At 42.7% G+C, this 1,009,344-nt stretch overlaps 2 protein-coding genes and 3 non-coding genes across 9 annotated transcripts; 2 read left to right on the plus strand and 3 right to left on the minus strand.

The window, feature by feature from the left end:
• Positions 1 to 7,168: 7,168 nt before the first annotated feature.
• On the plus strand, positions 7,169 to 958,652 carry LOC126299499 (dedicator of cytokinesis protein 3). 4 transcript variants are annotated; one of them, XM_049991443.1, is made up of 38 exons: positions 7,169 to 7,292; positions 189,392 to 189,475; positions 283,415 to 283,455; positions 407,936 to 407,991; positions 541,394 to 541,490; positions 585,852 to 586,000; positions 783,506 to 783,590; positions 814,642 to 814,677; positions 814,869 to 815,014; positions 815,123 to 815,204; positions 815,333 to 815,651; positions 818,894 to 819,141; positions 820,770 to 820,932; positions 827,715 to 827,984; positions 834,336 to 834,526; positions 838,779 to 838,879; positions 852,568 to 852,811; positions 861,854 to 862,043; positions 863,888 to 864,033; positions 864,377 to 864,481; positions 865,430 to 865,705; positions 868,381 to 868,540; positions 874,322 to 874,470; positions 874,617 to 874,702; positions 886,499 to 886,516; positions 888,485 to 888,647; positions 894,010 to 894,252; positions 904,726 to 904,920; positions 913,092 to 913,233; positions 913,523 to 913,692; positions 918,106 to 918,321; positions 930,659 to 930,790; positions 935,764 to 935,948; positions 937,226 to 937,385; positions 938,523 to 938,695; positions 943,519 to 943,718; positions 945,138 to 945,217; positions 952,250 to 958,652. In XM_049991443.1, exons 1-38 carry the CDS (start codon positions 7,256 to 7,258, stop codon positions 952,688 to 952,690), a joined length of 5,979 nt encoding a protein of 1,992 aa, XP_049847400.1. In that variant the 5' UTR covers positions 7,169 to 7,255; the 3' UTR covers positions 952,691 to 958,652. The 4 variants fall into 4 exon arrangements, with proteins under 4 accessions (XP_049847400.1, XP_049847402.1, XP_049847401.1 ...); XM_049991445.1 differs by having other exon boundaries at positions 7,181 to 7,292; positions 937,226 to 937,349; XM_049991444.1 differs by lacking the exon at positions 886,499 to 886,516 and having other exon boundaries at positions 7,181 to 7,292.
• On the minus strand, positions 439,130 to 439,201 carry Trnat-agu (transfer RNA threonine (anticodon AGU)). Its single transcript has one exon. It is a non-coding gene; the product is annotated as a tRNA-Thr (tRNA).
• On the plus strand, positions 439,628 to 439,699 carry Trnat-agu (transfer RNA threonine (anticodon AGU)). The gene has a single exon. It is a non-coding gene; the product is annotated as a tRNA-Thr (tRNA).
• On the minus strand, positions 629,939 to 696,690 carry LOC126299500 (innexin inx3). 2 transcript variants are annotated; one of them, XM_049991448.1, is made up of 7 exons: positions 696,451 to 696,690; positions 634,196 to 634,381; positions 632,592 to 632,806; positions 631,522 to 631,740; positions 631,260 to 631,425; positions 630,814 to 631,043; positions 629,939 to 630,627 (listed from the first exon to the last, which is right to left on the minus strand). In XM_049991448.1, the coding sequence occupies exons 2-7, from the start codon at positions 634,356 to 634,358 to the stop codon at positions 630,436 to 630,438; spliced, it is 1,185 nt and encodes a 394-aa protein (XP_049847405.1). In that variant the 5' UTR covers positions 634,359 to 634,381; positions 696,451 to 696,690; the 3' UTR covers positions 629,939 to 630,435. The 2 variants fall into 2 exon arrangements, with proteins under 2 accessions (XP_049847405.1, XP_049847404.1); XM_049991447.1 differs by lacking the exon at positions 696,451 to 696,690 and adding an exon at positions 640,326 to 640,574.
• On the minus strand, positions 752,865 to 752,937 carry Trnaa-cgc (transfer RNA alanine (anticodon CGC)). The gene has a single exon. It is a non-coding gene; the product is annotated as a tRNA-Ala (tRNA).
• Positions 958,653 to 1,009,344: the final 50,692 nt, after the last annotated feature.

A 1,009,344-nucleotide genomic window follows, 5' to 3' on the forward strand; every position in this document is an offset into this window, starting at 1 on the left:
CAAATCAGGATGGCCGGATGCAGGATTGAACCGTCATCCTCTCAAATGCGTCCACAGAGCCCATGCTGATTTTTAGAGTGAAATCACTTAGCTCCAAAGAAACTCATTAAATCTAAGAATAAATTGGGTCTATAATCTCACAGACTATTGTTGTCACAAGCTTTTGATGGCCCACATAAGGCTTTACTCATATGCCACTTATGATGAGGTAGGTGAAAATATCTGTATTTGTTACTGAATTCATTGAGTTTCAATACACTAATTAGGTATGAATGGTCTACATATTCGTGGCAAAAACTGAGACAGTTAGTGTTACCTTGACTTGTGCAGAAAATTGTCTGTCCAACACATCTAACTTGACAAGAAATCTGTGGTTAGTCCTCACATACACACTTTTTAGCACTGCAGCTAATCATTATAGACAGCGTTATAAGTTAAGTTGTAGGCCAACATAATCACTGATTGATGTTATTAGTCATCTTTTTCATAGCAGATAAGATACTTGATGTTATATCACAATTCTGTACCTGCCATAAATTTAGAACATTATTCCAAAACACATACTGGAAGTGATCTTTGGCACAATGTCAAGTCACATGTGTAGTCAAATGTTAAGCTATATGAGTGTACTAAAATGAGCTATTGTTAATTTTCTGGTAAGCTGCTGTCTCTGCTCTCTTAGCATCAGATGCAAGTAGTTCATAGTTAAGAGGATCTTCTTAAATGAAGTGGTACTCCACAATTCTCTGTGCAGCAGGTGGTACAAGCTCAGGATGTGCTAGACATAAAGAACAGCTCCTAAAATTCACTGAATGACCTGTAGGTATTCTGCATTGATTGTCTTGAAAACAAATATAACAGTTTATCTATGAAGTGCCTCTCATGTTCACTCACTGTAATCCGTGCCTTCTTTTTGGGGCATATTTAATATATGACAAGGTATCCACTAGGTTTATCTGAATTCCAGAATACTGCATGAATGGCTGGTCAGTGCAAATAGATAAAGCAAAATGTAGTGTAAACTACAACCCATGAAGTGTGTACACTAGTGTTATGTGAGGAAATCATACCCACTGGAGATGGAAGTAATAGTGGAATATGCCTGATGTCTAATTATTTACACATTAGGATACCAGAGGAAATACAAATTGCTATATAGCAAATACTTAAAATGAAACTAAACATATTTCTAATGAAGTGTTGTTTCTATTCTGTAAAAGAATGTCTGAATATGTAGAACAAATGTTACTTAAAATTTTAATTGTAAGGATAGATACCTAATTTTAATTTACCTACAATTTTGCTGGTGCTATGTATTACTGCATATTTATTTTAATCCAGTCCTTAAGCAGATGCAACTAAACTTAGATTATAAGAATATCTACCAATTTACTTTCACTTCTATTTACTGCTACTAAATATAACTGTATCATAATTTTGATCTATCCTGTATCAAATGTGTAGTTTGTGCTGTTCGATAAAATTGGACCAAGAAAAAGGTCAATTAATCTATCAAAATGCATAATGTGGTTGCTCTACAATGATAATTTTCTTCCTTCTACACAGTACTTTTATATACACAAAAAAGGTGTAAGTTACTGTAGGGGGCATATGTATAAATATTTTGGTGTAATGGCCATGGAGTTGGAATTTAACCCTTTCTGTGTTGAAATGTGACAGTGGAGTTACAGTTTGTTAAAGACAACTTCATATCCACAATTAGATTCAAAGGACGAACCCTCTTATTTATCAGTAAGGAAACAGAAGTAGATATATGAATACCGAGAGGTCAGATGGCAAGCCAGTAATAAGCAGAGAAGATAATGTTGAAAGGTGGAAGGAATAGATGAAGGGTCTGTGTTAGGGCAACAAAATCAAAATATTATAGAAAATGAATGATAGAGCACTGGATAGACCTAAGTCAAAACAAGGAACTTGGAGTGGATGACATTCCCTTACGATTATTGAAATCTGTAGGAGTGTTAGCCATGACAAAACTATTCCACCTGGTGTGCAAGATATGATGTAAGGGAAATACTTGCAGACTTACAGAAGAATTTAATGACTTCACTGCCAAAGTAGACAGGTGCTGACAGGTGTAAATACTGCCAAACTTTAAGTTTAAAAATTTATTATTACAAAATATTACACAAATTATTTAACAGAAGACTGGAGAAACTGGTAGAAGCTGACCTTAGGAAAGATGAGTTTGGGTTTCAAAGAAATATACGAATATCAGAGACCATACAGCCCCTATGTCTTATCTTAGAACATAAGTTGAAGAAAGGCAAACCTACACTAATAGCATTTGTAGACTTAACAAAACCTATTGACAATGTTGACTGGAATACCCTCCTTGAAATTCTGAAGGTAGCAGGGATAAAATAAAGAAAGCAAGAGGTTATTAATAACTTGTACAGAAACCAGACTGCAGTTACAAGAATAAAAGGAAGCCATAGCAAAGAAGAAAGTGAGACAAGGTCTTAGCCTATCCGAGATGCCATTCAATCGGTACACTGAGCAAGCCGTGAAGGGAACCACGAAAAATCTGGAAGAGGAATTAAAGTTCAGGGAGAAGAAATAAAAACATTCAGGTTTTCCAATGACATTGTAATTCTGTTGTAGATAGCAACGCACTTGGAAAAGCAGCTGAACAGAGTGGCTAGTGTATCAGAAAGAGATTATAAAGTGAACATCAACAAAAGAAAAAGAAGAGTAATGGAATGTAGCTGAACTAAATTGAGTGATGCTGAGGGAATTAGATTACAAAACGAGTCACTTACAGTACCATAGTAGATGACATTAGATATTTTGGCAGTAAAATAAATGATGATGGGTGGAGTAGAGCGCATATAAAATGTGGAATTGCAGTGGAAAAAAAACAGTTTTTGAAGAAGAGAAATTTGTTAATATCGAATATCAGCATATGACAAATGAGGAGGTACTGAATTGAAGTGGAGAGACAAATTTACGGCTCAACTTGATTAAAAGAAGGAACTGGTTGATTTGCCACACCCTGTGGCATTAGGGAATAGTCAGGTTGGGAATGGAGGGAAATGTGTGGGTTAAAAGTTGTAGAGGGAGTCTAAGGCATGAATAAGTAAAGAGGTTGAAATGGATGTAGGTTGCAGTAGCTATTTGTTGATGAAGAGGTTTGCACAGGATAGACTAGCATATAAAACTGCCTCAAACCAGTCTTCAGACTGAAGACACTATAACAGAACATAAAACATAATATGATTCAGCTGTTGATTGTGAATGAAGTATATCATGTAGCAAATGGACAGTGACATACACAGGGTGAACCAAACTACATCAACAAAATTCGGGCCATTACTGAGGAATATTTCCAGGGTATATAAGGGACTTGTGGCCTCTGGTGCTTAATGCAGAGCAGTAATGAAATTATGGTTTGTTCAGTTTGTTACCCTAGTTATCTTTATTTTGAGAAAATATGTTTACAACAGTGAAAAAGTCTTTAATATGCTACAACCAGAACATACAACACAAAATGCACAGTAATATAATGACCCTCAGATGCAAAAGTTTCGTGTAGTAGTAGTATTATGAATACAAGTGTGAGGTTGAAAAGTTGTCAACAGCAAATTCAGTGAATGAATGGAACAAATACTACTTTAGGTGACAATCATCAGCAGAAATATTTTGTGTGAAATGCATGGCACAGTCCTGCATTGTAAATCTGTATTTATTGTGACTAGTTTTGGTTGAAATGATGTGGCTCATTCTCTGCAATAGAGTTTGTCTTTTGCCAGTGAATGGGCCACATCATTTTATTGTGAATCTTTATTATTCTGTTGCACACAATAGGTGACATTAAGAAGGATGTTAATCTCATGCTGCATAAAGTATGAGATGTGAAAACTTTATTGTTTTTCTTTCTTCCTGGATGATGGTCAAAGACGAAAATGGTCAGAATAAATACGAATTTACAATGCAGTAGGCATGTTAAGTCGCACATAGGCACAATTAAAAGACACTTACACCTTGCTTTCAGCCACAGTCTTCATCAGCAAAAGAGAAACACAAACCATTTCATACATACAAGCATGCACACCTCACGCACACATGGCCGCAACTCTGGAAGCTCAGGCCAGAATCTGAGCTGCCGAAATTGACATGAGGTGTGCTTGCTTGTGTATATGAATTGCATGTGTTTCTCTTTTGCTGATGGAGGCTGTGGGCAAAAGCTTTGCGTAAGTGTCTTTTAATTGTGTCAGTCTGCAACTTAACGTGCCTTCTTTACAGTAAGTAGCAATGACCCATATCAGTAACTTCTATTTAACTTTATGGAGAAGGAACATGTTATCGTCAGTGTCCTATCAGTTACAGATGAACTTGAAAATTTATTGCAAGTGAAAATATTTTTATTCAAGGTGCTTTCTTATCTACTATTTCAGCCACATCATAGATATAAATACACAGGCCTGGGTGTGTGAACACCAATTCATCAACAGCTGTGTTGCAATAAACACACAGGACTCAACGTTTATTGCCTCCAAGAGACATTATGCTAATTCTATATAACACCACCTCTAGACTAGATGTCAAGGCAAGCAAGGAATAGAGTCCACAAATTTTTATACACAGCTGAAGTCACTCACTGGTGATTAAAACCCACAGAGCTGTTAAATTGTGGGATTATTGATTGCTATGTTTCAGTCCCTACACCAAATAAACCCAGACAATGTCTATGGGATGAAAATTGGGTGATTTATCAGAAAAGTTTAGTTGTGATAGGCTGTCTGAGTACTTGTCAAACCAGGAGTATGAACATGACAGTTGTCACCTTGGGAGACTAACCAAGAAGACGTAGAAGAAAGGGCAAAATCTGGTCACCAAGAACGTATAAAGATACATCCTTTTTTTGAGTTCTTGGTACCCTGAATGTGTGGACCCAAGTCAGTACCAAAGACAGCGCCCAAAAATTGCTGCCCAAACTACACCTCCCACACACTGTGGGTTAAAAAGCTATAACTGTGATACACTGGACACTCTTGGATTACACTTATCTTAACTTTGTGCAAAAAGATTGCTGAAATAAAAAAGTATGTGACAAAAACATGTGTTTACTTTTAAATAACGTAATGTGTTTCTTTTGACCTTGTTCCCAAGAAGATATTTGTTGCTTTTGTAATGACTTCAATACCAAAACAATGTGACTTCTTTGAACATACACAGTGCATGCACTGAAAGTCTTCCAACTATGGTGTGTTATGTTTCATGATCATTCACACAACTACAAAGGAAACTGTAATAACACATTTATGATATGGCATAAAATCTGAAAACACTTTTCATTCTGTATTATCACAATAGGTACTAATCTCAATCATACTACCCTGTGTGTCCAACCAACAGTGTGTTTCCTCTGAGAGAGAGAGAGAAAGATCATACAGACTAATAATATTCTTGTTCCCATGTCTCTGATCACCTTTTGAAGGCACAATGCTACTGCTAGGATCTCAATAAATTAATATTATTTTTTAAAAAAAATCTGGGATTATATAAACATAGTACCGCGAACAGCGTGAAGTGTGGCAAAAGGTTTCCTTCATGTAGTGACAACTGTAAATCAACAGACTCATTTCTACATTTCATTAAGTCTATGTAGAGTCTACTGAATGCAATTGGAGATAAAGCAGTAATACACTTTACAGAATTAATCTCTGAAAATGAGTTAGATCCTTCACTAAATCTCTGTACGAAAGCTGATTAAGTTGAAGAAAGTATCTTCAGTATCACACAAAAGGTATGCTATATTCAGTAGCCAGGTGCAGCAGTCTTTGTAGTTCCAATTAACATAAAGAAAACAAATAAAGAACAACTTACATTCATGTTCTTTAACTTAATAATCTTTTGTAGCTCTGCATCTGTTTATGCACTTTTAAAAGTTTATATAAACTGTAGCTCTGCATCTGTGTACGTACTTTTAAAGTTTACATAAAACAGATGGATAAAGTTCCCTCTTATGATAATCATTCCACTGTATTCAGACACAATATGAGAGAAATTACTGGTACCAACACACTATAAATGCCATAAAGATTTCAGTTTTCACACAATGAACAAAGTGTAGAAGTGCTTACTCTTCCAAATTTCCTCACTGGCATTTTATGAAATTTTTTACTCTGCTTAAAGTAACTGGGTTCTTTTTTAAACCACGTTAATTATGAATCAACATTACTATTTCTAATGTTCTTAAATGACCAGATCCCTTTGAAATACACAATTTCAATTACTCTGATAAGGAAGAAATTCCTACCAACAACTAATATTCAATTGAATTTATCCTGCAAAAGCTGAATTTTAACGTATTCACCCATTTGTTGAAAGAGTTGCTAGCTGTTAACATGAGACTACTACATAATATTACATATTCGTTTTTATAATATCACATACATGTAACTGTGCTATCCAGATGCACACGAAGGGTATTATTTATGATGTTGACTGCCAAGAATTTTGCAGTACTCTATTGCATATTTTATATCAACCATTTATCTTTTGTTAGGTTTCCGGTCTAGCCAAGATCTCTAGCCTCTGAAAAATCTAAATACAATAAAATTATTTGCGTATGTAGCCTAATACCTTGAGAGTCGTGTAAATACGTGAATTTAGTGTCTCAGCCGTGATTATTTTAAAAATCCGTTTAACTGTAGTTAGGTTTATGTAGATTGACTTTCTAGGCGTCTTGCGAAATAAAAACTGCCAAAAATTATCATAAGTATTTTAGAAAGTAGCGTCGAAAGTCGATCTTGAATCAGTAGTCTTCTTTCAAACCAAATGCGCTGCTACATACATAAAAATAACAGAGTGAACTAATGCAACTTTTCAAAAACATTCTGCAGCGGGTACTATTAGTTTTTTGTTGCAAAGCGTTTATGTTTATCGTCGAGAAATGAATACAACGTGAAATCAGAGATATACAGGAACATATCCAAAGATACACCTCCTAGGCATTTTTACATTACTTGGGATTTCATTTATTCAAATAAACCACTCTAATTCCTCAAACAATTCATTCACACAAACTCCTTGCTAATTAAATTACTATTAATCGATACCTGTACCTACGACCGATCGGTATTTCTGTCGACTTTCAGTTATCGATAACATTACAGACCTCGACTGCAATTATTACCCGACGACAGTGCACCGATGTAGCTAGTTGTGTCGTGCAAGCTATGGGGTGGGAGTGAAGTGATGTTTTGCTGAGTGGAAGCGTACGCGTACGATGTGGACGACAACAGTTAATAAAAAATACGGCGTTGGTAAGTCACGGCGCTTTAAAGGAGCTTCAGTTCTAACCGACACGTCTTTCTAAAGTTGAACCCTAGGAATAATTACGTTTTCAGTGTACTGTCACCGAAGCATTGGAGCATCGAAGTGGCGGCATCTGTCACTACATTCAAGTCCCGTTGTTTGTTTTACATAGCTCTGTGTATCATTTGCTCAGAACATATTTATTTGTACTGTTTTGGCTTTGTAACTGTTACGCTTATTAGCTGCCACATTCTTCTATTGCACATGTAATTTATTTTTTAAAAGTTGACGTTTTTGTTGAGCGGTAAAGCATGATAAGTCGTGGCTAAAATTTGTTACAAACAAATCTGAATAATAGTGATTCTCTAAATTTACAAATGTAACTCGTAAAAACAAAATATTTACGTTCAGCCTATTTGGTAATTCTGCCGTTATGTTACGGAATGCTAACAACAGGCGCTTTTATATGTAATGTATACGGAAAGGATGCAATGACATCCCCGTGCAATTAATGTTTCCGCGCTGTCACTTTTTTGTATTTGTATAGAATATACCTTTTATCTCTCCCAGTGCTTTATGTCAGTATGGTTCAATCTTTAGTTATATACTGGACACTTGCCTAAATGACTAGAAAAGAAATGCAAAGTAACCGAACGTGCACGAAATATGACTTGAAATTTATATTGAAGTTGTTTTCCAACACTAATTAACTTATTCCGTTGGCATCAGTAACGCGAGCTGGCTGTAATGTTTGAAAAGCTGTTAATAGTCTGCTACTCAGGATGAAACATATATCGTCATTATGTTACAGGCAGTACTGAAGCACATGCACTTGTGTAGTGAGGGGTCGTATAAGCTATGGTTTAATGTTGATTACTGTATCTTTCCCCAAATTATTTGGACAGTGTGGTGTGAGCAAATTATACTTCGCTAAAGATGGACTAACAGCTGACGAGCCTGCAGACGTGTGATACGAGCGTTAACAGCAATTAACTGCAAAAATGTGAGAAGCAGGTCATGCAAGAACCTCTTTTTCGAAAAAAAATACTGATAAAAAGTGCCTTTGTTATCCGAAGAACTGTAATTTATGAAAGTTAATATTACCATCCCGAGCACTCGTGTACTTTTTATATCTGTAACAGTTATTTTACTGAAAATTGAGAAGTATGAGGTTTGTATTTTGTAGATGCGTGCCACTACCAACCAGTGCGTATGAGTTTACGCTTGTCGAGATGCCTTAGAATAAAATCAATACAGCATTTGCTTTTTCTTTGTGTAGCTTTATTTCACGAAAAATTCATTGTCACACGTATAATTTTATTGAACCTTATACATGTTACAGGGAGTTCAAATATAGCAGCTAGATATTCTACAATGTTTCTAAATATTATATTAGAAATTTTAGAACAAATGGCTGCGTATAGTTTGGATCTTTTCATTCACCACATTTTTTGGACATCGCTTTGGGGACCCCGGCCTTCGGTGCAATATGTTGACGCGTTAATTGCTGCGCCGGCAGCGATGGGGAAAATACATGGGAGCTAGGGAGTCTGAGACTGCGCATCGGCCCGTGATCGGTGCTTCGGAACCCAGCCAGCTGAACGCCGTTCGCAGAACCTGGGACTGCAACGTGTTTCCGTACCCAACGCTGATGATCAAAGGCGGGCAGATTCGAGATTTGCAACCATATCGACCGATCGGCGAATGTACACCCATCCATTGCAGACTTCTGCGCAATGTTTGTAGGATCAATTATATCTTTGAAACGCATGATACACAATACAGAATATTTGTAAATAATAAATTACTTAGATTGTGGGAGTAATATCCCGTCAACCTTGATCGTTGGTACGAGAACTGCTTGAAAGTGTAAGTATTTTTTCGCACTTAACGTGTGAACGGGTGGTCCAGAACTGCTGCCGAACGTCACTGGTCATGTACTTTTGCATTTCCTTACAGTTTTGTAATTGCCGCATGAAGCTAAACTGCGATCCGGCTACATCTGTAAACGTTCAGATTCAGCAGTCACACGACACTAAACAGAATTTGTTGTGCGGTAAGGCAATTTTAAACGAGTCGTTGCTAGCAAGGCACGCTAGTTTAAAGTGTGGGAGGCAGCAGACGATGTGATTCTTTGAGAGAGCCTACGTGGAAGTGGCAAATGTGTTCCAAGAAGATAAACTTCTGGAATGTTATTCATGATTATGCCAGATAAAGTACATCCACAGATTGATCAAGTTACCGGATATAACTGTAATTAAAAAAGGCAGCCACATGGTGTGAATGATCACCTTCATTAAATGTACCATGTGCGGCCTGCTGCTATTATTTGTGATGTGATGAAACTGAACACCATTACTGGGAACTTAGTTCATCATAAAGGGCAGTGATAAGAGACGTTGCCTCAGAACGCGATAATACGCGGAAGATAACAAGAAGATAGACTAGATCGTCCACCGATATCTAAATCCCCCCACAGACTCTGCACGAATTGTCTTTGGTAATGCAACCGGTTGACATGACAATCATCTGCTCGACTGACAAATATAATCTGTCCCTGTTTTTGCGCATTGTTCTGTGATAAAATATTAAAGCAGCCCTACAGAGGTTTTATTTGCTCATCAACCCTTGGACTGTGTAGAGGCAAAGTACTATATCGAAACTTGAGGACTTTGCACATATTCTGAATCAAGTACCCTGAATATACAAGAGGTTGCACGTAACAGTGACACATTTAATTACTTATAAACGATTTTGGGTATCAAAACAAGATTTTCTTCAGCAGACTGAATGCAAGGTGCCGAGTATGTTGCTGCGTTGCTAACTGACGTCAGATTTATATCTACCAAGATATCAAAGCATCTATTATTTCTCGCAAATATAACGGTGTAGACCTACTCAACAGAATTTGATACCTCCTGCACCGTCATCAGAGTAAAGATCGACATAAGCAAACCACAGTTTCAGGCGGAAAAGAATGGAAGAAAAACGGTTGTGGCAGAATTTAGGAACCACTGTGGCATTTATCCGGTAGGAATAAGGCCCAAATTCAGCCCTGCCTTCTACATTTAGATTTCTGTTGTTTTTTCCCCTAAATCCATTATGCTACGCCTATCCTTGTCGCAAGGCAATTTTTTTAAAAACTTTAAAGCTTGAATTAAACTGCATGAAATACAGAATACAAAAAACTACTTACCAACCAAGTTTTTAAATGGTTCAAATGGCTCTGAGCACTGTGGGGCTTAACATCTGTGGTCATCAGTCCCCTAGAACTTAGAACTACTTAAACCTAACTAACCTAAGGACATCACACACATCCATGCCCGAGGTAGGATTCGAACCTACGACCGTAGTGGTCACGCGGTTCCAGACTGAAGCGCTTAGAACCGCACTGCCACACCGGCCGGCTGTCGGGAATGTTTCTTTGAAAAGACCGCAACCGAATTTCTACCACAAGCTTTTTTTTATTATATTTTTAATCCAAGGTTAAGTTCTGTCTCTAAGGACCGTAAACGCTAATCTTCCTTCTCCTTTGGTTACGGTGTTCTACCGAGGGAGTTTGGGCAGTGGTGACACATTGCACTCGTATTATTCTATATACATTGAAGTTTTATGGGAGTGATGATTTAGCCAATTAATGGATAATATCATATCTAACAAAAAGAATACAGAAAGTTGTACTTAGTAATTCAACAAATGTTGGCTGGGGACATTATTCTGACTGGTGAGAAATCACATATAGGGTGCCCCATGGCTCAGTCTCAGGTCAACTATTGTTCCTCATGCATATAAACGATCTGTAGTCCAACATACAACCAACAAGAATGGTACTTTTTGTAAGTTACACTAGTATTGTAATCAATTGAAGCATGTGTACAGAACAGAAGAACGGTTAGACAGTATTCTTAAAAGTATCATTGACTGGTTTTCTGCGAATGGTCTCACCCTCAATTGTAAAAAGGTACAACGCATTTAGTTCTGCACATCTAGGTGAGGAAATAAGAAATAGGGTGGAAACTTCAAAATTACTACGTGATCGTACTGATGAGAATATAAACTGGAAAAAGCAACTTAGTTCAGCCACGGTTGCACTTGGAACCAACCGTTGCAAATCTTGGGGAGAGACAAATCAGTATATTGACATATTCTGCGAATTTTCATTCAGTAATGTCATAAGCAATAATGTTCTGGAGTAAGCCATCTTTAAGAAAGAAAGTCTTCTTTGCTCAAAAGCGTTTTGTAAGAATAACACTGGTGCACACCCACGATACATCTGATTAAAGAGTTGGGCATATTGACTACTGCTTCACAGTATATTTATTACCTCATAAAGTTTGTTGTAAATAATACACTGCAGTTCCAAAAGGACAATGGTGTACATAATTATGATACCAGGAGGAAAAATAGCATTCGTTACTCCACATTAAGGTTGTATTTAGCACGAAAAGGGATGCACAGTGTCGCAGCTAAAATTTTTGATAACTTACTTTATGGTGTAAAATATCTGACAGACAGCGAAGTAAAATTTGAAAACAAACTGATAAAGGTTCTCGTTAACAACTCAGCCTGTTTGTAGAAGAATTTCTGTTGCTGTAACTCACATCTGCATATTAAATAATAAAAAGCCTATAAATGTACCCATATTTACAAATCAGTTTGCGGCGAGAACGTAAAATGATGTGTTCTATGTTTCATCAACACCCTGAAGGTCCACAGATTACAGAATGGCTCCAGATGTGCTTCGGAAACTACTACTGGTCTTCCAGGGAACGATCAAAGGGTAGACAGTTTGAGACATTACTCCCATGGAGAAAAGTCCGCATGGTGCCTGTTGTAATCAATCCCGATGCAATTTCTGTGTTTCATCAACACTCTGAAGGTCCACAGGTTACAGAACGCCTCCAGATGTGCATCGGAAACTACTACTGGTCTTCCAGAAATCGATCAAACCGTAGACAGTTTGAGACATTACTCCAATGGAGAAAAGTCCGCATGCGGCCTCTTGTATTCAATCCCGATGCACTTTCTGTGTTTCATCAACACTCTGAAAGTTCACAGATTACGGAATACCTCCAGATGTGCTTCCCAAACTACTACTGGTCTTCCAGGGAACGATCAAAGCGTAGACAGTCTGAGACATTACTCCCATGGAGAAAAGTCCGCATGGTGCCTGTTGTATTCAATCCCGATGCCATTTCTGTGTTTCATCAACAATCTGAAGGTCCACAGCTTACAGAATGCCTCCAGATGTGCTTCGGTAACTTCAACTGGTCTTCCAGGGAATGATCAAAGCGTAGACAGTTTGAGACATTACTCCAATGGAGAAAAGTCCGCATGGTGCCTGTTGCATTCGATCCCGATGCAATTTCTGTGTTTCATCAACACTCTGAAGGTCCACAGGTTACAGAATGATCATTACGATTTATCGTGCAAATTATCTATGGGACATGAACTTATGTATCTATTCGGGAGCATAGAGCTTCAAATTCTCGTCTGCTCATTTGGAATTAGGTTTGTCGTTATTTCCCTAAATAGTGTAAGGTGTAGGCCGGGGTGGTTCCTCTGAAAAGGTAGTGTCGATTTCCTTTGTCAATCCAAATTCGTACTCAGTCTCTAATGACCTCGTCGTCAGCGGGACGTCAAACCCTGACTATCCTTTCGGTGTACTATTGATGTAATTTAGGTGATCCGTGAAAAATGTACGTCACATTGATAGGAGCGGCGCCTTTTAGCGCACTCCGCCGTGCTACGTCACTCTATAAAAAGCAACTTTTATTCAGCTGCCATTGTAATGCTTCCATGGCTACTAAAATCCGAGAGTGATGTTGAGTGAATGCGAACAAGTATTAGCAGGGAGGGTATCAGCGGGAAAGAATTCACTGCTTCTGCCATGGAAAGCTAGCGTCCTCTCGGCGTCTGTCTAGCTAACGGCGCATGTCGGGACTGTTTGAGAGGAAGCGTTGGTAGATCCGTGCCCACTTCCTTGTTACAGAGACGGCCGCAGCTGTCATCGCCCGCGGTCTACGAACTGCACAGCGCCTTCTTCTGTGCACGCTACTGCGCTCGCTTTCGTTTTGTGTGGATGTTAACGCCAACACATCTGCGTGCTGACAACCAAATGACGAAGGAAGGCTGTGCTGCAGACATTCCACACGCGATCTCTCAAAAGATAACTTGTTCCTTTTCGAGAAGAGGCTAGTAGTATGTGTTTCTTTCACGGTTTTCGTAAGAAAACTGTAATTGAAGAACGTTTTCTGTAACAGAGATGATTCTGTATGTTGGACGTACTAGGAAATATCACAGAACAGACCGTGGATTCTTGGTGAAAACACTCCATCCTCCTTAATTTTTGTTCCTCTGCTGTTCTCCTGTGTTTCATATCCGTTAACCAGTAATGTTCCACTGTTTTAACCTTGGTGCATTTATTTTTCTTCCTGCTTCCATGACTGCCGTTACCGTGCCCAGTTCTTCCTTCGGCCTTACAAGCCTCTTGTTTATTCCACTCCTCTCGCGTAGTTATACATCTAAATCACACGGACCAATCATATTAATGTGACCGCCGCCTATGTTCGACATCAACGTGCAGTAACCACTCACAGACGGCAGCGCTAGCAGTGGAGGGTATACAGAGGGGTACAAAAAATGTATCCACTGTTTAAAAGTCCATAATTTGCAAACAAATTGACGGAGGTGTCTCATTTTGGTGAACGTGTAGCTTAAAGTCCAACTTAAAGACATCACTGAAGGTGTTCGGATGGGTCACCATTAACATCCACACACAAACGATGCCGCCGAACTCCAGCACCAACTACTGACTGCAACGTGTTCAGTTGGATATTTGCACATGAATGTACGATGGATTCTCGAAGTTCACCCAATGTGCGTGGCTTTTGTCGATAAACGTCCTTTAGTGTTCCCCACAGGTAAAAGTCCAGAGGAGAACGTGGTGGATACTCCACAGCACCTCTACGGCCTACCCATCTTCCTCGTAGATTTTCGTCGATATAGGCCCTAACACGATTTTGGTAGTGGGCTGGGGCACCATCTTGTTGAAAGTAAACTCTTCCGTCTCCATACAAGTCTCGGATGGCAGGTAAAATGGATGTCTGAAGCTTCTGAAGGTACACCTCACCGGTAACTGTGCCGTCAAAGTAGAATGGCACAATCAAGCCCCGGTAAGACAACCCACACCACACATTTACTCCTGGCAAATACACGGCTTTGTCTACATGGACGTTCGGATTTTCGGCGGCCCAGTAGATGCAATTGTGGCGATTTACTGTACCATTGAGTTTGAACTGTGCCACATCAGACCACAAAATCGTCTCTGCACTATTCATCGTTGCGCACCATGTTAGTAAACCACTCGCAGTACTCAATTCTACGATCTGGGTCGTCCTCGTTCATTGCATGTAGCAATCGTGGGATGTAGCACTTCCACTTTGATGTCTTCAAAATTTGCCGAACACTTGAGTGACTCACTCCAGTTTCATGGGCACACTGTCTCACAGACTTCTGTGGTGAGCGAGTGAGTTGTTGGACTTGTTACTGTTACAGGTCGTCCAGATCGCTGTTTGTGAACATCTTTAACACAGCCTTCGGTTTCAAATATGTCTCAATGCGACGAATCGTTAAACGTGCCGGCGGCTCTGTTTGATACTCATTTCGCCATTGCCGTGGAACCTCATTAATGTTTTCGTACTTAAAATACCACTTCAAAACTGACTTCCTTTCATCGAATGTAAGCCTTGCGCCAGCCATGTTTACTCGAGTAACTAGGTGCAACTATGAACAACACACCGACTATCTGGCGACTGTCATCTGACAAAACAAAACAACGCAATATAACGCCTGTGTGGCGATTGCCGGAACTACAAACTATTACACTACCAAAGATGAGACGACTCCGTCAGTTAGTTTGCCAGTTATGGACATTTAAACAGTGGATACATTTTTTTGGACCCCTCTGTATAAAGCGTGTCGGGGGAACGCGGAATGTGGAAACGAAGCGATTTATCTGACGCCCAAAGGGACACGATTACTGGCTTTCTGGACAAGGCTGGAAGCATGTCTGAAACAGCTAAGTTCGTAAACTGTGGTCAAAGTATACCGTGCACGGGAAAACGTCGCTGTCCAAACCTGGCACCGAAGTAACTGTGGTGCACCACGGGCCGTAGACAACGGGGATGAATGTCGGTTGCGGTAATGTGTACGGGTGAACAGATATGAAACTTTTGAACGAGTGATTGCTCAAATGAAACTAGGGGCTACCAACAGTGTCCCTCAGCGAACGTTGCTGTGTATGGGTCTCCGCAGGAGGCACCTAGTTTATACAACCATACTGTCTGCCGTTCACCGGAAACGAAGGCTGGAATTTGCACGTCAGCATCGCGACTGGACGTCCACTGAGTGGCGACAGATCGTCTTTTCAGGTGAATCGCGTTTTATTCTCCATCGGACAGACGGCCGTTTGGTTGTACGGCGTGGAACGTCTGGAAGAAAACACCCTGTGTTATGACCTGTTCTGGGAAATGTTTCGTGGCATTCTCTGAGTGATCTCGTCATTCTGGAAGGCACAATGGATGAACGCAAGTATGCATCTATCCATGGGGACCATACTCATACCAACATGCAGGCACGATGGTATCTACTAACAGGACAATGCAAAGTGACACACAGTTCGCAGTGTACGCACGTGGTTCCAAGAGCACTGGGATGAGTTGACCGAATTCTCTTGAACACCAAGCTCCCCGGATTAAAACCCAACCGAGAATCTGTGGAACCACCTCTATCGGGCTGTTCGCGCCACTGATCCTCAAGCCAAATATCTAGCGCAGCAGGCCACGACACTTCATTCGGCATATATCCCTGTCGATACCTGCCATAACCCAAGTGACTTCTTGCACGTCCCGCAGGGCACGCGCTGCAAAAAGGCTGATATTCAGGCTTTTGACAGGTTGTCGTATTAATGTGTCTAGACAGTGTATGTCTAACCTGAGTACACTACTGGCCATTAAAATTGCTATACCACGAAGATGACGTGCAACAGACCCGAAATTTAACCGACTGGTAGAAGATGCTGTGATATGCAAATGATTAGCTTTTCAGATTATTCACACAAGTTTGGCGCCGGTGGCGACACCTACAACGTGCTCACATGAGGAAAGTTTCCAACCGATTTCTCATATACAAACAGAAGTTGACCGGCGTTGCCTGGTGAAACGTTATTATGATGCCTCGTGTAAGGAGGAGAAATGCGTACCATCACGTTTCCGACTTTGATAAAGGTCGGATTGTAGCCTATCGCGATTGCGGTTTATCGTATCGCGACATTGCTGCTCGCGTTGGTCGAGCTCCAATGACTGTTAGCAGAATATGGAATCGGTGGGTTCAGGAGGGTAATACGGAACGCCGTGCTGCATCCCAACGGCCTCGTATCACTAGCAGTCGAGATGACAGGCATCTAATCCGCACGGCTGTAACGGATCGTGCAGCCACGTCTCGATCCCTGAGTCAGCAGATGGGGACGTTTGCAAGACAACAACCATCTGCACGAACAGTTCGACGACGTTTGCAGCAGCACGGACTATGAGCTCGGAGACCATTGCTGCGGTTACCCTTGACGCTGCATCACAGACAGGAGCGTCTGCGATGGTGTACTCAACAACGAACCTGGATGCACGAATGGCAAAACGTCATTTTTTAGGTGAATCCAGGTTCTGTTTACAGCATCAAGATGGTCGCATCCCTGTTTGTCGACATCGCGGTGAACGCACATTGGAAGTGTGTATTCGTCATCGCCATACTGGCGTATCACCCGGCGTGATGGTATGGGGTGCCATTGGTGACACCTCTTGTTCGCATTGACGGCACTTTGAACAGTTGACGTTACATTTCAGATGTGTTACGACCCGTGGCTCTACCCTTCATTCGATCCCTGCGAAACCCTACATTTCAGCAGGATAATGCACGACCGCATGTTGCAGGTCCTGTACGGGCCTTTCTGGATACAGAAAATGTTCGACTGCTGCCCTGGCCAGCACATTCTCCAGATCTCTCACCAACTGAAAACGTCTGCTCAATGGTGGCCGAGCAACTGGCTCATCACAATACGCCAGTCACTACTCTCGATGAACTGTGGTATCGTGTTGAAGCTGCATGGGCAGCTGTACCTGTACACGCCATCCAAGCTCTGTTTGACTCAATACTCAGGCGTATCAGGGCCGTTATTACGGCCAGAAGTGGTTGTTCTGGGTACTGATTTCTCAGGATCTATGCACCCAAACTGAGTGAAAATGTAATCACATGTCAGTTCTAGTATAATGTGTTAGTCCAATGAATACCCGTTTATCATCTGCATTTCTCCTTGGTGTGGCAATTTTAATGGCCAATAGTGTAATTATAAAACGCGTTCGTACGCACGCGGACGATCGTTTTCCGCCATGTTCACTAGCTGGTGACAGATTTTTATTATCATTGAGGAGTGTGAAACGTTTGTTTTCTGTAATCGCTTTCGTTAGTAAAGGAATTCAGTTTGATTGCAGTCAGATCGTGGATGCCGCCGTGTGAACCTTGAGCACATCCATTCGAAAAGAACCACAGCCGCCTGTGAGGTGACGTGGGCAACAACGTGTTGATGATACGGACCGCCGTCCGCAGACATCGTTTATACCATAGGATAGACGGCCCACAGTGCAATTCCATGGTGGGCAAAAACTGTTGAGCGACCAAATCATTCATGTCGCCGCGTAATTTGCCGCTTCTAATCGTACAGACTCAGAAGATTCCTGAAAAAGATCCGAACAGAGATATCGAAATGTCGAATTAGTAGAACAGGAAAACGACGCTACCTAATTATCCTAGCGATTTTATGACAACCGTCACGAAAGCCGACAGATTTATACAGATGAGTATATATATTCTTTGCCTATCCAGATTTTATGTGTTGTATCAGCTTAACAACGCCCAGAGTCTTCCTGAGTTGAATGAAATTACTGGCAGTGGAGGGCTTGGCTGTACATGTAGGATGTTTACCTTGAGGCAACGTCCGGCGCCGGTAGCTGAGTGGTCAGCGCGACAGAATGTCAATCCTAAGGGCCCGAGTACGATTTCAGGCTGGGCCGGAGATTTTCTCCGCTCAGGGAATGGGTGTTGTGTTATCCTATAATCATCATCGTTTCATCCCCATCGACGTGAAAGTCGCAGAAGTGGCGTCAGACTTGTACCCGGCGAACGGTCTACCTGATGGATGGCCCTAGTCACACGACATTCACATTTTTTACCTTGAGGCAACCAGATATTTCGAAAACGACGCATCGTACGAAAAAGATGTTCCAGGTGTAAAGTAAATGACATGTGTGCTGCAACTGGCCACATCCTAACTAACTATCGCGCGTGAGCGGGGTCAACTTCGTATTTCCTAAATGGAACTCTCTATATTTATTACATGTTCGGATTCTACGCAAAAAAACGCGTATGATTTACTGAGACCATTGTTTCACACTCGTGGTAGATGGTGCCGTAAACAACAAATATCAAGTGTGCCTGTTTTTGCAATGAAGAACCGATGCATTGGATTTTACATTTAATTTACGATGTAAATGTAAACCTTTGTGTTCTAACGGTTGATACTGATGTTCAGACGTTACTTGAGTATTGAAAATGTGACTGTACAGTACAAATAATATGGCTAGTCACTGACATTTCTGGTAAATAAGTTACTTGCGTGCTTACGTAGTTTTCTGTTCCCTACGGGGTTAATTATGGTCCGTCCCCAGAACACTGGAATGCTTGATTTCGGCGGCCGCTCTCGAACGCCGCCATGTGGGTTAGTGATTGCGGTGTGTGTTTCCATCCAACCGCCGTTAACTCTCGCTGGCCGCTAAGTGGCTGCCAACGGAATACAGTCACCACATTTGCAATAAGGTAAAATGTCCATGTATACTCACGGAAATCAAGCACCGCAATAGTGAGAGGCAAGGCGACTCATCAAAATGACGCACCGCAGTGGTGGGAGGCAAGTGGGGAATGACGCACCCCAGTGGTTATAGGCAAGGAGACTCATCGATATCAACCATCCCGATCGAACTAGTACATCAACGTCGTTGTTCCTGGATGTCACTAAACGTAGTTCCTAACCAGGCACTGAAGCGGCTAACCAATTGCACTATTAAACCAAATTTGCAACACTAAAGTAAATTCCGAACATAAATATCAACCGTTATTTAACAAAAGTTTATACTTATATCATCATATATGAAATGTAGAATCAAATGCGTCGTTCCTTAATTGCAAAACCAGGTATACTTAATATTTGTCGATTACTGCCCCACCTACCACGAATGGAGAACAGTGGTTTGAGTAAATCGTACGTATTTTTTATTTTCAGACATTTATCCAAAGATGAAAATACGTATTTGCAGATACTGAATAAAGCATTTCAACTGTTTTTATAGGAGATTTACTCGCAATAATAAAACACCAGCAAAGGACCCTATATAGGTGAATGATTAAGAATAAAATGACTGAATGAACTAAATTTTATGTTAAATTAATTATTCAAAAAAAGTTAATTTCGAATTAATGGTTCACACTTCTAAAATTCTAATTATACAGTTTTTAACCGGTTGGTTGTCGTCGTTTGGTTTGGCGGATAGTAACTGCGGCAACACTACCCGTAGTACAGCGTGCAAGTTACTTGAAGTGTGGACTAATTAAGTCTTCCTGGCGTCGTTTTAACGTCCATAACATAGCTCAACAACCTGTACCAAAGCCGTAATAATTCAGCGGTTGTCATCCCAGGCTATTGCGCAACAATTTCCAGGCAAGGCATCACCTGCTGCGTCCGAGTGTTGCTCTGTCTTCTCGTCCCTGCTCGCTCTACAAGAAGAGGGCCAAAAACCCAAGCCACCTCTTACGCTCCCCACAATAGCTTCCGTACAGTATAAAAACACTCTATCTTTCACATAACAGGTATGTAAAATTACTTACACGAACAGTTTCATTTCATTAATCCATGACAAAATATTATTTAGTAAATTATATAGTCTTTGCGTATCATATCTTAATGACAGATTTTAAAGGCAAAAATTTTCCATCAATTAGATGATTGATTGAATAACAGTGTTATACCGCTCATTGCCCGTGTTGTTCGTCGTGAACAGCAAAAGGCGTAAAGACAGCACAGTCTAATACAGACTGTGAAGATAGTGTGATAGAGCAGCAGAAACTGGTGATGGTCTTTTAGTCTACATGATAAAAGAAACAAATTTTGCGTGTGTATCGCAGTTTTACGACCATCAGTGGTAGCAACCACCATTTCCAAGGAATTTTTTTATCACTGCCAGCAATAGATGACCACGAATACTCAGCACCAATGTCGTTCATCGCAGCTCGTGTCTGAAAATTGATTAGCAGCGAAGCATGAATTGCTGCAGGACGTCAACATCGGCCTTTCCTAACTCTTCTTCAGGACGAATGCTCAGCGAAAAACATGCACGAAATAAACACTTGAAGCAACTTTTTACGCATATTAGGAGGACTGAGTTTAAACTGCCCTTAAAATGACAATTTCGCTTCCGACGACCTGAAGCTGTGACGGCTTGGTGTTAGGAACGGCCAGGAGAAATCACGCAGTTCGATTGAGAGTGGTAGTCCCAGATTTTGAGGCCCCTGGAAAATACTTGGAGCGATCGGGAACAATGATCCAAATATTAGGAACAGCAGCAATGGTGTCTGGACGAATTACGGCTACTCCAGTATCTTCGCTAGTTAACTCCACAGCAACTTGTAGTTGATGTATTATCGAGACTTGTTGTGCGTTACATGGTATTAAGACGAAGGAAATTCATTTAGCAGTTATGATATTAGGTAAACCAACTACTCTCTCCGTCGCAGCAGGCCTCAGGAGACCCAATGGTACTGACCGACCGTCGTGTCATCCTCAGGCGATAGGCGTCACTGGATGCTGATATGGAGAAGCTTGTCGTCTGGCCGTTGTTAATTTTCGTGTCCGAAGCCGCTACTTCTCAGTCAAGTAGCTCATCAATTGGCCTCACAATGCACCCCACTTGCCAATAGCGCTCCGCAGACCCGAGCGGTCACCCATCCAAGCGCTAACGAAGCCTGATAGCGCTTATGTTCGGTGATCTGAAGGGAACCGATATTACCACTACGCCAAGACCGTTGGCGTTAGGTAAACGAAAGAGGCGTAATTAGAGAAAGCAATGTTCTCGTAAATTCATTTTTTTTTCAAACTCTGTGGCTGTCTTGATATAACGTTTAAATGCTCAGCAGTCTGTGAAACTTACCAGAGTGGCCAAAATACAGCAGCTGTAATCTCAATTCATCTTCTCTGACCGAGCGAGGTGGCGCAGTGGCTAGCACACTCGACCCGCATTCGGGAGGACGACGGTTCAATCCCGCGTCTGGCCATCCTGATTTAGGTTTTCCGTGATTTCCCTAAATCGCTCCAGGCAAATGCCGGGATGGTTCCTTTGAATGGGCACGGCCGACTTCCTTCCCCGTCCTTCCCTAATCCGATGAGACCGATGACATCGCTGTTTGGTCTCTTCCCCCAAACAACCCAACCAACCCTCTTCTCTGAGCTTAACACCATCGAAGAAAGAACTACAGAGCCGAAAGCGTTACTAATGATAAGTGCACGACACTTGGAACTAGCAGGAGATAAACATTAATACCTAGATTGATTGGTTGCTGAACATTTAAACTTCATACGATGTTCAGAGTTTAACGTCGCATCTTTATAGAGTATGTCAGAGAAGTGCAAATTCATGTAATTAGGATTAGGAAGGGAATCACGCGTGGCCTTGTTGACGGCATGATCTGGATTTTCGTGAAGTGGTGTAAGATTCTGAATTAGGAATTCCGGACGAGGATTTCAGCCCGGCTTCTCCCAGTCACAACTATGATGTGTGAACATCCTCGCTCGTTGCTAGCGATACTGATTCTTACATACTTTTTTGCTGAGCCTGGTGATCATAGACTGTCATTTCATCACGACCACTATTTCAAAAGTTACACACTATCTTGTACAAGGGACAACCGCAGCCATAAGTAGACATTTTGAATAATAAGCGCGTGACTGGTCTTGTAAATAATTTATTAAACGACTGGTTTCGTAGGTAAGAGGCCACACCACCAAGTTAGATATGGCGAATCAGGACCGACCATTTATTCAAAGACGAGGAATGTTCGGATCTGTCATGTTGTAACTTTAATGTCATGATTCACCGTATCTCACCTGATGATGTGGCTTCTAGGCTACGAAACCAATCGTTAAATAAATTATTTACAAGAGCAGGCTAGCAATTATTACTCAAGATATTTCAGAGGTGTCTCAAGAGGTCAAAACAGAAACAGCTACCGTATAAACATAACAGAAAGGCAGCAGATGATGAGGGCGTGCGTTGAAACAGCAAAATGTTTATAAAAGGGAGTAAAACTAAAATATTGACTTTCACGAGAAAAGATTTATATATATACGTACACCTCAAAATCACCCTACGCACTATGGAGGCGAGCTAGTTGGACTGCAGACCCTCTATGACGTCATTTCTATGTGAAATCAGTAATAGATTATGTAATTGTAGGATGCGTGGACTCTGTCTCACTAATGGTAATCATGTACCCATTCGCACTGGAAGTTTGTGAGCTCCAAACACTTGGCTGTGCAGGTATTTCGCTCAGTCTGGTTTGGACTGCGGACTTTGTAGGTCGCGTGATAATCAGAGTAAAACGTAACGTCGCAGAACTACTCGCTTTTTTCTCTCTGTTTTCATTTGGTGTTAGACGAATGCGAATAAGTTGACAGAACTTCGTGCTGCGGTTGCTGCGATGCCGAATATCTGGCTTTCTTTCTGGTACCATGACTCGTATCTGCTACTTTATATTACACTATTCCAGGCCTTTGTCGATAACATTTACAAAATACTTCAGCACTGAAATAAGTTGTTACTCTCTAACTATGTCGAACTTACGAGCCTTTTACACGACACGTGCGGCTGAACAACAGTTGGGTAATACACTTGGCGTGTAAACTGACAAATACGCACAGAATTGCTTCTAAGACCGTGTCTTAAGCGGTTATACGCCGGATGGTCCGTTTCCTTAGCTGAGTGGTCAGCGTAGATAGCTGCATGTGGAGGATCCATGTTAAAGTCTCGGTACTGCCAAGAATTTTTCCTTGGTTGGAGGACTGTTACGGGTGGCACTCAGCCTCGTGGAGCCAGTAGAGAAGCTACCGAGCAGTAGCGGCTCCATGGTCTGGAAAGTCTTGCCAAACGGCCGGGAGAGGGGTGTGCTGAGCACATTCCCGTCCAGGCCGAATGCGTATGACGCCGCAAGGCATGGGATGACACGGCAGCCGGTAGACATTCCTTGAGCTTTCACGGCCTGACGAGGAGCTCGTTTTATACGCCAGATATAGTTTCCAACTAAGGCCTAATCTATGGTTAGAACTTCCGTTTCTCATGAAATATGGGCTTTTAGATGACCGAACGAAGCGACGCAACAATATAACGCCATATTCACCTAGAGAATCGTGATGTACATCTTGTTGCTAGCTTTCACATTCGCTGTCCATTAGTCACTACATAGTGTGCCTCCGAGGCTGAGCAGTTACAGTCTGTGACTACCGCTCTAAGGACCTGCATTGGATCTCACGTGTCACCGAAGAATTTTCTCTCGTAAAGGGGCACTGAAATACTTGCCTTTATAGTTGTGCGTGTTAAAGCGCCGCTTCCGAGACCGGGAGGTGCGCGCGACTCGGATCGAATCCCCCGGTGTGTTAACGACGAGGTCGGTGTGCCGGCCAGACTGGATGTGGTTCTTCGGCGGCTTTACTCGTCCACTAGGTGAATACCAGACAGGTACTCAAGTCCCACCTCAGTTACGCGATTCGCAAATATTTAGAAAACTTTCTCTCACTTTCACGTGATTAACGCTGTTCGTAGACTGTTAGGTTACACATATTCCATCCTGGGAGATGGGGGTAATGAGACGGTGATAGGAGATGCATCGGGTAACCCCTTTAACTAACCATGCCACATCCGTTAACAACCATGCCAACCTTGTGGCGTACAAGACAGAGAAGAAAGGACCACTGAAATGTGCGCAGGGCCGACGGAAAGCATAGGTTTGTTCCAAATTACAAAATAAATAAATATATTTTTAAACGGAATTCTATGTACCCATTCGGTAGAACAAGCCCAAATCCGTCTAGTTCAGAATCTGTCTTATCGATGTGTATTAACAGGGATAGTAAAACACGAAGAATACACAGTACTCTAGCAGCGACTGAGCAGTATCGGTCGTATATTTTTATTGCAGATCTACAGTACTGGCCATTAAAATTGCTACACCAAGAAGAAATCCAGATGATAAACGGGTATTCATTGGACAAATATATTATACTAGAACTGACATGTGACTACATTTTCACGCAATTTGGGTGCATAAATCCTGAGAAATCAGTACCCAGAACAACCACCTCTGCCTGTAATGACGGCCCTGATACGCCTGCGCATTGAGTCAAACAGATCTTGGATGGCGTGTACAGGTACAGCTGCCCATGCAGCTTCAACACGATACCACAGTTCATCAACAGTAGTGACTGGCGTATTGTGACGAGCCAGTTGCTCGGCCGCCATTCACCAGACGTTTTCAGTTGGTGAGAGATCTGGAGAATGTGCTGGCCAGGGCAACAATGGAACATTTTCTGTATCCAGAAGTGACCGTACAGGACCTGCAACACGCGGTCGTGTATTATCCTGCTGAAATGTAGGGTTTCGCAGGGATCGAATGAAGGGTAGAGCCACGGGTCGTAACACATCTGAAATGTAACGTCCACTGTTCAAAGTGCCGTCAATGCGAACAAGAGGTGTAACCAATGGCACTCCATACCATCACGCCGGGTGATACGCCAGTATGGCGATGACGATTATACGCTTCCAATGTGCGTTCACCGCGATGTTGCCAAACACGGATGCGACCATCATGATGCTGTAAACAGAACCTGGATTCATCCTAAAAAATGACGTTTTGCCATTCGTGCACCCAGGTTCGTCGTTGAGTACGCCATCGCAGACGCTCGTGTCTGTGATGCAGCGTCAAGAGTAACCGCAGCCATGGTCTCCGAGCTGATAGTCCATGCTGCTACAAACGTCGTCGAACTGTTCGTGCAGATGGTTGTTGCCTTGCAAACGTCCCCATCTGTTGACTCGGGGATCGAGACGCGATAAGATGCCTGTCATCTCGACTGGTAGTGATACGACGCCGTTGAGAACCAGCACGGCGTTCCATATTACCCTCCTGAACCCACCGATTCCATATTCTGCTAACAGTCATTGGATCTCGACCAACGTGAGCACCAATGTCGCGATACGATAAAGCGCAATCGCGATAGGCTATAATCGGACCTTTATCCAAGTCGGAAACTTGATTTCTCCTCCTTACACGAAGCATTATAATAACGTTTCACCAGGCAACGCCGATCGACTGCTGTTTGTGAATGAGAAATCGGTTGGTAACTTTCCTCATGTCAGCACGTTGTAGGTGTCGCCACCGGCGCCAACCTTGTGTGAATGCTCTGAGAAGCTAATCATTTGCATATCACGGCATCTTCTTCCTGTCGGTTAAATTTCACGTCTGTAGCACGTCATCTTCGTGGTCTAGCAATTTTAATGGCCAGTAGTGTAGATTTCAGCTACAAGTGCAGCTGTCATTAAGAGGTGTATTCCAAACAGCCGGAAAACCAGCAGTTGTTCATAAGCGCTTGAAGAATGTCTACGAAGACCTGGCAGTGAACAAAACCATGGTGGCTCGTTGGGCGAAGCGTCTGTTATCATCGCAACAAGATCGCTTAAACGTGTCCGATCTCCTGTGTGCCGGCCTACCGCACAAAATTGTAACTCCTGCTGTGTTGGAACGTGCGGACACTCTCATTTGAGGTGATCGACGGATCAGAGTCAGACATCTCGCTGCACAACTGGGCGTCTCATTCCTTGCCGCCTAATAGAAGACCATAAAGAGCAACGAAGGACCACCTGTGCGTAATTGCTTGTGTGTTACGAGGCCGATTGAGACAATTTTTTATCGAACATTGTTACTGGCGATGAAACATAGGTTCATGACTTCTAACCAGAAACAAAACGGCAATCCATGGAGTGGCACCACACAACCTCTCCTAGGAAAAGGAAGTTAAAAGCCGTATCTTCAGCCGGTAAAGTCATGACGACGTTCTTTTGGGCCTCTGAAGGGTATTCAGTTTGATGTCCTCCTTCATGGTGAAACGATTTACTCGGAAGTGTATTGTGCTCCCCTCAGGAAACTGAAGAAACGACTTCAGCGTGTTCGTCGCCACAAAAATGCAAACGAACTTCTCCTTCTCTTTGATAATGCAAGGTTTCACGCAAGCCTGTGCAGCCGAGAGGAGCTCACAAAACTTCATTGGACTGCTCTTCCTCATCCACCCTACTGCTCGGAATCGCATATTCCGTCTTTCATCTCTTTAGCCCAATGAAAGATATACTCCGCGGGAAGCAGTACATGGGTGATTGGAAGTTTATTGATGCAGCAAGACGTTCGCTCCGACGTCGGCCAATGGAGTGGTACCGTGTGGGCATGGTGCGACTCCTAGTGTCGTAAGGCCGTCACATTAAACGGAGATTATGTTAAAAAATAGGGTTTTCTAGGCAAAAGAATGGGGAATAATGTGCCGCGTTGGAATCTTGAATAAAACCAACCTGTTTTCAGAAAAAAAGTGTTTTGCATTACTTACTGAACAACCCTTATAGAAACGTGAGGTAACTTTTAACTAGACATCGCGAAATCAAGTGTCCTTGGTGCTGGTTGCAAGTTGCTGGTTAGTGCGGCTAGCTCGCTTGCTCGTTTGGCTTTTGCCACAACTGCGAAAACACGCCGAAAATTATATTTTTAACAAGGCGGAGCACCACTGCACTGGCATCTTTCTGTAAAATCGTTTCTTAACAATGAGCTGCCGCAACGCTGGATCGGTCTAAGGGTGTACGGTTCCCTCCTTATATCATTCGCGTCTAGGTTAACTTGTCTCACGGTATGTGATTTTATTGTGGATTTTTGTGAAAGATTCGGTCTGTATGCGTACCCTTATAAAAACTTTCGGTGAACTGCAACGCCCTGGGGCAAGTAACATGATGTCCACACTCTCTCACAAAAGTTTGGGACGAGTTTGACTATCTTCTGGATGCGTGTCGCGTGTCCGGTGGGGGGCACGTTGAATGTTTTGAAAGATAAATCAGTTCTTTGATGCCAAACGTAACTGTGAAAAGTACCTCAAGTTTATATGTAAATTCATGTAAAAGATATACCCTTGTAAAATTAAATGTTTCTTTTGAAAATAAAAACTGTGTAGTTCTGCGCGCAAGTTAAAATCTGCCGCAAGTTTTTAATTTCTTTCTGTATCCATGTAGAAGATAAAGTCTTCTGAAGTCGGGTGACTCTTTGTGATTCACCGTATCACGTAACAAGTGTCCCTCCTAAGAGCCGTAAGGCACATTTCCTCTGGCGCTTTGGCAGATATTTCATGCAACTCTCATTGCAAACAAAATTATTTTTAAGGCGGAATTTTATGTGCCCATTCGATAGAGGGGCCCCAAGTTAGCCTAGGTCGAGAATTTTTTTATCAATGTGTATTATCACTGGCAGTAGAACAGGAAGAATAACCAATAATGCAGCAGGAACATCACCGTCAAGGCCTACTCTGACTGCTACCATCATGGACCAACAGCGCTGCTTAGTCGCTGCTGAAGTACTGTTTACTCTTCGTGTTTTACTGTTACTGTTAATACATATCGATAAAATATTCCGAAGTAGACTGATTTGGGATTTCTCTATCGAATGGGCAATTTTTTCTCAAGAATTCGAACAGATGTGCTCTTACATATAATTTCACAAAGATTTTACTCGCATTAAAAATCGGAAAACGCAGAATTATATCATCAATTTGTAATTTGCTGTGGTACAAAGTGATTAACTCTCCGTACCAATGTCATTATGTTTGTGTTGACGGTTTTGAAGCATTTGTGAAGTACGTGTTTTTATAAACATGAGAAGGCTACCTCTTTTGTTGTTTATACACGATTACTTATTGAAAACCAGTTGAAGAATTTAAAAAAATCAGAAATTCTGTGAAGGCACACTGATGAATCATTCGGCCGCAGAAGGTGGGCATGTTGTACGATACCGGTCCAGCTAAAACAAAAATAAAAAATAAAAAAAAAACAGCCTTATTTATGTGTGTACAACATGTCATTCATCAAAGTCGTTATTTTACATCTCCCAGGTGTTGTTGTAAATCTTTTGGGTAGTATACTGGCACCCTTCGACTTAAGTACTTCGCAGTACTTGTAAACAACTTTTTGAAAATACTTAAGGGGGCCGACTTGCCCTCCATGAGAGAAATCCCAGAAAACACTACCGCTCCTTAGCATGCTAAACAAAACCATAAATATCTACTTACAAGATTCATAATTAAAAAAAATAAAATTGCTACATTCCTTTCGACACAAATATCAATCACATTACTCCGAAATTACAGATCTTACATCCAGTTTGTCGTATGTGATAACAAAATTGTCGAAAAATCTATGGCTAGACCGTACGCGTTTCACATTCATCACCAGAAGAACATTGCGTTGAGGGGCAAATATATTACGAAAAGGAGAGCCTTAGAATGCTGCCTCTTCTCGCATTCGGGCTATCACGTGTTTCTTCTTTTTTCCTTTGACTACTGCGCTGTTCTAAACGTGTAGTGCAACGAAAGTTAATCGTTGCCACGACGGTGAACCAGTTAAAGCGTACCGGCTGCTGTAAGGTTATTATTGACCGATGTCCTTAATTGTAGGGTGTGGCCCCAAGGCTGATGATTTTATATTCTGGTGGTCAGGAGAGGAAACTGCTAAAGTTGTGAACTGACAAGTAATCTAGGTTTTTTTTGTAATTTTCTGAATTTCCGCTCGGTAATTTGGTGCACGCGCAAATTTCGGCACCCTAGCGGCTACTTATTTCGCAAATGCGCTACAGACTGGTACATACGCCATAAATACTGACAAATTGTATCCGTTACCTCACGCGACGTCAGGAGCGCCCTCACATGACCGCGGATCTTTCATATTCATTTTTTAAAGCGTTGAATCGCGTTTACCGTATGTGTTTCCTGTGAGTCTGCGCTGTTTAAGTGATTGGCATGTGTTGTTCGCTAAGTAATCTTCGTAAAGTCTCCAGTCAAATTTTTAAGTGGAAGGTTTATGGTATTATCTCGTTGTTTGCACTGGAGGAAACTCAGGACTCTGGTTGCCAGCGAAAATGAAAAGTTTGAGGATTATTAAAAGAATACCCTAATCCCTTAGATGCTTTACATCGAAGAAGCATTCGAGAATGAGCATTTTGTATATTAGAGCCGACTTGACACGTTTAATGACAGTGAAATGTACAGGTTATTTAATAGATTGTTCAGGATACTGATTTGAATGTAACTGAGAATTTAGAGTTTATTTGGTACGTCGAATATGTGGCACACAGCAAAGATCCATTTCGGCACCGGGTAGTGCATGCGAACGCAGGGCAAGATATCGTTAGGCAAACTTCTCTTGTAGTTTACGGCTATGTGCCACAGCATAATTTATTTGGGAGGCTTGAAAAACAGACGGCCTAAAACGCATATTTGTTGTTGTTGTTGTTGTTGTTGTTGTTGTTGTGGTCTTCAGTCCTGAGACTGGTTTGATGCAGCTCTCCATGCTACTCTATCCTGTGCAAGATTCTTCATCTCCCAGTACCTACTGCAGCCTACATCCTTCTGAATCTGCTTAGTGTATTCATCACTTGGTCTCCCTCTACGATTTTTACCTTCCACGCTGCCCTCCAATACTAAATTGGTGATCCCTTGATGCCTCAGAACATGTCTTACCAACCAATCCCTCCTTCTAGTCAAGTTGTGCCACAAACTTCTCTTCTCCCCAATCGTATTCAATACCTCCTCATTAGTTACATGATTCACCCATCTAATCTTCAGAATTCTTCTGTAGCACCACATTTCGAAAGCTTCTATTCTCTTCTTGTCCAAACTAGTTATCGTCCATGTTTCACTTCCATACATGGCTACACTCCATACAAATACTTTCAGAAACGACTTCTTGACACTTAAATCTATACTCGATGTTAACAGATTTCTCTTCTTCAGAAACACTTTCCTTGCCATTGCCAGTCTACATTTTATATCCTCTATACTCCGACCATCATCTGTTATTTTGCTCCCCAAATAGCAAAACTCCTTTACCACTCTAAGTGTTTCATTTCCTAATCTAATTCCCTCAGCATCATCCGACTTAATTCGATTACATTCCATTATCCTCGTTTTGCTTTTGATGATGTTCATCTTATATCATCCTTTCAAGACACTGTCCATTCCATTCAACTGCTCTTCCAAGTCCTTTGCTGTCTCTGACAGAATTACAATGTCATCGGCGAACCTCAAAGTTTTTATTTCTTCTCCATGGATTTTAATACCTATTCCGAATTTTTCTTTTGTTTCCTTCACTGCTTGCTGAAAATACAGATTGAATAATATCGGGGATAGGCTACAACCCTGTCTCAATCCCTTCCCAAGCACTGCTTCCCTTTCATGTCCCTCGACTCTTATAACTGCCATCTGGTTTCTGTACAAATTGTAAATAGCCTTTCTCTCCCTGTATTTTACCCCTGTCACCTTCAGAATTTGAAAGAGAGTATTTCAGTCGACATTGTCAAAAGCTTTCTCTAAGTCTACAAATGCTAGAAACGTAGGTTTGCCTTTCCTTAATCTAGCTTCTAAGATAAGTCGTAGGGTACTGAGCTGACTTACAAAACCCACAGAACCATATTTTCAGACTGTACTCGTTTAGTTTTTATACTCAACACGATGAACGGAGAGTAACTGACCAGCTAATAAAGGGACATTTCTGTACACTATCTAATGGCAACTTCACTACCATTTATAACAGTAGCACAGTTTAAATGCCCAATTGATGGACCGAGTCACGAAACTCGTAGCAGAACGCGAATTTCTCGCGTGCTGCTGCGACACATTTAACTCAGCCGAATGCGTCATAGAAGCTGCGGAAAGCTCTCAAGTGTCGCGTTGTACACATGGTGCGTATGTGTGGCTGTGTTGCCTTGTTGCCGGACGCGGTTCCCCGCATGCACCGGCAGTCCCGTACGCTCCAACTCACGGTCGTCGTTATCAAAGTAGCTGCCACGGTCAGTTGCACGCTACAAGTGCACACAGTACGGAAACAATATATGCTTCTGTCAGACAGACAGGCAGATCGAACGATACGATGCACTGGACTTACAACCTGAAATAAGAGTATTTAAATCCCGGTCGTATTCTCCCCATTTCAGTGTTCTGTAGTTTCCCTGCACCATCCGGATGATAGCTAGAGTGGAGTGCATGAACACCTACACAGCGTATCCGGTCCTCGTGTCCGTGAGTGAGCTCGCTCTTTGATGACCTCGCTGTCAAGCGAACCCGGATATATAGCTGTTCCAACCTTTTGTTGTTGCAGAAAATTTTTAAGAACTGTTAAAAAAGCACTCTCAGTTAATACAACTACTTTATTGAATAAATGTCACCAGTTTTATTTATTCAGTACTTACTTTATATACGTCACTTGAAAATGATCACGAATGAGGTCATCATCTTCGCTACAGTATTACATTCAACTGCCGTCTAGATCTGTATCTGTAGTACAAGTGGTGCAGTCTGTCACATATTTTTCAATGTGCGGTGTGATGTAAAGTTCTCGCCTAATATCTATTTTCTCTACATCATGTAACATGTTATATACACTTACTAGGTCACGGTATGACTTCTCCTCGACCCCGCTTTCATATTGAAAGTTTTCTCTTGATTAAAGTACTACCTGTAATAAAAAAACGAATCTAGAAAGCAGAAGCGTTAAAAATAACGTACAACATGCGAGGATTCGCAACGGTGACGATACTGATAGGGGCGGCTGTTTGCAACCATTATGCTACGCCTATCCATGTCGCAAGGCAATTTTTTTAAAAACTTTTTTTATACTAAAACTGTAAAAAGAAAGCTTGAATTAAACTGCATGAAATACAGAATACAAAAAAACTACCTACCAACCAAGTTTTTAAATGGTCCAAATGGCTCTGAGCACTATGGGACTAAACTTCTCAGGTCAGCAGTCCCCTAGAACTTAGAATTACTTAAACCTAACTAACCTAAGGACATCACACACATGTATGCCCGAGGCAGGATTCGAACCTGCGTCCGTAGCGGTCGCGTGGTTCCAGACTGTAGCGCCTAGAACCGCTCGGCCACTTCGGCCGGCTGGATTTCACAAGTTGTAGTACGTAACTGAGATACACGCTAATATCTATGCTGCTGAACTTCCCAGATTGAAATCATGATCATAGATATATCAGTAGATGGCAACAAGTAAATAAATAGGTAGCAGGGCCCCTCCCACCGGAGGTTCGAGGCCTCCCTCGGGCGTGGGTGTCTGTGTTGTTCTTAGCATAAGTTAGTTTAAGTAATGCGTAAGTCTAGGGACCGATGACCTATGCAGTTTGGTCCCTTAGGAATTCACACACATTTGAACATTTGAATAGGAAGCAGTAATCTGCCACTGTTTTGTGGGCTGTCAGCTTTGTTTACCGTAATACAAAGGGTCACTGGAGTTCATTTCTCAGCCACCGTGTGGCGTCAACGATTACCGATGCACACATACGTTCTTCCTGTTATTCTTTCCAGTCGAAGAGAGAGAGAGAAATAAATGGCACATCTTTCAAATATTATTGCCAGAGGAGATGACATTTAAAAGCCATGCACGGAAGGTACCTCACTAATTTTGTGCGTTCCGAGGATCGATGGACTGATAGCTTCAGCCAGCCGGTGAACAGCGAAACTGTTGGGACATTGTTTGAAAGAGACACACACAAAGCGCCAAATTGATGTCATTACTGCGTGTGCTGTAAATTAAGCGCAACGAAAACCATGCTTTTGTTTAATAATTTCGGAGACCGGTCCCATTAGGACGTAATGTCTGTCGTAGTGTGTGCTCTTGGCAATTAGTTTTTTGGAACTTGCTTTACTATCAACAAATTACGTAGTTTAAGAACGAAAGGTGCACTGTCTTTCGATGTCAGAAATCGGAACTGATTTAATGAAGGCAGTCGTTTCATTAAGCAGACGATAGAACTATAGTGAAGAAACGAATGTCATATTTTGAAAAGGGCAGATGAAACTTCTCAACGAACACAAGATTGGTCGCTGAAGCAGTGAAAACTGAGGCTGTACTGCGACTGAGAGTACAGCCACACTGTTGATGAAATTTTCGCAGAATGCAACGTGAGTCACAGCTGTGCGTCCACGATGACCTCGGTTATCGTTTGTCGATTCAGCTGTCAGGACATTTGGTTTGCAAGCAGTGTCGTAGCTATAACGTTCCTAATGGTGCTGTTTACATCAAATTACAAATGAAGTCGAGAAGTGAATGCATCGTTGTGGGTAAGAGAGGAAGAAGCAGCGTAAAGCACTCGCCGCTCTTGTTCAAAGAAGCTTCAAGGTACAAACTTGTGTTGATCGAATAAATATGACTACCGTTGCGGATGTCAACGAGTCAAAATGTGTGCTTTTTTTTTTTTAAAGTCTGGGGATACTGTGACTAGAATTCGGTAAAGCGAAGTGCAGCTTAGGAAGCTGAGACCTTCGAAGCGTTCGAGGCTCCAGAATCTTATCTCAGAGTAAGTACCGGTGCTTCACGATATCTCCCGTCCTCGTGTGGCGACACATACAGATGGCCCACCATGTTGTATGAATATTAACTGTTCAGAAAAAGCCGGTCGGAGTGGACGAGCGGTTCTAGGCGCTACTGTCTGGAACCGCGCGACCGCTACGGTCGCAGGTTCGAATCCTGCCTCGAGCATGGATGTGTGTGATGTCCTAAGGTTAGTTATATTTAAGTAGTTCTAAGTTATAGGGGACTGATGACCTCAGAAGTTAGGTCCCATAGTGCCGAGTGCCATTTTTTTGTTCTGAAAAAGAATGTACCTAGAAGATAGTGTACCTCGGAACACATGATGATTTTTGGTCGGTACTTCAGTCTAGTGAGTGACTTTATATTCATATCAAGGAATGCGCATGAGAGCGCCATTAGCAGTTCCTGCCATTTTCTGCATTTTTGTAGTTGCTGGTCATGGGTTGTGTTTTATGCAGCATGCACATTTATGCACATTTAAGTGCTGTATAATATATTAAAGCTATTTGGAATACATTGTTAATTCTTCAGTTACAGAGTTTTATAGCAATTAAAATTCTATGTATTCTTAAAACTAGTTATAAGACTTGTGACGGTATATTATGCCTTGAAACAGAAGAAGGTTTTCTACCATGGAATACGGAAAATTTGCAAATTAACTTACGAGGAAACATCACCAATTCGATCTTGTATTTTAAGGAGAAAACGGAAGACTTCCATGATATGAGCCTCAGCAGTCGATCCCATGGGAAAAGTTGGGCCATAATTCTGGTGGTACACAGTTATGATCTTCTGAAAGTACAGCTTTTAAACTTCGCGCGCACCGGATATTCGCCACTGAATCCGCCCCACTAGAGCCGCTAAATGGTTGGGGGCGAAGTAGTGCTGTGGCAGCCAGCGCCCTCCTACGCGGGGATGTTGAAGCCGAGGAAAGAGGAAGGGAGGTGTAGACGTTTCTCCCCAACGTGTTTTCAAATCTTATTCCAGAACAGTCATGTCATTCTATGCGAAAAATAGTAAAAATATGAGTACGTAATGTGTCTCACGCACATATACATTGACAATTATTTTAACGGTATTCCATTACTGATATTCTACATTTACATATACGCCTCGAAATTGAAATTAATAAACCTAAGTAACTGAAGAATAATTATGACCTTAATGATTTTCGATTTAAGTTTGAAGAATAGCGCATCTCCTGCAAATCTACTTCAGTTTCGGCTGGTCCCGGCGGAGGTTCGAGTCCTCCCTCGGGCATGGGTGTGTGTGTTTGTCCTTAGGTTAAGTAATGTGTAAGCTTAGGGACTGATGACCTTAGCAGTTAAGTCCCATAAGATTTCACACACATTTGAACATTTTCTACTTCAGTTTAACAGTGCGAGCTTTAAAATCCAAAGAAAATAACGCAAAACAGTGATGTTACTAATTAGATAGCACTACGCTGCTTCTTTAATGAGACATCAGTTCTTTTCATTTATTTACACTGCATTTGTGAATCGCTTTGGCAAGGAAAGCGTTTCTGAAGAAGAGAAATTTGTTAACTGCGAGTTTAGACGTGTCAGAAAGAGTTTTCTTAAAGTATTTGTATGGAGTGTACCCACGTATGGAAGTGAAGCATGGACGATAACTAGTTTAGACAAAAAAGAATAGAAACTTTGGAAATGTGTTGTTACAGAAGAATGCTGGAGATTAGATGGGTAGATCGTGTAATGAGGAGGTACTGAATAGAATTGGAGAGAAGAGGAATTTGTGCCACAACTTGACTAGAAGAAGGGTTCGGTTGGTAGGACACGTTCTGAGGCATCAAGGGATCACTAGTTTACTATCTGAGGGAAGCGTGGAGGGTAAAAATCGTGGAGGGAGACAAAGAGATGTTTACAGTAAGCAGATGCAGAAGGATGTAGGTTGCAGTAGTTATGTATTGTGTACTGTGTGTATTGAAACGGGGACCTAGAAACGACGGAGATGCTTCGTCCCACCGTAGTCCTCAGTGGTTCACAACCCCACAACAGGCTACAGCAAATGTTCGACTGCTGCCCTGGCCAGCATATTCTCCAGATCGCTCACCAATTGAAAACGTCTGGTCAATGGTGGCCGAGCAGCTGGCTTGCCACAATACGCCAGTACTACTCTTGATGAACTGTGGTATCGCGTTGAAGCTGCATGGGCAGCAGTACCTGTACACGCCATCCAAGCTCTGTTTTATTCAATGCCCAGGCGTATCATGGCCGTTATTACGGCCAGAGATGGTTGTTCTGGGTATTGATTTCTCAGGATCTATGCACCCAAATTGCGTGAAAATGTAATCACATGTCAGTTGTAGTATAATATATTTGTCCAATGAATATCCGTTTATCATCTGCATTTCTTCTTGGTGTAGCAATTTTAATTTCCAGTAGTGTCGTTTTAGTTCACTGAATTGTTATTGTCCCAGTGCTAAAGTTGGTGAGAGCTTAAAAGGAGTCTGGATTCGACCACAGACGTCTTAACTAATGAAAATGCAGGACTTTTTTCCCCTCTCATCGGTGCAGGGTCGGCGTGGTTATTACCGGATTTGACACGGTTCATTTAAGGATTGGTGAGATTCCCTTTGTGTCACCCACCCCTTTACCCCTGGCTACGGTAGTTATTCGTACCCCAACTGTATGCGTGTACTGTCATTCATCTGAAAGTGAGCGAAAGTTTTTTAATTGTTTGCGAATCGAATAACTGAAGCGGCATTGTGACAACAGCCTGATATTCATGTAGTCGGGTGTGGGAAAATGCCTAAAACTCACATCCGGATGGCCGGCACATCGACCCTCGTCGTTAATCAGCCGGGCGGGTTCGATCCGGGGCCTGCGCGCTCCCCGTCCCGGAAGCGGTGGTTTAACGCGCCCGGCTATCCAGTCGGGTTGTGAAAATTAAAGATCAATGCCTTTCTTGGACATGATTCACGTGAATGTTCCGAAACTGCAACCACATATGAAAATGACGCTAAACTATACAGTAAATTGTTTGATAACCCGCGATTAAAGATCTGTGAGATAGATTACGACATAAGTATAGCAGAAGAAAGAATATGGGATATTTTACACGAAGAATAAACTGTGAGACAGCTGGATGTTACGTTTATTGAATGCTGACCAAAACCAAACGCGAAGACGAATGTATATGCCGATTTAAAATAATCCATTTGATTATGAATGCCGTTTCGTTGTTATAGATGAGGATGTTGTTGTTGTGGTCTTCAGTCCTGAGACTGGTTTGATGCAGCTCTCCATACTACTTTATCCTGCGCAAGCTTCTTCATCTCCCAGTACCTACTGCAACCTACATCCTTCTGAATCTGCTTAGTGTATTCATCTCTTGGTCTCCCTCTACGATTTTTATCCTCCACGCAACCCTCCAATACTAAATTGGTGATCCCTTGATGCCTCAGAACACGTCCTACCAACCGATCCCTTCTTCTGGTCAAGTTGCGCCACAAACTTCTCTTCTCCCCAATCCTATTCAATACTTCCTCATTAGTTATATGATCTACCCATCTAATCTTCAGCATTTTTCTGTAGCACCACATTTCGAAAGCTTCTATTCTCTTCTTGTCCAAACTATTTATCGTCCATCATAGATGAGGATAGGAAGACTATTTTCGTCATTGAGTGTTCATGTTATATTCCCATCGAACGCTTTTTCAAATTTGAAAGAAGTCAAATCGTTACAGGAAAATATTGGTTATGCGAAGCTCCTCTGACGTAGGTGAGCAGCTCGTGGATTCGGATTACAGTTCTATTTCCGCAAAGATGAGATAAATGGGGAAGTTTCCACATCGTCGGAAATGTAGGATACTATGTGGTTGGCAGCGCCACGATGGTTTGCATCAATAATAAGTTTGTTATGTTTCCTATTTACGTTACTGGTAACGTACTCTATTCGTTAGGGGATTTTATACAGGGTTCTCTCGTTATTCGCTCTCCGTAATACATATATTAGGCCTACAAGGTAAGGATTTCCCTAGGCTATAATAAATCCGTCTCTGACAATGAGAAGCAGTAATTTCTTGAAAATTGGTCGTTTTTCTTGTAGAAGAGCTATCTGCAAAATCTATAAGTTTTAGTCAGTAAGCCATACAGTTCTACGTAAAAGGAAAATATTGTACTCGAGACTATTTTAAATTTGCATAGCTGTAATACGGATCGGTTTTCGTCACAAAAGTACAAAAATTTATTAGTTCATTCGGTGTCACGTCCTTTGTCTGCTTGAGAGCTGACTTTTTTGTGTCAGGTGAGTGCTACGCGAATAAGTTGCGATGCTATTTGTGCAACAGTTTGCTGCATGCTCTAATTGAAGCGCGACACGTGTGAGAATTAGCGCTGGATGTGACCGCCCTCTGTTTGCTTGAAACACCTTTCTTGCGAGGACAAACAGACAGAACACTTTCTCTAGCCATGACTATGCTTCTGTAGCAGGTACGTTGCGTTTCGGCGGCACTATCAGGTGCGTTTTTCGTGCTTTTCAGTAACATTTCACTGGCGCACGACTTCAGACAAGGAAAGGCGCATAGTGGTGGTTCAACTCCACTAAGATGTGCGTGACAACTACTTCATTACAGAGCGATTACAGCTTACTGGATGATATCTAACTAGCATTTCTTTGACGGAAGCTCCAACTTTTTGGATGTAATCTACTTAAACTCCTCGACCGAATTGTATTTCAGTTTATTCATGTGAACAAAACACGCACAACCCGAGGACACTCAAAATCCACTTAAACGTCACAAGTCTCGCAGCGCCCTCTCAAACGGGTCTGTAATAATGAGATGACTGTAGTAATGCGCTGTCCAAATTCTGTGAACGATACTGGAAGTAGGTACACGTATATTTTGTCCTCACCGAAAGCTTAGGGACCAGTACTTTAACTGGTCCACTGACCTTTCAGCAGATGATTTAGAAACTTTCTGGCGTTAAATTGCCAATCTGGTGTGGTCTGCCGGCCGGCCGTACATGACCTTGGAAGGGTTTGGGTTTGGCGAATGCCTACAGAACTTTACCTACCTTCATGCGTAGTGCCAACACCGGCTGGTGTGACCGAGCGGTTCTAGGCGCTACAGTCTGGAACCGCGCGACCGCTACGGTCGCAGGTTCGAATCCTGCCTCGGGAATGGATGTGTTTGATGTCCTTAGGTTAGTTAGGTTTAAGTAATTCTAAGTTATAGGCGACTGATGACCTCAGCTGTTAAGTCTCATAGTGCTCAGAGCCATTTGCACCATTTAGTGTGGTCTCGCCTAGCTGCAAAATGAATTCCAGTTGCCGTTCTCCACCGTAGCATTAAAAATGTTCCTCTGTTTGTAGACACACGACTTATGTCAATAGTTCTTTCGGCGATGAAAACCAAACATACATTCGCCATGTAGAAACGGTACGCAACACGTTTTGCTTTTGGTTCAAATGGCTCTGAGCACTATGGGACTTAACTTCTGAGGTCATCAGTCCCCTAGAACTTAGAACTACTTAAACCTAACTAACCTAAGGACATCACACACATCCATGCCCGAGGCAGGATTCGGACTTGCGACCGTAGCAGTCGGGCGGTTCCGGACTGAAGCGCCTAGAACCGCGCGGCCACAACGGCCGATTTTCCTTTAGGCTGTCATGCGAGTTCTCAAATGAAACCGCTTTTTGAATTTACCACATACATAAAGCATCGCTCAATAATTGGTTCCGGGAAACCTGCATCGTCTTCTCGATGGTGGTGACAGTCTCACAAAACGCTAGAATCTTTATGGGATTGATATTCTGCTGTACGTGTATCAGTTGCAGCTTCTGCATCACTTCCATAGAATCTACGGCACTATTGATATTTTACTGCAAGTCCTGACCAACTTTCCACACTTTCCTGCCGGATTCGTGGAAAAGTGTCACGCACGTTGTCGACAATATCGTCACGTACTCATGGCCTCCCATCTCATCTTGACCTTTGTCAACGGTGCATTCTCTTACGTTTCGTTGCTCATTCGAATCGACGTCGCTAGGAAACACGACATATGAATTGTTACCGTAATTTCTTTCTGACTGTAAAATCATGTCTATTCGGGCGCATTCAAGCCAAGGCATCAAGATTTCTCGCAAAATGGTGTATACAAACAAATGCCAATGTCGAAACTTCGAACTGCCCTATTTGAAATGACGAGAAGGATTTGCGTCAAATTTTTATGCTAATATAACCTTGTTAAATCGTCCATTGGCAGGTAATCACTCTGAATAGCAAAATGTGTCCATTTCTTGCGTGTTACGGAAACAAACGAAATGCTTATTGAGTGCTATTCCCCCCATCCCTTTAATGAAGATGAATTAAATTCATTGGGCTATATGATCCAGTATGTCGTCTTTATTTTGTTCTGTTGTGCTATGAAATTAGGTTCTAATATGACGGGGTGCAAATTTACGTGCCCATAGTACAGAAAAAAACGTAAGTTGTTGTGTGAGACGTTCTCTAATTATTCGCCGTTATGTAGTCTACTTTGATCGACGTTTCTCGTGCAAATGTACGCCGTTTTAGGCCCGTGGCAGACGGAGCGGCGCTCTCGCTAACAGACAGAATTGCAAAGCAGTTTGCGTGTCACTTCCTGTGCAAATGAATGGTGAACGCCACGAGGCACTAACTTCTCGATACGCGTAGCGCGGCACTGCCTGGAGACTTTGCATGCAGGCAGCGAGGAGGTCAGGTCGCTTTCATTGCCTGCTTTGAAGGCCGCTTTCAAGTGAAAAGTGCTCTGTATTCTGTGTTCTAATTTTTTTTAAAGACGTAGAATTATTGATGTATAATTTGCGAAGGAAAAAAGAATTCTTCTTTCCATTTTCAGAATTTCAAAATCCCAAATTATAAATTAGGGAATTTAACAGTAAACCCGCATTTGTAACCAGTGGTGTCGTCAAATAAACGTAATTATTTGTTCTCGTATCGTATGTAGGATGTCTGGTAATTGCATTCTTTCATCTCTACCCACGCGGTATTAATCGCCTTTCAGAAAACTGCGTCTTTTCTAAAGAAACTGTATTCGGAACTTCCAGAAAGTATAACAACGCTAGATTCGATGACGGTTTCCTAACTGCAGAAGGCGGCAGTATCTAAGCTTGAAGCAATTAATAAGAACCAATTACCATTTAAACTAGAGCGAAATAATGAGCCAGAACCTATCCTTCCTTTTAGCCTTTACTTTCTTTAGTGAAAGTGAACTGGTCAGATTCGTAATCTCCTCTTGGATATCATGGCCGTCAGCATCGGCTGCGCTGCTTTAGCTTCCTCTTGTGATGAAATACGCGTGATTCAGCAAGTAATGTCAACTGTGATGAGTGACAATGAATCCGCGGAAGGGATTAATTTCATTTGGTGAGAAGTTGTGTTACGTACTTTCTTATACTCTCAGTGTTATTGTAAAAATAATTTTATTTGAAGGTAATATACTTTTGGCAGAATTACGAAAATTATTCACTGACCTTATAATCAGTTTTCGCCGCTGTTCCTCCTGTCTTTTGTAAAGCTATTGGACGCTGCTTTAACAATGTATATGCACTAGAATAGATGCAGTCATCTACCTAGGTATTATTAGTACAGTTTCTTCTGAATTAATGGATTCCACAATGTTAATATGCAGTGAGAACGAGAACTCCAGTGGAAAACTTTCAGTGGTGGTAGTATGGGCCAAAAAAAGAAAAAAATATATACAGTAAACATGGGCTTTAAAATGCATACTTCGAGAACTACGAGCACTTTTTCAGTAGCAGAGATGTGTTTCACAGTTGCGAATATAGCTCTTCAGGTACGCATTTTATAGCTCATGTTTACCTGTCATTTTTGTCTTGTTTTGGTCCATACTACACCACCTCTGAAAGTTTGTAGATGGAGTTCTGGTTCACCGTGTATGTGTTTGTTTAGGTACGAGACACACAGCGTGCGGCAGAAATAGCCTACGCAGTTGGGAGAATAGCTAAAAGCTAAAAATCAAATGAAACAAGAAGATAAAATGATAAAACTTCCCTTTGTCGCAATTCGATTCCACATTCCTCTAGGCCACTTCGATGGTATTTGCAGCATAACGCTGCGACTAATAAGCTAATATCGTCTTAAACCCCAATAAATCACGTTGCCGAGACAGTGCAGCACCTTTGCTCCAATTAAACGATCTCTGGAGCGACAAGTCTTGAGTGATATTCCATTGATCAGACAGCCGTCTAGTTGGTGTCATCATCGTGTAGTAATGCTTAGCGGTTACACACAGCTGCCTGGCACCGTCTCTTCAATACATATCAAGATGTCTTGATTGCTCTAGTAGTTGTTTCCTGCTGCATATGAAATGTAAAACATCCAACAAACATAAACACCGCCATCTACCTCAGAATCAGGAGTCGGCTATATGAACCTTCGCTTGCGTGCGTCTCTGGAACGACGCCCAACCACAGAAAGGTCTCGTGTGTCCCTACGTTTACGGAGAGCCCGACTCTGGTTTACTACACTAAATCTGAATTTAAAAAAGACAACTCATACTCGCTTGTTTCCATTATACGTAACTGTAGGCTAGATACCTTCTCTGAAACCCTCGTTGTAGATGGGATGTTAAACCCCTAATCTTTATTGTTTTCTTACTCCTCCTCCTGGTGAAATATACACTGTCTGTTCGGAAATATCCGGATACCCCTATCTAATGCCGAATTTACCATTAGATGTTGCGAGAGGCGAAGCCGATAGTATAAAAGGAAGCGGGGAGTACTGTGTTTTCAGTAGTGAAGCAGTAACAGATGGGTGGGTCGATCAGGAGAGCTCATTGACGTCGAAATTAGGGACTAGTCATTTAATCTCACCTGAGTAAGAAATCCATTAAGGACATTTTAATCCTTCTAAAGCTGCCCAAGTGGCACTGAAGTTTCTCGGCCACTACGCAAAGTTTGTTTGCTGTTCTGGTACTAAGGTCCTCAGCGTTTGTGGAAAAGAGGCATTTAAATACGTCGTAATATTTTCACTTTAAATCGATTTATTTATCACTTGCTATTTTTACGTGCCCCTAGAAACTATTTCAGACCAAGTTTCACAGCTATTATCATCGTTACAATCCACATTATATTAATAAAATGGTTTCCTTCTTTTATAAACAGTTTAATGGCCACTGAAATGGTTACTGTGATACACTGCTAAAAGAATTAGGGGAAGACGTTTGCCGGCCGGAGTGGCCGTGCGGTTCTAGGCGCTACAGTCTGGAGCCGAGCGACTGCTACGGTCACAGGATCGAATCCTACCTCGGGCATGGATGTGTGTGATGTCCTTAGGTTAGTTAGGTTTAATTAGTTCTAAGTTCTAGGAGACTGATGACCTCAGAAATTAAGTCCCATAGTGCTCAGAGCCATTTTTTTTTTTTTTGAAGACGTTTATGAACGTCCGGTATGTTAATTCTGTTTAGATGCAAGCGGTATTTATTATCTTATTGCATAGCTTGGTATCTTTGCTTTCGATGTATGCAACAACTAAAGTCATTCGCCATGTATCGGCTGTGTTACCCATTACAGTACCTGATGATCACTCAGAAGGAAGTGAGTACTGGTGTTCCAGTGTTCTCTAGTGAGTTACACAGACGGCATTTGTCGTTTGTGGTCGTTGTATTCAACCACGCACATGCAATGCGACATATTAATGCAGTGCAGGTTACAAGGGCAGCCTGTTTGATCCAAGAATGATGGACTATCCGTCGTGTTGGTCCAGATGCCAACGTCTCTCCATCTGTCATCCATAAGTTGTGGACACGCTGCAGGGGACAGCGCAGTTCAGTAGGCGAGCTGGACAAGGTGGCCAACGTATTACAGCCCCACGTGAAGACCGATATCTGGCCATTTCTGCGTTGCGGCGTCGTTCGGCTACCGCCAGAGCACTGAAAGACGATCTCAGAAGGGCCACTGGATCCATTGTGTCTGATCAGACTGTAAGGAATGGTAACGAGAATGGACCTTACGACCCAGACGTCCTGTTCGAGTACCCCGCTTGTCACGACTACATCTCGCAGCTCGCTTTCAGTTCTGCCGTTTCCACCTAAACTAGCAACTTTATCACTGACGAAACGTCTCAGTCACAGACGAGTCCAGATTTGCTCTGTCGCAAGGCGACGGCCGTGGTCATGTGTGGAGGCGCTGTGGTGAGCGATACATGCCAAATGTTGTCCAGGAAATCAATAGATTCGGCCAAGGTTCTGTGATGGTGTGGAGAGGCATCAGTGTTGACAGACATACGGATCTTGTCGGTATCTATGATCGCCTTACCGCCAGGCAGTACATCGAACAGATCCTGGTGGACCATGTGTTGTCCTTTGTATTTGGTGGTGCCGCTGAACTCTTTCTCATGCGCGATAAAGCCAGGGCCCATGTGGCGGGCGTCACCAGGGATTTCTTGCGAAGCCTAGACATGAAGGAATGGAATGGCCACTGTACTGGGTTCCGACCTAAACCCCATGAAACATGTGTGGAACATACTTGACAGACGTATTCGTGGTCGTCCTGTTCCACCACAGAGTCCCCAAGAATTCTCAAGGGATCTCATTGAAGAATGGGAACGGATACCATGGGGTGACCTACGTAGCAATACATATGTGTCAAGCGGGAAAAAACGTTTACGGTGCCCACTCGAGTTATTGAAACTCTCAAAGTCCAATGAAAAGCACCGAAGACGAGGGGATGAATAATTGTTTCCACTTTATTTTCGATACCTATCTTACATTTCAGTTCTTGTTATGTACACTACTGGCAATTAAAATTGCTACACCACGAAGATGACGTGCTACAGACGCGAAATTTAACCGACAGGAAGAAGATGCTGTGATACGCAGACGATTAGCTTTTCAGAGCATTCACACAAGGTTGGTGCCGGTGGCGACGCCTACAACGTGCTGACACGAGGAAAGTTTCCAACCGATTTATCATACACAAACAGCAGTTGACCGGAGTTGCTTGGTGAAACGTTGTTGTGATGCGTCGTGTAAGGAGGAGAAATGCGTACCATCACGTTTCCGACTTTGATAAAGGTCGGATTGTAGCCTATCTCGGTTGCGGTTTATCGTATCGCGACATTGCTGCTCGCATTGGTCGAGATCCAATGACTGTTAGCAGAATATGGAATTGGTGGATTCAGGAGGGTAATATGAAACGCCGTGCTGGATCCCAACGGCCTCGTAGCAGTAGCAGTCGAGATGACAGGCATCTTATCCGCATGGCTGTAACGGATCGTGCAGCAACGTCTCGATCCCTGAGTAAACAGATGGGGACGTTTGCAAGACAACAACCATCTTCACGAACAGTTCAACGACGTTTGCAGCAGCATGGACTATCAGTTCGGAGACCATGGCTGCGGTTACCCTTGACGCTGCATCGCAGACAGGAGCGCCGGCGATGGTGTACTCAAAGACGAACCTGAGTGCACGAATGACAAAACGATGGTCGCACATTGGAAGCGTGTATTCGTCTTCGCCGTTCTGGGGTATCGCCCGGCGTGATGGCATGGGGTTCCACTGGTTACACGTCTCGGTCACCTTTGGTTCGCATTGACGGCACTTTGAACAGTGGACGTTACATTTCAGATGTGTTGCGATCCGTGGCTTTACCCTTCATTCGATCCCTGTGAAACCCTACATTTTAGCAGGATAATGCACGACCGCATGTTGCAGGTCCTGTACGGGCCTTTCTGAACTGAAAACGTCTGGTCAATGGTGGCCGAGCAACTGGCTCGTCACAATACGCCAGTCACTACTCTTGATGAACTGTGGTATCGTGTTGAAGCTGCATGGGCAGCAGTACCTGTACACGCCATCGATCTCTGACTTAATGCCCAGTCGTATCAAGGCCGTTATTACGGCCAGAGGTAGTTGTTCTGGGTACTGATTTCTCAGGATCTATGCCCCCAAATTGCGTGAAAATGTAATCACATGTTAGTTCTAGTGTAATATGTTTGTCCAATGAATACCCGTTTATCATCTGCATTTCTGCTTGGTGTAGCAATTTTAATGGCCAGTAGTTTACGTGGACGAGGATGTAATGATGTTTTGTTGTGTGCTCAATTGATGAAAGATGAAGGTATAATTTGGTGAATTTCCCAGTTCTCAGTTGCTGCTAAATGGAATATGGCAGACGCCCAGTCATGTTCCCCCAATTCGTTTTAGCAATATATATATATATATATATATATATATATATATATATATATATATATATAGGTGGCCCATATGCCTGGAACCACGCTTCTAAAACAAAATTAGTTGGACAAACGGAAATTTAAAGTCGTGTAGAGTAATGTGGGAGAGATGCAAAATACGTGATACTATATTACAAATAGGGCAGCATTTTGGAAGCTGCTATCGTAGAAAAAACTCGTAATTTTCAAATGGAAGGGAGGGTATGTGATATCAAGCAGACAGAGACTTAGCCGAGAGAAAGAATGGTGTCTTTCATTTGAAAGTACCTTTATTCATTCCCGAGATGTGATCGTTGTTTCTTCCTTACAGGTGGCGTGAAAGCTGATGGCATTAGCAATTGCTGAACGCAGTGAGGTCGTCCTGATATCAGGAGAGGATTCTTGCGTGCTATCGCAGAGGATTTTGACCAACGCCACCTAGACAGATCACCCATTACCGACAGTGCAGTGGTGAACCTTCTCGCGAAATTCCGTGAAACCGGTTTTGTCGCCGACAAATCGAATGCTGGATGGTCGGAAAATGCTAGGGATGAAGCAACATCAACCGCTGTTTTAGCATCGTTCAGTAAGAGACTAGAGCACACTAATAGCTGCATCTGTCAAGAAACTGGGGTCTGCCGTACATCAATAATGAAGATTTTGCCCACACACAAATAGCACCCTTAGAAAATGCAAGTATTACATCGTCTGACAGTGCACGATCCAGATCGTCGACATCAGTTCATGCAATGAGTGACATGCGATGTGGAGGAAAACCGTCATTTCCACTGTGACGTCCTATTTACAGAGAGATAAACAAACAGAATCACTGATAGTGCTCATATGTCAACCCTTACCGGATGGATCCATCGAAGGTAGCTAACGCATCGAAATTGATGGTTTGATGTCGAATATTGGTGTCTCATATTGTTGGGTCCTTCGTCATTCAGGGTACAGCAGTCGGTTAGCCGCAGTTGTTAGAAGAAAATGTACTGCCATCACTGCCACTTGAAGACGTGGCATTTCCAACTTTCAGCACGTCGGCGCCTAACCTCATTACCGGCTAGCTGTCAGGGCGTACAGAGATATTCAGTTCGCCCAGGATTGGATAAGTCGTAGACGTGCGGTGGAGTGGTTGCCAGGCTCCCCGGAGTTAAGTCCATTAGACTGCTATATGCGGGGGCATGTGAAGACGTTTGTATGCGGTGAAGAACAGAAACAATGCATATATCAGGGAGCGTATTGTTGGTGCTTGTGCCCGCATTCCGGTACATGTGATGGTTAAAGTCCATGAAGAATGAGTGAATCGAATAATAACAGCTTTACAACGTGCTGGGCATACATCGAGCAGGTTCCGTAGCCCTTACGTTTTATCACCATGTATGGCCTTGTTCTGTGCAAAATGTAACATGAGAATGAATAAAGCTATGATCAAACGAAAGACCATTGTTTTTCTCCTGTGATTCCGTTTGATGTGTCAGATGACCCCCTTTCCATTTGAAAATACGAGTTTCATCCAAGATGGCGGCTCTCAAATTGCCTGCTATGTTGGCAATGTTGCATCTCATACTGCTTGACGTTAAATTTCTGTTTATCCAGCTGGTCTTCATTTAGAAGGGTGGCTCCAGATCTGTGGATCACACTGTAAGTTGTACTGGAGATGAAAATTTCTGCTTGTACCAAAATTTTCATTACAGGTCTATGGTCATGTAATTGCAGACCGTAAGGAATAGTGACTGAAAACTTGAAATGGAGTATGAAAATACGGATCTCTGAGTAATTCAACATTATTTGTCTCCCCAGTGTGGAGTGCCTGTGGTGAATCTGACAGAAAATTTCTCTGTTGTTGGAGAAGGAATCGCCTATATTTTGAAAGAGGAGGCAGGAGGGAAGATCAGGGCTTGTCGTTGCGTCAGCCGCGAGGGCATTACAGATGGAATACGGGGAAGGAAATCAACTGTCTCCTTTGCAAAAGAACCATCGTAGCATTTGCCTTGAGCCATTTAGGGAAAGAACAGGAAACTGAAATCTGGATGGTCGGAGAGGATTTGAACAGCTGGCCTACCGAGTACGGATGCAGTGTCTTACGACCGAGTCACCTCGCCCGCTGAAAAGGAGGACGCAGTATTGTGCATTTTCTTGGTTATCCTCAAAGCCTTCTTCAACCAAATATACTAGTACAAATCACAAGTAACTGCAGCAAACATGAAACGATATGGTTTACAGAGTGGTCAGAAACAGTCTGATAAGCTTGTAAGGCTGTTGCAGGGTAGGTTTTACTGAGCAATATTTTTAAGAAAAAAATGGACACGTTACGCCGTTTACGAGTTGATTATCATTTAAGTTAGCCAATCAATTAGCGCGTGCAAATTCAAGCGGACCGCCAAATACAATTAGTGTCAATTGGTCTCACAGGGTAGACGATAGCGCACGAGACGGCTCAGCCTTTGGTTCGGGTTCGATTCATAACTGACGACCCATGTCCAATTTTTGTGTCGCTCTCTCGTTCGGTATTGGGAAACCAAACGAAGAACACGTTTGATGACACCGTCTCTGGCAGGCTGCTTGAGTTTATTATTTCTGAGGACAACCTACCATGAAACACCATTTCAAGGTTTTCAGACCGTTTCTGACCAACCTGTATAGATTTTTAATATTCGTGCAGGAGGAGGTGGTGATTTGTGTTTTAACGTCCCGTCGACAACTAGTTCATTAGAGACTGAGCACAAGCCCGGATTAGGGAAAGATGGGGAAGGAAATCGGCCGTGCCCTTTGAAAGGAATCATTACGGCATTTGCGTGCAGCTATTTCAAGGAAATCACGGAAAACCTAAATCTAATCGGTCGGACGCGGATTTGAACCGTCGTCCTCCCGAATGCGAGTCCAGTGTGCTAACCACTGCGCCATCTCGCTCATTTTCAATATTCGTGTCAGTATCACTTTTAGTTGATGAATCTTATTGCCTGTGTTCTCGGTTTTTATTTGGAATCTCTATTGTTGCCAGTCACATAATATTACCACTAATATCAGTACACACATATTTCTATTATTCACTCCTGGCATCCGTTCCTTTTATATTAAAACGACTTGGGCATATTGCATCTCTACGACTCACTACCACCCTACATCTCTGTTTGGAAGTAACTGAAGCCATATTGGTCTGAGAAGACATTACTTTAATTACAACGCGCTTTCATCCGTATAATCGTTTCCTACGAAAAGCTTTTACTACTTCCTGAAGAATTTCAAAATTTGCTACTTACTTCCCATCTGTGTATTCTTCATAACATGTACGGGTAAGGCGGCGTAACAGTAGCCTTAACGCTAGGATGGGGTGTTGCTTCATGAGGGAAGCATTTAATGTAATTGAAATGTGAATCATATCCGTCAGTATCCGACTCTGCGGTCGATATGACGCAGCAATAGCACGTGGCGTTTGACAAGTTCTCTTCTTCCTCACAAGTGCTAGTTTGTGTAGCGTTGTGGCTGCCGCTACAGTAGTCAGTTTACGTAAGCGAGGAATGTCGTATGAGTCATCTTCCTTGTGATCGTGTAAATTTTGTTGTGTCTGTCATATCTATGTTTTCTGAAGCGGAGATCAGCGACTAGCCAGCTAATTGCCAAAACGAACTAGGAAAACTGCCTAAAAGTCTCACTCGGACGAACTGGTGTGTCAGTCTGAGGCTTTCTAACCCGGTTCGCACGTTCGGCGCTGCTTAATTCCCCTCCGCATCTCGTAAGCTGATGCGTTGTGGGTTACGCTATAGGAGCAGCTTGTTCGGCTTAACCAGTATCGCTCGTATTGGGAATTAATTACGCTAATTTATATTTGCCATGTCTTCGTCTGTGTAGCCCTTCGCTCCGATGGATTGCGAAAACTAACACTAAATGAAATGATAACTTTTAACGGTACATGATTGCTCAAAGATGCCTTGTAGAAAGAAATTTTTTTTGTATTTGCCAAGTAGCAGACAGTAGAGAACTTTTTCCAGTGTTGGTTACAGCGATATGCTCGTTTTAACTTTTGTGCATTTTCGTATCGTTTCGTTTTCTCGTTGCATTTGTATTCTGTCTCTTCGAATGCAGTTCCTCTAGTGACAGGGTGAAACCTAATATTCTTATGTCATTAGATGGCGTAATTTTTGGAGATTTCTATTACATTGTTTTGCGAAATATGCCTCAGATGGAAAACAAAATTCATTCCTGTATGCGTCTACATATACTGAGGTGCCAAAAGTCGTGGCATACCTCTCCTAATATCGTGTCGGAGCGTCTTTTGCCCGCCATAGTGCAGCAACTCGACGTGGCATGGACTCAACAAGTTGTTGGAATTCTCCCGCATAAATATTGAGCCGCCCATAATAGCGTAAGTGTTGCCGGTGCTAGATTTTGTACACGAACCGACTTCTGTATTATTTCCCGTAAATATTCAGTGGGTACCAAACCTGTCATCGAATTGTCCAGAATTTTCTTCAAACCAGTCGCGAACAATTGTGGCCCGCTGACAAGGCGCTACTGAGCTTCTCTCGTGCAGAGTCTTCCACTGGAGTTTATCTATCATCTCCGTAACGCTTTCGCGATTACTAAATGATCCTGTAACGAAGCGCGCTGCTCTCCGTTGGATCTTCTCTATCTCTTCTATCAACCCTATCTGGTACGGATCCCACACTGCTGAGCATTATTCAAGCAGTGGGTGAACAAGCGCACTGTAACCTACTTCCTTTGTTTTCGGATTGCATTTCCTTAGGATTCTTCCAATGAATCTCACTCTGGCATCTGCTTTACCGACGATCAACTTTATATGATCATTCCATTTTAAATCACTCCTAATGCGTACTCCCAGATAATTTATGGAATTAACTGCTTCCAGTTGCTGACCTGCTATTTGTAGCTAAATGATAAGGGTTATATCTTTCTATGTATTCGCAGCACATTACACTTGTCTACATTGAGATTCAATTGCCATTCCCTGCACCATGCGTCAATTCGCTGCAGATCCTCCTGCATTTCAGTACAATTTTGAATTGTTACAACCTCTCGATGCACCACAGCATCATCTGCAAAATGCCTCAGTGAACTTCCGATGTCATCCACCAGGTCATTTATGTATATTGTGAATGGCAACGGTCCTATGACACTCCCCTGCGGCACACCTGAAATCACTCTTACTTCGGAAGACTTCTCTCTATTGAGAATGACATGATGCGTTCTCTTATCTGCGAACTCCTCAATCCAATCACACAATTGGTCTGATAGTCCGTGTGCTCTTACTTTGTTCATTAAACGACTGTGGGGAACTGTATCGAACGCCTTGCGAAAGTCAAGAAACACGGCATCTACCTGTGAACCCGTGTCTATGGCCCTCTTAGTCTCGTGGACGAATAGCGCGAGCTGGCTTTCACACTACCGTCTTTTTTCGAAACCCATGCTGATTCCTACAGAGAAGATGTCTAGTCTCCAGAAAAGTCATTATACTCGAACATAATACGTGTTCCAAAATTCTACAACTGATCGACGTTAGAGATATGGGTCTATAGTTCTGCGCATCTGTTCGACGTCCCTTCTTGAAAACAGGGATGCCCTGTGCCCTTTTCCAATCCTTTGGAACGCTACGCTCTTCTAGAGACCTACGGTACACCGCTGCACGAAGGGGGGCAAGTTCCTTCGAGTATCATCATCGTCATCATTTAAGACTGATTATGCCTGTCAGCGTTCAGTCTGGAGCATAGCCCCCTTATAAAATTCCTCCACGATCCCCTATTCGGTGCTAACATTGGTGCCTCTTCTGATGGTAAACCTATTACTTCAAAATCATTCTTAACCGAATCCAAGTACCTTCTCCTTGGTCTGCCCCGACTCCTCCTGCCCTCTAATGCTGAACCCATGAGTCTCTTGGGTAATCTTTTTTCTCCCATGGGTGTAACATGACCCCACCATCTAAGCCTGTTCGTCCTGACTGCTACAAAACGTATGAGTGGCCAAGTAAGTGGCCCCGACAGTCGGGGTACCAGTTACTTTGGAATAAGGCAGGGCATCTCGGACATATTCTGAGTCGTGGTCACCTTTTGTGCTCATACGGCAAAGACTACCAAATCCACCGGTTAGTCCCTCAACCGTTAGGGGTAATACCCAGTGGGACTCAGGGCAAGTAAGGCTAGCAACCTGCTTCCCTGGTACTTTAAATATGATGCTGGCAACAATCAGGGGGGCAAGTTCCTTCGCGTACTCTGTGTAAAATCGAACTGGTATCCCATCAGGTCCAGCGGCCTTTCCTCCGCGAGGACAACAAAATGTGTAAGCAGTAGCGCGTACTTCTCAAGCGTTATTGAGAAAACCGCAAGGTAATTTCGGTCGTCAAATATATATACCTGGCGTGGCCATTTTTACCATGAAGCACCGGCAGCCGAGTGGACGCTGGCACGGTAGCTCAGCGTGCTTGGTCAGAGGGTTAGCTACCCTGTGTAATAGAAAACTGAGAGAACGGATCAACAAACAACCTGAACGGCTGTCATCGGACGTCCGCCACGAACAAATTCATCGACCAATATAGAGCAAAATGAGATAAAAAAAAGCGTGTTCGGTCGGAGGGTTAGCTACCCTCTGTAACAAAAAACTGAGTGAATGGATCAACGTAGAACCTAAGCGAGTGTCATCGGACGTCTGCCCCGAACAAATTCAATGAAAAATATGGATCGACAATGAGATTTTTATGCCGGCACGGTAGCTCAGCGTGTTCGGTCAGAGGGGTAGCTGCCCTCCGTAATAAAAAAAAATACTGAGTTAATGGATCAACGACGAACTGAAACGGATGTCTTGCTGTCGATGGATAATTAACTACTGAAGATAATAAAACATACTGGTTTCACTTATAGCATGAGTAAAATGTCATACTAGTATGGTTTAATGAGCGTTCACGCAGTACAGGGTGGGACAATGAAAAGTGGCCCTGACGAGTGGATGAGATTGGACATAAATGTATACATATAAACAAACCCAGTGATGTGCACACCACGTGTACGTCCGCCATGTGATCCGCATCGGTTGAGAGCGTAGTGGGGGCTGTATCAGTATTAGTGGAGCAGTGCAAACGGAACGAAGGTACTCATAGTGGAGCAGTGGGTGTTCGTTGTGGGAAGTTAGGTGACAACGAAGTCGTGGAAACGGCGTGGTTAGTTGTCTGAAGAGGAGTTTGATGGTGTCAAAGTGCCAGCAAAGAGAGCCATGCAACACTTAGTCCGAAAATGGTGTCAGACGGGATCTGTTTTGAACACGTGAAAAAAACATTCCGAAGCGTATCAGCGTACCAAAAAATGTGGTTGCAGTTAACCAGAAAATGTTACACAACCTCCACGCCTGACCGAGTTGTTAGCAGACGTCAGTCTGGTTGCTGCCCACCCAGGTCACTTGATCTGTCAGTGTGCGATTACTTTTTGTGGGGAGCCCTCAATTCTAGGATGTATAGCAACAACTCGTAATAGTGAAATTAGAAAGAAGGTCAGCGTTGGGCGTAATATTGATGGTGTATTGATAGCAAAATCGATTTTCAATCACATAGTGATAATCTTCAGTGCTGTGGTGTACAAATTAAACTCTTAGGCACTGGTATCAAGTTATCAGTTACCAAAGCTAAGAAACGATCACAATACCTATTGTAACTATTGTGATCGTTTCTTAGCTTTGGTTACTGATAATAACTCGATACCAGTGCCTAAGAGTTTAATTTGTACACCACAGCACTGAAGATTATCACTATGTGATTGAAAATCGATTTTGCTATCAATAAACCATCAATATTGCGGCCAACGCTGACCTTCCCTCTAATTTCACGTATGTGGTCGTTGTGCACACAGCACTCCATGGAGTCGCCAATCAGCTCTTATAGTCTTCAGGATCTGTAGCAGAACATTTCGGATGAGATTGCCGCAATTCCTGCAGTCCAGCTTCGATCCCCCTTGAGCAACTTGGCGACTTGGGCCCAAAAGTGCCAATAGATGAATGGGAGTTACTTTCAACGTCTGCTACAGTTAGGTTAGTACTGTATTTTCTTTCCTCTGCTGTGTTTCTTTGTACCTGGAACTCTGTTCTCCGGGCCACTTTTTTTCCCCCACCCAGTACAACAGTAAACTAATACGATCCGGAATCCTGACTATGTAAAGTGAGAAACAAGTATTTCATTGTAATCCTTTTGCAGTATTAGCGATAACTCGAAATGCCGACGTAGCAAAACGTGTAAAGTAATTCGTTTCATGTTGTGCCAACTATCAACGTATTTTATTTTCCGAAGCTTATAAAAAATTAATGACTATAGTTCTTGATTCCCTGAGAAAGAAATAGAATCTGCTTGAAACTAGTAATTGCTGCATACATAAGATTTGGAAAACACTGTTCAGGAAATAAGTACAAAATCCTTGTCAAAATAAACTGCTCGCTCATACAAAAGAACTGTGACTTCTTTGATGGAAGGTCTCTTTGAACAGCACTTAACTCTGTAGCACACAGTAACTTCTGTATAGCAATGAACTTACCCTTATTCATTAGGAATGCTGCGCAAATAGCGTGCGGTGAAAGTGCCACTTTCTGGACTGCTTGAATTTGGCGATTGTTCTTTGTTGTCTGTTGACTATTTTCTCCAGTCTAAGCAACCGCGAAACATGACTCATCGCATAAATGTTGACGACTTCATGCGTTACCTATCCCTTGAGAATCGTCTTACTGAATAGTACTCAATTATATTGATGTTACTTTGAGACCTTGGACGAGGCTGTTGTCCGAAAAGAATACTTACGAAATTCGCAAGGACCTGTAGGAAACACCATTTAGCATAAGGACTGACAGCAAGGTGAGAACGAGCCATATCCGTTGACAGTTTCTCCGTGACAAGCGTGTAAAGACCAGCGCAATGTCCTTCAATGAATGCGCTTCATTGATTCGTGACAGCGAAGGGTGGAAAGCACGAAAACTTCGTCATATCAGTGTTTAACGTGTGCATCCAAGATCTGAAGTACTTCGTTAGTAGACATGTATCTATAAATCGCCTCTGCTCTCACTGGGTTGCAAAATTCTTTGTACTTAGTTAGTTGACATGTTTCAGTAAATCGCCTCTGCTCTCACTGGTTTGCAAAATTCTCTGGTTTGGCTTCGGTCAGTTGCTGCATAATAGATGAACGATGTTCAGATTGTGTTAGATACAGGCAAATGGTGAGTCCGATAGTTGTGACATCTACCAAAGAAATTAATACCATCTCACTGTACCAGATGATCCACAAAATGAAAAATGTGATTATTCTACTCCGATAAGTTTTCATTTATGTTCCATGAAGTAGACATTCACTTAGAATTTAACTTTCTGTACGTTCGTAGACACATAGTAAATTACAGTTACACTGGTTTTCATGACACGTTCGTATTTGAATCATTGTGATGAGGGTGATCTATCAGTCATTTACAGTAGTAGCTACATTATATCCCTTTGAAACCTACGCATAGTCCGACGTTACTTCGCTGTAAACGTACTCGATAGTACCGTTATAATAGAGTGGAAATTACAGAAATTAGTAGCCTAGTTTGACTGTAGTTCCATTCTCGGCATCCATTAATACGTAATTCCTAAATAGACAGAGTACTTCCGTTGGAAAATATTTTAATAAATGTACATTCTTATTCAGGTTCTGTGTTCTAGGTAAAAGGCTGCTGACGTCTCTAAAAACCTGTACAATTTAAAAGGCTGACACTTTCTACTAAACAAACCTGTTTCGTTGAAGAAAAGGGGAAACGGGTAGCGAAGAAGACATACACGCTCCTCGTGCAGATTATATCTCTGTTTTCAGTAAAGATATGCAGTAAGATATGTAAGATTGCGAATACAAATGGATATGCCTACAAATAGATTAGGGGAGGTGATTAGGAAATTATTACATCTATACGGGTGCTCTTCAAATAACTGAACTACGTGGCGGAGGGTACTTTCATTGTTCTGTATACGTTCAATCCGTTCAATTCACGAAACCCACTGGCGCGGTATGTAGCGATCTGCAGAATATTCCTGGATTCCTTACTGAAAACAGATTGTTGAAATCTAATAACACTGAGCAATATAGTAGACGTTCACCTTCGAACCACTGCCAATGTGGACTTTTTATTTCCATGAGCTACCATTCTGTTTGTACGGTCGATGTCCTCTGTCGAAAGCAATGTGGAATCCATAAACTCTAGCGGCATTCCAGTTTGCGTCGTACAAGCGTTTTATGGATAATATCTTTCGTGGAAGGAGCGCAGTTTCACAAACTCTTACGACGAACCGCCGTCTACCTTCTGGTTTATCCACCACTGAAGGAAGCTTGCATAATTATTTCGTTACATGTTCCCGTGTATTTTTGCTACCGTGTATTTGTGCAACTTATTGATTCTTGTGTAATAAAAGTCTTAGATATTTTTGCGTTGAGTGAGACGCACATTTTTAATTTTTCTGTGTTAAGCTCTAGTTGCCTGGGTCTGCCTTACGTAAGTTATGCGTTACAAGATTTTTCTGGCCAATTGGTAGGGTTACTCTTCTTCACAGGTAACTGTGTGAACTGCGACGTTGACCTTAATGTTGCCTGCTAGACGTCTAATATACACTTCTCTGAAGTGCACCAGACGGCCGTTGTGGCCGAGCGGTTCTAGGCGCTTCAGTCTGGAGCCGCGCGACCGCTACGGTCGCAGGTTTGAATCATGCCTCGCGCATGGATGTGTGTGATATCCTTAGGTTAGTTAGGTTTAAGTAGTGCTAAGTTCTAGGGGACTGATGACCACAGATGTTAAGTCCCATAGTGCTCAGAGCCATTTGTACCATTTCAGCCTGAGGTGCACCCAGTTGTATCCCTGTTGAGAGTAGCGCGCTGGATTCTGTCTGTCAATAAATGCTCCGCTCAGTCACAAATTTAGCTAGGTGTCTTATCAATGTATTTTCTGCAATAATCAGAAGTGTGGAAACACAAAACGCATTGGGTTATCCCTGTTCATTGTTTCTGGGTAATGATGTTTGGAGTGTACGAAATGGATTTCGACTAGTCGACCTGTACGAGATCTATGCTGATTCCCGTGTATCATTGTGCTACAAATGTTCTACAGTTAATCCTCATGTAGATTCAGAAAATATCGTTCTTGCGAAACACAACTAGCTGTTTATACTCATGAAGTAATGAGAGCTATCGACAGGCGATGTTAAATTGATTCCATATTTTTAGATTTCCAGAAGGTTTTAGATACCGTTCCTCACAAGCGTCTTGTAACCATACTGTGTGACTATGGAATATCGCCTCAGTTGTGCGACTGGATGCGTGATTTCCTGTCAGAAAGGTCACAGTTCGTAGTAGTAGACGGAAAATCATCGAGTAAAACAGAAGTAATATCCGGCGTTCCCCAAGGAAGTGTTATAGGCCCTCTATCGTTCCTGATCTAAATTAACGACACAGGAAACAATCTTAGTAGCCGTCTTAGATTGTTTGCAGATAATGCTGCCATTTACCTTCTTGTAAAGTCATCAGATGACCAAAACTAATTACAAAATGATTTAGATAAGATATCTGTATGGTGCGAAAAATGACAGTTGACCCTGAATAAAGAAAGTGTGAAGTTATGCACATGAGTACTAAAAGAAGTCAGTTAAATTTAAATTACGCGATATGTCACAGAAGTCTGTAAACTCAACTAAATGCTTAGGGATTAAAATTAACCTAAATTGGAACGATCACATAGATTATGTTGTGGGTAGAGCAAAACAAGGATTGCGATTCATTGGCAGAACACTTAGGAGGTGCAACAGGTCTTATAAAAAGACTGCTTACACCACGTTTGTCCGCCCTGTTCTGGAGCATTGTTGTGCGGTGTGGTATCCGCATCAGGTGGGACTGACGGATGACATCGAAAAGCTACAAAAAAGGACAGTTTGTTTTGTACTATTTCGAAATAGGGGAGATAGTGCCACAGACATGTTCTAGATGTAGATGTAGGCATGATACGTGAATTGGAGTGACAGTCATTAAAACAAAGGCGTTTTTCATTGTGACGGGATCTTCTCATGAAATTTCTATCTCCAGTTTTCTCCTCCGATTGCGAAATCATTCTGTTGGCACCCACCTACATAGGAAGAAATGATCATTACGATAAAATAAGAGAAATCAGTGCTCGCACAGAAAAAATTAAGTGCTCGTTTTTCCTGCGCGTCGTTCGAGAGTGGAACGGTAGAGAGACAGCTTGAAGGTGGTTCATTGAACTCTCTACCAAGCACTTTTTTGTGAATAGTAGAGTAATCACGTAGATGTAGATGTGGCACCGGGTGGCATTGCTGCGTGTGCATTCTGCCGGTCTTCTTGTACATAGGTGTAACGTGTTCTCACTCTATTACTGGAGACGTTTTCTGCTCAAGGGCTCTGTCGTTAATTATGCTTTGCGAGGAAGTAATTCAGCTGCCGAATATGTATACAGCCTGACAGCGATTGTGCCAACACCGGGGGCCATTGTGGATTGTGGGAAATTCAGTTTTTTTTTTTGCGCCTAGATTCTTAATATTCGTCTTTGTCATGGAGCGGCAATAGAGTATGGACATAATTCCTTGATCTTTCATTGTGAAAAACCATTTGAAAAGGCCATTCTGGTTTGTTTATTTTGTAGTGTAATATCGGGTTGGTATCCTCGTATTCATTAAGTGTGTGAGCACCAATGTTTGTCCCACTGATAGCCGTCAGGTATGATTAAATTTCTTAGAATATTCTAAGAGGTATTTCGATAGGAATTTGACACTAATCACGATAATCGTAGATGGGGAAGAGAGTGAGGGTGAGGGAGGGTGACATCTAACTTCGCAATTCTTGTTCCGGGGAGTCTACCGGAGCACTTCCTCCCGCTGCTTTATCTTCACCTATGCATGTCCTGTATCTTCTTTTACCGATACTCCTGGTTCACAGTACTCCGTAAATCATATAATGTGAAAGTGTCACAGCTCTTGACTTGACTCTAACCTGTATTGCCTGCAAAGCTTTACTGTTGGTGCGTTGCTTAAGAGGATAAATAAACACCCACTCTGTCGAATCCCTTAAAATCTCAGTAATCATCATCATCGTAATCGATAACAGACAATTTTGAACAGGTCTGGTTCTAGATTTCACCTCGATCAGTCTAGACGTGTGTGTAATATTACGCGTCTGCTTAGTAAATGGGTGTCTTAGTGGTCAGCTATAAGAAGGAATCATTAAAAATTAACGTCCCGCCGACGACGACCCGTTACGGGCCAGGACAACAGTGCAGGATTAGTTACCGCGGTATCGAGGTACACAGAATACAACAATATTCAGTAACAATGAAATGAAAGAATATGGCACACTGTAAGCTATTCTTCTCACACTGTAAGCTATTCCTCTCCCTAGCGTAAACGGAGCATGACGGAAGAAGGAAGGAAGGTTAGCAGTTAACATCGTGTCCTCTTAGAGCTCAATAGAGTCAGAGAAATATATCAGTTGGGCTAGGATGATGGAGGAAATGGTCCATGGTATAGTTACAGCATCCATCTTATTATAACTTGGAGTTACATAATCCCCGCTTACTCCCAAGTTGAAGTCCATTATCTCAGACACCAAAGGAAATATGGAAGTACAAACTATATAAGTGGTTTATAAGGCATTACCCCTACTGATTTAAGTGTGGCTATTAAGATTTGCATTAAAGGAAGTCATAGCTGTCCTTCAAGTTTTGATTTCGACCTGTCGGAACGTGGCATTTCGATTGTCTTATGCTTTGCAGACATTTCTCCAACAAATATTTTCTGTACTAATGAACTGTTGTGACGTAATATTCGCAGTAGCACGTCACGATATACCTTTATAACCTACTGACCTTACTTCGACTACAGAGTGGCAAACAATACCCGGCTGGTGGTGGCAAGAATTACAATGAAAGTGAAAGTCTCGTTCAAAGGATCAGAAATATGAGCGAATCTGTGTGTAACCAAGGACTCATGAACGTAGGGCCTCTACATACGAAGGTCACTCCAAAAGGAATGCACACAAAATTTTTTTTAAATCCATCTTTTATTCTACATGTTTGAAAGTTTTACAGCGTGTAGATACACCCTTTAGGAACAATATTTTCATTTCTCCACATAATTTCCATCCCTCTCAACTGCCTTACGCCATCTTGGAACCAGCGCCTGTATACCCGCACGGTAAAATTCTGGACCAGCCTGTTGGAGCCACTGATTGGCAGCGTGCACACGGAATTCATCATCTTCAAACCTTGTTCCACGAAAGGGGTCTTTCCGTTTCCCAAAGAGATGATAGTCACATGGATCCAGGTCAGGAGTGGAAGGCGGGTGTTTCAGTGTTGTTCATCCGAGTTTTGTGATCGCTTCCATGGTTTTTTGACTGATATGTAGCCGTGCATTGTCGTGCAACAGCAAAACATCCTGCTTTTGCCGGTGTGGTCGAATACGACTCAGTCGAGCTTGAAGTTTCTTCAGTGTCGTCATATATGCATCTGAATTTATGGTGGTTCCATTTGGCATGATGTCCACAACACAACCAAGAGTCCTTCGGAATCGGAAAATACCGTAGCCATAACTTTTCCATCAGAAGGTGTGGTTTTGAATCTTTTTTTTCCTTGGGTGAATTTGCATGATGCCACTCCATTGATTGCCTCTTTGTCTTTGGTGAAAAATGATGGAGCCATGTTTCATCACCTGTCACAATTCTTCCAAGAAGTTCATCTCCACCATTCTCGTACTGTTCCCAAAGTTCGCTGCATACAGTTTTTCTTGTGTCTTTGTGAGCCACTGTCAACATCCTGGGAACCCACCTGGCACAAACCTATTTTAACGCCAACACTTTCAGTATTCTGCAAACACTTCCTTCCCCTATCCCAACGTAGTGTGACAATTCGTTCACTGTGATGCGTCTGTCAGCAGTCACCAATTCGTTAACTCTCTGCACATTGTCTGGAGTGTGTGCAGTACGAGGCCTGCCGCTGCGAGGACAATCCGCAATATTGCCGTGCCCGCTTTCATCACGTAACCTGCTTGCCCACGGACTAACTGTACTGCGATCGACAGCAGTACCTTCATACACCTTTTTCAACCTCTTGTGGATGTTTCCCACTGTCTCGTTTTCACAGCACAGGAACTTTATGACAGCACGTTGCTTCTGACGAACGTCAGGTGTAGCAGCCATCTTGAAGACATGCTGCGACGGCGCCACTCACGGGAACAGGTTGAAGTAAGTTTGAAAACAAGTGGGAAGGATGTATCTACACATTGTAAAACTTTCACACATGCAGAATGAAAACTGTATTTTTACAAAAATTGCGTGCATTTCTTTTGGGGCGACCCTCGTGCATAGTCTGATCGTTAATATTTCAATAGCACATATATATCAGAAACGTATAATTCCCCGTTATTTTATTAGTGTGCATGCTTTTAATTTTGGCGTCTGAACTGATCATCTTACACGTCACAAGGCGTCGTTGAAAAGGATGATACTGAACTGACACGACGTAAACTACATAGTACATTGACTAAGCTAAGTAAAGCTGTCCTCAGCCTGAAGTTTGATTTGAACGCCACATTGATTTTTAAGGCATGGTCCTATTGGAGTTGATATGCCCTTGGCTTCCTCCCACCTTTGATGATACTTACCCGTCTAGTTACAGAAGGACGTGCAGTTTATATTTAATTTGAAACAACGCTGCAAGACGGCATTTTTCACGGGAGCTAATCATTGCCGAGGCGAAAGAAAAAATAAGTGGTTGAAAAAATCTTAGAACGGACTGAGGATTGAACTCTGAACCTTTGTATTTCTGATCCGACACTTAGCTGTTTCGCCACCTAGCCAAGAAGATAAGATACCCGACAAAAATGTAGGGAATCTGGACGTTACTTGTTTACACTTGTATAAACAGCCGGGGGAAAAAGATTTAACTTCCTTACAGAAACGTCCAATAATTGTTAGATTATGGATTTGTTTGAATAAATTGCTAAATAAAACAGAATTTTCCAGTACGATAGCTGCTACTCCAGGCGCAGAATGCTGTGTGGGAACGCCTGCGAGCGCAGCACCTGTGTGGCCGGCCCTTGAGACTATACCGTACCAGCATGACATTCCGCGCTGTGGGTTCTCTCTCGATTACACAAGCAGCTGACGTCAAGGCGCGCTACATACTGTTCTTCTCAACGTAAGCAGTTACTTGAAATACAGTTCACCATAGTACGCGGTTCTGGGTACGCCGTTCTGCCATTCATGCAAGTGTTGATTGCCTCAAACCCTATTAACGTTTGCAGATAATTTTCTGCAAGCATCTGGCATACTGCCTCAATCATCTCGACATTTGCACGAAGCCATTTAGCGCAATAAAGCGAGTGTAAAAGATTTCTCGCGGTAGTAACTGACGCTGCGCCAGGCGTTGCTGAAACTTCTTAAGAGTTCGACCGAACCCATAACGATGTGGTCGCCGCTTGAAGATTGCGACTGCTCCGGCGAAATATTGCTAACAAGGAGGGATTACCAACTTCCCCTCGCTGACTCGATTCGTATTGACAGGGTGTGTAGAGCCGACTAGGACTTCAAAAGATACACACAGGAAGACGCAACTTTTATTCGTTTTCGAGAAAGTCAAGTTTGAACATTTTAGACGTGCTGATATACTTCGTATGGTAGCTAGTATTCAAGGATTCTGCAGCCCAGCGAGTAAGCTCTTAGCCGGCCAGAGTGGCCGTGCGGTTCTGGGCGCTACAGTCTGGAACCGAGCGACCGTCGGTCGCAGGTTTGAATCCTGCCTCGGGCATGGATGTGTGTGATGTCGTTAGGTTAGTTAGGTTTAATTAGTTCTAAGTTCTAGGGGACTGATGACCTCAGAAATTAAGTCCCATAGTGCTCAGAGCCATTTGAACCATTTTTACTAGGGTTTTCCTCTGCTTTCTTTTTGCCGAAGCCCACCGCAGACACAGAATGCCAAACTGCGCTGTTGCACTGGTTTCATGCAAAACAGTGATACTGTATATAGATCAAAATATTTCTCCGCTTTAATATAGTTATCGCCTGTGATAGCCTGATTGAACTTCTATCCATGCAAGTCCTAATTTGACACTTTGCTTGATGTGTAAGCCACGACTAGGACTTCAACGTATGTAAATACACTCCTGGAAATTGAAATAAGAACACCGTGAATTCATTGTCCCAGGAAGGGGAAACTTTATTGACACATTCCTGGGGTCAGATACATCACATGATCACACTGACAGAACCACAGGCACATAGACACAGGCAACAGAGCATGCACAATGTCGGCACTAGTACAGTGTATATCCACCTTTCGCAGCAATGCAGGCTGCTATTCTCCCATGGAGACGATCGTAGAGATGCTGGATGTAGTCCTGTGGAACGGCTTGCCATGCCATTACCACCTGGCGCCTCAGTTGGACCAGCGTTCGTGCTGGACGTTCAGACCGCGTGAGACGACGCTTCATCCAGTCCCAAACATGCTCAATGGGGGACAGATCCGGAGATCTTTCTGGCCAGGGTAGTTGACTTACACCTTGTAGAGCACGTTGGGTGGCACGGGATACATGCGGACGTGCATTGACCTGTTGTAATAGCAAGTTCCCTTGCCGGTATAGGAATGGTAGAACGATGGGTTCGATGACGGTTTGGATGTACCGTGCGCTATTTAGTATCCCCTCGACGATCACCAGAGGTGTACGGCCAGTGTAGGAGATCGCTCCCCACACCATGATGCCGGGTGTTGGCCCTGTGTGCTCGGTCGTATGCAGTCCTGATTGTGGCGCTCACCTGCACGGCGCCAAACACGCATACGACCATAATTGGTACCAAGGCAGAAGCGACTCTCATCGCTGAAGACGACACGTCTCCATTCGTCCCTCCATTCACGCCTGTCGCGACACCACTGGAGGCGGGCTGCACGATGTTGGGGCGTGAGCGGAAGACGGCCTAACGGTGTGCGGGACCGTAGCCCAGCTTCATGGAGACGGTTGCGACTGGTCTTCGCCGATACCCCAGGAGCAACAGTGTCCCTAATTTGCTAGGAAGTGGCGGTGCGGTCCCCTACGGCACTGCGTAGGATCCTACGGTCTTGACGTGCATCCGTGCGTCGCTGCGGTCCGGTCCCAGGTCGACGGGCACGTGCACTTTCCGCCGACCACTGGCGACAACATCGATGTACTGTGGAGACCTCACGCCCCACGTGTTGAGCAATTCGGCGGTACGTCCACCCGGCCTCCCGCATGCCCACTATACGCCCTCGCTCAAAGTCCGTCAACTGCACATACGGTTCACGTCCACGCTGTCGCGGCATGCTACCAGTGTTAAAGACTGCGATGGAGCTCCGTATGCCACGGCAAACTGGCTGACACTGACAGCGGCGGTGCACAAATGCTGCGCAGCTAGCGCCATTCGACGGCCAACACCGCGGTTCCTGGTGTGTCCGCTGTGCCGTGCGTGTGATCATTGCTTGTACAGCCCTCTCGCAGTGTCCGGAACAAGTATGGTGGGTCTGACACACCGGTGTCAATGTGTTCTTTTTTCCATTTCCAGGAGTGTAGGAGGACGCGACTCTCAACCGTTTTCGAGAAAAGCGAGTTTTAAAACCGCTGGACGACTGCTCTGGCGTAGTGATAATAGATTATACAGGATGTTCCAGGAAGGATGGTCAGTATTCAAGGGTATGACAGGAACGATCATTCATAGCTTAAGAGCTATGAGCATTTTTTCAGTAGAAGAGATGATTTTCACAATAGAGAAGATGAACACGTGGTCATATTTTTTAAGGTATACACTGTAGAGCCCATGTTAACTGAGCATTTTTTTCTTATTTGGGTCCATACTACCAACTCTCAAAATACGGAAAGCACCGCGCGGTTAGAGGTTAGCAGCGTGCGGCCCCTCCTGCCGGAGGTTCGAGTCCTCCCTCGGGCAGGGGTGTGAGTGTTGTCCTTAGCGTTAAGTTAGTATAAGTTGTTTGTAAGTCTAGGGACCGATGACCTCAGAAATTTGGTTCCTTAGGAATTCACACACATTTGAACATTTTTTATGCAAAGCAGAAAGCTTGCAGTAGAAGAGATTTGTTTCACAATATCGACGATGAAGAAGTGCTCATAGATCTTAAGGTATGCATTTTAGAGCCCATGTTTATAGAGGTTTTAAATTCGAATGGTCGTTCCTGTCACATTACTAAACATTGACAATTCCTTCTGGGACACCCCGTATACAAGCCGGCCCGGTTGGCCGAGCGGTTCTAGGCGCTACAGTCTGTAACCGCGCGACCGCTACGGTCGCAGGTTCGAATCCTGCCTCGGGAATGGATGTGTGTGATGTCCTTAGGTTAGTTAGGTTTAAGTAGTTCTAAGTTCTAGGGGACTGATGACCCGAAGTTAAGTCCCATAGTGCTCCGAGCCATTAGAATCCTATATACATAAACCTGCCCCGAAAATCAGTCTATTTGTTAGTGAAAACCATAGCATAATTTCTACTGTAGTTCCTGTGATTAACCTCCACACGCAGACAGGAAGACAGGGGGAGAAACTTTAATTTATGAAAGTTTTGCGAATTGGCATGAAATATTTATAAATCGTATGTACAAAGTTTTCTCGTGAATCAGCGTGTCTTATAGTGAAAACACTATCAAAATTCCTAAAATAGTTACTGAGATTAGCCTTCACATTCAGATAGAAAAATGCGGCGGGAGACTTTAATTTATAGTATGTGTAGATATTAAAATGATTATTACATCTAACTTTCCCATCTTCAAATTGAGTCAGTAATGCATTTTCATCTTTTCATTGCGAAATGAATCACCCATTAACCCTTTGAGCCTCAGTGGTCTCTGGTGCAACCCAGCATTTATTAATTTTTTTTTGATGTACCACTGCCTTCGTCTTGAAACCACCAATGCTACGAAAGCACTGATGGTTAAATTTCGGACAGGCAGTCAGTGGAAATTACAGTTCTTCTACTGCTATTCCGGTCTTATATCTTCTAGCCATCCTCATAGGATAGCCTGAAGATAAGTGGCCGAAATTTCAGTCGAAGAATTGCAATTTTGAACGGCTGTATGCCGGAAACTTAATGGACTGAAAGACGTTCTCGTGATTATAAGCTCGAACCCGACAAAATAACTTTGCTTTGTTTATACTACATCAGTTTAGAGTGTGTGCGACACAGATAGGATTTACGTAAAGAGTAGCAGATGTAAATCGTGTCGTTGGGAGGAGACTTCAGTTCCTGTGCTCGATAAGACTTTCATCGCAATAATTTTCACGGTAAGAGGAGTAGCAGTGGCTGGTGACCAGACTGCGTGGCTGCGTGTTAGGTTAAACCCTGAACTTCTCCGACATGGCAGACTGAGTGACAGCACGTGACGCTATTAATTATTATCTGTCCTCAAGATATTGTCGAAAATACATGTTTAAGTCTGTGGTAGGCACAAAACACAGCCCGAAATCGTACTTATGCTTTGTCCGAAATTTATTTTGAACAATTAGTTCATGAACCCACTTGAGTTGTAAAACATACTCGACTTCTTAGCAAGAAATAACTCCGAGCAAATAGGGAGCTTTATTAAGGATACAGAGATTAGTGACCACGAGGTCGTTGTAGCCGAGACTGAATATCGTGACATCCAAACCCACCAAAAAGAGTGGGTTTAATTAAAAGAAAACTATCGACAACAATGGAGAGATTTATACCAAACAAATTAATAAGAGACGTGACTGATTCCCGCCCTTCTACGGTACAATAAACAGGTCAGAACACTGTTGCAGAAAGAACGGAAAAACATGCCAAATTTTAAAGAACTCAAAATCCCCAAGATTTGCGAAGTTTTACTGAAGCTCGAAACTTAGCGCAGATTTCAATGCTAGATGGTTTTAATTGTTTCCCCAACAAAACTCTGTCTCGAAATCTGATAGAAAATCCAGAGATTCTGTTCGTATAAGAAGTACACCAGTGGCAAGACATCAATATCTTCACTGCACGACAGCAGAGGTAATGTTACTAATGTCAGTGCTACAAAAGTGGAATTACTGAATACGCTTTTCCAAAATTCCTTCACCAAGGACGACGAATAAATATTCCACAATTCGAATCAAGAACTGCTGTTAACATGAGTAACTTAGAGGTAGACAGCCTCGGTGTAGCAAAACAGCTTAAATTACATAATAAAGGCAAGTCCTTCTTCGCAGATTGTATACTAATTAGAGTCCTTCCAGAGTATGCTAATATCATAGCTCTCTACTTAACAATCAAATACATTTGCTCGACGAAAGATCAGTACCTAAAGATTGGAAATTTGCGCAGGCCACACCAGTACTCAAAAAAAGAAGCAGGAGTAATCTGATGAATTACAGACCCATATCACTGACGTCGATTTGCAGTAGTGTTTTTGAACATATTCTGTGTTCGAAAATTGTGAAATGCCTCCAGGAAAACGATCTATTCACACACACTCAGCGCGGATTCAGAAAATACTGTTCGTGTGAAACACAACTAATTCTCTATTCCCACGCAACAGTGAGTAATGTCGCCAAGGGATGTCGATTGGTTCCATGTTTCTAGATTCCCGAAAGGCTTTTGATACCATTCCTCACAAACGGCTTCTTATCAAATTGTGTGCCTTCGGAGTATCGTCTCAGTTGTGCGACTGGATTCGTGATTTCCTGTCAGACGGGACATAGTAGTAAGTGTCGGAGTGATATACGACGTTCTCCAAGGAAGTCTTATAGGTCTTCTGTCGTTCCTAATCTATATTAACCGATTTTGGAGACAGTCTGAGCAGCCCACTTAGATTGTTTGCAGATGATGCTGTTATTTGCGGTCTATTTAAGTCATCAGAAGATCAAAACCATTTGCAAACTGATTCAGAAAAGATATCTGTGTGGTTCAAAAAGTGGCAATTGACCCGGAGAAATGGAACTATGAGTGTTAAATGGAATCCGTTAAATTTCGGTTATACGATAAATCACACAAAACTAAAGGCAGTAAATTCAACTAAATACCTAGGAATAACAGTTACGAATAACTTAAAATAAAACGATCTCACAGATAATTTGCGGGGAAGGCAAACCAAAGACTGCGTCGTATTGGCAGAACACTTAGAAGCTGAAGCAGGCCTACTAAAGAGACTGCCTACACTGCGCTTGCCCGTCCTCTGCTAGAGCACTGCTGTAAATAGGATTGACGGATGACGAAGGAAAGTTCAATGAAGGGCGGCTCGTTTTGTATTATCGCAAAATAGGTGTGAGGGTGTTACGGGTATGGTACGCGATTTGGGGTGGTAGCCATTTAAAAACAGGCGTTTTTCGTTGCGGTGGGATCTTTTCAAAGAATTTCAGTCTCCAGCGTCCTCCGCCGAAAGCGAAAATATCTTGTTGACACCCACCCTAGTAGGAAGAAATGATCATGGTAATAAAACAAGAGATATCAGGACTCATACGGAAATATTTCAGCGTTCGTTTTTCCCAGGCGCTGGTCGAGATTGGAACGGTAGAGACATAGACTGAAAGTGGTTTGATGAACCCTCTCCCAGGCACTGAAGTGTGAATTGCAGAATAATCAAGTAGATGTAGATCATCAGTACGTCGGAGTGGGCGGTCCCCTTTGTCTACTTTCGAAGGAAGAAATATTAAATGCTTCAACGTCTCGTCGACAATGAATCCATTTGAGACGAAGCGAAATCTGGGCTTGAACAGATGAGTGACGCAGTGCGGTGGTAAACTTGATGCACTCGCATTAGGGAGGATGGCTTATCTAATTCTCGTCTGGCTGTAATCATATTTGCCAGGAATATGTTCTTCCGTATCAAAATTGTGTTGTTCCACTCCTAAGATATTACAGATGCGTAACGTTTTAATCTCTCTTCACTTACTATAAACGTCTACATACAGAATCGGCAAGCCACCGTACGGTGCGTGGCGGAGGGTACCCTGTACCAAAAGTAGTCGTTTCCTTTCCTATTCCACTCGCAGATAGCGCGAGGGAAAAACGACTGTCTATATGACTCCGAATGAGCCCTAATTTCTCGTATCGTATCTTCGTGGTCTCTGCGCGAAATGTATGTTAGCGGCAGTAGGATCGTTCTGCAGACAGCTTACGTGCCGTTTCTCTAAATTTTCTCAGTAGTGCTCTTCGAAATGAATGTCTTCTTCCCTCCAGAGATTCCCACTTGAGCTCCCGAGGCATATCCGTAACACTTGTATGCTGATCGAACACATCTAGCATGTCGCATCTGAATTGCTTCGATGTCTTCTTCCAGTCCGATCTGGTGGCGAACCCAAACACTCGAGCATTACTCAAGAATAGGTCGCACTATCGTCTCCGAGTAAACCGAAGTCGACCATTCGTCTTCCCTACCACAATCCTCACATGCTCATTCCATTTCGTATCGCTTACCTACGCCCAGATACTAAAACCACGTGACTCTGTCAAGCAGAACACTACTAATGCTGTATGTGAAAATTACGGGTTTGTTTTTCCTACTCATCCGCATTAACTTAAATTTTTCTACATCAAGAGTCAGCTGCCATTCACCACACCGACTAGAAATTTTGTCTAGGTTATCTTGTACCAACCTACAGTGACTCATCTTCGACGCCTTCCTGTACCCCACAACATCATCAGCGAACAACTGCAGATTGCTGCCCACCCTGTATGCCAGATCATTTATGTATATAGAAAATAGCAACGATCCTACCACACTTCCATGGGGTCTCCTGATGATACCCTTGTCTCCGATGAACACTCGCCGTCGAGGACAATATACTGGATTCTATTACTTAAGATGACCTTGAGCCACTCTCATGTCTGATTCGTGGACATTAGCTTTTCGGACTCTAGAAATTTGAGTGCAAAATATGCTCTACAATTCTGCAGCAAACCGTTGGTAAGGATATTGGTCTGTAATTTTGCAGGTCCGTTCCTTTGCCCTTCTTATATACAGGAGCCACCTGCGCTCTCAGTTATTGTTTTATTATACACATTTTTGTTTTAAATTCCGTCTGCTGAACAACACTGACCAACGTAAGAAGTCGTAGTTATTCCACGCTTATATTATTTTTAACCTACTTTCTGTTTTCATTTCGTCACATATTGTCTCGAGATTAGAAAGCTGAAAACCTGGCAGTTGGCAGAATTAGCTGGAGGAAACCTGTTGCCCAATTTGCTACCTGGCATTGGAGGAGCTAAGTTTAAGTACCTAAGACTATCCGGTCGTTGTGGCAGAGCGGTTCTAGGCGCTTCAGTCCGGAACCGCGCTGCTGCTGCGGTCGCAGGTTCGAATCCTGCCTCGGGCATGGGTGTGTGTGCTGTCCTTAGGTTAGGTTTAAGTAGTTCTAAGTCTAGGGGACTGATGACCTCAGATGTTAAGTCCCATAGTGCTCAGAGCCATTTTTTTAACATATACCAGTAATGGACCGCTTGGAAAAAAGTTAATTTTTTCTCTCTAAGAGACAGTTTTGCAATGTGAGGCTGAGAAATGATCTGGTCGCGTCGGCGGTTTACTGAGTGAAAGCAGTCGAAGCCGAGTGTGTGACGGACGATTACTTGCGCGGCTGCAGCGCGGAGGGGGCCGTCCGCTCGGAGGATATGGCGGCCGCTGAGAGCTCTTCAGCAATTTACGACGTCATTGCGCTTCCGCCCACGGGCGCGAAGCCCTCGCCCGCATACTGACAGCTGGCCGCGGCACCTACCGTGCCCAAAGCCGTATCGCCGCCCTCACCAACTAACTACGCTCTGCTGCCACTTTCACTGAAACTTTGTGGTAATACATAAGTTTCGTCTACGCTCCGTCCACGTAATATGAATTTGTATTTCGTCAGTGCTCCATTTTAAGGGCTCAGTTGGAGCTGTCATCTATCCTTCTACTGTAGGTCAATTGGACTGACAAGGGGAGGCCACAACGTTTGGAACGCGGATTTACTGCAAACTTCGTGCACTCGTAGTACTCCATGAGGACAACAAAATGTGTAAGCAGTAGCGTGTACTTCTCAAGCGTTATTGTGAAAATCGCAAGATAATTTCTATCATCAAATATCGTCAAATATATACATCTGTGCGTGGCCGTTTTTACCAGGAAGCGCCGGCAGCTGAGTGGTTTGTGTTCAAAGCCCGTAATCGCTGGGTCTCTGGATCGAGTCCCGATCGTCAATGTGTGTTTTTTTTTATATTTCTAACACAGTCATTTTCTTTACTATTTATATTACGGTTAATGTAATGGGAAAAATAAGGGTAATCGGATGAACTTTTATTAAATTTACAATGTTGTTTGGCAGTCTACAAATTTTTATTATCACAAATAATATAATAATCATAGCTACCGACTAGTAAACGACCAAACGCGTAAAGTGAAAATTTATGCTTGTCCGTGATTTGAGAAATCCCTTATACCTGGAAGGAGCCTGAAACGACTTCTTACCTCTACGTTCTGACCGACACAGACGGCTTTCGAAACATGTACAATTAATCTTAGCTTTCGACATAACGATTACAAGTTGCGGGGTGGTATTTTTCGTAAAAACATAAAAAACAAAGTTAAACGGCACACGCAAGGTCTTTTGAGGTTTTCCGTGGATAAACAAACCTCGTTAACATTTTCAAAAACCTCTCTTTCAGCCGATAGTTTGGAGGCAAACCATGCATAACGCAGCATTTCCTTAAATATCGGCGCTGATCATTAGTCGTGCAGTATCGAGTGTATTTTAATAGCGTCTTCACGAGAAGCAATTTCTCGTTCCCTTTCGATTAAATACGAACAGTTTTGAAGACACGGATAAGCATACATTTTCAGTATCACTTCATGCGTTTGGTCGTTTACTAGTCGGTAGTTACGAATATTACCTTATTTGTGATAATAAAAATTTGTAGATTGCCAAAGAAAATTGTAAGTGTAATAAAAGTTCATCCGATTACACTTATTTTTCCCATTACATCAGTTGTAATTAAATAGTAAAGAAAATGACTGTGGTAGAAATAAAAAAAAAACTTACTAGCGGGACTCGATCCAGCGACCTAGCGATTAGGGGGCATGAACTCTAATCACTCGGCTGCCGGCGCTTCATAGTAAAAATATCCGCGCACAGGTGTATATATTTGACGACCGAAATTACCTTGCGATTTTCTCAGTAACACTTGAGAAGTACGCGCTATTGCATACACATTTAGTTTTTCTAATGGAGTACTACGAGTGTACGAAGTTTGCAGTAAATCCGCGTTCCAAACGTCGTGGCCTCCCCTTGTGACTGTCTATGTGTATCTAATATGCAGCTCCCATCGCAGCCACTGCAATATTTTTATTTTCAGTGCAGTTAAAACTGCTCTCCTTACTCCTATCTGTATGTTGTGCAGTTTAACGTTTTGACTAAAGCCACACGGAAAAATGGCTCGTCAGACTAGCACTAGACTAGTTGCACTAGACAAGTTCAGCAGCTTCTAGGTCACAGCTTTTGGGAAAAGAAAAAGTCCTGAGGACGCAGATCAAGTGGATAAGGGCGGTGGCACAGGAATCCCTTTTGGCGTCACCTGCTGTCCAGGAACTATTATCTGCACTGGAGACGAGTACGAGGTGTATTAGAAAAATAATAAAGCTGCTTTTTATCCACCAAAGTTTTAATTTTTTTTAAACAAAAATATTGTCGCCTTCAAAGTAACTCCCTTCGGCAGCTATACGCTGTTCCCAGTCTCGGTAGCAGCGCTAAAGGGCTTCAACCGGTAGGGCATTTAACTCATGTTCTCCAGAGTACAAAATGACGTCCTTTGAAGATATTTTTAGATTTTGGGAAAAGAAAAAGTCCTGAGGACGCAGATCAAGTGGATAAGGGCGGTGGCACAGGAATCCCTTTTGGCGTCAAAAATTCCGTGATGGAAGTCGCCGCGTGACATGGGCGTAGTTATGATGCAGCATCCAATTGTCTAGAATGTCCGGTCTCACTCGATTCGCCCTTTTCCTAAGCTTTTCAAGGGCATCTTTACAAAACACTTGCTTGACAGTTGGTGCTGGAGGAACCAGTTCTTTACACAGAATACCCGTACTGTCAAGCAAATTATTCGAGCATTTTCGGCCGAGGAGATGTCTCAGTGTGCCACTTCTCACTCTGCCTCTAGTACTCAAAAATCCAGGCTTCATCGCCTGTGTTCACACGACTGAACCATTCGTGGTCATTGGCAGTCCTCTCACGAAGATCAACACCCACGTTTCTTCGATAGTCCTTCTGCTCAGTTGTGAGGTTTTTCGGCACCATTCTGCCACCAACCTTCCGCATGTGAAAATCGTTGGTCAAAATTTGATGTACGGTGAAAGTGTTTCTGATCTGCACTACTGGCCAATAAAATTGCTACAGCAAGAATAAATGCAGATGATAAACGGGTACTCATTGCACAAACATATTCTACTAGAACTGACATGTGATTACATTTTCACGCAATTTGGGCGCATAGATCCTGAGAAATCAGTACACAGAACAACCACCTCTGGCCGTCATAACAGCCTTGATACACCTGGGCATTGAGTCGAACAGAGCTTGGATGGCGTGTACAGGTACAGCTGCCTATGCAGCTTCAACACGATACCACAGTTCATCAAGAGTAGTGACTGGCGTATTGTGACGAGCCAGTTGCTTGGCCACCATTGACCAGGCGTTTTCAGTTGGTGAGAGATCTGGAGAATGTGCTGGCCAGGGCAGCAGTCTAACATTTTATGTATCCAGAAAGGCCCGTATAGGACCTGCAACATGCAGCCGTGCATTATCCTGCTGAAATGTAGGGTTTCGCAAGGATCGAATGAAGGGTAGAGCCATGGGTCGTAACACATCTGAAATGTAACGTCCATTGTTCAAAGTGCCGTCAATGCGAACAAGAGGTGACCGAGACATGTAACCAATGGCACCTCACACCATCACTCTGGGTGATACGCCAGTATGGCGATGACGAATCCACGCTTCCAATGTGCGTTCACCTCGATGTCGCCAAACACTGATGCGACCATCATGATGCTGCAAACAGAACCTGGATTCATCCTAAAAAAAGACGTTTTGCAATTCGTGCACCCAGGTTCGTCGTTAAATACACCACCGCAGACGCTCATGTCTGTGGTGCAGCGTCAAGGGTAACCGCAGCCATGGTCTCCGCGTTGATAGTCCATGCTGCTGCAAACGTCGTCGAACTGATCGTGCAGATGGTTGTTGTCTTGCAAACGTCCCCATCGTCTTCCTGTCGGTTAAATTTCGCATCTGCAGCACATGTTCGTGGTGTAGCAATTTTAATGGCCAGTAGAGTAACAAGAGCCCGTACACTGCCGACGTTTTCGTCCGTTTTGGAAGTTCAAGGACTCCCTGAGCAAGGTTCATGATGATGATGATGATGATTATGATGATGATGATGATGATGATGATGATGATGATGGTGGTTGGTTTGTGGGGTGCTCTCGGCCTTCCAAAAATAATTTGTGCTAGCGAGAAATTTGTCCTCTTGATAAGGAATATTTCCCTACAGGCCTGTTTCCACTTTTTAAAGTAAACACTCGCAGATTTCCCCAGTTAACACAAAACTTTTGTGCACAACGTTGCTCTAAATTCCGCTGTATAATTTTCGTAACACACAAGAAAAACAGAACTTCACTGACGGCACTATCAAAAATAACCGTACAGCAAACTGAAACTTGGAATGAGCATCTGGAAGGTATGAACACACCGGTCTACAAATTAGAACAGCACAGTGTCGCCAGATCGATCGCAGTGTTGTCTCATTACCTTCCTCACACATCATATAATTACGTTTACGCCTCGTTTCAGCACCCAAGCTTAATATATATATATATATATATATATATATATATATATATATATATATATATATATATATATATATATCCGATTGCTGCTCTCTTCCATGAAGTTTAGACAAAGGGAGACTGAAATTGTCACAGAAGGGATCAAGGAGAAACTGGAATATATCTATGTTTCTATTTATTTGTTGCAGTAAGTGTGGACTGTTATACCGTATATGGAAATCGTACCGTGATGTTTTTGCCATTGACAAGGGTCCATCGCGCTGTATTTACGACCTTCTCCATCTTTTGTCTGTTGTGATCAGGTAATCACAGAAGACCAAAAAGGATAGGATCGAGAGTCGTGCTTTCGCCCGGTTTCAATATGCACGACCTAGCGTGCCGCAGTAATGCATAGAAACTGAGCCTCAATAGTGGCGGCTCAGGATGACATACTTGGGAAAAAAAGCTGGTGATCCGTTTTCTGGTTTCTAGCCGAACCGTCGTTTCAGTTTTGGCTCACAGTGTTTTTTGACTGACCCAGCCGTCGTGTTAGAGTACTCACTACCCGGGCACCAGCCAGACTGCGAGAAGTTGTTGATTGCCGCCCCTGTTTGTGGTGGTGTTGGGTTCCCGGCGCCCGCTACTCAAAAATGGAATCGTCAGCACAGAGATCCGCTAACATTCCATCAATCAGTCACGAAAAGAAAACCTCAGAACTGCCACCGGAAAATAAGTTTTCAGCAAACACTTAGGCAACGAAAGTATCGTATTATCTTTCTGCTTCTGTGTTCTGGTTATCAGATACGGCCTCTCTTTAGGAATCGTTAACTCAGAGATCCACAAATATTCCATGAGACAGTAACGTCTAGGAAACGTCAGAAATCTCATTGGAAAATAACAGTTTTCAGCAAACACCTACGCGGCAACAGTATTGTGTTATATTTCTGCTTTAGTATACTTGTTACCAGATGTGGCTTCTCTTTACGCACGAATATTTCCGTTTTCATTATCTGTGGTTCTGTAAATTATCATACTACATAATTATCAACATAATTATCACATTATATGAATGTTGTCAGTATTTGGACGAAAAGTAATCATCTGACGATGGATAACTTTTCGCTAGATATTCTCAAATGAAATCTTTCACTTAATCATGATTTAATGGTATTCGTGTAGATGGTAAACACACTGGATTTCCCCTCTTCTGAAGCTAATATCAGTAGAACATAGTTGTATTACACTATGTGATCAAAAATATCCGGACACCCCGAGAAATATACGTTTTTCATATTAGGTGCAGTGTGCTGCCATCTACTGCCAGGTACTCCATATAAGCGACCTCTGTAGTCATTAGACATCGTGAGAGAGCAGAGTGGGGCGCTACACGGACGGATTTCGAACGTAGTCAGGTGGTTGGCTGTCACTTGTGTCATACGTCTGTACGCCAGATTTCCACACTCCTAAACATCCACTGTTTCCGATGTGATAGTGAAGTGGAAATGTGAAGGGACACGTACAGTACAAAAGCCGTCAGGCCGACCTCGTCTGTAGACTGGCAGTGACCGCCGACAGTTGAGGAGCGCCGTAATGTGTAATAGTCAGACATATATCCAGACCATCACACAGGAATTCCAAACTGCATCTGGATCCACTGCAAGTTTTGTCATTTTGGCGGGAGATGAGAAAACTTGTATTTCATGGTCGAGCGGCTGCTCATAAGCCATACATCACGCCGGTAAATGCCAAACGACGCCTCGCTTGGTGTAAGGAGTCTAAACTTTGGACGATTTAACAGTGCAATAACGTTGTGTGGAGTGACGAATCACTGTTCACAATGTGGCGATCCGATGGCAGGGTGTGTATATGGCGAATGCCGGGTGAACGTCACCTGCCAGCGTATGTAGTGTCAATAGTAAAATTAGGAGGCGGGAGTGTTATGGTGTGGTCGTGTTTTCATGGAGGGGGCTTGCAACCCATGGAGTTTTCCGTGGAACTATCACAGCACAAGCCTACATTGATGTTTTAAGCACCTTTTTGCTTCCCACTGTTGAAGAGCAATTAGTGGATGGCGATTGTATCTTACAACACGATCGAGCACCTGTTCATGATGCACGGCCTGTGGCGGAGTGGTCACACGACAATAACATCCCTGTAATGGACTGGCGTGCATAGTGTCCTGACCTGAATCCTATAAAACACCATTGGGATGTTTTGGAACGCAGACTTAGTGCCAGGCCTCACCGACCGACATCGACACCTCTCCTCAGTGCAGCACTCTGTGAAAAATGGGCTGCCGTTCCCCAAGACACCTTCCAGCGCCTGACTGAACGTATGTCTGCGAGAGTGGAAACTGTCATCAAGGCTAAGGGTGGGCCAACATCACATCGAATTCCAGCATAACTGATGGACAGCGCCACGAACTTGTAAGTCATTTTCAGCGATACTTTTGATCACATAGTGTATTTAGTAGGTTTAAATCTCATGAAGTACTCAGTCAACTCAGAAACACAGCTATTACTGTGGTTCACTAATAGTAAAAAATAATCGATTAAATTAATAAGAGTAGAAAAAGAATGTATGTTCGCCAACATTTATTGAAAAGCTAAATACAAAGCCAGCTGTCAGAAATTAATAAAGAAAAAACTTTTTCGAATTAACCTTTCATAGATATTTATTGTTCAATAATTCCATCTGCATAGCATATAATTCACGTTGCTGACGAGTATAAAGGAAATGAAGTGAAATAGCTACGTCCTCCTAAAATTTTCAAAAGTTATTTTATGTAGTTGGAAGGACCCACCTTACGTAAGAAAAATCGCAGAAGATTTTAGCGACTGAGTCATCAGAAATACGTAAGTTCGTAAAGCTTATTGATGGAGTTCGTATTCATTCAATGTAAGTGCCACAAGTACATCGCACTTCGTAAATTATGGTATAAGGCGTTGTGGAGAGCTGAAAGCTAGTTTAAAAATACATAAAAATAAAAATTGCTAGACTCTAATATGCGATAACGGAATCCAGATACGTCCAGTGCCCGAAATACATCAGTTCTGCCGCATTTTTAAGATATTTAAGATATTAAGACGTCGAACGCTGACTGCCTAATATCATTAGTTAACAACTATGTCGGAGCGACAGGGTGAGTAAAAGCGTAGTAAATGAGTGTGGCAATGTTTCCGAATGACCTAAGGTGGCATGCACTAAGGAGTTTGGAGTCAAGGCAAGGTTAGTCAAACGTTGCAATGACTCAGCTTTTCCTCTTCGTTGGCCTGAAGGCTGAGGGGAAAAACTGCAGGTAACGCGAAATAGCTGCTATTCCCCACTCCCCTCCTCCCTGCCTCCTCTCTCCTGTTCTTAGGATCGGTTTGCAGCCACCTTCCCATCGTTTAATTTCGAATTTTCAGAAACAAGTTCTACTGTAAGTAAGCCACTGCACTGTACTTCGTTTTTCCAATATCCATTTCTATTAGTTCTCGCTTTATTAGCTTCGGCCGACGGTTGTACGACCGTGTTTCTAGCGTTGCTTCAGCACAATTCCATATTGCTAATAAACCTCCCGTTTGTGGTGGTGGTGGATTAGAATTGAGAAACCGGATAGAGGATGGAATTTATATGTACCTATCAGAGTGTTGCCTGGAGGCGTTTGAAATTATGTGGTGTCTTTTTTTTTTGCGTAGGGCATCTGATGCGCGAGGAGACTTTCTTTCTCCTTATTGAATCTATTGATCTATAGTTGCGCAATAATACCAGCAACTTCGTAGGGAAAAGGCGAAAAACAACCAAATCAGTTACAGTAGTAAAAGGTTTATTAAAACCCCCTGATCTAGGTTTCGACGTCTTTAAAAACACCGTCTTCAGAAAGATCAGTGATTGACACCTAAAATGGTTAACATTGTGTACATGTTAAAACGTAATCAATAACTTCTCAGAAAAGAACGGATGTGGTACTTTTCTTGTTACAGTGATAAACTGTGTGTCACTGAATTTTATTACGTTTTCGATGTGTCAGAGCGTGCTCAGCCACAGCCGATATTTCTTTGTACAGTCTTCAATCAAATTTGCGCTCGGTTATTCTCGTTTTACTTGACCATCCTGTCATCCCGGTATAAACTGAGCAATTTTGCAACTGGGGTCATCAAAGCTGTTCCAAGCGTCATCATCGTCAGCCGGACGGTCCGTTATCTGAAGATGGCGTATTACTAGAGACTGAAACCGGTCATATTTTCAATAAGTGACTAAGTGACTATACGATGGAGACTATTTGTTACTAATTCTGATATTACTATTCCTTGTGGCTTGTACACTAAGGAAGGGTTACTTTCAGTACATCTTACTTCCCTGCCGGCCGCCGTACTTTGTGGCTAAGCGGTTCTAGGCGCTTCAGTCTGGAACCACGCCGCTGCTACGGTGGCAGGTTCGAATCCTGCCTCGGGCATGGATGTGTGTGATGTCCTTTGGTTAGTTAGGTTTAAGTAGTTCTAAGTCTAGGGGACTGATGGCCTCAGATGTTAAGTCCCACAGTGCTTGGAGCCATTTGAATACCTGCCGGACGGGTCCATGACGGTGTCTAACAATGTAAGGCTTCAAGATTTTGACTATGAAGATATTTATCAAGCGGACAGCTTCCGTAGCACGGACAGTCTCGGGGGGACGGGGAAAGGGGGGGGGGGGGGTGAAGAGAACCTTGTCTTGTCATATGGACAATATCGGTATTTTAATGTGGCGGCGTAGGAGTAACATAGAAAATGTATCTAGGATGATCGGCTCGACATTCAACTTCCTCAGTACACGTCCAGTGTCTTTCTCAATTGATTTAAGAAAGCAAGCTCGTAAAGTCAATATTATTTCACGTACGAGAGGCGTTCAATAAGTAATGAGACGCCTTTTTTCTCGGCTAGTTTCGGTTGAAAAAAATACGGAATTAGTTGTGGAACGTCATGGAATATTCCCGCATCAGCCCTTATAGTTTCATTAAGTTCCGATAGGTGACGGCTCTATAGGTAGCATTCAAACTTCAAGGTGTGTTCCAAGCAAAGAGCTGTCATTGAATTTCTTTTGGCGGAAGACCAAAGCATCGCAAATGTTAATAGGCACTTGCAGAATGTCTACGGACATCTGGTAGTGAACAAAAGCACGGTGAGTCGTTGGGCGAGGCGTCTGTCATCATTGCATCAAAGTCCCACAAACCTGTGCGGTCTCCCACGTGCTAGCCGGCCGCGCACAGCTGACTTCTGCATTGCCAGAAATTAAAGTCGTTTGATTTCCATAAAAAATCCCAAGACACTGAACTTCATAGCGGGTTATAAAACTTTCATATGTTTGATTATTTGAAATATGGCAGGCAGTATCAAAGACCAGTTCATTATTGTTAACATCGCTGGTACCCAAACACCATAAGTGGAGATGACGATCATATAACATTTTCGGTATTGTTGCACTAAGACACGTTGTATACTACGCTTTAACTATACTCAACAGCCAAAGAAACAGATACACCTGCCTAATTTCTTGTAGGCCCCCGCGAGCAAGCAGAAGTGCCGCAACACGACATGGCATGGACTCGACTAATGTCTGAAGTAGTGCTGGAGGGAATTGACACCATGAATCCTGCAGGGCTGTCCACAAATTCGTAAGAGTACGAGTGGTGGAGATCTCTTCTGAAGAGCACATTGCAAGGAATCCCAGATATGCTCAATAATGTTCATGTATGGAGAGTTTGGTGGCCAGCGCAAGTGTTTAAGCTCAGAAGAGTGTTTGTTCCTGGAGCCACTCCTGGACGTGTGAGGTGTCGCATTGTCCTGCTGGAATTGCCAAAGTCCGTCGGAATGCACAAAGGACATGAACGGATACAGGTGACCAGACAGGATGCTTACGTACGTGTCACCTGTCAGAGTCGTATCTAGATGTATCAGGGGTCTCATATCACTCCAACTACACACGCCCCACATCATCACAGAGTCTCCACACGCTTGAACAGTCCCCTGCTGACATGCACGGTCCATCCGATCGATACAATATGAAACTAGACTCGCCCGACCAGGCTACATATTTCCAGTTATCAACAGTCTAATGTCGGTGTTGACGGGCCCAGGCGAGGCGTAAAGCTTTGTGTCGTGCAGTCATCGAGGGTACAAGAGTGGGCCTTCGGCTCCGAAAGCCCATATCCATGATGTTTCGTTAAATGGTTCGCACGCTGACATTTTTTGATGGCCCAGCATTGAAATCTGCAGCAATTTGCAGAAGCGTTGCACTTCTGCACGTTGAACGATTCCTTCCAGTCGTCTTTGGTCCCTTTCTTGCAGGTTCTTTTTCCGGTCGCAGCGACGCAGATTTGATGTTTTACTGGTTTCTTGATATTCACGGTACACGCGTGAAATGGTTGTAGTGGAAAATCCCCACTTCATCGCTACCTCGGAGATGCTGGGTCACGCCGCTCGTCCGCCGACTGTAACACCACGTTCAAACTCACATAGATATTGATAACCTGCGATTGTAGCAGCAGTACCTGATTTAACAACTGCGCCTGGCACTTGTCTTATATACTCGTTGCCGACCGCAGCGCCATATTGTTCCTGTTTACATATCTCTGTATTTGAATGCGCATACCTATACCAGTTCCTGTGGCGCTTCATTGTAATATTGCCATTCTAACGTATTATCCCCACGAAAAAATAGTTAACTGCTTTATAAAAGTTTCAGTTAATTACATATATCTAGTATCGCAGGAAATGCTTAAAATTAAGTACTTAAGGTAATTTTCGTTTGACTGTCATACAATTTCATTCATGTATATACAGTTTATATATTTTCAGAACTCATCCACCTTGCTGGCGTAAAAGCAAAATATAGATAGAATTCATTCACGAATATGCTTCATTTACAATATACCGCATACGGTCAGAAAAAATACGGTAAAAGTCATTGTGATCAAGACATTACCGAACATCTCCAAGTCCTGTCTTATTTCAAGGGAAGCAATTTTTTAAGGAATGAAGTAAAAGAGCTGAGGTATAGCTCGCGTGGTACATGTCTGTGAATAGAGCAGGAAAGGAGAAACTTAGCCCATCAACAGGGTTAACGAGTAGGGGAGAAAGCTTGAAAATCATGATCATACTAAATTACAATCTTGCTTCCAAAACATTCAACTTACTACTCGAAGATAGTACTGTAAAGTTAAGTCCTTAATAAGATACAAGAATCAAGCTTTGTACCAAATTAGATGCTGTTGAGTTAGACATCTCCTACTATTGAACTGTTTTGTAAGTTCTACTGGGTGGTTATAATTAAAGTTCAGTTACTCACGGAGCTCCATTGGGGACTGTAATTATCGTATGGCCGCGAAATTTGGTAGATGCGCTAATGCTTTAATGAGGAACCGATTTCCGCTGAAGAAACTAATAAATTCCAACTTTGGCCGCCAGATGCAAATCTGGCGCAACACGGCTTCTCGTCGACGTCATACTGAACAAATTATGGAACGCGACGGTAAATAATAAAATCAACATTATCCTCTTCTCACTTGTTTGACCTTCTCTACCCACGTCCTGTTCCTATTCCATTACATGCGGAAACATTTCTATACTTCTTTCTTTCATTCATAGCGCAAGATTTGCTCCTGGTTTCCAAAATTGGAACTATTTTTTTTCCAGCGTAAATCTGTTCCGCATTAACGCACTAGAATCTCTACCAGGTTTCGGTGCCATGCGTTAATTACAAGCCATATTGGACGTCTGTGAGTAGCTGCACCTTAATTACACCCACCTGGTGCATATACACTATGCGAACACCCCCAAGCTCGCCTGAGGTCACTGCTACGAATAATGGCGTAACACAGTAAGACAATCTGTAATCAGCTTCTCAGCGACATTTCCATTAGCATACAATAGCTCGTCGCAGAATATTCTTCCTGATATTGAATAACACACACCCGTCAACATTTAGCATAATAAATGAAGCCAGCCACGAATTTATTCGAAGCGAAACGAAATTTTGAGCAGCATAGCCGAACATTCTGCATTTTGTTTCACAATTTCTATTCGTGTTTTGGCGTTCTACATCTGTGTCTGATTCTCGGACAACAAGAAAGAACGGGTAAATCAGACGTTTTAGCTTTCTTCCTATGGAACCGAGCGACGTGGCGAAGTGGTTAGCACAGTGGACTGGTATTAGTGAGGACGACGGTTCAAACCTGCGTCCGGCCATCCTGATTTAGGTTTTCCGTGATCTCCCGTAATCGCTTCAGGCAAATTCCGGGATGGTTCCTTTGAAAGGGCACGGCAGATTTCTTTCCCCATTCCTCCGTCTCTTATGACCTCGTCTCGATCCCTGAGTCAACAACAGATGAGGACGTTTGTAAGACAACAACCATGTGCACGAACAGTTCGACGACGTTTGCAGCAGCATGGACTATTAGCTCGGATACCATGGCTGCGGTTACCCTTGACACTGCATCACAGACAGGAGCGTCTGCGGTAGTGTATTTAACGACGAACCTGGGTGTACGAATAGCAAAACGTCATTTTTTCGGATGAATCCAGGTTCTGTTTACAGCATCATGATGGTCGCATCCGTGTTTGGCGACATCGCGGTGAACGCACATTGGAAGCGTGTATTCGTCATCGCCATACTGGCGTATCACCCGGCGTGATGGTTACACGTCTCGGTCACCTCTTGTTGGCACTGACGGCACTTTGAACAGTGGACGTTACATTTCAGATGTGTTACGACCCGTGGCGCTACCCTTCATTCGATCCCTGTGAAAACCCTACATTTCAGCAGGATAATGCACGACCGCATGTTGCAGGCCCTGTACGGGCCTTTCTGGACACAGAAAATGTTCGACTGCTGCCGTGGCCAGCACATTCTCCAGATCTCTCACCAATTTTAATGGCCAGTAGTGTAGCAGTCCAGTTGCTCCATCAATGGTGGCTGAAGTCTCGAATGTGTTAATCTGCAGACGTTTGAGGGTTGACGTATTTGAAGCACGTCAGTTTTTCGAATCGTGACTTGTTTTGTAGTCATTTGAGAGTCAAAAACCTGCTATATATAGTTGATAAATGAAAAAACTTCTTTGAAGATGTTACCTATGCTTTTAAGTACGTCTGTATAGAGTTTGCTTTAGGAACGGATCCTATCATTTTCGGAAGTCTTGCGAAAGCAGCTGTAACTGGTTTGGCTTCAGTGAATGATATTTGAGGCGGTGGAACGCCAGGAGTGAGCTAGGGGCGGCCGCCGCAGGAGTTCGTGAAACAAACTGTAGCGGTGCTCGCCCCGGCCCGCCCCGCCAAAAGCGTCGGTGCAAGGGAGGGGCCAGGGGGAGATAAACGCAGGGGGCCGCCACATGTAACGGCAGGCAGCGCTACACCGTCTGCCTACGTCACAGCTCAGACTTCAGGTTTCAGAGAATATTCAACAGTTGCATTCGTTGAGCAGTCATGATGTCATTCGTTTTGAGTGCTTAAGTGAATGATATAATTGCCGGCCGGAGTGGTCGTGCGGTTCTAGGCGCTACAGTCTGGAGCCGAGCAACCGCTACGGTCGCAGGTTCGAATCCTGCCTCGGGTATGGATGTGTGTGATGTCCTTAGGTTAGTTAGGTTTAATTAGTTCTAAGTTCTAGGAGACTGATGACCTCAGAGGTTAAGTCGCATAGTGCTCAGAACCATTTGAACCATTTTAATGATATAATTGTTTATCGGACAACTTGAAAAGGAAGAAGACGCGTGATCTTGAGAATACTATTTCAGTGGAACAACCACTGACGTCAATTCATCCGCTCTTACTAATTTGTGTATACTTTCCAAGCTTTCAATAAATATTTTTAGTGTGAATGGTTGCATCGTTAACGTTAGCGGCAAATTATTCCTACCACCTCCATTGTCGATTATTGCACATCCGCCACAACCTACTTGTTGAATCTGTAGGTTTCTTTCGACTATAGGATGTCACGATCGCTTCGGATTAAAATTTTACGGACGGTAGAGTATTCAGTAATAATACACTACTGACCATTAAAATTGCTACACCACGAAGATGACGTGCTACAGACGGGAAATTTAACCGAAAGGAAGAAGATGCTGCGATATGCAAATGATTAGCTTTTCAGGGAATTCACACAAGGTTGGCGCCCGTGGCGACACCTACAACGTGCTCACATGAGGCAAGTTTCCAACCGATTTCCCATACACAAACAGCAGTTGGCCGGCGTTACCTAGTGAAACGTTGTTGTGATGTCTCTCGTAAGGAGGAGTAATGCGTACCATCACGTTTCCCACTTTGATAAAGGTCGTATTGTAGCCTGTCGCGATTGCGGTTTATCGTATCCCGACATTGCTGCTCGCGTTGGTCGAGATCCAATGACTGTTAGCAGAATATGGAATATGTGGGTTCAGGAGGGTAATACGGAACGCCGTGCTGGATCCCAACGGCCTCGTATCACTGGCAGTCGAGATGACAGGTACCTTATCCGCATGGCTGTAACGGATCGTCCAGCCACGTCTCGATCCCTGAGTCACCAGATTGGGGACGTTTGTAAGACAACAACCATGTGCACGAACAGTTCGACGACGTTTGCAGCAGCATGGACTATCAGCTCGGAGACCATGGCTGCGGTTACTTTTGACGCTGCATCACAGACAGGAGCGCCTGCGATGGTGTACTCAACTAGGAACCTGGGTACACGAACGGCAAAACGTCATTTTTTTCGGATGAATCCGGGTTCTATTTACAGCATCATGATGGTCGCATCCGTGTATGGCGACATCGCGGTGAACGCACTTTGGAAGCGTGTATTCGTCATCGCCATACTGGCGTATCACCCAGAGTAATGGTATGGGGTGCCATTGGTTACTCATCTCGGTCACCTCTTGCTGGCACTGACGGCACTTTGAACAGTGGACGTTACATTTCAGATGTGTTGCGACCCGTGGCGCTACCCTTCATTCGATCCCTGCGAAACCCTACATTTCAGCAGGATAATGCACGACCGCATGTTGCAGGTCGTGTACGGGCCTTTCTGGATACAGAAAATGTTCGACTGCTGCCCTGGCCAGCACATTCTCCAGTTCTCTCACCAATTGAAAACGTTTGGTCAATGGTGGCCGAGCAAATGGCTGTCACAATACGCCAGTCACTACTCTTGATTAACTGTGGTATCGTGTTGAAGCTGCATGGGCCGCTCTACCTGTACATGCCATCCAAGCTCTGTTTGACTCAATGCCCAGGCGTATCAAGGCCTCTATCACGGCCAGAGGTGGTTGTTCTGGGTACTGATTTCTCAGGATCTATGCACCCAAACTGCGTGAAAATGTAATCACATGTCAGTTCTAGTATACATATTTGTCCAATGAATACCCGTTTATCATGTACATTTCTTCTTGGTGTGGCAATTTTAATGGCCAGTAGTGTAAACGAGTATTTCAGGTGGTACGAGGTCTAGGATGAGAAATGCGTTTCATGTAGGTGTTAGTAAATTGCTTATGCTATCTGATAAGGATTATCAGGACACTCTTTGTAACGTAGAATTGACTACTTGGTGTCACGAGATGCGGACCTGTCTGTATAAAAGGATTTGGGGAGAACTGTGTTGTCAAGAGAGGGTTCAGCAGAGCTCAGCGATTTCGAATGTGGATGGCACCTGAGCAACAGTCCCATCAGGGACATTTCAGCACTTCTAAAGCTTGCCAAGTCGGCTGTTGGTCATGTGATTGTGAAGTGCAAACCGAAAGAACAAGCACAGTTCATCCGAGACGAGGCAGGTCTCATGTAGTGATTGACATAGACCGCCGAGGACTGCGGAGGGCGGTTCTAAAAAATCTCCATGAAATCCCACTCCCGAGTTCCCGGGTTCGATTCCCGGCGGGGTCAGGGATTTTCTCTGCCTCGTGATGACTGAGTGTTGTGTGATGTCCTTAGGTTAGTTAGGTTTAAGTAGTTCTAAGTTCTAGGGGACTGACTGATGACCACAGCTGGTAAGTCCCATAGTGCTCAGAGCCATTTGAACCATTTTTCTCCATGAAATAATCGGAAAATATCTGTGTTTATGTGTGATTTATTTATTGTTCATCACTGATCGAGTGTTTATTTTTATTATTTCTTTTTTCTTTATTTTATTCTTTAAGAAAGTTGGCGGAGGTTCTGCACTAGATCCGTTCAGATTTGGAAGAGTTTACCGAATTTGGGCATTTGGTCTGCTACGAGCAGGTAGAAGGTGCCGAGTTTGTGCATGCCGCTCAGGAAGCGCTTTGGTAAGAGTTTCCGAATTCGAGTGTTTCGTTTACCTACCAGCTGTTAGAAGTTGTCGTATTACACGCTCATGTCGCCGCGTGTGTTAACGCGACCGCTTCTGTGACTGGTCTGTTATGCCTCCCATGGATCGAATCCGCCCAGCGAATTGACGAAGTAAAGTCGATGTTCCGGCCAGCTTGGATATGGTTTCTATCCAGTAGATGAATATCGAGCCGGTTCCCATGTTCCACCTTATACGCTGTGAAAACCTTTACAACGTTTTCCCACAGTTACAAGCGGACTTTACTCTGCACGCAGACAAATTGAGTACACTGCTTCTGTCCTAGAGGAGCGAATAGAAAACTGATGACTTCAGCTATTTGATCCCTTTAAACGCTTACTGAGCAGCAGCATAAGTAGACGTATTCTTGGGAGCTTTTAACATCGTAGCTTTACTGCGATACTCAGATATGTCAGTTGTAACTAACGAACAAAAAGAATGCAAAGACAGGAATTCTCAACGTCTAACTGAATCTAGATACTCATGATTATGAGAACTTGCTCTGTGTGCTAAGTGATTTGAAGTAATCGTTCGGAGCTGTGAAATGTGGAGTGGTAGGCTAGACACTGCTGGGCTCAATGTCACGGACGGATAGTAGAGGTAGTGTGCAATCACCTTAACACGGTATCGCCTTATTATTTCCAATGCTGATGTTTCTGGAGAAGGTCAGCAAGAATTTCCAGTTATGAACACGTAAGGAACGCCGAAGTAAAAAAGATAATAGAAGTGGAAGAAGGAATATGTGATGTGAGGAATCGAAGAAAATTACAGTGGTTCGGGCATGTAAGAATAATGTAGAAAACGAGGATACCAAAGCTGATACTGGTATGGGAAACTGAGGGAGAAGAAGACGAAGAAGAAGAGGACGAGGATGACCAACGTTTACTTGGCTCCAGAATGCAAGAGATGACAATGAGAAGTTTTGCTGCAGAAGAGGAGGATACACAAGACTGAAATACCTGGAGGAACATCTTGAAGAGGTAGTGGTTGAGTACATGTGTAATACTCATCGTAATATGTTCCGAGTGTATTGGTATGTTGGAGAGAAAACTTTGTATTGAGTCTGAATAAATAAAATAACAATGTGTTTCGTGGACTCAACCCAATATTTCGATCCGAATCGAATTCGCACGACGGATTATAGAACATCTATATGATAATCCGACCTGATTATTTGCGACACCTGTTTAAGGGAATACCTACTTAGTTTCCCGCCATCACCTCAGGAACCCAACACACAAATAGCTAAAACACAAAATCACACACAAGAACGTTTAATGGATTTACTCATAAATGGCGTCTTGGCGTTCTCTATTGGATTAGGGTGACGCTAAGGCGTTATGAATGGCATCTTGTCACAGAACAAGTGTCAGTTCCAGAGTGATAAAGAAATCATGAGGTGCGGTCCGTGCTTGGAAAACGCAATAGAGGCGGTAGGAAAACGTCGTACAGATGCCGTGATTTGTGTAGGATCGCTGTTTATCATTGGAAGAACACGACTCTTGAAGTGCACTACAGAGTGGTTCGTATGTAGAGATCATTTAACAGATTATTGAAAAACAAAATAAAACACTAAATGAGAAGACAGGTATTGATTCAGATGCGCTGAAAGTAATCATCAGCCGAAAGGCTGATTGTGAACTCAGCTGTGTTATTTGTCACATGCTTCATTATCTAGCGTCAGCAACGGCTATCTATGGAGGACCTGAAGTTTTCTTGGAATCTGAAACAGGGTGTAACTTACAATTTTTCACATACATCATGATTTGATGTAACTGAAATAAACTTCGTGGAAAAAAATAAAAGTAAATCATGTACAGAGTCATGAACTACTAGGTTGGTTGTCACAAGCTTGTCCCATACCCCTTGAATTCACCGTGCCTGCCAGCCTTAGATAAAATAGACTTTATATTCTGTATGATATTAATAGTGATTCCGTTAGTCTCAGAGGGCTGGTGTAAGTCTTTCAGCTGAATTGAATGCCACTTAAACGACTTTGGCGTCCCTGAACCATCCCAGTAATCCTGTCTGGAAATGGGACCTACATTTTAACCGGGACTCCGAATCACATGTCGTTCTTCACATAACTGAGAGTCAAGGCCAAGTTACATTCCGAGGTCCGACTGACATTCGATCCATCAATCTGTCTGTTTTCAGGTACGCGCTTTACCGCTAGATTGTCAGGCTCACCTATGTTCTGTTTTCGATTGGGGGTTTATTCAGTCGTGGAGGACTTAAATGTACGCCGTCTGTTACTGATACTATTCATTTATTTCCCTGTACTTCTCATTAAAGCTCTGTACATTTCATTTCGGTTGAAAGTCAACTGCGTTAATATTTGTGAACATTGCAAGACCGCCGCCCGGTGTGGCCGAGCGGCTCTAGGCGCTTCCGTCTGGAGACGCGTGACCGCTACGTTCGCAGGTTAGAATCCTGCCTCGGACATGGATGTGTGTGATGTCCTTAGGTTAATTAGGTTTAAATAGTTCTAAGTTCTAGGGGACTAGTGACCACAGCAGTTGAGTCCCATAGTGCTCAGAGCCATCTGACCATTTTGAACCATTGCTAGACCCAAAAAGAACGATCCGATTGAATTCAATCTGCACTATGTGAAGGAATGTATAATAGCAGTAAGTGATTAAGATTGCAGAGAGGCGGCCTACACGTAGGCCCGTTTAGTGAAGGCCATTAAATGGAAATACTCATACAATATGTTTCATCTATGTCGATAGACGCAGTATCAGTAGATGAGAAGAATCAAATGGGGTAGAATAGTTGGTTCTGGAGAAAGTATTTGCCATGCTCGACTCGATCGGCATATGCTACTGCGACCGTGGTGTTCATATGGAATCAGTGGACAGAATGTGGTCGAGGTCTGGACCGTGTGGTGCGATCATACCTTGTCGGCGTGGCCATAACAGACCTATAACTTCGTTCACTGTGTTAGTTCGGCACTGGTGCGCTGCACTGCAATGGATCTGTCTGCGTCGACGGTTCGACGCCGTTTGTTGAGAGTTGGACTGGTGGCACGCGTATCCCTGCGCTGGCTTTCAGCGTCAGACTGCAATGGGCGAGTGAAAGCCATCGCTGGCATGTAAACTGGCAAAATGTAGCGTTCTCTAACGATTCCCGCTTCCACCTGCCACAGTTATGGCAGGCTGAAACGTTGAGCGACATTACAAGAAAACTCCAAGTGTGATGGTTTGCAGCACCTTTGGAAAGAGCATACAACCAAAACTCCTGCATCCTGAATTTTGACTAGTACGTCAGCTCTAGGATTCAACAGCTCTAGGATCTGACCCTCCTTGAGGCATCTCCTCATGTCATATTTTTGCGGGATAACGACCAGACACGTGTCCCTAGGAATGTGTAAGCATTCTTCGAAGAATGACGGGTAATTACAGTTTCTGTGCCATGTTACCCGTCGATCATATTATGGATATGGCATGTAGGCAAACAGTTCCCTACATTTTTCCAGCAACCGGTGTTAATACTTAGTGGACTCTAATTAAGAAAACATGGACGCTAATAAAGACGAGATGGCCGGCCGGAGTGGCCGAGCGGTTCTAGGCGCTACAGTCTGGAACCACGCGACCACTACGGTCGCAGGTTCGAATCCTGCCTCGGGCATGGATGTGTGTGACGTCCTTAGGTTAGTTAGGTTTAAGTAGTTCTAAGTTCTAGGGGATTGATGACCTCAAAAGTTAAGTCCCATAGTGCTCAGAGCCATTTGAACCAAAGACGAGATGGAAGAAAGGAAGTAAAGAAGGAAGGGAAGAAGGACGAAAGATCGGTAAATTAAGTAGCGAGGTATTCTGGCCAATCACGTGCCACGATGTTTTGAGACTCTGATTTCAGCTCTCGGATATTGGCAAGATAGCTGTTTTCAAAGCTAGAGTTCATATACCGTTCTATAATCTATTAATATGCATGTTTTCAGGAACTTAATTTGTGATACGAAGCTCATTTCAGTCGTTGACCTTACATCTTTTACAAACATTAGTATATTGGGCGAATGATCCAAAGCTTGCACCACAAATTTTGCGGAAATGGAAGTGCTATTGATGTGCGATTTTCACAGAATAGATATGTAGTCAGGGGCTCGTATTGTTAAGCAATCAACAGAATGCAGTAATACTTAGGAAGCGTATCTCTTGTGCAAACATACTCTTTTTTTAAATGGAACACTCCTTATTGACATTAACAGACGAATAGTAGGGTAAATTGCGATGCCAGTAGCATCTGTTGCAGGATTCTAGTGTGAGTCGTTTATGAGATATCGTATTTTGAAAAGTTTCCGCACCGACATTTGTTTGTGCATTGAACCTTTGTAGTTGCTAGGTACGATGCTGTTATGTTTTCGTGCAGTGTGCTTGTGTGTTCCTTGAGTGCACTGCGACTTGCTGGTCACTTAGTGTATGACAGTCCAAGAAGTAGGTCTTGTGTGGACAATGGGATTTACCAATGCATAAAAAGACGAACTACTCATGGTGTATGGAGAGTGTAGAAAGAATACAGTTCGTTCTTGTTCGCTGCATGCGTCAAGATATCCCAATAGACGTTACCCATTTCGCCAGCTATTTATCAACCTCTTCAATCAGTTTAGGTGAAAGAAGCAGTGCAGCGCCTAGACAACGTAAAAGAAGGAAAGAAGTGACAACAGAACAGATGGAAGTTAATGTTCTTGCTTCTGTTGCGGTTGACTGGCACGTTAGCTCCTGCGCAATCGCACGAGGAAGAGGGATGAATAAGGAAAATTTCCTACACATTCTCCATCGACATAGGTTCCATCTCAGTCTTTGGAAGCGGTAATATCCGTCAAGTATCTGGGTGTTACTATTCGAAATGATCCCAAATGGAATGATCAGATTACACAAGTAACGGGTAAGGCAAAGTCTAGATTGCGATTTATTGGTAGAATTCTTAAGCGATGCAGTCCTTCAACAATGGAAATAGCGTACAATACGTTAGATCGTCCAGTCTTAGAGTACTGTTCGTCTGCGTGGGACCCTTACCAGTTGGTTCAAATGACTCTGAGCACTATGCGACTTAACTTCTGAGGTCATCAGTCGCCTAGAACCTAGAATTAATTAAACCTAACTTACCTAAGGACATCACACACATCCATGTCCGAGGCAGGATTCGAACCTGCGACCGTAGCGGTAGCGCGGCTCCAGACTGTAGCGCCTAGAACCGCACGGCCACTTCGGCCGGCCCTTACCAGTTGGGTCTGATTCAAGAGATTGAGAAGGTCCAAAGAAGAGCGGCAAGATTCGTGACTGGTACATTTAGCCATCGCGAGAGCGTTACAAATCTCGTAGAACGTTTGCAGATAGACGGCGCGCTAAACGGCTCACTAAATTCCGAAATCCGATCTTCACCGAGGATGTAGAGCATATATTATTATCACCAACTTTCAAATCGCGCAATGATCACCATTCAAAGATAGGGGAAATTTGAGTTCGTACTGAGGCGTTCAGACAGTCGTTTTTCCCTCGCGCGGAACAGAGGGGTGGGGGGGGAGAGGGGGGAGGGGGAGGGAATATGACTTTGGCAGGAATTGTGCCCTCCGCTACACACCGCTTGGTGGCTAGCGGGGTATATTTGCAGATGTAGATCCTTATCACATCTCTCTCCATCAAGAGTTGCATGAAAACGATTATGAGAATGGTGTGAACTTCTGTCCATGGGCATGAAGACAGGACACTCCAGATGTATCTTGTTTAGTGATAAAGCCACATTTACCAATCATGGCCAGGTAACCCCCGAAACATGCACCAACGGTCTGTTTACAATCCCCATTGCCTTCGTCAGGCGGAATGTCAGCGTCCATGGGGCGTTAACGTGTGGTGTGGGATAGTGAACCATCAGCTCACAGGCCCGTGTTTCATAGACAAACCACTGAACTCGCACAAGTATTGCAGCCTCCTAACAGACTATCTTCTACAGATGCTAGATGACGTTCCTCTGCAAACTAGGGATACCTGTGGTACCAACATGATGGCTATCGAGCCCGTAGTGAGCGAAGTACTATAGCATGTCTTCACGAAGTGTTTCCAAATCGTTGGATTGGGCACAGAGGACCTGTACCTTGGTCGATCCGTTCCCCGAGTTTTACGCCTATAGGCTTTACTCTGTGGGGAAAACAGAAAGACGCTGTCTACAAGGATATACCAACTACACCCAACGATATGCAAAAACATATTATTGCAGCCTGTTCGGACATCTCCGCTGAAATCATAGCACGCTTGCAGCAGTCGTTCCATAGCAAACTGGAAGCGTGTATTGTCTCTGCCGGTGGTCATTTTAAAGATGACCTGTGATGGTAATTTGTCTCGTTACTGATCAGATTCCACTACTGAATGCACTTGTTGTTTATCGTGTAGTATCACAGATACTGGGGAAGTGTCGGTGTGGAAGCTTTTCAAAATACGATATCTCGCAAACGATTCGCACCAGAATGCTGCAACAAACACTACTGACATTCTAATTTACCTTGCTTTTAGTTTGTTAATGTCAATAGTCATGGTTTGCACAAAAATACAATCTTTTGTTTGGATAACAGCACGAGCCTTTGCCTACCAATCCAGTCTGTGAAAACTGCACATCAACAGCATTTTCTATTTCCACAATATTTGCGGTGCAAGTTTTAGAGAATTTACCCTGATACTCGTTCTCCTCGAGAACTTACGGACGTAATTACTCTTGATCACTATCTCTTATTATGACTTCTGACGTGAAAAGTTTGTTGAAGTACTTTTATATGCTTTAAGTCATTATAAATTTTAATATTGTATAACGGTTTCTTTCTGGTATAGTTTGAATTCATATTTAGTCATTAGCCTTTTCTAGCTCTTACTTGACTTCTGATGGTGTTAAGCGCTCTGTTTATTAGATTATTTAAGGGGAAGAGACTGGTTTACTCTGGGACCGCGATGATATGGTTCAAATGGCTCTGAGCACTATGAGACTTAACTACTGAGGTCATCAGTCATCTAGAACTTAGAACTAATTAAACCTAACTAACCTAAGGACATCACACACATCCATTCCCGAGGTAGGATTCGAACCTGCGACCGTAGCGGCCGCTCGGCTTCAGACTGTAGCGCCTAGAATCGCACGGCCACTACGGCCGGCCCGCGAAGATATCCGTTGAACGTGATTAAGTTAAATCTCATACTGGAATTTATTGGTTCCAATACGATGAATTATAAATTTCATTTTCAGTACTACATTAATTATTTTCAAAGGAAGAATTGGAGCCGGCCGAAGTGGCCTTGCGGTTCTGGGCGCTGCAGTCTGGAACCGCGAGACCGCTACGGTCGCAAGTTCGAATCCTGCCTCGGGCATGGATGTGTGTGATGTCCTTAGGTTAGTTAGGTTTAACTAATTCTAAGTTCTAGGGGACTAATGACCTCAGAAGTTGAATCCCATAGTGCTCAGAACCATTTGAACCGACTGAAGAATTGGAAGGATTAAAGTGCCGTGACTGATATTTTTAGGATAGTTGTTTGCTGGTCATTTACTTACTCCTCAACCTAGACGTGCAGGCTTTGTAATGCTGGCTTACTTCCCTGCTAGGCTGGGTGACATTACTTCGCCTGGAGACACACTCACCCACTTTCTGTAAATTATGTGATATGATTTGTTTGCATCTTCTGCTAAGGCTGTTCGGCGTGGGTTTGAGTTGGGCGGAAGAAAGGTGGGCGACTACGTCAAATACACTCTAAAAAGACAAAAAGAAAACTAAAAAACAAAAACGACGCACCACGAAGGAATCATCCGAATTATACGGCAATCGGTAGATGTGATGTACATGGTCAGACAAACAAATCACAGCAGGACTCCTATGATTGTCATCCGCGGCATCCTTGAAGAACAGCGGTACGTCGAAGATATTCTACGCCCCGTTTTGTTGCCCTTCATGGAAGTCGATCCTGGGCTTTCATTTCAACAAGATAATGTTCGCCTGCACACGGCGAGAGTTTCTACTGATTGTCTTCGTGCCTGCCAAACCATTCCTTGGCTAGCAAGGTCTCTCCCCATCTAAGAACGTTTGGAGCATCATGTGTAGGGCCCACCAAACGGATCGGGATTTTGACGATCTAATGGGCCAGTAGGCAGAATGTGGCATGATATCCCTCAGGAGAACATCGAACAAGTCTATCTATCAGTTCCAAGGCAAATAACTGCTTGCATATGGGTTGGAGGTGCACCAATCCGTTGCTGCCGTGCCCAATTTATGAAGCTCTTTCTCTAGATAAGTCAGTCAGTTTGTCTGATCTTATAATCATTTGTTGGCTGTACATGTACATCGCATTTACCGATTTCCGTCCCATTCGGATAATTTCTTCGTGGTACGACGCTTTTTTTTCCTAGAGTGTACGACGGTCGTTTGAAAAGTCCGTGCAAAATCTGAGAGATGGCACCACCGGCGCGAATCAAGGAAGTCGAGTGATTGTCAAAAAAATGGACGAAAAAGAATTTCGTGTGGTGATTAAACATTCCTTTATCAAAGGCAAAACGCCTCAGGAGACTAAACAGAAGCTTTATAAACATTACAGTGACTCTGCACCTTCGATTAGAACAGTTTATAAGTGGTTTCAAAATTTTCGGAGTGGCCATATGGGCACAAGTGATGCTGAACGTTCTGGACGCCCTGTGGAGGTTACGACTCCAGAAATCATTGATAAAATCCATGATATGATGATGGATGACAGAAGATTTAAGATGCGTGAGATTGCTAGTGTTGTGGGCATCTCGAATGAACAGGTACATAATATTTTGCATAAATATTTGGACATGAGAAAGCTATCCGCAAGATGGGTTCCGCGATTGTTCACGCTTGACCAAAAACAGAATCGTGTGAAGTGTTCCAAGGATGGTTTGCAGTTGTTCAAGAAGAATGCGCATGACTTTAAGCATCGTTTCGTCACTGTCGATGAAACATGGGTACATTACTATATTCCTGATACCAAACAACAATCTTAACTTTGGGTTACCAAGGGAGAATCTGCACAAAAAAGACGAAGACCATTCCTTCGGCTGGAAAGGTTGTGGCGACAGTCTTTTGGGCTTCGCAAGGAATAATCCTCATCGACTATCTGGAAAAGGGTAAAACTATTACAGGTGAATATTATTCATCGTTATTGGACCCTTTGAAAACCTAGGTGCAAGAAAAACGCCGGCGATTGGACCGCAAAAAAGTCATTTTGCATCACGACAAGGCGCCAGCACACACCTCAACAGTTGTGGTAGCAAAATTAATGGAAATAGGATTGCAACTCGTTTCACATCCCCCCTATTCTCCAGACTTGGCTCCCTCGGACTACTATTTGTTCCCCAATTGGAAGAAATGGCTGGCTGTACAAAGATTTTATTCAAACGAGGAGGTGATTGCAGCAATTAATAGCTATTTGGCAGACTTGGACAATTCCTATTATTCAGAAGGGACCAACAAATTAAAACAGCGCTGGACGAAGTGTGTAAGTCTAAAAGGAGACCATGTCGAAAAATAAGAAAGGCTTACCCCAAAGACGTAAGTAGTTTTTATTTTTGCACTGACTTTTCAAACGTCCCTTGTATATTCCAACGAAAGTTTAAAAGTGAATTAATATTTCTTTAATATAGCTCGTTTAGCTTCACTGCCATAAAATTAAGCCGCATCGTACCAGTTTATGCTAACTTGTAGTGCAAAGTGGATTATGTCGCTAGAAAGCTGTTCGTCGATTTAAGTAATGTGTAGTTACCGTGCACGAAATCGGCTCTCACAGTCCATTCTTTGTACAACATTACTCCCATTGCCTTCCTCTTTTCCAGAATCATATGAAACAGTACATAATCCTCAAGGCTGGCCCGCATCTCGTAGTCGTGCGGTAGCGTTCTCGCTTCCCACGCCCGGGCTCCCGGGTTCGATCCCCGGCGGGATCAGGGATTTTCTCTGCCTCGTGATGGCTGGGTGTTGTGTGATGTCCTTAGGTTAGTTAGGTTTAAGTAGTTGTAAGTTCTAGGGGACTGATGACCATAGATGTTAAGTCCCATAGTGCTCAGAGCCATTTGAACCATTTGAACCTCAAGGCTGAGGTGCAATTTGTCTCACAATACGTGTTTGTGTAAGTTACGTGTTGTGTGCATAGCCTCTCAGCTTCTCAGAGCAGAATCTGTTGCCTGCCGTCGCACTGCATTACGTAACACAGCGTTCTTTTGTGCAAATATTCGCTGTGTTATTTTTAAGGAAATGCATTCAACAGATTTTCGTCAATATCTATAGGCTTCTTATAAGAATTTCATTTTTTTTTTCAATTACCGTTCGCATCTGAAAAACTCCGACTACAACCTACCGAGTCTGTAGCTGTAGAAACAACTGTTTAATTAAAAATGACTGATGTATACTGAATCAGACAAAGTGTCTGCACAACCGTACGAAGGTGGAAGAATATAACGCTAATCTTATATAAATAAAGTAGATGGGGGGGGGGGGGGGCAGTGAATAAGTCAGTAATATAGGAAGCCCTTTTGTGATAACTGAAGAAAGAAAAAGGGGCCCACTGTGACAAACCGCAGTTTATCCTTTTTGTTAGAACGCCATTACCAGGATCGAGACTGGCGGCCAGTAGTTACGGCACTCAACTTGCGTTCTGAGAAACGAACTTAGACATCGAGATTCTAGTTTTTAGCCGTTCATGTAAATCTCCTAAGTCGAATGCCGAAACTGTTGGTGTGAAAAGGACACGGTCGATTTCCTTCTCCATCCTTGCCCAATCTGAGCTTGTGTTCCATTTCTTATAACCTCTTTGTGGATGAGACTTTATCTTTCTTCTTTCATTTATCCACCAGCAGCTTCAAAGTCTGGAAGATTCAGATTGTTAATTGCATAATGCTATAACGTAAATAGAAATGTCAAATTGTGGGTTGTTTCAAGGTAAGAAATTATTATATGTGTTAAGAATTTGGTAAAAGTTAAGTCAGCCTGCCGTCGAAGAGCGGCAATGAGAAGTGGATGTGACTTTTAATCATTTGTAAGTGGTGAAAGATCCTCTGCCTCTAACTATTCTAGTTAATGTCGTTAAAGCGAGATGACGACGCTGTTGAAAGAAGATCGTACTGCCGAGACTTTCCTCCGCCTTTCTATCTAGCATTCAGTTACTGCGCTAGAAGCAACGCGAAGATACAAGGACCATGTTTGGATCGCAAATGGCGTGTCTTAGTGAGAAGAGGCAGCATCACTGTTTAAGAAAATGAGAGTTCATCTCATAGCACCCTGAACTGAATTTCCCATGTTGTTTGAGAGCAGTTTCAACCGAAACTGTCTACACTTTAATTACAAAGAGCGCAGTTCTTCTTGCACACATTTACATTGTACAGACCAAGTATTTCATGTTTGTGAACTTGCGCCAGCATCAGTGTACGGCGGCGAGCACTTAGTATCTGCTGATACTTCAATTTACAATCGGCTATACATTGCGGCTTCGTTGGAGATACAGTTTTTTAAGGTAGGTAACAGTGCACTGTTTGCGTATTTTAGTCCTGATGGTGCTTCATATAACGTTTGACTTGAGAGCTCTTCAAGAGCATGATAAGTTTGTCTCATGAGAACTCTACATATACAATGCAGCTTCGCTAGATAGGTAAGCAAGCTGTTGTGAAAATGTAAGTCCACCTTTCTGATTATTCGCTGCCGCACATTTAGTGACCCAATGACACTCTTGTGATTATGAAATACTGTATAAGGCGCAGTCAGCTGAAAACGAGACACGTGGAAGTTAGTCAACTTTATTATTTCAAAAGTAATCGCCGTAACTGCTAATTCATTTATTCCAGTTTGCGACAAGACGGTCAGTGGCATCACGGAGAACGTTTGCCGTTGCCTGTGGAACCGTGATTGTACCCAGGCGTGCATCGCGTCATCCGAAGAAAATCGACGGCCACGAATGTCTTTCTTCAGGGCTCCAACAATATGGAAATAGCATGGGGAGAGTCGGTGCTGTATGAAGGGTGTATAAGGACTTTACAGCGTATCTTCTGCAGCGTAGTCTAAACAGCCTTGGCAAAAGTGAGCGGACATTATCCTGAAACAGAATGATGCCGTCCGTCACCATTCCTGGTTGTCTGGATTCGACGGGGAGCTGTTAGTTTTTTCAAAGTGTCCATGTACCACTGTGGCGCCGAGTTCCGGAAAGTGACTGAGTTGCGGGCCCTTGCAGTCGAAAAATAAGTTCATCATGAGTTTCCCAGAGTTGCTGTGACTGTAGTTTCAACTACACTGCAGAAGTTCCGCTAAAAAGCCCTTACATGATGTCCATACAGTCCCGATCTTTTCGCCATGCGATTTCCATATTTTTGGAGCCCTGAAGAATGGACGTTCGTGGCCGTCGATTTGCTTCGGACGAAGAGGTACCCGTTTGGATACTATTATTATGTTTCCGTAGGCAACCGCAAACATTTTTTCATGAAGGCACTTACCGTCTTGTCCATCAGTAGGACAAGCAGTTGTGGTCATTATTTCTGTAATAATAAACAGTTTGCTTACATTTTTTAACTGTCTCGTTTTCATTTGAGTGCCACTGTATTGTAGGTCTTCAGGCTTTCCCCGCGGGGCGTTGTCATTTGGAAAATCGGTTTTTGTGCCGGTAACCCGCGTCTTACTTACACGCGGCGAGACGTTGACATTTTGGGAAACGGATTTTCTGTCGGTAACCCGCGTCGTAAAAAAAATGGTTCAAATGGCTCTAAGCGCTATGGGACTTAATATCTGAGGTCATCAGTCCCCTAGAACTTAGAACTACTTAAACCTAATTAACCTAAGGACATGATACACATCCATGCTCGAAGCAGGATTCGAACCTGCGACCGTAGCAGCAGCGCGGTTCCGGACTGAAGCGCCTAGAACCGCTCGGCCACAGCGGCTGGCCCCGCGTCGTTCTTGCACGATAATTCGACTGCGTATTTCGCAGTTTGAGAGAGCACCTGACGAAGATTGCGAGTTATGCGATCGAAATATAGTGCAAGTACGATACGGATATCTGGCAGAAAACACTTTTTTCTAATATACTCCTTATATAATGTAGTACAATATTCATTGAGCTTGGGAGACAATATAGCACTTCAGCTTAGCTCTATTGGAAAGGGTCTTTTTAAGTGCAGAATTATTGCATTCCTTAGACCTATGGATGACGTTTCACGTATTTAAATGCATGGAGTGGGTAGTTGTGTTGAGAGCTCGAGCAATGGGATTTTGGGTGAATCGTGAAACCTAATGTTAGCACCAGACGAGCTCCCTTTGAAAACAATATGGCTCAAATGGCTCTGAGCACTATGGAAATTAACATCTGAGGTCATCAGTCCTCTAGAACTTAGAACTACTTAAACCTAACTAACCTAAGGACATCACACACATCCATGCCCGAGGCAGGATTCGAACCTGCGACCGTAGCGGTCGCGCGGTTCCTAACTGAAGCGCCTAGAACCGCTCGGCCACAAAGACCGGCTTGAAAACAATAACAGATCAGCTGGGTATAACGTCGTATGATGCATTACCGTCAAAACTTCCTTATTTTCTCAGTTCGTAAGGCACTGCGGTCAAGTTTGTAGTGTAGGCAAAATCTTGTGTTCAAGAACTGTATACCATGGTATCCCGTATTTTCGCTGTTCAAGTTTTGAGAAAGACTGTTTTTTCACGTCGTGGATTCGAACTGACTGTCTGCTCCTGTAGCGACACCACGTAATTGCTTTTTACCGTTTCTTGACCTGGAGATGGTTCCCACAGATATACATACTTGAATAAAAAGCATTGTTCCTGAAGAATGCAGCCTCGCATGCACTCAGCGGCCAACGCGGCACTATGTTTAAGATTTTTTTTTGAAATTTTTGCATCCTTGAGCCCCCGTTCACCAGATGTACGTCTAGCGATTGGCGGGTGACGCGACAGATCAGACTTTATTAATAATTATAGTACAGAGTTACATCACCAGTTACAGTTACATTCTCAGCAAGTACACCGGGTACTCGGGTTCGATTCCCAGCGGGGTCAGGGATTTTCTCTGCCTCGTGATGGCTGGGTGTTGTGTGATGTCCTTAGGTTAGTTAGGTTTAAGTAGTTCTAAGTTCTAGGGGACTGATGACCATAGATGTTAAGTCCCATAGTGCTCAGAGCCCTTTTTTGAGCAAGTTCACCAAGTCCTTTCATCCATACATGTATTTTTTCATCATTACTAACATGAGCGGGTATACAATGTAAAAGGCATGATTAGTTCTATATTGGGTCTTAGCATCTATTCCACAATACTTCATAGAATGTTTGTCATTACGTACTCAGTTATCATGCAAAAATTTTTGTCAGATCCCTTATGAAGCCTAGCATCAATAGGCGAAACACGTTTGGTTAGAAATGAAGTAAACATTCAGTTGCAAAAGACGGAAAGTTTCCTTATCTACAGGGCAAACTTAATTCAGTCAGTCACTGAGGAAGAATGGCCACAAATATGAATAGTATAATCTTATGAAGTTCACCGTGAATCGTCGCCAAAAACACAAAACTTGCACCTGTAATATGATGACAAAAATTTTTCGCCAAAATGTTTGCATAATGGAAGAACAGAGGATGTTATTGTGTGCCTGGCAATCACCTTAAAATTTCTTGTTACCAGAAAAGAAATAAACAACCAGCTTTTTATTCACATAAATAGCCCCGTTACTGGTATGGAAACGACAGGTTTATCATCAGACGGCTGTTCACGTTAAGATGCACATTTATTGTTGTTTACATTAGGTTTAGCTTTTTGTTCTCGCTTGTTGTGAAAATTTCTTGGGATAGCGCTTCTTATAGTCTTCACTACTGCATCAACACAAGCAGTCAGCATTGCAAAAAATGTTCAGATGTGTGTGAAATCTTATGGGATTTAACTGCTAAGGTCATCAATCCCTAAGCTTACACACTACTTAACCTTAATTATCCTAAGGACTAACATACACACCCATGCCCGAGGGAGGACTCGAACCTCCACCGGGACCACCCGGACAGTCGATGACTGCAGCGCCTGAGACCGCTCGGCTAATTCCGCGCGGCTCAGCGTTGCAACATAATGACGAGGGATTTTTCACGGCGAAAACTAGTGTAAACATCAATAAACTGTCTCTTAACGCCAACATAAGATTTGTAATGTAGGACATCCGCAACTGAAAGCCATGATAAATTAATGTAAAGGGATCCGCTTCAGTTGTACAGATGATTATCCAAAGCCCAACCGGTTTCTGGATGTTAAAGTCCCATCTTTTGGTGTATAAAACTGCAACATACAAAGAAAAGTAGGAGAGTAATATAGTGCTACATTATTTCAATAGTCTGCTCTTCTGTTTCTTACAGATATGTTGCATTATATTTCTTCCCTCCTCTCCTTTGTTAAAAAAAAAAAAAAAAAAAAGTCTCTGAGCACTATGGGACTTAACTGCTGAGGTCATCAGTCCCCTAGAACTTAGAACTACTTAAACCTAACTAACCTAAAGACGTCAGGCACATTCATGCCCGAGGCAGGATTCGAACCTGCGACCTTAGCGGTCGCGCGGTTCTAGGCTGTAGCGCCTAGAACCGCTCGGCCACCCAGCCGGCCCTTTGTTACAGTATTAGGTATGTGAAGATGAGATTTTAACATCCTGAAGCCGGTCGTGATTTGAACAACCATTGGTACAACTGAAGAAGATCTCTTTAAATTAATTAACGTGAAGAGCCGTCTGATGTAGAACCTGTCTGTTTGAAACCTCTAACGGCGCTATTTATGCGAATAAATAGCATTATAAAAAGTAGCCGGTAGCTGTTTTCTTCTCTGCAAGAATCAACTTATAGGTAAATTTCTTCTCATTACTGAAATGTATGATGAACTTTTTCACGGTGAGTCACGAAATATTAATCACTGATACTGCTAAAAGAGCAATCGGTCTGTGGCAACTGACGTTTCGTATTTTTTTATCGTTTTTAATTTAACGAAAGTTTAAATGAATCGTTCGTTAAGTAAGTGTTATTTTAAGCTCTTGTCAAGCGAAAACTTTCAGTTACGTGAGCTCAAATGCACTCGATCTGGAACGTTTAAACGACGCTCATTACTTACTGCCCACTACCAGGCCGTGCATATAAATGACAATCAAACAATTACACTTAATTTTCTATAACTCATTCAACTGACAACCGCTGTAATGAATATGTCACGCCTTTCGGGTGGGGCGGGAAGGTTCGAGAGGGTTAATATCTGGTCGACAGCGAGGTCATTATAGTTAGAGGACTAGTTTAGTCTGAACCCTGGAAAAATAATTTGTAACGGCACTGAAAGGACGTCACTGACATTCCTCTTCAGCGACATACGAAAATCATATTCAACCAAAACCAGAATTAACATCCTTATCCCGATAATGAATTCAGCAAGTACTGCTGTACGTACCAATATTCATAGTTTCCCATAATTTCAGTAATGTTCTTGGCCCTTGTCCAGTTGATACATACAAATGTGTGTGTGTGTTTGCGCGCGCTTGTGTTTACACCTTGAAATCGACTGAAATGTATCACTGTCGCCAAGCGCCTCGTGACCTGTAATAACGACTACGTCAGAATGCAGTTTTCGCGTATGTGAACTGATTGTTTCGTGGGAGCCATCATTGGTATGGTCCAGTGAAGTTTCTTTTAATTATTCTGTGGGCATTCATTGTAGATTCATTTCCCTCGTTATCTAAAGCCTACTGATTTCAAACAGAAAAGTCTAACGGTGGTGATTGTTTACTACGCAAGTATTCTGAAGCAATTCAATCGGATATGAACATTATAGGAACAGTCTTTAGCAAAAATAGGTCAGGCATCATGTTAAGCCCTTAAGGGCAGATGGAGGGCGAAATTGCGAAAAAATTCGTATTCATTTCCCTCTGTGACATGTCGCGGTGGAAATATCTTCAGGCACAAGCCAGTGGAAAGCCATACACTCACAAACATGGTTTGCCAGTTGATGTTTTAGATGTTACAAAACCAACTTTCAGGTACCTAGCAAATTCTGAACTGCTGAAAAAATGTATACATGGGGAAACAGAATATAAATGAGAGCTACAGTCATCTCATATGGATGCGTTGTCCTAAAACAGTATTTGTGCCCTCAATTGTTGTTCAGAAAGCTGCATGGTATTTATGCCTGTCTAGAGTTCAGTAGTGGAAATTTAGATAGGATTAAGTGCCTGTAGAGACTAGGCTTCCATGCAGGTACATTCACACTGAAGATACTCAGAAGCATCGACGCAGCGCGACTGGACAAAGCTGAAGAAGCAGAAGACAGAATGCGAAAGTTGGAAAGGTAAAGGAGGCAGAGGAAAAGATAACTCCAGCAAGACAAGGGAGAGAATAAAGAGTATGCCTACGGACAGCATTTGTCACTAGAGGCACAGCAATTCCGTTAAAAACTGAAATAAAAACTTTAAAAGCGAATTGCCCTAAACTGAATTTTTTGAGCTGTAATGTACTTTTTCTCACGAACTATAAAAGATAACGTCCTGAAATTTGGCACAGTACTTAAGAACTACTTACTGAATAATCCTGTACAGCACTTTACCGTTATCTTTTCTCCGAGAAAAATTCTTCTTTACAAATTTAAGAAAAATAGAGCAGTCGCAGGTAACACAAAACTGAAAAATTAATTTCCAAGTAACTATGACCTTAAACAAAAATCAGTTCCACACGTTTTATCAGCCTCTTATGCAGATGTTAACTGTGAAATTCCAGTTTTATTGCTTGATTAGTTTACGACAAAAGGCACATTACAGAACTAATGGTAATTAAAAATTCAAATCCTTATAAAATGAATGTCGATGCCCATTTTCAAACAAAAACTGCACAGAATACCGTGCAATATGTTGTACATAATAGTCTGAAGTTTTGCTATTTTAGCTGTAATACGTATGGAGATATATGCATGTTTAAGTACAAGAATGCATTTTGCCCTAAGTCTGTCCTTAAACACTTCAGTGGCAACTGAGATCGAGGTGATAACGCTTAAGACAAAATATATGTATAACCAGTAATATGCGCTGGAACAGGAAACGCATCGCGGTGGAGCTGCTTGGAAGGCAGCGTGTGGAGGCGCGGGCGGCAGCCGCGACAATGTGACGTGGCTCATCCTAGTTTCCGGTACACGCTGCCGCTACACGGTTCCCCGCAAGTGGCGCGCCCACGCCGCAGCTTCCGCAGCCACCGCGCTGGCGCCGAGCACAGCCCTCCTCTCCGCACGCTTTCCGCTCACTCCTCTCTGCTTCCGAAAACTAACTCGTATATACTCGCTCTCTACCTCGTGCAATTAATTTCCTTGGTCTTTAAAAGGACAGCTTCATTACGGAGATAACGTCGTTACATAAACGACTGTACAAAACGTCGTACGTACAGTCTACTTACTGTAACTCTGTTGTTGTTGTTGTTGTTGTGGTCTTCAGTCCTGAGACTGGTTTGATGCAGATCTCCATGCTACTCTATCCTGTGCAAGCTTCTTCATCTCCCAGTACCTACTGCAGCCTACATCCTTCTGAATCTGCTTAGCGTATTCATCTCTTGGTCTCTCTCTACGATTTTTACCCTCCACGCTGCCATCCAATACTAAATTGGTGATCCCTTGATGCCTCAGAATATGTCCTAACAACCGATCCCTTCTTCTAGTCAAGTTGTGCCACAAACTCCTCTTCTCCCCAATCCTATTCAACAGCTCCTCATTAGCTATGTGATCTACCCATCTAATCTTCAGCAATCTTCTGTAGCACCACATTTCGAAAGCTTCTATTCTCTTCTTGTCTAAACTATTTATCGTCCACGTTTCACTTCCATATATGGCTACACTCCACACAAATACTTTCAGAAACGACTTCCTGACACTTAAATCTATACTCGATGTTAACAAATTTCTCTTCTTCAGAACGCTTTCCTTGCCACTGCCAGTCTACATTTTATATCCTCTCTACTTCGACCATCATCAGTTATTTTGCTCCCCCAATAGCAAAACTCCTTTACTACTTTAAGTGTCTCATTTCCTAATCTAATACCCTCAGCATCACCCGACTTAATTCGACTACATTCCATTATCCTCGTTTTGCTTTTGTTGATGTTCATCTTATATCCTCCTTTCGTGACACTGTCCATTCCGTTCAACTGCTCTTCCAAGTCCTTTGCTGTCTCTGACAGAATTACAATGTCATCGGCGAACCTCAAAATTTTTATTTCTTCTCCGTGGATTTTAATACCTAATCCGAATTTTTCTTTTGTTTCCTTCACTGCTTGCTCAATATACAGATTGAATAACATCGGGGAGAGGCTACAACCCTGTCTCAATCCCTTCCCAAGCACTGCTTCCCTTTCATGTCCGTCAACTCTTATAACTGCCATTTGGTTTCTATACAAATTGTAAATACCCTTTCGCTCCCTATATTTTACCCCTGCCACCTTCAGAATTTGAAAGAGAGTATTCCAGTCGACATTGTCAAACGCTTTCTCTAAGTCTACAAATGCTAGAAACGTAGATTTGCCTTTCCTTAGTCTAGCTTCTAAGATAAGTATAACTCTATAAATTATGAAATTTCCCTTCACCAAAGAAGACGAATTAAATATTTAAAATTCGAACCTAGAACAGCTGTCAACATAAGTAACTTGGAAGGAGAGATCTTTGGTGTAGTGAAGCAGCTTAAATCGCTTAATAACGGCTAGTACCTCTGCCCAGATTGTGTACCAGTCAGGTTCCTTTCAGAGTATGCTGATACATTAGCTCCATACTTAGCAACCATACACAGCCGCGCGCTCATGGAAAGATACGTATCCAAGAACTGGAAAATGGCACATATCACACCAGCACCCAAAGAAGGCAGGTGTTGACAGATGTGAAAATTACCGAACTATCAGTTTAATAAGTCATAGCTGCAAAATAGTGTCACGAATTCTTTACAGACGAATGGAAGAACTAGTAGAAGCCGACCTCGGGGAAGATCAGTTTGGATTACGTAGAAATATTGGAACACGTGAGGCAATACTGACCGTACGACTTATCTTAGAAGAAAGATTAAGGAAAGGGAAATCTACGTTTCTAGCATTTGTAGACTTAGAGAAAGCTGTTGACAATGTTGACTGGAATACTCTCTTTCAAATTCTAAAGGTGGCAGGGATAAAATACAGGGAGCGAAAGGCTATTTACAATTTGTACAGACACCAGATGGCAGTTATAAGAGTCGAGGAACATGAAAGGGAAGCAGTGCTTGGGAAGCGAGTGAGACAGGGTTGTAGCCTATCCACGATGTTATTCAATCTGTATATTCAGCAAGCAGTGAAGGAAACAAAAGAAAAATTCGGAATAGGTATTAAAATCCATGGAGAAGCAATAAAAACTTTGAGGTTCGCGATGACATTGTAATTCTGTCAGAGACAGAAAAGGATTTGGAAGAGCAGTTGAACGGAATGGACAGGTCTTGAAAGGAGTATATAAGATGAACATCAACAAAAGCAAAACGAGGATAATGTAATGTAGTCGAATTAAATGGGATGATGCTGAGGGAATTAGATTAGGAAATGAGACACTCAAAGTAGTAAAGGAGTTTTGCTATTTGGGGAGCAAAATAACTGATGATGGTCGAAGTAGAGAAGATATAAAATGTTGACTGGCAATGGCAAGGAAAGCGTTCCTGAAGAAGAGAAATTCGTTACCATACAGTATAGATTTAAGCGCCCGCATCTCGTGGTCGTGCGGTAGCGTTCCCGCTTCCCACGCCCTGGTTCCCGGGTTCGATTCCCGGCGGGGTCAGGGATTTTCTCTGCCTCGTGATGGCTGGGTGTTGTGTGATGTCCTTAGGTTAGTTGGGTTTAAGTAGTTCTAAGTTCTAGGTGACTGATGACCTAAGATGTTAAGTCCCATAGTGCTCAGAGCCATTTGAATCATAGATTTAAGTGTCAGGAAGTCCTTTCTGAAAGTATTTGGAGTGTAGCCATGTATGGAAGTGAAATGTGGACGATAAATAGTTTGGACAAGAAGAGAATATAAGCTTTCGAAATGTGGTGCTACAGAAGAATGCTGAAGATTAGATGGGTAGACCACATAACTAAAGAGGAGGGATTGAATAGAATTGGGGAGAAGAGGAGTTTGTGGCAGAACTTCACAAGAAGAAGGGACCGGTTGGTAGGACATGTTCTGAGGCATCAAGGGGTCACAAATTTAGCATTGGAGGGCAGAGTGGAGGGTAAAACTCGTAGAGGGAGACCAAGAGATGAATACACTAAGCAGATTCAGAAGGATGCAGGTTGCAGTAAGTACTGGAGATGAAGAATCTTGCACAGGGTAGGGTAGCATGGAGAGCTGCATCAAACCAATCTCAGGACTGAAGACCACAACAACAACAACAACAACAACCCAAGAAAGGAAATAGGAATAATCTAATGATTTACAGACGTATATCACCAATGTCGATATGCAGTAGGATTTTGGAACGTGTACTGTGTTCGAACATTATGAATTACTTCGAAGGTAACGGTCCATTGACGCACAGCTCGGATTCAGAAAATATCGTTCTTGTGAAATACAACTCGCTCATTATTCGCATGAAGAAATTTGACTTTATCTCAAATTGGTCCCATATTTCTAGATTTCCAGAAGGCTTCTCTCACCGTTCCTCAAACAAGAGACTTCTAATCAAAGTGCCTGCCTATGGAGTATCGCTTCAGTTGGGCGACTGGATCCGTGATTTCCTCTCAGAAAGTCACAGTACGTAGTAATCGAAGGAAAATCATCGAGTGAAATAGAAGTGACACCTGTCGTTCCCAAAGGAAGTATTATAGGCCCTTTGCTGTTCCTAATCTATATAAATGATTTAGGGAGCAATGCGAACAGAAATCTTAGCTTGTTTGCAAATGATGCTGTCATTTACCATCTTGTAAATTCATCAGATGATCAAAACCAATTGCAAAATGTTTCAGGTAAGATATCTGTATGGTGCGCAAAGTGGCAGTTGATCCTAAAAAAATGAAAAGTGTAAAGTCATCCACATGAGTACTCAAAGAAATCCGCTAAATTACACGATAGAACTCACGATTTTAAAGGCTGTAAGTTCAACTAAATATTTAGGGATTACAATTACCAATAACTTAAAATGGAGCGATCACGTAGGTAATGTTGTGGGGAAAGCAAACCCAAGACTGCATTTATTGACAGATCACTTAGAAAATGCAAAAAAAAGTGTGTGAAATCTTATGGGACTTAACTGCTAAGGTTATCAGTCCCTAAGCTTGCACACTATTTAACCTAAGTTATCCTAAGGACAAACACACACGCCCATGCACGAGGGAGGACTCGAACCTCCGCCGGGACCAGCCACACAGTCCATGACTGCAAAAAATGCAACAGCTCTACTAAAAATAATGTTCCACCACGCTTGTACGCCTTCTTCTGGAGTACTGCTGTCCAGAGTGGGATCCGCATCAGATGAGATTGACGGAGGACGTCGAAAAAGTTTAAAGAAGGACAGATCGTTTTGTGTTAACGCGAAATAGAGGAGAGAGCCCCACTGACATGATTCGTGAATTGGAGTGGCAATCGGCTGGATCATCTCGTGAGATTTCAATCCCCAGCTTTCTCCTCTGATTGGGAAAATATTCTGTTGGCGTCCAACTGCGTAGGGAGAAATGATCATCATAATAAAATGAGAGAAATCAAGTTCACACAGAAAGATTTAAGTGCTCTTTTCTCTCGCGCGCCGTTCGAGAGTGGAACGGTAGAAGAACCTCTGCTAGGCACTTAGTTGTTAATTGTATAGTAATAATGTAAATGTAGATCATTTTATCTGATTTCGTGATGATAATTTGCTCTTACGAATGTAATATATTATGGAAATAAGAGAACACGTCACTACGTAGAGTATATCAGCTCCGTAGTGCTGTATCCTATCATTTGCATACAAAGACTACAACTAAATAAGAAACATCAAGCGCATAGAATTATTGGCAGTGGGAATACGTCAGAATATGACGTGTATGTGTGCAGCGAGTTTAAAAAGGAGTATCCATATACTGAGAGGTGGTAGTATGGACAAAACCAAGAACTATTATCACTTGTTCATCTTTCGATAGTGTGAAACATATGTTCTACTGCAAGCTATTTGCTATTACGAACGCAGTAAACGAATGAAGACACGTTCCTCTGTTATTGTCCATGGACACAGCATGCAGTAAACATCCGTTAGTGTTGTTGCTATAAACTGTATTCACAGTTTATATTTATATTTATATTCTAAGGTACGTAGTACCTTAGAAGCTTAGCTTAGCCGAAGTGGCCGAGAGGTGCTAGGCGCTACAGTCTGGAACCGCGCGACCGCTACGTTCGCAGGTTCGAATCCTGCCTCGGGCATGGGTGTGTGTGATGTCCTTAGGTTAGTTAGGTTTAAGTAGTTCTAAGTTCTAGGGGACTGATGACCAAAGAAGTTAAGTCCCATAGCGCTCAGAGCCAAGCAACCTTAGCTGTTTCACAGTTACAAAATAATGGGTTCTCATTTATTTACTGCATGCTGTAGGTCGTTCGTTACAGCAAAGAGCTTGCAATAGAACATAGGTGTTTTACAGTAGCGAGGATGAACAGGTACTCATAGCTCATGTTTACTGGACTTTTTTTCTTGTTTTGGTTCATACTACCACCTCTCAAAATATGAAATACTTTTTTCAACGTTCTGTAATAAAAAAAAAAGGGCGGAACCGGTACAAAGGCGCGCTTGCGCACATGCGCAAAGCTGCGCGAGGCGTAAAAGGCTGCGTATTATTATGTTGACGGCGAGAAGAAGAGCCATCCTTAATGAATGGGAACCTGAGACACCAGCCACTACTCTCTGTCGTGAATTTTTCACTGGCACCGAGCTGCAAAGCTCCGTGTTCTGAATAAGATGGTATAAGTTCGGTATAGTTTTGTGAATATAAGTATAACTGGAGCAGATACTTTATGTATTCATTTATGTTGTCGTAAACATTAGCGTTTGCTGAGCAAAATGAAATTCGACGATGATTAAGTTTCAGGTGGTGGACCAGTAAACAGTCTGTCGACTCTAAAAGACATTCTTGTACTCTCCTTTAGATTTTCGTTTGGCTGTGTCTACTAATGCACCATTTTTCTGTTCCGTGATTAATGCTTCCGTTAGGTGGCCTCGCAAAGGCAGTTTTAATTCATTCCTTTCCTTTATAACGCCTTAAGAACACAGACACTAAGCACTAAGACTTAAGTCAAGTCTTACACAATTTTACTGACAGACCATTTTCTTATTGATGATTATGATGATTAAAATTCTTCTGCGTCATACCTAAATTATAAACTGTAAAACCAACGTTTCGACCGTATTACGACGGCCTTCCTCAGGGTAGGACTGGTTTTGGTGGAGGACAGATGTCTCTAATTATTGCCGACGATCGGAGTCAATACGTCATATTAGTGAAACTTTATTGGCCTTAGAATTTAATAGGCTAATCATGACGAAAGGGAGAGGGTAGAAAAGGAGCTACTCGTCGTCTAAATGGCTTGTCAGTGATTGGTGGCGGTCTGCAAATCAGCACTTGGTTTTTGGTGGGCATGTTTTCCTTTCTGTTCTACGCGGAAACGCACTGACAGTCCGTTTATAGCTGTTTGTTTAGGCCAGTGGTTCTCAAACTTTTATAGCTTCGGGCGCATTTAAAAGGCCGAAAATAATTGTAGGCGCAATATATAAACATTTCCGAGGAATATTTTACAGCAGTCAATACAGGAACTAAATACTGTGATAAATAACAGTTAAGTCATTTTGTTTTGAATTTCGTGTCCAGACTACAGAAAAAACAACTTATGTTAATAAAAACATACATTATCACAATATGAACAAATAAACTTTTGTATAAAAAAAATGAAAGAATCATGAAGCACGATTGCCGTTATGCCTCCTACCCTGCCAAGACGAAAAGCGAGAGAAACTATTAAGTGAAACGCATTGAAATGAAATAATGCAATAAAACTAACGATTAATTCAAATTATAGAGAAAAGTAATAATGCAATACAAATGAAACTTACCTTAGGTCTTTTTAGTGTTCATGAGAAACATGAGCCTGATGTGCCCTTGCGATTTCTTCAGTGTTTGGAGATATACCCGAAAGACAAACTCTCATTCCCTCATCAATACATTGAAGAGTTCCTCTCTTTTTACATTTAACTGTGGTGATGGCAGAAAATCCTAAGCTACATAAATATGATGTCGAAAACTGAAGTAAAATGTTCAAAGCCTTTCTAGATATCGACACAGTCTTCTTTTATAGAAATCCAAAAGGCTTCAAGAGACAATTCCTTATGCTTAATCATCAGTCCACGATAAGAAGATACAGTGCCAGTTCTTCTATTAATGTTAAAGCCGAAATCACCTGAAGTTTCCATGAATGGGTTTCGATTCCAGTCGTACTGTTCAGTGTTGAGGGATGTAAAATATGAACTCAGTTTCTATTCTAAACTTATTCAAAGATCTACTACTATTGGAAGTATTTCATTTGTGCACGTGCTCCTTACCAACGGGAACATTTCCAAGTTACCTTGAACAGCTTTTCTTTTCCATGTTTCCTGTGAAACGCTTTAATGTTGTCGGTGGATGGGGGGATATTTTCTTCTTTCCCTTGCATGCTAGTGTTCGAAATGCTAAACTGCTGAAATATATGGGCCAAATATTGCAATCTGGCATCCAAAATTCACTCCGAAGGAGGTAGCAAAAATGTAAATGTTTCATTTCTTCGAAAAACACGAGAAATTTTTGTTTCATGCACACGGGAAAGCACTTTCCCCCTCGACAACCTCCTGTCTTCTGTGTGTAAAAGCAACCGTCTGTGTCCTGACTCCATAAGGATATAAAGTTTTCCAATCAACTGGTTTTGAGCCGGTCGCGGTGGTCTCGCGGTTCTAGGCGCGCAGTCCGGAACCGTGCGCCTGCTACGGTCGCAGGTTCGAATCCTGCCTCGGGCATGGATGTGTGTGATGTCCTTAGGTTAGTTAGGTTTAAGTAGGGGACTAATGACCACAGCAGTTGAGTCCCATAGTGCTCAGAGCCATTTTTGAACTGGTTTTGACAGGTCTTGTTTTCATAACATTTGCCATCTGAACAACTTGCTCTAAGACTTCTCTCAATTTTTCTCCCAATGTTTCTGCTATTAAGGCCTCCCTCTGAAGAAAGCAGTGAGTTACGATAACGTCTTCATTTTGCTTTTTCACAAGAGAAATATGGCCCTTGACACAGCCTACCACTGAAGGGGCATCATCTGCACACCACTTTCATATTAACTGCCACTTCAAAAAGTCCTCACCTTTAGTAGACACAATTTTTTGCAAAAAACAAAGTGCTTTACTATTTGATCTTGATTAATGAAACTGACAAATACTAAGAGTGGCGATAGGTTAGTAACCTCAGTTGATTCATCAACTTGCAATGCAAAGTTCGAGTGCTTGAGTTTATAGCTGAAACATTTTTCTCATCAATAAACATTTTCATAATACTCTTGTGAACTGTATCATTCGACAAAGGAATCTTGCCTATTTTCATAGTTGCTTCATTTCCTAGTGTCGTCATGACTGTTCTTTTGCAAACAGGCAAAATAAGTTACTCACCTATAGTAAGAGCTTGCACACTCTTTGCTATTAGTTCAGAGACTTGGTAGAAAGTGATCAGTGCTTCATCAGAAACAGAAATTACACTTTTAGAAGAATTTTCTGTGCTTGTTTGCTGTTCAGACAATCTCCTGAAATAGCTTACAGGTTTATCTTGCAAATATTAATGCATTGTTTTAAAATGTTTCCTCAGTTTAGCAGAGATTCATTTGCCATTTTATACCCACATACTAAGCATAGTGGGAAAGGATAATATTCACTCCCAGTCCATGTTTAGCTCAACTATCTTTCATTGTACTTACGAGTAGGACGCTGTTTTGCTTATTTACTTGTACTTCTACATCTACGTGTACGTGATTACTCTGCTATTCACAATAAAGTGCCTGGCAGAGGGTTCAATGAACCACCTTCAAGCTGTCTCTCTACCGGTCCACTCTCGAACGGAGCGCGGGAAAAACGAGCACTTAAATTTTTCTGTGCGGGCCCTGATTTCTCTCATTTTATCGTGATGATCATTTCTCCCTATGTAGGTAGGTGCCAACAGAATATTTTCGCAATCGGAGGAGAAAACTGGTGACTGAAATTTCATGAGAAGATCCCGTTGCAACGAAAAACGCCTTTGTTTTAATGATTGCCACTCCAATTCACGTATCATGTCTGTGACACTATCTCCCCTATTTCGCGATAATACAAAGCGCGCTGCCCTTCTTTTTTACTTTTTCGATGTCATCCATCAGTCCCACCTGATGCGGATCCCACACTACACAGCATTACTCCAGAATAGGGCAGACAAGCGTGGTATAAGCAGTCTCTTTAGTAGACCTGTTGCACCTTCTAAGTGTTCTGCCAATGAATCGCAGTCTTTGATTTGCTCTACCCACAAGATTATCTATGTGATCGTTCCAGTTTAGGTTATTTGTAATTGTAATCCCTAAGTATTTAGTTGAATTTACAGTCTTCAGATTTGTGTGACTTATCGCGCAATCGAAATTTAGCTGTTTTCTTTTAGTACTCATGTGAATAACTTCACACTTTTCCTTATTCAGGGTCAATTGTCACTTTTCGCACCATACATATATCTTATCTAAATCACTTTTGCAATTCGTTTTGATCATCTGATCATTTTACAAGACGGTGAATGACAGCATCATCTGCAAACAATCTAAGACGGCTACACAGATTGTCTCCTATGTCGTTAATATAGATCAGGAACAGTATAGGGCCTATAACACTTCCTTGGGGAACGCCGGATATTACTTTGTTTTACTCGATGACTTGCCGTATATTACTACGAACTGCGACCTTTCTGACAGGAAATCATGAATCCAGTGGCACAACTGGGGCGATACTCCGTAGGCACGCAGTTTGGTTAGAAGACGCTTTTGAGGAAAGGTGTCGAAAGCCTTCTGGAAATCTAAAAATATGGAATCAATTTGACTTCGCCTGTCGATAGCACTTATTACTTCATGAGTATGAAGAGCTAGTTGTGTTTCACAAGGACAATATTTTCTGAAACGGTGCTGACTATTTGTCAATAAATCGTTTTCTTCGCGTTTGTTCACTTCCAGAATCGGATTCTTCAACGGCATGCTTGTTCTTGAGACATTTGTCCTTTATTCGATTGTATTTTGCGTGTAAGATTCACTTCTGGCGCTCTGGTAATAAGCAGTACTCTGTACGCAACGTACGCTAACAACACCTCACGGACACATCTGAAAGCTCTGCGATAACGCCAGGCACACAACATTGGAAACGCGTTTTCCATCTGGGCCTGGATGCTTGTGCCTCCATGGGTTAACAGTGCCGCCAACGATAATTTTCAAGTTCCGTTAACCTTGCTGGAAACTTCTGTCGTGAACCCGCAGGATCACTAAACTGCAGTGGAAATGACGCTCAGGAGTAGCAGGGCTTCATGAACAATGACGATCATGTTCACATGTGCTACTCATCTGTATGGAAGAACATGACATGAAATTCCTTTAGTCACGGATAGCTCGAGGTCAACGTATAAGCAGCTCTCATACATATTTTCCTTTCCCAGTTTTTCTTTTCAATAACATTTTATTGACTGCAAAAAGTTATGCATTTTCAATAAAATATTATTAAAAAGTGGCTGGTTGCGGATGTTATTTATAATTTTTTGATCCACTGTCACGGCACCTAAACAGCTCATAAAGGCCAATAATAATATGCAATTCGCTTTCTACGTGCTGTTGCAGCGCCACTCGGAGTTACGTGGAATAGGTCCACAATCATTGGGAACAACACGAAACCTTCCGAATTCTATGGACAAGTTGTGATCACATGCATAGCGCACAAGGCTCGATTTCAGCATGGCTACCACCATAAAAGAAAGACGTCCATAGGTAAATCAACTGCGGTACCATCAGATAATATCCGTAAGAGTTTCCGTCGGAAAAATCCGTCAGTCGTCAAATATTTTTTCACTGTTTTCTCTTGATTCTGGACTCTTGGATCTGACAAGAAATCCATCAACGCTTGACAACAATGATTAACTCAATGTTTATTTACAAACAAGTGTCGTACCGTTTTGTTACGAAAAGAAGGCACGGAACGAGGCGTGCGAAATAATTTGCACGGTGCCTACAGGGCGAAGGACGGTGAGAGGGGGGGGGGGGGGGGTGGTTAAGAAAATTTCACGACCAGTGCTAGTCATCCACGGATGCCTGTGCGCCTGGTACCGACCAGCGACTAAAGCACTCCGTCGTCAGGCCACAAGGGCCCCATCGGGACCATCCGACCGCCGTGTTATCCTCAGAAGAGGATGCGGATAGGATGGGCGTGTGGTCAGCACACCGCTCTCCCGGTCGTTACGATGGTTTTCTTTGACAGGAGCCGCTACTGTTCGGTCGAGTAGCTCCTCAATTGGCATCACAAGGCTGAGTGCACCCCGAAAAATGGCAACAACGCAACGCGGCCCGGATGGTCACCCATCCAAGTGCCGGCCACGCCCGACAGCGCTTAACTACGGTGATCTGACGGGAACCGGTGTATCCACAGCGGCAAAGCCGTTGCCGACCAGCGACTAAGATATATTCTACACACAAAAGTAAATCGGGGTAGTTAAAAGCGCATTATTTCTATCAAAAATTGTGAAATTAAGATAAGGCTGTCATAGTGCAGTTGTAGTGCAAGGAGTTGAAGAAAATGGCCATTGAGTTATTTATTAATTATGAATGACAATGAAGCATTATGTTGTAAGAAACTTTCAGTCAATGGTTGCAGAGTTCCTGTGTTGGCCACACCAAACTTTACCATGGATAAAGTGTTACATTTATAAATACAGTGACATTCATTATTAAATGAATTAATCGCTCCCACCACTGAATATTGTTATGAGTGTAGCAATGTGACAATTATCTGACCATTCCCTTTCTCCAGACAGCAGCATTCCGCCATCCGAATAATTATTTTTCTCGCCCCTCTGCGAATCACACTTCCCTAGAATTCCTTACACTTCCCGGGGTGTACGGATTGACCTCGATGGTCCAGCAATGGCTTTATCATCACTCATTATTTTGAAATACCTTTACCCAGTTCCCAAACAGTCGCTACTGTTAGATAGCTGAGATTAGCAGCAATGGAAGAGAGCAGACAGTCGGCTTGAAACGTTCTGAATACTGTCTACACTAAAGGAGAATAAGCCACCACCGGCCGGAGTGGCCGAACGGTTCTAGGCGCTCCAGTCTGGAACCGCACGACCGCTATGGTCGCAGGTTCGAATCCTGCCTCGGGCATGGATGTGTGTGATGTCCTTAGGTTAGTTAGGTTTAAGTAGTTCTAAGTTCTAGGGGACTGATGACCTCAGAATTTAAGTCCCATAGTGCTCAGAGCCATTTGGACCATCTGAATAAGACACCTTATTTCCTTAAGCAAACTGAACTATTAGACAAAACTTAAGGACTCGTTCCATTTTATACCTGCCATGAAATGGATAACGTTGAGTGTCTATATGTTCTTTTAAATTTGGCCATATGTTTGCCAAAAATATTACAGGGCTCACCCGTAAATGTCCTAGGGCGCACCAGTGCGCCCTGGCGCACACTTTTGAGAACAAGTGGTTTATGCTGTCGCATCCGTGTCCGGTGAGGGTTCTGCTCCACGACCACTCGCAGCCTGTGCATAAGAAAAAGAAAATCAGTATAGTGTGGTACACATGAACCTCCGAGGTACGCACATGTTGGCATATTTCGTCATGAAGTACTGGTTCTTTCTAATAGACGAAGGGCGATGCGTGAGCGTGAGCGTAAGATATAATGTTCCGCTCCAACAGCAAGTAAACTTCACAGTTTTACATCCCGCTCGGTCCAAACGAATCGTCAGAGAGAGTGCCTGATACCCTTACTCCATGAGACGTTGCAAAAAAATTTCGGCTAATTCGTTAACATTATTGATTTAAACTTCCTGTTAGAGTAATGAAAGAAAGAAGCCTTTTGTGAACGCTATGCAAAAACCAATTACGTTTGCAATTCGACCTTAACTTAACCCTTACTAGCTCAATAGTTTCGTAGTAAAAAGGACAGACAAACAAAACGATTTAATGGTTAATTTTATCTCTAAGTGCGAACATTTTAGGTTAAGCTGTACCGTAACTGTTATTGATATCGAATAAGACAACAAGTACACTGTTACCAGTCAGTATTTATTTACACCCCCGACGTTTAAACCTCCATCATCATTTGGATTATCATGTGTTAGAATAAAATGTGTTTATTTTGTGTTACGATTTTGGGGTAACTTGTGGCACTGTCTCCAGTGGTCACAGGTTCCTTTCTCTGTTGTAACACATCACATGTAAAGTGTCATATTTTGTTATACAACCGTACCACAAGTTACCCCAAAATCGTTAACACAATACACACATATGCCATTATAACACATGTGTTATCCGCTCCGGACAAAACGAATGTGTTATAATGGCGTGTGTTATAATGGCATTAGTATACAGATACTCGTATATTGGTAGAATCATGGAGAAGTGCTTGCCTAACAAACATAGCCACGCGTCAACGCGCATAGTGACTATCGACACCGTCTCATTCGGTACTGAATGGGGGAGTACATCTATAAGTCGAGAGCTTTTTTTTGACGTTTCCATCTCTAAAATGTGATATTATTCGTTAGGCAAAAGTTGCAGAGTTTGAACGTTAGGAAGATCTGTAGCAAGTGACCTCCAGTTCAGTTTCTTACCAATATGCACATGTAAGAATTTAGAATAATTTAACTCCACGCCGACATCGTTAGAGATGGTTCGGATTAGACAACGATGGTGGTAAAGAAGCGTTCATGGCCTTTTTGAAGGAACCATCGTGACATGCGCGTCACGAGTCATACAGAAAGCACGGGAAACTTCTTTCAGCCTGTTATGAAAGCAATTTGAACCTGTCAATTCCCCACGACACAACATTGTTAAGCACTGTATCATCCTGTTCGGTGTCTATCTCCAAATTGCGTAAAATTTGTTTTGTGTTGTGTCTCTAAGCCGATTGTGGGGAAACAGTCCGGTATTTCATAGAAGACTGTGGGAAACCATCTAAAACAGTACACTTTTAGACTGGCCAGTATCCCAGATCAATAGTCGTTAATCCGGTGCGCAAATCAGATTTGGTTCTGGATCACTTTCTGTCCCAAAAAGAGGTCTATTGGCTTCAGGTTGGGACTATTGACAGGCCAGTCCATTTCAGGAACGATCCAAAAGAAATAATGACATAAGCCTCGTTACTTTCAACGATTCGCTGATTCCCACAAGATTTCGAGCATGTTTGTGCATCTGCAGTGAAGGGATCATCGGGCCGTCTCGTCCTACTCTCCTACTCTCTCTCTCTCTCTCTCTCTCTCTCTATATATATATATATATATATATATATAATCAGGGCAAGATTTTGTGCTCACCCTGTACATCAATGAGGGAAATTTCGGACGTGTCTGAAAGGACACCACACACACATATATATATATATATATATATATATATATATATATATATAAGGAGCGTAATGTCTGGAGAGCGGGATGGCCAGGGTGTTGGACCATTCCTTCCAATCCACCGATCCGGACATTACTCCCCTCTCCAGACATTACGCCCCTTGATTTTTTTTTTTCTGGGGCTATATCAAGGAGAGAGTCTTCATCACACCAGTTGCTGACGTCGACGAACTGAAGACTAGGATACAAGCTGCTGACAGAACACATGTTACGAAACACCTGACAGGAACTGGAATACCACCTCGACATTCTCCGAGCTACCAAGGAAGCACACGTTAAGGTTTACTAATGTAAATGATCTTAAAAATCTAGTTAACGCTAACCTATGTAACGGCATCAAATGTAAATTATTATATCAAACGATTATTCTGTAATAAATTGTTATAATTAGGGCAAGACTTCGTGCTCACCTTGTGTTTCAGTGCCCACTAGTAGCTAATGTCATTATTTCCTTTGGATCATAATAGTAAAAGGCTGCAGGATCAAAGTTGGTTTCTGTTCTTTCGGACACCATATATTTATACATTTCAGGAATGTTATTGTCCATAAACAATCGCCTCGCCGATGTTTCTTTATTACACGCTAAACTGTCACGCTGAAGCAGTTATCGTCTCCGAATCGTTACTTGCTGTACGCAGTACATAATGTTGTACAGTGTATTCATAGCCTTACGCATTTAGCATTTTCTTAAGCGCAGTAAAGAGACCACACCCTAACCACGAATAACGTCTCCATTCCGTTACACCACCTCCTCCGTACTTCACTGGTGGCACTAAACATGATGGGAGGTAAAGTTCTCTGGGCATTCGTTAAACCCAGACCCTTCCATCGGATTGGAGTGGCAACTGACCCTTAATATAGACAAATGTAATGTATTGCGAATACATAGAAACAAGGATCCCCTTATTGTATGATTATATGATAACGGAACAAACACTGGTAGCAGTTACTTCTGTAAAATATCTGGGAGTATACGTACGGAACGATTTGAAGTGGAATGATCATATAAAATTAATTGTTGGTAAGGCGGGTGCAAGGTTGAGATTCATTGGGAGAGTCCTTAGGAAATGTAGTCAATCAACAAAGGAGGTGGCTTACAAAACACTCGTTCGACCTATACTTGAGAGTTGGTCATCAGTGTGGGATCCGTACCAGGTCGGGTTGACAGAGGAGATAGAGAAGATCCAAAGAAGAGCGGCGCGTTTCGTCACAGGGTTATTTGGTACCCGTGATAGCGTTACGGAGATGTTTAGCAAACTCAAGTGGCAGACTCTGCAAGAGAGGCACTCTGCATCGCGGTGTAGCTTGCTGTCCAGGTTTCGAGAGGGTGCGTTTCTGGATGAGGTATCGAATATATTGCTTCCCCCTACTTATACCTCCCGAGGAGATCACGAATGTAAAATTAGAGAGATTCGAAGGCGCACGGAGGCGTTCCGGCAGTCGTTCTTCCCGCGAACCATACGCGACTGGAACAGGAAAGGGAGGTAATGACATGGCACGTAACGTGCCCTCCGCCACACACTGTTGGGTGGCTTGCGGAGTATAAATGTAGATGTAGATTACCACAGGATACAACGTGATTCATCACTCAAAATCAATCGTTTCCGGACTTCCACTGTCGAGCAGCGTCGTTCCTTGCGCCAACTGAAGCGCGGCTTAGAGCTGACATAAGGAATGCCTAGCTTACGAGGAGCTGCTCGAATTGTATCCCATCTTTTCAACTCCCTACTCACAGTCATTGTGTGAGGTGAAGTACTGGCAGTACTTCGCAGCTGACGTGTGATTCCTCCCCATGGTTTGATGTTATTTTCACAGCCACTCTTCGTAGTGCTCGACGGTCCCTGTTCGTCAGTATACGAGATGTGCCTTTTCTTGATTTAACTGTGGTTGTTCCTTCTCGTTTCCACCTCACAGTCACATCGTCAACAGTCGATTTGGGTGAGTTTACATGGGTTGAAATATCGCTGATGGATTTGTTACACAGGTGACATCCAATGACTAGTCAACGTTCGAAGTCGCTCAGCTCTCCTGAGCGACCCATTCTGCTGTTACTGATTTTCTACTGACACACGCTACTGCCCGCCTCCTTTTATACTGGTAGGTACGCCTCTCGCGACATCTAGTGGTCAGTTCGACATTACATACGAAGGACGTTCAATGGGTAATGCAACACATTTTTCCTGAAAACAGGCATGCTTTATTTAGTATTCCCATACACCATATTATTCCTCACTCTTTTCGCTACAAAACCTTATTTTGAATATAATGTGCGTTCAAAGGGACGGCCTTACGCCACCTTACTGGGAAGGCCTGTATGCCCGCATGGTACTACTCTACTGGTCGACATCAGAGCCAACGTCTTACTGCATCGGTAACCTCATCTTCCACGTACCGCTTCCCGCGGAGTACACCGTTCGTTGCGCCAAACAGATGGAATTCGGAAGGTGCGAGATCCGGGCTGTATTGTGGATGACGAAGACCAGTCCAGTGGAGTTTTGTGAGCTCCTCTCGGATGCGCAGACTTGTTTTAGTTGTCAAGGAGAAGAATTTGGTTTTCATTTTTGTGGCGACGAATGCGCTGAAATCGTTTCTTCATTTTCCTGAAGGTAGCACAATACACCTCCGAGTTGATAGTTGCATCGTGAGGGAGGACATCAAACGGAATAACTCCTTCAGAGTCTCAGAATACCGTCGCCATGCTTTTACTGGCTGATGTTGCGAGTTTGAACTTTTCTTCGGAGGTGACGTGGTGTGGTGCCACTCCATGAATTGCCGTTTTATTTCCGGTTAGTAGTGATGAACCTATGTTTCATTATCTGTTACGATCTTCGACAAAAAATTGTCACGATCAGAGTATAAAGCACAAAAAAATTGTCACGATCAGCCTCGTAAAACTCAAGCAGTTCTACATCTACATCTACATTCATACTCCGCAAGCCACCCAAAGGTGTGTGGCGGAGGGCACTTTACGTGCCATTGTCATTACCTCCCTTTTCTGTTCCAGTCGCGTATGGTTCGCGGGAAGAACGACTGTCTGAAAGCCTCCGTGCGCGCTCGAATCTCTCTAATTTTTCATTCATGATCTCCACGGGAGGTATAAGTAGGGCCAAGCATTATATTCGATACCTCATCCAGAAACGCACCCTCTCGAAACCTGGCGAGCAAGCTACACCGCCATGCAGAGCGACTCTCTTGCAGAGTCTGCCACTTGAGTTTGCTAAACATCTCCGTAACGCTATCACGGTTACCAAATAACCCTGTGACGAAACGCGCCGCTCTTCTTTGGATCTTCTCTATCTCCTCCGTCAACCCGATCTGGTACGGATCCCACACTGATGAGCAATACTCAAGTATAGGTCGAACGAGTGTTTTGTAAGCCACCTCCTTTGTTGATGGACTACATTTTCTAAGGACTCTCCCAATGGATCTCAACCTGGTACCCGCCTTACCAACAATTAATTTTATATGATCATTCCACTTCAAATCGTTCCGTACGCATACCCCCAGATATTTAACAGAAGTAACTGCTACCAGTGTTTGTTCCGCTATCATATAATCATACAATAATAGATCCTTCTTTCTATGTATTCGCAATACATTACATTTGTCTACGTTAAGGGTCAGTTGCCATTCCCTACACCAAGTGCCTATCCGCTGCAGATCTTCCTGCATTTCGCTACAATTTTCTAATGCTGCAACTTCTCTGTATACTACAGCATCATCCGCGAAAAGTCGCATGGAACTTCCGACAGTATCTACTATGTCATCTATATATACTGTGAAAAGCAGTGGTCCCATAACACTCCCATGTGGCACGCCAGAGGTTACTTTAACGTCTGTAGACGTCTCTCAATTGATAACAACATGCAGTGTTCAGTTTGCTAAAAACTCTTCAATCCAGCCACACAGCTGGTCTGATATTCCGTAGGCTCTTACTTTGTTTATCAGGCGACAGTGCGGAACTGTATCGAACGCCTTCCGGAAGTCTAGGAAAATAGCATCTACCTGGGAGCCTGTATCTAATAATTTCTGGGTCTCATGAACAAATAAAGCGAGTTGGGTCTCACACGATCGCTGTTTTCGGAATACATGTTGACTCCTACAGAGTAGATTCTGGGTTTCCAAAAACGACATGATACTCGAGCAAAAAACATGTTCTAAAATTCTACAACAGATCGACGTCAGAGATATAGGTCTATAGTTTTGCGCATCTGCTCGACGACCCTTCTTGAAGACTGGGACTACCTGTGCTCTTTTCCAATCATTTGGTACCTTCTGTTCCTCTATAGACTTGCGGTAGACGGCTGTTAGAAGGGGGGCAAGTTCTTTCGCGTACTCTGTGTAGAATCGAATTGGTATTCCGTCAGGTCCAGTGGACTTTCCTCTGTTGAGTGTTTTCAGTAGCTTTTCTATTCCTTGGACACTTATTTCGATGTCAGCCATTTTTTCGTTTGTGCGAGGATTTAGAGAAGGAACTGCAGTGCGGTCTTCCTCTGTGAACCAGCTTTTTGAAAAAAGGTGTTTAGTATTTCAGCTTTACGCGTGTCATCCTCTGTTTCAAAGCCATCATCATCCCGGAGTGTCTGGATATGCTGTTTCGAGCCACTTACTGATTTAACGTAAGACCGGAACTTCCTAGGATTTTCTGTCAATTCGGTACATAGAATTTTACTTTCGAATTCACTGAAGCTTCACGCATAGCCCTCCTTACGCTAACTTTGACATCGTTTAGGTTCTGTTTGTCTGAGAGGTTTTGGCTGCATTTAAACTTGGAGTGAAGCTCTCTTTGCTTCCGCAGTAGTTTCCTAACTTTGTTGTTGAACCACGGTGGGTTTTTCCCGTCCCTCACAGTTTTACTTGGCACGTACCTGTGTAAAACGCATTTTACAGTTGCCTTAAACTTTTTCCATAAACACTCAACATTGTCAGTGTCGGAACAGAAATTTTCGTTTTGATCTGTTAGGTAGACTGAAATCTGCCATCTATTACTCTTGCTAGACAGATAAACCTTCCTCCCTTTTTTTATATTCCTATTAACTTCCATATTCAGGGATGCTGCAACGGCCTTATGATCACTGATTCCCTGTTCTGCACTTACAGAGTGGAAAAGTTCGGGTCTGTTTGTTATCAGTAGGTCCAAGATGTTATCTCCTCGAGTCGGTTCTTTGTTTAATTGCTCGAGGTAATTTTCGGTTAGGCAGTTAGGTACAGCCGGCCGGGGTAGCCGAGCGCTTCTAGGTGCTACAGTCTGGAACCGCGCGAACCCATGTCATTCCAAGCATGTGTGTCAATTTTTTCCTCTCTATCTGCATTCTTCCGTGGTTTATTAAGTTTTCAGATTTATACTGACTTTTTGATCATCCGGTACATGTATAAGAACAGATTTAGTGACTGATTTTTTTTAGTATCCTTAAAATGTAACACACAGTCGATAGCTTTCTGGAGATATAATTTGTGTGAGTCTCACACTTAAGATTTTCTTCAAGCCATATGCCAAGAAACATGACAGAGTCCACACACATAAGCTCTTGGTTATTTAGAATCACATCGGGCATTTCCTGCTTTTGGGATGAGAGTCTGAAGTTGATGTACGTTGTTTTCTGTCGTGGAACTATAGTAGCTGAAGGAGGAATACTCAGCGATGTCCCACAACAAATTCCGGATTTTTCAACCGAATCATTACTGATTACGGAAAGATATAGGTGTTCGCTCTTTCCGCGCGCTATACGAGATTGGAATAACAGAGAATTGTGAAGGTGGTTCGATGAACTCCCTGCGAGGCACATATGCATGTAGATGTAGATTGAATGCCTCTCGTATGGTGTCCGCATGCTTTCGATCAGACAGTGTATGTTGTAAATGGAGAAGTTACACTACTTCCACATCCGGGCAATACTGGTGACATGATCGCTCTCGGCTGTCGTGTTGCGCGACAGATCCGTGGAGCGCTTCCTGGAGAAGTGTGTCGGTTTTTGCGCACGCCGTAACGCTGTGCTGCGACGTCCGCGCAATGTGAGAGCTGCGCCAAGGCCGGCGCACGAGGGCTTCCGCTCCTTCGCTCTCCGCTAGTCACTCATCCAAAGCTCATCTGCGCCCAGGTTGCGTGGCTGTAGTGTGTAGCCCCGAACAAGAGTTGACGAGGAAGCTGATGCGAGTAGACGAATCGATAGAACTCGAATGACGTAGATCGGTACTGACTGCTTTCTGCCAACGTTAGGTGGTAGGCAACACGGTGTCAAGTGCGTTGACGATCACTGAAATGACTAACTGTAGTGATCGTATTTGTTGACACTTTAGACCCTAAAGTTGGCAGTGAACAGAAATTATTCAATAGCGGTCAACGTATTTCGATTTCTCACCTACTCCCATCAGACACTTCGCGAAGGATCGTAGTAGAGTGCGCATATAGTACCGTTTACGTTCGTGTGTTGTGAAAGAACGGGCGCAAGGAGTTATAGTATAGCCTGTGTTCGCGATATTCAGATGATCTGGAAGAACTGTATTTAGAATGTCAGACTCTGGAAGGAAGATTGCATCACTCAGCGGATTTTGAGGTAAAAAAGAATTTTGTTTTCCTGTTCTGCTTGGTAGAATTGTACAGTTTACACACGAGTGACGTTCTAGTGTCGCTTAAGTGAGAACTTGCGGCGGCGCGGTTCTTTCCGTCCCATTACGACGAACCTGCACCAATATGTGAACATTGTCTCAGCAGATCATCAGTAGGAAAGCCGAGCGAAACCTACTGTACTTCGACGTGAACCAGGCTGCAATTAAAGTCACTACGTTTCGGAACAAAGTTTTCACAGGAAATGAGAGATTGGAAATTTTGTCCTTAATTAATGTATTCTGAAACTTAGGTGAACAAGTATCACTGCCAAGCCTGTGCTAGTCTTAACACAGTCACTCACAATCCCTTTCACTCACGTTAGCAAGTTTATGGTGTTGTATTTCCCGAAAACGTAATAGCTACAAAAATACTGATTGTTTTTGATTGAGAATGCTCGCCAAACATTAAGTCTGTCGGTACCTAATGCAGTTACAGTTTGTAGCCACCGACCTGCTCAATATGCCACGCGGAATATATGTCATTTCTCGTCACAAAATTCACTTAAAAATTCCGAAATTTCTACACAACCATCGGAATAACTATGCCGTAACTTTACAACACTAGATGCATGAAACACTGCTAGATCTGGCAACTTATCATTTCCATAGGGACTACTACTACACACGTCCGAACTGTTTTATGGTTAGGCTCCGACTCTTCTCTAGAATACTCTAAGTCTTCTCTACCAGCAGAGAAAGGCGCGTGAAGAATATTGCTTTACCATTGGTCAGTTTACTCAACAGCCAATAGCGAAACAACATTCTCCCGCGTCAATCCGCGCTTTTCATCAATAACTAATCGCAAAATAGTAAACCTAACGACTGCACTTTTTACCGACGTAATTATCTAATATGTTGTTGTTTTGCTTATGCATAAAGTTATTTACTATTGTTATTTATACTGAATTAACTTTCCCTTTACCATAAACTTACTTTACAAATCTATTCTACAAAAATCCCCTTTGTCCACATCCACACTTCTTCGAAATGTTCCGACACTAAATCCCACTACATAACTCGTTAAACAGTTATCTTCATATTAACGTTAAACCACACTCACGCATCATTTATACTGCTAAAACACATTTATAACATTTTACATACACAAAAAGAAATAATAACACTTTGTGAAAATACTAGAACAGTTTATGAAAAACACTCTATTACTTTAGTGCACTCTAGTGGGCACAATCGAAACTTAAATCACAGTCCCCCTATCCAATACTGTCCTCTATCGGCTGATACATAAACTACGTGCGTGTCAAGTCCCGCCTCACCATGTCACTCTCCAGCTCTTGAGACATTATCTCCCACTTAACCGCCTCCAAGGCAGGATCGGTATACGGCGCTACGCCTGAAACTGTTCGTTTTTTCGAAAATGAAGGTGGTTGAAAGGCAAACAAGTCCAGTGGAGTCACGATGACATCATTGCCAGTCACCGTTTTTCTACCTGAAACTTACGATAGTGAAACTTAAATGCACTTTTATATCGAGGCTTTAGCACATATTCTCAAGAATTCCGTTAGTCTATCGAACGTTTTGAACATAAAGCAATGACAAGTCACTTTAATAAAATTTATTATCATGATGTATTTGTTCCAAATACTCCCTTCCGAATGATTTGACGAGCACGGAACACTGCTTCTGTTATTTCATTGTAGATTTACATCTGCATTCGCAATCATCGTGATACGCAGGTTGTTACTTAACTAATTCCTTCTTGCCTTGTGACAGGGAAGTGACGTTACCCAAGAGCTCTCTTGAACTGCAAATTCCAGCGTTGCCATTGTCTTCGGCACTTACATGTGAGGACATTAGAGTCGCAGAATATTTATAAACTGTACGTGGGACAGTTTATTGGATGCATATCACTTTTGTCTGCAGTATTTCTATCGGTCATTTGTAACTGAACTAGGACTGAATACGTCGTGCGCGTTGTGAGTTTTTCTCTCAGATCCCGAAAAGATATGAAACAGTGTGGGTTTATACATCAAATGCAGGCGTAAACGATAACAGTTTACATCGTACCATAATGGTGTTGGGGAAATCGAAGTCAAAAGTTTTATATAAGGCAGCGTAGTCTAGAAGCCGGGAAACAGCCTCAAATTGACCAACATAAACCACCTGATTTACGGCGAATGAACGCTGCGCGAGATTTTGAATATCCTCTCGCCCACTTCCGCCACTGCCTTACTCGCTCAACCGTTTGAAGCTCACTTCTTTTTCTCTCTAAAATCGTCTTTGAATATGAAACACACCTTCTTCTTGCACTTAAAAGTTGTAAAATCGACATTTGTCTAGATTTTACCTCAATGTTGTGGATTTTAACTGTGTAGAATTAACAGTTGAATCGTTTTGTTTCTCTGGCTTTACTACGAGACTACTGTGCTTTTTAGGTTCAAGTTGAGATCGAATTGTAAACGAAATTAGTTTTTTGCATAACATTTACAAAACATTTTTTTCAGTGCCCTCGTGGGAAAGTTATGCCAGAAAATTTTAAAAAATCTGACTGACTTGGTAGCGTAAGAGGACTCTCGGGTAGTGCGCATGCGCTGTAGCTTAGAGGGCTTTTGTAGGCTATCAGGTTTGATTGTTAAGAGTCCTGTATCATATTCTTCGTCTCGACTTCCTCTGCACGACTAAACAGTTATAGTTAACAGACTATCTGTTAATCCAGGATAACCAGTCATGTTGGTCATTTTATCGGCAAAAGGAAATGAGCTAACGTATGTAGCTGGTAAGACAGCCCTGGAAAAATTCAAGTTGGCTTGCTTTTGTTCTTGGCTGTAGAAAAAGAGTAGTCGACAGTGGTGATGACTGAACTAGAGCATGACGAACGATCAAAGCGTTCAGTCAACCATGGGAAAGTTCCACCTAGGCGGTGAGACGCGATGACACGCTAGCGTATTTGCCTCTCTCTCTCTCTCTCTCTCTCTCTCTCTCTCTCTCTCTCTCTCACACACACACACACACACACACACACACACACACACACACACACAGTTCACGGATTAGATAAGAGGATCGACAGAGTGGACGATTTGAATGAATGACCGTTACTCATAGTAACAGCAGTTGTCGGACTAGACGATTTTAAAGTGCGAGGTCTGCTGTGCTTCAGAGGCTTTAACTTCTATCCCTTTCTAGTATCTGTATTCCAACAACTCAGTGAGCGACTGAACACATCAGTTTGTCATCGATTAATAGAAATGGATGGTCTCAAAAGGTTTTACTTGCTGACACACCACACACGTGATATATAACAACGTGCGCGCTTTCATATCTAAAACTATAAGTTGATTTATTTCCTAACCAGTATGAATATTGAGAAAATTTTAGACATGTATAGAATCTTCGCATTGTGAACTCGCAAAAAGAAAGCAGATGTGAAATTCGCTTGTAGAGTTCTCGGATGGACGGTACGATGTGAAGCTTTGACGTTTATATTTAATGTGGACTCTAGAAGTGTCAAACCGCCAGACCGCTGTATTACGCACACCGTTCCTATTCCAAAGGTTAAATGTCATCTACACATTAATGCGTGGGATTTGCCCTTCGTTTTTAAATTTTTGTGTGCGCGTTTGTGGTGTTTAGCCGAAACTTGATTTCCCGTTTTATTTCATTATTCAAACTGCAACGGGTCAAGGCATCTTGACTGTTTTGTTTTTGTAAGAGATGTCTCCTGAAAAGCAAAGCCGTAAAGAAAACGAGGAGAAAAGATTAGGGGTTAAGATCCTGTCGATGGCGAGCTCGTTAGAGACAGAGCAGAATCTCGCATTAGGGAAGGAGAGGTCAAGAAATCGGCCGTATCTTTTTCAGTGAACCATCTCGGCATTTACCTTCCGCGATTTAGCTAAACCATACCTCCCTATTGTGAGTTCAATGGCTTACCACTGCACCACCTTACTCGATGGAGCAGCTAAATATGAAATACCAAAGTTTATTACATTGAGCTTATTTAAATTTTCCATTGGTGTCAAATGTTTTGCATAGTGTGAATTTCACAAGTAGCGTGCGACCCGTAACTATTGAAGGGTCTTAAATAGTACAGATGTGAAGCGGCACAGCGGCTACACTCAAACTGTGTGATCATCCAGATTCTCATCTTATACTTCCAGTAAAAATTCTTGTATTAGACCACGATGGCTGTCTTCGTCAGAACATGAAGAAAATGTGCGCGATTAATTATACTAGGGTTACTAAGTTTATTTTCTGCACAGATACTCTATAGTTAACAGTATAGTGTGTAATTATTTTCTTCTTTATTGTTATTTCATCCCCCTCGCCCAATATGGGCGGGGGGAGTTGTTGGTAGTACAGTCAATCTGTTTTTCAGCCAAATTACGAGTAAAACTACGACGTAAAAACACTAAGATAAAGGTGAGATATTTATAACTCAATTAAAAAATTAAACAGATGAAATTAATGGAAAGTTTTATATACAGAGCGTAACAAAAATGTACGGCACAAATTGCATTACACATTCCTCACACGTAGACAAAGAAATTATGTTATATGAACACGGGTTTGGGAAAGCTTTGTTTCCATGTTACAACTCATTTTCTCCAACACATTAATCATACAACTCTTTCTCACAGGATATGTTCAATATGCCCTCCGTGAGCATTGATATATGCATCAACCCACCGTCGTAGTGAATCTTGGATGCGCTGATGTATCCCTGGAGTATTGCGTATGGTTTTGCAGCCTTCCGTAATGCGGGCATGGAGATGTGAACGTCTTGTACTGGGTTGGTTGAAATGGCTCTGAGCACTATGGGACTTAACATCTGAGGTCTAAAGTCGCCTAGGACTTAGAACTACTTAAACCTAACTAACCTAAGTACATCACACACATCCATGCTCGAGGCAGGATTCGAACCTGCGACCGTAGCGGTCGCGCGGTTCCAGACTGAAGTGCCTAGAACCGCTCGGCCACTCTTGTACTGGGATTCCATAGACTAGAGCTTTCAAATGCCCCCACAAATAAAAGTCCAGTGCGCTTATGTTCGGATAGCTTGGAGGCCACGCAATTGGTCCATCTCTACCTACGGGCATTAACGGGCATTAACACTAACGCGAGGAGGTGCTCCATTGTGATGAAGTACAAGTTTAGTCGTACAGCTAACAGATCATGTAGAAAATTCTCTACGAAATTATGATAACTTTCTCCGTTGAGCCTGGGTGGAAGAAAGTGAGGCCCTACCAAACAGTCACCAACAATGCCGGCACAAACATTGACAGAAAATCGTTGTTGATGGCTTGCTTCAACAGTTACGTTGGGATTGACGTCTGCCATAAATGCCGATTGTGGAAGTTTGCGATCTGATCTCGTTGAAACTTGCTGGAGAAAATAAGTTGTAACGTGGAAACAAAACGTTTCCAGACCCATGTTCATATAATATAATTTCTTCGTCTACGTGTGAGGAATGTGTACTGCAGTTTGTGCCGTACGTTTTTGCTACACCCTATATAAGGAACCTGACATTCTTAGATTTTAATTTAAAACAGGATTAGTAAAAAGGTAAAATGAAAAACAATGAGAGCATATTTAAAACAAGATGGAAAAGACTGACGTTAAAAAGAAGTACTTCACTGTCACTAAAACTATAATGACCTGCACTGGGAAAGCTACGTGTTGTAGCCGAGCGGTCTATGGCGCGTTGCCTCGGTTCGCGCAGCTTCCCCCCGTCGGAGGTTCGAGTCCTCCTTCGGGCATGGGTGTGTGTGCTGTCCTTAGTGTAATTTAGTTTAAGTTAGACTGAGTAGTGTATAATCTTAGGGACCGATGACCTCGGCAGTTTGGTCCCATAGGAACTTACCACCAATTTAACCTCCCTGGGAAAGGTCGTCTGTTGTTGAAGGGGAAAAAGGTTGGATGTTGAGGATGGTGGGGATATAAGGATGGAGGATTGATGCTCAATAGCGATGGAGTAGGAGTGAAATTTGGAAATGGAAATGTGTGTGAATTCCTAAGGGACCAAACTGCTGAGGTCATCGGTCCCTAGACTTACACACTACTTAAACTAACTTATGCAAAGAACAACACACACACCCATGCCCGAGGGAGGACTGAAACCTCCGGCAGGAGAGTCCGTGCAATCCGTGACATGGCGCCTCAAACCGTACGGCCACTCCGCGCGGCAGTGAAATTTGGGAAACAAGAAGGGAGCAGTAGTTGGGGGTGTTGGTAAGGTCATAAGAAGAAGGGGAAAAAGGGAGTATGGAAATAAGTTGAAAGGGGAAATGGGTAGGGAATATGGTGAGAGAAGGAAAAGGGAGCCCCCGATGTGGTGAATCTGGTGGGGTGGATTTATAGTTGGTGGAATGGATAAATGTCGGGAAGGAGTTCATGGTCTGGGAGAGAGAGACGGTTGAAATTTCACTGGGAGAAGATGTGGAGAGTATCCAGGTGTATGGTTGGTAGGACGTGTCGCTAGAGGCGCGACAGCGTACTAGGATCGGAAGTCTGAGGGTAAACCATATGATAATTGGAGTTTCCATATGGTGTATGTTGCACGAAGGTGTTCATTGTGATTAAGGATAAGTGTGAATTTGACGAGATGGTAAATGTTCCATGTGAAGGAAGATAAATGGATGCAGAAGCGAATTATTCGTGTAAATTACCTATATCTAATCAGTACATATTATAAATTAATGTTCCCCTCCGCAGTTTCTGTCTCTATGTTCGAGCTAATCTCAGGAACTGTTGTAGGGATTTTTTTTGCGGTTTTCAATAATAGACTGATTCGCAAGGAAGGTTTGTGTATGTCACTACATATTATAAACAACTAGTACCTCCACAGATGTTTACTGTTTATCCGTGCGAAGCTGGGGAGAGTCGATAGATATTAATAAATTAGGAATAACCTTCCGTTTTAATTTCATGGATCCGAATTCTGTGATCAACTAAATGACCTACTCCTTTATCTTCGATTTCTCAGGCGCTAATATATCTGCGATGAACGATTGATAAATCCAGTAAATTTCTATGAAATGTAGTGGAATATTTTCAAACGCCATCGTTGTTGGTAAGTGTGGTTCCTATAGTGATTATAACGATGTTAGTACCTGATACCTCCTACAGTTAACTGTTGACGAATAAGTTCAGATGGCTCAAATGGCTCTAAGCACTATTGGGACTTAACATCTGAAGTCATCAGTCCCCTTGACTTAGAACTACTTAAACCTAACTAACCTAAGGACATCACACACATCCATTCCCGAGACAGGATTCGAACCTGCGACCGTAGCTGCAGCGCGGTTCCAGACTGAAGCGCCTAGAACGGCTCGGCCACAGCGGCCGGCTGACGAACAAGTGAAGTGGTCATTGTAGTAGCTGCTCTGAAAAATGGAAAATGAATCTAGTTTCGTGTTGTTATTAAACATTTGCATTAGAAGAGTTGAACGTAGTTTGATGAAATATATGTAGACTCTTCACGAGCAGTGAAGACAATTTATTGTTTGATTAACGAGTTTAAAAATCTCCACAGAAGAACTGAATATGAAAAGCCCATCGTTTGCGCTGTTGAAGTCATCACAGTCGAGATCATCGGAAAAATCCGTGATATCGCAATCCTCGACGGCGGAGTACAAGAAGTGAGACTTTAGACATCTCCATCAATCAAGTACGTAATAACTTCCGCGAAAAACACTAAACGAAAAATCTTCGTCCACGGTGGGTACTACTTGCTGGCTGTTGGTCGAAAAAGAATCCGCAAGAATGTTTCAAAGCTATATTTAGAACCGCAAATACTATTCGCGTATATGCCGCCGGGCCATGTTGTGCAAATCCTATAATATCTCATCGATCCAACTTGGCTAAGTTCAAATGGCTCTGAGCACTATGGGACTTAACATCTATGGTCATCAGTCCCCTAGAACTTAGAACTATTTAAACCTTACTAACCTAAGGACAGCACACAACACCCAGTCATCACGAGGCAGAGAAAATCCCTGACCCCGCCGGGAATCGATCCCGGGAACCCGGGCGCGGGAAGCGAGAACGCTACCGCACGACCACATCGATCCAACTGATCGACATCTTCAGGTAGTGATAGTTGCTGTTGTTACTACTGAAAGACGAGACTGATCATGATCGCGCTGTGGCGTCGAAATTTTTCAGGCCGGGAGCAGGCAGTACGTGTGCGGGAAAACACGCAGTTAGAGGAAAGCGGCACTCATAGTTTCCCATGCTGGCAGCCGGGGGAAGGCCTTCCCCGCGTGCGCTGTGGGCTATTACTGTGCTGCCGTATGTTCCTGTAGGTGAAAGCTGAATTACCTCTCAGCAACGCGCTTCGTCGGTTCATGAATGGGAGGTTCTTTTTTCTCCTGTTTTAATGTAATGAAAACTAGTGCTGAATTCCAGGGAGCGCTTAACTGAAAACTTGCATTCCTGTTGATGAGATTGACCCCCGTACGGATATGTATGGCCTCCTTAAAAACATAGTCCCATAAAGATGCCAGTGAGGATAAAACTTCAGTCTTCTCGTAAAAAATGCAATGCCCCTTGTCGGCAAAACTCCGCTACCGCTGATTGATCGGGTTACCCCAGGCGTGTACGACGATGGCGTTCGACACAACGTTCTTGCACGGTTCGGCATGTCTGCCCAATATAAGATTTCCCGCACTGGCGTGGTCTCTTATATACGCCACGTTTCCTGAGCCCAAGATCGTCCTTGACTGAGCACAATAAATTCCTCAGTTTTGCTCGTGGGCGAAAAACACACTTGATGTCATGCTTCTTGAGGATTTTTTCTATTCTTGAAGACATGCCGCCAGCCGGCCGGTGTGGCCGTGCGGTTCTATGCGCTTCAGTCTGGAACCGCGTCACCGCTACGGTCGCAGGTTCGAATTCTGTCTTGGGCATGGATGTGTGTGATGTCCTTAGGTTAGTTAGGTTTAAGTAGTTCTTAGTTCTAGGGGACTGATGACCTCAGAAGTTAAGTCCCATAGTGCTCAGAGCCATTTGAACCATTTTGAACTTGCCGCCAAAACAAGGATAGAACGTCGTTGCAATGAGTGCTTCCACATCTTCATTTACAAAATTGGTTCTAAGCACTATGGGACTTAACAGCTGAGGTCATCAGTCCCCTAAACTTAGAACTACTTAAACCTAACTAACCTAAGGACATCACACACATCCATGCCCGAGGCAGGATTCTAACCTACGGCCGTAGCAACCGCGTGGTTCCGGACTGAAGCGCCTAGAACCGCTCGGCCACCACGGCCGGCTCTTCATTTACATTCTTACTTTGAACTTGCTTAGAACAGAATGCATGACGTATCTATCAGAATAGTCGCTCTGTTGGAACACCTTTCTTGTAGCTCACCAGGCAGACTCTCTATATATGGGACCATCTGTGCTGCATGTACCAAGGAGCCCATAGACACTACCGCGTTGTGCATGCTTGTGGTCTGCAAATATAATTCTGTGTGAGTCGGTCTGCGGCGTACCGTCGACTTTTCTTCTAAATATGACATCCAGGAATGGTAAGATGGCATCTTTTTCCACTTCCATGTGAACTGTATATTCGGATGTAGCGAGTTCAGATGCTGGAGAAACACAGGTAACGTCTCTCTTCCGTGGGGCCACACCACGAGTGTATCGTCTACATACTGCCAGAAGCAGGAGACTTGCCGACTGTAGTGCTTTTTCCTCAAAGTCTTCCATAAGATACCGGGTGGTTGTAATTAAACTTACCCTATTTAACACGCTATAACACGGAAACTAATTACTGTACGAATACCAAATTTGGAAGCATTAATGTCAAGGACATGGGGGAAGAGAAATAATGCAGAATCAGTTCAATTGAAACACTTGTAGTGTGCTGCTACGGAACATCATACCATTACACACCGGTACCATTACTGCTGCAAAAGCGCTCAACACGGCGCCTACCAGCCTTCAGAAGGGTCTGAAAGCGCAAATTTGAATTCTGCCCAGCAGAAAGTAGCATGGCCGTAGATATGCTTTCTACCTCTCTTCATATGCTGCACTTCAGATCAGCACATGTGTGAATGTTCCCCTGGCAAACCCTGTCCTTCAGGTAGCCCCACAACCAGAAATCATGTAAGCGATTCGCCTCGTTGGGCAATGAATCTACTACCTCTTTCAGGGCCGATGCACAGTTACGCCCGGTCTCGTGCGGGAGTCTCAAAGCAGCGAGCATGGAGGGACATGGACGGGGATTGTGGATAGATGGCGCTAGGTGGGAGTGTGGGTCGGCCAAGATAGTCCGTGCAACTACAACAAACGATACGTCTGTGTGGCGCAGTGATTAACGCAACTGCCTAGTAAGCGGGTTCGAACCTCGCTCCGGCACACATTTCCACTCGTCGCTGCTGATTCTGTATAAAGGCGCGATGCAGCTGACATCAGTAGTCCCTTCCCTTTCCTTTCCTTTTTCTACACACCACCGTCAATTTACGTAATAACGTTTTGTCAGTTAGTAAGGCGATGACTACGGTTTTGTGCTGTTACCAGAGATAATGTTATGTTATATTATGTTATGTTAACCGGGGACCTAGAAACAACGGAGAGGCTCCGTCCCCGCTGCAGCCGCAGTGGTCCGCAACCCCACGACGACTACCGCAGTCCACTTCACCCCTCCGCCACCCAGGGTTACTGTGCGGTTCGGCCCCCGGTGGAACTCCTCAGGGAACGTCCCCCACACAAGACGAGTGTAACCCCTATGTTTGCGTGGTAGAGTAATGGTGGTGTACGTGGAGAACTTGTTCGCGCAGCAATCGCCGTCATAATGTAGTTGAGGAGGATTAAGGAGAACCAGCTCACATTTGCCGAGGCACATGGAAAATCGCCTAAAAACCATCCACAGACTGGTCTCACACCATACGAGTGTAACCCCTATGTTTACGTGGTAGAGTAATGGTGGTGTACGCGTATGTGGTGAACTTGTTCGCCCAGCAATCGCCGACATAATGTAGTTGAGGCGGAATAAGGGGAACCAGCTCGCATTTGCCGAAGCAGATGGAAAACCGCCTAAAATCCATCCACAGACTGGCCGGCTCACCAGACCTCGACACAAGTCCGCCGGGTGGATTCGTGCCGGGGACCAGGCGCTCCTTCCCTCCCGGAAAGCGTTAGACCGCACGGCCAACCGGGCGGTCTACCAGAGATTACTTGAAAAACGTCAGAGCTACGACTATGACCTATTAAGCTTTATTTTTTGGACCATTTGAAGAATTAATTAAATGAAGAGTGACATACTATAAAACGCAAAGTAGATGCTCTTTCAACTGGATAGTGCAACTTGCCAGCATTGACAGTTGGACGAATTATTTGTATTTGCCTCTGCTACCGAGCAGTACTTTTCAGCCCCCTAACGTGTTGCCACCAGGGCAATAATCATTGATGATGTTCACCTCTGAGTGGTGAAACCGGTTATGAAATCAAAAACCAGGACTATGATAGCGGGACTGAAAATAAGCGAATTAAAATATGATAAAATGAGGCTTTGGGTTCGACGGGGCAAGTGTACTCCCCATCATCAGTTATATAACAACATGTCTCCTCTTTATTCTTGAAGTTTTCACGGCTGAATATTCTGTGAGATTTCGGGATTGCAGTTGGATGGATCATGTTGACTTCTTGGCACAAGATTTCGGCTGGCAACGGTTCAACCATCTTCAAGTGAGTGTCCGCCACTGTACAAATATTCAAATGTGTGTGAGTTCCTAAGGGACCAAACTGATGAGGCCATCGGTCCCTACCCTTACACACTAACTTAAAGTAACTTAAGCTAACTTATGCTAAGAACGAAACACGCACCCGTGCCCGAGGGAGGACTCGAACCTCTGGTGGGAGTGGCCGCGCAAACTGTGACATGGCGCCTTAAACCGCACGGCCACTCCGCGTGTCCGCCACTGGAGACTACTACTCACTGCGTCGACTTTATAGCAATAAATTGGAGCCTCCTCTATCGAAATCCACGCCCTCTGCAAGTACTGTTCCAACTGCGGCGCGCAGGTGCACGCTAAAAGGTGAAACTACATGCCCGCCATCTGTCGGAATGCGCGCTCGCTACGCTAAAATCAAAAGTCCAAATGTTTTCTCTCAGAATAAATTAAAGAGGTCACCAGGTCCCAAGCCTAGTTGATAGCCGGCATCACGATTTATAAGGTCTTCTACTAGAGGTATTTCCAGAGTTTCTTTAATTGCTGCATCCCAAAAGGATCTCGCCGGGGCCAAGATTTTTGTGGCAGAATAATCCATAGAGTGTGCCTTGGTAAAACAATGCTCAGGTATGGACGACTTACTGTGCGTATCATCTGACCTAGGTAAGCTTTACCACACTGGTAAGGAATTTTGTAAATTCTGGACTTCCGCAGTCCCAGATCGTCCTTTACCGCGCCGAGAAGAGCACTAATCTTCGCTTTTGGCCGGAAGATTACTTTTTAATTTCTTTAGGATTCTACCTACTTTAGACGAAAGGTTGCCGACGTATGAAAGGAACACCCAGGAGTTGAAGAGCTCCTTTCTTGATGTTGTGGGTTGTCACGTTTCTTCCTCCTTAGTGATGTGCTAATCTGATGTGGAGAGTAACCATTATCGTTGAACATCGACTGCAGATATTCTAGGCTGTCTCCGTTAGAAACAACATGTGCCCGGTGCACCAACGTTCTAAAGGCGCTAGTAGAGTGTGAAGGATGATGACAGCTCGACGCTTGCAGACAGAGGTCCGTATGTGTGGCCTTACGACAGACGAAATGCCCTAATGAACCATCCACTTTCCTACTCACCAAGACGTTCAGAAACGGTAAGCACCCTTCCTTTTCTATTTCCATTGTAAATTGGATGCTTTTGTGGACTGAATTCAGATGTTGCAAGAAACGTGGCAATTCTTCTTCACCTTGGGGTCACACTACAAAAGTGTTAACAACATATCGCCAAAAGGCTTGTTGTTTAAGTTGTGCCGGATCAAGTGCCGTTTCCTCAGAGTCTTCCATAAAGAAAGTTTGCTGTCAGAAGGGAGAGAGGACTCCCCATGGCTACACCATTTGCTCAAAATATTCACTGTTAAAGAAAAGCTAGGTTTAGGAAAGGATATGATGAAAAAGTGCTGTTATATCGGGCGTGAACTTATTGTTGATGAGTGATAGAGAGCCCATAAGAGGAACCTTAGTGAAAAGTGAAATGACATCGAAGCTCACTAATAAGTCTGTTTCATCGACTTGAAGTGACTTGAGTCTATTGATAAAGTCGCAGAGCTGCAAACACGATGCGCGCAATGTCCCACAGAAGGTCTCAGTAGACAGCCAAGATGTATAGCCGTATCATACGTGTGGGCGTCGGTATTACTGACGATCGGCCGCAAGAGAACGTCTTTTTTTATGAATCTTCGAAAGACCATATAACCTGGGTGGCATAGAACTACGATGTCTTAGTGTTTTGGCCACTTCTTGCGGAGAAGAAGAATTCAGCCGGCCGCGGTGGTCTCGCGGTTCTAGGCGCGCAGTCCGGAACCGTGCGACTGCTACGGTCGCAGGTTCGAATCCTGCCTCGGGCATGGATGTGTGTGATGTCCTTAGGTTAGTTAGGTTTAAGTAGTTCTAAGTTCTAGGGGACTGATAACCACAGCAGTTGAGTCCCATAGTGCTCAGAGCCTTTTTTGAAGAAGAAGAATTCAGCAGCGCTGACGGTTTCGTTTCCACTTTCCCTGTGGGGTCATTGTCAATCTTTCGATACATTGGTTCACTTAACAAGCTATAAATATTCTGTTCGTAAACATCACGTGGCAACCGCACGGTGGCGTTTCCCATATCCGCTGGTAAGATCACCGTGTGAGGATCTTCTAATAGCTTTCGTGCTGCGGACCTTTCATGGCACAAATGTTGCTCTTCTCAGCTTTAGTGTATCATAACAGTATACTGGCTCCGATAGTAGGGCACGCATCCAGTGTGTGGGCCCACAAGTTAGCTCTGGTGCGACCTACCACTGCTGTCAGGCGAATACAGAGGAATGTTTTGTCGACATGTATTGGGGCATTCAACACTAGTCCCTCAGATGCACTATTGATAATCACGGGTCTGTGCCCACTAGACTTGATAGTAAGGCAGGACGCAGCCTTCTATTGGCTGCATAAACAAAACATTGACAAAGCGCAAAATATTATGGGCACTCCTCTGATAAGTGTTAAAGCTATTAAAGAAAGAATGCACGACATTTGGCAGGGAGAATGGGATAGGTCTAATACGGGCCGTAGAGTCCATAGGTTTCTACCTACGGCAAGGAAAAGACTAAAGAACAAGGTAATTAAGCCTTCTCAGGGCCTAGGTTATTTCCTTACAGGTCATGGTCCTACCTACCTCGAATAGGAAAAAGGCCAACACCAGAGTGTGACTGTGGTGCCCACGAGGGATCGCCTGAACGTACAGTGTTCGACTGTCCAATATACGAACAGGCTGTCTCAATTGAGAGGCAGCTTCTACAAACTAGGAATGTTGAGGAAATATTGAGGAATGGCGAATTCTTCGACAATTGATAAACAAAATCTCAAAGGAGGCTCAGGGAGCCTACCTTGGGAGAGGTTAAATAGCTACTGCTCAAATGTAAATATATTGTTTGTTTAAGTCTCTGACTTGTAGTAGGTTGTAATTGTAGTTAGTTCAATATGGTGGTGGAGGAATATAAGAATGGTATAAATGGAGTGGTTTTTCTGGTAGTAGCGGCCCGCCTCCCCATGGCTAAGGACCGACAACTCTCTGGGAGGATTCCAGAGAGGCTAAGGGGCCGTTTATTGATACATACTATTATTTTGTTTATTTGCTTGGAAGTGTGGTCATATTAATAAACCACTTTTGTAAAACTAATAGCAGAGTTTAGTGTCAATACACATACTTAAAAGTGTTAGAAAGTGGGTTCTGTATGTACCAATTAATTCTGAAAAAAAAAAATTCTTCTGAGCTTTCGTGAGTACGCGACATGTTTCACATCTTATTTCTTCTGCAGAATCACTAGGAAGAGGTCTAACAGCTTCCTCAACAGCACTAGTAAAATCAGTTAGAGGCAGGGTTCTCGGCGTAGGGGCAAAGTTCCTTTCCCAAGCAGAAGATCTAATAAATCGTGACGACGGTTTTCAGCTGGACAAGGCTCTGGACTTGGTGATCTCTTTAATTTCTTCTGAGGGAAAACATTTTGTTCATAATGACACGTTTGGCTACATTTGACGTTTCATTTTAGCAGCGGGCGAACATGTAGTTTCATCTTTACGCATGCGTCTGCGCGCGACAGCGGGAACAGTATTTGCAGAGGGCGCGGATGTCGGAAGAGCAGGCCCCTGTGACGGCCGCCAACGCGCATGCGTCTCCACGGCAGTGTTTTGCTATAAGGCCGGCATTGTGAACTAGCAGTCTCCAGTGGCGGACACTCATCTGAAGACGGCTGAACGGTTGCCAGCCGAAGTATTGTGGCAAGAAGTCAACAAGATCCGGCTGCAATCCCGAAACCCCGTAAAATATGCCTCCTCTTGTTTGAGCACAATCTCCCAGTCCACAAGTTTGAACAAGCTTTCAAGGTTACTTTCGGCGTGCCTTGTGTTTTAACAGACCCTCGAGGGAGTTTCCAGTAGGGAAGCTACTGACCGAATGAGGTGGCACTGTGATGGAGCATACTGGCCTCTCATTCAGGAGGAGCGGGAAGCAAATCTCCGTCCCGTGGTTTCGCTAAACTGATTGAGTCAAACGCCAGGCTCGTTCCTACAGATAGAACACGGCCAATTTTCTTCCCCGTCCTTGCCCAATATTAAAATTTGTTCCATCTCCAATGACCTCGTCATTGACAGGACGCTGTTTTATGAGGATCTAGTCTTTATAGTTATTGGGTTGCACAAATCAGGTTTATATGGAATGTGCGTAGACAAAATTACAAAACATGCAGGAGGAATATGGCTGAGTATCATAATGAATGGGTAAGTCCGGAGCGGTCCTGATCTAGTACAGAAGTCATCTGGCTGCTGCAGCTACTGCTGCTGCTAATGATGACGAAACATTATCTCGAAATTTGGTAGAAAATCCGAAGAAATTCTGGTGGTATGTAAAGTACACAAGCGGCAAGACGCAGTCAATACCTTCGCTGCGCAGTGCCGATGGTACTGTTACCGACGACTGTGCCGCTAAAGCGGAGTTATTGAACGCAGTTTTCCGAAATTCCTTCACCAAGGAAGACGAATGGAATATTCCAGAATTTGAAACACGAATTGCGCAGGTCGCACCAGTGTTTAAGAAGGGTAGTACGAGTAATCCATCTAACTACAGACCTATATCATTGACGTCGGTTTGCAGTAGGGTTTTGGAGCATATACTGTATTCAAACATTGTGAATCACCTCGAAGGAAACGATCTATTGATACGTAATCAGCATGGTTTCAGAAAACATCGCTCTTGTGCAAAGCAGCTAGCTCTTTATTCGCATGAAGTAATGGCCACTATCGACAGGGGATCTCAAGTTGATTCCGTATTTCTAGATTTCCGGAAAGCTTTTGACACCGTTCCTCACAAGCGACTTCTAATCAATATGCGGACCTATGGGGTATCGTCTCAGTTGTGCGACTGGATTCGTGATATCCTGTCGGGAAGGTCGCAGTTCGTAGTAATAGACGGCAAATCATCGAGTAAAACTGAAGTGATATCAGGTGTTCCCCGGGGAAGCGTCCTGGGACCTCTGCTATTCCTGATCTATATAAATGACCTGGGTGACAATCTGAGCAGTTCTCTTAGGTTGTTCGCAGATGATGATGTAATTTACCGTCTAGTAAGGTCATCCGAAGACCAGTATCAGTTGCAAAGCGATTTAGAAAAGATTGCTGTATGGTGTGGCAGGTGGCAGTTGACGCTAAATAACGAAAAGTGTGAGGTGATCCACATGAGTTCCAAAAGAAATCCGTTGGAATTCGATTACTCGATAAATAGTAAAATTCTCAAGGCTGTCAATTCAACTAAGTACCTGGGTGTTAAAATTACAAACAACTTCAGTTGGAAGGACCACATAGATAATATTGTCGGGAAGGCGAGCCAAAGGTTGCGTTTCATTGGCAGGACACTTAGAAGATGCAACAAGTCCACTAAAGAGAAAGCTTACACTACACTCGTTCGTCCTCTGTTGGAATATTGCTGCGCGGTGTGGGATCCTTACCAGGTGGGATTGACGGAGGACATCGAAAGGGTGCAAAAAAGGGCAGCTCGTTTTGTATTATCACGTAATAGGGGAGAGAGTGTGGCAGATATGATACGCGAATTGGGATGGAAGTCATTATAGTAAAGAAGTTTTTCGTCGCGGCGAGATCTTTTTACGAAATTTCAGTCATCAATTTTGTCTTCCGAAATCGAAAATATTTTGTTGAGCCCAACCTACATAGGTAGGAATGATCATCAAAATAAAATAAGAGAAATCAGAGCTCGAAAAGAAAGGTTTAGGTGTTCGTTTTTCCCGCGCGCTGTTAGTGAGTGGAATGGTAGAGAGATAGTATGATTGTGGTTCGATGAACCCTCTGCCAAGCACTTAAATGTGAATTGCAGAGTAGTCATGTAGATGTAGATGTGATACCTAAAAACACACAAGTCGCCAAAATGTCAAGACTTGCATCTGCTACTGTTTTTTACAGTAGAGAAGTGTTCGGAGTATTAACAAAGATGGCATAACACTTGTCTTACTAGCAGCATATGGCACGGCGTGCAATGTCGATGTGCTGACAGAAACGAGAGTGGTGATAATCGACTGAGATACTTGAGGAGGAGGAAGAGGAAATCAGAACATTTTGAAGCATACAGATAAAACTGTATCCTTGCAAGCCAGAAGTGACTTTGAAGAACTTGCTCAGACCTGCGGAGTAAGGAAGAATGGTGGCAGAACAAGATGAAACATGCCAGTACAGGAAATTCCCCAGTTTTTTGGACTCTCAGATTCCATATTGTCATCAGCGTGATGTTTTATTATGGAGACTAAAAATGAGTGTGAAAATAAAATCACGTTTCCAGTTCTGAATTGTAGGCAGGATGTGATTTCTCAGTGTAAGAAAAAGTGTTGCTACTGTAAATGAACGTTATCTGTGTAAACAAAGATAGCTGCCGTAGTAGGTGGAGGCAAATGGCAGCTGTGGTGCTGTGAGTTTAGCAAGTGTCTTTCAAATGTTGACGATGAGGGAAGGAGAGTGAGAGCCAATATCCGATCTGACGCTCTCACTTTCCCTCAAATTACATGGCATCTCAAAAGAGAGATTATACAGAATAATTGAGCTGATCCCGCGCGGGTAACAGTGTTTAATACAGCACAATCATACTTGGGACAAGCCACGTTCAAATCTCTGACCAGTTACTTTGGTTTTAAAGTTTTGCACGGTTTCCCTACATCAAATAAGATGAAAGTTAGAATGGTCCCTACAACAGGGCCACGCCCCATTGTCTCCGATTTGCACACTACACTAGCTCAACTTCTCGAATTGTCTCAAAAGTCGACTGCACATTACGTTAAGATTTTCTTTCTTGTACAGCATTTGTACTGCACATGATATGCTCGTGCATAAACGTAATATCTTACATACAATACTACATTTTCGGGAGGACACGCAATTAGAATGAGAATGGCGTACGGAGCTATGAGCAGTAAGACGTCTTTCTCCAACCACACTCCTGCCCTGACATTACGTAAACAGGTATTTCGTTTACTACGTGACAATGCGGAACTGTATTGGTAGTTTTGCAGGAGTCAAGAGACAAGGTGTCAGGTTACTCGGGACACACTGTCTGCAGTCTTTTTAAACGCACGAACGAAGAGAGCAAGATGAATGTCACGCTATTACTGTTTGCGTAATCTGTGTTAATGACTGCAGTTGAATCGATGATAATGGCCTTTGTCCCTGAACATCTGTCCCTCGCACGTTGGGTTAAGGCGCTCAGTCCGGAACTGCGTGACTGCTACGGTCGCAGGTTCGAATCCTGCCTCGGGCATGGATGTGTGTGATGTCCTTAGGTTTGTTAGGTTTAAGTAGTTCTAAGTTCTGGAAGACTGATGACCACAGATGTTAAGTCCCATAGTGCTCAGAGCCATGTTTTGAACCTCGCACGTTGTTAAGAACGGCAACGATCCCTGTCTCCTCCAAGAGAAGCAGAATCTAACAGGTACGCTTCCATCTACTGAGAGACTGTAGTATGCCAGTCATGTGTTTCCTGCCAAGAAAGAAAGGAGAAACTGTAGTGCTATCACCTTCATTGCCCCTCACCTCGGTAGACAATTTAGTATTTCGACCTCCTCTTTTCCATCTTCCGTTTCGCTGTCAGTATAAGCAGTAAACGGCCGGATGGATGATTTTCATCTGTAAATTTTTTCGTCCATAAATTAATTTTTCCACTTTACGTACAAGAATAACCACACAGGTGTTTTTCTGTCTCTCTGTAGATAAAATTTTGCTTTCAAAGATCTTGAACCCGTATCACAGAGCTATCATATCGTCCATTTTAGTTACGACCAACTTTTGTTTGTAAGAAAAGCTTCAGCTTTGCTTGAATCTGCGGTATAGCTGAGTCTGCCTTCGTAACAACGCCTTGACTTTGATATAGCGTCTCGTTGTCCGGCGTTCCGTCCTTTACTGCTTGCATGGAGCCCTTCGTATCTAAGGCGACGTCTTTAGTACACTTGAGGCAATCCTTCACACAGTCAAGCTTCAGAGCATTGACACAGTTCCTCCGGCCTCGTGTACGTGTAATAAAGTGACCGCACTCTGTGAAGTCTGCCGGGCGCTGGCGGTAGCCTTACTCAGCGGGGAAACCGCTGTGCGGGCACGCAGTGCACGCTTATTGATTCGAAGTGAGCAAACGTCGCTGCTTAGCCGCTCCTAATATCCGCCGCTTGCAGGCAATGCCATACTTAAGTCAGTGGGCGTAGATGTATGTCGTGTGCTACGCTGCAGTTGATCTGGAAACAGTGAAGCCAATTTATACTATCACGTTACAGGGACCCCAAAGCTCGATTGATGATAATGACGGGAGAAACCGAACTAGTTACACCGATACCGGTGTTTGTTCTGAACAACCGGTATTTTTCGGTATTTCTTTAGCCTCGGGTATAACAGGTGTTTATCCTTTTTACTAATAACCAGGTAAAACACAGAAATATCAATTGTCCATAGAAGTAGTGCTAAAATTTTTCGTATTTGAATAAACATTTTTTTAAGGACGGACAGAATTTATTAGTAAAAATTTGCATTGCGTTGAAATATTGGGTTATTATAGAAAATTGTGAAAGCGATCGGTGCTATTTTAATTGCAGTACCGACAGAAACGAGTAACAAACATGCAGCATAAGTATTGGTACAGTATTGTTGAGACAGTAATGTAACTTTTACCTTGTGGCATGGCCTATTAGTTGGTATGCGTGTACACGCAGTGTGCAAGACTTGCTACGTGTGGTCTGTATGGTAGTTTCTCACTGTCATCGGCGCGAGTCGTTTGCATTACAGAATGGCGCTGTTTCTAATCTGGAAATACATTACGAAGTGCTGTATGAATGAAGTACAATGCTCCATTTGCCTTAAAAGATTAAAAACGGGAGGAGCCAAAACAAACTTGCAACGTAATATAAGGAGAAAACTTACAACTTAACATCTCATTCATAGTTTACAATAAAAATAGAAAGCAGCTGATTTTCTACCTTTGTCTACATAACATGCCTTAGCCTGCCTGAATCCCTTGAAAAATTAACACGAAAGATAAAGTCATTCAACCTTAGTTTTCACCATTTAGCAGTGACTATTCGTAATGCCAAAGCAGTAGTATGATCTCCTATTAAAACATGATTTTTGGCTGAATTTCAAAAAATGAGATTCAATCGGAAAAAAGTGGCGATGTTTTGTAGTTGTCAACCACTTATCAAAAATGGTTCAAATGGCTCTGAGCACTTTGGAACTTATCATCTGAGGTCATCGGTCCCCGAGAACTTAGAACTACTTAAACCTAACTAACCTAAGGACATCACACACATCCATGCCCGAGGCAGGATTCGAACCTGCGACCGTAGCAGTCGCGCGGTTCCGGAGTGAAGCGCCTAGAACCGCTCGGTCACAACGGCCGGCCAACCACTTATCACTTTTGGAGAAAAGCAGCGAATGGTGGACGGGCTAAAATTTCTTTTCTTTTTGCCTATTTACTTTAAAATTTTGCATCTATAGAGGTTGAAAGCGAGGGAGTCAAAATTTTTCAATCTTTGTTCGATTTCTACATTTATTATAGGACGTAATAGCAATACAAACCCGAAAATCCGTTATTTAAAAAACCGATTATGTTGAGCGGTTTTAACTGTCTGGTTTACTGGCGTTGAAAAAAACGACATAACCAAAAATCGGTTGTTTTAGCGATGACCGCCATTCCTAACTGATGACGGAGACGCCAGCATTGTTTCATGCACCAAGTCATCAGAAACGTAAGTGCATATATAGTTCTTGTCCTGTTGATATTCAGCTTAGAACTTGTATAAAATGCTCTCGGTAACATGACGCTTCACTGTGGCACAATACTTGCATATTTCGACAATATTCGTCAGGGAGACCACAAAACTGTCACAGAGCCAACGGAAAGCCAAAAATGTAAGTCATCTGGTGGTACCAAAGATCAATCGTCACCAGCGAGCGTACGTCCCAACGTAGCGTCATTGTTCTCATCACAGGGCAAGATACGGTGACTACTCATGTTGTTATTCGGTATCAACCGTCTGTTTTCATACATTTCTGAACGCATTGCCTGTAACTCTGTCAAAGTTGTTAAAATAAATTTTCATTTCCACGACTTCCTTAGCTACTGGGTTCCAATGGTTTGAAGTGTGAACTAGTTTCGCGTTTTCTCAAACAAGATCTTGACCTTACTCGCAAGGCTGTGTTCGGCCGCCGGCCGCTGTGGCCGATCCGTTCTAGGCGCTTCAATCCGGAACCGCGCTGCTGCTACGGTCGCAGGTTCGAATCCTGCCTCGTGCATGGATGTGTGTGATGTCTTTAGGTTAGTTAGGTTTAAGTAGTTCTAAGTCTAGGGAACTGATGACCTCAGATGTTAAGTCTCGTAGTGCTTAGAGCCATTTGAACCATTTTTGTGTTCGGCCACAGCTGATTTTTCTAGTTTTCTTACTTTATGTGCCGCTGGAATTCGCTGTAACTGTGGAACTTCGAAAAAAATGTCCCTCTTAGCTACTAACAGGTCCTCGTGGAGTATTACAATTACACCGACGGAAATTGAAAGTGCTACACCATGAAGCATCCGTCCTGCACAGGGTGGTTAGAAACAGTCTGATATAAGCTTGTATGGGTGTTGCAGGGTAGGTTGCGCTAAGAAGTAATTGTTAAGAAAAAAATTTGATACGATGTGCCGTTTCCGAGTTAATTGGCATTGAAGATAGTCAATCAGGCCGTTGCGCGCTCAAATTCAAGCGGCCCGCCCAAATTAAAGCGGCCCACCGAGACGGTATCGCCGAACGTGTGCTTTGTTCAGTTCCGTAAAACCGAAAAAGGGAGAGATACAAAAACTGTACATGCGACGGAAGTAAGGATCGAACCCGAAACAGCAGCCCCATGCGCTATCATCTACACTATGAGAACACTAATTATATATTGCTGGCCGCTTGAACTTGCGCAAACAACGGCCTGATTGGCGAACTGCTATGCTAATTAACTCGGAAACGAGGCAACGTATCTAATTTTTTTGTTGACAGTTATTTATCAGCACCACCTACCCTACACCACCCTTACAGGCTTTTCAGACGCTTTCTGACGACGCTGTAAGTTATCGACCGTTAAGGAGATATGTGGTACAGAAAGGGTATTACATGATTAAATTTTCAATTCTTTACGAGCTGTTATCCATCATGAACATCAATATGAAGTGCGGCCCTCACGCCGGCCTTGGTGGCCGAGCGGTTCTAGGCGCTACAGTCTCGAACCGCGCGACCGCTACGGTCGCAAGTTCGAATCCTGCCTCGGGCATGGATGTGTGTAATGTTCTTAATTAGTTAGGTTTAAGTAGTTCTAAGTTCTAGGGGACTGATAACCTCAGAAGTTAAGTCCCATAGTGCTCAGAGCCATTTGAACCATTTTTGCAGCCCCCACGGGCTTGAATACTCTTTTGTATTGGTTGTAAAATGGAAGCAAACAGTCTCAGAATGTTACCTTAAGGAATTTCTTACCATTATCTGAAACACATCCTGTTTCAGTTCCTGAAGATTCTTAACTGCAGGCTATTATGAACTTGTTTGTGCTCTGTGGGTGAAAAATTAGGGAACATGGCATTAAAGATGCGTATGTTCCTCAAAGCGTTTCTGATGTGAACGCCAGTGTTGCATCTTGCTTTATCCTACTGGAACATGCCGTTTGGAACCCTGATCATGAAGGCGATGACAACAGGGTTTACCATTCTTGCCACTTGCTGGCGAGAATTGGATCTGTCTTCAACAGTTACCAAGTCAGTCCTGCTATCATACAACCTCTTCATACATCATTCCAGAAGTTGTAGATGTACGGGTATCCAGAATGGCTGCTTCCTATCACCTTCAACCAGGCCGTCTACAGATACGTTGGCGTTGGTCTGACCGCCACAGACAGAAGCTAGTCTCACCGCTGAACGCCACGGAATGCCACCTTATGTCGCATTTGACTCTAGCTAAATTACCTTGCAAGTCTCTGTAGGCTGTGGTATGATGAAACGAAATGTAATGATGGTACTGCATTGATGGCCGGGAGACCCCACTTGGGATAGTTAGACCGCCGAGTTGCAAGTTTTTCAGGTGACGCCACATTGGGTGACTTGCGTGTCGATGATGATGATGATGATTACTGCACAACACACAGTCCTCGAGCAGAGAAAATCTCCGACCTGGCTATGAAACGAACCCGGGCCAGCGTGGCAGTCAGATGCGCTGACCACTCAACTAAGGAGGCGGGCTATGATATGGTTTCAGCGCTAGACGAAACATAGCAACTCGAGATCGTAACCCAGGTACCAGCAAGCTGTTCTCGACAATTCATGATGACAAATGTTTCAAATGGCTCTGAGCACTATGGGACTTAACATCTGAGGTCATCAGTCCCCTATAACTTATAACTACTTAAACTTAACTAACCTAGGGACATCATACACATCCATGCTCGAGGCAGGATTCGAACTGCGATCGTAGCGGTCGCACGGTTCCAGACTGTAGCGCCTAGAACCGCTCGGCCACTCCGGCCGGCTCATGATGACATGCTGCCTGAAACGTCTGCGCGGATTTCAGCTGTCGTTATACGACTATTGGTCCGTCAGAGCCAGTCCAACAATCCTACGTTCTGCATCTGCATCTACATCTACGTGCATACTCCGCAGCTCATCGTATGGTGCATGGCGGAGGGTACCCTGTACCACTATTAGTCATTTCCTTTCCTGTTCCACTCGCTAACAGAGCTTATGGTTGTGTTGTCCTGGAATGATCCGTACCTACTCTTCTTGCCACATTGATGCGCTGAGTCCATCTCATCAGCGCTCGCTCTGCAGTCGTTGCAGTACAGCCAACTTTCTATGCGATCTGTCGGTTTGATCCATTTCCCTTATACCTATGAATTGACGTTTGAAAGATGGCGATAAACTGCAGGTACACGTCTTCTGCACATGCTGTGTTGCAGTCTCCACTCGAAAAGTTCCAGTAACATTATCCAAACCAGGTAGCCATCGCGTACTCACATCATTCTACATCTGCATGAAAGGCTCTCTTTCTGTACTGAAAATAAGCTCGCATAAGGATGACTTTTAATAACCATAGATGTGCTGGAGTATACGTTTGGTAGCATTTGGTTAAGGCGCTCATAGTGCAACCCCTATGACCACTAAACCGCTGCCTAGATATCGGCAGGACTGGTCTAGATTTGGGTCCAAGGTGTGCATTTCTCTCTCAGTGGCGTTCGATATATGCCTAATAGGACCCGAGAGGTGACACAATCATAGTGTTCATACTGGTACCGTGTACGACTGGGTGATGCATTGCATTGCTGGAGGTTCATATCGGTTGAAGAGTGCTGTAACGAACAAACATACGCAGATCAGACAGTAGGTTCCAGCATCGTTAGACAGGGGGGTAGTCCTCTTCAAACGCATGAAAAAGGTGATATTAGTGATTGTTTTCAAGTAAATAAAAAGTAATACTAAATCTGATGTAGTTTTATTCCTGCACTTCTCGCTCAGTGGCGTTCAATATATGCCCAGTAGAACCCGAAAAGTGACACAATCAGTGTTCATTAAATCATACTGGTAGCGTGTGCGACTGGGTGATGCATTGCATTCCTGGAGGTTCATATCGTTTGAAGTGTGTTGTAACAAACAAACGTATGCAGATGATTAGACAGTAGGTTCCTGCATTGTTAGACAGTGATAGACGATGATATCTGCATTGAGGGGGTAGCCCTCTTCGAACGCATGAAAAAAGATGATTTTAATGATTTTTTTTCAAGTAAATAAAAAGTAATACTAAATCTGATGATGTAGTTTGATTCCTTACACTTTTATCTTTAAGAAATCACCTTTGTGTCCAGATCGGATGCTGCCTCTAACCGCTGCACTAGGTGGAAGGAGCCTTAGACCTGCGACAAAATAATGTTGTGTAAGTCCTTTTCAGTATCTCTTCTTTCAGCGTACATAGGATAATTGACAAATATTAAGTTTTAACAAAATGATGACGTGTTGAAACAAATGTTATTTGCTTCGCCCACAAAATGAAGACAAAAGCGTGCACCGAAAATAGACATTCGAAAACATCGCAAAACGGCTACGTACGCGGATAGAGAATTAAATTTAGAATACCGGCGTAAACTTACGAGCAAAATCGTATGTGCTGTTCTCAAGTTATGTTCCCCTCCAATTTGAAAAATATGGTTTCGAGAAAAACGTTATGGTTAAGTTAAACATACCTCTAGTTAGGATTCCTGGACCATGCAGCAGTCCTTTCTGATCCAAAAGCAGGTCTTCCTCCGTCTTCTTCGTGGCCATGGTGGTCCCGCGTGCTTCTTTGGCAGCTTCTGTGATCCGCTCGATACGCTTTTCGTGCGCTTTTGTGCAGAATTTGTAACAGACTGGTCCGATCTCAAGTCCGAGCACTTCATAATTTCCGTAATGCCTGTTAGGTCCTCATTGGAATTACATGCTGCCACACAGACCGCGATGGCGACTATTTTTTTCGTGCTGTGAATGGTTTGCGGGGACACTTCTTCACACATCGCCTAGTAACAAACTAATTTTTTGGAGAACTTGCGATGAACACAGCGATAACATAGACATCACAAAGCGCATTTTAACAGAAAAAAGGTTTTTTGAAATTTTCAGAGCGGACGATCTCCTTAAGGCCCGTATGTCATCTCTTCCGAACGTCCCGCTCAAGAGAATACTTTCAGAGGCTATCTGAAAGTTTGTCCTGTTGTCAAGCAACATGCGTCGCCTCACGTAGTTTTCGACGGGAAATTTCCTTATGTATCCTTTAGAGAGGAGGTGGTTGTGAATTGTATGGCTGCTCACGAGGTTTCTTCGCTGTCCAGCACTGAACTGCAGATCATTTGCTGCAGTGTAGCCCGTACATACACTGTTACATTCCGTGATAGTGGTCTGCGATGCATTTTATCAACACGTTATTGCCTACAGCAACCGAAGTCCGGCGGTTGCAGTCTCCACCGAATCTATGTACTTACTGCAAACTCATCACAGGGTGGTACGTGAAAAGTCTAGTATCTGCACGACATCAAGATGGAGTTCCATTCTATTGTATGTTACCAATCAGATGCGCCGCCTGCCTCCGTAGACAAGGTCGCTAACACGAGGCCAATCCAGGCAACTTAAAAAGTCACCTTGACTGACCTGAGACAGTTGCAACACTTCTGCTGATGCCGAAAACGAGTTAAAGAGTTACTTATTTATTTATTTATTTATTGTTCCGTGGGACCAAATTAAGGAGAAGTCTCCATGGTCATGGAACGAGTCAATACATGAAATTATAACACGATATTAGAAACAGATAAAATGAAATATAAAAAAACATATTCAGGTGACAAGTCGTAAGTTTAAATAAAGAAAATCAACAATGTAACACTCTACTTTTTGTTGTGGTTCCTCCAGCGGCGTGCTACGGTAACGTGGTGCGAGAATTTCAGTGTGTATCGGGACTGCAGACATGAACTTACTAACAAACAAACAATTACGTAGCCACTTTTTCGAGGTGATAATTAAAACTTTATGGCTGCCCTTCGTAATTACCTCGCCGTCGATAAACGTTAAACCGTAATCTTGCGTCCTTCCAACCGTCATTCCGTTCTACCTTCCCATTAGAAAGGAACTTCCGCTAATAAGCACGATATTAAACCGTTATTACACGATGCCTAACGTCTAGACGGCCTGCTGTCTAGCTTCAGAACGGGTGAAGCTGCGATTTTAGCAGACGGTTTATTGGCCGGGGAGATTCAAATGGTTCAAATGGCTCTGAGCACTATGGGAATTAACAGCTATGGTCATCAGTCCCCTATAACTTAGAACTACTTAAACCTAACTAACCTAAGGACATAACACAACACCCAGCCATCACGAGGCAGAGAAAATCCCTGACCCCGCTGGGAACTGAACCCGGGAACCCGGGCGTGGGAAGCGAGAACGCTACCGCACGACCACGAGATGCGGGCGGCCGGGGAGAAATGGAACCGTTCATTCTGCCGTGGATCCACATTAGAAGAGAAGAGTGCGCGCATGAGCAGAACGCAGGATTTCGAGCGAGCATTCTGCTTCTTATTGTTTTCACTTGTGATAAACAGTCGAGAAATACGTGATCTCTTGAGGACTGTTTTGGCTATTGTGCGCATGAGCAGAACGCAGGATTTCGAGCGAGCATTCTGCTTCTTATTGTTTTCACTTGTGATAAACAGTCGAGAAATACGTGATCTCTTGAGGACTGCTTTGGCTATTGTACTCATGAGCAGAACGCAGGATTTCGAGCGAGCATTCTGCTTCTTGTTGTTTTCACTTGTGATAAACAGTTGAGAAATACGTGATCTCTTGAGGACTATTTTGGATATTGTGCGATATATTGTACACATATTTCAGTGAGTAATTTTCTTATAAATACAGTAATAAAACAAATAAAAGTTCTGTTTTTTATACTACCGTTGAGAAAAGCTGTATAATCTAATGATAGCTTCTTACTGTAGATAAGGAATGAAACAAAGAAAGTATAAGCGTGCTTATTGAGGCATACAACAAGAAAAGGTATCTATGTGGTCCTCAGATACGCACGTCGACAAGTGTTTAAATTTGAGTTAATCTCATTTATGTAAATGTGCATATAATTTTAATTTTTGTGTGTATGTGTGTGTATTTGCTTGCATCTTAAGTATTGCAATGAGACGCCAAAGAAACTGGTCTAGGCGTGCGTATTCAAATACAGACATATGTAAATAGGCACAATACGGCGCTGCGGTCGGCAACCCCTATATAAGACAAATGTCTGGCGCAGTTGTTAGATCGGTTACTGATACTACAATGGCCGGCCGCGGTGGTCTAGCGGTTCTAGGCGCGCAGTCCGGAACCGCGCGACTGCTACGGTCGCAGGTTCGAATCCTGCCTCGGGCATGGATGTGTGTGATGTCCTTAGGTTAGTTAGGTTTAGGTAGTTCTAAGTTCTAGGGGACTAATGACCACAGCAGTTGAGTCCCATAGTGCTCAGAGCCATTTTTTTGATACTACAATGGCAGGTTATCAAGATGTGAGTGAGCTTGAACATGGTGTTATAGTCGGCGCACGAGCGATGGGTCACAACATCTGCGAGGTAGCGATGAAGTGGGGATTTTTCCGTACGACAAAATCACGAGTGTACCGTGAATATCAGGAATCCCAGGAATCCGGTAAAATATCAAATCTCCGACATCGCTGCGACCGGAAAAAGGTCCTGCAAGAACGGGACGAACGACGACTGAAAAGAAACGTTCAACGTAACAGAAATGCAACATTAGACATTGGACTCGCATTCGGGAGGACGACGGTTCAATTCCGCGTCCAGGCATCCTGATTTAGGTTTTCCGTGATTTCCCTAAATCGCTCCAGGTAAATGCCGGGATGGTTCCTTTCAAAGGGCACGGCCGACTTCCTTCCCCATCATTCCCTAATCCGATGAGACCGATGACCTCGCTGTCTGTCTCCTTCCCCAAACAATCCACCCCAACCCAGAAGTGCAACACTTCTGCAAACTGCTGCAGATTTTAATGCTGGGCCATCAACAGGTGTCAGCTGCTAACCATTTAACGAAACATCATCGATATGGGCTTTCGGAGCCGAAGGCCCACTCTTGTACCCTTGATGACTGCATGACACAAAGCTTTACCCCTCGTCTGAGCCCGTCAACTCCGCCATTGAACTGTCGATGACTGGAAACACTTTGTCTGGTCGGACTAGTCTCATTTCAAATTGTATAGAGCGTATGGATGTGTACGGGTATGGAGACAAACTCATGAATCCATGGATCCTGCATATCAGCGGGGGACTGTTCAATCTGGTGGAGACTCTGTAATGGTGTGGAGCGTGTGCAGTTTTCGACAATCCGCTGTTCAAGCTGGTGGAGGCCGTGTAATTGTGCGGGGATACGGGGTGCAGTTGGAGTGATATGGGACTCTAAATACTTCTATAGACGACTCTAACATGTGACACGTACATAAGCGTCATGTCTGGTTACCTGCATCTATTCATGTCCGTAGTGCATTCCGAAGGACTTGCGCAATTCCATCAGGACAATGCGACACCTCACACGTCCAGAATTGCTACAGAGTGGCTTCAGGAACACTCTTCTGAGTTCAAGCACTTCCGCTGGTCACCAAATTTCCCAGGCATTATTGAGCATATCTTGGATGCCTTGCAACGTGCTGTTTAGAAGAGAGCTCCACCCCTCCCCTCCGTACTCTTACGGATTTATAGACAGCCCTGAAGGGTTCATGGTGGCAGTACTCTTCCAGTACTACTTCAGTCATTAGTGGAGTCCATGCCACGTTGTGTTGGGGCACTTCTGCGTGCTCGGGAGGACCCTGCACGATGTTAGGTAGGTGTGCCAATTTCTTTGGATCTTCAGTGTATTTCGGCATGCCACGAAGGATAGTGTTGAGAGAATAACGGCAAGATTTAGAGCAGTTGTGCCGACCGCGACCAGTGAGGGAGGACTGTAAAAGCCGTTTTGCATGTTTTCGATCGCACTGTTGGTTCAAATGGCTCTGAGCACTGTGGGACTTAACATCTGTGGTCATCAGTCCCCTAGAACTTAGAACTACTTAAACCTAACTAACCTAAGGACATCACACACATCCATGCCCGAGGCAGGATTCGAACCTGCGACCGTGGCAGTCACGCGGTTCCGGACTGAGCGCCTTAACCGCGAGACCACCGAGGCCGGCGCACTGTTGTGAAATAGCTTCCCTCATTATTGTGTCACTTAGGCGAATCTTGCCATGTACTACTATCGACAGGAGTTTGTTAAAACGAGGCACATCTGTTCTGGCAAAGTTCATAAATTCCTGTGGATCTTCAAAAAATGGTTCAAATGGCTCTGAGCACTATGGGACTTAACATCTGAGGTCATCAGTCCCCTAGAACTTAGAACTACTTAAACCTAACTAACCTAAGGACAGCACACAACACCCAGCCATCACGAGGCATAGAACCCGGGCGTGAGAAGCGAGAACGCTACCGCACGACCACGAGATGCGGACCCTGTGGATCTTCGAGCGTCGACTTCGCCACTAACAGGGAAATATACGTCCCAGCCTTCGTCCCTTTCTCGCACCCAGCGTCAAACCCAGTTCCTACTTCTGACATTACATCGTCGTTCTACCCTTCCAAAGACTAAGGTGGACACTTTCATGGCAAATGCTACATACACTGTTGTGCCATCCATCTCCAAATTGCTGTGAAACGTAAACATAGATAATCATTCGTCGTAGCAACACGACTTAAATCGAACACTTTCGCCCATAATTCCGTGTAATCATAACGTAATTTTATTCTAGCTGCACAAAATAGCAACAACTGCTTAGTAAATACGAACCCAGACCTTTTAGGCGTTTCAGTATGAGTAAATAGCAACTTGACTAAAATATCAACTTTCACACCCAACGACGGAAACAATCCTGTAATACCGAGTGTGTACGCTTGGAGCGCTAGTGCAGATTTACACTTTACAGACGTATCGTGTAATAGGTGTAATGAAAATGTGCGTAGTTCCAGACGTGTGAGCTTGGGGCACTGGTGCAGACGTGTATACGAGAGGTGTGTCTTGTAATATAGATTTTACAGTCTCTCACAGCCAAATCGTCATCAGCATTAGTAGCTACAGCAGTACCACCACCACTACCGCAGCCACCATTAGTAAAACCATTGTCCTTTACCTGAAAGGTAAACTGGATACTCGGCATGAGGAAAAGAAGAGCAGTGTCTGATTAACATTGACATTTAGTAACTGCCTAAGGAAATGAAGTCTTACTTTGTGTTGTTGAGGTGGTCTTTAGTCCGAAGCCGGGTTTGATGTAGCTCTCCATGCTAGTCTATCCTGTGCAAGCCTCTTAATCTCTGGGTAACTGCCGCAGCCTACATCCACTTGAACTTGCTTACTGTAATCAAGCCTTTCTTTCCCTCAACAATCTTTACCCCCACACTGCCATCCATTAGCAAACTGGCAATTCCTTGACGTCTCAGGATGTGTTCTATCAACCGATCCTTTCTTTTAGTCAGGTTGTGCCATAAATTTCTTTTTTTCCCAGTTTGATTCACTACCTCATCATCTGTTATCTGCTCATCTATTTTTCAGCATTCTTCTGTAGCACCACATTTCAAAAGATTCTATTCACTTTTTGTCTGAGCTGCTTATCGCCCAAGTTTCACTTCCATACAAGGCTACACTCCACACAAATATCTTCAGAAAATACTTCCTATCACTTAAATTTATATTAGATGTTTGCAAATTTCTCTTTTTCAGAAGTGCTTTCCTTGCTGTTGCACGTCAGCATTATACTCACAAAAAAAAAAAAAAAAAAAAAAATGCATACCCCCAGTTCCCAGAACTCCTGAAGATAGACGTTGACTGTGGATATTGTATCACAGACACAGTCCCTTTGACTGTACAGAGATATCACTAAACCTGTCCAAAGATGTAAACAACTATGCATGAGCACCGCCAATTAGACGGAGGGGGTCCGACAGCCGATCAGATCCATTCATTCCACCAGGAAGGAGGTAAAGGCTTTTGTAGTCTGTAGTTCAACCATGCCAAGACGGTCAATACCGCAGTTCGATCGCGTCCGCATTGTTACTTTGAGCCGGGAAAGGCTCTCAACAATAGAACTGTCCAGGCGTCTCGGGATGATCCAAAGCAGATGATCAGACATGGAGTAGATTCAGAGAGACAGGAACTGTCGATGACATGCCTCGCTCAGGCCGCCCTAGGGCTTCTACTGCTGTGGATGACGGCTACCTACGGACTATGGCTCGGAGGAACCTTGACAGAAACGCCACCATGTTGAATAAGCCACAGGACGTCGTTTTACGACTCAAACTGTGCGAAATAGGGTGCATGAAGCGCAACTTCACACCCGACGTCCATGGCGAGGTCCATCTTTGCAACCACGACACCATGCACTGCAGCACACATGGGCTAACAACATGCCGAATTTAACGCTCATGATTTGCACCACGTTCTATTCACCGATGAGTGTCGCATATGCCTTCAACCAGACAACCATAGTAGATATGTTTGGCGGCAACCCGGTCAGGCTGAATGCTTTAAACACATTGTCCAGCGAGTGCAGCAAGGTAGAGGTTCAAATCAAATGGTTCAAATGGCTCTGAGCACTATGGGACTTAACATCTATGGTCATCAGTCCCCTAGAACTTAGAACTACTTAAACCTCACTAACCTAAGGACATCACACAACACGCAGTCATCACGAGACAGAGAAAATCCCTGACCCCGCCGGGAATCGAACCCGGGAACCCGGGCGTGGGAAGCGAGAACGCTACCGCACGGCCACGAGGTGCGGACGGTAGAGGTTCCGTGCTGTTTTAGGGTGGCATTATGTGGGGCCGACGTACGCCGCTGGTGGTCATGGAAGGCGCCGTAACGGCTTTACGATACGTGAATGCCATCCTCCGACCTATACAGGATGTTACAAAAAGGTACGACCAAACTTTCAGGGAACATTCCTCACACACAAAGAAAGAAAATATGTTATGTGGACATGTGTCCGGAAACGCTTACTTTCCATCTTAAAGCTCATTTTATTACTTCTCTTCAAATCACATTAATCATGGAATGGAAACACACAGCAACAGAACGTACCGGCGTGACTTCAAACACTTTGTGGCAGGAAATGTCCTCCGTTAGCGAGGATACATGCATCCATCCTCCGTCGCAAGGAATCCCAGATGGGTTGATGCAGCCCTGGAGAATTGCGTATTGTACCACAGCCGTACACAATACCAGCACGAAGAGTCTCTACATTTAGTACCGGGACTGCGTAGACAAGAGCTTTCAAATGCCCCCATAAATGAAAGTCGAGAGGGCTGAGGTCAGGGGAGCGTGGAGGCCATGGAATTGGTCCGCGTCTACCAATCCATCGGTCACCGAATCTGTTGTTGAGAAGCGTACGAACACTTCGACCGTATGAAATCGTGATAACGTGCTCCATTGAGAGTAGGTGGAAGAACATGGGGCCCAATCAAGACACCACCAACAATGCCTGCCCAAACGTTCACAGAAAATCTGTGTTGATGACGTGATTACACAATTGCGTGCGGATTCTCGTCAGCCCCCACATGTTGATTGTGAAAATTTACAATTTGATCACGTTGGAATGAAGCCTCATCCGTAAAGAGAACATTTGCACTGAAATGAGGATTGACACATTGTTGGATGAACCATTCGCAGAAGTGTACCCGCGGAGGCCAATCAGCTGCTGATAGTGCCTGCACACGCTGTACATGATACGGAAACAACTGGTTCTCCCGTAGCAATCTCCATACAGTGACGTGGTCAACGTTACCTTGTACATCAGCAACTTTTCTGACGCTGACATTAGGGATATCGTCAACTGCACGAAGAATTGCCTCGTCCATTGTAGGTGTCCTCGTCGTTCTAGGTCTTCCCCAGTCACGAGTCATAGACTGGAATGTTCCGTGCTCCCTAAGACGTCGATCAATTGCTTCGAACGTCTACCTGTCGGGACACCTTCGTTCTGGAAATCTGTCTCGATACAAACGTACCGCGCCACGGCTATTGCCCCGTGCTAATCCATACAGCAAATGGGCATCTGCCAACTCCGCATTTGTAAACATTGCACTGACTGCAAAACCACGTTCGTGATGAACACTAACCTGTTGATGCTATGTACTGATGTGCTTGATGCTAGTACTGTAGAGCAATGAGTCGCATGTCAACACAAGCACCGAAGTCAACATTACCTTCTTTCAATTGGGCCAACTGGCGGTGAATGGAGGAAGTACAGTACATACCGACGAAACTAAAATGAGCTCGAACATGGAAATTAAGCGTTTCCGGACACATGTCCACTTAACATATTTTCTTTATTTGTGTGTGAGGAATGTTTCCTGAAAGTTTGGCCGTACCCTGTAGTGCAGCCATATCGGCAGCATATTGGCGAGGCATTCGTCTTCATGGACGACAATTCGCTCCCCCATCGTGCACATCTTGTGAATGACTTCCTTCATGATAACGACATCTCTCGACTACAGTGGCCAGCATTTTCTCCAGACATGAACCCTATCGAACATGCCTGGGATAGACTAAAAAGGGCTGTTTATGGACGGCGTGACCCACCAACCACTCTGAGGGATCTACGCCGAATCGCTGTTGTGGAGTGTGACAATCTGGACTAACAGTACCTTGATGAACTTGTGGGGTAGTATGCTGCGACGAATGCAGGGATGCATCAATGCAAGAGGACGTGCTACTGGGTGTTAGAGGTACCGGTGTGTACAGTAGTCTGTTCCACCACATCTGAAGGTCTCGCTGTATGGTGATACAACATTCAACTCGTGGTTTTCATGAGCAATAAAAAGGGTGGAAATGATGTTTATGTTTCTCTCTATTCCAATTTTCTGTACAGGTTCCGGAAGTCTCGGAACCGAAGTGATGCAAAACTCTTTTGGATGTGTGTATGTCCTCCGTACTTCAGCCATCATCAGTTATTTTACTACCCAAATAGCAAAATTCGTCTTCTACTTTTTGTGTCCCATTTCTTAATCTAATTTCCTCAGCAGCTGCTGATTTACTTCAACTACATTCCATTTTTTTTACTTTTATTGATGTTAATCTTATAATCCCTTTTCGGGACGCTATCCGCTCTATTCAAATGTTCTTCCAAATTCTTTGCCGTCTCTGACAGAATTACAGTGTCCTCGGCTTATTGTTCTATAATGATTTCTCTTAGCATAATAAACTTCTTTTGTCCTCTCGCACCATCCATACGTTCGCATCACATTCGTCCCTTTTCCATTATGTGCACCACACAGAGTTAAGTAAAGGAGCTTCAAATGAATCCTCATGGTTGCAAACCGAAACGGCATTTGCAAAAGAGAGGTCACAATAGTCTCGTAGCGCTGAACCACTGCCATAGGTTTTTTTTTTTGTCATCTGGAACAGTTGGTAATCACAGTTGCCTTGCATTTGGAACTGTCCGCGCTTCGCGTGGAAGCCGGAACACAATCTCTATGAGCCAGCTGCCTGCCACCCCCACATGTTTTCTCCCCGAAGCCGCCCGAGGGGAGGATAAAGGATTTCCGGGCCACTGCACAAAAGCGTGCGCTGCATATCTCTCCCCCGAATAACTTGCGGACTTTGATATATGGTACTGCCTCTGTCGCTGTTGTGGCTGGATACTCCTCCATTATTGCTATTGCGTGCATGTTCTGTGACCGGGAAGTACAATGGAACAATGGAATGCAGCAGTAACTGCCAGAACAGAGTGTGTGTGTGCGTGCGTGTTTTCTGTGGCTTTGTCGAACCGGTAGTATGCTGCGATTCCTCTTAATTATAATTGAGTGGGGAAGGAGATAATTGATGCACAAACACGAAATTTAGTAACTCGCCAGAAAAATTACGGAGCGTGGTGATTCCAACTGAGGAACTGCGAAGGGCAGCGCTAAGTGGAAAACAGGCGGCCGATTCAAAAAATCACGTAATAAATCTTTTTGAGCTAGGTTTTTCGGGTAGAAAGCACGTTTGGACAATTTTTTCTATTTCAGGAAAAACTTGAAAGCCCCGATGATGAAGCTTCCGCTCCGAAATACGTGTAGGAAATAAAAAGCAAAATACAGGTTCCTGTCAGACTATAGTCATGATACTGTGTATCTCGGTATGTATTAACAAAAATATTAAAACAAGAAGAATAACCCGTACTTCAGCAAAGACTGAACAGCGCTGCTACGTGGCGGTAGCTTTGGCGGCAAGTGGGGCGCTACTGGAGTTCAGGTTGCTTTTCGTGTTTTATTGTTCCTGTTAATACTACCGATAAAACGAATATCGTGATAGACTAATCTCAGACCGCTAAATCGAATGGGCACGTGAAATTCACCTTTAAAAATCAGTTTGTTTGCAACGGAAAACAAACCGACGCATTCCTTCGGTAACTGACATCCCGTGAAAGACGTGACGAGCAGTGTTTGTTTGGGTGATTTCAGCTATATATTCTAAGCCGGCCGCGGTGGTCTCACGGTTAAGGCGCTCAGTCCGGAACCGCGTGACTGCTACGGTCGCAGGTTCGAATCCTGCCTCGGGCATGGATGTGCGTGATGTCCTTAGGTTAGTTAGGTTTAAGTAGTTCTAAGTTCTACGGGACTGATGACCACAGATGTTAAGTCCCATAGTGCTCAGAGCCATTTGAAACATATATTGTAAAATCGAAACTGTGCCTGACGACTCGTAGCAGTGAATATATATATATATATATATATATATATATATATATATATATATATATATATATATATATATATATATAGTTCTGATCAGATATGTCGAGGGTCCCGGGTTCGATTCCCGGCGGGGTCAGGGATTTTCCCCTGCCTCGAGATGACTCGGTGTTTGTGATGTCTTCATCGTTTCATCATCATTCATGAAAGTGGCGAGATTGGACTGAGCAAAGGTTGGGAATTTGTACAGGCGCTGATAAGAGCCCAATTGAGCAGCCCACAATCCGAAACATCATCAGATATGTCGAGAATAGAGAGACGTATTCCTTCGCCTTCAACCACTGAGTACCGCCAACTGAAAAGGAACCACTGTAGTTGCTTATGTGCCAAGTGTGTACTAGGACCTGAAGCAACGTAGTATCCTGTGAAAGTTTAGTGGTTACCGTTGGCGACTACGGCCAGCCTGTGCAATTTTCGTGTTTGTGTTTGACTCCCCTTCGCAAGCAAACTTTCGAATTGTAACTGTAAGCATCTTTCGCAGATTCTGTTACCGAAATCGTAGCACTAACTAAAAGAATCGCTAACGATACACGTACATCTTTACGGAATATTTTCGATTTCCTCTATTAATCCCGCTTGGTATGGTCCCAGGATAACGAGCAATAACCAAGAATCGGTCAAACGAGGGTTTTTAAACAGTTTCCTCTGTGCATTAATTATATTTTGATTAATTACACTTCAATGAATATCTAGCATTTGCCTTCCCTGCAAATGTTTTATGGGTCATTCCACCTTAAATCGCTTCGCACGCCTGCATTTAGAAATTTTACCTTAACCGCAGTTTCTAACGATTGATCGCAAGGGAGTAATCAGAAGTAGTCTTTTCACTCATTAACGTGCAATACGCTACATTAAATTTTGAGAATCAGCTGCCAGCCCCTCCAAAAAGCGTAGATTCGCCGCTAGTGATCTAGTTTTTCTGTATATTTTCCTGATGTTGTGAATTCCGTACGTACGACACCACTATTCACGAACAGCCTCATTTAGCTTTCAGTGTTACGCAGCAAGTTATTAATGCACATTAATAAGTACTCGAATTAAAAAACAAAAGGAAGATTAGTCACTAAATTCCAGTCGACGACGAGATCATTAAAGACGAAGCAGAGGCTCGGATTGCTCTTTTGGCATATGTTATCCTGCGAACAACGAATGAAGGGCAACAGACACTTTCCATATTCTAGTATTTCCGGAGGCGTTTGAGACATGGTGCCCCCACTCCAGATTCTTAACGAAGGTTCCAGTATACGGAATAGGATGTCAGATACACTCGTGGAAATTGAAATAATAACACCGTGAATTCATTGTCCCAGGAAGGGGAAACTTTATTGACACATTCCCGGGGTCAGATACATCACATGATCACACTGACAGAACCACAGGCACATAGACACAGGCAACAGAGCATGCACAATGTCGGCACTAGTACAATGTATATCCACCTTTCGCAGCAATGCAGGCTGCTATTCTCCCATGGAGACGATCGTAGAGATGCTGGGTGTAGTCCTGTGGAACGGCTTGCCATGCCATTTCCACCTGGCGCCTCAGTTGGACCAGCGTTCGTGCTGCACGTGCAGACCGCGTGAGACGACGCTTCATCCAGTCCCAAACATGCTCAATGGGGGACAGATCCGGAGATCTTGCTGGCCAGGGTAGTTGACTTACACCTTCTAGAGCACGTTGGGTGGCACGGGATACATGCGGACGTGCATTGTCCTGTTGGAACAGCAAGTTCCCTTGCCGGTCTAGGAATGGTAGAACGATGGGTTCGATGACGGTTTGGATGTACCGTGCACTATTCAGTGTCCCCTCGCTGATCACCAGAGGTGTACGGCCAGTGTAGGAGATCGCTCCCCACACAATGATGCCGGGTGTTGGCCCTGTGTGCCTCGGTCGTATGCAGTCCTGATTTTGGCGCTCACCTGCACGGCGCCAAACACGCATACGACCATCATTGGCACCAAGGCAGAAGCGACTCTCATCGCTGAAGACGACACGTCTCCATTCGTCCCTCCATTCACGCCTGTCGCGACACCACTGGAGGCGGGCTGCACGATGTTGGGGCGTGAGCGGAAGGCGGCCTAACGGTGTGCGGGACCATAGCCCAGCTTCATGGAGACGATTGCGAATGGTCCTCGCCGATACCCCAGGAGCAACAGTGTCCGTAATTTGCTGGGAAGTGGCGGTGCGGTCCCCTACGGCACTGCGTAGGACCCTACGGTCTTGGCGTGCATCCGTGCGTCGCTGCGGTCCGGTCCCAGGTCGACGGGCACGTGCACCTTCCGCCGACCACTGGCGACAATATCGATGTACTGTGGAGACCTCACGCCCCACGTGTTGAGCAATTAGGCGGTACGTCCACCCGGCCTCCCGCATGCCCACTATACGCCCTCGCTCAAAGTCCGTCAACTGCACATACGGTTCAAGTCCACGCTGTCGCGGCATGCTACCAGTGCTAAAGACTGCGATGGAACTCCGTATGCCACGGCAGACTGGCTGACACTGACGGCGGCGGTGCACAAATGCTGCGCAGCTAGCGCCATTCGACGGCCAACACCGCGGTTCCTGGTGTGTCCGCTGTGCCGTGCGTGTGATCATTGCTTGTACAGCCCTCTCGCAGTGTCCGGAGCAATTATGGTGGGACTGACACACCGGTGTCAATGTGTTCTTTTTTCCATTCCCAGGAGTGTATGTGAGTGGCTCGAAGACTTCTTAAGTGATAGACCCCAGTACAATGTCCTCAACGGCTGGTGTTTATCAAAGACAAGGGTGTCGTTAGGAGTGCCTCAGGAAAGCGTGATAGGACTGTTCTTGCCCTGTATGTACATAAATAATCTGACGGTTAGGATGATCAGCAGCCTGCGACTGTTTCCTGATGACGCTGTAGTATCTGGAAAAGTATCGTCGTTCAGTGTCTGTAGGAGGATACAAGATGACTTAGAGTCTCTATTTCGTGTGATGAATGGCAACTTGCTCTAAATGCAGAAAAAAGTAAGTTAATACAAATGAATAGGGAAAACAGTCCTCTAATGTTTGCAGGTGGTATTACAGGTGTGCTGATTGATACAGTCGCGTCGATTAAATATCTAGGCTTAATGTTGCAAAACGATATGAAATGTGAAGAGCACATAAGGTCGGCGGTAGGGGAAGCGAAGGGTCGATTTTGGTATTTGGGAGAATTCTAGAAAAGTATAGGTCATCTATAAAAGAGACCGCGTGTTGAACGCTAGTGTCACGCATTCTTGAACACTGCTCAAGTGTTTGGAACCCTCAATAGTCGGATTGAAGAAAAACATACAAGCAATTCAGAGGGGTGCTGCTATATTTGTTACCGGAAGGTTAACACGTGATTATTTGGAAATGCTTCGTGAACTCAATTGGGTATTGCTTGAGGGAAGGTGACATACTTTTCGCGAACGAATATTGTGAAACTTTATGGAACCAGTAATCGCAGCTGATTGCAGAACGATTTTACTGCAACAAAAGTACATTTCGCGTAGGGGCCGTGAAGACAGGCTAAGCGAAATTAAGGCTCGTACGTAGACATATAAGCAGTTATTTTTCCTCGTTGAATGTGTGAGTGGGGCGGGAAAGGAAAAGACTAGTAATCGTACAGGATACCCTTCGCCATGTCCACGGTGACTTGCGGAGTATGTACACTACTGGCCATTAAAATTGCTGCTCGAAGAAGAAATGCAGATGATAAACGGGTATTCATTGGACAAATATATTATACTAGAACTAACATGTGATTACATTTTCACTGAATTTGGGTGCATAGATCCTGAGAAATCAGTACCCAGAACAACCACCTATGGCCGTAATAACGGCCTTGATACGTCTGGACATTGAGTCAAACAGAGCTTGGATGGCGTGTACAGGTAGAGCGGCCCATGCAGCTTCAACACGATACCACAGTTCATCAAGAGTAGTGACTGGCGTATTGTGACGAGCCAGTTGCTTGGCCACCATTGACCAGACGTTTTCAATTGGTGAGAGATCTGGAGAATGTGCTGGCCAGGGCAACAATGGAACATTTTCTGTACCCAGAAAGGCCCGTACAGGACCTGCAACATGCGGTCGTCCATTATCCTGCTGAAATGTAGGGTTTCGCAGGGATCGAATGAAGAGTACAGCCACGGGTCGTAACACATCTGAAATGTAACGTCCACTGTTCAAAGTGCCGTCAGTGCGAACAAGAGGTGATCGAGACGTGTAACCAATGGCATCCGATACCATAACGCCGGTTGATACGCCAGTGTGGCAATGACGAATACACGCTTTCAATGTGCGTTCACCGCAATGTCACCAAACACGGATGCGACCATCCTGATGCTGTAAACAGAACCTGGATTCATCCGAAAAAATTACGTTTTGCCATTCCTGCACCCAGGTTCGTCGTCGAGTACACCATCGCAGGCGCTCCTGTCTGCTATGCAGCGTCAAGGGTAACCGCAGCCATGGTCTCCGAGCTGATAGTCCATGCTGCTGCAAACGTTGTCGAACTGTTCGTGCAGATGGTTGTTGTCTTTCAAACGTCCCCAACTGTTGACTCAGAGATCGAGACGTGGCTGCGCGAGGCGTTACATTCGTGCGGATAAGATGCCTGTCATCTCGACTGCTAGTGATACGAGGCCGTTGGTATCCAGCAGGGCGTTCCGTATTACCCTCCTGAACCTACCGACTCCATATTCTGCTAACAGTCATTGGATCTCGGCCAACGCGAGCAGCAATGTCGCGATACGATAAACTGCAATCGCGATAGGCTACAATCCGACCTTTATCAAAGTCGGAAACGTGATGGTACGCATTTCTCCTCCTCACAACAACGTTTCACCAGTCAACGCCTGTCAACTGCTGTTTGTGTATGAGAAATCGGTTGGAAACTTTCCTCATGTGAGCACGTTGTATGTGTCGCCACTGGCTGCAACCTTGTGTGAATGCTCTGAAAAGCTAATCATTTGCATATCACAGCATCTTCTTCCTGTCGGTTAAACTTCGCGTCTGTAGCACGTCATCTTCGTGGTGTAGCAATTTTAATGTAGTGTATGTTCATACAGACATAGACTGGTGACAGATAGGTAAGAATATCGACCTTGTCTTCAAATGAACAATGCTCGTATTTATATTAAGCAATTATCGGAAAAAATGGGTGGACAAACAGGGAACTTCACCTCTATCCTCCCGACTATGAATCCAATGTCCGCGTGCAGAAAGGGGACGTTGTCGTCTGTTGACAACAGTAAAAGCTTATATGCGAGCTAAGGTGAAGTAAGTCACTTGATACCTTAAAACTAGACAGTAACGACCGATGAGTAGTCCAGCGGCCTACACGTATACGGTTGTCTTCTCACCTCACATCCTGTCGTGGGACTCAGAGAATAGCGTAGGGTGCAGGAATGCTGCGATTAGACGCGTCAAGCATGGAATAAGATCTCTCGGGCTGTTGAGTGGGGCTACACTTTGGAACACAGCTATGACGGCTACGAATACGTTGAACACTGCATGAGACGAAGCATCCTGCTTGCCAGTAAGGCACCATTGACGTAAATGTTGGAGTTTTGTCCTCTGTGATGTGATGACGTCGGATGTAATGAAGTTTCTGATGCAAGTCCCCGAGATATCCAAGGCAGGTAAATGTGAGACTTGTTGGACTATCAGTTATAACCCTCTCTTGTTTAATGGGATACATAATGCCCCACTGAAGTAATACGAAGTTTTGAGCGTTGAGACGTCTATATATCGCATCTTTCTAGCACGTAGCGAGATGATTTGGGAACGTGGAGAAAGATACTACGGACCATGGGGCAGACATAAAGAAGGCTGTGAGCGATCAAATAGTGCTGTTTGTGTTTATAGTATGTCTGTTTTACGAAAATCAGATCAAACACCATCTTCTCCATTCCAAGAACGCCTGAAATAACTAATTGTATTTTCTTATACACCACAGGCATTTTTTTGAAACATTACTAAACACCTCAGTAATTCTGCTGGTTTGTACATAATTTGTACGTAATGCAACGTATATGCCGTAGAAAAACTTTACGGAATGTAGAAAACATTGGTCTCTGCTAGGTCAAACCTATCTTCAAATGTTATCTTGAAAATTTGTAAACGATTTTTTTTTCACTGCCAGGAGATTAAATGTGTTTCGCTACTGATTAGTTAAACTTTTTCACTTAACTGACACCCTGATAAAATCGTTCTAAAATTAGAAATTTGTGCCCCACTTCACCGATTTTCAAAACCGGTCATATTAAAATTCAATTGGTAGTGTAAGTGTATTATTTATCACAAAGGGAGACAGATTTTGAGCTTTTATTTTCTGATATGTGCAAAAAAAAAAAAAAAAAATTAACCGTGGAAGGGTTAACAGCACGTGCATCCAAGTTGCTGAAAATAGACACGTCGAAAAAAGTTTTGCAGCACCTCGGTTCCGATAGTTCCGGAATCTGTACAGAAAATTGGAATAGAGATCAACATAAACATCATTTCCGCCCTTTTCATTGCTCTTGAAAACCACAGGTTGCATTTTGTACCGCCATATAGCGAGACCTTCAGAGGTGGTGGTCCAGACTGCTGTACACACCGGTACCTCTAACACCCAGTATCACGTCCTCTTGCATTGATGCATGCCTGCATTCGTCGTAGCATACTATCCACAAGTTCATCAAGGCACTGTTAGTCCAGATTGTCACACTCCTCAACGGCGATTTGGCGTAGATCCCTCAGAGTGGTTGGTGGGTCACGCCGTCCATAAACAGACCTTTTCAGTCTATCCGAGGCATGTTTGATAGGGTACATGTCTGGAGAAAATGCTGGCCACTGTAGTCGAGCGATGTCGTTATCCTGAAGGAAGTCATTCACAAGATGTGCACGATGGGGGCGCGGATTGTCGTCATGAAGACGAATGCCTCGCCAATATGCTGCCGCTATGGTTGCACTATCGGTCGGAGGATGGCGTACGTCGGCCCCACATAATGCCACCCCAAAACAGCAGGGAACATCCACATTGCTGCACTCGCTGGACAGTGTGTCTAAGGCGTTCAGCCCGACCGGGTTGCCTCCAAACAGGTCTACGACGATTGTCTGGTTGAAGGCATATGCGATACTCACCGTTGAAGAGAACGTGATGCCAATCCTGAGCGTTCCATTTGGCATGTTGTTGGGCCCATCTGTACTGCACTGCATGGTGTCTTGGTTGCAGGGATGGACCTCGCCACGGACGTCGGGAGTAAAGTAGCGTATCATGCAGCCGATTGCGCACACTTTCAGTCGTAAAACGACGTCCTGTGGCTGCACGAAAAGCATTATTCAACATGGTGGCATTTCTGTCAGGGTTCCTCCGAGCCATAATCCGTAGGTAGCGGTCAACCACTGCAGTAGTAGCCCTTGGGCGGCCTGAGTGAGGCATTTCATCGACAGTTCCTGTATCTCTGTATCTTCTCCGTTTACGAACAACTTCGCTTTGGTTCACTCCGAGACGCCTGGAGACTTCCCTTGTTGAGAGCCCTTCCTTGCACAAAGTAACAATGCGGACGCGATCGAACCGCGGTATAGACATGGTTGAACTACAGACAACACGAGCCGTGTACCTCCTTCCTGGTGGAATGACTGGAACTGATCGACTGTCTGAGCCCCTGCGTCTAATAGACTTTGCTCATGCATGGTCGTTTATCTTTGGGCGGGTTCAATGACATTTCTGAAGAGTCAAAGTGACTGTGTATGTGATACAATATCCACAGTCAACGTCTGTCTTCAGGAGTTCTTGGAACTGCGGGGATGCAAAACTATTTTTGATATGTGTAATAATATGCAGGATTGAGGCTGTATTAGATGACTATAAGTTTGACTTTGGGAAGGTAAATGTAAGTTGCATGATAATGGAGGTAAAAGTTGAAAAATCACGACATCTTCATAGCGTTTATTGACTTATGACGAGCAATAGACTACATAAAATGGTGCAAGATGTTTGAAACGCGCAGAGAAATACGCTCTGGTTTAAATGGCTCTCAGCGCTATGGGACTTAACATCTATGGTCATCAGTCCCGTAGAACTTAGAACTACTTAAACCTAACTAACCTAAGGCCATCACACAACACCCAGTCATCACGAGGCAGAGAAAATCCCTGACCCCGCCGGGAATCGAACCTGGGAACCCGGGCGCGGGAGGAGAAATAGGTGTAAGCTACAAAGAAAGAAGAATAGTGTAGAATGTGTACAAAACCAAGAGAGCGCATAAGAATCGAAGGCCAAGAGAGAAGTGCTGTGATTAAAAATGGCGTAAGTCAAGGATGCAGTCTCTCTCCCCTACTGTTCAACCTATACATCGAAGAAGCAATGGCGAAAATAAAATTAAAGCACAGAAGCGGGATTAAAATTAAGTAAGAAGAGATATCAAATAAAAGATTGGCTAATGAATTTCTATCCTTTTATATTATGAGGAATTGCAGGTGCTGTAGAATTAAATGATCAATCTACAGGGCACAGAGTACAACTGGGAATAAATCAGAGAAAGACGAAAGTACTGAGGAGTAGAAGATTTGATAAAAAAGTGATAAAATTATCAAAATTGGGGAATGTGTAGTAGAAGGAGTGAAAGAATTGTGCTACTGTGGAAGTTAACGCATAACATATGAAGTAACGTGGGTATAAGAAGCAGAATGGCACAGGCAAAGAACATTCCGCGCTAAATGACGTCTAGTAGTACCAAACATAGAACATTATTAGAAAAAGAAATATCAGAGAATGGACGTCTCGAGGACAGCATTGTATACAAGTGAATCGTAGACTGTGGGAAAAAGAGGAAAAGAAAAAAATCGAAGCGTTAGAGATGTGGTTTTACAGAAACTTAAGTATACTGATAAGAAAAATGTTGAGGAGTTCGACGAAACAAACCGGGAAGTAGGAAGTGGAGAACATTGAGTAGCAACAGGCAGATTGATACGACGTGTGTGAAGACATCAGAGTACTATACATTCATGGTACTAGAGATAGAAGATCAAAATGTCAGGGGAAGAGGTTGGAATAAATCTATAAAATAATTGAGGACATTGGGTGTATGTGCTAGTCCAAGACAATGAGGCTGGCGCAAGTGTTGAAGAGCCAAGGCCCAAATAATATTATTAATATTAATAATAATAATAATAATAATAATAATAATAATAATAGCTGCCAAGGAGCAAGAGGATGTAAAGAGCAACTGATAATAGATGAAGAGGTGACATATCAAACTAAAACTAAACAAAGGTCGCTACACTACGCATACATTGATTACCAAAAAGCTTTTGATAATGTACCCCACTCGTGGTTACTACAAATATTGGAAATATACAAAGTAGATCCTAAATTGATACAGTTTCTAAACATAGTAATGAAAAATTGGAAAACATCACTTAATATCCAAACAAATTGAAATAATATCACATCACAGCCAATACAGATTAAGCGTGGAATATACCAAGGCGACTCATTAAGTCCTTTCTGGTTCTGCCCTGCTCTGAACCCACTATTCAACATGCTAAATAATACAAATTATGGATATAATATAACTGGAACATACCAACACAAAATCACACGTTTGCTATACATGGATGATCTAAAACTACTGGCAGCAACAAATCAACAAATCAACCAATTACGAAAGATACCAGAAGTATTCAGCAATGATATAAATATGGCTTTTGGAACAGACAAATGTAAGAAAAATAGCATAGTCAAGAGAAAACATACTAAACAAGAAGATTACATATTGGATAAGCACAGCGACTGCATAGAAGCGATGGAAAAAAACAGATGCCTATAAATATCTAGGATACAGACAAAAAATAGGAATAGATAATACAAATATTTAAGAAGAACTAAAAGAAAAATATAGACAAAGACTAACAAAAATACTGAAAACAGATTTGACAGCAAGAAAGAAGACAAAAGCTATAAATACTCATTTGGAGTAGTGAAATGGAGTAACACAGACCTAGAAGCACTCAATACACTTACACGATCACAATACCACAAATATAGAATACGTGACATACATTCAGCAACAGAAATATTCACATTAAGCAGAAAGGAAGGAGGAAGAGGATTTATCGACATAAAAAAACCTACATATGGACAGGTAGACAATTCTAGAAAATTCTTTATAGAACGAGCAGAATCTAGCAAAATACACAAAGCAATCACTCATATAAATACTTCGGCTACACCATTGCAATTTCATAACCACTTCTACAATCCTTTAGATCACATAACATCAACAGATACGAAGAAAGTAAATTGGAAAAAGAAAACACTACATGGCAAGCACCCGTATCATCTAACACAGCCAGACATCGATCAAGACGCATCCAACACATGGCTAAGAAAAGGCAATGTATACCGTGAGACGGAAGGATTCATGATTGCAATACAGGATCAAACAATAAACACCAGATATTACAGCAAGCATATTATTAAAGATCCCAATACCACAACAGATAAATGCAGACTTTGCAAACAACAAATAGAAACAGTAGATCACATCACAAGCGGATGTACAATACTAGCAAATACAGAATACCCCAGAAGACATGACAATGTAGCAAAAATAATACATCAACAACTATTAAAACTATTAAAACAACACGTTCCCACATACAAGTATGCACCATAAAATGTACTGGAGAATGATGAATACAAATTATACTGGAACAGAACCATTATAACATATAAAACAACATCACATAACAAACCTGACATCATACTCACCAATAAAAAGAAGAAATTAACACAACTAATCGAAATATCGATACCCAATACAACAAATATGCAGAAGAAAACAGGAGAAAAAATTGAAAAATACATCCAATAGGCTGAGGAAGTCAAGGACATGTGGCATCAGGATAAAGTTGACATTATACCAATTATATTATCAACTACAGGAGTCATACCACACAATATCCACCAGTACATCACCGCGATACAGCTACATCCAAACATACATGTACAACTACAGAAATCAGTAATTATTGATACATGTTCGATTACCCTAAAGTTCCTAAATGCAATGTAACATATACCGTACAACTACAGAAATCTGTAATTATTGATACATGTTCAATTACCCTTAAGTTCCTAAATGTAATGTAACATATACCGTACAGTTTAAAGGAAGTCACGCTTGATCAAGGTCCGCGTCACTTTCCATTTTTAACCAAACATAACGTCTGAGACAGGAAAGAGAAATAATAGTAATAATAATTCACCGCCTGACAAAAAAGTGGAGCAACCACAACGGAAGGAAGAAACGAAATGATGCTTTACTGATTGAGAGTGTATATGATGTTATTGCAACGATTACAAAACCTAATCAAATTTAGAAAGAACTAGGCAGTACGAGACAACTTATCAGTATTGTACCCAGCCGGCCGGGGTGGCCGAGCGGCTCTAGGCGCTACAGTCTGAAACCGCGCGACCGCTGCGGTCGCAGGTTCGAATCCTGCTTCAGGCATGGATGTGTGTGATGTCCTTAGGTTAGTTAGGTTTAAATAGTTCGAAGTTCTAGGGGACTGATGACCTTAGAAGTTAAGTCCCATAGTGCTCAGAGCCATTTGAACCATTTTGAACATTGTACCCCCTCTGGCCTGATGCATGCGCTGAGTCAGTTGGAAAGGGTGTCATAAAGCCGTTGTATCCTCTCCTTAGGCAAGCTGGCCCAGAAATGTTGTAACTGGTTCTTGATATCCTGGATACTGGCACTGTAACGCAGTTGACATCCGAACTGGTGGCACACATGGTCGATTGTGGACAAATCTGGCTATCTTGCTGGCCACGAGAGTACCCCAACATCAAGGACACAGTTCATAGACAGGCAGGCCGGAGTGGCCGTGCGGTTCTAGGCGCTATAGTCTGGAGCCGAGCGACCGCTACGGTCGCAGGTTCGAATCCTGCCTCGGGCATGGATGTGTGTGATGTCCGTAGGTTAGTTTGGTTTAATTAGTTCTAAGTTCTAGGCGACTGATGACCTCAAAAGTTAAGTCGCATAGTGCTCAGAGCCATTTGAACCATTTGAGCCAGTTCATAGAGACCCTTGCCACCTGTGGACGAGTATTGTCCTGTTTTACCATGGCACAACAATACCACCATCGCATGAGAGGGACGCGTGAGGTCGCAGGATGTCCGTGATGTACCCTTTTACCGTCAGAGTTCCCTTAATCACGAGCCGTGATCTGAAATCATATCCAGTGGGTCCCCACAGCATCACGCGTGAAGTAACATCTGTGCCTCTCCAGAACACTGGAAGAATGGGACCTTTCTCCAGGTCGCCACCCTACTCGCCGATTATGATCATCCGGAGTAGTGCAGAACCGCAGTTCGTCGCTGAACACAAAGCCACGTCATTCATCAGCAACTCGTGATTCCCGGTCACGGCACGGTTTCAAATGCAGCCGTTTGCGTTTCTGCTGGAAAGGGAGCCTACGCATGGGAGTTAATTCCTTAGAACAGTGGTCGTCAAACATCTTTGCTCAAGGGCCAATACTGCCTTCGTGAGGACGCACCGCGGTCGCATCTGTACCGATCTTATTGTTAACAATTGGTAACCTGCATAAATTAGTATGTTACGAGCCGCCAATAGACTAGCTGTAGTAAGACTGCAATATATTGGCCCCCAAGTACTGATAGTTAAAAGTCGGCAACACTCGAAACGCGTGGTGTTAACTGTTCTCTGTCTCAGATTGCTGCAGATGATTGATTGATTAATAACGGTAATTGTCTTATAATTAACACGTTGACGCCGGCCCTGATAAGTGTCTTTCTCGCTGTCGGACGGCGCGCGTATCCACACTTTACTCCATCTGGCGGCACTGCTTTTCGTGTTTGTCGTCGTGGGGCGGCGGTCGTACTCAAACGCCCGGGGCAACTATTTTAATGCACTGACCTTTACCAAAATAACCACAAATTGTGCGATATCTCATTTGTTCTGAAAGCCTTCTCGTTGAAAGGTCACATGAAATAATTGTATTGACAGCCGTTCGTTGCGCCTGGCTGTTAGGTAAATAAATTATACGCTATTGTTGTTCTGGCAGCATAATTGGCAGACAATTGAGGCTAAGCGACCTGCCGCTCAATCTGCGTTGCCGGTTGCGGAGAATCGTGTTAGCGGCGGCACAATTATAGACTACAAATGGACTTACACCACTTTCAGTATAATGAGTCTGCACTTCATTGCGCGAGTGTTAGTGTTTAAAACCATTAGTATGAAGAGGTGCCAGAGATAATGAACGGACAGTTTGACAGAACGTGAAAACCAAGGGTTTTTGCTGTCTTTGCAGTTTCTTGTTGAATTATATTCATACTGAACCATGAAGTTAGTTTCTTTTACCTCCACCAGGCTCCTCTTCAAACATCTATTCGCTGTTACAACTTCGTGCTGGAAGCTGTAAAAAGAAAACTCATGACGTTTGTTCATCCTGACGATCAGTTGCGTCAAATAATAAAATCTCTCTCTCTCTCTCTCTCTCTCTCTCTCTCTCTCTCTCTCTCTCTCTCTCTCTCACACACACACACACACACACACACACACACACAGAAGAATATGAGTATACATTTCCGTGAGAGTATCTTTTGCTCCCTAGCTCTCATCTTTAGACCACTATATCAAAATTATACCATATCTGAAGAAATGTGTCATAAGTGTACATTTTTTTCCACGAATACTGGCAAATTTCGTTGAGTAGTGAGCTAATAATATTGCATTAACGCAGTGTATTTACGAATGTAAAGTCTACTTTATCATCCTGTCGACACTGAGATTATTAGAGACTTAGAGACCAATGGAATTCAGCAAGGCTGCGATAGGAAATCTGTGTTTTTGTCAGGGGAACCATTCTGACATGTGCAAGTTTAAGGAAGCCACGGTTTATCTATCTTTATCAGTGCGGGAGAGGGATAAGCTTTTTTATCTCGAATATGAGTCCAATGTCAAACAACACATCATTGTGGTATACAGAAAATAAAACCGAAAATAGCAACTACACGCGCTGGTGTCTCGTATTGGGAGAAATTGCTATTCAGTGAAAACATAAGTGGAGTATGTTATTTATAAGTTCCGTGCATCATATTTGCGATTTCTTGTTGTGATAAGGAACTAGCCAGTTGTATAATTATACATGGTCATTTGTAAGTATCTCCATGGTTTCAGAAGACTGCTGCGTAAAAATTGTGAGACATACAGAAAATACCTTGTAATTGTGACGTCAAGTCGTGCGGGAAGAATGGGACCATACTACAAATCGAGAGGAGTACTGCACAGTTGCTGTATTAGTCACTAAATAAGAAGCCACCAGCTGATAAACCAGTGATTTTATTTGATACGTTTCGGGTAGGACCCATCATCAAACCAGAAATACGTAGAAAATAGCAGAAAATGTAACTATTCAAAAAAGATGCAAGAGTATGAAGCTACCAAAATTAAACATCTGAATCACACATCTTGAACATCTTTGTGATAAGATATAGAGGATGACAGCTATTGAATTATATGAAATAAAATCGTCATAACTTCTGAACGGTTTGCGTTAAGACGTTTAAACTGCGCGATTGACCGCGGGGCATGATGGGAATTAGTATGGTTTGGTTTAGCGATGAAGCCCCCTTTCATTTGGATGGGTTCATGGATAAGCAAAGTTGGTGCGTCTGGGTGACTGAGAATCCGCATTCCGCGATCGAGGAGTCTCTTCACCCTCAACGAGTGACTCTGTGGTGTGCAGTGTCCAGGAACGGAATAATCGGTGCGATATTCATTGATGGCACGGTGACTGCCGAACGGTACGTGAAGGGTTTGGAAAATGATTTCTTTCCCTTATCCAAAGTGACCGTGATTTCGTCAAGATGTTGTTCGTGCAAGACAGAGCTCGACTCCATCGAAGCAGGAGAGTGTCTGATGTCCTGGAGGAGCACTTTGGGGACCGCAGTCGGATCTGGGGTACCCAGAGGCCACTGGCATTGGCCTCGATTGGCCGCCATATTCTCCGAATCTGAACACGTGCGACTCCTTTTTGTGGGCTATATGAAAGACGAGGAGTACAGCAATAACCCCAAAAACCATTGCTGAGCTGTAAACAGCCATTCAGGTGGTTATCGGCAGCATCGATGTTCAACACTTCAGCGGGTTATACAGAATTTCGCTATTCGTCTTCGCCACATTATCGCCAATCATAGCAGGCACGGCCGGAATAGTCGTGCGGTTCTAGGGGATACAGTCTGGGACCGAGCGACCGCTACGGTTGCAGGTTCGAATCCTGCCTCGGGCATGGATGTGTGTGATGTACTTAGGTTAGTTAGGTTTCATTAGTTCTAAGTTCTAGGCGACTGATGACCTCAGAAGTTAAGTCGCATAGTACTCAGAGCCATAGCAGGCATATCGAACATGTCATAACCTAAATCTGAACATCTGTAGTGACGTTTACATGTTGAATAATGTGTGCACGCTATAGCTTGTAACTAATTTTCTTTTTTTCATGTAGGACAATAACTGGTGCCTTGTATGAAGACAGTAGGGTCTATGTGACAAACAAAACAGTCATGACAGACTAACTGACTAGTTACAACACAATAAGCATGAAGATAATTTAAGCCACCAGAGGATGGAGATGAATGCAAAAGTAGCCTCACGTAACGAGAAAAGCACATTTTTTTTCTTTCTCGTAAGAAATATAGTATACTAAGTTAAACATTTACAGAAGTCTACAAAGTGTGAATAATAAAATGAACGAAGAATAGAAATTCACAGTTACAGAAAAGATATCATCGCTGAAAAAGACGTACATATAAACTGACAGATAAACAGAATAAACATTCCAGAACAGTTACATAAATTCAAACTCTAAAAACAAAGTCTCAAAAATAAAACAAGTGAATAACAACAGTTTTAAAAGGAACAATAAAATAGAAATAATTAAAGCACTCGTAAGACATGGCAAGGACTTAAACCTTCGCACGATTAGGTGAGGGAAACCGTGCAAATGAAATTCGTGAAAAGCTGAAACACATAATTTAATAATAAAAGACCGCAGGAACGCAATGGGGAATAGAAGACCTAATATAATTTCCAAAACCGTTAGGCTAAGTGGTAACAACACCATATTTGGTACATGGGTATTAATTATAATATTAGATGTCAAGGATGCTGGGGAGACGACCGTTCAAGATGAGGGGCTCTACCCGAAACGCGTCAAATAAAATGATTGGTTTACAAGCTGGTTGCATCTTATATAATAACCAATACAGCAGTTGTGCAGTACTTCTACTGCTGCAGAAAATAGACGGGTAGTGGATAGAGCACCTCTCCACGTCTTTTATTCGCTTTTCGAGTGCTCAATATGGGCAACGCCGGTGACGTCGCAAGCGTCAATTCGTGTTTGCGATTAACTGAAGTCGCTGACACGAATTGCCTCGTAAGGCGTTACAGCAGCCAGCTGTGTAAATCTGTTCACTGTGTTGCGTAACTGTAGGCGCGAACTAATTCAGTGTGACAATACGGAGCGGATGATTTACCTACATGTTTTGAAATGCCTGCCCCGTAATGCACCGCGCCACGGCTCGTATTTTGCATTTCAATATGGAGATATGCTCTTTCCATTGATTCCACAGAGGTACTTACAAATAACCAAGTAGTATTTTTCCGTATTTCTCTCTCTCTCTCTCTCTCTCTCTCTCTCTCTCTCTCTCTCTCTCTCACACACACACACACACACACACACACACACACACACACACACACACAAACACTCCCGCACGCGCGTTAGGGATGGGAAAAACGAACTGGTTTAAAACCTACACCGTTATTTTAGTTCCGAATAAGCGGTATTTTTCGGTATTTGTTTGATCTCGATTATAACAGGTATTTTCATTTTTAGTGATAACTGGCTACAAAAACTATATGTCAGTGTGCCATAAGAGTGGTACTAAAATGTTTGGTTTTCAAATAAAACTTTTTCTAGGATATCAAATCAAACACCTTTCAGCCGTCTAATTTCCGAACTGTTATTTTATTTCGCTACTAATTTACTACGCCATCTTCAGGTTCCCCGAACGACGTGTAGGAAGATTCCAGCCTCGGTTCTGCTCGAAATAGGGGCCATGATGCAAATGCTGGACTCTGTAGATTTCTGCTTGATACAGCAATCACTTCAACCATCATCTGCAGAATTTTGATGATGGTCGAAGTGATGGCAGTATCAAGCAGAAATCTCCAGACACCTGTATGTGTTTGCTGGCCCCTATTTTGGCCGGAACCGAGGCTGGGATCTTCCTACACGTCGGTCGGGGATCCTGTAGATGGCGTAGTAAATCACCGAAACTAGTAGCCAAACAAAATAACAGTTCGGAAATTAGATGGGTGAAAAATATTTGATTTTATATTCTGTACTGAACAGCCGAGTTCCCCATCCTTCTCTGAAATAATGGACATACAGAGTTTTATAGGGAGCTCTGTGGATTCTGAAAGATTATACGCTACTGGCTACCAAGAAGAAATGCAGATGATTAACGGGTGTTCATTAGACAAATATATTATACCAGAACTGACATGTGATTACATTTTCACACAATTTGGGTGCATAGATCCTGAGAAATCAGTACCCAGAACAACCACCTCTGGCCGTAATAACGGCCTTGATACGACTGGGCATTGAGTCATACAGAGCTTGGATGGCGTGTGTACAGGTACAGTTGCCCATGCAGCTTCAACACGATACCACCGTTCATCAAGAGTAGTGACTGGCGTAATGTAAAGAGCCAGTTGCTCGGCCACCATTGATCAGACGTTTTCAGTTGGTGAGAGATCTGGAGAATGTGCTGGCCAGGGCAACAATGAAACATTTTCTGTATCCAGAAGTGCCCGTACAGGACCTGCAACACGCGGTCGTGTATTATCCTGCTGAAATGTAGGGTTTCGCAGGGATCGAATGAAGAGTACAGCCACGGGTCGTAACACATCTGAAATGTAACGTCCACTGTTCAAAGTGCCGTCAGTGCGAACAAGAGGTGACCGAGACGTGTAACCAATGGCACCCCATACCGTCACCCCGGGTGATACGCTAGTACGGCAATGACGAATACACCCTTCCAACGTGCGTTCACCGCGATGTCGCCAAACACGGATGCGACCATCATGATGCTATAAACAGAACCTGGATTCATCCGAAAAAATGTCGTTTTGCCATTCGTGCACCCAGGTTCGTCGTTGAGTACACCATCGCAGGCGCTCCTGTCTGTGATGCAGCGTCAAGGGTAACCGCAGCCATGGTCTCCGAGCTGATAGTCCATGCTGCTACAAACGTCGACGAACTGTCCGTGCATATGGTTGTTGTCTTGCAAACGTCCCCATCTGTTGACGCAGGCATCGAGACGTGGCTGCAAGATCCGTTACAGACATGCGGATAAGATGCCTGTCATCTCGACTGCTATTGATACGAGGCCGTTGGGATCTAGCACGGCGTTCCGTATTACCCTCATGAACCTACCGATTCCATATTCTGCTAACAGTCATTGGATCTCGACCAACGCGAGCGGCAATGTCGCGATACGATAAACCGCAATCGCGATAGGCTACCATCCGACCTTTATCAAAGTCGGAAACGTGATGGTACGCATTTCTCCTTCTTACAGGAGGCATCACAAGAACGTTTCACCAGGCAACACCGGTCAACTGCTGTTTGTGTATGAGAAATCAGTTGGAATCAAAATGGTTCAAATGGCTCTGAGCAGACTTAACATCTGAGGTCATCAGTCCCCTAGATTTAGAAAATTTTCACGTCAGTTCACAGTTGGGAATGGATAGTGAGTCTACAGTGGAACATTCAGTACACGTTAAATTAAATTACACCCAGCGCAAGTGCTGTCAACGTTACCCGTTTCATTATTACCAAACGGGTTTCAGAAAATATATACAATACTTTCCTTGCAACTGCAGTGTCTCTGGAGCATAAGTGTTGGTGGAACACTTAAACCTTGCGTCCGAAGACTGATAACCAACAACGTAGATGAAGATGTGGAACACGGCCATATGCCTCCAGTCTATAATTAACAGCTAAGAGGCGTATGCTTGAAGAGAAGACATTGATTCCCTGATCTGAAACCGTACGCAAGAACCTGTGCTGCGTTTGATGCCCAAATGTAAGTGGTGAAAAATTTTCCGACTACTAATATTCGAAGCAGCTCTCTCCTGGTTCAACCCTACTCACTGTCATGCTTTAGTGACCCCGGATACGAAGGCTGTGCGGAATATGGCACAAGGGGATAAGAGCACAATACACAATGGTTCAGGTTTACTGTTAACTACAGATTGCAAGAGAACCCAGCTGTCAGGATTAATACCACAGGCACTAGCACTGTTGACATCCTAAAAGGGAGACGCCGTGCCTTGTAACAGATTCATTTTAGCCAGGAGATCTTTGAGACTATCTGGCTGTCTCTGCTCCTTAGCTTTAGATATTTGCCTTGAAGTAACTGTTCTTAAGCACCACCCAGAGGGCACTTGTGACGTATGCATTGTCGCGGACGCGAGCAGTCATCGCCCCGCCCCCCGCCACTGACCTCCACACTCCCTGAAACTGCCCCTGGATTCGACGAGTGTCGGGCAATTTGGACTGCCCTGAACCGCATCCGAACGGAAGATTTGCAGACACTCTCCACAAGTGAGGCAATTTTCATCACCATCGTGTAACTGTTGTGCGGAACGAACAGACCGTTTCTAATATTATATGAACATAATCCCGCAAGGGCTTACAAGATTTGCTGACAACGACGAGTGGTGCGATAAAAAGGCCGAAATACTAAATGTCTTCTTCCAAAGCTGTTTCACAGAGGAAGACTGCACTGTAGTTCCTTCTCTAGATTGTTGCACAGATAACAAAATGGTAGATATCGAAATAGACGACAGAGGGATTGAGAAACAATTAAAATCGCTCAAAAGAGGAAAGGCCGCTGGACCTGATGGGATACCAGTTCGATTTTACACAGAGTACGCGAGGGAACTTGGCCCCCTTCTTGCAGCGGTGTACCGTAGGTCTCTAGAAGAGCGAAGCGTTCCAAAGGATTGGAAAAGGGCACAGGTCATACCCGTTTTCAAGAAGGGACGTCGAACAAATGTGCAGAACTATAGACCTATATCTCTAACGTCGATCAGTTGTAGAATTTTGGAACACGTATTATGTTAGAGTATAATGACTTTTCTGGAGACTAGAAATCTACTCTGTAGGAATCAGCATGGGTTTCGAAAAAGACGGTCGTGTGAAACCCAGCTCTCGCTATTCGTCTACGAGACTCAGAGGGCCATAGACACGGGTTCACAGATAGATGCCGTGTTTCTTGACTTCCGCAAGGCGTTTGACACAGTTCCCCACAGTCGTTTAATGAACAAAGTAAGAGCATACGGATTATCAGACCAATTGTGTGATTGGATTGAGGAGTTCCTAGATAACAGAACGCAGCATGTCATTCTCAATGGAGAGAAGTCTTCCGAAGTAAGAGTGATTTCAGGTGTGCCGCAGGGGAGTGTCATAGGACAGTTGCTATTCACAATATACATAAATGACCTGGTGGATGACATCGGAAGTTCACTGAGGCTTTTTGCAGATGACGCTGTGGTGTATCGAGAGGTTGCAACAATGAAAAATTGTACTGAAATGCAGGAGGATGTGCAGCGAATTGACGCATGGTGCAGGGAATGGCAGTTGAATCTCAATGTAGACAAGTGTAATGTGCTGCGAATACATAGAAAGATAGATCCCTTATCATTTAGCTACAAAATAACAGGTCAGCCACTGGAAGCAGTTAATTTCATAAATTATCTGGGAGTACGCATTAGGAGTGATTTAAAACGGAATGATCATATAAAGTTGATCGTTGGTAAAGCAGATACCAGACTGAGATTCATTGGAAGAATCCTAAGGAAATGCAATCCGAAAACAAAGAAAGTAGGTTACAGTACGCTTGTTCGCCCACTGCTTGAATACTGCTCAACAGTGTGGGATCCGTACCAGATAGGGTTGATAGACGAGATAGAGAAGATCCAACGGAGAGCAGCGCGGTTCGTTACAGGATCATTTAGTAATCGCGAAAGCGTTACGGAGATGATAGATAAACTCCAGTGGAAGACTCTGCAGGAGAGAAGCTCAGTAGCTCGGTACGGGCTTTTGTTAAAGTTTCGAGAACATACCTTCACCGAAGAGTCAAGCAGTATATTGGTCCCTCCTACGTATATCTCGCGAAGAGTCCATGAGGATAAAATCAGAGAGATTAGAGCCCACACAGAAGCATACCGACAATCCTTCTTTCCACGAACAATACGAGACTGGAATAGAATGGAGAACCGATAGAGGTACTCAGGGTACCCTCCGCCACACACCGTCAGGTGGCTTGCGGAATATGGATGTAGATGTAGATGTAGAAAATACGCAAAAGACCCTTATATCCGTATATAGCTGTTGTCATTTGTGTTGTTTTATGCTGAGGAGCTGTGTTTAAATTTTGACATATAGTAGCTTTGTAATTTTTCTATATGTATTGCAATACATTAAATAAATAAAGACACGCCATGCTGTCTTTGGCTCTTCACATGGAGTGCTGTGCCCTTCCATGTGCTGCAACGATGTAATACCGCACCTATTTGGGGGCGACACTTCTATTTTCACCTCGGCAGTCCGGTATTTAAGTTCGGGAAATGGAAAATTAAGCATAGAACAACTTAATCGCATCCTGCTTCCTTTATGCAATGTTCGCTTTCTACTATCTAAAGTAGTTATTTGTCAAATCTATTTTGCGTCCATGCAACAATGGCCTGAAAGTAGTCTAGAGCGTCAGTCATGGACTGTGCAGCTGGTCCCGGTGGAGGTCCGAGCCCTCCCTCGGACATGGGTGTGTATGTTTTTCCCTAGGATAATTTAGGTTAAGTAGTGAGTAAGCTTAGGGACTGATGACCTTAGCAGTTAGGTCCCATAAGATTTCACACAGTAGTCTAGAAGAGTTGCCTTTAACCTTCAAATGGTTCTGAGCACTATGGGACTCAACATCTGAGGTCATCAGTCCCCAAGAAGTTAGAACTACTTAAACCTAACTAACCTAAGGACATCACACGCACCCGTTTCGAACCTGCGACAGTAGCGGTCGGTCGGTTCCAGACTGAAGCGCCTAGAACCGCTCGGCCACTGCGGCCGGCGTCTTTAATCTTCAGTTCATTTGTTGCTCAGCACTGTCTATAGTTAAGTTACTGATAGTAAGGCATGCCTCTCCAGACATAAGGTAAAGTTCTATCTGGGAAACCTGAAGTATATTCAGTCTTTGAACGTTCCCAATTTGAAAATCTGATGTTGTCGAATGTTCAACTCTACCAAGCGTAATCATTATTGGCCGGTTAGTTAAAAAGTATATTTGTACGCCCCAAAACTGGAAAGACTTAATGCTCCGCTTGTCACAAAAACTTATACGAAATATGAGATATGCTAATCTGCTAGTCACCATGTCTAATTATAAAAATGTCACTCGAAACTGTCAGTTGCGTCAACTTCTATAATGGCTAGCGCGCACGCTTGATTTTTTGACCGTGACAAAATTGCTTCCGGCAATGTCACTTCACGTCATCAAAATGGAATGCACTCACGAAGGATGGCTGTCATGAATTTCTTTTCTTTTCTTTTTTTTTTTAATCCAAGCGTCATTTGTTAATATGGATTTTGAAGAGACGGACATTATTTGCGAATGACTGGCCAATAAGAGGAAAGTTTTACACAATGGTTCATAAACTTCAACCACCTTCAAAGAATTTTTTTCACTATTTTCGGATGAGTGTTGTACGTTTCAAGTAATTATGAGTATTTCGCATTTTTATCTGTTTACCATACAAAAATTGGAACATGAAACTCTCTGTCCCAGCTAAACACAAGTTGTCCGGGAACTCAAAAATATTATCCGACTGATTTCTTCCCATCCGTTGATTTTCGTATGTGTCCAAACCATCCTTCAAATTTTTGTTTCCATGTTCTTCTACACTGAAGAGCCAAAGAAGTTGGTAAACATGCCTAAATGTGCAGCAATTTGCGGAAGGGTTACACTTCTGTCACCTTGAACGATTTTTTTCAGTCATTGTTGGTTCCGTTCTTGCAGGATCTTTTCTCGGACGCAGCGATGTCGGAGATTTGATGTTTTACCGGATTCTTGATATTCACGGTACAGACGTGAAATAGTCGTACGTAAAAATCCCACTTCATCGCTTCCTCGGAGATGCTGTGTCCCATCGCTCATTTGACGACTATAACACTACGTTCAACCTCACTCAAATCTTGAGAACCTGCTGTTGTAGCAGCAGTAACCGATCTAACAACTGCGCCAGAAACTTGTTTTATATAGGCGTTGCCGACCGCAGCGACGTATTTGAATACCCATGCCCGTACCAGTTCCTTTGGCGCTTCAGTGTATAAGAAAAGCGTTATCGCTATCGTCTTCGTGCACAGTCACGTTCTGCAAAGACGTTAGTGCCAAGTTTGTGTGTCATTGTGTCGGGGAGCGGAGAATGGATGGAATGTGACAATTTTGTCACGCTTGCACGCACGGCTATCAAATCTTGGCAGCGCAGTGACAATTTTGCACGGGCTTGTACGCGAGTTGACAGACAAGTATCTCCCGGCTGTCACGTCATAGGATGCGCGCATCTACGCATATATTCACAGACTGGACGAGAGTGACGAAACAGTCACGGTGAGAAAAATCCCCCCTGCGGGCGAGCCCTAAAAGATCCGCATTGCTCTTTCTACAATACGACCTTTACCAGCAAACATCCATACGGTGCGCATAGTTATAATTTCTATAATAACTTTATACAGACGAGCGCGGACTTAATACGGAGATTGTTCGGTACAGAATGGACGACTGCTCCACAACGAAACAAATATCGGCCGTAGGAGCGGGTGTCTGGTGGAACAAACAGTTTTCTCGCAGTGTGTCCTCTACTGGAGGCTAGGAAAGGCCCCTCGCGTCATATAACAATCTAAATAGCTCTTCCAACTGGCTATCGAAGTTAGTGCCAACACTTTAATTCTTCGTTTTCTTGGCCGCCTCCCGTGTATCGCGGGTCGGCATTTTGTTATAGGTTTGGGTAAGTTAGTTTTACAGGGCGGCCGGATGCCCTTCTGTGGCCAGGACAGGAAGTAATGTATCAGTTGTCTAATTATTTCATAGTAAGCGTTCGAATGAAGGTGACTATGATGATTATTTGTTCATCTCGCACACACACGTCACCCTGTTTAAATAGTTATCCCACATGTAATATCAGAGCTACGTTAACTGCACAGATATTGTGTGTCATTAATATTCTATCGTCGTGTTCAGTGGATAATAATGAAAGAGGTTTGTTCTCATGCGCTGCGGAAGAGTTTGTTGAACAAAATACTGGAAAGGTTTTGCTAGTAATCTTGTTCTAAGGTTTCACCCATCCTGATTTCATTTTCCATTGTTTCCTGAAATCAATTACGACGAGATATTTTCTGCAACGTGATCACTACCAATCCTTTTCCCCATTCTCATCGTCTAATGGACTAGTAGTCCGTCTCTGACGACTTCAGTCTCTAAGCAATTTTATACCCTATAGCCTTCTTTCCTTTGAAATTTAGCTCGTTTTATTTTCGATGTTGACTTGTGCATGACGGGTTTTGGAGTCATCCACATGTTTTCGTCAAGCCGTTGAAAACGGTCTGATGTGTTTGATGGTTATATGTTGAAACCAAAAGCCTCTTAGCGCTCGCTTACTAAATGACTGTAGAATGTTATAGTCTTTTTAATGTTGAAACAGGCCAACCGAGAGTCTCTGTGTGGCAGTGGCACTGAAACTTTCAGTCTAGCCCTCCTTTGTTTAGAATTAGTTTTTACGCGGTTTTCTCAACTCCGGCAGGTCACTGGTTTGAACAATAACAATCATATTTTAGCACTTATTTTCCTCAGGATGCGTTTCGGGCTTTCAGCAGCCTTCAGCGGGCTTAATGTTGTCACGTAGTTGACTCCTTTATTTCGACTATACTTTGAATACTGCAGCTGATTTTAATGCTGTAATCTACAATTTCTTCTTACATTTCCAAGCAAATGCTATACATACCAGGTTACCATTTGAATACTATAAAGTATCTGCCATTTGGTCTGCTTATGTGCACATTTCCGTCGGCAACATCGGCTGCAATCAAATAACATTTTAGGTTGTAAGCAGAAACAGTGTAAGAAAATCACAATACCCGAGCACTAGTATTTGTTCGATGTGTGCAACAGGTGCTTAGTGGCGGAAGAAGGACGTATTGAAGGTAGTACGACAGATAGCTGCCGCATTCATAGTGCAGTTCCTGGTACAACACGATGATTATGCAAATACATTTAATCCATTTGGAAAATGATGAAATTTCGAACTCTTCATACAAAAACAAAGCGCCAGAAATAATTGGTCCCTAGGTTTCTTATGGCTTTAATGATGTCACTGTCAATCGCCTGAGTTCCTGCATGAATTTTGGACAGTTATTAGTTGCAACGCGTAAGTTTATTAAAAATCAGAAACATGTTTGAGTATCTCACCGACCTACTTTGAAAGACTCTAGGTCACAACCTGTGTTCAGTAACATACTCTGAAGAGCCAAAACATTTTAACAAATGTCCACCGCGACAATGAAACTTGTCTGGTGGTGTTGTGGCACAAAACTCTAGCATCTTAAAATCCAATTTTACGGAGTGGCCCTAATTTGTTCATCTTTTGTTGCAGTTATATACAACTGGCGTGGTGATACGAGGTACGGCTTGCCACTGGAAATCGGCGAAACAGTACAGATACTAGAAGAATGTGGCGGTAAGTAATGAATTACTATGTCCACAATATTTCTGTTTACTACTGATCCTTATTTACCGGAGATGTTGCACCAGGTCGAAATAGTACTACAAAGCAGTGTATTAACTGCATCAGCAACGGCCTCACACACCCGCTCGCCGTTTCGATTTGTATTGTATTTTGCCCTCGCCATTTTTGTCTTACACATATAAAATCGACCAAATGGAAAGAGAGGAATAGATAGTCATAGCTATTAGTTCTGCAATATTATATCATGAGCTAAATTTATTTTAAGTAACTATGTTCCATTACCAATGGTTATGTCCAACATTGAGAATGTACGTCGACGATTTGGTGCTAGTTTCCACTGCAGAATTTTGACATATGCAATGTAATCCATATAATCGTTAGATGAAGAGCATAATTGCTTGAAAATACGGATCATTTATGCTTTAAAGTCAGTACTGTCATTAGACTGTTTTTTTTATTTGCAGTGTTACATTTACACGATCATTATTTCGGCTTTAAAGTGCCATTATCAAGTGTGTTAATGTTATACAGTGCCTAAGATGGCATACTGTCGTATTTAAAACACACTATTAGACACATCGTCTAAGGGTCAATATTTCTGGTAAAAGCCAGTTTATGTGGGCACCTCCTACCAAGTATTGCGACAAGTGTCCAGTACCAGACACACTCGTGAATCCCCTGAAAATACTCCACCATCGCCACACCTTTCCCTTGAAATTTACGTTGGAACACTTCATCTTTCGTGCCTGACAATATGTCAGCGCACCACAAACAGACAATTATCGTTTTGTTTTATATGATTCAATGTAAGCTGCATAATTATGTCTTACATTTCCGCCGGCCGCTGTGGCCGAGCCGCTCTAGGTGCTTCACTCTGGAACCGCGCGACCGCTACGGTTGCAGGTTGGAATCCTGCCTCGGGCATGGATGTGTATGATATCCTTAGGTTAGTTAGGTTTAAGTAGTTCCAAGTTCTAGAGGACTGATGACCACAGATGTTAAGTCCCATAGTGCTTAGAGCCATTTCTTACATTCTGCATTGAATAAACTTCAAAGTAGTTGAATTTTTTGGTTAATATGTTTCTGAAAACAATGATTCATCTCTGTGCAAGTTCCAAATCGTCTAATTGTCTGAGTATTTTTTGTCCTACTATGTGGAGAAAAAAGTTGTTGGAAGATTTGTAGAAACATCTTGCAAAGTAACGCCAGTGTGGTAATGGACACTATAGTGAAAAACAGATTTTCAAAAAGAAATATATATTCACGGGCATAATCAGTAAATCACTTAAGCATATCGGTTTTTAGGGCGTAAGTCATCGCGAGAACGTAAAATGTTGTCACTGCATATTCGACAGGTGCACTTGAACTGCCTCTGAGCACTATGGTACTTAACTGCTGAGGTCATCAGTCCCCTAGAACTTAGAACTACTTAAACCTAACTAACCTAAGGACATCACACATATCCATTCCCGAGGCAGGATTCGAACCTGCGACCGTAGCGGTCGCGCGGTTCCAGACTGAAGAGCCTATAACCGTTCGGTTACCACGGCAGGCTGTGCACTTGAACTCTGAAGATTACTGTTGAAACCGGTAATAGTGGGAAATTTGTTGGTAATTGTGTCGGTGAAGAAACGTTTTGAGGAATGTTTCCATTTTCTTTCCTTTTAAGAAAATGGTTTCTCGAGCATTTATTTTTGTATACACAAAATGAAGAGGCGACATTGTAGGAAGAACCGTAGGACCATATCAGGAAAATTAAATATGTGAAATTTTCGAGTCGCACGTACTCGATTATGTATACCAAGCAGTTTATCAACGTTCTTTTCTTTTAAAACGTGGGAATAGACAAAAATAAGAATTTGCAGTGTTTCATGTAGATGATACCAGATATCCTGTGATGACGAATTCATGGGCGCGTATCTAGCACAGGAACTGTAGTTAACAGGCGAGGCCGCAGCAGACCGTGTTGCGGAAACACTGTCTCTCGCCATCCTGCCGCACGCTGACAACGTTAGGTTCGGCGCCTCGCCTGCTGACAACGTTAGCTCCTGTGTCTTGTCCGCAAAGGGGCAGCATTAACTCAGTTTTGGTACGGATGGGGAAAGGAAAAGCTTCATAAGGCGTCGTGGTATTCGATGGGAGTGTTGCGTGAAAACCACAATACATTTTGACGTAGTTCAGAGTGTACAGTTCCTGCGTTATTTAGTAAATACAGCGGGAATCTCGTCTGTGTAAGAACGTATAAAAGAATATTTGTGATATGTTTATTTGGATGGCAATCAGCCATAATAGCTGTTATATATGAATTTTCTTTTTTTTTTTGTCTGAATCGTACTACAGTTTCACTTAATGAGATCGTATTGAAATCTCGCACTGGTTGCTGTGAAAACAGATTTATCACATATCAGCTAGAATGACCGTTGGGCATGGTAGATCTAAAAACAGTCTTCTAAATGTAGAGCAACACCACACATTTTAGACTGCCATGATCTTTCACTTCTCCTTCCTCTTAAGTAGCACGAGACACACTTTCCTGAGAATTTTTTCCTTCTCTGTTGAGGGTATGTGCATCTGGCAATGAGTCCATGTTTTTGCCTAGTCTTCATACGGGTGGTTCTCGCTGATGGTCGCCTGCGAACAGAGTACTCAGGTAGCTATGCACTCTTTTAGAGTTGCTGTGCAACGTTGGTTCTGAAGTCGATGTAGCAGGTTTTCTTTCCGTCCAGCGATCTTCTGATACAGAATGAATGAGTTGAAACTGCACATATCAAGAAGAATCTGGTCTTCCAGGTCTACGTCACCCCATTCCCCTCTGATATTGAAGGGCATTTTGAATTACTGCTTGCGGTTCTTCAGAATCTGAATCACTGAATGACAAATTACTTACTTCCTTTCCGGAGTAGCCGAGCGGTGTAAGGCGTTGCAGTCATGGACTGTGCGGCCGGTCCCGGCGGAGGTTCGTGTCCTCCCTCGGGCATGGATGTGTGTGTTTGTTCTTAGGCTAATTTAGGTTAATTAGGGTGTAAGCTTAGGGACTGATGCCCGTAGCAGCTAAGTCCCATAAGATTTCACACACATTTGAACACACACACTTCAAAACAATATGGTTCAAATGGCTCTGAGGACTATGGGACTTAACATCTATGGTCATCAGTCCCCTTGAACTTAGAACTACTTAAACCTAACTAACCTAAGGCCATCACACAACACCCAGTCATCCCGAGGCAGAGAAAATCCCTGACCCCGCCGGGAATCGAACCCGGGCGTTGGAAGCGAGAACGCTACCGCACGACCACGAGCTGCTGACAAAACACACACTTACATTCCACTGTTGGAAACACCGTCAACGAGTTTGTGTGAACCCTCCTCATTATGAGCACGAACTACTCTCTTTGCCATGTTAGTTGATTAGTAAGCTCAGATACCGCATAACGCGCATGGCCTGTGCTTCGCTTTGGTATACATTTAAGGGCCATCTGTTGGCTAGAAATTGAACTCTGCGCACTGCTGCAGTGAAGAGCCCATTTCGAGGCGAGCTCGTCGTATGATTTAAAAGCCATAGCAACTTCAAGCGACTACAGCTCGGCGTTTGATGCTCGGGTCAAGACTGTTTCACACCAGACGCGTTTCGCTTTTATTTACAAAGCGTCATCAGTTGCCATAGACGTTCATTACTTCTCGTACATTTATATGAAGTCTACCGATTTTCCCTCATTGCTAGCAGAGGGTGTAGCGGAAAATCCAGCTCATGGTCTATGCCGGCACGCTAGCTGAGCGTGTTTGGACAGAGGGTTAGCTGCGCTCTGCAATAATAATAATAATAATAATAATAATAATAAAACCTGAATGAGTGGATCAACTAAGAACTTCAACGGGCGTCAGGGGACGTCCGCCACGAACACATGCAACAAACTATGACGGAAAAAAAGAAGAAAAAAAGTGGTTAGCGTTGTTGCCCCTAGATCACGGGGTCCCGGGTTCGATTCCCGGCCGGATTGGGGATTTTCTCTGCCCGGAGACTGGGAATTTGTGTTGTACACATCATTTTCATCATTCGTGAAAGTGGCTAGATTGGGCTGCGTAAAATATGGAGTGTGAAAAACTTTGTACGGGCGCCTATGACCGCGCAGTTGAGCATCCCACAAACCAAACATCATCTTCACATCTGCACTTTCACTCTTCATGGCTCTTTTGGCTTTTAGCAAACACTCTTTTATTTTCCTACATTTGCGTTCTTTGGACCTCACTTTTGTAAAAATTCATACTATTTATCTTCATAGAAATTGTATTGTGGGTTCTTCTGTTTTGCATTCAGCACTATCGATTCAGCTAAATTACGGTAAACCTAAATCAGGATAGTTAGACGAAGATTTTTTACCCTGTTCCTCCCTAGTGCGAGTCCAGTGTCGTGATCACAGCGCTAGCTCACTGGTGTCTCTGTAGCGTGTTCTGCGCAATAGGGTGTGACCAGTGTGATGTATTAGTCCGACGTCCTTTTCAGTTCTGTAAGCAACGCTGTGCAGCGTGATTATACTCCCTGCATGAAACTATACAACGAACATACTGTCTACCGTAAAACTTCTGATGAACAATATGACTTTGTTCCTACTGCTAATGACGCCATGACATACCCCGTCACACAGTGGGCCAACCGCTTTAAAACCTTGGCATAATAGATAAATGGATATAAAATCCTCCAAAACTGTTCTTTTTAGTTTCTTTGGAGCACTAATTAGGAATCAGATGTCGGAATTGAAATTCAAAATGACGGATCAAAACTTATAAATTTAACGAATTCGAATAAAACTTCCGGTACAAAACCTTGCCATATTGATATGTCGAGCCGGTCGTTGTGACCGAGCGGTTCTAGGCGCTTCAGTCCGGAACCGCTGCTGCGGTCGCAGGTTCGAATCCTGCCTCGGGCATGGATGTGCGTGATGTCCTTAGGTTAGTTAGGTTTACTTAGTTCTAAGTCTATGCGACTACTGACCTCAGATTTTAAGTCCCATAGTGCTTAGAGCCATTTGACCCATTTTTTTAAAATGTCTAATCGATATTTTACATTTTTCAATCGAAATCACCGTGATACTCGTCGCTTGCGTCATTATTGCTTTTGCAAGAATCGGTTTGGGGTTGTCCACTGGGAGATGGTTCGAAAAGCAGATCTTTTACCTTAGGTGATATCTGTTCATCATCTTCAATTGTCACTTTCTGGAATCTAGAAATAAATAGGTCCGAAGATGCCAAAGCCGACGGAATATGTCATGCATCGTTTTCGCACGGGAATATTTGCGTGTAAAATCTCCGTGCATCAAGTCCATGTGGACTGATGTCGACATCGGGCATTATTGCAGAATATAAGAAGTCCGAGGCACCCGAGTTTGGAGAAATATACTTTTTTCAGAGTTCTCGATAGCTATATTTTAGTTCTAGATTTCTGTGTTTTAATTCTAGAGCTCTCTGTACACAATTTGAATACATCTGCAGGATTTCGCGAAAGAAGGGAACAATATTACTCGGGGAAATTTTGATTTCGTAAAGAAACTATTTGCCAATTGGCGAAAAAGATTTAAGACCACAAATCCGAATAGCTCCCCTAGAATTCTACAGAAAACTCAAATGACATTTTTTATGCAGATAATAGTCTGTGAGATAAATGCAATAGTGAGGGAGCATTTATACCGTGTGACACTGTCGCACGGTAGAAAAATGGCTGTCTACAAAAAATGTGCAAGTATTTGCACGCAAATATATTTGAACTCGTTCACTATACTATCGAGGTAGTAGGAGAGTCATTTACAAAATTGGAGCCACGTAGAGGAAATTTTGTAGCTAACGATTTCGGATAATATCTGTTGTAGTTTAGTTTTAAGTCGTTATACGTCATTACACAAGTTCAAAATGTGATAAACGTACCTTTTGGAGTGGTCACTATCGTATAGTATCCAGACAGCTACGCAGATTCGCTGTCATATATTAAACAGGCCACACAAACTACATTTGAAAAATGTGTCGTTCTCCGATTCGCTGTTTACCGTCAATTGTCCCAGCCCGTATAGTGTCGACTTGAGACTGGAATGGTAACAGAACGTTGGTTGGGTGTCATCGGCTCGTGGTCTTGCGGTAGCGATCTCGCTTCCCGCGCACGGGGTCGGGGATATTCTCTACCTCGAGATGACTGGGTGTTGTGTGTCTATCATCATCATTTTATCCTTATTCACTCGCAAGTCACGTAGTGGCGTTAAAGAGCTTGTGGAGCGGCGGCCGAACCGCCCCGCGAGGGTTCTCTCGGCCACCAATGCTACACGCTCATTATTATTGATTGGGTTTGCACCCGTGCAATATACATACGTTTTCGCGGATCTAAAGTCGGAACATGCCCCTTTCTTTCTATTTTGTCCAGGCTTTGAGCGAGTTGGCCCACTGTGCGCCAGTCCGAGTAAGTTTCGAGATTGGATCATTGAAAAATAGAGAAAAGTTAACATGGTCGGTTTTGATGCGTCAGGTGTTATACATAGTGTAACCACACTTGAGTGCAACACACAGAACGTTGGTACAACCGTACGAACATCTACACCTCCATCTACATGGTTACTCTGCAATTCACACTTAAGTGCCTGGCAGAGGGTTCATCGAACCATTTTCATACTACTCTACCATTCCACTCGCGAATAGCGAGTGGGAAAAAGGAAGACCTAAATCTTTCCGTTCGAGCTCTGATTTCTCTTATTTTATGATGATGATCATTTCTCCCTACGTAGGCGGGTATCAACAAAATATTTACGCATTCGCCGGCCGATGTGGCTGAGTGGTTCTAGGCGCTTCAGTCTGGACCGGCGCGACCGCTATGGTCGCAGGTTCGAATCCTGCCTCGGACATGGATGTGTGTGATGTCCTTAGGTTAGTTAGGTTTAAGTAGGTATTTTGTCGAATTGACAGCCCTTAGATTTGTACGATTTATCGTATATCCAAAATTTATCGGATTTCTTTTAGTACTCATGTGGATGACCTCGCACTTTCCTTTGTTTAGTGCCAGTTGCCACTTTTCGTTCCATTCAGAAATTCTCTCTAGATCATTTTGTAATTGGAATTGATCGTCTGATGATTTTACTAGACGGTAAATTACAGCGTCATTTGCAAACAATCTAATAGAGCTGCTCAGATTATCGCCTAGATCATTTATGTAAATCAGGAACAGCAGAGGGCCTATGACACTACCTAGCGGAACGCCAGATATCCCTTCTGTTCTACTCGATGATCTACCGTCTATCACTACGTGTGACCTCTCTGAGAGGAAATCACGAATCCAGTCACACAACTGAGACAATACTCCATATGCACGCAATATGATTAATAGTCGAGTGTGAGGAATGGTATCAAAAGCCTTTTTGAAATCTAGGAATATGGAATCGATCTGACATGCCTTGCCGGACGCGGTGGTCTAGCGGTTCTAGGCGCGCAGTCCGGAACCGCGCGACTGCTATGGTCGCAGGTTCGAATCCTGCCTCGGGTATGGATGTGTGTGATGTCCTTAGGTTAGTTAGGTTGAAGTAGTTCTAAGTTCTAGGGGACTGATGACCACAGTAGTTAAGTCCCATAGTGCTCAGAGCCATTTGAACCATTTTTTTTCTTTGAGATGCCTTGTCGACAGCACTCATTACTTCATGGGAATAAGTAGCTAGCTGTGTTGCACAAGAACGATATTTTCCGAATCCGTGTTGGTTATGTATCAATATGTCATTTTCTTAAAGGGATTCATAATGTTCGAGTACAGTATATGTTCGAAAATCCTAATGCGAATTGAGGTCAGTGATATGGGTCAGTAATTCAATGTGTTACTCCTATTTCCTTTCTTGAATACTGGTGTGACCTGTGCTACTTTCCAGTCTTTAGGAACAGACCTTTCGTCAAGTGAGCTGTTGTATATGACTGGTAAGAAAGGCGCTATTGTGTCTGCATACTCTGAAAGGAACCTGATTGGTATACCATCTGGACCGGAAGACTTGCCTTTCTTAAGTGGTTTGAGTTGTTTCGCAACACCTAAGATATCTACTTTTATGTCACTCATTCTAACAACTGTTCTGGTTTCGAATTCTGGAATATTTACTTCGTCATCTTTCGTGAAGGAATTACGGAAAACTGTACTTAGTAACTCTGCTTTAGTGGCACCATCATCGGTAACACTTCCATCGCTGTCGCGCAGTGACGGTATTGACTGTTTTTTGCCACTGGTGTACTTTACAGACGACCAGAATCTCTTTGGGTTTTATTCCATATTTTGAGGCAATATTTCATTGTGGAAACTATTGAAAGCATCTCGCATTGACGTCCACACTAAATTTCGAGCTTCCTTGAAACTTAGCCAGTCTTGCGGATTTTGCGTTCTTCTGAATTTGGCATGCTTTTTTCGTTGCTTCTGCAACAATGTTCTGACGTGTTTTGTGAAGCTGTCAGGAAAGTCCTTCTCTGCGATGTCGTTCAACTCTCGATCGCATTGGCTTGAATGTCGATGATGTCGTCAAAGCGTTGACCCTTCTCGACAATTTTTGCACTTCGTCATTTTCTGTTAGATTCGTAATGATAGCATAGTCTCGTCACTCGTGATGATTTTTCCCACAAAAGAATCGCCCATCTTTTGTGTTTCAATAAAGTCCTGGCAGACATCCAGGCGGGGAGTCACGGTGTGCGGGACAAACTATGCACACAATCTTCTCTTCTTCACAATTTCGTGGAGAATGTCTTGAACACTTGATTTAGAAATGTTGCTCCATTGCGATTTATAACGCAACGACACTATTACCGCACGTCCACCACTTACCATTCCTGCTCACAACTGACTGGTAATGCCCATCTGTTTCTTACAAGTTTTAGTTCAAGCTGTCAACGTAGTTACTGCGCTGACGACGCTTATACGCCAGGAATAACATCAATCTCAAAACTTTCAGAGCGGATGGCGTACTACTAACACAAAATTTGCCTCTTGTTCAGACCTTTCAAGTAGCGGGATCTGGCAACGGTAGTCCGCATTTCTCGCTGCGCTGACAACACTACGCTTTCACTCGATAAAGTTCATTTTCTCTTTCGCGTGATGTGTAGTCTTGGTCCGGTTGACGAAATATATCTATCCGTGTCATTTCCATGAGCCTACGACAAACTGAGGCTTTTCAACATTACATGAAATGGTTAGTGGCTTGAAGAAATTAATGTGATGCCGATTTCAATTACTATGAATCTCTCTTATATCTTAAATCGTAGAAAAAAATTACATTATTATAAGCTACTATGGTAGTGAACAAGACTGCAGCAATTTTTTTCGTTTTATATCAAATTCTGCTCCCCCCCCTCCCCCCTCTTGCTCGTATTTTTATTTCGTGTCGTGTTTCCCAATATTAATGTCGCACTTCATACAGCGTACAGCAGCAGTAAGCTATATTTAGAGACAAGCGTAGCAAGAAAGACTTTGGTTGTGACGAAAGTGAAAAGCCGTTTAGTGAAGCGCTGTGAATTGGGAAGCAGAGAGGCTGAAACAGGGAGCCAGTAGGGCTGTGGGAAACGGCACAGGTACTTGCTGCCTGCGCCACCACTACAGCTGTAGCTTTCTAGAAGACGTACAGTGACTTTTTGGAGGGAAATTTGAAGACGGTCAGTTTCGTGAACTTGGTAGGCGGTTTGCACGTGTTGAACCAAGTTGTACGTCTTAAAAGACTGAAAACAGAACTAGAAACAGTGAATTAGGAATTAGCGTCTGATACTCTCTGAAATAAGACAGTTTTTCTGCATCAGTGAGTTTAGTGCTACATCAAATTTAATAGTTTCCAAATTTTACCACGTGTTTTAAGAACGATCATGATATCAGACTCGTGTGTGTGTTGGTTCAAATGGCTCTGAGCACTATGGGACTCAACTTCTAAGGTCATCAGTCTCCGTGAACTTGGAGCTACTTAAACCTAACTAACCTAAGGACATCATACACATCCATTCCCGGGGCAGGATTCGAACCTGCCACCGTAACGGTCGCGCGGTTCCAGACTGTAGCGCCTTTGAACCGTTCGGCCAACCCGGGCGGCCTCATGTGTGGGAACGAAAGATTTTTTGTACTGGGTGTAGATTATTCTGTGGGAACAAAAGTATCCTGAGGAAAATATAGACTATTATAAGTTGCTCATTATTTTCCAGTGCATGATTTCTTATATTAAATTTGATCCAATATGGTAATTACATTTTAACATTAATGTTTCTGTTCTATAAAGCGCACTTTATCAAATTAGTTCTAACACCTTTCCAATCTTGACGAAACCTCAGATGAAGCCGTTCGGAGTGGCCGTGCGGTTCTAGGCGCTACAGTCTGGAACCGAGCGACCGCTACGGTCGCAGGTTCGAATCCTGCCTCGGGCATGGATGTGTGTGATGTCCTTAGGTTAGTTAGGTTTAATTAGTTCTAGGCGACTGATGGCCTCAGAAGTTAAGTCTTATAGTGCTCAGAGCCATTTGAACCGTTTTGAACCTCAGATGAAGACGGTGTCATTAATTTCTGCGTCATATGATTTGTATATTTTGATAAATTTGCTTCCGCTTGATATGGCAAGCGAACTTTGTAATGGTTTGTTCTACTGACACCTGTCTCCGTACGAAAAGTTTATTGTAACAGTGCTTATGAATTTTTGTATACACATCAATCCGTCTTCGAAACTTCCATCTTAGATTCAGCTTAGCACTGAGTTTCTACCGCCGCAGCGGTAAGAAATTGTGAAATTCCTCGTGAATGTCTATCTAATAGTGAAACGGTATCAAAAAATCTGCAGTGGTTCCCGAGAAGTGCCTTTAGATATAAACAGAAAAAAATTGTAATATGCATAGAAGAAGCAGAAATGTATAGATTCTTGTAATAATAATTCCACGTGGCTCAATGTCCTGCTGCAAGTTATTCAACGGGACGTCACTTAAGGCAATTTGCGTATCCTTAAAGTACCACCGTTATCCATTCAGAGGAAGCGGATGTACAGTTTAACGTGGAATCCGAAATACATACCATTTCTGACAGATCTTCACATCATTGAGAGGCGAATGCTAGGTTAAAAGTCGTAATGGAAAGTCCGTAGTCCGACCGTGATTCGACCCCACGACCTTTAGCTTTGCGGGAACGCAATTTTCGCAACACCAGCAAGCCCGACGTAGATTCCGCTCAAGTTTCGCTGCTCTCTGGAGTTGCAGTGTATGGTGCCGAACGAAAAAAACACTTGAGACATTCGCTTTGAAACTGCAGTGGGTCCTAGTAAGCCTAGATTTACTCCCGGAGGAAGTCGAGTGGATACAACAACACACACAAAATATAATCACTTTATTAAAACTTGCAAACTGAAATACTTAACTTGGACCCAGACTAGGTCCAGAGGAATGACTATACACACTGAAGCGCCAAAGAAACTGGTATAGGCATGCGCATTCAAATACAGAGAAATGTAAGCAGGCAGAATACGGCGCTGCGGTCGGCAACGTGTCTGGCGCAGTTGTTAGATCGGTTACTGCTACTGCAATGGCACGTTATCCATATTTAAGTGAGTTTGAACGTGGTGTTATGCGACACAGCATCTCCGAGGTAGCGATGAAGTGGGGATTTTCCCGTGCGACAACTTCGCTAGTGTACCGTGAATATAAGGAATTCGGTGAAACATGGAATCTCCGACATCGCTGCGGCCGAAAAAGATCCTGCAAGGATAGGACAGACGACGACTGAAGAGAATCGTTCAACGTGACAAAAGTGCAATCCTTCCGCAAATTGTTGAAGATTTCAATACTGGGTCAGCGTGCGAACCATTCAAGGAAACATCAACGATATGGAATGAGATTTTCACTCTGCAGCGGAGTGTGCGCTGATATGAAACTTCCTGGCAGATTAAAACTGTTTTAATCTGCCAGGAAGTTTCATATCAGCGCACACTCCGCTGCAGAGTGAAAATCTCATTCTGGAAACATCCCCCATGCTGTGGCTAAGCCATTTCTCCTCAATATCCTTTCTTTCAGGAGTGCTAGTTCTGCAAGGTTCGCAGGAGAGCTTCTGTAAAGTTTGGAAGGTAGGAGACGGATACTGGCAGAAGTAAAGCTGTGAGTACCGGACGTGAGTCGTGCTTCGGTAGCTCAGATGGTAGAGCACTTGCCCGCGAAAGGTAAAGGTCCCGCGTTCGAGTCTCGGTCGGGCACACAGTTTTAATCTGCCAGGAAGTTTCATCAACGATATGGGTTTTCGAAGCCGAAGGCCCACTCATGAACACTTGGTAACTGCAGGACACAAAGTTGTACGCCTCGCCTCGGCCCGTCAACACAGACATTAGACAGTTGATGATTGGAAACATGTTGCCTGGTCGGACGTGTCTCGTTCTATATTCTTTACATTGTTTCTGCTTTACTATTATCTGTTTATACTGTTCTGTTGCAAAATAAACGCAACCTTGCAAAATTTCCGTTTGATGCTTTTGGACACCAGTGTACTTTTACCGCCACATGCTGCCCCCTTTGTAGCTTACCAGCACGTAGCTCTCATGACTGCCAAACGCCAATTAAATATGAAACAGATGTTATACATATCGCTTACTCATTGTTCCTCAGCGGTAATAAATCATATAAACAAACTTCCCTCTTGAATCAATGTGTCTATTGGTGAAAGCCATATCAGAATCCCTACAGTACTTCTCGAGATCAGTCAAGTCATACAAACACAGACTGCGTCGGGGACTTTGATTTATAATACGTATAGATAGAAGATTTCGTGTTCGGTACACATGTCGAAACAGTTCTACAAGAACAATGTTGACATGCCAGGATAATTTTTAGGAGGATCGTATCTCGAATGCGACTCCTATTCTTCCACTTAATTTATTAGAACTGTTGTCTGTGCTACCCTGTAATGATCTGAAACGCATATACATATTCCGCGTAATAGATGACCAGGAGTACTTTACACCATCGGACAAGACCATCGTTACTGAACAATCTGAACCGGAGAGCGCTACTTGGTCTATCGTATAGAAAGTTTGTATTCAACGTGTTGGACCCTAACATGCTATCTTGGACCGCACACGACTTTACCAGAAATTCAAATGGCTCTGAGCACTGTGGGACTTAATATCTGAGGTCATCAGTCCCCTAGAACCTAGAAATACTTCAGCCTGACTAACCTAAGGACATCACGCACATCCATGCCCAAGGCAGGATTCGAACCTTCGACCGCAGAGATCGTGCGGTTCCAGACTGAAACGCCTAGAACCGCTCGACCACAGCGGCCGGTGCGACGTTACCTTTTGCTTCTAGTGGACACTCACCATCCATGATACCATCTTGTAAAGAGGAAGATTGCAGGAATTCGATTTAGTGCCAGAATTCGGCGAAAGTGTAACGCTTTGCAAAGGAGGTTGTACACTGAGGTGACAAAAGCCATGAGATAGTGATACGCACATATACAGATGATGATAGTATCGTGTACACAAGGTATAAAAGGGCAGTACATTGGGGGAGCTGTCACTTGTACTCAGGCGATTCATGTGAAAAGGATTCCGACGTTATTATGGTCGCAAGACGGGAATTAACACGCATTAAACGCGGAATGGTAGCTGGAGCTAAACACATGGGGCATACCATTCCGAAAATCGTTATGGAATTCAGTATTCCGATATCCACAGCGTCAAGACTGTGCCGAAAATACGACATTTCAGGCATTACCTCTCAGCACGAAAGACGCATTGGCCGACGGCCTTTACCTGACGACCGAGAGCAGCGGCGTTTGCGTACAGTTTTCATTGCTAACAGTCAAGCAACACTGCGTGAAATATCCGCAGAAATCAATGTGGGAGATACGACAAACGTATCCGTTAGGCAAAATATGACATTAATGGGCTATTGCAGGAGACAACCTACGCGAGTGCCTTTGCTAACATCGCCTACAGTGCCTCCTCTGGGCTGGCGACGATGATGGCCACTAGAAGAATGGAAAGCCGCGACCATGTCGGATGAGTCCCGATTGCATTTGGTAAAAGCTGAATGTAGAGTTAGAGTTTGCCGCGGAACCCAAGAAGCCGTGGACCCAAGTTATCGACAAGCCACTGTGCAAGCTGGTGGTGGCTCCATAATGGTGAGGGCTATGTTTATAAGGGATGGACCGGATCCTCTGATCCAACTGAAACGACCATTGACTGTAAATGGCTATGTTCGGTAACCTGGAGACCATTTGTTTCTTTTCATAGATCATGTTCCCAAACAATGAGGGAGTTTTTGTGGATGGCAATGCGCCATGTCACAGGGCCACAATTGTTGGCGATTGGTTTGAAGAGCCGGCCGGGGTGGCTGAACGGTTCTAGGCGCTACAGTCTGGAACCGCGCGACCGCTACGGTCGCAGGTTCGAACCCTGCCTCGGGCATGGATATGTGTGATGTCCTTGGGTTAGTTAGGTTTAAGTAGTTATAAGTTCTACGGGACTGATGACCTTAGAAGTTGAGTCCCATAGTGCTCAGAGCCATTTGAACCATTTTTTTTTTGTTTGAAGAATATTTTGGACAATTCGAGATAAGGATCTAGCCACCCATATCGATCGACGTGAATCCCGTAGAACATTTAGGGGACATAATCGGGAGGTCAATTCGTGCAAAAAATCCTGCACTATCAGCACTGACGCAATTATGAACGGCTATAGAGGCAGTATTGCTCAGTACTTTTGCAGGGGACTTCCGACTTGTTGAGTCCATGCTACGGGGAGCTGTTGCACTGCACTGGGCAAAAGAATGTGCGACACGATATTAGGAGCCATCCCATGACTTGTCACCTCAGTGAATATGTGGCGCCTGCTGGATTGGCCGTGCGGTTTTGGGCGCTACAGTCTGGAGACGAGCGACCGCTACGGTCGCAGGTTCGAATCCTTCCTCGGGCATGGATGTGTGTGATGTCCTTAGGTTAGTTAGGGTTAATTAGTTCTAAGTTCTAGGCGACTGATAACCTCAGAAGTTAAGTCGCATAGTGCTCAGAGCCATTTGAACTATTTGATTATGTCGCTCATGAGACTTACAACCTCACAAGGGACATCCATCAATGACCCAGGCAGGATTCGAACCTGCGACCGTAGCAGTCGCGCTGTTCCGGACTGAAGCGCCTAGAACCGCTCGGCCACCGCGGCTGGCTTAGTGACAGCAGCTTGCTTATATAGTTTCTTAAGTGGAGACTGACATCATAATCATTCAGTAGAAGCAGATGTAAACTTTTCTCTCAGAGTTCTTCCAGCTTCGAAAGTTGTGTGTGTCCAACACTACAGGGTGTTACAAAAAGGTACGGCCAAACTTTCAGGAAACATTCCTCACACACAAATAAAGACAAGATGTTATGTGGACATGTGTCCGGAAACGCTTAATTTCCATGTTAGAGCTCATTTTAGTTTCGTCAGTATGTACTGTACTTCCTCGATTCACCGCCAGTAGGCCCAATTGAAAGAAGGTAATGTTGACTTCGGTGCTTGTGTTGACATGCGACTCATTGCTCTACAGTACTAGCATCAAGCACATCAGTACGTAGCATCAACAGGTTAGTGTTCATCACGAACGTGGTTTTGCAGTCAGTGCAATGTTTACAAATGTGGAGTTGGCAGATGCCCATTTGCGGTACGTTTGTATCGAGACAGATTTTCAGAACGAAGGTGTCCCGACAGGTAGCCGTTCGAAGCAATTGATCGACGTCTTAGAGAGCACGGAACATTCCAGCCTATGACTCGCGACTGGGGAAGACCTAGAACGACGAAGACACCTGCAATAGACGAGGCAATTCTTCGTGCAGTTGACGATAACCCTAATGTCAGCGTCAGTGAAGTTGCTGCTGTACAAGGTAACGTTGACCTCGTCACTGTCTGAAGAGTGCTACGGGGGAACCAGTTGTTTCCGTACCAAGTACAGCGTGTGCAATCACTATCAGCAGCTGATTGGCCTCCACGGGTACACTTCTGCGAATGGTTCATCCAACAATGTGTCAATCCTCATTTCAGTGCAAATGTTCTCTTTACAGATGAGGCTTCATTCCAACGTGATCAAATTGTAAATTTTCACAATCAACATGTGTGGACTGACGAGAATCCGCAAGCAATTGTGCAATCACGTCAACAACACAGATTTTCTGTGAACGTTTTGGCAGGCATTGTTGATGTCTTGATTGGGCCCCATGTTCTTCCACCTACGCTCAATGGAGCACGTTATCATGATTTCACATGGGATACTCTACCTGTGCTGCTAGAACATGTGCCTTTACAAATATGACACAACATGTGGTTCATGCACGATGGAGCTCCTGAACATTTCAGTCGAAGTGTTCGTACGCTTCTCAACAACAGTTTCGGAGACCGATTCCATGGCCTCCACGCTCTCCTGACCTCAACCCTCTTGACTTTCATTTGTGGGTTCATTTGAAAGCTCTTGTCTACGCAGCCCCGGTACCAAATGTAGAGACCTCGTGCTCGTATTGTGGACGGCTGTGGTACAATACGCCACTCTCCAGGGCTGCATCAGCGCATCAGGGATTCCATGCGACGGAGGGTGGATGCATGTATCCTCGCTAACGGAGGACATTTTGAACATTTCCCGTAACAAAGTGTTTTAAGTCACGCTGGTGCGTTGTGTTGCTGTGTGTTTCCATTCCATGATTAATGTGATTTGAAGAGAAGTAAGAAAATGCGCTCTAACACGGAAAGTAAGAATTTCCGGACACATGTCCACATAACATATTTTCTTTCTTTGAGTGTGAGGAATGTTTCCTGAAAGTTTGGTCATACCTTTTTTGTAACACCCTGTATACCTGCCCTATCGAGGTTTTTGGTGTCACCAGATGAACGAATTCGTTGTTCTTAAGTACGACGCTCAAACCTTTTTTTCTAAGGCTACTCGCCCCCCCCCCCCCCCCCCTCGTCCCTCCTTTTTCATAGTTACACAAGAAACTGATGGAGGGTTTGGACCGAGAATTTAAGACCCTCTCTTTTAGAAGCCCCAAATGTTCGTGTGGTGGCATAAAAATCTGGTGGCCTCATCCGAGAAACAACAGAACGATTTGCAAAAAATGGTCAAATGTGTGTGAAATCTTATGGGACTTTACTGCTAAGGTCATCAGTCCCTAAGCTTACACATCACTTATCCTAAGGACAAACGCACACACCCATGCCCGAAGGAGGACTCGAACCTCCGCCGTGACCAGCCGCACAGTCCATGACTGCAGCGCCTAAGACCGCTCGGCTAATCCCGCGCGGCGAACGATTCGGATGAAGCCATCGAGCAACATCAGTTTGCGACTCTCCTGCACCCATTCTTCCTATTGCCCTCCACAGCAGAGAGAAGAGAGAGTATAGGCGTCTTCTCTGTGCCGCACTGCACTGTCTTCGACTGTGTACACAGCGATTGTGCATGTGGGACTACCCTGTAAACCTTCCCCGCTTAATAGGACACCTGACGTCATTGCTGGCGTAGTTGTTCGTTGATCGGAATGCCATCTTCCGTGCAGAACGCCACCATAACGACATATGCTGGCATTTCGTATGATTGCATCGTGATGCCATACGCTCATTTCCATACAACACTGTCACTTCAAATCTGTATATGTCAATAGTTACAAGCGGCGAGTCTAAACACTTCGCGAGACTGCGGTCGTATTCGGTAGGTTGCTATTTTGCGAATGTACGCCGGCTGACACTGCTCGGATTACCGCGGAAGCGGCTTAGGGGTGGTTGCGCCTGCGCTGTTAAGCGGCGTTGGTGTCGCAGCCCATAGGCCGTGAGCTTAAAGCCGTCTGATTCCTGGCGGCGGAACGCTGTGCGCCACGGTGAGGTCATTGATAGAAACTAAACTCCGCTCGAACAGGCCATGAAGGCCCAACGGTACGGACCAGCCACCGTGTCATCCGCAGCCCCCAGGAGTTACTGGATGCGGATATGGAAGAGCATGTGGTCAGCACACCACTCTACAGCGGAGAGGACAGGAGCCGCTACTTTCCAATCAGGTAGCTCCTCAATTTGCCTCACAATGGCTGAGTGCACCCCGCTTTCCAACAGCGCTCGGCAGACCGGATGGTCACGCATCCAAGTGGTAGCCCAGCCCGAGAGTGCTTAACTTCGGTGATCTGACGGGAACCGGTGACATCACTGCGGCAAGACCTTTGGTGAGGCCATTGATGATACTGCAAACAGTGCTACAATGGCGCCACGGTCAAGGTTTCCCAGCAGCTGCAAGAGAGCGCTCCGCTACCTGAGCTCTGTTCACGGCGACTACCACCCCTATGAAATTTGAGGCAAAAACGTGGCCTCATTTCCTCATGCAAGTACCCCCAGATGAGAAGATAAAATATAATAAAAAGGCGTGTTGTGTTCCATTGAACAGAAAAAAGGTGAAAGTGCCTCGCAGTGTAAGAAGAATAGTCTTGCTCTGCATTTATACTTCGATTAAAATCACTTTATGATCGATGTTTCAGTGAGTCAAGCGATAAGTGCCGAGCGTCAGCCAGTCTCAGCTGTTTTTCGGGTCCCGCCTACTAGCTGATGCGGCCTGCAGGGGTTGGAACGGGCCAGGCATGTTGAGCTCCAAGGGCAGGAGGGGAAAGAAAGGAACACCAAGTACGCGTAATTTTTGTATATTCTGTTGCGCGACTATAAAAATATTTTATGTAATAAAACTATACGTACTGCTGAAATTAGTACGGTACTTTATTAAAAGGTTCTGCACAATAATAATGAAAATAACATTGTTAGATTCACTATCATTATCAAGTGATCACAAATAAATTATTTGGTTGAAAACATCTCATTGTCTCACATCGTAGCTTTCTTTTGGTGTTTAGTATTTTGAGATTAAGCAATTAATTCGGAGAACGTGTAGTGAAAAAATGGTTCAAATGGCTCTAAGCACTATGGGACTTACCATCTGAGGTCATCAATCCCATTGACTTAGAACTACTTAAACATAACTAACCTAAGGACATCACACACATCCATGCCCGAGGCAGGATTCGAACCTGCGACCGTAGCAGCAGCGCGGTTCCGGACTGAAGCGGCTAGAACGCCCGGTCACAGCGGCCGGCTGTGTAGTGAAAAATGTTGTCGCTTCATACGTTATGTTCAGTGAACTTTAGGTCACATGTTAATGTATACGAGATGGCGTCATCGTACCGAAATTGTTTTTAAGACAATATTGAAAGAAAAATTAGACGATAGTCTATTGTTTGGCCCCATGAAACATGGGTAAATGGAAGCCATTCAGAGAGCACAGGCTGGACAGATGATTCAGTAACTGGCACCATGCCACAATCCATTCGAAAAGATAGTAAATTGATTTTCTCTGTGCAGGAACACCAGCTGGGCACATGAAAACTGTATGTTGTGGTTTAGATCGAAGGAAACCGCTGATTACTACGATTAAATGAAGAGAGACATTTCAGCACTGATATAAAGGCTCGCTTGTGGAAAGCTTGAGCAAACCTTTAGTAATAGTTATGGACAACGCCTCATATCGTTCGACTATCCTTATAAGGCGCCTATAGTAGCATCCAGAAAACATTATCGACTGGTTACAAAGAGGAAACCTTCCAATACTAGACGACTTTAGAACGGGTGAATTATCATGGCTCAGAATAAACTACCTTTACCTTCATACATTGTAGATGAAATGACAAAAAATATGGCCATAAGCTCCGAAAACTACCACCATATCATTACCACTTTAATTCCACTGAACTCGTATGGGCTCAACAAATGAAGGGTTATGTAGTAAAGAACAACATAAAGGTATACTGGCAGAAGTGGCAAGATCGACAAATGATGCTATCTACATCTACATCGATACTCTGCAAATCACACTTTAAGTACCTGGCAGAGGGTTCATCGAACCACTTTCACAATTATTCCAATCTCGTATAGCGCGCGGGAAGAACGAACACGTATATCTTTCCGTACGAGCATTAATTTCCCTTATTTTATCGTGATGATCGTTTCTCCCTATATAGGTTAGTGTCAACAAAATGTTTTCGCATTCGGAAGAGAAAGTTGGTGATTGGAATTTCGTGAGAACTTCCATCGCAATGAAAAACGCCATTCTTTTAATGATGTCCAACCCAAATCCTGTATCATTTCAGTGACACTCTCTCCCATATTTCGCGATAATACAAAACGTGCTGCCCTTCTTTGAACTTTTTCGATGTACTTCGTCAGTCCCACCTGGTAAGGATCCCACACTACTCAGCAGTATTCTAAAAGAGGATGGACAAATGTAGTGTGGACAGTCTCCCTAGTTGATTTGTTACATTTTATAAGTGTCCTGCCAATAAAACGCAGTCTTTGATTAGCTTTCCTCACAACATTTTATATATGTTTCTGCCAATTTTAAGTTGTTCGTAATTGTAATTAATAGGTATTTAGTTGAATTTACGGCCTTTAGATTTGACTGATTCATCGTATCACCGAAGTTTAACGAATTCCTTTTAGCACTCCTGTGAATGACTTCACACTTTTCGTTATTTAGGGTCAACTTCCAGTTTTCGCACCATTCAGATATTGAACCTTATGATGACTTCATTACTCGATAAACGACAGCGTCTTCTGCAAAAAACCTAAGACGGCTGCTCAGATTATCTCCCAAATGGTTTATATAGATAAGGAACAGCAAAGGGTCTATAACACTGGCTTGGGGAACGCCAGAAATCACTTCTGTTTTACTTGACGACTTTCCGTCAATTACTACGAACTCTGACAGGAAGTCAAAAAGCCAGTCACATAACTGAGACGATGTTCCATAAACACGCAATTTCACTACTATCCGCATGTGTGGTACAGTGTTTTAAGCCTTCCGGAAATCGAGAAATACGGAATCGATCTGAAGTCCCTTGTCAATAGCACTCAACACTTCATGCGAATAAAGAGCTAGTTGTGTTTCACAAGAACTATGTTTTCTAAACCCATGTTGACTGTGTGTCAATAGACCGTTTCTTTCGAGGTAATTCATAATGTTCGAATACAATATATATATATATATATATATATATATATATATATATATATATATATATATATATATCCCCCATGAACCATGGACCTTGCCGTTGGTGGGGAGGCTTGCGTGCCTCAGCGATACAGATGGCCGTACCGTAGGTGCAACCACAACGACGGAGGGGTATCTGTTGAGAGGCCAGACAAACGTGTGGTTCCTGAAGAGGGGCAGCAGCCTTTTCAGTAGTTGCGGGGGCAACAGTCTGGATGATTGACTGATCTGGCCTTGCAACATTAACCAAAACGGCGTTGCTGTGCTGGTACTGCGAACGGCTGAAAGCAAGGGGAAACTACAGCCGTAATTTTTCCCGAGGACATGCAGCTTTACTGTATGATTAAATGATGATGGCATCCTCTTGGGTAAAATATTCCGGAGGTAAAATAGTCCCCCATTCGGATCTCCGGGCGGGGACTACTCAGGAGGATGTCGTTATCAGGAGAAAGAAAACTGGCGTTCTACGGATCGGAGCGTGGAATGTCAGATCCCTTAATCGGGCAGGTAGGTTAGAAAATTTAAAAAGGGAAATGGATAGGTTAAAGTTAGATATAGTGGGAATCAGTGAAGTTCGGTGGCAGGAGGAACAAGACTTCTGGTCAGGTGATTACAGGGTTATAAACACAAAATCAAATAGGGGTAATGCAGGAGTAGGTTTAATAATGAATAGGAAAATAGGAATGCGGGTAAGCTACTACAAACAGCATAGTGAACGCATTATTGTGGCCAAGATAGATACGAAGCCCACACCTACTACAGTAGTACAAGTTTATATGCCAACTAGCTCTGCAGATGACGAAGAAATTGAAGAAATGTACGATGAAATAAAAGAAATTATTCAGATAGTGGAGGGAGACGAAAATTTAATAGTAATGGGTGACTGGAATTCGAGTGTAGGAAAAGGGAGAGAAGGAAACATAGTAGGTGAATATGGATTGGGGCTAAGAAATGAAAGAGGAAGCCGCCTAGTAGAATTTTGTACAGAGCACAACTTAGTCATAGGTAACACTTGGTTTAAGAATCATGAAAGAAGGTTGTATACTTGGAAGAACCCTGGAGATACTAAAAGGTATCAGATAGATTATATAATGGTAAGACAGAGATTTAGGAACCAGGTTTTAAGTTGTAAGACATTTCCAGGGGCAGATGTGGACTCTGACCACAATCTATTGGTTATGACCTGTGGATTAAAACTGAAGAAACTGCAAAAATGTGGGAAATTAAGGAGATGGGACCTGGATAAACTGAAAGAACCAGAGGTTGTACAGAGTTTCAGGGAGAGCATAAGGGAACAATTGACAGGAATAGGGGAAAGAAATACAGTAGAAGAAGAATGGGTAGCTCTGAGGGATGAAGTAGTGAAGGCAGCAGAGGATAAAGTAGGTAAAAAGACGAGGGCTGCTAGAAATCCTTGGGTAACAGAAGAAATATTGAATTTAATTGATGAAAGGAGAAAATATAAAAATGCAGTAAATGAAGCAGGCAAAAAGGAATACAAACGTCTCAAAAATGAGATCGACAGGAAGTGCAAAATGGCTAAACAGGGATGGCTAGAGGACAAATGTAAGGATGTAGAAGCTTATCTCACTAGGGGTAAGATAGATACTGCATACAGGAAAATTAGAGAGACCTTTGGAGAGAAGAGAACCACGTGTATGAATATCAAGAGCTCAGATGGCAACCCAGTTCTAAGCAAAGAAGGGAAGGCAGAAAGGTGGAAGGAGTATATAGAAGGTTTATACAAGGGTGATGTACTTGAGGACAATATTATGGAAATGGAAGAGGATGTAGATGAAGACGAAATTGGTGATACGATACTGCGTGAAGAGTTTGACAGAGCACTGAAAGACCTGAGTCGAAACAAGGCCCCCGGAGTAGACAACATTCCATTAGCACTACTGACGGCCTTGGGAGAGCCAGTCATGACAAAACTCTACCAGCTGGTGAGCAAGATGTATGAGACAGGCGAAATACCCTCAGACTTCAAGAAGAATATAATAATTCCAATCCCAAAGAAAGCAGGTGCTGACAGATGTGAAAATTACCGAACTATCAGTTTAACAAGTCACAGCTGCAAAATACTAACGCGAATTCTTTACAGACGAATGGAAAAACTGGTAGATGCAGACCTCGGGGAGGATCAGTTTGGATTCCGTCGAAATGTTGGAACACGTGAGGCAATACTGACCTTACGACTTATCTTAGAAGAAAGATTAAGAAAAGGCAAACCTACGTTTCTAGCATTTGTAGACTTAGAGAAAGCTTTTGACAATGTTGACTGGAATACTCTTTTTCAAATTCTAAAGGTGGCAGGGGTAAAATACAGGGAGCGAAAGGCTATTTACAATTTGTACAGAAACCAGATGGCAGTCATAAGAGTCGAGGGGCATGAAAGGGAAGCAGTGGTTGGAAAAGGAGTGAGACAGGGTTGTAGCCTCTCCCCGATGTTATTCAATCTGTATATTGAGCAAGCAGTAAAGGAAACAAAAGAAAAATTTGGAGTAGGTATTAAAATTCATGGAGACGAAGTAAAAACTTTGAGGTTCGCCGATGACATTGTAATTCTGTCAGAGACGGCAAAGGACTTGGAAGAGCAGTTGAACGGTATGGACAGTGTCTTGAAAGGAGGATATAAGATGAACATCAACAAAAGCAAAACGAGGATAATGGAATGTAGTCCAATTAAATCGGGTGATGCTGAGGGAATTAGATTAGGAAATGACACACTTAAAGTAGTAAAGGAGTTTTGCTATTTAGGAAGTAAAATAACTGATGATGGTCGAAGTAGAGAGGATATAAAATGTAGACTGGCAATGGCAAGGAAAGCGTTTCTCAAGAAGAGAAATTTGTTAACATCGAATATAGATTTAAGTGTCAGGAAGTCATTTCTGAAAATATTTGTTTGGAGTGTAGCCATGTATGGAAGTGAAACATGGACGATAACTAGTTTGGACAAGAAGAGAATAGAAGCTTTCGAAATGTGGTGCTACAGAAGAATACTGAAGATAAGGTGGATAGATCACGTAACTAATGATGAGGTATTGAATAGGATTGGGGAGAAGAGAAGTTTGTGGCACAACTTGACTAGAAGAAGGGATCGGTTGGTAGGACATGTTTTGAGGCATCAAGGGATCACAAATTTAGCATTGGAGGGCAGTGTGGAGGGTAAAAATCGTAGAGGGAGACCGAGAGATGAGTACACTAAGCAGATTCAGAAGGATGTAGGTTGCAGTAGGTACTGGGAGATGAAGAAGCTTGCACAGGATAGAGTAGCATGGAGAGCTGCATCAAACCAGTCTCAGGACTGAAGACCACAACAACAACAACAAATATATATATATATATATATATATATATATATATATATATATATATATATATATATATATATATATATATATATATATATATTCCAAATTATATGGGCTTGCAATTAAGTGGATTACTCGTGCTACCTTTCTTGAATATTGGTGTGACCTGTGCAACTTTCCAGTCTTTGGGTACGGATCTTTCGTCGAGCGAACATTTGTATATGATTGTTAAGTATGGAGCTAATGCATCAGCATACTCTGAAAGGATCCTAATTGGTACACAGTCTGGACCAGAAGACTTCCTTTTATTGTGGTTTAAGTTGCTATTAACCAGACTTCGTCGTGAGATTGGCATAATGTTGTAATACACACAAAGGAATTGATAAAGAAAGCATGGAAGAGTGAATGTCTAATATAAAATAACGTTGTACGACTTATTTCATTAAATTCTGAGAGCAAGTCTACGGTCCACACAGACGATAGTGAAAGTTGCTCAGAATTAAGTGGCTTGCCTCCGCTAGTGGTATAGCGTGTTATTAAAACTTAATTTTATTCACCCTTTTCCCTTTTCTTTGCTTATGTAGATCATTTGTTAGTTTAACGCTAGTCTTATCGCTGCTATTCACTTGTACCGTGTAACTGCGGCGTAAGCAGAGTCGTCGCTACAGCAGCAGCGACCCCCAACGCTATCCTCCCCACTACCTAGAAAGACATTGTCGAAGTTGATGACTTGGTTCTTTTCTGATGCGCGCGCAACTATCGATCGCATGAGCACGTGGCATGTTGTGTACGAGCCTGTAACTCAGCTACACTCCACTGCCTTATGTCAATCCTAAAGCCGGCCGAAGTGGCCGAGCGGTTCTACGCATTTCAGTCTGGAACCGCACGACCGCTACGGTCGCATGTTCGAATCCTGCCTCGGGCATGGATGTGTGTGATGTCCTTAGGTTGGTTAGGTGTAAGTAGTTATAAATTCTAGGGGACCGATGACCTCAGATGTTAAGTCCAATAGTGCTCAGAGCCATTTGAACCATTTTTTTCAATCATGAAGTACATAATTTTAAACGAAGAATAGTAGAGTGTAGACCGTACATCATCTTTACTAGCTGATATTTATTAAATCTGATTTCACCACAACCGATAGGGTATTTGAATATACAGTCTCACTGGGTTAGTGCTACCTGTGCGAAGCCGGTGCTGGTCGTCAGCATATTAAACTATCGACCTACCCTGCCCTAGCCTCGGACGTGTACACGAGTAGAGGCGCTCAGATTGAACACAGGTGTAAATGGAATCAATCGCATGCACTTGTTGCAGCAACAGGCTGCACCAAGACGTGTGCACCTACTTTCGTGTGGGACAAGCATAGCCGTACGGCGACTAGCCGCAAGACACACAAATAGAAACGCACCGCAAGTATCTACGGCCGAACGACTTGTCTGGTGTAGCAGTAATGAGTTATATGCAAAAAACTTCCTCGTAAAACAGTCTGTTAGTGAAAACGGTATCAACATCCTTACAGTAGTTTCTCACAGTAGCCTTCACATAGTGACAGAAAAATGCGACGAGGGACTTCAGTTTATAGTACGTGCCTTGTTTCAGTTGTAGAGTTGGGTTGTTTGGGGGAAGAGACCAAATTGCGAGGTCATCGGTCTCATCGGGTTACGGTAGGACGGGAAAGGAAGGCGGCCGTGCCCTGTCAAAGGAACCATTCCGGCATTTGCCTGGAGCGATTTAGAGAAATTACAGAAAACCTAAATCAGGATGGCCGGATGCGGGACTGAACCGTTGTCCTCCCGAATGCGAGTCCAGTGTGCTAACCACTGCGCCACCTCGCTCTGTGTGTTTCAGTTGTATTTACGTCTACTTTAACTCTGCCACATATTCTTCGGCACACCACTGTTCACTGCATAGCGTGTGTCGTACAAAAAATGCGTTTCCCCACACCAAATCAATTCAGTTTTCAATTTTCTCTGCCGTTGGGGTCTCTACGAAGTGCGACAGACAACCTGCCGGCCAGAGTGGCCGAGCGGTTCTAGGCGCTACAGTCTGGAGCCGCGCGACCGCTACGGTCGCAAGTTCGCATCCTGCCTCGGGTATGGCAGTGTGTGATGTCTTTAGGTTAGTTATGTTTAAGCAGTTCTAAGTTCTAGGGGACTGATGACCTCAGCAGTTGAGTCCCGTAGTGCTCAGAGGCATTTGAACAGACAACGTGCCCGCTGAGATCTAGCGGTGTCCGCCTCAGGCTTTAGTGCGCAACCAGCGACATCTGCCTAAACTTGATGTTAACTACAGCTGTCTGAGGTGTTGGCCAAACATTCCCGTTTTTTACAAGGACAACTCCCCATCGCACCCCCCTCATATTTAGTGGTAAGAGGGCCCAGTGGACAGCCCGTCAAAAACTGAACACAAATTAAGCATGAAAACAGGAATAAGGTGCACTGAACTGTGGAAAAGAAGCAAAATAGGAACAGTGAACTGTCCAAGCTCAACAAGTACGACATCAAGCACATATGAAAACCCAAGGCGTCGTGGTTAGGCGGTGACAGGTTTGGACTACATAGCGGACGAGCTTGCGTTCAAAGCTCCATCGTGCCATTTTTTTCACAAAATTACGAACTGTCCGTGCAGTCATTGACATGTCTGTTCGTTATACTCAAATTTATGTCTGTGTCGCGGTTTGCAACACTGAGGTGCAAGGAAGAGACCTACACTATGTGATTAAAAGTATGTGGACACGTGGCTGCAAATGACTTACAACTTCGTGGAGCTCTTCATCGGCAATGCCTGAATTCAATATGGTGTTGGCCCACCCTTAGCCTTGATGACAGCTTCCACTCTCGCAGGCATACGTTCAGTCAGGTGCTGGAAGGTTTCTTGGGGAGTTGCAGCCCATTATTCACGGAGGGCCGCACTGAGGAGAGGTATCGATGCCGGTCGGTGAGGTCTGGCACGAAATCGGCGTTCCTCAACAGCCCAAAGGTGTTCTATAGGATTCAGGTCAGGACTCTGCGCAGGCCATTCCATTACATGGATGTTATTGTCTTGTAACCATTCCGCCACAGAGCGTTTATTATGAAAAGGTGCTCGATTGTGTTGAAAGATGCAATCGCCATCTCCTAATTGCTCTTCAACAATAGGAAGCAAGAAGGTGCTTAAAACATCACAGCCTGTGCTGTGAGAGTGCCACGCAAAACAACATGGGGTGCAAGCCCCCTCCATGAAAAACACGATCACACCATAACACCATCGCCTCCGAATTTTACTGTTGGCACTACACACGTTGGCAGATGACGTTCACTGGGCATTCGCCACACCCACACCCTGCCATCAGATCGCCACATTGTGTACCGTGATTCGCCACGCCACACAACGTCTTTCCACTGTTCAATCGTTTAATGTTTAGGTTCCTTACACCAACCGAGGCGTCTTTTGGCGTTTAGCGGCGTGATGTGTGGCTTAAGAGCAGCCGCTCGACCATGAAATCCAAGTTTTCTCACCTCCCGCCTAACTGTCATAATACTTGCAGTGGATCCTACTGCTGTTTGGAATTCCTGTGTGATGGTCTGGATCGATGTCTGCCTATTACACATTACGGCGCTCTTCAAATGTCGGCGATCGCTGTCAGTCAACTGACGAGGTCGGTCTGTACGCTTTTGTGCTGTACGTGTCCGTTCACGTTCCCACTTCACTATTACATCGGAAGCAGTGGACCAAGGGTTGTTTAGGAGTGTAGAAATCTAACGTACAGACGTATTACACACTTACGGTTTTTATTTGGCCAGTTTCACGTAACGTAATAAGTTGTTCCTTTTACATCGAATCTTTATTACGCCTTGAAAATGGCTCTGAGCACTATCGAAATTAACATCTGCGGTCATCAGTCCTCTAGAACTTAGAACTACTTAAACCTAACTAACCTAAGGACATCACACACATCCATGTCCGAGGCAGGATTCGAACCTGCGACCATAGCAGCAGCGCTGTTCCGGACTGAAGTGCCTAGAATCGCTCGGCCACAGCGGCCGGCGAGACTCAGCGAAGAGGTTTGGAATTTAGTTAACGCAAAGACTGGTGATCAGAAACTTTATGTCAGCAGTTGTCCTCCCATAGCCGGCCAAAAACTGGCGGTGAAAGTTTCATCCACCATCAGAATTCGAACCGGCTTACCTCCGAGGTGAGCGCCACCGCCACCGCCACCGCGTGCATTAGCTACCTCGGCTACGGAGGTGGGGTCGAGGTGCAATAGAAATCGATTAATTACGTACGACACTGAAGTACCATGAAGCTGGTATAGGCATGCGTATTCAAATACAGAGATACGTAAACAGGCAGAATACGGTGCTGCGGTGGGCAACGCCTATATTAAACAACAAGTGCGTGGCACAGTTGTTAGATCGGTTACTGCTGTTACAATGGCAGATTATCAAGATTTAAGTGAGTTCGAACGTGGTGTTATAGTTGGCGCACGGGCGGCGGGACATAGCATATCCGAGGTAGCGATGAACTGGGGATTTTCCCTCACGACCATTTCACGATTGTTCCGTGAATATCAGAAATCCGGTAAAGCACCAAATCTCCGACACCGCTGCGGCCGGATGGAAAAAGATCCTGCAAGAACGGGACCAACAACGACTGAAGAGAATCGTTCAACGTTACGGAACTGCAACCCTTCCGCAGATTGCTGCAGATTTCAATTCAGCGTGCGAGCCATTCAACGAAACATCGTCGATATAGGCTTGCGGAGCCGAAGGCCCACTCGTGTACCCTTGATGACTGCACGACACAAGGCTTTACGCTATGCCTGCTGCAGTCATGGACTGTGCGGCTGATTCCAGCGGAGGTTCGAATCCTCCCTCGGGCATGGGTGTGTGTGTTTGTCCTTAGGATAATTTAGGTTAAGTAGTGTGTAAGCTTAGGGACTGATGACCTTAGCAGTTAAGTCCCATAAGATTTCACACACATTTGAACATTTTGAACGCTTCGCATGGGACCGTCAACACCGACATTGGACTGTTGATGACTGGAAACGTGTTGCCTGGTCGGACGAGTCTCGTTTGAGATTGTATCGAGCGGATGGACGTTTTCGGGTATGGAGACAATCTCATGAAACCATGGACCTTGAATGTCAGCGGGGCACTGTTCAAGCTGGTGAAGACTCTGTAATGGGGGTCGGCGTGTGCAGTCGGAGTGATATGGGACTCCTGACACATCTACATAAGATTCTGACAGGTGCCACGTACATAAGCATCCTGTCAGAGATCACCTACATCCATTCATGTCCGTTTTTCATTTTGACCGACTCGAGTAATTCGAGCAGGACAATGCTACACTCCATACGTCCAGAATTGCTACAGAGTGGCTCCAAGAACACTCTTCTGAGATTAAACACTTCCGCTAGCCACTAAATGCCCCAGAGATGAACGTTATTGAGGATCTCTGGGATAGCTTGCAAAAAAATGGTTCAAAATGGCTCTGAACACTATGGGACTTAACATCTGTGGTCATCAGTCCCCTAGAACTTACAACTACTTAAACCTAACTAACCTAAGGACATCACACACATCCATGCCCTAGGCAGGATTCGAACCTGCGACCGTAGCGGTCACGCGGTTCTAGACTGAAGCGCCTAGAACAGCACGGCCACACCAGCCGGCTGGATATCTTGCAACGTGCTGTTCAGAAGAGATCTCCACCCCTTCGTACCCGTGCGGATTTATGGACAGCTCTGCAGGACTTACGGTGTTAGTTCCCCCCTGCGCTATTTCAGACATTAGTCGTGTCCATGCCACGTCGTGTAGCGGAACTTCTGCGTGATCGCGGTGGCCTACGCGATATTAGGCAGGTGTACCAGTTTCTTTGGTTCTTCGGTGTATATCAGCCACAGATTTTATATAATTCGTAAAATCAAGTATCGTAAACAACACAGACGTTTCTTTACAAAGTGGCACCATATGATCAGACATGCTACTACTTATAAATATCAGGAATGAAGAAAGAAAATATTAACTGGTGTTTTAATGTCAAGGGCGTTTATATCTGAATCGGGAACAAAATATTTTTATTTTACATGTTTGGTATCTAAAGGGATGCACTGCCTACTAGCATTCAAGTTACCACTGTTTGTCATAGAGACACGGACGCAAATATGACAATGTATTTTTCGAGTTTTCAGGATCGTAAATAGCACTTTTGGGTAATACATGTGGCCTGTTTTCACGAAAGAGATGAAAGTACAATGAGGTAATGGATTTCGGAAATCGTGTTCCAAAGGATTCTCAGTTCTGCAGGATGCACACGGAAAGGTTAGAAAGCACACGGTATGTTTCTAGATCATTTAAATTTTCTGATACCATATGCAGAAACTAAATCACAATAGGTTGTACAATTCGCACCTGACATGGAAGAATGAATTATTATGGTTATATAGGCGTCTTCGAATGAAGCATTGCAAAAAAATGGTTCAAATGGCTCTGAGCACTATGGGACTCAACTGCTGTGGTCATTAGTCCCCTAGAACTTAGAACTACTTAAACCTAACGACATCACACACACCCATGCCCGAGGCAGGATTCGAACCTGCGACCGTAGCAGTCGCACGGTTCCGGACTGCGCGCCTAGAACCGCGAGACCACCGCGGCCGGCGAAGCATTGCAATCTTATGCTGATCTATCAGTCCATTGTTGCAGATATGGTTATAGTCAATGACATCAGGTTAATAAATAGAAATAAGCAAATAATCCTTAATCACATCTACATATACATTTATACTCGGTAAGCCACCCAACAGTGTGTGGAGGAGGGCACTTTACGTGCCACTGTCATTATCTCCCTTTCCTGTTCCAGTCTCGTATGGTTCGCGGGAAGAACGACTGCCGGAAAGCCTCCGTGCGCGCTCGAATCTCTCTGATTTTACATCCGTGATCTCCTCCGGAGGTATAAGTAGGGGGAAGCAATATATTCGATGCCTCATCCAAAATCGCACCCTCTTGAAACCTGGACAGCAAGCTCCACCGCGGTGCAGAGCGACTCTCTTGCAGAGTCTGCCACTTGAGTTTGCTAAACATCTCCGTAACGCTATCACCCTAACCAAATATCCCTGTGACGAAACGCGCCGCTCTTCTTTGGATCTTCTCTGTCTCCTCTGTCAACCCGACCTGGTACGGATCCCACACTGATGAGCAATACTCAAGTATAGGTCGAACGAGTGTTTTGTAAGCCACCTCCTTTGTTAATGGACTACATTTTCTAAGGACTCTCCCAATGAATCTCAACCTGTCACCCACCTTATCAACAATTAATTTTATACGATCATTCCACTTCAAATCATTCCGTATGCATACTCCCAGATATTTTACAGAAGTAACTGCTACCAGTGTTTGTTCCGCTATCATATAATCATACAATAAAGGATCCTTCTTTCTATGTATTCGCAATACATTACATTTGTCTATGTTAAGGGTCAGTTGCCACTCCCTGCACCAAGTGCCTATCCGCTACAGATCTTCCTGCATTTCACTGCAATTTTCTAATGCTGCAACTTCTCTGTATACTACAGCATCATCCGCGAAAAGCCGCATGGAACTTCCGACACTATCTACCAGGTCGTTTATATGCCTATGCATAACACTCCCCGCTGGCCGGTGTGGCCGTGCGGTTCTAGGCGCTACAGTCTGGAACCGAGCGACCGCTACCGTCGCAGGTTCGAATCCTGCCTCGGGCATGGATGTGTGTGATGTACTTAGTTTAGTTAGGTTTAATTAGTTCTAAGTTCTAGGCGACTGATGACCTCAGAAGTTAAGTCGCATAGTGCTCAGAGCCATTTGAACCATTTTTTAACCCTTCCCCTGTGTTACTACGGAACGATCGAAATTTTTGGTCTGGTTGTAAATACTAGGACGATGCAGAAGACAGACACGCTGCAGTACAGACCAGAGTTCTCCGTCCATGCAGTGTAGAGATCACTGTGCAACGCAGCGCTCGCATAGGCAGCGGGCTCCTTCCGTTTCCAATGAAAATCTGCGTCTACATACATAGTCCGCAAGCCACCGTGCAGTACCTCGTTGTTCCACTGGTAGTCATTCCCTTTCCTGTTCCACTTACTAATGGAATGAGGGGAAAACGACTGTCTATGCGTCTCCATACGTGCCGTGATTTCACTCATCTTGTTGTCACGGTCCTTGCGCGGAGAGTACGTTGGCGACGATAGAACTGTTCTGTAGTCAGCCGCAATCGCCGGTTCTATTAAAAGTATCAACAATGTTTCGCGACAAGAACTTCGCTTCCCTCCAGGTAATCCGATTTGTGTTCTTCACGCGTCTCCGTCATGCTCACGTGTTGATCGAAACAAATGTAGCAGCACGCCTCTGAACTGCTTCGATGTGTTGCTGGTGGGGATTCTAAACACTCGAGTAATGCTCAAGAATGGCTCGCACTAGTGTTCTATACTAGGTCTCCTTTATAGATGAGGTACACTTTTTCTAGAATTCTCCCACTAAACCGAAGTCGACCATTCGCCTGCCCTTCTACTAGACTCACGTGGTCGTTCCACTTCACATTGTTTTGCAACTGTACGCATAGATATTTAATCAACCCGACTGTATCAAGCAGTACACCTCTAATACTGTATTCGAACTTTTCCTACTCACCCGCATTAACTTATATTTTTCTACACTTAGAACAAGGTGACATTTATTACATCAGATAGAGATTGTGTGTAAGTCATCCTGTATCCTCCTACATTCACTGAACGACGGCACTTTCTCGTACACTGCAGCGTCATCAATAAACTATCGTAGATTGCTGCTCACCATAGCCGTCAGTTAATTTATGTGTATAGAGAGCAAGAGCTGCCTTAACACACTTCTTTGGGACACTCCTGACGATACCCTTGTCTCATATGAACACTCACCATAGAGGACGATGTACTAGCTTCGGCTACTTCAGAAGTCTTCGAGCCACTCACGTATGTGGGAGTCTACTCTGTACGCTCGGACCTTCGTTAACAGTCTGTAGTGGGGCGCTGTGTCGAACGCCTTCCGATCCGGAAATCTAGGAATGTGTTCGTTGCCTTTCATCCATAGTTTACAGGAAATCGTGGGATCGAGTCTTAAAAATGGTTCAAATGGCTCTGAACACTATGGGACGTAACATCTGAGGTCATCACTCCCCTAGACTTAGGACTACTCAAATCTAACTAACCTAAAGACATCACACACGTCCATGCCCGACGCAGGATTCGAACCTGCGGCCGTAGCAGCAGCACTGTTCTACATTTTCATCCATACTCCGCAAGCCACCTGACGGTGTGTGCCGGAGGGTACCATGAGAACCTCTATCGGTTCTCCATTCTATTCCAGTCTCGTATTGTTCGTGGATAGAAGGATTGTCGGTATGCTTCTGTGTGGGCTCTAATCTCTCTGATTTTATCCTCATGGTCTCTTCGCGAGAAATACGTAGGAGGGAGCAATATACTGCTTGACTCTACGGTGAGGGTATGTTCTCGAAACTTTAACAAAAGCCCGTACCGAGCTACTGAGGGTCTCTCCTACCGAGTCTTCCACTCGAGTTTATCTATTATCTCCGTAACGCTTTCGCGATTACTAAATGATCCTGTAACGAAGCGCGCTGCTCTCCGTTGGATCTTCTCTATCTCTTCTATCAACCCTATCTCGTACGGATCCCACACTGCTGAGCAGTATTAAAGCAGTGGGCGAAAAAGCGCACTGTAACCTACTTCCTTTGTTTTCGGATTGCATTTCCTTAGGATTCTTCCAATGAATCTGTCTGGCATCTGGTTTACCGACTATCAACTTTATATGATCATTCCATTTTAAATCACTCCTAATGCGTACTCCCAGATAATTTATGGAATTAACTGCTTCCAGTTGCTGACCTGCTATTTTGTAGCTAAATGAGAATGGATCTATCTTTCTGTGTATTCGCAGCACATTACACTTGTCTACATTGAGATTCAATTGCCATTCCCTGCACCATGCGTCAATTCGCTGCACATCCTCCTGCATTTCAGTACAATTTTCCATTGTTACAACCTCTCGATACACCACAGCGTCTTCTGCAAAAAGCCTCAGTGAACTTCCGATGTCATCCACCAGGTCATTTATGTATATTGTGAATAGCAACGGTCCTATGACACTCCCCTGCGGCACACCTGAAATCGCTCTTACTTCGGAAGACTTCTCTCCATTGAGAATGACATGCTGCGTTCTGTTATCTAGGAACTCTTCAATCCAATCACACAATTGGTCTGATAATCCGTATGCTCTTACTTTGTTCATTAAACGACTGTGGGGAACTGTGTCAAACGCCTTGCGGAAGTCAAGAAACACGGCATCTATCTGTGAACCCGTGTCTATGGCCCTCTGAGTCTCGTGGACGAATAGCGCGAGCTGGGTTTCACACGACCGTCTTTTTCGAAACCCATGCTGATTCCTACAGAGTAGATTTCTAGTCTCCAGAAAAGTCATTATACTCGACCATAATACGTGTTCCAAAATTCTACAACTGATCGACGTTAGAGATATAGGTCTATAGTTCTGCACATTTGTTCGACGTCTCTTCTTGAAAACGGGTATGACCTGTGCCCTTTTCCAATCCTTTGGAACGCTTCGCTCTTCTAGAGACCTACGGTACACCGCTGCAAGAAGAGGGCCAAGTTCCCTCGCGTACTCTGTGTAAAATCGAACTGGTATCCCATCAGGTCCAGCGGCCTTTCCTCTTTTGAGCGATTTTAATGGTTTCTCAATCCCTCTGTCGTCTATTTCGATACCTACCATTTTGTCATCTGTGCGACAATCTAGAGAAGGAACTACAGTGCAGTCTTCCTCTGTGAAACAGCTTTGGGAAAAGACATTTAGTATTTCGGCCTTTAGTCTGTCATCCTCTGTTTCAGTACCATTTTGGTCACAGAATGTCTGGACATTTTGTTTTGATCCATCTACCGCTTTGACATAAGACCAAAATTTCTTAGGATTTTCTGCCAAGTCAGTACATAGAACTTTACTTTCGAATTCATTGAACGTCTCTCGCATAGCCCTCCTCACATTACATTTCGCTTCGCGTAATTTTTGTTTGTCTGCAAGGCTTTGGCTATGTTTATGTTTGCTGTGAAGTTCCCTTTGCTTCCGCAGCAGTTTTCTAACTCTGTTGTTGTACCACGGTGGCTCTTTTCCATCTCTTACGATCTTGCTTGACACATACTCATCTAACGCATATTGTACGATTGTTTTGAACTTTGTCCACTGATCCTCAACACTATCTGTACTTGAAACTAATCTTTTGTGTTGAGCCGTCAGGTACTCTGTAATCTGCTTTTTGTCACTTTTGCTAAACAGAAAAATCTTCCTACCTTTTCTAATATTTCTATTTATGGCTGAAATCATCGATGCCGTAACCGCTTTATGATCGCTGATTCCCTGTTCTGCGTTAACTGCTTCAAATAGTTCGGGTCTGTTTGTCACCAGAAGGTCTAATATGTTATCGCCACGAGTCGGTTCTCTGTTTAACTGCTCAAAGTAGTTTTCAGATAAAGCACTTTAAAAAATTTCAGTGGATTCTTTGTCCCTGCCACCCGTTATGAACGTTTGAGTCTCCCAGTCTATATCCGGCAAATTAAAATCTCCACCCAGAACTATAACATGGTGGTGAAATCTACTCGAAATATTTTCCAAATTATCCTTCAGGTGCTCAGCCACAACAGCTGCTGAACCAGGGGCCTATAGAGACATCCAATTACCATGTCTGAGCCTGCTTTAACCGTGACCTTCACCCAAATCATTTCACATTACGGATCTCCGTCAATTTCCTTCGATACTATTGCACTTCCTATCGCTATAAACACGCCTCCCCCTTCACTGTCCAGCCTGTCTCTGCGGTATACATTCCAATCTGAGTTTCGAATTTCATTACTGCTTACGTCTGGTTTCAGCCAACTTTCTGTCCCTAGTACTATATGGGCGTTGTGACCGTTTATTAATGAGAGCAGTCCTGAGACCTTTCTATAGACGCTCCTGCAGTTTACTATTAGCACATTAATATTGTTATTCCCTGTTGCATTTTGCCTACTCCAACCTTGCCGCGTCTCAGGGGGCGTCTTGTCGGGCCTAGGGAGGGAATTCTCTAACCTAAGAAACCCCCATGTGCACTCCACACGTACTCCGCTACCCTTGTAGCCGCTTCCGCCGTGTAGTGCACGCCTGACCTATTCAGGGGGACCCAACATTTCTCCAGCCGATAGCGGAGGTCGAGAAATTTGCACCACAAATCTCCGCAGAATCGTCTGAGCCTCTGGTTTAAGCCTTCCACTCGGCTCCAAACCAGAGGACCGCAATCGGTTCTGGGAACGATACTACAAATAGTTAGCTCTGATTCCACACCGCGAGCGAGGCTTTCCGCCTTCACCAATTCCGCCAACCGCCTGTACGAACTGAGGATGACCTCTGAACCCAGACGGCAAGAGTCATTGGTGCCGACATGAGCAACAATTTGCAGTCGGGTGTACCCAGTGCTCTCTATCGCAGCCGGTAGGGCCTCCTCCACATCTAGGATGAGACTCGTCGCTGAAGACAATTCTACTTCAGCCAATGAGATTCCCGGTCTGGAGACGTTCCAGACAGCGGTGGGATACCAACCAGACTGTCGCCCGGCAACCAGGAATATTTGTCTGGGGTGCCATTTCTTTTCACGGCTGGACCCCTATGGTTGTCATCCGCGGCACTCTTACAGCACAGGGGGACGTCGACGATATTCTACGCCCCGTTTTGTTGCCCTCCATGGCAAGCCATGCTGGACTTACATTTCAACGAGATGACGCCTGCCCGCACTCGACGAGTGTTACTACTTCTTGTCTTCGTGCTTGTCAAACACTGCCTTGGCCAGCAAGGTCGCCGGACCTTTCCCCAATTGAGAACGTCTGGAGCATTATAGGCAATGGCCTCCAACCAGCTCGGGGTTTTGACGATCTAACGCGCCAGTTGGACAGAATTTGGCACGATATCTCTAGGAGGGCATCCAGCAAGTCTGTCAATCAGTATCAAGCCGAATAACTGCCTGCATAAGGGCAAGAGGTGGATCAACGCGCGTTATTGACTTGCTCAGTTTGTGAAGCTCTTTCTCGTGAATAAATCATCCAGCTTTTTTCTGAAACTGTAGGAGGGTCACTCCAAAAGAAATGCACACTATTTTTGTAAAAATACAGTTTTCATTCTGCATGTGTGAAAGTTTTACAGTGTGTAGATACATACTTCCCACTTGTTTTCAAACTTACTTCAACCTGTTCCCGTTAGTGGCGCCGTCACAGCATGTCTTCAAGATGGCTGCTACACTTGACGTTCGCCAAAAGCAACGTGCTGTCATAGAATTCCTGTTATGTGAAAACGAGACAGTGGGAAACATCCACAAGAGGTTGAAAGAGGTGTATGGAGATGCTGCTGCCGATCGCAGTACAGTTAGTTGGTGGGCAAGCAGGTTACGTGATGAAAACGGGCACGGCAATATCGAGGGTTGTCCTCGCAGCGCCTGGCCTCGTACTGCGCACACTCCAGACAATGTGCAGAGTGTTAACGAATTGGTGACTGCTGACAAACGCATCTCAGTGAACGAATTGTCACGCTACGTTGGGATAGGGGAACGAAGTGTTTGCAGAATACTGAAAGCGTTGGCGTTAAAAAAGGTTTGTGCCAGGTGGGTTCTCAGGATGTTGACAGTGGCTCACAAAGAAACAAGAAAAACGGTATGCAGCGAACTTTTGGAACAGTACGAGAATGGTGGAGATTAATTTCTTGGAAGAAATGTGACAGGTGACGAAACATGGCTCCATCATTATTCACCAGAGGCGAAGAGGCAATCAGTGGAGTGGTATCATGCAAATTCACCCATGACAAAAAAATTCAAAACCACATCTTCTGCTGGAAAAGTTATGGCTACGGTGTTTTTCGATTCCGAAGGACTCTTGCTTGTGGACATCATGTCAAGTGGAACCACCATAAATTCTGATGCATATGTGACGACACTGAAGAAACTTCAAGCTCGAATGAGTAGTGTTCGACCACACCGGCAAAAGCAGGATGTTTTGCTGTTGCACGACAACGCACGGCCACATGTCAGTCAAAAAACCATGGAAGCGATCACAAAACTCGGGTGGACAACACTGAAACACCCGCCTTACAGTCCTAACCTGGCTCCATGTGACTATCATCTCTTTGAGAAACTGAAAGACTCTCTTCGTGGAACAAGGTTTGAAGATGATGACTCCCTTGTGCACGCTACTAAACTGTGCCTCCAACAGGTTGGTCAAGAATTTTACCGTGCGGATATACAGGCGCTGGTTCAAAGATGTGTAAGGCAGTTGAGAGGGATGGAAATTATGTGGAGAAATGGAAATATTGTTCCTAAAGGATGTATCTACACACTAAAACTTTCAAACATGTAGAATAAAAGATGGATTTAACAAAAATAGTGTGCATTTCTTTTGGAGTGACCCTCGTATTCATTTGTTTATCTGTACATGTATATCACATATACCGATTCTGTCACATTCGAGTAAGTCCTTCGTGTTGCGTCGTTTTTGTCGTACAGTGTATTACATGTACTATGCTCCAAGTTCCATCTAAAAAGAAATGCTCCATCTTCGACAAACGGTCGTGAACTGGTAACCGTTTTCGTTACAACGCATCAACATCGGAGCGGCAGGCAGTTCTTTATGAAATACAAGCAGCTTACAAATGCGTGCCTCAAACGCATTGCTCATTCAAGACAACAGAAAACCAGAAATGTTAATTTTCGATCGTGCATTTCGTAGCTCAAAATACCTCATTTAGGATTCCTTAGCATATGTATAAGATTTACTGTAAAAGTTTGGAACACTGTTTAATAGTGTTAATTATACACATTATACAGGGTGTTTCAAAAATGACCGGTATATTTGAAACGGCAATACAAACTAAACGAGCAGCGATAGAAATACACCGTTTGTTGCAATATGCTTGGGACAACAGTACATTTTCAGGCAGACAAACTTTCGAAATTACAGTAGTTACAATTGTCAACAACAGATGCCGCTGCGGTCTGGAAAACTCTATAGTACGATATTTTCCACATATCCACCATGCGTAGCAATAATATGGCGTAGTCTCTGAATGAAATTACCCGAAACCTTTGACAACGCGTCTGGCGGAATGGCTTCACATGCAGATGAGATGTACTGCTTCAGCTGTTCAATTGTTTCTGGATTCTGGCGGTACACCTGGTCTTTCAAGTGTCCCCACAGAAAGAAGTCAGAGGGGTTCATGTCTGGCGAATAGGGAGGCCAATTCACGCCGCCTCCTGTATGTTTCGGATAGCCCAAAGCAATCACACGATCATCGAAATATTCATTCAGGAAATTAAAGACGTCGGCCGTGCGATGTGGCCGGGCACCATCTTGCATAAACCACGAGGTGTTCGCAGTGTCGTCTAAGGCGGTTTGTACCGCCACAAATTCACGAAGAATGTCCGGATAGCGTGATGCAGTAATTGTTTCGGATCTGAAAAATGGGCCAATGATTCCTTTGGAAGAAATGGCGGCCCAGACCAGTACTTTTTGAGGATGCAGGGACGATGGGACTGCAACATGGGGCTTTTCGGTTCCCCATATGCGCCAGTTCTGCTTATTGACGAAGCCATCCAGGTAAAAATAAGCTTCGTCAGTAAACCAAATGCTGCCCACATGCATATCGCCGTCATCAATCCTGTGCACTATATCGTTAGCGAATGTCTCTTGTGCAGCAATGGAAGCGGCGCTGAGGGGTTGCCGCGTTTGAATTTTGTATGGATAGAGGTGTAAACTCTGGCGCATGAGACGATACGTGGACGTTGGCGTCATTTGGACCGCAGCTGCAACACGGCGAACGGAAACCCGAGGCCGCTGTTGGATCACCTGCTGCACTAGCTGCGCGTTTCCCTCTGTGCTTGCCGTACGCGGTCGCCCTACCTTTCCAGCACGTTCATCTGTCACGTTCCCAGTCCGTTGAAATTTTTCAAACAGATCCTTCATTGTATCGCTTTTCGGTCCTTTGGTTACATTAAACCTCCGTTGAAAACTTCGTCTTGTTGCAACAACACTGTGTTCTCGGCGGTGGAATTCCAACACCAGAAAAATCCTCTGTTCTAAGGAATAAACCATGTTGTCCACAGCACACTTGCACGTTGTGAACAGCACACGCTTACAGCAGAAAGACGACGTACAGAATGGCGCACCCACAGACTGCGTTGTCTTCTATATCTTTCACATCACTTGCAGCGCCATCTGTTGTTGAAAATTGTAACTACCGTAATTTCGAAAGTTTGTCCGCCTGAAAATGTACTGTTGTCCCAAGCATATTGCAACAAACGGTGTATTTCTATCGCTGCTCGTTTAGTTTTTATTGCCGTTTCAAATATACCGGTCATTATTGAAACACCCTGTACATTGTAACTTGTCCCTCACAATTAGAAGCTCGTTATCGGATTAATTATATCTATGATTGAGCGTAGTGGCCACCTGGAGTATCTCACGTTACGCTCACGGAAGAACCCAGAAAATTGCCGTGTAGATTCTGAGATGCCACAGTCGGGCTTAGCACTTGGATGGTTGGCTGGCTGAGAGTCAGGGTATACCGAGCGCTGTTGGCAAGCGGGATGCACTCAGCCCTTGTGAGGCCAATTGAGAGGCTACTTGATTAAGAAGTGGTGGCGCCGGTCGCGAAAGCTGACGAGCGGTGTGCTGTCCGCTTGCCCCTCTGTATCCGCATCAAGTGACGCCTGTTGGCTGAGGATGACACGGCGGTCTTGTCGGTACCGTTGGACTTCCGAGACCTGACCGGAAGGAGTTTAGTTTTAGTTTAGCTTTCTGAATTGTGATTCGTATGTGTAACTGTATGTGAATAAGTATTGTCGCAGTGCAGTGTTGATTCACGTTTTGGTTGGATAAGAAGTGAAAGGATAGTATATAGGGTGGTCCACTGATAGTGACTGGGCCAAATATCTCAGGAAATTAGCATCAAACGAAAAAAACTACAAAGAATGAAACTCGTCTAGCTTGAATGGGGAAACCAGACGGCGCTATGGTTGACCCGCTAGATGGCGCTGCCATAGGTCAAACGGATATCAACTGCGTTTTTTAAAAATAGGAACGCCCATTTTTATTACGTATTCGTATAGTACGTAAAGAAAAATGAATGTTTTAGTTGGACCACTTTTTCCGCTTTGTGATAGATGGCGCTGTAATAGTCACAAAGGTATAAGTACGTGGTATCATGTAACATTCCGCCAGTGCGGCGGTATTTGCTTCGTGATACGTACCTGTGTTAAAATGGACCGTTTACCAATTGCGGAAAAGGTCTATATCGTGTTGATGTATGGCTATTGTGATCAAAATGGCCAACGGGCGTGTACTATGTATGCTGCTCGATATCCTGGACGACATCATTCAAGTGTCCGGACCGTTCGCCGGATTGTTACGTTATTTAAGAAAACAGGACGTGTTCATCATCACGTGAAACGTCAGCCACGACCTGCAACAAATGATGATGCCCAAGTAGGTGTTTTAGATGCTGTCGCGGCTACTCCGCACACCAGTAGCAGACAAATTGGGCGAGAATCGGGAATCTCAAAAACGTCGGTGTTGAGAATGCTACATCAACATCGATTGCATCCGTACCATATTTTTATGCACCAGGAATTGCATGGCGACGACTTTTAACGTCGTGTACAGTTCTGCCACTGGGCACAAGAGAAATTTCGAGACGATGACAGATTTTTTGCACGCGTTCTATTTAGCGACGAAGCGTCATTCACCAACAGCGGTAACGTAAACCGGCATAATATGCACTATTGGGCAACAGAAAATCCACGATGGCTGCGACAAGTGGAACATCAGCGACCTTGGCGGGTTAATGTATGGTGCGGCATTATGGGAGGAAGGATCATTGGCTCCCCTTTTATCGATGGCAATCTAAATTGTGCAATGTATGCTGATTTCCTACGCAATGTTATACCGATGTTACTACAAGATGTTTCACTGCATGACAGAATGGCGATGTACTTCCAACATGGTGGATGTCCGGCACATAGCTCGCGTGCGGTTGAAGCGGTATTGAATAGCATATTTCATGACAGGTGGATTAGTTGTCGAAGCTACATACCATGGCTCGCACGTTCACCGGATCTGACGTCCCCGGATTTCTTTCTGTGGGGAAAGTTGAAGGATATTTGCTATTGTGATCCACCGACAACGCCTGACAACATGCATTGTCAATGCATGTGCGAACATTACGGAAGGCGAACTACTCGCTGTTGAGAGGACTGTCGTTACACGTATTGCCAAATGCATTGAGATTGACGGACATCATTTTAAGCATTTATTGCGTTAATGTGGTATTTACAGGTAATCACGCTGTAACAGCATGCTTTCTCAGAAATGATAATTTCAGAAAGGTACATGTATCACATTGGAACAATCGAAATAAAATGTTCAGACGTACCTATGTTCTGTATTTTAATTTAAAAAACCTACCTGTTACCCATTGTTCGTCTAAATTTGTGAGCCATATGTTTGTGACTATTACAACGCCATCTTTCACAAAGCGAAAAAAGTGGTCCAACTAAAACATTCATGTTTCTTTACGTACTACACGAATATGCAATAAAAATGGAGGTTCCTAAAAAAAAAACGCAGTTGATATCCGTTTGACGTATTGCAGCGCTATCTAGCGGGCCAACCATAGCGCCATCTGGTTTCCCCCTTCAAGCTACACAAGTTTCGTTCGTTCTAGTTATTTCGTTTGACGCTTATTTCGTGAGATATTTGGCCCGGTCACGATCAATGGACCACCCTGTAGACTGAAACATAGACCACCACATATACTGCTCTCAGTAAAAATAACCGAGGCGTTTCCTGCATTAGTATTCTCGATCGATGAATGGCTCGGGGTAGTCTTGTTGCGTACCGATTAAACTACATATAAGATCACTTACGTCTGCCGGGAGGAATTAGCCGAGCGGTCTGGGCGCTGCAGTCGTGGACTGTGCGGCTGGTTCCGGCGGAGGTTGTACTCCTCCCTCGGGCGTGTGTGTGTGTCCTTGTGTCAATTTAGGTTAAGTAGTGTGAAAGCTTAGGGACTGATGACCTTAGCGGTTAAGTCCCATAATATTTCACACACATTTTAACATTTTGAACTTACGTCTGACAAGGTGAGTTACAATGATATAGCTACCAATGTCAGAACTTCTCGTAACTGGTTATGAAAGTGATTCTGCACTCTGTCTTTTCATTATCGTGCTAATTATGTGTAGTATACAAAGCAGTCAGACACTGGAAAAAATTTTGAACACATGAAAACTTTTCCTATTGTCCGTGAATGAAAATTATTTTATACGTTCGCGTTATGAAGATAGGGGTAACTGAAGCAACAAATGTAGTCTTATGAGAAAGGAAACTAGAGCCCAGAAAAACTTGGATAACATATGAAACCTAATTCCAGGAAGGAATAAGCTCACGAAGGGAAGTCGTGTAGATGACTACAAAATAGTTAAAAATCATATCGCAACTAAATGCAGAGAATTAAAGAGAAATGGACCAAAAATGGTTGAAGAGAGAGAAGATCAGAAAAAATGAAAACAGGATCAAGTTCATAGGAAAATCAGAGCCCTGCAGTACAAACTTAGAACGAAATCTGTTTAAAAAATGAGGAGGGAATATTACTGACAGACAATGATAACATATGTGCCCCTTGGAAAGAAGACGTAGAAGAACTGTCCGATGATAATGACTTCAAAATGTTCAAATGTGTGTGAACTCCTAAGGGACCAAACTGCAGAGGTCATCGGTCCCTGGACTGACACACTACTTAAACTAACTTATGCTAAGAACAACACACACACACACACACACACACACACACACACACACACACACACACACAAACCCATGCCCGAGGGAGGACTCGAACCTCAAGTGGGAAGGGCCGCACAATCCTTGACATGGCGCCTTAAACCGCGCGGTCACTCCACGCGGCACCTGAAATAGGAAAGGCAGTTCACTGTACTAATTATAGAACTGGGAGCTACTCTTTAGAAACGCTGTAGAAAAATGGTCAGAATGACGTCAGATTGCAACAGAATATTATCGAAGAAAGGGGAAAACGTATGGGAGAAGAAAAAAAAAATAGCGTGAAAATTGATCAGTAGATGGCGCTGTATGTGTCAGAATACGTAAATGGAAACACCTGTCCATACGCACGACCCATTGAAGTTGGTATAATCGCTCCGGCTACACGGCTTTTCCTCCTTTCGGGTCTGCGACGTTCGCCATGACTATATCAATGCAGGATCGCGCTCTGCTCGTAAAGCTGTATTACAAGAATGATGACTGTGCACACGTCGCTCTGCAGAAATTCCGGACACTAAAGGGTTTGAAAAAAGGCGTGGGTCTGGAGAAAATGATTCGGAAATTTGAAAAGAAGGGTTCTTTTGGTGTGCAACTTGGTAGAGATAAGAAACTAATTGATTCGACGTCAATGGAAGAAGTGGTCACAGCAATGCAGGAGGAGACGAGTGGTGGTGTGCAAACGTGTAACGCACGGAGAATCGCCGAACACTGGACATGCCCGTGAGTACGGCGCGTAAAATCCTACGAAACATCTTTCTTTGCTATCGACTCAAAATTACCCATGTGAGTCGATTCCTGTTGACCTGCCGGCAAGAGAGACCTTTCCTTTACAATTTTGTGCTCGCATAGACGTGGACAATGATTAGCAGTGGAAGATTTTGTGGACAGACAAAGCCCACTTCCATCTGACAGGATATGTCAATACACAGAATTATCGAATATGGCCAACGGAAAATCCACACGCAAATCAACCAGAACCACTTCGTCCTGAAAAGGTCACTGTGTGGTGCGGATTTACGGCATATTTTTTCGAAGAGACCGGTGCTTCCGGTCCTGTTACCTGTACCCTCACTGGTAAGCGCTGTGAGTGTCTTTTGCGCAACCACGTCATTCCATCTCTCCAACACCGTGTATGTGTGGATGGAATCATTTTTATGCAAGATGGCGCACATCCACACATTGCAAATCCAGTTAAGCAGCTGCTGAAGTGCCATTTCGGAAATACTAGAATTATCAGCCGCCATTTTCCTACAGCCTGACCGTCCCGATCACCTGATCTTAATCCGTGTGACTTCTGGCTGTGGGGCTACCTGAAAGATGTGGTGTTCAGTGTTCCGCTTACAAACTTAGCTGCATTGGAGGCACGCATTTCGCAACATATTCTGAACGCGACCCCGGAAACACTTCGCTTAGTTGCGGAACATGCTATTTCTCGATTTTAACTTGTTGCAAAAAAACGGTGGACAGCATATTGAACATGTTTAGCGCCAGGCGCACGGAAATTAATAATCCGATTTGATTTTGATTGATGCTTTTTATGCGGTTTTCGGCCTCAGGACAAATAAAAACCGATATGAGTGATGCTTTTTATGCGGTTTTTTGCCCCAGGAAATTAATAACCGTTTTTCCCTATCCGATGTGATATGACCTTGCCGTGGTGGATGGGCTTACGTAACTAACAGTATCACACCTAAGATTCATTTGTCATTTGTAGTCGACCACTATTCAATTATGATGCTTACACCACCATCTATTGCTACATTGTGTAACCATTTATTTTTCTTGTGCCGTACGTTTTCCCCCTTCTCCGATATTATTACGTTGCAATTTGTCGTCATTCAGACGAGTGGTGTTATTTCTATAGCGCTTTGAAAGTTTAATTATAATAACCCTATAGAACTTGACTAGAAGGATTGAAGAATGATTAATCAACTGTAGCAGAACCAAAGCTCAAAAACAAACATTAATTGTAGAAGAACTGCGAGGATCAGAAAAGGAATTAGACAAAGATATTTATTTAACACTTTCATCGAGGAAGCTATTCAAATCGTGAAAGAGAAGAGAAAGGGAATAAAAACCAGAGATGACAGATTGTATTATATCATATTTGCTGATGACATCGTGACAGCTGCAGACATCGAAAGAAGAAATTAATAGAATGCTGCACGTCCTATCAGACACTCCTGAAATATGGAAATTAAAAGTGAACAACAGGAAAAAGGAAGTAACGATAGTACCGAAAAACGTGGAGGAAATTAAAGCCAGTATAAAAATTGATGGTGTCAGAATTGATCAGGTGAATCAATTTTGTTACCTCGCTAGTAAATCACGTAGGACGACAGGTCCTTAATGGAAGTGAAGGACTGCACTGGCAAAACAGACATTTACGACTAATAAAAACATTTTAAAAAGAAAAATTAATATAAATGACAAGAAATCATTTGCAAAATTATGTGTATGGAGTACACAGCTCTACGGAAAGGAAAGAAGAACTCAGGGTAACTTTGAAAGCAATAACCGGCAGCGGTGGTCTAGCGGTTCTAGGCGCTCAGTCCGGAACCGCGCGACTGCTACGGTCGCAGGTTCGAATCCTGCCTCGGCCATGGATGTGTGTGATGTCTTCAGGTTAGTTAGGTTTAAGTAGTTCTAGGGGACTGATGACAACAGATGTTAAGTCCCATAGTGCTCAGAGCCATTTGAACCATTTTTGGAAAGCAATAAACCTGACTCTGCTGAAATTTGAATTTGGAAGAATATGATAAGAACGAGCTGGACGGAAAGGGAAATCTATCTGGTAGTCTTAACGGAAGTCAATGAAGAGAGAATATTATTAAAGGAAATAAAAAAAAGAGCAAAATGAGATTTATTGGACGTGTTATCAGACACAAGATTTTCATCACTAACATTTTTGAAGGGAAAGTGCTGGGAAAGCAAGTAAGAGCATGTCCTAAGAAAAACGTATTTCGAAGACATTGGGAAGAGGATAAGCTGTGATAGTTACATTGGACTAAAACGAACAGCCAATGGCAAAAGAAAGTTGTTGCGTCGACAAGGCGTTAGCCTTTAGAGTATGTATGTACACTGCCAGGTAGTATGATGGATATCGTAGACAAGCTTGTCTCAGAAGCTGACTCGTGGCCGTATTACACGACTACAGATACGCAATGGTGTCGATTAGCTACAGAGTCTTGTACATTGGATTAGTTTCACTTCTGTTTGACTACAGTCTTTAAAGCTGCGTCCGTTCCCTTTGCTATAGTACAACTGGATTTGTTACTCCGAAAATGGCCTTTTTTCTCTACCTGGCGAAGGACTGGTAGGTAGTCCTTATTTTACATGTAAGGGAGGCGAGCAGAAGCCTTTGTTCGTAGCTTCTTCATCCCACGCGTTCGCCACTTCCTCTGAGATAGCATCTGGCTGTTGACGGCCGACAGGGCCAGTCTCCCACTGCTGTGTGCTACCTCACTCTGTGCTGTAAGGTAGCCAGCCCTGCCTGCTTCTGCATTGTGAATCATTCTTGATCCAATCTGCACCTCTCGATCTGTGGCAGTCTTTCTGGAAGCCTAACATACTATTGAATCGCAAAGCGAAAAAAGTGGTCCAACTAAAACATTCATATTTCTTTACGTACTACACGAATATGTAATAAAAATGGAGGTTCCTATTTTTAAAAAAACGCAGTTGATATCCGTTTGACCTATGGCAGCGCCATCTAGGGGGCCAACCGTAGCGCCATCTGGTTTACCCCTTCAAGCAAGACATATTTCGTTCTTTGTAGTTTTTTCGTTTGACGCTTATTTCGTGAGATATTTGGCCCGGTCACGATCAATGGACCACCCAGTATTCCGATGGTAGGTAATGAAAACTCCATTTTGTTAAATTTTACAGGGGAAGCAAAGACAGTTTCTTAAAAACCGTACAGGGTGAACATTAATGAAACCGACAATCTACAGTAACGGATTCCTGGCTGGAGATGGAAGAAAAAAGGTCATATGAACACGTGTACGGACATGCATCGTTGCCACTGTAGATGGCGCTGAAGAATCATAGTTCCTCTGACCACGTGTTCCTTGTGTGTTGCAGGCTGTATGATTGACGCAGCGTATTGTAAGCAACAGAATGGTCTGGTATTCGTGTCGGGAACAAGCTGAGATGGTCTTTGTGTGCGGCCGAGCAAATGGAAACAGTCGAGAGGCAGCACGGTTATACAAAAACAAGTACCTCACAGACACCGACCACATCACACATTTCAAGCCCATTTTGGGCTTTGGTGTGATCATGGGTCCTTTCAGACAAACAAGAACGTGCAGGAAGGCGGCGGACTGTGCGTACACCAGATTGGGAGGACCGGGTTCTACCGGATATTGAGACGAACCCTAGTACAAACTCCAGGCAAATGGCCCGCCAGCACGGTGTAAGCCAAAGTACGATTATGTGCATCCTGTATGACAACAGCCACTGTCCCTGTCACCTGCAATACCATGGTGACCACTTTGAACATTTGTCATGACGTGTATGCGATGCAGTTCTGTACTAAATAAATAAATGTCGTGTGACTAGGGACTCCCGTCGGGTAGACCGTTCGCCGGGTGCAAGTCTTTCGATTTGACGCCACTTCGGCGAGTTGCTTATCGATGGGGATGAAATGGTGATGATTAGGACAACACAACACCCAGTCCCTGAGAGGAGAAAATCCCCGACTCAGCCGGGAATCGAACCGGGGCCCTTAGGATTGACATTCTGTCGCGCTGAGCACGCAGCTACCGGTGGTGGACAGTTCTGTTCTGTGTTCTGTGACTTTTTGTTGTCGTTGCATGCACACCGTCCATTTCCGGGCACATTTTCATTGGACCTTTTTTCTTCCATTTCCAGTCATGAATCCGTCCCTGCAGTTTGTCAGTCTCATTAATGTTCACCCTATATCGTAGAAGCCTAGGTATTGACAGATTTGAGAAATACATGCACTTTCAAATCTGTCTTTGGTTATGGAATTACTGGATAAAAATGGCTCTGAGCATTATGGGACTCAACATCTGAGGTCATCAGTCCCCTAGAACTACTTAAACCTAACTAACCTAAGGACATCACACACATCCATGGCCGAGGCAGGATTCGAACCTGCGACCGTAGCAGCAGCGTGGTTCCGGACTGAAGCGTCTAGATCCACTCGGCCACAGCGGCCAGCTGGAATTACTGAATACTGGAATTAGATTTATGACATTTTCATTGCCTACCACGGATATTCGACTCTATGCAGCATCGCTCTCTCATGTTTATGCAATTGATACACAAGTGGAGAACAACCAGTCATTTACCAATCCAGGATGTTTGCAGTTTAAGAACTCTTTTCAGCAGTGAGTAAAGCACTAGATTCAAATTCTGGAGCAGTGTCCAAACTCCCGTTCAACAGCTCATTGGGTGTAACATTTGTTGAAATGAATGAAGGGAAGATTCCTGTAGAAAAGGCACGGTTGATTTCATTCCCCAGCATTTGCATTCGAACATTGTGCCTCGTGTCTAAAGACGTCCTCGATGAGACATTAAAGCTTTGCTTCCTTGTTTCCTATTATTTGCAACGGAAAATATGCGTTGGTCAACTCGTGGTATACATCCGTTAAGGCAGATGCCATCCATTACCCTTCGTATACGGTTACGTACTTTTGCTACAATTTACAAGTTGATGAAGACCAGAATTCTGGCAATTAAGAAGCATTTAGTTAACTTCATGTGTACATTAATTCTCTGAGAAGTCGGCTGACCATGGATAACAAGACTGCAACGCTGCGCCAATTATATAGCCTGCAACACACAAAGAACACAAGGCACGTGATCACAGGAACTGTCATTCTTCAGCACCATCTTCCGTGACAACAATTCACTTCCGGACACCTGTTCATAGGACCTTTTTTCTTCCATTTCCAGTCAGGAATCCGTCCCTGTAGATTGTCGGTTTTATTAATGTTCTCCCTGTATAGTTTTTGCGTCGTCTATAAAATTTAACAAATGGAGTTACGAGGTACGCTCGTACTTTCAGCTGCTGTGACAGTCAGTAGAGCTCTACTTCGTCGTAAGCATAAAGTCTCTCTCTCTTTCTCTCTCTCCATAAAATGAGAGGAAGGTCATTAGGTCATTAGAGATGGAATATTTCCTGGGTATCGGAATGATTAGAGAAGGACCCAACAGGGTGGCCGAGAGCGCGTATGTACTGCTTCCTGGACTCGGGAGAATGGATGTGGTTTTTAGGCGGTTATCCACATCCCGCTAGGTGAATACCAGGCTGGTCTCCACGTTCCGTCTCAGTTCCACGGCTTGCAGGCATCTGAACACATTCGCAGTATTCCATGGCTTACACTAGATGCAGACAGTTGGGGTACACTAATTCCTTCTCAGGGGGTATGGGGTGGCGACGGGAAGGGCATTAATATTCCACATCCAATTAATCAGCAGATCCCGCAAGTCGGGATAAATGCTTGGAATGAGAGAGAATGATTAGAGAAGGGATCGGATGTGGCTTTATCAAATGAACTATACCTGTATTCGCTTAAAATTACTTGGAGATAACACAGAGAATGTAAATCAGTGTTTCTTAATGGCAATTTGAACGTTTCTTCCTCAGAATGTATGGAGTTTAGCCATGTATGGAAGTGAAACATGGACGATAAATAGTTTGGACAAGAAGAGAATAGAAGCTTTCGAAATGTGGTGCTACAGAAGAATGCTGAAGATTAGATGGGTGGATCACATAACTAATGAGGAAGTATTGAATAGAATTGGGGAGAAGAGAAGTTTGTGGCACAACTTGGCCAGAAGAAGGGATCGGTTGGTAGGACATGTTCTGAGGCATCAAGGGATCACCAATTTTGCATTGGAGGGCAGCGTGGAGGGTAAAAATCGTAGAGGGAGACCAAGAGATGAATACACTAAGCAGATTCAGAAGTATGTAGGTTGTAGTAGGTACTGGGAGATGAAGAAGCTTGCACAGGATAGAGTAGCATGGAGAGCTGCATCAAACCAGTCTCAGGACTGAAGACCACAACAACAACAACAACTCCTCAGAATGCGACTCTATTCCGTTAACCACTGCTGCATCTGGTCAGCGCTGTCATTAAGAGGACTCACTCTATAAAATCATTGCATGAATATTCTTAATGACTTCTTGTGCCGTTGACTTAGTTTCGTCACACAGAGTTATTTTCTATAGTATTTCAGTTAGTCTAATGTTCGTGTAACTTAAGAGCAATTGCGATCTTTGTATCCCACAACATAGGAAGACCAACAGATGCTGAGAACAAATAAACTGACAATACGTTCACTGTAATAAATACAGTAAATACTCGTTGTATATTTCTGGTGGTTACACGATGATAACTCACATTTCATTAGACTGAAAGAAATAAAAGGGTAATCCATTGTTCTTTCACTTCTGCCAATGGGAACTGTCTCACTAACGTCATTTTCCGTCCTTATTCCTCTGGTTTATTTTATTTGTTTAAATACACCAGATGTGTTTAAAATATATGTGTCAAATTTTCCCGTGGAAAGCAAAGATGGTAGGGTGGCGTCACTTATCGCAGTTCATGGGTTCGACACCGTCATGCATTGCGAGGTACTTTTCGATGTATTCTTCGGATTCCTATTCGTTCAATGTGACTCATCGTGTCAGTGGTAGGTGAACAGAGGTTTCTCATGTTCGTTACATGGAGTGTTTACGTGTTGTGTAGAATCATTCGAAATTGCTTAATTACTTTGCAAAATTCACTACAGAGATATACATGAACATAAACGGAAAAAAACTGGAAAAACTTAGTCTGCAAAAATGTACAATTAATATTTGTTGGTACTGTCCTTATTGGCGTTTGTTCTATGGCCAGGCATCAACAATTAGATTTTAACGGAAATAACCATTGACCGCCCCGTGTGACACCTTGGGATATAAAGATAATATCGACGAAAAATCACGTATTGCACTTAGAAAATCCTGTAATATCGCAGCTGTAATGGTAAAAAGGCGTCGGTCGCAAAATATGAAAGGATAGAGTGTATGAAAAGATACGTCTTGTTCAAACAGACATAAAAAATCATTTTGTGACATTATTTGTTTATTAAAACGTATTTTTAAACTGTGCTCCTTAATAACTTGCCACAAGGATCAAGCGTCATGCCTGAAAATTTAACAATCATTTAACAAAATTTAGCTGTTGATTTCATACGAACACGCTGTATACTTGCAAGATACGCAGCTGATTTATGCTTATTCTTCCAATCTAAATATATACAGTATCGTACGAAGAGGTCAAATATGGCGCTATAATCATTAGTTGCATGGAAAGCAGTCCTGTGGCAGTCTGTATTCACATCATTGTGCTGCGAACTATCTAGCAATATGGCTGCAGATAAGGGATAATGCTGTAACAGGACAATCGTGTACATGCTAGAAGCATGTATTAGTAGCAACATTTTCGTATTTCGTAATGTTGCTATACTATTGCTACTCAAATTCATTTTTAGTACATACAGGATGCTACGTACTGGAGTCATTCCTCATACTATCTCTGTTTGTCAAAGGAGTTAACTAAGTGTGTGGCAGATTTCAAAAATTCGTTGGCATCGCTTCGTATGTGTCTGTTGGATGGCGATACATCAGTCGCATTACCCTTTAATCGTTCTGTTAACTTCCTATAACTTCATTAAATTGGAAGCAGAATTGTGACTGGTGTAGTGAATAAATAACAGGCTGAGGGGTCAAGTGGTGCAAGTGACATTTCACAATAAAATGATCTAAGTGCACATCTGGTAAGCTAAAGTGGTGACTCTCTTCCGAGTAAAAGATGTACAGCTGAATTCCTCCATAGTGCTGCATTCTGCGATGATAAAGTATCTCGTTGATGTGGTGCCATTGTCTGTTCTGCATCTTTGTCATCGTGGATTTTACTTAATGCGGCGGCCGTGAAATAATTCGCGACTTGTCATACAGACAGCTCCACATGTCACCTCCTCGCTACCTACGCTCGCCTGTGTCGGGAGTGGCGCCACACCGCGCCGCGTCATCTGTCAAAACAGCGCGAGTCTTGCTGCGCATGTCTACCATCTCTCGAAGACTGTCCTGTCTCTTGTCTCTAATTCTGATCTCCTATTTGCTGGCATATTGTCAGATAGTTCATGCCACATTGTTGTGAATGTAAACTGTCCCTTGGTCCTTTCCATACAATTAACAGTAACGTTATTCCGAATGAGATTTTCACTCTGCAACGGAGTGTGCGCTGATATGAAAATTCCTGGCAGATTAAAACTGTGTGCCGGACCGAGACTCGAACAGTTTGGAAGGTAGGAGACGAGATACTGGCAGAAGTAAAGCTGTGAGTACCGGGCGTGAGTCGTGCTTCGGTGGCTCAGGTGGTAGAGCACTTGCCCGCGAAAGGCAAAGGTCCCGAGTTCGAGTCTCGGTCCGACACACAGTTTTAATCTGCCAGGAAGTTACAGTAACGTTATTACCATGTCATGGATGTGCTGAACAATGATTACCAGTGGCTCCGATTGCAGCAGGTCGGGGCTTCACAGCATTCCGAATTCTCAGTCAGATATTTCGTACATTTATGTCACTTTCATAATTTGCGTGTTGTCATGTACATTATGTGCGATATAAAGTTCATTTCAGTCAGGTGTGACCTCGATGTTATTATTTTCGTAAACTTTGTTATGTTAGTGTCAGGTAAAGAAATTCTTGCAGAAAGATACGTTAGCATGATTTCGGTACCAAAGAAGCCGGAGACAACCTATAAGGAACGAAATATCATCGTCCTTGAATAGAAATGAAATTTTGCGACCTGGCTGGTGAAGTCTTATGCATTCATGACTGCTGTAGGTAAAAAAAATAAATGTATGGAAGGTCTTTGATGGTAAACATCATCTGCTATACTGAAGTAGGTCGATGGATATGGCACCACAGGGTTCTAGTGCTACTACCGTTGTCAAAAAAAAGCAATGATGCCTTAAAAAAGCAAACATTCCATAGCTTTGTCAAATTTTACATTTGTTATGAAATGAACACAAAAAATTTTCCCACTTTATGAAGAAGTACTGGATGACACATTAACTGTGTAGCAAAATGAGCATTGGAGCGGGCACTTTTAACTGTAATACTAAACATATATTTTCATCAATAAGCGACGCCGATGTGCGTTTAAGTGCAAGTGTCAGAAATGGTAATGTGGAACCTTGTAATTTATCGTACGCTTCGGAGGCACAAAATCCGACTCCAACTAAATAGAGTGAAGGCTGATTCTCGACTGACGAGTAGTTCAGAATGTTCAAATCTGTGTGAATTCCTAAGGGACCAAACTGCTGAGGTCATCGGTCCCTAGACTTACACACGACTTAAAGTAACTTATGCTAAGAACAACACACACACCCATGCCCGAGGGAGGACTCGATCCTCCGACGGGAGGGGCCGCGCAGTCTGTGACACGACGCCTTAAACCACGCGGCCACTCCACGCGGCAACGAGTAGTACTGGAAGTAATTACGTATGTAACAGAGCCTGCACATCGTAACAACAAATTTACCGACTTGGCTCGATCATTGTGTAGCAACATGACCATAAGGCGCCTCTTAATACGTAGGAAATCAACCGAAGACAATTGCAATGTTCGTATGTTTCAACGATTTGCAAAAAGTGTATTGAAGTGACATACTATTAAATGGTATCAAAATACACTTGGAGAGGATGCCGTCATCATTAAACCGTACAGTAAGCAGCATGTCCTTGAAAAAAATAACGGCCATAGTTACTCCACGCTGCCTTTGGCAGTACCAGAAGAGCAAGGCCACTTTGGCAAGTCTTACTAGACTAGATCACTCAGTCATCCAGGCCGTTGCCCCTGTCACTACTGCAAAGACTGCTCTCCCTCTTCAGCAAAGACGGGCTTGTCTGGCCTCTCCACAGACACCCCTCCGTTGTGATTGCATCTACGGCATGGCCATCTGCACCGTTGAGGCGTACAAGCTACTCTACCTCGGAAAGGTCCATGGCTTGTGGGGAGTAGTTATTGTAATCAAACGTAAGTTACTAGTTCTTAATTTCAAATAAATAAATTAGACTCGTATTTGAGAACAGTATTGAAACAGAACGCTCGTGCAGCCTTTGTAATGTGGACCAATGAAGGCTGAAGTAGTGTGAAATTCTATGGATATGTTGTTATTTTTTTTCTCTCGATATGAAGAGTTTGAATTTCATGTCGTTTGTTTCGCTACTTAAAACACTGTCTTAGGTCAGGCCGCTCACTTACCACCTGTTTTTTTCCTGCCTAGACAACATAGAATCAACTTCACCGTATATACAATAATATAAAACATAACATTATGTAATGACAACTGTACTGAAAGAAATTACCAGCTTCCGAGGAAACCGCTTACGCACTGCTTTACATTAGATTTCCTGTAACGCTGCTGTTATTATTATTATTATTATTATTATTATTAAGCTTCACAAACTATGAAAGCTCTTACCTGCTCATTGCACAATGCTTTTAAAGGTTGTTCTGTCCTCGTATTTACGATTTTCTCTGATGTTGGGCAAGAAACGTTCCAATTAACAGGCGTAGCTGTCTGGTAACTCGTTGCTGATCTGACTCATACAAATCTTGATGCTGTTGTTGAAGATACTGTCAGCGTTTTGGCAACGTCGATAATGCTAATTTTACGCTGTTTACCACATACAAGAAGGTACCGGACTGGACACACAATTTCATTGTCAGGAAGTTTCACAGAACCAATTGTTTCCCTGGTTGCTTTGCTTGCAGTCGCACTGGTCGTGTTGTTAGCCTTGAGTTTTCCTATGGCGGCAGACGTCCACTCGGCAGCCGACAGTTGGTTGCTGGCACCAAGTCTTCTTCTTAGAAGACATACACGCTGATGTATTGCAATGTGACAATTTTTGTGCCTTAATTTCAGTGATCGATAAAAAAATCTTTAGTTTCGTGCCATAATAGTCAGTTTAAATTCGAGAGATAAGTACGAAATGACGAATTCTATTGCTGTGTCCGCCGCCAGATACAGTACACAGCTATATATACAGACGGCACCACACCACAGGGCTAGGCTCCAGCGTGACGCTACATGGTTACGGTTGGTCACCACAGAGGGAGCACGTAACAGGGACCATTTTATGCTTCCGCCCTAAGCAACATCCATCCGCCATAGTTACGCTCTGATGCAACAGAGGGCACTGTATCCTGCTTCCACCTGACGTCAGATCAATATTTTGCAAATGAGCATTCTTGCGCAGACCAGTATACGCGAAGTGTCGCAGTGTCCATGGTTCAAATGGCTCTGAACACTATGGGACTTAACATCTGAGGTCATCAGTCCCCTAGAACTTAGAACTTAAAACTAACTAACCTAAGGACATCACAAACATCCATGCCCAAGGTTGGATTCGAACCTGCGACCGTAGCAGCCGCGCGGTTCCGGACTGCAGCGCCTAAAACCGCTCGGCCACCGCGGCCGGCGCAGTGTGCATATATTGTATTGTTTGGTATGTTAACCGGGGACCTAGAAACGACGGAGAGGCTCCGTCCCCGCCGCAGCTGCAGTGGTCCACAACCCCACGACGACTACCACAGTCCACTTCACCCCTCCGGCGCCCCACACCGAACCACTCTTCCAGGGTCATTGTGCGGTTCGGCCCCCGGTGGACCCTCCCAGGGAACGTCTCACACCAGACGAGTGGAGCCCCTATGTTTGCGTGGTAGAGTAATGGTGGTGTACGCGCACGTAGAGATCTTGTTTGCGCAGCAATCGCCGACATAGTGTAGCTGAGACGGAATAAGGGGAACCAGCCCGCATTCGCCGAGGCAGATGGAAAACCGCCTAAAAACCATCCACAGACTGGCCGGCTCGCGGGATCTCGACACAAGTCCGCCGGGCGGACTCGTGCCGGGGACCAGGCGCTCCTTCCCAATCAGGAAAGTGGTACATTAGACCGCACGGCTAACCGGGCGGGCTAGTGTGCATGTAGTCGTATTTACAGAGCCATAACTTGCATAATATCGCCGACGGAAGAAGAGAACCCACCCCTCCTCCCCTTGTAACGGCTCTCTTCCTCACCACCCCATTCCACCGCACATCCTAAGTCTTGGTTGGGAACCACATTCCTCATCTCTCTCCGTAATCCTTCCACCAAACATTCACCCACAAGAACGCCTTTATCCACAGAACCGCAAATGCTACAGATCCCATTATACCCCTCCCCCTGGCAGTCTATATAAACTCATCACATCATTAATCTGTGTATATATCTTTATCAGTCACCAAATCAACTTTTTTTTTCTTTTTAGTTATGCAGCTGATCATCTGTATTTTATTTTGTGAAAACATTCAATTTTCTAATGTCACGTAAATGTTTTCTACGTTTTAAAGAACCGCGCGACTGCTACGGTCGCAGGTTCGAGTCCTGCCTCGGGCATAGATGTGTGTGATGTCCTTAAGTTAGTTAGAACTACTTAAACCTAAGTTCTAGGGGACTGATGACCTTAGATGTTAAGTCCCATAGTACTCAGAGCCACTTGAACCATACGCTTTAAATTTTTAATGTCGTTTGGTTGAAGAGCCGCGAATTTTAACAGCTGAGAGCCCATCCCCCGCCCATATGGCGCGTGGGGGATGGAAAAAACAGAAGACAATAGTGCGTGAGTGGAATTAGTATTATTTTAGTTAGTCATAGAACGAAGAATTAGATTTAGACTGGTGTTCAGAACTTTAAAATCAATCCCACGCCTGCACATCATCATCATACTAAAGCCGAGTACTGTATTTATGTACAGGTTGCTAATAATTGAATCACTGATTGGAAAAAGGAAAAAGTCCATAAGCTGACATATACAGTTAATGTTGGAGCTGTCCACTCATTGATGAGTGGAAACTGGTAGAAAAAAACAGCAATAATACGGAAAGTATAGCTTTTTAAAGTTTATAATTAGTGGAATAGAGAAGAATGTCCGGACATTCTTCTGTTTCCGGTCACTAGTGTATGCAGCATCACCAGATGTGAGGCAAAGAATGTTACTACAATGCTACTAAGTGGCATTTAAACACATTGTTTCATTTTTACTGTCCCACATTATTGTCAGTGTGTTTACGTAAGTTGCTGTTTGTGGACTCGTAGCATAATGAGTGAAAATGACTCTGAAATTGATAAAGTGCATGGAAGAAGAAAGGGTGTAAGAATTGTAGATGACTATGTCAAAGAAAGACGCTAGAGAGCTGGATCATTAGGACAGGAATACATAACCTCTAAAGGATTAGTCGTGCCAGCAAAATGGTCTGGTCCACCATACAAGTAAGTTTTATATAAATGTTTTCATGTGATATGTGTCTTCACTTTATTGCTAAATATTTAAGTGAAGTATGTTGTATCTTACTCCAACATTCTGTTTTACTTTATTTATTCCAAAATATGTTTTGAACATTTTAAAGATGAGGATCAAATGGAAATAATTAGGAGATTGTACGATGGTTAAACTAAGAGGGAGGAAGATCTGTATTTGATGGGACTGATAGAGCATTCACCTGTACAAAGGAGAAGGGGCAGAGAAGAAAATCCGACATTTCTGAAGAAAGGTACATGTAGATTCTTTGTTATGAAGCAGACCGAAATGATACAGGCATGTCGCAAAACATTTTGCAGTTTGCATGCTGTGAGTGATAAAGCAGTTGTACGCTTAACATCGCTCCTTGGTAATGGCTAGTCTCCAGATGACCGTAGAGGAAAGCATATGGACAGGAGAAATACAGTTGGAGCTGATGTCGTTGTTAAGACTGATGCTCACATTCGATATTTCCAAACCCACCAGTCACACTACAGTGGCAAAAGTATTGTATATGTGGATTCGAACTTAAATGTGAAAAAGATGCACGACTTGTTTTGTGATAAAAACCCAGAATTGACAGTGAAGTATGAATATTATCTCGACTACTTCAATGAAAATTTTCATTACAGATTCGGTCGCCCACAAGTAGATGTATGTTCTGTCTGTGAGGAGCTTCTTGCCAAAATTCAATCTCCGTTCCTGAATGAAGTTGCAAAACGAGTGGCTGTCACAGAATTGATGGTTCACAAGCGACGACCATCTAAGGTTTATAAAAAAAAAAAGTGATAAAACTGTCTGTTGAAAGGAATGATGTAGTCGACCTGGTGTCTGATTATATGCAAAATGTTCCCCTTCCTTGACTACGTGTACAGGAAATGGTCTACTTACAAAAACTGTGGCTTTTTGTATTTGGAATCCATAACCTGAAAGACAATACTACTGCAACACTGAAGGACAAGGCAATCATTGCTCAGTGATTTCATAAGTGGATTACCTGAGTCAGTGAAAGAACTACATGTGTTCAGTGATTCTTGTGGTGGGCAAAATAAAAACAACACTGTTGCACTGTATCTGATGTATCTGGCAGTGACAGGGAAATTTCAAAAAATTCAGCATTATTTACTGTTAGAGGCCACTCCTTCCTCCCATGTGATAGGGGTTTTGATGTAATCAAGAGAATCATACGACAACACGATAGAATCTACTCCGTCAGACAGTAGGTTAAAATGATAGTTAATTCAAGAAAAACACTGAATTTGTTTCTAGTCAAAGATTATTGAACATAAAGATATTATTGACTTTAAGGAATGTTGGCCGCACCACTTTAAAAAAAAAATCTTCATTTTCCATAAACTGTCAAGCTGAGGAAAGATTTTCGCTTGCTAAATTTCGGCACATGACCTACAAGCATCAGAATCCAGGGTATGTCGTTTGTTCGGAATGGATAGTTGACTGCTTCGCAATACGTACAGGCTTTTTAAAGAAAGACAAATACCTGATTATCCCAGAACTAAGGCATACAACAATAAGATTCCTATAAATACGAAGAAGCTGCAAGATATTAATAAAATAATGAAGTACATTCCATTAGAGTATCAAGAGTTTTTAACAACATTCTTCAGTGGCCCACAGGAAATAATGATTTTCAGTCTGATGCAGAAGATTAGGACTTCCAAAAAGACAACATAGTACAGTCTGATGCAGAAGATTAAAAAGTGTTAAAGAATATTGTTAATTAAAATTTTTTTGTATTGTATTGCAGTACATTCTTGCCCTTAAGATATTTTATTAAATAAATATCAATGTTTTCAAATGATTAGTAATATAAATAAAAATAAATAGCAGTTTAAACCTATGTTACTGTGACATTCTTTGCAAACTCCCCAAGAGAGTAGCATTTATTAGAAAAGGGACGAATGTCCACCAACTTCCAAAGACGATAGCTTCAAAAATATTTATGGAATGCGCTGGAACGACTCATCACTGTTTACAAATAACCTAGTTCTACAAGTATGTAATGGATCACAGAACTGTAGGAACAATTTTGTAAGTATTAACAAGTTTTTTTTTTCAGTTTTCTCTAAACAGAGGTGATTGGACTTTCTTCCTTTTTCCAAATATTGATTCAATTCAAGTGCAGCTACTCACAGAGGTCCACCGTGGGCTGTAAAGGGAGCGAAATTTTGTAGAGATTCTGTTGCGTTAACGCGGAATCGATATACGCTGGGAAAATATTAGTTCCACTTTTGGCAACTAGGTGCAAATCTGACGCTGTGAATGCAAGAAAGACGTATAGAAATGTTTCCGTATGTAATGGATTAGGAACGGGACGTGAACTGAAAAGGTCAAACTAGTGAGAAAGGCATAATGTTGATTTTATTATTAACCTACGTTTACATAGTTTGTTCACTATGAGCATCGGGGACGACGAGATGCTGTACAGCGCAAGCGATTTGCAGCTGGTGGCCGAAACTGGAACTAATTTTGCTCCCACGTAAATCGATTCCGCGTTAACGCATTCGCATATCTTCCACGTTCCGCTGCCGTACAATAATTACAGCCCACACTAGATCTCCCTGAGTAGGTGAACTTTAATAATAGCTACTCGATATATACAGTGTGTTAGCGGTACAAGTGCAGATACTTCTATTGGTGACCGAGGACAGTGTCGCGATCAAATTTCATCAGTATTTGCTTTATTTGCAGACTAATAAGTATAAATATTACGAGTAGTATACTGCAGTTTTAGGTCGGTTAGTACCCCAGTTACGCGTGGCACAAGCAAGTCATTAATGTCCGTTTTCCCCTGGGGAGGAGATCGGATATTGAAGTGAGGGCACATGGACGGAAAATGGAAAGTCTATGTGACAGGGGCAGTTATGAGCGTGCAGACATCATCAGATAGTAAATTTTGTGATGTGTTTACGCTAAGATTGTTAGACACTGAAACAAAAAAAGTAACACACTGTTGTGGGTACATATTAAGGTACCAATTATCGCAATCTCTGCACCCGTACCACTAACACCGTGTTGTTACTCACTACGGTGCCAACAATATTTTTGTTGCACTTTTATTTGCTCTATGACAAGAGAGTTGCTTCATGCAAGCACAGCACCTCAATACAGGACCTGTTTTCTGTGGTAGGGGAGGTCGCTTCTTGCTTTCTTTGTATTAGGTGTTGGACATATTTTGTGAATACATCATCTATAATTTCAAATTAATTGAGCTACAGTTAGCTCTTGGTAGGACACACACACACACACACACACACACACACACACACACACACACACACACAGAGAGAGAGAGAGAGAGAGAGAGAGAGAGAGAGAGAGAGAGAGAGAGAGATTTACCCGAAAAGCATGACGGCTCTACGCGCAAAAATTGGACAGTTTTTGCGTAATAAGAGAAATGAGCAATCTTTTCCGTTTATTGACACGTTTCAACTCTAAAATAGTATTAAATCTGCTCAGGTTGGATCAGAGACGCCCCATTGTTGTTTAAGAGAGAGTAGCACAGGCGGCAGTGCCGGGGAGACGCACGCACGGACGACCTTGCGCGACTCCACGAGTGCAGTACGTCAGCAGCATACCACAGCCCGGCAGCTCGTTCAGCGCGCATGTCGCCGGCTCCGCAATTGAAGCCACAGATTGGAGGACTACAGGCCGGGCTCGAATCACAATAAGGCAATTTCAGACAGAGCTCAATATGTAGGTCACCTTTGCCAGTGTGGATAAGGGGTGCAGTAGGGACACGCAAATCACTGAAGTAGTATACGATTGAAAGAATTCCACTCTGCCACTAAGGCTCACGAACGATTATGATGACAATAATAATAATAATAATAATAATAATAATAATGGTTGTTATTATTAATATTAATATTTTATGTGTGAGCCGCTATGGAGCATGGTTATTTCAAGTGGTTCTCCCTTCTTTTCTTCCACATTTCTCTTGTCATTTCTCAATGTTTCTCTCTTCTTTCCGCTGTACAAGTGATTCCAGTCTTCTTTTGGTTTTTCGAGGAAACTTTTGGAGTATTGTAATTTGTTTTTGAGTGGCAGTGGTTCCTCAATATCTTGTAAAGTAATTTGCAGTTCGTTCATGCCCGTTTCAACTTCGTTGCATCATGTGTTACCTATTTTAATCTATCAAAGTAGGTCAGTCTTTTTGTCAGTCTGTTAGGGTTCATCTTTTGGATGTGGCCGTATTCGTCTTTTCTTAATCACTGTAATTTTTTCAATATGTGTATGAAGTTCACTATTATGACGCCTTCTGCATTGTATTTGCTATTTAACTGGTACCAAAATTTTCCGTAGGATTTTTCTGTCTGTAATTTCCAGTGCTTCCATCGCCGCCTTGTTGTTCAGAGTGAAGCATTCTGCTGCGTAAAGTACTTTTATTGTTATTATTTTACTATTGATTCGAAAAAAAGAAACTTAGACTGATTTAGAGATAAATAGCCCTTGCATCGATACGTTATATGATTGATTGATTATTTTGTGGCATGTTGACTCGCGCTTCCTAACTGGAAAGTTTTTTCTGTCTCACGACACTGGCGCAAAGTCTGGTGTTCCGCAGCTTTACTGTAAATTCTCTATTTCCATTGCCAACCAAATACTAACTCTAAAAATTTATTCCACCAACAGAATTCGAACCGGATTACATGAGCGCCACCGCACAGGCAGTCCCGGCTACAATGTCGCAACATATTGAAAGCTAGAACACAGTTAACTTCGTCTGAAAGTTTTAACTACTGTTAAAACACCAGTTTCTTTGCAGAATTCCTGTAAAAAGGATATTGCTGTTTCCATTCACGAAGTGGATCCCATTTCTTAAATTCTCGAACAGGTTTCGTAACTATACCACGTGGTCGACCGTTAAAGGTGTGCCAGGACGGTAGCTCAGCGTGTTCGGTCAGAGAGCCCGTTGGCCTCTGTAATAAAAAACTGAGTGGAAGGATCAGCTACCGAACTTGAACAGGATGTCTTGCGACGTCCGCAACGACCAGACATAACGATAAAAAAAAAGTAGGAGCGCATTGGGTAAAATATTATGTCAGCCCCCCCCCCCCCCCCACACACACACACCCCCAAGAGCATACTGGCCGCTTTAGAGCGCTGCAGGTAGTGTAGGAATGGTACCAGACCAGAGGTCATTTCACCCTTAAAATGTACCACCCAGTCGAGTGATGCCACCGAACAATCTCAGCATCTTAGCCTCCATACCCCCAAATCGTCGCCGTGCCTCCTTTGTAACTGGCCAACACTCGGTGCCGTAGAGAGCAGCAGGACGGATACCAGATCTTCGACTTCAGACGATCCTTAATCCGACGATCGCAGGTGACGCCTGGTAACGATTGTCTCTGCATCCCGGCTGCCTGCGTCCTTGCGTTCACCTCGTCTGTAAGCTGGCCATCTCTAGAGGTTGTAGAACCGAGATACTTAAATTGTTCTATTCTTGATAGATCTTCTCCGTCAACGTTGATGGTCCCAACTTCTCGCGGATCTGATTTCATGTACTTGCTTTTTTTTTTTTGTTGAGCCGAAGGCCATGTCGCTCAAGTCAGTCGTACCACTCTTGTGTTTGGCGCTAGAGATCAGACTTGTTCTCTGCAGCCAACATGACATCACCAGGATAGAGAACTGTCCATGTCAGTGTCATGTGCAGGTCTGATGTGACAGTGTCCCTCACAAGAATAAACAACAGTGGTGATAAGACCGAACCTTTACGGACTGCTACTGTGATGCGACAGACGTTTGACGCTCCTGCAGCTGCTTGCCCATAGCTCCTCGGTTCTACGCACAGAATGGGTACCCAGTTAACAGGATACTACTGAATGCCATGGTCTCGAAGTGCTAACCAGATTAAGTCATGTGGTGCCCGATCGAAAGCCTTTTCGAAGTCTAGAAAGGCAAGGTGCAGTGGCTTGTTCTTTTCGCGTTATTTTTCAACCAGCAGCCGCGCACCATTAACTGCGGCAGTTATGCCACAATTTTTCACAAATCCAGATTGGTTCCTTGTAATTTGGGTCATCTCTCAAATCCTTTCAGCAAGAATACATTCAAAGATCTTAATCGCGTGGCTCAGTAATATGATCGTATGACAATTGGAGCACTCAACAGGACTTCCTATCTTTTGGAAGACTGGTACAGTGATGATTCGCTGCTAGTCTGTTGGTTTTATACCTTGTCTGCTGATCTGTTTGAAAAGATCTGTTAGTCTACCTGTTGCATTACACTGCTGAGAACACAATAACTCTGCTGGGAGATCATTGGGGCGACTGGCTTTAGCCCTCTTCGTCTTCTGCAGAACAACCTCGACTTCGGCAATGTTAATTTTCTTGACTGGTCCATCAACAGCTGACATGATTGGTATTGGTGCATGGGGAAATCCCTCGGTAGAAATTCTCTCAAAGTAGCTCCGCCAGCGTTCCCACGCTTTTTCTGGTCCACCACCACCTCGCTTGTTTCGTCATTGACGCCGGAAAAGTGTTGTATGTATTCCGTTTTCGAATGTTTTGATTTGATGGCTCTGAGCACTATGGGACTCAACTGCTGTGGTCATCAGTCCCCTAGAACTCAGACATACTTAAACCTAACTAACCTAAGGACATCACACACATCCATGCCCGAGGCAGGATTCGAACCTGCGACCGTAGCAGTCGCGCGGTTCCGGACTGAGCGCCTAGAACCGCTAGACCACCGCGGCCGGCTGTTTTGATTTGAGTAGTCGGTAATTGTCACGTTCTACTTAATGTATGTCTAGTTTCGTATAGAGATCTGAATACTTGTCTGATTTTGTTACTGCAATGACATCCTTTGCCTCTCTATGGACTTGCTTGTAAGCATTCCAACGGAATAGTGTTTTCGTCTCTAAGAAACGCATGGTTCAGTTTTTTTCTTCTTTCGTACGGCTTCCTGTACATCGTCATTCCAAAGCCTTTTGTCTTTACTGATCCTTCGTCGTCCTGTTTTCGTTGGTCCGAGAATAGAGAATACAGCTTCATGAACAGAGATCTTCAATTTACTCCAGCTCTCTTCGACAGTGGTAACTGATGGCTATGTAATTTCTGTCATTATGTCAGGCTCCTTCTCCTTGAAGCACCTCCATTTGATTCCTGATGGTCCTTTTCTGGCAGAGTGACCAGATCTTGGTGGGTTTCAAATGGTTCAAATGGTTCTCAGCACTATGGGACTTAACTTCTGAGGTCATCAGTCACCTAGAACTTAGAACTACTTAAACCTAACTAACCTAAGGACATCACACACATCCATGCCCGAGGCAGGATTCGAACCTGCGACCGTAACGGTTGCGCGGTTCCAGACTGAAGCGCCTAGAACCGCTCGGCCACACCAGCCAGCCTTGGTGGGTTTATTATAAGCTTGCAGATGACTGCAAAGTACTGCATTGCGACGGTTTCATATAAAACAACTTTCGTGTGTAACACATCTTTAAGTTTGCGACGTCTTACTAGGACATAGTCAATCTGGGTTGCGTTTGATACACTATAGTACGCGATTAGCTGAGTTTCACGTTTTTGAATCAAGTGTTCGTGATGACCAGATCATGAGTTGCTGCATAATCGAGGATTCACTAGCTGTCAGCGTTGTTCTTTCCATATCCATGTCCACCATGTGTGTCACGATCTTCTTTTCCTTGTCCGACATGTACATTCAGGTCACCAGTGACGATGAGGTAGTCTTCTGCTGGGACTTTCGCAGTCTTTTCATCAATCAGTGCCTAGAAGGCATCTTTGGTTTCTGCACTCAAGCGGGTTTGTGGGACATAAGCACTGAAGGAGTGGACTTTTCGTCTGTCTGCATTGGGTAGTCACATATTATTCAAAGCTTGTTGCCTGCGATTTACGTTCTGTTTTATCTAACTGTCCTGAGTATCTTATTGACACCCGTCTCACTATGTTACTGAGCGGGCGCTGAAGACCTTGCTGTCGTGCGCCCACAAAAACCCTCTACTACTACTGTCTGCAGTGTAGACAATTTTCATAAGGCGATCGTCGTATCGCTGCACCTCAGAGACAGAACCATCAAATTTCGCTGATATGGCAATTCCGACGCCATTAGTTCTTCTTCTGGTTCCGTTGTATATTAATTTGTAGCCACAACCAGTGTCATATGACTGTTTCCCCACTCCACCTTGGCCGGCTGGGTGTGGCCGTGCTGTTCTAGGCGCTTCAGTCTGGAACCGCGTGACCGCTACGGTCGCAGGTTCGAATCCTGCCTCGGGCATGGATGTGTGATGTCCTTAGGTTAGTTAGGTTTAATTAGTTCTAAGTTCTAGGCGACTGATGACCTCAGAGGTTAAGTCGCATAGTGCTCAGAGCCATTTGACCCGTTTGACTCCACCTTGTTTCTTGGAGTGCACAGATGTCGGTGCGCCTCTTTTCAAGTGCCTTAGGTAGTTTGCTGCACCGTACAGTCATATTCCCGATGTTCAGTGATACGAGACGCAATGTGTAGGTTTGCTTGTTTAGCCGTAGCCGCCCTTGCGTTGGTAACCCTTGCATACTTTCCACGCTGACTGGGCCCTGCCAACCCGTGTCGCTCTCGAGCGACTCCCTAACCGTGGTACCGAATCCTTGGGGCAGCGTTTCTGAGAAGTAGAGTTTGGAAAAATGGAAAAACGCCCTAGCCCTCGAAACTAATAGCAACGGGGTCCGAAAATAAAAGGAGGAGGCCGAGGATTACCAGATAGGAAAGATAAAAAGAGAGAAACCTGGCATAAATAAGTGGAAGCAATACCAGACTCATCTCAGGACACCGCGGTCGCCAGCCACATACTCAGTAGGTGTGGGTCCCTGGAGATATCAATACGGTTTTTTGATTTTGTAAGATACACTGTAAAGTCGTATTAACGTGATTACCTGTCAAGAGCCCGAATAACCACAGTCTGCTACACGGACCGCAGCTAGACTTGCAGGAAGGTCAGTAAAGTTCTGGAAGGTACCGACAGTGATGCAGAGCCATCAGACTCGAGTTGCGCTAGGTTTCGTGGTTGAGAAACCATCGTGTGAAAAGCCCGATCGAAGTGGTCCCACAGATTCTCGATTAGATTTAAATATGGGGAGTTTGTTGGCCAGGGGAGTATGGTGATGCTCTTCGAATAGCACACATACACAGCGATATGTGTGACATGTTCCGTTCTCCTACTGCTAGATGACATCGTGGCGAGGAAAAACAGAGTTCATGTGGGGCTAGACATGGTCACCAAGGATAGACGCATACTTGTGTTGATCCATTGTGCCTTCCAGAATGACGAAATCACCCACGGAATGCCACGAAAATATTCCCCAGTCATAAATCGCCCTTCTCCGTCCTTGACCCTTCCGACGATTGTTGCGGGGTGTTTGCGTTCAGATGTTTTCACGCAGATGGAGCAAAAAATATGATTCATCTGAAATAGCCACTTGTCGTTACTCATTGGACGTCCAGTTGAAATACTGGCGTGCTAACTGTGGCCTTCGTCGCCGATGAACTGCAGTCAAAAATGGCTCTGAGCACTATGAGACTTAACATCTGAGGTCATCGGTCCCCTAGAACTTAGAACTATTTAAACCTAACTAACCTAAGGACATCACACACATCCATGCCCGAGGCAGGATTCGAACCTGCGACCGTAGCGGTCGCGCAGTTCCAGACTGAAGCGCCTACAACCGCTCGGCCACCGTCGCCGGCAACTGCAGTCAACATGGGTTCATCAACCAGGCACCTGCTGCGGAGGCCCATGCACAGCAACGTTCGCTGAATGTTTGTTGATTAGACACTACTGGTAGCCGCTTGATTCATGTGGGCGGTCTGTTGCTCAACCGTTGCACGTATATACGCTCGTACACATCTCTGCAGCCGCCGTTCACCCCCGTCATCAAGGGCCCGTGGTGCACCACAGTTGCCTCAGCTCCGATTTTGGATAGCGCCATTTTTCCATGCACGGTGTTCTTCAACAACGGCAGCACGCGGACAGTTTACAAACTAAGCCGTTTCAGAAATGCTTCCACCTTTGGCCCAAAAGCCAATGATATTGACCATTTGGACGTTAGATAAATGGCTCTGTTTCCGCATTACGACAACGACTGCACTGTTTTCCGCATCCCCCAGACACGCTTTATGTACCCTCCACAGCTAGTTCTGTTACCTGCCGTCTGTGAGTGGTTATTGCACGTTGTCGTCGTCATGGACAACGGTCACATTAATGTGACTGGATCGTATATTACGTAACAGTAAGTATAGCAGCAGTATAATTGCCTACAAATTTTACTGAACAAACTGTAACTAACTCCAGATACCTCACCAAATGCAGAGCTTACTTCTTTTGTTTTTTCTGCCTTGCCGTAGCTTCACAACGACCTCCACATTGCTACGAACGATTACTAAGAACTGTGCCATCTGAAGATGGGTTGCTAGGCGACTTGAAACCAGTAATGGGGAAAAAATTCTGCAATCACGAAAGGCTTCTGGTTGCTGTCGACCCTGGAGGCCTTTATCATCACAATCCCAAAGTTCCACAGCCATAATGGATGAAAGTTTTAGTTTCATAGAACCTGTTATGGCGGCAACGTTTTCACCAAGTATAGTTTGTGAACAACTGCTGAGTGTCCTCAACTCCATCATAATCTGGTTGTGGGAAGTAATGCAGTTCAAGTCACCTTGCTGACAAAGGAAAAATCAAGCGATAACATAACTGGCAAGGATTACTGGTGTAAAGACAGTAAGTCTATAGAGGAACTGCGTACAAAACTCTCTTGCAACCTATCGTATCATACCGCTTAGTATCACATAGAACTAGCGGAGGATATTAAAAGTATATAAAGAAGGGCAGCACGAACGTCACAGGTTTGCTTGAACAATGGGAGAGCGTCACGGAGATGTTAAAAAAAAGGAAAAAAAGAATGCTGAACAGGCTGACGCTCGAAATAGACACAGACTACTCCGTGAAAGACTATTTACAAAGATGCAAGAATCAGCTTTACGTGAGGAATGAGGAATATGCTACAACCCTTTACGTACAGTTCCTGTTGGGACCGCGAAGACAATATCACGCTAATTACAGCATCCACAGGGCTACTGAAGCAACCATTCTTTTGACGTTCCATACGCGAATTCAACTGGGAAAGAACCTTATACGTAATACAGTAGGAAATTACCTCTGTCATGCACTTTACAGTGATTTTAGAACATAGATGTTGATGTAGATGTACACTATGTGCAGAATCCGGACACCTGGCTGAAAATGGTTAGCACGTTCAATGCCGCAGAACTGTGGAGCCTGAGATTGCGTACCTTGCAGTCCTCTTAAATGTGGTTGCAATTGGGCACGCTGTTATATGTGGGTCCCTTCATGTCCGTTGCACAATTTAGCGGTTTTCTGCAGTACTTGCCCGTTGTCAACCACCTCCTCTCTTTCGCGCAGCTGTGCCAGTGGTTCGGAACGCCTCTTATGCACTCGAAACAATGCTGTGAACAATACCAATCTCCTGGGTTACGCTCGCCACACTTCGTCCTTCTTCCAGTTTCCCGATAATTATGCCCCGTGTGAAGTCATCCAGATGTTGTCTCCGGGACATGTTACAGTGAAAAATATCGCCACAGTGCTCCGTAAATGCTCGCTGATTGACACACACTGTCTTTTCCCGTTCCTTCAACTGCATCATGTTTCTGGGCCAACCACATGTGGCGCTATAGTGACGCTAACTCACACTATGTGACTTTCAGCTTTACGTGCACAACAGAGACCTCTGGCAACACGGCCGCGTCGCACTTTCACTCATTTCTACCGAGCTGTTAATTTTTTATGTTACTTTAACTGAATACTTTACACGTATCTTCCAAAAGGGCCATAAAACCACCCTAAGGCGAAGAGCAGGGTAAAGCCACTACCTTTTGCGCCACCCCGATATCTTTCTATTCTAACGATTTATTTGAGTAGTATTGAACATGGAGACCCATATCGGAAATGCGAATTACAAATGAGAATTCAACGAGCATCAAATAAAATTATCAGTAACAGGAACATCACTTCGATTATATGTGGGCGACAAAGGACTTGTTGATATTAATAACTAAGCTAAAAACCAATTGAAAATGGCCGCATGTACAGTACACCAGTGGCAAGACACGATCAATACCTTTGCTGGACGATAGCAAAGGTATTATTAGCGATGACAACACTACAAAAGCAGAATCATTAAACATAGTTTTCCGAATTTCCTTCACCAAAGAAGACGCACTAAATGTTAAAAATTTCGAATCGAGAAGAACCCAACATGAGTAACTTAGAAGCAGACGTCCTCGGTGTAGCGAAGCAGCATAAAGCACTTAATAAAGAGAAGTCTTGCAGTCCAGATTGCATACCAGTAAGGTTTCTTTCAGTGTCTGCTGATTCAATAGCCTCATACTCAGTAATCATATACAACCGCTCGTTCGACGAAAGATCTGTACCAAAAGACTGTAAAGTTGCACAGGTCACACCAATACTGAAGAAAGGAAATAGGAGTAATCCGCTAAATTACAGATCCATATCACTAACGCCGATTTGCCGTAGGATCTATATTCAGACATTATGAATTACCTCGAAGGTAACCATCTACTGACACACAGTCAGCACGGATTCAGAAAATATCGTTCTCGAGAAACACAACTTGCTTTTTTATTCGCACGAGGTAGTTAGTGCTATCGACAGGAGATCTCAAATTGTTTCCACATTTCTGGCTTTCCAGAAGCCTTTTGACACTCTTCCTCACAAGAAAATTGTAATCAAATTGTGTGCCTACGTAGTATCGCTTCAGCTGTGCGACTGGATCCGTGATTTTCTTTCAGAAAGGCCACAGTACTTAGTAATCGTCGGAAAAACATCGTTTAAAACGAAAGTGATATCCCCAAGGAAGTGTTATAGGCTCTCTGCGGTTCGTAACCTGTATAAACGAGTTAGGAGAGAATCTAAGAAGCACTCTTAGATTGTGTGCAGATGATGCTCATATTTACATTCTACGTAGAGAAGTCATCAGAAGATCAAAACCAACTGAAAAATGACTTAGACTTGATACCTGAACTTTGCGAAAAGTGGCAATCCTCTGTAAATAATGGAAATTGCGAGGTCACCCCATGAGTACAAAAAGAAATCCGTGAAATTTCGGTTACACGATAAAACACAATTTTGATGGCTGTCAGGTCAACTAAATACCTAGGAATCACAGTTACGAACAACTTAAATTGGAACGATCACATAGATAATGTTGTGGAGAAGGCAATCTAAAGACTACGTTTTATTGGCAGAACGCTTAGAAGATACAACAGGTCTTCTAAAGAAATTGCCTGTACTACGCTTGTTCGTCATCTGCTCGATTATTGCTGTGCTGTATGGGATCCTTACGAGATAGGATTGACGGAGGACATAGAAAAATTCGAAGGAGGAAAGCTCGTTTTGTACTATCGCGAAACAGGGGAGAGAGTATCACAGATATGATAAGGGAGTTGGAATGACAGTAAAATAAAGGCGTTTTTCGTTGTGGAGAGATCTTTTCATAAAATTTCAGTCGCCACTGAATATGAAAATATTTTGATGTCGCCAGCCTATATAGAGAGAAATGATCATGATAATAAAGTAAGAGAAATCAGAGCTTGTATAGAACGATGTATGTGTCATTTCCCTTGCGCTGTTAGAGAGTGGAAGGGAAGAGAAATAGTCTGAAGGTGATGCGAGGAACCCTCTGCCAGTCACTTAAGTATGAATTGCAAGGTAGTCTTGTAGATTTAGATGTGGATCAAGTCTCAGAATTTTTCTTCCGGAGCTACAATTCAGCCCAGTTTCACCATGGAGTGTGACAGATAGCAAATTCAATGCTTCTTTTTGCTAAATATAAATTTTAATGGTTCAAATGGCTCCGAGCACTATGGGACTTAACTGCTCATTCCCCTAGAACTACTTAAACGTGACTAACCTAAGGACATCACACACGTCCATGCCCGAGGCAGGATTCGAACCTGAGACAGTAGCGGTCGCGCGGTTCCACACTGTAGCGCCTAGAACCGCTCGGCCACTCCGGCCGGCTAGTTGAGAGTAAATTAGCAAGTGACATTATAATAGAGGCAGAGGCTTCTGCTCAAAATCTGCTTGGAATACTGCTTCTTCCCTGATCAAGCAACAGAAAAATAGAGTTCATGGTACCTGTTAACCAGTCGGTAATTAATATTCATTGTAGCCAAGCCTACAGAGGGTTTTAATTTTCTTGCACAGCGCTGTCACACTGTATTTGCGCAGCGAAAATGGCAAGGTTTGCACCGGTCGAAATGTAGGAGGTTGCCGAAAACGTCTCCCGGCTGGTTTCCCATGAGTTAACTGAACATTTTTTACTCAGGGAGAAACTCAGATTACGCAAATACTTCTCTTGCCTAAACGTATTTCAGCACGTCTCTGCATCAGGACTCATTCCTGACGGCTCAGATATGTTGCAACATGGCTAGACAAGAAATATAACGAGGATATGTGTTTCATAAAAGCAGGCCGAACCTAGTCTTATGATTGACACTCTCAGTAACGGGATGTGCTTCACAGACTTCAGCGTAACGATGTCAAGCAGGAGAAAGTCGATACGGTTGACACGGTCTGCTGGTTGACTCTTTGCAGGTCTAGAAAGTGCAGTTTTAATGCTGGCTGTATAAGATAAAGTATGGACAATGAGAAACTACTTTAAATAAAATGCCAGACCTTCTTCTATTACAACCGGTTATTTTCACCGTCTATGCGCTATACGTTAGTATGACAGTCCAATGTATGGTTTATTATTCAACTAGGACCTTTTACTGATACCCTAGCTGATGTCCACTGATAAAGACCCGTATTTCAAATGTCAGCCTCAAGGCACACCAAAAATTATTTGGGTTTATAATGCAACCAAACTAAAAGACTAAAATTTAGAATAGCGGTGCATCGGCATCTTACACATTTTTCTTTTTGCGACTGAAACGCGTTGCACGACTTTAGAAGCAAAACTAATTCTGCATCGTCATGTTACAGGTTTCACGATAAACCACTTTATTTCTCTTTGAGACGGTGACTTTAGAAACAATACCAAATCGGCATCGAACATTTTAGATTGCATTTGATGGACTCAATGACTTTAGTCCCAGATTGATAAACCATTCGTCCCTAGCAGCCGAGGTGAGACAAGGAAAACCCAAAATAAGGATGACTGAGCTGGGCAAGAAGCCAGCGACCATTCGCATAGACGCCTACACTGTTTCGTTGAAATCAGTTACACAGCGTTCAAAAGGCTTATTCTGTGAACATGATCTTTCTCGTAATGGTATGAATGCGATACTCTAACTGCGCAACACAAGTGACCCTCATTTGGTAATAATTGGTACGTCTCGTTATTTACTTGTGTGGAAGAATTTACTTATCTAAAAGATCACGAATGATCTCCCTCCTCTTCCTTTGATATCTGTAGAGGAGCGGTTCCCAGAACCTTTAATAATTCATAGAACCGAAGCTACTACTAGCATCTCAAATTAAGATTGCAAACCCACTGCGATTTTGGATCAGTGTTACTTTTTCAATGCCAATAAAAATGAAACATAATTACGGAGCTGTTGTTGCAACTTACTGATCTATAATAGTTTCTTTCCTAAAAATCACTGCTTGAATTTTGCGAACAAGTTAAGGATACCAGTGTTACTGAACTGCTAATCATGCAGATAGTTCTATAAAAAATTCTCTGCACTGTAAGTTTGTACAGCATTTAGTCATAGTTTGTATTATTGACAATTGTTGGCGATGCAGTGCAGCCATTCATAACATGTGCAGCGTCTCATTAAGTTACCTGCTGCAAGCGGAGCTATTAGCTCTCACAGAGTTGCATTTTAGGAAAACCTCCTTTTCCAGGTATTATAACTAAATCGATAGTGTATCGCTTTGGATGTCTCTGGTATCACTACGAATGTGTTCTTGTGGTTATTGCCGTGGTCTTCTGTTCGCAGACTGGTTTGATTCAGCTCTCAATATTAGGTTATCCTGTGTAAGCCTCTTCATCTCTGAATAACTACTACAACGTACATCAGTTTGAACCTGAAACTATGAGCACTACCATCTACTGAAATTCTGAGTTTCAGTGTCGTGTGGCTCACAGTATGAAGCAAATCATGCTTTTGGACGTGCGCCGGACAACTCAATTGCTTAACCGCGCCGGGTTGTAGCTGCGATGGGATATTGTACAATGTGCTGCGCGGTGTTGTCTCTACATTTATGCTTGAATATGGAATGGAAGGAAAGTCAATGTCGGCACATTGTATGCTGTCAAATTTCACCTTCGGCGTCCCCGAGCTCACGTTCATTTGCTGTACAGACCAACATAGAAGAAAGGAAATAGAAGTAATCCGCTGAATTATAGACCACATCATTGACATAGATTTGCAGATGGATTTTGGAACATATACTGTGTTCGAACATTACGAATTTCTTCGAACAAAACGGTGTATTGACCCATAACCAGCACTGATTCAGAAAATATCGCTCTTGTGGAACACAATTACCTCTTTATTCACACGAAGTAGTGAGTGCTTTCGATAGGGCATCTCAAGTTGATTCCATATTTCTAGATTTCCAGAAGGCTTTTGACACGATCCCTTTCATTCAAGCTGCTAGGCTGTGGAGTATCTTCTCGGTTCTACGACAGAATTTGTAACTTCCTGTCAGAAAGGTCACAGCTCCTAGTAACCATCGGGAAGTTTTCATATAAAACGAAAATGGAGTTCCCCAAAAAAGTATTATAGGCTTTCTGATTTCTTAATCAATTTAAACTATTTAAAAGACAATCTGAGCAATCCTCTTCGATTGTTTGCAGATGATGCTGTCGTTTACCGCCTTCTGAAATCATCAGAGGATCAAAACGAATTGCATAATGGTTTGTGTAGGATATCTGCGTTGTGCTAAAAGTGCAATTGACTCTAAACAATAAAAAGTGTACGGCCATTCACTAAAAAATTTCCGTTAAATTTTGGTTAAACGATGAATCACACGATTTGAGAAATAATCGATGCAACTTATTAAGTAGGGATTAGAATTTCGAATAACAAACTAGAACAATCCCATGAAAAGCATTATGGGGAAGGTCAACCAAAGACTGCGTTTTATTGGCAGAACATTTAGAAGATGAATCAAGTCTTCTATAGACACTGCCTCCTCTTCTGGAGTATTTCTACGATGTATGGGATCCTTACCAGAGAGCGTTGACGAAGTACATCTAAAAATTTGAAAGATGTTCAGCTCGTTTTGTATTATCGCGAAATAGGGGGAGGATACCACAGATATGATACACGAATGGGTGTGACAATTATAAAAACAAAGGCGTTTTCGGTTGCGGCGAGATCTCTTCACGAAATTTCAATCACCAACTGCCTCTTCTGAATGTGAAAATATTGTTGACTTCCACCTACATAGAGAGAAACGACCGTCGCAATAAAATAAGAGAAAAACAGATCTCGCACGGAAAGATTTAGGACTTCATTTTTTCCACGTGATACTCGAGAATGGAATGGTCGAGAAATTGTCTAAAAGTGAACGTAAGGAGCCTTTGACAAACATTTAAGTGTGAATCGCAGAGGAGCCACACAAATGTAGATATTTCGTACAGATCAGCTCGTCTTCCGGCACACAAACAGAATAATAGACTGGTCCCAGAAACCGCAGAATTCAAAAAAGAAGCTCTTTTCCGAGTGTCGCACTTCAAAAGACATTCATATACCTAGGTGAATCCTAGTCAGGACGCCGTCGTGCAGTAACCACGTAGCTGGGGGTGCTACGCAGTACAGACTCATGAAGTATGTAAGGCTTAGAGAGGGGAGGGGAATTATCCACTTATACAAATCGTGTATACTGCCCGTACTAGAACATGAGGCTTCAGTCTGAATGACTCACCTCAACCAAACAACAAGACTGAAACACGAATGCTTAGAGTTGGCCGGCCGAGTGGCCGAGCTGTTCTAGGCGCTACAGTCTGGAACCGCGCGCCGTTACGGTCCCAGGTTCGAACCCTGCCTTGGGCATGGGTATGTGTGATGTCCTTAGGTTAGTTAGGTTTAAATAATTCTAAGTTCTAGGGGACTGATGACCTTAGAAATTAAGTCCCATAGTGCTCAGAGCCATTTTTTTTCCTTAGCGTTGCTCTCTGGGTAACTCCCACTACAAAAATGGAAAATGGTACACCACCACTACTAGGAGAGCGCCTCATCCGCACGACGGTGAAAATAGGAGCTAACCGACTCAAGTGTGACGACCTGGCTACCGAACTATTCTGCGAACTAATAGTGAGATTTTCTTTTCTCAGATACAAGTGCTCCTGCCATCCACCTATCGTCTGACATCCCTCCAAATGCTAGATCCCAACAGCTATGAGAGTGCAACACAATTCAAGATCTTCTTCTTTGAGAAGAAGAAGAAGAAGAAGAAGAAGAAGCATCAGCGAGCACATTATCACAAAGACTGTCAACTGACAGACAAAAGGAAGGTTTCCTTCTGAGTTAAGAAACGTATCTAACAAGGGAACCTCCCCATCGCACCCCCCTGAGATTTAGTTATAAGTTGGCACAGTGGATAGGCCTTGAAAAACTGAACACAGGTCAATCGAGAAAACAGGAAGAAGTTGCTTGGAACTATGAGAAAAATAAGCAAAATATACAAACTGAGTAGTCCATGTGCAAGATAGGCAACATTTAGGATAGTGCAAGGTTAGGAGCGCCGTGGTCCCGTGGTTAGCGTGAGCAGCTGCGGGTCGAGAGGTCCTTGGTTCAAGTCTTCTTTCGAGTGAAAACTTTATTTTTTTATTTTCAGAAAATTATCAAAGTTCAGGCACTCACACACAATCAACTTCGCTCTCCATAATTCCAGGACATGTTCAGATTTGCTTGGACATATACAGGATTTGCCGGTCTACACACGGAAAAATTTGAAAACGTTAAAAACATATGTTTTGACAGAGCACAGGGAAAACTGCGCGACTGTGAAACTGTTCATTCATTTGTTGCAGTTTATGTGACAAACTCTTATGTTTTCATAACTTTTTTGGGAGTGATTATCCCATCGACAAGAAAACCTAAATCGGGCAAGGTAGAATAATCTTTTTACCCATTCGACAAGTGTATAAGTTAAGTGGGTCAACAACATATTCCTGTCATGTGACGCACATGCCGTCACCAGTGTCGTATAGAATACATCAGACGCGTTTTCTTGTGGAGGAATCGGTTTACCTATGACCTTTCGATCAAATGTTTTCGGTTCCCATTGGAGAGTCACCTCCTTTCGTCTACTAATCGCACGGTTTTGCGGTACAGTCGCAAAACACAGACACTAAACTTATTACAGTGAACAGAGACGTCAATGAACGAACGGACAGATCATAACTTCGCGAAAATAAACTTTTCACCCCAGGGAAGACTTGAACCAAGGACCTCTTGTTTCGCAGCTGCTCACGCTAACCACGGGACCACAGCGCTGCTGAGCTTACACTGTCCTAGATGTTGCCTGTCTTGCGCATAGACTACTCAGTTTGTATATTTTGTTTATTTTTTCATAGTTCCACACAACTTCTTCCTGTTTTCTCGATTGATCTGTGTTCAGTTTTTCAAGGCCTATGCATAGTGCCAACTTCTAACTAAATCTGAGGGGGGGGGGGGGGAGGGGTGCGATGGGGAGGTTCCCTTGTAAGTTGTGATACTCTTCCTGGGGCGTCCTTTTACAGAAATAAGAAAGATCACCTACAATAGGAAAAGACGTTCAGTCTCATAAAAGAAGTAAAGATCCTACAGAAACGTTGGAGTATGTTAAGGTTCCAAAGATTCGTACGCCTTTAACCACAAGGAGAAATGAAACATTTAAAAAAGAATCGACACTACTTCATGCCTTGCCACCGCTGGACACGAGTACAGGTGGAATGTCTGGTGATCGGGAACTTCGCGATATGACCTCTACACATGCCGGTCAAGTACTTGTGGTGGATATTTCTTCCCTCGCCAAAATTTGAATAGACTCCCTCTGGTTCGAGTAACGTCTCGCATTAATGTCCTTGGATACGGAGGCGAGCGAGGGAGGGCGCCGAGATTGATTACTGGAAGCGATGAAGCGGCACTGTTGTCAGCAACAGCTGTCACGTGACTTGCTGCCTCGCATTACGCCACGGGCGCGGAAGACGTTGTGTTTGGCTAAAGACGAGACGATGACTTCAGCGGCTCACTAGCTGTGACATGGCGTACAGGCTGACCGAAGATGTCCTCATACGGCGAGGAAAATCGAGTCACAGTTTACGAAGACAGAAAATGATGTACTGTGTGATGTAGAAAATATATAATATGAGACATTCATTGTTTGTATCGGGATGTGTGAAAACAGGATAGAGGGATTTGTACGAACAGATAAACATGATGTAATCATTTCTAGTCTGATAATGAACTTCCGTAGTTCACTAGAGAAGGAAGCGAGACTGTACACGGTAAACGCTTCATTTTCCATTTCTGGATCCCATTAGCTTATCACTCCTCCCTTTCGAACGCCATACATTCTATACACTTTTCTCTCTCCACGTATAAAACGTATTAGTAAAAGGAAAGCTAGGTCTCCAAATATTGAAGGAATGCATTGTTTAGATAACTGCTTATTGCTCATATCTCTGTATTCTGAATTCTGATAAGACTGAAGTCAACTAACGAAGATAACAAGCAATGAAGGTAATGTCAGGACGCCTGCAAAAACCTATGTACTGTTCCACGTAAGAGATGGAGGGGTATGTTCTTATTACAGTTTCTGCCAAACGCCTTTAGGCGAACAGATTTTTTTAATAGATTAAGATGAAACCGATTTCGGCTGTTTCCTGGTAATCTGGTATATACCGCGTCAGCCCACACCCTATACACTACACAAACACGAAAAAATCTTGCAGTATGAAACCGCGATAAAGGCGAAAAAAAAGTCTCTATCTAATGGGTGAAGTTTAAAGAAGTTAACTAATTAGCGTGAAGTATTGCCAAGTTCGCGAAATTATTATTATTTCGCTTAGAGCATGCATTTCCGAAGAGATTTTTCATCGCTTTATTGCAATTATGCGCCTGACATCAACTGTTCATGTCCACACAGAAACTAATCGGACCAGTGAAAAATGTCATACAATTTCCGCAGAAATGATTCTTTGATTACTCTCCAGAACATTTATAGTCGTAGTCAAACTAATATCACCTATGAGACGATTGGAAGAATCAGTAAAGTTAACCTTATTTCTCCTAAGCTCGAGACAGGCTGGAAACCGTAATATGCATTCAGTATCAGTTGTCGAAAAGACACTAAGTTGCTGATAAGACAAACGGAAAGCCATTTAAAGCTTTCAATAATGTTGTATAAGTTATTTAATTAGACTAAGGAAAATGGTATTTTAGTTTAGAACAGGGGTGTCCAACCTGCGGCCCGTGGGCCGCATGCGGCCCAAAGAAATTATCAATAAGACCAAACAAGTGAGCATCCGTCACACGATAGAGAAAAAAATCCTTAAAATGCTGTTTCTGTAAAGCTATGATAAACTGCGTACTTTCAGTCTGAAACTCCCGCCACACGATGCTGTTCTCTCGTTGGTGCATCCCCCCATTTTTTTCTTTTGCTCAGTGGTTAGTTTTAGTGATAAGTGTGTTGTTATGTGCGGCCCAAAAATACTAGTCTTCTCCAATATGGCCCAGGTAAGAGGCAAGGCTGTACACTCCTGGTTCAGAAGCTAAAACGAGCTTTAAGATCAATAGCCTAACAGAATAATGAGAGACCCGCTGGTTTACTCAAGAATTAAATTTATCTGTGTTGGATTGATTGTTTAAAAGTAACGAGGATAAAGGAATTAGAAGGCAAAGAAAATACACACAGATCAACTGATCGTCATCCAGCGTCATACTTAAAATCGGTTAGTCTCTTCAGATGTATTATTTATTTGTTGCTTGTTTAGCGTGCCTAGATTATGGGCTTAAGGCCTTCTCTTACATATGACTAGGAATAACAACATACCGAAGATATTACAAAAAACATTCACAAAATGGTTCTGTGCACTATGGGACTTAACATCTATGGTCATCAGTCCCCCAGAACTTAGAACTACTTAAACCTAACTAACCTAAGGACAACACACAGCCATCACGAGGCATAGAAAATCCCTGACCCCGCCGGGAATCGAACCCGGGAAGCCGGGCGCGGGAAGCGAGGACGCCTCCGCATGACCACGAGATGCGGGCAACATTCACACGCATAATAATAATAGACACTATTATTGATAATAACTGACAATAAAAATAATAATGATTATGATTATAATAATAGTAATAGTAAAAGGCATTATGAATTATATATATTAGTTTAGCACATTTGAATACGTGTTTAGTACAAGCGGCTATCACATGAAAACCGAAAACCAACCACAACGGGTCCGTGGAATGGTTCCATTCAAAAGTAATCACAACGTGCGTTAAGACATTTATCCCATTGGGAGACAAGATGAGCAGTTCCTGTTTCGTAGAACACGGTCGGCCGCTGACGTATCCACAACCGCTCACACTCTTGCACCTCTTCGTCCATCTGAAACTGACGCCCATGCAAGTCTTTCTTCGGGCCGCGAAAGATGTGAAAATAACGCGGTGAAATATCCGGGACGCACGGAGGATGTTGCAGTCTTTCCCTGCCAAATCGCCGAATCGTAGCCTTTGTCCGATTGGCAGTGTGGCGGTGGGCGTTTTCACTCAGCAGATACTTCCGCTGCTCGTCGAGTTCCTCAAGCATGGAACCACAATCAATGCGCAGCGCTGTGAAGACACTTTGTAGAAACTGCAAAGCGCCGTGAAGTCAAAACGCCCAGAAATGCTGTCGGGCGGAATCATCCTGTTGCACGATAACGCCCAACCCCTCACTGTCAATTGGACGAAGACAACGGTTCAGCGATTTGGTTGGGAAACACTGCAACATCCTCCGTGGATCCCGGATCTTTCACCATGTAATTTTAACGTCTTCAGCGACCTGAAGAAAGACATACGTGGGCGTCGGTTTCAAGGGGACGAGAAACTGCAAGAGTGGGTGCAGTTGTGGATCCGTCACCGACCGACCGCGTTCTACGAAACAGGAACTGATCGCCTCTTCTCCCAGTGGGATTAATGTCTTAGCGCGTGTGGTGATTACTTTTGAATGGAACTACTCCATGGTCCCCATGTGCCGAGGGGTCGGTTTTTACTTGACTACTCCGGAAAGGATAAAGAAAGAGGAGAAGATTGAAATGACAGTGACAGCGGCTGTGATTGAAATGACAGTGACAGCAGCTGTTAGGAAAGAACAGAATTTAAACAGAGAATTCTGCGTACACCAGGGAGGGAAAGCTCTGGCGAAGGGGGGATTGGCGAGAGTGAGCTGCAGACTGGGAGAGGTGGCTATTGGGAAACACTGCAACATCCTCCGTGGATCCCGGATCTTTCACCATGTAATTTTAACGTCTTCAGCGACCTGAAGAAAGACATACGTGGGCGTCGGTTTCAAGGGGACGAGAAACTGCAAGAGTGGGTGCAGTTGTGGATCCGTCACCGACCGACCGCGTTCTACGAAACAGGAACTGATCGCCTCTTCTCCCAGTGGGATTAATGTCTTAGCGCGTGTGGTGATTACTTTTGAATGGAACTACTCCATGGTCCCCATGTGCCGAGGGGTCGGTTTTTACTTGACTACTCCGGAAAGGATAAAGAAAGAGGAGAAGATTGAAATGACAGTGACAGCGGCTGTGATTGAAATGACAGTGACAGCAGCTGTTAGGAAAGAACAGAATTTAAACAGAGAATTCTGCGTACACCAGGGAGGGAAAGCTCTGGCGAAGGGGGGATTGGCGAGAGTGAGCTGCAGACTGGGAGAGGTGGCTATTGGGAAACACTGCAACATCCTCTGTGGATCCCGGATCTTTCACCATGTAATTTTAACGTCTTCAGCGACCTGAAGAAAGACATACGTGGGCGTCGGTTTCAAGGGGACGAGAAACTGCAAGAGTGGGTGCAGTTGTGGATCCGTCACCGACCGACCGCGTTCTACGAAACAGGAACTGATCGCCTCTTCTCCCAGTGGGATTAATGTCTTAGCGCGTGTGGTGATTACTTTTGAATGGAACTACTCCATGGTCCCCATGTGCCGAGGGGTCGGTTTTTACTTGACTACTCCTTGTATTATAGAACCGGAAAGGATAAAGAAAGAGAAGAAGATTGAAATGACAGTGACAGCGGCTGTGATTGAAATGGCAGTGACAGCAGCTGTTAGGAAAGAACAGGATTTAAATAAAGAATTCTGCGTACACCAGGGAGGGAAAGCTCTGGCGAAGGGGGGATTGGCGAGAGTGAGCTGCAGACTGGGAGAGGTGGCTATTGTGGTAGACTGTGAACCATTAACTGTCTTTTAAAATTTGGAAAGAATTTAATATCTGATTATTTGACGAAGATTATTCCCAAGTCGGGTTCCTGATGCAGAAAGTGATTTGGGGAACATGGTAATGTTATGCTGTGGTACAGAGGGATTTTAGTTTTTTGAGAACGAGTATTTCTTCAGTTAGTAGTGTAAGAGTAGAAGTTAAATATGAGGGAGTGCAATGATTGAGAAGACGATTGAGCAGACATAGTTTATCGGTACTCAGCCACGAGAGCCTTGGACAATAGCATTAGCATACAGAGAGTTTCGTTCTGCCACATGTCATTTGCTGACCATGGACATAATCTTTAACCGAAACAAACGTACATAAGTGGAAAGTACTCTTAGGTTCGTAAGCTAAGCGATCGTCGAGAAAAAAAATTGCAATTGTGCAGACTAAATTCTTACAGGACATTACGAAAACACGCTACACCAGTACGAGACCATTGGTTCTGCCTGCAACAGTGTGCAGTGTATGCCCTTAGGGTTGACATTCTGTCGCGCTGACCAATCCGCTACCGAGGGTAGACATCTTTAGGCATGATATGCTGCAACACTATGTGCACCATTTACGATGTATGTAAGCGAATTCTGCACCACCCCACAAGGAACGTGTGAAATCTCTTCATATACATCATGACGCCCGGAAAATGGCTTTCATTGATGAATCCCGCCAATATTATTGAACGGTTGACAGTTTCCCATACGACACACAAGGGTGGTCATGTCTAACAGATGATAATGTTCGATCACAAACTGTTATCCCGATGCTCGTGTACCTGCAACAGTAATATACAGCGCATCTTTAATGGCCTTCTCACTGCCGGCTTAAATTCTTTTGTACGTACTCTTACATCGAACGCTCTACGCTGAAGAAATGCAGGATTAATAGCGCTACTATGGCGAATTGTTGAAATATAGAGAGCGATTTTCCAGAAATGGTAACCGATTACATAAACTATGCTATACGGCCTGAGCCGTTCTGTACTATCGATTGCCATGCGGGGTCTAGCAAGCCTCCCCGACAGCCAATGGCCAATTTCACCAGCCATAGCCAACGGCCAATTTCCCTTTGTAATAATTTTCTTTAGCGCTGCCACACTTTTACCAGGAAAACCCTTTCTGTTCACGTTATCGCCTTCCGCATGTATTTCTTTCCGTGGAGCTCGAAGATCCACAACATAAGTGTATGTCAGAACTACACACATGACTTCCTTAATACCTGATGTGCCCGTGAAGGAACCCCAAATTAAATTAGCACCTCAGGCAACCTATAATATTGCTCGCGTACCACACGCCGCTAAGAATGAACTTTTTTAGTGTTCTCACTTAAATACACAACTATAGAAATATGCTATTGTTTATTTTGGAAGGCAGAACATCGATAACTGGCAGAACTGGTGTCAGTAAATATAAATATAAACTGAATTTTAATTTCGGGTAATGATACTTTTTTTTCAGTGAACTGTATATCACAGCATGAGATATTCACCACTCAGTGCGTGAGATATCCAGAGATGAGACAATAAAGAATTCAGCGGTTCATAGGTGTTAGCGAATTTTAAGTATAGGCACTGACGATAATGATCGAAGCGGCTCGCCATCTATGTAATAACGGGTTCCACTCTCGTGTAAATGACTCTACAATGGAGGCAATAACATAGAAAATTTGTGAGAGAATAAATGCCGCTGTAGTACTCTTTCCACATCTGTTGTTCACTTGTTTTTACGTTTGAATTTGCATTGTGGTTCACCCTACTAATTAATCTACGTGAAGTGCAGTACTGTCAAGTAATGAAAATCATTTCGGCAAAATCATTCGTTGTATTTTACAGTGTGGTGCTGACTTTCACAGGAAACTCACTACACTTAGCAATTATTAGCTGGATCCCATTCATATATATATATATATGGCAGGTAATAAACGATATTTGTTTGCAAAGCACTCTGCACTCCACAGTAATCATACTGATTGCTTCATTGCCAGCCTGATACATCAACTATTCCATTACTCCAATAATGCGGGCTAAAATAGAATGCGTGTTGTAGAAAATATCTATCGCCCCTTCTTCCCTCCCACCCCTCTCTCTCTCTCTCTCTCTCTCTCTCTCACACACACACACACACACACACACACACACACACACACAAGCGTGCGCCGTGGATCCGAGAACTACCGAATCAGAATTTTTTTTCTCAAGAGGAGTTCCATTTACACAGCCAGTCAAGAACGAACCTGATACCTTCAGGAAATTAGGTTAACGTCAAACTGTCGCATAGGGAGATTGTAAAAAAAAAATGATGTAGCGGATTTTTAAAATTTATGGATATGCACCACAGATTGGGTAGCAGATAATCTTATTGGCGCTAACTGGCTCTAAAACTCGTAGGTAAAGAAATATTTTATAGGATAATCGATGTGCTTAAAGAATACTTTCTGATTATCTATTAAAGAGAATGCGCTGTCACACTTCCACATTATGTATAAAGTATTTACACTACTGGGCATTAAAATTGCTACACCAAAAAGAAATGCAGATGATAAACGGGTATTCATTGGACAAATATATCATACTAGAACTGACATGTAATTACATTTTCACGCAATTTGGGTACATAGATCCTGAGAAATCAGTACCCTGAACAACCACCTCTGGCTTTGATACGCCTGGGCATTGAGTCAAACTCAACTTGGATGGCGTGTACAGGTACAGCTGCCCATGGAGCTTCAAGACGATACCACAGTACATCAAGAGTAGCGACTGGCGTATTGTGACGAGCTAGTAGCTCGGCCACCATTGACTAGACGTTTTCAATTGGTGAGAGATCTGGAGAATGTGCTGGCCAGGGCAGCAGTCGAACATTTTTTTTGTATCCAGAAAGGCCCGTACATGAACTGCAACAGGCGGTCGTGCATTATCCTGCTGAAATGTAGGGTTTTTCAGGGATCGAATGAAGGATAGAGCCACGGGTCATAACACATCTGGAATGTAACGTCCACTGTTCAAAGTGCCGTCAATACGAACAAGAGGTGACCGAGACGTGTAACCAATGGCACCCCATACCATCACGCCGGGTGATACGTCAGTATGGCGATGACGAATACACGCTTCCAATGTGCGTTCGCCGCGATGTCGCCAAACAGAGACGCAACCATCATGATGCTGTAAACAGAACCTGGATTCATTCGAAAAAATGACGTTTTGCCATTCGTGCACCCACGTTCGTCATTGAGTACACCATCCTGTCTGTGATGCAGCGTCAAGGGTAACCGCAGCCATGGTTTCCGAACTGATAGTCCAAGCTGCTGCAAACGTCGTCGAATTGTTCGTGCAGATGGTTGTTGTCGTGCAGACGTCCCCATCTGTTGACTCAGGAATCTAGACGTCGCTGCACGATCCGTTACAGCCATGCGGATAAGATGCCTGTCATCTCGACTGCTAGTGATACGAGGCCGATGGGATCCAGCACGGCGTTGCGTATTACCCTCCTGAACCCACCGATTCCATGTTCTGCTAACAGTCATTGGATCTCGACTAACGCGAGCAGCAATGTCGCGTTGCGATAAACCGCAAATGCGGTAGGCCACAATCTGACCTTTATCAAAGTCGGAAACGTGATGGTACGCATTTCTCCCTTTACACGAGGCATCACAACAACGTTTCACCAGGCAACGCCGGTCAACTGCTGTTTGTGTATGAGAAATCGGTTGGAAACTTACCTCATCTCAGCACGTTGTAGGTGTCACCACCGGCGCCAACCTTGTGTGAATGCTCTGAAAAGCTTATCATTTGTATATCACGGCATCTTCTTCCTGTCGGTTAAATTTCGCGTCTGTAGCACGTCATCTTCGTGGTTTAGCAATTTTAATGGCCAGTAACGTAGAAAAGAGCGAAAGAAGAGCAACTAGTTTCGTACAGATTCATTCTGTAAGCGCTAAACGTTACAGAGATGCTCAACCAACTCCAGTGGCATACGCTGCCAGAGAGGCGTTGTACACCCCGTTGTGGTCTACTGTTAAGAAAAAAAAAGGTTCAAATGTGTGTGAAATCTTATGGGACTTAACTGCTAAGGTCATCAGTCTCTATGCGTACACACTACTTAACCCAAATTATCCTACGGACAAACACACACACCCATGCCCGAGGGAGGACCAGCCGCACAGTCCATGACTGCAGCGCCTAGACCGCTCGGCTAATCCCACGCGACTACTGTTAAGATTCCGAGAGCGTACGTTACTAGAAAAGTCACCAGTATATTGTTTCCTCCTATGTATATCTCGTGAACGAGTCATGAATGTAAAATTAAAAAGATTCGAGATGACGCGGACTCACTGAGGCTTACCAACAATCGTTTTTCCTGTTGTGCATGATCAGTAAGCTACCACGTGATGTGTGCTAGATTACCAGAATTATTAACACCTCTCGTGTTTCTATTTTTCTATTCAGTTGGCGTATGTTACGTATAAAGAGTCTCGTCTGTATAAGCCGATTTTTTCTAACTTTACCGTCGAATTCGTTTCACGATTTGTAAGTTGGAGGAAGTGGTGTTTGTTGACACGTTTCGGCTCAAATGGCTCTGAGCACTATGGGACTCAACTGCTGTGGTCATTAGTCCCCTAGTACTTAGAACTACTTAAACCTAACTAACCTAAGGACATCACAGACATCCATCCCGAGGCAGGATTCGAACCTGCGACCGTAGCAGTCGCACGGTTCCGGACTGCGCGCCTAGAACCGCGAGACCACCGCGGCCGGCGACACGTTTCGGAACGTGGGCTCTAGTAGGAGGAGGTGGAGGAGGAGGTTAGTGTTTAACGTCTCGTCGACAACGAAGTTATTAGAGACGGAGCACACGCTCGGATTAGGGAAGGATGAAGAAGAAAATCGACCGTGTCCTTTCGAAGGAATCTTCCTGGCATTTGCCTTAAGCTGTTTAGGGAATTCGCGGAAAACCTAAATCAGGGCAAAATGGGCATCTCTTCTTGGAAAGCTCTCTCTCTCTCTCTCTCTCTCTCTCTCTCTCTCTCTCTCTCTCTCTCGTTAATCCAACATACTAAGTGTTCTAGACGGATTAGAAAATCTGAAGAACTGATCGAAAGAGCACATTAAGTGTACTCGCAATCTCGTATATGGACAACCATCAGCTGTAGATTCGAATGACAACAATGAAAATTTGTACCGAACCCGGATTTCCCTCTTATCGCGGGCGGTAGCCTTACCATTTGGTTATCCGTGCCCGACTCAACGCTAGACCCAAACTTCCATATGTACCGCTCTGGCACAAATTTTCATTTCGTCATTCCATTCTAGTGGTTGTTCATATTCGCAGTTGCGAGTACACTTAAGGTGTTACCTAACGGCTGTAGTCGCCGCAGTGCCTGTTGCTTTGAACGTGCATACACATCCAAAGGAACTTTGCATTGTCATTAGGGTAACAAGGTACTGTATGATCTGAATTACACTTGTAAGTGTACTTTCATCTCACCATACGCGATGTGTGAACATTTAAGCATCGGACTGGCGCTGGTATATTGATTTGAGGCATTGTGGCTAGAACTGGTGACTGCCGCCAGCACGAACACGAGGCAGTCGGTGTGTGTCGGGACCCGAGTAAGCACCCAGGCACCGCCGTATCGCAATGTAAATCGGGGTATGTGGAAAGTGGTAATATTTCGACTAATGGTTTATGGCGATATGGTTTGAAAACTGAGAAGAACCGGAAGAAACTATTTTTATAGAATTGATCTGTATTCGCTAACTGATTGAAAGTTCTGTTTGTTCCCGGTGTTTATGGACTCGCGAACATGACTTACTATCAAGCTGTTTGTGATTGTCTCATTCAGAGACTTCAATAATATTTCTAAGTTGAACAATGCTTCTGGAATATAATCGTGTTTGCCGACAGCACTAAGTCAGTACTTACAAACTTCAGTGCTGTACTAGGTCGGAAAAATATCCTGTACCCGGACAATAATGAGCAATCAATAGTTTGTTCTGGATGCAAACGCACGATTAACAGTTCTTAAACGTAAACTGCTGTTATTTATTTTCACTGAAGGATTTTCAGAATATACTCGAGTGTATTTTCGAGGTTGTGGTCTATTATTCGGTACTCGATTTGCTGCCTACGTAATTGACGCTTTCAGGTACGATCTGTTGCAGTGTGTTATTTTCCTGACTGGCTCCATCGCACATTCACTCACTAACATCTGCCAGTAACGAAAAAGCCTTCCCTCTGTGCAAGTCAAAACCTTGCAGGGAGACGAGCCCCAGTCCCGATAGGAGATATTGCCTCTGTTTACTCAGAAACATACATGAAATTATATTTTCCATTGCTGAAAGTACAGGCACAATAGCAAACGTGGCTCTCCGTCTAGAAATCTACTACCACGCCACTGTTTGCCATTCGGACACATATTTGGACGAACTACCTGGTCAAGCGCATCGGAAGCGCATTGACGGCAGGATTCAGGCCATACGCCGACGGAACGAGAGGTGTACACAGCAGTTTTCCAGACGCTCTTTTCCTTGCAGCCCAGGGCAACTGCCAGAAGCCTGCCTACCACCGCCAATGCTGCTTCTAGTTGTTCGCGTGCTGTGACTAAATGGCCCTGCATCCGCACACAGTCCCTACACATTTTTCATTATTAGAGATAAGTAATTAAACGCCCAAAAGAGATAAGAAAGGTCTAAAGCATATATATTGTAGTTCGAGACTCCATAAAGGATACTAATTATGTGGGAGTTTACCATTTTAATTTATGAACCTGGTTTAATTTACTTCAGCAGATTACAGGGAACTTATGGTTCACTATTCAATTTGACATGTAACTTTTCCGTGAAAGGGTAGCTTTCACAATCTTTCTTTATGCTTACCTTTAGTAGAAAAAAGCTCGGGTGAAGTTTGTAATCTTACCCTCCCACTCACCACTATTAAATTTTTCTTGGTGCCTTCATTAGTTTCAAAAGGTTCGAGAGGCGTAAGATATACAAAAGAAAAACTTTTTACATATCTTCATTTTCTCTTGTTGTTGGCTTCACTTTTTGTGTCTAGCGGTACATTCTTGCGGCTGAAATTTTGATTTAACGTTGTAGGTTCCTGACGACTAAATAACTGATGAAGATTTGCCTGTATTATTCGTGAATTTTATTCTTTGTCACATTTTTCAATACCACACCGTTTTTACAATTTCCACTTAATATTACAAATTACATTGTTAGTGCCGATCATAAAAATAAGTCTGTCTGCATCAGAGACATGCCCACTACTACCACTGCATTCTGCAATACTCACAATATTCCAAAGAGACTACAAAGCAAAAGACTTTACAAATTTTCTTGACAAAAGAAGAATTATCACCAAGATACATTATTTTATAAATTAATCCAGAAATAAATTTAATAATCAGCGCTAGATTGTGCAATTAATAATATGAATGAGTATACCAGAAGTTTCGTAATTTCAGGTATTTCTAAAAGAAAAATGTTTTATCTGTATCGATTGCAACAACTTGGCCGCGCGGGATTAGCCGAGCGGTCTAGGCGCTGCAGTCATGGATTGTGCGGTTGGTCCTGGCGGAGGTTCGAGTCCTCCTTCGGGCATGGGTGTCCGTGTTTGTCCTTTAGGTTAAGTAGTTTGTAAGTTTAGGGACTGATGACCTTAGCAGTTGAGTCCCATAAGACTTCACACACATTTGAGCATTTTTTTGCAACAACTTAATTTCTTTTTATACATTTTAGTCTTAAACACTATACATTGTATACAAAATCAAATGAAATTCCTTCAGTGAAACAGCCGAGAATGTTCACCTATACAAGAATCTTTAGTATACATAGTATCGGTTTTTTCTATTTAAAAAAAAGTTGTGTTAGCAGAGGGTGTCCCATTACAAGTTGCATGACAGTTTAATTGCGGTCGATTGTTTACGTAAATAAAATTTTCGTGGGAGTGGAAAACGGTCTAATTCTTGCTGCAATAAATGTCAGCGGCAAAGTTTGAAGGAGTGTCGGGTTATTTATAACGAGAGTGATAGTTCGACAGAATTCGTGGCAGAATGAGTGAAGACTCATTATAACTGGTTAGTATGCAAAAATAATGAAATTATTCCTTGGAGACAAGTTTATATTTCAGTGTCATTAAGCATAAAATTAATCTTGCATGGTAAAATACACTCCTGGAAATTGAAATAAGAACACCGTGAATTCATTGTCCCAGGAAGGGGAAACTTTATTGACACATTCCTGGGGTCAGATACATCACATGATCACACTGACAGAACCACAGGCACATAGACACAGGCAACAGAGCATGCACAATGTCGGCACTAGTACAGTGTATATCCACCTTTCGCAGCAATGCAGGCTGCTATTCTCCCATGGAGACGATAGTAGAGATGCTGGATGTAGTCCTGTGGAACGGCTTGCCATGCCATTTCCACCTGGCGCCTCAGTTGGACCAGCGTTCGTGCTGGACGTGCAGACCGCGTGAGACGACGCTTCAAGTCCGTCAACTGCACATACGGTTCACGTCCACGCTGTCGCGGCATGCTACCAGTGTTAAAGACTGCGATGGAGCTCCGTATGCCACGGCAAACTGGCTGACACTGACGGCGGTGGTGCACAAATGCTGCGCAGCTAGCGCCATTCGACGGCCAACACCGCGGTTCCTGGTGTGTCCGCTGTGCCGTGCGTGTGATCATTGCTTGTACAGCCCTCTCGCAGTGTCTGGAGCAAGTATGGTGGGTCTGACACACAGGTGTCAATGTGTTCTTTTTTCCATTTCCAGGAGTGTATATACAGCACTCATCGGCTGTAATTGTACTTTCTTTTTTATTTCTGTTTGGCGTAATTGTGACTATCTTCTATTGTCAAGGGCACTAAATTCCGTTCACCATTCTTGTACATCAGCTTATACAGAGAAAATAGCATAAAAGTTCGTGTCACTCTGAACTCCTTAAAATCAGGCACATGCTGATACTTGAAAATGGTTTAGGTAAGCAGTACAATTAAAAAGCAGTCTGGCTGTTGCACTGACTAGAGCAGTTCCTATTACAAATCCAGGTTTCGAACTTTCAAGACTGCACCTCTTCCGACAGTAAATATAAGACAGTAATATGCGGAGAATTCATTACCTGCTCGGTTAACTGACTTAAAGAGTCCCGATTCGAAGGTATGGGGTCACCATCACTTAATGTCGTCGGCTGAGTCTGCATAAACCGAAAGGAGGACTGCCTCCAAGGATGATGAGTTTAAATGAGCCGAACAGCCCTAGAAGCAAAACGTTTAGTGCAAATGTGTGTCTCATCTCTTGCAGAAAGTTATCGGCAGAATTAAAAACATATGTTGATGCTATATAAACATTCCGGTGATTTTAGTGTCCCCTTCGCATTTTTCAAACCTGGATTGTGAAACCATCTCGTCGAAAACACGAGGCACAGAGGTTGCTGTTAATGCCGCTGTTTACCGATAAGTAAAGATTCAGTTCCAATAAAAATTAGGTGATACGAAAAGTGAGATCAAAATGCCCGTGTCGATTCCAAACTGCCCCAAGTGCGAAATTTCTGCCGTGAGTGAAGAAGTAGATGATTTTTTAGACTATGGTGTGGCGCGCAATAAAGCCTGCCAAACAGACACGTACTGCCTCCATAAAATGCATTGAATCATCATCACTGTTGCAGCAACATTTTTTTGGGACAATTGGGTAACGTTTGGTTGAGGTTGCCGTCAGCATTAACGATAAGTGATGATTTTCTCCATGATATTTCAAAATGCGTGGACGTAGATGATGGAAATGTAGAAAAATAACTAGATCTATGTTGCCTCCATATAATATGAAGCCGGGTGTGGTGACCGAGCGGTTCTAAGCGCTTCAGTCCGGAACCGCGCGACTGCTACGGTCGCAGGTTCGAATCCTGCCTCGGGCATGGACGTGTGTGATTTCCTTAGGTTAGTTATGTTTAAGTAGTTCTAAGTTCTAGGGGACTGATGACCTCAGATGTTAAGTCCCATAGTGCTCAGAGCCATTTGAACCATTTATAATATGGAAATGTCATGCTTGAGAAATGTAATTTACGCCTTATGCTTTTAATTTTTTGAAAACACCCTTTTTTTCGGCGCTCTAGCATAATCTGAAGTGGGAGAAGAGAAACTATGTAGCTACCGCATACGCCCTCTAACGCACTGAACAATTATCTGGCGCTTACACCTGTTAGTTTAGTAAATAAGGCTCAAAGCCTGCAATTACATTCGGTGACAGCAGATTCCACAAAATTTTTATCATCCACTAGAGACCGTAGCAATCATTCTTCCTGATTGGATTAAAGCGAACTGATGCTCCAGCGTTCAATAAGTATGTGCTGAAAACATTTACCACGTAAGACAAAACTTGAAACAGACCGTACGTGGCTTTTTTATGTGGTGGATCTTATACAGTTGCAAAATGTGCACTAAAATTTGGTAGAATATTTTTCGAGCATTCAGCTGCCCTCTGCGCTTACGTTCCTCACTCGCGCGTTAAGTCATCCAGATGATTGATCTTACTGAAACTCAAGAAAATTATTGTACGTTTAAAGATATCAGTGAGAATGGAACTTCGAACAGTAATAGCATAGAAGGTTTTCGAAGGTGATCCTAGTAAACATCTACGATGAGGACGCTGTGTTTGATTTTGATTTGTATTTGTTGTAATGGTATTGTTACCTTATTTTCACACTTCGTTATTTTTACAACTCTGATACTGTATATTTTTTCTGCCAACACAATGCAGTGTGTCTTAAATTTGAATAAATGTTTTGCTTGTATATAGCTTTCATTTGCAATTCGTTTTCTTCCACAGGTTGGTACAGAGGATTCTCGCAGAAAAACAGATCGATAAAGGTAAGGAAATAAATTACAAATTTCCGCTGATCAAGTAGTTTTGTTCCATCATTTTTTCTCCCGTGCAGCATGCTTTATGAAACAGCTAAACCGTGTTGTACATGTTTACTATAACTGGCATGCCTTTTACTGTTTAGATAGTTAGCTTATTGCTGTTTTAACTAGTTATAGCACACATTGTCTTAACCTGAACTCTCAATGAAAATATTTTAGCGGGAAACGTTTTTTCCCTAAAGTTTGCAATTTCACCAAGCTTAACATGCTATTTCATGAGAACAGGGAATAAAAGTATGGGTCCAATTATTAAAAGTTGTAATTCCTGTCGACGTTACAAATCTTTCTCGTTAATGCCAGGCTATTGGAGAGCTTTTTAAAAGTTAGCCTTCGTCACCTCCCATGTTGCATGTTCTGTGCACTAAATTCTTCTCTTTTGACTTTATAATCTTCACAATCCGCGATAAATCCTGTTTCGATTGACGCTTTAAATCTCTACAGAATTTTTCAATTAGCAATGCTTTTTGCAGCAAATAACTGTCATTTTACTCCTTCATGGACACGATAGCGATTCGCGGATTCAATTTGAAGATGTAAATCAACACGTCAGAGATACACCTCATAGATATACGGTAACTGTCTGATATAGCGAAAATTCTTACACAGTATGTGCGCGAAGTAATCGGACCCTACCCAATAAGAGTGTTACAGATATCGACATAGTGACTGCGTGGAACGCAGCGACAATGTCTGTTGTTGGGCGAGAAACGAGGGCAGTTTATTGTGCAGAGCGTAAACACTTCATGCGTTTTAAGATAATTCGATACCGCTAGTATAAAAATCAGGTTGGAAGGTTCGTCTGCTCTAAAGTCAACAAGTGAACTATTTCCGATATCGTTGTCAGACAGATATGTGACGGTAAGCTGTAGAAACATGCATGATCGTGGGAAAGATAGACGCCACCTACAGGAAAATTAAATAAACTTTTGGAGAAAAGAGAAGCCGCGGCTGTATCAATGTATAGAACTCAGACGGCAAGCCAGTTCAAAGCAAAGAACGGAAGGCTGAAAAGTGGAATGAATATATGGAAGTGGAAGGGCAATACAAAGGGAATAAATATTATCTCGAGCACACGACGTTCCCTTCGAGTTATTGAGCTCCTTGGCAGAATATACCCTTTGATATGCAAGACATGAGACAGCGGAAATAATCTTAGACTAAAAGAAGAGAGTAATAATTCCAGTTCCAAGGAAGGCAGTTTCTGACAGGTGTGAATATTACAAAACTAATAATAAAATCATGGTTGCAAAATACTGAGACGAGTTATTTAAGAAAGGATGGAAGGACTAGTAAAAGTCGACCTCTGGAAAAATCACTTTTGGTTCCGCAGAAGTGTAGGAAAATGCGAGGCAATGCAGACAGTACAAGTTAGCTTAGAAGATGGAATCAGAAATGGTAAATTTGAATGTATAATACTTGTAGATTTTTTCATCGTCAGGCGATGCTGCCAAAATTAGATTAGGGAATGGGACACTAAAAGTAGTAGACGAGGTTTGCTATTTCGGTAGCAAAGTAAGTGACAATTACCGAAGTAAATATGATATAAAATGCAGATTTACAATACCAGGGAATGTGTTAGGATGTTTTTTCTGGAAGTATTTGTTTGGAAATAGCCTTGTACAAAAGTGAAACGTGAAAGATAAGCAATTCAGGCAAGAAGAAAATATAAGCTTTTGAAATCAGGTGCCACAGAAGAAATCTGAGGTTTATATGGGTAGATCGGATGGCTACTGAAGAGGTGATGAATCGTAATGGGAAGAAAACTGAATGCCATAACTTGACTAAAATAGGGATCGGTAGTTTGGCCACGTCCTGAGGCATCAAGGAATTGTCAGTTTGGCAATGGAAGGAAGTGTGCGCGGTAAAAATTGAAGAGGGAGACCAAAGCTGGAATACAGTAAGCCACTCTTCGCTGGATATTGTCAATCCCTTCTATTAATCCTACTTGGTAAGGGCCTCAGACTGATGTGCGATTCTCTAGAGTAGGACAAACTAATGTTTTACAAGCCATTTGTTTCGGAGATGAATTACATTTTCTTAAGATATTTCCAATGGATCTCAGTCTGGCATCTGCTTGATCTACACTTTATGTGGTCATCCACTTTAGGTCGCTCCAGGTAGTTACTCCTAGGTACAGAGTGACCCAGAAAGAAAGCCCTTTTCAACTGTTTTCAAAAACTTGATTAACACAGATCGTCATGATTTACAAATGCAGACGGTTAGTGAGTCTTTGAAGTTTCATGTGGTATGTAGCACTCACTTCTTAAAAATCACATTACTGAGATGAGCACCGCCTTTATCGGAGTACTCATGCAGACGAGCCATGAAGCTGTTTCGAAAAGTGTTCTCCAGTATAGCAACAGGAATGCTTTTCTACTCATGTGAGCGTCCAGCGTGTAGAGGTTTGCGGGACGATTTTCGAACACTCGGCACTTAAGATATCCACAGAGCAAGAAATCGGCAGGCGTCAGATGGGATGAATGTGCCAGTCAAGCAACATTACCAAAATGGAAAATGAGACCCGCAGAAAAAAACTTTCACGCAGTTTGTCCATTGACAGATTGGCGATATGTCCAGTTCCACAGTTCTGTTGATAACACGTTAATGGATCGGGATACTGTTGTAGCACAGGAACGACAAAATTCCGAACCATGTACACATATAGCTCGGAATTCACAGGATATGTTGCATCATTGTCGTCCAGAAGCAAATATGGACCGCTGATCCTAGCTGTAGCGAGTCCACACCACAGCGTTAATTTCGGGCTGTGCAGCTCCTGTTCATGGACTTGCTGCGGGTTGTCGGTGCCTCAAGAAGGGCAGTTTTACACCTTAACTGTCCATGACAATAAGAAGAGGTGTGCTTCGTCAGTCATCATCGAGCCGTCAACAATTCCTAGATTAGCCGCCCAAATTTCCAGAAGCGTGTGCAAAATCGTACACGTGCGACCTTAAGCGTGCACTACCTGTATCTTACATCGCCCTGCATGCAAATCTAGATGTAACATGAGCCGTAGACAGAGGTATGCAAGTTCTCCTTCCAGGCTGCCTGCCCCTGTCTCCGCCGCAACCATTACAGCAGCTCATCCTTCCGCAACTGACACACAAGAGTACACGTGTACTGTAGCACAGTGGTTAAAGCAGGACGACTTGGATTTCCGCAAGCCTGGCAAGCTTCACGGGACCCGGTCAGCCTGCTGCAGCTGACAACATATTGCCTTGTTAATGCAACTTGATTATCCAGCTATACGTTTGGGTAGCTAGTTTCACTACAGCTCACTTATCATACTGCTGCCGCAGCAAAATAAACAAACCGAACTTAAAGGAGATTGATTAGAAATTAGAAATTTGGGTTCGTATACCACTAACGAAACATAATCCAAGACGAGCAGGGGAGACGTTTTCGCGTGTTTATGAGGCAGTTTCAAAGAAATCGGTAGGTGTCTCGCAGTTCAAATTGTATAAAAAGGTAGTAAATGCTCACTGAGGAACCTCGAGTGTTCCACTCCTACAAATCCTTAATCCGTCCCATCCTCTGTCCCAGTCCCGCCTGGATATCCGCCCTCCAGATTCTCGAGCACCATGCGCTCCGCCTCGCCTTCCGTATCCGCCTCCCGTCTCCCACGCGGATCCTGTATCACCTGATTGCTTTCCCCCATCTACACTTTTCCTCTATACCTTCCCCCGACGTGATCCCCTCAACCCCTGGTTGCTCCTCTCCTCTCCAACCCCAGCCCGCTTCCGCGTCTTCACGGTTGTGTCCCCCCTACCCTCTACCTCTGCACCTTTCATCTCTTTTCCCGAGGTGGCTTCCATCAACTCCCCCTCCCGCATGATGCCCTCTCTCCCTCCATTTATCCCTCCTATCAATTATGATCCTCACCTTGCCCTCCCTCCCTCAGTCCTTTTCCCAGGCTCGCTCCCTCCCCCCTCCCCACCCTTCCATCCTGTTTTCCTCCACCTACCCACTCTTTCACTCCATTCTAACCCCCTGAGTCCTTTTTCTTTCCCCTCCACTGTCTTCCCCACTCCTTTTCTCGCGTTCGCCCTGCCCCCCCCCCCAATTTTCTGTGCCCTCCCCCTCCATCACTTCCGTCGTTAATCCCCCCCCCCCCCAATCTGTCCGGGTTCTCCCCCCCCCCCCATTTCCTCATATACATTCGCACTCTATAGTGCATTGTTTTCCGTGAGTATTCAGTGTTGTGTGTCCCCTTTTTACAGTGCTGCAAACAGAAACCAGACAGTCGCTGTATTTTTTAATTGTGCCTGTCTATTTTGTAAGTGTTTTTAATCAGCATCAGCATTGACCTCTTTGTTTTTTATGCTTTCTTCACAACTTATTACGCTGCTGCCAGAACACCCCCCCCCCCCCCCCGCCCCCTCTGGGGGGGAATCGAAATACAGAGAAAAAAAACTCGACTGTATCATGACGTGTTATTAAATTTGGCGAGCAATTACCTCACTCCATAAATATTTTGAACGAGAACAAAGATTTATTGGCCAACAAGTGTGTGGAAATCTTCGGCAAGGACTTGAGACCATTTAGCAATTCATAGGCTTTCTAAATTTAGGGCGAACATTGATTGAAATAGGGAAATAATACGGCTCAGTGGATGTTAAAAAAAGACATTCTGGTGGCATGTAACGTATTGCGAAGAAAGCTTGGTACGGAAGAAAAGCTTCTTCTTTCGGACATATACTTTTTAGATTAACGTAATATGAAAAACGAACATTGTTTCCTACATTGCATTTGGTGAATTTAGAATGAACTGTTTTGCCCACTTACAATGAATTCAGCGAAACTGTAATATACCTCTTGGAAAAATTATTTAAAATCGGTGTAACTGGAGTCATAATTGGCTGAAAGACACTAAGGTTACAGAAACTACCCTTCAAAACCTTACTTTAGTTGGCATAGACTAAACAGAAGTCTTCATGTTCTTAGGTGTGCAAAGGATCTCGACTTTTAGAGATGGTTCTGCTTACTGCAGAAAACTTGTAAGAGGTGATCTCATGATGATCTGAATTGAGAACAGCCAGACCTAGTCGAAAGAGGGTGAAGTTGCAGAGAAAATCGTTCATATTGAATTAACAAATAAGCCCAAAATACGCAGAAATGGAAAAAAGGACAAAATAAATCCGCCATTTCCTGGCCTACAATGACTCAAAATGTATATATATTTCACTGGTGTTCCTCTTATGATACTCGGTTAAAAAAAAAACGCTTTTCATCAACTTCCGAACTTTACTTATAACACTACAATGACGACAGAGTACAGAGTAAAGTGCCACGTAGTGTAGCACTGTGGGAAGAAGGGCAGCCAAGTGAGACTCCTGCAGCTTGCATGAGTTGAGCACAGCCGGGCTTGGATAGGAGTAGAGCAGCCTGCCCGTACTACAGATGACATGCGGCAGCACACACAGCCTGGCTAACAGGCAATCATAGGCATGTTAAAAAGAGGAATTTGTACACCTCTGGCCGTATAAATCTGTAGCCCATTTTTAGTGCCTGCGATCGTCGACGACTAGTTTGAATTGATGCCCGTACACGGTCGATGTTTTCCCGTATACTCATGGTTCGGGGTCGTCCAGGAGATTTGCTGCCATACATTCAACCCATCCCTGGATCGCTTAGCTATCCAGCGCCGTATGGTACGGCCATCCGGGACGTGTCTGCGATGGTTTAATCTGTACAAGGCGCGTTAAAGATCTACCACACTGACACGGTCTTGCACACTTCACGTCTCCATTTTACACTACTGGCCATTAAAATTTCTACACCATGAATAAATGCAGATGATAAAAGGGTATTCCTTGGGCTGACATGTGACTACACTTTCACGCAGTTTAGGCGCATAGATTCTGAGAAATAAGTATCCAGAACAACCACCTCTGGCCGTAATAACAGCCTTGATACTCCTGGACATTGAGTCAAACTGAGCTTGGATGGCGTGTACAGGTACAGTTTGCCCATGCAGCTTCAACGCGATACCACCGTTCATCAAGAGTAGTGACTGGCGTATTGTGACGAGCCAGTTGCTCGGCCACCATTGACCAGACGTTTTCAATTGGTAAGAGATCCAGAAAGGCCCGTACAGGACCTGCAACATGCGGTCGTCCATTATCCTGCTGAAATGTAGGGTTTCGCAGGGATCGAATGAAGGGTAGAGCCACGGATCGTAACACATCTGAAATGTAACGTCCACTGTTCAAAGTGCCGTCAATGCGAACAACAGGTGACCGAGACGTCTAACCAGTGGCACCCCATACCATCACGCCGGGTGATACCCCAGTATGGCGATGACGAATACACGCTTCCGATGCGAGTTCACCGCGATTTCGCCAAACACGGATTCGACCATCATGATGCTGTAAACAGAACCTGGATTCATCCGAAAAAAATGACGTTTTGCCATTCGTGCACCCAGGTTCGTCGTTGAGTACACCATCGCAGGCGCACCTGTCTGTGTTGCAGCGTTAAGGGTACCCGCAGCCATGGTCTCCATGCTGATAGTCCATGCTGCTGCAAACGTCGTCGAACTGTTCGTGCAGATGGTTGTTGTCTTGCAAACCTTCCCATCTGTTGATTCATGGATCGAGACGTGGCTGCACGATCCGTTACAGCCATGCGGATAAGATGCCTGTCAGCTCGACCGCTAGTGATACGAGGCCGTTGTGATCCAGCACGGCGTTCCGTATTACCCTCCTGAAGCCACCGATTGCATATTCTGCTAACAGTCATTGTATCTCGACATACACGAGCAGCAATGTTGCGATACGATGATTGGCAATCGCGATAGGCTACAATCACACCTTTATCAAATTCGGAATCGTGATGGTACGCACTTGTCGTCCTTACACGAGGCATCACAACAACGTTTCACCAGGCAACGCCGGTCAACTGCTGTTTGTGTATGAGAAGTCGGTTGGAAACTTTCCTCGTGTCAGCACGTTGTAGGTGTCGCCACCGGCGCCAACCTTGTGTGAATGCTCTGAAAGCTAATCATTTGCATATCACAGCATCTTCTTCCTGTAGCACGTCATCTTCGTGGTGTAGCAATTTTAATAGCCAGTAGTGTAACTGAATTTCCCACTTCCTTGGAACGCTGTTAGTGTGTCACCTGCGCGCACACTCACAGGCCTCATAGCCAACTGAAAAGCGACGTTATTTCTGACTCGCCCAGTATTTTTCGGTGATTTTTTGCCAACAGCGTAATCGAACAGTAGTGGATCTTTTCGCCCATTTATGCGCAGGTTACATTTATTTCCGTTCAGTGTCAACCATCAGTCCCAGCACCCATTTTTGGTTCTCTGTAGGTCTACCTGAAGCTCTCTGTGGACTTTTGGTGATGCTGCCTTCTTATAGACAACCGCTTCATCCGTGATCAGCTTCATACAGCTTCCGACGTTTTGCGTTAGATCATTTACATACCGAGTGTAAGTGCTTATATTTTTGTGTGTGGTATCTCAATATGTACACACATCAGTGTGTTGGCTATTTTTTCTCTACGTTGCACAGCCTTCCCACAAACACGTCACGAACTTTACGACTTGATGTTTTCTGCACGATTGTACTGTATCACTAAGTGGAATACGCCTGCCAGTATAGACTAACCGTTTCGCGTGTCCGCATGCATACTTCAACTCCCGACCTGTTGCTTATTGAAAAATGCGCATTCATGGCTTCCTCTTGCCGCATGCACTTGGAAGTGCTAACCAACGAAAGACATACAACTTGTAATGGCTATAATTAGTAGTCTGCAAATGACGTAAATACTGGTGTAATGTTGTTCAGTACACAGCCCTCAGTCACGAATTGAAATATCTGCTCTTAACACTAGTTAAGCCCTGTGTATTGTAAACAGCGACTGTCCTATTACACTTTCTGAAATTACCTTTACATATGTCGATTTTGTTTGGTTAAGAGCGACATGTTGAGTCCAATCTGGTATAACGCTCACAAGGGAAATTTCTCATCGCAACCCCCTCAGATTTAGTGGTAAGATGACCCAGTGAATAGTCCGTCAAAAAATGAACACAGATCAAGCATGAAACAGGGGGAAGACGTACTTAACGGTGAGAAAAGAAGCAAAATGCAACAGTGAACGGCCCAAGATTAATATCTGCAGCATAGAGCCAATCTGGATGGCCACGGCGTCGTGGCTGTGTGGTCACAGAGACAGCGAAGGCGGAGATTTGTGTTCGAATCTGCCTCGTGACCCACTTTTTCCCACAGGATTATGAACTGTCCGTCCGGTCATTGACGGGTCTGTTTGTTGTTTTTAATTTTGTGTCTGTTTCGTGCTGTAACGTCCGTTTGCAACAGCGAGCTGTAAGGGACGTCCAGACGTACGTACTTCCTATTTGTTCTAAACAAGTACCACATGTTATGACTCTTGCGTTCTGTTGTGGAAGTTTTGTATCTTCATTTGTTGTGGCATAGTTCACACCCGGTTTTTGTTTTGTTTTTGTTGTTATTTTCATTTCTGTGAGAGGGCAATGCGGCATCTCGCCTGCTCTCGCTAGTCATCATATTTACTTAAGACAGTAATATATTCCTACCAAATGAGTCATATTCTGTAACCAATGTGTAGTATAACAATTGCCAAGACTACTTAAGGAGAACAGACACGTCAATGACCAGAAGGGAAGTTCATAATTTTGTGAAAGAAAAGTGGGGCATAAGGGAGGTTTGAACATAGTTCTCCCGCTTTGCAGTCCAACATCGTGACTATACAACCATGACGCCATTGTTCTTGCAATTCATTGACGTTGCACATCTTGAGCTTGGATCGTTCACTGATTCTATTTTGCTCTTTCCACAATTCAGTTCACCTTCTTTCTGTTTTCATGTTTGATCTGTGTTCAGTTTTTGACGGACTATCCACTGGCTGATTTCACCAATAAATCAAAAGGGGGGGGGGCGGATGCGATGGGGAGTTTCCCTTGTCCGCAAGCTCCAATTTTGTTCACTACACGACAGTGTGGAACTGTATCAGATGGTTCTATGACGTCCAGGAACACTTTAGCAGCATGGGCGCCGATGTCTGCGACGCTCTTGATCTCATGGACGAACAGAGAGAACTGAGCTTAGCAAGATCTCTGTTTGCGGAAACTATGTTGATTTTTAAATGTTCAAATGTGTGTGAAATCTTATGGGACTTAACTGCTAAGGTCATCAGTCCCTAAGCATACACACTACTTAACCTAAATGATCTTAAGGACAAACACACACACCCATGCCCGAGGGAGGACCTGAACTTCCGCCAGTACCAGCCGCACAGTCCATGACTGCAGCGCCTCAGACCGCTCGGCTAGTCCTGCGCGGCATTGATTTTTAAACAGGAGATTTTCGTCCTGCAAAAACTTCATAATACGTGAGCATAAAGACTGTTCCATAATTCTATAACATTTGATGTCAGCTATGCAGGCCTTAAATTATGTACATCTGTCCTACGACCCTTCTTGAAAATGACCTGATTTTTCCAGTCGTTAGATACCCGTCGTTACACCAACGTCCTCAGCGACCAGCGATAGAGTACTGCTAGAAGGGTACCAAGTTCTAACGCATAATCTCCGTAGAATTTCACAGGTAATCGCCCAGTCCGGATGCTTTACGGCTATTGAGCGATTTTAGTTGCTTTTTTATACCGAGATCACGTACTCAATATCTACCATTTCGTCGTTCGGGTGATAAATGAAAGAGGAACCATATTACGATCTTCTGGGTGAAAGAGTTTCGGGAGATCGAATTCAGCATTAGAGCTGTCTCTTTGTCATGTAACATTTCGGCGCCTGTACGGTGCCTGTGCGACTGAACATAAGATTTGATCCGATTGCTGACTTTAGGAAGACCAAAACATCTTGGGGTTTTTTAGTCAGGTTGGTTGGCAAAATTTTATTGTAAAATTCATTGACCGCTTCTCTCATTGCCCTAGTTTTTCCCTGTTCAGCATTTCTCTCTCTCTCTCTCTCTCTCTCTCTCTCTCTTTTGCTTTCATCTACATCTACATCTACATCTACATGACTACTCTGCAATTCACATTTAAGTGCTTGGCAGAGGGTTCATCGAACCACAATCATACTATCTCTCTACTATTCCACTCCCGAACAGCGAGCGGGAAAAACGAACACCTAAACCTTTCTGTTCGAGCTCTGATTTCTCTTATTTTATTTTGATGATCATTCCTACCTATGTAGGTTGGGCTCAACAAAATATTTTCGCATTCGGAAGAGAAAGTTGGTGACTGAAATTTCGTAAAAAGGTCTCGCCGCGACGAAAAACGTCTATGCTGTAATGACTTCCATCCCAACTCGTGTATCATATCTGCACACTCTCTCCCCTATAACGCGATAATACAAAACGAGCTGCCCTTCTTTGCACCCTCTCGATGTCCTCCGTCAATCCCACCTGGTAAGGATCCCACACCGCGCAGCAATATTCTAACAGAGGACGAACGAGTGTAGTGTAAGCTGTCTCTTTAGTGGACTTGTAGAAACTTCTTAAGACAGCTATTAAACCGCTGTGTTTTTTTTTCCTTTCACTTAAAACCTTCCCCGGTGTCTAAGGCACATTGAACAGTGCTTTTGAATTTTTTCTATCTGTGCTGCACATCGTAGTCCTGGGAGCAGAATATTTAATGTTGCCTTCTCAGATGCTCTGCAGTTTGTACCATGACCACTCTTGCCAATCAAATATATTTTCCTGCCTTTCAAATGGTTCAAATGGCTCCAAGCACTATGGGACTTAACATCTGAGGTCATCAGTCCCTTAGACTTAGAACTAATTAAACCTAACTAATCTAAGGGCATCACACACATCCATGCCCGAGGCAGGATTCGAACCTGCGGCCGTAGCAGCCGCGTGGTTCCGCACTGAAGCGCCTGGAACCGCTCGACCACAGTGGTCGGCTTTGCTACCTTTCTTAACATTCCTTGATACACCTGTAATGATTGATGTTATGAAAGCCTTGTAATCACTAGTACCCTCTACTCTGATTCGAAATGTTCGGGTCTGTTTCCTGCTAGAAGCTCTAAAACGTTGCCCTCACGAGTTTGATCTCGCTCTATCAGGTCGAAGTAATTTCAGAAAAGACAATCAGAACAATCTCACAAGAATCCCTGCCTCTGGCACCAAATTTTATCACATGACTTTCCCATTCTGTAGCTAGCAAATTAGTATCCCTCTGTTACAATAACATGATCATGAAAGTGCAAGTTCTCTCTGAAGTGCTCTGTCACTACAGCTCCCTACGCAGGTAGTCTATAAATGCATGCAGTTGACATGTTTGACTACCTTTGATGCTTAAGTTCGGCCAGATCATTTCACATTCATAATCTGTAATAACTTCCCTAGACATTATCCAGTTCCTTAAGGCAATAAATAATTCGTCCCTATTGGTGTCTAACGTATCCTCGCGAAATATATTTCAATCTGAATTGAGGATTCGGCTGCTATTCACTTCTGAATTCAATTAACTCTCTGCTCGTAACAGTAACTGGTCAATATTACATTTATAAAGCGAAACCATACCATAGATGCGCCTGATGGTTTATTAATGTCACATTAGCATTTTCTGTTTCCTACCTAAGAGGATAAATGTCTCCTGAGAGTAATGTGGCTGATCTATATTCAATTCTGGCTGGCAGTTCATTACTGTTCTCAAGGATAAATTCCTCTAACCTATTAAAAAACTGTGTACGTCAGACATGTTCTGCTACCTGAAGTGTATACCATTCGGAAGGAAAAACATCATATAAACATAATTTCAACTTTCTACAATTTTTTAGTTATGTCAAGTTGAAACTGGCGGTGACTTAATTGCGCGCATCATTGCGGTGGTGGTATTGTGCGGCTACGAAGGTCACCACTAGGTTCATATTTATGCTGTGTGTTAAAGGTCAAAGTCTACAGGCAGAGCGTGCTAACACCGGAGGTATTGTTTGCTGGCTCTGTGAATGCTTATGAGTGTCTCAAATGAGAATTTAGACACCAGTTGGCGTGTGTAACCAAACAAGCTATACTTCAAAATGCATTGTAGCTAGCTTTGGCGTTGTTGAACTAAAACTGCTAGTGGAAACAGACGATAAACACAATCTAATAATCTGTTAGTATATTATCACTGAACCATTCCCGTTCCGAGCAACGTAAAATTTCTCTGAAATTGGGAACAGAATACATTTTTAGGGGTGATCCACTCAGAATGATTGGCAGTGTCAACTCTCATGTCCGTTTTATTCTCACAAAGACCATCTTGAATATACCACCTGACCATGTGTCTATTTTGTTGATATTCTGACGAAATTTTGCGCAAAATCAGAATTGTTGGGACATCTAATTTTTATTAGTGATCAGTGAGAGTTCTTTTTCTTTCTATACTGGCAACTTTGGCTTAAACCAGCATATTTTTCGTTCATACCTACGCATATTTTCTGGTCAGAGGCTGAATATCTTTAGTGAGTGGGGCCACTAAACTGATGAGACAAAATCATATGACCACTCCCCACCGCGAGATTCAGTGCCCTTCGGTGACGTTGCGGGCACTTGCAACGGCAAGGAATGTACAAAGGCAGAGCCTCTCAAACAGGAAGTGTTAACTGAAAGAAGTCATTTAAGTCAGTGCATTTCCTCAGCTGCTACAGTGTCGCCGCTACATTGATTCCACATTCGTATATGCTCTGCCTTTGTACATTCCTTACCGTTGCAAGTGCCCGCAACGTCACCAGCAGGCACTGAATCTCGCGGTGGGGAGTGCTCATATGATTTTGTCTCATCAGTTTAGTGACCCCACTCACTAGAGAGATTCAGCCTCTGACCAGAAAATATGCGTAAGTATGAACGAAAAATATACTGGTTTGAGCCAAAGGAATGCCGGACATTTGCCACGCCGGATATTTGCCACACTTGCCCCTTCCTAACGTAAGGGACGCCCTTCCTCGTACTACTTCTGTCAGCTTTCAAACCGCCGTCTCCACATCTTACTCGATACAACCAGTACGCAAGGGACCTTCTTCTTCGACATCTTGGCGAAATACAGAGCTTCTTTTCCCAAATCGAAATCTTTATAACTTTTCGGAAACGAAAGCAATTCCGACGATTACATCAGTATGTAATTAGTTTTGTCAAGTATAAATATAGATCCCTCTGTCTGTACAGTTGCTTCCTTTCACGCTTACTGATTGCGATAGAAACAGTCCATCGCCATGGGAGCAACAAGAAAGAAACAATGTAAAGAGAATGCGAAAGTACGCTAATGATTTCGATTACTGCATTTGTGCCTAAGTAATTACTGCAACTGCATGCCCAAAATACAATAAGGAAAGAAGAAATAGGTGTGTGAATGTTCTAAAAAGAAGAACGACATACTTCATATTAATTTACCCTCTAAAATCCGATATCTCTTGCGGCGAAACATTAGTTAATAAAGTGTAGCGGGACAATGTTCAAAACATGACTGAAAGAACGTTCATAAAGAGAGATAAGAACGTCTATGATTGACATGTCATCTAAATTCGACGTATAGTTTTAAAATGTTAGAAATACGGAAATGAAGTAATACAGAATGCTAAAATTGTAACGTACGTTGTTATTCTACATTGTCTAGCTCTGGTAGTCACAGGGTCACAGAGAAAGCATCCGAGGTTTTGGAGGGAGAAGCCGTAATTGTAATTATCTGCACAACAACAGAAACAAGAAGCACAACTTAAGGACACATAATGTTATGTGTGCTCCAGCTCACAAGCGACATTGAAGCAGGTAGTTCCTGTGACTTAGTATGGGCAAATGTTATACTCGACAACCGGAATAAATTAATAACTGGCTCCTTTTACCGACCCCCGGTCTCAGATGAAACAGTTGCTGAACATTTCAAAGAAAACTCGAGTCTCATCGCAAATAGGTACCCTACTCATACAATTATAGTTGGCAGTGAGTTGAATCTACCTTCCGCGTGTTGACGAAAATACATTTTCAGACCCTATTGTAGATACAAAACAACTTCCGTAATTGTTCTAAATGCTTTTTTTCATTATTTTGAACAATTAGTTCACGAGGCCATTGAAATTGTAATGGTTACGAAAACACACTTGACCTCTTAGCCACAAACAACCCTGAGCATCACGACGGATACAGGGATTAGTGACCACACAGTCGAAGCGAGGCTCAATTTCGTAACAGAGAAATTCACCAAAACTAAACGCGAAATATATCTGTTTATAAAAGTAACTGAAAATTCGGTTGACTTCTTTCTAAGAGACTATCTCCAGTCCTTTCAAACTATGTAAGTGAAGACCATGTGTGGCTTCAGTTCCACGAATAGTATCAACAGCACTCGAGAGATTCATACCAAATAAATTAATAACAGACGGAACTGATTCCCCATGGTACACAAAACACGACAGAAGGCTGCTGCACGAGCACCGAAAAAGGCAAGTATAATTTAGACGAGCACGGAAGCTCGAAGATTGGCGAAGTTTTACTGAGGCTCGAAATTTGATGCGGATTTCAATGCGTGATGCATTTAATAGTTTCCACAAGGAAACTCTCTCTAGAAATGTTGCGGAAAATCCATAGAGATACTGGTCCTATGTTAAGTAAACCAGGGGAAAGGCTCAGTAAGCACCTTTCCTACGGGTCGGGCGGCGGGCGAGGAGGGGGGGGGGGGGGGGGAGGAGGAGGAGGAAGAGACAAGGGACCCAACCCTTCGGAGCAGGTAAAATCTTGGCAAATGTCCGGCGTGGCAAATGTCCGAACATCGAGCCAAACTGGCCAGTATAGAAAGAAAAAAAATTCTCACTGATCACTAATAAAAATTAGATGTCCCAACAATTCTGATTTTGCGCAAAATTTCGTCAGAATATCAACAAAATAGAGACAGGGTCAGGTGGAAGATTCAAGATGGTCTTTGTAAGAATAAAACGGACATAAGAGTTCACACTGCCAATCATTCTGAGTGGATCATCCCTAAAAATGTATTCTGTTCCCTTTCAAGTTTCCTTTACCACCTTTCCACATTCCTACCGTGCGCTTCGTCTCTACCTCCTCGTCGACGTGACAAACTGTAATATTACTTTCTTCCTTCCAACTTCAGCACACGAACAACAAGCAAAACATACGGTGTAGCGACTGATACAGAGCTCTGAGTACTGGAGCAAGCCTAACAAAACTGCCGTGCGAGAAGTGCCTCAGAGGCGAGGCGCTAACAACTTTTTCGCCTCAACAGACATCCAACCAATCGGCACGCCGCACACATCGTGTCCCAGCTTTCGTTTAGACAGCTTTTTGAATCATCCTGTGAGACGTCTTAAGGAAGGAATAGCTGAGAGACCAGTTTGCGGTAGAATCCGAAGAAATTCCAGTTTCAAAGTCAGGAGATGGTGCAGGTGGCATCGATACTACGAAATGACGGTATTTTAAGTTGTTGATATTTCTGAAGGACGTTGTGAAACATAGAACGTCATCAAAATATTTGTACCAAGTATTGGTCACAGAAACTAAAGAACCTTTGGAATCCATTTCCGTGGCACTACCGTTTGAAGACTGCCAAATATAAGACGCAGGTACACAAACGTCTGAGTCCAGCGTGTTGTCTTCAGGGTCGCAAAGCATAGATGACGTTTCTGAGGAGTTTGAACAGGCATGCTCATCTCTTTCTCCTATGAAGTCGTCTGACCAAAAGTGGAAAGAGGAAGAACCGCCAAAAAGAAAAATGTTTCAAATGGTTCAAATGGCTCTGAGCACTATGGGACTCAACTGCTGTGGCCATCAGTCCCCTAGAACTTAGAACTACTTAAACCTAACGAACCTAAGGACATCACACACATCCATGCCCGAGGCAGGATTCGAACCTGCGACCGTAGCTGTCACACGGTTCCGGACTGCGCGCCTAGAACCGCGAGACCACCGTGGCCGGCGAAAAATGGTTGAAATGGCTCTAAGCACTATGGGACGTAACATCTGAGGTCATCAATCCACTAGACTGAGAATAACTTAAACCTAACTAACCTAAGGACATCACACACATCCATACCCGAGGCAGGATTCGAACCTGCAACCGTAGCAGCAGCGCGGTTCTGGACTGAAGCACCTAGAACCGTTCAGGCACAGCGGCTGGCGCCAAAAAGAAGAGTACAGTGAAAGTATGTTAGAGATAGAACGACAAAAACTACAGTGTTTGTTGGAAAAATCAAATAAGTAATGACATGAAGATCACGAAGATGACGACGAAAGGCAAAAGAAGGAAATTTTAACATTGCAACAAGAAAAATGAAGGTTTTTAGTAAAAAATCGCCACTGGTGACGCTTTCTGCCGGCCGCGATGGTCTCGCGGTTAAGGCGCTCAGTCCGGAGCCGCGCGACTGCTACGGTCGCAGGTTCGAATCCTGCCTCGGGCATGGATGTGTGTGATGTCCTTAGGTTAGTTAGGTTTAAGTAGTTCTAAGTTATAGGGGACTGATGACCACAGATATTAAGTCCCATAGTGCTCAGTGCCATTTGAACCTTTTTTGACGCTTTCTTGGAAGAAAAAAGATTAATCCCTTAATGTGATCCCTTAATGCCTCAGAATATGCCCTATCAACCTATCTCTTCTCCTAGTCAAGTTGTGCCACAAATTTCTCTCCTCTCCAATTCTATTCAATACCTCCTCATTAGTTATGTGATCTACGCATCTAATCTTCAGCATTCTTCTGTAGCCCCACATTTCGAAAGCTTCTATTCTCTTCTTGCCTAAACTATTTATCGTCCACGTTTCACATCCATACATGGCAACACTACATACAAATACTTTCAGAAACGACTTCCTGACACTTAAATCTATACATCTACATCTACATTCATACTCCGCAAGCCACGCAACGGTGTGTGGCGGAGGGCACTTTACGTGCCACTGTCATTACCTCCCTTTTCTGTTCCAGTCGCGTATGGTTCGCGGGAAGAACGACTGTCTGAAAGCCTCCGTGCGCGCTCGAATCTCTCTAATTTTACATTCGTGATCTCCACGGGAGGTATAAGTAAGGGGAAGCAGTATATTCGATACCTCATCAAGAAACGCACCGCTCAGTCCGGAACCGCGCGACTGCTACGGTCGCAGGTTCGAATCCTGCCTCGGGCATGGATGTGTGTGATGTCCTTAGGTTAGTTAGGTTTAATTAGTTCTAAGTTCTAGGCGACTGATGACCACAGATGTTAAGTCGCATAGTGCTCAGAGCCATTTGAACCATCTGAACCAGAAACGCACCCTCTCGAAACCTGGCGAGCAAGCTACACCGCGATGCAGAGCTCCTCTCTTGCAGAGTCTGCCACATGAGTTTGCTAAACATCTCCGTAACGCTATCACGGTTACCAAATAACCCTGTGACGAAACGCGCCGCTCTTCTTTGGATCTTCTCTATCTCCTCCGTCAACCCGATCTGGTACGAATCCCACACTGATGAGCAATACTCAAGTATAGGTTGAACGAGTGTTTTGTAAGCCACCTCCTTTGTTGATGGACTACATTTTCAAAGGACTCTCCCAATGAATCTCAACCTGGTGCCCGCCTTACCAACAATTAATTTTATATGATCATTCCACATCAAACCGTTCCGCAAGCATACTCCCAGATATTTTACAGAAGTAACTGCTACCAGTGTTTGTTCCGCTATCATATAATCATACAATAAAGGATCCTTCTTTCTATGTATTCTCAATACATTACATTTGTCTACGTTAAGGGTCAGTTGCCATTCCCTACACCAAATGCCTATCCGCTGCAGATCTTCCTGCATTTCGCTACAATTTTCTAATGCTGCAACTTCTCTGTATACTACAGCATCATCCGCGGTTAGCCGCATGGAACTTCCGACACTATCTACTAGGTCATTTATATATATTGTGAAAAGCAATGGTCCCATAACACTCCACTGTGGCACGCCAGGGGTTACTTTAACGTTTGTAGACGTCTCTCCATTGAGAACAACATGCTGTGTTCTGTTTATTAACAACTCTTCAATCCAGCCACACAGCTGGTCTGATATTCCGTAGGCTCTTTCTTTGTTTATCAGGCGACAGTGCGGAACTGTATCGAACGCCTTCCGGAAGTCTAGGAAAATAGCATCTACCTGGGAGCCTGTATCTAATAATTTCTGGGTCTCATGAACAAATAAAGCGAGTTGGGTCTTACACGATCGCTGTTTCCGGAATCTATGTTGGTATTCTGGGTTTCCAAAAGCGACATGATACGCGAGCAAAAAACATGTTCTAATATTCTAGAACAGATCGACGTCAGAGATATAGGTCTATAGTTTTGCGCATCTGCTCGACGACCCCTTTTGAAGACCTGGACTACCTGTGCTCTTTTCCAGTCATTTGGAATCTTCCTTTCCTCTAGAGACTTGCAGTACACGGCTGTTAGAAGGGGGGCAAGTTTTTTCGCGTACTCTGTGTAGAATCGAATTGGTATTCCGTCAGGTCCAGTGGACTTACCTCTGTTGAGTGTTTTCAGTTGCTTTTCTATTCTTTGGACACTTATTTCGATGTCAGCCATTTTTTCATTTGTGCGAGGATTTAGAGAAGGAACTGCGTGCGGTCTTCCTCTGTGAAACAGCTTTGGAAAAAGGTGTTTAGTATTTCAGCTTTACGCGTGTCATCCTCTGTTTCAAAGCCATCATCATCCCGGAGTGTCTGGATATGCTGTTTCCAGCCACTTACTGATTTAACGTAAGACCAGAACTTCCTAGGATTTTCTGTCAAGTCGGTACATAGAATTTTACTTTCGAATTCACTGAACGCTTCACGCATAGCCCTCCTTACGCTAACTTTGACATCGTTTAGGTTCTGTTTGTCTGAGAGGTTTTGGTTGCGTTTAAACTTGGAGTGAAGCTCTCTTTGCTTCCGCAGTAGTTTCCTAACTTCGTTGTTGAACCACGGTGGGTTTTTCCCGTCCCTCACAGTTTTACTCGGCACGTACCTGTCTAAAACGCATTTTACAATTGCCTTAAACTTTTTCCATAAACACTCAACATTGTCAGTGTCGGAACAGAAATTTTCGTTTTGATCTGTTAGGTAGTCTGAAATCTGCCTTCTATTTCTCTTGCTGAACATATAAGCCTTCCTCCCTTTTTTTATATTCCTATTAACTTCCATATTCAGGGATGCTGCAACGGCCTTATGATCACTGATTCCCTGTTCTGCACTTACAGCGTCGAAAAGTTCGGGTCTGTTTATTATGAGTAGGTCCAAGATGTTATCTCCACGAGTCGGTTCTCTGTTTAATTGCTCGAGGTAATTTTCGGATAGTGTACTCAGTATAATGTCACTCGATGCTCTGTCCCTACCCCCCGTCCTAAACATCTGAGTATCCCAGTCTGTATCTGGTAAATTGAAATCTCCACCTAAGACTATAATATGCTGAGAAAATTTATGCGAAATGTATTCCAAATTTTCTCGCAGCTGTTCTGCCACTAATGCTGCTGAGTCGGTAGGTCGGTAAAAGGAGCTAATTATTAACCTAGCTCGGTTATTGAGTGTAACCTCCACCCATAATATTTCGCAGGAACTATCCACTTCTACTTCACTACAGGATAATCTACTACTAACAGCGACAAACACGCCGCTACCGGTTGCATTCAGTCTATCCTTTCTAAACACCGTCTGTGCCTTTGTAAAAATATCGGCTGAATTTATCTCTGGCTTCAGCCAGCTTTCTGTACCTATAACGATTTCAGCTTCGGTGCTTTCTATCAGCGCTTGAAGTTCAGGTACTTTACCAATGCAGCTTCGACAGTTTACAATTACAATACCGATTGCTGCTTGGTCCCCGCATGTCCTGACTTTGCCCCGCACCCTTTGAAGCTGTTGCCCTTTCTGTACTTGCCAGAGACCATCCAACCTAAAAAACCGCCGAGTCCACGCCACACACCCCTGCTACCCGTGTAGCCGCTTGCTGCGTGTAGTGGACTCCTGACCTATCCAGCGGAACCCGAAACCCCACCACCCTATGGCGCAAGTCGGGGAATCTGCAGCCCACACGGTCGCAGAACCGTCTCAGCCTCTGATTCAGACCCTCCACTCGGCTCTGTACCAAAGATCCGCAATCAGTCCTGTCGACGATGCTGCAGATGGTGAGCTCTACTTTCCTCCTGCTAGCGAGACTGGCAGTCTTCACCAAATCAGATAGCCGCCGGAAGCCAGAGAGGATTTCCTCCGATCCATAGCGACACACATCATTGGTGCCGACATGAGCGACCACCTGCAGATGGGTGCACCCTGTACCCTTCATGGCAACCGGAAGGACCCTTTCCACATCTGGAATGACTCCCCCCGGTATCCACACGGAGTGCACATTGGTTTTCTTCCCCTCTCTTGCTGCCATATCCCTAAGGGGCCCCATTACGCGCCTGACATTGGAGCTCCCAACTACTACTCGATGTTAACAAATTTCTCGTCTTCAGAAATGCTTTTCTTGTCATTGCCAGTCTACATTTTAGATCCCCTCTACTTCGAACATCATCAGTTACACTCCTGGAAATGGAAAAAAGAACACATTGACACCGGTGTGTCAGACCCACCATACTTGCTCCGGACACTGCGAGAGGGCTGTACAAGCAATGATCACACGCACGGCACAGCGGACACACCAGGAACCTCGGTGTTGGCCGTCGAATGGCGCTAGCTGCGCAGCATTTGTGCACCGCCGCCGTCAGTGTCAGCCAGTTTGCCGTGGCATACGGAGCTCCATCGCAGTCTTTAACACTGGTAGCATGCCGCGACAGCGTGGACGTGAACCGTATGTGCAGTTGACGGACTTTGAGCGGGGGCGTATAGTGGGCATGCGGGAGGCCGGGTGGACGTACCGCCGAATTGCACAACACGTGGGGCGTGAGGTCTCCACAGTACATCGATGTTGTCGCCAGTGGTCGGCGGAAGGTGCACGTGCCCGTCGACCTGGGACCGGACCGCAGCGACGCACGGATGCACGCCAAGACCGTAGGATCCTACGCAGTGCCGTAGGGGACCGCACCGCCACTTCCCAGCAAATTAGGGACACTGTTGCTCCTGGGGTATCGGCGAGGACCATTCGCAACCGTCTCCATGAAGCTGGGCTACGGTCCCGCACACCGTTAGGCCGTCTTCCGCTCACGCCCGAACATCGTGCAGCCCGCCTCCAGTGGTGTCGCGACAGGCGTGAATGGAGGGACGAATGGAGACGTGTCGTCTTCAGCGATGAGAGTCGCTTCTGCCTTGGTGCCAATGATGGTCGTATGCGTGCTTGGCGCCGTGCAGGTGAGCGCCACAATCAGGACTGCATACGACCGAGGCACACAGGGCCAACACCCGGCATCATGGCGTGGGGAGCGATCTCCTACACTGGCCGTACACCTCTGGTGATCGTCGAGGGGACACTGAATAGTGCACGGTACATCCAAACCGTCATTGAACCCATCGTTCTACCATTCCTAGACCGGCAAGGGAACTTGCTGTTCCAACAGGACAATGCACGTCCGCATGTATCCCGTGCCACCCAACGTGCTCTAGAAGGTGTAAGTCAACTACCCTGGCCAGCAAGATCTCCGGATCTGTCCCCCATTGAGCATGTTTGGGACTGGATGAAGCGTCGTCTCACGCGGTCTGCACGTCCAGCACGAACGCTGGTCCAACTGAGGCGCCAGGTGGAAATGGCATGGCAAGCCGTTCCACAGGACTACATCCGGCATCTCTATGATCGTCTCCATGGGAGAATAGCAGCCTGCATTGCTGCGAAAGGTGGATATACACTGTACTAGTGCCGACATTGTGCATGCTCTGTTGCCTGTGTCTATGTGCCTGTGGTTCTGTCAGTGTGATCATGTGATGTATCTGACCCCAGGAATGTGTCAATAAAGTTTCCCCTTCCTGGGACAATGAATTCACGGAGTTCTTATTTCAATTTCCAGGAGTGTATTTTGCTCCCCAAGTAGCAAATCTCATTTACTTCTTGAAGCGTCTCATTTCCTAATCTAATTCCCGAAGCATCACCCGATTTAATTCGACTACATTCCATTATCCTCGTTTTGCTTTTGTTGATGTTCATCTTATATCCTCCTTTCAAGACACTGTACATTCCGTTCAGCTGCTCTTTTATGTCCTTTGCTGTCTCTGACAGAATTACAATATCATCGGCAAGACCACAGTTTTTATTTCTTCTCCATGGATTTTTATTCCTACTCTGAATTTTTCTTTTGTTTCCTTTACTGCTTGCTCAATATACAGATCGAATAACATCGTTGATAGGCTACAATCCTGTCTCACTCCCTTCCCAACCACTGCTTCCCTTCCATGCTCCTCGATTCTTATAACTGCCATCTGGTTTCTGTACAAATTGTAAATAGCCTTTCGCTCCCTGTGTTTTACCCCTGCCACCTTCAGAATTTGAAAGAGTATTCCAGTCAACATTGTCAAAAGCTTTCTCTAAGTCTACAAATGATAGGAACATAGGTTTGCCTTTACTTAATCTATCTTTTAAGATACGTCGTAGAGTCAGTATTGCCTCACGTGTTCCAACATTTCTACGGAATCCAAACTGGTCTTCCCCGAGGTCGGCTTCTACCAGTTTTTTCATTCGTCTGTATAGAATTCGTGTTAGTATTTTGCAGCCGTAGCTTATTAAATTGATAGTTCGGTAATTTTCACATCTGTCAACAGCTGGTTTCTTTGGGATTTGAATTATTATATTCTTCTTGAAGTGTGAGGGTATTTCGCCTGTCTCATACATCTTGCTCACCAGATGGTAGAGTTTTGTCAGGACTGGCTCCCCCAAGGCTATCAGTAATTCTAATGGAATGTTATCTACTCCCGGGGCCTTGATTCGACTTAGATCTTTCAGTGTTCTCTCAAACTCTTCACGCAGTGTCATATCTGTCATTTCATCTTGATCTGCATTCTCTTCCATTCCTATAATATTGTCCTCAAGAACATTGCCCTTGTATAAACCCTCTATATACTCCTTCCACCTTTCTCCTTTCCCTTCTTAGCTTAGAACTGGGTTTCCATTGAAGCTCTTGATATTAATGCAAGTGGTTCTCTTTTCATCAAAGGTCTCTTCAATTTTCCTGTAGGCAGTATCTATCTTATGCTAGTGATATGCGCCTCTACATCCTTACATTTATCCTCTAGCCATCCCTGCTTAGACATTTTGCACTTCCTGTCGAACTCATTTTTCAGACATCTTTATTCCTATTTGCCTGCTTTATTTACTGCATTTTTGTATTTTTTCCTTTCATCAATTAAATTCAATATCTCTTCTGTTACCCAAGAATTTCTATTAACCCTCGTCTTTTTACCTACTTGATCCTCTGCTGCCTTCACTATTTCATCTCTAAAAGCTACCCATTCTTCTTCTACTGTATTTCTTTCCCCCATTCTTGTCAATCATTCCCTAATGCTCTCTCTGAAACACTCTATAACCGCTAGTTCTTTCAGTTTATCCATGTCCCATGTCCTCAAATTCCCACGTTTTTTTTAGTTTCTTCAGTTTTAATCTACAATTCATAACTAATGGATTGTGGTCAGAGTCCACATCTGCCCCAGGAAATGTCTTACAATTTAAAACCTGGTTCATGAATCTCTGTCTTACCATTATATAATCTATCTGAGACCTTCCAGTATCTCCAGGTTCTTTCCATGTATACAACCTTATTTCATGATTCTTGAACCAAGTGTTAGCTACGATTAAGTTATGCTCTGTGCAAAATTCTGCCGGGCGCGTTCTCTTTCATTCCTTACCCCCATTCCATATTCACCTACTAATTTTCCTTCTCTTCCTTTTCCTACTATCGAATTCCAGTCACCAATGACTATTAAGTTTTCATCTTCCTTCAGTATCTGAATAGTTTTTTTATCTCATCATACATTTCATCAGTATCTTCGTCATTTGTGGAGCTAGTTGGCATATAAACTTGCGCTAGTGTGGTAGGCGTGGGATTCGTGTCTATCTTGGTTACAATAATGCGTTCACTATGCTGTTCGTAGTAGCTTACACGCACTTCTATTTTCTTATTCATTATTAAACCTACTCCTGCATTACCCCTATTTTATTTTGTACTTATAACCCTGCATTCACCTGACCAGAAGTCTTGTTCCTCGTGCCACCGAACGTCACTAATTCCCACTATATCTAACTTTAACTTATCCATTTCCCTTTTTAAATCTTCTAACCTACCTGCCCGATTAAGGGATCTGACATCCCAGGCTCCGATCCGTAGAATGCCAGTTTTGTTTCTCCTGATAACAACGTCCTCCTGAGTAGTCCCCGCCCTGAGATCCGAATGGGTGGCTATTTTACTTCCGGAATATTTTACCCAAGAGAACGCCATCATCATTTAACCATACAGTAAAGCTGCATGCCCTCGTGAAAAATTACGGCTGTAGTTTCCCCTTGCTTTCAGCCGTTCGCAGTACCAGCACAGCAAGACCGTTTTGGTTAGTGTTACAAGGCCAGATCAGTCAATCATCCAGACTGTTGCCCCTGCAGCTAATGAAAAGGCTGCTGCCCCTCTTCAAGAACCACACGTTTGTCTGGCCTCTCAACAGTTACTCCTCCGTTGTGGTTGCACATACGGTACGGCTATCTGTATGGCTGAGGCAAGCAGGCCTCCCCACCAACGGCAAGGTTCATGGTTCATGGGGGCGACACACTGCTTATTCTAACTTAAACTAACTTACACTAAGGACAACACACCCAACCATGCCCGAGAGAGGACTCGAACCTCCGACGGCGGATGCCGCGCGAACAGTAGCAAGGCGCCTCAAACCACACGGCTACTCCGCGTGGCTTTTAACAAGGAACAGCTGGTACTGAAGCAAACTAAGGTTCCTGTACCCTAAACCTTCTAAAAGTATGTTTTATTAGATGAAGAACTGACGACAAGTCAGTTCAATAGCTTATGAAAAAGTACATCTTCACTCTAAAACTGAATGTGTAATTTCTTCTCTTACGTTTTTGAAAAGACGCACTAATGTTCACTTCACTAGCAATTGACAACCCTTAAAAATTACATTACATCTGTAGTTACTCGTATATTACATTACATTACATTACATTACATCTGTAGTTACTCGTATATCGTCGCAGACTAGAAAATTCTGCATGTTAACCGTGCGACAAAATACCCTCCTCTTAGCGTGCTATCATTTCCCAAAATCTCGCTTCGGTATCTGGTTCAAATGGCTCTGAGCACTATGCGACTTAACTTCTGAGGTCATCAGTCGCCTAGAACTTACAACTAATTAAACCTAACTAACCTAAGGACATCACACACATTCATGCCCGAGGCAGGATTCGAACCTGCGACCGTTGCGGTCGTCCGGCTACAGACTGTAGCGCCTGGAACCGCACGGCCACTGGGGTCAGATATTGATCCCCTCCGAAGTTTAACGAAACATTCAAAATGTTAGTTGCATTTCATATGCTGAAATATGTTATCTAATACTCACCAAACACAAATTGATAGCGTCTCCTATTTTTCAAAGCAACGTTTTCGAATTTTGTGCAGCATATTACTTGTGTGTGAAAAATCACAATAACTATGACCATTAAGGAAGTGGTAGGCACTTCGCCATGAAACTGGAAGATAAAGTTATAACCAACGTAAAAATCAATTTTTTTAGATGACCAGTTTCTGTAAAATCGTGTGAGAGAGACTGCAGAGCTAACGGAGGGCGCGCGGCGTTCTACTCGTAATGGCACTGCAGCACCTTGGTTAGAAGGCTATCCAGCATTCTACGTGTGCACTGGTCAGCGCGGCGAGCCGGCATCGAAGTACCCGCTTTCTTTCTGTTCTCACGCCAAATTGTGACTCTGCGTGTAAGAATTTGAAAGGTGCAATCTCATAACGTAGTTTCAGTATTGAATAGCTCCATGGCGTTGCGCGCACGCTCATCGGATATGCACGCGCGAGCAAATAAACGAGAGGAAACAATTACCGCGGCCGGGCGCAGGTTTGGATGTGGGTGTCCTTGCCGCTTGCCGGCGTGCACTCGCAAGCCTTTCGGAGGCCAGCCAGTTGCCGGCTTCCCCAGGAAGCAGAGCAAGTACTTGCCTTCGCCTCTGCGCTCTCACCTCCGGCGCGGGAGCGTTGCACGCGCTGCCACAGTCTTGCGTGTTTACATCTTACTCTAGCCACACGCTGTTCACTGCCAGACTACAAACTAACCGGCAACACGATATCTATAATTCGTTTACTGACGAATTTCATGCGAACAGCGCCTCCTGTTTACTAATACTTTGCTGCAAATTAGGTTCGCTTGCCGGCCGCGGTGGTCTCGCAGTTCTAGGCGCTCATTCCGGAACCGCGCGACTGCTACGGTCTCAGGTTCGAATCCTGCCTCGGGCATGGATGTGTGTGATGTCCTTAGGTTAGTTAGGTTTAATTAGTTCTAAGTTCTAGGCGACTGATGACCACAGATGTTAAGTCGCATAGTGCTCAGAGCCATTTGAACCATTGTTTTAGGTTCGCTTGCTGCTACACAAAATGGATAGTAGGTTTCTCACCCTATGTTGCTATACTTTTTCAGATGTGGTGTACCGAGCTCTACCTCTGATCTGAACTTAACGCAAATTGACTGCATAATCATTACGTTACTCGTGGCAGGGCTCTGTCGGATCACGCAAAGCTTTCACGTTTCACTCTAACGTGTATCCAAGTAGCTCTTTTTTTTTTCTCCGTGGATTCTTTTTCTTTCTTCAGTACGCTTTGACCCTGATCTGGTGGTGACTTCATTCTTTGGCAGTGCTTCCGACATGCCTCTATGACTTCATGTGCCGATGGGTTTGGCCGAGCGGTTCTAGGCGCTTCAATCTGGAACCTCGCGACCGCTACGGTCGCAGGTTCGAATCCTGCTTCGGGCATGGATGTGCGTGCTGTCGCCGGCCAGTGTGGCCGAGCGGTTCTAGGCGCTTCAGTCTGGAACCGCGCGACCGCTATGGTCGCAGGTTCGAATCCTGCCTCGGGCATGAATGTGTGTGATGTCCTTTGGTTAGTTAGGTTTAAGTAGTTCTAAGTTCTAGGGGACTGATGTTAAGTCCCATTGTGCTCAGAGCCATTTGAACCATTTTTTTTTTTACATAGTGTTGAAAATGTCTAATGAACATACACAAACCTTTCCTAATTCCTTTCCGACCTGCAGGATCAAGGGTAATGTTTTGAGTTGTTCTATGTATATCGCAGTTTTGTGATTGCGGTTCGTCGTTAGGAGTTGTGGACATGTCCATACAATTTCAGTCTTCTTTTTCTGATGTCTGCCGCGAGATCTGATACTTCTTCGGTTGTTTTTCGGGATTGTAGTTTGTATACTAGGTGAGAGTGAGAAGTTCGGTGAACGGTCTCAGAAAATAAAGAAAACGACAGTTAAAAACGAAATCACTATTAGCTACAACACAACTCTGATATCGGTTTTAAAGTTGTTAGAAACTGTCAGCGAACGCTTCTTGTGGAATCGCTTGGAGTGCCCTAGTCACGTGTTGTTTGGGGCGCCGGGTTCGATTCGCGGCCGGGCCGGGGATTTTCTTTGCCCGTGAACTGGGTGTTTGTGTTGTCCTCATTATTTCATCGTTATCATTCGTGACAGTGGCTAGATTGGATTGTGAAAAAATTGGAATGTGTAAAAATTGGGACTTTCTACAGTCGCTGATGACCGCGCAGTTGAGCGCCCCACAAGCCAACGAGATCTGTATGGTGCGAAAAGTAGCAATTATCTCTGAATAACAAAAAGTGTGCGGTCATCCACATCGGTACGAAAAGAAATCCGTGAAATTTCAGTTACACGAGAAAGCACATAAATTTAAAGGCTGCCAATTCAACTAAATACCTATGGATAACAGTTAAGAACAACGTAAATTGGAATAATCATAAAGATAATGTTGTGGGGAATTCAAAGTAAAGACTGTGTTTTATTGGCAGAACACTCAGAAGATGCAACATGTCTACTAAATAGGCTTGCTACACTACGCTTGTTCGTCCTCTGCTTAGAGTATTGCAGCCGGCGCGGTGGCCGAGCTGTTCTAGGCGCTTCGTTCCGGAACCACGTGGCTGCTATGGTATCAGGTTCGAATCCTGCCTCGGGCATGAAAGTGTGTGATGTCCTTAGGATAGTTAGGTTTAAGTAGTTCCAAGTCTAGGGGACTGATGTCCTTAGATGTTAAGTCCCATAGTGATTAGAACCATTTGAACCATTTTTAGCGTATTGCAGTGCGGTATGGGATCGTTACCACATACGGTTGACAGAGGACATTGAAAAATCCAAAGAAGGGCAGTTCGTTTTGTATTATCGTGAAATAGGGGAGAGAGTGTCACGGACATGATAAGCGAGTTGCGATGGCAGTCATCAAAACAAAGGCGTTTTTCGTTGCAGGGAGATCTTTTCACGAAATTCCAATCACCAACTTCTTCCTCTGAACGTGAAAATATTTTACTTAAATCAGACCTCGTACAGAAATATCTAAATGTTCATTTTTCGCACACACTGTACGAGAGTGGAACGGTAGAGAAATAGTCTGTAGAAAGTTCGAAGAATCCTTTGCCCGGCACTTAAGTGTGAACTGCAGAGTGCTGATGTAGACGTAGATGTACCATTTTTTTCTTCTCAGTAGTCACTATTAGCTGCAACACACTTCTGACATCGGTTGTAAAGCTGTTGCCAACTGTCAGCAAACGCTTTTGCTCGAGGCACAATGGTCGCGCGTAACATCTGCGAAGCGTATGCCTTTCAGGGAGAATTTAAGGCGGGGAAACAAAAGGAAGTCTTCCGATGGCAAATATGGAGAATAAGGAAGGATTTGAAGAACAGTCACCTTGCGTTGAGTGAGAAAGGTGGGCACGCAGACGTTGAAATTTGTGTTTATCTTCTAATGACTTTACTAGACGTTAAATGACAGAATCATCTGTAAATAATCTAATAGAGCTGCTCAGATTATCTCCTGTGTCGATTACATAGATTAGGAACAGTAGAAGGCCTATAACACTTCCTTGGGGAACGATAGGTATCGATTCTGTTTTACTGCATGATTTTACTTCGATTAGTACGCACTGTGATCCTTCTCAGAGAAAATCACGGATCTAGTTGCACAACTGAAATGATACTCCATTGGCCCGCAGTTTGATTAGAAGAAACGGTGTTAAAAGGCTCCTAAAAATCTAGAAATATGGGATCAATTTAAAGATCTCCTATCGATAATACTCATTTCTTCGTGTGAGTAAAGAGCTAGTTGTATTCCATGAGAACGATAGTTTCTGAATTTTGCCTAAATTTGCGTTGCTAACTATGTGTCAATAGGCCGGTACCTTCGAGGTAATTCATAACGTTCGCACACATTATATGTTCCAAAACCCTACTGCAAATCGTCGTCGGTGATATGGGTCTGTAATTCAGCAGATTACTCATATTTCCTTCCTTGGGGCCGGCCATGGTGGCCGAGCGGTTCTAGGCGCTTCAGGTCGGAACCGCTACCGATACGGTCGCAGGTTCGAACCCTACCTGGGGCATGGATGTGTGTGATGTCCTTAGGTTAGTTAGGTTTAAGTAGTTCTAAGTTCTAGGGGACTGGTGACCTCAGATGTCAAGTCCCATAGTGCTCAGAGCCAATTGAACCTTCCTTGAGTATTAGTGTGATCTGTACAGCTTTCCAGTCTTATGGTAGGGACCTTTCGCCGAATGAGCGTTTGTATATGATTACTAAGTATAGGGTTATTGTGTCAGAATACTCTGAAAGGAACCTAATTGTTATGCTTTCTGTACGGGAATACTTGCCATTGTTAAGTGCTTTAAGCTGCCTGCGCTATACCGTGGATATCTGCTTCTAAGTTACTCGTGCGGGCAGTTATCATTGATTCGAATTCTGGAATATTTACTTCGTCTTCTGCAGTGAAGGAATTTTGGAAAATTTGTTTGTAGCTCTTGTTTCTTTATATTCTGAGACAATTCACAGAATTTTTCAGATGCACATTGTGTACCTTCTGTAATTTTGGGGTGAGAACCTTTCTTTGAATTTAACGTTTTATATTAGGATACCTTTAAGATATCTTACTGCATAATTCATTATGTAAATTTGACAAAATCAACTGAATGTGAACTCTATTATCATACTGATAAAGACATATGTATCAATTGATTTTGTGTTCGTCAGTTCTGTTTCAAAAGGGCACGGTTATTGGTTTTCGGGCCAAGGATGGAAGAGTTTCCGAAACGGCTAGGTTTTTAAACTGTTCGCGTGCCGTCTTGGTTAAAGTATACCGTACGCTACAAAGTGGCGCCATCCAAAACCAGTGCTAAGGCAACCATGGTGCACCACGGACTGTAGATGACGGGGATGAAAGACGGCTGCGAAGATATGTATGGCGAATAGACGTGCAACTGTTGAGTTACTAACTGCCCAGATGAACCAAAGGGCTACCAACAGTGTCTCCTCAAGGACCATTCAGCGCACGTTGGTGCGTATGGACCGCCGCAGCAGGCGCTTGGCTCATGTATCCATACTGACAGCTGTTCATCGGCGACAAAGGTTGGAATTTGCACGCCAATACCGCAGCTGGTGGCCTTTTCAGATGAATCATGTTTTATGCTCAATGGGACCGAAAACAAACATCCTTCAACAATCGTCGAAAGACCGGAGGAGGGAGCTTCAAGATCTGAGGAATGTTTTCATGGCATTCCCTGGGTGATTCCGTCGTTCTGCAAGCTACAGTGGATCAACACAAGTATGCATCTATCCTTGGGGACCATGGCCACACCTATATGCAGTTTGTTTTTCCATGGCACGATGACATCTACCAGCACGGCAGTACAACGTGTCACACAGCTCGCAGTGTACGGGCGTGGTTCTAAGTATACCAGGATAGTTTACCATACTCCCGTGGCCATCAAACTTCCCGGGGTTTAATACAATCGATAATCTGTGGGACGAGTTAGTCCGGCTGTTCGCGCTACGGATCCTCAACCGAGAAATCTGGCGCAACTGGCCACAGCACTGGAGACATAATGGGTCCACATCCCTGTTGGTATAGTACAGAACCTCACTGACTCTCGTCCTGCACGATTCGCAGCGGTCTGCTGTGCAAACACTGGTTATTCAGGCTTTTGACAGGTGGTCTCATTAATGTGGCTGGACAGTGTAGTTTTCTTCGTATACACCCATGCTCATAAATTAAGGATAATGCTGATGCATGGTGAAACAACGCTCTGGTGGGCGGTTTGCGGGTTTAAATCACCTCGAGGTATGACCATGCAGTGCATTTGACCTGCGGTCGTCGCACGGTGACGCTGGCAGCAGTCCACATACGCAGAAGTGTGTTGGTGCATGTCAGAGTACGGTGCAGCTTGTAAGTGTGCAGACGTTTACAGACGTGCTACTGGTGGCTATGTGTTGAAAATGGCTCAAAGAACACATATTGATGACGTTTTGAGGGGTATAATACTAGGGCGACTGAAGACTGGTCGAACACAGCAGGTCGTAGCACGGGCCCTCCATGTGCCACAAAGTGTGACCTCAAGATTATGGCAACGATTCCAGCAGACAGGAAACGTGTCCAGGCGCTACAGTACGGGACGTCCACAGTGTACAACACCACAAGAAGACCGACACCTCACCATTAGTGCCTGTAGACGGTCACGGAGTACTGCAGGTAGCCTTGCTCGGGATCATACCGCAGCCACGGAACAGTTGTCTCCAGAAACACAGTCTACAGACGACTGAAAAGACATGGTTTATTCGCCCAGAGACCTGCAAGTTGCATTCCACTGACTTCTGGTAACAGGAGAGCCCGTAAAGCCTGGTGTCAAGAACACAGTACATGATAATTGGAACAGTAGTCCAAGGTTATGTTCATGAGCGACTTCAGATATAGTCTCAACAGTTATTCTCGCCGGGTTTTGATCTGGTGTGGACCAGGAACCAGATATCAACACCTTAATATCCTTGAAAGGGACCTGTATGGAGGTCGTGGTTTGATGGTGTGGGGCGGGATTATGATTGGTGCACGGACACCCCTGCATGTCTTTGACAGAGGAACTGTAACAGGTCAGGTGTATCGGGACGTCATTTTGCACCAGTACTTTCGCCTCTTCAGGGGTGCAGTGGGTCCCACCTTCCTCCTGATGGATGATAACGTACGGTCCCACCGAGCAGCCATCGTGGAGGAGTATCTTGAAACAGAAGATATAAGGCGAATCGAGTGTCCAGCCTGTTCTCCAGACCTAAACTCCATCGAGCACGTCTGGTATGCTCTCGATCGACGGATGCTCTCGGTCGAGGTATCGCTGCACGTCTTCAAATCCCTAGGATATTTCAGGAGCACCGACAGGCACTAGTGCAAGAATGGGAGGCTATACCCCAGCAACTGCTCGACTACCTGATCCAGAGTATGCCAACCCGTTGTGCGGCCGGTGTACGTGTGCATGGTGAACATATTCCATACTGATGTCATGGTACATGCGCAGGACAAAGTGGCCTTTTGTAGTACACGTGTTTCGGGACGGTTTTCTCAACTTATCACCAATACCGTGGACGTACAGATCTGTGTCGTGTGTATCCCTATGTGTCTATGCTATTAGCGCCAGTGTTGTGCAGTGCCACGTTGTGTGGCACCACATTCAACAGTTATCTTTAATTTATGTGCATGAGTGTATTTCAGTGTAATTTCCACGTAACATTCCGGTAACAGAGCAACAGTCTTGACTACCAAACAAATGAAGCTAAACAACCTTACCATTGATATAGATGGTATTTTGCATCCCTAAATATGAGTCGCTGTTTATATATAGTTGTCCACACAGTCTAAAAATCGCGAATTACAGAGTAAAAAACCGGCCGCGGTGGTCTCGCGGTTCTAGGCGCTCAGTCCGGAACCGCACGACTGCTACGGTCGCAGGTTCGAATCCTGCCTCGGGCATGGATGTGTGTGATGTCCTTAGGTTAGTTAGGTTTAATTAGTTCTAAGTTCTAGGCGACTGATGACCACAGATGTTAATTCGCACAGTGCTCAGAGCCATTTGAACCATTTTTGAAAAGAGTAGAAAAAGAGGAAAAGAAGAGATTAATTTTTATGCATCTTGTTCGACAGTGATAACATGTGAGACCAAGGTAATAGCTTTAAGTCGAATGTTTTTAGAAAAGATAACATTTCGGTTTTTTTCGATCTTTTGTCTAAGTTGTAATATTATTTTTGTCAGTTCAGTATGTGAATTGTTTCTGAAATGCGCTTATGACACAGTTGTCGCAGTGTAGTGAGAATACTTGACTGGAGCACGTTCATAATGCCAAGGAAAGTAATTTACTCGTGCATTTAAGTACGGCAAAGACCTTCATACTCTAATGCGACCCGATTATCATAATCTGAATTCCTTGTCACCTTTCTTTGAGAGAACCAGTGATAGACTTTGGGAAACTAGTGAACTCAAAACGCTGAAAATTATATAGAACTGTTTCCCACTACTTATTATTCTGCTTCTTTTTCTTATTTCTAATTTTTCTCTCTACTTTTTATATAGCTTCTTTCCACGAGCCCGACGGTTTGGAACACCGCCTATTCAGTTTCTCTCTTAACTCTAAAGTTACCAGGTCTGCCGCAGTGAGCCTGTGAGCTGGCTTCTTACTTGGTCTGTTAGAGCCACGTACACTAATCACTTGTCCCTTATCCTCTTTCAGTTTTTTTTCTTTTCTTGGTCAATGTCAGTGTGGTTTTATTCAGCACCGAAATAGGATTCTATCCATCATTCTGGAAGCAGGTTGTAAAACCACTGAAAATAATAGCTTCGCTCCCCAGCTTTTCAGAAGAATGTTGTTAATGTGACTTCTCTGACACGGCTCTTCACTAAGGATAAAGTGATTAATGCAGCCGAGTGTAATAGCAGAAAATCTATAAGTAGAGTAAGAAATTTTTTAAACTGTAATGACAAGTCAAGCAGTAAAGATTACTGTTATGTTCTATCACAGCGGTGGATGTTTTGGAAAACACAATGTTCTCTGTGTTTTCTTCCGAGTTCTAATTTCACGAAAATGAAAGAGTTTGTTAATCATTTACATTCGTGTTATCTGCTTCATCATTTAACCAATCCCTGACATCCAAGGTGAGGATATTCAGCGGTCTCGGACCTACGACTGATCAATAACACCAACACACTCAAAACAAAGTGCTTGCGTTTGAAAAAAAATAACAATAAAAAACGAACGGAGTTCCCAGCCCTCTTAATTTTTATTTACCTTGATTTTCCTAAAATGCTTGAGGCAAATGTAGTAACGGTTCCTTAAACAGGTAGCAGACCGTTTTTTCCCCTCCTATAAATAAGCTAGCGTACTTCATCTCTGATGATACTGTTTTTCTCTTTTTTCGCTTCGTGTTCACGTCTATACAGTGAGAGCGCTTCTCTCTTCCATTCACTATTTCTGTCGGTTCGGAACGGAAATACATCTTCTCACAGTATGGTGCAAGTGTAAGATAACTGTATCAGTGATAAGTAATCTCTCGCCTGCGATAATTTCTCTCTGACGTTGTTCACGCTAGCAGGACGGGCAGTGTGATGCGTGTGTACAGACGTACTTGACAAGGCTGCTCACCATATATGCTGATTCATGAGATTGTTCTCCGCCCGAAAAAAATTTCAAACGAAAATTTTCACAAACTTACTACTTATAACGCAGAACAAAAAGTTGTCGTTACAAAGAAGTTTCTAATTTGCTACAGGTGAACTCATCCGAACTGTAAGATGTGAACTAGATGGCAAAAGTTAGTAGAACTTTATTTGCATATATATACCCCGCGAATCATTGTGAAGTGAGTGGCAGGGTTAATTTTTATTTTACCATATAGTACGGTTTATTTTCATCGACTCGACCGGATAGCCGAGAGCGTTAACATGCCACCGTGATTTGTTGAGGTGAGCTGTTCCGCATCTTCTCCGCCACGCGTACTACGACGTGGAGTGGTGTTCACCAGGTCAGCCTGGATCTGGTTTTTAGACGGTTTTCCACATCGAATTAGGTGAATGCCAGGCAGGTACACGGCACACAAAAATTTGAAAACGTTCTCTCATAACAGCATGAAATTTACTGTAGACACAGACATATGGGGTACACAGGTTCCGTCCGGTTTGGGGTTGGAGGAATGGTGACGTCAGGACGTGGCCCAATGCGGGCGCCGCAACGAACTTGGGACGTCACACTAACTGCCTTGCCTGACATACGTCGCCAGCATTCGGGTGTGTCTGGAGCCAGGCAGGAAATCAGTACGTGAATCAAAAGGTAACCTTATTGGTTACAGTGTTCTTGAATTTTTCATATGTCATCGAGTGCGTGAATGTACACCATTGGCCATTAAAATTGCTACACCACGAAGATGACGTGCTACAGACGCGAAATTTAACCGATAGGAAGAAGACGCTGTGATATGCAAATGATTAGCTTTTCAGAGCATTCACACAAGGTTGGCGCCGGTGGCGACACCTACAACGTGCTGACATGAGTAAAGTTTCCAACCGATTTCTCATACACAAACAGCAGTTGACCGGCATTGCCTAGTGAAACGTTGTTGTGATGCCTCTTGTAAGGAGGGGAAATGCGTACCATCACGTTTCCGACTTTGGTAAAGGTCAGATTGTAGCCTATCGCCTTTGCGGTTTATCGTAACACGACACTGCTGCTCGCGTTGGTCGAGATCCAATGACTGTTAGCAGAATATAGAAACGGTGGGTTCAGGAGGGTAATATGGAACGCCGTGCTGGATCCCAACGGCCTCGTATTACTAGCAGTCGAGATGACAGGCATCTTGACCGCATGGCTGTAACGGATCGTGCTGCCACGTCTCGATCCATGAATCAGCAGATGGGAAGGTTTGCAAGACAACAACCATCTGCACGAACAGTTCGATGACGTTTGCAGCAGCATGGACTATCAGCTCGGAGACCATGGCTGCGGTTACCCTTGACGCTGCTTCGCAGGCAGAACTTCATTTTTTTCGGATGAATCCAGGTTCTGTTTACAGCATCATGATGCTCGCATCCGTGTTTGGCGACATCGCGGTGAACGCACAATGGAAGCGTGTATTCGTCATCGCCATACTGGCGTATCACACGGCGTGATGGTATGGGGTGGCATTGGTTTCGCGTCTCGGATCACCTCTTGTTCGTATTGACGGCACTTTGAACAGTGGACGTTACATTTCAGATGTGTTACGACCCGTGGCTCTACCCTTCATTCGATACCTGCAGGTCCTGTACAAGCCTTTCTGGATACAGAAAATGTTCGACTGCTGCCCTGGCCAGCACATTCTCCAAATCTCTTACCAATTGAAAACGTCTGGTCAATCGTGACCGAGCAACTGGTTCGTCACAATACGCCAGTCACTACTCTTGATGAACTGTGGTATCGTGTTGAGGCTGCTTGGGCAGCTATACCTGTACACGCCATCCAAACTCTGTTTGGCTCAATGCCCAGGCGTATTAAGGCCGTTATTACGGCCAGAGGTGGTTGTTTTGGGTACTGATTTCTCAGGATCTCTGCACCCAAATTGTATGAAAATATAATCACATGTCAGTTCTAGTATAATATATTTGCAATGAATACCCGTTTATCATCTGCATTTCTTCTTGGTGCAGCAATTTTAATGGCCAGCAGTGTCTTTGAACTCGCAGCTACAAAGTATTCAACTGGTGTCAAAACAGTAACTCGCTCCCCTGCTTGAGACTGTCGCTGCACTCCGTAAGACCTCCAGTGTCACGTGCTGTGACACGCGACATCGAGCTCGCTTCTGGAAGGGAATCCGGCCACCCACCAAACATAACTAACAACATAGCAGTACCGTCCCCAGAGAGAGAAACCGGAAAAAGAAAGAAGCGTTATTTCTGTTCCATTCGCGGGCGAGTGTGGAAATCGTGATTGTATACCCCTGTGCGAGCTGTCATTTGTGGTCTTTTACCTACACGATATACCAGTATATTGGATAGACACGTAGGAACTGGAAATGTCAGTCTTTCCCGCCCTGAAAGAAGGCCCTTGGATTTTTCTAATCACTATCTCGTGACGTGTAGGCCGTCTTGCTTCGAGTTTCTGTTGGTTAAGTCTTTACACTACTGTTACTCTCTCTCGCCAATCCAATAAGCTTGCGTGCAACCCCGTTATTTATATACGTTCGACATTTCCTGTTAGTCTGACGTGATATGGGTGCCATTACACTTGAACAGTATTCAAGTATGGGTCCCATAAGTGTTTTGTATGCAGTTTCCCACTATCCAATGAATCCTAGCCTGCCCCTTCTTTACCAATAAACACCCCTAAATGGTCATCCCACTACACCTCTCTACACAATGTTCTCCCAATTTCTTGTATTATGACATTACTAACTGTAGCCGGCCGCTGTGGCCGAGCGGTTCTAGACGCTTCAGTCTGGAACTGCGCGACCGCTACGGTCGCAGGTTCGAATCCTGACTCTGACGTGGATGTGTGTGATGTCCTTACGTTAGTTAGGTTTAAGTACTTCTCGTGAAGTGCACAACTTTGTATTTCTTTACATTAAGAGCAAGTGGTCAGTTTTGGAGTAGACCGATATTTTGCCGAGATCTAACTGGACATTAGTGCAATTCTTACCGTATACAATATCACTGCAACGTCTACAAAATGCCTGAGCTTTTATCTGGTACTATTTGCCAACCATTAACTTATGTTTGGGCCCGCGTCTATGTCTGTGCTCCGTATGGGACCACGGGCTACATTACGTTCCTGTGAATCCTAATCTTCGTAGATCTCGATAGCAAATAAATGGTTCAAATGGCTCTGAGCACTATGGGACTTAACATCTGATGTCATCAGTCCCCTAGAACTTAGAACTACTTAAACCTAACTAACCTAAGGACATCACACACATCCATACCCGAGGCAGGATTCGAACCTGCGACCGTACCGGTTTCGCGTTTCTAGACTGAAGCGCCTAGAACCGCTCCGCCATTTCGGCCGGCTCTCGATAGAAGCCGGGACGTGATCAGCTTTCCAAACAAAAACATTGACCTGTTTCCTGCTTGAATTGTTGCTATTATTTCCTGGTCGAACCTATTTTTCACTGAGTACTACGCAAACATATTTGAGCTCTGACTCAAAAGATAGAATGAAAACTCCTGAAATTTGAGAATACTGTTCTGAGACAGATTTCTGGATCAGTGAACGATCGAGACGGCTGGAGAAAGAGAAAAAAAAAACCGCGAAGTGTAGGAGGTGTCAAACTGTGGCAATTATTAAAGAAAGGAGATTCAAGTTGTATGTGCATGTAATGCGTGAGAAGCTCAGATCACCAAGCAGGTGATGGAAGAAGACATCAGACCCAGGGGAAAACCACGGCTGAGATGGATTGACGGGATCGGAGAGGATAGAGTACGGTGGTACTAGTTGGAGAAGACGACACTGGCCGAAGAAGATGGAGGAGGTTGATTGAGGAGGCCAAAGACCGACTGCGGTTTGTATGGCCAAGCTAATAATTAAGTCATTACTGTATAACATTAGCAGCAAGGGTCATATTACAGTCTCTTCGGGCACGCAAATTATTACTTCAGTGTCTAATGGTGACTCTCCATCCAGGACATGGGTTGCGTCCTGCCTATTAGGATCGCTCCAGTCGAAAATATGATTAGGTATGGCAGAGAAATGTATTTACTTTAGAAGATAACGATGTGACACTGAATCAAAAACTTTTGGAAAGTTTAGAAACGCTGATTCAGCATGTTATTCTCTGCCTACAACACTGGCAATATCATATGTAAATTGCAAGTTGAGTTTAAAGTTATCAATGTTTTCCGATCCCATGCTGATTTCCATGGAAAAGACTGTTGTGTCGGTGGAAGGTCGTACGAAGTGATGTCTTTGCTTATGATCAAATTATTATACATATTCCCAGTAAGGGCCAATGCGTGAGAAACGAAATGGTTAACTTATGGTATATTACAGCGTCGTCTGTAGAGGCTGCTGCAACCTGAATTACAAGACCTCAAGCATTAAGATGAGTTCATTGATTACCGGAGCGTTTGTAATGAATATCGGTAGTTTTAGATGATGCTTGGATAAAACTGTGCAAGGCGTAGCCGGCCGGAGTGGCCGAGCGGTTCTAGGCGCTACAGTCTGGAACTGCGCGATCGCTACGGTCGCAGGTTCGAATCCTGCCTCGGGCATGGATGTGTGTGATGTCCTTAGGTTAGTTAGGTTTAAGTAGTTCTAAGTTCTAGGGGACTGATGACCTCAGAAGTTAAGTCCCATAGTGCTCAGAGCCATTTGCAAGGCGTAATAAAAATTCGATGTAAAAGGAAGAACTTATTACGTTACGTGAAACTGGTCAAATAAAAACCGCAAGTGTGTAATAAAAATCATACATACGAAGCCAGTAGCTTGTAAGTTGATATGCACCTTCCAAACAATGTGTTGGAGGTCCAGTAGGTAGCAGTATTGAGCAGGTACACAAATGCGGAACAGTGTAACACAGACTATCGTAGTAGGAGCTAGAAGAATGGCAGATTAGAAATGAAGCTATCTGCGCTTATTTCATAATGCAGATTACGTACAAAACGTTCAAATACCCTGTAAATGCAAGAGCTGACCTAACATAAAGCACAACAGCCGCTCCGCAGACATGGGTCGTAGAATAGGCTCTGTAACCAAGTATTTTAACACACTTGAGGCAACCGATGATTTCAGATTCCACGCCCAATACATTCGTGACTCGCATTAGGAAGCAGATCACAGACGGAACGCCATCACCAGTACCATAGATCGGTTGTCAAAGTTGATAAACGGCACCTACATCGATATTTCATGATGTCACACAAATATGAAGGCTGTAAATTCAACTAAATACTTTGGAATTACAATGACAAATAACCTAAATTGGAACGATCACATACACTACTGGCCATTAAAATTGATACACCAAGAGGAAATGCAGATGATAAACGGGTATTCATTGGACAAATATATTCTACTAGAACTGACATGTGATTACATTTTCACGCAATTTGGGTGCATAGATCCTGAGAAATCAGTACCCAAAACAACCACCTCTGGCCGTAATAATGGCTTTGATATGCCTTGGCATTGAGTCAAACAGAGCTTGGATGGCGTGTATAGGTACAGCTGCCCATGCAGCTTCAACACGATACCACAGTTCATCAAGAGTAGTGACTGGCGTATTGTGACGAGCCAGTTGCTCGGTCACCGTTGACCAAATGTTTTCAATTGCTGAGAGATCTGGAAAATGTGCTGGTCAGGGCAGCAGTCGAACATTTTCTGTATCCAGAAAGGCCTGTACAGGACCTGCAATATGCGGTCGTGCATTATCCTGCTGAAATGTAGGGTTTCGCAGGGATCGAATGAAGGGTAGAGCCACGGGTCGTAACACATCTGAAATGTAACGTCCACTGTCCAAAGTGCCGTCAATGCGAACAAGAGGTGACCGAGACGTGTAACCAATGGCACCCCATACCATCACGCCGGGTGATACGCCAGCATGACGATGATGAATACACGCTTCCAATGTGCATTCATCGCGATGTCGCCAAACACGGATGTGACCATCACGATGCAGTAAACAGAACCTGGATTCATCCGAAAAAATGACGTTTTGCCATTCGTGCACCCAGATTCGTCTTTTTTCTTTATAGGATGGGGCCCCTCCACGCCCACACCAACGTGGTGACCAAACCAAAAGTTCTACTGTCACCTCCGTAAACATGTTAGTTTTTTGAATCAGGCGTCACAGGATGCGGGCTGTGATGATGTCCATGCGTCTGGGTAAGATTACTCATTAACATGGTCCATCAGGAGATAGAAGTGGTCGAAAACGTGCCAAGGCAAGAGCTAAGGGAAAAAAACTCTGCGACAGTACGACGGGTAGTAAGGACAGTAGCGGCTTGCTATCTGCGACAGTGCATGCAAGGTGTGGTTGTGTTAGTTCGAGGTATTGTGCATCGTTACCTTTGTCGTTGTTGAAGCTTGTTGCGGCGCTTGCTGCAGTTGCTGCGTCCCTGCAACAGTTCAAGGTCGTTGTAGATTAGTGGGCGATCGGTCATAGATCGGCTCACAGACGGTGTAGGGGGTGTGTGTGGCTGGTTTGCATGCTGTGTACAGTACGGTTTCCCTGCGGTTGCCTGATTTTCGGCTGGTTGCACATCTGGGTTCCCAGTAATAACTGTGTTGCAGGGGCTAGCCAGTACTGTCGTGTTAGCGTTCTATGGACCATAGATGTTTAGTTCCTAGCCAGTAATGTCTTTGGTCTGTTATGCTTCCATCTATGGTTGTGGTCGTAGTTACCCAGAGAAAGAATAAACGGGTTAAGCGAGTGTCTCGTGTTATTGTACAGTCGTGTGGAGAGTTTTTGGAATACCTGCAAGATGGTATCTAGCCGTTATTCCCGGTGAAGGTCCGCGATGCGTGTGTAGCGCGGAGCGTTGCTTATGATTTTGAGTACTTTGTTCTGTATGAGCTGCAGACGGCGCAGGCGAGTTGGCGCAGGGTATCCCCAGACAGGGGCTGCGTACGTCATCAGGGGTCTAATAAGTGTCATGTACATGGACCTAGACACCCTCCTGTTCAGTGTGCTACGCCTGTTAAGCATAGAGTACCTTGGCCGTCTTCCAAGCTGCGGGGAAGTGTTGGTGCTTGAGTATGGCATTCGTGATGTGTCTTAAGTATTCTACAGCTTTGTCCGTGAACTCTTGGATGACATGGTTTTGAATGCCATCGTGACCAGGGGCCTTCCTAGCGGTGGTATGCATGATGGCCCATTTGATCTCTGCTGCACTAGCTTGTCGGCTGTTGTTGCGCGCTGGTTGGGCCAAGATGCGTGTGACCTCCTGGTCCGTAGCAAGTGTGAACGCTGGGTCTGAGGGATCCAGGTTCGGTGTGAATGACGCTGCGAAGGTGAGGACCATCAGTTCCGCTTTTTCTTCCGCAGAATATGCTGGTCCGTCGGGCCCTTGTAGCCTGGGGGTGTACAGTTTCTCCCTAGTGAAGTGTCGGGCTAGCTGCCACACACCAGGTCGCGTGGTGTCCAGCCCTTCGAGTTTCTGGTCCCACTGTTGTGTTTTGAATGTTTGTATTTTTTTCCCGGATTATACCCTGGAGCCTGTTAATGTGTTATATGAAGTGCTGGCGCCTGGTATGCTGCCAATGTCTCCTGAGGCGGTTCCTCATTGAGATTAGGCCCAGGATTTCCTGGGGCAGGGCTGCACTGTGTTGTTGTGGCGTGCGGATTGGTATGGTGTCGGCTATTGCGTCCTGGACGGCGCCGGTGAGGGTTTCAACTGCCTCGTCAATTTAGGCTGTCTCGTTAATCGCGTGGGTGGGTGGGATGCGACTGTCAAGCGTTTCCTTGAACTGGGTCCAATTCGTGCGCCTGTAGTCGAACATCCTGCGTTGTTCCATGTGCTGCAGTGTTTCTTCAATGCACAGTACAATGGGTTGGTGATTTGAGGGCAGATCGTTTTCAACAGCAACGTTGAGTGTCGTTGTTATGCCCTTGATGAGGGCCATGTCTAACACGTCTGGCCTGTGTCCCCTCCGGTAGGGAATGTGCGTCGGTTCGGTCGGCGCTCCCAGATTCGTCGTTGAGTACACCATCGCAGGCGCTCCTGTCTGTGATGCAGCGTCAAGGGTAACCGCAGCCATGGTCTCCGATCTGATAGTCCATGCCGCTGCAAACGTCGTCGAACTGTTCGTGCAGATGGTTGTTGTCTTGCAAACGTCCACATCTGTTGACTCAGGGATCGAGACGTGACTGCACGATCCGTTACAGCGATGCGGATAAGATGCCTGTCATCTCGACTGCTAGTGATACGAGGCCGTTGGGATCCAGCACGGCTTTCCGTATTACCCTCCTGAACCCACCGATTCCATATTCTGCTTACAGTCATTGGATCTCGAGCAACGCGAGCAGCAATGTCACGATACGATAAACCGCAACCGAGATAGGCTACAATCCGACCTTTATCAAAGTCGGAAGAGTGATGGTACGCATTTCTCCTCCTTACACGAGGCATCACAACAACGTTTCACCAGGCAGCAGCGGTCAACTGCTGTTTGTGTATGAGAAATCGGTTGGAACTTACCTCATGTCATCACGTTGTAGGTGTCGCCACCGGCGGCAACTTTGTGTGAATGCTCTGAAAAGCTGATCATTTGCATATCACAGCATCTCCTTCCTGTCGGTTAAATTTCCCGTCTCCAGCACGTCATCTTCGTGGTGTAGCAATTTTAATGGCGAGTAGTGTAGTAAACCCCTGCCACCGAGTACCTGCTGAGACCCTGCTGGAAGAACGACTATCGTTCCACTCACAGGGCGAACAGGAGAGGTGAGACGGCAAGTCTGCGCATTGGTCCTCCCTCTCGAGTAACGCGGACGCGTTACCACCCATCACTCACCCTGCTGTGAGGACGAATCCTCTGCGCCGCTGCAGCTGAGCTCGTGGGCGAAACGAGCGACACCTGAGGTGTTCCATACGAGCCAGATTCTCCGCCACCGCTACATCCCGAGGAGGCAGCCTGAAGGCGGCTGTCCATAGGCAAAAGCGCATTCATCTCTTTGCGAATCTGCGGCCAGCTATTCCTGAGTCTGCGCAAAGCATACACACATCCTTACCATGGTAGCACGACTGACTGAAGAAACAAACTGTAAAAGGATAGACAGAAACCTAGATATGCAACATAATACCCACCTGACGTGTCAACAATGGAGGCTGGCGCTTTAATGAACTGTGTAGCTGGCTGTTCAGAAGAAAATGACAGTTGTGCTAAAGACTGCCTCACTCTAGACCCTACAGTTACAAAAAGGCGAGAGTGCACCTCCTGAACAGAAAAAAAACACGCTCTAAAGTTAAGAGAAAATATACTAGTAACAAAACACAGAAAAAGCTAAATACTTAATTTGCAGCTCTACAGGTGTGTAACAAGCGACAGTTGCAGCCTGACTGACTAGCTTAGTAAGCTGAAACGAACGGTTGCTGGCTCTTCGAAAGAAATAAATGGATAACTACTGCGCTACAAACTGCTTTAATTTACACTTATATGTAGTTACAAAATGTGAGATTTAGCCTCTTAAATAGATGGGTTGTTTGGCGGAAGTGACCACACTGCGAGGTCATCGGTCTCATCGGATTAGGGAAGTATGGGGAAGGAAGTCGGCTGTGCCCTTTCAAAGGAACCATACGGGCATTTGCCTGGAGTGATTTCGGAAAATCACGGAAAACCTAAATCAGGATGGCCGGAGGTGGGATTGAACCGTCGTCCTCCCGTGTCCCTCCAGTGTCCTCTTAAATAGAAAAATATGCACAAAATTCAAGAAATATATTACTGAGAAATCACAGAAAGACCTAAAAACGTAACACGCTGTTCTCCAGGTGTGTAACGGGTGACAACTGGAACCCTGCTGTTAAATGTATCGCTATTAAGAGAGAAATTAGATTAGTCAGCTCTTTTAGTGCGGTCAGAACGTGTACATTAGAGATCAAAGGCATACGGCACTCTGTATTACGTCAGACAGATTCGAGCTTCTGCGGAGGGAGGAGGGGAGGGCACTAACTTCGTTACTCGCGGCGATAAATCAATCAGAGCGTGAGAAATTCGTAGCTGGCGCTTTAAATAGGTTACCAACTCGATTTACCAGCACTTAATTGCGAATCAAAAATTGATGATGCCGAAGTCTGGCGATGTAATGCGAATGATGGGCGGTTGCGTTTCACCGCATCCACAGGTGTATGTCTTGAACAGCTGCAGTTGTACATTAAATATTATATATTTAATAAATTATTGTAAATTTAGTTCAAGATATTAGCACAACAAATTTTATTCTCTATCTACTTTATTTCTTGCTTATATTACTCGTTGATGTCCCAAATACTCGGTCAAGTTGACGCCAACGTGAATTTTACCATAAAAAATTCATTTTTCAGTTAAATATTTGAATCCCTTTATTCTTTGCATCCACCTCTTCACTCTTTGCGATATTTTGCAATGAAAAGAATCATTAGCATCAGTTTTTGTTTCATCTTCGGAATATTTTTGTAGCGATCTGCAGCATTTATTGTTTTTTCGATTCTCTAGTTTGAGAAAAATATGACGTCATCAGGGAGAGGTCACTTAGCTGTTGCATGATCATCATATTTGACACGTAAATATGGATATTAACAATATTTCTGTTGCCTTCCGTAATTTTATAGAAACGTCTAACATTCTAAAGTGCCGATCTGTTTGGAGCAGTGATGGTGGCAAGATCACGTCTGAGCCCAAAAACAAGAAAACGGTTTCCAGCAAAAATAAATAAATAAATAAAATCTTCAAGCTTGCTGAAATTCCTAGCAACAGCGTAAGTGTTGTTAGGCATTCAATAGAAAGGGAGATAAGCGCTTAACATCCTGTTGCGACTAGGTCGTCAAAGATGAAGCAAACACTGTGACATGGCATGAATGGGGAAAGAAATAGGCCATGCCCGTTTCGAGGGAAACATTCCAGTGTTCGTCGTAACCGGTGTAGGGAAACCATTGACTCTTATCCATCCAAAGAGTCAAATTAATTGAACAATATTTAACACAACAATTCCGTAGGATGTGTTTTGTTGAGAAAATAATTCATGTTTATAGAAGAACGATCTGTGAACACCAACTGCATGTACCGCAGATTTGAGACTGCTGATAACTAAGCCATACAATATGATATCTCAAAGAAGCAATACCGTAGTGCTGAGGTTCTTAATTTAGTTAAACATGAGTTACCAACGTCACGTGTGGCGCTGTCAGGGGCAAGGACGCCAGAATAAGGTCTAAATGTTCACCGTGGCCAGATACAGGTCTTGGACAGTCGAAACAGCAGTTCTTCGCTTGCCTTCACCAACCAATATTACGCTGTCCAGACTCTTTAATGTGACTCCCAGTCAAAAAATTGAATAACCACGTTTTAAAGCGCTCTGAGGCGTGCAGGAAGAGAGTCAGAATGATTCTGGAAGGTACCGACAGGGATGTGGAGCGTAGTGCAGTTGTCAGCGCTTTCTCGATTGGGTTTAAATCCAGAGAGTTTGGTAGCCAGTGGCGTATGATAAACTCGTCGTGGTGCTCGTCGAAACACGAATGTGCGCTGCGCGCTGTGTGACACGTTGCATTGTCCTGCTGGTAGATATTGTCGTGTCAAGGAAAAACAAACCGCATGTAGGGGGGGACATGATCCCCATGGATAAAGGCATACCTGTATTCATGCATTGCCCCTTCCAGAATGACGAGATCACCCAGGGAATGCCACGAAATCGTTCCCGGGCCTTAACACGCCATCATGGTTGCCCGCTCAGTAAAGGAGGACAGACAGCGATCTATGGCAGATGTGGCGAAGAGTACAATGGTGCTGCACGTGCAAGTGTTTCGGAGCACACCGTCCTGCGCACATTATTGAACATGGGGCTCCACGGCAGGTGACCCCTGTGTGCTCCCATGTTCACCCAACGACATTAAAATGGGCACAGAGTCACCGAGATTGAACTGTAGACCAATGGAAATGAGGTCCAGCCGAACAGCTGCTCGAAATGTGCATTGCACCACAGACTCTTGTCGATGATGGTTGGTTGGTTTAAAATAGGGGAGGGAGGGGGCTAACTGCTAGGTCATCGGTCCCTCTTTCTGATTAAAGTAATTCCACAAGGGTGGGAGTAAAATAATCGAGACATACAAAACATAGCTGGAAGAAAGGAGAAAACCACAAGAATGACAAATACTAAAATGGACAAAATCGGACAATAAAACCACAGCGAGACGCAAGAAACATGTAGAAGAGATCAAAACAAGAGAACAGATTACCATGGCTGGCTGACGATGATAATAAAAAGGAGAAGCCAGCCACTCTGCAACACATTAAAACCTCCACTCTAAAAGCACTAGGGTGGAGAACACAGAGGGACAAAGGACATGAGCTAAAACTTAAATCAAATGATAAAACCCACCCTCACGAATAAAACGTAAAACTGAAAGCTGCTGTTGAGGCATTGTCACCTAACACCGAAGTTAGGGTGCTGGGAAAGTTAAAAGTCCTCCGCAGAGTGGCTAAAAGTGGGCAGTCCAGCAAGAGGTGGACGACCGTCATTTGTGAGCCACAGCGACACCGAGGTGGGTCCTTGCAATGGAGGAGGTAACCATGCATTAGCCACATATGGCCAACGTGGAGCCAGCAGAGGACAAATGGTTCAAATGGCTCTGAGCACTATGGGACTCAACTGCTGTGGTCATTAGTCCCCTAGAACTTAGAACTACTTAAACCTAACTAACCTAAGGACATCACACACATCCATGCCCGAGGCAGGATTCGAACCTGCGACCGTAGCAGTCGCACGGTTCCGGACTGCGCGCCTAGAAGGCAGAGGACAACTGATTCCTTGCGAGAGGACCGCATGGAAGACTTCCACACATTTGCAGTCTCCTTAATGACACGCAGTTTGTTGTGCGTACTGTTACGCCATACTGTCTCCCAAAGCCGAAAAACTGTGCGGCGTAAGACGGAACGCAGGCCAGTTTCGGAGATGCCCATCTCCAGAAACGGTTTCCGCGTAGCCTGTTTGGCCAGCCTGTCGGCAAGTTCGTTGCCTGGGATTCCGACACGCCCTGGGTTGCCTGGCATAGATGGACTCCTGAATGGACGCTACCAACGGATGGTGAGGATGGCACTGGTCGATAGCTTGTAGGCTGCTCAAGGAGTCAGTACACAGGAGAAATGACTCGCCGGGGCACGGGCGGATGTGCTGAAGAGCACGAGGTATGGCCGCCAGTTCTGCAGTGAAAACACTGCAGCAATCTGACAAGAAGTGCTGTTCAGTATGTCCTCAATGAACATACCCTGCAGCAATCTGACAAGGAGTGCTGCTCAATATGTCCTCAATGAACACATGCAAAACCTACGTGGCCATCAGCCATCAGTGTAAACCACTTCATGGTACCGGTACAAGTCGTGAATCGAGTGGAAGTGATACTGGAGAGCCTCAGGGTTAACTGAGTCCTTAGGGCCTTGCGAAAGGTCCAGAAAAATATGCGGCCTAGGTGTACACCATGGAGGTGTACGTGAATGGGCCTTGAGGGTAGGTGGTAACGGGAAGGACTTCAGTTCAGACAGAAGGGACCGTGTGCGAACAACAATCGTAAGCCCTGGTCTAGGCTGCCGATGCGGAAGATGAACCGCCGGATGCGCAGGAAAACTACGTGTGCAACGTAAATGGAGAGTAGTTGTGCACGTCTAACCCTCAATGGAGGGACTCCAGCCGCCACCAGGACACTGGTCACCAGACTCTATTCTAAAACCTCCTGTCGCTAGGCGAACGCCACAGTGGTGCATTGGGTCGAGTAAACGCAATGCTGAGGGCGCCGCCAAACCGTAAACCGGACTCCCATAGTCAAGGTGGGATTGAACAAGGGCTCTGTATAGCTGCAACAGCGTAGAGCGATCCCCACCCCACTAGGTGTTGCTCAGACAGCGGAGGGCATTAAGGTGCTGCCAGTACGTCCGCTTAAGCTGAGGAAGGTGAGGTATCCAAGTCAATCGGGCGTCGAAAACGAGTCCTAAGAATCGATATATCTCCACTACAGTGGGTGGATCGCCATTAAGGTAAATTTCTCGACCTGGATGAACCATGCGACGCCGACAGAAGTGCATGACAGACGACCTCGCGGCTGAAAACTGGAAGCCGTGGGCTAGAGCTCATGACTTTTCCTTGTGAATGGCTCCATGTAGGCGCCGTTTAGCATCACCAGTACTGGAGGAGCAGTAAAAAATGCAGTAGTCATTCTCAGGTGAGACCGACGACCCTACAGCTGCTGCTAGACCATTAATAGCCACTAAAAATAGAGAGACACTCAATATGGAGCCCTGCGGAACGCCATTCTCCTAAAAACGCGGGGAACTATGGAAGGCACCGACTTCGACACGGAAAGTACGGAACGATAGGAAGTTTTGGATAAAAATCTGGAGCGGGCTTCAGAAACCCCACTCATACAATGTGGCAAGGAAAAGATGTCGCCAGCTCATGTCGTATGCGGTACGTAAGTCAAAAAAGACGGCAACCAAATGCTGGCGTCTGGAAAAGGCTGTTCGGATGGCAGACTCGAGGGACACAAGATATCAGTGGTTGAGCGACACTGGCGAAAGCCGCCCTGACATGGAGCCAGTAGGCCACGTGACTCCAGGACCCAACACACCTGCCGACACGCCATACATACCAGCAGCTTACAAAGAAAGTTAGCGAGGCTGATGGGCTGATAGCTATCCACATCAAGCGGGTTTTTATCAGGTCTGAGCACCGGAATGATGGTGCTCTCCCGCCATTGCGATGGAAAGACGCCATCGCACTAGATCAGGTTGAACATAACGAGGAGATGTCGCTTGTAGTCAGATGAGAGATCTGACTGTGGATCTGATCCGGCCCAGGAACTGTGTCGGGGCAATGTGCAAGGGCGCTAAGGAGCTCCCACTCTGCAAATGGGGCGTTGTAGGGTTCACTGTGGCGTGTAGTGAACGAGAGGACTTTCTTTTCCATCCGCCGTTTTAGGGCGCGAAAGGCTCGAACATTGTGCTCAGCAAAGTGCTCGGCAATCGCGTTTGCGTAGGTAGATAACACGCCATTGATGTTAATGCCAGGGTCACCTGTTGGAGTCTGGTACCCACAAAAACGTCTGATCTACGTCCAGACTTGGGAAGGTGACATATGAGACCCAGTGGTCCACATGTACCTCTCCCAACGTGTTTTCAGCCACAGAAACGATCTTTGTACTGACCTACTCAACGACAACATCGATGACACCATGTGGGGGAGATTCAGCGGTGACAGCGGAGGTGAAGGCTTAGAAGTCTGCCTAGTTTAAAGCCCATCTGGGTAGGCGTCCGTGGTCATGACGCCAGGGGAGTGACAGGAATATGGGGAAGTGGTCACTACCACACATGTCGTCATGTTCCCTCCAGTTTATAGATGGGAGAAGGCCAGAACTGCAAACCGAGAGATCAATGGCCGAATATGTGCCATGTGCCATGTGCACCTGTATTTAAGAGGCAGAAGCCAAGTTGTGACAATAAATTTTCGACCTCCCTACCTCTGCCAGTAAGCAGAGGTAGGGAGGGCGAAAATTTACTGTCACAACTCGGCTTCTGCCAGTAAGCAGAGGTAGGGAGGTCGAAAATTTACTGTCACAACTCGGCTTCTGCCTCCTAAATACAGGTGCCCCCACACATTTCAGTGTGGCACATGGCACATATTCGGCCATTGATCTCTCGGTTTGCAGTCCTGGCCTTCTCCCATCTATCCACTGGAGAGAACATGACGACTTGTGTGGTAGTGACCACTTCCCCATATTCCTGTCACTCTCCTGGCGTCATGACCACGGACGCCTACCTATAGCACCACCCCACAAGGGGTTATGGGCGTTAAAATCTCCTATAAGTAGGAAAGGTTTAGGGAGTTGATCAATCAGTGCAGCCAATACATTCAGGGGTACTGCACCATCTGGAGGAAGATATAAATTGCAGGCAGTTATTTCCTGCATCGTCCTTATCCTGACAGCCTCAGCTTCATGAGGGATTTGAACGGGCACAGGTTCACCACATACCGAGTTCAGGACATGGACGCAAACTACACTTGACACACTGTTATAGTCGCTATGGTTCCTGTAATATCCCTTATAGCCATGGAGGGCAATGCAGAAAGCAGGTGAAAAGCGTAACAGTTACCGTAGCTCAGTCAGGTGGTGGGGAAAACCGCTGTAATTCCACTGGAGGATTACGTGATCATGAGACTGGGAAGGCATGAAACAATGAATGAGGCAGTCTATGCCTCAGGGACACCTACTGCCACCAGATGAGTACCTGTGCAATCAACATCCATTGTGTCTCAGGGCCCAGCGAGGTCTCGGTTCTCAGTGGACTCCAGAATCTCCATCTCATCCTCAGACACAGAGCTTCCAGGTGGTGGTGGTGGTGTGGGTGCCAGTACAGTGCCTTGGTTCTTGGGGGTCTTTCTCTTTTTAGGTTTCTCTCGCTGCTCCTTAGGTTTGTCCAGCTGGGAGGGCTTCACTGATTCAGTGTCAAGGACTGAGGACGACCGTGAAGCCCTACGAGCAGCTACCTGTGGTTGCTTCAGCCACTGGTGGGTGTCAGCTTTGCTACTGGTAGGAACCTGGGAAGGGAGTGACCCATGGGATCCCTTCCCGGCGAGAGAAGCCGAAGAAGACTTACACTTCTCCGGCTGAGAAGTGGGGACTGACGTCTCCGATGGTTGGCGGCGGGGGGGGGGGGGGGGGGGGTGCTCCTGAAGTAGGTTGTGTAGGAACAACAGGGAGGGAAGTGGCCCCACCATCAAGGGAACAGGTGGAGTCTGACGGCTCTGAGAGCCAGCTGTACGCGACTGAACGTAAGATGGTAGAACCATTATCATAGCGGCGGCGTAGGTTGACGTCATATGCACAGGATGTAGCCTCTCATATTTTCTCTTAGCCTCAGTGTAGGTCAGTCGGTTCTGGGTCTTGTATTCCATTATTTTTCTTTCTTTCTGGAGAATTCTGCAGTCTGGCGAGCAAGGCGGATTTGGGGTCGTATTTCTTAGCACTGAAGTTAGACCTTGACCGCTTAAAGACTGCTGGTGTGTGACCACCAGTAATAGATGACGTACTACCTACCCTTGATGGCGTGTCATCCGCCCTGATGCTACCCACTTCGACCAGGGGCCCTCCCCACGGGCGTCTCCCAGCCACAGCAAAGGCCACCTGGCAGGATGGTTATTGCTGGGAGTCCCGGTGCCCCAGGGTGACGGGCATCCACTCCTTGGCATACATGGAAAGTTGACAGCGCAGTCATCAGCAGAGCGGGCAGGATGGTTATTGCTGGGAGTCCCGGTGCCCCAGGGTGACGGGCATCCACTCCTTGGCATACATGGAAAGTTAACAGCGCAGGAATCAGCAGAGCGATCCGTGTGTAGTCAGGGGGCTGCAACCAGCAGGGTACATGGCGGCCCCACCACAACGGACTAGTTGCCATGCTGGATATAAGGCGCAAATGAGCTAGAAGTCCATTATCGTCGACAGCGCAGAAAGCGATTTTGCACAGAGGCTGGAGGAAAACGCAACCAGGAGGGTGACCTCGCCCAATAGCTGGAGAATGAGCGGAAGTGCAGATCCACGTCGACGAAAGATGCGAGGTGTCTCAGCGCATCGTGGACACTATGCACCATGTAAGACCCCCTTCCCCAGTTGTCTCGCTCTTCGGGAAAATCTTGAAAAATGGAGGTCAGACCCTGCAGGGAACCAACATATAAAGGCCGAAACGTGTGAGGCTCCTTTTAGTCGCCTCGTACGAGAGACAGGAATACTTCGGGCCTATTCTAAATCCCGAACCCGAAGGAGGGGAAGGCGGGAGGGGGGCAGTATTGTGTTATAGGGGGGACTCAGCTGTTATTCCGTGGAACATGTAGTAGTAATCGAAGGCATGACAGCTGTGGAATATTTTACTCGATGGCGATAGCATCTTACAGTGTGCTAACTGTCTGTCACACAAAGCAAGAATCGAGCTATCGTTTCAGTAGCACGACAGTGAATTGACGTTGATGTCTTACCCAGCACATTCGCCTTATCTGAACCCAATGAAAAACATTTGGGACACAATCGAACGACAGCTCCGCACCCCCTAACCATCCGCCCCTAATCACCCAGGAATGGTTGTCGAATTAGAATCTCTCCTGCATTCCCACCTTGTTATCATGGTATGGTCGTAGTGGATGTCGTTCACCGTTGCCTTCCTTCGACCTGCCGGTTAGTATCAAATGTGCAAAATTTATCGTGTAGAGAGCTGCGACTACTGTTTGTGGAATGTACAGTGTAGTTTCGTCTATGTGTTGTTGTGAAGTAAAGCATCGAAGAAGGTGCAGAGTGGAATGTTCTCGTCGGTCTGGTGGATCACAGTCAGTAATTTCTTTTCCCGACACTTCGTAATACGCTGTGAAAAGGTTTCTGTACCTGACACGGGACATTTTCACCATCAAGAACGGATTTTCGTTCCCACATCTAGTCCTTTTGTTTGGCAAACTAAGGAAACGAAAGATTCAGAGATGCTATCGCAGTGGTTAAGCGCGTGCTTTAGCACCAGCTAACGGCGTTCGCCATTGAGGTAGACGAACACCGTACGTGCGAAGACATTTTCATTAGGTTGTGGGTTATGGCCTTTGTAAGTCAGTCAGCCCGACTCGCATATAGGAGATGTTTGCAGGACACAAAAATTATGAGAACTCACGAAAGGTACTTTTACTTTAATTCGAAATAGTACTCTTTATTTTGGTTCACAACAGAATACTTTCATACAACTGCATTTCCTTACGAATTACGACAGGTATCAGAAATAGTTTTACGTTCTAATTTTCCAGGTGATTACCGTAATGCCGTCTCACAACAGTCATATTGAGCTGCGCTAAGTAATGCACAGGTTAACTACTTTATATTATTACAAGATTGACACAGCTTACATTCAAGAGGAGCGGCATTCTAATCTGTATTTACCAGTCCTGATTTAGGTTTTCCGTTGTTTCCCTGAATAGGTTGAAGTGAATGCTAGATGGTTCTTTTGAAAAGGACACGGCAAGTTAACATCCCCATCCTTGTCCTGTGCGAGCTTACACGCTGTCTCTAACGACTTCGTCGTAGATGAGACATTAAGCCATAAGTTTCCTTCCTTTCCTTTTTCGTAGTTCCTTCAGAATGGCCACAGCCAGTTCTTACGTTACCTTTGTCCAATCAGGGCTCACAGTTGTCTCTAACAGTAACTACGGCACGTTAAACTCTGACTTCCGTTCTCTTTTAGAATTTAATATACCGCCAACGAAAACCAGAAAAAGTGCTCTCTCCTGACGATGGACCAATCTTGTTGCGCAGTGGTCTTGGCGTGGGATAATACACTGAAAAGACGCAGAAACTGGTACATCTGCGAAATATCAAAATGGTTCAAATGGCTCTGAGCACTATGGGACTTGACTTATGAGGTTCAAAATGACTCAAATGGCTCTGAGCACTATGGGACCAACTGCTGTGGTCATTAGTCCCCTAGAACTTAGAACTACTTAAACCTAACTAACCTAAGCACGTCACACACATCCATGCCCGAGGCAGGATTCGAACCTGCGACTGTAGCGGTGGCGCGGTCCCATACTGTAGCGCCTAGAACCGCTCGGTCACACCGGCCGGTACAGCAAATGGCTTGGGCCTGCTACACACGTATACATATAAAATTAATCAAGCAGATTTATACCAGAGCTTAAGTCGCTGGCTGGAATAGTGGAAATTAGTACAGAACAACAAACAACAACCAGCCGAATCAGTAGGTCACTCAGTAGAGCAATTATTCACATGCAATCGCCCATCGATTTCTCGCACTAAAACATATCCGTACATGAGAGCATAGTTATGTCATAGAAACGCGACCCATTAGTATACCGAAATCGCAGCTGACCAGATCTGTAGTTTACACAGAACATCAATTATTCTAATATCACAGCTCACAGACGACCACACTAACATGTATTAATATATCAGAATTTAGACCCCGAACTGCAATACGTTGCATCAATACACAAATAGCAGCCGATCCAAATCTGCAGTTCCAGGACAGAAAATGTCACGGCCCGTAGACTAGTCACACTAAATTGTGTTATAAGTATCACCGTCGCATGCAAAAGGCGACAGCGTAAATACCAAAACAGTACGAGCGAAAATTTATGCAATTTCCCAGGCGTAAGCGCCTGCAAAATTAGAGAGGAGAACATGAACTGAACAAACACACAGACGGAATCAGGAAACGTTGGGCCACAGCCATGCGAAACCAGTACTTCGCTAGACACGTTGATCTCACGGTTAGAAGAACCTCAGTATCGGGCAGAGCAACCGATCTTCCTTCTGCCAACGGCCCGCTGTATTAATAGCAGAGCTCCACCAGGCACAAACGTTCTAGGAGATTTCAGAGCGCGGCCTCCGCATACACCAACTCCGCGGGAACCAAAGAGTGCGCGTGAGCTGTCCTTACGGACTGGCGCCAAGAAAACCACGAGCACGGCACAAAATGATCGTATGATACGACGTGCGGCTTACATGCTGGTGACATTTAAGTTTTGCCAACACTTCGCATGAATGACACAGAAATCAACCAACCTTATACTGAGGTATTTGAGCTGTGCCATAAGTTGCTGAGTGCGTGGAACGGATAAGGAGTGACGGAAATACTGTTAACTTATTGACTGGAAGGGCTTTCTAGGAAGTGGTGCTGTTGCAGAGCAGGGAAACCGGACTAACTGTGCAAAAGCCACCTTATGAAAATTCATACGGGTAACTTTTTGTGCAGATAAATAGGAACAAATTTGGAAGATTTGCAGCTGAACGCCCTTTGATGGAAAGGTTGTAAACTTTGTATTACGGCTTTTGACGAAAACACTGCTGACGAATGATTTTGCTAGACACTGTCAGGTTGGTCATGGCGTACCCTGTTCTGCTGTACATCTACAGTTTCCACTTCATGTACTCTTTCAGCAACCTCTTCGACACCCCTTAGGTGGGGTTGCCTGCCCACAGGCGCTATAGCAGTGTCAAGGCACCACTCAGCTGAATGGGTCTCCGACAGGTATATTTTTAACGTGCTCAACACAGGTGCGAGGGTGGCTCCGAACTAGTAGGTCTTAGAAGGACGCTTTGTCGTTTTATTCTCACACATGTCAATGTTGAACCCCTCCGTGATCAATCCACAGGACGGCGCCGTACAAGAGCACTTAAAAAGCATAAACACCATTGATGCTTTATATCACGTTCAAATTTCGTCGAATGGTTTTGAACGGTCCGTAGTGGTTCCACCCTATATACTACAGCAAAATTTGTGCTCATGCTACACTACAAAGGGGTCACATCACGTTCAGTACGGTTGCAGCCCCGCGATGTCCTCAGTGTGTCAGCAGTATCGAACGTTGTCTGTAAAGTCGTCCTTTTGCTCATCACACTGCAAACTGTTGTTCTCGACCGGACCAAGGGAAAGGGTGGTTTCATTGACGCCATTTGTGCCACCTTGTCCTCGGTCATCCGTAAGAAAACCGCGTGATTTCAACGCTGTATGTCGCGGCTCTAACCTCCATCGCAGAGGCGTTAAAAGAAGAGATGAATTGTGGGTAAGAGGGGTTGTGACAACGTTCCTATCGTGTTATGAATCCACTATGGCGTTGGGCAGAATTACTGTGTAATTTGGTTACAATGTGACTCTACACCTCGCATAAACTTCTGTAGGTCTGACGTTTTTTTCTTTGTTTTTTGGTTCGCACGCTGACACGTGTTGATGGCCCAGCATTGAAATCCGCAGCAATTTGCATAAGGGTTGCATTTCTGTCACGTTGAACGATTCTCTTCGCTCGTCGTTGGTCCCGTTCTCGCAGGATCTTTCCCCGGTCGCAGTGATGTCGGAGATTTGAAGTTTTGCCGGGTTCCTCATATTCACGGTACACTCTTGAAATGGTCGTACTGGAAAATCCCCACTTCATCGCTGTGTCCCATCGCTCGTGCGCCGATTATAACATCACGTTCAAACTCACTTAAATCTTGATAACCTACCATTGTAGCAGCAGTAACTGATCTAACAACTGCGCCAGACACGTATTGTCTTATGTAGGCGTTGCCGACCGTAACCCCATATTCTGCCTGTTCAGGTATGTATGTATTTGAATACGTATACCTATACCAGTCTTTTTTTTGCGCTTCAGTGTATATGTAACTTACTTTTTGAAGTCTCCTCCTATTTACCTATCCCTTCTTTTACCCAAGTTGTGTCATTAAACTCTTTTTCTCTCCAGTTCGTTTTTGCGCCTCTTCATTAGTTATTCGATCCACGCAACTCATTTTTAGCATTTCTCTGTAGCACATTTCAAAAACTTCTATTCTCTTCTTGAATGTCGGCGTACTTAAATTTATATTACATATTTGTCTTTTCCAATAAAGCCTTTTTTTTTGCTATTGGCAACTACATATTACAATCGTCTTTACTTCGGCGAATGTAGTTATTTTGTTGCTCAGTTAGCAGAGCTCCTCTGTTACTTTTACTCTCCCATTACCTGATCAAATTCCCTCGGCATCACGATGTTTAATTCTCTTACACTCAATTACTGTTGTTTTAGATTCATTGATGTTCATCTGATGTCATCTTTTCAAGATACTAACCATTCAGTTCAACTGATCTTCTAAGTTCTTTGCTGTATCTGAGAAAATTACAATGTCGTCGGAAAAACTTGACGTTCATATTTCTTGTCTCTAATCGTTTATTCCTTTGAAAATTCTTGGGTTTTCTTTACTGCTTGGCCAGTGTACAGGTTGAATAATACTGGGGATAGGCTGCAACCCTGTCTCAATTTCCTCTCACCTACCGCCTCCCTTTCATGTTGGCTGGTTGGTTGTTTGTTTTGGGGAAGGAGACCAGACAGCGAGGTCATCGGTCTCATCGGATTAGGGAAGGACGGGGAAGGACGTCGACCGTGCCCTTTGAAAGGAACCAGCCCGGCATTTGCCTGGAGTGATTTAGGGAAATCACGGAAAACCTAAATCTGGATGGCCGGACGCGGGATTGAACCGTCGTCCCTTTTATGTCCTTTAAGTAGTAATGAGGTAGAAATAGTGTTTCACTTTCTTTTTGTATTCAGAGCCTTTATTGTCCTGATAATTAACTGTTTCGTCGAAATCTAGTATAATGTGTTTTCATTGTCTTTGTATTTTCAGACGTCTGTTGGTGGCAAGTTGCTATTGAAAATCTGTAAAAACCGTTTTTTTTTATTTTAATTGCGGTTTGTTTCCCAGTAGGATTCCATTTTTCTCGCTCGTAGTTTCTCTTAAATTTTCTGTTCCTCGTGCTTTACAAAGTGTTCTAATTCTGCACCACCTGTTGCGTTGTTTGCCTGAACGAAATGTTTGCGTCCAGCGTTTTATGTGTAGTTGCTTCCCGCAGCCAAGAGGTTCTGCTTGTATCTTGACAAATAAACTGTTCCTTTCCAGTAATCTCTCTTGCATAGCAGTGCTTTTGTTTGTACGTTGATGACTCAGAGTGCAGTTCAGCATTAACATCTAGACTACAGAGTATACGGCAGACTCATTTCTCACCCAGAGTAACGCATTCGTGGATGTACTTTCATTGTATCTCTGAACAAGATGCTAGCTCTCATGAAATCCCATCTGATGGTACTCGAATTTTCTGCTGGAAGTCTGTATCCAAGGTTTATCCTCTGCGATCTTTAACGTACTGGTAGAGTGGAGCTGCAAATAGTTCAGATATTACTAGGTGATAGTTATAACAAACGTAAATGAGTTACAAAGTACGGCGTGCATATACTTTATTCATCATGTAAGCGTCACTACAGATATTCGGATTTAGGTTATGACAAGCTCGATATGCCTGCCATCATTGACGATGATGTGGCGCAGACAAATAACGGGGTCAGGGATTTTCTCTGCCTCGTGATGGCTGGGTGTTGTGTGTTGTCCTTAGGTTAGTTAGGTTTAAGTAGTTCTAAGTTCTAGGGGACTGCTGACCATAGATGTTAAGTCCCATAGTGCTCACAGCCATTTGAACTATTTGAACAAATAACGAAATTCTGAATGACCTGCTGAAGTGTCGGAACATCGATGCTGTCGATGACCTCCTGAATGGCTGTTTTCAGCTCAGCAGTGATTTTGGGGCTATTGCTGCACACCTTGTCTTTAATGTAGCCCCACAAAAAAGAGTCGCACATGTTGAGATCAGGAAAATAAGGCGGCCAGTCGAAGCCTATGCCAGATACGGTCCACAAAGTGCTCCTTCAGGACATCAAACACTCCTGCTTCGATGGGGTCTAGGTCCGTCTTGCATGAACCACATCTTGTCGAAACCAAGGTCACTTTCGATAATGAGGATGAAATCATCTTCCAAAACCTTCGCGTACCGTTCCGTACGTCCGTTAGTCACCGTGCCATCAAGGAATTTCACACCGAATATTCAATGACTGGGTATTGCACGCCACACAGTCGCCAGTTGAGGGTGAAGAGACTTCTCAGTCGCGAAATGCGGATTCTCAGTTCCCAAAATGAGCCAATTTTCCTTATTGACGAACCCATCCAAATGCTAGTGGGCTTCGTGGCTAAACCAAACCATATGGTGCGTACTAATTCCCATCATACACCTCGGCGCCGTCCGGAGTGACCATGCGGTTCTAGGCGCTACAGTCTGGAACCGAACGACCGCTACGTCGCAGGTTCGAATCCTGCCTCGGGCATGGTTGTGTTTGATGTCCTTAGGTTAGTTAGGTTTAATTAGTTCTAAGTTCTAGGGGACTGATGACCTCAGATGTTAAGTCCCATAGTGCTCAGAGCCATTTGAATAATTTTGAGCTGATATCTAAATGACAGTATCTGTTAAAGATCGTATACGTGCATGGAGAGAAAAATAAAGCAGTGGGCGAAGTGTGGAAGTCAGAAGTTATGACGGTTTTATTTCATATAGTTCAGTAATTGTCACCCTGTAAGTCGATGTAGGGTTCGGTTCGGCAGTATTACAAGGCGTGTCTACACAAAGATATTCGAATGAGCTGATATCGCCGGCCGCGGTGGTCTCGCGGTTCTAGGCGCGCAGTCCGGAGCCGTGCGACTGCTACGGTCGGAGGTTCGAATCCTGCCTCGGGCATGTATGTATGTAATGTCCTTCGGTTAGTTAGGTTCAATTAGTTCTAAGTTCTAGGGGACTGATGACCACAGCTGTTAAGTCCCATAGTGCTCAGAGCCATTTGAACAATTTTGAGCTGATATCTAAATGACAGTATCAGTTAAAGATCGTATACGTGCATGGAGAGAAAAATAAAGCAGTGGACGAAGTGTCGCAGTCACCAAACTGAGATTTAGTGTTTGTTTGTTGTTGTTGTTGTTGTGGTGGTGGTGGTAGTTTCTGTGGGACCGAACTGATGAGGTCATCGCTCCCTAGGCTTACACACTACTTAATCTAACTTAAGCGAACTTACGCTAATGACGACACACACACACACACACACACACACACACACACACACACACACACACACGCCCGAGGGCGGACTCGAACCCCCGACTTGGGGTGCCGCGCGAACCGCAGCAATGCGCCTAAGACCGCGCGCCTGGCCCAAGCTGTTAGTGTTCGTGAAGACTCATGTTTCAATGCAATGACTTTTGTTTATTTTTGTGTACTTATTTGCTGGTGCAGAAATTTCACTAGCTGCCTAAGTTCAAAATGGTTCAAATGGCTCTGAGCACTATGGGACTCAACTGCTGTGGTCATTAGTCCCCTAGAACTTAGAACTATTTAAACGTAACTAACCTATGGACATCACACACATCCATGCCCGAGGCAGGATTCGAACCTGCGACCGTAGCAGTCGCACGGTTCCGGACTGCGCGCCTAGAACCGCGAGACCACCGCGCCCGGCCGCTGCCTAAGTACTCCAGCAGATTGTTTCACAATCGTCATACATTATGTTTTATCCATACATTAGAGGCTGAGATAATATAAAGACACAATTCACAATTGCTATGATCTGCTTTGAGTACCCCTGCTCCACCCTTTAGAATCTATATTGTTCCAAGGGACTCTGGCGACTTTAGTAGTAGTGTGACGGGCAGCAGAATGTGTGCGGTCTAGTAGCCACTGATTAACATGTTCTATGTTCAGTTGTCGATCACCTCCTCCGATTATTCTCGGATGACTTGTGCAGCCAAATTTAAAGCTGCTGGAGTAAATAAGCAACAGTACTGAAAGACAGATCGGCAAAGTGAAATCGAAAGGCTTTCACCATGCTGCGAATGTCCTTGTTGACAGCCTTTTGTCTTCGGTGACCACACGCACCTGACACGAGCGAGAAATGCAGTCACGTAGTGTGTTTTATCTCGCTGTGTGCGTCAGCTGGCGCCCACGGTCACATATCTTTGTGATGCCATTCATAAGCCACAAGCATTACGAACGCGCTTTCATACGTGCTAGTCACGGGAGATGTGTCTCTCCTCTGTCACATAGTTCTGCAGGTACTCAACAGCCCAGCAGTGTATTATTCATGAAAGAAATACGAAAAAAGGCCTTTTTTCTACAAAAGAATTTTTAAACATGGTGATGATGATGTTACTATACACTATGTATCTTGGCTGGACTCTACGTGGAGCTGTTGCTGAACATCTGATATATTGTAGTGTACGCAATTTTTATTATTAAACATAGCCGTCATTAACGTAGTCATTACGCTCTACTTACAAAGATATATATCTCAGTCGATATCAGCCAGCTAAAGCTAAAACAGCGTCACATAACTTGCAGAAACATTCAACATATATAGTGACGCTCATTCGACTGCTCAGAAACTCAGTACACCAAATAGTAAGCGCTGTCACAACCGATAGCAAATTTCATGAAGTTAGTGATAGGCTCACACTTCTCTACGACGAACACTTTGCAATGCATAAAATCTTTGTGAGAAAAAGAGCAGCTCTTTGGGTGACAACTGACTTACGTCAAATGATGCACAACATGGATGCCGCTCAATGACGTTTCAAGGAAAATACGTAACCGGAACACTACGAATAATACAGAAAGCTACGAAACAGGGGAAAGCAACAAATTCGCGCTGCGAAAATTAGGCGCTCTCGTCCCTTTGTATTGCAGCGATATAACACCTCCGATTTTGTGGAAGCACCTCCGTAGCTTGGCTGGCAGAAGGACAAAGTCGGAAACTGTTTTTCAGTTCTCAGCTGAGGAACAGAATGAATTGCTCTCAGCATCAGTCAACCTCATGCTGAGAACACCCGCCTCAACAAATTCCTAGACTACATAACTAACCACAACACTTTCCTCTTAAAACACGTTACACAAAGATGACATGAAAAGCAATAACTAGAATTTCTTCTGGAGCCTTAGGCGACAACGATATCACCAGAAAAACGATAAAGAATGCTGTAGGTAGTTAAGTACCGATCTTAACATATACATTTAGTTTGGCTCTTGTGAACGGGACATATACCACGTTACGAAAAGGAAGCCTAGGCGAAATAAACGGAAACCCGGATTCACCTTGTGATTACCGTCTAATCAGCATCTTACCAAGGCCAGGAATATATTGTTCACGACCTAGTTCCTGAATACATACGCAAATGGAAGTTGTCATCAGTCCGGCTTTCGTAAACACCAGAAGTGACAATGCAGAGACACTGCATTAGTTAAGGTAATTTATGACCTGAAATGTATCATGGATAATCGTGAGGCCACACTATGGACACTATCAGACTTCAGCAAAACGTTTAATACTACGTAGATGTGAGTGGCGTCTGTCGGACATGTCCGACAGTACACACACCACTGGCCATTAAAATTCATACACCACGAACATGATGTGCTACAGACGTGAAATTTAACCGACAGGAAGAAGATGCTGCGATATGCAAATTCTAGGCGCTCAGTCCGGAACCGTGCGACTGCTACGGTCGCAGGTTCGAATCCTGCCTCGGGCATGGATGTGTGTGATGTCCTTAGGTTAGTTAGGTTTAATTAGTTCTAAGTTCTATGCGACTGATGACCACAGATGTTAAGTCGCATAGAGCTCAGAGCCATTTGAACCATTTGATACGCAAATAATTAGCTTTTCAGAGCATTCACACAAGGTTGGCGCCGGTGGCGACACCTACAACGTGATGACATGAGGAAAGTTTCAAACCGATTTCTCATACACAAACAGCAACTGACCGGCATTGCCTGGTGAAACGTCATACACAAACAGCAGTTGACCGGCGTTGTCTGGTGAAACGTTGTTGTGATGTATCGTGTAAGGAGGAGAAATGCGTACCATCACGTTACCGACTTTGATAAAGGTCGAATTGTAGCCTATCGCGATTTCTGTTCATCGTATTGCGACATTGCTGCTCGCGTTGGTCGACATCCAATGACTGTTAGCAGAATGTGGAATCGGTGGGTTCAGGAGGGTAATACGGAACGCCGTGCTGGATTGCAACGGACTCGTATCACTAGCAGTCGAGATGACAGGCACCTTATCCGTATGGCTGTAACGAATCGTGCAGCCATGTCTCGATCCCTGAATCAACACATGCGGACGTTTACAAGACAACAACCATCTGCACGAACAGTTCGACGACGTTTGCAGCAGCATGGACTATCAGCTCGGAGACCATGGCTGCCGTTACACTTGACGCTGCATCACAGACAGGAGCGCCTGCAATGGTGTACTCAACGACGAACCTGGGTGCACGAATAGCAAAACGTCGTTTTTTTCGGATGAATCCAGGTTCTGTTTACAGCATCATGATGGTCTGATCCGTGTTTGGCGTCATCGCGGTGAACGTACATTGGAAATGTGTATTCGTCATCGCCATAGTGGACGTTACATTTCAGATGTGCTACGACGCGTGGCTGTACCCTTCATTCGATTCCTGCGAAAACCTACATTTCAGCAGGATAATGCACGACTGCATGTTGCAGGTGATGTACGGGCCTTTTTGGATACAGAAAATGTACGACTGCTGCCCTGGCCAGCACATTCTCCAGATCTCTCACCAATTGAAAACGTCTGGTCAATGGTGGCCGAGCAACTGGCTCGTCACAATACGCCAGTCACTACTCTAGATGAACTGTGGTATCGCGTTGAAGCTGCATGGGCAGTTGTACCTGTACACGCCATCCAAGCTGTTTTTGACTCAATGCCTAACCGTATCAAGGCCTTTATTACGGCCAGAGGTGGTTGTTCTGGATACTGATTTCTCAGGATCTATGCACTCAATTTGCGTGAAAATATAACCACATGTAAGTTCTAGTATAATATATTTGTCCAATGAATAACCGTTTATCATCTGCATTTCTTCTTGGTGTAGCAATTTTAATGGCCAGTAGCGTATATAGGCGTGATTCCCTTGATGGCTTCAGTGAGGATACACAACAGAGTCCAAGCCTCTTGCGCGAATACAGTGTTGGCTGCGAGCTAGTAGGTTAATGATCAGTGGACGCTACTAGCTTGTGACAAGTTCAGGAGTTGGGTCGCCTGGGAAGCGTGTCTAGATGGCCGCGACGTCTGCATTTGGCAGAGGCGCGGCTCGGGTCTGTTGTGTCGCCCGCGGACGCACGTGGAATAGGAAGTGTTTAAACGGCTGATACTAGCACATGTATTTGTTTGAATAGATCGCCATGGAACATAGTTTCAGAAAGACTACGATCCAATTTACATTTGACAACAACTACGCCAGACCTAAGGCTTTCGAAATAGAGCGTTTTTTTCTGGTAAAAAATTCTTTTACCTGCTACAGACTTAATTTGTAGGCAGCACAATGTACATCAAGACGGCCGATGAAACTGCATGTGGAAGAACTATCGCCGCTGCTCATGGATACTCTGATGGTCATATCAGCGATGTCGCAGTAGCTCCTTCAGGCTTGGGAGTGAGGGTCATTGGGATCTTTGAACTGCCGTTTGAGGTACAAGAATCGACGGTTATTGAATCACTGCGACCATATGGGACGGTACTCAGTCATACACCTGATCGCTGGGCAAGTTTTAGCATCTATCCCGTGCTAAAAGGCGTCCGACAGGTGCGGATCGTCCTTAACAAACATATTCCTTCATATTTATATATATTGTGATTTACAATGGTCGGCTGCGGACATGGTCTGGCTGTGGTGGAGAAGGACTTATCCGCTCGGAGTGCATACAACGCCGTGTCATGCAACTGCACGTGGAGAAGGGAGAAGTTCCCACGCAACTGCCGACGACGTACGTGTGGGTGGCCCGCCGGGCGGTGCTGCCGAGTTCGAAGCGTGACACGGACGTGTGGATGCAAGAGCGGAGCGAGTTAGGAGAGCAGGGGGGTGACAAGGAGGGTGTCCCTACACCCGCCTCACGGCAGATGAGGGAAGAACCTTCCGCACCCGCTCAAGTAGCACGCAGCGTGGAACTGGAAGAAGAGACTGTCTGGTTAGCAACGGACCAATGAACATTGTGAGGCGTCGCCTACGGCGGTAGAGGATAAGACGCGCGAACAACGGCCGCCGAGGCGTCGCAAAATGCTCCGCCATAGTTCGGGTGACACGTCCTCCCCTAGCCTAGAGGACACGAAAGTTCTTCGAGCCGAAGAGACATCTGCCATGGAACACGTGCCTGTAGAGGACGTTGAAAGGATTCCTGCAGATTGTGACCGGATGTCCTGCCTTTCAGACCGCCTCTCTTCATTGAGTCCGACTGACCCGTTACTGCTGACCGAGGAGTCACCGACAGTGGGCCAGCAGCCACATCGAAATGCAACAGATGGTGTTTCTTTGATTGGTGACCAATGTGACTGGGCAGAACAAGGCAAAGAGATACCGTAATTGGCACCCCCCTTGATGACAGCTCACTTACTCGATGCACACCATAGAACGGAAACAACGGAGGTTCAAATGGCTCTGAGCTCTACGGGACTTAACTTCTGAGGTCATCAGTCCCCTAGAACTTAGAACTACTTAAACCTAACTAACCTAAGGACATCACACATATCCATGCCCGAGGCAGGATTCGAACCTGCGACGGTAGCGATCACGCGGTTCCAAACTGTAGCGCCTAGAACCGCTCGACCATTCCGGCTGGCGAAAACAACGGAGGGACGCCCGTTGGCTGGCAACCCTCTGAGCACGAATAGTTGACTAAAGCCTTTGGAGTTTACAGTGACATGACACGAGCACGACGACAACAACTAACCAAGCATATAAGGTGGGAAAAGTGAACATTAACACAGTACGATCACTTGTAAAGTTGCAACTTTTCCGGGACATGATTTACGCCATGCACGCGGATATTCTGCTGGTGCAGGAAACCTGCAGTGCTGGCTTTCCATACGTTTGTGGTTACAACACTTACCTAGCGCCGACTCCACACGAAGAACGTGGCACTGCGATATTAGTGCGGGAAAGGATTCCAGTGTGTGACTTCGATTATCTCCCTTCGGCCGGGGGTGTGACGATGACTGTGAACCGTACTCGTATTATGTTGATAATGTTCCGTGGCAGATATGATCACATCTTGGTAGGAGGGAATTTTAATGTGCTCTCACACTAAAGGATCCTACCCTGAATTTTAACTCCTGTTATGCATTGCAATCGGTCTGCTATACATGAGACTAATGGACACGTGGGAAAAGATCCATGGGCAGCGTGAGGGCTACCGTATTTTACTAGCCACTCGGCTAACAGACTGGCTCAGATTTCCGTTTCTGACGGATTGCGAGATCACGTGGTGGCTGCTGAACGTTGGCCCATAGCTGTTACGGATCACCTTTCATATTTATGCACATTAACCCTCCCACAGTAGCGGAGCTGTAGTTCGTGGAAACTTAATTTACCCTTATTGGTGGATTCTGAATGTCGCCAGCGGATCGAAGAAGCGTGGTAGACATGCGCTCGCCGTCTTCCGATGCACCGTACGATTCTTTCATAGTGGCTGCAATATGCAGAATCAGTGATATGAAGAGCTCTCGTAACTTATGGCAAGGAAAAAGCGAAATGGCTCCGAGATACATTTGAATATTACTACATGGTGCTTCGTGACCTATCCTTCCGGGCTCCATCGCCAGAGCATCAAGCGGAAGTCCATCGCATTCAGGCGTGTATGTTATCGATCACGAGACGTCGATTGGAGGTACTTTGATTCCGTGTTCGGTGCTTGGACAAAGCCGACGTATTTCCATGCATCATGTGTCGAGGAGACAAACACGTAATCACCAATCATTGATCATAATGCTCTATGATGGGGATGGTCGACCCTCCTTGTCGCAACAGGACATTGCTGCTAGGTTTATGGAACATTACTACCTTCTGCCTTCGGAACGCCGACGGACGATCGGATAGGAGAATAATTTTGCGACAGACGCAAACGGAGGTGGATGGTATGGATGCAGCGGCGTTATTGGAACCCGTAACTAAAGATGACATACGGATGGCATTCACGAAGGGTTCGGTGAATAAATCCCCTGGGCCAGACGGGTTCACACTCGAACTTTATCGCGAATTTGCAGATCTAATGATGTCCCAATGGGTGTTGATTTATTATGATTTATTGCGCCCTGTCACGGACGTCCCGTCGCAATTCATGGCGGGAATGCTTATACCAATACGGAAATCGGCAGGGAGTATCAGCGCCCATCAATTTCGTCCGCTCACGTTGCTCAATACTGACTACAAGATCTTGGCGCGAATGTTGGCGGCAAGGCTCAAGCCTGTAATATCCTAGACATTACTACCAGACCTGGCTTGTCTAGGGATTCGAGTCAACATCCATTCTACCTAGGTGAGTGCCGTGACATCATTGCACTGAAGGAAGCATGTCGGATGCGAGCGGCGTTCATATCAGTGGATTTTGATCGTGCCTTTGACAGGATCAACCATGATTTTCTTGACTCGACCATGCGACGCATGGCGATACCTCAGCATTTCATTACCGTCCTCATGCACCTCCTTCGTTGGCCTCCTTCTACGGTGAGAGTCAATGGCAGGGAGTTATGGGCGATTCCTGCTTACAGCTCAGTTAGGCAAGGATGTCCCTTGTCGATGGTGCTGTTCGCAATAGCGCTTGAACCACTGATGCTGACTCTTCAACTCCGTGCGAGTTCCTTCACGTGTCGCGCATATGCCGACGACTTGATGATATTCGTCCGATCGGAGAACGAAGTACGTAAAGTGGTTGCTTCCTACTACATACGGTGTGGCGGTGTGTAGCAGGGCAAACATGAATAAAACCAAGATTATGCACATCGGCCGGCCGCTGGGCGCTGTGCACGGTCCATTTACGACGGCGGACATCATGCGATGCTTAGGAGTTTCGTTCACCCGATCGCTACGGCAATCAACGGCTGCGAGCTACCGGCGACTGCTCCAGCACGTCCAACTGCACACACGGAACAATTCACTCCGAATCCACGACCTGCTCCAAAGGATGGAATATGATAACGTTTATCGTGCCTCTGGGGACTGTGCTGATGAATGCATTCTGTTGCTTTTTTTTTCAGATACCGAGACATTTCTAGACTACGGTTCGGTCTTGCATTGTCATCAACTAGGCTGAAGTTGTCACCGACTTCATGTCTGTGGGGCCTTACAGTCGTTTGTAGGACCTCTTGTAGGTATCGGGGACTGCTCAAATTACCGTATATGGGAATTAGAGAGGTCCGCCGTCCATCATTATTGCCGCCCAAGACATTACACTTCCACCTGCAAATGGGCTTACTGAATGTATCGGCGTTCTTGTTGTCGCCTAGCGCTCCTCCAACCCCTAACACGTCTAGTGTTCGGTAGCAAACCAATCCTAGTTTCGTCAGCAAACATGACATTACTCCATTTTGCAATGGTTCAATGTTGATGTGCAAGAGCCAAGATACTTCGATTGCGTCGGTTTCGTTTGTTCAGTGCAAAAATGCTCATTGTTCTTCTGAAATCAAGACCACTCTGATGCAATCTTCTACGCACTTTTTAGTCTGACATACGAATTCCTGTTGTCTGGGAGAAGTCTTTTCCAATGTTTCTGGCAGCTGATTTTGGGCGCCTGCGAGCCGACTGTTGGTGGAAACGATCTGGCGTTGTCATGGGAGAGCGACCACTGCGAGGTCTATCATTTACATTTACCGTCTCTCTATACTTTCTTCACACCTTAGACGCACCACTATGAGTGACATGTAACCGATCACCAACATTATGCAGTGTATGATCTGCTGAAAGTAGATTCACTCTCCTGGCTCTATCAAAGTTTTGTATGCCTCTATGTAGTATGTTACTGCAGTGCTGAACACCAGCTGGATGAAGCTGTTGCTGATACTGTACTGCTCGCGGTGTGCCGTAGCATCTGTATGTTTACATGACTGGGAAACAGCCAAAAATCATGCCTGTAGTAAACACCGTCCAGTGTATGGGCTAAAAAATGGTTAAAATGGCTCTGAGCACTATGGGACTTAACATCTTCGGTCATCAGTCCCCTAGAACTTAGAACTACTTAAACCCAACTAACCTAAGGATATCACACACATCCATGCCCGAGGCAGGATTCGAACCTGCGACCGTAGCAGTCGCGCAGTTCCGGACTGAGCGCCTAGAACCGCTAGACCACCGCGGCCGGCGTATGGGCTATAACTGGATGATGCATGAAGCGCGTAGGTCAACGAGACCTCTAGTATCGTAGACTACATTTTACGATAGTATTCCAAACTTTTGTTGAGCAGTGTATTTCGAAGCCCGATTGCGGCTGGCGTCGAATTGATATTGTCAGCTTTCACATACTGCTCAGAATAATGCATTAGCTAGAATTTTCAGATAGTACCCTGAGGTGTTTTGAAAGCTACTTGGAAAACTGACTGAATGAAAAGTTGTTCTGGAAGCGTGTTCTCTCAGTAATGACACAGGCGTGAGTCCTGAACCCACTATTATTTTACTTATACGTCAAAGATATCTCGTCGATTCTGTCCTCCCGCAAATATCATTTCTATGCCGACGATCTCCATGTTTACCTGAGTACCAAACCTGAAGATATCAATTCTGCGATTATCCTCTTGAACGATGAACAGCTTAAATGTAAGTTGGCCGTAAAACCATGGACGTCATCTAAACGCGAAAAAGTCCCGAGCAATTTTATCATCCTATCGGAAATCAATAATTCCTAAATTCCACGAACCATTGCCTCCTGTTCCTCTCTACGGTATTGAGATACGTTGTCAAAAATCAGTGAAAAACTTGGGTGTAACTTTGAACGAACATCTCAGCTGGGCAGAAAATGTTGTCGCCATATGCAGAAAGACCATAGCTTTCCATTATGCGCTTAGAAAGTTCCGGGACACAATTCCACAGTATGTGAAACGTAAATTTGTGCAATCACTTGTGGTACCGGATCTCCACTATTGCGATGTAACCCACGACACGAGTAATGAGAACAGTAGACGCCTAGAACTAACTATAACGCTTCTGTGTGTCACATTTGCAACATCCGGCTGTATGATCAAGTCAGTGCTTTATACGCCCAGTTATATTGGTTGCGGCCAGACAAGTTCATTGGCTTCTCACACCCGTACATTGCATCAGACATTGCGTTCCTGCCACTTGACTTTAGTCGAAACAAATGGTTTAACTAATTTATGAGGGACAGTCAAATGGAAACCAAACAACCGCCACAACGGGACCATTGAATGGTTCCATACAAAAGTAATAACCACACGCCCTAAGCCATTTATCCCACTGGGAGAAGAGACGATCAATTCCTGTTTCGTAGAACGCGGTCGGCCGCTGTCGGAGCCACAACGCCCATGGAATTCTTTCTTCCGGTCGCCACTGATGTGAAAATCACATGGTGAAAGATCTTGGTTATACGGAGGATGCTGCAGTGTTTCCCAAACAAATCACTGAAGTGTAGCCTTTGTCCGATTGGCAGTGTGGGGCTGGGCGTTACCGTATGACAGGAGGATTCCGTTTGACAGCATACCGACAAACCAACAGTGCAAACATCCCGCATCTCCCCCGCCAAATAAATCCAGAACTGTTGACACAAGTTCCGGTAATATCATGATGACCTCCTTCTTCGACTGTAGGGGTCTCTGCTCGTCGATATTCTCGAGCGTGGAACAACAATCAATGTGCAGCGGTATGAAGACAGTTTGCAGAAACTGCGACGCGCCGTAAAGTCAAAAAAACCCAGGTATGCTGTCGGACGGAGTCATCCTGGCTTGCCCTTTTCTCACATGATATACTGCGAACTGTGGATAAAGGCCAACAGGCAGATTACATATTTCTAGATTGTGCTCCACTGCAAACAGTTAATGAAAGTACTAGCTTATGGAGTACGTTCTCAGATACGTGAGTGGCTCGAAGACTTCTGAAGTTATGGAACCCATTACGTTGTCCTCGACGGCGAGTGTTCATCAGAGACAAGGATATCGACAGGAGTACCCTAGAGAAGTGTGATGGGACCGCTTTTGTTTTCTATATTCACAAATGATCTGACGACTGGCTGGGCAGCAATCTTCGGTTGTTTGCTGATGATGCTGTGATGTACGGGCAGGTGTCGAAGTCGAGGGACTGTAGCAGGATACAAGGTCACTTAGACAACATTTCTAGCCGACGTGATGAATGACAGATGGTTCTAAATGTAGAAAAATGTAAGTTAATGTAGATGAGTAGGAAAAACAAACCCGTGATGTTTGAATACAGCATTAGTAGTGTCGTGCTTGACACAGGGCGTAACGCTGCAAAGCAATATGAAATGGAACGAGCATTTGAGGATTGTAGGAGGGAAGGCGAATGGTTTATTGGGAGAATTTTAGGAAAGTATGGCTCGTCTGTAAAGGAGACCGCATGTAGGACGCAAGTGCGACCTATTCTTCAGTACTGCTCGAGTGTCTTATTAAAGGAAGAAATCGAAGTAATTCAGAAGTGGGCTGCTAGATTTGTTACTGGTAGATTCGAACAACACACACGTATCACAGAGATGCTTTGGGAACTCAAATGGGAATCCCTGAATGGAAAATTTAGAGAACCGTCATTGGAAGCTGACTGAAGAACAAATCTGGTACCTAAAAAATACATTGTGCGTAAGGACCATGACGATAGGATACGAGATACTAGGGCTCATACGGAGGCATATAGACTGTTGTTTTCCCCTCGTTTTATTTGCGAGTGGAACAGGAAACGAAATGACTAATAGTTGTACAGGTACCATCCGCCTCGCACCATACGGTGGCTTGTAAGGTATGTATGTATATGTAGATGTAGATCCGGTTGCACGATAACGCCCGCCCCCGTAGTGCCAATCGGACAAAGGTTGCCCTTCAGCGATTTGCTTGCAAAACACTGCAACATTCTCCGTACAGCCCGGATCTTTCCTCGTTTGATATGTTCATCTTTGTCAACCTAAAGAAGGAAGTACGTGGACGTCGGTTTGAGCTGGACGAGGAAGTGGGAGCGTGGATGAGGTTGTGGCTCCGTCAGCGGTCGACCGCGTTTTACGACACAGAAGTTGATCACCTCGTCTCCCAGTGGGATAAATGTCTTAACGCGTGCGGTGATTACATTTGAATGGAACCATTCCAAGCTCCCGTTGTGGGGGGGGGGGGGGGGGGGGGGGAGGGGGGGGGGTGCTCGGTTTTGAATAGACTGCCCCTTATAGCACCCTAGCTGCGCCCATCCAAAAAACAAAAACGTATGCAAACTCCTTTTCTGTTGCTGTTATCCGCCTCTGGAACAAGCCACCCTGCACCGTGTGCATTAATAAATGCCCTGTCGCTTTTAAGAAGAAGCTGAAACACTTCCTCCTGTCACTCTCATAAGGATTCCCCAAAAATTAACACGTATGGCCAGTTTCTCCTGTGTCAGACAGTAAAGTAAGTGCTCCTATCCTCTCCAATTTACTTTTCTAACCCCTTTCATTTCTCATTCACGTCCCTTTCTTTTCCCCTATCTTCAATATATTGCGTTTTACCATGCCCCTCTTCCTCCTCTCTCTCTCTTCCTCTCTGTCTCTCGCTATCTACCTATCTATCTATCTATCTATCTATCTATCTATCTATCTATCTATCTATCTATCTATCTATCTATCCATCCATCCATCTAGCTATCTGCTTTCCACCCCTACTGTCATGTGCATTACTGCTAGCCCTCGTAGTTTGGAATTACTTCCCTTTAACTTATCTCTATCATTGTACTTATGACCGAATGTAAACGATTTTTTTCTTTTGTACACTATAGTAATTACTGGATGTTTTATAATGCAGTATACTAGATATAACGTCCTTATCCTAATGCTATAGGGTGATTCCGTGATGATTCCACTAACTTTCAGGACCGATGAAGAAGGATAAACATAGCAATTTGAGGTCAGGGACCCTGGTTCAGAAACGATCGAGTTGAAAGTTATGAGCGAAAATCGTGCTGATACATCCGACAGTGACGCTCTTCTACTACAAACTCTTTGTTTTTTATATTATGATAGGTAGTAGTATGGACTAAGACAAGAAAAAAAAGGTCCACTAACCACAGGCTCTAAAGTGCATACCTTAAGAGTTATGAACACTTGCTCATCTTTGCTACTATGTGACACATCTACTGATGAATTGCTCATAACTCTTTGGCTATGCATTTTAGAATCCAGGTCCAAAAACTTTATTTTCTGTTTTTGGAGCATACAATTTCTTCCTAAAATATGGAAAGCAAAGAGCTTGCAGTAGAAGAGGGCCACTGTCAGAGGTATCAGAACGATTTTCACTTATAACTTTCGTCTCAGACGATTCCGGATCGGAGCCCCATACCTCAAATTGATAAATTTACCATTTTTGATCATCCCTGAAAATTTTTACCATCATCACGGAATCACCCTGCATAACGTATATTACACCCCAGGACAGAAAAGTTGCTTGTATTTCAGAACGAACTGCTTGCCGCTTCGATGTTGTTGGCGCCACAATGAAAATGATTAACAGTTCATGACCGTTTGTAGAAGATGGAGCATTCCTCATTACATAGAATTTGGGGACGTGGTGCATGTAATACACTCTAAGATAAAAACGACGCACCATGAAGAAATTAGTCGAACGGGACGGAAATTGGTAGATGTAATGTTCATGTACTGACAAAAAAATGATTAAAATTTCAGAAAAATTGGATGATTTATTCAAGAAAATGAGCTTCACAAACTAAGCAAGTCAGTAACGCGTTGGTCCACATCTGGCTCTTATGAAAGCAATTATTCGACTTGGCATTAGCATTGATTGCTAGATTTGTTGGATGCGCCCCTCAGGAATATCGTGCGAATTCTGTCCAATTAGACCATAAAAATCATGAGATCATTGGAGTATCCTGCCCATAATGCTCCAAACGTTCTCAATTGCGGAGAGATTCGGCGACCTTAGTGGCCAAGGCACCCTTTGGTAGGGATGAAGACAAGCAGTAGAAACTCTCGCTGTATGCGAGTGAACATTGTGTTGCTGAAATGTAAGCCCAGGATGGCTGTCCAAGAAGGGCAACAAAACGCGCGTAGAGCATCGTCGACGAACCACTGTGCTGTAAGAGTGTCGCAAATGACAACCAAAGGTTTCAAAATGGTTCAAATTGCTCTGAGCACTATGGGACTTAACATCTGAGGTCATCAGTGCCCTAGAACTTAGAACTACTTAAACCTAACTAACCTAATGACATCCCACACATCCATGCCCGAAGCAGGATTCGAACCTGCGACCGTAGCAGTCGCGCGGTTCCGGACTGAAGCACCTAGAACCGCTCTGCCACATCGGCCGGCCAACCAAAGGGGCTGCCCGGATCTCGTGGTCGTGCGGTTGCGTTCTCGCTTCCCACGCCCGGGTTCCCGGGTTCGATTCCCGGCGGGGTCAGGGATTTTCTCTGCCTCGTGATGGCTGGGTGTTGTGTGATGTCCTTAGGTTAGTTAGGTTTAAGTAGTTCTAAGTTGTAGGGGACTGATGACCATAGATGTTAAGTCCCATAGTGCTCAGAGCCATTAGAACCAAAGGGGCCCTCCTATGAAATAAAATGGCAACCCAGACCATCTTTCCCGGTCGTCGGGCCCTATGACAGGCGACAGTCAGGTTAGTACCCCACCGCTGCCAGGTCGTGTCCAGACACGTCTCCGGCCTGGAAACTGATTGAATCGAGAGTAACTGTCTTCAGCAATGGTCCCGCTTCGAACTGAACCCCGACGACCAGAAAAGACATGTCTGGAGACTTCCGAGACGGCGTTGGTTACCAAACTGACTGTCGCCCGCCATTTGGCTCAAGAATCAGAGGTGGTGATGTGGGGTGTCATTTCATTTCATAGCAGGACCCATTTGGTTGTCATCTGCAGCACCCTTACAGCACAGCAGCACGTCGACGATATTCTAAGCCCCATTTTGTTGCCTTTCATGGTGAGCCATCCTATTTTGCATTTCAGGAAGATAATTCCCACCCGCACACGGTAATCGTTTGTGCTGCTTGTCTCTGTGCTTGCCAAACCCTACGTTGGCCAACAAAGTCACCGGATCTCTTCTCAATTGAGAACATTTGGAGCATTATGAGTAGGGCCCTGCAACCAGCTCGGGATTCTGACGATCTAACACGCCAATTGGACAGAATCTGACGCGATATCCCTCAAAAGGACATCCAACAAATAGAGCAATCATTGCCAGTGCCAAGTCGAATAACTGCTTGCGTAAGGGCCAGAGGTGGACCAATGCATTATTGATTTGCTCAATTTGCGAAGCTCTTCCACATGAATAACTCATCCGACTTTTCTGAAATTTTGGTCATTTGTTTGGCTGTACAGGTACATCGAAGGAAAGAGATTGGCATATTTAGCCTATGCAGACAACATCAGTTTACTCTCTAGGTCGGAAGAGGAGTTGGAGCAAATGACCAAAGCACTAAAGGAGGCTGCCAGTAAATTTGGGCTAAACATAAACGAAGCAAAGACAGAATACCTCGTTATGACGCGTTGTCATTGTCAGACTGCTGGTCAGCTACAATCACTGCAGGTTTGGGATCAGTCCTACAAGAGAGTGCATGAATTCAAATACCTAGGGGCACTTTTCACTGAGAACTCGTCATGTGAAGCTGAGATCAATGCCAGAATACAAGCAGGAAACCGATCTTACCACAGCCTAGCACAACTGCTTCGGTCCAGATATCTCTCCAGACAGTTCAAGATTCGACTGTGGAAAACCCTGATCCAGCCTGTTGTTCTATATGGCTGTGAGACATGGAGTACCCGTAAGCAGGACTTCCATAAGCTCCTTGTTCTTGAGAGAAAAGTGCTTCGGAAGATGTTCGGTCCTGTTCTGGATGCAGATACAGGGGAATGCAGGATCAGATACAATCAAGAGCTTGAGGAACTATACCAGCAGCCCAACATAGAGGGAACTGTCAAAGCCAAACGAATGCAGTGGGTGCCTGTATGGAGGATCACAGATGGCCTCGGAAGCTCCTGGATTTCACACCTACAGGAAAAAGACCGCCAGGAAGACCTATGAAGCGTTGGAGGGATGGACTCCATGAAGACTTAAACCAAGTGTCAATAGATGTGGACGGATGGCGGATAGCAGCAATGGACAGAATACAGTGGAGTAGAAAACTTGTAGATGCGTGCAGTCCACTCGGCCTGGCCTGATCACGTAGTAGTAGTAGTAGTAGTAGTACAGGTTCATCACATCTACCGATTTCCGTCCCAGTCGGATAATTCCTTTGCGGTTTGTCTTTTTTTATTTATTTTTTATTAGATTGTATTTAATATCAGTGAACAAGGAAGGAAAGAAGAAATATTAGGGATGAACATGCTGTCGACGACAAAGTCATTACAGACTGTAATAAGTTCGCGCTTGGGAAGGCTGGAGAAGGAAATCAATTGCGTGTTTTACTAAGGAACCATCTCGGGAATTTGACTTAAGGGGGGTAGGATTTCAAACGGGCCGACTTGGAGCAGGAGAGGCACCACAAGACACTTTATTTTCTACTGTCTATACTTTTTCAAATAAATTCATAAAACTTTGTCAGCATGACGAGGAAGGGTTCAGGATTCACACTCACAGCAGCGGAAGTGCAAAAACACGACAAAATAATTTTTTTAGATATGAAATTTCATCATATTTTCACTTACTGTTGGCTGCATTTGTTGCTATAGGTACATTTTTCTTGACATGTAAGAGAGCTTCTTTGATGAATTTTGCACAGCATACAAACCATACTTACAGGTGTATAAACTCTAGAATTCTCCAAATCTATTAAAAACTGTGGTAAAAATTGAGATAATTAACTACAAAATTAGATTTTTTTCTAAACATAAAGTTTAAAACGTAACAGCTCATTCATTTTTTCATAAATTGAACAGATTCTAGAGTTTCAGACACCTGTAGGTATGGTTTGTATGCTGTGCAAGATTCACCCAACAGTCTATCTTACTTATGAAGAAAAGTGTACCTATAGCAACAAATGCAGCCAATAGTAAGTGAAAAATTGATGAAATTTCACATGTAAAAAAAAATTATTTTTTATGTTTTTGAACTTCCGCTGCTACGCGTGTGAATCCTGAATCCTTCCTGGTCAAACTGACAAAGTTTTATGAATTTACTTGTAAAAGTATAGACAGTGAAAATTACAATGTTCTATGGTGCCTCTCCTGCTCCAAGTCGGACCGTTTGATGTCCGACCCCCCCTTAAACGATTTAGAATGCATAATAGTATAACAAACTACGGCCGTAATTTTTCCCGAGGGCATGCAGCTTTACTGTAGGGAATTAGATTAGGAAATGAGACACTTAAAGTAGTAAAGGAGTTTTGCTATTTGGGGAGCAAAATAACTGATGATGGTCGAAGTAGAGAAGATATAAAATGTAGACTGGCAATGGCAAGGAAAGCGTTTCTGAAGAAGAGAAATTTGTTAACATCGAGTATAGATTTAAGTGTCAGGAAGCCATTTCTGAAAGTATTTGTATGGAGTGTAGCCATGTATAGAAGTGAAACATGGACAATAAATAGTTTGGACAAGAAGAGAATAGAAGCTTTCGAAATGTGGTGCTACAGAAGAATGCTGAAGATCAGATGGGTAGATCACATAACTAATGAGGAAGTACTGAATAGAATTGGGGAGAAGAGAAGTTTGTGGCACAACTTGACCAGAAGAAGGGATCGGTTGGTAGGACATGTTCTGAGGCATCAGGGGATCACATAATTAGCATTGGAGGGCAGGGTGGAGGGTAAAAATCGTAGAGGGAGACCAAGAGATGAATACACTAAGCAGATTCAGAAGGATGTAGGTTGCAGTAAGTACTGGGAGATGAAGAAGCTTGCACAGGATAGGGTAGTATGGAGAGCTGCATCAAACCAGTCTCAGGACTGAAGACCACAACAACAACAACAACAACAATGGTATAACATAACAGTTTGAAGACGACGCAATCTGCTTGTGTTGGTGTACATTCTGATGTTGTATTTAGTTTTCTTTCGAACACAGTCACTAAATGGCTTCCAAATGTGCAAACACTGAATTAATCCAGTTAGAGAAAAACTACATTTGTTTCATTTGCATTGATTCGTGTTACAGCAGAATGAAGAGTTGCGCCAACGTGTAACGGAACTGTGGTATGACATTGGCACCTGCTCGAGCATGTGCGCAGGATGAAAGCGTTTGATACGGAGAGTGACTCTCCCTTCGACACGCGTGGCAGGCTGCCGCCTTGTGCGACGGCGAGGGTTGTGTGTTATGTGGCAAAGTGCACCGCGCTGCCGTAAGGCCGCCATATCGATCCAAGATGGCGACCGTTTACCATTGAGCAGCTTTATGGCGCCATGCGTGGCGCGTATTTTAATGTGAGGACAAGCGTAGGTCTCGTCTTAGGAGCTTCCACAAATCGACGCTACTCGAGGATATTGTGGTTCTCATGTGACAGAACACTACAGTTCATGTCGTCACCACTTTTAAAGGAATATTCTCGAACTGTTTAGTCGAAGACATAATTCAGGTTGTGTATAAAGCATTTTTCTTTAAATGTGTATTTTTACATTTGACATTCGGGAGTCACCACATGACCAATCATCACGTGTACATTCTATCACTCCGAATGAACGAGGAACAGTCGTACATATTTAGTTATAATCTCGAAAAAATAAAGTTATGTAACAATGTTTTGTTTCAAACAATCCTGTTGGAAGAACATCCGCAACTGAGCATAATAGCAGAGGTTGAAAATACCGCTTCAGTTGTAAATTACTTTATTTTCACACGACCGGTTTCGGACTGTTATAAGCCCATCCTCAGGTGTACTGGAAATAGCAAAAGACGGGAGATAATTTTCACACTCCACAAACATAAAAAACAAAAAAACAATTTTTTCTAAAAAATACGGCTTATATAATAATTTTATATCGCACCTTCCACTCAGTCTTACCACAGTTCTGAACCGACCTGTTCAATACGCTCCTTTATGACGCATAATGCACTTTAAACTTATATCGTGTATTTCTTACGTGATTTTTCGTTTTTTCTTCATTTTAAATGTAAACCACTAAATTCAAATTGTGAACAGCCGGGCTAGTGGCCCCGTGTTCATCTTTCCGTTAATAGGTGGAAGCACTTTTGCCGCTGTGGTTTACCAACTTGTCTCCTCGTTCGCATCCGCTACTCGCTGTTCTGCGCTCATAGGCAGCACACCGCGCCTGGTACACGCGGCGCTCGGACACTACACCACAGCATAAGTGTCGTGATATCATTTGTATATATGCCCTATCCAAGCAGTCGTCCGTAGTCCTGTTTGGTGCCACTTGCGCACTGACATAGGTTTCACAGCACCTAGTCCGACCGGCGGTTTCGAAATATTTTTTAAAGTTTTTAAAACTTTTAAGAAAAAATTTGCTTTTGTTTTTTATGTGTGTTGCGGCGTGTGAAAATTATCTCTCGTCTTTTGCTATTTCCAGCACGACACCTGAGGATGGGCTTATAACAGTCCTAAACCGGTCGTGTGAAAATAAAGTAATTTACAACTGAAGCGGTATTTTCAATTTCTGCAATGTTTTATTTGTTTGCAGATACATGTTTGCGGGCCCGGTACCTGAAATCTCCGCGTCTCTGTACCGTAGCACGCCGCTAGAGCAACCAAAATACACTGACGGAAAAAAATCGCAACACCAAAAAAAATTAACGTAGGGTAATAAAATTTCGGGAATACATTTATGTAGGTAACATATGTAATTGACTAACATTTCAAGATCAAAGGTTTATGTAAGCGCGAGATAAGCCCATTGCAAATGTGAAATTCTGGTCCATTAATAACTGGTGCAACTGCCAGAATGTTGAATGCAAGCATACAAACGTGCATACATTGTGCTGTACAGGTCCCAGATGTCAGTTTGGCTGGTTCAAATGGCTATGAGCACTATGCGACTTAACTTCTGAGATCACCAGTCGCCTAGAACTTAGTGTCAGTTTGTAGGGTGGAGTTCCATCACTGTTTGACTTGGTTAGGCAACATTTCGACACTCTGTAGAGCATGTTTGGTTATAACGGCGGTATGTGGGCGAGCGTTATCCAATTGATCTTATAATTAAATGTTTCTCTGAGACATTTAAGTCTCTTTTTATTATCTGCGATAATGATCGAAGCAGACGAAATAAACTAAAATTCGTGCTGCGGCCGGGACTCGAACCCGGGTTCGAGTCCCAGCCGCAGCACAAATTTTAATTCATCTCGTCTGCTTCGATCGTTATCCTATTGGAAAACTCCCCCTGGAATGTCGTTCATGATTGGCAGCACAATACGTCAAATCACCAGACTGCAGTCAAGAGTTGGTTCAAACGGCTCTGAGCACTATGGCACTTAACATCTAAGGTCATCAGTCCCCTAAAACTTAGAACTACTTAAACCTAACTAATCTAAGCATATCACACACACCCAGTCATCACGAGGGAGAGAAAATTCCTGACCCCGCTGGGAATCGAACCCGGGAACCCGGGCACGGGAAGCGAGAACGCTACCGCAAACCACGAGCTGCGGACGCAGTCAAGAGTGTGTGGGATAACCATAAGAGCGGTCGGTCCTGTTGCGATACGAAATCGCACCCAGACCATATCTCCAGGAACAGGTCTAGTGTGCCTAGAAAGGTTGGGTGCAGGTCCGCAACATGCCTCCATCTAACCGACAAACAACTATCAATGGTGCCGAAGCAGGACCAGCTTTCATTAGAAAACACAACAGACTTCCACCCTGCCCTCCAGTGAGCTCTCATTTGACACCACTGCAGGCGCAAATGACAGTGGTTTGGGATCAGTTGAATGAGCGGTATAGGAGGTGTGGCTCGGAGCTGTCGTCGTAGTAACCGATTTGTAACAGTTTGTTGTGTTACTGTGCTGCCAGATAATGTTCCAATTGCTGCTGCAGGTGCAGCACGATGCGCCAGGGGCATAGCCGAACATGATGATCTCCCCCCTCCGTAGTGCCACATGGCTGTCTGGAGCTCGGACCCCTTGCGACCGTAGATTCTCGTGACCACCGCTGCCAGCATTCATGTTCAGTGGCTACATTCTTGCCAAGTCTTTCTGTAGTGTCGTAGAAGGAACATCCAACTTCTCGTAACCCTGTTACACGAAATCAATCAAAACAATTAAAGGCGTTCTTGACTAACGTCATCTTACCACGTCCGATCTCAAAATCAAATGGTTCAAATGGCTCTGAGCACTATGGGACTTAACATCTGAGATCATCGGTCCCCTAGAACTTAGAACTACACTACTGGCCAATAAAATTGCTACACCAAGAAGAAATGGACATGATAAATGAGTCTTCATTGGACAAATATATTATACTAGAACTGACATGTGATTACATTTTCACGCATAGATCCTGAGGAATAAGTATCCAGAACAACCACCTCTGGCCGTAATAACGGCCTTCATACGCCTGGCCATTGAGTCAAACAGAGCTTGGCTGGCGTGTAAAGGTACAGCTGCCCATGTAGCTTCAACACGATACCATTCATCAAGAGTAGTGACTCGCGTATTGTGACGAGCCAGTTGCTCGGCCACCATTGACCAGACGTTTTCAATTGGTGAGAGATCTGGAGAATGTGCTGGCCAGGGCAGCAGTCGAACATTTTCTGTATCTGCACGATCAATTCGACGACGTTTGCAGCAGCATTGCCTATCAGCTCGTAGACCATGTCTGCGGTTACTCTTGATGCTGCACAACAGCCAGGAACGCCTGCGATGGTGTAATCAACAACGAACCTGGATACACGAATGGCCGTAATAACGGCCTTCATACGCCTGGCCATTGAGTCAAACAGAGCTTGGCTGGCGTGTAAAGGTACAGCTGCCCATGTAGCTTCAACACGATACCATTCATCAAGAGTAGTGACTCGCGTATTGTGACGAGCCAGTTGCTCGGCCACCATTGACCAGACGTTTTCAATTGGTGAGAGATCTGGAGAATGTGCTGGCCAGGGCAGCAGTCGAACATTTTCTGTATCTGCACGATCAATTCGACGACGTTTGCAGCAGCATTGCCTATCAGCTCGTAGACCATGTCTGCGGTTACTCTTGATGCTGCACAACAGCCAGGAACGCCTGCGATGGTGTAATCAACAACGAACCTGGATACACGAATGGCCGTAATAACGGCCTTCATACGCCTGGCCATTGAGTCAAACAGAGCTTGGCTGGCGTGTAAAGGTACAGCTGCCCATGTAGCTTCAACACGATACCATTCATCAAGAGTAGTGACTCGCGTATTGTGACGAGCCAGTTGCTCGGCCACCATTGACCAGACGTTTTCAATTGGTGAGAGATCTGGAGAATGTGCTGGCCAGGGCAGCAGTCGAACATTTTCTGTATCTGCACGATCAATTCGACGACGTTTGCAGCAGCATTGCCTATCAGCTCGTAGACCATGTCTGCGGTTACTCTTGATGCTGCACAACAGCCAGGAACGCCTGCGATGGTGTAATCAACAACGAACCTGGATACACGAATGGCCGTAATAACGGCCTTCATACGCCTGGCCATTGAGTCAAACAGAGCTTGGCTGGCGTGTAAAGGTACAGCTGCCCATGTAGCTTCAACACGATACCATTCATCAAGAGTAGTGACTCGCGTATTGTGACGAGCCAGTTGCTCGGCCACCATTGACCAGACGTTTTCAATTGGTGAGAGATCTGGAGAATGTGCTGGCCAGGGCAGCAGTCGAACATTTTCTGTATCTGCACGATCAATTCGACGACGTTTGCAGCAGCATTGCCTATCAGCTCGTAGACCATGTCTGCGGTTACTCTTGATGCTGCACAACAGCCAGGAACGTCTGCGATGGTGTAATCAACAACGAACCTGGATACACGAATGGCAAAACGTCATTTTTTCGAATTAATCTAGGTTCTGTTGATGGTCGCATCCGTGTTTGGCGACATCGCGGTGAACGCGCATTGAAAGCGTGGGTTCAAATGGCTCTGAGCACTATGGGACTTATCATCTGAGGTCATCAGTCCCCTAGAACTTAGAACTAATTAAACTTAACTAACGTAAGGACATCACACACATCCATGCCCGAGGCAGGATTCGAACCTGCGACCGTAGCGGTCGCGCGGTTCCAGACTGAAGTGCCTAGAACCGCTCGGCCACACCGGCCGGCTGGAAGCGTTTATTCGTCATCGCCATACTGGCGTATCACCAAGCGTGATGGTATGGGGTGCCATTCGTTACAAGTCTCTGTCACCTTTTGTTCTCATTGACGGCACTTTGAACAGTGGACGTTACGATTCAGATGTGTTACGACCCGTGGCTCTACACTTCATTTGATCCCTGCGAAACCCTGCAGTTCAGCTGAATAATGCACGACCGCATTTTGCAGGTCCTGTACGGGCCTTTCTGGATACAGAAGACGTTCGACTGCTGCCCTGGCCAGCACATTCTCCAGATTTCACACAGACTGAAAACGTCTGGTCAATGGTGGCCGGGTAACTGGTTCGTCACAATACGCCAGTCACTAGTCTTGATGAACTGTGGTATCGTATTGAAGCTGCATGGGCAGCTATACCTGTACACGCCATCCAAGCTCTGTTTGACTCAATGCCCAGGCGTATCAAGGCCGTTATTACGGCTAGAGGTGGTTGTTCTGGGTACTGACTTCTCAGGATCTATTCACCCAAATTGCGTGAAAGTGTAATCACATGTCAGTTCTAGTATAATATATTTGTCCAATGAATACCCGTTTATCATCTGCATTTCTTCTTGGTGTAGCAATTTTAATGGCCAGTAGTGTACTTTACATTTTATTAGCTACACTCTGTTGGACGAAGATGCGGAAACATGTAGACCTTAGTTTGTGTAAAGGAACCCCAAGGCTTTCGTATGTAGTGATTTAACTAAACTGCGATAAATGTAAATCAGAAAATCTGAACTGGGTTTGAATACAGGTCCTCACTACATAGTCTTAACCACTGCGTTCCTCGTAGTAGTACTGCTGTCTTCGATGTTGTAACATATCGATGCTGTGCTCCTTACTTATTGATGGCTACTGGAACTTTTGAAGCCGAACGCGTCTTATCTCTGAGGGAGCGTAGTCTTGCCGTATATAACAACAATGCCCCAGAGCTATAGGTCAGCGCCGTCTTGGTTTGTGAACAGTGACTCCAGATTTGGGTCTTTTTTACGCAATTATCGTAAAAAAATTTGTACGGGAATTTTGGGGAAAGGGGAGCCTTGGGGAAATTTTTGGGGAAGTCAGTTTCGGTACCGGGGAAATCGGGAAGGTATTTTATGTGCCTAGCATTACTACTAAAGCCGTTTCTGATATTTTAATTCAAACAACACTTACTTAGTTTTCTAGATATTCATTTGATATCATTCTCTCTTTAAACCAATCGATACACCTTTCCTTTTGTGAACATCACTGTGACGTGTACATGCCAGTTACGACCGTTTGGGATCTCAATCGACATTCATTGTCGTATCGAGTTCTGAGGAGGCAACATATTGCAGTTCCTCGTTTTAGTTTAAGTTTGTATTTCACGGGTTTTGTATTTGCTGTTGCCAGTATTGGGTAAACTGTGTGAGGACTTTGGTGTAAAAAGTATTACGTCGGTTTATAGGAGAAAAATGCTTGAGCAATTCAGCTCTTTCGCGGAAAGGCAGGCGGGATTAATTATGTGATTTATGGCTGAAACGGTGTCGTGTTTGCGGATCAATAATTGTCGTGGAGATGCACATTGTTAGTAGAACATAAATGAAAAGCCTTCCATGATCAGTGATTACGGTTTAGGTAGTGTGCAAACGCAACACAGCAATGGTTACTTCAGTGTCAATTTAGAACGAGAATAACCGTTAACTCGAGCCTGGATGGGCGTAGGCATTGTTAGGGAAGTGTATTACTTGCTACACAGACAATAAAGCATAGTATTTTGACCCTTAATGTTATATTTCAAAGTGACGTTTTGCATTCTTTGACCTAATAATATTTGATAAGTATAAGAAACACGTATTCGTATTAGGCTATACTCGTAACGAAGCGTGTTCTCTACGTGAAGTCACCATAGTTTAGTCCGACAGTCCGATAGCCGCAAAATTGATACCAAAATAAACTGAAGAGTCATTTAACATTAACGAGGCGGAGTTTTATGTCCTCAAAAAATGGTTCAAATGGCTCTGAGCACTATGGGACTTAACATCTGAAGTCATCAGTCCCCTAGAACTTAGAACTACTTAAACCTAACTAACTTAAGGACATCACACACATCCATGCCCGAGGCAGGATTCGAACCTGCGACCGTAGCAGTCTCGCGGTTCCAGACTGAAGCGCCTAGAACCGCTCGGCCACACCGGCTGGCTTATGTCCTCAGCTGATAAGTGAACAGCATTAGAAACCAGTTTTTGTATATTAGCATTAACGTGGTGTACGTTGTCAGGCATTATGTGATCGAAACATCCAAAGAGAGAGTTGTCGATGAAGAGGTAAACACAGCGACGTTAACTAGCAAAAGAAACATAAGGATAGTTTCGGAGCCGAAAGAGGGCAGCACGCGAGGCTGCAATGGACAGGTTTGAACAGCTCACTGACATTTTAACGAGGTCCAGACCCACGATGCTACCAGTAAAACAGGCAAATATCGACCATTTCGGATACCATAGAGATATGGAAGCACCAAAAGACGTCTACAGAACTTGAATGGCCAGGCCGACCATACGTTTTGATTTGCAGAGACATCGAGCGTTAAGATTGTCGTACTGATAGATCAGCTGACTTTTATACTTATCCTCACCAAGTAAGTCCACTCATTATCCTTATGTGTCGCTATCAGCATGAGAAGCGAGATGTGGGGCGTTATTTCAGCGATTAACAGTCCGTAAGCTACACTTCGTTCTGACAAATACGAGGCACTGCCTCGCGTGGGGAGTAGAGTGACCCCTCTGTAGAAATACGGCACTGGATATTGGGACACGAGTGGCAATAGCATCACATAGCTATTGACACTCGAGTGGCCAATAGCGCTACGTGTTATTTCCACTCGAGTGGTAATGACGCTGTGTTGTTATTACCACTCGACTGTTACTAACACCATACTGTTATTTCCACTCCGTTGCACTTAAACAGGAACATTTGCCTTCCGGACTCGATCAGGCGTTTCAAGTCGAGCATTAAATTTCTGAAAACTGATGACAATTCTGTGTATTCAAAAACAGTTTCCAAGTCCAAGCACAGCGTAAGACCTCGACCAAGGGCCGAAGGCTTAAGACCTAACCAGTAGTATCTGGGACTCGGTTGTGAAAGTCAGATTGTGATTGCATACGACGAGCACATACTTAAGCCCTTGGTTATAAAACCGTGTCTTGAGCGTAGTCTTTGAAATTTCTAATGCATTTTTAAGCCTTATCCTGAGAATAGAAAGTTAAGTGATGAATCACTTCAATTACTGAACAGCACGGCTTAGCTGCGCGCTCACCGGAAACCTGTCGCCAGTCATGTCAGGACACGTAGATAGCAGTTTCGTTGCTAAAAAACGGAAAGTTTCTCCGCTAAGCGATGTAGAGCAAGTTGTTGAGAAGGCATCAAGAATCACGACCCAGATAGATTCGTTAGGGTTGTCAGTGATTCTGCGACAAGCTTGGTTAAACAAATGTGCCGTAAAACGAGTAACTGTGCAAGTGGTGCTGTTAGTAGGGTTGCCAGATGTCCAGTTTTAGCCGCACATGCCCAGCTTTCGTGTCCAGACAAATATATACAAGTGCGGCCTGTCCGGGTTTTTAGGCTTTTGAGCAATGAAGTAGAGAACGCAGAACTAAGACCTGTTCAAAACTAATGACGTAAGCACAAGTAATAAGTGTGAGGAGCATGAGTAGAGAAAATTCCATAAGGAGATACAGGATGGTTCAAAATTCCTATGGGATTATAGAGTGGGCTTAGAAGATGTTTCAATAAGAACCCATGTCCGTGAATGTATCGTTTGGATATAAAATAAGTTTTAAGATAGGATCACTTTCAAACCTGCACCACACGATACGCACACAGTCTGAGAAAAGAGCGCCATCGTCAGTCCCAGTTGTAATTATGACGTCACATAACACCTTCGTCCGACTACAACAACGGTTGTGAGACATTGGCAATAGCTGCACTTTCGACTTCGAAAAGGACGTCGTTTATGTACACAGGGCGAACATTAATAAATCCGACACACTGCAGGGATGGATTCATGACCGTAAATGGGGAAAAAAGGCCCTATGAACAAATGTCCGGAAATCCATGGTTGCTACGGTAGATGGCGCTGACGAATGAAAAGTTCCTCTGACCACTTGCCGTATGTTCCTTTGTGTATTGCAGGCTGTATGATTGACCTACCGTACTCTAAGCAGCAGAATGGTCTTCATGTCGGGAACGAGCCGAGATGGTCATTGTGTACGGCCAAGCAGATGGAAACGGCCAAGAGGCAGGACGGCTATACCAAAACAAGTAGCCTCACAGACACCAACCACATCACACAACATTTGAAGCCCATTTTGGGCGTCTATGTAATCATGGGACCTTTCAGATAGACGAACGTGCAGGGAGCCGGCGGACTGTGCGTACACCAGATTTGGAGAAATGGTTCAAATGGCTCTGAGCACTATGGGACTCAACATCTGAGGTCATCAGTCACCTAGAACTTAGAACTACTTAAACCTAACTAACCTAACGACATCACACACATCCATGCCCGAGGCAGGATTCGAACCTGCAACCGTAGCGGTCGTACGGTTCCAGATTGAAGCGCCTAGAACCGCTCGGCCACAACTGCCGGCCCAGATTTGGAGAACCGGGTTCCACAAGATATTGAGACGAACCCTAGCACAAGCTCCAGGCAAATGGTCCGCCAACATCGTGTAAACCAGAGTACGACTATGTGTATCCTGCATGACAACCGCCACTATCCAAGGCACTAGCAACGAGTGAAAGGATTACCTGCAGGCGAGTTTCCTCTACGGGAAGAATTTTATCAGTAGTTTTTGCACCAGACTATCACAGTTATGAGATGTCTGTCATAAGTTTTCTTTATCGACGAAGAAACCTTTACTAGAACTGGCATCATCATTCTGGATAATGGTCATTGGTGGACTACAGACAATCCTCGGGGACTTATTGAGGCGTCTCATCAGCATCAGTGTGTGGGCAGGGACTTTTGACGACCACATGCTTGGACTACGTTTTATTCCACAACGCCTCGACGGAGGACCGTACCTAGACTTCCTGCGAAATACTCTGCCTGGCTGTTTGAGAATGTGCCTTTAGCAATACGACAGGGTTTGTGGTTTCTGCATGAGGGAGCACAACCCCACTTCCGCATGACAGTTCGTCGACACCTCAACATCTTCCCCGGACGTTGGATAGGACACTGAGACCCAGTAGGATGACCTACTATACTACTGGCCATTACAATTCCTACACCACAAAGATGACATGCTACAGACGCGAAATTTAAGCGACAGGAAGAAGATGCTGTGATATGCAAATGATTAGCTTTTCAGAGCATTCACACAAGGTGGCGACACCTACAACGTGCTGACATGAGGAAAGTTTCCAACCGATTTCTCATACACAAACAGCAGTTGACCGGTGTTGCCTGGTGAAACATTGTTGTGATGCCTCGTGTAAGGAGGAGAAATGCGTACCACTTTGGTAAAGGTCGGATTGTAGCCTGTTGCGATTGCGGTTTATCGTATCGCGACGCTGCTACTCGCGTTGGTCGAGATCCAATGACTGTTAGCAGAATATGGAATCGGTGGGTTCAGGAGGGTAATACGGAACGCCGTGCTGGATCCCAACGGCCTCGTATCACTAGCAGTCGAGATGACAGGCATCTTATCCGTATGGCTGTAAAGGATCGTGCAGCCAGGTCTCGATCCCTGAATCAATACATGCGGACGTTTGCAAGACAACAACCATCTGCACTAACAGTTCGACGACGTTTGTAGCAGCACGGACTATCCGCTCGTAGACCGTGGCTGCGGTTACCCTTGACGCTGCATCACGGACAGGAGCGCCTGCAATGGTGTACTCAACGACGAACCTGGGTACACGAATGGCAAAATACCATTTTTTGGGATGAATCCAGGTTCTGTTTACAGCATCATGATGGTCGCATCCGTGTTTGGCGACATCGCGGTGAACACACATTGGAAGCGTGTATTCGTCATCGCCATAGTGGCGTATGACTCGGAGTGATGGTATGGGGTGCCATTGGTTACACGTCTTGGTCACCTCTTGTTCGCATTGACGGCACTTTGAACAGTGGACGTTACGTTTCAGATGTGTTACGACCCGTGGCTCTACTCTTCATTCGATCCCTGCGAAACTCTACATTTCAGCAGGATAATGCACGACCGCATGTTGCAGGTGATGTACGGGCCTTTCTGGATACAGAAAATGTTCGACTTCTGCCCTGGACAGCACATTCTCCAGATTTCTCATCAATTCAAAACGTCTGGTCAATGGTGGCCGAGCAACTGTCTCGTAACAGTACGCCAGTCACTACTGTTGTTGAACTGTGGTATCGTGTTGAAGTTGCATGGGCAGCTGTACCTGTACACGCCATCCAAGCTCTGTTTGACTCAATGCCCAGGCGTATGGCCAGAGGTGGTTGTTCTGGATACTGATTTCTCAGGGTCTATGCACCCAAAGTGCGGGAAAATGCAATCACATGTCAGTTCTAGTATGATATATTTGTCCAATGAATACCCGTTTATCATTTCTTCTTGGTGCAGCAATTTTAGTGGCCAGTAGTGTAGATCATCGGACATAAACCCACTGGATTTATACCTCTGGGGGCATCCGAAAAGCGTTGTGTATGCTCAACTAGTTCCTGACGTGCAGACTCATCAACGGCGTGTTCACGATGCCTGTGTGGCTATTCGGAGTGAGGGCGGAACGTACGAAGGAGGGCGGCAACCCATGAAGTGACGTGTGAAAGCGTGCACTGCATCTCGTGGAGGCCAGTTTGAACATCTGTTGTGACGTGGATGCGATGCAGCTCTGTACTGTGTTCCGGAACGATTTTTTGTTGCACACACACCGTCCATTTGCGGATACATGTTCAAAGGACCTTTTTTCCTCCATTTCCAGTCAGGAATCCGACCCTGCTGTTTATCAGTTTTATTAATGTCCATCCTGTACGTCTGATTTGTGTCAAGGGACGCTGCATTTCAGCGTGCGATAAGTTGGAAATTTCAGTCGGTCAAAGACCGTGTCCAAATGGCTGAAGCATTTGTGGCAACTGCTAATGAGAACTTATAAATCTATCCCCGGTCCGGCACAAATTTTCAACTTTCGCTATTGCATTATCACAATGTCTTGTGTAGTTGGGAATCACAAATTCTCGCCCGTCCCTTCTCTTTCCTTCCCCATTCTCTATAACATATAAAGGAACGTCCTTTGTCACGTAGAACAGATCCCGGGAACAATTACTCAAATCATTGCCCATGCCATGTGCTTCTACAGCACGCAAGCCAGGGCTCATTGTCTCCGCTGTGTGCGTACCGTGAAGCGGCAGATTTGAAAGTGATCCGATCTTCAGGCGTATTTTATATCCAAACGGTACATTGCGTGACATGGGTTCCTTATCAAAACTTCAGCTACTAAGTACCCTCCGCAACCTCTAGAAGCCTGTGATAGAAATTTTAAGTCACGCTGTATATAGATACACCAACCAATGTTATTCTTGTCTTTGTCTTGTGTTTTTCTTCAAACGAGCCAAACACACAATGTCACACCCATGCTACAAGCAGAGCGGGCGAGGCAGAGTAGGATGTGACGATCAGCCGATGCCAATCCGACACGACCCTCCCTGCCCACGTCCTGTTTATTTTGATTATTTTAGGAAGATGACTGAGTTCTTAGTTGCTAGCATAACTGCCAAATTTTAAGGATGTTTACTGACCCTTTTTAGTGTAAGCACATGTAAGGTTGATCTTGGAAAAAACTGACTGTAATTGATTGAAATTATTCAACTGATTCAACTGCCACCATAAATGTCAGTATCCTGAACGTGGGGAAGTAGACGGAAAGTACAGGCTGGATGATTACAATTATGTGCTGTACGTGTTTGCTGTGCTTGATGGGCATGATATAAGCAGACTTGTTTCATTTGCTTTCTTGAATGCGGAAACCGAAGAGAATGTTGATCTATGTTTGGAACTGTTCAAGTTGAGTAGCGAAAGCATTGTTTCGAAAACAAAAGTAATATTTTTAGACAAGGGTTTTGAGTTTGTCCAATCCGCTAATGATACTTTTTTAAATGCGAGCGTATTCGTGTGAAAACTTCACGTAGAGCGTAACTTTCATGAGTTTCTTCGTGCACTGCAGCTTGAAACAACTTATTTGACCAATTTGGCTGCTGCGCGATTACCTATAGAATCTTTACAGGAGCGATATTTGAAAATACTTGGTTTGGCTTACTGACTGACACACTGATGCCGTTCAAATTTAAGGAACGGTTTAAATCAAATATGTATGACTTTCGTGAAATGTGGGCATATGTTTGAGAAAGAAATTGCAAACCTTTATGACAAATGATACGAATCGTATTGAAGCTCATAACAAACACATTAAAGATGTAATAAACACTCATTCAAGTATGCTGAATGCGTGAAGGGCCCATTCGTTTGTTTTTAAAAAATCTTCTCGTTTGCTACTGATTATCGTGAATATTTGACGAAGTTTAAGATGCCTTTGATTGTTAATATCGACTCGCTTCTAAACGAGGCGTAGAAGCAGCTTTCTAACTAAGGCGCAGAAAAAGTTTTGCACCAATATCGAGTTCATTTGGCAAATGAATCAAAATTTAAGGTAAACCTTGAGGGGAAGGTTGCAAAAGTGCTCTTGACAGGCGTCGAATGTACTGTGACCGGTGAACCACATTGTGCCTGCCCTTGCGATTTTTTATGTGAGCTTAGTCTGGTCGTATAAGCACACATTCATAGTTACCGTTAGTAAATTAGGATACGATGACTGAGCTGTTTAATAGGCAAAGCTGTGTTATGACAGACAAAAATTAATCCTCTGGACAATAATGATGGGGCCGTCAAGATTATCCTGATGCCTAAGCCTAAGTCATCATTGACAAGTGCAGGAAGGTACTCCAAAATGCTAAAATTGTGTAAAGACGCGTGTGATTGGGCAAGCAAATTAAGTGACCCGATGAAAAATTTGCAATAATAAAGCTCGCTTAGTGAATGGCAGGAGTTAGGTCACATTAAGAAAGCGCGTCTGGAAAGATTGTGCTATGAACAGACAGTTGTTACTTCCTTGGGTGGCTTGGATAGCGTATTTCAATTAGCAGCGTTAAAATGGGCGAAATGTAGTTAAAATGAAGTCAGTTCGAAAAATCCGGTTAAACCTGTAGACGTTGCCTCTGAAAATGGTTCCCAGCTGCATCAGTCTTTGGGGGAACTTTCTGTTGTACACGTATGTCTCCCTAACACTACTTTTTTCTGAAACGTTGGAAACCCATGGGGCGGGAAAAAGCGATGACGGCTTCAAAGAGGTCTTTTTTCCGGAAAACAATATTTATCTCATCTCACACTTTCCGATGAGAAAGAAAACAATGTAAGAAATGGTAATTACCTTTCTCCCTCTATTATAGCAAAGGCAGTATAATTGATCAGATTCAGTTCTGGGCGGGCTTATCCTCAAGACCCAGGCACAGGATACCAGGTAGGTTTGTTTCCTGAAGTCAGGCCGCCATTGTGAAGATTATATAATTCGAAAATACGTATGCTGTTGTGAAGATGCTAGGCAATCGAATAGACATTTAATGTGGACACATATTGAATGAGTATAAAAGTATGGATCAATAAACAAAGTGCATGGAACTGTTTTCTCAAACTGTGACTGCTGCGTCGGACGTGCAGTTTCTTTGAATGCCATGCCACACAGTCTTTGTGACGAAGGTCTGGTTGTATTAGCCTGTCTTGTTGACTTGATGAGAGAAGTGAATCCTAGTTCTAAAGTGTATGCAATCGGTAAAAAAAATTGCGTACTTGACTGTCCATTGCTTCAGACATTTGAATATCTTCCTAAATTTTCCACGCGTTCGTAGTAATTCTGGTACTTTGCGTCCATTAAATTCAGCAGATATTCGGACACTGGGTATCGTAAGATGATTCACTGTTAGTTGTGTAAATTCTGGTTTCATTCTGAATGTTTCGAACTCTCATTGTTCCATCCAGCTTGTTCAGAAGAAGCAACTGTCTACTTCTTGGATAGTTTCGCACACAGATAAGAAGATGGTGACCCCCCAGTTTCCAATTTTCCAACAGTGTGGAAAGTTCCAAAAAATGCTTGCATCGATACGTGTTTAATGCAATTCCATGCTGTGAATCTATAATTCAATGGCAGTCTAGACCGCCATTTCAAAGCTCATAGCAACTTACCTGTTAGGGCTTTACTGCATGTGCTGTTATTAGCTAGTCAAGGATAGCTGACTGAGGCTAAACAATTCTGGCTGTGCTAAATGAAGAAGGTTCCTGTTAATGGTGTGATGGATTCATGGGGAAAGCTGCATGCGAATTTTTTCTCCCGTTTTGAGGTAACTTTCGTGACAAGAGTGTGTAGTATGAGCACTGGTCCTGAGAGTCAGGACGTTGACCATGAATCACATATCGTTCAATACACTCGTAAGTGACAGGTTTAATGGGAATTTGAACGCAGCAATGAAAAAAAAAGGTTGGAAACTTATTCAGAGGTATGCGCCAGTTTCTCTGCAAACTACATTAAAATGAAGACAGTCACAAAACTAACTCGTTCTTGTGATTGCGTTAGAGCATACATGCATCGAGAACTTGGGGAATATACCCCTTCTCTTAGCTTCCCAATTGGTGACTTACTGCGTTTAGCGATTATTTTCCCGATTGTGTTATCTTGTTCGGGAAAGCATTTACAGTTTTTGGAAATGTTCGCTACTGTTCTGGGTGTTCGGGAAAGCATTTACGTTAGTTGGAACTGTTTACTACTGTCAAGGGTACTTTGTTGGCTTGTTTTTCGTCCTAGGTATTACAGTATTTTAGCAAATAAACTGTTTAAGAGCGCTTGGGAGTAGCGCGCATCTCTTGCTTTGTATTTGGGCATTGGCGTATTATGTACTATGCCTAATTTCCATCTGTATGTATACTTATGGTACTTTTCTTCATAAACTTTCGTTTAAAAATATTTTAAGCTAGTCTAAAGCATCATTTAAGAATATTGTACTATCTTTCTGCTTTGCATGTGCCATTTAAATTTTTATGCCCGCATCTCGTGGTCGTGCAGTAGCGTTCTTGCTTCCCACGCCCGGGTTCCCGGGTTCGATTCCCGGCGGGGTCAGCGATTTTCTCTGCCTCGTGATGGCTGGGTGTTGTGTGATGTCCTTAGGTTAGTTAGGTCTAAGTAGTTCTAAGTTCTAAGGGAATGATGACCATCGATGTTAAGTCCCATAGTGCTCAGAGCCATTTGAACCATTAAATTTTTATGGCTTCATTTGAAGGTACTGTGTTTCACAGAAGCATTTAGTATGCCTTCTTTTTTTATCAGCGTTACGCGCTTTTGTTTACACTTGTTTTAAATCTGCGCATTTTTTTAAAAAATGCCATTTGTTATCACTCTGCTGTTGTTGTTTGTCGCTGTGTCCCACTTGGCTTGTGTGGGCTAGTTTAGGGTCTGTTGATTTTAATCAGAGAGTTGAGTTGCCGAACCTCCTCCTCCCATCCGTCTGTACAGGTTTGATGACATGTGCGTCTGAAACCATCCATCATTTCTGTACTTACGGATGTGGTGGGGCCTATAACTACCGACTCAGTATTTATGCAGTACGGATCTATTTATTTAAACCATTGTTTTCGTCATTGCTGCTACCTATGCATCTACATAGAAGTTATTATGTATAGTTGTCATGGAATATTGGTTACGACGGTATTCCAAAGCGATGCTGTTTCAGGACAGATGTGCTACTATATTGAACTGCCACTTATAAAGTTTTCATGGATGCTGAATTGAGCTAGTCTAAAATTTTGAGATCTAGATGGAATGATAATCAAAACGATGATTTCTGAGTTGATTTGTTTTATAGTTTTTGTCAGGGTTATTGAGTTTTGGGCTCTAGATCGGAGACGCCCAGCAGGCAAATTCTGGGGGTTCAACTGGTTGCACAAGCTCCTACTTATGCTTACTTGGTCAGAATCGAATAAAACTGCTGTAAACGTTAAATTAGTGTAAATTATTGTCACAAGCATAGCATGGGCAAAATGGTTTTTTGAGAAAGTAAATCATACAGATAAAAGCTCTTCGTGTGTGGACGTTTATATGTTACGATTATTTCATTATTAATCATTATGTTTTACGCACGTATAGACGCAACCGCTAACCGTTGTATATTCATACACATGACGATCTTGATTCATCAATTATTGTAGTCCTGTCGTAAGTTCAGTTTTTGAGCTTAAAACGTTATTTGCTTTGATGAAGCTGTTTTTCATTTCCAAACATTTACCATTTTATTCGGTACACCCCGTTCCTGCTCGTCTTAACGAAGTTTAACTAGCTACAAATGCTTCTAAAACAACTGTAATATCGACTTTACAACACGTTTTATTTTTTTTAAATGTATTGAAATGAAAAGGACTAATTATGCTGTGTACGTCCATAAATGTTGGAATCCTTTTTTTACAGTTGGATATGGTTCACTCTTTCAAATATTTAGCAGAAGACTGATTGAACACCAGAATCGTAAACGAAAATTGGGGATGGCGTCCTGGCTGGAAATAGAGGTTTGATAATCGTCAATATCCCTCAGAATTATGATGCTTCCCACAGAGTCATTGCGTTAACAATAAGAAGAAATTTCATTTAATTACAGATGACCGTTCTTTTTAAGCGAGTGGCTAGTGGCTCTATCTTAAAAAAGCGTTGCATCGGCATGTAAGGCGATGTACACTTTGTCTCCAGAACTGACCTGCAACCGCTTCTATCTGTTGCTTGTTGCCTGCATAATACAGGTAATCTAGAACGTGATTATTCTACTCGTGCTGAAGTAAATATTTTACTCAGTATTGCTGTAAGAGTGAGTAAGAGCGGATTTGTCGATACGAGGGTGACTGCTTCGATACAAAATAATGGGTGCTATTAAGTTTCGATGGACTTTGGGCTTTCGATCAAATGATTAATCTTCGGCCCAGGATAGGGTAACGCACCGCCCTATCATCCGTGAGAAACGACGACATCCTTACCGAAAAGAATCGTGTAGTTACTAATGATTGTTGACGTGTTTAGAGCTAACTTGTTGCGTATTTGTCCAAGAAAGGTCATACCCAAGTGCACGCATATGATAACGTACCAAATCGAAAATTATTTGGTGGTATTGTGGAGTCAAAAGGTGGCAAAGCTAATACTTTTGCGCAGAAATAAATTTTTGCTCCTCTTCATGAATTGTGGTATAATCGGTGCGATTTTAACGTCACTCGAAGTATCTATATCGGTTTTTTGTCCAACAACGTTTGAATAGTTTCCATACGTGTTGTGAAAAAAGATATGAGAGCGGAGGCACAACGTCGAAAGCTCCTGCTAGGCGATTGTATGCGTGTCCTAGCACATTTCTGCATATTTTACGAATTGTTAATCATTTGAACTTTAGCGCATTCTGTAAGAAAAATCACAGAATGTGCTTTGCATATTTGCTGTGAAAGTTGCATCTGTGTACATAAATAGTCAATAACCTTACGCGTGTAAGCGTGTAGCTCATAGACAGTTTACAGAAGACTTTGTAATAGGATAAATCGTATGACACGTCTTTTTCTTTTCCTTTTTTTGAGTACATTGTAAAAATCAGTATCGTAAAATGGGGTTACCTGAAACAGCGGGGAAACTTGAAACGGTTTGTAGTTACCTTGTTTTTAATGTTGGCATCATAGTATGCATAAAATGACTGATGGTTTTGTTTGCGATTCTGAAGAACCATACAACGAGCGGGAGTTTTAGCAAGAAATTCAAGTAAGTGAATGAAGTTATTATCCTGTAGATATCGTGTATGTTGTTGGTTTATTCCAGTATATTATTTCTCTTATGCTTGTCAACCGCAAATAATAAGGTGAAAAGACTTCCGTCGAGTAGACTATCACTAGAATTTTGCAGTAATAGTAAATCTCTTGACTCAGATCATTGTCAGCAGGCAGAAGGTGTGAAACTCGTGAATTCATGATCAGTATAAGGAAACAATCGCATAATGTTTTAAATGCCTTCCTATCCTGGTTCTGATTGATGGATGTCGGAGAAAGTCTCTAAATCGGGCCCGCTGCTCTTTACAGACTTGCTGTTAAAACTCTGCAAGATACAATACAAAACACCACATTTTCATTATTTTACAGTTATCGTTTTTTAAACGATTTTTTCCAAAATCACCACATCATATGTAGTCTGTGTAATACAGATTGTTTTTGAATATACAAAGCAGTTTAAGTTATCCATTATTATTTTCCGAATTGTGAAATATAGTGTAAATGCCTCTATTGCCGAGGGTGCCCACATTGTGTCAATTTCCACGTGCCGCTATTGCCACTCGAGTGTCAATATTCACTTCCTAGAAAGACGCTTTTGTCCTGCAATCATGCATAGTATGGAATGTGAGATTTCGATATTGGCGTTATGGTCTGGTTAACGTAACGATTAACGGCATCTAGACGCCTGCGTAGTGGCTATAGTGAAATTTTCGGGCTTAGAATTCACTCCAAATGACTATGTAACAATTATGGCGGAGATTTAGAAAGATATTGTGATTACAATTTCTGGGCTGATTGAAGCTCAATACCGGACCATCATTTCCTAAATTAACATTGGGCTTTCGCATACAACACAAGATAATTTCTGTTGAGTCTGAAAATGTAGAATAGAAGTGCAGTAATTTCAATCGTTGATTCGGACGTGTTAGCGTGCTTGGATGGATCATTTTAGAAAAGCGTTTGCCTTGGAAGATAAAGGATCATCTTCCGAGTCCCTGCCCAGTACACGCTTTTAATCCGACAGAAAATTTCGTTTCTCCATACACTCTGCTTTGGAGTGAAAGAGTCATTCTGTAAATACTCTAACTCTTATTTGTGATGCAAAATCGCAGAACATTTCGGGAATCAGCGGTGTCCAATCACTTCAAGGGACACTGCATTACAATGTATGGTTTTCAAAGTAGGAGCTCATTCAGAATATGAACCGGCTAGGTATTATTCCATATTTTGGGAAAGCAGGCTCCAATGAAGAGCAGGAATATACAGCGAGACTGATTTCCTCATTGCAACTCTTCGTGAGGAGCGGGTTGCCAGTCTCCATAAGAAGTTTAGCCAACTGATGAAATGTAATGCTAGAATATATGAAGCTGTAATAAAGGTAGAGGTTATGCAACTCTGCAGTAGACATCGTTACTTGATGTTCGACCATGAGCAACCTTCGAGCACAATTTTAGACAGGTATTCTACCACGTTTGGTCATAGATTATATCTACAAATAGCTTAAAATCACCAACATTGAGAACGAGTAACGTGCATTTCGAGCATTTACTACTGAAAATAAGCAAGTGTTCAACGCTTCAAAGCTTTAGTAGGGACTGGCTAAAAAGATGTACGTGCTACGTAAAGCTATTCCCAACCACGACACAACTTAGCATTTTTCGTATTAAAAACGAAATGCCAAAAGTGAAAGAATTGATAACTAATAGAAATAAAAACAGCGCTGAGTAGCATCGCGTAATGCTAATTTTTAATTTTCATGTGTCAGGAATGCCTAAATGTTAAGCGGGAGGAAGTAGGAAAGAACAGGCAAGAGTTGGAGAAGCAAAATGAGGCCATATCGGAAAATTTGGGAAATTTATTAGGAGATACGTCCGCTAAATTAAATAAACCGAGCGCTGAAATGTCAGAAACCTGCATGTAAAAGGTCAAGAGGTATCAAGAAAATCAGGCGTAGCAAACAGAATTAATACACGAAGATTTGAGGAGGTAAAGAGCGATAAAGAGGGGAAGGAGAATGATTCGAGAATGGAGTGGAACTGCTGACGTAAATGATGATGAAGCAAACAGCAGTTCAGAAGAAGAGAATGTGGAAGAATTTTTTAATTTCTCTTGACCCTAGGAACAGAGGTGTATGTAGATAATATAAGGAGGAGATGATGCAGAATGCCTCATCGATATGTTACAGAAACTCATTCTCTCAAACTTATATGTGGTACATAAGAAACGGTAAAGTTAGATAGGGGTGTTTGAAAGCATTAACATATACCGATATACTGGGCTTGAAAAATTAAAGGAGAAATGCACAATTTTAGAGACTAATGAACCCCCCCCCCCCCCCCTCCCCAGTTACTCGCATTAATGCAAAGTAAGACGTATTCAAAAGGTACAGAGAGACTCTCACACCCGATAAGGCAAGAATATTTGTAAAGCAGATCAAAATTACTGGATTAAATGTATGCCTGTAATGCAAGCAAATGTTTTTATACAAACCCATACATGACTCACCAGGTTAGCAGAGAGCGCTAATGCGGTGCTTCCTGGACTCGTGTAGGCGCGCCGGCTCTGGATCGAATCCGCCCAGCCGATTAACGACTCAGGCTAATGTGCTGGCCAGCCTGGCTGTGGGTTTTAGGCGGTTTTCCACATCCCACTAGGTGAATACTGGGCTGGTCCCCATGTCGCCCCTCAGTTACACGACTCCATAGTAACAAGGCTGACCCCACATTAAAGTGCGACAAAAGCCCAAAGAAAATGATGATGATGATGATGATGATGATGATGATGATGATGATAATAAAAAACACAGCCATGTTTCAGTACCTTTATACCGTTGTCAGTGGGTACTCTTTAGTAATTCCATAAAATGTAAACATGTTTCAATTAATAAGTGTTCTAATGAAATTTATCCTGAGAACAGTTTTTATCTCTTGTTGTAGTTTATTTTTATCCAAATTGTTGAATTGTGTAGGACCCTCTGTACACTTTTGTTACTGTATAATATACAGTAACTTGTCATGTGCAATTAAATAATGTTACTGTGCCTTTGGTTGGCGAGTTAGAAATCGCTTTATCTATAAACGTATATTTTTTATGTGCGAACATCGAAATTTCACTTCAAAGAATCAGTATTGTCTAACAAAAAATAGCGCAAGTTATCGATATGAGATAGCCGTCTAGAGCATAGAATCAATGTCAGTTTTAAGGTCAATTTTCCTTCTACAGAGGTCGTGTGCGTAGCTTTGTCCAAACTATATGACCCTTACGTGAGAGGCTCCAACAACAAAACAGGAAAAGTACCTGTGGCAAAAAAGTGGAGGATGCTCTTCAGAAGCATTTTGCTTCTAATGTTGAGACAGCAACCAGCCACAAATTTCTTTCAGGTTCCTTTATTCAAAAGGTACCCTTACCGGTTCCGAATCATTACAATTGATCGTGAGACGGCTTTCATGCTTTCATTAGAACATGTGGTGCGTTTTTTATTGATTAGTTGTCCTAAAAAATAAATAATTATAAGCACGCCACACAAATGGTTGCGTTACAGATTTGCATTGGAATATGACCTACGTGAAATGTCGGTCTGAAGTATTTGTTTTCATAGTTTTCGTTCAACAAATGATGTTCGTAGTTTTCGCCACATTCTTATCGTTGCACACATAAATTTGTATAATTGAGCACATTTGATTTGTCACTGAATACATTTCCACCACATCCTTATCGTCGCATGTAAATTTGTATCACTGAGCAGTTTAGATTTGTCACAGAATAGATTTCTACCATACATCGCATGTTTCGATAGATACAAAGTGTTTCCAAACATATGAGTGTCAAAGATGAAATGATATATATGATATATCGTAACATTAGAAAGATGCCCCATGTTTTGAAAAGGATCATATATTCAGTTATGCAACTGAAACGCCTTTAGGACAGATGATCAATAAAAAACAAACCACATGTTCTAATAAAAGCATGAAAGCCGTCTGCCAATGAATTGTAGTGATTCGAAACCGGTAACGGTACCTTTTGAATAACTGAACTTAAAATAAATTTGTGGTTGGTTGCTGTCTCAATACCATCAAAATTTGTCTTCAAACAACAGCCACAGTTCAAATGGTTCGGACCACTATGGGAATTAACATCTGAGGTCATCAGACATCACACTCATTCATGCCCGAGGCAGGATTCGAAACTGCGACAGTAGCGGTCGCGCGGTTCCAGCCTGACGCTCCTAGAACCGCTCGGCCACAAGCGCCAGTTAACAGCCACGGTCTCCAACCATGTCATCATATGACAAAATTGCATTTATGCTTCGTCCTTCCTTATTTTGCTGCACCGAAAGCATACGAATATTTTCCACATGTTACCGAAAATATGCGACGTAGAGGTTGATAATTCATTATCGATGGAGCTATTGTAGCACTTACAAGTTGTGCTGGAGTGGTACATGTGAACTGAGTATCAGGCAGTAGTGTCCGCAAGAACAGTCAAGAGTACTATCAATTTTATAATGTGTGGGGTATTAGGGATCCGACCTAGATAAGAATTTGCTTAAGCCGTAGTCTGGCGCATTGTGCTGGCGACGATCAATGAATACGACTTAATTATGAAGTAATTGTGATAGTGGCGAAAAACTGACCAAGCGCGCGTTCGCGAGTATAAGGGCAAATTAAAATCTCTGTTAAACTGGTATACATTTATACACGCTGAGGTGACAAAAGTGTCCGCAGCTCGTGGTCGTGCGGTAGCGTTCTCGCTTCCCACGCCCGGGTTCCCGGGTTCGATTCCCTGCGGGGTCGGGGATTTTCTCTGCCTCGTGATGACTGGGTGTTGTGTGATGTCCTTAGGCTAGTTAGGTTTAATTAATTCTAAGTTCTAGGGGACTGATGACCATAGGTGTTAAGTCCCATAGTGCTCAGAGCCATTTGAACCATTTGGTGACAAAAGTCAAGAGGTACTTCATAAAACCATGTCGCAACTCGTTTTGCCTGGGGAAGCGCAGAAACTCGACGTGGCATGGACTCAACAAGTCATTGTAAGTCTCCTGCAGAAATATTGAGCCACGCTACCTCTATAGTCGCCCATAATTGTGAAAGTGTTGCCGGTGCAGGATTTTGTGCACGAACTGACCTGTCGATTACGTCCCACAAATGTTCGATGAGATTCATGTCGGGCGATCTGTGTGGGCAAAACCATTCTCTGGAAATGTCCAGAATGTTATGGAAACCAATGATGAACAATTGTGCCCCGCTGATATGGTTCATCATTGTTTGGGAACATGAAGTCCGTAAAGGCTGCAAACGGTTTCTAAGTAGCCGAACATCCAAAGGACCGAGACCATTCCACTTTAACACAGCCTACACCATTATGGAACCACCACCAGCTTGCACAGTGCCTTGTAGACAGTCTGGGAGCATGGACTCGTGGAGTCTGTGCAACACTCGAAACCTACCATCAGCTCTACCAACGGAATTCGGGACTCATCTGTCCAGGCCACGATTTTTCATTCGTCTAGGGTCCGACCGATATGGTCACGAGCGAAAGAGAGGCGCTGCAGGCGATGTCACGCTGTTAGCAAAGGCACTCGCGTCGGTGTCATAGCCCATTAACGCCGAATTTCGACACACTGCCCTAACGGATACGTTCGTGCTACGTCCTACATTGATTTCTGCGATTATTTCACACAGTGTTTCGTGTGTTACCACAGACACGTCTACGCAAACGCCGCTGCTCTCGATCGTTAAGTGAAGGCTGTCGGCCACTGCGTTGTCTTTGGTGAGAGGTAATGCCTGGAATTTGATATTCTGGGCACACTCTTAACTCTGTGGATCGTGGAATATTGAATTCCCTAACGATTACCGAAATGGAATGCCCGATGCGTAGTTCAAAGTCTGTTACTTCCCGTCGTGCGACCACAATAACATCGGAAACCTTTTCACATGAGAACAAATGACAGTTCCGCCAATGCACTGCCGTTTTACACGTGTGTACGCTGTACTACCGCCATCTGTGTATGTGTACATAGCTATCCCATTACTTTTGTCACCGCAGTGTACACTCTTAAGACAAATACCAACCTGATTGTCGCCTGCCATACAGTCAGACAGCCACGAGTGATGGTCTGGCACGCCATTTCTTTTCATAGCTGTACCTCTTCCGCTGCCATCCTCTGCACTCTTAAAGCACAGCGGTACGTCGACGGTATTCTACGCCCCGTATCGCTGCTGTTCATGGCTAGCCACCCACGCCTAACATTTCAGCAAGATAATGCCGCCCGCACAGGGTGAGAGTTTCTACTGCTTGTCTTCGTGTTTGCCAAACCGTACCTTGGCCAGATGTCCGCCCCGATAGCTGAGTGGTCAGCGTGAGGAATTGTCGTCCTACGGGCCCGGGTTAGATTCCCGGCTGGGTGTTGTGTTGTCTTCATCATCATTTCATCCACATCCGGCCCAATGTGGCGTCGAATGTAATAAGACCTGCTCCAAGGCGGTCGGACCAGCTCACGTAGGGGGCCTCCCGGCTAATGACGCCAAACGCTCATTCCCATTTACCTTGGCCAGAAAGGTCGCCGAATCTCTCCCCAATTAAGAACGTTTCAAGCATTATAGGCATAGCTCACCATCCAGCTCGGGAGTTTGGCGATCTTCCTCACCAATTGGACAGAATTTGGGACAATATCCGTCTTTCAAATTCTGAAGGTGGCAGGGGTAAAATACAGGGAGCGAAAGGCTATTTACAATTTGTACAGAAACCAGATGGCAGTTATAAGAATCGAGGAGCATGGAAGGGAAGCAGTGGTTGGGAAGGGAGTGAGACAGGGTTGTAGCCTATCCCCGATGTTATTCAATCTGTATATTGATCAAGCAGTAAAGGAAACAAAAGAAAAATTCGGAGTAGGAATTAAAATCCACGGAGAAGAAATGAAAACTTTGAGTTTCGCAGATGACATTGTAATTCTGTCAGAGAGAGCAAATGACCTGGAAGAGCAGCTGAACGGAATGGACAGTTTCTTGAAAGGAGAATATAAGATGAACACCAAGGAAAGCAGAACGAGCATAATGGAATGTAGTCGAATCAAGTCGGGTGATGCTGCGGGAATTAGATAGGGAAATGAGACGCTTAAAGTAGTAAATGAGTTTTGCTATTTAGGGAGCAAAATAACTGATGATGGTCGACGAAGAGAGGATATAAAATGTAGACTGGCAATGGCAAGGAAAGCATTTCTGAAGAAGAGAAATTTGTTAGCATCGAGTATAGATTTAAGTGTCAGGAAGTCGTTCCTGAAATTATTTGTGTGGAGTGTAGTCATGTATGGAAGTGAAATGTGGACGATAAACATTTTGGACAAGAAGAGAACAGAAACTTTCGAAATGTGATGCCACAGAAGAATGCCGAAGATTAGAGGGGTTGATCACATAACTAATGAGGAGGTATTGAATAGAACTGGGAAGAAGATAAATTTGTGGCACAACTTGACTAGAAGAAGGGATCGCTTGGTAGGACATATTCAGAGGCATCAAGGGATCACCAATTTAGTATTGGAGAGCAGCTTAGAGGGTAAAAATCTTAGAGAGATACCAAGAGATGAATAAACTTAACAGATTCAGAAGGATGTAGGTTGTAGTAGGTGCTGGGAGATGAAGAAGCTTGCACAGGATAGAGTAGCATGGAGAGCTGCATCAAACCAGTCTTCGGACTGAAGACCACAACAACAACATCTCTCAGGAGGACATCCAACAACTCTATCAAGCAATACAAAACCGAAAAACTACTTGCATAAGGGTAGGAGGTGGATCAACGCGTTATTGACTTTCTGTATGTGTCAGACACTTTCCCTTGAATAAATCCTCCAGTTTTTCTGAAAATATAATAATTTGTTTGTCTGTACGTGGTGCGCCGTTTTTTTTCGTGATTTAGAATTAGGTGACAAGTGACAAAGGTCATGGGACAACGATGTAGTGATATACACATGTACAGATGGCAAAGTATCGCGTACACGAGGTACAGAAGAGCAGTGCGCTGGTGGAGCTGCCATTACTGAGGTGATTCACGTGAAAAGGTTTTCGATGTGTTTATGTCCGCACGACGGGAATTAACAGCCCTTGAACGCGAAATGGTAGTTGGAGCCAGACGCAACGAACATTCCATATCGGAAATCGTTAGGGAATGCAATCGACGCCCTTCACTCAATGACAGAGGAGAGCAGCGGCGTTTTCGTAGAGTTTTCAGTGCTATGAGGCAAGCAGCGCTGCATGAAATAACTACAGAAGTCAATGTGGGTCGCATGACGAACGTATCCGTTAGGACAGTGCGGCAAAATTCGGCGTTACAGCGCGAAATCGCCTGCAACGCTTCCCATTGGCTTTTGAGCGTATCGGCTAGACCCTAGACTACTGGAAAACCGTGGCCTGGTCAGATGAGTCCCGATTTCAGTTCGTAAGAGCTGATGGTAGAGATCTAGTTTGGCGCAGATCCCATGAAACCGTGGACTCAAGTTGTCAACAAGGCACTGGGCAAAATTAATACCACCGACATACTGTCGATATAAACCTCTCCATATGACAGCAGCGACACATGGCGAGGGACCACAGTTAGACACGTGCACGGTGCACGTAGTATCAATGAGCTTCCTGTCCGTGTGTAGAACGGGTAAGGCGCGCAATCTATCTTTGTTTGACTGAGGGCAGCTTGGCCGGCTGCTGAGGCCGAGCGGTTCTAGGCGCTTCAGTCTGGAACCGCGCTGCTGCTACGGTCGCAGGTTCGAATCTTGCCTCGGGCTTGGATGTGTGTGGTGTCCTTAGGTTACATAGGTCTGAGTAGTTCTCATTCTAGGGGACTGATGACCTCAGATGTTAAGTCCCATAGTGCTTAGAGCCATTTGAACCATTTTGAGGGCAGCTTGTGATGGCCCGGAGGCTCTGCAAAAAAAAAAAGGCTTTGAGCACTATGGGACTTAACATCTATGGTCATCAGTCTCCTAGAACTTAGAACTACTTAAACCTAACTAACCTAAGGACATCACACAACACCCAGTCATCACGGGGCAGAGAAAATCTGTGACCCCGCAGGGAATCGAACCCGGGAATCCGGGGAGGCTCTGCACGAGCGTTTCTCAAGCTGAACGACTTCTGGGGTGTTCTGGGAGTGCTGTGTTGAGTGTCTTCAACACATGGCGAAACAAAGCTGAAACCACGTCCAGACGTAGTGGAGTTGGGTGACCACCCCTCATTACAGATGTCGGACGTCGTAGGCTGAGTGGACAGGTAAAACAGGACAGGCGGCAAACTGTGGCGGAACTAATATCAGACTATAATGGTGGTCAGAGTATATGTGTGTGTGAACACACAGTGCACCGAAACTCCTAACGATGGGCCTACGCAGCCGACGACCCATACATGTGCCAATGTTAACATCGCGATATCAGCAACTACGATTGAAATGGGCGTGTGACCATCGGCACGGGGGTGGGGGTTGGCGCAGTGGCAGAGTCTGGTGGATTCCGATACCTTCTTCATGATGCCGATGGGAGGGCGCAAATCCATCGCCTTCCGTGGGAGCAGCTCCTTGACACCTGTGCTGCGGGACGGAGTAAGCTGGTAGCCGCTCCATTTTGCTGTGGGGACTATTGACGTGGGCATCTACGGGTTCATTGCAGCTCGTGCAAGGTACCGTTGCGGCCAAAGAGTATCGTGCACTGGTTGCAGTCCACCTGCACCCCTTCATGATGATCATGTTTCCCGGCGGCAGTGACATTTTTCAACGAGACAATGTGACGTGTCACAAGGTCAGGAGTGTGATGGAGTAGTTTGAGGAACACAGTGGTAGAGGCACTATTAGCAAATTCTTTCTTCGTTTTAGATCTTTTCAAGGTAAAATGAGACTCTTGTAAACATAATTTTATGAATGTGCAACCCTTCGGCAAATTGTTGTAGGTTTTTATGCTGGGCCATCAACAAGTGTCAGTGTGCGAACCATTCAACGAAACGTCATCGATATAGGCTTTCGCAGCCTAAGACCCACTTTTGTACCAAAGCTTTACCCCTCACCTGGGCCCATCAGCACCGTCATTGGACTCATTGGACTGTTGATGACTGGAGACATGTTGCCTGGTCGGACGAGTCTAGTTTCAGATTGTATCGAGCGGATGGACTTGTACGGATATGGAGACAACCTCATGAATCCTTGGACCCTGCATGTCAGCAGTGGCTATTCAAGTTGGTGGAGGCTCTGTAATGGTGTGGGGCATGTGCAGTTGGAGTGGTATAGGATCACTGATACGTCTAGATACGACTCTGACAGGTGACACGTAGGTAAGCATCCTATCTGATCACCTACATCCATTCTTGTCCATTGTGCATTCCGGCGAATTTGGGCAATTCCAGCAGGACAACACGACACTCCACACGTCCGCAATTGCCACAGAGTGGCTCCAGGAACACTCTTCTGCGTTTAAACACATCCACTGGCCGCTAAACTCCCCAGACATGAACATTATTGAGCATATCTGGGATGACTTGCAACGTGCTGTTGAGAAGAGATCTCCACCGTCTCGTACTCTTACGGATTTATGGACAGCACTGCTGGATTCATAGTGTCAGTTCCCTCCAGCACTACTTCAGACATTAGTCGAATCCACACCACGTCGTGTTGCGGCACTTATGTGTGCTCACTGGGGGCCTACACGATATTACACAGGTGTACCAGCTTCTTTGGCTCTTCAGTGTATATCTTGTGTTTCTACTTGTATTAAACTGATAAATGATCTGTCGACGAATAAATTACTAACTAACAGTATAATTAACTGTGTTTCCGAGCGCTAAGGGTAAAAATCTTTGTTTACAAGGTAAAATAAGATTTTAACAAATTAAATTTCGAAAACTGAGCCGTTAGAAGTGAGGAGGAGAGCTATGTGTTCGACTCTAGAAAATCTGTCGAACGGTGTACTGTATTAGCCTTAAGTTGTGGACAACTTAATAACAGTAACTGTTAAACAGAACCAAATATTTGTGTTCAGTTTAGTGTATTTCTGGAGTACATTTCCTGAACACCAGTTTGCAGCGTCTCGCGGTGCGCCCTATCTTTCCTCAGAGGACTTTATTGCTTGACGGTTGCATATTACTGTCACGTGAAGACCATCTCTAGCAAAAGACTCCGTACCTAGCGCATGCTTTGCGTCATGCAGCACACGATGAAAAAAATATTGTTCTGTTGGCACGTCTTTCGCGCTAGATTGCAGCGATAAATTGCTATACGATACTACAACATAAAATTAATTTCATCAGTATGAATGTGTTCGAAGGAAATCGTAGAATCTGCTCTGACTGAGAGGAATCCAATCTCGCTTTACCTCTGTGATCGTGAAATGTGATTCGTATAAAACAAAAATCTATTTTTTTTTATAGATCACCGTATAAAATGTAGCAGAAGCTAAGTGCAGCTATTCTTGTTTTCAATCAGTTACTCTGTGCATTGCTAAACTACACTGCCAGAAAAAATGTAACATCCTCAAGGACAGCTGAGGTGATAGGTATTTCATCATTTTATTACTGTATGATAAACTCAGACCAAATAAAACACAGTAAAGTGTGCCAAAACAGTCGCATCAATTCGCACTGTAACCACTTCTGGCGGCAACGCAGGCCTGTATTCTCGCATGCAGACGATCACAAAGGTGGCGAATGACATCCTGCGATAGATTGTCCCGAGCGTCTTGCACCTTTTGTTGCAATTTGGCAATGCATCTTGCAGGCCCCGGAGGACTAGTAAGTTCCCGCATCATCATGTCCCGTACGTGTTCAACTGGCGAGAGATCTGGTGATCTTGCTGGCCAGGGAGTTGCTGTACACTACGAAGAGCACGTTGTGTCGCAACAACCGTATGTGGACATGCATTGTCCTGCTGAAAAAACGCTGGACGAAGTGGCTGAGCAGTTCTAGACGCTACAGTCTGGAAACGTGAGACCGCTACGGTCGCAGGTTCGAATCCTGCCTCGGGCATTGATGTGTGTGCTGTCCTTAGATTAGTTAGGTTTAAGTAGTTCTAACTTCTAGGGGACTGATGACCACAGCAGTTAAGTCCCATAGTGCTCAGAGCCATTTGAACCTTTTTGTTGTTGAAAAAACACATCACCTTTCAGTCGGGGAAATGGGAATAGCACGGAGATAACAGCCTGTGCATTGTAGTAGATACGGGTTACTTTACTTTTCAGAGACGCCAAATGTAACCGCGAGTTGTAACTGATGGTCCCCCACACCATGAGGCCTGGGATGGAACCTCTGTGTCGTGGGCAAATGTATTCTGAAATAGACCTCCCACCAAGTCTAAGCCATACACGTGACGTCAATCACTTCCATACAGACAGAACCTACTCTCATCAGAGCGCCGATCCACTCTGCAGTCAACTCTTTCACCACGTCAGGAATTGCCATGCTTGACAGTGTCATGGTGTCAGTAGTAGCCCGATCGGAGACACACGTGATCGTAATCCTGCTACAAGCAGATGGTTCTCAATGGTGCCTCAAACACAGCAGGTGCCACATGTACCCGGATTTCGTTCCTGGAGGATGTTGGGTCGGCCACCGCTGCCAATGCGATACTTCGATCTTGATGTGCGTCTGTACTACTCGGACGTCCAGAATTGGTCCACATGCGTGGGGTTATTCCACAGACCGCTGTTGAAAGGAGCCCACAGTGCAACTCCGTTCAAATGACTGAAGCTGTTCAACAGGTATAAGTGCTCATCGGCGTGGCACGCCTGTATCCTAGAATGAATGTTCCGAGCACTGTTCGTCTCTAAATTCGGCCTGCTGAGTCAAAACAGAGGGTGCACAGACAGTCCCCCTGAGCAACATCTGATCGCTGATAACCGTGACAGATGAATCACTAACATTACAGCCCTTCAGAGTGCACTGAACACAGTGAGGGTGATACTTTTTTTTTTGCAGCAGTGTAATCAGTTTTTCCAACTTTAAACAGTCTTCTACGTCGTAAGATCTCATTTTTGTCAGCGTTTACGATTTAAGACGCCTCCTCGGGAATATGATCGGATTTCTGTGTCTCCTTTTTGGGGCATAAATTTGAAACTGCTTTCCGAATAGCAACTCCTTGCGTACTCCAACGAACTCTCATACATTTTTGGTAGAGAAATGAGGAAAACAGTTTATATGGATTTCGGCGTAGAATTACTGCAAAATACACACATCAAAAAAAGCTTAGCTTCACCCCCGTACCCAGAACTCCTGAAGATAGACGTTGACTGTGGATATTGTATCACAGACACAGTCCCTTTGACTGTTCAGAGATGTCACTAGACCCGCCCAGAGATGTGAACAACCATGCATGAGCAGCACCTATTAGACGGAGGGGGTCCGACAGCCGATCAGTTCGTCATTCCACCAGCAAGGAGGTACACGGCTCGTGTTGTCTGTAGTTCAACACCGCGGTTCGATTGCGCCCGCATTGTTACTTTGTACCAGGAAGGGCTCCCAACAATGGAAGTTTCCAGGCGTCTCGGAGTGAACCAAGCGACGTTGTTAGGACTTGAAGGAGATATAGAGAGACAGGAACTGTCAATGTCATACCTCGCTCCGCCCGCCCAAGGGCTACCTACGGATTATGCCTCGGAGGAACCCTGACAGCGACACCGCCATGTTGAATAATGCTTTTCTTGCAGCCACGGGACGTCGTATTACGATTCAAACTGTGCGCAATAGGCTGCATGATGCGCAACTTAATTTCCGACGTCCATGACGAGGTCCGTCTTTGCAACCACGACGCCATGCAGCGCGGTACAGATGGACCCAACAACATGCCGGTCAGGATTGGCACCACGTTCTCTTCACCGATGAGTGTCGCATATACCTTCAACCAGACAATCGTCGGAGACGTGTTTGGAGGCAACTCGGTCAGGCTGAACACCCTAGGCACACTGTCCAGTGAGTGCAGCGAGGTGAAGGTTCCCTGCTGTTTTGGGGTGGCGTTGTGTGGGGCCGACGTACGCCGCTGGTGGTCATGGAAGGCGGTTTAACGGCTGTACGATACGTGAATGCCATCCTCCGACCGACAGTGTAACCATATTGGCAGCATATTGGCGAGGCATTCGACTTCATGGACGACGATTCGCGCCCCCATCGTGCACATCTTGTGAACGACTTCCTTCAGGATAACGAAATCGCTCCACTAGAGTGGCCAGCATGTTCTTCAGACACGAACCCTATCGAACATACCTGGGATACATTGAAAAGGGATGTTTATGGACCACTCTGAGGGATCCACGCCGAATCGCCCTTGAGGGGTGGTACAATCTGCACCAACAGTGCCTTGATGAACGTGTGGATAGTATGCCACGACGAATACTGGCATGCATCAATGCCAGAGGACTTGCTGCGTGGTATTAGAGGTACCGGCGTGTACAGCAATGTGGACCACCACCTCTGAAGGTCTCGCTGTATGGTGATACAACATGCAATGTGTGGTTTTCAAGGGCAATAAAAAGGGCGGAAATGATGTTTATGTTGATCTCTATTCCAATTTTCTGTATAGGTTCCGGAACTCTCGGAACGGAGGTGTTGCAAAACTTTCTTTGATTTGTGCATATATAGGAAAAAATACCGTACCATTAAAAAGTCGTGACAGAACGTATTGTAAAGATAATCCTTGCGTTAATAATAACAGAATAACAGTGAAACCTGTATTTAACTTATACTGTTCTTTATTTAATGCGTCTGTGACAACGTTATAAATATGAATACTGTAGCAGTTGCGGCGACATGAGTTGTTATCAGTAGCTGAGAGCTGAAGGCCCATAGTATGAACAACCAGCTTTTTTTAAAAAAATGCACACACTACTGTCTTTTTTAAGTATGAGTGTTAACGTGACATTACAGATACGAATGATATCGTACCCAAACTTTTGATTTTAAGATCTTAAACTGCTGAATGTGTGATGCAAGTACTTTTTTCTTTAACAAAAGAAGGAATAGTTACTCATAAAGATAACAATAAGAGTTTTCCAATTTATGTTTGCTGACTTGTTGCTTTACAGACTAATAATGCATTGTTGGATTAGCTCTCCTGCGGCGTCTATATGTGGGATTATTCAGTCGGGATTTCTTTACCGTACGTCTCGCAGGGTGTTAGCTGAGATAACGACCCGAGTGCGTTGGGATACGTCTTTATTCGCTAGCAGGGGCGCCGAAACCACCCAATCAATGAGTATTCGCTAACTATGAAACTTATTCTTTATAATTCCAAGTTAAAAAATGCGTAACGTTTATCTGTGCTTTAATAATAAATCCATAAAGTTTACAAATACAGAAAACTGAAACAGGATAAACAAATGTACTTCAAGTATCAAAGAAAGGAAATGTTAGATTTATTTTTGAGAGTCTAATCGGCTTAGTAGCCTTCGATGATATGATTTAATGATGGAATGTGTCATTCTTCCCCTTTTCGCGCCATATTTAGGAAGTTATTGCAAGTGATTGCGATAATGTGTAAAAATTTACTGTAGACTTACCTTCAATGTTATATAAATTTTGATATTTTCACAATATCACTGTCGTGCTCTTGGGTATGAATGTCAGAGTGAGCAAACGTGGAAAAATTAACTAGATAGTGAGTTTTAACAACTTAAAATTGTCAGTGTGTGATTCTTTTTACCTAATTTTCGCATACATTTTTATAAAACTCTGGTCGTAAAACATTTCCCCTCGTCCGGCTTCCCAACTGGTGCCGAGTCTGCTAAGCGCTCTTGACACAATCGGTATCACACTCTGCATCACTGTCTGTGCTACAAGATCCATCTCGTTCCTTCAGAAATAGATAACAAATGTAGTACATGTTCTTGGATTTCAGCACACATAACATTTCTGACTAATTCTCTAAATTCATCTAGTGTCTGTGGTTTACTGAAGTTCCATTCGTTAATAATAAGGTACCAAGGTGCTGTCTGTAACAAATGACGGCACAGTTTCTACCATCACTCATCCTTTGCCTCTGAACTTCGACTATTGTTGGTAGATGTCATGTACACAGAAAGTTGTCTCAGTGTGAGCACATCCGAAGTAAGATTACTAATACATCATTGGATGTTGGATAGATTTTACACAACTGGCCATTAAAATTGCTACACCAAGAAGAAATGCAGATGATAAACGGGTATTCATAGGACAAATATATTATACTAGAACTAACATGTGATTACATTTTCACGCAATTTGGGTGCATATATCCTGAAAAATCAGTACTCAGAACAACCACCTCTGGCCGTAATAACGGCCTTTATATCAAGAGTAGTGACTGGCGTATTGTGACGAGCCAGTTGCTCGGCCACCACTGAAAAGACGTTTTCAGTTGGTGAGAGATGTCGAGAATGTGCTTGCCAGGGCAGCAGTCGAACATTTTCTGTACCCAGAAAGGCCCGTATAGGACCTGCAACATGCGGTCGTGCATTATCCTGCTGAAATGTAGGGTTTCGCAGGGATCGAATGAAGGGTAGAGCCACGGATCGTAACGTAACGTCCACTGTTCAAAGTGCCATCAATGCGAACAAGAGGTGACCGAGACGTGTAACCAATGGCACCCCAAACCACCACGCCGGGTGATTCGCCAGGATGGCGATGACGAATACACGCTTCTAATGTGCGTTCAGCGTGATGTCGCCAAACACGGATGCGACCATCATGATGCTGTAAACAGAACCTGGATCCATCCGAAGAAATGACGTTTTGCAATTTGTGCACCCAGGTTCGTCGTTGAGTACACCATCGCAGCCGCTCTTGTCTGTGAAGCAGCGTCAAGGGTAACCGCAGCCATGGTCTCCGAACTGATAGTCCATGCTGCTGCAAACGTCGTCGAACTGGTCGTGCAGATGGTTGTTGTCTTGCAAACGTCCCCTTCTGTTGACTCAGGGCTCGAGAGGTGGCTGCACTATCCGTTACAGCCATGCGTATAAGATCACTGTCATTTCGACTGCTAGTGATACGAGGGCGTTGGGATCCAGCACGGCGTTCCGTATTACCCTCCTGAACCCACCGATTCCATATTCTGCTAACAGTCATTGGATCTCGGCCAACGTGAGCAGAAATGTCGCGATACGATAAACCGCAATCGCGATACGCTACAATCCGACGTTTATCAAAGTCGGAAACGTGGTGGTACGCATTTCTCCTCCTTACTCGAGGCATCAGAACAACGTTTCACCAGGCAACGCCGGTCAACTGCTGTTTGTGTATGAGAAGTCGGTTGGAAACTTTCCTCATGTCAACACGTTGTAGGTGTCGCCACCGGCGCCAACCGTGTGTGAATGCTCTGAATAGCTAATCATTTGCGTATCATAGCACCTTCTCCCTGTCGGTTAAATTTCGCGTCTGTAGCACGTCATGTTCATGTTGTAGCAAATTTAATGGCCAATAGTGTGGTTAATAAAGAGTCAAGATCTCTGCGCATTATACACTCCAAGACAAAAAAATGTACCGACGCACCACGAATGAATTATCCCAATGGGACGGAAATCGGCAGATGTGATGTACATCAACAGAGAAACGAATGATTACAATTTCAGATAAAGTGAATGATTTATTCAAGAGAAAGAACTTCACAAATTGAGCAAGACAATAACGCCTTGGTCAGCTTCTGACCATTATGCAAACAGTTATTTAGTTTGGCATGGACTGATAGAGTTGATGAATGTCCTGAGGGATATCGTACCAAGTTCTGTTCGATTGGAGCGCTAAATCGTCAAAATTCCGAGGTGGTTGGCGGGTCCTGCCTATAATGCTCCAAATGTTCTCAATTGGGGAGAGATCCGGCGATCTTGCTGACGAAGGTAGGGTTTGGCTAGCACGAAGACAAGCAAAAGAAACTCTTGCCGTGTGCGAGTGGGCATTGTTTTGCTGAAATGTAAGCCCAGGTTGGCTTACCGTGAAGGGCAACAAAATGGGGCTTAGAATATCGTCGACGTAACACTGTTCTGTATGGTTGGTACGGATGACAACCAAAGAGGTCCTCCTATGAAAATGAATGGAACCCCAGACCTTCACTCCTGGTTGTCGCGCCGTATGGTGGGCGACTGTCAGGCTGGTATCTTACAGCTATCAGTGGTGTCTCCAGACATGTCTTCGGCCTAGAACCTAACTTACTGGAGTAGACTTGTCTTCAGTGATGAGTCCCCATTCGAAATGCGCCCCAGTGACCAGAGACGACGTGTCTGGAGGCGCCCCGGACAGCGGTGGGATGTCAACGTGACTGTTGCCCGCTATACGGCGCGACATTGAGGAATGGCGGTCCGGGAAGCCATTTTACTTCATAGCAGGACCCCTTTGGTTTTCATCCGCGGCACCTTTACAGCACAGCGGTATGTCAACGATATTCTTCGCCCCGTTTTGTTTCCCCTTCATAGCAAGCCATCCTGGGCTTACATTTCAGAATAATGAAAATGAAGTCAGGCCTTAATGCACACCCGAAAAAACGCGCATGGCGAAGGACTACAGTATCACAATAGCGTTGACCGGTGAGTGTACCGTGATCAAAGATTTGGAGGTCACTACGTCGATTTCACATCATCCCTCGCCGCCCTGTAACATCTGGACGACGAAAACTATCATGTTCGGCAATACTGGACGTACCCTCATATGGCGAGAAGTGAGAACATTTAACGCATCCAGAAACATTGTTGAACACGATCGTTTTATTGGTAATTTCATTCAGTTACTTTCTGTATGATACTTTTTGGAAATATGTGGTTAGAACTTATTGTACCAAACTGCTGAGGTCATCGGTCCCAAAACTTACACGCTACTTATGGGGTGGGGTGGAGGGGGTGGGGGGGGGGGGAGGGAAGAGCCACGCGGAACGTCACAAGGCGCCTCAGACCGGCCGGCCACCCCGCGCGGCTATATGATACTTAGCAGTCTTTCTGTTAATGTCCAAGTTTCATCGAGTTACTTCTATGATACTTGGCAGTGACGCGGCATGCAGACCAGTGTGTATTTCAATGCATGACTAAAGTTTTCTTCTCTTGGGGCGTTGATTGCCACACATTTACCAGTTGAAAACTCAACAGGAAGACGTTCTTGACAATCTTTGACATTACTGAGACCTCGCTCCACCCCCTCCCGAATGGTTCATCCCTTCTCTAAGGACATCGTGGAGCTGCAACCGCACTGAACGTGATGTGATCCCTATGAAATGTAGTGGGACCACAATTTTTGCCCAGTTATACGTGGTGAAACCACTGGGGACCGTTTAGAACAATTTGACCAGACTTGAACATGATCTGAAGTAGCAGATTTGTATGCGTTTTCAGTTCGTGTCGCGCCGTGATCACGGTGGGAGGGTGAGGGGATGGCAACCTCGACAAGGCGGCAAAGGGTCCCCCCTCCCCCCCCCCCCCCCTCCGGTTTGCCATCAACACCCTCCGTGCCATGTGCACTATTCTGCTGAGCATATTATAACTGTACCTTATACTCATTTAGCTGAATGGCACACTGTTGCCGCTGTAGCGCCTGAGTGGTGGCGTGCGGAATCTACGAGTTGCCAGAGAGATTGCCTGCTTTCAGGCGCCAGAGCAGCAGCGGAGCTCCACCTACTTGAATGGGTGTCAAAGTCCGTGTACAGGTACAGCTGTAAAGTGCTCAACGAAGGTGCACGGGTGGCGCCGATGGCGTTGCTGAACTGGGAATCATAGAGGGACCATTTTCTGTTATATTTATGAATGTGTTCAGTGTAGCACCTTCCGATGAACATGCCATAGGAGGACACAAAACACGAGGGCTGAAAAAACATAAACCCCCTTCACTGTTTCGGGTCCTGTTCAAATTTCTACGAAATTTCCCTGTATACCAGGGCAAAAACTGCAGCCACGCTATACTCCAAAGTTGTCAGATAATGTTCATTGGGGCTGTAGCCCCACAATGTCGTCAGAGCAGGGTTTAATCGTCCCGCGGGTGTCAGCAGTTTCGAACGTTGTGAAGAACGTCATCCCGTAGCTTATCGCACTGTGAGCTGTCATTTTCGACCACGAATTGTGTGGGAACCAACCCCACCTCTACGTGAAGGAGTGGTTTCATTGACGCCTTTTATCCCACCTCCTGAGTCCTTCTCACGTTGATTGTGAGTGGCGGAGTGTCTGAAATGTTTTCCTCAGCCTGTCATAACAGAATGGTGTGATTCCAGGACTGACCTCCATCGAAGAGGCGTGAAAACAAAGGGTGAACTGTGCGTAAGAAGGAGTATAACTATCTTCTCATCGTTAGACACGTTCACGGTGGGACTGGACAGAACTGTATCGAAACTAGATACCAATGTGACATCGTTAACCCATCTTACACCTCATGTGAACTTCTGACCTCTGATTAGTTTTTTGCGTCGCAAGGCATCATTACAGAGGACAGTTGTATGTATCTTTGAGCCATATTTCAAACTTCTGCGTCGCTATGGGAGATAATTACAGGATTCCAGAGAAGGTGCCCTTTAATTCTGTCGCGCAGTGCAAATTCAGCGCTAACTGCTGCTCTACTTTAACTGTTTCTCAATCATAAATTGCAAGCGCTGAGTTCAGTGCTGGCCGGCCGCTGTGGCCGAGCGGCTCTAGGCGCTTCAGTCCAGAACCGCGCTGCTGCTACGGTCGCAGTTTCGAATCCTATGTCTGGCATGAATTTTTGTGATGTCCTTAGGTTTAAGTAGTTCTAAGTCTTGGGGACTGATGACCTCAGATGTAAAGTCCCATAGTGCTCAGAGCCATTTGAACCATTTTTTAAGTGCTGATACAAGGTGACAGGTATTGAACTATATGGAAAAAGCGTAAATTAGTTACAAACAATGGCGTGCACCTACTTTATTCAACACGTAAGCGTCATTACAGACATTCAGATTTATGTTATGACATGTTCGATATGCGTGCCGTCATTAGCGATGATCTGGCACAGACGAATAGCAAAATTTTGCATGACCAGCTGAAGTGTCGGAACATCGATGCTGCCGATGACCTCCTGAATTGCTGTTTTGTGCTCTGCAATGGTTTTGGGGTTATTGCTGTACATCTTGTCGTTAATACAGTCCCACAAAAATAAGTCGCTTATGTTCACATCCGGAGTATACAGCGACTAATCGAGGCCAATAACAGTAGCCTGTGCGTAACCCAGAGCCAGAATGCGGTCCCCAAAGTGCTCCTATAGGACATCAAACACTCCCTTGCTTCAATGGGGTCGAGCTTCGTCTTGCATGAACCACATCTTGTTGAAATCAGGGTCACTTTGGATAATGGGGATGAAATCATCCTCCAAAATCTTCACGTACTGTTCGGTAGTCACCGTGCCATGAAGCAATATCGCACCAATTATTCCGCGACTGGACATTGCAGACCCCGAATTCACCCGTTGAGGATGAAAAAACTTCTCGATCGCGAAATGTGGATTCTCAGTACTCCAAATGCGCTAATTTTGCTAATTGACGAACCCGTCCAAATGAAAGTGGGCTTCGTCGCTCAACCATACTACGCATACTAATTCCCATCAACCCCACGCGGCCAACCGTGCAGTTTGAACGTCCTAACGCAAACCGTTCAGAAATTATGACGATTTTATTTCATGTAGTTCAAAATCTGTCACACTGAAGTTGGCCTTGCAGCCTTTGTCATTTGACGGTAGTTGCTATACCCAAAAATTGACTAAAGCTGCGGCACAGGGGCGTGGAAACCAAAATGTCTGCACTGCTTTGCAGAGACATTTACTGCAGCTTGACACGTGGCGCGGACGGGACTGCAGGATGCACTACAACGGCACCACCTCAACCGAAGGCAATAGGCCGGGATGACAGCTCTACTGATACACTCGCCTTGTCCTCTTTTTTGCGACGTAGTTCCCCATATGCACTCTCTACATGGTTAATCTGCATTTTTTTCTGATAATGACAAAAGCACTAGTAAAAAGTGTAGCCGCCTTTCTTATGGAAACATGCTGTAACCATTTCTCTACCAGTGGTACGTATGTGTCCCACGATAGAATATCAGCATTTCATGAAATGACTCCGCTAAAACTGCGAGACATAGAGAAGAATGATACGTCAGTGGACGGAGAACCTATCCGAGTTTCGATTGGTAACACGAACCGTGGCGTAGTTGCAATAACGCAGGCGTATCAGAACATGGAGACAAATCAGTCGTTCTGTATTGTCGCATCGAATTAGTCAGCGCCTGCAGATAGCCAACGCAATCAATAGATTTGCATAGTGAGCTGCTGTCACGTCTTCCTGAACAATTCGTGTCAATGAAAGGCACGTACGTATTGACATCTGCCGCATCACAAGCTACGCCGACATTGAGCACCTGTAACGTGAATTACAAACTTCAAGAGGTGCTGTAATCTCTGTATATTGTGTAGTTTTTGTGCAGTCATCTTCTGAATCCTCGGGGGTACTTTTGACAAACTCTGTATGTCCCACCCCTTCCCAAGTTGGAAAACAAAACGGTGGGAAATCCTTTTTTATACTGCGACATTAATTAAAATAACAATACTTTGTCTTCCACCTGTAAGAAATTGTTTTTGAAAGAGTTAAAATAAGCTCACCGGATAAACAATTAGCCACTTCAGTGGGCACGCGCAGATGAAACGTTAAGCCCTTACAGATGGCGCAGCGATCGAGTCGTGAGCATAAGGTTGGCATTGTCACAGCTTCACCCTCCATTGCCCGTGATGAACCGGAGCCGAGCTCGCGGCCGCAGACTTTATGTACCTGGCGCGCCAACGTCCGAGGGCTTCTCCGCGGTCATTTCCGGTGTGGTTCTCCTCTTGTATCCCATCAAAGCCTGCTTACAGGGTTTCAAGAATCAGTATTATGTGAGAAATCTAGGAGTATACTACAACCCCCAACTTACCGCTCTCGTAGTGACGGCAAAGACAAATTGCACCACGTACAGATGTAGTTTAGCAGTCATTCTTCCCGCACTCCACTGCATTGTATAACAGGAAGTACCCTCTGCATTCGCTTGACAGTTGTTTATAGACTGGAGATGTAGTTGCAGAAGTGGTTGACACGTCATATTATCATGACCAGCCACGAACTCGTCATGTTGGTCAATTCGGCCACCCAATACAACACCAGAAGTATAATCCGCCTTTAAGCATAAAGTGCTGAAACAAAGTGCGGTAGTGCTCCCTTTGCTTAGGTATCTTGCAGTTTCTATCCAGCAAATTTCACTCATGCAGTCCTTTTGTTACTGTTTCTGCGTTTGGTATTGTTAAACTAATATCTCATGTTGTGTTATTTAATTCGTGTGAATTTGGAAATTGAGGTTTCGCGTGATACGTGCACTTGCACAACTTCGATATTGTCGTCACGTAATTCTGCACAGGGCGTGATCTGTCTTATAGTGGATGGAACAAGAAGCTTATCGCTATGTGCAACAGGCCTCAACCATCGTGGAATGTTTGGGTAGTCAAACAAACTCGTTTTATTCCTCCTACGATGATGGGACACTTTAAAGAAACAGAAGCGGCAAATAGAGCATATTTGTTGATTCACACCAGGTTGGGAATACCTCACACTCTTATCTTTCTGCTATCTTCTGCATTTGAAGTTTCGAGACTGGAATTAAAGCTGATCAGTTCTTGTGTGAATCATTCACATGCACGCTAAACTAGTTCTTGCAGGCATGGTAGAGCTTTTGAGCTTCTTCGATTCATTGTTTTACTGCACTGCTGCTATGAGAAACACCACAGATGTCATAGAAACTGTAGGCATGGTGTTCCCAGGCGCAGGAACTCGCTATCATTAGACTTTGCTACCAAAGAAGGTACCAAAGAAAGTAGATTTTTGTAGCATTATAATTATTTAGAAGTAAAATTTAATTGCTGTGCAAAGTGAAGGAATTTTCTGAAATTCGAAAATTCGCCATTCTGTCTTTATAAAATTAGGTGACTTGTTAATTGCACGTCGTTAAGCGACGATAAATAAATTCATGGCCGTTGTATTATCCCAAATTTTCTGGGTGGAGATACAGGGTTTGTGAAGTCTGGAGTATGTGCTTGCTAAATTCCCCATTGCTGGAATGTGGTGAGAAAGGCCAGCTGCAAGCTTTAGGTGATGGGTGGTTGAGGAGCGAATTTTCGGAAAATTTCCCCAATTCTCCCCCCCCCCCCTCCCCCAAGGGCGGTAGAGTCGCGTGGGAAGGACGCCGTCGGTAACGGTGCTCCCAGGCCGGGGTATCGCAAAGCGCCTTTTCAGTGCTGTGCGAAACACGAGTGGTCCTTGGGGCATAGCCAGCAATGCTCACGGACTTTCTTAGAAGCAAGAAGCATATGCAGATAATGACCCACCGCCATTTTATTGTACACAGCGTGGGAAACGAGTTCTCACGATGGCAAAACTCGTGAATCCTCCCCTCCAACCGGTGGCGTTTAGGAGCGAATTGGAATATACACTCCTGGAAATGGAAAAAAGAACACATTGACACCGGTGTGTCAGACCCACCATACTTGCTCCGGACACTGCGAGAGGGCTGTACAAGCAATGATCACACGCACGGCACAGCGGACACACCAGGAACCGCGGTGTTGGCCGTCGAATGGCGCTAGCTGCGCAGCATTTGTGCACCGCCACCGTCAGTGTCAGCCAGTTTGCCGTGGCATACGGAGCTCCACCGCAGTCTTTAACACTGGTAGCATGCCGCGACAGCGTGGACGTGAACCGTATGTGCAGTTGACGGACTTTGAGCGAGGGCGTATAGTGGGCATGCGGGAGGCCGGGTGGACGTACCGCCGAATTGCTCAACACGTGGGGCGTGAGGTCTCCACAGTACATCGATGTTGTCGCCAGTGGTCGGCGGAAGGTGCACGTGCCCGTCGACCTGGGACCGGACCGCAGCGACGCACGGATGCACGCCAAGACCGTAGAATCCTACGCAGTGCCGTAGGGGACCGCACCGCCACTTCCCAGCAAATTAGGGACACTGTTGCTCCTGGGGTATCGGCGAGGACCATTCGCAACCGTCTCCATGAAGCTGGGCTACGGTCCCGCACACCGTTAGGCCGTCTTCCGCTCACGCCCCAACATCGTGCAGCCCGCCTCCAGTGGTGTCGCGACAGGCGTGAATGGAGGGACGAATGGAGACGTGTCGTCTTCAGCGATGAGAGTCGCTTCTGCCTTGGTGCCAATGATGGTCGTACGCGTGTTTGGCGCCGTGCAGGTGAGCGCCACAATCAGGACTGCATACGACCGAGGCACACAGGGCCAACACCCGGCATCATGGTGTGGGGAGCGATCTCCTACACTGGCCGTACACCTCTGGTGATCGTCGAGGGGACACTGAATAGTGCACGGTACATCCAAACCGTCATCGAACCCATCGTTCTACCATTCCTAGACCGGCAAGGGAACTTGCTGTTCCAACAGGACAATGCACGTCCGCATGTATCCCGTGCCACCCAACGTGCTCTAGAAGGTGTAAGTCAACTACCCTGGCCAGCAAGATCTCCGGATCTGTCCCCCATTGAGCATGTTTGGGACTGGATGAAGCGTCGTCTCACGCGGTCTGCACGTCCAGCACGAACGCTGGTCCAACTGAGGCGCCAGGTGGAAATGGCATGGCAAGCCGTTCCACAGGACTACATCCAGCATCTCTACGATCGTCTCCATGGGAGAATAGCAGCCTGCATTGCTGCGAAAGGTGGATATACACTGTACTAGTGCCGACATTGTGCATGCTCTGTTGCCTGTGTCTATGTGCCTGTGGTTCTGTCAGTGTGATCATGTGATGTATCTGACCACAGGAATGTGTCAATAAAGTTTCCCCTTCCTGGGACAATGAATTCACGGTGTTCGTATTTCAATTTCCAGGAGTGTAGATACGACACAATTGGTGTTCACCGTTTGGGACGGCGGGGGCGACGTTACGTCACGGAGATATCGACAGTTGTCCAGACCAGCCTGCCGCTTTTTTCGAGTACCATTTGCGCTGCTTTTCCTCCGTACAGCTCACAATTTCCGAGTTTATTCCGCAATATGAGTTTGCTTTTTACAGTAAATTTTTTGTACTGATCTTCTCCAGTATTATCGCATTTGCGAGGTGCACAGACTCTGAAAATTCATTTGCAGTTTCAATGGCAGCCTTCAGCGTAGCTTCAGGTGCCTTCAGCATTTATACAGTGCTTTCAAAATAGACAAAAATTTTGTCTCGCTGCTGGTTAATGTAATTCTTTTTGTAATTTCGTGGTCATTAATTTTTATCTTTAACATAGTGAACCGTAACTGTAATTTACCTTGATCTGAGAACTAATTTTTAAGGCACAATAAATTTATGGTTAATTTTAACGAATATTATCATTTCTTTGCCCTACAAATAGCTGATAAGGTGACCCTTTTCCTTTTAATAATTATCAGTCAGTTCTATATGACAGTTGTGCACTCTCTGTGTCGGCGTTCCGGTGTAAAACAGGTCTCATTACTAGGAACATTTTTGATTAAACGTGGAGGTTAATTGTTTCATTTCGTTTTTACAATTTTTTTAGTTTTATTTTTGGTAATTGAATCTGACCTGCGTCTACATTGAGCATCGTTAATGGTTGTATTACCAACGTCATTCTGTGTTATGGTCAAATCGATTAGCTCGTAGAGTTAATCGTGTGTTGAGTTCGGAAGTGTGAAAGGCAACTTGCACTCACTACTGTTGACCCCTTCGACTCACGAGCACCACAGCGAAAGATACGCGTCAAGCACCACATTATAAAATGTTAATATTTGCCTGGAATTTTAAGAGCAACAGAATCTTCCTCTGGCAAAAATTTCGTATATCAGTTTTGGTTTTGTAGTTTTGTTGCTTGATGGTATCGTGATCCTATGTGTTTTGAACTTGTTGTTTTGTAATGCAGCGTCTTTCAACATGGATTTTAGCAAAATGAGGGGAGAAGTGATGTTCATGTAGGCCTAGGTAAATAAAATGAATTTCCATGTATGAGTGTGTCCAGATGAAGTTGGTAGTCACTAAGGCGCGCGCGCGCGCGCGCTTGTGTGTGTGTGTGTGTGTGTGTGTGTGTGTGTGTGTGTGTGTGTGTGTGTGTGCGCGCGCGCACCTATTTGAAAGAGGATTCAGGTAAGTTTAAAAGAGTGAAGACGTTCCTTGCGTTTCGAAGCACGTGGACGTAATCGATGTATTACTTTCGACACATCTGTGCCTTCTACGCTACAGGTCTTTCCCTATGTAATTGCCGTATTTTTTCGCAAGGTGCTATTTCATGGGAGGAGTTTCCGCTACGATCGTGCATGTAGCTATTTACTGAAGCGAAAATCAGAGAATTTACGGCTAGTCAATAAGATACCTGAATTTAATGTTTTACAACCCCCTAGAAGTAAACTTAGTTAACTTGATTGTATTATTTCATTGTGTGTTTTAATAATATATGTTTTGTTTCAGGGCATCTTTCCCTCCAGTTACATACACCTGAAGCCCTGCAAAGTAGAAAATGACGGGTGAGTTAGAAACTGCTTCATATTCTATTGGTTCCCACCTAGATATTATATGCGCTGGTGGTGCAACTACCATCTCATATGTAGATCTTAGTACGTTCCATTAATATGTGGCGTATGGCAAAATATCGAGCTACACATACAGGAAATCCATTTGCTGTTTTCTTATGTCTAATCCATCAGCACAACCAACTGGTAGTATGAAAATCATCGCATTATAGATGAGGTCGTATTTTTTCTGTTAACTGCCGAAATAGTGATTTGCCATGTAGTTCAGTTTCATTGTAGTTACCTATATTCTAATGCAGCTTAAAGAGAGACATTCGTCTCCGGCATTACATTTCTCGCAATAAAGAGGAATAGTTCTCATTATCAGTTCTAATTTCCTCTATCTTCAGCCTCATCCCTTACTTTTGCTATTACGATTCTTTTGCCTTCGTCGGTTACCTTCAGTAAATTGTGGTTTGGCATCTACATCTACACTCTACAAGGAACGCCGGCCGCGGTGGTCTCGCGGTTAAGGCGCTCAGTCCGGAACCGCGTGACTGCTACGGTCACAGGTTCGAATCCTGCCTCGGGCATGGATGTGTGTGATGTCCTTAGGTTAGTTAGGTTTAAGTAGTTCTAAGTTCTAGGGGACTGGTGACCACAGATGTTAAGTCCCATAGTGCTCAGAGCCATTTAAACCATCTACAAGGAACCTTATGGTGTGTGCTGAAGGGTACCTGTCGTACCCGTACCATTATCCACCTTCTCTGTTGCATTCGCTTCGATACATTGAAAACTGGACAGGTGTATTTTTTTCTGATAGCTTTATAAAATGGCTACCGGCATGTGATGTTAACCGTGATGAACTATGATTTGGACTACAAAGTCCGTTGTTGGCCATTAACCTATTATTGCGTGGCATTACTTTTTAGGGAAAAAAGTTAGTGAAAAAAAATCTGTGGGTAGAGTCTGCCACACAGAATAGAAAGTAAGAGGTTGAACATAGTAATTTTAATTTAATTTTGGGCAATTAAATATTTTGAAATAACCATACGGCAGCAAACTGAAAATATTGCTTAATTATTAATCGTTTGGTTACAGCGACATTGAAACATAATCTGTACTGTCATCTAGCATCGTGATAACTACTTTAAAAATCTAATTAGATGTGATGTCATTGCGGAGACATGGCTTAGCCACAGCCTAGGGGATATTTCCAGAATGAGATTTTCACTCTGCAGTGGAGTGTGGACTAATTTGAAACTTCCTGACAGATTAAAACTGTGTGCCGGACCGAGACTCGAACTCGGGACGTTTGCCTTCGATAAGGCACAGAAGATCCCAGTCAGTGATCGCTTACCATTTAAAAATTTTGCTTTTTAAATGTATAAATAGCTGAATCAATAGAATGGTTCTTTTGAAATTCAAACTGCGATTGGTTAAATACCCTAATACTACACAGGCGGGTGGCAACTCTGGAGTACATTAGCTTCCCAAAAATTATAGAAAATTCTGAAGGAATGATAGTGGGCGCTGGTTATGACATCTATGGAGTCACTCTTTCTATAGAGAGGCCTAACAGTGACGTATTTCAGTCTTTGTGGAAGAACACCCTGAGCTGTGAGGCATTACATAAAGCACTAAGAACATTATATATTATACGACCACAAATTTTTACTGTCTTATTGAAGATATTATCCACCGCCTCTGAACTTTTACTTTTTAGAATCATAATGATCTTCCTCGTTTCAGATGGGGATTTGCGATTAATTTATAATTCACTAAATGTCCTCTGTCTTGCCTCTTCAGTATGTTGTTTTGATTTCTCTTCTTAACTATTTGCATCGATGTTCAGACCGACTTTTTAAAAAATAATTATTAAAAATATCTACTACTGTCTTTTACAACACTACCATTCCATATAACAGAAGTAATGTCACGTTCTATGGATCCTTTCCCTGTCGCTCTTTTAACAATATTTCATATTGCTGTTACTTTGTTAATTGATTTGTCAGTTCCAGATAAGCTGTGCATACTTCTGGGATTTTTTACAACCTTTATTATTATTTCACAGTACTGTTTATAGTAAGAAAGTATTTCTGGATGTTTACTTGTTGTAGCTGTTTTTTAGAAGTTCTTTTTTCATTGCTGAAGAGAAACTGATACCTGTAGTGATCGAAGGTTTCTGTATTATATTTCATTACCTTTTTAGAAAAACTGGTTTCAAAAATGTATACAAACAAATTACAAATATGTTAAAATTAGTCAATAAGATCACAAAAACGAACATACTAGTATATTCCAGCCCACGAATTCACAATACTTAGATTCTTTTGTACGTGACCAGATGTGTTTTCAACGAGGCTTTATAAACTGGCTATAGCATCGTTGATGAGAGGATACTTATGTGTTGATACTCATATATGGGACAAGAGTTTCCGTATCATCAAACATAACTTTATGCCTGTTTGTAAGCCTACTCTCAGCATCCGCCGATGTGTCCAGATGGCGATACTAAACGTTGCAGTGATATACTGCAGAACGTTCTGATACTGGCAAGTGTAACAATTGCTGCAGTCAAAAGGAAGGTCATAAATCCCTAGAACTCATCAACAAAGGCCACCCTTTACTTTTTGAGTTCATTTTTTATCTTCCTGAGTGGCTATAAATTAGTCAGTTGCCTTATCAAACTCAGAAACCTGATATCTTACGAAATGTAGCCCCACAGCAAAGACGGACAGTTTTAGGTGCCTCAAGTTATGCTCGTTGAATACCTACAGGGAGTGGTCATAAAGTTTTGACTCTCCCCGCGAAAAAATAAAGTTACATGCTTAATTTTTTTTGTGTGTATGTGTATGTGTATGTGTGTGTGTGTGTGTGTGTGTGTGTGTGTGTGTGTGTGTGTGTACGGATAGGTGTATGCAGGTGCTGGTACACATTGAGATCACTGCGCCATGATACGTAATATCGTGGCGCATCGTTAGAGAAGGAAAAAAAAAATGCAGCCCATCTCCAGCTTATCAATATCAAAACCATAGAACTACCCCTCCTCCCTGTTCTAGTTTCTTAGAAAGCGGTAGCTTAACGTATCGTTCACAATGGCTGTCCTTTCGAAACGCATTCTTCGTATGTCTAAATGCGGACTCGAGGTGGTCCTCGTCGAAAACCGTTGTAACTCTATCAAAATATATGAAACCACTGTTTCGTTGTCGGGATTGTGTGAAACTCTACACAGTGATACTAAAGTCAGAATACGACGCCTTTCGGTATGACGTGCTGGCAGAAATCCATCTGATTTGTGTTCATGTAGAATATTTGAAATGTCAGGTTCCTTTCTGTCCCTATCTCATCCGTTAACTTTGATAAGTCTTGTGCCGGTCGAGGCGCAGTAAGAACACAGGTCAACAATTTAGAACAGTTTTGGCTCAAATGGCTCTGAGCACTATGGGACTTAACATCTTAGGTCATCAGTCCCCTAGAACTTAGAACTACTTAAACCTAACTAACCTAAGGACATCACACACATCCATGCCAGGCAGGATTCGAATCTGCGACCGTAGCAGTCCCGCGCTTCCGGACTGCAGCGCCTAGAACCGCACGGCCACCGCGGTCGGCTAGAACAGTTTTATTAAGAAATACATAAAACAAAAAACTCCTCCTTGGAGAAAAAGTTACTCATAACAACTGTTTGTGAAGATTCGTAATATACTCTGAATTTACGCAAGTCTGAAATTTAGCTGGGGGCCTCAATGAAGAATGAGTGAAGCCTCAGATTCATTTGATAGCGAAACAATAAGTTCGATAGCTGATACCAGAAGTCCTTGCAGTCCCTGATACGGAGGCCATGTCTCAATGATGATTATGACAGACACTGACGACGTCGCAGGTTGCGAACTTTCCAACGAGACAGTGAGTTACGAGCTGCGGGTGGATTCAGTACCTGGCCCGTAGACTAGATGGAAGTCCAGTCGAAGTGGCTCTGCACAAGCGTATATACCCAGGCAGCACGGCAAAACTAGATGAACTATATGTGATCGTGTGGTGGAAGCAAACAGGTCCAAGAGGGTAGGGACCTCTAGCGACGTTCACACTGCCGCCTGCTGGCCTCGTCGGCGTGCTTGATCGTTGCTCTGTCGTCTGCTGATGTAGCCCCTTGCCGGTTAGACTGCTTGCATACCACACATGTGAGAGAGGTTGCAGCTTTGTCACACAGCACTCCTGTGCAGTACATCTCAAAGTCCCAGGAAGCATGTACACACCTGTGGATCTGGTGACCCAGGAGGACTGTGGTCGATGTCCATCGAGTCGATGCCTGGACCGACGATGGGCTGACCTCATATGAGGCTGGAGGATGTGGCCACTGTTTTTGCTGCACTTGTTTGGCGTTGTCCATGGTCCTGGGATGGAGGAAGTCCAACACTGCAACAAAATACTATGAAATCCCAATGCTCGAGGGTGACGAAGTTTTCCACGGCACAACAGATTAATCTGGGAGGTGGCATGTAGACCTGGTGTGCAGTGTCAGTTCTCCCAAGTATCAGCAGAACTGAGAGTCGGTGGCATCTAAGATATCCGGTGGCCATGTCCCTAGGCTGGGATTCTGGCTGCATCGCAATACTAGTGTGAGCAAAACTGGGGCAGTTGGCAAGACTGCTAGCAGTCAAAGAGCGAGCTGTGCAGAGTGAGCCTGCAAAGAGACGTAACGAAGCAACAGACATACTGGAAAATATGACTGAAAATGGTGCGAGGAAATTGCACCTGCAGGGCAGATGTGATGGTGGAAGCATTTCGGAAGGAAAACTGTGGTGGGGAGTGCAGGAGCGTGGGAGAACTACACTTGTTGTACCTAGATAAGTATGGAAGCAGGTGAAAAGTAAAAGACGAGCTCAGAGGCATTTAAAAAGTAAAATCGTTGGGCCTAAAGGGCAGAAAAACGTGTCGCGGCAGCGGTGGTTGTAGAAGCACTTGCGATGTAAAATCATTATGACTGGAGGGCAGAAGCAACTGCGGAAGCACTTGAAATTGAAGAGTATTGTGTCTGTAGGGTACGGCTGGCTGTATAAGCACCAGAAAAATAGGAAAACGGGTGCAGTGATCATGGCTGGAAAGGACATTCACAAAACATGTGTGGGTATTAGACATAGAAGACCGCATCAGACGTTGCAGGCATGGATAAGGCACGGGCTGGGCCAGGAGGGAGGGAATAGGTGTGAGTAGGGAGGTGTATTGGTCAGAATTATATGTGAGGACAGATGTGGACGAAGGTTTAGGTGCTGCACGAGGAGGAGGAAACTGTGGCGATGCAGTGCAGGAGGACCTTCGGTGATGGCAGCTCGGGTCGTGCAGTGTCGCAGTGACACAGTCCAACAGTACTCGTGCCATGCCAGAAGCGGCAAGCTGTGGTAAACGTGTTTGGAGGTGGGTGGTCCTGGAGGTACAACTGGGATTACTTTTTAGAGTTCTGTCAGTCTATACACTCAGTGTCAGAATGAGGTGCAAAACAGTACTGTCACAGCAGCGCTGGACAGCCAGTCATGGAGGGTGGGGGGTCATACCCACACCAAACAAACGCATGGAAGCGAAGCAGCAGCGATCACAGTATCCGCCTCGACAGCACGTCTGTCGAAAATTACCGTTGCCGAATGGTGCGCCAAGTTCCGTTCTGGCTGTGATTGGACACAAGACGGTGGTCGATCCGGGGGGCCAGCTCCATCCATTACGGACAACAACAAGCAGGCAGTTGAAGATTCGGGAAGGGCGCTAGCAAAGGATCGCATGAGCTTCGGTAACGTGCAACATACACTCCTGGAAATTGAAATAAGAACACCGTGAATTCATTGTCCAAGGAAGGGGAAACTTTATTGACACATTCCTGGGGTCAGATACATCACATGATCACACTGACAGAACCACAGGCACATAGACACAGGCAACAGAGCATGCACAATGTCGGCACTAGTACAGTGTATATCCACCTTTCGCAGCAATGCAGGCTGCTATTCTCCCATGGAGACGATCGTAGAGATCCTGGATGTAGTCCTGTGGAACGACTTGCCATGCCATTTCCACCTGGCGCCTCAGTTGGACCAGCGTTCGTGCTGGACGTGCAGACCGTGTGAGACGATGCTTCATCCAGTCTCAAACATGCTCAATGGGGGACAGATCCGGAGATCTTGCTGGCCAGGGTAGTTGACTTACACCTTCTAGAGCACGTTGGGTGGCACGGGATACATGCGGACGTGCATTGTCCTGTTGGAACAGCAAGTTCCCTTGCCGGTCTAGGAATGGTAGAACGATGGGTTCGATGACGGTTTGGATGTACCGTGCACTATTCAGTGTCCCCTCGACGATCACCAGAGGTGTACGGCCAGTGTAGGAGATCGCTCCCCACACCATGATGCCGGGTGTTGGCCCTGTGTGCCTCGGTCGTATGCAGTCCTGATTGTGGCGCTCACCTGCACGGCGCCAAACACGCATACGACCATCATTGGCATCAAGGCAGAAGCGACTCTCATCGCTGAAGACGACACGTCTCCATTCGTCCCTCCATTCACGCCTGTCGCGACACCACTGGAGGCGGGCTGCACGATGTTGGGGCGTGAGCGGAAGACGGCCTAACGGTATGCGGGACCGTAGCCCAGCTTCATGGAGACGGTTGCGAATGGTCCTCGCCGATACCCCAGGAGCAACAGTGTCTCTAATTTGCTGGGAAGTGGCGGTGCGGTCCCCTACGGCACTGCGTAGGATCCTACGGTCTTGGCGTGCATCCGTGCTTCGCTGCGGTCCGGTCCCAGGTCGACGGGCACGTGCACCTTCCGCCGACCACTGGCGACAACATCGATGTACTGTGGAGACCTCACGCCCCACGTGTTGAGCAATTCGGCGGTACGTCCACCCGGCCTCCCGCATGCCCACTATACGCCCTCGCTCAAAGTCCGTCAACTGCACATACGGTTCACGTCCACGCTGTCGCGGCATGCTACCAGTGTTAAAGACTGCGATGGAGCTCCGTACGCCACGGCAAACTGGCTGACACTGTCGGCGGCGGTGCACAAATGCTGCGCAGCTAGCGCCATTCGACGGCCAACACCGCGGTTCCTGGTGTGTCCGTTGTGCCGTGCGTGTGATCATTGCTTGTACAGCCCTCTCGCAGTGTCCGGAGCAAGTATGGTGGGTCTGACACACTGGTGTCAATGTGTTCTTTTTTCCATTTCCAGGAGTGTATTATCCGATAGAAGTTAGGCTACCATAACGCCTGCGACCAGAGGATACCCCGGACGTTGAAAGCCGAACAATAAGCAAACAGATTGTCTGTTTTCCTCAACCAGCTAATGCGCGTCAATGTCGAAAGTAACATGTTCCTTCAGCGCATTGTTCTAGGCGACGAGAGCTGGGAATTGGAGTCGAAAGCGTTCATCATATCCTCGTTCCAAGAAGTTCAAACCGTCGAGGTGGCGCAGTGGTTAGCACACTGGACTCGCATTCGGGAGGACGACGGTTCAATCCCGTCTCCGGCCATCCTCATTTAGGTTTTCCGTGATTTCCCTAAATCGCTTCAGGCAAATGTCGGGATGGTTCCTTTGAAAGGGCACGACCGATTTCCTTCCCCATCCTTCCCTCACCCGAGCTTGCGCTCCGTCTCTAATGACCTCGTTGTCGACGGGACGTTAAACGCTAATATGCTCCTCCTCCTCCAAGAAGTTCAAGAGCCAGCCATTTGCTCATCTGCTGCAAAGGTGGCGCACACCCTGCTCTTTGATTACCGGGGCCAATTGCTTGTTGATTTCAAGCAACCTCGTATCTTCATCACGGGGAACGGTAGAGCACAGTCGGTCGGAGTTTCCGAGCGGTTCTAGGCGCTGCAGTCTGGAACCGCGCAACCGTTACGGCTGCAGGTTCGAATCCTGCCTCGGGCATGGATGTGTGTGATCTCCTTAAGTTAGTTAGGTTTAAGTAGTTCTAAGTTCTAGAAGACTGATGACCTTAGAAGTTAAGTCCCATAGTGCTCAGAGCCATTTTTGATAGAGCACAATGCTAGAGAAATTACGGTGTACAATTAAGGCGAAATTTCCGGGAAAACGACGACGAGAGGCTGCTGCTTCATGATAACGCTCGTCCCCACATCGCGAATGTCGTAACGCAGAAGTTACGTGAACTCAAGTGGGAGACATCCGAGAACCCACCCTATAGTCCTAATGTCTTCCCATGCGATTATCGTGCATCGATCCCTTAAAAAAAGGCTTTGAAGGGTCGACGATTCCTGTCTGAAGAGGATGTGCATCATGCAGTTACGGACTACCTCGCGCAGCAGTACACGGTGTTTTAGCAAACGAGTATCTTAAAACTAGTGCGTCAGCGGGATGATTGCCTCTATATTCACGGTGATTTTGCCTGATTGTCATACAGGTTATGCACTATACGACCTCCGAACGGAAACTTTTTGATCGCCTCTTGTAGAATTAAATCACGTTAGATACAACTGTTGTCCCTTGCATCGACGTGCTGGGTTGCTGTCGTAACAGATCATATCATGTAGCAACTACGTAACCGGGATTTCAGTTTTATCCTTAGGGGCCGCTCAGTACTAAGAAGGTAGAAAGGAAGGACGATTAGCGTTTAACCTCCAGTCGACATCGATGATGATGATGTTTGGTTTGTGGGGCGCTCAACTGCGCGGTTATCAGCGCCCGAACAAATTCCCAAATTTTGCTCAGTCCAGTCTTGCCACTTTCATGAATTATGATGAAATTATGAGGATAACACAAACACCCAATCATCTCGAGGCAGGTGAAAATCCCTGACCTCGCCGGGAATCGAACCCGGGACCCCGTGCTCGGGAAGTGAGAACGCGACCGCGAGACCACGAGCAGCGGATGGTCGACAACGACGTCGTTAGAGTAGGAGCACGTGCTCGGTTGTTTCGAGGATGGGGTAAGAAATCTGCCGTGTCCTTTCAAACGTCCGTCTTTGCATTTACCTGGAGCGATTTAGGGAAAGCACGATAAACCTAAATTTGGATGTGAAAGCGGACCTACACCGTCGTCCTCCCGAATGCGAGTCCGACGTGCTAACCACTGTGGCACCTCGCTCGATTGATGCTAACAAGGGACATCTCTGGGCTCGAACAGGAATTTGTATTTGAACATTTGTACACAGACCCATCTCAAATTCCTAACCAGGCCTGTGACGGCGTGTGACTGTGTTGCTCTTGGTTTGTACAGAACAGCGCTTGCAGTCGTGGAGTAATGAGGTTGGGTAGAGGGGGGGATGCGATGTTAACGCGCCAGTCAATCAGTTATCTCAGTAACAAGTTGACGTGCTTAGTGTACATGCACACAACAAAAATGAACGATAGCATTAATGTTTGGAACGTTTTAAATATTGTAGCATCCAAGTTACGAAGTTGTTTCTAACAGGCGATGGTGTGGAACAGGATGATGACGCTTTCGCAATGTTTTGGTGAATCTGATTGTCCATAACATGAATATCCATTTGACTGTTCAAATGAAGTTACATTAGACAGGATAATTGATGAAGAAAACGACTTTATAGACGATAACGTGATTAATGGTGTTAAACATTGCAGTGCTAGTGGCAGTGGCGGAAACAGTCCTCAAAGAGAAGCTAACAGTTTTGTTCATTGCGAACCTTCAGCAGAAAGGAAATCCAATTCTTTCAGTATTTTAACAAAATTTTCGGAAGAACGCCTTCACCGTATTAATGATTATTATTATACACCGCCACGTAAAGTTCCGACCTACGTCTCGTTATTGAAGAGACATCCATTTATAAAAGGCACATGGAACATCATAGTAATATTTGATTATCTGAAGAAAAAAAGACGTAATGAACATCAATTCTTAGGAAACAAGGCAATCAAAGAACTAGAGATAAAACACATTCTATCCCATTTTAACATAGCAAGCATCTTCATCATTATCCTTATCATCATCATCATCATCATCATCACCACCACCACAAGACGTTGTGCTCATTGGTAAGCGTCATGACCGAATGAACCAAGCTTGTCCATCTCAGACTGTTACCAGGTTCTCTTAGAACCCGCTGAAGAGGTAGACCCAAGATCTTCTTGATATGATCAGTCCGTCTGTTCGCAGCTCTTCCTCTTGGTCTCTTGCCCTCGATCTTCCCTTCCATGGTTATTTTCTCCAGATGTTCTCCATCTCTTCTCACAATATGGCCAAAGAAATGTAGAATTTTTTGGTTGACACGAGAAGAAAGGCGCTTGGAGATACTGAGTTGCTCAACAGTAGACACATTCGTTCTTTTTTCAGTCCATTTTATGTGCAGCATCCTGCACCAGCACCAAAACTCAAATGCACTGATGCACTGTTTGTCTTTGGCTTTAAGTATCCATGTCTCGCAACCCTAAAAGAAGACACAAAACACGAATTTTTTAACAGGCCGTACCTTTGCGGTGTTCGTTATTGCTCTGTTCTGCCAGATATTGGTGAGCTTCTTCATAACCACTCGCCCTAGCGTGATCCGTCTTCTTATCTCATCTTCACAGCTTCCCCTGTCACAGATGGGTCACCCAAGATAGATGAAATAATCCACAACTTCCAGTTCTTTTGCTCGGCCTTTGAGTTGCACCTGTACTCCCCGAACAGTTGTCCTGAGTTTGTACTTGTCAATACTGAGGTCCAAACCATATCATAGACAAAGCTCGTCTTCACTGCCGGTTAAAAGCACGGTGTCATCAGCAAATCGGAGGTTGTTGGTACTTCAATCATCAATTGCGATGCCTTTAGTCCAGCCATCAAGAGCATTCCTAACGACATGTTTTTCATAGATGTTGTACACTTGGGCGGATAGAACACAACCCTGTCTGACAAGTTTTGATACATTAAAGAAATCAAATGTCCCAGTTTTGTCTCCACAACGGCGAGGTGATTATTATATAGACTTCTGATCAGTGCTGTCAAGTGTGATGGGACATCAAACTCTGTAGGCACCTGCCACAACTTTTCCCAGACAACACAGCCAAAGGCTTTCCTGTAGTCAAGGAAGCAGATGAAGGCAGGAACACAGAACGCTCGCTATTTCTGGATTATTCGCCGTATATTGAGAATTTCTTCACGAGTTCATTTTGCTTCAATAAAATCTGCTTGTTCCTTGAATATGTGAGGCTGAATGTCTGGCTTCAGACGCTGGTTCAGGATGTAGAAGAAAGTTTTGCTTGCATGGGATGTGAGAGCAGTTGTTCGATAGTTGGTGCAGTTCACTGGCTGTTTCTTGTATAGTGGGATGAAAAGAGATTTCGACCAGTCTCCCGGCCATTCCCCAGTTTCCCATATTCTTGTATACCTTGGATGCAGCATACCTTCCTGCCCCATTTCTTTGAACATCTCATCAGAAATAGTTTCGAGACCAGAGGATTTGTAGTTCTTCAGACTTATTGAGTTTTCTATTTTGCTGCGTGAGATTGTAGGTTTCAATGTAAGCTTAACAACTGCTTGAATTTCTCTACTGTTGTTACTCCAAGAATACAACTTTTCGCAGTATTGTTTCCACCTCTCAACGGCTTCTTACTTGTCTTCAATAGGGTTGCCATTCTCATCACCTACCACTCACGCATGAGGATTAAATCCACCAGTGATGCTTTTGAATTTCTTGAGGAGATCACGCACTTGACTGTGATTATGATTTTGTTCTATCTCATCACAGATACCCTTAACGATGTGTGATCTGTCCTTTCTGTAATTCTTTTGTTTTTCTCCGCACAGTTTCTTATATCTGTCTTAGTCCTGGTAGGTGTGGATACCAGTTTTCTTCAGGTAGCTTCTGTCTTCAATTAGTTGTAGTGTGGACTTTGATATTCAAAGATGTTTCGCACTTTCTGGTCGTTCTGATATCGAAAGTGATGAAGGAACAACCTCCTTCAGTTGCTCCCATGTGATGCTGGTGCACCTTTATCTAGACTGATGTTGTGGAGTTTTGGTCTTACAACCTCACCAAATTCGCGAAGAGCTTTCTTGCTTGTGAGTTTTAGTTGTCTTTCTCCGCTCATCTTGGTGGATTTGAGCTTAACGAGCATTTTCATGGACAGCAGATTATGATGACTTTCACGATCAGCTGCAGGAAATGTCGTACAGTCTAATAATGGAAGTCTTCCAACGTCTTCTCACTAGGATGAAGTCAATCTGGTTTCTAAATTCATCTCCAGATGATATGCAAGTGTACAGTCGTCTTGGGTGGTGCTGGGACTTGGCGTTACAGATAGTCAAATCGTTACTCACACAGAAACCAAGTAAGTATCTGCATCGGTCATTTCTCTCAGCTATACCATAAGGTTGAAATGGTTCAAATGGCTCTGAGCACTATGGGACTTAACATCTATGGTCATCAGTCTCGTAGAACTTAGAACTACTTAAACCTAACTAACCTAAGGACATCACACAACACCCAGCCATCACGAGGCAGAGAAAATCCCTGACCCCGCCGGCAATCGAACCCGGGATGTACCATAAGGTCCAACCACAGATTGTAATTGAGTATCTTGGGTAGTATATCTAATTTTAGCACTGAAGTCTCCTTCAATTATTGCCTGTTCTTTCATAGGGACCTTGTTCCAGGTGTTTACAGAACTCCTATCTTCTCACGGGCATAGATCTGGATGATGTTGAATTTACGCGGAGCAGTATTCAATTTAATGGAGATGACCGTCTCATTAATAGGTTCATAGCTGAGGACGCAGTTGTTCAAATTTCTAGGAACAACTATTGCGGCACTATTTCTGCTTTGGTCTCTACTCCCTGAAAAATAAACAGTGTCCCTTCCTTGCGTCATGAAATGGTCACTACTTCTAAGAGTGGGCCTAGTAAGCCCAAGAATATCCAAGCCATTCGCTGTCATTTCTCTTTCTTCCTGCTGTAGCCCACACACATTCCATGTTGTAGTCTTTCTTATAATGCGCTGGCATAATTTGCACATTGGTGTTAGTCTAATGATTTCTTTCAATCCTGTCCCTCCGGAGATCCGATTGGGGGCTTTAAGCAACGGATAATTTAGAACTGAGCAAAGCCATGGCGTTCTCATGGGAGAATTTGTTGTGATTCCCAGTTGCCTTCCACTGACCTCCAAATCCTGTCCGCCGACCGATTCAGTTTCCCGCTGGGGTTCGTTACCAAACTTTCTGTTGAGATGGTTGGCTTAATAGGAGAATCACGTGTAAGTAGGATGTTTGGGAACTGAGGTGACAGAAGCTAAGAGAATTCTCTTGCTGAGTTCTTGTAATCGCGTATCACCCGCAGTTTTACTTGCCAGAATCTCACGTATTCGCAGAGACTCCCCCAGGTCATTTCATGGGATATAACAGTGAAGGAAGGAAAATGTGTCGATTGTTGGCACCAGAAATTTTGAGCAATGTAAAAAACAAGAGACACTGGGCACCCAAAATTTAAATGTTCTGCAAATTTCATAGTGCGTCACAAGGAAGCATCACTGCTTTCATGGCAGCCAGAGATATACAGGAAGATCAAGATATTCCCCAGTCTGGAACCCGTTTTGTCGAAGAAGTAAACCAGTAAACTGCCAGTTTTGAGCTACAGCAAAACTGGATTGGGAACACTGATCAAAGTGGATTTAATTGTGAACTAACTTCTGATGCGACTCTTTGTCCGATGCGCCTCTTTGTATAAATAAAACAAAATAAAATAGAGGGGGGGGGGGAATCATCAGTTGCCTATGAGTGGACACGTGACAAAAAAACTGTGTTTTTCTTCAGGGAAAAACTTTCGGCCCGAAAATTAAAAAGAATCTTCCATCAAACACATTTGGAAGTTAGCAAAAGTGTGATGGTGTCAAAAGACCATCTAAAATCCTTTTTCGTGAATGCTGTTAGTGACAATTTCGCAGTAACCAGAAGTGTACACTACTTTGTGATTCTTGGAATGCTCACAATGACACAACAATAGTAAATTATTCATTTGAGGGTTAAGATATTGTATGCATGATCATTCCGCCGTTAACAACAAAATGCGTACAGCCTTTGGTTGCATTTTTCTTCCGGCAATATAAAATATAATCAGGAAGGATAACGGACTCTGTTTCGAACTCTCTGCAGTCACTTCGATACTAAATTAGGAAATAGTATATTCATAATGAAACGGCATTCTGTTGTTCATAACCAGCTGTCTGCTCCAGTGTATCAGCCTGTGCTTCAGTATTCCAGTCAAGCGGCTCGGTCAAATTTTCCCGCACATGTTGCTGAACTCTAGAAAGTGGTTCAAGTGGCATTTGATTTTGCAGCTCAAAACTGTGACCCTGAGCACTGGCCAGGTATTGCTTTTGCCAAATGTGCCTATTGTGATGCTGCATATTATTTTATGCATTCTGTTGAGGGACCTCACGTACATTTTTGAAGTCCGATAGGGGGGAAACTGAGAGTAACATAATCGAATGCTTTCACCATCCTAATCAGAGTGGTACGCTAAGCTTTTAAATACAAATGGAACACCGACTTCTATTGTAAGAGGACCCGGAGGAATATATAGAGTTGTTTACCTTCCAGCGTGAACGATCTCGCTGTTAGTTCCCTTTCATCACAAGGAACGATATAATCACTCGTAGAATATCTAATTTCTTTGGCTTTTCATGACGTCATCAGACGTAATTGAGCCGACTGTTGCAAACAAAATGCCGTCACAGCATTAGTCCACTCAGTGATCACACTGAATTTCGTGTTCTAGAAATCGGAGATGACAATGTATACTGTAATTGGATTCTGATTCGACGACACATTTGATAATATTAGCAAAAAACTGTCACTGTTTGGCTTGAGATACGCACTAGAAGCTTAGAAGTGGTATCATACTCGGTATAAATAAGGCAACGAATGGGTATATGTCGCATTTATGATTATATTTGGAATTTTGCTTGAATTTTGCTCTGTATCTAAGTGAAATGTCAAAGAAGCTCTTGAAATGATGTTGTACACTCTGAGACGTCATTCTGCGGTCCAATAGACTTTTCAAGGGGTTCGCTGTAAATGAAGAAAGCTGGCACTACCATTTTAGCGACGTACCGGTATCGGTGGAGTGTGTTTGCAGTCCTAGTGCCTTAACTTTGCTGTGTTTGTGGTGGCGATGTAGTTACAGTAGTTGCAGCATCCGATAGTGGTCATGGGGAGAGGGGCGCGGCAGCAACACTAAGCGGAAGCCAGGGGAGAAGAAAAAGGTGAGATCTTGTTGTGGTGTTGTGGGAACGAAAAATTCATGCTGAGTTGTTTGCTGCTATTTCAGTAAAATTTCATCGTCAACTAATAAATGATAAAGCAACTCTAGTGTGATAATTGTGACAAGCTGTCCTGTCAGATAAAAAGTCGCAGTAAGTGGTAACAGGCAAATTTGTTTGATGCGTGTACACTGTACCATGCATCAAAAGAGGATTATCGCTCCTAATATATCTGTTGTAGAATTTTGTCATCGAAATTGACTAGGCACGACGTAGATTTAGAATTGTTCTACTGTTTTGCTAAAAGTTGAATGCAATTTGTTTTAAGTATTTATGAAAACCATCAGCATCCATGAAGTTCCTTTATGCAGTGCCTTCTGTCGCAAACGTGGAACGTTCCTTGTCTCCAGTACGTGCGAAAAGTGCCTTGCGGAATATTTAACTCCATCCGGTTGTATGAGAACCTTACCACGGTGGATGGTCGTCATATCTGACAGCAGCCGTTTGCAGAGTTGCGTCATCTAACTTCCTCTTCATAAAGAGATCAAGAAATCACTACAATTCGTAGTACAGTTGAACTCCATTTCTACGTTCCTCATGAATCTCGATTTCCGGTCCATTTCGATGTTGGTTTTTATGTGCAGTTACTGAGCAGCTCCTTGATGCATTTTAAAACATAACAGGATGCTCAGACATACACTGAGGATACCTCGGAATATCGTGTCGGACCTCCTTTTACACAGCGTAAGGCAGCAGTTCGACGTGGCATGTACTCAAAAAGTCGAACGAAGTCCCCTGTAGAAATACTGATCTATGCTGCCTCTGTTGTTGTTGTTGTTGTTGTTGTTGTTGTGGTCTTCAGTCCTGAGACTGGTTTGATGCAGCTCTCCATGCTACTCTATCCTGTGCAAGCTTCTTCATCTCCCAGTACTCACTGCAACCTACATCCTTCTGAATCTGCGTAGTGTATTCATCTCTTGGTCTCCCTCTACGATTTTTACCCTCCACGCTGCCCTCCAATGCTACATTTGTGATCCCTTGATGCCTCGAAACATGTCCTACCAACCGGTCCCTTTTTCTTGTCAAGTTGTGCCACAAACTCCTCTTCTCCCCAATTCTGTTCAGTACCTCCTCATTAGTTATGTGATCTACCCATCTAATCTTCAGCATTCTTCTGTAGCACCACATCTCAAAAGCTTCTATTCTCTTCTCGTCCAGACTATTTATCGTCCATGTTTCACTTCCATACATGGCTACACTCCATACAAATACTTTCAGAAACGACTTCCTGAAACTTAAATCTATACTCGATGTTAACAAATTTCTCTTCTTCAGAAATGCTTTCCTTGCCACTACCAGTCTACATTTTATATTCTCTCTATTTCGACCATCATCAGTTATTATGCTCCCTAAATAGCAAAACACGTTGGAAAGCCACGAATGCCAGAGTAATCCTATGTCTACATGTTGGTGCTTATATACCCGCATAGAAGTCGCACTACGTTGTATGTACGCTGCAGCAACGCCTTCAGACGGGAACTTTTTTTGATCCCCGTTTATAAGGTAATACCTATAACACAGAGATAGAACTTGACAGTATCTGATTACAAGATTAGTAGTGAACATCTGGAGCATGTCAAATCATACGCCCGCATCTCGTGGTCGTGCGGTAGCGTTGTCACTTCCCACGCTCGGGTTCCCGGTTTCGATTCCCGGCGGGGTCAGGGATTTTCTCGGCCTCGTGATGGCTGGGTGTTGTGTGGTGTCCTTAGGTTAGTTAGGTTTAAGTAGTTCTAAGTTCTAGGGGACTGATGACCATAGATGTTAAGTCCCATAGTGCTCAGAGCCATTTGAACCATCAAATCGTACAGACTGATTTTGCTAAATGGGAAAAAATGCAGGAAACGATGCCTGATAGAATAAGTAGCGATAGAGACCATATCTGCACACTGCTGGAAATCAGTTCCAGGGGAGCTACATCCACTTGAAGGTGGAGATAAAAGATCGTTGACAGTGCAGGTTTCATTTATTGAAAGCGCATATGATATCACATCAGGCAAGTAGGTATGTTCTATCTGTACTGGTGTTTTAGTGGTTTAGTGTCAGCGACCGATCAGCACCCGTTCAGGCTCATTTTGTGGGCGGTGATTATTGGCGACCACCTCGTGAGACCAGTGATCTTTCCATAACGCCACGTAGCCGAGTAATATCTCCACTTCCTATGTGTGGCTCTGCTTCCCATTCTGGAAGATGTGCCTTTGGTGATACGAAGGGTAATGTGGCTACTACGTTATGGTGCTCCAGCTTACTTCCGCATTTCCGTGCAGAGATATCTCGACAATGTCTACGGCGACGACACACTGAGGCTGTACCGGTGCTTGTGGTTCGCGGCGGTAACGCTGATTAAAATGTTCTCGGTTCTCCGACCGCGTCAAGTGGTTAAAATACGACGAGTTTTCGACCAAGCAGTCCTTGGCCACTGTCGAGTGGAATAACTGCTGACGGGCTGCTGAAGACCTGGGGTCCGTAAGACAGCTAGCGAGTGTGCGTACTGTAGGAGAACGCAGGAAGTGATATGAGAGGTTTTATCGCCTTCCCTGTCTCGAAAAATCCGCGTTAGCTGAGAAAACGGTCACCGTACAAAATTTAACGAAACCCCAGTCGTTGCTCGTACTAACGGCTTCGGGGACTGTGTAATTAAAGAAGTCATCAAACTAAAAATCGCCGATAACACCGTTAATACACACGGTGGCCTGCAGATCAGCTCGGTGTGAGATCCAATGATCGCGAGGTTGAAGCGGGCGCATCGAAGGCGGAGTCAACGTGTGCCCATATATGGCAATGCTGCAAGCACCAATGACGTCACAGCCGGCAGCTAGAGTATATCAAGACACACCAGGAGCCCGTCAGCAGTCCGTCCACTCGATACGAGTTAAGGTGTGCTTGATCGAAAGCTCCTCGGTAACGATTTGACGCGGCTGTAAGTCTGAGAACATTTTATCTACTTTCTTTCCGATTTACCTGCAGGTATTTTATTTTGAACACTGGAAAGCCCTTTCGACGTGTATTTTTTTCGGAGCAGGAGATACATTTGCTGTGTGGCAATCATCATTCTCCTATTGCAATTTACACAAATTGCGGGTATTTGTGCTGCTAATTCTAGGACCATCGTTTTATTTTGTGTGGGAATTGTGTATTTATCTGAAAACTTTGTTGGAGATCGCATATCGCTCACCCCAGGCTTTTCCAGATGAAGTTACGTTTCAGCTTCCATATTGTGTTCACAATAATACACTACTTGCCATTCAAATTGCTACACCAAAAAGAAATGCAGTTGATTAACGGGTATTCATTGGACAAATATATTATACTAGAACTGACATGTGATTACATTTTCACGCAATTTTGGTGCATAGATCCTGAGAACACAGTACCCAGAACAACCACCTCTGGCCGTAATAACGGCCTTGATACGCCTGGGCATTGAGTCAAACAGAGCTTGGATGGCGTTCATCAGGAGTAGTGACTGGCGTATTGTGACGAGCCAGTTGCTCGGCCACCATTTACCAGACGTTTTCAATTGGTGAGAGATCTGGAGAATATGCTGGCCATGGCAGCAGTCGAACATTTTCTGTATCCAGAAAGGCCTGTACAGGACCTGCAACATGCGGTCGTGCATTATCCTGCTGAAATGTAGGGTTTCGCAGGGATCGAATGAAGGGTAGAGCCACGGGTCGTAACTCTTGTGAAATGTAACGCCCACTGTTCAAAGTGAAGTCAATGCGAACAAGAGGTGACCGAGACGTGTAACCAATGGCACCCTATGCCATCACGCCGGGTGATACGCCAGTATGGCGATGACGAATACACGCTTCCAATGTGTGTTCTCCGCGATGTTGCCAAACACGGATGCGACCATCATGATGCTGTAAACAGAACCTGGATTTATCCGAAAAAAATGACGTTTTGCCATTCGCGCACCCAGGTTCGTCGGTGAGTACACCATCGCAGGCGCTCCTGTCTGTGATGCAGTGTCAATGGTTACCTCAGCCATGGTCTCCGAGCTGATAGTCCATGCCGCTGCAAACGTCGCCGAACTGTTCGTGCAGATGGTTGTTTTGCAAACGTCCCAATCTGTTGACTCAGGGATCGGGACGTGGCTGCACGATCCGTTACAGCTATGCGGATAAGATGCCTGTCATATCGACTACTAGTGATACGAGGCCGTTGGTATCCAGCACAGCGTTCCGTATTATCCTCCTGAACCCACCGATTCCATATTCTGCTAACAGTCATTGGATTTCGACCAACACGAGCAGCAATATCGCGACACGGTAAACCGCAATCGCTATAGGCTACAATCCGACCTTTATCAAAGTCGGAAACGTGATGGTACGCATTTCACCAGGCAACGCCGGTCAACTGCTGTTTGTGGATGAGAAATCGGTTTGAAAAATTCCTCATGTCATCACGTTTAGGTGTCGCCACCGGCGCCAACCTTTTGTGAATGCTCTGAAAAGCTAATCATTTGCATATCACAGCAACTTCTTCCTGTCTGTAGCAAGTCATCTTCGTGGTGTAGCAATTTTAATGGCCAGTAGTGTACAGTTGCTGTGTGGTATGCATCATTCTCCCATTGCAGTTTCCACAAATTGCGGGTATTTGTGCTGCTAAGTCTAGAATCATCGGTTTGTGTGTGTGTATGTATTTATGTGAAAACTTTGTTGGAGATCGCATATCGCTCGCCCCAGGCTTTTCCAGATGAAGTTACGTTTCAGCTTCCGTATTCTGTTCACAATAATAGATCGCAGGTAAAAAAATACTGTCACTTTCATCGTTCGAGGGACTCAATAAATTGTTGGAAATGAATATGAAACTCTTATTCTTGTTGTACCTCGTGCCATGTATCCGTAACACGAAAAAATGAGTATTTCCGAAGGCCCCTTCCAAATTTCGTTAGTTGAATGACATCTGGCGGCGTCGCTAGGTACTTCGTTGTTCCTGCAGCGCTGGCCGCGGCTGCAGTGCTGTGTAGCTGCGTCTGCCGCGGCGCGCATTGCAGCGCAACCTAAACTTGCGCAGGCGCGGGCAGGTGGCTGCTGACGCAACTTTGTGTTGCTCGCAGGGAGGACATCAGATAATTTAGCATTCCGTGCGATGCTTCTTCTCAGTACTGGCCGCCATGTTTTTAGTCAGCAAAATTTGGATCTACATAATCAGTAGACCTAGCAGAAAAAGTTTTAAGCTACCAAAGTGGTGTCTTGGATATTAATTTCATAAACTTATTGTCAAGCAGAAACTTAGAGGAGGTACTAAAGGAAGTAGTGCTGTGAAGGCTGGGTCGTGAGTCGTGCTTTGATAATTCAGCTAGTAGAGTACTTGCCCAGGAAAGGCAGTTTCGGTTTCCGGTGCGGCACACAGCTTTAATCTGCCAGAAAGTTTCACACCAGAAACGTCATTATATATTCGAATGGTTGGGAGACTCAGATCGCGATGTACCTGATGTACGTGAAGAGGGTTCCAGGCTTGACCCTTGTACAGCCGTTGTTTCCTATTTATTGCAAATCAAAACGAACATTAATACATGATAATTACTACGAAAACAAAAATAAGATATTAAATCTGTCTGTGGAAAAATGGTACTGAGCACAATGGGACTTGACTGCTGTGGTCATCAGTCCCTTAGAACTTAGAACTACTAAAACCTAACTAACCTAAAGACATCACGCACATCCATGCCCGAGGCAGGATTCGAACCTGCTACCGTAGCGGTCGCGCGGTTCCAGACTGTAGCGCCTAGAACCACTCGGCCACACTGGCCGGCTCTGTCTCTGAACTTAATATTCTCTTCCAAATGTTGTGGATTACGCATATCCGCTACACAGTAGGCTGTCGTTGTGTGTGATATCTGTTGTATATAAATAGCTATACTGAAACGTGTTATGAACATAAAACAAATTTTCCTGACAGTGTCGTCTACTTGTGAATGTTAGGGGTATAAGTGCAGATATTTCTAGTGATGACTGGCGACAGTGCACCGAACAACATACATTATTATTTACTTCATTTGCAGAGTAATAATTACAGCTATTCTGAGTAGTATGTTTTTAGGATGGTTGTTAACCGAGGACCTAGAAACGATAGAGAGGCACCGTCCCCGCCGCAGCCGCAATGGTCCACAACCCCACGACGACTACCGCAGTCCACTTCACCCCTCCGCCGCCCCACACCGAACCCAGGGTTATTTTGCGGTTCGGCCTCCGGTGGACCCCCAGGGAACGACCCACACTAGACGAGTGTGGCCCCTATGTTTGCGTGGTGGAGTAATGGTGGTGTACGCGTACGTGGAGAACTTGTTTGCGCGGCAATCGGCGACATAGTGTAGCTGAGGCGGAATAAGGGGAACCAGCCCGCATTCGCCGAGGCAGATGGAAAACCGCCTAAAAACCGTCCACAGACTGGCCGGCTCACCGGACCTCGACACAAATCCGCCGGGCGGATTCGTGCCGGGGTCCAGGCTCTCCTTCCCACTCCGGATTTAGGATGGTTAGTTGTCTCTCCTATCCTGCATAGGTAGAAATAGTTTACGATTACTCTCACTGGTGGTAACGAAGAAACCGGCCGAACGAAACAGACGATTTCAGAGGTGGTTGACAGCGGAGATCACGAGGTCAGTTAATAACCGACACAAGTCTAAAGCGTAACTGAGTCGTCTAAACATAGACTATAGCACAATCCAGGGGAAAGTCCAAATCACAAAACTTTAATCAGGCAGCGGCAAAATACGGTGCTGTCGAAGACTTCAGTGACTGGCGACAGACTGGGCACAATCGCCGGGATGTGGTTTATCGGTGAACATTCGTCAGCGGCGGCGCCACCTCACGTGTTGCACCGCGCGGGCGCGAGCTGTGGCTGTCTCCTGGAGCTCCTGTATCTGTGTCGCGTACTCTCTGTCGATACTAGGGCTAGGAGGGCAATCCGAATCACCCTCGTCTACTAATGTTAGTCCCTCAAAGAACGAGTGGTATAAGCAAGCCACTAATGTTTATTTTCCCCTGGGCAGCAATTCAGCTATTAAAGTGTGGTCACGTGGATGCAAGACATACGTACAGAAGTAACAACTAACAAACTGAGGTGGGTACACATTACGGTACCACTTATCACAATATCTGTACCTGTTTTCCTGACAGTCTGTATATGTCACCAAAATTGCTTTAACACGCAGTGTTCAAGTGGTCGTCCGCTATAATGGCGAATCATGTCGTTTCTGACTTTAATTACTTAAAATTACCAATTTAATCTTTTTCCGCATGCTAGACAACACCGAGGCAACGGCGTTGCCGCAGTGGCTACACCGGTTCCCGTGAGATCACCGAAGTTAACCGCTGTCGGGCGTAGGGCGTGGGTGACCATCCAGGCCGCCATGCACTGTTACCATTTTTCGGGATGCACTCAACCTCGTGATGCCAATTGAGGAGCTACTCGACCGAATAGTAGCGGCTTCCGTCAAGAATACTATCATAACGACCGGGAGAGCGGTGTGCTGACCCCACGCCCCTCCTATCTGCATCCTCCACTGAGGATTTCACAGCGGTCGGATGGTCCCGGTAGGCACTCGTGGCCTGAAGACGGAGTGCTTTTTATTTACGGAGACCACACACCTTTGTTTAGGGTAAATAAAATACAGCGGAAGGTTGTTCGAATTTATTAACTGCCATGGTGTTGTAACGTCTCTGTTTTATTGGGAAGCTTTCTGGCCACAGTTCTTTGCCGGCTCAAAAAGGAACTAAACCTTTCAACTAATTTCCGATTTACGTTATACGACGATATACGCCGACGGTTCAGAACATTACGATCACTGCCCAAAGATGAGACCGAATGCTGCTTAGTGTTGTTTCTGGCACGTGGCGCGGCGAGGAAAATGTATAAGCGGAGAAGAGACAAATGGGGAATCATTCTAGAGACGAGAGGGGCCAAAAATGTGTAAGTCCACTGTCATAAACAACTTTGGCAAAGAGCAGATTGTTATGGCACGGAGCCCGGGAATGATCATCTCTGAAACTGTGAAGCCAGTCAGCTGTTCACGTGTTACTGTCTTGAGCATGTGTGGAAACTTGTTGAAGTTTGGTGAAATCGCAAGTAGGCAACAAGATGTTCGATGTCCACATCTCGTCGGAGACTTGTCAACTCTGTGAAACAGAATAGTCGGTGATCTGTGGCATATCAGACGACACAGTTCAATACTGGTGCAGACTCACGTGTTTCTGAACACACTGTGCTGCACGCATTGCTGAACACGGGTCTCCACAGCAGACGACCCGTATGTTTTCCTATGTTGATCCAACGACATAATCAATTACGATTGCATGGGTGTCGCCTGATTGAAAGAATCATGTTTTATGTTACCCAAGCTCGATAGTCGTGTCCAGATACGCCGTCATCCATGTTAACAGTTGGTCAAAATATTCACTACTCTATGGCACCTGAGGTTCCATGTCACCTGTGATGGTAATCGACAGCACCATGACAGCTGTAGGCTACGTGAAGAGTATTGTCGACTGCGTCATGCTCGATATCTTTCCTGAGTGTGGCGCCATGTTCCAGATGTATAACTGTCTGTGTCACTCGACAAGAGTCATGCTACAGTGGTTTGAGGTGCAAGGCAATCAGCAATCAGCTCATGTTGATGGTTCGTTGGTTGATTTGGGTGAGGGGACCATACAGTGAGGCCACCAGTCTCATAATCTAGGATGGCAGAAATCAAGGGGGGGGGGGGGGACAACACAAACAGCACAGTCCAGTCAAGGGGAAGGGATCATGTGTGTCCAGCTTGTGGTTCCTGTGGTAGCGTTCTCGCTTCCCGCGCCCGGGTTCCCTGGTTCGATTCCCGGCGGGGTCAGAGATTTTGTCTGCCTCGTGATGACTGGGTGTTGTGTGGTGCCCTTAGGTTAGTTAGGTTTAAGTAGTTCAGAGCCATTTGAACTCTTTGGATCATGTGCAAATAGAAAGGAAACAGGGACGTCAGGGTAGCCAGAAGATCTTTCTGGGGCTCATCATTCATTTGCTGAGTACAGACTTGGCGACCCTGGGGTACCTAAGCTGGGGACTGGTAAGCGTCGCCAGTCCCCCGTCACCATATGCTCTCGGCATGCCTCAGCGACCAGTGTGCAATGTGACGGTAGAATGTTGTATGTCACAGGGAACAAGGATCTTGGCTTGACCGTCAGGATCGCGAGGATTGCAAAAACCTCTATAAAAAAAATCCTCAATCTTAAGGTGTGCTGAGCGCCAGTGAGATGCATTGCTGTTGAAGTGGAAAGTCGGTAGCGGGCAACTCCTGGGGATCTCTCACACCTTAGCTGTATAAGACTTACCTAAGCATGTGGAGCTCTGTCTAGGTGGAGTTTTATTTTCCTAGGTGCTCGTGGGTCTAGCATGGATCCTTCCAAATAATCTCTTCCTCCTCCCAGCTGATAGGGTGGATTGCTTGTAGGCACTAATACCGAAACACCACAAACAAGAGGGCACATGTAGCCAGTCTTCCATATCTGGGAATTACGCAGACTCAATCAGTATCGAGTAGCAGAACACATGCTGGTGGCCAGAATGTGTTTCTTATAATTAAACATAAAAAGGGAACTTTGAGAAAGTTTCACCTTTTTACACGCAAAAAGGGTTAGTGGGACTCGCTGGAAACTTAAAATCTGTCAAGCGCTTGCAAAATGGAACCCTGTTGCTAGAAACATACAGTTTCCATCAAGTGAAGAATATCCAGTAAGCTCAGTTCCTTGGGGAATATGCAACAGAAAGTGAACCGCACAACACCTTGAACTATGGCAAAGGTGTTGTGACTTGCAGTAATCTGGTTGACATTCCCCTAGAAGAACTGAAAGCTGAGTGGTCCTAAGAAGGCATCGTTGACGTACAGAACATAATAAATTGGGTGGATGGCGATCTTGTGAAATCCAGCTTATTTATACTGGCTTTCAGCAGCACAAAACTTCCAGAGCATGTTAGGGCTGGTTTAGTTCGCTTCAGTGTGCGGCCTTTTTTTCCTAACCCAATACGCCGTTTCACATGCCGGCGCTTTGGGCACACCACCTCAGGTTGTAAGCGAGCAGCCTCTTGTAGCAAATGTGGTGAGGCTGCCCATGAAGGTGTTTGTTGTTCATCTCCTCCAAAGTGTGTAAACTGCTCTGGTGATCAGTCGGGACTGCAGTGTCTTCCTTGAAAAAAGAAAGATACAAGAGATCAAAACAACTAAGTGTCTATCATATGTTGAGGCGTGATTACTGCTGCTAAAACGGCAGGGTATCAAGATTTAAGTGAGTCTGAACGTGATGTTATGGTCGGCGCAAGAGCGATGAGACACAGCATCTTCGAGATAGCGGTGAAGTGGGTATTTTCCCGTACGAATATTTCACGAGTGTATCGTGAATATAAGGAATCCGTTAAAGCATAAAATCTCCGGCGTCGCTGCAGCCGGGAAAAGATCCTTCAAGAACGGCACCAACGACGACTGAAGAGAATCGTTCAATGTGACAGAATTGGAACACTTCCGCAAATTGCTGCAGATTTCAGTGCAGCGTCATCAACAAGTGTCAGCGTGCGAACTATTCAACGAAACATCATCGATATGGGCTTCCGCATCCGAAGGCCCGCTCAGGCACACTTGATGACTGCATGACACAAAGCTTTATGCCTCACCTGGGCCCGTCAACACCGGCATTGGACTGTTGATGACTGGAAACATGTTGCCTTGTCGGACGATTCTCGTTTCAAATAGTATCGAGCTGACGTATGTGTACGGGTATGGAGACAACCTCATGGATCCATGGACCCTGCATGTCAGCAGGGTTCAAGCTGGCAGAGGCGCTGTAATGGTGGGGATCGTGTGCAGTTGGAGTGATATGTGACCCCTGATACGTCGAGATACGACGCTGACAGGTCACACGTACGTAAGCATCCCGTCTGATGACCTGCATCCGTTCATATCAATTTTGCATTCCGACGAACTTGGGCAATTCCAGCAGGGCAATGCGGCATCACACACGTCCAGAATTGCTACAGAGGGGCTCCAGGAACACTCTTTTGAGTTTAAACACTTCTGCTGGCCACCAAACTCCCCATACATGAACGTTATTCAGAATATCTGGGATCACTTGCAACGTGCTGTTCAGAAGAGATCTCCACCCCTCGCACTCTTACGGATTTATGGACAGCCTTGCAGGATTCATAGTGTCAGTTCCCTCTAGCACTACTTCAGACATTAGTCGGGTCCACGCCACGTCGAGTTACGGCAATTCTGCGTGCTCGCAGGGGCCCTACACGATATGAGGCCGGTGTTCCAGTTTCTTTGGCTCTTCGGTGTATTTTCGTCGACGAGAGCGTCTCTACAGAAAACTAGCACCAACTACGGCGACGACGCTGAAGTATGACAATGGCAGACCGCAGGCACGACACAGAATCTATCAACTCAACTTAAATGAACGGTTTCATTCAATAACCGGGTATCTGCTTTTTGCGTTAACGGCACATTCCGCTATCATAATACACTGGTATCAAACCGATAATTGAAACTCATCCCCTGGAAACCAACGTACGAAAACTGAAGTTCAACCATTTGGTCACGGACACCAACCGTTAACACTTTGCTCTATTATCCCCGAGCCGCAACTCACTACTTCCGCGGTGAACAGGAAGGTCTCACTTGCGCCAAGTGACAGGCCGACAGAGAGAGCTCCTCGCCCCGGCCGTGCACCGCTTATTCGCCACAGAGGGCGATCCCTCGATAGCCTAGAAGCTGCACTACTGGCCATTGAAATTGCTTCACCACGAAGATGACGTACTACAGACGCGAAATTTAACCGTCAGGAAGAATATGCTGTGATATGAAAATGATTAGCTTTTCAGAGCATTCACACAAGGTTGGCGCTAGTGGCGACAAAAAAAAAAAAAAAAAAAAAAAAAAAAGAGAGAGAGAGAGAGAGAGAGAGAGAGAGAGAGAGAGAGAGAGAGGTTCTGAGCACTATGGGACTTAACTTCTGAGGTCATCAGTCCCCTAGAACTTAGAACTACCTAAACCTAACTAACCTAACGACATCACACAAATCCATGACCGAGGCAGGATTCGAACCTTCGACCGTAGCGGTCGCGCGGCTACAGACTGTAGCGCCTAGAACCGCTCGGCCACTTCGGCCGGCCCGGTGGCGACACCTACAACGTGCTGACATAAGGAAAGATTCCAACCGATTTCTCATACACAAACAGCAGTTGACCGGCGTTGCCTGACAAAACGTTGTTGTGATGCCTCGTGTAAGGAGGAGAAATGCGTACCATCACATGTCCCACTTTGATAAAGGTCGGATTGTGGCCTATCGCGATTGCGGTTTATCGTATCGCGACATTGCTGCTCGAGTTGGTCGAGATCCAATGGCTGGGAGGAGAATATGAAATCAGTGGGTTCAGGAGAGTAATACGGAACGCCGTACTGGATCCCAACGGCCTCGTATCACTAGCAGTCGAGATGACAGGCATCTTATCCACATGGCTGTAACGGATCGTGCAGCCACGTCTCGATCCCTGGGTCAACAGATGGTGACGTTTGCAAGACAACAAGCATCTGCACGAACAGTTCAAAAATGGTTCAAATGGCTCTGAGCACTATGGGACTTAACATCTGTGGTCATCAGTCCCCTAGAACTTAGAACTACTTAAACCTAACTAACCTAACGACAACACACACATCTATGCCCGAGGCAGGATTCGAATCTGCGACCGTAGCAGTCACACGGTTCCGGACTGAGCGCCTAGAACCGCTAGACCACCGCGGCCGGCGCCACGAACAGATCGACGATGTTTGCAGCAGCATGGACTATCAGCTCGGAGACCATGGCTGCGGTTACCCTTGACGCTGCATCAAAGACAAGGGCTCCTGGGTTGGTGCACTCAACGACGAACCTGGGCGCACGAATGGCAAAACGTCATTTTTTTCGGATGAATCCAGGTTCTGATGCATCATGATGGTCGCATCGGTGTGTGGCGACATCGCGGTGAACGCACATTGGAAGTGTGTATTCGTCATCGCCATACTGGCTTATGACCTGGCGTGATGGTTGGGGTGCCATTGGTTACACGTCTCGGTCACCTCTTGTTCGCATTGTCGGCGCTTTGAACAGTGGACGTTACATTTCAGATGTGTTACGACCCGTGGCTCTACGCTTCATTCGATCCCTGCTAAAACCTACATTTCAGCAGGATAATGCACGACCGCGTGTTGCAGGTCCTGCACGATCCTTTCTGGATACAGAAAATGTTCGGCTGCTGCCCTGACCAGCACATTCTTCAGATCTCTCACTAATTGACAACGTCTGGTCAATGGTGGCCGAGCAACTGGCTCGTCACAGTACACCAGTCACTACTCTTGATGAACTGTGGTATCGTGTTGAAGCTGCATGGGCAGCTGTACCTGTACGCGCCATCCAAGCTCTGTTTGACTCAATGCCCAGGCGTATCAAGGCCGTTATTACGGCCAGAGGTGGTTGTTCTGGGTACTGATTTCTCAGGATCTATGCACCCAAATTGCGTGAAAATGTAATCACATGTGAGTTCTAGTATAATATATTTGTCCAATGAATACCCGTTTATCATCTGCATTTCTTCCAAGTGTAGCAATCTTAATGGCCAGTAATGTAGTTGCCTATCAGCTTCACCAAGTGCCGTAGCTGTCACGCGCAAATTCAGATCCCCAGAACGATGGACACCCGTCACAACGGTAAGTTAACCTTCCCATCCGTCTTACGTCTGTTTGTGGTTTCCTAGTTCTAACTCTTGAAGCCTTGCAGTCTAGAAACTTTCAGCATGTAATGTTGTGTTAGACTGTACGGACACTTTTCCGCTGTTATACTACTCAACTACTGAACAAAAGATAACTACTGTGGGCTCTTGTCGGCTTGACACTCCAGTAAAGGTGTAGTGGCTCTTACACTTGTCACCGTGTAAAGGGTATACCGGGAGTGCCTCATTCCGGAGAAAATCAGCGCGGCCTTAGTCGACCACTGTGGGCAACAATATGTCGACAATATGAGGCGCAGTAGACTAACGTGGATCATAAAAGCAGGTATGTGCCACAGCGCATCAGATTTGTCGTCATTTTAATGCTGAGCAACAGACATCAACAATCGCTGAACGGACGTACTATAAAAACACGCTACCTGGTTAAGGAGTAAAGATGCCCGTTACTGTCAGAAAATTCTCTGTAGACTTTCATCTTTTCTGATGTTTTGTCCTGGTGTTAATTCGTGATGACACGTTTGTAAACGAATACAAAAATGTCCAGACTTTCATCTTTTCTGATGTTTTGTCCTGGTGTTAATTCGTGATGACACGTTTGTAAACGAATACAAAAATGTCCAGAGTTTCTTCCTTATTACTTCAGCAATTCCGGAATTTATTCTCTGCTTTCTCTTGCTGATCTGTTATCTGCCGTGGAGTGTCTTGAAGAAGTGGAACAATGTATCTGCGCCCCTTACTAAAAAGTTTGTTTGACCTGTGCAGAAATATCTGTTTTTCTCGTACTCTGATTGGCATGTTAAATTCGGCACAACCGAGGCCATTGTTTCAATGCCAGCGAAAATTATGATGAGGCTGGCGACCCTCTCAATGAATGCAGACTCTACCACTAGAATCGAATGGGTGCTGTAAGCAGAAGACAGACTTCTCGGTCGTTAGTAGGAGTCATTACAGCTAATAAATCATCTGCCCTCGAGATCTGTGTTGAGTATCTGTGTTGAGTGCAGTCCTTCTTTGCTGACACCTGCAGTGACTTCGTTTGTAACTGTAATGTTGCTGTCATATGGAATGAACTCAGACATGTTTCTTTAGCAATCGATTAACAGCCCCAGACATGTCGACACCACGTTTTACGTCGACGATTTTTCTTGGCGTATGACTTATTTCTTCTTTCAACTCAATAATGTCTCCTCCTTCTTCGCTCTGGTTCTTTATCACATCTATTTCTATGAATCATAAACTGAGTTGTTTCACAAATGCCATAGATCTATGCATTCTTTCCTCTTCTCACATACATTTCGGCCAGAAGTGGACCACAAGCAACAAACTTCTATCCTACAGAAAAAAATCTTCTCAGTTTTCAAGCCATATCAGTTCCTATAAAATTCTCGCTCTTTCGATGGTCATCTCTGCCATGGTCGTCAGGAGTAAAACTAGTGACTGACTGCTGGGGGTGGTTTTTACTTCTTTATTGTTATTTCACCCCACACGCCCCATATAGGGGGAGGGGGGCTGTCATAGGTATAATACTGCACTCTTCAGCGAATAGTGCTCATAAAAAGATAACAAATGTGATAGAAAAATAAAAATGTGAGGACTGTTTGTATTTTAAGGTAAAAAGATTAATGACCGACAGCTAAAAGGGCGAAGAATATTTACAGTTAAAAATCACAGTTATGATGAGGTGAAGTTCGTCTGTGATGCAAAAACAAGGAAAAAAAACTGGAGCACTGCACATGCACTTAAAATCTGAAGGACCTGCACTAGTTGAAAAAGCATTCTGGGAGGAGAGGATATGTTGCATAGAGGTTCTGTCGGGGGTAAGTGGCGAAACTACGGAGATGATAGGTACGAAGTGAAGCGGGTAGTGAGAATACAGAATTGGGAAGGACGGAGGTTGAGGAGTAGTAATGGTGTGTGGGGAAGGTAGTTGCACAAGAAGAAAAGTTCCGGGGATGGCACAGTTTTCCATTTATATAGCCACGATTGGTGCCAAAGACCGCAATAGTAGTTATATAAGCGGAAAACAGCGCCAGCTCCGGCAGTCAGTGGTTTTACCCTTGACGAGGACACATTTCTGTCATACACTCTCCCAGAAAAATTGGATGATTTACTCAAAAGAAAGAGATCAAATATGATCGAAGCAGACTAAATCAATTAAGAGTTGTGCCGCGGCCGGGACTCGAACCCGGGTCTTCTTGCTTACTAGGCAGATATGCTACCACTACACCACCGAGGCACTATGGCAGACATAGCTGCACGAACTACCTAGGTCGAGTTCCCTCCCCAACACAAACTTTAATTCATTTTCCCTTAATACCGTCACTATTGCCAGGGCTCGCCGGTATTGGCGAGCTACACAGCATTGGACGTAGCGGGACGTCTGCTGTACCATATGGTGATCTTCTCAGATCTTATAATTAAATGTGTCCTTTGAGACTCCCGTCTCGTTATTATCTCACGATAATGATCAAATATGATCGAAGCAGACTAAATCAATTAAGATTTGTGCCGCGGCCGGGACTCGAACCCGGGTCTTCTTGCTTACTAGGCAGATATGCTACCTGCCCTGGCAATAGTGACGGTATTAAGGGAAAATGAATTAAAGTTTGTGTTGGGGAGGGAACTCGACCTAGGTAGTTCGTGCAGCTATGTCTCCCATAGTGCCTCGGTGGTGTAGTGGTAGCATATCTGCCTAGTAAGCGAGAAGACCCGGGTTCGAGTCCCGGCCGCGGCACAAATCTTAATTGATTTAGTCTGCTTCGATCATATTTGATCATTATCGTGAGATAATAACGAGACGGGAGTCTCAAAGGACACATTTAATTACAAAAGAAAGAGCTTCACAAATAGAGCAAGTCAGTAACGGGTTGCACCACCTCTGGCAATTGTGCAAGCAGTTATTCGCCTTGATATTGAGTGACAGAGTTTCTGGATGTCCTCCTGAGGGATATCGTGCCAGAATGTGTCCGACTAGCGCGTTAGATCGTCAAACCTCCGAGCTAGTTGTAGGGCGCTGCGCGTAATCCTCCAAACGTTTTCAATTGAGATGGTATCAGGCGACCTTGCTGGCCAAGATAGGGTTTGGCAAGCACGAAGGCTAGCAGTAGAAACTCTAGCTGTGTACGGTCGGGCATTATCTTGCTGGAATCTAAGCTCAGACTGGCTTGAGGTGATGGGCAACAAAATGGAACATAGAATATCTTTGACTGTTCTGTAGGGCTGCCACGGATGACAACCAAAGGGGTCCTGTTATGAAAATAAATGGCACCCCAGACAATCACTCCTGGTTGTCAGGCCATATGGAGGGTGACAATCAGGTTGGTATCCCACAACTGTACGGCCATCTCCCGAAATGCCTGTGCTAATCATCAAGGCTCAATTTAAAGCTGGACTCATCGCTGAAGACAATTCTACTCCAGTGAACGAGATTCCGGACCTAGGGCGTGTCTGGAGACGCCCCAGGTAGCGGTGGGATACCGACCTGAGTGTCGTTCGCCATAAGGCCAGACCACCCAATAATAATGGTCTGGCATGGCATTTCTCTTCGTAGCAACTTCACAGAACAACGGCACCTCGACGATATTCTATGCCCCGTTATGCTGCCCATCATGGCAAACCATCTTGGGTTTACATTTCGGCACTGTAATGCCCAACCGCACACGGCGAGAGTCTCTACTGCTTGTCCTTATGTTTTCCAAACCCTACCTTGACCAACAAGGTGCGCGGATCTCTCCTCACTTGAGAAAATGTGGAGCATTATGGGCAGGACCCTCAACCAACTCGGGATTCTGGCCACATCACGCGCAAATTGGATAGAATTTGGCACGATATCTCTCAAGAGGACATCCAACAATTTTATCAATCAATGCCAAGTCGAATGACTCTTTGCATGAGGGCCAGAGATGGACCAACGCGTTATTGACTTGCTCAATTTGTGAAGCACTTTGTGGTGAATGAATGATTCAGTTTTTCTGAAAAGTAATCTTTTTTGTGTATGTATGTCACATCTATCGATTTACGTCCCATTCGGGTAACTCCTTCGCGGTGTTTTTTATGTCCAGTGTATCATAACGCACAAGCGTAACAAAACTACCGCACTTCTTTAAGAAGAAGTCTGCACTGATCAACTTAAGTAGGAGTGTTTTCGAGTAGATCTATGAATTTTCCGTTGATTATCGTGGTTTTTTTATGCAAAATGTCATGTGAAGAACTATTTAGACTTACGTTTACTCTCTTTCCCACTCTCTCTCCCTCTCTCCCTCTTCCCCCCCCCCCCCTCTCTCTCTCTCTCTCTCTCTCTCTCTCTCTCTCTCTCTCTATCTATCTATCTATCTATCATCTCTCCCCCCTTTTTTTAAAGACTCAAGTTCGCAAATAACATCATTTATAACCTACATATTTATACCTAGTACCTCAAAACATCTGCCTTTACGTGTTTTATTGCAAATTGTAAACAAATATTGGGATACGACATTACGGCGTTGGCATTTACATTACTAACTGAGTTCATGTAAAGGGTGAAGCTCGTGTAACGATGTTTGTATTAACAGTTTGATGCCAGGTTATCGTTGTGCACTTTGCTCCAAGAATAAGACGAAGTGGATTGGCTTGGGTTAGAAGGATACGATAAAACTTAGATTCTGGCAGTTTTCCTGATACAAGTCGGGCTGTGTCTCCTGATAATTTGCTTATTCGTACAAATTTCAGCAGATTTCTTAGGCTGACCCGAAGTAATTGAGACAGAGAAACGGAGCCAGACATTGACAAGTATTGAATGTTGATTACCTAAAAGCTTGAGGCAACTCTCTCTTCATCTGCTGAGACACTGAAATAATTCTTCCAGACTAATACTAACTTCATTGAGAGGATCAGCGTTAGTTATTCAGAGATTGCACTTCCAATTATTTGATCGTTGACACCAGAGCATGTTGCATGGATCCTTGCTGTGACTCTTTTATATTTGTTTCTGAGACTGACTTCTATTGGTACTCGGCACACAGAATACCAATATTTCTCGTTAGCAGCAAGTGTAAGGCATCAGGAGTTAGCCAAAGGTGATGTATATTATGCACGCTAGAATCTCCGTTGTTTTTTAGACTTTCGTGGTAGCTCGCAGAACAGTGAAACTCAGGAAAAATCCGAATCCGCTACTAATATAAGTTTGAATTGTCTTTCGAAAAGAATAAAAAAATGTGGGCAGAAAATCTTAATTTTTTAATTTCAACCAACAAAGCGACGCCACTTGGAGTTTTATTATCTCATACAAAGAACGAGATGAGAAATGCAAAGGCTTTTCCTGTTCACCATGTGTTCAACTGAAAGTATGAGTAGCTATAAGCTGTATATGTGATTTGTATTCCCCAGCATCGTCTCTAATGGAGGCGGATAAAAGACTCACTTTCTTGGGTGATATTCTGATCCTAGAATGTGAATTTTATATAACTTAACAATATTTGTCTCAAAATAATTTATCAAAGAACCGCATTCACAACCGCTGTAGGAAAAAATGATGTTACGCACAAGTGTTGTCTTACACACAGTACCCCAGGTTTTGACTGTTGTCAGTTTCCCAGCACGCGACCATTAAGCTTCTCCGGTTGTCCTTGGACAAAAACTCGAATTTTAAGACTTTATCATACAAACTTTTGTTATGAATGCAAATAACCAGTAGCTGAACAATGCTAAGCTATTGTTCATTTACGTACACGGGCATCTTCAAGACGTCTCGGTTAGCCCTCAGTGCTAAAGCGAGCAGCCGCCAACCAAAGGCTGGTTATTCAAGGCACGCCGTGGGTGTAGACGTGGAGTTTAATATGTATGTCATGTCCTGTGCCATAGGGGCGCGTCATTGTAAGTGCGTCGCGTTGTCTAAAGACAGAATAGACCGTCGACTCTGCAACGAACAAGAGGTAAATTATTAAAAAAAACACAGTAAAAATAAGTTCTTCCACGAGGATTTATAGAAAAATTCGTTAACGTAAAACAATATTTATATAGTGATAAGTAGTAGTGTCTGTGAAAGCGTACACAAATTCAAAAAAATAATTTAGACTTCCGTTCGAAGCAGCGACGCAGTAAATAGTGTATGCGTGCAATAATATCTACACTCTTTGAAAAGTTTTACGAAACAGCTGCTAAAAATTCCCGTGTGTAGGCTTCCTGAGTGTTAGTCCTGATGTATCTTACCTTTTTCTGTAGTACTCAAATGGCTTCAAACCACGCTTTTGAGAGCTTTCTTTAAGATCACAATTTTCGCTTGCCTGTGTATACTCTTTTGCGTGAATTTTTTATGAGCAACATCTAAGACAACATATGTACTTGACGTGCGTTCCTATTCGCATTTTTCATTATCTCGTTGTCGCTTACATTTGTGTGTGCATTAATTGTATGTGACCAGTAATTCATCATTACTGAGACTTCAGATACGCGTTAAATATTTGAAAAGAAAATTACGGAACAGTCTTGGCAGCTTTTATTTATTATGCTGATTTTCTTTTGCGAATCGAAAGTATTGAGTGTACCACAAAATAAAGTTAACTCGACTTTATAATCAAGGTGCTTCATTTCCTGCTACAAGAGATGCATCGTTCTCTGTTTCAGTTATGATTTCCCTGTTTATTTCCTCGATTCAGCCAATATATTTGTATCCACTCTTCATGCAAATCTTGGATGTAACTTGTCCCTTAATTTTGTGAATACTGTTGCTTTTCCATTCGTATGTAAAATAAGGTGAAGCTTTTGTCGCTTAGTCTTCTCATTCTGTTAACATCTAAACTATGTGCGTCGTTCTTTATTTCTATTCGCTTTTTTACTGTTACAGGTTCTGCTGCTTTTGTTTTTCGCCAAACATAGCTTTTTCAGTTTGTAAATGTTTTCTTTGTCTAGTCCAAGAATATTGAGGCGGCCTCTAGAGATAGCGAGAGAATAATCGCCGTCGTAATTGTTATCTGTCCATCGAAGAATACTCTTCAATATCCTATAGTTCCTTGTTTACTTGTTGCGCCACACCCACATCGTTTTATCACCTTACTTAATGCATTGCGCCGCCGACTCTTCTTGCTTGTATAGCTGATTTTTCAATTTCTTATACAAATTTGATTCCTTATGGAATGAGTTTGCTCAGCGACTGCGTTTATTAAAATTGAGATATGCACAGCAATCAGTCGCTAATAATCAGTTTATCGCAGATTTTGCTAGATTTCAGTCACTGTGTCGCTATCGACAGTGCGATAAGATGCAAATCAAATCATCATTATCGCTTGCCTACACAAATAGCACCCACTAGACTATACATGTCAATTTTTCAGTTCACACTCTGTGAACTGAATTGCTGACATGGGTAGTCTAGTAGTGGCTGTTTGTACAGGCAAGTCATAATGATGATTTGTCTTGCATCTTGCCTCACTGATGGCAGGCACACAGTTGTTGAACTCTAACTAGATCTGCAATAAGCAGATTATTAGTGACAGATTGCTGTACATTCCTTAATTTTAATTTCTTAGACTTTAAATATTTGTTCTGTCGTTCGCTGCTACTTATTTTTGCAGTTTTATCAGTATGTCATCTCAGATTTCATATGTCTGTCGTTAGAATTATCCACTCGATTGTTGGTTTCTTTTTGCAGTTTTCCTCTTTGTTTAGCGATTCTGTCAGTTTTCGACATCCTCTCATATATTAAGTAATCTAAAATAAATGTGCCACAATGGCGTAATTAGTTTGGCTGGTATATAATGTTACAGACTTTTTGCCTCCGTCACAAAGACTTTTACGCTCGTATGACACGAATATAACACTAACATTAATTTGCAACGTACACTTCTGGGCACTCTACAATTGCCCGTTAAAGGCGCGGCTAATTTATCAATTATATAGTTGAAGTCGGTTCCTTGATCCATATTTGAAGAGCAACTTTGTTTTTCAAGGAGTTTCCTCGAAAGTTCTAGCAAGAGGTATGCAAAATGGTGGGCGTTAAGATACAGGAATTGAAATCGATACCGAATAATCTTAAAAACAAGTTTTATGGTGACTGTTTTTATCATGTCAACGGAATGCGAGCGGACATTAACATGCGACAGCCATAACCGCCTTTAGTGGCAGTAAAGCTCGACAGCGAGTGTCATATTTCTGAGAATCAGTTGGCAACAGCCTGTCACGCCACTAGCGCATTACCTACCATAGATGGGCAGCAGTTTTTTTGCAGTGTGCTCTTTTCTTTTGAGATTTTCTGATTTCTCACTGTTCTTCATGTCGGAGAAGTGGCCATTTCCGGCCACCGGAAACCGTGAATTAGCGCAGAGTTGAGAAGAGGATCCGTATTTGGGCTGATCAGGTTTAAAAAATTCGGGTCAGTCATTGTCACGATGTTCTCCCGGAATCGCTTTGGGATAATACCAAGTTAGTATTTTGAGAAAAGTGATGATCAATCCTTTCCTGTATTTGCCGAACTGTGTTACTCCGCTGTTTGTGACACCTTCCATGTCTACAGGGCGTTAAACACTCTCTCATCCTGCTTCTCATCGCGAGAAACAGAGACAGGTCGATTCACGCCCACAAGCTAACAAAGCAACTCAACTATGCAGACGTGAATTTTTGTCGTTATCGTTAAAACGCGCTGTGTCGATACAGTTTGTTTTTAAAGGCTGTTCCTGAATCTCACTTGTGGATCGGCAGATAACCGCTCATCGTTCGTCATGCAGTTCTTCGTGCTGAATTATGTTCGACTTTCTGGCGTAAAATATGTAAGCATCTTCTCTCGGTGGTGAACAGTTTCTCTTAGCGTAACGAATCATTTACGTCAAAGCACCAGTTTTAGAAACGGGGAAGTAAACAATGAAATATTTTCCCCAGATGCCGTTTAAATAGCAGTGTGATGTAGAAACCGTGTTTTGCTCGCCCATCATGAAGTAAGTCGTGTATTTATTGAATTTAGGCGAAACTAATCACATGCAGCATAAGTAACATAATTATTTTCTCTACTTGCAAGCTCGTAGAAAGATAATTAATCTTCATATCGTCTTAACTGGGTTTTTGTTGACAGCTGCTGCACATTACTCCTCTTGAAATTCACAAAACCAAATATTGCTCTACGCTTCTCCTCGACTGAAAGGAAGTGTACGAACATATTTTTTAATAACGCGGATTGTGTTGTAACATAACTTAAGATGTACATATAGGGAAATGTATTACGGTACAAACAATCGGTTGTTAACAATACGCAACAGGAGTTTGTTGGTGATCGAGTTGTATGCGTCTTAGCAATAATGAATACATCACGGCTGCACCACTGTCGACGTACACCGTACGTTGTTAAAGGGAGTGCAACCGTCTAAACTATCGCATCAAGGTTCAGTACGGAGACAATACTTACGTGAAGGAGACTACATGAATTGTTGGACAAAATGTGGTGGCTTCTGTACGACATAGAAAGGGGATAAGGGGATGGTATTTGTTATTCACCGGCAGTTGCTATTGTTCATCACTGCCTTACCAAGTGGTTTGTTGCGCCGTGACCCATCTAGTCGTGTCGGCACTGTAGTTCAACGTGTTCGGTGAGAGGGTTAGCTGCCCTCTGTAATAAAGAAAACTGAGTGAATGGATCAACGCTGAACTTGAGCGGGCTTCGTGGGACGTCGGCCCCGAACAAATGCAACAAACAGTAATAAATAATAAAAAGAAGCAATTGCTGAAATTCGCTATATTGGACGGCGACCCCTCTCCCCATCATTTGTCTGCGACTTCGGCTCTAGCAGCGGCAAACGGAAAATCTAAGTATTGAAGATACAGTCTTACCACGGTGTGTAAAAGGCCCTGTACCTGCACTGCCTCGGAGGTAAAGAATCCCATGCGTTCACCTGTTCTTGGTTCTTGCCCATCCTGCCCTTGTGTGTCATGGCGGCGACTAGATCTAGGTACAAGTCATCTGACACGCCGAACTATTCCATTTCTCGCTCCTAAGTAGCGACAATCTCCAATTCAATTGCTCATGTGTATGTAGTAACACAATGTGGTTAGATAAAATTTAAGTCACATTTCTCCACTCTACAGTCAACTGTTACACTTTTCGGCTTGAACCCTTTCACAACCATTAGAACGTAGGTGTACCATGACAGTTTAGCAAACAACTGCTGTGAATTTACTGCATGCTCTTGGTATGTATCAATGTCCCACTGGTGAACGAAGATATCTAATGGTTTGCAAACTTTTTATGATTATGGCCTGCACCTGCAGGCTGTGCTCTCTTCAAATTTCATCTTTAATGCTACAGGAATTGAACAAAAATATGGAAACATCAAAAACACAACACATTACCATGTCTAATACGGTGTAGGAAACCCGTTGGCATTCAAAGCAGTTTCCAGTCGTCTCGGACTGGACAATGCAGACCCTTTCTCGTTTTCATGGGAATCTTATAACATTCTTCCTGCAACACAATGACAAGTTCAGGTAACTATGGTTGGGGTGGATAGCGATTACGCACTCTTCTCTCCAAATTAGACCACAAAGACCCTATAACATTGAGATCTGATTACTATGGTGGCCAGGGGAGGTACGAGAATTAATCGTCGTGCTCACAAAACCAGTCCTGGACGATGCAAGCTATGTGAACAGGAGCCCTGTCCTCTTCGGACAAAGCATCAGCACAGGTGAACAATCCTTGTACCATGGGTGGACATGATCAGCCAAAATGGTCACATAATTCTTGGCAGTAATGCGTCCCTGCAGAGAAACCGAGGGACCCAATGAACACCACGATTCGCCTGTCCAAATCATCACCGAAACCCCGCCATGTTTCACTCCTGGAACCTAAACTCGCCTAGAAGTTGGAAACAAGAGACAAGACTCATACGACCAAATGAATTTCTTCCATTGGTCCATAGTCCAGGTTTTATGCCTTCGACACCGTGTTTTCCTGTTTCGGCATTTTCATCAGTGATGAGTGGATTTTTAATTCCTGCTCGCCCTGCAACTCCCTGATTATGGAGCTCCTTTCGTGTTTTTTTGGTGCTGACAGAGTTCACGAGTCCAACATTCAGTTCTGCAGTGACTTTTGCAGCTCTTGTCCTCTTATTTTTAGTCACATTTCTCTTAAGCGGTCGTCGGCCGCGGTGGCCGAGCGGTTCTAGGCGCTTCAGTCCGGAACCGCGCGACTGCTACAGTCGCAGGTTCGAATCCTGCCTCGGGCATGGATGTGCGTGATGTCCTTAGGTTAGTTAGGTTTAAGTAGTTCTCAGTTCTAGGGGACTGATGACCTCAGATGTTAAGTCCCATAGTGCTCAGAGCAATCTGAACCATTTTGAACTCTTCAGCTATCGTCTGTGTCGATCATTCAGTACACACTTTCGCGGTTTTATGTCTTGGCAGATGATGATTTTTCGCTTTCCATGTATGCGGTATAAATCTTAGATACGGTGTCTCTTGAAACACCAAACTTTTCGGCCACCTTAGTTACGAAGCAGCCATAGTAAGGGCATACATAGTTTCCCCATGTTCGAATTCATTTAGCTCCGACATAACGCAATCACAACAATGTTCTTACCACGACCGACACTTGCAACGTAAGGAAGACTTCGTACTGGTACCGTTCATAGTCAAATACGACAGAGCAACCTGCATCTGCATTATGGTCAAGTATGCATTTCTCGCTTATTTTTGTCCACCTCCCCTGTGCTCCGCTACGAATAGCACTGACGGAAAAAAAATAGTAGCCACAAAAAGCAGTTGTGCGACATAAATGAAAGCTGGTAGGTGTGTTTCGCGCCAGTCACGTAGGAATGGCTCTAACAGTACCACTATGAAGATACGAGGGTCACTCCAAAAGAAATGCACACTCTTTTTTTTTAATCCATCTTTTATTCTACATATTTGAAAGTTTTACAGTGTGTAGATACATCCTTTAGGAACAATATTTTCATTTCTTCAAATAGTTTCCATCCTTCTCAACTGCCTTACGCCATTTTGGAACCAGCTCCTGTACACCCGCACGGTAAAATTCTGGACCAACCTGTTGAAGCCACTGTTTGGCAACTTGCACAAGGGAGTCATCATCTTCAAACCTTGTTCCACGAAGAGGGTCTTTCAGTTCCCCAAAGAGATGATAGTCACATGGAGCCAGGTCAGGACTGTAAGACGGGTGTTTCTGTTTTGTCCATCCGAGTTTTGTGATCGCTTCCATGGTGTTTTGACTGACATGTGGCCGTGAATTGTCGGACAACAGCAAAACATCCTGCTTTTGCCGATGTGGTCGAACACGACTCAGTCGAGCTTGAAGTTTCTTCAGTGTCGTCACATGCGCATCAGAATTTATGGTGGTTCCACTTGGCATGGTGTCCACAAGCAATAGTCCTTCGGAATCGAAAAACACCGTAGCCATAACATTTCCAGTAGAAGGTACTGTTCCAAAAGTTCGCTGCATATCGTTTTTCTTGTTTCTTTGTGAGCCACTGCCAACATCCTGGGAACCCACGTGGCACAAACCTTTTTTAACGCTAACACTTTCAGTATTCTGCAAACACTTCCTTCCCTATCCCAACGTAGAGTGACAATTCGTTCACTGTGATGTGTCTGTCAGCAATTACCAATTCGTTAACTCTCTGCACATTGTCTGGAGTGTGTGCGGTACGAGGACTGCCGCTGCGAGGACAATCCTCAATATTGCCGTGCCCGCTTTCATCACGTAACCTGCTTGCCCACCGACTAACTGTACTGCGATCGACAGCAGCATCTCCATACACCTTTTTCAACCTCTTGTGGATGTTTCCCACTGTCTCGTTTTCACAGCACAGGAGTTTTATGACAGCACGTTGCTTCTGACGAACGTCAAGTGTAGCAGCCATCTTGAAGACATGCTGTGACGGCGCCACTCACAGGGACAGGTTGAAGTAAGTTTGAAAACAAGCGGGAAGGATGTATCTACTCACTGTAAAACTTTCACACATGCAGAATGAAACCTGTATTTAAAAAAAAATAGTGTGCATTTCTTTTGGAGTGACCCTGGTACAAATCAGGTTTGCTTTAACGCTGAAACGGCCGGGAGCGAAAGTTACATTTGAGAATGGATGTGTTAAGCTGATGTTAGTTAACAAAGCATTTAAGGCCGGCCGGAGTGGCCGTGCGGTTCTAGGCGCTACAGTCTGGAACCGAGCGACCGCTACGGTCGCAGGTTCGAATCCTGCCTCGGGCATGGATGTGTGTGATGTCCCTAGGTTAGTTACGTTTAATTAGTTCTAAGTTCTAGGCGAATGATGACCTCAGAAGTTCAGTCGCATAGTGCTCAGAGCCATTTGAACCAAAGCATTTAAGGCGACAAAGACGCCATTATCAACACCTCACTGAGTTTGAATGGGGTCGTATAATAGGGTTACGAAAGCCTTGCAGGAATGTAGCCACTGTACATGACTGCTGGCAGCGGTAGTCACGAGAAAGAACAATCGCAAAAAGAACGAGCTTCGGACACCCACGGGGCACTATCATTTTCGATGTGTGGCTCTGGCGCATCGTACTACATCTGCAGCAGCAATCTGAGTAGCAGTTGGCACCACAGTGGCACAACGAGCTGTTACATATCGGTTATGTCAAGGACAGCTCCCAGCCAGACGACCTGCACCATGCATTCTATTGACCCCAAGCCATGGGCATCTGCAACTTCAGTGGTGACAAGCGAGAGTTCGTTGGGCATCTGTTGTGCTTCCCGATGAAAGCTGGTTCTGACGGTCAGTAATGGCCGTGTGTTATTCAGGAGGAAGGCAGTTGAGGGGCTGCAACAAATATAACTGTTTGCTAGACTCAGTGGATCTGCAGCTCTAATTATGGTCTGGGGTGGAATTTCGTATGACAGCAGGAGAACTCTCGTAGTTATCCCACGCATCCTGACTGCAAATTTGTACGACAGTTTGGTGAATCGAGTTCTTGTGCTGCCATACATGAAGGGCATTCCAGGGGGTATTTTCCAACAGGAAAATGATTGCCCACGTTGTGCTGTTGTAACCCAGCATGCTCTACAGAGTACCGACATGTTGCCTTCATCTGCTCGATCTCCAGACCTGTCTCCAGTCGAGCACATACGGGACATTATCAGATGACAACTCCAGCGTCATCCACGGCCGGCATTAGCCGTCTCTGAATTGACTAAGTGCAACAGCCATGCAGCTCCATGCCACAAATTGATATCCGGCCCCTGTACAACATAACACACGTACATTAGCATGCTTGTATTCAACATCATGTCGGTTTCAGCGATTATTGATGTACCAGCATTTCACATTTGCAATAGCTCATCTCGCGTTTGCATAAACCTGTGATCTTGCAATGGTAATCACTTACATGTGTTAACTAGACAAATGTATTCCCTAAATTTCATAACTCTACATTGATAATTTTTTGTTGTTGTGATTTTTTCAGTCATTGTAGTTCAGGCCTAGAGACAGGCGTCCCAGTGAACAAATCTGCAAAGCAGAGTGCTATCGCTTTCCGAGGCAATTCGCGAAAATAAACTGCACGCATGTACTGACGTATGCTGCGTCACGAACGGTGCCTGTATACGCACTTGTAATGTGAGTTACAAACGTAGAGAGAGATGCTCTATCCACTGGTGTGTGTTTGTTTTCAGTACGCCTTACGGTTTTCGTACTATTGCTTTGTCAAACCCAATATATAATGATGAACAGCCCTATGTGTCCCATACCTTCCCTCGTTGTAAAACTAGATGGTGGGAAATATTTTTTTCATATTTTTATTTGTGACTATGAGATTAATTAAAATAAGAATACATTAATATCTTGCACACGGAAAAAACTGGTAGTGAAAGGACTAAAGAATGTTAGACATTATATTCTAAACAATTTTGATTAAGCTTACGCGCCGGTCACAGGTTCGAATCCTGCCTCGGGCATGGATGTGTGTGATGTCCTTAGGTTAGTTAGGTTTAAGTAGTTCTAAGTTCTAAGGGACTGATGACATCAAAAGTTATGTCCCATAGTCCTCAGAGCCTTTAGCTTACGCTCCTCTGTCTCAGGTAAGTGCCGAATAGTAAATATTATTTAATTTCCATATTAAGATTTCTAATTTGGTGCTAAAGTAAAAGAAAAAATCATAGTAAGTACTGTCTTTGCTCTTTTTAGGTGCACTGGTACTACATACAGCGTCAGTAAAATGTTCTGGCACTGATGGAATATAAGCAGTTAGGACATTATCAAGTTTTCTGGTTTGTTAATGAGAATGTGGTAACATCGTGCACTGTATTTAGGATTTTTCATGGTTTTTTTGTCCCAATTCCACTGACAGATAATCAGCAAATCAACGTTTTAGAACTGACGAAGCTAGCTGTCACTTTTGGTTTCCATCTTGTTGATGCAATATCACGCAGAATATGTGTTTTCTGGAGGATCTGTTCAAAAGAGCTATTGATACATTAAAAAATTTATCAAATTTTTGCTCTTTCAGGCATGGAACTGCAGATTGGTATCTTTTACACGAAACTGATTATTTTAAATGTTACTTCTCTTCTTCTTCTTCTTCTTCTTTCTGGCCTCTATGACGTATCTTCATCGTCTTGGCACGTTAATTTTCAGATTTGTGCAGTGTTAGTGGTAGAGGGTGGCCGAATGGCCTTCCTGCCGCCAACCTTACAGTTACCCTCCCCCGCCCCCTCCCCCAACCCTCGGGTTGGGCATAGCATGGTTTGGATAGGAGTTAAGCATCCTCTCCGTTGTGCTTATAACGTGTTGCACCTTGCCTGTCTGGCTAACAGGTAAGAACGGGCAGGTTGAATGCGAAATATGTACACCTCTCAGCCCGGTATTACGTACAGGCTGGCTGGCACACCGTGGCTCGTCGTTTACCCGCCGGGTGGATACGATCCGCTTCCGACGCGCCTCCCCAAATACCGGAAGCGGCGCGCTAACGCTTAGGGCTACCCGGGCGGGTCGTTATTTCAGATGTTATCATTTCGAGACCTGTAAATGCATTGCGCAACAGAATTAAAGGGTCAGTTTTTCGAAATCTCGTAATTTTCTCCGATTGCGACACAGAAATTTGGAATTTGGCCAAGAGGTGCCTACAACCTCCCTCTATAACGGTGCAAAAGCGTGGCGCCCTGCGATGACATACTAGGGCTCGTCGACGCTTCAAACAACAAGCAGAAAAAGCTAGTTCTCAGAAGTTCATGTGACAAGTAAGGTTGGTTAATGACGCCACACTGGCACCATATTTTATTTACACGTCAAGTTCCGTAGGACCAAATTGACGAGCAAATTTCCAAGGTCATGGAACTTGTGAGTACATGAAATTACAAAGTAAAAGTAATAACAGATAAAAATTATTCTTAATGAACCCGAAAAAAGTCAGTCCGTAAGATTAAGTAAACGCAATCAACAATACAATAAGAATCAGCTTAATTTTTCAGAGAACTCCTCGACAAAATAGGAGTCATCCAGTTTCGATTTGAAAGCACGTGGATTACTGCTAAAAATTTTTAATTCGAGTGGTAGCTTATTGAAAATGGATGCAGCAGTATACTGCACATCTTTTTGCACACGAGTTAAGGAAGTCCGATCCAAATGCTGATTTGATTTCTGCCGAGTATTAACCGAGTGAAAGTTGCTTATTTTTGGGACTAAGCTAATATTGTTAACAAGAAATGACAGTAATTGGTATATATATTGAGAGGCCAATGTCAAAATACCTAGACTCGTGAACAGGGGTCAACAAAAGGTTCGTGAACTTACACCACTTATTGCCCGAACCCCCCGTTTCTCAGCCAAAAATATCTTTTTAGAATGGGAAGAGTTACCCCAAAATATAATAGCATGCGACATAAGCGAATGAAAATAGCAAAGTAGACAATTATCGTGTCGAACAACCACTTACTTCAGATACCGTTCGAATAGTAAAAATGGTAGTATTAAGACTTTGAACAAGATCCTGAGCGTGAGCTTTCCACGACAGCTTACTATCTATCTGAACACCTAGAAATTTGAACTGCTCAGTTTCACTAATCATATGCCCCTTTTGTGAAATTAAAACTCCGGGTTTTGTTGAATTGTGTGTTAGAAACTGTAAAAATTGAGTTTTACTGTGCTTTAGCGTTAGTTCATTTTCTACAAGCCATGAATTTAGGTCATGTACTGAACTATATGAAACCGAGCCAATGTTGCAAACAACATTCTTTACTACCAAGCTAGTGTCATCAGCAAATATAAATATTTTAGAGTTACCCGTAATACTAGAGGGCATATCATTTATATAAATAAGGAACAGGAGTGGCCCCAACACTGATCCCTGGGGCACCCCCCACTTGACAGTATCCCACTCAGACCGTTATCAACATTGTGAATAATGACCTTTTGCTGCATGTTGCTAAAGTAAGAAGTGAACCACTTGTGCGTTACTCCCCGTATTCCGTAATGGTCCAACTTCTGGAGCAATATTTTGTGGTCAACACAACCAAATGCCTTAGTTAAATCAAAAAATATGCCAAGCTTTCGAAACCTTTTGTTTAGCCCATTTAACCACAATACCGCCCAACGCCATCATGAACGTCTCATACGATGGAGAGGTCGTCAACCCTCTCTCACCCATACGTCACCCCTTCCTTTGACGCCTTTGCGATGGAGATCAGAACTGCGATGCCCAGCGTTGAAGTCACGAAGTTTTCTTATGTGTGGCCGAAGACTATATTTCGGACACGCTACCACTCAGAATCGACTCGAAAACATTTCATGGAGTGGGATCAAGGGCGTCAATGAAACCACTCCTTTACTCTTAGATACATTGTACAAGTACTTTGTGATGACACACGGTCGTCTAGCATGTGGTTACAGACGGGCAGGGCAAGACTGTCGTATATGTAACCATAATCCCTAATGTCCATAAAGATAGGACAGATTAATGCCATGAGAAGTATCAGGCTATTGCATGAGGCTAGACGAACGACAGAAAAGTTACAGTTAGATTATTGTGCCTCCAAGAACCGTATACGAAGGCAAGAAAGATCCCCTGGATGCCAATAACTACCGAGATAGTCACACAAGGGCAACGTCCTACGGCAGTAATAATAGTATTTAACAAGGTCATAACAGTGACAAAAATATCACAATAATCTGTGTGAAAATGTTCAAATGTGTGAGGTCATCGGTCCCTAGACATACACACTACTTTAACTTATGCTAAGAGCAACACACACACCCATGCCCAAGGGAGGGCTCGAACCTCCGGCGAGAGGGGCCACGCAATCCGTGACATGGCGACTGTAACCACGCGGCCACTCACGCGACGTGGAAATGTTAAGCGGAAGGGAGAGTTACATCCTAGATTCCATGTATTTTCAATTTAGTGATGAGATCGACGAATATCTGCTAAGAGTAAAGGATATTAGTGACATAAGACGAACTAAGCCTCTTGTGTACTCTATTGTATTGTGGCATAGCCTCCTGAGTGATGGCCGTGGAAGACAACTAGAAAAGCCATTATGGAATTCGAACTACGGGTATTGAATGCACCTGACAATCTGCCAACCTACGAAGCAACGTCAAATAGTGACGTCAATTTAGCAAAGACAGCAGAGGTAGGCCGCGTGAAAGGCTGGACGGTTGAGAGTGGAATGACATCGAGTGACCACAATGTCATATACTATCACTGGAAGGGAAATCTAAAACGCCACAGAAAATGTGTGCATACGGCCCAAATACAACTTCAAAGACGCTAAGTGGGTAGAACTAAGAAGGGTGTTTCAGTGTCCGGGAAATCCATCGCTGGCTGATAATGTAGATGTTAAAGCGCAAGAACTGAGTTAGGTTGTTTTGGGAAGCAGACCAGACAGCGAGGTCATCTGTTTCTCAAGAACTGACAGTGGCTATATATAGAGCAATGGAGGCAGTGGTACCTGTCAGCAGAGGTCATTCTAAAGTAGTATCTTGCATCTGGACCTATGTGCTGCAGAAATTGAGATGCGAAACAATAAGAGCCAAGAAGTTATACCAGAGGTGCTTGGCCCAAGAGGAAAGAGTCTGAAGGTTGCATAGATAAAGGTATGTTAAACAACGTTTTAAGGAGGTGTTGCCAGACGGAGTGGCCGTGCGGTTCAAAGCGCTGGTTCTAAGTCTGGAGCCGAGCGACCACTACGGTCGCAGGTTCGAATCTTGCCTCAGGCATGGATGTGTGTGGTGTCCTTAGGTTAGTTAGGTTTAATTAGTTCTAGGCGACTGATGACCTCAGAAGTTAAGTCGCATAGTGCTCAGAGCCATTTGGACCAAGGAGGTGTTATGAGAAACAAAAACAGACCAATTGAAGCAATTCGTGGAGGCCGATTTAGAAACCGATCGCTGGGGTGTACCGTGTAAAACAGTCTACGAGAAAATACGATCACCAACAGTCTCGTCCACGCTCAAAAGGAATGATGGGACGGTAACAGAAAGTTGGGAACGGTCAGCTGTCCTGCTTATGGAAACACTGCTTCCTGACGATGGGGAAGAAGGCGAGACAGAAGAGCAGTGTAGGTTACGAAAAATGTTGTGGAAGACTCCTTCGCACAAGAAGAAATTAGGCAGATTATTTAAGACTGAAAAAGAAAAAAAACCTCCAGGACCGGACGGGATCCCTAGAGAAGTAATACAAGCTATATGCCACCAATTAGATAGTTACTTGCGCGAACTGTACAATGAGTGTCTCTTGCAAGGAAGGGTCCCTGCATCGTGGAAGAACACTGAAGTGGTAATAATTAGTAAACAGCGAGATAAGGCTCCAATGATTCCCAAATCCTGTAACCAATTTGTCTTTTGAACGTTCTCGGCGAAAGATAACAAGATAACAGACTGCTACATGGGTTAAACCCTCACTAGTACGGGTTTAGAAGAGGCAATTCAACTGAGGACGCAGTTAATAAGGCTATTTCGCTAGTGACAGTTACTCATTCTACGTACGCTCTAGCGATGATGATTAATATTGCTGGCGCTTTCGATAACCTATGTAATGTTGGATGTCTTTCTTTGGTCAACTTAAGGGTTTGGAGTGTCCAGAAGCGCCGTACAACTGCCTGAGAGATTACTGCCACAGGCGACAATCTTCTTTAACATGCCCAAGAAAAAAAAAATTATTACTATCCCAGGAAATGTGATTTGTATGGTCTATTTTTGCTTTTCAGATAATAGGCTGTAATCATAAAGAATAAATAAACCCCTTTACGTGGGATATTGATTCCCACTAGGGCTGCACTCTATCAGAACTATAGTCTGGTAGTTTTGGTATAGAACATAAATTACGTAGTACGTAGTACAATTACTGGTTGTTCTGGTAACAATGGAGGGGATGAAACATAAATGAATATGTGAGAGAGAAACTGGGAGCACATAATTACAGCCACATTGGTCAGCGTTACTCCATTGTGTATTTTACATCCGTACAAAATACAAACTGCATTTTATGAGTAATAAAAATTAGCTGCTCGTGTAACTTCTAGGCTTGGACACTGATTCAGCCAGAACATTATGACCACCAACCTGCTATACATAAACCCTTTCAAGCGATAGCAGTGTCACCTGTTAAGGAATGACTGCTAGTCAGACACACGCTCCGTGCACGTAGTATCAATGAAGGTGCTGTTCATGTCTAGAATGGGGAATTCGCGCAATCTATGTGCGTTTGTACGAGGACAGATTAATATGGCCTGTAGGCTCGGTACGAGCATCTCGGGAACTGCACGACTAGTCGGATGTACGAGGCGTGTTGTGGTGAGCGTCGTCAACACGTGGCGAAAGCAAGGTGAAACGACGTCCAGACGTCGTAGGGTTGGGCGGCCACCCCTCATTGCAGATATCGGACGTCGTCGACTGAGGAGACTGGTAAAGCGGGACAGGTGGCGAACTGTGACGGAACTGGTTCAAAAAAATGGCTCTGAGCACTATGGGACTTAACTTCGGTGGTCATCAGTCCCCTAGAACTTAGAACTGCTTAAGCCTAACTAACCTAAGGACATCACACACATCCATGCCCGAGGCAGGATTCGAACCTGCGACCGTAGCGGTCGCGCTGTTCCAGACTGTGGCGCCTAGAACCGCTCGGCCACCCCGGCTCGCTGTACGGAACTGAGATCAGACTTTAATGCTGGGCAGAGTACAAGTGTCCTGAACACACAGTGTACCCAACACTAACGATGGGCCTCCGCAGGCTACGACCCATGCAAATGTCAATATTTATGCCACAATATCGGCAACTGCGACTGAAACGGGCACGTGACTGTCGGCATTGGACATTAGCGCAGCGCAGAGCGTTGCATGGTCTGAGGAATACCGATGTCAGCTTCATCATGCCGCTGGGACGCGCGAATCTGTCGTTTTCCAGGGGAACAGCTCCTTGACACCTGTAGTGCGGGACGGAGACAAACTGGCGGCTCTAGAGAACACTCACGTTGGCACCCATGGGTCCAGTGGAGCTCGTGCAAGGCATCCTGACGGGCAAGGAGTATCGTACACTGGTTGCAGACCACGTACACGACTTCATGACGATCATGTTTTCCAACAGCAATGGCATTTTTGTACAAAATAAAGCGCCATGTCACAAGGCCAGGGCCTAGCGGTTCTAGGCGCTTCAGTCCGGAACCACGCTGCTGCTACTGTCACAGGTTCGAATCCTGCCTCCGGCATGGATGTGTGTGTTGTCCTTAGGTTAGTTAGGTTTGAGTAGTGTCTAAGTCCAGGGGACTGATGACCTCAGATGTTAAGTCCCATAGTGCTTAGAGCCATTTGAACCACAAGGCCAGGAGTGTGATGGAGAGATTCGTGGAGCATAGTGGCGAGTTCTAGTTGACGTGCTGCCCCCCCCCCCCCCCCCCCCCCCCCCGCTCGCCAGATCTGAAACCGATCGATAACATCTGGGATGTGATTGAATGTGGCGTACCAGAGCTCAGCGCCCCCTCCCCGGAATCCACGGAAATTAGGTGACTTGTGTGTAGAGCTGTGGAAACAACTCCCTCCAACGACCTACCAAGGACTCACTGCTTCCAGCAAATACGCGTCTCCGCTGTGATTCCTGTCAAAGGCTATTATGAAGGTGGTCATAATGTTCTGGCTGATCAGTGTATGTAACCAAAGTAATTGATTTCGATGCAGGTACAGTCTACATTCACAAACACGGAGATAGCTACAGAATTATTGTTATTATTTTGTACTCCATGGAACGTTCTTCATCATGGTCAAAAGCAACAGGTTCCTGTTATTGTTGCTAAGTGCGAAAGTTGTTTAGAAATGACAGAAACATCTTTTATGCAAGCTCGACGAAGTATTAAAACGATGTTTGATATTTTTTGCGTTTCTTTAAGTTTACTTTTTTGAGGAAATTCAGTTTTTTACTTCTACAATGGTAAATATTTAATGTTTTTTTGTTTTTACTACAAAGTTCCCCTATTTCAGGTTACCAATCAACAATTTTTGAGTGAAACCTGAATTAAACATTGACAATTTCAATTTTGCTACAAGCACTGTTTATTTTTTAAGTAATATACAGGAGGGTTATAATGTAGAACGAAAGTGTTCCACGGGTACGCGGCCCTTTATATATAATCACTCAATTTCTAGACGGTTCGCCACTTCTGGTTTCTGGGGAAATCTAGTAAGACACTGATTGCTTACGCAAACAAATCAATATGTATGGGACACACCTAACGAACAGGTAACGCTGTCGCAATCTTAACCGACCAAGGCTACTAGGAAAACCACCGTAGTCCGCCTGCTTAGCTGAACGGTGAGCGCATCTGACTGCCATGCAGCGGCCCGGAATCGATTCTCGGGCGAGTCGGAGATTTTGTCCTCTCAGGGACTGGGTGTTGTGTTGTCCTCATCGTCATTTCATCATCATCGACTCTCAAGTCACCGAATGTGGCGTCAGCTGGAAAGACTTTCAATTTGACGGCCAATTTTCCCCCACGTGGGAACTCCCAGGCATGAGTGCCATACAATCATTTCATTTCACTGTCCGCCTCGATTCGCAGTCCGCTGTTAGCAGCGGTGGGGCAAGGTCGTCGCGCCTGTGTCCCCCTGTTAGTGCACGGCGCGCGCGAGTGTTGACTGTTTACCTTCCGCTACGGCGAGTGTCACGCGTCCGTGTCTCGGTAGTGCCATGGCGCACTTGTATCGCAAGTCCACAATTAAGATCACATTTCAAGCGGACTACGCAAGACCTCGAGCACGTGACATTGAACGTTTCATCCGAGAAGAACTTCATATTCCACCTCAAGACATCACTGGGATCCACTTTTCTACAACACAAAGTGTCGTCTACATAAAAATGATCAATGAAAAGGCGTGCACTGACGTTGTGTGCCGACACGCTCATGGACTTAAATTTAAGCATTCTTATGGTCACATAGGAACTGTCACGATCGACCACGCTGGATTAGGCCTTCGCACTCTGAGGGCCTCCGAGCTGCCATTCAAAGTCCCGCCAGATGTTGTGATGACAGCTTTCAAACCGTACGGCAACGTGCTAAGCCACTTGGCTGAAAAATGGCAAACTTTTGAGACGTACCCCGTCTTAAATGGAGTGAGACAAATTAAGATTGAAATGACGAAGCATGTGCCATCCTATCTAGTAATTGGCGGCTGCAGAGCCATTGTCATGTACGACGGACAACCGCGTACTTGCGCCGGCTGTGGCCAGGAAGGACATGTCCGATCGGCCTGCATTCAACGCCGACTGACTCAGACACCGGTTGGTGAAGTTCCATCCCCGGCGGCGCCTACTTCACTCCCCATCACGGCAGACTTGCCTCAAGACGGTGATCAATTGTGCCACCAAGACGAGCCTAAAGAGAAGATGGAAGTAGAAACTAAAATTGTCCCGACCTCAGCCTTCCTACCAATGGAGACCGCATCAGATGATTGTCGCCCGCACTCTGACACAGAAAAACATGTCCGGAAAAAACGGTCCCCTCGAAAACGCAAGAAACGGCGCCATACGCCATCCGATGATTGCCTGTTTCGGATGTGTGACCCTGACGAAAATCCGGTGTCGGACGACACTCAGGACTCTACCACCACAACTCACCCTTCCCATCACGATGCTACGGCGGATACAATTTCTGAGCCTCGGTCTGACAACATCACTTCTGCTACTGAACATACGCGCAAGCGCTCTACTGACAGCACTAATCAACAGTTACCAATTGATGCATGTGATTCTTGGGCGGATTATGTCGAGGATGAGCCACAGCACCAGGAGGATGCCGAAGGCGAGAGATGCTCCCTCGGCTGTACCCAGCACCAGCCAACAACTACGGCTGTATCGTCAGCCCCTGTGGGGCAGCCCCTGCCGCCCACACCTGGCCTCCTACACAACCCAGTTGCCGACCTGGCTGACCAAACATACCGTCTAGCGACGATTAACATCAACAACATGCGTGCCCGACATAAACTAGCGATGCTACAGGATCACTCAACGCATCAGGCATCGACATTGCGGCTCCTTCAAGAGGTGTATGTCGCCGACTTCAAGGGACCCTATGGCTACCAGACTTGAGTCTCACATGCGTCTTCCAATGGCAGTGGTGTGGCGATCCTCCTCCGCGAAGGTATATCCACAGAAGACGTCGAGTATCTCCCTGACGCCAGAGGCATGGCTCTTATTATCCAAGGAGTCAAACTTATTAACATCTATGCACCGTCAGGATCTGGTCGGCGTCGCGAACGATCCATCTTTTTCGCTCATACAATCACGTCCCTCTTTATGGGCCGTCAGTACGCCTTGATAATGGGAGGGGGCTTCAACTGTAGCCAAACACCTAAGGATCAGTTGCCACATCATTCTCCTTGCGCAGAACTTACGACAATTATAAATAATCTTCAATTGGTGGACTCGTGGGAACATGTTTGTGGCGATCGGCCCGGATTCACTCACTACACCAGCCATTCCTCCAGCCGCATCGACCGGATTTACATCTCGCGCTCCATAGCTGTGGGGACAAGAGCTGCCGAAGTTTGGCCCACAGCTTTTTCTGACCACGAGGCCTACATCTGCGCTATTACCCTCGGCCGCCAGAAGGTATGGCACAGCCGTGGTCCTTGGAAGTTGAACGTCGCCTACCTAGCTTCTCAGCAATGCCGCCGCCTTATAGAGAACACGTGGGACTCTTGTGAGCCGCCGGCGTGGCACCTACCGGTCTACACTGTCGTGGTGGTTACTCTGCGCCAAACTGGCCCTCCGGAAGACCTTGATAGGCTACGGGCGAGATGTTGCAGCATGGAAGAGACATACCATGGACTTTTACTACAGCATCTTAAGGGAATGTACAACACTGCCGTACTCACCTGCACGGCAGGTGACGGTGAACCGTGCCAAGGCACAGATCATCAGATTAACACGTTGCCACCTTGAGGGTGCGATCGTCAGAGTGAATGTGATTGAAAGCAAACACCCCAATACAAAGTGGCGCGCTGTGTGGCAGGCAGTGAATGCCACCACCCTTGATACTGACGTGCAATCTGCATGGTACGTAACTGTTAATGGGAAACAGTTGTGCCAGTCCCGCCTACATCATATCCACCTCGCTGATTCATCCTTGTGTGCCACATGCCAAGTGATTGATACGGATGAACATCGTTTCGAGTGCGGGTCGGCAAAGGACGTTTGCTATTTGGTGCGTCAGATATTGGCTTTTCTCACATGCACGACTCCCGACAGGATAACTATCCGATCACTTCTTTTCCCCGATAAGATTTATTTCCCAAGAGCAAAAACGAACTCTGTGACGTGGATCAGCGGCCACGCTGTTCACTACCTCTTCGGTAATGGCGAAAAGACAGTACCCGATTTTTGGTATTACCTCAACGAACGACATTGTGCGATCGCCAAGAACCCTAAATATAGGCAATATTTTTCTAATTATCTTTGGAGCGCATTCCATAATGCGCCTCGCAGCTGGATTATCGAGGACATGAGAAGATAACCATAGCACCTCTTCCCAGTTCCTTTTTTTATGAGATTGAACAAAAAACGGATACAACACAGCAACGAGAATACAGTCATCGAAAAATTCGCAGCGGGCTATAGTATGGAGCATACCTGTACTTTTTCGTAACGGGACGACTTCCTAGTATTCTGTTTATGTAGCCGAAGAGGAACGGCCTTCCTTTTATCCATTTGTATAAAAATAAAATAAAATAAAAAAGCAGAAAAACAAACCTTCCAAAATCCTTTTTCCTGTTTTCATTTTTGTTAAAAAATGTGGCTAGGATAGCTGGCTATTAATAGCCTACTGCTGACACCTCCAGGCGTTTCAAGCTTTCTCTAAGGATATTGGGGGAGGGGGGAGCTGCATCCCGATTTAACGTCATCGCATCACTTTGGAGTGCAGCATGACGGTAATTTTCGCTGTCTTGTACAGGCTAGGGCGCCCGGGACAGTTTAAATTCATTGAACGACATTTAAACGTGATCGGAAGCAGGAAATGGTGCTTATGCATTTTCAGTACTCCTGTTTCGCCCCCTCCTGAGGCGTAATCTGGCAGGTATGCGATATGGGTACATGCGTGAACAGAACGGAACGGATAAGGGCCCCTCTAAGTCGTACTTTCCATCCCCCCCCCCCCCCCCATCCAATTCGTCATCACCCTCTGTGGCGTCCGCTCATCATAGCTGAGAATTTTAAAAATGTGCCTTTATAGAGACAACCTGCGAAGTCGTCCTAGACGCCTCCAGGCAGGCAACCCCTTGACAGTCTTTCGGTTGCAGATGCCTTTAAATGTGTTGCGCAGTGTATATTAAAAATTTCTAAATGACTGAAGCGAAGTGTACTCCACTTACAGAGAAAATATCAGACGAGTCTCTGTTGAAATAATAAAGAAGCTATGGTGTTATCCATCCTTATGCTTTTAGTTATCGCTCTTACACAAATCATTACTCACAGTAATATGTTTTGTGGAAGCTACAATTGAATTTTTAAACCTTCACATGCACGATCTAATGATTAATGTGTCCTGGTATTATATACACAGGAAAGGAGAGATCCTTCTTCTTAGATCCTCCATTTTCAAAAGTTCCTTTACAAAGGAAGATTCGGGAGTGCTGCCTCAGTTTAGTTTTCGCACCACAGCAGAGACACACGATAGAGATGTTAGTGTCATTGGTGTTGAGAAACAGCTGAAATCGTTACAACTGTCAGATTCTGTAACAAACTTGTGGTTGACATTTGCCCTCTTTTAACCATAATATACTGTAGATCCCTCGAACAAAACCCATGTCCATTGGTTGGAAGAAAACATTGTTTGTGCTCATCTGCAAGAAGGGTAGCAAAAGTGAGCCACAAAACTGCCCGCCAGTATCCTTGATATCTATTTCTTGTAGAATCTTAGAAAATTTTCTAAGCTCACATGTAATGCGGTGTCTAAAACAGAATTACATGATGACAACTGACATGGATTGCGAAAACATCGATCGCGTGAAAGCCAAGTCGCGATTTCACAATGACATCCTGAAAGCCATCCACCAAGGCAGTCAGGTAGATGAAGTATTTCTTGCCTCCCGTAAAGCATTTGATTCAGTACCACACATACGTGTATTATCGAAAATAGAATCGTTTAAGGTCGTAGCATATCAATCGAAATTTGTAATTGAACTGAGAATTTCTCGGGAGGGAGGACATAGCATGTTGTCTTGGATTCAAAGTGATCAACAGATGTCGAATTAACTTCAAGTGTCACCCAGGGAAGTGTGTTGAGAATCTTGATATTCATGTTGTATACTTACGCGGTTGCGGACATTATTAATGCGAGCCGCCCGGACAGTAATGCACCACATTTTTTTCTCAGCCAACAACAATAGTATGAATGCGAAACTTTGTGTATTATTTGAAGTTTCCCGAGTGCGCGCACAAATTTTGCGTTTCGTCCCACAGATAGCGTAGCTGTAGCAATGTCTCAAAATGTCGTTTGTAAACGAGGTATGATACAAGCGGCGTCTCGTAATTGAAGCTGTCACTACGGAGAAAGAAACTGTTGGGAACATTCACAAACGTAAGTGTGCAATTTGTGGAGCATATGCTCACAACAGAAGTAAGGTTAGACGATGCAGAGAGAGGGTGAGGGCATTACGAGAAGGCGGTTAGGAAGAGCTCCAAGATTTGCAGCGTTCGTGGAGGCCATCCACGACTGTCACACCTGAAAAGATGCAGCTTGCTGATGTGCTATTCGTGGTAAAAACAGGCAGCGCCATTAATTCTTAAGCATGTGTGAAAAGATTAACCAAACTCAAGAAACTCTTCCAGCCACTTCGGCGCCATAACAACCCAGTTGACTGATTCAACATTACTCGACCTCACACAAAGTTGAGGATTTCAGAACAAATCACTAACCAGGACTGGACAGTGTTACCACATCCACCTTACAGCCCTGATTCGCCCTCTCAGACTTCCACTTGTATTGGCGATTAAAGAATTACATTCGTGGTAGTCTTTTTGAGATGACGAAGAGGTGATTCGCACAGTGAAGAAATGGCCTCGAGACCAGAACAAGGAGCTTTACCGAGAGGGCGTCCGCGCCCTTGTTTCTCGCTGGAGGAAGGCCATATAACGGGTACGATATTACGTGGGAAGCAGGGGGTGTAGAAGAAACACCATTTTTCTTGGGTGTACGTTTCATTGTGTTCAATAACCATCGAAGAAAATGTGGTGCATTACTTTCTGGGCGACCCTGGTAGTAATTCAACGCTTTTTGCTGAAGTTGCGGTTATCTGTAATGAACTAGTGTTTCGAAAAAATTGCACGAATCGTCACATCTTGACAAAATTTCAAAGACAGGCAAGTTTCTTTCAAACTTCAAAAGTGTAAAATTGTGCTATTCGCAAAACGCAAAAATGTAGTATCCCTTGACTAAAATGTCAAAGAGTCACAATTGTAATCAGTCAATACACGTAAATACGCTATGTGATCAAAACTATACGGATACCTGACTGAAAATGACTTAAAAGTTCCTGGCGCCCTCCATAGGTAGGCAGTACTGGAATTCAGCATGGTGTTGGCCCACCCTTAGCCTTGATGACAGCTTCCACTCTCGCAGGCAAACGTTCGATCATGTGCTGGAAGGTTTCTTGGGGAATGGTCGCCCATTCTTCACTGAGTGCTGCACTGAGGAGAGGTATCGATGTCGGTCGGTGAGGCATGGCACGAAGTCGGCGTTCCAAAACATCCCAAAGAGCACTTGCCCGCGAAAGGCAAAGGTCCCGAGTTCGAGTCTCGGTCCGGCACACAGTTTTAATCTGCCAGGAAGTTTCATCCCGAAGGTGTTCTATACGATTCAGGTCACTACTCTGTGCAGGTTTGTCCATTACATGGATGTTATTGTCGTGTAACTATTCCGCCACAGGCTGTGCCTTATGAACAGCTGCTTGATAGTGTTGAAAGATGCTCTTCAACAGTGGGAAGCAGGAAGGTTCTTAAAACATCGATTTAGGCCTGTGCTGTGATAGTGCCACGTAAAACAACAAGGGGTGCAAGCACCCGCCATGAGAAACACTTCCACATCGTAACATCACCGCCTCCGAATTTTCTGTTGGCACTACACACGCTGGCAGATGACGTTCACTTTGCATTCGCCATACCCACACCCTGCCATCGGATCACCACATTGTGTACCGTGATTCGTCAGTCCACACAACGTTTTTCCACAGTTCAGTTGTCCAATATTTACGCTCCTTACACCAAGTGAGGCGTCGTTTGGCATTTACCGGCATGATGTGTGGCTTATGAGCAGCCGCTCTACCATAAAATCCAAGTTTTCTCACTTCTCGCCTAACTGTCATAGTACTTGCAGTGTACCAGGTGCACTTTGGAATTCCAATGTGATGGTCTGGACAGATATTTGCCTATTACACGTTACGACCCTCTTCAATTGGTTGACTGTACGTTTTTATGCTGCATGTGTCCCTTCACGTTTCCTCCTCACTGTCACATCGGAAACAGTAGACCTAGGGATGTTAAGGAGTGTGGAAATCTCGCATACAGACGAATGACACAAGTGAAACCCAATCACGTGACCACGTTAGAAGTCCATGAGTTACGCGGAGTGCCCCATTCTGCTCTATCATAATGTCTAATGACTACCGAGGTCGCTGATATGGAGTACCTGGCAGTAGACGGCAGCAAAATGCACCTAATATGAAAAACTTATGTTTTTGGGGGTGTCTGGATACTTTTGATCACATATTGTACGTAGTTTTAACAATATATAGGTGTCTGAAGTGGAAGCATTACATAGGCTCAGTCGTAATTAAAGCAAGTGGTAAACTTCGACTCATTGGTAAAATACTAGGGAAACGCAATCAGCCTACAAAGGAGATTGTTTAATTAAACATTCGTGTGATCCATCTTAGAATATTTCTAAAGTGTATGGGCACCGCGGCAAATAGAACTAACAGGGGAGACTGAACGTACACAAAGAGGATAAGCGCTTTGAGTACGTTAAGTCTTGCAGCTCTTAAATACTGACGAAAAGACATTTTAACATTAAAGGTGGGGTTTATTTACTTTCGGACTAGTTTCAGGCTTTGCCCACTTTCACAAGCCACCTATTACAGAGAACACAGTTTGTTAAGAATAGATGTGTAGTGTGAGGGTAATAAGGTAGCCATGATAAAATAGTCTATATGGTAACTACTTACGTAGTTGTATTTAGGATACAATACTGTAAGGTGCAACTACATCTGTGTCATCTTTTAATGCAAATATGAGGTGTCTTTAAGTTTAATGACATAAATAGAACTGTCAGTACCAACCATATCCTAAATGCAAATAGGTAAGTCGTTGCATAGAACCATTTTATCACTGGCACCTTTGTTATCCACATTCAACACATCCATTCATAACGAATTTTGTTCTCTGTAATAGGTGGCTTGTGAAAATGGCCAAAGCGCGAAACTAATAGACCAGTAAATAAAAAACAGATTTTGGATTCAAATGTCTGTTGTTCAGTATGCAAAGAAGAGCAGCTTGAATGGTGACAGATTTGTTGGAGCTATAAACCATGGAGCCGGCCGCGGTGGTCTCGCGGTTCTAGGCGCGCAGTCCGGAACCGTGCGACTGCTACGGTCGCAGGTTCGAATCCTGCCTCGGGCATGGATGTGTGTGATGTCCTTAGGTTAGTTAGGTTTAAGTAGTTCTAAGTTCTAGGGGACTTATGGTCACAGCAGTTCAGTCCCATAGTGCTCAGAGCCATTTGAACCATAAACCATGGAGATGCTTTATAAATCTGATCTGGCAGACGCTTAAACGCAGACGCAAACTACCCAGGGGAAGCCTGCTTACAAATTTTCAAGGACCAGCTTGAAGCGAGGAATCTAAGAATATACTACAACCCCCTGCGTGTCGCTTCCGTAGGGATGACCGAGACTTGGACTGGTTCCAGCTCGCACAGTGGCGCTGAAGCAATCATCCTTCCCGCGTTCCACACGTGAATGGAACGGGATGAAGCCCAGTAACGGGTACAATGGGACGTACACTCTGCGACGCACTTCAGGGGTTTGCAGAGTATGAATAGAGATGTAGGCGTCGATTTCTACGAATCTGCCGTTCTACCCACTTTCAGCTTTCTCTCGCTGTATAAACCTGCGCACGTTTTATTAATCATTGTTCTTTTCTCGGAAGATAGCGGATATAATACAGGGTGTTTCAAAAATGACCGGTATATTTGAAACGGCAATAAAAACTAAACGAGCGGCGATAGAAATACACCGTTTGTTGCAATATGCTTGGGACAACAGTACATTTTCAGGCGGAGAAACTTTCGAAATTACGGTAGTTACAATTTTCAACAACAGATGGCGCTGCAAGTGATGTGAAAGGTATAGAAGACAATGCAGTCTGTGGGTGCGCCATTCTGTACGTCGTCTTTCTGCTGTAAGCGTGTGCTGTTCACAACGTGCAAGTGTGCTGTGGACAACATGGTTTATTCCTTAGAACAGAGGATTTTTCTGGTGTTGGAATTCCACCGCCTAGAACACAGTGTTGTTGCAACAAGACGAAGTTTTCAACGAAGGTTTAATGTAACCAAAGGACCGAAAAGCGATACAATAAAGGACTGGGAACGTGACGGATGAACGTGCTGGAAAGGTAGGGCGACCGCGTACGGCAACCACAGTGGGCAACGCGCATCTAGTGTAGCAGGTGATCCAACAGCGGCCTCGGGTTTCCGTTCGCGGTGTTGCAGCTGCGGTCCAAATGACGCCAACGTCCACGTATCGTCTCATGCGCCAGAGTTTACACCTCTATGCATACGAAATTCAAACGCGGCAACCCCTCAGCGCCGCTACCATTGCTGCACGAGAGACATTCGCTAACGATATAGTGCACAGGATTGATGACGGCGATATGCATGTGGGCAGCATTTGGTTTACTGACGAAGCTTATTTTTACCTGAACGGCTTCGTCAATAAGCAGAACTGGCGCATATGGGGAACCGAAAAGCCCCATGTTGCAGTCCCATCGTCCCTGCATCCTCAAAAAGTACTGGTCTGGGCCGCCATTGCTTCCAAAGGAATCATTGGCCCATTTTCCAGATCCGAAATGATTACTGCATCACGCTATCTGGACATTCTTCGTGAATTTGTGGCGGTACAAACTGCCTTAGACGACACTGCGAACACCTCGTGGTTTATGCAAGATGGTGCCCGGCCACATCGCACGGCCGACGTCTTTAATTTCCTGAATGAATATTTCGATGATCGTGTGATTGCTTTGGGCTATCCGAAACGGCGTGGATTGGCCTCCCTATTCGCCAGACATGAACCCCTGTGACTTCTTTCTGTGGGGACACTTGAAAGACCAGGTGTACCGCCAGAATCCAGAAACAATTGAACAGCTGAAGCAGTACATCTCATCTGCATGTGAAGCCATTCCGCCAGACACGTTGTCAAAGGTTTCGGGTAATTTCATTCAGATACTACGCCATATTATTGCTACGCATGGTGGATATGTGGAAAATATCGTACTATAGAGTTTCCCAGACCGCAGCGCCATCTGTTGTTGACAATTGTAACTACTGTAATTTCGAAAGTTTGTCTGCCTGAAAATGTACTGTTGTCCCAAGCATATTGCAACAAACGGTGTATTTCTATCGCTGCTCGTTTAGTTTGTATTGCCGTTTCAAATATACCGGTCATTTTTGAAACACCCTATAGAATACAGTCACTACTAAAAATAAACCTTGACTGACCTCTGGTTTTAGTTTAGTGTAAAATCTTAATTCCGTTGTAACCATTAATGCAATATCGCTAACCACAGTTGTATAATTCTCTCCTCAGAAACGTGAACCTCGCAGTCGAGGTTTATTGCCACTGTAGACTGCTTATGGCGGCGGTGCAAGATATATATCTTATGGGACTTAGAGGAACCGATATAAATCGGGTAATTGTATGTACCTAATATCATCCGGAACTCTGCTCGCCCAGTCATATCGAAGTGTCGTGGTAATCGAACAGGGCAGCAATGGAGCAGGCAGCAATTCGCTGGTACGTGGACGCGAAAAGCTCTCTTCACCATGTACTTTATACATTCAGTTGGGTATACCTTTGGCGATACCTAGGCCACAGCATTATTTGAATATTTTTCAGAATGCAAACTAATTCTGAACATTATCAGATCTGTGATTTTTCTTTCTGTAGAAAATTGACTCTGATAGTCTCCAGCATTCCCCAGGGCTCATAAAGTATTTATCTGTGTAAGAAATTGAGTGCCCCCAATTCACGCGAACCGAACGAAGTGGCGCAGTTGCTGAGGCACTGGACTCGCTTTTGCTAGGCTTCCCGTGGTTTCTCTAAACCATTTGGGGCAAACGGCAGTATGGTTCATTTGACAAGGACGCAAGAAGAAAGGAAGAAGGAAGGGAGGACGATTACGGTTTAACGTTCCGTTGACATGGATGTCATTAGAGACGGAGAAAATGGCACAGCTGATTTCCTTCCCCAATATAAGCTTGTGCTTCCTTCCTTTCTTTGGTTCAAGTGCCGGCCGGAGTGGCCGTGCGGTTCTAGGCGCTACAGTCTGGAACCGAGCGACGGCTACTGTCGCAGGTTCGAATCCTGCCTCGGGCATGGATGTGTGTGATGTCCTTAGGTTAGTTAGGTTTAATTAGTTCTAAGTTCTAGTCGACGGATGACCTCCGAAGTTAAGTCGCATAGTGCTCAGAGCCATTTGAACCAACCATCAGTTTATGCCACGAGGAAACATGCCATTCCAATATAAAATAAATACAGCACATAGTGCCATGTCCACAACCTTGATCCATCAGCTGCTTTGATCTGCAGCATAACTGGATTCGACTCACCCCTCGAAACGATGATGCACAGAATGCTCTTTCTTCTACCCAGTGCGACATTATGAATCAAAAGTGCAAGTTTACTAATGACTCCATCATCATGGCAACACAACTTATGGTCTCCTTCGAAGCTGCGCTACTGTTCATGAAAACTACAACATCTAGAAGAAATGGTACGAATCACTCCAAAATTGGAGCGTATGTGGAACAGTGAAAGCATAATGAGTGATTTAAGATTTCTTCAGATGGCGTGCATGTACGTCCAGTAGCGCCGTCTCTTCTGTGTCCAGATACGTCGTTGTTACGGCACGCTCTGTCTGTGCAGAGCCGCCAAACTAAGTGGAAACGTGCAGTCAGATCTCGGCATGCCTTGCCAACGTCAAATGGCACAATATCGGCGTGTGAGGGAGTTCAAACGGAGCAGAGTGATTGGTCTCCGGGAAAGGGGTTTGTCGTACAGTGACATTGTGGCTCGTACGGGGCACGCTGCTGCGACAGCAGTGTTTGTGTGTCGCACAACCTAGTCCTACCTGTAGTCGAATAAGCTTTGTTAGCTGCGCAGTTTCACTGGATCACCACCTGCAAGTGCTGTAGTAGGACTTATCATTAAAATGTTCGGCCAGAATTTCTTTTTAAAGTTCAAAAATTGGAAGTTCACTACTCTCTAATCACGTCTTTAAGATTATACCGGTGGACAGGATTTGTGATTGATGGAAAGAATGGCAGCTAACTCTAAATATAGATAAATGTAAATTAATGCACATGAATAGGAAAAATAATCCCGTAATGTTTCAATACTCCATTAGTAGTGTAGCGCCTGACAAAGTCAAGTCGATTAAATATTTGGGCGTAACTTTGTAGAGCGATATGAAGTGGGACAAGCATGTAATGGCAGTTGTGGGGAAGGCGGATAGTCGTCTTCGGTTCATTGGTAGAGTTTTGGGAAGATGCGGTTCATCTGTAAAGGAGACCGCTTATAAAACACTAATACGACCTATTCTTGAATACTGCTCGAGCGTTTGGGATCCTTATCAGGTAGGATTGAGGGAGGACATAAAAGCAATTCAGAGGCGGGCTGCTAGATTTGTTACTGGTAGGTTTGATCATCACGAGAGTGTTACGGAAATGCTTCAGGAACTCGGGTGGGAGTCTCTGGAGGAAAACAGGCTTTCTTTTCGTGAATCGCTACTGAGTAAATTTAGAGAACCAGCATTTGAGGCTGACTGCTGTACAATTTTACTGCCGCCAACTTATATTTCGCGGAAAGACCACAAAAATAAGGTAAGAAAGATTAGGGCTCGTACAGAGGTATATAGGCAGTCATTTTTCCCTCGTTCTGTTTGGGAGTGGAACAGGGAGAGAAGATGCTAGTTGTGGTACAAGGTTCCCTCCTCCACGCACTGTATGGTGGATTGCGGAGTATGTATGTAGATGTAGATGACTACGTCTCTTCTCTTACAGTTTGGCTCAAATGGCTCTGAGCACTGTGGGACGTAACATCTGAGGTCATCAGTCCCCTAGAACTTAGAACTACTTAAACGTAACTAACCTAAGGACATCACACACATCCATGCCGCAGGCAGGATTCGAACCTGCGACGGTAGCAGTCGCGCGGTTCCGGCCTGAAGCGCCTTGAACCGCTCGGCTTCCACGGCCGGTTCTTACAGTTACTAATACTGTTTACACACAGGTGGTTAGTATGCATAATAGTTCTTACTTCGCCAAATTGTAAAGGAGCACACAGTACCGATGGAGTGACCAAACGTCGCTTCACACGCAGTTAAGTGAAAAAGACACAAATGAATTAATGACATTAGCTGCCAGTGGGCATTGATTATATCCTTGGGACAGTTGAAAATTTGTGCCGGACCGGGATTCGAACCCGGTCTTCTGCTGAATAGGCAAATGTGCACATCACCCTCTAACCCTTACGAGAATCAAAGAAATGTCTGGAGCAATGAGGATAATGGGCATGGGGCACTACATAGGTGTGTGTAGATGAGTTGAAAATTTGAGTCTGACGGGAGGCGTGCTAGGTGGCCCGTGCAGCTGCGATGACCACCGTGTCCGAGTGGCGCAGTGGTCAGCGCATCTGTCTAGTAAGCAGGAGACCTGGGTTCTAATCCTGGTCCGGCACAAGCTTTCAAGTTTCCTCATTTTAGTCAATGCCACTGGCAGCTAAGTCACTAATTCATTTGTGACTTGATTCATAGAGGCTGCAGGATCAAAATAGTGTCTGCTTTTTCGGACATGTCCGAAAGAATAGACACGCGTATATAAGTAGAAAAAGTCGCAGAACAGTTATTAGTCACAGACATTGTTCAATGACCCAACACCAAGATTTAGTGTCCATTGTATATTATTATAAAACAAATTCTCTCAGCTTGGTTTGTACGAACGGAGATGCAACTCTAGAGGCTGGGCTACAGAACAGACTAGTTGTACCAACTGAAGATTGCGAGCGAAAATGAACAGAGTGAAGCCGGAATGAACGAGAGCGCAGGTTGGAGCAGGGCTTACTACAAACTAAAAGCAGACTTACTAGAAATGGCACGAGTTTCAGCCTTATAAACACTCGTCCCAGGATGTTACAGAACTTTAATTTATAATAGTTTACAAATTCTAATGGCCAAGAAGTTCCTCTTTTTATTGGATGTTGATTTAGTCATTATATTTTACTTGTATGTTATTTCTCACAAGCAGTATCTATTAAAGAATGCAGTAGTAATTTATGCCTACACAATGGGACTCCTGGGTTTATGACCAAGGAATCCATCTTATATGCAAAAATTTAATTATTGAAAATTTGGTGATTTTTAATTAAGGTACATTGCTCATTGGTACGAGTGTCAATAGATTCAGAAAAATTAAGCAGTCAAAACTATATCAACACATCACGGGAATTTACAGTAGTTTAGTTACAACTGACACTGACTGTTTGGACCAGGTGAAATCTCTTTTAAACTAATTAGGTTTGGTTTAATGTGAATATTTACTAAAAAGAGGAAAATTAGCTCTTTAATTTGGAAGTGGTCTTTCCTCCTGAATTTACCTATTAGCTCATGAGATTTTTCCTATGGACAGATGAACGAAATTTTATAATTGTAGTAACTTTTGATGACCATTATTACTGATGAAACTAATTAGCCCATTGCAGCCAGCATAACTGACTGAATAATCTGAATAATGAAGTTTTGTGGAGGGGAATTTTTTCTACCATTTTGGTAATTTGCGTACTGCTTAATATAGGAAATCTAACATCGAACTTTTGAAAAGAAAATTAGCGAAATTTCGCGTCAACCTGCTTTGTGACGGTTGTTGTCATTAAGCCTCTCTGTATTAGCTGTAACTTCTCGACTTTTCTCATCAGGGTCGTTTCCCAAGATGAATGTGGGCGGAAATAGTATGTGGTCCGACTCCTCCTGGGGAGTACTCTCTCGAAATTTCTATGGTAAATCTCTCCATCATGCACAAAGTATCTCTTGTAGCGTCTGCCTCTGAAGTCAGTTGGGCAACTCTGTAACGCTCGCGTGCCGACTAAACGATCCCGTGACGAAACGCGCCGCTCTTCGTTGGATATCTCTCTCTCTCTCTCTCTCTCTCTCTCTCTCTCTCTCTCTCACACGCACACACACACACATACATACACACACACACACACACACACACACACACACACACACACACACACACACACACACTTCTATCGGACTGGCCTGGTAAGGATCCCAGACTGATGAACATTACTCAAGAATCGGTCAAACAAGCGCCTTTTGTGCAACTTCTTCCGTGCATTAGTTACATTTCTTTAAAATTCTCCCTTTGAATCTCAGACTTGCATCTGCTTTTCGTACAAATTTGATATGGTCGTTGCACTTAAAGCCGCTCTGGATAGTTACTCCTAGATATTTTACGGTAGATACTGTTTCTAGCAATTTGTCATTAATAGTGTAGTTGTACAGTAGTGGATTTCTTTTCCAGTGTTAGCGCAATATGTTGTATTTGTTTATGTTCAAGGTCAGGTGCCATTATCAATCCTCTGTAGGTCATTCTACAATCGATACTGCTTTCTAGGGTCGTTACTTTATTATAGACCACTGCATCATCTGCTAACAGTATTAAAAAATTTCTGACGCTTTCTGCTACATCATTTATGTACAATGTAGAAAGTAACAGTCCTATACACTTTCTGGGGCACTTCCGATATTACCTTTACATCTGTAGATTTTGTTGCCGCAAGGGCGACGTGTTGAGTTCTGTCTGTAAGGAAGTCATGAGCCCAGTCGCAAATCTGGTCCGATAATTAGTAAGATACTTACGAATTTATTTTACCACACGGCAGTGCAGGACGGTGTTGTCTACAACGCCATGGACCTTATGGAGAAACATAGCCATCTGAGTTTCGCAAGCTCTCTGTCTGCGGAATCCATGTTGATTTTTATAGAGGATATTTTCTATCTTCAGAAAAGTCATAGTTCTTGAGCATAAAACATATTCCATAATTCTTCAATATAGTGACGTCAACGATGTAGGCCTATAATTATGTGCGTCAATCCTACGTCCCACCATGAAAACGGGAATGACCTGCATTTTTTCCAGTTGCTACATACCTTTCGTTGCTCCAGCGATCTACGATAATCTACTGCTAGAAGAGCAGCAAGCTCTTTCGCATAATCTTTGTAGAATTTCATTGGTCCTGATTCCTTTCCACTTTAAAGCGATTGTACTTGATTTTCTATCCCGCGATCGGTTACTCCAAAATCTGCCATTCTTGACGTTCGTACGATGATTAAAAGGAGGGATCATATTACAAAAAATGGTTCAAATGGCTCTGAGCCCTATGGGACTTAAAATCTGAGGTCATCAGTCGCCTAGAACTTAGAACTACTTAAACCTAACTAACCTAATGACATCACACACATCCATGCCCAAGGCAGGATTCGAACCTGCGACCGTAGCGGTCTCGTGGTTCCAGACTGAACCTCCTAGAACCGCTCTGCCACGCCGGCCGGCTCGTGTTACAATCTTCCGCGGTGTAACAATTCCGGAAGACAGAATTCAGTATCCCAGTCTTCTCTTTGTTATGTTCCGTTTAGGTGCCTGTGCGGTCACTGGGTGACTGAGAAGATGGTTTCGAACTGCTTACTGATTTTACGTAAGACCAAAACATCTTAGGGTTTTTACTATCGGTTGACAAAAGTTTACTTTCAGAGCCGTTGAATGCTTCTTTCACTGCTCTCCTTACGCTTAATTTTCGCTTCGTTCAGCTTTTTTTCTGCTAAGTCAGAAAACTCGAGCGTTACGTAAGTTATTTCGAAAATGTCTTTTAAAAACTTAAAGAGCCTTCTACTAAGCTAGGTTGCAAGCAGTTGCCTTGTTAACCATAATTAGTATCATTTGTTTTTATTTTTTTCTCTGATGCCATGTTACCGTTTGAGTTAAAACATCTTGGTCACTGAAATATTCAGTACGTATATAACTGAAAATAAACTGAAAAACTGAAATATGGTTCGCGATGTTATGCACAAGTATGTAGTAAACCACGGTGAAATACTATACATTACTTCTAGGATCAGCAGCGCATAATTAAAGGAATGTCTATGAAAGAGGCCTTCGATTTCCACTGGAAGACCTGGAGCTTATCGCTCATATTTATCAGATCTCCTGGAAACCTACGGAAAATAAAATTTGCACCTTTCTGTACAATCGTTCTGCAAGTGGAGTGTCATTACTGAGAGAACACGCTTCCAGAACAACTTTTCATTCAGTCAGTTTTCCAAGTAGCTTTCAAAACACCTCAGGGTACTATCTGAAAATTCTAGCTACTGCATTATTCTGAGCAGTATGTGAAAGCTGACAATATCAATTCGACGCCATCCGCAATCGGGCTTCGAAATACACTGCTCAACAAAAGTTTGGAATACTATCGTAAAATGTAGTCTACGATACTAGAGGTCTCGTTGACCTACGCGCTTCATGCATCATCCAGTTATAGCCCATACGCCGGCCGCGGTGGCCGAGCGGCTCTAGGCGCTTCAGTCCGGAACCGCGCGACTGCTACGGTCGCAGTTCGAATCCTGCCTCGGGCATGGATGTGTGTGATGTCCTTAGGTTAGTTACGTTTAAGTAGTTCTACGTTCTAGGGGACTGATGACCACAGAAGTTAAGTCCCATAGTGCTCAGAGCCATTTGAACCATTTTTGACCTCAGATATTAAGTCCCCTAGTGCTCAGAGCCAATTGCAAGTACAAATCGTATTTCTACTGGTGTTCACTGAGTAAATTCTAATCAAAAATTATCGGAGAACATATGTATAGGGATGAAAAAGCCACAATTCAGACAAGTGTACCGTTTGACTTTTTAATTCTTTAGTAATTCAGGCTTTTTTTCTCGGCTTTTTTCATCTTACTTGTCGAGGAAAAGTGCACGATACTCCCCATTTATTTTTTTTCGTTACAAGATAAACAATGAGAAGAACCATACAGCTATAATTGTAAATAGTCCAATACCTTATTGTACACATTATAAATATTTTTGGGCACGTACATTTATAGATATCTTTTATGTGTATCTTCGCGAAAAGTACGGTCACATTTAATTCAGTCTCCCATAGTTTATAGCTCGAATAAAATTGTTTAATGATTGACAGATGTTTGTGGTAGGGTTATAGCTCGAATAAAATAGCTTAGTGATTGCCAGACGTCCGTGGCAGTGGACAGTGTTGCCGACCCATGCCATTCGCTCGACCGATCGATGTAAATCACTCGGTGTTTGGCTCTCCCTCCTCCACCACGTGATCCGCATGTACGCACAGCGAGGTAGTGAAGCCTGAGAAAGACCATCGGTCGGCCGACGCCCGACCCCTACGTCTCTATTCGCCGAAACGTCGATCACAAAATTATTTTAATGGAAGTGTAACTGGTGAAAATTAAGGAGCGGCCTCCTTATTAACATTAACCAAGTCAAGAGCCGTTTCTACTGGCTATAAACTGCTCAAAACAAATATTTTTATAACGGCACGATATGTCCTCTCAAATGAAACACTCACAACACTACTATTTTAAAAAGTTGTATAAAGGAAACTGCTCCGCAGATGAACGTTACATGTCAATTACGTTGTGTTCAAACACAACAAAAACAAAATTTCGAAGCTATCAGCGCCATCTGTCTGACACCTAAGAATTTTCCGCTCTGTGTTTGTACTATGCCGAGGTGAATGCTATCCTGAACGTTCAGGAACGGTTGCGGCTTGATAGAGCAGACAATAAATTCCTAAATCCGATTCCCTAAATGACCTATCGCCTGTTTGAGAACGTCCTGAAAACATCTGCACACATCTTTTTCTACTTTATATCAAGGCATATTGTATGCAGAGAAATAGGATAGCTAAGTTCCCTAACATTCATTTCTAAATTGTTGAGAAGAAAAGTCGTGTGTAGACGAGTGAATAAGTTGTAAGAGGTGGAAAACAAGATGTTGCCTTTTGTGTAAGGTGTCATTCGTACTTGGTGGACGTCTTACTAATCACTTCAGTGGAAATAAATTTTATTGGGGCAGCTACGGGTAGGGCACCGCCAAAATGACACGTAGCCATCTCTGCCATAAGGAAGACCTACGTGGTTCCGGTGCTAATGACGTCACTGTTTTAGTATCAAATTAAAACTTCCGAGCTATGACCCTCAAGACAGTAATATTCACTGGAATGTTTTTGTTACCGCGGATAGTTTGCCTTTACAGATGTTGAAAATGTCCACCTCCTACATGAATACAGGGCTCACATCGAACGTTGCGAACACAACTCCATTTCCAGGATTATTGCCACAGTTTGGTTCAGAAAGGATTCCAGGCCAGGCACTAGAGACGAATACACCAATGATTTTAAATGACCCCACAAGTAGCTATCGATAGTGTTTAAATCAGCCGATTGTGGAGCCCAAGCAATTGGAACTAATGAAACAGAAGGCAGACAACTTTGCTGACTTGGACACGTAATAAGAATAGGGCAAGAAGAATACCCAAAAATATACTTAAATGTAGAACGACAAACAGAAGACGCAGAGAAGGACGGCGGCTTAAATGGATTCAAGGAATAGAAAGAATTATGACAAATAGAAGTCTGGCCGTTGAAGATACAAAAATCAAATCGCTCTGAGCACTATGGGACTTAACGTCTGAGGTTATCAGTCCCCTAGAACTTAGAATTACTTAAACCTAACTAGCCTAAGGACATCACACACATCCATGCCCGAGGCAGGATTCGAACCTGCGACCGTAGCGGTCGCGCGGTTCCAGACTGTAGCGCCTAGAACCGCTCGGCCACCGCGGCCGTCTTGAAGATAAACAAAATAGATTATTACGAAGGCTGAGATGCGAAATGTAGCAGGAGCCATAGGACCACAGCCATTTATATGTATTGTTGTGTAAAACGTAAGGACGAAAGGAACATCCTCCTGATGTGTTACTGTCAAGTAATATAGCTCAATGAAACTTGAACCCTGCATAGAAAGAACCACTACAACGCTGTCCGGTGCAGAGCAGCGCAGTAGGTAACTGAAATGAAATGTCGTGTGACGAGGGCCTCCCGTCGGGTAGACCGTTCGCCTGGTGCAAGTCTTTCAATTTTGACGCCACTTCGGCGACTTGCGCGTCGATGGGGATGAAATGATGATGATTAGGACAACACAACACCCAGTCCCTGAGCGGAGAATATCTCCGACCCAGCCGGGAATCGAACCCGGGCCCTTTGGATTGAAATACACAATAAGACGAACAGAACTTTATTCATTTAACCTGATCATATTAGGACTTTCAGGCCCTCTCGTGCATCGAACCAAGGTTTCACACATAGAGTACAGTTAGTTATCTAAGAAATAACAGTAATTTTAATATGATGATGAAGTCCCATACTGCTTGACAGAGCGTAGGGGGACCATGCGGGAGACCCGCACCGCCGTACTAGGCAAGGTCCTCGTGGAGGTGGTTTGCCTTTGCCTTCCTCCGACCATAACGGGGATGAATGATGATGATGAAGACGACACAACAACACCCATTCATGACGAGGCCGGGAATCGGAGCCGGGACTCCGTGCTCAGGAAGCGAGAACGTCACCGCGAGACCACGAGTTGCCGACTGTTTTAATATGACAAGTAGTAGTAAAAGGATTATAGTGTCTGTAGGGACATTGTTAATAAATCGTACTAAGAGCTAATAAAGTTAATACTGGGTGTGCTTCTACTAATGCTCCTCCCAGCAAGAAAATGATAATAATAATAATGATGATATTGGCAGATATAAAAGAATTTATAGATTTATAAAATAAATGATTTATGATACAGCGAGTTCTAGAGAAGGGAAACTTAAGGAGAGTGCACCTACTAAGAACTCTGGAAAATAAGGAAATCGTGGTTGGAATGAAAGATGGAAGGGGATAACGAGTAACACGTTTATTCAAAGACAATAATTACACTGAAGTCCCAGCGATTTATGGTGGTCCCCTGCACTTTATAAAAGGCAGGACATGGATGTTAATATGGTGTGGGATTACCACAGACAGCAGTGCATGATCTGCAACGTGCTCCCATGCTGGGCACAACGTTGGTAAGTCGTTCTCGTGGTGGGGCGTTCCATTCCTCTCTCAGCTCGGTTGACAACTGGTGGATGGCCGTTGGTGCATACGCACGTGCTGCTACACGCCTCACCCAAAGCATCCCACACGCCCTCGATGGGGTTTGAGTTGGGGGAACTGGCAGTCGAATCCATTCGCTGTGCGATGCGGTCGCGCATTGTCACCCATAAAAATGAAGGCATGGCCGAGACATTTGGAAGTCAGTACGCCCATGCAACATTATGTCTCCCCACACAGTAACAATTGAGCTATCGAAACGACCATAATATATTTTCAGAATTTGGTGCTCCACAGCTTTTAAATATTTGAAGGTCGTCACGATTTACCGCCAAGAGCTGGAGATAAAATTTATCTACTGAAGAGCCAGCCGGCCGCTGTGGCCGAGCGGTCCTAGGCACTTCAGACCGGAGCCGCGCTGCTGCTGCGGTCGCAAGTTCGAGTTCTGCCTCGGGCATGTTTGTGTGTGATCTCCTTAGGTTAGATAGGTTTAAGTACTTCTAAGTCTAGGGGAATGATGACTTCAGCTGTTAAGTCCCATAGTGCTCAGAGCCATTGGAACCATTTTGAAGAGTCAGTTTCGGCCCATAGACCATCATCAGGTTCATAAAACCATTTACAACCTCATACTAGGTGATATAAAATCAATAGCGGCACATAATAAAATCCCTGAATCCGTCACTGTTGTAGTATAATAATGTAAATTACATCGACAGTCATAAAATGTGTCAGACAGTGCACCCACACACGCTATGTCAATAGTCAGCATTAATGCTACGCACGAAGGCATTCTACATACTGCAATTTTGGGCAATATGTAGAGTTATGCAAACTTAAGGAGGGGAACGCGAAAGGAAAGGAATAGGTATCAGCTGCATCATGACTTTGTGCAGCATCGGTCGCGGCAAGAGAAAATGTGTGCCAGACCGGGATTCGAACCCGGTAACTCCTGCTTACTAGGCAGTTGCGTTAACTACTGCGCACCCGCACACAGTGGTTATCGCAAGTGCGCGGAAATCTCGGCACGCCTCGCGGCCGACCCACATTCCCACCTACCGCCACCTATCCGTAGTCCCTGTGCAGGTCCTCCGCGTTCTCTAATTACATGAGAAAACTCCTCATCGCACCCACTCAGATTTAGTGGTAAGAGAGCCCAGTGGACAGTCCGTCAGATGGTTCAAATGGCTCTGAGCACTATGGGACTCTCAGGTCATCAGTCCCCTAGAACTTAGAACCACTTAAACCTAACTAACCTAAAGGACATCACACACATCCATGCCCGAGGCAGGATTCGAACCTGCGACCGTTTCGGGGAGCGGGGTTCCAGACTGTAGCGCCTAGAACCGCTCGGCCACTCCAGCCGGCGAGAGTCCGTCAAAAACTGAACACAGATCAAGCATGTCAACAGGAGCCGGTCGATGTGGCCTGGCGGTTCTAGGCGCTTCAGTCCGTAACCGAGCTATTGCTACGGTCGCAGGTTCGAATCCTGCCTCGGGCATGGATGTGTGTGATGTCCTTAGGTTAGTTAGGTTTAAGTAGTTCTAAGTCTAGGAGACTGATGACCTCAGAAGTCCTATAGTGCTTAGAGCCATGTGAACCATATTTTGTAAACAGGAAGAAGGTGGACTGGACTGTGAAAAAGAAAAAGCAAATTAGTATCGCTGTTCTCTTTCCAGAATGAGATTTTCACTGTTCAGCGGAGTGTGCGCTGATATGAAACCTGCTGGCAGATTAAAACTGTGTGCTGGACCGAGACTCGAGCTCGGGACCTTTGCCTTTCGCGGGCAAGTGCTCTACCAACTGAGCTACCAAAGCACGACTCACGCCCCGTCCTCACAACTGCACTTTTGCCAGTACCTCGTCTCCTACCTTCCAAACTTTACAGAAGCTCTCCTGCGAACCTTGCAGAACTAGCACTCCTGAAAGAAAGGATATTGTGGAGACATCGCTTAGCCCTCAGCCTGGGGGATGTTTCTGGAAACAAAGGTCCCGAGTTCGAGTCTCGCTCCGGGACACAGTTTTAATCTGCCAGGAAGTTTCGCTGTTCACTTTATTCTAAATTTGTGTCCGTGTCTGAGTCGTGGTGTAACGTCCGTTTGCAACAGCGAGGTATACGGTATTGACCTATAACGACAGTTGATTCTGTAGAACTACTCTATTAGCAACCGAAAGGAAGTGGCTTTCGAATGGGAACCACAAACGCTTGATGACAAGACGACAAGTCAACCGAATCCTCCACCGGAAAACACGTCTGGTGTGTCATACACGGCATTAGTGACAGTACGTGTGTCATATGATAGGTATCTCTTACCATCGCACCTAATTTGTACGACTGGTAAGTGAGTGAGATATGCCTCCTTGACCGATATAGATGTTCGTATGAATTTGACTGTGATAATTCTCAAGGAAATAATGAAAACATAATAGTTTGTCGCATAAGCTGCAACAAATGATCCCAACAGTTTCACAAACACACAGTTTTACCTGTGCTATGACAAAACATTTGTTTTTAAAGTTGCGTCCCGGTTTGGACGTTCCGACTTTTGAATTCCTTTCTTGTAACAAGGTACACACCCGTTTATTTATTGTTTTCATTTCTGGGAGACGTCAATGTGGTATCTCGCCTGTCTCACTTTTCATCACACCTACTTGCAACGGAAACGTATTCTTACCACATGACTCATATTCCATAAACAGTTTATAGTATGACAACTGCCAAGACAACAGAAAGAGAACAGACATTTCAGTTACCGGACGCCAGTTCATCATGCTGTGAAAAAATAAATAAATAAATGACATGAAGGAGATCTGAACACGGCTCGCCCGCTTAGGAGGCCAACACCACGATCACTTACCAACCACTCTGATATTGTTACCCGATCATATTTATTGCACTTCTTGTTGTTGGACAGTTCAGTGTTTCTATTTCGCTTTTGTTTTTTGACAATCCAGTCTACCTTTTTTCGGTTTCCATGCTTGTTCTGTGTTCAGTTTTTGACGGGCTATCCAGTGGGCCATCTTGCCACTAAATCTGAAGGGGGTGCGATGTGGTTCAAATGACTCTAAGTACTATGGAACTTAACATCTGAGGTCATCAGTCACCTAGACTTAGAACTAGTTAAACCTAACTAAACTAAGGACATCACACACATCCAGGCCCGAGGCAATATTCGAACCTGCGACCGTAGCAGCAGTTCGGTTCCAGATTGAAGCGCCTAGAACCACTCGGCCACAGCGACCGGCGTGCGATGTGGGGTTTCCCTTGTTAGATGTCCCCGCAGCAGATCCGACGCAATTCTGCAGTCGCACTGAATATTGTGGATCCATTGTCCATCCCTCCTGCGGGAATCTCAAAGTAGCGAGCGGTAGGTGAGATGTGGGTCGGCCGGGGGTGTGCCGAGATAGTCAGCGAATTTGCGATAAATGCTGTATCCGGGTGGCGGAGTGGTTAACGCAACTGCCTAATAAGCAGGAGATCTTGGCGTCGAATACCGGTCCCGCACACATTTTCACTCGTCGCTGTTGATGCTCCACAAAGTCCTAACGCGGCTGATATAAACAATCCCTTCCATTTCCTTTCCTTTCTTCCCCTTCTGCTTCAATTTGCGTAATATGTTTTATAGTTGCGGATTCCGCGTGGTGTCTGTTCTTTCGGAAATTTCCGATAGAACAGACACAACGCATTCATACAGTAACTTTAGTACTAGTTGTTGATGTGGCACGGTTGGCACAGAAAAATGTATTGGAAGATCAGAGGCTCATCCCTACAGCTACCCGAATTACGCATGCAGTCGTTAAAATAATATTGCAAATAGTGCAATGGACAGTCGATCGTCGATTCGATACGTGTGGGGGCATCTTCTTCTTTCGTAAGCCAGCGTTGTGCACGCTACGTTATCCGTGCCACTACATGAGTATAACGCGCGTGTGGGCAATACCCCACTGCAGTCCGCCTGCCTGCTAACAAAGGAGATGCTGTTTCGGTCTCGGTTCAAAAGGATTTGAAGGGACAGAAACAAACAACCGACATCAATTTTTGCAGTTTTAATAAAAATGATCACTGTCTCCTTCAACATCTTCCATAGTAACTTTTTGGTTAAAGATGATCAGAGCACACCAGAAATTGTGTCGTATGGTACATCTCTTTGTGGATTGAAATTCCCCACGTAAGAAACTCGATGTCGACTGAATGTTACGTTATAAGGTCCGTTCCTTCCTTCTAGGTAACCTCCGTCGATCTGAATTGTAAGAAGAATACAAGCGAAATAAAGCCCGTGCCCTAAGATTTCTGTTTAAAAATTTTTTACACTGGGCTATGGTACCATGCTACCACCTTCCAGCCGTCCAGCACTTCTCAAATGGGTGATACAGAAAATGGGCACACACGGAAATAACAAGCGAGCCACATAAATTTGAATAAATATCAAATAACAAACGTAAGCAAGAGAAATAAAAATTCAGTAGTATCCAATTACAGCCTGAGTGATAAATCTGTACTTTTTCTTCTTTCACTGAAATGCAGAAAGATTTTCACTGAAGTTTGTGCCGCGCGGGATTAGCCGAGCGGTCTCAGACGCTGCAGTCATGGACTGTGCGACTGGTCCCGGCGGAGGTTCGAGTCCTCCCTCGGGCATGGGTGTGTGTGTTTGTCCTTACGATAATTTAGGTTAAGTAGTGTGTAAGCTTAAGGACTGATGACCTTAGTCCGCAGCTCGTGGTCGTGCGGTAGCGTTCTCGCTTCCCACGCCCGGATTCCCAGGTTCGATTCCCGGCGGGGTCAGGGATTTTCTCTGCCTCGTGATGACTGGGTGTTGTGTCCTGTCCTTAGGTTAGTTAGGTTTAAGTAATTCTAAGTTCTAGGGGACTGATGACCATAGATGTTAAGTCCCACAGTGCTCAGAGCCGTTTGAACCATTTTTTTATGACCTTAGCAGTTAAGACCCATAAGATTTCACACACATTTGAACATTTGAACTGAAATTTGTAGTATTATTTATGGAAAGGACACTATAACTGGGCTCATTTTCATTATTGGCATTGATAAGGAAATAGGCGGCTGTGGTCTCATCTAGGAAATAATCCAGTCATTTCAATGAAGTGAATATGGCCACTAATTGACAGTATACGGTACATAGGTTTGAACTGCGATGCTCCACATTACGACCTGAAAACTTTATTGCGCGCTTGACAAAAACATTAAGGCGCCATCTGTTCATATGTAAGTATGCGGCTGTGTAGATGGTAATTTTTTAACAGGTAGGTTATGCCTCATACTGACCTCATTCCTAACACATTTCCGGCACAATGTTGCGCAATATGTGTGGCACAGCGTCTGTACGAGTCACCTTGGTTGTAGAAAGATTGCAGCCTATCGTGTAACACAAATGGTGCAATTGGCTCAGACCTCGTGACGCTGCACAGAGCGAATCACGGCCTATTGAGCCAACGACTGCTCAGCTGTTGGTTAGGCGTGCATCTGCCATTGGAAGCAAACAGCGCCGCACATGCTCAACAATATATTCTCTATTGCTACTCTGTCCTGCAATTTTTGAAATCAATGTTACAACAATTAATTAGATTTTGTATATCAATATGTTATTTCAATCGGGTGAAATTTCAGTGATACTGTATTTTGCTACTGATTCATTTCGAACTTTGGTTTCGCTGCTGAACGAAGCAATATTGAAGGTACCAAAAAAAGAAGAAGAAAAAGGGGGAGTGACTATGAGGAACGATCAACTCATTTCAGTAATCGTTCGTAGCTACGATCTTATAAAGATTGAAATACGACACTGGTAGAGAGAGCTTCAGAAATTATTAAAAGATATTGCTGAAGTAGAAACTGAAAGAAACTGAAAAGTTCTCACTAAGGAAAGAGTCCCTGCGTGTCTCCTGAAATGAACTGTTCGCTATTCTAAGAAAGATTTTAGAAATATACAAGAAGATGTAAACGGTTCTTCGAGGACTACTTTACAACGGTTATTGTTTCTAGAAAATCCTATACTTCTTAATTGTAAATATGTCGATAAATTCAAACAGTCGATATACAACTTTTTACACGACATACCGCAGTGGTGTACAGTAAGTCGAGATGAACAATTTGATACAGGAACTTGTCGCCTATCAAACCAGGAAATAAGCTCAAATTGGGCTACGACATGCGAATAAGCTACAGTGCATGCGGACCGTGTGAGAAATTTAATATCCTCACATCCTCTTAAGCCATCGCTTTATCCATCTTAAGCGTTCCATGATCATTTCTTTTCATCACTAAAATCTTCCTTGAATATTAAGCACACTATTTACTTACAATTACAAAGCGTATAATTGACGTTCTTGTAAAATTTACTTCAAAATTTTGAGTATTTTAACAGCATAAAGTTAACAATTAAATCGTTTTGTTTCACTGACCATCTTATCACAAGACTACTGTGTTCGTAAATGTTCATTTTAGCACGAACTGAAAATTCGTTTTTCCATGTGGTTTACAAAAGTCGTTTTTGTCTTATTATCCTCACTGGAAAGTTTACACTGCTGATGTTAGCGAAGAAAAGAAATTAGCTTCAAATGGTTAATACCGGGTAATCCGGCGGCCTAATAGGGCGGGAGGATATCAGAATCTCACTCGATGCACATGTGCTGCAGCTTATACCTGTATGTACTGAAGGTTTTGTAGGCCAATTTGAGGTTGTTTCCCAACTTCATAGACCACAAGTGTCGTATCTCAGACTTTTCATTTCGACTTCCCCTGCGCCATTTTTGTTCGTTGCAAACAGTTGTTTACATCCTGTATAGCTGTACGATACGTGAAAGAAAAACTGTAGCGTGGGTAATTGCTTGGAACGTCTGGAAGAAAATGGTTCTAAATATAAAGATGGTCTAATTATTTGCAGCTTTTACAAGCTAATATTGCCAATTGAAATTTGTAAGATCGTGAAGTGGTGCTTGTACTACTCGACTTTGATCCTCAAAGAAACACTTGTAGGGATGAGAGAATAGTGGACAGGAAAACTGTGTTGGTATATGTGAGAGAGAAGTGAGTCCTAACCAGTTGCGAATCAAATCCCAACGAAATTTAGAACTTTTTGTTGAAAGAATTCTGGTAATTAGAAAACTAACAGTGTGCTTTAAGAAGTCAAGACAATTAAGTAATTAATTAAATACTAACAAGGAGATTAACTTGTATGGTATTTCTGTGGCTTTATGAATTCTCTACATATTACCAATCTCTTGCGCGTTTGCTGCTCCGCCCTATAAGAAAACGAAACGTGCGAACTCTCGGCCTAAAATATCTTTACCTAGGACCTCTTCCAATTTCACCCTATAATTTTCTAGTAATAGGTGATGGGCATTCCTCTTAATTGCTGGAAAGACACAGGTGAAAGTTGCTAAGGAGGTGTTGTCGTGTTCGATAAAATATCTATAATTCCAGTTTCTAGTCCTAGTTTTGAATATTAGTATATAGATTGGAAATAGTTTAACAATTTGCGCCAACTCGAGCGACGGCACTGCATGGCTGAAGAAACTAAGATTAATATTAAATGTCCCGTCGACGACAAGGTCATTAGGATCAGAGCTCAAAATCACACTGTGGGAGGATATGAGCCGAGTTCTTTTAAACTAACCATCCCATCATTTACGTGGAGTGGTTCAGGGTAAAAGCGGAAAAACTAAACCTGGATGCCAGGTTGGGGATTTGAACCCCCGTCCTCCCGAATGTGAGTCCAGTACCTTACCCCCTGTTACTGCACGGCAATAGTCTGGGCTCATCAGACACGGAGCGAGGTGCGGCTGCGGTAAAAGCACTGAATTTGTATGCGGGAGGTACAAACCTTCAAATTGAAGGAAGGACATCATGTATTAGTTCAAACTGGTTCAAATGGCTCTGAGCACTATGGCACTTAACATCGGAGATCATCAGTCCCGTAGAACTTAGAACTACTTAAACCTAACTAACCTAAGGACATCGCACACATCCATGCCCGAGGCAGGATTCGAACTGCGACCGTAGCAGTCGCGCGGTTCCGGACTGAAGCGCCTAGAGCCGCTCGGCCACCGCGGCCGATTCCACTTGCAGAACGATTGCACAGAAAGGTGCAAATTTTATTTTCCGTAGGTTTCCAGGAGATCTGATAAATATGAGTGATAAGTTCCAGGTCTTCCAGTCGAAATCGGTGTGTGTGATGTCCTTAGGTTAGTTAGGTTTAAGTAGTTGTAAGCTCTAGGGGACTGATGACCTCAGATGTTAAGTGGCTGGCTCTGAGCGCTTTGGGACTTAACATCTATGGTCATCAGTCCCCTAGAACTTAGAACTACTTAAACCTAACTAACCTAAGGACAACACACAACACCCAGCCATCACGAGGCAGAGAAAATCCCTGACCCCCCCCCCCCCCCCCCCCCCCGGGAATCGAACCCGGGCGCGGGAAGCGAGAACGCTACCTCACGACCACGAGATGCGGGCGATGTTAAGTCCCATAGTGCTCAGAGCCATTTTTACCTCTCTTTACATCCACTTTTTGTAGTAAAACCACGAGTTTCACGTCATTAACAGTGAATTTTAGCAGTGTGGTATGTCGCTGAGAAATCTAAACGGCGAAAAGGACTCGCAGTTGGCACAATTACACGGTCCAGTCACATTAACGTCACTCACAGACGGCAGCTTGCAGCACTAGCTGTGGAGGCTATATAAAGCGTGTCGGGGGACGCGGAAAACAATGGAGTCCTCGTACAGCGGAAACGGGGCAATTTATCTGACCTCCAAAAGGGCATGATCATTGGATTTTCGGGCAAAAATGGAAACATTTCAAAAGCGGCTGAGTTTTTAAACTGTTCGCTTGCCGCCGTGGTTAAAGCATACCGAACACGGCAAAATGGTGCTATCCAAAACCGGCGCCAAGGCAACTATGGTCATAGATGACAGAGGTGAACGACGGCTGCAGAGATGTGTAGGGCGAATAGAGGTGGAACTGTTGAGTAATTAACCGCCCAGATGTACTAAGGGGCTACCAACAGTGTCTCCTCAGCGACCGTTCAGTGAACGTTCATGCGTATGGGGCTGCGCGGCAGGCGTCTGGTTCACGCAGCCCTGTTGACTACTGTTCATCGGCGACGAAGGCTGGAATTTGCATGCCAGTACCGCAACTGGACGTCTGCCTTTCAGATGAATCACGTTTTATGCTACAACTAACTGAAGTCAAACACCCTGCAGCAGCCGTCGGTAGAGTTCAGGCCGGAGGAGGAGCGTTATGGTCCAGCGAATGTTTACGTGGCATTCTCTGGGTGATCTCGTCAGTCTAGATGGACAATGCAACGTGACTCACAGCTCGCTGTGTACTTGAGTGCTTCGATAGCAGTTGGATGAGTTTACCGCACTGCCCTGGTCACCAAACTTCCCGGATTGAAACCCAATCGAGAATTTACGGGACCACCTCGATAGGTCTTTTTGCACCACGGATCCTCAGCCGAGAAATCTAGCGGAGCTGACCACGGCACTGCAGTCTCCGTGGCTCGTAATCCTTGTCGGTACCTCCCAGAACCTCACTGGCGCTCTTCCTGCACGTCTCGCAGCGATCAATGCTGCAAAAGGTGATTATTAAGGCTTTTGACAGGTGGTCTTATTAATGTGAGTGGACAGTGTGTGTGTTTCTCACCCTGATTGTAATTCGCTGTCTCACAGATCTAAATAATAATTCACTGATGATATCGAAGCCACATGTTCGATGGACCACTTGAAGACCCTCTTCAGTGCCAATCATTCTTTAGAGGCAGGCGACATTTTTTAATGCGCTTTTTGATATATGAGTATAATCGTCGCCCGTTCGATATTAACCCTGGCGGTGATATTTGTAATGCACTACTGAAGGGCAAACTATGAAGGGCGCTTCCATCATGAATTTTAAAAAAAAGAAACCGAAATCGCAGACCTTATCTTTATTAAGTTGTACGATAAGTTGTTTACAGACGCAGCAGTGAGAAAGATTGTTCTGGAAATGTCTCTTTACTTCTCTTCAGAAAATTATAATGCCCCACTCTTTGCCTCTGGGCAGTTTTGAACGATTCTAATATTCCGCATGTGTGGCTGAGTGGTTCTAGGCGCTACACTCTGGAACCGCGCGAGCGCTACGGTCGCAGGTTCGAATCCTGCCTCGGGCATGGCTGTGTGTTATGTCGTTAGGCTAGTTAGGTTTAAGTAGTTCTCAGTTCTAGGGGACTGATGACCTCAGCAGTTAAGTACCATAGTGCTCAGAGCCATTTGAACCATTCCGCATGTGATTTTCCGCATGTGGCTTTCATTCGTCCGCATTTTGTTGGTTAGTTTTCATGTATAACCGTACAGTATGGACGACTGGGACGAACTGTTTTCTTGAAGTACAACGCTATTTTCGCTTGTCCGGCTTAAATATGAATGTCTACTGTAGAAAGTTTATGGACTCATTTTCCGTTTCAGAGTCTACTTCTACCGAAGAGTTCCTGAGAAACCGGAAATCTTACATTTCCATGGGACGGAGAGAGCAGTCCTTACTGCATCAGATACTGCGGAGAAGTGGAGGCTAAATACCTATTGAAGCCGACTTTCGTGAGGTGCGGCCGATATCCACTGTGGTTTACCGACCTTGGGCTCAGAGATAGGCGGCAGCAGTGCCTACTCGAATAAGCGTGTCCACTGAGATGTAGCAGCCTGTTTAAAACTGTTGTGTCCTGAATCCTTACCGCAAATGTTCAGCTGGATATTTCACTCTTTATCTTCTGTGGTATCTATACTCTCAGTCGATTTGTGCAACACATTATTCAAATAACCATCAGTTATTATTATCGTACGCATCAATTGCAGAAACAGATTCCGTACACATTTAAACAAAAAAGTACTCATGTGTAACTATTTACCATACATAAACGTTAAATTGCTTAGGCTACTCACGATCGTCGGGAGACCCAATCCAGTGGGCGCCTTGTTGGATGCTTCATGTAGACTTTTAATGCCGCCAGGGAAACGTTTGTTAGGGCACTCATTTGCTATGGGGTTCATTATCTGAATATGCTCGCACTCACATGTTCTGTCAGTGGAAAAGCAACTCTTGTGCATGTTGTATTTGCAAATATCTTCTCCAGTGTGGTATCCGTTAAATTGTACCCACACCTCCGTAGGATGATAAAAGCTTGGAACTTTAACATTGAGTTTTCAATAAATTTGTGGTTCTGGTTTTTCGTGGCTTGCCAATCACGTTTCCACCCAGCGTCCCCGTTGAACTCTTTGGAAAACATTTGGACTCCTTCTTCGTATGCTTGTGTTCTGAGTTTGAGGCGTTCCTGGGCAGTAGGATCAATCTTCGTGCAGAGAAATTGCTTCATTTTTAGAAACTTGGTGGCATGGTTTGTAATGAGCCGCCTTTCGACGAAGATGAGCTGGACTGACGTTCGATAGTACTGGCAGCCATCACGTTCAGAGTGATTTTTATTAACTTTTAAAAAGCCCCCAAACGTTGTAGATGACGCTGATACAAGTAATGCGATATAAGACACACGGCGTCGCAAATGTCGGGAACTACCCCAAAAGTGGATGATAAAGCTTGAACTTGTGACGTCACCAGACGACGTACCTCACCGCACGTGCAGCGGTTGGGCTTGTCGGTCCTTCTCTCGTTGGTAGGGGGCAGTACTACACATCGCTCCGCTAGGCTACTCTGTTTTCGTAAATGTAAACCGATTTATCGTAGTCTCGTATTACCACTACTGCGAGCGCTACCATATCACATCGAATAATACAAGAATGAATACAGAGTACCCTACCGGAACAATGTGTAGTACTGCTCCCACTATCGGCGAGGGTAGGATCGACAAGAGCAACAGCTGCACCTGCGGTGAGGTGCTTCTTCTGGTGACGTCACTGTTCAACATTTGACATCCACTTTTGGAGTAGTTCCCGACATTTTAGACCTCATATGTCTTACATAAAATTACTTGTCCCAGCGTCACCTACGTCGCTTCCGGGGTTTTTCAGTGTTAATAATAATCACCCTGTAGGTGTGGATCTGGCTATGCCGCTAATTGTACTCACAGCTGATTTCAAATAAACGCAACTTTCTTCACACGGACGCTGCGGGGCCAAACTAGTGCGCAATATTCTTCTGCAGAGTATACCAACGCAAGGGATGCTCCACGGGGAACTAATGCATTTGCGCCCTATGTACTACGAGTGTTGGAACTTTAGTAGTGGCAACTATTTATTCACAGCTCGTACAAAATAGATACGTGTATCGAAGTTTTACTGACTTTCAAAGTAACCACGAGCATTGTGTCTAACCCGTTGCCAACGATGTGGAAGTCGTAGGATACTCTTAGCTGTGCCAGTTGTGTTGACAGTTCCAGCGGCGCGGTCCATTGCCCGACGAAATTGTAGCAGTTCTGAAGCGAATGCCGTGAAGTGTTTCCTTCAGTTTATAAATCGAGTTGAACTCACAAGGGCTTAAGTCAGGGGAGTGCAGTAGGTGGTATAGCACTTAACACCCCAATCAGTCAAACAAGTCAGTAAGAGCTTGCACTGTGCGTACTTGAGCATTGTCCTGCAAAATGATAGTCAGATCCTGCAGAAAGCGTCATCACTTCTGTCTCTATGCTGTTCATTTTTGGAACACAACCTACGACCAGCTTAGAGACAGAAGTGATGACACTTTCTGCAGGACCTGACCATCATTTTGCAGGATAATGCTCGAGCACGTACAGTGCAAGCTGTTACTGATTTGTTTGACTGATGGGGCTGCTAAGTGCTATACCACCTACTGCCCTCCCCTGACTTAAGCCCTTCTGAGTTCAATTCGATTTCTAAACAGAAGGAAAGAGTTCACGGCATTCTCTTCAGAACTGCTACAAATTCGTCGGGCGATAGACCGCGCCGCTCTAACTGTAAACACAACTGGCACTGCTATGAGTATCCTACCACTTCCACGTCTCTGGCAACGAGCTATACACAATGCTGGCGACTTACCTTGAATGTCAGTCAAACTTCGAAACACGTATCTAATTTGTACGAGATGTAAATAAATAGTTGCCACTATTAAGGTTCCAACCCTCGTACTTGCCAATTTCCACACCAGATTCACTCGTGTTTGTACCTTCTTAGCTCCGTTGGAATGGTATTTATGATATTTCAGCGTTTTGTCTAATGTGAATATCTTATTGTTGTATTTGACTATGCAAAAAGGGCAGGACCGACCTGTGGACTTCTGTTTGCTGCTGCAAAAAGGTTAGAGAGATAGAAAAGACTTATTTCTGTTTTAGAAACAATATGTCTAAATTACCAAGTCTTCAAACATTCATAAAGTTTAGTGATACAGTTTGTTAAATTTTCCTCAAACTCAGAAAGAACTTCACTCTGACATGAAATTGCAAGGACATCTGCATATTGGAATTTTGTCAGGTCAAGTTCGGTAGTTTTTCCGTGTAGAGACTGAGATTAAAAATAGAACCTTGAGGCTAGCCATCTCTGTTCTTCTTTACACCTTAGTTAACTTTAAACCGCCGATTGTTCTATATGCTGCTTAACGGGTTACCTAGAGTTTTGTAAGGTACTGTTTTCAGTAATTTCAATGTTAGACCACACCATGTCATAAGCTGCTGATATGTCAACGAAAACTACCAAGTCTGGAGTTACTTCTAGTAGTCAGTTTCTGTGTGACTAGTAAACGGGAGCACTTGCTCACAACAACTTGTACGATGTCTAAATCCAGCTTGTTCTGATGGTACCACAGAACTAATTTAATAATGTATTCAATTTAAGAGAGGTGGCCGAGCCGTTCTAGGCTCTACAGTCTGGAACCGCGCGACCGCTACGCTCGCAGGTTCGAACCCTGCATCGGGCATGGATGTGTTTGATGTCCTTAGGTTAGTTAGGTTTAAGTAGTTCTAAGTTCTAGGGGACTGATGACCTCAGAAGTTAAGTCCCATACTGCTCAGAGCCATTTGAACCAATTTTTTTCGGTTTAAGATTATTATTTCTAGGAGTTTTTAAGCACGCTTGAATAGAGACATTGGGCAAGTATTCCTTCTTCCCTGGCTTTTTCATAGCAATAATTTTAGCTCTCTTAAATTTTGGTGGTAATGTTCCTGTGTGAATAATTTCGTTAGCATCTTGTTTATTGCGTGCACCACAGCTGAATAACGTGAATGTTAATAAAATCCAGCTCAGCTGAATTTTAGTACGTTTACGACAACACAACCGGTTTCGTTTGAAATGAACCTCTTCAGGTGGCAGCGAAAATTCACCAACAGTTTTCGTAACTAATTCTCATAAAGGGGCAGAAACGTGCCCATGTCATAAGTCAATCGTATAATCGCCATACATAACGCTAAAAGGCACATTACGGAACAATACGGGCATACTGGAACACATCGCCAACTGCCTGTTACAAACACAGCTATCAGTTCCTGCAAGGAACACAACATGCTGTGCAGTACTGGGTTGTCCTGGCAGGGCAGCTCAATGAAAGAAGTCTTCGTGTCAGCTGAAGATGTGCTTTTAGAACAAAACCGACTGTGGCGCAATAAATGTATCTGAACTACCGAGTGATCAAAAAGTCAGTATAAGTTTGAAAACTGAATAAATCACGGAATAATGTAGATAGAGTGGTACAAATTGACACACGTGCTTGAAATGACATGGGGTTTTATTAGAACCACAAAAATACGAAAGTTCAAAAAATGTCCGACAGATGGCGCTTCAGCAGAACAGCAATAATTTTCGTCGGATGTTGTCTTTCAGCATCCCTGGAGATGTCGGTCGATCACGATACACTTGCGACTTCAGGTAACCTCAAAGCCAATAATCGCACGGACTGAGGTCTTGAGACCTGGGAGGCCAAGCATGACGAAAGTAGCGGCTGAGCACACGATCATCACCAAACGGCGCTCGCAAGAGATCTTTCACGCGTCTAGCAATATGGGGTGGAGCGCCATCCTGCCTAAACATCGTATGTTCCAGGAGGTGGAGGTGTTTATCAGCCAGGCTAGGGATGATGCGATTCTGTAACATATCGGCGTACCTCTTACCCGTCACGGTAGCGGTCTCTGACGTTTTGCTGTCCAGCGCCATCTGTCGGACATTTTGTGAACTTTATTTTTTTCTAAAAAAACCCCGTGTCATTCCTAGTATGTGTGTCAATTTTTACCACTCTATTTACATTATTCCGTGGTTTATTCAGTTTTCAAATTTATACTGACTTTTTGATCACCCGGTACATCTGTACTGGCTTTTATTAACTTTTAAATGCAGCATAAATTTCAACTTCTACTAACCATACTCGTGAGCCCCTCGAGCAGTTTTCCGTAATATAGTAAATAAAGAGAACACGACACAACAGTAATATTTTGGAAATGTATTCGATAGGACTGTATGACGGATTGTGGTACATATACATAGTAAATAAGAGTCTATAACAGGTTCAGGTTAACATTACTCAAAGCTTTGATATGTCTTCAATTTGAGAAGCCTAATCCTGTATGGCTACTTACTTATTGCTGCTTTTACGGTGCGGAACGATTACACGGTTAACGATCTAAACCTTTCTTTATTCCTTTGGTTCAGCTACTACCTCATTAAATTATCATCTTTTTCTAATAAACCTCGCCCATTTACACCGATATGACATACGGCGAACGGATTTGCCCTCTTTGCAGCCGTACCGAAAGGGGTGGCACAATAGCTAAGGCCTTGACCTCGTATTCGGCTGCGGGGTATCTATACAGGGTGATTCAATTATGATGTTACAAACTTTCTGGGACGTTAGGAAAGGGTCAATGTATCAGTTTGAAGTTAGAGGACCTGGTCTGGAAACGACCGAGTCGAGAGCTGTAAGCGGAAATCATTCCAATACCTCTGACATTGAACGCGCTTCTACTGCAACTCTTTGCTTTCCATATTTTTGGAGGAGATAGGATGGACCAAAGTAAGAAAAAATTGTATGGTAAACATTGGCTCTGAAATGCATACCTTAAGAGCTACGTCACTTGTTGTGTAGAAGAGATGTTTTTCACAATAGCAAAGATGATTAGTGATAATAGCTCTTAGGGTACGCACTTCAGAGCCCATGTTTACTGGAAATTTTTTTCTTCTTTGGTCCATAATACCTCCTCTCAAACTATGGAAAGCAAACAGCCTGCACTAGAAGAGTTCAACCGTCCGAGGTATCAAAACAATTTTCGCTAACAACTTTTGACTCAGTCGTTTCCAGACCAGGATCCCTTACCTCACACTGATGCATTTACCCTTCTACACTATCGCTGAAAGTTTGTAACATTATCGCAGAATAAAAATGTGCCAGTTACGTGAGGCCGAGAGCTACGGAAACACCAGTGGTGAGAGACGTGGAACTCAAAGAACGAAAGGTGGTATTGAGCGGCATTAAAACCTCAAATTCCCGCAAGGCCATAGTTTACTAGGACACATGTGGACCGATCGACGATTTTCATCATCGTTCGACTCTGTTTTAACCACGTCTCTCTTCTTCTACACCCACATACAATCAACATACGTGATTCTTCTGTATTTCATGTGATTCTTAGTTAGAAGCTATTCTAAACCACATCTTGTTTTCATGTCCCAAATTTTATAGTGAAAGATCGGAATTTTTAAAGAGGCTGATGGGTATAGGATACCATCTCTTTCAATTGGCTTCAAAAAAAAATGGTTCAAATGGCTCTGAGCACTATGCGACTTAACATCTGTGGTCATCAGTCCCCTAGAACTTAGAACTACTTAAACCTAACTAACCTAAGGACATCACACACATCCATGCCCGAGGCAGGATTCGAACCTGCGACCGTAGCAGTCGCGCGGCTTCGGACTGAGCGCCTAGAACCGCGAGACCACCGCGGCCGGCAATCGGCTTCTTCTAATTTGTTTATTAAAGGCATCCGCCTTCGTAAAGTGATTGTTCATTTCCCTAAGAGTATAGGGAAACATCTGCATGTTTCAGTAGTATTAATATCTTCATTTTTATGTGCCGCTTATGATTAAATTAAATTAAATAAAATAGTGTGAACTGATAACAGAACAATGTCCAATTTACTTGTGACACTATTTGTTAAAATTGGTTGTGAAAAAATTAACCATTTGAACTTTTAAATCCGTAACCGTGTGTTACGTAATTTCTCTGTTTGATTGCGTAAACAATATAAACATGTGTTTTAGTTGGCTGAATAGAGCTAAATCTGTAAAAGTCAAATTAAAAATGCCAGTTAGACACGGATAGTGGCGATGCAGTCGTTCGCCGTGACCCGCACCCCCAATATGGCCACGGCATTATCAACAGCACAGTTCCTTCATACGTGTCCCGTTCACTGGCGGTACTGAGTTTTCCTTGCAGGATCGTAATGGCCTTATCGTTCTGCTGTTCACTTTCGCCCAGACAGTCTTTGAGATATTAAAAAATCAACACTCACAAACAAATCACATGAAGAAAACGAATCGTAACAGACGTTAGCGGCCGTAATTGTCGTTGATACGATAACGGCGAACAAAACAGAAGGCGCCAACAAGCTCTTTAGTTGGTTGTTGACACTGCAGCTCGTTTGTAAACATCTAGCTGTGTATAACTTTGCATTTTTATGACAGGGGCAAAAGAAGAAAGACGAAGGAGGACAAAGTTTGTGGGAGAAGAATAACAAGTAGTATTAGAAGTAGAGGAACAAGAAGCTACGGTTAGGAGGAGCACTAAAACTGGAAAGGGGCAGACACGAATGAAAGGAAGTAATGAGGACATTCAGAATCGACTGTGTTACGCAACAGTTCCATACAACCTACCTGTGGCATTACGAAGACGCTTGTTTCTTATTTACGACTACTAAGCAGAGCCACTGTCTTTCTGCAAAGTGTGCCAACGTAACGGAACTGTCATGAGTGTCTTTTACATTTTTGTCGTGTTTGTTGCAGCTTTACTTCGATCAGAAATGAAACAATGAAAAAATTGCGGTGTTATTGCAAGCAATGTTTTCAATGTTTTAACAGTAACGCACAAAGAAGAATTATTAAAATATATACCTTTTATTTCATTGTGAAGTCATTTTGATCTCAATAAACGAATAAACAATTTGATCAATGATGATGATTAAACAAAAAAATGGGCAGTTGTCAGAAGCGAGGAGGGACGAAGGCGACAGGGCATGTGGAGGAAAGAATAGTGTACATATTCATCTGTAAAAGGAGCTGAAGCAGTATACTTGTGGCAATACTATACAATTTCTGAACATCAGACTTTATTTAATGCCTTCCAGTGAAAACCACATAATGCATTCCATTAGATTTTATAAGATGCTTCTGTTTATTACTTGTCATGTTTTTTAATACTGCTTTTACGCTACTGGATTTCGGTAGACGCCGAGTTTATCTTCATCGAGCCAGCCTGTTTTAGGTTTTCCGTGGTTTCCCTGAATCGCTTCAAGCTAATGCCGAAATGACTTCTTCAACAGGCCACGGACGCTTCCGTCTCCAGCGGAGCAGGTTCTCAGTCCCTAATGACATCGGCCTCGACATGCCGATTTTCCATTCAGTTTTCTGGGTTCCAACTTCACGTGGAATATGGTTCTAGTTCCTCTTTAAATACTACGTATCCTGACAGCAGTTTCCCCCTATGAAGAAACATTAAACTGTTCTGATAAAAATTCACGTTTCACGAGCCATCGGATTTTCGATGGGTAGATGAAACTTTCTTCTGTTCATCGTCTTAACACACTTTGAGTTACGTTTCTGCAGGTTTTTCGGCCACATTTAACTGAAGAGAGGAGTACAATAGGCAGAATTCCTCTTCATGTACCGCAAGTGTTTCGTTTGTAATGGCTTCTGTTTTCACTATGTTGTACTTATTCCTCATTGTACACTGGAGAATAAACTTTCCGTCAAAATATCTCTACTTCGGATATTCAGTAGCACTACCTTTCCTCTGTTTAGTTAGAATTTTTAAATTAGAATTTTTAAATTTACCGAGGACGTAATCTTGCCAAATACAACGCAAGGATTTTAGTATATTGGTACCACTGAAAGTGTCGAATGTATGGATAGCCTATACACCATACTCATTTCAGACATGTGGAGGAAAGAATAGTGTACTTATTCATCTGTAAAAGGAGCTAAAGCAGTATACTTGTGGCAATACTGTACAATTTCTGAACATCAGACTTTATTTAATGCCTTGCAGTGAAAACCACATAATGCATTCCATTAGATTTTATAAGATGCTTCTGTTTATTACTAGTCATTTTTTTAATACTGCTTTTCTTTTGAAATTTGCAGAGATATATCAGTTTACAGCATACCTACCATTCTCGTAGGATCCATGTCACGAAAGTACAAAATTATCTGGCATCATCAACACCACCACCACCACCATCACCACCACCACCAACAACAACAACATCAAAATCGTTATTATCTTGTTCCTTCTGCAGCGTCCACGTGCTTCTTATCTGAAAAGGGGTGAACGGCACGTAGTACACAGTATCGATCCGTAGTTACGTAAGAGTTTAATTCCTATCCGCTGTTACCATCCCTCCTATTGTAACGAAGTTGCCGTGGTGGGATGCTTTGCCCCAGAAAAAAAAACCTATGGAGCATTTGTTTTAAAGATATATTTACATAGAAATAAAATGAAGAACGTTCCTGCGTAGCATTCATTGCACGACTCGCACTCCCGACTGTTACGGTGCATTATCTGTCACTTAGTTGGGGAAAAAGCACTTCTTCTCGCAAGGACCCATCTTGAATATTAAATATTTCCTCTTAAATATTTTTCTTTTAATACGTAAAATAATTTATCATGCATTGTATTTTAAACGTCACTTTGTAATATCTGTTGTAGTGGACCCATGTAATCGTTATTGTTATGTCTCTTAAATTACAGAAAATTGAAATATGACTACATCATGATAAAATGTTTAGTTTCGCAGTTAATATAATACAGTGTAACAATTTTCCCTGGTTCAATTCGAAATATAACATTAGAAATTCCGTGTTGTGCTTTAAAACATTTGTTAGAGTTATTAGAACAGAGTTTTCGTAAATTAAATGAGTCCTTCACCACAGTTTCCTTCAATGCTGACAGATCATCATTAAACCTTTGGTAGCAAGCTGATTGCGACTCTGCACTTACACTGTTTACTTTACGTTGAGTTGCTCGATCATGCAAGTTCTTCCGTCATGCGACTGCTACGGTCGCAGGTTCGAATCCTGCCTCGGGCATGGATGTGTGTGATGTCCTTAGGTTAGTTAGGTTTAAGTAGTCCTAAGTTCTAGGGGACTGATGACCACAGCAGTTGAGTCCCATAGTGCTCAGAGCCATTTGAACCATTTCTTCCGTCATGTCTTATCTTTACGCAGTTCGTCAAAACTACAATAATAGAGGAACCTTTCTTTTCTGCAAATGGAGGATTAAGAAGAACTTAGAGTGTCGCTGTATTCGGATTATTATTGTACATTCATGTTCAGAAAAAATAGAACACCTTGAACAACTAGAGATAGGACGTTCATATTCGTAGGACATATACATTAGAATGGTCTGCAGAAATGATTAACATTTGAACCATGTCGGTCCGCGGGTTCAACATCGATATCGCGGCGCAACACCACCTACTGGTAAAACGCGCCTGCGGCTCTAGTTGTCGCTATAAACCGAATGCACTAGATCAGTGTGACTTGAGCAGACGTACAGGATGCCTCGCAGAAATATCAGCGAACAGTACCGTTAAACCAGTGAGTTTGAAAGAGGACGCATTATTGGCATGAGAGAATGTGAAGCATGCATTCGGGAAATTGCTGCTCATGTGGAGCAAAGAGTTCCGGCAGTGCAATGGGTGTGTCCATAATGTTTCACGGAAGGCCGTAAAACACGATGACGAGTGTTAGGTCGAACCACCCAGGCCACCCCCGAGAAGGTCGACACCTCATCCGAATCACATCGCAGGACAGATCTGCGTCCTCCGCGGCTCTGGCGTAAAATTGAAACAGTTTAACACATCGTACGCTATCAGGGGTGACAGCCCATCGCATGGGTTACGTGCGCGTTGTCCATCTCTCCGTCTACTTTTGACGAATGTGTAGAAACATACGACAATGGTGTATGGACGACGTCAGTGGGGACGGGAAGAGCGCCATATAGTGTTTTCAGACGAATCCAGCTTCCGTTTGTTTGGGCATGATAGCCGCCCTTTTGGTTGGCCGCAGACGGGGGCAAGCAGCCTCACAGTGACTGCACTCGCACAGGACATAAAGTACCAACTCAAGGCCGTATGGTATGGGGTGCTATGGAGTACAATCACAAATCACAGTTGGTTCCAGTGCACTGTGACCCGTAGCCATAACCTTTCTGCACAACACCCCAGACGCCATTTTTCAGCAAGACAATGCACGACCACATGTTCCTGCACGAACACGTGCCTTCTTGGTGTCATTGGATGTCAGCCTTTTGCCTTGGTCCGCCTGATCATCAGACTTGTCGCCAATCGAAAATGTGTAGGGTATGGTGAAACGATCGGTGCAGTGCTGTGACCCAGTGCCAACCATCGCAGATGAACTTTGGATCCAGGTGATTGCAGCATGGATGGCTACACTACAGGACGCCATTCACACCGTATACGCGTCGATGCCATTACGCATGGAACAAGTTGCCTACTAGGCAACATGGCACATGTCGAACCGAGATGACTGAAATGCTAATCATTTCTGCAGGACAAACTAATGTACATGTCCTGAGAATATGAACGTTCTATCTCTAGCCGTTTCCATCTGAGCTCTTGATGTTCATACAAGTGGTTCTCTTATCTCCAAAGGTCTCTTTAATTTTCCTGTAGGCAGTATCTATCTTACCCCTAGTGAGATAAGCCTCTACATCCTTACATTTGTCCTCTAGCCATCCCTGCTTAGCCATTTTGCACTTCCTATCGATTTCATTTTTGAGACATCTGTATTCCTTTTTGCCTGCTTCATTTACTGCATTTTTATATTTTCTCCTTTCATCAATTAAATTCAATATTTCTTCTGTTACCCAAGGATTTCTACTAGCCCTCGTCTTTTTACCTACTTGATCCTCTGCTGCCTTCACTACTTCATCCCTCAAAGCTACCCATTCTTCTTCCACCGTATTTCTTTCCCCCATTCCTGTCAATTGCTCCCTTATGGTCTCCCTGAAACTCTGTACAACCTCTGGTTCTTTTAGTTTATCCAGGTCCCATCTCCTTAAATTCCCACCTTTTTGCAGTTTCTTTAGTTTTAATCTACAGGTCATAACCAATAGATTGTGGTCAGAGTCCACATCTGCCCCTGGAAATGTCTTACAATTTAAAACCCGGTTCCTAAATCTCTGTCTTACCATTATATAATATATCTGATACCTGTCAGTATCTCCAGGCTTCTTCCATGTATACAGCCTTCTTTTATGGTTCTTGAACCAAGTGTTAGCTATGAATAAGTTGTGCTCTGTGCAAAATTCTACCAGGCGGCTTCCTCTTTCATTTCTTTGCCCCAGTCCATATTCACCTACTACGTTTTCTTCTCTCCCTTTTACTACTACCGAATTCCAGTCACCCATGGCTATTAAATTTTCGTCACCCTTCACTATCTGAATAATTTCTTTTATTTGATCATACATTTCTTCAATTTCTTCGTCATCTGCAGAGCTAGTTGGCATATAAACTTGTACTACTGTAGTAGGTGTGGGCTTCGTATCTATATTGGCCACAATAATGCGTTCACTATGCTGTTTTTATTAGCTTACCCGCATTCCTATTTTCCTATTCATTGACAGATGTGAAAATTACCGAACTATCAGTTTAATAAGTCACAGCTGCGAAATACTAACGCGAATTCTTTACAGACGAATGGAAAAACTAGTAGAAGCCGACCTCTGGGAAGATCAGTTTGGATTCCGTAGAAATGTTGGAACACGTGAGGCAATACTGACCCTACGACTTATCTTAGAAGCTAGATTAAGGAAGGGCAAACCTACGTTTCTAGTATTTGTAGACTTAGAGAAAGCTTTTGACAATGTTGGCAGAATACTCTCTTTCAAATTCTGAAGGTAGCAGGGGTAAAATACAGGGAGCGAAAGTCTATTTACAATTTGTACAGAAACCAGATGGCAGTCATGAGAGTCGAGGGACATGAAAGGGAAGCAGTGGTTGGGAAGGGAGTGAGACAGGGTTGTAGTCTCTCCCCGATGTTATTCAATTTGTATATTGAGCAAGCAGTGAAGGAAACAAAAGAAAAATTCGGAGTAGGTATTAAAATCCATGGAGAAGAAATAAAAATGTTGTGGTTCGCCGATGACATCGTAATTCTGTCACAGACAGCAAAGGACTTGGAAGAGCAGTTGAACGGAATGCATAGTTTCTTGAAAGGAGGATATGAGATGAACATCAACAAAAGCTGAACGAGGATAATGGAATGTAGTCGAATAAAGTCGGGTGATGCTGAGGGTATCTGATTAGGAAATGAGACAGTTAAAGTAGTAAAGGAGTTTTGCTATTTGGGGAGCAAAATAACCGATGATGGCCGAAGTAGAGAGGATATAAAATGTAGACTGGCAATGGCAAGGAAAGCGTTTCTGAAGAAGAGAAATTTGTTAACATCGAGTATAGATTTAAGTGTCAGGAAGTCATTTCTGAAAGTATTTGTATGGAGTGTAGCCATGTATGGAAGTGAAACATGGACGATAACTAGTTTGGACAAGAAGAGAATAGAAGCTTTCGAAATCTTGTGCTACAGAAGAATGCTGAAGATTAGATGGGTAGATCACATAACTAATGAGGAAGTATTGAATAGGATTGGGGAGAAGAGAAGTTTGTGGCACAACTTGACCAGAAGAAGGGATCGGTTGGTAGGACATGTTCTGAGGCATCAAGGGATCACCAATTTAGTATTGGAGGGCAGCGTGGAGGGTAAAAATCGTAGAGAGAGACCAAGAGATGACTACACTAAGCAGATTCAGAAGGATGTAGGTTGCAGAAGGTACTGGGAGATGAAGAAGCTTGCGCAAGATACAGTAGCATGGAGAGCTGCATCAAACCAGTCTCAGGACTGAAGACCACAACAACAACATCTCTAGCCGTTCAAGATGTTTTTTTTTCTGGACGTGAGTGTATTTAAACAACAGCTATAGTGAATTGACATAAAACTTGTTTCTTTTCCCTGACTATATTGTTTACTAAACTACTCAAATTCGTTGAAGTCTTTTGCCTACAGTAACAACAATTTTTGTGGAGGGAATGAGAACTACACAAATTTAACACGTAAATAAAATGTGCGTATGCATCACTCATTTTCGGCATCTGTAAGCGCAATAAATTTGAGTAGGACGATATGATACGTATCTACTGTCTGTTCCCAAGGAAAGGAACGTGTGAGAGAGATGCAGGCTGACAACATTAAAGCCAAATGTCGGTAACACCAAGCTCAAGCACACCTTGATAGGGACAATGATCACAACTTCCGCTGTCTATGGGATTGGAGAGACCGATGACACTTTTATATTTATATAACCACAGATCTTTTACACTTCTACTATTAATTAGTTAGGGATACTACATTTTTTACCCCCGGATTAGAGTAATCTCGCTAAATGAACTGTTTTTTTTTTCGAATTCCAAATCTTCAAATACATAGGGTGCATCAAAAAGAACTTAACATCTTTTAAAATTCATACAAACGTATTCATACAGTTCCCCACAGTCGTTTAATGAACAAAGTAAGAGCATATGGACTATCAGACCAATTGTGTGATTGGATTGAAGAGTTCCTAGATAACAGAACGCAGCATGTCATTCTCAATGGAGAGAAGTCTTCCGAAGTATAAGTGATTTCAGGTGTGCCGCAGGGGGAGTGTCGTAGGACCGTTGCTATTCACAATATACATAAATGACCTTGTGGATGACATCGGAAGTTCACTGAGGCTTTTTGCGGATGATGCTGTGGTATATCGAGAGGTTGAAACAATGGAAAATTGTACTGAAATGCAGGAGGATCTGCAGCGAATTAACGCATGGTGCAGGGAATGGCAATTGAATCTCATTGTAGGCAAGTGTAATGTGCTGCGAATACATAGAAAGATAGATCCCTTATCATTTAGCTACAAAATAGCAGGTCGGCAACTGGAAGCTGTTAATTCAATAAATTATCTGGGAGTACGCATTAGGAGTGATTTAAAATGGAATGATCATATAAAGTTGATCGTCGGTAAAGCTGATGCCAGACAGATTCATTGGAAGAACCCTAAGGAAATGCAGTCCGAAAACAAAGGCAGTAGGATACAGTACGCTTGTTCGCCCATTGCTTGAATGCTGCTCACCAGTGTGGGATCCGTACCAGATAGGCTTGATAGAAGAGATAGAGAACATCCAACGGAGAGCAGCGCGCTTCGTTATAGGATCATTTAGTAATCGCGAAAGCGTTACGGAGGTGATAAACTCCAGTGAAAGACTCTGCAGGAAAGACGCTCAGTAGCTCGTTACGGGCTTTTGCTGAAGTTTCGAGAACATAACTTCACCGAGGAGTCAGGCAGTATATTGCTCCCTTCTACGTATATCTCGCAAAGAGACGATGAGGATAAAATCAGAGAGATTAGAGCCCACACATAGGCATACCGCCAATCCTTCTTTCCACGAACAATAGGAGACTGGAATAGAAGGGGGAACCGATAGAGGCACTCAAGGTACCCTCCGCCACACACCGTCAGGTGGCTTGCGGAGTATGGATGTAGATGTAGATGTAGATGTAGATACTGGCGTAGTCTTGGTGTCATATTGAAGGAAAATAGATCAAGTTTTGACTTTTGATAAGACGTTCGGGATTTCCTAAATGTCCACTTTCCACTTAAGTGAATGGGCCGAAGTGAGCCAATCGCTTGGCACTCACACTCAATGGACCTGACACCTCTTGACATTTTATATTGGGTAATCATCAAGTTTATCTCGTTTGTTCCACCCTTACCAGTTTCTGTATCAGAGCTAGAATCTACCTTTCAGTTGAATAAGTCACGCCTGACATGTTTCGGTGAGTTCGGGAACAACATCAAATGAGATCTGTGCCACGTATCCAATAGAAGTCACTTTTAACCCGTTTCGGAATATGGTAAAAAATCCGATGCATTTCGCTATAAAATGACACCAAAACCATGTCTGTAGGTTAAATGAATAAATCAACATGAGTTTTCAAAGTTGGAATGTCCTTTTTGACACATCCAATATAATTAGTGATTCTGTGTGCAAGTGTGTATTAAGATATGCATTTTATAGATTTAACTTAGATTCTGTCTCTTCACAGCCAGATGAATGGAAGCAGTCTTGTAGCTAATTAAAAAAGGAACTCTTTGAGACGCTGCGGGAAAACTTCATTCGCCGTGTTATGCCTGTCTCTACATCTATACTTCGCAAGCCACCTGAAGGTGTGTGGCGGAGGGTACTTCGTGGACCTCTGTCACTTCCCCTTTCTCCTGTTCCAACTGCGAATGGTTCGAGGGAAGAGCTATTTCTGGTAAGCCTATGTGTGGGCTCCAATCTCTCTCATTTTATCTTCATGGTCTTTTCGTGAGATGTAGGTAGCACGAAGTTTGACTCATCTAGGAACGTAAGCTATCGAAACTTTAACAATACATCACTCTGTGATGCAAAACGCCTGTCATGCAATGTCTACCACTGGAGTTGGCTGATGAACTCCTTGACTCGAACCCTACCAGCAGCTCTTACCAACTGAAATCGGGACTCATTTTACCAGGCCACAGTTTCCTAGTCGTGTAGGGCCCAGCCGGCATGGTGACGAGCCTAGGGGCCTTATCCTGTATCGTTCATACCTATCGGTGCGGTAAGTTGGCCTTGGTAGTGACGTCATATTCGGTTCTCCATTCGTAGTTGCTATTCTGTAAGCTTCTGAGACCTGTTACCGAACGGTGCGTCTGCCGATTTTCCAACTGTACTGGAAGGTGGTGAAGTTTCGGAATAGCCACCCATTCGGTTCGGTGTGATTTGTTTACAGCTATAATTTGTTACTTTAGAATTATTGAATGGTTTTAGTTTCAGATTTAGTGATTATGTTTTACTGAAGAATCACTAGGAAGCACCCGAGTGGAATGTGAGTTCATAAAAGGCTTTTTTCATTTGTTAGAACTATGGTTTGTATTGTCACTGTGAATGATTATAGCATCAAAAAAACATTTTTGGTCTATATTCCCACAAAATATCTGTTATTTTTATGTAATTAAGAGTTTAAAAATCATTAAGTGTAAAGACATCGCCTCTGCTTACGTATATTACATGTGTGTATGCTGAAATTACTAGCGAAAAATACTACAATGTTGCTAATCCTATCTAACAAATCCTTTATGTACTGGGTGTTTCACAATTCCTGTTACAGGTTTCTGGGGGCTGTACAGGGGACTTAGTAGATAAATTTTTGGCAAGGAACCCATTTCCAGAAATGTACCGTTTGGACGTAAAATACGTTTGACGATAGGATCACTTTCAAATCTCGTGATCTGCGTGCTCTACAGGAGTCGCTCCACAACGCGACATTACTGTTCGTTGCAAGTGTGTATGTGACTCGTGCTTTCACAGACACAGTCCAGAAACCCTGGTGCGCGTCCGTGGGGCATCTCAGTCAGCTGTCCTAGATGCGAACGCTCCGGTTTCCAGCAGCCGTTGTTGTAATCGAGCGAAAATGGTACGTGATCGACTGAGGTGATACGGAAGAAGTTCTCGATATATGCATTGTGCAGTACTAACATTACGTACAATACCGTATAGCGAGAGATTTGAACCTGATCCAATTTTGAAACTAATTTTACATCCAAACAGCACATTTCCATGAATGGATTCCTTATCAAAACCTTATTTTCTAAGTCCTCTCTGCGAGCTCTAGAATCCTGTACTAGGAATCTCTGTTGGTCCATCATGGACAGGGGACATCGACTAGTTAATGTCAATGTAATTCGCCAGCAGCAGTGTAACTTCAGATGTTATTTTCTTTTCTTTTGAAAGCTGCCAGTTTCTGCATTTCATTATGTCATCTTCAGGCCCCACATGCATCTCTCCAAATAAATAAAAATCTCATATAGAGCTATAAATCTCTGGATGTCGTGAATTCAATCGTTACACTAGTGCTTCATTCGAAGACTTGTTAGCTGCTCTCTGAATAAAGCACTAGCGTAACGATTGAATTCACGACATGCAGAGATTTATGACTCCACATGACATTTTCGTTTATTTGGAGAGATGCATACGGGGCCTGAAGATGGCATAGTGAAATGCTGAACTGGTAGCCTTCAAAATAAAACGAAATAACACCTTAAGTTACACGGCTGTTGGTGAATTTTATTTGCGTTGACAGTGTACTAGGAATTGTGGAACATCCTGTATAATGAGAACACCAGAAGTCCTATTACTTTTCCTTGAGGCACCTCCGATATTATTTTCGTTTTAGTGGAGTATTCGTTGTTCGGTATAACGTATTGGGTTCTATTAGTCGAATATTCATCGAATCATTGACATGTTTGCAAAGACACTCCATATGGTCGTATGTTGGTTAGCAGTCGACGTTGTGGCACAAATACGAACTCCTTTCGGAAATCTATGAAGACAGAATCTACCTCTTCACCTGCCTCTGTTGTTTGTAAGATGACTTGCATAAATAGAGGAAACTGTTTCATATGAGTGGCTTTTCCTGAATCCATGCTGATTTTTCAAGAGAAGCTTGTTTTGTTTCACGAACGCCTTAATGTTTGAACATCGAAATTTGTACTAGAATCCTGCAACTGATACACAAACACAGCGGTTCACTTCACAAATACTGTTAATGTGTAACGCGGAGCAGTGTCGGAAGCGGTCGCCGCGACGTACAACGGAAATGGGAGATGATCTGTCGACAGTTGACTTTAGGTTCAAATGGTTCAAATGGCTCTGAGCAGTATGGGACTTAACTTCTGAGGTCTTCAGTCCCCTATAACTTAGAACTACTTAAACCTAACTAACCTAAGAACATCACACACATCCATGCCCGGGACAGGATTCGAATCTGCGACCATAGCGGTCGCCCGGTTCCAGACTGTAGCGCGTAGAACCGCTCGGCCTCCTCGGCCGGCTGCCCTTAGGTGCCCAATAACTCAGCTGTGGCAGACGATGGCTTTTGTAGCCCTGAATTTAAACTCATTTCCTAGCCTAACCACAAGTTCGTGATGTGCAATGTTTCCAAGAAAACAGCGATTGACAATCTGCGGCAGAACTAAAATCACGAGTGGTTTGATCACAGCGTTCTAGGCTAACGTCTAAGAGCAAACTCAAGACAGAAAAATTTTATAATATGAATGCTTACATAGCCATATGCCACAGCAAAATTTCAGTTTTAGCTGTAAAACCAAACTGAAATGTGTTGCTGTTATTGGTTATCTAAGACTATCTTCTCACTGGCTACACGGGATGCTGCTTTATCAACCGATGAGCAATCCTAGTTAGCAATTGGTTACAGATTGTAGGCGACACAAGCAGGTTCCAGATGACGAAAGAATTTTAGGAAGAAAAATAAGAGTAAACAAAAAAGTCAATACGATGATGAAAATGACGCGGCAAACTATTAGAGATAAAAAATTACATTTCAACCAGTTAATTAAATAAAAATGACAATCAAAGCCTTTTGATTAGAGTTAGAAACATAAAAAATTTCGCTGCACTTATTAGCGTTTGATCCTTCGTCTTTCTACACGTCAAGGTTATAAGTTAACCAATGGGATATGCCATTACACCGCTACAAGCTGTTGTATTTATAACTGTGGTGTCCCAGCCGTTGGATCGGCAGTCTTCTAAAATTCGGATTCACGGAATGTACGAAGCTTATCTAATGTAATACGATTTCTGTGATTATAATAACTGTATAAATGACGCTGAATCGCGACTTGTGCGGATGGATCCATTAGTGTATAGTTAGTGCTGTGTGTAGTACGTGTGTATTTAGTTAGCACCTGTGTGTGTGTATGTGTGTGTGTGTGTGTGTGTGTGTGTGTGTGTGTGTGTGTGTGTGTATTTTTGATGTGTTTATCAAAGGGCCAGACCCAGGATTCGGGCTCCAAACCCATCGAGAAAGGAAGCCGGACAACGCCGGCCTCGGTGGCCGAACGGTTTTAGGCGCTTCAGTCCGGAACCGCGCGACTGCTACGGTCGCAGGTTCGAATCCTGCCTCGGGAATGGATGTGTGTGATGTCCTTAGGTTAGTTAGGTTTAAGTAGTTCTAAGTTCTAGGGGACTGATGACCACAGCAGTTAAGTCCCATAGTGCTCAGAGCCATTTGAACTATTTTCTTTTTTTTGTGTTCCTATGGAACATCACTCAAATATTGTTTGTAAGTGAGACCGCTCTGCATCAGACGTGTTTTCTGGAGGACCGAACACGGTACGGACCAACCACATCATAGACCAGTGCGATGAGCTACATGTCAGACGAACGTATCGCACAATGAAGTAGCAGTAGCAGCACCATCCAACGTCATAAACAGTCAACGATTCAACTACGGACTAGCTGCTTGCGAAAAACCGTTCCTTCTCCCTCTGATATTCACAATGTAATGTGGAAAAATCGTGGTATTCTCTGTTTCAGATCTTTACAGCAAAACGAACTACTGACCATCAAGCTGAAATCTAATTACTTGATACGTACTTTCTAAATTACACGACTCCTCAATTTATCACACAGACCTTTTGTGCGACCCTTGTGAAGTATATCTCGCGGCGTCGATTTGCTAGTGAGAAGCTGCCGTACGTTCACATGTTGACAGCTCGTCTCGAGTGACGACGTTTCTTAAAAGGACTGCATTTAGTCCTGCGCACTGCAGCAGAGCGCGGCTGATCGATTCCCCCTTTATCCTGCAGCCGCAACTCGGGACCAACTCCGCTCCCGCTCGTCTCCTGTCCGAAACACGCCGCAGGAAGTGCACCCGCCGAGCTCTTCTCGTCATTAACGCCCGGGCTTCCACGCTGCGCGCTCGGTCTCTCCTCTGCCATTCTACATCTACATCCACATCCACACTCCACAAGCCACCTGACGGTATGTGGCGGATGGTACTTTGGGTACCTTTATCGGTTCTCCCTACTATTCCAGTCTCCTATAATTCGTGGAAAAAAAAGATTGTCGGTATGCCTCTGTGTGGGCTCTAATCTCTCTGATTTTATCCTCATCGTCTCTCCGCGAGATATACGCAGGAGGGAGCAATATACTGCTTGACTCCTCGGTGATGGTATGTTCTCGAAACATCAACAAAGCTACTGAGCGTCTCTCCTGCAGAGTCTTCCACTGGAGTTTATCTACCATCTCCGTAACGCTTTCGCGATTACTAAATAATCCTGTAACGAAGCGCGCTGCTCTCCGTTGGATCTTCTGTATCTCTTCTATCAAACCTATCTGGTACGGATCCCACACTGGTGAGCAATATTCAAGAAGTGGGCGAACAAGTGTACTGTAACCTCCTTCCTTTGTTTTCGGATTGCATTTCCTTATGATTCTTCCAATGAATCCCAGTTTGGCATCTGCTTTACCGACGATCAACTTTATATGATCATTCCATTTTAAATCACTTGTGGAAAATCTCCGTCCTCCTTCCTTCTGAAATGTGAAAACATTCAGTAATTCGAGTATTGATTATCGAATTTCACAGCGATGCAATTTTAGACCGGAATGCGGGTCATCACTGTAAGCAAAAATGCTGAAATCGTTCTGTGATTCATAAATGCAGAAGTTTTGTGTGTTCCTGGGAGTTCTTAAAATGTTCGTAAGTCGATTGCACATGTGGGGACGAACAGAGTCACACTAAGTTAATGTCGCTCTTTCAGCCAGCAGGCGTGGCAGGGAAGAACACATTGTTAAACACATTTGTTCCTGTATGCGCGAGGCGGTTCATCTCCAGACGTAGGTTTTTACTCAAATCGTTATCTCCTCGGTGCAGTCTGCAAGTCCTAGGAGTTTGTGCATAGAATGTGTCGTCGCCAGCTGCAGACTTCCATTTTTGTATCAAGTAAAAGACTTTTTTATTATTATTATTCCTGTGCAGGAAGGACTGTAAACTGTCTGAGTCGGACGTATAACTTCGTCGAAGCAGCACCACGTTTTAAGCTTGAAGAAGCCAGTAATTCTGATGGTAATAGAAAAAATTACACTGACGGAAAAAAATCGCAACACCAAAAAATAATTAATGTAGAGGAATGAAATTTCGGGAATACTCGTACATTTATCTAGGTACCATATTTAAGTGATTGACATTGCAATATCACAGGCTAATGTAAGCGCGAGATAAACCATTGCAAATGTGAAAGATAGTACATTAGTAACCGCTATAACCGCCAAAATGTTGAATGCAAGAATGCAAACGTGCATGCATTGTGTTGTACTGGTGTCTGGTGTCAGGTTGTGCGATAGAGTTACATGCCTGTTGCACTTGGTCGGTCAATACGGGGACAGTTAACGCTGTTGTGGATGACACTAGAGTTGGTTCAAATGGCTCTGAGCGCTATGGGACTTAACTTCTGGAATCATCAGTCCCCTAGAACTTAGAACTACTTAAACCTAACTAACCTAAGGACATCACACACGCCCATGTCCGAGGCAGGATTCGAACATGCGACCGTAGCGCTCGCGCAGTTCCAGACTGTAGCGCCTAGAACCGCTCGGTCACCCAGGTCGGCACACTGCAGTTGTCCGTGATGTCCCATATGTGCTCGACTGGAGACGTATCTGATGATCGAGCAGGCCAAGGGACATATCGACACCCTGTAGAGCATGTTAAGTTACAAGGGCGGTATTTGCGCGACTGTTATCGTGTTGGAAAACACCCTCTGGAATGCTGTTCACGAATGGCAGCACAACAGGTCGAATCACCAGACTGATGTGCAGTTTCGCAGTCAGGGTGCGCAGGATAACCCTGGGAGCGCACCTGCTGTCCTACGAAATCGCACTTCATACCATAACTCTAGGCGTAGTTCCAGTGTGTCAAGCACGCAGACAGGCTGGTTTCAGCCCCTCAAGTGCCCTCCTCGTAACAAACACACGGCCATCAATGGCGCCGAAGCAGAACTAGCTTTAATCAGAAAACATCACCGGCCTCCATGCTGCTGGGGTAAGTGGAATGCTCGCTACAGCCAGCTGCTTCAGATGCAGTACGATGCACCAGAGCCATACGTATAAGACGATGGTCTTCCCTCTCAGTAGTGCCACGTTATCGTCCGGAGTCCAGCCTACTTGCGAACGTACATTCTCGTGACTACCGGTGCCAGCAATCATGTACGGTGGCTACATTCCTGCCAAGTGTCTCTGCAGTATCGCAGAAGGAACATCCATCTTCTCGTAGCCCTATTACACGACCCTGTTCAAACTCAGTGAGGTGTTCATAACGGCGTCTTTGTCGCCTTAAAGGCATTCTTGGCTAACATCAACTCACTACATCCATTCTCAAAGAACACGAAGTAAATATTCCAGAATTCGAAACCAGAGCAGCTGTTAGCATGAGTGACATAAAAGTAGATATCTTAGGTGTTGCTAAACAACTCAAATCACTTAAGAAAGGCAAGTCTTCCGGTCCAGATGGTATACCAAATGGTTCAAATGTCTCTGAGCACTATGGGACTCAACTGCTGTGGTCATTAGTCCCCTAGAACTTAGAACTACTTAAAGCTAACTAACCGAAGGACATCACACACATACATGCCCGAGGCAGGATTCGAACCTGCGACCGTAGCAGTCGCACGGTTCCGGACTGCGCGCCTAGAACCACGAGACCACCGCGGCCGGCGGTATACCAATCAGGTTCCTTTCAGAGTATGCAGGCACAATAGCGCCCTTGTTAGCAATCATATACAACCGCTCACTTGACGAATGTTCCTAAAGACTGGAAAGTAGCACAGGTCACACCAATATTCAGGAAAGGAAATAGGAGTAACCCATTGAATTACAGACCCATATTAATTACCTCAATTTGCAGTAGGAGTTTGGAGCATACCCTGTACTCCAACATTATGAATCACATTGAAGGAAATGACTTATTGATACATAACCAACACGGATTCAGAACGTATCGTTCTTGTGCAACACAGCTAACTCTTTATTCCCATGAAGTAATGAGTGTTGTCGACAAGGGATCTCAAATCGATTCCATATTCCTAGATCTCCAGAAGGCTTTTGATACCGTTCCTCACAAGCGACTATTAATCAAATTGCGTGCATATGGAGTATCGTCTCAGTTGTGTGACTGGGTTCGTGATTTCCTCTGAGAGAAATCACAGTTCGTTGTGATAGACGGTAAATCATCGAGTAGAACATAAGTGATATCTGGCGTTCCGCAGGGTAGTGTCATAGGCCGTCTGCTGTTCCTGATTTACATAAATGATCTAGTTGATAATCTGAGCAGACCCCGTAGATTGTTTGTAAATGACGCTGTAATTTACCGTCTAGTAAAATCATCAGACGATCAATTCCAATTACAAAATAATCTAGAGAGAATTTCTGTATGGTGCGAAAAGTGGCAACTGGCACTAAACAAAGAAAAGTGCGAGGTCATCCACATGGGTACTAAAAGAAATCCCATAAATGTTGGGTATACGATAAATCGCACAAATCTAAGGGCTGTTAATTCGACTAAATACCTAGGACTTACAATTACGAGCAACTTATTGTGGGGAAGCCGAAACAAACACTGCGCTTCGTTGGCAGAACACTTAGAAGATGCGACAGACCCACTAAAGAGACAGCCTACATCACACTTGTCCGTCCCCTGCTGGAATATTGCTGCGCGGTGTGAGATCCTTACCAGGTAGGATTGACGGAGGACATCGAAAAAGTGCAAAGAAGGGCAGCTCGTTTCGTGTTATCACGCAATATGGGTGAAAGTGTCACTGATATGATACTCGAGTTGGGGTGGCAGTCACTGAAACAAAGGCGGTTTTCTTTGCGGCGAGATCTATTTACGAAATTTCAATCACCGATCTTCTCTTCCGAATGCGAAAATATTTTGTTGACACCCACCTACGTAGGGAGAAATGATCATCGTAATAAAATAAGAGACATCAGAGCTCGAACGGAAAGATTTAGGTGTTCCTTTTTCCCACGCGCCATTCGAGAGTGGAATAGTAGAGAAGTAGTATGAAAATGGCTCGATGAACCCTCTGCCAGGCACTTAAGTGTGAATTGCAGAGTAACCATGTAGATGTAGATGTAGACGTGTATTTAAAGCAAACATGATTTGCATGGCATAGTGGCGCCACTAGCGCCAGTCTCATTCATTTGGTGCGAAATACGAATAGATATCTTCTTTTAGATGTAGAAACACGCCAGTCAACTTTCGTTTACATCGCACAGCTGCTTCTTGGAGTTGCGATTTTTTTTCCAACATTGTATTTAGAAAGGCCACACGGGAAATATGCGGTTGAACGACTAGTCAACCGAAATGATATTAAATATATTCTTATGGGCGCTACCGTTAGATTAGAAGAGGTTGTTTGTTTATTCCTTGTGGCCGTAGAGCCTTAGAGAGTAGAACGGCAGAGCACAGGTGGTCCCGGGTTCAGTTTCGCGTAGGTGTTAGGATTTTCCCTCCAAACAGCCCCGCCAGGAAGGCGCCAGGTCCACTTAGCCTGCTATCAACTGAGCACCGTGGTCTCTGCCGGGGGTAATATACGGCCCAGTGATGGGCTCCTAAAGCCACGGCTCTCTGCCTGCAGTCACGTCTGCAGCCCAAGAGCTTGCGCCTGAAGTGTTCCCTCCCTCCGGTTCCTCTGAAGCAGTTAAAGTTTTCAGAGTGAGTATTCCAATTAATTAAATTAAATGATAGGTATGTAATTCATGTAGAAACTAAATTCCGAAATCCAATCTTTACCGAGGATGTAGAGCATATATTAATCGCGCAATGATCACCATTCAAAGATAAGCGAAATTAGAGCTCGTACTGAGGCGTTCAGACAGTCGTTTGTGCCTCGCGCGATCCGCGAGTGGAACAGAGGGGGGAGGGGGGCGGGGGGAATATGACTTTGGCGCGAATTGTGCCCTCCGCCACACAGCGCTTTGTGGCTAGCGGAGTATATATGTAGATGTAGATATAGGCAACAATGCCGCGAGACGACATTTTGTTTGATGGTGATAAATGATTCTGTTATCGCACGGGGTTCATGCTTCGGAAAGAAAATGCCGCCGTTCAGTACAGAAAGGTGAAGGTGTTATTATGTTTTTCTACCACCACCTTTTAAAATAGAACTGTGCGGCTAGTGTCTGACTAGCGTTGAAGACCAACAACGTCACTGATTTGAGACCAGTGATCGAATGATTATCTGTATAGCTTGCACGGAAAATTGTTGGAAGATACTTTAATGACCGGTGATATATCTCAGGGCCGCTCTGTGTTTTATTCAAAGGCAAATTAATGACAGAACACGGTACATGTTCGGCCATTCCGTCTCTCGACAATTCGTTGCCGACTTCGCTTTTCCAGCCATTGATTATTCTAAAAAATAGTGAATAAATACATATACAGGGTGTTCCATCTGAAGTTTCGAATGACATTATCTCTAAAATTATACGTCGGGTAAAAATAGTGGGTAAGACAAGTTCGTAAGCTCAAAGGGGGACATCAAATGATACTATACGTGACCCCTAGCCCCCGCCCCCTTGTGTGGGTCGGGGGCAACTTTTAAATCTTAAATGGAAACCCGCGTTTTTTATTGCAGATTCGGATTCTCCATAAAAAAGTAATCAGGCGTGCAGTATACTGAGCCATAGTTCGGAGTTTGGCCACGGTAGCGCCACAGTCGGGTGAGTAATGCGATTGTGAAGAGCTCCATGACGAGATTTTAATACCATTCCGCGTCCCTCCATCAAAAACTGTGGCGGGAAGGATAAGTTTTGTACAAAAATAGCTTAATTTGGCGTAATGAAATAATTGGTGCACATTTTGTATCGATTTGATGCGTCCTTCTCGGATCATTCTAAAGATATCGAAGTTCTTCCCCAATTTTAATTTTTCTCGATTTCAGCGCCACCTGTAAATGATTTAAAAAAATGTTTCAGATAGAACTTGATTACTTTTTTATGGAGAATCCGAATCTGCAATAAAAAATGGTGATTTCCATTTAAGATTTAAAAGTGGACCCCCGCCCTACCCAAGGGGGCGGGAGCTGGGGGTCACGTGCAGCATCACTTGATGTCCTCCTTTCAGCTTACGAACTTGTCTTGCCCACTATTTTTACCCGATGTATAATTTTCGAGATAATCTCATCCGAAACTTCAGATGAACCATCCTGTACATGTCAAAGTTCGAGGAAAGCAAATTATTCTTTAAATGACAAGAATATAAATCACGTACTGAAGTTTAATCTTCATTAAGGCCAGCGGAAAATTACATACACGAGAGACATTTACATAATACACACTAAGGCAACAGAAAACAACGCACCACGAAGGAGTTGTGCCAATAGGTCACAAATTGATATTTGTACAGGTATCGACAGAAAATGCAGAAGTGTACGCTTTGGCGACCGATTGATTAATGTGTGACGCTGCAGCGCAATTTCACCGCGCAGCTGGAAAGCACAGTAAGCAGGGGATATGTCGATACCAGGGCATAACGTCTTCGCGAGTTTAATTATATGTACTCAGTTGGACAGTAAACTATGCTTCGCAGGCAGGCGCGTGAACAATACACGCAAATGTCAGAATTTGAGGGAGGACGGGTCGTTCGACATCTGAATAGGAGCGTTGCCACTATTCGACGATGCTGGCAGGAATCGTGAACGACGCGTCAAGAAAGAAGAGGTCGACCTAGAGAGAGACAGAACATGAGAATTGAGTAATCGCCAGAGAGGCATTCAGAGCCCCGGATTCATCACTGCCATCGATCCGGCATGCAACTGGTGCTTCAGTGACAAAGAGGACCATTAATAGGTGGTTCGCAGAAAGGGGCTGAGCTGAAGGCGCCACTGCCGCCGACTACTATTGACTTCTGCACACCAACAAACACGTTTGTAGTGGTACCGCGCACATTCGGCCTGGAATCTCATTGGCTGGAGCAGAATTGTCTTCAGTGATGAGTCCCGCTTCGAATTGTGCCACGATGACTAGCAAAAACGTGTCTGGCGACGCTCCGGACAGAGATGGGATACCAACCTTACTGTCGCCCGCCATCCGGCCGATAAACGGGAGTGATGGTCTGGGGTGCCATTTCTTTCCATAGCAGGACCCCTTTGGTTGTCATCCGCGGCAGTCTTAAAGCGCAGCGGTACGTCGACGATATTCTACGCCCCGTTTTGTTGCCCTTCTGGCCAGCCATTCTGGGCTTACATTTCAGCAAGATAACGCTCGCCCGCACACGGTTAGAGTTTCTACTGCTTGTCTTAGTACTTTTCAAACCCTGCCTTGGTCTGCAAGGTAGCCGAATCTCTCCAGTTGAGAACATTTGGAGCGTTACGATTGCTAAAGGGCCGCAGGTGGACCACCGCGTTATTGACTTGCTCGATTTGTGAAGATCTTTCACTTGAATAAATCATCAATTTTTCCTGAAATTGTAATCATTTGATTGTCTGTACATGTACGTCACATCTGCTTATTTCCCTTCCATTCGGGTAGTTACTTCGTGGTGCGTAGTTTTTCTTTGTCTTAAAGGTATGTCCACTCTGCAGTGCAGATGGAAGACCAGACGGAAGTGAGACACCGGTCAAAAAACAGTCGAAGTTTTTAAGTCCTTTTTTTCAACGAGTGCTTATAATACAGATCACCGGTATCTTTCACAGAAAATATGCGGTTTTACAATATCGATTTGAATGAAATTTAAGTTTTGCAGTGAACACAAGTTACTCAATTAAGGACAGGATTGTACATATACGCACAAGAGCTACGCTGTACTCATAACATCAATAAGAAAAAACCATATATTTTCTGAAGAAACATGTCATGCCACAGATTTTATCTTTTTATTTTTTGCTGTTATACAGGCTGACCTACCACCTAGAAACTACAGAATACCCTCCTTTTCATTGTTTATCAGAAGTCTGTATTTAAATTAGCAACTTTTTTAGATTAATGACATTTCTCAGCTAATTCCCTAATTACTGTGATAACCCTATTTACTTATTAGATGTAACTACCTCGCATTCGGGAGGACGACGGTTCAATCCCGTCTCCGGCCATCCTGATTTAGGTTTTCCGTGATTTCCCTAGAGCGCTTCAGGCAAATGCCGGGATGGTTCCTTTAAAAGGGCACGGCCGATTTCCTTCCCCATCCTTCCTTCACCCGAGCTTGCGCTCCGTCTCTAATGACCTCGTTGTCGATGGGACGTTAAACACTAATCTCCTCCTCCTCCTCTTTTTAGATGTAACTACGTATTACCGTAACGGTTTACTAAGGTATCTATCCATTCATTTTGCTTACATCCAAGGTCACACATAACTATGTGTCTTAACAATAATAAAAATAAAAATAATAATAATAATAACTATTATTATTATTATTATTATTATTATTATTATTATTATTCCCTCCTGCAAACCAAGTTTAAAAATTCAGAACTCCAATGTAATTCCAAATACCGCAGCATTATGGAGTTTGCAGTCAGCGTGTGAAACTGTGTGTGGTACTGCCTCTGAAGACCGTAACAGCAGTCCGACAGTATCAATAACAGAAACAAAATGTTTGAAATTTAAGCTATTTCATGCACATGAATTTCAATCGAAATCGACTTTCAAAGTAAGGGCTCATGCCAGATCAGGGGAATATTTTTAGGTATGGCTACTTAAAAGTTGCGTCTCGATAATAACGCGAATATGAAGATCTTGTTCTTAGCTATACTGCCAGCACAGGGCAGGAAGTAATGAGGCAGTTCTCTTCTCAGAGACTGAACTGTATTGTGGAGTTAAACGCAGTGTTAGACTTGTAAATGCTTTCTGCCACGCACTACAATGACGATCGAGTACAAGTCGTCAAATATGCTAATTACATGCTAGATCTAGTGGACTTGGCGTGGCTGATCCTTTCATTTTTATACACGGGGTGCTCAGAAACAATCTGGAAAGTTTATAAGGGTGTTGCAGGGTAGGATGTGCTGACAAATAGTTGTTATGGCAATTTTCGATACGTTGCGCCGTTTCTGATTTAATTTGCGTTGAAGTTAGCCAATGAAGCCTTTGTGCGAGCAAATTCAAGCGGTCCGCCAGATACAATTAGCACACATTGTTCTCATGGCGTAGATGATAACACACGGAACTGGTCAACCGCTGGATCTGGCTCGACCCTAATTACAGTCCTATATCCAATTTTTGTATCGCTCTCTTGTCCGGTTTTAGGTTTAAAAAATGGCTCTGAGCACTATGGGACTTGACATCTTAGGTCATGAGTCCCCTAGAACTTAGAACTACATAAACCTAACTAACCTAAGGACATCACACACATCCACGCCGGAGGCAGGATTCGAACCTGCGACCGTAGCAGTCCCGCGGTTCCATACTGCAGCGCCTAGACCCGCACGGACACCGCGGCCGGCCCGGTTTTAGGAATGCACGACATACTTTAACCACGGCGTCACGCGAACAGTTTACAATCTTAGGCATTTCAGAAATGCTTCTACTCTTCGCTTAAAAGCCAGTTATTATTTTGGAAGTTAGATAAATGGCTCGGTTTCCGCATTATCAGAACAACTGAAATGTTTTCCGGGTCCTCCAGAGGCGCTTTATATACCCTCCAGTGCTAGTGCTGGCACGTGCCGCATGTAAGTGGTTATTGAATGTTGACGTCGAACATAGGCGGAGGTCACATTACTGCAATGATTTTCAGACGGTGGGGCGCACCTCGTCTCCCAACCCATCGGCGTGGAGACGTATAAAAGGGGGCGCTGACGGGGAGAGCGATACCGACGCGTTATCATGTTAAAAAAAAGTAGCTATTTAATCAAGACAAATGTGTTAGTGCTTACGACAAACTGTCTACTGGGTACCCAGCATTTCCTGTATACCCTGAGATTCATTTTCATAGTAGATCATCACCCAGAATGTAAGCGCAATAACTGACCGTAGCCAATCCGACAGCTGGAATCGGTACCGTACAAGTACCGTAGACGAGTGAAAATTTGACCGATCGTCGCACCCGGCCTGATTCGGAACACTTCGTGCCAACTGTCTTCTGAACAGGATTTCTCACAGCTGCATCAGTATAGTAATTGTGGGCAGTAGTGGCTTTGTTTCTAAGCAGCGCTGGCGCTCGAGTCTTAGTTGGACTGAATTGTTCGGTCAGTATCGATCAAACAAGCTGTTTAGTCGAGTATACTTTTGATGTTGAAATGAACTGTTTACTTGTAAATCTATTCCTGTTTTTCTTTTTTTTTTACTTCGTTATGAGTTTGAGGAAGAAACGCAAATGAATACAGTGATGATTACATTAAATACTGTTTTGTTGCTGTACAGAACAATGGTGGCTACCAACCGCAATGTGTTATTTGTTATGAAGTATTGAACAATGATGTCAAGAGACCTTATCGACTCGAACGGCATTTATAGACTAAACATAGCGCATTGAAAGGTAAGCCGATGGAGCGTTTTGCTGCAAATTGTGCGAATTTGCAGCTTATGAAGTTGGATAGTACTGGATCTATTGCTCAGTCTTCTGAAAAAGCTATCCTAGCTTCCTAGGAGTTATCGCAACTCATCGCAAAGGCTAAGAAAAAAAACTTTCACAAATACCGCTTTCTGACAACACTGTGAAACGTCGAAAAATGATATGGCCGAAGACATAACAAATCACCTAGTGCAGGGCCTGAAAGAATCAAAATTTTTCGCAATACAGGTAGGCGAGGGTACAGACGTTGCAAATTGTTCTCAACTGTTAGTTTTCGTACGATACATACCAATTAAACAGTTAAAAACGGCGTACTATTTCCGACAGAGCTACCGACTACTTCAAAAGCGGTAAATATAATGACAGCAATATCTGTCTTCTTATGCAAATATGAACTGTCGTGCAAAAGCTGATCGGCGTATGCAGAGACAATGCTTCGATCTCGCTCAGGCATCGCGCAGACGGTCAGAGAAAAGTATCTCAATGTTATTTCAATTCACTGTGTTATAAACTATCAAGCCTTTGCAGCTAAGACGTTTCCAAACGAAATCAACGACGTCTTAAAATTATGCATCAAAATTGTGAATCATGTTAAAAATTGTGCGTTAAGTATTCGTCTTTTTACGGTCCTTTGTGAAGATTTGGGAACAAGACATAAAAAATTGCTATTTCATACGGAAGTACGCTGGCTCTGAAAAGGAAATGTATTAGCTAGATTACATGAACTTAGAGATGAAGTGATTCAGTTTCAGGAAATTCAAAACGAAACTTAATTGTATGTGCAACTCCGAAAGCCAAATGTTCAAGTTCTGTTGGCTTTATCTGTCAGATATTTTCGATTCATTGAACTCATTCAACTTTAAATTGCAAGGTGCAGATTCGAACATTTAATTTATCACCGTGACGCCATCACAGCGTATACTGATAACTTGCAACTTTGGAAACGTAACATTGCAGCCTGCAATTATACGTGCTTTCCAAATTCTTTGGTTTCCTGCAAGAAGCACTCTTTATGGAGGACTTTAAGCAAACTGACACTGCGGATAAAATATGAAATCATTTGCAGCATGTAACCAACGAATTCAGACACTACTTCCCTAAGTCGTCTGATAATAGCATTTACAAACTGGCAACAGATCATTTCCACGTTGATGTAGATGTGCAGTCGGAAACACTGCAAGAACAAGCTTTGGAAATTACACTACTGGTCATTAAAATTGCTACACCAAGAAGAAATGCAGATGATAAACGGGTATTCATTGGACAAATATATTATACTAGAACTGACATGTGGTTGCATTTTCACGCAATTTAGATGCACCGATCCTGAGATGTCAGTACACAGAACAACCACCTCTGGCCGTAATAACGGCCTTGATACGCCTGGGCATTGAGTCAAACAGAGCTTGGATGGCGTGTACAGGAACAGATGCCCATGCAGCTTCAATACGATACCACACTTCATCAAGAGTAGTGACAGGCGTATTGTGACGAGCCAGTTGCTCGGCCACCATTGGCCAGATGTTTTCAATCTGTGAGAGATCTGGAGAATGTGCTGGCCAGTGCAGCAGTCGTACATTTTCTGTATCCAGAAAGGCCCGTACAGGACCTGCAACATCCGGTCGTGCATTATCCTGCTGAAATGTAGGGTTTCGCAGGGATAGAATGAAGGGCAGAGCCATGTGTCGTAACACATCTGGAATGTAACGTCCACTGTTCAGAGTGCCGTCAATGCGAACAAGAAGTGATCGAGACTTGTAACCAATGGCACCCCCTACCATCACGCCGGCTGATACGCCAGTATGGCGATGACGAATACATGCTTCCAATGTGCGTTCACCGCGATATCGCCGAACACGGATGTGACCATCATGATGCTGTAAACAGAACCTGGATTCATCCGAAAAAATGACGTTTTGCCATTCGTGCACCCAGGTTCGTCGTTGAGAACACCATCGCAGGCGCTCCTGGCTGTGATGCAGCTTCAAGGGTAACCGCAGCCATGGTCTCTCAGCTGATAGTCCATGCTGCTACAAACGTCGTCGAACTGTTCGTGCAGATGGTTGTTGTCTTGCAAACATCCCCATATGTTGACTCAGGGATCGAGACTTGGCTGCACGATCCGTTACAGCCATGCGGATAAGATGCCTGTCATCTCGACTGCTAGCGGTATGAGGCCGTTGGGATCCAGGATGGCGTTCCGTATTACCCTCCTGAACCCACCGATTCCATATTCTGCTAACAGTCATTGGATCTCGACCAACGCGAGCAGCAATATCGCGATTCGATAAACCGCAATCGCGATAGGCTACAATCCTACCTTTATCGAAGTCGGAAACGTGATGGTACGCATTTCTCCTCCTTACACGAGGCATCACAACAACGTTTCACCGGGCAACACCGGTCAACTGCTGTTTGTGTATGAGTAATCGGTTGGTAAGTTTCCTCATGTCAGCCCGTTGTAGATGTTGTCACCGGCGCCAGCCTTGTGTGAATGCTCTGAAAAGCTAATCATTTGCATATCACAGCATCTTCTTTCTGTCGGTTAAATTTCGCGTCTGTAGCACGTCATCTTCGTGGTGTAGCAATTTTAATGGCCAGTAGTGTAAAAACGATTCTGCAACCAGATATGACTTTGAGAAGATGGCTCAGTCATTATTTTGGGTAAATTATCGTGAAGTTTATCTTAGCATAGCCAAGCAAGCACTGCAACTGTACCTACCATTCACAGGCACTTATTTTTCGTAATCGCGTTTTCAGCTAATGCAGCTATGAAAACGAAATACAGACGCAAACCCAATATTGCAAGTGATTTATGTTGTGCATTTTCTTCTAGTCAATCAAGAATTTAAAAAATTGGCAAAAATATGCAAGCTCATCTACCACATTGATTTATTTGCTTTTTATTAGCAAATGTGTGTGCAAATGGTACATGCCTACAATAAATTTGTTATATTAAAAAGTTTATATACTTATTATTCTGCTCCTGTTACTCGTAGCGGGGCGAATAGTTGCGACAGGTCGTAGTTCGGTCGTCCGATATTGCCACCATTCGAAGCACTTTGTGTGAGCTGTCTTCTATTTCAGACTGTCTGCATCCTCACCAGTCTGTTAGCAATTGGCATTTTTCTTCTGTTCATTGCGATGTATTCCAGCAGACTTAATTATTTTCACAATATTTGCAACAGATAAGTGCCGCACTTTAAACTGGCCATCACTATAATGAGTAGAGACCGAATTTCCATGCAAATGCGTGTATTGACTATTTTAGGGAATAAATGCATATGTCGAAGAATTTTTCTGAATATCTTGTACTTAGAAATTTATAATGGATGCAAATAGTTTGCCTGTCTTCAATGGAGATGTTGCAATACCGTGAATAGCCATAATAGATACTCTCTTTTCTCATGTGAATTATGATAAAATTGAAAATTATGTAAAATTTATGGTAATTTGGTTGAACTAATCATTACTTTAGAACTGAAAAATTTTGCCAAATTTTAGAGGGCTTTGTTGCATAGGATTGTGTGTAAAATACAACATACTAAGCCTAACTATTTTCTTTACACGTCTATGTTAAAATGTTAGTCGACAAAACAAAAATGTTTCCTTGTCACCTATAAAGGAAAGTAGCCGAAGGAAATACAGTACGCACATATTTAGTTGCCCTTCCCGTGGCATGTCAGAACAAGTCGGAACATTCCGTACAGATAAACCTGTTTATTTCCATTGGCGACATCGTCAAACTCTTACTCTTGTGGCACCAAAGATGCGAGGGAAGTGGTGCTGTCTCGTTGTGTATCGTCTGGCGTTGACATAAATAACAACAAAATAAGCGATCAATCACTAGTGGTAATAATTGTGTATCTATAAAATTATCTAACACTACCTAAAATGCCTAATACATTTTTGTAATGTCGTTTTTATCTACTAATTGGTTAGTGCTACACCACCTTTAAAGCAGTTACATTTTCTTTGATGCATGTGAGTAACGCATTTGAAGATGAGCGTCTGTCTGTATAATTTGCAGTCTCGAATCCATGTTTCTTCTGTGTCAAATTCATACTGTTGAAGCGAACTCGTCGGTTGTCAGCTGTGAGCCTGAAACTCGTAAACATGCCTCCTCACGCGTCAATCTTCACCGCAGCGATAAGGTACTTTCTCGCTCCCTCCACCTGCACGCTCTTGACATAAAACACTAAATTCAAATGTTCGTCCTTTAACGAATACTCTACAGCTCTTAATCCAATGAACGTGTGAACGTCAGTATAACTTTTTGTAGAACTGAGTGTACTCATCACAGTTACCAGTATTGTAAGAAGAGACATTGTCCCAAAATGACTGAGGAAACAATTTTTAAGAAGGGACATTGTTGTTGTGGTTGTCCTACGCGCAGTTTTAGTTAACGGCTTACGTCAAAGGCGTGCGTGTTGCAGAGGGAGTGTTGTTTAGCCACCATGTTCCATGAGATGGGGAATGTTGACTTGGCTCCTCACTGGTGCCGCCAACCCACAGGTGCGTGCACTTCCTATGGGACAGAACTGGTGCCCGTCGGCCAACGTTTTGGATAAAATCATGTGCTTAAGTGAAGTAAATATAAATGTAAAAGTGAAACTGAATTTTGATTCTGCGTATTTTTATTGTTTTTTGCTCCATTGTACATATTTTCGTCTGGTGGCAGTTCATGAATGCACACATATTTAAGACACGTTAGAAATGGAAATTGGGGCTCTAATAATGAGTCTTCAGGAATCCATGTTACTTCCGTGGTGTATTTACACCGTAGTGGATGATCGGTACAAGGCGCACTTACCACATTTATGCTGGCAGCGCCGAGAGAGAAATTAATACATATTCATTTCCCCTTTCACGACCCCATCTCCTCACCAAGTCCTTACTACTTTCCCTTTTAACCGCCCTCCCCCCGTCCCCGTCACCTCAAGACAATGAGCTAATCGGTCGCATTTTCAGGTGCTTGCTGTAGGTAATACAGTATTGTTAATGTGAAGGGGGTACAAAGTTTCCATTTTTGGCTGTAGAAAGGCGCGATAAACAGAAGTTTGTCCATGCATTAGTGTGTCTGGCTCGTGTAAAACCTTAACTTTGTCTTGTGAAGATCTTTGCAAATGCAACGACTCTTTCAACGTCTTTTTAAAAAAAAATTCAAAGTACCAGTGATTTTCTATGCCAATGAAGGTGTGGTTTTTTATTTAATTCATAGAAATATTTTCAGAGTTTAAAGTGTTCTGCGCTTGCTTCATGCCACGAAAAATGTTAAATGCCGTCAACCTGCAGCCGTTTTACAAGTGTTTTAATTTTAAATAAAACGAAGTATCGGATTTTGAAGAGTAAATTAACGACATTTAACGAATTTCAACCTGACTTCTCGTAATTTTGCATTTCCCTTGTCACTTTTATTCTTCCTCTTACGATAAAATACAATGGGCTGGCGGTTTGTTTTGCTCACAGGCGAATTTCGACTACGGTAATAACAAACTTCAGTCTGCCTCCGTAAGTGAGTGGTGAGAGTAGATGGCTGCTCCGCGGAGGATCAAGGTTCTATTCCTGGTACTGTCAAGGATTTTACGTTAATGGAAGGACTGGTACGGGGTGCACTCAGCATCGTGATGCCAACTGAGGAGGTACCTGATTTAGAAGTAGTGGCTCTAAGGTCTGGAAAGTTGGCAAAACGGCCAGGAGAGCGATGTGATGAGCATATGCCCCTTCATACCGCATCCGCGTGTAAAATGTAAATGTCGTGTGGCTAGGGCCTCCCGTCGGATAGGCCGTTCGCCTTGTGCAAGTCTTTCGAGCTGACGCCTCTTCGGCGACTTGCGTGTCAAATGGCTCTGAGCACTATGCGACTTAACTTCTGAGGTCATCAGTCGCCTAGAACTTAGACCTAATTAAACCTAACTAACCTGAGGACATCACATACATCCATGCCCGAGGCAGGATTCGAACCTACGACCGTAGCGGTCCTTCGGTTCCAGACTGCAGCTCCTAGAACCGCACAGCCACTTGCGTGTCGATGTGGATGAAATGACGGTGATAAGGACAACACAACACAGTTCCTGAGCGGAGTCAATCTCCGAACCAGCCGGGAATCGAACCCGGGCCGTTGGGCATGACTTCCGTCGCGCTGACCACTCAGCTACCAGGGGATACCGCATCCGCGTGACGCAGCATGGCAGAGGGCTAACAAGGGGACCATACCAACTTCTCATCATCGATTTCACTCATATTTACAGGGTGATTAGGGCACGACTAGGAATTCAACATATGTAAACAGGAAGACGCCACTCTCAACTGTTTTCTTACACATGCTTGTACAGGGTGTCCATAAAGTCTGGGTACATGGGAAATTCTTTGGTCGTCCTGTACGTATTTTGCCTGTTTCTTTAAATTTGGTAATTTATTTCCTGACGCAGTAAAACAAATAGGTTGACGACGAGGGTGTCGAAGGTTATTCTTCCCCAATAATGCGATAAGGCCATGCTTCTCGTTCAATTAAGAGTGCCAACTCCACTCGTTCTTCTTTAAACAGGGCCATCACTCAATATGGAAAAAACAAAATTTATTAGAATTATTAGAATGTATTTCATTATTATTTATTTATTAATATTTATTGATATTTTAAATATTTATAGAGCATAGAATATTTATTAGGACAAAATAATAGAAGGAAACAAGCGACGACAGAAGAGGGGGCTATTAATGGTCTTGCTGTTGCAGTTGTTGCGCACGTTAGACCCGCGTAATCGCACGAGGAAGTGGTATGAGTCAAGAAAGTGTCCTATGCATTCTCCATCGACATGGGTTCCATCCCTATCACATCTCTCTCCAGCAAGAGCTGCATGCAAACGATTATGAGGATCGTATTAACTCATGTACATGGGCATTAAGACAGGATACTCCAGATGCGTCATGTATGTTGTTTAGTGATGAAGTCACATTTACCAATCATGCCCAGGTAAACCACCGAAACATGCACAATTGGTCTGTGGAAAATCCCCGTTTGTTTTGTCAGGTGGAACGTCAGCGTCGATGCAAACGTTTGGTGTGGGGTAGTGAATCATCAGTCCATAAGCCCGTTTTCCATATAAGTATTGCAGCCTTGTAACAGACCATCTTCCACGGATGCTATAAGACGTTCCTCTGTAGAGTAGGAGGAACTTGTGACACCAACGTGATGGCTGTCCTGCCGATAGTCCACGAAGTACTACAGTACGTCTTCACGAATAGCTTCCAAATCGTTGGATTGGACCTGTACCTTGGTAGGCTCGAACCCCGGATTTGATGCCTGTAGACATTTGTCTGTGGGTAAAGCTGACAGGCGCTGTCTACAAGGACATAGCAGCTACACCCTATGATATGCAACGACGTTTTACTGCAGCCTGTTCGGACATCTCCGCTGAAATTATAGCACGTGTAAAGCAGTCGTTCCATAGCAGACTGGAAGCGTGTATTGCTGCTGCCGGTGGTCATGTTGAACATTACCTGTGACGGTCATTTGTCTCGTTTCTCGTCAGAATACGCATAACTAGTGTACGCATTTGTGTTGTTCTTTAGTGTGTGCTACCACAAATATTGTACAATTGTCGGTGTGGGAGCTTTTCAAATACCATATCTCACAAACGACTCGCACTAGAATCCTGCGCCGGCCATGGTGGTCTCGCGGTTCTAGGCGCGCAGTCCGGAACCGTCCGACTGCTACGGTCGCAGGTTCGAATCCTGCCTCGGGCATGGATGTGTGTGACGTCAGATAAATCGCACCGTTTCAGCATTACGACAACGACTTAACTGTTTTTGCGTTCCTCGGACATGCTTTATATACTCTCCACTGCTAGTGTTGCCATCTACCGCCTGTGAGTGGTGACTGCACGTTGATGTCGAACATAGTGGTAATGTCCGCCTGCTTAGCTGGGTGGTAGCTTGCTCGCCTCCCATGCAAGCGGGCACAGGTTCGATTCCCGGTCGGGTTGGAGATTTTCTCCTCTCTGGTCCAGGGTGTTGTGTTGTCTTCATCATCATTCCATCCACATCACCGGCACGCAAGTCGCCCAATGTGGCGTCGACTGAAATAAGACTTGCACTTGGCGGCCGAACTTCCCCGAATGGAGACTACCGGCCAACGATATAATATAATGTCGAAATGGCTCTGAGCACTATGGGACGTAACATCTGTGGTCATCAGTCCCATAGAACTTAGAACTAATTAAACCTAGCTAACCTAAGGACATCACACACATCCATGCCCGAGGCAGGATTCGAACCTGCGACCGTAGCAGTCGCGCGGTTCCGGACTGAGCGCCTGAACCGCTAGACCACCGCGGCCGGCTATAATGTCGAGTGACGAGGGCCTCCCGTCGGGTAGACCACTTGCCTGGTGCAAGTCTTTCGATTTGACGCCACTTCGGCGACTTGCGCGTCGATGGGGATGAAATGATGATGATTAGGACAAGACAACACCCTGGACCAGTGAGTAGAAAATCTCCAACCCGACCGGGAATCGAACCTGTGCCCGCTTACATGGGAGACGAGCACGCTACCACCCAGCTAAGCAGGCGAACACTACCACTATGTTCGACATCAACGTGCAGAAAATCTCCGACCCAGCTGGGAATCGAAGCCGGGCCCTTAGGATTGACAGTCCGTCGCGCTGACCACTCAGCTACCGGGGGCGGACCCAGCCAACGATCCCATATGCTCATTCCCATTTTTATAGCGGTAGTCACATATATAAACAGTTCAGTCACATTAATGTGACCACCACCTGTGTTCCACGTCAACGTGCAGTAACCACTCACAGAAGGTAGGTGGCAGCACTAGCAGTGGGGTACGTAAAGCATGTCCAAAGGATCGTGCGGTAGCGTTCTTGCTTCCCACGCCCGGGTTCCCAGGTTCGATTCCCGGCGGGGTCAGGGATTTTCTCTGCCTCGTGATGACTGCGTGTTGTGTGATGTCCTTAGGTTAGTTAGGTTTAAGTAGTCCTAAGTTCTAAGGGACTGATGACCATAGATGTCCCATAGCGCTCAGAGCCATTTTTTCGTGTCCGAAGGGTGCGGAAACGGTGCAGACGTTGTCTTAATGCGCAGACGGAGCGATTTATCTGACATCCAAAACCGTTGGCTATCGGGCCACGAGTGGATGCATTTCCGAAACGGCTAGGTTTTAAACGGTCCGCGTGCCGCCGTGGTTAAATTATATACTGTGCATGGCTAAATGGCGCTATCCAAAACCGTCGCCGTGCCAGCTGTCGTGCATCACGGGCCATAGACGACAGCGATGAACGACAACTGTGGAGAACAGACGTGCAACTGTTTGAGCAACTGACCGGTCAACCAAGGGGCTACCAATAGCGTCTCCTCAACAACCGTTCACTCAGCGTTGCTGCGTGTGGGTCATCTCAGCGTGCGCCTGGTTCATGCAGCCATGCAGCCATATACGCTGAGTCATGACAGGTGGCCGTTTCAGATGAATCATGTTCTATGCTCCATGGGACAGACGGCCGTTGGCGTGCGCGTCGTGAAGCGTCCCCGAGCAAACAAGAAGGGGGCATTATGGGCTGGGGAATGTTTTCGTGGCATTCCCTGGTTCATCATGACATTCTGTAAGGCACAGTGGATCAATACTATATGCATCTATCTTTTGCGTGGTTGGAATTGTACCAGAATGAGTTAACTCTACCCCCTGACCACCAACTCCCCGGATTTAAACCCAATTGAGAATCTGTGGGATTACCTCGATCGGGCTATTCGATCCATAGATCCTCAACCGAGAAATGTAGCGCTGCTGACTACGGCACTGTAGTCGATATGGCTCCACATTCCTGTCGGTATTTTTCAGAATAACAATGACTCGCTTCCTCCACGTCTGCGCTCCAAAATGTGATTACTCTGGATTCTAACAGGTTGTCACATTAATGTAACTGGTCAGAGAGGAGAGCATTCTTGGTGCGATGCTTCAGAGGTGTAAGTTCTTCGAATTAATGCCGACTCATGGAGGTGCAGTATATGAGATGATAAATACCAGCAGGTGCTGAGGAAAATGAAACGATTTTCTCGTAATTGGCCGGAGCCGTCTTGAAATCGCCCATCGGTGATATCGAATGACGTTTCTTCTCGTCTTTCTAAATCATACGGAGCTATGAACTGCTATTCCTTCATCATTTTTAACACTGCCTCAGCGTCCGATGATAAGGCGTGCACTGTTGCTGAAAACTGAAAGCATGAAAGAAATTGCACACTTCCCTTTCTGTGAGACATGTGAATGAAGCACAGTTACTTGCTGACATGCGTTTGTGTGTCACGTACTCCCCAATGGTTTTCTTTCTCATGCTGAGATTTCACGTTCCGTGGACAACAAAGCACCAACGAAGACCCAAAGCACTCAGTCGAGGTACTGTTAAAGGAATCGATTCAGGAAAACAACTGAAATCTTGGTCGGTATCGACCAACCGATATTACGAGGAGTTTTATTATAATCGCTTCCTAGTTTCCTTGTATAACATTTCGCGTGTTTTCCGTGATTTCCTTGCTCAGTGGCTTAATACACGTAAGTATGGAGGAATTATTAAAAATGCCATTCTGTTCGAAACTGCTTCCATGCGAAACGCTGGAATTTCGTTAATATAGTATTATTTCCCATATCTGATTACGCTACGAAATTTAAGTTTTGGGCCGTAACTAGGAGACTTTGTCATCATGTGTATACAGTAGAGATAACCTTGTCGGAGAAAAAATTAGTCACCCCCTTGCGCACGTACACAAGAATTGTTAAGCTTTTACAGATGGCGCAGCGATCAAGTCACTTGCTCAACGGCGCGCGCACTGCCTCTAGGTGAGCATAAGGCATTAACGATCAGTGAGACATTATTATTTCAAGCCGACATTGTAAGTAAACATGGGCAAATGTAGGGACGCGCCATACTTGCAAAAAGTGGCATTCGCATTTGGTTGTGCCAGGGCCTTACGGTGTGTGAAGTTGCTGGATTTCTTGGTGTTTCGCGGAGGACTGTTCACGTGTCTGCAACAGTGATGTAACACACTTGGCCACGAAACACGACGTCAGAATTGTGATCGGGAAAAGATCCGGACAGGAAGAAACCGGAAACGCTTTCCACAGATTGTGAGTAAAATTTGCTTCCAAACCAGACAGGAAATGCTGCAGCCAGTGACTGAAGGCCTATCCCAACCTGTTAGCGAGAGAACATTGCGACGAGAATTCTATGCAATGAACGTTTGGAGTTGGTCACCTCGCAAGAGACCATTGCTCACACGGGCCCATAAAGATGACAACAGGAAAGTCAATCGCGCTGGAAGAATATATAACTGGATTTCTGAACACTCCCCCGCCCTATCACATCTCGAATCTCGATTGGTCAGCAAAATCACCTGATTTGAAGCCCATACAAAATCTGTGGACATGTTGGAAAAGCAGGTAAAACGTCGACATCAGCATCCCCGCAGTTTGGTGGAACTGCGCTATCAAATCCTCAGTGAGTGTCTTAATCTGGATGTGACGTACCTGCACAACTTTCTAACCGAATCCACGTGATTATCAAGTTCAGGCGTGGAATTACACGAAATTAAATGATGCTTGTAATGATTTCTCTATGAGTGACTAATTTTTTGTCCTGTGATTTGGCAAGAAAGCTCCCCTAAACTGCGTAGTTCTTCGTTTGACCGTACCATTCTAGAAATGTGTCTGAGCTGTCAGTTTTTCTGATCCGCACGGCTGTAACGGATCGTGCAGCTACGTCTCGGTCCCTGAGTCAACAAATGGGGATGTTTGCAAAACAACAACCATCTGCAAGAACAGTTCGAACACGTTTGCAGCAGCGTGGACTATCAGCTCGGAGACCATGGCTGCGGTTATCCTTGAAGCTGCATCACAGGCAGGAACGCCTGCGATGGTGTACTCAACGACGAACCTGGGTGCACGAATGGCAAAACGTCATTTTTTCGGATGAATCCAGGTTTTGTTTACAGAATCATGATGGTCGCATCCGTGTTTGGCGACATCGCGGTGAACACACATTGGAACCGTGTATTCGTCATCTCCATACTGGCGTATCACCCGGCGTGATGGTATGGGGTGCCATTGGTTACATGACTCGGTCACCTCTTGTTCGCGTTGACGGCACTTTGAACAGTGGACGTTACATTTCAGATATGTTACGACCCGTGGATCTATCCTTTATTCGATCCCTGCTAAACCCTACATTTTAACAGGTTAATGCCCGACCGCATGTTGCAGGTCCTTTGCGTGCCTTTCTGGATACAGATGATGTTCGACTGCTGCTCTGGCCATCACATTCTCCAGATCTCTCACCAATTGAAAACGTCTGGTCAATGGTGACCGAGCAACTGGCTCGTCACAATACGCCTGTCACTACTCTTGATGAAGTGTGGTATCGTATTAAAGTTGCATGGGCATCTGTACCTGTACACGCCATCCAAGCTCTGGTTGACTCAATGCCCAGGCGTATCAAGGCCGTTATTACGGCCAGAGGTGGTTGTTCTGGGTACTGATTTCTCAGGATCTATGCACCCAAACTGGGTGAAAATGTAATAATATGTCAGTTCTAGTATAATATATCTGTCCAATGAATACCAGTTTATCATCTGCATTTCTTCTTGGTGTAGCAATTTTAATGGCCAGTAGTGTATTTCACTCCTTTTTGAGCCACCGACAGCTTTGGTAATGAGTAAAGGGGGTCATCTTTTATTTCTAGTATTGTAGCCATGGATATCACTATTCTTCTCAAACTGTGGTGGCTTGGTGTTCTACTAGGACGATAAGCCACCGAGTTTACGTATGTAATTTTACTTCAGCCTTATCTAAGGATGTTTACCACCTGTACAGGTTGGACTTACGGTAGAAGTCACTTGCCAAAAACTGTGACGAACATTCATACGAGTATATTAGTGTGTGCACTTGCCTGCTGTAGTGTTGAGTAAGGCGGCCGCCTCTGTTTTACCCCTCTGGGGGCGCGGCACGTAGTTCATAATGCAGGCTGGGCAGCGCGCAACTTTGTGCGGCTAACTTTCTGCAGCTGGTGGCACAAGCTCCGCCCCCGCCTTCTTCCACTCCGACGCGCTGCCACAAAATACTGGCCAACTTGCCTCTCCGCTAATCATAAGCCCAGTGCGCTCTATACGACCGACTGCCGCCCACGAAGAGTTGTTAACATTTGTAGAGGGCGTTCGAAGTTTTAAATAACGAAATTCAGTTAGAAAAGTTACAGCTGAGGTAAGGCCCTCCGAAGACCGTGGTTTCTGTATTATCAACTCAAACTTTTCAATGCAGTCTGTCGATGAGTCTAAATATTCTAAAATAGTTTAAAATTTTGGGGTTTAATCTATTAGCAGTACTGTGAGAAACTGGAAACTGGCGTGTCACTCACCTAGACAGGCCTAACCGGATATTTATTAGTTATTTGTTTTTTGAAATTTGTGGTCAGTTCCTATGGGGCCAAACTGCTGAGGCCATCGGTCCCTAGGCTTACACAATACTTAATCTAACTTAAAGTAACGTAAGCTAAGGACAACACGCACACCCTTGCTCGAGGGAGGACTCGAACCTCCGACGGGGGGAGCCGCGCGATTCGTGGCAAGGCGCCCCAGACCGCGGGGCTACCTCGCGCGGCATTTACTTATTGACATTACAGAGTTACCCACCACCATGGTGGGTCGTTTTCTGCTAAAAACTAGTAACAAGCTGCAGAAATTAGAAATCTTAATATGGAAATTAAATAATATTTTCTATTCGGCACTTACCTGAGACAGAGGAGCGTAAGCTAATGGCTCTGAGGACTATGGGACTTAACATCTGAGGTCATCAGTCCCCTAGAACTCAGAACTACTTAAACCTAACTAACCTAAGGACATCACACACATTAGTGCCAGAGACAGGATTCGAACCTGCGACCGAAGCAGTCAATAGCGCCTAGAATCGCACGGCCACTCCGGCCGGCTGTTTTTCTTGTCTTTTACATAATTACATTGTTAATTAAAATATGTGATACATACAGTACATTTTAGAAAAGAAAAACAAATTTTGCTGTATTCTTATGAAAAAAATAATAGACGAAAGGAAAAGTTTAAATACCTGGCTATTTCAGGTAAAAGGGCTTCGGTAAACAGTTTGAGCTTGTCTCACCTGAATTAGCATATTCTACGGTTACTATAATATATTCTATTTGTTATTACAATTACTTTCTTCACCTGCCCGCGCCATAAGTGGAGAGGAGCCTCGGAGGGGTGACCTCGAGCCTCTGCTCCCCGATGGGCACTTCTTATTAATGTTGTGAGTTCGTGTTTCTCTACTGAAGTCTTGTTATACTGCATATGTGTTTTTATTCATAGTATTATAAACATGTTTTACAGTTTGCATCTTATACAGTTTACATATTACACAATTACATGTTTGAAAACAATGATCCGGCAACTAAAGAACTTGTTTCACTTTGTACTAACAAGGAAATTGGTTGTTTAATTTTATATTACTTAGGCCTGTTTATTAATAAATTCATGTGTGTATTACTTGCAATCCTGTTGCAGTAGCGTGATCTGCTAGTGTGCAGTGTATGTATCTGTACCTGATCACGCCGGTGTGTTCCTGTCATCATCTGTGTCTCCATGTTAATCTGTTTCCAAACCAAATATTGCCTTTGAATCTCTGTTGTCCCATTTACCGTGTTGTGGCCTAGGGTGTGTGTGTCTAGTCGTGGTCACGTACATAGTCGTTGCTTCTTATAAGTCTAGCTAGGCTCCATTTGCATTGACATCTTGAAGCTTGCCTTATGTTCAAATGGCTGTAAGCACTATGGGACTTAACATCTGAAGTCATCAGTCCCCTAGAACTTACAACTACTTATACCTAACTAACCTAAGGACATCACACACATCCATGCCAGAGGCAGGATTCGAAACTGCGACCGTAGCGATCGCGCGGTTCCGGACTGCAGCGCCTGGAACCGCTTGCCCTATGTCTTCGATTTCTGTCATCGGTCGTACGCCCACGCGCGGTGTGTGTGTGTGTGTGTGTGTGTGTGTGTGTGTGTGTGTGTGTGTGTGTGTGTGTGTGTGCGCGCGCGACATTGTAGTGTTATGTGGTTGGAGACCCACGTTCCTCGTATGTTCACCTGGATAGCAGCGCTCGTTGGCGCAGCGCTTACGGCATTCAGAGCGGCGCGCCGATCCCAGGGTCGAATCCGCCGCCGGCCGGTGTGGCCAAGCGGTTCTAGGCGCTTCAGCCTGGAAACGCCCTACCGCTACGGTCGCAGATTCGGATCCTGCCTCGGGCATGGATGTGTGTGATGTCCTTAGGTTAGTTAGGTTTAAGTAGTTCTAAGTTCTAGAGGACTGATGACCTCAGATGTTAAGTCCCATAGTGCTCAGAGCCATTTGAACCATTTCGAATCCGCCCAGCGGACTAATGACGAAGGCCAGTGTGTCGGCCAGCCTGGATGTGGTTTTTAGGCGTTTTACCCGCATCCGGCTAGGTAAACACCGGGCTAGTATCAATACCGGCTTAGTTATATGGTTCGCGAACATTTAGAAACATTCAGACACTTTCACAAGACACAGACAGTTGGCGTACACAAATTCTGTCCCGAGTAAGAAATGGGTGGTGACAGGAAGGGCATCCGACCACCCTCTACATTGCCAAATCCAATTATTAACATACCGACCCCATGAAGATACGGGATAAACGCGGGGATAAAAAGTGAACGGCTCTCTAATAAAAATGACAAGAAGTATTTTTTGGGGATTCGCAAGAAGCAATTGGCAAGACCTTGTGACCGAGCGAGCTGGTGCCGTAATGAAGACCTTGGACTCATATTTTAAAGGAATGGGAATCAGATCTTTCAGTCATCCTGGTATCCGTTTCCCGTCGCTTCCCAACATCACTTTAGGCAAAAGTCGGAGTATTTTATTTAAAACGCCACAGGATATTGCTGCCCTCTTCCTTCTCAAAATCCGTTTGGCGCTCAGCCTCAACTGAACAGGACGTCGACGAGATATTTAACTCTATCCTTCCTTCAAGTGTTCGAGCGCGACTGGTAGTCTGGTTTCAGTGCCGGTGTACACTTACGGACAACTGCAGGTAAAACTATGCCTCAGTAGCGGTAGCGCTGTCTGCTGTAATCAGCTGCGTGACAAACCACCGAAGGAACAGAAGCTAGTCGGTTACAGTGTGTTTTAGTGATACTATGAGAGTGACCCAGACTATAAGTTCACGGCTGTGATCTCGTTTTGAAAGAACAAGCGTTGTTGAAAAAGCCTTAGGAAATGGAATCCACGGCAAACTTCTGAAATTTTTTCACATAATTAAGGCTATTTGGAATTTATGACAGAATGCAACCAGCTGCAGTGAGTGTTCCAAATAAAGACAGAATGCTCACTAACAGCCCTCCTCTCAGTTACCGTTCTTTCGCATATTCAGTTGGCATCATCGGAGAAGGAAGCATAGGAATTATCCTCTTGTCAACAGCGCAGTAACTAGAAATGAGGTACTAGCTCAGTTTGAATCTGTTGGAAGTAGCCACCATCTTATCCAAGGTTCACCTCTGATTCACTTTTAAGTGACTTACGGAAACCAGCTACAGCTGAAGCAGAATGTGTGGACGACGATATCAAACCCGATTGTCCCTAGTGTGAGTCTAGTACCTTATCCACTGTGCTATCTCGCTTGGTAGAGATTTGTCGGCTGATTTCCCTGGCAACTTTTTTTGTAGTTAGCCTAAAAAGATCCGATGAACTCTAAGAATTCCACTCTTTTGCTTTTAATCCCGTTGTTTTTAGTTAAAAATTTACTACCAGTGCTTGATGGGAGTGTTACTTATCGTACAGTAGTCTAGAAATCGGCCTCAACATGTCGAAATACTTTTTCGTGTAGCTGTTGGCTGAAGTTGCTTCATTTAATTAACTGCGATGTCGAGTGACTCACTTCAACCCTCGTACGGATATGTCTGGAGGGGACTTCTACAGAGATCGAATTCGATGGGGGAAAGATGGCAGTGATTAAAATTCTTCCTCCGGGCGGTGGGTCTGCTCGAATAGTTCATTAATCTGAGCGCTGACGACAAAAGCAATAGTCACTCAACGACGTACAGCGAGGCGTACGGTTCAATCTAAGCTCGCGTATGTATCCCATTGTGTGTGTATGTGATAGAGAGAGAGAGAGAGAGAGAGAGAGAGAGAGAGAGAGAGAGAGAGAGAGAGAGAGAGAGAGAATAAAAGTTTGTACATTTAACTTCGACAAATGGAAACTGAACTTCAACTGCAATTTTGTTGTTTCCCGAACTAATCAGACTGAACTGTTTCTGTAATCCTTTCTGACTCACGCAGTTATTTCAGTGATACTAACACTGAAAAGCCGGATGGGTACAAGACACTTATTTCCAATTTTTGAGAGCCATCATTACAGACAAGAAGGATAGACAGCAGTCGACTCTCGTCATAATCAGCATTTCAAAATTTTGCAAATTCTCATTGAACTACATTGAAATGGCTTAGTTCTGTATACGCTTTTGTTCCAATACTTTTACTTTTGGCTAAGCGTCTCGAAGATGATATTGTTGACACAGAGTGCATAAACATGTAATCCTTATGATACACGAATCTTTTTTGTTTTGTAGGAAAGTTCTTGAACCGAACGTGGCTATGCACGACTTTACTGCCAGTCTAATCTTGCAGATCTTCATACTTTATTTTTTAATGTCCATTTTGTCGGTATCTGCAGTAACTTTTACTAGAATTATTACTTCTTTTCCTGTTTTTCTGAAATTTTATTTTGGAGTGACGTCAATGACGTCTTTAATTTCTTTCATTTCCTGCGGTTGCCTTCTGCGAAATTTAAAAATAACTGTTGTGAAGATAAGTTACGCTGGAAGACTTGTAAGAGTTACGCGCATCCATTACGGATGTTCTAGAACTCGTGACTATCTACTGAGTAACAAATACAAAAAAACTGGAGCTAATCACTTTATTGAAATATTCATTTATTCCGTTAACTAGTTTTCGAACTTTTTCACAATCGTCTTCAGCTGAGGCACATGGAAGTTATACATTTGCTTATTTCCATAGCGTTATACTGTGTACTAGCTAGCGACAATATAGGCCCCAGTACACAGCAATACGCTATGGAAATACACATATACGTAACTTCCAGGTGCCCCATCTGAAGATAAGCCAAAAAAAGGTTCTAAAACTAGTTAATGGTATAAACGACTGGTTGCAGTTTTCTGTGTTTGTACTTGTAAGTATCATAAGTTCTCTACAAAAGATTATTACCTATGCGAGCGATTCTGTAATGGTATTCAAAACTGAAAGCCCGTTGCAAAGCTGAATTCACGAAGGAGATAGAGCGAAGTACAAGGCAGAATCCGTGATCAAACTGCCAAGTAAATTAGAAATCAAAGTGAAGAATAACATACTTTGTATTTAATGAGAATCTACAGATAAAATAAGCAGAAAAGTAATGTACCTTTGCAAATCCCTGTCATGTGGCATGAGGATCGGTCGAGAAGCATGTCGGTGCTGATCGAGCTGAATTGCCCCGTGAAATTCACCGCAAATACGATTAGGAAAGAAAGGATTGCTTTTGGTATCGAGGACGTCATCTGTCTAGCGATGACTTAAAATGTATATTACAGAGCACGCACATACGTATCTAAAACCTTGTATGTAAAGGCACATTTTCAAAAAATAACCGACGAAATGTTATGTCACTTTGTAATGCTGTAAGTAATTTTTATGCTTTTGACCCTGTCACATTCCGCATTAATTGTCGTAAGGACTTCATAAGACCTGGCGTGTTCCACACTGCAAGTGACCACTGAAAACGAGTGCTAGCTACATTGATTACCGTAAACTCTGTCACCAGTTAACATAATGCTATATCAGATTTCTTTCTTTTTTTGTAGGCTCTTCGAGTCAGTGATACCACTGGAGGATCCGGTCGTCAGAGAAGTAACGTTGGTTCTACGAGAATGGGGAAATATTTGGAAGCAACTGTTTGTGGTAAGATACTGCTAAAATGCGCGAGTAATTTAGTTTGATAATCATAGTTATAAAAAATTAGTTTACAGGAATTACCCATTCCTAAAATGCTCTGCAGCTATATTTCTTTGCCCTAAAGCGAATACTGTAAGTTTTGTCTACGTTGTTACATTTTAGAGTAGAATGACTGGGGTGACGTATAATTTTTTTGCTGAAAGGTCAAGTTTGAATTTTTGTTCGAGCTTCCATTGTGTTTAGAATAGATAAAAAAAATCAAATGCAGTACATTGGCCTAAGTACAAGAGCACGGAATAAAACCTATTTAACAAGATACTACAGGAGAAGAAAAATAAGTTACTGAAGAAGCATAACGAGCTTAATTAATGCTATGTGATGAAGGGCGAATCTTTTCTCGGAAATCATCATACTGACAAATTCTTTGTTCGAACATTTTCTGTGTAGGCGGTGAAACATTTTTGACGTTGTGCGTAGTTATGTTTTAAAAATGGCTCGTAGACGATGCAGAGATTTCAAAGAGTGTGTTAAATATATGCTGAACTCCCTTTTCAGTATTAATGATAATAACAATAATAATAATAATAATAATAATTATTATTATTATTTTTATTATCATTATTATTTGCGAATTCTCCCAATAAACAGAAGACGTTAAGCAAACACCTCAGTAAACTTTTCCTTAAGTTTTTCTTGTTGACCAGTAGGTTTTCATTCTTTCCGAGAAGGTTTGATTGGCTTGTTTACGTTCTTCCGACCACTTCGAACTGTACTGCTTTTGTTTTGGTTGATCTGATACTACTTCCCATTTATGTACTATGTGTCTGAAGCTGTCTTTGTCTCAAATGTCTGTTGATCTTATATTAGCGTTTCTGAGGTCATTTCGAATTTCATTCAGCCAAGGTATTGAGTTTTTAAGCGATATCACATCGTCTATTATCCTTTTTGTCAACCGCTTTTCTGATAATCTGTTGAGATGACAAAAGACTTTTTCATTCGCCTTTTCTTAATGCCAGTTTAGAGGTTTGAATTTTTTTCTGTTGTTTGATTTATTGTAACCTGTAACCGTCTTAGGTATGTCTTGCTCTTAAAATTTTCCTAATTATCGGTCTCCCTCTTTTTAATTTTTTTTCCTTCAAGTTCATGTTTTCTGTTAAGTGTCAATGTTTCGCTTCCGTAAAGGGCTGTTGGTTTCATGACTGTGCTGTAGTGCCATATTTTTGTCCATCGTGACATGGAGTTTTTGTTGTAGCGATTTTGGACTAACCCTAATACTTTTTCAAATTTTTAGAGGCGACTTTGCTGTTAGATTTTTTCCAGGCCTGTCGAATTCTCAGAGGTATTTAATGTACTAGATGCAGCTGATTTCACCGTATGTTGTTTACAGGCTCGTCTTTCTATATTTGAACTTAAGAAGTCAGTCTTCTCCCATGAGAATTGTAACCCTACGTTTTGTACACATTCTTTAAGTATCTCGAGCAGTTTTACGGCAGTCTCTTCACCTGCTGTCGATATCGCCAGTTCGTCTGCAAACACGAGGTATGGTATGTAGAGGCTGTTCGTGGAAAAGCCAAGTAGGAATAGCTTCCAAAATCCACGTTTCTTGAGTTCTTTCGTCCATAACCTTTTAGAGGACTACGTTGAACAGAGTAGGTAGGAGTCCATCTCCTTGTCTCGCACCTGTCTGAACGCCAAAGTGTTTTGAAATTTTCCGCATAAATCTCACTTCTAGAGAGAGAGAGAGAGAGAGAGAGAGAGAGAGAGAGAGAGACTAAAACACACACACACACACACACACACACACACACAACCACTCCACTTCATTCTACTCAATATTTCCCCAAATCAGTTGCTCTTCCCCAAGCTCACTTCAGAAGATTGTTACTTATCATCCGTCGTGATTGAAAAAATTGTAACCCTACGTTTTGTACACATTCTTTAAGTATCTCGAGCAGTTTTACGGCAGTCTCTTCACCTGCTGTCGATATCGCCACATGACCGGTTTCGGTTCCTCTAAAACCATCTTCAGATCTGAAACGATGATGATAATAATTTACTATTCCACAAATGCAAACCTTTTTCATCCTATCCGATTAACATCAAATGTACCAGAACATAACCGTAATTTCGGTTACAGGAGTAACCCGTCCACCCACAGCATCCTTCACATGCTACGTCACATAAAATTGTTTGGCAGAATGCACGTCATTTACATTAATTATAAAACTATTACCGACAGGTGGCGTCTGGTACATTTGTTACATTACATATGCACATACTGTATTAAGTACATTTTGTCACTTAAAACATTTAATTAAAATCTATAGATGTCAAGGTTAAAATCTGTTCTTGTCAGAATTAAAATACACAATAAAATTATCATTTGTGTATGATCTAAAACAAAGGGCGGTTTCTATATCCATGGCGCTGGTATAGACTTGTTTTCTCCATGGTCTGCTTCCGTGGTTTTCGTTATTTCGGTGTTGTGCCGCGAGCCGTTCAATCGTCTGAGCCGGCCGGAGTGGCCGTGCGGTTCTAGGCGCTACAGCCTGGAACCGGGTGACCGCTACGGTCGCAGTTTCGAATCCTGCCTCGGGCATGGATGTGTGTGATGTCCTTAGGTTAGTTAGGTTTCATTAGTTCTAGACGACTGATGACCTCAGAAGTTAAGTCGCATAGTGCTCAGAGCCATTTGCACCAGTCGTCTGATGTCCATCGCCGTGGGCAAGAGGCCCATGCAGGAGGGCGCCGTCACCTACATTAGGCGCTGTACGCATCCTCCAGCCGTCTCTTCATGCACCGTCTCTCATCCCTCGGCCCGGACTTCTACAAGCAACAGTGATCATCTCAGCCCGTCATAAACACTAAAATAGGCGTTATGATTGAACTCGCTTTGCTCGTTGAGGATTAAATCCGGATCTTTCTTTTTGTGGGTGTGTATTTCAACTTCTTCCAAAATGTTAAGAAACTGTCCCTTATGAGCTCTTTGTAGGATGTCTAAATTTTGTTCAATGTTCGTGACAGTGCTTTAAGGCAGCCACATGCGCCCCAAACGCTGTTTTGTGTTGAGAGCAGGTGTGCTCCCAGAATCTGGTTTCAAAGTTCCTACCAGTCTGGCATATACAGGGTGAGTCACCTAACATTACCGCTGTATATATTTCGTAAACCACATCAAATACTGACGAATCGATTCCACAGACCGAACGTGAGGAGAGGGGTAGTGTAATTGGTTAATACAAACCATAAAATAATGCACGGAAGTATGTTTTTTAACACAAACCTACGTTTTTTTAAATGGAACCCCGTTAGTTTTGTTAGCACATCTGAACATATGAACAAATACGTAATCAGTGCCGTTTTTTACATGTTAATTACATCCGGAGATATTGTAACCTAAAGTTGACGCTTGAGTACCACTCCTCCACTGTTTGATCGTGTGTATCGGAGAGCACCGAATTACGTAGGGATCCAAAGGGAACGGTGATGGACCTTAGGTACAGAAGAGACTGGAACAGCACATTACGTCCACATGCTAACACCTTTTTATAGGTCTTTTTCACTGACGCACATGTACATTACCATGAGGGGTGAGGTACACGTACACACGTGGTTTCCGTTTTCATTTACGGAGCGGAATAGAGTGTGTCCCGACATGTCAGGCCAATAGATGTTCAATGTGGTGGCCATCATTTGCTGCACACAATTGCAATCTCTGGCGTAATGAATGTCGTACACGCCGCAGTACATCTGGCGTAATGTCGCCGCAGGCTGCCACAATACGTTGTTTCATATCCTCTGGGGTTGTAGGCACATCACGGTACACATTCTCCTTTAAGGTGCCCCACAGAAAGAAGTCCAGAGGTGTAAGATCGGGAGAACGGGCTGGTCAATTTATGCGTCCTCCACGTCCTATGAAACGCCCGTCGAACATCCTGTCAAGGGTCAGCCTAGTGTTAATTGCGGAATGTGCAGGTGCACCATAATGCTGATACCACATACGTCGACGCGTTTCCAGTGTGACATTTTCGAGCAACGTTGGCAGATCATTCTGTAGAAACGCGATGTATGTTGCAGCTGTTTGGACCCCTGCAATGAAGTGAGGACCAATGAGGTGGTCGCCAATGATTCCGCACCATACATTTACAGTCCACGGTCGCTGTCGCTCTACCTGTCTGAGCCAGCGAGGATTGTCCACGGACCAGTAATGCACGTTCCGTAGATTCACTGCCCCGTGGTTTGTGAAAACCGCTTAATCGGTAAACAGGTAGAACTGCAACGCATTCTCTGTTAATGCCCATTGACAGAATTTCACTCAATGATTAAAGTCATCACCATGTAATTGCTGATGTAGCGACACATGAAACGGGTGAAAGCGGTGACGATGCAGTATGCGCATGACACTACTTTGACTCAGTCAACCGACTCTCGCAATGTCCCGTGCACTCATGTGTTGGTTCATGGCAACAGCAACTAACACACCAACTGCACCCGCTTCTCCTGTGACGGCCCTGTTACGGACCCGTTTGCGTGCTACGACCATACCTGTTGCATACAGTTGGCGGTAGATGTTTTGCAGTGTGCGGCAAATTGGATGCTGTCTGTCCGGGTACCGTTCTGCATACACCCTACAGGCTTCAGCTGCATTTCGTCGACACTCGCCATAGATGAGTATTATCTCCGCCTTTTCAGAGTTCGAATACACCATGGTCACAGCTCCTACAACACTGCACTATCACAGACGTCTGGTAACACGGTGTACTACAGTTGGTCTGCGTGCGGAGACGAATGCAGAATAACAATAGCAGCAAGCGCTACATGCGGACACTGCGAAAGCTAGACCAAACCACAACAGTGCACTACAGCCACACTCGTAAACACGGTCGTTATCGTAAACATGTCCCTGCAGATGCTGCTCGCCGACCGTGGCCCGTGTTTGTTACAACATGCAACTGAACGTCGAAGGTTTCAAGCATCTACTTTAGGTTACAATATCTCCGGATGGAATTAACATTTTACAATGCAACAAACGTCACTGATTACGTATTTGTTTATATGTTCATATGTGCTAACAAAATTAACGCGATTCCATTTAAAAAAACGTAGGTTTGTGTTAAAAAACATACTTCCGTGCATTATTTTATGGTTTGTATTAACCAATTACAGTAGCCCCTCTCCTCACGTTCGGTCTGTGGAATCGGTTCGTCAGTATTTGATGTGGTTTACGAAATATATCCAGCGGTAACGTTAGGTGACTCACCCTGTATATTGTTAACTGCAATCATCACACCTGAATCCTGAAATGTATCCCTACTATTACATATTTTGTGCCGGAGCTTCAATTTTAGCGTGTTATTTGTTCGGAACCCTATTTTAAAGTCGGATTTACGAAGACATCTTTCAGTCTTATCTGTAATTCTTCCACTGTCCACTTCGTAAATCCGACGCTAAAATAGGGTTCCGAACAAATAACACGCCAAAATTGAAGCTCCGGCACAAAATACGTAATAGTAGGAATAAATTTCAGGATTCGGGTGTATATAAGATCAAATATGATGTTTGCTATAAACACTATATCGGGCAGACTGGTAGGAACTTTGAAACCAGATTCTGGTAGCACGCCTGCATTCAACACAGCACAGCGTTTGGGGCGGACGGTCACGAACATGAACAAAATTTAGACCTCCTACAAAGAGCTCATAAGCGACGGTTTCTTAACATTTTGGGAGAAGTTGAAACATACATCCACAAGAAGAAAGATCCCGATTTAATCCTCAACGAGCTAAGCCTATTTTAGTGTTTATGACGACTTACTGAGATGATCACTGTTGCATGTGGAAGTCCGGGCCAAGGGATGAGAGACGGTGCATGATGAGAAGGCTGTAGGATGCGTGCAGCGCCTAGCGTCGTTGACGGGGCCCTCCTGCACGGCCCTCTTGCCCACGGCGATGGACATCAAACGTCCGGACGGCTCGCGGCACAACGCCGAAATAGCGGGGACCACGGAAGCAGACCATGGAGGAAAACAAGTCTACACCAGCGCCATGGATATACAAATCGTCATTTGTTTTAGGTCATACACAAATGATAATTTTATTGTGTATTTTAATTTTGACAAGTACAGAGTTTAACCTTTACATCTATAGATTTTAATTAAGTGTTTTTAGTGATAAAAGTAAGTTACAAAAATCTACTTAACACAGTATGTGCATATGTAATGTAACAAATGTACCAGATGCCACCTGTCCGTAATAGTTTTATAATTATCATAAATGACGTTCATTCTGCCAACCAATTTTATGTGACGTAGCATCTGAGGGTTACTGTGGATGGACGGGTTACTCCTGTAACCGAAATTACAGGTATGTTCTGGTACATTTTATGTTGATCGGATAGGAAGAAAAAGGTTTGCATTTGTGAAGTAGTGAATTAGTATCTTTATCGTTTCAGATCTGAAGATGTTTTTTGAGGAACCGAAACCGGTCATGTGAATAAACATTTTTGCAATAAAGACGGATTATAAGTAACATTGTATAACCAGTGATTGCGGTATCCCATGAGACATTATGTCTGTTTTTGCAAACACTTCAAAAGTGGCAGACCTGTACCAATGTGTACTTTCGTGACGCAGGATCTTGTGTTCTTGTCCATGGATATATCCCTACGTCTAGTTTCATTATTGTGAACTTTGTTATTTAATGCTGCAAATCCCTTAATATATACACAGCCCGAAAAACAAGTGAAGCACCCAGAATGCACGGTCGGATGTCAACGAAACTTTGTGTACGTACACACCACTGAACTGAACTGAACAATTTGAGGTAGGGATTGGTTGGTCGGTTGGTTTGGGGGAGGAGACCAAACAGCGAGGTCATAGGTCCCATCGGATTAGGGAAGGATGGGGATGGAAGTCGGCCGCTCCCCTTCAAAGGAACCATCCCGGGATTTGCCTTGAGTGATTTCGGGAAATCACGGAAAACCTAAATTAGGGTGACCAGACGCGGGTTTGAACCGTCGTCCTCCCGAATGCGAGTCCAGTGTGCTAACCACTGCGCCACCTCGCTCGCTCACGTACACACCATCGGCGGATATGTAAGTGATGATAGAAGCGTAATTCTCTGTGACATCCACAACGGCCACTAGAGTAAATTATTCTTGTTCGTGTTTAGAATTGTTTCCGTGCCTGATACGGCCTATAATGGACTTAAACGGCGACAGATACTGAGAGATCCTCGTGGAGGACATGGAGATGCCGCGTATTCGTATAAGATAGTGTTAACTGCACCTGGCAGAGTTTGAAAGGGGCGCCGTTGTGGGTCTTCGCGGTTCGAGACTATCCCGGTTGACCATCGCTGGTAAGTATGGTGGTGACAGAGTGACAGGGACGATGCTTTCAGTGTTTTGGAGATGCACAACATGTTACTCCTAGCATCTTGGTGTGGGGAGCCAGCTGGTATGCCTTCTGGTGACGACTTGTAGTGATAGAGGGAGCTCTGATTGCACAATTGACGTCACAGCGAGCTCATTTGTTATCTCTCATGCGACAGTATCGTGTTGCCATTTTTCAACAGGATAATGCTCGTCCACTCATGGCATGTGTTTCTATGGACCGTCTGTGTGATATTGAGCTACTCCCGCGACCAGTAAAATCCTCAGCTATATCCTCAGTAGAATATGTGTGAGAACAGCTTCGATGTGTACTCTGTCCCAGGGCCAGTATCGAAGATGCCAAGGACCAACTACAAAAGTTGTGGACCAGCTTGCCTCAGGATAGCATGAAACGGCTTTATGATATCCTTCCGAAACGAATCAGTGCATGTATCCAGCCTCATACCGATAATTGGGCTCATTCTGCGAAGTTCTGTGTAAATGTGACTCGATTTTGTAATCACTGAAACAACATCACACACACCCTCAACCCGCAAAGTTTCGTTCATCTCGTTTCCTCCTGCTTTTGAGGGTGATTCACTTTTTTTCAGGCAGTGACATACAGGCTGTTTCAAAATGGCACCGAAAAACTTTGAGGGGATGTAGAAGTTGTCTTGAGGAACAAAAAGAGGTTAGGAACCCGGTAACGGCAACGTCACCAACGACGAGCGTCGAATTTATAGGACGAGGCCTCCTCTCCGGCAGCAGACGTGACGTTGTGCACGAACAAAACTGAAAGAACGTACTGATTGCACAAAAACGAGCTGTAAGAATAATATGTGGTGTACACCAACGGCCGTCATGTAGATTCCTCTTCAAGAAGCTAGGCATTATAACTACGCCGTCACAATATATCTATTCGCCAGTGAAATTTGTCATAAGTGATCCATCACAGTTTGAGAAGAGCAACGATATCCATATCGACAGCACTAGAGGGAAAAATGACCTTTATTATCCACTGTTGAAGCTGTCAGTTGCTCAGAGTTCAGTATGCACCAACAAAAGTTTTTCATCAGTTTCCCTATAACATAAAATGTCTGACAGGTAGTGAAGCGCCGGCCGCTGGTGGCCGAGCGGTTCTGGCGCTACAGTCTGGAACCGCGCGACCGCTACGGTCGCAGGTTCGAATCCTGCCTCGGGCATGGGTGTGTGTCTTGTCCTTAGGTTAGTTAGGTTTAAGTAGTTCTAAGTTCTAGGGGACTTATGACCTCAGCAGTTGAGTCCCATAGTGCTCAGAGCCATTTGAACCAACCAGGTAGTGAAGCAGTTTCTAAATCTAATTTAAAATCGTTTCTCCTGAATAGCTCCATCTATTCAACTGACGAATTTCTGCTAAAAAACTGGTAGCCAGGAAAAAAAGTGTAACTGCGTGAGTAGAAGTAAAAAAATAATGCGTTCATTGATGTTAACACTAATCACGTATACATAACCTGTAAACTGAATCGTTCCACATCATTTCGATGAAAAAATCGTTCAAATGACCTATCGATCATGTATCTAAATAACTATCTTCGTACAGGTCGAGACCTGAGGTTTTTGATATTCGGTTATGGCGACTGATCGCCACGATCGCCAGTGGAGCAAGTGGAGCTAGCTGCTGAATGAACAGGTCGTGTGCGCTATGAATGCAATGCTCTGTGGCCATAGTGGCCGACGATGTTGGACACGGTCTTCTATCCGCAGTGTATTGTCTCGCGGAACCCTCTATACAGTGTTTAACGTTGTGCGGTATAGTATACAGGATGTAGCAGGCAGAGAACAACAGCGTCGAAATTGCGAGGGCGAACGTCAGCCTACGCAGGCAGCAGCCATCACGGTCTACTCCGCTTGAGTGTATGGTAGTCGGCCGCATTAGAGAATAACTTTAAACATTCCGAGACGTCGGCGCCTTTATTGAATTTAAAGAACGGGAACCAAGAATGCAAAGAAAAAGGGAGGAACCATACTTGTAGACACTGTGGCGGGCAGCCAAAAGCAGGATCCAAGGAATGTACATTACCATTTATTCCGTCGGTACAGGGAACTACACACATCAAAAAAAGTTTTGCATCACCTCGGTTCCGCGAGTTCCGGAACATGTACAGAAAATTGGTATAGAGATCAACATAAACATCATTTCCGCCCTTTTTATTGCTCTTGAAAACCACACATTGCGTGTTGTACCACAATACAGCAAGATCTTCAGAGGTGGTGGTCCAGACTGCTGTACACACCGGTACCTCTAATACCCAATAGAACGCCCTCTTGCATTGATGCATGCCTGTATTCGTCGTGGCATACTATCCACAAGTTCACCAAGGCACTGTTGGTCCAGATTGTCCCACTCCTCAACGGCGATTCGGCGTAGATCCCTCAGAGTGGTTGGTGGGTCACGTCGTCCATAAACAGCCCTTAACAATCTATCACAGGCATGTTCGATAGGGTTCATGTCTGGGGAACGTGCTGGCCACTCTAGTCGAGCGATGTCGTTATCCTGAAGGAAGTCATTCACAAGATGTGCACGATGAGGGCGCGAATTGTCGTCCATCAAGACGAATGCCTCACCAATATGCTGCCGATATGGTTGCACTATCGGTCGGACGATGGCATTCACGTATCGTACAGCCGTTACAGTGCCTTCCATGACCACCAGCGGCGTACATCGGCTCCCCATAATGCCTCCCCAAAACAGCAAGGAACCTCCACCTTGCTGCACTCGCTGGACAGTGAGTTTAAGGCGTTCAGCCTGACCAGGTTGCCTCCAAACACGTCTCCGACGATTGTCTGGTTGAAGGCATATGCAACACTCATCGGTGAAGAGAACGTGATGCCAATTTTGAGCGGTTCATTCGGCATGTTGTTGGGCCCATCTGTACCGCGCTGCACGGTGTCGTGGTTGCAAAGATGCACCTCGCCATGGACGTCGGAGTGAAGTTGCGTATCATGCAGCCTATTGCGCACAGTTTGAGTCGTAACGCGATGTCCTGTGGCTGCACTAAAAGCATTGTTCAACATGGTGGCGTTGCTGTCAGGGTCCCTCCGAGCCATAATCCGTAGATAGCGGTCATCCACTGCAGTAGTAGCCCTTGTACAGCCTGAGCGACGCATGTCATCGACAGTTCCTGTCTCTCTGTATCTTCTCCGTGTCCGAACAACATCGCTTTGGTTCACTCCGAGACGCCTGGACACTTCCCTAGTTGAGAGCCCTTCCTGGCCCAAAGTAACTATGGGGACGCTTCGAACCACGGTATTGACCGTCTAGGCATGGTTGAACTACAGACAACAAGAGCCGTGTACCTCCTTCCTGGTGGAATGAGTGGAACTGATCGGCTGTCGAACCCCCTCCCTCTAATAGGCGCTGGCCTCTGTGGCCGTGCGGTTCTAGGCGATACAGTCTGGAACCGAGCGACCGCTACGGTCGCAGGTTCGAATCCTGCCTCGGGAATGGATGTGTGTGATGTCCTTAGGTTAGTTAGGTTTAAGTAGTTCTAAGTTCTAGGCGACTGATCACCTGAGAAGTTAAGTCGCATAGTGCTGGGAGCCATTTGAACCTCTAATAGTCGCTGCTCATGCATGGTTGTTTACAGCTTTGGACGGGTTTAGTGACATCTCTGAACAGTCAAATGGACTGTGTCTGTGATACAATATCCACAGTCAACGTCTGTCTTCAGAAGTTCTGGGAACTGGGGTGATGCAAAACTTTTTTTTGATGTGTGTATATACATTGCACAAAGTAAATGACATATGAAACAAACGTTAAAAACTAAATCTTCCATTGCGCTCGAGATATTTTGTTCACCTCTTTAAATTAGTTCCTCCGATTGCTGGTACTCCCCGCAAAAATATTTTCAGCACTTACGAATTAAATACAAATATAATAGGTGCTCAAAGTGCCTGCCTCTAGCGTCTGAGCACGTCATACATTTGTGTATCATTCAGTGCCGCACTCGCTCAAAAATACCGGGCAGGGTGCGAACAACCTCACACGCTGCATGTAGCCTTGCCACTAGGTCTTCTGCTGACTGCACGGGGGTTGCGTACATCACATTCTTCAGATGGCACCACAGGAAAAGTCCAGCGGGTTGACATCAAGTGACCGAGGCGGCCACGTTACAGGGCCACCTCGATCAATCCAGCGATTCCAAAAATTCTGGTCCTATGTAAAACGCTGAGCAGGTCTAAGGTTTCCATCCAGTCACTCGTTGACCAATCTGAGGTGGCAGTAGAAGAAAGCAAAACGAAAGACGAAGTTTTAAATTCCGCATTCAGGAAATCGTTCACGCAGCAAAAATGGTTCAAATGGCTCTAAGCACTATGGGACTTAACATCTGAGGTCATCAGTCCCGCCGGCCGAGGTGGCCGAGCGGTTGTACGCGCTACAGTCGGGAACCGCGCGACCGCTACGGTCGCAGGTTCGAATCTTGCCTCGGGCATGTGATGTCCTTAGGTTAGTTAGGTTTAAGTAGTTCTAAGTTCTAGGGGACTGGTGACCTCAGAAGTTCAGTCCCATAGTGCTCAGAGCCATTTGAACCATTTCATGAGTCCTATAGACTTAGAACTACTTAATCCTAACTAACCTAAGGACGTCACACAGACCTATGCGCGAGGCAGGATTCGAACCTGCGACCGTAGCAGCTGCGCGTTTCCGGACTGAAGGCGCCTAGAACCGCTCGACCACAGCGGCTGGCGTTCACGCAGTAGAATCGTAGAAACATACCGTCATTTGATCATCTTACAGACTCCTGGACGGCGCAGAGAAGCAACGGAAAGAGCTGAAAACAAATAAGTCCTCACGTCCGGATAGAATCCCAGTTCGGTTTTACAAAGAGTACTTTTCGGCATTGTACCCTTACTTGCCTCGCATTTATCGCGCATCTCACGTCCAGCGCAATGCCCCAAGCGACGAAACAAAAGCACAAGTGACTCCTGTATCTATGAAGGGTGAAAGAACGGACCCGGAAAATTACAGGCCAATATCCTTAACATCAGTTTGCTGCAAAATCGTAGAACATATTCTTAGTTCGAATACAATGAAATTCCTAAAGACTGAAAACTTTGTGTACACGTATCAGCACAGTTTTAGAAAGCATCGCTCTTGCGAAACTCAGACTGCTCTTTTCTCGCATGATATACTGCGAACTATGGATGAAGGACAACAGGCCGCTTCCATATTTCTAGATTTCCGGAAAGCATTTGACACGATGCCGAATTGCGGACTGTTAACATACAGCATACAGAATAGGTCCCAGATATGTGAGTGGCCAGAACATTCCCTTAGTAATAGCACCCAGCTTGTTCTCCACGACAGTGAGTGTTCCTCAGAGACGAGGGTATCGTCAGGAGTGCCCGAGGGGATGTGTGATAGTTTCACTATTATTTTCTACATACATAAGTGATCTGGCAGATACTTTAGGCAGCAATCTGCAGTTGTTTGCTGATGATGTTGTGGTGTTCGAGAAGGTGTGGAAGTTGAGTGACTGTTCGAGGATACAAGATGAAATGGCTCTGAGCACTATGGGACTTAATATCTGAGGTCATCAGTCCCCTAGAACTTATAAATACTTAAACCTAACTAACCCTTAGAACACCACACACATCCATGCCCGAGGCAGGATTCGAACCTGCGACCGTAGCGGTTGCGTGGTTCCAGACTGAAGTGCCTTGAACTGCTCGGCCACACGGGCCGGCATACAAGATGACTTAGACAAAATTTCTGAATTGTGTGATAGATGGCAGCTATCGCTAAATGTAGAAAAATGTAAATTAATGCGGGCGAATAGGAGAATTGAAGCCGTAATGTTCCGATACAGCATTGGTAGTGTCCTGCTTGACACAGTCACGTAGTTTAAATATCTCAGTGTAACGTTCCATAGCGATTTGAAATGGAACGAGAATGTGAGGATTGTGGTAGGGAAGGCGAATGGCAGACTTCGGTTTATTGGGAAAATTTTAGGAAAGTGTAGTTCGTCTATTAATGACACTGCTTATAGGACGCTAGTGCGACCTATTCTTGAGTAGTGCTCGATTATTTGGGACTCGCTGCAAGTCTGTTTGAAGGAAGACATCGAAGCAATTCAGAGGCGGGCTGCTAGATTTGTTACCGGCAGATTCGAACAATTGGGACGCATATGGAGACATATAGATAATCGTTTTTCCCTCGCTGGAACAGGAAAGGAAATGACTGGTAGTGGCACGGGGTACCCTTCGTTTCGCACCGTACGGCGGTTTCCGGCTATGTCTGCAGATGTGGATGTGGAACTGGGTTCTGGCAGCTCGACTCAAGTGTCTGGAGGACTCATCGTGCTGTAACCACAGACGTCGACGGTCTGTAAGGGACACCTCCTCCAGTAATTCCAGCAGAACTTCCCGGATGAACGTCGTAGAGCTGTCGCCTGTGAGTCGAGGGGGAAGCATAGGGGGGTCTAATCAAGTAATCGTGGACCTTGCCGGCCCACACACTGAAGGTGAACTGTTCCTGATGACCTCAGTCGTGGGTAGCGTGAGGGTCCGCCCCCACCCACACATGACAGTTGTAGGCGTTGATCGCACCCACACGGGACTTACGCCTCGAGCGTGGACAGCACATACGCAGCGTAATACGGCCACTTGCCGTCACGCTGCCCGAGCAACTGCCCAAACTCCACACGGCGAGGGGAATTGTGGGCCAACCGCGCGCGTCTTCTGAAGAGGGAAGGGAGGCCTTCACTCCTCATGAAGGACCCGCCAACGCTTCTGCTTGCAGATGGCTCTGCGTTCAACCTCTCTAGTACGTCTCCCGCAAATCGTGGCGTGCGAGCGCTTCGCGCGTGACCTCTATCGTGTCGACGGCCCGCGAAACCATCCGTTTCACCCAGACGCCGATAGATGGCTGCAAACGCGGTGTGATGCAGCTGACGTCTATCGGAATATCGTTGCCCATAGCTGCGTAACGCTGCATGCCCATTGCCTCTCGCTTCACCATACGCTAAATGCATGTTGCTTTGTTCGGCCCACGTCTCCACAATGCGACATCCGACAAACTGTGACTGTGCGCTGTATTTCTACTGCGTCTACATCTACATTTATACTCCGCAAGCCACCCAACGGTGTGTGGCGGAGGGTACTTTACGTGCCAGTCATTACCTCCATTTTCTGTTCCAGTCGCGTATGGTTCGCGGGAAGAACGACTGTCTGAAAGCCTCTCTAATTTTACATTCGTGATCTCCTCGGGAGGTATAAGTAGGGGGAAGCAATGTATTCGATATCTCATCCAGAAACGCACCCTCTCGAAACCTGGCGAGCAAGCTACACCGCGCTGCAGAGCGCCTCTGTTGCAGAGTCTGCCACTTGAGTTTGCTAAACATCTCCGTAACGCTATCACGGTTACCAAATAACCCTGTGACGAAACGCGCCGCTCCTCTTTGGATCTTCTCATCTCCTCCGTCAACCCGATCTGGTTCGGATCCCACACTGATGAGCAATACTCAAGTATAGGTCGAACGACTGTTTTGTAAGCCACCTCCTTTGTTGATGGACTACATTTTCTAAGGACTCTCCCAATGAATCTCAACCTTGTACCCGCCTTACCAACAATTAATTTTATATGATCATTCCACTTCAAATCGTTCCGCACGCATACTCCCAGATATTTAACAGAAGTAACTGCTACCAGTTTTTTTCCGCTATCATATAATCATACAATAAAGGATCCTTCTTTCTATGTATTCGCAATACATTACATTTGTCTATGTTAAGGGTCAGTTGCCGCTCCCTGCACCAAGTGCCTATCCGCTGCAGATCTTCCTGCATTTCGCTACAATTTTCTAATGCTACAACTTCTCTGTATACTACAGCATCATGCGTGTTTGTCGTTCCCCTCTGCCGCTATCGCTGTTATCTCAAAATGGTTCAAATGGCTCTGAACACTATGGGACTTAACATCTGAGATCATCAATCCCCTAGAACTTAGAACTACTTAAACCTAACTAACCTAAGGACATCACACACATCCATGCCCGAGGCAGGATTCGAACCTGCGACCGCAGCGGTCGCTCGGTTCCAGACTGCGCCTAGAACCGCTCGGTCACACAGGCCGGCCGCTGTTAGCTGTCTCTACAGTGTTGGTATGAGAGGCGTGGTCACGTTCAATCGCCATCTGACATCGAGATTGATGTCAGGTACATTGCGTGATTTTCTACCCGCAATCTGTTTGCGTACAAAGTGACTCCTATTACCGTAGGATAGGTCTAGCGGCAGACGCTGGCACCTACAAGTTCGATGCTCGGTAGCATCGTTGGATGGCGTCTCGAGATCCGGGTTGCTATCCTCATTTTGTTCCTCAAGACACCTTCTACATCCCCTCGAAGTCTATCGGTATAATTTCGAAACACCCTGTGTATGTAGCTGACGAGCAAGGAGGAGCCCCATTCTGGTCTCGGTGAGGGCCCCTTGCTTGGGTGACAACGAAAACCTCAACGGTGGTGAAAGTGAAGAAAACGGGTCTCGGTATAGCGGAACTAGTAAACGTGGCATCTCATTTAACAAAATCTGCTTTGCGTTTGGCTGTGGCTGGCGTCTGTTCACCAGAGATGGCGCCGGAAGTTAAAATTGTGGAACTAAACCCTCCTGTCTTAATCACTTAGATTTTACACACTCTACCTCGTAATTCGTAGTACAACAATGGAGCGTTTCAGTAATCACAAAATTACACCGAGAGAAAACAAATCCCCCGCACCAGTGCCGCAACTAGTCAACGAGATTCTGGAGGGGCTAGGCTGGAATGTTATATCCCAAATCAGAGTATATTTTCGTCCTCTGACAAACTCAAGGCTAAAACCATTTTTTATGGTTTTTTATTTTTATTTATTTGTTTATTGCACAGTCACTCACTCCTAAAGCCAGGAAAGCTCTGCAAAATGGAAGAAACACTTAAAGAACGCCGGCCGGAGTGATCGAGCGGTTCTAGGCGCTACAGTCTGGAACCGCGCGACCGCTACGGTCGCAGGTTCGAATCCTGCATCGGGCATGGATGTGTGTGATGTCCTTAGGTTAGTTAGGTTTAAGTAGTCCTAAGTCCTAGGGGACTGATGACCATAGATGTTTAGTCCCATAGTGCTCAGAGCCATTTGAACCATTTTTGTGGAATGAAGATAGTGAACAATCAGTTAAATCACGGCACAAGGCATTCAAAACACGGAGTAGTAGCAAATCAGAAAATGCATGTGACATGTTCTTGGTAGCTAGAAAAGGAACTTCAAAATTAATTAGACAAACAAGAAGACAATTAAATCCGTGGAATGGAAAATGACTTTTAAAAAAATCACCGAAATTTTTATAAAACCCTGTAAAATTCAGAGAATTTTGTAGATATTTTTTAAAAAACTCCTAAACTGCCCTGAGTCCACGGAAGTACCTCCAACAGAACCCCCCCTCCTCCCCCAATTGCAAATCCAGAAGTACCAAATGAAGAGAAAATTGCTAGACAAATTGAAACATTAAAAGATAATAAATCATTTGGTATAGACGAAATCGTTGCAGAACTCCTGAAAGAAGTTACTTCAATCACGCAAAACATGTAGCAAACTGAGAAAATTCCGGATGGTTGCGAAACTGTACGGATACATTGACTTCATGAAATGGCAAACAGGATGGATATTAAACACTGTAGAGGGATTTTTCTTCTTCCTGTTCAATATAAAGTTATGTCTCAGTGTCTCTCGAATCGAACACAAAAACATCTAGAATGCAAAACTGTCGTGTATCAAGCAGGTGTCAGATCAAATAGATCTCGCCCAGAACATGTTTTAGCTCTGAAACTAATTCTCAGGCATCAAAAAATGTACAGTAAGAAAGTATTTTTAGCTTCTTAGATTTTAAAACGGCTAATGACTCAGTGGACCGTAAGTCTCTCAACCAAATTCTGAATGAACAAGGTCTGGACCCCAAAAACACTTTATGTGTTTTTGTCCCCTTGGTAATTTGAAGTTGCAGTGGTGAAGGCATCTACCCAACACTTTACAATTTGAAGTCAGGGCCCCCGCGCTCTCTACAGTTTGAGGTCCCTTACTTCTGTGATCCCCAGGACAGGCTCAAACCACTTGTCGTTTGTTTCCCCGACTTGTATCCCAAAAAAATGGCTCTGAGCACTATGAGACTTAACATCTGTGGTCATCAGTCCCCTAGAACTTAGAACTACTTAAACCTAACTAACGTAAGGACATCACACACACCCATGCCCAAGGCAGGATTCGAACCTGCGACCGTAGCGGTCACGCGGTTCCAGACTGAAGCGCCTAGAACCACACGGCCATACCGGCCGGCACTTGTATCCCATTCAGTTTGCAGTCTACTCTGCATTGTAATCAGTCTGTGTTTCATGAAACTGTGAAATCCCATGGGTGCTGGAAGAACAAGTATCTTTCAGTCAGTGAAGAAAAAGCTTGTTATTGAAGCTGTGGAGACTAGAATTTCCAAGAAAGATGTTTATTTTTGCAGTTTTGCTTGAACGTCATCAGGTCGCTCACTGAGCATTCCTATGCAATACTGTTAATGGTGACGAGTTATGATGCTTTTATCGTTAACTTCCTAAGAATAAATTAAAGGTTGAGCCCTACCAAAAGACGTAAACTCGAGCAAAGAGTAGTGTGAACACATCATTTTCCATCTGATAGCTCCAAAAATGTGTTTTGCACTACGAATTCTTCTTCAAGGGTGTGTCCATCACAGCTGGAATTTGCTGCCAACAACTGAGACACCTTTCGGCCGCAGTGTAAGAAAATTGACCGAAAAAACTACATCACGTGTGCTACTTCATGATAACGCACTCTGTTGATTTGAGAAACAAAATTATCCAGGAGATTGATAGGGAAGTAATCTCTCAGGTACTTGTATTGATAGGGAAGTCATCTCTCAGGCACTTGTCCCTCTAATCGTATACTCCTAAACTTTAACCTTTCCCACTCTTGACGATCAACCGTCAAGGCAATTCATTTCTAGACGAAAATGCTCTTCAAACTACACTGGTTTAATGACATAATTAGAACCAGTAGGTTTCTACTGGCGTAGAATTTGTAAACTACTTTAGCATTGTCAGATAGTTTTAGATATTGTGAAAGAATATACTGTTGCTGATTAATTTCTTTTTACTGTTGTGTTCAATAAACTAATTGAAAATATTCACTGTACTAATGCAAATTATATTCAACTTACTACAGAAACATCATGAAGGCAGTATAGCTTACTAAAACATTAAGTGTCTGGAAGACGACTGTGCTTATTTTAACACGGATTAGTAGGATATTACCGAACCCGCCAGGTTAGCCGAGAGCGCTACTGTGCTGCTTCCTGGACTCGGGTAGGCGCGCCGGCCCCGGATCGACTCCGCCCGCCGGATTAACGACGGGGGCCGGTGTGCCAACCAGCCTGGATGTGGTTTTTAGGCGGTTTTCCACATCCCTCTTGGTGAATACCGGGCTGGTCCCCACGTCCCGCCTCAGTTAAACGACTCACAGGCATTTGAAACACATCCGCACTTTTCCATGATTTACTCTAGACACAGCCAGATGGGGTACGGGGTGGCGGCAGGAAGGTCATCTGGGCACCCCTTCAACTTAACATGCCCAATCCGATTTAACCACGCCAACCCCGCGCACAATGCATGACAAAGGCGCAAGCGATAGATAGATAGCGATAGAATAGTAGGATATTACCTACCTTTGCCTCCCAAAAGGACTGTATTTATTTCATGTCCTGTATCATACTCAAGTATTATGAAAATGTGGCAGTTTATAGATAAAATTATGTATTCACAACAAAAACAAAAGTGGTATTACGAATTTTGCAGTACCATAACGTTTTCGCCCTGGCACTAAGAAGTACAGAAAACAGCAAGACGAATTTTGCTCGAGCGTTGTCTTACGATTCCCTTATTGAGTTTCTATCTGCCTTCTTGTAGCTCTGCTACAACAGAATTAAAAACCTGGCTTTCAGCGAGCCTAGAAAGGCGAACGAATGCAGGTTGCTCCTGGCAGGCAAGCATATTGCCTGGGAGCTAGCGAAGAGGTGCAGCGTGGGTCTCTTACTTATTGGCCCAGTAGCCGCTATGACATAAATCGTAACATAAGAGACGAGAGTAGTTGCATTTGCCGTGTGGAACGACTTTCGTGGACTCAAAGGCATTAACTGATGTCCTTACATCACATCTCAAGATAAAATCACTCACATCATTCAACTGAAATGACACGATTGAATTTAGCAGGATAGTTCTATGCCATCAAGGAAGTAACTCGTCGGTCACAGAGTGGCCAAACATATTCTGCGTTGTTGCCAAGTTTCAGTTATACTGCCAGGAAGGATGCCAGCTGATGTGTTCTGTGAGTGACATCGAAAGTGACTATAGCTTTGTGTCAAAGTTGTGGGCACCAAGGGCCGGAATATCCTCATTATATGTCAATGAGTCTTATTCACATTTGTGTAACTAGGTTTAGGTTGCACATTAATGGGAGGCTGCTGCTACTCCATACTATTTCGTTTAACAAATGAGCTGTTACACTGTTGGGTGACGTCCTCCGCATTTCGTATATGTTACAAACATGGTGTCTGTGACCCTTTTTTTTGCACCTGTTAGATTGAATCCTCCATTTCCTGTGGTGAGTATTAGATTATCAAATTTAACTCTAAAAATATATACTTGAGTAACAAAATGGCCTAAAGTTGGCGTAATTCCTTTTCTCGTCTCTTGTGGCTTCGGCATTGGCAGCACTTGCACTACACAGTTAATCTTTGACGTTATGCAGGTACTGACAAAGGCTACTTTTCGTATTTGGTCAAGTTTTGTAATGTATGTTTCTGTATGCACGCGCACATACTCGCAAGAATATTCTTGTTGTTAACAGCGAGCGTGTGCTTTATGCTTTATGTTGCTTCCGTATTCAGTATCGAATCATTTCATTTTAGAGAGGGCTATTAGCTAGCCGTGATGCTGCATATATGTATGCCATCAATGTTACATCAGTGTGATAAACAACGGTTCAATGTCGATGGCAAATAGAGCCACCGATATCGGAGGACCCTGTCTCTCAGAGCTGTTTATTTCAATTTTTCTAGTCAGCTGTCCATCGATCATTACCCTTAAACACTTTTTCTGAAAAGTTCACGTAGAAGGTTCGTAAAATGTACTGGAAATCGCATTGCCTGCATGTTGCTTATGAGAGATTGGTGGCGTACTCTGTCGAATGCTGACTCAATATCAAGTGAAACTAAAGCACACTTGATTTTGCAGAGCTTCTCTGAACTAGCGATTACATCCCTGTACTCCATAAACTGGTCTGGTACTGAACAATTATCGCGTTCATTAGCATTGTAAGTCTGTGCGAAATGATGCATGCCATGGTTTTACAGTCTCTGTTCAGTAACTTAATTGGTCTAAAATCATCAGTCTGCTGCCTGGTTGTTTAGGGATTAATACAGCGATTCTTTCACGAGTTGCAATAATTCGTTAAACATACACAGTAACCCAAACTTCATTTGCTGTTGAAATGCATAGTAAAATTCCGCACTGAGGTCGTCGGGTTCTGGAGATTTATTTTTCGGACTTCGTGATAGAACATAAGGCAGTTCCTCTTCATCGATCACCTTCATGAGAGTTTCGACTTGATCTGTGCATAATTTTCCTTGAAGGTTATGTAATAGTTCTTGCTGTATTCCTTCGTCGATGTATGATATACACATATCTGAAACTGTCTTTGTTAAGCCCATCATGTTACGCTAAAATTTAACATAGCGTTCAATTAAAAAAAAAACCGAAGGTGGCCTCATATCTCTGTGTTAAATATCACAAACTTGAAATGTGATGTATTCAAGTAGCCCCTTTCCCTGCAATTCAGTGTCCATGTACATCTACATCTACATCTACATGACTACTCTGCAATTCACATTTAAATGCTTGTCAGAGGGTTCATCGAACCACAATCATACCATCTCCCTACCATTCCACTCCCGAACAGCGCGCGGGAATAACGAACACCTAAACCTTTCTGTTCGAGCTCTGATTTCTCTTACTTTATTTTGATGATCATTCCTACCTATGTAGGTTGGGCTCAACAAAATATTTTCGCATTCGGAAGAGAAAGTTGGTGACTGAAATTTGGTAAATAGATCTCGCCGCGACGAAAAACGTCTTTGCTTTAATGACTTCCATCCCAACTCGCGTATCATATCTGCCACACTCTCTCCCCTATTACGTGATAATACAAAACGAGCTGCCCTTTTTTGCACCCTTCCAATGTCCTCCGTCAATCCCACCTGGTAAGGATCCCACACTGTGCAGCAATATTCTAACAGAGGATGAACGAGTGTAGTGTAAGCTGTCTCTTTAGTGGACTTGTTGCATCTTCTAAGTGTCCTGCCAATGAAACGCAACCTTTGGCTCGCCTTCCCCACAATATTATCGATGTGGTCTTTCCAACTGAAGTTGTTCGTAATTTTAACACCCAGGTACTTAGTTGAATTGACAGGCTTGAAAATTGTACTATTTATCGAGTAATCGAATTCCAACGGATTTCTTTTAGAACTCGTGTGGATCACCTCACACTTTTCGTTATTTAGCGTCAACTGCCACCTGCCACACCATACAGCAATCTTTTCTAAATCGCTTTGCAACTGATACTAGTCTTCGGATGACCTTACTAGACGCTAAATTACAGCATCATCTGCGAACAACCTAAGAGAACTGCTCAGATTGTCACCCATCTCATTTATATAGATCAGGAACAGCAGAAGTCCCAGGACGCTTCCCTGGGGAACACCTGATATCGCTTCAGTTTTACTCGATGATTTGCCGTCTATTACTACGAACTGCGACCTTCCCGACAGGAAATCACGAATCCAGTCGCACAACTGGGACGATATCCCATAGGCCCGCAGCTTGATTAGAAGTCGCTTGTGAGGAACGGTGTCAAAAGCTTTCCGGAAATCTAGAAATTAGGGAATCAACTTGAGATCCCCTGTCGATAGCGGCCATTACTTAGTGCTAATGAAGAGCTAGCTGCGTTGCACAAGAACAATGTTTTCTGAAACCATGCTGATTACGTATCAATAGGTCGTTCCCTTCGAGGTGATTCATAATGTTTGAATACAGTATATGCTCCAAAAAACTACTGCAAACAGACGTCAATGACATAGGTCTGTAGTTCGATGGATTACTCCTACTACTCTTCTTGAACACTGGTGCGACCTGCGCAATAATCCAATCTGTAGGTACAGATCTATCGGTGAGCGAGCGGTTGTATATGATTGCTAATAGGGAGGGTATAACAGCAGGAGCACTCTCGTGGCCATCGGGCGCACCCTGACAGCAATTTTGTACGTTAGCCTGGTGGTTCGATCTGCTGTGCTGCCGTTCATGGACAGCATACCGGGGGGTGTTTTCCAACTTTGTAACTCTCTCCCACATACCGCTGTTGTAACCCAACATGGTCTACAGAGTGTCGACATGTTGCCTTGGCCTGCTCGATTAACCATATCTGTCTCCATTCGAGCGCATATGGAGCATCATCGGACGACAATTCCAGCGTCGTCCACAAACTACATTAACCGTGCTTAAATTAAGAAACCAAGTGCAACAGGCATCCTACAAACTGACATCCGGACCTGTACTACACAATACATGCACGTTTTCATGCTTGCCTTCAACGCTCTAGTGGTTACACGGGTTATTAATGTACCAGTATTTCACATTTGCAATGGATTATCTTGCGCTTTTATTAACCTGTGATGTTGTAGTGCTAATCACTTAAACATGTCGCCTATAGAAAGGTATTCCCAAAATTTCATTACTCTACGTTAATTATATTTCGGTGTTGCGATTTTTTCACGTAGGTTTGGTTCCTTTCAAAAAGTGGGACTGTTTCGCTCTTTAAAATGTTTGCCCCAGGTCGCTTATTGCTACTTCCTGATGAAGCGTATTCATTGATTGTCCGTGTATGGTTAAGGGTGACATCGAGCCGTCTGCTGCTTGATAGTTTTTCTACATCTTTTGTCATAATCACTTTTTTCGTTGCAGAGGCTGTACCTAAATCCCCTCCATTTCGTGGGTTGGTGATGGTACTGCATACAATTACTGTATTTGTTCCAGCTAAATATCACGAACTTTTTAAAGTAACGTAATGTCTATATGTGCAGGATATAAGAGATCTTGTAGAGTGCGTAGTTGCAGATAAGATCTGATATTATATATATTCACTGTAGCAGTTTTATAGGCTTGAGGCTGGTACATGTTGTAAGGTACATGTTGGGAATTAATGATCCTTACTCGCGAGTTAGTCCAGCGCAAGCTCACGGTCCAAAATCAGTTCTTCCGGGATAATCTTACTAGTGTTCTGAATAATACCGCTGTTTTCTCCCATATTGGTAGCAAGGTTGAAACTCATACATATGCAGTGATAGAAAAAAACTGAACAAAACTCACAAAAGAAAGACTGCAAATTTAAAAGCTAAGATACACCCAACATAGCCACAAATGAAGTCAATTATAATAGTGCTGCGCAGGAGGAGGAGGAGATTAGTGTTTAACGTCCCGTCGACAACGAGGTCATTAGAGACGGAGCGCAAGCTCGTGTGAGGGAAGGATGGGGAAGGAAATCTACTTAAACCTAACTAACCTAAGGACATCACACACATCCGTGTCCGAGGAGGGATTCGAACCTGCGACCGTAGCGGTCGCGCGGTTCCAAACTGCAGCGCCTAGAACCGCTCGACCACCCCGGCCGGCCCTCCGACCTCAACTGCGCCCTCCAAACAGTACGGGTTGAACGCTTCATTGGGATGTTGGCGCACTCAACGCTTTGCATCATTTAGAAGAGTCAAACTCGGGACTCGTCGGATCACACTACATCCCTTCTGTAAGCCATTTGTGCGTCGCTGTGAGCTATGGCCTTTGTTGAGGTACCTGACTACAGATGTCCATTGCATACGGTACAAATTAGTCAACGTTTGCAGACCATCATAAACAGAAATACCACAGACCAAGCGCTATAGAAAAAGGTATGAACATCATAAGAATCATAAAGACAAACGCCTCCTCCCTTTCCAAGAAAACCTTCATGTACACAAAGCATTAAAATAAAATAAAAAGTTGCTCTGTGATCAAATAAGTATTGGAAACCAGATAATATACACAATAATGGTGGTTGTTAGTCGAGTAGCGGTCATGTACCAAATAGTTTTATCTTGTGACTTCGTTTTTACATATCTGATGGAAAAGAATGACCATGAAAGCAGTTATTATTTATTTTTTGTGACAATTATTTTACATCGGCTGGTGTGCCTCATGTATCGTCATATCCAAATGGTTTATAAATGTTAAGGCACATTCAGGTATGTGGTACTGTACTAATAGTAATGTATATAGTGTAACTCATGTAAGCCCTCCCTCAAACCTGTCTTGTTATATCTTCACAGATACGATTAGGGCACCTTTAGTGTGTTGAAACCGGTCATCTAGTAAACAGAATTTTAGTGATCTTGTCTTTCGAATTATTTCTACAGAAGAGTGCTCGCTCCACTAAGCACTATGTGTTCACTGCAAAACTTGGAGGAAAGGTGACGTTCTTTTCGGGGTACCCTATTGAGAAAATTTACAGATCCGGTATTTGATGCAGACTGCAGAAAGATTCTACTGCTCCAACGTACATTTCGTATAAGGGCCACGAAGATAAGAGAAATTAGGGCTCGTCCGGAGGCATATACTCGTAGACAGTTGCTTTTCCCGCGCTCTATATGCGTGTGGAATAGGAAAGGAAATGACCAGTACTGGTACAGGGTACTCTCCACCACGCATTGTACGGTGGCTTGCGGTGTATGTATGTACATGTATATGTAGAAAAAATCCATACGCTATCGATGAGATCGTGGTCTGCCTGACAGGCATTTATGAGCCATTATCCCCATTTTGACATCTGTATAGCAGTGTAACGTTGTCTACGGTCAAGCATGCCCATTTCGTGCCAGGAAGTCAGTTTATTTCAGATGCTACATCCACATCTGTGGTCTCGAGGTCAACCTTTGTGATCACAGCGGAGAGGGTGGGCGGATGGCGAGGAGGTTGGTATTATTTGGCCTAAGGGATGGGGGTGAGAGTTGCTGAATAGGGTTTGGGACCAAAGGTAATGCGAGGTATTTTGTAGAGATCAGTATTGGAGTTGGGATTCAAAAAAATGGTTCAAATGGCTCTGAGCACTATGAGACTTAAAATCTAAGGTCATCAGTCCCCTAGAACTTAGAACTACTTAAACCTAGCTAACCTAAGGAAATCACACACATCCACTGCCCAAGGCAGGATTCGAACCTGTGACCGTAGCGGTCGCGCGGTTCCAGACTGAAGCGCGTAGAACCGCTCGACCACAGCGGGCGGCAGTTGGGATTCAGGGACTTTATTAGGTCTGAGTCTTTCCCGGGGACGATCTAGACGTTTGGGAGGTACTTTTTAAGTTCGAATGAGAGGGATTTGGGTCTGATGAGTTTTGAGCCTGGGTTAGGGAGAACGAAGGTGTGAATGACATTGGAAGATATTGCAGGGGGAGGAGTTATGTCCATGTACACAATGTTGTCCGGTTGGGGTTAAGATTTTTTTAGGGCGCGACTGGGAGCAGTGTCGGTGTTTTGGAATTTTGAGTGTTTCTTAGTGATTGGAGGGAAATATGGTTGTGAGATGGGATGTTGGGATATAGATTTATTGTGGGTTAGTTGTGGGTTGTGCGGATGCAGACTGGCAACATGTATTCAGCGCCTGCGTGGAGAAGAGAAATGAACCAGTGTGTGAAGTACTTGGATCAACGCCAAATGACAGGGTTTGTTGTGAGGCGTCTAATCACCGATGTAAGTGGAGATGCTGTTGCTCTCGTTACCCCTTTCTGGTACTTCTTCCACAAGTGTTAATAGCACGTCACTGCAAAGAGAAGTCTGCAGCTTGCTATTCCACCGTTCTTAGCCTCGCTCTGTGAGACTCAGTTTGAAGAAAACGTCTAGCACCTTATTACCGATGGATTGCCCGAAAATCATGGAAAGCACACGCAGGGGATATATTTTTATATTCGCAGTGGCGGAGTTCCCGTAATTGTGAATCTCTGTTTACCAGTAAACCTTCAATTCTTAAAAATCGAACTCCCATGTATAAAACAGCTTTAGACATCCGTCTGCTTTACAAACGAGTTAATGTATTAAATATTTGACGTTAACCGAGTAAGGGAGAAGAAGTTTAGAAAAGCTTTTAATTATGCTTAAAGATTGTTGGAAGGCACCAAGTGCTTTCATTATGAAACATTGGATGAATTTCGTCTGGGTAATTTGCGCTCCATTTTAAGCAAAAGCAAGTTTTTCACGCATCTCATTGTTTGTGACGTCATATCTCCTGAACTACAAGACCCGCCAGAGTAGCCGAGAGCGCTAACGCGCTGCTTCCTGGACTCGGGTAGGCGCGCCGGCTCCGGATCGAATCCGCCCGGCGGATTAACTACGAGGGCCGGTGTGCCGGCCAGCCTGGATGTGGTTTTTAGGCTGTTTTCCACATCCCGCTAGGTGAATACCGGGCTGGTCCCCACGTTCCGCCTCATCCACAGACATATACACACGTCTGTGCTAATTCACGATTTACATTAGACGCAGACTGTTGGGGTGCACTGATTCCGTCCTGGGGGGTACAGGGTGGCGGCAGGAGGGGCATCCGGCTATCCCTAATACGAACATTGCCAAATCCGTTGTAACCACGCCGAGCCTGCTATCGCTGCGGGACTTTGGCTTCAGCGAAAGAAATTTCCTGAACTACATGTTGTACAATGCTTTAATTTCGCAGGTACATTCAATGATGTACGTAGAAACATCCCCAGCGTCATCTTTCTGGGACTGTGTTGTTAAGGAGGTCATACATATCCGTACGGCGGACAATCTTACCAATAGGAATGCAGATTTTCAATTAAGCTCCGCCTGGAATCCAGCTCTGGCTTCCATTAAATCAGAACAAGGAAAACAAGAACTTCCGATTGACGACTCGACGCAACGCACTGCCGAGATTGAATTCAGCTTTTAACTACAGGAACGTCCGGCAGCACTGTCATTGCCCACAGCGCATACGCGAAGCGTCTTTCTGCGGCTCCCAGTACGGGCAGTGCGAGCGCAACCTTCCTCCAACTGCTAGTGTCTTCCCGCGCACGCGGATCGCCTGCTCCCGGCATGATAAATTCCGACGCCGCCGCGTAATCGACAAGTGTATGTGTGTATTCCTCCGTCAGTCACCTATCTGAAAAGGCCAAGACAAATACCATCTATCAGGACATTCCTACCCTGAGGTTCCCCAACTCTTATATCAGTCAGGACTAGCAGCAGAAGCACCATAAATGCTAATACTGAACCCACACGTGCCTGAGGTCGGCACGTCATGTTAGCGACAGCGATTATCGTCAGTCACGCCTTGCAGCAGTGACAGCAACAAATACCTCCACGTGCAGATGTAGAGCAGTTGCATTGATGAAATATTGTGGTATTTACACAGTACGATCCGGTGGCAAACTCGAAAAGTGTATTTGCAACAGATCCCATCGGGAAAGCCTGAAAAGTTATACGTAGATACTGTGTGCAAAGGTGCTGCGGCGAGAGTCAGTAGTAGAGAAGTAATAAATTAAAACGTCATGCCCGATGTTGAAGTTTTACTGCGCGCCTTTTGAAGCAGAAGCTAATTTTTCAAGCATCTAAACGTCTGTGCCGTCATAGTTCCTGAACGATGGTATAATTTTGCAGGTACATTCAGTGGTATATGCAGATCTGGAAACTGTGTTGTGAGCAGAGTGAGTATTAAAGCAGTAATAAATTAAAACGCCATGTCTGATGCTGAAGTTTTACTGCGTGAACAGCGAAAATTTAGTAAATAGTAAACTTTTCTTCCCTTCGACGTTTTGTGAGGCGTGTCAGCAAGAGAAAGTTTCGCAAAGGTTTGAAATTGTGTGTAAAGTTTATTGGAAGTCGATAAGCGCTCTCATTCCCAAATATTGGATTGCGCGCCGTCCGTTGCTCTGCCTCAAGACAAACACACTGTTTCTAACTGTAATACTTGTCGCAATGTGTTAAACTTCTAACATAAGATTTACCTGTTAATAAGTAGATTCTGACAGCGTTTAAAATTCTTGAATTCGGTCAATAATCACTCGAAATACTGAAAATCGAATTTATGTTGACTCTGGAAGGCGTTAGATCCACTATGTGATCGAAAGTATCCGGACACCTGACTGGAAATGACTTACAAGTTCAAAGCGCCCTTCATCGGTAATGCTGGAATTTGATATGGTGTCGGTTCACCCTTAGCTTTGATGAAAGCTTCCACTCTCGCAGCCATACGTTCAATCAGGTACTGGAAGGTTTCTAGGGGAATGGCAGCCCATACTTCACGGAGTGCTGCACTGAGGAGAGGTATCGATGACGGTCGGTGAGGCCTGGCACGAAGTCGGCGTTCCAAAACATCCGAAAGGTGTTCTATAGGATTCAGATCAGGACTCTGTGCAGGCCAGTCCATTATAGGGATGTTATTGGCGTGTAACCACTCCGTCACAGGCCGTGCATTATGAACAGGTGCTCGATCGTGTTGAAAGATGCAATCGCCATCTCCGAATTGCTCCTCAACAGTGGGAAGCAAGAAGGTGCTTAAAACATCAGTGTAGGCCTGTGCTGTGATAGTGCAACGCAAAACATCAAGAGATGCAAGCCCACTCCATGAAAAACACAACCACACCATAACACCACCGCCTGCCTTGTTGGCACACACGCTGGCAGATGACGTTCACTTTGCATTCGCCATACCCACACCCTGCCACCGGATCGCCACATTGTGTACCGTAATTCATCACTCCACACAACGTTTTTCTACTGTTCAGTCGCCCAATGTCTATGCTTATTACACCAAACGAGGCGTCGTTTGGCATTTACCGGCGTGGTGTGTGGCTTATGAGCAGCCGCTCGACCGTGAAATACAACTTTTCTCACCTCCCGCCTAACTGTCATAGTACTTCCAGTGGATCCTGATGCAGTTTGGAATTCCTGTATGATGGACTAGATAAATGTCTGCTTATTACACATTACCACCCTCTTCGACAGTCAGTCAACAGACGAGGTCAGCCTGTACGCTTTTGTTCTCTACGTGTCCCTTCACGTTTCTACTTCACTATCGCATTGGTAACAAGGAACCTTCGGATGTTTAGGGGTGTGGAAATCTCGCGTACAGACGTGTGACACCCAGTCACCTGACCACGTCTGAAGTCCGCGAGTTCCGTAGAGCGCCCCAGTCTGCTCTCTCACGGTGTCAAATGACTACTGAGGTCGCTGATATGGATTACCTGGCAGTAGATAGCAGCACAATGCACCTAATATGAAAAACGTATGATTTGGGGGTGTACGGATATTTTTGATCACATAGTGTACCATCCGAACGGTGTTGGCACGCGGGGTGCAGTCAGCCCTTGTGAGGCAAACTGAGGAGCTACTTGATTGAGATGTAGCGGCTCCGGTTTCGTAAAGCTGACATACGGCGGGAGAACGGTGTGCTGACCACATGTCCCTCTATATCCGCATCCAGTGACGTCTTGATGGCCTGTTCAGGCGGCGTTTAGTTCTGGAAGCCGTTAGATAGGCAACCTGCAACTGGTACTGGTTCTGGGTTTCGGAATAGTTGCTTAATAATATAGACAAGTGTTTGGCAAATACGTTATGGGGGAAGAGGCAGGGGGGGGGGGGGGGGAGACATCGAGGGGCAACGAGAATTGTGTCGAGGCAGGATGCTTACTTGGATAACGCGACTGCTAGCGAAAAGTAGTAAGTCGACTTTCTAGTTCAGTTCCCGGCACAAATTTTCTCATGTCACTTTGGACAAATGTCAATCTGCAGCTATACAGATTTAGGTTTAAGGGACCTTGGTAAATCTCAGGCAAATGCTGCTGTGGTCTATGGACAATTGTTTGAACCCTGCGTCCTGCAACTTTGTAGCACTCGATCTCTAATTATTTCACTGTAGATTCAACGTCATTTGCAGAATTTTGGGTACTGGTGGTGGTTTTATAATTTTTAGATACTATACGTTAGAACGTTAGATATTTTGAAATTTCTGTTCATGCTCGGCTATTAACAAATACAGGATGTAATGCTCTGGCTAGACGCGAGGCAGAAAGTCATATTCCCAGTCCGTCCTAAAAGTTTTGAGACTGGGTAATGAAAAATAGAGAAAAGTTAAGATAGTGGTTCTAAAGAGTCAGGTGTTTTACATATTTTCCCTCCACCTGAGCACAACGGACAGAACGTTCCTATAACCATGTGAATCTGTCAGAAGAGTCCTTCAGGATGTTGTTCAAGTCCCACATCACATCGGCTTGAATGTCAGTTATGTCGTTAAAGCGTTGACTCTTCCATGGCGTCGTTTTGTTCGGGAGCCAATGTGTGCGGGACAAACTTTGCTCACACTTTTCTCTTCTTCAAAGCGGTCTGGAAAATTCCTTGAACACTTAATGTAGAGAAGTCCATCCATTGCGATTTGTGTTGCAACAACGTAGACATATTACGGCCTCACGTCCACTACTTAATACAACGTACTCACAACTGTCTGCTACAATGCACATCTGTTGTTTCCAGTTGTTAATTGGGACTGACACCATAGTTACTGCGCTGGCGTCACTTACAACTCTAGAATAAAATCATTCTCTGAACTTATTGGCTGGCCGCTGTGGCCGAGCGGTTCTTGGCCCTTTAGTCCGGAACCGCGCGACTGCTACGGTCGCATTTTCGAATCCTGCCTCGAGCATGGATTTGTGTGATGTCCTTAGGTTAGTTAGGTTTAAGTAGTTCTAAGTTCTAGGGGAATGATGACCACAGATGTTAAGTCCCATAGTGCTCAGAGCCATTTGAACCATTTTTGTACTTCTTGGGAGGACCTTGTAGTTCGCCGATGCAAAGATAAATAGTAAAAATTATCCGGTTTTCGATTCCAAATCGTTCTGAGGACAAAATATAAATACCACTATTCAGTGTGACATACAATGTAGTATTTACACTGGGTTTTTGGCGTGTCTGACAGGGCAGAGAAAGATGCAAGGTAATGTACAACACGTGAAATATGGCGTAGGGGATTAGAAACATGTAAAGCGCACAGTGTGCGTCTGTGCCCTATATATTAGTTGTTGTTGTTGTTGTTGTTGTGGTGGTCTTCAGTCCTGAGACTGGTTTGATGCAGCTCTCATTGCTACTCTATATATTAGTAAGATAATTATTTCGTAAGGAGTTAGATGCTGTCATTTAGGACGAAATAATGCTGACTACTGATATTTATCGAATTGACCTAAAAATCAGCTTTTGTGTAAAATCTCTGATACGATTCTTATTATTGGGTGATGACTACTCTTGCTGCAACAAGCTTTTAAACTCTTTTTTATCGCCACACTCATCCACCTTCAACCTATAAGCAGTTATTTAGTAACGGCTTAGAACCAATGTGTGGGGCAGAACATTATCTGGAGGAATTATGTATGATATTCTTTCAGGTTCAGAAGAGACTTCTTCTCTGTTACCCTGGTCGTATCTTTGTGAATCGTATTCCGAATACTGCATATTCACTGTTTCGGACACCCTGCCGCAAAATACCTTCAAGGTACTGTCAAATGTTCAAATGCGTGTGAAATCTTATGGGACTTAACTGCTAAGGTCATCAGTCCCTAAGCTTACTCACTACTTAACCTAAATTATCCTAAGGAAAAACATACACACCCATGTCCGAGGGAGGACTGGAACCTCCGCCGGGACTAGCCGCACAGAAAGGTACTGTCAGCGACAAAAGTCATAAAACGATGCGACACTTCTTAGTAGACCATTTCTAGTGTTCTTACAAGAGCCAACTCGACATCGGGCTAAAGACCTTCCGACGAGCATTGTAAGAGTTTGGGAATTGTTTGTGTGGTCTGAACCTCGCCCTAATGTACTGAGGGTAGGAATTTAATTTTCTAATTTCTGTTACGTAATTTACACTGGTGAGCCAAAACATTGTGAGCACTGACCACCGCGAAATTGTATGCCACCTGTTTGCGCTACTGGCACCTGACATGATAAGAAAAGTTTAAGGGGAAGTCAAATGAAAATGAGACTGATGGAAAAAAGTGGGTAAACTGTGTAGTATTTAAAAAGTAATCGCCATAACTGTTAATACATTTATCGCACTGTTAGACAAGGCGGTCAATGCCTTCATAGAAACATGTTTGCGGTTGCCTATGGATCCATTATTGCACTCAGGACTGAACCTCTTCGTCCGAGGCAAATCGACGCCCACGAATGTCTTCTTTCATGGTTTCAAAGTACGGAAATCGCATGGGGAGAGAGAGAGGGACTCTATGGTGGATGTGTAAGGGCTTTGCAGCGCCCACTCACATGTTGCCAAGGTTGTTAGACTACGCTGCAGAAGTTTCGCTGGGAAGCCCATACACATCCTCCATACAACCCAGACCTCTCCCTCCCCCTCTGATTTCCGAATTTTTGGAGCCGTGAAGAAAGACATTCGTCGCCGTCAATTTGTTTTTGATGAAGAGGAGGACGCTTGGATACAGTCGTGGTACCGTAGGCACCCGGAAACATTTTTCCATGAAGGCAGTGACCATCTTTCTTCATAGTGGGATTGAAACGTCCCCTTTGAAAAATTTATACAAGACTGTGCTTAAACTGACACACAATATTTTTTAGCGCAACGCAATCTGACTTTCAAAAATCCCTACAAAAGAATGGCCCTGACTAACATTAACCTATATCTTTCACAAATCACTTACCTCACAAAAATCTTCGTTACTCGAACTATTGCAATACAGCGAGCGCCACTACTGCCAGCTAAATAAAAGATTCAAACTACGGAAGGCACTAACTACTGATAGGTATAGTTAGCAAATGAAAGATTTTAATAGAGAACAAACAGTGTATTTACCTTAATAGTCAAAATATATATGGTAGTTCATGACATCCAGTCTTACAAATTACAAAACTCCGCCATCTCTCTCCCCACGTACACCACTGCTGGCGGCTCACCTCCAACTGCGCAACGCTACGCGCTGTTAGCATCCAGCTGCCGCTGCCCAACACTACAATGGCAGACAACAATGCAAACCAGCCACAGACTGCACACGGCACAGCCAGTGATTTTCATACAGAGCGCTACGTGGCGGCGGCGTTACCAATAAAAAAACCTAAACAGCCTACTTACAGGATAAATGTATTAATGGTTAAGCAGATTACTTTTGAAGTAATGAAGAGTTTGCTAATTTTTTTCCATTTGGCTCCCGCTCAGGGTTTAATTTCGGACGGAACGCGCCGGAACGGCGTTCAGGCATCTCACAGGTTTCAGGATGTCCTTTTTTTTTTAACTCACTGAAGCAACCTAGCACCGGAGATTTATAGCAGTACACTACTCACACCGTCTTCAGGCCACGAGTGGCCTACCGGGACCATCCGCCCGCCGTGTCATCCTCAGTGGAGGATGCGGATAGGTGGGGCGTGGGGTCAGCACACCCCTCTCCCGGTCGTTATGATGGTATTCTTGACCGAAGCCGCTACCATTCGGTCGAGTAGCTCCTCAATTGGAATCACGAGGCTGAGTGCACCCCGAAAAATAGCAACAGCTCATGGCGGCCTGGATGATCACCCATCCAAGTGCCGACCACGCCCGACAGCGCTTAACATCGGTGATCTCACGGGAACCGGTGTATCCACTGCGGCAAGGCCGTTGCCCAAATAGTACACTACACGTGTATTAAATCGCAACGTAACTACAAATGTTGAGCTTCGTTCCTTAGTTCTGATCGGAACACGTCGGCTATACTCGTTAACGACTGCGAGCAACCTCAGAGATCTACTGTGTACCCAAGATAAGTTGAGCTTCTTTCGTATTACAGGGATATTACTGTTCAAATGTGTTGCTAATTTGTAATAATGAATATGAATTTAAATCAATCCAGTTACAATATGGCTCAATCAGTAGAAGACAAATGACATTTAAAGCATTTACTAAACATCTAACTCCATGTCTCATTATGCCACATCGTGATTTGTGCTTCCTGACTGTACCATAAGTTGGAGAACATTTTCATCGAGCAGCTACAGTGCTACTGTCTGAACGTTGTTGCTGGCAACAGCTGAAAACACGACGTCAGAGTCACAAGGAATACCAGTTTCTGCCGATATGTATCGAGCAGAATTACTGAGCAAAGTGGCATTACTACGGGAACAGATGGGAGCACCTGCTGTTTGTAATAAAGCGTGTGGTTTTATTGTTTTTATTATAATAAATTACGTTTTAAAAACCTGATTTTCAGTCAGTAATTTGTAAAAAATAATTTCCCATTATAAGTTTTATCACAAGTTTTCAAAAGTCGCAACTTGTGATTTTTATGGCTGCGATAGGGGGGTGGGGGGCTGAAGCTGGTTGTATTGTTGAAGAGGTACGTTTCGGCAGTTAAAATTTTAGAAATAATGCAGTGCCCTCCTCCCCTCCTTATCTGTAAGCGGAGGAGAGTCTAACGGGGAAGCATTCCAGCAACGATGCCGGCAGCAAACGGGAACATCCAGTGACGTAAGAGACTGACAAATGACATATTACAGTGGCATGGCCGGCCGCGGTGGTCTCGCGGTTCTAGGCGCGCAGTCCGGAACCATGCGACTGCTACAGTCGCAGGTTCGAATCCTGCCTCGGGCATGGATGTGTGTGATGTCCTTAGGTTAGTTAGGTTCTGAGGTATGTTTTATACTTGTGAGATGCCACGGCAGGATAGATAGATCTTTGTAACAAAAAGACAAGAGTTTTTTCATTAATATGTTGTTAATCGCAAGTAAAAGAGTTATTACAGGTGTCCATGTTATGATATGGAATGTACTGTCCCTTCACTATACCCTTTTCATTCTAGATTACAATTCTTCACAACCATGACTCCCACCTTACGATTTCTGACTTCGTGGAGAAAATGCGTAGGCCTACTACTGTTACGTAAATCTACATCTGTTGTAGTAAGGGCCGAGCGGTTCTAGGCGCTTGGGTCTGGAAGAAATTACGTTTTAAAAACCTGATTTTCAGTCAGTATTTTGCAAAAAAATAATTTCCCAATATAAGTTTTATCACAAGTTTTCAAAAGTCGCAACTTGCGATTTTTATGGCTGCGGAAAGGGGGGGGGGGGAGGGCTGAAGCTGGTTGTATTGTTGAAGAGGTGTGTTTCGGCAGTTAAAATTTTAGAAATAATGCAGTGCCCTCCTCTCGTTATCTGTAAGCGGAGGAGAGTCTAACGGGGAAGCATTCCAGCAACGATGCTAGCAGCAAACGGGAACATCCACTGACGTAAGAGACTGACAAATGACATACTGCAATGGCATTACACCTGGGAGCGAGCACCTCGGAAACGGCGAAACTGTCATGAACAGCTGGCCGCTGTGGCCGAGCGATTGTAGGCGCTTCAGTGTGGAACCGCGCTGCTGCTACTGTCGCAGGTGCGAATCCTGCCTCGGGCATGGATGTGTGTGATGTCCTTAGGTTAGTTAGATTTCAGTAGTTCTAAGTTCTAGGGGACTGATTACCTCAGCTGTTAAGCCCCATAGTGCTCAGAGCCATTTGAACCATTTGATCATTCCTTGCATAGCCATGAATATTGACTATTCCTCCTGGGACACTCTGATAGATGTGGGAAGTGGGGGGGAGGGGGGATGGGAGAGGGGGGAGGTAGGGGGGAGAGTGGAGGGAGGGAGAGAGAGGGGGGAAGGGAGAGGGGGAGAGAGGGAGAAAGAGAGAGAGGGGGGAGGAAGGGAGAGGGGGGAGAGAGGGAGAGAGGGAGAGAAAGAGAGAGAGAGAGAGAGAGAGAGAGAGAGATTTATTAAGTGAGAATTTATTTGTTAAGAGCGCTTGTAGGTTTGATTGTCACAACCATAGACTTGGACAAAAACGTTAACATGCCAACAACAAGTAAATCGCAGCTGTGTACAAAAGTTACCACGCTGGCAAGAGTAGCATCGCCAATGAATAGCAAAATACTGGGCCATCCATTCACGTCGTTACACGTGAGTGCAGTGGATTGTAACTCTGCCATCGGCAATCATGGCTGGTTGCTGGAATCTCCTCAAAAATCTTGCGAACTATTTCCCTACAGCATTTCTCTCATTCTTAACTCCAACATAACGAATATGCCGTTACAGCTTCGCTGCTTTCATCCCCATTAGTTAATTCATTTTGTTTCGTGAATTTAATTCAGTTAGCTTACTCTAAAGCGAAATATCTAAACTAAGTAGGCGAATGTTCGAACTTACATACTGCTCTTCATTTGCACGTCTCCTTACAAAATTGTTCCATCAAGTTCCTGCTGGTAGTATGAATATAGCTAAATATCTGAAAAATTACAAATAACGGTTCGAATCATATTATAAATCGTATGCTACAGAAATCAACCGATTTATGGTATCCAATAAGCATAATTAAATTCACCACTCTCCCTTTCTAGCCTTCAAACCACTCTCCTCGAATTCATTCTACTACATTTTGGAGGGCATGGTGCTCGCACGACATTGCTTTCCGGACTGCATTGTTTGAGTGGGTAGTCGTTGGTTATGTGAAGGCGCTCAGTGGTGCTGTTGTCAGCGTCGTTGCTGATTATTCACCTGAGCCTCTGTTAACGCGCACGGAGCATTGTCTCTCAAGCAAAACTGCTGCGATAGTGACACCTACATGACAGAGTGCGTACGCAGCAATGAGTCATTACCGAGAATCAAAACAAAGAGAGCGTTCAGTTCCAAGGACTCAACGGTTGGACGAATCTCAAGTTCGCCAGCAGGAGTGAGAGATATTAAATTGTGGCAGTTTTTTTTATGTAAAAAGTGACTGTCGAGCAGACAGTCTGCCACCGTGCTCTAAATGAATCGCATTGTAAATAGGTGGCTTCACTCAAAATGTATATCATCCTTGGTCTTTACGTGGTCTCTCCAGCCGGCCGGAGTGCCGTGCGTTTCTAGGTGCTACAGTCTGGAACCGAGCGATCGCTACGGTCGCAGGTTCGAATCTTGCCTCGGGCATGGATGCGTGTGATGTCCTTAGGTTAGTTAGGTTTAAGTAGTTCTAAGTCTAGGGGACTGATGACCTCAGAAGTTAAGTCGCATAGTGCTCAGAGCCATTTGGACCATTTGGTCTCTCGATTCATTAGGTTAAACTTGCAGAGCAATGAAATATGAAAGCGTTTACTTATGGTTGCGATGAGCTGCTTTTTTATTCAGTCTGGCTACGATAAAGTTTAATAAGGCGAGGCGAGTGGCTTATCTGGGGTAAACTTGTAACGAAAGAAGCACCTATTACTGGTAGTGGTCATTGCACGGCACATCCTTACATCCTTGGGAAACCGACAGTTTTCGAAGATCGATCTTGACGAAGGACGCACATAATTAAGCGAATGAAATTATGCCAAAAACATGGAAACTACATATTATCCTCTATTAGAACGAATAATGTCCTCTCTCAAAATACTAATGAAAACAGCAAATTTTGAAATGAACAAGAGATGAAAATTAGGCCAAAGACGCTGGCGATAACTGCCTGAACATACACTGATGAGCCAAAACATTATCACCGCCTGCTAAATAGCGTGTTGGTCCACGTTTGTCACACAGTACAGCAGCGATTCTTTGTGGCATGGATTAGCAAAGTCTTTGGTAGGTTTCCGGACGTATGTGAAACCAAACGTCTACACACAGGTAATGCAGTTCCCGTAAACTATGGGACGGTCGTCTGAGGGTGCTGAGTTGATGAACGATAGTGTCGCAGATGCGCTGTATTGGATTCACAGTTGCTATTGTGCCTTCGATTACATACACAGTTCCCATGGAAACCCAGGTGAATGTCTCCAACAGCATAAAACTGCCGCTACAGGGGCTGCATGTTCAGAGCAGCCGTTCTCCTGGATGCCGGTGTATCCAAACACTGGTGTAACAATAAATGTGAGTATCCGTTGAGGCAAGATGTTCTCGTTGATCCACGGCCCGGTTTCGATGACTTGTAGTTTCACTGTCCTTAAACCAATGGCTCAAATGGCTCTAAGAACTATGGGACTTAACGTCTGAGGTCATCAGTCCCCTAGACTTAGAACTACTTAAACCTAACTAACCTAAGGACATCACACACATCCATGCCCGAGGCAGGATTCGAACCTGCGACCGTAGCAGCAGCGCGGTTCCACACCGAAGCGCCTACAACCGCTCAGCCACAGCGGCCAGCTGTTCACGACAGTTTCGCCGTTTCCGAGGTGCTCGCTCCCAGGTGTAATGCCGTTGCAATATGTCATTTGTCAGTCTCTTACGTCAGTGGATGTTCCCGTTTGCTGCTGGCATCGTTGCTGGAATGCTTCCCCGTTAGACCCTCCTCCGCTTACAGATAACGAGAGGAGGACACTGCATTATTTCTAAAATTTTAACTGCCGAAACGCACCTCTTCAACAATACAATCAGCTTCAGCCCTCCCCCCCCCCCCCCCCCCCCCTTTCGCAGCCATAAAAATCACAAGTTGCGACTTTTGAAAACTTGTGATAAAACTTATATTGGGAAATTATTTTTTTGCAAAATACTGACTGAAAATCAGGTTTTTAAAACGTAATTTCTTCCAGACCCAAGCGCCTAGAACCGCTCGGCCCTTACTACAACAGATGTAGATTTACGTAACAGTAGTAGGCCTACGCATTTTCTCCACGAAGTCAGAAATCGTAAGGTGGGAGTCATGGTTGTGAAGAATTGTAATCTAGAATGAAAAGGGTATAGTGAAGGGACAGTACATTCCATATCATAACATGGACACCTGTAATAACTCTTTTACTTGCGATTAACAACATATTAATGAAAAAACTCTTGTCTTTTTGTTACAAAGATCTATCTATCCTGCCGTGGCATCTCACAAGTATAAAACATACCTCAGAAATATCTTTTTCGGCGAACCTAGTAACTCTTTGTGGAAAAGGAAACATTATATTCTCTGTAACAAAAAGGTAAGATGGCTGGCATTCGCACAGTGTCGAAGAGCGCAGGGCAGAGGACTGCTGGGAGAAACATTGAGATTATAATACAGAGCGAGAGCAGAGGATCCAGAGTAAGAGAAAGAGTCAAGGAAAAGAAGATAAAGGTCAGCTAATGTGGAATATAACTGTAGCAGCATATGTAAGGCTAGTGTGAGGATTTACATCTACAGAGATACTCCGCAAACCACCGTACTGGCGGACGGTACCCTGTACCACTGCTTGTCACTTCTCTTCCTGTTCTACTCACAAACAGAGAGAGGGAAAATATAAATCGCTTCAGGCAAATGCTGGGATGGTTCCTTTGAAAGGACATGGCCGATTTCCTTCCCATCCTTCCCTAATCCAGAAAAAAAGGGAAATCATGGCGTACAAGAGACTGGATCAACTGACCTACACTGAAGCTGAGAGGAAATTTGAACACCTACATCCTTTATGTATGACATCGTCTTACGCCGCCGCTGCAACAATTCTACCCCCAGCAGCTCCGCCAACCCCAGTCACCTCTCAGAGCCGGAACGCTACACCTGCCCCCTTGATTGCCCTTTTTTTCTGGATAATTTTGCACAGGCGAGCAAGGCGAATGGTGCTCTCCGCAGTTGACACAGATGGGAGGCGGGGCACATGGAGTATTGGGATGTGATGGGCGTCCGCAATCTCGATGTGTGATGCCGGAAGTACAGCGGGAAGACATATGGCCGAACTTCCAGCATTTAAAACACTGCATTGCGGGAGGGATATAGGGCTTTACATCACAGTGGTAGACCATCACCTTGACCTTCTCAGGTAATGTATCACCCTTGAAGGCCACGATGAGGGCATCGGTGGTAACCTGATTATCCCTCGAACCCCGATGGACACTCCAAACAAAATGTACATCTCGCCACTCTATATTGGCGCGCAGCTCATCGTCAGACCGCACAATTTGCTCGTGCACCATCTGCTTTGGGAGCAACACCGCCCCCAACCATCGGGGATATCAGCCTCCACTGCTGTGCCGGAGAAGCGTAAGTGTACTTCGGCTCCTCTCGCTAGGAAGGGGTCGCTTGGGTCACTCCCTTCCCAGGTTTCTGCTAGTGGGAAAGTTGACACACGCCAGTGGCTGAAGAGCCCAAAAGCAGCTGGTCGTAGGGCTTCACGCCCACCCTCAGTCCCGGAGACTGAATCAGTGAAGTCCTCCCAGCCAGGGAAACCCAAGGAGCAGCGATAGAAATCCAAAATGAAGACCCCCCAGGACCAAGTGAATTGCAGTGGCACGCACACCACCGCTACCTACAAGCTCTGCGTCTGCAGATGAGGTGGAAATTCTGGCGTCCGCTGAGGACCTAGATTTCGCCGGATCCTCAGACACAATGGATATAGACTGCTCAGGCAATAAGTCGTTGGCAGAAGGTGACCCTGAGGCGTAAGCCTGGCTGAGCTACGGCAACTGTTAAGCTTCACACCTGCTTTCTGCATTGCGTTCCAGGAAACCTGACTCCCGGCAATGCGGACCCCTGCCCTCCGCGGGTACAAGGGATATTACAGGAACCGTAGCGACTATAATCGAGTGTCAGGTGGAGTTTGCGTTTATGTTCTAAACTCAGTATGTAGTGAAACTGTGCCCCTTCAAAGCCCTTTAGAATCTGTGGCTGTCAGAATAAGGATAACGCAGGAAATAACTGTCTGCAGTATTCCAGAATGAGATTTTCACTCTACAGCGGAGTGTGCGCTGATATGAAACTTCCTGGCAGATTAAAACTGTGTGCCCGACCGAGTTCGAGTCTCGGTCGGGCACACAGTTTTAATCTGCCAGGAAGTTTCATGTCTGCAGTATGTATCTTCCTCCTGTTGGTGAAGTACCCCTGAATGTATTAGCTGCTCTGATTGATCAACTCCCTAACCTTTCCTACTTTAGGGTGGATATTAACGCCCATAACCCTTTGTGGTGTGGCACCGTACTTACTGGCCGAGGTAGATATGTCGAAACTTTACTGTCTCAGTTCTACCTCAGCCTCTTAAATACTGGGGCCGCCTCACATTTTAGTGTGGCTCTTGGTAGTTACTCGGCCACTGATTTATCAAATTGCAGCCCAGGACTTCTGCCATCCATCCACTGGAGAGCACATTACGACCTGTGTGGTAGTGACCGCTTCCCCATCTTCCTGTCACTTCCCTGGCGTCAGGCACACGGACGCCTGCCCAGATGGGCTTTAAACAAGGTGGGCTGGGAAACTTTCACCTTTGCTGTCACCGTTGAATCTCCCCCACACGGGAACATCGATGTGATGGTTGAGCAGGTGACTACAACAATCCTTTCTGTGGCAGAAAACGCGATCCCTCGCTCTTTAGAGTGGAAAGGCAGTCCCTCGGTGGTCGCGGGAAGTCGCTGAAGCAATTAAGCAGCGTCGGCGAGCTCTACAACGGCATAAGTGGTACCCTTCACTGGAGCACCTCATAGCCTTTAAACGGCTCCATACCCGCGTTTGCCAACTTATCAAACGACGGAAGCAGGAGTGTTGGGAGAGATACGTCTCGACGATTGGGTGTCATACGTCACTAAATCACTAAAGACCAAGAACTCTCATGGATATGCAGAATACTGAAGTATTGTTCTGTGTATGTTAGCCCAGTACTTAGCCATATCTGTAACTTTTCCTTTAGGAGTGGTCGGTTTCCTGACGGATTAAAGTACTCGGTAGTGAAGCCACTTTATAAAAAGGGAGACATTGATAATGTTGACAATTTTAGACCTATTTCTATGCCATCGGTGTTTGCTGAAGTTATCGAAAAGGTTGTATATACAAGGTTACTGGAGCATTTAAATTCACATAATTTGCTGTCAAATGTTCAGTTTGGTTTTAGAAATGTTTTAACAACTGAAAATGCTATATTCTCTTTTCTCTGTGAGGTTTTGGACGGATTAAATAAAAGGTTGCGAACGCTAGGTGTTTTCTTTGATTTAACGAAGGCTTTTCACTGTGTTGACCACAAAATATTACTGCAGAAGTTGGACCATTATGAAGTAAGGGAAGTAGCTTACAATTGGTTCGCCTCTTACTTTAAGAACAGAAAGCAGAAGGTAATTCTCCGCAATATTGAGAGTGGTAGTGATGTTCAGTCCCAATGGGGCACTGGTAAGTGGGGCGTTCCCCAAGGGTCGGTGCAGGGGCCACTGCTGTTTCTTATTTATATAAATGGTATGCCTTCTAGTATTGCAGGTGATTCAAAAATATTTCTGTTTGCTGATGAAACCAGCTTGGTAGTGAAGTATCTTGTGTGTAATATTGAAACAGTATCAAATAATGTAGTTCATGAAATAAGTTCGTGGCTTGTGGAAAATAATTTGATGCTAAGTCACAGTAAGACTCAGTTTTTACAGTTTCTAACTCACAATTCAACAAGAACCGATATTTTGATCAGACAGAATGGGCATATTAGAAGCGAGACGGAACAGTTCAAGTTCCTAGGTGTTCGGATAGATAGTAAGCTGTTGTGGAAAGGCCATGTCCAGGATCTTGTTCAGAAACTAAATGCTGATTTATTTACCATTAGAACAGTATCTGAAATAAGTGACACTTCAACACGAAAAGTAGTCTACTTCGCATATTTTCATACGTTTATGTCGTATGGTATTATGTTTTGGGGTAATTCTTCTGATTCAAAAAGGGTATTTTTGGCTCAAAAACGGGCTGTTCGAGCTATATGTGGTGTAAGTTCGAGAACCTCTTGTCGACCCCTATTCCATAGTCTGGGAATTCTGACATTGCCCTCACAGTATATATTTTCTTTAATGTCGTTTGTTGTTAGCAATATTAGTCTATTCCCAAGAGTTACCAGCTTTCACTCAGTTAATACTAGGCAGAAATCAAAACTTTTAAGTCTAAACTGAAGAGTTTCCTCATGGCTCACTCCTTCTATTCTGTCGAGGAACTCCTGGAAGAGCTACAAAATTAAGCAAATTCCAGTGTTACATTGTTGATTTTCTTTATTTAAACTTACGACTTGTCACCTGAATATGTTTTTTTATATTTCATTTTATCTGTTTCTAATATCGTGTTATAATTTCATTTATTGACTCGTTCCATGACCATGGAGACTTCTTAATTTGGTCCCACGGAACAATAAATAAATCAAATGATCATCATCATCATCATCATCATTTAAAACTGATTATGCCTTTCAGCGTTCAGTCTGGAGCATAGCCCCCTTACAAAATTCCTCCATGATCCCCTATTCACTGCTAACATCGGTGCCTCTTCTGATATTAAACCTATTACTTCAAAATCATTCTTAACCGAATCCAGGTACCTTCTCCTTGGTCTGCCCCGACTCCTCCTACCCTCTAATGCTGAACCCATGAGTCTCTTGGGTAACCTTGCTTCTCCCATGCGTGTAACATGGAGAGGTACAAGGCCTTCTGAAGTCTTGATATATAATAGGAATCAGCCTACAAGGCTAGCAAATAAAAAAAAAGTCAAAAAGTCACCTTCCCAAGTCTGGCCAAGGATCAAACGTGTTTTCGGTAACCAGACCCCCAACAGATGTTCCCGGTGTTAACATAAATGGCGTGTTGTATACCGACGCAATCGCGATTGCCGAGCACATTGCTGAGCACTATGCTCAAGCCTCTGCCCTACCCTACCCCTACCTCCTTCATAGGTGCTAGCTACCACCCTCCCTGCATTCCTTCTCTTCTCATATTCCTCCCTATCTCCACTACACAACCTTCCACATGTTTAACTTTGTTCTTAAGCTTAGCAGTTTGTCATCATCTCACACCACATGTTTTCTGCTTATAATCTTGTCAGTTTCGTAACTAATGATTCATCCTCATATGTATATATAAAGTACCTTACATACACCTTAGAACTGCAGTTGAGAATTAAGCTTGTAAGATTAGTGGATGATTATTATTTGTGCCAGATGCGGGAGGTGTACCGTTTTTCAACTGTACGGAAAGTGATGTGCGAACTGCTGGACTGGCGAAGGCAGTTATTAACTGGCACTCTTACCCAGGACCAGATGCGCGAGCTCAAGCTTCGTATTACCACAAAAATAGACTGGGGAAACAGGTAAGATATTTAAAAATGCATCTTTACTGTAGCACACATACTTATTTTACAGATTTACAAATACTACTGAATTTTACTGAGAAGTGGCAGTTTAATAGAGATGAGTTGGGTTCTCACATAAGCAGATACTAACATCAGAGTTAAAAAAAAAAAGCTCATGACGACCATACTCTTTTTCTTTGTTTTTGTTTGAAAAATGTGACTAAATCAGTAGATATGGGAGTAATCAGGTCCTTCTACAACACAGGAAATTGTCAATATCTTTAGATGTATTACAACATGCAGGAAAAATCATTTTTGTAATAGTTCCATAGAAAAATTTTATGCATGTGATGTATAACAGCAGCTATCACTGGTAAAAACTGATGAAAGCATCAGTGAATTAGACCTGTTATTATCATCAAGTGCCTACTGTTAAATTATGAGCAAATAATTCAGGTGCAAATTGTGCTCATACATTTTCAAATAATACCAATGCAGTATGATGAAATTGTAAACAACTGAATTCATGGCAAATATAGCTTCAGAACAATTAAAAAAAATTAACTTCATGTGCAGGTACTAAATATATCATATTGTAATTATTGTCTAAATTTAATTTTAACCAATAAATTTAATGTTAAGTATGTGGAATTTCTCATTTTGGAAAAAGACACACAAAATCTTGCTGAAGTTTCTTTACATAGTTGAATTAGCAGCTGTCTCCATCTTGCAGTCAGGGCTGTGTATAAACTTATTTTTTAGTACGAGAAAACATATAAATGTTGAGTAGTCTTTAGATAATTATGAAAAAATACTGTGTTATTCTGCAGCATCTGCAACAATATTGGGAGAGTATTGTTAATATTTAGTATATGCTACTAAATTTGTGTTAATTGCAACAATCCCAAAAACATTGGTAATAGTACCTATCTAATACAGAAGTTAACTGCTTGAACACTACCAAGTTTGTAAACTTTCTCATTATGCCCTGTACATCAACTTAAAGAGTGTTTTATTCTGAAACCCAGTTACCATAATGTTCATGTAAATACGTGGCTCATTTCACATTTACAACTACTCAAATAAGACCCAGTGTTTTAACCAAGGGTATTGATTTTTTGCTTAATAGGGAGTTTACAAAAGTATTTGCTTCAAATGTTAAATGCACTGATATGCCAAAATATTATGGCACTGCTCACTGCAAGACAGAATGCTGCCTGGTGCTGTTGCAGGCTCATGACATAGTAAGAAAAGTATATAAAGAGAGCAAATATGAAAGGGAAATCATTCTGGTGAGGATACAGGCCACAAATGAAGAAACCCACTGATTTTAGCAACTTTAACAGGGGCCAGGTTCTTATTGTACAGTGCCTGGGAAGAAGCGTCTTTGAAACTATGAAGTTGACCTGGTGTTCATATGCTACTGACATGAGCATCTATGGAAAGTAGTTGAAGGATACTGAAAATACAAGTAGGTGACCAGATGTTGGCCTCTCACATTGCATCACAAACTGTCGAGATCAGAGAGTTACACACTCCATAAAATATGATAGGCAAGTGTTCTGTGGCAAATCTGATATTATAGTCCAGTGGTGGTGTAGGCATAGGTGTTCTGGAGCACACTTTTCAACACACATTGTTGAACACAGGAAGTAATATATATACAGGGTGTTTCAAAAATAATTTTTCACAATTTTCTAGTAAAAATTGGCTCTAAAATAGAAGAATGTGTTTGCCAGTATTGAAGATGTAGAAGTGCTCATAGCCCTTAAGATATGCATTTTAGAGTCTATGTTTACTGGAGATTTTTTTCTTGCTTTGGTTCATACTACCTCCTCCTAAAATATGGAAATCAAAGAGCTTGCAGTAGAAAAGATATATTTCTCAGTATTGAACATGAAAAATAGCTCATAGCTTGTAAGTCATGCATTTAGAGCCCATGTTTACTACAATTTTTTGTCTTTATTTTGGTGTAAAGAAACAGTCACCAAAGTTTATAGAAGTATTTTTCAAACATCCTGTATATAAAGGAGCTTTACAAGGGAACCTGAAGAAATTATAGAAAGGGAAGGGGAAGCAGATTAATATGAGATAGCTGATATGATACCATGAGAAGAATTTGGCAGAGCATTGAAAGATCTAAGCTGAAACAAGGCCCCTGTAGTAGACAACATTCCCTCAGAATAACTGAGTTCCTTGGAAGAGTCAGCCTTGATAAAACTATTCCACCTGTTGTGCAAAATATATGAGACAGCTGAAATTGCTTCAGACTCCTTGAATAAGTTAATAATTCCTATTATAAAGAAAACAACTACTGATAGGTGTGAATATTACTGAACTATCAGTTTAATACATCATAGTAGTAAAATACTGACACCGATTATTTTCTGAGTAATTGAACAACTGGCAGAATCCAAATTTGGGAAATATCAGTTTGGGTTCCAGATAAATTTAGGAACACATATGGCAATACTGGTCATATGAATTATCTTAGAAGATAGCTTAAAGAAAAACATACCTATGTTTATAGCATTTGCAGATTTAGAGAAAGCTTTTGATAAAGTTAACTGTGTTTTTTTTTTTTTAACTTGGCTGTGCTTCAACAGCTGTGCATGCAAGAGCTTCAATACATTACAAATAACAGCCAACCAGCTCCAAAAAACAGGTTTATTACACCTAGACCATGATTTCAGTGGTTTTAAAACCATCTTCTTCAGGAGATGTATGACATAAAATCACTTTATCACTCCTACATTGACTATAAATGATGTGAATATATGTCCTGCATCTTCTGAAGAAAGCACTTTTAAAACCATTGAAACCATGGTCAAGGTTTAATAAACCTGTATTTTGTAACTGGTTGGTTGTTATTTCTAATGCATTGAATGTTGACTGGAATACACTCTTTTAAATTCTGAAGGTAGCTGGGATAAACAAATAATTGACAAAAATGGGGCATAAGGTTATACAACACTTGTACAGTAACCAGACTGCAGTTGTAAAAGTTGAAGGAGTCGAAGCGAAGCAGTACTTGAGAAGACGGTGAGACAGGATTGTAGCCTATCTGTGATGTTATTCAATCTATTCATTGATCGAGCAGTAAAGAAAAGAAAGAAAACATTTGGAAAAGGAATTGAAGTTAAGGCTGAAAAAATAAAAACTTTGTTTGCCAATGACTTTGTAATTCTGTCAGATTTGGCAAAGAAGTTTGAAGAGCAGCTGAAGAGAATGGACCGTATCTTGACAAGATAAGCATCAATAAACATAAAACAATGGTAGTGTTATGTAGTTGAATTAAATCAGGCAGTGCTGTAGGGCTTAGATTAAGAAATGAGACACTAAAAGTGGTAGATGTGTTTTGCTATTTAGGTTATTTAGGCAGCAAAATAACTTATGATGGGCAAATTAGAGGTAAAATGAAATGCAGACTGGATGTAGCAAGGAAAACGTTCCTGACAGAGAGCAATTCGTTAACATCTGATGTAAAATTAAGTGTTAGGAAGTCTTTTCTGAAGGTATTTGTCTGGTGCGCAGCCTTGTACAGAATGAAACATTGACAACAAGCATTTTAGACAAGAAGAGTATAGATGCTTTTGCAATGTGGTGCTATAGATGAATGCTGAAGACTAGATGAATATGTCATGTAACTAATGAGGCAGCACTCAGTTGAATTGGGGAGAAAAGAAATTTTTGCCACAACTTTACTAAAAGGAGAGGTCAGTTGATGCGACACATTCTAAGGCATGAAGCAATTGTAAATATTGTATTGGAGGAAAGTGGAGAGCAAAAGGGGGGGGGGGGGGGAGGTGAGAATTGTAGGGGGAGTCCAAGTGGTGAATACAGTAATCAGGTTGAAATTGATGTGGGTTGCAGTAACTATTCAGAGATGAGGACCCCTGTACAGGATAGGGTAGTATGATGAGTAGCATAAAATTTGTCTTCAGACAGAAGACCACATGAAACAACAATTTATAGAGGCCTTTACATTAGAAAATGATATCTCATCACACAACCACTGCAAACCACTGACAATAGTTGTCATCTCCGTAGCACAATATTTATAGCAGTGTGCTCATTCTTGGTTTAAAATGCACATATATCATATTTCATAACAAATTGGGAAACTTTTATGCTTTTCTTCTTTTTCCAGTTAAGTGATATTTTACATTATATGTGCAATCTGTTGGTTAACTAGTGTGCATGATAGTCTTGTCATTTTGGGCTATATAAATGCCTTCTCACTGTACTACTGTTTTTCTGTAAGTCAGTTTTTCACCAATCATAGCTTGCAGCTTTTTAACCATTGCACTATACATTTACATTAAGGTGATGTATTCTTTTTTCTCTTGTAAGTACAACTACACTATAATAAGACATTAACACCTTAAGTCAGTAAACCATAGTTCAAATCGCAGCTTAGAAATGTAGATTGAGGTTCCTTGTTTCACATGAAATTAATGCTTGGATGATTCAAGACACAAGGCTACAGGCAGTTTCTTCCTGAGCAGAGTACGGTCATACCTGAACAAATACCCCATTGCTTCATGAGCTCAGTGGTAGAATGTAAAACAGTTCATGTGCTTTGTAAGGCTATTAGAGTTAATCATACACTCCTGGAAATTGAAATAAGAACACCGTGAATTCATTGTCCCAGGAAGGGGAAACTTTATTGACACATTCCTGGGGTCAGATACATCACATGATCACACTGACAGAACCACAGTCACATAGACACAGGCATGCACAATGTCGGCACTAGTACAGTGTATATCCACATTTCGGAGCAATGTAGACTGCTATTCTCCCATGGAGACGATCATAGAGATGCTGGATGTAGTCCTGTGGAACGGCTTGCAATGCCATTTCCACCTGGCACCTCAGTTGGACCAGCGTTCGTGCTGGACGTGCAGACCGCGTGAGACGATGCTTCATCCAGTCCCAAACATGCTCAATGGGGGACAGATCTGGAGATCGTGCTGGCCAGGGTAGTTGACTTACACCTTCTAGAGCACGTTGGGTGGCACAGGATACACGCGGACGTGCATTGTCCTGTTGGAACAGCAAGTTCCCTTGCCGGTCTAGGAATGGTAGAACGGTGGGTTCGATGACGGTTTGGATGTACCGTGCACTATTCAGTGTCCCCTCGACGATCACCAGAGGTGTACGGCCAGTGTAGGAGATCGCTCCCCACACCATGATGCCGGGTGTTGGCCCTGTGTGCCTTGGTCATATGCAGTCCTGATTGTGGCGCTCACCTGCACGGCGCCAAACATGCATACGACCATCATTGGCACCATAGCAGAAGCGACTCTCATCGCTGAAGACGACACGTCTCCATTCGTCCCTCCATTCATGCCTGTCGCGACACCACTGGAGGCGGGCTGCACAATGTTGGGGCATGAGCGGAAGACGGCCTAACGGTGTGCGGGACCGTAGCCCAGCTTCATGGAGACGGTTGTGAATGGTCCTCGCCGATACCCCAGGAGCAACAGTGTCCCTAATTTGCTGGGAAGTGGCGGTGCGGTCCCCTACAGCACTGCGTAGGATCCTACGGTCTTGGCGTGCATCCGTGCGTCGGTGCGGTCCGGTCCCAGGTCGACGGGCACGTGCACCTTCCGCCAACCACTGGCGACAACATCGATGTACTGTGGAGACCTCACGCCCCACGTGTTGAGCAATTCGGCGGTACGTCCACCCGGCCTCCCGCATGCCCACTATACGCCCTCGCTCAAAGTCCGTCAACTGCACATACGGTTCACGTCCACGCTGTCGCGGCATGCTACCAGTGTTAAAGACTGCGATGGAGCTCCGTATGCCTCGGCAAACTGGCTGACACTGACGTCGGCGGTGCACAAATGCTGCGCAGCTAGCGCCATTCGACGGCCAACACCGCGGTTCCTGGTGTGTCCGCTGTGCCGTGCGTGTGATCATTGCTTGTACAGCCCTCTCGCAGTGTCCGGAGCAAGTATGGTGGGTCTGACACACTGGTGTCAATGTGTTCTTTTTTCCATTTCTAGGAGTGTATAAACAAATGATAGAGAGAAAATATATTATCAAAATATTAATCTTTAATAATCCTAGTATATATTCAACTTTGAAATAATCTGCAGTGGCACTTACTTGGTGCACTCTCTGGACTAGTAACAACAAAAGCATTTGTATTAATTCAAAATGAGGAATGTATGTAAACTGACTCGATGCATTACTTGATACCCATCTCAATCTTTGCTATTTGGAAATATCATGCCAGTCTTAAGTGACAATGTAACCAAAGACTGTTCTCCAGTTATTATATTTACCAGTGCATCAGCAGACTATTTAAGCTGGCAACACATAATTACAATGATTGAAACATGTGGCAGTAATGTGAAAGTATCCCTGTATATACTTCACCAGCAGGTGTCCTGAGTCATAGCTAAAATAATTTTTCCGTGCAGCATGAACTGCTGCAGGATGTCAAATCTCATACTTCCAAATCTATGGCCAAACAAACACTCTAAATGGAATTGCATAATATAGACATTTTGGAGTAGAGTTATACATAAGGTGTGTTTGCTCACTTCTGCTCATGAAGTAGCCGATTTACAGTTGGTCTTCGAGGATTGTAACTATGTTACCAGTACAGATGAATCATGTCTATAATTGGATGTGAGTGATGCCTGGGATCATGCTCATGACAGACCTCAGGAGACCCTTTGAGATTATTATATTCAAGAGGATGTGCAAGCTGGATAAGTTTCTGTAATATTCTGTGTATGTTTTAACTGTGCAGAAATGGTTCACTTGTTTGCAGTAGCAGGTACTAGCCAAAGCAGGTTGCTGGGCAGCATTCATTCACTCACTCACATGTCATGTTCCATAGATTCCATAACAAAGGAGAACCTTCAGGGATGTGGAATGAGTCAAGTCATATATTAACAGGCAGATGCAGAAACTGCACACTTCTGCAAACAATACATAATGACTAATGTTAATCTAATGATACTAATAATTATAGGAAATACTTCTAGATTACTTAGTGTACATGTATGTATATTAAGAGAACCTTTGAAAAAGGCCGCTGCTCCTTTTCTTATGCATCTCAGCTGCTGTTTCTGTTTAATACTTCAAAACAAAGCATTTATGTAATTTACACAGACTGCTATCAGTTGTCTATGCCCTAGAATAGTGAGGGCTTGTTTAAGGCAAGCTCCAGAGTAATGTGGAATTTACATTTGTGAGTCAAAATATTCTGATAACTTGTAACAGGAATGGTCGCTGATGCATTCTTTTACTTTAGATTTGAATATCTGTGGATTATCAAATTACTACTTGATGTCAACTGATAATGTGTTATAGTTACCAGAATATAAAACTCCATTCTGAACCCTAATTATGAATGTATTGTGTATGTGGAAATTATAATTTACTTCTAGCACTGTGGTATTCACTTTTGTTATTAACCACAAATACCATTAATGAGTATGTACATTTACACCTAACTGTGAGGTTTCCTAGCTCACTCAAGAGGCTTCTGCAGGATGTTCTGTTATGTACTTGACAAAATATTTCTACTGCAGACTTCTGCAGAATAAATACTTTTTTGGCCTTAGCTGGATTGCCCCAGATGATAATACTATATGGTAGCACTGTGTGGAAGTATGAAAAATATGCCAGCAATCACATCTACAGGGCAGGCAGGAAGAACTGAACTTTTTAGTCAATGTGTCTATGCGCTGGTGCCATCTCATTCCATTATCCACCTGGATGGCAAGGAACTTCACACATAGAGCTTAATCCAGCATTTTCCCATTGATTTGTTTCTCTGGTGTCTGTCATTTTTCTTTGTTTGGAATTGTATAGTATGAGATTTTTTTAGACAGAGGCCTGCTTCTGTAGACCAGTTGTAAAACAGCTTTGTTATTTTCCTGGATGTGCCTGGTACGGATGTGTTGCAAGCCATACCAGTAAACATGTCACCACCAAACATAAAAGTTTTTGAAGAGTCTTCCATTGTCCAAGGTAAATTATTTGGGTAAACTGAAACAGAAGCAGGCAATGTACTAAATCTTGTGGGACATCATACTTAATGTTTTTTTCATTCTGGTTCAATGGTTCAAATGGCTCAAATGGCTCTGAGCACTATGGGACTTAACAGCTGTGGTCATCAGTCCCCTAGAACTTAGAACTACTTAAACCTAACTAACCTAAGGACATCACACACATCCATTGCCCGAGGCAGGATTCGAACCTGCGACCGTAGCAGTCACGCGGTTCCGGACTGCGCGCCTAGAACCGCGAGACCACCGCGGCCGGCTTTTCATTCTGAATGTAGTCTTATTCCTGCCATATAATTTCTTAGTTTTCCATTGTTAAAACTCCATCCATGCAAGAGGAATGCCATCAGTGCCATACCATTTTAGTTTCCCTAGCAGCATTTTATGCTTTACAAAATCTAAAGTCTAGGCAAGCTCACATAAATAGCCAAGAGAATAATTTTTCTTGTCTAGTTTTCCAGAATTGAATTTGTGAGATCATATATTGCTTTATCAGTACAGAAGCCACTACAGAAACCAAACTGAACTGTGATTAAAAGTTTATTTTCAAACTGTGGTTACTATACTGTTTTATGCAACATTATCAAAAATTTGTGAAAAAAAGTGTGAGGAGGGAGATGGATATATAATTAAATGTCATTTCCTTATCTCCACTTTTATATATAAGAGTTACTACCACATATATCAGTCTTTCAGGAAATACACGTTGACTCATCAACTGGTTATAAATATAACTCTTGTTGGTCAGGGACTAATACTTCAGCATACGATTTCAGTACTTTGTTTGAAATATTATAGTAAAAAGTTTTACTGCTTCTAAGTGACTTAATGAGCATTGTGATGTCTCTAACAGCTGATTTGATGCAACTGATGTCTAGTCCTGGAGCGTGCAGTGCATGTGATGTCTCTAACAGCTGATTTGATGAAACTAATGTCTAGTGCTGGAGCGTTCTGTGCATGTTGTCAGGAAGCTGAATATCATTTTGTTTACAAAGCTTTTGTCATCCCCACCCACCCACTTTTAAAAAGTCCCATAATATTAGCAATCTTTTCCATTAAATTAATTTGTCTCATGTGACTGTTTCACACAAGGAACAGTTCATTCTCATTTTTCTTTATTATTCACACTGTGGGATAGTATCTTTATTTCTTGTTTGTGAATTTACTCTCCCAATCTATGTACCACTTCCTCTTGTAGATCACTTGTGACCTGGCTTTCCTACTTGGGACTATTAATGATCTAATGTGCCGCAGTATTTCCTACTTCTGTAACTTAACACTGATGAGCAAAAATATTAAGACCACTGGCTTAACAGTGTGTTGGTCCCTCTTTTGAAAGCTACAAAGCAGTAATTATATGTGGTATGGATTCAACAAGTTCTTCATATATTTCTGGAGGTATGTGAAACTAAACATCTATGCCCAGATCACGTAGTCCTGGAACTTGATGGTTTGAAGACCTGGAGCTGATGCCTGATAGTATCCCAGAGGTAATCCATTGAGTTCAGATCAGACAATTTCAATAAGAGTTCACTAGTATCCAGCACAAACCACTGTAGCATGATTCTGGCCTTGTGACATGGACATTATCCTTCTGGAAAATGCCATAGCTGTTAGGGAAGACATCAAGAATTAATGGATGCAGATGGTCTACAATAATGTTCATATAGTCCACAGCTGTCATGGTGCCTTTTATTTCTTCCATAGGTCCCATGGAAGCCCAGCTAAATGTATCTTATAGCATATACTGTCCCACTTGCCTGCACCCATTGCTTGTTACATGTTTTGAGGAGCAGTTCACCTGGATGATGGTGTATTTGAACATGATCACCAACCTGGTGTAACAAGAAACATGAGTCATTTGACCAGGTGACATATTTAATTGATTTTGGGCCAACATGGGAACACAAAGGGGTCATCTGCTGCAGAGCCCCACATTCAACAATGTGCACTCAATCTTGTGCTCCGAAACATTTGTGTCAGCACCAGTATTGTACTCTGTTGTCAGATCTACCATAAATTGCCATCTATCTTGCATTTAGAGTAGGCAAGCCTCCAACTGCCACATACTGTGATGAGGCATCAATGTCCAAAATCTTTTCGGCTACACATGGTAACACTCCCCTTCAACAACTTTCCATAGATACTCATAAGAGTAGCATCTGAACAGCCAACTGTCTTCACTGTTTCTGATGTGCTCATTTCCAGATAACAAGCCATAACAATCTGGCCTTTGTCAAAGTCACTTAGGTCAGTGGATTTCCGCATTTGTGGCCCATATCATCACTAAATGATTTCCTGTTCATCTCTGCAATGCTTATGTACTTTCCTTACCACATCAGAGCCACTAGGCAGTGCCAGTGGGCACTGGTTATAATGCTTGGGCTCATCAGTGTGTGAAAGAAAATTCCATATAGTTGCAGTTACTGATAGTAAAATCCTTACAGTGGAAGTACCATGGGACATGTATGTACAAATAGACTAGGAAAAGACTGGTCCAAATCATGAATGCTTCTGATTATGAACTGTATTTCCAGAAATAGTGTATAAAGGTAAATAATAGTTAAGATGTAACAAAAAGAGAATGACAGATAAACATTTACTGGAAGATCATTGGATGATACAATGTTCAGAGTTGTATAGAGTTTATATTTTTATGAATGCAGAACCTCTCAGCAAAATAATAACCAGTGCTGCCTACTGAATGCCACACCTTCCTTCTCCAGCAGTGTCATAGAACATTAGCATAGTCGAATCCAGGATTTTGTTCTTGGGTGTGGGGGGCGGAGAGGGGGGGGGGGCGGGGGGAGGTAGCCACATCATCAAACTGTCTCCAAATTCTCTAGGGTAAATTCTTGATCTACTAACTACAATAGTGAGAATTTTGGAGACTGTTCAGTCTGGAAGCATTGTTGCAAAGAATCCCCCCCCCCCCCCTCTCTCTCTCTCTCTCTCTCTCTCTCTCTCTCTCTCTCTCTCTCTCTCTCTCTCTCTCCCTCCCTCCCTCCCTCCCTCTCTCTCACCCTCCCTCTCACCCTCTTATTTTTTAGATTAGGGAGAAAAGAGTTAGTCCTAGGGGGAGGGGGTGCTGCTGTGCCATAGCCTCCAAACACCCCCACCTGACTTGACTCTGATATGTAGGATCTTATGGTTAGCACACCACTCTCCCAGACATTAACACCAGTTTTACAAGGCTGGAGCCAACCCTTCTGAACTATTATCGAGTCCTAAGACCAACACTGCTCTTACTTAGCCATTTCATGTAGTTAAGTGACAGGAATCTTCTTTTGGAGGTAACACTATTCCCATAAGTGTTTGTATGAATGCTTAAAATAATTTATTTTGAGAGCATAAGTAATGTCCTTACTATGGTAGGCTGTTAACTATGTTACAGCCATGCAAAAAAACCATTATTTTACTGGATAAATGATGGCATGAGTGATAGAGCTATTTATCTCACTGTGCTTGAAGATTTGGGAAAGTATAGGTTTCCTTTCTATGTGCCCTATCGTTTGATGCTAAAACAACAGAGATGTGCAATATCTTATGGAGTTATCATTAATGGGGTGGACCAAGAATGCAATATTCCATGTCTACCTGTCCCATTCTTGTCAAACTTTACATGTAAGTATATAAATAAATTACATTTTCCTGTCCTTAAACCATAATACCATTAAATTTTCATTATCCTTAGAAAAGTGATCCCCAAATGATTAAATCACTACCACTTCCATAACAACAACAACAACAACAATTACTACTACTACTACTACTACAAGAGCGAAACTTGGGCAGCACTGTACTGGTATGCATCATCATCTTTAGACAACTTTACCAGTGAGACTGAATGCACAGGTCAGCAGTGACATGCTATACTTGCTGAGTGACGTAATGTCATGCCAGATAGGTCAGCCCACAATATCTACCAAATGGTACAGAAAATCAGCCTGAAAATATAACCTTGAAACTGTTTAGCCAGGACAGATGACTATATAGAAAAATCCACATTAAGTTGATAAGGCAATAAAGAATAGTTGAAGGTTAGTGACAAAGGAAGAGCCACTGAACCACAGCAAGGAAGGTGAATTATTCTTTGGAAGATGGTATTTCTAGGGAGAATCTGAATCTGCATAGTTAGTCTGAATAAGTAGTGATTAGGCTCAATTGCAGATTAGAGTAGAAGCACTTGAAATATTAATATTTGTTCAGTGGAGTGCTATCCTGAATTATGAATGTGTCACTATACAGCATAATATGCAAAGAAAGGATTTTATGTAAGTCCTTTTTCTCTACCTCCAACAAATTATAAAGCCCTTCTCATATAAATTTTTTACAGCTCTATCTCCTGTTTAGCTGAATTTGCCAAGCAACTGCAGAGATGTTTCCATATCAATGTCCCTTCAGGTTGCCACTTCCTGCACATACACTGTGTGATCAAAAGTATTCGGACACCTGGCTGAAAATGACTTACAAGTTTGTGGTGCTCTCCATCAATAATGCTGGAATTCAGTATGGTGTTGGCCCTGCCTTAGCCTTCAAGACAGCTTCTTCTACTCTCACAGGCAAACGTTCACTCAGCTGCTGAAAGGTTTCTAGGAGAATGGCAGTGCTGCACTGAGGAGAGTTATTGATGTCGGTCAGTGAGGCCTGGCATGAAGTCAGCATTCCAAAACATCCCAAAGATGTTCTATAGGATTAAGGTCAGGACTCTGTGCAAACCAGTCCATTACAAGGATGTTATTGTCATGCAACCACTCCACCACAGGCTGTGCTCCATCGTGTTGAAAGATGCTATTGCCATCCCCAAATTGTTCTTCAACAATGGGAAGCAATGGGGTGCTTAAAACATCAATGTAGGCTTGTGCTGTGATAGTGCCATGCAAAACAATGAGGGGTGCAAGCCCTCTCCATGAAAAACACAACCACACCATAACACCACCGCCTCCGAATTTTACTGTTGGCACTATACACGCTGGCAGATGATGATCACTGGGCATTCACCATACCCACACCCTGCCATTGCACCACCACATTGTGTACTGTGATTCATCACTCCACGCAACATTTTTCCACTATTCAATCATCCAATGCTTATGCTCCTTACACCAAGAGAGGCGTCATTTGGCATTTACTGGCGTGATGTGTGGCATATGAGCTGCCGCTCAACAATGAAATCCAAGTTTTGTCATCTCCCGCCTAACTGTCATAGTACTTGCCGTGGATAATGATGCAGTTTCGAATTCCTGTGTGATGGTTTGGATAGATGTCTGCCTATTACACATTGCAACCCTCTTCAACTGTCAGTGGTCTCTGTCAGTCAACAGACAAGGTCGGCCTGTACGCTTCTGTGCTGTAAATGGCCTTTTGCATATTCCACTTCACTATCACATCAGAAATAGTGAACCTAGGAATGTTTAGGAGTGTGTAAATCTTGCATACAGACGAATGACACAGGTGACACCCAAATAACCTGACCAAGTTCCAAGTCCATGAGTTCCGTGGAGTGCCTCATTCTGCTCTCTCATGATGTCTAATGACTACGGAGGTTGCTGATATGGAGTACCTGGCACTAGATGACAGCACAATGCACCTAATATGAAAAACGTATGTTTTTGGGGCTGTCCAGATACTTTTGATCACATAGTGTATATGTGCTACCAAACCCCACTAACAAGTAGTAGTGTGTGAATGGTGCTTCAGGTCCAATTCTGCCTCCACGCAACAAAGCTTGAAGTACAAGTGGATTACTCAAGATGAGGAAATTCAGGGTAACAAATAATAAATAAAAATTATGGTGACCATCCCTTTCAGGTGACTAGCTTTATTTGTAGCTACTTATTCATTTTATGTTCCACACTGAATATTGATAATTTTGTGGATTTTTTCAACATGCACTTGCTACATCAGGTACATCTGCAGTATGTTTACCACAGCTCATTCTTCCCATTACATGGCAGTTTTCTGTTGCATACCACTAAGGTCCAACAATGACTACTGATGGGAGGGTTTGTGCCATGTGTGCAAGCGTCTTAATCACCTGAGAGCCTTACGTTTCTTTTAATATTCCACCAACAATGTAGGCACATTCATGTTGTTGTAAATGGCAGTCAGTTTACTTACAAAAGACTATAAACAGCTACGGGTAAGACAAGAGTTAGGTGATGCAGCAGTGAAATGTTGTGGTTGTAGCTGGAAACACACTGCTTTGACTGATTAATTTGGTGACCAAAAGTAGAGTGAATGGTACAAAAGATTAATGAAACCTATATCTCTTTTTATCCATCCAGTTTGATAATGCTGTCCAGAGTAGATTATGTGTATATTTGTCATCATAAGCTATCCAACATGTTTTTTCCATGTTTGATGGTGTTCACTGGTATACAGCCATGTTACTCTTGCACATTTTCTAATGCCATCTATCCATCTTTTGTAAGGCTATCTCCTCAGTCTTTTATGATCTCTAGAACTTCCATTTTCTGAGCTAGATGTCCTGCCTACCTCCATCTGAATTTCATTGTGGAGTAGAAATGTGTATACATATGCAGAGGGAGGGGGGAGACAGAGGGTGGGTTGGGAAGGTGAATTACAGCCATGTTAGTTAAAACCAGACATGTCTGAAACTTACTAAATTTAATGAATGAATAATTTTTGTTGAATGAGATTTCTGAGGCAGTTTACAGATTGAAATGATCAGAATAATAAGATCCAGGCAATTCTTACAAGTTATCTTTAGACAAGATGTGAGACCATTTTCATAATACCAGTTCTTAATTTTCACAGTGTACACTTTATTTTAAAAAAACTTGGCCAGTGTCACTTTTTAATTGACTGTGAAAATGCGTAACTGAAGCTGAGAGTTTGTACTTACTCTCCATGGCAAGTTGCCTTGTCATTAAAGAGTACAGTGTTGTGTTGTAATACATAATACAAACAGATGAAGTGTAAATTACTGTGTTAAAAATGTGTTTTTGCTGACCAGTGGTGAGTGAAGTATACTAATCCTCAGTAGCTAGTTTCACTTACAGTGGTTTAGCTCAATATATTCTTACCATAATGATAAGACTGTAAGATGGTGAATTATATATCATACTTTTGTAATTATTCAGTTAAAAAGAAACTGATAATTGCTTGAGATTCAAAACTATTCAGAGATAAATGAAATTTCCACATAATGCTACTCACTATGTTCTCCGCAAAATACGTGGCAGAAAATGATTTGAAAATGTAACAAAAAATTGTGGATGTATATGTAGAATGTAACCAGTGTTCTACATCTGATCACAAAAAAACACAACAAATCAGAGTTTTTCAAATCTCATTCAACACAGAACCTAAGAAGCCATTAAATCGTCGCTATGTAGTATGTGGGTCCCACGATACGATGGTGGGTGATCAAATTCATTGTTCTGTAGCTGTGCCAGTTTTATCAGCGCAGGGCCTGCAGAGGCATCTTTTGCATATCAAATGTGTTGACAGTATCATTTACACAAAATACTGGACATCTTGATGGTGGACAATACATTTTGTTGTGATGTCAACAAAACTGAGAAATCCAGTGATCCCTCATGAAAGTGGAACATTGTACTTAATTTCTTCCCTCTCATCAGCTAGGCCTCAGTTTCTATATGTGTGTTGGTAACTGACTGTGGATGCAGAAAGTATTGTCTGCAATACTAAATGTAAAAAACATGGCAAAATTTGCTAGAGGATGCTAAAATTACAACTGGAACTAGCTATTTTACACAACTATGTGAAAAAATTGATGCATTTTGACTTGAAATGACCATGGTCTTTTATTTGAAGTTAAAAATTAAAAATATTCCAGTGAGTGGAATAAGTTCTTGAGATGTTGCAAGAAAATAAATCGGCATTCTTATAAAATAAAACCAATGAGGTGTTGCAGTAGTTAAGGAACGGCACTCATATTAAAGAGGAATGAAGATCAAATTCCCAACTAGTCATCCTGATTCAAGTTTTCTGTGCATCACTTGAAGTAAATGCCAAGATGGTTCTTGTTAAAGTTAACTGTGGATTCCTTCTGCAATTACTGACATGAAACTAATGCTCAGTCACTGATGACAACAGTGAAGATGGTTAAATTTGATCTTCCTTAGGAAAGGCGTTCAACAGTGAAGATTAGATGCTTCTGTATACTGTGACTAGATTATGTTGATACAAACTAAGCAATTTCAGACACCAATGTATTAAGCAGATACATCACTAGATTTTTCAGCAGTACCTGGGATACACAATTGATAAAGGAATTGGTTGAGGGGAGGTAGGAGTTTGGTCTCAACACTTGTTTGATTAATACTATTTTTGGGACATAGAGATGTGAAGTATATGACAAGATTATTCCTGCACAAGCTGCTTGAACTGCCAGCTATAAAGTAGCGTGTATCCCATGTATGTGCCTTTATGGGTGAATATAACTTGATACACTCTAGGTGACCCATTGCATTAATTAATAATAAGGTATTCATGATGGAAGTAACCCATTATGCAAGCCAAAAAAATCTTCATTAGGTTCTCTGAACATTGTTGTCTCTAAATTCTGAAGTTACTTATTGATTTGCACAATCTGTAAAAAGTACCTTAGGGATCCATATTCACTGTTATTTAAAACAACTGGTTTGTGGTAATGACAGGATATTCAGAAGATTTTGCCCCATGAAGAACTGCCAGGCAATGGTAAGCAATGACACACTTGCTTTTATACACTAATGAACAACAAGTCTGTTTGAGTAATTTACCAGTATGAATGTCCTAATTTATGTACAACACTGAGGATCCTCAAATACTTCTACCTTGTTACTATATTATCATTTGTAGCTAACTAGACTGTGTCCAAACAAGTAACAGCATATAGCAAGTATCAACCTGCCTTTACCACCATTTCTTGCCTTCACAGATAACATTTTGATTTAATTAAGATGCAGAAAGTAGGATAAATTTTAATTTAAAACTCACCAGGATTTTAAAGCTAAGAAAGGTGTTCTTTACCAGAAAGTAAGGAAACTTAAAACTTAAGGGAAAAAAAGAATTTATTTTGGAAGAAAAACTAGAGAGCCCATTCACTTCTTCTTATCCATTCCTCCGCCTCTTTGATATGTGTCTATTGTTATAAAACAATAGTTGTAAAGCTAAAGGCAGAGAAAAAAATAGAAAATATGGTTACAGATGAGGACACCTGAAGGGGATCATGCTGTGGGCATTTGCTAGTGATGGTGACTGACTACATTGGTAAAAACACATGCTATATATCTGACAAGTTACATCACCTACAGCAGGTGTGCTCAACCCATATGTCATGAACAACTGCTCGATCACCATGGGTTTATGAGTCGATCTTCCAAATCCTTTATCTGAAACCTGTTTAAATAAGTTGCTTTTGAAAAATACCAGTTTGTTGACAATGAGTGTTTTGGGAAAGATTTGTAGGTGATAAATCCAACAACACTGTCTTCACCTCTTTCATCTCCATCTGCATTGCACCATCTTTAACACTCACACCAAGCATGAGTCTTTCCTCTTAGATGGTTATTTACTACTAACTAACTGTTACATTTGGTGCATTGTGAGCAGGGGTTGCAGTGAGTGGGGATAGTATTCAGGGTTTGCTGTGGGATGAGGTGTGATTCTATAAAGTGTTTCATGCAAAAACTTGTTCTTTGGATAGCACACTTATAGGAAGTGAATTTGAAACACTTCCCTCACATACAGTCAGAACTGGTGGATCAACAAAAACAGTTGCATCAAGAAGCTGCAAAGAAGTATGTAGCAAACCTGACAGCATTGAAGACAAGAGTCTGAATACTGATTTTTAAATTTCTCGACAATGGAACCTGTTCTAGCTTTCATATCTCAACCTTTACAAAAAGTGTATGTGTAAGATATTTCAATTAAAATGAGTACTCTTTTCTCTTGTAGTGAGACTGATCCTAAAGAGAAAGTTAGTTTCAAAACGACATGTCCTTAATGTCAGAATACAGTGAAGATAACTTTTGCAAATTAGTGAGTGTAAAAACCTACCCTAACACTTTAAAAGTGGCATTGTATGTTTTAGCATTTTTTGGATCTATGTGAAAGACCGTTTTCAATTATGAACCTAGTGAAATCTAAAAATAAACTGACTGGTCCTCATCTTTCACACTGTGTAAGGCTGGCTCTGAAAAACTGTTCACCAGATTATAAGAAACTTGCTAATGACATACAGAGGCAAGTATATCATGAAACTATTTTCAACATTTATGGTGGTATAACTTTTTTCACATGTGTAATGTCTTGAAAACTGAGTGGTAGGGCTATAACTTTTGATGGAGAAATGTTATCTTTTATGTATTTTGTGTAATTAAAATGGTTATTTTGGGTATGGTGTTTTTTTCCTCAATGGTTTTATGAGTTAATAGATCTCTAAATGGACTAAACAGCATGTAGTAGATATCAGACATAAAAAAGTTGAGCACCCCTGATGTAGAGTAATCACGATAGTGAGAACATACTGTATTAGGTATATGATTTACTGGATATATGTCAGTGTACAGTTAATATGCTAAAACTTCTTGAAGTTCTTCAGACCACTTGCCTAACTGCAGCTCTATAACTGTAAGTAAATCCATAATTGAAAAATCACTGCTATGAAGTACATGAGAAAGTGTACTTTCAATTGTGCCAAGTGTCAGGACATTTCCTCATTAAATTTATTTATGGAGTATGAGAAGAATCACCACTTAAAATCCTCTGTTCCCACTGTAATTCCTAATTGTGTCTTTGCTGTCCATAGAGGAATGATACATAGGGAATTATAGTGTATTCCTAGATTCCTCATTAAATACTGGTTCTTAACATTTTGTATGTAGGCTACTACAGGATAGATGGTGTCTATCTTCAAGCCAGTCCAGGGTTTTCAGCATCTCTGAGACATTCTGCCACTGGTCAAACAAATCCATAACTGTTCATATTCCTCACTTTGGTATAAGTGCAATCTCCCCTATTACACCTATTTGATGTGGGTCCCACATAGCTGAGCAATGTTCTAGACAAAAATTAGCGAATTTTTGTAGATGTGACTTGACTAATAGCATACTCAATAAACCTCCCCTTAAATTAACATGGTGTTACGCTGTTGAGAGTTGCCATATCTATGATGAGTAAAGGCACCTGAGCCCTGCAATATGGGTAACACCAGGAAAGTTGGGAGGAGGTGGGGAGGGAGGGGGAGGGGAGGAGGGTGAGTACTGTACTGCTATTGTAACATATTTGCTGTACTCATTTCATAAAATGAATATTCAAATTTTGTTGAGCCATCAACACTGTTTTTTATTATTATTAAATCATCATCAGCTTGTAAATATATCTGAATAAAATGGAAATCACTGTGTGATATAGTAAAGAATAACATGTATCTATTGTTAGAAATAATTCAAGATTTCTCTCAGATTAGCCCAGTCAGTAGGCCACATGAACAGCAATAAAGGAAAAACTAATTTGCAGACCACGGATCACTAACCTTCCTGTTGTTCTGGGACTTGTGATTGATGACCATCTGCTGCCTGCATCTAATGCAACATCTCTTGAAGTGCAAAAACCATGTCTTTAATCACATATTACACTTTCTTGAATGTCCATTTGAAAATAAGTCTTCTCTTTTGTGAAATTCTTTTCCCTACTGCTTGGCAAACATATCTGAAACCTTACTTACTTTGAGGTTACTGGCACATAATCAGTTTGGTAACAAACAAATTATTACTTCTATTGAATGTAAATGGAGGTGTAGTTACAAGTACTGTTCTAGCTGTTAATAGTCATAAAGCATTAGTCATTTTTATGTTGTATCTGTGACTGCATGATACACTTAGCAGAACTTTTTTAAACAAAAGCAATTACAAAATCAAGAGATGTTTAATGATGGTCACAGCATATTGCCAGTGTTGAAATCAGCTTATGTATCTTGATCGCAGTGCTAACTATCTTTCCATGTGTGGGGCACTGTCTTGCAATGTGGTAAACGTAACCTTTGAGATTGCTTCATTATGGAAAAAAATTGGCTTCTCTGACATGGGATCAGTAATGCATAATTTTACAGGTGGAGTTCTGATCTATAGAATCTGGTTGGTACTTGTCACTAATACAGCCTCAATTTGCAATATCATCCACAGCTGTAGCCTATCTCATCTCCTCTCCCTCCTCCAACTTCTCTGTTAGCTGCCAGATTCTTATGGATTTTCCCCTTTTACCATCTTATATTATGCCCTCTTCTCCCTTTCCCTCCTCTAAAAATCTCTAAAATTTTCATCACTATTATGGTATTTCCCCAACGACTGTGTCAACTGATCTTGTCTGTATTCGATATACCCTTTCAGTTTAGTTGGATATTGAGCCCATAATCTCAAACATAATTTCATGATAGGTTTTCAAAGCATTTTATATCAATCTTTTTCACAGACAAACCACAGTTTTAAAATATCTTCTTGGTTAACCAAAACTTCCTATCTGGTACACTAACAAATAAAACTTCATGACTGTTCCATATTATATCTACCACAAATTGTCACTTTAGACAATGCATACTCTTAATCTTTATTTATTCACCACTGATCATTTGATATGAAACAGGCTTCATCAAATGTAGATAACTGTAGTGTAAAACTTGCTGACATGTAAAAACTGCTTGCCAGACTGAGACATGAACTTGGGACCTTTTTACATTTTGTGGGCTAGTGCTCTACCAACTGAGCTACCTGAACATGACACATGACCCATCTTCACAACTTTACTTCCGTCAGTGCCTCATCTGCTACTTTTCAAAGTTCACAGAAGTACTCCTGAAAAACAGTAGTGTGGTCAAATTAAAAAGAGTAGAGCTACAATCTTAAATACTATAATTAATATTGTTCATATCAAATGAAAGAGTACAGCCATATCTCATATATTAAAATCAATATTGTCCATATCATAGAACTCTCTTATATAAAACATCAGTTTTCTGTTAGCCAGTTATATAATTTTATTTTTAAATTTTTAAATGACATGGACTGACCAGAGAGGAATTTTAGTCAAATTTTTGAGGAAATTCACGTCATGGGAGTTCCTAATTTTGTTAGTCTTTGCACTGGAATGTGATGTTTGCCTTATTTCTAGTCTCATATTTGTGAATTACTTCTCTGGCAACATATTCTTTATTATTGTTCTGGATAAAAGAGTGCAAAGATTCAGAGACACACAACTGTCAGGATTCTATATGCTGTAAAAATAAAGTGACAGTGCTCCCAAGAACCAGCCTTGCACATTATACAGACAGTTCCTTTTGTCTTTGAAAAGGTTATTGATATCAGAGGAATGTCACAGTATGCGTAAACCATAACAAACATGACTGAAAGATCCTGAAATATTTCATATGGAGATAACTGATACTGACCATATCTATGTATTCCAAAAGATCTGACACAATTATTTTCGTAGATAATACTAACATAAGCCTTTGTTTTTTTTCCGGATTTATTTGCTATTGAACAATTTAATGCAGAGCCAAGAAATATGGTCTTATCAAGAATTGGAATAATGATGCAAAGTAAGTAAAGTTGTATCATCAGCGTAACATATTACATACTGTGATACACAATGGAGCAATCCATAGATATCCACAATGAAAAATAAGGGGTGAAGGACGGAGTTTTGTGGGTGGAACACCATCATCAACTTTCAAGCTGTCTTCTATTGTCCAGCTAGGAGGAAATTAGTGCTAACATAGATTTGTGAACACCATAATATTATAATTTTGTTAGTAATATGTTAAAAGGTCACATAATACAAGTAACATACTTTTGATAGTTGTTATAATTTGATCAACAGTCTCCTGAACAGTTGTATTAGTATATTTACATGGCCAAAATTCCTATTTGTTGTTGCAAAGGAGGTCACACTTTTCAAAATAATTAATTGATGAAAGTAAATGAGTGATTCAAATATTTTTGAGAGTATTGGCACAACAGAGAGTGTTCAGTAGTTATGGGGGATATCTTTATCATCTTTTTGAATGTTAGAATTATTTTGAAGGTTTCAAGTGAATCTAGAAAAAATCCTTTCTATAACCATTTATTGTAAATAAAACTTAGTCGCAATTTGCAATCTGAACTGTTCTTTTAATTACAATGCAATTAGACATCCAGTAGCAGCCCATACTTTTGGTATTAGAGAATTTAGAAACTTTTTCTTATCTCATTAGATGTCTAGTATGAATGATTCCAGTTGTGATTCAGGATAATGTGCCTAAGAGTACTATCATTTTTCTGTTTGTTTACTTTTAGTGAAATGCGCAGATCAACAGTTTTCTGTATTTATACACAACTGCAGTCTATGAAATTCTTTCCCACATCCTACCTCAATATTTGTGTATTTTTCTTGAGAATAAACTTTGTCATTGGCTATTCATGCAAAAATTTTGATTTTACAATAAATCTCCATTAAATATCAAAATTTGTTGAATGATTCTGTTCTCATTGTTGTTCCCACTATCTTCAATCTAAAGACTGGTGTAATACAGCTCTCTATGTTAGTCTATCCAGTTCAAGCCTCTGCGTAATTACCACAACCTAATACACTTGGGTGGGTTGGCTGCCAAGTGATGTACACTCCTGGAAATTGAAATAAGAACACCGTGAATTCATTGTCCCAGGAAGGGGAAACTTTATTGACACATTCCTGGGGTCAGATACATCACATGATCACGCTGACAGAACCACAGGCACATAGACACAGGCAACAAAGCATGCACAATGTCGGCACTAGTACAGTGTATATCCACCTTTTGCAGCAATGCAGGCTGCTATTCTCCCATGGAGACGATTGTAGAGATCCTGGATGTAGTCCTGTGGAACGGCTTGCCATGCCATTTCCACCTGGTGCCTCAGTTGGACCAGCGTTCGTGCTGGACGTGCAGACCGCGTGAGACGACGATTCATCCAGTCCCAAACATGCTCAATGGGGGACAGATCCGGAGATCTTGCTGGCCAGGGTAGTTGAATTACGCCTTCTAGAGCACGTTGGGTGGCATGGGATACATGCGGACGTGCATTGTCCTGTTGGAACTGCAAGTTCCCTTGCCGGTCTAGGAATGGTAGAACGATGGGTTCGATGACGGTTTGGATGTACCGTGCACTATTCAGTGTCCCCTCGACGATCACCAGAGGTGTACGGCCAGTGTAGGAGATCGCTCCCCACACCATGATGCCAGGTGTTGGCCCTGTGTGCCTCGGTCGTATGCAGTCCTGATTGTGGCGCTCACCTGCACGGCGCCAAACACGCATACGACCATCATTGGCACCAAGGCAGAAGCGACTCTCATCAATGAAGACTTCACGTCTCCATTCGTCCCTCCATTCACGCCTGTCGCGACACCACTGGAGGCGGGCTGCACGATGTTGGGGCGTGAGCGGAAGACGGCCTAACGGCGTGCGGGACCGTAGCCCAGCATCATGGAGACGGTTGCGAATGGTCCTCGCCGATACCCCAGTAGAAACAGTGTCCCTAATTTGCTGGGAAGTGGCGGTGCGGTCCCCTACGGCAGTGCATAGGATCCTACGGTCTTGGCGTGCATCCGTGCGTCGGTGCGGTCCGGTCCCAGGTCGACGGGCACGTGCACCTTCCGCCGACCACTGGCGACAACATCGATGTACTGTGGAGACCTCACGGCCCACGTGTTGAGCAATTCGGCGGTACGTCCACCCGGCCTCCCGCATGCCCACTATACGCCCTCGCTCAAAGTCCGTCAACTGCACATACGGTTCACGTCCACGCTGTCGCGGCATGCTACCAGTGTTAAAGACTGCGATGGAGCTCCGTATGCCTCGGCAAACTGGCTGACACTGACGCGGCGGTGCACAAATGCTGCGCAGCTAGCGCCATTCGACGGCCAACACCGCGGTTCCTGGTGTGTCCGCCGTGCCGTGCGTGTGATCATTGCTTGTACAGCCCTCTCGCAGTGTCCGGAGCAAGTGTGGTGGGTCTGACACACCGGTGTCAATGTGTTCTTTTTTCCATTTCCAGGAGTGTATGTCCAAAATTAAATTTTCTTTGGAGATTAAATTTAAAATTTGCAATTCAATTATATTTCTTGAGTAAATTAGGGTATGGCAGTAACTTGTAAATGTAAACTCTCTTTCACAATGTATAAATGAATTGTTGAAAAGTGTTAACTAGCTAAAAATTAAAACTTTCAAAATCATTAACTTAAAAAAAGTATTCAGGAAGGGGAATAAGCTGAAATAGAAGTTGACAAACTACCCGAAAAAAAAGAGCTGTTATTTTACTGTCAAGAGATGGTAAGAAAGAGGAAAACTGAAAAACACAAAATGAAAATTCAAACACAGTCATTATTTTGATGTCATGGTTTCATCAAATTTTTCCTCACTGTTTGAAATGTTGCCATGGTTACATTGTAAACCTAGAAAGAAATGATGCTGGCAAGGAGGTGTGAGGTTCAGTAGGTCCACCATATTATTTTTCTTTGCTTCTGTGATGATTTTTCTATCAGGGACAGGTGTTCATAAAAAGTAGATGCTCCATGTACTTTATTGTAATAAATATGAAACATTTTCAGCCAGGTGCTTTCATTCCCAGCAATGTTTTTATTTCCTCTTCATGACAGACACTTGAAGATCTTTGTCGGAACATTGCATTTCATGAGCTACCAAACTTATTTGTTATCAGGTGGTAGTAGCAGTCTTGCTTGCCATGAACATTTGGATGCAGACTGCCTGACTGCCAAGGCACTCAACAATCTTGTTCAATGTGAGCAACTAGTGAACTAGGAACCACACCACTTGTCAGATACAAACATCTGCCTGTGTAGTAACAACAAGTGGTGTCAGCTTATTTTTTAGTTTTTGTAACTTACACCACTTAGCAGCCATACTGCCCATTTGAACCTACTTATTGCATTCATGCATATGTTTCCATTTACAATTTTGAATCCCCACACTTCCCTCAATTATCAAATTTACTATTTGTTGCTACCTCAGAATGTGTCCTATCAGCTGATCACTTCTTTTAGTCAACTATTGTTATAAATTTCTTTCTTTCCCAATTCAATTCAATTTCTCCTTATCTATTATTTAATCTACCATCTAATCTTTATCATTCTTCCAAAGTCCTGCATTCCATAAGCTTCTCTTCACTTCTTGTCTTAAATGGTTCTCGTCCATATGCCATTACCATACAAGGCTACATTCCAGACAAGTATTTGATGTTAACAGATTCCTTGTTTTCAGAAATGCTTTTCTTGCTACTACCAGTCTGCATTTTATATCCTTCATACTTTGGCCATGGTCAGTATTTTTGCTGCCCTAGTAGCAAAACTCATCTACTATTTTTAGTGTCTCTTTTCCTTCCTTAATTCCCTCAATACTGCCCAATTTAACTAGACTGCATTCCATTACTGTTGTTTTACTTTTGTTGGTATTCATCTTATAATATATTTTCAAGACACTGCCAATTCAGTTTAGCTGCTTTTCCAAGTCCTCTGCTGCCTTTGACAGAAATACAGCATCCATGACAAATCTGAAAATTGTTATTTATTCTCCCTTAACTGTGATTTCCTTTTCAAATTCCTCCTTAGTTTCCTTCACAGCTTGCTCAGTGTACATACTGAATAACATGTGGGACAGGCTACAACACTGCCTTCTCAATTACAGCTACCCTTTCATACATTTGATTCTTATAACAGCAATCTGGTTTCTGAAGAAGTTGTAAATAACCTTTCCCCTCCATATTTTATCCCTAGTACCTTCAAAATTTCAAAGTGTATTCCAGTTAACATTGTCTAAGGTTTCTCTAAATCTGCAAATGCTATAAACATAGGTTTGCCTTTCTTCAGTTTAATTTTTACTACAAATCCTAGCATCAGCTCAGTCTTGTATGTTCCTTCATTTCTCCAGGCACCAATCTAACCTTCCACATGGTCAGCTTCTATGTTTTTCCATTCATCTCTAAATATATTATGTCAGAGTATTGCAACCATGGCATTGATGGTTCAGTAGAGTCCACATCTGTCAGCACCTGTTCTTTGGAACTAGTGTCATTATATTCTTTCTGGCATTTGAGGGTAATATTTCATCATATTTCTCATAGAAGGCACTATTGTGCTTCAGAATTAAATGCCTCTCCAGAGTCAAAACACACAGAAGCTGCATTACTACCCTATTCTCTGTAAGGTGTGAAGAGCCTTTTCACCATCCGCACTTATTAACATAAAACAAACATTCATTTTAGATGCTCATTATATTCAAAGTTCTGATTTGTTGTAGGACCTAACAGCAGACATTTTGGTGCAGGGAGGAGGAAGCAGGAGCTCTGTAGACAGTTTCACTGTCATTTTTTCAGATGGGTGAGGCTCATGCTTTCCTCCAGTTAAATTAGATGAACTCTGTCCCCTAGGTCCTTATGGAGGAGAACCCCATGGATGTGGACCATGTCAGATGTTTCTTTTTACATTATTTTATATTAAAATACAGTAGTAGTAGTAGTAGTAGTAGTAATAATAATAATAATAATAATAATAATAATAATACCTTCTGACCTGTTACAGTCTCATTGGGAGGTTCTCCTGCCATATTTTCATTGGTTGACCAGGTGATCTTGCACTGTTTCAGTGGTAGTGTAGTATGGATTCTGGGAAGCTTTTGGGGCTCATTTGTTGTAGATTTTTCCTCTGGCTGTTCTGGTAGCAATATAATGTGTGGTGGATTCGATTTTATGTTCCTTCAATACATCTTCATTCCTTTTGTGATCCCATTTTGTGTAACCAGCCATTCATCTCGAGAATTTCATTGAACAGGCTGTCAGTCTTTTTACAATTTTTGCCTTTACTGTCCAGGCTTCACTGCCAAGGTACGGCATATGTTTTGCTAAGGTCTTATAAAGATATATTCTGATTGGTTCTGGACTAGGGAGGGTTTCATCATCTGATTAATGACTGCCATTGTATTTGTAAACCTGGTGTCTCTTTCAGCTGGGTCTGTTTCTTCCAGAAAGGATCATTTATAGCAAACATGTTAAAGTGTTCAGTCTTTCTAGAATTTTATTTTTAAGACAGCTTTTACTTTGTACAGCATATTTTCTGTAGAATGCCATAGTTTTTATTTGTGGGTGGTGGTGTTGTTGCTGTTTTTCTTGGATATAATCTGTAAATTATGAACAGAATGTTGAAGGTCATCCTCTGAAGATGCTGAAAGAGCTAAATCATCTGCACAAAATAAGGCATCTAGTTTCTCTTTTCTGTTGATGTGAATGAAGCTGTGTGGCATTGGTCTTCACTCTTGGATGACTTTATTCACATAAATAATAAACAAGAGTGGTGGAGGCTGCATACCTGTCATAGCCCTGCATGTATTCTATCAAACACTGATAATTTGTCCTTTTTCTTGACAATATTAAATATGTTCAGTAAATTTTGTATATATTATCAATAGCTGCTGGGAAACATGATCAGCTACCAGAATCTAATGTGTTTCTGCTGACTTTATCAAAAGATTTTCTGAAGTTGATGAAGTAATTGTGTGTTTTTAGATTGAATTTTCTATGTTTTTCAGTTAGCACATTCAGTGGAAAATATCCATCTCAGCACAATCTTCCTTAGCCATATTTCTCCCTATCCATCAGGTGTTCAAGGTATCTGTTCATTTTATTTTTGATGATGTTAGCAAGAATTTGATGTGCCACATTGAATAAGCTTACTCCAGTTTTTTAGGTCTCCTTTTTTTGGATATAGAAATGAAATTGATTTAGTGTAGATTTCAGGTATATCTGACTATATCATATTTAAAAAGTTTAGGAATATGTCTGTAAATGACCTGGTTGTTTATTTGAACAGCTCTAGATTTTTGAATTTTCTTCTGGGCATTATTTTTTTCAAATTTTATTTACCACTTCTTGAAGTTCACACTTAGTGATGATATCAGATATCTTTTGAACAGTTCCCTGGAAGCTGGCTTGTGAAGAGCTCTGGTGTTTGTGACCATGCATCCTAAAAACACTGCAGCCACTTAGGTAAAGGGGATGGGTTCACTTCCACATTCTCTTTTAGCTCACTTTAACATTGAATGTCTGCGATTGTGGTCTGTAAATATCATGTTTTAAATGGGCCACAAATTATTTCCAACTCCATGCATGTTTTCTACATATGTCTTAACAGTTGCTCTTTGCCTGTAATATTCTATTTTATCTTCCTGTTTCCTTGTTGCCAGGTACTTCATAAATGCTTCTATTCCATTGATGAATTTCTAAACAGAGTAGTTATGTGGTATGCTTTTCCCAGCTGAAATTATTAACTAGTAGTAATTCCTAGAATTTAACACTGTCAACATCTTTTACCTGTGCTGCTTCATTCTCTGTGCATATGCCAGGTGGAAAACTTATACATTTTCTGAACTAAATGTAGTGAGTTTTTTCTAAGTTTAATGATGGAGAGTTGACTATAATCCAATTAGTAATGTCCATGTGCATATCATTAGCAGCCTTTTCTAAAACTAGACTTGACTTGCTAGTTATTGCAATATTTATATCATCTGGAGACAAAACAAAACTCTGCACCTGGCAGTGCAGCTGATGAGAGTTCATTAATGTACACAAGAAAAAGCAACTACCCTAAGATGCTCCCTTGTGGGATGCCACATGCAATTACTTTTTAATCTGATGACAACTGATAGCTTAATTCACTAGTCTTTAATACTGACACCTTCTGTGTCCTATTTGTGATATATAACTTAAACCATTTTGCAGAAATGCCAATGACACCATAATACTCTACTCTACTTAAAAAGATAATGTGTTTCATGCAGTCAAATGATTTTGATGGAAAATTCCTGCAGCTTGTACTTTGTGATAAACTAAGGCAATTCTCTCTAAGGGCAGTTTCCCACTGAGGGATCTAGTAAGTTGTGGTCTAATTAAACAGCACATTCCACATACTTATTTACAAGAACCCCGTAAGTTCAGCCCCTTTTCCCCTTGTTTGGCATATGAAATTTGCTTTTCCCAGTAATGGAATTATGTTGCATTTAATATGAAAACTTGGTCTTTTGCCTGTGAATTTCTGTGGATCTAAGATGAAATGGCCAAAGACCTTAAAACGTGCAACAAATTCTGTTGACTATAATTTTATTTTATTTGTTCACTGGAAAGGAAAATATTCCATTCTAAAGGGGAAGAAGAAAAAAATGTACTCCGTAATTGCCAAAACCGACACTTTGCATTTAAATTTTTTGGATCAGTCAGAGTATCATCTCTGTCCGACATAGGTGCACATTCACATACGTGACAGCTGCTAGATTCACGGAGAGAGGGATGTCAGACAGAACAGAATACTTAATAATAATGTGTCTAATCACAGCTATGGCCGTAGTTGGGTAAAGCATGGATCTGCAAAATTCTCCAAAGGTATAACAAACTTCATACATCATTCCTTTCTGGGAAATGATTGTTACACAGTAATGAAAACTCATTTGGTGTGAAAGAATAATGACTTGGATATAAACAGTGAGTATGAAAACATTTGTAAAAGACAGTACGAGTTCATACAGTACCATAGCAGAATTTATAGTATCTGCAAATTAGGAAAATAATTGCTCATCAACAGTAACTTGTGAACAGTGTGCTTTGTGACAAAGCAGGTCTTCAAATACCAGTACATATTCTGACAGATTTGCTCATGTGGGTAAATAAGACCTATGATGTTAGGGACATTGTGAGTATTGAAAGTGAGTAATATTTTGTGCAAAGATAATGCAATGAGCAACTAGTCCAGAAATCGGCAGCAACTATGGTCAGACAAAACATATTGCTAGCAACAAAACTTTTCTGGAGTTCATTTTCTTATGTATCCATAATGCATTGACTGTCTTGTTTTATCTTAAGAACACTGTCGCCTCTGAAAGTGTTCTATGCTTCCCGTATGTGTGTTATTATGACGCCCTGAAGACTCCAACAAAGGTAATTTTCAGTGGCTGCTTAGTTGGTGCATACATGGCAACAGTCTCAAAACAATTAGGGTAGAGTTACCATTTATAATTCAATGATAGCACAAAGACTGTGAGCGAAAACTATCTGCCGAACAACAGTGCAAGACGTTCTAAAGATACTTATAAGGACTGGAGAAGATTGTTACTTCTAATAAGATATTTGCCACGAAAGTGACTGTTGAGTTTCAGATGCATACATTGTTGATGAAAATAGTGCAATGGAAATGGTACCCACAAATAATTTATGGTAGAGCAGCAGCAGCAGCTGCTGCTGCATTTCTTCTGAATGAGGTGAATGCAAGGCAGAAGCTTCAGTAGTGCATTATCTGGAGGGTCTGTTTTCCTACCATACAATTTTTATAAGTACAGAGAAATGAAATGTAAATTCTATAAACCAGTAAAGTTAAGTCATCATGTTCATTTGATGATGCAAGCATTTTTCCACAATAGGGTATCAACCTTCTGAGGTGGTAATGCCCCCATTCACATGACTAAATGTAGAAGATTGGTACAAGGAGTGAGGATGAAAGAACATATTTTCCCCTGACCTATGTTATTACCTTATTTTAATTTTATTGAGGCATTGTGATCTGCTGCAGAAAATAACTAAATTCAAGCTAACTAACCTCAACATATCTCATGGAATCCGAATAGTAGTGCAAAAAAACTACTGACCACCATTTAGAGTTTATACAACTTTAGTTTTGAAAGGTTTCATGTTGTTTTGGCTGCTAAGGTGGCTCTAGATCATACCACAATGTGTCCATATTTTGTTCATAAGAACCACCTCACTGACAGAACTACATACACTGTGCAGCAAACATTCATTTATGAAAATGGCTGGTTATTATATATAGACTTCTTCATTGTTCATCCCAATAAATGAGAAGTTACAGAACATTTGAAATCAATAATTAGATATATTAATTTGTTGTTGCAATACCAGCTTGAATATTTCAATATTTCTATAATGGAGAAACCACTATTACAGGATGTCATCACTGGCCTCACCCAAAGAACAATAATACATTATCACGAATCTGTAAAGGTTTAATAACTTGCAACTGAAAAATTATGTGTACCATTGTTTTTTTATGAGAACAAATATATTACAAAAAGTAAATATCCAACTTTGCTGGAATCTATGTATTAGCATATCTTCATTCCAATAAATTATCAGATGATCGAAGTACAGGAACTTAGGATTAACTAAAAGCAAAACATGAGAAGTACCTAAATACCATAGTTTGAAGAGCTTGGCAACAATGGTCAGTTTCTCATGTGATTCTCACAGTTATTGCTCTCTAGGAATATCAGTATGGTAAGAGCACAGTGCATCAACTTGACATGGCATGGGCTCAGCAACTCACTGGAAGTCCCCTATTGTGCTACGCTACCTGTATAGCCATCTATAATTGCAGAAGTGTTGCTGGTGCAGAATTTGGGACACAGACTGACCTCTTGATTGTGTCCCATAAATGTTAGATGGGATTCAGGGCAATCTGGATGGCCAAATCATTCATGCGAAATATCCAGAATGTTCTTAAAACCAGTCATAAACAATTGTGGTTTGGTGACATGACACACTGTCATCCATAAAAATTTCACCATTGTTTGGAAACATGAAATCCATGAATGACTGCAAATGGTCTCCAAGCAGCTGAACATAACTAAGTCAAAGAGCAGTTCAGTTGAACCAGAGGACACTGTCCATTCCATGAAAATGGATTATGGAGCCACCACCAGCTTGCACAGTGAAACTCGGGTCCACAGCTGCATGGGGGTTTGCAACACATTTAAACTTCCTATTTTAGGCTGTTTACTACTTAAGGATACCCCCTTTTCCTTCAACTTTGAGGCCTCATTTTCCTTTTGGTTTAAATTTATTCATTTTTACGAACCCTCGGCTCTTACCAGCTGAAATTGGAACTCATCTGACCAGGCCACAGATTTCCAGTCATCTAGGATCCAACGAATATGGTCATGAGCATTTCAGGCAGTCTTGTGCTGTTAGGATAGGCACTAATCAGTTGTTTTCTGCCATAGACCATTAAGACCAAATTTTTCAGTACTGTGATAACACATACATTCGTCAAATATCCAACACTGATTTCAATTTCTGTTATTTCATGCAGTGCTGCTTGTTTGTTAGCACTGACAATTCTATGCAACTGCTACTGCTCTTGGTGGTTAAGTGAAGGCCATTGGCCACTGCTTAGTCTGTGTTGAGAGGTAATGCCTGAGATGTGGTATTCTCGGCACTCTGAACACTGTAAATGTCTAATTCCCTAACAGATTCTGAAATGGAATGTCCCATGTATGTATCTCCAACTACCATTCCATGTTCAGAGTTTGTTGATTTCCATCATGCAGACATACATCATGTCAGAAGCCTTTTCCCATTAATCACTTGAGAAGAAATGCCAGCTCTGGAAATGCACTGCCCTTTTCTACCTTTTGTGTGTGATATAGATATATCTCTGTTCCACGACTTGTCACCTCAGTGTATTTGTCATGTATTCACAATTTTTAACAGAGTAGATCACCAAACATATTCAGTTATTCTTCACATTTAGCCATCTTCTGAGAAAAATACTTAAAAGAATGCAAAAAATTTTGCCCCACTTGCATCTAGCTGTAGACAAAATTATAAAGCATTGTTTACTGAATAACAGTCTCATTACATATTGCCATTATAATCCAATCTTAATATGAACAACAGTACACAATGAAACTAGTATCTCATGATGAATTGCTGAAAGTAACAGAAATTTTAGTGTTTCAGATATTTATTCTAATTATAGTGAAGGTTTGCATGCCTGTAGGGATATTACTCAAAATTTAAACCACATGTTTATTCTATAATGCAGCTGGCATTCACTCCAGAGGCAAAACATTTCTCTGGGTCGAGTTTGGTCAGTGAATGCAGCAGCTCTACATGTTACGTAAGACTTATGTATACAAAGAGTGCAGTAGTAGAATGTTTAACTCTCTGAGCAGACCTCTATACGAGATTCATATAGCAGCCTAAGGAACAGACAACCTGGACTATTGACCAATAGGAATGTGCAATGCAGTTCACTGACACACTGATCCCTACTGCAGGACATGTTTACATTTGTAGAACACCACATAATACATAAAACCCATACTGCCTTCTTGCAACAGTGAAGTACACTGGCCGATCTGTTATGGTTTAGGCAGTCATACATAGTGGATTATCCTTTTTCTGAACAGATTTGTGAAAACATTCAAGAGTCTTAGATATTTATATTGATCTCCCTGCCACCTCCACTGTCCTCATGATAACTGCCGACTTGTTAATAGCATTAATAGTATGTGTAACGTACACCTTGCTCTTCTTCCTCGTGTCCTAAACAGACTAGTGTAGTTAAGATATATTAATGGCATTACATCTTTGATTTGGATGAATAGATAAAGCACATTGTCAGTCCTTTAAAAAAAAAAAAATGTGAAGAGTTAAGCTAGCTTCACCTTGTGTTGCTCCACTGTACAAGTTTGTTATCTTGCTGTGACAAGACCCTTCACAGCCATATATATAGGGGTTGTACAAAAGCATGGAAACACTGTCATAAACACATGCTTAAACATAAATGAATATGCTATCCAAGCCTGCCAGTTATCCTGTTGTATTTGACCATTAATGGCACCTGTGCAATGCCCTAAATATGTTGCAAGTATCAGTTGTGATGAGAATAGGGTTCTGTGTAGTTTCGAGTGCATTTTGTTGGAGCTAAGTGAAGTCTAAAGTGGGCAAATTGTTGTTTCTTGTATGGTGGGTGCTCCTGTAACCAAGGTAGCCAAAGTGTTTAGTGTTTCAAGAAGCACTGTATAGAGATTTATACCACATACAGTGTAAGTGGAAAATCATAATCTGCTAAAGCACAATTTAGACAGAAATTTATGTTGAGTGATCATGATGGACAGTCACTGCAGAGGACTTTGATGAAAAATATTGAGATGACAGCTGCAAAAGTCAGTGTAGAAATGAATATTACACTCATGATCCCTGTTAACACCAAAAGGGAATCACATTGGGATTCCAAAACTGCTATCAGTGATGCAAATTCCCATTCCAGGAAAATAGTGCCAAATCCGTCAAACCTAGACTATGGAGCAATGCAAGAGTGTCATTTGGTCAGGTGAGTCTTGTTGCACACTGTTTCCAAATTCTGGATGAGGTGTGCACCAAGAATGAAAACACTGAGGGGGTTCATTGGTGATTTATGAAGTAATTTCATGGTATGATATTCATCCCCATTGTTACTCAAAGGTTGCATTGCTGCCAAGGATTGTGAGACCATTTGGCTGATCAGGTACAGTATGTGTTCCAAAATGATGATGCTGTGTTCCAATCCAACAGAGCTGCTACTCACACAGCTTTCATTATCCAGAATTGGTCTTGCAAGCACAAGGTTGAATTTTTGCACCTACTCAGGCCACCAGATCTTACTATTATTGAGCTTTGTGGTCTACTTTGGAGCAAAGAGGGTGCGATTGCTATCCACCTCCATCATCATTACCTGAACTTTTCACTGTTTTGCAGGAAGAATGGTATAAGATTCACTTTAAAAACCACACAGGTCCTATATTTATCCATTCTGAGATGACTAAGCTGTTTTGAATGCGAACTGTTTTTCTTAGAACATATTAAACATGATAATGTAATGTGTTATGTTTGTGGTGTTTCCATATTTCTGTCCACCACCTGTACATCAGAACTATTTTCTTTGCAGTTGCTTTCTGAACTTCTTAAATGGAATGCAATTGATTTAGAACCTATTACTTATCAGTTATGGCAAATTTAACTGCAGTGTAGACATAGTTTTACTTTTGAAGTGAGTTTACATGATCTATTCATTATTATTGAGAGGGTGGGTAAGATCACAACAGTAGCATTCAGAGGCTTTTTGATATAGGCAAGAAGCAATTCATAACAGAGTTGAAGTCAGAAACCAGAATCTATTTGTGAAAGACAGAATGTCTAACACTGTTATACTTCAATTTGTGACCACCTTGTACAGGACATCAGTCCTCATCTTTTGAAATAAATATCGATCAGTGTGTGCACAATCAATAAAAACAGAAAAAATTTATCTCACAGCAGTAATAAAATTGCAGTTTTGAAAATGAGACTAAAGACAGTACTTCTCACAAAACCAATCCACATACATTATTGTTTATGAAGATTTGTAAAAATGAATAAATTTAAACCAAAAGGAAAATGAGGCCACGAAAATGAAGGAAAAGGTGGTATCCTTAATTACTAAATAGCCTAAAATAGGAAGTGGAAAAGAAGAAGAAGAAGAAGAAGAAGAAGAAGAAGAAGAAGAAGAAGAAGCAGAAGCAGAAGCAGCTGAATGAATGAATGAATGAATAGGTGTATTGATGAAGCTGCACCCCATTAGGCAAATGCGATCTTCTAATATAGGAGTATCTGCATTTAAAAATCTATTTGACTAGCTGGCAACAGTTGATCTGAGCTGCTTAGTGCTGTTGCTATATAAAAAAATTGACAATTTTATACTAACAAGGCCCTGAAACCTTAGGTAGTGCTGTTATTGATGACCTAATGCTTTTCTCACGAGTAGTAAACTATCCCTAGAAATTAGAACAACTCTTGCATGCTTACCAGAAAGAAAGAGCAAGCCCACGAAGTTTCTGTCGATATGCCTGCAGCAGGATTTTAGTACTGATTTTTAAATTAAATACAATGCTGTGTATAAAAATGACATCACTATTATTTGTAAGAAATTCATTACACATAATACATAGTGATGAAAAGAAACAAATATTCCAGTAAAACAATATTACATGCCCAATGTCGTCATTTATAGAAGCTGCTGGGAAGTGTGTTGTGATCCTATATAGTGGCACAAAAGACATGCTGTAAACGACAAATGACATATAAAATAGTTGTCGAGTTTTAAATCCAGCTACATTAGCTAGAGGATGCGCATCACGAGCAAGTTATCAATACACTAAATCCAATGATGTTTAGAGAACACAATAGGTGAATGGTCAGGCCAGGATAAAAGCAGTGTTTATGCTGAATTTCATAACTTTAATATGCAGAATTTCATAATACCTTTAAAAATGTATTCGTGGAAGGACACCGCTGAACTCAAAGGTCTCTTGGTGCAGCCGAGATCTCCCAAGGCACCCAGTGGTGAGCTTTATCTTATATGGCATTGTACAATGCACTCAGAGATAAACAAATATGTAATCCAGGAAAATTAACCAGGACATAATTCTTGTCCAAATTTAAAGGATACTTATTTAGAACAATTTGGTTTTAATTTCCGTACAGCTATCTGCAGTCCATTGCATCCAGAAGAATTATCATCATACATGCAGACCACTGAGCAGCTGATGACTGTGAGAAAGGACAATGACTGGCACAATTTTACAGTATCCCAACATTTCCAAATGCTTTATATGATGCCCTATGTATTTCCACTACCCTGCAGATATTGAATATGTTGTTCCATGTTGACATTACATTTTGTGACCTACCTCTGTTGTTAACAACTTGCCTGGTTTAGTTCAGCCATGATCTTCCCATCCCTTTGATAAAAGCAAAACATTTGTTGATAATTACATTACTTGGTCATATGGTACATTGTTATCCCTGGGATATGGGAACTGCATGAAAAATTTAAGTACAGCAAACAGTGATCTACAATGCCCAACACTCTTCCTACAGTCCTTTAAATACAAGATGTATCTAAAAAGGCCAATGAATCACATAAAAAATAATTACTAAAAGAGGAAAATGCCTGCAGAGTGATCTCCATTGGGCACAATGTAGTTTCTGCAATGTTCAAAAAGTTAGTGTAATGGTTTCTTTGGTAATCTCTTCATTCATAATTTTATGCCAATATCTGTGCACCATGACTACCTTTTATGTTCTGGATCCAACTGGTAGTACCAAATTTCATCCCCTTTGTTAAGGATGTGTCAAAAATTGGGTTTCTGTCATATGTCAATAAATCAATCTGCAATTTGTGCATTTTGAATTGGACAATTATCCATTTCATTCTTTACAAATGATGGCATTAATGCTGTCTTCATAAATTCTCAATTTATTAGATATCAATCTCAGAGAGTCAGATTGTCTGTCACTGCTACACTTATGACCAACTCAGAAGTAGCACTAAAAAAAAAGAAAAAAAAAAAAAATCATTTTTATCAGTTGGAAATATATTATTTTTAAGTCTTTATTATGGACTGCTTCATTGCACTTTGACAAGAGTCATACCAGTCACTATGTTTCTATGGCCAAAGCATTCTAATCTGCTCCCATTGAGTGGTTTTTGAGGCTATGTAACACTTCAATATCTCATCATGAGTATAGCTATATATACACACACATTCTTAAAAATGTGTTGCCACCAAGTTATGGTTCAATTCACTGAACTTTATACAGAACTAACATGCACATTCAGACAGTTCTATCACTATGTAGTTCTAATGCCCTGTATGTCAGTTCCTGCACTGATTTCATTCATCAAAGCCATCACAAAAACTACAAAAAATATTAAAAGCATAGATGATTTCCGCAAAATATTTTTCGGTGTTTTGAAATCCCATTTGCACACTACGCCTGATCAAAAGCTTATGGATAACTGATTTTCTAAATATAGTATTTCAGAACATTCATCACATAGTAATAACAGTACATCTAGAGAAATATTTTGCTAGATATAGGATAAGGGTTTATTGAGACAAAACTCAATAAAATGTAACAGCCAACAACAGATAGAGTGACAGTGGTTAATGCCACTGAATTGAGTTGCATACACTTTTGATTATTGTATTGACAGGCATTATTTAGGATCTCAGCCAGTTTGCTTGTGACATGACTGCCTACTGTCAAGTATAATTTTGATAAGACTACAACTTGATATAATTCTGACCTTATGCATATGAATGACCTTCTGCACATCGATGAATAGCAGTGAAATATACGTCATTGGCAAGTACATACATAATACAAATTGCAGACTTCATTTCACTCCACAAATACGAGAAAACTGTCAAGAACACAACAACAATACTGCCATCTGATCTATATGGAACACGGGTCAAGAATGTGGACTGTGTGCTACATTATACACATTCAATATTTCTAATTAATGGAAAAAAGGGGTTTTAAGGCTGGCTAATGATTTTCACATTAGCACTGTACAGAAATTATAAAAACTTCATTTTGGTGCAACGCGTATAGTAAAGATTATACAGTAAAGAATTACCCACAAACATTCAACACAGATGTCAGTGATAGTGAACTTTTTGCAACACTGTAGTATCTGCAGCATAATTTTGTAACTAAGACTAGATCATCATTTACATACAAAACATACAATAGTACAGAAAAGACATTTAGTAGTTACCTAACATTTGTTCTAGGTACCGCCAGTTTGACAAAGTACAATCACCATGTTGCACCGCATAGAATATTGACAAAAAGACTCGCGAGATACTGAACTACACTTTAATCACTGCTCACTCTTCCTAAATACTTGTACGCAGAATTTATGGTTTAACAAGTCCTTCCAGGGCTGGAAAGGAAGCCAATGTGTACTCTGTATGTCTGCCAGGGAGCTCCATCTGAGATGTGGAGGTGACCTCGAATGTTGCGATGAAACGTGCAGGGTGCAGTCTTCTGCATGTCATGTCTCACATCAGCACCAACAATGCCTGTTGCATGGGTTCTGAGGCAATCCTCAGTTCATATAGGCAACTGGTGGAGGTGGTGAATGCTACTTACATCATGCAAGGGGTGCAAGCTGACCAACTTGGAGCCTTGTTCCCAGAGTCAATTGGGTCCTTTGGATTGGAGCCGAGGGTCTGGACCAAACACTTCATTGACTGACAGTTTTCATTGCAGATTTCTGGACCTGTGTTATTGGATGAGGTTTTGTAGAACTCTCCTTGATAGGACAGGGGTGCACTACACAAAGGAAGCAACTACTCGAGTAGCAGAGTACTTATGGAGTGCATGTGTGTTTTTTGTGGCTAGGCTGTAATCTGAGGTACTCTGATCAAAAATCACCAGTCAATACACAGAAAGGGAAGTCAGACCGTGTTCAGAGTTAACTTACTTGAACTGTCAAAATTTCATCAGTAAATTGTCAAAATATTCATAATAAATTTCCTGAATTTACTGTGCTCCAGGAAAGTTTTCCCACTCAAATTATTGTTGGTAACAAGAGCTGGTAGAAACCCAAAGTAAAAAGCTCAAATATTTAGCAAGTCATGGAACAGATTAGGTGACATAGGAGGGGGAGTGTTCATTGCTGTTAACAAAAATGTTGTGTCTATTGGAATCAAAGTTGAATGAGTCAGTGAAGTTATCTGGTTGCATATAACAGGTAGAGGTGAAACCAAGTTAATTTTTTATGTTTTTATCAGCCACTCGATTCCACTGTGGCAGTTCTAGAGTCATTCAAAGGCAGTCTATGGTCAATAGCACATAAATACCAAGATTATTCATTAGCAGCTGGCAACAAATTCAGCCTATCGAGTATCAATTGGGACATCTATGCATTCATTCTGGGCACTGGAGTACAGTCAGACTATAATGTGAAGTACTTCTGAACACGTTTTCTAAAAACTGTTTTGAGCAGGTAGTTCAGCATCACACGTACAATGGAAATATCTTAGACTTCTTAGCTACTGACAGGCTTGACCCTATCGAGAGCGTCAATAAAGACAGAGGAATTAGTAAGCATGATGTTATGGTTACGGGCGTTAATAAATCAGTCAAGAAGGCTAGGAGAGTGTAGGAGCAGTTTTTAGCATCTCAGTTCCAGTAAGATGGACAAAGGTTAAACAGGTGGTAAATTGTGCTCTGGGGTGGTGTGCTGAATTAGTGGTTTAAGGACAGGAAAGAACCCCCATGGTTTAACAACAAAATCAGAAAATGCTGAGAAAGCAAAGGCTGTTGCACTCCCAGTTCAAAAGAGAACACGCAAAAGATGACAGGCAGAGGTTAGTAGAGAGTCGTGGGTCTGTGAAAAGATGCATGCATGAAGCATACAACTGCCATCATCATACCTTAGCAAAAGATCTGGCCAAAAGCCCGACAAAATTCTGGCTCTATGTAAAACCTCATAGCACGTCTAAAGCTTCCATCCAATCTCACTATTAGTTGCTGTGGCAGTTGAAGACAGCAATACGAAAGTCGAAGTTTTAAATTTCACATTTGAGAAATTGTTCCCACATGAGAATGATGCAAACATATCACCCCGATCATCGAACAGACTCCTGTACAAACAACATAGTAATAAGTGTGCCTAGAGTAGAGAAACAACTGAAATCTTGTAAGCTGCCACGTCGACATAGTATCCCAATTCCATTCTGCAAAGAGTTCTCTGCAGCACTGGCCCCTTACTTGGCTAACATTTATCATGAATTTCTTACACAGCACAAACTCCCAAATCAACTGGAGAAAGTGCATATGGCTCCTGTAATAAGAAGGATAAAAGAACAGACCCACAAATTGCGGTCCAATATCCCTATCATTAGTTTGCTGCAGAATCCTTGAACATATTCTCAGTTTGACGATGATAATCTTGAGGCTGAGAAGCTTATATCCACAAATCAGCACACTTCAAGAAAGCATCACTTGTGCAAACCTCAGCTTGCCCTTTTCTCACATGATACACTGTGACTTATTAATGAAGGGCAACAGGTAGATTCCATATTTTTTTTATTTTTGAAAAGCATTTGACAGGGTGCCCTACTGCAAACTGTTAATGCTGCTACAAGCGTATGGAATAAATTGTCAGATATGTGTGTGGCTCATGGGAGATGAGGGTATCATCAGGAGGGCCCCAGGGAAGTATGATAAGACTTATTGATTCGATGGACAGCCGTCTGCAGCTGTTTGCGGATGAAGATATAGTGTACAATATGGTGTTGAAGTTGAGTAACTCAACACTTAGGCAGAAAGTATTCACTGCTCAAAAGAAAGTGGTTAGAATAATGTGTGGGGCTCATAGTTGCACCTCTTGTATGCATCTGTTTAGAAGGTTAGCAATTCTTACAACAGCCTCACAGTACATTTACTCAGTAATGAAATTTGTTCTCAACAACATGGACGAATTTAAAAACAATAGTGACATTCATGATAATATTATCAGGAGAAGAAAGACTTACACTGTCCTCTGCTTAACCAGTCTTTGGCACAGAAACAGGTAAAATATGCTGCTGTAAAACATTTCGATAAATTAGCAGATGAAATAAAATGTCTGACAGACAGCAGTAATAGTTTCAAAAAGAAAATGAAATCCTAACTCCTTGACAACTCCTCCTATACAATAGATGAATTCTTGAATAGGAATAAATAAATTTAAGAGAATGGGGTACATAATAAAAATTTTAGGCTTTTAAAAAACTTAATTCATGTGTGCATTTCTTAGGTACCTAACACGTTTCACATCATAACAGCCACCATATTATTTTATATATACATAAAAGATAAAGGGTGAGCAGCAATCTATGGTTGTTTGCTGATGATGCGGCAGTGTACAGGAAGGTATTGAAGTTTAGTGACTGTAGGAGGATACAAGACGACTTCTCATTTGTGTGATGAATGGCAGCTAGCTCAAAAACGTAGAAAAATATAAGTTAATGCAGATAGGTAAGAACAACAAATATGTGATGTTCAAATTCAGAATTAGTGGTGTCCTACTTAACACAATCATTTCTCTCAAATATCTGGGCATACTGCCACAAAGTGATATGAAACTGAACAAGCATGTGAGGATTGTAGTGGGGGAGGAGGATTGTAGTAGGGAAGGTAAATGGTCAGCTTCAGTTGAATGGGAGAATTTTGGGAAAGTATGGTTCATCTGTGAAGGGGACCAGATACAGGAAACTATTGTGCTCTCCTTCATTTTGCTCGAGTGTTTGGGATCCCTTCAGGTCAGATTAAGGAAACCAACAAAGCAATTCAGAGGCAGGTTGCTAGAATTGTTGCCAGTAGGTTCAAACAACATGCAATTGTTACAGAGATGCTTCGGGAACCCAAATGGAAGGAAGGTGGTATTCTTTTCAAGGAACACTAGTCAGAAAAATTAGAGAACTGGCATTTGAAGCTGACTGCAAAATTATTCTACTGCCACTAACACATTTCACGTAAGGACCATAAAGGTAACATATGAGAAATTAGGGCTCATACAGAGGCATATAAACATTTGTTTTCCCCTGTCTCTATTTTCAAGTGGAACAGGAAAGGATATGACCAGTAGTGGTACAGGGTACCCTCCATCACACACCGTATGTTGGCTTGCAGAATGTGTATGTAAAGAAGATGTGCCATTCCTTGAAGCCTGCTAGATGAACCTTAAAGTCACATTTAGGCATTAATTCTTGAAATAGCATATGAGTTTCAAGCTAAAGGAACTTACTTGAAGGGTAGCATATACTACTAGAGCAATATTTTACACATGTAAGAAATTTAAATATAGCTAGCCACTATGTTGGTCACAGGACTGGGATCTCATCAGGTGTTATTCTGTACATTGGCTTGACAGTCAAGCAGTTGATCAAGAAGACCTGTGATATCAGTACATATGGTTGTGCATGCTTAACACATTGAACTCGGCATCTCTGTAGTTGTGCAGACATAGCTTTTCATTTGCCACAAAGTAAGGGTGTACTCTGAAGACCTTGATCTGCATAAAAATCAATGGCATCTTATGTAAGACCTACAGGCAGCAAAGTATTTGTGGTAGGAGTTTTCATCAACTACCTTAGTTTTGAATTGTGGACAAACTACCCAGAGTACAGAAAATCCCTTGCCAATTCAGTGGTGCAAACCAGCTACTTGCAGTTTGGCACAGAAGCCACTGCATTACATGTGTGCTGCTTACTCAATTTCCGTAGCACAGTGTTTATGAAGGATGTAGAAAGCCACTATTGGAGACAGTAAGCATGAAATCTTGACTGCTAAGTCACAGTACACATTGGTACAAAGTATTGACAGAGTAGAAGTGTGTCAAAAATCACTAAGTGATTCATCTCACTTTTAAATGGGGTGCAGTTCACGTAGGTGGTGGAGATATTCTCATGTGGGAGTGGTAGAGGTTTAGATGGGATAAAAATGGCACCCTTGGTATGTCTGTCATCTGTTTACATTTGCAACACTTGCATGTTACTTGTACCTTCAATATGCACATTCACCTTCTGATCACACTCTCAGACCTTTCTAACACAATGTGGAACACTTTATGAACATCGCAGTGCCTGTGCACCATAACCTGTACTGTCATGATACAATAACAACTTTCAAAATTGTTTACAAGAACATAAAAATGAGCAACTTCATTTTCAGTGGCAGTAATTCATCATTACTTCACAGACTGTGCCATTAAGATGGCCACTCCAGCAGCAGTGAATAATAACTCAACCATGCACCATGTAGTTGACATCAGAGACAAATATAGTCATCTCTTTGAGAATTTTGTCAGTGTTCTACAGTCTTTGAATTTCCAACCAAAATAAAATAATATTCAACACAACGTCAATCTATAGAATGAGTAGTCAGACTTCTGATATACCGAAGATCAGTTTCTACACATGACATAGTGGATAGTTTAGTAACTGAAGGTCAGAAATATTCATTACATTTGCAAATACCCACATTCATAATGTGGTGCTCAATTGAAAATTATGGATATAAAATATGCTACAGTAGTGTGAAAAGTTCACATGTAAATTAAGCCTGCTCCATGGCATACTTTTATGTTGTTACACCCCCCCCCCCCACCCACACACACACACACACACACACACACACACACACACACACACACACACACACACACACACACACACACCATTTGAGTAAGGGTTAAATTACAAAATATTAAGAATTATTGAATAAAAATTTTATTACGTCCCAAGATTCATTCATTTCTGCTATTAATTAAATCAAATTTATTACTGAACACAGTGACAGATCCACCTGTCTATTACACTAGAAGATACAGTCTTATTTGTTTCATCAGAGTCAGCCTATCAAACAAAAGGCTATTTCTCACTGAAACTTATATGAAGCAAGCACATCTTAAATTTTAATCACAGAACCACCACACAATGTCAACACATTGTAACCTCAAAGAACCTTTTGCAAAGGCTCATTATTCCTTCTGGAAGAATGTTACAGTCCTATTTATAATGTAGGAATCTAATCTAGTTCATAGTGGGATGCTAAGATTCCTCACTTTGATGAGGCACAGTAGTTTTATGAATGAACTTATAGAACATAGTACCTCATGGCTAAGAGAAAGGTAAAGCACTGCTCAGAAATATATATTCTCAGAAGTCACAGTTCTCATAAACAGTGATTATGTAACAGTTTAAAAAAGCACTAAGCTTCAGTTTCTTTAGGAAACTTCTCTTTCGGTGGATACATGGGATACAGTTCCAACGTTGATGGTGCTGTGGGCATGTTGTTGTGTATATAGTCATTAAGTTTCTGGCTTAATTCATCTAATACTTCTGCGAAGACAATAGTGTTCATGTTCTGTCCAAGTAAGTACAGAAGCAGAAAGTCTCCTATCTGTAAAAGAAAACATACGAAACTCTTTATCTGGACAATTTGTTCAAAAGATGTACTTAATTTGTGCATTCTACAAACACATTAATGGTCTGTTAAATTTCAATCAATGGTTATTTTCTAAAATCTAATAATGCAGCTTACTCATCATACAGTAAAATTCCAGTTTCAATAGTGAAATGCACTTACTTGCATTTTTTCCACAATAGCAGTAACACCATTTGGTGACCCAAATCTGAAACGTCGTTTAAGAATAGTTTCCCTCACTGATGGGAGAACTACAATAACTAGGCTGTACAGGAGAGCAAGCCCTGACAAAACTGCCAGAATAATAAGCCAAAACCATAGGAATATGTATATCTTTTCATTGATTATATTCAGAGCCAGCACACACAGAGCATCATGTTTCTGAATAGTTCCTGCAATGAAAATGAGTTTGTTTAGAAAAAAAAAACAGTGCAATTTTGTTACAATTCCATTTACAAATAATTTCTATATAGAATCATTTACAGTTGTTCTCAAAAAGTTTGTGCTGTCACACAAAAAAGGCTTTATAAATTATCTGTTATTTATAAATCCTATTTCATCAGTTGCATTACTATCTTCAAGAAAACAAACTAGTTTGTGTACATTACCTGAGGCACCATATTTGTGGAAAGTGCACTTCGTTACTCTTGGGAAAACTACCACCATAGGATCAGTTCGATTTTCTTGATTGCGGCCTGAGAAACTCAGTACTTCTGTCCCATATGTCATGAAAGCCCCTCCCAGGAAGACATCAATGAATACGATGTTGCCAATCTAGATGAGGGAAAAGTATTAGAAGTCTCATTATATCACCAAGAGGTAAACAGCTTAAATTTCTCTGAAGCAGTTACTTCCTTGCCTTTTACTTACCACATTAACAAAATTAAGAGCTTCACAAAAGAAATAGCCCGAAGCATAAAAATTATGCAGGTGAAGTGTGTCAATAATATACTGCACAAGGCGTGACTGCCTGGCACGTCGGTCTTCATTTGTGGTAGCAAGAGCACCACGCATACCATCACTTATCAGACGTACTTTTCCTTCTTCCCAGTTTTTCCAAATCCAGTGTGGCACATAGAACAGAACTCCCTAGAACAAGTAAAAGTGTTTTCCATACCAACAAGAATTGTAAATCTAATGTTTGCTGGTACAGAATACAAGAAAATTGTTAACACAAACCTGTAATGTTGACATATGTTTATGTATACATTGAATTCATAGACTGTCATCCACAATACTTACAGTACTATAAGGTTTCTCAGTGAAAGGCAACAAAAAATTTTCCTGATTATTTGTATGATGAATCTGTTGGCTCAGTACAGCATTATGAGACTATCTAGAAATGGGGGATTTAGATTCCTGGAGCAGGGATCAGCAACTTTTTTGAACAGCCAATGGTGAATGGAAACTATAATCCTCAGGTCACAACAACTTCTCTCTGAGTACCATTTTGTTGTTTCAGTATAGTCACTATGCAAATCCTGGCACCAAAACATAACTATAGTTCATTCATCCTAGCTAGTATCTTTTGCTCACGCTGCAAATTTAATATCCCTCTAATTTGGAGTTCTTTAAATAAATGGTACAGATTTAAGGGGAACCTCTAAAGCACTTCTGGGAATGTTCATTACTATCATTATTATCTCTAGACAGACGGACACTATTCCTATTTAATTTTATGAATAATATTTTCACTAAAGATTTTCCTTCAGTTCATTACTCCATTTAGGATTTATGTATGAGCACAGAGTAGTAAGACTACCTGAAAGTTTTGTTCACGCAAGTGTGTGAACATATGATTTACCAACCTGAACTTAAATCGTGTATCTAAACACAAGTTACATTCAGAAGTGACTTTTTCTGGATTCTAATAACAAATGAAGACAAGAGTCCAGCAGGTTCTCACACATTAAATCTGTTTAATCTTATTGTGAACTTACCTGAAAGAACAGCATAAATGGCACCCACTGGTAATAAGAATGATAATGAGTTTCATTATCTTCATCAACATAATTGCCTAATCCTGGGTGAGCAACATGGGTTCCAACAGGTTTTCCTTGTTGATGAGGCAATGTGAACGTTGATGTTATCCAGCAATATGTATTGATAACATGGCAAGCAACAGCACCATCATTTATACAGTTTATAGGCTCACCTACAAAAACGATAGATTTTTAGAGTGAGACACACACTTTCTGAACATGTACACAAAGTTTTATTAGCATGTCATCTGTCAATCAGTTTTTACAATCTTAACCACAGATGAAATACTGCAAGTCTCCTTATCAAGTTGTGACTACAAGCTGCACATAAAATTATTTGATTGGTTGTTCACCACCACCACCACCACCACCACCACCACCACCACCACCGCGTCTTACTGGTACTTTTAGAAATTTTAAATGTAATCTTAACTTTACAAGTCTTAATTATTTTATTTTAATTTTTAAGACAATTTATCATTCACACTAACAATTATGCCATGAATCGCAGGAGAGCATCTGTGAAGTTTGGAAGGTAGGAGACGTGGTACTGGCGGAATTAAAGCTGTGAGGACAGGGCGTGAGTCGTGCTTAGATAGCTCATTCGGTAGAGAACTTGCCCGCGAAAGGCAAAGGTCACGAGTGAGTGGTCTGGCACACAGTTTTAATCTGCCAGGAAGTTTCATATCAGCCCACACTCAGCTGTAGAGTGGAAATTTCATTCTAATCCATGTAATATAGACCAACTCTGAAAGAACTCTTGGTATGTTTGTAATTAATGTTAAATATTAAAATGACACAGCCACATAAATTAATCCAAAAGCATTACTGCTTGTTAGAAATGTTTGTGTACGGTCTCTATTTTCCTTCACAGTAAAGTGGAAGTGGGTGTAAGAGAACGTATCTGCTTGCTGTGAATTACGAAGTAGGAAGAAAGATAGAGGATTTAACATCTTGATGTGGAGGCCATTAGAGACCAAAAAATAACTCAAATGAAGGAATACAGGTGAAAATTAGCCATAGCCTTTTTCAAGGTGACCACCTAGGTATTTAGCTAAAGCACTTCACCTAAACAACAGGAAACTTGTTAGTACAGCAGGTCAAGTATTTGAACTGGCAACTACTTATTGAAAATGACAGTTTACACTACAAAGACTGAAAACAAACCTCTATGTGCCTTATTTTCCCCTTAAGAGTAGACACCAAAAGTGTATTGTATCATAATAAAAACACAAGGAAATTCCTTCAATGATCGATATACAAATTTCAAGCAACATCTGCTATCAGACACTTATGTCAGGAACACTGCCACAAGATATTTTCTCTCTTTGATCTCCTTAATAGTTTTTAGTGGCTAAGATTATGTTATACCTGACACAGAACTATAATAAAGTGCAGGAGTGAAGGATATTTACTGAAAGAAGATACATAAATAGCTGCTCGAGTTAACAAGGCACATAAAAGAATGGGTTGTCAAGTTATATTCAGAATACAACCTCATCCTAACAGAGAGAAATGAAAAGATGTTTAACAATTATGGCTAGAGAATAGACATACATTACCTATAAGACTGTTAGCTGTGCACAGGATGCAGCAGAGGAACAAAATTGCTGATGTGACTCTGTAGTGACAGCGAAATACAACATTATCGATGACTGCCCTGTCAAGCAGATACCGAACCTTTACAAAACCAGCAACAGCAGATGCCAGACCAAGGACAGTCATCTTGTTTTACGTGTGTCCTCTATCTGAAACAAACATTTTCTTTCTGTCAGTTTAAGGCTACACAAATTTTGTTGACTAACTAGGTAGACAGTTATGCAAGGTAAACACAGATATGCAAAAGATCTCTATTTTACTTCTGCATAATTTCGTGGACAAAATTTATATTAGCAGCTGTATTTAAGAAACAGTGATGGGCTCAATGTGTGTCATCATCCATCACAAAATTACTTTTTAAAATTTGTTTTTATTTGCATTAGCTATCATGTGACACATGGAAACGGTCATTTACAGCCCCACAATCTGAATATCCAGTTTCAAAACACAACAAATGCTGAGGTTTATTTTCAGGACAGCTGTGCCTGAAGTTTTTTGATACAGCTGACTGATAACCTGACATTTTCATATCTGAGAAGCATGCATATTAAAGATATTGGAATTACACCTTCAGAGCAACAAATTTTACACTTCTATTCTAAAACTAACCACTATAAATTATATGCAGCAGATGTACTGCTTGCTAAAGTGCCATTACTTTTTATTGTTCAATTTCAATGACAGCAAGACATCATCACATAAGCAAATATTACTGTACCCTTTATCAGCTCAAGGAGGCATTCTGTAAATGAGATTGATGTCGAAACAATATGTATTTGGTATAAATCTGTTTCTGTGAAACAGCATCTGACAGTAGTGCCTCTTGTAGGATCTTTCCATTGCCATCTTCCTTGACTTAAGAAAACTTCTCATGATGTGCCTCAGAAGGTGATTCTTTAAAATACCCATGCATACTCAGCACACATTTTGTTTGTTTGAAAGTGGAATTTCCACATCTATATTTGACTTTCATACATCATTCAAAAATGGCAGTTCTGGAAAATCCACCTTTTAATTCAACGCAACAATAGTTTACAGAGTATCATATTTAAAGTAAGTTTTAAAAAATTACGCCTGCTCTATTTGCCTTCCTATTATAATTTTAAGTCCTAAGCAATGAATTCCTTTATTTTTTTCCGTGTTTAATTCTCAGCTTTGTGGATCAGTAAGTATTCTCAAAATGATGCAGAAAGTTTGAGAGTTTCATGTTTTGTTGTTGACATTAGTTGAGGAGTAAAAACTCAGACCTGGCAAAGACAGGGTAGGAAATCTGTCATGCCTTTACAGAAACTATTCTGGCCATGACCAGAAGTGATTTGGGGGAAACCAGGATTGCTGCAAGTGTATTTGTATCTTATTGCCTCTCTGAGTTTAGTATCTAAACCAAAATGTTTATGTAGACATGAGGTAGAAATAAGAGGTAACAACAGCTGCTTAATGTAAATAAGGAAGCACCAGCTATTTTCAGTGGCTTTCTTGCTAATTTTACTTTCAAATTTAAGAATGAGCACTAGTAGTTTATAGCAGTTTGCTGAAAATTATTAAGGCAGTTTCAAACAGCTGCTCCACTTTGTTGATTTATACGTTGACTCATTTTCATTCCTGTATGTTGTCCTTCGAGAAAGGTTCAATGGAACAAAATGACGAGTGAATCACTTTAATAGTCACTAATGAACAGTACTAGCTGTCAAGTTCAACAGACTCTTGCATATATATGATTTTAGGTACCTATCTTGAAATATCCCAAAACATTGTCAGACCACTACAGTAGCAATAATTTCTTTTGTTTTCACCCATCAGATTGTTTTTAATTCTTGCTCATGTTCCCAAAAAAGGTATCCCTTAGATATAATATTTACATTTGGGGAGATTGGTGTTCATATCCTTGTCTGATTCTCTGTTTCTCAAAACTGCTGAATGATTCACCATAGATGACTGAAAAAATTCTTTTGAGATTCATGGCCAATGAAACTTCTTCTCCAACCCTGATGATTGTTGACATGACAAACAGACTCCTTCCTTTAGATAACTATTCCATTAGTTTCTACATTTACACCCCAGCTACAAACGTTTCCTATTGTCTGAAAAGCTGAGGATTCTATTTCAATGTGCAACTCAGTTGTTAAACAGTATTTGACAGTAAGATTCAATCCTATTTGCACATGTCACAGACAAATGTAAAACTGTGTGTAGATGCAACATTAATTTGAGTACTTCATTTGTAATTTACGCTGCCATTTTTTGTAATCTCTGATATAAGCAGGACATGGCTTTTTCCGATGTGTTGGAAATGTGATGTTTGAGTGTTTTGTCCGAGAAGGGAGTGCAGGGTTTGTTGAGAACATGTTGCCTGCAATAGCATTTGGAAAGCCATGACAGGTACAGTGACAGATTTTATGCTGGAAGCCGATTCCGGCTGCGGGACGCAAATAGAATTTGTTGTACTTCTGAGGAAATTGGCACGTTTTTTAAATTCTTGTCGCAGAGGGTACGAACTTATCAGTAACATACCACGTTGGCCAGCAAATTTATATGAATGTTTCATACTGTTAAGTAAGTTTTCCAAGGTATTTATTGTTAAAACAATCACCTAGCCATTCATGCTTTGCTGTTATACAATACCGAAAATTTTTTAAAGCTGTTGTGCTACAAGTGATCGTACTTTATGGCTTGGATAAAGTCATTAATCGCAGCAATGTACGATTTTCCGCAGCGTGAGAATTTTTTCCCTCGGTATTACGGAGCGCTAAACGAGTAAGCTGTCGTGAAAGCTAACGTCTAATTCTTGGAGGCGGCATGTCGAAGCCCGTAACAAACCGCATTTGGTATGGCCGAGACAAAGTGAGGGTGGCAGCTTGGCAACAGAGCCGACTCAGTGGCGGTGGCAGCGGCGGCGGCAGCCAGCAAGTAACGGACGGGCTCGGGCTCGCTGGAATGCGCTGGGGCCGGGCGCCGGATGGCGGCTTTATTCCACCCGCGAACAACAGCTCCCTACCTGCAGACCAAATGTTCCCGCAGTAGCTGCTCAATCTTTTATCTTTCTCACTGTCACAGACCTTTCAGTAGGGGGTGATTAGATACCGGATTTTGCCGTGTGACGAGAGTTAAACGATCTAAATTGGTGGATTGCTGGGAAATTCCAGTATGCAGCTACCAAAGAGAGTAGACTTTTCATTCGTCTGTGGTAAAATAATGTAGCTTTTACCATGCAAGGTATGGATGAAACGTTTTGACAGTAAATTGTGATGCACTTTTCTTCCTCAGAAGTTGTTGCACCCGCGAACGGAAATGTCTCAACAATATTCTGATTCTGTGCAGCAGCATCTCATTTCCTCACAATGTCTCACGAAACACGTTCGTCGACATCTTTGACTACTCCACTCGAAAGAGACTTTTCTATGCTCCTCACGTTTAAATAAAAAACGAGATCATAGTGGTCATTTTGCCCAGACAGTGAACTGCAGCTACACAAGCAACGCTACGAATAGTGAATAAACCCACAGGAAAAAGTTCTAAATACAGTTTTCTTCGTGTCAAGAGACAACGCCATGTGACAACAGCAGACAGCACCATCATGCGCTGAAGAGTTGTTTAAATGCATTTGACGTAAAAAAAACTTGCCACAAACGCAGCAAGGAGTGGGAGTAATACAGGGAGGGGGAAGCCACGGGAAACTTAATTTAGCTCAGGTCGGTGGTTCCCCCACCTCTGTCACTATTCCTACCTTTGAAACATTTGCAAAGATTTGCTTGTTCCACCACAACTGTAATGTCTCCTCTCAATGGAAACAGTATATTCTGAAGACAGTCCCTTGTGTATGTTCTTGGTTTCAAATTGATCAGATGAAGTATAAAGCTTTCCAGAAGTGTAATTTGTCGATTAACTTATCACTGCCTTTTAGTAGTTAAAGCTTTTCGTCTCGGCTGTGCGAGAGAAAGGATTACAAATTTTCCTGCGTTTCCTGAAAAAAGAGCCAGTGCACTTTTTCATTGCCTTTCTGGAATTCCATAGTGAAGCCTGTTTGATAGATATTGGTCTGTGCCACATGAATACGCCTCAGAATACGACATTGCTTGCTGTAAGAATTTCTTGTCCACGTCCAGATTTTACGGATACGACTGCGTGAGAAAAATCACTGGTAGTACCGGTATCACGAAATATTTTTCGCGAATGCTTGGGAGCGGAAGCGCAGGAGGGAGAGGGCCCATCTCCATCACTTGACTCCAATTTGCTAGCAGCCAGCGCCAGCTCTGACTGGAATTTTAATCTTCCCAAGCTGACCTGTATCACTGGCCGCCGTCTATCGCACGTGCGCTGCATGACTATTAATCGAAACAAAATTTCAACGCAGCTCACAGCAAAAGAACGTCAAACTTACTTTCAAAATGTGTAACAATCTTTCTTAGTTCTGTGAATCACGATGATATTCAGAATATACTGTGGAAGTATCGTGGAGCGTAATTCAACAAGGGCTACAATGTGCTCAGAAGGAGTGCAGTAAATATTTTGAAATGGAAAATGAAGTTCATTAACACTTTGGTAGCCATACTCAAAGGTCAGTTCCTCACGTCCCTTACAACGGTATCTACTTCTTCACTACGAAAATGGTTTATTATAGTCAAACTGATGCTTCACAACTAGTGAACAGTCTTCGTAGGATTTACGAGAGCCTGTACACATTGCTATCTAGATAAAACCCGCAACAAAACGAAGGCAATTTTGTCGTATACCTAACGGAAGCGGTTAACATTCCCTTTCAAGTAAATTCCTTTAGGTAGCTACATAAAAACGTTACATCGACCTTAAATTGGTGGTGGCTTCATTGTAATGTATGTGTGTTTGAAAGAAAGAAACAGAGAACGTAAGTACCACCAAACTTCAATTTCTTTACAACAAGCTTTGAGTAGGAACCCAATAACTAAAAAACTAAGTAAGGTACTGTACTAAATTTTGGCAATACTGTGCATTTCTTAATTGTACCTACGATGATAGAAAATTTACTGGGTAGCTCCTACACACTAATCAGATTTAGAGGTAGTGTGTGTGTGTGTGTGTGTAACTACAATCTCCTATACACGCATTCGAGTGTAAACTTTTTCTAATATTAAAAATATGAGAAACGACTGAACCATTTTTCTAAAATCTCACAAACGTCAGTCTTTTATGTCACTGAGTTCTGCCGTTTAAATTTGTGATAACACTTCGAATGTTTAGATTTATGCTGTAGCTCGTATTGCTATTTGATGAAGCCCTGTAATTAGGTTAGCGTACACATCTTTCATATTTAATACTTCTAGCGAAAATATTTTCTACTGAAGTCCATCCTTCGTTTCGTATTCTCTAATAATAAGTTAGTGTTAGGCGGCATTCAGTTATAAATATTTTCAGCACATAGAAACTAATTCAAATGCTTATAAAATAAACACTGATAGATTACACAAATTCTTGGTAAATGTACAAAATCTTCAAGTAGTATTTGGTTTTCTGTACGTTTAGTATCTGAAGAGAGTAATTCGACTACATCGCATAAGGATTTTAAAACTACTTGTCACTGCTTGCTTACTTATACACAATCAAAGAAAATCAAGAGAAAGAAATGTTCATCGGCACAATATTCCTTAAATTAGGTGTCTTTGAGCTTTGTACAAGTTAAGAAAAAAAGGGTGCATATGGATTCGCAAACGCGTTGTTTAAGCGTCGACCTTTTATTTTTTTTGTTACAGCTCTCACCAATTTCGCAATATTAAATATACAACTATTCACGGAAGCTTAACTTCTTTCGGAGCACTCCACATATGACGTAAAATAAAAGCAAGACTAGCCTAAAACGAGTGTGACACTTTTAGGACAACCTGTCCGCGCACGGCTGCAAGCAACAACCTGTTGCAGGCGAACGCAGACACCTGCAGGAGGCAAGATAGGCTGCACTTTGTGAGCAGAGTGGCTTCTCGTTTCTCCCCCTTGCACAGATGTTCCCGCCTGACCTGCGCTTTGTTTAATAACTCAGAACAGAAGAAAGCAAGCGAAGCAGCTGAAAGTCTGCCTTTGTATCTCGCACACCAGTACACAGTAGAAGAAAGGGCCAGAACAAACCTGGAATCCCGGATGAAATCCAATCACGGACACACGGCACTACACCGAGAGCAAGCGTTCACATAGAAGCGTTCTAGCGAGAGGCCGAGACAGTTGTGTAAGTTGACTCCAGATGCGGCTGTGGCGTGGCGTTGGCGTGTAGGTCGCGCGGAGTGGGGAGGGGAGGCTGCAGGCAGGCATCTCAAGCCAGCAGGGCCGCTGTCCTTGCTGCTAACTACCAACAGCTGCTCATCTTCGGGCTGCGCGCTTCAGACGTCGCACCCACACATCACTTTATGACGGATGGATAGTGTTTAAATCCAGAAACGGGTTCATGTCTTTATGATGCAACTGATAAAATTTCCGACGAGTGCCTTTCCGCGTAAAAATGAAAAGGAGAGGCAAGAGGAAGAGGGCAAAAAGTCTGCGAAGGAAAGTTAATGTCAAATGGTATTTACAAATGATATTTTAAAATTGATATTGAAAATTGCCTAGTATGCACGTGAAGAAATACAAATTCAAACGCTGGCGTAGCTGATGCGTTATTGAAAATTCAATAGCCCATCCATTTGGAATAAGAATTGCTCACACAGGAGTATAACACGAAAGTTGTCCCCCGTAAAATATTACGTCACCCACTTTCCTAGCAGTGATTGCTATCGCACGCTTTTGAACATGCTTTTCATCGGTTTTGCAGTGATTAAATATAGATCATAACCCTATCGTGTCGCCCTTCAGCTGGGGCGGTTCGAACAAAACCACCTACATTATATCAAAGTGGTGTTAAATCCTACCTTTTGATTAATTTCACGTTACGCGGTCAACGAATGTGTCATCAAGACCATCGGAACTTGAGTAGCTGTTCACTTGCAAATATGTTAATCCACTTGTTTCTATAAAGTACATAAGCCTCGGAGCTGGGAGAGCGCCTGTATCAGTGTTTTACGGGACCGCTAATATATTTAAAAACTATGAACTCACACATTGGTTTTCGGATTCACACATCCTGGCCAACTAAACTGTGAGAGACTTCAAGACGCACATACGCGTCAGACAAATGACTCGTACAGTAGTAAGGTGTACATGAAACTAGTCCTGTAGCTCAGCAAATTCTCTTTCCGCGTTTGAAGTAACACAAGAAGAGCATCCTCTGCATCCAAGATACGCGGAAAGTCAAACCACTATTTAGACACCAGGGACTGATCTCGTGTTAAAGCAGCTATTCTCATTTAATGGTACACTGTGTCAGTATGGGCGGTACTGTTATCCGTAGAACAAACTCTTGTGATTGCTTTGCAAGTGTAAAATAACAGGTTCCTACTCTGCTCATAAACACTATTATTCATTTAAATATGCAACGCATTAAAACCGTCGCCGCATTCTTGTCGTGTGCGCCGTGAAACATGAAATCAAAGTCGCTGCTACAGCCATTTACACATGCACTCCGCAAGCCACCTTACGGTGTTTGGCAGAGGGTAAATAGTGTACCAATAACTACGGTGAACTAATTATAGAAAGGTTGCTAGTTGCTCCGCTTGTTCAGCATAGAAAGTGATTGATACCCCGTTACTTTCTGTGGGTTTTTTTTTTCCGTCGAGCTAGATGAACTGTTTTTGAATTCCGCTCTCAGTTAATTCCAATTAAATGTTAATGGCTTCTCCAGGACACTATATCCAGTTCCTGCGTGAGTTTGTGCCGTATGTTTTTACACGGAAGCACATCAGGCCAATAGACACGTTCGTACAGAGACGCATAGGGAAACAGGGCGGAATATTAGTCGTGGATCGCGCCCATGCGCTTTGCACACCCTCCATGCTTGTGTGTTATCGCCAAGATGTTTTAACCACCTGTTCCGGTGAATGTCAGCCTGATTCACCTATTTTATTTCATTAACACAGTACCATAACCGTCGACATAACTTTTCTTTAAAAGGCTGAAACGACTCACGGGAAGTGATTATAAAAGTAGAGAAAACTTAGATAATTAGAAGGAAAATAAAATCAAGCAAGTGCACTAAAATTAATGGGTCGACAGAGGTGAAATCAGCGAAGACGCAATGTCATGAAATCTGTTCACTTGTGGTGATCCTTTTACGTAATGAATATGTTGTGTAAATTGAAAATTTGATACAAACCGAAATCCGGTTCGAGTACCACCATAAATTTTCAGTTTCCACTACATACTCATAGAAGAAGGGGGGGGGGGGGGGGGGGAGAGAGATCGCGCCAGGGAGAAACGTTACGCATGCGAAGGCTACTAGACAGCAGGTTAAGATGCGATCGTTCATTTTCTTGTTGGAATGTGAAGAAGCATTAGGGGCTTAAGGAAAGCTGGCACATTGCAGGAATGTTACACTGATCAGCCAAAACTATTATGACCACTGCGTACCTCGACGTTGGATGATGCCTGGAGGCGTTGCGGGAATGTGACATAGTAACGAAAGCATGAAAGCGGAGCAGACATGGACGAGGTATCATCCTAACGAAGATGTCGGCTGTAAATGGGGAAATCCATTGAGATAAGCGACTTTGACAAAGGATAGATTATTATTACAGAGCCTGTGAACGATTACCTCGAAAACGGCGAAACTGGTCGAATGTTCACGTGATACTGTCGTGAGCATCTACGGCAACAGGTAGAAGGGCAGTGAAACTACCACTAGGCACTAAACGGTTGGATGTCCACTCGTCTTCACAGAACGTGGGGTTCGGAGGCTTTTCTGCTCTGTAAAGTAGGATAGATGGTTATCTGTGGTATCTGCCGAATCATTGCAATGCTGGTGCACGCGCAAGTGTTCGGGAGCACACCGTTCATCGTACATTGCTGAACATGGAGCCCTGCAACAGACCACCTCTACTTGGTCACATGTTGAGCCAACGATATAGTTACGATTGCAGTGGGCACGAGACCATCTGGATTCGACAGTCCATCAACGGGAGCGTGTCGGCTCTTCGGGTGAATCACATTTTTGCTACACTAGGTCGATGGTCATTTCCACAAAAGCAGTCATCGGAGTGAACGGCGATCCGAAACGTGCAGTACACCACGGACACAGGTTGTGGGAGGAGTGTTATGCTATGGGAGACATTCTCCTGCGCCTGCAGGGGACCTGTGGTAGTAATCGAAGACACGCTGACAACTGCGATCTATCTGCATACCTCCATGCTTGATATTTTCCCCGACAGCAATGTCTTTCATCAGTATAATTTTCCGTGTTTGAGAAGCATTATAATGAACTTTCGGCGACCAAATTGGCCTGATGTAAGTCCTATGGAACCCATCTGCGTCGCTATCGGGCGTCATCACTGCGTACGCGAATTAAGTGACCTGTGCATAGACATATAATGCCACGCACCTCCACAAACCTACCAACAAACTGTCTAATCCTTGATAAGCAGACTGATTTATTCCGTTCCAAAGACGGACAAACAAGCTATTAAACAAGTGGTTAAAATGTTTTGGCTCATCAGTGTAGTTGCAGTTGAGAACTTTATTCGTAATAGCCTAGACTTAGGATGATAACGAGGCGTAGAACCGTACAACAGCGTCATTCGGTCAATATGGCGTTCCAAAATGTATGTTTCTGCTCCGAAAATTATAGCCTATAACGTAGGTCATCTAAAGAGACCACACGATGTTCGTGACATTAATACCCTGCATTTGTGTAGATGATATCTTTCTCAGAATGAATTTTTCAATCTGCAGCGGACTGTGAACGGATACGAAACTTCCTGGCAGATTAAAACTGTGTGCCGGACAGGGAGTCGAATCCGGTACCTTTGCCTTTAGCGGGAAAGTGCTCTGCCGAGTGAGTTACTCAAGAACGACTCACGACTCGTCCTCACAGCTTTATTTCCGGAAGTACCTTCCAAACTCCACAGTATTTCTCCTTTGATAGTTTGAGGACTGTCACTCCTGGAATGAAAGATAGCTCAGTCGGTAGACTTATTGCCCGCGAAAGGCACAGGTCCCGAGTTAGAGTCCTGGTCCGGCACACAGTTCAATCTGCCACGAAGTCTGATGGAACTCTTGTTCCATCTTCCGATTTCATATCATTACATATTAAGACAGTACACTACATACTTGTGCATAATGGTTTTTTTCTGTGGTTTGCGTTAATTGTACACTGTGATACGTTTCTGGGCTTGTCTTTAAGAGAGGTTTTCGATTACTGAATGAAAAATATGGTGCGCTATTTAAAAACGACTGATGCCGTTCATATACTCATAAGGAACAAAGTTACAAACACAGCAATCGTGTTGGTTAATGCCGCCCTGGCAGGTAAACAACATCATTTGCTTGAAATATTTTATTTCGCTTCTGGATACGAAATTATTTGTGATGGTCAAGAAAATTGGGACTTGTATATGTAGATGGTGATAGCTGGTGCAACACTATCATTTGCCGGTCGCTGTGACCGAGCGGTTCTAGGCGCTTCCGTCCGGAACCGCACTACTGTTACGGTCGCAGGTTCGAATCCTGCCTCGGGCATGGATGTGTGTGATGTCCTTAGGTTAGTTAGGTTTAAGTAAATCCAAGTGTAAGGGGCTGATGACCTCAGTTGTTAAGCCCCATAGTGCTTAGAGCTATTTGAACAATTCTGAGGCATTATCAAATGGTTCAAATGGCTCTGAGCACCATGCAACTTCTGAGGTCATCAGTCGCCTAGAACTTAGAACTAATTAAACCTAACCAACCTAAGGACATCATACACATCCATGCCCGAGGCAGGATTCGAACCTGCGACCGTAGCGGTCACGCGGTTCCAGACTGAAGCGCCTAGAACCGCACGGCCACTCCGGCCGGCCTGAAACACTATCATTCGATTCATTCGTGAAGAACGTGCATCGGCAAGCTTCCGTATCTGGTCGAATTTCCCTGAAATTTTCCTTCGTGGTCATTTCACGAGCTATACAACGTACTTTAATAATGGCAACAAAACCAGCTACTGCATTTCAATCTACGGCGTTTATTCTTTAACATATGCTACCAGTTTCAACACCGAATGGTGATATCTTCAGGCTCCAAGCGTAACCAGCCATCCCCAACAGTTTTCATGTGCAATGAACAGAATAGTACGCATTGGGCCGAAATTAACTAGATTGCGTACCTTCCGTGAAATGTTACGCTTGGGGCCTAAAGATTACACCGCTTGGTGTCGAAACTGGTAGCATGTATTAAAAAGAAACGCTGATTTTGTTATTACTCAAATACTTCGTGTCCGGTTGCAGTTCCACTTTCCTTGATGGCTTGCCATATAGCTATACAGCGTGTCTCAAACGTGTAGGGTTTCTATTCTCGAGAGAAAATGATGAATTTTTTCATTGACATAATTGAGCTCATCGCCACTATTCGAAGTGACGACCGGCAGTTTCAGTGCTTGATAATACATTGACAGAACTGAACTCTGTATTCAAAATCTTTTAGCTCTACTGCTTGCACATGTTTCTTCGAAAGCTGTACTTAGTGCTCCACCTGCATTCTCCACATTGTGTTCGCCGTAATGTCCATTTCACGAGCAAGTTTGTAGGTACTTATTGATCCTATACCGTCTCAAATTCCACTGTGGGAACAATTATTCCCTGTCGAGAACGTTGGCCAGCTCTGTGGACTGTATGGACCAGTTTCTCGTAACGCTGTGTCCACAGCGATACACTTCTTCCAATTAGGATGACACCTGTTACGAAATTTCTGTTTGCACAATCGTTCAACTCTCCGGGGACTACGTCCTGTTGTACCACCAATTAGCGCCTGCCTGCAAGTTCCTGTAATGAATAATGCCCCCATATCGGCAACCAGTCGTAAACTGCAAACAACGCGAAAGCTCACCGTGGACAGACGGTAGTGTATTGTTTTTAACAGATCGCCAGCAGTCCGTTGAATTACAGGCCTATATCAATAATGTCGATTAGCAGTATGGTTTTGGAACATTTACTATATTCGAACATTATGAAATACCTGGAAGAAAATTTATTGACACAGTCAGCACGGTTTCAGAAGATATTGTTCTTCTGAAACAACTAGCTGCTTATACTCGTGAAGTAATAAGTGCTATCGACAGGGGATGTAAGATTGATTCCATATTTTTAGATTTCCAGAAGGCTTTCGACACCGTTCCTCACAAGCATCTTCTAACCAAACTGCGCGCCTACGGAGTATCGCCTAAGTTGTGCGACTGGATTCGTGATTGCGCCGGCCGTCGTGACAGAGCGGTTCTAGGCGCTACAGTCAGGACCCGCGCGACCGCTACGGTCGCAGGTTCGAATCCTGCCTCGGGCATGGGTGTGTGTGATGTCCTTAGATTAGTTAGGTTTAAGTAGTTCTAAGTTCCAGGGGACTGATGAACGCAGAAGTTAAGCCCTATAGTGCTTAGAGCCATTTGAACCATTTTTTTAATTCGTCATTTCCTGTCAAAGGTCACAGTTCGTAGTAACAGACGGAAGGTCATCGAGTAAAAGAAGTAATATCGGCGTTCCCAAAGGAAGTGTTAGAGGCTCTATTGTTACTGATCTATATTAAGGACATAGGAGACAATCTGAGTAGCCATCTTAGATTGTTTGTTGATGATGCTGTCATTTACCGTCTTGTAAAGTCATTAGATGATCAAAACTACTTGCAAAATGATTTAGATAAGATATCTGTATGGTGCTAAAAGTAGTAATTGACCCTGAATATGGAAAGGTTCGAAGTTACTCACACGAGTACTAAAAGAAATAAGCTAAATTTCGATTACGCGATTAGTCACACAAATCTTAAGGCTGTAAATTCAACTAAATACTTAGGAATTACAATTACAAATAACCTAAATTGGAACGATCACATAGATAATACTGTGGGTAGAGCAAACCAAATTCTGCGATTAATTGGCAGAACACTTCGAAGATGCAACAGGTCTACTGAAGAGACTGCTTACACCACGCTTGTCCGCCCTATTCTAGAGTAATGCTGTGCGGTGTGGGATATGCATCAGGTGGGACTGACGGATGAAATCTAAGTATAAAGAAGGGCAGCTCGTTTTGTATTATCGCGACATAGGGCAGATAGTGTCACAGACATGATACGTGAATTGGAGTGGCAATCATTAAAACAAAGGCTTTTTTCGTTGCGACGGGATCTTCTCATGAAATTTCAATCACCAATTTTCTCCTCCGATTGCGAAAATATTCTGTTGGCCCCCACCCACATACGGAGAAATGATTACGATAAAATAAGAGATCAGGGCTCGCATAGAAAAAATTAAGTGCTAGTTTTTCCCGCCCGCGTGCCTTTTGAGAGTGGAACAGTAGAGAGAGAGCTTGAAGGTGGTTCATCAAACCCTCTGCCAGGAATTTTATTGTGAATAGCAGAGTAATCATGTAGATGTAGATGTGCATTGCTCATTCAACACCTCATGCCGCCTTAAATATTAATTTCCATCCATTGGTTCCTGATCTCAAAATATTCAGTCTAGTGTCCGCTACCATCAGTTTTGACCGTAAATGCTTAGAAGTCCTGTGGTTGGAAGGAAGTAATTTGTTGCTTGATGTTTAGAGAATGCGCTCACAGAATTTCGACAGTAAGCCTCATCGAGCTGTACAGGACCGCTCTTGCAGCCGCAGTCACTGAAGTTGGATCAGGATCTAAGAGGAGGTGGAGGAGGAGAGGGTAAAAGCTTCACTTTTGTTTAAGTATTCTGTCTCTCCTCTATTAATCTTAAACGGTAAGCATCTCAGAATAATGAACAATAATCAAGAATGAATTTCCTAAGTTTCTTCCAATGAATCCCGATAATATGTCGGTCTTTCCAGCTTACAGTTTTATGTAGTAGTTCTATTTTAAATGGTCTCGGACGTATACTCTTCGCTATCTGAAGCTCGTTACTGTTTCCAGTTACTGATCACCGATCGTACGATAAAGATTTTCACCCCTCATGTTTGTGAAATATATTACAGTTCTTTCCCACGCTGGCGGCCAGTTATCTTTCCCTTCATCAAGCATTAATATTCGTGCACTGTGGCTCCCAGATTTGCAAAACATTATCCGCGAACAGCCACATGAAGCTCCCATTAAACCACACCTAACACTGGGGCTGTATATACTGCGGACATGGAAGCTACTATCGATGTAATTTTTTGGATAATTGTGTGTTAGGTAAGGACACGCATTTGTGACCAATACTCAGATTGAGAAGTTGATGGAAGTGAAGGTTTTTTACAGCAGTTAAATTTTTGAATGGCACAATGCCTATTGAAAGTAAAATGCTGAAAGTAGCGTAGATGAGAATGTCAGTGGTGTTTGTTGCAGGAAGCTAGTGCGAGTAGTTTACGAGTTATAGTATTGTGAGCATTGCAGACACCGACAACAGCCTACTTGTTAGATGCTAGGCCACGATGTTATACTTGTTTGCATTGTGTTGTGTGTACACTGCAACTGCATTCCGTCGGCCCTGTCACATTGTGTGATTGTGGGCGTAGTAGAACGTATTTGGAAGATGGTATTTTCCAATGCGAAAAAGTCTGACAAGCTCATGGTTAATAGTGAATGTAGGAAGTATACCGTTCGTTCGTGTATCGTGTACGGCGAAAGATAACCCAATGGACGTCAACCTCCTCAGTCTCTTCAAACAATTACAGATGATATGGAACGGCGTAGTACTGCTGCCTGCGCTGCAGTTTACGCTAAAATTCTAGAACATTTGCAGCAATCGTTGCATGGCAGACTGCAAGCTTTTGTTGTCACTGGTGGTCGTCATTTTGAGCACGGGCTTTGAGGGTTCACTGGTTCTTTGCGTGTCAGATCCCGCAGAGGTATTGCATCCACCTATGTCTTGTTTGTCCTAGGCAATGTCCCATTTAACAACACAACACCTCCGGAGACTTGTTAACATCTGTGTAGGGCTACACATACGCATCCATGTGAAATTGAATTCGCCGGTCGGAGTGGCCGAGCGGTTCTAGGCGCTTCAGTCTGGTCGCAGGTTCGAATACTGCCTCGGGCATGGATGTGTTTGATGTCCTTAGGTCAGTTAGGTTTAAATAGTTATAAGTTCTAGGGGACTGGTGACCTCAGATGTTGAGTCACATAGTGCTTAGAGCCATTTGAACCATTTGGATTTGAAACTGACACTCGTTTCTGCGACAACATGGAACAGACAACTGTCGGTGTTTACAATGTTGAAACTGCGATATCTTGAACTATTTGCACTAGACTCCTGCAACAAACAACTGACGTTCTAATATCGTCTACTTTGATTGTTGTGCTGTCGATACGCATTGTCCCACTTAAATATTTTTACCGTTTTTACAGATTTGAAACTCTTAACACATTAAGTGTATGGTGCATCGACGGGCCCTTGCCTACCATTCCAATCTGTGAAATCCGCCTATCAATGGCTCCTTCCATTATTGAAATATTTGCAGAGCAAGTTTTAGGTGATTCGCCCTGTGAACAGTAACGGTCCTCTTAACACACTCTCGACATACGCCCGAAGCTACTTTCACAGCTGACGATTTCTCCGTGTTACTAACGGTGTGTTAGCCGTATTGGCTAGTCAGTCTTCAATACAATCACATGTCTGGACTGTATTATACAAGCTCTTATTTTCGTCACTGGCCAACCCTGTGGAATCGCATCGAACGCCTACCGTTAGTCAAAGAGGGCCGCATGTGGATGCCGCTTTTTGCTGCCTTCTGGACCTTATGAGATAGCAGACTGGGTTGACTTTTACAAAATCACTGTTTGAATCTCCTAAAGGGGATGCATGTCCCGAAAAAATAAAAATAAAAGTGAAGCACCCAGAAGACATGATCTGATAAAAATCTAACTTCGTACACGTACACACCATCGGCGAATATGTAAATGATTTAGAGTTGAAATTGCCTGTTGACAGGTAGAACGGCGACCGGAATGCGTTAGTGTTGTTTAGTATTGATACCCGGCGTGGTAGGGGATATAAGGAGTGTGTGTTGCTGAGTAATCATTGTTAAGGACACGGAGATGACTCATATCTATGTGAGACAGCATTATCAGTACCTTACTGACTGAAAGGGGGGCCTCATTGTGTGTCTCTGGCTGGCCGGAGGTATCCACATTTGTGAGGCATTCGGATGTGATGATGGTCCGCTATCGGACTCCATGGAAACCTGAGGGCAGGCATCATCATCGCCAAGTTTTCGGTTGACCACTTACGACCAAAATGAAGCCTTACCGTATTGTGCACCAAGCATATCTTAAGCCCTTCGTATCTACGCTACCCACCCGAAAAAAGAGTACATACCACAATACTAGTCTGACCAGCAGCAGTCGCATTAGGGAATACCTTCCCATGCATAACGTGCCGTTCACACCACAACGCAAAGCTGGATTTGGATTGGTGCCGTGAATGAGGAATATGGACTTCTGATGAATGGCGTCGCATTGTGTTAGCAATGAATCGCGGTTAGTATCCTGGATGACCTACGTCGCCGAGTATGGCAGCGACATGGGAAGAGGTCCTTTTCTGCAATGTTTTGGACAGGCACAGGGGTGTTACTTCTGGCGTCGTGGTATGGGGGGGCATCGGGTTTTCCTTCAGGCCACGGCTGGTAGTAACTGAGGCAACACACAGCACAACAATATGTCCAGTATGCCGTGATCCATCCTGAGCTCTCAAGCCTTACGTACCATGCGACATTATCGTGGTGGCATTTTTCAAGGGGACAATGCTAGTACACACATCGAAAGTGTGGCTATGAACTGTCTGCGTGATGGTGAACTACTACTGTGACCAGAAAGATCCCTAGTTGTGTCCTTGATATAATATGGGAACAGCTCGGGGCGTCCACTCCGTACCAGTACCCACGACATCAAGGACCATTTACAACAGTTTTGGGCAAACATGCTTCAGGAGAGGATAAAACGGCTTTATGACACCATTCCCAATCGAATCAGTGCACGAATCCAGGACAGAGTGGGCGCAAAGATACTGATGAAGGGGCTCATACAAATTTGATTCCATTTGTAATCACTACAGGAACATGACATACCGCCTCAATCCGTGAATTTTCATTTCGTTTCCTCCTCGGTGCTTCATTTGTCACGTCGTGTATTTTCGGTCTCTAATGGATCATAATACGCAAGCATAAAACCTGTTTCATCCTTCTATAGTATACAGAGATCTTGCGAAACTCTGCTCACTCTGTTCCTCCACGAGATCGATAGCGCTGTAGATAACGTGAAACCGTCCCGCACTACCGTTTAGTGAAAAAATTAGAGCTTACCGAGCATAGGATTCAAGACTTCCTTACATATAGAATTCAACACGTCGCTCTTAACGGAAAATCACTGACAGGTTTACTACTGAAATTTCGAGAGATCACTTTTTGTGAAGAATCTGACAACATATTTCCTCCCAAACACATCTCGCGAAATGAATCTCCAGAGTACCCCAAGGAAGTGTGATAGGACAGTTACTGTTCATGTACATAAACGATCTAACAGACAGCATCGGAAGGTTCCTGACAATGTTCACAGTTTTCTGTAAGAAAATAGCAACGCCAGAAGACAGTATCGATATGAAGAATCACCTGCAGAGGACTGACGAATGCTGCAGGCACTGGCAGTTGATCCTTAACGTAAATTAATGTCACATATTGCGCATACATAGAAAAAGAAATCTATTTTAAAAATACACTATCGATGACAAATTGCCGGAAACAGTATCTACTGTAAAATATTTAGGCGTAAGTATCAAGAGAAACCTGAAGTGGAATGACCACATAAAACAAATAGTAGGAAAAGCATATGCCAGACATATTCATAGGAAGAAACATTAGAAAATTTTGCTCATCTACGAAGAAAAGTGACTCAAGGCGCTTGTACGATCGATTCTTGAGTATTGTTTATTACATGGTGCAAGAATGAATTTTGTGTGTGTGTGTGTGTGTGTGTGTGTGTGTGTGTGTGTGTGTGTGTGTGTGTGTTTCAATGAACACCACTGGCAGACGCTACAAGAGAGGCGTTGTGCATCAGTGACAGGTTTACTACTGAAATTTCTAGAGAGCACTTTCTGTGAGGAGTCATAACACATTACTTCCTCCCATATACGTCTCGCAAAATGACTACGACGCGATAATTCGAGAAATTTGGGCTAATACGGAAGCTTACCGACAATCATTCTTCCCGCGCCATTTGGAATGGGAAAAGTAGGGAGGGAGGGAGGGAGGGGGGGGGTGAATTAGTCAGTAGTACCTGAAGCGCCCTCCGCCACACACCGTTAGGTAGCTTTGAGTATAATATAGACTGACGACAGAGATGCGAGCCTACTATTACGCGCATCCTTTAGACAACCGTGCTGGACGACGGGAATGTCCTGCGCTTTGTCCATCCGCTTGAAACAATACTTTGCTCCATTGACCAACGATAAACTGCTGTTGCAAGGACGTCAAGCTTTTCTATAGATCAGTGTGTGCACGGATAAGATAAATAGTATCTGTATGAACACCCCATCCGTAAGCCCTTCGACCGCGACCGCAACCGCATCCGTAAGTCTTGGACCCACATCCGGATACTGATTTTTTTTAAGCATTTTAACCACTTTTACGCCGCATCTCTTATGTAAGCTTCCGTCTGGCCTGAAGTTTCGTCTGCTAGAGTCTACATTCAACTTTGTAGCTCCGATTTGAATTTACGGCTGGGCATATTTAAATCTCTTACTTAGTTCCTTAATGCTAACAAGGGTACATCCCCATCGCACCCCCTCAGATTTAGTTATAAGATGGCACAGTGGATAGGCCTTGAAAAACTAAACAGATCAATCGAGAAAACAGGAAGTTGTGTGTAACTATGAAAAAATAAGCAAAATATACAAACTGATTAGTCCATGTGCAAGACAGGCAACATCAAGGATGTGAGCATAGGAGCGCCGTGGTCCCGTGGTTAGCGTGAGCAGCTGCGGAACGAGAGGTCCTTGGTTCAATTCTTCCCTCGAGTGAAAAGTTTATTTTCTTTATTTTCGTAAAGTTATGATCTGTCCGTTCGTTCATTTATGCGTGTGTTCACTGCAATAAGTTTAGTGTGTTTTGCGACCGCACCGCAAAACCGTGCGATTAGTATACGAAAGAACGTGCCTCTCCAATGGGAACCGAAAACATTTGATCGCAAGGTCATAGGTCAACCGATTCCTCCACAGGAAAACACGTCTGATATATTCTATACGAAACTGGTGTCGGCATGTGTCACATGACAGGAATATGTTGTCGATCCACCTAACTTGTACACTTGGCGAATGGGTAAAAAGATTCTTCTACCTTGCGGGATTTAGGTTTTGTTGTGTATGTGAGAAAGTGCTTTTAATCTGCCAGGAAGTTTGATATCAGCGCACACTCCGCTGCAGAGCGAAAATCTCATTCAACTTGCCGCATGTTCCTTTTAGTTAAAGGAAAGTCACGTAGAGTCTTCGTGCTACACTTTCCGCTGTAGCAAACAATGCTTCATGCAATCGCGTTCATTGAGTCTAAACAACAATTTTCATGTGATAATAATACTGTCCTTTATTATTGTGGATACTCTCATCTGCGCAGAGCTCAATCTATATAAAATCATATAGGTATCCCATCATGTCACAACGCTCTTCCTCTTTCGAGGAATTTTGAGTGGTCGTCTCTTATGTCTTCTCAATATCTACCACTCAAGTGCTAGCGCTAAAACTGACTGCTGCAGCCATAGTACTATCTTCAGCAGTACAACAGTTTCGGAGGACAGAATAAAGTATTTCTGAGTCAACTGGAAAAAATGACTTCCATTTACTAACTTTACTCAAGTCCACAACTTCTTAGGATTTTTTGTCATACCGTTAGATGGAAATTTACTTTCTATTTCACTGAATGCCTCTCGCATTTCTCCCTTTGGATTCATTTAGTATTAGTTCCGAATTGGTTAAGAAAACTGACATCTTTTAAATCTCTGGTGATGGTTGCTTTGTTTTCGCAGAAACTTTAATTCTGCCTTTGAACCACGGTGGTCTTCTCGCTCATATCCTTGCTTGACGCATGTTAGTCTATAGGGTATTGTACGAAGTCTAATTTTGTCCGGTCATACTTAATGTTTTTTGCAATTTGTTTCATGTCACGCTTTGTTTCCCTTAATATTCCTTTCAACACGTGCATTAATTTATGCTATAGAAGTCTCAGATTCGGAAACGTCCGCTAAAATAACTAAATCGGAAAGGTCGACCCGTTAGTTGCCAGGTGATTTAAAATTTTACGTTCTAAAGTCGATTCTGCAACTAAATACTTAAAGTAGTTTTCGGATAATACGTTAAGTACTAATATGAAACGATTTGGTTCCTTATATCTCTTCGAAGCAAACGGATCTGACAGTCTATAGCTGATAAATCTCCCCATAATACCTGCACTATCAATGTTTTCCCACTGGTGGTCTAGTACAACAGCACTTGAGGCAAACGGTCTGCAAAAATCTGATTATTATGATTGACTAACCTTTGATGCTTTTATTCACACAAATCATTTCGTATTCAGAATCCGTAACATTCTCCTGTGTGATCCGTTAAAGAGTAATGCAGTTCTCACCCGACTGCCAAGTTTGGAAGCCTGCATCCACTAATCATTTGAGAATCTGATTTAAGTACTCAGCTCGATTCCAAACCAGAAGACTGTATGTTTCAAGGAATGGAACTAAGAAGGTATACTAAACAATAGTCCCCTGACTTCGGAACGTACTTTGTTACAGTACAGCCAATAACAGTAACAAGCAGCGGAAGAGAGAGAGCTAACTAAGCAAATATCAGTACGTTTACTTTTAAATGCACTTGCAAAAATACATCATTGATGAAGCACGTAATCGTCCTAAAATAGACTACTATGACTTCAGGCCTAGCGGTGGACCACAATCTGCTCAAACGGACAGAAGGGACGCTTCAAAAATACGACTATCAACACCGAAAGGTTTGCAAAAACAGAATGTCTTATGGGATAACAGCAATCAGTGATTTTATAATTTTACTTAAAATCCTGTAACTGAAATATATCTGATATGAAGATGGTTCTGAATGAACCGAAACCGGTCATATGAATAAAAAAATTTGCAGTCAAGATGGATTTTAAGTAACACCGAAAGGATAACGTGTAACTAAAAATCAGAAAAGTAGGAAAGCAGAGTAACATTATGTTGACTTGTTAATTTAAGTGTTTCCATTTAATCAGATGAGGGCATGGTTTTTTGCCAATTAGGCTGAAGACAGACTGAGGTACTTAAGAGCACGGTTTCTCAAAATGTGTTCCGCGAAACGTTGGTACTCTTCGGGAAGTGAATAAGTGCTCCGCTAAAATCGGGTAACATCGCGTTTTTGTTTTTCGACCCTTTGACGATTTTTTAAATTTTAATATGGTTTCTGTGCTATTAGTTATGATTTATAATTGAAGTAATTACTGAATAAAAGAAGTTTCTCCTTTTTTAACTTTCGTTAACCTTGAGAATAGATGAGGTTCCATCGAAGTACCATTCCATCAGAGAAAAAGTTTGATACATAGTCTGTCTAAAGAACTGATTAAGTTACTCCGCGGCCAGGCAGCTCTTCTCATCGAGATTTTCTCGATAATTTGCAATCCAGTGAACAAGTCGCGGTCTGAATAGACCTCCTTGGCTCATTGGGCCATTGCAGACTACAACTACCATCCCCTGAAATGCAGTTTTTTGTATCGGTCAGGAATGGGTGAATTACATTACGAACGTGATCTAACAAGTCGCTGATGCATTCCTGGACGTATTCAGGTCGCCTCTCGCAGAGTGACCATTGACGCTCTGCAGTTAAGGGAAAGCACAAATTTAAGTCCCTACCAACGACAGAGAATCTCTCCTAAATACCACCGAATTGCTGAATAGTGCAGAAAGAGATCGTTACGAGAATTGTTGGACAGTATCAACCACCCATGATGTTCTCCATGGTATGGTTTACATAGGGTGCTCAATTACCAAGAAATAAAAATTGTGCAATAAATTGACAAGAGTATTAAAAACATAAGCGAAACGAACTTATTTGAAAACGCAGTTAAAAAGTGAATGTTAAGCATACACTCTATACAGAGAAGTATTATTTAGATGATTCAAAATAGGGGTTTGATAAAAAATGTAACAAGCAAATCTAGTGAAATGTGCAACAAAACACTTTCGAACTGTTTCCTTTTCTCTTTTCCGGACACCTTACTCCCAAAGCTCTGCAATGTACAGTACAAACACCTTATGCCCCTTCTGAGCTCAACATCTCACTCATTGTGGACTGATTCTGAATCAGTTTTTCAGGCAACAAAATGAGAAGTAGCGATAAAAAAAATGCAAACCAAACATCGTCGATATGGTCCTGATGTCATCTGATAGCTTGTGTAGTGTTACATTATGAAATAGCGAGTGTATAGTGTGTACAGTGATTGATAATTTTGGCGTATGTCTATTATCAGAAATATGTTCTTAAGTTTCATAGTTTTCGCGTAAATTTCCTCAGAATGCCTCTGTCTACCGATCGCTGTGTTATCCTTGAGAGTTGAAAAGTTTTATTAAAGCCCTTACAAACAGCCAGTAAATGATCAAACATTTAATAACATATGAAGGTCTGTAATTAGGTCGATCTTAAATCCGCAGTGATCGCCAGGGAGAATTCATTCTAGTCTCTGTTTAGCCATTAGTTTTATCATTTTTCGCATGCATGATTAAAACATCGTTGACTTGTTTCAAGTGACACCGGCAAACGACGTATCACTTATATAAAGGATGTCCGGAACTTCACGGGCAAGCTACGTTCTGTGAAGAGGCATCGATTTTAAAACAATACTCTTGTCAAAATGACGTCCGAGGTTCCGTCTGCAAGAACCTCTGATAATGTACGTGATGTGCCAACACCGCAGGATGGCCAGCGTATTTACATTTATCCTACGACCCACAAACACTTTCTTGTAACTTACTGTTGTGTCCGAGTGGTGAAGTTGTACGTGGTGTCTGAAGAGTTCGATGAATGGTCCCAGAAAATAAAGGAAGCAAGAGTCACAGATATAATACCTTTGCTGGCGTTAAAAGTAATCGTTTTCTACAACACTTCCGACATCGGTTGTAAAGCTGTCAGAAACTTTCAGTAAACACTTCTTGTGGAATCGCTCGAAGCACCGTGGTCATAATTTACTGAATGTCCGGGCCAAGCGACAGTCAGTGGCATGATATCACCATCTTCGCCGCCTCCCTCGAGTAGATATTCATGATGGATGAAGTCCTTGCTATCGAAATAGGTGATTAACACAATCTTAATGTTGGATTTTGTCAGCTGACATTTTTGGGAGGCGGGAAGACGAACACCGCGTCATTAACAGTCGCTTGGTCTCCGAACCGCACTGGAAGTACAGGGTTCCATCTCCTGTCGTGATGCGGGTATTCAAGAACACGTGACCACGATGCTTTGAGCGATTCCACAAGAAGCGTTTACTGAGTTTCCAAAAGCTTTATACCCTATGTCAGATGTGTGTTGTATATAATAATGATTACTTTGGAGTTCGAAAAAGGAGTTTTGCTTTTATGAGATAGTTTTTTTCTTTATTTGCTGTTAGCATTCACCAAACTTTTCAGACGCACATATTGTATTTTCAGTTATGCAAAGATTTCGAGTTCGAATCCCATCAGTACCTATAGGTTTCTACACTGCTATATGTGAACTTATTTTGTACTTTAATCACAGCTTTCAGTCCGCCATTCTTTATTCAGGAGGAGTGAAAGTGTAGTATAGTACTGTTTTCAATACAATTAGAACCACCACAGGAAGCATAGCTCATTACAGTTAAAAGCTCACAGTATTTATATGAGACCACAAGCTGTCTCCAAAATGGTCTCCGTTGGCGTTAGTACGTATCTCTGAACACAGTCATGTGAGTATGAACATTCTGAGACGTGTCAACGCCAGACGTAGTTATGGCTGCTTGGAGTATTGCTGTCAGCTTAAACACGGTGTCTGTTTCCCTCATTATACCAACGACTTAAAGTGCACCCACCGAAAGAAATACACGCGATTCGTATCTAAAAATCGCAGTGGTCACTAAATTGATTATTGCAAAGAATCTAGCAAACCTTCAACTCCTCCAGGACCATGATGCTCAGCCGAATCATCCATTTGGATGTATTTTCTTGTAGAGGACGCAATCCAACAAAGCAGGAAAAGACGTATCTGAGGAAAACATTGAACTGAATGAAATTAAATGTCTGGGGAAGATAATACGCATGTCTTATTGAACCGTAACCCAAACATTATTGAATCATCAGGTCTGAAATCCCTATTTCAGGTATTACTGGTTTCTATTGTTGTGGGTCGTTCGTATTAACAATACCTACCCTGTTAAATTTAGTTTCATCAGCCAAAATAATGTTCGTTGGGAAATCTCGTTGACTATTACACAGCTTGGCCAATGGCCTTGCCGCAGTAGTATCACCGGTCCCCGAGGTTAAGCGCTGTCAGACTTTGCTAGCATTTGGATAGGTGAGCGCTGTTGGCAAGCGCGGTGCACTCTGCCCTTCTGAGGCTAATTGAGGAGCCACTTGATGGAGAAGTAGCGGCTCCGGTCACGAAAACTGACAACGGCCTGGAGAGCGGTTAGCTGACCACTTGACCCTCCGCATCCGCATCCAGTGACGCTTATCTGTGAGGATAACACGGCGGTCGGTCGGTACCGTTAGGGCCTTCCGAGGGCTGTTTAGGCAGAGTTATTACACAGCTTCAGTGGGTAACTGCCGAATGCCATCCGTCATGGCCCTCACCCTCAAAAGCCTCTTGCTTTAGTACATGAGATTCCTGTTTGTAGCACTGATGGACCAGGATCTTCATGTACAGTATATTTGCTTGCAATGGTTCGTACATGTAGATTAAGCCGTGCGTTAACGCGCCCAGCAGCAGCCAGCTGGCAGGTTTTTCGAAACCTATATAGTCGTGAAAAGTTTTTTGTTCTGGGTGACGTCCCGAGAAACGCTGTGCACTGTACTGTGAACAAGTATTTGCCAACATGCGCTATTCTTCAATCCTCGTGTCTCCATACTACTCTCTGAATCCACAGACAATGTTCGCAAGATGCGAAGAACGTAACAAATGTCATAACATCACAGTTGGGTATATGTTAGGTAGGTTGTAGGTTCTAGCTGTTTCTGTGGGAAAGACAGACTACCATACTACTGTTTTATTGGCAATTTGTCGCAATGGCTGCCGCAACTTACATTTTTATTTCATCGGTCTTCCGAATTATTTGATGCGCCTCGCCACGAATTCCTCTCCTATGCTTTCCTCTGAGAGCACCACTTGCAATCAACATCTTCAGTTATTCTTTTGATACATTGTAATACTGCTCTTCCTAAGGTTTTTACTCCCTACAGCTCTCTAGTACCACTGACGTTACTTCCTAATGTCTTAACACATATCCTATAATTCTGTCCCTTGTTAATATTCTCTTTAAGTTCCTTTCCTCGACTATTCTATGCAGAACCATCTCATTTCTAATCTGACCATCTTATTTCTATCATCATTCTACAGTAACCCATCTCAAACGCTTTGATTCTCTTCTGTTTCAGTTTTCCGTGATTCAATTCCATGCAGTGCTTTGATCCAGACGCACATTCTCAGACGTTTCTTCCTCAAATCACAGCCGATGTTTGATGTTGGTTGACCTTTCGATCAGGAATGTCTTTGTATTAGTCTTTTTGATGTCGTCCTTGCTTCATCTGTCTTACGTTATTTTGCTTAAAAGGTAGCAGAATTCCTTCACTTTGTCTACTTCGCGGTCCCCAATTTCGAGTAGAAAGTTCACTCCATTCAGAATGTCATGTAATTCTACCTCTCTTTGACTGAGGACAGTGATGTGATCATTGAATCTTCTTTCACCCTGAATTGTAATCCCAGCCCTAAAACTTATTTCCGTCATTCTTCGCGTTCTTTAAGTGCCCCGTCCTCAGAACATTTGCGATCAGCAGCACGATGTTCTGTTTGTCCCTGGATTTTTCAACATTGATTCTGTGCTCAATACAAACCACTGACTTACGTACTTTAACCAGAATAACTTACGTCCTAGACTACTGCTGCCATCAAGCTTTCCTAGAAGTATCTGTTGCAACAGGTGGTATTTGATGTGCATTATTCGAGTTTTCTTCTTTTGATGTATTGAGAATTTCTAAATATTTTGCATACGCCACCGTATGTGGGATAGCAGCGAGCATTCAAAGACAGACAACGATCTTATCACACCCAGTGGCAAGGTTCACACTTTGGCTCCTTACATTCGTGGTCACCCCCTATTCCTGTCCCCTCTTGATTAAATCCTGGTGGTTCCCCTGAGGGCGGAGGGGGAGGGGCTTGACCCTGCGTATAAGTTGACCAAGTCTCTCTCTTAGCACCGGATGTAATAAGATCGTTACCGGTCTTTGAATGCCCTTTGTTATCCTAATCGTATTGCGCACCAAACACATCTTAACCCCTTCACATCTGCGCCTTCCAACCGAAAATGCAATAGTCTGTTATCCCACACTAATAGTAGAAAACTAACAACATTCGCAATAGGGAATCATCATACCATGCATAGGACCCTGTTAACACCGCAACGCAAACGTCTACGTTTCGAGTGGTGCCATGACTGGGAAGCATGGGCTGTTCATGAATGGTGTCGCATTCTATTCATCGATCAATCACTGTTATGCACTACTCCGAATGATCGACGGACAGCGGTGTTACTCCTGGGGCCACGGTGTGGAGACCCATCGAATTTGACTTAGGTCACAGCTGGTAATAACTGAGGGAACTCTGTTGGCGCAACACTACGTCTTCAATATGCTGTGTCCTCATGGGTTACATCTCATGCGACCGCATTGCGGTGGCATTTTTCAGCAGCACAATGTTCGTCCACACACGGTACCTGTCTTTATGAACTGTGTGTGATGCTGAAGTACTCTCATGGCCAATAAAATCCCCAGATGTGTCCCCAATAGAAACATTTGTGTGAACAGCACAAATTTCCACTCTGTCCCTGTGCCAGTATCCAGCATATCTCAGACCAATTACAACAGTTGTGGGGAGACTTGCCTCAGGAGAGGCTACAGCGGCGTTATGGGACCCTTCCTAACCAAATCAGTGCACAAATCCAGGCCAGAGAGGGGAGGGGGAGGGGGGTGCAACATCGTACTGATAAATGGACTCTTACTACCAAATTCTTTATAAATTTGACTATTTTGTGATCAATGGATCAATGCAGTTGCGACACATACCGTCTTAACTCTAAGTTTCATTTCGTTTCTTCCATCCGTTCAGGGTGCTTCACTTTTTTGCGCTATAGTTGATGCATATTAATTTGGAATTGACTACACAGCGAATCTGTGCGGTAGCGGAAAAGACGAAATAAAAGGCTATTCTGATCCAAGTTACCACACCGAATGGGGCACATTGTCATTCAAAAATTTATTTCTGATTGTGGAACCCGTTCCAAATCAAATACTGTATAAATGTCTCAGTCGCGAGGCTGGCTGTGCTTAAATTATATCCGACCTCATATGCAGTACATACATGAAATATCCTAGGTTTTACTTAATTGTATTCAAAATAAAATACTATTCTTTAAAGTAAACTACATTGTAAACATTACGATACCAATCGGGTTCGAAAGTATTATTTAAGTGTGAATATAATTTTTAATGCGTGATGGTACTGGATCTTTAATATTCGCTGCACACCTCTCTCCATTCTACACTTCTGTCACATTGCGTTAAAACTTCAGACAAAAACCGCAAACTTTACTTTACGACGTTGTGACGAAGACTACATTAGTTTAAATCTCAATGGCGCATCGCGTGGTGAAAAAATTCGGCGCAAATTTACGAACACATCGAATACAGCTACAATACATGTCTTCGGTTCATGAAGGCTAACATGAAATCATACCACATTAAGTATTTTTTCTACGGCAGCTGCGAAATCATGACGTACGGTGTACTATCCGTACACATTTTAGATGACCATTATGTGGCTGACACTGGTATATATTTGTCAGATACACTTATTCTTGCCCCAGTCTAAGGTCATTCTGCTTGCTTCCGTAATGATATCACGAAGCATTTTCCAACTCGCTCTCTCGTTTCGTTTGAATACACGCTTCACTGTCGTCTGTACGCGACTGATATACGCCTAACGTTCTACTGCTGGATTTCGTCTAAGTTTTCGGTGCTATTCACCTCTATACAGTTGTTACGTCGCATCATGCCACTAAACAAGTGAACACCTCCCACCAGAACGCGAGGGAAAGCTGCGAAGTAGCGTCTCCTTTCCTACACGTTCTGTCTGCGCAAGAGAATTTTCATATTCAGAATAGTTTTCCAGTTTCTCTGTTATCTACATTTACACCTCTCCCAGTCCGCTTTGCTGACGTTCCATTTGTATAAGAGGTATAAGTATTTTGCACATGTGACATTTGCTAACGGCGAAGGCAAGGACGACGACGACGACGACGACGACGACGACGACGACGACGACGACGACCAATGTTTAGGCCTGTGGGCCTGTCCAGTTCATAAAGTCAACTTCGTCCTTTGTCTCCCTAAACATCTTTTGGCTATCGGTTGGTATTAAACAACATTTTTGTATTCGCTCGTGTCCACTCCAAGAGCATGATTGGTCCATTTTTGTCGATAATCTTTTTTCTTCGGACGAGACCCATTCCCCATTCTCCTATAACTGATTCCTCCAGGAACGTCATTTCTGTGGCTCGAATTCGCCCCTGTTGATGGCCTTCGGGATCCATTATTTGCTACCATACATGAGTTTAGACTGCTTTTGTATTTTACAGTGTATCTGGGCCTCAGTGCGATATGTTTCCGAAATGGTGTTTCGAGTGTGTTGCACATCCGTGAGAATCTAGCTAAATCTCTCTCGACATCTCAAACACATTCTTTTATGATACTGCAGGCTAGGTAATCAAAATTTGATGACTGTTCAAGACAAGTGCCATCTAATCATGGTTTTTATCTTATTTCCTTTCCCTCAAAGGCTGCAACTCTGGATTTACATTCGTAGATTTCTTAATTGCGTGTTTTGGCTCTGTTGTGCAGTATATACACTCCTGGAAATTGAAATAAGAACACCGTGAATTCATTGTCCCAGGAAGGGGAAACTTTATTGACACATTCCTGGGGTCAGATACATCACATGATCACACTGACAGAACCACAGGCACATAGACACAGGCAACAGAGCATGCACAATGTCGGCACTAGTACAGTGTATATCCACCTTTCGCAGCAATGCAGGCTGCTATTCTCCCATGGAGACGATCGTAGAGATGCTGGATGTAGTCCTGTGGAACGGCTTGCCATGCCATGCCATTTCCACCTGGCGCCTTAGTTGGACCAGCGTTCGTGCTGGACGTGCAGACCGCGTGAGACGACGCTTCATCCAGTCCCAAACATGCTCAATGGGGGACAGATCTGGAGATCTTGCTGGCCAGGGTAGTTGACTTACACCTTCTAGAGCACGTTGGGTGGTACGGGATACATGCGGACGTGCATTGTCCTGTTGGAACAGCAAGTTCACTTGCCGGTCTAGGAATGGTAGAACGATGGGTTCGATGACGGTTTGGATGTACCGTGCACTATTCAGTGTCCCCTCGACGATCACCAGAGGTGTACGGCCAGTGTAGGAGATCGCTCCCCACACCATGATGCCGGGTGTTGGCCCTGTGTGCCTCGGTCGTATGCAGTCCTGATTGTGGCGCTCACCTGCACGGCGCCAAACACGCATACGACCATCATTGGCACCAAGGCAGAAGCGAATCTCATTGCTGAAGACGACACGTCTCCATTCGTCCCTCCATTCACGCCTGTCGCGACACCACTGGAGGCGGGCTGCACGATGTTGGGGCGTGAGCGGAAGACGGCCTAACGGTGTGCGGGACTGTAGCCCAGCTTCATGGAGACGGTTGCGAATGGTCCTCGCCGATACCCCAGGAGCAACAGTGTCCCTAATTTGCTGGGAAGTGGCGGTGCGGTCCCCTACGGCACTGCGTAGGATCCTACGGTGCGTCGCTGCGGTCCGGTCCCAGGTCGACGGGCACGTGCTCCTTCCGCCGACCACTGGCGGTAACATCGATGTACTGTGGAGACCTCACGCCCCACGTGTTGAGCAATTCGGCGGTACGTCCACCCGGCCTCCCGCATGCCCACTATACGCCCTCGCTCAAAGTCCGTCAACTGCACATACGGTTCACGTCCACGCTGTCGCGGCATGCTACCAGTGTTAAAGACTGCGATGGAGCTCCGTATGTCACGGCAAACTGGCTGACACTGACGGCGGCGGTGCACAAATGGTGCGCAGCTAGCGCCATTCGACGGCCAACACCGCGGTTCCTGGTGTGTCCGCTGTGCCGTGCGTGTGATCATTGCTTGTACAGCCCTCTCGCAGTGTCCGGAGCAAGTATGGTGGGTCTGACACACCAGTGTCAATGTGTTCTTTTTCCATTTCCAGGAGTGTAGACTGAATTCTGTACATTATCATATGAGAAGGTAATAATAGAGTGGTCATTGGCAAAGAGTAAGATGTTGGATCTGAATACCGAGCCTAAAATCTTTGGTCTCACATATACGAGAGAACTTCACAAAGTATGTTTATGTTATGAGAGGAAAGTAAGAGTTATTGAATGACGAACGACACTTCAAAGTGACAGACGTATTACACTATTTTTCAGCATAGTCACCAAGTCTCTGTAAAAAATGTGTCTAAGGTCCTACACTCCTACCAATCTTACAGCCCCTCTGTCATAGAAACCCGCTCCTTGGCCAGGGAGCCATTCGAGAACCGCTGTGTGCACATTCTCATCCGTCGAACACACTGTCATTGCTGCGTGTCATTTCCTTGACTGCGTGAACATTGTCCTCTATGTCTATGTCTACGACCTTCCTTCGCGATCAACATCACCCACGTTGCGCGGTCCTTCTCAAATTACTGGCACCATTTCACTACGGCTGGACTCAACATTGCATTTGGTCCATATACCGCCAGAATTTCACGGTGCAATTTAGACATTTTACCCACAAGAGTGGTCCTGTTCTGCGTACTTCAACTCTGGAGTTCGTTTCCAGCTGCCGCTCCATTTCACTCCCACACTGTGATATACCTGTTATCCATAGCACAGCAGAATGTGTGTGTGTGTGTGTGTGTGTGTGTGTGTGTGTGTGTGTGTGTGTGTGTGTTAAACGCGCCTATTGCTTGGAGATGAGTCGGCTGGAGACCGATGTATACAATCGCGACGCAACGGCTGCACTAATGGCGACCTCAGGAAAGCAAATGGTTGCAGTGAAAGCGTTTGGAAGCACTCTTTACTGAGCAGTCAAAAATTCCTATTACGTTTTGGAGCAGAACGGCAGTCAAGTTTTGGAATCTGCAGTTAGCTCGTTGGCGTCTCGCTTTAGCCCTCGCTGACTAGCCTCTGCTAGATTCTGTAAGCGATGTCTCGCTTTCGATGGTGGATAACAACCCTTGTCGGGAATCGGCCGTGAGTATCCCTGGACTTTTTAACTTCTAGAGCAAAATTTTCAGATCTCTCTTTAAAGTAGGCGTGCAAAACGCTTCGTAGGCCATATCTATTTTTTAAGGGGGAGGGGGTGCGTTTGCGTCTTCGATTCAAACAGGCAGCGACTGCCGACTTCTATATTAGAACACGTTTTACTGTGGTAAGCTGGCTTCTGCGCCCAGACAACGGGTTCCGTCTTTCGAATCTAGGCCACATGTGAAATCAAGATGGATGTGGCTGGGTTCCAGTACTACAGGAGACTTGCATACACAACAGTCTGTCGCTGGATTCAGCCACATAGATTAAATGAAGGGCTTATTTCAATAGTGGTACTAGTCCATTAGCTCCACTTTTCTGACTATAATGCTGCTGAAATTAATGATCCAAGCAAACAGTAAGAAAGGTTCATCTCTAGCAAGAAGCCATATGCTTTAATATTTATGGTATATCAACTGCAGATTTTCAGCGCTCATTTAACTTTAGGACTGTTTCTCTAAATGAACAAGAATGGACTTATCACTATTGAAATAAGCCCTTCAAATATATACGCGTGACATTAAAAAGTTATGCGAAATGCGGGAAGCTACAAAATCAGTTGCAGATAGACCAAATGAAGGCATTAATTTTCTTGGAAGAATCCTGGAAGAACAGTGGAACTGCAAAGTAGACTGTACAAGACACTTTCGCGATCTGTCCGTACCGTTTGGAACTTTTGCCAGGTCAGATTAAGGAAATATCTTGTGAATTCTGTAATGTGCTAATACATAAGTAACCAGCCAAAGAGGGTGTTTAAAGAAGCATTACCTGAAACAGACTGTAAAGCTACTCTGATGCCTCCGACGCATATCTCGCAATGGAACGGCATTTAGTCAGTCATTTTCCTTTGCTCCAAACAAAGGAAAACAAGGTGTTATGATGCTCTCTCCTCCATGCATTATACAATGGATTCCAAAGTATGTATAGGGTGAGTTTATCTTGAGGCAATGAAATCTCGAAAACTACGCATCGGATTAAGAAACGACAAAATATGTATCCAATATTTTGAGAAGTTGTATCCAGCGATACGAGTGTTGCTCCCCTCCCGCTACCCCATCCCCAGAGAGTGACGCAAAGTGCAACTTTGAAATCTTAAATAGTAACATTTCATTTTTATTGTAGAATCTGGTTCTACCATAAAATATGACTTTTGCATGTAACACTTCTGTCGTTGTGCTGTAGATGGTGCTGTATTCGACAAATAACACTAGTGAGTTCCAAAACGGCAATGGTTTACATTTATAGAGAAAGTGGCAAGAATTTCGATAATGCTGTAAACCCTTATGCTCATTGTTTTTTAAACAGGGTGTGATCGGGCGCTTCTTTTGGTCGGGTTATTCGACAGATCTCCACACAGGGAACTGTACAACCACGGAAAGGAAACCGTCGAAAAACAGTTGCAGGAGTGACTGACTAAACTGCGATAAATATAATCTGTTTCGTATTTCTCTGCATCAGGAATTCCATGTCAATGATTTCCAGAACAGTAGCATTTTGCCACTGGTCGCCTCAGCAGATACCGAGAGACCACAATTAGTTTGCTAGAATATTTTTCTCTGATGAGTCGATCTTCACGAACCATGGTACGATTAATCGACACAGCATGCAGTATTGGAATGTGGAAGACCCACTTTGTTACGCCAATTTGAACTTTAGCGTTCGTGGGATGTGGATGTTTGGTGTGGACTAACTGGTGACTAACTGATTGGTCCATTATTTATCGATAGAACCTCAAATGGTAAGAATTATTTAACATTCTTTGAGGACGATTTTCCACTATTGCTTGCAGACATTTCGTTGGACTTGCGACACTGTCTTTTGCAACATTACGGTTGTCCAGCACATTATTCTGTAGCAGCACCTGAAGTATCAGATCGCACATACAATCGCCGATGGATCGGAAAAGGCAGTGATGAACCAAGCCGCCAAAACACGTGCGAAAGTTGAATTCATTTATTAAACGATGCCAAATACCGTACGTCTGCTTTTCTCGTACATATCTCACAATCAACTACAGTGAATTTTAAGAGCCAAAAGCCCGCATCTCGTGGTCGTGCGGTAGCGTTCTCGCTTCCCACGCCCGGGTTCGATTCCCGGCGGGGTCAGGGATTTTCTCTGCCTCGTGATGGCTGGGTGTTGTGTGATGTCCTTAGGTTAGTTAGGTTTAAGTTCTAGGGGACTGATGACCATAGATGTTAAGTCCCATAGTGCTCAGAGCCATTTGAACCATTTAAGAGCCAAAATCTGTGGGTTCAAACTCTAAGTCGTATGTTTACCTAGTAGCATAACTGCCTTAATTCCTGGGCTGCAAGATCGCCAGATCTTATTTAGCCTGACTTCTGTGTGTGGTTACTTTAAGAGAAGTTTAAAATGAAGTGCCAACAACGCGCGGTAACATGATTCAACGTACCACCAATGCATGTCAGTAGATTCCATCGGAAACAACTGTCGAACAATTCCATGTGCAGATAAATAAGTGCATCCAAGAGGACGGCGACTTTTTGAGCATTTGCTGTTAAATAATTCGTACAACCGAGCACCCCGTTCGTTGGGTAGGACACACCTGAAACGAAAACCCCGTTGGTTTTTCTCAGAATTACTGAATACGTTTCCTTTTTTGACCCAGTGCATTTTTTTCGAGGTAGTATAGTTCTGAAGCTCGAATGTGTTATTCGTCGACTATCTATCGCGCAACGACAAATGTTTAACAGTTGGAAAAAAGGAAGTAAACTTTATTATTTCAAAAGTAATCGCCACAAGTTAATACATTTATCCTACTGTGAAAAAAGACGGGCAGTGCTCTGTGGAAAAATGTTTGCTGTTGTCTAACGAACCATGATTGTATCCAGGTGTGCATCTCTTCGTCCGAAGCAAGCCGACGGCCACGAAAGTCTTTCTTCGAGGCTTCAGAAGTACGGAAATCTCATGGTGAGGGATCGAGCCCACATGTTGCCAAGGTAGTTTCAAATACGCTGCAGACGTTTCGCTGGGAAACCCATGCTACATATCCTCCATACATTCCCGATCTCTCCATTTTTTGGAGCCCTGAACAAAGACATTCGTGTCAATTTGCTTCGGACGAAGAGGTGCACACCTGCGTACAATCATGACACTGTGGGTAACCGCCAACATTTTTCCATGAAGGCACCGGCAGTCTTGTCGTACAGTGCAATACATGTATTAACAGTTATGGTGATCTTGCCACGGTTCGAGCGGCTGTCCCCGTCGGAGGTTAGAGTCCTCTCTCGGGCATGGGTGTGAGTGTTGTCCTTAGATTAAATAGTGTGTAAGCCTGGGGACCCATGACCTTAGTAGCTTTGTCTCATTGGAACGCACTACAAAAAAAAATTATGGTGATTCCTTTTGAAGTACAGTTTTTACTTTTTGTCCATCCATTTGAATGTTTCTTATAATTTTTTCCATTCGACATACTGCGTTAGTTTTTTTTTAATGCTGACTGAAACTAATTAAAAACTCAACTTACACTCAACATCCCACACTCAATTTGAATTAAGGTTGTGTATCATTCATAGTCAAAAAGCCTACAAAGCAGAATATTTTTTAAACATTTTTCAGGCTTATGACATTGACATTTGCACGTTTTTGTGCATGGTGCTTCGCTTTGATGGCCTCTTGTATGCTACGAGGCACAATCTTTGTCATAGTTGTCCCACTTCCCATCATTACTTACTCTGCACCGCGGTCTTCCTTTTACCAGAAGATAACGTCGTTTCATGCGTCGCCAACTTTGAGTCGACTGTGCTGGAGGCGAATGGAACGTTACGGAATAACAGGAAGGTGGCAAAATAATGAAAGCAAGGTTATTTGTTTCTTCCGTTTCATTTCTCCTTTTTGAACTCTTACACGGGCTCACAAACACATACCACCGCGTGACGTCCAAAGTACTCCAATACACCCATTTATAAGACCTCTAGCGATTGGCGTTATGAAACAGAAACAACGCTCTCGTAACGACATGAAGTTCTCTGACGGCTTTCCCAAAAATTCTGGATCTACGAGGTCAATTAGAGCCCTTCCTCGTCAGCCAGACAATTTTTGGAGGTCGGCTAATTTTAAAACACGACCAGCAAACTATGGAATGGGCGAGAATCCTCTCCATGTTAAACAGAAACCACACCAGAATAAGAGAGAAGCCAAAATAGATTTAAAGTAGAACCCGGATCTTTACAAGCGTCGTCTGTTGGTAGCTTATACTGTTGCTCACAGTTCTATTAGTTTATGATTTTATTTATAGCTTTCATTTTTCCAGGAACTTTATGTAAGTGTGATTAATTCACTCCGAGTTATAAGCCGCCTTTGGTTGCAGTTATCACATACACTACGTTATTTTGCGGTATTTCACGTTATTATGGTGTGTTAGCGAATGTTTTATTAATAGGCCGATCCTGTTTTAACGCTTGCTTATCCACAGCATAAGCCAGAGCTCAACTTCCGAAGATGGCAGATTGATCTGTGGAATCCAGTTAAGTCAAAATTTGCAGCTGACGACTGGAATTTTACTTTGGAAAAATTCTGTTTGTGTCCGCTGCAAAACGTTCTGATGTATGAAGGAACAGCGGTAAAAAAACTGACTAATTGGGAGAAATTTATTTCAAATCTCTATCTGGACCTTCAGATCCAGTTTTCTCGTAGTTTTACTGAACGACCTGAGGCGAATGTCGAAACGGATCCTTTCATTAGGCCACGCACGGCTTGCTTCCCTGTCCAAGTGAGAAACAGCTCCATTTTAAGTGATCATGCTACCGAGGGAACGTTAAGCCTTACCCTTCTTTCCATGTCTTTGCGTCTGAACGGAAACAAACGGACCAGTTTTGGTTTAAGTCGCACTCATTGGGACCAGCTGCATAGTAAGAGCTCAGGTCTCATTACTGTCAGCTCAGAACGATATTGTTTTCTTCAGAGGGCTATAATACCATACGGACAGATTTCACCCCTCATTTAAGTTATGAGGAGGTTCCTACAATATACCAATGAGTCACTTCTACTTGCTGTAACCTGTTACCTGATAACAAGCACAAGTGAGAAATCAGTGCATAGTCTGTAGCTTTTTTTTTCTTAGAGCGACCTTAGTTTCCGCAATTTTTTAGGCACATTGATTTACTTTGTTTGCTGATTCGATAGTTTAACTTCAAACTAAGCATTCAAGGTCGCTGGAACACTAAGGCCTCAGAGAGAATCTGGAGATTTCAACTTCACTATTCACACGTGATTTGACTTTTCTGGTGGATGGAACGGAGTCATGGCATATCTATGAACTATCTTCAGTAGCTTTTTATTTTAATTATGTTTCTGTCGTTCAACGCTTCGTCAAATTGAGACAGGGTAAAAGAAACGTCCAGCTAAATGTCAAAAATTATCTTACAGTACATAACGTGGACTAGCAGTTCTCGTACTTAATAGATTGCATTTCGAGAGTACATTTTCCTGATGGTAAATCATTAGAGACAGACAAGGTAGTTCCATCTCTGATTCCAACGATGGAAGAAGGTGCTGCTCCCCTTTCCCTAAAGAAAAACAGGTTCGTTGAATTTACCGCTCAGGGACTCTATAGGTTATTATAATTGTGCAGAATTCAAGTGACTGATACTAGTCCATCCATATCTAGCGCGTAAGTCACCAGCACGTACAGCTAGGAGTAACTGGCTCTGACTAAATGCTAGAATCCGTATGTTGCCAAAGCTCGTCCATTCTCAGCCCAGCCGGCTCCTGGAACTTTTTCTTTACAGCTTGAAAGAGTCTTTTTAAGGCATTGTGTTTCTGGCTGCGGAACGGTTGTGCCCGTTTCTCTCCGTCCCAGGTTGCAAAAGGATTTCGTCCGCACTATAATGTAGGTCGTTATTCGACATTTTAGTACGTTGTCTTCTAGGAAGTAATTTCACAGTGCGTTATATCTCAACGCGAACGCAGAGAGAATGGTGTGGCTTATTGCAAAATGTACGATTCGGAAATGACTGCCAAGAACCTTCTGGCTGCTCAAATTTTATTCTCTCTCTTATGAGATACGATTGTCAAGATTTTATGCCTCTGTGGTTATGAGACATTACAAGGCACACTTATCACAAAAGCCTTACGTTTGTTCTTGGGTCTTTCGTTTTCGCTCGCGTTTATTACAATTGTTGGTATCTTGACGTCGGGTGACGTCCTGCATTTCTTCTGAGAAAACAGCGCTGTTCAAAGCTCATTCAGTCGGACTGTTTCTTACGTTGTTAGACGACGTTCGCTGGAAGCTTATCATAGTGGGCTAATAAACTCTGTCGTAACTATATTACAGAACTTACTAGTCTGCTGCGACTGCATACTAAGCCACTGACGCACTGTCACGAACAGTAAGGTGAGTCACAAGCGTCCGATTTCACCGTCTGTAGCAGAAGGGGTGAGTTTCATTAGACAGCCCGATGAGTCATAAGCAACTTCACTCATGGCACTGATAACTGCTTCTGCGAACTCGATCCTCTGCTGACAGGGTTGCCAGATCTAAAAACACAAAAGCCAGATTCGGCGTCGTATGTAGTCAGACATTTTGTCCTAAAAGTCGGACTACCAATTTTAAACAGAAATAGTCAGCTGAATACTTTCTGTCGTTAGTTAATAATTACAGTCTTTTTTTGTTGCGAAATCAACCTGCATTGTTTGTCGTAATGCGGAAACGGGGCGATTTGTCTTACATCCAAAAGGGCATGATCATTGGCTTTCGGGCCAAGAGTGGAAGCACTTCTGAAACGGCTAAGTTTGTCAGCTGTTCGCTTGCCATGCATGACAAAATGCTGATATCCAAAACCAACGCTGAGGCAACTGGTGCAGCACATTACACAAAATATTGCATGACACTAATGTTTTTTTCCTCCCTTAATTGAAGGTATGGAAGTAGTCCACAACAATGTTCAATTAGTCTCGAGCTGTCATGGCGCCTTCGACTTCTTTCACAGATCTGAACTACGTCTGTGACGCGGTGCGTATTTCGAACAACGCCTGGATGACAGCATCTTTGGACACGACCATAGACATGGTGGAACAAGAGACTTTATTCATCCGACCAGGCGACACGTTTCCACTTACCTACAGTCCAGTTTAGATGATCACGTGTCCAGTGCTATCGAATTGACAATGTCATTCGGTCAAGATGGGGTCGTCCGCCCCCAGTAGCTGAGTTGTCAGCGGGACAATGTCAGTCCTGAGGACCCGGGTTCGATTCCCGGCTGGGTAGGAGATTTTCTCCGCTCAGGGACTGGGTGTTGTGTCGTCCTAATCATCTTCATTTCATCCCCATCGACGCGCCAGTCGCCGAAATGGTGTCAAATCTTAAGACTTGCACCCGGCGAACAGTCTACCCCGACGGGAGGCCCTAGTCACACGACATTTAACACTGGGACATACAGGGTCTGCTGCCGATTCGCATGAACGTACGCTGAACGGTGTGCTCCAAAACACTTTGGTCTGTACAATCACTGAACTCTGTAGTGATGTCTGCCACAAATTGCCGCGTATTCGACTTTAGATATCGGCAGGCAGGCCTCCAACCTGCACGTTCTGTGATGAGGCGTGGAGGTCCTACACCTTGTCGCCGACACGTAGTTTCACCGACCTTCGACCGCTTTCCATAGTTTCCCACGACTGCAGCTCGCCAACAGTCGACCGGCTTCGCCTTTTCCGAGGTAGTCGTTCCCAGGCGCCGGGTCATAACTATCTGCCCATTGTCAAAGCAGCTTATGACAATATATTTCCCCCGCTTGCGGCCTTTATCGTTGCTAGAATGACTTCCCGCTCGTTCTCCGCTCCTCTTATTTACTCTCCTTGCCGCTTCACGTCCCCCGTTCTCTACCAGACGGCTCTGTCTCGTGGTGGGCAGTGGCCATGTTTTTGCCATCAGTGTGTTTCAGAGACGTAAACATGATCTGCCACACAATCATGCCTCATGCTTTTTATCCCAGGATCCGAAGCCATCCTAACTGGTGTAACCTATTCAGTGGCATATTTTATCAATTGCTCTGAAACAAATATAGCCGTCTTAAATTTGATAGTACTCTAAGATTGGTTTCTGCCTTCACCTTGGGTAAACATTTGACTGTAGTAATTGTCACGTTCTTGATTATTAACAAAGTTTCCAAAACAAATCATAGTACGTGATGCTGCTACTTATCTGTCGTCGATATGCTCGAATAGTATGTTCAAAAACGGCTTCTAACACGCACACACAAGTAAGACTTAACCTGCTGCGATTTTATGCCTCCATTAATGTCACGCCTCTCTAATCACTGGAATACTCGGGTTTGAATGTAGCTCTGAGCATATTGCCTGGGCGTCAAACTACTACTGACGAATGCTGGAATATTTCCTCTAACAATTTCATAGCTAATTCTTTCCTGAAGTTTGACCTATGAACACTAAGTAAGCAGCATTCTATGACCTGCATTTTCATGTTTAATATAGTTTAGCAGTGGCTTTACATGCTTCTGTGATTCAAAATAACTTATATCAGCAATTATGAAACGAGTAACTACTCTGTTACGCGTGCACCTGCAGAGTGAACGCCGACTACATTCTAATCAGACAGTTCCTATCGTAAGAACTGTCACGCCTGCAGTTATTCCAAACCTCGTAGGTAGACACCCCCTGACTAATCCACATTTAACTAAAATCTACGTACTGCATTTCAATGGAGAAAGACGTACAGTTTTCCCTTCTTTAGAGTGTCAAAGACTATTTTCTAGACCCCATGATAGTTAATTTCGGTTGGTACAGGTGGCAGTCATCGTAGACAACCACCAGTTACATGGCTTTAGCACTGTGACTAATTAGCAAATAAGATTTAACAACTTTCATTTCTATGAAGAAGTACCGGATATTAGGTTCAAGTCGTCTTCAGAGATGGTAGCTAGATGTTAGGCTCCGCGTAAAAGCAAGTTAGCTGTATTCAAAATTAAAGAGCACAGCGAAGAAGCGAAAAAAAATTAGTGAAACGAAAGAAGGGTAATGCAGCGACACAGGTCTGGCTAGTAGGGTTTGAATGGCATTTACACACGTAATACTGAAAGGGTAAACAGCTTTCTGACCAACAAAAATGACATATTGCTTCCGGCGACGTTTTCCACTTACACTTGTATGAACCTCATCTGCAAAATAAATGAACACCTCCGAATATCTGAAGTACGCAGTTCGTTTGCAGCTGGGGTGCAGAGGTGAGCGTTATTCTAGACAGTTTAGTCCAGAGCGTATTCTTCGTCCGTACTTCCGGAAGTCCAACAAGTAAATAAAAATACATTTGGTAATAGAGACAAGTATCGGTGCACCTAAGAATTTTAATTAAAGAGCCCTATTGTCGAAGTAGTTCCTAAAATTTAATTATGTGTGGGCTAAAAACGAAGGTGTTTAATTTTTTCGGTCACGAAACGCATTCTTTAAAAGGTCCCTGTTATCACTATTTCCTAAGACTGAGATATTGATTACTTATGTTACTAGTAATTACTTTTTCTTCCAAATTCTAAAACGCGTGACAATGTGGTGGTGGTTACACCTTATGAATCGAAGGTATGATCATCTTTCTCGCAGTTCACCCACTACACGAACACTTTTTGCTTTATACCATGCATCTATGACAGTAAAACAGCCAAGTCCATCACATATGCTTAAAATTCTCAGGAAAACGCCGTCTCCGAGTTGTAGGTGGTTCCCGCAGTATATGAAAAAGTGCTTCATTACACACTTTGTAGTAATGAACGAACTATTTGACAGCACAACACCACAGTAACTGTGCAGTTTCTTTTCTACTTTCCAGTAGTTTTTCATTCTTTCTCTTTATTCTGTCCATATTGCGTATGTATATTATGTTTTCTCCTTGAAAATTTTCAAACATTTTACTTTTGCTCTGAACGTTTATCTTTCTTCCATTTCTTCCTCCGTTATTTTTATTTCTCTCAGGTCTGCTTGAACGTTTTTGATCCATGTCATGGATGTTTTTGGGTTTGCAAAAACAAAAAATTCTTGTTATCCTCTTTCAACTAGTCGTTTTCTGTGTCCATAAAATACAACTCTTCTCTTCCTCATTGTGTCTGACATTTGATCTATTTTTTCCACAAATGTCTATTAGCTCAATTTCGGTTTCCCATTCTCATTTTGGTCTCGATACTTTCCTGATTATTTTTATTTCCTTCTTTTCTGTTTTACCTAATTGTTTAGCTGTATTTAACGAAAAATAAAATTCTGGTTTAATGACGGTGTTGTGGCCCCGGGAAGTTTTGCAACAATACAATTATTATTATTATTATTATTATTATTATTATTATTATTGGCAGTGGTCAGACATAAAGCACTGTCAGTATGAGTTACATTTTCTGTAAGTTCAGACGTAAGGAGTTCAGAAAGCAAGTGATTTACGAACACTAGGCCGAAGTGTAGCTCTGGCATTTTAATTTTTGGATTATTTTAAATCGTGGTGCAGGATATGGGTGAAAGGAGTGTCGCTAGGATGGTGGTGCTGCAGATGAAACATGTTATGTAACAAGTGTCTACCCTCAATTCCAATTCTTAGCTTTCTTTTCTGACGAAGAGTTGCAGGTAGTATTCGCGATGCGCTGAGAATTGCTTCATCATTTTGTAGGAGAAGGTTGCTAGGAATATGCAGAACCAATTGTCCTGTTGATTCATTAGTTCGTGGTTTAATAAAAAAATAAATATTTATTTTTCGTCATTTAAAAAATGACTATTCGAAGAAAGTCTTTTCATTCTGAAGTTTAGGTGAAGAGGGGGGTGGGGGAGGCTGCGGGTAATTAGCTAATATCTGATTGCACTCAGGGGTAATAGTCTCGGAAAGGTTGGGAACCACCGGTCTAAGAGGTAATTTTGTCTGCTTCAGTGGCGAGAGCTAAGCGTCTTGCTGCGTGGCTAACGGCGTCCGAAGTACTGGAAAGGTCGCGAGGCGCTGAAGAGTGTTTGTCTTGGCATTAGAGGGCTTCCTGGAACCGTGATTTGCTTCTCGTGGTCCTCTTACTATACAGCATGGCCAGATACATAGAATCACGGCGAGTTAGTTCGCGCAGGATGAAGAAAACGCCCAGAAACCTTGGTCAGCACAACTACACAATTACAATTAACAAGACAAAATGTTACTTTTGCAAACAGTCTCATGTGATGTGTCCCTGAAACTACCGTGACAATTCGGGAGTCATGAGGTGATAAGCAGGGTTGCTGAAAAGAGTTGCCTACGGGGTGCTATAGCAAATTAACGGGTGCGCATGGTTTAACTTTTTATCCTTGTATCTATCGCCAGTGAGAGACGATGGCAGGTGTATCAGAAGCTCCTCTTCATTCGATGCCAACGTCTTCTTCCCCCTCAGCGAGCATACTACACCACCGATGTCAACGGTGCCCCATTTTATTTATGCCAACAATCGGGACGCATTTCCTCGCGTAGTTTTCAATATTCTCGTACCCTGATATCGGCGTCTGCCGAAGAGTACCACGACGTACGCGTTCAGGCTACTTGTTTCGTGCTTCGAGAATCAAATAGTGGCTTTCCTGTGCCCGTGCTAGTTCGTGTGTCCGGTAACTTGCCGTGAGCAGAGATACATCTGTGGGGCAGTAGCATCTATACCACATACCCATGAGATGGATATGAATGGTAGCTCGCTCACAAATTATTGTTGAGCACTGGCGATAGCTTTTCTGCATCGTGCCCCCCATATCAGCTGTTACTATTCGCTGTGGTTGAAGCGACTCGTAAAAGGCGCGAAGAGTTCCCACTGATTTAAAAAAAACCTCGAGCCATTCCCGTTTTGAAGGAGAGTCGTCAAACAGACGTAGAGGCTTAGCTTATACCGCTGGCGTCAGCCTGTTGTGGAATCTTTGAACACTTATTCTGACATATCCTGGGACCAAGGCACTCCTCGGTTTGACTGAACATGGATTCCTTAAATAACGCTCGTGTGAAACCCAGCTCGTTCCTTTAGTCCACGGTACCTTAGAAGGTAGTAGATACCAGCGCCCACGATTATATCGTGTTCCTCGACATCCAGGCGTTCGATACTGTTCTACACTGTATAATTAATAAAATACGCGCGTACGGAATATCAGACCAGGTTTACGATTGGATTTAAGATTTCCTAGCAAACAGAGCGAAATCTTCAGACGTAAGACTAATTTCCGAGCCTACCCCAATGGATTGTTACAGGGCTTCAATTTTCACTGTATATATAAGCAATCTCACGGATAAGGTCGGAAGATCCACGAGTCTTTCCGCGAGTGATGCTGTCGTACAGGGAAGCCACACAGCTACAAAATTGTAGCGAAATGCAGGAAGACCTGCAGATGTACGACATTGGAATGGCAGTTTATCCTAAACGTAACGAACCGCACATAAATATGTAGAAATACTCATTGTACGATTGCATGACTGAAGAACAGTCACTGAAAACAGTCACATCTATTAATATCTGAATGGTACGACCATAAGACAGATTCATTGGAAGAACCTCCGGAATATGTAGTACACCCATAAAACAGGTATCTTGCAAAACCCTCGTTCGACCAATACTGCAATATTGCTCGTCACTGTCGGATACGTTCCAGATGAGACAGAGGAAATGGAGAAAAGCCAAAGAAGCGCAGCACGTTTCGTTACAGCTTCAGTTACTAAGCGCGTAAAGCATCACAGAGATACCTATCCAATTCCAGTGGCAGACGCTTCGAGAGTAGCGTCTTGCGTCACGATGTGATTCACTGTTAAAATTCAGAGAGCGTGTGTTCCTAGGAGAGTCAACCAATATATTGGTTCCTCCTACGTATATCCCGCGAAAGATCATGAAGGTTGAGAAAGATTCGGACTCACGCGGAGGCTTACAATGATATTTCTTCCGGCGAACTATTTGCGATTGGAACGGGAAACAGAAAAAGCGACAGTGGTACACTAAGTACATCTACATCTATCTACATCCATACTCCGCAAGCCACCTGACTGTGTGGCGGAGGGTACCCTGAGTACCTCTATAGGTTCTCCCTTCTATTCCAGTCTCGTATTGTACGTGGAAAGAAGGATTGTCGGTATGCTTCTGTGTGGGCTCTAATCTCTCTGATTTTATCCTCATGGTCTCTTCGCGAGATATACGTAGGAGGGAGCAATATACTGCTTGACTCTTCGGTGAAGGTATGTTCTCGAAACTTTAACAAAACCCCGTACCGAGCTACTGAGCGTCTCTCCTGCAGAGTCTTCCACTGGAGTTTATCTATCATCTCCGTAACGCTTTCGCAATCACTAAATGATCCTGTAAAGAAGCGCGCTGCTCTCCGTTGGATCTTCTCTATCTCTTCTATCAACCCTACCTGGTGCGGATCCCACACTGCTGAGCAGTATTCAAGCATTGGGCGAACAAGCGTACTGTAACCTACTTCCTTTGTTGTCGGATTGCATTTCCTTAGGATTCTTCCAATGAATCTCAGTCTGGCATCTGCTTTACCGACGATCAACTTTATATGATCATTCCATTTTAAATCACTCCTAATGAGTACTCCCAGATAATTTATGGAATTAACTGCTTCCAGTTGCTGACCTGCTATTTTGTAGCTAAATGTACCCTCTGCCACACACCATAAACGGGCTTGCGGGGTATAGATGTAGATGTTAGAAGCACAATGCCTCAGGCAGCGGTCACTTTCCCAGCAACGAGGTGATACGTAGTAGCTCAGTGCCTGCACGACTCGAGATGGTGTGTCCCGTGCATGAGACACGAGATGGCCGCAGTCAGGTGCTTTGATATCGTGAAACTTGCTCACTTTGTGTTCGGTTGCCACCCCAATGGCCGGTACAAGGTCTGACCACATTTGTTTCACCCTTGCATCATAAATCCTAAACAAATAAAACCAGCTCAAATTATATCAATTTTAAACAGGTGACTCCTATTGATATTCCTTAGAGTTCCAAAGAGGGGACAAAAATATGTCATTAAACAATTTTAAAAAGTTTGCGCACAATTTTTTTCGAATAGAAATTGTCTCGAAACTCTAAGACTAGCAGCAAATGACTATCGATACTAGTAAAGTGATTTACCAACAGCTACCCCGAGAATTCAATTTAAGAGAGATTCAGCTCTTCTACCCGTTCACGAGGTATTGTCATTTTTTTACAAGCGAGCTTAAATGTGCTATGATTGTACCGGTGTTCTTGTTTTTCCGTTATATATCAGTACTTTCTGAGCTAGTGATTGGTAGACTGCACTGAAACATTCACTAAGCTTTGGTGAAACTTAGGAAATTTCATTTAGAGTTTTTCAGATAACAGCATCACAGAATATGAAACTAATAACTTACGTTTCATCTGTCAGTAGTTTTACACACTCAGTATCTAAAAATAAACACGTTATTGTTACGTTCACTAACCTTAAGTAAACTATCAAGGCAAAGTCCAAACAGTAAACTGTACTTTATGGTAAACGCTGAGTGGTAGCTTGTTGTGCCCCTCCCTCTCTCCCTCTTTCCGTCTGTCTGTCTGATTTTCCTTCTATGGATGGATACTTTGCCAAATATACTTTTAGCTATTGTTGCAGAGGCCGTGTTAAGAATTACTAGAAACTATTTTGCAATCGAGTCAGTAATGGCTTCCGTTGGTGGTAACGGCAGAAAAGCATAGATGGGCTGTTTAGAAGCCTTATAAACAGTTATTCTGTATAACCTGGAGAATTTAAGGTTCCCCAGATCGGAGAAGAAACGTCAGCTCTAATCAGGTATTCCGGATTGCCATGCGTGAGGCTCTGTGTGGAATTTCCTGCCACTTGATCTCCCAGATCAGCACGGGACATTAACCGCTCAGTCATCCGGAAGCGGGCAAGAATGCCGCTCCGTGTTTCCTCGGAGAAGGGGTCGGCACGGCGGCCAGTTGGCGTGCGTCGTGTAGAGAGAGAGAGAGAGAGAGAGAGAGAGAGAGAGAGAGAGAGAGAGAGAGAGACCAAATCCTTTATTATCAACAACTGCGAGAAACTAGGTCGCAAAGTCAGCCATCTGTCGCACAGCTCGTACAGGTTTGACCTGGTGGCTTTGGATTATGAGTGGAAATATGTGTAGGCTCTAAGTAGTTTCTGCATGCCGTAACGCTTCAAACCTCTGCTGAAGTTCTTTGGATCCAATTCCTTGGATTTTGCTGAATAATATCAGAAACTGTAGTGATATTTCCAGGAGTAATTAAAGTTTGCTTGGGACGAACATTCCCAGCTAGATCACCAGCCACGCTGCCTGTCCCTTAGAATTTGGCGAAGAGCTTGCGAATGGTTTTCGTATCGGGTCGTTTTGCAACATTAAATCGTGTTTGAAAACTGCTCCTTGTTGCCGAAGAACTGTGTTCTAACTTTTGGTATTCCAGTAACAGAAAAACACGTTTGTCCGCCTCAGTAGCTGCGCAATCAGCACGGCCGATTTAATCAGCACGGCCGATTGCCAAGCGAAGGGGCCCAGGGTTCGATTCCTGGCCTGGTCGGAGATTATTGTCCGCTCAGGGATTGGTTGTTGTATCGTCCTGAAGTTCGTATTGTCTTAACTGACATTTTACTGTTTGGCTGGCCGAATGGCTACCTCCCGAAAACTATAAATTAAAAAGTTTGAGTAGAACACATGATTTCATCCCCTTTCTTCGGCACGATCACGTTACAACGGTAGAACTCTCAGAACAGCAAAATATGGTAAGTGCAAGGCCCGTATTAAAACATGGAAACAGAACGGCAGTGAAGCTCCAAGTAGCGTGGCAGTGAAGCTCCAAGTAGCGTGGCAGTGAACTTTGAATACGAGAAATATGGCCCAGAAATATTGTTGCTGCTTTTCGAAATACCAGTACTAGGTGATAATATTTTTCATTTATACGTTATGGTTGGGTCTGGTTGTCTTAAAACCCAATACTGCAATTTCGACCGTGTGGCTGTTATCAAGGGTCCTGATTGTGTATTGCACTCTGAATTGCAACGCAAGATATTGCTTGTATTGTACTTAATTTTTGCTCTCATCCGTCATATTTGATGGGGTAAACGATTCTATATTTGTTATTGCTTTATATGAAATCGAAACTGATTTCGTCACATGGTATTCTTTGGACTCATGCCTATTTGTTACTGCTTACGAATCCGTGTGTGAACTGTTCGATGTAAATGCACTGTATAGAGGCCACCGAAATTTTCACTGACTTCTCCTAAAATGTACTTTACCACTTGTTAGTAACGTGTGAAAATACTTGGTAGCTACTGCCGCATTTTTAGTAATTGCAAAGAAAAATGCTCTAGTCATCAAGGCTAGCCTGGTCATCTACATCCATACTCTGCAAGATACTGTGAAATGCATGGCAGGCAGTGGCAAGAAGCAACACCATTACGTGCTCATTCCATGGCAAGATACAATAAAGCTCAACAGCCCCGGATCAACACTATTTCCCAAAAACTTTATAGTGGCGCCTCTCTCTCTCTCTCTCTCTCTCTCTCTCTCTCTCTCTCCTCCCTCTCCCTCTTCCCCTTTCCAACTCGAGCGTTTGAGATAGGCTGTCAGAGATTTAAAAACTGATACATAAAACATATGTGCGAGGAAATGTAAGATGTTATTTGCCAAAGTGCAGTGCCACGCCTCTTCAGGCATTCTTCTATCGCACGTCATTACACTTCGCTCTGTGGAATACAAACGTGTATATTTTGTAATGGAAGCATCCAACATATACTTCTGAAAGTGGAAATAAAAATGGCCTGTGGTGCCTCTCCTACTCCCAGTCGGCCGGTTTGGGAACCTACACCCTTAAAAAAAAGTTCGCAGCTAGTACTTGATGTGATTAGATGTGACCAGAAGAATAAGAACACTTCAGAAGATATGCAGTCTTTATTATCTATTACCTAATAACTTTCTCTTTTGTACGGCATAAAATTAAGTATAGATAACATAAGCAGTACAGACAAGAGACAAGCAAGACCAAAGTTAGTGAAACATTTTGCTACGTGAAAAATCAAAATGTTTAATAATGAAAAAGCTGTTAATACGAATAGTACTCAAGACTGGTATGGTTTCTCGATTTTATTATGTCTATTTTGTCGATGTCCGCTAGATAAAACGAAATTGGTCGTTCCAATATTGCAGCAATTGTAACAGGCCAAATAAGTGAGACTCTTGGGGTAAATGGTCATTTCATCTACCACATTTACATAAATAACATTCACGAAGTACCAATATCAAATGCCTATTACTTCTATTACAAGCAAAATGTTTTATATTAGGAAATAGTTTCACATTTCTTCCACACGCTCCAATTTCTCAAGCATTTGATCGAAACGTAGTAGTACGAAATTTTTATGTAAGTCTGGAACCGTCATATTCTTCCATTTAACCTGAGTTTATCCTCCGGTTAGGAGTTATAATATGTTCGCGTAGTTCCGAAAATAGAATCAAACGGCTGCTAACCGGGGACAGTACAACTGGCCCTTAGTAGTCTAGCGATCTGGCAAAAATTTTCTGTTAAAATTTCATTTTCTTGGATACACCGAGAAGATATGTAACCTTTCTTACCTGTTATTCCTATTAGTCGTTTATTTCCACTCTGGTAATCTGAATCTATGGATTTCGCTAATAGCTACAACAACGCTTATCATTCGCAAACTCGACCAACCACAAACACGGAACGATTGGCATTTACCAGTTCGGGTTTATTCCGCTCAGCTCTTACAGCTCTCCACCTTTTGTCTGCGGGAAAGTTCTATTTTTTGATACGACGGGGATTCCCCTGGGAGACATCACGTACACTATCCACGCATTAAAAAAGTCTGTTTCCTTCAGAAATCAAATTAGAATGTGTTGAAAAATCTACTGGGATGAGTTTCAAAATCATGTGAGTAATCTGTAGACCAATGTGCGCTGGATACTCAAAAACCTGCTAACAAGGAGATCGCCATTAAATGCAAGAAAGCACAGAAAACGGATGCAAACAAAAGTAACAAAATACGAACAATAGAATAACGATGCATTTAAATCAAGCAGTTCACACACAGATTCGTAAGCAGTAACAGATACACTTAGGTCCGCAGAATACCATGGAACGAAAGCACCATCTATTTTATACGAAACAAAAATTTGGAATCATTTATCACACCAAATTTACGGATGCGAGAACGCAATCGGAATACGAGTAACACAACGCAATTCGAAGAGTGCAATGCACACGAGAAGTCTTAATTACTGGCGCACTATGATGAATCCAACTTCTGTTAACTATGAAACAAAAACAAACATGGAAGACAACAAATTAGCCAATAAGATAGCTAGGTAATGGACTGAAACTTGCAGTGCTCCAAGTGACGTGGCAGCAAACCAAGGGCGTGTTACCAGATGTCACTATATTAGCTTCACCCCTGTTGTAGAACTGATGGCTCTGAGCTGCGACACAGTATTTATAAGCACCGCGTATTGCGATTACAGCGCCATCTGTTAGCAGATTTTCGAACTATTTGGTAACTTTTGTATAAGATGCTTACAGCGACCGCTCACAATATACCGTTTATTGCACTCGTCTATCAATCTTCAACGTTCAAGATATTTAATTTTGAAATCAGGGGCGCCTTGTATGTACTCCTACACTAAAGACAAAAGTGAGCTTGGTTAAAGAAACATTCGGTCTGTAGTGTGTATTCCAATATCACAGACTAGGCGTGGCGCACAGCCCTTGAAAAACCAAAACGGGGAATTTCATGAGAATTTAAAACAGATGTACCACGTGCTGATTGATTGGCAGCTCTGGTTTTATTAAGAAACATAGATCCTCTCATCATGCGTCACAGCATTTCATATCAATAGACCTTTCAATCTGCATCTCGAGAGGAACGTGGCGCGAGCGTCTCCAGAGGAGGCATTAAAATCTGTAGAACCAACAAGCATCTGCCGATAAGGAGCTTAGCTAACTGTCGTGTAATTAAGTATTAAAAATTGCGCCTGGCTCACACATTTCCCTAATAGAACAGTTTCATGTTTGATTCTAAGTTACGATCATTCCTCCCGCATCAGTAATGTGCTACTCTGTATTGCAGTCTATTTGACATGTTTGTTTAGTTTTTAACTGCCTAAACAATCACAAAAATTAACATTAAATACATGTTTGCTTTTGTGGGCTCAAGTCCACAGAGACAGTTTAAACGAATAATGTCTATTTTTAACCGCAGATGCAAAATTTACAATATTCTACGTGTTAAACCTAACATTATAGAATCTGACCTCGCCCCTGCCCCCTCCAAAAAAGAAATCCGTGCAATATAATAATTTTCTCCGATCGTCGTGACCAATAAAACGTGACATCGCACCGTGTTTTTCGCAACCAATAGTTCTTGCTACTCTCACGCTGCACGTTAGAGAACTTCTTACTCTCCAACTCTAGAAAAATGTTAAACTTCGTGGAAACTTCTGACACGTTTATCAGAATGTATGTCAGTTCTAATGGACATAACGATCGGAGAATTGGAATCATACGCTGTGGCGCAGACAGAAGTATTTCTAATCTAGACTAACATCTGAAATCTGCTGTCACAAATTCTTAAAACAACGACTCCTCTCTGGGCAATAATGGCAAGCATTACAAGTAAAATTACAGTTTTATCTCGTTCAAAAGGGTTTGGACGATGGCTTATTGCCTGTGGGAGTTCTCCCTTGCGGATTTTCCCAGAACTCGCAATGAGTCCCTTCAGCGTGCCAGTGAAGGAGACTGAACTCTAGTTCCGGAGACGCCCTTCTCGCCACTGCGGTGCAACTGCCGCGTCCGGCAGTTACCTTAATTCTTAACGTTGCGTGAGGCAGAAGCTACTTGCTGCTCTATGTCGACGCGATACTGCATTTTTATAAAAAGAAAACTGCTATAGTAAGAGGGGAAGACTTGTGCATTGATGAAGACGAAGTAAGAGGTAGTCAACTGAGAAATCAGAACCTTCGAGAACACCTCGATTCCAGGTGTTAATGAGAAATTACGTCGGATGTTCGAATAATATGCCCAAGAAGATGGCTCTGAGCACTGTGGGACTTAACATATGTGGTCATTAGCCCCCTAGAACTTAGAACTACTTAAGCCTAACTAACCCAAGGACGTCACACACATCCATGCCCGAGGCAGGATTCGAAGCTGCGACCGTCGCGGTCATGCGGTTCCAGACTGAAGCGCCTAGAACCGCACAGCCACACCGGCCGGCGCGCCCCAGAAAAGAGACTACACTTTTCGGTTCTCGGATCTAGTCGGCAGTTCTAGAGACAAAAACAACAACAGTTGTTGCTTATTCTCCGTTCCCGGGTTTGTAATCTTTTGTTCCCAGCCGTCTCTTACTATGGTAATTCGAACAACGCTAATCGAAGAAAAAAATTAGTTTTACCAGAGAAATGCCGTGTTATCCGATAAATTTAAATTCAGAAAAAGGGTTAATTTTGATTCATTTCTATGAAAATTCACCTAGAGGCACAGCAGAACGCAAAATCTCACATTATGGACGGACACACACAAAGACAGGCAAACACTGAAGGGTAGGAATCTTTTTAACTGCCGGCAATTCAAACTTACGGCTAATAATGCTACCCCGTAGCGAAATGGTACCAAGTGATGGAAAGGAACATCAGGTTCACACCTAGCGGCCTCATTTAGCATATTGAAGATGTAGATGTTATTCCGGCAGACATTGAGGGAACAGGGCGCAACGAACTGCACATAATGGCACACTTTGGGGACAAACTATGCCGAGTGTCTATCCGAGGTAGTCATTAGATCAGTCCAGCGAGTGGCAGAAAAGGTTGAGAATACCAGCCTTGCTCAGTGTTTTAACGGGGCTCACGGTATGCAGCATTGTCTCCATAACAGATCGTGGACCCTCGTTCTCAGTCGAATGGAAGCCTTGAACCAGAGACTTCGCGAGTTCTGTGACAAGCTAGGCTACGACTTCTTAGACTTGCGCCATAGGGTTGAGAACTTTAGTGTACCTCTAAATGTGTCAGGTGTGCACTATAATGAGGCTGTTGTGGATTTTTATGTCATCCAGTATTAGGAAGGCTGGGGGAGCTGTGAATACCGTGCAGTCAACACACAGACACTTCACTATCAGAAGGGAGAGACACGTTACAGGGAGTAAAGTCTAGAGACATCCCCTCACAAACAGCTACAGCCTCCAAAGTCACATTGAGTGGCACACATTTGCTGTAGACAAACTCCAGAACCTATGTCCAGACATCCCCTGATACCCTTTCCTAGTCAGCACGATTGTAATATAGCCCAAACAGCCGTGGTGGATAGGGGGTCGGCATTGCACAGAACCAAATTTCCTTGAGTGTGATACATAAAGCAGGGACACGAATAAGAGGTCATAGCTCATACAGGTGGCGGAAAAAAACCGCTACATTTACACTGGAGGATCACACTATCAGTATCCTGTGGGGATGTGAAAGGACCAAAGAGGCAGGTCATGCTTGAGAGCCACCTGTTGCGAGGCTATGGTGTCAATACAAATTGTTTCTGGATCAAGGTGTGTGGGCACCAGGGCCACACCAGAAACGCCATATTAGATGCAGAGGTGGGACATGGGGGTCCTTGTGTCACAGAGGCCACGAGAATCCCCTTTTTCTTCGAGGACTACTCTTTGTTCTCGTCCTTACATGATTTCAATGTCTTCAAGGTCTTGTTTGCCCAGGTTTCGGGGACCAGGAGGGAGATAAAGTCCTAAGACCCACGACCTGCGGCTCATTCAACCACTGGCTGGCATATGGTTGCAGATCAGCAGATTCCTAGGAAGTGAGCGTCTGAAGAGATGACTTCCTGGTAATAGATGACAGAGGATGGCTTTTATTCTCTGTCTGGGGGTTGGAGACAGATGTCCCCAATGGGTAGGGAGCCAATTCTCCCAAAGGGGCTGTGGCGTAAGCACTAGGAAGGGGGAGGGGGTAACCGCCAGAGGAGTGCATGTAGTCGAGTGACTCCCAAGACCCGACATAGGAACGAGATGGTGATGATACAGTTACTAGGGAGGATAATTTCGTTATAGCTGTAATATTCGTTATCATACATATGCGATGCAAACTAACATTTTGTCTTGGCCTCTTGATATGTCAGTCACGAGTCTTATTTACTTGGATTTTCTTTTCCCTTTGGAAGATAGTCTGGTGAACAGTGGAAATGATGCTCCCTACAGTTGACACAGACAAGGGGAGGGGGTCGGGAATATTCGTGATGCAACTGTCATCTACGATACCTACAGGCAGTGCTGGTTTTACAACGTGAAGACGTGCCTTGCATTTGTAGCACTACATGTGAGAGGGAACATAAAGTTTCACATCACATTGATACACAATCACCTTGACCTTTTCAGGCAACGCGCCTGAGTCGCCTTCAGAACCCAAGATTAAGGCCCCAGTGTCCAACCTACTGTTCTTCGGTCCCCACTGGGACACTATCGAAAAAATGCACACCCCATCACTCCGAACTGGCATGTAAATTGTCATCAGTCCATAAAAGCAGATGGTGGAAGATGATACCCTGTATCATATGGAGCCTCCTATGGGGGGGGGGGGGGGTGATAGCTACAGGAATATCGCCCCTCTTGTTACAGGCGCGCGGCACCCATGACAGTGGGAGATGCCGTTTTAATCAGAACTTAACCTTTTTTATTCTGGGAAATTACTGCCACTTCCCAAACTTTTTCTCGAGGTATTCAACACAGGATAATGGCTGTGTAGCAAAAAAGGAATCCCATTGGTCCTAGAACGAACTAAATATTTGGTGGATCATTTCTCCCCTTTTATCTTAGCCCTATGTTCCTCCAAAGGCGTAACCAGTTACGGGAACATTTTGGGGTCATATCTCTGCACAATGTGATACGTTTATTTCAGAAGAGACTGCGGGGGCCTTGCGGGAGAAAGTTTAATTCGCTTCAGTAGAGAGTTATCTGCCATAAAACCAACCACTCCGAACCAGGGCTCTCCCCACAGGCACCACCAGCCACAGCAACGGTTACCTGGCCAGTAAACCGTTGCCCACAGTACCCGTTCTCCCGCCCCATACAGGGGAGCTTCCAGCTTAGGCACCAGCATTATAATACCAGCCTGGTGAGGGGGCTACCACGTTGCAAGTACTTGCCCGTCACTCACAACGGAATGGCTACCGTGAGCTGGATTTTCAGGTGTGTTACCTTTGCCAGAAAGGGAGGATGAAACGATAAAGCACAAAAGCTTGAATAATGTCGCTTTTTGGCAAAATTCCGTGCACGATCCGCACTTACATAAAATGTGAAAGAGAAATAGCAGGTCAAACCAAACAGTGAGGACCATGTAGTTAAGGAAAGTTGTAGAATGCTGAAAGGGAAGAAAGCGAGTGTGCAGAATCTTAAACCAAATCCAAGCATTGTCGGCACCAAAAAGACCATCCAGTCGAAAGGCAGAGGGGAAAGAATAGAAGGCTGCACTTGAAGCACAGATAATGGGTGGGGGCTCGCGAATGGAACTGGAATAAAGCCGTAACTGATACAGTGGGACGTACCCTCTGCCATGCACTTCACAGTGGTTTGGAGAGTAAATGTAGATCCTGAAACCAAGAAATGTTCGAGCACAGTCGGCGAGGTGGTTGAAGACTGGTGCCCGTAGCAGCCACGCTGTACCCCTCGAAGTTTTCCGTTTTCGGTTGTCCAGTTGATTCGCGAAAACGGTTCTCGCTTCCTTCAAGTTCATGATTCAGTCGATCAACACCTCGCAGTCTGACCGCAGCAATACAATACAGTGTCAATAGAGCAGACTTGTTTTACTTAGCTCAAGAGGTGGTTAGAGTTTAACGTCACGTTGACGCCGATCACATTAAAGACAGAGCTTACACAACAGGGAATGATATCTGCCATAGCTACAGATCTGCGGAGATACGCTATCCATATATACACCCACAGTAATATGTTTTGATCGAAAATTACATTAACGTTTAATTTTACTGTGGGATTTTTACATACATATCAGTGTACAAGATTGCCGAAAACGACACCGTCCATCTATTTCAAGACTCAAATTCAGTGAAAAAATACTTCCATTCTTAGGTTCTCGATCGAACTGCATTATCTGCACCTTTTTACTGTGTTGATAAGACCGTATATTTCATATAATCTGTCAAGCATATTCCTGAAAACATGTGTAATGATTAGTTACGTGAAATATACAAGCTGTGAACGTTCATTTACTTTACTTCAGCGCTGTGTAGTGTTTCGGCGTAAATCCAAGTTCTGAGTGCAATAATAAAATTAACTGCATTGACAAAAATTCATGTAGCCTTAACCAATGTGACTACACTTGAATGCAAGAAATCAAACGGGAATACACTATTTGGCACAAACAACCTGAGATTTCCAGTTTGCTAAAATATGCGTAGGATTTTGTGAAAAATAGAGCGGCTAGCTAGTTTAATACCAAGAGACGTCAAACATTTTTAAATCTGAGAATTTCAAGATTATTGCAAAAATAATTGTGATTAGTACTATCAGTAAAGATGTTTTGCGTTTCAAATGTGTGTGTGGACATGATTCTGCTGAAACACTAAAGTGCTGAGGAATTACGTGACAGAGGCAACGAACAATTCAGCCAAGGAGAGATTTTAAATAGTATGGTATTTTATATGGGAGTGTCAGCACATAGTAACAGTTATCGTAAAACTTCGGAACCGCATGTTGTACACTACAATTCAATGGTGAGACTGGTAATAGTTTTATGAGCGTCGGCGTTCCGTTGCCCCACATTTTCGTATAACAGGTCGTCCCAAAACAGATTTTTAATGAGTCAGTACATACAAAAGAGATTTTCGTAGCACACAGGGTTAAATAAGGTAATAAGTTATGGCAGTTTTGCTTTCCTGAGATGTAATGGAATATGATTGTGTGTTCGAGCTGCTTCTATTAGCCAGTCACAGTACAGGAAACGTGACGTCACGCACTTTGTTTCTGCAGTATGTTTCTGTCTGTAGAACAGAACAATGACACTTTGCGCCGATAGCATTTTTATTGTATCTTGAAGTAGTTGTGCCAAACTGATGAGTAGCATAGTCACAGGTCCACGTTATGTTTAGTCTGGTTTTGAATTGAAGATGTCATCGAATATTATCTCTTGGGAAGTTCGGCTGCAGTTACTTCCGTTCTGCTACATGCTGTAGAAGTGAAAGCATCAATACTTATTTAGGGTACTGCTTTCTTACTATATACACCATTTAAACGATTATGCATAACGAAGCATGAACAAAACTATTCCATCACTAAAGGGAGATGACGGAGTGACGCTTGCGTCACTTCTCGTATCCTGTGCTGTGATTGGCTGACGAAAGCGACGAGGGTACACCGTATTGAACTAATTTTCTAAGTCACTGTGGTATGAAGTCCTAATTGTCTTCGAGGAAACTTAAAAAATATATGGAAGTGAAGTTTCCTGATATGTACTGTGACCTCTTAAGGTTCTTAAACACGAAGATTTTCTCAGTGTACATTTATCAGTAATTGAGAAATAACGCACAAACTTGAAATTTCTTTGAAGTGTTCGAAATAAACGCGATACACGACGGTAGCAATTTTGTTTCGAGTCGTCAGTCTTGTCTCGTTTGCTTCGGCTCGCGACGAATTCCGCTCCTGCGCCAACCTTTCCATTACAGTGTAGCATTTGCAACCTAAGTCCTCTTTTCTGGGTGTATTCCAATGCCTGTCTTCCTCTAGAGTTTTTCTGCCTCTAGTACCATGAACGTTATTCCCTGATGCCTTGAGAGATGCTCTATCATCCTATCCCTTCTTGTCTGTGTTTTCCGTATAATCCTTTCCTCGCTGATTCCACGGATAACTTCCTCATTCCTTACCTTATCAGTCCACCTAGTTTACAACGTTCTGATGTAGCACCACACCTTAAATTATTCCATTCTCTTCTGTTCGGATTTTCCCAAATCCTATGTTTCAGTACCATACAATACTGCTCCAAACGTACGTCCTCAAATTTCTTTCTCACATTAACGCCTATGATCGATACTAGTACACTTTTTTCGGCCAGGAATGTCCTTTTTGCCAGTGCTACTCTGCATTTTAGGTCCTTGCTTTGTCCATCATGGATTATTTTGTTGCCTAGGTAGCAGAATTCCTTAATTTAGTCTATTTCCTGGTCCCCAATTCGGATATTACGCTTCTCATTGCTCTCATTTCTGCTACTTCTCATTACTTTCGTCTGTCTTCGTTTTTCTTTCAATCCATGTTCTGTATGCAAAGTGTCCATTTCATTCAGTAGATCCTGTAATTCTTTACTTTCAGTGAGTATAGCACTGTCATCAGCCAACTTATCGTTAGTATCCGTTCACCCTGAATTTTAATCCCACTCTTGAACCTATCTTTATTTCCGTGATTGCTTCTTTGATGTGTAGATTGAACAATAGGGGGGCCAGAGACGACATTCCTGTCCAACCCACTTTTAATCCGAGTACTTCGTTCTTTCTCTTCCATTCTTCTTGTTTCCTCTTGATAGCCATTATATTACAGTGAAGCACCTACCGGTCGAAGACAAACTACTGTATATGAACTACTTGCAAAAGAACAAAACCGTAATGCTTTATTCCAACGAATTTGGCGATACGTCACAAACTGCTTGATATAATAGTCTTGCGAAGGTGGCATTTCGATGTATATCAACGAGAAACTCCAACTCGTGGAGGGAGGTGAATTTTTTCATATTACCACGTTTTATGCGCTGCATTACAGCATTGTTGTATCTAGCGCACCTACCGTGAGGAGCTGCTCCGCTGCGGGACGGATAAAGCAACACTTCTGCAGCCAGAGGTAATTCATTTGTCTGATTTGCAACAAAATCAGACCGTTTTGTGGTACATGGGTTTCACTTTTTGTATGCACCAAACGTCACGCATTACTGGCCACTAATGCTGCTTCGTAAACAAAAAGAAGCAAAACGTGCATGACAAATACAAAGGGTCTTTTACTTAGTTATATTGACGGACATCACCAGGCAAATAATACAGAAACGGCTAAGGAATTCCAAAAAACAAAATTGAATATATCAGGATTTTACTGAAAACATCACTAGTGCTTGTAGACGGTGTTGCACTCTTCAAAAATGCATAAACAAATCCTTTCGACTGTATTTTCTGCGCTACACACATTTGATCAAATAACTATGAAGAAGTATTTGGCATTGTCTGGTTGCATGAAGATATTTCCTTATGGTCGATCAGATTCCTGCGCTGCTATTTGTGCGCACACCCGTTTCGAGATCCTTAAATGTCACTTTATGGTTAACTGTGAAATGCTTTAACTCTTCATTCAAGCATTTGTACGACAGAGCAGTCGGAAATTACTGTCGTTCCTGGGATGGTGTACCCTTTGATGATGAGCAGCACCTTCTTTGTACATCTGGGAACAACTTTGGAAAAACAAATGAAACTGTATGGTTCCAGATACCTCAGACGTCTTTGATGTCTATGTAGACTGAAGCGACGAATGAAAATTCGTACCTGGGGCGGGATTCGAACCCAGGCCTCCTGCTCACTAGGCAGATACGCTAACTACTAAACCACCCTGGCACACTGGCTATGCACAACTGCCTTGACTACCCTAGAACGCCTCCCTTCGCAACCCCAATTACCAGTCACACCTTAGGCAATTTGGTATTCCCCTAAACAGCATTGCAGAGGACCACTAACTATATTGAAATAGCACCTTAGCATCGAATGAAACGGAGGTTCCTGCCCGAAACCCATCCGTCCCTCCAGTCTGCATGTATACATCATAGACGTTTGATATTTGGAAAAGACTCTGGAACCATACCGTTTTATTTGATTAAAGCACGCATGCCCTGGGGTTTCAAGCAGGATCCCCTGTTTCGTTCGATGCTGAGGTGCTAGTCCAATACAGATTGAGAGCCTCTGCAATGCTGCTCGAGTTTAGGGGGAATACCAAATGGGCTGAGGCGTGAATGGGAATTTGGATTGAAAAGCGAGGTGTGCTGGGGTAGCCCGTGCAAAGCCCCTGTGCCAGGGTGGAGTAGTGGTCAGTGCAACTGCCTAGTGAGCAGGAAACAGGTTCGGATCCCAGCCTTTGTACAAGTTTTTAATTCGTTGCTTCAGTCTTCATAAATACGTATTTGAAGAAACAACTGTGGGTTTCTCTTTGGAGTCCTCCAAAAACCCACCCTCTTTTTTTGCCTCTACCGATTTTTTTCTTCCGTACATAATCTCGTCGATCTCCCACGCTGACTATCGCCACCAAATTTCCTACTTTTCTTAAAACATTTCAATGCACACTTCTCTGCGGAAGACTCTGCGATCCATAGCTGTCTTCCCGGATAACTGCAGTTGAACAGTTATAAAAGTTTCCTGATCTTTTCACCTTATACCAAGAAGTTTTCGAATGCTGCAGCTAACTATGATCAGTATTTTTGCACCTTCCATGCATTCCATATGTAGCTTTCGTACAAGTACTAAGGCTCACATCCCCACCCCACTTCGGACACTTCTACGAATGGCTATAAAACAGTGAGACATAACTAAATTGCCTTTGTGTTCCATTAGGACAAGGTCCTTATATGGCTGAAAACAATGGAGTGAAATCTAAATGTCCGCTCAGAATAGAGCGCTTTCTTAGGCCGTTTCGGTATTTCTCTCTGGCTGCTTACAATAATTCTAAGGAGATTAGAGAGAAACTCAGACCAGAAAATTAAAAGGTAGTGTCTGCGAAAATATATTCGCTATACGTAAAATTCTTAAAGAACCCCGTCTCCTTTCGATGTCGTCCGATCAAAAGAAACTGCTCAGCACATACGAAAGGTATTAATGGAACTTCCATTACTACCTATTTATTACTGGCAGTACTGTTACAGATTGAGACACCATACTTCCCTCGATCATGGGTTACGCTACAAGTCTGTCACCACAACTAGTTTTTCCCATTTCACATTCATTAGCTTCACTGACTCACAAAATTGTTTTCTTCTAACCTAGACATCGGGCTACGCTATATGTCAGTCTGTTACCACAGCCTTGTTTTCACATTCGTTGGTTTCGCAAACTCTCAACCAAACTGTTGCCTTCCCACGTAATCTAGTAATCGCTAGCGTACAGGTCATAATGGAAACGCCAAAACATTGTAATAGCAGGAACTTAAAGGCTGTCTACACAACGCGTGTAATTCACCTTTCGGCGGAACAATCATTCAGTACTGTATAAAACTTACGCTCACTGTCTCAAAACAAAAATTCCCGAAATTTAGGCAGATCCCGTAATAACTACAACATAAACGTCAGACTGCGTATATAAATCGACAACGTAAACGTCAAGACATAGTAAAAGTAGAACAAAAAGGGCCGTCCATAAAACGCGAGTAATTTCTACGTGTGTCACTAACACAACATTCCACATTTCAGAATAAGTCATTAGCAACATTTCACAATGCAAATTGCTAGATATCAATAACAGAAACGCCAATATGCCGTAATAGTAAAAACTGAAGAAAGTGTCTAATAGGACAACCTCAAAGTCGGACTTGCTAAATATTATATAAATTTGTAATGATAACTGTTATACGCCCGCATAAATATGCATGACAGTTTACTCGAGAACGCTTTTAACAATTAGGGTACAGTACTTTGATAAGTGAAATGCCGTAAGTTGCAGCCATGTAATAATAGTAGTAAATAAATTAGACCAGGAATGAGACAGGGCGATGGTATATTACCACTATTGTTCAACAGAGTATGAGAGAAAATTGTCGGAGTGGGAAAAACAACTGAAGATAACGGGACCTCAAATAAGTCAGGCTAGGCAGCAAAACCAAAGGACTGATTATATCGCAGTACTTACACATAACACGAACTGAAGTAAAACAAGTAGAGATCTTTAAGAAAAAAAAGGCTAAATGTAATTACATATATTCTCGAGGAAACAATATATGCCCAAGCAGAGAGATGCCCCAAAAAAGATAGGAAAAAGGTAGTGAGATCAAAGGTGTTCATAAATTCACGTATCTTGGGAAGACATAGGTAAATGGAATATAGAAAGCTCATGAACAGAGAAATAAAAGGAATAGAGTATTCTAGAAGAGTGGAAACATCTACAGTTAACCATGACTGTTACGTAATGTGAAACATACTATAATCCTGTCCTCAAACCGGAAATCTTATAAGCATCAAAAATGTTGGCCATTGACTGGAAAAGTGCACAAGAAAATATCAAGAAACTAGATAGAAGAATAATAAAAATCCTAGGGCCCAGTAAGACACGAAGGCTACAGACTGCGGAGTAGACAAGAGACCGGACAGACATCTAACATAGTACACGACATGAATAGTAGACTGAAATTTTACGGGCTTATCAAGAGAATACCGGACACCCGTCAGACCAGACAGATCTTTAACTACACAGAAAGCATTAAGAACTTTAAGCAGATCACCGAGAGAAGACCTGAAATATGCTGGTTCAAAAGACCCATATAGACGACAAAAAAGAAAAAACACACACACACACACACATTCAATTACAAAGTACTTAAGTGGAAAGGGAGCCAAGAGGTCAAGTAATTCAAGACAGGAACAATCGTTATTACCCGTTCGGCGCGTCACTTTTTGGCTCGAATGCGCAGTGGCCTGGGGACAGATAACAGCTTTGCCGCACGAGAGAGCGAGAGCAAATGACGACGTGAAGCGGTGGTGCTGCGCTGCAGTCGACAGCGTCCACGCGTTGCACTGCGCTCGGTAAACGTCGCTGTGACACGGTGTCGCCCTGCCTAACGACTCCATGCCTCCATTATTTACAGATGAATTGCTAAAGGCGACATGTCACTGTTCCTCGATTTATACGCAACTGTACGAGCATTATACTTGAGCTTCCTATGGGCAGCTTAGTCATTTTTTTGCATCGTTTCACGGCATCAGAACTCAAATACGGAAATACCGAAAAACAGCCACAAATCGGTATGCAGGATAGTCAGAAACAGTCTGAAAAGCTCGTAACGGTGTTGCGGGGTAGGTTCTGTTAAGAAATAACTGTATGAAAAAAATTCGACACCTTGCGTTGTTTCCGAGTTAATTGGCATTGAATTTAGCCATTGCTCTCGAAAATTCAAGCGGCCCTCCAGAGACGGTGTTGCCAAAGGTGTTCTTCCTTTGGTTTCCTAAAAGTGGTCAAGAGAGCGATGCAAAAATTGGACATGGGACGAAAGTAAAAATCGAACCCGAACCAAAGGCTGAGCAGCCTCGTGTGCTATCATTCTACGGTATGAGAACAACAGACACTAATTCTATCTCGTGGGCCGCTTGAATTTGCGCGCGCAACGACCTGATAGGCTAACGTCATGTTAGTTAACTCGGAAACGGCACAACGTACCAGTTTTTTTCTTAACAGTTATTTCACAACACAACCTACCCTGCAATACCCTTACAAGGTTTTCAGACTGTTTTTGTCCTCTCTGTATAGGGTGTTCGTGGCCGATTCCCTTCTCGGTGAGACCCCAGTTTGTGTATCACATACGACTTAAATAATGTTTAGTTTAAAATAAGTGCCTCTATACAGATTTCTCTAAAGTTTTCGTAGAACCTAACACTTGACAACATGCAGCAGTTGACGACAAATTATAACACGTGATCATAGTTTTCTGGTGGTACATGGAAACGGGCGCTTGATGCTGAAAGGCAACAGAGAAATCACTTGGGTTGTCCACCACTTAACAAAATCAATATTGCTATCAGTGTTCTTCAGTCGACACGATCTCTGGTAGCATAACAAAGTTCTGTGACTTCGTGACGTTTCCGTTACATAATTTGACCAACTAAAGTACCTAACGGCGTACTAAAAGCGTACTAACAATTTCGACGGAGGAAGTCGTCGATAATTCGAAATTGACAAATCTGACTCGCAATAACTCCGTAATTTACTTACTGAGCTATTAGACGAGGAAAGATTTTTTAAAAAAAATAGGATGCTTTGACAATCATATACGTGCAGCGTGAATTTGCAATAAAACTTGAAGGCATATTGTACTGACTTAAACGGATGAATAAATAAAGGCCTAATGCTAGCTGATCACCGTACTTCTGTCATATACAACGGGTTAAAGTAGGGTGTACGAGATCCTAGTTAGAGCCCTGCTCCTCCCAAATAATACGTCAATGTCTTAACCACTGTGTCACCTCGCTCGGTGTAAATTTGTATGAGGTGTAAAAAGGCAGATTACCTTGTGCTACGTTACTTATGTTACTTATGTGAAATTGAAATAACTCAAAAGTAATTTTACACCTCAGACCGGATTTTACGTGCACAAAAATTTAGCATATGCTTCAGTACCACAACATGAGGTTCACTGAACCCTTCTGATGATAAGGGAGACACTTTACAGCATATTTCTCAATGCTACGTCACTTAATAAACTACGTTTTCGCCTCACAACGGATATTATATGCTTATTTTACGTATACATGTAGGGTAACTTCGAACCTCTGCTTCTCAGAAACGGATTAAGATATCATAAAATTTTCAAGTTGGTCCGAGATCAGGAATCGTGAAAATTTCAGTCGTTTGCTGTATGTAGCCGTCTTGGAATTCGCGGCTCGGTTTTGAGACCCAAAAACCATGTTTTTTAGGTTTTTGTCAAAAAAATATGAATATTCTTGAAAATGGGAAGATGACAGTACTAGATACAGGCCTACAGAATATACCGTTAGAATTCAAGCAATATTATGCGATTAACTGTTATTTAGATTTAGTCTCACTCCGGATTTTACGTGCGTATTTTAAGTGTACAAGTAAGGTAACTTTGAACCTTTGTATCTTGGAAACGGATAAACATATCAAGAAATTTTTCAAGTTTGTTCGAAATGAGGCTCTTAGAAACATATCGTGAAAATTCCAGCCGTTTGTTGTGTAAGCAGTCTTGGTACCCAAAGCACGTTTTTTCTAGTTTTCTCAGGAACCGCCCATTTACTAAATAGTGCCTACGCAAATCTCTTAAGGCTTACAGTAGCTTACATATAATATAGAAAGAAGAAAACTATTTGCTCCATTTGCCTAAGCTGGAGGAAACGTGTAATGTTCAAATTTGTGCACTGTAGGATAGTTACAGTTAGAGAAACCTTCTGTTTGGTTTTCAAATGGTCCCTAGCCAAAGGGCTTTGCAAAACACCTTTCTATCACCAATAGAATCCGAGGTATGGGCTGTCGCGTACGTACAGATGTTTGATCATCGAAAGAGAAATGTACCGTTTTGCCATCCCTCTTGTGAGATTCAAACGTCTATTTTATCTTATGTGCGGAAGAAAAAGCTGGAAACATAAATTCCAAAATTAATATTATTTATCATATTATGTGATATTAGGAACGGACCGAAGAAATTTTTAGCGAGCGCTGAATGAATGTTCTGTGATGTGAGGCTACGGAAAGTATTGTGACAAACAATCTCTGCTCACAATATCTTATATTTCCACCAATTAGACGTTAGATATGCCGTGCTAGACTCTTATTTGATAAGATCGATGTTTCAAATTCCCGTCAGATACTCCGAGGTAGGTGCATCCTGATCTCTTCACATCATGCAACATGAATGCCGGATTGTTCCCTTCAGACAGACAATGCTGACTGCTTGTACAAATGAGATACTTTACGATCTATTCTGGCCTAGATTTGCTCGTAACGCTTACTTGTATTATCCCATCTGTGTGTTTCTTTATTGCGTTCCCACACAATGGCGCCAGAGTTTGTTTCAGCGTCGCGACCTCACTTAAAGGTTCTGCATGTAGGATTTCAGCTATCTCCTCATATATTTCATGCATAGCGGAAGTTTTTGATAGTGTTGTGGTTAGTTACTCTTTAAAAGCAGCCACCAGTCACTGCATCTTAGACGCTTACTGGCAGTTTGCACAAACTAATACAAATAAATCACGAGTTTGCGTTAAATATGTTTACAATAGCATAAGTTCATTCAGTCATGCTATTGAAGTTCCATTAAACGTGTACAAAAGGCTCGCGTTTATGCAGAGTGGTCAGAAACAGTCTGAAAGGCTTGTAAGGTTGTTGCAGGATAGGTTGTGCTAAGACATAATGGTTACGAAAAAAATTCAATACGTTGGGCCGTTTTCGAGTTAATTAGCATTGAAGTTAACTAATTAGGGCGTTGCGCGCCCAAATTCAAGCGGCGCGCCATGGACGTTGTCGCCGAACGTGCCCGTTTGATTCCCTGAAACCGTACAAGAAAGCACTACAAGAATTGGACATGTAACTGTAGTAAGGATCGAACCCGAGCCAAAGGCTGAGCAGTCTCTTGCGTTATCATGTGCGCAATGAGAATAAGTGACAGGAACTGTATCTGGTGGGCCGCTTGAATTTGCGCTTGCAATGGCCTGATTGGCTCACTTCAGTGCTAATTAACTCGGAAACAGTTCAACGTATTGATTTTTTAAAATAGTTGTTTCTCTGCACAACCCACTCTGTGAACACGTTACAAGCTTTTCAGACTGTATCTGACCACCCTGTATAGTGCAAAAATTAAGTAAAGGGACAAACTTCCTGAGGTGGTTCATGACAGGAGCTGGAACTAAAAAGTTCATATCAACGTATGTCCAGAAATGGACGGTGAGTCGGCAGTGAAGCAATTAGTACTGGTACATTACATGGTATTAATTAATCATATACCTACTCAGTCGTCATCTGTGGAATACGGAAAACTTTCGCGGAATGGTGGAATCCTCCATCAGCTTCGGTTTACCATCAACGTTTGAGCAGGGATTATTTTCGACTTCTTACTAGGACCATTAGCCTTTTTTTTAAAAAATGGCTCTGAGCACTACGCGACTTAACTTCTGAGGTCATCAGTCGCCTAGAACTTAGAACTAATGAAACCTAACTAACCTAAGGACTTCACACACATCCGTGCCCGAGGCAGGATTCGAACCTGCGACCGCAGCGGTCGCTCGGCTCCAGACTGTAGCGCCTAGAACAGCACGGCTACTCCGGCCGGCTTAGCCTTTTCACAACGCCTTAATGGTCACACGTATGTTGAACTGGAGCAGAACACAGCGCTTCTTTTGCTGAAGAATCTGCCTTTAGCAACACGACGGGTAATATGACTGATGTATGACGGAGAGCTAGCGCACTTCCGCATCATCGTTCGCCAACACCTCAACAGAATCTTCTCCAGGGGATGGATGGGCCGAGGAGGCCCTTCTGCCTAAGCACCTCAACCACTGAGCTAAACCTCCTTGACTTTTTATTTGTGGAGGCATCTTAAACGTGTTGTGTACGACGAACCAGTTACTGCTGTGCACATCCTTGAATTCCGTGTCCGTGTAGCCTGTGATGTTATTTGGTTACTGTCTGGAACACCAGAAAGAGTGAAGCAATTCATAATGTGGCGTGTGAACGCTTGCATTGCATCCCATGATGGCGACTTTGAACACGTTTTGTAACACTGAAGAAATTAATACTATGTTATGTGTAATGTAATGTACCAGTGCTAATTGCCTTAATGAAGGCTCGCTGTCCATTTTTGGGAATCGAAACTGCGCACTGCTAGGAAAGGAGCAATGTTCTGTAATTGGTACACATTATTAAAGCTTACAACGAAACGAATAGTAGGCACTAAATGATAAGCGGCGCGGTTTGGGCGCCTTGCCACGGTTCGCCCCCACCCCCTCTGCCCCTTCCCCTTCGGGCGTGGCTGTATGTGTGTGTCGTCCTTAGCGTAAGTTAGTTTAACCAACTGCGACATAATCGCGTATACAAACAGTGATCCAATACTATATAATGCTTTTTTATTTCAGTCTCTGATCACAATATGAATTCTTTAGACGATGACCGGTTTCAGTCTGTAATGACCATCCTCACACCTTTTTTACACCGTGTCCTAAAGTGATACTGCCATAATGGCATCGTCAAAACATATAAATATAATCAGCATAGCATCGTCACCATGTTTTAAATCTATGTGACGATGCTGACTATATTTATATGTTTTGACGATGCCATTATGGCCGTATCACTTTAGGACATGGTGTAAAAAAGATCTGAGGATGGTCATTGCAGACTGAAACCGGTCATCATCTAAAGAATTCATACTGTGATCAGAACTGAAATAAAAAAGCCTTTTAAGTTAGTTTAAGTTAGATTAAGTAGTGTGTACGCCTAGGGATCAATGACCTCAGCAGTTTGGTCCCATACGAACTTATTACAAATTTCCAATTTTTTTCCAAATGGTAATATAAGGCACATAATCTAACATAGGCTTTGCTTTAAAAGTCTCTTCTTTCATTTGACCATTCTCAGTCGGGCGTTGCAGAGCTGACTAAAGTCCAAACGATGTGAATAAAGAAGCTGTGTTATACGTCGTACAATACTCACGCCAAAGAAACACATGGATTGAAACTTCCTGGCAGATTAAAACTGTATGCCAGACCGAGACTCGAACTCGGGACCTTTGCCGCACTCAGGTTACCGCTGAACAAATTCAGCTCAGTAAGCATTTATCATTGAACATCGCGAACTTGAAAGCATCATCAAGTACGCTGTGCGAACGCTTTCCGTAATATGGCGCGTCATTGTATGTTAGATTAGGGATAACATATTGAAATAAAGTATAGATACTCTTACAATGCTATAAATATAAAAAAGTTTCAAGTTGAAACCTCACATGGCCTAGAATTCGGTTCAAATGGCTCTGAGCACTATGGGACTTAACTGCTGAGGTCATCAGTCCACTAGAACTTAGAACTACTTAAACCTAACTAACCTAAGGACATCACACACATCCATGCCCGAGGCAGGATTCGAACCTGCGACCGTAGGGGTCGCTCGGTTCCAGACTGTAGCGCCTAGAACCGATCGGCCACTACAGCCGGCGCCGAGAATTTGATTTGATTTCTAAAAATCAGAACTTTAGGCGTCCTGACAGAACCCGATGGGGACAAGACGACTAGTCTCCAAAAATTGGAACTGTCCTGGCCAAATCGGGACGTCTGGGCACTTTACATGATACGAACTTTCTTTGTCCTTTTTTTTTTTTTTTTGTAAAGAGTAACCGCCGGGAGTTTGACCCCTTACTTAATATTCACCCTCGTATAAGAATTTAGTACGACTCATTGTCATACACGGCACACCGCTAAAGTTATGTGCGTTTATGAAAAATTCATGGCTACGTGAAACACTGGCCGGGCAGCGCGCGGCAGACAGAAAAGAAGACTAGGAGTGCGCCGTGAGCTGTACCTGTCGCCCGTGCAGTCTCGCCGGCCAGAGTGCAGCACTGCGCTGCAGCATGCAGGCTGCGCGCCACGTTGCGGACCGGTTTGCACAGATCATAAGCCAGATCCAAGGACGCGCTCAATGGCCACTTTTCTTTTTCTCCGCCTTGCAGCTTAGCGCTGTGTCGGCGGCAAGATCGTCGGAGACAAATTGATTCTGGCAGACAATACCGGATAAAAAAAAGCGGCACGCTGCGAAGAAAGCTTAAGGAGAGCCTGAAATTATCACCACATTCCACAGTGGGTGATGAAATTAAATGATGGTGTGGCGTTATTGGCCGTGAGACCCCGTTCGGGGCTGTTCGGCCTCTCGTGCAAGTTTTTTCTATTCGACGCCTCTTCGGCGACTTCACGCAAATTACAACGAGACGGCACGACCGTGGGGTCGGGGATCTGTCCGCAATTTTGTGTGGTGAAAGAGAACCCCTAACACTTCACGTGGTTAAAATATTAGGACGCACTACTCGGGAAAATCCCGAGAAAAATCGATCCAAAGTATCTTAGGTGCCTTATGAGTATAAAATATGTATCCCTTGCCGAACCGCATTCTGGCCTACATGGTTAGCGCTCGCACCTTTACGCCAGAGGTCTCAGGTTCGGTTCCTCCTCCGGCACTTTTTTTTTTCTTCTATTGCATGCAAATATGCAGCGCATTGTTGCAGGAGAATCATGAAATTAATTCCCGGGAAGATTTTATAAAAATTCATTCTATGATTCACCATCAATATTCTGAAACATGATTCAATATGCCTGGTTTGCCTCAAAATTATCAGAAACTCGAAACGTTTTCGTAAATGTTACTGGGGAATGTTTTGGTACATATTTATTGCAAACGCCCTGTGATTGTAAAAAAATACGCTTTTATATGTTGCGCAAGTAGTCGCAAAAATATTTGCTTCGTTTGTGGTTACGATAATTACCACTGCGCTTTTTGTTTATAATTATTATGTGTATAAAAATTGAATGTTTCCGAATCGACTTTGTTATTCTGATTAAAAAGGCAATGTTTCTCCTCATATACTTTACAATGAAAATGGAAAAGCCACCGACATGAACTGTGTTGTTGGACAAAAAGAAAATAATTTTTATTCAATACTGTAACTAATTTGTTAAAGATAATGTAGGTTTGGGAAACTTTCTGAATAATTGTTGAAATAACCAAAGAAAATTAAACAGAAGAAAAACGAAAGTGCAGGAGCAGGAATCGAACCCGAGACCTCTGGCGTAATAGTCCGAGAGATAAACACTTAAAGCACTTAAAACATTAACTTATGTTTTTTTAGTATAGAGGGCAGCTAACCTTCTGACCGAACACGCTGAGTTACCGTGCCAGCGAACACCTAGGCCAGCCGGCGGTCCAGCAGCAGAATAACATTTTACATTTATAAGGCACCTAAGAAACTTTGGATCGATTTTTTCCCTGGATTTTCCGGGTAGTGCGTCCTAATATTTTAACCAGGTGAGGTGTTAGGGGTCCTCTTTCACCACACAAAATTTCCGACAAATCCCCGACCCCACGGCCGTGCCGTCTCCTTGTTAGTGATGATGACGACATGAAATAATTAGGGCAACACGAGCACCCAGTCTCTGACCGAAGAAACTCTTCGTCTCCACCTGGAATCGTACTGAGGACCTCGCGAGCTGGAGACTGCGACGCTAACAACTTTCTTCCATGTAACTATCTCTTTCTTCGCCATTTGTCGTCAGGAGTTCTGTGCGGTTGTGGCATCGCACCTCTCAGATTCCATCGGTGAAAACTTCACTCAGTTTTTTCATTACAGACGGTAGCCAGTCCCCTGACCGAACACGCTGAGCTGCCGTGCAGGCTTTCCACTACATCACGAGCTGATGAAATAATGGGTGGTAATTGTAAGCGATGAAAACTTTTACTAATACCATGGTAATACTTGACAAACCAGTATTTTGCGGATCTGCCAAGTGCTGTGAGGGGGACCACCTGTACGTCCGAGACGTAGATCTGTAGTACAGTAGAGTCTCGAAAGTTCGAAGTGAACGGGACCGCAACCAACTCAAACTATCCAAAACTCAGACTATCGAAATTTAAATTGGAAAAAGAAGTCTGGCATACTTTCCTGTAGAATTTTCCTCCATGACTTAGAAATTGCGTCTGACTTTATTTCGCTCCAAGATTCGCTAATCCAGTACACGACGTCCTTCAAAGTCACTTTCTTCAAAGCTCCTACAATGCTATGTTGTCTTCGGAATGCAGGAGTGACTGTAGCAATCACCGTCGATACTTTTTTTACTAGACATTCCAGAACGCCCTGATCCATGGGGTGAATGAGACAGGTAATGTTTGGTGGGAAAAACAAGGCGCGGATACCGTCGCACTGCAGTTCTCCTGCACTTGGATGTGAGGACGCATTATCCATGCGCAAAATTGCTTTACATGGCAGGCCCCTTTCTTTTAAAAACTTCTTGCAGTCTGATACAAATGAGTTGAAACACCACTTCTTGAAGATTTCCTGATTCATCCAGACATTATTCTGATGTGTATAGACAACCGGAAGAGCTGAGATGGATACATTCTTGAATGCTCTTGGCTTGGCAGACTTCCCAATCACAACTAGTTTTAGTTTATGGTTTCCAGTTGCATTTGACGCTGCCATAAGTGTGAGCCGCCCTTTGCTTTTTTTGTGCCCAGGAGCACTTTTTTCTTCACAAGAAGCAAGTGTTCTCGCTGGTAACATTTTAAAATTTAGCCCAGTTTCGTCACAGTTATATATTTATTCATTAGATAAATTATCATCAGTTATGATTTTTTTAAACTCTACGATAAATTTTGAAATGGCCTGAGCGTCACCAGAGAGTTTTTCTCCACATACGTCTAGTTGACGCTCTCCATACCTCTTCTTCCTCTTGTCGAGCAAGCCCTCACTAGCGGCGAAATTGTTATCTCCTTCCTGCTGCTGGTTTCTGAAAAATAAAGCTTTCTCTTGCAAGAATGGACCAAAAATCGGAGCACCCTGCTGTCTCTGTTGGGTAAACCACATGAACAATGCCTCACTTGTGTTTTCGAAGTCTGACTTCTTTATACCTCTTCGACTGAGAGATTCGTGTGAGCATTTCTGTGAAGAAAACTGTTCCAAATTAAGTCAATTTCTTCGCCAGTCACGAACAGTAACTTCACCGACAACATATTCGAGAGTAAGTTTTTTTATTGTTTCTCCTTTGTCAAGTCGTCTTAGTGCTTCTAATTTTAGATGCAAAGGCACAAATTTCCTCTTTTTTGTTAGAGCATTCATCTTTTTAAGGTGTACAACGGAACACACAGTCAACAAACAAAACGACATAGAACACTGTACAGCACAGGTACTGGGAACTACAGCAGCGTATGAACTCCCCAGTTTTGATCGGTAGCAGCCGGCAGCAGTCGGGGTATTTCGTGCCATACTGACAACAGATGTTCGTGCAACAGGGCAGCGAGCTAATCGCCGGTCTCGATTGCATTTCTGTCTGCTTTGTCACTGAGCTGTGCTCTCCCTATCTATCTTTTGCAATGATGGTTCAAATGGTTCAAATGCCTCTGAGCACTATGGGACTCAACTGCTGTGGTCATTAGTCCCCTAGAACTTAGAACTACTTAAACTTAACTAACCTAAGGACATCACACACATCCATGCCCGAGGCAGGATTCGAACCTGCGACCGTAGCAGTCGCACGGTTCCGGACTGCGCGCCTAGAACCGCGAGACCACCGCGGCCGGCTTTGCAATGATGTTTTCATTATTTATTATGTCAGTAAAAAAAATAAAGTAGATCGTTGCAACCTTTTTTTTTAATTAAAAAGAGACTCGGATTATTGGAAACACGAACTATCGAGACTCTACTGTATTCGCTACCAGGCTTCACAATCCAGGTGCCTAGCGTTGCAGACAATTATTAGAGAGTGAATATATAGTGTTGAGAGAACCTCACAAAAAGAGTGATCGTAGGACAATGAAATTTTGTGAAAATATTTGTAAGGGCATGCGGAAGAGAAACAGCGAATAAACCGTTGAAAGAGAAACCATTTTAATTTCCACATGAGAGGGCAACACTTGTTATTTGCGTACTAGGTTTACTTTCCAGGTTACAAACGTTGCTGAGTGTGAGGCTCATCTGCATTCTCGACAGCATGGAACCACACTGCGGATATCATTTCACAATTGTTCGCAACACGTTTTGAACGGTGGACCGTGGACGTTTCAGCTATCGTGACACAGCTCGTGCACTGCTTGACGGTCGCACATTGCATACAGCATTCTCAGCCATGGCAACAGTAACCACTTCAGTAATCTGTGGCGCAATTATCCGTCCGCCTCTCCCAGGAGCAATTCACAAATCGGCAGTTAATTCGAACTGGCGAATCATGTTATTCAACTCCACTGCGGAAGGAGAACTTCCCCGAATTCCTTAATTGCATCGATACTCGCGAGAGCAGCGGCGCTATTGCTGTTTTGATAAAACAGCTTTACGAGTAAAGCTCTGCTCACTTTGTCTAGACCAATGTTGACTGTCTGCAACTTTAATGCCCTCTGATACTTGTGTTTCTGTCCTACGTCCCCGTACCATTTCCGGCTCCTAAAGGCAAGTCATAGCACTAACGCTACTAACAACGCAAATCCTGCAGTGCAGAGTGTGAACAGCATTCCTGTAATGTTGGGTACCCTACGCTAAATACACTCCTGGAAATTGAAATAAGAACACCGTGAATTCATTGTCCCAGGAAGGGGAAACTTTATTGACACATTCCTGGGGTCAGATACATCACATGATCACACTGACAGAACTACAGGCACATAGACACAGGCAACAGAGCATGCACAATGTCGGCACTAGTACAGTGTATATCCACCTTTCGCAGCAATGCAGGCTGCTATTCTCCCATGGAGACGATCGTAGAGATGCTGGATGTAGTCCTGTGGAACGGCTTGCCATGCCATTTCCACCTGGCGCCTCAGTTGGACCAGCGTTCGTGCTGGACGTGCAGACCGCGTGAGACGACGCTTCATCCAGTCCCAAACATCCTCAATGGGGGACAGATCCGGAGATCTTGCTGGCCAGGGTAGTTGACTTACACCTTGTAGAGCACGTTGGGTGGCACGGGATACATGCGGACGTGCATTGTCCTGTTGGAACAGCAAGTTCCCTTGCCGGTCTAGGAATGGTAGAACGATGGGTTCGATGACGGTTTGGATGTACCGTGCACTATTCAGTGTCCCCTCGACGATCACCAGAGGTGTACGGCCAGTGTAGGAGATCGCTCCCCACACCATGATGCCGGGTGTTGGCCCTGTGTGCCTCGGTCGTATGCAGTCCTGATTGTGGCGCTCACCTGCACGGCGCCAAACACGCATACGACCATCATTGGCGCCAAGGCAGAAGCGACTCTCATCGCTGAAGACGACACGTCTCCATTCGTCCCTCCATTCACGCCTGTCGCGACACCACTGGAGGCGGGCTGCACGATGTTGGGGCGTGAGCGGAAGACGGCCTAACGGTGTGCGGGACCGTAGCCCAGCTTCATGGAGACGGTTGCGAATGGTCCTCGCCGATACCCCAGGAGCAACAGTGTCCTTAATTTGCTGGGAAGTGGCGGTGCGGTCCCCTACGGCACTGCATAGGATCCTACGGTCTTGGCGTGCATCCGTGCGTCGCTGCGGTCCTGTCCCAGGTCGACGGGCACGTGCACCTTCCGCCGACCACTGGCGACAACATCGATGTACTGTGGAGACCTCATGCCCCACGTGTTGAGCAATTCGGCGGTACGTCCACCCGGCCTCCGGCATGCCCACTATACGCCCTCGCTCAAAGTCCGTCAAATGCACATACGGTTCACGTCCACGCTGTCGCGGCATGCTACCAGTGTTAAAGACTGCGATGGAGCTCCGTATGCCACGGCAAACTGGCTGACACTGACGGCGGCAGTGCACAAATGCTGCGCAGCTAGCGCCATTCGACGGCCAACACCGAGGTTCCTGGTGTGTCCGCTGTGCCGTGCGTGTGATCATTGCTTGTACAGCCCTCTCGCAGTGTCCGGAGCAAGTATGGTGGGTCTGACACACCGGTGTCAATGTGTTCTTTTTTCCATTTCCAGGAGTGTTGTTTTCCGTCTGCACTGGCTCATTTAGTGGAAGTTTAATTATAATTGAACTTCCGCTACTTGAGCCAATGCACCCTGTACATCATATATCCCCATTTGGTGTTATATTTCACAGATAAGCAAGGAACGTTTTCCGTTCACTATGAAGGATACTTGAGCATGCTGCGAAACATGGCCTTCTTGGATCATAGGACCGGTGGCACTCGTATGCTGTAAAAACCGCCACACTGTGAGCCCCACAGTTTCGCCAGTATTGGCTGCTATTGTTGCCTGACCTGGTTGTCACTGATAGCTGATGGCGCCCGAGTGAATAGTGCCTACAGTTTCTTACAGCGTGATATTCTACAACAGACTCTAAGACCATCCTGAATCGTTGAAACTTGTAGCTACACGCATAAGGAGTATAAAATACAGCTAATGAATTGTGAATTAGGCTACTGGTGTTTCTGAAACTTGTAGCTACACGCATAAGGAGTATAAAATACAGCTAATGAATTGTGAATTAGGCTACTGGTGTTTCTGCACCACCGTGAAGCTCCGTACTGAAAGACTGTGTGGTTCAAGTCCTGACATGCAAATACATGACTTATCTTTGGACTGTTACCGTTTATCAGTAAGAGCATTTCATGAAGATCCTTTCAGACATGTGGAACCGTTGTAGGTAACACACACCAATCTCCCCATATATTAAATAATTGTGATGGTATATACAAATTCTCCGCAAGTTGTTATTACTATTATTATCATAATTAAGTAATTAATTCCTGTTGCTCAATGGCGGGATGCAAGTCTTTCAATTCGACGCCACTTCGGTGACTTATGTGTCCCTAATCTATCCGTTATCCAACTGGGATAGAGAACGCACAAGAAGAGCGGTTCTAGGCCCTTTAGTCCGGAACCGCTGGACTGCTACGGTCGCAGGTTCGAATGCTGCCTCGGGCATGGATGTGTATGATGTCCTTAGGTTAGTTAGGTTTAAGTAGTTCTAAGTTCTAGGGGACTAATGACCTCAGATGTTAAGTCCAATAGTGCTCAGACCCATTTGGACCATTTTTGAACCCACAATTTACCGTGGAATCCAAACTACGTATCGTTCTTGGTGACTCCTCACATCGTTGAGAGGTAAAAAGTAAAGTCGTGTGGCATTGTTGTTAGCTGAAAAGGTTTTTCTATTCTTCGTGCACAATGACATCTGCCCTTCAATCATTATGAGAGTTGTGTGGTTAAGTGCATCTGATAAGTGTAGGTGACCGTGAGATATGTAGGCATTGTTTTATGATGCTGAGAGAAGGGAAAAGGTGCATAGTTTACTTTCCTTGAATGGCACCAAAGGGGCCGCCAAGCTTAACATTCCCATCTGAAGGACGGGTCACCGTCATCATGTCACCTGCCTCACTTCATGAGACACGGGGGGGAGGTTTGGAATTTAATCTAGGACACTGGTGCAAGGACTGGTAAACAATGATTTACGGCGCCGTTCAGACGTGAAGGCTAGATTAAAGGCGGGCTGAAAATTCCCGTGGTCCATCTGGGATTCGATCCCGTGACTTCGTAGGTATCTAGGCACGCACTTTGTTGCTAGACCGCCTGGTCCGGCATCATCGTCATGATTATAACAAAAAACTATACGTATTCTGCCAAGCACCAACGGAGAAATCAGTTAATGTACTCGCGTTGTTATTTTGCGAAATTTGTTGTACAGTTTGACTTTTCCCCTTGAAACAAAATTACGTCATACGAATTCTCGCCATCGGAAAAAGAAACAGTGAGAAGATGCGAGGCAAGCCGGCTGGGAGAGACGGCAGTTTCATTGCAAGGCCAGTCGGTGGCTGGCTCGCCCAGGTTGCGGCGCGAGACGCCAGACTCGGCTGCCGAACCGGACAAGCTGAGTCACGCCATGTGGGTCATTACTCCCTGCGCGCTGTCCACGTGCTGACTCCCATGTTAAGAGATAGCAGAATTTTATTAATTTCGAACTCGGCTTGTCATGCTTCTTACAACGAGCCAACGCCTTATAATCTCAAATGGTTCAAATGGCTCTAAGCACTATGGGACTTAACATCTAGGTCATCAGTCCCCTACACTTAGAACTACTTAAACCTAACTAACCTAAGGACATCACACACATCCATGCCCGAGGCAGGATTCGAACCGGCGACCGTAGCAGCCTGTAATCTGACAAATAATGAACAGTTTCACCGCCGAATCTTTATTCTGATAGTTACAGAGAGTGCACTTCGGTTACTTGCATCTCTCCTCCCCCCATGCTCTCACTATATTGCCCAAAATGTACCGTAGTGTGTCCCGCCTTCGTGTGCCTGACTTGTTCTGACATTCACGGGAACGTTATTGTCTTCCGGTTTTCGCGGGAGGGGGCGACGAGAGAGCACTAAATGTGAATGACTGGAATTACCGCCAGCTCATTAAGGGCTGTGAGTGGTCTTAGTCATACCGTGATAGCGAGCGCGTCAAGCGAGAGTTTCTTGGAAGTGGCATACGCTGTTTATTTCCGTTCTGACGCGTTGTTCCGGCTCAGCGTGGGACAGATGTTGAGGAGCTAAACTGATTTCGGTGAGAAATTACCAAAAGTTTATTTACACGTGTGTGGAGATCCTTCCAGAACTCAGCATAGCGGTGGCAGTACAGAGTCCAGCCTATCATCGTGTGGCCTTTCCGTGATTCACGCATAACATTCTACATGAATGTCGGAATTTTGTTTACTTTTGTGTGATCGTGCAGGGCGACGTGGTGATAATGACACTTGACTGCTATTCAGAATGAGAAGTTTTCAAATTCCGGCGTCGATGTAGAGGACTCTTTAAATTCTAACCTCCCTTCCTTTCTCTCTTCCTTCATGTGCAGTGTCGTCCGCATCGTATTCCTATTCTCTGTCCTTATCAAAAAGGCAAATGTTTCTAACCTACTGTCTACACTTACAGCTAAAAGTTGCACCCATGCTAGCGTCTGGGTTAACAGACTTTTTTTTTTTAATCAACCTTCTGGCGGGTTTGATACGACCGCCACGAGTCTTTCCCACGTGCTAATCTCCTCACCTGAGAGTAACACTTACATCTAACGTACTCAGTTTTTTGTTGTAGATACTGTATTCCAAGCTGTGTCTACACTCATACTTGCCAAGGAAGTTATTCTGTGATGTCTTACGTCCTATCATACTGTCCCTTCTTCTAGTTAGTAAGGAAGAAGATTGGAGTTTAACGTCCCGTCGACAATGACGGCACTAGATACGAAGTTCAAGCTCAGATTAGGGAAGAGTGATGAAGGAAATAGGCCGTGCATCTTCAAGGGAACCATCCCGGCATTTGTGTTAAGAGATTTAGGGAAATCACGGAAAACCTAAATCTGGATTATTGGGTCGGGATCTGAACCATCATCCTCCCGAATACTAACCACTGTGCCACCTTTCTCGATCTATTCTAGTTAGAGTTTCGTAAATTTATTTCCCAAATTAAGATATACGTTTGATACTAGTAGACTACTCTTGGTGAGCAATTCTCTCTTTACCTGTGCTAATCTGTTTCCTATATCCTAACAGCATGGCCTAGCGGTTCTAGGCGCTTCAGTCTGGTCCGACGACCGCTACGGTCGCAGGTTCGAATCCTGCCTCGGGCATGGATGTGTGTGATGTCCTTAGGTTAGTTAGCTTTAAGTAGTTCTAAGTTCTAGGGGACTGATGACCTCAGATGTTTAGTCCCATATTGCTCAGAGCCATTTGAACCATTTGAACCTAATTGCTTTGCCCGCCAAATGTTACTTTGCTTCGAAGCTAACAGAACTCCTTTACTTCGTCTACGATGTTGCCCTCATTTTTATTTTAAGTAAGTAGCTAGTCTCGTGTTTACTGTTCTTCAGCACTTTCGTTTTGTTTAGTTTGCTCTTAATCGATATTCTGTGCTCATAGACTGTTCATTTTGTTCAACAGCTCATTAGCCACTTTCACAGAGGATAGTAATGTCGTTAGCTAATTTTATCACTGATATCCTTTCACGCTGAGTTGTAATCCCACTTCTGAACTTTTTTTTAATTCTCTTTCTTGGTTCTTTGATATTCCCTTTCTTACTGTTTCCTGTTGGTTCTTGCACATATTGTGTATTATCCTTTTTTGTCTGCAGCACATACCTATTTTTCTGACGATTTCAAACAACTGTATCTCTGGTGCCTTTAGCTTTCGAAAAGTCAGTCTGACCAGAATCTAACACAGCTTCACTTTTTTTTCCATTCTTATGCACATTATTCTGGTCGGCAACTTAGATGCGAAGTGTCACGCTAATAGTACGGTATTTCACGCATTTGTCTGCCCTTACTATATTTGGAATTGTGTGAATTATATTTTTTCGAAAGACCACTGGTGTCTGACTATTATCATAGAGTCTACACACTAATTTAAATATTCATTTTGTTCCCAGTTCCCCCCAATGAGTTAGGAAATTCCGAAGAAATATTAGCTATTCCTTCTGTTTTACTTGATCGCAAGTCTTTCATAACTGTATCAAGCTCTGACGCAATATTGGATCCTCCGTGTCCTCCAAATCGATGCTATCAGGTAGTTCCTCCCCCTCGTAGAGGCCTTCATCGTCTTTTGTATATGCTCAATCTGTCTTTCTGAAAACAATTTCTTTTTCGTTCCTTTTTTAAAATGTCTCCTTCAGCCCTTTCGCTCTAGACTCGTATTCATTTCATTTCTAAGTTTTCTAAATGACATATTCCTGTATTCCTTTCTTTTTCTGCAGATCTTTATGTTCCCGCGGTTCACAGATTACGTGAAGTACTTCTTCAGCACCCACAATTTCTTCACAGTTACATTTCTTCTACCTACATTTTCCTGTCTGCCTTATGTTGTTACCATTTTTAGAGATGTCCATTCATCCTGAACTGAACTGCCTTCTGTGGTATTCACTATCACAGTATACACACTATAAGACAATTTCGAACTCACATTATCATTCCTCAATAATTCCTCTTCCCTGAGCAATGATTTTTCCTGACGATAACCTTAAACGTCAACGTATTCTTCATTATCATTAAATTATGATCTAAGTCTGTAGTTACTCGTGATAACATATTACAATCCAATATTTGATTTCATAATCTGTAACTCACTATGATGTATCTTTTTGTGTCTCCTGACCGTTTCGAAGTATACATCCTCATTCTTGTGATTTTTGAGCAGTGTATTTGCTACTACTATCTGGAAGTTATTGCAGAACTCAAGGAATCTTTCTCTTTTGTTATCCTTTTGTGGAGCCTATGTCAAGATGCAACTCTCCCCTCTATTCAAAAAAAAAAAAAAAGTGTCAAATGGCTCTGAGCACTATGGGACTTAACTTCTGAGGTCATCAGTCCCCTAGAGCTTAGAACTACTTAAACCTAACTAACCTAAGGACATCACACACATCCATGCCCGAGGCAGGATTCGAACCTGCGGCCGTAGCGGTCTCCTCTCTATTCCTTTCCGTTTAGGAAACCATACTTTCTTTCGCACATCTGGTGATTTTAATTATTTCTGGTTTCTTTTATCCATTTGTAGAATAGCAGTACGTTGCCATGCGCAGTTCTGCCAAATAATTACGGCATTAAAGTTAAGTCAGTGAATGATTCATTTAAGTTTTTCAGATCTGAAAATACAGGGTAGTGAGGAGGAAAGGTACAGGCTTTGAGGGGTGATAGTATTAGTGATTCTGAACAAAAGACTTTGTATGGACAAATGCCCTATTTCGTATGGTTTCGAGATAGAACACATTTAATGTACATTCTTTTTTTTGTGCTATTCGAACATTATGATTGTTTACAATGTACCACAGTAGTGCAGACGAACAACTTGATACAGGCCACTTGTGGCCTATCATGTCGAAATACTACCTCAAACGGCCCAACAGAAAATACATAAGCTACAGCGCATGCGAGTCGCCCGAGATTTTCAATATTCTCGCGCTCCCGTCACAAAAATTCTCGGTCCTATAGAAAAAATGAACATGACATTTTTGTAGGTATTTCACTGTAGTTTAATTTTGCACTGCTAAACGTTTTCGCCGAAGGGTGCGGATTTCGAGTTGTTCAAGAAAATGGTATTAAAAGTGTTTCAGAATAGGGTATACGTCCGTATGAAGTCTTTTGTTCAGAATCACTAATACTATCACCCCTGAAAGCAAGTACCTTTCCTCGTGGCTCACCCTGTATACTATAATAATGGCACCAGTGACGTTTATTAAAGAAATATCTGAAGAGTTCCCCGTGTTTCTTCCACCACTTGCGTCAAACTATTGAGATTCGGAACTGTAGCTGCAGAAAACTAGATTGGCAGTTTGCGCTGGAGCGAAATGGCTGGTGTTTATTACAAACCGAATAGAAATCCCGAGAGATTAAAAAAGGAGTGCTTAACCCTGGAACTACTAGCACTACGTAGTCAGTGCGCGTTTCGCAACGCTAGCCTGACTGCGCCTGCAGTTAAGTTGCGACAGTGGCCAGAATCGTGCTCCATACACTTCTCGCGACACATTATACTCGCTGGCGCCGCGCCCGATACCAGTCGCGATAAATCTTAACGGCGGCCGACGTGTCTAGAGGCCAGCAGACAACCGCTACGCAAGTCTCACTGTCTCCCGAGGCACTGCCTCTGTACACCCGGCGTAATAACGCAACAGGCGCACAAATTACACGATGATCCGCGTGTGGGCTACGGAAGAGTAGATTCGAGGGCTGGATCCTTGACCTGGGCTTGAGGAAGCTCCTAATACCGCAGTGACCTATCTGCCCGTGCTTGTAATTAACAATTCGTGTACGTGAAGTTCACTGCTTCTACTGTTTCAGTGGACGTTAAGTTAAGAGTGACTGTTTTTGTAAGTACACTACTGGCCATTAAAATTGCTACACCACGAAGATGACGTGCTACAGTCGCCCAATTTAACCAACAGGAAGAAGATACTGTGATATGCAAATGATTAGCTTTTCAGAGCATTCACACAAGGTTGGCGACGGTGGCGACACCTACAACGTGCTGACATGAGGAAAGTTTCCAACCGATTTCTCATACACAAAAAGCAGTTGACCGGCGTTTGCCTGGTGAAACGTTGTTGTGATGCCTCGTGTAAGGAGGAGAAATACGTACCATCAAGTTTCCGACTTTGATAAAGGTCCGATTGTGCCCTATCGCGATTGCGGTTTGTCGTATCGCAAGATTGCTGCTCGCGTTGGTCGAGATCCAATGACTGTTAGCAGAATATGGAATCGGTGGGTTCAGGAGGGTAATACGAAACTCCGTGCCGGATCCCACCGGCCTCGTATCATTAGCATTCGAGATGACAGGCATCTTATCCGCATGGCTGTACGGATCGTGCAGCCACGTCTCGATCCCTGAGTCAACAGATGGGGACGTTTGCAAGAAAACAACCATCTGCACGAACAGTGCGACGACGTTTGCAGCAGCATGGCCTATCAGCTTGGAGACCACTTCTGCGGTTACCCTTGACGCTGCATCACAGACAGGTGCGCCTGCGATCGTGTACTCAACGACGAACCTGGGTGCACGAATGGCAAAACGTCATTTCTTCGGATAAATCCAAGTTCTGTTTACAGCATCATGATGGTCGTATCCGTGTTTGGCGACACCTCGGTGAATGCACATTGGAAGCGTGTATTCGTCATCGCCATACTGGCGTATCACCCGGGGTCATGGTATAGGGTGCCACTGGTTACACGTCTCGGTCACCTCTTGTTCGCACTTACGGCACTTTGAACAGTGGACGCTACATTTCAGATGTGTTACGACCCGTGGCTGTATCCTTTATTCGATCCCTGTGAAAACCCTACATTTCAGCAGGATAATGCACGACCGCATGTTGCAGGTCCTGTACGGACCTTTCTGGATACAGAAAATGTTCGACTGCTGCCCTGACCAGCACATTCTCCAGATCTCTCACCAATTGAAAACGTCTGGTCATGGTGGCCGATGAACTGGCTCGTCACAATACGCCAGTCACTGCTCTTGATGAACTGTGGTATCGTGTTGAAGCTGCATGGGCAGCTATACCTGTACACGCCATCCAAGGTCTGTTCGACCCAATGCCCAGGCGTATCAAGGCCGTTATTACGGCCAGAGGTGGTTGTTCTGGGGACTGATTTCTCAGGATCTATGCACCCAAGTTGCGCAAAAATGTAATCAGATGTCAGTTCTAGTATAATACATTTGTCCAATGAATACCCGTCTGTCATCTGCATTTCTTCTTGGTGTAGCAATTTCAATGGCCAGTAGTGTAGATTCAAGGGCTGAATCCTTGAACTGCGTTTGAGGAAGCTCCTAATACCCTAGTCATGTGTCTGCCCGTGCTTGTAATTAACAATTCGTGTACGCAAAGTTCACTGCTATCATTGTTTCAGTGGGCGTTAAGTTAGTGTGGCGGCTTTTGTAAGTAGACACAGTCTTTAAACTGACTGCGAATGTTAATGGGTGCTATGCGGGAACCTTACAATATTCCTCCGGATCCCGAAGTTGCAGACTTTCACAGTAATTGTCATAAGCACTGTATATATTCTCTAAAGTTATTTTGTACTTTTTGCTGGTAAACTAATCAGGGAGTAACATCCAAGGAGTAAAATTAACACATCAGCGACATGTACGCTAATTGCAAGAAAGACATGAGACTATTACGCGGGAAAAGTAAAAATCTTTCCGCCGGTAGTGGAGGTATTTTCGTGTGAGGAACGCTTACATGGGATCGTCTGTCTCTGATGAACGGTACAGGAACCTACTGACCGATTACGTGCATCCGCTGTGCGCCCACGACAGATCACAAGCGACCTGTGCCTTCGTCGTAGAACTGCACTATCCTATCGCCTTCGAACAGTGTCAGAATAGTTTGAGAAACGCTCTAAGGACATGAGAGTGCTATTTTTTATTCTTGTGACAAATGTGGGCTTTGGTACTTAAAACGTTGACGTTTTTGCACTCTTCGGTTGCAGTCTGTAACGCAAGCGTTGTGTTTTGTTTTATAGACTTCATTTGTCAGTGTGGTATGTTTATTTTACGGAACATATGAAGCTAATTAACGGGGAATTAAGATTAACAGAAATTTCGGCTTGAGTTGCCATTTATTGACAGATAATCCAAAGAGATTCAGGTCTTACGTGAAGTATGTTAGCGGCAGGAAACAATCATTGCCTTCTCTGCGCGGTAGCAATGGAGATACTATTGAAGACAGTGCTGCCAAAGCAGAGTTACTAAACATAGCCTTCCGAAATGCCTTCACAAGAGAATACGAAGTAAATATTCCAGAAGTCGAATCGAGAACAGCTGCCAACATGAGTAACATAGAAGTAAATATCCACGGAGTAGTGAAACAACTTAAGTCACTTAATAAAAGCAAGTCTTCTGGTCCAAACTGTATACCAATTAGGTTCTTTCCGGAGTATGCTGATGCATTAGCTCCATACTTAACTTTCATATACAACCGTTCGCTCGACGAAAGATCCGTACCCAAAGACTTGAAAGTTGCACAGGTCACACCAATATTCAGGAAAGGTAGTAGGAGTAACTCACTAAATTACAGGTCCATATCGTTAACGTCCATATATAGCAGGAGTTTAGAAGATATATTGTGTTCGAACATTATTAATTACCTCGAAGAAAACGGTCTATTGACACACAGTCAACGTGGGTATAGATAACATCGTTCCTGTGAAACATAACTAGCTCTTTATTCACATGAAGTGTTGAGTGCTACTGACTAGGGATTTCAGATCGATTCCTTATTTCTGGATTTCCGGAAGGCTTTTGACACTGTACCACACAAGCGGCTCGCAGTGAAATTGCGTGCTTATGGAATATCGTCTCAGTTTGTGACTGGATTTGTGATTTCCTGTCACAGTTCGTAGTTATTGACGTAAAGTCATCGAGTAAGACAGAAGTGATTTCTAGCGTTCCCCAAGGTAGTGTTATAGGCGCTTTGCTGTTCCTGATCTATATAAACGATTTGGTTGTTTTCAGATGACGCTGTCGTTTATCGACTAATAACCTCATCAGAAGATCAAAACAAACTGCGAAACGATTAGGAAAAAATATCTGAGTTGTGCTAAAAGTGGCAGTTTACCCTAAATAACGAACAGTGTGAGGTCATCCACATGAGTGCTAAAAGGAACTTGTTAAACTTCGGTTACACGATAAATCAGTCTAATCTGAAAGATGTAAATTCAACTAAATACCTAGTTATTACTATTACCAACAACTTAAATTGGAAGGAACACATAGAAAATGTTGTGGGGAAGGCTAATCAAAGATTGCGTTTTATTGGTAGGACACTTAGAAAATGTAACAGACCTACTAAGGAGACTGCCTACACTACGCTTGTCCGTCCTCTTTTAGAATACTGCTGCGCGGTGTGGGATCCTTACCAGATAGGACTGACGGAGTACATCGAAAAAGTTCAAAGAAAGGCAGCACGTTCTGTATTATGCGAAATATGGGAGAGAGTGTCACAGACGTGATACAGGATTTGAGCTGGAAATCGTTAAAAGAAGGGCGTTTTTTGTTGCGTCGGAATCTTCTCGCAAAATTCCAATCACCAACTTTCTCCTGCGAATGCGAAAATATTTTGTTGACACCGACCTACATAGGGAGGAACGATCACCACGATAAAAATAAGGGAAATCAGAGCTCGTACGGAAGGATATGGATGTTCATTCTTTCCGCGCCCTTTACGAGATTGGAATAATAGAGAATTGTGAAGGTGGTTCGACGAACCCTCTGCCAGGCACTGATTTGCAGAGTATCCATGTAGACGTAGATGTAGATTACTGGCAGAGAATGAAGATGATCAATAAAGGAAAATACATTTATTAGGTAAGATTTCTTAACAGTACCATTTAACGATTTTGATTGGCAATAGAACAAGGAAAACGTTTTAACTGTTTAGGTTACCAAATTAGCAATGCATAAAAAATAAAACGAGGGAACAAACAAGGTTGAATTTTATGAGACAATAATAGTTCTAATTCTTTTTTTACGGAAGTGAAGCGTGGGTTGTAAGTAAACATCAAGAAAGTCCCATACAAGCAACAGAGATAAGATTTATAAGAGCAGTAAAGGGAGTTTCGGAAACTGTCGACAAGAGTCGACAGTTTTCGAAATTCAGGAATTAGGAAAGCACTTAAATATTTAATATCATCAAGGAAAATATGAGAAAATGGAATGAACATCTCGAAAGAATGAGCGGAGAAAGATTACCTCTCCAGATGAGAGAAACTGACTGTGAAATTGGTTAGAGGAGTGATCAGACTGTTAAGTCCTTGTAGAGTTACGCAATATTGCACGTTAACGGGGAACATATGAAGTTAACTCAGTACGGAAGTGCACAGCTGCTGCTATCACAGCCTCATGGCACGTGCGCGTAACACCGAATCGACAACGTCCATTTCCTGTCCTTCCATGCTAAACTGACAATCTCGTGGTTATTCTGGTCCCTTCCATGCTAAACTGACAATCTCGTGGTTATTCTGGTCCACGCATAGGTAGCAGTATCAAGTCCATGTGTTCATGAGTGTATTTTCGTTCCATTCAGTTATCGCTTGACAGGAGTATTGACAAAGACAAATCTCGGAGAGAAATGAGAATCCAAGGAGGTAGAGTTTAACGCCCATTAGAGATGGACATCTACAACTACATTTATACATACATAACTACTCCCCAAGCTACAGTACAGCGCGAGGCGAAGTTACTTCTCACCGAAGTTTGCGTCCCAAGCGACGAAAAAATGACTTACGTATATGCCTGTAAGCGCCCTAATCTCTCTTATTTTACTCTCATGATCCCTCCGCAAGAGGCAAGATGGTAGCAGCAGTCTTGTTCGAATACAGGTTCTTCAACGCCGTCCTTCTTCAAAAGGTCCCCATTTAAGCTCGACGAGCATCTCTGTTAGACGTTTCCTATGGGATATACCGGCTTAACTGCGTACCTAACAGCGCGTCTGTGAATTCGTTCTACACTACCTGGTCAAAAGTATCCGGACAACTATTAGTGGACGTTAATATAAAGTGTGTCCACCGGTCGCCTTTGTGACGGCTTGATCTCTGCTGCGGACCCTTTCAGTGAAGTGTCTCAACGTCTGTAGAGGAATGGTAGCCCGTTCAACTTCAAGAGCTGAAGCCAGAGAAGATAGTGGCGCTGGACGCTGGGGTCTGGACTCCGACTCACCCCAAGGCGTTCCTATGGGGTCAGTTTGGGACTCTGGATAGGCTAATCCATTTCACGAGTCTAACTGTCCACCAAATAATGTCTCACAGATGCTGCTTTATGGTTGGGTCCACTGTGATCCTGATGTAGTCAACTGTAGTCTCCAAAATATTACTCTGTTGCATGCAGTACACAATGCTGTAAAGTGTATCGGTATCCTTCCGTATTTAGCGTATTCTTAAGCGCAGTGGACAACACCCTAGCCGCGAAAAACACACCCATACCGTGGCACAACCTCCTCTGTCCGTGCTTCACTCTTGGCATTAAATGTGATAACAGGTAACATCCTCTAGGCATTCACCAAACCCAAATTATTCCATCGCATTGCCACAAGGTATAGCGTGGTTCATCACTCCAAATCAATAGTTTACAATCAGCGACTGTCTAATGGTGTTGATCATTACGGCACATCAGGCGTAGCTTTACATTGAATACAGAAATATGTGAGTTATGAGCAGCTCCTCGACCTTCTTAGCGCATTCATTTTAATTGCCCACTCACTGCCATTGTGTAGCTGGAGTGCTGATAATAATTTGAAACTAACAAGTGGTTTTTTCCGTTGATTTCACGCGATTTTTTGCAGTTATCCTCCTCAATGCTTGACGATTCCTATTCGTCAGTACATGAATGTACCTGGTCTTGACTTAGTTGTGGTTGTTCCTCCGCGTTTCCACTTCACAATCACATCACCATCAGGCGAGTTGGACTGCTTTAGAAGGTCTGAAATACCCCCTATGGCCGGCCGCTGTGACCGAGCGGTTCTAGGCGCTTCAGTCCGGAACCGCGCTGCTGCTACGGTCACAGGTTCGAATCCTGCGCCGGGCATGGATGTGTGTGATGTCCTTAGGTTAGTTAGGTTTAAGTAATTCTAAGTCTAGGGGACTGACGACCTCAGATGTTAAGTCCCATTGTGCTTAGAGGCATTTGAACTACACTCCTGGAAATTGAAATAAGAACACCGTGAATTCATTGTCCCAGGAAGGGGAAACTTTATTGACACATTCCTGGGGTCAGATACATCACATGATCACACTGACAGAACCACAGGCACATAGACACAGGCAACAGAGCATGCACAATGTCGGCACTAGTACAGTGTATATCCACCTTTCGCAGCAATGCAGGCTGCTATTCTCCCATGGAGACGATCGTAGAGATGCTGGATGTAGTCCTGTGGAACGGCTTGCCATGCCATTTCCACCTGGCGCCTCAGTTGGACCAGCGTTCGTGCTGGACGTGCAGACCGCGTGAGACGACGCTTCATCCAGTCCCAAACATCCTCAATGGGGGACAGATCCGGAGATCTTGCTGGCCAGGGTAGTTGACTTACACCTTGTAGAGCACGTTGGGTGGCACGGGATACATGCGGACGTGCATTGTCCTGTTGGAACAGCAAGTTCCCTTGCCGGTCTAGGAATGGTAGAACGATGGGTTCGATGACGGTTTGGATGTACCGTGCACTATTCAGTGTCCCCTCGACGATCACCAGAGGTGTACGGCCAGTGTAGGAGATCGCTCCCCACACCATGATGCCGGGTGTTGGCCCTGTGTGCCTCGGTCGTATGCAGTCCTGATTGTGGCGCTCACCTGCACGGCGCCAAACACGCATACGACCATCATTGGCACCAAGGCAGAAGCGACTCTCATCGCTGAAGACGACACGTCTCCATTCGTCCCTCCATTCACGCCTGTCGCGACACCACTGGAGGCGGGCTGCACGATGATGGGGCGTGAGCGGAAGACGGCCTAACGGTGTGCGGGACCGTAGCCCAGCTTCATGGAGACGGTTGCGAATGGTCCTCGCCGATACCCCAGGAGCAACAGTGTCCCTAATTTACTGGGAAGTGGCGGTGCGGTCCCCTACGGCACTGCGTAGGATCCTACGGTCTTGGCGTGCATCCGTGCGTCGCTTCGGTCCGGTCCCAGGTCGACGGGCACGTGCACCTCCCGCCGACCACTGGCGACAACATCGATGTACTGTGGAGACCTCACGCCCCACGTGTTGAGCAATTCGGCGGTACGTCCACCCGGCCTCCCGCATGCCCACTATACGCCCTCGCTCAAAGTCCGTCAACTGAACATACGGTTCACGTCCACGCTGTCGCGGCATGCTACCAGTGTTAAAGACTGCGATGGAGCTCCGTATGCCACGGCAAACTGGCTGACACTGACGGCGGCGGTGCACAAATGCTGCGCAGCTAGCGCCATTCGACGGCCAACACCGCGGTTCCTGTTGTGTCCGCTGTGCCATGCGTGTGACCATTGCTTGTACAGCCCTCTCGCAGTGTCCGGAGCAAGTATGGTGGGTCTGACACACCGGTGTCAATGTGTTCTTTTTTCCATTTCCAGGAGTGTATTTTTTTTTTATCCCTGATGGATTTGTTACTGTGGTCAAATACAATGACAAGTCCACGTTCGAAGTCATAGAGGTCCTCTGCCCTGTCCGCTCTACTGTTGCTGTTTCTCTATTGACAACACAATACTTCCTGCCACATACCGTGGTCAATTCCGCATTCTACTGGGATGTCCGCGTAGTTTTGATTAGGTAGTGTATGTCTACTGTCTTGCCTACGCTGGATGCAGACTGAGATTCATTGGAAGAATCCTAAGGAAATGTAATCCGACAACAAAGGAAGTAGGTTACAGTACGTTTGTTCGCCCAATGCTTGAATACTGCTCAGCAGTGTGGGATCCGCACCAGGTAGGGTTGATAGAAGAGATAGAGAAGATCCAACGGAGAGCAGCGCGCTTCGTTACAGGATCATTTAGTAATTGCGAAAGCGTTACGGAGATGATAGATAAACTTCAGTGGAAGACTCTGCAGGAGAGACGCTCAGTAGCTCGGTATGGGCTTTTGTTAAAGTTTCGAGAACATACTTTCACTGAAGAGTCAAGCAGTATATTGCTCCCTCCTACGTATATCTCGCGAAGAGACCATGAGGATAAAATCAGAGAGATTAGAGCCCACACAGAAGCATACCGACAATCCTTCTTTCCACGTACAATACGAGACTGGAATAGAAGGGAGAACCGACAGAGGTACTCAGGGTATCCTCCGCCACACACCGTCAGGTGGCTTGCGAAGTATGGATGTAGATGTAGATGTAGATCATTCCTCTAGAATTGCGTGCACATGTGTCTTCTATGCGATTTCACTTACTGATGCGCTGGACTTCTTCAAAACACTTCCAACAAATCGGTGTCCTCCATTCACCTTCCCTAGTACTGATGTCTCATGCTTGTCTCATTTCATGTCGCTTCTTAATATTAGGGGCAGGGGAGGTTGGATAATTGTAGGCAGCACGTAATAGTACGCTCAATATTTGATGCTCACGGTAAACATGACGACTTCCGACTATCGCTGGCCTATTCTGATTCCCATAAGCAACTATCAAGAGCAAGAAAACAGGCGCAATTTGAGCTGTGGAATGCGCGAGCGTGACCCAAATAAAATTGGCCAGTTTCTTAGTTTCAGCCTACAGAAGGTAAGTAAGATTACTTTCATCTTAATACGTTATTAAAACCTGTATTTCACCCTATCATTACACGGATTTTTTTTCTTAACATAATAGCTTATCGTACGAGGGCGCGCTGAAAACGAATGCCTCCAAATTGTTTGTATGTGAACGCTCTTAAAGCTTTGTAAATGAAACAAATGTCATTAATATTCTGCAGCCTTATTCTTCATGTCTTCATATTTATTTCTGAACATAGTTCCCTGTCGACGAACACATTTCTCCCTACGAGAGACCTGTTTGTTGATATCGTCACAGTATAATTTTTGACTACTGGTGGAGCCACAACTTCCCCTCTGCATGCACCGCTTCATCACTATCAAAGCGAAGTCCTCGAAGGTGTTGTTTAACTTTAGGAAACAGCTGAAAATCTGGCGTGCTGAAGTGGAGGGTGTTCCATATGTGAACGAACTCTTGGAATTCGAAACTCGATTACAGAATGCCCGTTCTCACTCACCGACATAGATACGTTAGACACCACCATGTTATACACTCCAATTCGGAGCCTTCTAGCGGCAGAGAGTTGCAAATACGTAAACATGAAGAATAAAAATGTAGAATGTTAATAACTTTTGATTTATTTAAAAAAGCTTTATGAGTTTTCTCATGAAAGGTTGTGAAGCATTACCTTTCAGTACACCCATGTATGTTGTGGTAGACTAGGGCAGTTGTGCTCAACCGGTGTGCATTTCAGTGAAAAAGACGCTGAAATGAAGGATAAAGTAACGATTGAAAAGAAACAACAGACTCTTTTGAGGTACAATAGTGGGAAAGCTGTACGTAGTTGCTTTATTGAGCAGCCAGAAAAGAAGGAAAAAGAACATCAGAAGTAAGGAGGAAACACCAAAGTCATCGGAGGTATCGGATGCTTCCAGCATACCAGCATTTGGTATGAGGGCGATGACGATGATTGTGTTAACCAGATTACTGGTGCACTGAAATATCTGCTTCCACGCAGTAAAGAATCTAATAAATTATTTTGCATTTGTGGAGATGTAGTAAATACAAAGAATTGTGTAACACTTGTGTGTGTGCTATTCTTGGACCAGAGAAGACACCCCAAAACTATGTTTATGATGACTGCTTATGCAAGAAGTAGACATTCAAAAACCTATGAAAGGAGAAAATGAAAGTGATTACACACCCTACATTACTGATTAACTGCGTTTCATCCTTGTAATTTCCTAACGGAAACTGACAGATAATTTAAGTGGGGTAGGGAATCGTGTGCAGTTGCATCTTTAGATTAGCAACTGACTTTACTCTGCTGTTTTTTACAATTAAATTGGTTTAGTATGATAAAAGAAGGGAAACTACAAGTATCTGACGTACAGTGGCTTTTAGCATACTTACTATGATAGTGTTAAAATAATAACTTTGGGGAAGTGCGGGCTAATTCCCTACTTTCTCATACTCCAAAGTATTTACATTATGTGACGTGCTCCAGATGTTCGTCACCACTTTTATTATCTGATAATATCGTTTTCTTTGTGTTATCTTATTGTCGAATTCTTGTTTGTGGTATTTCGTGGTCTTAATGTGTTGTCAAACAGTCGTTTTCAGTGCTGAAACTTTAGTAAGGATCTTAACATGCAAGGTGTGTGTTTGACACACTCGTGAGATGCACACACGGGAAGGCATGTGGAGTGGAGGATATCTGCCCCGACGTCCGCTGTGAGGCGTTCATTCAATTAGCAGGGGTCGCCGCCATAACCCGGCCGAATTCGCAGCCTCGTGCGGCAGGAGTATAGTCTGCCTTCGTCTGAAACCTGAACCGCTTGCGACAAACGCACACTCCCTTTACTTTGTGAAATATTAAAGCATAATTATATAATTCCAGCAGCCTATTCCGGCCGTAGCTTTCGCACAGTTGATTTTTTGTGTGCCCCTCGATAATACTATGTTTTTTTATATATTTTTCTTGTTATTTTACATTTTTTCTTACGTTCGTTTGGACTATAACGTGCAGTTACTATGGGAAGATTATCTACGTTGCCAGTTTAATAAATATAAGAAATATAAATAAACACACGCGTATTTAGTGTTGTTGTTAACTATAAACTTTGCACTCGATACGTTGTAATATTTTAAGTTCATGTGCCGATAAAACTGGAACTGCGCAATTCCAGTGGGTTATTGCACTCCAGAGCGTACCTTCCAGTTAATGGGTTCCAAAGCACTCCTCTACAAAGATGTTTTTTCGTATCCCGGTAAATCCGTGCTGGAAGATGGCTTCTCATCCAGGTTTCTAACTACGAACCCCTATGTAGCCACTCATGGAACATTATGTGGACTCTTATCTCTGTGAGACTAGAATCTTACAGGCTGCCATGTCTTATCTTCGGTTGAGGTTGTTGCTCGCCGTTATTCATCTGCATTCCGAGGCATTTTTTAACTAGCTGAAAGAAGGCATAACAAATTTCTTTTGCGAAATTACGATGTGCACGCATTTGTTTAAACTGCCTGAGCACTTGAGAGGCATCAGTGTTTCTTGACTTCCGCAAGGCGTTCGATACAGTTCCCCACAGTCATTTAATGAACAAAGTAAGAGCACATGGACTATCAGACCAATTGTGTGATTGGATTGAAGAGTTCGTAGATAACAGAACGCAGCATGTCATTCTCAATAGAGAGAAGGCTTCCGAAGTAAGAGTGATTTCAAGTGTGCCGCAGGGGAGTGTAGTAGGACCGTTGCTATTCACAATATACATAAATGACCTTGTGGATGACATTGGAAATTCACTGAGGCTTTTTGCGGACGATGCTGTGGTATATCGAGAGGTTGTAACAATGGAAAATTGTACTGAAATGCAGGAGGATCTGCAGCGAATTGACGCATGGTCCAGGGAATGACAATTGAATCTCAATGTAGACAATGGCTCTGAGCACTATGGGACTTAACTGCCGTCCCCTAGAACTTAGAACTAATTAAACCTAACTAACCTAAGGACATCACACACATCCATGCCCGAGGCAGGATTCGAATCTGCGACCGTAGCAGTCATGCGGTTCCGGACTGAAGCGCCTAGAACCGCACGGCCATCAATGTAGACAAGTGTAATGTGCTGCGAATACATAGAAAGAAAGATCCCTTATCATTTAGCTACAATATAGCAGGTCAGCAACAGGAAGCAGTTAATTCCATAAATTATCTGGCAGTACGCACTACGAGTGATTTAAAATGGAATAATCACATAAAGTTGATCGTCGGTAAACCAGATGCCAAACTGAGATTCATTGGAAGGATCCTAAGGAAATGCAATCCGAAAACAAAGGAAGTAGGATACAGTACGCTTGTTCGCCCATTGCTTGAATACTGCTCACCAGTGTGGGATCCGTACCAGATAGGGTTGATAGAAGAGATAGAGAAGATCCAAAGGAGAGCAGCGCGCTTCGTTACAGGATCATTTAGTAATCGCGAAAGCGTTACGGAGATGATAGATAAACTCCAGTGGAAGACTCTGCAGGAGAGACGCTCAGTAGCTCGGTACGGGCTTTTGTTGAAGTTTCGAGAACATACCTTCCTACGTATATCTCACGAAGAGACCATGAGGATAAAATTAGAGAGACTAGAGCGCACACTGAGGCATACCGACAATCCTTCTTTCCACGAACAATACGAGACTGGAATAGAAGGGAGAACTGATAGAGGTACTGGAGGTACCCTCCGCCACACACCGTCAGGTGGCTTGCGGAGTATGGATGTAGATGTAGAAACCACATCCCCCTTAATATTTTTCTATATTCTTATATTCCTGCAGAATCTCTGTTTCTAAGCATTTCTCTAGTCTGCAAGATGATATATTGGGCATCAACAAACTATACGTTAAAGTGTGTTGTCGGCAGCAACTCGTCTGACAGAGTTTTTTATCACATCCTCACTGTATCTTAAAAGATCCGTAGAGTTCTCTTAATTGGAGTCCATGTATTCTTAAGCTGCTACGTTTGATGATTCTTCTTGCGGGGGATCAAAGAAGATAATGTTTATATTCAAAAAATTTCATCCCAACGACTGAAATATAAGATGAGCATGCGTCTGATACATTTTCTTTTTTTATGGGTGCAAATCAGAGGCTTTTGTCTCATATGTTGAAGAACGCTTATTTCATCCATGCCACTGTATCTGAATATGAAGAAATGTTTTTCCGCTATGTGATGACACAGATAAAATGCTCGATCAAACACCTTGTGCAAGTTTGTATTAAAATTCATTGCGTACGCGATGGGACTTTTATGCCAGGTGATACCTAATATTATTTCCATACCTATCTACAGCTACTACTGCAGCAGCTGTCCGTATAAAATTTTAATGTCCGCCAAAAACTAGCTACATATAGGACTAAATCAATAACGTTTCGAGTTCTCAAAACACAACCACTAGAACGCGACACTGAAAGCGGTATTGTACGACAATTACCGCAAGAAGAAAGTAACTGAGAACTGGTGAAACTGTCTGATGAATTGAAATTTTGTATTGGATCAGGATGCGGTCTTGGACCTTTACTTTTGAGAAATTCGTTCCTGAAACAACCATGAGGCTGTAGCTAAGCCATTTGACGCCGTGCTTTCACGTCATCTGTATTGATTCACCAAGGTACTGAATTTGGAAAAGTATGAGAGAGTTATTGGCAGATTCAAGATTCAAACATGTCACTGAGGCACCCTCATTGTCTCAGTTCGTAAGTGTTTTGCCTAGTTAGGTCAGTGGTCCTTATTCGGCCTGTGATACGACGTATAGTTTAAAACTATCAGGAAGTTTCATTCCAGGCTGCACCATGCGGCACTGCGAAACAGCTTTAATTCTAGACGTAGAATCTCTCTCTCTCTCTTTCTCTCTGATTTAATCACACGTACTCCTACACACAGCATACTGCCGAAGAACAGTGTGTTTGGAAGTTAAACAAAAATAAAAAATGTCAGTAGAAAATTTATTAACCTGTGGTTAGCATTAAAAGAACTGGTTGAGACTGTATAGTGTTTAAGACACTGGATTCTTATGGTGACCAAGGCGCCGACGGACCACTAAATTACAGCCTTCCTATCTTGTTCGAATCCAATGCGTACTCTTTGAAGAACCTGTAAATCCATAAAGTAAAGCTGTTCTCAAGCTACAGTTGCTTTCAACATCACAGTGCTTAAACAGGCATAATATCCCTTTGCTTTCATCTGACCTATGTACTAACATTCCTAGAAGCTTTACATGAATATGTAGTTTAAGATATAAACTGAACCAGGGTACAACTTGGCACTTTAAAATTACGCAAAGCTTTGCTAAAAGTAAAAGAAACAATAAGTTAGAGAGAGACAAGAAAATCTGTGGACTATCCGGAGATCGACCTGAATGTTTGGATTTATGGTCCGTCATTTATGCACTAAGCCATTACAGATTTTGTCGAAAAAAGTCTCCTTTAGGCTACTTAACACGTTGCTATCAAGCCGACGTTGTCTCTATCTATTATTCGTCTAATGTTTATTGTTTCTTAATGTTTTATTTATTTATTAGCTATTTTCTTTTAGGCCGTTATCTAGATACAAGAGCAGACCTAATGTTGCGTATGAACTTGGCATTAGCATAGCACATAATATTTTAACATAATTCCAAATGTAGTGAAATAACTAAGCATTTTGATGTTTAAGGGGAAAAAATTACGTAAAATATTTAGAGACGAAGAAAAATTAATAATTTTTGAAAAACAAAAAAGTTCACGTACTCCATTTGGCCATCTGGCGTGCAGATATGTTCATTCAGAATCCAGATGGTACGTGATACTGGTCTGCTGCACTGTGCTGCATTGCTGGATCACAAATTTTGTAATTTACAATTCTGGGCTACACTGCTATATCGAGTAACACTACACAACACCGCACTATTCTATACTACTGTACTTGGTAGCAGAACCAAGTTAGAATCCTAATTTGTCTGGATACTTACCCCCAGTGCGCTGAGGTATAACACGGGATTCACAGGGGCCGTGCTGCTGTGCCACCCAAGCTTTAGAGATTGGGAGATGGCTGTCAGGGTCTCAGGAAATCCTTCCTGGTCCTCCCCGAGACGGATCTGTTCATTTGCTTCCAGAAGGTTGTCGTAGGTGGATGATCTGCGGTGGTGCGTCTCGTTATCATGATGTATGGCCTTTTCAAGGTTGCCTCGGCCATGTAAGCTTGCAGTTCATTCGCCGATATTTTAGCTGTGACTGTGTTCAGCGTATGCCACAGTTCCTCATCCCTTACTATGTTATAGACTGTTGTATTACCAAAGACGTTCATGTCCTGGTCTGTAACATCTTGTCTAATGGCGCATTCCCAGACGATGTGGTCCAAGGTGCCCATTGCTCCACATTCACAAATGTCTGTGGTGCGTTGTCGTATTTTCAGGAGCTGGGACTGAACTGTGTCCTGACAGGTAGTGTATAACTCCCTTGGTCTGAAGGAAGTATGACGTTCTTGATCTTTCTTTTAGGTTTTGAATGAACTGGTGAGTTCTCCTCCCTATTTATGTCCTGTCCCAGATTCCATGCCACTCTCTATCAAAGCATGCCTTTATTTCCGTATGCTATGGGGCTGCTCTGTCCAGTATCTCCTTTATCTTATCCTATTTGCCCTTTTTGAGCCAATATCGTGCACCTCTTCACTCTTTCGGCTAGGTCCAAAGGTAGCAAGCCTAGTATTACCAACAGCCTTTATGTTACCCATAATGAACACTACTATAGCAAAATAGCCATTAACACACGTCCACTAGCACGAAAATCAATACAAAATGTTCAACGCCCACGCCGAAGCGCTTGTGACTAACAGAAGATATTGGCTGGTACGTCCAATGATGCACTGCCTCTTGCTTCTTGCGTCGTCCCACATCCTCCTTGTTAGCTTCATACGGCTCCAAAAGAAGAATGAGGCGCACCTATCCTCTTTTGACTATATATTTTCTTACCACTTGTATACCAATACGTAAGTGTTTCTCAGCGGCAGACTGTGTTACCACGTACAATCATTTTCGTGTCCCTTCACTACCAGAATAATTTCTTTATCTCCTCGTACTTTTCATCAATTTCTTCATCATCTACAGGGCTAGTTGGCATATAAACTTGTACTACTGCAGTAGGCGTGGGCTTCGTGTCTGTCTTGGCCACAATAATGCGTTCACTATGCTGTTTGTAGTAGCTTACCCGCACTCCTATTTTTTTTATTCATTATTAAACCTACTCCTGCATTACCTCTATTTGATTTTGTATTTATAACCCTGTAGTCACCTGACCAAAAGTCTTGTTCCTCCTGCCACCGACCTTCACTAATTCCCACTATATCTAACTTTAATCTATCCATTTCCCTTTTTAAAATTTCTAACCTACCTGCACGATTAAGGGATCTGACATTCCACGCTCCGATCGGTAGAACGCCAGTTTTCTTTCTCCTGATAACGACGTCCTTTTGAGTAGCCCCGTCCGGAGATCCGAATGGAATATTTTACCCAAGAGGACGCCATCATCATTTAACCATAAAGTAAAGCTGCATGCTCTCGGGAAAAATTACGGCTGTAGTTTCTCCTTGCATTCAGCCGTTCGCAGTACCAGCACAGCAAGGCCGTTTTGGTTTGTGGGCATACTATCTGCTTCAATGTCGATTGTGAACTTGAACACACATTACATTATTTTTCCTTAAGTTGTATTTATTGTTTCTGTTATAGCGCAGATAATTACAATTATGGCTTTTCCCTCCAGAATCTAGGATGCTTTCTCTGTGACCCTGTAAATACCAGAGCTAAACAATGTAGAACAACAACGTACTTTACAATTGTAGCATTCTGTATTACTTCATTTCCTTATTTACAACATTTTAAAATTGTACGTCGACTTTAGGTGACGTGTCAATTATAGATGTTCTTATCTCTATTTAGTGAACGTGTTTTCAGTTATGTTTTGCACTTTGTCCCGCTACACTTTATTAACTAATGTTTTTAGAGAGTAAATTAATATGGAGTATGTCGTTCTTCTTTTCAAACATTTACATGCCCATTTATTCTTTCTTTATTGTCTTTTGGGTATGTAGTTGTAGTAATTAAAGTAGGCACAAATGCAGTGATCAAAAAGAAAGGCCGGCCGGTGTGGCCGTGCGGTTCTGGGCGCTTCAGTCTGGAACCGCGTGACCGCTACGGTCGCAGGTTCGAATCCTGCCTCGGGCATGGATGTGTGTGATGTCCTTAGGTTAGTTAGGTTTAAGTAGTTCTAAGTTCTAGGGGACTGATGACCACAGATGTTAAGTCCCATAGTGCTCAGAGCCATCTGAACCATAAAAAAGAAATGATTATCGTACATTCGAATTCTTGTTACATCGTTCCTTTCTTGTTGCTCCCATGGCGATAGACTGTTTCTATTGCAATCAGTGAACGTGAAAGGAAGCTACCGTACAGACAGGGGGATCTATATTTACACTTGGCAGAACTAATCACATATTGACACAATCATCGGTATTGCTTTCGTTTCCCAAAAGTTATAAATATTTCGATTTCGGAATAGAAGCTCTGTATTTGGCCAAGAGGTCGAAGAAGAAGGTCCCTTACGTACTGGTTGTATCGAGTAAGATGTGGAGACGGCGGTTTGAAAGCGGACAGCAGTAGTACGAGGAAGGGCGTCCCTTACCTGAGGGATCGCTACCTGTCGAAGGGGCAAGAGTGGCAAATGTCCGACGTGGCAAATGTCAGGCATTCGTTTTTGGTGGTCCCTTTATTTCGCTTAAGAAAAACGCTAAATTCTGAAGGACCTGAACACATCTTACAGCGTTGTGTACTGCGTACTGTAGGGGAACAGTTCAGAGACGATGGTTGTTTGTACCAGTATGAGAACGCACCCAGTAATAAAGCAGCATCTGTGAGGCAATGGTTTGTGGGTGGTGACATTCCTGAAATGGATTGGTGTGCCCAAAGTCCCGACCTGAAACCGTGCAACACTTTTGGGATGTTGGTGACGGGGTTTGGTTTGTGGGGCGCTCAACTGCGGGGTCATCAGCGACCATAAAAAGTTCTAATTTTTACACAGCCCAATTTTTTTACAAAGTCCAGTACAATCACTGTTACGAATGATGACGATGATGAAATAATAGCCGGCCAGAGTGGCCGAGCGTTTCTAGGCGCTACAGTCTGGAACCGCGCGACCGCTAGGGCCGCAGGTTCGAATCCTGCCTCGGGCATAGATGTGTGTGATGTCCTTAGGTTAGTTAGGTTTAAGTAGTTCTAAGTTCTAGGGGACTGATGACCTCAGATGTTAAGTCCCATAGTGATCAGAGCCATTTGAACCATTTTTAAAATAATGAGGACAACACAAACACTCAGTCCCCGGGCAAAGAAAATCCCCAACCCGGCCGGTAATCGAATCCGGGACCCCGTGATCCAGAGGCAGCACTTTTGGGATGAATTATAACGTCGACTTCACTGCAAATCCCAACATCCAAGATTACTACCTTGTCCAGTCTTGAGAAAGGATGGGTTGCCATTCCCCCACAGTCATTCAGACACCTCATTGAAAGTGTCGCTAGCAGAGTTCAAGCCGTCATAAAGGCGAAGGTTGGACACATCTGATATGACTGCCCACTAACCGATGTCCGGATACTTTTGATCAGATAGTGTGCCTTTCATGTTCAACTATACAGAGAATGAAGAATGCAGGAAATTTTAAAATTTCCAAATATGTACCTACAGTGCTGCAATAAAACAATGACTCTTGTTTCTCCTATTTTACTGATAAATTTGTGTACGTCCAATACAAAATTGAGATACAGACTCAATTTGTTTTGTTATACTAGGCTTTAATGTACTGTACTGGTCTGTTCTGATCTTGCTGTGATCCTGTACATATCACTGTTCCTCATGTGGAGATTGCTGATCATCTGATGTTTAAAATTTTCGCCGATACTATTCCAACAACACATTTGTTATTCATTTGGCTGTAATCACACTCCGTCAGTAAGTACAGTGGCGCTGTATAAGACGGAGGCACTGCTGGCAACTGTAACGGAGCGAAATAGTTCTGCAGAATGCGATATGTACTGTCCAATGCCTGGCATCCATTTTGTTTCGTATAATAGTGAATGGTCTCAACAGATGTGTTCGTTTGCGTGTGCCAGTACGAGTAAAGTAGTAACTTCAGCCAAACTTCGAAAATAACATACCGATTAATTGATTTCTCTGTGGTCTCAACGCAGGGTTTGTCACGTCTTACCGATTGCTGCAGACGCTGTTACGTCAGCGTTGGCGGTAATACTTCCGGGGTGGTCGAACGCCAGACAACAGCCTGCCAATGCGACAAAGACGCCATTATAAGCTCCGGAGCACGCCGTCTCTCGTTCCCTGGAACCCGCCTTCCGTTAGGTGCACACACGGTGCGAGAATGTACGGAACCCGTTGTCTCGTGTGCCAGAAAGCACCGTTGATACGCTTCGCTCTCAGTAACATAAGTGACGGAAAACAGTTCCACGTGAGCGCGAATCACGGAAGCATATCAACTTAGGCCTCAGATAATGACGGTGATACAAGAAGCGTAGTCATCTGTGACACATGAATTACCTTTCCAGAGCAGGCTAAAATAAACTTCGTACAACACTCAAACATTGGTACTAGACTTTAAAATTAGGTGAATAAAGTTTCAGTCATTATATGCCAGCGATGGCAGGTAACATCTTCACCGCTATTAGGATGCTTAAATAGCCCTCAAAGATTTCCGTAACGACGAAAGTACAATTACTTATGCAAAATTCGGGAGGACGACGGTTCAATCCCGCATCCAGCCATCCTGAGTTAGGTTTTCCGTGATTTCCCTAAATCGCTTCAGGCAAATGCCGGGATGGTTCCTTTCAAAGGGCACGGCCTACTTTCTTCCCCGTCCTTCCCTAATCCTATGAGACCGATGACCTCGCTGTCTGGTCTCCTTCCGCAAAACAACCAACCAACCAACTTATGCAAACATTTACTCGTATTAAAAACTGACGCCATTGCGCCCAAACACTAAAACAAGTTATATTTACTGAAGCAGCTGACGCGATAGGATTGAAATCTTTTTTTTTTATTTCACCCCCGTAAGGTTTAGGGTACGGTTTCCTCCTATAGTTTGTCCTAGATGGTAGTGGTGCTGGTAGAAGTAGTAGTAGCAGTATTATGAACCACAGTTACGTAATATTTATATAGCTTTCTTGAGTTCGACTTGACCATGTATCTAATCGATATTGGCAATCATCATCGACTGCTTTGTATTAAAGTAACAGAAAGCACAAGTATAAACACATACATTAAATAATTACTGTACTTTCATTTCGCTTTGCGTGATTACTTTTATACATATTACGGAAAAAAAGGACGCACCAAGAAGGAATTTCAGAAAGGGGATGGGAATAGGCAGATGTGATCTACATGTACAGGCAAACAAACGATTACAACTTCGGACAAACTGGATGATTTGAGAAAAAGAGCTTCAGAAATTGAGCAATTCAATAACGCGGTAGTCCACCTTTGGTCCTTATGCAAGCAGTTGTTCGGCTTGGCATTGATTGCTGGAGCTGTTGGATGCCCTCCTGAGAGATATGAGATATCGTGCCAAATTCTGTCCCACTGCACATTAGATGTGTTAGATGGGTTAGAGAGCACAGCCCATAACGCTTCGGCGACCTTGCTGGCCAAGGTATGGTTTGGCAAGCACGAAGGCAAGCAATAGAAGCTCTTGTCGAGTGCGAGCGGGCATTATCTTGCTGAAATGTGAGCCCAGGATGACGCGCCCTAAAGGGCAAGAAAAGGGGGCGTAGAATATCGTCGACGAACCTCTGTGGTGTGAGAGTGCAGAGAATGATAAACAAAAGGATCATCCTATGTAAAGGAATGGCACCCCAGACTATCACTCCAGTCAAGTTGATATCCCACCGCCATTCGGGGCGTCTCCAGACACGTCTTAGCGGGTAATTGGGGCTCAGTCCGAAGCGGGACTCATCACTGAAGACAATTCTACTCGAGTCCAAGAAATTCCAGGCCGAAGACATATCTGGAGACGCCTCGAACAGCGGTGGGGAACCAACCTGACTGTCGCTCCCCAAAGATGGGTGGTCAAGGGTGACGGTCTAGGGTGCCATTTCTTTTCATAGCATGATCCCTTTGATTGTCATCCGTGGTCCCCTTACAGCACGGCGGTTCGTCTACGATATTATACGCCCCCTTTTCTTATGCTTGTTGGCGAGTCATCCGGAGCTCACATTCCAGCAAGATAATGCCCGCCTGCACACGGCGAGAGTTTCTACTGCATGTCTTCGTGCTTGCCAAACCCTACGTTGGGCAGCAAGGTCGCCGGTTCTCTCCCTAATTGAGAACGTTTGGAACACTATGGGCAATGCCCTCCAACCAGCTTGGGATTTTGCCGATCTAACGCGCCAATTGGGCAGAATTTGGCACGACATTCCTCAAGAGGGCATCCAACAACTCTGGCAATCAATGCTAAGAGGAATAACTATTTGCATATGGGCCAGAAGTGGAGCAACGCGTTATTGACTTGCTCGATTTGAGAAGCTCTTTCTCTTGAATAAGCCAGTCAAATTTTATGAAATTATGGTTCAAATGGCTCTGAGCACTATGGTATTTAACTGCTGTGGTCATTAGTCACCTAGAATTTAGAACTACTTAAACCGAACTAACCTAAGGACATCACACACATCCATGCCCGAGGCAGGATTCGAACCTGCGACCGTAGCGGTCGCGGGGTTCCAGACTGTAGCGCCTAGAACCGGTCGGCCACTCCGGCCGGCATGAAATTATGGTCATTTGTTTGTCTGTACATGTACAACACATCTACCGATTTTCGTCCAATTTGGAAATTCGTTCGTTGTGCGTCGGGTTTTTTTTTGTCTTATAATGTATATTAAATCGTGTAGTGATACCCGTCCGGATAGTCGAGAGCATTAATATTCTGCTTCCAGGACCCGGGGAGGTCAGCCTGAGCAGGGCCGAATACGTCTCGTGGGTTTACGACGAGGGCTGCTGAGCCAGACAGCCTTATTGCCGCCTTAAAATCATCCCCTGACCCAGACGGAAACCCCTTCTATGCTTTAACGTTGGAGATGCACATTGGTGTAACATTCGTTCACCTGGCACCCGCGAACAAACTGGCCTCGGTTTGTGCCAAAGACCCTAAAACTTGATTTCGTCAGTGAAAAGTACCTTTCTCCACTGATTTACTGCCCAAAATTCATTTTGTCTTGCCCAGCGAAGCCTAGTCTGCCTATTAATAGCCGTCAGTAACGGTTTCTTAGCTGCCACACGTTCGTTAAGGTTCACTGCCTGAAGACGTCTTTTCACAGTACTTACGCTCATCAGCTTTTGCCTATCATGGTTCAGTTCTGCTGCTAAGACTGGCGATGTTTTGAAGCGATCACGCTTACTTAGGACTACTACATATTTGTTGTCCTTTTTTGATGTGACTTTTAGCCTAGTCTTTCGAGGTCGATCTGTATTGTGGCCAGTATCCTCATACCTCTGCAAGGTATAATGGACACATCCCAAGGAAATACGTTCCTGACGTGCTGTTTGTCGCATAGTAAGATCGGCTGCACGTAACGACAGAATTGCAGTACGTTTTTCTGTTGAATGTTCCTTTTTTCTTCCCATTATCGATGTTTACACTGAGAACTCGCTGAAGTTCACTCTTTCACATCTCGTACGTAACTACATGCCCCTTTCTTACTTACCTCTAGCCGCGCGGTCTAAGGCGTCTTGGACGGTCCGCGTGGCTCCCTCCGTCGGAAGTTCGAGTCCTCCCTCAGGCATGGGTGTGTGTGTTGTCCTTAGTGTAAAGATTATGTAGTGTGTAAGCTTAGGGACCGATGACCTCAGCAGTTTCGTCCCATAAGATCTTACCAAAACATTTCCATTTTTTTTTCTTACCTGTAGCCATGTTTACAAATTTTTTATCTTACTTTCAGGGCATTGGAAAGCTTTTGAGCGATAGTGTAGATTTTCCGTCACATTCAGATTGTATTAAATCTTCCGGTCTAACGTCGTGTGTAAAGAAATGAAAGAAAGAAAGCATGAAGATTAATATCTGAGTAAAAATAGTTGGGTAAGAATAGGCAACGAAATCAGCACTGGCCATGTCGAAGGAACCATTCCATCATTCAGCTATAGTATTGCAAAGAACCTAAGCAAAATCTGAATCAAAATGGTCATACGAGGAGTTAATAACCGAGTTATGGTTCGAAGTTCTAAGCACTATGGGCATCTAAGGTCATCAGTCCCCTAGACTTAGAACTACTTAAACCTAACTAATCTAAGGACATCACACACATGCATGCCCGAGGCAGGATTTGAACCTGCGACCGTATCAGCAGCGCGGTTCCAGACTGAAGCACCTAGAACTACTCGAGAGGCAGTGAGGTACTGGCAGGTAACCGACGGGGACTGTAGCCGTGCTGACTCCAGTGCTGCCGTGGCCAGCAGCGCTACGTCTCTCGGGTGAGGTTCCATGACGCGAACAACTCGATCGAAGTGGTCCCACAGATGCTCGATTGGTTTAAATTTGCAAGCTGGCGGGTAGCCAGGAGAATACGATAAATTAATCCTGGTGCTCTTCGAACCACACACGTACACTGCACGCTGTGTGACACGTTGCTTTGTCCTGCTCGTAAATGCCGTCACGCCGAGGAAAAACGAACTGCATGCAGAAGTCAACATGGTCCCCAAGGGTAGATGCAGACTTGTGTTGATCCATTGTGCCTTCTATAATGACGAGATTACCCAGGGAATGCCACGAAAAGATTCTCCAGACCATAACGCTCCCTCCTCCAGCCTGGTCCCTTCAGAAGATTGTTCCAGGACCGTACACGCCAATGTCTACCTGTCCGATGGAGCATGAAACGCGATTCATCGGAGTAGGTCACTTCCCGGCGGTCTACGCAGTGAACACCTAGTTGCAGCAGTAGCGTGCAAATTCCAGCCTTCGTCGCCGATGAACAGCATTCAGCGTGCGTGCACTGAAACTGGCACCTTCTGCGGAGGTCCATGCGCAGCAACGTTCGCTGAACGGTCATTGAGGAGACGCTTTTGGTAGGCGCTTGGTTTATCTGAGCGTCCAGTTGCTCAACAGTTGAACGTCTATTCGCCTGTTCACATCTCCGCAGCCATCATTCACACCGTGCCCACTGTGCACCACAGTTGCCTAAGGGCCGGTTTCTGATAGTGCCATTTGCCATACACGGTATACTTTAACCACGGCGTCGCACGAAAAGTTTACAAACTTAGCCGTGTCAGAAATGCTTCCACCCTTGGCCCGAAAACCAATGAAATGCTCTTTCGGAAGTCAGATAAATCGCTCCGTCTCCGCGACCACGATTGCAGCACTGTTTTCCGCGTGTCCCCCCCCCCCCCCCCCCCCCCCCCAAAGCGCTTTATGCCCTGCACTGCTAGGGCTGCCACCTGCCGCCTGTGAGTGATTATTGCACGTTAGTGTCAAACATAGGCGGTGGTCACATTAACGTGACTGGACCGTGTAGAACTTTGTTTCGTTGTTTTTCTTTCGTCGTTGTCTGGTGTATGGATAGTGAACTCCAGCACCGTCATGGATTCTGTGTTAAGATTTGGCAGTTCAGCATAACTGCGAAACCTTTCTTTGAGCCCTCAGCATCTTAACTACGTAGTGTGAGACATACTTGGAATACATGTGAAATACAACGCCTTTTATTTAATCGCTTTGGATATTTCACCTTAAGTAATTACCGAGCGAAGTGGTGCAGCGGTTAGCACACTGGATTCGTATTCGGGAGGACGATGGTTCAATCCCGCGTCCGGCCGTCTTGACTTAGTTATTCCGTTATTTCCCTAATTCGCTTCAGGCAAATGCCGGGATTGCTCCTTTGACAGGGCACGGCCGACTTCCTTCCCCATCCTTCCCTTATCCGATGAGATTGATGAGCTTGCTGTCTGGTCTCTTCCACCAAATCAGCCCCTCAACCTTAAATAATTCTGATTTGGATTTTACTTTAGTTGTTTTGTTAGGTCTGCATTCTGCATAAATTGTCACTTGCATACCATACATATTTATAGTTCATTAGTTGCTGTTCTTATGCCTGTTTATTTTCTCTGTCTCGCGTTTTTCTTTTTTTTTGTGTTGGCAGTTCTCGCTTTTTGCTGCAATATTTCTCGTATTTACGTTCAATGGTGTTTTCTTCTTCACCCGGTCAGTAAACTTGGGAAAACTTGGTGTCATATTTGACATCTTCTGTCCATTTTCTTTCCAGCTACTCGTTAATTTTCTGCCGAATGCAGTCCAGTAGGATTTTATCGCGTTCTGGTGCCGTGAATAGACCTCGGGTGCAAAATCCGAATGTAAGGGGATCTACAGCTGCAAGTCATTCGCTACGTAACATATCGCAGAAATACCGCGCCGCAAATTACTGCAGAAACAGAGGAGAACCTGTTTTGAAACATGTGCGTTTATTTGCGTCAGATCCGTAAAGCTGAGCAATACCGAAGCAGATGACGAAGTTTTCCTAAATCGTAACGCACAAATGACGGAATGCCTCCTTTAGCAAGACCACTCCTAGTTCATCACCTTCTTCGTGTTCAAGTGATCAACTTCCCTGTGAAAGCACTCTGCTAAAAATACAGCGAATCCAAAGTAGCTTAGGAAATATTCTGCTAAGACGACAATTAATTTCGAGTTAATTGTCACGCTGTCGAATTTATCCTGGAACTCAATTCACCGAAGCAATTGTCATGATCGGGATTACGAGGATGTGCTGAAAAGTGATGCCTCCGAATTTTTATGCGAAAAGTCTTAAAGCTTTTAAATAAAACAAACGTCGTTAACATTATACATTTTTGTTCTTCGTATGTACATACTTGCAGTGTTGAGTTTGTGGCTCCGTCAACAAAGTGAAACATTCTAATGTGACGGTATCAACAAACTGGCCTCTCGTTGCCAGAAATATGTTCGTCGCCAAGGTGACTATACTGAGAAATAAATGTGCAGACATGAAGAATAAAGATGTAGGATCTATTCAAAAAGTTTTAAAGATTTTTCACATTTAAAAATCGGAGGCATTACTTTTCAGCACGCTCTTGTACGTGCCGTATATTGTACACTGAAGCGCCAAAGAAACTGGTGTAGGCACTCGTATTCAAATACAGAGATATGTAAATAGACAGAACACGCCGCTGCGGTCGGCAACGCTTACATGAGACAACAAGTGTGTGACGCAGTTGTTAGATCAGTTACTACTTCTATAATGGCAGGTTGCCAAGATTTCAGTGAGTTTCAACGTGGTGCACGAGCGATGGGACACATCTCCAAGGTAGCGATAAATTGGGAATTTTCCCGTACGGACATTTCACTGTGAATATCAAGAATCTGGTAAAACATCAAATCTCCGACATGGCTGCGACCTGAAAAAGACCCTACAAGAACCAGACCAACGACGACTGAAGAGAATCGTTCAACGTAACAGAAGTGCAACCCTCCCGCAAACTGCTGCAGATTTCAATGCTGGGCAATCAACAAGTGTCAGTGTGCGAACTAATCAACGAAACATCGTCGATATAGGCTTTGCGAGCCGAAGGCCCACTCGTGTACCGTGGATGACTGTACGACACAAGTCTTTACGCCTCGCCTTGGCCCGTCAACACCGACTTGGACTGTTGATGCCTGGAAACATACTTCTTAGTCAGATAAGTGTCGTTTCAAATTGTATCGAGCTGATGAACGTGTAGGGGTATGGAGACAACCTCATGAATCCACAGATGCTGCATGTCAGCAGGGGACTGTTCAAGCTGATGGAGGCTCTGTAATGGTATGTGTGGCGTATGCAGTTGGAGTTATATGGGACTGTTGACGCGTCTAGATACGACTCTCACAGGTGACACGTACGTAAGCGCCATGTCTGATAACCTGCATCCCTTCATGTCTATTGTGCATTCGGACGGGCTTGGGCAATTCCACAATTCCAGCAGGACAATGCGACACCCCACACGTCCAGAACTGCTACAGAGTGGCTCCAGGAAAACTCTTCTGAGTTTAAATGCTTCCGATGGCCACCAAGCTCCCCAGACATGAACGTTATTGAGCATATCTGGGATGCCTTGCAACGTGCTGTTCAAGAAGAGATCTCCAGCCCTTCGTACTCTTACAGATTTATGTGCAGCCCTGAAGGATTCATGGTGTCAGTTCCCTCCAGCACTACTTCAGACATTAGTCGAGTCCATGGCACGTCGTGTTGCGGCACTTCTGCGACCTCGCGGGGGCCGTACACGACATTAGGCAGGTGTACCAGTTTCTTTGGCTCTTCAGTGTATATATTCATTTAAAGTCGCTCGAGTAATCAGTTAACTGAAGATGAGATTTATAGTTCGACCATCAGTCTTCACCAGGAATTGAGCAGCGATGTAATAATATATGTGACAAAGCCTCTGGTGTATCAGGAATGAAGAGCTATACGAGAGATCGACGCCAGAACATTATGCTCTGTTAATAGACAACATACCTGCATAATAGGAATCACATTGTTGTATCTATTGTATTCCAGATACTAACAATGTTTTTAAGTACGAAAATGTAAGAATAATATCTTCAGCGCAAGGATCGGTTACAGCAGACTGCTCAGATGAAGATGACTTATCATCTTTTCCCTATAAATACGGATCTGGTTTTGGAGCCTGTGACGAAGCGAAATCGAGTCAGTTTTTCGACAGCTTTTTCTGTTAGTTTTATTGTATCGTTTGGGGGCCGCTTCCTAAGCTGGACAAGGTTAAGAATGTTACACCCGTCACGGTCTGTTTGAAAGAAACAGCTCTGCATCAGCCTCAGCGATTTAGGAAAGCAAAGGGAAATGTAAATCGGAATGGCAGGAAATGGATTTGAGGTGAAATAATGTAATCGTTCATCTTCTCCTTCGACCGGACCAATAGTCTGAAGTGATCTAAAGACGTAATATGTGCGAATAGGAGACATGAAGATCTGCCACTCGTTTGCTGTCCACTACTAATCGCAGTATTAAAGGATAAATGTAAGTGTACAGCACTGTACATCCAATCATCAGATCTACATTGCAACATTTTTGTTTTTTGTCGTATTTACGTACACTTCCAGAATATTAATGCTGCTGCTGATAGCAAGACTTGCCGACAGCTGACCTCCTTTCTCCCGCTCAAAGCCATTAACGAACGAGCCCTAGATATCCGTGCGACCTACGAAGCGGCGGTATCGCAGCGGATACAGCCGCGAAACGGCTCATTCTGATTCATTCCGCCTGTTGCGCGGCGCATTGGCACCGGATGCGCCGCCGCGGTCTGCACGTCGCCGCTGACGCTACGAGTTCCTCCGGGGAAATCTGCAATTCCAGCATGCCCAGTTCCACAAATTTGCGATCTTTTTTGAGTCAGCAATCTTCTGACTAGTTTGACGCGGTCTGCCACGAATTCCTCTTCTGTGCCAACCTTTTCTTCTCAGAGTAGCACTCGCAGTCTACGCCCTGAATTATTTGCTGGATGTATTCCAATCTCTGTCTTCCCATACAGTTTTTACCCTCTACAGCTCCCTCTAGTACCATGGAAACTATTTCGTGACGTCATAGCAGGTGTCCTGTCGTCCTGTCCCTTCTTAGAACTGTTTTCCATATATTCTTTTCCTGGCCGATTCTGAGGAGAACAAAATGGGTCTCAGCACTATGGGTCTTAACTTCTAAAGTCATCAGTCCCCTAGAACTTAGAACTACTTAAACCTAACTAACCTAAGGACATCACACACATCCATGCCCGAGGCAGGATTCGAACCTGCGACAGTAGCGGTCGCGCGGTTCCAGATTGTAGCGCATAGAACCGCTCGGCCACCACTGCCGGCTCTGCGGAGAACCTCTTGATTGCTTACCTTATTAGTCCACTTAATTTTCAACATTCTTCTTTAGCACCATATCTCAGATGCTTCGATTCTCTTCTGCTCTAGTTTTCCTACAGCCCATGTTTTGATACGTATTCCTAAACTGGATATGGAAAGGAGCTAGAATGCTGTAACATGAAAGACTTGTGAGACTTGAGTTTCTCCTGGCGTATACAACTTCCAAATAAGTTCCGGGACTTCAGCCAGGTAACACTTTCAGCGACCGCCGATATTTTGGCGGGAGAACACCCCGCCATTTTCAAGTGTAATGTCAGTTATGATGACACGAACGTACTGACAACGCAACTTGCTGTCCCCGAACGGAGAAAATTTCTGGCCTGGTCGGGAATTGAACCGAGGTAGTATCTTGTTGTTGTCGTTGTCGTTATTTTCGTTGTTGTTAATATCTTCCGTCCGAAGACCGATTTGATGCAACTTTCCTCGCTGGTCTATTCAGTACAAGCCTCTTCTTGTCTGCACAACTACTGCAGTCTACTTCTATCTGAGCCTACCTTCTGTAATCAAGCCTTGGTCTCCCTCTACAGTATTTACACCCTGCCCACTACACACACTTTCACCCATAATCAAATTGACAGTTCCCTGATGCCTCAGGATGTCTGCTATCTACCGATCCCTTGTTTTTTTTTTTTTTTTTTTTTTTTTTTTACACATAAATTTATATTCGATGTTAGTAAAGTTCTGTTTCTCAGAAACGCGTTTGTTGCTGTTGCGATTCTTTATTTTGTATCCTCTCTATTTCAATCATTGTCAGTTGTTTTGCTGCCCACATGACAAAACTTCTATTACTTTTAATATGTCATTTGATAATCTAATTCCCACAGCATGGTGCGATTTAATTCGACTACATTCTGTTATCTTTGTTTTCCTACTGTTGCTGTTCACCTAATAACCTCTTTTCAAGACATTAACCAACCGCTCCAACTGCTCTTCCGAATCACTTGCCATCCCTTCCAGAATTACAGTGTCACTGACAAAAGTTGAAACTTTCATTTCTTCTCCCTGGCCTTCAGTTCCCTTTTCAAATTTCTCCTTGATTTCATTCAGAACTTGCTCAATGTACATATTAAATAACAGCGGGGATAGGCTACGACCTTGTCTCACTCCCTTCTCAACTGCTGGTTCTCTTTCATGTCCTTCGTCTCTTACAACTGCAGTCTGTCTTGTATAAATTTAAAAGTTTGAAGCACACTAACTAAAGTTGTTTTACGCTAGAAAAGAGCAATGTGGAATGTTCGCGAATCATTGAACTAGCAACGTCCTTCAACAACTCTCATACGGGTGACCGGTGTTGTCTCTGTTGTTTGCAGGGTCTTTAATTGAGATTAATTGTTCTCATTTGTCAGTGCCAGTCACGGTGGTTCGGTCGAGGGCTTTGTATGATGAGCCTAAGAAGGAACTTGGAAGAATGAACCATCTCCTAAAGTATTATAATACTTTGAGCCCGCAATACGGAAATGATTTTCAGAATAATGTCTTACAGAGACTGTATTATTTTAGCAACTGGAATAAGTAGGATGTTTTCGGATTAGTGAACTTCCCCATTTTTGTCTTATTGAACATAATCGATATACACCTGACAATGTGCTGCAGTACTTATTAGGTTTGGATTTTGTATCGTAAAAGACTATTTGAGCATCATCTATCCGACAGCTGTATTCTTACGCTATGATAATGTAATAAATACAGTCTTTCAGAATACGCCCAAACAGAAAAAGTGTCGTTACAGTTTGAGGTACTATAGAACAACGAGGTCATTGGGGAGGGCAGAAGCTCCGATTGGGCAACGATGGAGGCAGGAAATAGGCTAACCTTTTCACAGGAAACGTCTGTCATTAACGTTATGTGACTTAGCGAAATTGCAGAAAACCTAAATATGCTTGGCTAGATCGAGATATTCACACACCTCCCAGATAGATAATGCTGAATTATGTAATTTAGACCCTGCCATTGAAGCTTGCCTTTCCTCACTGAGGATCGAAATTACCCTCAATGGACTGAGAATTATTTTTAACCACTATTGTTGCCTTAAATTTCATACACCAAACAAATCATATGCAGAATCAATTACGCTGTATAATTGGGATCCAGTATCCATGGAAAAGAAATGAGATTTATAACGAACTGTTGAACGGAACGACGAGCTTATTATTCTTCGACACATACAGTTGAATCCCAAAGTGCAGAAAATTGCAGTTGTACAAGAAGCTCTAAAATTTCGTTGAATTGATCGCTGTCTAAATGACAATGTTTGTGTAACTGCTTTCATGCTCATACACGTGGAGCAGGATGTCGATAGGAGCGCCACGTTGTGTCGAACACACTTGCTACCGTGGATTTACGTATTACAGCCAATACAGTGTAACGGCCAGCCGAACATAGCTTCCGCAATTTATGATGAAACTTGCTGTGCTGATGCAATATATGCAACAAGAGCCGTAAATGGAAAATGTGTTTACGACTGGTTGAAACGCTTTTAGGACGGAAAGGAAACGTGTTTCCTTACGTTACGTTCAGATCGATCATCAACAAGGACGACAACAGCCCGCACCGAGAAAATACGACAGAAAATAGCATAAAATCATTGAGATTAACTTCGGAGAAATTGGGTGTTGTCAAGGACAGTGTTAAATCCATGTTTCACAAACATTTGGATGAGGGGAAGATATGATTCCAGTTTTAACGGCAAAAATTGAACTGATAAACTATAGGAAACATGGATGGGGGTTTCTAGAGATGTTGATATGTGCGATCGTAATCCATTTATTCTGCAATGCTGCATCGCAGAAATGAGACCTGTGTTACCAGTTCGATTCAGAGCCCAAGCGACCGTCAGTGATATACTCTTACCGATTTACCATCTTCCAAGAAGAGTCACCTCCAAAATCCCCAAAGTAAGATACCGTAGATCACCTTTTTCGAGGTCAGTGGCATTACGGAAGGGGAATTCGTTACTGGATTTCAAACGTTCAGCCGCAAATATTTTGCGGGGTAGGCTACTTTGAAGTTGTACACGGGGGAAAACGGGCTCTACTGCACGACAACGTCTGCACGTTGGGATGCAAGTTCTTGCTTAATCGCCGCGTACTGTTCTCGAATATCAACCGCGCTCCCCGGCTCGAGCACCTGCAGACCTGTCTTTTTCTCTGGAATTCTGAGAGGTGCACAATTTTCAGACATCCAAAGACTTGTGGCGACACTGCTTCTAACTATTCCTAAAGAAGCGCCGACTGACAGTTTCCGAGTTTAGAATCTGCTCTAGGATCCTTCAGTACTGATATGTAATTCTGCGCTTCTGTTCTTTTACCAGTCTTGTAAACTGAAGTTTCCTGCGCTCTTTTCCATTGCGCATACACTATTAGGGTTTCATTATAACTTTTCCTATGCATATTTTTAGCATGGTGCAGCAGAGTCAGCAACTGTAAAGTGTAATTATATTAAATTTCAGCCTCCAGTTGCACACGCAAAGAAACTTCACCTAGGTTTCGGCTATAATAATGTAGCCTTCTTCAGAAATGTCACAATATAAAATTAAATTAACACGTGCCAGATATTGGCTTTGTCAAACTTAAAATATTAGAACTACAGTACAGTCATAAGACTGCGTCACTTCTACTAATGTTTTGCCGTTCAAATCAGAACAGGTTAAATTTTTCATTTTATTAGCTAAGTCCACCGAGTTTTTAACAGTGTAATTTTCCCTAAACACAAAATTCTGTTTTATTTTATGATGTAAGGACCTGGCTAATTTATGACACGCACTGTTGATACTATCCATAACAGGACGGATGGGGCGATGAATCTTGTGAACCTTAAATTGACTCCTCAAAACAGGTGGATTAGGGTTCATATTTAAAAGCCGTTTTTTTAAAGAAATTCACCGATTAGTTTTTAATGTTATGGAGTCTTGATCTAATCTCTTTTTGCAATGCGGGTGTGCGGCTTATCTCAATCGGCACGATGCCAATGTCTTCGAAAAATTTTTCAGTTTTCTCCACGTATTCAGTTTTACTAGCAATAATTAAAGAATTGCCCTTGTCAGCTTTTGATATTAGGGTGTCACTATTTTTCACTTTATGATTATGCTTTTTAAAGTTTGGCGTATATTTGAAACTGTTTCTATAGTAGAACATTATTTTACGATCATTTTACAAGCGTCGTAAGCTATTATAGTATGAACATTTTTTTTTTTGGACTTCTAGTACATTCATGTTCGAACGAAAAAAATGTTCGACCGAGTGTTTGAGACTAGCCGTGAATTCGAGAGCAGCGGCATTCGAATTTCAGGTGGCCCTCCAGAAATAGGTTTTCCATAGTTTCTCTAACTAGCTTCAGGAGAATGCCAGAATGGTTAATTCGAGAAGGGTATGACTGATTCGCCTCCCCATTACTGCTCCACTGAGTTTTTGCAACGTTTCGAACCACCACTGTGTCAACTCTGACCTACAATTTTTGTGCATACTGAGTCTTCACTACGTTACACACAGTGACGAATTGAATATTTTGGTCTGCAAGTATCATCGACTGTTGTTTCAATCTCTTTCAATTCCTTGGCAATATACATTTCTATAAAAATGGAATAATATATATACAGGTTGAAGAGAAAGTGCCAGAATTGGCGGTCGGCATACGAGTCCTCATCCCAATTCAAGACAAAACTGTATCTAGCAAAAACCTAGCCCTAGCCTCCGCGCTGTCGCCAAACACGGATGCGACCATCATGATGCTGTAAACAGAACCTGGATTCATCCGTAAAAATGACGTTTTGCGATTCATGCACCCAGGTTCGTCGTCGAGAACACCATTGCAGGCGCTAAAAATGGTTCAAATGGCTCTGAGCACTATGGGACTTAACTTCTGAGGTCATCAGTCCCCTAGAACTTAGAACTTCTTAAACCTAACTAACCTAAGGATATCAAACATATCCATGCCCGCGGCAGGATTCGAACCTGCGACCCTAGCGGTCGCGCGTTTCCGGACTGTAGCGCCTAGAACCGCTCGGCCACGCCGGCCGGCCATCGCAGCCATGGTCTCCGAGCTGATAGTCCATGCTGCTGCAAACATCATCGAACTGTTCGTGCAGATGGTTGTTGTCTTGCAAACGTCCCCATCTGTTGACTCAGGGATCGAGACGGGGCTGCACGATCCGTTACAGCCATGCGGATAAGATGCCTGTCATCTCGACTGCTAGTGATACGAAGCCGTTTGGATCCAGCACGGCGTTTCGTATTACCCTCCTGAACCCATCGATTCCATATTCTGCTAACAGTCATTGGATCTCGACCAACGCGAGCAGCAATGTCGCGATAGGCTACAATCCGACGTTTATCAAAGTCGGAAACGTGATGGTACGCATTTTTCCTCCTTACACGAGGCATTACAACAACGTTTCACCAGGCAACGCCGGTCAACTGTTGTTTGTGTATGAGAAATCGGTTGGAAACATTCCTCATGTCAGCAAGTTGTACGTGTCGGCAGCGCACCTTGCGTGAATGCTCTGAAAAGTTAATCATTTGCATATCACAGCATCTTCTTCCTGTCGGTTTTATTGGGCGTCTGTTGCACGTCATCTTCGTGGTGTAGCAATTGTAATGGCTAGCAGTGTACATTTATTTAAACATTAAGACATAATATGAGCTTCTTAGAGACGTAAACGACCACTTTGTTTCGTCAGTAGCAGAAATAAAGCCAACAGAAAATAATATTCGGTACAGTAATATCATCTGTATCCTATGAGCTACAAAAACCACAATAGGTAGGCTATATTAGATTGCACATTAGGCTACGCACAATAATTACACTCTGTAGCTTGCATGTGCAGGCTTATCTTCACAGAGTCGGTACTCACACGTACGAATAGGGTTTGCTTTTTTAAAATAATTCTTCATTAATATCAATGTCGATTACATATCAGTAACCTGCTACCTAAGTAATTACTGGGACCTACGAATTTACAATAATGTTAACATGCAGCTAATGTATGACGGTGTTAACACAGTTCATTCTAAATGGGCAAGCTACTACTTTTACTTTAGCAAAGATGGTCAAAGCGATCACCTTGTATTTGCAAACACTTCGCCACTCGCTGAATCCTACTGCACTTTTATTCCAAAGTGTGACGGTGGGCCATCATGCTGAAACCATAGCTGTCGTCGAACACCATGTGGAACGCTTTTTAATGCATCAGAAAAAGTATTGCAATGACAAGTACGATACAGGGGTGCTTTCAACTTGTCCGGCAATAGGTAAGGGCCCGAAAGTACTCCTCCCACAGGCTTCTGCTAAAGCATGCCTGAAAGCCACGTTCACAGGTGACATATGGGTTGTGTTCCGACCAGTAATGGCTATTGTAGAAGTTGAAAATGCCTTCACGAGTGAAGCTAGATTCAGCTGACCATAGCACGTTATTTATAAAATTTTCATTATCTTCCACTTGGTGCAAAAGCCATTCACAAAACTGTACTCGTCGAATGCGGTCTTCTGGTCGCTCATGTTGAGTTAACGTGTAATCATACGGATGGAGATCTTCATCTTGCAGCATTTCAACAACCAGTCTTTGATATATCTAGAACAGTCGTTCAGCATCATGGGTTCCTCTCTGAGGTGGCTGGTGAACGGTTTCAAGAATGGCGTTCTCTGTTTATAGAGTACGTCTAGTCCTGGGCGAGGCTCTGTCCGTTACTTGCGGACGAAATTACCGGTTTCCCGAAGGTGCTGTTTCAGGAGACGAAAATCAGTCTTGTCGGGGTGCCGTCTTTCAGGGTACCGTGCAGAAAATTCACGAGCAGCAGCACCTTGGGGGGATCGGATGCACCGAGCACCAAAAGGATATAGACGTATTCATCGTTTGTGTACTCCATCGAGAAGCCGCCCTAAATGAACGTGACGGGACCAAATACGATTGTGCACTACGCGGTTAGTAGACAAATGCATGTAGTTTAATAGATCTCACTATCATGTAATAGGATATTGTCATGTGACAAAATGATGGCCTGCTTACGAATGACGAGAACTGTGGAACGGACGTAAAAAAAAAAAAAAAAAAAAGTAGTCTGGTGAGGATTCGAACCATCGCTCCATGGCAGGTGTGGGTCCCAGCAGTCTACTCAGTTAACGACGACGGCTGGTGTGGTAGCGGAGGAGTTGGGGGGAGGGGGGGGGGGGGGGTGATACACGTTCCTCCGTACCTTCCGTTGCGCTGCACGATGTGATACTGTTGCCAGCTCTTCGTTTTCATTCATGTGTTTCCAAAATGCACCCGATCTGATTTTGCCAGATAAACTTTTGTCTTGAAACTGTATGAGGAATCTCGTGCCGACCTCCAAGTGAGGTTTTTTTTTCTGCACTCTGTCCGAAAGCATAGACATTAGTTGCTAGTGGGCATTGAAATTAATCGATGGGTTAAGTTGAAAATTTGTGCTAGACCGGGAATCGAACCCGTATTTCTCCGTTTCTCGCGAAGCTTCTCTTTAGCCCCCTCTGCCATCTGGACACAGTCCCTGCTCGACCCAAATTTACAACTATCCACACACTACTGACACAGTGCCGCTTCCCATTTCCCTCACTACTCGCATCGATCGCTGATTCATGTAGGAGTTTGGGCTTGTTTGTGCATCTGTACTGAAAGGATCGTTGGCCGTCTTATGGCGTCTGTTCTTTCGGACCTTTCCGAAAGAGCATACATTATCGTTGATCCTGGAGCAAGAGAAAGAGAGAGAGAAATATACTATTACTACAAGTTATTCGCTATCCTAGCCAAGGTCGCTAGCTTCTTTGGTAGCGTTCGATTCGGAAATAAGTCGGTGGTGGTGGTGGTTAGTGTTTTAACGTCCCGTCGACAACGAGGTCATTAGAGACGGAGCGCAAGCTCGGGTTAGGGAAGGATTAGGAAGGAAATCGGCCGTGCCCTTTCAAAGGAACCATCCCGGCATTTGCCTGAAACGATTTAGGGAAATCACGGAAAACTTAAATCAGGATGGCTGGAGACGGGATTGAACCGTCGTCCTCCCGAATGCGAGTCGAGTGCGCTAACCACTGCGCCACCTCGCTCGGTGAAATAAGTCGGTTCGAGGCCTGGTGGTGGTGAAGTTTTCACTGTCAGTATTTGGTCGGCAAAGGGAGGTGAGATGGTGGCATAAAGTTCCTGATCAGCAATCTTTGTTCCTATATTCTGTATTAAATTCCAAACCTCTTCGCAGTGTCTCATGAAGTGAGGGCAGGTTACACTGTTCGTTTATGGTGATCCGTTCGTCGGGTGGAAACATTAAGCTCCGCCACCCTCATAGTGCTATCTGAGAGGACTGCTAGGTTTCACCCTCTTCCTGCTCTCATCATCATCATTATGTAACACTGTATTATACAGGTAGGTCTATCCATTACACTCACCTACATTCTACAATTAAATATACGGCACAACTCTCACATATCCACAAGGGAAGTGGCCAACGTACGCGGAGGAGGAACACTCTATCCGACAGGCAGCTGAACCCATCCCGTAGGATATCCCAGCCAACAATGCTGGACGACCATTTTTTTTAGTGTGACTTCAGTCAGTAGTATGTTGGTGACCAGATGCCTGATGCAGCAGCAATGTCCAGTGCTAACCGGTGCTATAGTTGTGAAATGGACTGCAGACCATCAATGTAGCGAAGAGGCAGTGAGTGTGTGATGTAGCTCTTGAAAACGGGCATTTTGTGTGTACGTTACAGTGGACATTGTAACTACAGTAGTTAGTTGGGTACAAATGTAAAAAAGTCTGCCGGCCGTAGTGGCCGTGCGGTTCTAGGCGCTCAGTCCGGAACCGCGTGACTGCTACGGTCGCAGGTTCGAATCCTGCCTCGGGCATGGATGTGTGTGATGTCCTTAGGTTAGTTAGGTTTAAGTAGTTCTAAGTTCTAGGGGACTGATGACCTCAGAAGTTAAGACCCATAGTGCTCAGAGCCATTTTTAAAAAAGTCTAGTTACTGTGGTTTACTATCTATCCTTACCCCAATAGAAACAGGAGATAGGAACACATTGTTTCAAAGGGTTTTTCCTGTGGTACGATAACAGTTCGTCACCGACATTCAAATCATTATCGATCTCGCCCTCCGTACTCGTCCTATGGGGTGCAGGGAAAATTTAGAAAAAAACTGCATGGACAGGAGTTAATAGTTTTCTTTTTCTCCTCTTCCTTACGCTCTTTGTGACATCAAGTCCTGTTAATGGTGACACAAGTTTTCTAATCTTATGTAGTGGACAGATCATGCTGCTACATGTTTATCAAACATTTTAGTCTGGCGAAATGTACATAGCTTTGCGTAAATTTGTGAGTGCTACAGTGTGGCCGAAACTTAGGATTAACCAAACATTCAGCCGGACTAAAGAAAATGATCTGACACATGGTTCCTAGTCTCTCAAGTCCACGGGTTCCAACAGGACTGCTGCTCACTTCCCCATATCTGGCAAACGTCCTGCGCTTAATGCGTGCCACTAAGCTGCCCGTGTCAAAAGATAGGCTGCTGTAACCTTATCTGCCAGTGACACACCTGAACTCATAAACCGCACCGTAAAGTCTCTAGGTGAAGCGTCGCTGAGAACAGCCCATAAACGTCGGTACTTCGCGTTTCTATTTTAAGCTGGCATTGCTAAATGAGATGTCCCTTCTTGCCGTCGTAAATGTGTCCTTACGTATTTAATAAGCCAAGTGATCATTCCCGCTGGGGATAAAGTGATTTTTTTCCCTAATATACTTGTTCATGCTCAAATCCTAACGTGACTTGTGATGGCAAAGCCTGTTTCCTGCTAAACAGTTTTCTACATTTGATGCTGAGCTGTTCTCAGCTTTGATCCGAAAGACTTACACGTAAAACGGGACGGACTCATAATAAAAGATTATCATAGTCGCAAGTAGATAGCCACACCTGCCTTCCTTTCTTCACCTGTAACGAGTAAGTCACCGCAAGTTTCGATTGCGCTCATAACGCCAAGTTTTGCAGACCATTTGTAGAAAATATGGTTTGAGGAATCGTAATAAAATAAAATGCTGCGTTCCTACATAAGAGAGCAAGTACGAATGAAACAGTACAGTTTCTTATTAGTTGAGAACTCTTGGGAACTCATAGCGTGTTCAGCGTTCCTATTTTATGAAATGTCGACCTTATCACTACTACAATACAGCATATTTATATATAAATTAATAAACTGCTATCTACCTACGAAGCCGTCCAGTTCAGTATCAAGCTTTCGACGTACAATACATTCTGAATTCCCATCTTAGGCAACTATCGTCACTTTATTTCCAACTGAAATGGACCTATTAACATTGTGAGACAATCTTCAGCACGATAAACTGCTGTGTTATGGTTATAGTTACAACAATTTCGTGTGCATCAATGGCATTAACTTCATTTAGAGTTCCAACATCTACAATCACTGATACACATTATGAAAACGACAGTTAAGCTTGTTTTGTGCAGCGATTGTCGTGTCAGTCAGACTTTTTGTTAATATCAAATTAGTGAATAGAGGAAAAGATATCTTACTCTAAAGTAAAGCAGAAACCGATTGTGTCTGTTTCCCGTTACTTTTTCTGACATTAGATATCCACTGATATTACTGATCCGAACAGGAAAGTGATACTGTTTCCAAGTGACATTTCTTTGTCAACATTTGTCATGAAATGTAAAAAAAAAAATAAAAAAAATAAAAAAACTCATTGCATATAACATGACATTCGCTAACGAGAAAAATTGATATCGCCGTTTCGTAACCTCGTTCATCGCCAGTGCGTGAAAAAATCTTTTTCGCATGATGTTTGACTGCCAAATAATATAGGTCGATGAAACTTGGGCCAGACATAGAAAGAACCGCTAACGCGTAGCACAGAAGGTAACTGAAATAAATACGCAATGAGACGGGCAGTATTGACACTTTTATTCAGAGAACATAATTACACTGAAGTCACCGCAGTTTATAATGGTCCCCTGGGCATTACGAAAGGCGGCACATGGTTCCTAATGTCCGCCTCAATAACTGAATGGTCAGCGTGACGGACTGCCCTCCTCAGAGGGCCGATTTCGGCTGGGTTGGGGATTTTCTCCGCACAGGGACTGGGTGTTGTGTTGTCTTCATCATCGTTTCATCCCCAGCCGGCGCGCAGGTCGCCCAATGTGGCGTCGACTGTCATAAGACCTGCACCAAGGCGGCTGGGCCTGCCCCGTTAGGGGCCTTCCGGCCAAAGACGCCAAACGCTCATTTCCTTTTTTCCGTGGTTCCTAATACTGTGTGTGATCACCACAGACGGCAGCGCATGCTTTGCAACGTGCTCCTATGCTGGCCACCAGGGGAAGAAGGAATTCTTGTGGTAGAACGTTCCATTCCTCCAATAGCATGGTTGACAGTTGCTATATGGTCGTTGGTGTATGTGGACGTGCTGCAATACATTTTTCTAATGCACCCCACACTTAGTCTATGGGATTTAAGTCGGGGGAACGGTCAGGCCAGTCTATTCGCCCAATATCGTAGAGCTCCTCGACATGCGCAGTTCGATGCAGCTGCGCATTGTGATCCATAAAAACGAAGGCAGGGCCGAATGCACTCGTGAGAAGATGCACATGGTGAAGGAGTACAGTGTCATAAAAACGTTGGCCGGTGAGTGTAACGTGTTCAAAGATTTGGAGGCCAGTGCGTCTTTTGCAACTGTATGTCTCTGCACACCATAACACCTGGACCACCAAAACGACCATGTTAGATATTTCTGGGCGTATTCTCCTCTGGCGAGAGATGGGAACACTTAACGCACACCGGAACACTCTCTAACATTATCGTTTTGGTGGTCCAGTTGTTATGATGTGGGGAGGCATAACTTTGCATGGGTGTGCTGACGTCCAAACCTTTGAACTAGGTACGCTCACCAGTCAACATTATTGTGACACTGTACTACGTTCCCAAGTGCCTCTTTTCAGGGGTACATTCGACTCTGATTTCATTTTTATGGATAGGAGTGCCCGCTAGCCTTGAACAACGCAGGCGGAGGAGCTCTTGGAATCAGAGCGTATTCGGCGAATAGATTGGCCTGCAGTTCACCTAACTTAAATCCCATCGAACATGTGTGGGATACGTTGGGAAGACGTACTGCAGTACATCCAGATGCACCATCGATCATCCAGCAGCACTCAACCGCGCTGGTGGAGGAATGGAACGCCCTACCGCAAGAACTCTTTGCCAGCCTTGTGATCAGCATGGGAGCACGTTGCAGAGCTTGCGTTGCCAGCCGCAGTGATCACACACCCTATTAAGATCATGCCCCGCCATTTGTAATGTCCACAGGACAATCATAAATCGTAGTGACTTGAGTATAATTATTGTCTTTGAATAAGAGCGTCATTTATACTCATCTCATTGCGTATTTCTTTCGATTACTTTCTGTGCTGAACTGTACTGTACTATATTGCTGCAGTTATTTTTATGTCTGGTCCAAGTTTCATCGAGTTATGTTACTCGGCAGTGATACACCATGCAAAAGTTATTTTTATCCCTAAGTTTTGCACACCACTATACTTCGCAGACGACTGAAAGTTCTTGACATAGCGATTGTTACAGTATAAAGGATTATTTTGAAGTCATGATCACAACAATGTGATAATTACAAGGTGTGTTCCATAAGTAATGCTACCAAATTCATAAAAAAATAATTTATTGGATATATTCGTACAAATACTCAAAAATTTTCCAAATAGCACCCTCTTCCGTCGATACACTTCTGGAGGCAGTGTTTCTATGTCTGGATGGCATCCTGGAATGCCTTTTTCGGAATGTCCTTTACAGCTGATGTAACATGAGCCTGGATGCTTTCAGTCGTGTCCCGATGTTTTTTTTTTTCATGACTCCTTTTAACGGAGGACACAACAAACAAGTCAGCGGGAGCCAGGTCAGGACTGTAGGGAGGCTGGGGAACCAATGGGGTCTTGGTCATGGCCAGGAAGTTGTTGAAAATAAAGGTGCAGTGACTCGGCGCGTTGTCCTGGTGAACTTTCCACGTGTCCTTGATGTCGCTTTGCCAGCGCGAGACCCTCCTTTTCAGTCTTTTGAGCACTTCCAAGTAGAAATCTGAGTTCACTGTAGTCCCGGTAGGTACGAATTCGTGGTGGACAATGCCTCTGACGTAAAAGAAGACAATGAGCATGGTTTTGATCCTCGACTTGCTCATGCGTGCCTTCTTGGGACGGGGCGACGATGGGGTGTGCCACTCTGAACTCTGCCTTTTTGTCTCAGGGTCTTACTCAAAACTCCAAGACTCATCACCAGTAATAACCGAGTGTAAAAAATGAGGATCATTTACGCACATTTCCAACATTCCTCGGCACCGAAGCACTCGCATGTGCTTGTGTTCGTCGGTCAAATCTTCGGCCACAATGCGGAAAAGGTTGTTTTTTACATGTTTGGAGTTTGTGCTATCAATTGATGGCTTAGCCGTTTGTCAGAGTTCAAACAATCGCGCACACGCGTCACATTTTCGTTGACTCGTGCGGTTGATGGCCGTCCACTTCGAGGTTCGTCGGTGATCTCCTCTCGCCCTCCATGAACGACTTGTGCCATCGGAAAACTTGTCATTTGGACAAGCAATCGGTCCCAAAGGCATTCTGAAGTAATGGAAACGTTTCGATGGCGGACTTCCTAAGTTTAACGCAAAATTTGATAGCGTACCGTTGCTCTACAGAATGACCCATTGTGCCGCGTTACATAAACTCAAAACGGGGTTGACGGAAACTCACGTCGTGACTCTCCGGTAGTTCGCAGCCGAATGAGACAAAGAGCGTTTTGAAGCTAACATCCCCCTCCACTTAGCCCAGCCGGTTACAGCAAGCTGTGGTGTACCATTGCGTCAGAAGAAAATTGGTCGCATTACTTACGGAACACACTCTGTATGCGTTACTGGGTTGTAAGGATTTTGCCGTGGCTTTCATTCTAGCGACATTAGGGATGCGAGCGGGTCGCGGAATGATGGAAGCTTCGCTATTGAATTATGTTTTACGCGTGAACATCGACCACTCAGATTTACCCCAAATTTCTGAGATGAATTTTGGCTATAATTATAGAAACATATCGAACACTAACATGCAATAGTAGAGTATTCCTATGGGTAATATAGATGGCAAGTTAAATGCAGGCGGAGATACGTATAGGCCGTGGTGTTTTTGGCGTGTTTATTGCTTCGAAAATATCGGCACGTATTTGCAAATAGGCAAGCATTTGCAGAGGAGTATTTACATAGATGAAAAACAAACTCAACATTTATTTGTGCTTTTTCATGTGTTTATCTAGGTACTGGCTTCACTTTTGTTATCTCATTTAGTATAACTACTTTACTATACTTTCTTCACCGATGTTGCTTCATACCTGAATGTACTATGTAACGAATAATCAGGGGAGGAACACACTACGTATTGTTTAGAGGCGAAAAGAAATTTAATGTTTCCGGCTTCGATGGGTCGTAATGCGTGTGGAAGAAATAACTATCTTAACTGGATGCCGGCAATATGGAGGAATCTATCAAACATGGTGGTGGCGTTATCGTGCTTGTGTTGCAAGTCGCCAAATGCCGCCAGAAAGTTATCAGTCTCGTCGGATTAGGGAAGGATGTCGGCCGTGCCCTGTCAAAGGAATCATGCCGGCATTTGCCTGTAGCGATTTAGGGAAATCACGGAAAACCTAAATCAGGATGGCCGGACGCGGGATTGAACCGTCACCCTCCCGAATCCGAGTCCAGTGAGCTAACCACTGCGCCACCTCGCTCGGTAACCTCAAAGGAATCAAGTAAATGTAGCCTATAAACCTGTAAGCCGGTTCGTTACTCGAAATTTGGACCAGAATCGTGCAACACACGAAGACTTTCTTGTTAGAAGTAAGTTTTCGATTCTGGGGTACCTTTTGTCATTTCTTTATGTTTGGTTCGTTTATTTTAAATAATGTGGCAAATTCTTACTTCTTTTTTGGTGATAAGTGTGAATGAAACATTTCTATAATCATCCATGCCTATTTCCGCTGGTATCCTATCTTCGCATAATTCGGAGAGCTTGAGTACAGGTAATATTCATTCGATAGGAAAATACGTGGTGTAAGCGTGTTGCCGCACATTTGGCGTTGTTTGAAATGGCAGAGAGCCACACCTTGCCGTCCCTGCCAGTTGAGGTAGCTTAACCGCAGTGGGCGATGGAAGGACGGGTGTCGCGTTCCACTGTAGGAGTAGCTTCGGAACTGTCACGTTGGCACCCAGAACCCGCCATCATCCGCACTAACCGTACGCCTCCTTCTTATTTTCAGTTGTATACGTGATAAACAACTTCTGTGTGTTGATTGCTACTGTTGACATAATTGAGTTGAATTTTATCTTAAATTAATTTCTATCCATTATACCTTTCGAACTACGTGTCAGAATTCAGGCATACGTTCGATTATGTCGTTTTAATTAGTGGCTTCAGCGCCCTGTAAGGTGGTTTTCAAAGCAATACTCGGACGGAGATTCCTTTCACATTACTGTAATTTGAATGCATCCCGTAAGAGAGATAAATAAAAGCTATTAGAAAGATCACATAAACCGTAAAAGAAGCAACATGTCTACTAAAGAGACTGGCTACACTATGCTTGCCCGTCTTCTTGTGGAGTAATGCTGCGCGGTGTGGAATCCGTACCAAGTATAATTGACAGAGGACATCAAAGAGATTCACAGATGGGGAGCACGCTTTGTCTTATCGTGAAATAGAGTAGAGAATGTAACGCATGTGATAAACGAGTTTGGGTTCCAATCATTAAAACAAAGGCGTATTTTCTCGCGGCGAGTTCTTTTCACGAAATTTAAATAGTCAACTTTATCCTCCGAATGGCAAAATATTTTGTTGACTCGCATCTACACAAGGAGAAACGACCATCGTGATAAAATATGAGAAATCAGAGTTCTCACAAAAAGATTTAGGTAGTAATTTTTCCTTTTTTTCCTTTGTGATGACCGATGTGGCCGAGCGCTTGTAGGCGCCTCAGTCTGGAACCATGCGACCGCTACGGTCGCAGGTTCGAATCCGGCCTCGGGCATGGATGTGTGTGTTGCTGTCCTTAGATTAGTTAGGTTTAAGTAGTTTTAAGTTGTAGGGGACTAATGACCTCAGATGTTAAGTCCCATAGTGCTCAGAGCCATTTTTTTCCTTCGTGCTGTTCGAAAGTCGAACGGTTAAGAAACAGTCTGGAAGAGGTTCTATGAATCCTGTGCCAAACACTTAAGTGTGAATTGCAGGACCAATCATGTAGGTGCAGATGTTGATGTAAGTGTTTCCAATACCTAGCTATTCATTCGTAAGAGTACCTGCGTCATGACTTATTATCACGGGCGTCGTAGCATACTGCAGAACTGAGTTAGTGTCCCTATTCTGCCCTTTAGCGCAATGAGTCAAGAATCGATCTGGGTGGTGTGGACGACTGTGAGGAGAGCTCGAACGGTGTGGTGTTGCGTAAGCATTTCCAGTGACATCCATAACATCACAACGAAGTCAGAGAAGCCCAGTGTTGGATCATTGCCCCCTCCTCGCTCCCACCAGACAGATCAGCATCAGCAAGGGCACGGGCTCACATTCCATGAGACTTTGTGGAGAGGTTTAAGATTTATCGCGGGCCATTAGCGAAACGTAAGATGATCAATAGCTGTACGCTACCATCTCTCACACCCCCACTAGCTAAATATTGACGAAGAAGCGTGTTCACATCTGTGAGTGTAGTATTTGACGTAAACTGTTTGATGATATGTCGGCGTGTAAACAGTTGTCATATGTGTGCCGCGTGTGTTCCGTTACTTGTTTTGATGTCAGCCCTTGGCTGTAGAGGCGTCGCGTCTCTAGACTTTTTTGCAGGTTCTTTATTCGCGGCCCCCTACCTGAACTGTGGCAAACTTTTAAGGCTTTACTCCCCCTTCTGTGGAATCGGTTGCTCGGCTACAGAAGCCTAGCTGCAGAAGCCGCAGCACGTGTACTAGACGAGAGATTATTACTGCCTGATGAATGACATCTTGCCGAAGAAATCACCACAAGCTGCTACTTCAGAAAACATTTTACTTATGGACAATGTTCGGTCTCAAAAACATACTCTGGTGTTGGTCGCTAAATTCTTTTTATCGTGACTCCTCATAAGGCGTTCCGCTTTACATCATCATCAGATCTTATGGATACGCAGTATCTATCCGAGATTAAACATCTTACTCAACATCAGAGGGCAGTCTTTTGCTTTATGATGCGCCGCACGGCCAGAGCCAGAATGGCTATGATGTTGAGAAAGATGTTCAACTTTGACTACAGACTATGTATTCACAAGATCTGACGATACTGTAAAGCGAAACGCCATATAAAGAGGAACAATAAAAAGAATTTAGTGACTACGACAAGATTATTGAGCCAGACATCGTCGCAGAACCAGCGAAAGACGTCAAATCCAAAATAATGAAGTATGTACCACACCCGAAAATCTCATAGCAGTATAGAAAATCTAAGCACTGTATAAGTCCAAAGCGCTTTCGAATCTTCATTGTTAGATACGGTACACTTACTGAGGAATAAATTTAAAAAAAGTTAATTAACTGTGCACTTGGGCGTATTAAGGAGAGATGGTTCTGAATGAAAGTAAGCCACATATTTCCTGGATGGCCGACTTTACTCCTTCACTTACAATTCTAGCGCTGACTACCTTAGTTGCTTATCACCTACGATTCCTAGCGCTTCTGTCCTCTGTTCCGAAGAAATTCATTGCATATTAGTGTGTGTGTGTGTTCTTGTGTCAGATAAGTAATATTCGCGATTGGAATTAAACTCGTACTGCAAGAATCTGTCAGTCGGTAAGAACACAAGCGGGGGGCTCTTCGGACGAATCTTTTGTGATTTCGTGGCCGTTTCACTCCCACATCTACATACACACCTATTCTCCGCAAACCACCTTGCAGCGTGTGGCGGAGGTACTTTATGTACCACTGTCACTCCCCCCCCCCCCTCCCCCCCCTTCCACCCTTTTTTTCCGGTTTCGGTCGCGAATGGTTCGCACGAAGAACGATTGTTGGTAAGTCTCTGTGGGCTAGGTTCTCTAAATTTTTATCTTCGTGGCCTTTTCATGAGAGGTAAGTAGGAGGAAGTCATATATTTGGCGAATCATCTAGAACATACGCTCTCGGAACTTTAACAGTAAGCCACACTATAATGCAGAACGCCTCTCTTGCACCGTATGCCACTGGAATCGGGTGGTCATTTCCGGGACACTATCGTGGAACCTGCAACAAAGCACGCAACTCTTCTTCGGATCTTCTCTGTCTCCTCTACCAATACTATCTAGTACGAATCCGACAATGACGAATAATACTCAAGTATTGGCTGAATGAGGGTTTTGTAAGCTACTCCCTTTGTTGACGAACTACATTTCCCGAGGGTACTTCCAGTGAATCTCAGTCTGGCAGCTGCCTTTGCTGCAATTAGTTTTATGTGGTCGTTCCACTTAAAATCACTCAGTACGCATACTCCTATATATTTTATGGAAGTTACTGCTTCCACTGATTGTTCTGCAATCGGGTAATCGTACAATAATGGGTCTTTCTGTCTATGTACACGCAATACATAACATTTCTTTATGAGGGTCAGTTACCTCTCCCTGCACCAAGTGTGGATCCTCTGCTTGTCATAACTGCTAACCGAGTTCATACTTCTCTGCTTCATTTCCCGGTAAGTGCTTCAAACCCCACACTGAATCTTCCTGATAGATGAAAATAGTGTGCCAGATCTGTGTTCGAAAGAGAACTTTGGCTTTTGTTAGCAAGGACCTACCAGATGAGCCATAGGCAGACGCCTCACGGAGCAGACGTGTCTTCACTGTCAGTACTGTATATGGCTTAGTCTGTCAATAACATTGCGAGCCGTCCGCTGTGACCGAGCGGTTCTAGGTGCTTCAGTCGGGAACCGCGCTGCTGCTACGGTCGCAGGTTCGAATCCTGCCTCGGGAATGCATGTGTGTGATGAACTTAGGTTTGTTAGGTTTAAGTAGTTCTAAGTCTAGGGGACTGATGACCTCAGATGTAATGCCACATAGTGCTCAGAGCCATTTGAAACCAGTTGAATAACATTGCACCTGAGTGTACGCTCAAGTTAGAGTGTAAGTGTAAGCGTGTAGAGTGTAAGCGAGCAATATACTGCTTGACTCCTCTGTGAAGGTATGTTCTCGAAACTTCAACAAAAGCCCGTACAGAGCTACTGAGCGTCTCTCTTGCAGAGTCTTCCACTGGAGTTTATCATCTCCGTAACGCTTTCGCGATTACTAAATGATCCTGTAACGAAGCGCGCTGCTCTCCGTTGGATCTTCTCTATCTCTTCTATCAACCCTATCTGGTACGGATCCCACATCGGTGAGCAGTATTTAAGCAGTGGGCGAACAAGTGTACTGTAACTTACTTCCTTTGTTTTCGGAGTGCATTTCCTTAGGATTCTTCCAATGAATCTCCGTCTGTCATCTGCTTTACCGACGATTAATTTTATATGGTCATTCCATTTTAAACCACTCCTAATGTCTACTCCCAGATAATTTATGGAATTAACTGCTTCCAGTTGCTGGCCTACTATATTGTAGCTAAATGATAAAGGATGTTTCTTTCTATGCATTCGCAGCACATTACACTTGTCTACATTGAGATTCAATTGCCATTCCCTGCACCATGCGTCAATTCGTTGCAGGTCCTCCTGCATTTCAGTACAATTTTCGATTTTACGACCTCTCGATATACTACAGCATCATCCGCAAAAAGCCTCAGTGAACTTCCGATGTTATCCACAAGGTCATTTATATATATTGTGAATGGCTACGGTCCTAAGACACTCCCCTGCGGCACATCTGAAATCACTTTTACTTCGGAAGATTTCTCTCCATTGAGAATGGCATGCTGCGGTCTGTTATCGCCTGTGGGGAACTGCATCAAACGCCTTGCGGAAGTGAAGAAACACGGCATTTACCTGGAACCCGTGGTATGGCCCTCTGAGTCTATTTATGCTTGTGACGAAAATGCGGACACGTAGTAACGACGACACTCCACAGTCGCTTCTTGTGTTCGCGGGAGCGGCTGCTACACGGCTGCCGTACAAAGCACCGGGAAATCCCAGCAGTCCCCGTGACGTGCAGCCTTTCAGAGAACCACCTTTCTCCACGACAAAAGGATCTCGCAAACTTTTTCTCTCAGAGGATAAGAAACAGAAATATCAGACAGTAAGTACTAAAAAAGCCATAGTGGTAACACAGGTTACCGTCGGATCACCGAAGTTAAGCGCTGCCAATCTTGGCTAGTACCTGGATGGGTCACCGTCTGGGTCTGCAGATCGCTGTTGGTAAGCGCGGTGCACTCATACATTGTGAGGCCAATTGAGGACCTACTTGATTCAGAAGTAGCGGCCGGGAGAGCAGTCTGCTGTCAAACATACCCCTCCATATTCGCCTCCAGTGACGTCTAACGGCTGCCGATGACACTGTGGTCGGTCGGTACCGTTGGACCTTCCGAGGCCTGTGCGGCTGAAGTTTTAGGTACTAAAAACAAGAAATCAGGAGTGTTCGTCACAAATCGATTTAATGCTGCATGTCTGCCTTGTGATCGTGGGTAATGCCCGAAACGCGGAGCAGCTGTACCTTCACGTATGTCCATGCTTATCTAACAGCATTTTACAGTTCACAGTACTGAATTTGAGGCAAGCTGCTATTGCAAAGCAAACGTCGACTTGCCAGCACTGGATCTTGAACTTTGGACTGAGTAGCAGCTGGTCAGTTGCTCACTTACAGACGTGAAAGCAGCTTCTGGCATACCACAGTGGAGTGTTATAAGATCATTAGTGTTCACAGCATGTATAAAAGACTTAGGGGATAACGTCCGAATCTTCAAGAGGCTGTTTACGGAGCCGACTGGAGTGGCCGAGCGGTTCCAGGCGCTGCAGTCTGGCACGGCGCGATCGCTACGGTCGCAGGTTCGAATCCTGCCTCGGGCATGGATGTGTGTGATGTCCTTAGATTAGTTAGGTTTACGTAGCTATAAGTTCTAGGGGACTGATGACCTCAGAAGTTAAGTCCCATAGTGCTCAGCGCCATTTGAACCTGTTTACGGATGATGCTGTTGTGTATAGATAAGTCACTACCCTGGAACATTACAATGAAATGCAGAACACCTGCAGAGGATCGACGATTGGTGAAGAGGTTTGCAGTTCAACATAAACAAAAGTTGCTTTTTACTTGAAAATTGCCGAAAAAGCTAGTTAGTTTTTGATTACGCAGTTGTTGGAAAGTCACTGGTAGTAATAACATTCATTAAATATCTGGAAGTATACGTACTGAGCGGCCTAAAGTGGAACCGCCACATGAAGCTAGTGGTGGAAACACCAGATGCCGGATTGAGAGTCTTTCTAAGAATCATCGGGATGTAAAGTCCACTCAAGAAGAGGTACCTCACAAAAACCTCGTTTAACCGATACCTGAGAGTTGCTCCACCTGCTAAGTAAGACTGATGAATAGAGTAGATCCAAAGAAGAGCAGTGCATTTCGTCAAGGATTTGTTCAGTAAGCATGAAAGCTTCATGGAGGTGCTCATCCACCTCCTGTTGCAGACGCTACAAGAGAAGCATTGTGTATCACCGTGGGGTTTATTGGAAAATCCCACATGTAGAATATTCAACCAGCGAATTGTTTCATTATATATGTATCTCGCAAAAAAGACCATGAAGATAATCTACGTCTACATCTACATGGATACTCTGCAAATCACATTTAAGTGCCTGGCGGAGGGTTCATCGAACCACCTTCACAATTCTCTATTATTCCAATTTCGTATAGCGCGCGGAAAGAATGAACACCTATATCTTTCCGTACGAGCTCTGATTTCCCTTATTTTATCGTGGTGGTCGTTCCCTACTATGTAGGTCGTTGTCAACAAAATATTTTCGCATTCGGAGGAGAAAGTTGGTGATTGGAATTTCGTGAGAAGATTCCGTCGCAACGAAAAACGCCTTTCTTTTAATAATGTCCAGCCCAAATCCTGTATCATTTCTGTGACACTCTCTCCCATATTTTTTGATGTACTCCGTCAATTCTATTTAGGATCCCACATGGCGCAGCAGTGTTCTAAAAGAGCACGGACAAGCGTAGTGTAGGCAGTCTCCTTAGTAGGCCTGTTACATTTTCTAAGTGTCCTACCAATAAAACGCAGTCTTTGGTTAGCCTTCGACACAACGTTTTCTATGTGTTCCTTCCAACTTAAGTTGGGAAGATTCGAGCTTACTCTGAGGATTAACAACATTAGTTGTTGCCTCGCACCATCCGGGACTGGGACAGGCAAGGGAGAAGTGCTGCGTCAAATTCACTGGGCCACACACCTTAAGATAGATTGCGGAGCAAGGACGAAGATGTATATGTTAATGAAGAAATCATACACAGAAGTGTGAGTGCATGTTTGTGCTACAGAGAGGCGTAATATGGGAACCAGGCTGGTCTTTAGCTATCTTGTGTCAGTATCATCTGTTGTTGCTGCGACATTTGCACCAAATTGTATAAATCTTCTACATGCAGCTGCGTCTAAAACGGCCACTGGCTATCTGGCGCATGTGCATCAGAATTTCTGTCAGCAGCGAACTGCTCAGCCGTTTTCTTTCCACGGTTTTCGAACAATAGAGACGGACAGGATTTTATTTCAGTCAAACAATAGGGAGTTACAAGTTTTTATTCCAGCTAGGGAGAACGCGTGACGCCAGACAACAGGTTACGTAACGTCTAGTAGGTATTTCTATTATTATTGTAAGTGTTAACTTACGTGTTGTAGTGATTAGGAAATGACTGCGGTGATACCAACTAGGAGTTCATCGTTAGTTTATCGCTGATGTTCTGGGTCGCGATGCGGTGTCCTTATCTTGACAAACCCAAATAACTATTTGTCCAGAAGCCAAATAAAAAAAAATGTATCAAGCAAATGTTGTTTAGCTACCAAGGGGTCATTATTAAGTATGACTGATTTTCTTTTAACTTTGTTCGTTACGATTATATGAACTGTGGTATATCTTTCTTAAACTCCGCTCCATACTCTTTATTCGGTAATCCACCCCATCTCTTCAAGGCCTGTTCAGAAACAAATTACAGTATACTATTCACATAAACATGACGTTATTAAAAGCGTGACACAAAACTGACTTATACTCTCCAGTATTACCATACAGTGCTTGTAACCCGGGTAAAATAATTCGTCCACTTGCTGGAGTCGACATGAAACAAATGAAAACAAGAGGAAAATGCATAGCGATCATTCAGTCAGCCGTCTGCAGCCAAGACGGTTGACCGAATTACCCGAGTGGGAGCTATTTAAAAAAGACGTACTACTGTTCACATCTGCATAACTAACAAAGTTGCACAATGGCAGTCATGCTGATAAATGTCATCCTGGTAACTAAAAAACATTTGCTTGAAACATTTTTTTATTTTGCTTCTGGACAATAAGTTATTTGGGTTGATCAAGACATTTCCTATATCCTTGTGAAACGATATTTACGGATGAATAAAGCTGCTGCTAATACTACTACCACTACTATTAAATTGGACAGCATGTATAAAAGTTGTACAGGCGTGGATTAGGATTAACCAACATTGAGTGAGCAAGCTTTTATCGTTACGAATGCAGTTGTTATTAAATTGTTGACGATGTACAGCAGCCTGCCACAAATTTGTTTTAGGTTATTTTACTTAAAATGTACCGTTCAAAGTTTCGAATTTTTCACAATTCATTAGCAGACGATTTTCATGCTTTCGTCGAAACAAGTTATACATTTATTTCCTGTGAGTTCCTCTAGGATAAACAATAATTCGCAATTATAAACGTGCGATACATATTTGTGTTGGAATGCAAGCATCAGTGATTCTGTGTACGAGGAATCCGATAGTTTGATGTTAATGTTGTGGAGGTATGTAACATTAGATATATACGCACAGATAATGAAATTCGCGTAAATAACGGGGCGCTGATTTCCGTACGCGGTGATGGCGCCCGATAGCGACCAAAATGGGTTCCACAGGATTTACATCAGGCGAATTTGGTTGCCGAAAGTTCACCATAATGCTCCTCAAACCACTGTAACACGGTTCTGACTTCGAGACACGGACGATTATACTGATGAAAGATGACATTGCTGTCGAAGAAAATATCAAGCATGATGATATGCAGGTGGTTCGCAGCTGTCAGCGTGTTTTCGATTACTACCACAGGTCTCCTGCAAGCGCAGGAGAATGTCTCCCATAGCATAACACTCCTCCCACAAGCCTGCGTCCGTGGCGCACTGCACTTTTCGGACCGCCGTTCACTTCGATGACTGCTTTTGTGGAGATAACCATCGACGTAGTGTAGCAAAAATGTGATTCCCCCGAAGAGCCGACACGCTCCCGTTGATCCACGGTCGAATCCCGATGGACTCGTGTCCACTGCAATCGTAATTGACCATGTTGTTGGGTCAACATGTGATCACGTAGAGGTGGTCTGCTGCGGGGCTCCATGTTCAACAATGAACGGTGAACGGCGTGCTCCGAAACATTTGTACGTACGTCAGCATTGTGCGTTTTCGACAGGGATGCCACAGATCACCATCTATCCTACTTTACAGAGCAGACAAGCCTTCGAACCCCACGTTCTGTTAAGAGTCTTGGACGTCCAACCATGTATGGCATATTGGTAGTTTCACTGCCCTTCTACCTCTTTCCGTAGATGTTCACGACAGTAGCACGTGGACATTCGACCAGCCTCGCCGTTTCTGAGTACTCGTTCACAGGCTCTGCGTAATAATATTCCGCCCTTTGTCAAAGTCGCTTATCTCAATGGATTTCCCCATTTGCAGCCCATACTTTCGCTAGAGCGATCCCCCGTCCGTGTCTGCTGTGCTTGCATACTTTTGTTACCGTGCCGGGTGCACGCAACGCCAACAGGCGGCAACGAATGTCGCGGTGAGCAGTGGTCATAATGTTTTGGCTTATCTGTGTATACAGTTGTTTCATCTACAAACACGGCTACTGCAAGAGCAGCAAAACCAAACGATGAATAATAATTTGCTTACATTAATGCTTAGAATATCACATCAACATAATTCACTAGTCCTCTTGTAGTGTTGCAGTTCTTCTTGTTATGTCGGCGCTTGCTAGATATAAAATCGAGGTGTAGACTCAACATTACCAGTATTTCACTTAGCACTACGATTGTGAACACAGGTTCCCAGACTCTGGCAATACGTGTGTGTAAATGAGAGGAATGCTGTTTTTTCAGTCGTCTCCACCTACTCATGGAAAGTTAGAGTTTCTGTCATTTTTCCTTAGTAGAGGGCGTTTCGCATTCCTTCTTCCCTGCTCAACTCTCTGCGGCTTGCTGGTCCTACCTGTGGACTCAAGAAGCGAGTTAGATTTGTTGGTGGTAGCAGGTACGACCAGTCTGTGGCTAGGCGTTTTCAACTGGCTCAGATTAAAAAAAAAAATGGCTCTGAGCACTATGGGACTAACATCTGAGGTCGCTAGTCCCCTAGAACTTAGAACTACTTAAACCTAACTAACCTAAGGACATCACACACATTAATGCCCGAGGCAGGATTCGAACCTGCGACCGTAGCGGTCGCGCGGTTTGGCTCAGATAATTTCTGCATCTGGTCACTCAGTAAGTTCATCCCTATGGGCTCCCTCAAGCTGCAAGCGAGCAACTGAAAATCGTCCTGAGTTAAATAGCCTATAGTTCGTATTTTTCCAGAATTCCGAGCTATTTTTCAACTGCTTTCTTGTTACTTCGTTTTCCAAATATTAAGAAACTTTTAGACTGATGTACGTAGCAATATATACTGAAGTGACAAAAGTCATGGGACAACTCGTCATATCGTGGCGGACCTTCTTCTGCTCGGCGTAGTGCAGCGACTCGACGTGGCACGGACTCAACAAGTCGTTGGATGTTCCCGCAGAAACAATGAGCCACGCGGCGTCTATAGCCGTCCATAGTTGCGAAAGTGTAGCCAGTACAGGAATTTCTTCGCAAACTGACCTCTCGATTACGTCTCCTAAATATTCGATTGGATTGTTGTCGGGAGTTTTGAGTGCTCAAGTTCAAATGGCTCTGAGCACTATGGGACTCAACTGCTGTGGTCATTAGTCCCCTAGAACTTAGAACTACTTAAACCTAACTAACCTAAGGACATCACACACATCCATGCCCGAGGCAGGATTCGAACCTGCGACTGTAGCAGTCGCACGGTTCCGGACTGCGCGCCTAGAACCGCGAGACCACCGCGGCCGGCGAGTGCTCAAGTCATTCGCTCGAATTGTCTAGAGTGTTCTTCAGATCAGTCGCGAACAGTTGTGGCCCGGTGACGTGTTTGGGAACGTGAAGTCCATATGGAAATGACGTGTGGCTAGGGCCTCCCGTCGGATAGACCGTTCGCCTGGTGCAAGTCTTTCGAGTTGACGCCACTTCGGCGACTTGCGCGTCGATGGGGATGAAATGATGATGATAAGGACAACACAACACCCAGTCCCTTAGTGGAGAAAATCTCCGACCCAGCCAGAAATCGAACCCGGGCCGTTAGGTATGATATTCCGTCACTCTGACCACTCAGCTACCAGGGGCGGACATCAAGTCCATGAATAGTTGCAAATGGTCTACAAGTAGCCGAACATAACCATTTCCAGTCAATTATCGGTTCAGCTGGATCAGAGGACCCAGTCCATTCCATGTAAACACAGCCCACATCATTCTGGAGCCTCCACCAGCTTGCACAGTGCCTTGTTGACAACCCGGACCCACGGCTTTGTGGAGTCTGCGCCACAATCGAACCTTACCGTCAGCTCTTACGAACTGAAATCGGCGCTCATGTGACCAGGCCACGGTTTTCCAGTAGTCTAGGGTCCAACCGATATGGTCACGGGCCAAGGAGAGGCGCTGCAGGAGATTTCGTGCTGTTAGCGAAGGCACTCGTGTCTGTCGTCTGCTGCTATAGCCCATTAACATCAAATTCGCCACACCGTTCTAACGGATACGTTCGTCGTACGACCTACAGTAATTTATGCGGTTATTTCGGGCGGTGTGGCTTGTTCTTAGCACTGACAACTCTACGCAAACGCCGCTGCTCTCGGCTATGAATGGAAAACAATCAGGCACTGCGTTGTCTGTGGTAGGAGGTAATGCCTGAAATTTGCTATTCTCGGCACACTCTTGACAAAGTGGATCTCGGAATATTGCAAAATGGCTCTGAGCACTATGGGACTTAACATCCATGGTCATCAGTCCCCTAGAACTACTTAAACCTAACTAACCTAAGGACATCACACAATAGCCAGTCATGACGAGGCAGGGAAAATCCCTGACACCGCCGGGAATCGAACCCGCGAACCTGGGCGTGGGAAGCAAGAACGCTACCGCACGACCACGAGCTGCGGTCTCGGAATATTGCATTCCATAACGATTTCGGAAATGGAGTGTCCCATACGTGTAGATTTGTGTGCAGGGAAATACAGATTTTTGTTTAGAATCTTCACCAAAATGCTCTGAAGTATGCCTGGTTCTCGGAAAACATGCGTCGATTTCCGCGGACTGCGCTGAAATTATGTACGTATGGTATCAACATTCTGTCGCTACATGTCTACTGATTCTTGCTTTGTCACCATCATTACTAGTTCTTTAAAATTTTCATGCTAATATTGGATGCTCTTCATATCTGGCGGGCCTCGACCCAGGTACTTCATTACTGTGTCTGAACTGTAATAGGCGGCGATGTTTCATGAAACCACAACTCACAATCCGGTTTCCCCTGCATGGACGACATTGTGACAATAGCGCTTCTAAATTACGACACCTATAACGAAAGAGAGAGAAGAAATCAAAATCTGTCAAGTACATGTAGAAGTATAGGCACAAAAACTTCACGAATTAAGCTACCATTTGCAGCAAACCGCATAGCTGTATCTACGGTAGTTCCTCAGAAATAAATGTTGGTAGCCAGGGAAAGACTTTAGGCTCGCCCTGTGCTTGCAGAGTGGGCTGCAGTTTCGAGACAGTCAGCGTGTGGCGCGCGGCTGAGCCGTAGCGGGGAATGGCCGTGAGCGGCTGGCGCGGTTCCCGCGGAGCGCGTGGGCCACTTCCTCGCAGCCGCTCCTCTGCAGGCCCCCCGTGCAACGAGCCACTTAAAGCCGCCCACCCCACTCACAGCCGCAAGTGCCAGATCCGCTATCGTTTACCTGTCTGCCCTCAGTGCCATTAATTCCCATCTTCTGCGAATCTGTGGATAACTGAACAAAAACAGCACTCGAATTTTACACGAAAACAGAGCTCACGTGAATAGAATGGTGACCTGTAAACTGCGCTAGTGAAAACTTTGAGGACAGGTTCACTAATCCCCCTGTCCGGACTCCGAAACTCGCCCGCCGTGTAGAAAAGCAGAGGAGTCTTACCTGGGGTAGTAGTCCATAATATCGTGTTATGACCAGGCGAAACTACTTTCGTCCGGTCACACCTGTGGGTTCTTTCAATGCTCTGGGGATGGTTCATTTTTAACTACAACATGTGAAATATTCCACTACTGGCCATTAAAATTGTTGCACCGCGAAGATGACGTGCTACAGACCTGAAATTCAGCCGACAGGAAGAAGATGCTGTGATATGCAAATGATTAGCTTTTCAGAGCATTCACACAAGGTGCTGACTTGAGGAAAGTTTCCAACCGATTTCTCATACACAAACAGCAGTTGACCGGCGTTGCCTGGCGAAACGTTCTTGTGATGCCCAGTGTAAGGAGGAGAAATGCGCAACCATCTCGTTTACGACCTTTCCTCTCAAGATTGCGGTTTATCGTATAGCGACATTGTTGCTCGCCTTGGTCGAGATCCAGTGACTGTTAGCGGAATATGGAATCGGTGGGTTCAGTAGGGTAATACGGAACGCCGTGCTGGATCCCAACGCCGTCGTATCACTAGCAGTCGAGATGACAGGCACCTTATCCGCATGGCTGTAACGGATCGTGCAGCCACGTCTCGATCCTTGAGTCAACAGATGGGGACGTTTACAAGACAACAACCATCTGCATGAACAGTTCGACGACGTTTGCAGCAGCATGGACTATCAGCTTGGAGACCATGGCTGCGGTTACCCTTGACGCTGCATCACAGACAGGAGCGCCTGCGATGGTGTACTCAACGACGAACCTGGGTGCACGAATAACAAAACGTAATTTTTTCGGATGAATCCAGGTTCTGTTTACAGCATCATGATGGTCGCATCCGTGTTTGGCGACATCGCGGTGAACGCATATTGGAGGCGTGTTTTCGTCATCGCCATACTGGCGTATCATCCGGCGTGATGGTATGGTTCAAATGGCTCTGAGCACTATGCGACTTAACTTCTGAGGTCATCAGTCGCCTAGAACTTAGAACTAATTAAACCTAACTAACCTCAGGACATCACAAACATCCATGCCCGAGGCAGGATTCGAACCTGCAACCGTAGCGGTCGCTCGGCTCCAGACTGCAGCGCCTAGAACCGCTCGGCCACGTGTGATACCCAGCTCGTCCACGAGACATAGAAAGCAGTAGGTACCGGCGCCTAGTTATTCCATGTTCCTTGACTGCCAGAAGGCGTTCGATACATTTCTGCACTGTCGCCTACTGAATAAAACACTATCGCACAGAATATCAAACATACTTTGTGCTTTTATTTAAGAATAACGAGCAAACAGAACACAACATGTCATTCTTAACGGAAAAAAATCTTCAGGCGTAAAAATAATTTCGGGTGTGCTCCAGGGGAATGTTACAGGACCATTACTTTTCTAAATATATCTAAACGTTCCAGTGGATAACATCGGGAGCTCAGTGAGGCAGTTGACCCTCAAAATAAACAAATGTAACTTATTACGCATAAACAGGCAAAAATACTCATTGTCATATGATCACATGATGACAGAACAATCAGGGAAAGCATGACATTAATTACAGATCTCGTAATATGCGTACGGAGCGATTTTAAGTGGCACGACTACATGAAACTAATCTCAGGTAAGGCAGATGCCAGACTAAGACTCAGTGTAAGAATCCCCAAGAAGAATCCACCCAAGAAGAAGGTAGTTTACAAACTTATCATTCTATATATTCTTTAATATTGCTCGTCAGCCTGGGATCTGCACATGATAAGATTGGTAGTGGAAACGGGGATGATCCAGAAAAGAACAGCGCGTTCCGTCACAGATTCATTTAGTAAGCGCGAAATCATCATGGAGATTCTCATACAACTCCACTGGCAGACGCTGCAAGAGAGGCGTTGTACATCACGGTTTAGTTTACTGGTAAAATTACGAGATCGTATGTTCCTTGAAGAATCAATCGTTGTAGTGCTTACCCCTACGTTTATCTCACGAAAAGACCATGAAGGTAAAATTAGAGAGATTCGAGGTCAAATAGAGGCTTATCAACTATCTTTCTTCCCGCGCACCATTCACGACTGGAACAGGGGAGAGTGAGGGGAGGAGAGAAAGTGGTACGAAAGTACCCTCCGCCACACACCGTACGGTGGATTGTGTAGTATAGATGTAGATGATCTCTCACGCCCTATTATTGTGACAGCTTTATCAAAAATGTTCTCATTTTCCCCCATAAATACAAGATGTTATTGAAAATAATTTTGTCGCATTGAATGTTAAGCTCTAACTAAAACGGAACGAAACAAGTAAACCTGCTTACAGGTCTTATCTCGCGCTTCTTTTCGTTTTAATTATAACATATAGCGCTAATTTTGATACTGTTCACTGTCTACCGGAATGATTAATTATTCTCTTCCCAGAATTTCAGTCGTTCACAGAAACCTTTCTTCTTTAAAAGGGTGATCTGCTGTCAACAAACTCATTAATTTGGTTTAATTAGCTTTTAAATGAAATATCGCGTTCAGAGTGAATGCTCGGCAGTAATTAATGTAATATAGAGTACATCATTAGACTAATATTACCCAATACCTCAATAATAAAGCGCCTTGATGAAGGACAAACGGGATCTCAGCAGTTTGACTTTATTCTGCAAGAAGTAAAGCCTGTCCCGTTCTCGTAAATACTTTGGCGATGGTGGCTAAGAAATTTCGGATTCAGCGGAGCCATTTTTGTCAACTGGGTGCAAAAATAAAGCAACCTATATCCTATGTCTTATGCTCGGTAGATTTATCATAAAAGATGTTACCCTTGGTAAATCACTGATATTCTGCAAGGCCTATGATCTCAGCAGCTAAATAAGAACAGGAAAGGCGCTAGAGATGCAGCTTGAAGTGCTGCGGGTAATTGATCCTATAAATTCCCGAACGCAGTATCTAACACATTTTTTCTTATGAATTACATAAAAATAATTTTCTGCAAACGTCAACAAATGACGAAAATTTGACTCAATATATTACAATTGCAGTTTCATTATTATCATTACATCGACCAACAAAGACAATGTTTTTCGTAATAAATAAATTTTTGTTAGTCTCATACATTTTGCTCTAAAGCGCAACCTTCTCAGTTAACCCGCTTGTAAGACAATATGTCACCATATATGCTCATCTAATCGAGAGGAAAGAGTGAAGTTACTTCTTCTTACCTGCTCTCCACTGCATCGTCGAACGATAATTTAACAATGTTAGCTAATTTTATAGTGTAGAATATTTAAAAAAAGTAATAAAACGAACGACACGGAAAAACTGGAGGATAAATGTTGACTGTTCCTTTATGCAATTCATTGTGTTTTCGAAAATGTTAATCTTTTACAGAATACCTAAACCGCCTTATCCTTTATGTTTGTTTCGCATTATCAATGTACATTGTTTGTTGTAAAGCAATTTCCGCTACTCGCATTATCCAATGACTTTAAGCTTCTTTAAAGTTTCTGTAATACCTAGGATATTACAATTTTGTTTTGACATTCTTTAATGAAAACTGTTTATTGCATGTACTTTAATTCTTTGTTAATTGCGAGTTTGATGTATTTATGATTTAATTAGGCTTCGGTCCCACATACGTTCACGGAGATTATATGTTTCAAGATATGTGCAAGACATTAAAAAACCTACCCATAAATTCGAAAATTCAGAGGCTGGTTTTCTCGTTTCCTCCCAGGCAGGAACACTGCGTCTCAGTAGACACTGATATCGACTGGATCCAGGAATACGAAGTCTTATTTCAACAATGCTGACATCGTATAGTTCCAGAAGAACTGAGCGTTTGTCTCAGCAATCCATAAGATAGAACAGCCAAAGATGAAACTCTAACCAAATCAAACTATTACACACTGAAGCGCCAAATAAACTGGTATATGTATGCGTATTCAAATACAGAGATATGTAAACAGGCAGAGTACGGCGCTGCGAGTAACACCTATATAAGACAACAAATTTCTGGCGAAATTGTTAGGTCGATTACTGCTGCTACAATGGCAGTTATCAAGATTTAAGTGATCCATAAAATTTCGGGCGTACAGCTGCATAAATTCAGTTCCTTCTTCAAACATGTCGGCTGAATACCGTCCAGCCATCTTCAGAGTTAGCCGAGGTGACTAACGCTCCAGCACTTTCTCTGGCCTTTTAACTCGAGGACCGAGCCACTGCGTATACGGCCCAAGATACACAAGGCGCCAGAGACGTTGATAGGCGGCGAAGAGGTGTAACATACGCATGGAAATTAAATCTATGGCTGCGCAGTCGATCCACACCATGATATCGATTCCATCCAAGCTGAAGCCGCTCTCTGTATTAATTAAATTCGTCGCCAACGGACACGGCATCTTAATAAAAATCTTAAAGAACTTAGTAACCCCGCTCCTCGAGTTAAAAGGATGGAGCAAGTGGAGTTAAAAGGACGGAGCAAGTGCTGCAACGTTAGTCACCTTGGCTTACTCTGAAAACGGCTGGATGGTATTCAGCTGAAATATTAGAAGAATAAACTGAATTTATGCGGCTGCACGCCCGAAATTTTATGAAACAGTCTTGAAGATGCACATAAAGATTTAAGTGAGTTTGAACGTGGTGTTGTAGTCGGCGCATGAGCGATGGAACACAGCATGTCCGAGCTAGTGATGAAGTAAGGATTTTCCCTTACGACCGTTTCACGAGAGTACCGTAAATATCAGGAATCCTGTAAAACATCAGATCTCCGACATTTCTGCGGCCGGAAAAAGATCTTGCAAGAACGAGACCAACGACGACTGAAGAGACTCGTCCAGTGTGACAAAAGTGCAACCCTTCCTGAAATTGCTGCCGAAAACATGTCGCCTGGTCGGATGAGCCTCGTTTCAAATTGTATCGAGCGGATAAACGTGTACGGGTATGGAGACAACCTCATGAATCCATGAACCCTGCATGTCAGCAGGGGACTGTTCAAGCTGGTGGAGGCTCTGTAACGGTGTGGGGCATGTGCAGTTGGAGTGATATGGGATCCCTGATACTACTAGATACGATTCTGACAGGTGACACGTACGTAAGCATCCTGTCTGATAACCTGTGTCCATTCATGTCCAGAGTGCATTCCGACTGATTTGGGCAATCCCAGCAATCCCACACGTCCCGAGTTGCTACAGAGTGGCTCCAGGAACACTCTTCTGAGTTTAAACGCTTCTGCTAGCCACCAAACTCCCCAGATATGAACATTATTGACCATATCTGGGATACCTCGCAGCGTGCTGTTCAGAAGAGATCTCCCCCCCCCCTCCCCCTTCGTATTCTTACGGATTCATGGACAATCCTACAGGATTCATGGTGTCAATTCCCTCCAGCACTACTTCAGACTTTAGCCGAGTCCATGCCATATCATGTTGCGTCACTTCTGTGTGCTGACGGGGACCCTACACGATATTAGGCAGATGCACCAGTGTCTTGGGTTCTTCAGTGTATTTGCGTTGCTTGTAAGTCAGATCACACTCAAAGCATCGTATAGTTTTTTTCCTTATAGTACGAGGGTGGTGGCGCATTGGATACGACATTGTACTCGTGTTCTGAAGTAGGGATAAAATCCCTGATCAGTCATCCTGATTTAGTTTTTCCACGGGATTAACTGCCTCAGGTTCCTTGAAAAAAAAAATGCTTCCGATTTCCTAGCTTGTGCTTCGTCCCTAATAACCTCGACGCCGACGATACGTTAAAATAACATTTATTTTTCCGTTTCTAATGTCCTTATCGGGAGAATCACATCACTGACCTACTTATAGATTTTGCGCAACTGGTTTAGTTTCGAGTAACGGAACTGTTAGTAGGTGAGAGGAAAAAGGTTTCTAGACAACATAGTATAAGAGACATTAAAATGGAAACGAGACAGGTTGGAATAAGTAAGGTGGGTTGGGTTGGGTTGAGTTGGGGGAAGAGATCAAACAGCGAGGTCATCGGTCTCATCGGATTAGGGAAGGCTGGGAAAGGAAGTCGGCCGTGCCCTGTCAAAGGAGCCATCCTGGCATTTTCCTGAAGCTATTTAGGGAAATCACGAAAAACCTAAATCAGGATGGCTGGACGCGGGATTGAACCGTCGTCCTCCCGAATGCGAGTCCAGTGTGCTAACCACTGCGCCACCTCGCTCGGTGAAAAAGTAAGTAAACTGGTTACTGTTTAAAATATAATCACTACAACTGTTACTACATTTATCGCACTGTCAGATAGTATCTTCATGGAAACTTGTTTGCAGGTTCCTACAGAACCATTGTTGTATCCAGGCGTGCACCTCTTCGTCCGAAGCAAATCGACGGCCACGAATGTCTTTCGTCAGGGCTCCAAAAATTTGGAAATCGGATGGATAGAGATCGAGCTTGTTCGGAGGATTGTAAGGGCTTCCCAGCGAAACTTCTGCCCGCCCACATGTTGCCAGGGTTTCATCCAATACGCTGCGGAACTTTCGCTGATAAACCCTTAACATCCCCCATACAGTACAAATCTCTCTCCATGAGATTTCTATTTTTTGGAATTATGAAGAAACACTTTTGTGGCCGTCGACTTGCTTCGGACGAAGAAGAAGTGCACGTCAGGGTACAATCATGGTTAAGTATGTAATCACAAACATGTTTCCGAGAAGGTATTGTCTCACAAGGGATAAATATGTTAACTGTTAAGGTTATTACTTTTGAAATAATTTGCGGTTTACTGATTTTTTCCCTATATGTCTCGTTTTCATCTGATTGCATCTTATACACTACTGGCCATTAAAAATGCTACACCAACAAGAAATGCAGATGATAAACGAGCATTCATTGGACAAATATATTGTACTAGAACTGACATGTAATTACATTTTCACGCAATTTGGGTGCATAGATCGTGATAAATCAGTACCCAGAACAACCACCTCTGGCCGTAATAACGGCCTTGATACGCCTGGACATTGAGTCAAACAGACCTTGGATGGCGTGTACAGGTACAGCTGCCCATGCAGCTTCAATACGATACAACAATTCATCTAGAGCAGTGACTGGCGTATTGTGACGAGCCAGTTGCTCGGCCACCATTCACCAGACGTTTTCAATTGGTGAGAGGTCTGGAGAATGTGCTGGCCAGGGCAGCAGTCGAACATTTTCTGTATCCAGAAAGGCCCGTACAGGACCTGCAAGATGCGGTCGTGCATCATCCTGCTGAAATGTAGGGTTTCGCAGGGATCGAATCAAGGGTAGAGCGACGGGTCGTAACACATCTGAAATGTAGTGTCCACTGTTCAAAGTGCCGTCAATGCGAACAAGAGGTGACCGAGACATGTAACCAGTGGCACCCCATACCATCACACCGGTGATACGACAGTATGGCGATGACGAATACACGCTTCCAATGTGCGTTCACTACGTTGTCGCCAAACACGGATGCGACCATCATGATGCTGTAAACAGAACCTGGATTCATCCGAAAAAATGACGTTTTTCCATTCGTGCACCCAGGTTCGTCGTTGAGTACACCATCGCAGGCGCTCCTGTCAGTGATGCAGCGTCAAGGGTAACCGCAGCCATTGTCTCCAAGCTGATAGTCCATGCTGCTGTAAACGTCGTCGAACTGTTTGAACTGTTTGCAGATGGTTGTTGTCTTGCAAACTTCCCCATCTGTTGACTCAGGGATCGAGACGTGGCTGCACGATCCGTTACAGCCATGCGGATAAGGTGCCTGTCATCTCGACTGCTAGTGATACGACGCCGTTGGGATCCAGCAAGGCGTTCCGTATTACCCTCCTGAACCCACCGATTCCATATTCTGCTAACAGTCATTGGATCTCGACCAATACGATCAGCAATGTCGCGATACGATAAACCGCAATTGCGATAGGTTACAATCCGACCTTTAACAAGATCGTAAACGAGATGGTTGCGCATTTCCCCTCCTTGCACGAGGCATCACAAGAACGTTCCACCAGGCAACGCCGGTCAACTGCTGTTTGTGTATTCGAAATCGGTTGGAAACTTTCCTCGTGTCAGCTCGTTGTAGGTGTGGCCAACGTCGCCAACCTTGTGTGAATGCTCTGAAAAGCTCATCATTTGCATATCACAGCATCTTTTTCCCATCGGTTAAATTGGGCGTCTGTAGCACGTCATCTTCGTGGTGTAGAATTTTTAATGGCCAGTAGTGTACTTTTACAACAGAACTTGATCGACAGGTTCAAGACTCTGTAATTGGTCAGAAATAAAACGGATGAACATACCCAAAGGGTTGAGGCATTAAACTAATGACTCTGAATATTTTGTGAAAAGTTGCAGAATAGAATGTCGTTTATAAGTCAATATCGCTGAGAAAAGTACAATATTCTACATACTCAGCTTTAGTATTTCTGTATTCCGACAGAGTACGGACCCTACCAATTAACGAACTCCCTTGGACCTGTCATCGGGTTCCAGTAGTTGTGCTGGTCCTAGGGAGCACTTCAGTGATGGTGCTTCCTCTCGACTCGATAACTATAACCGTAGAGTCCCATCTGCCAATCACGCCAACCAGCTTAAAGCGTAAGTTTTTACTGCATGGTGAGCGCTGGCTGTATATCCGTTCTATGATTAGCCAAGTATTATATTATTTCCAAAACAATCTTCATTTAGGTACGTGATATTGAATCACGTCAAACCTGAGCGGCGCTGGATGTGTTTCTCAGGTATTGAATGTCAGGCTGTACTTTTTTCATTTTTTAAGAATTAGGAATGTTCAATAGCTTTGTGAGTGATCTTATTCTATACGATTTTAATCGAGATGTATTCGCCCTTCTATGAGACTATGGGAGGACTATTATGTGCTACACTACGAGAAGGAAGTATTACGAAATACGAGGTAACAGGCGATAACCGGTCATTAGGATCTAGATATTCCTTTGGTTTCCTTGCTTGCTGTTTCTTGGTAAGACCATGGTTCCCTCCCTACATTCCATTGCAAACAGACACCCGTATCTAATTATCTCGTTGTTGTCGAACGTGATTCTGATACATTAAACGTATTCGCAATTGCGAATCATCAGCTGTAGAATGGAATGACGTCAGTGAAAATTTGTGTCTTGTCGGGACTCAAACCCGGATTTGCCACTTATCGCTAGCGGTTGCCTTACCATTTGGCTATCCGTCACAACTGACGGCTAGACCCTAAATTTATATGTCGTCAAGAGACATTTTACTTGAACGTCGTTTGCCCGGTGTCAGTGGATGTCCAAAGGAATAGGCACTGCGGCGACTACAGCCGTCATGAAATACATTAAATGTTTTCGCAATTGCGAATATGGACAACCACAAGCTGCGAATACCTTTAATGTATTTCATAACGGCTGTAGTCGTCGCAGCACAAGTTACGTTGGACATGCATGCATGTCCAAAGGAACTTTGCATCATAAACCAGAATAATGCAGTATCGTAGTTATTCTAATTAGATAAGGAAGGAGGAAGGACGGTTTGAGTATAGCGGTCTTGGAATGTATTGACTAAACTTTATGGCTTTGCCCTCTGCAGCTTACCTCATATGTCGAGGAACATCTGCTGTTTGTAATAGGTTAAACTGACAACGATGCCGGAATCACACCGAGAGTTCGTGTAACTCATTCGTTCAGCATCACTTTCTAAAATGTGGTCAACAACAAAGTGGATATCATTGAAACCGAGTGATAATTTTTAAGTTTCCTGCAACGCAATTTGCACACTACAGGTGTAAACTTTGTTGTTTCAGGATCATATCTAGCATCCTTTTTGGGGTGCTATGCTGCACGAAAACGTCGACATTGGTTATCACGCAGCTGGTACAAAGTTTGATAATTTTCAACAGCATCCATTACCCTAGGAAAGTTCGAACCTCCAGATTTAAAACTTTGCTTCACCAAACTGACGTAATATATTCCAACAAGACAATTCACAACCATATATTTTAGCATTTTTTTTATGTATATCATGAGAAAATGTTTATTTCTAGACTTGTCTTTCGCCCGACCGTGTCACCATTTCCGTTTATAACTTTCTTGTAACAGTTTTTGATTTAGTTATAAATAGAAACAAACAGCTACAGGAAGAGAAACTGATACCTGCTTACATCTCACCTGTGGGTATCCAGATTGTGTTTCTTTGGCAATCGCTGCTGAATAATCTTTCATCGGCTCTGTATTTGTTGCAGGAAACTTGGCTTGGACTTGGTGCCTCGTATGGGAGTGCATATGGTGGATCCTGATACCGTCAGCATAGTGGAGCTGTACAATGTCGTGAGTTTTACAGTTGTCACTTGTTATAATTTACCACATATCTAAATGTAATCACAGTTTACAAGTGCTATACAAAATCATATGATCACCCTAATATAACATGTGCGAGGGACATGCAATAAGTAGTGCAACAGATTTTTTCTCGGTCTGTTTCAATTGAAAAATGCGGATTTTTTTTTTGTGAGATGTCATGGAATATTCCCGCTTCAGCTCCTATAGTTTCATGAAGTTCCGAAAGGTGGCGGCGCTTTACGTAGCCTTCCAAACGGCGTCTGTAAGTGGTGCATTCCAAGCAGAGAGCCGTCATTGAGATTCTTTGACGGAAAACCAGAGCATCGCAGATCTTCATAGGTGCTTGCAGAATGCCTACGTTGACCTGGCTGTGAACAAACACAGGGTGAGTCGGACAGGCGTCTGTCATTGTCGCAACCTGTCCTATTTCCGGCATGGCGGCCACCCGCACACAATTTTACCTCCTGCAATGTAGGAACGTGCGGACGCTCTCATTTGAGGTGATCGCCGGATGACAATCAAGCACCTCGCTGCGCAAGTGGACGTCTCTGTTGGCAGTGCTGACACACTCATCCACCAGTTGGGATACTCAAAGTAGAGGTCTGCGCGGATGCGGATATCCGCGGTATTTTTTACTTGGTGGATAAAATCGCGACCGGCGCGGATATCCGCGGGTCATCTGCGGATAATGAGCAAGGCATATGCCCAGTAAGTATGTTGCAATGTTAGTTGAAAACTTCAAGTCTGTTGACATTCTTGGAATCTTGCAGGACCCGGGTAGAGCGGATGTCCGTTGTCCTCAGCTCCTGGCTACGACCGCCGTAGCTGTGCCCAAGAGACCTGCGCCTAATCCGTTTCCGCGACCGTGTCTTTTGTGTGGCCTGTGAAGTGCTTTCTGGGTGGCAAAACCTGCCCACTGTCTACCATCAGATGGCTAGAGCGTCTGCCATGTAAGCAGGAGATCCAGGGTTCGAGTCCCGGTCGGGGCACACATTTTCATCTGTCCCCATTGGCGTATGTCAACGCCTGTAAACAACTAAGAGTGTTCATTTCATTGTAATTTCATTCTAACGAGCTGCATGGTCACCCATGGTATCTGTTCTTTCGGACATGTCCAAATGAACAGATACCATCTTAGTATATATAAAAAGTAGTTAAGTTGTCGCAGAAGTGGCACCTTGACAATAACTATGTCATTACATACGATTCTAAGTACTACTGTCTATTACTATTAATTACCCATTCAAAACTGAAATATATGTGGATGCGGATAGGTAACTTGCCGATGCGGATTAATTGCCGCGGATTCGGATGCGGTGCTGATGCGGACTGCACTTTTCTTATCCGCGCAGACCTCTAACTCAAAGGTATGTGCCCTCCGGATTTCTCGCCGTCTAACGGAAGACAAGAACGAGCAACGAAGGACCGTCTGTGCGGAACTGCTTGCGTGTTACGAGACTGATCGTGACAATTTTTTGTCGAACATCGTCACAGGCGATGAAACATGGATTCATCATTCGAACCGGAAGCCAAACTGCAGTACATGAGCTGGCGCCACACCACCTCTCCTCCGAAGAAAAAGTGCAGAGCCACACCCTCAGCCGGTCTTCTGGGACTGTGAAGGTGTTGTTGTGTTTGATGTCCTCCTTCACGGCGCAACAATCAACTCTGAGATGTATTGTGCTACCCTCAGGAAATTGAAGAAACGACTTCAGCGTGCTCATAGCCACAAAAATGCAAACGAACTTCTCTGTCTACATGACAACGCATGGTCTCATACAAGTCTACGCACCCGAGAGGACCTCACAAAACTTCGTTGGGCTGTTCTTCCTCATCCACCCTACAGTCCGGATCTCGCACCTTCCGACCTCAGTTTGTTTAGCCCAATGAAGGATGCACTCCACGGGAATCAGTACGTGGGTGATGGGGAGGTTATTAATGCGACAAGACGTCGGCTACGATGTCGACCAGTGGAGAGGTACCATGCGAGCATACAGGCCCTCGCAGTAAGGTGGCATAAGGCCGTCGCATTCAACGGAGATTATGTTGAAAAATATGGTTTTGTAGTCAAAAGAGAGGAAAATAACATGGGGTACTCGCATCCTCAATGATACAAACCAGCTTTCAGATGCAAAATGTATTGGACTGCTGATGGAAGACGTCTTGTAATTGCCAGAGCTCGGTTTCTGACGTACCCATAACGCAATGAGGTATTTAGTTTCCACTCATACAACATACAACATAACATATTGAAGCATCTTAAACGCCAATGTTTGCTGTGTACTTCTATCGTTACCAACGTGGGAAAAATTGTTGGTGTTTACATACTTGGTGCAGTCGTGATAACAGTCACCAGTCTGTGAGAGCACTCCTCAGTTTCCCACCTCTTTCTCCATATTTAGAATGTTTAGCTCAGTTTATTGCTCTTCAGTCGTTACTACTTCCAGATTTTATTCTTTATAGTAGTTATTAAATTCAATTTTGTTTATCAGTTCCGGTAACATGGAAAAATGGTCGTCGATTAATTGTCAAATATTTTGAGAAAATCAATTTTTACGTTAACACTCGGAATGTTTTAGCTGTGATATTCAAAAGTCACAGGGAGGGAGCGTACAAAACGTCAGATTACACGGAAAGTATGCAGTACTGGGTTACGAGAGTGTCATATGCAAATGAATTTGGCTATGTCTAATGTATATCTTTATTAAAAGTGGAAGTGTCAAGTACTTCGTATCAGCCAAGAGCAAAACTGACTCCTAGCAAAGTGCTTGAAATGGCACAATGGAAAAGAAATAACAAGATTTGACGAGTTAGGTACTTCTTGCACCGTGCCAGTTATAAAGTAGTATTAAGGCTATTCCATTATTGGAACAAGCAGTTTTTCAGACTCTTAATGGGCGTGAGAACTTGTTAAAAGTTATAATATTTTATATCTGTTTACACTACAATAACAGCGTGACGTACTGGCTATGGAATTGCAGCACTACAAATACAGTGGTTCAGTGTTCACGCGCTGCTTGTTCTATGAAATTTATCTGTCACCCGGGTATAACATCCACGCCAGCAGTTCGGATGGCAAGCTTCGAATATATGACTGCTTATCTTAAATAAGAAGTAAGCGCAGTCATGCATGACAACCGAATCAAATTTCAGCAAGGTGAATATCCAGAAAGAAAGATTCACTTTGCAGTGAGTGTGCACTGGAAAGAGAGTTTCCGTCGGAATGAAATGGCGTGCGGGACGAAACGAAGCAATGTAAGTCTCGCTCAACTAAGCAGAATTGCTCGCTGGACAAGCAGAGCTACAGCTGCTGCATAACGGTTGGCAATGCATCGAACACTTTTTTTTTTTCAGTGGTCGAAGAACTGGTCACACAGCTTAGAGCATGCATAACGTCGGAGGGGAATTCAGATGAACTACGACGCCCTTAGATCAGTTGTGAATCAAAGCCAGGAACATAGTCGTGCATCCTATAGTGAGTTGATTCCTTCGATTGGTCTGATATCCTCCCCTGTCTCCGCCATTAAGCTATTCCGATTCTACTTTGATTACTAAGCCCAAGATCTGAATACATCGATTTTCCTGAAACCAAGTTAATGTCCATTAAGAATTGCTTCAACCTCACTTTATTCTTATGATCCAATCTTTCTCAAAAGCCGAAACCAGAGAAGGTAGTGATGTTGAACACTGGGGTCTGGAGTGGTGTCGACGTTCTGACTCATCACAAAGGTACTCCATTGGTTTTAAGTCTGGATAAGGGGGGGGGGGGGGGCGTTGGCGGACTGAGGCAGACCGTTTCAGGAATGATACTGTCTATAAATCATTGCTCACAAATGCTGATTTAAGACAGGGTGAGTTCTCAGGTTGGTACAAACAATCATTGTCTCCGAATTGCTCTTCTGTTGTACGCAGTATACGATGCTGTAAAATGTATTTATATTCGCCCTCATTTACTGCTTCCTTGCTTACTTAAGCGCAATGAAGGACCACACCCTAACCACGTACCAGATCCCCATACCGTAACATCACCTCCTCCGTGCTTCAGTGTCGGCTCTACACATGACGGCAATTAGCGTTTTCCAGGCATTCGCCAAAACAAAACCCTGCCGTCAGATTGCAACAGGATAAAGAATAATTCATCATTCTAAGTCACTCGTTTCCAGTCATCCACTGTCCAGGGCGTCGCTCTTTACACCACGCCAAGCGTCGCTTATACTGAAAGTGGAACGATGCAGAAAAGATCAGCATGGCCCGGGTGGACGGTCATCGACGGATGTAGAAATAACTTCTGGCATGCCAAAGGAAATTGTGTAGGGCTCATTGCTGTCCATGTTGTATATTAATGACCTTGTAGACAATATTAACAGTACGCCAGGTTAGCCGAGCGCGCTAATGCGCTGCTTCCTGGACTCGGGTAGGCGCGCCAGCCCCGGATCAAATCTGCCCGCCGGATTAACGACGTGGGCCGGTGTGACGGCCGGCCTAGATGTGGTTTTTAGGCGGTTTTCCACATCCCGCTAGGCGAATACCTGGCTGGTCCCCCCCCCCCCCCCCCCCCATATCGCCTCAGTTACACGACATGTAGACATTTGTAACACTTCCACACTATTTCATGGTTTACACTAGACGCAGACAGCTGGGCTACATTGATTCCGTCCTGGAGGGTATGGGGTGGCGGCAGGAAGGGCATCCGGCCACCCCTTTACATTAACCTTGCCAAATCCGTTGTAACCACGCCGACCCTGCAGGACGCAGGCGCAAGTGAAAGAAAAGAAGAAAGAAAGACAATATTAACAGTAACTTCAGACTTTTTGCATGGAGTACCATGTGCAAAGATGCACAAATGTAAGAGTAAGTTTTCAAACTGTTGCAGAGATTGGCATCTTGCATTAATATTCAGAAATGTAAAACTGTGGACGTATTATCCTACGATTGCGACATCATTGACTCAAATTGGACTCATTCAAATTATACAAATACCTACGTGTGGTGGTGGTTTGTGCAAAATTTTATCACTGTGTTACAATTTGGTGTCCTATAGCCTTTTGACTTACAAGGGTAGTAATCGTAACTAAATTGAATATATTAATTTTGCGTATATAAATTGAACTGATTAGACATATTTAAATTTTAAAAGTAATTGTTAATGTTAAGAGAAATGAAATAAATGAGAAAAGGTTAGTAGTAGCAGGAATCTGACCCAGATGTACGAATTACCAGTCAGTGAACTTGACCACACACTTACATGGCCACTTTAGCAGGTGCTCTTCTGAAACCCTTCATACTGTACGTGTGCATGATATGTTACATGTTACACCCAATTTCAAAGAAAAATACTGACCGGGTGCTGTGACCAACATAGCACTCGTAATGCCAGATGGGATGAAATCTCATTAGACCACGCGCAGTTAAAGACAGACAACTGCATCTTTTCTGTGAGTTGATCGTAGCACAGCCATCGATATTGGTTTCTAATTATCTCTGAGAGAGTGCTACAAAACATGTTTTCGTCCATTTTATTTTGTGTATCAGCACACATTCGAAGAGAAATGACGTAACTTTAGTGCGATTTCCGGCTCGCATTCTAAGATAAATGGCCAAATTTTAGTGCGACATTTATTGTGTGCTGTAGCACATTAGCACAAGATGACCACCATTGGCTGGGTGTAACAATTTGTTGGGGGAGGGGGCGGGAGGGAGGTATGAAGTAGAATGATCACACAGATTCACTCAATCGTTGATATACCAGATGGCAGACTTCGGTTCATTGGTAGGAAACTTTTGTAAGGACATGTGGAAGAGAAATAACGGATAAACCATTGAAAGAAACATACTTTAATTTGCATTTAAGAGGGTAACATTTGTCAATTGCGTGCGATGTTTACGTTCCAGGTTACAAACGTTGCGCAATGTGACGACCATCTGCATCCACAATAGTCTGTAACAGCACAAGAGATTTCTCTACTGCTGCCCTAAACATCTCGGGTGGGATGTTGATAACCTTCCTCGCTATGTTCATCTTCTATATCTAACGTGTGTTAGTGTCCCGTTAATAATCCCCGACCTTCAGGTGACCATGCAGCCAGAAATCTCACACCCGAGTTCATATCTGGTGATCTTGGTGGTCACGCAGTTTGAAACGATCGGTCAATGATTCGGTTTTCTCCAAATGTGTTACGGAGTAACCGAGTGACCTCACTAACTATGTGAGGTGGAGCTCCTTCGTGCATAAAAGCAGTTGAATCCAAAGCAGCTCTCTCGTGCAGAGCAGGGGTTACGTGCTGGCCCAGCACATCACAGTAACGTGTGCCGTTCATGCTGCACGTCCTCGGTCCTTGGCGTCTGAGTTCTCCAAAGAAATATGGACCAATCGCGAACTCTGCCGTGAAGCCACACCACACAGTGGCCCGTTCACTATGCAGGGAAACTTCATTAACGTCTCTTGGCGGTGTAGATCCCCAGTGAGCGTAAAGCGTGCTTCATCACTTCGCAAAATGTTTCAAGGCTACATGTCGTCAACTTCAACCCTTGTAAGAACCGTAAGAGCGAAGTCTTCTCGAATTTCGGCGTCACGTGGCAAAAGTCGGTGAGTAATCTGAAGTTTGTACAGGTATCATTTCACAATTATTGTTCACAGCAATTTCCGAACTCTGGATCACGGGATGTTCAGCTGACTGCACTGCTTGAAGATTGCACATTGCACTCAGCCATGACAACAGCAACTTCTTCAACAATTTATGACGCAGTTCGCGTCGACTTCTCGCTGGAGCAATTCCCAACTCGCCAGTTAATTCGAACATTCGAATCATGTTTTTCAACGCCGTTGAGGAAGAGGAGCTCTCCATATTCCTGTAAAGCGTCGACAAACGCGAAGAGCAGCAGCATTATCTCGATAATATAGCTTTACGAGTAAAGCACTGCTCATCCTGTCCAGTCACATGTTGACTGTCTGCAACCGTAATGCACACTGAGGCTTTTGTTTCAACCCTACGTTGCCGTTCCAGTAGCGGCGCTTAACGGCAAATCATGACACTAACACTACTAATCACACAAATCCTGTAGCGCACAGTCTAAAGATCATTCCTATAAAGACATCACATGATCAAAACGACTTGCAAAATGATTTAGATAAGATATCTGTTTGGTGCGAAAAGTGGCAATTGACCCTGAATAAGGAAAAGTGTGAAGTTATTCAGATGAGTACTAAAAGAAATCAGCTAAATTTCGATTACGCGATAAGTCACACAAATCTGAGGGCTGTAAATTCAACTAAATACTTAGGGATTACAATTAACCTAAATTGGAACCATCACATAGATAATATTGTGGGCAGAGCAAACCAAAGACTGCGATCGTTGGCAGAACACTTAGAAGGTACAACAAGTCTATCAAAGAGACTGCTTACACTACACTTGTCCTCCCTATTCTGGAGTATTGCTGTGGGGTGTGGGGTCCGCATCAGGTGGGACAGACGGATGACATCAAAAAAATACAAAGAAGGGCAGCTCGTTTTGTATTATCGCGAAATAGGGGAGATAGTGTCACAGACATGATTGGAGTGGCGATCATTAAAACAAAGGCGTTTTTCGTTGCGACGGGATCTTCTCATGAAATTTCAATCACCAGTTTTCTCCTCCGATTGAGAAAACATTCTGTTGGCGCCCATCTACATAGGGAGAAGTGATCTTCACGATAAAATAAGAGAAATCAGGGCTCGCACAGAAAAATTTAAGTGCTCGTTTTTCCCGCGTGCCGTTCGAGAGTGGATCGGTAGAGAGACAGCATGAAGGTGGTTCATCGAACCCTCTGCCAGGCACTTTATTGTGAATAGCAGAGTAATCACGAAGATGTAGAAGTAGAAGTTGGGTACCGGTACGTTAAATAATTTTCCGTCGACACTGACTTAGGTAGCGTAAGTTGCATGATGCAGGATCTCTGCGTGGACACAGTTATAGTTGCTGGTTACAATCTTTAAAAAGTCCGTGCTGATTCTGTAAGTTGTATTTTCAGGGTTTGCGTATTACTCCGCCAATATCTTCATCAGTAGTATGCTGATAGTTTTTTTTTTTTTAATTTGTGGTGGGGTGTTGGCACCTTAAGACAAAAACAAAAAAGGCGTACTACGAAGGACTTATGGAAATGGGTCAAAAATTGATGTTCATATAGATATTGACGGTAAATGCGAATTGTAAACTTTGGTGGCCGAAGGATGAATGTGTGACGCTGCAGCACAATTTCACTGCACAGCTGGCAAGGATAGTAAACAGGACACATGTCGATACCCGGGCATAAAGTCTCTGCGAATTTAATTCCGTGTACTCAGTTGGACAGTAACTATGCCTCGCAGACGGCGCGTCAACAATATACGCAGATGTCAGCATTTCAGAGAGGACGTGTACTTAGGCTAAAAGAAGCCGAGTGGAGTAATCGGCGAATCGCTCGACATTTGAATAGGAGCTGTGCCACTATTTGACGATGTTGACAGGAATGGATGAACCACGGCCGAACACAGCGTCAAGAAGGAAGCGGTCGACCTAGAGAGACGACAGAGCGTCTGGGCTGGTACCAGAGGCTTAGTGCGAAAGCCGACGCCCGTTTACTCCTCCGTACGTTGTCCGAAGGGTTACGTTTCTCTATTAATGGGGATTGTATAGGGTGACACCTATTGAGCTATATGAAATTAAATCACCATAACTTCTGAACGGTTTACGTTAGGACGTTCAAACTGCACGGTTAGCCGCGGTGCGTGATGGAAATTAGTAGGCGGATGGTACGATTTGTTTTAGCGACAAAGCCAACAGAAATTTGGGTGGTTTCATCATTAAGCAAAATTGGCGCCTTTGGGGGACTGAGAATCGCATTTCGCGATCGAGAAGTCTCTTCACCCTCACCGGTGACTGTGTGGTGTGCAATGTCCAGTCACGGAATAATCGGTGGGATATTTCTTGATGGCACGGTGACTGCCGAACGGTACGTGAAGGTTTTGGAAGGTGATTTCGTCGCCATTATCCAAAGTGACCCTGATTTCGACGAGATGTGGTTCATGCAAGACGGAGCAGGAGAATGTTTAATGTCCTGGAGGACCACTTTGGGGACCGCATTCTGGTTCTGGGGTAGCCAGAGGCTCCTTTTTGTGGGGATATATTAAAGACAAGGTGTACAGCAGTAACCCCAAAACCACTGCTAAGCTGAAAACAGCCATTCAGGAGGTAATCGACAGCATCGATGTTCTGAGACTTCAACGGATCATGCAGAATTTCGCTATTCGTCTGCGCCATATCGAACATGTCATAACGTAAATCCGAATATTTGTAGTGATTAAAGTGTTTGCACGCCGTAGGCTGTAACCAATTTACGTTTTTTCATATAGTTCAATGATTGCCATCCTCTATCACACTGTGTAGAATTAGCAACTACCTAAGCTGGAACCATCACATAGCCAATGTTGTGTGGAAGGCGAACCAAAGGCAGCATTTTAATGAAAGAACACTTCGCAGATGCAACAAATGTACTGAAAAGACTGCCTACACTATGCTTGTCCTTCCTCTCCTGTAGTATTGCTAAGCCGTACGGGATTCTTGCCGGATAGAACTGACGAAGGGCATCGAAAAATTTCAAAGAAGGGCAACTTGTTTTGTGTTATTACGAAATGGATGAGAGAGTACCACTGATAGGATAAGCGAGTTTGGGTGGAAATCATTAAAACAAAGGCAATTTTTGTTGCGGCTAGATCTTTTCTCGAAATCTCAATCATCAACTTCTTTCTCTAGCAGACTGCTAACCGAAGAGTCAGGGTTCGATTCCAGCTCGGGGCTGGGTGTTGCGTTGTCCTTATCGTCGTAGCGTCGTAAATGACGCGAAAATCGCCTGTATGACGTCACATGACAAATCTAAGCATATATAACTTTGTAACAGAGTGCGGCTTGGCTTTAATGAATGGTCTGAATTGACGAGACACACAGTCGTATCTTCTACTGTTGAGATGGCTGTATGGGCATGTCCCGAAAGTCACACCAACATAAGAGGATATGATCATCATGATACAACAAGGGAAAACAAAGATTGCACGGCAAGAATTAGGTGTTCATTCTTCCCATGGTCTATACGAGAATGGAACAGTAGAGGAATATGTAGTCTGAAAGTGGTTATATCCAGCTGCTGCACTAAAGTGTGAATTGCAGAGTAACTATGTCTGTCTCTTTAAGTGTGCTTATTGTTTCCATCGGAATACAGATCTCTTTTCAACCTTGCCCCTATCTCTTAGGCTAGTATCTTGCACTGGACTATCTGTCTGAAGACATTGCTGTGATCGAATGCCAAAATGCGACAATATTCTGAACAGCATTTGGGGTTAGGTGTTGGGGTGGGGGGATGCATTTCATGCAACTGCAACAGTGAATAGCTTCTCCCTCAGAAGATAATTGAACGGTAGTGTGGCGGCAGCAGATAACAAGGAAAACAACTCACGCCCGACAGACAGATGTTTCATATTCTCCTCCATATACAATGAAGAGCCAAAGAAACTGGTACACCTGCCTAATATCGTGTCGGGCCCCCGCGAGCACGCAGAAGAGCCGCAACACGACGTGGCATGGACTCGACTGATGTCTGAAGTAGTGCTGGAGCGAACTGACGCCATGAATCCTTCAGGGATGTCCATAAATTTGTAAGAGTACGAGGGGTTGGAGATCTCTTCTAAACAGCACGTTGCAAGGCATCCCAGATATGCTTAATAATGTACATGTCTGGGGAGTCTGGCGGCCAGCGGAGGTGTTTAAACTCAGAAGAGTGTTCCTGGAGCCACTCTGTAGCAATTCGGGACGTGTGGGGTGTCGCATTGTCCTGTTGGAATTGCCCAAGTCCGTCCGAATGCACAATGGACATGAACGGATGCAGGAGATCAGACAGGATGCTTACGTACGTGTCACCTGTCAGAGTCGTATCTAGACGTATTATGGGTCCCATATCATTCCAACTGCACACGCCCCACATCAGTATAAAGCCTTCATCAGCTTGAACAGTCCCCTGCTGACATGCAGGGTTCATGGATTCAAGAGGTTATCTCCATATCCGTATACGTCCATCCGCTTGATACAATTTGAAACGAGACTCGTCCGATCAGGCAACATGTTTCCAGTCGTCAACAGTCCAATGTCGGTGATGACGGGCCCAGGTGAGGCGTACAGCTTTGTGTCGTGCAGTCATCAACTATACATAAGTGGGCTTTCCTCTCCGAAAGCCGATTTCGATGATGTTCAATGGTTCGCACGCTGACACTTGTTGATGGCCCAGCACTGAAATATGCAGCAATATGCCTAAGGGTTGCACTTCTGTCACGTTGAATGATTCTCTTCAGTCGTCGTTGGTGCCGTTCTTGAAGGATCTTTTTCCGGCCGCAGCAATGTCGGAGATTTGATGTTTTACCGGGGAAAATCCCCACTTTATCGCTTCCTCGGAGATTCTGTGGCCCATCGGTCGTGCGCGGACTGTAACACCACGTTCAAACTCACTTAAATATTGATAACCTGCCATGGCAGCAGCAATAACATGCCGACCGCAGCGCCGATTCTGCCTGTTTACATATCTCTTTATTTGAATATGCATACCTATACCAGTTTCTTTTGCTCTTCAGTATATAACGTATGCAATGAAAACAAAACAGAGTACAGACATTATGATAAGTTTGCGATGCCATTGTTACAAACTAAATTTGATCTAACAAACCTTGAATGCCTTCATACGACATAAGTACGAGTGGCGATCAATATTGACTTACACTTTACTTTTCGTATCATTCGTTTCGAGCCATTTGATTCATCATTACAGTTGCAAGTATGTAGTGCTTTATTCTAACCGTAGGTGACAGGGCAATCACTAGAAGTGTATTCCATGCATAGTACAACCCATTTTTCCAACAGCTCTCACTGCGTGAGCGCACAACATGGATTATGATCATCAAGGTTGCAGGCGATTGGTGGCAGTGTGTGGAGAGTGTGCACCGTTATGAAAAGAGCTTTTGCAACAAGACAACGCTCTTCCGCATACGAGTCGGGAAACCACTGCTGTCATCGCTGAAATGGAGTTCCAGGTACTGCCACACTATATGCTCCTGAACTGACCCTGTTAACTTCTGTAGTCCCTTCTGGAACTACTTTTCTGGTGTCTGTCGCACCACTGTAAGACAGATGCTCGCAGTTCCTGGAGGTCTGCGAAATGTCTGTGCAGACCCGGACAGGCGGTAATCAGAAGAGGGGTGCGGCAGTACCTGGAGCCCCGTTTCAGCGATGGCAGCTAGAGTTCTCCAATTCGTATCGGGACAAGCGTTGTCATATTTGCAAGAAATCTTTCCGTGACAATTCATACTCCCTCCTTCCATAGAAACTATGCTGTCCAGCGTTGACCTTGATTATCATAGTCCATGTTGGGCTGTCACGTTATCACAGCAGTTGGAAAAATGAGCTCTATTGTGTAGGGATTACACTTAAGGTGATTGCCATTCAACCTACGGTTAGACGAAAGTACTACATACTTGCAGCTGTAATGGTGAGTCAATGTCAGTCCATGTTGGGCTGTCACGTTATCACAGCAGTTGGAAAAATGAGCTCTATTGTGTAGGGATTACACTTAAGGTGATTGCCATTCAACCTACGGTTAGACGAAAGTACTACATACTTGCAGCTGTAATGGTGAGTCAAATGGCGCACCATGAATGATGGAAAAAAAAGCGTAAATCAATATGGAACGCCGCTATTAGATCTATATTTTTTTCGAAACTGTGGTCTAAAATACAGTAACGTAGAGTCGTGTAGCATTGTTGGATGGGAGACTTCGAGGCGTACGTTAGCCGCCTAATTGGAAAGGTATTGTTTCTTCACGCACAGTGGTACCTTTCCTTTGCGAAGTGTGCGTTTTGTGCTTTGTTTATCAATACTCTGAAGCACACTTGCAGACTTCTAGTTCGCGTTGTTGTTGTTGATGACTATGACATTGAGTAGGGGGAAGGTGAAACGCGGTGCCAGTAGGTAGCATGCTCCTCTTTAATCAACGTAGCAACTGAGATTAAAGTTCCCATCTGACGGGCGAACCACCACCAACAGTGTCATAGACCCTCACACCATTTGACACTGTGGTGAGGTTGAAATTTAGTTCAGGGCATTGGCGCCAAGTCTTGGATCAGCGCTACCTCCTGCCCCCGCCTTACCGAGCAAGTCCTGGCAACTAAAATTTCTTCTGTCGCCGGGGTTCGAACCGGTTACCACCAAGCCGAACGCCAGCGTGCTTCAGCGACCTCGGCTACAGTTGCTGCTAGCTGTATCCCTATTGTTCATAGTATTTAAAATGATAACTGTATATTGTAATCGTCCTTTCATCTTGTTATCTAGCTATTAATGTTTATGTAAAGTAAATGTAGAAATGTAGAATGAAGTCATGGATTTACTCCGCCATGCCCTCTTGACAAGGTTCACAAATATGTTTTGCCGTCGATTTAATTTCATCTTTGATATGTTGAAGCTGTTAACTTGCAATTTAGATGACTGTGAAGATTAAATGACAAAGTTTTGCCTTTCAGTTGTGGACGAGTGTGCAATAAAATCAAGAGAGGCTGAAGTTTGGTTCTGGCATATAATTTTAGCGTAAGTGTATGGTGGTTAGAATTTCATTGATGAACTTTTTATCTCGTCTGTGAAGGATGCAGTATTAAAGCGTATGTTTGAAATCCAAAGAATCTGCGTAACGAGCGACATAGCCAAAGGTGAATAAAAGTGTGCGGTTACGTTGGATTCTGCGTTTGACCGAGTGTGGGGCCTCGTTGTTAGGACATTGAGTTCGCAATTGGAGGAAGCCACATTCATTTCCAGATTCGGTCATACGAGTTAGGTGTACTCAAAGCAGCGGTTCATTGTCCTACCCTCATGTGACTGCTAACACTACGTCATTTTGTTGATAGTTTTCGTGGAATATAAGTGCCATTTTTCTTCAGAATATAGGAATATAAATTTGTAGTAAAGGCCGATCCAAAGAATGTCGCAGTGCTTCTGCACCGATGTTTTCGAAGAGTACAGCACTATGAAGGAAGATTGCAAAATTTATATGACTTAAAGGAGACTCAGATCAGAATATGACATGCTAAATTTATGAGACTTACAGGAGACTTAGAGAATAGAATATGACAGGTACACTAGTATGACCATTGAGCGATAGTAGTATGCTTAACAGCCTCGTACCAATGATTTTGTTACTTATATCTCTCAACGGCTGCAGAGGATAGTTGAATGCTGTACATCGTCGTACGCTAATGGTAAAAGTGGCATTTTAGTAATGATTACTATATTACCAATTGGCAAGATCTGAGCAGTGGTAAATGATCGGCTTTGGTGAAACTACAACCAACAAAAGGCGTTTGTAGAAGACGTGGATTGAAAACAAGCAGATGAGTAATAAATCTGAATTTAGGCCATTAAAGGTGTAAGCATCATAAACTGACGGTCATTTCATCTGCTTGGAAATAGCTGAAAGTTGAGATTCATTCAAAAGTGTTGATAAAACGCTGAGCACTGATTCTGTGTGCTGTTGTCTTCCGCAGCTCTCTACCACTGTAGTTTATACTACAGTGATGGGAAAATACATTTGATCTACTTGAGAGGTGAACAGCTTCACGGAGCTTCTGGCGTATCCACCAGACCATTTATATCTAGCGTGGGCAGTAACGACCCTATAACAAACCCCTTAGGAAAACCCCAAAAATCGATAGTGCGGAACAGTGTCGAATACCTTCTGGAAAAAAGGGACACGGCGTCAACCTGTGCGCAGTTGTCTTCGGCCCTCTTACAAACGAACAGAGCGAACTACGTTTTACAATGTATCTGTTTGTGAAAGCCATGTTCTTTCCTATAAGGGGTAATTTTCGTTCTCTAAAAACATCATAATGAGCGAGCATAAAAGCGTTATATAATAGATTGGCGTCAGCGATATAGACCTATAATTATGTTCATCTGTGCGACGATCTGACTTTAAAACAGTAATGACCTGCGCTTTTATTTAAATCTCTTGGAGCCCTACGATAAATTGTTGCTTGAACACATTTTGGTTCTGTAACATTGTTTTATTGCTGGAACTCTTAATAATTTTTTGTGTTATTATACGTCGACAGCTGACTAAATTTCTTTTATTTTCCATGTTTTTCTTTCCCGCTGCAATTTTAGCTAACAGTGATATGCCATATATTGCTATTCCCATATACACTACTCGCCATTAAAATTGCTACACCAAGAAGAAATGCTGATGATAAACGGGTATTCATTGGGCAAATATATTATACTAGAATTGACATGTGATTACATTTTTACGCAATTTAGGTGCATAGATCCTGAGAAATCAGTACCCAGCACAACCACCTCTGGCCGTAGTAACGGCCTTGATACGCCTGGGCATTGAGTCAAACAGAGCTTTGATGGTATATACAGGTACAGCTGCCCATCTGCCCATGCAGCTTCAACACGGTACCACAGTTCATCAAGAATACTGACTGGCGCATTGTGACGAGCCAGTTGCTCGGCCACCATTGACCACACGTTGTTATTTGGTGAGAGATCCGGAGAATGTGCTGGCCAGGGCAGCAGTCGAACATTTTCAGTATCCAGAAAGGCTCGTACGGGACCTGCAACAGGCGGTCGTGCGTCATCCTGCTGAAATGTAGGATTTCGCAGGGACCGAATGAACGGTAGAGCCACGGGTCGTAACACAACTGAAATGTAACGTCCACTGTTCAAAGTGCCGTCAATGCAAACAAGAGGTGACCGGGACGTGTAAGCAATGGCACCCCATACCATCACGCCGGGTGATACGCCAGTATGGCGATGACGAATACACGCCTCCAATGTGCGTTCACCGCGATGTCGCCAAACACGGATGCGACCATCATGATGCTGTAAACAGAACCTACGTTCATCCGAAAAAATGACGTTTTGCCATTCGTGCACCTAGGTTCGTCGTAGAGTACACCATCGCAGGCACTCCTTTCTGTGATGCAAGGTCAAGGGTAACCGTAGCCATGGTCTCCGAGCTGATAGTGCATGCTGCTGCATACGTCGTCGAACTGTTCGAGCAGATGGTTGTTGTCTTGCAAACGTCCCCATCTGTTGACTGAGGGATCGAGACGTGGCTGCACGATCCGTTACAGAGATGTGAGCAAGATGCCTGTCATCTCGACTGCTAGTGATACGAGGCCGTTGGGATCCAGCACGGCGTTCCGTATTACCCTCCTGAGCCCACCGATTCCATATTCTGCTAACAGTCATTGGATCTCGACCAAGGAGAGCAGCGATGTCGCGATACTATAAACCCCAATGGCGATAGGCTACAAACAGACCTTTATCAAAGTCGGGAACGTGATGGTACGCACTTCTCCTCCTTACCCGAGGCATGACAACAACGTTCGCCAGGCAACGCCGGTCAACTGCTGTTTGTGTATGAGAAATCGGTTGGAAACTTTCCTCATGTCAGCACGTTGTAAATGTCGCCACCGGCTCCAACCTTGTGTGAATGCTCTGAAAAGCTAATCATTTGCATATCACAGCATCTTCTACCTGTCGGTTAAATTTCGCGCCTGTAACACGTCATCTTCGTGGTGTAGCAATTTTAATGGCCAGTAGTGTATACTGAGGTAACAAAAGTCATGAGATACCTCCTAATATCGTCTCGGACCTCCTTTTGCTCGACACAGTGAAGCAACTTGACGTAGCATGGAGTCATAAGTCGCTGGAAGTCTCCTGCAAAAATATTGAGCCATGCTGTCTCTATAAGCGTCCATAATTGCGAAAACGTTGCCGAGACAGGGTTTTGTGCAGGAACTGACCACTTGAAATATTCGGTGAGATTCATGTCGGGCGATCTGGGTGGCCAAACCATTTGATGGAATTGTCCAGAATCGTCTTCAAACCAGTCGCGAACGACTGTGGCCCCGCCATAGTTGTTTGACAACATGAATAGCTACAAAAATGTGTGAGAAATCTTATGGGACTTAACTGCTAAGGTAATCAGCCCTAAGCTTACACATTACTTAACTTAAATTATCCTAAGGACAAACACACACGCCCATGCCCGAGGGAGGACTCGAACCTTTGCCGGGACCAGCCACACAGCCCATGATTGAAGCGCCCTACACCGCTCGGCTAATCCCGCGCGGCTAAATAGCTGCGAATGGTCTCTTAAGTAGCCGAACATAACCATTTCCACCAGAGGAACCAGTCCATTCCACTTAAACAAAGACCCACTGACCACACCATTAGGGAATCATTGTCAGTCTGTGGAGTGCCTTGTTGACAGCTTGGTTCCACGGCTTCATGGCGTCTGCGCCAGAACTCGAATCCTACCATCAGCTTTTACCAATTGAAATCGGGGCTCATCTGACCAGGCCACGGTTTTCCAGTCCTCTAGGGTACAACCGATATGATTACGGGCCTAGAAGAGGCTCTGCAGGCGATGTCGTGCTCTCGCGACGGTCGTCTGTTGCCACAGCCCATTAACGCCAAATTTTGCCGCGCAGTCCTAACGGATACGCTCCTCGTACGTCCCACATTGCTTTCTCCGGTTATTTCACGCAGTGTTTCTTGTCAGTTAGCACTGACAGCTCTAAGTAAACATCTCTGCTCTCGGTCGTTACGAGAAGGCCGTCGGCCACTGCGTTGTGGTGAGAGGTGTTGTTGTTGTGGTCTTCAGTCCTGAGACTGGTTTGATGCAGCTCTCCATGCTACTCTATTCTGTGAAAGCCTCTTCATCTCCCAGTACCTACTGCAGCCTACATCCTTCTGAATATGCTTAGTGTATTCATCTCTCGGTCTCCCTCTACGATTTTTACCCTCCACACTGCCCTCCAGTACTAAATTGGTGATCCCTTGATGCCTCAGAACGTGTCCTACCAACCGATCCCTTCTTCTAGTCAAGTTGTGCCACAAACTCCTCTTCTCCCCAATTCTATTCAATACCTCCTCATTAGTTTTGTGATCTACCCATCTAATCTTCAGCATTCTTCTGTAGCACCACATTTCGAAAGCTTCTATTCTCTTCTTGTCTAAACTATTTACCGTCCATGTTTCACTTCCATACATGGCTACACTCCATACAAATACTTTCAGGAAAGACTTCCTGACACTTAAATCAGTACTGGATGTTAACAAATTTCTCTTCTTCAGAAACGCTTTCCTTGCCATTGCCAGTCTACATTTTATATCCTCACTACTTCGACCATCATCAGTTATTTTGCTCCCCAAATAGCAAAATTCATTTACTCCGTTAAGTGTCTCATTTCCTAATCTAATTCGCGCAGCATCACCCGACTTAATTCGACTACATTCCATTATCCTCGTTTTGCTTTTGTTGATGTTCATCTTATACCCTCCTTTCAAGACACTGTCCATTCCGTTCAACTGCTCTTCCAAGTCCTTTGCTGTCTCTGATAGAATTACAATGTCACCGGCGGCGAACCTCAAAGTTTTTATTTCTTCTCCATGGATTTTAATACCTACTCCGAACTTTTCTTTCGTTTCCTTTACTGCTTGCTCAATATACAGATTGAATAGCAACGGGGAGAGACTACAACCCTGTCTCACTCCCTTCCCAACCACTGCTTCCCTTTCATGTCCCTCGACTCTTATAACTGCCATCTGCTTTCTGTACAAATTGTAAATAGCCTTTCGCTCCCTGTATTTTACCCGTGCCACCTTTAGAATTTGAAAGAGAGTATTCCAGTCAACATTGTCAAAAGCTTTCTCTAAGTCTACAAATGCTAGAAACGTAGGTTTGCCTTTCCTTAATCTTTCTTCTAAGATAAGTCGTAGGGTCAGTATTGCTTCACGTGTTACAACATTTCTACGGAATCCAAACTGATATTCCCCGAGGTCGGCTTCTACAATTTTTTCCATTTGTCTGTAAAGAATTCGCGTTAGTATTTTGCAGCTGTGACTTATTAAACTGATAGATCGGCAATTTTCACACCTCTCATCAGCTGCTTTCTTTGGGATTGTAATTATTATATTCTTCTTGAAGTCTGAGGGAATTTCGCCTGTCTCATACATTTTGCTCACCAGATGGTAGAGTTTTGTCAGGACTGGCTCCCCCAAGACTGTCAGTAGTTCTAATGGAATGTTGTGTACTCCCGCGGCCTTGTTTCGATTTAGGTCTTTCAGTGCTCTGTCAAACTCTTCACGCAGTATCATATCCCCCATTTCATTTTCATCTACCTTCTCTTCCATTTCCATAATATTGACCTCAAGAACATTGCCCCTGTATAGACCCTCTATATACTTCTTCCACCCTTCTGCTTTCCCTTCTTTGCTTAGAACTGGGCTTCCATCTGAGCTCTTGATATTCATGCAAGTGGTTCTCTTTTCTCCAAAGGTCTCTTTAATTTTCCTGTAGGCAGTATCTATCTTACCCCTCATGAGATAAGCCTCTACATCCTTACATTTGTCCTCTAGCCATCCCTGCTTAGCCATTTTGCACTTCCTGTCGAACTCATTTTTGAGACGTTTGTATTCCTTTTTGCCTGCTTCACTTGGTGGATTTTTGTATTTTCTCCTTTCATCAATTTAATTCAGTATCTCTTCTGTTACCCAAGGATTTCTACTAGCCCTCGTCTTTTTACCTACTTGATCCCCTGCTGCCTTCACTATTTCATTCCTCAAAGCTACCCATTCTTCTTCTACTCTATTTCTTTCCCCCATTCCTGTCAATTGTTCCCTTATTCTCTCCCTGAAACTCTGTACAACCTCTGGTTCTTTCAGTTTATCCAGGTCCCATCTCCTTAAATTCCCACCTTTTTGCAGTTTGTTCAGTTTTAATCTACAGTTCATAGCCAATAGATTGTGGTCAGAGTCCACATCTGCCCCTGGAAAAGTATTACAATTTAAAAGTTGGTTCCTGAATCTCTGTCTTACCATTATATAATCTATCTGAAACCTTTTGTGAGAGGTAATGCCTGAAATTTGGTATTCTCGGCACAGTCTTGACACTGAACGACTCGGGATATTGAATTCCCAAAAGAATACGAAATGGAGTGTCCCATGTGTCTATCTCCAACTACAATTTAGCATTCAAAGTATGTCTCTTACCCGTCGTGCGATCATAATCATGTTGGAAGCCTTTTCACAAGAATCACCTGAGTACAAATGACAGCGTTGCCAATAGACTTGTGTACGCGATAGTACCGCCATCTGTATACGTGCATACCGCTATCTCATGGCTTCTGTCATTTCAGTGAGCACCCCAAAATTTCATAAACGGTTCAGTATACGTAAACAAGGGTTTTGCAACTGTCACTAGTTTATTGAGACACCAGCATATCAAAGCAAAGATGATTGTCTTTAATGGGACGAATTACCTATTTGTCGGTATTCAATACCATGAGAAAAGTGAAGTATAGTGATATAAACCACGTCACAATACACAGTGAACATTTTCGAGAAATGTCGGTAACTGCGCACAGTTTCAGGCTGAAGTCTACTGCAACAGTGCAGGTTCATCTCCAATGCTGCTGAAACATAGCATCACGAGCTGAAACGGTGATCTATTAGCTGATTTCAGCAACGCTTTTAGACCATTTTCTGGCTCTTTTTTTCTCAGGAAGATACGTAGTGAACAAAAAAATGAAATGAGCGAATGGTATCGTTGGCCTGGAGGCCCCTATTCGGGCCGCCAAGTGTAGGTCTTATTTCATTCGACGCCACATTGGGCGACTTGCGCGCCGTTGATGAGGATGACGAAGATAACACAACACTCAGTTCACAACACCTAGACCGAGACTCGAACTCGGGGCCTTTGCCTTTCACGGGCAAGTGCTTCACCATCTGAGCTACCCAAGCACGACTCACGACCCGTGCTCACAGCTTCAATCCTGCCATTACCTCGTCCACTACCTTCCAAACTTCACGGAAGTTCTTCTGCGAACCTTGCAGAACTAGCACTCCTGGAAGAAAGGATATTGCAGAGAAATGGCTTAGCCACAGCCTGGGGGATGTTTCCAGGATGAGATTTTCACTCTGCAGCAGAGTGTACGCTGATGCGAGGTTGTTTATTACACTTGTATTTTATCTGTTATTGCGTACAACATATCATACATACTGGGATGTATTTCATTAACTTCTCTTAATTCATAATTTTCATTAATTATTTTGTTATATATACCAGCCTATGACTTTTTCCCATCAAATCCGTTGCATTTTACGTTAATTTTACGCTACCGTTGACAAACTGCCCTCTATGGCGTCAGGTATGTGGGGTTCCTAATATTTTGTCGCTAGTTGCACAGCTTCTGACGGCACTATTGTAATTTCACTCTTCGCTAAGTCTTCATTGCCAACGGCCTTGGCGCAGTGGTAACATCGGTACCTGTCAGAATATCGAAGTTAAACGCTGTTGCGCTGGGCTAGCACTTGGATGGGTTGCCATCCGGTCTGCTGAGCGCTGTTGGCAAGCGGGGTGCACTCAGCCCGAGTGGGGCGAACTGAGGAGTTACTTAATTGAGAAGTAGCGGCTCCGGTCTCGGAAACTGACATACGGCCGGGAGAGGGGCGTGCTGACCACACGCCCCTCCATATCCGCATCCAGTGATGCTTATGGGCTAAGGATGACACGGCGGACCTTCATGACCTGTTCGGGAGGAGGTTTTTTTAGTTTTTCATAAGTATTTATTGTTATTCCCTTATTTCTGCTCCAGTTAAGGCCTGAAGATGAGCTGCAGCGCAGATTGAAACCGATGGGCAGTAATAAATAGTTGTGATCCAGACGGCGTTTGTTTATTCATTTTTTATTAGATACACTCCTGGAAATGGAAAAAAGAACACATTGAGACCGGTGTGTCAGACCCACCATACTTGCTCCGGACACTGCGAGAGGGCTGTACAAGCAATGATCACACGCACGGCTCAGCGGACACACCAGGAACCGCGGTGTTGGCCGTCCAATGGCGCTAGCTGCGCAGCATTTGTGCACCGCCGCCGTCAGTGTCAGCCAGTTTGCCGTGGCATACGGAGCTCCATCGCAGTCTTTAACACTGGTAGTATGCCGCGACAGCGTGGACGTGAATCGTTTGTGCAGTTGACGGACTTCGAGCGAGGGCGTATAGTGGGCATGCGGGAGGCCGGGTGGACGTACCGCCGAATTGCTCAACACGTGGGGCGTGAGGTCTCCACAGTACATCGATGTTGTCGCCAGTGGTCGGCGGAAGGTGCATGTGCCCGTCGACTTGGGACCGGACCGCAGCGACGCACGGATGCACGCCAAGACCGTAGGATCCTACGCAGTGCCGCAGGGGACCGCACCGCCACTTCCCAGCAAATTAGGGACACTGTTGCTCCTGGGGTATCGGCGAGGACCATTCGCAACCGTCTCCATGAAGCTGGGCTACGGTCCCGCACACCGTTAGGCCGTCTTCCGCACACGCCTCAACATCGTGCAGCCCGCCTCCAGTGGTGTCGCGACAGGCGTGAATGGAGGGACGAATGGAGACGTGTCGTCTTCAGCGATGAGAGTCGCTTTTGCCTTGGTGCCAATGATGGTCGTATGCGTGTTTGGCGGCGTGCGGGTGAGCGCCACAATCAGGACTGCATACGACCGAGGCACACAGGGCCAACACCCGGCATCATGGTGTGGGGAGCGATCTCCTACACTGGCCGTACACCTCTGGTGATCGTCGAGGGGACACTGAATAGTGCACGGTACATCCAAACCGTCATCGAACCCATCGTTCTACCATTCCTAGACCGGCAAGGGAACTTGCTGTTCCAACAGGACAATGCACGTCCGCATGTATCCCGTGCCACCCAACGTGCTCTAGAAGGTGTAAGTCAACTACCCTGGCCAGCAAGATCTCCGGATCTGTCCCCCATTGAGTATGTTTGGGACTGGATGAAGCGTCGTCTCACGCGGTCTGCACGTCCAGCACGAACGCTGGTCCAACTGAGGCGCCAGGTGGAAATGGCATGGCAAGCCGTTCCACAGGACTACATCCAGCATCTCTACGATCGTCTCCATGGGAGAATAGCAGCCTGCATTGCTGCGAAAGGTGGATATACACTGTACTAGTGCCGACATTGTGCATGCTCTGTTGCCTGTGTGTATGTGCCTGTGGTTCTGTCAGTGTGATCATGTGATGTATCTGACCCCAGGAATGTGTCAATAAAGTTTCCCCTTCCTGGGACAATGAATTCACGGTGTTCTTATTTCAATTTCCAGGAGTGTATAAAACGCCCGTAAGAAGTATTAGGTTGGTGCATAGGTTCATGGCGTTTTTGTTTTGTATATTGGTATTCCGGATGCTATGGGTTTATTTATTGATTGTCATTTTTTTATTTATAGTTCAAACTGTTACTATTTGTGTTTGCATATTATCGTTTTGAGATAGTGTGTGGAGCTATTGACGCTAGGAAACGGAGCGCCAAGTGAAGAAATCGGAACTCCTCCGACATACGGTATTATTCAGTTTGACTTCAATAGAGGGGTTACAGCAGGGGAGGCAGCCACAACCATTTGCACCGTTTGTGGGGTTAATGCCATTGGACAGAGCACGGCAAGAAGATGGTTGTCCCCTTTTAAAGAAGATAGTTTTGACATTAGTGAGGGTTTGGTGAATATCGCTTAAACGCATTAATCCGCAATGATCAATATCAGTGCACACGAGAACTGGCAATTATGATGAACTGTGATTCGCCATCGTGCGACATTTGCATGCAAAGGTTCAAAACTCGGGTGTATGAGTACCACATCCTCAGAGCCAGAATCACAAAAATCAGCGGGTAGTCATATGTGCATATCTGCTTACTCGTCATCGACTGGCTCGTGAACAACTACGACCATTCCTGTCCTGTATCGATACTGACGACAAGAAATGGTGTCTTTATGCTAGCGTAAAGTAAAGAGAGAAATCGTTGAGCCCAAACATATGAGCAACTCCGGACGTGGCTCTTACGAGTTCTTCGTCTAAAAGCCAAGTTATTTCTACAGTCGCGGAATTGAAAAGTTACCCCAGCCGTGGCAGGATGTATTGTAAATAGTAAAGGATGACTTAAGTCTCTGTAATGTGTATCTGTAATGTTTATTAATCTCAAGGAAAAACACTTCGAACTTACGTACCGACCCAGTACATTCCTCCAGTTTAAGAAACCGTAATTTATTTCAATATTTCATTATGTAAAAATTTGATGAGTATTTAACCATACTGTTGTCCTTTTACATGATTGTCAAGGTAAAACAAATACACAAGAAACAAAATAAACGTACACTGATGATGACTATATTCATTGAAAAAAAAGTAAAAAAATAGTTTTATCATTTAGTACAGAACTTTCAAATAACGCACGCAGTGTACCTGAATTAGAGGCCTCGCCATTTATTTTTCGACTGGTGACGTATATATACAACAGTCCTTCAGGACCTAGTGATGAGATTTAGTCAACATCAAAAGTGTGACGAGGTGGTTCCTCGTGAAGTATTCGATTGACAAAAATATTTGTGTGCTGACAGTATAACTTCTAGATGTACGTAAAAGTAAACCTGCCTGTATGACAACAGACAAGCATGTTTCATGACTTGTTTTGAAAGCGTATTAACATTAAATACTAAAGAACAGTGAAATTCCAGTAAGAATATGAGCAAGAAGGTAGACAACAGATAAGGGCCATTGTTTGTCACTATTAATAGATGAAAACGGCGAGTTTAGAAAGAATAATACGGTAAAATTTTGATGAAGGAAAGGAAGGAAGTTTAGGATTTAAAGTCGCATCGATGACGGGGTCATAATAGACGGAGCTAGTTCGGAGAGGAGACGGATAACAAAGAAAATCCGTTCAGAGGAATCATCTCAGCATTCGACTTAAGCGATTTAGGGGAACCTCAGAAAACAGAGATCTGGATCGCCGGACGGACATTTGAACCGCTGACCTCCCGAATGCGAGTTCAGTGACTTATAATTCAGGCTTTATTAGAAATTAATTGGAATACGTCCAGTAATATTTAAAAATTCGCTAATTTACGGAACACCCGAGTCTGTAATCAAGATCGCCGAAAGCTTTTGCAGAAATATCGGTATTTTCATTACCGGTACTATGTGGATGTTTATGGCGACTTAGGAGATGAGGCTCGTTTGCTATTCAGTAACGATTGGCGTTTCCTGCAAAGTAATCGTAAAAGCTCAAGCCCATGTTGGGCAAACTCATTGAACACATGTGCGCAATAAACGGCTGTTGACGTTTCTTTCAAGGTCAGCGATTGTGGCACTCTCATTGAGATATTGATGCCCAGCGAATAAAGTCATGGGGCAGGATTGGGAAGCTTTACCATTCTTTGTTTCCCACTATCAGAGGCACGTTTCTCTTACACATGACGCAAATGAAAGGCGTTGCAATGCAACAGAAAACATTGCTCTGTTTCTGGGCGCTAGCAAGCCAGTGTGGAAATCCTTGCCAGGACCCTGACTGACTTCTGCTTCCTATCTTTGTCCTTTTTCACGTGAAACTATATAGGATGCCCCTCCTAAGAGCCATCAGGCGCGTTCTCTCTGGTGTTTTGGCAGATGTTTGCAGCTTCTTTTTGCAGTGTGTAGCTCGTGTGAGGCTAAACAAATAATGCTCCTCACGTCTTTCATGCGACGCCCATTGTTGATGGAAAGCATCGGTTTGTTTCGCTTTCCAAGCAAAATGATTTCCTGCCACTGTGGCCGAGAGGTTCTAGGCGCTTCAGTCCGGAACCGCGCGACCGCTGGGTCGAATCCTGCCTCGGGCATGGATGTGTGTGATGTTCTTAGGTTAGTTAGGTTTAAGTAGTTCTAAGTTCTAGGGGACTGATGACCTCAGATGTTTAGTCCCATAGTGTTCAAAGCCATTTGGACAATTTTTTGTTTTTGAGCAAAATGATTTTTAAAGAGGAATTTTATGTGCCCATTCGATAGAGTGGCCCCAAACTAGTCCTGTGCGATATTTGTTTTATTGATATGGCAGTAGAACACGAAGAATAACCAGAACCGTACTCCAGCAGTGACGGCTCCGCCCTGGCCTCTAATACTGTGCAACACTGGTGCTCAGTCAATATTGGAGTACAGGTTTTTTCATGTTTTACTGTATTTGTTAATATACGCCAGCCGCAGTGGCCAAGCGGTTCTAGACACTTCAGTCTGGAACCGCGTGACCGCTACAGTCGCAGGTTCGAATCCTGCCTCGGGCGGGGACGTGTGTGATGTACTTAGGTTAGTTAGGTTTAAGTAGTTCTAAGTTCTAGGGGACTGATGACCTCAGATGCTAAGTACCATAGTGCTCAGAGCCATTAGAACCATTTGTTAATATACTTTGCTAAATAGATCATCGCACTAGATTAATTTTGGACCGCTTGATTAACTGGGCACGTAAAATTCCGCTTTAAAAACAATTTTACTTGTAACAGGAAACAAATTGTGACTTTTCGTCAACATTGGATTTTACATTAAAGAAATGATGAGCAGTATTTGTTTCTGCTGACTCCAGCTTCGTATTGCAAAAACGAAATTAGAAATATCCGCCTGACGACTCTTAGGTGTGACACCCAGTACATGTTTATTGTTGAATAATGGTGGAGCATTGCTGCATCTTTGGCTGGCACAGACCCAGGTTGAACAGAGTAAATGAACTGAATTCGGACCTTTCATTAAATATACTTTATAGTCAACTGTACTGTGGTGTTATTGGCCCTTTGTGGGTAACTTTGGCCTGTAGGAGGAGAAAAAAACAAATTTTATCTCTTACACTTCCCTCCATTACTCCTTTCCTCCTCCCTTCAATAATATCATCTTCAAATTTGGTTCCTTTGTATAACCATTCTGTAAATTCCGTTCATCTTTCAGCCTTCCCTTCATTGCTTAGTGCTGGCTTTCCATTTGAGCTCTTTACATTACATTACATTACATTACATTACATAGATATTCATACAGCTGCTTTACTTTTCTCAAAAGTTTTTTTAAATGTACTATCTGTGGAATCAATCTTTCCCATAGTAATGTATTCCACAGCCTTGCATTTATTCTCAAGCTGTTCCTGTTTTACCTTTTTGCACTTTCTGTCAGTATTACTCTTAAAATATATGTATTTCTTTGGCTCTTTTACTTTTATATTTTCTGTTTTCATGAATTAAATTCAATATCTTGTGTGCTCTCCAGTGTTTTGTACTGAGCCTTGTTCTTTTAGTTGTTATTCTGCTATCTTTACTATACCATCTCTCATACATACCCATTTGTCTTCTGCTATCATCCTTTCCCCTGTTTCAGTCAATAGTTACCTACTTCTCCCTTTGAAACTCTCACCAGCCTCTAGTTCTTTCAACTTAAATAGATCCCATCGCCTTAATTTCCTAACTTTCTGCAATTTCTTCAGTTTTAATATGCAGTTTATTACCAATTAACTGTGGACGGTATTCAAATCTGTCCTCGAAAATGTTTTTCAATTTGAAAATCTAGTTTTGAAATCTCTGTCTTGCCATTATAAAACTCCATGCAGGTGGCTTGTTTTTTCATTCCTTTCTATCAGTTCATGTTCTCCTGCTATTTTTCATTCTCTTCCATTTTCCTTTTGTCGAATTCCAGCCTCTCATCACAGTTAAGAGTTCATCTCCTGTAACATTATGAATAACTTATTTCATCTCATCATACATTCTTACAATCTCTTCATCACCTGCGGAGTTAATCGGCATATGTACTCTTAACTACTGTGGTGAGACTTCTATCAATTTTGACTATGACAATTCATTTGCTATACTGTTCATTGTAGCTTGCCCTCATTCCTGTTCTCTTATTCATTATTAGAGCTACTCCTGCATTACCTGTATTTTATTTTGAATTTACAATGCTGTACTCACTTTACCAGTGTTCCTGTTCATCCCACCACTACAAATCACAAATTCCCACTGTAGCTGCTTTCAACCTAGCCAATTTTGTCTTTAAAATTCTGCAGCCCACCTAACCAATTAAGGTATATAACACTGCATGCTCCAACCCATAGAACACTAGTTTTGTTTTTCCCGATGATGGCATCCACATGGTTAGTCCCCACCCAGAGATCTACCTCTGTAATATTTTACCCAAGATGATGCTATATTCATCAAACCATACAGTAAAGCTTCATGCCCCATGGGAAATACACTCCTGGAAATGGAAAAAAGAACACTTTGACACCGGTGTGTCAGACCCACCATACTTGCTCCGGACACTGCGAGAGGGCTGTACAAGCAATGATCACACGCACGGCACAGCGGACACACCAGGAACCGCGGTGTTGGCCGTCAAATGGCGCTAGCTGCGCAGCATTTGTGCACCGCCGCCGTCAGTGTCAGCGTTTGCCGTGGCATACGGAGCTCCATCGCAGTCTTTAACACTGGTAGCATGCCGCGACAGCGTGGACGTGAACCGTATGTGCAGTTGACGGACTTTGAGCGAGGGCGTATAGTGGGCATGCGGGAGGCCGGGTGGACGTACTGCCGAATTGCTCAACACGTGGGGCGTGAGGTCTCCACAGTACATCGATGTTGTCACCAGTGGTCGGCAGAAGGTGCACGTGCCCGTCGACCTGGGACCGGACTGCAGCAACGCACAGATGCACGCCAAGACCGTAGGATCCTACGCAGTGCCGTAGGGGACGCACCGCCACTTCCCAGCAAATTAGGGACACTGTTGCTCCTGGGGTATCGGCGAGGACCATTCGCAACCGTCTCCATGAAGCTGAGCTACGGTCCCGCACACCGTTGGGCCATCTTCCACTCACGCCCCAACATCATCCAGCCCGCCTCCAGTGGCGATGCGACAGGCGTGAATGGAGGGACGAATGGAGACGTGTCGTCTTCAGTGATGAGAGTCGCTTCTGCCTTGGCGCGAATGATGGTCGTATGCGTGTTTGGCGCCGTGCAGGTGAGCGCCATAATCAGCACTGCATACGACCTAGGCACACAGGGCCAACACCCGGCATCATGGTGTGGGGAGCGATCTCCTACACTGGCCGTACACCTCTGGTGATCGTCGAGGGGACACTGAATAGTGCACGGTACATCCAAACCGTCATCGAACCCATCGTTCTACCATTCCTAGACCGGCAAGGGAACTTGCTGTTCCAACAGGACAATGTACGTCCGCATGTATCCCGTGCCACCCAACGTGCTCTAAAAGGTGTAAGTCAACTACCCTGGCCAGCAAGATCTCCGGATCTGTCCCCCATTGAGCATGTTTGGGACTGGATGAAGCGTTGTCTCACACGGTCTGCACGTCCAGCACGAACGCTGGTCCAATTGAGGCGCCAGGTGGAAATGGCATGGCAAGCCGTTCCACAGGACTACATCCAGCATCTCTACGATCGTCTCCATGGGAGAATAGCAGCCTGCATTGCTGCGAAAGGTGCCGACATTGTGCATGCTCTGTTGCCTGTGTCTATGTGCCTGTGGTTCTGTCAGTGTGATCATGTGATGTATCTGACCCCAGGAATGTGTCAATAAAGTTTCCCCTTCCTGGGACAAAGAATTCACGGTGTTCTTATTTCAATTTCCAGGAGTGTATAATGCCTATAGTATCCTTTTGCTTAGAGCTGTTTCCAGTGCCAACAAAGCATAAAGTTACAGAAGTTCAGACCAGTCTATCATCCAAACTGTTGCCCACATGACTGCTTAAATTTCTGCTGCCTCTCTTCAGGACCATTATGTTAGTCAGGAGTCTCCACAGATACAACTCCAATGCGGCTGCACCTACAGTATGGCTACCTGCATTGTACAGGCACCATAGCGAGCTCCATGTGTCACGAGGTGACATTTATAATTATAATAATTAGATGATTTTGAAATCAGGTCTTGTATTATACAAGGAGTTGACCACCTTATTTTCCAGATGATATTGCGGTCTCATAGACACAGCCACAAAAGAAATCAATTACCTGCTAGCCCATTTGATTAAGGTGAGCATTCTGATCTCCTTTGCAAAAATAGGATTTATTACTAACATAAATACAGTGCCTAGACAGCTAGATGCAGAGCAGGCAAAAATTAGATGAGGAGAAAATTTTAAGTAGCTAGGGGATTGGATAGTACTGGACTTGACTGAGCATCCATAGCTATGGTCAATAAAATGGAAGTGGCTTAACAGCTGGCTACATGTATTTCAGGTGTTTACAGTAAATAATCTCTGTCATTTAACATCAAGCTGAGGCACTATTATGTAGTAATTTGATCAGATCATAGACCCGATAGAGCAGATGGTGAGTACAGAAGGCAGCTTAATAACAAACTCTACTTGCTTGTGAAAAAGCTGACAGACACTTTGTGGAAAAAGAGGACTGCTTCTGTGGAAACATAACACACATGTGCTGGAATATAATAACAAAGCTGAGTTTGACCTATTTTCTGGACAAGAGAACTAAGGGTCACTGGTTCGCTGCAGATGAATGAGATCTTCAGGAAGTGGGGATCACAAATGAAGACATCAAAAATAAGATGTGAAACACACCACGGTTTTCAGTAACAGCCAATGTTGAAAATTGGGAAGATATGAATTGCAGAAAGGAATGAGACACTAAAACAATGAATACAAGAATACTGGGTGCAAGCTAAAGCTCAAAAAACAATTAGGTTGAAGCAACTATGTCTACAGGTACCCAAAATGAAATAATAATAATATGCCACCACAAGGAGCTTTACAAAACAATTTGCTTTTCTCTGTCTTTAAAGACACAAGGAAATATGTTACAGACCCAACTGAGATATGCTCGTCCATGGTGAACAAACATTTTTGTGTAGTCTTTCCTCCCATGCTATCACCTTTTTTCACGCAGAGCAGACATGATGTACATAAAAGAAGTGACTCTTAAAAAGCATATTGAGAATAATCTACATCTTTATCTATACATGTTTCCCGTTACACATGCATTAAATGTTTCCTGTTGCTACTAACCTACCCAAGATGTTCTGTTATACACTTGCTGAAATTTAAATGTTTTGGATGCCTGTAACTAATATTTTTTCTAATACAATTGTTTTTCCTTTTTTTTTTTAGCATGTCTTGAGCTCTGAGAACTCCCAAGGAGCATCAGTGAGTAACAAGTAATCCATAGAAATATGCTTCTTCAATAATGTTGAAACTGTTAAAATTTGTGACAGTAGTAAAATGAGAAAGCTTTATATTTAGGCTGCAAGGTGCATTAAGTGTGTGTGTGTGTGTGTGTGTGTGGTGTGTGTGTGTGTGCATCATACAGCATTCACATTTCTATTTTTTTTATATAGGCAAGGGGTACAATGAAGAGAAGAGAGACACAGAAGGTCCTTACACACCATCTGTATTTCTGCATGAGAGATTTTGGCCACCATATAGGAGAAGATACAGAAGTTTACTTTTCATTGTATGATACAAAGAAAGCTAAATATATCAGGTAATGTAAGACCTTCCATATAACATTTTTGTGTTGTAAATTAAGTAAAACTGGAATATTGTAATTATGCAAGACAGCAATCAAAAGAAGACACATTTATTTTTTCAGTGAAAGATTCCTGGTGAAAATTTCGAAGGAGGGCTTTTCAAATTATGTGGAGAAGCTTCACAGTAACTGCACCATATTTACGGTAAGCAACCAAAAAATAATCTATATGCTGTCAATTTTATATCATCGTAAAATGTCAACTGTCACATCTTAGCAAAGTTGTTTTTTTAATTCTACCTGTTATATTAATTTAAATTAAAATACTTTCAGGATCTTGGAAATGCTGATCTCAATCGAGATTTGTACCTTGTGGCACATGTTATGAGAGTGGGTCGTATGATTTATTCAGAATCATCAAAGAAAGTTTCCACTCATGCGATACCACCTCACCAGCTTTTTCGACGACCTCATGGCTGTGCTGTATTACCTATTACTGAAATTCTACAGAGCAAGGAACCTGCCAATGATGAACGAGAATTTACATTTAAAGTATTTCAGGGTGATGAGAAGGACTTCCATCAACTGCATGAATTAATTATTAAAAAACAATCAGGCAAATATAATATACTTCCTGGGCAGCCAAACTATGGTTAGTGATCATTTTACATTTAATTACTGAGCTAGTTAAAGGTGCCTGCATCACTTCCATAATAGCTATTGTTATGTCTCTGTCTGTTATTCTGTAGGCCTATAAAAATCTGTGAGTGTATATGTTTGGTTTTGTAGTATTTATGGAATTCAACACATTTCAGATAGCTGTGATTACTTTGGTTACAAATCACCAAGAATTTAGTGACATTTTCATATATTTACACTTCTGAATAAAAAGCACATGTTCAGTGAAACCCTTGTTGAAAGTATGTTTCAATACAGGAAAAATGGGCTATAAATTTCAGATATATGGTACTTCAGTTAGTTTAATAGATTTAAATTTAATGAAAGAAATGTGAAAGGTGCTTAATGTTTTGGATTGGCTCTTTTGCATGTATAAGTTAGTACCCCAGTGTTTTCATATTCTTCTGTTATTTTCATTTAGGAATAAAATTTTTGGCTTAGACATCTGCATTGATACACTTGAAATAGTTGCATGGACTCATTAATGATCTCATGTCACCTTGTAACATGAGCACAAATTTGTACTACTGATTTAGTAATTCTTGCAACCTCTGCAATATTTTCAATTTTTACTAACATTTCTTAGCACTCACTTTTGACATTCATTGAAAGATCAGTGCTACTTAATAAAGCTTGATTTACCTGCTACACTATTATTAGACTTGCCAGCCAGTTCTACTCAAATTTTCATAAAACTGAGTTGGAAACTGATAACAGACTATTTTGGCCTGAGATTATAAGACACATTATACACTAATTGTTAATATGGATGCACAAGAAACTCTAATGGGCCAGATTTCTTCATGTGACTATGTCATCCTTTTTTTTTTTAGCAGTGACACAGAGAAAAATAATTAATATACCAGATATCTTACTAGCATATTTGCTATCAATTCCATCCTTCTGATATTTGTAATAGTATCTAATGAAATATAAGGTCAGTTTGGAAAGGAAATTCTGGTGCTCTCTCTCCCTCTGCCTCCCCCATTCTCTCTCTCTCTCTCTCTCTCTCTCTCTCTCTCTCTCTCTCTCTCTCTCTCACTCTCTTCCTTCCATTCACCATGCATGGCAAAATGGTTCTATCCAAAACCAATGCCAAGGAAACTGTGGTGCACCACAGGCCATAGATGACAGGGGTGAACTACAGCTGAAGAGGTGTATATAGGTGAATAGATGTACAACTGACTTCCCAGATGAACCAATGGGATACTAACAGTGTCTCCTTGATGACTGTTCAGTTAACATTGCTGTGTGTGGGCTTCCACAGCAGGTGCCTGATTCAGACAACCGTGCTGACTGCTGTTCATTGGCAATGAAGTCTGTAATCTGCACACCTGTACCACAACTGGACATCCACCAAGTGGCAGCAGGTGCTGTTTTCAGATGAATCCTGTTTTATGCTCCATCAGACAGATGGCCATCGGCATGTATGATGTGAAATGTCTGAAAGCAAAGGGTCCAGGTTGGAGGAGGGAATGTTATGGTTTGGGGGATGTTTTTGTGGCCTTCCCTGGGTGATCTTGTCATTCTGTAAGGCACAATGGATCAACACAATTATGCATCTATCCTTGATGACCATGTCCAGCCCTACATGCAGTTTGTTTCTCCTCAACATTATGGCATACACCTGCTGGGCAATGCAACATTCCACACAACTCACAGTGTGCAAGTGTGTTTCAGAGAGCACCAGGATGAGTTTACCATATTTCCCTGGCCACCAAACTCTGTGGTTTTAAATCCAATTGAGAATCTGTGGCACTATCTCAATCAGGCAGTTTGTGCCATGAATCCTCAACCGAGAAACTTCTTGCAGCTGGCCATGGTACTGGAGTTGGCATGGCTCCACATCACAGTCAGTATCTTCCAGAACCTTATTGACTCTTTTCCATCTCGCAGTAATCCACACTGCTAAAGTTTGTTCTTCACGCTTTTGATAGGTGGTCACATTAATGTGACTGGACAGTGTTCATGCATTCTTAAAACTAATACATAACAAAATGAGCTTTTACTACAGTGTTTTTGGAAATAGAGAAATTCTTATTCAATCTTTTATATTATGATAGTTAATAACTGGCAGTATTAACATTATTACACTTGACTGGATCTGCGCCTTTGATTTCCTATCTTGCATCAGGGACTCCTCTCTTTGGTATCTATGGAAATGGTTCATGTAATGTAAATTCTAGCTCATACATTCCAGAAAGTTTCTATGTAATTGCCTTAATTGTTGAGGTACTTATCATGATGAAGGACAAACTTTTATAGTGCCCATATTAGTGACAATGTCATGTTACTCATACATCTCAAGTCTATATTAATGCTTACCCATATTGCTTTTTAATTCTTGGCATCCTGAAACAAATATTCACTCTTCTATTAGCCTCTAATTTGTCTCTTATGTTTTACTTCTAAAATTTACATATTTGTCAGTGAATGACTGCTGCTGTTATATTTGAGGCACACAAAAAACAAATTACTACCTGTATGTAATATTTGGTGACCATTCTTCAACTGTTCAGTTTTATAAAACCACTGCTTGTTCATTGATAAGGATGCTCCAAACTAAAACATAAGTTTTTACTGGTGACCATTTTTTACCTTTTTGTAAATACCTACCTCTACTTGTACATAACTAAGTATGTTACTAACCAAAATAACAATTATTTGGTTTGCATACCCAGAAAGCTGCACCACAATAATGTCAGGGTTCATTAGTTGACCATTTCTATAGGTTTCCATATAAGGATTTTTGGGTGACCTGTGGTGTAAAACAAATGCATTTCATCTTGTATTGTCCTTTGGTGATACTCTGATAGTCTCAAAAGAAGCCAATTTCTCTCTGTTATAGAGTATGTATTTTTGGTGGACTCCAACTTACAAGAAAAATTAGCAACACATTTGATTGAAAAAATTACACTTTTCTAATAAAAGTAAAGAGTTCTGCTATCTTGCTGTCTTTGTATCAAGAGTGTACTGAACTCTATGATCTCCTTGGTTTTCAGTATGGAGAACACAGTTTTATGTTATGTATTCACTGTGAAATAATTCTTGATATATTTCTGGACATTTCCTTTACCTGTAAATAACATTATGTCACAGTTTAACTATAAGCTCATCTGTGCCCTTTTTTTACCCTTAACTGTATTCACATGTCTACCTTTTATATGGTAATTTAATGGTTATATTTCCATAGATAATTTCATGTTGTTTTTGCAGGTATTGGAATTTCATTACGTATGTTGCATGGTGAATTAACACAGGTACGGGAAGAAAACCCTCTTCTGTTCAAAAATATATGTATAACCAAAAAATTAGGTTTCTCTGATGTCATAATGCCTGGTGATGTACGTAATGATCTCTATCTCACTCTCGACAGAGGTGAATTTGAACGCGGTGGGAAATCTACCGGAAAGAATATTGAAGTAACTATTCTTCTCCTTGACAGTGATGGCAAAATTCTTGAGGTAAGTTTGTGTTATAAATTCTGTATACAACAAAATTGTGTAGCTCATGGTTTCATAATGAATTTGTCATTTTATGAAAGGCAGTGTTATAACTATAGTTATATCAATGACAAGTTATTTCTGAAATGAAACAAAACTTCCTTATAGTATTTATTTGGTTGTTTTGTACTGTAACTGTTGTCCTTTACTGTAAGCACAAAGTTCTGATGTTTCTCAAACAGTCAAACATGTTCCGTATGCATTTGGTCAAACTACTTTTAGCAACTGTAGAGCATTTTCTTTGATTTCCTCTCCTGTTTAGAAATGATGCCTCAGTTTGTCATGGCATGAGTCTGCATATCATAGACACATACACATTTTGTTTTTTCATGCTTTCAGTCTTTCCTTTCTCTAGTTGTCTAATAAATATGGCGTATTTGATTAGTCAAATAAGAACAACAATCTTGTGGAGTAAAGTTCTAGAAAAATGTTAAATGTACATGTATAGTCATGATCTGGAATTGAAAAGAGTACTACTATATCATATGGCAAAGCTTTTGCAAAGATGGATAGTGAAAGCTTCTCCTCGTTTTGGTTGAAATTCTTTTGTTTAATTATATAGATTTTACTAGTAAAATTTTCAATTTACTCTGTCATCACACTGAATCTATATGTTTAATTATATAGATTCAGTGTGATGACAGAGTAAATTGAAAATTTGCTAGTAAAATTTTCAATTTACTCTGTCATCACACAATCTATATAATTAAACAAAAGATTTTCAACCAAAACGAGGAGAAGCTTTCACTATCCATCTTTGCAACAGCTTTGGCATATGATATAGTAGTACTCTTTTCAATTTCAGATCATGACTATACATGTACATTTAACATTTTTTCTAGAACTTTACTCCACAAGATTGTTGTTCTCATTTGACTAATCTACAGAACATTTACACATTTCAATAAAATGTTCTCTTTGTGGTTCCAGTGTAATTCATGGTGTAGCAGGTTCCCAGAAATATGAATGATATTACATGTCAAAATATCTTATGAATGTTCATGATTTCTCATAGCTTCTACAGTATTACAGGAGACAGCACATGATACTGCTGCTCTACAATACATCACTCTTAACATGAAAGATATATAGCTCATGATAATGCTCTGTATCAAATTTCATGCATTTTTTCCTGTGATTTTAAATCCAAATTTAAATAATGACACTAAGTTCTGTTTATACAATTATCCAAATAGCTATACAGTAACACCTTAACACCTTTCATGTCAATTGTTCACTTATTTTGGTCAGTACCGTTGGGGGACTTCATGGCCTGTTTGGGTGAGTTAAGCTTTTTTTTAGTTCACCCATTTTCCTACACAAATATTAACATCAGAATTTGGTAAAAGCATGGAACATGACAGTATTGACATTGCTGAAACTTGGAAACAGAAAATTGAACACAGAATGAAATATTATTACAAATGAACACCACGAAATAATGGCAACAATAGATTAATAAGCATTGGTAGACAGGCTCACAATTTTTGTGCTTTACTGTTTTGGCAAATGTGTTAGTTCACCATAAAATATGTAGGGCAAACAGTCTGAAGAATAGGGTTTTATTCTCTTCTGATTTTTGTTTGCAGAATTGTCTGTGGGGTGCTTCAGGAATGGATGGAAGTAGTGAATATCACTCAATGATTATTTATCATCACAACTCACCTGCCTGGTCAGAAACAGTCAGACTGGCTGTACCAATTGAAAAATTTTATGGTTCACATGTACGGTTGGAATATCGACATTGTTCAAGTGAGTGCAGCAAGACATTATGTTCCATCATCAGGAAACTTAAACTTTCAGTATTTAAACATAAATTTCACACAAATGCCTTATATAAACAGTTTACTTTACTTCATTTCATTTCCACAGCTAAAAATATAATACTTAACAAGCAAGGCTGTTTATTTTTGATGAAGTGACTGTAAAAGCTATAGTAAAATTTTGTAACAGAATTATTTATGTCAGTAAAAGTAATGAATTATGCTAAAGACTTAAAATATTTATATTATTTATGCAATGTGAAAAGGGTAGGCTGCTACCCACTGCTGCTTAGCTGAGTGGTTACGTGCTTGCCTCACATGCAGTGGGCCTGGGTTTGATTCGTGGCCGGGTTGGAGATTTTCTCCACTTGTGGACTAAGTGTTGTGTTGTCCTCATCATCATTTCGTCCTCATCACTGGCATGCAAGTCACCCAACGTGGCGCTGACTGAAATAAGACTTGCACTTGGTGGCCGTACTTCCCTGGATGGGGCCTCCTAGCCAACATTGCCACACCCTCATTTCCTTTTTTTGCTACTCACCACACAGAGGAGGTGCTAAATGACAAACTGACACACTGAAAAAGACTGCTAAATATTATAAGCCATCAGACTAGCCTAAGCCCTTCATTAGATTTAGGAAAAAAACACACACACACATATTAACATGCACATAACTCACGCATACATGGCCACTGTCCTCTAATGAATGTCCATGATTTCTCATAGCTTCTACAATGTTACAGGAGACAGTACATGATACTACTGCTCTACAACACATCACTCTTAACATGAAAGATATGTAGCTCATGATAATGCACTGTATCAAACTTCATGCATTTTTCTCTGATTTTAAATCCAATATCTAGCAATCTTTTATCAGTTGGCCTTTCTGCCACACAATGCCTCTTCTGCTTGGTGAGTAGTCATATATCCTCTTCACACTGTTGTTATTCCACCTCATATTTTCCATTGTTTTATTAGTTTTACAATAGTCACACAATTCTTGTTACTATAATTAATTAAACATTCCCTCAAAGATCTCATTTTAGAGACAATGTTATCTGAACTCTTTACCTGTTGCATAAATTGTGTCATTATTAAGTCACTTTCCCTTGTAAACCTCACAGTAACTAATTTTGCGTCATGTATTGTGGCAATGGGTACTTCTTTAGCAGTGAAATTTCCTTTCTTATTTCTTATAAATATAAATAATTTTTATATAATGGAAAATTGAGTTGGGTGGGATGAGTTCTAGGATCTATGAAATCATTGTGCTATTACCCATTGAATTTTGTATGAAATTTTTCAGAGACCCTAATTTATTCTCATGCCAATCCAAACAAAGTTTATCATAGAAAAGATAGAGCATGATCTGGAGCATTTGTATATCCATTAAATGAATTAGAGAACATTTTGAGAATTTCCTATACTTCTAGAATGGGACAATGTTATTATTAGTATTTTATCAGTTCCTTTGACAGTGAATAAGTGATAAAGCACACAATATATATACATATTTTGTGTGAATAAACAAAAATATAGTTTAATTTATTCATGTTTTGTAAGAGGCACTTTGATATTTAGAATGAATGAAGTTCTTGCAGACAGTCAGGATGTGTCAAGTGTGGTCTGTCATGAAAGGACTCATGTTGCACATTTGTGTACTTACAAAATATTTGCTTTTGATAGAAGTTATCTTCAAAGTAGGTGCAATTTGAGTCCTCATATTTCTGCACTCAGTCCGTCTGCTGTGCAAACCATTTTTTCATGTTGTTTTCTGTAAACAGTCATGGCATTTTTGTCTTCTGGTGCACAGCAAGGAACATCTCTAATACACTGCCCTCCCACTATCACTTACAAGGAAATGTCGCCAACTTGTCCTCATATTTAAGGGAGAAAAAAGAACATTTGCAAGATATCAGTCCCAGAAATTAATCTCACATGAAAATGTTGGGCTTAGTTCAGACAGTATGCAGTAATGACCTTTTGGAAGTACAGATTTTAAACTTTTTTGTGCACTGCCTATTTGTCATACACTGCTCTCCACTGCAGCTACCTATTGCCTAAGTACAAAGTACTGTACAGCAGAGTGACAACCATAGCACTCCTACTCATGGGGTGTTGAAGGTGAGGGAAGAGAAGTGGGGAAGTTGACATATCTGCCCAATGTACACCAACAGAAAAAAAATCCATAACATCCAAACATAATTAATGTAGAGTAATGAAATTTTGGGAATATATTTGGTGAGATAACATATTTAAGTAATTGTCACTGCAAGATCACAGGTTAATGTAAGGGGGAGATAAACCATAAGGGTGAGATAAACCATTACAAATGTGAAATGTTGGTATGTTATTAACCAGTGTAATTGCCAGAATGTTGAATGAAGCATACAAAGATGCATGGATTGCATTCTGCAGATGCCAAATGTCAGTTTGGGGGACTGAGTTCCATGCCTGTAGCATTGTTAATGCTGTTTGTGGATGATGCCTGAGTTGTTATCTGATGATGTCCCATATGTGCTTGATTGGTGGTTGATCTGGTGATCAAGATGCCCCAGGCAACATGTCGGCACTCTGTAGAGCATGTTGGGTTACAACAAAGATAAACACCTCCAGGAATGCTGTTCATGAATGGCAGCAGAACATGTCAAATCAATATATTGACACACAGTTTTACAGTAAGTGTGCCTGGGATAACCACGAGAGTGCTCCTGCTGTCATATGAAATTGTACCCCAGAACACAACTACAGAATTAGGTCCGGTGTGTCTAGCACACAGACAGGTTGGTTGCAGGTTCTTCTAACCAGCGCATGACCATTACTGGTACCAAGGCAGAACCTGTTTTCATCAGAAAATACCACAGACCTCCACCCTGCCCTCTAGTGAGCTTTTGCTTGACACCACTGAAGTCGTAAATGGTGGTGGTTTGGGGTTAGTGGAATGCATGCTACAGGGCATCTGTCTTTGAGCTGTCCTTGAAGTAACCAATTTGTAACAGTTAATTGTGTCTCTGTGGTGGCAACTGCTGCTCAAACTGCTGCTGCAGGTGGAGTACGATGCACCAGAGCCTCATGCCAAACATGATGGTCTTCCCTGTCAGTAGTGCCACATGGCTGTCCTGAGCCCAGTCTCGTTGCAACTGTACATTCTCATGACCATCGCTGGCAGCAATAATGTACAGCTGCTACACTACTAGAGCCACTCTTAAGTGATTGGTACAAAATTTTAATAGACTCCAGTTTTCAGATGTAGAAATGTGTCTACCAGCTTTTGTTTGTCGCACAACTCCTTCTTGGCGTTTCAATTAATATTTTGAAATATTGTTTGCGAACACATGTTATTCTATGTGAAAAGTAGTAAGTAATATGTGTACATAATATGTCAACCTCACACTCATATATATTCTGCATTGACACCTATACTCTGCAGTGTGTGTGGCAGAGGATACTTTGTGTGCCAGTGTCACTTCACCCTTTTCCTGTTCCAGTCACCAATGGTTCATGGTAAGCCTCCATGTGTACTCCATCTTTCTTAGTTTTATCATCATGGTCGTTTCATGAGATATACATAGTAGGAAGTAACACATTGGTTGTTTCTTCTAGAAAGTGATTTAAAATGGAATGATCATATAAAGTTGATCGTCGGTAAAGCAGATGCCAGACTGAGATTCATTGGAAGAATCTTAAGGAAATGCAATCCGACAACAAAGGAAGTAGGTTACAGTACGCTTGTTCGCCCAATGCTTGAATACTGCTCAGCAGTGTGGGATCCGCACCAGGTAGGTTTGATAGAAGAGATAGAGAAGATCCAACGGAGAGCAGTGCGCTTCGTTACAGGATCATTTAGTAATTGCGAAAGCATTACGGAGATGATAGATAAACTCCAGTGGAAGACTCTGCAGGAGAGATGCTCAGTAGCTTGGTACGGGCTTTTGTTAAAGTTTCGAGAACATACCTTCACCGAAGAGTCAAGCAGTATATTGCTCCCTCCTACGTATATCTCGCGAAGAGACCATGAGGATAAAATCAGAGAGATTAGAGCCCACACAGAAGCATACCGACAATCCTTCTATCCATGTACAATACGAGACTGGAATAGAAGGGAGAACCGATAGAGGTACTCAGGGTACCCTCCGCCACACACCGTCAGGTGGCTTACGGAGTATGGATGTAGATGTAGATGTAGATGTAGATGTAGATGTAGATGTAGATGTAGAAACGCACGGTGTTGAAAGTAAACCACAAGCTGATGCAGAATGCCTCTCATGCAGCATCTGCTAGTGAAGTTGGTTGAGCATCTTCATGACCCTTCCACACTTACTGAATGAACCTATAATGTAACATGCTGCGCTTCTTTGGATCTTTTCTATTTTCTCTATCAATCCTAACTGGTACAGGTCCTAGACAGATGAGCAATATTCAGGTATTAGTTGAATGAGGTTTTGTAAGTTACCTCCGTTGTTGATGGAGTACATTTCCTGATGATGCTTCCAATGACTCTCTGTCTGACATATGCCTTGCCAGAAATTAATTTTATGTGGTCATTCCTCTTCACATCACTCCAAGCAGATGCTCCTATATATTTTATGGAAATTGATAGTTCTGCAGTCATGTAATTATGCAGTAATGGATCTTTCTCTCTGTGTATACACAGCATGTTACATTTGTTTATTTTGAGGGTCAATTGGCACTCTGTGCACCAAGTGTTGGCTCCCTGCAGGTCTTCCTGAATTTTGCTGCATTTTTCTAGTGTTGTGACTTCTCTGTGTGCAACAACATCATCCACAAAGGGTCTCACAGAACTTCTGATGTTATGTACTAGGTCAATTATATATACTGTGAAAAATAATAGTCCTGTAACACTCCCCTGGGGTACTCCCCAAAGTTACTTTTGCATATGAAGACTTCTCTCCTTTGTGGATTACAGTCCAATAACACAGTTTGTTTGATATCCCTTCCAGGGGGTCAATGATCATGACAGCTACCTGGGCTCCAGCATCTACTTCTCTGTGGGTCTTGTGGATGAACAGTGTGAACTGGGTTTCACGTGATAATTATGTTGATTCTTATAGATGAGATGTTTGCTCTCCAGAAATGTTCAATATTATTTTAATATTTTCTCATAATGATATCCTGTAGCTATATATATATATATATTCATCAAAAGCAGAACTAATAAACCTACATAACTGAAGAATTATTATGAAATAAAGTTAACGATTTTTGATTTAGAATTTAATCATGCCAATCTCATTGTAGAATAGCACATATCCTGCAAATGTACTTCACTTTAATGGCCACCTTTAAAATCCAAAGAAAACAATGCACAACAGTGATGATAATGATAAAATAGCACTACACTACTTCTTTAATGTCACAGTTATCCATTTCATTCATTTACAGTGGCACCAGCTACATGTTTGTATCCACATACTTTGACACAATGAACAAACCCTGTTACCATTGTCAAAACAGTATTTCATAAATTTGTTACCCTCTTGTTTATACAGAACTTCACACTCAGGGATTAGGCATCTGCAGTGGGGTGGAGCAAGTTATAAACCACTGGAGCAAGTGAAAGTTTAAGAGCTGTACTTTCAGAAGGTCATAACTGTGTACTGCCAGAATTATGGTCCAAATTTTTTCATGCAGTCAATTTCTGTAGCTGATATCTTGCAAGATTTCTCTCTTCTCCTTGGAATATGAGGTCAAGTTGGAGACATTTCCTTGTTAGAAGGGTGATTTTGACAAAACTTACCACAGTAATGGCGCAATTAAAAGACAAAGTTCAGTTATACACTAATATACCACAACAGATTATTCCATTGTAATATAAGCAGTCTCATTTATTTTGTTTTGTGGCAATATATATTGTGGTAGAGAAGCAGCTGTGATGTGTTTTTCTGATATACTACACATTCAAACTTAATTACCTTACAGATAGGTGATATATATTATCTGTTGAAAGCTTATATTACCTGTCAAAAGTACCTGTCATATCCATCTACAGATTAATCTATGGATGCTTAATAGAGGAAGTTACTACATTCAAAAAGCTGTATTTCTTATAAATACACTATTTATTTGCATTCTTAACAATCACAAGTCACTGTACTGATTAGTATTGAAGTATCATAATCATTATGTACCATATAAAGCAAACTTGTTTGCTATGAACATTGTTTTCTACAATGCTTACAGGAACTTACAAACCCAGAATCCAATATTCCTGTTGGTTGTGATTAATAAAATTCTAATACAGTTTTGAATTTCTATTTGACCTTCACAGATTACTTTTTTTAAAACTTATATGAAAGTAGTGGGAAACCTAATATAGAGGACCCACACATGTGCTTCACACCCCATGTTTCAGTTTATATAACTGAGTCAGGTGGCACAGTGGTTAGTGCACAGGATTCGCATTTGGGAGGATGATAGTTCAAACCTGTGTCTGGCCATCCAGATTGGGGTTTTCTGTGATTTTCCTTAATTGGTCCAGGCAAATGGCAGGATGGTTCCTTTGAAAGGGCACAGCTGATTTCCTTCCCAATTCTTCACATGGTCCGAGCTCATACTCCATCTCTAATGACCTCAATGTAACGGGACATTATACACAATCTTTCTTTTTCATTTTTTCAATGTATATCTGCCTTTGTAACAATTATGAATTTATAAAATAATCAGCATTTGCATAGAAATGACTGATATTGTTTACTTTAGCTTTTAATACCAATGTGATTATATTTATTTGCTCCAAATTTTTGCAGCTCGTGACAAAATGGATAACAAAAGACTGTTTGGATTCTCATTTGCACATCTAATGGAACAAGGTGGAGCAACACTGAGTGATGGTCAGCATGAGTTATACATTTATAAATGTGAGGAACGGACACGACTGGAACCCTCCATGTACCTGAATCTTCCATCTGGTGTACGAGATGATGCAGGCCCATCTGTGTCATCACCATTCTCTCGCAGTAGCAAGGAGGCAGTTTATGTCCACACACTGCTCTGTTCAACAAAACTAACCCAGAATGGTTTGTTGTATTCTCATATAACACTGGCATTTAAGAATAGAGTGTAACTCAGTCAGGAATGTAGTAATCCAGATTTACAGGATATTTTCCATGATATTTATTAGTCTTACAGTATGTATGAAATGTGACAGTGTTGCTAAACTGGCTATTGTGTAATGTGCAAATAACAGAAAGTCAATAAAATCAAATGTTTAGAGCCACAATCACTAAAACTTGAAAGCACAGGAGCAAATATGTGTGTAGGGATGTTGTTGTTGTGATCTTCAGTCTGAACACTGGTTTAATGTAGCCCTCCACACTAGTCAATCCTGTGCAGTCCACTTCATCACTGAATAACTACTGCAACAAACATCCATTTCCTTGATGCCTCAGACTGTGTCCTATCAACCAGTCCCTTCTTTTAGTCAATTTATGCCATAAATTTCTTTTTCCCAGTGTGATTTAGTACATCTTCATTAGTTATTAGGTCTACCCATCTGATTTTCAGCTTTCTTCTGTAGCACAGCAGTTAAAAAACTGTACTTATGTTCTTGTCTGACCTGTTTATTGTTCACAATTCACTTCTGTACAAGACTGCACTCAAGGTAAATGTCTCAAAAGACTTCCTAGCACTTAAATTTATTTTATATGCTAACAAGTTTCTCATTTTAAGAAACATATTTCTTGATATTGCCAGTTTGCATTTTATATCTTCTCTACTTCAACTAGCATCAATTGTTTTGCTGCCTAGATAACCACTACTTTTAGCGTCTCATTTCCTAATCTAATTCCATCAATGTCACCTAATTTAATTCTACTTTATTCCATAATCCATGATTTATTTTTGTTGATGTTCATCATATCATCTTTTTTCAATATGCTATCCAATTCTGTTCAGATACTCATCCAATTCTTTTGCAGTCTCTGACAGAATTACAATGTCATACATATTGTTTAGAGTGCAGTGGTGCATGGGTGTCATTGATTAGTAGTGGGACTGCTTCCTCCTGTTAATACCATGCATTAGTTGGGCAGGTGCCACATTTCATTGTCATCACATATTCATAAATAATGAATGTGCTTTTAAGGTATCAGTAACATTCCACAAGTAGTTTAGTCTTTATTTATTTCTTTGCTAATGTAAGAAGCCTACCTTTACTGTACACACAGTTAGAAGCAGCATACAAATATTTACAAAAAAAACATTCAGAAATATTGTCAATAAAATTTACAAATCAGATGACATTAGTCTAGACCTGGGCCACATTTAGGGCACAATCTTTTGTAAGCATAATGTCCTGTATTGGAAAGGTAAGTGGACAAAGAGGCCACTATCACTGGGTGTACAACAGTTTGTTCTTATCCATACTCATACTTGTTATCCTCTGAGGTGAAACTCTGTAGTATATTGGAGGTCTTTGCTCTACTGACACCAGTTCTTGAGCAGTTAAGGGACATCCAAACACCCCACTCATCGCTGTGACTGGCCGGAAGATGTTCTCATGGCTCTGTCCAGTCTTGTGGCATGGATTTCTATTGAAAGAGTCTGGTGCCTTGCCCGAAGGGAATTTTTTTGATTTTAGCCTAGGTGGAGATAACTCATGACCAAATCATGAGTGAGCTTCTGCGTTTTCAGCCTTCAGTTGTTCATGATTGTTGGCAAATTCTCACTGAGTATTTGGCAGTGTGATACCAGCAACACAGCAAGGGTTAGGTTTTAAGCATCCTACAATCAGCCTACAAGCTTTGTTCAGTGCAGGGTCTACAGGTTTGGCATTAGATGATTTATACCAAACAGGGGAGGTATACTCCACTACAGAATAGCACAGAGCAGTGGTTCTAAGAACTTGTGGCTTAGCTCCCCAATATGTTCCTCTTAACTTTCTAAAGATATTATTTCAAGTGCTAGTTTTCTGTTTGAAATTGGCAGCAGTGTTGTCTGAAGCTGATTACTTCTAGGTACTTTGGAGTGAAACCATCTTTCAAGGGGATGCTGTTCCAAGACACATTCTATTGTCTTGATGCCTCCCTGTTGCTAAGATGGAAAGCAAAGAGTATAGTTTTTGAGGGGTTGGGCTTTAGGTGGTTAGCCTTACAGTATGTGCCTAGTTCTTTCAAAGCACCATCAAGAGATAGTTCTATCTCTTTTGAATCTTTCTCCATTGGAGGTGAGGGCCATGTCAATGGCACAGTTAAAACTTCTTGTATTGTAAGGAACTGGATAGTCAATTGTATAAATATTAAATGGCAATGAAGCTAGCACACTTTCTTGAAGTAAAGCAGTTTTCTTGGATTTTCCACTTCCTTTGTTGCCCCTGAAAATCAGAGAGAAACCTATGATTCTGTAACAGTGTTGATATCAGCATGGTATCTTTTGGATCCTTGGTGAGAGCAAATACTTTTTATAAGGGAGTGTCATGATTAACAATATTGTATGCCATGCTAAGATCAATGAAGGTTATTCCTGTGATATGTTTGTTTTCAAAACTATTTTCAATATGCTAAGTTAGGCTGAAGACCTGTGCAATAATGCTCTCACTTAGTGTGAAACCTGTTTGCTGTTGGTCAGCAGCATGAATGAGTCAGCGGAGTAGCATTCTTTTGAATATCTTGTATAACTGACACAGGAGAGGTATTGGTTCATAGTGTTTGGGATTCCTTCTGTGTTTTCCAGGATATAGACTGGCCATTATGTGTGCTTTCCACCATAATTTTGGAATATTGGACCTAAACAGCAGTTATTAAAAAGTTGTAGCTGCCATTCCTTAGTGAACACACAGACGTTCTTTATTTATTCTGCTCTGATATTATACAAACCAGGAGCTTCCCATGATTTGTACTAATTTATTGAATTTTCCAGTTCAGTGATATTATTAAAATCTTGTATGTTTCTTCATTCCTCTCCAGAGGTAGCTTCCACACAGGTCTCTTAGGTTTATGTCGATGTTTTGTTTTACCATTAACGACCAGTTGGTTGGTAATCTGATTAGCTGTAACATCTGAATGTGTGTTGGATGTAGTTGGATCTCTGTTGAAGTTCTTTAAGAGTCTACAGGCTTTCTGGCCACTGACTGACATGTCTAGTTTTCCAATTAGTTTTCCACAGCTTTCTCTCTAAATATGGTATTGCAGTGGCTGTGTTATTCCAAATTATGATGCAATGTTCCTTTGGACATGCATGCATGCATGTATGTCCAAAGGAACTTGACATCGTAATTCAGAACAACAAGACACTGCAACATTGTACTTAACGTAATTGATGTGACATCCACAGGGAATAGATTTTACAGGAACTCCTCTTAACAACTTTGATGAATGGTCAGTTGCTTTAGGAACTGGCTTCATGCTCTATATTATAGTGTCCAAAGAAGCAGAAGATTTTGGAGAATCTGTTTTCTTAAAGTTATCCCTGTGGTAAAATGATACATAATGTACTCATATAGCAAAGTGAAGCTGGCACAGGATTGATGTGTTGAGAATGAGGAATAGGGCTGCGTATTGTCTCAGTGCATTGCTGTGTTATGCTATTACTAACAAAAATCAAATCAGGATGATACCCTCTTCACCAATGGCTACAGTTAAAGAAAGGTGACAATTTACTTCTGTGAATAAGAGATAGCTCACTACCATCTGCCCATTGTTTTAGTAATTCAGCATTGTCATCAATGAGCTCAATCCCCATTCACCAGTGTGACAATTGAAAACTCCTACGCAAAGTTTACTTTCTGATTTTTGAAGTCATTCAGTCCACTGAAGGAGGAAACTGGAATTTGGTGGCTTATAAACTGAAGCCTTTTTGAGGTGTGTTGTATTATAAACAAAGAAAACTTTTAGGACAGGGTAGCAGAAAGCCTCATTAACTTCATAAGCATTTATTGTGTAGCCCTCATGTGATTGGTATGATACAGAAACATTTACCACATAAAACCATACTATTTTGAGGAAGAAGGTGTGGGAATAACTGTGATAATGTACAGAATGGGTGTGTGATTCGTGAAGGTGTGGACAGTCTACACGTCTTGTTGATTATTCTTGACCTTGAGAGAATTGTTTCTTTCTTGGCTTATTTCTTCATATGAACCACACAATGATCTGATTTAACTTTGTATGATGTGTTTCTCTGGTGATACCTAAAAGCTGAAGTATACTGAAGTCACCTAGAAGCAATAAATGGTTAGAGGAAACAATAAAACAGGAATTCGTTAGCATTTTATTAGCTGTGACTTACATACCTGTTGACAGATTATGTGAAGGAACTCAACAGTGTGTTACTAATGATGACTACCTAACAAGTGATGTTACCTTTAACAGCAACTGACAAATGTTGCATCATCGACAATATTTTCTAAACATTGCATTACTTCCTTTAATAGGTTTTTCATTATCATTACAAAAATGATAAAAAAACTGCATATACAGATCATCCAAGTCAAAATATGTTTAACTGATGCAATAATTTCATATCTTCTTCATCTCTTAATTTGACTAAAAAAAAAAAAACAAGAAATTAGTACTATGATTCAGTAACTGCAATGTCACAATACGTAGAACATTGAAATTTGAATATTACTAGTCACAATGAGACACACTGGTTCTGAAATTCTGTGCAAAAATAAAAAAATCAGTATATCTGCAGCCTTATATGACCCTAAGAAAAATTATACATCTTTTAATTACTGTCATTGCTCATGATGAGTCTTAACACATGTAAAATAAATAGACTGAAAGCTAAAAAAATTAAATTTTACAAGATATTCATGGTCACAATAATAGCTGTTATAAAATCCAATGGAATATATTTGATGTATCAAAAATGAATATTTCATCAATATATATTATTTGACTGTGAATTCCAAGTGTGAGAGCTAATAAATTCTCTCTGTCTCTTCCATCTTTGTTATTTTTGAAACAGTATCTTCACAGAATGTCACTTTCTATTTGACAATAAGTCAAACTTACTTGAGAAGTGAAACTTCCTGGCAGATTAAAACTTTGTGCCGGACCGAGACTCAAACTCAAGACCTTTGCCTTTCACGGGCAAGTCCTCTGTAAAGCAGGCAACAGCTTCTGTAAAGTTTGAAAGGTAGGAGATGAGATACTGGCAGAAGTAAAACTGTGAGGACAGGGCATGTTTCGTGCTTGGAGAGCTCAGATGGTAGAGCACTTGCCCGCGAAAGGCAAAGGTCCCGAGTTTGAGTCTTGGTCCAGCACACAGTTTTAATCTGTCAGGAAGTTTCATATTAGCACACACTCTGTTGCAGAGTGAAAATCTCATTCTGAATTACTTGAGGAGTGATTTTTAACTACAAACAAAGTATGTTTCTACATAAAAAATCTTATATATTAGAACAGAACTTAACTAAATTGAGGAAATATATATGAAATGCTGATTGCTAAATGCTAAAATGAGGAAATATTTATGAAATGCTTAAATACAGTGATAAACTGACATCAATAGATCCATTCATGCATATGGAATTCTAATATGGGGAACAAGTAAAGATGGTGATTTGCACATCAGCTATGGATCGCTTGGCAATCCTATAGTGCTGTTTGCTAGGAGATTTTCCTAGCATTAAGTATAATTCAATTCCTTCCTTTACTTCCACACTCCTCCATAATAACATAAACACAACCTACTTCATGATGTAGATATACCCATACACTTCATAAGAAGTTGGAGTAAGGAAAAAGTAAACTGGCTTCATTGAGACCTAGCATATTGTTACCAACACTAAATAAATGATAATGAGACTGGGTTTTACCTTGATGCATTTCAGGAATGATGAGAATAAGTTTCAATAATGTACAGTAACATCAATAAATATTTTCATTAACATTTCATTTGTTCTGTATTTCTTGGAAAATCAATGTAGAAGTTAGTGCTTTTCCCCACACACTTTGAAAAGGCATTAAAACAACTACTAGCACTACCCCATGTGCACATGCTAGCACATGATACTAACTAAAAAGAGAAAGGAAAGATTAGTGGTTTCAACTCTCATGTGCTAGAACAGTAACTGAGGTGAGAGGGATGTACAAAACATAATTGGCATAGCTGTCACTATAACCTCTTGCATCTGTATGCACATCAGCTGTCCTACTACACATGTTATATACTCACATCTCTTATATTGAAAGGTCATATACTTGTTGACTTGGATCTTTGATATTTCTTTAGCATCATTGGCAAGAAATCCTTAGCCTGAAAATCTAAGATAATTTAGACTACATTGTTAACTTGATAATTAATTTCACTTCCTGGAAAGTAATACACCTTTATCTGCATTTTTATGATTTTTCCACACTGAATTTTCAATAAAGGGTGTGAAAGTAGTGATAAATTTTCAGTGCATAAATTTATATTTTCAGCGGATCTTTTATCACTCCTCCAGTGGAAGGAACACCCAGAAAATATCCAGGAAGCACTATCTCGAGTTATACTACTTGATGGAGAGGAACTAGTGAAATTCTTACAGGATGTCCTTGATGCTTTATTTGCCATGTTTTCTACAGAAGAAGGGAACTCTACATCTTACTCGGGTCTTGTCTTCCAGTCTCTGGTAAGAGAGTTGAAAATCAATATTTTTTTCACTTTACACATTTTTTCTAGTGATCTCGTAGTTCTGTTTGTTCCAATATCTGACAATAGCTTTGGAAAATGATGGTGATTGTTTTAAGCAATAATCAGCAGTTCTTTTGTGGTGAACTCACATGCTCAGCCCTACAAACTTTCCTTTCTTTAAATATAAGTTGTTGATTGTTAACTGTGATATGGCATATGATCTGTAAAGGTTTCTTGAATGATGTACCAAGCTCGTAATTTATTATGGAATATGCATTATGCTCAAATGAGGGAAACAGTTTCTGAAACTGGTACAGGAATTTCTTTAGACAACAAAAGAAAAGAGAATCATGAGATATAATTCGTAACCATATTTGAATCTGAAATAAATAAATAAACATAATGCTCAACACAGTAAGAGGAGTTGCTTTCAAATAAATGGTTGTGGTCAGTAAAAAAACTTCAACTGGTGATTAGATCTCTATTTAATCTACATAAAACACAATAGTCCAGCATTAAAGAAAGCAATCAGTATTTACATAACTGTTTTTAGCGTATGGCTTTAACTGGATGTAAGTTTGTTCTTATTTATCTCTCAAAGTAATGATAATAACTGTTCTAAATTATGCAAATTGTTAGCCATTCAAGCACTTTGACTAATTTCAAATAGGTCTGAAGCTGTACATATGACTTCAATTGAAATAATTTTTGCTATTTTTATATCATCATCTTAAAATTAAAAGTTGTACTTGTTACAGATCACTTATAAAGAAAAATGAGTTTGCCCACAATTTCTTACTACCTTAATAACAGGTCTGGAAAACTAATTCAAATACATAGTGCATGTACTACATCTCACTGCTCTTACATGTCACCAAGTGAGTTGGTAGAATAGTAAAAGATGGGACTTGTGTTCAGAAAGACAACAGTTAAAATCTCTATCTGGTCATCCACATATAGGTTTCAAATTGTTGCCTTAAATATCTTATGGCAAATCCCAGAACAGTCCCTTTGAATAGGACTTTGCTGATTTATTTGTCTAATTAAAGCTTGCACTTCATGTCTAATGCCACTCTCATTGATGAAATGGCCAACCCTAATATTACTTCTTTTTTGTGCCTGTTTGGACACTCAGAGATAAGATAGTTCAGTGTACCTTCTTCAGCATTAAACGAGAGTGATGTAGTGAACACTGAAATATGATTTTGTGAATTACAGCAGAACAGGGTTCAGCTCAGTAGCCTTTTTCTAATAAGTTCCTAACTAAAAGCAATGAAAACACTGTCATGTGAGATATTAGGACTTACAATTTCTTTAAATGTTATAGCACCATTACATTTGAAGAAATTGTAAATCAGTGCATCTCACATTCATAATCTGAAACTGTTCCACTGCTTTGAGCTAGGAATTTATTGAAAAGCAGCTACCAGGCTGAAGCCTGTGCTGCTGAATTTCACAACTGATCCTCTTGTAAGAGAGCCATCACAGTAAACAACAAGAAGTGAAGATGATTCAGTGGTTGAGGAAACACACTCATATGCAAAAGGGAAGGGGTTGGAATCCCCACACAACCATCCAGAATTAGGTTTTTGTTGGTTTCCTTGAACTGATAAAACAAATGCCAGGGTTGTTGTTGTGAATAAGATGTACCCTTTATCTTTTCCAAATATTGTCCTATCTGAACTGATGTTGCAGCTCTAGTAATCATTAATGGGACAGTAAATCCTAATCTACCTTTCTTCTCTGCAGATTCCCCTCTGCTAATCCTGTTGGACCATTAACCTGAATAAAAAGGTGCAGTGTGGAACGATTCCAGTGTTGTTACTGGAAAGAAAAATTTTCTCATAGTAAATGAAGTTGAACATTCATGACTGATTTAAAGTGATATTCTAACTTTGACTGCTGCCTTGACCCGCTAGTGCTTTCCCATCTCATGCATCAGCTCAGGCACATGATGAAACTTTGAGTCTGTCTGTGGAGGGTGCTTAAGTAGCTCCATTGCTGAGCCACAATTTTAACCTATACTAATTGTATACTCTATACAATTAGTATTTTATGTCTTGGTCTTTACCGTGTGCAAAAGATGGTGCATAATAAAGTTACATTGGAAGAACACTTTTATTAGTAACACACAAATGAACAATTCATGGTTCTGGCATAAAATAGAAAATTAGAGCTACTTCTCGTAGAATGATAGAGTTCACACAATAGTCCAAATTGGTGACTTAGGTTGGTGTTTGGTTGATGTCTGGTTGACATCCTACATGGTGATGTGTCCTGGTCCTAGTTGGTGTCCAGTTCAGTCAGGTACAGTCAAATTGATGTGTTAGTCAGTCCGGCCATGCTGGGTCGAAAGCCAGTCAGACATCAGGTCAGTGCCAAAGACCACTTATGAAGATCGCCTACTGATGGATGATCTGTAAGGAGCAGTCAGTGTTGAAGCTTGGGGTGAGAGCAAGGGCTGCCTTGTGATTGTGTAGAGTATTAAATATTCCAACGAAAGGATTTCCATGAGCATCATCTGAGATACAGATTCATGTCACATGGTGCACGGACAAAATGTTCTGCATTTTGCAGTGCCACGACTAGTTGCATGCACTGCTGGTGGGCAATGCTGGTGCCCCTCATGGAGCTTGATGGAGTCTTGGTTTATTGTAGTCTACAGGGAGGATGATTAGGACAGGATCTACTTTCAGGTTGTGTATGGTAGTCCTTTCTTCTGCTGAAAGGTTAGTGTTCTTAGGAAGAGACCTGGGGAAGGATGAGGAGGCCAAGTTGGAGGTAAGGAATTCCTGGAAGGTAACCAGGGGTGATTAGGCAGGAGGGTAGGGGAGGGGGAGGCCCACAGTTGGTTGGTGGTATGAAATGGGAGAGGAAAGTTCCAATGTTGGGATTAGGTTGATTTTTGTTGGATGGATTGGTGGCAAAGAAGTGTTTCCACTGTAGGGAATAGGAGAAGGAGAGTGAATGTTTGACTAGTTCAACATATTTAAACTTGGGTGAAGAGCTAAAGGTGAGGCCTTTGACTATGGCAGAAACTTCTGTGGCACTGAGGTTTTTTGTGGAAATGTTAACAGCAGTGTTACTGGCATCAGTCCCAGGTAACCCACTGTTCCTTCATCCTTCAGCCAACTGTTTCTCTTTCCCCTGTCCTGTCACCCCCTCCCAGTATACATACCCATGTCATCTTGAGTGTGTACCCTCAAATCGTGCCTTACATGCTTAGCCCATATAGCTGCCACCCCTTCCTCCTGCAACACTAACTGGCAAACCAACTGCCTCTTTCTGAGCTGCTAGCCCTCCCTCCCCCATTCCCCTCCCTGCCTACCACTTCTGCCTCCCTCTCCCTCTACCCAGCCCACTCAAAGATTCCCTCACCACAACCAGTCCCTCTGTCAAAATGCTGCATTGGCACCGTTAGTCTAGCTGGCATCATGTAGGGGCATATATGTTTATTTGGAGGTGTGGGAGTGGGGGTGTTTTCTGTGTGTAATTTATTCTAGCTCATCAATGGATAAATCCGAAAGTCAACAAATTTTCTTTATTTTGTGTGTTCCTATTGACAACTCAGCATTCCTGCATCTAAGTCGGTGGTCTGCTTTAAATACAAAAATATTATTCCTATTAAGAGTTTCAAATTAGATAAGGCTAGCTTACATAAAACATCAGCTCAATAGTGATATGGACAGATGGTCCAGTGCGTAACATCTACTGTTGATATATTTATACCTGGATGATATATCATTGCAATGGTACTTGAAGAAATAGTGACAAACATGGCCTAAAATACTAGAAATTTCATATCCAATCAAGAGAAAAGGTGCTAACTAATATGTGTATGCAAGATGTGTGCAATTTTCCAGTGAACCCATCAGGTAAAACAAGATACTTAATAAGGATAGTGTAATAGCAACTGTAGAGTGAATATTATTTAATCAAAATTATTCATTTTTTATTTATTTAATTATCTAAATTTTCTTGAATCCAGTTTATGACTGTTTCAGCGTGATGCAGCACTATACACTTGTCACATCCACAATATTTAAAGATACACATTGAACAGTACCCACGATTATTATTTGTTAGCAATTTACATATTGTGTTTTGTGCTTTATGTGTGTGTGTGTGTGTATGAGGGAGAGAGAGCAACAGTCATATTGCACCTACAAGTTTGTTGTACTACGCCTATTACAAAGTCTAATAACTCCAAGGTGATGAAGTTTTTAATCTCTTTATTGTAATTTTTTTAGGTGAGCATATTCAGTTTGCTAGAAGACAGCAAATTTGAACACTTCAAGCCAGTTATGGATGCATACATCAAGGGTCATTTTGCTGCAGCCCTTGTATACAAGTGAGTAACAAAAGTTTGTAGCTTAATTTCAAGCAGACTATTTTTTTCTTACAGGTTTGAAACCAAAATAAAGTAGTGATCAGTCTGAAAATTCTTATGATAATTAGAGTGTTGTAAATGAAGTACCACTTAACATAAATGGAACACAGTATGCACAACTCTGTATGAGAAGGATGTTATTTCAAAAATGTGAGAAAAACAATAAGTAAAACAAAATGTTCTTTTGATATGAATTATTCAGTACAGTTTAACAAAGCAATATCATACAGCACAAGTGTTTTTTGGTGAGAAAGTCTTACTTCATTTAAGAAAAAATATCTTGGGACGAATCAGATATTGGTTCTTGAGTCTTTGCAGTATTCTCCAACTAAAATACTTGAAAATTTATCAGCTTTAATAGGAAGGAAAAAGCTTAAAAGTCATTGACAAGTAGGCAGTGAGTGGCAGTCAGGAATATTGAAGTCCATCATCAGATGTAGACATAAAACCCACACATTCACATATGTGTAACTCACACACACATGGCCACTGTCATCTGTGACTGCTAAGGCCCAACTGTGACTGAGATGAACTGTGATCTGTAATTGGGTGGATAGTGGGGGTACAGAATAGGTGTGCTGTGGCGAGAAGAGAGTTGTCAGGGTATGGGTAGGGGAAGTTTCTGCACTGCATGCCTGTGGGAGCATGGAGGGACATGATAGGGACAGGATAGTACACTGCTAGGTGCAGAATTGAGTGGCCGTGCTGCAGGGGAGGGGGGGGGGGGGGGGGGGGTCAGGGACATCAGAGTGAAGAGGAGAGAAGTGGAGGAGAGGAAAGGACTATGCAGGAACACTGCTAGGATACAAGACTCTTTTAAGGTCACAGTGGCAGCAGGGAAAAAGATAGACTGGTGGAGAACTGGGACCAATGAAGACTGATGCCAGGATGGTTTTGGGAATGAAAGGTATGTTGCAGTGAGAGTTCCCACCTGTGCAATTTAGAACAACTGCTGTTGGTGGGAAGAATCAAGATGGTGCAGGCTGTGAAAAAGTCACTGAAGTCAAGCACATCGTGTTAGGTGGCAGCATGCTCAGCAACGTGGTGGTACGGCTGTCTCTTGGCCACATTTTGATGGTGGCCATTCATGTGGACATGCAGCTTGTTAGTTGTCACAACCACATAGAATGTCACACAATGGTTGCAGTTAAGTTTGTAGATTACATGGCCCTTGCTTGGGGGGGGGGGGGGGGGGGTAGGAGATATCTGTGACAGGACTGGAGTAGGTGGTAGTGGGAGGATGTGTGGGATAGATCTTGCATTTAGATCTAGTACCATGATAGGAGCCATGGGGTGAGGGGTGGAATTGACATGGACAAGGATATTGCATAGGTTAAGTGATGGTCAGGATACCAATGAGGGAGAGGATGGGACGCTATTTTTCATTTCAGGGCATGCCGAGAGGTAGTCAAAATCCTGGAAGAGAACGTGCTCCCTTCCCAGTTGCTACTGAGTCATGAGGTGCTGTGGCTAGGCAGTGGATATGTGATTTTTGGTTGCTGACTTGTGAGACAAGAAACGAGATCTGTTTCTGGACAAGGTGGGGATGGTAATTTTGGTCTGTGACCCTTGGCATTTTTGGTGGGGTATTGCTCATCATTACAGATGTGACCACCACAAGATGCTGGGCTCTATTGAAGGATTGTATTGGTGAGGAGTGGGTGACAGCTGACAAAGTGAATGTATTGTTGGTAGTTGTTAGGTTTAATGTTGTTGGAGGTACTGATGTAGCTGCCCTTGAAGTGAAGATTGACATCAAAGAAAGTGGCTTCTCAGAGTGAGGAGGACCAAGTAAGTGACTGGAGGAGAAAGTGTTGAGGTTCTGGAAGAATGTGGATAGTGTCCTTACGCATGGTCCACACCATGAGACTGTCATCAGTAAATCTGAACCAGGTGACGGGTTTGGGATTCTGGGTGATTAGAAAGGATTCCTCTTTATGGCCTATGAATTGGCTGGTATAGGCTGGTGCCATGTGATGCCCAGTGCTGGGTCATAGGTTTGTTTGTAGCTGATACCTGCAGTCTCTTTCTGGGTCACCATGATGAACTATATCCTTCTCCAATTTATCATCATGCAGGCATCACCTACAAACAAGTATGTGGTTCAGCAGTGGACACCTACATGACACCATCCTTTGTCAGTCTATTCATGGACCATCTAGAGGACTTTCATATAACCAACCAGAATCCCAAATTCCTCACCTTTCTCAGAATGGCTGATGACGTCTTCATGATCTAGATGTACCACCAATCACTTCATATGGTCCTCTTCAGCCCAACAAGCCACCTTCGTTGATGTCAAACTCTACCTCAAAGATGGCTGCATCAGTACCTCTGACCACATAAAACATAACAATCACCAACAACACCTCCACTTTGACAGGTGCACGCATTCCGCATGAAGTAGTCCATTTTATACAGCCTAGCTGCTTGCTGTTATCACATATGTAGTCATTAGCAGTCCTCTCTAACTATTCCAAGGGTTTCTCTACAGGCTTCACAAACCAAAATCATGTTTTGCTGCTGAGTGGTAAAGACTGTATTGAATGATATGCCACTTTGCCTTTTTTTGTGACATTCAGGCCAGGAATGACTCTCCTGTTGACATGTATTTTAAGTGAGATGAGGCCATGAGACAATTGTTAATTTGCATCAAGACTGTCATAGGTGAAAATGCACACATTTCAGCTCACGATGATTTGTTGTACAAACTGATGCCATGCATAAGTAAAAGTGCAATAGGTGATAAACCTCCACTGATAAGTGCATGGAATTCAGATGTGGAAATTGATGATGCTTTTCTGTAATCATTATTCATCAGTTTTGTTCAGTAATGTGATCTATATTTTCTTTCAGTATTTGTCTGATGATGGAGTTATGTCCAGATGTCTCACCACCATGAACATCTGTTTGTCCGTTCAGAAAGGTTCTGGTCACTGCCTGTCTTCATAACATATTGGGCACTGATTGTAAGGAAATATGATCACAGGGACTAATACTTTCTGCTTGGAATAACTGCATTTCACAGTTGCCAGGACTCATAATCACCAGATTTATAGCCACATACTATAACACTTAGCATATAAAAGACACCATGTTGCAAAGCCTCTGACTTACTAAACGCAGATAAGTGGCTCAGTATCAACACTGTGTGTCCAGTTTTTCCTGGTTACTATAAAACCATATGTAGCTATTGATTTGAACACGGAGACAAACACAAATGTTGTCCCAGCACACTATTTTCCCTGCTGAAACAGGGTGTATTGTGTGGTTTCACTCCCTGTGATTCTAGTAAGGCCAACCAGTATCCTTAAAGAATAGTAGGAGGCCCTTTACTAGATATTCATTAGACACAGTATCTTCAGGACTTGGTAACCCAAATAGTATGTGTCTTTTGATCTCAAACACCTTGCACTGGAAGATTAGGTGTGATATGGCTTCATCACCCTCAACATATAGCGTATACTTAGGGGCATCTTTCTCTATACCTGCTATTTCCATGAGAAGCAATATACTAGCACATGCGTCAGAAACCAGGAGAGAAATGGGTGAAGCCAAAAGCTGGAAGCGCCACCTGTGGAAGAGAACATAATACCTAGCACTATTTGAGCTATATGCAGCTCAATGGTAGCAGACAAGATACAGAATAGGACAAGCCTGAAGCCACTTACACAACAATAAGGTGGAAAGTGAAAACCATTGCCACAACAATGTCAACAGGCCAAGAATAAACTGAGACACAATCCAAAACGCGACCAGAGAGAACAAAATTCCAAGCGAGGGTGTTTTCAAATAGTCAGTAGTACAGCAATGGTAGTAACCAGCGGTATCAGATACAAGTATAGGACTGACTGACTGGTTGCAGGGTGACCACATTTATAGCAGTAGCGAGGAACGCTATTGGCTGGGATATTCACATGGTGAGACAGGTGGTATGCTTGCTATGCAAGGACAGTTCTGTGGGAATACTACGTCCTCTGTTAGCTATTTAGGTGTATTTCCTCTGGTAACATTCAATTTCTGCAGAGCCCAGTACCCTATCCCTTACCCCCCCCCCCCCTCCCCCCTCCCCCTCTCCCCCTGAAGTGAGAGAGAGAGACAGAGAGAGAGAGAGAGAGAGAGAGAGAGAGAGAGAAAGAGAGTGTAGAGATCATGCGCTCATTGTGCACTACACACACACACACACACACACACACACACACACACACACACACACACACCAATGCAGGCATGTAGGCATGTTTGGGTGGAAACACCCTGGATGGTGCCGAAAGGGCGGGGGGGGGGGGGGGGGCAGGGAATGGAATGGAGACACAGGCAAATACACAGTTTCTTCAACTGCTGGCTGTGAGAATGGAGTGTGTCCAGTGCCATCCATTGAGATATCACTTATGATGGGCACTCCAGTGGTTCAACCAATCCATGTGAATACAGAAGGTATCACTGGTTCAATAGTGGGGTGTCACAGGTAGCCTCCAGGGCAGCCTACTATGGCACTGCATTCTCAATAGAAGGTGATGGAGGAGGTGGCGGTGGATGCAATGCCTGTGCTTGAAGCTGGTTGTGGTGTTGGTGCTAGAGCCTCTTCTGTGTTTGGACTGATGCAACATGCTGCCCTCTGGGTCTCCACTACTGTTGCTGGTGTCCAAGTGTCAGTACTCCCATAGGGGTGTTCCCACACAGCCACACCAGATGTGTAATGTTGGGAGGGATGAGAGCATGGCTCTGAAAGGGACTGCATCAGAAGATGAAGCAGGGTATGTGGTTGCCACCAATGGAGTACCTTAGCAGAGCTATTATTGTTAACAAGTATAGTTTGATAAGAGATCAATAACAGACTGAGGGCTGATGTAGTGGCAGAGGATTTGACAGCTATTTTCATTTGCTATTTAAAAGTCCAAACAGGATATTCTGCTTCTCCATTTGAGTAAGCATGGAGTGGAGGGCTGCAAATATGTTTTAGGCCATTGGCCTCGCAGAAATTTTTGAAGTCAGATGCCATGAACTGCAGCTCATTATCAGAGACCGATATATGAGGCAACCTGTCAGTGGCCAAAACGTGGGCAAAGGCAGTAACGTTGGCAGTGGTCATGATGGATGCCTGTGTACAACACAGGAATACTCCAAGTAAGCATCTGCAATGAGTGAGCACATCGATCCAAAAAATGAGCCTGAAAAATTGAGATGAATGTGGTCACAGGGTAGGTTGGTGTGTGTGTGGGGAGGGGGGGGGGGAGGGGGGAAGGGGGGGGGGGGAAGAATCAATCATCCATTTCCTTCCTTGTGAATGGTTCTACAACAGTTTTCTTGGAAATAAGTCTTCAATCCTGTTTTTTTGCACCAGTTTTGCACAATGTTCAGCAGTACTAGCAAATTTGCCAAGTATTACTATGACTAAGTTGTCTGCACATCCTTGGTGAAAGCAGCCTCTTGTATTTAGTTCTTCAGTAAGTTCATCCACCACTACGTTTGACAAAAGTGGGGACAAAACCCTTCCTTGGGGACACCATCTGATGTTGTTGATAATGAATTTTTTCATTCATCGTGGTGGCTTTCTTTTGCTCACTATGGTCTTAATCCACCTACATATGATGGTCTCAATGCCAAGCTTTTCTTGAGCCCCAACCATGAATCTGAAGGTTGTATTCCTAAAAGCCCCCTTGATATCCAGAAAGATGCAGAGAGCAGTTTCCTGAAAAGTGTAGTGTTTTTTCCACTTTTCCAATAAGCTGATGAACTGCTGTTTTGCATGATTTGCATGGTTGACATGCATGTTAGTTTATATGTTGAAGAACCTCAGTTAGCCTCCTTTCTCTAATGTGCACAATTTTTCGAATGTCTTCAGAAGAAAGGGGGACAGACTGGTTGGTTTCATATCCTTATCCTTGGTATGATCAGTTCTCACTAGCCTCAGAATAAAAACAACCCTCAGTCCTCCAAGCATTAGGAATGATTCCTGCTGCTAGGCTAACCCTAAGTAACTTTCATAGGGGCCTAATTAAACTCTGTCGTGCTTGTTGCAGTAGAGATGGAAATAATCCATATGGCCTGGTGACCTAAACAGTTGAAACATTTCAACCACCCACTGTTTTTTCTTAAATCAACACATTCTCTGGCAGATTCCCAGCTCTCCATTTTATTACTTGTAAGCCAGTGCCTCAGACAGACTGAATCTTGGTCTATGTTATCTGCCAGAATGCACTGAGGGATGTGAGTCTTCAGGAGTACATCTGACGTCCTATTCACTGTCCTTGTATACCTACCATCTGCCTTCCTTAAAGTACTTCCTGGATTAGTTGGTATTTTGGTGAGGATTTTGTGAAGTATGTACCTTCTGTGTCCTCACAGAACACCGTCCAGGATCATAGCTTTGATTACTTAACCACAGACTGTATTTGACAAAGGCCTCCTGATCTTTTGCTCACTGTCCTTTCATTCTTACAAGGTGAACAGTCCTCCTACCTGCTTCCTTTGCAATTCCATGTTATTGTTATATCAAGGTACGTCCCAGTTTGTGCACTTCTTAGTGATTGGGGCAGTTTTCTAAATATGAGGTATTAATGGCAGACTTCATTGTGTCCAACATTTCCTTGAAATCTACTTGATTCCTTATCAAAGATCTGACTTCAGATAAGCATGAGTTTATGTCTTTCCTATATGAGTCCCAATCTATTTTCCAAGGGTTTATGCAGGCCATGGTCTGTTTAATGCCCACTTCAGCCTCCAACTTAATATACATGTTGTCAGATAAGGATGGTTCAATGCGGCATGCTACTTTTTGACATAGCTCCCTATTATAATGGACTCAAAAGTTATGTCACTGTCTTCTTCTCTTCTTATATTACTGAAGGTAGCTTCGCTGCCCCTGTTCAGGATTTCCAGGTTGTTTTTCGTAAATATTCAAGAAGGTACTCACCTCTCTTGTTGGTGTTGCTGCTACCCCACACCTGTTTGTGGGCATTGTCATCACAACCAATCAGCAGTTGTTCATTCTGCTGTCAGCAGCTATATGCTAGTCTCCTCACTTTCTGGGAAGGAGTATTATCTTCAAAGGAACGTAAGTTGAAGCCAAAACAATTTCCCTCATGCTTCCTTCCTCATGCTGTTTCATCCCAATGGCCACAAACTCCCTGGAACAAAAGTTTGCCCTCAGCTTGCATGAAACTCCATTTTTGACATAAATGCAAGTTCTGGAGTTATTTAGATTTCAAGCATAAATTGCTTACCTCCAGTTCCTCTGAGACCTGAAATGCGCCCTTTTACATGGAGTTATCCTGTGATCATGTTATTAGCTTTCAGACGTCATGAATAAGGGTAAATGCATCAATTTGAGGTAAAGAACTGAGTCAAAAGTTACAAGTGAAAATCGCCTTAAGAGCTATGATCACTTCTTTAGTTGATGAAATGTATTTCACAACAGCAAAGATGAACAGGGCCCCTTAGCTCTAACTGATACATTTAGCCTTCACCATCATCCCTGAAAGTTTTTAACATCATTACGGAATCACCCTATATACATAGGTTTCCTGGGGCAGGACCACATCGATCTCCAGCCTTTCCAGAAGGTGACTCAGGGCAGCAGTAGCCCCTTTACCATGTTGCAGGTTTATCAGCAACACTTGTAGTCTCCACCTTACCACCACAATCACTTTCAATATATTTTATTACCTTGACAGTAACCAGTGAGACCTCTAAGTAAAATCTCAGAACCTGTTTTCACATTGCCCTCAGACTAACTTCCACCATGAAAGTTTGGGCATCCAATATAACCTTTCACTTGATTATCATCCAATTCTCTGTCGAGACCATTGGTTCAGTGTGCTTATTTTCTCAACAGTCTTTGGTGGGGTATCTTTAAGAAGTTTTGGTACCAAAATTGACACTTTTGCAGTCCTGTTGAGCCCAACCACTGTCCCCATCTTCTCAGAGACAAAGAAGAGCACTTTTTTCTGGACAGAGCTTCCTGAATTCGGTGCCTGAAATAGCATCCTGACCAGTCTTCTCAAAGAGAGGCATCTGAACAAGCTTCACTTGTTGTGAGGTCCTGTTGAGTGGTGGATAGCCAAGCAAAAATCACCTTAAGGGCTATGATCAATTCTTCAGTTGATGAAATGTATTTCACAACAGCAAAGATGAACAGGGCCCCTTAGCTCTAACTGATACATTTAGCCTTCTCCATCATCCCTGAAAGTTTTTAACATCATTACGGAATCACCCAGTGTGGATAGGTTTCCTGGGGCATGACCACATCGATCCTGAAAACAGAGACTGCAGTACTATAGGTCTATTTCTCTTCTTCCTTCAGCTTTTTCGTTATGCTATTATCCTGAGAAATGGGAGTCTTAAACTCCTCCATTGTTCTCTTGTTCACTGTCTTAGAGGTGGAATGGGTACTTTTACTCCCTTGAATCTGAGACAGTGTTTCTTGGTTGTCTTAGATTGAAAACCTTTTAGTCCTCTCACTTTTTGTTTAGAAAGCCATTCCTTACCTTTCTTTTATTTTTGTTCTTTGAGAAATTTCCTCATCTGAGCCTTAGACAAGGATTTAATTGTTACTTTGTCCAACTTCTCAATGACAATTTCCACTTCTTGGACTGGTGTATTGCCTGACCCAGTTGCTGAAACAACTTCCATCAGTTCCAACCTGGGTACTTGGACTTTTGAAGTCTCATCATCTTGCCAAGTGTTTTAGTTTTTTCTTGTTCCATGTTGTCCATTTTGGTCTCACAAGAATTGCAGTTGTATTCAGTCAACACCATGGAACCCCAACTGGTGCAAGGCTAATTAACTGGGGAAGTCACCTGGTGTTCTTGAGGCTCCATTCATGACACATCTAACCATGTGCCATGCATCCATCGACACGGATCACATCACACCTTGGGTGAGGTATCTGGGAACCTGGGGAAGGATTGTGGGATTGAATATGGGCAAGCTGGGGCATTGTGGAACACTCATTGTCTGGTTCTCCACTGAGACTTATCCAGCATGGGAGACCATGCCAGTAGCTGTGCTACCACTGGCACAGTCCTCAGCTTGTTGCAAACCCATGAGCCTTTCCACCTGTACAGACAGAGCTCCTACAAGGTGATGTCCCCGTGAGAGTGTATGTAAGTAGCTTGTATTTCTCCAGTGACATGTCTCATATCTATGAGTAACAACACATTGCAGGATTACTATTGCCAATAAAAATAAAATTAACATGCTGTCACAATAGAAAGTGTTGTAAAATTCTGTATTTGCAAACGGTATTTATAATTACATGAGTATGTGGTACATAAATAAAATTATGATTTAAAAAAAGCAGTGCAGAAGTCTCTACATGTAAGAGCATATGGGAAAAATATTAAATGCAGCACATGTATAACTTATAATGCCCTATGTAACTGAATGAATCATGACAGTATGCAACCTCCTGTATCCCCTCTCCCAGCAAGCATGCATACACATGTAGAAACACACACACACACACACACACACACACACACACACACACACACACACACACACACACCACATACATATGGCTATTACATGTTGTACAGCATGACACACTCCGTATTACACAGAAAAAATGGATAGACTCTAATGAGTTGATAGTTCAGAATTTCAGTTCATGCCAGATCATTGTAAATTGTAGAACACACTAAGAGAATAATGCAGACAATCCAGAGTCAGACCAGTATGTCTGCAATATGTAAAACAGCAAGGTAGAGACTTAAGTACAACATGATCTGAAGTGTCTTGCAATGGCCCAGTGGCCAGGTTTTGTCTCTGGCTTGTCATTAGTGGCCAGGCCCACCTCTTACTGACTTCTGGAGGAGTTGTTTATAGTAGACATTCCAGGGAATTGATCTTGCTGTCAAATGCTAGAGATGTAACATCCCTCCACTCTTTAATTGGCATGTAGGGTTGGAAGAATTCCTCTTGGTATTGTGATTGCTGTACTGTTATGGGGGAGTTGATTGTAAGGAACCAGCTAAAGGTTCATTGTACAGCTTAATATCTGGTGTTTCTGTGTCCTCTGCTTGTGGTGGCAGTGTGGTGCTGATGCTGGAGCCAACTGGAGTTGGTGTTCCATTCTTAGGAACCATGCTGGAAGCCAGTGGTGCTGGAGGTGGAAAAGTGATCCTATTCCATGGAAGACTAGCTCTGACAGCACTTAATGTGGTGATGTGGGTCTGCCAGGTTTCTGAAATTGTATTGAGCTGGCTCCAGGGGTGGTGGTGGTTGTCTCAAAGTGGCAGCCACTAAGAATGGGCACATGTAGTTGGTGTGTTGTAACAGTGTGGCACCACCGGTATCCACTGTGAACATTTGTCATCCCCAGGTGGTCTGATGATGCCTGATATCCATCCTGGGGCCATTCTGAAGATACAATCCCAAACCTATGTGCCCAGCAATTAGTGTGGGCAATGGCTGGACAGGTGTGAGCATGTTGTAGGCCTCAGGAGGTCTCAGAGGGTCTAGTGGCTAATCTGTCAGAGTGCACTGCTGTATTGGTGTGATCCTGTAGGAAGTCAGGAACTGTGACAGGACCTTGGCCTTTAGTGCAGCTGACAGCATCTCCTGCACCTGTACCTTAAGGTGTGGGCAAACTGCTCAGCTTCACCACTGGAAGCTATGTGGAATGGTACCATTGTCAGGTTCATTATGCTATTCCAAGAGCTGAAATCCTGAAACATGCTAGATGAAAATTGAGGACCATTGTTCCAAATGATTGTCTCTGGCAACTCTTCACTGATGAATATTTTCTGGAAGGCCCTTACTGTCTCTCTTACTGTGGTCGTTGCACATTCAAACTACATAAGGAAATTTGAAGAAAGCAGCATATTTGTGCCATCAGCTGTACAGCTGTTTATTTATTCTCCATCAGATTTTGATTATTGTGATCATTGTCACAGAAGAAAAATAGTGTACATCAATGGATCAAACATACATTTTGGTCAAATATGACCCAACCAAATGTAGAACATATATCATTGTCATAATAGTCTGTCTTAACACAGTGCCTTAGCACAATTACAGTAGTGCACACTTGGTGACAACTCCACACTTAATAAGTGACATATTACAACTGTCAAAGGTTATAATGTGTCAATTATTAAGTGTGGAGTTATCACTAAGTGTGCATTACTGTAATTGTGCCAAGACACAACATTTTTATATGGACTGTGTTAAGACAGACTGTTATGACAATTGCATATGTTCTGCAATGGAGTGAGTTATATTTGACATAAATGTATGTTTGATCCATTGATGTTCACTGTTTTTCTCCTGTCAAGATGATTATAATAATCAAAACTGATAGAGAAGAAACATAAAATTGTATACATCTGATGGAACAAAAATGTTTTATTCAAATTATATAATAGCTCTAAATGTCACCTACAAAAAGGTCTATACACATAAGGAAACTTGGAAAATGAGTCTTTGACAATGAGCTACATCTGTTTAAGGAAGGAACCAGTCAAGTCTACATGGACGCACTCCCATGGATGCTGTGGCATGGGCCAGGCACAGAACTGTTGCTGGGGTGCTAACTGGGTTGACATGCAGGTCTCGCAGGCTCCTCTCAATGTCCTGTGTGAAGCTGGGCCTATAGGTGTACCACTTTGCACACACCTTCCCTAATGGTCACCGTGCAGGAAGTTTATGACACTCTGACACAGTGGCTGTGGGATGACAACCCAGCAGTTGTCATTATCTGATGTCAGCACCAGTATTCTCTGTACTATCTGGATCCTACTTTTTAAGGAGAAAAATGTGTGGAGTTCAGGAAGAGAATGGGGTGTGAGGCATTATGATCAACCTAGGCATACATACTTCATAGCTTGTTTGGGGATAGTGTCCTCAACTGTATCCTTCATAACTACAGACTGAGTTACAAGAAATTCTTGTAGATGATTTTGTGAGCAGTCATCTATTTGGAAGCACAGTGTTTCCTGAGAGTCAAATGTGAGATCTGTACCCTTTGGTAATGTGTTAGCATGTTGTACTGTTGACTGGCACAGAATTCAACAATTATAATCACTGAGGAAGAGGGCATTGTAGGCATTGCGCTGTTTTCTCTGGAAAGTGATTCTTAGGAACAAACAAGGAAATTAATGGCTTATAATCTCTTTAGGGGTGAAAACTTATGCCATAAAGAAATGTATGGAATTTTTGGATCCTAAATATGATAGCCAGTGTTTCTGTTTTGATCTGTGAGTAATTGATCTGGGCTGAAGTGAACATTTAGATGTATATGGTATGGCTTATTCATGCTCAGCATCACTTGTTTTTCAGAAAGAATAGCCACAATTCCATACTGAGACATGACAGTAACCAGGATAAGGAGTTTTCATGGATCATAGATTGCCAGACAGGGAGCGGACTTTAGATAATGTTTTAATCTATAAAAAGCCTCTGCACACTGCTGTGATCACTCATACTTTGAGCTTTTCTTGTGCAGATTATTAAGGGATCTAGCAAGCTGGGCAGCATTTGGGATAAATTTTTCATAATAACAAATTTTACTGAGAAATGACTGAAGGTCTTCGAAGTCTGTCCACACTTGAATTTTTTCTGCGGTTTCCACAGGTTGCTAATTCAGTTGAAATTCCTTGTGACTTATTATGTGGCCTTAGTACTCCACTTGCTCTTGAAAGATTTCACACTTTTGTAGGCTGCACTTTAGTCTATTTTGTTGTACAGTCTAGAACAGTAGATGTAGATCTGGAAGATGTTACTCTCTTATTGCACCAGTTACTAATATGTCTTGTTGCATCATGTGCTCTAACTCGGATTTGTTCATCTCACAGTGCTGCTGCCACTGATCTAGCTCTGAAGTAGTGGTTGTAGCAGAAGTAACTGAATTTGTGCTCAATAACTATTTGCATGCCCTAAGCCGGGTGAAAATACACTATTTGATCAAAAGTACCCGGACACCCCCAAAAACATCTATTTTTCATATTAAGTGCATTGTGCTGCCACGTACTGCCAGGTACTCCATATCATCAACCTCAGTTGTCATTAGACATCATGAGAGAGCAGAATGGCCAGCTGGGGTGGTCTAGCGGTTCAGGCGCTCAGTCCGGAACCGCGCGACTGCTACGGTCCCAGGTTTGAATCCTGCCTCGGGCATGGATGTATGTGATGTACTTAGGTTAGTTAGGTTTAAATAGTTCTAAGTTCTAGGGGACTAATGACCACAGATGTTAAGTCCCATAGTGCTCAGAGCCATTTGAACCATTTGAAGAGCAGAATGGGGCACTCCATGGAACTCACGGACTTCGAACATGGTCAGGTGATTGGGTGTCACTTGTGTCATATGTCTGTATGTGAGATTTCCACTCTCCTAAACATCCCCGGTGTTGGAATTTTGTTTCTCTTGTCTCTATCAGCTCATTATAATTGCAGGTAATATTAAATCTTCTGGAAGATAAAATGTCAAGTGCTTATCTCCCTTCCACATGGTCACAAAAGTGAGAGGGACTCAAAAACATGAAACACATCTCCAATTAATGCTCAAATTTCTAAATGTAGTATTATACAACACATGTTAAAGTAAGTGCTTATTTGTGGCTAAGTACATTATAAGTGCATTTTAATTATTTCTGTTATGATCATTGTAGATACCAAGAATACTAATGATGTGAATTATATTTCAGGGGCTTACTGAGCAGTGTGGAACATTGTGCAAGTTGGGTTGTATCAGCTGAAAAGCAAGAACCATTACAAAAGTGCTTCCACTCTCTTGAATATATTTTCAAGTTCATCATTCAGTCACGGCTATTATGTGCTCGGGCTACTGGGGGACAGTACGAAGACAGCTTTAAAAGGGATCTTTATAATGTCTTTACAGCTTTAAACAAGACATTGGCCACTTCATATGATGCAATTCTACCAACACAGGTACAAATTCATTGACATTTTCTTGAAAAAAGGCTTGTCCTATTCCCTGCAGAATAATTAATTTTGTATGTAATAAAATGATAATAATTTTATTTGTGTATAAACCTACAGAATAAAAGAAAATTCAGCTCAGCTATTTGTTAAATTCTCAGAGAGAGACAGAGAGGATTATTAGTACTTACTTACAGGAGCCACAACTCTGAGTACAGCACATATAAATACATATAAAAATTTAGAAAGATCTAATGATGAGTATGGTTAGTATGAAAGGCACTTAAATTCCAGGTCTGTGGTTTTCACAACTGTTGCAACAGGACACTTACAAATAACAAGCCAATCATTTCAAATGATTGCAAACTAAAAATAATTTTGAGATAGTTTGATTATGATGCATTATTGATAAGTCTCCATCATGACATCTAAAGCTCCAAGACGATGCACTTTTCATCCCATAAGATGGTAAGTGTGCCTGTTTTTGCTGATGGATGTGTTCAGAAATCCTGCGATTTGAGTGATGAGGGATTATAGCATTACTTGTACACAGTCTTCATGTTTGGTTGCTAGTAAGGTCCCTTGGTTTCAATTATTGCAAGGAAGCCATCATCTTGTTGTTCATCAAGCTGCAGAAGACTACACAGGTCAATACATTGCTGTTTCAATTCAGCAGACACTTTTTGAATTTGGAGCACATCATGGACAGTGCTGAAACAGAAATAATGTTTACAGTTTTTGCAATTGAGATCTAATGTCACTTAGCAATTTTTCATCACCCTCATATAAAAGGGAAGGGAGCAGTGTCCTGTGCTCTTAGTGAACTGCTGACCTCTTGTATCATCCCAACCATTCCCTCTTTTCTCTCCTAAAGATGGTACCTGTATAGCCCTGTGCTGTGAGTTGAGTACTAGCCAACCTCTCTGTCTATTTATGAATGGGCTAACATTAATTTATAAAGGAAAGGCCTTCTTATATTTTGAATGTCCTGTGTTAATAGTTAATAAATTCATTCCTTTTCTCTAGAATAATCTAATTATTATTTTTGGAACATCTTTTGTATTTACTTTCAATCAGGTTACTTTACATTTTGAGTTGATGAGATGTAATAATCATTTATAATCAGTAGATGTAAAAAGAATTTACTTTCTCCTTAGTAGTGGATGACCCAAAAAATGGAAAAAAAAGGTTAAGGTTTATTTTATTGTTGATGACATGTTCACTGGAGACAGAGCACAATTTCAAATAGGTGAAGGATGGGAAAGGAATTCAACAATCTCCATTTCAAAAACACAATAGTGGAATTTGCCTGATACACTTTTGGGGGACCATGAGAAACATAAATTTGGATGGAAGGCTGGGGGATTTGACCCCTGCTCCTTATACGAGTCAATAGTGGCTAAAGTAGGAGACCAACTTCCATCTTTGTGGATTCTACAGGTTGGTGCTCATGTCTCTACAGTAAGGCTGCTCTGGTAAAACATCCTCTTGTGCACATTACACATATTCTGCAACATGAGCCACTGTCTCCTTTGTGCGATGATTGTGTGTTTCTTTTAGGAGACCCTATAGCTCTCCACATGATAGTACAAATGTAACTGTTGAATGCTAATCTTCCTTCCATCAAGTTGAGTTGTCTGCCTCTCAGATTATTAAAGATATGATGGAGCCTCTGATTTAGGCCATCTACCTAGGTTCAAATCAGAGGCTCATGATTACTGGTGCAGTGAAATTTGTTAGCAATGCTTCCATCCCACAATAAATGCTTTCTAGTTAAACATTGACAGAAATTTAGATGATGCCTCTGAATGCAGGCAATAAACATTGTTAGTACTAGTGAAAGTAGTAACATGCAGCCAAAATGTTTCCTATGTTTTAGCAGAAGAGGTGATTCAGGATGGCTCAGAATTATTATCAGTAACTGATGATACGTAAGGACAGTCAATTGGCTAGTACCCTCATTAACTTTCAGCCCCAAGACCTGTTATCAGGATATGGTTTGCAATTTACCATTCAGTCCTGGTCAAAGTGAAGTGCATTTGTTGGTGCAGCAGCTTGAAAGCTCTTGAAAATGCCCAAGGAATCTGAAATGCTGCAACTAACAATCCATGTAAAAGTGTTCTGATTACCACTCAGTTCCAACAGGCCCTCAAAAATATTGTTTGGAGTCTCAGTTTGGGTCTGACTTTCAACTTCATTATATGTAGTGAAAAACACTTTATCCAAAAGTATGTTGTTGTGTTCCAGAGTGTAGCTGCCAACTCTTCCAACTTACTTTTTTACCTGACTGTCACTGGTGAAACAAGATGTCCTTTACAACAATGACATCTTCAAATGTAATATATTTATCCCCTATCCATCAACCACAGTATACTTTATAAGTGAGAGCTATTACGTAAGTAACATAATTAATCCACCTGTGCTATTTTTCCTGCATATCAAAATAGAAATGCCACTATGTGATGGCTGAGTATCTTCCCCATCCCTGTTTAATCCAAAATTCTGCTCCATCTGTCACCACCATATCTCACTTTCCAGCATTACCCTATCACCTCCATTCTCTACATATCTTCCTCTCTCTCTACTGCCACAATTTTCTCTCTTCAAATAGTTATCTCAGTGATGAAATCATGAGTATTACATACAAAAGAGTAGCAAGTTTCTGTAGCGGTTTTGTGGTATTTATTAATCAGCAAGGAGAGGTGTTGTATGCTGCATACACATACTCTTCCAACACAATAATACAACTGTTGTACACAATGATTGTATGATGATCTAGGTGAGGCCAAACACAATGTAAATTTTGCAGAAAATGATTAAGGAAGATGACACATTACACAGCAAAGTGTGCACAGCAAAAATACAAAGAGAGGAAATAAATACCCAAATAATGGACTGAGAGAGAAGAGAACAAATTCGCTTGTGCTTCCTGCCCAGATCTGTCACACACAATTTATATTTTATCAAAAGTAGTGCTACTGAATAAAGTAGTTAAATAACACACCAACTTTTCTGTAATTAGTGTACAGCTTTCTGTATGGATATGACTAACAACATTCTGTCCCCTTATAGGAAAGGCCACTGGTCTTCTATAAGTTGGTTATTATAGTAGACTGTGGCTGCATGAGATGGTATGGTGGTGAGGACACCAGAATTAAATTTAGGAGGATTTCTATTTGATTCACCACACAGATTTTCCATAGTCTTCCAAAATCAATCAACACAAACGTTAGTATGGTTCGTTTGGAAATGACTGCCAATTTCCTTATCTATTCATGTGCTGTTTAAGCTTCTGCTCTGTGTCTAATGACGTCATCGATGGGGCATTGAACACTATTCTTCCTTCCTCCCCTTCTCCTATAAATCCAAAATTATACTGCTGATGAGAAGTTCTGTGGTTTTCAACTGAGTGACAGCATACAAAAGTCTGTGCTTGTTAAGTAAACAAAACACTTTTTTAGCCTTGTTTCACAGACTGTATTATTACTGTATGACCTAGTTCTTGGGTTATAAGCCCATTTTCTAGTACACAACTGACCCCAAAGATGAGAGCCAAGCAAAGATAAACAAATAAGCTTTCTAACTATCGATTCTTGACTTAAACTGTAAAACATATCTATGTGGACAGTTTTGGCAAAATTATATATGGATTTACAAAATTCATTAGGACAGCATTTGCAGTAACTATGACTAAAAACGTTCGTTGGAGTAGAGCTGTGCACAGGAATGGAATTTTGCTATGTATGTGAATGAAGGCACATTGGTTATTCTCATACATTGAGGTTGCAATATTGTCTAAAATGGGCGAATAATTTAATTCGGTTTGTTCATTCTGTAATAAATGTGTGGATACAAACATCTGTTTCTTAATTTCTAAAATTTGTAAGTAAATTAGCTTTGCGCACTTTCCTTCCATGAATAGGACTTATATCTTTTATGTATTTGTGGTTTCCATTTATGCAATATTTTACAATGGATAAAACTGGCTCCTTTAATCTTCAACTTCTATGGTGTTCTCAGACCCTAGTGCAGATTGACAGCCCAGTCTGTCCAGTAGAGCAACACTGACATCTTGTCCGATGATTTTATAAACCTCATTTCTTATGTTGTCTAGTTTTTTATCTTTTGAATTGAGGAGACATTTATTTGCTGTCTATGGGACATAGAAGAACACATAGAAACCCTTTGCTTTTAAAATGTTGCTTATCCTATTTGAAGTTTTTGCCTATAAAAGGTAAACTTGGACAGACTGTGAGGTCAACCTCTATTTGGCTCTGAGAATACCATAGAAGTTGGGAATTAAAGAAACCAGATTCATTCTTTGCCAAACATTGCATAAATGAAAACAACAAAAATTTAATAGATATAGAAGTCCTACACATAGAAGGAAAGGGCACAAAGCTCAATCACTTAGAAATTTTGGAAATTAAGAAACAGATGTGTGTATCCCCTCATTTATTATTGAGTGAACAGACTGAAACAGTTATTTGTCCCTTTTAGGCAATATTGCAACCCTAGGGAGAAGAAGTACCTGAGTACCTTCATTTACATTAACAAAATTCCATTCCTGTGCATAGTTCTACTCCATTGTATGTTCAGTCATAGTTCTTGTAAATGCTGTCCTAATTGATTTTGTAAATATTTTCAGTCAAAGTTATTGTAGATGCTGTCCTAATGAATTTTGTAATTTTGTCAAAATTGTCAACAGGGATATCTTTTACAGTTCAAGTCAAGAATCAGTAGTTTAAAAAGTTGACATGTTTATGTTTGCGTGGTTCTCATCTTTGGGATCAGTTATGTTCTAGTGAATAGGCTTATAACCTGAAACCTAGTCCATACAATAATAATAATGTTTGTGACACAAGGCTATAAAAGTGTTTAGTTTAGTTAATACAATATACAATATTTCACAAAGAACCTGCAATGACTCAATTTAAAAATTCTGTGATGTTTTGAAATGTTCACACTCATCACTTTCTGTTGAAGGCAATGAGAATCAAACCTATCATAATATTGTACGAATTCATTGTTGCCACATTGATGGTGACCTAAGAGCTTTTCATTGGTGTAAACTGGATTATTCAGTAGCTGAAGTTTCTTACTTCAATATTTAAATCCTTAACAGCAATGCCATCTTCTCTTCTTGCTTTCTACTTCTAATATTTTTTCTTCCTGCTTCTTTTATACACTGATCAGCCAGAACATTATGATCACCGACCTATTATCGATATAAACATGTATAGGCGCTAGCAGCATCTCCTGGCAAGCAATGACTGCTAATCAGACACACGCATGTTGCGTGTAATGTCAGCAGGTGTGCTGCCTGTGTGTAGAATGGGGCAGGCATGTGGTCTATTTTAATTTGACCGAGGGCAGAGTGTGTTGAGGTGGAGGCTTAGAATGAGCATTTTAGAAACTGAATAACTTGTTGGGTGTTCGAAGAGTGTTGTGGTGAGTGTCTTCAAAACATGTCAAAACTAAGGTGAAACCAGATCCAGATGTCAGGGGATTGGGCGGTCACCCCCCATTACAGATGTTGGACGTTGTAGGCTGGACAGACTGGTAAAACAAGACAGGCGGCGAACTGTGATGGAACTAACATCAGACTTTAATGCTGGACAGAGTACAACTGTGTCTGAACACACAGTCCACCAAACACTCCTAATGGTGGGGCTCCGTAGCCCACGACCCATGCTTGTGCCAAAGTAACACCATGACATTGGCAACTACAACTCAAATGGGCATACGAATATTAGCTCTGGACATTGGTACAGTGGCAGAGTGTTGGATGGTCTGAGGAATCCTGATATCTTCTTCATCATGTTGATAGGGAGCATGAATCCATTGTCTTCCAGGGGAACAGTTCCTTGACATGTGTACCGTGGGATGGAGACAAGCTGGTGGTGGTTCCAAAATGCTCTGGAAAACATTCACATGGGTATCCACAGGACCAGCAGAGCTTGTGCAAGGCATTATGATGGCTAGTCAGTATTGTTCACTGGTTCCAGACCATGTATGTCCGTTCATGACGATCATATTTTCTGATGGCAGTTGTATTTTTCAACAAGTTCATGCACCATGTGACAAGATCAGGAGTATGATGCAGTGGTTCAAGGATCACAGTGATGAGTTCCAATTGGTGTGTTAGCCCACCAGCTTGCCAGATCTGAACCCGATCGAACAACTCTGGTATGTGATTGAACATGGCAGCTGAGCTCTGGAATTTATAAACTTTAGGTGATGTATGTGCAGATTTGGTGTCAACTGCCTCCAGTGAGCTACCAAGGCCTCACTGCTTTCATACCATAACATGTCGTTGGTATTGTCCTGTTAAAGGAGGACATACTGGCTATTTAGTAGGTGGTCATAATGATCTGGCTGATCAGTGTACTTTTTATTTTCACAGTTTCCTTTCTTTCATTTTCACAAATGCATACTTTGTTATTCTCTCCCTCTCCCTCTCCCTCTCCCTCTCCCTCTCCCTCTCCCTCTCCCTCTCCCTCTCCCTCTCCCTCTCCCTCTCCCTCTCCCTCTCCCTCTCCCTCTCCCTCTCCCTCTCCCTCTCCCTCTCCCTCTCCCTCTCCCTCTCCCTCTCCCTCTCCCTCTCCCTCTCCCTCTCCCTCTCCCTCTCCCTCTCCCTCTCCCTCTCCCTCTCCCTCTCCCTCTCCCTCTCCCTCTCCCTCTCCCTCTCCCTCTCCCTCTCCCTCTCCCTCTCCCTCTCCCTCTCCCTCTCCCTCTCCCTCTCCCTCTCCCTCTCCCTCTCCCTCTCCCTCTCCCTCTCCCTCTCCCTCTCCCCCTCCCCCTCCCCCTCCCCCTCCCCCTCTCCCTCCCCCTCCCCCTCCCCCTCCCCTCCCCCTCCCTCTCCCTCTCCCTCTCCCTCTCCCTCTCCCTCTCCCTCTCCCTCTCCCTCTCCCTCTCCCTCTCCCTCTCCCTCTCCCTCTCCCTCTCCCTCTCCCTCTCCCTCTCCCTCTCCCTGTCATGTTACTGAGGTAGTCAGACTCCCCACACTTTTTATACCCACTTCCTATCACTCCCTTATGTTTTAGTTACATCCTTCTGTCTTTCTCCACATCCTTCCTTGCTTTTTAGGTTTTTCATCCAACACTGAACTTTATCTTCCCCTTCATGCTTACAGATGTCCCATCCATTTCTCCCTTCCCACTTGGATTCTCTGTCTTCGTACTTCATTGTAACCTGTGCTGTCTTCACTTGGTGCTATCTGTACAACAACCTTATCCACAAAATATTACCCATATAGGCACAAATCCCTGTATGAGTACTATGCACAGGTGTACTAAGTCAAAAAATTTCATTATTGTTGAATGAGTGACTGGTGTGCATTTTCTCTCTGTTCCATTTCTTTACTGTCTACTGTCAACTCCAAGTGGATGAGCTAAATTACTCTGGGTACCTGTACTGTATGGTAGTACAGGGGAGTCAGTCAATTTAGTTTTATGTTTTTAAGAACTTCAAGCTTATGTGAATGGTACCCAGTGATATATTTTTAAACAGGTCTTAAGGAGAAGAAGTAGATTATCAAACAAACAATGTATGGTGATATTTAAAAAGATGTAACACCATTCATCTTTTCATAATGAATATTTTTACACAAATCACAACCATTGTACTGGTTAATGTCCCCCTAGTGACTAGACATTTGCTTGATATATTTTTGTTTGACTTCTGGAAAAAAGTTGTTTTGGTTGCTCAAGACAAATAAGACATCATATATACAATGTGCCTTCCTAACAGTCATCAGGCACATTTTCTCTGCTGTTTCATTACATATTTATAATACTGTTTTTGCAATTTGTAGCTGGAGGCAGCCCAAGCAAGTACTGCTTCTCACGTCTTTCACGCACTGATCATTGTTGATGAAAAACATCAGTTTGTTTCCTGTTACAAACAACATGATTTTGAAAGCGGAATTTTATGCACCCATTTGAAAGAGTAGTCCCAAATTAGTCGTATGCGATGCTCATTATATATATATATTTAATAACAGGGACAGTAAAACATGAAGTATAACCAGTACTCCATCAGTAGCAGCACTGACTTGACCAGTGCTGACTGCTACCACCGTGCCGCAGCACTACTTTGTGTCTGTTGGAGTACTGAGTATTGTTTGTGTTTTACTGTCATTGTTAATAAATATTGATAAAACACAGGACACACTAGACTAATTTTGGATCACTCTATCAAAAAGCATTTAAAATTCAGGTTCACAAATAATTTTGCTTGTAATGGGAAACAAACTAACACTTTTCATTGATACTGGGTGTCACATGAAAAACATGGTGGCTAATATTACTTTGCACTGACTCCAGCTACACATCACAAAAATGAAAACTGCCTGGTAAATGTGGACCCTAAATGTGTTCCTTAAGAGCTGTGAGCACTTGTTCATCTTTGATGCTGCAAAACATGCCTTTTCTGCTGTAAGCTCTTTGCATTCCATATTTTGAAAGAAGGTAGTATGGACCAAAACAAGACCAAAATGCCCCTTAAATGTGGGCTCTAAAATGCTTGCCTTATAAGCTATGAACATTTGTTCAGTAGAAAAGAGGTGTTTCACAGGAGCAAAAATTAACAAGGGCTCACAGCTCTTAAGGTATGCACTTTAAAGCCTATGTTTACTGAAAATTTCTTTCTTGTTTTGGTACATACTACCAACTCTCAAAATATGGAAAGCAAAGAGCTTTCAGTAGAAGAGATGTGTATCACAGTAGCAAGGTTGAGGTGCTCATAGCTCTTTAGATGTGTGTTATAGAGCCCATGTATACTGGACATTTTCTTCTTCTTTTGGTCCATACTACCATCTCTGAAAATTTAACAGTGTGTGTGTGTGTGTAAAATTGCAAGCAATGATGTTAAAGTGGTTACTTACATACAGCAGATTACAAGTATGAAGAATACATACCTATTAATATTTTTAAATGTGGAAAATTGTTAAATTTGTATAAAACTGTGTTTTATTATGAGAAAGGTAGTGTTTTTATTATTTGTTGAGCAATACTTAATTATTATGAACCATAAATAATTTATTTCCAGGTGGCTCTTTTGCATAGCATCAGTGCAGTATTTGAGCAGCTAATACAAGTATTACCAGCATTAGAGGTAACAAAGCTAGCCACTATGATGTTAGAGAGCTTACCATCAAGGGATCTCTCACCTCAACTCACCCAGGCAAAGCTTACTGCCATTCGCAACATGGTTACCAGTAAACTCTTTGCTGATGATGGTAAGTAAATATTTTAGGCTTTACAATACACTGGCTTTTTAGTTTTGACAAATAATGTTTAGAAATGACAATTTTATCAAGCCAGACATTTATAACCAAAAGATTAAAGTTTGAACTGTTCAGAGAAAGTTGTCAAGCTAGTACTTAAAAAAAGGATGTTTTCCATTTCTGACAACATTAAAGAGTTAAAAAAAACTCTCATGTATTTTGCACTAAGTATATTTAGTTCTTCATTTAGTTATGTGTTTTTCCACATGATATCATCCAAGAAATACATTCAGCAACTCTCATTAGTAACAATATTACAAAAATATAGTTTTATAAATCAGTTATTTGCATAATACTTGATGTATCATACATCTGTTGTGCCTCACACAATTATTATTATGATATTCAGCTTCTACCCCTTCTTAATGATAAAGTTCATAACTTCAAATGTGTGCTATGTGTCTTCAGTGAGGGGTTACACTTACCCATTAAAATTCTTTGGAATAAAAAATTATTGACTGTTAAAAAAAGTTGTTTCTGAAAGTATTCCCATAACATCACTTCAAGAATTTGATGCATTATTATGCTGTATGAATCACTAATACATGGGCTGTATCTGTCATTTTAATTTCATTCTTTGCTGAATGTAGTTACTTCATCTTGACATAAGGGGAAGAAGAAAGGGAAAACAAGGTGATGAAAGTTATGAAATATGGCAAGGCCAGGTTGGAACCATTTTGGACCCAATCTAAAGACAAATGTGTAAGGATCAGTTAGAAATGATGATAAAGTAATGAACTGGAGGAAATATGGAAGGAAAATTAAGGTTCAATGTCTCATTGACAACATTGTTCTTAGAGACAAAGATCAAGTTTGTATTGGTAATGAATGAGGAAGAAAAGTGGCAATGTCTTTATAACAGAATTATGCTTACAGCTACTTTAATCAGTGTAGCGAAGTCCTGAAAATCCGAAATGTAAATTGATAGGTGGAGATTTTAACTACCATGCTCCTAAATACGCGTCCAGTGTCGTACTACAATGCCACCTTGTTCACTGAACAGGAAATTTGTGGGCTTAATTCTCAAGAAATTACTGTTTGGGTGGAACTTGGTTGGGAATAATGTATAACATTAACACGCAAGAGCCAAGCAAATGTTAAAAAGTAAGTTCCCAACTGTGCATTTTTGACACTTTTGTAAAACTGAATATCCTTCTGTGGGTAATGGAATACGTTGCCAGACTTTTGCTATTGTGCCACAGACTGTATTCTGCTGTAGGATACTGTGTACTGTGGGTAAAATTTATAATCTACCTGTATAGCTGCAGTGAGAACTTATGATGAGCTGTGCAAGTCAGTTGTATTTTACATCATTGACAGATATTTAACTATTTTGGTACACATTTCTCATGTCAACCAAAGAATGGCACATAAAGTATTAGCTTTATATGACCTGAAGATACACCTCCAGGGTATGAAACTAGTTATCACACAGTGAAAACACAATAAACAGCTATTGCAGATTTGAACTTCCACTCAGTTTAATATAGACTATTTTACCCTCTCTGATTTTAAATTGTTTGATTGTTTTTCACATTATGTACAAGTTCTTCAGCTGTGGTGCCCAACCTTAAGGTTATTTGTAGTATGTCATATATAGGAGTACAATAGGTATCAGTGTTTGGTGCCTATTAATATTATTTATTTTGAGGACACTGTGGTATGTTGCACCAAAAGATCCTATAAATATTTCATCAGGGTTGACTTACATTTTTCTCAAGTGAACTTTTGTGCATACTTTAAGAATAATACTGTTAATTGTTGATAATGGAAACTATGCCTATGTACTGCTGCAGAATCCAGAAACTTACTTCTGGCAATCAGCTGTAAACATCTCCGACATCACCTAGCTCATAGAGATGAACTGCGTCTCTGTACAGACATTCTTTCTGAAATACTTAGCTTCCTTTACAAGCAAAAACAAGCTCAGGAACAAGGAAAGGTAAGTCTTCTTCAAAATATGTATTGAAAATGATAAAAATTATGTTTGTTTTCTAGTTTAATGATTTTCTGTTTGAGATTTTTACTGGTTTTCTGCACTTATATGGGACTATACAGAATGGTTGTAGTTATCACATGCTTTTTAATAGGGAGCATTTAATATGAGAGATATAACTATATATTCACAACATTAAGTACAAGAATTTCTTTGAAGTGTTTTCTGCCATCTACTTCACAAATAATGTATGAAAGGTATTCATGTAGCATTTTCAGATGCCATTTAAGTAGTGATAATTCAGTGATTTCATTAATTGACATGTAACTGCTATGAATTTTAATTACAGGTTAATAATTGCTTGCACCATGATGTTGAAATTTTGTGCTTGAATACATTGGAAATGCTAATACAGACTGTTCTCATCATTATAGATCGTTCTGCATCAGTTTTGGTGAGTGACCATTGAATCATTAATTTGATATGCTTTGTTAGTTTAAGTTCTTACTTAAATTATAGGAACTTCTTAAAACTCTGCATCATTATTAAAACACACAGTACTATATCAGAGAGAAACAATACTTTGTGAAAGGTTTCAATCTTCATTCTAAATTACTTATACATTGTCCGCTTTCATTTCAAGTTCCTCCTTTGGCTGAGAATAAGTTATGTGAAAGGAAAGAACACATATATTTTACAAGTGAGGATTACTATTAAAAAAGTTGCCCTCAACCTGAAGGTTGATTTGAGTACTACAGTGTTTCACTAGACATAATCCAATTGGGGGTATTATTCCTATTTCACAGAATTTTGACAAGAGTAAATTAACATTATACTGAAAATATTATGTGATCCACATTATGGTTGCAATACAAAATTTTAATTCACTTCCATTGTATATTCCACTGTCTCCATGCAATATTTTTTGCTCAAGTCGTTCTGCCCAAAAGCAGCAATCTAAACAGGTATAAGATATTTACAAGTTTTCTGAATTGACTTGTGAATAGACTCCTGTTGTGGCAAGCAAGAGGTACAGTAGTCAAGCAGCAGGACTGTAGCATAATCCCCCCCTCCCCCAATTTGTCATTCGCTTCTGTAACTTTTTACCCATGTCTGATAGTGCCATGCTAAAGTTTCATTTGGAATCATACAAGGAAGATTTTATTCATCTTCTAAAGACTTCAGTTGTTTTTTGCTTTAATTACAAGAAACATGCATTAGATAAATTATAGACGGGCCTCTAAATATAAAATTGGATTTTTTATCTGAAACTGTATGATTGATTATATTGCCCCCACTTAATGCATTGTCAACATAGAGATTCAAAGTTGTAGTCAGTGTGTAAGGCTGTAAGATTCCTGTGACATATACTATTTTATAACTGTTTCTTTTATGCCTACAGGGTTCTCTTGTGTCTTGCCTTGTTGGATTGCTGCAGCTGTTGGACGAATTTCATTACAAGAGATTATGGGAGCATCTTAGTGACAGAAAGTCTCAGAAGGACTTCCTGCTTAGAGTATTTTTAGTATTTCGATTATTAGTGCGACAGGAAGTTTTCCCTCCTGACTGGCTTGTCATGCGCATGGTAGCCAACAATGTTATGCTAAATGCTCTTCGTGAACTAGCACAGCCACTGACATTTAATTTCCTTGACAGCTGTTGCCACTTTGATAGTGAGGTATGTTTCCATTTGATTACCATAATTATTATGTATGTCCTATCAGTGTAATTTCGTTCTGTAATCTGGTGAATCAATTATGAGGTATGGGTGTATTTCAGAATTCAGCTAAATTTATTATAAGCAATAATGAAAAATTATGATGTTATGTGTAATAACTACAAGCTCTGAGATTACACTTTCTTCAGTACAATATTTCATTAACAACTGTAACAATGGGTGGTAGTCTGACTATGCAAATAGTAAGAAATCGTTTTTTCTTATAAAAATAACAAACAGTAAGCTCTTGTACCATGTTGTGTTGACCATTTCTTTTTGTGCTGTATGTTTTATAATTCTATTATCTTAATCTTCTTGTATACTGCCTCTTTCTCCTTTCTCTCAGTCTGTTTTCATTTTCTCTTCCTTTAGTTCATACAGATGTGTCAATTACATATTGAGATCCTTCCATAACTGCCAAAGAACAAGTTATTCAACATTTGCAAAAAGACAGAGACAAACCATGCAATCCCTGTAATCTATTCATTGCTCTTAGCTTACACTTATGTCTATACTACCCTTTCTTTTGTGATTGTACAAGGCATGTTCAGCATATACACACATAATTTTTCAATGAATGTCCTGATAGTAAGACAGTGAATAAAAAAACCTCACTTGCTCATTCTAAAACTATTTTTTGGCTTTTGTGAAAGGAAAACTGTGATACAAAATGTCATACACTTAAGGTATAATCTGATGTCAAAGTGACACCATTCACTTAGCATACAAAACTGGAGATAATATTAGTAATCTATTTGTGGTATATTCATTGCTAATCACCTATAGTTAGAAATTAAAAACTCTTGGCAAATAATCTGACAAACACCATGACAAATGTGTGAGAAGATGACGAGTTGACACACTGGTAGGTGTTGAAACTGAAGCTTTATACTATCCCAGTGAATTCTCATCATTTCCTTTGACATAGCAAGAGAATTAAAGAACGTTGTTGCATTATTGTGTTGAAACATCAGTGGCAGACTGGACATATGGACTATCTGTGAAAGATGAGCACTATACAATTTCTTTAAGAGCTCAGATGCAGTACGCAAATATTTTGCAATGTATTATGGAATCTTCCAGAGTTAAGAGGGGTAACATAATTTGTCTAGTAGTCGATAGGAGTTACACGCATGAACTATTTTTCCTTGGACCAAGAAAAATGTCTATGTGGAAAGTTATGTTGAGTATTCTGTAGGAAAGCAAATGGATACTACTTATTTTAAAAGGTGTAACACCTTTAAGTTCTTAAAAGTTATATGAAACCAGAAATGAGATGAAAGCTAGAAGGATTTGAACAGAGAGTTACTTGCCGGAATGATCATCCACAACTGCCAGTATTTAGATCAGTGTATGCACGCCTTCCTTTACTTGTCTTTTTGTTGGGACTTGAGTGCTAATAATCACTGATTTATTGAAGTTGTTCAATGAGTTCACAAAGGAACGCAATTTCCAACCAATTAAGGAGCTTAGCAGGTAATAAACTTGTCACTGAGACAGCAACCAAATGAAATTTCATTTAAGACCATCATCGTACAATCCAAGAGGAATGATCTGACATACTACAACGTCCCATACATATCACAAAATGACTATGATGAGAAAATCAGATAAATTAGAGCTGATGCAGAGGCTTAGTTAGAGTCATTCTTCCCACGCACCACTTTTGAATGGAATGGGGATGAGGGTAAACAATACTGGTATCAAAAGTGCCAACCTCCTCACATGATAAGATATTTGTGGAGTACAAATGCAGCTGTAGATGTTGATCATAGGTGGAAAGAATTGGAAAATAGAATTGGTGAAGTCATAATTATCAAATAGATGTCAGTACACAGTTTCTTTGTTATAATGTTGAACTGAAAAACAGTAGGGTATCTACTTTCCTTAGTTTCCCAACATTGCTGCATATATGTTTCATATCTTGCATTCTGCATTAGCAGACAACAAAAAGCAAGTGCACATGCGTGTGCGAGCGCACACACACACACACACACACACACACACACACATCTTTTTTTAGATAAACTTGTACCTACATAAAAACATGAATATTTGATAAATACATACACAGAACAACTTCTTATTGCATACAGAATATTAAATAATGTACAGGTAATGCTGAAATAAATCAATTAATTACTTATGATGATATTGTTACTTTTCTGCAACTGACCTATTATTAATCAGAATCCCATAAAACTAACTATTTCACATATAAAATGATCACATTCATGAAGCTTCTTCATCTGAGTGTAGCTTACTGATTGCAAAGTGAACAAAAATCTTCAATAGTGAAGTGAGAGAAAGCGTGTCATAACAACTGTTAATGAGTTAAAATAGATTTTTTATTTCAGTCATAACTGCTAAATGAGAAAGTGGTTTTGACTAGTTTTGACCATTCTCAAATCTGTATTGGTTGTTTGCCATTTCCCATACAACAATTGTCATCATGAGTGACTTCCTAAAAATTTGCATATTATAAACAACCTATATAGTTCTCAATACAGCCTCGGACAGCAGAAAGTTTTCATGATCACCTTTATGATTTTGCATCTGTGACTGAAATAAATAATAAGTGTTAATTTTGTACATGTCTATTCCAGTCTGTTAAAAATTGTATGCTTTTTTTTCAGCTGTGGAGCAGTTATTTCAACCTAGCTGTTGCCTTTTTAACACAACCATCTCTACAACTTGAAAAGTTTAGTGAAGTGAAAAGAGAAAAGATAATAGAAAAGTGTGGAGACATGAGAGTTCTAATGGGATTTCAGATTCTTTCAATGTGGTCAAGCTTAGGTAAGAGATGGAAGATAGTAAATGTTATGTTATTAATTATTTGTACATTGAGAAATAGTTACCAAATTTTTTGTATCTTAGAGTGTTGTATTTCATCCCAAGATTACTGTTACTTTTGTAAACACATTTATCATTGTCATAGATGTTTGTATCACCAACAGAATCAAGAGTTGTATTGTATGGTTTCATTCTACACAGTTAAGCAAGCAAAACATAACTTCATACATCATTGTCTTAGTATTCATAAAGAAATCCACCTTGAAAACAGTAACTGGTGGAGGTCTTTTCAACTGCTAGAAATGAATTATGATCTCCTAGAACAAATAATTTTCTCAAAAGAAATTAAGGAAGAGACAACTTGGAAAAGTGGAGAAAGTGGGAGAAGTAGTAGACAAAATGAAAAGTCACTCATGACCAGGAATTGAGAGAGGCATACATAAACAGGATGTGTAATTTATAAAGTAAATAAGTATTCATATATTGAGGTAGTTATTTGTAAGAGCTTCTCTGTTAATTATTAGTTCATTTAGTAAATTTAAATTTTACTACTGTTTCTGTAACTGAATAGAGCATTGAAAGGAAATCATATTTGGGACATACAGAAAATTCTGGTGTAGCTTTGCAATTACTGTGAAAAAGACTTTGTGTGAAAAGCATAACGAGAAATGAGCCATATGAAGACGAAAAATGATATTGTGAAATCTTCATAACGTGTACTTTAATAAAAATTCAAAACAAACAAGAACTGATGCTTATTTTTGAGCACCTGACTGTGAAGGTCTGCTAATCATGGAAAAAGGCATATGGGACTAAATAAAGCAACATGTATTCTGTGAGAATGTGAGCAATAGTCAGCAGAAAATAATAAACAAGGTAATTAATTAAAGGAGCAAAGGTAGACATTTTATTCCAATGTGGTTTCGTACTCATAAAAAATGCAGATTCAGTTTAGAGACTGTCATGATGAGTACCTAAACCTATTGTGAGGATTCCATTGAGTCTTGTAGATGAAATGAGTGGTGCATAGAACATAGAAAGAGTAAGATCTGGTCCGAGCTGCCGGAGATGACATTCATGTGTGTGTGAGGTTCGCTTGCTTGTGTGGATGAATGCATGTGTGTGTTTCCTTTTCTGAAGAACGTTTTGGCCAAAAGCTAATGGGTAGGTGTCTTTTCATTGTGCTTGTCTGCAACTCAACACGTCATCTTTATGGTGAGTAGCAATCTATCTTTTCCTTATATTGTTGTCATAGGGAGAGTACTTTCAAAAGATGTACATGAAAGGATTTTGGAAGATCATAATTAAAATAAGTCTCACAACTTTTAGCAACCCTTATAATCATGCCAGTGTTCTCAAACAATTTATAGTTCATGCTGGTTTCAGAATATCATGTGTAAACAACAATAAAATAACAGTTACTACTGCTGTTAAAGCACACTGAAGGGTTAGAAGCAGGCCAACAACTACCACTGAGTTGCACTGCATACTTGATCCATGAGTAGTATTCATAAACAATGTATTGAAAATCCGTAGTTTCTTAACAAAAAAAATCATGACCTTTGTATGACCTATCAGATCTTGAAGTGTGGCAGTAAGGACTTGAAACATCCTTTACAGTGTCCAAATGACTACTTGCTCCACAATAAATCTAAAAAGAAACAAGTGACTGATCTTAATTTTCTTCTACACAGATGTTGTTTATCATTAATAGCTTCGTGTTAGCCAGCACTTGTGTGTGTGTGTGTGTGTGTGTGTGGGGGGGGGGGGGGGGGGGGGAAGGATCTTGAGGCAGCTTACAAACTTTTCTGTATGTGCTTCCAACCCACACAGATGTAAAAGTAACCTGTTTCACTTTGCAGCTATAATTGAGTTATAGGGGATTGCATATGAGGGACAGTCAGATGAGAATAAGACAGATGGGAAAAATGTAAGTAAACAGTTTATTATGTTTAGATTAGATTAGTTTTTCGTTCCATAGATCTGTGTTGAGGAGATCCTCGTGGATGTGGAACATGTCACCTTTTTTATTTTTTTATATATATTTTTAAAGTTGAAATAACAATACTAATAGTATAAATATATACAACACATAATTTGTTTCTATTAAAAAATCCGTCAATGGAGTAGAAGGAGTTGGCCACTAGTAAGTCTTTCAGGCTCCTTTTAAACTGATCTCTATTTTTAACTGAATTTTTTATGTTTGCTGGCAAATTATTGAAGATGAGTGTTCCTGAGTAGTGGACCCTTTTTTTAACTAGAGTAAGTGCTTTTAAGTCCTTGTGCAGGTCATTTTGTTCCTGGTATTGTATGTATGAACTGAGCTGTTTGTTGGAAAAAGAGATATATTATTTAGGACAAATTTCATTAAGGAGTAAATATACTGAGAAGCAGTAGTTAGTATACCCAGTTTTTTGAAGAGGTTTCTACAAGACATCCGTGAGTTTACTCCACAAATAATACGTATTACACTCTTTTGGACTCTGAAAACTTTTGTTTGACTTGAACCCCAAAATATTGTACCATATGACATTATGGAATGAAAGTAGGCAAAGTATGCAAGCTTTTTCACTTTTATGTCGCCTATGGCTGCTAACACTCGAATTGCAAATACAGATTTGTTAAGGCATTTCTGCAGTTCTGTGGTGTGCTCCTCCCAACTGAATTTATTATCAAGTTGTAATCCCAGGAATTTAAGACTGTCAACCTCTTCTATCTGCTCTTCTTCGTACTTTATGCATATGCTGGGTGGAAACCTCTTACAGGTTCTGAATTGCATATAGTGAGTCTTTTCAAAGTTTAATGTCAGTGAGTTGGCTTTAAATCATTTATTAATATCCATGAAAATATCATTAGCAGGTCTTTCTAGAACTACACTCGACATGCTATTTATTGCAATACTGTACTTGTGTCATCTGCAAACAAAACAAACTCTGCTTCTGGCAGTGTAACTGATGAGAGATCATTGCGAATGGTCCTCGCCGATACCCCAGGAGCAACAGTGTCCCTAATTTGCTGGGAAGTGGCGGTGCGGTCCCCTACGGCACTGCGTAGGATCCTACGGTCTTGGCGTGCATCTGTGCGTCGCTGCGGTCCGGTCCCAGGTCGACGGGCACGTGCACCTTCCGCCGACCACTGGCGACAACATCGATGTACTTTGGAGACCTCCTGCCCCACGTGTTGAGCAATTCGGCGGTACGTCCACCCGGCCTCCCGCATGCCCACTATACGCCCTCGCTCAAAGTCCGTCAACTGCACATACGGTTCACGTCCACGCTGTCGCGGCATGCTACCAGTGTTAAAGACTGCGATGGAGCTCCGTATGCCACGGCAAACTGGCTGACACTGACGGCAGCGGTGCACAAATGCTGCGCAGCTAGCGCCATTCGATGGCCAACACTGCGGTTCCTGGTGTGTCTGCTGTGCTGTGCGTGTGATCATTGCTTGTGCAGCCCTCTCGCAGTGTCTGGAGCAAGTATGGTGGGTCTGACACACCGATGTCAATGTGTTCTTTTTTCCATTTCCAGGAGTGTATTTTCCAGTAAAGAAAGATCCCTTTCTTCAACAGGTAATGAACTTGATCTTGCACTATCTCCCTTGACAACATTTTTGTTTTTGTCTGCTGTTTTGCAGTCCATATACATTGAGAAAAACTATATAGTCAACACTTGTGAACTTCCATGACTGTATACTGTATAGTACAATTTGTCTGACTGGCATACCTATCTCTCTCTGACTGTTACTAGCCATATTGACAGCCAACTATACAGATAAGCATTTTGAAGATGATATCTATCAGCTGCTTCTTCTTGCCTATTTCATCCAACAATTAAAAATCCTTGTTTTTACAGCTACAGTCTTCTCCCATTTCCCTCTCATTATACAGCACACTAAAGTTTCTTCTCTCCCATCAGCTGCTGGTAAAATGTATAAGTAATAAATGTGAATCAACAGAAAATGGTTCCCTTGTGAAGCCTTAATCATCACTCTCATTATAATACAAAACATGATGATCAACATAAAGTTATCTACTTAGTAAAAGGTTAGAAACTTGCAGTTTATACACAGATACATGTAGCATGAAACTACAGTAGTCAAAGAATGCTTGTCACAAGATATTTCTTGTATTGAAAGCAAAATTTGGTAACATATAAGAGTTATTTGCTCTAATTGAATCATCATTTACATCATCTGCATTACCAACATCTTAGATTGTATCATCATTTTACAGTATTAATTCATTTTCCTAACTACCATTTAATTATCACTGATATTTAATATTTGTGTGATGAGCTACAATTTATGTTTATTTTTCCTAAGGCAGTACAACTTTCAAACACCATGTCCATCTTGATTTGCATGTTACCATGTTTTATTCATCGTGTATGGGCCATGTGAGTTAACAGATTGGTGTCTTGCACCATCCGTTGGTGGCAGAGGTAACCAATTGGACACTAGATGTAGTTGATGACAAACTGTACTGTTCCACCATATTTCAGAAACAAAGCTTGTGGAGGTTACCAACAAAACTTCACTTTGTAGAGTTTAACAACTTGGCCTCATTTGCAATCTTTCCTAATACCCTATACACATTCATGATGCATACAAGCTTAATTTTCTGTAACTGATGATGATATTTTTTATTTGAAATAAATGAAAATAATGCTATAAATTTGATTATGACTCTTACTAGTTTGGCATGCAAAGTAAAACTGTTATCTGACTTCTTAGTGGTGGTCATCAAAATAGGAGAGCTTATCAAATGATCTTAGTTGCACAATGTATTAGGTCATTTAGGTGTCCAGACCGCATTGAACTCATCACATAGTAGAGTTGGTGTGGTTCATTAGTGTGGAATAGCACCACTCTTTGGAGATTGCCAGACTCTGAGAAACTACAGCAAAATTTCCTTGTTTTAGTCTTTGTCAGTATATTTGACTGCAGCAGTTCATCAGTTTTCCAAATTGAATTTGACATTTGTATTGGATGGTCTGATGCATAAGAGGTGTGAGAACTGCTTGTTCATCCATGTCTTCCATTTGGATGAGATCTGACAGTTTTTGAAACTTCTGGTGACATATATTGGTTTGACTCGCCCTCTCATGGACTTCAGCTATTTAATGGGGAAATCAGTGTTATTTTATAAGTGCATAAAAGTCAAGATGTATGTGGTTGCATAAAATACATTTTTACTATTCCATAAAATTAAATGCATTTAAAATTCTATGAATTTTGATTAGAATTTTCTTTTCATAGCACTGAAATATGGAAAGCAGGTATCTGTCACAGTTATATTTTTAAAATAGACATTCACATCATATTTAGGGTATTTGCACCTCTCATTTTCAGATGGAAGCATTTCATTTTTACATGTGTATTTCAGCTGGATGAGAGTGCTAACTTTCAAAATGCTTTGTGGATAGTAATAAAAATTTGGATGATACTAAAAACTGTTTTATATTAATTTTTATCATGAATAGTCACTGCATTTCACTCCAAAACAAACGGAATATGGCTGTCTCATAATATAATGTGAGAATTTGCTAACTCCAGAACATTTAAGTTAGCTATCCTCTATCTCAGTTTCCCATTTACATATATGTTTGTCTTAACAGCTCGATGCAGTAGTGCAAGAATTATCTCAGGTGATACAAAAATTTCAGAAGTGTCTTTGTTCATACAAATGTTGAGGCAATAAGATGTATGTTACACAGTTGCTTTTAATTTTATGAATTACAGTAGGGAAACTGGTTTTCTCAGTTAGACACACTTTTTTTGTTATAGGAGAGCACAAAATAAATTTTATTCCAACAATGGTTGGACCCTTCTTGGAAGTAACCTTGGTACCAGAAGCAGAACTGCGTAAGGCAACTCTGAACATATTTTTTGATATGATGGAATGTGAACAAAAAGCAAAAGGAAATTTCAAGCAAGTGAGTGTTAGACGCTGTTGAAGTATAATGACATAATTATGATTATCTTATAACTTTATTCACGTGGTAATTTTAAGATAACTGTGTTCATGTCTTTCAATATTCTCCACACTGTGATAATTTTTATTATTTTTCTTCCTCTTCAGGTAGAGTCTGAGCTCATCGATAAGTTAGATATTCTGATTAGTGAAAATAAGGGGGATGATGAATACAGGCAGTTGTTCAATACAATGTAAGTAATTATTATTATTTATTCATTTATACTATTATTTCTTCAATTTTTGTGTGTGTGTGTGTGTGTGTGTGTGTGTGTGTGTGTGTGTGTGTGTGTGTGCAGATTGCAGATGATTAAATTATTATGAAAAGGTTGGTTCTAATTTTTCAAAATTCTTCAGCTGGGTGAAACCATTGGTAAATGCAAAATTATTTAAAACATCTAGTAGAAACTGCCATGAATGGAAGTATACAATAATGGAAGTAAAAACATTCTAGTAAACATGGGTTTGCAAACAAACTGTATGTAAGATAATTCTCGGTGTAGTTGATCTGCATTAGAATTGTGGAACCTGTTTTATGCTGGCATATTATGACATTTTTCTGGAGAGTGAGACTCTTCTCTGTAGGAATTAACATTTGTTCCAAAAACAATGCTCATGTAAAACCCAGCTTGCTCTGTTCTTTCACAAGACTGTGAAGACAGTAGATATTTGTACCCAGGTAGGTGCCATATTCCTTGACTTCTGTAAGGCATTTGATACTGTTCTGCACTGCATACAGAATGTCAGACTAACTGTGTGACTGGACTGAAGCGTTTCTAGTAAACAGAACACAACATGTCATGCTCTATGGAGAGAAGTCTTCAGTCATAAAATGAACTTTGGATGTACCCCAAGGAAGTGTTACATGTCCATTCCTTTTCACAATGCATATAAATGGCAAAGTAGATAACACCATAAATTATTTTAGGCTTTTCGTCAGTGATGTTGTGATACACAGAGATATCCCAATGCTGAAAATTTTAGCCAGATGCAGGAAGACCTGTAGGGGACTGATAGTTGAAACAGGGAGAGGCAGTAGATCCTCAACATAAAAAAGTAATGTATTGTATATATGTAGGCAGAAAGATCTATTATTGTATGATTATATGACTGAGAACAATCACTGGAAGCAATTACCTCCACAAAATATGTAGAGGTATGTGTACAGAGCAATTTAAAGTGGAATGACCAATTAAAACTAACTGCTGGAAAGAAGGTACCTGACCGAGATCTATTCCAGAAGAGCAGCATATTTCATTATTGATTCATTTAGAAAGCCCACAAGTATGATGGAGATGCTTGGCCAATTCCAGTGGCAGACATTGCGAGAGAGGTGTTCTGCATCACGATGTGGTTTACTGTTATAGTTCCATACATTCCTAAAAGATTCAACAAATATATTGCTTCCTCCTACGAATATCTCTTGTAAAGACCATGAAGATAAAATTAGAGAGATGTGAGCTCACATGGATGCTTGCCGATAATTGTTCTTCCCACAAACCATTTACATCTGGAACAGGGATGGGAGAAGTGACAGAAGAACACAAAGTACCCTCTGCCACACACCAGAAGGTGGCTTGCACAGCATAGATATGGATGTAGATGTAGAAATGTGTGATTATGAGCTGCCACTCAATACCGTGTGAAATATGCTCCCAGTTAGTTAAAATATGTTTAAAACACGAGCCATGGGTGAAATTCGAGCCCAATTTGTACAGACGAGGACAGTATTTCATACTGAAGTCAGTGGCAGTGCATAAATGAAAGTGGAATGAAAGGCTGGTAAATAAGGAAGGAATTTGACTGTGCTGTTTTCCAAAGAACTGTCTCAGCATTGGCAATAACAGATGTGTTAAAGCACAGAGCATGATGATACTCGTGCGATTTGTTCTTGAGACCTGTTTTGATGTGGTGGACCTCTATAATCCACACTTACAGGAAACACAATGATAGCATTAGGTTTAGGCTTAATCTCTCAGTGTAAAGGCATCATGGAGTTGCTTGGCAATATTGAAAGAGCTTTAGACAGGACATTGATTTCACAATACACCATATTGATATCTACATTCAGATCAGACATAAGCCATCAATTAGAATTCAAAAAACATTCAAAATCTCTTACAAATACCTCATTCAAGCATTTTTTTAAAAAAAGTGAAGAAACCCAGGAATTGCAAGATCATAGAGTGAGCTGTTTCTATACAGTGCCCATATTAATTAAATGGAATGGAAAGTTGGTGACATTTGTATCAGGCATGTTTTTTGATATGAGGGGTAGCAACTGGTAGCACAACAATTTTAATTGATTCTGATGATATGAGCCAAAATTTACTTGAACTATGTAATCATGACGGACCATCAACAGAAAACATGCAATATCCTTGTCTGAGGCTTGCATACCTGATCATCTTCTAGCTACTTGACAGGCAACAGAAAAAAAGGTCAAGGGGGTTCTCACAATTGTGTTGTAGTTTCAGTGCTGGTTCACCACAATTATAATTCCCACTTGACAGAAAGCCTTAGAAAGCATTTCAGTACTTTAGGAAAATACTTCATATATTTTTAGCACAAAGTATTCAGTAAATGTTTTATATACTTTTCTCATATTTACACTTTATGTAATACCAAATCTCTAAGAGTTTTGACAGAGTATTAGTCTGTAGGAAGTCTCTCTCTCTCTCTCTCTCTCTCTCTCTCTCTCTCTCTCTCTCTCTCCCTCTCTCTTGGTAAGGCAGATTATTTTTGTGCCTTTCATCAAACTATTGCCTTACCTCATCAGCTAGTGGGATATCACAAAAACCAGCAAGTAATCCACAGCTATGCCATTTTCTGTGGGTTGAATCTGTATTAAAAATGTGTTTTCCCTTTCATCTTGAAAAGTGGAGAGTGTTTCAATAGAGCATAATGTACCAAGGAATACATAATTTTTTGTTGGTACTTTATCTAGTGACTGATTTTAGAATCACATGAAGGAAATCACACTAGAGACCATCATAAGCAGTTCCCACCTTTTACTATAGTTTTTGCTGTTGTTAGAAATGAGGTTGTTTTTTGCACAGAATGAGGAAACATTTCACTCAGTACGCATTTAAGTTCTGTGTAATATACAGGTTGACCCAAGAGTCCATTAACATTTTAAAAAAATCAATAACATTATAGAACAATATTGTCACAGAATCAGCTGAGTAGCTCCGTGGTGTTGTGGTTATGATCCTAGACTGTTGCATGGAGGGTTGCGAGTTCAACACTCACATGGACAGTACAATTTTAATTTCTATATTCGGTTTGATTACATTCTAGAAGTATCCACAAATGTCAAGAATCATTGTACGGGTAGGTTGTGTAGCTTCATATATACTGTATGTGTTCTGGCCAGAGGCAGTTTGCTCTGCGCTCTTATATGTGCAAGTGCTGAATAAACCTTTGGTAAGGCAAGTTAGTGTTCATCATTCATCTAATTACACCTTATTCTACGTGACATTATTCTGGTGGAGGCGCCAGGTATTGGAACTTGTCATAGTGCATATTATTGATGACACAGTGGCTCCCATCAGGCCACAACAGAGCCGCCTTTTACTTGGCGAGAAACCTGAGTTCGAGCCATATTCAACAGATCACAATCTATTGGAGACAGAAGAAGAGGACATTACGATGACAGCAACTGTGTGTCACCACATGAGACATCATTCTGGGTTCTCTGGTGATGATGGCCAAGATCCAAACAAGTGGGATGACACCGTGTGTTTGGCTAACATATTTTTCTACTTGGAGGGCACTGCCAAGCAATGGTGTGAGAACAACGAGGAGAAGTTCACAAACTGGGAAGTATTCCAGGTGGAACTGTGCAAGTATTTTGGAAGTGTGCAAGTATTTAAGTGACACACAACGACAGAAGTGCAAGGCTGAAGATAAATTAAAGTGCAGAGCACAGCGTCCAGGAGAAACTACAGCATCCTACATTCAAGATGTCTTGGAGCTGTGGAAAATAGTGGATCCTAGAATGAAGGAGGAAGATAACGTTGCACATCTCATGAAGGGTGTTGCTGAGGACATGTATCAAGCCCTACTTCTGAAGGAGGTTTCGAAAGCAGATGACTTAATAAAATGGTGCTAGTATATCAAGACAATGCATCAAAAAAGAATTACGTGCAAGAAGTTTGAATGGCTTCCAAATGTTGTATCAATGTCTGTGATGTAGGAAACAACTGATTCCACAAGTGTTTTTTGTCAGATAGTGAGAGAGGAAGTTCAGAAGGCACTTGGATTGCACGGCGAGCAAAAAAACCAAGACACTTCGAGGAGCAAGTGGAACAGACATTGAACCCAATCTCTCATCCTTCATTTCCCTTTAAAATGGTGAGAAAGTCAAGACCCAGGTAGAGTTATGTTCCTACAATGCCGCATGAGGAAACTGTTTGGGCACCAAGGAAGTCTGATGTCTGGAGGACCCAGGATAACCAACCAGTGTGTTTCCACTGTGGACAACTGGGACACGTGGTGCACTATTGTTGAGAAAGGCAGCAGATATTTGATGATGTCTGTGCCAGAAGACAACAGGCCAATCTTAGCCAATTCCAACTCCGGGATGACGAAGATGAATAAGAAGATGTGGGTGCAGGACGACGTAGGTCACCATCGCTGCAAGCTAGCTGCTGGAGAGGACTCTCCCCAACATGCTGATCAAGGTCTCCATCACTGTTTAGAAACTCCAGCCAATCATCTAGCTGCTGCAATCTGGAAAACTGAAGGATGCAACCTTCTTCGGGGGCGAGTCCACTGAAGAGAAAAATCCTCCACTGTCGATCACTACAAAAATGATAGGAAACCACATCAATATCCTCATGGATGACTGACCAGCCCAAGCTCTTTTGGGCTCTGGTGCATCACATTCAGTCATTTCGGAGAAGTACCATTGCCAGTTGCGGAAAACCATATTCGTTGACAGCAAAACATCTCTGCTGAAGGTGGCTAATGGGAAATATGTAAAATCTACAGGAATATGTATCATTCGTGTGGGTATATGTGGACATACACAGTCTTACAATAGTGTAGTCAAGACGTCATTCTCGAATGGGACTTTCTGAAAGCTTCTCAGGCAATTATAGATTGTGGTTGCTCGAAGATTATGCTAGAGAAGATGAGATACTGTGGGTAGGAAGATGCGCATCCGAGTTTGTGGAGACTATGTGTGCTGGATGAAGTGACCATTCCTGCAATCAGCGCTAGAAAGGTAACTGTCATGTGTTGTGCCCTGCATCAACCCATGGTTCTTGTAGTGGAATGTAAGAGAGGCATACCACTGAAGAATAAGTTGGTCATGCCAGCCTCTGTTGTCTCGTTTAAGAAAGTATTCGGTGAATTGTGGATAGTTAACAGTCACTGAGAACTGCAGATCCTAATGAGACACATGTGCATAGCAAATGCTGAGCTGTTAATTGAAGAATAGCTGAGCGCCATAGAAACCTCCCATGCTGAGTCTGTGGGTGAAATTAGCGCTACCACTATGAGACAAGATCTTCTAGCTCGACTATCACCAGATCTCACTAAGGAACATCGGAAGAAACTACTTGACATTCTTCAGGAGTTCTCTGAATGCTTCAATCCACAGGTGAAGAGCAAATTAGACAATTTGACGGTGAAGCACTGGATTAGCACTGGAGACCATCAACCAATAAGCCAGAGAGCATACTGTGTGTCAGCAATGGAATGTCGAATAATTCGCAACAAGGCAGAGAAAATGATGAAGAATGCCATCATTCAGCCTTCACAGAGCCATGATCATCACCAGTGGTCCTTGTCAGGAAGGAGGGTGGCAGTTGGTGCTTTTGTGTTGATTACAGGAGGCCTAATAAGATAACTAAAAACGACATTTACCCTCTTCCACGAGTTGACGATACACTAGATTGTCTAAAGGGTGCTAAGTTTTTCTGAACCATTGACATGTACTTGGGATACTGGCAAATCAAAGTAGATGAGGCTGATTGTGAGAAAACTGCATTCATCACCCCTGAGGGCCTGTATGAATTTAAGGTAATGCCATTTGGTTTGTGTAATGCACCAGCAACTTTTGAATGAGTGATGGATATTCTTCTAAGGCACCTGAAGTGGGCAGTGTGTCTTTGTTATTTAGATGATATTATAGTGTTCTCAGAGACATTTGATGAACATATAAAAAGACTGCGGCCGTTCTTAAGTGTCTCCAACAAGGTGGACTGAAAATTAATCCAAGAAAGTGTCTCTTTGGGGCAAAAGAAATAAAAATACTTGGACACTTTGTGCAACCAGACCCAGAAAAGCTGAGATCTATAATGGAATTTCCTATTACTAAAAGTATTAGAGATGTGAGAAGCTTCCTCAGATTATGTTCTTATTACTGTTGTCTTATCAAAGACTTTCGTATTAAAGCCAGGCCACTCCAAGAGTTGTTAAAAGCTGATGCAAAATTTATCTGGGGTGGTGCTCAACAATATTCTTTCGATGTCCTATGAAAAGGTCTGATGACTGACCCTGTACTTTGTCTGTACGATGAGAGAGCACCAACAGAACTACACACAGATGCCAGTGGGTATGGGACCGGTGCTGTTTGGGTGCAAATTTTGGGTGGAAAAGAGAAGGTTATAGCCTATGCTTCTAGGCCACTTACAAAAGCCAAGAGAAACTACTCAACTACAGAAAGAGAATGTCTTGCTGTGATCTGGGCCTTGAGCAAGTTTTGATAGTATCTCTATGGAAGGCCATTCACAGTTGATACAGACCATCATTCACTTTGTTGGTTGACTGGTCTTAAGGATCCAACAGGATGACTCACCAGGTGGGCATTACATCTTCAAGAGTACGTCATTACCATAGTGTACAAAAGTGGAAGAAAAACCAAAATGTCAACTGTCTCTCAAGAAACCCTGTGCAAGACCATCAAACTTTGATAAAGATAGTGTCAGTCTCATTGCACTCCTGGATCTCTCTGCTGAGCAGAAGAAGGACGCCACGACATCTCAAATCATGCTTGCCTTAAATCAGTCAGAGGATGTGAAATGACAGTTTAAGGTAGTTAATGGATTTCTTTGCAAGAAAAACTTTTATCCATTTGGAAAGAGGTCGCTACCAGTGATTCCTAAACACATACTCTTGGATGTTCTGCAGAAATTCCATGGCACACCTGAGGCTGGACATCTAGGATTTATTAAGACACACGATAGAATTTGCAAGAGATTTTTCTTGCCAAGTTTATTTGAGAGTGTCCATCGCTCTGGGTTGCACTGTCGAGAGTGCCAGGGGAGAAAGGCAGTTCCTCAGAAACCACCTGGCCAGCTCATACCAATTCCACCAGCCAAAACACCTTTCCAGCATGTTGGGATTGACCTCATTGGATGATTTCCAATGTCTGCTAGTGACAATAGATGGATTATTGTTTGCACTGATTATCTGACTCACTATGCCATTGCAAAACCAGTGAAGGCAGGCGAAGCATCCGAGGTAGCCCATCTCATCGTGGAAGACATTATATTAAAACATGACACCCCAAGGTCATTAATTACGGATTGAGGGTAAGTTTTTCAATCGAATCTTGTGGCAGAGATAAACCACTGGTGCAACATTACTGATCACATGATGACTGCCTACCATGCACAAGCTAATGGGCTTACTGAACGCCTTAATAAGACCTTGGCTGACATGCTATCAGTGTTTGTCAATGTTGAGCGGGTCATCTGAGATGAGGTGCTACCTTTCATGACGTTTGCCTAAAACACCGCCAAACAAGACACCACAGGATTTATGCCATTTTTCCTGATGCATGGGCGTGAGGCGACTACTATGATGGACACTGTGTTTTCACTACATCCTGATGATGTGGACAATGACTACATCTGCCATGTGTTAACCAGAGCTGAGGAAGCTCAGCAGTTAGATCGACTCCGCACACTGCAGGCTCAAGAAAATGATCGCTGAAGGTATGATGCGAGCCACCACCCTGTTGTCTGCCAAACTGGTGACCTCGTCTGGATCTTCACTCCTGTTTGGAAGGTCGGTCTCTCGGAGAAGCTCCTCAGGCACTACTTTGGACCTTATAAGGTTGTAAGAGAGAGTTGTCTGATATTACTTATGAAGTTGAAGATTTCAACCTCGACACAAGATGGCAAAAGCTCAGAGATACGGTCCATGGGCTTTGAATGAAGCCCTATAAGCATCCTGCAACCAAGAGTAAATTCAAAGCTCCAGCAACAGGCAACAAGTGGAAAGGTGATGAAGAGTGTAACAACAAAAGAAGTTCTAAGAATATCACGACCAGGGCGAGAATCAGTCACCAGGAGTCAGAGTTTGCAGGACCGATGACTCATCCCGGACTAGAACAATGTAACACTGAGATGCTATTCACTTAAGGTGGGAACAATGTCGCACAAGAAGCTGAGTAGCTCCATGGTGTTGTGGTTATGATACTAGAGTGTTGCATGGAGGGTTGTTTGTTCAAAACTCACCTGGATTGTACAATTTTAATTTCTATATTTGGTTTGAGTGCATTGTAGAAGTATCCACAAATGTCAAGAATCATTGTACTGGAAGGTTCGGTAGCTGTATATATACTGTATGTGTTCTGGCTAGAGGCAGTTTGTTCCGCACTGTTGTATGTGCAAGTGCTGAATAAACCCTCGTTAAGTGAAGTTAGTGTTTGTCATTCATGTAATTACACCTTCTTCTATGTCACAATATAGGTAGAGGAGTAAAAATTGACACACATACCTGAAATGGCATGGGGTTTTATTGAAACCAAAAAAGTGCACAAAATGACCAATAGATGGTGTTTCATATGATACAAAGGCAGTACTTAGCATAAAATTTGATTTTTAGCAATGATGGTTTTCTTTATACCAAATGCTCAACATATTCATCAACAATACCTGTAGTCAATGAACAATGTTATGAGTAGCACTGCACACCATATCAGCAGTTATGATGAGAACTTACCATTGGATGTTGTTTTTTAGCATCCCTAATAAGGTTGGATGCTCCCAGTAGACTTGTGACTTGAGGTAACACCACAACCAACAATCGCCCAGATAGGTGTCTGAGGAACTGGGAGCAAAGCATGATGGAAGTTGCAGCTCAGCACGCAGTCCTCACCAAATGATGTGCTCAAGAGCTCTTTCACATGTGTAGCAATAAGGAGTGGAGCACCATCCTACATTAAAGTCATACCTCCCAAAAGGTGTTTATCAGTCAGGCTAGGGTTGATATGATTCTGTAACATATCAATGTACCTCACATCCATCATGCTGACAGTTTGAAAAACAGCACCTGGCAATACCTCACAGCAAAAGGGTCCGATCATGATTGATGTGGTGAATACACAGCACGCTGTGTCTTGCTCATCATGCAATGGGGTTTCCATGACAGTTGTAGGATTTTTGGTAGCCCAAATTCTGCAGTTGTGTTTATTGACAGACCCTTGGAGTGTGAAATGGGCTTCGTTGGTCCACAACACGTTAGACAATTAATCGTCATCTTCCTTCATTTTTTGAAGTGCCTACACCACAGATGCTGTCTACATTACAAAATCGGTGGATTACAGATCTTGATGATCCTGGATTTTATACAGATAGCATTGGAGCATAATTCTTAGTGCTTTCAAAACTGTAGTGTGTGTGTGTGTGTGTGTGTGTGTGTGGACTGCGAGTGCAACATGCGACTTCATGAATGCTGACTTCATCATGTGAAGATAACCTGCTAAAGTCTCCATTTCTTATAAAATGTCTGAACAGCAGTAGCACTTGTGTTTGGTCACCTTCTGTGGGGCCCGTAGTGTAAACAATCTGTGGCTTCAAACTTCGTGATCACTTTCGTCTACCCATGATAATATCCTTCTTATGGTGATACAATCATAAAGGTGCACTAGCAGATTCTCCATTCTGATTGTTGTTGTTATGGTCTTCAGTCCTGAGATTGGTTTGATGCAGCTCTCCATGCTACTCTATCCTGTGCAAGCTTCTTCATCTCCCAGTACCTACTGCAGCCTACATCCTTCTGAATCTGCTTAGTGTATTTATCTCTTGTTCTCCCTCTTCAATTTTTACCCTCCACGCTGCCCTCCAATACTACATTGGTGATCCCTTGATGATCTCAGAACATGACCTACTAACCCATCCCTTCTTCTAGTCAAGTTGTGCCACAAGCTCCTCTTCTTCCCAATTCTATTCAATACCTCCTCATTAGTTACATGATCTACCCACCTAATCTTCAGCATTCTTCTGTAGCACCACATTTCGAAAGCTTCTATTCTCTTCTTTTCTAAACCATTTATCATCCACGTTTCACTTCCATACATGGCTACACTCCATAAAAAACGACTTCCTGACATTTAAATCTATACTCGATGCTAACAAATTTTTCTTCTTCAGAAACGCTTTCCTTGCCATTGCCAGTCTACATTTTATATCCTCTCTACTTCGACCATCATCAGTTATTTTGCTCCCCAAATAGTAAAACTCCTTTACTACTTTAAATGTCTCATTTCCTAATCTAATTCCCTCAGCATCACCCGACTTAATTCGACTACATTCCATTATCCTCGTTTTGGTTTTGTTGATGTTCATCTTATACCCTCCTTTCAAGACACTGTCCATTCCGTTCAACTGCTCTTCCAAGTGCTTTGCTGTCTCTGACAGAATTACAATGTCATCAGCGAACCTCAAAGTTTTTATTTCTTCTCCATGGATTTTAATAATAATCCATTCTGATAGGAAAGCTTCATTAACAGCTCCTTTTCCGGTAAAGTCAAGATGCCGTGGTTACTGGCACTGCTGACTCTCTGTCTCCCTACAAGTCATTTTATGCACAATTCTCATGCAGTCATACTGACATGTTGCTGTCCAGTGCCACCTGTCAGCCAGGTTTTGCATTAGTTTTGGTTTCAATAAAACCTCATGTCATTTCAGTTGTGTGTGTCAATTTTTACCTTTCTACTTGCATTATTCCCTGAATTAGTGCATTTCCAAATGTTAGTGGATTTTTAGGTCAACCTGTATTAAAACTATTTGGAAAGTGTTGTTAATTTTTCTGGTTCAGAATTTTATGTTGAGTGAAATGCTATATATTTCTAGAACTATTTACATAACATGTGGACAGTTGAGATGTAATTCGTTGGTCGTGCACCATCTTATACCTTGAAACAGAAGGTGGTCTTTACTGTGGAATGTGTGATACTTGCAAATGAACTGAATTTCTTTGATGTCTTAATATTTTTACCTGCCTTGATAACAGAAATTTATGTTAGTTTCAAATAGCTTCTATTACAGAATGTATTTAACTTTTAGATAGTGTTTGATAATTCTTCTGCTTAATTTCGTTTCGCTAACTGATTATTGGTGTGTATTGCAGTAATAATGCAACAGATAGACTATTAAATACAGTACTGACAAGATTTTCTAAGTTGCAACACTTTTAAATTTCAATTGAATATTTCTTCATAGGTACATGTCCATGTTGTACGTTGGAACATCTTTTCACGTTTGTAAAACCTTTATTTTCTAAAGTAATTTTTGTAATATCAGAGAAAGATTGCATCACAGAAAAAGTGAATACCATGATTTACAAATAGAACAAGAAAATATATTAAGCTTCTATTACAGGGCTGGATAGAGGCGAAATTCTTAAAAGTGTACCAAAGTAGAACACTCTCCCCCCAGTTTAAAAAACATTTTTCTTTTAATTTCAGAGTTCTTAATGTTTTCCTGTGGTATATGGTTTTGTGTTTCCATGTAGACATAGAATTCATAGTAAAGAATTTTCTTACAATGTCATAAAAATCTAATTTCTCTAAAAGAAAGAATTAATGAGAAAAAGTATTAATTGGATATCTGTTACTATAAATACTTCATGAAAGTTCATAGTGAAATGATTTCAGTCAGTTTCAGTCAGCATCATAGCTAAACTACATTTTTCCTTGTTTAATTATTCCAGTAGTAATTGTTGTACATTATTTCTTTCTTGCTAACAAGGGAACACTTAAGTGCAGTGTAAGTATGTATTTAAATTTGTGTGTATCTTGCACCTACTGACACTAATCCTTCTTTCTCTCTCTCTCTCTCTTTGTGTTAATTTGGTTCATCGGTAGTGTATCCTTATGATTTAATATAAAATCCTTCTGCCCATGTTTCAGTAGATCTCTTGTTCACTGCAACAGCATGCAGAAAAGCTGTACTGGGGGTACCTGTGGTGCCAAACTTGATTATTATGTGCCTGTTAATTGCATGAAGATTTAGAAAGAAAAAATTAAAGGGCAGCTTCCACATTACTGTATATAGCATTAGCCTTTTTGAAGAATATTCGGAATTTATTTCAAATTTTGTGTAAACTTGACAGCCAAAATTTAGTTTCATCTGCATGTTACTGTATGTCACACAACATTATAATTTTATTGTTTTTTGGAATCTTTGCACAATAGACAACTAAGTAATTGGAATAAAATACAAAAAATAAAAGTTACAATACTAAATGGCAACACATGAGGGAAATAAATCATGTATAGTCATTTCCATAATATGACTGTATATGTGTTCTCATATGGAGCCAATGGCATTGTCTGTTGAGCTTAACCCTCCTCCTTTGAATAAATAACCTTGGTCTGAAAGCTAAAGAACATTTATGATCTTCAGCAATATTATGAGCATGGTTTTATGACTATTTAACAGTGTTTTGTATTTTATAAAACACCTCCTTAGTTTTCTCCTTAGTTTTGTGATCTTATTTTTTAATTTATTTGGCATGGCTGTATGATTTTGATTTTGTAGAAATAAATAGTAGTAGCTTTTGTTGAAGCAGTCATGAAAAGGAAATTATGAATATCCTAAACTTGCAGTTCTGATGTTGTTCTATAGCGAACTATAGAAAACTTGAAAACTGTGATGTCTAGTATTAAACTGGCCGAGACCTACTTTGGACGTTAACAATAAGTTGTGGAAGACAACAATGTGTACATTAGTGTGAACTTTTTTGAATTGTGACAGTGTAAGAGAAATTATAATCCAGGTGACAGCTCCACTGTTTTTAATTTTTTTAAATAAAATAAGGGACTTTTTAATTACTCATCTTACGGATTATGGAGAAGAGAAAATTCATTCTACATAGGGAAAGATAAAGGAAAAGTTATAGACTCTGAAATGGAACACCTAGCCATTGAACAGTACTCAGAACCTCCGTTGTTTGCTGCATAAGCACACCCATATAGCATCTTGCTTCAGATGCCAGCTTCTCTAGAATCCATGTACAAAAATTTACTTCCACTCTGGTACAAGCCATACTGTAATTCTGTCAGAGACAACAAAGAACTTGGAAGTGTGTGTGGGTGTGTGTGTGTGTTTGGGGGAGGGGGGGGGGGGGGCAAATAGCAGAGGGAGACAAAGAGACGTGTACAGTAAGAAGGATCATTCATGACAAGTGTTTAAGCACATTCCAAGACAAGGTTCCCAGGACTGCTTGAGGAAGTGGAAACACCACTGCAATACGTGTGTGAACAGGGGAAGGGAGTACTTTCAAGGAAACAAGAATTAAATAACTCTGAGACGAATAAAATATTAATTTTTAAAAAGGCCTCATATGCATGTTTCTTATCATCTTATATTATTCAGTCACTGGGCCATTCTACTACTCATATTCCTAACTTACTTAATTAATGCTTGAAAGTGAATAAATATACAAGAGAAAATACATTGTCATTCTGCTGAATAAAGTATTGCTACCATTTCTCATTTGAATTTGTTTTTGTTCCATTCGATTTAGCTGTTACTGTGTGATATCGCTGTAATGTCAGTGGTCTTGTTGAGAGACTTATCTCCAAGTGATTTACCTCATAATGTAGGAAAATATTAAACATCTCAGAATTTGCTATGTGTATTAAAAAAGGAAATATGACAACAGAGACTGATAAAGATGAAGTTCTTTTTATATTTTTTTGGTCATGAAATAAATGCAAAGTTTTTCCACAGACTCTTAGAGCGTGTGCAGTCAGAAGACCCTGCCTGGAAAGACAGTGGAGCAGCATTCATAAGTTCTGTTACTAGACTGCTGGAGAGGCTGCTGGACTACAGAAGTGTCATACAGGGGGATGAGAACAGGGACAAACGAATGTCCTGCACCGTCAATCTTCTTGTGAGTCACTACACTACCATTAACCATATTTGGCCATTAAAAATAGCTATTCTAATATTAATTTGTGGTGTTTTTTGTATTAATTGGAATATAAACGGATTGTCTCTTGTCAATAGATTAATGTATTCATAACAGCTGATTCACAACTACAAGAATTTGTCAAAAATTTTTTGCATGTTGATAATGCCGGGTGATTACAATAAAAGTGCAGTTACTCACAGAAGTCCAACATGGACTGTAATTATCATATGGTAGTGAAACTTGGTAGATATTCGAATGTGTTAAAGGTGAAACCGACCTATGTGGGAAAAAAAAAGTTCCAGTTTTGGCCATCAAGTGCAAATTTGACACTGTGAATGCAAGAAAGATGTATAGAAATGTTTCCATATGCACCGTGTAGTGTAAAATGTGCCTCGTCAGTCCACAGAATATTGCCTGGATGTTGGCAGAAAAGGTCAAACAAGTGAGAAAGGCATAATGTTGATTTTATTATGAATCACAGCTTGCACCATTTGTTAAATATGAGTACTGGAGACATCAACGAGATGCTGCATCTGTAAAACAACATGATCAGCAGCTACTCACAGCAGTTCTGGTTGAATCTGAGCAACATGTTCCTGTATACTGACCTTCAGATCAGGTAGAGGTCAAATGTGTCCCTGGTAAATGCATTCTTTTGGATATCCCCAAACCAAAAAGTCACGTGGATTCAGACCAGGTGACGTTGCAGCCCACGAATCTGGAGAACCACTGGAAATAACACAGCAGATCTTTCACTGGGTGAGTGAACATGAAGTGTTCCCACACATTTGCTCTCTTTCAAAGCAGGAAACAGGTACTGGGCAAGGATGTCTTGATAACAGCTACATATCATGGTACACTTGAAAGGTGCTCCGGATGTCTTCTCTTCAAAGAAGAGCACATCTAGAATAAAGGTGCTTGTGAATACACATGACACAGTCACATATGATGAGTACAGCTGTTATTTTTGCACAACACAATGTTTAATGGTACCCCAGATTGGGCAGTACTGTGTATTCACTGCACCGTGTAGTGTAAAATGTGTCTCATCACTCTGTAGAATATTGCCCAGTCACATGTCAATTTTAATCATTGCCAGAAAACCGAAGAGGAAATTCAGGATGTTGCTGCTGAACATGAGGTTCCAGTTGTTGCACTGACTGGACTGCAAAACTTTCTATACTGTTGACAATGGGTGGACAATTTTCATGACATTGCATTGGTACTAGCACTACCTTGGGCACATCCCGCATGGTCAGTTACAGCAACAGCAACCTTGTGAAGAACTTCCACTGGGATAGGACACCTTTCTCTTCCAGGTGCCACACCAAGCTCACCTGTGTTTTCAAATTTCATTATCATTTTCTTTCAACTATTTAATGATACTGTGCCTCTCCTCAGACCTTTCAGTTGGCAACACCCTCTCATTGCAGCATTGCAACTGTTGTCATTCACACAAATAGCTTCAATTCCAGATCACTGTCTCTCTTCTCAATAACCACACTTTTCACTCACATTATGGCTTGTCAAATGACAGCATGGATGTCATACTGTCATACAAACAGTGTACAGTGCCAGATTTGCACCTGGTGGCCAAAATTGGAACTGATTTTCCACAGTAACAAATTAGCATATCTACCAAGTTTTACTGCAATACGATGATTACAGCACACTCTGGACCTCCATGAGTAGCTGCACTTTAATTTATTTCCACCCAATATAAGAACTCCACATTGAGCTAAGAGGACTGATGTTATATAATGGGATGGAAATGAAAGAGGCTAGTTAACAACAGACATTTTTTCGTGCAGCCAACTGAGTTAAAGCTTCAGTTTTGCACAAAATTGCAACAGCTACCACATTTGTCTTTGTCATGTCCTGTGAGCAATAATATTATTTGAATTCACCATCTGACCTCCAGTCAGTCTATGAGATGACTACAAGGTTTGCTGCCTTTAATTATTAGTTTCTATACCAGCACTGGTAGAACTCTGCTCATATCAGTCCTTGATTTATGGAACTGATAACTGTGCTTCGTAATATGTCAATTTCTCCATTGTCTGCCAACTCAAAATAAAAAAAATAAAATAAAAAGTTTTACAGAATTAGTCTAGATCCCATAATTTGCTTCAGTTAAAGTCTTCACCTCAATATACTAGATTTTTAGACAATCATTATTTTTGGTATGTTTTAACAGTAGTACCGCATTATGGATTTAGTTTTAACTGCTTTTTGAATTGGTGTCAGGCAATTATCAGCAAATGCTAATCTACTTGATTTCTTTTGTCATATCTGTGAGACAATCAGAAAATGATTAATGAGAAGACTGGGGCTGTGATACATACACCTTCCTAAAATTATTCTTGTCCAAGTTACAGAACTGTAGGCAAATCAGTGTGTCAAAGAACTCTGTTGTTGGTGCTGAGAACTGTGAGCAGTTGTTGGTTTCACAATCTTATCTATGATCTCTTATCAGTTGCTGCAGGGGAAGTCTATTATTGCTGTTGATGTAAAAGTGAATGTGTTTGACACAAAATGTGGTTAAATGAGAAATTCATGATATGTCAGTGAAATGTTGTAAAAGTGATTCATAAAGTGAAATTAGAAAATAAATTAGTTAAATCAGAAAGTAATATTTATCCTTAGTTAATTAGAGCAGCTAGATTTTTGTATCTCAGAATAACCAGTATGGCATCATTGTTCTGTAAGTCACACCTAATGCTTTAAATGACAAACTGTATAGAACCTGGAGGAAGAGTTGTGATCTAATTTTCTGGGAAATAACTAAGTAATTGAGTGTGTTACCCTATCAACTGCAAACTGCATTACTATTCAATAATTTACTTTTTTGATTGACATATTTCACCTATGAAGCAAGTTTCTGGAATTAAACTCTAATTTGCTTGTATATGTGAGGTGTAACACAAATATTGTTGAAGCCAAGAGTCAGGAAGAAGGAAACAGACCGCCTTTCTACTACTCGAAGCAAAAGTTTCTCTGAACCTAAATCTGACTACAGTCATATCAATTTCTGAACTTTTAAAAATATCAGTGCTGCAACTATGAATAGTAATTACTTAACTGAACTCTCGCTATAACAGTAAGATGGAAAGTTCTCCGTTTGGCATAAAGATTTTGTTGATATCAATGAAATTTTGTATTTTTTACTTCATGCAAAATCTTTGGAAAAATTCTGCCTGTACACAGTTTCAAAGTAATCATTATTTACTTGTTTTATTCATGACAATAAAGTGAAATATCCAAAGAAACAATTTTCTTTTAAAAAGAGTGTCAGCAGGAGCAGGAAGAAAAATAAAGCCCACATGTAGCCCTTGATTTCATTGTGCAATTCACAGTCTAGGTGACAGCATAAGTGTCCAAGCAAAGTAGTTTAACAGCAACATTAAGAGAACTGGTGTACTTAAACTGTTGTGCTTGTTCTATACAGTGCAACAAGCCAAGATGAAAGTCTTTCCTTGTTGTTTCAGTAAGAATTTCATGCTTTGAGTTTACAAAAAAATTTGTGAATACCTATGGGCAAAATGAAATTAAACATTTTTGATATGATCATGCCTCTGAAACAATGGGCAGAAGCTCAGGCAAAGGAAAAGGATTACTGAATGAAATTTACTGGGTTATTTTCTACATCACATATATGTGTAGTCAATCACAAATCTGAATGTAATGGGAACTAAACAGTTACTGATCATTTTTATAAGGCTTGCAGAGAAGAAATTGATGAATCAGTACTACAAATAAACTCAGTTAAAATGAGTAATTGATTTAAACAGTTCAATTGGCCAGGAGGCGTTTTCTGACCTTTAAAGAATTCTGACATATGACCACTGTATAAAACAGAAGCAAGCACTGACATAAATAATTGTAAGACAGTTTTATTGACTTATTAAGTTACTGAAAAGAGTAATTTTAGATCAAAGGGAAGCTTTCTGCTGTAAATATAACCTTCTAAATAACTTGCAGCATGGGTTCTGGAAAGGGCAATATGCAGTAACATTGGACCTTTTCTGAATTTGCTTAAGATCTTTGATTCTGTGAATCATGCAGTACTTTGATCCAAAGTAGAAACTTATGGTATAAGAGGATTAAACTAAATTTCTTAAAGTTGTTGTATTTGAGATAGAAGATAGCATGATAAACTATGTTCTAAGAATAAAGGTAAAATACTAAAAGTAAAATCTACATAGAAGACTCACAGCTGTGGAGTCCCACTGGAAAGAATTATTGGGCTATTTTTGTTTCTTGTGTATATTAATGACATAACAGAGCCACAAAACTCAAAAGTTGTGCACTATGTTGATGCTACATCATTTATTATCTTGTACTGTACTGAATAGCTACAAATGCGAAACAATAAAGATAACTTTGATGTAATCACAGAACGTCTAATCTCGAGTAAACTTGCATTGAATAAGTGCAAGACTGTTGTGATGAAGTTCCTGTTAAATTATAAACAATCTCAAGCGGACATAAATATTGAACCACTGTCTACAGCTGAAACAACCAATAAACTTATATTTGCAGATATTGTGATTGATGAACATCTTACATGGAAATAGCACACAAGTCACATCAGTAAAAAAATTAGTTGCAGTGTTAACCTACTAAAATCCCTCATAAATATAATAATGTCTCCTGTTCTTAAACAAATACACTATGGATTAATGCATTCACATTTTCAATATGGCATTGAAATCTGAGGCGGGGCACTCACACTCTACATGGATAGGATATTTGGGCTACAGAAAAGAGCAGTTAGAATAGTATATCCTTAAGACAAGTATGTTCATAAAAGAGAGTGAAGAAACAAATATAATGAATATGGACAGTCATAATTACAATTCTCAAACCAGATGTGCTTATCACAGGATACTGAATAATAAAAGAGCTGCAGATCACAGTCTACTTGCAGCTAACAAGTTGCCAAATAACATAAAGTAACATTGTGGAAATCTTTTTAAGGTCAAATTGAAACAAGTGTTTACTATAGTATGTTTATACTATCTCGAAGATTTTTGGACTTCATTATTGCTAATACAGCATTTGTAAATCAAAATATATAAATGGTGATAAATGTTTATGTAATAGTATTTAATGTTCTACTTGTTGTATATATTCATTATGTTTGTGGCTCGATATCATTATTGTGGATGTACAAAAGATGACAATTTGCCAGACTGCAATGTTATTATGGACAAATTAGGATTATTACTATTATTATTATTATGCAATATATTTACAAAGCTGGCAAATGATTAGATGCCCATTATTAATTACACTCTATTTTTAAAGCTATGATTTAATTGTAACCATTTCCTTTCAGAATTTTTATAAAAATGAAATAAATCGCAAAGAAATGTATCTGAGATACATTTACAAGTTGCATGACTTGCATTTGCCTGCTGAAAATTATACAGAGGCTGGCTTTACAATGAAGCTGTATGCTGACCAGCTAAGTTGGTCAGACAAAACACTTGTATCAGATCCACACTATCCTGGTCTCACAGAGCTAGAGCGAAAGGAGCAGTTATATCAGCAAATTATTCATTACTTCGACCGAGGAAAGGTAAGATATGTTATAGCGTTTGTACAACTCTTTTTTTTTTTTCACTTTTGTAGCATTGCGTGTCTGTAGATCTTCTAAAGTGAGTAGGTTCAGCAACATTTATTGTTCATTCAGCACTTATGCATTCATTATATTCTATTGATCCCACTGGGAAGGATTTGAGAGTGGTAATAGTGTTCAGAAATATGACAAGAGAGTGGTAAGATACTATAGACTGTCCTATAGTGGTACCACACATTAAGTGAGTGTTTATAACATTTTGTAAAATTTTGCACTGTACTCTACTGTGTGGTCTAGAATGGGAGCAGGAGTGTATGGTAGAGAGTGGAGGGCGATGACAGAGGAAGGTCTACGGTACAATCTGCACTCAGCATCTGTGCATGCCATTGCAATTTTATTTTCCATTGCCTCGTGAATGGCATTTCTTTGCAGCAGAAGTTTCTCCTTAGTAAAATATATGTTATATTCCCCAGCTCAGTTTGCTACTCCTTCTTGTTGTTCTTCATTTACCATATAATACAACTACCTACAAAAATAGTATATTTTGTAGATGGTTGATAACTCCTTTATTTCATGTGTCTGCTGTATTTTCAATTTCTCAAGTAATGTTTTTTTCCCCCAGTGATGCAGTTACCTGTTATCAGACATTGCCTGAAAGAATGCTGCACAGATATTCAGTCAGATCTTGATCAGATTTAAAAACAATGCAAAGACTGTCAGCTTCCTTTGAATATTTAGAAATGTAAAATTGTACACTTCACAACACAGTGTGATGAAAAGTGGTATGCTTTTTGTTACTGTGTCATTGAGTCATAACTAGATTCAGTCAACGCATACAAATATCTGGCTGACTAGACATCTGCAAGGGGTTCCAAGAGGACACTTGCCCACCACATGGAATTTGGAGTAGGCTACAGAATTTTTATTCATATAATGCGTGGGTAGCCATCAATTCTCAAGGTTATAATAATTTTTTTGTGTCACCTTAAAATTTAGTTACTGTATTTTATTGACTATAAGATGCTTTGGACTACAGGAGGCACCTTAATTTTTAAGCAGTTTTTTAAAAAAAGTAACATTTTTACCATTTTTATTATTAAACTGCAAAGCCAGACTAAAAAAAAATCTTAGTTTATAAAACCAAAATGACCTTTAAAATCCCTGACAATTGTCATCTGAGCTTTCTTCTTTTATGTCTTCTCTCACTCTAGATTAAGACTTGTTTGATTGTAGGTCATTTTAAAGCTACCTTTGGTGTGAAATCATGTTGGGTTTCCTTCATCATTCATTTGTTCCATTCCTCTCTCATATGGACATTAAATGGTTTATTTATATCAAAAAGTTGCAGTTCTGGAGTAAGTCTTCCCAGAATAACAGCAAGCTCTGTATTTCCCTAACTCAGTTTCTCTTCCACAGAATTTTTCAAATGACTACTAAACTGATCTAGCACAAAATGAGAACTGTTTTTCAATAAAGCACCTTTCCTTCTCTCCCAAACTCTGTTAATCCATAATTTCATACCTGCCTCATCCATCCAACTCTTGCCATGTATGTGAACAACACCTGGCAGAATTTCAGAAGGTTTTGGCACTGTTTTGCACTCGAAAATGATCATTGGGTTAAGTTTAGTACTGTCAGCACAACATGAAAGGGCAACAGTGTAGTGCATTTTTTCATGTCCACGTATTTCAATACATCATCTTCTAGTTTTGGCCATTTTGCAGTCAGTCCTCTATTTGAACATTGAGTCTTCTTCATTTTTTTCAGTTCTTCTTTACTAGCCCACCAATTGCTAAAGGTTTTTTCTGTTCATGAAGGGCCAAAATGCCACTCAGCTTCTCTGTTTGCATGTTCTTCTGCATAGCTATTACTCTCAATTTATAGCTTGCATCATATGAATACCTTTAATTTCTTTCCATTGTGAAAAACTAGCTACTAACAAAAATATTGTACTGTTGCAATAACACAAATCACTTTCAATTCAAGTTCAAAGGCATCATAGACTGCAATGATCTAGATAACGTTCTGAGTTTGTGTTGGCAGTGTGGGAGGGAGACAGTGTTAACACACTTGTCAATCCCCGCAACTCATGTTTGTTCCATTGGTGCACTGCTGCTACCAGTTAAATCTAGTGTTGTCAGACAGATCTGGTTTCCCATGGCATCAAATACATCACTATTTTTAAGGCTGGCAGGAATTTTAAATCAAACACTGGACATTTTTATATTAATTTCGAGTATAAGACACACCTCAATTTTGGAGGCATTTTTTGAAGAAAAAAGTACATCTTATAATCTGTAAGATTTGGTATTATGGCATGACATATTTTGAAACTGACCAACTCATTAAAAATTGCAGTTTAGAGCCTTGCCTCTCCCCAAGGAAAAATATTGTAGGTGTCCATGCCTGAGTGTCTCAATTTGTCGACATATGAAATGGAACAATCACATAGGCTCAATTGTAGGTAAAGCAAATGGCTGACTTTGGTTCATCAGTAGATTTCTGTGACAATGAAACCTTTCTACAAAGGAGACTGCTGACAAAACACACAAACATGCCATGTTAGAGTATTGTTCAAGAGTGTGGAGCCCATACCGAACAGGGCTATCAGGAGGTACTGAATGTATGCAAAGAAGGGCAGCATATGTGATCACAGGTTTGTTTGAATCGTGGGTGTGCCTTATTGAAATGCTGAAAAGCCTGAAATGGAAGACACTTGAAGATAAACGTGAACTATCCTGCAAAAGCTTATTTCAATAATTTCAAGAACCAGTATTAAACAAAGAATTTAGGAATATGCTACAGTATTATTCCCTTAGGGACCAAAAATACAAGATTAAGCTAGTTACAGCATGCACAGACACTTTAAACAGTAATCTTTTCCACATTCCATACATTATTTGAATGAGAAGAAGTCCTAGTACATGGTGAAAGGGGAAGTACCATCTGCCGTGCACTGTACAGTGGTTCACAGAGTACTGATGAGGATGTAGATGTACGGAGTGTTCTGATGCCTCCACTTTGCTACAGTCTCACTTTATGCTCTACTAAAGCTTCTTTCCTATTCTCAAAAATCTACTCGGAACTGTTGGTGGTTACTTTATGTGAACAGAATTTCAGTAAATGATCATTAGCAAGAGAGATACCAATCTAATTAATTGAGGTTCATTATTATATTATTTCATGAAAATGTTGTTACCATATTAATTAGGTAGAAGTAAATAGGTGATATGATAGCTATTTCAAAACAACTCAATCTTGACATAATTAAAGAAGTATACTGAAAAAAGCAATAACCAGAATACTGGAGATTGTGCCAATTACACCAGAATAAACAAGTCCCACCCCTCGTCCAAGTTGTGGGAGATGGGCAATGGTATGAAGTAGGGGATTGCCTGTAGGAGCGAGGTATAGTGGGTACTGTGTGTGCTCCAGGACCACTACGGTAGGTGTGAAGGTCCCACAGGAACCCTGAAAAGTGATGAAAGTGATGGCTAACAGGGCTCTGGTAAAGCTACGATAGGCCCAGCAAGCCAGCAGTGGATTATGATTTCTGCTTTCAAAAATTGAATGGGCCTTGGGAAGGACAGATTTAATCAATGACAAACTGGCTATAAACGAGGACTAAGATTTGGAACATTAAATATACAAACATTGACTGGAAAGGTGGAGGAGAAGATAGACATGATGGAAAGAAGGAAGTTAAACCTATTGGGGTTATGATACTTAAAAAAACAGTCTTGGTTGCAAGGCTCTTTTAATCAGAGTGACTGGTCTCATTCCTTAAGGATCATCTTCAGACTCCAGAACAGCAGGTGGACTTCCATGGAGCAGGCTGTGCAGATCCACGACGCTGAACTGACTGCTATTGGGGCTAGCTGAAATGAGATGGAAAGGAGACAGAAGGAGAGAACTGAGGAAAGGCTACCGACTGTACTGCAGTGGAAATGATGAGGGAAAGAGAACTGGAGTTGGAATAATAGTAAAAGATGGATTAAAAGAGGATGTGAAGAGAATAAGTGATTGGATGATGAAGACCAAAATATCACTCAAGACGACGACCATAGAGGTAATACAAGTGTATGTGCTACAGGTGGGTTGCATTTCTGAGGAGAAGCAAGAGTTTGAAGAGGAAATGCAGAAGTAGATGGGAAGGAAGAATATGACAGTAATGCAGAGAAAGACAAGGATGTGAAAGTGTGCTTGGATCAGAGGACTAGGGCTGCCGAAATGAGGAAGGTGAAAGACTATTGGAGTTCTGTCAAAGGAATGGCTTGCTGGTTGGGAACTCTTGGTTCAGGAAAAGAGGGAGCCTCAAGATTACCTGGTACAGTCAAGACTTAAAAGAAAGTCGATAGTTAACAACTTCCTGTACAGTAGTGAGATGAATAGGAACATCATTGACATTAAGGTAATACCATCAGAGGTCTTGGATAGCAACCACCGTTTGCTGGTAATGAACCTGAGAGGGACTACGGATAATAAAGGGACAGAAAACCAGGAAAGACATATAAGAGTATGGAAGTTGAAGGAGGAAGAAAGCAGGCTACAGTACTACAAGTAGTAAAGGAAAGCATCCCAAAGGATGAACCAAAAATGGTAGAAGAGGAATGGGGTAGATTTAAGGGAACATTAGTAAGTGTGATGGAAGTAATATGTGGGAGGACATGCAACAAAAAGAGATGGAAAGAAACACCATGCTAGAATGGTAAAACAAAGGATATAATACAGAAGAAGAATAGAGCATTTAGGGTAGGTTCCAGAAGAGAACAGTAGAGATAAGAGAAGAGTATCAGGCAAGAAAGAAAGAAGCAAAAAGAGTAGTGGCGGAGGAAAGAAGAAGGTGGATGGAACAGTAGACCTGAATGATGGAGGAGGATACTGAAGGTTCAAAAAAGGTGTTAGATGGGATAATTAAAAGTAAGAGGAAGAATGGTATAACAGATTATGCTCGAATTGTGAACAAAAGTGGACAAGATGTAATGAATAAGTAGGAACTCAAGAATATGTGAAATAAGTATTTTGAAGGACTCCTGAACCTGAATGAAGACCTGGATGAGAAGGAGCAAGCCAAGGAGAAAAAAGAGGAGAAACAGAAAATAGAAAAAGACCTTACATGGGGAGAAGTGGAAGAGGCATTGGGCAAGATGAAGGGAGGGAAATCACCAGATCTGGATAAGCTAAGTGTAGAGATGGTGAGAGCAGCAGGTGAGGTGGGGATACAATGGTTATATTGAGTAATGAAAATTGTGTGGAGACAGAAGATGATCCCAGAAGACTGGAAGAAGGGAATAACTGTCCCAATCTTTAAGAAGGGAAATAGAAAAGAGTGCAAGAAGTATCGGGGGGTAACATTGATGAGTCATTGTGCAAAGATTTTTGAGAAAATTTTGGAAGCACGAATTCAGGCAAAATTAGAAGGAAGAATGAGGGAAGAGCAACCTGGCTTTAGAACAGGAAAGTCCAATTTTAGCTGTAACAAAACTGTAGGAACATCACTATGAATATGGGATAGATCTACTAATGACCTTCCTGGACATCGAGAAAGCATATGATAGTGTACGCAGAAGCAAAGTGTGGAAAGCCCTGAAGAACATAGCAGTAGCAAAACACGTTATTAGGAGGATAAGGGAAATGTACCATGGAAGTGTTAGCTGTGCAAAAGTGGGAGGAGAGAGATCAGCTAGGATTGAACAGAAGAATGGCTTGAGGCAGGGAAGTGCACTTTCACCATTACTCTTCATTGTAGTGATGGATGATATAATGAGTACAGTAGCACAAGTAATTGGTGAAAGGAAGATGAAAGCTATGGTGCATGCAGATGATCTGATGATTTGGGGGAATAAGGAGAAGGAAGTACAAGAGCAGTTGGATGTATGGGAACAAACAGTACAAGAATATGGGATGAAATTTAGTGTAAGTAAGAGTGAGATGATTATCACAACAAGAAAGAAGGAGGGAGGAACAGCTGGAATAACAACTGATGGGGAACGATTGAGGACAGTGGAGAGTGGAGAGTTTCAAGTACCTAGGAAGGCTGATACAGGAAGATGAGGAAAAAAAAAAAAAAAAAAAACGACAGAGAAATAAACGAGTGTGGGAGAAAAGCAGAAGCATTTCAGAAGAGCACCCGACTGCAAATTGTTGCTCATGTCGGCACCAATGACTCTTGCCGTCTGGGTTCAGAGGTCATCCTCAGTTCGTACAGGCGGTTGGCGGAGTTGGTGAAGGTGGAAAGCCTCGCTCGCGGGGTGGAATCAGAGCTAACTATTTGTAGTATCGTTCCGAGAACCGATCGCGGTCCTCTTATTTGGAGCCGAGTGGAAGGCTTAAACCAGAGGCTCAGACGATTCTGCGGAGAGCTGGGGTGCAAATTTCTCGACCTCCGCTATCGGGTGGAGAAATGTAGGGCCCCCTGAATAGGTCAGGCGTGCACTACATGCCGGAAGCGGCTACGAGGGTAGCGGAGTACGTGTGGAGTGCACATGGGGTTTTTTTAGGTTAGAGAATTCCTTCCCTAGGCCCGACAAGACACCTCCTGAGACGCGGCAAGGCAGGAGTAGGCAAAATGCAACAAGGAATAAAAATATTAATGTGCTAATAGTAAACTGCAGGAGCGTCTATAGAAAGGTCCCAGAACTGCTCTCATTAATAAACGGTCACAACGCCCATATAGTACTAGGAACAGAAAGTTGGCTGAAACCAGACGTAAACAGTAATGAAATCCTAAACTCTGATTGGAATGTATACCGCAGAGATAGGCTGGACAGTGAAGGGGGAGGCATGTTTATAGCGATAAGAAGTGCAATAGTATCGAAGGAAATTGACGGAGATTCGAATTGTGAAATGATTTGGGTGAAGGTCACGGTTAAAGCAGGCTCAGACATGGTAATTGGATGTCTCTATAGGCCCCCGGGCTCAGCAGCTGTTGTGGCTCAGCACCTGAAGAATAATTTGGAAAATATTTCGAGTAGATTTCCCCACCATGTTATAGTTCTGGGTGGAGATTTTAATTTGCCGGATATAGACTGGGAGACTCAAACGTTCATAACGGGTGGCAGCGACAAAGAATCCAGTGAAATATTTTTAAGTGCTTTATCTGAAAACTACCTTGAGCAGTTAAACAGAAAACCGACTCGTGGAGATATTATATTAGACCTTCTGGTGACAAACAGACCCGAACAATTTGAATCAGTTAATGCAGAACAGGGAATCAGCGATCATAAAGCGGTTACTGCGTCGATGATTTCAGCCGTAAATAGAAATATTAAAAAAGGTAGGAAGATTTTTCTGTTTAGCAAAAGTGACAAAAAGCAGATTACAGAGTACCTGACGGCTCAACACAAAAGTTTTGTCTCAAGTGCAGATAGTGTTGAGGATCAGTGGACAAAGTTCAAAACCATAGTACAATATGCGTTAGATGAGTATGTGCCAAGCAAGATCGTAAGAGATGGAAAAGAGCCACCGTGGTACAACAACCGAGTTAAAAAACTGCTGCGGAAGCAAAGGGAACTTCACAGCAAACATAAACATAGCCAAAGCCTTGCAGACAAACAAAAATTACGCGAAGCGAAATGTAGTGTGAGGAGGGCTATGCGAGAGGCTTTCAATGAATTCGAAAGTAAAGTTCTATGTACTGACTTGGCAGAAAATCCTAAGAAATTTTGGTCCTATGTCAAAGCGGTAGGTGGATCAAAACAAAATGTCCAGACACTCTGTGACCAAAATGGTACTGAAACAGAGGATGACAGACTAAAGGCCGAATTACTAAATGTCTTCTTCCAAAGCTGTTTCACAGAGGAAGACTGCACTGTGCTTCCTTCTCTAGATTGTCGCACAGTTGACAAAATGGTAGATATCGAAATAGACGACAGAGGGATAGAGAAACAATTAAAATCGCTCAAAAGAGGAAAGGCCGCTGGTCCTGATGGGATACCAGTTCGATTTTACACAGAGTACGCGAAGGAACTTGCCCCCCTTCTTGCAGCGGTGTACCGTAGGTCTCTAGAAGAGCGAAGCGTTCCAAAGGATTGGAAAAGGGCACAGGTCATCCCCGTTCTCAAGAAGGGACGTCGAACAGATGTGCAGAACTATAGACCTATATCTCTAACGTCGATCAGTTGTAGAATTTTGGAACACGTATTATGTTCGAGTATAATGTCTTTTCTGGAGACTAGAAATCTACTCTGTAGGAATCAGCATGGGTTTCGAAAAAGACGATCGTGTGAAACCCAGCTCACGCTATTCGTCCACGAGACTCAGAGGGCCTTAGACACGGGTTCACAGGTAGATGCCGTGTTTCTTGACTTCCGCAAGGCGTTTGACACAGTTCCCCACAGTCGTTTAATGAACAAAGTAAGAGCATACGGACTATCAGATCAATTGTGTGATTGGATTGAGGAGTTCCTAGATAACAGAACGCAGCACGTCATTCTCAATGGAGAGAAGTCTTCCGAAGTAAGAGTGATTTCAGGTGTGCCGCAGGGGAGTGTCATAGGACCGTTGCTATTCACAATATACATAAATGACCTGGTGGATGACATCAGAAGTTCACTGAGGCTTTTTGCAGATGATGCTGTGGTGTATCGAGAGGTTGCAACAATGGAAAATTGTACTGAAATGCAGGAGGATCTGCAGCGAATTGACGCATGGTGCACGGAATGGCAATTGAATCTCAATGTAGCGAAGTGTAATGTGATGCGAATACATAGAAAGATAGGTCCCTTATCATTTAGCTACAAAATAGCAGGTCAGCAACTGGAAGCAGTTAATTCCATAAATTATCTGGGAGTACGCATTAGGAGTGATTTAAAATGGAATGATCATATAAAGTTGATCGTCGGTAAAGCAGATGCCAGACTGAGATTCATTGGAAGAATCCTAAGGAAATGCAATCCGACAACAAAGGAAGTAGGTTACAGTACGCTTGTTCGCCCAATGCTTGAATACTGCTCAGCAGTGTGGGATCCGCACCAGGTAGGGTTGATAGAAGAGATAGAGAAGATCCAACGGAGAGCAGCGCGCTTCGTTACAGGATCATTTAGTAATTGCGAAAGCGTTACGGAGATTGTAGATAAACTCCATTGGAAGACTCTGCAGGAGAGACGCTCAGTAGCTCGGTACGGGCTTTTGTTGAAGTTTCGAGAACATACCTTCACCGAAGAGTCAAGCAGTATATTGCTCCCTCCTACGTATATCTCGCGAAGAGACCATGAGGATAAAATCAGAGAGATTAGAGCCCACACAGAAGCATACCGACAATCCTTCTTTCCACGTACAATACGAGACTGGAATAGAAGGGAGAACCGATAGAGGTACTCAGGGTACCCTCCGCCACACACCGTCAGGTGGCTTGTGGAGTACAGATGTAGATGTAGATGTAGATGTAGAAGAAGCCTGATATGGTGCAAGGATGTATCCCAAATCAGTAGAAAAGCTTATATACTGGACATACTATGTCACGATCCTGACATAAGCATCAGAAACCTGGGTTATGAAAGGAAGAGAGAAAGGCAAAGTGCAAACTAGTGAGATGAAATTCTTGAAAAACAGTATTGGAGTGACAAAGATAGACAGGTTAAAAAATGAGGGGATCAGAGAGTTAATGAAGGTGGAACCATTACAGGAGTAGATAGAGAAATCAAGGCTGACATGGTATGGACACGTTAAGAGAATGGAGGAGAAGAGGATACCCAGGAGGATACACAAGGTGAAACTGGAAGGAAAGAGACCAAGAGGAAGACTAAGAGACAGATGGCTGAAAGGAGTAGAGGAATGCGTCCAGAAGAAAGGAGAAGACTGGACCTAGGTGAAGATGGAGAGATGGTGGCAAGACAGAAGGCGATGGAGAGGCCTATATTCCATGCAGACCCAACGAGAGGCTGGAAACTGTCCAAGTGATGATGATGATGATTATTATGATGACAGATGAAGGTGAAAGTCTTGAGAGACTAGTTAGAATAATGAGATATGAATACCAGCCTTACAATTTTAATAAAAATTGCAAGCATCTATTAAATTTGATGCTGCTGCTATAGTACAGATCAAAGGCTGGATTAATAGATTTTCCTGTTTTTCTGTCACATCATACAGAAATTGCACCAACTTCTGATTATCATATATTACTATTTATGGGATAATGAATAGCAAACACATTAGTATTAATAAATAAAAATTATCTTATATTTTGTAGCCTGGAATGTGATATTTAGTGGAAGGAGAAGAGAGGAGAGGAGAGAGTAGAGAATCGAGACTTTCATTGCAGTTTGTGTTATATTTCACACATCTGATGAGTTTGTTTTTCCCATATTTGTTACTGTTATTATTTCAGCCTTTTCAGTAACTACTGGATTTTGAGTAAAATCTAACAATGAAAGGGTATTTTTTTATCTTCTATATTTATTTGATCTTATTTTGTCTGTGTTTATTTTCTTGTGCTTAAAATAAAATTATTATTTTCTATTTCTGTTTCAGTGCTGGGAGAAAGGCATCCCCCTCTGCAAAGAATTAGCTGATCTCTATGAGCATAGACTCTTTGACTATGCTAAACTGAGCCAAATTCTTAAGACACAGGCCAGTTTCTTTGATAACATTCTAACACAGCTTAGGCCAGAGCCAGAGTACTTCAGGGTTGGATTTTATGGTTTGAGCTTTCCATTATTTGTTAGGGTATGTAAAAATATGTATAGATTTTCCTTATGTCTCCTTTAACTGACTATAACTACCACCTGTTGTTAGACAGAGTTCTTTCTTTGTTTTATAGCATTAGATAAACCTTTTGAATTTTACTGTATCAGCAAATTACATGACAGTACATTTCCTGCTGCATTTGTTGACAAAATGTGTAAAGTTATATTTGTTTCTCAGATGAGCTAACACAGTGAACTATTATCATTCCTAGTAAAATGAACTATTGTAAATATGTTCTGTCTGGTTATTTATGACATTTGCCTATACTCCTTAATAATTTTGACTCAGTTATCTTGTTGTTGTGTGAGTGTGTTGTTTGATAATCTTCTTCTGTATCTTGTCTTGTTGCTGATTATATTACTTCCAGTAAAAGGAAATAAAAAGTATAGTTGCTTTACATTGTTGGTTGGGAAACTGAGGAGGGTAGTTTCAGACATCATACTAAAAATACTCTTTATCTCCCTTCAGACTGTCAGCTTGTTTTCACAAACTATGAATGCTGTGTTTGCAGTTTTACCGTTAAGCTTAGATGACCATACTAAAAGGTCACAATACATAACATCCCATTCAACAGACATAGTATACTCAACAGTGCATTCACATAACTCAAGAAATTGCAGCATATTATGGTTGATGAGAATTTGTTCACTGCAGTTCTTTAGTCTTATTTGTGCATTCTGATGATGCAAATTTCCTTCACAATCCGGGTTTTAACAGGTTATCTCTGTATAATGGTGGCAGCTAAGACAGGCCATACAAAATACAGGGTGAGGCCAATAAAAGTGGCCCAGAGAACAGAGTTCCAGGGAGCAAAGAAACACAGTAGAGGAAGGGAAATACAGTATTAGCCTGATTATAGCAGACGTTGAAAGCGACCACCACTCATCTCTTTGCACTTTTGGACCCTGGTCAGCAAGTTTATGAAGGTGGATTGAAGATGTAATACCAGAATTGTAGCAGACTCATCCAAAATGTTCTGCTGCAGTTCTTAAAGACTATGGGGTTGTTGCAATACACCTGAGACTTGAGGGCTACCCACACAAAGTAATTGCACACTTACAGATCATGTGAACTGGGTGGCCAGCAAGGTCCATGACAAGATTGACCTCTTCTAACAATTCTGTGAGGCATGAAAATTGTGTAAATTTGATCCAAGATTCAACTGGTTATATGGGCAGTTGCTCCATCCTGTTAGGTTGTGATTATATGCATATATTTACGTCCAGTCATATCCACTCATATGGGCCACTTTTAATTGCCCCACTCTATATATCTAGAACAAGTAAATGCATCAAGGTGAGGTTTTCGTAAAGTTATGATGGACAGTGTGGCAAGTTTCTGATGTATGCAAGTAGATTTTATGATTAATGGCTGTCAAATTATGATTCTGACATTTTTATAACTATATACTTTTTCTGTGGCGCTGTGGAAACCTTCAAAGTGGACTTCATTGATATAACATGTGTGGAACTTAATCAAATATTAACAGGATAACAATGCTGCAAATCACTGTCCTCCCATCAGGAGATGAACACCAACAAAAATCTTGCCTGTTGTGCCACATGCAAACAAATACATGAATCATATACAATTCATGTACATATTAGTATGACTGTCATATCTAGTGCTCAAAATGTTGATGCTGAGCATTCATACATGCTATAAAATCATTGAAATTCATCTGGACTTATCAGAGGACAGGCTCATGTTATAAGGCATCTCTTGTATTTATGAGTTGTTAATGTTTTCTTGTACACTCCCTTACTTTGTGCAAGCCATTTTATGTTTTCTGAATGAATGATCCAAAGTCACCAAATGTTCTGTAAACAATCTATGAAATTATTAGTGAAGTAAGGGCAAAAAATCATTCATTTTGTTCTTCATAAAATGCCTTATGTCTAGTGGGATATCTTCCAATAACTGTAGCAACATATCTGCTATGAACTGCAGATATTTGTGGATATTTAGTTCCATCAATAAAACAGGGACATTTCTCAGTCAATATGGATGTCCAGCTGACCATTAGTGAATACTGTGAAGTCTGATTTGCCCAAGGTTTGGAAACAATGATTCATCCAGAAATAAAATCTTGCATAGAAACACTGTACCAACTTGCTATTTTTTGTAGCTCCTTTTGGAGAACTATAACTGGTTTTGAAAGACATTGTCATGAAGCCATTTATAGAGTGAAATGTGCAGAGGTTGAAGTGCAATGGCCATTAATTTTTCCAGAACACTCCTTTGTCTGATACCACTTGAACCTTCAAGCTGCCTTGTGGTTACATGTGGATTGTATGTTACTATTGACAGAATGCTAGTTGCTGTTCTTTTTTTTTGTAGGCATATTTTATTCTTCTAAATTCCAGTTTGTTGTAATTTTTTGATAATGTTTGCAAAGAGAGATAGTAAGGAATTGGCACAATCAGGATACTCTCTGCTGTACAACCATACCACTGCTCTAACTGTTTGGTGACATTCACCACAAACAAAAATCATATCCACATTTTTTACTATTGTATACATTATGAAAGTCTAAATAGCTTCAGGAGCAAGTTGTCTGATCAGTACAACAGCAGAGTACAAACTGACAGGCTTTGAGCACACAAGTACCCACAAAAACCTTACCTGAGTTACGTGTATGCTTACTGTAGAGGCATTAGTGGAAACTCTTCTCTTGACAGCAGGGAAATGGTCTGTAGTGCTGTTATCTCATTACTGTTTGATCAAGTTCCACAAGTGTTATGACACTGAAGTGAGTTTTGAAGGTTCTTTCCAATGTCACTGAAAAAAACTATCTACTTCAGTTTTTAAAAAAATGTAAGCTGGTGTCATAATTCAGGAGCTATAAATGTCAAAAATTACTTGCATACATTTGAAAAGTAATAGTAAACTAAAAAGGAAGGGAGAGTTCAATGTTGGACTACACAAAGAAAGACAAAAAGAAACAGCTGATATCAGGGAGACAACAAAGGTCAGTGACACAATGGAAAGAGTGTATATATTGAAATGGCAGTGTACAGGTAATGTCTCTCAAAGAAAAGATGCTAGGTGGTGAAAACAAGTACTAGAGTGGAGCCTAATTTACCAAAGAAGGACCAAGGGGAAGACCACTGGACAGATGGGATGGAAACTTAAGAAATACAACTGGAATGAATTGGCAACAGAAAGTCGAAGACAGGCATAAATGTAAGAACCTGCAGGGATCCGGTGTTGCACTCTGACTCAAAGAGGCCACATCCCAAATTACTGAACTGGTGGCTGGTGCTGGTGGTGGTGGTGATGATGATGATGATAATGATGATGATGGTGATGATGATGTTGACAGCTAACTCTGTGTAGATGTGGTGTGGGTTCTCTTAAGTATCTCACTCTATAAATTGGGCAGTGTGGATCTCAAAGTAAAATGAAATTTTCAGAAATGTAAAATGAAATTACTGTATATGTGATTTAATATGACTTAAAGTGTAACTTAAGAAATCCTGGCTGATGAGAATGATAAATGATGATGTCATTATCATAAATATATTGCCAGAGACCAAGAACTACGCAGTATAATTAGAGAAGAGAAAGAAGGTACATTAAAGAAATATAATATAAAACAAAAAGTAGTGGAACTTGCAGTTGATAACTAAAGGCAGAATTAAAGGCAGGAGAGAATATGGATAAAAAGTGGAATCATGACTGAAAAATGATAGACAACTGATGAAACTAAATGATACTTAATCACTGATACCAGGTGCATGAGGAAAATAATCAGACTAATAACACTGTGAGTGATATGGCAATGCTGTGTTGTTTTACTTGTGTAGACCAGTGTGTTCATTCTTTCCTGATGCTCAGCCTGTGTTTCAGCACCATACGGACATTAGTGAAGCTGTGTTCTTGTTGCACATAACGAAAATGGAACAACAGAATATAGAGCAATACTATGCCATCAAGTTTTGTGTTAAGCATGGGGAATCTATGAGTGTGACCTGTGTGAGTTGAAACAGGCCTATGAGGAATGTTCCTTATCAAGGGCACAAGTTTTTCACTGGTGAAAATCATTTTTGGAAGTCTGAAAACACTTTAAAGACACATGAAAATGTCAAACATATACATGCTATTGTTAGATCAGACCAACATTTAACAATAAAGATGATGGATGACCTGTTAAATTTAACACTTTTACAGTACATCAAATTTTGACCAAAGTTTTGCACATGTGGAAGGTTTGTGCCTAACTGGTGCCAAAAGACCTCACAACTGAGCAGAAGGACAGTTTAAGAAAGGTGTGCATTGATCTTCTTGAGAGGATTGCCAGTGACCATGAATGGTTCAGTTGTATGATGACAGGTGATGAATTCTGGATTTTTAAGTATGATCCTGAAACAAAGCAGCAAAGTGAGGAGTGGCACAGTGAGACATCTCCTCAACTGAAAAAACCCCAAATGAGCAAATCAAAGATCAAAACAAGAATGAGTTGCTTCTTGACAGTAGGGGTACTGTGCATAAGGAATATGTCTAGGACAAACTGTCAACCAAGGGTTTTTCAAAGATGTCCTTGAAAGGCTCAGGTAGCTCAGGAAAAGGGTGAACTGAGGGAGACCAGACATTGCAGACAAGTGGATGCTGCAGCATAGCAATGCCCTATCCACTTCCATCACATAATTGTTGACCTCAAAAGGCATTGCTGTTGTTCCAAAGTCCCCCTATTCCCCTAATCAGAGTCCTTGTGACTTTTTCCTCTTTTCCTGTAATTGAGAAAGGTCTTAAAAGTAGATCATTTTGGGACTGGATAGTGTTCAAAAGAATGTGACCAACATTTTAAAGGCTCTGCTAGTTGAAGCCTTTTAGACTGTTACCAAGACTGAGAACAATGATTCTGCCACTGTATAGCTGCTGTGATGAATGAAATTGTTGTGTTAAGAAAATGAAATGTTTGGTAGATGGTAGATCAGTCTCATTAATGTTTTCACACATCTCGTACATGCTGCAGAAAACCAAGAAGCTATGAAAAAGTCAGTGCAAACATCATTTAGTGGATATTAACTTGAATAAGATGAAATCCGGAAGTATAAAAATGTTTTCTATTATGCTAGAGCAAGGTGACACAGTAGTTAAGACTATGGACTTGTATTGGAGCTGAGCATAGTTCAAGTCCTTACCACCCTATGATGATTTTGATAGGGTTTCCTAAAACCTTTTCAAGTGAGCAATAACCAATTTTTCCTTCCATCTGAGATAATGCACCACATTACATGGCTGTTATGTTTGGAGACTAGCCATGTACGGAAGTGAATTATGGACAAATAAACTGTTTAAACAAGAAGACAATAGAAGCTTTTGAAATGTAGTGCTACAGAAGACTGCTGAGGATTAGATGGGTAGATCATGTAACTAGTGAGGAGGTAATGAATAGAATTGGGAAGAAATGAAATCTGTGGCACAACTTGATGAATGGTGAGACTGGTTGATAGGACACATTCTGAGACACCAAGGGATCACAAATTTAATGTAGGAGGGAACTGTGGGTGGTAAAAATTGTAGAGGGAGATTAAGAGTGAGTATAGTATGCAGATTCAGTAGGATGTAGGTTGCAGTAGTTATTCAGAGATGAAGATGCTTGTACAGGATAGAATAGCATGGAGAGCTGCCTCAAACCAATCTTTGGACTGAAGACCACAACACTGTGTCAATATGCTGTTCAACTTTTAAGTTGGCTACCTCAAATTGATTCCATATTTTTAGATTTCCAGAAGGCTTTCCTCACAAGCGTCTTCTAACCAAATTGTGTGCCTATGGAATATTGCCTCAGCTGCGCTACTGGATTCATGATTTCCTGGCAGAAAGGTCACAGTTCATAGTAAGAGATGGAAAGTCATCGAGTAAAATAGCAGTAATATCCGGCGTTCCCCAAGGAAGTGTCATAGGCCCTCTATTGTTCCTGATCTATATTAATGACATAGGAGGCAATCTGAGTAGCTCTCTTAGATTATTTGCAGATGATGCTGTCATTTACCGTGTTTTTAAGTCACCAGATGAGCAAAAAAAATTAGCACCCTATCCTGTGTGGTGTGAAAAGTGACAGGTGACCCTGAATGAAGAAAAGAGTGAAGTTGTTCACATGAGTACTAAACGAAATCTGCTAAATTTCAATTACACCATAAGTCACACAAATATGAAGGCTGTAAATTCAACTAAATCCTTAGGAATTACAATTACAAGTAGCCTAAATTGGAGTGATCACATAGATAATGTTGTGGGTAGAGCAAATCAAAGACTGTGATTCATTGGCAGATCACTTAGAAGGTGCAGCAGATCTACTAAAGAGACTGCTTTCACTGCACTTTCCCACCCTATCCTGGAGTATTGCTGTGCGGCATGGGATCTGCATCAGGTGGGACTGACAGATGACACTGAAAAAGTTCAAAGAAGAGCAGCTCATTTTGTATTATCGCAAAATAGGGGAGATGGTGCCACAAACATGATACATGAATTGGAGTGGCAATCATTAAAACAAAGGCATTGTTTGTTGCAACGGGATATTCTTGTGAAATTCCAATCACCAGTTTTGTCCTCCAATTGCAAAAACATTCTGTTGGCACCTACCTATATAGGGAGAAATGATCATCACAATAAAATAAGAGAAATCAGGGCTCACACAGAAAAATTTAAGTGCTCGTTTTTCCTGTGCGTTGTTCGAGGGTGGAATGGTAGAGATAGTTTGATGGTGGTTCATTGAACCCTCTGCCAGACACTTAATTGTGAATAGCAGAGTAATCATGTAGATGTAGATCCTTATTATTGGTATTTGAAAATGTTTTACTTTTAAAGACATTTTTGTTTCTTCAGCAAAGTGTTTGGAAAAAACCTGGGTTCTTTATTTGATTACTTCTCACTAAAAAGTTACCTCCATATTCAACCACTAGAAGATTTCAATTTCTGGTATGTTATTAAAATTCATGTTGATAGATTCTTGTTTATTTAAATAAGTAATATCTCCTTTGGTGAGTTATTTTTAGTTCATCAACATATCTTTATATTCTCAGTTAGCATGTACAACCAATGGTAATTTCTTATTTTTATAGTCTGGAGCTGATCATCCCTACCAATAAGTAACTCTTGCATCAATAAGATAACAGTATAAATGATTGTTGTACATATTTCACAAAAATACGGTGATAGTATCACTTAAAAAGTATATTAAAGGAAAAAATTATTTTGTTACTTTACAATTTGGAGGAATTCAGTAAGAAGTGCTACTTAGTTTGAAGTCATTAATATGTTAATGGAAAGTTCTTTATGCAGTACAAACAATGGAAACACTAAAGGCAACCATTCACCATATAGCTAGAGTGTTGGGTAGGAGGCAGGTACAAAAACAACACTGAACTCTTAGCTAAGCTTAGAGATCCATGTCCTTCCCCATGCTGCTACATTGTGTCAACACTGCCACTTGATCTGGTTGGACATTGTTGAAACAACATTGTTTCCAAACCATAGATGATATACAAGAAAACTGACTGAAAAAAAATTCACACCATCCCAATGAATGCACTTCAGAAAGCATATAAATAATGAAAGAAACGTTGAAAATTTTTGTTGTCAGAGGATGGGAGTGCTTTGAACAGAGCCTTAAATTTAGTAAGCTAAAAGGTAAAAATTTTAAAGCGAAATTGCAATAAATTTTTAACACTCTTCACATTTACGTAATTCAGTAGCTGTTTTGATAATTATTTATGATTTTTCATCTTGTATGTCGTTATAGTAATTAGTGGGTTTGCGTTTCTGTTTTTAAAACATACCTTATTGCTATGTTACTAAGCCCCCCCCCCCCCCCTCCACCCTCAAAGTTTGTATACTTGTGCATAATGTTTTATGTAACATAATTTTGCTAATGTTAGTTCTTGAAGTTAAATTTTTACATGAAATATTACTAGAGAACATGTAATTTCTGAATTTTTAAACTATGCTCACTGAGTAACTCGGATTACTTTGTTATTCTCAACCTTTCACTGTGGACACTCAGTCATTCAAGCATGTGAAGTTATTATGTTAGGAAAAAAGGAGTAAACCAAGAGATGATGCTAGCATTATATTTTATTTATTAGATGACACTAGTGATCTATTTCTCATCAATGATTCTGTATGTGTGGATGTATTTTCAGAACAAACTGTTTATATATCGAGGTCTGGAATATGAGAGGATAGGTGCTTTTACTCAGAGGCTGCAAACAGAATTCCCATCTGCCCAGATCCTCATGAAAAACACACCACCTGATGACACAATTATGAATTCAGATGGACAATGTATCCTTTTAGATTTCTACATGAAAAATTGTAACAGACATTGTTGTGTGATATTCTGCTTGAGAGTTATTTTTATAAAATATTTTCACTTCTTATAAATTGTATATTGAAATCCTTTTGACAGGCTGCTCATAGTGCTAACAGAATATAGCTGTGTGTGTGTGTGTGTGTGTGTGTGTGTGTGTGTGTGTGTAAAGAGGGATATCAGTGGAAGGAATTAAATATTTATTTCCAAAAATGCAAAAATTTAAAGAATATCTAGCTGTTATAACCTTGACTGTGATAACAGACATACAGATCTGTAATGTAAAACCTATCCCCGAGGAAAATCCATTATTTCCACCAGGAGCTGATATACCAGAAAAAATTTCCAGTTTCTATCAGGTTAATGATGTTCGAACCTTCCAGCTTGATCGACCTGTTCACAAAGGGCCAGTGGACAAGGAAAATGAATTTAAGGTTTGTAATGAAGAGTGTTTAATCTATTAAATCATGAAACTATGAAATGTTGTGACACCGTGTTTATGTAATTACAGGAACCCCACTGGAAATTCTACTTTTATATAAAGTTTATCCTTTTTTTCAACTAATGAAACAAAAGTTCTTGTGGTTGATATTTTTGAACTCTGACTTACATTATTTTTAGTTGTGTGGTTGCATACCTCTAAAATAATATTTCTTCAAACCGTGCTGCATTCCAGTAGTTAAGAAATACTATTGACACTTTCAAGCAGTCTAGGTTGTAATCAACGTGTGGCTATGGTAAAAGTCTGAGTTGATAGAGTCCATTATTCATGGTGCATTTGACAGGTGATTCAGATTGGTGCTAAAAATGTTACATGTCTTCTTCAACGTTTTCTCTTAGCTCCTGACATACAGTGTCAACATTCAGGGCTGCTGTCTCTTGTGTACTCGGTCAAACACTTCTGACTGCCATAAACTACTGTATCTATTCCCTTACTACCTGGCATATGAGAGGTGAGGCCATGGTGATCTCCCAAAACTGCCATAGGAATCACATTCAGGAGTTGGTCTTTGTTCTTTCATCTGATTCTTTTCTACTGCATTTCTTCAATGTGCTGGCACTACTTGATGAATTCTTCTGAAGTTGTGCCATCCTTTACCAAAAGCGCTTCATGTCTTCATGTCTTACATCAAATGTAAGATTTTGTCTGTTACTTGGATTCACAATGTTGCATAGGGTCTATAATTTTGTATGTACGACTGTGTCATTTCCTCATGACACTAGACCCTGTTCTTCAATTGTTCTTCTGCTAAGCGAACTTGCTGTAGATTGTCAACAAATGTTTTCAAAATGGTTTGGCCTGGAATCTGTATCAGTTATTGAGCTTTTCTTTGTTGTTCTCAAGGCACTGCTGGGCTGTGCCATCCAAATAAAAGTGCACGTTTGCGAAACATATGTTACCTCATTTATTGTATTTAGCAACTCACTTGAATCCTTTCAGCCATTTTGTCAGGTCATGGCCAGCATTTCTGTGAAACACTGGTGGATGCCTGATGTGCAGCTGAATTACTGCTGGCTTGGAATTCATTGGTCTCCTCAATATATGGACCTCTGCCATGATGCGCTGCTGGCAATCCAGTTCTTGTCCATACAGTTGACAGCTTTTATGTTGCCTGATTCAAGCCACAATGATGTAGATATCTTGAATTCCTGACTTCTCCACCAAACAATGTGACATCATAATTCAAATCCGAATGCAGCGTCATAAATGAAGTACAACATTTACCACTGAAAGCACATTTAATAATATGCACCAGTATTACAGCCAGATTAGAACTGGATTCATGGATAGAAAGTGCCGCTACACTCCTGGAAATTGAAATAAGAACACCGTGAATTCATTGTCCCAGGAAGGGGAAACTTTATTGACACATTCCTGGGGTCAGATACACCACATGATCACACTGACAGAACCACAGGCACATAGACACAGGCAACAGAGCATGCACAATGTCGGCACTAGTACAGTGTATATCCACCTTTCGCAGCAATGCAGGCTGCTATTCTCCCATGGAGACGATCGTAGAGATGCTGGATGTAGTCCTGTGGAACGGCTTGCCATGCCATTTCCACCTGGCACCTCAGCTGGACCAGCGTTCGTGCTGGACGTGCAGACCGCGTGAGACGATGCTTCATCCAGTCCCAAACATGCTCAATGGGGGACAGATCCAGAGATCTTGCTGGCCAGGGTAGTTGACTTACACCTTCTAGAGCACGTTGGGTGGCACGGGATACATGCGGACGTGCATTGTCCTGTTGGAACAGCAAGTTCCCTTGCCAGTCTAGGAATGGTAGAACGATGGGTTCGATGACGGTTTGGATGTACCGTGCACTATTCAGTGTCCCCTCGACGATCACCAGAGGTGTACGGCCAGTGTAGGAGATCGCTCCCCACACCATGATGCCGGGTGTTGGCCCTGTGTGCCTCGGTCGTATGCAGTCCTGATTGTGGCGCTCACCTGCACGGCGCCAAACATGCATACGACCATGATTGGCACCAAGGCAGAAGCGACTCTCACCGCTGAAGACGACACGTCTCCGTTCGTTCCTCCATTCACGCCTGTCGCGACACCACTGGAGGCGGGCTGCACGATGTTGGGGCGTGAGCGGAAGACGGCCTAACGGTGTGCGGGACTGTAACCCAGCTTCATGGAGACAGTTGCGAATGGTCCTCGCCGATACCCCAGGAGCAACAGTGTCCCTAATTTGCTGGGAAGTGGCGGTGCGGTCCCCTACGGCACTGCGTAGGATCCTACGGTCTTGGCGTGCATCCGTGCGTTGCTGCGGTCCGGTCCCAGGTCGATGGGCACATGCACCTTCTGCCGACCACTGGCGACAACATCGATGTACTGTGGAGACCTCACGCCCCACGTGTTGAGCAATTCGGCGGTACGTCCACCCGGCCTCCCGCATGCCCACTATATGCCCTCGCTCAAAGTCCGTCAACTGCACATACGGTTCACGTCCACGCTGTCGTGGCATGCTACCAGTGTTAAAGACTGCGATGGAGCTCTGTATGCCATGTCAAACTGGCTGACACTGACGGCGGCGGTGCACAAATGCTGCGCAGCTAGCGCCATTCGACGGCCAACACCGCGGTTCCTGGTGTGCCCGCTGTGTCGTGCGTGTGATCATTGCTTGTACAGCCCTCTCGCAGTGTCCGGAGCAAGTATGGTGGGTCTGACACACCGGTGTCAATGTGTTCTTTTTTCCATTTCCAGGAGTGTATATGTATTAGAAGCTACTAGTGTAGGCCAAAATACAAAATTGAGAAATGTTGATACAAAAATTAGAAATTGTTATTTAGTTAACAGAACTTTTTGAAATCTAATAGAGGCTTGTATGTCTCTTGATCTGGGCCATATAAAGGGATAGTGAGATAGGCCCCAACCAACAGTGGAGGCACAGAGAAGGTGCAAAACTGATGTGAGTTCTCCTACCATATGTTTTCATATCTTATGCCTTGAGCCTTTCTCTTGGCTTGAAACTGTAAATGCACATTGGTGCCACAGTGCCATTTCCGCTGTGTCTTTTTGGCCAGGTAACATCATCATACAAAAACAACTGTTACTGAAAACATTTTTGTCATTAACATGATTTACATACACTATGTTCATACAGCTGTCACCTACACAGTGTTCTTCCTGCTACATCACTACAATATTGTAGACACTCAGAGGCTGATGAGGTGGGTGCTGAAGCAAATGTGCTATATGACTCAAGGCTTCTGATTTTTGTCGATTTCTGCTGACTGAGGAATGGAGTAATATGGTGGAGGGATTTCCCCCCCCCCCCCCCCCCCCCCCACTCCAGCTACTACTTTTGCTGCTCCCAGATTTCATTTCAGTTGGTATGATCTGTTGTGTAAATTAAAAAAAGAATTCAAGAAAAATCCTTCTGTGGCTGAAAAATAATATTACAAGAATTGTTAGTCATTATGTCTATAGACAGCTATACTCCATTCATATAAGTTGAACCATCGTGTAAACAGATGTATGCTCTGTGACTGATCTTCATCAGCAATATAATCAATGAGTTTGCTTTGCCCAAAGCAGGGGACTGCAGAATAGGATTATAATGAAAATGCAAATTCTAAGCTCGGATATTTTCTCGCCTATTCATTATAACTCCTTCTCTTTTATACCTGATTAATTATTTGTGCACTATTAATAAATTATGGTGAGAAAATAAAATTCATTCTTAATTATACACTATCATCCTCCCCCTCCTAGTTCAGTGGCTAGAGAAGGCTGTATTCTACCTAGTCAGTCCCGTAGCCTGCTCACAGGCTGCGCAACACCGACGTTGCCTCTTCTTATTAAACAGTGTGCAGTAGTTACCATAAACCATGAGATATAAATATTTTTTAGTTTCAATTGTTTTGAAGTTGATATAGTTTGTAATTATTTACTACAATGACACATTTAATTTGTTTTGTGCAATGATTTCATGAATATAGCCCATTTAAGTAATATTTTTCAACAATATTTAATTTTTATTAAACATGCTGCGAGAATTACAAAATTTGCAGGTGGGGGTAGGGGGGATAGTGGTGCACAGTTTTGGAAGTTCTGCCAGGTGTGCAGATCACTTCGGTATTGCTCTGAACAAGATAAGTGTAATGAAAATAACATCTAGTAGTAATTCTACCTTATCTTGCCCTTATGTGAAGATTAGTTATGTTACAGTGTTATGTTTGCTCTATGGAAATGTTACAAAATTCCGATGGCTTTGCCACAACAGATCATACTTAATAATTTTTTGTATTCAAACTTGCAACATTTAATAGTATGTAACTTCTTCCTCATGATTATATGAACAAATTTTATTTTATCATTTAATTCTAGAGTCTATGGATAGAGAGGACCATACTTGTTACAAGCAGTTCCTTACCAGGAATTCTTAGATGGTTTGAAGTCATTGAGAAAAGAGTGGAGGAATTGGCACCAGTGCAGTTTGCATGTGAAACAATGGAAAGTGTTAACAAGGAATTGCGGCAACTTGTGAATCAGTATACTGCTGAACCAAAGAGAAATATCAACCCTTTCAGCATGAGGTTGCAGGTATGATGTAGTATTTCTCCTCTAAAATGTTTTGTTATTATAATGTTGACATTCAGAGAGGGAACTTTGCAATACAGTGATTGGCATCTGCACACAACTAAAAATGCACTGGAAAAATATACAAGTTCTGTTCTGATAAATGGAAATATGTACAAGTTCTGTTCTGATAATGTAAAGTAAAACACAGATGGGAATAACTTAACCTGGAAAAGAAAAATCATTCAGAATTTACTGTAGGAATTTCCATGTTTTCTTTGCACATAATTTGTCATGTATCCTGTCAAACAGAACAATATTTAAGCGCAGAGAATGATTCAGTATATAAGCTAAAATGAGTTTGACTGAGCCATTTGTACTTTTACGTTTTTATGTTTATATTTTGTATAATAAGTAAATGTTGAACATGTCATTGTATTTAGATTACAGCAATGAATGATTGATAAAAATATTAAGGGTTTAATATAAATATTAACAAAAGCAAAGAACAAAAAGTAAGATAGTTGCAAGTGGTCCACTTAACTTCCTGCAGCAGGTTAACTGTGTCATGTACTGGGGTTAGAAAAATGAACCATTATCATTAACTGGTTTACATTCAAAAACATTATACTTATGATAAAAAACAGTGATTTTACTTTACTGAATACAATGTACTGACATAAAAATAACAATAACAGAATAACAACAGCCAGAAAAGGCTTATAAATAGCTACTACACCATGGATTTTCTCAGAGTGCAAGGAAACAATATCATACTTGCATAGCAATGTAATCTTAATTGAAATGGTTTAGACAAATTCTTTCATCTGTTGACATAAATTTTGTTGTTCCAGTTATTCTTATGTAAAATGAATATCTTTTAGGAGATGTAGGAAGATAGCAACGTAATGTAATGAAGTTGCAAAATATGGATGAAATTAAAAAGTTGTAAAATCTATGCTCTGGGCCTTCACAATCACAAAATTTCCTGAGGACTACACCACACTGTCTTCATCACAAGAAACATGCTCTGGTTAAGATGATTCCTCATAGTTAAGACATCAGACTCTTGGTAGGTTGAGCAGTGTTCAGATGTGTAGTTATTATCTGCTCAGAATAATCAGCAGTATAATTTGACTCATTGATTTGATAGAGGTGGCATAGTTTCACCAGTCAAATGCTGGCAGATAGTGTTGAGCTTCAAAGATGTTTCTGTCTAGTAGTTCCCTGAAACCATTGCACATATTTTGGTTAGTGAAGTTGAGAGGAAATGCTCTGCCCATCAGACCAGCAATATCATGGATTGTTATTGACGCCCCTGCACTTGCCATAAAATCACAGCATGCTGAATTATAGAATTTTTTGGAGGAAGAAAAACTCCCAAATTGTGGCTTATATGAGGTGGCAGAGTAATCAGAGTAGTACAATTCTCTTTTGCATGATAAATGGAGTTATGCTTATGTGGCATTCACAACTGTCCAAGATTATGAGCATAGGATGTTCTTTTGTTAGCCTTTCGCATTAGGTGATGTGCTGTAGAGCTGGTAAATGTAATTCAGACCAAGGTTAAGGCTTCATATTGAGAGCCAAATGGCTGAGCAGTATGTGATCTTTCAAAGTTCACTCTAAGAAACACAAGTAATGGGAGTGCAGCTGTTCCTGAAGTGCTAATTATTGCAACCACTGCCACAAGTGCATCTCTTTCAACAAATTGTGAGGTACCAATATGTATGGGAGGGAGGTTAAATTCTGAGTAAAGTACAGAGTCACTCAATATGCTGATAATTTGGAAAGATGAAGAACCCCCTCCATACATTATTTCCTACTCCACTCAGCATGCCGATTCCCATTTCAACTTCTAACAACAATACCATTTGTATGACCACTAGTTGTGACAACAATGGTTCAACTACTTTAAACACATTTTCATTAATATGCACTTATACTCTGTCTGCTTATAAATTTAGCATCCAGGCTATTCTTATACCAGAAAACTATTCCAAAATCTCACTCAGCACTCTGGCCTCAACTCTGTTTGGCAGGCTAGCTGCCATTTGCCTGTTACACCAAAGATCTCTGTAGGGTAAAGATACCTTATATTCCCACACTAATTTATTTTTTCAAATTTGGCAAGAAAATTTGGAAAACAAAAAACAAAAACCGACAAAAGCTCTCAAGCAATAAAAGTGAATTCACATACTGACATGATGCACTAATTTTCTGTATAACCATTCAACATTATGGTTGAAAGCAATAAGTTGACTTTGTATTCCCACTTCACTGATAACCTATCTCCTCCTTTTGTCACCCATGACATGACATTGAAAAGGTATGCCACTACATTTAACATCATTCCCAGTTTGAGCTATGATGAATAATTTTGTAATAGTTCTGTCTTACCAAATTGGAAACATGTAAAGTACAGTTCTAGCACAGTCCAGTTTGAATTGTAACTCACTATTTCACACTTCAAAAGTATGACTGTCTCAAACAAATATTCTACTGCACCACTGCTCTGCCTAATCTATAACTTTGTTTCTCATAATCTTACTTTTCCTTAATGAAGGTATGACATTGTCATGTTGGAAGCTAGAGACAATTCTACTAAATAGGCATAGATCTACAATTAAGTTATCTAGGTCACATGAAAAGTCATGCAGCAGGTGAAGAATGACTTTATTCATCCAAAGTATGCATGACACATTTTCATCTTCAGAAATCCAAGTGCAAAGATAGCACAAGGATATGAGTGTTAGCAGTTGTGTATGTAACATGAGATGAGAGACTACTTACACAACTGGTAATGCTCTTGTCTTGTGCTGTCTTTGCACTTGCATTTCTGAAGGTAGAAATAATTCTGAAACTCGTCATGCATACTTCGTCATTCTTCATCTTCTATATAACTTTTTGTGTGACCTAACTAGAATAACTAAAATCTATGCATATTTATTTCCTGTTATCTTGAACTGTTATTGTTGTGGGTTGTTGCATCCTCTTCAGTGTTGAAGGCTACTTCATGATGTCCTCATAGTTTCTTCCATCATCCAAATCACTTGAATGCACTGAATTTATTCAGTTCACTGTTCAAAAACTCCATTCAGTTTAGGCCACACTGTCTCTCTGCTTGACAGTGGGTATCATCAAGGCTATTGATAGCACATGCTGCCAGTTATTTTGCAATCTCTGTTTTAATTTTAACCTCATAATGTCAGTTTATTCTCCCCCACATATTCTTATACCAGCGACTGTCTGGTCGTGGTTTCACTTGTAAGGTATTGTTGTGGGAGGAATAAATACAAGACAATCTAGTACCAAGTCCCTCAATATGATGCTTGTTCAGGAAGATAAATAACTCTTCAAATACCACAGTTATATCAAAAATCTTTATTATTTGTATATCACAAAATGAATACAAACACATTCACTTTTTTCTACTGCACTAAGTGTACCCACTCCCATTTCAACTTCCGACAACAATAGCATTTGTATGACTTCTGGTCACAGTAACCATGTCCCAAAGACAATTTCATTACTTTATTTTGTCTACTTATGTGTTTAATACTCAGGCTATTCTTAAACCATGAAACTATTCCAAAATCTCATTCAGCACTCCAGCCTCAAATAGGTTCGGTGTGCTAGCCACTACTCGACTCCTATACCAAACATCACCATAAGGCAAAGATACCTTATGAGACATAGCTTGTTAACATGCTCTGCAGTGTATCATATTGAACACTACTGGCGACTCCCACATAGTGGATGCTGCTGCCTCTTCCAGCTTGTGAACCTGTATGTCTAGCAGTACAAACCTGTCTTTTCATTGAAAGTCAGTTCCATTTCATCAACATTGTGAGCCATTCCAGTTCAGTTGTGTCATCCCTTTCCCATTTCTTTGGAAAATATTTTACAATCACTTTTAGCAGGTTCATGCATCTTTTTGTGGTTAAACCATAATGGATATCACAAGCAGTAATAATACAGAAAGTGTCTTCTCTCTAAGTTCTGTGAAAATTTCCAAATGTTTATTTGATGACCTATAATTGACAGTGTCAATTTCTAGAGCAAACGCTTTTTCTGTATACTGTGAAAGGATACCAATGGTTGTGTCTAATATCCACAAGAAAACTGGTTTGTGATTATGATGAATGACTGCATCCTTCAGCAGTGCTGGTGGATAATCTGAATTACTGGTGGTCCACTGTCTTATTGTTGACATTTTTGACACTGTAATTCATAGTATACCTAGTTCCAGTGCTAAATTATACTCCTATTTATGTATGATATAGTAAATACAAGAGTAGGCATAAGAGATGTTTTTTGTGGGTATAACTACACCACTGACCAGTTAACCACAAAATGTGTGTGTCAGTTAACCCTGCATGCACTAGTGAAATACATTGTGGAACAATAGCTACGTAGTTTTATGCTCCAGGGGGAAATTTTTACAGTAAATCATAATTATGTGGAGTGAATCATTTTACATTCACATCGAATTCACGTGATTTGAAAATATGGCTACATGCTAAACATTTATATGTTTTTTAAATTTTTTGTGTATTATTATCATTAAATATACAGACGTGAGTTAGTAACTCCTACCCACCACCTTCTAGAAATTACAATACTAGAGATTCTTCTAACACATATTTTATGTCACCGGCAAGTGACAAAAATTTTTTGTTGTAGCATTGTGCACCCCTGTTTTGTGCTAAAGACAACCTTAATGTGGATTAAAGAATGTCATTTTTCCTTTTGGTATTATAATTATGTACATCATTGATCTTTTTGAACTGCAGTGGATTATTTATAATGAACTTCGTCAGGGAATAAATATACTGTGAAGCAAAAGTCAAAATGCCTAACTCCTTAAACAGATGTCTACAAGATGCACCACGTATTATTCTTACAATACATTTTTGAACAATCAAGATTTTCTTTCTTAAAGATGAGTTACCCAAAAACATTATTCCGTTTGGTATTATTGAATGAAAATATGCCAAATATGTCAACATGCTGATTTGTCCCTCTCCAACATTTTCAATGATTGTTAGCGAAAATGTGACTGAACTAAATTTTTTTAGGAGTTCCAAAATGATGCTTCTTCCAGTTTAGAGCTGCACAAATATGAATATTTAGAATTTTGAAGTTTCCATTCTATTTATTATTTCTTTGTCATGTTACATTAATCACTGGTGTACCCCTACATGTGCAGAACTGAATATGGTGTGTCTTTTTAAAACTGAGGTTGAGAATATTCACAGACAACCAGTCAATGATACTTTTAAAAACAATAATTAACATTTCTTCTGTTTCTGTATGCGTGCTTGGATTGAGTACTATACTAGAGCCATCTGCAAAAAGAAATAATTCTGCTTGTTGTTTATTAGACAGAAGATCATTTAGATTTATGAGGAATAATAGTGGACCTAAGACTGAGCCTTATGGAACCTCGTACTTGATTTCTCCCCAGTTTGTGGTTCACACAGGTTGTGTAGATAGGTTGCAGAAAATACAAACCAGTGCTATCATGTTATTCAATGCTTGTACACTTTGGTGAGTGAACATCTAAGTGAAATTCTCAGTAGAGCAACTCTTCTGAAATCCAAACTGTCATTTACTGAGAATATTATAGTTGCTCAGGTGAGATACTCTTCTAAACTTCTGAATAGACATAAATACCAACACAAATAAAAACGTAAAACAGCCAAAATTTGTGAAAGATCCTGGAAGATTAAAACTGTGTGCCGGACCGAGACTTGAACTCGGGACCTTTGCCTTTCATGGGCAAGTGCTCTAACAACTGAGTTACCCAAGCATGACTCACGTCCCATCCTCACAGCTTTACTTCTGCCAGTACCTTGTCCCTTACCTTCCAAACTTCATGGAAGCTCTCATGCGAAACTTGCTGAACTAGCACTCCTGGAAGAAAGGATATTGTGGAGACATGTCTTAGCCACAGCCTGGGGGATGTTTCCAGAATGAGATTTTCACTCAGCAGTGAAGTGTGCACTGATATGAATCTTCCTGGCAGATTAAAACTGTGTGCTAGACCAAGACTTGAATTCAGGACCTTTTCCTTTCGTGGGAAAGTGCTCTACGAACTGAGCTACCCAAGCACGACTCACGCTGCGTCCTCACAACTTTACTTCTGCTAGTTCTGCAAGGTTCGCAGGAGAGCTTCTGTGAAGTTTTGAAGGTAGGAGATGAGGTACTGGCAGAAGTAAAGCTGTGAGGATGGGGCGTGAGTCGTGCTTGGGTAGCTCAGTTGGTAGGTCACTTACCCACGAAAGGCAAAGGTACTGAGTTTGAGCCTTAGTTAGCCACACCATTGTAATCTGCCAGGAAGTTTCATATCAGTGCACACTCCACTGAAGACTGAAAATCTCATTCTGGAAACATTCCCCAGGCTGTGGCTAAGCCTTGTCTCCGCAATTTCCTTTCTTCCAGGAGTGCTAGTTCTGCAACATTCACAGGAGAGCTTCTGTGAAGTTTGGAAGGTAGGAGATGAGGTACTAGCAGAAGTAAAGCTGTGAGACTGGGGCGTGAGTTGTTCTTGGGTAGCTCAGTTGGTAGAGCACTTGCCTGCGAAAGGCAAAGGTACCGAGTTTGAGTCTCGGTCCGGCACACAGTTTTAATCTGCCAGGATCTTTCACAAATTTTGGCTGTTTACGTAACAGAGTGAAAATCTCATTCTAGTCACAATTTATGCACAGATAATCTCACTTATGTCATTTTGCATGTCAATAAGCCGGAATAGGCCTGTCATGTAAAATATTAAACACCATATCACCTTAATGCAGCTGGTTTGGAGCATTCACTTGCATAATGCCTTATACAAATGTATAGTATGCTGTGGGCCCAACAGAATGTAAAATTTCTAGAATACATCACCATCTCAAAAATGTTGGGAAATTATGTCAGCAGTGAAACAAGTCAGTAGTTATTGACATCTCTCATATCATCTTTCTTAAAGAGGGATTTAACAGCGGCATATTTTAGCCACATTGGAAAAAATGCCTTGAGTTAGTAATGTATTATATACACTCCTGGAAATTGAAATAAGAACACCGTGAATTCATTGTCCCAGAAAGGGGAAACTTTATTGACACATTCCTGGGGTCAGATACATCACATGATCACACTGACAGAACCACAGGCACATAGACACAGGCAACAGAGCATGCACAATGTCGGCACTAGTACAGTGTATATCCACCTTTCGCAGCAATGCAGGCTGCTATTCTCCCATGGAGACGATCGTAGAGATGCTGGATGTAGTCCTGTGGAACGGCTTGCCATGCCATTTCCACCTGGCGCCTCAGTTGGACCAGCGTTCGTGCTGGACGTGCAGACCGCGTGAGACGACGCTTCATCCAGTCCCAAACATGCTCAATGGGGGACAGATCCGGAGATCTTACTGGCCAGGGTAGTTGACTTACACCTTCTAGATCACGTTGCGTGGCACGGGATAAATGCGGACGTGCATTGTCCTGTTGGAACAGCAAGTTCCCTTGCCAGTCTAGGAATGATAGAACGATGGGTTCGATGACGGTTTGGATGTACCGTGCACTATACAGTGTCCCCTCGACGATCACCAGAGGTGTACGGCCAGTGTAGGAGATCGCTCCCCACACCATGATGCCGGGTGTTGGCCCTGTGTGCCTCGGTCGTATGCAGTCCTGATTGTGGCACTCACCTGCACGGCGCCAAACACGCATACGACCATCATTGGCACCAAGGCAGAAGCGACTCTCATCGCTGAAGACAAGACGGCCTAACGGTGTGCGGGACTGTAGCCCAGCTTCATGGAGACGGTTGCGAATGGTCCTCGCTGATACCCCAGGAGCAACAGTGTCCCTAATTTGCTGGGAAGTGGCGGTGCGGTCCCCTACGGCACTGCGTAGGATCCTACGGTCTTGGCGTGCATCCGTGCGTCGTTGCGGTCCGGTCCCAGGTCGACGGGCACGTGCACCTTCCGCCGACTACTGGCGACAACATCGATGTACTGTGGAGACCAAACTCCCCACATGTTGAGCAATTCGGCGGTACGTCCACCCGGCCTCCCGCATGCCCACTATATGCCCTCGCTCAAAGTTCGTCAACTGCACATACAGTTCACGTCCACGCTGTCGCGGCATGCTACCAGTGTTAAAGACTGCGATGGAGCTCCGTATGCCACGTCAAACTGGCTGACACTGACGGCGGCGGTGCACAAATGCTGCGCAGCTAGCGCCATTCGACGGCCAACACTGTGGTTCCTGGTGTGTCCGCTGTGCCGTGCATGTGATCATTGCTTGTACAGCCCTCTCGCAGTGTCCGGAGCAAGTATGGTGGGTCTGACACACCGGTGTCAGTGTGTTTTTTTTCCATTTCCAGGAGTGTATTTCAGATAAGACCAGGCTTACTATATGGGAACAAATCTTTAGTACTCTATTGGGGACACCATCTAAACCAGATGAGATTTTATTTTTGAGACAATATACAATTTTCTTAATTTCAGGAGAAGTTGGTGATACTCTCATATGACTGAATTTTATAAGCATTGCTTTTCCAACATACTGCTGTGATTTTCTCTTGAACTGTTTGTCACTATGCTTTCTACTATATTTAAGAAATGTTTATTAAATTTGTTTGCTACTCAGGACTCATTCGGTTCAATAGTGATGTTATCATGTTCTGTGCCTCTTTATCTTGTCTCTTGTATCACTTCATTCCATACAGCCCTCAGTCTGTTGTCAGAATTACTGATTTCTGACATTCTGTGGATGTTCCTTGATTTTTAATAACTTTTTAAAATAATTCTGAGTAATTTTTGTAGTGTGAACTACTGCATGATCTCTACTTATTATTGCCAACAGATACATTTCTATCTTCTTTTCACAAAATGCTTTGATCCTGATAGTGACCTGTGCTTTTTTACGTGGTTGTTTAATTTTTTTTCCAGGTTAGCTTATGTGGGAAGTTATATTCAAAAATGATATGAGTTTATTAAAAATGATATGAGATTATTATGGAATAGATTAAATTTCATGTTAGCATTTAGTTCATTATAAAACCATTCTCAAAAACATTTGTCCTACAATCATTAATTATTCTAACTTACTTCCACTATTGAGTATCAATACTATAAGCTAGTATCTTATTTATCCGAACTAGCTGTGCTTAATGACTAGATAGAGCATTAGCATTTGTTACTGGATAAATAGTTATTTTCTTGTTTTGAGCTTAACCAAGCAAAATATAACATCAACCAGAAGAACACTTGAAAATTAGATGTGAAATGAAACCTTGAAAAAAAAGAGACTACTTCTTGAAAACAGGCAAACTTCTACAAAACAAAAATGTGCAGAACTGATATACCAGAGGGAAAGCAAATATTCATCAAAACTATCACAGAATTACAATGTATCAGAGGAGCATAATTTCGTTGGTGTAATACTCACAATAAGATACTGGAGGAAATAAAAATCGCTATGTATAAAAAATTGAAAACTGAACTAAAGGCATTTCTAATAATGCACTGTTTCCGCTCCGTAAAAGAATTTCTGAATATGTAGCAAAAAAAAAAGATACTTTAAAATTAAATTTTAAGAATATGTACCTAATTTTAATTTGCTACCCTATATCAGTTGTACAATTTTTGCTGTATGGTATATCTGGACCAATAAAAATCAGTCAGTCAGTTAATCAAACATAATTTTAATGATATCGTCACACACACAACTGACAGTCAATATATAAGGTCAAATGAAAATAAAAAAAAAGCAGAAAATGCATTTCAAATCTTATTAATTCAGTAATAATTAATAACACTACAGGTATCACATTTAACTACCAAAATATTAGCAGGTGAGATGGCGTGCTGCCAGTATAAGGTAGCAAAATTATCTAATGACTGAAATTTCCTTACTTGTTCATTTTTCATAGGATGGCCAAGTAGCTTCAGCCATTTTCTTCTTTGATACGTATTATGTTTTTGAATGTAAACCAGTTAATGATAATGGTTCAATAAAACTCATTGCGTAACACAGTTAACATTCTTCAGGGGGTTAAGTTGACCACTTGCAACAATCTTATATTTTGTTCTCTCTTTTTGTTAATATTTAGATTAGGCCTTTGATATTTTTATCAATTATTCTAAACTGAGCACTCAATACAATTACAATTTCAACCTTGCTTATTCTGAAAACCATATATACTAAAAATTAAAGACTAAAAATTGAATGTTAACAGTTATCATTAATGATAAGTGGGTTTATTGTATTTGTGCGTAGATAGGATGTAATTGAATATCTTACACACTATCAGATGAAACATTGCTGCTTTATCATTTTTACCTATTTCCTCCTGTTAATCATTTATTGTATTCTTAATATTTATGTGTCTACACTATTAATTGTTGATGAATAATAGTTCTTTGCATAATGCAAGAATTAATGATTATTTTGTTACTAACAAACATTTTCAGTTGCTGAATATAGACGACTATATAATTTGTTGGAATATCTAGTGTTCACTTGTAGCAGTCTACAAGCCACACAAAATTGGCCCATTATGATTCTGTATTGATGTGCTGTGAAGAAGTAGCTGTGCAGTGTGCTCTGCACAGAAAAAGATGGAGTAGACATCTATGGCTTCACCAGTGTGCCTTCTGTCTCTGACTCATACCCCATGTTCCAGCTGTTGCCTACTGTGGTAATGGGCAATACTGGTGTAGTGCCACACTAGGCCACTATTTCTATTTCTGACATTCCCTGTAAACATTTATATGCTTGAAAAATTATCACTGTTACTTCATAATATTGTTCTTCTAATGTTTTGCATTGTTTCACTCATTATGAACTCTACAGTAGCTAAGTACCCTGACCATACTAAACTAACATGATAGTGAATGCTGAAACTTCTATGCACTCCTCCAATTGCACACTGTAGACAGATGTGGGAGAAAGAAGCTATTGGGTGGAGCATCATGTGGTACATGGCACTTCCCCCTACCACCTAACTTCTTTTGTGCACACCACTACAGCAGTCAGCCATGTCCTCAATTTTGTCATGATTCCAGCATGTTATCATTATTGTAGAAATAAACATAGACATACTGCTTAATCCTTGACCCACAGAATATTGTTTCACAGTTTCTAACTCAAGTTCCAACTTATTATATGCCAAGTAACTTGAGCCAGTTAGATTTCTGCTCCTGACTTTATTTCCCACAATCCGATATTCTTACTATACTCGATACAGAACTACAAACAGCATAAAACTGTATATCTTCAGATGACTTAATCTGTCCACAAATGCTCACATATGGTATGTGTGTAACATTGGGTTGTCAGATCATCCATAAAATGGATTGACCCAAACAGTTACCGAGGAGTTTTGTTATTACTATCAAATGAGTGAATACCAAGGCACCAATAATAGGTAGAAATACTGTAGTTTTGTTTGTTTGCTTCAAAAAAGCATATAACTCAATCTTGCAGCAGACCCTCTTCAGTATTTTGGAAGAATTCAGTTAATGGGGAAATTTTAGAGCCCATTGAGATTAAGACAAGAGACATGTGTGGAGATGAACTGTCGCCCATTTTGTTCAATATCATCATGGAAGAGATAGTGAGAAAGTGAAATGATGTCACAAAAGAGGAAGGAGTAGAAGGAATCTATTAAGATCCAAAGAAACAAAGTTTGAAAGTGGAGTGCCTAGCATTTGATGATGATTTGGCATTGTTTGCCAACAATAAAGAAGAAGCTTTAATAATGCTCAAGAAACTGCATGCTTACTGGCAAACAGTTGCTAGCGCCATGGTCCACAGTGACTTTCTTACATATTCCCACAAATTTCCCTTAAAACTAGGTAGCAATATTGCAGAATGAAGAGAAACTGGGAGGTAAAGAAAGGTCTAACCTGCAAACCAACTGATTCCTATGGTCCATATTAGGCTGAAGTTGGCAAAAAATCATTATTTTTTTAAAGTGACTTCCGTAGCTATTGCTCCAAGTTAAAAAATCACTTTTGGTCTAGATACAGGATCCAAAATATCTTCATCCTCTTTCTCCCTGTTAATTACTTTCATTCAGTTGCTGTTTATGAAGAAAAATATAGCAGTGCACAAGTAAAAATATGACAAAATCCTTTAATAAAAACATGAAGAGGACTGAAAATTCTTTCTCACCCCAAAACTTGTAAATAATGGAACAGAAGAACATTTTATGAATATGTTGATTTTAAATTTGGTGTTATAATACATACTAATCAACTGTAGAAGAATGTGTTTAAGAAATTTACATCAAATTGTTGTGAATGAATGTTAATGTGAAACATGTGTTTATTGAGCAATGAAGTATTTTTTAATCATTTTAGGGGATAATTGATGCAAATGTTATGGGTGGAATAGCAAAATACCAACAAGCATTTCTTAATCCTGAGTTTGTGAAGTACCACCCTGAATTCTCAGAGCATGTACAACGTTTGAAGAATCTTACACTTGATCAGGTAAATATTGCACATTAAATGTTACTTTCTTCCTTAGTGTCTAATTCCTTGTGTATATGTGATAATACTACAATCTTCATCTAATAGGTGGCATACAACACTTTCAATATAATGACATTAGTGGTGTGAAAATTGTGCTTAGTAGCTCACTTTTCTCTTTCTTTCTTATTTCTCTGGGCAAATTTAGATGGTAAATGTGTATTACACTCATTATTCATGTTATTTTATTCTTACATTTGTTGTATTTATAATGTTTTTATGATGTGCTTAAGAACATAATCCCTGAAGTCCCTAAGAAAGTAGCAGACAAAAATTACTGATTCTATCTCCAGCTTTGGAGTGGTCTACTCATTGAACAACTACTGTGACAGTACCCTGACTTTCTTAAATCAAGGAATAAATAAATCTGGAGTTTGCAATAAAAAATTTAGGGTCTGAATAATTTAGAATAACTGAATAAAGTATTAGCATTCACGATGGACTAGTGAAAGCAGTGGAATTAAGTAACATTCTGTGAATATGTATCCTAAAAGAGTGACTAACTAAATTAGCATCTGTATAGATTAATTACGTAGAGACCTTTTGCAGCATCCATGCAATTTGTTGTGTGGTGGGTGGTTGTGGTGGTGGTGGTGGTGGTGGTGGTGGTGGTGGGTGATTACAGCAAGAGTGTGATGGGCACAGGAGGGGACACAAAACTATCTATGCAGGGGTCACAGTATCTGACATATTTTTCAATACTGAGGACCATGGAAGTTTTTGTCACTCCATGGAAAAATAAAAACATCAAAAAGCGATAGCAAATAAAAATTATGGGGAGCAGCAAGAGATTAAAGAAAAGTAAAAGAGATTGAATTTTGTTATCTGACTGAGGATAAATGAACAGTGGAAATGCTGATTAAGAATGTGGATGACTGGGTAATCTAGGCAATAAATTTGATACTTGTATCATAATTTGTACATGAATATGATTCTTCATAGTCCTGGATGGAATGCAAACAATGGAAATGGTGAAGTAAGCTATGTGCTATATAGATGAGTTGTTGAGCATTAGATAAGAGTACACACAAGATTAAATTGTAGCTAAGCTTCTGAACAATGTTGTTCCTTAGAGCTAACAGTTTGACAATTGTGCTGCATTGCTAGGATAATGTAGCTTCATTTTTTCCATTTTTAATTTTTAATTTTGTGAGCTATAACAAACACCTAGTGTCCTCTCTCCTAAAGCTTAGCTACAGTTCAGCCTTGTTTATGTGCCTGTCTGTTGCTCAGTGTTTCGATCACATGGATATATGATGAGTGTTTACCTTCACTCCTTCCATAATGTTTACCTCTTTAGATAGTACACGAAAATGACAACTGATCTCTGGAGATACATTGTTGTGGGTTCCAGTCAAGAGTGATGTATTGCTTATCAGATATTGCAAGTGTGTTGATTCATTTCCTTGTGTGGTGCATCAAAATATTTATGACACATTCCAGAAACTGTTACTGTAAAGTTATGATAATGAGAGGACTGGAAGAGGACAAGTGACAAGTGAAGTGTCCCAATATTAAGATGATAGACTCAAAACTGAGAAAAGTTGGTCTGAAATATCAAATTTTCCATTTATGTCAAGGTGTTGGAGTCTCTTTGCCAAAAAATCAAAATAAATTTGAACTTGTTCATCAAAGTGTAAGAAATGTATTAACAAGGAAAGATGACCTCCTCATACCATACAAGAAATTGAAAACTCAAAAAGTATTTCTATATACGTGTTTTGCATAACAGTGGATCATTTCTATCAGGCATATGGAACTCTTTTTGCCAGAGTTAATATTTCCAGAACTGCTCTTTCATCCAGAACAATAGCCCATTCTCAATAGAAAAAGATTCCTATTGATTTGCATAGCCCGCTAGTGGTCTCTAATACAACTTTATTAGGAACCCAGTTTTTTTTAGAAACAATCCTATTTTACTGTGAGTAAAGAGAGAATTGCCATAATATGGACAGTGTTTTTCTTTTGATAATATAAAGATTTTGAAAAAACTCCTTATCGGTATGAAGGTAGTAGTAGATCTATAATTACAAACAAATAAATTCTAATTTCTTCTCCCTTATTCGCCATACCATTGCTTTGGATTATTGAATACTTTCTCATGTAGACCTTGAAAAGGTTGTATATGCTTTCCTCGTTTCTCTGGAAGAAGAAACACCTTTTTCAAAACATGAGAGCCATGGGTTTTTTAAGTGTATCTGTAGAGCAACTATTGTTTTTTTATGCCTCAAAATAAATGGCACTTCCTTAAGTGAGGCTGCATTTCCTTGTTAGACCACGAGACTCCTGAGCAGCAACTTTCTAAGATATTGCCCTGTCACTGTAAGACTGCTCAATACCCTGTTATGGAATGTGGTAGCATGGAAGATAAAGGTGAAAGAGGTCTGGAAGAAAAGGAAAACACAAGGATATAACAAAAAGTTAGATATATGACAAAAAGATTATCTGGATGCTGAGAACAATTAATGCTTTCATACTGGCTTTTCATAGCCCATGGTTTTTGTGAGTACTGCTTGAGTGTTTGTAATCCCCACCAGCTCACAGTAAAGGAAGACATTTAAGAGATTCAGATTTTTTACTGGTGGGTTTGATCAACACACAGAATCCCTGCAGGGAAGTCAATGTTCTTTTTGAGAAATGATATTGAGAAAATGTAGAGAACCAGCATTTTAAGCAGACTGCAGAATGATCCTGCTCCTGCAAATCTACATTTCATGTAATGACCATGAACATATGATAAGAGAGGTCAGGGGCTGTACCGAGGCATAAACACAATAATTTTTCAATTTTTTTTTGAATGCATGGTGTCTGTTCCTTCAAAAGAACAGATACCATGCAGATCCTGCAGCTGTTAAACACTATATGCAAATTGAAGGGGGATGATGGCTATCAGCTGCAGTGGGACATTATGGGGAATCAGCGGCTATGAGTGAAAACTTGTACTGGTCTGAGATTCGAACCCCTGTTCACTACTTAGAGATTCCCTCAGGAGGATAACCGTATTGGTGAATTTGCACTGAAGAAAGTAGATCAATTGTTCAGCCAGGCTTATGAATTATTTGAATGCGTGGTCTCTGTTCCTTTGAAAGTACAGACACCACACAGCTCCTGAAGGTGTGAAGCCCTATATGCAAATTGAAAGGGAGTGATTGCTATCAGCTACAGTGGTACATTATGTGGAATCAGTGGCTAAGAGTGAAAATGTGTACCAGATCGGGATTCAATCCTTGGATCTCCTGCTTACTAGGCAGGTGCAGTAACCATTGTGCCGTCCGGGACACAGCATTATTGCAACTGCACAGATTATCTCGGTACACCTAATGGCCAATCCGTACTCCTACCAAGTGCACTCAAATGTACCAGTACGTCCAACCTCCTGTGGGAATCTCTAAGTAGTGAACAGGAGTATAATGGACAGGGACTGTGGATAGGTTGCATTCGGTGGGAATGTGAATCAACCGTGAGGCATACCAAGATAGACTGTGCAGCTGTGATAAAGCTGTGTCCCAGATGGCACAGTGGTTACTGAAAAGTAAATCATGGACAGGGACAGCAGATAGGTGGTCTTTGGTGGGAGTGTGGCTTGGCCGTGTGGCGTACTGAGATAACCCGTGCAGTTGTGATGATGCTGTGTCCCAGATGGTGCTGTGGTTACTGCACCCGCCTAGTAAGCAGGAGATCCCGGGTTCAAATCTTGGTCCAGTACACATTTTCGCTCATCGTCACTGATTCCTCATAATGTCTCACTGCAGCTGATAGCAGTCGTCCTCCTTCAATTTGCATATAATGTTTCACAACTGCGTGATATGCATGGTGTCTGTTCTTTCAAAGGATTAGACGTGCTGATTTCAAATAATTCAAAGCTTGGCTGGACAATTGATCCACTTTCTTCAGTGTGAATGCACCAATACTTCTGACCTCCTGTGGGAATCTTTAAGTAGTGAACAGGAGTATAATGGACAGGGACTGTGGATAGGTTGCATTCAGTGGGAGTGTGAATCAACCGTGAGGCATACCAAGATAGACTGTGCAGCTGTGATAACGCTGTGTCCCAGATGGCGCAGTGGTTACTGAAAAGTAGATCATGAGTTTTAATCATGGTCTGGTACACATTTTTGCTCATTGGTGCTGATTCCACATAATTTCCTGCTGCAGCTGATATCGGTCATCCCACTTTAATTTGCATATAGTAATTCTCTTGCTGTATTTGTGAACGGAACAGAAAGGAAAATCACTAGTACTGGTAAAACATACCCTCCACCATGCACTGTTTGATGGCTTGCAGAGTACGTACATATATGGAAATGTAAACAGAGGGTATGATTGTACTCACATGAACTTGAAGCCCCAGAAATAGTATCTGATGCTGCATCTTACATGTCGGTGGTTTAACCACATGGCTGTAGCATCTTTTAACCAGCCAATATTTGAGAAGTGGGTGAAGGAGGGAGCAGAGTGGAGAAATTACTTGTTAATCAAATTTTAAATGTTTTTTCATCTGCTTTGACTCTTTCATCCCTCTTTAAAGTTTGATTGAATAGTATTAAACAAGTATTAATGTGATCTAAGAGCAAATCTTTCCATTCAGCCACTTTGACTTCCAAAGCCTACTCCCTACCCTTCAATGACAGCTGGGTGTGCATAAAAGCTCTTGAAATGTCTATTCTGTGGGCCAAAATATTCTTTCCTGTCTCTGTACAAAGTAAAGCACAAACTAGAAGAAGTGGATTTTGAGTTCCTCCAAGCATGTTCATGTACAGAGACCATATATAGGCATCCACAAAATATAATTCCGCTCCCATGATCACTTCTTGATATCAATTCACACCATACCCACTCATGTTCAGTTACATTCTTTATATATAGGAAGTAATGCTTATAATCTGTTAATATTTCTAAACATGTTATTCCGCACATTTGTTTCTGTGCTTCAGCTCCATATCCTAGAGACTGGTCTTGCACTTCATGGGCAGCTTGCCCCTCCAGGTGTGCAACCACTTCACCGTAGACTGTTGGAGAGGCTGTCACAGTTACGTCAAGGACTGAGAGAGCTAGTTGCTATTCGCTCATCAAGAGGACATTCTTGTACAGACTCAACCTCCTGTGGCAGTATTCTAAGGTATCACTGCATGATGTTAAATGATTATTTATGCTTTCACATCTCCTCAGGTGTTTGTTTAAACTGCCTGAATGTAAATCCACTATGTAATCCAGATATCACAACTTACGTGTAGTGTAATAAATGACAATCCTAAATTTAATATCGGCAATGTATGATCAAAGACAACCACTCACGTTTAGCTAACTGTAAATTCTGGTGAATGCTTTTTCACTTTGATTACTTTACTTAATATGGAAGTAATTTTTCAGGATAAAAAATACTTAATATTATTTATTATTCACAGTAGAACACAATACTTACCTCTTATAGACAACAATCACAAGTGTTAAGTGAGTTGTGGATTATATAAATGAAATAGCATCACATAAATTGAGACATATTCAGGATTTTTGCCAGAAAGAGATGTAAATTGAATGTACACTGGGAAAATAAAATTGTTTCCATTAAGAATGTCTGATAACTTCTCAGACTATGTACTTGTACATTACTTTTGCATGGGTACTTGTATATTACTGTTGCATGGATTTAGGTGATTTGTCGAGACAGTGCGTGTTTCGGGAAGTTGCAGTGGATGATCTTGACTGAACCTTCTCCATCAGTTAGGGACATAGCATACTTTTTCAGACAGTCACTAAGTCCCTCCTAACTTTTGAGAGACACTTCCAGAAAGTGGGACCGTTCAAGCAAGAGGTTTTTTCCCCAGGAAACCTTAAGGTTGGAAACTTTTTCTCAACCTCTATTCTTGGCACAATGCATATCAGTTACTGATTGACTTCTTGAGTGTACTCCTGAGCCTTCAGTGATGGCTGGGTATGTTTATTATGTAGTCCAAAAAATTCCAATCTGTCTCTATAGCAGCCACTACAAGAAATGAATTTTGAATTCCCCCCATCCTTGTTACACAGGCCATATATAGGCATCCACAAAATATAATTCTCCTCCCCATGATCACTTCTTGATGGCAGTGCACACAATACCCACACATATTCAGTTACATTCTTTACTTAGGAAGTAATAATAGGCATATAAACAAGACGGTAAGCATTGCAGCTCAGCTTTTAAGTTAGTGTCTTTGATCAGAGCCACATGCATGAGCTTCATTCTTCCTCTTTGAAGCACTAAAGATAAATGGTATCTCTTTCCTTCTAACAAAACTAGAAGAACCCAAATTCACATCACTGCAAATCTATAGATTTGAGGGCCCTGTACATGTTTAGCTTTCTAGTGAGTTCTTACAATAACATGTGGTTTAAAAATTTGATAACCAATTGCAGCATGCCTCTACCACCCCTTCCTATGGAGAAGAAGATGCTCATGCAGCCCAATGAAAGTCGCAGTAATCGTTCCTCTACTTCCAGTGGAGGACCATATAACCACTTTGCTCTTATGGATGATCAGGTGACAGATGATGAAGATATATATAGCAAGCCAGTGGTGAGTCTTATAGTGCATGATTGTAGAACATATTCAGCATGATGTGCCTGATGGTTGGTGATGGTATTTCAAGATGGGGAACTGATAATCTATTTGTCATTGGGACAAAGATATGTCCTCAGTCAGAGATGACATATGAAACCAAGTATCCCACCGTCTGGAACATATGTATTTCTGCTTAACTTGATTGAAAGTCTCTTTTAGAAATTCTGAGAATTCTATAAAAACAGCAAGCTTTGTGAAATTTCTATCTCCATCTACAACTACAATTTACACACTACAAGTCACTTTACAGTGTATGGGGGAGGTACATCATCTACCACTATATATATTCCTCACCACTCTATTATTAAATTCCACCTACCAAATAATGTGACTGATTATCACACTGTTTTTTCATAATTCTGAAAGACTGTTGTAGGCAAAGAAGCAGGGCCAAAAGGTTATCAAATTTATTACTTTTGATATGCAAATTCTCAAGGTTGGTGGTGCCAGTCCAGTATTATAAAATCTAGAGGACAATTTCCACTTTGCATCCCTCCCACCAATCCACATCTTGACATCTTGAAAACTCACCCAGTGATCTTCCTTAAATCAAATTTGGAGCATGATCTTATCTTGCACATAAGTTCATTAACATGCAAATGTTTCTGGATAAAAAGACTAACCTGCCAGAAGGTATTAAGCAGTTGTCATGAAAATATTACTTTAGACGGGACAAAGTCACAGATGCTGTCTGCTCTCATTTATATGTTTTTAGTGTTCACATTAAGATGTTTTTAGTTTTGGAAGAAAGCTGTTCTGATGTATTTCATATGTGTTCCATTCATAATTAGATGCACCTGAAATAACTCTTTGTAAACTGATCCTTACCTTGTGTCAGTTTTGTGCCCTGTTAATTGTTCAGCAAACTATTTTGTTATAGCTTAACTACATGTGACCATAACTAATTTTCAGAATATTTTTATTGTAAAAGCTAGAGTGCAAATTGGTGAATTTATTGGTATGAAAACAGTAATGGCTCATTGTCTGAAACATAATAAAACTTTGGTGCACATTTTAATGAGGGATGTTTTATTTTGATACTAAATGTATTTCATTCAAAACTGAAACTAATATCATCATCTGAATTTCTAGGAAATGAATGAGAGCCATGTGCCACCACCACCTCCACCCCCACCTCCACCACCACCAATACCAATGCGTGAGTCACGACCACGTTCAGCTGGCTACAGCCTGACAGATATGGGACGTATAACAGTTCGAGGAACTCTTGAATATTCATCACTGCCACCTGTAAGCCTAAACAGGTAAAACAGGAATGTGTTCATGTGTATCTGCATTTCTCTTCCAGGTTAAAACAATTAGATAGGGGAGCTATAACCTTAATAGTGTGTCCTTAAATTTTCATAAACAAAGCAAAAATGGAAATTAGTTTTTAATAATAAAGAACTCTTTGAAAATTATAAGTGCATAATGTCTTAAGGAGAACAACAAAACTGAATAAAACATTTTCCAGAGAGAACTTTCCAAAACATTGAAGCACAGATACTCACTTTTTTAATAAAATACAACAGAATCATGTAAATTTTATAGAGACAATTTTTTTAAAAACTTGCCTTGCTATTACTGCAGTCATGCTACAATATGTTAATATGAGTGTAAACAAGCTCAGTTGCTATTTGTACTCCATAACTTTGAAAGTCACTATTCTAGAGTCTGTGGATAAGGGATCAGACTTGTCAGTTATCAATCCAAGTGTCTTAAAATCAAATTACTTACCTGGATACTCCATTCTTAGTCTTGTGGGTTTCTTCCACTGTTGGATACCTAGATATCTCCCATTTGGGTAGCAATTGTTGTCTTGGAGAATGATTTCATCTTACTGTGTAAATTATCTTGTGTTAATATCTTGTATGTTATCCCAATACTCTAAGTGATCATGGTGTCATGTAGAGGACCAAAATCTCATTGCATGCTTGAAGAAATATGCAGTTGCATGAAAAGCTTGCAGTCACTTATGTGTTACATAGTCCCAATGATATTTTGTGCATCTAATATGCCTCTAGTCCCTGTTCTTCTAAGTGTGCAATGAGACTTAATTTCAGCATAAAATGGGGACTTACTTGCAAAGTGAAATGACTGCTACTGATTTAAACCAATGCAAACTTTCCTCATATTATACTAAATAAATGATACACATACTTGGTCATCTTGCACACAGGCCACCATCATGAAAGCATTTGTGAACTATATGTGCAGATACAGGTTGATCAGCACCCACCATGTCACTGTGTAGACAGAGAATACATTTTCAACCATCAAATTCAGAACTTTTGTATGGCCAACAATAGCATGGAAGGGCAGTTGATGTCCTCTAATCTTCAGGAAACAGAAGTTCTTTAATTATGACTTAAAGAGAGAAAAATGAGAAAGACAAATGTACTGAGTACAGTAAATCCAAGGACACATCACTCAGTATTCCAGATTTGGAATTTCAGAAAGTAAAAAAAATGTAATTAGAGTACTATAAAAGACAAGATTTAACTTATATGAATTAATACCACCATGAAAGGGAACAGAATGATGTTTGGTTAGAGAATTGTAGTCATGAATTTGTGGTGAACATGTTGATACGCTACATGCTCACTACCATTATAGTGGATCATGTCATTGGATTAAAATGGGAATACATGGGAAAAATGTGTTCCCAATCCCCATGTTCAACAGTGTGCACCAAGGTGTATGCTCCAAAGCATTTGTGTCTGCACCAGCATTGTACTTTGTCATCACATCTGCCACAGTTTGCTGCCTATTCTTCTTTACGGACTGAGGAAGTGTCCGAACTCCTGTTCGGTAATGAGGCGTGAATGTCCAACACCTTGTAGCGTACTCACCGTTTCACCATCCTTCAGCCACTTTCTATAGGTACTCACAACAATGGCACATGAACGGCCAACCAGCTTTGTATTTCCAACATGATTGCAACACCAACAGGTGGCATTCATTCTAACAGTGAGCAGTTGTCATAATATTTAATGACTTATTTTTCTGATTATATTTACATGCTAACTTCCCCCTCTCAGATAGTAATATACGTCCTCCCTCATTTGCCTGCTGTTTATATGTGATTGTTATTTCATAAAAGCACAGGAGAGAAACCTTAGGTTATAATATGTTGTTTAAGGAAGAATAAATTAACCTGTCTACTTGACAAGGGAGTAAGAACCTGTTCTCTATTTGACATGTATTTGGCTTTGCAAGTGCTGCATCCATCTGCTCCTCTGTTCCCTCTTTTCCTTTGTTTTCTTTCTGTATGTTTGGTAGGGTATTGTACTATAAAGAGACAAACAACAGCACTGCCACATTGAACCAAAGTTTATTCTTCTTCCACATACAAGTGAACAATAGTTGAAAACACAGACACAAACATAGAAACAATCCAGGTATTGATACAAGCAGCTGCTGGCAATAAGTATGAACACAGTATGAGAACAAATAAGTGCCTGCTGCATTGCACTTACAAAGAGAAGGGCTCCGGTAGACTGCACTGTGGATATGATGCTGTTTGCAGAACTCAGATGGCCCACCACTGGCAGCCTCTGTTGGCTGGCCTGCGCGGATGCCATTGGTGGAATATTTGAAGTGCAGCATGGCAGTGGTGGCTCGGTGTCAGTGCACATCTCCATGTATTATATACTGTGTTATAGCCCCCCTTACTCCCCTTGGGGAAAGGACATTCAAGTGATGTAGGCATTGGGGCAACTGCTGAAACGTTCATGGCCTCTGGAGCGAATGCCGCAGGTGATGAACATAGTGGCAGAAGGAGATTTTGGGCCAGAATCAGTGATCAAGGGTAAAAAGTGTGTGGCTATGGACATGCAAGGTAGTTGCTCGCCTTCCACTGTAAGTTCTGCCCCAACATTTAAGTGAAAACAAAGGAGTTCTTTCTGATCAAAAACAGGAAGTCGCCCAATTGGAAGCTGAGACAGAGCATGGGCATTGGCATACTGCACAGTAGGCCAAAAATTTATTTCATAGTTGTAGTGAGACAGAAACTAGGCCCAGTGCTGGAGATGATGTGCTGCTTTGTCAGGCAAGGAAACAGAAGGATTAAACAATGAAACCAAGGGCTTTTGGTCAGTAATGAGGTAGAACTTAGACTTGTACAAGAACATATGAAAGTTTTTGAGGGCATGCATGATAGCAGCACTTCCTTTTCAACTAGGAAGTAGTGCTGTTGTGCAGAGTTGAGCATTTTTCATGGATAAGTTATCAGAAATTTGGAACCCTCCTAATACTGATGTGTGAGAAAGGCCCTGAGCCTATACTGCAAGGTGACCATAGCCAAAACCCAGTGGTCACCAGAATGGAAAGTAGCCAGACAAGAAGCAGAATGTAATTTAGATTTGAAAGCATGTGTAATAGATTTTTGGCAGTAAGCAGTTTCACCTAAAATTGATTGGAAGTCTTTCACATAGGGTGAGGCAGAGCTGTGGCCACAGTGACTGATGAAGTGAAGGCTTAACACCATACTGAGAAACCTCAAACCTCAAATACACAATGGATGACTGAAAAAAGTGTGACCTGACCAAGTTCATTTCAACCCTGTAGTATGTAAGACTGTGAAAAAGGTGCGTAAGTTATGTAAATGCTCTCCCATGGATACATTGATCCATCATGATGGTGTTATCAAGGTAGTTGATGCATCCCAAAACATACATTATCAGTTGTTCGAAAAAAACACAGAAAAATTACTTGGGTGATAGCTACACCAAACAGGAGGTACTGATATTGGTATACCGAAAGGATGTGTTAATCACAAGGAGCCATTTAGAATCCTTATCCAGCGGAATCTGTAAATAAGCTTCAGATAAATCTGTTTTGGAGAAAAACTGGCCCCTGGTGAATTTAGCAAATAACTTGTCTGGAAAGGGTAAAATGTAGGTGTCATTGATAGGCTGAACATTAACTGACATTAACTGAAACTTTAAAGTCACCACAGAGGGAAAGCTAATCAGTTGCTACAATGACCTGTGCATTTATGGTGTTAATTTGATGACAACATACACATATCATCAAACAAAAGCGACGCAGGTTCCTGGAGTGGGGTGAAATGGCCAAACTCGTAGAGCTGAGGAAAAGCATTACACATGTTTAAATCAGTGACTCCGAAAGCAAGGAAGTGTTGCCAAAGCTACTTCTTGTAAGCCACCCAGTCTTCATCGCATTGTCATCAGGGGGAAATGGCAGAGGATACGCTGATGGTGTGGAAGCCTGCCCAGTCAGTGTGGCTGACAATTTTGTGATAGCAAATGTAAGAGTCTGCTGCTCCTTCAGGAGAGATTGGAGCTCTGCCTCTTTGGATGGAAGATCCAAAGGAACCTGCAAATAGACTGAGCACATGGAAGTGAACACCAGACTTGTCACCGATTGGGTCATACTGTAAGACATAAGAGCACAGCCAGGGCAAACCAAAGTTTATTATCCTTCCGTATACAAGCAAACAACAGTTGAGGGCATAGAAACAATCCAGGTACTGACACAAGCAGTTCCTGACAATAAGCATAAACACAATATGAGAGCAAGTACCTGCTGGAATGCACTTACAAAGAGGAGGGCTCCAGTACATGACAGAGCAAATGCCATACCATGTACACAAATCATGTGTCTCAGCACAGGTGGCCCCTGGTGGCTAGCCCATGCAGATGCTGTTGGCGGAAAATTCAAACTGTAGAACTGTATCATGCTGGCAGCCTGACGCCATGGTGAGTATCCAAGTATTACATAGAGGGCTATAGCAAGTAGCACAAATGTTAACAGAGTTTTTAGGTAGATAAAGACTAAAATAATTACTTGATCCAACAATTATAAGGAAATTGAAAAAAGCGATTATTTACAGTTGTTCATCATAAGATCATAATGAAGTAGACAACAGTGACTTACAAATGTAAATTTCCTCTTGAGAATATATAACTGTTTTGGGAACAACTTTTCTTTTTGATAATTCAATATTTTAAAATAAATCTTTGCTATCAAGATTAATTAAGAATATCAGTAAGTTTTGTTTAGGAGTGTCTTTAAGATTATTATCACCCATGTGTAGCTCACAATTATCTTTTCATGTTTGTAGAGATTCTACAGATGGTGACACAGTTTCTACAATGCCAAGACCCCCCAAACCAACACATCAAAGATCACTCAGTAAACTACTCTCATGTCCTGCTCCAGCCAGCTACAACAGTTCTGAGAACAGCAATGGCAGTCAGCTTCGGAATTCATGGTCAGAGGCAACTACAGATGAGGCACCACCTCTACCTCCAAGAGGACAAAGTTAGTACTTCATTTCTAACCACTTGTTGAAAATCATATAAAATTAGGTACACTTTTTCCTTTATAGTGACTTGTTTTTAATTATAATTTCTGAAGAGTGCTTAAATAGTATTTGTGTCTGAAGAGCCAAGAAATAAAACATTCTTTGCTTGTGACCCACCATTGTAGCATTATATAGTACTATTCTCATCATGTCCTTGATTTTGAAACAGAATATTTCAGTTTAAGGTCTGAGAACTCAGATGTCAGGGGCTCACATATCTGTAAACTAATAAGAGTTGTATAAATGTGTCTACCATCCTCTTCTCTGTCACAAAACCACCTTTATTCTTCATACATAAATTCTGTCCTTTTTTCATCCTGATTGTAATGTTTCTTCTCAAACACAAACCATAAGTGTTTTGCTTTGGTATTTATGTGAGATTTTTGTTCTTCTTTGTATTACTATGCTCATGATGCTCTGTTCTATTTTGAGTGATTGAAACCACTCATGTTTAGATGTAATTTGGTGTGTGGCATGCAAGTTATAGAATGACTAAGATTTCTGTTCAGCATGTATTCAGCCAGTATGCCTGGAATGAATGGTTCTGATCTCTCTACATTTCCACCATAGTCTGACTGGGAATGATTCATGTGATTCAAGAACTGATGCAATGTAGTGTTGCCATTGCTGTCAGGTTGAAAAAGCTTAATGTAGCCTAGACATTTTACTGGTTCATGCAGAGCAGTTTATTCTAAAGTCCATTCTTAAAAATACTCTACAGATGGGTTTTTCTATGGACCCCTTCTATGTACTGTGTCACTTAATACTATACATAATGATCAGAAAGTATGTTGCTATGAATCTGTAGTGAGGTAGTCTGATTATTTCTGTGTCTCTTCGTTTGGTACCATCACAGACAGAAAAGTACATTAAGGGTCACCATTACATTGTTTGAATCCAGATCTGTCACAAGAGTTCTCAGGCTCTTGACAAAAGTGATGGCTTTCATGATGTGTTTTCCTCTGTGACCCAATATAATTCCTAATAGAGCTGTCAAATATAAGGCCAGGGAGCAGATTATTGGAAGCTGACTGGACATAGGTAAGAAATTGAAGTGTTTATACTCATATGAGGGTGAAGGATTCCTTGCTCCAATAACCATTTCTTGGATGACCTGACATGCTTGTCTTATTTTGTCAGTGTAATAGCAAGTTTTGTTACCACTTATTTAATCTTCAAGAGTTAGAAACATTAAAAAGAGTGATATATGACTAATATGACTACTAGGATTCTGTTAGAGAGAATTCAGTGGTAAAAAATATCTATTATTATAAATAGTGATTTACAGTTTTTGTTCCTTGAAATTAAATATTTTATACAAAATTTCAAGTATTATGGATAAAATGAAAATATTTAAATGAAATTTTTTTCTGCAGCTCCAGACCGAAGAAACACTAGTTTATTTATTGATACAACACAAATGCCACCAGCCCCACCAAAGAGACTCATTAAAAAGGTATGTGAAATACATATATCAGTAACTTTTGTCTTGAAAACAAAAGCTAATAATATTTTTACTTAAAAAAATACTTGGGTGTTAATCAGTGTTTTTGTAGAAATCCACAGATGTATCCTAATATTCCTCTTTTTCTCATGCTCTTCCATGGTAATTGTCAGGTGTGCTTCCATGTTTTTCTAATTCTGTAAGCAACTGGAAATCAGTAACTTTCTAGCACCTATTTCGGGCCATATGTAAGATGGAAATTACAGAAGACAAAAGTGACGGTGGGGAAAAAAGGACCAAAGATGCTGTACATTGAAAATAGGCACATGTATGTTAATAATGCAGTTGATACTGAACTTTAACAGATCAAATCAACTGGATCTCTCATCACATTAATGACATGTGGCTACAAAGCAGCTTACACACTTGCTTTCATTGTTATCAAAGTGTAGCATGAGTATATAGAGCTACAGTTGCAACAAGATAAAAAGAGTCATACTGCCAGTGTGATGAAAAACAGGCATATCTTTTATTACAGTTTAACTAGATATGTCTGCTGTAAATAAAAATTAAACAATGGATTAATGTGTTATCAACAGAATACAACTCATGGTTTACTTTGATTAATGAAGAAGCTGCTTGAAAGTCTCTTGGGCATGCAGCCAGATTGATTGATGATTGTGGAATGAATTTTCAATTGTGTAATGTACCATCAACATTTCATTCCACAATGATCAATCTGACTGGATGCCCAAGAAACTCTAAGACAGCATATTCACCAACCCACGGACACACAATGAAGAAGCTTCAAGCACAGCACTGAATATTTTGCAAAAACAAGGCTATTATATAAAATGAGATGCTTATCATTACCAATGAGGATTTCATCCCATTAGGTTTGCATACACACGTCTCAATTTTGGCTTTGAGATATATTGCCAATATTTACATCTACAGAAATACTGTTTACAACACTTGCCTATGCCACAAAAAAACATTTTCTTTTACGTATTTAGTTGAAGGAAGAGGATGGCTGCAATCTCCACATGGTCTAAGTGCTGTGTGGTGCATCGTAATCTGCTACACTGTATAATCATCCTACTGCCTTAAAGAAACAATACTATTGATGGACATAGATGAAACTTTTGTTGTTCATATCCATGAAATCGTTTTAATAAGTATTGGGAGGCTCTGACTTGTACCTCCAAGATAAAGTTAATTTAATCTGTGCTCCTACAATAAAGTTATTTAGTTGTATATGTTTAATGCAATCTTTAGCAACTGCAATAAACGTCTTATTAAGACCAGACATGTTTTGCTTTATTTTAATGCCTCTTCAGAGCTCACTATAACAGTTTCGTATTTTCTTTTCTAATTTTGTTAGTTATGATCATTAACAGTTCACATGCTTTAGTTATTAGTATAAACAATTTTTATTCTTTTTTTTACTCACAGGTGCGTTTGTGCGTGCTCCTCTCCCCCCCTTCACCTCCCCCCTCCTCCCCTCCACCCCCCCCCCCCCCACCCCTCCACACACACATGTATGTGTGTCGAGTTTTTACACACAACACTTTCACTGTGCTTGATATATTCACACTTATATGTTCGGAAGTATCACTGACCTTTTGCCATTTTGCTTTTTTTTGTTTAGATGTTATAGTATGCATACATCTTTTGTTCATTTGGATAGTGGTGGAAGTGTCTGCTATCGATCTGTGAATGCGTATGTTTTCTGACGAGAGAGGTGATTATCTCTCTCTCTTTCTCTCTCTCTCTCTCTCTCTCTCTCTCTCTCTCTCTCTCTCTGTGTGTGTGTGTGTGTGTGTGTGTGTGTGTGTGTGTGTGTGTGTGTGTGTGTGAAGGGAGCTAATATGTCCTAGCTACTGTGTGTGTAAGTTATTGCTTTGCTATGGTACAATGGAGGATGATCTACTATTGGAATATTACCCAGTCTGGGATATTATTTTGTGGTGTCTATGAGGTTGTTCTTTCTCAATGATATGTTTTATTAATTTAAATAGCATCTAGTTGCTGAAGTTTGTCTAGTTAGTTATTTAGTGTTTGTTCTCTATTTTTGCATTTAGAATTTGGAAGTTTTTTTGTAGGTATAGGAGATGTTTCTTCTTGCTGAATCTGACTATTTTCATGTCCTTTTCTATTGTGATAGCATGGTGGTTTCCTTGCTGGAGGTTTTCTGCAAATGTTGAATGGCTGCTGTCGTATGTCCATGGTCTTGTGTGTTCCTTATACCTCACTTCAAAGTTCTGCCTGTATTTTCTAGGTATAAAGTAGTACAGTTGTTACTGTAAAATACCAGGTTTTTGGTAGATGTCAGTTTTATCTTCCTTTTTTTGTCATTTCAGTACAGAGTTGTTGATTTGGTGTGCTATTTTTATTCCTTGTTTCTTGAGGATGTTCACAATTTGTTTCCATATGTGAGTGTTTACAAGCTTGTCTGTTGAGATTCTGTGTTATTCTCTTGCTGTGTGTGGTAGTGTTGATACTGGTATATGTTTGTGGTGGGCGATGTGTGTCTCTGGATTTGTGTGGTGTTTATTTTATTTTATTTTATTTTTATGTTTTTCTGGATTTTTCTGTTCACTTTTGTTACCAGGGCTCTTGGTATCCATTATTTTTTGCTATCTGAATGATAATGTCCAACTCCTTACTACAGTTATGTTTGTCAAGTGGTATTGTGTTTAATCTGTGGACCATGTATCTGAAGGCAGAGTCTTTTTGAGTCTGTGGATGGTTTGATGATTGCTGTACTGTGTGTCTGTTGTGGATTTTCCTGTAAATGCTAAATGAATGTTGCTTATTTTTTTTTGTGATGGATATACATAAGAAGTTTCTTTGGCCTGTTTGTTCTGTCTCTAATGTGAACATTATTTTTTTGTGTAATGTGTTTATCTCTGCATGTAGTGGTTCTGTTTTATTTCCTGGTTAGATCTACCAAGCAGAGGATGTCATTATGTCATTCGTGTATCTCCACCAATACAATATATTGTATTTTCCTGGTACTATTTTCTGGACAATTCTTTCTTCTATTTTGTTTCCAGAGACTCGGGATATCATTGGCAACCCACCTTCTTGTAGGTAGAATTCTTTGTTGAATTTGAAGTAATTTTGGTCAGTAATGAGGTGTATGAGTGTGCTTATCTCTGTTACATGTTCTTATGGTAACTCATTGTAAATAGCTAGGTCTTGTTCTATTATCCTGTATGTTCTTTGACTGGGATTGTGGAGTAAATGTTTTCTACATCAACTGGGACCAACATAGCTCAATCTGGAATATATAGATCTTTCATGTGGTTTATTATTTCTTCTATGTTTTTCACTGTCAGTTTGTGTTTTACACTGTTGTGTATGTGTAGTATATGTGTGATGAGGATGTATGTGGATGTTTTTCTGTAGTTAACAGCTGGTCTCACACTTTATGAAGCTTTGGTTGGTGAGCTTTGGGGCATTAGGATCATGTGCAGTTGGTTTTTGTCTGTCATCCAGTGTGCGTAAATTTTTCATTTGTGTATGGAACCTTCTTGTTGTGTCTGACTTTAGTTTTGTGATTTTATTGTGCGAATTGAATTCTTGTATCTTGTTATTGTATTCTTGTTTATCCATAAGGAAAAATGTATTCCTTTTGTCTGCCTTTGTTGTAACTTCATTGTCTCCATGTAGTTTTTCTCAAAGAGTTTTCATAGTTTTAGCTTCTGTGGTTATCTCTCTTGCTTTATCGTGTTCATGTCCTCATTATGTGATGTTTTTGATTTATTTGCCTATTAATTCTCTTGTTAGGGATATGTTCATGGTGCTTGTGTCTTTCCTCTGTTCTTGAGACAACATGTTCTTAGATTGCATGATCAGACTTTCTATGAAATGTTCATTTATTTCTGTTTTTACATTGTGTTTTAAACCTTCATGTAACACCTGTGTTTCTTTTTCATTAAGTTTGGTGTCTGCAAGGCTTATGAAACATGGGTAGAACAGATGTGTATGGGTCTGTCTGTTTGGGGTGTTTAACTGAATTTGTTTGTCCATAAGCATCTTTAGTTTCTTAGTCTGTCTTCACTTTAGTTGTTCTATGATATTACAAGTGTGTTTGTCACCTTTGTTCAGCATATAGCAGAGAGGATGTTGTTGTTTATAGTGTCACCTAAGTGCAAGTGTGCTTCATACAATTTATGATTCAGTATGCATTTTTTTTTGTGTGTGTGTGTGTGTGTGTGTGTGTGTGTGTGTGTGTGTGTGTGTGTGTGTGTGTGCATTTCATCGAAGAAAGAAGGCCCAATAACGGTAGATCTGGTAAATCCAACCGATACTGTGACTTTCTCATCACGCAATGGAGTTTCCACAACAGTTTTAGGATTTTTGGTACCCCAAATTCTGCAGTTGTGGGCGTTGACAGACCTTTGGAGCGTGAAATGAGCTTCGTCGGTCCACAACACGTTACTCAACCAATCATCATCTTCATCTTTTGAAACGCCCACACCGCAATTTCCATCTGCTTCACTAAATCGCCAGGTAACAGTTCATGATGAAGATGAATTTTGTACAGATAGCATCAGAGGGTATGCCTAAGTGCCAACCACACAGTAGTGTATGGAATGCCGGTGCGATGTGTGACTGCACAAGTCCCCGTGCGTAGACGAACCCGCTACAGTCTCCATTTCTTCCTGAACTGTCTCAGCAGCATTATGCCTTGTGCTCGGTTGGCCACTACGGGGTCTATCGTCTAAACTACCCATGACTTCAAACTTCAAAATCATTCTCGCCACAGCTGCATTTGTCATCGTACCTTTACCCATTCGAATCCCCTTCCTATGGCAATAGGATCATAATGCTGAACTAGCACATTCCCCATTCTGATAATACAGCTTCACTGAAAGCGCCTTTTCAGATAATATCAACATGCTGTGACTGCTGGCGCATCTGATTCTCTCTCTCATTACGGCTCCTTTTATACATGATTGTCATGTGCAGTCACTGACATTTTGCTGTCCAGTACCATCTGTCAGACATTTTGTGAACTTTTTTTTTTTGTTCCAATAAAGCCCCATGTCATTCCAAGCATCTGTGTCAATTTTTACCTCTCTATCTACATTATTCCGTGGTTTATTAAGTTTTCAAAATTATACTGACTTTTTGATCAGCTGGTGTATCTGCAGTGATTGAGAAAGCTCTAAATGTTGGTGCAAAAGTAAAACAAATGTATGCTACTGTTTGTGAATATTACAGTGCTCTGAAATAATGGTCTGAATCACTTCAAAGTTGGAGGATGTGTACAACAGTGGAATCATAATAAGTTATTAAGAATGCAGAGAGATGGTGTATACATAGGCCTAGCACTGCCAATTTTTGTGTGTTCAGACAAGTCAGTGGTTATGCCTTGTCCAGTTGGTGCAAAGCTGTCAAAGAAAGTGGAAATTTGAAAGTGAATACCAGTATGCTTCATCACTGTCAAAGAATGCAATAGCAGTGTATGAGTGGGTTTGAGTAGGACAGAATGTTTGGTCCCTGGGAAACAGGTTTATCATACTCTGACATTGTGGCCCATACAAGGCATGTTGATATGACAGTGATGTGTGTGTGGAACTAGTGGATAGAAGAAGATCACACTCAGTGGTGAGTGGGTACTGAACTACACAATGTGACAATAATGAGGGGCAACTGCTATCTAGTTCACATGGCCATAACTGACAGAACAGCTTTGTCAACAATGTTGATTTCATATTGGAGTACTGCAACATGTGTAGACATGGCTGCATCAACAATTCAGTACCAACTTACAAGCACTGGATTGGTGGCATGCAAGCCATTGTGTTGCCTTCCACTGACCATAAAGCACACCACTGCTTTGGACTGCAATGACGGAATGCCTTTACTGCCATGCTGAGTGGCAGAATGTAGTGTTTTTGGAAGTCTTACTTCAATATGTCCTACAGCGATGGCTGTGTATGTGTTTCTTTCTACCACAGTGAACACAGTGGGGCAGACAGCTTTTTTAAGTAGCATAGTGGACAATGGCAAGTGTGATGATTTTGGAATGCCGTTATCTATTACATGAAGTCTTGTCTCCTACATATTGAGGAAAATCTGAACTACAAACACTACATCAGGGAAGCCTTAGAGCCAGAGGCATTGCCCCTCCTAAAACCAGATACACTTATCATATTTTAACAGGACAAAGCCTGGTAACATGTGGTGAGGAATGTGAAGGCCTTCTTTGAAGAAAGACTTGTACGTCTGCTTCCCTGTCCTGCACATGTGCCTGACAGGTTTCCCTTCAAACTAGTCTGGGGTATGGTTGTTCAGCACCTTATTCATTCTGGTTTTCCTGTGGACAGCATTGATGTTTTATAGGCATGCCTAATAACCATGTGACAGTATGTTTTTCAGTAATATATCCAGATTCTCTTTCAGCCCATTCCATGACATCTAAAGACTCTGTTTGTAGCACTGCAGCTTTCTCACTACAGTGAATTCTGACAGTCAAGGCACTTGTATAGTTCTGTAATACTAATAATTTATATTTTGTCATGTCCGTAATCAGTGGAATAAATATCATTGTAATCACATGTCTCCTTCTTGATGTTGCAATTTTCATGAACAGTAGTATGTGTGTGCATTAGCATTATGACATACCATTCCAATATTTGGTATTCCTCGTAAGTACTTCACCATTCCCAAACAGATGTAACATTATGACACTTAATTATTATGATGGCTGATGTGAAAGTTCAGTTAGTGATTTTTCAGATCAGTATAGAAGTTTCACCATATAGCTATTCCCTCTCACAAGTAACAAGTAATAATTGTATATAAAATCTTCTAACCTGATCTGAAAAATCAACATTATGTCACGTGTATCTGTGATCGAAAACTGCAAGAACAAATAATATTATAAATGTTCCTGTGTGCGGACCTGCAATATAAAGTAAACTGAGAGCTATAAACCTATATGTAGAGATATTTCCTAGTGTGTCTCAGTGCTAACCACTTGAAAAATAATTTCTGAAATATTTTGTTTTTTCTTTGTGATTACAGGGTTCATCAATTGTAGGCAGCATAGATTCAGCTATGGATATTAATGCTGATGCTGAAACTGAAAGCAGTAGTGATGGGCACGACCTGCGTGATTCTGGGTACTCAGAGTTTCCAATGTCCCGCACAACTCCAACCAACAATTTTAACAATATGCCGTATGAAGACTTTGTATTACCAACACATTTTGGTGAGGTGAACATTTCACCACCAGTTCTATCACCTCGCACCCAGTCATTTCCTACACCACCACCAGTTCCTCCAAAAGCAACAGCCAACATGATTCCAAATATATCACCAGAAACTTCCCCTCCAAGAACAAGCAGTGGAACCTTGGAACGAAATCAACACTTATCTTCCTTTGTTGACAGTGGTGTAATTACATTACCATTGTGTATTGCAGAAAATTACTCAGTTCCAAAGAAAAATGAAAATGTACAGTAAATTGTACTGATCATATTTGTGTTGTGAGCCCATTTAGTGACTGCTGCTGTCCAGTGTGTATATACCAAAAAACATCCTGAACTCCAGCACCAAAGAGTGTTCCTACTCTTTTCAGTTTGTGCAATAATTTATGTATGTTTATCATATTCCATACATTTCTTCCACTAAATTTGTGACCTTTCAGCAAGAAACTGCTGTGCAACCAGGAACCTTTTATGAATTATTAGTACCTTAGTTCTATGTTCTTAACAGCAATAAACTTTCATGCCAGTTAGTGCGATACTGCATGGTTTTCAGTTCAATTATTTTGTATTCCAAGTTCTCAAATGAAAGATGGATGTTCAGGATGAGAATATACTATAAAAGAGCATTTTTTGTGCTCAGACTGTCTGTGAAAAACTTTTTGTGTGTAGTATGTGTCTTTCAATAATTACTACATTATGCGTATGAGAGAATGTAATATTTGATTACATGGAATCACATAAATAGGTGCAACTGAAATTTTCATTAGTTTACATTTCTGTGCCACATTTTACTATATTCACTGTGAATGTTTCATTCATATTTATAAACAACAGCTGTTGAGCCCTTAATTTCTGATTGTGACAGTTCAAATGTTTTCTTAAAAAAATAATCAAACAACCAGATGGTCAGGTTTTTGGTAGAGAGATACAATGCTGACAAAAGTGTTTGTTGGTGTAATATACTCTATTTTTGTTTGACCATTTGAATGTCTATGCTATGTGGGATTTAGACACTAGCTCACAGCATGTGAAGTGTGAACACCAAAGCTGTGTTGTCATCATACGTTTTGCAATACTATTGCTAACATGCTAAGTGATATCAAGATTGTAATTTTTGTATATTGGAGTAATGAATAAGGAATTCATAGTTATGTTCTCATTATGGTAGAACAGAGCAAAAATAACACAAACAATGGTGATATATAATTTTACTATTTTAATGAATAGCAAAGATAAGTGGATGTACACTGATCCTCAGGAAACTAATTTGATTTTTAAACGTTTGTGATTTTATAATTTGTGAAACTGGTAAAAAACTATTCCTAATGTATTATCTTTATCTTTTTCCTTTAATGAGGGAATTATGTAAATATGATAGTATGATAGAATGAAACTGTACAGATAATTAGTTAATCATTGATTACATGAGAGAAAGAAACCTGTATATGGAGCAACCACATAAATTCTGTTAGTGTAAGTTATTTTTATTTATATGTGTAATAGATGTACATACTAAAGTGAGGTAACTCAGAAAGTCGTCTTTGATAAATATTGAAATAAAAAAGAAAGCCATTACCCATTTCTTTTATTGTTGTCAAAATTATTTCCTTCTCATGACAACAATTATCATGGCATATTATTTCTCTGGCTCTACTTTTCCCTCATGAAATTTTAAACTTCCATCTCTGTACCTTGTGGGCCATTATTTGCCTATATACCTGTGATACAGAGTGTTTGTCCCATTTCATTCAGTGACACATTGTAGGAAAGAAACAGTGTTTAAAGTCCTTTATATACATTGTTATTAATGGTAACTTCATCAAAACTCTGAGAAATATAGAAAACAGCAAATTATTTTTATATTTCTTGCTGAAAATTGATTCTTGAACAGACATTAGTAGCTTTTCAAAAAATCTTTCTTTCCAGAGATTGTGGCTTAAAAGCAAATGACATTTTGAAACTATCATGTTATCTGATTGAATCAGTCATCAATTGGGCTGCCTATAAGATGTCCAGACTCCACTGCCAATCTGATCTAGAGCAAATTCCTGTCATTTGTACAGTATCCAAGACTAGGTTGCAATGATGCATTTTATACATTTTATATTATGAAAACACTCAGCTTACCAGTCTTCCACAAATGAATCAGTAATCTAATTTATTTTACATAGTGTCATTATTTGATATCATACCTACAAACCAGTATGTAAAAACAAACTGTACAGTGTCCATATTTGTGTGTTTAACCTACTGGAATAGTGGGTAATAAAATATTTCATAAGCTTCATTTTTTTGAAATTCGAATTGAGAGATAAATCTCACAATAATTTCTAGATTCATAACTGGTTAATACATATTTGAGATTACATGCAGCAGCTCATGTAAGGATTTAACATTTACAGAAATTCTTGCACACAACTTTTGTAGCCAATCTTGAATGACAATGAACTTGCTGATACTTTGATTGACAATGCACTAAGACTCATCTAATCACACAGTGAAAATATACCCCTTAATGTGACAAATGAGATAGTTGTTCCTGTAAGTTAAAGTTTTTTTCTAGTCTCTTTCTGTGAACAAATTGCAGTCTGCAAATTTTTGTATGGAACTGCTAAATGACATGTTTCTATTAAGATATGCTATATAATTTTATATTCAAATATTTTATTACTTTGGTACTAATTTATGATATTTGAATAAAGAAGAAGTGAAATGAATAAAGTTATGGGTGTATGACTACATTGTTAGAATTACAAAGCATAATAAGTAGTATCAGGTGAAGTAGAAGTTAATGACATTATGTTATGTAGAAAGTGACATGGTCCAACAGTTGCTGAATGCTCTAGACATCAGAGAACTGGAACCATGACACTCGTGGTAATATTCTCACATTTCAAATACAGTTGACTGAAATTCTTATTTATAATTTTTGTGCATTCTTTCTTTTCTGTGGATGCACTGAAACAAGCAATATGAAACAGTTAAAGTATAAGGAAGATGTTAATTTCTGTTATTTGCCACAGTATATTTTTTATGAGACTGCTTTATTTTTCCATAGTTTGTGGGAAACATGACAGATAAGAAATTATTTCATGTGGATTAGTGTCAAGTATCTGAAGACTGTTATTTCATGAGGAGATTATGCTTTTGACATTTCAGTAATTCTTTTTGTAGAGAATATTTTTGTAAATAAAATAAATTTATTCCTCTTTGACCTGTGGTAAAGAATTTGTACCACAGGCGTACAGTAGTGAATTAAAAGGCACAATCATCCTAGAGAATTGTCATTTGATAGTGACTATAATGTCTTTGTTATGCTACAAGCATTAAACTCAGGTAGCATGTAACTGAAACTGCCAGTCTTTTAGACAGACAAGATATTTAATATCATAGAAATACCTGTAGCTCTTCAGTCACATGTGACATCATTGTTGTACACATTAAAAAGGTAAGAAATTCATAGGAAGAAACTCCTCCATTGCACAATGAGCTGTAACATGAAGACAAAGTAAAAGGTAACTAAAAGTGGTCTTTATTTACAATTTGAAAATATATATTTGTGACTACCTGAAGGTAATATTAGAAAATTATTCAAAATTTTCTATTATGTTTATTGTGGAAAATAGTGTAGCATGTAGGAATTAATTGATGAATGAATGGCTGATATACATTCCAAAAGACTTTCATACAAGCAAGTTTGTTAGGTAATTTTGCCATCAAGGATATAGTACATGGGGATCTAGAGAAAATGAGGTGTAGGTAGCATTAGAACAGTCCATGTGTACAGTCTATCAACTTCATATGACAAAGGAAAACAACCAATTGGATTTGGTTCATAATTCACTTATTTTACATTATCACATATATTCATGTTGGTAATGTATATGACAAAATTCTGCCAGATTCCTACTCATAATATTACTTATAGTTGTTAATAGATCATTTAATATCAATACCTATTGAATGATTAAACTCACAGCCACATAGTTATCATTAGTCACTGATTCAGTTGTTGTCTTTTCTATGCTGAAATGTTGGTAGCTTTGATGTTCAAGATATTAAGTTATTCACATCTAACTCTGAAAGCAATATCGGTTTTCTTCAAAATACAAAGACTGATGTATTGCAGCTGTAAACATATTATTAATGTTGTGATGGATATGATATCCATCAGTTCCTACTTTCAGACTATATGATATTCAATATATTTTTCATAGTATATCACGTTGCCCCATAAGTGTCAAGACATTTACATTTAATTTTAATATCAATTAGTACAACTGAAACTGCCTCAGTTGCTGTGATTTATAGTGCATTGCACTGAATCTTCTGTTGTGTACAAAAGTGGCTCCTTTTTCCACATATGTTTATTCAGATTGTTAATACCTATTTGGATGAAGATTTCTTATTTACTGGTGTATTATTAATGACAGAACTAACAATGTTTTGTGGGGGTTAAAGGGACCAGACTGCAAAGGTCATCAGTCCCTCACTGTCAGTCTCAAAGTCTTCTGACACCATTTTATCTCAGAAATATGTGTGGTTTTCATCTGTGAGTGTTCTAGTACTTGGCAACAAAGACATTGCTGAAACTTCTGGAGAAATCTGTATTCATATTTGAGTTGTCCAAGCCAATACACCACAATCATTAAATGACAACTTATTTGTTCCTCTTACAATTCGAAATATATGTTGTGTGTAAATAAAAAAGGGCCTTAATGTGTGATTCTTTTTTATCTATTTAACTGTTGTAATCTTTGCATGATATGTATGTAGAAGGAAGTAAAATTTCCTGAGAATGTCTTTCAAAGACACCTTGTAAGAATTTTAAGAATAGCATTTCATTTGATGTATGATTTCCTTTTTCTGCCATCTCACATTGAAAGCTGTTAAGTACTTATTTAGTATCCTCATATAAATCAGACAAATCCCCAATCAAATCTGTCATTATATATATAGAGTGATTATTTTGTACATCACTCCAACTGTTATTGGTGTATTGTAATTCTTCCAGATTTTTAGAAAAGTTATCTTAGGACATCATTCCCTGAAGAAGATATTGTAATCCATGGATAGTCCTATAAAGCTACAATATTTTTCTAAATTATTTCTAAATATTGTGAATATTAGTACAATAGTGAAAATATCTGGTGGAATATGAGCATTAGAATAAGTGAAGTCAGCCATTCACCATATTATTCAGATGTTGAGCAGTGAATAGGTACATAAATAATAATTTAAACATAAAAAATCATGCTGCGAGAATTTTTACCTGCATGTGTGCTATGAAGAAGGATGTGAGTTTATAATCTGAGTACTTGTTTATGTGTCTACCCACCACTCAACACCTCTATTTTACAGCAAGCAGAGGTCCTTACTTGTTCCATTATTTTGCAATTTAGTGCTTTAATGAATCTTTCTCAAAGCATTTTTGACATTTTTCCCAATTATGTCTCATACCTTATAAGGATATCGTTAGGAAAAGAGTAATGAGTAACAGTCATATCATTTTCCACCAATATCACATATTTGAAAACTATATTCATTAAAATATAGCTTCTGTGTTTAGAATAAAAAGAAGATAATAATTCACTACCTTTTTTATTAGGTGCATAGTAGGATTCTGTGGTCTGATGCTAACTGTACTGCCAGAATTGTCTCATCATTAGGATATGGACTGTACCTCATTATTATGATAGAACTGATCCCCACTTTATTGCATTGATGGCTAGTATTGCCACTCATTCAAGTTGTCTGTTGCTGCACTTGTGAAATCAAACACTAACCAGGACTTTGACTGAAGTTTGCTGAATATGAAATGAGAATTGTATTACATAGAAATTTTGAGAGGAAATTCCACACTGAGTTTTAACGTTTAACTTAAATGAAAAAAAAACACAAAAATGTCAGAGAGATCCACTTAGATTTTTTAATGATAGACTTTAAGGTCTCTCTTACTTTTTCAAGAGAAGAATTTGGAAAGAAATGTCATAATTTCATCTGTATGTGTCTACATAAGTTTCTGTAGGCAATAAGAAACTGGTTTTGACTAAAGCCTGGAATGAAGTGTATTGCTCATTTCCATGTGTCAGCCACATATTTATCATTTATTTCCTTATGCAATGTAGAACTTATTTTGTTATCACACATGTGAAAAAATATTTGGTATTCATTCATACAAACAAACACACACACACACACACACACACACACACACATGCTGTAATACACCTTATATGTATTTATTTTAAAAAATCTGTTGTTTATGAAAGTAACAACACAGCTTAACAATGAACAACTATAACACAATAAGTGAAAATGGAGCTGAGGTATAATTGTTAATCTTAGGCAAAGTGTTTTATTTAGTTCATGAATGTGTTTTGAAAAGTATATTTGTAATTGGTGGCTATAATAATCTAATTCCAAATATTGAAACCTAAGTCAAGTGTTTCAGAATGTGATACAGTACATAAGTTGTTTGTTTTGTACCTAAGCATACTGCTATATGTCTCACATTTATTTTTATGCATCATAAATGTATATATCAAACTCTATTGTTTCTATACAGTATTGTTCTGTTGCTTGTAACTTTGTAACTGTGGTATTTCAGCTTTATGTGTTGACCTAGTTGCCTATATCACTCTAGTTGCAGACTTTCCAGTTCCACTCTTTGAGAAGATTTAGTGGTAATGGAATAGTTACAAATATGTCCACAAATAAAAAATTTGTCGCTACAAACAACTTTTTTGCAGCTCACTTTTGTTGTTTGTGAATGGAAAAAATGAAGAGCTCATTCATAATCTAAAAAAAAACTGTGCAAAATAAACTGCCTTCCTCAGAACAATACATGTTATTTTTATATGCCTTTAAACCAATGAAAAAACCCAGAACAGAATATATTTATGCACAAGAAGATATAATGCATGCATGAGAGGTGGCTCATCCGTACCCCTTGGTGGGAGCAGGGTAGGAGGCTGTTAAGATAAACACTTAGAAAACAGCACATGGGAAACGTATGTGATGTGGAATAAGAGAAAGAGATAAAGACAAGACAGAAATGTACGATCTAGATTTATTTTTCTCTTAGGGCAGGGTGTAGACTTTAATGGTCACTCCCTAACTGTATCAATTGATCAAATATCTATTTGGTAAGTTACATATCTTACTATTACTGTTTGTGACATTTTCAGTAAACTGCACCATATACTGTGGTACAACTGAGAATATAAGCATTCAGTCAACAATTCACCAGGGTTACAAATGCATGTGTAATTCTAGAAAAGGTACATAAAAAGCTATATAAATATAGTAACTGTTCATCAACACAAACAAAATTCAACTTTTACAAGAGTTGTGAGATTCTGAACAGAAGAACTCTGAGTACTGCACGTTTTTAACTATCTAGTCAATAAATATTTTTGTGTGTTTTCTTTAATAAAATATACATCATTGAACATTTTGTAGGTCTATTGCATCATTAATTAAAAGCAACAGACTCTGCATCACTCATTAGTCTCTATATTTTCTTTCAAAAAGAATGTTTCTGAAACGTTATGATACACAAGATGAAGGCTATTGAGCAAATCCTCTACACATTCAAAGAAATATTTTTCCTTAACATTTTGTAGACTACTTCAACTCCTTCAGTTCTGTTTAACCCTTATTTTGTCAAGCCACAGTGAGTGTTTGTGGTGTAATGAATTTACTGTCATAGTCTGATTTCTTACAGTAAATGTATGCAATAAACTGTGTGAATGCCATGGAGTGCTTGGAGCCATTGATGGTCAAGTTAAAGTTCTTCAGAGATGTTTGTAAAGTGAAAAAAACTTGGTGCTCACAAAGTAGGCATATATTACCATAAAGACAGGTTACTGAGTCAAGCTTATGAGAAGACTTAGTGTGTAAAGCTTTTCTTCAGATTTTGTTAAAGAATTTCTTCTAACAATCTGCAGCTCCATTAAATAAAACAGAAAATAAGAACCCACAGTGCACTGGTCTGCAACACGATTCGAACTGTACAGTGGCACCACAAAACATATGGAAACACTGAGCTAATAAGATGCTACTGGGAGGTGATATGTCTAATCAAAATATTGGGTGCTGAACCTTGGTGTTATATAATTTCAGCGCAGGGACATGCAGCATATGGTATGTGAAACTTTGAAGAATAAAACTTTCAGTCATGATTACAGTTTCCCCAAGATACAAATTAATAAAACACCTTACTTTAATAGATTTCAATAAAAATTATTTCAGTGGAATAAAAAGTAGTTGGAAATAAACCTTGCCCTACATGTGATGAAACAATAAGATGTCAAACACTATTCACTTCAAAACGGATTGTCTATGTGCAGCCTAGTGCCACATACAAATAGAATTTCATGACTCCCACAAGACTGCAGAAATATGTTGGTGGCATTGGAAGCAAGAAAAAAAGCCATTAACTAATCATTTGATGCCATGCAGAAATCAGTTCATTTGAAGATTCAAAAGAGAAGAAGCTGAAAATTAAGTGCATTAATACAAAATTTAAACTATAAATTTTGGCAGTGTTCAATTCTGAGCCTTTATATGTTTTTCGCCTTGAGATCCATACATATAATGCATGCTAAGTAACATGTTCATTGCTTTCATAAAGTTACCTTCTTGTTTGGTCCCTAAAGGATTTTCCTTTGATTCCTTTCATCAACTTTTTTGTATGTTGTTCCTTGGTACTCATAAAATGGACTACCATTCTTGTTCCCACAAGGTATTGGATCAAGGTTGGCAGAAGGCCTTATATTCAAACTGGAATTTCACAAGTAAAGGTTGCTGTACACGGGGCCAGTAGTGGCGTCCATTATAACTAGACAGTACTGGCCACCACCAATTATGGTGCTACTGGCCTTTTGTATAGGGGTACTGGCGCCTTCCATGGCCATTAGCGAGTGGCGGCCAGTAAAGTCAAAAGGTTCGTTTGAGCAGTTACCAGACAGCGCCAGGCAACAGGTTGTACTGTGCATGTGCAGCTATGATGATGTAGGCAGGCTTGGTGCCTGCTCTGCTCATACGCTTTTCTTTGCATTTCTGGTGGAATTTTGTAATGGGGCATCACGTGACCATGTGCAGCCCTGCGGCATGTTGTTGAGAAGACATACAGTTGTACTTAGAGTGATTGTTTTATCAAATCCCACCCAGATAAAGGATGCAAATAAGAAAGTGGTTCTTGGCAAAATATCATTTCAAAATTAGACTTCACAGCTCGAAGTACCATAACATTTTGCTATGGGGTGAATTTGACTTTTTTTTTTTTTTTTTTTTGTGTGTGCTCTGCAATATTGTTATGTAGCATTTCCAACAGGTTTACATCTACACAGCACTGCATAAAGCTAGTAGGATGGAATACAAATTTCTTACAAAAAAAAAATAACTGTAATAAAGGTCAATAAATTTCATGACTATTTCAAAATGCGCAAAAAATTAACAAGCTTGTCTGTGAGGCAAATAAACTATGCAACTGACAGCTTATATTCTACTCTAGCATTAAATATGATGCCATGTGTGGGGTTAAAACGATAAAATATGGTATGCTGCCAGCCTACAATTTATCATAGAATGGCACTCTATAAATTTAAGACATAAACACAAATTAGGAAATAACTTCAGGCCTAGAGGAAGTACTAGAGAAGTGCCTTGTGATAAAAAAACACTGTTTCACAGAAGGCAGATTTGTAAAATTCTGCTACAGCTGTCATTATATTTTAAATAAAATATTTAGTTCAAAACTACTGACCAAATTTGCCTAATTAGTCAGCTTCAAGTAAATGTTTACATACGTTCATATGTATATAGCATTAAGAGATCTTACAGTGTCATAAAAGGAACAGGACATCAGAGTCTACTCCAGCCAGCATCGGAATTTATAAACCACACTAAAATGCTTCATTCTGCTCTAATTGCACATTTATATGTCCAGATGCACTCTGAAGTAACTGATATTCATCTTTTCATGTGGTTTTCGTGATACCAATTTTCTCGGAGGTCCAGTACTGTATTATCATGTTTGGTTCTATATTATGGTATAATGTCATTCGTCCCAGAAAATGAAAATTTGCACTTGAAATTGAACGAAGTTGAAAGTAGCCAATAGTGAGGAACGATACATTTTGTTTCAAATAAACTAACTGCCTGAGCAGAAAAAAAATTAATAGAAGCAAATTTCTCTACAAAACAGACAGAAATAGCTTCATTAAGATGTTAATGGTTGATTGCTAATAACATGGAAATAATATAAAATCAGAAAATTGAAACTACTAACTTATTTTGGTCTTTCACGGTTATGAGAATGTATATTAATCCACTTGATGGCTCCCGGTCACAGAAATCTATTTTGATTTCATTTGACCTGGGAGCTGTATACGAAGAGACCAGCAATATTACAAAGACACGAAACATATACACGGGTCACATGGGGAAGGATTCTGCACAACTTCCAGGTGGACGCTTGATGGCTATGTGTTTACCATCCAATGCACCACAACAGGATGGAAAATTCCATTTGATCTCAAAACTATTTTGTATATGTCTCCACTCTTCCAAAGTTTGAGGTACCTTCAACAAAATAAATAAACATTAAAATATAATTTATTGATTTATTAGTCTGTGTCAAAACCAAACAATATACTATTTAAATCTGCAAATCTTCGCAAAATTTCTGTGATGTAACATTTGTATTTTTCAGAAAAGTCCCACTGAAGAATGTGATGATGGACAACAGGAACTCATTAGTGTCCTTACTGAGCATCAAGAAAATAAAGAAGAAAATACCAAAGACATGGACGATGATAGCATTGTTAAGAGCACAGTAAAAGCAACTGGAACGTCGGTGCAAGAGAACGAATTTGCGATGCCAGGTGCAAAGAAAAGACACATTTCAAAACTTTCCAAAGTTGAAAGTGCAATTAACAAATTACAAAAAATTGAAAGACGAAAGTAGCCAATAGTACCTTAAATCTTCAAATCATCGCAAAATTTCTGTGATGTCTCATTTGTATTTTTCAGGAAAGTCCCACTGAAGAATGTGATGGTGGAGAACAGGAACTCATTAGTGTCATTACTGAGCCTCAAGAAAACGAAGAAGAAAATACTGAAGAAATCTGCAAATCATCACAAAATTTCTGTGATGTCGCATTTGTATTTTTCAGAAAAGTTCCACTGTAGTATAATGTTTCTTGTGAATATCTTGACAAGTTTTGATTTAACATACAAAAATAAATTTAAGATGTTCCTAGTCACCCCATTTGTTTTTTATTCATTTCTGTTTTCAAGAAATAATGAATTAATTTTATTGCATTATGGAAGAAGGTTGAAAATTAAGACTAAAAATTGGCTGCTTGTTCAGTAGGCACAAAGCAAAACTTTCCTTACCATTTTGTTGGTTAATTCTGTTAATCTTCAAAAAAAGTTGTGGACGAGTACGAGCTGTTTAGCCAACATATTGCTGGCCAACTGAGAACATTTCCTGCCAGAAGCTCTGCAATCTTGCAAGAAAAGTTCCAGAACCTTATCACCAATGAGAAGCTAAAGTACTTGCTGCCGGATTCACTAGTTACTTCTGCATCACCATATGGAAATACTTCTTCTCATGTGTCAAATGAAGAGGAAGACCTTTCCAGTTTGGACTCAGATCTATTCACAAATGATGATACGCTATACAGAAAATTTCAGTAACTTCTCCAGAAATAAAGGCTGAGTTAATGCTTATATAAAGTAATGTTTCCTTTGTAAAAAAATTTGGGTCAATTACAATACCTTAGGAAAAAAGGATGAACTTTTTATTTGCCTTGACAAAGTATCGTAATAGTAGATTATGGATAAAGATATTTTTGTTTTTAAATAATACTGATAAAATAATCAGTCAAAATAATTACATAATTAATAGAAGGTATGCCTAGATGACTTTCTAAAATTCTACTTTTATCAAATTATACAATAATCAACCAGTAAAACTCACCTTTAAGTAGTGTTGTAATCCACTTATGATTGAATGGAAAACTTCAGGAATGAATCTTGAAATTGTGGTGGCTGGTATGCGAAATAATAATGCTAGAGACTGAAAACTATCGCCAGTTACTAAATACCGCAGTGTAACCGCTAGTTTCCATTTTGGAGTTATTGCATTTCTCATAATAGTATCTCTCTTGGCTACTTGTGGTTCAATTATGCTCATAAGCTCATTAAAGTGTTCAACAGTCATTCTTAACTGTCTCTTGTAATCTAAAGGATCTTCCACTGACAGTTCACGAAACAAAGTGGATGATGCTCCAAGGGCTTCTCTTCAACCTACCCAGTCTTTTACCCACACTCTATGTTGATTTAAAATAGTTCTCACCTCCTCACTTAAAGTTACAACAATTTTGCCCACCACTTGGTTAAAAGCCTCCTCAAACTCACTATCACTGTCACATTCCATATTTTTCACCAAGAAACACTTAACACTGTTTGCTCTACCACCTGTGACGACACACTGGCAGCCACAGATGAGAAAATATTGGAAGCCATTATTGTCTTTGTGTATAAGCTTACTGGCCAGTAAAACTGGTGGCGTCCACTTCTGGTCACCAGAACTGGCTACCACTTCTTGCCCCGTGTCAGCAACCTTAAAACATGCATGTGATTACTTGGAATGAGCACATTACTGTAAGTAGGTGTGTAAATAAAAGCAAGAAGAAACCTTAATTTATTCATTGGCATAACTCATTTGAACAGAAGTAGACCAAAATCAACAAATATAGTCTTCCATTTACATTTGAAACACTATAATCAGCAGCAGAACCAGTAGTAAGCCATGGCCATGGTCACAAGTTCATAGATATCTGTAGCAGTAGCAGAGCCAAAACTACCTATTAGATTGTTGAGTAATATACTGTAACATGAATTTATCTGTCATCACAATGTTAAATCAACAGAAACTGTTGCAGAGTTCTGCCTGTGTCACTGGCCTCCCATTATTTTTTGTTATTGGGCTTTTCCTATTTCCTCGGAAATGAGACACCTTGGTAAATGTACATATCATGCATGCTCAAACATCCAACATTCCATTCTTCCAGATTCACTAGTCATGTGCATTGGTACAAAATAGGGATACTAAAGCTCATGCGAGTGGATGACTAACAATAATAATAGTAATTGCAACAAACTAATAATGAATTAATTTTATTGCATTATGGAAGAAGGTTGAAAATTAAAAATAAAAATAGGCTGCTTGTTCAGTTGGCACAAAGCAAAACTGTCCTTACCATTTTGTTAGTTAATTCTGTTTGGATATCTGCAGAGTAAAAATAAAAAACTGAAGCAATCTGCCATTGCTTTAGTTGTAGTTAATGCAAACAGTTCACAACATGAAAAATTAAAGAAGAAACTCTACTCATTAATAATACTCAGATATTGTAAATAAGTTGCTTTCAAAACTAAATTTATACACAAAATACCATGCTCTTTCATTATGACAAGGTTAACATTCTACATGTCTTCCTCAGAACAGGCAAACATTTCCATGCTCAAAGTGACACTGACCCATGGGGTGAGTGTGAACATTGAAAAATTTTAAAAAATCAATAAATAAACAAAATGTGAGAGATAAAAATATATAATTTGCTTTGTCATATTCAGTAATACATCTTGCAGCCACCAAAAATGTTTCTTGTGAATATCTTGAGAAGTTTTGAGTTAACATACAAAAATAAATTTAAGATGTTCCTAGTCACCCCACTTGATGTTTTTTATTCATTTCTGTTTCATAGAAATAGTAATTATGATGAAAATTATATACCTCAATATTTCAAGTACCATATGTTGCATGAGTGGAAACTAATATCACTAGGTTTGGTATCCTTATGCTGAAATTATGTAATATCACCATTAACAGACTAATTCCCCAATGGGAAGCTTCAAAATGAGGAATGCAAGAGTAAATCTAACTGAATACCTCTTTAGGTAGCCTGAAAAGTGACATTAGAAAGTATCAGGAGATAATACTGCATAAACAACAAATGGCCTCACACCTTTCCTCTGAGGGCCCATATAAAGCAAGCCTGACAAGTTAGCACAGCTAAGACTCGGCATCACATTGCAAATATTCAGCAACTGTGTGATAGTGCATTTATTTCTACATGTAGTCCTGAATTGTTCCACTAAATTCACTTGGCATTCTGTTTCCACTTAAATGATTTAAGCTGCATAATCCTCATGTAACATGAAACAGAGACAGAACATTTAGTCCTTGGACTCCAGGAATGCCATACTTCAAAGAAGTAACATCTGTTCTTATTGTTAAGCTTGTGTTATGAGATTCAGCAACTGAAATTTTGATGAAAGAGATCATCTTCCTGCAGTGTCTCATTAGCTCAGTGTTTCCACATGTTTTGTGATGCCACTTTATAGTTCAAATCACATTGCAGACCAGTGTACTGTAGGCTCTTATTTTCTGTTTTATTTAATGAAACTGCAGTTGGTTAGAAGAAATTCTTTAACACAATCTGAAGAAAACCTTTACAAATTAAGCCCTTTCAGAGGCTCAGCTCAGTAAGATGTGTTAATGGTCACAGGTGCATGCTTTGTGAACACTAAACTATACGATTGTCTCTGAATAACTTCAACTCGACCGTCAATGACAAAAATTTGATTTTTGTCCATAAGGACCCATATGTCAGAGGAATAGGTATGAAGTGAACATAGTTACTCTGTTCTAAAACTGTGGCTGAGTTGCTATAGAGTAAGCAGACAGATTATTGTATATATTTACTGTAAGAAATCAGACATTGACAGTAAAACTTAATACACCACAAATACTCACTATGTCTTGATGGGAATATATGAATTACTGGAAAAAAATTCCATGGAGAATCACTATTAAAAGGAAGAGTAATGAGATATAAAGCATGATAATAACGTTAAACACTGTAGTGAGGTATTCCGATTGGATCACAAACTATAAAATTAATTTTGAGCCATATTTATGTCTTGCATGTTAATATAATACAGTTCTCATCATAAAAAATGGATCACCTGGCTCTGTTGCTTTTGAGTGTGAAATGCAAATCATAGACTTTTTTGTGGAGCATCACTTCACAAAAGTAAAGAACCAAGAATTTTATTCATCATAGATCATTTTACAATGATATTGGATTCATCATACAGGATGTAGTATTACATACATAACAATAAAATAAAGTAGTGTCCGTACATTACAGTATACATTCTAAGCATGGCAGTGTACCAAATTACACCAGTATAGTTTCTCAAAACTAATGCAATAAGCTATACTATAATCGAATATAATATAATATTGTATAGTATAGTCTGTACATAGTGTATTGTGTATTGTATACACTATGTATTTACACATGATTAAGCTCAGCACACAATAATATGTTTAACTACAGAGAACGTTTAAATTCTAATATCCTCCTCAGGCATCTCGAAGAATTTTTTAATGTCATAGAATGGATGATCTGACAGCCAACAGTACCACTTAATTTTAAAAAAAATGTATATTCATAGACTGAACATGAATTGTCAGTTAACTGAACATTTTGAGTGGGTTTACTTTGTCTGAATTTCCTGTTCTTGCTAATCTGTAACATGGTATATCTAAATTACCCTTAGCCCTGGTGTTGTGTTCATGTATTTCCCCTCTGGTAATAAATTCTGAAGTATTATTTTTAATATAGAGTACAGACACATAAATGTATAAATTTATAATTGTGAGTATTCTGAGTATGGAAAAAAGAGGACGACAGTGCTCCCTATGACCTCTTTTACATATTATGTGTAAGACATTTTTGGTAATTTCAAGGTGTTCTTAATGTTAGGGGAGTGCCCCCATAGAATCAGACCATAGGAAATATGTGACTACAATAGTCCAAAGTATGTCACCCTAAGCTACTCCAAGCTCACTACCTCCCCATAGTTTCAAGATAAGGTATGCCACCCGAGATATTTTTTCACATACATGATTGGCATGTTCCTCTCTATAGAGTTTTGAGTCAATGTGAATACCTAAGAGTTTTACTGACTTATTGTCTACTTCATTTGATATTCCCATTAAAATTTGTTGGGCTTTATCAGGATTGCATAGGAGCTTATTGGCTGCAAATCAGTTCAGGGCCTGATCAAGAGTTTCTTTTGTTAGGCTATTCAGATCTTAAATGTTCTGATGTGTGGTAAGTAGTGTTGTATCCCCAGCCTAACATATGACAGGGTGAGCTATGTCTTTAGGTAAATGAAGAAGAAGGGTCCAAGGATAGACCCTTCTGGTACACCTGTGCTGATTTCCATTACAGAGGAATTTACATTTCTGACTGAAACAAATTGTTTTTGGCTACTTAAATAAGAATTTATCACAGCTAAAGCTCACCCCATAAAACTCTAGTTTCCTCAGCAGTACATCAACAGGAATGCAATTGCTCTCCAAACTGATGAGCAGTGGCTGACATTTTCTAGACAAGGTGAAGGGGCACAGTATCATTGCAGAAGCCACTGGTGATTCCCAGGAAATGGGTGCTGGAGAGGTCTGAGACATGCTCTATTCAAAGGCAGACAGTCAAAAAAATGCTACTGGACAGAACTGTTATTACTGGTGTGTCAGAAAGTGAAATGCATTGTAAATTTAGGCAATAGGCTGTTTATACTGTGAGACATTACATTCAGATAATGTGCTGTTTATCCCTAGACCACAGGCATAGACATAACAACTCAAACAGAACACGTCAAGTTTTGTAGGATCAAATAGAGGAGCAAATCTCCAAGGTCATGGAATGTGTCAGTATATGAAATTACAACCCAAAAAAGTCAATCCATAAGTTTAAGTGAATGCAATCAACAGTACAATAAGAGTCTGCTTACTTTCCAAGGAGCTCCTTGACAGAACAGAAGGAGTGACCCACGAGGAAACTCTTTAGTTTCGATTTGAAAGTGCATGGATTACTGCTATGATTTTTGAATTTGAGTGGTTGCTTATTGAAAATGGATGCAGCAGCATCCCGCAACCTTTCTGCACAAGAGTTAAGGATGTCCAATCCAAATGCAGGTTTGATTTCAGCTGAGTATTAATTGTGTGAAAACTGTTTAGTGTTTGGAGTAAGCTTATATTCTTAACAAGAAATAACAGTAAGGAATATATATATTGAGAGGCCAATATCAAAATACTCAGACTCGTGAGCAGGGGTCGACAAAAGGTTTGTGGGCATACACCACTTGTTGCCTGAACTGCCCATTTCTCAGCCAAAACTATCCTTTTAGAATGGGAAGAGTAACCCCAGAATATAAGACCATCTGACATAAGCAAATGAAAATAAGCAAAGTAGACTAACTTCTGTGTTGAACAATCATTCAATTCAGATACAGTTTGAATAATAAAGTCTTTTAACAAGATCCTGAAAATGGACTTTCCACGACAGTTTACTATCTATCTGAACACCTAGAAATTTGAACTGTTCAGTTTCACTAATCGTATGCTCACTTTGTAAAATTAAAACGTCAGGTTTTGTTGAATTGTGTGTTAGAAACAATAAAAACTGAGTCTTACAGTGATTTAGGTCATGAACTGCGCTATTTGAAACCAAGCCAATGTTGCACACAACATCCTTTAATACCATGCTAGTGTCATCAGCAAACATAAATATTTTAGAATTACCCATAATACTACAGGACATATCATTTATATAAATAAAGAACAGGAGTGGCCCCAACACTGATACCTGGGGCACCCCCACTTGACCGTACTCCACTCAGACCCCACATCACAGCCATTCTCAACATTGTGAAGCAATATTTTGTGATCAACACAATCAAACGCCTTAGTTAAATCAAAAAATATGCCTAGCATTCGAAACCTTTTGCTTAACCCATACAGTACCTCACAGAGAAAAGAGAATATAGCATTTTCAGTTGTTAAGTGACTTCTAAAGCCAAACTGTATATTTGATAGCAAATTGTGTGATATAAAATGATCAAAAATCCTTACATACACAACCTTTTCAATAAATTTAGCAAAAGCTGATGGCATAGAAATAGGTCTAAAATTGTCTACATTATCCCTTTCCCCCTTTTTATAAAGCAGCTTTATTATGGAGTACTTTAATCGTTCAGGAAACTGACCATTTCTAAAGGAAAAATTACAAATGTGACTAAATACAGGGCTAACACGCACAGCACAGTACTTTAATATTCTGCTAGGCACTCCATCATAACCATGAGATTCCTTAGTCTTCAGTGATTTAATTATTGACTCAATCTCCCCCTTGTCTGTATCAGAGGAGTATTTCTGATATCAATCTCACTGTAGAAGCAAAATTTTTATTTAATTCACCAGCAATGCTCAGAAAATGATTGTTATATATATATATATATATATATATATATATATATATATATATATATATATAAAGATTCCAAGATTTACCAAGCGGGAAAGTGCCGCTAGACAGGCACAATAAAATAACACACAAACACACACACAAAATTACGAGCTTTCGCAACCGGCGGTTGCTTCGTCAGGAAAGAGGGAAGGAGAAGGAAAGATGAAAGGATTGTCATCAGGAAAGAGGGAAGGAGAAGGAAAGATGAAAGGATTGTTTTAAGGGAGAGGGTAAGGAGCCATTCCAATCTTGGGAGCGGAAAGACTTACCTCAGGGGGAAAAAAGGATAGGTATATACTCGCGCGCACACACACACACACACACACACACACACACACACACACACACACATACACACATATCCATCCATACATATACAGGCACAAGCAGACATATTTAAAGGCAAAGCTTCGCCTTTAAATATGTCTGCATATGTCTGCTTGTGTCTGTATATGTATGGATGGATGTGTGTGTGTGTGTGTGTGTGTGTGTGTGTGTGTGTGCGTGCGTGTGCGAGTATATACCTATCCTTTTTTCCCCCTAAGATAAGTCTTTCCGCTCCCGGGATTGGAATGGCTCCTTACCCTCCCCCTTAAAACCCACATCCTTTCATCTTTCCTTCTCCTTCCCTCTTTCCTGACGAAGCAACTGCCAGTTGCGAAAGCTCATAATTTTGTGTGTGTGTTTGTGTGTTATTTTATTGTGCCTGTCTACCGGCGCTTTCCCGCTTGGTAAGTCTTGGAATCTTTGTTTTTAATATATTTTTCCCATGTGGAAGTTTCTTTCTATTATATAGCTAGGAGGGCTATGCGAGAGGCGTTCAATGAATTCGAAAGTAAAGTTCTATGTACTGACTTGGCAGAAAATCCTAAGAAATTTTGGTCTTACGTGGAAGCGGTAGGTGGATCAAAACAAAATGTCCAGACACTCTGTGACCAAAATGGTACTGAAACAGAGAATGATAGACTAAAGGCCGAAATACTAAATGTCTTTTTCCAAAGCTGTTTCACAGAGGAAGACTGCACTGTAGTTCCTTTTCTAGATTGTCGCACAGATTACAAAATGGTAGATATCGAAATAGACAACAGAGGGATAGAGAAACAATTAAATTCGCTCAAAAGAGGAAAGGCCGCTGGACCTGATGGGATACCAGTTCGATTTTACACACAGTAAGACTGGCAATGGCAAGGAAAGCGTTTCTGAAGAAGAGAAATTTGTTAACATCGAATATAGATTTATGTATCAGGAAGTCGTTTCTGAAAGTATTTGTTTGGAGTGTAGCCATGTATGGAAGTGAAACATGGACGATAACTAGTTTGGACAAGAAGAGAATAGAAGCTTTCGAAATGTGGTGCTACAGAAGAATACTGAAGATAAGGTGGATAGATCACGTAACTAATGAGGAGGTATTGAATAGGATTGGGGAGAAGAGAAGTTTGTGGCACAACTTGACTAGAAGAAGGGATCGGTTGGTAGGACATGTTTTGAGGCATCAAGGGATCACAAATTTAGCACTGGAGGGCAGCGTGGAGGGTAAAAATCGTAGAGGGAGACCGAGAGATGAGTACACTAAGCAGATTCAGAAGGATGTAGGTTGCAGTAGGTACTGGGAGATGAAGCAGCTTGCACAGGATAGAGTAGCATGGAGAGCTGCATCAAACCAGTCTCAGGACTGAAGACAACAACAACAACAACGCGAAGTACCCCCTTCTTGCAGCGGTGTACCGTAGGTCTCTAGAAGAGCGTAGCGTACCAAAGGATTGGAAAAGGGCACAGGTCATCCCCGTTTTCAAGAAGGGACGTCGAACGGATGTGCAGAACTATAGACCTAAATCTCTAACGTCTATCAGCTGTAGAATTTTGGAACATGTATTATGTTCGAGTATGATGACTTTTCTGGAGACTAGAAATCTACTCTGTAGGAATCAGCATGGGTTTCGAAAAGACGATCGTGTGAAACCCAGCACGCGCTATTCGTCCACGAGACTCAGAGGGCCATAGACACGGGTTCCCAGTTAGATGCCGTGTTTCTTGACATCCGCAAGGCGTTCGATACAGTTCCCCACAGTCGTTTAATGAACAAAGTAAGAGCATATGGACTATCAGACCAATTGTGTGATTGGTTTGAAGAGTTCCTAGATAACAGAACGCAGCATGTCATTCTCAAGGTAGAGAAGTTTTCCAAAGTAAGTGTGATTTCAGGTGTGCCTCAGGGGAGTGTCGTAGGACCGTTGCTATTTACAATATACATAAATGACCTTGTGGATGACATCGGAAGTTCACTGAGGCTTTTTGCGGATGATGCTGTAGTATATCGAGAGGTTGTAACAATGGAAAATTGTTCTGAAATGCAGGAGGATCTGCAGCGAATTGACGCATGGTGCAGGGAATGGCAATTGAATCTCAATGTAGACAAGTGTAATGTGCTGCGAATACATAGAAAGAAAGATCCCTTATCATTTAGCTACAATATAGCAGCTCAGTAACTGCAAGCAGTTAATTCCATGAATTATCTAGGAGTACGCATTAGGAGTGATTTAAAATGTAATGATCATATAAAGTTGATCGTCGGTAAAGCAGATGCTAGACTGAGATTCATTGGATAAATCCTAAGGAAATGCAATCCGAAAACAAAGGAAGTAGGTTACAGTACGCTTGTTCGACCACTGCTTGAATACTGCTCAGCAGTGTGGGATCCGTACGAGATAGGGTTGATAGAAGAGATAGAGAAGATCGAACGGAGAGCAGCGCGCTTCGTTACAGGATCATTTAGTAATCGCGAAAGCGTTACGGAGATGATAGACAAACTCCAGTGGAAGACTCTGCAGGAGAGACGCTCAGTAGCTCGGTACGGGCTTTTGTTAAAGTTTCGAGAGCATACCTTCACCGAGGAGTAAAGCAGTATATTGCTCCCTCCTACGTATATCTGGCGAAGGGACCACGAGGATGAAATCAGAGAGATTAGAGCCAACACAGAGGCGTACCGATAATCATTCTTTCCACGAACAATACGAGACTGGAACAGAAGGGAGAACCGATAGAGGTACTCAAGGTATCCTCCTCCACCCACCGCCAGGTGGCTTGCAGAGTATGGATGTAGATGTAGATGTAGAAGAAGATAAAATGAAGATAAATGAAGAAGAAATATGCACTGAATTCAAAGCTGTAGCCTACAAGAGAACAGATCAGAATAAAAACAACGAAAAATTAGTGAAGTGCCTTGGATGTGGATGTTTAGGTCACTATGTGCATGAGTGTTAAAAGAAACATAGTGATAACAAGAACAAGAGGCAATGTTCCACCTGTGATAAATATCATCTGGGAAAGTACTGGACAATAAAGAACTGCCTCTGTGTAAGTACTGCAAAAAAACAAATCATTCAAATGAAAAATGTTACTACAAAGAGCAACATCAGCAGATGAAAAACCATCAAAGACAGTTTTTTTCCATGAGTATTTGTGACAGATAAGCGAGAAAAGAAGACTGATAAAATGAATACCAAGTTTGTTACAGACAGTGGTGGCAACAAGCACATGTCAAATGAAAGAAAAGTTACATCAAATGTGTAAAGCTGTGGAGGTACAAAAATTAAGAATGAAAATGGTAATTTCATATGTTCGAAACATGTTGGTGAAGTAGAGTCACAAAAGGTGTTGTTGATAAATGTGCCATGTGTTCCTCAGCTGTCATGAAATTTATTTTCAGTAAATACTATTCCTGAAGAAAAGGGGAGTGGCAATATTTGATAAGAAAAAGATGACAATTGTGAAAGATGAAGATGCTATTTTGGAAGACAAAGAATGAAAAAACTGACAGTACTCCATTGAGATAAAAAATGACAGTAAAACGGAGGCACTAATGACACAAAAGAAGCAAACTATACAGTGGCACAAAACCTAGGACACCCGAATTTCAATTATCTGATGAAAATAACAGAACTGTGCAACTGTGTGGACAAAATTATGTACACAGAGGGCATGCCTTGTTGGGAAACATGTGTGATGGCAAATATAGTAAGAATAATGTGCAGCACAAGCTATGATACCTGTAAGAGGAGAAAGAGGTGTTCTTGTAGGATGTACAGACAACCGGGTATGTCATTTGGAATCCTAAGACTGGAAATTTTTCTGAAACAAGAGGTGGTTGAGTTCACTCATTAATATGAAGACAAAGAAGAAGAGACAAATTTTTGAAGAAGAAAGATGAGAAGTCCTGGAGGAAGGAATAAGAGGAGATCCAGAAGAAAAAAGAAGAGAAACTCCAGAAGAAGACCAAGAAACATATCACAAACCAAGATGTCTGATAAACTTGCCAAAGAGGTGTGATGTGTTATGCTCACATACAAGGAACGCACTGAAAGTGAAGACAAGAAAAATTGGATAAAGATTGTAAATGAAAAGGAAGAATCATTGATGAAAAATGAAACATGGACTCTGGTGGCTAAAGAAACTGCTCGTGAAAAAGAAATAATTACAAGAAAATGTATTTTCAAGAAAAAGGATAATGGAAAGTACAAAGATAGGCTAGTTGAAAGGGTATGTCAACAGGATCAAGGAAAACTCAGTTTTAAAGATATTTTTAGTTCTGTTCCTTCTCTCCTAAGTAGACCAAAGGCTCAAGTTTATCAAGGTCTGTTGACTGTGGTTGATAGGGGAGATGCAACAATTCATCCTCACACTCACAAAATCTGTCATGGATGATGCGAGCTGTATGAACAAGGACACTGTCATCTTGGAACCCAGCATCACCACTGGGGAACAAACATGAGCTGCACTTGATCAGCCAAAATTATCACATAATCCTTGTTTTCTGTTGACACCTGACATCGCTTAATAAGCTGATTCTACTGACTAGTTGCTAAAGTGGAACTGAAAATATCTGCCAAAACATGAGCGACATTGCACCTGACGAGCCTCTGCGGATACAACAGGTACAGAAAGGGTGCTTCAGGGTGTTGGCAAATGCACGTGTAGCACTCTAACATAAGGTTTTAAGTGATTTTTGAGAGAGCCGGGCGCCCAGGAAGGAAATTAATACTGAAATGTGCTTCTGAAAAACTCATTTGAAACCGCTTGTGATAAAGCAATGACAATTTGCTTACAGACAAACGTTCACCAGACGGGACAACATGCATTACGGACGTAAAGCCACTGCACGTATTAAACGGGTGTACACATTCTGAAATCAAATAGAAGTTTGTAACCCTGGACCTGCTGTAAGTTTATAAGACGCATTGGGAAGAAATCGAAGAAAGTGTGTGTTGGTAGTAAGCGTTAACCCTCCCCCGTAACACAGAATTCCTGTTTTTACAGCAGAAAGCCCACAGGGGTTGCCTGGGAGTGAGGCAACCTTCAATACTGGTGTGCACGTTGTGTGAGCTGATATGCAGGCTAATGTTCGCAATGGACGATCAAAAAGTTCCCGTTTTTGTAACATAACCATTATGCTTGCCATAAGGACCATTTTGAATAAAAAACAAACAGATTCATACAGAACTGCCTTCCACAATCTAAAAATATTGATTTTTCCGTTCATTTACTATCGTGCACCCCCGCACGACTCCGGTGCGGGTATATAAGCAGCCATAAGACGAAACGTCCGGGAAAACTGCGACAAGGGTTGCTGTTGCTTCTTGATAACGCACGTCCCCATATCACAAATGTCGTAACGCAAAAGTGACGCCAACTCAAGATGAAGGCACGCGGGCACCCTCCCTATAGTAGTGATCTCTCCCCATGCAATTATCACGCCTTCGGTCCCTTAAAAAAGGCCATGAAAGCTCGACGATTCCTGTCGGATGAGGATGTGTAGCACACAATTACGGATATCTTCAAGCAGCAGAAAACGGTGTTTCACCAGATGGGTATCTTAACCTGGTGGATCGAGAGAGCCGGCCGGAAAGGGCCATGCGTTTTTTTTTTTTTTTTTTTTTTTTTTCATCGAGGGATGATATGCTCACGGCGATTTCGCCTGATTGCCATACCGATTCTGGATTGTTCGACTTTCGGACGGAAACTTTTTGATCGCCCCTTATACATGGAAGAGTCACTATCCTTATCATCAGACCTTTTCTGTGTTCAGCTGATGTCATTAATATGAATACGAATACAGAGGATCTCTTGCAACATACTCAGTATGTTTGCCATTAGGACCATCTGAAAAAAAAGAGAACAGACTCATGCAGAACTGTCTTCCACTATCTAAAAATATTGACTTTTCCATCCATTTACTATCATGCTCAGAACTATCCGGTCGACCTTATTTGCGTTTCGCCTGATTTGCATGCAGCCCACATAACATACCTCTCCAGCAGGTTTTCTAAACCCCTATTAAGAGTCATTCGCTTGGCAAGTGGTTTTGTATTAGCTGGTAAATGAACAAACTAGTTAGAAAAACAACGATTAAAAACGTCAACTGGTCTATCATCACCATCAACAAAGTATCACTAGTAATTTCACTGTACTCATGGTGGCTCGTGTTTCGATGTGTAATTCGAAAGTCATCTATCGCGCTTGTTGCCCGACGTAAAGTGACGTAAAGATATACGTCATTCATGGGAAGCTAGTTGTGTATGTGTCTGTACTTAAAAGGGTATGCCGAACTGCTTTGTTCTGGTTCTGGATTAAAACCGAGCACCTATAGGCAAAGATAAAGAAACAGCATTTTCGTGCCTCACCACGACTCTAACACAGGACTGATTTTTACTGCTGACTTGGCTTAAAGGAACCTGATACATCTCATTTTTAGCCATTATCACGTAGCAAATTTGAGCATACTTATAGGCAATGTTAGCGAAGTAAAGTTTTCGTACTTGACCGATACTAGAACACAGGTTTGATTTTCATTGCTGACTAGGCATAAAGAGATGTGATATAACTCCTTTTTAGCCAGTATTAATTAACAAATATGGATTTGATACTAAATGACGAAAATTCCTGTCAACTAACGGCGAAAGATATTAAATGTGATTTGACTCACGAATCACAAACTTGAAATGACATGACCTAGGTTTTGTGATGCAGTGGGTTTCGAACCCAGCACCTAATAGGATTGTTAACTAAGCACAATCAAATGTTAGATATCGAATTTTCACAGCGGTATCGAGATGCTTGAAACTGAAATGACGAGACCAGTGATCTGTTTATGCATTCCATTTATTCGAGCCAAGACCTATCGCCGTTTTCTTCTAGCCACGAATAGTGAGATATGCGCGTGTTTGAAACAGAAATAACGTGACGAGGAGTTCAGTGCTGACTGGGAATCGAGCCCCCACAGACCGTCGTTGACTACACACGAAGAAACGCTAACAGTCGAATTCTTTTCCACCAGTAGGTAGGAATAGCATGTTTGAACCTAAAATGGTACGACAAGTAGCTCTGTCTCACTGGGAGTCGAAACAATCACACATCGTTATTGTTGTCAAAAAATGGAGAGATGTTAAAAATCAAAATTATTTCTATCAGCAACTAGGTGTGCTCATGCTAGAGCTTCAAAAGACATGATGAACAATTTCGTACCGAACCAGGATTCGACCACAGACACCCACCTTGCGTGGAAGCCTTGAGAAGTTCGAAATATTTAGCAAACAAGGAATTGCTGGAACTGTATCGTCACGAAGAGATCATATCCCAGTCCGGAACCAATAATTTAACACGTTAAGCTGAAATAAAAGATGAAATAAGTGCCCTGTGATCTCACAAGGCGTTTGGCTTTATTAACTAAAATAAAAATACTAGTGTAACGAATGTTACTGGTGACAGATTTTCTGTATGTCTACACATCCAGCGCGCGGGGTAGCTGCGCGGTCGTGGGCGCCCTGTCACGGTTCGCGCAGAGGTTCGAGTCCTCCCTCGGGCATGGGTGTATGTGTTGACCTTAGCGTGAGTTAGTTTAAGTTAGATTAAGTAGTATGTAAGCTTAGGGGCCGTTGACCTCAGCAGTTTGGTCCCATAGGCTCTTCCCACAAATTTCCAAATTTCGCTACTTCCGCCTCTGTCGAGACCCAGCTAAACTACTTGTTGCTAGTGAAGGAACATCATGTTAAATGTGAATTCGAAACCACGGTGCAATCGTACGCTCTTCACTTTAAGGAACCAGAGGTGAATAGCATTTGTTTGTGTCTATGAAAAATCATCGCTTGAAGTGGGAATCGAACCTGAAACGTTTGCATACCAACCTAGCATTAGTCCATAACACCACCGATCGCCAAGTGTAGGTAGCTCACAGGCTCTCGGTTCACACCGCATACAGTACGGTAGTGTGAGTTGCGTAACACCCAGAGAAACACCTGTATGCTTACCACCCAAAAAATTTGATTGCCGCTTTAACGGAGAAGATTATCCCGTGCTTTAGAGGCAACTACTTTTTTGCAAAATGGATCAAATGACTCTCAGCACTATGGGAATTAACTTCTGAAGTCATTAGTCCCCTAGAACTTAGAACTACTTAAACCTAACTAACCTAAGGACAACACTCACATCATGCCCGAGGCAGGATTCGAACCTGCGACCGTAGCGGTCACGCGGTTCCAGACTGTAGCGCCTAGAACCGCTCGGCCACCCCGGCCGGCACTTTTTTACAGAAATTGTTTTGGGGTACTACTTTCTAACATGTTACGTGTACTTGCTCGAGGTTCATGGTTACAAAAGTCTAAGCAATTTTAGATTGCGCACCCATACTTAATACACGAATAAGTGTAATATCCGTAACGGTGTGCCGTATGGTATCGTGTCCTGTGAGTGTTTGCGTGTATGCCAATTTTAGTTTCGTTATTGCGTGAAGTTTTCTATCTACAGTTGAAAAACACATTTCAAGCCGACACCTTTCTGAGGGTGCCTAATTCCTTCAAAAATCTCTTTATACCTTGTGTCGTAAATAAGTTTGCCGTTTTATGTATCCCGAGGAAACTGCTTCTCAGATAACTGAATAACACATTTAAAGCCGCCACTTTTTTGGGATACCTCATTACTTCAAAAGCCTTTTATACCCTATGTCGTAAATAAGTTTGCCATTTTATGTATCCCGAGGAATCTGCTGATGACAGATAAGCATAAATTAATGAAACGCGCTGCCCAGGGGACCCAAACCTTTAGGGTCAAAATTATACCGACGATAGAGGATCCTAATTCGAGAACTTTGAGATGGATACGGAACCAGGCCCGGGCATGAATGTTTAGTTTCCAGTTGACATAAACAACTTGTGCGGTTTCTTGTTGTCGTATGTGATGGGAGTAAACTTTTTTTTCTCGGCAGCAGGCCCTGCTAGCCCGTGCAGCTTCGTTTCCTCGCCTGACAGAGTACGAATTAATCATGAACCTGTAGCAAGTCAACTGGCAATTCTGAAATATGTTATTATCAAATTAGCTACTGAATAAGTGCGTTACCACTAGCCGTTAGTGGCAAGAAAAGAATGGAAGAAACGACATATTTTATTTTAAGTACAAGTTTTTTGCTGCACTATTTATAGACTTGTAGTGATACAAGTTAGACGACGAGTTCGTTCCGGCGACCTGCCATTATCACGTTATTTATAGGTTTCCTTTTTATTTTTGTGATCTTATAACGTTGTTTTTTTACAACTTTTCTGGCAGCTTCGGCTCCAGCAGTGCTCCATCGCACGTGATCGTATCGTAAGAAAGTGACAACAGACATTTACACTCCAAGATACCATATGCACCACGTCATACCAGCTAAGACGTACACTTGATAATGGCGAATGGCCGAAACGAGCTTTTTGTGTAACATGTATCGCTACGAGCAAATAAATAGTGCAGCAAAAAAATTGTACTTAAAATATGTCGTTATTGGACCTCATGCAAGCTGCGGGCCCACTGAAAAGGAGCGGAAGAAAGTTAGACTGATCATGTCAAAGTTCAAATAGTGAAGCTGCACATTTACTAACGTTTTATGGTAATGGCTATACGTAGGCACATTACAGCATTTGTTGCCAGTGAACGAAATGCATTTTTATTTCTTTAGGGGGACAGACCGCCAAAGAAAGATTCCTATTACGATTCTCCTGATGCATTCACATTTGCTCACATGCTAAGTATCTGTGCCGGCAAAAACTTCCTATAAATAATTCAGATGCTAACGAACGTCAATAGGTTTTATGCTAGCTAAGAGTAGTTACTCATCCATGTGCGTTACCACACGTCCATGGAACATACACTACCGCTCATTAATTTCAATACGCCCAATAAATGACATCTAATTCTCTGTAGGTAATGTCTGATACCGTGGGTACAGTTGAGGAAGCAAAGGAATAGTACAACAGTTGTACACATGTCATGATTTTTGTTTGTGGTCCTCGAGATACAATAGTATCCAACAAACAGTGTTGTGTACATAAACGTTATGTACCTATCTGATATGTTTGTTTACCTATTTTCCGACGGACGCCGCATTTGGTGCACCTGTGTTGTTCCCTGTAGTGATGTGATGTCCGCAAGGAACGGCAAGCATTGCTACGATACATAACATGTGGTTCCTGCACGTCAGTTCTTTCGTGACACTGAAGTGAGCACATCGCTAATATGGTTCCACGAGTGGAGATATCCATAGCAAAACGTGCTGCAATTGTAGCACTTAGCCAAGCAGGTTTATCTATTAGCCAAATTGCGAAACTGTGTAGTGTGTCTATAGGGGGAGTGCAATACACCCTTCACCATGAGAGGACACCAGGTATCAGTAAGAACAGACCACGACCAGGACGACCTCGTAAAACAACTAAAAGTGATGATAAATGTATCAGAATTGTCAGTAAGAAAAATAGATTCAAAACAGTGCCCCAAATCCGTGCAGAATTGGTAGAAATGAACACGACAGCACTATCTGTTACAACAGTAAAAAGGAGACTGACTGAAGCCCGATTGAAAGGATGTGCCACAGCAAGAAAACTCCTCCTAAGGCTCACAAATAAAGAGAAGAGACTTGAATGGGCTAGAAAATATCGTAAGTGGACATCGGAAGAGTGGACGAAGGTGTTATTCACCGATGAAACGAAGTTCGAGACTTTTGCAACCAGAAGGAGGACATTTATTCGCCGACTTGTAGGGGAAAGGGTAGCCCAGCAGTGTGTTCAACCTACAAAACACGGTGGAGGTTGTATTATGATTTGGGGATGTTTTGCCGGAAATAGAGCTGGCGACATTGTGAAAATAGAAGGTTGTACGTATCAGTAGCAATACCACTGTATACTTCAGTATCATGCAATACGAAGTGGATTGGGCTTAATAAGGGAAGGCTTCAACTTACAACAGGGTAATGACCCAAAACATCGGTCGGCGTACTGCACGAACTACATTGCATCAAAGGAAAAACAGAAAGTACTGAATGATATGATATGGCCGTCCCAACGCCCCGATTGTAGTCCCACTGAAATGGTCTGGGATGAAGTGGACAAACATATCAGGGAAGTTAATACACTCCTGGAAATGGAAAAAAGAACACATTGACACCGGTGTGTCCGACCCACCATACTTGCTCCGGACACTGCGAGAGGGCTGTACAAGCAATGATCACACGCACGGCACAGCGGACACACCAGGAACCGCGGTGTTGGCCGTCGAATGGCGCTAGCTGCGCAGCATTTGTGCACCGCCGCCGTCAGTGTCAGCCAGTTTGCCGTGGCATACGGAGTTCCATCGCAGTCTTTAACACTGGTAGCATGCCGCGACAGCGTGGACGTGAACCGTATGTGCAGTTGACGGACTTTCAGCGAGGGCGTATAGTGGGCATGCGGGAGGCCGGGTGGACGTACCGCCGAATTGCTCAACACGTGGGGCGTGAGGTCTCCACAGTACATCGATGTTGTCGCCAGTGGTCGGCGGAAGGTGCACGTGCCCGTCGACCTGGGACCGGACCGCAGCGACGCACGGATGCACGCCAAGACCGTAGGATCCTACGCAGTGCCGTAGGGGACCGCACCGCCACTTCCCAGCAAATTAGGGACACTGTTGCTCCTGGGGTATCGGCGAGGACCATTCGCAACCGTCTCCACGAAGCTGGGCTACGGTCCCGCACACCGTTAGGCCGTCTTCCGCTCACGCCCCAACATCGTGCAGCCCGCCTCCAGTGGTGTCGCGACAGGCGTGAATGGAGGGACGAATGGAGACGTGTCGTCTTCAGCGATGAGAGTCGCTTCTGCCTTGGTGCCAATGATGGTCGTATGCGTGTTTGGCGCCGTGCAGGTGAGCGCCACAATCAGGACTGCATACGACCGAGGCACACAGGGCCAACACCCGGCATCATGGTGTGGGGAGCGATCTCCTACACTGGCCGTACACCTCTGGTGATCGTCGAGGGGACACTGAATAGTGCACGGTACATCCAAGCCGTCATCGAACCCATCGTTCTACCATTCCTAGACCGGCAAGGGAACTTGCTGTTCCAACAGAACAATGCACGTCCGCATGTATCCCGTGCCACCCAACGTGCTCTAGAAGGTGTAAGTCAACTACCCTGGCCAGCAAGATCTCCGGATCTGTCCCCCATTGAGCATGTTTGGGACTGGATGAAGCGTCGTCTCACGCGGTCTGCACGTCTAGCACAAACGCTGGTCCAACTGAGGCGCCAGGTGGAAATGGCATGGCAAGCCGTTCCACAGGACTACATCCAGCATCTCTACGATCGTCTCCATGGGAGAATAGCAGCCTGCATTGCTGCGAAAGGTGGATATACACTGTACTAGTGCCGACATTGTGCATGCTCTGTTGCCTGTGTCTATGTGCCTGTGGTTCTGTCAGTGTGATCATGTGATGTATCTGACCCCAGGAATGTGTCAATAAAGTTTCCCCTTCCTGGGACAATGAATTCACGGTGTTCTTATTTCAATTTCCAGGAGTGTATATCCCTCAAGGAACATTTCTGGAGTATTGTTAAGGATGCGTGGAATCATATAGATTCACGATATCTACAAAAACTGATTGAACGCATGCCTCGAGTTTGTGAGACAGTCATTAAATCCAAAGGAAGATACTTTGATGAAAGTAAAATATAATGATTGTGGTTGTATTATATATGTGGAAGTTAATATAATTATATTTTGTAAGACATAACGTTGGATTTGTGTTGCAAATCTGAAATACCATGGTGTATTGAAATTAATTAGCGGTAGCATCTCGTGGTCGTGCGGTAGCGTTCTCGCTTCCCACGCCCGGGTTCCCGGGTTCGATTCCCGGCGGGGTCAGGGATTTTCTCTGCCTCGTGATGGCTGGGTGTTGTATGATGTCCTTACGTTAGTTAGGTTTAAATAGTTGTAGGGGACTGATGACCATAGATGTTAAGTCCCATAGTGCTCAGAGCCATTTGAACCATTTTGAATTAGCGGTAGTGTATTACTCAGCCATTATTGCGCAGCTGGGTTTGGTTAGTTGGTTGGTTTGGGGGAGGGGACCAAACAGCGAAGTCATCGGTCCCATCGGATTAGGGAAGGATGGGGAAGGAAATCGGCCGTGCCCTTTCAAAGGAACCATCCCGCCATTTGCCTGGAGTGATTTAGGGAAATCACGGAAAACCTAATTTTTTTAAATCTCATTTTGTTCGTTTTTGGTCATTATATGTGCTCGGGGCGGACGTCCCATGACGCTTGTTCAATTCATCGTTTATCCATTCACTCAGTTTTTAATTACAGAGGGCAGTTATCCCTCTGACCGAACAGGCTGAGCTACCGTGTCGGCAAATCAGGATGGTCAGACGCGGGTTTGAACGGTCGTCCTCCCGAATGCGAGTCCAGTGTGCTAACTACTGTGCCACCTCGCCGGTGTGCAGCTGGGGCATGTCCGTAGTCTACCAAGTCACAGCCAAGAATGAAGGTTTGTCCCACGGTTTATAGGAGGCTGGTGTCCGTAACGCACTCAACTGATCGATTTAGAAATGAGCCAATAGGCGATCACCAAAGCCTCCGCCTCAAGCCAGGCCCCTTAACTTTGTTGTAAGAAACTAACACTTTACTACTTCTAACTAGCGCCATACATTTCCCTTTAATAGGAGCCTTATTTTTCATTTCTTTTGGCACCTTCTTATTAAACCAGAACGGTCACTGGGCTATTTACTTTTAATTTTAGGACTCGCGATTTCGCTCCATAGTCCAGTCCCACAGTTACGCTCACCGTATGAAAATCTCCCTCCTCTCGATGGGTAATGTGAGAGAGAAAGTCCTTGTCTGTCGGGCTTTTTCGAGGAATACACCTCTGGAATGCATTGTCCTGTAGTCGGCCGGAAGCTGTTCCCGCCAGATTGGCACCATAGATATCTATGTACGTCCCGAGCACATCGTGTGATCTCTGTGCTTTACACAACCACTTTGCCGCGATGTATTCTCAATGTATGAGTTACAGCAAGGCATTGTGTACAAAGAGAACGGATGTCTCAGCCTCCTGTTGAAACATGTAACTTTATAAAAGCCTTGTAATTTAAGTGGCTTTGTTTCCAAATGCTTATTGTTTCCCAGTTATTTTCTACTTAAAAGTAACAAGGAGCCAAGGGCACAGCACTTCTTATCTCTTGTCCCTAACTATCTACATCTACATCCACGCAGGTACTCCGCGATCCATCGTAAGGTGCGTGACGGAGGCTACCCTGCGTCAGTACTTGTTACTCCCCCTCCTGTTCCACTCGTAAATGGGGTGAGGGAAAAACGACAGTCTGTACGCCTCCATATGAGCCCTAATTTCTCGTAACTTATATTCGTGGTCCTTACGTGCGATGTATGTTGGCGGCAGCAGAATCACCTCCGTAACACTTACGTTTTGTTCGAACCTACCCATAACAAGTCTAGCAGCCCCCCTCTGAATTGTTTGGATGCCTTCCTTCAATCCGACCTGGTACAGATCTCGAACACTACAGCAATACTCAAGAATAGGTCGCACCAGCGACCTATATGCGGCCTCCTTTACATGGGAACCACACTTTCCTAAAATTCTCCCAATAAACCGAAGTCGACTATTTACCGTCCCTTCCACAGTTTTCACATGCTCGTTCCACCTCATATCGCTTTGAACGCTACCACCAGATTTTTAAATGACTTGACTGTGTCAAGCTTGACACTAGTAATACTGTATCAAAACATTACAGGTTCGTTCTTCCAAGTCGTTCGCATTAACTTACTTTTTTTGCACAATTAGGACTAGCTGCCATTCATCACACCAACTGGAAATTTTGTCTAAGTCGTCTGGTATCTTCCTAACGTCACGCAACTTCAACACCTTATCGTACACCCAGGCATCAGCAGCAAACAACCGTAGACTGCTGCTCACCCTGATCGCAAAATCATTTATGAATATAGAGAACAACAGAGGTTCTACCACGCTTCTCCGGGGCACTTCTGACGATACCCTTATCTTTGACGAAGACTGAGTTCTATTATTTACGAAGCCTTCGAGCCGCTCACATATCAGTGGACTTATTCCATATCCTTGTACGTTCGTTAACAGTCTGCAGTGGGGCACCGTGTCAAATGCCGTCCGGAAATCTGGAAATATGGAATCTGCCTGTTGCCCTTCAACCATAGTTCTCAGAGTATCCTCTGAGAAAAGGGCAAGCTGAGTTTCGCACTAGTGATGCTTTCTAAAACCATGCTGATTAGTGCACATAAGCTGCTTAGACTCAAGAAAGTTTATTGTATTCGAATTGAGAGTTTGTTCAAGGCTTCTGCAGCAAACAGAAGTTAGGGATATTGGTCTGTAATTTTGTAGTTCTTTTACCTTCCTTATGTACTGTAGTCACCTGCGGTTTCTTCCAGTCACTTGGGACTTTGTGCTAAGCAAGAGATTCACGATAAATGCAAGCTAGGTAAGGGGCCAATGCCGTAGAGTACTCTCTGTAAAATCGAACTGGGTTTCTATCCGGACCTAGTGATTTATTTGTTTTCGAACCTTTAAGTTGTTTCTCTACGCCAGGTACGCTTGTTTTTACGTCGTCCGTACGGGAGTCTGCCCGATGGTGAAACGACTGTATGTTTGTACTGTTCTCCTGCGTGAACAATTTCTTGAGCGTAAAATTTAAAGCTTCGGCTTACGCTGTCTTCAACTGCCACACCAGACTGGTCAACAAGGGACTGAAAGGAAGCCTTAGACCCGCTTAACGATTTTGTATTCGACCAGAATTTTCTCGGGTTCTCTACCATATCTTTTGCTAAGGTGTGATGGTGGTAGTTGTTTGTTTTCACGGACGCACGAATCTCTACCAACTTTCGCTTGTCGCCGTTTGTGATTCCTCTTTTGAACCTAGAGTGCAGCAGCCTCTGCTTCCTCAGCATCTTACGAGTTTCATTATCAAAATATGGTGGGTCTTTTCCATTCTTTATCCACTTACTAGGTACGTAACCCTCCAGCCCACGATTTACAGTTTGCTTAAACTTTGCCCATAATTCCTATACATCCATCTTACTTGTATTAAGTGATGCCAGTTCACTGTCGAATTTAAAAGCCTGCCTACAACATCAAATTCCAATGAACTACTCCATTACATAATAAGACGCTTAAGATGACTATCAGCTCTAAAACCACATCCACACAATTCACTAACTTCTTAATCTAGACATACGCAAATAAAGGACCAAGATCAAAGTTCTGTAATTAGCATACGTAGGCAGTTGTCATTTTGAGTAAGAAACAAGCTTATGGTCTTACCTGTCAGTTATCTCACCCTAAATGATTACTTAAAATATGTCACATCAGTCCAAAAAGCTTCGAAAGAGAGAATTTAAGAAGATGGTTTTGGTGCGTCCAAGAGTTCTACATAGTCCTCATCCACCGCCCCCCCCCCCTTCCACTCCACTGCACTTGAGTACAACGCAAAGAACATTCGTACAATCATGTGAAATTCTTAGAAAAATCCTTCATTTGGATACTGTTCAACTGGCGGGTCACGTTGGCTTGAATGTCGGTTATGTCGTCAAGCTTTTATTCTTCATGTGAATTTCTACACTTTGTGGTCATGTGGTAGGTTCGTATTAATAACACCAAGTCTCCTCACCCATCAGGATTTTTTCCTGAAAAACAATGTCAGCATTTTGCATTTGAATTAAGTTGCGTCGTTTTTTTTAAGGAGTCAAGGTGTGAGGGACAAACTTTGCAGACACTTTTATCTCCTTTAAAACTTCTGGAGAATATCTTGAACACTTGATTTAGAGATGTTGCTCCATTTCAATTTGTGACACAACAACGTTGTCGCACGTCCACTACTTAACACTGCCAGCTCACAACAGACCTGTCGAACGCACATCTGTGATTTACAGGTGTTAGTTCCAAAAAAACAAAACAAAAAAAATGGTTCTGAGCACTATGGGACTTAACATCTGAGGTCATCAGTCCCCTAGACTTAGAACTACTTAAACCTAAATAACCAAAGGACATCACACACATCCATGCCCGAGGCAGGATTCGAACCTGAGGCCGTAGCAGCAGCGCGTTTCCGGACTGAATCGCCTAGAACCACACGGCCACAGCGGCCGGCGTTAGTTCCAGTTGACACCGTAGTTGCTGCACTGACGCCGCTTCTACGCCAGGGATAAAATCAGTATCAGAACGTTGTGGATGGACATGTGTGAATACAAATACTTTGTCACAGTAAATTTTCTTTAAGTATTACGCAAAATAAATCAGCTTTTAGGATACACAGTAGTATAAACCAAACTATCATTTAGGCCACAATAAAACATTCCATAAAGTATAGATACACAAGTGCAATGTCAGTGAACATGTTTTCCTCACTAATATGTTCAGTCAGTCATCTTTTTGAAAAGAGAGAAGCTGCTAGCCTATTATTTACGTCAGTAAAGGATTCTACAAAGTATATATACAAGTATCATGTCAATGTGTATGTTTTCCTATAGCTCAGCATGTAAGGAGAGGCAGTACTCTCTATTATGTAGACAGTTTCAGCATTATATTACAACAAGAACATAAAAGGAAACTTCATTTTGCATATTGGAATTAAGGTAACATGTAGGTTGGTAATGTTTTTAATTGGACATTTAACAAAAAAAGCTAGTGGTGGAAATCACATATTTCAATGAACCGACCACTGGTTTACGTTACGTATGGCAGCTGCCCTCCACCATGTATACCGGAGTGCACCATCCACATGGATATGTGCACTTGTCTTTGCTTTAGTTATGGCAAGACACATGGCATGACTTCACCTGTGTTGTATCGATGTGAGGTTCATACTAGAGACTCATGACATGCATATCATCAGGCGGCGGCGAATAGGTGCAGAGACTGCCACCCTAGCTTCGTCGTCGAACCCATCTGAAAGGCCGCAGGGCGCGTGTCTCTAGAAGCAGACTGATTTAGTGTGTATATTTCTCGCAGTGAATGAAATGTGAGTCCACTACGTCAAAGAATAAACAAAATAAACAATCAAAGTTGTGGGTAGTATTCTATGTTCCTACACCAGTGGGTGATTTCGATTTCATTTTCTGTACAAGTTACGCTCAGTATGTTCAGGAAGAAAGGTTGTGGTTATGCATGTGGTCGACGGTATGGTTCATAGGGAGATAGCATAAGATCGGATAGGAAAAGGCTAAGAAAAGAAATCAGCAGCTTCCTATACAAACGAATCAACCAAAAATTTACGTTTACTGGTTTATGGAAACCGCATAAAACCTGTATATTGATTTCTGATGGTCATTGAACCCCTGACCTTAAAAATACGAAGAAAGTGCCTTAATCACTGCGTCACGTCGCTCAGTAGCGTTCTCCGCTCTGTCACAGGCATCCTCCAAATCGACTGCCTTTAAAATAGTATAAAAATAATAAGGGAATTTTCTGGACAGTCAACTTAATCAATATGTGGGAAGAGGCCTAGTTTGTAAAAGAGAATGCCAATGTACCAGCCCATTTGCGGTTGTGGGCTGTTTTGAATCTAATGAAGACGTTATGGCGCAGTAGAAGAGGATTTCGCAGACATTCCAGAATCGCTCTTCAGGGATGATATTTACTCCAGACATAGCACATTGACCTAAAACAACGTTATCTGACTGATGACCTCAGATGTTAATCCCATAGTGCTTAGAACCATTTGAACCATTTGAACCAACGTTATTTATGAGTAATTACTATTATTATTAACGAAACACTATACAAACAGGATCCAATATATTACTCAATCTGTGGGTCTCTCACAGTTATGTGAGTGACTGTGTCGTCCATAGGGTCCACGACACAACCGCTGGAAAGTACATAGGTTGGTCGGAAACAGTCTGAAAAGCTTGTAAACGTGTTGCTGAGGAAGCTGTGCTGGGAAATAATTGTTAACAAAAGATCCGATCCGTTGCGTCGTTTCCAAGTTATACAGCACTGAAGTTAGCCAGTAGTTGTACAGATCAACTTTTCACTTATGTTGTAGCATAACTCGTACCAACATAACAACAACAAAATTTTGTTGATATCGATATCACGCCCTTGGCAGGAAAGGAACCTTTCCTCTTGAGCCTGTGTTAGCGTATGGTTCGAAATCTAAACACGTTCTTGAGCATCGGATTACGTTTTTGTCAGTAGCAATACAAGGTGAACTGAAGTGTTCCATATCTAAAATATTGAATATAATGTCTGTCAACATTTCTTTTGCCATAGACACCACCAGTTAAATATTTGTTGCAGGAGACCAAAATATCTAAGAAAAATATAAAGAAAGTGCACTGAAAAACACTGCTCCGTGACCAACTCCAGTGACTCGTCAAGTATGTGATAGAACAGAGTCTGAGAAGTCGTAAACACAAAAAACCGTTTCGTCGAATCGGAAATCGAATTTTGGTCTCCTCAACAATGATCTAGTTCAGTTCTGAAAGGGAGAAGGGGAAGAAGGGGTGGCAAAACTTAATAGGATTTCATCCATCTTTCTTGCCTTAAGAATCCGTGATCCGGAGACGTGTAGGCTTCCCTGTGAAACTCCAAGCCAAAGACTCGAAGAAACTTATATATTTTTTTAAAAATGTTTTGTCCACAGCAAAAGTTTAAATATTTTTCCATGTGATGCTGGAATAACTAAATGCTTTTTGAACTTCTGTATCATGGTATTTTTCTTGTCATGTTCTTAATTTAAAAATGTTAAAAAGAACCTAAACAGCCCGCTGTAGGCCAAGTTCGAAGTTAAGCACATTATAACACAAGGCAATAGTTTTGGTTTTATGAAAACACTGTAATGACTGAACTCGCGAGGCTCAGGAGAGAACAAATCACCAATATGACAATACAAAAACACGACACTATTCATGGCGGGCTAAATTTAAATGCAAAAGGAAATGGACAGGAGAGGGCTGATCCTTATCGAAACCAAACACCAAGGCCGAGGACTTCTGGGCCATGGAAATTTGAGTGATGCCTGATTAAACACGTGAAAAGAAAGAATTATTACAGTCATGTCCAATGAAAACGTGCATAAGGTGATTCCGAATTAAGCACATTCAGTTAGTCGCATATCGCTGAATGACACAATTTATTTATTTATGTACGTATTTATTTCATTTGGTAGGAAAAAAATTGAAAATTGGTGGGTAGGTCTTATGGGACCAAACTGCTGAGGTCAACGGTCCCTAAGCCTACACACTACTTAACCTAACTTAAACTAACTTACGCTATGGACAACACACAGTCATGCCCGAAGGAGGACTCGAACCTCCGACTGGGGGAGCCGCACATTTGGTAGGCTAAGCGCCTTCAGGGCCTCTCTTACATCCAACTAGAGACCCTTAATGAGTCAATATTACAATTTGTGTAGCAAATGAGCAGTATATAATAATAATAATAATAATGTATGGTAAAGAATGTCACCTTTATTAACGTTGTATTAAGAAATTTCGTCATTATGTTCTTGTCGAATGTGAGTCATCTAAAACCAACGAGTGACTACAGTATTGAGGAAATCAGTCTTGAGGAGAAGTTGACTAATCAGAGGAAGAGTGAGAAATAATAGAGTAAAATTAGCAGACAAAATGGAAGGAAGAAAACAAAAATAGAAAGAAATGGGAAAACAATAGTTACTTTAGAATATACGTAGATAACAGTTCCCCGCTGATAACAGATACAACTTTAATCTCTTCTTGAATGCATAGTTATTTTGGGTGAACGTAGGTTCCAGAATAATTTGTTCCAGAGCCGTGCAGCTGAAATGGTGAAGGAAATGGAGAACTAGTTTGTATCGTGAGAGGGTAGAGCTAAGATGCTGATATTGCAGTTACGTAGAGTACGTAGAGTTACGGAGAGTATTTGATACACTTCTGGCCATTAAAATTGCTGCACCACGAAGATGACGTGCTACAGATGCGAAATTTAACCGACAGGAAGAAGATGCTGCGATATGCAAATGATTAGCTTTGCAGAGCATTCACAGTAGGTGAACCTACTTACAACGTGCTGAAATAAGGAAAGTTTCCAACCAATTTCTCATACAAAAACAGCAGTTGACCGGCGTTGCCTGGTGAACCGTTGTTGTGATGCCTCGTGTAAGGAGGAAAAATGCTTACCATTACGTTTCCGACTTTGATAAAGGCCGGATTGCAGCCCATCGCGATTGCGGTTTATCATAACGCGACATTGCTGCTCGCGTTGGTCGAGATCCAATGACTGTTAGCATAATATGGAATCAGTGGTTTCAGGAGGGTAATACGAAACGGCCTCGTATCACTAGCACTCGAGATGACAGGCATCTTATCCGCATGGCTGTACGGATCGTGCAGCCACGTCTCGATCCCTGAGTCAACAGATGGAGACGTTTGCAAGACAACAACCATCTGCACGAACAGTTCGACGACGTTTGCAGCAGCATGGCCTATCACCTTGGAGACCACTGCTGCGGTTACCCTTGACGCTGCATCACAGACAGGAGCGCCTGCGATGCTGTACTCAACGACGAACCTGGGTGCACGAATGGCAAAACGTTGTTTTTTCGGATGAATCCAGGCTTCTGTTTACAGCATCATAATGGTCGCATCCGTGTTTGGCGACATCGCGTGTATTCGTCATCGCCAACTGGCGTATCATCGGCGTGATGGTATGGAGTGCCATTGGTTACACGTCTCGGTCACTTCTTGTTCGCACTGACTGCACTTTGAACAGTGGACATTACATTTCGGATGTGTTACGACCCGTGGCTCTGCCCTTCATTCGATCCCTGCGAAGCCCTACATTTCAGCAGGATGATGCACGACAGCATGTTGCAGGTCCTGTACGGGCCTTTCTGGATACAGACAATGTTCGACTGCTGCCCTGGTCAGCACATTCTCCAGATCTCTCACCAATTGAAAACGTCTGGTCAATGGTGGCCGAGCAGCTGGCTCGTCACAATACGCCAGTCACTACTCTTGATGAACTGTGGTATCGTGTTGAAGCTGCATGTGCAGCTGTACCTGTACACGCCATCCAAGCTCTGTTTGACTCAATGCCCAGGCTCATCAAGGCCGTTATTACGGTCAGAGGTGCTTGTTCTGGGTACTGATTTCTCAGGATGTATGCACCCAAATTGCGTGAAAATATAATCACATGTCAGTTCTAGTATAATATAATCGTCCAATGAATTCTTCTTGGTGCAGCAATTTTAATGGCCAGTGGTGTATGTGAGGAGTGATGGAGTGGTACTGAGGACACCAGTGACTAAGAAATCGATGACGAAAACAGAGCGTGTGAAAAATCACGCCGTCTGTCTGGTAGCATCCAACCTAACTGAATAGAGGACGAGCTAATGTTATCAAATAACCTAATGCTACACACAAGCGCTATCTGGGCAAAAGTATCTAGCACCACTACGCAATGCGCAGTTGATAGATAGATGTCACGAGAGGTGAGCCCGCCAGTATAAAAGGAGTCAAGAAGTATTGCTGTATCTGTAGAGAAGCAGTGACAGCAGAATGGGTCGGTCAGGAGAGCTCGTGGCTTCGAACATAGAGTAGTCATTGCATGTGACCCCTGCAACAAATCCACCACAGTCATTTCAACCCTTCTAAAGCTGCTAAAATCCACTGTTCGTGATGCGATTGTGAAGTAGAAACGCGAAGGAACAACCACAGCTAAAGTAGAACCAGGCAGGCCTCAGGTACTGACGGCTAGGGGCCGTCGAGCACAGCGGAAGATGGTTGTAAAAATGGTATGAAACTAGAGGAAGGAATCACTAGTGATTTCCGAGGTGCTGTCAGCCGAGCTAGCACAGTGAGTGTGCGTAGGGAGTTTAAAAGAATGGCGTACAATTGTCGAGAAGCTCCTCATGAGCCACACATTTCTGTGGTCCATGCTAAGCGACTCTGGAGCTGGTGCACGGAGCGACGCCATCGGACAGTGGAGGACTGGAAACGAGTTATTTAGAGTGGTGAATCATGCTATACTCTGTGGCAATCCGATGGAAGGGTTTGGGTTTGGCGAATGTCTATAGAACGTTACCTGCCATCTTGTGTAGCGCCAACAGTAAAGTATGGTGGAGACCATAGTTTACGGTAAGGGGGAATTTATCGTGATGAGGGTGTAGTCCCATTATTCAGCTTAAGGGAACGCCAAATTCGTTATATATAAGCACATTTTATATACAATATATGTATAAGTATATTTATACATAAGCACATCATATATGAGCACATTGTAGAACACTGTGCAGCATATTCAGTAGAAGAACAGTTCAGAGACGCTGACTGGTTGTACCACCGTAACAATCAACCCTGTCAGAAAGCAGCACCTATGAGACAACTTTTCGTGGACAATAACATACCTGAAAGGACTGGCCTCCCCAGAATTAAATGCAACACCTTTGGGATGAGTATAGTGCATCGACTTCTCTCCAACCAATAGCGTCCAGCATGTTCTACATCTGCATCTACATGGATAATCTGCAAATCACATTTAAGTGCCTGGCAGAGGGTTCATCGAACCACCTTCACATTTCTCTATTATTCCAGTCTCGTATAGCGCGCGGAAAGAAAAAACACCTATATCTTTCCGTACGGGCTCTGATTTCCCTTATTTTATCGTGGTTATCGTTCCTCCCTATGTAGGTCGGAGTCAAAAAAATATTTTCACATTCGGAGGCGAACGTTTGTGATTGGAATTTCGTGAGAAGATGCCGTCGCAACGAATAACGCCTTTCTTTTAACGATGTCCAGCCCAAATCCTGTATCATTTCTGTGACACTGTCCCATATTTCACGATAATATAAAACGTGCTGAATTTTTTGAACTTTTTCGATGTACTCCGTCAGTCCTATCTGGTAAGGATAGAGGACGGACAAGCGTAGTGTAGGCAGTCTCCTTAATAGATCTGTTACATTTTTTACATGTCCTGCCAATAAAACGCAGTCTTTGGTTAGCCTTCCCCACAACATTTTCTGTGTGTTCCTTCCAATTTAAGTTGCTCGTAATTGTAATACCTAGGTATTTAGTTGAATTTACGGCTTTTAGATGAGACTGATTTATCGTGTAACCGAAGTTTAACGAGTCCCTTTTTGCACTCAAGTGGATGACCTCACACTTTTCGTTATTTAGGGTCAACTGCCACTTTTCGCATCATTCAGATATGCAGTTTGTTTTGATCTTCTGATGACTTTAGTAGTCGATAAACGACAGCGTCATTTGCAAACAACCAAAGACGGCTGCTCAGATTGTTTCCCAAATCGTTTATATAGATAAGGAACAGCAAAGGGCCTATAACACTACCTTGGGGAACGCCAGAAATCACTTCCGTTTTACTCGCTGACTTTCCGTCAATTACTACGAACTGTGACCTCTGACAAGAAATCAAAAATCCAGTCACATAACTGAGACGATATTCCATAAGCACGCAATTTCACTACGAGCCGGTTGTGTGGTACAGTGTCAAAAGCCTTCCGGAAATCCAGAAATACGGTATCGACCTGAAATCCCTTGTCAATAGCACTCAACACTTAATGCGAATACAGAGCTAGTTTTGCTTCACAAGAACGATGTTTCCTAGACCCATGTTTTCTTCGAGGTAGTTCATAATGTTCGGACACAATGTATGTGCCAAAATCCTGCTGCATATCGACGTTAACGATAGGGGCCTGTAATTTAGTGGATTACTCCTACTCCCTTTCTTGAATATTGGTGTGACCTGTGCAACTTTCCAGTCTTTGGGTACGGATCTTTCGTTGAGCGAACGGTTATATATGATTGTTAAGTCTGGAGCTAATGCATCAGCATACTCCGAAAGGAACCTAATTGGTATACAGTCTGGACCAGAAGACTTAGTTTTGTTAAGTGATTTAAGTTGCTTAACTAGTCCGAGGATATTTACTTCTACGTTTCTCATGTTGGCGGCTGTTTTCGATTCTAATTCTGGAATATTTACTTCGTCTTCTTTTGTGAAGGCATTTCGGAAGGCTGTGTTTAGTAACTCTGCTTTGGCAGCACTGTCTTCGATAGTGTTTTGTGACTATTGTGTTGGAGGGGGTAAGGATTTAAAGCTCTTGGCTCCAGCACGATTAGGCGTTTGTTCTTCACCCGCGTCACTAAGGTCACCACATTTGGCAGAGCATGTCTTACTTTCCAGCCCGTCAAAAAATGCAGATATCTCATCACTGAAGATCTATTGTATTGCTTCTACGACTCGATAACGCTCGAAAAGAAGCCTCTTACTTCCAATGTTTTCCAAAATTTTAGACTAGGAAATTATTCTATGCAGATACATGAGTTCTTCAGTTTGAAAAATGGTATATGAACTGTAAGCTTAATTTCGCACTTAGTGAACAGATGAACTGACTTGGCTTTCCACGTCGTATTCCTCTCTTGCTTTCAACACGATTCGCTAAGTGAATATCACATCACCAGAGATAATTCATATTCTCAGTTACCCCCGTCTGGAGACAATCCGTCGGCAAAATGGCTTCTGAAACTAGAAGAACGATCGCATATTTCTACCTGCAAACGATTTAGTTTTGAGTTCTCTCAATTATCCAGCAACACAGGGCTGGAAGGAGAGATCGCCGCCTGAACATGATTATCAGTTTGAAGTGAACAGTAGCGCCATTGAGCCGAACAAATCGCCAGTTTTGAATGCGTTTCGGTCCAGTAAACAACTGAATGAATCGTGTTGGATATTGTGTGGTAAGTTGATGATGTTGAGCCCCGTCTCCTGTGGGATATATGGAGAGTCTCCCTGTGCCATGTAGCTCACATTTGATATTTCTACATTAAAAGTTCGATGTCAAATTACTGAAAAAGTCTTATTGATCTTACAAGGTTTCTTTTATTTTTAATGCAATCAGTTTCTTATGACACAATCATAACCAGTCTCAGTCTACAATGGCCATCTTCAAATGCTATGGGCGACGAATGTCCACGCGTTGTCAACTGCTGAGTACTCCTCGAGTAAACCTAGCTTTCTTCCTTTAGGCGTATTATGCAACATCTCTATGCAGCGCTCACCCCGTGTATTTTCCCATAGAGATGTGCGCACTCAAAGCTGTTCTGTTTTGGGAATGAGCATGTCCCCTAAACCGTACATCAAAGGTGCAGCCCGTCTGGCCGATATAGTAACGATCGCAGTCATTTCAGTTGGTCTCGTAAATACCCAACATACTAAACATATTAGGTTTTGGGTCTGTTCGTTGTCGCAAGCGTATCCTAAGCGAATTCGTTGTCTGGAATTATTCGAGGAATTAGAGATACACAGTTGTATGAAGAGGGATCCTGACGAGTATTGAATGAGCAGAAAGAATTTAAGCACAGCAATTTTCTTGTATTTTTGATGACTGGCTATAAATTTTTTGGCAAGTTATATTGATGGTAGACCGTAACATCTCTGGCGCGAGGTTGTCAGCTTCTGCTGTGTATACCGCCATCTAGCTGCGGCTGCACGTTTGACTGCAAGCCATATCGCATTTACTCGATTCGTCGTGGCGCTACATTTGCGTCAGCTGTTTTCCTGCTGTGGTTGATAATTCGATTTTGTAATACGATATGATGGCAATGTAATCATTGCAAAATCTTTTGAAGTTGTGCCAACAGGTCACACTGCTTTTTCACTTTCTGATTGTTTTTTGCTGTTTCCTTTTTGCTTGTAATTTGCTTGTTTTTAATACTGACTCGAGTTTCTGTCTTCTGTGTCTATAGTTAGTTATACTTGTCAAGTTAATTTAAGTATTGTTGTGCCCTTTCTACGACAAATGTAACTATGTTCTCTTTTATTGCTTTTTATTTGTCGATCTATACACCTGTATGTACTTGCGCACCACCTGTAGGCTCTGCTGTCAACTTTCGCTTCGGCCTGAGCGAGTGCATACAGAAATCATTTTTTTTATGACCCTGAATGGGTGTTTGTCAATTTAGTCCGACTGGATACACAAACAATGTAACGATGGCCTTTTAATATTTTACGTTTGACTATGATTTTATTATTCATGGTATGTTCTTCGTTATAACTTTTTCATAGCTTTTAACTTTAGATTTCATGTTTTACTGTTTGGTATACGTTTGTATGATTCGTGTATTCCTACAGGTGTCTCAATTTTATTATGCTGTTACAACGAAATTTTTTTCGGTCAACTTGTCTCTTGTACAAACACTAGTTACTGCACAATATTATTCTTACTGATACATCTAATTTTTGTTCAGCTTGCGTCTCATATGGCCGTGGTATGTTTTAAAGAAATTTCCTACGGTGTAACATTTTAAAGCTGCATGCAGGTCTTCCGGGTAGCATTTAACTACGATGTTCACTCCAACGCCATTTGCAAGCTTTCCCAGCATGAGTGATAGGTTATGAGCTTTGTTTATCTTTCCTTCAGGCATTTTAAACATGAAGATTACTTTGTAATGTTTTTGCTTATTCTTACAGGTATAGAACCAGCCTTATATTTGTTGTTGCTGTTACCACTAAATTCTTTATTTAACTCGCCTCTTATACCAGTGTAAGTTATTGCACGATATGGTTGTTGCAGGTGCATCCAGGTTTTGTTCAGCGTGCTTCTAAAGAGAGCATGGTATGTTTAAAAAAATTCTGTCCTGTAACATTGTAAAGTTACCTGTGATTCACGTTCATATAACATTTCATTTAATGCTCATTCCGTACGTTAGATGCTGCTTTTTATACTATGAATTGTAGGTTATTTGCTTAGTACTTGTGTTTAATTCAGACATTTTAATCTTGAAGTTTACACTTAAAAAAAAAACGATTTTTCTGAGGTGATTTTGTGTTTGTTTGCAGATCTGAGGATGGTTGTATTGGGCACTGAAACTAGTTCAGTCATAATATTTTACCTTTTATATATACACCCAATCTAAGCGATTAAAAGATTTCCTTACATTAACAAATTACGTAAGATTACTTTCCCCCTTCCCTGACAATGTCAAGCATTACTAAATTGTTTGACTTTGAACTATAGACTTCAGCGTCCTGAAATGGAACACTTATTAGAAGATTCTGCTATTGACTGTAGAAAGGCCTCACCTCCGTGTATGACTCAGCCTATTGGCCCAGTCTGCAAGACGACAGAGCCGGTTGTCCTCAAGACTCCGAGAAACGTGACGTCAGAAGCGTGCTTACATTCCCGAGAGTCTGTCTTACGAGAAATGCATCGAGAATTTCTCGAGTTTCTCGAGACTAGCGGTCTCATTTCCCATCCCTACCTGGACGACTCATGCTGCGTACACAGTGGCACCAAAAAAGGCGCTGTCGCCAGACGTCGCCCGATAACATCGGCCGACAGTTTGGTCACAGTGCGTCCGATTTCATCCATCAGTTTTTGACGTGATCAAGGTGGTTAGCAATCATCTCTAACATATCTTTGTCGAAAGGAACGGGGCTAGTACTGTACACTCTTTCCTCAGTTACTGGAATAACCAGAATTTTTTTCGAGCCCGTGATATGAAGAGAAAAACGTTCTATTACATACTCCAGATGATTCGTGATGACATTGAAAAGCAAGATTACAAACACTGTGCACAATTGCAAATAAATTAAGCAAAACACACATGTCAACTAACTTTCAATGACTGACATTCAGCATTACATGAAAGACGAACATAAATTTTAAAATAAGATATCCTGATCACCTGAAGCACTGAACAGTGGAAAAACATAAAGCGAACACTTCCCAACCACCTCATACAACAGAATCACCACCCTACTGACTTAAAGATAGCAATAAGCAGTAGATATTTTGTGAATACAACCGTCTAGGTTGCTTATTAAATTTTCTTTATTTATTACGACACTTCGGATACTGCAGTAATTATATATCTACAATTAAGATGAAAGGAACATCAAGAGAGAGAGGCGTTTTTTATGCAACAAGCTAACAAAAGATCATAAATTATAAGGACAAAAATATTTTTAAAGGTACATTCATCACCAAAAAAACGTGACCTTGTAAAGGCTTGATCTGTGTCAGTACTAAAGCCTATGCCTTATCGGGGCGTCAACTAACACCCTAACACCTTGGTTAAAAAAAATTTTCAACGATGCAAGTTTTAGTCGACAGATGTCGCTAGTGTTGGGGACGTTGCCTTCAAATTTTATTTTATTATTCAATTTTTTTTGTCTTTTTATACTTGTAAAAAGACGGATCGCCTAAGTTCGTTTCATATTAACTGGAAATATCCGATAATGGCAGTAGCCGAAACATCGCAATAGATAAATAAATTTTAATATGCAATTTAGATGGTTTTATTCATAAAATATTCACAATAATGATGCAGGAAATTAATTTCATTGATTAATAAGTAACATACAGCTAATGCTCACATAGCGCAACCCAAAAAAGGTCCCCCCGGTAGTTTTAAACATTAAAATTAACATACGCCACACTTATCACTTGAGCACACAACTTTTGAGGCTATAATCTAGACCTAAGATTTTCTATACTAGCCTGTGTTGCAGATGATATGCTGCATAACGTATAGACATGAGGCTGAAATGGTTACAGGCAGGCACAGAACATATATAATGTGATACAAGATAACGTTCAATAAGTTATTATTGAATTTTAAATTGTTCGAAACTTGTGGTTTCGAGTGTAGTAGCAGTTTCAGACGATACATTCCGAGACATATCCCTGTTATATGTTTCTCATCCTCGGGATGCCACAGACTCCGCCTTACTCATACTAAATTTTTGAGTTTCTTACAAACGTCGGCCGATTCGACGGAAGATAACAAACTGGTCGAATTCCACCCAAAGTAGTCCGAAGTCTGTACGTTTGGGAGTTGAGATCGGTTTCACAGAAACCACGTACGTATTGGTATACTGATTTGAAAAGATTGGCCTTCTTTGGACGATGTCGGTCGTCGGCGGAATTCCTCGATGTCACTCCAATTGTGACAGCAGAAACAATCACTGGTCCGTTTGACACGTTAATGGAGATCAGTAAGCTTTCGGTGGAGCGTAACTCATTGACCACATTACAGTGGGCGGTGTGTGGTAGTTACAGCGCAAACTCCATTCTTCCTAATTTTTCCGAAGAGCTAGCCAATTGGGGAAGAGCGCCTTACATGGTGCATCATGTCGATTATGCGCTGAGACATATCGCATCCTTCATCGACGTGGATCTGCACTTCTGCTCATTCTCCAACTGTAGGGCGACGTCACCCTCCTGGTATTTTACCATCAACTGTGCAGTATCTTTTTCTACGCTGACGATGATAATTGACTTGTTTGCTTGGTTGCACCTGATATCGAGCACGGTAGTCAGTCTGTTGTGGTGGGGCCGCCATGCATCCTGTTGGTTGTAGCCCCCCGACCACGTATGCCAAGGAGTAGATGCCCATCACCCTTGGACATCAGGACTCCCTGCAATGGCCATCCTGCCAGGTGGCTTTTGCTGCGGCTGGGTAGCGTGAGTGGGGAGGGCCTCTGGTCGGAGTGGGTGGTATGAGGGCAGGTGACACGCGATGAAGCGTAACACATCATCTTTTGCTGGTGGTCAAACACTAGCAGTCTCTCAACATTCACGGGCTCAGTTCAACGCACAAAAGTATGACCCCAAATCATTGCCCTCTCTAGCCACACAATGGCACGAACGTCAGGCTAAGGATGGCAGCGACTCTTATTCGCCCCGGTTCCTTGTATGTTCGAGAGCTGATGGGGAATCTTTCATGGCGATGAAGCCTCAGTTTTTGTTGAGAATTTAGAGGACAAGTTTGGGGAGGTGGAGGGCTTGTCCGAAATGAGATCTGGGTCAGTCTTGATCAAAACAGCATCCTCTGCCCAGTCATCGGCGTTGCTCGCTTGTGACAAGCTGGGGTTTATTTCTGTAATCATCACGCCCCACAAGAGCTTAAATACGGTCCAGGGCATCACATTCCACAGGGACCTTCTTTTGCAGTCTGACGATTAGCTGCACACTAATTTAGAGCGGTGAGGTGTACATTTCGTTCGACGTGTCCACCGAGGTCTGAGGGATAATCAGGTTGCCACCAGTGCCTTCATCTTGGCCTTCGAGGGTAATACTTACCCAAGAAGGTCAAGATGATGGTCTATTGCTGTGATGTAAAGCCCTATATCCATCCTCCAACGTGGTGCTTTAAATGCTGGAAGTGCGGTCATATGTCTTCCAGCTGCACTTCCAGCATCACATGTCGAGACTGCGGACGTCCATCACATACCAAAACTCCATGTGCCCCGCCTCCATCTGTGTCAACTGCGGAGAGCCCCATTCCCCTTGCTCACCTGACTGCAGGTTTTTCGAGAAAGAAAGCAAAATCCTGGAGTACAAGACTCTGGACCGACTGATCTATACTGAGGCTAACAGGAAATTTGAAAGCCTACATCCTTTACGTGTGACATCGTCCTACGCCGCTGCTACAACAGTTTCAGCCCCATCAGCTCTGCAAACTCCAGTCACCTCTCAGAACCAGAAGACTACATCTGCCACCTTGCTGGTTTGGGGCGCATTTCCCTCCCTGTTGCTCCTGCACCGCCTATTTTAGGAGCAACACCCCCCCCCCCCCCCCCCAACTATCAGGGACATCAGTCCCCACTTATGCGTCCAAGAAGTATAAGTCTTCTTCGACTCCTCTCTCTAGGAAGGGGTCCCTTCGGTCACTTATTTGCCAGGTTTCTGCTATTGGGAAAGATGACACCTGCCAGTGGCTGAAGAGCCCAAAAGCAGCTGGTCGTAGGGCTTCACACTCATCCTCAGCCCTGCAGACTGAATCAGTGAAGCCCTCCCAGCCAGGGAAACCCAGAGAGCAGCAAGAGAAATCCAAAAAGAAAACCCCTAAGACCAAGGAAATTGCGGTGGTACCCACACCACCGCTACCCACAAACTCTGCGTGTGCAGATACGGTGGAGATTCTGGCGTCCGTTGAGGACCTATATTTCCCTGGACCCTGAGAAACAATGAATATAAACTACTCAGGCAATAAGTCGGTAGCAGCAGGTGACCCTGAGGCGAAAACTGCCTCATTGAACGTTCCATACCTTCCCAGTCTCACGATGACGTCATCCTCCAGTGGAATTGCGGCGGTTTTTTCACTGCCTAGCTGAGCTACGGCAACTGTTAACCTTTACACCTGCTTTCTGCATTGCCCTCCAGGAAACCTGGTTCCCAGCAATGTGGGCCCCTGCCCTCTGCGGCTATAAGGGATATTACAGGAACAGTAGCGACTATAATCGAGTGTCAGGTGGAGTTTACGTTTATGTCCTAAACTCAAACCCCTCTTGAAACTGTGGCTGTCAGAATAAGGACGACGCCGGAAATAACTATCTGCAATGTATATCTTCCTCCAGATGGCGCAGTATCCCTGAATGTATTAGCTGCATTGATTGATCAACTCCCTAAACCTTTCCTACTTCTGGGAGGTTTTAACGCCCATAACCCGTCGTAGGGTGGCACCGTGCTTACTGGCTGAGGCAGAGATGTCGAAACTTTACTGTCTCAGTTCGACCTCTGCCTCTTAAATACTGGGGCTGCCACACATTTCAGTGTGGCTCGTGGCAGTTACTCGGCCACTGATTTATCAATTAACAACCCAGGACTTCTCCCATCTATCCACTGGAGAGCACATGACGACCGGTGTGTTAGTGACCACTTCCCCATCACTGCCCCGGCGTCAGGCCCACGGACGCCTGCCCAGATGGGCTTTAAACAAGGCGGACTGGGAAACTTTCACCTCTGTTGTCACCGTTGGATCTCCCCCGCAAGGAAACATCGATGTGATAATTGAGCAGGTGAGTACAACAATGCTTTCTGCGGGGAGAAAACACGATCCCTCTCTTTTTACTGTGCCCCCGGCGATAGGCAGTCCCTTGGTGGTCAGCGGAAGTCGCTGAAGCAATTAAGGAGCGTCGGCGAGCTCTACAGCGGCATAAGCGGCACCCTTCCCTGGAGCACCACACAGCCTTTAAATGGCTCCGTGCCCGCGTTCGCCAACTTATCAAACGATGAAAGGAGGACTGTTGGGAGAGCTACGTCTCGACCACTGGGTGCCATACGTCACCTTCCCAAGTCTGGGCAAGGATCAAACTTGTTTTCGGGTACCAGACACCAACAAGTGTTCCTGGTGTTAACGTAAATGGTGTGATCTACCGACGCAATCGCGATTGCCCAGCAGTTTTCTGAGCACTATGTTCGAGCCTCTGCATCGGAGAACTACCCCCCAGCCTTTCGCAATCTCAAACGGCGGCTGGAAGGGAAAGTACTCTCATTCACTACACGCCACAGTGAATCCTATAACACTCAATTTCCAGAGTTGGAGCTCCTCAGTGCCCTTGCACATTGCCCCTACACTGTTCCTGGGCCAGATCGGATCCACAGTCAGATGATTAAACATCTCTCATCTGACTACAAGCGACATCTCCTCGTCATCTTCAACCGGATCTGGTGCGATGGCGTCTTTCCATCGCAATGGCGGGAGAGCACCATCATTCCGGTGCTCGAACCCGGTAAAAACCCGCTTGACGTGGATAGCTATCGGCCCATCAGCCTCACGAACGTTCTTTGTAAGCTGCTAGAACGTATAGTGTGTCGGTGGTAGGGTTGGGTCCTGAAGTCACGTGGCCTACTGGCTCCATGTCAGGGTGACTTCCGCCAAGGTCGCTCTACCTCTAATAATCTTGTGTCCTTCGAGTCTGCGATCCGAACTGCCTTTTCCAGACGCCAAAACCTTGTTGCTGTCTTTTTTGATTTACGAAAAGCGTATGACACGATCTGGTGACATCATATCCTTGCCATATTGTACGAGTGGGGTTTCAGAGGCCCGCTCCCGATTATTAACCAAAATTTCCTGTCGCTTCGTACTTTCCGTGTCCAAGTTGGTGCCTCCCATAGTTCCCCCCATATCCAGGTGAACAGAGTCCCGCAGTACTCTGTATTGAGGATATCTCTATTGTTAGTGGCCAATAATTGGTCTAGCAGCAGCTGTAGGGCCGTCGGTCTCACCTTCTCTGTATGCAGACGACTTTTGCATTTCGTACTGCTGCATCAGTACTGGTGTTGCTGAGCGGCGCCTACAGGAAGCCATCCACAAAGCGCAGTCATGGGCTCTAGCCCACGGTTTCCAGTTTCCAGTTTTCTGCTGGAAAGTCGTGTGTTATACACTTCTGTCGGGGTCGTACCGTCCATCCAGAACCAGAACTTTACCTTAATGACGACCCACTCACTGCAGTGGAGACATATCGATTTTTAGGACTGGTTTTCGACGCCTGATTGACTTGGCTTCCTCACCTTCGTCAGCTTAAGCGGAATTGTTGGCAGCATCTCAATACTCTCCATTGCCTGAGCAACACCAACTGGGGTGCAGATCGCTCTATGCTGCTGGGAGCTCTACTGAGCCCTTGCTCAGTCCCGCATCGACTATGGAAGTCTGATTTACGGTTTCGTTGGCGTCTTAAGCATTGCATTTACTGAACCCAGTGCACCATTGTGGCGTTCGCCTAACGACAGGAGCTTTTAGGACGAGTCCGGTGAACAGCATCCTGGTGGAGGCCGGATTCCCTCCATTGCAGGTTAGCTGTGCACAACCTCTGGCTAGTTACGTTGCACACGTTCTTAGATCTCCTGCGCATCCGAATTACCTTCTCCTTTTCCCACCCACGGCGGTTTATCTCCCGCATCGGTCGCCCAGGTCAGGGCTTCCAATTACAGTTCGTGTCTGATCCCTTCTTTCCGAACTGGAGTCCTTGCCCCCCTCCTTCAAACCAGCCAAGCAACCAAGCACAACTATCGACTGAGGACATAAGGGTGTCAGTTGCTCGTACCCGGGAACAGTCACACTACACCCTTCAGGAAAGACACTATACGCTGATGGAAGGAAGAGTGGAGTTTAGCAGCGATGAAATCGTTAGAGATGGAGTGCATTCTCAGGTGGGACAAGGATGAGGAAGGAAACAGACCACGTCCGTCTCAAAGGAACCATCCCATCGTTCATCTTAACTGATTCAAGCAAACTATTGGAAACATTGATCTCCATGGCTGGACGAGGATTTGAACCGCATTGCTCCCAAATACGAAACCAATGGACGCCACCTTGTTGAGCTGACCATCTCTCAAAGTAATCGATGTGAAATCAGAACAGTGAAACAGAAGTGATATCAGGCGTTCCCCAAGGAAGTGTTATAGGCCCTCTGCTGTTTCTAACTTATGCAGACGACATGGGACACAATGTGAATAGCCCTCTTAGACTGTTTGTAGACGATGCTTTCGTTTAACGTCTAGAAAATCATCAGGAGATCAATACGAATTGAAAAATAATTTATACAAGTTGTCTGCATAGTGCTAAAAGTGGAAGTTGGCCCTGAACAATAAAAAGTGTGTGATTCGCCATGTGAGTACTAAAAGGAATCCGTTAAATTTCGCGTACACGATGAATAATACAGATTTAAAGGTTGTCGATTCTGTAAGTCGACGTGGATTAGGTAGTTTAAGTGTATTCTAAATGACCCTGTTATTTAACATAAATTAATTTGACACCTTCCTAAATAATGAATTAGGAATTCAGTGACTTCTGACTGAAACGAGTATCACAATTAATTCCGTTTACATAAACGTTATGAAACGTCCCCTTAGAAAAATTAATGAGTGACTGTGCTGCTAAACCCCTTACGTTATTTGATTTTCAAACAGCTGAGCAAAACTGAACGTACTCAGACATTTCTCTCTTTACGTTTTCTGATCATCACTAAACTGACACACAATATTTTTAGCGCAACGCAATCTGGCTTTCAAAAATCCCTACAAAAGAATGGCCCTGATTAACAATAACCTATACCTTTCACGAATCACTTACCTCACAAAAATCTTCATTACTCGAACTACTGCAATACAGCGGGCGTCAATACTGCCAGCTAAATAAAAGATTCGAACTACTGAAGGCACTAACTACTGTTAGGCATACTTAGCAAATGAAAGATTTTCATAGAGAACCGGCAATGTATTTACCTTAATAGTGTTCAAAAGTCATAATAGATATATAAGTTCATGACATCCAGTCTTACAAATTTACTCTCTCTGATGGACACAAGTCCAGATCATCCGCTCTCAAAACTCTGCCATCTCACCCCGCACATCCACAACTGCTAGAGGCTCACCTCCAACTGCACAACGCTACGCGCTGTTAACAGCCAACTGCCCGACACTACAATAGCAAATTCCAACAATGCACAGACTGCACACAGCACAGTCAGTGATTTTCATATAGAGCGCTACATGGCGTTACCAACATAAAAACCTAAACAGCCTACTTACAACGTGACTCATGAATCAGTTGAGAAGCATAAGCTATTCTAAAGTAAAGCCTTGACACAGCTGAGTAAAGGGTTTTGGTTAAGATTCTAACAATCTTGCATCAAAATGAAACGACTGGGTTCACAAAGTTGTACCGTTATTGTCGTGACATTAGTACAAAAGAGAGATAGCGCTAGAGAAGGGAACATATTGCATCTGTGGCCGGAGTTGAAAGCATATTGATCATACGAATACGAAATCAAATCTTCAGAGTGAGCTTGAGGTTACTGCAATTCTATAAATATGACTTTACTGTCCCTATGGATCGTGTAGGTGTTACAGCCATATCAGTCTGTAGTTGGAAGCTGAAGTGGCTGCAGAATCAGTTAGCGGCAGTAAACCAACGACCTGCTGCAGCTAAGTTCAAATCAGCCCTAAATCTTTCTAAGTAGCTCAGATCATCTGATCGGAGATGGACCCTGGCGGCGGTGAAGGCCGGCGGGGGATGAGTCTGACGGTGAAGACCCCGGTGGTGAATAGTTCCAAAGTTGAACCGAATGGTTCTTAAAATACACTCCTGGAAATTGAAATAAGAACACCGTGAATTCATTGTCCCAGGAAGGGGAAAATTTATGGACACATTCCTGGGGTCAGATACATCACATGATCACACTGACAGAACCACAGGCACATAGACACAGGCAACAGAGCATGCACAATGTCGGCACTAGTACAGTGTATATCCACCTTTCGCAGCAATGCAGGCTGCTATTCTCCCATGGAGACAATCGTAGAGATGCTGGATGTAGTCCTGTGGAACGGCTTGCCATGCCATTTCCACCTGGCGCCTCAGTTGGACCAGCGTTCGTGCTGGACATGCAGACCGCGTGAGACGACGCTTCATCCAGTCCCAAACATGCTCAATGGGCGACAGATCCGGAGATCTTGCTGGCCAGGGTAGTTGACCTACACCTTCTAGAGCACGTTGGGTGGCACGGGATACATGCGGACGTGCATTGTCCTGTTGGAACAGCAAGTTTCCTTGCCGGTCTAGGAATGGTAGAACGATGGGTTCGATGACGGTTTGGATGTACCGTGCACTATTCAGTGTCCCCTCGACGATCACCAGAGGTGTACAGCCAGTGTAGGAGATCGCTCCCCACACCATGATGCCGGGTGTTGGCCCTGTGTGCCTCGGTCGTATGCAGTCCTGATTGTGGCACTCACCTGCACGACGCCAAACACGCATACGACCATCATTGGCACCGAGGCAGAAGCGACTCTCATCGCTGAAGACGACACGTCTCCATTCGTCCCTCCATTCACGCATGTCGCGACACCACTGGAGGCGGGCTGCACGATGTTGGGGCGTGAGCGGAAGACGGCCTAACGGTGTGCGGGACCGTAGCCCAGCTTCATGGAGACGGTTGCGATTGGTCCTCTCCGATACCCCAGGAGCAACAGTGTCCCTAATTTGCTGGGAAGTGGCGGTGCGGTCCCCTACGGCACTGCGTAGGATCCTACGGTCTTGGCGTGCATCCATGGGTCGCTGCGGTCCGGTCCCAGGTCGACGGGCACGTGCACCTTCCGCCGACCACTGGCGACAACATCGATGTACTGTGGAGACCTCACGCCCCACGTGTTGAGCAATTCGGCGGTACGTTCACCCGGCCTCCCGCATGCCCACTATACGCCCTCGCTCAAAGTCCGTCAGCTGCACATACGGTTCATGTCCACGCTGTCGCGGCATGCTACCAGTGTTAAAGACTACGATGGAGCTCCGTATGCCACGGCAAACTGGCTGATACTGACGGCGGCGGTGCACAAATGCTGCGCAGCTAGCGCCATTCGACGGCCAACACCGCGGTTCCTGGTGTGTCCGCTATGCCGTGCGTGTGAGCATTGCTT

Source organism: Schistocerca gregaria, chromosome X, assembly GCF_023897955.1.
Source record: "Schistocerca gregaria isolate iqSchGreg1 chromosome X, iqSchGreg1.2, whole genome shotgun sequence".
Classification (NCBI taxonomy): domain Eukaryota; kingdom Metazoa; phylum Arthropoda; class Insecta; order Orthoptera; family Acrididae; genus Schistocerca; species Schistocerca gregaria.

Bases quoted from the DNA above. Each gene is read 5' to 3' on its own strand.
- LOC126299499 (XM_049991443.1), top strand. From the start codon at position 7,256: ATGTGGACGACAACAGTTAATAAAAAATACGGCGTTG. The intron at 407,992-541,393 runs GTGAGTTAGAAA...CTTTTTTTGTAG, and splicing joins TGCAAAGTAGAAAATGACGG to GCTCTTCGAGTCAGTGATAC. The intron at 815,015-815,122 runs GTAATGTAAGAC...TTATTTTTTCAG, and splicing joins AAGAAAGCTAAATATATCAG to TGAAAGATTCCTGGTGAAAA.
- LOC126299500 (XM_049991448.1), bottom strand. From the start codon at position 634,358: ATGACTGTCCTTGGTCTGGCATCTGCTGTTGCTGGTTTTGTAAAGGTT. The intron at 632,807-634,195 runs GTAATGTATGTC...TCGTTTTTGTAG, and splicing joins CACAGCTAACAGTCTTATAG to GTGAGCCTATAAACTGTATA. The intron at 631,044-631,259 runs GTAATGTACACA...TTTTCATTGCAG, and splicing joins CCACAAATATGGTGCCTCAG to GAACTATTCAGAAACATGAT.